The sequence below is a fragment of the Mustela erminea genome, chromosome 14 (genome assembly GCF_009829155.1).
Source record: "Mustela erminea isolate mMusErm1 chromosome 14, mMusErm1.Pri, whole genome shotgun sequence".
Classification (NCBI taxonomy): Eukaryota; Metazoa; Chordata; class Mammalia; order Carnivora; family Mustelidae; genus Mustela; species Mustela erminea.
The window spans coordinates 76,823,668-77,786,424 of NC_045627.1; the positions used below are offsets into that span (position 1 = coordinate 76,823,668).

Below are 962,757 nucleotides of genomic sequence, written 5' to 3' on the forward strand. Positions count from 1 at the left end.
TAGGAGCTTAGCGACTTAGGATAAATTCCTTAACCTTACGTAGCCGACCTTTGCTTTTTATAGAGATGCTGTAATGAAAGTAATAATCAAGGTACCAATTTTAGCAGAGCATCCAGGGTGTTCCTATTAAAACATAAATCATATCCTGTCATCGCTTGGCTGAAAACCATTCAATACCTTCTGAACTTACGGTAAAAACTGGTCTTTACCGTGACCTGCAAGACCCTAGACCATCTGGTCTTTGAACTCGCCTGCTGTTCCTGGCTCCCTCATTTCCTAGCTCCAGCGACAATCGGTCTCCAGCTGTTCCTTGAAGACACCCGGCACACCTGAGTGCTAGATATCTTAGTTCACTCCCTCACTCCCCTAATTCGTTGATCCAAACTCTCGGAGGGCTTCTCTCTCCCTTATGTAAAACTACTTTTAGTACCTTAGTACTACTTTTAGTAGTTTTATGTAAGGGCTCTCATGGGCTTCTCCATGGCCCCAGTTATCTGTTGCTGCATAGCAAATTTCCCCCAAAACTTAGTGGGCTAAAACATCGACAAACATTTTATTTCTCATGGTCCATGCGGGCCAGGAATTCTGCAAGGGCTCTCCTGGGAGGTTCTGGCTTCTGGATCTCTCTCATGTGGTCAGAGTCACACGGTGGCTAGACCTGGAAGAATGCAGGTTTCAAGCAGCTGAGGCTGGCCGGGTCTCTCTTTCTCTCTTCCTACTCTTGGTCCCTGCAGGTGAACTCTCCATGGGGGCTCATTTGAACTACCTCACAGCATGGGGGCTTCCGGGCAGTGGGCTGCTAATATGGTGGCTGAGGCTTCATAGGTGAGCTTTCCGGCAGCTGAGGTGGGAGCTGCATCACATACGAGCCACACAGTCTATGGGTTGAAGCCACAAAACGATCCCCTTTCAAGGGAAGGAAACAAAGAACCCACCTCTTAATTGGAGAAAGGTCAAAGGCAAATTGTAGCAAGGGCCCATAGGATGGGAAATACGGCTGCTGCCGTATACGAACAATTCAGCCCGCTGAACCCCCTTCCTTCGCCTCGTTCTCACCTCACGCGCCCTTTACCTGACATTTCTTTCCTTCTTTTTTAAAAAAAGATTTTATTTATTTATTTCTTGAGCAAGAGAGAGAGAGAGCAGGGGAGGGGTGGAGAGAGAGGGGTAGGGGAGGGGAGGGCGACAAGTAGACTCTGCCCTGAGTGCAGGGCCCCACGCAGGGCTGCTTCATGGGAGACTCTGAGATCAGAGCCTGAGCTGAAACCAAGAGCTGAACCCACTGAGCCGCTGACATTTATTTTCTGTGTTGTCTGTCTTCCGGCTCTAAAATGTCAGCCTGATTTGTTCACTGCTATGTTCCCAGGGCCTGGAACAGAGCCTGGCACATGGTATTCAATAAGTGCTTGTCGAATGAATGAATTACGTCTTTTACATCTAACTATAGGTCTCGAAGTTAGATGGTCGTAGACCCATCTTACAGATGAGGAAAGTGAGGCTCAGGAAGGTCTGGTGACTCCTGCAGGGTTCTCAGCTGCAAAGTGGAAGGACTAGAAGGTCGATGTGTGTCAGCAGCGCCTCTCGGGACTCCCCTCTGCTCACTACCCGCAGCCCTGCCCAGAGACACACTCTGCCCCTCGCAGACCACGGTTCAGTTTTTACCCAGTCGGTTGCACCTAAACCGAGAGCAAAGCCATTACACTTGAAATCCCCTTACAGCCGTATCTCTGAGCATGTTCGGAGGGAACCAGCACGTTTCACATTCAGATTTTATTTCTGGTTTGCTGCGAGAAGGCAATTAAATGAAAGGTTACGCAGCTTTTTTAAATGGCCAGCTCAAACTTCTGGCTTATTTTTGCCCTGCTGTCTTTATAGGCATTTTACCAATATTTATCACTACCTCCCTCAGGGAGCCCTCAGCTCTGTGATATTTGAAATAACAAAGCCTCTCCGTTGTGGGCCCTTTAAAAGGTTCCCGGTAAAACTGCACCATTAACATTCACAGTTCCTCATTTATGAGGCCGGATTGCACTTATTTCCATATTCCTCACTGTTTTGCCAATGAGGGTTTCATATAATAGTGTTTGAAGGCTAAAGACTTCAAAGCAAATTCTTTACTGTTTTTATCTTGAAAAATATTCAATATTTGTATAATTAAAGTGAAGTCTTCCTAGAAAAAAATGACAACTCAAATAATCTTAAACGTACCTCCAAGAAAGAAGCTGTCAAAATGACATTTAGTTGTACGGTCACATTCTCCAAGGCGGCTGCTTCTCCTCCTGATTTCTTGTAATTTTTGAAGGTTATGTCATGGCTGACTTCAGATCACTTTTTAAATTATTACGGTCTCCCTTCAGTGTGAGTTCCGAGGCTGAGGGGCTCTGGCTTCCCTTTGCTCCACATTTCGTCTCTGGCATTGTTACCAGCCTTTTAAAGCAAAAGGCAAAACAACAAAATCTTCCTTGACCCAGGTTTTGCCCCTAGTTACTAAACTATTTTGCCCCTAGTTACTATACTATACTATCTTTCCTCCGTACCAACAATTTTCAGTCGAGCTGCATACCTTCTGTCTTCATTTTTTCATCTCCTAAATACGTGGCAAAGATTTGACAGTGGCCTCCAAGCTCATTAGCAATTAATCTTAGGGAATTTCTCAGGTTCTTTTTTTAATTGACTGCCCCGTCTGCCTCTCTGGTTTTCACTTCATGCTTCTCGCTTGGCAGCCTGCTCAGCGATCAAGCATCCCTCCATCTAGGATGTTTTCAGAGTAACTCAAGAGTTGGTATCATAATTCATACATCCTTGTGCCTGGGGCTGGCAAGGACATTCAGGGAGAGGAGGAGGAAGCCGGAAGGAGGTCAGGCCAGGGCTAGGGAAATGGATCCATCTGGTTGGCGGGCGACGGGGGCAGGAGGACATCACAGATTTACAGTTGGTGTTCAAAGGGGCTTGGAGAACTTGTGCTGGGCCTCGGCCAAAACTAGTTCTTGGAGTCCAATCCAGCGGTCAGTAGGGATTCCCAGGCAATGCCTCTGCTCATTCAATGAGAATTTACCAAGCGTCAATCCTGTGTTAGTCATTGTGCTAGGCAAAGGAGATGCCAAGTTAAATGAACACAGTAGATTTCCTTAAGTTGTTCAATGGGGGAGCAGACAGACAGAAAAGTAGACCCACAAAGTATGAAAAGAATATCTAGAAGAGTAGAGTTGGGCCTTGTGTTCGTATCAGTGGTCATGGAAACAAATGCCACTGCCTTTATCTCATCAGTTGCTCTTTTGACAGTTTGATATGTGACGTACTAGGTATTATATGGGAGAAGTATGATTGTGATTGCTTTTCACATTAGGCACATGAATAAATAAGATGCTTTGGTAGTTTTATAAATAGCGGTTAAGAGCCTCTAGAATACCTGAAAGCTCTTAAAACTTGCCATGCTACTTCCTCTAAAATCTTGTATTTTGCACTTTCTTTACCCACACAAACACCTGTTTTCTTCATTGCTTAGTCTGTTTAAACCTCACACCCCTCCACCATCTCTTAGTTAATCCCATCCATTAATTCTCCTGTCCCAAATGAAACAAAAATGACAGACTGTCTAACCCAGGAGAGTAGATTTTCAACAGGCAGTATTCTCAAGTGGGAGGAAGGAGTCAAGACAGGTTATGATAAACAAAATAAGCTAATAATGTTATAATGTAACAACTTTCAGCCCTCCACTTCAGGAAATTTAAGACCTTAAGAGAGATGTCTGCAAAGGAAGAAATAAAAACTTTAAGAGATGATGCAGACAATAACAAGAAGACTAGATTTTTCAATTTATGAGATGTGGTCAAAGCTTGCTTATTTCTAAATTCATCATCGTAAATGCTTTCTATTATTTAAAGCATAGGTTTTAGGTTTAGTTAGACCTGATCCAAATCCCGAGGCTGCCACTTGCTGAGTGACCTTCAACGACCTTGCCTCTCTCAGCCTCTGTTTCTACAGAGGGAAGGTGGGGGATACTGATGGAGTGCAGTGAGGAACTTGGGATAGATGTCAAGAATAGCATCTCGTATGGTGTAGATACTTGACAAGTTGTAGCTGCGAGTGAAGATTTGTTTAAAGAGTTCGAGTTTTGTCCTACAACTATTTAATGAATTTTTTAAAAAGGGACACATAGATTTTCTTAGTGATTCAAGAGCTTTGAAATGCTCTCAATGTGTCATACCTGTCTTCATCTAAGAAATGTATCTTTCTTCACTTCTTTTGACTTGCTATGAGTGTTTCTGGCAATTTTTAATTAAGCCCTCACAGATTTTAGATCATTGGCTATGTGGTAAGCAAATTATTTGCAAAAATAATATTCTTGCTTCCTTTGGGGAAATTTCCTCCATGGAAATAATACAGCATCCAATTTGCTGTGCAACAATTTCAGATGTTGAAAAAGGACTTTAATTTGAGAAGGGGTCTGTTTGGATTGTTTAGATTCGACGAACTGAAACTGCTTTGTTGGTTCTGTTTTCCTGGCTTCTGGGAGAGGAGGAGATATGAATTCAATTAGCACCTTGGTGTTTGCTTTATCCTTCATTTCGGTATGGGAGATGCTTCGTATGCACAGTGGTGTCAGGTTACATCAAAAGAAGGGGAAACAGTTTCTTGGTTTTTAATTTTCTACCGAAAAGGAAAGGCACCCATTTTGTTCTGCTCTAATTAGTATGGGAGCTAGTGCATGACTTTGAGGGCAGGCAGATGCTTCAAAGACGCTTGCAACAGAGATCTTTATTAATTTCCGTGCAGGATTTATCCTTCTGCCATGTCTAGGCCAAAAGTAAAGGCCCAGGAGTACGAGCAGTGCAGAGAGCTCACCAGCCTAAGCCAGGTGTTACCAAGAACAAGTCACAATGGTGAGAAAATGGCATGTTCACAGTCTCCCACTTCCTTCTCCATCAGAAACACAACATTCATTATTTTATTTAGGGATTCAAAAAATTATTTTAAAGTCAGTAACAAGTCTAATTATAAAGACATTTGCTGCGAAGGTGCTGGGATTAAGGCTAGTTTGCCACCCCCTCTTTCGGAGGAAGCGAGAATGGAATCATGCAGAGAACGTTCACTCTGCTCCCAAGTCCTGCTTTTCTGATGAGGAAACAGAGGCCCATGTGGCAAACTAAGGATTAAGAGACTAATTAGTGCTCTGGTCCTTTTATTAAGCACTGAAATCTTGGTCCAGTAATACATTTGTCCAGTAAAAGGAGCTTCCCTAACTGGTTCTCACCCTTGTCCTTGAAAGGGCCTGTGCGTCCTCTACAGACTCCGGGAGGGGACTTTGCCTCCACTGCTGAGAGACCAAAGCCTCACCTGTTCTAAGTGACATTCTGCAGCTCGTGTCCCAGCAGTACTACAATGCCTGAGCTCCAGCAAGCTGCCTGGATGGTCAGTCCATTTAATTTCAGTGAGTACTTCGTTCTGGTTAACTGAGCATCTACTTTGTAGAAGGCACTGTGGAGGTTCATAGATGAGAGAAACACGGAGAGTCTACCCTAGCCTATAAAACATCACTTTGGGAAAAGTTTAAAATGGAGGTAAGCTCCAGGGCTTTCTTTAGGCTAGAATTCACAAGCTCAGATGCCTGCAGAGGCCCAGCTGATGACATAAAGGAGTGATTTGGGCTGGATGTGAAATAATTTGGGGTGGGTGGGTGGGGGCTGGGGGCTGTCTCCAGCTGGAGAGTGCTTTCCTGTTTTAAAGGGGCAGCTGCTACTCATTCCCGGCCAATTGTGTTCCCATGCAGAAAGTCAGGACCAGTCTGGCCAATATTGAAGATTTCCCAGAAAAAGCCAGAAATCTCCATTTTTGGGTAAAATCCCTCAAAAGGACTGTGCAGGCCAAATGGACACAGCTCAGTTTGCTGTCTCCCACTTAGCCATGTGCAGCGCTGTCCCAGAGAACAGGGCGCAATGCCCTTCAGAATCATTCTTTTTCATCCCCTGCCATACCTTTCCTTTTCCTGCCTGGCTGTACCCTTTCTTCTCCCCTGCCCCCTCTGGCCCAGGCCCCGGTTCAGCGAATGTTCCAGAGGAACACTGAGCGTCTGTCGTGGGCTCTGTATGGACAACCTTGAACAACACTACTCTGGGGTAAGCACCTCACTGTAGATTTGTGATTTTTTTTTTTAAGATTTTATTTATTTATTTGAGAGAGAGACAGTGAAAGAGAACACGAGAGGCGAGAAGGTCAGAGGGAGAAGCAGACTCCCCATGGAGCTGGGAGCCCGATGCGGGACTCGATCCCGGGACTCCAGGACCGTGACCTGAGCAGAAGGCAGTTCCTCAACCAGCTGAGCCACTCAGGCGCCCCTAGATTTGTGATTTTTAAAGAAACGCAATACTTGTGATTTTCTTCTTTCACGGGAGAGCTGTAACCGTTTTGGTAGGTACTTCGAGGCTGACAAGGGTTAGGGCTGCACGAGCATGCGCAGTAGAGAACTCCATTCTGCAATGGGTGAAAACAGCGTCAAATGCCACGTGAAAATCACTGCCAGAAGCGTTACATTAGTGTTAATATTGAGTTAAAAAATTCTGAAGGGATCAACGGACCAACCATTAAAAGACCTGCATGTGACCCCTCTTTCTCTCTTTTTCTTCTTCTTCTTCTTCTTTTTTTTTTTTTTTTAGATTTTATGTATTTAGGGACACCTGGGTGGCTCAGATGGTTAAGTGCCTGCCTCTGGCTCAGATGATAATCTCCTAGTCCTGAGATGGAGCCCCAGGAGCCCCACGTCTGGCTCCTGGCTCAGCGGAGAGCCTGCTTCTCTCTCTCCCTCTGCCCCTCCACCCCTGTGCTCGCTGTCTCCGTCTCAAATGAATAAATAAAATCTTCATTAAAAAAAAAAAAGATTTTATTTATTTATTTGCCAGACAAAGAAAGAGAGCACAAGTGGGGGGAGCAGCCCACAGAGGGAAAGGAAGAAGCAGGCTCTCTGCTGCGCCACCGGCCCAATGCGGCTCCACGCAGAGCTGGGGCTGGATCCCAGGACCCTGGCAGATGCTTAACCCACTGAGCCACCCAGGCGCCCCTTTCTCGCCTTCTCTTAAAGAGATCATGTGAATGTCAGAACAGTAACTGCAGACAGACAGTGTCTACCACATTTAAAACACTGCCTATGATGCAGGCATCAGGAGCTGTCCGCTGAGGGGAGCGCACGAGGAGTTAATGAGAGATGGGGAACAGAGGGAATGAATGGGATCCGAGGAGAATGTTCAAGTTACCCCCAAGTAGAGTCTGGAAAAGGGAAGGAGCAGACCATCAGAGGACCTGGTGTGGAAGAACGGAGTTATGTGGATTGGGAGAGAGGACTCTGGAATACAAAATAGGAAGGTCAGGAGTCAGCAGGGGATAATAGACAACACCGAGCTGAGAAGGGATTGGGGCTTATCTGTAAATATATGCACACGTGCGGTATTATACCGGAAAATGGCTAACCACTGGCCTTCCTGGGGTGGGGGTGGGGGGAGCCGTGATTTGTAATATTTGCGGCTCATGTGGCATAAATACTCCTACAGTGACTAGTTTCAAGCTATCGACGTGAAGGCATTGAAGGCAGAGCCGGGACGAGGTGTGCACGGCCGGGCCCTGCAAGGTGGAAGGTAAGGAAGGGGACATGACGAGGCCTAAGGAAACTCACGATCCTGAGGTGCTTCAGCGATGAGGGGTAACAAAGTCTGAAGAGCGGCTCGAGTGGAGTGATGGCTGAGGTCTTGAAGCCAGAGAGTGCGCACAGACATTAGAAGGACCCCTCCAGCTAGGAGGGTGACCGTGGAGACAGTTGTGGAGGCTGGAGCTTATGATCTAGGTCCGGAAGCCATAGAGGGCAGTGTGACGTTGTGCTCAAGGTCAGTGAATGTCAGAGGGAGATGTCGGGATGTTCTGCGCCATCGTCCATTGCAAGTTGCTGAGCATCTTCTACGGGCATGATGCTGGGTGGACTCTCAAGACGTGTAAGACAGCGTTTCTATCCATTTAGTAGGAGACGAGGCCTGGACATAGGACATACAGTGTCATGTGACTGATACAGGTTAGGGATGCTATGGATTAAAAAATGAGGCTCTTAATATTCATAATAGGTACCACCGATCTGAGCCCTTAGAATGGGCCCAGCACTGTGTTAGGTACCTTACCTGCATTCCTTTTAACCTTCAGAACAGCACCCCATTTAACAGATGAGGAAATGGAATCAGAAATTTTAAATAACTTATCCAGATTCACACATCCGGCAAGTGGCAGAGTCAAGCTTGAATCCCACACCTTTCTAATGCCAAAAAGCCTGTCCCCCAGCCGCTGTGCATCCCAGCCCCCTCCCCCTTAAAGACAGGGCTCTGATGGAGATGAAGGAGAGTGTAATAGGAGATTTGGAGTTTCTTTTTAAAAAATTACTCAGCTTGCATATTCCTAAAGAGTCAATTCATGTTAAGAAATAATTTCCCTTGTGCTCGCATGTGACATGTATTTTTAGGATCTGCTGTTAGCAAGTGTATTTTTGTGTGATTGAGTGGGAGAGTGGGAAAGTTTTTGCAGAGCTGTTTAAACCAGAATGCAGGGGGCACAGCAGAGACTTTAAAATCTCTGTCATCTAACGTCTTGGAAAAACCACAAAGAGACGTGTTCTCAATTTATTATTCTGTGTACATCCCCAGATGAATGACTAGTTAAAGGTATTGTTAAAGCATTTTAAATGACCCACTTCCAGCAGCGAACAGAATCACTTGCTGTGCCAAGCCAACTGGCGTTTCTGAGATTATAAAACCACAAAGTGAGGAAAACGTTAAAACTGCTAAAGCAAAAATGATACACAATAATGGAGAAGGATAAAAACCGAGCTTTATTGTCTGCGTAGGCAGATGGCTGACCACTAGGTGGGCCTCGGTGTAATGTCCAGGGTAATTGGCTGCTGGGGTGTTTCTGGCGAGGAAGCTTCAGACTTCAGCTCCGTACACAAAATCCTGGCGCATTCTTCCCTGTGCCCTGCTCTCTGCCTTCTCCTCACGACTAGATCTGACACTTGATCCAAGCAGGCAACTGCAAGCAGAAAGTTACCTTTATCTTCAAATGCTTTTCTGAAAATAATGACATGAAAAGTAATTAAGGACCGGATTTCCTCTCCGCCATTCTCTTCTGCATGTACAATTATCCGCAGATATAAAATTGCCTGCTTTGATAATTATACTCTCCAAATGAGGGGCAAGTGGCTAATTATGCCCACATGTGGCCGATTGCACTCTCCATTAGCCAATTATGTGCACGATTATTTGTGCACATAAATAATTGTACTCATGGAAAATAGCCATCCTCCTTTCAAGTGCTCCTGCTTTGAGCGGCTGATGGAGTGATTGTCACGCTGGAAATGTACTTGTTGGGAGTGAAAGAGTATCCGATACCAGGAAACGCACCAGTGACCAGAGCTTGCAGGTGGGCACTGAAGCAAATGGCAGTAGGGGTCCAGGAGAGCAGGAAGGACTCCTGGACTGTGGGACAGACTGGGGGACGGAAGGGAGAGTCTGGGGGTGAGGAAGGTGCTTCCGAGGTTGGCGGAGCTGCTCAGGTGTGGTGACCTTGAGCAGGTTCATTAACCTTCCCTCGGTTCTACTGGTTCTGCACACACAATGAGAATGATAATAATGCCCAAGTCCCAGCTCTATTGTGGGATGGATCCGACAATTCAGGAGGGTTTGTTGTCTACTTCGGATAAAAGCACCACGTGACAGGAGGCATCAGGATGTGAGTCAACACATTTCCACCTGCCAAGGAGGGGTAATGACCCTCCTTAGCAAAGCAGGACCTTTGCTAAGGGAAAGGAGGTGTGATAAGAACAGGAAGCTTGATTCCCCAGGGCACTGATCAGACACAGAATTCATTCCTTCATTTGTTCATTCATTCCTTCATTCATTCACCTCTTCAACAGACAAGAGTCAGCCTTTCACCTGGAGCTTCTCTGATGAGTAATGAGGGGAACTTTTACTTCACGCCCAAGAAATCTGGCGTGGGTTTTCACAGTTTGTTTGTTTGTTTTTAAGATTTTTTTAATTTATTTATTGGACAGAGAGATCACAAGTAGGCAGAGAGGCAGGCAGAGAGACAGGAGGAAGCAGGCTCCCCGCTGAGCAGAGAGCCCGAAGCGGGGCTCGATCCCAGCACCCTGGGATCATGACCCGAGCCGAAGGCAGAGGCCTTAACCCACTGAGCCACCCAGGCGCCCCAGTTTTCACAGTTTGAATGACAGACGAACTCAGTGCCAGTGAATGTTGTGAGGTAGGGTCCCTTTTAACAACCCAGGAACTGTAGTTTTGATGTCAATACTAACAAGTAGTAGATGTCGCAGTGCCAGGGGTAAGGCCAAGAGGCAAGATTGCAGCTCTGCTACCTGCCTGTGCTCCCATCTTCCCTTTCACACATGATAGAAGGAAGTATTCTGCCTCATGGGGGGAAGGAAGAAGATTCACAGAGACAAATAGGCTAAGTTAGTTTTGAAAGAAGAGGTGTTTGCCATATGGGTGCGGCACGGGGGGATATGGTCGTATTATAGAAAACCGAGGCATAAAATAGCCTGTCTAGAGTTAAATGTGTGGACTCTGGACCACACTCTGCCTGGGTTTGAATCCTGGCTGTGTGATATTAAGCAAGTTACTTAACCTCTCTGCATTTCTGTCCATTCTTATAAAATGGGGATTCTAATAGACTTGTGCCATACAGTTTTGTAAGGGTCCAATTAGTACGTATGTAAATAGAAGTATTTAGAACAATGACTAACATAGAGGAAGCACTGTCTGCCATTACTTTAATTACTAGACTAAAAATAAACCAAAAATCTCACCTAAGAAAAGTAATACTAGTGGTTCTCAATCTTCAGTATATCTAAAACTCACATGTGTGACTTAGCAAATAAAGCAGACTCCTGGATTCCCGCCTCAGAGATGCTCCCTCACTAGGCTGGGCTTGAGTCCAGGCATCTTCACTTCAAATAAGCCTCTCCCCAGTCCTGCCCCAAGTGATTCCGGTGCAGGTGACCTGCGGACCAGGCTTTGAGAAATAGAATCACACAGAAGTGCCCCTCACTACAGCCCATTCCTTACCTGGGGGATTTCTGCTAACAAGAGCCTCTGCGGGAACGGGCGGCGGGAGCCCAGAGAGGCAAGTGCGGGTCCCCTCTGAGGCAGCAGCGTGTGTGCTGCATGGTCTGATGGGCCCACTAGCAGCTGCCTTCTGTAACTCTTCTGTAAACTTAGCAGACGGGATTTTTAAAAAAAAAAATTAATATTTTTATGATGAGACAAATCTTGTGTCTCTTAATTCTGTAAATGAGGAAACTAAAGTGTAAACATCTGCACTTAGGAGAACGAGTTTCCAAAGCCAGAGGCTCCCGGCTCCAGGTGATCCCCAGCAGTGGGAACGCAGGTGGACTTGCCCAGAGTGCAAAATACGGACCTGTGGCTGCAGGCGCCACAATGGCCAGAAAGAACCAGTTCTGCCTATGGTGCGTGCATGCTTAAGGTAAGCGCTTCTTCACAATGCTGGTTTTGAAAGCTCGGCTTCCTTAAATAGGAACATTCTAATGGTAGCAAAAATGAAAACATCTTCTGGATTGAAAAGGGACCCACGGCATAACGGTTATCACACACCCCTCTCCCTGGGTGACGAGTGGCTGCCTGGCTGGCCTCCAACCCCAGGGTCCAGATGCTGAAGCAATTATAGACAAGATCGCAGGCCTACCGGACACTTCTCAGAAATAGGTTGTTGACATAAAAAGAAATATTGATTCATGAAAATAAAAATGTTATGCTTAAATACTACCCCCCAAAAAAGAAATTTGCTTTCTGCATATCTACATATTGAACCTTCATGAAGACACGTTCCCCTAAAACCCCACTAGTGTCGGAATGTGTGTTGTCCTTTGTGATGTATGCACACAGATCTCGTAGACCCGGTCAGGAACTGCAGAGAGTGAAGGTCATCCGCTCCCTGTCTAAAGCCGGAGGGGCTGCGTCACAGCCTCTCCCCTCTGCTGGAGGGCGGGTTCAGCGGCCAGCTGTGCTCAGCCCTGCTCTAGCAGACAGTTCCATCCTTGGCTTCCCTATGAGACCATCAGGGGCGTGCTTATCTGGAAAGAGCCAGTCAGGCCGGAGGGAGGGATTGAATCTAACAAGACGACGTGTGATAAGGATAATCGTGAAGCTGAACTCCAGACTGGAGGAATGGAGCACCACATTTTTGAGAACAGCGGAGATGAGCTTCGGTGGTTGGGCACTTCGTCTGCCAGAGCAGCCGTTCCATCTGGATGGCTCGAACTGCTGGAAAGTTCTTCTCCACATGGTGCCCATGTAGCTTCAGTCCATTCTTGCCGTGGTGCTTGCTTGCCCCGGCTTGCTCACCCTGGCTTCCCCTATTTCTCCCTTATGTGTTCCCCTTCCGGCTTACCCCCCTCCTCCTGACTAACGAGTGCCAGTCACCCTGGGGCGTTTTTTGGGGTCCTTAATGGACTAAACCCATTCCTGCATCCAAGTCCCTACCCCTGCTGTCCTACCTCTTGGCCAAGCTGCCTCCTTCCCGTCCTTCAGGACTCCGCTCCAAAGCCTCCTTGCCCGGCGTCGGCTTCCTCCCCCTGTTCCTCTCACTCTCTGTACCCTGTTAACTCCCTGCTAGCGCTCAACAACATTTATACTTATTTAAAAATAGAGCTATTTGTACACTCTCTCTCCTGTCTCCCTCCTTCATTGCGAGTCTTCATAAGCCAATCCTTAAAACCCAGTTAATAGATAGATATCAGACAATTATATATCATTTTCAGTCCATTCTGAGTTGATAAATATATTTTAATATATTAGGCATGAAGAGAGCAAAGATATTTGTTCTCCTGTTCTTACCTAGGGATGTATCTAAAAAAGATTTAAAGTAGGGGCGCCTGGGTGGCTCAGTGAGTTAAAGCCTCTGCCTTCGGCTCAGGTTATGGTCCCAGGGTCCTGGGATAGAGCCCGGCATCGGGCTCTCTGCTTGGCAGGAAGCCTGCTTCCTCCTCTCTCTCTCTCTGCCTGCCTCTCTGCCGACTTGTGATCTCTGTCAAATAAATAAATAAAATCTTTAAAAAAAAAAAGATTTAAAGTAGACATTTTGGGGGCCAAATAAGTGTGGTGATGAGACGATCTTCTGCTCCTAAATACTCAGCTCTTCCAGCTCACTGTCCCTGCATGGGCGTGTCAGGCCTCGGGTCCCCTTCAGACCGTGTGGTCTCTGGAGCTGTGGCTCTTCAGGGCTGGCAGGCAGAATTCTGGTTGCACAGGACTGGGTCAATTCTGACCTGGTCTGCAGGCCAGAGCTGTCAGGAGCCGAGGAGGTGGTAGCTGCTGCTGTGAACGCCTTTCCCTGAGTCTGCCAAATGACCATCAGACAGTGCTAACGACTTTTGATTTAGGTTTGAACAGAGCAGTCCCTTGGGCCATTTACTGTGCTGTATCATCCTCTCTGGAAAGTGCTCTCTAAGTAACTGCCCAGCAGACTGAGGAAATAAAATGCTCACAGACGGGGGAAAAAACCACACACACAGAGAGGCCGACCTCTCATAACACGGTGTTTAGGTCTAGAACTGGATCGTGAAAGGGTGCTTAAATTTTCTGTGTTCATTGCATAGAACACGCATTTATTCCCTCCTTTCCCCTCACAACTGCCTGCTTCTGTCTCTCTGCCACACACACACACACACACACACACACACACTGAGTCATTGCCAAGAGTAATAGAGTTGCTTCTTTACCTTTTGGAAAGAAACCTCATTCTGATGAGGACGCTGCTGACTAGCCTGGCTCTTAATTGCAGAGACAATGCTTTATGCCATTATCTCTGCACAGCTGAAGGGCCTGGTGGAATCCGTCCTCTAAATGAAATAAAGTAGAGAGATTCCTGCCAAGGGTTGGCAAAACTGCAGTCTTCTCCCCCACGCTCACAGCTTCTGAGAGAGAGAGCAAGAGGGGGGCAACGAGCATGTGGGGGCAGGGCCCCCTGAAGGGAAGATGAGGGCAGAAGTGTACGTGGAGGTCAGGCTGGCTGACAGAAAGGACATACCCCTGAGTAACTGCTTTAGCCCTTCGGTACCTGCTCTGAAATACTCGGCAGAAGTTCACAAAGCACCCGACTGAAGTCTCTACTGCGGGGACTAGAGGACCCCCTTAAGGCTGAGACCTTTATTCCCACACAGACTTTGGAGAATGTACCCTGCACAGTGGTCCATATTCTTGCTCTGACAATGCCAGAGACAAGGACTACAGGTCATGGCCCTCCACCCGGGATGATGACGGAAGGGGACATCTCCTTAGGGTTCACCGTGTGCCAAGGGCTGATCGAAGTGCTGTACTGTACCGTCACATCTAGTCCTCACAGTTACCAGAAGGGCGTGGGTATGGAGCAAAAGCCAGTAAGGGCGTCCAGGAATAGCTACCCTCCTTGGGCCCCTATAAACATAGTAATTGTGTTTTCTTCTCCAAATCCTATGTATTACTTCTGTTGCTGAGATATTCACTGTAGAAAAGAGACATAATAGTAATCATGTAAAAGGGTGTTGGGCAAGACAGCATCCAGCCTCAGTACTCACTGGAGGCTGAACCAGAAACTCTAGCTTCTTGATCGTCCCACGATGAAGATCACTTTGTTCAAAGACAAGCCGGTAGATGGCCACTCTTCATTACATAAATGAGCAGCCTTCAAGAGAAGCGTGAAGAGATCTTTGTATTTCCTGAGATTCAAAAATCTGCCTCACTCTTTGGGTGGCAGGTCGTCCAGCTAAAGTGGGAGCCGGTACCTCTGGTTCTGTAAAGTGGCAGACCCTGAAATGAGAGACACACTTGGAGTCCATATGCCCCTGGCTCTGTGCAGGGACTGCCAGAGCTAATCACGAACAGTTGTAACTTTGGAACAAGTGCAGCACCTCCTTGGCTAAGGTTGGCCCTGACAAAGAGGGTTGTCATCCTATAAAAACCCATTGCATGTGTGCATCGGATAGTAAAAAAGCATCATGAAAGGGACTGTAACATCTTGTGGAAATGGTCTAAGTAGCCACTGTTTCCATTTGGTGTTAGAAGAAAATGGACCCATCTTTGTGCTCAGCAAAGCCTTGGGAGAAGGAAACCTTACAGAGGAATATACTGTAGTTTCTGCGGCGTTAATGACAGAGAGAGGAAGGGCGAGTGCTGCTGTGGGCAGTCATTCAGGAACCTGGCTGACAGCACATCTGCCATTTTTAACATTTTGTTTCCAAGGTTATTCCCATCACTGAAGTCTCTACTGCAGCCCATGAAAGAGGATGGCTTGGAGGAGCACAGATGGGAATTTTTATGCTCCGGACTTGAAATGTGCATATACCATTTCTGATCATACCCATAGAATGGGGGCTGAGAAATAGAGCCCCAGGAAGCAGATTTTGTGGACAGCTAGCAATTTCTGCCACCTACGACAAGGGGGATCTAAAGCTACTTATTAGAAAAACATAATATAATATAAATATATGTTATATTTATATTATAAATATATAATTATAAATTTATAAATAAATAAAGTTTATAAATATAAATATATATTAAATAATATTATATTCATATATAATATAATATAAAAATGGTGATAGCTAACATTTATTCAAAACTGACTATACACCAGCTGGCACTCTAAGAGTTTTCATGGATCAACCCGTTTAACCTTGACAGTGGCCCTGTGAAGTCAGTGCTGATATTATCCCTATTTTATAGATTAAGAAAATGAAGTCTGGAGGGGCTTGAGTAGAGAAGTGGTCATATTTGTGCCCTTGGGCTTTGAGCAGTTCCTGGAAGTATCACCTGGAATCTGATGTGAGAAATGCTCAGACAGGGTGGGAACAAGGAGTAGAAGGACACTGAGACTCAGGCTCAGTTGGGGATGGGTGGATGAGTGGGTTAGGCTTGAAGTTGGATAGAGAAGCTGATGCTTGACAATTTTGCGGAGCCTTGAAGGGTGAGAGGGACTTTACTGGAAAAACTGATGGGTCCGGCAGGCAGGAGGCAGAGGAAACCATACACAGAGACACTGGAGAAACTATAGCATGTTTCTAGTGTTAAGGGATAATTCTTTGAAAGGTGAAGTCAAGCCCTCATGCAGATATGAAATGAATACATGTCAAATATTTTATTTGATTTTTAATTAATGAGGAAACTGGAAAGATGTTACAACCGGCTCCAAGGAGAATTCAGAGAGCCACACAATGGGCAGTGAGGAGTGCTGAAGTGAGCTTTCAAGCAGATGCAAAACGGGTTTATCCACAGAGCGAGAATCAGCTGTTTTCCACTAGACATGATTCAGGTGCATTTCCATGCATCATTATCAATTTTATGGAACAGGCAGAGTTGTAAAATAGCTCAATGCCAACAAGAGGCACGACTAGCCCAAAGGGTATGCTAGACAAGATGCCCCCCATTTTTTTTTTAACCTCATTTCAAAGACTTTCACAGATTTTTTTCCGATAAGGAGTATCAGTCATTCCTTGTGGCAGGAGGTAAGACTGGAAAGACAGCGGACCCCAGTTTTAAGAGGTAACAAAAGTCCTCCAAAGGCATATGGACAATATCCTACAGGTCAGGAAGTCTCACACTATTAACAGAGACTGTAATAGAGACACCTGTCGAGCTTGTCCTCGTACACTTCTCAGGCCCAGCTCCTAAAAGGTCTGAGACACTGGATTTCAGGTGGATCCTGATAATGTGCAGTTGCATGAAGAGGCCCCCGGGTCATTGTAACACACTTCGAGAAAAATTCGTGGAACTAGTAGAGAACCATCGAAGGTTTTTAAGCATGGAAGGTTTTTAACCTGAGGACATCTATGTTGCAGCAGAGGAAAGCTGATTTGGAGGGAGAGAAGCTCGATGCTCTTTAAAGACTGCAAAGCAATAGCGAGAACAATTCACATTTGAGGGCTGATGGGGGCCCCCAAGTATGTGAGGCACATGGCATGTTGTAGATGGGAGAGTGGCCTGAACTAATTCAGTGTCAAGGGGAGGAGAAGAGGGGGCAGAGTTGAGAGTGATTTTCACTGCAGCCTGAGAACTCCGCCTCCTCCCAAATTCAGACCCAGGGCTGTGCCCATGAACATGTGTCCAGCCTCTTCCTGGGCCTGTAGGGACGGGCTTGGGCACCTGATAAATAGGGACACTTCCCACCAATGTAAAGCCTAGACTTTGGAAATCTCTGGATGTGATTCATGTTTTCTAATAACGATGGAGATCTGAACCATAAAAAGAATCCAAGTTCCTCAAGTCATAAAGGCGCTCATCATTTGGAAGGGGTAAAACACTGTCACTATTTTCAGTCATCCGTGAAATGAACATTCTGGGAAGATACAGTGAGTTGATGCACCACCCTTGAGCAGGGGACAAAATGAATGCTCACCGGGGATACTTGGTATTTTAAGAGGATGGCAAAGGGAAGAATAGTGGGGGTGGGGCAAAAACTGAGAGAGATCATTAAATTATAATCTTAATTGAGTAAGCATTCATGGGGCCCTGTTATTTGAATGGCCTCCCAACTGTTCATGTACAAATATGATACATTGAACCAAAGCTATTTTAATAAAACATCCATTTTCAGAAGCTGTAATAGGTTCTCCCAGGTCAGATTTGGTAAGCAAGAAAGAATAAATGCCAACTCATATTTTTCTGTGATAATGAAAATAAAGAGAAATGAGTGGTTCAAACCAATAGTTTAATTTTAGACAAGAGTTTGACTCCTCTCCTGTTCTTTCACTGGAGCTGTTACCAAGTAACCAAGCCGATTGGCTTGAATCTCCCTGTTCGGCATTCACACTTATGCTGACCCTCTGTGCAGACAATCTTCATCTGTTAAATGAACCAGTGGTTGTATAACTGGGGCTATCCTGAGTGGGATTCCTGAGGTCTATGTCCTGATTCTCTTTTGCCGGCTAAGTCTGTGAATGACCTTCAGCAAGACGCCTAAGGTCTGCGTAGAATTGCAGGCTTGTCATCTCAAAGATGGAGATGATAATCCCATCTCTCTTGAGCCCACACTGAGAAAAAGATTACATGACTGCAGTTATTGGAGAGTCTCATGCAAAGATGTCTTATAAATATTATAATTAATGTTATCATTAAGTATTGCTTTAGTGCAGCTCTCCCAAGTATAAATATCAGCAGAGTAAGAAGTCAGTTTTCCCTGAAGCAAAACTGAAATTTGAAAATGCAAGTTGGAGGAACCTACTTTGCCATGGATGATTCCAGAAGTTCTGCAACACATGCATGATTTTTTTCCTACATGGACTATTGATGACGAATTTTTACTTAAAATTTCTTATTTCTAGGACTGTCCAGAGACTTAATAATAAAGCCCCATGGGAGGTTTCTAAAATATTTTCATACAACAGTTTTCATGACCATTAAATTTTCCATATAATATCAGTCTATATAAAAGCTCAGAACCACTATGTGTTTGTCAATTGATTAGAAGAAAATATACATTAATTGTTATAAATGAGAACATTGACTTATTATATGTAATAAACATTTATAAATATATACACAGTGTCATCCTTTGGCTAGTTTAGAGGTTAGAAGAAACTGTTGCAGTGTATTGCAGTGGACAGAGGACAGGACCAGGAGTTGGGACACCTGGGTTCCTAGGAAGCACTTAATAGGGCTGCATGGTACAGCTTAGAGCTATTCCAACAGTGGACCAGCCTGGCATCATGGGTACCTACCCAAGGTCTTGTTAGAAATACAAATTCTTATCTTTGACCCTCAACTTACTGAATCAGAATCCTTGAGTATGGGCCATAAAATCTGTATTTTAGCAGATTCTGGTGAGACTCTGATGTACAGTAGAGTTTGAGAAGTACTATGTAGTTGATCCTGACTTAGACTTACCAGAAATATGATCTTGAATATGTTACATCATATCACTGAGTTCAATTTTCTCATATTTAAAATCTGCACAATAATGTCTACATTACAGGTTTGCTTGGAGGATTAAACAAGATGTTGACATCTGGTCTAAGGCTGACATCAAATAAATGGTAGTTTTCTTGCTTCTCTGCTCTTCTGTAGACTAGTTGGTTAAGTGTGAGCAACTGTGAACATGAAGCTGTTCCCTATTTAGTTTCTTTATTTGTAAAAAGAAGGAGACATCGTTGTACTCAGTTCACGAGATAGTTACCAAAATCGGTTGAAATTATGTGTGTGACAGCTTTTTGCACACTTTAAAAGGATTAGACACATCTAAGAGATTAATGGGCTTGGGTTGCTGATTTTTTAAGCTCAAGTGGGTAATAAGATTGACGCTGTTCTGCATCCACATAGAAACTCTAGAGAATATGCACATTTGAAAGAGAGATGTCATCCCGGGAAGGTGACCTGTTCACCCAAACGAGTCCACACAGATTGGTCTTCTGGTGGTATGCTGGAGTCAACCTGTCCCAGCTCATCAGGGCCAGTTGATAAACCTCCAGGAATTTTTGTAAATTGGTTGTTTAAGTTAGCTATTATTTAAAATTAAGTTATATAAATTAACTTACAATGATATTAAATAAATTAAAAACAAAGAATAATTACTCTACATTCTTCCCTTCATAATTATTTTACTACCTACACCTTGAGACTATTTACATTGCTTGCATACATATGGCAATAGTACTTCGTAATGGCATGCTGTCTCCTCACTCCACAGAAACTGACATTGGGCCAGTAGCTTGAAACTGGCCATGGTGGATGAATATTTGCATCATGGAGATACGCCAGTGCTACAGATCCAGGCTTTTTTACCACTGGTCTTACCTTTGTTAATTTACTGCAGTTCAAGTTCTGACTTCAGCCTTAGAAACCGAGATTTGCCAGCATGCTGAGAATAGAACCATTTTATGGGAAGGACTCATTACCCAGGCTCACAGACTGATATATATACAATCAGAATATCCATTTATTAAGTCACAGCAAGGAGAGTTGCCATAGGACATACCCCAGGGAAGGCAAAAGGAGCTACTTACACATTTTGAATATTTAATGACATTAGGCCAAAATGACATAGACCATTTTTCTCCACAACAGGGATACCAGTTGACTTAAGGGAGGGACAAGCTAAGTGCTTGGGCAGGGTCATCCGCTCCTTTAGACCTTATGTGGAACTGTCCACTTTGCCCAGGGAATCTCCTTTCTTGACATGATTATAGGCAAGTTGACCTTGCCTTTCTGCCCCCACTGATGAGCTTTTTCTTTCTTAACACATGGCAATGACTCCAATCAGGTCATAGTCAAAAATAGACAGCTGTTCTTCATCTTCAAGGCACTGTCTTCCAAAGACAAGTTCTGGGACCATATGCATCAGGATCATTTGAATGTGTCTTAAAAAATGCAGATACCCAGGCCTTCCCTACATCTGTTACATCAGAGTTTCTGCCAGTGGGGCCCAGGAATCTGTATTTTCAACAAGCTACTAGGTGATTTCTATCCACACTGCAGGCGTGACAACCAGTCCTAGAAGTTTCTTTGCACATTTCCACTCAATACATGAAGCTGTTAATTTCTGAATTTTACTCCCAAGACACCTGTAGCCTCAAGTTCCTGAGGGCACCACACCGCAGTCCCCCATACCGCTCCTACCACCTCCGTCACGAGAGACACAGCACCAGACAGTGTGGCTGTATTAGTACAAATTCACCCCCATTTAAGAAAACTCAGTTCTAATCCTGACTGCAGGCCAGTAGCCACCTTTTCAGTCCCTTTCATTAAGGGCCTACCCATTATTATTCCCCCTTGATGGCAGAGCTAGAGATGCAGGAATGCAATTTGTTCTATGTGAAATCTTAAGTGTACACAGAAGGAGGTGCATGGGTTTTGGTACCGTCTCTAAGCAGCAGAAGGAATGAACTTCGGTGAGTAGGACATGATCAGAATCATTCTAGCTCAGTGCTTCTTGACCAGGAGTGAATCTGACTCCATGCAACTGTGGCAATGTTTGGAGACATTTCTGGGTGTTGCAACTGGGGGTGGGGGTGGGTGATGGGGTGTTACCGGCATATAGTAAGTGGATGCCAGGGATGCTGTTAAACATCCTACAAAATGCAGAACAGTCTCCCCAACAAAAAATTATCCAGCCCCGGATGTCAATAGCTCTAAAGTTGAGAAACCCTGCTCAAGCTTCCTTTTCTCTTTCACATTCTAGTCATTTGTTTTCCTTTCAGCTTTAGGATTCATCCAACAGCCTCATGCCCCTGCAGTTTCTGGAGAATTTTTAAGGGCTGAATCATTTTAATGTCACAAGAAAAAAATAAATTCCCAGGAAAGGATGGGTCATTTTGTTTAATGATGTTTTGCCTTTCACCCAGCAGGATCTCAATAAACATTTTTTTAATTAAATGGATGAATAAATTAAAACATTACTTTCACATGTGTTTGAATAACAGGAAGATGGCTTCATGTACATTTATAACTTGTTCTGGTATTTGTCTTGAGTGGGTCATAAATGCAGGCTACATGCTTTTCCCCTTTGAATGGATCCAATAATAATGCTCTTTAAAAAAGAAAGGAAAGTGGCTGTGATTTGCTGAGAGTGTAATGCTCATAAAAGCCAGCCCTGAATCCAACCCCCTAGATCTATTTATGGAATTCAAAGAATGTCGGAAAAGCATGTGGCTTCAAGGTTAATGTGTAAAATTCACAGAAACTTGAAAAATCACTATGACTAAAAAGAAGGTATGAGCACTCTGGATGCCTTTAAGTTAGAACGAAGGCCAAAGCCAGTTAATGCTAAAAACAGCTAATTTAACAAGTTTTTACATTTGCCTCCCACCCCACCTCACATTTAATCAATATGCCTTAAAGAGAAATAATGAAAAAGTGGGAGCTCTGAACCAGATCTGCTTGACTGCACAAACCCCAGTCAAACACTGCGTTTTCTATCTGCAACTTGGGGGCGTCCATAGTTTACTAGTCAGGAAGCAATGCAAAGAGAGGAGGAGATGCACCCCAGAGCTGGATTTGGTTACAGAGCCTGACAACATCAGTGAGTGGTCTGGAATCTAGGGCAAGCAGGCAAAAGAAGTTCTAGATAAAGGAGCCTCATCATTGTCACACCCTAAAATCATAGACTCCTGGAAGTGTACGGACGGATGTGATTAGAAATTTAAAAATCCAGTCTTTTTAGTTTTCATCTGAGAAAACAGATGCCCAGAGAGGCTAAATAATTTGTTCAAGAACACAGAGCACAGACCACCCTAGAATATAAACCCCTTAGCAGAGCATCCCAAGCCTTTGACCTTTCCAGTCAGAATCAGGTAGTATTTTCCAGGGTGTCATGTCTGCCTCTGTTTAGCACATTTGCCCGTCTGATGAGTTTGGGAGTTTCATTATCTGCCATCTACCATTATTCTACCGTCACCTCCCCATTCCTCTTCGCTTGGCTGTGCCTTGGACTCAGTACATGTTGGTTAAATCAAACTGGGTTGAGCCCAGGTTTGCTGATCAGTCTGGTGCACTGGGAATCAGGATAGCTTGTAATTTGTTTTACCTTTTTTTTTTTTTTTTTTTTTTGCTCATTCACTTTTTCCACATATAGACTTTCTACAAATGTTATTAACATCTGATACAAATGCTACATCTGTATTCTTGGGATTAGAGATCTCAGATATATCTTGGTAATCTCTACACATCAAGTTGCTCTGAATTTTACTTTTTTAATTAATTAATTTGTGTTTTAAGTAATTTCTACCCCCAACATGGGGCTTGAACCCCAGATCCCGAAGATCAAGAGTTATGTGCTCCATGCCCTGAGCCAGCCAGATGTCCCTGTTTTGAATTTTAAAATGTAATTGGGTGAGGGTTGGGGGTAGATAAGACCCTCAAATGTATTTTTGTTAATTTTACATTTTTTTCTTTTGTTCTTTTAAGTAACTTTCTTCTTATTATAATTCCTGTTCATTATAGAAGCCTGAGGAAATAGTAGATAAATAAATAAGATAAAGATTACCCATAATTGTACCATACATTTTTTTAAGCCCTAGGTAAACGCTAGGAATGCAGTGTAACATCAAAACATCAAAGTTTGCAGGAGCATAATTGACTTAAGAAATTATGCAGGCTGGACAGTTCTTGCTGGGGTAATTTTACAGATGACATTATTGAGAGAATAAGTGACTAGTCAATTTCACATAGCGAGGACGTGGCTTAGGAGGATATTGGAACCAAGATTTCTACTTTCCAAGGATAGTCAAGGGGAAGTGCTAAAAATCTGACAATATCCCTCTGGACAGACATTTATTCTATTACTACAATAAGCCACATGGTAAGTCATAAGGGGCATTTCGTACTTCTAATCTGTCTCTACTGTATTTAGAATCTGATAATGCCAGTATTAGAATTCATCTCTTTAAGAATAAAAGGAACCGAGGAACTAAAGAGAGGGTTGCACTAATCCATTAATTATATCCGTTAAGCTTCAGTTACAGCTAATAAGGAATATCACATGACCACGGTGCGTGCTTGTTCTGAACAATAAAGAACATGAGGAAAGATACGATTCAGGACCGAAATGTCCTTCAGCACTATGTAGGTAGTGGTGATGAAAGTCATTAAAAGAAAAATTGATTGAGGTATTTTAGTAAACAAAAGAACTCACTGCTTACCCTTCAGGAAGTGTATTGTTAAGATAGTGCCATTCAGCCTCTTGGAAGAAAATGTTTCTTCATGCTTCTCTCTTTAGCCTAATTCTTATCCTGTCACATTTCAGGCAAAAAGAAAAAAAAAAAAAAGAAAAAAAAGACAAGATTGAAAATGATGGCCCTATTTTATTTGCTTCAAAAGAAACAGGCTGTTGCATTGTGCTTGGAACAGTTTACTTTTGGCCTTGACGTAAGTGTGAAAGAAAGACCATGTAATTGACAAGGCTGTCTCTGGGGAGGCAGCAAATATAGTGTTAAGAAGATGAACAGGCGTGAAAACAATGACTGTTTGGTAAAAGTAAATAATTTCTGCAGCGACCATGTTCTCACCATACTTTCTTTGATACTGATTTGCTTAATAGGACAGTAACAGAACCGTAAGTAGCTTGTGGGCATTGTCTTTCTGATATTTTTTTTCTTTTGCATTCTTGAATTTATAATCACATTTGTATTACCTTTGGGTTACACTGAGGATCTGTAACTTTTATTAAAATCTGGAGCATCCAATACCTGACATATATCTTCATTCTCTGAAATCTTAGGATTGAATTAGAACATTCTTGTGAACACTGGTATATTAAAACAGAATTTTTTGTCAACTGAAGACGTGAACACCAGACTGTCATACAGGCTTTAAAAAAGGTCTTGGAGGGGGTGGGGAGAGGAGGCGGGAACTCAGTTTTATAAATCTTAAGGAATTCACCCTTGGTAAGAGTATATAAGGGTAGAAGTGGGAAATCAGGAAGAGAGCATTTTTGGAGAGGGGTGTTGATTTGCTATGAATGAATGCTGCCCCTCCCCCGGGGGAGATAGCCTAGGGGAGGCCTGTCTTTCCCTCAATGTCTGGTTGGAAAGGGCCCTCCACAAAACCACTTCAGGAGCCTGCTGTGGGAAAACTATTGCCCAGGGAGCGTAGTCCTCCAGACTCTGACTCTCACCTAAAGGGGGAGAGACAGTTTGGCTGGCTGCTTCGATGGTGGAGTCAAGATTGCCCGCACAGCCTTGTGGGGGTCGCCTTAAGTGTTATCTGAGAGGTGCCCTGGAAGAAAGAACATGTAGCTACAGAGAAGATGGAGGTCACTTCAGATGGAGCTGAAGGAGAAGTAAGTAACCAATCGGGACTCATTCACCCTGTGAAGAGAATGACACAGGAAAGATCCCCAGTGATGGGGGACAGGGGTGTCTCTATGAATGACAACCCTCTGCCCCACATACACACCCCAAAGCAATCAGTTTTAAGCACATACCAAATCTTAGAAAATTCGTATACTAAATCACCCCCAGAGTATCTGGCAAGTAAGAATTTTCTGCTCCTCTTACCTCTTCTTCCTCTTTGTGCTCTAACCCTGGAGACCCCAGTAGGATGGGCTGGAGAGGGGCAGAACCCCTGGGCTGGAAATCAGACCAGAATTCTGCCCTCCTGCAACTGCGGATTCTCTCTTGCCACTGGCCTGAGCTGGGGGAAGGAAGGAGGTGTTCCTTTTAAATCGAGAATAAAATGTTATTTCATTTAATGCTTTCATTTAGAATAAGCATTTATAGATTTATATATTGACTGGATGTCTTAATTATTAAACCAAGACCGTGTTTGGTAGCTTAAAGTGATAAGAGACATCTTTTTATTGCCAAAGAGCATCCAGGAAAGTTGGGAGCCTGCCTGAGTGTTTGTGCAGTGACAGGGGAAGAATGAGGTCCTAGGGCAGATTTTATAAGTATAGCCGGAGCCCTTAAGGGCTTGTTTAATGTAGTGGTTCCGTACTAAGGTTTGTGCACCATAGCTTGTGCAGAGGGGAGAAAAAAGGGCTGTCTTATGTTTTTCCCATTCCTTTTTTAGAGGAGAGCTCTGCAAACATAAAAGCCCAATTCAAAACCCAATGGGTATATTTGCATATTCAAGTCTAAGACATATCATGTAAGAACTGAATTATGGCATTCATTATTTCAAGTGACAAGCTGTGGGGGTTTTTTCCCTTCTAATTTAACAAATTAATTTTCTTTGGAACCTTTTGGTTTGGATTTTAAGATTTTAAGCTTTCATCACGAAAAGATGACAGCCTTGAAGATTAAAGTGTTGTTCTTCCCAAGATGTTCTCAGCCCCGCCAAGGATTCTGTGCAGATTCAGGCTTCGTTCCTCTCCCATAACCTGTATTTCTTGATATTCTCTTTACGTTCTGAAAGACTTTTTTAAAAGAAAAATATCTGTGGTTGAAGGACATTTCAAAGAATAGAGGATACAGTTTTAAATCAAAGGAAGTTTCATGATATGACTTTAGTAGCTCATTTGACTTACGGTGTATCCTTTCCTTATGAAAGTGTTAAAAAGCTCTGTACAGTAAGCCTGGCAGTCTTTCTACGAAACACAGGTTTGTTTCTTTTTTTTTTCCCTGCCCTATAGAATGTATTTTTTCAAAACATGAATATCAGCAGTTAGAAAATAGTACATTTTATATATGTATCTACTATATACATAATATGTATGTCTATGTATTTTTTACTTCCTTTTCAAAGTCCTCAAAAACCTATAATCATGAATATTTTCTCTCCTCAGTATTTTTCCCCTCCCAGAAACTTTGAAGTTTCTTTGCATAACACCAGGACAAATGTATTATTACTATTATTATTATTATTATTTTGTAGACATGAAAGAGGGTGCCCTATCCCCAACCAGGCTTAGGAGATTCTGAAGTCCCCTGTTTTCTTCCTTCGTTTTGCAAAGAGGCCCTTCTCTTTAAGAGAAGTAATTTGTTATTCACAGTTTCCTTGTCCTCATATTATCAAGGGAAAAATTGTAGAAATTTTAAGAAAGCTCTAGGCAATGTTTTCATCGCCGAATCTTTGGGGAGTTATAAAAACAAACAGATTACTGAACCTACAAGAGAAACAATTGTGAAGTCATTACATGTTAAGCATAAAGCAAAATCTCCTCCTGGATCATTAAGTTATAGAAGAATAGAGAGATTGCATTTTAAGATTCTGATAAAGCTAGGTAACTTGGGAGGCAAACAAGTAAAATTTTACAATTCAGGAATATTGACAGCAGTTGAGTATGATAGACTTCTCACATTCCAAACGTAAAGCTTCCTTCACTGAGTTAATAGAGGCACTGCCACTGTAGATATTTAACAAAAAATAAATAGAATGAGTCAACAATTTAAAACTAAAATGTGTTTTTTATTCATTCTCATTCACATAAAATTTGTAAGTCATCATAAGAACTTTGAAAGGAGGAGGGGGCAGAAAAATCACCCACTTTCCTTCTCCCCAACTGTCTCCTTCAAATGTGTGCCTTTTCCTCAGAGTGAGGCACGCCAAAGAGGAAAGTCTAGGCAGCTCAGTCAGTACTCATCAACCCAAAGCCACTGACCTTCCAGCTTCCTCACCTCCAACTTGTTCTCAGCCCTTGATTCTTGGCTTTGTTTTGGCTCAAGTCCTGTGACCTGATTTGTCTTATCAGAATGAATAGGTTAATGTTCCTCCTTCCCTCTTAATTGGTCTAGCTCTATGGTGGGCCCAGATTATTCAGAAAACGTAGCCATTCACTAGGACCCTGGTTAATTTCCTTCCAACATTTTTCCTGTATCTTCTTTTCCTTCCTAGTTAGAGTAGTACACCCACGCATGTATTTGAATATCTTGTGTTTTTCTTTAAAATCACACTTTAAACCTTTTATATCATCTCTGTAATTTTCACTTTTAAAATAATACAATACTCTCCAATTGAAATATAATAATTTCTTTGGTCATTCTGCCATAGAAGTAGACATCTGGTATTCTTCCTGCTCAGCATCATTCTTTCCTTTCAGGAAATGCCACTCCCCCTCATATGAGACTGCTGATCACGGTATTTTCATCCTGCATTTCATCTCACCAAGGGGCAAGCAGATGACCCAAGCCAGGCCAGTTAGATATGACCTCCATATTCTCTGCGTAGAGAATCTTAAGCATGGTATCACCCTACTCAAAATTTGGTTGGTAAGTAGAAGGTGACTGACTAAATGCTCTACTTTTACTAAGTGAAATAGAATGACTGGGTCGTTCTAACACAGTACCCCAAAGAAAGACTATCCTTAAGACAATTATACAAAGATCCCTGGAGTTACCCTGGTTCCCATCCTTCCTGATGTCATTGATTTGAGGAACTACCCAATCTTCCCAATGTTCTCTTTTGCTAAAGAAAGTCAGATTTCCCGTCTGTTCTTTGCAACTAAGGAACTCTAAATGATAGACTTGTTGCTAGACATTTTGGTTATTTTTACTATTTTGGATACTTCTGTGATAAACATCTTTTGTGTGTGCTTGTATGTGTATAATGGCTTTTTATATATTTTAAATAATTTCCCAGAAGTGTAATTACTTAGTCAAAAGATATGAACATTTTCCTGACTCTTAATATAAATTGCTCAAATGTTTTAAAGAGGATTATGTGAATTTACATTTTCTATATTACAAAGAACATTACTAAAAAAATACTACAAAAATCTGCCTCTCCATTTCGAAGGACCTTGTAATAGATGTTGTGTTGAATGTACTTGATATAGGAACAGAGTGCTTTCAGTTTGGCTCTAAAATAATTTCACTGGGTTATTCATAAGATCTTATGGAGGTATCGTGAACAAGCATTTAGGGGTTATTTGCATCAGACCCTAGGCTAGTGAACAGATTGTATATTCAACAGCCTTAAATCTGTGATAAAAATCTGATACTCAGTGGATATTGAATATACACTTGCTGGTGGCTTTGCATTATTCCATGAAATCCTCAAAATGACCCTACTGTTATCCCTATCTTATAAGTAAGGAAAAGAACCCAAAGCTGTACTGGGCCTAGAACCCAAATCCACATACCCCTTAACCCTTCTTATAAAACTATATCCTAGTCATCTGTTCCTATAGAACTTGGGGTCAGAAAGCCAAGTCATACTCCTGACTCCACCAAGTAGTAATTGGATAACCTTGGAAAATCCACTCAATTTCCTTGAAAATTAGTTTTCTAATCTATAAAACTAAAATAATAATACCTACTCTACCTACCCCTATAGGACTTTGTGAAACTCATACAGATAATGTGGGAAAGTGCTATACAAATGTAAGTTATTGGCATGGTGACTTAGAGTTAGCGAACCCCATGGGTAAATATCTCTGAGGTCGTAAAAAAACACTGGGGCCTTGGGATACCCATTCTTCTCTTTCTGCCTTGAGTTCTAAGTCATTTGAGATACATATACAAACCCAATAGATGAGCATAAAATATATCAGCTGGACTGGGAATGTGGTTTAAGTATGTTGCCACAGTGGACTTCCTAATACTTCAGACTGAATAAAGAAATAGACATACCCACCCCTTACTGACAGAGTGGGATCCTTCATGTGTCTCCCATGGGGAAGTTATTTAGTGCCTGGTGGCAGAGGAGAAAGTTGGCTGAAGACAGGCAATTCCAAAACATAAGCATGAATGGCACTGAGCCCACATGGTCAGGTCCTTCTTCTTAAGCAAACAGTCACCTCATTTGTCCTAGACAAAGGTACTGGGGTGGCATAGAGAAAAGGCTGCAAGACTCCCAAGGTTTACCCTTCTGGGAATCTTTATGGGAATATGGAAATATGAAGTTTGAGAGAGTAAAGCAGTGAAGCAGTGAAGAATCTCTGTTGGTAATAGGAAAGCAAGGACCACGGGGAGTCGTTCAACTCTACTGCCTCCCACTTGGCTGAACTGAAGGGAGCCATCTGTGGCTCCTACATACAATTTTGTCAACTTTGTAATTCCACACCCACTCTTTAATTTCTCACCATGTGGCCATAAAACTCCTTTCATATTATTCACTTAAAAAATAAAATGTGTTTCCGCTCCTATAAAATACAGTTCATTGTCAGCACTCTTGCATTGTTTGCTGTCTGATGTAACCCTTTCCCACCACTTGGGCTGCTTGCTCTGTGGTCTCTGTGGGGTCTGTCCAGGTCCAAGTGTATGGCAGCCTCATTTGGGCAACAGAAGGACCATAGAAGGGCATTAGGAGACAAGAGCTAATTGGAGTTTTGTGATTTGCTGTCATGGATGCCTGGTCCTGTCAATAGTGCTCAATAAAGTCACAAGGCCAAACATTTCCTTCTGCATACTGATTGCTGAGTTGGATTTCTCTCTGCAGAAGCACCGTCCAGGCAGTCAATTTTAGAAAATTAGTCTTGGTTCTTAAGTGGTTAAAATCCAAGTCTGGAGAATTGTTTGTTAGGGCTGAGATTTTGCTATGATATTTTTGCCCTTCAAATCTTTACCCAGTTTCTTCGATCCCTAAGTTTTATATCTGATCAGCGATCTCCTTCCAGTCTCCAAGGGTGGTAAGTACATATTCTACCAGGCTTAGGCGATAGGACTTCTAAACGTCTTTCTCCTTGTCCCCCTTTCCTTCCTATTGCCACCCTGCTAGTCCAGGCCGTTATTCCTCATCTATGCTATTATGATGACCATGAAGGAGGTTTTCTGGGGCTACCCTAGTTCCTGTCCATCCAGAGTTCTGTTGGTCAGCCCTTTTTTCGGTCCTGTGAACTGCCTTGTCATTATATTTCTGTTTTGGCTTAAGTTGGCCTTGTAACCAAAGGATTAATAAAACACCAGCTTGCAATGATCTGTGTTGGTTTCAAACTTCTCCAGCATTTCCTATCTAATCAATCTACTGATTTTTAAGTAGTTTCTTCCTTTTAGTGGGTAATTGTCTATTTGTGTGCACATCTTATCTCTTCAAATAGAATGTGGTCTTCTAAAGGTGTTGGGCCATGTTCTCTGCATCTGTAGATGCCTTATCAAGCTTAGTGGAGCCTTTCACAATGAAAGTCCACAATAGATATTGATCGATCACTCCATTTTCTTCTTCTTTATCTCCAGCTCCTCCTCAGTCATATTAAACATCTCCATGGGAGTAATAGAGGAAGCACTTTGCTTTACCTGCAGGTATGGGGTTCTATCCCCATGGTAGCTATAAAAGGACCCAGAGAGGCAAATACAATCCTGCCTTGGTATCACGTCCTTGGCCTTCTGAGGGTGCATGGCAAATAGCAGAGTGTGGGGGTTATTGCTTGATCTGCTCCTCCCCCTGTGCACCTACTCCCTGCTCTCTATGGGGACCAAGTCCCTAAAGTAAAGGGGCCAGATTAGAGAAAATCATTATTTTATTTAGCAATACAGTATAAATACTGAGTATTCTGGTGTGTGTTTATGATAAGGACACCCTTCTTTGTCAGAGAGAAAAAGAAGAGTCAAAACTAGATTATCATTATTATTATGCATTGGTTGTAATACTTTAGTGTGTTATTCAGAAATCTCTGATTGTAAGTGATGGACACTCAATTCAAGCCAACCTGAGTCTAAAAGAAAGTATACTTAATCTTATAGCAAATGTGTCAGGATAGGTGGACTCTCAGGGACAAAGGAATGGGATATGAAGATTAATCCAGTGTGAGTCGATGGCCCATCCCAGAAGTGGTAGTGCTGGTATGGAGTATTATTAGAGGAAGGGGTGTGTGTTAGGGTGAGGAGAGTGCTGAGCAGATAAAGATAAGGGCCAAGAAAAGCAACTTCTTTCAAGGTATGTCTCCAAAGGCAAAGGAAACCAAAGTGAAAATGAATTTTGGGGACTTCATCAAGATCAAAAGCTTCTGCACAGCAAAGGAAACAGTTAACAAAACAAAAAGGCAACCCATGGAATGGGAGAAGATATTTACAAATGACAATACAGACAAAGGGCTGATATCCAGGATCTATACAGAACTCCTCAAACTCAACACACACAAAACAGATAATCATGTCCAAAAATGGGCAGAAGACATGAACAGACACTTCTCCAATGAAGACATACAAATGGCTAATAGACACATGAAAAAATGTTCATCATCACTAGCCATCAGGGAGATTTAAATCAAAACCACATTGAGATAACACCTTACACCAGTTAGAATGGCCAAAATTAACAAAACAGTAAACAACGTGTGTAGGAGAGGATGTGGAGAAAGGGGAACCCTCTCACACTGTTGGTGGGAATGCAAGTTGGTGCAGCCGCTTTGGAAAACAGTGTGGAGATTCCTTAAGAAATTAAAAATAGAGCTTCCCTATGACCCTGCAATTGCACTACTGGGTATTTACCCCCAAAATACAGATGTAGTGAAAAGAAGGGCCATCTGTACCCCAATGTTCATAGCAGCAATGGCCACGGTCGCCAAACTGTGAAAGAACCAAGATGCCCTTCAACAAACGAATGCATGAGGAAGATGTGGTCCATATATACTTTTATTATGCCTCCATCAGAAAGGATGAATACCCAACCTTTTTATCAACATGGGAGGGACTGGAAGAGATTATGCTGAGTGAAATAAGTCAAGCACAGAGAGTCAAATATTATATGGTTTCGCTTATTTGTGGAGCATTAGAAATAACACAGAGGACATGGAGAGACAGAGAGGAGAAGGAAGTTGGGGGAAATTGGAGCGGGAGATGAACCATGAGAGACTGTGGACTCTGAAAAACAATCTGAGGGTTTTGGAGGGGCAGGGGGTGAGAGGTTGGGTGAGCCTGGTGTTGACTATTATGGAGGGCACGTATTGCATGGAGCACTGGGTATGGTGCATAAACAATGCATTCTGGAACATTGAAAAGAAATATAAAAAAATAAATAAAACTTCAAAAAACTTGAAATAAAAAAAAAAAACGATAAGGGCCAACAACCATTTTAAAAATGGTTTCCTTTAGGGGCGCCTGGGTGGCTCAGTGGGATAAAGCCTCTGCCTTCGGCTCAGGTCATGATCTCAGGGTCCTGGGATGGAGCCCTGCGTCGGGCTCTCTGCTCAGCGGGGAGCCTGCTTCCCCCCTCTCTCTGTCTGCCTCTCTGCCTACTTGTGATCTCTGTCTGTCGAATAATAAATAAAATCTTTAAAAAAAAATGAAAATGGTTTCCTTTAATGTCTTCCTAAATTTTCAATCAACAGGGAAAAGAATGCTTTCATCCAACAGGGAAAAGAACATGGAAACTATACTAGTGGGTGTTATGTTTGTATCATGAGCCCGGTGCCTGCCTTGAACAGCTCCCTCACTGCTTGCTTATACCCAAGGCTGTAGGTGCCTGGTGAAAAGCTTCTACAAGTCTGCTCTCGTGCTGGGCTCCTCAGGTGGTGCTGTTCCTGCCCTGATGCTTCACACCACTGGTCTCCCTCCTCTCCTGACTCTGGGACTGATGTCTTGTTTGCATGGATCTTTCCTTCCTTCGTTCCTTCCTTCCTTCCTTCCTTCCTTCCTTCCTTCCTTCCTTTTTTCCCTCCTTCCTTCCTCCCTCCCTTCTTTCCTAACAACTTCCTAACTTCCTTTCTTTCTTAAGATTGTATTTATTTGGGAGAGAGTGCATGCACATGGGCACACATGAGTGCGGGGAGAGGTAGAAGAAGAAGCAGACTCCCCGCTGAGTGGAGAGCCAGATGTGGCGCTAGATCCCAGGACCCTGAGATCATGACCTGAGCTGAAGTCAGATGCTTAATGGGGGTTGAGCCACCCAGATGCCCCATTGTTTTTGTTTTCATTCTGGATGACAAAGTCTTCAGATTATCCCAAACCTGATCAACTGTAGCCAACTGTAGCCAGTTGGAGGAGGGGCTAGACTGGACATTGCTCCTTCACCTTAGCTTAGGTCAAGTACTCCTCAAAAAAGAAAAGGCATGGTTCACAATAGACATTCTGGAAATGGATTGTTTCTGACATGTTGCAAAATTTATTCACACTTTGGAACTAAAGCATTTTCCCACTAAAACCAACACCAACCAGGCTGCCCCTAGAAGGTAAGGAGGCCCAAATACAGGATGTTCTAGAGAGCTGTGTTTGGGACACTTAACATATTCTCCAAAAGATTTGCTTAGGGCCCAGTGCTGCAATTGACACCATGAGGTCTGTCCTGTCCATGGAGTTGATCTCACGGCATGCAGCCTCAGAAGGGAAGCCAGCTCCTCAGGGTGGCTGGCCTGCCTTCTCTCAGAAGTCAGCTGTGTTTTCTGCTAATTTTCCCCAGGAAAGGCAGCGCCTGAATCCTCAAACCATCACCAGGAGTAGTGAGCCGTCCTTCACAGGAAGCATCCAGTGCTGGAGACCCAAAGCTTGTGATAGATTATGAGAGAGAAATGAGAAAGCGGAGCTCTTCAGATAAACCTTGCTTTTTACAAATCCTCTAATTTGACTGCATAATTATTTTGAACCCACGGATAATTTGTACAATTTTCCTATAAGTCATTCACACACAATTCCTTCTCATGCGACACTTGTCTTTGTTAAGACATATCTATGAGGGAGAGCTGTACTTCTCAAGTGCAAATGTTTTATACGTGTTATGGCTCTCAGCTTACATATAAAGAGATATTGGGTACTAGGAAACCAAGATCTTTTATTTACATATGTAAAGAATTCACTAGATTGGCTAAAATAAACTCATCTGTCAGTTTCTATACAAGCTTATAACAAAGAAGTCATTAGCTAAGAACAAAAATACACATTTCGTGCAATTAAAAAAACAGACCGACTGTGCCCAGTACAAAAATAAGACAAAAGAAACTGCGTGAAAGACAGTATTCCTTTAATCAGGTCATTGAGAGTCTATTACAAAGTATTTTTTTCTTTAGGGTGAGCACTCTCTTGACTCAAGTAAGCAGTGATGAGCTCTTGGACCATTTGTGTCCACATGGAGTGGGGGCGTTGTCATAAAACTCTCACCTGACCCAGGTATGAGAAAGTGCTCAGGCTTGCTTTTCAAAGCACTCCATGCGTTTTCGCCTTTCAGTGAATGAAAGGGAATTTAAAAAAATGTATCTCTGTTACAACACCTCCTCCATTTTCGGGGAAGTCATTCTGCCGGGGTTCTATCTGGTAGTTACCTTTTCCAGTTCATTTAAAGCTGTCCAAGGCCTGAACACTGCTAATTTTTCTCTCACTTGTGATCAGTTTAAGCGTGGGGAATGACGTATTCAACTTCCTGCCCTTTGGGAAATATTCTTACTGCGAAGATGTCCTAGGAAAGGAACTTAGATTTTTGCAGAATCTGTATTCTCCCTGCCATTACTCAAGCCCATTCAACTGTTCATTCTGTCCACAGACTCAGAGAAAGAGGCATGAGGAAGGGGCAGCACCCTCCTGCATCCTCCGTGTGGGAGAAAAAACATGTGTGGCAAGGCTGACCTTACAAAGGCATATTAACGCTCGATGACAATGAAGACCTTCTCTAGGTCATTCCTCTTAAGAAAAACTACACACATGCGCACACACGCGCACAACATCACTGCAAAACAACTGTGATTGTGGTTTACGTACTGAAGCTGCTGTTTCCCTAGAATGTTTTATCCAACATCCTCTCCAGACAGTGAATGCAGAAGACCTAGGGTGGAAAAGCGCATTAGCTTTTGATTAAAGGTTGGATGAGGGCCAGTTAAATTTTTAAATCTGAATGAGCTTGCTGACTCAGGCTCCTTAGCAGCATAATGGACAGACAGTCCTCAAAGCTTTCATTAAAAGGGTTTCTGGTAACTGATGTCTAGAGAAATGAGTTGAAATATAATTCACTGAACTACTCAGCTTTCATCTGAAACAGAATCTGTAATCTCAGAGAATTCAACTGGTCTCTTGAAATTTTCAGGTAAAATTAAATTTAAAGAAGCTCGAGCTTAAATATTTTGAAGAAAAGAAACCTCCAGTAGCTTTGTGACTAAATCATTTTATCCTTCTGAATCCTGTATTTAATTCTGTTTATTGCATTTTAAGTGCAGCTGGAGTCACCAATCTGCTGATAATAAAGCCTGGAATGGCTTGTGGGAGGTTCTCAGGATGTATCAGAGACTGATTTGATTTGAGTTTTATTTTTAATTTTGGGTCCTCTCTGAACTCCGCCTTCTCGTTTTTGTCTTTTTCTCCTTAGTGGTAGGAACAAACTGTCTTTGCAGAAATCTCCCCGGGAAGCCTAGCTATAAACATGCCACAGAAACGACCCTGACCTTGGAGGCAGTCTCATCAGGACCAGTAACTCTCAACCTTTAAGATGTGGCCCGAAACAATACCTAATAATCTCCTTTTGCAATGACCCTAGAGGTGAAGATGCTCTCTTCCTGTTTCTCATGAAAAGATGCAAGTTGTATTTTTTAGTTCTTTTCCCGGTCCAGTAATCTCTTGTTCAATGTATGAGATTGGGTCAGCACCTCCGGAAGGAGGCAGCAACAATGGCTGCTTCACGAAATGGGTGACACCTTGGCAGTCAACTCTGGGTTGAGTTCTTCATTGATAACTTGTCTTCTCAAGGAGACTGTGAGCTCCTTAAGGCAGGAATTCTATCTTTTACTCCTCCCCAATCTCCCCAGCCGTTCCCATGCAATAAGATTCCAATAATCAGTTGCCAAGCCATTTATGTTCTTTTTTGGACATGTGTAGTAGACACCTTTCAGAGTGTCTGCGCAGTTCCCAAAGACCACCGCCCTGCCTTGAAATCAGCCCTAGCAGCCATATTTGTGCAATACGACTCTTTCAGAGGCGGTAGCTTATTGGAATTGTGATAGGCAGTTGCCGCTAGCTGGACGGATCATATTCTCTTTATCTCTTTCTCTCCCTCTCTCTCTGGAATTTCAAATTGAGATTTAGAAACAAACCATTTTAGTCTCCGCATGTGGCTAGAACTGGTAACATATGAATTCAGGCTGTGGGGATACAATATTCTACCAAGGGAAGAGAGACTCAAAGGAAGCCAGCCTGCACAGAGAGAATGGAGTAGCAGAGAGAAGCAGACATGAATTGAGAAAAAGCCCGACACCTTTCTGGTTAAATTCCAGTCAGTTTGGAGGCCAGATGCATTCCTGTCCAGAAGCATCACAATCATCTTTTGTAAATCTATGATAACTCCCTTCTTACCCTTTTGCATGCTAGCTTAAGATCTTTTGCCCTTGAAACCAAAAGTGTTCTAAGTGATATAAAATGGCTGTCATACAGAAAGTAAAATGGCAGTTGTCAGGGGCTGTGGGGTAGGGGTAATAGGAGTTGTTTAATGGGTGCAATTTCTGTTCAAGTTGAAAAATTTCTGGAGATTGGCTGTACACTAATGTGAATGTTCTTAACATTCCTGAATTATATGCTTAAATATGCTTAAGATGGTAAAATTTATGTGGTATGTATATTACCACGATTTTAAAAAGAAATGAGAAGTATCTGTTACCGTGGATTTCCTGTAGTTTCCATTGCCTTATTCAGGTTCCGTTGCCCCCCGTGTGGACATCTGTGGTCACCAAACTGGTCTTCCCACTTCCATCTCCTTGGAACTTGGTCCCCAACTACCAAGCAGTCTACCCTGCATACATGGAGCTGTTCGTATTCCTAAAACAGTGTTCAACCTCTACCTTTCTCCAGCATACAAATCTTCATGCTACCCAGTGAATTCAGGATCAAGTACCACTCCCCAGCCTGGCATACAGAACCTAACAAACCTTACAAACCTTCTGATCTACTGATTCCCTAAAGGAAGATTGTTCTACGTGTTCTACCAAGCTGCCTAGATTGTTTGACCTCCTATCCAGAACAGCACTTACTTATGCTATTATCTACCTTGGATCCCTTCCTTTTGCTCACCATATCTCATCTCTCTTTCTGAGTCCAGTTCTAGGTCCATTTCTCCCGAGGAACATTTTCAGACCACTGTAGCTCTCTTGGGACATTTGTTATTTGAATCACACTTGTTGACATTTAAATATACATAGTTTTCTATGCAACTATTTCTTATTTTGCTAGTTTTAAAATTGCTTGATGATAGGGACTGGGTCTTACATTCTTTGATTTGATTTTTTTCTTCTTAAATTGTCTACTAAGATACTATATTCTGAGGAGGTTCTTAATAATGCTTGTTGAATGAAATCAGAAACAAGGAGGGGTTGCTTCATCAGCTCGCCTCTTTAGGACAAGCACTTGCAAGGAAGTAACAGAAACATATATTGAACACTTAGTACTTGCCAGATACCATGTCAAGTGTTTTACATGGACCGTATACCTCATTTAATCACCCCAACAGCCCTATTAAATAGATATGACTCTTATCCTCATTTTACAGAAGAGGAAATCCAGGTACATACAGTTAAATAACTGCCCAAGATCATCTCAACTGTAGGAGGCAGAGTTATGATTTTGAGCTAAATCTATTTGGCTCCCAAACCTTTGTTTTTTCTACGGTATCACCACACATTCCATACTCTATTGTTACTGCTAGCTTCCTTGCCTGGTTTTCCTGTGAATTATAACTTCCCCCAGGGCAGGAATCTTGTCTTACTATCTGGTAGAGGCTCACTAAAAATCTGTTAAAGAAAGGGAAGACATACTGTCTTTCTGTCTCACAAAGGATGGGAAGGAAAAAAGGAGGGAGGTTGAGTTGGTGGGATGGGTAGAAGAAACTTGGGGTAGAGCTTGTTCCCCTCCTAAGCTTGGCAAGTTGCGTTCTTGCAAGGGGCTTGGCTAGAAAACGCTGGCTCATCTTTCTAAGCCATATTCCCAGTGTCATTGATCCCTTTCCTCTGGGGAGTTATTCAACCATGTGTTCACTGTGTGGAGGATAGTTGATGATGAATATTCTCTTCCTTTGGTCTCTTCTGGCCGGGGTTCCTTGGCTCCCAGCCTGCTCCTTGCTTGTTTTGAACAGATAGTACATAGCCTTCTTTTCTGTCTCGTAAATGCTGAACTCTGGCCTCTCTTAGCCATTAGGGCTCTAGATAAAAAGAAAATAGGGGGCTCCCTGCCCAGCTCTACCTATTTTGTGTCCCTGCCTGGTTATGCATGCAGAGCTATAGAATATTGAGTGGTGACATATGTTTAAGGATGGATAAGCAGATAACCCTTAACTACAGTTCCTGAAATCATACTATTGGGGACTAATTCTTTGTGTTAAAGAGTTCCTCCTCCTCCTTTCCCACTGCCACACCCCCTTGCCCCCCATATCTCAGTTTCCTACCTATAAAATAGAGATATTAGGGTTGTTGGAATTATTAAATGAGTTAGCACAGGTATGTGCTTAGCACAGTACCCAACACCATGAATAGTAGTTATTGTTGTTGTAATTATTATTAGTAGTAGCAGTAGTATTAAGATGCATGATAACCTGGGAAAAGTAGCTCATTAAGCCAGGATTAGTCATGAACTATCTCAGGGGAATTAGTTTACTAGCATTTTTATGCTACTTCCCAAAAGAATGGTTCATTGAGATGAGAAACATGTAGAGATGACTCCCTACAGATCTGGAGTCTGGAAATGAGGAATGCTGTGTATTCAGGTGCAGTGTGAGAAGACAGGAGGGAACTGGGGCAGGACACAGTAGTGTTCACTGAAAAATCTTTGGTTTGCAAGGAGCAGAAAGCTAAATCAAACTAATTTAAGGCATAAGAGAACTTTTCAAAAGGGTATTGGGTAACTGCAGAGACCAGGAAACAGGGTTCCCACAACCCCCACCCCCCACAACTCCCAATTTTCCTAAATTCTACAAGGCTTTTGCAATTTTTATTTATTTATTTATTTATTATTACTTTTTAAATTTATTTATTTGACAGACAGAGAGATCACAAGTAGGCATAGAGGAGGGCAGAGAGAGAAGAGAAAGCAGACTCCCTGCTGAGCAGAGAGCCCTATGCGGGGCTCGATCCCAGGACCCTGGGATCATGACCTGAGCTGAAGGTGGAGGCTTAACCCACTGAGCCACCCAGGTGCCCCCCCCCCAATTTTTTCTTTATTTTTTAAAAGATTTTTTAAAAAATTTATTCTAGATAGCGAGAGAGCAAGCTAGTGAGCCAGCACATGCACAAGCAGGGGTGGGTGGGGAAGGGGCAGAGGAAGAGGGATAAGCAGACCTGCATCTCAGCAGGGAGCCTGACAGGGGGCTGCATCCCAGGACCTCAATCTCAGGACCTCGATTCCAGGACCCTGGGATCATGACCTGAGCCAAAGGCAGATGCTTAACTGACTGAGCCACCCAGGCGCCCCTGAATTCTACAAGGCTTTATCCTCTCTTTCTACAAACAGATTTTCTCTCCATGGTGGTAATGATAACTGACATTATCTCTTACGTCTCCTCTTTTCTGCTCTCTCACCAAAACCACAAAAGCTTCAAGTTTTAAAGAGAATCCCGGGGCGGAGCATGTATTGGTCAGGGCTGCTTGGGTTACATGTCTACCCCTTGTCTTCCAGTCAAGAAATCAGAGGGAACACTGGTCTCTGCACAAGACTCACAAGAACGGAGCAAAGTAGAAACTAGTCAAACAGAAAACAAGAGATGTCCACTTATTTTATAGTATATGGGTCTGGGAAAGCAGACATCCTGAGAGTAGATGGCCTGCACATTTTCTTTCAGGCAGGTGAAAACCTACATTCTTCCAGCTAAAATTTTTCCATTCTCTTTGTGAGGAGTGTCCATGGAGAGGCTAGCTTCATGGGATAGTGTAGCAAGAGCACAGCTCGTGCTGTTTCTCCCTACTTCAGTCCAGTCCTTCCTACGGCGCACACGTTAGTCCATACTCTGGTGGGTTATGGGCTTTTTCTTTCTTTACAGGCTGCTCATATTCCCTTCCCTAAAAGCTACTCTATTAAGAGGGAGATTAGCCAAGTGGGCTGGTTTGATTATGTGCTGATTTAACTCGTAATCACAGGCCTGGAAAAGAAAATGTCAGACACACTTTAATGGCTCGGGATATGAAACACGGAGTACAAAGCGAACGGCAGGCTTTCTCCTTGCCGAACTGTAATTCTACGACAGCAGGCAAGGAAGGAACATAGTGAAGAGTGATAGTTAACATCAACTGTGGCGATGTCCAGTTTTGTTTTGTTTTTGTTTAAACTATGGCGGGGGGGCGGTGGTGGAAGAGGATGACATTAAGTCTTCAGGGTATGTATGGTTAAGTCTTAGTGTGTGCATGTTTCAAGCTAAGGCTAAATGATGAGAAAAAACAAATAGAATTTCATTGGCTGTCTGATTAGGCCTAGCACGAACTGTATCTTTGATGGTGGTATTAATTTGGAAACACTGGACATTGCTCTTCCCTACTTGGCAGGGTCCTGACTGGGATGGAGAGAAACAATCACGGTTTTGCAGTTTACAAAGCACTTTCCTATAAAATAAACCATTTTAATCCTCCCAACGAGGCCGGGGGAAGGGATGTTATTCCCATTTCACAGAGTGAGAAAATTGGGCTGGAGCCCAGAAACTTGGCAGATGAGTTTGAAAAGTTGAGTATCAGCGGTTTTTAATTTTAGGGCACAGAAGCCCCTAGCAAACTTCTAAAATGCATGTTCCTGGTTCTCTACCGCCAGCGTCTTGGTTGAGTCAGTTTGGGGAAGGGCCCTGGAAACTGAATTTCTATCACGCACCCCAGGGGATTTTGAAGTATGTACTTGGCACTACCCAGGGAGCTATGGGAGAAACTGAAACACACAAACTGTGTGGCCATCTCATTCATCCTTTCCCAGCCTTGGTTTCCTCATCTGGAAATGGATGATGGTAGTAAAAATAGCCAGGTGCCACGCCAAGTACTTCCCAATAACCCTAGGGGGCGGGGCTATTGTTGTTTCCAGGCAAACCGTTTCTACCCTCTCCCTCTTTGCATAACTGCCAGGAAGAAGAGAAGAAGTAGGAAGTATCTAGCACATACTCGTGATGTCGAATGAACGATAGCATCTGTCACAACTGCTAAGACTGACAATACGCACAAGATAGCCACTGCTAAGCGGGCCAGAACCAGGTCATCTCCAAGTCCCCCTCCAGCTCCCCTGTGCGGTGATTTCAGCATATCAAGTTCTTCTACTTAAAGGGGTTCCTACAAAGAATGTGGCAGTAACTTAACTGAACTATAATGAGTGACCCAATTCTTCCTTTAGATTGAAATTTGTTGATTTTTTTTTTTAAAGAGTGAGACTATATAAAGACTAGACAGATAAGGAGAAAAATGAGAAGAATATTGGGCTTTGATAGTATGGTTATGGATGATTTTTTTATTTAAGCAGTTTACTTTTACATATGTTTTTTCAAAGATTTTTATTTATTTATTTGAGAGAGAGTGAGAGCAAGAGAGAGCACAAGCCAGTGGGGAGAGGAAGATGGAGAGGGAGAAGCAGACTTCCCACTGAGCTGGGAGCCTGATGCAGGGTTTATCCCAGGACCCTGGGATCATGACCTGAGCAGAAGACAAACACTTAACCAACTGAGCCACCCAGGTGTCCCTACTTTTAAATATGTTAATATAGTTTCTATGAGAAATAAAAATTTGGAAGAAAAGCAGGATATCCAATTTGTCTTGTGCTGCCAATTTAATGTATATTTCCCAAATGTATTCTTTATCACAGTCAGCAACTGGAAGTTCTCTATTAAAAAAAGGCAACAAAAGAGGGTATCAGGAACCAAGAAAGAAAGACTTCAGAGCTGATGGACCTAAATTACATGCTCATTAGCCTTGACTTATCTCAAAATGCTAGAAGTAAAATATCCAGTCTGTATCTCCTGCACAGCGTCATGTTGTTTAAATAGAAAGTTCTCGGAACAGTCTGTATCATCACTGAAACACGTCATTCAGTTCCTGGGCATTAAATGTAATCTTCTGTTCCTGCTCCATATCATTGAACAGTGCTCTCAATTTCATTGCAAAGGCAGCTACTGGAGCCTAATGCTGTACTTTTTTTTTTTTTTACATTGGACATAAAGCATAAACATTTACAGTTATGATCCTAAGTTTACTTTGCTCTGGAAATAAGAGTTGTTGATGAAAGAGGAAATCCCTTAGATCCCGTCACCTTACCAGCAACGTATAAGAAAATAATCTGTCTTTCGTTTAAAGTAGTTGTCAGAGAAGGTAATCTGTATTTTCATTTGCTCTTTAATTATCCTTTAGCTTTAACGGAGTGAACCTAGCAAAGTCATATTTTGAGTTCAGAGAACATGGTCACTGTAGCAATGAGGGGAAAAGTCCATGTCTCAATGTCTTAGATGACACTGGTGTGCACTAGAAAGCATGAGTTTGAAGACGAGGCAGGACAGTAGAGTGGGTAACTGCATGGACCACACAGATTCAAAATAATCTAGGGGGAGAGATGATGGTGGTTTACACTTGGATGCCAGAAGCAGAGGAGTTAAGAAGTGCATTATGGATATGCTGGGCTGATTCACTCTTAAATGCCCTATACCTAGGTATAGAACTTGGCACGTAGTAGTGACTCAATAAATATTTCTTGAGTGAATAAATGAGGGGGATTTGGGTAAAATTCTCTAAGGCTCAATTTTCTCACCTTTGAAATGGGGGCAAGGGAGGGAGATACTAATAGTATCTATCTCTGAGGGTTATTGTAGGGATTAAATGGAATAATTCACATAAAGTGTTTAGCACAGTCACAGAAACATAAGATAATGGCAAGATGTGTTTATGAAACACATAAATATAAAACATTTGGGAAGAGCTTATCTTTGGAGAGATGGAGGGAGTGTAGACTTTCACTCTTCACCTTATTTTTAGGGGGGAGGGGCACAGGGAGTGAGAGAGAGAGAGAGAGACTCTTAAGCAGGCTCCACGCCCAGTGCAGAGCGCCACTTGGGGCTCTGACTCAAAACCCTGAGATTATGAACTGAGCTGAAATCAAAAGTCAGACACTTAACCAACTGAGCCAGCCACCCAGGCCCCCCTTACTCTTCGTTTTATATGCTCAAAATAAAGAAAAGAAAAGAGTACTGGAAGGGTGAGCCATTTTTTACTTCCTCTTTGCACTTTTCACTACCTTTTGAAATTTTTCTCTAATGAACTTGTGGAGTGAAGACAGGAATTAAAGGATAAGATCGTTCAGAATTTTAGGGTTTTATAAAGCATCGGAAATGTGAGACTTTTTTTCTACTCCTTCTGCATGGTCCATTTCTCTGACTCTATGAATGTGGGTATTATGCTTATCATCCTCCTCTCCCGCCTCTTTTAGGTTCAGAGTAAAGTGAGCTTTTGAAGCTATTACAAAACAAGAACAGCAACCTAGTTCATCCCCAAGGTCTGGAGACTCTCATTCCTTCAAAAGAATAAACACATGTATTTAGTGGTTAAGAGTCCCTTGAGCTGAAACCATTCATCAGAGTAACTACACTCCATCTGTCTGAGGTATAATTTATCACGAACGAAATGGGGCTCCTTGTTGGGATTTACAAACCCTATGTCCAAAGAAGGGATCTGCTGCTTTTTAAGTGGAGGCACCAAAAGGTGAAAAGTAAGATGTGCAGTTGGAGGCATAAGGGAGGGCAGAGGCCAGCAGGAGATTTGACTGTTTCAGCTAACGTTAGCATCACCTCAAGAAATAACTATGCCAGGATGAGCTCTCGGTGTTTAGCAGGGCTCCTGCTGCCAAACACTGAGAGATCCTCCCTCTTCAATTTTCTTGCTCTGCTGACCCCAAGCATCTCCTTCATGTTTGCCGTTCTAGTGCTGGTGTGCTTTTTCCTAAGGTTTGCTCCCTGCTCACACATAGCTGTTGTTGCTAAGATCAAGAAGTCTGTTCTTCTCAACCCTGGCTGTACTTAGGAAACTCCTGGGGAGCTTAAAAAAGAAAAAGAAAAGAGGGTACCTGGGCCCTATTCAAGACTTGTTAACTTTGAATTTCTTCTTGATGGATCCTGGACATTGCTTTTTTATTTTTATTTTATTTTTTCCCTTAAGCTTTCCAGATGGTTCTAGTGTGCAGCCCGCATTGAAAACTACACAGAGAATTAAAGCTCAAGAGAGACCCCTCCCAGGGAGAGTTTACTTTTCTTAGAAATCTAGGAGATCAGGAAACTGTTAATACACAAAGGCATCTAATAACACTCTTCACAACAGCAACAATAATAGTAATAATGTTATTAATATTGATAGCTAATATTCATTGAGCTGTGTGTTAATTTAATTCTCATCAACTCATTGAGATAGTTATTGTTATGAATATGCCCATTTTACAAATGCGCAATCCAAGGCACCAATAATTTTCCAAGCAAGGGAGTGCTTGAGCTGGAATTCAAGTTCAAACAGTGCAGCTTAGAGCCCACAGTCTTTATGACCACACTCTACTGTCCACTTAACGCTGCTGAAATCACAGAGGTGATGGCACTGTCGACACAGTGCTGGCATTCTCTCTCCTCCTTTCTGGGTAAATCCATTCATGTTCCAGACGACACACTTTAAAAGCAGGATATGAATACTATATGCAACTTCTCTGATATAATTTGAACTAACCGAAATACCCCATCCTGTTTTTAAAGCAATGTAAATTATTAACCAGCCTTCTGTGATTCCTTTTGGAATCTAATTCATGACATAAATCCATGGCATCAGTTAGTATCATAAGTTTTCTATAAATTGTTCATCAATCAGTATGTGATGTAAGATAAAGCAGTAAGAGTTTTCCTCCAAAGAATGGTCTTTCTGTTTGTGACAAATTATTCTTGGCATTATAATTAGCCAGTGGGGTTACTGAAACAGATGGGAAATGTTTCTTCCAAAATTTGAGAACTGAAATGATTCTTATTCTGTCTTGTGATAAATGCCAATTAAAATAGTTTTCCCTTCACAGGAAAAATTAAGAAAAAAATAGTTTAAGGAAATATCAACCCCGATTGCCAGAGGAAATTTGTTTCTGCAGTAAAACAAGCAAAACAAATCAAATCCCTTAAAATTAGGAACAGACTGTCTTCTGAAGTGAAGTTCACATCTGGAGATTTTTATAAAATTTATTGGAAATGTTCCGGTTATCTCTATTTTTAACATAACAAAAAGATTCTTGTTTGTTGAATTTGATCTAAAATGTTACTTCTAAGGCAAGTCCTGACACAGCTTTTGCATGGTTGGAAAATATTCTCTGTGTGGAAAAAGAAGCAAAGATCTTAGATATTGAAGCTAAAGTGGACCATTGATCGGCTGGAGACTCAAATATTCTTTCTAAATTATATCTAATGCCCATCACCAGGGGTGTGACCAATAAGCAAAGAGCTGACAGTAAGTAGCAAAATTAAAGAACTGTGTTTATTAATATCCTTCAAATACATGCAGTTATAGAATGCTACTTAAACTAGACCTTTTTGGTAAAGACATTGCTTGACTATGGTATCAAGAAATACTAGTTAGAATGTATATAAAAGGACCCTGGTGGGGTGGCTCAGTAAGTGAAGCATCTCACTCTTGGTTTTGGCTCAGGTCATAATTTCATGGGTCATGAGATCTAACCCTCCATCTGACTCTGCACTCAGCGCACTATCTGCTTGAGACTCTCTCTCTCCCTCTGCCCCTCCTCCCACTAAAATAAAATAAATAAATAAAAATAAAAAAAATTTAAAAAAAAAGGAAGACATAGAAGGACCCTGGAATGACTAAATACTCACCCATGCAAAATTCAAAGTTCAGAAAAATTGAAATGTTCTTTTGGTCTTGCTAAATTTTGATTTTTTAAAAATCCATAAAAATGAATCAAAATCTGTTATTTCACAAGTATATTGGCTTTTTTCTATTCATCTTGTACTCTTGTCATTTCTCTTTTTCACAGTTGCCATTTATAATTTTTCTTCCTTATAATTTTGACCTTCTCATAAATTGAGTTCTACCTTTTTGCTCCTTCTCTACCCAGTGGTCTCACTATCTCTTTCTGCACAAATTTTCAGCTTGAGCTCCTGTTCTTGATTGCTTAATTCTTTCTATATTTTCTAATTCAAATTCCCAAAAGTGAGAATTTAATTGCCCTAGTTCATCCCTGTTTGATTAGAGCTTTTGTGCCAAGTCACCTTGTAAAACTGTGGTGAGCCTAAGGATTGGCTGCCCCAAGATTGGCAGATGCCTCTGTGCTAATTATCTGTGGCAGAGGAGAGCAGAATCATGTGTACCAAACATGGCTGCCTAAGTAGGCTTTATCACTGGAGGATAAGGAAGGATAATTTTCCTCAGAAGGAGTTAAGGGCTTATCTCTCATAATTATCTAACGTAGATGGTAAAGGGGTAGTGGATTATTCAAAATCCATAATCATGGAAATCTGTAAGTACCTAGACATTTTACTTAACCACATAGATGAACATACCAAAGGTAGAAATTTATCTTGAAATTCTATAATTTTAATGCATCTCAGAAAGAAATAATTTAAACAATATACTGTGAGTATTGAATTAGGTCTAACCCTTTGGAAAATATATAGACACCATCACAAATAATTCAAAGAATACAGCTTAAAGAGCCGTGGTAATCAATAATAAGTGGCCTGGTTTGTAGAAAATATTGTGGTCATTTCTGTTCTTTTTTACAAAGTGCACATTCTAATTTTGAAATGCGTGTTCCATTTATCTTTTTCATCTCAAAAATGACTGAGCCAGATAAGAAATAATTTAGACATGGTCAAATAAAATAATTATAGGCAGTGGAGCAATCTAGAACCCAGGGGTGAATGACTTTTTAGTTGGGGTAAAAAGAGTAGAAGTCTGGTAAGAGCTACAAAATAATACATGTTAAAGAAAAGAATAATTGGACATTTTAATTTATATTTTCTAATAACTCAGGACTAAAACGATACATGATAAAATGAAAAAGCAGAAAAAATTTAAACTAGTGAAAGAGTCTTTTTTTTTTTAAACTTAACAATTAACTTTAGAAACTTGAATCATGGGATAATTGCTACAGATAGTTTAAGATGATTCAGAAAGATTAGGCATTCATATGAATGAGGATAGCAGTTGGAGCAACAGAGTTAGAATAAAAATAATGAGCACTAGGAAGTCCTGAGGCTTTAGGGCATACACTGATCATATGCCAGGGAAATGTTCCCACCTGATACAACACTGTAGACCCGCCAGGACCCGCCTTGGGAGCATGTAGGGGATTGGCACTGGTTTCTTTGATGGTTTCCCCTGAATCATTGCACCCTCAACAGCATCATACCAATGCAATATTGCTGCTTTGCTGTTTATTCATACATATTTTTGGTGTCTGGCTAGCTCAGAATCGCCCATATTTTTTTCCTTTTTAATGAGGCTGATTTTTTTTTTCTTATTGTGAGTGATCATTTCCAGTTTCACCCTTTCCAATCTTTCTCTAATAAGTATTTCATTTTGACTAGTCTGCAGTTTAAAAGAAGATCAGTTGAGCCAAGAATCTGTCAGTAATGATGCTATTATTTATGCAGAAGAGACTTGGGGTAAGTCTTAGAGCTAGATACTTCCTTAAGCCTCCTCCTGATGATTTCTGCCAGACTTGAGTTTGGGGAGGGTGCTTCCTAGTGAAGACCTTACCTTTCATTCTAATTCTCCTCTTAAATTTATTCAGTGTGTAGTCAGAGGTGCCAAAAACCCACTATAGTCCAGTCTCCACTTGGAAGTACGTAGCTATCTATTATGACTGACTAGAGGTACATGTCAAATCTTTCATCCAGGAGCTACTCTGTCTAAAAATCTCACTATTAGTATTTAATTCTTTTGTGTTTGTTCCCTCACTGGCCTTCTTTGAAAAATAAAATCATTTGCTCCATGGACGTTATATTCTACTAAATCACTAAAGGATGTTAAGACTCAAAAAAAAAAAAAAAAAAGGATGTTAGGACTCCTCAGGTTCATTTTCCTTTGAACAGACCAGGTAATAGTCAGGGAATGTTCATCTTATGTGTGTGCTGTGTGTGTCCTGGGGTGGGGGCCAGGTTGTTGGGGATGGCAATGGAGGTCGGATATATCTTTATACTTTTCTTATATTCCTTATCGCTCAAAACTATCAGGAAATAGGTACAGTCATTCATGTTAATGACTAGTACAAAGTAAGTGTGTTAGCTCTTTAAAGCCCTTTGCAATATAACAAGTGCCTCCCAAACCTTAAGTTAAAGGATAAAACCATGGAGTTCCAAGTTTTTGTCAGAGTGTGGTGGTTGTATGTTTTGTTCTCTGGTCACTGTGGTCCCGCCACAGGTTGGTCACTGACCTCATCTGACATAAGGCAATGGGCTGCGAAGTTGCTGCCTCCTGGGAAAAAGGTGACGGGCATCAAGAGGCAGGGGAATTACTATGCTCACTCTGTGGCTCTCTGGAATCACATGGCCCCTCTGGGTCCTATAATAGTGTTCTCCAGGAAAGAGTAAAAGCAGGCGCCATCAAGTAGAGCTTCACAGTTTTAAAAAATAACTAACATTTTACATCATTTGGCATTTTAATCTCCTGTTCTCTTGGCATTGTCTTGTGCTACCTTCCTAAACTGAAGGACTGTGTCCAGTGGAAAAGAACATGACTGTAAGATATTTCAAAAAATATCTGCTATCAAGTGGTTTAGGTAATTTAATAAACAAAATTCTTGCACATGCTTTCTAGTTGTGGATAAAACATTTTCTCTGTTTATGGAAGAGCCAGTTTTCCTGGAAAAATATGTCCTCTTCGTGTGCAAAAAGACTTTCAGACTACATGCTAATTTTTAAAAAATGGAAAACTTGGGGTTCTTGCTTAAAATCAGCAATGTTCATGTTGACTTTTTTTCATTTAATTTAGAATTTCACATCAGCTTTGCAGAGGGACATGGGCGAGGGACTTACAATAAGAAGAATTGTAAGGCTGGTTTTAATTTACTTGTGTACATTTTCAAAATTACGGTGCCTGGAGTCTTCCAAGACTGATGTTTTTAATAAGTAGAATGTCGTGTTATCAGGATTTGTGGAGCCTGGCTATCATTTGTCAGATATTTTTCTTTTTTTATATATGTGCTGTTTTGCAGTTCTTCTTTGTCTCTGACTTTATTCAGGGAAACCTCACTGTGTTCTGATGCTTTGTCTCTCCTGATCAGAAGGTCCATAATTCTCTTTCATGCTCTTTTCCTTGTAAACATAAATATATTTTCCTGTGTCAGGACCCCAAGCAGCTTTCTAAAAGCTAGTATGTTATTCTTATGAATTGTTTATTTTGCTTGGGAGCTTTTGTGTTTTAAGTATTTCCTGTTTTCCTTACTTTGCCTGCTTTTTCTTCAAACAGAGGGAACATGAAACAAATCTCAACTCCACCAAAGGCTTATGGAGATTCTACCTGGTTTATCTGTATGTGGTGATGCCTTAGGAGTATAACTGTAGCAGCTGGATTTTTTCACATCTAAAAGAATCCTTTCTGTTACTCAAAATCACAAGTATGTCCCTGGGTTCCATGACACTACTTTCCAGGGCATGACCCCATTTTAAGTTGGTGTTTGGAATTGTAAGATGCCTGATGTAGCTAGTGCAGTGATGGCTAATCTTAGAGTCATCCTGAGAAATTAGAATTACCAATTGGGGAAAGAATTATGACTTTAGAAAAGAAAAGAGTGTGATATTTTTTTTTTGTTACCTGATTCAAATTGGACTTTTGTTCATTTTTATTGACAGAATTGTATTTTTAAAAAGAGTTTTTTTCTACCTTCTCATGAAGGAAAGTGACAGCAAACGATTACCTGGGTGTGAAAGAGAGAAAAGTTCTCTCACCTTTTTATCTTTAAGGTGCCCTCATTCCTTCCAGCATTATCCCAGTGAGGAGAGGATAGAGAAACCTCTTAGGTGTCTTGCAATAGGTTGGAAAGTTCCAAATTTAGGCATCCCTTCTTGACACATTTTGTCAGACATTGGGCCTTTTCTTCTTACATATCTACTTTCAAGAGGAATTTTGCTGCTGGTTTGGCTTGTCTAATTGCATTTTTTAAAAAAGTATTCCTATTTCCTTTTTGGCTTTTCTCTCTGTACTCAGGCAGGAACTTTAGTCAACAAATTAACGGTATTAATTGATAATTTTTATGTTGCAGACTTTGAGCTGAGCTTTCAATATATGCCTTTACCTCTGCCAGTAAATTTGCACTTGGTTCCAAGTTTCAGGTTCAAGGTTCATTCTCTAGCTGTCTGTCATGTGTTCGGTTTAGTTTTGGCTCTGCTCTCACTAACTTGTGAGACATTGGGCAAGTCACTTTGCAGAGCTATGGAAGGCCTTTCTGGAACTCAGCACGAATGATAGATAAACCCGAACTTGTCTCCCATTAGCCTGAGCTATGAGCTATAGGACAAAGAAAACTGCATTGCTTTTCAGAAAAACTAGGGTTTTAGACTTACCTCTACCACTGTGTGAGTTTGGATAAGGTACTTCAATTTTCCTGGTCCCAGCATCTCATTTGTAAAACAGATTAGATCCATCTTCAAAATAATGAGGGTTTATCGCTTTGACTGCTTCTTTATGTTTTTGTATTTTGTATTTGTGTGTTGTGTCAAACCTAAATCTCTTTCAATTCCATGAATTCAATTCAGGGAATTAGAATGAATTCTGTTCCTAAGAGTAGTTTTTGATGAACATTAAATATCAAAGTTTGTATAGTGCGTTACCATTTACTGTGTGCTTTCATATTTTTGGTTTAGATTCTCATGTGAGCTTGGAAATGGACACTGATGCGTAATTTGATTTTCCCATCTTAACAGTGGGAAAACTGAGGCATAGAGGTTAATGGGTCATGCAAGAGTAATCCATATATAGGGGGGAGAATTAGAAATCAAACCCAAGTTTTTTTCTTAGGGCATATGCTACCTTTAACATTTTTTATGAACCCATATTTTAAATTAATTTTTTATTATTTTTTAGAAGTAAATTTTAATTTTCAATCAAAGAGTACCAAAAGCCTTATAATAAAATGCTGCATCTCCTGCCCATTCACTATTTCCTAAGACAAGGCAGCTTTCAACTCTTCAGGGTAGTATGATTATACTACTAGTTCTTGATTTGTCAGTTTTGGACACGCAATTACTTCTTATTAAGTAATTAAGGATTTAGACCCACCCATCTTTATCCATCTCCCATTTAAAAAATTTAGACATATTATAAATTTTTGGTAAATCAATAGTGTTTATATAGTGAATATTGTTTACTGATAAACCATCTTGTACAACTTTCCTTTTTTCCCTTAGTCAATGATTGCTTCATTTTGTTCATTTACTTGTTTTTCTGTGTGCTCATTCCATTTTCCTTCCAAATACCCCAAGATCTGTCACATATTATTAGTATTTTTCCCCCCAAAGCTCAAACAGTTCCAAACACTTGTATCTATTATTTTTCTAGTTATACCTCCCTCCTCAGCTCTGTTGCAGGTTGGACTAGTTGTTCTTGAGACACAGCTGTCTGTCATTCTAGGATACGTCTTTACAATTCTTTAATGTTCAGTCTCTTCTCCTTTCACCACTTACCATGAATTTTCTAAAGAAGGGTACGTTACAAGAAAAATTTTATAAATGTTTGTGTGTCTGAAAATATCTTTATCCTCATACTCGATTGATAGGTTGGCTAGGTATAGAATTCTAGGTTGATGGTAATTTCCCTTCTACCTCTACTTTTAGCATCTAATTTTGTTGTTGAGAATTTCAATGCTATTCTTACTTCCAATCCATTCTGTTTGCCTTTCCCCCCCTTTTTTATCCATTTGTGAGTCTTTTAATTCGATGTTTTAGGCTATAGTGGGTAAGCAGGGTCAGTTCAGTTTTGGGAAATCTTATGTTGAAGTTGATAAAACAAATTTTGTCTTCTCCTACATAGGAATTTTGCATTGTCACATTAATTAATATACAATATTGTAAATTCTTAATTTAAGATAAGAGTCTGTTATGTATAATCATTAGTGAATTTTACCCCCCCAGTTTTTCCCTCCTTGATAAGAGGAGAAACTTTGTTTTTTTATTTTAATTTCTAGATTTCCCAGACTCTATTTTGTAAACTTTCTTTTATTGTATTTTAATTTTGGCTACCCTGTTTTCATTTTTTGTTCTCTGAGTATCCTTTTGTTTATTAAAGAGTATCCAGTTCTTTTTTTTTTTTTTTTTAAGATTTTATTTATTTGAGATAGAAGGAGAGAGAGAGCATGAGTTGGGGCAAGGACAGAGGGAAAGGGAGAAGCAGACTCCCTAATGAGCAGGGAAACCAATGCAGGGCTCCACCCCAGAACCCTAGGATTGTGACCTGAACTGAAGGCAGATGCCCAAGCAACAGAGCCACCCAGACATCCCTCCTGTTCTTGTTCTATGATTGCATTAAATATTCCCCTGTCACTAGACTGTGTTTCCTCTGATTTCCTTTTCTGTTTGTTTTGGTTTCTTTTATGTCTAATGAATCCCTACTGCTTGTATTTATAAAGAGAGTCATGTAAAAAAAGATTGGGTGAGATTTACTGACTCAGCAGCCTTCACTATAGGGTGACCTATAGGTTGGTTTGCCATTTGGTATGGAGACCCCCAAGTGACAATATATTTTCTCTTGGACTATTCAGTTTCTGCAGATAAGTATTCTTCAATTTTCTGCCTGGAGGTTATTCAGTTGACTGTAGGTATTCAGGGAACATGTAGAAAAAAGTGGTTGGGAAATCCACCATTAAATATATAGATATTTACCTAATATCCCCATTTTCAGCTGTGTACGTCTCTCCCTCCTTCCATTATGACTGATGCCATTATGACTGGAGCCTCTAGCATTCAGTTTCTTAAGAGATTTAACCTCCTGTCAGGGTTGGGTCTGGGGTCATCTTTGGCTGCTTGGGGTGAGGAAGGGGACCATGGGCCTTTATATTTCCCTCAACTATTCTCCTTGTTTTCATCCTTGAGCCCCCCCTCTACTTCTCACTGTACCTCTTACCTCTGAGTCCTGGACTCTTCAGGCTTGTTTCTTACTGTTATTCATCTCTGTAGGCATAAATGATTAGTTATTGCTTCTCCATTCCCTTTTCTCCTTCCAAAGCTCTGACACTTTCAAATGCATTGGCACCTCTTATCAACTAATTGGCTCTTTTCTTACTTTCTTTGTTATTGTGAGTTTGTACCTTTAAAATTAAAAAAAAAAAATCTTTCCTGTCAAGTTGGTAGAGTTTGGAGTAGCAGTAAATGCTCCTCCTTAGTCTACTATGTTTAACAGGATGTCCTAACCCATATTTTTATTGAATTAAATTTCATGAAAGACAAATTTCTGCAACGGACTACTGACTACTAGCAATAAATGTCTTTGGGGGTAATAAGTCTGAATATTTAGGATGAAAGTTGAATTATGTTCATTTTATTTCCCAGTTAAAAGAAATGTAATAGCCCTGCATTGAGAATTTAGAATCTTTGGAGTTATTTCCTTGAATTTACTTATAACAATATGTTTGAAATGTGTTAAGTAGAAAAATTGGCAGGATCAGAGTGTATGTGTGTGTTTGCAAGTGTGACGGCAAGAGAAACTGATGGAATCCAAGAGAAAAGCAGAGTGTCAGATTTTGGTGGGGAGAAGGTTGGTATTTCAGCACATAGCCACATGAATATTTTTAATACCATCAATAATTTTTGATAAGTACCTAAAGTTGATTTTTTCTTTACTATCTAATATCACAGACCATTCATGTTCCATCAGTGTCTTAAAAATACAGTCCCAATTACACTAAGGATACATTTGAACGAACAAACTTGTGGCTCTTGTAACCAGGCTATCTGCAACTCTCATTATCTTAGCTGCTTTCAGAAGCCGCCTATGAGCCAAACGGTGAACAATAGAGATCATTCTTCAGTCAAGCAACTGAGAAGGGGTTGCTTTGGCTCATTAGCCCAAATAGGATCTTTTACTTTTTGAGTTGCAGTCAAAAGATCAGTGGAACTGTCATTTCTCTTGTTCTTCTTTAAAAAATAATGCGCATTTCCTTCAATTTGGCAATGTGAAGTCTTAGCTTCTTGCCCATCATTTTATTGTACCACTCTTAAGTGGTATGAATGGAAATGAAACACATTCCCCAAATATCTGAAGGTCCTGATATACGGCTAATTGTGGAGAAAACAAATATACTTTTCTTATCTCTTTCCCTTGGAGAAATTGTAATAGATAATTCCAATCATAACAGTTTCATCCTAGTTCAGTAAAACTGATTTTCCCTCTACTACCTCTTTGGAGTAGATTTTCACCTTTCTGCTGGATTTATGACTGCTATTACCAATACTGTGAGTTATTATAGTGTCGGATAGCACTACTAGAATGCTGACTCTACTTTTTTTTCGAAAAAAGAGATAACCATGTTGGAGCTTAAAAATTTCTTGATCATAGAAGACACTGAAACATTAGTCCAGATTCTAGGCAAGTTTTATCACTGACTTTTTGTGTGACTGTTGTAAATCATTTAAGTTTCTGTGTCTACATCTGTAAACTATATGACCCTTAACTGTATAAGGAATTCCCGGTTTACTGAACCTGATAATAGATAAGCTTATCCAGGGGTGAACCTCATGTTTATTTATCTTTGTTTCCTCTTCCTTAAATTCGTAAATGTTGACTTTTAAAAGAGTATGAAAGAAAAAAAATCGGATATAGAGCAAGCGGTAATCCTATGAGATCCTTGTGAGAATAATTTTATATAGATTTAGTATATACAGCTTGATTCTAAAGGCAAAGTTGAGAGGAAGACTGTGGGGCTGCATGTTCTTCAGTAACGCGAAGTACTGAGCCGATTATAGTGGTTACAAGATTAAAAGATATATATTTTTAATGGACAAATCCTTTGCTTGAATATAGGCTACAGTGAGCATGTGACTGAGCAGTGATCTCTCTTGTTAAACGGGTTCCCGTGTACCCTTTGAGTTACCTTCACACTCACTGACTGTTTTAAGAGCTTGGCTACCTTCCACATTTCTGAAAGCAACTCTACATGGATGTGAGAAGGATGTGGTTCACTTTAAACTTTGGCTGGCATGAGAGAAGAATGGAGAAGGCAGGAGACATTGTTCCTGTCTGGCTACTACTAGAAAGAGTTCTGGATTTTATAGTCATGGAAATTAAACAGTGTAATCCAGAACAATATCCTCCTTTTGTTTTTTTTTCCACCCCCCTTGAATGTTCTCCTCTTTTTCTTCCTTCATCCCAGGTAGTCTCTAAGGAGCATCCTGATGTGGAAAAGATGTGAAAGGAAGAAGGGGCTGCCCTCATTTTCAGGTTTGAGGATGACATTTCTAGTACTGATATTATGGGGGAATTGTGATTTCTTTGTTATATGAATGAAAATCATGGTTTCCTTTTTTCTCCCTTTTCCTTTCAAAGGAGCCACCTCTTTCTGGACTTTTGTTTTCCCTCCTTAAGTCACTGCTGAAGTATTTGCAAACCAAGCCAACACATTTTATTCACCGAAGTAGAACAAAGCAACTGCTAATAGAAATAGCTTGGTAACTAATGGAAAAAGACACGGACTTGTATTTAAAGCTCGATTCATTACTTACCTCCAACCTGTCATTGACAAATCTTTCAACATTTCCCAGTCTCTATATCCTCATCTGCAAAATGGGGTTAATGGAGGATTTCATCTGCAAAGTGGGGATAAAAGAGATTAAAAGAGATGACGTGGGTACATTATGCCCGAAATAAACATGAGTTGAATCTTAACAATAACGACCGTGTGGTTACAACTAAAACTTTTTCTCCTTTTGCTGTCAGAAATGTCTTCGGTAGATTTCAAATTCTTTTTCGTACTGTCTGCTCTTCTTTGGTGGGGATCCCATTACATTGCTTGTAACTCGAGTATACATGGCTGCAATTTGTGTTCGGCTTCCTTTCTCAAGGGTTGAAATAGGCTTTTTAGAGAAGGCACGAAAGTACAAAGCAAAAATTTCAGTACATGCCATCAAATCTTGGAAAGTCATCTAAAGGAGGAAAGATTGCCGCTGAGAAAGGAAAAACGGCTCTTTTCTGGGCATCGTTTCTGCTCTTCTGAAAAAAAGCCCAGATGTTGCAATATTTTTCAAGGCAGAATATTGTCCCAGATGGAGGAGGAAACACTGACAAGCAGAAAAGGGAGATACCTGGGGTTCCGAGGCAGCGCGGGGAAGGGGTGGTGCGCCCCGGGCTCAGAATCTTGTAGCTCTTTGTTGGGGGCGGGGGAGTCATCATTTCGGCGGAAGAAATGGCTCCCCCTTGGAGAAGTCCCCACGCGGCCACGGCTCCCCGACCCTCGCGGCCCCTAAAACCCCGCCCCTCCCAGTTCTTGCGGACCCCACAGCGTGTCGGACTGCGGTGCCTTTAAGACTTTTGCCTGCTGCACAAGCTCAGCTCTTTGTGTGTTGTTGGAGTTTTTCTAAGAAAAAAAGAAGAAATAGGCAGGAGGATGGGGCGGAGGAAGGGGAGACGCGGGGGGGAAAAGCGCTGCACTTTTGCAGCTGTAGACGGCCGACGGGAAGGGCTGCTTTTTTGCTGAAGCTGCGAAGCCGGCCGGGTCTGCTCTTTCGCTGGTGGGGCTCAGGGGGCGCGTGGCGCGAGTGGGGCCCTGTCCCCGCCGCGCGCCGAGGGGAAGGGCACCGCGGGCACGCGGGCCACACCTGGGGGGCCAGTCTCGCTTCAGCTCGCGGGCCGGGCCGGGTGGGCGCGCGCGGGGGAGTCCCCGGTCCCTGTCAGGGCGGGGCGAGACCACAGCGCAGGGCCTGTGGGGGGGAGCGTGGGCACGCGCGAGTGGGGGCAGGCGGCCTAACGCACCGCGGGCTCCAGCCGCAGCCCTGGTGCCCGGCTGACGGCACAGGAGAGAAGATGGCTGCTGGGGGGCCGCTGGCCGCCGGCCTGGCGGTGCGGAACTGAGCCCCGCTTCCCGAATTCCCCTCCCGGGTTGGGCGCGCCCACCTCGGGGCTCCCGCGGGCCCCCGCCTTCCCCGGCGCGCGGGGCCGGAGCCCAGGCAGTTGGCGCGAGCCGCGGGCGAGGCGGGGCCGCGCGCGGGGTCCCCTCCCCCTCCCGCAGGTCCCCTCTGGAGCGCTCCGCGCCGCCCGCGCCGCCCGCACCGCCCGCTCTCCGCCTCCGGCCCGGCCCGGGTCGCCGCGGCGGTGGGCTCCATTTGCCGAGGACAAGGTCAAGAGACCGAGAGGCGATGCCCGAGTGCGACTGCAGGGGGCCGAACAGAGGCGACGGCGACTGGGATCTGTCCCTCCAGACCGGGGAGCGGGACTGGGGCAGGCGCCCGTGAGGAGGAGGAGAAGCGGCGGCGGCGGCGGCGAGGTTTTCTCCGGCCGAATTGCCCCCCCCCCCCCCCCCCCCCGCGCCGGAGCATCGCTGTCCGCGCCCGCGAGCGCAGCCCAGCCGGGCAGGGGCGCCCGAGAAGATGGAGCCGGGGGGCCGGGCCCGCATTGGCCCCCCGCAGCCGGCGGCCCCGGGGCTGTGGAGGGCTCGGCCGGCGGGCGGCGGCGGCGGCGGCGGTGGCGCCTCCTCCTGGCTGCTGGACGGGAACAGCTGGCTGCTGTGCTATGGCTTCCTCTACCTGGCCCTCTACGCGCAGGTGTCCCAGTCCAAGCCGTGCGAGAGGACCGGCTCCTGCTTCTCGGGCCGCTGTGTCAACTCCACCTGCCTCTGCGACCCGGGCTGGGTGGGGGACCAGTGCCAGCACTGCCAGGGCAGGTTCAAGTAAGTGTCTTCGCGACCCCGCACCTCAGCCCTGCCCCGCACGGGTCGTGCCCCCTCCCATCCTCTGCGCCCCCGCCCTCAACGCGGCCTCGGGTCCCAGCGCTGGGAACCGCCCGCAGCGCGCCGCCCCCCTGCAACCCAGGCGCCCGGGGCGCTCGGCCGCGCGGAGCCCTGTCCGCCGGGCACTCGAAGCCCTCGTGATGGTCCAGGTGTCCGCAGCGGCTTCGGGTCCCTCGCTCTTGAGCATTTATTTCCATACTCAGTTACGGTGCCAAACACCATTTTTGTTAGGTCACTGTTTTTTAATCAAAAATGCAAGTAACTCATGAAATACTTGAACACTGCGAAACATTCAAACAAGGCAGAAGTGTAAAGGTTAAAGTTACGGGCTACCAGTACCTCCCTCTACTCCCATCCTAGTCCTCTCTAGAGGTAACCACCGCGAACATTTTAGTTTATTTAGTATGATAATCGTGATCCTAAGAGTTTATGATGGGCTTACTCTGTGCCAAACACTGTTAAGCGCCTGACGTGGATTATCTCATTTGTCCCTCACAACTCTGTGAGTTCCTAGGATGATTATGCTGGATTTACAGAGAGAACTCGAGGCAGTGAATTTAAGTCATTTGCCCAAGATTACACAGTACTAAGGGCAGAGTTATTCCAAGTCAACTAGCCTAACTCCAGAATGTTTACTTTTAGCCAATATACTATGTCGAATTTGCTACGGCAGTTTTGATTGGGAATACAAGAGTGACTTTGGGTAACATAAAATGATGAACTATGTGGGCTTTTTTAATGCAGGGAAGGTAATGGGTTTTTCGAACTGTTTATTTCATTATCAGCTGTTGTGTGAGAGCATCACTTTGGTTTTTCTCTGAAGCTCAAGGCCGTAAGGAGTTTGCTTTACAACAGCAAGGGTACCCTCCCCCTATTGGCTGATGTTTATTACATTCCTGCCTGATATGAGAGGAAATGGGTGAATTGGGGGAAGCAGCAAGTAAGATAGTTGAGGTAGCCATCTGACAATTTGCAGATAGCAGTCACTGAGTCAACTTCTTAGATTTCTAGATAGTTACTGTGAAATTTGCTGGCTGTTTTGCGGCTCTGGAATTACACTATGTAGATTCCGGATATTTATTGTCAGGATGACAGCAAAATCTCAGTGAAGTGTCTCGGGCTCTAAGGCAAAGGTAGGAAGTATGGTTCACGTTATTAATGGATTATAGGAAAATGTCCTGAGAGTTTTAAATACAGCATATTTTCCATTTATTTAAACTATTGCTAATTTAAACCATGCCCCTTAAAACTTGTGAAACTGTATTTTTTAAAAGGGCACTTTTAAATTTTAGGTAGATCCTACTATTTAAATTAATTTACAGTGGTTTTTGGAAGTGAAATCTTAAAATGAAGCTTCATGAAATTCATTTGTTTCAATAGACTGAAATGTTTTCTCGCTTCCTAATAAATTAGTATAATACTGTAGTTTCTTGATACTTTTTTTAATTTGAAAGAGGTGTTAATTAAAAGTTTTATAAAGTGTTTCAAGATAAGGAAAGATATCTTATTGAATTGTGCTTGTTGGTAGCCTTTTTTACTTAGGTGTTTTGAAACTTTGGCTATGACAATTACAGCCAGCCTTTTTATCAAGCAAGAATTTTGAATATATAAACTGGCAGCCAACAATGAAGGAAGCTGCATCAGTTTTTTACCTCTTTCTGTAAGTAGGAAGATAACCCATTGTATGTGTGATTTAGGGATTTTGGCCTTTTTGTGGATTTGGTCTATTTATCTAAAAAGGACAGAGATTGCTATGATTTTGAGAGGCTCCTTTCTACATTTTATGGTAGTGGAACTTGTTAATCAGCTAGCTAGATCAGCAGCCTGCAACCTCGCTAGCAGATACTGTCTCAGTTAGTAGGAAAGATCACAGATCAAGTTAAACTATCTTAATAACATAAGATGCTGTTCATAAACTTTACACATTAGTGAGTAAAATAGAAATAGCTTCTTAAATATACTTAAATAACAGTTAACCCTGAATTACTCATTGAATATAAATCATTTCCTTGGAAACTTATTTCCTATGATTCATTGTACTCTATTGGTAAGTACTTTTTCATTTCTCTGTGGAATACAGGCTATTAATTATAGTAAATATAACTGGTACTATTCCGTGTTTTATGTATACTCTTAGGGGTAAAATGTGGTATTTAATGTTAAAGGGAAGAATCAATTTAGAAGAAAAGAATTCTTCATGGTAAAGTATATGCTAAGCTAAAAAAGGTTTATTTGAGGATGGTGGTTTCTGTTATTCAGCAGTTGAAGGAATAACAGTGGGAAAGACTAACTGGAAATTCTCACTTCATTAATTATCTTGAAAATCTTTTACTAAGCTGACTTTAGTAACCTAGCAAACAGATATAAAAAATGATCAATCTTGGTAAGCAGGTGTCAAAATTAATTGGCTGGTTCCATGGTAACTTAGTTTTTTTCCTACCGTGGGGATTTCACTAGGGAATAAGAGAATTCTTCAAATGGTTCTTTAGAATGTAAGATTGATGGTAGGTGGGTGGGGGAATGCAGAAGCAAATATGGTATCAAAAGTGGTACTTTAGTTTTCTTAGCACTGATTTCCATCTTCAGTTTCTATTTAAAGAACAAAACACTCAGAATTATAAGCCATTTCTCACATAGGTAAAAATGAATACTTATCTTTGGCTAAAACTAGGCTGAAGGGTTTGGGACTGAGAATCAGAAAGGACAGTGCCAATATGAAATAGAAGAATTAAGGATATAATATATGCTAACTTGGATTCTATTTACTTGAATTAGGCTAGTATAACATTAGACTAGAAAACATTTTACTATGAACTTTATTTAAATGAATGACATTCTCTTTTAGAAACTAGGTCTTTAGAATTATCTCTGTAGAGTAATTGAGATTTATATTTATATAAATTTATATTTTGTGTTCAGACTTGGACATTTTCTTGCTAATGTGACATAGGAAACTATGACTTCTAGTTTGTAAGCAAAATAAACTACATTAATGATCTGAGATGGGAAAATATCTCATATTGTGAACAATTTCTAAATGTAAATTTATTAAAATTTTTATTGAATATTTTTCTAAAATCATTTTTACATCTTATTATATGTTTAATGTGTATATAGATTTTTTTTAACCTTTTAGATTAGTCAAATGTGGATACCGAAATTCTCGCATATATAATGGAAGTATTCTATTTCTTCTGACAGCCCGAAAATGGGGATATAATAATGAGGAACTTCATTGCTATTATACACAGAAAGGGGCAGGGTTAAATATGTAAATATGTTTCCTTAGCTTTTGGTAAGAAAACACACATTGCAATCCTTTCTATTAAGACTAGGAAAACTGTCAGTAACTATAAAGTTGCACTGAATGCTCCCTGACCTCTAGTCTGTATTTTTTCATTTAAAATTTTAATGTTTTTACCCATAAATTTTTAAAAGTTTTTATTTAAATTCTAGTTCATTAACATACAGTGCAGTATTAATTTCAGGTGTATAATACAGTGATTTAACACTTCCAGGTAACACCAGGGTCCTCATCCCATCACCTGTCTAACCCATCCTCTCCCCACCCCCTTCTGTAACAGTCTTATTTATTTTATTTTAATTGATTAACTTTTTTAGCAGGAGAGAAAGAATGTGTCGGGTGTGGGGACAGAGAAAGAGGGGGTGACAGAATTTTTTTTTTTTTTGAAGGTTTTATTTACTTGATAGAGAGCAGGAGCTAGCTGGTGTTATGGTGGGTGGGGAGGGGCAAAGGGAGAAGCAGAAGCAGACTCCCTGCTGATCAGGGACCCTGGGATCATGACATGAGCAGAAGGAAGATGCTTAATCCACTGAGCCACCCAGCCAACCCGAAAGAGAGAATCATAAGTGGGCTGTACGCCCAGCAAGGAGCCCATCGTGGGGCTTGATCTCATCATACTGAGATCTTGACCTGAGCTTCAGTGAAGAGCCTGTTGCTTAACCCACTGAGCCATCTAGGCGCTCCAGTCTTCTTTATTTAAACTAGGATTATAGGGGCACCTGGGTGGCTAGGTTGGTAAGCATCTGCCTTTGGCTCAGGTCATGATCCCAGGGTCTTGGAATCAAGTCTCACATCAGGCTCCCTGCTCAGTGGGAAACTTGCCTCTCCCTCTGCCCCTGCTGTATTCCCCCTCTCTTTCTTTCTTTCTCTGTCAAATAAATAAATTAATAAAATCTTTTAAGAAAAGGGGAAAATAAGATTATAATATGTAATTATATCCATGGGTTCTTTTTATGTTATTAAAACAATTACAGAGTAGAAATTTAAAATTAGAGTATTTCTAAGACCTAAATTGATAAAGTAAGTTACGTGGAGTAACATGATTTTCAAAGATTTTATTTATTTATTTATTTGAGAGACAGAACAAGCATGAGCTGGGGAGGGAAAGAGGGAGAGCAGGATCTGGTGGGTGTGGGAGAGGGGCAGCAGGAGAGGGTCAAGTGGACCCCCAGCTGAACATGGAGCCCATCCCGGGCCTTACAACTTTTCTTTGTGGTATGTAGTAGTATCTCATTGTGGTTTTAATTTGCATTTCTCTAATGAGATGATGTTGAGCATTTTGTCATGTGCTTATCTGCCATCTGCATATCTTCATGGTGAGGTATTTGTTCAGAAATTTTGCACCCTGGGGCGCCTGGGTGGCTCAGTCATTCGCTGTCTGCCTTCAGCTCAGGTTATGAACCCAGGGTTCTAGGATGGAGCCCTGCATTGGCCTCCCTGCTCAGTGGGAAGCCTAATTCTCCCTCTCCCATTCCCCCTGCTTGTGTTCCCTTTCTTGCTTTGTCTCTGTCAAATAAATAAATAAAATCTTAAAAAAAAAAAAGATCTTGGAGCACCTGGGTGGCTCAGTGGGTTAAAGCCTCTGCCTTCTGCTCAGGTTGTGATCCCAGGGTCCTGGGATTGAGCCGGCATTGGGCTCTCTGCCCAGCATGGAGCCTGCTTCCTCCTTTCTCTGCCTGCCTCTCTGCCTGCTTGTGATCTCTGTCTGTCAAATAAATAAATCAAATAAAAAAAAAAAAAAGACCTTTTGCACATTAGAAAAAAGATTTTTTTTTCTTACTATTCATTTTTATGGGTTCTTTACATGTCTGGATACTAGTTCCTTTTCAGATACATCATTTGCAAATGCTTTTTCCCGGGCTGGGGTTTTCATTCTCTGAACAGTGTTTTCAAAGAACACAACTTTTAAATTTGATAAACTTCAGTTTATCTTTTTCTTTTATGAAATTTACTTTTGGTTTCGGATCTAAGAAACCTTGGCTTAAGTCATAATTTCTCTTTAATTTTTTTTCTAGAAGTTTTGTAGTTTTAGATTTTACATGTAGGTTTAGTTCATTTTGAACTTTAGTTCATTTTGAGTTAATTTCTTTTTTTTTTTTTTTTTTAAAGATTTTATTTGTTTATTTGACAGAGAGAGTTCACAAGTAGGCAGAGAGGCAGGCAGAGAGAGAGAGAGAGAGAGAGAGAGGAGGAAGCAGGCTCCCTGCTGAGCAGAGAGCCTGATGCGGGACTCGATCCCAGGACCTTGAGATCATGACCTGAGCCGAAGGCAGCGGCTTAACCCACTGAGCCACCCAGGCGCCCCTTGAGTTAATTTCTGTATATGTAAGAGGTATGGGTCTCTATGGATCTCAGTTCTTTTCTTTTTCTTCAGCATGTAGAAATTCAGTCTTCAGGGCCATTTTAAAAACACTGTTCTTGGGGCCTCTGGTGGTTCAGTTGGTTAAGTGTCTGACTCTTGATTTCAGCTCAGGTCTTGATCTCAGGGTGCTGGGATTGAGCCCCACACTGAGCTCTTCTGCTCAGCATGGAGTCTGCTTGGGATTCTCTCTCTCCCTCTTCCTCTGCCCATTGCCTACTCTCTCTGTCTCTAAAATAAATAAATAAAATCTAAAAAAAAAAAATAAAACAAAAAGACTCTCCTTTCTCTGAGAAGTCACTTTGTATCTTTGCCAAACTCAGTTGTTCACATTTCTGAATTCTCTGTTCCATTGATTTCTTTGTCTATTTGTACATCAAGACAATAACCTCTTGATTATTGTAGCTTTCTAAGTCTTCACGTCAGCAAGTGGTAAGTCCTTTATTTTTGTTCTTTTTAAAATTATTCTGGTTATTCTATTATTTGGTTATTCTGGTTCTTTGCATTTCCATATGAATTTCAGAATCAGCTTGCCAATTTCTACAAAAAAAAGCCTGCTGGGATTTTACTTTGGATTGTGTTGAAGCTGTAGATGAATTTGGAGGACAGTTGATGCCTTATTAACACGGAGTTTTCTGACTCCTGAACCTGGTATATCTCCTTTTGTTTAGGTCTTTCTATTTATTTATTTATTTATTAAAAAAGATTTTTATTTATTTATTTGACAGAGAGAGACACAGTGAGAGAGGGAACACAAGCAGGGGGAGTGGGAGAGGGAAAAGCAAGCTTCCCGCTGAGCAGGGAGCCCGATGTGGGGCATGATCCAAGGAACCTGGAATCATCACCTGAGCCAAAGGCAGATGCTTAACAACTGAGCCACCTGGCACCCCTGTTTAGGTCTTTTTAAATCTCTCAGCAGTCTTTTAAAATTTTCAGTGAACAGGTTTCACAGTGCTTGTCAGATTTTTCCTTAAATATTTCACTTTTTTTGATTATATCCTTTTTAGTTTTGATTTCTGATTATTGCTATTATATAAAAATACAACTGTTTTTGTTTATTAATCTTATACCTTTCAATCTTGCTAAACCATTAATTATAGATTTCTGTAAATTCCTTATGATTTTCCAAATAGATAATTGTGTTGTTTGCATATAAAAATACCTTTGCTCCTTTCTTTACAATCTTGGTGCCTTTTCTTTTTCTTGCCTTATTTCACTGGCTGGAACCTCCATTGCTGTGATCTATACATGGGATGAGAGTGGTCAGCTATATGCTATTCATGATTTAGGGGGACAATATTTTAATCTTTAAGCTAAGTGTAATGTTTCTATAAGATTTTTATAAATCCCTTTTATCACATTGAGGATGCTTCCTTCTCTTCCTAGTTTGATAAGAGTCTATTGGAGATGGATATTGGATTGTGTTTTCTGCATGTGTTGAGATCATCATATCATTTTTCTGATTGTTCATTGATATTATGAATTCTATTGCTTAGTTTTTAAATGTTGAACTAATGTTACATTCCTGAGATGAGGACCATCTGAAATGATATATTTTCTTTCTTTATATATTATTTGGATTCAATTTAAAATTTTGCTTAGAATTTTTGTGTATATGCTCATGAAGGATATTGGTCTGTTAGACCAATTGGTCTATTAGAATCAGTGTAATGCCAGCCTCACAGAATGAGTTGGGACCTTCCTGTTTACTTTGCTGGAAGAGTTTGTGTTGAATTGGCATTATTTTTTCATTATGTGTTTGGTAGAATTCACCACTGAAGCCCTTGAGGCCTGGAATTTTCTTTAAGTCCAGATTCAATTTAATTAATATAAATTTCTTTGACTTAGCATATTCAACTACAAGTTCAATTTATATAATATATATATAGAATTTGTTAAAATTTATTGGCCAGAATATTGCCCATCTTGGGAAGCATTCCTTGTGCTTGTGAAAAGAATGTGTGTAATGGGTAGAATATTCTATAAATTTAAGTTAGCTTGAGTCGATTTGTGGTTTTGTTCGTTTTCTAAAACCTTTCTGATTTTCTGTCTACTTCTATTAGTTATTGAGAGGGAGGTATTAAAATCTTCAATTATAATTTTGCATTTATCTATTTCTCCCTGCAGTCTTACCTGTTTTGCTTCATTTATTTTGAAGCCCTGTTATAGTGTATGAAATTTTATATCTTCTTGATAAATTGACCCCTTTTATCATTATGAGATGACTATTGAAAAGATGACCTGGGCGCCTGGGTGGCTCAGTGGGTTAAGCCACTGCCTTCGGCTCAGGTCATGATCTCAAGGTCCTGGGATCGAGTCCCACGTCGGGCTCTCTGCTCAGCGGGGAGCCTGCTTCCTCCTCTCTCTCTGCCTGCCTCTCTGCCTACTTGTGATCTCTCTGTCAAATAAATAAATAAAATCTTTTAAAAAAAAAAAGAAGAAAAGATGATCTTTTTTTTTTCGTGTCTTTGTACCTTTGTTGAAAATCACTTGGGTAAGTCTATCTCTATATTTGTATCTTGATTCACTTCTGTTCCTTTGGTCCATATGTCTGTCTTTTTGAGAGTCTCTTTTTTGACTATTGTAGCTTTGTAGTAAGTCTTGAAATTAGATAGAGAGATTCCTATAAGTATTTTTATTTTTGAGAATTCATTGTTATTCTAATTCATTTGCTTTTTCACATTTTAGAATCTGTTTATCAGTTTATCATTTCAAACACTGGGATTTTAGGTGGTATTGTGTTGACTTGAGATCATTTTAGGAAGAACTGACATCTAAACAATACTGACTTCTCCAGTCCATTGACGTGATATATTTCTTCATTTATTTATGTTTTCATGGATTTCATGCATAAGTATTTTGTAGGGATATATATAGATCCTACAGGTATTTTGTTAGATTTATACCTAGTTTATGTTCTTTGATGCTATTGTAGTTGATACTGTTTCTTTTAATTTCACTTTCTATTTGTTCATCTTTATTATGTGGAAATAGAATTGATTTTTGTATATTGAATTTGTATCTTGCCTGCAATGTTGCTAAACCCACTTAGTTTCAGTAGCTTATTTGATTTGCTGTTATTTTGTTGAGGATTTTTGTTTCTGTGTTCTCAAAGAATAGTATTTTATAATTTTCTTTTCTTGTAATGGGTTTGATTTTCTTGTCATAATGATTTTGTTTGATTTCTTATCATGCCCTATAAAATGAATTAGAAGGTACCTCTCTTCTTTTTTCTGGAAGAATTTATGTAGAATTGGTATTACTTTTTTTCATCAATGTCAGTAAAATTCATCATCATTTAGTTCTGTGTAATACCCAGTGTTCATCACATCATGTGCCCTCCTTAATGCTCAGATGGACCAAAGAAAGATCCTGGCCCTTTCTTTGTGGAAAGGCTTGCAACTATGAATTTAGTTTTTAAATTAGATGTAAAGACGTTCATTTCCTTGGTTTCTTTTTGAGTGCATTTTGGTAGATTGTCCATTTCAAGTTTTCAAATTTGTGAGCATAACATTTGTACAGTGTTCCCTTATTATGATTTTGAAGTCTGTGGCATCTTTAGTAATATTTCTTCCATTTCTGATATTGGTAGTTTACATTTTCTTTCTTTTTTCTTGCTTAGTCTGGCTAGATATTTATTGGTGTTATTGATCTTTTCAAAGAATATGTTTGGTTTCATTGATTCCTGCTATTTTTTCTTTTGTTTTTATTTTCAGTTTCATTGATTGTTGCTTCCTTTGGTGTTAATTTTCTTTTATTCTAACTTCATAAGATGAAAAGTTCACATTGTTAATTTGAGGTGTGTCTTCCTTTCTAATGAAAGTTTTTAAATGCTGTTTGTGTTCTTCTGAGCACTGCTTTGCTGCATCTCACATACTGATATGTAGTACTTTCATTTTTATTCAGTTAAATATACTTTCTGATTTTCCTTTAGACATTCTCCTTGGCTTATGTAGAACAATTTTGTTTAACTTCAAATATTTGGATATTTACCAAAGATTTTTCTGTTACTTATTCCTAATTAAAGTCCATTACGTTCAGAGGACATTCCTTGTGTAATTTTAGTTATAAATTTATTAAGACTTGTTTCTGGGGGCACCTGCATGGCTCAGTTGGTTATGACCTTTGGCTCAGGTCATGATCCCAGTGTCCTGGGATGGAGCCCCACATCGGGCTCCCTGCTCTGCGGGAGGCCTGCTTCTCCTTCTCCCACTCCTCTGCTTATGTTCCCTCTCTCACTGTGTCTCTGTCAAATAAATAAATAAAATCTCAAAAAAAAGACTTGTTTCTGGAAAAAAATATGGTGTATTGTGGTGAATTTTTACATTTGCAGTTGAAAAGAATATACATTCTTCTGTTGAGTGAAATGTTACAGAAATCTCAATTAGGTCATGTTGGTTGTAATTGTTCACATATTCTTTATCCGTACAATATTCCGTCTAGTTCGGTCGATTACTGAGAGAGGAGTGTTGAAGTCTCTAACTGTAACTATGGATTTGTCTGTCTCCTTTCACTTCTGTCAGTGTTGCCTGTGTTTCCAAGTTTTTTTGTGGGTTCATATACGATTAGAACTGCTATGTTTTTTGGTGAGTTGACCCATTTATCATAGTATCATTTTCTTCCTCTTTTTCTTTGGTAATTGTTTCTGCTTTCAAGTCTTCTTTGATATTAATAGCTACTCTATTATATATACGTATTTCAATCCAATCTAGTTATCTCTTTCTATCTGCTTATTGAGACTTTTTACATTTAATGTATTTGGATATATTTTGGCATTCTATTTTAATTTGCTGTTGGCCCTTTAGGTCTATGTCTTTTAAAAAAAATTTAAGTTCAATTAGCCAACATATAATACATCATTATTTTTGGTGTAATTTTCAGTGATTCATTAGTTGTGTATAACACCCAGTGCTCATCACATCATGTGCCCTCCTTAAAGCTCATTACCCAGTTACCCCATCCCCCCACCCAACTCCCTTTCTACAATCCTCAGTTTGTTTCCTGGAGTTAAGAGTCTCTCATGGTTTGTCTCCCTCTCTGATTTCTTCCCATTCAGTTTTCCCTCCCTGTCCTCTGCACTGTTCTTTATGTTCCACTTATGAATGAAGCCATATTATAATTGTTTTTCTCTGACTTATTTTGGGTATATGTCTTCATATTATGTTTTAGTGGTTATGCTAGTATGTTAGTAGTTACAGTATGCATACCTAACTTTTTATAATCTATTCAGAGTTAATATTATTTTTCTTCAGGTAATAAGTTTTAGAACTCTATTTGTCCATTTATCTATCTCCACTGACCTTTGCTATAATTGTCATATACATCACATCTACTTGTATGGCAAACCCTATTAGATAAAGTTATAAATTTTGCTTTCAGCAATATACATATTTTAAAGAACTTAAGAGGAGAAAAATTGTCTTTTATATTTTCTCAGATATCTTCTCTTTCTTTTGCTCTTTGCTTATCGCTAGAGAGAAATTTCCTTGTAGGGTCATTTCCCTTTAGTGTGAACTACTTTTTTGGGGGGGTCCATTTCTTTTCAAACATGACTGTTGCTGATGTATTTTCTTAAAAATTTTTTTGACCTAACAATACCTTTATTTTGCCTTGTTTAGTGAGGGATTTTTTTTTTTTTTAATTTGTTTGTCAGAGAGAGAGAGCACAGGCAGGCAGAGGCAGAAACGGGCTCCCCGTTGAGAAAGGAGCCCTATGTGGGACTCGATCCCAGGACACTAGGATTATGACCTGAGCTGAAGGCAGCCACTTAACTGACTGAGCCACTCAGGCATCCCTAGTGAGGGATATTTTTACAGGAACAGAATCCTAAGTTTTCAGTTCTTTTCTTTCAACATTTTAAAATAGGTTGCTCAATTTTTTTCTGGCCTTTCATGGTTTCTGATGGGAAGTCTGCAGTCATGCTAATTATTTTTCTACTATGTATATAATGTTATTTTTCTCTAGCTGCTTTCAAGATTTTTCTACATTTTTTGTTTTAAGCAGTTCAAATTATGTATCTGGATATAGGTTTCTTTAAATTTACCATGAGTGGTAGGGTTTACTGAGCTTTTTGAATTTATATTTATGTCTTTCACCAAAATGGGATTTTAGAAAAACCATTATTTCTTTTAATATATTTGCAGTAGTCTTTTTTGTTTCTTCTTCTGGGACTTCAGTGACACTAATTAGGTTTTTGATTTAGCTACACAGGTCCTTGAGGTTCTGATCCTTTTCTTTCTTTTTTAAATCTTTTCTCTTTCTTCAGATCGTGTTATTTCTTTTGAACTATCATTGGCTTCACTGACTATTGCCTCTGTTATCTGCATTCTGTTTTCAAACCCATCCAGTCAGTTTAAAATGTAGGATGTGGTATTTTACATTCTTAACCTTTCCATTTTGTCCTTTTTGATGATTTTTCTTTCTTTGATGAGAATGTCTCTCTTTTCATTTCATTTTATTGTCTTTACCTTGGTCTCGTGGTATCTAGTTATAATAGTTAATGTCTGTCTGATGATGCAAATTTTTGGATCTTAGGATTTTCTGACATCCATTGATTTTCTTTTTCCTTGAGAATTGTGTATATTTTCCTAGTTCTTTGTATGTCGAGTGATTTTTGGATTTATTCTGGACATTATCAAGGTTATTTTGCATAGGTTATGGATCTTGTATGTTCTGGGGAATGTTGATTTATTGATCTATCTATTTATTTGTTTATTTTTATTTAGTAAGCAACAAATCAGTTAGGTTCAAGTAGCAAATTCTCTGTCATGCTCTCTGAGGGCAGTGGATATAAAGCCTTTGGATCTGAATGTACGCATGCCACTCAGGGATTATTCTGAGACTTATGCAGTGTTTTAGTTTTATTTCAGTTCTCAGATCCTTCATTAAGCTGCTTTTGGGTCTCTTCCTCATATGGGCTGCTCAGATTGATTCTGAGTCTTATGTGGGTTCATACACAGAATTAGGGGATTTCATCTTCAGCAATCTGTTACTTGGGACATCTTGCATACTCTGGTAGCAGGGGTACTTTTTTCCAACCATTTTTAATGGAAAGACAGAATTTCTCCTATAAGAGTCCATCTGTACATGTATGTATTGCTGTCATTCTTTTTTTTTTTAATTTTTAATTTTTTATAAACATATGTTTTTATCCCCAGGGGTACAGGTCTGTGAATCACCAGGTTTACACACTTCACAGCACTCACCAAAGCACATACCCTCCCCAATGTCCATAATCCCACCCCCTTCTCCCAAACCCCCTCCCCCCAGCAACCCTCAGTTTGTTTTGTGAGATTAAGAGTCACTTATGGTTCGTCTCCCTTCCAATCCCATCTTGTTTCATTTATTCTTCTCCTACCCACTTAAGCCCCCATGTTGCATCACCACTTCCTCATATCAGGGAGATCATATGATAGTTGTCTTTCTCTGCTTGACTTATTTCGCTAAGCATGATACGCTCTAGTTCCATCCATGTTGTCGCAAATGGCAAGATTTCATATCTTTTGATGGCTGCATAGTATTCCATTGTGTATATATACCACATCTTCTTGATCCATTCATCTGTTGATGGACATCTAGGTTCTTTCCATAGTTTGGCTATTGTGGACATTGCTGCTATAAACATTCGGGTGCACGTGCCCCTTTGGATCACTACGTTTGTATCTTTAGGGTAAATACCCAATAGTGCAATTGCTGGGTCATAGGGCAGTTCTATTTTCAACATTTTGAGGAACCTCCATGCTGTTTTCCAGAGTGGCTGCACCAGCTTGCATACCTAGGAATAAACCTAACCAAAGAGGCACAGAATCTATACTCAGAAAACTATAAAGTACTCATGAAAGAAATTGAGGAAGACACAAAGAAATGGAAAAATGTTCCATGCTCCTGGATTGGAAGAATAAATATTGTGAAAATGTCTATGCTACCTAAAGCAATCTCCACATTTAATGCAATTCCTATCAAAGTACCATCCATCTTTTTCAAAGAAATGGAACAAATAATTTTAAAATTTATATGGAACCAGAAAAGACCTCGAATAGCCAAAGGGATATTGCTGTCATTCTTAAGGTTTGCCATCCTTTTCATCTCTATGGCCATTGTTTTAGTAAAGTCCTGAATTTTTCTCTACTGGGTTGTTGCAGTAGCTCTTTAATTCATTTTTCTTCTAATTTCCCCCTTGCTCTTCTCTTCTTTATTGCTACCAAAGTTTGCTTCCTAGAATACAAATTTTATTATATCTCTTCTTTTCCTGAGAGCTAGAATATTTAAAGCAGTGACTCTTAAGTTTTCTGATGACGAATCTATTGTCATGGATTCAGATTCTTGTTTTCTAGCTAATGTGTCATTTTCTTCTGGCTTTCCTTATTTTTTTCCTTTTAAATTTTCAGAAATTTGCTTATGCTATGTGTGAGTATGGAATTCTTTGAGTTTTTCTTGTTAATTGCTCTGCAGGTTTATATCTTTTTCAGAATTTGTAAAATTTTCTGTTATCATTTTTTCAGCTACACTCTTTCTTCTTTCCTTTGACCCCAATGAGACAATTAGATCTTTGTTACTGACTTCTAGGTCACTAAAGCCCTATTCCGTCTGTTTTCTTTCTATTCAGGTTGGATAACTTTTATTTATCTATCTTTATGTTCATTGATTCTTTCCTCTGTTATCTCCATTCTGTTATTGGGTCCATCTTGTGAACTGATACAAAAAGTTTCATTTATTGTATTTTCCATTTTATTCTTTATGTCTTCTGTTTCTTTGCTTGAAACTGTATTTCTATATTTGTTTTGAAAGTATCTGCAGCTTCTTGTTGTATTATTTTTCTGATAGCTGCTTTAAGATTCTTGATAGATAATTCTGCCATCTTTACCAGAGCAGCGATGGTAACTTCTGATTATCTTTTTCAGATGAGTTGAGATTTTCTTGTTTCTTGGTATGGCAAGTAATTTTGGATTATATCTTGGACATTTTGAGTATTGTGTATGAAATTCTGATTCCTATTTAAAAATTCTTTTTTAGGAGGCAATCAACTTGTTCTGGTTCTGCCTACATGACCTTCACTTTTTTTTTAAAATATAACAACTTTATTTAGTTGTAACTTATATAACAGAATATTCACCACTTTAAATGGCTCAGTTGTTTTTAGGATATTCAGAGAGTGGTGCAGCCATCACCATATCTAATTTTTGAAAATTTTTTTTAATCATCGCACAAAGAAACCCCATTTCCATCAGCACTCATTCTGTATTTCTCCCACCCAACAACTCCACTAATCAGGTAGCCACTAATTTGCTTTCTGTCTCTGTGAACTTGCCTCTTGTGGACATGTTATATAAATGGGATCATATAATGATTACGTCTTACGTCATGAGTTTCTTTCACATAGTATGTTTTCAGGCTTCATTCATGTACCATGTGTCCATTCCTTTTTATTGCTGAATAATATTCCATTGTATGGATATTCTACATTTTGTTAATTTAGAATTAATTTAATTCTAAATTAACAAAATTAATTGTGAATTTTTGTGTACCAAATTTTTGTGTGGACATAGGTTTTCATTTCTCTTGGGTATATATGGAGGAGTGTGCTTGTCCATTTTTGTGCTGAGATTCGAATGCCAGTTTAGTTTCCAAAGACTTGGTTGTACCATTCTGCTCTGCCCTGTTTGTCTGCTCCAAAGAGACCATTCTGAAATGCAGGTGATATTCCATACCATAGTTAAATTCTAAAACTTTTTTGTTTTGTTGGTTGAGATCTATTTCACATATGGGCTACCTGAGGGTGTACCCAGGACTTCATACACGGATTTGAAAGATCTCCCTTTTCATCATCTTCATCTTTGTGTAATCCCTTTCCCTTCTCTAGTTAGGAGGATGCGGGGTGCTGACTCTGCTGTCATTTGCGTAGTGCAGGGTGGAGATGGTCTACTCCAGGATCTCTGCAGCTGCTGCAACCCCAGTGATGAGCATCAGGGCTGCCGCCTCCTTGCTGGCACTTATTTAGTGCATGGCAGAGATCACTGAGGGACCCTACCTCCACATTTTCTCCCAGTGGGGAGGGGAAGATACTTAGTATTTTTATAGGAAACATGTAAACATTTTTTTTTAAAGCACCGTGTACATTAAGAACTCTCAAGTTGATTCTCTGTGTCTCATAAAAGAGTAGAAACTCTAAGAGCATTTTCCATGTTTTGATATATTTTTTATATGAGTTTTTGTAGGCAGGGGGTGTTTAGCTTTTACAAAATTCTCAAAAGTGATCTCAGATCTCCAAATGGTAAGAGTCATTGTATCATAGGAAAGAAAGTCAAATAATGGTCACCTTATATGTATAGCTTGAAAACTTATTTTTTCAAGACATGGAATGGTCTCAAAAGTAGTTTTTAAATATATTTTTTCAAAAAGCTTAGGAAGATTATACAACAAGGATAAAAGATTCTTCCTGTTTTTAATTGCTCAAATAATCCAAACATTTACATCTATATTACACATAGAAACATATAGATACAATGTACATTTATATATATTTACATATATTACAAATATATTTATATATTATGTATATACATACATATACCTGATGTATTTCTGTAAATACATATCAGAGTGATGGGGAATAGTCCATATTCCTCTATGTATGCATCATCACTTTACATACTCTACTTTTATTTGCTATTTGTATGTTGTCTTTCCCCTTTTTTAGCCATATTGTCCACTCTGGCAGTTACTAGCCACATATATCTATTAAAAGTAGTTAAAGTTAAATTTTAAAGGGTCAGTTCCTTTGTTGCACTGGCCATATCTCAAGGGCTCAATAGCCACATGTACTGAGTGGCTCTTATATTGAACAGTAAATATATAGAACTGTTCTATCATTGCAGGAGGTCCTAGACAGCATTGCCTGGAATGTAAGGTCCAGGAGGGCAAAGACAGTTTTTTTACCATGTTTTTCCTCCACTTTTTATATTAACGGCTTTACTGAGATATAATTTATATATCATAAATCTCACCAGTTTAAAGTACACGATTTAATGTTTTTAAATACTTAGAGTTGTGAAACCATAACCATAACTTTAAAACATTTTGTTATTCCATAAAATAACCTGAGCGGTCACTTTCTATTTTCTTCCCTACTCCTTAGCACTAGATTGCCACTAATCTACTCTTTAGAGATCTTTTAAAGTTCACTGTTCTTATCCCCCATGCCAGGAACATTGCCCCATTTAATAAATATATTTGAATCAGTGAATGACTATGTGTATATATTTTTTCTGTAGTCTACTTAGGGAGAAAGTCAAACTATATAAGTACATTTTTATCTGTGACTTAAAAAATAACTTACAGGGTATTTTATATAGGTAGTATAAAATCAGACTAATCTTATACTTTAGATATATGAAAATTAACTTTCATAATGATGTTCCTGAGGTATTTAACCATCCTGAGTTATGAAAACACGTTAGCTCCAGAAACTTAGTAATATAGTAAGTGTGGTAAGCATAATTTTAAGAAGACCCTCTTGACTTTTGTCCCCTGGTATTACTGTCATAGTTGTGTTATAAAGCTGAAGGGAGATTATTTGAGTAGACTTAATCAAATCACATAGCCCTTTAAAAGCAGTTTTCTCAGGTTGCTAGTAGAAGGGGAAGTCAAAGACTGGAGGTGCAAAGAGAATTTGACATACCATTGCTGGTTTGAGGATGGAGGGGAACACGTGGAAAGGACTGGAGAGTGGCCTCTGGAGCTGAGAGCATCCTTGACCAATAGTTGTCAAGGAAATGGGACTCTGAGCCCTATAACTCAAGGAACTGAATTCTGTCAACAAGCTGAGTGGGTTTAGAAGTGGATTCTTTTCAAAAGGTTCTAGATAAGAGTCTAGCTCAGCTAGTGCTCATCTGAGTCCACAGGGACTTCTGACTTAGAGAACTGTGAAATAATAAAGGTATGTTGTTTGAAGCTTCTATGTGTGTGGCAATTTGTTAACAAAGCAATAAAAAGAAACAAATTCAGGAACACATTTAGCAACAAGTCATTGAAAAAAGGTATTCTTGAGTTTCAGTTAATCATACTGTTTAGTTAACCAGAAAATTAAATTAAATTACTTCCTTAAGCATGATGGTGAATTGAGTTTTATTATTTTTAACAGCAGTAATAAGGCAGGATGATTTGTGAGTTTAGTTTTTTATCATGCTTTGTTTACTTCCCTCTCCTTCCTCTCTTTGGTCTGCCGTGAGTGATGGGAATTAACACTGAATGGTTGGCGTACGTTTACTAATTGATATTTGGGTTCTTGAAGATGCTTTGATATTTTAGCTGTCTGATCTATTTGGCCCTGTTTGATCCACAGGATACTATTCATTCACACCATTCATTTCATTCTGAAATACTACTTGAGCCAAAGGAAAAGATTATATCTTTAAGACAGCTGAACACCTAAAAGTGAATAGGAAAAATATAGACAGCTTAAGGCTTAAAAATGATTAGTAGATGTGAAGTCAGTTTAGCCAGAAGGGAAAAAGGTTGTCCTTATTTATTATTAGACGGTAGATGAATTTAAGAAGAAGGATACAATGGGGAAGAGACTGTATGACTAAAAAAATTGCTTGGGTTGTATAGTCATCTCAGTGACTTAAGGCAATGCTGAGGAAAAAAAATGCTTAAAAGGCTAGAATCCTTATATTTGGGACTATAATTGTTAGAATTTTTGAGTTCAGAATTAGTTGAGAAATAGGCTTTGAAGTTAGATCATTAACGGTTAAACTATCAGGTTTATGGGTGCTAATATGGAGAACATGATTTTTTTTTATTTAAAGATTTATTTATTTGAGAGAGAGAGAGAGGGTGCACATGTGCACATAGTGGGGAGGGGCCGAGGGAGAGAAAGTCTTAAGCAGACTCTGTGCTGAGTGTAAAGCCTGATACAGGCCTGAGATCACGACCTGAGCCAAAACCAGGAGTTGGATGCTTAACTGACTGAGCCACCCAGGCGCCTCTGGAGAACATGACTTTCATTCATGTGTGGCCGTAATGGGCTATCTAATATTTCACTTCAAAATTAAATTTACCTGCAGCCAGAGGTAAGCAACTGCTGGTCCATGTTTCTGGACAGGGCTCTTAAGTGCTTGGAAGAAAGTAAGCATAATGCATTCCCTCAGCCTGCAGTTGGTGCAGCTTTCAACATCCCGTTTTTTTCTCCTTAACCTTACCAATCAGAAGCCCCGCCTTCTCCATTGAGGAAGAAGGAAGGAGTGAGATATGGGCAGAGAGGTGAAGAGTGTCACTCTAATTAAAATCCCTCCCCATGGAAATATTAGGAATGAGTAATATATTCTAACAATCAGTAAAAAATAAATAAGTACAACTGAATCAAATTTTTTCAAAATGAAGTATCTTGCCTGGTAACTTAATATCTTCCCCTATGCCTGTAGCTTCTTTACTCAGTATGAAGTCAGCTTTACAGTAAGCATATTTAACGTGGCCAGAAATCTTGAAGTAAATGCCTAATTATAATATTTGTCCAACAACCTGATGTTCAAATATTTGAGCAAAAGACTGCTGAGTACCCGATTGCCTGCTATCAATTCCAGTATAACTTAGGCACAGGTAAGTATTGACACACAGCAGGTAAAAGGTTAAAATGCTGAAATCTTTTTTGGTACTGGTCTTAGTAACATCTATCCTGAAGGCACTGTTTGGTCTTGGCAATTATTTGAAGCCTGGTTGAGATTGGGAAAGCTATGCAGTGGGAATGCAGTATTTTAAAGGAAGGTTTGATTTGCCGGAGGAGAAATGGTAATGGTCTTCCAGTGGCAGTCCAATAGTAGTCAATTATTTTTCACCCCAAATCATGCAAAGGGTGTGGTATAAACAGCTCCTTCCTCTTCCACTAGATGTGAGAACTGACGAAGCACATACTATTTGCTACCACTGAGGCCAATGAATAGAGGGATTTTTGTTAGTGTGTGCTGGTGCCAGTCAACTACTGTAGTCAGGTTGGTTAGTGTACTTACACGGGGTAATACCTATTTGGCCAGGATATGATTTGTTCAAATTTGTGTTAAGTGGGACGGTACCCAAGATGATTTACTGGAATATGGGAAGAAAATATTAGGATTTCTAGTAATGTTATTTTTAATTTTGATTTTTAAAATTTATACTTTATAGTACAAAATATTTATTTTAATTAAATTTAATTTTTTTAAGTAGGCTTCATTCCCACTCAGCGTGGAGGCCAATGTGGTGTAAGAACTGAGCTTAAATCAAGAGCCAGACACTTAACTGACTGAGCCACCCAGGGGACCCTAGTACACAATATTTTAAATAGTACATGTATATTTACAGGTAAATATACATATACTTGAGTTTTGTAATAAAAACTTTTACTCGGGGCGCCTGGGTGGCTCAGTGGGTTAAGCCGCTGCCTTCGGCTCAGGTCATGATCTCAGGGTCCTGGGATTGAGTCCCGTATCGGGCTCTCTGCTCAGCAGGGAGCCTGCCTCCCTCTTTCTCTCTGCCTGCCTCTCCATCTACTTGTGATTTCTCTCTGTCAAATAAATACATAAAATCTTTAAAAAAAAAAAAAAACTTTTACTGACAAGGGAGCATGTAATTAAGGTTTGAAGACTACTGCTCTAGCAGGTGAGGTCACTTAAATTTTTATTAGGAGTTGGATGGATGGAGAAGGCACACTTAGAAGTGGAGGATACAGGGGCGCCTGAGTGGCTGAGTCAGTTGAGTGTCTGCCTTCAGCTCAGGTCACGATCCCAGAGCTCTGGGATCAAGCCCCACGTTGGGCTCGCTGCTCAGTGGGGAGCCTGCTTCTCCCTTTCCCACTCCCCTGCTGTGCTCTGTCTCTCTCTCACTCTGTCTGTCAAATAAATAAGTAAAATATTTAAAAAAAAAAAAGAAGTGGAGGATACACAGTGCTCTGTGAAGAAAAAAGAAGAAATGCAAGCTCAACAGTGTAATACAATAATGACTGTGCAGAAAGGAAAAAGAATAGTTAATACCAATGAATATAATCTTTAGGTACTCTTTACTTTGCTTAACTGTATAAACTGTTAAACAATATTTTAATTAAAAACAAGACTTCCTTATGAGGATGGATTGCAATGGTGACTGTGCATAAAGATTCCCCAAATGGATTCAGCTATTCTTTGAGTAGTTATTGTCAACACTAAAACCATATATTTTTAAAAAAGATTTTACTTATTTATTTGTCAGAGAGAGAGAGTGTGTACAAGCAGGGAGAGCAGCAGGCAGAGGGAAAAGCAGGGAGCCTGCTGAGCAGGGACCCGGATGCGGGACTTGATCCCAGGACCCTAGGACCATGACCTGAGCTGAAGGCAGATGCTGAACTGGCTGAGCCACCCAGGCATACCAAAACTATATTTTTTGATAAATAGGATTTATTACCTCAGAGACTTTGTACCATTTAAACTACTGATTTTTTTTCTCACTTTTATGATGTTTTAATCAAATTTTGTATTCATACCAAGGATAGAGAACAATATAATTGATTTAGTTTTAGTTTTGTTTAACGTTTGTGTTGGTTTTCTTAACAGTCCAGTGTGTTTATTTGATCATGCACTCTAGACTGGGCAGTTTTAGCTAGATGAGACCTTTGAAGACATATAGGCATGTGACTTGCATCTGGACAGGGATTGGCAAACTTTTTCTATAAAATGCCAGTTAATAGATATTTTAGACTTTGCAGGCCTGATAGTCTCTGTAGCCACTGCTCAACTCTGCTCTTGTAGTGTGTTAGCAATCTTAGACATGTATAGACAAATGTGTATAGTAGAATTCCAGCAAATCTTCATTTACACAAACAGGCAATGGGGCAGTAGATTGTGGAGCTGTGATCTAGATTAACATGTCAGTATGGCTCTCAATTCATGAACAGGAGCGCCACAATAAAAAATACATCAGTTGTTCGAAACTTAGAATACATTGTAGAAACAACATTAGGAGTGGCAAGTTCAGTGTCTGTGTTTCTGTGGGGACAGTTTCTGAAAACCTCTGCAGATGGGCCATACTTTGTTTCTTTGTCTGCTTGGTAATTTTTTTGTTAATTTTTGTGATGTGATAAGGCTAGGATTAGAAGCATCTCCCTCTTTAGGTTTTTTGTTTTTGTTTGCATATGTGGGTTGTAGTTCATGATTTTTCTAAACTACTTTTGTAATGCCTGTATTCTTTATTGTATATGGTCTCTAAAGTCTCTGTTCTTTTAGCTTGTTGTCAGCTAGTGTTTTGAGATCGATTTCCTTGAATGCCTGGAGCCAAGGAAAAATGAATAACTCTCTAGTCTTTGCAGATTGACTCTTTCAGGGCACTCCTACAGTTGCATAGCTAGGTTGTTTATGACTCTACCTTAGCCTTAATTTCCTTTTTGCTTTCAGTCTAAAAGTTAACCAGAGGTTAAATTTCAGGTCTTTTGTGAGCATGTAGTCTTCCCTGGGAATGCATGTGGCTCCCCATGTTCCCCTGTATGGGCTTACATACTGGATAGTTTTTCAGTACCCTAATTCTTCAAAGAGTCTCTCTCCAGATTTTTCTCCCAGCTGTGTGGTGTATCTATTGTTTGCTTCCACTGTGACCTTTTGCCTCATGCATCAGGGTTGCTGGTATTTGCCTTTCAGAGCTTTTAAGGAATGCCTTCTGTATAACTGCTTTCTTTGCTCTGAAGGGGTTTCATGCTAGGCATAGGATGATTTTCACGTTTTATCAACAAATGATTTCATTAATTAAATGTAAAAATTTTAGGTAAGTTTAAATTGCTCAAAGGGTTAATGCAATTAAATTTATGGTTTCTTCCTTTAACCACTCCAAGTAACCATTGAATCTATCTTCTCCCATTCTTGTAACCACTGTCATCTGGATTTCCTTATGGTCTCATCATTAGACATTCCCCATTGATTCACTGAATGAGCTGTAGTCCCCCAACAGAGGAATGCTATTTCCCGAGCCTCCAAGTCTTTATACATACCTCAGTCAGAATACTGTTATATATATTCTTTTTATAAAGTGCTAGATTAAATTTGATTATATTTTAAGATTTTTGCATGATGGATTATTCATAATTTTCTTTTATTCTGTTGGTTTCATTGAGTTGTACTGTTTAAAGAACCATTCCTTTCATCTAAAATATCAATTTTTTATTTTTTAAAATTTTAAAAGAATTTTTTAATTTTTTTCATAAACATATAATGTATTTTTAGCCCCAGGGGTACAGGTCTGTGAATTGCCAGGTTTATACACTTCACAGCACTCACCATTGCACATACCCTCCCCAATGTCCATAACCCCACTACCCTCTCCCGACCCCCCTCCCCCCAGCAACCCTCAGTTTGTTTTGTGAGATTAAGAGTCTCTGATGGTTTGTTTCCCTCCCGATCCCATCTTGTTTCATTTGTTCTTCAACCCCCCAAACCCCCCACGTTGCATCTCCACTTCCTCATATCAGGGAGATCATATTATAGTTGTCTTTCTCCGATTGACTTAGTTTGCTAAGCATAATACCCTCTAGTTCGATCCATGTCGTCGCAAATGGCAAGATTTAATTTCTTTTGATGGCTGCATAGTATTCCATTGTATATATATATATACACACACCACATTTTCTTTATCCATTCATCTGTTGATGGACATCTAGGATCTTTCCATAGTTTGGCTATTGTGGACATTGCTGCTATAAACATTTGGGTGCACATGCCCCTTCGGATCACTATGTTTGTATCTTTAGGGTAAATACCTAGTAGTGCGATTGGTGGGTCATAGGGTAGCTCTATTTTTAACTTTCTGAGGAACCTCCATGCTGTTTTCCAGAGTGGTTGCACCATAAAATATCAATTTTATTGTTAGTTCTTAATGTCTTATTCTTTCTGTAGTATCTGTAGTGAGGTTTCTCTTTTCCTTTTTGATAATGGTAATTCATGATTTTTTCTTCTTTTTCTTAATAAGTTTTGCTAGAAAATTTTTCTAGCAAAATTGTTAGTCTTCATGATGCCAGTTTTTAATTGTGTTGGTTTCCTTTGTTGTATGACTTTTTTATTTACAAGTTTTTTTTTTTTTTTAAGATTTATTAATTTATTTGTGAGAGAGAGAGCATGCGCCAGTGTGGGGAGGAGCAGAGGGAAAGAGAGAGAATCCCAAGGAGACTCCTTGCTGAGCACAGAGCCCAATGCAGGCCTCAGTCTCACAACCCTCAGATCATGACCTGAGCTGAAACCAGCAGTTGGACCCTCAACTGACTGAGTCACCCAGGCCCCCCAAGAGATTTCTGTTCTTTATTATTCCCTTCCATGTATTTTCTTCTGATTTAACTCACTGTTCTTTTTCTAGCTTCTTGAGCTGTAACCTTGGATAATTGATTTTCAGTTTTCTAATATATACATCAAGAGCTAAAATTTCTCTCTAAATACTGGCTTAGCTTCATCTCATAAATTTTGATATGTTGTGGTTTTAATATTATTCAATTAAAATATTTTCTAATTGTCTTGGTGACTTAGAAGTATATTGCTTAATTTGCAAATATTTGGGGATTTTAAATTTATCTTTTTTGCATAGTCAGTGTGTATGGTGCTGCCACTAATTTCATGATTTTTGGATGCATTATTACTGTAGCCAGTTGTTATTGATTAAATTGATTTAGTTCAATTCTGGTATTACTTGTTGGTGTGACTTATGAACAAGTAGTCCTATAAAGAGGATGGGAATTTATTTTTCTCACTGTCGACTTTGGCTCCTGAAAGACTTTTGCAGGCTTAAAGTGTAAAAAATATATAGGAGTTCAAGGTTCTCAAGTGCATCTACCCAGATGGCACCCTCCTAGGTATCAGGGTTTTACTTCCTCTTAGGGGCACTATCTTTAGCACTGAAGTTTTGTCACGGCTGTGAATTAAACTTTTTCTAGAATTCTGCTCCTCTCAGAATCTGATCCTGGGCCCGTTTTCAGCTTGATCCTCCCTTGGAATTCAGGAGCAGAGATTTTTTAAATGTTAGAGTCCCCTGGCTTTTACACTGTATCTAAAATTGGTGGTTGGTGAACTGGGTCTTATAGGTTATTGGGAAAAGCAGGTGTCTCATAGAGGGACTCTGCTGCAGTTTTCTTCCTGCAGCATATCAGTGACTTTTTATAAGCAATTAACTCATTCCACAGTCCTTCTAATTATCCTTGCTACTGTACTTCTCAAATATTAGAGCTATTGCATTAGCCTGTTGTTCGTGCATAACCTTCTACTGGAATGCCATGTCAGCTCTCAAGTAGGAGTCTTAGTCATCGTGATGCTGTAACATGCCAGGAGTTATTACCACTTTGTCTACCATCTGCCCAGTGAGTGATCTACTAGAATCCTGTCCTGAAGATATGCTTCTCAGTGGTAACTGTTAGTTTGGCCACCCTCACCTCCTTGACCCTGAAGCAGAAGTATCTGCTTTCACACTGAGCACTGGGCACATGTGGTATACCTGGGAGATGCTGGAACTCCGACAGAGTAGTACACAGAAGTAGCCAGTAAGAAGTATATTATCAAGTCCACTACCACAGGGGGATACCAGACTTTAATCCCATAAGGAAGTACTGGGGGGAAAATGCACTGCAGTGTTATCCCAACAAAGAAGTAAGGAGCTTGGGAGTATCTACACTCTTACCAAATCATTCATTGGCTAGAAATCATTCATTCTGGGAGAATGTTGGTTTATAGGCACTTTCAGCTCATCACATGCAGAGGAACTGGGGTTCCAGTGGCCAGAGGGGAGTCCACTGAAGGCACTCTGCTGCAGAATTTCCTGAGGGGAGGTGCTGGGAGGAGCTATTGGTAACTGGGTTGCTGGCTGTCACAATCTATAGGAGCCTAGTCCTGGAGAAGCCAAGCTGCAGGAGATCGTTAAGTAACCCCGGTGCACTCTGTTGACAAAGCATGACAGCTTTAACATCAGGCCATTTGACAAAAAAGTATTTACAGGGCCCAGATCCATTTTCATAGAGTAGGCAAACTGGATTTTGAGGTGACAGGCAATGGATAATTGGCACTACCCTTTCATTATTCAGCTTTTTAATGTTTTCTAAACATATATGAATTCCCCTGCAACCAAACAGCACTGCATTTCTAAGAAGATACACATCTTCCTAGTGAAGTTCTCACCCTTTGTCCAAAAGGAGAGAGTACACAGTTCAAAGAGTCATTATATCTGTGATTGGCTGTATTAATTACTTTCCATATTCAGTCATAGTCATACTGAATATGCCATTATCTAAAGTCTAAATTGTAAAGTTAACTTACAACAGCTTGTATGTAAAGTAGAAATGAGGAGAGAAGATATACACATAACAAGAAAATAGAAACTATGCAAAGCTGTTATGATCTTTGTTTCTGTAATGTGTTTATAAGATGATAATTGCTTTCTTAGGTTTTGTTCTTCCACTCCCTATTTTTATTTCTCCTGCTCTCAGCTAGAGTTTCAGGTGGTTGGAATTTCACCTAGTGGAGTGACCAAAACCAAATGGATTGAGTTCTCAGTCCCTGCTTTGGTTGGATATTTTTTTATGGGTCTCTCCTCATCCTGTTTTAGCTCTGTTTAAGTGTGCTGTGTTTAAGTGTAAACCTGTGCCTCAATTTTCAATTTTGATTTTGGTAGTTTTCAGTATTAGTATATCTATTATTATTTTTTTCAAATATATCTCTTACCTTTTACAGTTTTTAATTAAGTGCCAAAATTTTAAGTCTTGTCTTTTGCCTTTTTGAGCTTAGTAAAGTATATTTATTTTATAGGACAGGTCTGACAGTCTCTGTAATTGAAGTATCTTCAGGTCTCTTCCTGTTGTCCCTTTGTTCTTATTTAGTTGTCTTGCATCTTCATATCTCTTAGTATCTTTAATCATACTAGATATTTTACTTGAGAGATTATTGGTAGAAATAATTTGAGGTCTAGAATGATGTTACATTTCTTTAGAGAGTATTTTTTGTATCTTATTAGGAACTTTGGCATATTAGCAGTTCCAGTAACCCCTTAAGCCAGTTCTAAGCCTTGAGGTTTTCTGCCATCCAGTTGACTCATAGCTAGGCTTCAGTCCACATAGGGGCCGGTTTACTTCTGGTACAGCCTTACCCCAATAACTGGTCATTGTGTCTCAGTTCAGAGGGCCATATTGTTTGAGCCCCTACCTTTCATGGGCCATTGCCCTCAACTGTTATCTCCCTCCAGATCTTGGGCTGCCAAAAGCACTCAACTTTTTGATACTGTCTTCTAAAGAGGCAAGTCTTTCCAGAGCAAAAGCAGCTCTGAATGCCTTCCTCTTGAATTTGTAACTTCTGGGTCTTGGGTTGGTAGATCTTACCATTTTGTTACTTATAAGATGCTTTTAAGATTGTAAACATTTTCCTTAGCTTTTTAAAGTTGTTTTCAGTGCAGGATTTGTCTGAATTATCTTTTTTTTTTTTTTTAAGATTTTATTTATTTATTTGACAGACAGTAATCACAAGTAGGCAGAGAGGCAGGCAGAGAGAGAGAGAGGAGGAAGCAGACTCCCTGCTGACCAGAGAGCCAGATGCAGGGCTGGATCCCAGGACCCTGAGATCACTACCCAAGCTGGAAGGCAGATGCTTAACTGACTGAGCCACCCAGGTGCCCTGGTTTAGAGATTTTTAAGTGAGGTAACACATATGTGCTTATGTAGGTTCCTGACACATAGAAAATGCTCAATTTATTGTTACATTAATTTGAGAGTATTTGAATTTTTCTTAAAAAACTTTTCCAAGCATGAATTAGCCCATTTATTGCCTAAAATCATCTGCAGGGATTATGAAAGACTTACAGATAACATTCTTATTGACTGACATTTCTGTCAACCATTATTTAGATAAATGAAATTTTTTTTCTAGTGTATTTAAGACTAGTCTATAAGGAAAATTTAATTTATCTAAAACTAAATAATGACCCTGAGATCTATGTGCATATGTGTATATTATGTATAATATATGTGTTTATGTATAAGTGAATATATAAAGACTAATCCTTGTGTGTTTGTTTCTGTGTGTGTGTATGTATATAAATAATGTACTTGCATATATTATATATAAAGGCTAAATAGGAAGGTATCTTAATTACTTAAAGTATGGTCTTCTGTGGATAAACAGTTGGGCTGGAGCTAAGGAGAACAAAGTGAAGTAGAACTGAGATTTTGTTTTAAATGTTTTTAAATTCTAAAAACTGAATTTTTCTAATTATCTTTTTTGTGTTTTAAATGGAAGATAATTATAAAACCTTGATTTATCCTATTTTTAGAATTGATTGAGTTTTTGGACTAGGTATAAAGTAGATAAGAGAAAATGACAATAAAAACAGGCAGCCCCCAAACTCAGTAAAGTCTAGTGACAGCTACCTCAGTAATCCTGGTTTGTGGAAAACAAAGACAGTGATATAATGGGACAAATGGTGACTATAGTGGGGGTGAACATAGCATAATGGACATACTGTTAAATCACTGAGTTGGACACCTAAAACTAATAACATTGTGTGTTTACTCAAAATAAATAGATAAAAAACTTATTACTTGAGAATAAGTAACACGAGAACTGAAAAAAGCCAAGACCAAAACCAAAAGCAAATATAGCTAACACTATAAGTTCAGAATGGTATGTACATACACTATTTCTCTAAATTCATTGATCTGCATCTTTTAAAGTTCATTTGACCTTCCTTTTTTTTGCCTCCATCTTATTTTTATATAGAGGCAATTTAACGACATCTATTTTTGCATTAAGCATTAAGCCCATCGGTACAATATTCGATCTCTCAGTGTGTTTTTTCACTGTGCAAAGTGAAACAGCCAAGATATGTCGAAGTTTAGAGAAATCCAAAATAAATTCTTTTGAGATGTAGAGAGATAGATGGCAATATGAAAACTTTCCTAATTTTTAAGTAAACTCTCCCTATTGGAAAATGCTGCATTCCATTTTTTTGGTTAAGTGTCTTTTTAATTTTCTTATGCTACTATATGTTTTAAAGTTACTTTAAGGTAATCGTTTTCATGATTTTGTTTTCTAGGTTAACAGAACCTTCTGGATATTTAACAGATGGTCCAATTAACTATAAATATAAAACTAAATGCACTTGGCTAATTGAAGGCTAGTAAGTATATAATTTGGATTAAATTATTTTATTCTGAAATGATAAAGAAGATGATCATTTCAATTTTAAAGCATTACAGTATAATTTTATAGGTATATAGCTTATTCAGTTACTTATCGTTCATTCAGCCATTATTCACGATATTTTAAAATGAGATTTGCAACTTTTAGATATCACATTTAATGTAAATTATAGTACCCCATTAACGAGATAATAATTTGTTACATATATTTTATTTTTGAGTTATGTTAGTGTGGCAGTAAATCAAGTGGACACTTTCTGGCTTGCTTTAAACATCTTGTTATGGAATTTGAAAATGCCATAGAAAGTATAAAAATATTTCATGCTAAATTATGCTATTGATTCATTCGATTCAGCATTTTAGTTATAAGGGTGTTAAAAAAAGAACATTTTGTAGGAGAGAGTTAATTATCTTTTTAGGAAAATTTTTCAGTAATTAGGATTTGAGATTGAATTGATCTATTTAAACATGCTGTGAATAGATCATAAATGAATTGATAAAAGTTATTTTTGAATCATTTTATGATTTTTAAAGAGTGTATTTGGAAAATGTTTTTCTCTGGGGGGTTATTTTAGAAAGTTTTTAGAACTTAAAAGTTACTAATTCCCTTAGCACTTATGGTCTCATTTTGATTTTTTGTGTTTTGTTTGTTTGTTTATTGTTTTTAAAGTAATCTCTCTGCCCAGTGTGGGGCTTGAACTCATGACCTTGAGCTCCATGCTCCACTAAGCCAGCCAGGTGCTCCCCGCCTTTTCTCATTTTGTTTATTTATTAATATATCATTGAGACCTTTTTATTACAATTTCAAGGCCATATTAGAGCCTTTACTTAATAAGCGTTGTGTAGAAATAAGAGTTGTTACTTTTTGAATGTTGAATTTTAAAAATAAACTTTATTCAAGTATAATTTACTTATAATACAATGCATATTAAGTATATAGTTCAACATGGCTTCAATAATGTATACAATCTCTGTAATGTCCCTTTTAATCAAGACCTAGAATATTTACTGCTGACCAAATTTTTAGAAAATGGTGATTTATATATGCAATCTTTTAATATATTTTGAAGTTGTATGTCATTTTTACAATTCACTTATTTTTTTTTATTTTTTAACTTTTTAAAATTTTTTATAAACATATAATGTATTTTTATCCCCAGGGGTACAGGTCTGTGAATTGCCAGGTTTACACACTTCACAGCACTCACCATAGCACATATCCTGCCCAATGTCCATAACCCCACTACCCTCTCCCAACGCCCCTCCCCGCAGCAACCCTCAGTTTGTTTTGTGAGATTAAGAGTCACTTATGGTTTGTCTCCCTCCCAGTCCCATCTTCTTTCATTTATTCTTCTCCTACCCCCTTAACCCCCCATGTTGCATCTCCACTTCCTCATATCAGGGAGATCATATGATAGTTGTCTTTCTCCGATTGACTTATTTCACTAAGCATGATATTTTTAAAGTTTTGTTTATTTAAGTAATCTCTACACCCCACATGGGGCTTGAACTCACAACCCTGAGATCAAGAGTCTCATGCTTTTCTGACTGAGCCCGCCAGGCGCCCCTCATTTTTACAATTTAGAGAAGACTCTTTATCACTCTTTTACACTGGTAACTTAAGAATGTATACAAAATTTTCTATAAATAGTTTTTTAATACAGTACTCTTAAAATTTTTCAGACTCTGCTTTGAATGTTACTTATTAATTAAATGTATTTTAATATTTTTTTCAGCCCAAATGCAGTGTTAAGATTAAGATTCAATCATTTTGCTACAGAATGTAGCTGGGATCATATGTATGTTTATGATGGAGATTCAATATATGCTCCTTTAATAGCGGTTCTAAGGTGAGTAATAGTGTTTAATTGGTGAACTTACAGTCAGTTTTAGAACAGTTACTATAATTTATTAATTTTAAATATATACTGCTCTGTGCTTTAAAATAAATTTAGCAGAGATATTGATGGCTAAATTCTAAGATGGTTATAATACAAGTTTGCATACTGTGACTGTCAACTAAATTTTGATTTAGTAAAGATAAATAAGTACTCTTTCAGAAGCGTGTATTTCTTGATAAATATCCTTTATTCTTTCCACATATCATTTATTCTTTTAAAGTGATATGAATATGTTTTCAGAGATACCTGTTGGGGAGCTTATTGTGAGCTCTATGTAACAAATAAATAATAGGCAGATGTATATGTTTTTTATAGTTGTCTTTTTATATTGGTGAAATGATAAAATTTCCAGTTCTGTAAAAAAAGGTTTAGGTATACTTTATGTAATGATTTAATAACAAATGTGTTTCTTTCAATCTTGAATTGAGTTTTGGTTGTTTCATAATACTTATTGTTAATAGTCAGACTTAATTTTATTTTGTTTAATTTTTTATTTTTTAAAAAAATATTTTATTTATTTATTTGAGAGAGATTACAAGTAGGCAGAGAGAGAGGGAGGGAAGCAGGCTCCCTGCTGAGCAGAGATCCCCATGCGAGGCTCGATCCCAGGACCCTGGGACGATAACCTGAGCCGAAGGCAGAGGCTTTAACCCACTGGGCCACCCAGGTGCCCCCAGACTTAATTTTAAAATTAAAGTGTTTTCAGTATCAGTTTAAAAAATGCTTTCTGTGTAATACTAATTATTATAAAATGTTTTATGAATAAGAGAAAATATATTAGACATAGGAAATATTCGGATCATGTAATGTTGATTTGGTGTACAATTTAACCAAGTTTATTGTCGACCAGAGTTACTGATTAAATTATTCCTTACATTTCTTATTTCTATAATACTGCTTACATGTTCTATCCTTGTTAAAATTTTGAATAAAGATAAAAGTTTATTGTTCCCCTCAAATTTTTAAAAATTTCTTTCTTCTTTTTACTATTTATGTTGTAAATATTCTGTTTACCAGGAATGTGAACTACTGTTTTTTGGATAGACATGTTAAGGACTTGTATTTCTGAAGGAATATTTCACAGTGACTCTTTAGGATCTTAAACATAGTCTGTAATATTGCTATTGTTTTAAATACTTTTAGAGTTTAATTTTTGAGTTGTTTGAAAATTATTTAAGGGGTTGGCTGCCACAGATAGCCCTTTATCCAAGGGTGATAGAAAATGGAATAGTCGTATGAATAATTATATTGTAAGATAGTTTTTTGTGATAGTTAGGTAAGATTCTGGGTTCATACATTAATTTTTAGTAATTTAGATTTTACTCAGGTGTCATTATTGTGTTTTTATGGCCTTTCCATTTGTTTTCTTCATAGTTGTAATGACTGCATTAATTAACAGTGATCCATTAACACTCTTAACAATGCTTTCTTGATACTAAAGGAAACTTTTGTAAGGTAAGGATGGGTTTTAGTGTATGACTGTGAAGATGGAACCAGTGACTTTTCATTAGCAAGTGTTCCTATTAGCTGTCTTGAAGGAGATGGAAAGATGTTTATTGAGTATCCCTTGATGCTAATCAGTGTACTGGGCAGTTTAAATGTTATCAATTTCTCACAGGGATCTTGTGGTAGAAGTGCTGTTATCCCCATTTTATTGTTAAGAAAATTGAGGCTCAGAGAAATTGCTTTACTTCTAATGGATGGTGGAGCCGGGATTAGGATGTGACATTCTCTGGACTTAAAAGCCTAAAATACTACAATTTAGAATCTTAAGTGTTTAAATCGTTCCAGTTTCATAATAGACATTTCTCAACAAATACGTGATAACTTCCTCAGCTTCAGAGACTGTCATAAGCCTGGAAGATATAGTAAGGAATAAGGTACAGACCTTGCAGTGAATTCACACACCAGCTGTCTAGAGTTGGGTCAGACTTCATAGTTGGGTGCACCGCCCTCCATAGGACTGCCCATAGTTCAGATATCAGCTGCAGGTCCAGAGGTCCTCGAGCCCCACCCACACTTCTGACCAGATGGCTGCAGATTTAGGGGTGTCCACCCCCCTTTAGTAATTCACTAGAATGACTCATAGAACTCAGGAAACACTATACTTATGATTATAGTTTCATGATAAAGGTTAAAAATCAGGATCAGCCAAATGAAGAGACACATAGATTGAGGTCTTGGAGGATCACAGACAACTTCCTTCGGATATGTTACGTTTCCAGCATACCAATGTGTCTCATCATCTAGGAAGCTTACCTGAGCCACAGGTGTCCAGAGTTTTTGTTGGGGTTCCGTTATATAGGCATGATTGATTGAATCATTGGCCACAAGGTCGAACTGTCTCTAGTCCTCCTGCTCTCTCTGGAATTTGGATTGATTTCTTGTGGCTCAAAGCCTCAACCCTTTAATTGCATGTTGGTCTTTCTGGTGTGGCCAGCTCCCATCCTGAGTCCCCTCATTAGCATGAACAATCAGAGTTCCCATGAATAATGGAGACAATCCTATCACTTGGGAAATTCCTAGGATTTGGAGGCTATATCGGTACACAGCAGTTTGGTACTGATGGCAGCATGCACACGGTTTTTTGTTTTTGTTTTTTTTTTTTACCCAGCACATAAGTATTGTAATTAGGTTATGAAAAGAGTGCTATATGATTTTAGAAGTAACTAATTCTTCATGGTGAATTTCATCACGGGCAGAAGTAGAATAGACGAAGTATGGGGGCCAGATGGGACATTCTCAATAGAGAAAAACATATGTACAAAGGCACAGATGCATTAAAGAGCTTTATGTTTTGGGCTAATAGAAGTAGTTATGAGTAATTTGATCATAGGCTATGCGAAGGGATTGGTAGGAGCCAGATTACCCAATAAACAGTAATCATTACATCTTCTGAATGGTTATTATGTGCCAGGCAGTATGCAAGAGTTCTTTATATATAATAACTCATTTAATCTTCACAGTAACCCTTTAGTTAGGAATTATTATTGCCATGGAGTTTATAAATTCTCCATTCATAAATGAAGAATTGAGGTACAAAATGATTCAGAGTGGTTCAAAGTTGCCTAGCTAGGAAGTAATATAGTCAGAATAATAACTCTGGTTTTATACTCCTTTATCACTGTAGTATTGCTTTCTTCTTTACCACATTAAGGAAATGGGGCTTTATTCTATAGGCAAGACCTTAGAATGTGGAGAATGGATTGTAATAGAGAAGTGTTATTTTTTGATTGTGTGCTGGACAACTGTGTGCTGGACATCATGCTTGTAAAATCACATGTAGAAATAATTTGAAGCCTAGAAAGATAATATATTCCTATAGAGAGTGCCTGGGGACACTAGCAATCCAATCAACTGAATTTAGATACTGAGGTGATTTACACCCAAGCTGTAATGCAGTCTCCTAGAGAGTTGATCTTTTACTAGTTCACTTTTACTTAAAGTCCTTGGGGTCCACTTTTTGGTTTTCTACCTCTGTAAAACAACCCAGTTTCTCAGCCCTTCAAACCTCACCGCCAACTTTGAAATCAGCAAATGCCTATAAGAAGTGGCCCCAGAACCTGGGCTCACCATCTTCTTAGTTCTCCAGGACCTTCAAACTGATTTTTTTTTTTAATGTAATTTGTCATTTTTCTAGTTGACTTCAGTGGAAGGGTTAGTTGGTCGAATTGCTTGATGTGTCATATAAGATGACACATCTTTTAAAGTTTATTTTTAAAAATAAATTCTTCAATTAAATTTATTTATTTTTGAAATAAATTACTCTTAAAAAAAAAAAAAACACTTATGGGGCGCCTGGGTGGTTCAGTGGGTTAAGCCTCTGCCTTCAGCCCAGGTCGTGATCTCAGGGTCCTGGGATCGAGCCCCACATCAGGCTCTCTGCTCAGCAGGGAGCCTGCTTCCCCCTCTCTCTCTGCCTGCCTCTCTGCCTGCTTATGATCTCTCTCTCTGTCAAATAGATAAATAAAATCTTTAAAAAAAAACCACACACTCTTAAATAAATAACCAATAAACATATCTGTCCTTTGTTTCAGAGAGGTTAATTATATCTATTATAAAGACCTGGGAATATTGTTTTTAATAATGTACTCACTTCAAAGTAATCTCACTTTAGTGAAAAATATATGTAACTAAGATCGGTAGTATAGAATTAAAATTCTTTGACAGTCCCCTTTTAAAATTTTTTGTTCCTTCACAAACATAGGTTAGTAGATGCAGTAATAATTAGAAAAGCATCAAGATTTGATTGCTTTTTCATTTGTTTACTTTGAGAATGTGTTTGTAAAATAAATCATTTGATTATTGTATTTCATTTTGTTCTGGCAAATATGATTTGAATGAGATAGTTCAGTTCCTGGTGACGCCTATACATTAATTTAACATTGCTAAAAGGAATGGACTATTTCGAGTAATGTAATTTGTTGTTAGCAGTTTCTTTTCTCATAGTGCATGTTTTCACGGATTTAGAGAGGGTAGGATGGTATTAGTAAATGAAGATATGTAATTTTTCCTAATGCATATGGAGATTGAAAAAAGGAAAAGTAGCAATTACTAACTGATTACTGACTCAGAACTCTTGCACATTAATATCTGTCTCTCTCCCTTTGTTAGTTTTCTTTTGTGTGAATATGGACTTAAATGTCTTTTGGAATATTAATATAAGTTGTATGAGTATGCAAACATTTTTTCTAATGACCTGAAATACCTGGATAAGTGTCCTGGAAGTGTACAGGTTTAACCAGAAAGTCACTGTAGTCCCTTCGCTGGGGTGGAGTACTCTCCTTCCAGCTCCATCAGAATTTGCCACCAGAGGGAGAGATAGCAAGGCTCTATGCCGGCTTTAAGAGAAGGTTAGCACGTGACTTAAGAGACCACCCTGTAGTATTATAACAGGATGGATAGGAGGATAAAGGGGGAAATGGACACTGCGATCCAGCTGGTGTCCGGGAAGAAGAGGAGGGTGGTGACACGAGAATGAACCTTGGTCCATTGGCAGCAGTAGAGGGCTGATTGGGTGAAAAATGGAGAGAAGCTTGTTTTAGGCTTATCCTTCTAGTTGCTTCTTCTGTTACAGATTTTTAGTGATGCTGACAATATTTTTTGAGTAAGTTTTAATGTGATGAAGTCATATGCATATTAATATATATTGCATTCAATTTTGCTCTCTTACAGTGGTTTGATTGTTCCTGAAATCCGGGGAAATGAAACTGTGCCTGAAGTTGTTACAACATCTGGCTATGCACTGTTACATTTTTTTAGTGATGCTGCATATAATCTAACTGGTTTCAACATTTTTTATTCGTAAGTTTTTTTTAAAAATTCTGTATTATAATGATTCTTATAACTTGACTTTAAATAATTTATTGTTTTTATAAATATCTTTTATATGAGGAGCAGGCTAGTGTGTTAAATTTCAAAATTATAAGATCTTTTCCTACGTGACATAAAATCTTAATCATATGCCTCAAAGTACTGTTTGAGTTTGTATTCTAAGTCTCAGGACATTACGGTAGCAAGTTGGGTTGGCAATTAATTATGAAATTTAAGATTGTCAGTAAAGGATTAAATGAACAAGTACAAGTTAGGGAAATTGTAGCAGCAGTCATGTGGGATCACAGGGGTCTTCATCTGTGTCTGTGCTCGAAGGCATTTGAAGATGGGCGTGCGAACCAAGTTTTTGTAGTCCTGCTTTCCAGAGGTTGTGCTGGATACTCTGCGTGCACTACGTTCTTTGGTTCTCTTTACAACTGTTCTGTCTAGTGGGTTTTTTTCCCATTTTACAAGTGAGGAAATTAAGGCTTAAAATAAGGTAAATGAATATACCACTGTCTCCTCTAAAATAAGAAAATGATTTTTGTTAAGACTCTATTATGCATCTGATACTTTATATAAATTTTCATGCCTGGAAGTCTCACTTACATGAAGTGGAGGAGCCACGTGCTTTCATGGGAATGCCCACAGAAGAACTTGATACACTTCTTTTTTCCCTTTTCTTCAGGAATGTAGAATATGACTAGAGAATTTTCCTGCATGAATAAAATGTTGTAAATATCTTCAGACTATTAGAATTTAAAATCAGCAAGCTGTTATAGGATCTATTTATCTTATATATATGCAAGGAAGAATAAATGTGTAGTAGAATGTAATTGGTCAAAGGGCTTTAAAATAAAATGTGATAAGCATCCCTATTCTTCCGTGGCAGTGTATAGGTGATAGCATGCTATGTAAATATTATTATATAACCAGCTTAAATTTTAGCTTTTCATTTAATCTCAGGTATTCATGAATTTAATTATTTTCTATAAAATATATATTCAGAACGTTTGAGTACTTAATTCTTCACAAAACATTGTGTTTGGAACTGTATAGATCCTGCAAATGTTGAGTGTGGAGTTCTTGGAGGTTTGGAGCCTTGGTAGCAAAGTAAACTCATTGAATGAATTAAAGTCAATTGCAAAAGTCAATTGCAATTAACTGAATTGCATTAGGTATAAAAGGGTCCAGAGTAAAGAACTGAAGTCACATTGTGAAATTGGGTTAAACAGAACATATCAAACACAACATAAAAGTGATAAATAAGGTTTACAAAATATCAATCAAAATTCTTTTTTAATTACTTTGAATTTGAATCTATATGTATTATATTTTACAGAATTAATTCATGTCCTAACAATTGCTCTGGTCATGGGAAGTGTACAACTAGTATTTCTGTTCCAAGTCAAGTGTACTGTGAATGTGATAAATACTGGAAGGGTGAAGCTTGTGATATTCCTTATTGTAAAGCCAACTGCGGCAGTCCTGATCATGGTTACTGCGACCTAACAGGAGAAAAATTGTGCGTCTGCAATGATAGTTGGCAAGGTAAGCCTGTGTGGTGTGATGGCTTTTGAAACATTGATTCATATATTTAATAAGATTAAAAGAAATTCTATACTCATTTGTTTTGTTACAGTTTGCACACCCAGATCTCATGTATTTTATTTTTAGAATTTTCAGATGAACAATCAACTTCTTAGGATGTTTGTTTCTTCCCAACTAGAGTTGTGTCTATACCCTGTTTTGAGAATCAAGTGCTTCTTGGCGATCTTTCTAAATTGTGGGTCTGTGATCAGTGTGATATTCTGGAATTTTTGGCTGAATGCTGAAAAATTTGATGACTTGACTGAATTTAATGCAGGTTGCCTTCAAATTTGACTTGTAATGGGTAATAGTATATTGCAAAAATGCTTATCTTCATGGCAGGGTTTAAATTTATTTCTTAGGAAAGACTGACCTCTTGTGGCTATTTTTTTAAAAGAACAGACTATTTTTTGAAGTATTTAAAAAATTTCATTAAGGATTAGTATTAAGGATTTCAGCTGCTTATTCAAGAGTAAGATTTCTGGGGAAGAATTGCTAAACAGTTTTTATAAGTATCTATGATTAAATATTAATTTTAGACTACATTGAAGAGTTTTAGCTTACTTAAGTATTTGGCTATAAAATCATAAACTTTGTCATTGTGGAATTAAATGAAGAGGTACATCTAGTTATCCATATACTTACCTTTCTGGAGCTTACTTTGTGCTGATTGTATTTACATATTGAGAGCTTGCTTTGTGTCAGCATGCTAATCCTGTTGATTGAGGCAGTTTTGACTCAAGAAATAAGTAATCCAAAATCACATGATCATGTGTTATAGTACAGGGTAGCAGTAGGTCCTAAGTAAAAACCAAAGAGAACGTGCTCCTCATATGGTTGTAGTCATCATTCTTTAGATGACTTTAAGAAAAAAAATGTTACTAAGTATGCTGAGTACTTGTTAAGAGGAATTAATTTAGGCTTTTTATAAATTATGCCCATCTTAAATCCATGTTATCTCACTAAAAAAATTAGTTGCACTGACACAAAATATGAGTGATTTCTTACTGAAATGAATTTGATTACCTATTTTGATTATGATAGAGACAGATTTCTCTATGTTCTTTAATTACAGGAGCATGTATTTTGTTAAGTGGTTATTTTAATAGTTTGTGATCTTTCTTCTCCTAAAAGTGCCTCAGTACACCATTTTTTTTTTTTCATTTTAGTCTTGAAACTAAAATAATGTCCTTTTCTTTGGAGAGAATGGTACATCAGGAATATATTTACATTTATTGAAATTAAGGCCTGAGAAATAGAAGTGTAGCTTATACACAGTGTTTTTCAAAGTGGTCTTCAGTGGCTCTCAGTCTTCCATCTCATTTCAACAGTCTTGAAAGCAAAAGAAGAATACGTTTGTATGCTATTCTCTGTGAACATCTCTGTTCTTTTTTATTCTTTCTTTCTTTCTTTCTTTTTTTTTTTTTTTAACTAGTCCTTCTTTAAAATGCTTTGTTTTCTGGGGGTTTATAAAGTCTAGCTCAAATGTTATCTTTTGTTTTTTGGCTTTTGTTTGACCTTTCACATTTTATTATTCTTGTCAGTAGTGCCTTAAGACAAAGGAAATTCCTGACTCTTACATATAAGAAATTGGAAATGGGGTAGCAAATACAGGGCATGTTCACTTTTAAAGCAAAGTGATAATATGAATAGTCCCATATTTATACCCACAGAAATATATCTATATATTACATATAACTTTTAAAAATAAATATAAAATGTTGTACAGAAGTCAGACCACTATTCTTAATAGATAAAGAGTTGATCTCTGAGCTGATGTGAATGTTTTGAGGGTAGGGTACTTGGCAAAAGTGATATTATGCTTCTTTCATGACAGATGACATACATATTGGTTCCTTTGAGCTTCAGACCTGATCCCTGGTTTTGTATTTAAGGAAGTGTAGCTTAAAGTAGCTGGAATTACTACCAGAACTGCTAGGGAGAAAATGATGTTTTTATTTCAGATACATAGAATGGGGAGGAATCATTAAGGGGGAAATGAGAGAGAAATTTGTTTCTAGGACATCTGGGGAATGATCAAAGAACTTGAGATATTTAAAAATGAGAGCTGAGGAGGCAATTTATGAGATTCAAAATCTGGCACGTTTTTGTAATGTGTTATTTGGAATTAGATTCTTTGGGTTAAAAATAAGATTATTGCTACCTCCATTATATTTTATCCTTTTATGTTGGTTCATTTTACTTACTCTGTTGGGCCTATGCTAATATACCAAAAAAAAAAAAAAAGTATTGCTTTCTAGAAACAGATTTTATTAAAGAGGACAAGTGTGGAGGGGAAGCCCAGCTTTATGTTAAGTCTTGGATTCCCCTCCTAACATTTCTGTAGTGCTTCTCCCACCTGGCTTCTGTTCCTCTTTCTAATTTAGCTTTTTGTGGGTACCTTCGAAGATTTCTGCTTACCCATCACCATACTTTTTCCTCCCTTAACTTTTTCTTCTTTCTTCCTTAATCATTTGCTATCATCTTTTTACGGTTTGAGGAATTTTTCCAAATTAGAGAGGAATTTGTTTTAATGGAAGATGGTGCCATCAATGTTAACTGCCCCCCCCCCTTTCCTTTAGAAAGGCATGTTGAGGGGCACCTGGGTGGCTCAGTGGGTTAAGCCTCTGCCTTCGGCTTGGGTCATGATCTCGGGGTCCTGGGATCGAGCCCCACATCGGGCTCTCTGCTCAGCGGGGAGCCTACTTCTCCCTCTCTCTCTCTGACTGCCTCTCTGCCTACTTGTGATCTCTGTCAAATAAATAAATTAATAAAATCTTTAAAAAAATAAAAAAATAAAAATTTATGGAAAGGCATGTTGAAAAGCATACAGGTTTGTTGTATTATGTGTAATTATAATAATGTATGGTTGTCAAAGATGATATATACATATTAGATTATTTAAAGGGTAGGAACCTCTGTGGGCTCATCTGCTTCTGTGATGATTTTCAGTTAATAAAATTATTCAAGTCCTAATAAGTCACAGAAGGGGAAAAGGGAGCTTTAAAAAGTAATTTTCTTTAGAGATGGCTTCTAAACATTAAGACAGATGAGGAATTTTTAAAAGACATCAAAATCATGATACAACAAATTGAGTTTATGTTCATATGGAGAGAATTTCAAAGCAGCATCCAAGTTGTAGTGTCTCTACCCTTCCCCCCAGGCTATCAATTCCCTAATTAGAGGGGCTCCAGGTTTCTGTCTTTTACATAAATTAAACAAAATCTGAATCACTGGAAGTCTTTGATTATAAGCAGAAGCAGTTCTGGCTTACTTGAGCAGAAAAGGCACTTATTGGAAAGCATGGCAGAGACCATTGTTGCCCAGAATTCGTTTTTCCCTTGTTTTTAGCACATGGCATTCCAGCTGCATACCACATTTCTCAGGCTCCCTTGCAGCTGGTATGGCTGTAGTACTAAGTTCAGGTCAGCAGGACACGAGTGGAAGTGCTCTGTGGAACTTGTAGATCATTGAGATCTTTCCAAATGGTGGTAGATCACAATAACTTTAGTAACCAATATTACTTGCCTATTTGCTTCTAGAATTTTTCATTAGGGAGAAATTTAGTTTTAGCTTATTTAAGCAGCTTAGTTTTGGTTCTCCTAACCTATACCCTAACTAATACAGAAGGGTCCCCAATAGCTCTGAGGAGAGATGAAAGCCTGGTCGAACCTTGGTTGGAAAGGGTCAAGTACAACGGAAAGGCAGGTGGGTAGATTCACGGTTACCTGAAAGATGAAGCCACAGGAATGTTGGATGAGGATATTCATGTCACTCCACTGGACCCTGGGATTCCCACTGGCATCCTTACTGTGCATACAGCATGCTTCAGGCATGGCTAGAGAGAATTCTAAGTGTTTCCTACACCTTTGTATCACTTGTTAAGATTCAAAGTCCTGCTTAGTAGCATCTGTTTGGCTGAGGTCCTACTCATACCTTGGAATGAGTGGCAAGTGGTGGAAGTAGACAGGTTAAAAAAATAAACCCGTAGGCTTCAGCGTCTGATTTTCTTTTTCTTAATCCATTACACAAGACATTTTCCCCCTATTTTATAGAGATGAAAAATAGGTCACCGTCTTTATATACATGACCATTACCTAACCATTTAACAGTTGTCCCTGTGATATTCCTTTCCTATTCCAGAATGTCCTGCTTAATCCTACTGTTCAGTCCTTTTAAATGTCTTCAGGATATTCTTTGTTTATAGTATTTCAGTTCAGTTAAGACTTGGTTCTCATATAAAGATTGGAGTTTGTTGTGTTAAGCCTTTAAATTATTGATTAAAAGATAATATCTACATATACAAATCAGAGAATTTGATAGTTTTATATAGAGCCTCTGATTCTTTATTTAAACTCATACTTTATTTGAACTTATTTCAGTTTCTTTCTTTCTTTTTTTTTTTTAAAGATTTTATTTATTTATTAGAAATCACAAGTAGGCAGAGAGGCAGGTAGAGAGAGAGAGAGAGAGAGAGAGAGAAGCAGACTCCCCGCCGAGCAGAAAGCCCGACGAGGGGCTTGATCCCAGAACCCTGAACCCTGGGATCATGATCTGAGCCGAAGGCAGAGGCTTTCACCCACTGAGCCACCCAGGCACCCCTTATTTCAGTTTCTTTCATGTCTCTTTGACCCTTAGTATTTCACAGCCTTTCTTATTTCTGAATTTCATCCAGGAATACCTTACCCCATTAACATTCTAAGACCAGGTTGGATTCCCCTGTTGTATGCTTTCCTAGGACCCTACCTTTTTAATTTATAGCACTTATCACATTTATGTATGTATGATTTTTAATTTTCTTTCCTACTAGAGTATAAGCTCCATGAAGTGAAGAATGATTATGTTTTGATCATGTTTGTGTCCCCAGTACATATTATAGTGCTTGACGTGTAGTAGGCATTCAAGTTTTTTGTTGTTGCTGAGGGAACTATTATTATTATTTCTTAAATTTATTTTTACTTAGTTAACATACGGTGCAATATTGGTTTCTGGAGTTGAATAAATGAATAAGACTAGTTTAATGATATATAGACATTCAAATATAAATGTTTCAGAAGATGAGTACTATAATAAATTACTTAATGTACTTAATTTATAAAAAATGACTTTAAATATTGAGAAAAACAACTGAATTTGAGCTTGTGGTTCTTGGATTCTTTGTTTTCCAGTATTATAATCCTTTGGTTTTAGATTTTAACATTTGCCAGTAGGTGGCAGTATTGACTACCAGAACATACACTTAACCTCTGCTTTCATTCAGGTTGTAAAAACTTGATAATTTTGTTTGTTTTAGAAAAATATAAAACGTTTTAATTTAAACTCTTGAATATTTTATCTTGAAGTGTTTTTTTCTGCGCTAGTCATATGACATACCAGGACATGCTTAGTTACTTTAGTATGTAAGTACACATCAGAGTTGCGTACTTTAAATGTAGCACCTTTAAAAAATTCACTGGATAAATTACCTTTTCCTTTTTATGTTTAATGATAATAAACATTGTCTCTCTACTTTATTTAACTTTAATGACAGGTAATATATTAAATTTAATTCTTTTCTTTTAGTCATTCTTCTTACTAGTAAAATCAGCAGATCTGACTTTTTGCAAGTCAATAAAATTAAGTTTTTATTCCTAACCTACTTGAAAAATTGTTTAAAGGTAGCATTGAGAATGTGTGTGTGGGTCTGTGAGTGTGTGTATATATATATTATATTCATTTATGTAACAAAATTTTTGAGCATCTACTAAGTTTTAGTCACTATTCTATGCCTTTCGGATACATCGTGGAACAAAGAAATCAAGGATCTCTATGTAGCTTACGTACATTAGACTGGGAGAGAGATCACAGACAATGAACATAATATACATGTTATAAGTACAGTATATTAGAAAGGGATAAGTGCTGTGGAAAAATAAAGTAGAGCAGAGAAAGAGGGGTAGATATGGGGATGAGAGTTACAGTTTAAAATAGAGTGGTCAGTTTAGGCCTTACTGAGAAGGTGACATTTGTGCAAGGACTTGGTACATGTGAAGGAATTAACTAGATCCTTACTTAGGAGAAGAATATTCTAGGCAGTTGGAACAGTCAGTACAAAAGTCCTAAGGTAGCAACATGCCCTTTGTGTTTGAGGACCAACTAAAAGGCCAGTGTGCCTAGAGTTGAATTACTAATGGAAGATTAGTCAGGAGCTCAGAGAAGTTACAGAACAGGGGAGAGGATTGGAGATATGGGGTTTAAGGGTTACTGGAGTGATGGAGGTATGTGAAGAATGGAGCCAGTTTAGCTAAGCCTTAGCACTGGGGACAGCTATAATGATTTTGACTTTTACCCTAGGTGAAATGGGGAACCACTGAAAAATTTTGAGCAGAAGATTGATCTAATCTTAGTTTTAAAAGGTTTCTGTTGGCTTCTAATTGAGAATACTGAAGGCATAGTACCAGTTAAGAGGTTACTGCTATAATTATTATCCAGATGAGAGGTGATAGTAGTGTGGGCAGGCAGTGGAGGGGTAAGAGTGGCTTGAGTGTTAAATGGAACTTAAAAAGCAGGGTTAATAAGATTTGCTGACACATTGTGAATGGGTGAGGGAAAGAAAAGAGTCAAAATGACTAAGATTTTTTAGACCACAGAGGTAAGGTAGAGTTACCAATGGATATGAAGAAGAGTTTAGGAGGAAAATTAGTTTGACTTCGGTGCGTGAAGTTTGAAATGTCTTTTAGACATCTAAGTGGAGATGTTGAACAGATAGTTGGGGTTTAGTGGAGGATGTCTGTACTGTAGCTGTACATTTGGGTCTTAAAAATATTAAATTGGAAACTATTGGTGGTACTTAAGCCATGAAGTCAGATGAGATCACCAGGAAAGTAAGTGTAGAGAGAGAGTGAAACCTACTGAGCTCTGAGTTACAATACAATTCACGGGATATTGTGTGAGACGAGTAACTTCCTTCCTTAGAGAAGCTTACCTGATGCTGAAACAAGCTCTTGTATTAATGTTTCTGACTTAGAGAAGTAGAATAAACAAATCCTGCTCTTAGTCCTAGCTAACTCTGTATTAATCATTTTCAACTAATCAGAACCAAAGTCCATAAAGCTTTGTTTTAATCCTTCCACGACTCAAAATAATATGTTGGAAAATACTTTTCTTTGCCAACAGGACAGTTCCTGTCTATATTATAATTGCATCATTGACCTAAACTGAGAGAACCAAATATTCCTGGAACAGAACAGTATAATGATTACCATTCACACAACTCATTGTTCTATAAAATTAAAATACTGTCAAAACAGCTGTGAACATTCACAATACAGGAAAATTCATGCCTGACCTTTGGAGATTGGTTTAGTGGGGCTAGAAAATGTTTAGAATACTTTGGATACTGAAACAAAATCAGATTTTTCAGTGCTGTTAGAAGATGACTTATACTTTTGTTACCTTGTTTTGCTTTTTATTTGGAGAACTTCAGATTCAGTATACATACTAAATCATAAAATTATTTCTGGGATGATTATAATAAATTACATACACAGCTCTTAAAATCTCCCTTCTCAGCGTATTTTTTTCCTTTTCTGTTAGCAATCCAACTTTGGGAAATTGCCTTTCATTTAGTTAAAGTAGTCGTGATGGGATGATGAATCCAGATAGTTGTCTATTCTAAACTTGATTTTTTTAGCCTCATTTTGAAATTCTCTGAATTTCTCCAGTAATTCCCATTTTTTTCCTTAAAGTAGCCGAAATTAGTTTCTGTGGCTTACAACCAAAGAAATCTAGCTGATACACTATACCAGAATATAGTGGTACTCTGTACTATAGTGCCCTCTATACTATTAGAGTTCATATATATATATGTGTGTATGTATTTTATATTTCTGTTATTAGCTTTATTTAAAATACTAAAAGTGATATTTGCAACATAGATGTATTGATAGAAATTTAGCTTAACCATTTGCATTTGGTACAAAGTTAGCACTAATTTAGCGTTTTTAATTGAGAACTGAAAAAAGAAAATAAATATAATTTGGCCCTTTAAGTCTATACCACCTTGATAATTTTCATCATGACTTAGATTAAATATGAATTAAAAGTATGAGCTAAAATTATATTAGGAAGTCCAAAATTCTAGAGAAAGATTAATTTTTCCCCTGAAAATCCCTTACATGACTGCGTAATTTTTGGGTTTCTTTTCTTACTTTAAATGATACAGAGAAACTCCACTCAGAGTAATTCTTGTTTTTAGAAATCAAAGCCTGCTGTTAAGTTATTATTACTGAGGAACAATTAATCTTCTTTTTGGGGGAGATCAAACTTTACTGTCAGGTTTTCCTTTCTTTATCTTTGTATATAGCAATTACAGGTTTTCTAGTAACATCGAAAATTTATATATAAATCTATTAATAATTTTTGGACCTTTGGGGGATTGTTGTTTCACTCATCTGAAAACTTTAAATTTTTATCTTTCTTTATATGGAAGCTAAGTTATTTTATAAATTTCATTTGTGTTATACAAATTTTTTTGTATTGATTTTGTATTGATTTCCATTATAAAATCAGAGGTAGATTCCTTTAGAAAAACTTGTCCAGTTTTTCCAGTGCAAAATACACCACTTTGGAATGTAATTTAGTGGTCTGGAATTACTTTGGAAGAACTTTAAACATTTTGCAGTTCTTTCTTTATTCTCGGTTTTATCTTTGCAATTTTTTTCTCTATTTGATTTTCCCGCTATTATAGGACTTATTTTGCAGACTTCCTGCCCAGTGTGGAGCCTGATGTAGGGCTGATCTCACTACCCTGAGATCATGATCTGAGCCAAAATCAAGATCAGTTTGCTAACCGACTTAGCCATCCAGGAGCCCCTTGAATTTTTCACTTGTAATTTTCCTTTTTTCTTTGACATGTCTATTTGTAATATCTAATGACACTAGGCTTTATTAACGTAGATTGCCTCAAGTATACTTAGTTTTCTTATATATAAAATGAGGGGACTGACTTAATAATAAGAATAGGATTACTGGGACACCTGGGTGGCTCAGTCTTTAAGTTAAGCGTCTGCCTTCCGCTCAGGTCATGATCCCAGGGTCCTGGAATTGAGCCTCGCATGGGGCTCTCCACTCAGCGGGAAGCCTGCTTCTCCCGCTCTCTCTCCCCCTGCTTGGGTTCCCTTTCTGGCTCTCTTTCTGTCAAATAAATAATTAAATAAATAATCTTAAAAAAAAAAAAAGGATTAGGATTACTGTAAAGGAGCTTGAAGAAGTAACTTGTCCAAGGTTTCATATCTAGTAAGTTGGAAATTTTGGTTTACTTCATAGCTCATACTTTTGATCTTTTATAGCTCTAAGGTTATTTTTATTCATTCATTCGGTAAGTAGATACTGAGACCACTCATAGGTGTTGGGCTATGTTAGGAATTTTTCATTTTGTTTGAAGTGTGATGGGAAACCACTGAAGGATTTTGAGTAGGAGTGAATTCATATTTTTAATTACTCTGGTTGCATTGTGGAGAGTAGAATGTGATGAGAAGGGAACCAGAATGGAAATAAGGAAACCAGTTTTTGGAGACTCTTGTTCCAAATAGTTCCAAATAGGTGGCTAGGACTAGAATGGTAGCTGTTAAGGAAAGAATTGGTGGTTGGTGTCTAGTAGATATGACAGAATTTAAAGATGTTTATCATCGGTAGGGTACAGACACTCAGACACCAGCCAGTCAAAAGGGATGCTGGCCTTAGGACAGAGCTAGATCCTGGAGAAGCCATGCTGTGCCAGGTATCATGCCTTTAGTTGTTGACTGGAGAGGCTTGGATTATCTCAGGAAGGGGCCAGGGGAACTGGGAGGGTAGGCCAGGGGCTTGAGGCAGCATCTGCTTCAATTGAAACCTTTCCATATTGTAATGGTCAGAAAGGCTGTACGCCTGCATACTAATGAATGTCAGTCCGGGATTTGTTGATGGATTGGATATGGAATGTGAGTGAAAGAGAGAGCTCAGGAATAGCCCCATGGTCTTTGTCCTGAACAGTGAGGTGAATGGAAGTGCCATTTACTGAGATGGTGAACACTAGTGAGGGAGCAGATTTGAAAGGGAAGAGTTAAGATTTTAGTTTTGGACATGTTAAGTTTGAGATTATTATTAGATATCCAGCTGGTGGAGATGTCATATAGATCATCTCTCTTTGAACCTGGAATTCAAGAGGGATTGTGGGACTAGAGATACACATTTGGGAGAGATCAGAGTGTAATTCTACTCTCTATGATTGTGTGTAGAATAGCATTTTCCCTTTAGAAATCTCTCAACAGCCTTTACTAATCTCCAAAGTTACAGCATTAGAAATTCATTTGTGCTCTTTGGATTATAAATGATGCACAGCCTGTGGAAAATGTAGCATATTAAATCTTTATGAAATCCCCACTGTAATGTGAATTAGTTTATTCCATCTTTTCAAGACAGCTGAGTTCTGCATACCTTGAGGAGATAGAGAGAAGTTGTGCAGGAAGAGTTAATGCAGAGGGGCTGCATAAGGGGCCACATTAGGAAGTGGTAGATAGAGGACTTTTCATGGAAATTATATATATATATATATATATATATATATATATATATATATATATATATATATAAAGGTTTTATTTATTTATTTGACAGAGATCACAAGTAGGCAGAGAGGCAGGCAGAGAGAGAGGAAGGGAAGCAGACTCCCTGCTGAGCAGAGAGTCTGACACAGGCCTCCATTCCAGGACCCTGGAACCATGACCCGAGCTAAAGGCAGAGGCTTTAACCCACTGAGCCACCCAGGCGTCCCTCATGGATATATTTTTATAAAAAGGGAGTCTTGGGGCGCCTAGGTGGCTCAGTTAGTTAAGCATCCGACTCTTGAATTTGGCTAAGGTTATGATCTCAGGGACCTGAGATTGAGCCCTGCCCAGAGTGGAGTCTGCTTAAGATTCTCTCTCTTCCTCTCCCCCTGCCCCTTGCCCACCCTCTTAAAAAAAACTAAAAAGGGAGTCTTTGAGGGCCTTAAATGTAGATATCAATATTAGATTTTTAATGGATGGTGACGCCTTTATGTATAGTGTAATCTTTGTAGTTATTTATGTTTTAAATTAATGTTCAGTTTATAAAATTACATTTTTAAAAAAGGATTTCATTTATTTATTTGAGAGAGAGAATGAGCAGGGGAGAGTGACAAGATTGTCCGCTGAGCAGGGACTCTGATGTGGGACTTGATCCTAGGACCTTGATATCATGACCTGAGCCAAAGTCAGATGCTTAACTCACTGAGCCACTCAGGCACCCTTTAAAATGATGTTTTTTTTTTTTTTTTTAAAAGATTTTATTTATTTATTTGACAGAGATTACAAGTAGGCAGAGAGGCAGGCAGAGAGAGAGAGGAGGAAGCAGGCTCCCTGCCGAGCAGAGAGCCCGATGTGGGACTCGATCCCAGGACCCTGAGATCATGACCTGAGCCGAAGGCAGCGGCTTAACCCACTGAGCCACCCAGGCGCCCCTAAAATGATGTTTTTAATTATTTTAGTTATAGAACACAGCGTGCTACAAATTAAGCTATCTAGTTTTCCTTAAACTTTTAAGCCATATTCATAAATCTCATTCTATTTATAAATTTCCTAATTTAGAGCGAAATAAAGACAATCTATAGAGTTTGACTATAGACATTTCTTCTAATAATTGCCAGAAGTAAGATATGGTAGTAACAAAGATAAGAAAAATTTTAACTCCTATTTTGTGTAGAAAATCAGATTTTTTAGATTACGGAGTAAAATTTTAAAAACCTTTAGAATCTTGTTTTTCTGTATTAAATAACAATATTTAAATAAATTAAGTAATAAATTTAGTTATACATGTTAGTTTCTTATAACTGCTATAATGAATTACCATAAACCTGATGTCTTGAAACAATACACCTTTATTAATCTCTTACCATCTGAGATAAGAAGTGTGAAGTCAGTTTCACTGGTCTAAAATCTCAGGGGTTGCAAGGTCACACTCCTGGAGGCTCTAGATCTTTTCCTAGATCTTTTCTAGATCCTTGACTTTTCCTGCTTCTAGAGCTGCGGTTCCTAGTTTTCCCTTCCTCCACTATCAAAGCTTACACTACAGCTGACTTCAGTGGTCATATTGCTTTCTTCTTCTGTATTCACATCTCCCTCTCTTGTTAAGGAAACTTGTAATTACATTCAGAGCCTGCCTGGATAATCCAGGATAAACTTCTGAGCTCGATTCCTAATTTAGTCATATCTTCAAAGTTCCTTTTGCCAGATAAGGTAACATTCACAGGTTCCAGTGATTAGGACCTAGACTTCTTTGGGGCGAGGGGCTTTATAAAGCCTACCACAAACCTGCTCTGAAATATTTTGCTTTAGCATAGGTTTCATAAACACATTACACTTTAAATATGGTTCTGACTCTCAAGAGTTTTACGTGCTGTTAATTCTCTGTCAAGCTCTTTGTCAAATAATACCTGGGTATTATTTGACTGCTCCCAGCTCTGCCTTTAGGTGGTAGACTTTTTTTAAGTTTTTACTTAGAAAGTTTTAAATTTATGAAAAAATTGCAAGAATAAGAATAGTACAAAGACTATGAAAGCGCCCTTTACCCCCATTTTCACCTGTTGTTGACATTTTACCCTATTTGCTTTATTATTCCTGACTTACATGATTTAAAATAAATCTACATTTCCTTTTTAAGAAAACAAGATGCAAAAATTCATACCAATGAATATATTACTTATATATAACGTCCATATGATCTCATTTCTCTTCAGTCTACGTAGAGATTGGTGAACCATTCTGTGAGTTTTGTCTTTGTAGGCCACACAGTCTATGTTGCAGGTATTCAGCTGTACTCGTGCGGAAGCAGTTACCGGTCGTACTTGAATGAGCATGACGTGTTCTAATAAAATGTCGTTTATGAAAACAGATAGTGGCCTGGAGTTTGCTCATGGTTTGTTGTTTGCCAACTTGAATTCTAAGTGATTTCGAATGGGAATTAAAACACATTTTTGGCAGCAGTATATTCTTTAAATTTCTTCAGTTACCAAGGAATAGTTTGTAGTCTTCTCACTCAGAATCAGTAACATTTTCTGTATCTGATTTAAAGGATTATGCTGTTATCAAAGAGATAAGCTAGAATGCTACCTAGTTTGTACCTGAAAAATATAGCACGCAAGCACTGAAAAGGACTTTGAAGATGAATGAGTGAGTGCATGGGTGAGTGAACCCAGAAACAAATGGGAACTGTGTGGGTTCATGCCTCTCACATCAGAGTCTCTTCAGATATTTTAAAATTTTGTGATTCAAGATAATCCAAAACTTTTTGGTATTAACAAATTTAAGCCAAGTGATTGATCTCGTAATTGAGTAAAAATGTCACTTGGTTGCAATGTCAGCATTCCTGTTTGCTATGGATTTGAGACCAAGTGATGTTACTTACTATAGGCTAAAAAGAATATTCCTCAGGTGTTTTATGCTTTTGTGACAAGTGCAGTTCAAATGATAATATGGCATATTATTGAATTTAAACTATTTATTAAAGGTAAAGAAAAGAAAAGTGATGAGAGAATTATGTCAAGGTAATATAGGTATGCTAAAGTATGTTAAAAAGGCACTGTAGTAATATCATTTTCAACTTGGGACCAATGATTTACTTAGAGCAAAGCACTATTACCATCATATTAAGTAAACATTAATTTTACTGGTTTTGTAAGTTTATATACAATTTATAAATTTTTCTTGGTTTTATATTTATAAAAGTACTTCAAACATAAGGAATTTATATTTAGTTTTATTTCAGTGTATTTTAGTTTCCTTAGAATTAAAATAATTTATGAACCTTAAGTTTGGTGAAATATATATTTCCTTTAGGAGCATTCCTTCAATTAGTTAAGTTTGAGAAACCTGATCTAGGCTAGTCTCCTATATTTTACAGAGGAGGAAATCAAGTCTCATGAGTAACTTGAATGATGGGTAGGTAAAGGCAGTGTTTTTAACATAAAGTTATTTAGGTTATCCTGCACTTATTAATACTTTTTATTTTATTATGCATAATAATTTTTTTCTGTTTGAGGATAATAAGCCTCTCTACTAATACCAATTTTGGTTGTTCTTCATATAATGATACTAAGAAAAATATAATTTTTGGTTTCATATTTGTTTAATAGTTTATAATTTATAAATGCTTTCATTTCCATTGTCTTTTAAAAAATTTTGATAATCTTTAGGGGATCAATTGTTATTTCTATTTTATAGATGAAAGATTGATGATGGGAGAGACAAACAGACTTGCTCAAGGTCACATTTGTTGTCAGTGACTAAACCAGGATTTGTGTACATTGATTTGCAGTCTGATACTCCAGTAGCATTCTAGTAGCATAATAAAGTAAATAGGATATTTCGTATTACTGAAATGATTTTTTTTTCAGGTTGTGGTATTTATGTCTGATTGGGTATATGAATTTTTTGCCTGGTAGGCATTATTTTTGTTCTTAGAAATTTTCCTATAAGTTATATTTTAGGTTTTATGTATATTGCATTTATTAGTATCATGAACATTGAATTCTTAAATTTTCTTAATCCTTTTATTCTATTTCTATAACCTAAGGTCTTTGTTTAATGCATTGTGTTTGATTTTTTTTTTTTTAATAGGTCCTGATTGTTCTTTGAATGTTCCTTCTACTGAGTCTTACTGGATTTTGCCAAATGTTAAACCCTTCAGTCCTTCTGTAGGTCGGGCTTCCCATAAAGCAGTTTTACATGGGAAATTTATGTGGGTGATTGGTGGATATACTTTTAACTACAGTTCTTTTCAAATGGTCCTGAAGTAAGTTTTTTTTCAAATGTTCATAATCTGTTGGATTATTTTGGTAATAAGGTTATACTAAATTTCTTATTTTATTGCTGTCCAAATTTATAAACAGATCAGTGGTAGTAACTACTTGCTACATAGGACTGATTTGAGAATACATGAAATCAGTATATACATAGTTAATTTTTGTCATTGTACATGTAAGTTTGTTTTGTAGAAATCTTATTACTTCTCTAGAGATTGCTTTTCTCAAATTCTTAGTATGAAAATACTAACTTCAAAGAAGTAGGGGACTGTGCCTGTATTAGACATTAAAAATCCTGTCACCTTTCATTTTCTTAGAATGAAGTGTATTTGCTTATATAAAAATACTTTCAGTTTTTTGTTCCATAAGTTTTAATTTACCTGAGCTTTTATTTTACAAGCTTTTGGGAACACAGCGCCAATATTATAAAATAAATCATTCATTTGCTTTTGGTGCAATAGAGATTATCCTCTGCATGATTGGATGACATGAAAAATCACATGGGTGGCAGGTTTATCTGACTTTTTTTTCAGCTGCCAGTTTTATTTTATCAACCATCTATTAATAGAATAAAAGAGGAATTAGAAAGAGTAATTTGATTATCAGTATTGTTTTTGATATAATAATATAACTCGTACAACCTGGGCATCAACCAGTCAGAACTGACCTTGTTAGTCTTCATTGTAAAATTATATATGTTGCATGTAGGCTCCTTGCAATATGCAATATACAAAATAACTTTAAAAATATGTATTTTTGCTTTTGTTCCAAATATTGCATGGGTACACTAAAAACTTGTTGGTTGCTTATCTGAAATTCAGATTTAACTGAGCATCCTATATTTTATCTGGCAACTCTACCAAGTGAAAATACTAACCTTGTTACTTTGGAGAATATAAAAATGTCTGTGTTTAAGAGGAGATTGCTTTAAAGCTATGATTGAATACGATTGGAATTAGTCTAAAATGAATTCTGGAGAGGAAGAAAAGGAAGAGTGATAGGTAAATATTTAAGTGAAGAATTAGAATTATACCTCATAGTATATGAAGGATAAAATATTCTAAAAAGAATTAAAGGAGTGTTGGTAGTATTAAACAAGTTGTTAAAGGTATAAAAAGAACCTGAAGCAATAATACAATTTAAATGTGGAAATGAGAAGGAAATTAACTATGATTAATGATAATGAAACGTCTATGAAAATAAAATAAAACTTTGAATTAAACTGTGGTCTTTGCATCTTTGTGAAGATGGAGTACAGTGTCAGGGAAACATGGGAATCTTAAAAATTTGTGTTCTGTACAAGTTTAAATGCGTGTTTAAAATTAAGTGGTGAATATCATTTGATACTCTTAAACTTATATATTTCTCATTTGACTCAGATAATTTAACTTTTTTTTTTTTTTTGTCTGCAACCTGTTTCTTTTGCCTGTAGTGTTTAGTTTTAAGTCTCGAGGTGTCAGATTAAAAGTAACCTGGTTGCTGTGTTTACAAGTTAGAGAATTTTTTGTTTTTATTATTCTGAATGTAATTCAGTTGTAGATAGGTAAGGATATTTATTGGCTTTTAGAAGTGATGTTAGTCATTAGTCAATTTCTCTTCTATAGAATTTAATCGAGGTATAGATGTTACATTTGTAAGAATCTTTTGCAATTTTAACAAAGATTTTATTTGAGAGAGAGAGAGAGAAAGAGAGAGAAAGAGAACATGATCAGGGGTAGGGGCAGAAGGAAAAGCAGACTCCCTGTGAGCAGGGAATCCAGTGTGGGACTTGATCCTGGGATTCCCGGATCATGTCCTGAGCTTAAAGTAGATGCTTAACTGACTGAGCCACCAAGATGCCCCTAGATGTTATATTTTAAGACAAAATTGTTCAGTAAGATATAAAATTCTGTATTATTTGACAGAACATATATGATGGGTCCCCCAAAGATAGGTCCGTGATCAAAGGAGCGAGACTGATAAAAAGTGAAGGTCAAGCAAAGCTTTATTTTGCGCCAAGCATCGAGAATCAAACTGACTGTTCGGGGCTGCCTCTTACAAAGAGGGTGACCCTTCCCTGCCTTACTGACTAACTTTTAAAGGGCAAGGGCCATGTGGTTGGCCACACACAGGTGGCCAATGAGATTGCAACATACAGAGAAAGCTGCATAGTCATGCTAGGTCACACACAAGTGACCAATTGAATCACAATTTACCCTATAGTAGATATTTGAACTAGGCTATCACCTTGGTCAGAATTGGCACCCAAAAGGCGCCCAAAAGGCAGGGTCCACACTCCTTGGTAGCTAGGGAGACAGAATGCATGCCCCACTGATTGGATGTCTCCACCCGGCCTGACCCGCCCTTGTATTTGGGCTTTGTTACCTGGGACTGGTTTCCTGGACTTGCTTTTAAGTAAGTCCCCTGGTGGGGGGGCAGGGTCAGTTTAAGTTTTACTGCATAAACAACAAAACCACTGTTTAACCGGATGGAATCGCTCTGGCTAAAATAGGCCCTTACGTTATATACTGACATTAGTGAGAATTAACATGTATTTATGGGCATAGCAAACTGTTTTGAATATTAACTGTATGCTTGATATTTGGGATACATAGTGGACATATTAATTGTCTCTATATTTATGGAGTTAGTGAGGAAAGACAGGCAATTAGAAAAACATAATTACCATCATAAATAAGTACATTTTATGTAAATTATATATATGTATATATGTATAAAAAGATAGATACCGAGATAGATAGGATAAGCAAATCACAAAGTGCAAAGAGGAGAGTTATCAATGTGGTCAAGGTAGCCATAGTGGGAAAGGTGATAACAACAGATTTAAATAGATTAAGCGTTGGCAGTGCAGTTATCTGGAGACAGAAAAGAGCCAGACAAAAGCCTTAATGTGGAGCTACTTGCACAGTTCAAGCAGCAAAAAGGAGGCCCTGTGACTTTCATGGAATACATGAGAGGGACACATGAACTTCTTGGGATAGTCGGAGAGAGAGACAGATCATGTAGGATGTTGTAGGTTTTTTGAGAGTCATGGGAATCTTTGAGCATGCTTTGACTTGCATTGTGCCTACTTTGTGAAGACTATACTGGGATTGTAAGAAGAATAGAAATGGGGCTTGAGTTAGGATGATATCATTAAAGGAATGAATTCTAGGTGGAGAAGAGAACTAAGAACTGAGCCCAAGGCACCGTATCACTAGGAGGTCAAGGTAAAAGATGAGAAAACAGCCGAGGAGGCTGTAAAGGAGTGGCCTGTGAGGTAGGAAAACCAAGTGTGGTATCTTTGAAGGCAAGGGAAGAGAATATATGAGGAGAAAGGATTGATTAGCCGTGTCAGATGCTAATGATTAACCAAATCAAGGAAAATGAGGACTGAGAAGGCCCAGGGATTTCGCAGGAGGAAGCTGGTTTTAACAAAAACAGTTTTGTTGGAGCCTCGTTTTAAAAGCTTATTTAGAGTTAGTTGAAGAGAGTGGAGAGGTGCAGGGTGGGGTAAGGAAGAATAGGCATAGTAAAGAAATGGGGTGATAGCTTGAAGGGGGAACAGTAAGGTCAAGAGAAATTTTCCTTTTTTTTTTAATAAGTGGGGAAAAATAACACCATGTTTTTATGCCAATGGGAATTATCTAGTAAATCCATAATGTGGTGATGTAGGAAAGAGATGGCAGAACTGCTAGAATGTTGTGGGATCCACTGCACCAGGAACACAAATATAGTTTATTGATAGCAGAAACAGCCAACTGCCAAGGAGGGGCCTAGGGCCTAGATGCTAAGAATGGTTTTGCATTCTTAATGGGCTGTAGAAAAGAACCGAAGAAGAATGTATGAGACCAATGTGGTACACAAAGCCTAAAATATTTATTGTCTGGCCTTTTACAGAAATAGTTTGCTGGCCCCTAATTTATGGTAATTTGGTAGAAAGCTGTGTGTTGGGTGCAGATATGGTAGGTAGATACAGGTACCAGTCTGGAAGTTATGTTTATGTTCTGGTTGATTATATTTCCTCATTTATGACATACACATATTTTATAACTCCATGGTAGGAAATAAGTTAAACATGATACTGAAGACAATTTTTGGTAACCCTTTCTTTCTCTCTCTCTCTCTTTTTTTTTTTTGGGTGAAGGGAGCCCTCTTACCTTTCTTGATGAGTTGAAGAAAGAGAAGAGGGGAAATAATTGATAATGAGCTTCTTAAACAATGTTCTTGCTAATTCTTAGCTGGGTGCTTCCCTTTTTTATGTTTAGGCAAATTGAGGAACTTTGAGTGTAGAGTATGATGGTGGAGTTCTGTTGGATGAGCACTTGAGATTCATAGTTTGGAACTTCTGTTTTCATATATATATTTTAGAATATATTAATTTCCTTTTTTTGTCCTGTAATCCAATAAGTACTTTATTTTTACAGAAGCTTCTATCTTACTAGATTCATTGTATTTCAAAAAGTGTTCTGTGAACATGTTATATTTGGCATAGGAAATGCATACTTAGTTAATTTACATAATGCTAAGCTTAGTCTGTATAAAAGAATAAAAATGAATACATAAAGGAAATGGCTGTTATGAAAATAGGGAGAAGTTTTATCTATTTTGAAAAGAAAAAGGTGGCTTTTAAAAAAACTTAAAAATGCAGAATAACTCACTTATTATTTAGGCTACTCAGTTGGTTGAAATTGTTAAGGGTAATTGAACAAATTAATTCCAGTAATAAATAGCCTACTCAAGTTAATATATATTACATGTTTAAATGATTGAATTTTGATTTAGAGTAGGTATGTCTTGAATGAGTCTTTATTAAAAATTTCTAATGTGGCACATGAAATTATGAGTTTATTAGTTATAATTATTTTTGAGTTGAATGAATACTTGAATACAAGCGAGGAAAACATGCAAATTAAAAAAACAAAAATGAATCTTAGCTTATAAAGTTTTTTTTCTTTTCTTTTTTTTTGCTTTTAGTTATAATTTGGAAAGCAGTATATGGAATGTAGGAAGTCTATCAAGGGGTCCTCTCCAGAGATATGGACACTCTCTTGCTTTATATCAGGTATGGATCGTTCTTTTTAAATTCTATTCAATGTTTTTTTAAGAGTTTACCTTTGAGGAAAAAAAAAGGCTAAATCCCAGTTTTACTTCAAATCTTAATGAGAATAGATCATAGATCACAATAACTTGAGATGTCACAAACTTGTATAGTATTTTAGTAAAAAAATAGATTTTAGTACAATTCTTCATTAAACATGAGAAAAAATGAAGATTCAGTTTTTGTCCATGGCTTTATGCTTAGTTATCACGTTAATCACTTTTTTTTTTAAAGATTTTATTTATTTATTTGGAAAAGAGAGAGTGAGTGAGAGAGCCAGCATGGGGAGGGGGAGAAGGAGAGGGAGAAGCAGACTCCCCTCTGAGCCAGGAACCCATTGTGGGGCTTGATCCCAGGATCCTGGTATCATGGCCCGAGCTGAAGGCAGTCACATAACCCACTGAGCCACCTCGGCTTTTAAAAAATTGTAGTAAAGTACACATAATATAAAATTTACTATTTTAACCATTTTTAAATGTATTTTGAGTGACATTAAGGATATTCAAATTGTTGTACAACAGTTACCACCATTATTTCCAGACCTTTTTTCATCTTGCAAAAATGACACTCTATACCCATTAAACAATAACTCCCCCTTTTATTCCCCAACCCCCGGCAACCACCATTCTACTTTCTCTCTCTGTAATTTGACTACTCCTCATATAAGTGGAATCATACAGTATTTGTCTTTTGACTGGCTTATTTTACTTAGCATAATGCCCTCAAGATTCATCCATACAGTATATGCTAGAGTATCCTCCCTTTTTTAGCCTAAATAATATTCTATTGTATGGACATATCACATTTTATTTATCCATTCATTCATTGATAGACCCTTGGGTTGCTTTCACATTTTTGACTCTTGTGAATGATGCTGTTGTGAACATGGATATTTAACTATTTAAGTCCTCCTTTAAATTTTTTGGATAGATAGCTAGAAGAGGAGTTGCTGGAATATATCATAATTCTATTTTTGATTTTTTTGAGGAATTGTCATATTGTTTTTCACAGCAGCTGCACCATTTTACATTTTCACCAGCAGGACACAGGAGTCTAATCCCTCCACATCCTTGTCAACACTTATTATTTTTTGTTTGTTTGTTTGTTTTTTATAATAGTCACCCTTGTATGAAATGGTATTTATTCTGGTTTTGATTTGCATTTTTTCAATGATAGGTAATGTTGAGCATCTTTTCATGTGCTTATTGGCTATTTGTATGCCTCCTCTAAAGAAACGTATATTCAAGTCTTTTGCCCATTTTTAAAATCAGGTTGGTTGTTTCTTTGTTGTTGAGTTGAAAGTGTTCTTTATATATTCTGAATATTAGCCCTGTATCAAATACATGATTTGCAAATATTTTCTCTCATTCTGTGGGCTCTTTTCACTCTCTTGATACGTTCTTTGATGTACATAAGTTTTTAATTTTGGCATAGTCCAGTTAATGTATTTTTTTGTTGTTGTTGTTTTTCTCTGGGCTTTTGGTGTCATATCCAAGAAGTCATTGCCAAATCCATTGTTATGAGTAACAACGTTATGTTATTTCCCTATATTTTCTTTTAAGAGTTTTAAAGTTTTAGTTTTTATATTTAGCTCTTTAATCCATTTTGAGTTAATTTTTTTGTTTATGGTGTAGGGTAAGTGTTCACTTTCATTTCTTTGCATGTAGATACTTTGTTTTCCCTTCACCATTTGTTGAAATGACTGTCTTTTCCTCATTGAATGGTTTTAGTGCCCTTGTTGAAAATCATTTCATCATGTGTGAGGGTTTATATTGGGCTATTCTTTTTTTTTTTTTAAAGATTTTATTTATTTATTTGACAGAGAGGGATCAGAAGTAGACAGAGGCAGAAGAGAGAGGGAGAAGCAGGCTCCCCACTGAGCAGAGAGCCTGATGCGGGGCTTTATCCCAGAACCCTGAGATCATGACCTGGGCCGAAGGCAAAGGCTTTACCCACTGAGCCACCCAGGAACCCCTATCTGGGCTATTCTTTTGATCTGTGTCTGTGTACCAGTACCAGTGTGACACAATTTTGATTATTACACTTTTGTAGTAAGTTTTGAAATGAGGAAGTGTGAGACTTCTGGCTTTGATCTTGTTTTTTAAGTTTGTTTTGCCAACTTGGAATCATTTAAGATTCTGTATGAATTTTAGGATAGATTATTCTGTTTCTCCAATGACACGGAGTTTTTGATAGGGATTACATTGTACTCACTTACCCTTGTGTAATTCATGAATTTAGTATGATTAAAACATAGGCTATTTAACTGTTTTATTTTGAATCAACAAAGATTCTTATATTTTGTAGTCTTTGACTAGACTTGTTAAATAAAAACTTACATATTTTCTGTGCTTATTTAAGAAAATTGGGAAAATACAAAAGTGATGTAAAGAATAAACGTCAACTCTTTTTTTCTATGTGTATGCATGTTTTAAAGATAAAAACCTCTCTATGTATATGTGTTTATGAACCACTTCTCGGCCTTTTGGCTAAGATCAAGTGTATATGTGTTTGTGTGTATATAAATGCTTTTTTTCTTTTAATTTTGGTTTTTAGTTTTAGTGTTTTGATTATTGCATTTTTGTGGTACTAACTTTTGAGATGTAATTGATATACCGTACAGTTCAGTCATCCATAGTGTGCATTTGGAATGGTTTTTAATTTATTTAGAGTTGTGCAACAACCTTTTGCGTATTTGCATAAAATCGCAGAGTTGGTTGAATAATCAATTTTAGAACCTCACAAAGATACTTGTACCCTTTGTTACTCTAAACCTCCTCATCCTCCCAGCTTTGCAATCATGAATCTCTAGAGATTCGTCTGTTCTGGACATTCCATATAAATGACATTATATACCATATGGTTTGTGACTAGCATGTTGTAGCATGTATTGATACTTCATTTTTATGGCTAAATAATATTCTATTATGGATATACTACACTTGCTTTATTCATTTATCAGTTGATTGGGCATTTGAGTTGTTTTCACCTTTTGGCTGTTACGATAATGCTGCTGTGAACATTCATGTGTAAATGTTTGTGTGGACATGTGCTTATGTTTCCCTTGGGTATATAAGTAGGATTGAAATTTGCTGGGTCAAATGGTAACTCTATATTAAACTTTTTGAGGAACTACCAGACTGTTTTCCAGAGTGGCTACATCATTTTACATTTCTACAGGCCATATATGAAGGTTGCAGTTATTTTACGTCCTTGCCAGCACTGGTTATTTGATATCGTTTTGGATTATAACCATCCCTAGTGAAGTGGTATCAGAGTTTGTTTTGATTTGCATTTCCCTGTTGACTAATGTTATGAGTCATCTTTTCATGTGCTTATTGCCTATTTGTATCTTCTTTGGAGAAATATCTATTCAAGTTCTCTTACCATTTTTAATTTTTTAAATTTACTTTTATTTCATTTTATTTTTAAAAGATTTTATTTATTTATTTGAGAGAGAAAGAGCAGAACTGGTGGAGAGGGGAGGGGCAAAGGGTGAGGAAGAAGCAGACTCTCTGCTGAGCAGAGAGCCCTGTGGGAGGAGGCTTGGGGACGGGGTTGGGGAGGGCTGGATCCCAGGGTCTTGGGATCCTGACATAAGCTGAAGGCAGATCCCTTAAGTGACTGAACCACCCAGGTACTCCCCCTTCCCATTGTTTAATTGGGTTATTTGTCTTTTTATTATTGAGAAGTAAGAGGTATTTATATATTCTAGATACAAGTCCCTTATCAAATACATGTTTTGCAGATTTTTTCCCATTCTGTGAGCTTTCTTGATAGTGTCTTTTGAAGCACAGAAGTTTCTTAATTTTGATGAAATCCAATTTATTGTTTTTCTTTTGTTGCTTGTGTTTGGTGTCATATTTAAGAAACCATTGCCAAATCCAGTGTTATGAAGGTTTACCTCCTGTTTCTTTCTAAAATTTTATAGTTTGGCTCTTAAATTTAGGTGTTTGATCCATTTGGGTTGGGTTTTGTACATAGTATGCCATAAAGGTTCAAGTTCATTCTTTGTCATGTTAACTGTCTAGCTCTCATTATACCATTTGTTGAAGAGGCTGTTCTTTTCCTTCTGAGTGGTCTTGGCACTTTTGTCAAGTATCAGTTGGCCCTAGATATACAGATTTATTTCTGGACTCTCAGTTCTATTGATTTATATGCCTGTCTTTATGCCTGTAGTACACTGTCTTGATTACTTTTCCTTTATAGTAAGTTTTGAAATTGAACAGTGTGAGTCTTCCAATTATAACCCTCTTTTTCAAGATTGTTTGGATATTCTGGGTCCCTTGCAATTCCATGTGTTTTGGAATCAACTTGTCAATTTCTACAAAGAAGCAGTTTAAGAGATTGCATTGAATCTGTAGATCAATTTGGAGACATTGCCATCTTAATTATATTAAGTCTTTTGACCAATGAACATGGGTTGTCTTTCCATTCATTTTTTTTTTTTTTTAATCATTGTGCCCATTTTATTTTATTCTTTAAATTTAATTTTAATTCCAGTATATTAGTTTAACATAAGTGTACATTAGTTTCAAGTGTACAATATAGTGATTCAACAGTTCCATACATTACCCACTGCTCATCACAACAAGTGCATTTCTTAATCTAATTGTACCCATGTTATAGATGAGTAAATTGTATATCAAGAGATAGAAGTTTTCCCAAGATCATACAACCAGTAATTAGAGGAGTCCAGTTTAGAACCCAGGTCTTTCAGACTACAAACTTCAGGGGTTTCACAATATGTGTATTCCAATGTGACCTTGACTTTTATCCTGATAAACTAAGATTCAGTGCCTTACTCTTCTATTATATCAATCTACTGTCAAGGAGTCTTTAATTTCTGTCTTTTGCTAACTCATCTCTTAAACACAAATAACTCTCTTCATTTAATTCCAATCTTATATCCTAAATGATGATTGTTTTCTGTCAAAAATTTAAATTACTTGTAATATTCACACCATTCTTTATTAACCTATGTTCCATAAGTCAGTTTTTATCCAAACTCTGTATTTTTTTTTCTTTTTTTTTTTTATTTAACCATTCATTTAGATCTTTTAAAATTTCTTTCAACAATATTTTGTAGCTTTCAGAGTTAGTTATTTCTTTTGTTAAATTTATTTTTAAGTATTACTTCCTTCTTGATGCTTTTGTGTATAGAATTGTTTACTTAGTTTCATTTTTCATTTTTGGATTGTTCATTTTTAGTGTATAGAAATAGAATAGATTTTTTGTATATTGATTTTGTATTCTGCAATGTGGTCTACCTTTTTGGTGGACAGTTCTTGAAGAAAACAGTGAATGAGAATAGCACAAAGCAATATACATAGCTGGTAAAATTTAAGTGTAAGAAGTGGAGACTCAACAACTAAGAGAATTAAAAATATAGTCAATTTAACTATATTAATATAGCTATTTTAAAGAAAGTATTTTAAAGTAACTTTGAAAGCATGGATTTTTTCCCCCCTTCTTGTAAGTAAAAGCATTAATTCCCATTTGACTTTCTATAAATAAAAACTATGCCTTGTGCATGTTATGGGTGATTACTAAAGTTTAGTGTTTAAATTAAACCTTTATTTTTAATTATATTGCTAAGATATGACTATTTTGCTTATTAATATATGTTTTTAATTTACAGGAAAACATCTTTATGTATGGAGGCAGAATTGAAACAAATGATGGCAATGTCACCGACGAATTATGGGTTTTTAACGTACATAGTCAGTCATGGAGTACAAAAACTCCTACTGTTCTTGGACATGGTCAGCAGTATGCTGTGGAGGGACATTCAGCACACATTATGGAGTTGGATAGTAGAGATGTTGTCATGATCATAATATTTGGATATTCGGCAATATATGGTTATACAAGCAGCATACAAGAATACCATATCTGTGAGTTACTTTGAAAATGTAACTATATACTCTTTCCTTTATTAGTTGAGACTATTGTTATCTTTAATAAAATCTTCGTATGAATTTAGTCGAATGCTGAGTTTTTAAAAATTAGAATTATGAGCTAAGAATTACTTTTTAATATAAACCTTTTGATTTTGTGTTAGGTTTTGTCCTTTAATATTTACCTTCTTAGCTAAAAGTGAGGAAGTGTTACATACCAGTTACACATTTTCAAGAATTGAGAATTTTTATAAAAATGAGAAATTCCAACAGATGGTGCTATTTCTTTGGATTTTACTTATGAACCAAGAACTAACACTAACTTAGTCTCTTTACTATGCACTCCATGATTTCAGGATTTTCATTTTTTCAGGGTTCTGTTTTTAATCTTACTGTAGGATCTCTATATGTGTATTATTCTTTTAAAGTTAGCTTCCTGAAGATGGTCTGTTGTAATCTTTTATAAGAGATTATTATCTGGTGGGTGAAGGTGACTGAGACGATCTGCATACGACTTTTTATACTATGCTCTTAAATACTCTTCTTTGTTTTTCTGGTACTTTAAAATTTTTTTTAAAAAATTCTTTACAACATTTTCAAACACAAGATTTTTTTTTTACAAAATTTATGTACACATACCATATGTTCCCTGTTTAGATTGAAGACCATATTCCATTTTTAGCTCTGGTCAGTATTATGAACTCAAGTTTTTGGCTCCTTTGTGTATAGATAGCTATATTCAACTATTTAGAGTCCTTGTGTAGTCTTAATGAGGACTCTCACTTGCAGAGCAACAAGGGAGTCCTTAATGTGCTCACAAGACTCCTTTTCTAAAAATATTCCTTTCTTCCTCCTGCAGTCCTTTCAAGTGATAAGTTTTCTTTTCAAAATCCCTACTGCAGCTGAGTGGAAAGTGGAATACATATCCTTCTTACTTCTTATTGCCATTTTACACTATTCCCCTTCCTTCCTCTTTTAAAGCACTCACCTTTGAACCTTACATCGTCAAACTGTGTCGCCTATTACTTCTTTACTTTTCTGTTGCCCTCAGATCACTGCTTTATTCCTTGAAAAATATAACTTCTGGTCCACTATCATTCTACCCCACAGAATATATTACATTACAATACATTAGAAAGCAAAATGTTAGTCAACTATTTCTCTGATTTCACTATCCACTTAAAGCGTTATTCTAATTCTTGGATTCTCTCTCTCTCTCTTTTTTTTTTTTTAATCTCTCTTCCGGGATCTTATTTCCCATCCTATTTGAGTCTCTTTTTCCCATTGTTATACCCTTGACCTGTGTTCCTCGGTGTATCCCATACTTTCCATTTCAGTTATCTTACTCATTGAGTGCCACTGATCTTTCCAGTTTACTCCTTCTAGTACCCCACCTCCCACAATTCTGCAACCTTACTAGAGCTGTCAGTGCATTGGGTCTCCTATAGGTTTTTCACTATCACTCCCTTATCTGTACTTCTCACCTTACCCAGCTTGAACCTCATAATCACCAGTCTTTCCTCCAACTCTCCCAGGTTGACCATTTCATACATTTCCTCTCTATTTCATATATATTTCCTCTCTATACAAATATTTACATTTCATTCATATTTCCTCTCTAAACTTCCAGTGCTTCCTTCTCCATAATTACCCTGAGCCAATGACCTGACTTCTTAACTTACTGGGAAAATAGAACAGATCTAAAGAGAATTCCTGCTGATGGGAACACTTTGGGGTGTAACGGTTAATTAGCGATACTGTATTGGATAGACTGCTATGTACACACATTATTGTTGTAACAGACTCATGGTGGCATTGAAGCACATGTGGCTGTCATTGCATTTCTTAGATGGGCCCAAGGGTTGTTTAAGCAGCAGTTAGAAATTTTCTATGTAGAAGGGTGCTTGTTTTTTGATTTTGTTATTAATTTTTTTCTTTATTATGTTGTTCAGGGAACACATATCTATCAAATCTACTTCATTAATCTGTTTAGGTATTCTATTCTTTCCTTACTTTTTTTGGTACTTTATCTGCTATGCTCTGAAAATTGAATTAAAGCCTAAAAATGTTAGGTTATTTTTGCCTATTTTTCCTTGTATATTCTGGAATTTATACTTTATAAAAGTTGATATTATGGATATTCATAACTGTTACATCTTTATTGCAAATTGTGTCTTTTAATATTATAAATTGCTTTGCTTGCTTAATGTTGACTTGATTTGACTTGATTTCTACTTTGTCTGATATTTAATATTATGGCTCTTGCTTTTTGTGGGAAGGGGTTCAGTATTTTCCTGGTATACTTTTGCCCTTTCCTTCATTGTTAACCTTTCAGAATCACTTTGTTTTAAATGTGTCTCTTGTGTATAAGAGGGGATTGGATTTTGCTTTATATTCCATCTGGTTTTTGTATACTTTGTGTTACTCTGTTGTCTTCTTGTTTATAATTATGGCTCTTCTTACATTTAGGGAGAGAAAGCCTTTTTGTGGGAAGGAGCGTGGTAATTTTTGAGATCTGCTACCATTAAGCTTCTTCCACACTCCTGTTTCTCATCTTTTCTGCATTCTTGTGGCTTTTTCTCTGTGACTCTCTTGGTTTTACTTACTTGTTTGCATATTCACACCTTATTTGGAGTTTGTAGTTTTTTAAAAGTTCCTAGTTTCTCTGGATATTTAATTTTCTTTTTCTTTCACGTTACCTTCGTGTTTTCCTTATTGTTTTACACATCTTCTCTGAGGAAAATGAGAAGATTCAGAATTAAACTATCATGAATCTTATGATTGAACCAGAGGTTTTGACTTTTGAAGTTTCATAAAAAATGAAGTCTAAAGTTAACTAGTACTTTCACTCTTTGGTCAACCTCCAATTTATAGGCTACTATTTCTGCTGCTTTAATTCTTGTTTTGTTTTAAGTACATTTGACCATATTATCAATATTTTAAACTAAGGGTCACAGTCTTTTTTGTAAAGGGCCAGAGAGTAAATATTTCAGGTTTTGTGGGCCACGTGGTTTTTATCATAACTAGTCAGCTTGGCTGGTTTGCATAAAAGCAGCCACATATAATACATACCACAAAGAAGCATGGCTTTGTTCCAGATTGGGCCCCCTTGGGTGTTAGTTCGCCTGCTCTAGAGAGAATATGTACTTCTGGGGGCCTAGCAACCTTGGTCTAAATTAAATTAAAATTTCGGCATATGCTTTTTGGGACCTTATTTATATGTAGGGTAAATTCATGCCCACAGTGACATGATGTCTAGTGTTTGAAGGAAAGTTTTTAAGGGAAGCCCTTTCTCCTTCCACATAGGGCCAAGGCTAAAATAGACATTTTCTGCCTGCCTCTGCAAAGCAGATTGAAACAAAACAAAACAAAACCATTTTTCATTGAGGGTATAACCCTGACTTTATGTAGAAGCTCTCTGATTCAGTATTTACATGGGCTCACATGCAGTTTTGGCCATGAAAACGGAATTTTTAAGTTACCTGATTAGTGCATGTCTTCTCTACTCTGCCTCCCAACAATATAGTTTATAGTTCACAGAATATGTTACTTACTCTTTTCATATTCCCCTTTATTGAACAGTAGCATCATTCAGTTATGAGACATGGTGGTGATTATACTTTCTAGGGATAGCTAGGAAGGCACGTCAGAGTTTTTCTAATCTATGAATGGTAAATGTTGATGTAGGTTGTTAATTGATAAATTCATTGGCTGGTAGGTTTTTGTTTTCATTTGGAATAATTTGATTATATAATTTTAATTGTAGTTTTGTTAAAATTTTAATGATTTCTTAGAGTTCTTTTGGTTTATTTTATAACAACAATACTATTTATAAATAAATTTATCCACAGGGTTTTTTTGGTTTTACTTTTGCCTTATTAGTTGCACTACTTTCAGGCACACTTATGAATGTAGTATAAGATAGAAATGGGAGGATTGCATAGTTTATGAGTTTTATAAGAGTAATAGATGAATTGTGGGCAGTTTTCAAATTCTGTGAATTAAGTACAAAGTAGAGCTCATCAACTTTTCTGTAAAATTATATCTTAATAATAAAATTAACATTACTTTATTTACTCCTGTGCATTTTGAATTCACTGCTTTTGAAAGTATGTGATATCAAAGAATAATTGAAGTACTTTCACTTTGGAAAGTCCTTACAAATAAAAGAATACAAAACCAATGAGTAAATATAGTTTAAATATGTTAGAAAAATTAAGTTCTATAAATCATAGAAAAGTGCTTCTTTAGGGAATGATATTAAGTAGGGCTACTTTGAACGTAAGTAATAAGATAATTTATCATCTTAGTTATAAATGAATACTTGCTGCCATAGAGAGAGTATATATTCATTTATTTATTTAGTCCTGTTCTTAGTGGGAATTACTACACTGTGTTGGCAGTTTCGCCTCTTTTTTCCTGACTGATTTTAATGGCATCAGGTCCCCAAATGTAGGTTGGTTTCACTTTGACCATCCTTACATATTAAAGCTTCTAGACAACTAAGGAAAAAAATGCTTTTGTATTAAAGAAGGGGCTATCTCTTTAACTAGCATCATGGTAAGGTAACTGAAAAGAAAGAGTAATTCATGAAAACAGGTTATTTTGGTAGCTAAAAATTTACTCAGAAGCATACGCTAAGAATATTGATCTCATGGTTATGTAGAAATTTTAAAAACAGAGAAAAAATTTCCCGTTAACAAATGACCCTTATTCAACTTTTAATAATATTGCAAATCATTCTAAGGTATTTCTGTTTCTGCTTTTAATACAGTGATTCTTATTTGAGATTTTTGTAATATAATTTAGAACAAAATGACCATTTAGTTAACTTATCTTCAATTATCTTAATTGGAGAATTATAGATTAGCACTAAAAAAATCTAAGATACTAGAGAATATTTTTTAACTGCTGAGATTGTAAGTATCGTCCTTGCTATTTTATGAGTTTTAGAGTTTTGTTGATCTACGGTGTACTTCCTAAACATTGGGTTGACTTTGTAGCTTATATGAGCACATTTTGGTTCTACTTGGTTTCAGACATATGCAGTAATGCATACCAACAAATGATGAATCAGGTATTTTCCCTTAGCTTTGCAGAGCTTATTTCGAGCAGGGTGATACAGACAATAAAAAATAAATATAATATGGATGTATGTTATATGATGTGTTAGAAGATAGTAAGTTTTAGAAAATCAGAGCAAGGTAAGGGGATTGAGAGAGAGATTGAAAGTGAGGTAGTTTCAAAACAGGAAGGAGACGGTAGATGTCACTGCAAAGGTGAGTTTTAAGCAAAGAGTTGAAAGATGTGAAGGGATTTACTGTGTGAGTGTCCGGGGAAGAGTGTTTCCTGGAGGCGAGAGCAGCCGTGTCAAGGCAAGAGCATGCTGAGCATGTTCAAGGAACAGTAAGGAATCTGGAGAAGAACGGGTGGAAAGTAAAAGGGAAAGATGAGGTTAGAGGAGTAATAAGGAAGCAAGATTATTGGGTTTTTGCATTGCTTTTGTTTTTTTTACTGAGTTAAATGGAGAGACCTTGCAAGACTTTGAGTAGAGGAATGACATAATTTTTAAAAGCATCATTTTGTGTGTGTTGGAAATAAGCTCTAGGAAGGAAAGAACAGAAGCCAGGAGGCCAGTTAGGGAGTTGTTAAAATAATCTGGACAGGGACGGTGGTAATATTGAAGATAATGAGAATTAGTCCATTTCTCATCAACATCTATGTTTTTAAATTAAATCAGCAATATTACTTGCTGAAGGTTTTGGATGTAGAGTCTGAGATAGATGAGTCAAGGATGATTTTAAGGTTTTTGGTTGGAGCAGTTGGAGAGATGAAATTGCCATACTGAACACAGAAGATTCTGAAGCAGGTTTGAGGTGAAGGTGGTTTGAAGGTCAGGAGTTAGTTTGGATATGTTATATGTGAGATATCCATTAGACATTAGACTAGAGAGAGATCTGGGCTGGAGATGTAAATTTTGGGCCTCTTAGGATATGGAAAGCAGTGAAAGCCATGAGACTGGATCAGATCACTAAGGAAATGGGTGTAGATAAACAAAAGAAAAAGATTGGGCCCCATGGTGTTCCATAAGAAGGAGCAGAAGATAAGCAAGGAAGAGTAGTGTTGTGAACGGAAGCCAAGTGAAGAAAGATTATTAAACAGAAAAGTGATTAATTGTACCAGATGCTGCTCTGCTCATGGCTCAAGGAAAATGATTTAAAAAAAGAGAGAGAGAGAGCACCCATGCACGCACACACATGCACGTGAGTAGGGGATGAACAGAGGGAGAGGGAGTGAGAGAATCTTACGTAGGCCCCATACCAATGATGAGCCTGTTTCGGGGCTCAGTCTCACGGCCCTGATATCATGACCTGAGCTGAAATCAAGATGCTTAACTGACTGAGCCACCCAGGTACCCCTCAAGGAAAATGATTTCTAAGGATTGGCCATTGAATTTAGTGCAGCGCAGACGATTGGTGATCTTGGCAAGAACACTTTTTGTGTAACGGGGAAGGGTGGTAAAAGCCTGACTGGATTGGATTTAGAAGGGAGGGAGAGCAGAATTGGAAATATTAGTCAAGATCAATTTTTTCAAGAAATTTGCTTGTAAAGGGGAGCAAAGAAGGTAGCAGCAGCTGGCAGGAAATACAGGATCTTTTTAAACTTGGTTTTTCCCAGAAGCAGACTATTAAAGCAAGGTTTCAGGTGAGAGAATTTTATTTGGGAAAATGCAGGTAATGCTGCTCGCTATTCGAGGAGTTGAGAAGAAATGCCAGCATGAGAAGGTGGACATGAAAGGATCCACTAAGCCAACAACCACGGAAGTTGTGGAGCTTAATGACCAGGCTTTGAATTAACACTTCATCTTTGAAATGTCCTTCTTCAACTTTTAAACTTCTTGTGAGTTGATGAATCCTGCCAGCTGTGTCTCTAAAATCAATCTGTTCTTTAGCTGAAGACATTTCATTCATTGTGGCGTGATTTCTATGAAAATGTGTATAGATGTATAAGAACAGAATACTTGACAAAATAGCTTATGTGGGACACACACAAGTAGGTCTGGCAGGGAATTTTCCACGAGACCGCCCTAGACTACAACTTCTAAAGGTGCCGTATGGCTGTCAGGTGCTTAGGAGTGACAGTAATCCAATGAGCTTCATGTGCAGAATTATTGGAACAATCAGGAAAATGCATAATGAAGAGATCAGCTTGCAGTAAAGGTTCCCTAACCTTTTGTTTAATTAACAAAGTAAAGGTGGCCTTCTTAATTGTATAATGGTGAAAAGACTCTTGTTAATCCAGAGCTGTATTTGTGGAATTTTTCATTTTTTTGGAAGTCATTTAATTTTCCTCCAAATTCCTGTATCTCTTTGTTCATAAGTGAATATGACACATATATGGCTTTATATAGGTATTCTTCTGGTACTTATATTCTTCTTCTAAGAAGTTTATTTTATTTTATTTTTAATTTTTTAAAGATTTTATTTATTTATTTGACAGAGAGAGATCACAAGTAGAGAGGCAGGCAGAGAGAGGGGGAAGCAGGCTCCCTGCTGAGCAGAGAGCCTGATGGGCTCGATTCCAGGACCTTGAGATCATGACTTGAGCCGAAAGCAGAGGTTTAACCCACTGAGCCACCCAGGTGCCCCAAAAAGTTTATTTTAGAGCAGGAATCCTGCAATATGTCTCTCTGAAAGTGTACTTTCTAGTAAAGAGCTGTGTATTAAATGCTTGGTAAATATCTGAATGAATGCATACGATTTTGAGCACATATTTTTAAAAGTTAAATCTGTAGATTTGCTTAGTGTTGTTTAAAATACATTAGCCAATTTTAAAAAACCGTACACTATACTTATTATTGTCTTTCTAGTGGTGACTCAAAAAGTGTTACGCTTGATATTCTCCATGTGTCTCTCCAGAACCACCCTTTGCCATTTCTGCCCTCCTCCCGTGCCCTCTAGCTTTCACTTGGGGGCACCCACAGTAGATCAGAGGGTGGGAGGTAAGTGAGGCTGAGGTGTTTTATTTGCCCCACTTCCTCCCTGCTGGGTGATCTTGGGTTGGGGGGTTGCCCTACTGAAGGCTGGACTGTCAGTTGTCTTTATCCATATAGCTACTCTCTCAGAGTTCTGGAAACCATTCTCTCCTCTTGCTTTTTTCAGGCTAGCAGATACTAAAGACTTCCTGCTGTGTTATTTCCAACACATTACCCTGACCATAGTTTTAAAAGTAGTCTTTCTATTAGACTCCTTATAATTACTCATTTTTAGTATATCATCTGTTTTCTCTCAAGACCCTGGGAATTGTAGCAACTGTTGATTCCTTAGAGATTCAAATATAACTGTTCATCTGAATGATCTTTTACATGTATTTAGGTATTAGGATCCTGGAAGGTGGGAGGAAGAAGTGTTTTATAAGAGGACTTCATCCTTTATTAGATGAGAAAAATGTCAGCAGAAATATAAACCTTTTAGAAGAGCATGGGTCCTTTGGTCCATTTCTACTACTGTTATTTTGAATTACAATTTTTAATACTATGTGGTCCTTTGTAGCATTTTATTTTTTCTTAATGTTAAAGGTTGTTATGTTTATTTAACTTCTTTTTATTTAACATTTTTAAGAGCATTAGCTATTCTGTTTTTTTTTTTTTAAGTAAGCAGCACTCTTTTGTGCCTACATATTGCTTTCTATTTATTTATTTATTTTTAAAAGATTATTTAGGAGAGAGAGAGTGAGCACGAGTGTGTGAGTAGGGGGACAGAAGAGCAGAGGGAGAGGGACAAGCAGACTCTGTACTGAGTGCAGAGCCTGATGAGGAGCTCAGTCCCAGGATCCTGAGATCATGATCTGAGCTGAAACCAAGAATTGAATGCTCAACCCAGGTGCCCCAGCTTTCAATTTATTTTTAAAAACAACCACTTATTGGTTTCTTATTATGTTTACTCAACTCAACTTTATTTTGTTATTAAATCATCAGTGTAGAAATGACCATGTCTTACTAGCAAAAGCACCCCAAAAGTATATTTGGTAAGACGATATTTATGAAAAAATGTAACCATTTATTGTAGTCCTTTAAGTTTTCTCTTTATAATTGTAGCCATTAAAAAAATTGTTGGATTTTACAAAAAAGTTTTCTGTCTCTATACTATTCTAAAATCTAGAATTTCTTATGGATTTGTTTTTAAAAATAGCTTTTTATATGTTTATGCTTATATTGCATATTGTTTTGTTTATTTGGTTTTGAGTTTTACAAAAAGGAAATAATATTTTATACAGTTTTCTGAGGCTTTCTTCTATTTCATTCACCTATTATATTGCTAAGGTTCATCTATGTTATGTATTACTGTATTAACTCCTTTACATTACTGTGTTTCATTATATGACTCTACCACAATTCCTTCATCCATTCTCCTGTTCATGAGGTTTTAGGTTGGGTGCTTGGTTAAATTCAACCACAGCAGCAATTTTGAGACATCTTGATAAAACTACTGTGTTTTAAAAGACAAAGAAAAAGTCTTCAGGATTTTCAGGCAGAGAGATAAAATATCTTATAAGGGCAAGAGATTAGCTTGTATCAGATTTCTCAAAAGTAACATACAAATCAAGGCAACCAAGGAGCGAATTTTTCAAGAAACGTAAGGAAAGAAGTATGGTTTAAGGCTTTTATATCTTGCCAAACTGTCCTTCAAGTGTCAAGGTTATAGAAAAAACAGTTTGAACATGGAAAAACTCAGGTAATTTCGTGTATATGTGCTCTTATCTGAGAAATCTAGTAAAGTAGAAATGTGCAGACTTTTTCGTAGAGGTCTAGATAGTAAATTACTTTGGCTTTGTAGGCCACATGGTCGTTACTCAATTCTGCTGTTGAGTCTGTACACATGCACTGGTATAAAATACATAAGTGAATGAGTATGGCTGAGTTCCAGTAAAACTTGATTTACAGAAACAGTTGGTGGGCTGTTTGGCCTGTGGACTGTGATTTGTCAAACCCTGTCCTAGAGAATAAGCATCATCTGACAAAGAGATGAATGGGAACACTTCAGGTAAAAGACTGGTTAGAGGACGTGTATTTAACTTTAGAGCTAAGACTAAAACAAGGGTAGAGATGTCAGTAGACCACTAGAATGCAGATATTATGTGTTCCTTCTAGGTAGAAAGAATGCAACTAAAAATGGGGGAAGGGTGAGAGAAAGAGGAAAGCAGAGAAAGAGCCTGGATTCTTGCATAGGTAATTGGTAGGAGTCAAGAATGCCATTTAACTCTTAATACCATAAATGTTAGTCGGTCCCAATTTTAGTTGTTTGAGCAAGCCTACCTAACATTCTGTGAAGGCTGTTATTTCATAAATCTCATTCTTTCTTAGAAGTCTTTAAAGAACAAAGAGAACATTTTACTTACTTAAAAATATAGTATAAAGTATTCTATCTGCAATTACAGATGGATCTGTTGGATGCTTTTACAAATCTAAGATATACTCTAGGATCTTGGTGCTTATTTTTATTATGTTTGCTTTGCTATTTCATTTTCCTAGAAATTAATTCATTGCTCATCAGTTATTACCAAACAATGCTAAAAAATTTAACAAGGAAACAACTTACTTAGGAGGGTGATACATGAATGAAATATATGGTCACTTTCAGTTTTCTTATTGCAGTGCCCAAAGTATTTTATTACATTTGAGAAGGCATAAAAGGACTGGAGGCACCATCATTGTAGCCTGCTCTTAGCTTTTATTGAACATAGTAATTAGATTCAATGAGATAGCATGGGTTGTGATCCTAATGCCAGAGAAAATAGAATTCAGGCCACCAAAACATTGTATGAGTCAAGAATACCTTATTGTATTAAAACCACAATTCACCAGAAGATGTAATATACAATAGAAGAATATCTATGTACCAAATAACCCAGCAACCAGCCATTTAAAACAGAAACTGTAGGCAATGCAGAGAAATAGATAGCAGCAATTTCTTTACAAAGCAGTTCAAGCATTACTCTGTACACGACAAGACAAAGAGAAGGTAGAAAGATCTAAACAATATAATCAAGCAATGTTAAGAATATATATCAACACAACCTGATTATGGACAAAGTACTTGTGGACTTCTTAAGTATGCATGGAAAACTCATAAAAAGTGAGTAGATTGTATCTTAGGATATAAAGAAAACATCGGTAGGTCCCCCCAAAATGGAGATACTAAATAAAACCTTTAAGGTAGGTATAAGCTTAAGTTACAAAATTGCTGAAAAATAATGACAGTAAAAGCAAAACATATAAGAATCTATCAGATAAGTTTAAAGCAGTTATCAGAGGATTATTTATAGCATTAGACAACTGTATTAATATGAGTGAAAATAGGTGAACCACATTCTGAACTCAAAAAGCAAAAAATAGAACAAAGTACATACGGACCTAGAAGTGATAGGATTCAAATAGTAAAAATGACATCTGAAATTACTGATGTAAGAGCAAAAAGGCAATAGATCAATTTAATAGATTATATTTATTAAAAATTTTAAAATAGATAAACCTCTAGCTAACTCATTTAATCAAGAAATAAGGAAGAAACCACAAATATACAAAATAAGAAATGGTAAGGGGAGAATAGTACTAGTAAAGAGGAAATTTTTTAAAATATGAGACTACTTTGTACATCTTTGCAAATAAATTAAAAAATACAGAAAAAATAGAATTTTTTAGAAAATAACAGTTTTGTAAAATTAAGCCCAGTAGAGATAGAAAGTTTATATAGATGAATTTCCATAGAACAAAATAAAGCACCAAGCCTAGATGATGTTATAGGTTAACTTTAGCAATGCTTGTAAATTCTTTTAGAGAATAAAAATGGAAGGAGAACTTCAAAATTTACTTTAGAAAACAAGTATAACATTGCTACCTACAGTTCTCTCAGAAATAGGAGATTATAGACCTGTGTGATTGAAAATGAGTTAACATGCTTTCCTTTAAAAATCACCAAAAAATCTTAAAATGAACAAACTTTAACACACACCAATAAGATACCATGATCAAGTAGGATATATAACTAGGATTCCAGGGATGATTTAATATTAGGAAATACATTAATAAAATTCACTATGTTAATAGGTCTAAGGAGACCATGCTAAAAAAGCCCATTCCTAAAAAAAATCTTAAAAAATAAATGTATCTATATCAATCCAAAGTCAGCGTCTTCTATGGGGAATCAGGCACTTGGGTGAAGGTTAGGATCAAAATAAAGATGCCCACAATCTCCTTTACTACTAGACATTTTTCTGAAGGTAGTAGAGGAAACATTAGAGGAATAGGACTTTGATAAGGAGAACATAAACTATTTGCAAGTGATATAGAATTTTTGGAAAACTTATGCAATAAGAGGACTAACTGAAACAATAAAACAATAAAAGAACTCAGCAAGGTAACAGGTTATAAAATTAATATGCAAAAAGCGTGCCTGGGTGCTACAGTCAGTTCAACGTCTAACTCTTGGTTTTGGTTCAAGTCGTGATCTCAGGGTGGTGAGATCGAGCCCCATGTTGGGCACTGCTCAGTGGGAGTCTGCTTAAAATAAAAGACTCTGCCCCCCATAAATCTTTAAAAATTAGTATGCAAAAATCAATATCCTTCCTGTACATAGTAGGCAATTAGAAGACATAAGAAGGAGAAAAACACATTTAGAAAGCTACAGTGAAGCTAAATTATTTAGGTATAAATTGAACAAGAAATGTTCAAATATTTTTAAAGAAAACTATAAACCATTCCTGAAAGTCACAAATGTAGGGGGGAAAAACCCAACAAAATATATAACAAAAATACATATCAATTCCATTTCAAAGAATTTATGCTTCAGTTTTACCTCCAAAATACAGAAACACTTTTTTTTTTTTTTCCTATGGACAGAGTTATTCACTGTAACATTATTTAGAAACTACTGGTACATAAAGCATGGTACATCCGTATTAGTGAAGTACTGCTGTGTGCTTGTAGAAAAGGAAGAACTGTTTGAAATCTTATGGTTTACAGGATATATCAAGTGACAAGTGAAAAATAGCATATGTAGCATATTACTTTTTGTGTAAGAAAGTAGGGGAAATCAGAAAATACTGTTATGCCTGCTTTTTTAAGTAAAAATGAACACTGGAAGGATAAACTAGAAGATGGTGATGTTGGCTACTTACAAAAGATAGTAGAGAATGGAAAATGGTGTGGGAAGGACAGAAAATGAAAGTCTATTTCCCTTAAACAGTTTTGACTTAGAAGCAGATTGATCTACATGCCAAATCATCAACAAGGAGAGCAATCAAACTCTAGAACAATGCAAACGGGAACTCATGAACTCACTCACGTCTCAAATGGATAACACAAACCACCGAAGAGGGAGAAAATAACCCATAGGCCTTTTTAACACAGTGTTGGGTTACATGTCCTCAGGCTAGGTGTGGCTATGTGGGGAAGAGCTGCTAACAAATTTTTTAAGTTTGTTTTTTGAAGGTTGTGGTAAAGTAATTCTACATTATTTTGGGTGTATTTGACAGATTAAAAAAAATCAATAAATGTGTTGTTGGGAGCTAAAATTCTCAACATGGAAGACAGGAGATACAAATGTGAAATGGGGAAGGCAGGAAGAATCCTGTCTGATGGACTGGGCTTGTAGGTATCCTTGTGAGCTTGTAGTTTGGTAGGCAGGTAGCAGGTAGACAGGTAAATAGGCAGGCGGCCCACAGTTACAGGGTTAGATTCTTCTGAAAGGGCCTAGAAGCTAAGATACCCCAGTAAAAGTGAGCAAAATGATCACCCATATTCCCAGATCTAGTTTCTAAAAACATTCCCAAGAAAAGAAACCAAGACTCTTTGGAGAAATGGCTGATTCTAGGGCTATGGCAGGAAAAGTAAGGATGAACCTGGTACATCTTGTTATATCAAATTAAGGAACCGCTCAGGAAAACGATGGGTCCTGTCAAAAGCACAGAAGAATTGGCTTGGGGGGGGTCCTTTGGTAAAATCTGGGATACTTTGAGCATCAAAATAATTTAGGCAAATAATAAATTATAAAATTGAACCAGGAATCCGTGAGCTTATACTGATAATGGGCAGATTGACAAATAGAGGAGAGGAAGACACAGAATGCTGAATGGCATTGGGAATGCTGACTGGAGTTGAGGAAAAAAATCATTGTTTAATAATAATTGTAGCAAACAATTGGTTTGGGAAAGAATCATCAATAGGTTTTAAATCAATAGGTTTTAAAGAGGGGATAAATTTTTGATGAGATGTGCACAGTATTTAAATGTCTTTCTCATAGATTGTTTATAAGGTGCAGAGAAAAATAGTACCTTGTCTGAGAAATCAAAATTCATATAAAAAACCATGGGAAATTATACATTGTGTGCCTCTGGATGTGATAGCTGCTGAGAGAAACATCACTTAAAACAGAGTTTGGCACACTCTTTGTACAGGTTAAGACAGTAAATATTGTGGGCTTTGTGGATTATACAGTCTCTGTTTCATCTACTCAGTCCTGCTGTTGAAATTTGAAAGCACGCCATAGATAGTAGGTAAATGAGTAAATGTACCTGTATGCCAAAAAATATTTATTTAAAAAAATGAGCCACTGGCTAGATTTGGCCAATGAGACACAGGTTTCCTACCCAGCATTTTGAGTGGGACTGCAAACTTAAATCTAATCATTAAGCAGTATTGTATAAACCTCAAATAAGGAAATTTTTGTTTAAAAAGGCAAAGAGCTTTATTCTTCAAAAATGTCAATGTTGGGGCACAGGTGTGGTTCAGTCAGTTAAGCGTCTGACTCTTGATTTCTGCCCAGGTCGTGATCTCAGGGTCCTGGGATTGAGCCCTGTGCAGGGCTCCTCACTCAGCGGGAAGTTCCTGGAGATTCTCTCTCCCTCTCCATTTGCCCTCCCCCCTCCCCTGTGCTCTCCCTCTCTAAAATAAATAAATTTTTAAAAAATGTCATAGGAAACAAAGACTAAAAAATTGTTCCAGATTAGAGGAGGTTTATGAAACATGACAACTGAATATGGTAGGTGATCCCTGACTGTATTTCTATACTGGATGAAAAAATGCTGTGAAGGACATTACTGGCCTAATTTAAAAACTAAAATATTTGTGGATTAAAGCATTCTATAAATGTTAAATTTCTTGACATTAATAACTATAATATGGTTCTATAAAAAGAAAGTCTGTTCTTAAAATATATACCATAATATATAGGGATAAGAGAAATGATGTATACACAGTTATTGTGCTTGTGTGTGTCCACACATGTGCATGCGTGTGTGTGTCTGTGAGAGAGAGAGAGGAAAAGAGAGATTGACTGAGGTGGGGAAGGAAAAGGAGGGAGAGAGAAGAAGGGGAAATAATAAAATGGAACAAGGTATTAACAATGAATCTGAGAAATGGGTGTATGGGAATTCTTAGATTACTCTTGCAACTCATTTGTACCTTTGAAATAATTTCCAAATAAAATGCTAGAAGTAGATTACAAGAAGTGTATGTAATTTTTAAAATATTTGTTTATGTAGGACATATATTTGAACTGAATGTTATAGAGAATTCTTGTGAACTTCCTCTGGTGATAAAGGAAACGTCAGTTTGTCCTTTCTGCTATACTTAGAATTACAGCTTTTAGGGAATCTGTAAATCTCAGAGGGGGCTTATATGGATGGTTTTACTAACTTGGACCATAAAGCTATTCTGGGTTAGTCCTGAGGGAAATTTCACTTTAGGTTAGCAATACCTCATAAACTTTCTAAGAATCTCAATGTGAATCTCAAGGTTAGTATAATATTAATGTTTTGCTTTAGTATTTTTCATGCTTTTAGAATTTGGAAGGTGTAGTTGGGAAGCCAGTATTAATACCATTTTACCTTCACTTTTTTCCCTTTTGATTTAAAAACTGTTAGATATGATATTTTCAGGGACTTTTTTTCCCCCTTTGTAAGTGTAGTGGTATCTGACTTTCTCTTTCCGCTTGTAACATGACATGTTTTTCAAAATTTGGTGGTGAATTTCAAGTGTGAATTGGACATTGCTTTTCAGAAAACTAGTGTCTGAAAATATAATTCTATAGAACAGATGTATTAGGTGGTAGAAGTTAGGAATTTTTAATAGAGGAAATCTCCCCTTTAAAAATAATTCAGTCATAGGAATCATAAAACACATACTTTTACTGTCTTAAATTAGGGTTGGCATTTGGTATAGAATTTCATTTGTGAAGAACTTTTCAGGACTAAATAAGTAAAGTAAAACAGTTTCAGTGTAATAAGTAAAATATTGCTTTAATAAAGTGTTCAGTCTATGTGACAAAGGCTGCTGTTCAGAGTATATATGTTTTCATATTTTCTAAGAATATCACAATAATAAAGACCAGTTTTGGTAAGTGACTTTATTATATCATGTTTTTAAAGCTGTTTATAAGCTATATGAATATTATATATTTAAAAATATGCATTGGTTATATCAAAAAAATTTCACTACATATGTGTTCAGGATTCAGAAAATTCTGGTCTTTCTCTGTTTAACATTCTTTTATTGATGGAGATCTTAGTCCCTTAAAGGCAGCCACTGCATTATTATATATATTTTAAAAATTCTATTTATATTTAGAAGAAAAACGCTCTTCTTGTAAATTTGTACTTAGTTTTCACGAGTATATAGAACTGTATAAGTTCTATAGTGCAAAGTCCCTCATGCTTCCTTCCACATACTGGCTCTACAAAAATTCTGAGATACCTTATTTTCCACTTGCCTTCCATTCTTCAGACTTTTCTTTAGACAAGCAGCTCTAGTGCCTTTAGTCTTCACTCGACTGGGCTTACATTCATAGCTTTTTGTTAATGCCTTACATTAAAACAAATGTTAATGATTTAAAGAATATTTTGTAACAATGATAATAGCAGCTAACATTTGTTTGCTGGGGACTTATTCTGTGGTAGGTGGTATTATAAGTACCTCATGCATGTTAATTCAAAGTGAACATATAAATATAAGCTATTTTTACCCCATTTTATAGGCAAGGGAACTGACACACAGATGTGTCACACAAGTAGCCATGGTCACCCAGTTAGCAAATGGGAAGGTCAGGATTATATAAATATAAGATACACATTATCTTCGTTGACCTTTTGATATCTTTATCACCCTCTCTGGACAAACCATACTTTGTAACAACCCTTTCAGACTTAACAGTGTGTAACAGAGTGTGATGTGTTATCTAATGTGAGGCCATTAAGTTCCCTTATTCTAGATATGATATTTTCTTTTATACTGGTATTACTGTGTTGACCTATAGTTGGCCTAAAGAAAGCAAAACTTCTTATTTGGTTTATTAGTTTTTGTTTTTTATATAATTTCTGTGAAGGGAGATATATACTCTGTCCTATATTTGTTTAATTTTAGAAACTCAGTGAGGGGTTTATTGAAAGAGTTTCAGCCCATTATTGGTATAAGGTTTATAATTTATTATTAAAAGAGTTTCAGCCCATTATTGGTATAAGGTTTATAATTCTGGTATCTAAAGACTTAGTTACCTTGTCCTTTTATTGGTCAGTGGTCATTTAATAAGTACAACTTCATTCTAGGAATTGACAAAAAATGGTAAAGAGTAAACCATTAGCAATAAAAAAAAGAGTTGGAGAATATATAGATAAAAAGAGATTTAATAGACATATCAGAATATCAGACACCTGTAATGTGTGGATCTCATGTAGATCCTGATTTCAACAAACTTAAAAAAAGCTTATAAAATAATTAGAAATTCGAACACTGACTGGAAACTTCCTGATTTAGATAATTATTAATTGTCTGGGTTTTTGTGGTTGTTGTTGTTGTTGTTTTGTTGTTGTTGCTTTTTGAGAATTGCCGTGCAGACCTCTGGGGTTTTGGAACAAAGGTATAATCTCTTCTACAGATCACTTTTTGAGAAACAGTTTCTCTTTTGCTAGTCTTTCTGCCTATTATATGAGTATATTATTTTTTCCCTTGTCTGGATGGCTTTCAGTTGTTAATACTTTTCCCAAAGATGTTTGGTAGAAATTGGCAAAGCCATCTGAGTTTGGAATTTTCTTGGTGGCAAGGCTTTAAAATTACAGGTTCAATTAATCTAATAGTTATAAAGCTACTCAAGTTTTTTCTCACTTCTTGTCAGAGTTAGCATTTGATTATTCTTTCAGGATTTGTCTATTTTACTTAAATTTTCAAGTGTATTGACATAAAGGTTTTCATAATATGCTGTTAGTGAGGTTTAGAAGATTTTATAGCTGTGCTCCCTTTAGGTCCATAATAATGTCTTATTTGGACCTTATTGTCTTGTGCAGATTCTCCAGAAGATTGTAAGTATTAATACTTTTCAAAGTACTAACTTTGGGAGTTACTGATTTTTTTGTATATTTTTTTATCTATTTATTTCTTACTTTTATTATTCCCTCCTTTTAATATATTTTGATTGTTAAGCTTTCCCTCTTTCTTTATATTGATATTCATTGTTATCAGGTTTTTAAAAATGTTTTTTAAAAATATGCATTTCTTCTTTACCATGTCTTTTAAAAAGCAGATATTTTAAATTTGTATATTCTGAGAGATCTTTGTCAAGGTCACAAAGGTTTTTCTCCTAGCTGTTTTAGAGTTTTGCCTCTTATCCTCAGATCTATCATCTATTTGAGTTGGTTTTCACAAATGGTATGAGTATGAAGTAAGGGGTGAGGTTTTTTTTTTGTTTGTTTAATAAATATAAAAATTTTCCAGTAACATTTGTTGAAAAGATTTTCCTTTTCCCGTTGATAGATGTGTTGAAAAGTCAGTTGACCATATGAGTTAATGTTTGGACTCTCTTTTGATCCATTAATGTATACAGCCACACTTCATTGACTACTGTGGCCTTTATAATTGAGGTGGTGTAAGTCCTGTTTTTTTTTTTTTTTTCTATTTCCAAAAAAATTTGGACTATTCTCTGTACTTAACATTACCATATAAAATTTAGAATCAGCTTGTCAATTTCTTAAAAAAAAAGCTTGTAGGAATTTTAATTGAGGTTGAATTATGTGTACAGAGAGGAAAATCAAGTCTTTAGTAATATTAATTCTTCTAACTCATGGGCATGGTGTATTTCAGCATTTACTTAGATGTTTTGCAGGTATTTGTGTAGTGTAATGACTGTCATGTTTGCCTGTTAATGGCACTTAAAATTTCAATTTACAATTGTTGATTGCTAGTAAATAGGAAAGAAGTTGAGTTTTCCTATTGAACTGGTATCCTGCATCTTTGGTAAACACAGTTACTAATACTTAGAGCTTTTTGGTAGAGTCCTTATTTTCTACATAGATAGATGATCATGTGTTAAAACCATGATAATAAATTTTGTTTATTTTTCCTTTTCAGTCTGCATACCTTTGCCTTGTTTTCTTTGTATTATTGCTGTGGCAGTATCTCTGGTATAGTACTGAGTAGGAGTACTGAAAGCAGCTATTTCTGCCTTTTTTTCCTGTTAAGAGGGAAAGTTCCAGTCTTTTAATTATTGCATTAGTGGTATGTTTTCTAGGTGCTTTGTATGTAGTGAAGGAAATCCACTTTTATTCTTAGTTCACCAAAAGTCTTTTTCCTCAATGATGTTAATTTTGTCAAAGAATTTTTATGCATCTATTGAGAAGATCATTTGTTCTTTTTTTTTTTTTCATTTCTTAATATGGTAAATGACATTGATTTTCAGGCATTAAATAATGTTTGCATTCTTGGGTAAATCCCATTGGTCATAATGTATTACCTTTTTCATATATTGCTGGAATTGCTAAAATGTTAAGGATTTTTATGTTTATGTTCAGAAGAGATAGTGGACTATAGTTTTCTGTTTTTATAGTCTTTATCTGGTTTTCAATCTGGATAATGATAAAGTGATTTGGGGTGTGTTTTACTCTATGCTATTTTCTGTAAGAGTTTGTGTAGAATTGCTATTATTTCTTTCTTAAACTTTTGATGGCACTCACCAGTGAAACTGTCTAGTTCATGAGCTTTCTTTGTCAGAAAGATTTTGACTATTGCATTTATTTTCTTTAACAAATGTTAGAGATATTTAAATTACCCATTTCTTTGTGGGCGAGCTTTGGTAGTTTGTGTTAAATTTATTGGCATGAGTTCTTTTCTTATTCTCTTATTTTTCTCTTCTTCTTTTTAATGTTTGTAAAATGTATAATGATATCTGATATGAATTATTTGTGTCCTCTCTTGTCAGTTTGACTAGAGATTAATAGGTTAAACAAATTTATTGATATTTTCAAATAACTTGCTTTTGTTTCCTTTTTTTTCTATTTTTATTGATTAATGTTCTATTTATCATATTTCTTTCCTTATTTGGGTTTTATTTACTCTGTGGAAGAATAGGTCATTGAATTGGCTGAGACATTTTCCTTCTTTTTTAAAATATAAGTGTTTATTGCTATAAATTTCTTTCTAAGCTAATGGTTCTCAAACTTTAATATACATAATTATGAATCACCTGGATGGTTGTTAAAATGGATTGCTATGTTCTAACCCCTGGTTTTCTTAGTATGTGAGTATTGATGCCAAGAAACTTCCATTTTTAAAAAATTTCTAAGTAATGTCATTTGCTGCTGTCAAGGAACCATCCTTGAGAGTGATTGCTTAAGCTGTCTCCTGCATAGTAAAATGTATTTTTGTTTCCATTTAATTCAAAATATTTTCTAATTTTCTTTGTGATTTTTTTTTTTTTTCCTGGCTCCTAGGTTGTTTAGTAGTATTGAGTTTTATCCAAATGGATGAAGATTTTTCAGGTCTCTTTCTTGTCATTATTTCTTATTTCATTTAGCTATTGTCAGAGACTATATTTTGCTATTAAAATTTTTGTGAGTCTTCTGAGAATATGGTCTATCTTGGTGAATGTTAAGTGTCAGTTAAAAAGGGTATGTGTCTTCTGCTGCTGTTGTTGGGGTGTTCTATGAATGCCAAATGCATGATGATGCTTGGAGTTGTTTAATATTGATATTTTGTTTAAAAACATGTTTTCCTTAATTACTGAAAGACTAATGTAGAAATCTCCATTTATGGTTGTGGATTTAAGTGTTGAATTTTTTGGTTCTATCAGTTTTTGCTTTATACATTTAGATGTTTTGTTATTAGGTATTTATATAATTAGAATTTTCAGGTCCCTGAAGTAAATTGTCTGCCTTCTTTTCGAGTTATCTTCTGTCACCATTTCTGTTATCATCTGTTTGAACAGCTTCTTTAGCATGTCTTTCAGAGTAGATCTGCTGGATATAGATTATCCTGTTTTTTTTTTTTTAATATATATATCTGAGGATCTTTTTATTTCACAATCATCCCTGAAGGATAGCTTTGCTTATCATGGAGTTCTGAGTTACATTTAGTTTTTGGCATTTTAAAAAGTGTTGGTACTTATTCTGGCCTCTATGGTTTCTTAGGATGAAAATCACAGTCATTCAAAATGTAATTTTTGTTTTTCTCTAACCGCTTCTGAGATGTTTTGTTCATTTTGAGTGTTCAGCAGCTTGATTGTGATGTGTTTAGGGGTCTAGATTTCTTTCAGTTTGACTTGTTTGTGATTATTTCAGCTTCTTGAATCTGTAGGACCATTAATTTATTAACTATACCTTTTTGTCTTATTTTTGTTGAAGTTGCTCTAGGGATTACAATATACGTTTTCAATTTATCAGATTCTACCTTTTTTTTTTTTTTTTTTTAAAGATTTTATTTATTTATTTGACAGAGAGAAATCACAAGTAGATGGAGAGGCAGGCAGAGAGAGAGAGAGGGAAGCAGGCTCCCTGCTGAGCAGAGAGCCCGATGCGGGCCTCGATCCCAGGACCCTGAGATCATGACCTGAGCCGAAGGCAGCGGCTTAACCCACTGAGCCACCCAGGCGCCCCAGATTCTACCTTTAAATAATGTTCTACCACTTCACATATAGTGTTAGAACCTCTGAATTTCCTGTATTTCTTCTCTTTTCCTTTGTGCTAATATTATGTCTCATATGTTATGAACAGCATCATAAATTGTTATGCTTTTTGTTTTAGGAAATAATTTATCATTTTAAGGAGACAAAAAAAGGAGAAATTACGTCTTTTATATTTACCACCTAGCGACCTTTCTTGTGGTCTTCATTCATGTATGTAAATCCAAGTTCTGTCTGGTATCGATTGTTATTTTCATTCAGCTTGAAGAAATTCTTTTGTCATCTCTTGTAAGGCAAGTCTGGAGTAGTACATTATCTCTCTCTCTCTCTCTCTTTTTTTTTGGTCTGAAAAAGTTGTTTCATCTTTGGAAAATACTTTGTTGGGTATAGAATTCTATCTTGATAGTTACTTTTTTTATGGGTAGAGAATTCTAGGTTGACAGATTTTTTATACCTTCTGAGTAGTTTAAAATGTGAGACTTTATTGTCTTCTGACTTAAATTCTTTCTGATAAGAAATTAGTTGTAATTCTTATTTTTGTTTTTCAGGTTGTACATCTTTATTACTTAATGCTATTCCTTGGCATGGGTTTCTTTCTTGCTTGCTTGTATTTCATTGATCTAGTCCTGGAGTCTGTAACCAGTCTGCCTTTACACTTTTCAGATTTGTCTCTTGCACTGTTTCCAGTGTCTGTTGTTGTACTTAATTAGGGGGAGAGGAAGAAATGAGTCTATACCATTTTGTTCCACTTATCAACTTTTAAACTTTTGGTGGCTTTCTGCAAACTATTTGTTAGTCTTTATCTCAGGGCTGTTTATAAATACAGAAATGTATGTGAGAATAAAATTTTCCTTTTCCTGTTGCACATCCAAAAATTTTGCATTTTTAATATTTCAGAATTTAATCCACAGAAAAACTAGTCTTACTCAACTTTAATCTCTAGCATCTAACATAGTAACTAACATCTATTTAATAATTGTTTTTTGATTAAATGAATATTAATTATACTTACTTTACTCATAAAATGTGCTATTAGAATTTGCTTATTGGTAGTTTGGTGATATATTAGTTATATTTTTAAATATTCCTTGAAGTTCATGGTTTATCTTCTTTCATTTACAGCATCAAACACTTGGCTTGTTCCAGAAACTAAAGGAGCTATTGTTCAAGGTGGATATGGCCATACCAGTGTGTATGATGAAATAACAAAGTCCATTTATGTTCATGGAGGCTATAAAGCATTACCAGGCAATAAATATGGATTGGTAGATGATCTTTATAAGTATGAAGTTAACACTAAGACTTGGTGAGTAGATTGGATAAAAGTATGATGAGAAACTTTGTCACTGTTTTATTTTATATTTGTATAATAGTGGTATTTATTAAATATTTTCAGGGAAACATTATTGTCCTTTTTTCCTGTTTATTTCAGCTAACGAAATTCTCTTGTACAGCAAAGGCACAAAATAACACATTCTCTATGTATTCATTATCACTTTAAGTGATTGACTTTGAAATGTTTTCTGATTATATAGATATGCTTATTCTGTATATATTACTTATAAGTGCTGATCTCATGTTCAATTCAGATGAGCAGACTTGCTTACCAATGGAACTTTGAGCTTTGATATTTTTTGCTCTGTGATTTTTTTTACATTCATATTTTAATGTCATTTGTAAATTTTAAAAGCATTTCTTCAGTTTCATCATCTAATTTCCTTTGAAATGCAAAGCTTTTGCATTTTTTATTGTTGTTATAAACAGTGTTACATTGTACATCTTGTACTGGTTTCCTCATGCAGATATGCGAGAGTTTTTGTAGGACATATACCTAAAAGTGAGATTGTTGTGTCTGAGGATATTTACATCCTCAATTTTACTACATGTTGCCCAACTGCACTCCCAAGTCACTGTGGTAATGTATACTTTCACCAGCCAGATGTAAATACCCCTGTTTCTTCATATTACCACCAAAATTTGGAATTGTGAGGCTCTTTTCCTTTTGCACTTGAGGTGGATTTGCATGGTATCTTAATGATATTTATTATGGATACCCAGATTATTGTTGTGACTAGGCATCTTTTTATAAAAGTGTTTATTTGCTACTTGTGTTTCCTAGTGAATTGCCTATTTATAACCATAATGTTCTTTTTTATGTTTCAAATATTAGTAACTTTTCACTTATTATTTTTTCTATATATATGAGTTTTAAAATAGATTTTTTTTTAGGTTTTTTTTTTTTTTTTTTTTTAAGATTCTATTTATTCAATAGAGAGAGGATCACAAGTAGGCAGAGAGGCAGGCAGAGAGAGAGGGGGAAGCAGGCTCCCTGCTGATCAGAGAGCCTGATGCGGGACTGGATCCTAGGACACTGAGATCATGACCTGAGCTGAAGGCAGAGGCTTAACCCACTGAGCCACCCAGGTGCCCTGAAAATAGAATTTTTTTAAAATAGAATTTTTGTTGTGTTCAAATATTTACCTTTGTAAAGCCTGGGAAATGATTCTTTTGTTTTCTTAAGACATTATACATTCCTTTAAACTCTTATGAAATTACTTTATGCATTGAATGAAATAGAGTTTTTCACCAAATTTTGATTTGTTCTATCCCCTTCACTTTCAAACATACATTCTAAATTTTATTTTCTTTGATAAAGAAAGATGGAATTAAAGAAAAGAGACATTTCCTTTGCATGATTTAGTAATTTTTATTACTTTTTGTCTAATCAATACATTATTATCCTTTATATTTTTATAAATAGTAAAACTAGTAAATCACTTTTTTCTTTTATATAATTTTAGCATTGCATTTTATTTTCTATTTTAAACTTTCTAACTTTAACTTTTTTTCTGATAGCAAGAGGAACTATGATTTAGTGATTAAGGCACTATCAATCTGCTTAACATATTTTTGTGATGTGAATGGATAAGAGAACTATGGGTATTATTTGAATGAAGTCAAAATGAGAGTTATTTGTTGCTCACCACTTGAATGGGATTTGCTCAGATTTTAACATGATTCCCTTCCTGAAAGTTTCCCATAGTGAACTTTTAGGTAGAAGAATGTAATTATCAATCTTGGCAATTTTAGTATATGGACAAATACCATTGGATACTTATCCCTTAGGAGAATTTATTGAAATAATTTGCAAATTATTTTTAGTACCTTATTAGATATATATTATAGATACATATGATACTTTAAATATTTTACTGATTTCTGTGTTTTTAAAAAATATCATAAAATTATTAGTGAGTACTAAAATATTTTTCTATTATTCTTAAAGTTTTGATACTTGTTAGCTTACCTTTAAAGTTTGCTATCATATAGCAATTAGTATGTATAGGTTTATTTGTGATATAATTTAAAAATGTCACTAATATATATCTGTTGTACAGATTGATTTTTAAGTTTTTATCACCTCAGAACTAGTTTTATTTTTTAGTAGATATAGTTTATAGATAGGCTACTTTGTTGAAGTATTAGTAAATGGGTGTTTGGAGGAATTCTTTTTCATTGGTATAATGGATTATTTTGGAATATTTTTTCCATTGAGAAGAATTAGGAATTACATCTTTTTAGGCACCTAAGAACTGTCAAGGCAGTGAGAATCTGTGGATCAAGATCTAGGAGAGGTGGAATGTCAAGGGAGGTAAAATTGGCATTTTGTGGAACTATTTTCCCTTTAGATGATAATAAATCCTGAAAGCTGTCTAAGAAACTGAGTAGAACTTTTGTCGATTAATATGGAGGAATAAGATTGGATTTCCAAGTGTGCTAATGAAGATGGACTTCGCTACACACATAAGGATTTGGTTTACTCCCTGAAGTTCTAGGCCTACTAGTGTGGATAAGTCCACTTTGAGTCATTGGATTGCAGTGATCTGCTCATAAACTATGTAGCTGGCAGAACATAAGTAAATCCTCTCTTGAGGAAGATAATATCACACAGAGCCTCAAATTATTTCTTCAAAAAACATATGCAATATCTGATACAAAATAAAACAATGATAAGTCTTAGAAAAAGACAAGATAGGAAGAAAACAGCCTTTAGAAGCATAGCTTTAGGATAATGGTGTTTTAAGACAGAAACTTTAACATAAAAGGTAGAAAGTATTAGGAAACAAGGGGAAACTTTTACTGAAGAATCAAATGGAAATTTTAGAAATGAAGAATACATTAAATGAATGAAGAATTCCTTAGATAGGTTTAACAACAGGTTAGATACAGCTGAGGAGGGAATTAATGAAATGGAAGATCAGAATGAAATACCCTCACTGAAATAAAGAAAGAGAAGAATGAAAAATAAAATAAGGAAGGAAATATTAAGGACCTGTAGAATGGCCTAACATGCATGTAATTGAAGTCCAGAGGAAGAAAAGTTAGAAAATAATGTAGAGCACTATTTGAAGTCTTAATGACTGAGCATTTTCAAAAGTGATAAAAAACATCAAGCTACAAATTGGAAAACTTCCATGTGCAACATAATAAAAAGAGATGTATACTTAGAAATATCGTGTGATGAAAATCCAAACATGAAGGGAAAAATTTTAAAGCAGCCAATGGAAAAAAAAGTCATACTCTTTAAAGAAACAATATTAAGAGTGACAACTGATTCATTCCTCCCTTCCTTTCTCTGTTCCTTCCTCTCTTGCTTCTTTTCTTCCTTCCTCTCCTCCCTCCCTCCCTTCCTTCCTAAGGCTTTTATTTATTTATTTGAGAGAGAATGAGAGAGAGCATGTGCTGGGGAAGGAACGGAGAGAGAGAGAGGGAGAAGCAGACTTCCCTGCTGAGCAGGGAGCCTGATGCGGGGCTCAATGCCAGGATCTTGGGATTGTGACCTGAACCCAAAGCAGATGCTTAGCTGACTGATCCATGAGGTGCCCCTAGACTGACAACTGATTTCTTAACTGAAAAAATGAAATCTAGAAAACATGGTCTTCAAATTGCTGAAAGGAAATAATCACCAACCTAAAATTTTGCACCTAGTGAAATATCTTTAAGAAATGAAAGCAAAATAAAGATATTTTTCAGTAAAACAAGAGTTAAAGGAATCTGACAAGAACAGACCTCCAATAAAGGAGATACTAAAAGAAAATGCTATTGAAGTAAAAGAAAAATGTTGCCAGATACTGGAATGAATAGGAAACTTAAGAGTAAATTGAAATAATTATTTGTTATTTTAAACTATAAAAATAATAGACGCTTAAATGGATATAAAATTTGAATGCATGATAATAACATCTCATAAGTCAGGAAGAAGGGTAAATGATGTTCAAAATACTAGGGGTTTTGTTACATTGGGAATTGGTAAGAGAAGTAGTTTATAGTAGACCTTAATAACTAAGGATTTATATTGTAATTATTAAGCAACAAAAATAAAAGTAGACCTTCATATCTAACAAGCTAATAGGAAGGAAAATAATACTACTTAATGGATTTGGAAGAAGACAAGAAAAGAATGGAATAGGACAAAGTCTAGTTGGGATACTTGTAAAGGAAGTAGGAAGTGTATTTAACTCCAGATATTTCAATAATTACACTAAATGTAAGGGAATAAATATTCCAGATTACAGTAAATGTAAGAGACTAAATATTTCAATGAAAAGCTAAGGATTTTTTGGACTTTGTATAAAGCAAAACCTAGCCATATGCTGCTTAGAAGAGATATAAAAATCTAAAAATATTTGGAAAAATTGAAAGAAAAGAATGGAAAAAGATACACAATTGCTAAACAAAAGAAAGTTGAGATAACTTTACTAATACCAGACAGATAAGAATTTAAGTCAGACATCTACTTGGAAGATAGAACAGTGAATTTATATGTGCCTTATAACATGTGTTAAATAAAGCAAAAAAATGATGGAACAAATGGGGACAGATTATATTGGGATATTTTTAATCCAGTTATCTTGGGAACTGATAGCACAAGGAGACAAAAAACAAAAAACAGAAAAGATATGAATGATTTCAACAGTCTAATAATTTTGTGTTCTTCAGTATTTGAGAGGATATTATCTTATAACTGTAGAATATGTACTGTTTTCAAGTACATATGGAACATTTTCCAAAATTTACCATATGCATTTTAATGCAAGTCTCAACAAATTTAAAAAGATTCAAATTATACAAAGTAATTGATCACAATGAAAGAAACACAGAAGTAACTAGAAAATCCCTAAGATGTCTGGAATTAATAAATTTCTTAAAACTAACTGGTCAAAGGAATTATACTAAAATTAGAAAATATTTTGTACAGAATAATGACAGATCAAAATGTGTATGATGCCACAAAGAGGGACATTTATAACTTTATTTATTTATTTATTTTTAAAAAGATTTTATTTATTTATTTGACAGACAGAGATCACAAGTAGGCAGAGAGGCAGGCAGAGAGTTAGAGGAGGAAGCAGGCTCTCCACTGAGCAGACCACCCAATGTGGGGCTCGATCCCTGGACCCTGGGATCATGACCTGAGCCAAAGGCAGAGGCTTTAACCCATTGAGCCACCCAGGTGCCCCCATTTATAACTTTAAATGCATTTGTTAGAAAAGATTTTTAAAAAGCTTGAGAATCAGTGTTATAAAAGCATAATCTCAAGAAGTTAGAAAAAATGATAGATTAGTCCCATAAGAAGAATATAAATAAAGATAAGAAAAAGAATATGAGATAACATAAATTAATGAAATAGAAAAGAAACATGATAAAAATGATCCATATAGTTACCCCAAATCAATAAAATTGGTTGTTTGGAAAACGGTAACTTAAAAGCAATACAATTTATGCTATCATAAAAACATTAACAACTATGGAGAAAATGCAATGACATGTATGTACGAACTTTACACAGAAGATTAAAAACCTTATTTAAGTGAGAAATAAATAAGAGCCAAATAAATGGAGGCTACATTATGATAATTGTCAGAAAAATGGAATAGTGTAGAGATTTTTTTTTGGTTTTTTTTTTTTAGGATTTTTATCTATTTGAGAGAGAGAGCACAAGTGTGTGCATAAGTTTGTTGGGGGGAGTGGCCAAAAGAGAGGGAGATAGACAAGCAGACTCCCTGCTGAACAGGGAGCTGGATATGGGGCTTAATCTCAGGACTCCGAGATCATGACCTTGTGAACCAAAGGCAGATGCTTAACTGCGTGAGCCACCTGGTACCCCTGTAGAGATCTCTCTTTTGCTCAAACTGATCCTGTAAATTTAGTGTAATCCTAAACAAAATTATAGCAAGTATTTTTTTTTTTTTAAGATTTTATTTATTTATTTGACAGGCAGAGATCACAAGGAGGCAGAGAGGCAGGCTGAAAGAGAGAGAGGAAGAAGCAGGCTCCCTGCCGAGCAGAGAGCCCGATGTGGCACTCGATCCCAGGACTCTGGGATCATGACCTGAGCCAAAGGCAGAGGCTTAACCCACTGAGCCACCCAGGCGCCTTTTTTTAGAAGTTGATGTGCATATTCTAAAATTTATATGAAAATGCAAATGACCAACTATAGCTGAAACAAAGTTTAAGAAGAACAAAGCTAGAGGACTTCTATACCAGATCTCATGATTTTGAAGCTATGGTAGTTAAGTGTTGTTGCAAAGATAATGAAGTAGACCAGTGTGGCAAATAGGAGTTCCATAGGCAGACTCACATATTTGTGGACATCTAATTTATGACAAAGTTGAACTACAGAGCTGTTTTTATGATAAATTGTTGTGGACCAGTAAAATATACAATTGAAAAAAAAGAATATTGGGCCCTACTTCACACCATACACAAAAATCAGTTTCAGATCAGTCGTGGATCCAAATATGGAAGGTAAAATAATAAGTGTTGTACAAGATGACATAGGCAAATATTTTTATATCGTTGGTAAAGAAAGACTTTTAAGGTAGATTTAAATAATTTCCTTTTTTTTTTTTTAAAGATTTTATTTATTTGACAGAGAGCGACAGAGGGAGAAGGAGTAGAAGGCTCCCTTCTGAGCAAGGAGCCCAGTGCAGGGCTCCATCCCAGGACCTGAAATCATGACCTGGGCAAAGTCAGATGCTTAACTGACCGAGCCACCCAGGCTGTTTTAAGTGTTTAAGAACCATGGTGGGGCGAGGGGAGGGGATGGAAGAGGGAGGGACAAAGCAAAATTGTATTGGGAAACTGAGGAAAACTTAAGAAACCTAATAAATGGGTTTGCTTCCTTGTCATGGATTCTGTTAGGACATAGTTCTTCTCAAATTTCCTGTTAGCTGGCATGTGTCATATTTAAAGCAGATTAAGTAGGACAAGCGAGTCAGCAGAATAGAAATGTTAAAAAGAATCATTCTTTTAATCACAAATCTTATTTTGGGGTTTAAAAAAACTTCTAGTTTTAGCCAGGTGTGCGCCTTAATTACTTATTATTTAAATCCTATTAGTAAGCGAGAAGTGATAAACTGAAATACATATGTTTAAAAATACTAAAAAATTAAGTGAAAAGGGAAGGTGCACCATGGAAAGTATTTGCAACACAGGAAGTCAACAAAAGACTGTCTCTTCCTGCAAATATAGGGAAGCACTAACAATCAGTAAGAAAATGTCAGATAATTCAATAGAAAATATGTAAGAATCTTGAACAGGTATTTCACAAAAAAGATATTTGGATGGCTAAAATACATATTAAAAGGTGCTCAACTTTATTTGTTACTAGGACAATTTAAATTAAGACAACATTGACATACCACCACACATCCACTTAAATGGCTAAAATTTGATACTACCTGACTGCTAGTATCAAATATGTATAAATTGGTTTGAAGTACTCTGAAAAAATCTTTTCTGCTAAATATGATTACACTCACACTCTTAATGTATGAATCCTCTGAAGTAGCTATTGTAGTTCTATATCCAACAAATGCGTATATGTGTGCACTGTAGTCATATACAATAGTATTCATGACAACTTATTTATAACAATCAATAATCAAAAACAGGTGAAATATCTATCATTTGTTCAAATGGATGAGTTATGTATTCTTACAATGGAATGCTATATAATAATGAAAATGAAAGAATCATCTCTGTATACATTCATTCAGTTGTATCTCACCAAAATAGTGTTGACCAAAGAAGTCAGACCAGAAGAAAATAATATGATTCCACTTAAATGAAGTTTAACAGCAAGAAAAATTGATCTGTGGTCTTAGAAGTTATAACAGGGATTAGGCTAGAAAGGCTAGAAAGAACTGAGTAGTGATTGGGTGAGCAACAGAGAAGCTTCGGGAATGGTTACATGGATGTGTTCACTTTGTGATAACTCATTGAACTATACCCTCAAAATATGTATACTTTTTGGTATGTATGTTACATGTTATTAAAATTTATTTAAAAACAGAAATCTGTATTTGATTTGACTTTGTAGGTTTAATAGTATATGCTTATGGCTTATAATAATTGGAATAATGAAAGCGGGTCAAGTTTTTAAAAAATTTCTTTATGTATTTATGAGATAAAGAGAGTGAGCTCAAGCAGGGGGAGGGGCATAGGGAGGAGAAGAAGCAGGCTCCCCCTGAGCAGGGAGCCTGATGTTGAACTTGATCCCAGGACCCTGACATCATGACCTGAGCCAAAGACATACACTTAACTGACTGAGCCACCCAGGTGTCCCAAGAGGTTCAATTTTTAATATATAGTTACCAAAATACCTTCTTTTTTTTTTTTTTTTGCCATTGTTAGAAAAGAATTGAAATGTAAAAGTTCTGATACACCAGAAGCCATTGCTGCTATTCCACTACTTCAGGACTAGTTGAATCTGGTTTCTCTAGATTTAAGGAATAAAAGAGATCAGATATCCTGTATTTTTAGGAATTCCCATTTCTCAAAAATGATTCCTTATATATTGTTGGAATGTACTATTTATTGATATCATCATTTAAGAGATTTAAGCTTTGCTGTAATGGTTTTGGTTACTAAGGCCATTGTGGTCTTGATTGCTTAGCCTTGTTAGATAAGACATCTCATAATATTCTTTGCGCATACATGTTTGTAGAACTAACAGTAGGAGGCTTTTCTGTGATAGTGGAAATCTTAGATTTTCTAGACCTTCTGTTGAGGTCCTTTCCTCTACTGCTGTCTTCTTTTAACCTGTGAAAAAGACCAGTAAGTTTTAACACATAAGGAACATATTAAACATTATTGTTTATAACTTATAGCTATTATGATCAACTAAGAAATCTTTTCCCATTTTTTTAAGTGGAAGAAAATAGATTTTAGCTTTGCTTTGAGAAATATTAAAAAGTTAAGTACAAGTCTAATGATAGTACTTTTGTGGTACTATATTAATTCTGTACTTTAAAAAATTTTGGAATCACATTTACCTTAAATGTATTTTTATAATGATACTATGTCTGATTACATAAAATGAGTTCTTTTACATTCTTAAATTTGATATAATGGGAGTTATTTTTACATTGAAGGATTCAAAATTATTAAATTACTGAGTTTTTGTGATTTCTCTAAAATTTCAGCTGTCAGGCTTTGGAAAGTGATAATAAGACAATTTTATAAATGTTATTAGTTAACTTACCTTTTAGTAAATACTGATGAGCATGGTGTCCATCCTTGCTCATTTCTCTTCACAATGAGTGTCTGAAATCTTTTCAACTAACTTGTTGACTCTATTAGGTACTGTGTTGGGAATAATTTATGATATCCTCAGTAAGGAAGACAGAAATTTTATGGTTCATGTATATTTGGGAAATAATAGAAATACACACATACATATATATAAAGAAGTGGAATAGTAGACTTATTAAAATGAACAAAATATATAGGCAAAAAATATTATCATCTTTATAGACATCATGGTATGTTATGGGATTTAGAATTTTGGAAAGTATGGTTAAAACCACACACTGCTAATTTGAAGAAATACTTATCTCTTTAAGGTAATTTTGAGATGTGTTGTACTTACTTTTATCCTAGTGCTCTTTTATAAACTAGGGAATATTGCATATGGTATCTGAAAGCATACATTTATAATTTTTGAATAATAATGAAGTGAACACCTTATCTTCCTGAGCTATATAAGAGGACATTACAATACCCCCATCATGATGGCATTCCCTTCATTATCCCTGAAAGAGATAACCATTATGCTTAATATTGTGTTATTTCCTTGCTTTCTATTTTTTATATGTATTTGCAAACAAACCACTCACTTAGTCTCTTTTGAATTTTGCTTCTATTGTTAAACTTTGTATGCTTTCCTTAGAGATCTTTTAAAAAATCAAATCTGTGTGTTAGAGATATATTTTAATGGAGGGAGGTAGATAATAAAAATGGAAGTAAATAAAACATATTTAAATGATAATAACTGCTGTGGAGGAAAGAGAAAGCATGGAAAGAGGATGGGTTTTAGGTTGTTGCATTTAAATAGGGTAGTGAGAGAAGACATAACCAAGGCCATATGTGAGGAAAGACCTGAAAGAGGTTAGAGAGGGAGCCATGCCAGAATCTGAGGGGCAAGTAGAAAGGTAGTGCAAAAGTCTTGAAATGGGGATATACTTATCATTTGGAATAGCAAGGTGGCCAGTATAGCTGGAGTAGGGGGTCTTAGAGTGGACTGGATGAAATGGTAGAAAGAAAATGATCTTAAAGTGGTAATTGGGAACATTGTCAACAAGCTCAGTATAAGGATTTCGATTTTTATACAATATGGGAAGCCATTGGAGGGTTTTGAATAGAGAAGTGAGATGTTCTGCCTTAGGTTTTTTAGGGGATCACTCTGGCTGTTGTGATGTGATTATGATGCAAGAGTAGAAGCAAGAACACCATTTAGGTTATTGTAGTAACCTAAGAAACAGATGATAGCATCTGAGACCAATGAGGTAATGTGCAAGTGATGAGGATTGGTTAGATTCTGAATATAGTTTTAAGGTAGAGCCCAGAGAGATTGCAGGAACTAAGGGATTGGAAATAGAGTGGTAGAGAGAACAACTGAAAGAGGAGTTAGACTTTGCCTGAAGACCTGAAAGCATGGAGTTGGTATTAATGGAGATGATGAATTTTTTGAGAGGAATAGGTTTGGTGTAGAGGAAGATGAGAAGCTCAGTGTTAGATATATTTAATTTGAGATATAGACTACACATCCTTGTGGATCTGTTTAATAGGTGGATAGGTATAGGAGTTTGGGCATCTGGACACTAATTTTCTGGTCAGAGAAGTAAGGATAAATAATAAGAAAAGGCGACTGAGAATGAGTAGTTAAATGAGCAGGAAAACCAGGAAAATCTATGTTCTAGAAGCCAGGAATGTGTTTCAAAGGAGGGAGAAAATCTGTTCCCATCAGCAGCTGTTAATGGGTGAAGTAATATGAGAATTGGGAGATATTCATAGGATCTGGCAAGCTGGAGTTTTTTGGTGATATAAGTAAGTTCCAGTGGAGTGGTAGAATGAAATTCTGATCAGCATGGATTCTGATCAGGGTGAAAGAGGATTTGGAGAAAAGTACTGGTAAATTTTCTGAGGAGTTTAGTTTTAAGGGAAAGAGAAAAATAGGATAATGGTGGGTAAAGGAGGTGGGGACAAAAGAGGTCTTTTTTTTTTTAAGTTTGGAGAAATGATTGTTTTTTGGCTTAAAGGGAAGATCAACTGTATGTTTAAAAAAAAAAAAATTATGCCAGAGGGAAGAATTTGATAGAAGGAAGTACTTAGAACAAGTAGCCATGGGTTCTAGCGAACACAAATAGTGAGGATAGGTTTTAGGAGCATAGACATTTTATTCATAGGAATAGGAGAAAAGGCAGGTTACATGAATATGGAGCAAGAAAATTGGTAGAGTGATGAGAACTTAGGAAGATTTGATTCTTTTTTATTCTTAATGAAGTGGAAAGTGAAGTTACCAGTTGGGAGAGAATGGGGGATATTTAAGAAGGTGGAGGGATAGGCAGAATGGATGAAGGGAAGTGGGAGATACAGGCTTTCAGTTATGGAGTGTATAATCTAAGGAAATGAGGTACAGCATAGGCAATATAGTCAATGGTATTGTAATAGCGCTGTTCAGTGACAAATGGTAGCTACACTTGTGGTGAGACTAGCATAAGGTATAGACCTGTTGAATCCCTGTGTTATACACCTGAAACTAATGCAATGTTTTGTGTCAATTATATTAAAAAAAAGAATTGAGGATATTTATTAGAGGTTGAAGGTTTGAAGAGAGAAGTTGCAGTATGAAATGTTCATTTAGGAGGAGAGTATGGAAGTATGGTAGAATTGTTGGCAGACTGCAATTGTAGTCTTATGTGAGAGATACTTAAAGTGTGAAAATATTTCCTTTTTATATTTTCTGCCATGGATGGTATTTGGAATGTACCAAGTTTTGTATTATGAACAATTATAGTATATATGTTATTTAGTCTTCTCTTGTTTCATATATAGGTTTCTCTAAGCTATTTCCTTAGTATTATAAATGCTTGCTCATAGGCAGTGTCAAGCTTACTTTTACCCAACTATACTTGAACATTATTTCACTAATTTATACACTTACCAGTCATGAATGGGAGTTTCTAGTTCTCTACAATTTCTCTGAAATGTGATGTTTGAATTTTAAAATAAATTTTGTCAACATGATGGGTGTGAAATGGTGTTCCCATTTGGTTTTCATTTGATTTCCCCTGATTACTAAAGAGGTGAAACATCTTTTCATGTTTTTTGTTTATATATTTCTTCTTCTTGTTTTGTCATACTGGTTATTTTGTGTATCCTTCTTTTTGATATTAATCCTTTGTTAGTCTTCTACTTTGCCAGCCTGCTTTCTCTTGGATCATGGATTTTCATTCTGCTCTTTGTATAATGTTTAATGAATGGAACTTCTTAATTTAAATATAGAAATGATTAATATTTTCTTTTGTGGGTTGTATTTTGTGTTTTGCATAAATAATACTTCCATACTTTAATATTTTCTATATTCCCTACCATTTTATATCATTTTATAGTTTTGCCCCTCATATTTAGTTTGAATCCAACTGGATAGGGATTTTTTTTTTTTAAATGTGGATATCCATTTGTCCCAGACCATTCCTTTAATGATCTGTAATACTAATAAATTTTTGTTAGAATTATTGCTAGGTGTTTGATATTTTTGATATTTTTCTAAATGACATCTCTCTTAGCTTTTGAAGGCTGAGATGACAAATTACCACAATTTATCCTCTCATAATTCTGTAAGCTAGACACCAGAATGGAAATCAAGGAGTCAGCTGGGCCACACTTTCTCTAATGGCTCTGGGGAAGTCCTTTCTTACCTTTACTAGCATCTGGTTAACTCTGGGCAGTCCTGGGTGTTCTTTGGTTGTAACTCCATTCCTCACTCTAATCTCTGCCTCTGTCTTTCCATTGCCTTCTTTCTGTGTGTACGTATATGTGTTTTCACGTGGCCTTCTTATAAAAAGACACCAATTATGGGACTTAGGGATCACCCTAATCTAGTGAGACCTTACTTTACTTAGCTAATTAAGTCTGCAAAGATTATTTCCAAATAAGGTCTTGTTCAGAGGTTCGAGGTAGACTTGAGTTTTGGGGGATTCTATTCAACCATATATTATCTTTTTATTTCTTTTTGGGCTGATATATGGAGATGCAGTTTTTTTATATTTCTTTTGTGTCTAACAACTTGCTGTATTTTAGTAACTTATGTGTAGATATTTCTTAGTTTTTTTTAATAGATGATCAGATTATATGCAAATAATGATAGCTTTGTTTCTTCCTTTTTGGGTCTTACAGCTTTTTATTTTTCTTACCTTATCATTTCAGCAACCATCTCCAGTTCAGTGCTGAATAGAAGTTAACAGGCGTCCTTTATTAGTTCTGAGCTTTAATGAAATGCTTTTGGTGTTTCTCCAGTATGAATGATGTACACCGTGGGTTTTGTAGATGTTGTTAAGAAAGAGCCTTTTTTTCCTGGTTTCCTGAAAGTTTGTATCATGAATGGTTGGATGGATTCTATCAAAAATATTTTGGGGAAAGTTTATCTGATTTTTCTACTCAATAATTTACTGTGGGTAATTAATTATGTTATTATTAACCTAATTTGGGTTAAGTCAAATTGAGTCAATATATATTACTTGTTTTTTGGCTTGCTAACATTTTGATAAACATTTTTGCACTGATGTCAACAGATTTGCATGTGGTTTTCTTGCATATTCTTGTCAGTTCTTTGGTGGTAAGATTATGTGGGCCTTATTAAATGGGTTGGGGACTACTCCTTTTTATACTTTGGAACAGTATGTATGTATGTATGTATGTATGTATGTATGTATGTATAAGACCGGGAGTTATTTTTCCTGAATATTTTATGATGATAACCTTCAAGTCAGGTGTTAGAAAACAACTTTATGTGTAGTATTTAGGTACTATGTCCAATATATATAATGGTTATAAACCTATTTAGATGCTATAATTAGTTCTTAAGTTTTGATGAGACCTATTTTTTGGAATTTATCCAGGAAATGAATGTCTTCTGTTAAATTGTTCTAGAAGTTTATTATGTTCACTTAGAATCTTCAATATTAGCAACATTTGTAGTTATGTTCTCTTTTAATTATTTTAAGCACTATCTGTAATTATCTATCATAGCCATCTATAATATTTTTTCTCAATTAATAGTGAGTTGTTGACATGATGTCACTTTAAACCTGAATATTTTTATACTTATTTACTAAAAAACAAGGACATTCTCTCCCATAATCACAATATAGGTATCAAATTTAGGAAATAACATTAATAGAATATACTAATACAGCCTGTAGATTTTATTCATCTTTCTTAGTGACTCTATTATCTTTTATAAAAAGGATAACACTTTTTTGTGGCTGAATTTGATTTCTTAATAAATTTTGCATGTATGTTCACAGGTGAAATTGCCTGAAGTTTTCCCTTTTTATACTTTCCTACTTAGGTTTTGATATTTTTTTCCTTGCCAGGGTTTGATATCCTTTCCTGATCCAGGATTATATCTAAGATCACACATGTGTTTAGTGGTCATGCCTTTTTAGTCTTTTTTAGTCTGAGACAATTTCAGTCTTTGTTTTGAAGAATTTACCCAATCTGGAATGTTTCTTCATGATTAGATTCACTTTTTAAATTTTTGGTAGAATACCAAAATAATTCCTTGCATGATTTTTTTAAACTATTTTTGTTGACATCAAATTCATGTAAAAATATTCTCCATTTTGACTATTTTTAATGTGTACAATTCAGTGGTTTTTAGTATATTTATAATGTTTTGCAGCCATCATTACTAATTTCAGAATATTTCTATCCCCTCCAAAAGAAATCATATACCTCCCTAAGCACTCTTCCTCTGTCTCCTACAACCATTAATCTACTTTCTGTCTCTAGATTTGCCTATTTTTGATATTCATATAAGGGGAATATACAATATGTGGCCTTCTGTGTCTGGTTTATTTCACTTAGCATAATATTCTCAGACTTCATCCACACTGTGATATGTTTTACTACTTCATTCTTTTTTATAGCTGAATAATATTTCATTGTATGAATATTCCACATATTGTTTATCCATTCACGAGTTGATGGACATTTGGGTTGTTTTTACTTTAGGATATCATGAATGAGGCTGCTATGAACATTCCTGTAGAGGTTAACTTTATATATTGGTTAAAGTGGTGGTTAAAATGGTTCCAGTTTTCTCAACTGTAAAGACACACTTTTTCCTTTTTAAATTAATAAACACCTGTGGAGAGATACTTATAGATTATGTAAGTATTCTGTTTCTTATTAAACTTTTATCTAATAGTTTTAGTATCCACTGATCATTCTTGTGAGAAAGTTATTACCATTGTTGGTTACTGAATAGTGATATCTAATTTTATTATTCCTTCTAAATTGCCCTGAATTTTTCATTATTTTGTTAAATGTTTTATAATGAATTATTGTTTTTCTTTATTTTGCTGCTCAAAGTGTCCCACATTTGGCCACTGTGAGCTCCTTTCAGCCAGGCGGCTGTGTTCTTCAGATGTGTCCTCACTGTCTTTCGACCCCTCTACTTTCTGGCACACATACAACAAAAAAAAATTCCTTCACATTTTGTTCTTTTCCAGCTGGAATAAGTAATTTTCTCTAGGAACCCACATTCCTTTAGTGGAGAATAGCTTTTAAAAACTGAGTTTAGGGCACTAGGTTGTTTATTGCCTTTTTTTTTTTTTTAAAGATTTTATTTATTTATTTGACAGAGAGAAATCACAAGTAGATGGAGAGGCAGGCAGAGAGAGAGAGAGGGAAGCAGGCTCTCTGCCGAGCAGAGAGCCCGATGCGGGACCCGATCCCAGGACCCTGAGATCATGACCCGAGCCGAAGGCAGCGGCTTAAACCACTGAGCCACCCAGGCGCCCCTGTTTATTGCTTTTTTGATGTGTTTATAGATCCTCTCAGAAGATAGAGCCCGAAAATATGCAAACACACATATCTATATCTATTTTTAGAAAAAGGCATATATCTCTGTCTCTATATATTTGTCTGTCTCTCTGCCTAAACCCTGTCCTGTCTAAACTGCATAAGGAGCATCACAGTATTTATTCTAGCCTTCCCCTCTTCTGCATTTGTAAATCCCTTCTGACAGTGAGAAACCTGGATCAAAAGATATCTTGATTTCTTTCATTGGAGTTTTGTACTTTTTGTTACATAGGTAATATATATATATTTAGATTTATACCTATTTTATTTTTTTGGTGCTAATATAAATGGTGTGTATCTTTAATTTCAAGTATTCATTATGCTGGTATGTAAGAAAGCAATTGACTTTAGTTTATTAGCCTTGTATTCCTTACCCTTGTTATAAATCACTTAGTTCAAGGGATTTTCTCCATAGACAATCATGTCATGTGTGAACAAATACAGTTTTATTTATTTTTTTCCAAATTTGTTTATCTTTTATTTCCTTTTCTTATTTGATTGCATTGGTTAGAACTACCAGTACAATGTTGAATAGAAGTGGTTAGAGAATACTTTTTGCCTTCTTCTTTCTCTTAGAAGGAAAACATCTAGTTTCTCACTGTTAAGCCTGATTTTTTTTTTTTTTTTTTTTTTTGTAAATTTTCTTTATCAAGCTGAGGAACTTACCCTCAATTCCTAGTTTGCTGAAAGTTTTTATCATGAATAGATGCTGTATTTTGTTTAGTGATTTTTTTTCTGTATCTGTTGATATGATCATATGATTATTGTTCTTTATGCTGTTCATGTGATAGATTACATTATTTGACCTTCAGATGTTTAATCACCTTTGCATACTTGGATAAATCCTATCTGTTTAATCATTAGATTAAAACATTTTCAACTTAAAATTCTCTCTAGTAACTGAGTATTTTTCCTTGATTCATATATTTCCTTTGCTATTTACTATCTAGATAGTGTTTATTTTGTAAAAAGAGATCATAGACCAGTAGATTTTAAAAGGAAAATGCGCTGTATTTTGTTTAAAAACATTCAACTTGAACGTGCTCTCTATTTGACAGTGGTATAATTTTGTATATGTGCTACTGAAGTGAGCATGACAATGGTATAATTTTGAATCTATAGATTTCTTTTGTAACCAGAAAGGGTTAGGAGAGAATGGGAGACAAATTTCTAGATGAAGCCATCTATAGTAGTTTATTATGAAAGCCCAATATTCTTTCTTTTACAGCCTTATTAAGATGTAGTTCATATACCATAAAATCTACTTACTTAAAGTATCATCTTCAGTGTATAATTCACTGAGTTGTCCAGTCATCACCACAAACTTAGAACCATTTTATTCCCGCAAAAGGAAACCCTATACTTATTAGTAGTCACTCCTTATTTCCCCACAGACCTTCAGCTCTAGGTAAGCACTGTTTACTTTCTATCTCTATAGATTTTTCTTCTGGAGTTATAAATGGATGATACAATATGTTTTTTTTTTAATATGCTTCTTTAAGCCCAATGAGAGCATGATTTCATATTGTAGTATGTATCAACACTTAATTTCTTCTTTTGTTAAAATATATTCTGCTGTATGGATATATCACACTTTACTTATTCACTTGTCAGTTGATAGAAATTGGGGTTGTAATTACTTTTTAGCTATGGCTAATAATACTTCTTGGAACATCTGTGTACATGTTTTTATGTAGAGGTTTGTTTTCATTGCTCTTGGATATATATCTAGGAGTGGATTTGCCAGCTCTACAGTTACTCTACATTTAAATTTTTAAGGAATAGCCAGACTGTTTTACAAAGTGGCCACACCATTTTACATTTCCATCCGCAGTGTATGAGGATTTTATTTTATTTTATTTTATTTTATTTTATTTTTTATTTTATTATTTATTTATTTATTTATTTATTTTTTTTTAGATTTTATTTATTTATCAGAGAGAGAGAGGGGAGAGAGCGAGCACAGGCAGACAGAATGGCAGGCAGAGGCAGAGGGATAAGCAGGCTCCCCGCCGAGCAAGGAGCCTGATGTGGGACTTGATCCCAGGACGCTGGGATCATGACCTGAGCTGAAGGCAGCTGCTTAACCAACTGAGCCACCCAGGCGTCCCAAGGATTTTAATTTCTCCATATGCTTGCCAACACTTGTTACTGTCAAACATTTTGATTACAGTGACCCTAGTGGGTATCTCATTATAGTTTTTCATTTCTATTGTTTAGTTTTGATTTCTATTGTTTTAATTGCTGTTCATATTAAGCATCTTTTCAAGTGCTTTTATTTATATAACTCCCTTGGAGAAATGTGTATTAGGATCCTTTGCCAATTATTTAATTTGATTTATGTCTGTTTATTGTGGAGTTATGAGGTCTTTATATATTCTAGTTGTAAGTTCTTGGTTAATTATATGAGTTGCAAATATTTCTCCCATTTTGTGTGTTACTTTTCACTTAGTTTACAGTGTCCTCTGAAGCTAAAACTTTTAAAATTTGGTGATGTCCAATTTGTTATATATTTTGTCACTTATGCTTTTGGTGTTATATCTACGAATCCATTGCCTAACCCAGTGCCAGGAATATTTACTTCTGAATTTTCTTCTATGGGTTTTATACTTTCAGTTCTTAAATTTAGGCCTTTTATCCATTCTGAGTTAATATTTGTCTATATTGTGAGAGAGGAGTTCTTTTTTCTTTTTTCATTTGGATATTCACTTGTCTTAGAAACATTTGTTGGAAAGAGTACTTTTCCTTTATTTGAATTTACAATTCTTTGAATTGACTATTATGGTTTCTTGAATTTCTACATGATTTTAAGATCAGCCTGTCAATTTCAAAACAAAACAAAACTCCAGTTGGGACTTTTATGGGGAATAAGTTGAATATATAGATCAAATTGTAGAGTATGGCCACCTTAATAGTATTTTGTTTTCCAATCCATGAAAATGGGCTATCCTTCCATTCATTTAGGCCATCTTTAATCTTTAATTTCTTTTAATTTCTTTAATTTCTTTCCTTAAAGTATTCCTGGAGTTGTGGATGAATTTTTCTGTTGTCTGCCTCCACATTATATTACCTGATCCTCTTTTCTGTGTGTGTCTTTTATAAGGACACTTGTCTTTGGAGTAAGGTTAGCTGCATAATCCACAATGATCTCATCTCAGAATCCTTAATTTAATTACATTTGCAAAGACACTTCCTCCAAAGAAGTTAACATTCATAGGTTCTAGGGATTGAAACATGCATTTATCTTTTGGGTTGGAGTACCATTCAGCCTTTATCAGAAGTTCCTTTCTGTTCCTATTTTTTGGAATGTTGTTATCATGAAGGGGTATTAGATTTTATCAAAAACTTCTCCTATATCTATTGAGATTAATTTTTTTCTTTATTATTATGGTATGTAACATTGATTTTCAGATATTAAGCCAATTATGAATTCTTGGGATAAACTCCACTTGGTCATGGTGTATAATCCTTTTTATATATTACTGGTTTTGGTTTGCTAGTATTTTGTGCAGGATTTTTGTGTCTTCCTTTTAAAAGAACAGTAGTCTGTAATTTTCTTGTGATTTGATGGTATCAGTATCAGACTCATATTTTCTCATACAATGAGGTGGACACTATACCATCCTATTTTATATTTTTGAAGAGTTTGTGAGGAATTTACATTACTCTTCTTTAAATATTTGTTAGAATTAACCAGTGAAGTCATTTGGCCTTCTTCTTCTTTCTTTTTTTCTTTAAGGAAATTTTGAAATTCTAAATTCACTCTCTTTATTTGTTATAGGTCTATTCAGATTTTCTATTTCTTCTTGTCTCAATTTTGATAGTTTCTGTCTTTTGAGGACTTTGTTTATTTCATATTGTTTGTATATAGTTGTTTAGTATTGTATTATAATTTGACTTATTTCTGTTAGGTTGGTAGTCATATGCTTTCTTTCATTCTTGATTTTATTTTATTTTTAAAAAGATTTTATTTATTTATTTGAGACAGAGAAAGCAAGAGAGAGTGAGTATGAGCCAGGGGGAGGGGCAAAAGGAGAGGGTAAAGCAGATTCACTAATGAGCAGAGAGTCTGACCTGGGCTCAATTCCAGGATCCAAGATCATGACCTGAGCCAAAGGCAGATGCTTAGCCAACTGAACCACCCAGGTCCCCTCATTCTTGATTTTAATAATTTGAGTTTTCTGTCTCCTTTTATTCTTGTTCAGTATACCTAAGAGTTTGTCAATTTTTTTTTTTTTGTCTTTTAAAAGAAAGAACTTTTGGCTTCATTGATTCTATTGTTTTTCATCTATTTTATATTATTTCCTGTTCTAATTTTTATTATTTTAAAATTCTTTTTGGTGTAGGCTTGGTTTGCCCTTTTGTCCAGTCTCTTATAGTTGAAGTTTAAGTTATGGTATGGAATTCTCATTTTTTCTTTAAATACGTATCTCTGCAAATACAGATTTCCCTCTAAAGTATTGCTTTTGGTGTATTCCATGTGTGTCTTTGTTTTCATTTTCATTCATCTCAAAGTGTTTTTCAAAATGCTTTTGATTTTTTTCTTTGACCCATTTGTTATTTTAGAGTTTTTGTTTCATTTCCACATATTTGTGGTTTTCCCAAATAACTTTTTTTGTTTTAATTATTTTAATTTCAGTGTAGTTAACATTCAGTGTTGTATTAGTTTCAGGTGTACAGTATAGTGATTCAGCAGTTTCATACATCATCTAGTGCTCATCACTACAAGTGCACTCCCTCATTCCCATCATCTATTTAATCCATCCCATCACACCTTCCCCTGTGGTAACCAGCAGTTTGTTCTCTATAGTTAAGGGTATGTTTCTTGCTTTGTCCCTTTCTCTTTCCCTCTTTTTTCTTTGCTTGTTTTGTTTCTTAAATTCCACATATGAGTGGAATCACATGATGTTCGTTTTTCTCTGACTGACATTTCACTTAGCACTATATTCTGTAGCTCTATCAATGTCATTGCAAATGGCAAGATTTTATTCTTTTTTATGGCTGAATAATAGTCCACTATATATATATATGTATATATATACATATGTATATATAATCTCTCTCACATCCTTATCTATTCATCCATTAATAGACACTTGGGTGGCTTGCATAATTTGGCTATTGTATCCTAAACAATTTCTGTTATTTGTTTTTAATATAATTCCATTGTGGTCAGAGAGCATACTTTGTATGATTATAACACTTTTGAATTTATTTAGGCTTATTTTATGACCTAGCATTTAGTCAATCCTAGAGAAATGTTACATGTATGCTTGCAAAGAATGTGTATATTGATGTTGTTGGCTACAGTGTTCTACATATGTCCGTAAGGGCTAGTTGGTTTGTGGCATTATTCAGGTATTCTGTTTCCATGTTTATCATAGAATTCATTCCATTTTTGAAAGTGAATTTTGAAGTTTGCTGCTATTACTGATTTATCTATATCTCTTTTCTGCACATTTTGCCTCATTTTGGGGGGGGTTCTGTTGTAACGTCATATACATTTATAATTGCTGTATCTTCTTGATGGACTGATCCTTTTATCACTGTGAAATACTACTATTGAAGTCTTGGAATTTTTTAAAAAATTTTTTTATTTTTTATAAACATATAATATTTTTATCCCCAGGGGTACAGGTCTGTGAATCGCCAGGTTTACACACTTCACAGCACTCACCAAAGCACATACCCTCCCCAATGTCCATAACCCCACCCCCCTTCTCCCAACCCCCCTACCCCCAGCAACACTCAGTTTGTTTTGTGAGATTGAGAGTCACTTATGGTTTGTCTGGAATTTTTTTTTTAATGTCTATTCTGTTTGATGTTATTATACTATATATTACTCCATTATACTATATATTATTCCAGCTTTCTTATGTTTATTGTCTGCATATCTTTTAAAAATCCTTTTCTTAATATATTTGTACCCCTCAATCTAAAATATGTCTCCTAGAGAAAGCACATAGTTGGTACCAGTTTTTTTTTTTTTAATCCTGTCTCACTCATAATCTCTGCCTTTTATTTGTATATTTAATAACTTTAATGTTATTTTTTATATAGTTGAATTTGTCTGTCATTTTAATTTTTTAAATCTCATTTGTTATTATAGATAATGCTTCTTGTTACTCTTTTTTATTGCTCTTTTTGTATTGAGTAAATATTTTCCAGTGTAACAGTTTAATGCTTTTTTTTTTTTAAAATACAGTCATTTTAGTTACTTCTTTACTATTGGTTCTAGGGCTTATCATATATATCTTAACTTACCAGAATATACTTCCAACTTACCCTAACTTAACTCCAGTGAAATATAAAAATGTTGTTCTTATAGATCTCTATTCCCTTTTTCATCTTTTTTTGCACTATTATATGTAATATCTGTGTTTGTTGTAAGCTCAAAAATACATTGTTACTATGCTAACTTTATGCAATTTTTGCCTCTCAGAGAGAGAGAGAGAAAGAAGAGGAAATATAAATTTGTTTTGGATATTTTTGCGTGCTGCTTTTTCATTTGTTCCTGTTGATTTGCATTACTATTTGGCATCTTCAACAGAATTTTGCTTTCATCTGTCACTTTGTGTGTTATTGTCAAATATATTGTACTTTTTAATGTTACAGATCCAACAATACATATGGTGTTTTGTAATAATTATTTATCAAATGTATTAGGAAAAGAAAGGAGAAGAAATATGCATTTATACTTTGTTTTATAATTACATAATTGCCTTTTCTAGAACTCTGGATTGAAATGACTGATCTAAGACTGGAGAACTTCCTTTAATATCTTATAAAGCAGATATTCTACCAATAAATTTATAATTTTTATTCATCTGGTAATGTGTTTATCTGGGTTATTTTTTTTCCAGCTTTCTTGAACTTCAATTGACAAATAAGAATTGTGTATATTTAAGGTTTGTATGTGATGTTTTGATATACATACACAGTGGGAAATGATTACCATAGTCAAACTAATTAACATATTCATTATCTTACATAGTTCACCCCCCCTTTTTTTGGCTGTGTGTGTAGAGAATACTTATGATGCTCTGTCAGCAAATTTCAAGTATACAAGGCAGTCTTATTAACTGTAGTAACCATGCTGTACATTAGATTTCCAGAGCTTATGTATTCTGCATAATTGAAACTTTGTGTGCTTTGACCTATGCCTCTCCTTTTCCCCCATTCTCAGGCCTTGCAAGTCACCATTTTACTCTCTGCTTTTTTGAGTTTGACTCTTAGATTCCACGTAAAGTGAGATCATGTAATTATTTGTCTTTCTGTGTCTGGCTTATTTCACTTAGCATAATATTGTCCAGATTCATCTATGTTGTTGTAAATGGCAGGATTTCTTCCTTTTAAAAAGCTGAATAATACTACACATATTTATATAATACTAATACTAATACTACACATATTTATATTTATATTTCATTTTCTTTATTCATTCATTCATTGATAGACACTTAAGTTGTTTCCATATCTTGGCTACTATGAATAATACTTCAGTGAACATGAGAATGAAGAGATATTTTTAAGATACTGATTTCATTTCCTTTGGACATATACCCAGAAGTGGGATTGCTGAATAGTATGATAGCTCTTGGTAGTTTTATTTTTAATTTTTTGAGTAGGGTCTATAATGTTTTCCAAATTGATTGTACCAATTTACTTTCTCACCAACAGTGTACAAAGTTTCCTTTTACTTCACATCCTCATCAACACTTATTTCTTATCTTTTCAATTATAGCTATTCTAACAGGTATGAGGTGATATCTCATTTTTTTTTTTTCATTCCCTGATGATTAGGGATGTTAAGTGCTTTTTCATTTACCTGATGACAATCTGTATGTCTTCTTTGGAAAAGTATTTGTTCATATCGTCTGTGAATTGTTTAATTGGATTGTTCTTTTTTATTGATTTTTGTCAGTTTTTTTTATATTTTGGATATTCTATTCTCCATTCTGCAAAGCTAGGTCCAATGCTGAGGGCTTCCCATTTTTTCACTTGGGTAGTGCCTGAAGTGTTCAGGGTTATTCATCTTCTACCAGTGCAACAGAGTTGACCCAGCTGTCTGTGTATGCTCATGAACCATCTGCAGGAGCACGAGTGTGCTACATGAGGAGGGATTTATGGGTTGTTGGGGGAGTATTTGTGCTATTTGGGGTAAGTTTGCAGGTGATGTATCCTATGAAGTTCATGGGTAGGCTCTTGTAAGATATGAAGTGGTTAGTGGAAATGTTGAGTCTTTGTTGAGTTCTGTGCCCCAGTTGCTGTGAGCACCCTTTTTCTTACTCTGCCAATCTTCTTATCTTTCTGGATGGGATAAGAAAGAAGTGGTCCTCTTGGGCATAATCCCTCTTGGCTGTGGAAGCCAGATACATACTATATTCTCCCCTGGAAGTAATTGTAGGTTGAAGGGGTTTCTCTTGGGAGTGAGCAGTGTTGTCTTGGGGAGAGGTGATGTGGTAATGTTCTTCCTACCCTCCTTGACACTCCTATTCTTGGAATTTTTGCTCCAAGTGGTCCTGGGATTTCTGGGCTCCCATAAAGGTACTTTTATCCCTCCATAGTTGATAAAATCTGTTTCTATGGGAGGACGAGGTCAGAAAACTCTTATTCCATCATCATATGTCCCTCCCTGTATTTTGATTTTTTTTTTCATTCAGCACTTTGCATATGTCATTTCACTGCATTTTGACCTTTATTATTTCTAGTGTAAAGTCAGTTGTTTGTCCTATTGGTGTTCTCTTGTATGCAAAAAAAATCCTCTTTCTTGCTGCTTTTAATATTTTCTCTTTCTCTGTAGTCTACAACGTTTTTATTATTTTATGTCTGAATGTGGTTCTTCCTGTGTGTTTTCCTCCTGTAGTTCATTGAGCTACTTGAATGTGTATATTAATGTTTTTCATCAAATTTAGGAAGTTGTCACACATTATTTCTTGAAAATTTTTTACCACTTTACCCTCTGTGCTAGAATTTTCAGTAAAAGTGTGTTGTTGCTGTTAATGGTGTTCTGCATTTCTTACAGGCTTTGTTCATTTTCTTTTCTTATTCTTTAGATAGCAGAATCTCTGTTTTTCTGTCTTCTACGTCATTGATTTTTTCCTTCTTTTTAAAACTGTTTTTTTTTTTAAGATTTTATTTATTTATTTGACAGAAATCACAAGTAGCAGAGAGGCAGGCAGAGAGAGAGGGGGAAGCAGGCTCCCCGCTGAGCAGAGAGCCTGATGCAGGGCTTGATCCCAGGACCCTCAGATCATGACCTGTGCTGAAGGCAGAGGCTTTAACCCACTGAGCCACCCAGGCGCCCTGATTTTTTTCTTCTTGTTGAAATTTACTATTAGGTTTCTGTCATAAATGTAAAAATTTCAGTTCTTATACTTTTGATTTCTAGATTTGGGTAACTTCTATATCTTTTGTTTTATATTTGATATGACATTTTTTATTTTTCTTTACTTCTTTAAACCTGTTTTCTTTAAGACTGAACATTTATAATAGCTGCTTTGAAGTTTTTTTTGCTTCATCTGACATCTGGGTTCTCTCAAAGGCAATTCCGTTGCCTGCTTTTCTCCCTGTGTATAGGTTACTCTTTCCTGTTTTGTTGCATGCCATAGTTTCCCCTGAACACTGAACATTTTAGAGAACATATTGTAGCAATTCTGGATCCTGGTTTTTCCTCCTTTTCTGGAAGTGTTGTAGTTTTACTTATGTAGTGCCTTTGCTGAACTGTTTTAGTGAAGTCATTTTCTTCCTCCAGTGGATCCTCTGATGTTGCTCCTTAGAAGCAGCAGCCTGAGGATGCGCAAAACCCCCCCTGGATGACAGGAGTGTTAGCGGGGCTTTCTGACTTTTCCCTCTGACTTCTGTGGGAAGCTATCTGATCGCATTACAACTACCTGCAAGCACCACTAGTTGCTGACTGTGGGTGAATTATTCTCAGCAATACTCTGGGGGTGTAAATTGCTCCTTAGTCTGAATTCAATTTCAGCCCTTTTTCAGGCGTGGTCTTTGAGACCAGTCTTAGAGATTTTGACTCTACTATGGCTCTTACTAGCTGTCTTTTCCCCTGCTTTTCTCTGGTGAACTCCTCTCTATTCTGTGTTTTAGCTATTTGCTCTCAGGGAGTTGCCAACTGTCTCTTAATTGCTTACAGTGGAAACCTCCATTGTTTTTGAGAGTGCCCTTAGAGCTTGAAGTTTCCCACCTTTTATTACAAATAAACTCAGCTTGGGACATCTGTGGCGCTCTCTTTTTCTTCGCCTGCATCTCCCTGGTGTGGGATGGGGTGAGACTCTGTGCCACTACTTTGGAATTGTAGGTGGGGTTAGTAGTCTGTTCCTCCTGGAGTGATTCCACTGTGTTCTGTGCAGGAAGTAGATGGGGGACAGTGACCTTTGCTCTTCTCAGCTTGCATAGAACTTCTGCCTATGACTGATATGGGGTGAAGATTTCTTGGCCCTCTTAGCCTGCTAGGCCTGAGTGTACAGCTTACAGCATATGAATGGGGACTAGGTCAAGGACGAACATTCAGACCTCTCATGTATTTCTGGAGTAGAGATTTTGTTACCCAGAACTGGGGGCCATGAGAAGTATTGGCTGTCTGCTGTTCCTGGTTAGATATCAGTGGCCTGGACTAGGAGGTGAGGAATGAAGGAGCTGTCTGTTCTCAGCTTTACCCACCTGGAGTTGAACTTCCTCCTTGCTGAACTAGTTGTGTGTGTGTGGTGGGGGAGGGTGCTGTTAAGGGGAAGGATGGGAGTAGATAGTGGGTTAAGTATTATGGATTCCTGCTGTTCTTACTGAAATTTCGTAGGCATTCTTGAGTAAATATTTATTTATTTATTGACAAATAACAATTATTTGTTGTTGCTCTTACTAAATTTTTCTGAGAAATTAAATGCCGTTTTTTTGTAATTTTTACCAATTATAGTTCTCTCCCTATAGAGTTTGTGGGACTCCTTATCTTGCTGTTATGGAAGTCAGCTCCATATTCTTTAAGCATTAATTGCTATAGGTTTTTGAGATATATACTATACATATCTTACTCATTATACTGTATGTACTGGGTTTACATTCTGATTCTTTTTTAGTAGCACTGCTTTATTTGGAATACTTACGAAATATTGATTCATATTGAGTCATGCAGTTTATTAGATTTCAGTACATTAAGGTGAAATATAATTATAAGCGTATATTTATAGTACTTTCAGTTATACTTCAATTAATTAAAAATGTTCATATTAATTTGATGTTTCTTAAAAATACATTATGATTTTACACAATATGGATCTATCTCAAAAATAATCTTAAGCAAAATAATGTGTATACAAATGGATACAGGCTATATGATTCTATTTTATAAAGTACAGCAACAATACAAATAGAACAAACAATCCTAAGCTTGGTATGGAACCACAAAAGAATCAGAACAGTGGTAATCTTTTAAAAAAAAAATCTCAGTACTCTTTACACAGTTATGTTCATCTTGTGAAATTTCATTGAATTTTAGACATGTGCATCTTTATGTATGTTATATTTAAATAAAAATTAAATAGTGTATTATGGGATCCATGTGAATTATTAGTTTTAACTGAATACAGTTCAGAGTAAATTTATTATATTAAACTTTCTATTTACTTTTGTATTTAAAACTTATGGTACTTTGGTCCTCTAGTTTTAAGGACACTTGTTTGCTACTTTTATAAATGAAATAAAAGTTCAAAATACAAATTATAAAATCATGAACAATTATGTTTAATATTGTGTTTCCTCAGAACATTTGAAGAAACTGTGAATTCAAAATATTTTAAAAATATTGAAATTTAGAGGACATGTATGAATTGTTAAAAAATAAAGCATGTTATTTTCATAATTTGAAGGAAAATTCTATATGCAAGTTAGACCCTTTATATAATATATATAAAATCAGGGAGGTCTTTTTATCCTTTGTAATACATTTTCAAATTCTATCCTGTAGGACTATTTTGAAAGAAAGTGGGTTTGCCAGATACCTTCATTCAGCTGTTCTTATCAATGGAGCTATGCTTATTTTTGGAGGAAATACCCATAATGACACTTCCTTGAGTAACGGTGCAAAATGTTTTTCTGCCGATTTCCTGGCATATGACATAGGTATGTATCTGTTAGGATTGTACAAAGTAGGAAATACCAAAAATTTGTCATATAGAGATTCTCAAATACATTAATTGACAGCATGTGTATATGTCATTTTAGAGATAAATTCAGTGACAGATTATGAATGGAATTCTCTCTAATTTCAGCACAATAGTAGTATAGGGCCAGGAGAACAGACACTATAGGTTTAAGCATCCTTTTTGAGGGCTTTTGTATATTGTATCCTTGTGTGAGCCCTTTATCAGTCTATTGTGTTGCCTTATTAGTTTTGATAACAGACAGATATGGGGCTCTGTCAAATTATGTAAATTACAAGTAGTAGGAATGCAAATATTTTAGGGTTAGTGTGTATGAGCAAAGATGCATTTAAATTAAACACGGAGTTATAGTTCCTTTGTGTAGGAGGATGATAGAAGTAAAGAGAGGAGTATAGAGACAGTAGAGCTAAGGAAATAAGATTTGGGGACAAAATGGAAACCCAGAACATACCTGGGAATGGAAGTAACCAAATAAGAATATTTTTCAGAGAGCCAGAAGTACAGTGTATTTATATATTTTCTTAATTTTGTTTATGCTATCTATAGTCCTTTAATTTCTAAACATTAAATGAATATATTTTTTGAAATACTAAATTTAGCTACCCCATGGACCAGTATAGTGAAAATACTTCTTCTCTTTGTGTCATTTTATAGATGAAGATTACTTGATATTTAAAATATATTTAACAGTAGTTCAGAACAGTTTTAATTGATGGTGTAAAGTAATATGCCAATTTTAAGCTATTATGAAACTTCCTGATAAATAAAAATAAAAAATAAACTAAAGAATAACACACTTAATGGATTTAAGAGATATAGTTTTGCTCTTAAACATCATAAAGGCACATAGTCTACTTTGAAAAATTATTTCAAGTGGTGGCATATAAAAAAATATGCCTATTAGTAAGGACTTTGGTTTTTATATTGTTATACATTTGGAAGGAAATTCCTAGTGATAAAATTAAGCATACTTTTTGATTCTAAACTGTGAGTATCTGTCTGTGATTAATCATTATAAAGAATCCACTGCCTTTAGGATTTTTAGATACTAAATAATTAAATCTTTACCTTTTTGGACTAATAATTTGAAGTGATAATTCATTATCAAAATTGGATTGTCTTGGTTTATAAATTAGTGCTGAGATCCTGAAAAATGGATTAAATGATGTTCTGAATCTAGGCTCCTTTTTATGATCTGTCATTGCCAGGCTGAGGCTGCCAACATATTTTTTTGGTTGTGATGAGACAGTAAGCTTATTTCTCTGGAGGTAGATGAAGGGATTTTGTTTCATTTCATTTTTTCTTTTATGAATAAAAACTGAGAAAAGTGTAGAATTTATTATTATTGTTAAAAACCTATGAAGTGAGATTTTGGACTTTTTCAGAAGATTCTTCAAGGAGTTACCACCTACTTTGTATACTTTAATGAAGGAGTTAATGTTGAGGTATTTTGTAGCTAACATATTGGGAAATTAATTTTATTCCTTCCATATTGTTCAAGATTATTATATCTTAGGGTTTATGTATCAGAAAAGCTTATCCATGTGAAAAATAATAAGAGGTATTAGATTAGTTTGAAAGAGATAAGATTATCATTTTTCTAATTACTATTTGTTAAGTGTTTCTAAGGATTAGATAGTATGCTAAGGACTTTATATACAATATCTTAACCTCTCTAATAATTTCGTAACAAGGTGTTAATAATCTCATTTCTGGAATAGTAAGCCCAAAACCATGCAGGTGGTAAGTGGTACATCCAGCTTTTGTAACTCCTAAAACTTACATAGTCTTTCTACTTGAGTATCTTGTGCTGCTGTTTGGTTGGATCCATTTTATGTTCTAATTTTGTAACAGATTATCAGACACTTATATTTAATAATGTTTTTTAATGTTGTGGAAAGATAGAAACAAATACCAGTTTTGTTTTTCAAGCAAATTGTTCAGATGGGAGAGAGAATAACATTTTAAGCAGTTTTTACACTTAAATATAACATTAACAATTAACAACAAAATATTAACAATATTAACAAAACCTAAAACAACCATATAATTCAACATAGGATAAAAGTGTTCTGTTTTATCTCATTTAATTATTTTTGTGCAGTTCCCAATAAAGCTGTCCCCCCAAATCTGTTTTTATTCTCTTGAATTTGTGGCATCAAATGTTGGAATGTTTTCCTGGGAAAAATATTTTTTATATTTCATAAAATGTTTTCCAAAATAGTTGTTTTCCTTATGGAGTATATTTTATGGAAATAAAATACAACCATTGCATAATGAACCAACTGGAAAATAGATCTGTTTTGAAAAAAAGGTCATCTTGCTAATTTTTCTCTTTAGTACATTATCCTTGGACTTTTATGGCATATTTAACTGGAGTGCACCTGAGGAGTTAGCTGATTGTATTGTGTTTTATGATGTTTAAATAAATAGGAATATTTGTGCCAATACATTGCTCTAAAAAGTACTATTTCAACCTTAATTGCCATAGTAAATTTTACATGGTGAATATTGTTAATCTTTGAGGACATAACCTTGACTTCACAGTTCTCATTGTTACACTATAGATGATAGATGTGGAAGGCACATGGCAGTGATTTTTTAACATGGCTGTACCTTGGCATCCCCCTTGAAGATTATAGGGAAGAACTTAGATCTGTATAAACTGATTCTCTTAGATTAGGCACTGGGCATCTGTATTTTAAAAAAGCAACTCTAGTGCAATTGGTAATAGACCCAGGGCTGGTGAATGAGACTGAATCAACTCTAATATAGAATGATATATTACTTAACGATCTTGTTTATAAATCTAGCTTGAGATCAGATAACTTTGTTATTTTTTTGTTATTGTTAGTGGTAATATTACTGCTTTCAGAAAGCCCCCATGACACTTTATTCAAGATGAAAATGATCTTTGTGGTAAAGATAACCTTCGGCTAAAGATGTAATGGAAAAAGCACATACCCTCCCCAATGAACATGCCTCATGTTCATCTCCTGTTATTAGACATTTATACTCTGAAATTATTTGGCTGTGTGAAGTATGCATCGTCATAAAAGTTAGTTTTCTAGGGTTAGAAGGAAAAAAGGTATCAGGTTGTTAGTTTTTTTTCACATCTCTAAAGTATCTGTAAGTAGTTTGAGGATTTCAGCATTTACAAATGAGAGATTGTCCTGAATTGAAACAGACATTAATAATGAACTGAATTTTGAGACATTATTTCAGAATCATAAAATGAAGAACTATTACAAGAATGTTTGGTAGGCCTAACATAGAATTATGACCCTTTAAATACAAATGGTAGTCATTCTTTTCTAGTAAGAAAATTTGCCCAGTGGTTAAGAGGATGTATAGAATTCTGAACAAGATGAAGGACAACTCAGAGATACAGGGATCATATATCTTTTTCTTTAGAAAGATAGTAGAAACACCAAAGTGTGATTTCCTGAATTAGACTAAAGTAAGATTTATATTAGAAATATATCTTGCAGAAAGTAGATATATTGAAACTGAAATGGAAAATCAGATCAAAATAATAAGATCAAATCAGATCAAAATAATAAGAGTTCTAAAAATTTTTTTATTTCTGGGTGCCTGGGTGGCTCAGTGGGTTAAGACTCTGCCTTCGGCTCAAGTCATGATCTCAGAGTCCTGGGATCAAGTCCCGCATCGGGCTCTCTGCTCGGCAGGGAGCCTGCTTCCTCGTCTTTCTCTCTCTGCCTGCCTCTCTGCCTACTTGTGATCTCTCTCTGTCAAATAAATAAATAAACAAATAAAAATTTAAAGAAAAATTTTCAAGATTAATTTATTCATTTGAGAGAGAAAGAGAGCACTCAGGAGGAGGACCAGAGGGAATAGAATCTTGAACAGATCCCCCATCTCCAAATGCAGAGCCCCACATGAGGCTCAACCCAGTACTCTGAGATCATGATCTGAGCCACAGTCAAGAGTTAGACACTTAACTGAGCCAGCAAGGCACCCCAATTTTATTTTTTTTTTAAGTGAGCTCTACATTCAATCTGGAGTTTGAACTCAGAACCCTGAGAGCAAGAGTTGTGTGCTCTACGAAGTGAGCAAGCCAGGTGCTCTAATAATAAGAGTTTTTAAACTAAATTTCTTGAACATGACAGTTTTACTTATGACATTAATTTCTTGGTAGGTGATTATTTGAAAACAAATTCAGTAAAGAGAATTTAAAAGTAATTTCATATTTTCAGAAGCAGTGTTATTTTAATTGGCAATGTGTAGTAATATGTACAGTTAACCACACAGTTAAAACACAGTGAAGTTGTAGTTCACCATATCATTAAAAATCACTTGACTGGTTTATGAGCTTAGCATGCATATTTTTGTACACTCCTATAGAATGTATGTGTGTGTGTGTGTGTGTGTGTGTGTGTATGTTCAATGGATATAATTTTATAAGATATATAATTTCATTAAAAATCATATTTAAATAAAACATCTAATTATTTAATTTAAAAAATTTTTTTTTATTTTTTATAAACATATATTTTATCCCCAGGGGTACAGGTCTGTGAATCGCCAGGTTTACACACTTCACAGCACTCACCAAAGCACATACCCTCCCCAATGTCCATAACCCCACCCCCCTTCTCCCAACCCCTCTCCCCCCAGCAACCCTCAGTTTGTTTCGTGAGATTAAGAGTCACTTATGGTTTGTCTCCCTCCCAATCCCATCTTGATTCATTGATTCTTCTCCTACCCACTTAAGCCCCCATGTTGCATCACCACTTCCTCATATCAGGGAGATCATATGATAGTTGTCTTTCTCTGCTTGACTTATTTCGCTAAGCATGATATACTCTAGTTCCATCGATGTTGTCACAAATGGCAAGATTTCATTTCTTTTGATGGCTGCATAGTATTCCATTGTGTATATATACCACATCTTCTTTATCCATTCATCTGTTGATGGACATCTAGGTTCTTTCCATAGTTTGGCTATTGTGGACATTGCTGCTATAAACATTCGGGTGCACGTGCCCCTTTGGATCACTACGTTTGTATCTTTAGGGTAAATACCCAGTAGTGCAATTGCTGGGTCATAGGGCAGTTCTATTTTCAACATTTTGAGGAACCTCCATGCTGTTTTCCGGAGTGGTTGCACCAGCTTGCATTCCCACCAACAGTGTAGGAGGGTTCCCCTTTCTCCGCATCCTCGCCAGCATCTGTCATTTCCTGACTTGTTGATTTTAGCCATTCTGACTGGTGTGAGGTGATATCTCATTGTGGTTTTGATTTGTATTTCCCTGATGCCAAGTGATATGGAGCACTTTTTCACGTGTCTGTTGGCCATCTGGATGTCTTCTTTGCAGAAACGTCTGTTCATGTCCTCTGCCCATTTCTTGATTGGATTATTTGTTCTTTGGGTGTTGAGTTTGCTAAGTTCTTTATAGATTTTGGACACTAGTCCTTTATCTGATATGTCGTTTGCAAATATCTTCTCCCATTCTGTCAGTTGTCTTTTGATTTTGTTAACTGTTTCCTTTGCTGTGTAAAAGCTTTTGATCTTGATGAAATCCCAATAGTTCATTTTTGCCCTTGCTTCCCTTGCCTTTGGCGATGTTCTTAGGAAGATGTTGCTGCGGCTGAGGTCGAAGAGGTTGCTGCCTGTGTTCTCCTCAAGGATTTTGATGGATTCCTTTCTCACATTGAGGTCCTTCATCCATTTTGAGTCTATTTCTGTGTGTGGTGTAAGGAAATGGTCCAATTTCATTTTTCTGCATTTGGCTGTCCAATTTTCCCAATACCATTTATTGAAGAGGCTGTCTTTTTTCCATTGGACATTCTTTCCTGCTTTGTTGAAGATTAGTTGACCATAGAGTTGAGGGTCTATTTTTGGGCTCTCTATTCTGTTCCGTTGATCTATGTGTCTGTTTTTGTGCCAGTACCATGCTGTCTTGATGATGACAGCTTTGTAATAGAGCTTGAAGTCCGGAATTGTGATGCCACCAACTTTGGCTTTCTTTTTCAATATCCCTTTGGCCTTTCGAGGTCTTTTCTGGTTCCATATAAATTTTAGAATTATTTGTTCCATTTCTTTGAAAAAGATGGATGGTACTTTGATAGGAATTGCATTAAATGTGTAGATTGCTTTAGGTAGCATAGACATTTTCACAATATTTATTCTTCCAATCAGGAGCATGGAACATTTTTCCATTTCTTTGTGTCTTCCTCAATTTCTTTCATGAGTACTTTATAGTTTTCTGAGTATAGATTCTGTGCCTCTTTGGTTAGGTTTATTTCTAGGTATCTTATGTTTTGGGGTGCAATTGTAAATGGGATAGACTCCTTAATTACTCTTTCGTCTGTCTTGTTGTTGGTGTAGAGAAATGCAACTGATTTCTGTGCATTGATTTTATATCCTGACACTTTACTGAATTCCTGTACAAGTTCTAGCAGTTTTGGAGTGGAGTCTTTTGGGTTTTCCACATATGGTATCATATCATTTGCGAAGAGTGATAGTTTGACTTCTTCTTTGCCGATTTGGATGCCTTTAATTTCCTTTTGTTGTCTGATTGCCGAGGCTAGGACTTCTAGTACTATGTTGAATAGTAGTGGTGATAATGAACATCCCTGCCGTGTCCTGACCTTAGCAGAAAAGCTTTCAGTTTTTCTCCATTGAGAATATTTGCGGTGGGTTTTTCATAGATGGCTTTGATGATATTGAGGTATGTGCCCTCTATCCCTACACTTTGAAGAGTTTTGATCAGGAAGGGATGCTGTACTTTGTCAAATGCTTTTTCAGCATCTATTGAGAGTATCATATGGTTCTTGTTCTTTCTTTTATTGATGTGTTGTATCACATTGACTGATTTGCGGATGTTGAACCAACCTTGCAGCCCTGGAATAAATCCCACTTTGTCGTGGTGAATAATCCTTTTAATGTACTGTTGAATCCTATTGGCTAGTATTTTGGTGAGAATTTTCGCATCTGTGTTCATCAAGGATATTGGTCTATAGCTCTCTTTTTTGATGGGATCCTTATTTGGTTTTGGGATCAAGGTGATGCTGGCCTCATAAAATGAGTTTGGAAGTTTTCCTTCCATTTCTATTTTTTGGAACAGTTTCAGGAGAATAGGAATTAGTTCTTTTTTAAATATTTGGTAGAATTCCCCCGGGAAGCCGTTTGGCCCTGGGCTTTTGTTTGTTTGGAGATTTTTAATGACTGTTTCAATCTCATTACTGGTTATAGTTCTGTTCAGGCTTTCTATTTCTTCCTGGTTCAGTTGTGGTAGTTTATATGTTTCTAGGAATGCATCCATTTCTTCCAGATTGTCAAATTTGTTGGCATAGAGTTGCTCATAGTATGTTCTTATAATAGTTTGTATTTCTTTGGTGTTAGTTGTGATCTCTCCTCTTTCATTCATGATTTTATTTATTTGAGTCCTTTCTCTTTTCTTTTTGATAAGTCGGGCCAGGGGTTTATCAATTTTATTAATTCTTTCAAAGAACCAGCTCCTAGTTTCGTTGATTTGTTCTATTGTTTTTTTGGTTTCTATTTCATTGATTTCTGCTCTGATCTTTATGATTTCTCTTCTCCTGCTGGGCTTAGGGTTTCTTTCTTGTTCTTTCTCCAGCTCCTTTAGGTGTAGGGTTAGGTTGTGTACCTGAGACCTTTCTTGTTTCTTGAGAAAGGCTGGTACCACTATATATTTTCCTCTCAGGACTGCCTTTGTTGTGTCCCACAGATTTTGAACCGTTGTATTTTCATTGTCATTTGTTTCCATGTTTTTTTTTTTTTTTCAATTCTTCTTTAATTTCCCGGTTGACCCATTCATTCTTTAGAAGGATGCTGTTTAGTCTCCATGTATTTGGGTTCTTTCCAAACTTCCTCTTGTGGTTGAGTTCTAGCTTTAGAGCATTGTGGTCTGAAAATATGCAGGGATTGATCCCAATCTCTTGATACCGGTTGAGTCCTGATTTAGGACCGAGGATGTGATCTATTCTGGAGAATGTTCCATGTGCATTAGAGAAGAATGTGTATTCTCTTGCTTTGGGATGAAATGTTCTGAATATATCTGTGATGTCCATCTGGTCCAGTGTGTCATTTAAGGCCTTTATTTCCTTGTTGATCTTTTGCTTGGATGATCTGTCCATTTCAGTGAGGGGGATGTTAAAGTCCCCTACTATTATTGTATTATTGTTGATGTGTTTCTTTGATTTTTGTTATTAATTGGTTTATATAGTTGGCTGCTCCCATGTTGGGGGCATAGATATTTAAAATTGTTAGATCTTTTTATTGGACAGACCCTTTGAGTATGATATAGTGTCCTTCCTCATCTTTTATTATAGTCTTTGGTTTAAAATCTAATTGATCTGATATAAGGATTGCCACTCCTGCTTTCTTCTGATGTCCATTAGCATGGTAAATTCTTTTCCAGCCCCTCACTTTAAATCTGGAGGTGTCTTTGGGCTTAAAATGAGTTTCCTGGAGGCAACATATAGATGGGTCTTGTTTTTTTATCCATTCTGATACCCTGTGTCTTTTGATTGGGGCATTTAGCCCATTAACATTCAGGGTAACTATTGAGAGATATGAATTTAGTGCCATTGTATTGCCTGTAAGGTGACTGTTACTGTATATGGTCTCTGTTCCTTACTGATCTACCACTTGTTGTCTCTCTCTTTGCTTAGAGGACCCCTTTCAATATTTCCTGTAGAGCTGGTTTGGTGTTTGGAAATTCTTTCAGTTTTTGTTTGTCCTGGAAGCTTTTAATCTCTCCTTCTATTTTCAGTGATAGCCTAGCTGGTTATAGTATTCTTGGCTGCATGTTTTTCTCGTTTAGTGCTCTGAAAATACCATGCCAGCTCTTTCTGGCCAGCAAGGTCTTTGTGGAAAAGTCAGCTGCCAATCTAATATTTTTACCATTGTATGTTACAGACTTCTTTTCCCGGGCTGCTTTCAGGATTTTCTCTTTGTCACTAAGACTTGTAAATTTTACCATTAGGTGATGGGGTGTGGGCCTATTCCTATTGATTTTGAGGAGCGTTCTCTGAACCTCCTGAATTTTGATGCTTGTTGCCTTTGCCATATTGGGGAAATTCTCCCCAATAATTCTCTCCAGTATACCTTCTGTTCCCCTCTCTCTTTCTTCTTCTTCTGGAATCCCAATATTCTAATGTTGTTTCGTTTTATGGTTTCACTTATCTCTCGAATTCTCCCCTCGTGGTCCAGTAGCTGTTTGTCCCTCTTTTGCTCAGCTTCTTTATTCTCTGTCATTTGGTCTTCTATATCACTAATTCTTTCTTCTGCCTCATTTATCCTAGCAGTGAGAGCCTCCATTTTTGATTGCACCTCATTAATAGCTTTTTTGATTTCAACTTGGTTAGATTTTAGTTCTTTTATTTCTGCAGAAAGGGCTTTTATATCTCCCGAGAGGGTTTCTCTAATATCTTCCATGCCTTTTTCGAGCCCGGCTAGAACCTTGAGAATATTCATTCTGAACTCTATATCTGACATATTACCAATGTCTGTATTGATTAGGTCCCTAGCCTTCGGTACGGCCTCTTGTTCTTTTTTTTGTGGTGAATTTTTCTGCCTTGTCATTTTGTCCAGATACGAGTATATGAAGGAGCAAGTAAAATACTAAAAGGGTGGCAATAACCCCAGGAAAATATGCTTTAACCAAATCAGAAGAGATCCCACATCATGAGGGGGGAGATAGGGGATAAAAAGAGGTTCAAAAAGAAAGAAAGAAAAAAAAGAAAAAAAAAAGAAAAGAAAAAAGAAAAGAAAAGAATTTAAAAAAAGAAAATGAATAAAGAAAAATATAAAAAAGAAAAAATATATATATTAGATAAACTAGTTAAAAAACGTTAAAAAAGAAAAGGGTAAAAGTTAAAAAAATATTTAGCAGAAGAAGAGAAAAAATTGAAAAAGAAAAAAATTAAATTAACTGTAAGACTAAAAAAATCACAGGAAGAAAGCCATGAGTTCCATGCTTTGCTTTCTCCTCCTCTGGATTTCTGCTGCTCTCCTTGATATTGAAACCGCACTCCTTGGTAGGGGAACTTGGTCTTGGCTGGATTTCTTGTTGATCTTCTGGGGGAGGGGCCTGGTGTAGTGATTCTCAAGTGTCTTTGCCCCAGGCAGAATTGCACAGCCCTTACCAGGGGCCGTGCTGAGTAATCCGCTCAGGTTTGCTTTCAGGAGCTTTTGTCCCTGAGCGCTTTGCTTTCCGTAGAGTTCTTTCAGAAAGTGGTTGTTTTTCTGTTTCCAGAATTGCTATTCTTCTCTTCGATCTGCCGATGGATTTGCAGGTGTTTGCAATCATTAGATATGCTATCTAGCTGATCTCCTGCTAGCTGAAGTAGTTTCAGCCTGCTACTTCTCTGCCATCTTGACTCCTCTAATTATTTAATTTTTTGAACACACCAGCAAAATTATAAAAATCCCAACCTACTTGCTCTTTATAATTATTTTCATTTTCTGGAGGTAATTTTTTTAGTTTCTCTGTTAATTAAAATTTCTCTATACCCTTTGTTAAGTTGTTAGGGTTCTTCTTTGGTGAAATCAGCACCCCTTGCCTGGTCACCTGAAAGAACCTGTTTGTTTCTCTTTGTCATCAGAAAAACTCTTAAAATTATTCACACATTTTTTTCACTGAATTTAGCCAACTGCTGTTTTTAGCTTTATTGTATTTTTTGCTCAAGGGGTCCTTTCTATAATATACTATTATATAGAAGAAATAGTATCTTCTTTTTTAAAAAGAGGCCAATAATTAAAGGAAAAAGTGACCTTTCATTTTGAGAAATGGGAGAACTAGAATTTGTCAAATGTTTCCTGTGGTGCTTGGCACTTATCACGTGCTTTATGATATAATGCATCATAACCTCTAATAACACCTATGTAGTATGTATGGTTATATTATTTATAGGGGAAGAAACTGATTTAGCATGGTTAAACCCAAAGTCACATAGGTCATAAGATGGTCTATTTAGAATTTGAACCCAAGCCTAAGTTCAGATTTCTTTTGATTCTACCACTATGCTATGATAATGATTTTTTCTCTGATTTAACAGGAAAATATTTGAATGATCTTAAATTGGGGAAAGGGCATATAATATTTGCTAATGTGGCAAGTCACTCAAGAAAATTAGTTTTATTAGTAGATTTAGAGTTAATCAGATATTTAAGGCATATTTGAATTATATTGTACCTCCCCTCTCCCACAAATTAATCAGGGAATACTGATCTCAAGATAGGAAATCAAGGAAGAAGAAAAATGAAAAAAGAAAAATGAATAAATCTCTCTTTCTCTTAACAGATCTACTAGCGTTTTGAGAGATTGTTTTGAATGCAAAAATTGCTGAATACAGATTCTTGTAATAAAATATAAAACTGAAAGAAAAGTTTTAAAATGTCTTAACGAAACCCCAGGGGAAGAAGGCACGGGGAAGCAGTCATGATTATAGAATAAAAAATTTAAAATAAATTATTAGCAAATAAAACTTGACCGTGTTTCAAAAGTATAATAAACTCTGACCAAATAGGAGTTATTCTAGGAACTCATGTATGATTCATCATCAAGAAACCTATAAATATTTTTACATCAAGACTGTGTAGAAGCCAACAGGAAATATCATTGTATGTTAAAACTATAAAATCATTTCAATTAAGATTGAGAGTCGAATAGTGATACACATTTTTCCTGGCAGAGAGTAAGGAACTAAATAAATATAAATATTCATTGAGTGAATCATAGGGGACAGAATCCTGGTAGAGCTGTGATGAGATAACCTAGGAAGAGTGTGCGCCGTTTACAGATTAGGAGACTTGGCCTAGTGGACAAAAAACCCAGTGAAGCACTGTCACTTAAGGGACAAGTGGAAAAATATTTTGGCAACATCCATAAGTTTGGTTTTCTATTACAAAATGTACAAATCAATAATAGAAGTTTTTCTTTATATCCATCTAGTTTTGAGTTTTATATATATAATATGTGTATTGTTTTTAGTAATATTAGTAATATGAATACTGACTGACTTTTGAACTGGCATTTCAAGTGGGTTATTAAAAGGACTTTTAAAACATGTCCTTAAAGTAGTATAGATACATATTTTCATGAAAAATATGAATTTTTTAGAAAAATAGTCAAAATACTAAAAATTAGTAACCATTGACTATGCATTTTCCACCTGCACTATTTTTTGCATCATTGATAAAATAAACCAGTCTCTAATTTCAGCAAAAGTTCTTAATGTAATTGTGTGGCTCTTCATAAAGAGATAATTTGGGTTTGAGAGAATGCTACCTCTAATTTCTTGATTTTTTTTTTTTTAGGTTTTATTTATTTATTTGACAGACAGAGATCACAAGTAGGCAGAGAGACAGGCAGAGAGAGGAGGAAGCAGGCTCCCTGCTGAGCAGAGAGCCCGATGCGGGGCTCGATCTCAGGATCCTGAGATCATCACCTGAGCCGAAGGCAGAGGCTTTAACCCATTGAGCCACCCAGGCACCTCTAATTTCTTGATGTTATGTGTATTGAATAAAATTTGTAAATTAATATTTAGTACCTTGCAGTATAAGTGTTTTTTAAAATCTGTATTTCAGAGAGTATATTTTAGTTTGGTCATTAATCCTGTGTTGTTTTTCTGTTGTCATGGAATGGTGTTTTTGTCAGTTTTCATGGTGTCAGTAGGCTGTGGGGTTTTGCTCTCATTTGTGTAACCTTGAAATGTTTGTTAGGTGATAATGACCTGAGTGCTTTGGAAATATATTGTCTTCTTGGCAAGAAATACAATTATAGATTGTAGTTAGATTAATAATAAACAGACTTTTCAATGTAATAATGGGAATAGACTATATGTAAACAAAGTATATTAGTTTAATATTGAGCTTTAAGGCATTTGATAACTTCTACGTGTTATAGGAAAACTAATCTGTGTTTTATAATGAATCCTGGTCAAGAATGTGAAAATTCAGCAACAGAATTTATCTAGCTCAACCTTCTGTTTTGTAGCTATTGAAGAAACAGGAAGGTATAAGTAGAAAGCCTATTTGTAACAACTGCTCTTATCCTTTTCTTCTCTTATTCTGTTGAAAAATCCTGGCATGTTGGGCAAATATCAGCAAGGATCAAAAAGTGTGTATATCCGCAAAAGTTGCTTACCTCAACAAGCTTTTCATAAGCTTGCAACTTAAATTCTGTTCTTCCTAAACTGAGTTTTTTTTTTTTTTAATTTTATTGATTTATTTGAGAGAGAAAGCACGCAGGCGTGGGGGAAGGGCAGAGGGAGAAGGAAAAGCAGACTCCCTGCCGAGTGGGGAGCCCAACATGGGGCTTGATCACCAGGCCCTGGGGTCATGACCTGAGCCGAAGGCAGATGCTTAACCAAATGAGCCATCCAGGCATCCCATTTTCTAAATAGTTTCATGAATGAAAACAATTTGCCAGCAATTCTAAGAAACTGCAGAGGAAACTCACTCTGTATTTATTGTATTGTATTGTATTTATTGTATTGTATTAGTCAGTACAGGTAAGGTCATACTCTGGCAACAAACAATCCTGCCATAGTCTGGGTTCTCTGGAAAGCAAATTCTAAGACAGAGTTTAGTGTTTGGGGCTTATTTAGTTTAGTATTATTGAGTCATTGGGATAAACAGCTGTGAAAAGGACATGGAAGAAGCAGGATTGGGCAGAGGAAAAATTCAAGTAGAATTTAACAGCTGCAGTCAATCCCAGGGGAACTCCGGAGTTGAAATGTTCATCAGAGTTGTCCTTTGTTAGGATGGAATAGCCAGGCCTTGATCAGTCATTGTATGAGAGTCACACCTAGGAGTGTAGGAACTTGGGTGAGGAAGCTCTGTGTGTGCAGCTAAAGCCGTTTCTATGGGGGCTGGTAGCTGAATGATGTTGCTTGACACCAGTCCTAGCAACAGGGACAAGAGGTTCTTTCTGAAGGTTTATTTAGGCAGATCATGTCCATGTTTATCACAATTTGTTCTTTGAGCTACTCGGTCTACTTCAAGCACATTTCTCAAGAGCTCCTCTAGGATTCCAGTGACCCATTCTTCCTGGCGGAAACCTGGGTTATTGCTTCGGCTTCTGTAGCTGGTTTCAGGGCTATAGCTGATATTCAGCATGTCCCCCTTTTATTATTTTTTGTAAATATTCCTTACTTTCAGTTGGAACCCACAATCTTTGTGACTTACCTGGTGGTATGACGTAGACCCTTACCCTTAGGTATTTGAGCCCTGGTCATTATGTACCTCCTGCTCTAGGTATTGAAGTTGCCCATTTACCATAACTCTTGGCAAGAGGATACCAAGGGACACCCAAGGGATCATCTGTGTACCAAACATATTCCCCTCCCCTTATTTTGTAACAGTGGTGGTCCTACCTTCTTTTTATGATCTGGGCCAATTATCCCTGCCAAGATGGTGACTCCTTTTTTGCCTGCTTGCTGGTACCTTGACAGAAGGAGCCTGAAGTGCCTAAGGGACACTATGGCTTATAGTTCAGAGGGGTATTGCTTTGGCCTCTGCCAGAGTATTTCCCCTTTGGGGAATAAGATCTCTAATCCTGCAGAGCCCAGATTTCTGGGATAAGAAGCACAAATTACTCAACTGTATCACTGAAAGTGAGACCACTAAGAGTGGCTTTTACTCCTTGGGTCCTGGACTTTTATATTCTTCCTACTGGGAACAGATTACCATGTAAAGTTGCTAAATTCCAAGGTGTATCCTGCATGGTGATGTTTCATTTGTGCCTATCCAAAGGTCTATCAGACTGTGTATTACGGGATCCAGTGGATCCCATGGTTATGGGCTCATTCCTATATTTCCTTTGATGTAGTGTGTCTTTTGATTACATAGGAACCCCTGCTGCTTGATCTATTACTTCATAATTTCTAAGGCAGTCATACTGGTTAAGACTTTGTGGTTGGGAAAATCAAACTGATACTCCGAGTATGTATCTAGTCTTTTTTTTTTTTAATGAAAATTTTTTAAAATTTATTTTATTTTTTTATTTTTATTTTTATTTTTAAAAAGATTTTATTTATTTATTTGACAGAGGTCACAAGTAGGCAGACAGGCAGGCAGAGAGAGAGAGAGAAAGAGAGAGAGTGGAGGAGGAAGCAGGCTCTCCACTGAGCAGAGCAGAGAGCTGGATGCGGGGCTTGATCCCAGGACCCTGGGATCATGACCTGTGGAAGGCAGAGGCTTTAACCCACTGAGCCACTCAGGCACCCCCCAATTTTTTTTTTAATTTTATTTACTTATTTGACAGAGAGAGAGATCACAAGCAGGCAGAGAGGCAGACAGAGAGAGGGGAGGGGGGAAGCAGGCTCCCTGCTGAGCAGAGAGCCCAATGCGGGGCTCCATCCCAGGACCCTGAGATCATGACCTGAGCCGAAGGCAGAGGCTTTAACCCACTGAGCCACCCAGGCGCCCCAGTATATATCTATTCTTGTCCTAATGAATTGTTGATCAGATTAGGGTGGAAGGGGCCCATTTGTAGTCAGCTTGCCACTAAGTGTTTATTTGGTGGCCTTGGGGAATGGTTTCATCAAGGGACCAGAGTTGATATCTTGCTGGCAGGCTGACCAGTTGCCAGTAACAGTAGCTCGATCAGCTTTGTTCAGAGGAGCCCATGTTATTGTATCCCTAGATGACTTCCATCTCTCTATAATGGCTAGTTTGTTCATGTTCTTATTGTGCCAGCACTGAGGTATCCTATAGTGGAGCCTAACTGATGCTAGCTGTTTTCGTTATTTTTTTTCTTGTTGTTTACTGTCGCTTCCGTGTTAGATGCTCTCTGATGCCTTTAAATTGTGTCACAAAGATCTTTATATTTTGTACTTGTTCAAATATATCCATCCATGTGCCTCTACCCCAGGCCCTCTTTGTTTCTGATCTTCCAGTATTTCTTTCTCTATGCTACTGATGAGTGAGCTAGACCACTAATTACAGGCCCAAAGAGAATTGGGCCAATTCTCTTTGCATACATTGTGGATGACACACTGCCCAAAGACCTGCCACACTGAGAGGCTTTTTCCTTTTCCATTGTTCCTTGAGGTCACTCCTGAGTGAGGTTCTTTAGGTGATGTCCACTTTTGACTTGTGCCCACATATCAAGCTGAAATATTTCTACTTTTCTCTGATTGGTATCATGGCATAGAGAATTCTTCATATGACCATAGCTGTAAAATGACAGGTGCAGGTGCAACAGTATTACTTAACATGGGGCCTGAACTATCTGTTCGTGCAGAGTGCTTGTGCATTATGTGATCTGGCTCATACTTGATCTTGGGTGCCACTTTCATTTTATGTTCTTATGATTCTTGATAACAGAGTCAGCTCATAATATAAAACTCTGAACACCTGTGTTAGTTGATAACACAGGGTCTCTATCTCTGGCAGGGTCCAATAACATGGCAGGCATAGAGAATAAAGTTTTCCACTGCAGATGATACGGCCTTTGATATGTGTATGGGGTCTGTGTTGGGATTCTACTGGGATTCTACTTTCTGTATATTTCATGTGCTACTTTTCCCAACAGTGCCTCCACCAATAGCTATAATTCTTCTCGGTCTTGCGGCCCTAACTGCAAGTCTGCTTACAAAGTGTAGCCTGAACCTATAGCAGAGCTATTCCGTACCCTGGCATGAACTCAAAGCTGACAGCCTTTCATGTTGTTCAGTATGTGGGCTAGAGCAGTATTTCCAGGAGTGAAATTAGCTACCTTCAGAACCCAAAGAGACCTACTGGATTGTTTGCTTTCTGCTTTTCATGGGCATTGCAAGGTGTAATAATTGGTCTTTTTTTTTTTTTTTAAAGATTTTATTTATTTATTTATTTGACACAGGAGAGAGAGCATAAGTAGACAGAGAGGCAGGTAGAGAGAGAAGGGGAGGCAGGCTCCCTGCTGAGCAGAGAGCCTGATGTGGGGCTCGATTCTAGGACCCTGAGATCATGACCTGGGCTGAAGGCAGAGGCTTAACCCACTGAGCCACCCAGGTGCCCCAATAATTGGTCTTTCAATTCAGATGAGCTGTCTGAAAATGTTCTTGACCACTGGTTCCCTAAATATTTTACTAATATGAAATCTGAATCTTTGTAGGTTTTATCTTTCACCCTTTGAAGCCTGTATGTCTTAACAAGGCCTCCATTGCATAAGCCTTTCTTACTCATCTGGCACAGTTAGATTGATGTCATTAATGTAATGGAACAATGTAATGTTCTGCAAGATGTCCAGTTGGACCAAATTTGTTATATGTTATGACAAAAGGAGAGAGAGTTAGTATGCACCTGAGGGAAAATTGTGAATGTATATTATTTCCTATTCCATATGAAAGCAAACTGTTTTTGATCCTCTTTTTTAAAAGGATCAGCAAAGAACACATTTGCAAAAATGGTCATGTTAATCTGTTTTAACAAAAATATGCGTTTTGCATAGTGACTACTATTTGAGCTACTACCTGGTAGTAGGCTCTTATCATCCTCCAGGCTTTGTTTGGTTTGCAGGGCCCAGATCGGTGATTTAAAAGGAAATTAGATGGGGTCCATCATTCCTGCATTCTTTAATTCTTCAGGGCAATACTAATTCTTGCCACCCACACCCCCTGGAATGCAACATTTGTTTAAAATGTAATACATTATCCAGGGGGTGGTTGTTTCAGAAGTTTCCACTTGATCTTTGCCACTGTGAAAGCCAAGGACCCAATGTCAGTGTTGTGCCATTTGCCAGAAACATCCAGAACATGACCACTTCATAGGTCTGCAGACCTAGTGACTCATTTTGAACAGGACCTTGGCTAGGACATCATTAATTACCTCATTGCCATATATCCCTCCTGTAAAGAGAGGCCATGATGACACTTTATATCCAGGGTGTCAGTGCTAACTCAGACCTGTGTCCAACTGTACTTGAAACGTTTGTGCTGCTTTTCCCCCTAGTTATGCAATTAAATGATCATGGGTGACTTTGATAAAGAAATAGGGGAATTATTACCATGTACACTTACTGTGGTATTGCAGGGTCATTCCCTGTAGGCATCAGATTTTAAATATATCAAATCTGGACTTCATAAATGACTCAATTTCAGGAACTGAGTAATAAATTGTGACTTTTTATTGCAGCATCTGCCATCAGCCTCCTGATCATCCATCCTTGATTTCTTTTGATGACTTAAGTTAGAGAGTAGTGCCCTTGCTGGCTGCCTATTTTGCTTCTAGGGATGCTGTGGTCTATTAAACATCTGTATAATTTTTAACGTGTTATTCTCCTTGACTGACGCTCCAACCTTGCTTCTTATTATAAATCTTGCCCTTTACTTGGATTGGATTCTAATGGTTTAATGTCACCAGTTGGGATGGATTATCCTCTTGTCTCCATCATTGAGCTCAGTTTTTTTGTGGTTTCTCCTACCATCAGCTTTGGTCTGTGGAGAAGAGCTAGCACATTCTTATTGATTCCAGTACCACTTTCTCCATCACATTCTTCATGACTTTAGTAAATGGCATACCATCTGGCCCTTTCCATAGATATAAGACCTGGTAGATTTTCTGGTGTTACATTAGTATATCCACTTTAGAATGCCCATATTTCTAGACTTTTTATCCTCTCTTTGCTCTGGCAATTCCAACATTTTGACCTTACTAAGCAAAGGCTGTATTTTTTATGTCTCTGTGCATCTTCTTTTTCTTTTTTAGCTTTATTGACTTATAAAATTATAAGATATAAAACATGTACATTGTAATGATTATATGTATACATTGTGATAGGAATCCCTCAGTATAGTTAATGCATCCATAAGTTCACATTTTTTTCCTTTTTAAAGACTATTTATTTATTTATTTGACAGACAGAGATCACAAGTAGGCAGAGAGGCAGGCAGAGAGAGAGAGAGGGGGAAGGAGTCTTGCCGAGGAGCAGAGAACCCACTATGGGGCTAAATCCCAGGACTCTGGGATCGTGACCTGAGCTGAAGGCAGAGGCTTTAACCCACCGAGCCACCCAGGTGCCCCTTTTTCCCTTTTTTAAATTTGATGTTCTTTGTAGAGTAAGTTCTACTCTTTGAGCAAATTTCAATGATACACTACTCTGTTATCAACTATAGCAACCATGTTGTATATTAAATCCTCATACCTGGTTCATTTTATAACAGAAAGTTTGTATCCTTTTTATGAACCTCTCCTTATTGTCCCTATTACTTAGTCCCTGGCAAACATTTTTCGACTGTTTCTATGAGCTTGACTTTTTTTTCCCCCTTTAGAAATTCCACGAATAAAGACAAATACTGTGTAGTATTTATCTTTTTTTTCTCAGACTTACTTTGCTTAGTGTGATACCTCCAATGTCCATCCTTGTTTTCTTAAATGGCAGGATTTCTTTCTTAGGGCTGAATAATATTCCATTGTGTATGTATATGTATACACACACGTGTGTGTGTGTGTGTGTGTGTGTGTGTGTGTGTGTGTGTATATATATATATATATATATATTGCATACACATATATATGTAGGTATGTCACATCTTCTTTATCCATTCAGCCATTGATGAACACTTTGTTTGTTTCTGTATCTTGGCTTCTGTGAATAATGCTGCAGTGAACGTGAGAGTGCAGAGATCTCTTTGATATCCTGTTTTCATTTCCTTTGTGTATATACCCAGATGTGGGATTGCTGGATCATATATGGTAGTTTTATTTTTAATATTTTGAGGAAACTTCCTGTTTGAGGGACAGTGACTGAACCAATTTAAATCCCCACCAGCAGTGCACAGGGTTCCCTTTTCTTCATGACCTTATCAACACATGATATCTCTTTTCTTTTTGGTGATTGCCATTCTAACGTGTGAAGTGATAGCTTATTGTGGTTTTGATTTGCTTTCCCCTGATAACTAGCTATATCGAACACCTTTTTTGTTATTTATTTATTTATTAGACAGAGAGAGAGCGCGCGAGAGTGAGCACGCACACAGCTAGGGAGAGGGAGAAGCATCCTTCTTGCTTAGCAGGGAGCCTGATGTGGGGCTTGATCCCAGGACCTGAGGTCATGACCTGAGCTTAAGGCAGACACTTTACCAACTGAGCCACCCAGGCACTTCTGAATACTTTTTCTTCTACCTTTTGGCCATTTGGATGTCTTCTTTGGAAAAATATGTGTTCATTTCCTCTATTCATTTTTTTAAAAATTTTTATTTATTTTTTAAAATTTCTTTTCAGTGTTCCAGAATTCATTGTTTATGCACCACACCCAGTGCTCCATGCAATACGTGCCCTCCATAATACCCACCATCAGGCTCACCCAACTTCCCACCACCCTCACCTCCAAACCCTCAGTTGGTTTCTCAGAGTCCACAGTCTCTCATGGTTCATCTCTCCTTCCAGTTTCCCCCAACTCACTTCTCTCCATCTCCCCATGTCCTCTGTGTTATCCTTATGCTCTACAAATAAGCTAAACCATATGATAACTGACTCTCTCTGCTTGACTTATTTCACTCAGCATAATCTCTTCCAGTCCCTTCCATGTTGATACAAAAGTTGGGTATTCATCCTTTCTGATGGAGGCGTAATACTCCATAGTATATATGGACCATATCTTCTTTATCCATTCGTCCATTGAAGGGCATCTTGGTTCTTTCCACAGTTTGGCGACTGTGGCCATTGCTGCTATGAACATTGGGGTATAGATGGCCCTTTTTTTCACTACATCTATATCTTTGCGGCAAATACCCAGTAGTGCAATTGCAGGGTCATAAGTTAGCTCTATATTTAATTTCTTAAAGAATCTCTACACTGTTTTCCAAATTGACTGCACCAACTTGCATTCCCACCAACAGTGTAAGAGGGTTCCCCTTTCTCCACATCCTCTCCAACACATGTTGTTTACTGTCTTGTTAATTTTGGCCATTCTAACTGGAGTAAGGTGGTATCTCAATGTGGTTTTGATTTGAATATCCCTGATGGCTAGTGATGAGCATTTCTATCCATTTTTTAATTGGACTTTTTTTTTCTTTTTGTTGCTGAGTTGTGTCAATTTCTTTGTATATCTTTGTATATTAAATCTTTAACAGATATATGATTTACAGATATTTTCCACCATTCTGTAGGTTGCCTTTTCATTTTGTTGATTGCTTCCTTTGCTATAAATAGGAGTCATTTTGATAGTGAGCTTACACCATCTCCTGGGGTCCATTTCAGGGCATAAATCCTGCATCTTGGGAGAGTGCTTTTAAATCTGTAAACTTCCGGGGTGCCTGGGTGGCTCAGTGGGTTAAGCCGCTGCCTTCAGCTCGGGTCATGATCTCAAGGTCCTGGGATCGAGTCCCGCGTCGGGCTCTCTGCTCAGCGGGGAGCCTGCTTCCTCCTCTCTCTCTCTGCCTGCCTCTCTGCCTTCTTGTGATCTCTCTGTCAAATAAATAAATAAAATCTTAAAAAAAAAAATCTGTAAACTTCCCTAATACAATATAAGGCCCTTTGGGTCACTTTCTGCTTATTATCGAGTACAATGTGTACTTCCCCAACTTCTGCCAATATTTGCTTTCTAGGTCTTCCAGATACTTGGGGCATCATTCCTTTCCTTCCTTAGCAGTCACAGCATGTCCCTGGCTGAATTATGCTGAGCCAAGATTATTGACTCTATGGCCAATAGGGAAGGAGTGAACAGATTCTGAACTGGGGCACAAGTCTTGCTGGAGAGAAGCCTGCATTGTGTTCAAGCAAGGACTAGTACTATCTATGCAGGGTAGGGTGGACAACTTCTGTAGTCTCAAATGATTCTGGAAAATTTGGGTAGATTATCAGAGGTGTCAACTCAGATGTCCCCAACCCATGTGTCATGGTCTTTTTCTTTTCCTAGCTGGCTCTTGACTTTGAAATAGCAGACATTCTTTAATTTGCAGACTTTCTATACTTGGCATCCTTTATATATGGGACTAAGGAGGGCCTCTGGCTTTCTTGGCCTTTCTTATATTTTTATTTAGTTATTATTTTTTAAAGATGTAATTTATTTATTTGTCAGAGAGAGAGAGAGCAGTAGCGGGGAAGTGACAGGCAGAGGGAAAAGCAGGCTCCCTGCTGAGCAAGGAGCCTGATGTGGGACTCAATCCCAGGACTCTGGGATCATGACCTGAGCTGAAGGCAGACGCTTAACTGACTGAGCCACCCAGGTGATTGGCTTATCACCAATAAGATATGCCACCTATTTATCTTATTATTTTTTAAAGCTTTTATTTATTTGAGAGACAGAGAAAGAGTTGGGGGGAGAGATGGAGGGAGAGAATCACAAGCAGACTCTTGGCCGAACCCCAAAGCTGGGCGCGATCCTACAATCGCAAGATCACGACCTGAGCCAAGATCAAGAGTTGGACACTTATTCGACTGAGCCACTCAGGTGCCCCTCATTAACTTTTTTCTAGAGCTCAGTGGGGCTAAGCTGTAGACATGTGGTTTTAGTATATTAGTAGTTAACTGTTTCCAGACATCTGATACTTCACACCTGCTAGAATATTCCCCTCCCTTTGGCATACCTTCCTAATTTACCACTGGTATAAGTTAATAGTTGATGACATCTTGTGCCAGAGGCTTTCTCCGTTATGCTTACAGCAGTGATAGGTTCTTCACTGTTAGCCTGGTGGTATGTGATGCAGCTCACAACTTCCATCTTTGTTCCTGCTTTTCTTGTGTCAGTCCTGGTACCAGCTCTCATAGTTGGGTTCTCTGGGAAGTAGACTCTGAGACAGAGTTTCGTGTTTATGATGTTTGTTGAGAGCCCTTAAAAATCAGTGCCTTTGGAAAAGGTAGGGAGGAAGCAGGATTTGACAAAAGGAAAAGTGGAGTTGTGATACTGGACAGACAACCTTAGTCAACTCAATTCACAAGAAACTCTGGAGGTAAAATGGGTGGTATGTTGGGATGAAGTGACAGGACCTTTAAAACTTCATGTTGATCAGCAACTGCATGTGGATCATCCTTAAAAAGATGTGGCCTTGCGTGTGGAGTGGCCCAAAGATACCGAGGCACTTGCTGAATTAGTTTGCAGCTGATGACTGCTCACCGACAGCTCTCCCAGCAACAGGAACAACAGTTCCTTCCTTGAATGAGGTCTGGGTAGCACATATCCATGTCCACCATGAATCTCTTAAGTTTCAGAGGATTAAGACCAATAAAAGTTAATTTCTCACTCATACCACATGTTTAATATTGGAGGCAGGGCAGATTAGCTTATTGTCATCACGTAGGGACCCAGGACGAAATTGCATTGTCTTTCATTGGTGATTCAGTGGTTCCATCTAGAAATACAAGTGTCACTTTAACTTGCATTTTGTTGGCAGAAACAAGTCATATTATCACATCCAACTTCTGAGAAGTGTGGGAGTTTAATTTTACCATGGACCCGAAGGAAGAGAACATGAATATCTGTTAAATAACATCAATATATATAGCAAATATTGTTTGTAATTCTTTGTAAACTTTTAGTATAATTGAAGGTGATGTCTTGCAGATAGAAATAAAGCCTTCATCTCCTACCACCAATGTTAAAAGGCAACCAACTTCTACAAGTAGAATTGTGTTGTATTATTATTGGTCTGAATTAACTATTCTCATCTGTAATTAAAAATTAATAGTGTACTGTACTATTTCTCTCCAGGGACTTGCATACTTTAAAAATATTACTACTTTCATGACATTAATGTTTATGTCAAAAAGGATAGTTTGATGATATAGTGAGACAGTATAATATAGTAATTAAGATCTTGTTTTGAGGGCGCCTGGGTGGCTCAGTGGGTTAAGCCGCTGCCTTCGGCTCAGGTCATGATCTCAGGGTCCTGGGATCGAGTCCCGCATCGGGCTCTCTGCTCAGCAGGGAGCCTGTTTCCTCCTCTCTCTCTCTCTGCCTGCCTCTCTACCTACTTGTGATCTCTCTCTGTCAAATAAATAAATAAAATCTTAAAAAAAAAAAAAGATCTTGTTTTGAATATGGACTTCACCATTAAATGACTATAAGGAAGTGACCAAACCTCTAAAGACTGTTTCCTTACCTATAACATGGCAACACAAATATTTACTCCTCCAAGTTGTTTTCAGAATTAAATACTACATAGCATTGATAATCAATGAGTATATTGTTTTTATTAGGTAAAAAGTCATAAAAGACTATGGGGTTTTATGTGTTCTTCAGTTAATTTTATATAATATTATTATAGCAATTAAAAAATTAACTTTTAGAAGCAACTATGTGCTTTCCTATTTTTGGAGGGAGACTCCAATGGCACTCTTTATATTTCTCTCTTAAGACTTGTCACATTCTATTGTTTTTCTTTCAGGGCAGGAATTCCGTCTCATTCAGTTTTATATCCATAATGTTGTTGTGTCATTGAATCTGCATTACATCTAAGTTGAATTACTTAGTGATCATCCTTTTTCCTCCGTTTTATCTAAATCTATTAACCCAAATTTTACTTATTTTTTTCCTATTCTTAGTTAAGAGCAGTTGATGACTTCTCAGTCTTCCTTTCTTTAGATTGAAACACCCAAGTTAATTAATGTTTCTATTTTCAAGATTCACTATTATGAATTGTGAATTACAACTCCCTGATCTTTTAGCATTGTTACTAAATTGAGATGTTCAGTTTTTATTTTTTTTTAAAGATTTGCTTTCTTTATTTGAGAGAGAGAGTGTGAAATCACAAGCAGGGGGAGTTGCAGAAGGAGAGGGAGAAGCAGGCTCCCTGGTGAGCCCGATGGATCCCAGGAACCCGGGATCATGACCTGAGCTGAAGGCAGATGCTTAACCAACTGAGCCACCCAGGCGCTCTTGAGGTGTTAAGTTTTTAAATGTGCAAACAACTATTACCTAAATAGGAAGCAACTCAATGGATAAATCTCAAAATGCCATGCTTTTGACTTCATGGGCCTTGCTCACTTTTGTTAGTTGTGTGATTTGATCAGTAGATATGTTGTTTGATCACTTGGATCCCACTATTTCACTGTCTTGAACACATTCCCAGTATTCTTGCCATTTAGTTGGGAGTTGAGTTGGAGTTGTTTGTCTCTCATGTACTTTTGCTTTATTTTGTATTTTATCTTATTTTATTTATTTAGAGTTTTTAAGTATTTCTGAAAATGGGATGTGCTGTGGACCTGAAACAGAAAACTTGATTAAAAACCTATACAATTAGCTGTTAAATCCCCAAATTCCCTTCTTCAGCTTGTGTAGATGAGATGACAGATACTCATCTTGTCCTGCCTCTACTCTGCTGAAAGGCAGAAGTTTCTTCTCTGTGGATGTTGAGCTAGGTACCAGAACATGGTTGAGGGTGTCAGTACAATTTTGGAAACAGTGGAATTGATGAAAGTGTACATACTTATGAATGGAAATGTTAGCTTTTTTTCTTTACTTAGGTTGAGAATACTGTTAGCCAGGTGTATAGCTTCTAGGCAGGAGATTGGAGGATTTACCTCAAAGAATCTGGCCAGCCCAAGAGAAGGCATGTGCAAAAACTAACATTTGGAGGTCTTCAACTGAAATAGTCCCACCTATCAAAACCCCATACTGCTGTATAGTATGTATGAAAGTTATTAGGAGAGTAAATCTTAAGAGTTGTTATAACAAGGCGGAAAACATTTTTTTCTTTTTCTATTTATTTATTTATTTATTTTTGGTGTGAAGTAAACTGTGTTTAGTCATTTCACTACACACACACACACACATCAAGTCATGTTGTACATCTTAAACTTATACAGTGTTCGTTTCAGTTATATTTCAAAACACAAACAAACAAAAAGTATTCCAACAGTCAACAGCATGTCTTGGCTAAGCCAGAGTTTCCAAACAGTCTTTTTGAGCTTTATTCTTCAACTTGAAAGGGCAGCTAGTTATCATAGACATTTGCAAAAAACTGCTAAATCTGATGAAAATATCAAATGAATAGGAAAAAAACAAGAAATCAAAAGAAATTGACGTAATCCTGGAAGGAGATAAAAACTTCAGTCTTTATGGACAGAAGATGTTACATTTATGAAGTAAAAATGTAACTTTTAAAAATAGATCATTCAGAAAACAAAAAATGGGGCTTTTGAAATTAAAATTAGGATAACAAATTAATGGATTTTAAGATAAAAATGAAGATTATGTTCCAAAGTAGTATGAACAAAGGACAGATGTAAAATAAAAGTTAGGAAATTTAAATGATTATTCCAGAATATTTGCTGAGTGATAGGAGTAGCCAAATTAAATAACAGAAAATTTTAAATGAAGAAATTATGAAATGAATAATTCAAGAAAAATTTCTGGGCTTGAAGTACATGAATTTTCAGAATAAAAAATATCACATAGCCCCAGAAGAGACTTGTAGCAAAATTGGTCATGAAATGTGGTGAGAGAAAGAAGACCCTAAGAGCTCATATGTAGAGCAAAGAAATAAGACAGGGTCTCACAAAACCAAAATCAGAAGCCAGAAGATTGGAGAGTAATACATTTAATATCTGAAAATGCTTTCCAAGTTAGAGTTCTAACTTGATCAAATAATCATATAAGTAGTACGATCGTATGGTTGCTTTCAGAATTGCAACCTCTCAAAAATTTACTTCCAATGTACACTTTCTCTGGAAGCTACAGAAGTATGTCTCCTACTAACGTATTTGACTAAATAAACAAATGTAAATTGATAAAAATTTAAATCCAAGGAATAAATAATAGGGAGATGTGCAGAGAATCCTTCCTTTGCTACAGCAGGCCCAGAGGCCAGTTTGAATTTTAGAAGAAAGATGGAGTTTTAGTAGGGATGTCTTCAAGAAGTAAATGAAACTGCTAGATAGCTTGATATATTAGAAAATGTTGTGAAAAGTTGTACACATTTGGTAAAGAGGGATGAATTAGCAGATCTATAGAAACCTAAGCAAAAAAAAATGATTTTCAGGGAAAAATACAAAGTTATTCAAGAATAAAATGAATTATAATCTACATGGCTTATCTGTATATAGAATAATATATAGTAAATACTCAATATTGGTCTAAATAAAATTATAAGTACATGAGGAAGGTGGAGGGAAGGGAAGTATGTGTGTATATGTCTGCATAAGAGTAAAATCTTCATCTTTTAAAGGGAAAGTTAGAGATATTATCTGAAACTAAGAACTTAGTATGCCATTTAGAATGAGGAGATAAATACAAAAACAAGCTTCTTCTAGTTTTTTAGAATTCAAAGTGCTTACCTCTGTGATTCAGGAGTAAACATTGAGAAGATAGGGAGCAGGAGAATTTTTTGTGGTAAACCTTGTGGGATTATTGGACTTTTAAACTTTGCCCATACAGATATTTTGATGTTTTGATTGAAAACAAGCAAAATAAGAACATACCAAACCAGTACGGGAACAGAGTGAGGCACAAATTAGTGGGTCAGGGTAAATATTAGGATAGTGGTTCTGGGAAGATTGGTATATGGTAATACACAGAAAGGTATAGGAAATAAGATATATGGGAAAAATTAAATTACATTCCTGGAGAAGATGCAAAACTGAGTTCCAAATGGATTGAAGATCAAAATGGTTAAAGCCGAACTGTACATCCTTTAAAAGAATATTGGAAATTATCTTTAAAATCTTGAGTTAAGAGTAAAGAGAATAAATCATGAAGAAAATGATAAATTTGATCAGGTTTATGTACAAACTTTGGTAAAATAAGGCTCCATAAACTACATGAAAATGCACATCACAGCATAGGAGAATATATGTTAATTTGCATATAATTAGCAAAGAATTGATATTTAGAATACTTAATAAAGAATTTGTAAAATTATCGAAAAACCAAAATTCTGGGGGCACCTGGCTGGCTCAGTCAGAAGAGCACATGACTCTTGAATTCAGCGTTTTAAGTTCAAGCCCCACATTGGGTGTAGTGATTACTTAAAATCTTTGTTAAAACAAAAACAAAAACAAAATCAAATAGAAAAATGGGCAAAGACTTGAACAGTGATTTTACAGGAGGGTGAAAACAAATGACCTATTACTGTAAAAAAATGCTTGGTCTTACCAGTAACTAGGAAAAAAAACATTCATCAGATTGGTAAAAATGTAAAAGTCTGAGAAAGCTACATAATGGAGTGGGTGTGACATAAGAGCCGTCATGCATGGCTAGTGTGAATTTAAGTCAGTGCAACACTTTGTGGAGCAAATGGGTATCGGAGAAATCTAGTACAATTGAACTTATGTCTTTCCTTAAACCTAGTGATTTTCAGTTTAGAAATCTGCCTGGAGAGGGGTGCCTGGGTGGCTCAGTGGGTTGGGCCTCTGCCTTCGGCTCAGGTCGTGGTCTCAGGGTCCTGGGATCGAGCCCCACGTCGGGCTCTCTGCTCGTTGGGGAGCCTGCCTCCTCCTCTCTCTCTGCCTGCCTCTCTACCTACTTGTGATCCCTCTCTCTCTGTCAAATAAATAAAATCTTAAAAAAAAAACTACCTGGAAAAACTCTCAAAACTTGCAAAAGAAGGTGTGTGTAACAGTGAACAAACCAACATGTGACTTGTAGTAGAAAAAATCTGAAAAAAGTCTAATTCATCTTTAAAAGGATAAATATGTTTTCATATAATCATAATATGGAATGTTATAACATGATTAAAGTGAGAACATAGCACCACGTATGTGCATAAGTCTAAATAGGTTGTTTAATAGACATTTCTCCAAAGAAGATACATAAATGGCCAATAAGAACACATGAAAAATCATTTGGAAAATACAGATCAAAACCATATTGAGATACCACTTAATATCCATTAGGATGGCTATTATCAAGAAATAGAAAAATAAGTGTAAGTAAGGATATGGAGAAACTGGAACCCTTGTGCACTCCTTGTTGGACTATAAAATGGTACAGCTGGTGTGGAAAAGAGGATGGATGGTCCTCAAAAATTTAAACAAGACTTAACCACATAATCCAGCAATTCCACTTCAGGTATTTACCCAAAAGAATTGAAAGCAGGTACAAGAACAGATATTTGTACATCCATGTTCATAGCAGCATCATTCACAATAGCCAAGATTAGAAGCAACCTAGGTGTCCACTGATGGATAAATGGGTAAACGAAATGTGGTGTATACGTACAATGGGCTATCAGGCTTAAAAAGGATGGAATTCTGACACACAGCACAACAGGGATGAATCTTAACGATCTGGTAAAGGAAGTAAGTCAAAGACTAAGGGTCTAATACTGTATGATTTCATTCATCTGAGGTACTAAAGTAATCAAATTTATGGACAAAAAAAGCAAAAAGGTGATTGGCAGGGGCTGAGAGTGAAGGGAATGGGAAATTACTGTTTAAGAGGCACAGAGTTTTAGTTTTGCAAAATAAGAAAGTGCTGAGATGGATGGTTGTGTTGTTTTAAAAATATAAATGTACTTAATGTCACTGAACTGCACACATAAAAATGGCTAAAATGTGAAGAGAATAAAAAGCAAAACAATGTGTTGAAAATAAGCAAGTTATAGAATTGATACTCTATACTACAATATACATTTGTATTAATGCAAAGCTTTCCCATGTACGAAAATTACTATATTTGTATCATATATATAGAAACACTGATAAGCAAATACAGAATAGTAGTTGCATCCTAAGAAGGAAGACCTAATGGAGCTTGAATTGGAATGAGAGTACACATGGAGCCTGTCATATCTGTAAGAATTTATTTCTTTAAAAAATCTAAAGTAAATATGGTCAAATACTAGGTTTGACAAATCTGGTTAGTGGTACATAGGTGTTTGTAATGCCATTTTTTTAGGCTGTTCTGTGCGCTGAAAACAAAATCATCTTCTACCAAAAGAAATTGGCTTATGAAATTAGAAGAAACCCTCAGGAAGCCAATTTTTTAGTTAATGCTTGTCTTTATGCTCCTTTCCCCCCCTTTTTTTTCTGAGTTTTTCTGAGCATTTCTATGGTTCTCATCTGGAAAAATCTGCTTTCCTTCTTGCCTGGTTTGTGTTGGATTCTGGGCCAAATGGCTTACCTTTTAGTCCTAGGTTAGCTCAGATGGTTGGATCACTTTCTTTTCTGGACTGCAGATTGCCCCCAAATGATCTTAAAGATTCTTCTTTGGAGATTTTTGTAACAAACTGGTATCTGGCAGTGTTACTCTTTCATCTGACTCTTTTCTGTTTTATTTCTTTGAAGCATATTCAGGTTTCTAATTCTGTTGTTGGAATACTATAAACAACACAATTTGTAAATCACTGGCCCTGTGTGTGTGTGTGTGTGTGTGTGTATTGGGTGGGATGATTGAAATCTATTTGCTCTAACTCATTTACTGTCTCTAACATTCCCATCTCTTTCTTTTTCAAAGCCTATGCCTTTTACAGGTCACCCTTTCCAAATGGGAATAATCTTTCAGAATCTGCTACAAATATACTTTTAAATGTCAAATATTTTTATAATAATTTATAGAAAAACAAAGGTAATCAAATGGGCTTTGAATAAATTGCCTAACTTCTCCTAGATCTAATTTTTTAATTTTCTTTTTAAAAGATTTTATTTATTTGACGGAGGGAAAGAGAGAAAGAGAGAGCGTAGAAGCAGGGGGAGCAGCAGAGGGAGAGAGAGAAGAAGGCTCTCTGCTGAGCAGGGAGCCCACGGGGCTAGAATCTAGGACCCTGGGGACATGACCCTAGCTGAAGGCGGACACTTAATCGATTGAGTCACCCTAGTTCCCCTAATTTTTCATTTTCAGCATATGATAATACCTGCTGAATCAGTTTCATTGGGTTCTTACAAAGACCATTTTAAATTATGTAGATGAATGCACTTTTTTTTTTTAAAGATTTTTATTTATTTATTTGACACAGAGAGATCACAAGTAGGCAGAGAGACAGGCAGAGATAGGAGGAAGCAGGCTCCCTGCTGAGCAGAGACCCCCCGCCCCCCCAGGGATCATAACCTGAGCCAAAGGCAGAGGCTTTAACCCACTGAGCCACCCAGGCACCCGTAGATGAATGCACTTTGGAAGCTTTATAGTACTATACACATGTAAGCATACTTCTTACATAAACTGTAACATGTAAATTTGACCAGAATGTTAATTGTATGTATAAGCCTCCTTCATAGTATTTCCCAAGATGTGATATTCAGAGCATTGGCTCTTAGAAATGTTAATGTGAAAAGTATGACATGAAAAGTGCTTCTGTGAATAAAATATTGGGAACATTGTGTTAGGTATAGTTAGGCTTCTATATGTCTGTACTCTCTTTTGAGACTATTTAATAGGCAGATGTATTTTCTGAACTAAAGAGAGAGATTATATAAACTAAGGAATAACTTCTCTTGGGGGGAATTTGTGTTCTTTGGAATAGACTTCAGGAGACGTAATTCAAGGTGTGTTTTATTGCTGTCTGTTTTCTAGTTTCATTTTTTAAACCATGATTTTGGTTTTTATAATTTCTTTGATCTTCATTAGTAGTGATATTGAATTAAAACCCAATTATTATTTTATTACTAATGTTATAGAGGTAATCACATGAATAGGAAAACAAGTAATTTATTACAACTTTAACTTCTACAACTAACTCTATTTTAGGTTATTCTCTTTTTCCCAGAGGGCTTCTAAACTACCTAAGAATAAAATTTGTTTTTAAAAATTTGTTACATCTATGTGTTTTTATTAAATACTACTGCCTGCCTTTAGATATGGCATATCTAAGAAGATGAAATCTAAAACACTGTCCTGAGGATGTCCCTAGTAACTGAAAACAATATTTGACATCTCAAAAGCTATGTTAGTGTATGTGTCAATTTTGAAGCTAGGTTATATTGAAATGATACAAAGTTTTCTATTAACATTTTTCTTTTCATATTTTTATATAGCTCATGAATTATTTAGGTTTTTAAATTTTTTCTAGATATTTGCAACTGAAGTCATTCTGTTTTATATAAAATGAACTCTATTATTTTGAAATACCAAATCATTAAAATAATTTAATGATTTTATTTTGGTGATTCCATTTTTAGGCATTATTTCACTGAATATTATTTATATATCATTTAATTTCAAAAGCATGAATGTACAATTTGGTTTATTAATTTAATTTTTTAATAGGTTTGCCCAGTATTGGTAGTCATGCAGTTTACTATATGAGCCGTGATTTATTTAATAAAGATATGTCTTTGGAATTATCCTCCAATAAAAACTATACACCTAATTTTTTTCATTTTCATCATTCTCATACACTTAAATTTATTTGTGGGAATTTTATGCAGAAGTTGTTTTTATTTAAGGAATGATGCCAGTTGAGTAGTGTTATTAAATTGTAGGTCATGGCAAGTTAATGAAAGTCTTCCTAATTTTAATTATTGTATCTTCAATTTGACCAAATATGGTTTTATAGTATTTGTCTTGATTTATTGTTTTATTTCATTTTTTTGTTTTGCTGTTCTCTTTTTTCTAGCTTGTGATGAATGGAAAATATTACCAAAACCAAATCTTCATAGAGATGTCAACAGATTTGGACACTCTGCGGTTGTTATTAATGGGTAAAAAACATACATTTGTCAGTTAAACTATCCACATATTCTGTTACTCTTTTCAAAAATTATCATTTGTACTTAATGGAATTGGGTATCCCTAGTCTACTGTGGACTACATTTTGGTTCGTTAACCGTATCCTTCATTCTTTTGTGTTCAAATATATTTAAGAGAAAGGGGAGCGGTCAGACAGAATTAAAACTGAGATAAAACCAAAGATATTAAAAAAATATCATCTTGCCTTCTTTTCTTTTTGTAGAGATCAGACAATGAATGTCTTCTTTAAAAAAGGTCAAACTGAAATGATAAAAAGGCTAGCTGCTTATTTCTATCAAGGAGAACAAGGAAAGTGAGAAGAATTAGATTGTCATTTTAGTTCTGTCATTAACCCTGTGATTTTTGACAAATCCCTTAATGTCTTTAAACTTTAATATCTTTATATCCCTTGGGATTTTGGATGGGATGATCATTAAGTTACCTTCTTTTAAGTTAGTATCATTTTTCTTTTTTTTAAAAAAATTTAACTTATTTATTAGAAAGTGAGAGAGAGAGAGAGAGATTGTGAGCAGGGGGTAGAGATAGAGGGAGAAGCAGGCTTCCTGCTGAGTAGGGAGCCTGATGTGGGACTCAAGACCAGGACTCTGGCATCATGACCTGCACCAAAGGCCAATGCTTAACCAACTGAGCCACCCAGGTGCCCTCATTTTTCTATTTCTAAGGCAAAAATTTGGTAATATGGCAGGAAACAGTAGGTCTTTCCTTAGCTTAAAATTTGTAATTTATAATGACATTTTTATAGGTTTATTTTTTCTCCACCTTATTCTAATTATGTAAAAATTCTTCAGGATGGTATTAAAAGCACGTAGAAGTTAACCACAGTGAAACTCTGTAATTGATATCAGTTAGCTTTCAAAACAGTAATAAATGAAATTCAGAGTTTATAACTAAAACCTCTAGACTTCTTTGTTGCAATACTGTGTTGGTTGACTTTTATTTTACTCTTTTTAAATAATAAAAGATAATATTGAAGCATTTTCTGATCTTTTCTACTTATTAATAATGTTGGAAATAAAAATTATGCTTTTTTAGAGCACAGAATTCTTTGGCACTTGTAGTTGAATTAATTTGGCAATTGTCTGGACTTCTTTTCCTGAATTGAAGTTTTGAATATCTTTTTGATATTTTACCTTTGGTTTATTTCGTAAGAGGATAGTAAAACACGGAAACGCAGATTCTGTATCTAAGTTCACTGTCAGTATTAAAAAATTGTAATTCTAGATAGCAGTTCTAAAGTGTATCTTATTATCCATGTAGAGGCATTTTCAATTTTTTTTTAATTTTTAATTTTTATTTTTTTATAAACATATAATGTATTTTTATTTCCAGGGGTACAGGTCTGTGAATCGCTGGGTTTACACACTTCATAGCACTCACCATAGCACATACCCTCCCCAATGTCCATAACCCCAGCATTTTCATTTTCTAAAAAAAATTATTTACTACCTTGATAAATGTATTTAAATTTATTTTTCAAACTAGTAAGTTAGACTTTTCTTAATATTGTTTCTTTGGGATTCTTTTTTTTTTTTTTTAATAGGTCCATGTATATATTTGGAGGATTTTCTAGTGTGCTCCTTAATGATATCCTTGTTTATAAGCCTCCAAATTGCAAGGCTTTCAGAGATGAAGAACTTTGTAAGAATGCTGGTCCTGGAATAAAATGTATTTGGAATAAAAATCACTGTGAATCTTGGGAATCTGGAAATAGTAATAATATCCTTAGGGCAAAATGCCCTCCTAAAACAGGTAGTTTTTCTTTTTTTCTTCCTTTCTGGCATAAATCTTCTCTACTTGTCTAGAAGTACTAATACATTTTGCTTATAAGAGTTACCTTGGTATAGCTTTTAGAATTAAAAATTCATAACCTTTAGTTAGGAATTTTAAAGTTTGAACTTAGCAGTGATTAACAATTTTTTATTAGCTATTTTCAGTTTTCTCTTTTAATTCTATATGTAATATTATATATACCAATATTTTATGTATAACATGGTCATGTACATATATGTATATATGAACTATTTTCCTGTATAAGTAAAAAATGCTTTAAAGTATATTCTAAGAACTACTGTGCTTCTAAGAAATACAATGAAATAATTTATTCTAAACTTGGTAGTTTTTTTTCCTTCTTTAATATTGCCAAGCCAACCACAGAGTTAAAAGATTTTCTGGAATTTTGATGACTAATGTTTTAGTTTAATACTTATTATAAAGTATTGAATAAGTAAATCAAACATGAAAAATTGCTAGTAAATATTTATGAGTGAATGATTTGGATAAAAACTGTTCAATTTCCTTTAAATGGGTGGCACTTTTATATTTTTTTTATGCTACAATTAGTAATGTATTTTCAGTGAATCTGATTAATGTGATACCTCTGAATATCTTTATGAAGAATGATAACCAATGAGTATTTGTTATAATGTTTCTTTTCAATGTGCAGTAATGGTTTTTTAATTAAAAAGCCTGTAAGTCTTTCCCCTTCCATACTGGATAAATGTTAAATGGCAGTAAGATCCTGGTAGACTGAATAATTAAAATGAGGGTAGGAGGAATCTCAAAACCTGCAAACACAATTCAAATTCAATATGAAGTTAAGTTCATATTGAAGATGTTATTTTCATGTTTTTGGCCATATTTATGGTGTAAAATGTCTTAGTGATTCTTAGACAGGTGTTAAAAATGTGTGACATTTTCTTTCTCACCCTGACGCACTTGTCTCCCGTTTGTCCCGCAGCTGCTCCTGATGACAGATGCTACAGATACGCAGACTGTGCCAGCTGTGCTGCCAATACCAACGGGTGCCAGTGGTGTGATGACAAGAAATGCATTTCTGCAAACAGCAACTGCAGTGTGGTTAGTATTTATGGGTGAATGGTGATGTGGTTAGCCTGGCTGCTTCCAGTCATTAGCTTCCCATTTAGTAGCCTGGTGCAGGCAGCACCTCACACATCAATGAAAATATGGAAGGAATCCCTCACTGTGTGCTGAAGTCACTCTAGCTTCTTGCTCAGATTTTTTAGTCTAGATTCCAAAAACTTTTGCTTCTTCCCATGCCCTTTAAAAAAAGACTGGAACTGTCAATGTAGTCTTCTGTGCTGATAGACACATTATATGGGTAAGTATTGGAATGATTTCCATGGCATTCTGGTCAGACATACACATGCGTGGTAGTAGTGTGGTGTTATGTTTTGTTCACAGGCTTTGTGCGTAAGTTTACTCAGAGGTTGACAGTGGCACTTTCCGTTTGTCTCTTTAGATCAGTGGTTCTCAACCACAGGCAGTTTTGTGCCTTAAGGGACATTTGGCAATGTGTGTCAGCATTTTTGGTTGTCACAACTGTGGGGCTGCTTCTGGCATCTAGAAGAGGCCAGGGATGCTGTTAAAATTCCATAATGCATGAACTCTCCCACAAAACACAAGTATCTGGCTCAAAATGTCAATAGGGTTAAGTTTGAGAAACCCTACTTTAAGTAGACAATTGAAAAAAAGTAATGAAATTAATATTTATGGTAGATGAAAATGGCTTAAGAGCAGTAAAAATTCATCTTATAAGCAGGTAGTATCAAAATATCCCATGTTTTTAAGATGTCAACAATTGGAAAGAAAAGTTTCAAAATAAAAAAACATTAAAAGGATTAAAAACTATAGTAGGACCAAGAATTCTCTTACTGGGCTGTAGCTTAAACCACTAAATGATGTCCTTACATATTTTCAACTAAATGTAACATACATTATTTAAAAAAAAATTTTTTTTAAAATTTTCATTAATCACCAAAAGTATTCACTTATTTTTTTCAGAATACTATATGGAGATAAAGGTAAAGAAAAGGGTGTTTGAAAGTTAAGTAAAAAATCTTTATTGTATCATCAAACATTTTTTAATAAACAGTCATATTTAAAAATATTTGTTTTATGGTTCTATACTGTAATAATATTCAGAACTTAAAATGGTGGGAATTTTTCAGTTACTAACTCATCAGATTGAAACCTTTGCTTTCGTACATATTGTGTTGGTATATACTTTCCCATGATATAAGTTGCTTTAGTAATAGATATACTTCAATTTTATATGAATTTTAACATTAATAGGACATGACTCTGCTTTGAAAATTTGAAATACTTTTTAATATTTGCATTAATATTTGTCTAATGGGGGTTACTTTAGTGAGTAAAATAAAGCATGGGAATAAGAGTAAAATGAAGAATGTTATTAAATAAAAATTGTAAACAGATTGTGTTTAAAGCTTTGTTGGATAACCATGAGTTTAGGTATTGTGTTTAGACATTATTGTGTTTAGACATTTAAACTAAATGAAAATAGGGGCACCTGGGTGGCTCAGTGGGTTAAGCCTCTGCCTTCAGCGCAGGTCATGATCCCACTGGGGTCCTGGGATCAAGCCCTGCATTGGGCTCTCTGCTCGGCAGGGAGCCTGCTTTCCCCTTTCTCTCTCTGCCTGCCTTTCTGCCTACTTGTGGTCTCTGTCTGTCAAATAAATAAATAAAATCGTAAAAAAAATAAACTAAATGAAAACATGCGTTACCTCAAAAATTGTGTTATGTAAATTATTATCAAGTATTCATTTTATAAAGTGACCTTATTTATATTTTATTTTATTTTTAAAGATTTCATTTATTTATTTGAGCGTGAGAGAGAATGAGAAGAGAGAACATGAGAGGAGAGGGGTCAGCGGGAGAAGCAGATTCCCCACCGATCAGGGAACCCGGTTTGGGACTCTATCCCTGGACACCAGGATCATGACCGGAGCCCAAGGCAGTCGCTTAACCAACTGAGCCGCCCAGGCGCCCTATATTTTATTTTTTAAAATGATCTGTTAACGAGGAAGGCACTGGGCGAGATAGTATAAGTGAACAGATGGTACTCACTTATAATTTAGATTTTGATGTAATGTCTTTTAGACGGTTTGATCAGAACGGTAATTAAACTAAACCAAATGCTAATGGTTACAGAAAGTTCTGTGAGATGTTAGTGTGAATGATGCCCATTGATACCCTATTTTGTTAATTGGTCATATTTACTTGAAGTTGCATATTTTGTGCTCTTAAACCTCAAATAACCTGCTTACTTATTTGGTTCATTAGGCTAAAAATTACCAACCGTGTTTCAGAATAACAGTCATTTCTTTCCTCATTGGTTAAATTGGCCCCTGTGTGTGATTAAAATATAATTTCATCTATTGTACTGGTTCAGCATCAGTAAACTACTCTCCCGTTTGTAATGAAGAGCAGTGGAGTTATTCGGATGGTAACTCTAATGACACTGTTGTTAGTCTAAAGACTGGCATTAAAACTGTTCTTTCTTTTATCCTAACAAGTTGTTCAGCCATCCTCCTGTCATTTTTACAGGTTATTCTATTTATCGGATGGTTTGAGTAAATTTATTCCTTTTCCATTAGCTGACAAATGTTTGGAGCTATATTCTAATTATTACATAGAATAATGCTAAGATTTATATATATTCTATATGAAGACAGAAAACTACGAATTAGAAAAAGTAACAATGAAAAAGTATATATGTTCTGAATGAAAATGTGGTTGAATAAGAGTCACAAAGTAATTTGAGATTTAAAAAAATGTATCTCCTCTGGGTTTTTTTTTTTTTAGGATGAATAATGACAAACATTAGTATCTATCTACTTTTTATCTGTTACCTTATAGCACATGTAATTTGCCCTAAAGAAATGAACATCTTTGGAATTGAGGTGACTGCAGTGTGTTTTGTGTGGGAAAGTATAGTAGTTTATAGAAAAATATTTGATGGGTGACATTTAAATTACCCAAGAGGATAAAAGTTGCTTCAACCATTTTTATATGTGAGATAGGTATATTAAATTTTAACTATTAACTTTATTGACTAAAAAGAAATATTTAGCTCCCTTAGTTAAAGCCTGAGTTAAGTATTTATATCTATAGAGGAAAAAAAAGATTGAAGTGAAGCTCAGTGTTCAGCATTAAGTCCTTTATGTTTTCTTCTCAAGAGTTATGGAAAGAATTGAACCAAATATTTTAATCATAGATATTGATGACATCCTGTAAAATATCTGAACTTTGATGTTTGTAGGGAACTCCCACCAAAGTTCCTGTGGTGCCTAAATTTTTTCTTTTCTTTCCTTCCCTTTTTATTTTTAAACTTTTTAACTTTAATCTCTTAATGCTGGAGTTTAGTTGACATATGATTATGTTTTATGGTAGGATTGGTCAAAGTCTGACTTCTGTGGCTTCTTTGCAGCCACCATAAAGGAAATGTGACAAATACAGAAGTGTCAGTTAACCAAAATGATTATTTCATGTCTGTGGGAATAAAATTAATTTGAGTTATTGTGAATATAATTCATCTTTTTAGATTGATTTTGATAAAGTATCTCTTTACTTTTTATTACTTATCATTTCTACTTCATTTCTAGGGGTTTGTATGATAGTTTTATTATGACTAGAATTCTTTCACATGGTCATGAGGAGTAGTGACTCTGCATTGGCTTTATTGATTGAATGGAAGCCTGTTATCAGATTCAATAGAAAAGATTTTCATTAGATGGTTTCTGTTTCAAATTACGAAATGTGCACATTTTTTTCCGATAAGTATATGTTGTAGTTCCAAAAACTATAGTTTAAAGAAATGAGTAAAAGAGATTCTGATTCAGTAGAACTCGATCTGGGGTGGCTCAGTGGGTTAAACCTCTTCTTTCAGCTCAGGTCATGATCTCAGGGTCCTGGGATCAAGCCCCACATCGGGCTCTCTGCTCAGCAGGAAGGCTGCTTCCCCCTCTCTTTCTGCCTGCTTCTCTGCCTACTTGTGATCTCTCTCTCTCTCTGTCCAATAAATTCTTAAAAAAAAAATAGAAATCTGAATTTTAAAATTTACTTGTGATTTATATTTATGATGTAGTTTAAGAATTATTGCTATACAAAGATGAAAAATAACATGCTTTATCTTTAAACTTTCTAGTCTGTGAAAAACTACACCAAATGTCATGTGAGAAATGAGCAGATTTGTAACAAACTTACCAGCTGTAAAAGCTGTTCACTAAACTTGAATTGCCAGTGGGATCAGCGACAACAAGAATGCCAGGCTTTACCAGGTAAAGATTTCAATTTGGTAAATGAATTTCTAGTCCACAGATGAACGCCATTATAGTAAAGAGCATGTAGTAAGAACATTCCAGTTCTTACTAATTTTTAACTTAACTTAATTTTTAAATTAAAATTAAATTAATAGCAAATAAACAATAATATTGGAGTAATAATAGCATAGTTTCTATAAGAAAATTTTGTATATTTGCTTCCAGTTCTTTTAGGATGTTCAGGATTTCTTATATTTATTATACTAGTGATTATATCTTAAATCATATCTTAAAAACAAAATAATAAGCACTGAGACTAATACTCAGATTTATGAAAGGTAACATTTCAATCTATTTGGTTTGTTTTTTAAGTGCCCTTTATCTTTGAAATTCTGGGAACTTTTTTACTGACTACTTTTTTACTATATATAACAATTTTTATAATAAGTTTTATATGATTTAATGAGACTCAAGTTATGTAAACCAGAGAAAAGCCCATTTTAAAAAGCAATTTCAAGTTATTTTTTGCATATAACACTCTTCTTAGTAGACTCTAAGTACTCTTCCTTTTAAATATAAAGGTAAAATCAGAAACTAGAAGAGTAGTATGGGTATTTAACCGATTCCATCTTCCTGTTATACAGGTTAACTGAGACATACACTGGTTAAGCGACTTGCTCAAAGTTACATGGCTTGTAAATGGCAAATGTAACTATTAACTGGGTGGTCAATTCTTGCCTTTGTCTATCCAGTGGTTTTTGTTTGCTTGTTATATTTTTTCAAAGAAAAATTTCTGTGCATATGTAACTTTAAAAAGTCCTTGGAAATCCCATCAAAGGATCTATGTCATGCTTAGAAGTTCATGTAATAAAATAAAAATTAGAATGCCTTTACAAGTACCATTCAGATTTTACAATATTCAAATTGTGGGTTTTGTTGATATACTGACCTTTAAAATTTTTAAAAAGTGATATGTGCATGTGTGTTCACTTTGAAAAAATTAGAGAATATTAATGCAGTTCCAGATTTTGAAAAGCAGTAGTGAGATGACACTAAACTTGAAAGTAATATTGGTATCTAAGTGTTAAATTCTAAAATCAGCATGTAGATCAGTAAAAAATACTTACAAAGTTGTTTTAAAAATCTTGGAGCAAGGGGCATCTGTTGGTGCAGCTGGTTAAGCGTCATGGTCTCAGGGCCGTGAGATGGAGCCCCACCTCAGCTCTGTGCTGGGCATGGAGCCTGCTTAAGATTCTCTCTCTCCCTCTTCCTCTGCCCATCTTACCCCGTGTGTATGCTCCCTCTCTCAAATAAATAAATGTTTTAAAAAAATCTTGGACCAAAATAGGATTTGACCGAGGAAAAAAGAAAAATATATAAAAAATATATAAACATATATTTATTTATATTTATATATAAATAAAATAATATATATAAATAAATAAATGTTTTTAAAAAATATTGGACCAAAATAAGATTTGAATGAGGAATATATATATGTAAATAATACATATAAATATATATATTTTTATATTTATATATAAATAATATATATAAATAAATAAATGTTTTTTTAAAATCTTGGACCAAAATAAGATTTGACTGAGGAATATATATATATACTTAAATATATATATTTATATTTATATATATATATATATATATATATATATATTTAAAGGAAGATTGCTGCAGTGAGAAGGGAATTTGATTGCCAGCGGAAGTTTGGAAAAATAAGCGAAGTCATGTTTGGTAGCACCCATCTACTCATTCCCCGGAAAGAATATTAGTTTGGTATAAGAGCTCTACTTGGCCAGGCTATTTTGGAGAATAATAAATAGCATACAGTAAATGTAATAAAAATTACATTATAAATTAACTTACCTTGTTCTAGGTTCATATTTACTAAGCAGCAATTTGGGTATATATAGTCTGTTTTCCACTCAGCTTGTCTTGAGGAAGTGAATGTTCCAGATGGAGGACCCTGTCTATCCAGAGTTAGGCTCTCCCTTGAACATTTGTGAATTGTATTTTTCAATTGAGCTCACATAAACTTGGCAATTTGAATTTATCTCACTAAACTCATTTTAAAAATTTACTGCTCCCCATTTAACTCTGAAGCTGAGTTGATGCTCAATATTACAAACCCTAAACCCTCAAAATATCTGGGTCAGTGGTATAATTTAGTTTAGCCCCAAAGACCCATACGTTTCTTTTCATTTTTATGGTTTGTCAAGTAAGGGTTTTCGTCACGTAAAAAAATAAGACAGGGCAAAAGTAATCGAAACCCTTCCTTGATTAAGTAAGTTAACAAAAGCCATACTTAAGCAAAACTTTTATACTGTTTCCTTAAGTTGATTAGGTACTTTGGATTCCAGAAGACAAGGAATATTGCTATAGCTGTAGCCTGAAAAGGAAAATAAAGATGTTTTAAACAATCATATTAAATGATAATTATACTTTATTAAGGTATTGCTATGTTCTAGGTACTATTCATAGTATCCAATTTGGTAGGACTGCAGTTACTAAAGAACAGAAGTCCCATGCTCATGGACTCTCTCAGAGGGTCCATGAGGTCAAAACTAGTAATACTCATATGATTACTTACTTTTTAAATTCTGATTCTGTCATGGGTTTATTATGGAGTTTTCCAAAGGCTATGTAATATATGATTCCAGTAGTTTGGAGAAGTAGATAGGAGACTAGAATTGTCTTATATTAAACCAACATTAAAGACATTTGCAAAAATGCAAAAGAGTGCTATACTTTTTGCTATTTTTTTTATGATTTTATTTATTTATTTGATAGAGATCACAAGTAGGCAGAGAGGCAGGCAGAGGGGAGGGGGAAGCAGGTTCCCTACTGAGCAGAGAGCCTGATGCGGGGCTTGATCCAAGGACCCTGAGACCATGACCTGAGCTGAAGGCAGAGGCTTAACCCACTGAGCCACCCAGGTGCCCCCTTTTTTCTGTTTTAAAGACTATATTTCTCTTAAAATAAAATCTACTTTTGATTTTAAGTTGTAATGTTTTCCCCCAACATTTTATTATGAAAAACATTTTTTTAAAAGATTTTATTTATTTATTTGACAGAGAGGTAGAGAGAACAAGTAGGCAGAGAGGCAGGCAGAGGGAGAGGGAAAAGCAGACTCTCTGCTGAGCAGGGAGTCCAACATGGGGGCTCGATCCTCATGGCCAGAGCTGAAGGCAGACGCTTAACCGACTATGCCACCCGGGAACCCCTATCTTGAATATTTTTACATGTACAGAAAACTGGAAAGAATCGTAGAGAGGACACCCACCCAATACCCTCACCCAGATTCTACAATGAACATTTTGCTCTGCTTTATCCTTGATCTGTCTATCTGACCCTCTATTCGTTCATTGTTCTTTCTTAATTTTTTGATGCCGGTGGCCTGATTTGAACTATCAGCTTCTCTTTCTCAGGGAGAGAATTTGATGACCCATCTCCTTTGGCCTGTATAAAGGGTCAAGACACCCCAAAGAGCTGGACGAGTGTGTCTGTAATGAATTTTTTATTTACAATTTTAAGTGAACAAATAAATATATTTTTAAATGGTCATTTAAAATGTTTAATATGGTCAAAGCCAATAGATAAAAAAATGTATAAGGATCTGTAAAGTCTTCAATAATATTTAAGAAATAAAGGGGTCTCGAGACCAAAATGTTTGAGAATTGCAGCTTTAGAACAATTCCAGAAAATATGCACTACTGCATCTAAAGCCAAAAGGTCAAAGGGCACTGAAGCATTTAATGTGGTATGGAAACGAAAATATAGTCAAAATTTATAGAACAGTGTATTAATGAAGCACTGTATTATTAGCTAGTACACACTGAAGCATAACTTTATAATGTACTTATAAATGTGTGTTTTAGAAAATAGCACTATTTTAAGATCAGCTTGTAGTCTAAGCATAAACCACTGTTATTGTACAGTATGTTTAAATGTTAAACCTGAATATCTGTATAAAAATAAACATTAGAAAGCAAAGATTATAGCTTCTTTATTAAACATAAAAGAAATAAGACCTATCTCCCTACAGTTATAATTAAAGAATCAAAGAACCCAGCTTATATCAAAATAGTGCACCAGGGCTATGGAATGGAGGAATAACTTTGAAATTGCTTTTGTTAAGTGGTGTTTATTTTTCTTTTTTTTTTTTTTTCTTTTCTTTTTTTTTTTTTTTAGATTTTATTTATTTATTTGTCAGAGAGAGAGAGAGCGAGCGAGAGCGAGCACAGGCAGACAGAGTGGAAGGCAGAGGGAGAAGCAGGCTCCCTGCGGAGCAAGGAGCCCGATGTGGGACTCAATCCCAGGACGCTGGGATCATGACCTGAGCTGAAGGCAGCTGCTTAACCAACTGAGCCACCCCGGCGTCCCGGTGTTTATTTTTCTTTAAAGTGATCTTGTATTATATAAATTGGACCTGAAGATGTAAATGTAGTAGCGATTTTATTAACTGAGATACCATATGCCAATACACTAAGAAACCTAGCAGGCAATCAACACATTTTAACAGATTTTATAGCCATAGCTTATATTTTGCTTAAGAATTAAAGGAAAAAATTAAGAACTTCTGTTTTTATTCTTCACCAAACTATTAGATAAATTTTGTTTAGTAAATCATATTGATATCCTTAGAATTTTTATCATTGAAAGTTATTTAAACAAATAAAGAAGTTGTATTTAGAATTATAAAATAACTGAAGAATATACATGCCTTTTGGTAATCTAAAAATAAGAATTTTTTTTTTTTTTTTTTTTGACTAGCTCATCTTTGTGGAGAAGGATGGAATCATATTGGTGATGCTTGTCTTAGAATCAATTCCAGTAGAGAAAGCTATGACAATGCAAAACTTTATTGTTATAATCTCAGCGGAAATCTTGCTTCATTAACAACATCAAAAGAAGTAGAATTCGTTCTGGATGAAATACAAAAGTATACGCAACAGGTAATAGCTCTACTTGTTTATATTGTAGAAATACACAGGAAGTCCTAAAATCATTAGCAATGGTTCATTTTTTTGTTTTTAAATAAATTGTTTTTACTAAATTTTGGAAGTAAAGTGGACATGACTTCAAAAGTCAATTGGCACTGGACTTCATCTGTATATGTATTTGGGAATAAGATTTTCTAAATTACTCATCTTATGTTTTGCATAGTAAGCCACTACATTTCTTACCAAGAAATCATTTCATATGAATAAATACACCTTAAAATACATTTTTTAAAAAAGATTTTATTTATTTATTTGTCAGAGAGAGAGCACAAGTAGGGGGAGTAGCAGGCAGAGCAGTCAGAGGGAGAAGCAGGCTTCCTGCTGAGCAAGTAGCTGGATGGGGACTCTTTCCCAGGAGCCTGGAATCATCACTTGAGCCAAAGGCAGCTGCTTAACTGCCTGAGCCATTCAGGTGTCCCAAGAATTTGTTTTGAAGTGTAATGTCTTCGTAACTTGAGATGTCCCTTATAATTAAAACACAAGAGGGACAGATGGTTGGCTCAGTCAGTTGGGTGTCTGACTCTTGGTTTGGGCTTAGGTCATGATCTCATAAGTCCTGGGATGGAGGCTCTGCTGAGGGCAGAGTTAGCTTGGGATTCTCTCCCTTTCCCTCTGTTTTTCCTCTGACTCAGGCTCTCTCTTTCTCTCTCTCAAAAAAGAAATAATAAAAATAATTAAGACCAACACATTGGTTACATTTGTATATATGTATTTTTTGTGAGTGTGTGTGTTTTTGAATTATGCTATTTTTTTAGGTGTACATTTGCTTAAAATAATATATTCAGGGTTAGCTGAAATAAAACCAGTTTTTAAAGTATGTAGAAGCTGTTGGAACTTACAGCACTTAGAAACTGCTTCAATATTTCAGGGGGTTTTATGGAAAATATTTCCATAAAAAATGGAATATTTCTTTGAAAACCAGGTGATGGGTATTAAGGAGGGCTTGTGTGGTGATGAGCCCTAAGTGTTATATGCAACTAATGAATCATTGAACACTACATCAAAAACTAATGATGTACTGTATGTTGGTTAATTGAACATAATAAAAAAATTAAAAAATGAAAACTATTAAAATATTAGTTTATAAGCTATTTCTAAGAAGAATTTACAGTATTTTCTACTCTTGGATCTTTAAAATATAGTTAACTCTTAAGAGTAGATTATATAAGGAAATTTAGAAATAATTTACTAAACCTAGTTTTGAAATATTTAGCTCATGTAATTACTTGAAGTGTACAAATACAAACCGTCATAGCATCATAGCAGATTTTTGTATTTTGTTTCAAAAATAAAGTTAGAACTCAAAACAGATCAGGTAAGTGATAAGACTAAACAATAATAAAATAAATTTTATTTATGTATGAATAAAGTATATTATTTTATTTATAAATATAATAATAAATAATTAATAAATAATAAATGCCTTAAATCTGTAGTTTGTGCTAGATTTAGCCTCACATTTAAGATAAAAACATGGGGCGCCTGGGTGGCTCAGTGGGTTAAAGCCCCTGCCTTCGGCTCAGGTCATGATCCCAGAGTCCTGGGATCGAGCCCCACATCGGGCTCTCTGCTCTGCAGGGAGCCTGCTTCCTCCTCTCTGCCTGCCTCTCTGCCTACCTCTCTGCCTACTTGATCTCTATCTGTCAAATAAATAAATAAAATCTTAAAAAAAAAAGAGTTGGATGCTTAACCAACTGCACTAGTAAGATAAAAGCACAAGACACGCAGAGATATCCTATTGTCAATAATGTACAAAGTAGAAAAATTTCTATACAAATAATGTAGGTGTGTCTATAATTCACCTGTTACTTTGAAAACTCTATTAGGCCTGATCTCAACGACTTTATTTTGACTTTGAGTTATGATTTTTATTTGGACAAATAGTCTGTTGGTACTTCAAAACCTTACTCTGTATAGGACAGAAGAGACCATTTTGGCTTGAAAATATTTTAGAGCAAATATTACCAATTACTTGCTATAGAAATACTTAAGTAATGTTTTCTTGGTATAGCTGATTTTAAAGGAACATTGAGGACCACCATCAAAATGATGGAGAGCATGTAATTGGACATACTGCTTATCTTTAAAACTTGTCAGAAAAAATAAGATAATGCATATAAAGAATATATATTTTATTTTTCAGGGTATACAGTAATTATTATTGTTTGCATTTTAAGGGCTTTTTTTTAAAAGATTTTATTTATTTATCTGATAGAGACACAGCAAGAAAGGGAATACAAGCAGAGAGAGTGGGAGAGGGAGAAACAGGCTCCGCCTTGAGCAGGGAGCGCATGCGGGGCTTGATCCCAGGACTCTGGGATCATGACCCGAGCCAAAGGCAGATACCCAAGGACTGAACCACCCAGGTGCCCCGAGGGTTGTTATTTTTGTATCACTTTCTCACTGCTGCTATTACTACTATGTCCAGGAGTCATTATTTAGAATTCTTAGGTAACTTGATGAATTTATTTAATGAATAATTAATACTGATATTAATTGTGGAAAAATATTTGCCCCATATTACTATTGTAATTTTTCCATAGTGAATGAGAAATCTGCCCTGCTATTCCCCCACCCCCACTGACTGCCCTGGGTACTTATACAGAACCTTTTATCTCTTAAGATAATTCCTGATTTTTGATGAAGAATAGGTTGCTGATTTCACCTTTACTAGTAACAGAGGAATATGCACCTTGTGTTTAAAAAGTGACACAAGAACAGTTTTTATAAATGTTAAAAAAAAATTAGGGGACTTGTGCACACTCCCTTTTAAAATTTTTGTATGGACATTCACTTCACAGTTACTGCTTACCCTCACATTTTTGGTGATATTAGCAATTATATTTCTGTTTTTTTAAAAGATTTTATTTATTTATTAGAGAGAGAGAGCACAAGCAGGCAGAGCAGAAAGCAGGGAGAGGGAGAAGCAGGCTCTCCACTGAGCACAAGTCTGATGCGGGGCTCAATCCCAGGACCCTGAGATTGTGACCTGAGCCAAAGGCAGCCACTTAACGAATTGAGCCACTTGGGACCCAGCATGTGTATTTCTTATAAGTATTAATATGAGATGATTTAACTTATAATTATAGTTTCTAATTGTAGAGCCCTACCTCACACATAATAAAATGTTTAAATTAATTATGTCCTAGGCTTTTATAAATATTCAAAATTTTGGGGCACCTGGGTGGCTTAGTGGGTTAAAGCCTCTGCCTTCGGCTGAGGTCATGATCGCAGGGTCCTGGGATTGAGCCCCATGTTGGGCTCTTTGCTCAGCAGGGAACCTGCCTCCTTTCCTCTCTCTCTGCCTACTTACGATCTCTGTCTGTCAAATAAATAAATAAAATCTTAAAAAAATATATTAAAAGTTTTGAAGTGGTTATCACAATATACTTGTTGACTCTCAAATATTTATTATATGCCTGATATTAATAGAATAAAGAAAAACTATTATAATTAAATTCATGTGAAAAACTAATCTGTGAAGTCATTTTTTTGTGAACTGTAACTATTTTTCTGTGAAGAATGAGCCAGTATTCATTCAGTTAGTAAACATTTTTTGGGCACCTTCAGTGTACTTGGGAATGTACTTCTTGCTGAGAATAAGGATCAAAAGACAGTCACTCATGGGGAGATGGAGAGGAGAAGGGAGTTGAGGGAAATTGGAGGGGGAGATGAGCCATGAGAGACTATGCACTCTGAAAAACAATCTGAGGGTTTTGAAGGGGCAGGGGTGGGAGGGTGGGGGAGCCAGTTGGTGGGTATTATGGAGGGCACGTATTGCATGGAGCACTGGGCATGGTGCATAAACAGTGAATTCTGTTACACTGAAAAGAAATTAAATAAAAAAAATTAAAAAAAAAGACAATCACTATTTTCAAAGAGATTAATGGTGAGGAAGACAAACACAATTATACTGTAGTGTGATAATTGCAGTAATAATGTATAATAAATGTAATAAGTAAGAAATAAAAGTAATAAATGGACATGGAATATAGAAGGAAATCTTAATAATGTGGACTTAAGGAGTTTCTTAGAGTATGCCCTAGCTAACTTCTGTAGGACATTGAGTTGGCCAGCAGGTGAAGATATTTGCAGGGAGGCAATAGAAACATCTGTTTGTTTTGTTTTGTTTTTTATTAACATATAATGTATTATTAGCCCCAGGGGTACAGGTCTGTGAATCGCCAGGATTACACACTTCACAGCATAGCACATACCCTCCCCAATGTCCATAACGCAACTACCCTGTCCCTACCCCTGAACCCCTGGCAACCCTCAGTTTGTTTTGTGAGTTTAAGAGTCTCTTATGGTGTGTCTCTCTCCTGATCCCATTGTGTTTCATTTATTATTTTCCTACCCCCCAAACCCCCAATGTTGCAGCTCCACTTCCTCATATCAGGAAGATCATATGATAGTTGTCTTTCTCCGATTGATTTATTTCGCTAAGCATAATACCCTGTAGTTCCATTCACGTTGTTGCAAATGTCAAGATTTCATTTCTTTTGATGGCTGCATAGTATTCCATTGTATACGTATACCACATCTTTAGTCATTCATCTGTTGATGGACATCTAGGTTCTTTCCATAGTTTGGCTATTGTGGACATTGCTGCTATAAACATTTGGGTGCACGTGCCTCTTCGGTTCATTGTATTTGTATCTTTAGGATAAATACCCAGTAGTGCAGTTGCTGGGTCATAGGGTAGTTCTATTTTCAACTTTTTGAGGAACCTCCCTGCTGTTTTCCAGAGTGGCTGCACCAGCTTGCATTCCCACCAACAGTGTAGGAGGGTTCCCCTTTCTCCGCATCCTCGCCAGGTCTGTCATTTCCTGACTTGTTAATTTTTAGCCATTCTGACTGGCGTGAGGTGCTATCTCATTGTGGTTTTGATTTGTGTTTCCCTCATGCAGAGTGATAGAAAGAACTTTTTCATGTGTCTCTTAGCCATCTGGATGTCGTCTTTGCAGAAATGTCTGTTCATGTCCTCTGCCCATTTCTTGATTTGATTATTTGTTCTTTGGGTGTTGAGTTTGATAAGTTTATAGATTTTGGATACTAGCCCTTTATCTGATATGTCGTTTGCAAATATCTTCTCCCATTCTGTCAGTTGTCTTTTGGTTTTGTTAACTGTTTCCTTTGCTGTGGAAAAAGCTTTTGATCTTGATGAAGTCCCGATGTTCATTTTTGCCCTTGCTTCCCTTGCCTTTGGAAATGTTCCTAGGAAGAAGTTGCTGTGGCTGTTGTCAAAGAGGTTGCTGCCTGTGGTCTCTTCAAGGATTTTGATGGATTCCTTTCTTTCTTTTTTAAAATTTCTTTCTTTTTTTGTTTTTTAATGATTTTATTTATTTATTTGACACAGAGAGAGAGAGATCACAAGTAGGCAGAGAGGCAGGCAGAGAGAGAAAGAGGGGAAGGGAAGCAGGCTCCCTGCTGAGCAGAGAGCCTAATGCGGGGCTCCAGGATCCTGAGATCTTGACCTGAGCCGAAGGCAGAGGTTTAACCCACTGAGCCACCCAGGCACCCCTGGATTCCTTTCTCACATTGAGGTCCTTCATCCATTTTGAGTCTATTTTCATGTGTGGTGTAAGGAAATGGTTCAGTTTCATTTTTCTGCATGTGACTGTCTAATTTTCCCAACACCGTTTGTTGAAGAGACTGTCTTTATTCCATTGGACATTCTTTCCTGCTTTGTCAAAAATTAGTTGCCCATAGAGTTGAGAGTCTATATTTGGGCTCTCTATTCTGTTCCATTGTTCTATGTGTCTGTTTTTGTGCCAGTACCATACTGTCTTGATGATGACAGCTTTGTAATAGAGCTTGAAGTCTGGAATTGTGATGCCACCAACTTTGGCTTTCTTTTTCAACATTCCTCTGGCTACTTGGGGTCTTTTCTGGTTCCATATAAATTTTAGGATTATTTGTTCCATTTCTTTGAAAAAAATAGATGGGATTTTGATAGGAATTGCACTAAACGTGTAGATTGCTTTAGGTAGCATAGACATTTTCACAATATTTGTTCTTCCAAACTGTGAATATGGATAGTTTTTCCATTTCTTTGTGCTTTCCTCCATTTCTCTCATGAGTACTTTATAGTTTTCTGAGTACAGATTCTTTGCCTCTTTGGTTAGGTTTATTCCTAGGTATCTCATGGTTTGGGGTGCAATGCTAAATGGGATTGACTCCTTAATTTCTCTTTCTTCTGTCTTGTTGTTGGTGTAAAGAAATACAACTGATTTCTGTGCATTGATTTTATATACTGACACTTTACTGAATTCCTGTATGAGTTCTAGCAGTTTTGGAGTGGAGTCTTTTGGGTTAACCACATAAAGTATCATATCGTCTGCAGAGAGTGAGAGTTTGCCTCCTCCTTGTCAATTCAGATGCCTTTTATTTCTTTTTGTTGTGTAACTGCTGAGGGTAGGACTTCTAGTGCTATGTTGAATAATAGTGGTGATAGTGGACATCCCTTCCATGTTCCTGACCTTAGGGGAAAAGCTCTCAGTTTTTCTCCATTTAGAGTGATATTCACTGTGGGTTTTTCATAGATGGCTTTTTTTTTTTTTAAGATTTTATTTATTTATTTGACAGACAGAGATCACAAGTAGGCCAAGAGGCTGGCAGAGAGAGAGGAAGGGAAGCAGGCTTCCTGCTTAGCAGGGAGCCTGATGTGGGGCTTGATCCCAGGACCCTGGGATCATGACCTGAGCCGAAGGCAGAGGCTTTAATCCACTGAACCACCCAGGCGCCCCATAGATGGCTTTTATAATATTGAGGTATGTACCCTCTATGCCTACACTTTGAGGAGTTTTGATTAAGAAAGGATGCTGTACTTTGTCAAATGCCTTTTTGGCATCTCTTGAGAGTATCATGTGGTTCTTGTTCTTTCTTTTATTAATGTATTGTATCATACTGATTGATTTGCGGATGTTGAACCAACCTTGCAGCCCAGGAATAAATCCCACTTGGTCATGGTGAATAATCCTTTTAAGGTACTATTGGATCCTATTGGCTAGTATTTTGGTGAGAATTTTCGCACATGTGTTCATTAAGGATATTGGTCTGTAATTCCCCTTTTTGATGGGACCTTTGTCTGGTTTTGGAATCAAGGTAATGCTGGCCTCATAAAATGAGTTTGGAAGTTTTCCTTCCATTTCTATTTTTTGGAACAGTTTCAGGAGAATAGGTATTAATTCTTCTTAAATGTTTGGTAGAATTCCCCTGGGAAACAGTCTAGCCTTGGGCTCTTGTTTGTTGGGAGATTTTTTATGACTGTTTCAATCTCCTTACTGGTTATGGGTCTGTTCAGGTTTTCTTTTTCTTCCTGGTTCAGTTTTGGTAGTTCATATGTCTCTAGGAATGCATCCATTTTTATCATAGTTGTTCATAATATGTTATTATAATTGTGTTTTTTTGGTGTTGGTTGTCATCTTTTTTCTTTCATTCATGATTTTCTTTATTCAGGTCCTTGCTCTTTTCTCTTTTCTTTTTGACAAGTTTGGCCAGGGGTTTATCAATTTTATTAATTTCAAAGAATCATCTCTTAGTTTTGTTGATTTTTTTCTATTGCTTTTTTGGTTTCAATTTTTTGATTGCTGCTCTTGATCTTTCTTGTTTCTCTTCTCCTGTTGGGTTTAGGCTTTCTTTGCTGTTCTTTCTCCAGCTCTTTTAGGTGTAGTGTTAGGTTGTGTACTTGAGACCTTTCTTGTTTCTTGAGAAAAGCTTGTATTGTGATAAGGTTTTCTCTCAGGACCGCCTTTGCTGCATCCCATAGATTTTGAACAGTTGTGTTTTCATTTTCATTTATTTCCATGAATTTTTTAAATTCTTCTTTAATTTCCTAGTTGACACATTCATTCTTCAGTAGGATGCTCTTTAGCCTCCATGTATTTGGGTTCTTTCCAACTTTCCTCTTGTGATTGAGATCTAGCTTCAGAGCATTGTGGTCTGAAAATATGCAGGGAATCATTCCAATCTTTTGATACCGGGTGAGACCTGATTTGTGGCCCAGATTGTGATCTATTCTGGAGACTGTTCTGTGTGCACTAAAGAAGAATGTGTATTCTGATGCTTTGGGATGGAATGTTCTGAATATATCTGTGATGTCCATCTGGTCCAGTGTGTCATTTAAGGCCTTTATTTCCTTCTTGATCTTTTGCTCAAATGATCTGTCCATTTCAATGAGGGGGGTATTAAGGTCCTGTACTATTATTATATTATTGTTGATATGTTTATTTGATTTTGTTATTAATTGGTTTATATGAAATGTACTATTTTAGAAGTTGCATATTTCAAGGTTTCTTGTGTTAGTTCCTCATTTTTTCTTGCTTGTTTTTATAGATCATAAACATCAGACTAACAGTTATTTTGGATGTGTAAGGAACTTAGATTTGAGAGTTTGTGGTCTAGCATGTGCTAGGAAAGGAAAATATTTTGTTTCATTAGAAAGCTGAGCTGTAGCAAAATTTCAAAGGTGGAAGCCTCTGCAAGGTGACATTCCATTAAGCATACCTTTATGTAAAATGAATTATATCCTGAGTCATTCCAGTTATATACACTTAAGATAACACTTCCTTGGCAAATAAAGACGGACAAATTCAGGCAATTTAAAAAGATATTCTGCGTCAAATAATCATTTACTTATCGGAAATGGCTAATGAAATGTTGTAATGATTTATGGTGTGCTGCAGTAAATTTTCATAATATAGTAATTTGTCTTTGATTTTCAACTCCCTGTCCAGTTCATTTACTGGGTAATAGTTACTTTAAATGTTTTATCAATGGCTTCATTTTTCTGTTTCTCTCCTCTTCCTCGCAGATCCTTACCATGATGAGTTAGGGAATAATATTTCATTTTAAATGACTTGTCTTTACTATAGATAGTTGGAAATGTAGGCAGAGTCACTGTAATGTGAAGCACAGTCATTAATCTGAAATATCTGTGTTGGATTGACTCCTGCTGTTATTATCAAGAACTATAAAAATGTTACAGTTTTTTTGTTATCAAAATATCTTTCAGAATAATATATGAAATAAATGGTGATTATAAGAAAAAACAGCATGTGTATTTTTATAATTAGAAACATTTATTAAGTACTATCTCTATCTCAGGAATTGGATGGTAGAAAGTAACCATATCTGTTCTAATGTACTTTGGTTCACAAAATTTATTGACTACCTACTATCTGTATAGCATTCTACTAAGTGATAATGTCATAATGAATGTTCATAGGATATTTTAATTGTAGCTAGGACATATTTGTTGAGTGTTAACTATGAAATTTATTGTATTTATACACCTTGCAAATTTCTAGGTCTATAGCTGTCTTTAGAAGCTCTATAGGACCATTTGTATAACATATTTAGAATAAACACTGGATATTATCTATCTTATTTCTGTATGTTAAACATTCAAATAGAGAGACATATTTTTCTCTATCCTGACGGTCCACAATGTAAAAAGGCGACATGAGTTTTGAAGTCACCTCACATTATAATATTATTAACTTAATAACTGAAAAAATAAATATATTATGTGCATTAAGGTAGAAGTGTTTAGGAATAATGTCAGCAAGATGACAGAATGGAAATTTCAAGGTTTTGTCCTGCATTGGTGGTATAGTGGTGAGCAAAGCTACATTCCAGCTTTTGTTCCCTCACAGAAACATTGGTTTGAACAACCATTCATATACAAAAATACCTTTGCAAGAGCTAGGTAATCTCAGTGAGAGATTATAACAGTTGGGAAAAGTGCAGAAATAAGAAAGGATACTTTTATAATACCTGCATCATCCCGCCCCCAAGCCTTTCCAGGGTAGTGAAGCATGGTGAGAGATACCTTCTACAAAGGGGAAGAAAAGTAAAGTGAGCACCTGACTTTGCTGCTGAACCAGCTTCAGGTTTTCTCTAGTGAAGCCTGATGCCTGATTGGTTCCTACTGACCCAGGTACCAGGCATGCTCCAGACTGATCCCATGGCCTCATAGTACAGGCAGGCTTCCTGTGGCCCTAGGCTCCAGAAGACCAAAAGTTCAGGACCTGCCCAGTATACTCTAGTACTTGGCCCAAGACCAAGTACTAGTACTAGTACTAGTACAAGTACTAGTACTCTAGTACTTGTGACCCAAGACCAGGCTCACCCCTGGAAATTCAAGCTTCAGACCCTTCCCTGTATACCCAACCTTCAGGCTTGCCCCTGTGTTTCCAGGTACCAAGCCCATCTTTTGTTACTCAGAATCTGGCCTGCTTCCATGGATTTGGCCACTAGCCTTAACCTAGGAGACCCTGACACCAGGCTAGCCTCTATAGACTCAGAACCAGGTCCATACCCATGAGTCCAGGTGCCAGGCTCATCCCAGGACTAAGCTGGCATCCATGGATTCAGAATTGAAAATTATCCCGATGCCAGGTAACCTCCATGTTTCCTTCAGTCTGTCCCAAGAGATTTAAGCTCCAGATTGGCCCTTTTGGACCCAGCTACAGGCCTGCCACCATGGACCGTGGTTCTAGGTGTACTCTCATAAACCTAGTTCCCATGACTACTTCAATGGACCCTTGTACCAGGTGGCCCCCTTGCACCCAGTATCCAGGCCTGTATCTACAGACACAGATTCTAGGCCCACTTCCATGAACCCAGGCATTGGCCTACTCATGTGGACACAAACTCCAGACCTATGGCAATGGTCCCAGGCTTGCCCCTCTGAATCCAGGTACCAGGCAGCCCCCTGTAGACCCAGACTCTAGACCTGATTACCCACTGACCTAGCCACCAGGCTAGCCTAGCTGAATAATCCAGCAGTAAACCTGCCTATGGATTCTACTTTATGGCCCTCTAGAATTGCTGGAATTTCTGGATAGGCTGAATGATGAAGGGCTTTCCTTACTGACGTCTGTCTATAAAGATTAAAAGAAATAGTTACTTCTTCAGATGAAACACTGATGCAAGGCAATAGGGATCACAAAAAATCAGGGAAATATGACACTACCATAGCAACAGAATAAAGTACCAGTAACTGACCCTAAATAATGGAGAACTAAAAACTGACAATTCAAAATAATCATCTAAAAGAAGCTTAGTGAGCTAAAAGAAATAAAGATAGACAACTAAATTATATTAAGAAAATGATTTGTGAACAAAATGAGAAGTTTAACAAAGACATGGAAATCATAACAAAGAAACAAACAGGAATTATAGAGCTAAAGAACACAGTGATTGAAATAAAAAAATCATATAGCACTTCAATAGCAGACACTGTCAGTCAGAAGAAAAGAATCATTGAGCCCAAAGTCAAGTCATTTGAAATCATCTAGTCAGAGGTAGAAAAAGAAAAAAAAAGAATGGATAGAAACATGAAGAAAGCCTCTGGGACCTATGACAGACCATCAAATGCATCCATACATGGTTTTTGGGAGTGCCAGAAGTCATAGAGAAAGACAAAAGAGGCAGCAATTTCCTTTAAAGAAATAATAACAGGAAACTTCTCAAATCTGAAACTCCCCAAGTGAATATCCAGATCCATGAGACCCCAAATAGATTAAAAACATAAAGAGAACCTTCACCAGGACACATTATAACAGAGAGCCCAGAAACAAATTCATGCATTTATGATCAACTGATCTTCAACAGAGGTACCAAGAACATAAAATGGGGAAAGGACAATTCAATAAATGATGCTGGGAAAACTGGATATCCTCGTGCAGAAGAATGAACGTGGACCCTTGTCTCACACCATATAAAAAAGTCTGAAAATGGATTAAAGACACGAATGGAAGCCTTGAAACTGTAAAAATTCTAGAACAAAACTTGGAGAATAGGCTTCTTGACATTAGTCAGGGCAATGATTTTTTAGAAATGACCCCAAGAGTATAGGCAATGAGCAAAAATAGACAAATGGCATTGCATCAAACTAATCAGTGTCTTCACAGCAAAGGAAGCAGTCAGCACAGGAAAGGGACAACCTGTGGATTGGGAGAAAATGTTTGTAAATCATACATTTGATAAGGAGTTAAAGTCCACAATATATAAGAAGGCAAATAACTCAATAGCAAAGAAAAAGAACTCAGTGAAGAGATGGACAAAGGATACGAATAGCCATTTTTCTAAACAGAATATACAGATCACCAACAGGTATATGATAAAAGCTGGGTATCACTAATCATCAGGGAAATACAATTCAAAATCAAAGTGACCCTGTTAGAATGATTCTTAACAAAAAACAAGATAACAAGTTGGCAAAGATCTGGAGAAAATGAACCCTTGTATGCTGTTGGTGGGAATACAAATTGGTAAAGTCAGTTTGGAAAACAGTATGGATGTTCCTCAAAAAATTAAAAATGGAACTGCCATGTGATCCAGCAATCCCATGTCTGGGTATATATTCAGAGGGAATGCATTCATATCAGTGAGGATATCAGTGAGGCATCTGCATTCCCATGTTCATTGCAGCATTATTCACAATAGCCAAGGTATGGAAACAGCCTGTGTTCATTGATGGGTAAATGGATAAAGAAAATTAAATGTGATATGTGATATTGTGTGTGTGTGTGTGTGTGTGTGTGTGTGTGTGTGTGAGTGAGGTATGTGAGATAGATAGATAATGGCATATTATATAGCCTTACAAAAGCAGGACATCTTGCCATTTGCTACAACATGTATAAACCTGGAGGACATTACACTAGGTGAAATAAGCTAGATACAGAAAGATAAATACTGCTTGATTGTATTTATATGTGAAATCTAAAAAAGTCAAACTCATAAAAGCAGTTAATAGAATGGTGGTTGCCAGGGACAGGGTATGAGGGAAATGTAGAGATATAGGTCAAAAGGTACAGAGTTTCATTTATACAGGATAAATATGCTCTGGACATATAATGTACAGCATGGTTACTAGTTAATAATACTGTATTGTATACTTGGAATTGAAGATACTAGGTGTTAAATGTTCTCACCACAAATATAAAGGTAACTCTGTGAGGTGATGGAAATGTTAATTAGCTTGATTGTGGTAATCATTTCATGTTGACTGCATGTACCAAAACATCAAATTGTATGTGTTTTAGATCTATATTTTTAAATTTTTCAATTATATCCCAAGAAAGTGAGACAAAAATAAAAAAAATTTATGAAACCCCACATAATTCAGAAACAAGAAAATAAAAAGAGTTGTTTATAATCTAATATATTTTATAGAGTAGCAAAAATATATCATTTTAAAAATATATTTTAATAAACACATTTTAAAATTGATTCATGATTAAAATAAATCTGTGTATACAGAATGAATTTCTTTTTAAACCCCTTTTGGAATATTAATGAGAGCATTAGGAGTATTTCGTTTTGTGGCATTTGGCAATCTATTAAATTTTAGGCAAAGAAGTCAGATTTTATCAATTTTCTTGATCTCTTTCATAATGAAAGTAGATGACATAACTTCATCTAAAATTGAGTAAAAGTCCTGAGGTACCAGTAGAAGTCTGAACTAGGACAGAGGCAGTTTTTCTTCTTAGTCCTTATGTGAACATGTTAAGTTTTCACTCAACTCTGTATACAGTTTGTTGATTTTGTTTCCTGTTCTCTCACAGTGCGTGTAATGGCAACTTAGCTGTCGATTCTTACCTCCAGAACTGATTAAATTGTTAAAGTAGAGCAGTAGCAGAGCAGCAGCAGCAATATGTTAATTTTTTAGTGATCTTGTTTCGTAAGGTAGGTATTTATATCAGACATTTATAACCTCATTTTGTAGAAGAGGCAACTGAGGTTCACAAGGGCTAAACAACTGGCCCCAGTTATGTAGCATGAGTGCAAGATCTATTTTTGAAAAATAGTGTTCTTTTCTATATCATCTCTAAAATATGCTGGCATTGTTAATTATCCTTGGTACAGGAAGTCATTAGAAAGGCAGTTCTATATATTTTTAAATGTAATTTTTATTTTTTAAATTATTTTTTGTTTGTTTTTTTAAAGATTTTATTTATTTATTTGAGAGACAGAGAATGAGAGAGAGAGAGCATGAGAGGAGAGAGGTCAGCGGGAGAAGCAGACTCCCTGCTGAGCAGGGAGCCTGATGTGGGACTTGATCCTGGGACTCCAGGATCATGACCTGAGCTGAAGGCAGTTACTTAACCAACTGAGCCACCGAGGCTTCCCTTAAATGTAATTTTTAATGATAATGAGGTATTTGCTAAGGAATATGACTTTTTTTAAAAAAATTTTTTATTTATTTGTTTGACAGATTACAAGTAGGCAGAGAGGCAGGCAGAGAGAGAGAGAGAGAGAGGAGGAAACAGGCTCCTTGCTGAGCAGGGAGCCCGATGCAAGGCTTGATCCCAGGACCCTGGGACCATTACCTGAGCCGAAGGCAGAGGCTTTACCCCACTGAATCACCCAGGTGCCCGTGGAATATGACTTTTTATATCTAACTTTCTTTAATACTCCTTTTGCTATTGTTTACAGAAAGTATCACCATGGGTAGGCTTGCGCAAGATCAATATATCCTACTGGGGATGGGAAGACATGTCTCCTTTTACAAACACGACGCTGCAGTGGCTTCCTGGTGAACCTAATGATTCTGGGTTCTGTGCATATCTGGAAAAGGCTGCAGTGGCAGGCCTGAAAGCGAATCCTTGTACATCAATGGCAGATGGCCTGGTCTGTGAAAAACCTGTTGGTAAGCAGTAAACTAGTATTTCTTTAATTACCACGCCTTTCCACTTGCAGTAGTCTATGTGCCTAAGGTAAATTTCACCATCTTTTTATGATGTTGATTCCCTGATAATTTTGGTAAATTTTATCTTTAACTACATTCCCCACTTACTATTAGTGACCTCAGTGTTAACTTGTGAAAATACCCAAATTTTATGGTTTTATGCAATCTTTATTTTTTGATTGAGTCCATTCTTAATTTTGTTAACAACTTTTACTTTTATAATTACAGTGTTTAGAAGGAAGATTTGTTTTTAAGATTAACAACTAATTTTGAATCATTTTCATCTTATAGCTCTCTTTCATTTGGCAAGTAAGAAGAAACATTTCTGTTATTTTTTTTCCTAATATGTCATTTTATGGTGATTGACTTTTATTATTTTTTATATTGGCCATGACATTCAAACCCCAAACCTGTACTAATTGTGTGGTAATTTTTTATTTTGTTTTATTAGCCAGTATAAAATATTAGACATATACATTGTTTTTTTTAAGTTTTTATTTTAATTTCAGTTAGTTAACATATAGTATAATATTAGTTTCTGGTGTGCAGGACATGTGCCCTCCTTACTCCCTATCATCCATTTCAACCACCCACCTCCCCCCACCTCTGCCACCCTCCTCCCTTGTCAGCATCACTTTGTTCTCTATAGTTGAACGTCTGTTTTTTCATTTGTCTCTCTCTTTTTTCTCTTAACTCATTTGTTTTGTTTCCTAAATTCCACATATGAGTGAAATCACATGTGTGTCTTGAAATGGATTTTCATTAAGTGATAAAGGAATATTGAATTATTTTCTCTTTTTAAACACTTTTAAAAAAATATACATAATATAAAATTTACCATTTTAACCATTTTTAAATGCAGAGTTCAGTGTTATTGCATGCATCGACATTATTGTGCATTAATCAACAGCATGTATCTCCAGAACTTCCTCATCTTCCCAAACTCTATACTCATTAAACAATAACTCTCCAGACCTCCCTCCCCCAGCCCCTGACAAGCACCTTCTACTTTCTGTGTCTATGAGTTTGACTAATTTATTTACCTCATATAGATGGAATCATAAAGTGCATGAACTTTTATGCCTGGCTTATTTCCCTTAACATAATGTCTTCAAGGTTCATTCATATTGTAACATATGTTAGAATATCCTTCCATTTTTAACATGAATAATTATCCATTGTATGTACATCCAACATTTTGTTTATCCATTCATCCATCAGTGTACACCTGAGTTGCTTTTACTTATTGGCTGTTGTGAATAATGATGCTATGAACATGGGTTTACAGATATCTTTTCCAGTTCTGGTTCGTATCTTTTGGGTATATAGGCAGAAGAAGGAATTGCTGTATCATATGGCAATTTTATGTTCATGTTTTGAGGAATTGCCTTACTGTTTACCGTAGAAGTTGTACCATTTTACATCCCTACCAGCAATGAACAAGCGTTCCAATTTCTTCACATCCTTGCTAGCATTAAAAAAATATTTATCTGGGGCGCCTGGGTGGCTCAGTGGGTTAAAGCCTCCGCTTTCGGCTCAGGTCATGGTCTCAGGGTCCTGGGATCGAGCCCCGCACCTGTTTCCTCCTCTCTCTCTCTCTGCCTGTCTCTCTGCCTACCTGTGATCTCTGTCTGTCAAATAAATTAAAAAAAAATATATATATGTATATATATTTATCTAAAGGTTATGATATTCTATTTCATGTAAAGATTTTATAGTGTATTGTTTTATTTTTATTGTTTGTTTATCAGAGACATGTTCACTGATAAGCATTTGTTTTGATAAGGTATGGAATGTTTATGGAAAAAATTTTAGTGGGAAAGTAAATAATGAGTGTGTGTGTAGTACTTAGCCAAAGACAGAAAACTAGGTTATGGGCTACATCTCTATGTATAAGTTTTTAAATTATGTAACTTTATGTACTTTGTAAAGGACTAAAATTTTCAAAAGAAGTATGATTTTCAAATTTGATAAATTTAAATTTGATAATCTTCATTTTCATTTATCGTATTATGTAGTTTTTGCTATAATTTTTATTTCACACTTGGCTTACTTGAAACATTCCCCAAACCTCAAAACAAATGAAACCCATATATCTGTGCTAAAATATAGTTAACAAATAAAATAATTGTATTTGTTGATTTATTCCAGTCAGTCCGAATCAAAATGCAAGGCCGTGCAAAAAGCCGTGCTCTCTACGGACATCCTGCTCCAACTGCACCAGCAATGGCATGGAGTGTATGTGGTGCAGTAGCACGAGGCGCTGCGTTGACTCCAATGCCTACATAATCTCTTTTCCATACGGACAGTGTCTGGAGTGGCAAACGGCCACCTGCTCTCGTAAGTATTTATTTAGAGTGGCTTTTCATGTAAAGGCAACACAAATCAATTTTCTATGATGGAAGGAGGAATTAAACATCTGAAGAAGTTAAAAGTTGGGAAAAAGTTTTTGCTTTTGTTGCAACAAAAAACTGTTGTTTTAAAACCTATTAATGGTATAAGCCCCAGAATTATACTATACCATCATTTGAATTCTACTAATTATTTTATCCTACATAGGCACACACACACACATTTTGCCACATTTGTGCTCTCCCCAACTCTGAGTGTACGTTGCAGAGAGTTTAACACTTCACGAAAGTGCTTATTGCTGCAAAGATCGCATACTGCTTTGTCGTGCTCCTTTAGTGTCCTCTAATCTAGCAGAGTTCCCATGTCTTACACAACTGATATTTTTGAAGAATCTACACCATTTGTTTTTTTAACTGTCCCAATTTGGATTTATGTAATTCTTTCCTCATGATTGGATTCAAATTAAACATTTGTTGGCAATAATATCAATCCTATCAGTGGTGGTGCATCTACCAGGAAGGCAGGATGCAGTCTTGGAATCACATGGGGAGTCCCCGCCGCAGGTCGGTACTGCACTTGCTATCGGTTGTACTTCAGGACTAGATCTTACCCCTTGCTCAAATTTTTTAAGGACTTTACTGAGTGTATGTATCATACCACTGTGTGGTTATGAGAGTGGCCTTGTAAAGGCAGATTGCATCATGATGCTATTGCCAAGGTAATTGCATAGCACTACTGAGAGCACCTGGTGTCCTTGTAGGAATTTGAAACCACATGCAGCTTTTTTTTTTTTTTTTTTCCTTTTGGAAAATGTAGAAGCTGCTGGTCTTAGCGAGCTTTGAGCGAGCAGAAAATATGGTTTATCTTTCCACAGTCTACCCTCTGACACTGGGGCTTATCAAAAAAATGCCTTTCCAAAAGGGACATGAAGTAATTGTTCTCTTCAGATTTATAATAAGAAGGTAGGAACGATTATTTATTTCCAGTGCTCCCTCACCTGCTTTTCAATGTTGAATTGATTCATTCGTGCCACACTAATTGGGGTCTGTCCTTTTTGTGACTGATCCAGACTTTGTGTCCTTTTTGGAGAACATACTCTGCTGGTGCCCAGGGTCACCATTCCACAACCACAGTTAGCTCTGGAATCATCTTAGATAAAGTTGGAGTTCAGTTTGTATTCGACCAGAAATCCTTTATTTAAACAAAGCAAAACATCTATTCACTTGCCAAATTCAAGCAAATACAGATGAATGAGAGGAATGAGGAATATGAGAAGAATGTCCAGGAAGCTCACTAGGGCAGAAGGACCAGGAGTCCTTAGGTTTGTTTTATTTTAGTTTTCTTCCCAATACTTTTACTTGCAATAACCTGTGTTTGCAATGAATGAATGCCAGGTGCCAAAGGAACTGCAGTTACAGTGCAGTGAAGGGAGACAAAAGAGCAGCCACTTGAAGCCCCATATGGGTTAAACTCAGGAAGATATTGTAGTTGAAGTGTTCAATGGGATAGAGAAGGGCCAGTTTTAATCTTTCTAAGGGAATACTCCTCAGGGGATCTTATCATCCCACATCTAGTTTTTTCTTCCTAACAATTGCTTTGATAGTTGTTACACACTTGTTATGCCTTCTTTCACCCGATCTTTCAGCTCTGGTAGGTCCAGTTCAGGTCTTTGCATCAGTCCACTGGCTTCCCTCTGTTCTTTCCCTCTTCCAAGCAGGCACTTGCAGGTTTCCGAGGAGTTTGGGCCATGACACAGCTTGTTCCTGCAACTTTTTAAAGTTTCGTCTGGACTTTCTTATCAGCCCATTGGCTTCCTTACATTCCTTCCATAGGAAGAGCTGCTGCTGTTGTAACCGTGATGATGGATGGATAAATATCCTAGCAGCAGCATGCATTGTCCGACCATGCATTCTTCCTTCCATCCTTCCTTGAGCTCTCTTGCTTGTACTGTAAGAGGAAGGAAGAGCTGCTTCTTTTAAGAGGAGCTTCCTAAGTCTGAGATACCCTTTGGTGGTGAATCTACTATTTTGAGGCTTGCGCCCGGGATCTAGTAGCCCACAGACAACATGGCCACCCATGTTCATAAGCTCTTCTTGCTCAGATGAGTGACCTTGTCATTTTGAGGTAACCAGCTGCTTAAGACAGTGCAGATGGAGATTCACTGGCCTTTCCAGAACTTACATCATTCCCAAAGATACCCTCATAGTTTACCAGCCAGCCAAACCTGTGTTTGTTCCATATAGTCACCACTGGTGCATGAAGAGCTGAGACAGAACAGTAAGTGCCACAATGTAGGCCAGAACTTCTAGGCTGTGGCTGTTGGGTATATTTGTTTCCCCAGGTTCTTGGCATCACGTGTAGAGGTGTTCTTGGCATGGACATAGCTGGTATATTTGGTGTTGAGCTCCTCGGTGCTGTACGTTTTTAGGAACTTTATTTATTTATTTTTTAAATTAATTTCTTTTCAGCATAACAGAATTCATTGTTTATGCACCATACCCAGTGCTCCATGCCATACGTGCCCTCCATAATACCCACCACCTGGCTCCCCAACCCCCTACCCTCCCGCCCCTTCAAAATCCTCAGATTGTTTATCAGAGTCCATAGTCTCTCATGGTTCATCTCCCCTTCCAATTTTCCTCATTTCCCTTCTCCTCTCCATCTCCCTTTTTTTTTAATAGGGAATGAGGATGGGCCTCATTCAGCACATGGCCCTGGGGTTGTTGCAGGCATAAAAGGGTCTTACTCCCACAGAAAACATCTTATTAGGAGTCAGCTGCCCAGGGGAGCTGCATCCAGTGATGCAGTCTTAGGGGGAACTGATAGCACCCAGGCTCTCTTGCCTTCATAATCATGTTTGTCTTTCCACAAACTTTAATGTTTGATGAAAGAAATCAGACACAAAAGTTTATGTACAGAATGGCTCCATTTAGATAAAGTTCAAAAATAGGCAAAACTAAGCTCTCTTGTTTAGGAATGAATATTTAGGTGGTAAAACTGTAGAGTAAGGCAAAAAATTAATGTAAATGACAGATAGTGGATGCTGCTGGGAGAAGACTAGGGTGCTGGCTAGGACAGGGGTGCAAGGGAGGCAGTGGGCCACCTCCAGGCTGAGTGCAGGCTCAGAGCATTTCTGTACAATAATTGATTAATCTCACATTTCTCTATGGGCTTCTCTGTGTGTGTTATAGAATAAAAGGGTAAAGGGTAGCGAAAAAGGAGCTTGTAAACTTTCCAAGGTCTTACATGCTTAAGAACTTCCTAAAAATTATTTAGAGTTAAATCTAAGTCGTCTTCACTACTCACAAATCTTTCTTGTATTCCATGTCTTCCATCTCATTTATTAACCTTTTAGAGAATAGTCTTCAGTAATTCATTCAAATAAATTCATGGATAATAATCTTTTTGAGTTTTTGTACGTCTAAAGTATATTTTTTTATGTTGACTTGAATGGTTAAGTGGCTGGATGTGGGAGTTCATCAGTGATGAAGATACACAGGTTATTCTATCCTGAGACCTTATAGTGTTTGGTGTTGTGAGTGAGAATTTTCCTGTGAATTTGATTTTTATTCCTTTATGGGGCATCTTTTTAAAAAAATTCTTCAAGAAATAAAAGATTGTAATTTTTTTCTCTTAATCCCTGGGATTCCAAATTCTGTAATTCATTTCAATTTCCAGTAATTGAGTTAAATTTTAAAAATGGATTCTCGTTTGCTCTTTGAATCTGAAGAGTAGTGTCTTTCTTTACCGCTAAAAATGGTCTTTAATACTTACATTGTTTTCTTCTATTTATTCTTTTTTAGAAATCTTCTATTTATTCTTCCTTAGAAATCTTAAAATAGTGGTTGGAATTTCTTCTTCTTCTTCTTCTTCTTCTTCTTATTTTAGTCACCATATAGTATAGCATTAATTTTTGATGTAGTGTTCCATGATTTATTGTTTGCATATAACACCCAGTGCTCCATGCAATCTCTGCCCTCCTTAATAATTATCAATATGTCTTGAATTCACTTGAATTTTCCATCTCTTAGTTACAATTCAGATGTTTTTTCTTCTTTATGGTTGTTTATTTGGGGATTTTTATCTCTTTTAAAACAATGTTTTTGAGAACCTTGTATTTCCACCATAAAAAGTCTAACTGAATTTTTTGAGAAGGTATATGAAACATGATTAAACACCAGTATGAAGTGTATCTTCATCACTGATGAACTAAATTGTGACACATACTGCTGGGAGGGCTGTCCGCTAGAGGTGTGTATATCAGTTGTTAAGTTCTGCCTTTATGTCTTCTGTTTTTGACTCTTTTCTTTTTTTGTTTTCTTGATTTTGATTTCTTGAGAGTTTTGTGTTCTACTTCAACCATTTTTTCTTGGACAGTTAGTCTGCTGCATTTTTCTTTTCTGTAAGTCTTTTCTTTCACTGTTTGTGTCTGTTGTCATATTTACCTTCTTGGTGGCTATCTACAGTTCATTTGTGCTGATGATGTCCAATTATTTTTGTTCCACATCCTTTTAAATTATATGCCCTTCCCTTTGCATCCTTGTAGGGAAGAGGGCTACTGAACTTCTCTTCAAGGAGATCTTGTATTTTCTGGAAGTAAATACAAGTAAACCGGTGGTGATCTACTCCTTGTGAGAAATAAACTCCTTCTCTATTATGTCATTCTTCCCTGCTTTTAACCAAAAGGCTTTTAATGAGCAATAAGGAAATGCCAGGAAATAAAATAAGGACTAGGAACAAAGGTGGCATCCTTTATCAAAATCTGAGTGCAGGGGTCCCTGGGTGGCTTAGGCGTTGGGCATCAGCCTTCGGCCGAGGTCGTGATCGCAAAGTCCTAGGGTCAAGCCCCCATCGGGCTCCCTGCTCGGTGGGAATCCTGCTTGTCCCTCCCCCACTACCCCTGCTTGTGTTTTCCTCTCTTGCTGTCTCTCTGTTAAATAAATAAAATCTTAAAAAAAAAAAATCTGAGTGCAAAATGTAGCTGAATATTATTGTTTCAAAGACATCAGCTTTTGGGCAATGTTTTTTATCATACTTTTGCTTTTAACTTTATATCTTGTTATCTTGTTAACATTAAATATTAACAATGGATTTACATGATCATTTCTACTACACGTGTCTGGTCTTTCACTAAACATTTAACAGTAGTAAGTCTTTAAAAACATTCTTAGAGTTATAAATAAAATTGTGTTAGAAATGGTATATATTTTATGTTGCTTTTGTAAAGTTGTTCAGGGATCATTTGAGGTTTCCTAGTAAATGGAACTTGAAGGAAATTTTTCTTTGCTAATGAGAAACAAATATGGATTTTATAATATTTGCCAGTGGTTTTTTTGTTGTGCTATTGTGATATTAGTACTTAAAATTTACAAATTGAAGAAAAGAAATGTATCTTAAGACAACTTTTGCCTAATGTTTTCTGAGAAAGCTTTGTTAATAACTGCAATTATTAATAATTGAGATATTTTATTTAAAATATTGGTTATTCTCTTTGTGAACATGATCTTCAAAAGGATAATATAATGCAGTAATAGGTTTAGTTCTTAATACATAAAAGTTCAAATAAAAATGTAATTAAATTGATAACAGTGAAAATAAAAAAATAGGAAACATGAGAATATAGTACACTGTCACAAATCTGTATTTCTTTCGGTATTTTACAAGTTTATGTACATGCTCAATTTAAACATTTTTTTCTCGGCAGTTAGGGAAGGTAATCTTTTAAAAATTGATTAAAATTTATTTTTTAGAGTAGTTTTAGGTTCACGGCAATTTTGAGAGGAAGGTGCAGAGAATTCCTTTATGTCCTCTGCCCCCACACATGCACAACTTCCCCACGGTCAACATGCCACACCAGAATGGTTCCTTTGCTACAGCTGATGAACCTACACTGACATATCATTATTGCCCAAAGTCTGTCGTCCAAAATCCTCTGAGCTCCACCTGTTCATCCCTCTTTCTCTCCTAACTCCTGGAAATCACTAATATTTTTACTGTCTGCATAGTTTTATCTTTTCCACAATGTCATATCATTTGTATGTAGCTTCTCAGATTGGTTTTAAGTCTCTCCATGTCTTTTCTGGCTTGGTAGCTTAATTTATTTTTAGAGCTGAATAATATTCCATTGTCTTTTACCACAATTTATCTGTTCAGGTATTAAAGTCTTGTTGCTTTTGGCAAGTTTTGACAATTATGAATAAAGCTGCAGTAAACATCTATGTGCAGGTTTCTTATTTTCTTTCTTTCTTTCTTTTCTTTTCTTTTTTTTTTTTAAAGGTTTTTATTTATTTGAGAGAGAGAGAGAGAGAGAGAGAGAGTATGTGAAGGGGGAGGGTCAGAGGGAGAAGTAGACTCCCCGCCAAGCAGGGAGCTCAATGCAGGACTAGATCCAGGGACTCCAGGATCATAACCTGAGCCGAAGGTAGTTTCTTAACTAACTGAGCCACCCAGGCGCCCCAGGTCTCTGTATGGACATAAATTTTCAGTTCATTTGTATAAATATCATGGAGTGTTTTTGCTAGAATGTATGGTAAAAGTATGTTTAGTTTTGTAAGAAACCACTAAACTGTCTTTCAGAGTGGCTGTATTTTGCATTCCACCAGCCATGAATGATTTGTTACTTTGCATTCTACATACTCACCAGCATTTGGTATTGTCAGTGTTTTGGATTTGGACCATTTTAATAGGGGTATATTACTGTTTTTAGTTTGAAGTTCTCTAGTGACATATGATGTGGAGAATCTTTTCATACTTGCTTCTTATACCTTCTTTGGTGAGCTATCTGCTTAGGTCTTTTGCCCATTTTTAAAATTGAGTTGTTTGTTTTCTTATTATTGAGTTTTAAGAGTTCCTCATGTATTTTAGGTAAGAGTCCTTTATCAGGTGTGTCTTTTTGAAATATTTCCTTACAGCTATGGCTTGTATTTTCATTCTCTTGACAGTGTCTTTATAGAGCAGAAATTTTAAATTTGAATTTAAATTTTAATGAAGTTTAGTTTATCAATTTTTTTTCTTTCATGGATTGTGCCTTTGGTGTCATAACTACAACACCATCACCAAACTCAAGGTCATCTAGATCTTATATGCTATCTTCTGGGAGTTTTATAGTTTTGCTTACAAATGCTCATCTGTTCACGCATGTTACCATTAGCACTTTTAGCATATTAATCATAGTTGTTTTAAATTCTGGTCTGATAATTCTGACTTTCCTGCAGTGTCTGGTCTGATGCTTGCTCTATCTTTTCACATTGTGTTTTTTGCCTTTTGGTATGCCTTGTAATTTTATTCTTGGTAGTCAGATATGATTTACAGGTAAAAGAGACCGCTGTAAGTGGGCTTTTAGTACTGTGGTGGTAGGTTGTGGAAAGGGCAGAAGCCTTCTGTAACTGACTAAGTCTTTCTGTGGGCTTGTGCTTCATGCTGTGAACTTCCCTAGTGTTCTCAGTTTCTTTCCCCTCTCTCGGGTTGCACAGGATGGCTGGCTGGATTTGTGCCTTTCTTTCCCCATGCAGAAGGCCCGAGCAGGCTAGAGTTGGGTATTTCCCAACAGTTCAGGGGGTCTCCAATAAAACCCCAGCAGTTTGGGCTCTGTTCAGTAGTTTTTCCCGGCCTTGTTAAAGAACGGGATGCTCTGACATGTTTCAGGATGTTTCCTTTTTGTCTTCCCCTGCTGGAAGCACAAGAAGATTTGTCTTTGATGTTCACTGTGAAGACTTTGTAGAGCTCCTGGAGGTTAAAAGAAAAAAAAAGTGTGGGAGTGCCCTGTGACTGGGTCCTTCTGGGAATTTTAACTCTCAGTGTTGTCCACACTGAGCTTCCAGCAATCGATCAGGTATAAGAGGCCTTTGGATCATGGTTTCTTCCCCACATACTGGCTCCTGCAGAGGTTTCAAATGTGGTATACTATGATTCTCTGCATACTCCTGTCTGTCTTTCCAGTCTTGCATGCAGTGATTTGCTCTGTGACCTCACGTCTCTGACAGATCTAAGAAGAGTTGTTGACTTTTCATTTTGTGCTGCTTCTTACTTTTTGTTAGGATGGAGTGGTAACTTCTGAATGCCTAGCATGCTGGATCAGAAACCAGAAGTCTCCAGTAATCATCTGATGACAGAATTTCTTACAGATTGATTTCTCAACTTCTTACACATTTCAAAAAACCATATTGGATGTTTAACAACTTAATTTTTCAAAAAGCCAAAAATAAATAAAATAAAAATGATTGCTCTAATTATTTATCATTTATACATAGTCTCTCTGCTATTCATAACTTAGGAAAAATAGCATAGGCTACCAAAGCTTCCCTGTATTATTGTCTAAAAAACGTTAGAATCTGTCAGGTTTTGAATCAATATTAAATACTAAAGAATGAAATTTCTGTTAATTTTTCAGCAGTGCCTGTTGCTTTTTACTCTTGAGCAAAAGGGAAACCAACATTACCTTATGTAATAGTTTCATATGTAAAATAAAATCTGAGAATAAAATGTTGCTCTGAACTTGATATTTTGTAACTTGTTATTAAAGCCTAAAATCAAATAGATAAATAGAACTAGAAGATTAACAGTTTGTCATTCAGCAGTGCAAGAAACCCAGCATTCTTTCATCTAAGATTTTCCTAGTTTGGAAAGTATTAGTAGGAATTCTATACTTGAGAAGAGTTTAGATTTACTTTGCATGTAATGCTTGTTCAAGACTTTTTTTTTTTTTTTTAATTTATGTCCTTAAAAAGATAGTCCTAAAATAAAATTTACTTTCCTAGGAGATATTCATAGACTCGTAAATATAAAACTAGATTTAATCTGGGGAAGTCTAGTAAAAATCTACTTCAGATCATCACACAGTACACATGGGGCTTAGCTCTCTCAGGATGGGCAGGCAGCAGTTCCACTGGACGTCCAAGGCAGGTGCAGAGTTTTTCTCTGGAGGTCCTCACTAGGCCCAAGACCAGCTAACATGGCTCTACACATGGACAAGGGTAAATGAGATCTGTAGGCCCCTGGAGCAGTTTCCAAAAGGTCCTAAAAACAGGTAAAAAAATTCTCAGCAACCTTTAAGTGCTGACTTCATTTTTCTCTATGTCGTAGTTATCACACTTCTTTTCACCTTTAAGTCAGTCCATTTATCTCCTCTTTGCTCATGATGTATATTTTATTTGGTTTAAGTAATTGCTGTCTCTTAGATATTATTACAAAAAAATGTTTACGTCAACTATAGACAACTTTTCCAGGCTTTTTTTAGACCGTATTTATTTTTCCATTACCTTATAATTCCATTTGAATATAAAGTCATATAACATATTTTGTTACTGTTCCTGTCATGCAGCTCAAAATTGTTCTGGATTGAGAACCTGTGGGCATTGTTTGGAACAGCCTGGGTGTGGCTGGTGCAATGATCCTAGTAATACAGGAAGAGGACACTGCATTGAAGGATCTTCACGGGGACCAATGAAGCTTGTTGGGATGCACAATAATGAGATGATTCTCGACACCAGTCTTTGTCCTAAAGAAAAGAACTATGAGTGGTCATTTATCCAGTGTCCAGGTAATAAAAATGTGATGAAATTAATTACAGTTTGGAAACCAAGAATGAGTTGTTCTTTCTTATAATAAATATTCAGGAAAACAATGAGACTCAAATTTCACAGATGAAAAAATATTCTTCCCTATATTCATCTCTATTGTGCAGATGGCATTCTGTTTGGAATCATCAAATAGGCTTACCAAATGCATGGTATACAGTTGTTATATTTGGCTTCATATGAATTGCTAAGAGGGGAAATAATGGGTTCATGCCAATTTTCTACCTTGTACTATAGTCTTTTATGTGCACAGTATAATAATAACTTAAAATTCAAGGCAATTCAGAAGATCCAGTCAAACTTCATGCTAAGTGTGGGAATGTTTTAAATGATATTTGTGATGGAATCAACAGGCCTCATTTTAAATACCATTCAATTTTGAAAGTCATTAGTTTTCAGGGTTTTTTTTTTTTTTTAATAGGAAGTCTGTTCTTATACTGAAGAAAGCCAATCTCCTAGAAAAATTAACTTACTCAGTATATTTTTATTGAGTGCCTAGTATGTGCCAAAGAGTGTTTGAAGTGTTAGAGACATAACAATTAACAAATGAGAGTAAAATCACTGCACTCATGGAACCTGTATTCTAACTGAAATTAACAAAATTAATTACACACATAAGAAGTTACATGCTGTTAAATTGCTGTTAAATAAATGAAGTAAGGAAGGGGGATAAGGCCTGTAGTTTTAAAAGGGTAGTGAGATAAGAGCTCACTGAGAAATAGCAATAAACAATTTATGTAGATGAGGGAGTGAGTGAGTCATAGGGATATCTGGGAAAGTGTTCTAGAGCAGGTAATAGTCTGACACAAGGGCTTGGATGAAAGAGTTTATTAAGGAGGTGAACCCGGGAGGCACAATTGAGGAAACAGTTTTGGAGAAGGGAGAACAACCAAAATTATTAAGCTGGGTGCTGTACTTAGAAATGTGGCCTCACACCCACTAGGGACCTAGCAGAGCCGTGTAGAATGCTTCGCAGAGTTAACCCACTGACGAAATGGGAAGGTAGAGCACTTATCTATGGATTCTCATTGGTTGAGTGATATCTTTGGAGGTATGGTACTTCTGAGCTGTGCCAGCATGTCTCATCAATAGTTTGCCCTGGCACTAATGAAAATTCTGAGGTTGAAAAGTAGAGAGACACTGCAGAACTTTCATTAGGTGAGTCACCAACAGTATGCTGTCCTGAAACCAGATGGATTGTGGGAATGTGGTACAGAGTGCAATGAAACCTACATAAATTTTGAAGTATATGAAAAGCAAAAATGAAAAAAAAACAATTGGCTTGTACAAGATGATTGAATTAAAAATTTTTTTTGCTTAGTGAAAGAAACCAGGCCCAAAGGCTACATGTAGTATTATTTCATTTATAAAATGATCTGGAACAGGCAGAATTGTGGGGATGGAAAACAGATCAGTTATTTGCCAGGAGTAGCAAAGGTAGGGATTTATTTCAAGGGGGGCCTCACAAGGGAATTTTTTGTGTTATGGAACTGTTCTTTATGATACTGTGTTAGGTTGATACATGACTCCATACATTTGTCAAAACCCATGTTGTTTACCACAAAGAACCAACTTTCCTGAATGCAAATTAAAAGGAAAAGTCAACTAGAATACCAGGGGATCCCAGGATGTAAAGTAAACTGTGACAAGTAAATTTAACTATATTACAAATGCCATAATGTAATATATATAAGTAATAAATGTAAGAAAAAGAAAAAAAAAAGAGCTGACCTAAGTAACTTTGGCAAACAATTTGATTTGATACTGTCAAGCTAAGGAAAAAGAAAACTATATATAAGATTGTATTCTGGTTAGTAAATTTGTGTATCACATGGTATAAGTTAACATTTCTAACAATACTTTATGCATTTACTAGGTTTGGACAAATAAATTGTGTTTAATTTAAGCTAGGTTTTCCCTTGTCAGAAAAAGAAGTTAAAAATAAGCAAGGACTAAAGACTACAAACAACCCTGTGGTGTTGGATTAGGGTCTGAGATAATAATGTGAATTCATGTTTATTCTAACATATATACACCAAAAAGTGAATATAGGTATGTATGTATACATAGGTTAGTATTATGCAGTGTTATTTCCTAGTTCTGTTGTCAAGAGGGTCTAGAAGTCATGACATCCCAGTAGCAATGAACATATCTAGTGCCTGCATCTTGGTTTCTAAATACTGTTTTCCAGTGAAAGGAACCATGGGACTGTAGAGAAATGGCTAAGTCTAGCACTGGGACAGGGGAAAACACGATGAGCCCGGAGCATTGTTTGGTGACAGAAAGTAAAAAAGAACTTTAAAAAAAGAGAGGATGGGATCGTGATTATGCCACAGGAACACAGCACCAACCTAAATGAGCTCTCCGTGGATGAAATATGAGCAAAAGATAATGATCGTATTGTATTATAACTCAAAAACCTAAATCCTGATTCTGTATTGATTTAATGATTTAATAAATAAACAAATGGTGTGAATGAACAAGAATTCCTTATAGAAAAATTCTAAATAATAAATGTAGACGGAATGAGGGGAATAAAAAAAAATCACTCGCAGCCCCCCCCAGTATTAAATGCTATAAGAATAATCCACTTAATATAGAAATTGAGGAATGAAATTTTAAGGAGAAACGGGGTGCTTGTGTAGATTTAAGGCTTCTGGTCAGTAATCACTTCTTTTCTCTTTTTCAATGTTTGAAGTTTTTATTTAAATTCTAGTTATCTAACATAAATTGTAATACTTGTTTTGGGAACAGAATTTAGTGATTCTTCACCAACACACAACACCCAGTGCTCATCACAAATGCCCTCCTTTATGCCCATCACCCATTTAGCCCATTTCCCCTGCCCACTTCTCTCCAGCAACCCCCAGTTTGTTCTCTATAGTTAAGAGTTTCTTTTATGGTTTGCCCTCTTTATCTGTTTTATTTCTTAAATTCCACATATGAGTGAAGTTATATGGTATTTGTCTTTCTCTGGCTGACTTATTTCCCTTAGCTTAATACACTTTGGATCCATCCACATTGTTGCAAATGGCAAGATTTCATTCTTTTTGATGGCTGAGTAATATCTCTCTCTCTCTCTCTCTCTCTCTCTCTGTGTGTGTGTGTGTGTGTGTGTGTGTGTGTATACTGCATCTTCTTTAGCCATTCTTCAGTTGATGGACATTTGGTCTCTTTCCACAGTTTGGCTGTTGCTGATAACACTGCTATAAACATGTGCCCCTTTGAATCACTATTTTTGTATCCTTTGGTTAAATACCTACTAGTGCAATTGCTAGTTCATAGCAACTTTTTGAAGAACCTCCAAACTTTTTTCCAGAGTGGCTGTACTAGTTTACATTCCCACCAACAGTGTAAGAGGGTTCCCCTTTCTCTTCATCCTTGACAAAAAAACCTTGCCAAAAACGTTTCCTGTTTTGTTAATTTTAGCCATTCTGACTGGTATGAAGTGGTATCTCATTGTGATTTTGATTTATGTTTCCCTGATGATGAGTGATGTTGAGCATCTTTTCATATGTCTTTGGAAAAATACCTATTCATATCTTCTGCCCATTTCTTAAGTGGGTTATTTGGGTTTTTTTGTTTTGTTTTGTTTTGGTTTGGTTTTAAGTTTGATAAGTTCTTTATAAATTTTGGATACTAACACTTTATCAAATGTCATTTGGAAATATCTTTCTCCATTCCAAAGGTTGCCTTTTAGTTTTGTTGATTGTTTCTTTTGCTGTGCAGAAGATTTTTTTTTTTTTTAAGATTTTATTTATTTATTTGTCAGAGAGAGAGGAGTGAGAGTGAGCACAGACAGACAGAGTGGCAGGCAGAGGCAGAGGGAGAAGCAGGCTCCCTGCCAAGCAAGGAGCCTGATGTGGGACTCGATCCCAGGACCCTGGGATCATGACCTGAGCTGAAGGCAGCTGCTTAACCAACTGAGCCACCCAGGTGTCCCTGTGCAGGAGTTTTTATCTTGAAGTCCCATTAGTTCATTTTGCTTTTGTTTCCCTTGCCTGTGGAGATGTATCTAGTAAGAAGTTGCTATAGCTGATGTCAAATAGATTACTGCCTCTGTTCTCCTCTATAATTCTGATGGTTTCCTGTCTCACATTTAGGTCTGTCATCCATTTTGAATTTATTTTTGTGTGTGCCAAGAGAAAGTGGTCTAGTTCCATTTTTCTGAATGTTGCTGTCCAGTTTCCCCACACTATTTTTTGAAGAGGCTTTCTCTTTTCTATTGGATATTCTTCCCAGCTTTGTTGAAAATTAGTTGACCATATACTTGTGGGTTCATTTCTGGGTTTTCTAGTCTGTTTCATTGATCTAAGTGTCTATTTCTCTGCCAGTACCATACTGTCTTTATCACTATAGCTTTGTAATGTACCTTGAAGTCTGAAGCTGTGATGCCTCCAGCTTTGGTTTTCTTTTTCAAGATTGCTTTGGCTATTTGGGGTCTTTTGTGATTCCATACACATTTTAGGATTGTTTGTTGTAGTTCTGATATTTTGATATGGATTGCATTAAATGTGTAGATTGCTTTGGGAAGATTAGAAATTTTAATAATATTTATTCTTCTAATCCTGGACCGTAGAATGTTTTTCCATTTCTTTGTTTCCTCTTCACTTTCTTTCTTAAGTGTTCTATAGTTTTCAAAACACAGATCTTTTACCTCTTCAATTAAATTTATTCCTGGATATCTTATGGTTTTTGATGTAATTGTAAATAGGATTGATTCCTTGATTTCTCTTTCTGCTGTTTCATTATTGATCTGTAGAAATGCAACAGATTTCTCTACATTCATTTTGTATTCTATGATTTTATTGAATTCATGTATCAATTCTAGCAAATATTTTTGGTGGAGTCTTTTGGGTTTTCTACATATGGTATCAAGTTGTCTGTGAGTAGTGCAATTTTGACTTCCTTGCCAATCTGGATGCCTTTTACTTCTTTGTTGTCTGATTGCTAAGGCTAAGACTTCCAGTACCAGCAATGGTGAGAGTGGATGTCCCTGTCTTGTTCCTGACTGTGGAGGAAAAGCTCTCAGTTGTTCCCCATTTGGAATGATATTAGTTGTGGGTCTTTTTTATATGGCCTTTGTGATGTTGACTTACACTTCCTGTATCCTTTTACTATATTGAGGGTTTTTATAAAAAATGGATGCTGTATTTTGTCAAATGCTTTTAGTGCATGTATTCATCGGATCATATGGTTCTTAGCCTTTCTTTTATTAATGTGTTGAATGCCATTGATAAATTTGTGAATATTGAACCACCTTTATAGCCTAGGAATAAATCCCACTTGGTTGTCGGGAATGATGCTTTTAATGTACTATTGGATTCAAATTGCTAGTATTTTGTTGAGAATTTCTGCATCCATGTTCATCAGGGTTATTTGCCTGTAATTCTCCTTTTTTAGTGGGGTCTTCCTCTGGTTTTGGAATCAAGGTAATGCTGGCCTCATAGAATGAATTTTGAAGTTTTCCTTCCATTTCTGTTTTTTAGAACAGTTTGAGGAGAATAGGTATTAATGCTTCTTTTTAAAAATTTATTTATTTTTAAAATTTCTTTTCAGTGTTCCAGAATTCACTGTTTATGTACCACACCCAGTGCTCCATGCAATACGTGCCCTCCACAATACCCACCACCAGGCCCACCCAACTTCCCACACCCTCCCCTCCAAAACCCTCAGTTTGTTTCTCAGAGTCCACAGTCATTCATGGTTCATCTCCCCCTCCAATTTCCCCCAAATCCCTTCTCCTCTCCATCTCCCCATGTCCTCCATGTTATTCCTTATGCTCCACAAATAAGTGAAACCATATGATAATTGACTCTCTCTGCTTGACTTATTTCACTCAGCATAATCTCTTCCAGTCCTGTCCATGTTGTTACAAAAGTTGGGTATAAGTGTCTGGCAGAGTTCCCCTGTGAAGACATCTGGCCCTGGGCTTTTGTTTATTGGGAGTTTTTTCATTACTGACTCAGTTTCTTTGCTGGTTATCAGTCTGTTCAAATTTTCTATTTTTTTCCTGTTTCAGTTTTGGTAGTTTATATGTTTCTAGTGTTGTCATATAATTTTTCACAATATTCCTTTATAATTGTGTTTCTGTGATGTTGGTTGTGATCTCTCTTTTGTGACTTTGTTTCCTTTCTGTTTTCTTTTTGATAAGTCTGGCTTATAAGGGTTTTATAAATTTTAGTAGTTCTTTCAAAGAACCAGCTCCTAGTTTCATTGATCTGTTCTACTCTTTTTAATTGTTTATATATTGGTTATTTCTGCTCTAATCTATATTATTTCCCTTCTTCTGCTGGCTTTAGGCTTCATTTGATGTTCCTTTTTTAGCTTCTTTAGGTGCAAGATTAGGTTATATATTTGAGATTTTTCTTGCTTCTTGAGGTGGGCCTATGTTGCTTTATTCTTCTCTTTAGGATTGCTTTTGCTGCATCCCAGAGGTTTTGGACTGTCATGTTTTCATTTGCATTTGTTTCCATGCATTTTTAAAAATTTCTTCTTAATTTCCTGGTTAACCCATTCTTTATTTAGTAGGATGTTCTTTAACCTCTATGTATGTGTGGTCTTTCCAAATTTTTTTGTGTGGTTGGCTTCAAGTTTCATAGCATTGTGGTCAGAAAATATGTCATGGTATGATCTCAGTCTTTTTGTACTTATTAAGGACTGATTTGTGACCCAGTATGTGATGTATTCTGGATAATGTCCATGTGTACTTGAAAAGAATGTATATTCTGCTGCTTTAGGATGAAATGTTCTGAATATACCTGATAAGTCCATCTGGTCCAGTGTGTCATTAAAAGGCCTTATTTCCTTGTTGCTTTTCTGCTTAAATGACCTGTCCATTGCTAAGTGGGATGTTAAAGTCCCCTACTATTATTGTATTATGATCAATGAGTTTTTTTATGTTTGTTATTAATTGATTTATATATTTGGGTGCTCCCAAGTAGAAGCATAATTATTGACAACTGTTAGATATTCTTGTTGGATAGACTCCTTTACTAAGATATTTACTCTTCTTCATCTCTTGTTATATTCTTTGTTTTAAAATTGAGTTCATCTGTTATAAGTATGGCTACTCTTGCTTTCTTTTGATGTCCATTAACATGATAAATAGTTCTCCATCCTCTCTCTTTCAACCTGCAGGTATCTTTAGGTTTAAAATGTGTCTCCTGTAGGCAGCGTATAGATGGGTCTTGTTTTTATGGTTTTTTTTTTTTGTTGTTTTATCCAATCTGATACCTATGTCTTTTGATTGGAGCATTTACATCATTTACATCAGAGTGATAACTGATAGGTATTTACATCAGAGTGATTATTGATATAAATTTAGTGCCATTGTGTTACCTGTTAAATTATCATTTCTGGAGACTTTTTTCTGTTCCTAGAAGTCTTTGCTGATTTTAATCTTTTTTCCTACTCAGAGAATTCCCTAATATTTCTTTCCTGGCCAGTTTAGTGTCATGAACTTTGTTACTTTTTGTTTTCTGGGAAACTCTTTATTGTTTCTTCTATTCTGAATGACAGCTTTGCTGGATAAAGTATTCTTGGTTGCATATTTTCCCATTCAGCATATTGCATATATCATGCCACTTTTGTCTGGCCTGTCAAGTTTCTGTGGATAGATCTGTTGCTAACCTGATTTGTCTTCCCTTGTACATGAGATATTCCTTTTCCCTTGCTGCTTTTAGGACTTTTTTCTTATTAGTAATTTGCAAATTTTACTGTGATATGTCTTTGCGTTGTCCTGCTTTTGTTGGATTTGATGGGCATTGTCTGTGCTTTCGGGATTTTGATGTCTGTTTTTTTCCCCCCCAGATCAGGGAAGTTTTCAACTATAATTTGTTCAAAACCTTTCCCTCTTTCCTTCTCTTCTTCTGGGATTCCTATGATATGAATAATATCTCCCCTCATGTGTTCTAGGCATGTTCTCAGCCTTCACCCTGTCTGTGTCCCAGACATCTGCCCATCTGTCAGCACAGTGCACCTGTGTTTTATCTCAGGGTTGCTGGCTGAGTTTCAAATCTCCAAACTTTAGGGACCCAATGTGGTGTGGATCCACGCTGGTCCTCTGGGGGAGGGTCTCATCATACTTTGGCCAGTGCTGGTTTGCCCCAGATGGGTAGTCATAGGAATGTACAACAGCTTGAAGTTTATGGTAACGCTCACCAAAATTTATCATCCAGGTTAGCTGCCCTCAGTAAGTGTCTCTACCCTTATGCTATGGAATGGGGCAACACAATATGGGAACTGTTGGCTCTTTTGTTCCCCAAAATGCAGAGCAACCGCTCCCAGATGCACTCCAAGAGTGGGGAAACAGCTCTCCCAGTACATCCTCTGATCATGAAACTTCTTCCTGGCCTCTGCCCTTCTTCATATGAGAACTGCTTACCCACCAGGCTCCACTCTGTCCACAGTGCATGTTGGTTTTGGTCAGCAAACCTTGAGATGGTGAATCAAAGGATTGATTGCTTCCAACACCTTAGTAGGAGAAAGGAAAGGCCTGGGGATCAGGCGCTCTATTGGTGAAAGTCCTTGAGCCAAGCTCTGTCTAGGCTTTCATTATGAATTTAATTAATACACACATGCAAGGCAAGGAGTTCTTGAAGCACATGATCACTACAGGTGCCTATATTTTAAACATCTACTCCTGGGAAGAGAACCTTGAGCTGCAGTAAGAATCTGTCTGTCTACTTTCAGCCATGAAAGTTCAAAGGAGGCCTAGTGTTCTGGGCACTCCTCCTTTGCCTTTCAATTAATTTCATCCAGGGAACATATACAAGTCAGGCTTTATCTATCCAGGCACTGTGAATCCCAAGTGTGGACTTCTAAAACTTCAGTCTTTGAGCTCCTCTGGTTATAAAAATGCATAATAATCAGCCCCTCTTGTTTTCACAGTCAGTGGTTTTGGTAAGTGTTTTTCTTGTGTGATCCTTTGTGTGCTGCTCTTTGTCTGTCTGTCTGTCTGTCTCTCACCCCCTTTCTTCTCTTCATGATCAGGGCTCCCTCTCCTCTGTAGCCCATGATTCTTTTCTTCTCCCAAATCACTTCTCCACACCTCTTATTTTCCACGATGTGGTTTCTTTTCTCCCTCTAGTTGTGCAGTTTGTTCTCTCAGTCTTCAGATCGATTTCTTCAATGTTCAGAATGATTTAGTATTTATCTAGGTGTGTTTGAGGGATGAGGCAAGCATAAGTTCCTCCTACTAATCCACCATCTTAACTCCCACCTAACAGTTACTTCTTAAACAGAACTCAAAAGATTAACCATATGGAAAAATATTATAAATTGTACTATATTAAGATCTAAGAATTCTTTTCATTGAAAACATGAACAAGGAAAGTTACAGAATTGAAGATACTTACAATACTACCTAATAAAGCCCTTTATCCAGAATTGATATTTTTTATACACCAATAATAAAAGACTACACAAATAAAAAACGGCCAAGATAGTTGAACCTCACAAAAATGAATACTTAAAAGACCAATAGATATCTGAAAGTTTGTTTAATCTCTTTGGTCTTGAGGGAAATGCAAATGAAAACCGCAAAATGATACCATTAATCTCCCATGAGCGTGTCTAAAATGAAAAAAAGATAATTTTAAATGTTAGCAAGGATGTAGAGCAAATGGAAATCTCATACATTGGTTTTTGAGAGACTAAAAGGTATAAACACTTTAAAAACATTTTGCAAATATCGGTTAAAGCTGAACAAATGTATACCCAATGATTCAAGAATTGTATGTCTAGGCCATGGCTGGTAAACTGAAATCTGCTGCCAAATTTAGCGTGTGACTTATTTCTACATAGCCTGTGAACAAGAGTGATTTCACATTTTTAAAACTGAAAAGGAGTAGGAGAAAGAGTGGGGAAGGGAGGAGTGCAGGAGGGAAGGAAATTAAGGAAGGGAAGAATCTTTGACAGTCTATATGTGCCCACAGTGTCTAAAAACACTTACTATTTGGTCCTTTACAGAAAATGTTTGCTGGTCCCTGGTTTAGGCCCAATAACCCAATAGGAAGCATAGTTATGTTCACTTACAGGACATGCATAGGGATGTTCATAGCAGCACTGTTTTAATATCTCCAACCGAGAACTCATCCAAATGTTCATCAACAGTTGGATAATTAAAGAAGTTGATATTATGCACAACAGAACATAGAGCATGAGAATGATTAACCTATAATTGTATGGAACAACATGGTGGCTCTCCCATACACAGTGTGGAGAGAAGGAAACCAGACATAAACAAGATACTGACTCAGTTTACCTAATCTTCAAAAACAGGCAAATCTGTTTTATGGTATTATATAGGTCAGGAAAGTGATAACTTTTTTGGGGCACAGCAACTAGTGACTGGAAGGGGGTACAAAGGTATTATTTTATTTCTAAGAAGTTTTCTTGTATTATATTTTTAAATAGATTCTCCATTTCTGACCCTCTTTATTTCTCTCTGAATCACCTTATTGCTTTCTTGGTTGTTTTTCTGCCTTGCTTTAATGCCTCATTAAATTGTGAAGGTTATCTATTTTTCTGTTTTGGATGTCTTATAATTCAGTGTCCATTTTGGGGCTTGTTTTCATTTCCTTCCATAGTTCAGTCAACTCTTTTTTCATTTCTTCCTCTTTTATGTCCATTTCTATTCTTAATTGAATTTCTGATTTAAGGTAGTTTTAAAAAAAAATCTTCAAATGTTGGTTTAACTATATTTATTGTTTAGAAATTTGTCATAATTTCCTGCTCCATGGTTATATTTTTCAGGGGAATTTTCATCAGTTAAGCTATGTTATATCTGGTTTCCTGATTTTATTGTTATTTTTCTGATTTTTGGGGAATAACTATGTAGTGTCATTTTTTTTTTTCTTTCCATTTCTGGCATTGGTGTAGTTTGTAGGATTTCTGGTTTTATGGTCTCTCTCTTTTTTTTTTTTTTTTTAAAGATTTTATTTATTTATTTGACAGAGAGAAATCACAAGTAGATGGAGAGGCAGGCAGAGAGAGAGAGAGAGAGAGAAGCAGGCTCCCCGCCGAGCAGAGAGCCCGATGCGGGACTCGATCCCAGGACCCTGAGATCATGACCTGAGCCGAAGGCAGCAGCTTAACCCACTGAGCCATGCAGGCGCCCTATGGTCTCTCTTTTGTGAGAACAGCAAAGTTGTGGTGGCCAAGATAAGGACTGTGTGGCCTCTGAATTTGTGGCTTTCTTTTTTGTCTTGCAGGAATTTAACTTTCCAATTAATTTCTTTATCCTTTAGCCACCTGGTCCTAAAAGCCACCTTTCTTACTTCCCACCTTTTTCTCCATAATCAAGAGCAGTTCTTCAAATTATCCACACTTCTAAGTCATCTTCTTTGTTTCTTGGGAGACATAGTCCTAGGCAGCCTTCATTGTTTTCAGTTATCAAAAAGTTCTACAGTGTTTCCTCATGCTGGAACAAATGGGATTTTAAAGACATAATTTTCTAATGTTTTGCTATTTTATTTTATTATTGTTATTTTAAAAAGGTTTATTTATGAGAGAGAGAAAGAGCATGTGTGCACAGAGTGGTAGGAGGGTCTAAATAAAAGGAAGAGAGAATCTTAAACAGACTCTATGCCGAGTGCAGGGCCTGACATGGGGCTCAATCCCACAACACCAAGATCATGACCTGAGCTGAAACCAAGAATTGGATGCTTAACTGACTGTACCTCCCAGGTGCCCCTAATTTGCTCTTTTATAGAAATACATTTTATTTTATTATATAGTATCCCTGTACTAAGTGATTGGTGATTTCTTCTGTTCATCCTGGTACATTTTTTATAGATTCCTTAGGATTTTTTTTAACGTTGATTTTCAATAAACAGAGTTATTTTTCCTTTCTGAATCATGCATGTTATTTTTGTTCTTTCCCTATTGCTCTGTCAAGACCCACTGTGCAACATGGTATTGAATTAGTGAGAGTGTACATTAGTCTTAAATGGAAAGTATTTAGCCTTTAACCTTTAAGTAAAATGTTAACTGTTGATTTTTCATAAATGTCCTTACAGTTTGAAGAACTTTTAGTTGAGGTTTTGTTTTGTTTGTTTTGTTTTATTTTATTTATTTGTTTGTTTTAAATCACGACCAGATGCGTAATTCTTCCAAAGACATGCATCTATTGAGCAGATCGTATAATTATTTTTTGTCTTAGTTAATATCATTAATTCATATTGTTTGGTTTTCAAATGCCAAACCAATCTTGCATTTTGGGATAAACTCCACTTATGATGTAGTATCCTTTTAGTATATTGCTGGATTCAATTTGTTTAAATCTTGCCAAGTATTTTTGGATTTATATTGTTAAGACCCTTGTAGTTATCTTAGGGTCTGGTTTGGTATCATTCTCAAGACTTGGGAAATACTTTTTCTTCTTCCATTTTCTGGAAGAGTTTATGTAAAATTGGCATTATTTCTTAAATATTTGGTGGAATTTACCTATGAAGACATCTGGCCTGGAGTTTTCTTTGGGAGAGAGATTTTAACTACAAATTCTTTTTTCTTTTCTTTTCTTTTTTTTTTTTTTAAGTAGGTATGAAGCTATTCAGGTTCACTAACTTTTCTTGAAGGAGTTTAGTAGTTTGTGTCTTTCGAGGGATTTATTGCATTGAAGATGTTACTGACAGATATTCATGATAATTGTTATTATCCTTTTCTCTAAAAGTTCTTTAGTGATAACCTCTTTTTAATTCTGAATATTGATAATTTGTGTTTTCTCTCTTGAGCAGTCTGTCTGGGGGTTTGTCAGTTTTCATTGATCCTAGAAATAGCTTTTCATTGTATTGATTTTCCTCTATTGTCCATTTGATATTTCATAAATTTCTGCTCTTAATTTTTCCTTCATTTTGCTTGCTTATAGTTTAATTTGCTTTTCTTCTAGTTATATAAGGTTGAAACTTAAATAACCAAGTTGATAATTTTTTTCTAATATAAGCCTTTGATGTTATAAATGTTCCTCTAGAAACTACATTTCAGTAGTGGTTTTATGATACACTCTTTCCATATTTTTACTTTAAGCTACCTGTGTTGTATTTTTAGTATGTTTTTTATAGATAACACATTGTTAGGCTCTTTCTTTTTAATACAATTTGATAGTGTATGCCATTAAATTAATGTGTCTGGGTCTTTTAAAGTAAATGTTTTATCAGTATGGTTGACTTAAATTTCCATCTGGTTACTTATTTTCTCTTCTTCCCATCTGTTCTTTGTGTCTGTTTACTTCCTTTTTTTTGCCTTCCTTTGAATTAATTGAACATATTTTATGCTTCATTTTATTGGCCTATTGACTATATTACCTTCTTTTCTTGCTCTTGGATTTCTATTCATCTTTAACTTGTCACAGTCTGTATTTAAGTGATATTATAACTACACAGTAATGTAAGAGCCTTTTTACTTTTAAATATGTTATAAATCACATAGTGTACTTTTATTAATTTTTCTTTAATGGCAAGTTATCTTTAAAAATCTTTTTTAATTAAAAAAAAAAAACTTTATCATCGAGCAGAAATGGTGTAAAAGTGAGTAGGTTATCCAGCTATCCTGGAATGTGTCCAGGACTGAGGGCTTCCTTGAGATGTGGGACTTTGAGTACAAACACCAGTATAGTCCTGGGAAAGTTGGGATGACTGGTTACTCTAAAAATGACCCAATTTAATTGCCCCTAGTTGGAACAATTAAGAAATGGGACAAAATGAAAAACACTTCTTGAGACATTGGACAGGCAGCCAAAGTTAATGATCCCTCAGAAACAGGAAAGGAGTCAGGTGAACCTTACCACTATCCCCAGTTAGTGCTGGAAGAAAGTTTGCATGAGGTGCTGCATGAGTCAGGGGACACAAGTAGAGTCTGGTTATCCTGTGTTGGAAAAATGGAACTGGGAATCTGGGGAGCGGAGGACAAGGTGCCTGTCTGTTCAAAGAAGAGAGTTGAGCAGAGAGAGAGAATTGTGGAAAACTGCAGAAGAGTATCCTCTGAATATACAGCTAAAAAATAAATACAACATTGTAGAAAACTACTTGAGTTCTGCAGGAAGAATTACTTGAGTGGAATAAAAGGAATAGTCACCAAATAGCACACAGGACTGGAATTGCCTGGGCATTATTCATTGGACAACTTGTAGAGTACTTTAGAAGAATTTGCTTTAATTAATATGGCAAAATTATCACTAGACTAGATGTTGCAATTGTCTTGTGTAACATGGCCAGAGGATCAAATTGTCTTCAATTAACATAGCCAAATTCCAGAACAAAGCTAAACAATATAGGAATACAAAAAGTTTCCAGCATTCAAAATGTAATATTTAAGATTTACTATGTCTGACTTCCAATAAAAAAATTAGCATGTATGCAAAGAATAGGAAAACCTTGACCCCTACTGAAAAAGAAAAATCAATAGAAACCAACCTAGAAATTAAATAGATGTGAAGAGTAGACAAGGCTATTGAAACAATGATTATGAAGGCATTTCATATATTAAAAATTAAACTTTTGAGCATGTTAAGTAGAGTCACAGAAATAAAAGAAAACAAAAAAACCAAGTAGAATTTATAGAGATGAAATATATTCTAAGATGAAAAATGAATGGGCTTAATATCAGATTAGACACTGTAAAAGTAAAGATTGGTATACTCTTAAAGACAAATAGGAAGTACTCTAATGAAGCACAGAAGGAAGAATAACTGAAGCAAAATGAACAGCACATCAATGAGCTTTGGGGCATGAGGCCTCGTATTTTTGTAATTGGATACTCTGAATGAGGGGAGAGAGAAAGGGCTTCGAAAAATCAGAAAAAAAATGGCAAAATTTTTCTAAATTGGATGAAACCCAAAAACCCAAAGAGGCAGGAATGTCAATAAATGTTAAGCACAAGAAACGTGAGGATATCTGTATCAATGCCCATAATAATTAAATTGTTTAAAGCCAGTGATAAAAAGATAAAAGCAGCCCAGAGAGAAATAAGACTCAGTATGAACAGAGAAACAAAGGTAAGTTTGAACCAGATTTCTTAGCAGGAAAAAAAAAAAAAAAAGAGCCAGAAAACAGTGGAGCAACAGAAATGCAGTATCTTTAAAATAGCAAAAGAAAAAAAAAACTTGAAGTTCTTTACTTAATGATGTATATATTTTTAAAAAGTAAGGGTCAAATAAAGATTCTTTCAAAGTTCTAAAAACTCTAAAATTCATTACCAGTGGACCTGCTGTATAAGAAGTGTTAAGAAATCTTAAGTCCTTCATTCAGAAGGATAATTTCCATATATAAATCTGATCTACACAAAGGAATGAAGAACAAAAGACATGGTAGCACCGTGAGTAAAGACTTTTTTCCCCTAAAACTTCCATATTTAAAAAAGGCAATTAGTGTTTTAAGGCAAAAATGACAAGACTGTATTCAGAGTTTAGTTTTTATGTGGAAATATACCAACAATACCTCAAAGGCCAAGGAAAGAATATTGGAAGTCTACTGTTGTAAGATTTTTTTTTTTTTTTAACAATATGTGAAGTGGTAAATCTTGAGCTTAACTGGTAGATGTATATATTCTAAACCCTCAAAGAACTACTAAAATAACACAGAGTCATAGCCAAGGAAGTAGATAAAATAATCCAAATGAAGGCAAGTTAAGGGAAAAAGAGCCATGTAGAACAGATGGGACAAATAGTTCACTAATGGCAAATGATAGATTTAACCTCAGCTATTTCAATAATCATATTAAATGTAAATGATATACGCACCATAATAAAAAGGCTGAGATTTTCATATTAGCTAAAAGCAAGACCTAATACCCTACCTCTAAGAAATCCATTTAAAATACAAAGATACATTTTAAAAGTGAAAGCATGGAAATAGATAAACTATGCTAACATAAGTCAAGAGAAAGCTGAATTGGTGACATTGGTATAAGAGATACAGATTTTAGAGCAAAAGATATTACCTAGAATAAAGAGGATCACTTCTCAAAGATAAATAGGTGAATTCATCAAGAGGACATAACATTCCTGAACATTTCTACCTAACCGTAAACATTCAAAATAGGTGAAGGTTCAACAGTGTATGATAAGGCTTCTCTTTTGATTTCCAGAGATATTGTTGGTTACCACTTTCTACTTAGAGATAAGTAGCTGCCATCACATCAGTTTGTTTGTTTTTCTCCACGGCTCTATTTTGGAGAATGTATTAGTTTTCTTTTGCAGCATGACAAATTACCACAGACTTAGAGGCCTAAACAATACACAATTATAGCTTGGGATTATAGCTCTTGGATGTGGCCTGGTTGGCTTCTCAGCTCAAGTTCTCAGAGGCTGAAATCAAGTGCCAGGCTGAGTCTTTGGAAGCTCTGGAGAAGAATGTGCTTCCAAACGTACCCAGATTTTTGTCAAAATTCAGTTCTTGCAGTTGTATAACTAAGTGCCTGTTTTTTCACTGGCTATCAATAGTAAACCACTTCATCTCCTGAAGTATGCTCACATTCTTTCCCACATGTCCCCCTCCATCACTAAAACTAGCAAAATCATCTCAAAAGGTCACATGGAATCTATCACTTTGAATCTCTTACTTCCAGTAGAGACCAATTCCTTTTAAAGGATCTTTTGGTTGGATTCAATCAGAATGAGTTTCCTTTCTTAAAGTCAGCTATGCCATGTAATATAACTGAATCACCAGATTAAGCTGATGACCCTTCTATCATATACATATCATGTACAAGTTCCTACCACACTGAAGAGGAGGCCATTAGTGTTTGATTAAAAAGCTGAGTACTGTACCCTAGTTTTATTGACACCAAAGATTAACCACCATAACATACAATTTACCCATTTAAAAGTATATAACTCAATGAGTTTTTAGTATAATCAGAATTATGCAGCTATCACCACCATCAATTTAAAAGAAATTTTACCATCCCCAGAAGAAAACTTCTACTTATTGGCAGTCACTATTGAGCCCCCACTTACCCTTGTCAGCAATAGGTAATCTTTATATCTTTAATGGATTTATGTATCCATTATGTATCTCTAATCTTTATATCTCTATGGATTTATGTATTTTGGACATTTTAAGTAAATTGACTCATAGTGGTAGTCTGTTGAGACTGGTTTCTTTCACATTCTATAATATTTTCAAATTTGATCCATGTTGCAGCATATAGCAGTACTTTACTTCTTTATATTACTAGATAATGTTCAATTTTATGAATATACCACAATTTATTTATTCAGTTATGACCTGATGGACATTTGAGTCTTTACAATTTGAGTCTTTTGGATAATGCTTCTATAAACATGCATGTAAGAATGGTATATCTTTACTAGATACAATTACTTTGGGTCAAACAGCGACTACATCAAACCTTTTGAGGAACTACCAAACTGTTTCAGCTGCTGCTGTGTTATTTTATATTGCCACTGACAGTTCACAAGGGGTTCTGATTACTCTATATCTTTACCAACATTGGTTATTTCATGTCATTTTGATTATAATTATCCTGGTTTGTGTGAGGTGGTATCTCACTGCAGTTATGATATACAGTTTCTAAGTGGATATGGTGTTGAGCATCTTTTCATGTGCCTATTGGCTTTTTCCACTCTTTTTCATAGAAATGTCCATAATATTCTTTGCCCATTATTTAATTGGGATATTTGTCTTATTATTATTGAACCATAAGAGTTCATTATATACTGTAGATGTAAGTCCTTTATCAAAGATTGATCTGCAAATATATTTTGTACTCTATGGATTGTTCTGTCATTTTCTTGATAATGTACTCTGTTGCACACACACAAAAATGTTTTTGAAGATTTTATTTATGTATTTGACAGAAAAAGAGAGTGAGCACAAGCAGGGGGAGTGGCGCAAAAGGGAGAGGGAGAAGCAGGCTTCCTGTGGAGCAAGGAACCTGATGCAGGGCTTGATCCCAAGACCTGGGGATCATGACCTAAGCTGAAGGCAGACAGTTAACTGACTAAGTACCCAGTTTTGTACCCTGCACAAAAATTTTAAATTTTGATGATGGCCTATCTGGTTCTTTTTTTTTTTTTTTTTTTCATTTGGTGTCTTATCTGGAAAACCATGCATAATGTAAGATACCAAAGATTTACTCCTGTGTTTTTTTTTTTTTCTAAGAATTTAATAGTTTTAGCTATTACATTTAGGTTTTTTATCTATTTTGAGTTAATTTTTGAGTGTGATATGAGATATGGATCCAACTCAATTCTTGAACATTTTTTTTATCCAGGTGTCCAAGCACCATTTGTTGAAAGACTACTTTTTTCCTCATTGAATTTGTTTTTTATTTTGTTTTATTTTTCATCTTTTTAAAATGGTGTTTTAATCACTTCTGTATTTTCCATTTCTCTCCTTTTTATGTTCATGTTTTATTTTATATTCTTGAACATATAAAGCTTATTTATTTATTTATTTATTTATTTATAGAAAGAGCAAGAGACTGGGAGTAAGGACAAAAGGAGAGGGAGAGAGATTCTTAAACAGACTCCATGCCTAGTTCAGAGCTGATGTGGGGCTTGAACTGAAGGCCCTGAGAGCATGACCTGAGCTGAAATCAGGAGTAGACACTTACCTGACCCAGCTACTCAGGAATAAAGCATACTTTCAATAGCTGTTTTAAAAATCATTCTGTGCTCATTCCATCATGAGTGATGTTTTCTTGTTTGTTTGTTCTATTGATTTTTTTGTTTGTTTTACTGATGAAGGAGCAGATGTTCCAGCTTGGTTATTTTTTTTGTGGTATTCTAGACATTGTGAATTTTTGGAGTTTTATTATATAGTTTTGTTCTGTTTCTTTTAGTGTGTTGTACTTTATTCTGGCATGCAGTTACGTTATTTAGAATCTGTATGATCATTTCAAGAATTGTTTTTAAGTTTTTTTCTTTTCTTTTTTTTTTTTTTTTAAAGGTCCTGTACGTAGCAGTCCTAAGTTCAGGGCTAATTTATTTCCACTGCTAAGTCAGTCTTTCTGTGGTCTCTATAGAGCGCTCTTTGTATTAAGGGGTCTCCACTCCAGTTGGAATACAAAGTATTCCAGTCCTTTGTGAGCTACTGGCATTGTTTGACTTACTGTTTTCTGGTGGTACTTTCTCTAACTTCATGGAGTTTCAGACTCTGTCATTATGCAGCCAAAGATTTAAGAAAACTCCTCAGTAGATTGATATGTATAGCTCTCTTTCCTCTCATGTTTTATCCCCAAATTCTAGCCACTGTGACCTCCCCTGTCTTTGATCTTCGCTTTCTCAGCTAAATGACTCTCTGGCCATTGTTTGGGTTTGCCTCCCTGGGCTGCTTCCTTAAATCTGTCTCCAGGTAACAAGTCAGGGGAGTCATAGGCCCATGTTTCCATTTTTCTCAGATGCCATTCTTGAGCTGCTTTAAAAAGTAGTTTTTTGAAAGTTTTGAAAGTAGTTGTTTCATATATTCTGTTTCATGTTTGTTGTTTACAAGTGGAGGTCAATTCTTAGAGTGGTTAATGCCTTATTGGCAGAAGTGGAAGTCTTCTGTCTGTTTTTATCAACAATAATGAATCTCTTGTAAACAACACATAGGTCTTGCCTTTTTTGTTTGTTTTGTTTTGTTTTTTAAATCTAGTCTGACAATCTCTGCCTTTTATCAGAGTGTTTAGTCAATTTAGATTTAATATAATACTGGTATAATTGAGTTTTAGTTCTACCATCATGGTATTTATTTTTAAAATTTCTTTTATTTTTTCTTCTGTTGTTGATTCTTCCTTTTGCCTTTTTTGGATTAATTGAGTGTTTTTAAAGTCCATTTTTATCACTTTTATTGGATTTTTAGCTATACTTCTTTTGTGTTTTTTTTAGTGACTGCTGTAGTGATTGTAATAGTCATCTTTATCTTATCACAGTCTACCTTGAATCAATATTATACTACTTCATGTATAAGGTAAGAATATTACAATAGTGTAATTCCATTTGCTCTTTTTCTGTCCTTTGTCTAATTATTGCCATATATTTTACTTCTGTATATGTTATTAACCACACAATGCATAGTTTTTGCTTTAAACAGATGATTTTCTTATAAAGAAATCACAAGAAAAAAATCCTTTTACTAATCCATGTAGTGTTCATTTTGTGTGATCTTCATTTTTTCCTATAGATCTGAATTTACTTCTGTCATATTTCTTTAGCTTGATGAATTTTATTTAACATTTATAAAAATACTGTTTCTCAATTGTAGCTATAAATGATGTTTGCTTTCATATACCTGAGAAATGTTTTTATTGTATACTTGCATGTATTTATATTTGAAGGATATTTTTTGGAAATAGCATTCTAAGTTGATAGATACATTTTTTTCCTTCCAATAATTTGAAGATGTAATTTCCTTTTCTTCTGGCTCCTACTGCTTCTCTTAAGAATTCCTTTATCAGTTTTATTGTTTACTTTTTGAAAGTGGTATTTTTTTTAAATCTCCGGCTGGCTTTTTAAAATAGATTTTTTCTTTGTTTTTGAATATCAGCAGTTTTAATATGATGTACCTAAGGATCAATTTTATTTGTTATTGTGATTGTGAATTATATGGTTTATTTACACTGTAGCTTGATTTTTTTTCATCATTTTTGTACAATTTCCTGCAATTATCTCTTCACATATTGCATCTGTCCCATCATGTCACTCTGTCTTCTATTTCTAGGACTTTGCTTTACTTGTGTTAGGCTTTTTCATTATGTCCATAATTTTTCTTACTGTTCTTTGTATTTTATATTCTTGCATCTCCTTTGATCTCAATTCATTGATTCTTCCTATACATGTTTCTAGTTTTTTGTTAAACTTATGTTTCAGTTATTACTATTTAACATAGTACCCCAGGCTCACAGTATTAAAGCAGTTTTATTCATGATTTTGCATCATCTCTTTTCTTGTTGAATTCTGCTAGGCAGTTCTTCTGTTAGTCTTCCTTAAATTGATTAATTGGTTGATTGATTAATTCATTTTTTAATGTGACTGCAGTTATCTGGCTTTCTGATTTGCTTTGACTGGTCTTAAAATGTTTCCCTCACATGTCTAGTACGTTGAGCTGGCTGGTTGGTCTAGGGGTCCTCTGCTATGGATGACTTATTTCTGCTGTCCTATCATCCTCCCGTTTATAGACTGTGCTCTATACATGTCATTTTTAGCATTCTAAGGAGAGAGCAGAGTGTGTATGCCTCTTGAGGCCTAAACTTAGAATTTGTATACCATCACTTCTTCATTCTGTTTTTTGAGAAGTCTTGATGCCAATCCATGTTCAAAGAATGGGGAAAAAAAAATCCCACTTTTTTGGTGAGAGCAAGGATAAAATAATGTTATGTACAGCCTTCCTAATGGGAAGAATTCAACCAGTTCAACCCAAATATGGGAAGAATTTGTGTCAATTATTTTTCAGCTCATCTACCTAACTCTAATTTTTTTGTATGTTTGTTAATTGATGTATAACTCATATGGCGTAAAATCCTCCATGTTAAAATATATAATTCAGTGATTTGCAGAATAATTGGTAGGTTTGTAACTGTCACCAGAATATAGTTCCAGTAAATTTAGGTATCCCAAAATAAAACCCCATACCCTTAATAGTCCTTTCCTAGTCTTCTTTCTCTTGGAACCCCAAAACTACTGATATACTTTATTTATGAATTTGTTTATTCTGGACATTTAAATATGGTTTAAATGTACTGTTTTTAGAATATGCCCTTGATACTTAATATAGTCTTTTGAGAATTATTGTAAAATTATGTTAAGAAATAGCATAGAGGATCATAGGGGAGGGGAGGGAAAACTGAATGGGAAGAAATCAGAGAAGGAGACAAACCACAAGAAACTCTTGACTAAACTGAGGCTTGCTGGAGGGAGGTGGCTGTGGGGATGGGGTAGCTGAGTGATAGGCATTAAGGAGGGCACATGAGGTAATGAGCACTGGGTATTATGTGCAACTGAAGAATCACTGAACTCTACCTCTGAAACTAATAATACACTACGTGTTGGCTAATTGAATTTAAATAAAAAATAAATAAAAGACAATCCCTACGTCAAAAATTATAAAATACATAGAAGTAAACTTAGTCAATGAGACAAAAGACTTGTAAAAAAAATTAAAAAATAAAACTGTTTTATAACAGAAAAAAAGTTGCTTATTCATGTTAGAGAGAGGAATGGGGGAGGGACAGAGGGAAAGAGGGAATCCCAAGCAGACTCCACACTGAGTGTGGAGCCTGACTGGGGGCTTGATCCCATGACCCTGAGATCATGACCTAAGCTGAAACCGAGAGTTGGTCACTTAACCATCTGAGCCACCCTGGCGCCCTGACTTCAGTTCTTTTAAATTTTTTGAGGTCCATTTTATGACCTGGTATGTAGTGTATTGATGGAGAATGTTTTAGGTGTACTTAAAAAGAATGTATATTCTGCTGCTGTTATGAGGATTCTTCTCTTTGTGTTTGTTTGGTCTAGGTTTATAGTGTTCAAGTCTTCTCTCCCCTGCTGATCTAATGTCTAGATGTTATATTCTTGTTGAAAGTATTAAAGCCTCCAACCATTTTTTTTGAATTGTGTATTTATATTTTAATTTCTGTGTTTCTTCATGCATTTTGAGGATCTGTTAGTAGGTACATGTGTATTTATACTTTTAATATGTTCTTCATGAATTGACCTTTATTGTTACACAATGTCCCTCTATATCTCTAGGAAAATTTTTAAAAGTCTATCTGAAATTTGTAGAGCTACTGCAACTTTCTTATGGTTGCTGTTTGTATGTTAATATCTTTTTTCATTCACTCACTTTCAATATATTTGCATCTTTAGGTGTGTCTCCTGTACACAGTATACAATTAGATCTTAATTTTAATCCAGTCTATCTCTTCATATTTTTTGTACTTAAAATTATGCTTCTTCACTGTGTTGATAACATTTTTTTATCAAATTAGGGTAGTTTTCAGAATTTCAAGTAAATTTTAGTCTCCCCTACTCTTTCTCATCCTTTCAACACTCCCATTACATGTAGGCCTGAGTACTTGATGGTTTCCCACATTTATCTGAGATTTTGTTCACTTTTCTCCATTCTTTTTTCTCTGTACATACATAGTTTCTATTGACCTATAAATTCTTTCTTCTGTCATTATTAATCTACTGTTCAGTCCCTTTAGTGTATTTTTCATTTTATTTATTAAACTATTCTACTAGTTCATTTTTCATTCACTTTTTAAAAACTTGCTTTTACCATTGTTCTCTATTTGATCAGATATTGTCATCATACCTACTTTTACTTCTTTTATTCTTTGTCTTTAATTCTTTTGAATATTTTCATATCTTCTAATTATCCTAAGTGTCCAGTTCTTGGGCTATCAATTCTCATTTTTATTATCTCTCCCTTTCTTTCTTCTGAGTCTTCTTTTTGATGCTTTGTAAGTTTTTTCTTTGAGGTTTAACCCTGTGTTTTTGTTTATTTACTTGTCTCGCACTCTCCCATAAGTCAGAGGTTTGCAAAGCAACGCCTGAAGGCCAGGCCTGGTCCCTTGCCTATTTTTGTAAGTGGTGTTTTACTGGAATGCAGATATGCTCAACTGTTATGTATTGTGTATGGTTGTTTTTGCACTATAATGCTCAATAATGGCAGAGGTGAGGAACTGTGATAGAAATTATATCATCAGCAAAGCCTAAAATACTTACCATCTAGCCCTTTACAGAAAAACAGATTTTCTCACTGTGTATTCTGTGTTGTATTTGTTTGAGTTTTTAGAAGTATTTCTAGGGGCCGTTTACACCTGATTTTGCAAAGTGTATGAGGCTTTTCTTGATTACAGAACAGATTTTACATTAATGTTTGATGTTGGAGTTTCTCTACCATGTGGACAATGTGAATTTCTTCCAGTAGATATGTCTGGCATAGGCTTTAAGTTCTCACAAGTGGACTTGTGATGTGCTTTTCTCCCCGACAGACAGGGGCTGCAATTGGAGGCTTCAAGCCTTGTAAGTATGGTTTAGTTTTGCTGTCTTCCTTGAGGATGCCAGAGACCATATCACCTGGCCATATTGGGTTTTCAAACCCATGTCTCCTTATTCTTGTTTGTCCATTCTATAGGTAGCGAAATTCTGTTACTAGCTCAAGATTCTCTTTAACATTCTTGTTTTGAATCCCAGCTCTGATTTCTAGCATCTGATAATCCCTTTTGTTTTAAGATAGGGTATGTGTTAAAAAATGTTTTGAGTAAATTTTCTGTGTATACATTTTTTGAATTTTATTGAGAATGTCAAGCAGATATTTTTAAATGTTTTACATCTGTTTTAGAGAGCACATACTTTGCAAAACTATGTACCTTATTTGCATATCAAATGCTGAGTTTTCCATAATATTTTTTTTCTTTCTTTCCTTTTTACATGTTTGTATATATAGACAAGAAACCATCTGGGCTGGTTTTAAAATTTAGACAAAACAGTATGGATGGCTTCTTTTTAGCTTTATTCATGTTCCTCAGCCAGTTTGTTATTAGAACCTTTCAAGTAACAATGTATCCTGGAAGAACTATTAGATAGAAGCTTCTATTACTCTTCACTTCAGCACCCTATGCTAGTGGGAATAAAACATAAGCATAGGCTTATAGTGTATCTTTTTCTTGTCTGTGTTTGCTACAGCCATTATGTCTGGGTTCCACTTTGTGTAGCATGCTTTCTCTTTTGCCATTGTTGCCATGCTAGTTACAGGCCAGGACAATGACCACCCCTACCCCCCTGCCCTTTTTCCCCCCCTTGGAAATTTTGTCTGCAGTCACATCTAAATTGTACCAACTTTTCGCGTGGTATATTCATTACCTTAAACATTACACTTACCTGTATCACACTTTCCATGAGCTTTATGGCATCAAGCCAATTATATGCTTTGTGATTGCCCTATGGCTCAGAAATGCCTTCTGAACTTCTCATTTTCAGGAATAGACAGTGAGTGGCATTACACCAGGGATCCTCTTTTAATTTCCAGAGGTATTGTAGTTTACTACCTTCTAGTTTAATTTCTGTCATTGTCACCATACCCAAATTCCTGTAGTTGCTGGTAAGTTGCCTTCTTATTTTAGTGGTGAGCTAACAGGAGGATATTAGATGTGATTGCTGAATTTAGACATCTTATTCAGAAGTTAAAGCATTTGTTTTTCTGGTGGAAATATGTCACCAGGAGATTCATAAAATACATATATAGTAACCTATTTCTTACTTTAACTTTTTCAGGTAATGCTTTACATGTAGTGGGCACTCAATAAATTTGTTTTTACCCGACTGAATAATTAGTAGTATCAATAATAAAGTTTCTGTGAAACAACAACTTATACTTTTAAACAAATATTTAAAAAATCAAAGTTCTTAACATTATTATTTTTATAGAACTAATATGAATTTGCTATAGAAAATTGATGATGCAAAAAAACCTTACTAAACTGAGATAACCTATATTAACTTTCGATAGGCAAACTTATATATTTTATTTTATTTTTTTAAACTTTGTTTTTACTTTTTTAAAATTTAAATTCAATTAATTAACATACAGTATATTATTTGTTTCAGGAATACAGGTCTGTGACTCATCAGTCTTATATAATACCCAGTGCTCATTATAGCATATACCTTCCCCAATGATCACCCAGTTACCCCATCCCCCTACTCCCTCCCCTCCAGCAGCTCTCAGTTTCCTAAGATTAAGAGTCTTTTATGGTTTGTCTCCCAATTTTCATTTCTTTAAAGATTTATTTATTTATTTTAAAGAGAGAGAGCTCTCAAGATAGTGAGTAGGGGAAGGGCCAGAAGGGGAGGGAGGAAGAGGGAGAGAAGGAGACTCCCGCTGAGCATGAAGCCTGATGCTGGGCTAGATCTCCCGATTCTGAGATCATGACCTGAGCTGAAATCAAGAGTCAGTCAGATGTTCAACCAACTGAGCCACGCAGGCATCCCATACTGATACATTTTAAAACAAAATTGTTGTCATTTTAAATATCAAGTTTTGTACCTTGATTTCACTTAAATTATCATGAACATTTTTCCTTATTCTAAATTTCTTCCTCATTGTTTCATAATGTAATATAAAATATGAAAACTATAATTTTCCTCAGTTTTATAGAGGAAGATGAAGTTTATTTAACATTTCCCCATGATGACTGTATGTTATTTCTATACTGTCTTATAGTAGAGTTATGGCTCTGAAAATTTCTATAAAGTATACGTGTTCAGTTTTTACTGTTATTGCCTGTGTCTTTCTTTACCTTTTGATGTTAGCTCTTGTGGATGACCCTGTGTTACTCTCTCAGGATCTCCCTTTCTCACTTTCGAATTTTCTACATACAATAGCTATGCTATTTAATGTCTGGTCTTTTGATTCAAACTTTCTGTTTATGTGTTTGTTTCTGCTGTTGATTAGCTCTGTGACTTTGGATGGTTGCTTAACCTAGGCTTCCTTCATGTGGTGCATAAACAATGAATCTTGGAACACTAAAAAAATAAAATAATAAAAAAAAAGTCTTAGAAATGGCCCCAATGTAATACCTCCCATATAGAATTATTGTGAGGATTAAATAATATAATTTAGGTCTACCACCTGGTATACTATCTGGCAATTGAGTAGTATTTATATATTTTAAAAGCGATGCAATATGTACACTGACCAATCAGAATAGATGCTGGCCACAACAATTGGGATTGATGGAATATTGGCTTCCCTGGCTACAGTAAGAGGAAGCTCAATTAAGTGCTATCTTAGTTGTAATAATTATGAAAATGATTATGAGGGTGGCAATGATGATGGTGTTTGGACAAGCAGTTACAAAAATTAAGTCATTATGTTCCAAATAGGCACAAAAGGCATGAGCTTTCATGTATGAACTTTATCTCTCATCTGAAATTCTGTTGTAAAGTTAATATCAGAACTTTTAAAATCTTATGTTATGAACATATAAAAAAGTCTTATGCTTTAAATGTGATTTTGTGTAGTCACTTTCAAATAGAATTTTGACTAAGCTTTGAAGCTTTTCTTATCCAAAGAAGATAAGAAGATAATTTGTTTTTATGCAAATTAATTTAGAAGTACTATTTTTATTAATCATACACAGAGTTTTTTGAAGTAAGGGCCTATTGCTGCACAATATTTTATATTTGTTGATCATTTGTTATTATGTGTAAATATAATTAAGATGAAATTTAGCATCCTTTATTAAAGCTATATTATTCATTCTTGTGTGTATATAACTTAACAGATAAATATTCATGTGGATCTTTAAGTAATGTGTTAAAAAAAGTATTCCTTTTTGGGGCCCCTGGGTGGTTCAGTCACTTAAGTGTCTGACTCCTGATTTTGTCTCAGGGCATGATATCAGGGTTGTGAGATCAGGCCCTGTATTGAGCTCTGTGCTGGGCATGGAGCCTGCTTAAGATTCTCCCCCTCCCTCAGCCCCTCACCCTTGCTCATGCACGTGCTTTCTCTCATAGCTATGTTATGTTTTACTTTATCTCTTTCCCCTATATTTTATAGAACATACAACAAAATTTCAACATAATTTATTGTATATATTGTCCTGTATTTATATTTTGAACCACATATATTTTACATAAAAAAATAAAACTTGGGAAATGTCCTTTGGCCTTTGCTACCATTTAAATTTGTAAAACAAATTCTTTGTCTTGATAAGTGTTATACATGCTGTGGTTTTTTAGATATTTATGATATTTTTTACTTTTTTCTTCAGCTTGCCAGTGTAATGGACATAGCACGTGCATCAATAACAATGTGTGTGAACAGTGTAAAAATCTTACCACAGGAAAGCAGTGTCAAGACTGTATGCCAGGTTATTACGGGGATCCGACTAACGGAGGACAGTGCACGGGTAAGTATGTTTTCTTTTACTTCAGTATATTTTTATTACAGAAAAGAAAATTGAGGAAGATACGTATCTTGTGGAAAATATATTTTATAAAAGAAAAATTTTTCCATTAAGTTCCAGTATTTTTAGAAGGTAGTATTTACTCAGTAGGAGTGATGTGAATTATAACAATTCTGTGAAACACTTTACAAAGTTCTTATTGCAAAATTAATACATGTTTATTACAGGAAATTTAGCAAATGCAGGCACATTAAAAATTACCTGTAGTCTCCCTATTCAAAAATAATCACTCCTGGGACACCTGGGTGGCTCAGTGGGTTAAAGCCTCTGCCTTTAGCTCAGGTCATGATCCCGGGGTTCTGGGATGGAGCCCCACATTCGGCTATCTGCTCAGCGGGGAGCCTGCTTCCTCCTCTCTCTCTGCCTGCCTCTCTGCCTACTTGTGATCTCTGTCTGTCAAATAAATAAATAAAATCTTAAAAAAAATGTTTAAAGAAAATCACTACTGATTATTTTTTAATAACAGTAAGTCATTGTTTTGACTCTAGATATAAGAAATAATTAAAGGTATTGGGTATGCCTTATATCAGATAAGCTTTTTTGGGTTTGGAATCAATCCTGGACTGATATCCACCCCCACTGCCAGTGTTCACATGTATGGCCATAACCACTCAACCTGTCAGTGCCTTCCTGTACTCATATGTAAAAGGGAGATGATGAAGGTCAAATGAAATGATACATAATAGAGGCACACGTAAGGAAATTGAAGCACAGTAAAAGAGCATTTAAAGTGCTCTTCTCATCGCATGTTTTTTTGTTCACTAAACTCTGCTTTTCTCCATTTTCCTCTATATCCTCCTGCTTTTTCCTCTTACTTTTTAGGGAATTTTTAGATTTCCTTTTTAAAAATTTCCTTCTAAGCTGTGATTTTATAGTAATCCTTTTTTATCTCTAGGTTAGTCCTTGTCGCTCATGTTTTAAATTTTCTGTTTCTACATGGAGGTTGCCCATACAGCACCCACAGACCAGCCTCCATTGTTGTCTATGCAAAGATTAAGACTGTTAAACAGGGAGCGGGCCCAGGGCCTGACCTAGATAAGAACGTTCACATTGCTTGCGTGCTGTGGATAGTGCTGCTGTGAACCTGTTTGAATATTGGTTTGTAGTTCTCTTGTGCATAAACTAGAAGAGGCATTGTGGCAGTTCTGTGTTTAACTTTTTGAGGAATTGCCCCATTGTTCAAGTTTTCCATAGTGGCTGCCTCATTCTACATTCCTGCCAGAAATGTAGAGGATTCCAGTTTCTCCACATCCTTGCCAACACTAGTTATATTCCATATACTAAAAATGTTAATCATCTTAGTGGATGTGAAATGATATCCCATTGTGGTTTTGATTTGCATTTCCCTAATGACTAGTGATGTTAACTATCTTTATCTTTTCATGTGGTTGTTGGCCATTGTATATTTTCTTTGGAAAAATATCTTTAGAAGCCCTTTGCCCATTTTAGAAGAATTTATTTTCTTTTAATTGTGGTGAAATATACATAACATAAAATTTATCATTTTACCATATTTATATGTACAGCACAAAGGCTTTAAGTACATTTACATTGTTGTGAAACTATCATCACCATCCATTTCCAGAACTTTTTTCATCTTGCAAAACTGAAACTCCGTACCTATTAAGTAATAATTCTTTATTACCCTTACACAAGCTACTGGCAACCACCATTTTATTTTCTCTTATTATGAACATGACTTCTTCAGATAGCCTTAAATATGTGAAATTGTACAGTATTTGTCCTTTAGTGACTGGCTTATTTCTCTTAGCACAATTGTCTTTAATTTTCTTTCATGTTCTAGCATGTGTCAGATTTTCCTTGCTTTTAAAGGCCAAATGCTGTTCCGTTGTATGAGTATATACATTCTTTTCATCCATTCACCCATTAATGGACCCTGAGTTGCTTCCACCTATTGGTTTGTGAGTAATGCTGCGACGAACATGGGCCTGCAGATACTTGTTTAGGTTCCTGTGTCTTTTCGTGTTGTTTTTGGCCATTTGTAGATCTGTGGAGAAGCGTCTGTTAAGCCCTTTGCCCATTTTTTATTTGGGTTGTTTGATGTTGTTGTTCAATTATAAGGGTTTTGTTTTTTAATATATTCTAGATATTAAACCCTTAGCAGATACATAATTTGCAAATATTTTCTCCCATTCTGTAGGTTGCCTTTTAATTTTCTTTATAGTGTCCTTTGAAACACAAAAGTTTCCAAGTTTGATGAAGTCCAGTTTACTTATTTATTTTTTTGTTGCTTGTGTTTTTGGTGCTTATCTAAGGATCCACTGCCAAATGCAATGTCATGAGGATTACCAAAATATTGATTTTTTGCCAACATAGGCAAAAGGAACATTATATTAGCTATAAAATGTTTTAAATTAGAATGTAAGTTTTATCACTCCAATAGACATAAGTGCTTTTAGAAATATGTTCCCCTTTGGGGATGATATGTCTCTTCTAGGTTTAAGACTAAGTTCAGTTATTCCATATTCATTTTTGTTGCTGACATTACACATCTGGCAAGCTGAGGCATAATGCAATGGAAAATTAAAGGGGATGAAAGATAAATGCCTATCTTATTCAGTACTGCACATTCTCTGGTAGTTTATGGAGCTTTAAATAATTCCTTATAGTTTCATTGTTTCCTAAAGTTGGCAAGATATTATTTTGCTGTCTGTGACTTCTCTATGGTGATGTAATATATGAAAGTCATTTTTATTTCTTAGGGCCATATTACCTATCTAACTAAATCAACAGTATGTCACATCTGGTGAATTATTTTTAAGCAGCTGTGGCTAAAATAAATTTATAAAAAATAAGAAGTATAAATTTACTGGTATTTCTTCATTTTTAGTTCACCTTTTTGGGAAAAGTTCATTTTTCATTAGTAGATGCATTTATTAAGATTCAAAGTCTGCTGATGTTAAGGGGAAGAAGGAAGTCGATTTATATTTGAATGGTGAAGCTTTAGAGGTACTGAAGATTCAGAGATTATTTTTTAAATTCAGTCTACTAAAGTCAATTTAACATTGTTGCCGATATTAATGAATGTACATGTAGATTTTCCTCAGATTGTTTTTAGACTATGGCATATTCATAGCTATTCTTTTATTATAATTAACTATTTTTTTATTATAATTAACTATTTAAAGTGGTTTATTAGTAACTGTCAGAGGGTGCCTGGGTTGCTCAGTCAGTTAAGCATCTGACTCTTGATTTTGGCTCAGGTCATGATCTTGGAGTGGTGAGATTGAGCTCTGTGTCAAGCTCTCATCACAGAGTCTGCTTGAGATCTTTTTCTCCCTCTGCCCCTTCCCCTGCTTTCTCTCTCTCTCAAATAAATAAGTAAATCTTAAAAAAAAATACTTGTCAGAATAGCTAAAATTAACAACAGGGGTAATCACAGATGTTGGCAAGGATGCTGAGAAAGGGGAACTTTCTCTTACATTGTTGGTGAGTACACAAACTGGTGCAGCCATTCTGAAAAAAAGTATGGAGGTTCCTCAGAAAGTTAAAAATGGAACTAACCTATGATCCAGCAATTGCAGTACTAGGTATTTACCTAAACGATACAAAAACACTGAATTGAAGGTTCACATGCACCCCAATGTTTATAGCAACGTTATCAACGATAGCTAAATTGTAAAAAAAGCTCAAATGTCTTCAACTGATGAATGGATAAAGAAGATATGGGATACACACACACACACACACACACACAGAGTGTGTATTATTACTCAGTGGAATTTTACTCAGCCATCAAAAAAGAATGAAGTCTGGCCATTTGCAAAGATGTGGATGGAGCTAGAGTGTATTATGCTAAGTGAAGTAAGTTAGTCAGCGATTTCACTCATATGTGGAATTTAAGAAATGTGAAACAGATGTACATAGGAAAAAAAGAAGAGAGCACTGACCTGGATGATTAAAAAAAAAAAAAAAAGAAAAGAGTTAACTATAGAGAACAAACTGAGGGTTGCTGGAGGTGTGGTGGGTGGGGAGATAGGTTATATAGGAGGATGGGTATTAAGAGGGGCAACTTGTGATGAGCATTGGGTATTATATTTGAGTGATGAATCATTAAATTCTATTCCTAAAACTAATATTATACTGTATATTAACTAACTGGAGTTTAAATAAGAACTTGAAACAAAAAAACTTTTTAAAAAAGTGGTTTTTTATTAAAATTATTTCTCATTGATGTCCAAGAAGATTCTTTGATACACATTTGCTCTGGAGTTGCTGTCTGTCTCTCTGTCTATCTGTCTATCATCCGTCTATCAATCTTCTTACCTATGGAAGAATATAACGTTGTCAACAGATTGGGCTTTGGAATCATACTGCTTGGGTCCATATCCAGGCAATGCCATTGTCACATTGGGTAATGATTTAACCTCTTATTGTCTCAGTTTCCTAAGTTAAAAATTATATGACTAATTTAATTTATTGTGAGGCATAAATGAGGTACTTTACATAAGAAATAATTTGTGCTTCTGGCAAATGTTTATTCTAGAATGCTGTCATTGTCATTATTACTATTATTATTATTATTATTTTTAAATTTTTTATTTTTTATAAACATATGTTTTTATCCCCAGAATTCCAGAGGAGGAGAAAGCAAAGCACGGAACTATTATTTTTATTACAAAAATTTGTTACATCAGTAAACTTAAGTATGTTAATAAAACTATGATTTTATACTTTGTAACAGTATTATTTTTGTCATACTATCTTCAACTTGACTTATAAATGTTAGTAAAAGAACATAAGTGAAAGTTTCATTGACTAGAATGGCTTGCTGTACTCTAATGGCTCAACACTATGTACTGTATTACTTTGCAATGAAGGATTATCTTCGATTCACAAACAATTATTGAATACTTAACTATATGCAAAACTCTGGACTAGGGCTTGAATTTCTATACATTGTAAGGGTGATATAATGGTGTTATGAAGAGGTTGAATGATAGAACCAGGGACAAAGAGTTTAATTTTTTTTTTTTTTAGACGCTTAACCCACTGAGCCAGCCACCCAGGTACCCAAAGAGTTTAATTATGATGGAAGGATCTGGGTGGGCCCTTTGGAGTTGAGTTCAATTTATAAGTTTCACTTTTATACCATTATCATTAATTCCATGCTTTTCATTATACCTTGTTCTAAGTGTGAGGCAACTAAGCTATAATGCTATTAATCACCAGAATGTTAAAAAATATTTGTATGTATTTGTTTTATTTGATTATTCATAAAAAGATGCACAATAAGAACAACGACAAAAAAACCCACCTCTCCAAATCGTGAAATATAGGCATTTAAAAAATTGTAGACATATGTGACCAATAGTTTTTTTCATCTAGGTCTTAACTCTTTTTGGTTATTTTATTGCAAGATGTTTAATGGGTTAAACAATAAGGCCATGTTTAATAGCATTATCAATAAGATTTTTTTCTTTTACACTGCATTCATAATTGGTTTTCACATAGTCTAATTTTGTTATGTCTTTTAGTTCATTTTGTTGTTCTTTTTCTAGGAGTTTGAATACTATACTCATCTGATTTTTTTCTTTCTACATACTTTTTAAAATTTTATTTTAGGTCTTTACTTTTAATAGTGATAAAGAAACTCTTTCTAGTTTGAGGAAAATCACTTCTTTCAACACAGTTACAGTTCTATTTTTACCTTGTTTCGTATAAGCAAAACTTATTTATTTTTTAAATTTTTTGATATATTGTGGATATCTACCCATAGCAGACTTACAGAAGTAATTAATAATTTTTTTTTTTAAAGATTTTAGTTATTTATTTCACTGAGAGAAACACAGCAAGAGAGGGAACGCAAGCAGGGTGAGTGGGAGAGAGAGAAGCAGGCTTCCTGCTGAGCAGGGAGCCAACATGGGGCTTGACCCCAGGACCCTGGATCACGACCTGAGCCAAAGGCAGATGCGCAACGATGGAGACTCCCAGGCGCCCCTGTTTAATACTTTAATAAATACATTGGGCTATGACACAACTATCCTCAGAGACAAGAGGGCAGTAAAAGGAATTTGAATGAGCTCTTCTTTTTCTCTACTAGGAGGGGAATTTTTTTCATTTTAAACTTTTCTCACGTATCAGAGGTGTTTATAGAAGCTGAAAGTTTATAATCAAATGACCTTGAGTATTCCTTGAAATAAGCATAAGTAATTTAAATCTCTCAAACTGGGAGCATTGACCTGAATGATTTAAACCTGCCAATGGATGAAAATGGAAATCTTATTTCTATTAATTATTTTGACACAACAAAGTTAAAAAGTTTGTATTTTCTTAGTGTACATGATTTTCCTGTGTGGCAAAGAAGGGCCAACTTGAGACTTTAAATATCCCCAAAAGAGCCCATTACATGAATAATTATGTAATTATATGTAGATATTTAGCATATGGTATGGGCATGAAGTTATACTTTGATTAAAGACTTGCTTCAGAATAACATTTTTCAAAAACATTTAAATACATTAAGAAAACAAAAAAAGCCTTTTTAAATAAATTTTTTAAAAGATTTTATTTATTTATTTGACAGAGTTCACAAGTAGGCAGAGAGGCAGGCAGAGAGAGAGAAGGGGGAAACAGTCTCCCTCTGAGCAGAGAGTCGAATGCGGGGGCTCAATCTCAGGATCCTGAGATCATGACCTGAGCTGAAGGCAGAGGCTTTAACCCACTGAGCCACCCAGGCGCCCCCCAGAAAAGCTTTTTATATCATGCAGAGCTGCCTGTTTAAACTGAATGATTAAAAAAATTAAAAATAAAAAAATCTTTGTTTTATAGCTTCTATGATATTTGTAGCTAATTTGTCTTCTCTCTGTACTAATTATTTTGAAGCATTTTGTTTTTCTGAGGGATGTGTTCCTCTAACTTCAAATACTTAGAACCCTAAGCTTTCTTTATCTATTCCATCTTTCTGAGCTCTCTTTATCTCTTTTAATCTCATAAAAGGAATCAAAAGGACAAGAAGAACTGAGATTATGAAAAGTATTTGGACCTGACATTAAGTCAGGTAATTTCAGAATGACCTTGATTGTGGTTAGTAGAAGGTGCAGTTTTTACTACTTTCTTGTGTTAGATGCCTTTTCAGCGAGATGTCTGTGGGCTGAGCCTCATGAAACTGCTAGAGACACCCTCGGTAAACTTTTGAGTGTTGGGGAACTTCGCTTGGCTTGTTTTCGCACCTTTATTATACCTCCTTTTCAAGATCTTTTCAAGATCTTTAAGATCTTGAAGATCAAGATTGCAAGAGAGATCTTTTCAAGATGTCTCTCCCTGTTTTTTATTTGCACAAACTTCTAGTTTCCTCCCATCCTAACTTTAAACCTTCATTTCAACTTTTGGCATTTGGTTAGTGCTATTAGCAGTTGGTTAGTTCCTAGGCCTGATGCTGCAAATTATTTCCACCTCTGATTTGCATATTTTTGACCATAAAATATGTGACTTGCATGCTTTTTTTTCATTAATAAGCTCGCTAATATATCATGGAATTAAAAAAAATAATGGCTTTAAATCTACAAGTACAGTGTTTATCTTTTGGGGACTACATAGAAGCTATTATTTTATCTTAAGTGTTTAATATTTCTCTTTAATTTCATTTGATGTGATGCCTAGTGCCCTTATCATGTATTGCTTGAGATTTTGTGCTATAAGGATCCGGCACTATTTGATTGTTTAAAAAGTGAGGTAAGATGGTATAATTTAATTTAACAATAAAAAAGGCTATTATACAAACCTACAAAAATTAAGCAATTCTTATTTGCTTCAAATGACAGGCATAGGATGAAAATTAAAAAGTAAATTTAAAATGGTGCATATTTCTCATATTCTAAAAACATAAAACATTTATTTAGTGTATTCCAGAAAATTAGAGGTTAATCTAAGAAACTCTAGGCGTGTATTTGGTTTTAGTCTGATATTTATAGATTTTTTAAAGATTAGAATTCAGCTAAGTGCCAATTTGGATACACACTTTTTCATTGCTTAGATAATGCTCAAAAAGTAATTAGTGACGGTAGACAAGTTAATCATATGTTAGAAATGCCTAGAGCAGGTGTAGGAAAGCATCAGCATAAATATTTTCTGTAAATAGTTCATAAACATATTAAAATCCTTCTTAATATATTATTACCAAGAAAAACCTTTTCTTTCAAAGTTCCATTTTTATATACCATAGGATATGAATGCAAATATTTGCTTTTCTTTTAATCACAGTTTCATCTATACCTTTCATCTTGCTTTTTCTCTATGGGTTCATCTAGTGATTTTATTAGACTAATTATCTATATTTTTAGGCTTCAAAGGGAATATATAATTGTTTAATTGTGTATTTATTTTAATGAGCAATGGTTTCTTGTTTTTTGTCATCCTTACAAGGCCAGAATTGTTCATATTAATTGGTTCAAAAACTGAATTCAACAACTGCATTATTTAAAAATAGTCTCCTTTCACCCCCGTCTTAGTTAATGATAAACCAATTAAGCGCCCTCGATTCTTCTTTTCTTCTTTTGCTGTTGGGTGTTACAGGTTAGCTGAAATGGAATAGCTTCTTCTTAAATATTTGTGGAATGAATGAGTGAATACTCTCCCTACAATCTCTATACCCTCCATACAGTGTCTCTATTTGTCATCTACCTTTTTATCTCATTTACAGAAAGAGAAAGAATTAATAATGTTTTCTTGAGATATGGAATTGTTTACTTCACATATTGCTGACAACATCCCTTCCACTCATTATGGTGAAAACAAAGCCTCGATAACATATAGGGAGAAAAAGAACACCTCAAAGTTGTTAAGCAATGTTGTTACCGACTTACAAGTCAAAAACATAAGCATGTATTTTACTTTTTTTTTTTGATGTATAAGTGTTTAATCTTTTCAAAATTGAAAAGGTCTATTTAACTTTTTTGTTTTATTGTTTTGACATAATTTAACACAGGAAAGTTGCAGGTAATACACAGAGTTCCATCGTGCTTCCTCTCTCTCTTGCTGTTTCAGTTAAATATTGCAGACTTGATGGGCCTTTATCCCTTAAATACTTTAGTGATGTTTTCTAAAAACTAGGAATTTTTTAAACCACATTACAGTTCCAGAAATCAGGAAATCAAACTTGGTGTGTATTATTATTAAATATAGACCTTATTTAGATTTTAATTTGTCCCTGCATTGTTCTTTAGAGAAAAAGAAAATCCAGGGTGACTGGTTTTATTCATTTGTGTATCTCTTGAGACTTCTTGAATCTGGAACATTTCTTGATCTTTCTTTTTATTAAGTGACATTGACATTGTTTAGGATTGTAGCCCATTTTTTGGTGTGTGTATAGCATGTGCTTTGTATGGAACATGGCTTTGTTTGACATTTCTTCATGGTTATATTCTGATACATACTTTTGGTGGGAGTACCACTGAAGTTATGCTAAATTCTTCTCATGAGCTATCATGACCTACGTGCTACCATCATTCCAGTAAAGGTAATGTTCAGTAGGGACATTTGGATGTGTCTGCCAGATTTCTTTACTCTAAAGTTACTATATTATTCTTCAATGAAAAAAAAAAATCTTTTAGGAGATACTTTGAGACTCTGTAGTATCTCAAAACTAGTCTACTAGTTTTATGATTTTTACCAAATGGTGATTTTCTATCATTCTTTCTATACTAATTATTAGGCTTTCTTTTGCGATGAAAAGCTTTCTCTTCTCTAGTTCATCTGTGTATTTTATTTATGTATTTATGTATCTGTTTATCTATCTATCATCTCTTTGTATCATATTCATCCATTTTTCATATACTCTTTATCATTCTTTGAGCATTTTCTTGTACTTTTGCCACCATCTAGTACTTTCCCTGCTCTAACTGAAAGCTGGCATTTCTTAAGCAGCCTTGGTTCCTTTAGTGGGCTCTTTGCTACAAAGACAATTTTATTTCTAGATCACTTCAACAGACAGAACTGGAGAATAAATAAATATCTGTGTACACACATGCTTACATTTCTAACCATAGATGCTTATATATTCTTATACATGTACATAACTACACACATTGATATATAGTTCTACATCCACCTATATTTTATACTAAAATCTGTGAGTGTAGGGGCATCTGGGTGGCTCAGTCAGTTAAGGGTCCAACTTTAGGCTTTGGCGCAGGTCATGTTGTCAGGGTAGTGAGATTGAGCCCCACCTTGGGCTCCATGCTGAACTAGAATCTGCTTGGGATTCTTTCCACCTCCCCCACTTTCCCCCTCTACTCTTCTGCTTGTTTGCACTCTTTCTCTAAAATAAAATAAATAAAATCTTAAAAAAAAAAAACAAAAAACAACCCATGAGTTTACACTAACACCTCATTTTCTGTCCCTTACTACTGGGTTCATTTTTATTCTTTCTACTGTCCAAATTTTTAAGCTGACTTTCATTATCCACAGTATATATTTTTAAATTTCCTCAATCTTAAAATGTACAGAAAGTAGTTTTGGAACTGGCTTAGCAGTTCCAAAGCCATACCTCCATGAAAAGGAAGTCTACTAATTAGAATTTAGCATTTATACATTTATTTTTGTCTTCAGTATGAGGACATAGAGTCTGTAACTGTTTAAAAAATACTTTTTCCCTCCTTCAGTGTGGTTGTTAGTCATTTCAGTTGGGGCCATTCATTTATTTTTGTGTTTAGTCAGCTTTAGGCTACCTGTGCCCCACCAGTATTGTTGATATAATATATATATTTTTTTGAGTACGTGAAATAGTAACATGGTCCTCAAAGTCACGAATGTACAAAAAGCCAGTTTCCTCCTTGCCCTTCCCCCCCATCTTTTCGTGACATTCTCACTCATGCCCTGTAAGTAACCTATCTCAAACCCATCTCTGGCTTCTCCTCCCTACGTTATTTTTAAAATTAAATATGTAGAAATATGCATATTTTCTTAGTTTTTTTTTACACAAAGCATAACTTTTGTCATTTAATAATGTAACTTGGCTCCCTACGTTATTTTTAAAATTAAATATGTAGAAATATGCATATTTTCTTAGTTTTTTTTTACACAAAGCATAACTTTTGTCATTTAATAATGTAACTTGGAAATCATTCCACATTACAGAGCTCTTCCTCATTGTTTTTATAACTACCTAGACTACATTATGAAGTTATACTACGACTATGAACATTTAGGTGAATTCCAGTAATTTCAAATATCAGTAATAGTGCAGTAGAAACTTTTGTGTGCATGTATATTTTTGTACTCTAGGGAGTGTATCTTCAGGATAAATTCCTAGAAGGGAGCATGTGAGGTTAAGAGATAAACACATACATTGTATGCTAGTCATGGTTCTACCAGTCTGTACTCCCACTAGTAGTTTATGAGAGTACTTGTTTCCATATAGCTTTGTGAACAGAAGATATTTTTACACTTTTTATCTTTTGTCTGATAGATGAAATTTTAATTTTTAGTTCTCTTATCGTGTGAAATTAATATAATCTTCATACACTTAAGGACCATTTTTATATTTATGTGAATTATCTGTATTTTTTGCTCAATTTTCTGTTGAGATATTTTTATCCTCTTAATTTGGTGAGAGTTCTTTACTTATTAGAGCCACTATCTATCTGTTGAACAGTTTTCTCCAAATATGTATCTGTCCTTTGAAATTGCTTATGGTGGTTTTTTGTTTTGGCTGTGAAGTCTTTATATTTTAATCTCATCAAAATAATTTCTCTTGAGTTAGAATACTTTTTCTTATACCCAGCCTATCCAAGTTACCTATGCATTCTGTTACTTGTGTCCTTTTGCTTTTTTACATTTAGATCACTAATGGTTTTCGAGTTTAATTTTGTGTATGGTGTGAGCTATAGATGTTAATTTACCTTTTCCATCACTTGTACAATTGACATTTATTTTAAAAAATTTTGATCCATGATTTAATATACAAGATTTTTAAATTCTAAAGTTTCAAATGTCTTATGGATTTTTTATTCTACTCTGCTGATCTGTTTGTCTCTTGATACTCCAGTATTACAATGTTTTATTATAGAGGGCTTATAAATGTTTTAATGTCTAGTAGGCTGGTTCTTTGTTTTTTAAGCTTTTCTTTTTTTAGTGTTTTCCTGGCTCTTCCTGCCTGTTTATTTTTTTATATGATGACCGTTATCAATTTATCTATTCCCAGAAAAAACTTGGTATTTTTTTTCATTTCTTTGAAGCTGTTCCTCTGTCAAATGGGTATAATATGTGAGGCAAAAGATTAAAGAAGTAATGTGTATGAAAATACATCAGAAATAGTACAGTCATATATAGATACAAAATATTGTTATTATGTTACAAAATATAAAACATATTTTGTAACATAATACTCAACATTTTTTCAGATTCTTTGATTCATCATCTAATATCTATTCAAGGCAATTTTATAAAGTAATCTCATTGAAAACAATGCAGATTCAAAATAGACACAATAAAGATTCAGTCACTTGGAATTTAAGAATTTGAACTTGAGGCAAGTAATAATATTTGTGAATAGCTTTTAATAATGTGTCATTCTAAAAGTCTCATTTAAAGCCCAGGTATTGGTATTTTGTTGTTTTTTTAGATGAATGAGAAACAGATTAAATAAAGTATAAGAAGTCAATTCTAAAGGATTTATATACTTTAATGGTAGTCATTAGCAGCAGTCAAGAAACTAGCCAGTTAGAGTAAGAAAATAAAATATGACTGAAGGTCTATTCTTTTATCAAAGATATTGAAGCAAGATTAAAGTTACTCTTTTATAAAAGTAAACACAGGTTATTAGAAATTCAATTTTTAGAAGTTGAGTTAAAATTTAGTTTGGTGACATTTTTAATATTTTTAATATTTAATGTTTTTGCTTAACCTTTCTTCTATTAGGAAAAAAACTAATTGTTTTAAATATGATTTCAGTTTTTAAAATTAAACCAGAATGGAAAGCTGACAAATTATGTGATTGCAGGCTTGGTGATTATAGATCAGGGACTTCATGCTTTTTTTCTTCTAAAGGCTTAAATAGTAAATTTTGGTTTTTGTGGGCTACTTATGCTTGCTGCTGTTGCTGTCTCTGCCTCTTCTGCCTCCTTCTCCTTCTCTCCTTTCTCTCCACCTTCACCTCCTTCTCGTTCTTCACCATTCTTTAAATGTAAAAACCATTCCTAGCTGATGGACTGTACAATAACAGGAATTGGGCCAGATTTGGCCCCAGGGATATAGTTAGAATAGATGGTTAGAGTTTCTTCTCTCCATTTTTGAATATGTTGAACAGCTTTGGACTATAAAATATAAATCTTAAAGTCCTGTTGGCACTTTATGACTTTCTAACCTATCACTGAAATCCTTGAAAAAGTGCCATGTGCTTGAAGGTTCCAGTTACTTAAGTTCTGGATCCTTATTTGTCACCTTTTTTTTTTTTTTAAGATTTATTTATTTATTTATTTGAGAGAGAGAGCACACAAGCAGAGGGAGGCCTGGAGGGGCAGAGGGAGACGAAGAGAGAATCCTCAAGCAGGCTCCCTGGTGAGCACAGAGTCTGTTGAGCGATTCTATCCTAGGACCCTGAGATCATGACCTGAGTTGAAATCCAGAGTTGGACGCTCAACTGACTGGGCCATCCAGGCGTTCCTTCTTTGCCATCTTAATTACAGTTCTAAAGCAGTGCCTTATACCCCCATCCCATTCTGTAAATACTGGATCTAGGGCTGAATAACTGAGTTTTACTACTTATTCTTTATTTAGGCAAGTACAGGTGTCAAATATCCTGACTAAAAGTAATCTCTGTAAGTCCGATTGATGGCCCATTTTTAATTATGAGAACTATCAGTTTTTCAGTAGGAAAAAAAAATCATACTCTCTCAACAGGGACATGGCAATAGTTATAATTCTGGCATTAAAAAAAAAAGATTTTATTTATTTATTTGACAGACAGAGATCACAGGTAGGCAAAGAGAGAGGAGGAAGCAGGCTCCCTGCTGAGCAGAGAGCCTGGCCCAGGACCCTGGGATCATGACCTGAGCTGAAGGCAGGGGCTTTAACCCACTGAGCCACCCAGGCACCCCTAGTTCTAGCATTTTTTTTTTTAAAGATTTTATTTATTTATTTGACAGAGAGAGATGACAAGCAGGCAGAGAGGCAGGCACAGAGAGAGGAGGAAGCAGGCTCCCTGCTGAGCAGAGAGCCCGATGCGGGGCTCGATCCCAGGACCCTGAGATCATGACCTGAGCCAAAGGCAGCAGCTTAACCCACTGAGCCACCCAGGCGCCCCTAGTTCTAGCATTTTTGATGAGAAAATTCAGATTGCTAAGATGATGTTGGTATCAGCATTTCATGTTTATTTATATAAAAAAGAAGCATCTATATTCTTTTTCCCCTCTTTCGTAAACCATACATAAGTGAAAATTTGGGTTTAGAGTTGTAAGTAAAAATGTAAGTTTGAATAGAATTTTAGATCAGCTATTTGAACATTTGCCTTTGTCAGAATTCTTACTCGCTTGAAATATAATGTATAGCAGATCTAGTAAATATCAAGTATAATACACTAGATGTATACAGTACATATTAAATGGACACGATTTCCTAATTTCCAGAAATTATTGTTATAGGTATTCAACAGATAGTAAGGATCTAACAATGGAAGGGACTTTGACACATAAGCTGACTTAGAAACAAGTCCCACCAATGCTGACTACCTTTTTTGGTTTCATGTTTCTATATATTCTTCATGTACAACTTGTTAGAATAACCCTTAGAGCATCTTTATTTTTTCTATCCTTATTGTTCAGTCTTGGCTGTAAGTTAATATTGCAACTTTATACTGTAGGGGAACAGAAATAACATGTGACCACAAAATGTCCCTTCAGTGTATGTCTAGGCTATAAAATCATCATCATATAAAATTTGCCAAACAAGAGGCCACTGTATGATGATTTCATAGGTGCTTATTCAGCATAAAAAGATAACCTCAGATGCTGACAACAGAGTAATTTCAACACTTTCATGAAGTGTAAATTTTAAACAATTGAATTTGAAATATATTTGTGCCATTTTAACCTGACATACAGAACCGCAAGGGAATTCTCTCAAAATTGGCTTACATTAAAAGGCATTTTAACACAATTTTTTTTGGTCCCAGGAATTATTAAAGTTACTATACAATGGTAATTCTTCAAAGGAACTCTGCAAACATAACTCTTATTTAGTTCTGCCATAAAGGGTAAATAAAATGTTTAAGTTTTAAAATATTAATATGCATCATTATTTTTAGTGAAGTTCTGACTATGAGACAATATTAATTTGAACCTCTGCAAGTTAATATTAAGATATTATGGTATATTCATTTACTATTTATGAAATTACATGTTATCAATATATCTTAGAGTCCCGTAGATTCATTTCTGTAATTCTCACACCGTGTGTTTCCATAGTTAATTCTATAAGCTTAAAGGAAAACTATGCTGATTTATTTAAATATTCTTTAGGAAGAAAAAAGTAGTACTTTTATGTAGAACTTTCTTTTAGCCAGAAAACCATGTTCTTAAGAATCTATCTAGTACCAAAACTTACTTTATATGTGTGTTTATTTACTTTATATTAATCACCTATATTTTTCAAAGCAAATAATCATAAACAATTAGCAAGATGCTTAGTTTCTAGAGTATTTTTTTAAAAAATTATTTATCTATTTGACAGAGAGAGATCATAAGGAGGCAGAGAGACAGGCAGAGGGAAAGGGACAAGCAGACTTCCTGTTGAGCAGGGAGCCCGATGTGGGGCTCAATCACAGGACCTTGAGATCATGACCTGAGCCGAAGGCAGAAGCTTAACCCATTGAACCACTCAGGTTCCCCTGCTCTAGAGTATTTTATATTTTGATCAAAACTCACTTATTTTTACATGTATATGTGAACCAAGAAAAAACCACATTGTTTCATTTATATCAGAGAGTGGTTTAACTAGCTGGAGGTGTGCAGGACATGGTCGATCTCACTGAAGTTTTTGGAAGAGCTAGTAGCATGGTTGACCTGGTCTCTTTAGGTTGTCTCAGGTTGGCCAAACGCATTGTAGCCTAGAAATAACTGATGGTAGATCAGATATGTGACTGTATGATTATGACATGTGTTATGTTATGTATTATGATATGTGACATATGATTGTGACTGACACAATACAGTGTCAGTGTGTGACACTGACATATGTCAATGACATATGCTGTCCCACCGAATACAGTGGTTATCACAATATAAGAGAGATTGTGCAGATATAAGAGAGATTGTGCATGCTGAAATAGAACTTACCAGTTGTTTGGATGGTGGACACAATAAGTATGGAGTTTGTGTCCCAAATAATTGGAATGCTACTCTTTAACAAGGAATGCAAAATAATAAAATGAAATGAGTCCCCTGTTTGTTTCAGTTAATATTGTGGAATATTAAAACTGAGAGTGATCTCAGAAGCAGGATAAGATTATTTGGGGCAATAAAGAGGCATGCCTTATTTACATGATTTATAGCTATATTTTTATTATTTTTGGCAACGTAATAGTAGTAGAAGTAATAGCTTTATTTATTAAGTGCTCGATATGTGTTAGGTATTTAAAAATATGCGATATCATTTAATCTTCACATCAGTACTAAGAGCGAAACATCATCATCATCATCATCATTATTATTATCTTTTGCAGATGAATAAACTAAGGCAGAGAAGTTACATAAATTGCCCAAGGTAGCTGGTGATTACAGATGTACATTTTGAATCTAAGCCTTTGATTCCAAAATTCTTAAGCTCTTTGAAATTCATTTGCTTAACTAGAAATGGAAAGGAGCCCAAAGAAGAATGCAATAATACTTGGATCCATACTTAACTTCAGGATACCCCAAAGTCTTTAAAGAGTTTCACAAAATTTTTCAATAAGTGAATTTACTTCCCTTTAATAAAAAAATAACTTATGAGGTAACTCTAGTTTTTGGATGGACAGGGGAAAATACATGGTATAAAAATAAAGCCCTAAATGAAATGTGATGCATGTTTGTGATGGAGAATATTCAGTGTCATTTTCGTTTTGACTTACAGCTTGTACATGCAGCGGCCATGCAAATATTTGTCACATGCACACAGGAAAATGTTTCTGCACAACGAAAGGAATCAAAGGTGATCAATGCCAACTGTAAGTAAAAATGACTTTTTAGAACTTTTGTAGATTGAACTTTTGCTATAAACTAATTGTTACAGGCTTTCCTTTTTTAAGGTTAGTGTTGTGCTAGTTAAGCAATCCATATTATTGTAGACTAGGTTTACTTGCATTTTATCAATTCTCATAAAAAATGTAAGCCTTTTAAAAATGGTAGTTTTGCGGGGGCTTTAAAAGAACCCATAGAATATCTTTGCTTTGGTATCTCTCTAAAAAAAGAAACATTCTTAATTTTTTTGAAAAATGCATACATTAAATTTTCATTTTATTTTTATGATTTTCCTCCATAGCCTGTTAAGTAAAAAATCATATTTCTTGCCTTTTTTTGAATCTGTCATTATTTATTATAATCGTAGTTATTTAAGCTTTTTAAGTGGTTCCTTATACTTCTTTTTCACTCTTTCATTAAACATGAACCCACCTTTTTTACTCGCTTTCAATATTTGTTTAAAGTGTTTTATTTATTTATTTGACACACAGAGAGAGATAGTGAGAGAGAGAGTATAAGCAGGGGTGTGGCAGGCAGGCAGAGGGAGAGGGAGAATCAGGCTTCTCGCTGAGCAGGGAGCCCGATGTGGGGCTTCATTTTGACCCCAAGGCAGATGCTTAATGACTGAGCCACCCAGGCGCCCTGCTTTCAGTAGTTTTGTGAATGATTTTTGTCTTCTTATAATTTAATTGTTTTTCTCAAGATTTATTCTCCCCATCAAGAAAATAACCCTAAAAAGCAGTTGACTCGTGGTATCTAAACATTCATTTTTTCTAATTTATATATGACATATAATATTAAAATAATTTTTGTTTCGGAGTTGTCTATATGCACCTATATTAGGTATAAATGTACTGTATTGGACACAAATCATCAACTCTATAATAACTATAAAATTATGAAAAAATAAGAAAGGGTGAATACCAACTTTTGTATCAACACGAATGGAACTGGAGGAGATTATGCTGAGTGAAATAAGTCAAGCAGAGAAAGTCAGTTATCATATGGTTTCACTTACTTGTGGAGCATAAGGAATAGCATGGAGGACATTAGGAAAAGGAAAAGAAAAAATGAAGGGGGGGGAATTAAAGGGGGAGAAGAACCATGAGAGGCTATGGACTCTGGAAAACAAACTGAGGGTTCTGGGGGTTATGAGTGAGCCTGGTGATGTGTATTAGGGAGGGCACGTATCGCATGGAGCGCTGGGTGTTATACACAAACAATGAATCATGGAACACTACATCAAAAACTAATGGTGTACTGTAGGGTGGCAAATAAATACATAAATAAACAAATAAGCAAAATAGCAGGTATTTCTCTTAATTTTTATCTGGACCATATGTATTTTGAAGCATTAGGCACATTAGCACTTTCCACATGCATTTGTATTTTATTCATTTATATTTTTTCACTTTAATTTCAAAATAAAGAACATTTTCCATGGGAAAAAAATAAAACTTTTATATCCAGAGAAGTCTGTTAACCATGGAAAATGATCAGTTTATTTCTTTTTGTTTAAAACAAATATATTATTTGCTGTAGAATTATTTTAAGCATTTCAAGATAGAAGAACATATCTTTGACTAGCCACTGAGGTGTCATAGGTTTTCAAGTTCAGAGAAAGTGAACAGACTAGTTTTTATTTCTTCTCCATAGCCTCTAAACTTAAAAAAAGGCAGTGAAAGCACAAGATCTTAGGGAAATTCCTATTAAGGAAAGCTGTTTTTGTCTCAATACCAATGGATTTAAATCAGAGTTCTGTGTTCTAAGACAGAAGATACTTCTAATATTTCACTGAATACAAAATTCATAAGTAGGGCCACCTTCTTGGGTGTGTGTCTAGAAGGGCATCGTGCTTGGTTTAATGTACTGCTATCACCATCTTGAAATTCTTAATAAATTTTTAGCAAGAGCCTTACATTTTTATTTTGTACTTCTTCTTGCCTCCCTCTGCCACAAATTATGTATCAGGTCCTGGACATAGAGAAAAAATATTTTATTTTTGTTCTAAGATTCGATTATTGCATCAAATAAAACTGACATCTTTAATTTGTACTGTATTTTTACTTAAATGATATAACCATCTATAATAATTTGTGATGTGGTATTATAGTAAGATGCTTTTGTCTCCAGATTAGTGAGAGCAGTATTTTAATTCATTGAAATCATGGGATTATCACTTTAGAAATACAAAGTAACAGGATTTGGCATATGTATGAAATAGTAGAAAAATAAATTATATAGTTCTGAATGATGAAAGTACAATTTGCCTTAGTTCTTATTTATGATTTTTGTAAGCAAGGGAAAAATTGGAATACTAATTTGTACAGTACTTTGTATATAGCCTTTCTAGATAGAATTATATTCATTATTTTTTCTTTGTTTTATTTATTTGGCTTTTGAGTGCAGGGCACTGAAAATAGGATCATCATTCTTAAAGCAATTATTTTCAACAGTGTGCTTATACTGAAAAAAAAAAACACACACTCTTATTAGGAAGCAAAGCTAGTCATTCAAATCGCCAAATAATTATTAAGTTAGTGCTTATACTATTAATGAAGATGAATATCACATAGTTTTTGCTGAAAGTATCTTTCAGGCTAACAGTGCAGACACCAGCCAAAATGTAATATACTAATTTGCTGTTTCAGTGATTTGAAATGCTTGGGAACCTTTCCCTTTTCACAGGACGATTTTTGTTTGACTTTAAATTTATAGTTGGACATCACATCTTGTGTATTTATACCTCCTCAAACTAAAATTTTATAACCTCTTCCAACTAAAATGCATTCTCTTCCTATATGTTAATGTGTTCCTTGCATTATCTGTGCACTCGCCTGTAACCTTTGCTAGAATGAAATTCTCTGGGGACCATGTCATCTGTACCACAGTGTAAGTGTTTAGTAAATTTATACTGGAATGGAATGAAGAACATTTTGCTGGAGTACTGAAAAGGCAGGATTAATTTACCTTGGAGGGATCAGGAAAGTTTGAGAAGAGGATACTTGAGCTGGAACTTGAAGGAGGAGGTGAAATATTCTGGGTGGAGAATGTAGTAAACAGAAGGAGAAACTTTATCAGTAAAACAAGGCAGTGAAAATGAAGAAGGTTATAGCATTTCAAGCTTTTGCTCAAGGACACAGACAGCTGGCAAGAGCATTGCTCTGACCCCTACAATGAAAGAAACAAGAGCTGGGAAAACTGAAAATCCATGACTTTTCTGGAAATCACTGCAGAACCGAGACTACAGGGTAAACAAATAGCCAAAAGTCTGAAGGGTAACCAGAGCTTTCCGGGAGACATGAGACAGGAACACTGGCTTACCTGCAGCGAAACGAACTGGAAACGTAGAAGACTTGAGCTGAGGTAGTTGATAGACTGCTGTTGTAGTTTGGATGGGCAGTAGAGTGCAGAGCTCTTGGTGGGGGTCCACAGGGATTGGGGTCCCCCAAGGGCTCTTTCTAGAATTTTTTCCCCATGCACCCCACCAGTTGCTCAAGGAAGAAAATGGAGAACATTTCAAGAATGCATTTCCTGTGATGTAAGCTGGGGGAAGGGGAATAGCAGAAGCAGACAGGGTGAACAGGGCTTCAGTAATGGGGCCAAAATGTTCATTCAAAGGAGCACTGCATTATTTGCCTTGCCAGGGTTCTGGCTCTGACCTAAACCACAGCTGGAACTCAGAAATGGTCACTTAAAACATTATTTAATGGAGATATGAACTGTAAGATAAATATGTAATGATATGTAAATGATATGTAAAGATAAATATGTAATTCTCTACGACACTTGTTTACTTTTGAGGAGTAACATGCTGACTTCAAAGAAAACACAATATATTATTTTTGTAACATGTATCAGTTTTACAGTGTGAAGGTCATGCATATTTGCATTCTGTGAAATGCAGTGTCTCTCACTCAAATTCCTGTTCAATGTAATAGTGTAAGGAAGGTCAGTAGTTAATTTTTTTTTCTTCAGCCGTATAACAACCGTTATGATAGAAACTAGTGTTCTTCAGTGGGAGATAATTTATTTTAATAAAATAAAAATGGTAAAAGAAGTTTTGATAAAATGTTGTGGCAGATACTTACGATATATCTTGCTAATAACTCCCTTGGCAGTCATACTTTCACCAAAGCTGTAGGGACAGTTTCCTGTCCTTTCCAGGGTTCCACATAAAGTAGGAGAATCTTTGTTCCTCTTTCAGTTCCAGAGATACTTATTTCTGGCCAGTGCAACCAGGAAATATAAGATAGTTTATGCCAAAATGGGTCCTCCTCCACCAATGAAGGGTGAGCATTTATCCTGCATTTCCCATTGTGTCACAGTGCTTCCTGAGATGACTACCCTCGGTAAGCACCCCCATCCTACCTTGGCATCTGCTACTGAGGTAATTCCAGCTAAAGCAGTTGCTCCTGAAAGTGGCTCTTGGTGTAACAGGCCTTCATCAGGGGATCTTATGGTTAGAAGACTTACCAGGGGCAGTAAGTACTATGTAATGCTAACAGTAAGTGTGATATTGGTTATCCTGGTGTGCTATAGGATGATTATTGAGAATATAACTGTGTTTGATAGACTGAAATATAGGCTGGAGGAGAAGTGCTGGTTTGTGCAGCAACCTTAGCACTTGAAAGTCTTGGCAGGGTGGATCATAACTATGACCGTGGACTTGGCTGGCTTTTATTAACTGTCATAAAGCCTTAAAGAAAGAGACTTCCATCAACTCAGGGCATCCTGTGAATATCACTTGGTCTTCATGACAGCATTTGATGAACCTTAACTTCGATAGCTATAGAGAGCAGAGTATGTTGAATTTATGCCTGGGATTTAATTACTAGTTCGGCTGGCTGCAAATGAAACTGAAAGATGAGCCATGACAGGTTACCCATGCTAGAGTCACTGCCTGGTGAGAACGAGTGGGAGTTTGAGGCATACAGGGGGGACACTTCTAAGTGTGACCTCAGAGTCTTGAATCCTAGATTCATTCCCTGGAAAACTCCTGGGTAGAAGTAGTACTCTTCTGTCATTTGATAGAGTAAGGTCACTTCCCTTTCCCTGGCAACAATGCAAAGATTTCACCTGATGTTTATGTTTCATAAGAAGTGTTTGTCTTCTTCCAGAGTGCACCCTGCCTCCATTTATTGTCTCCAGATCAGTAACAAGTGTCAGGTCTCAGTGTAGCATGATTGGGAAGACACAGTCTCTGCTGTAGATAGTTAAGAGATAGCTTGCCACTGAAAAAGTTGCAGGGCCTGAGCAATATGCAGAGGCAGGAACCAGCAGTGGATATATGAGAGTTACCTTGAGGGTTTGGGATTTGGGAGTGTGAAATCTAAGGCTGGAGAAGGGAGAATTTATTGATGATATCATATCACTCTCCTATGATCCAGGATTTCATGCCTTAGTGATACACCTGTAGTTGCTGATGGTTTTTTAAAATGTGAGCATGCTGATTGCCTGTAGTATATAGGTGGGGAGATGCTGTAACTGTCGTGGAAATGTTGAGCATTGGAGTCAGGAAACTCAGGAAGTTGGATATGTTGGAATACAAATATTACATAATATCCGGTAGACTATTAATTGATTCTGTTTTCTTGGAGGTTTTCCAGAGCACTTTCTTCATTAAGACAATAAAGAGTACAGTTGTAAGGGGAACTCTGGAGTCTTTGAAACTCAGTGGTGGCTGTTGTCTGTAGGTCATGGTAGACAAGAGAAAATATTACCTGTCAATTGGGTTCCCTAGTATCAGCGTGGTTATGTTAGGATTCCAAAATCGTAAAGGATGGGTGGTTGTACCTAACTCTTAATTACCTTAACAGTTAACAAGACCAGATGGCTAACAGGATGTGTTATTTGGCAAGAATTTGTGGTAATGCCTAAGTGAGTTCTGAGGGATGAACTAATTTGGCAACCAAGTAGATTATTGTTTGACTTAAATTACCAGAAAAAGAAAAAAAAATCATGAACCAGTAAGCAGAAGGTTGATGTCAGCTGTCCCAATGGAAAATTGTGAATCTTCACTCTTAGGATTCCAGTCTGAAATGCTGGTTCCCAGCACCCATCAAATAAAGTAAAAGAAGCACCTGTACGATCTCATCGATATACACAATAAATACTTCTCCACTGTTTCTCCAAAGGGACCTCAACTCATTTAGTAGATAATTGGTCATGGGAAAAGGCACAAAGATACTTCTGAGGGGCTTTGGATAATGTATATGAATTGGTATCAAGCACCAAAATATCATTAATTTATTTGCTTAAAAAATCTTTTCAGGGACGCCTGGGTGGCTCAATTGGTTAAGCAGCTGCCTTCGGCTCGGGTCCTGATCCTGGCATCCTGGGATCGAGTCCCACATTGGGCTCCTTGCTCAGCAGGGAGCCTGCTTCTTCCTCTGCCTCTGCCTGCCATTCTGTCTGCCTGTGCTCGCTCTCTCTCCCTCTCTCTCTCTCTGATAAATAAATAAAATCTTTAAAAAAAAATCTTTTCAATATTGCTACCATGTATCTTAGGAAGTTGTGTTAGTTCTTCTTAAGACACCATTGACAATTTTTATCTTAACTGCAAGTGATGAAAAAAAAACCAAAAACATGTTTCTGGATTGGCCCTTGATTAGACCTTTTCTAATCTACTACTTTTTTTTTGTTCTGTTGTGTTAGTCCCCACACGGTGCATCATTAGTTTTTGTGCGTGGAGCACTGGGTGTTATACACAAACAATGAATCATGGAACACCACATTGAAAACTAATCTACTTCTGATTACCAGAAAATATCTGAATTCCAACAAGTCAGTAAAGTGTTCTTATGTCTTGTAGACAGTAAATGTGAAGGTCAAAGTATTTTGGTTGGGCAGAGGAAAACATTATTAGGTCAATGATTCTCAATGGGGATGGAATAATGTTCTCTAGAACTTTATGGATTTTCATAATTAATAATCTTGAAAAGTAAGGAGTGCTCCTGGCATTTAGAGATGAAGAGTCATAGCCTCTTTGTAAAAATGGGAACTTATGGGGACTAGGTAATAAATTGAATTTTGGTATAAATCTATTTAATTGATTATATTGGGTCTGCAGACTCACTCTGTGGTAATTTTCCCTGTCTCTAAGTGCATAATTGGAATGGGTATATGTCGCCTCTTGTAGAACTGCATATTATTTTTGATCTGTGAGAAATGAGCTGTTAAGGCAGAAAGGGCCAAGTGGAAGAAGTCTCTGAAACTCCTTTCATTCACTCTGAACTCAATCAAGATAGTAAATCAGAAACTGGAGATCTCATGCCAAGACAGAAAACAGGCTGTTGAAATGGAGAAAATGAGGAAGTATTATATTTTAAGTATGAGCTGATCTTTGAATGGTTAAAATATGGACAAGATTATGATGAAATGCCACAGAAAATATATTTTCCGTCTTGAAGCCCATCACATGTCAAGGCATTCATTCAATTTTTGATATTTAAAAAGACTTTGGAAACTATATCATTTCATTGATTTTAGGAAATAGATGACAGATTGGAAAAAGATACAGTAATATTAGAGCAAAAGGAGTTAGACTATAGGCTTCTGGGAGCATTTTATGAGTCCCATGTTGAAAAACAATTGTCAGCCCCCAAGTAAATAATTTTAATGTGTGATTTCTACCACAAAGATTTTGTGCTGGTGCTACAAATTAAAAAAATATGTTGGCTAGAAATAATATAACTTTAATCACTTTATTAATGAAATCCAATGCTGTTAATAAGTTGATATGACTAATAATATTTGGTTCTTAGTCTACTAAAAGGAGTCTCAGATATTTTCCAGACATATGGTGTACTCAAAGATGTGTATTGTACATAGCTGTGATGCAATTTCCTGACATGATGAACACATTTTTGTTAAGTTCTAATCAGAATTGTATATGGTATATTTTCAAGTCACATGGTTGCATTTCTAGAAAATTCAGGGTATGTTGTAAACATGCAAAGCTACTCTGCATTTTTATGTAAAATGGATGTAAGTTCTAGATTCAAATAATTATGAACAAAAAAATCCTGTTCATGGTTCAAAAAGCCATGTTGTTCAAAAGTTACACGGGTTTTGGAAAATTATTTTTTGTTGTTTTGTGGAGTTGCCTTGTGCACTCAGGATGTCTATAATCCTTGGCATCTTTTTTAGCCCTTTTAGTAAGTTCTATTAGAAATCCATAATTATTGGGGCACCTTGGTGGCTTAGTCAGTTAAGCATCTGTCTTTGGCCCAGTCGTGATCCCGGGGTCCTGGGTTTGAGTCCCTTATCAGGCTCCCTGCTCAGCTGGGAGTCTGCTTCTCCTTCTGCCTGCCACTCCCAGTGCTTGAGCCCACTCTCTCTGTCAAATAAATCAAAAAAATCTTTTTTTAAAAAAGATTTTATTTATTTAACAGAGAGAGAGATCACAAGTAGGCAGAGAGAGAGAGGGGGAAGCAGTCTCCCCACTGAGCAGAGAGATCGATGTGGGGCTCAATCCCAGGACCCTGAGCTGAAGGCAGAGGCCCTAACCCACTGAGCCACCCAGGCACCCCCCAAAAAATCTTTAAAAAAAAAAGAGAAATCCATAATTATGGAGATAACTAATTGTTACCCTAAAATTTATCTCCACTGAGAACCAGTTACCTCATCAGTTTGTGTTTTTTTTAGCCAAAGAACTTTGTTATTTCATTTATTCCACATCAGATCTTAGAGCAATTTATTGACTACTTGAGAAGGTTGTATATATTGATAGGATTGTTAGATACCATGTTGGTAGATTAATGAAAATGAATGGGTTTGTCCAGAATCATATTTTATTTTTTCCCACAATAAATTGAAGACTAAATTTCTCAAAAACATTTGGGATTATAAAATAATTATATGAGATATAGGTCACTATTACTAAGCAGGATCTTTTAATTTAATAAATTAATCCATAATTGAATATTCTTTTCCTTATAAACTTTTCACTGATTATGGCTTTTTCATAGCTCTTATGTTAGGCTCAAGATACTAGTTCTCAAAATTAGTGTGAAAAAGAAATCTTTGGAAATATAGTGACTTGAATTCTAGCTTGGGGACCCAAATTTTGCTTTATTACAAGTATTTTAGGTGACTGTGAAGTAATAGTCCTTTATGTACTTTGGGAAATATTCCCTTAGGAGGATAGTCTTCTGAGTACTTTTTCCTCCCCAGTTTACCTTTAGGCCAGTGATGTCTAAGATTATTACCTATTTTTCCATATTTTTCTATTTTGTTATATCTAGTCTTTTTTTTTTTTTTTGTGGGAAAGAGGCAGAGGAAGATGTCAATGCCTTTTCCATTTCAGGAAGATCAAACTTGTGCCTTCTTTTTTAGACTAGTTTCTGGTACATAACAGGGACGTTGTAAAATAAATATCTTAGGATTTTTGTTTTTCCCGATTTCTCTTGTCACTTTTAAAAGTCTTCTGTATTGGGAATTAGGAAGTACAGTACCTATTTCATCACTGTGCCCTAATCTCCGTTGTTATTACACAAAAAAATACAAAGGAATCATTTGCTGTACAACCTGCCTTTTTATACTATATCAATTTGCATATTGATTATCAGCTTCATAAACAAGATTGGATAAACAGATGGTAAATACAGTCTTCACATACTAATGCTAAATATTGCTTATGTTTTTCACCTCATTTGTGCCCATTGTAGTCACAACTACAGTTCGACTTAATGGTTTATCTGTGCCGATGAGCCACGCAGCCTTAATACCTATGAAATAAGATATTTGAGGAACACCTATGCTTGCTTTATTTCAGAAACATTCTGTCAGTGAGATACCATAAAGACATAAATCTCAGCATATCAGTTGAGCAAACAGGTTGCTAATTCAGTTTAATCTTGCCCCATGTGAAAACAGATTTAATACTATCTACCTCCAATTCTCCAGGAAGGTGCTCTCCTGGTAAGAAGTCCAGCGTAAGTAAAAAATACCCCTGGTGTCAAGAATAATTTTGGGTTCTTTTGGAATATGTCTTCCTGCATTTAAAACTTTTGGATTTGTAGGAACACACTTCCAAATCTGTTAGCTTTGCAATTGGTCTTTCTTAGCCCCAGAACTGCACTAGATAGTATTTCATTTAGTTATCAATTGTGAAAACTTTCTGAACACAGCTAGGCTGTTTTCTAGTTACTGTTAGTTAGGTTGGAGGTCATGTAATTGGGTTCTGACCAATAAGCATTAAATAATGTCCATCATTCCAGGCCTGGTCCCTAAAAAGTTATGTGCCACACATCCTCTTTGCCCCCATTCAGTAGTACAGTGAAAAGGAGGACAAGGACCTGAACGATCACGGAGCTCAAGAACATCTCCATTCCGGAAGACTGCATGAAGCCAGAAGTCTTCCCCAACTCCTCCTCTCCATACCGGACTGTGTCTTAAGTTACAATCAGACATTTATTGTGGAGAAGTACTGAGATTTCAGGTTTTTTTTTTTTTTTTAGTAGTAGTTAGCATACCCTTCCATGAGTAATTATTGTTCCTTTGGCACTTTGCTTGGCATCCTTAATTAAAGCACTTTCATTTGAATTACCTTAAATGAAAGGTATTGATTAAGTGTGTCTTCTGGTATTAGTTTAGTGAATTATCTGTGGGGTGTTTGGGTCAATTTGTTCTTTTATCCACATTCATCTCTTATACCCTTTGCATACTTTCCATTTCTTTTATTAGAGCTATTCTCATTGGAGGCTGTCTCTTAGGAGACTAGCATAGTCCTTGATCTCCAGTTTGATTATTACATTGATATAAGACATAGCAGAGTTACGTGGTTTTAATTCTAGATGGTCAGAATAATTCTAGATGGTGTGTAGGTTATACTAATTGTAAGTAATTGGAATTGGAAACAATTACAGAAAGAAACAGACTTAAATACCAAAGGAAAAAAATGTACTTTAAACTTTCAATTTGTTTTGGTCATTCTATATTTATTATTAAAAATTATGTTAACATATCAGAGGATGAAATAGTCTCCTAGTATATTCCAATGTAACCTTCTGTGAAGAATTAAAGTACAGTAAATTTCAACATTTTAATGTAGAACATATATCTGGTGTATGTGTAGATGTTTTATCAAAATATGGATGCATTTCAAATCATGTGCATTTTAAGATGAATTACCGCTATATACTGCTGTGACAGTTTGATTCATTTCTGGCGGCCTCAGTGCAACACTCGTACTTCTAGGAAAAAAGATAGATGATTGAAAATATTCCAGTGTAATCTGTTTCTCAAATAATTGTCTTTTGGTCTTGCTTTGACATTTGCAGGTACAAATATAATGTCCTTTATTTTTATGTTTTTACTTTTCTTCATCGGTGTCATTACTGTCGTCATACTTAACATATATTGAACTCTGCCAAATGTCTATCTCTGGGCCAGGTACTTGTATTTAATTCCTACAATAATTTTGTAAAGTTGGTAGTATTATTATCCCCATTTTACTCTTAAGGGCACGGTAACTTACAAAAGTTAGTTTGTCCAAGGTCACACTTTAATTACTGTTAGAGTAGAACTTCCATCTAGGTTTCTCTAACTAAAATAACAGTGTTCTTTACTTACTATATACCCATCATTTTAAAAAATTTGTAAAAGATTTAATTATTTATTTTAGAGTGAGAAAGCATGCATGTACATGCACACAGGAGCTGGGAGGGGGTGCAGAGGGAGAGGATCTCAAGCAGATGCCCTGCTGAGCCTGGAGCCTAGCCTGGGTCTTGATCCCATGACCCCGAGATCACGACCTGACCTGAAATCAAGAGTTGGTTGCTTAATTCACTGAGCCACCCTGGCACGCCCCCCCATCGTTTCCTTATTAAGGTTAATTGGCAAAAGAGAATTGAGGCACTATTTCTGGATTTGTTGAAAAATATATGAATACTATTTGTGAGTTATTAAATGACAGTTTTAATATAAAATATTTAGTAATTAATTAAAATTAAGTATTGTTTAGATAACCAAATTATTAATACTGTTTTTTCCCTAGGGAAAGAATTATATAATGTAGAGTTTGATTTTATTCTTCCGAGACTTGTGCTCTAACTATACTAAGTTTCAGATTAATCACTCTTCAGTTTACATTTTTTTAATGTGAAATACTTTGTAATTTATCAGTAATTTCAATTTTTATTTTATTTTAATCCATTATCTTTAGCCTTTGCCCCTTAATTTTAAAGACATTGAATTAGTATTTTTTTAATCTTTTCATTGACTGATTTTGTCAATGTGGATATTTTTTGATGGACTTTAGCCTTTTTTTTAAACGATTTTATTTTATCTATCTATCTAGCTAGCTATCTACCTATCTTACCTATTCTATTTATTTGTCAGAGACAGAGAGAAAGAGCACACACAAGCAGGGGAATGGTAGGCAGAGGGAGTAGCAGGCTCCCTGTTGAGCAAGGAGCCTGATGCGGGGCTTGATCCAAGGACCCTGGGATCATGACCTGAGCTAAAGGCAGGCACTTAACTGACTGAGCCACCCAGGCATCCTTAATGGATTTTAGTTTTTAGGGCAGGTTTTGGTTCACAACAATATTGAACAGAGGTACAGACATTTCCCACATACCCCTTACGTAACACATAGCTCTCTCCATTATCAATACCTTTTACCAGGCTGGTACGTTTATTATAATTTATGAACATACGCTGACACATCATTAAAACCCAAAGTCCCAGAGTGCCTGGGTGGCTCAGTCCTTTGAGTGTCTGACTCTTGATCTTGGCTCAGGCTATCGTCTTAGGTCTTGGGATCAAGCCCCGCATTGGTCTCTGCTCAGTTTGGAGTCTGCTTGTCCCTCCCCTTCGGCTCCTCCCCACCTCCCACATATACTTTCTCTCAAATAAAATAAAATAAAATGACCCAAATCCAAGTTGACATTAGGGTTCACTCTTGGTCTTGTACATCCTGTAGGCTTTGGCAAATGTATAAATGACTGTACCCACCAGTATAGTATCAGAGGAGTTTCAATGCCCTGAAAATTCCCTGTGCCTCTACTATTCATTTGTCTCCCCTAACTCCTTGCAAACACTAATCTTTTATTGTTTCCATGGTTTTGCTTTTTACAGAATGTGATGTGGTTGAACTCATACAATATGTAGACTTCTCAGATTGGTTTCTTTCACTTAATAATAGACATTAAAGTTTCCTCCATGTATTTTCATGGCTTAATAGCTCATTTCTTTTTAACGCTGAATAGTATTTCATTGTCAGGATGTGCCATAGTTTATTTGTCCACTCACCTGCTTACAGAAGGACATTTTGATTGCTTCCAAATTTTAGCAGATATGAATAAAGTCATGGTAATTATTTATTTTCACTTTTCTCTGTGGACATAAATGTTCACCTTCTTTGGGTCAATACTAAGGAGAACAGGTGCTGGCTCATATGTTGTCAGTATGTTTAATTTTGTAAGAAACTATGAGAATGTCTTTGAATGTGGCTGTACCATTTTGCATTCCCATCAGCAATGACTGAGGGTTCCTGTTGCTCCATATTCCACTACTTACGCGCGTCTGGTGCTGGTGTTCTGGATTTTGCCTGTTCAAAATTGTGTGTGGTTGTTACACACAAAAGTCAATACACACAGTGTGTGTATCTTGTTTTACTTTGAGTGTCCCTGATGACATAGGATGTACAGCATCTTTTTGTGTGCTTATTTGCTACATCTTAGTTGTGTATATTCTTTGGTGTGGGGTCTTTGGCCCATGTTTTAATTAGGTTATTTGTATTCTTATTATTGAGTTTTAAGAGTTCTTCATGTATTTTAGATAAAGTCCTTTATCAGATACATCTTCTTCAAATATTTTCTTCTAGTCTGAGACTATATTGTGTTGTGTTTCTCACCCAACAACTTGATATTCATCTAAGCTGTTGCTTCCAGGTAGCTGTAATTGGATCCTTTTCAATGATGTAGAGTATTTTGTTGCACTATTATACCACACTTCATTTATTCATTCTCCTATGTCTTATTTGATAATCTCAGTTTTGTTTTTGTTTTACATGAAAACTAATGTGCTTATTATTCTTCACATGTATATCTCCTGGTTCACAACTGTGTGCATTTTTGCCAGGCATGTATTTGGTATCCATATTTTCAATTTCAGAGCATTAACTGTTTTGTAAAATTATTACATCAAATTATATCCTTTACAGGGCTGTATAAGTTTTTTTAATGTCTATGCACTTGACAGTACTTGCTATTAAAAGATATTTTAGTTTTAAGGATTCTGATATTGCATGACGTATTTGGATTTTCTTAAGAATTAAAGTTCTTGGGTGCCTGTGTGGCTCAGTGGGTTAAAGCCTCTGCCTTTAGCTCAGGTTGTGATCCCAGGGTCCTGGGATGGAGCCCCACATAGGGCTCTCTGCTCGGCAGAGAGCCTGCTTCACTTCCTCTTTCTCTGCCTGCCTCTCTGCCTACTTCTGATCTCTGTCAAATGAATAAAATCTTCAAAAAAAAAAAAAAAGAATTTAAGTTCTCGAAGATTTATGTGCTTAATCTTTAAGAGATCAGTTTTTCTCTTTTATGAAATTGTCCTCTTTCAAATGTCTTGTGTTTTCTTTTTCCTCCTGGATTCTTAATGATATGTAATAATTTTTATACATTCTGGATGCATGTCTTTTGTTGGTTATGTGTGTGGTAAATACCACTATGTGGTTTGGATTTTCATTGTTTTCTGTGTCTTTCATGAAGAGACATTCTTAATTTTAATATAATCTGAAACATCAATCTTTTCCATATGGTTAGTGATTTTGCGGGGGGATTCTGTTTAAAACTTCCTTGTCTTCTCCATTATTAGGTAATATCCCGATTGTGGCCAAATGGCCCTAGGTTATGTGGAAAAGTCTTAATTATTTCTTCACAATAAGATATAAACTATTCAATTCTTTAAAAGAATATAAACTATTTAGATTTTTAATTTTTCTTATGTCTATTTTATTCTTTGGTTTTTAAACAAAAATTGTTGGTACGCTTAATTCTTCTTATAATTATTCTTTTCATTTATCATGTCAGGAATTTTAGAAAGTTCAGCCAGTGCTCTTCAAATGTTTCTTGTTTTCTGTTTCCTCTGTCTTCTGCTTTGGGACTCCAGTAACACCATGTCTTTTATGTCTCTTTCATATTTTTCCCCTGTCTCCTGACCCGTTTTTCAGTTCACTTTTCTACTGTGTCCAATTTGCTATTAATCTCATTCATTCAGTTCTTAATTTTGGTCACTGCATTTTCATTTTGTTGTTATTATAGTTCCCACTTTTTTCAGATTAAATTCTTAAACTTATCTATTACAGTTTCTAATTGTCTTTTATTGTTTCTATTTTTAAAGGCAGATTTCTCTTCCATTATAATAAAGATCATTATTTTAAGAACTGTGTCTTTTTCCTGATAATATCTGGATTGCCATAGCCCTGTTTCTGGTAGCTCCTGTTTCTTGTTTTCTTACCTATTTCCATGTCTGGTTATTTTTCATTTTGTCCTCAATACCATATTTACAAAATCTAATTATAGATTGAGACCTGGTATGAAATCTTTTCCAAAGAGAATGTAATCCTGCTATGTGCATGAGGACAGTAGAACCTTAATCACTTTTAGAGATAAGTGTCCTTCAAAGTAGATCCGCAGGCTCTGGAAGGCTTCACTATGCTCTAATTCCCAAGATTACTCTTTAGGACTCAGCTCACCAAACTTTGGTGGGCCTGGACTCTAATCCATTTTCCTGTGACATATTGTCCTCATCCATAATTAGAGACAAGAGGATTCCTAAGATGATCCAGGGAGTCCATCCTTTTCTGCATCTGGGCCTGGTAATTTTTCATTCTTAATCTTCAGCCTTTTAAGCTGAAAAGTAAACTCTGCCTTTTTTAGTTGTCTGTAACTTACTTGGTTAGTTCTACTTATCATTATTAGTCTCTGAAATCCATAAACAGGCTTATAATTTTAAAACCTGTGCCTACCTCCTTTACTGTTTGAGGGTTTACCTTACCTTTGGTTCTGATTTTTTTAAGTTAAATTGCCTTAGAAATATGTTATTAATATTGATACTGTGCTACTCCCTAATATCCTATTTTTCTTCATATTATGTAACATTTTAATGGGTATTTTTAGAGAAGAAACAAAACAAAAGCAAGTGTGTTTTATCTTGTGTGTACTTTTTATAATTTCTTGGGAAAATGCAAACTTCTTATCAAATTCCCAGCTGTTTTAAATCGTCTGTCATGATATATCAAAATTAAAGCAATTAGATGTCCAGCCTCCTTTTTTTGTTTCTGAGTAGAAAAAGTATAATCTCATGATAAGATGTATATGTATGTATATTTAAATATTTAATTAATAGGGACAAGATGAAATGCTATATTTTAGCTCTTAGAATGTAGAATTATTTTACATTTTGCTTTTTACAGGTTATATTTATAATGCAATGTGATAATTCACAAAAGTGATAGTCATTATTTAGGTGATATTTGCCCTTTCAAAGTCCCTAATATTTCAGTCTAAATCTGTTTTCTTAAAAGGTATGGCTATTTGCTTAGCTTGCTTGTTGGAACAAGAGGATGATTATCCCTTTGCTTTAGACACAGAATACTTTGATGTTATGTTTTTAATTAACCATTCAGAAGGTTTCTGAAGACTTTTAATGTTTGTATCTAATCCTTATACAGAAATATTCTGAAGTCAAAAATATTACTTAACCTATATATTAGAAATATTAGTGTAATTTATATTCAGTATTAATATGTTTAAAGAATTATTTATATCTATACTTTTCCTTCACATTATTTGACCTCCTATAATCTGAGTTTGAACTTCATCAAATAATTTAATTTCTCAAATTGTTTATTATGTGAATTAGATTAGTATATGTTCATATCTCAAATAAATATATTGAAATATTTTATGGTAAGAAATTTTATGTATAACAAAATATGGTGGACAGACTTAAGATGACTATCAATGGTCTCTGCCTCCGGGAATTCACACTATTGTATAGTGTGGGCAGGATTTTTGACTTCTAAACCAGAATATATGGCAAAGATAATGGTATATCACTTCTATAATTATGGCATATCACTTTCATACATATGCTTTAAGTATGTCCTTTTTTAAAAGAAGATTTTATTTATTTATTTGAGAGAGAGAGAGAGAGAGAGCACCTAGAGGGAAAGTGAGAGGGAGAAGCTGACTTCCCGCAGAACAGACAGCCTTATGTGGGGCTCTGTCCCCGGATGCTGAGATCATGACCCAAACCAAAGGCAGGCTCTTAACCAACTGAGCCACCAGGCACCCCTTTAATTCTGTGTCATGCTAGAAGTTTTGCTCTAGAGATTTTCTCCCTTTCTCCCTCACTTTGAAGAAGTAAATGGAGCTGAAGGCATCTTCTGGGAGGTGAGGGCAGCCTTCAGTCAATAATAAATGAGAAACCAAGGTCTTTAGTTCTATAGCCATAAAAAAATAAATTCTGCCAGCAACCTGAGGGAGCTTAGAAGCAGCCCACCCCATCTAACCTTTAAGGGCAACCCAACCCCATATGTAGCAGATCCCAGCTCCAGCCAGTGCCTTGATTGTATCCTAACTCATCTCAGAATCTGAGGACCCAACTTTGCCCACAAAATCTGTGAGATAATAAATTTTGTTGATTAAAGTTACTAAGCTTTTGTGATTTGTTACTTAGCAATAGAGAACTACTGCAAATATATCCAATTAATATTTTATTTACTTGAATTATATATTTGTGTATTAAGTATACAATACACACCTTATATGCTTTTACGGTTTTCAAACCAGGAGGGGCATCTCAATCTTCCATAGAAAAAATATACTTTCCTGAATGGGCAAAATAATTTTAACAATGCAAATTAAGGCTTTTTAAAAAACAGACTATTTAAAAAGAAATTTTACTTTTGTGTTACTTAACACAGTGGTTTGTTACAGAACAAAACATAGCTTAGGGGCACCCGAGGGTGGCTGAGTTGGTTAAGTGTCCCACTCTTGATTTCAGCTCAAGTTATGACCTCAGGGTGATGGAATCAAGCCCTGTGTTGGGTTCCACGCTCAGCAGAGAGACTACTTGTTTCTCTCCCTCTGCTGCTTCTCTTGCTTGTGCTCTTTCTCTTTCTCTCTCTCAAAATAAATTAAAAAAAAATCCTTTAAAAAAAGTGAAACATATCTTAAAACATTTTTTCTTGATCAGAATACTTCACATTCATATATGTAAAATTTTAGTAAGAAAGAATTTAAAATTTTCTTCTTAATATTGCTCTCCTTTTGTTGAAAATAATTGTGAGGTACTCCATTCTGATATTTTAATTTCATTTATGTATAAAGTCTATAATGAAATTGACAGGTTTTAATAATTTTGATTTCCATTCACATTATTATGTAGGTTACATGAAAATGTATAATGGCTGTGCTAAACATTTCAATATAACAGCTGATTATATTTGTAACAGATTTGCATAAGTGGTTATATTAATTGATTTTGACATGTGGGAAATGAGATGGGGGATCATTCGTTTGCATAGAACAGCATTAGGTGTAAGCGATACATTTATATATATATATTTTTTTTTTTTTTTTAAAGATTTTATTTATTTATTTGACAGAGAGAAATCACAAGTAGTCGGAGAGGCAGGCAGAGAGAGAGAGAGGGAAGCAGGCTCCCTGCTGAGCAGAGAGCCCGATGCGGGACTCGATCCCAGGACCCTGAGATCATGACCTGAGCCGAAGGCAGCGGCTTAACCCACTGAGCCACCCAGGCGCCCCATTTATATATATTTTTAAAATTTTTACACATATACATTTATATGTTTATTTGAGATTTCATTAATTTCATCCCTTGGTTGTTTTTTTGTTTGTTTGTTTTTCATTTCATCCCTTGTAATGAATATATTTTTCCATTAAGTAAGCAGAGTGTTAACTCTGCTATTAGAATGCAAAATCTTGGATTTTGATTAGAAATATGACAAGTAGACCTGATATCTTTTTCTTTTGTCTTTTTTGAATGAATTAGACATGAGACAAATTTATCTTATAGGATATTCATGTTTATAAGAAGAAATATTTGATTATTCTTGCCTGGTCTCTATCTTTACTATGATGATTACCAACTCCCATACTTCTACATTTACCAGTGAGCTCTTAAAATTCTGCTGTTAGCAAGAGCTCTTCCTTCTCCACCATTTAATTATTATTGGGATGAACGCATGAATTCCCATTTTCTCCAATCATAGATAAATCACTTAGCACTGAACTTGTTCCAGATTTGGTTAGTGGGGGCTACTTCAGGCAAACTTGTATTTTTGTGACATATACCCATCATTTTGTGATTGATATAAGAAGATGTTCCAGGCTGATGTTATACCTGTCCTGTCTCAGCCATTTTTTTAAAAGATTTATTTAATTGACAGACAGAGATCACAAGTAGGCAGAAAGGCAGAAAAAGGGGGGGGTGGGAAGCGGTCCCCGCTGAGCAGAGAGCCCAATGCGGGGCTTGATCCCAGGAGATCATGACCTGAGCTGAAGGCAGAGGCTTTAACCCACTGAGCCACCCAGGCAACCCCTGTCTCAGCCATTTAAAACATGTTTTTGTAGATCTCTGATTCCTTGTAATGAAGAATTATATTGGAGGCCATTATCTTGGTGCTAGATATGTCCTTTGCTAATGAGGTATCTTAGTGGACTGTTCAGTGAACAGAACTAAGAAATATTTATATGTACAGATAAATACATATATTCATGTACATGTGTACATATGCATCCACATACACACATATACATATTTTAGAAAGCATTACTTAATACCTAGACTTCCAATTCCAATGTATCCCTCCAAGGTTCTTTTGGACCTTCTCTAGTTTAGTATCTGTATGTCTCTTCTTCCTCAGTGAAAGCACTGGCTTCTGGTGATGTAACACACTCCTTATTTGCTCAGTTCTCTAATATAAGAAATGCTTTCAGAATTGCTTTGTCTGTATCACTTTAATAAGCAAACCTAAAAAGATTCCAAAGTTTAACTCGTCCACGCTCAGGATTGAGGATATATAGTCAGATACTGTGTTAGGAAGTTATTTGGAATGGTCCCTCTTCTTTTTTCTTTCCTCCCCTCCTCCCTTATTTCTTTCCTTTCTTTTCTGTTCTTCCTCACCTCTCCCTCCAATTCTCCTCCCTCTGTTCCTTCCTTTCCCTTCAGGATGGCTATATGGTATTCATTGGAAATTCATTAGATTCATTTCTTTTAGTTTCTGTTTGACGGTTTTTTTCCTCTTTCTCATTCTTACTGGTTTTATGTATATATTTCAGAATATGTTGAACACTGACATTCTTTCAAAAGATAAAAGTACTTAAAAATATACTCAGAGAGATTAGTTCCCATTTCCTCCTTTCTTCTCCAGGGGGTAACTGACTTCATTGTTTCTTGTTTATCCTTCCTGTGATTCATATATATATATATATATACACACACACACATATATATATATATATATATATATATAACATATACATGCATATGTTTCTTATATATGTATATATATATATACACACACACATATACATATTCTTTTTCTTCTTACACAAAAGGTAACATACCATAGATATGTATCTATATTAGGTCATAAAGATCTTTATTACCTATTTGTTTGGTTTTATTTATTGATGTATGGCACTCCATTAGTTTATTTAACAAATCTTGCATGCATGGACATTCAGATCATTTATAATATTTTGTAATTATAAATGATGCTGTATTAAATAAACTTGTGCTCATATATATTCATAGTGCTGGTGATTTACTTTCAAATTCCTTTAAGTGGGATTTTTGGGTTGAAGAATAAGTGCTCCCATATATTTGTTAGATATTGCTAAATTCTCCTCCATAGGGATTTTCTCATTTTGCATTCTCACCAGCTCATAATTTTATAGGAGTGCTGTTTGCCCACAGTCTCATTCGTAAGCAGAGCATATTGCTATACTTTTAAAATTTTGACAATCTGATGAGAGAGAAGCGGGCATCTTAGTATAGTTTTAGTTCTTATTTCCCTATTTGTAAGTAAAGTTGAATATTTTTTCACATAGTTAAGAACCATTTCTTTTTGTGTGTGTGTGAATTGTCTGTGTTTTTTGCTAGTTTTCTATGGAATCGTCAGTCCTCCCCTTATTATTAGAGAGTTCTTTGTAAATTAAGGATTTTAGCACTTTTATGTCACATACATTGTCAGTTTTCTCACAATTTGTCATATTTTTTTATTTTACTAATGACATTCCTTTTACCATGCTTTTCAGTATATCCATGCTATCTTGCAATTTTTTTCTTCTAATATGTTTAAAGTTTTATTTTGTATGCTAGGATTTCTGATCCATTTAGAGTTTTTTATATGTGTTTGATATGAGGAATGGATTTGATTTTATATTTTTCCAAATGGCTATCCAGTTTACCATATTTTGCCATTATGGTATTTTACCATAAATACCATTTATGAAAAAAACTTTACTTTGATAATTTAAAATACACTTTTATCATATGATATGCTAGATTTTTAGTATATGATAGTTGAGCTTGTTTGTGGAATTTCTGTTCTGTACCTTTGGTTTTTCTATCAATGCACTGATACTACACTATTTTATTTTACAGACTTTGAGTATATTTTAATATCTTTTAAGTCTCGTTGCCCCCAAAGCTCTTCCTTTTCACTGTTTTTTCCCTCTTTTTTAAATTAAATTTTTAATTTTAATTCCAGTATAGTTAACATACAGTGTTATATTACTTGCAGGTATACAATATAGTGATTCAGTAGTTCTGTACATTACTTAGTGCTTATCATGCTAAGTTCACTTTTTAATCCTCATCACCTATTTTGCCCATCCCCCTGCATTCCCTGTCTGATAACCATCAGTTTGTTTAGTTTTTTGCTTTCTCTCTCTCTTTTTCCTTTTCTTGTTTGTTTTGTTTCTTAAATTCCTTATCATATAGTATTTTTTTTCTTCTGGGTTATTTCACTTAGCATTATACTCTCTAGGTCCATAGATGTTGTTAAAAATGGTAAGAAATCATTCTTAATGGCTAAATAATATTCTATTGTGTATACATACCTCAATGTTTCTAACTCCTTTAAAACTTACTGGAATTTTTATTTGGTAAAATTAAAAATTACCTTTCAAATTAACTGCCATCTTATGACATTGCAATGTACCAATGAAAAATAAGGAATGTGTTCACATATATTTATGCATACTTTGTGTTTTGCAGGCTGACTTTTATGCCTAAAGTTTCATTATATTTCCTTTGGAACTATTTATTTCCTTAGTTATTTGTAGGCATTAGTGATTTTTTAGATGACAGCTAAAGTTAAATTACTAAAAATTGATATTTAAGTTCCACTCATAATTATACACTTAGAAAATACTTTTAATACATTCAAAATTGTCTCAATACTTATTAATATAAAGCTCTTTAGATAATATATGATTGTCTAAAGAGTTTAAATTTAAAAGAGAATATAATTCTGTATTGGACACCTTCAAGAACTCTATAAAGCCTCTCCGTTTAATTCTTTTGTTTAAAGGTTTTATTTATTTATTTTAGAGAGATTGTGAGAGTGTGTGCAAGTAGGGGGAGGGGCAGAGGAGGAGAGATAGGGAGGGAGAGAGAATCTGAAGAAGATTCTGAGCTGAGCATGGAGCCCGTCATGGAGCTCTCTCTCACTACTCCAAGATCATGACCTGAGCTGAAACCAAGAGTCAGCCACTTACCCACCCAGGCACCCCTCAGCTTAGTTCTTAACAAGGTGATATTAATTCCTTATTTCTGTAAGTAATGAAAGACAGGAAAAATTACTTCCTAAACGAGAATATATAATTTCATCCTCCTGAGATAATTTGTAGTTTGGAGAAAATAAAATTTTAACTGTGCCTTTATAAAAATTATATTATGTTGAAGGTAACATCACAATGACTTCTATTCCAATATTATATTAAATAATTTGAATAAAATTAATATTATCAACCAAAATAAATATTGTGTAACTTCCATATGGGAATATAGGTTTGTATCCAGAGCTCTTAATGTCAACATATAGATCAATTAAAAAGTACTTGAAATCCTTAACATTTGTCAAAGTTAGTCATTTTCGACTGCAAATAAGACATGCAGGGAATATCATGCATAGCAATGCAGGCACTATTATTTTGAATATTTCCCTATTCTTAAAGTAGTATTGTGGGTCACCTGCATGGCTCAGATGTTTAAGTACCTGCCTTTGGGTCAGGTCACGATCCTGGGGTCCTGGAATTGAACCCCATGTAGGGTTCTCTGCTCAGTGGGGAGCCTGCTTCTTCTTCTTCCTCTTCCTCTGCTGCTCCCCCTGGTTGTGCTCTCTCTCTTTCAAATAAATAAATAAATAATAAAATAAAACAAAAGTAGTATTGAGATATCCATTTGCAACAAGTCATATTTATATTTTGTGACAGAAAAAGGAATTATAATAATATTGTAAATCAGTCCTTCAGTGTATGTATATATTTGGTACTAAGTCATGGGATTTATGGTGGTGAGCCTGAAGGAAGGAACAAAATATAGATATAGTAGAGAACCTTAAGTGCTTAACCTAGAAATGGTGAGTATGATCATTATATGATCATACTCATGATACTTATGATACCAGTAAAATGTATGTCACACATTGTGAAAGTTGCATTTGGGGAAGTCACAGGAAACCTAACTCCCAAAGTTTCATTGTTTCCCAGAGAATAAAGTTAGTTGTATAAAGGATTATTATATTTCTACTTTAATTTTGCAATTAGTGTAGAAAAAGATTTATTCTTCAACTCATGAATAAAAAAACTAGCAACTCAAGGCTGATAAATGCATTCAGAATGTAACCTGATTATTTAGCCTAATTGTCTCAACTCTTTGACCTTTTATTAGTTAAAATATATATAAAAATTATTCCTGTGTTCTAGTTAACTCTATTAAAACTAAAGACATTTGGAAAGGTCTTATTCATCTTTTAAACTTTTAAATATACTTTAAATATTAAGTCACTTTATTCAGTTAGCCTGGTGTGTTTTATTGTATAATAATTTATTTTGGAGGGTGTTCCAGTGAAAAAACATTATGTGAAATCAAGCTGTATCAGTATTAGGTGCTAACTCTCATTTTAATTGACTTTTGGAAGCAGATATAAAAATGTGAACTTTAGAAATTTTTAGAATATTTATGATCTTCTCCCACTGCTATAATTAAGCGTAATTTTGAAGAATTTAATTTAATTTAGAATTCAGGATTTGGAATGCTCTTATGTTCTTCTGTTTTTTATTAATCTCACATAAATTCAGAGTTTGAGCTACTGAATTTAGAGTTGGACAATTCAGAAAAAAACCTTTTCTTTATTACATAATTGGGGAGATCTTTTTTGAAAATATAGATTCATGTGTAGAAACTGGGAAAAATATATTGATTTCAAAGAATACCAGAAGTAAGAAAATGATGTAGATTTATAAATTCCACAAACTTTCTTCCTTCCCCTTAAAGTGTCTCTATATCTTTATCAAGACTTTCAATTTCTTTTTCTATTATTAAGGAAGAATATTTATTCCCAGACTCCTAGTCTTATCCTATCTGCCTTGTGACATTCCCTTTTATCATCTTGTGTGTGACTATTTGTCATCACTGTTTCTTTTCTCTACTCATCCTCAAATATTGGATTTTTACTTTAATTATTTTAAAGTTTTCTTTTAAAACTTTGATTAATGATATAGTTTTTAAGATGTTTTAATGTAGAGTTTATTGTTTTTCTTAAAGAAAAATACGGAGTTTTGAATTTTGTTGCTCAGTAGTAAATGAGTTTTTTTCCCTAGTTATAGGTTTAATTCTGTCATTTTAATTTATTTTTAATTTTTTATTGTGTTATGTTAGTCACCATACAGTACATCATTAGTTTTTGATGTAGTGTTCCGTGATTCATTGTTTGTGTTTTTATTTCTGCAGATGTGACTCTGAAAATCGCTATGTTGGTAATCCACTTAGAGGAACATGTTATTGTAAGTACTTTTACTTTTTCATTTTAAATAATTAGTATTTTTAGTTTTAGGTGATTTTGCAGATTATAAAATTCATCTTGCATGCTGATGTTGTCATTAGTATGTTACCATTTCTATTTCTTAAATCGTATAATACAATTCCATATATGTTGCTAAGAAAGGCAGTCTTTTTGCTATATTTTAAAAATTATATTTGGTGCATTTTTTTCTATTCTTGAAGAGTGACATAGCAGTAGATCTTATTCTGGAAGTGGAAACAAAAATGGGATTTGAGTAATCTCAACTGATTTTAATGTGGTCTTTTCATTTTGATTAAATTTTGAACGAACAGAATTTTGTGATAGATTTTTGCAGGGGGCAGTTTTGGTCGTCACTAAAAAGCAGTGTTGAATTGTTGCTGTAAGATACTTTCACTGGGTAGTGATCATATGAGAGATGTATGATAAACCTTTTAAGAAAGAATTTTTCAAATGGTTATACCATTTTACATTCCCATCAGGAGTATATGAGTTTCAGTTCCTCAAGTCTCTAAATTTCATATGGTCAGTCTTTTTAATTTTAGCTGTTCTAGTAGGTGTGTAATGGTATCTAATTCTTATTTACATTTTTCTAATGAGTAGTGATGTTAAACATATGTTGTGATTATTTGTGATAATTGTGAATATTTGGTTTATATATATTTTATTTAATGAAGTGTGTTTAAATCTGTTTTCCACTTTTAAAAATTGAATTGTTTTCAGGGTACTTTATGTATTCCCGATACGAATATTTTATGTGACATATAATTTGCACTTTTTTTTTTTTTTGTGGCTTGTCTTTTCACTCTAGTAGGAGTATTTTTTTTTTTTTTTGGAAGAGGAGTTTTAATTAAAATGAAGTTCAACTTATTAATTGTTCTTCTGAGAAATCTTATCCTAACCTAAGATCACAAAGATTCCCATTTTCTTTTAGAAGTTTTCTATTTTTATGTTTTTGTTTAAGAATACTGTACATTTTGCGTTAATATATGTATATATTTCAAGAGATGGATCAATTTTTTTCTCCATATGGATATCCAAATGTTCTGGCACAGTTTGTTCAAAGTCTTTCTTTTATTATTATTTTTTTAAAGATTTTATTTATTTATTTGAGAGAGAGAGAGAGAGAATGAGAGGAGGGACGGTTAGAGGAAGAAGCAGACTTTCCATGGAGCTGGGAGCCTGATGCAGGACTCTATCCCAGGACTCCAGGATCATGACGTGAGCCAAAAGCAGTTGCTTAACCAACTGAGCCACACAGGCACCCAAAGCCTTTTTTTAAAACAATGAAATGCTTTTAGACCTTTGTGGAAAGTCTGTTGCCTGTGTATGAGTATAAGGTTGTAAAGGCTGGGGGCACCTGGGTGGCTCAGTCAGCTAAGTGCCTAATTCTTGGTTTAGGCTTAGGTTATGATCTCATGGTCATGAGCCTGTAACAAGCTCCATGCTCAGTGTGGAGTCTCCTGTCCCTCCCCCACCATCTTCTACCTGTTTCTCTCTCTCTCTCAAATAAACAAACAAAATCTTAAAAAAAAAAAAAAGTGTAAAGGCTATTTCTGGAATCCCTATTGTAGTTTATTAATTAATTTGCCTACTTTTATACCAAAATAACACTGTTACAACTACTATAGTTTCATAATAAATCTTGAAATCATATAGCATTTATTCTCCAATTTCATTCTTTTTCAATCTTTTGGCTTTGAGTTCCATTTCTTTTATGTTTGCATATGAATTTTAGAATACACATGTCAGTTTTTACCAAAACACATGCTTGGATTTGGATTGAGATTGTGTTTAATTTACAGACCAGTTTGGGGGGAATTGATAGTTTAACCATAGTGAGTCTTCTGACCCATGAACATATATCTCTTTTTTGATCTTAATTATTTTAAAATTTAGTCTCAACAATATTTGGTATTTTTCACTATGTGGGTCTTTCACAGTTTTTTTCAGCTTTATCACTACATATTTTATATTTCTGATGCTATTGTAAAGAGTATTTTTTAATATTTAATTTTTAATTGTGTCTGGATAGTAAAAATACAATTGATTTTTATGTTGATTTTATTTATCCTTAAGCCTTGTTGAGCTTAGTTATTAGTTGTAGTACATTTTTTTTTTTTGTAGATTCCATTATATTTTTTATGTGGACAATAATGTGTTTTGTAATTAATGGAATTGTTTTTTTTCTTTCCTCTAAGGATGCCTTTTATTTCTTTTTCTTGCCTTATTCCATTGGCTACACTTCTCGTATCATGTGAAAAGCTGTGATGAGCATGGCAACATTCTAGTGTTGTTGATTTTGGATGGAAAACATTCAGTCTTTCACTATTAAGTATGATGTAGGTTTTTCCTAGATGCCTTTATCAGGTTGAAGAAATTCTCTTCTAGTCCTTCTAGAATGGGTGTTTGTATATGTCATATAGCTTTTTTGGATCAATTGTGACAATCACAAGTTGTTTCTATTTTACTTTGCTAGTATAGCAATTTTAGTTTTTAAAAGTAATGAATGCTACAACATATGGATATACCACTTTTTTGAAGTTTATTAGTAGATGAACATTGGGATTATCTCTAGCCTTTGGCTGTTATGAAAAAATGCTGATATAAACATTCATATGGATTTTGTATAGACATATAATTCCATTTCTCTTGAGTAGATTCCTAGAAGTGGAATTACTGGGTCATATGATAAACTTATTTTTAACTTTTTAAGTAACTGCCAAAAGATTTTACAATATGTTTGCATCATTTTACATTCCTACTAGAAATTTATAGATGCTTCAGTAATTCTGCATACTCACCAAAACTTAATATTGTCTGTCTCTTGATTATAGCTATTCTAGAGTATTTGTAGTAGTAGCTTATGGTTTTATTTTATGTTTTTCTTATGACTGATAATGTTGAGCTCGATTTCATGTATCCATGTCCTACACATGTCTTGTTAAATATGTAAAATACTAAATTTCTGGATACCTTTGTTGCTGTTTAAATGTCTTTTAAGGGGTGCCTGGGTGGCTCAGTTGGTTAGGCGACTGCCTTCAGCACAGGTCATGATCCCAGAGTCCTGGGATCGAGTCCCACATCAGGCTCCCTGCTCCACGGGGAGTCTGCTTCCTCCTCTGACCTTCTCCTCTCTCATGCTCTCTCTCAAATAAATAAATCTTTAAAAAAAGAAAAAAAATAATGTCTTTTTTAAAATTACATTTTCTACTTACATTTCATATATAAAAATTAAATTCATCTTAGTACATTAATCTGATATTCATAAGCCTTAATGTATTCTCTTATTAGTTCTAATTATTTATATATTTGGTTTTCAAATACAATTAATTATATTACCTATAAATAAAAACAGTTTTATTCTTTTGTTGGTAGTTTTTTGATTATAGATTCAATTTATTTTTTCTAGTAATCACTCTGCTCAAATTTCTTATTTCTCCCTGATTCAGTTTTGGAAGGTTAGTAATTTATGTCTTCTAAGTTGTCCAATTTGTTGGTATATAATTTTTCATAATATTAATAATTCTTTGTATTTCTGTGGCATTGGTTATTATTTCTCCTCTTTCATTCCTGATTTTATATATGAGCCCTCTTTTTCTTGATGAATCTTGCTAAAGGTTTATTTATTTTGTTTATCCATTCAAAGAACTATCTCATGATTTCACTTATCTTTTCTGTTGTTCTTTTAGTCTTTATTTCATTTGTTTCTGCTCTAATCTTTTTTTTTTTTTAATAATTTTTTTATTTTTTATAAACGTATTTTTATCCCCAGGGGTACAGGTCTGTGAATCGCCAGGTTTACACACTTCACAGCACTCATCAAAGCACATACCCTCCCCAATGTCCATAACCCCACCCCCCTTCTCCAAACCCCCCTCCCCCCAGCAACCCTCAGTTTGTTTTGTGAAATTAAGAGTCACTTATGGTTTGTCTCCCTCCCAATCCCATTCATTGATTCTTCTCCTACCCACTTAAGGCCCCATGTTGCATCGCCACTTCCTCATATCAGGGAGATCATATGATAGTTGTCTTTCTCTGCTTGACTTATTTCGCTAAGCATGCTCTAATCTTTTTATTTCCTTCCTTCTTCTGGCTTTAGTTCTGTTTGTTCTTTTTCTAGCTCCTCTGGCATAACGTTACATTGCTTATCTGAGATTTTTCTTGCTTCTTGAGGTAGGCTTGTATTGCTATAAACTTCCCTCTTAGATCTGCTTTTGTTGCATCCCAAGGTTTTGGACCATTGTGTTTTCATTTTCATTTGTCTCCATGTATTTTTTTATTTACTCGTTGATTTCTTGGTTGATCTCTTCATTGATTAGTAGCATGTTTGTTTGGTCTCCATGTATTTCTGTTCTTTCCAGAATTTTTCTTGTAATTAATTGTGAGTTTCATACCCTTGTGTTTGGAAAGATGCATGATATTATTTCAGTCTTTTTGAATTTATTGAGACTTGTTTTGTGGTCTAATGTGATCTATTCTGGATAATATTCCATGTACACATGAAAATAATGTGTAGTCTACTGTTATTAGATGGAATGTTCTGAATGTATCTGTTAGGTTGATGTGGTCTAACAAATCATTCAAAGCCACTGTTTTCTTATAGATTTTTTGTCTGGATGTTCCATCCATTGATATAAGTGGGGTGTTACAGTCCTCTACTACTATAGTATGACTATTAATTTATTCCTGTATATATGTTAATAGTTGTTTTATGTGTTTAAATCCTCCTATTTTGGTTGCATAGATATTTACAATTGATATATACTCTTTTTGGATTGTTTTCTTTATGATTGTGTAGTGTCCCTCTTTGTCTCTTGTTAGAGTCTTTGTTTTAAAGTATATTTTGTTCAATATAAGTATTGTTACTTCCCCACCACCAAAATTAACCCAAGGAGGTCCACAGCAAGATACATAATAAATAAAATGACAGAAAGATTTAAAAGCAAGAGGGAAAAACAGCTATAGACAAAGAAGAACCCATAAGGCTAACAGCTGATTTTTCAGCGGTAGCTTTAAAAGGCCAGAAAGGAGTGGCGTGATATATTCTAAATGTTGAAAGGAAAAAAAAACTGCACCCAAGAAGGTTCTACGTATAAAGTCTATCATTCAGAATAGAAGGAGAGATAGAGTTTCCCAAACAAAAAACAAAAACAACAAACCAAAAAAAAGTTTCTCAAATAAAAGCTAAAGATGCTCATCACCAGTAAAGTAGTCTTACAAGAAAGATTAATGGAAATTCTTTGAATGTAAAGAAGAGGCCATAATTTGAAGTAAGAAAATTATGAAAGAAAAAATTTCACAGGTAAACATAAACGTATAATAAAAGTGGTAGATCCATCACTTACAATACCAGTATGGATGTTAAATCACAGAAACTGAAAAATCAACTACGTTTACAAAAATCTGTAAAGGAATTCACAAAATAAAAAATATGTAAGGTATAACACTATATACATAAAACATGGGGAAGGGAGTAAAAATGTAGCATTTTTAGAATGGGTTCAAACTTAAGTGACCACCAATTTACTATAGATTGCTATATGCATAAGATGTTATATATGAACTTAATGATAATCACAAATCAAAAACCTATCACTGATACATAGAAAATAGAGAAGAATCCACACATTACACTAAAGAACACTATGAAATCACAAGGGAAGAGAGTAAGAGAAGAAAGGAATACAGAACACAAAAACAACTGTAAAACAAGTAACAAATTGGCAGTAAGTACCTTATCTATCAATAATTACTTTAAATGGAAATGGACTAAATGTTCCAATCAAGACATAGGGTGACTAAGTGGGTAAAAAAGCCAGGTCCATCTATGTGTTGCTTATAAGAGACTCACTTCAGACCTAAAGATACATGAAGATGGAAGGTGAAGGGATGGAAAATCATTTACTATCAAAATGTAAGCAAAAAGAATTCTGGGGTAATAATACTTACATTTTTCCAGTTTTTAAAATCCCATACTGGGATGGTTGGGATCTCTGTTTAAGCACTGAATCAAAATGATGGTAGTAGACACCACCATCAAGTAAAGAGTTTGCTGTAATTTATGGAATATTTCCTTTATCAAGTTAAAAAATTATTATCTATTAGTCTGCTACAAAATTTCATCATGAATGAATTCTTCCTTTACCTTGTTTAGTGTGAAGTTGTAATAATAGGTTTTCTGATGTTAAGTATCTTTTAATCATGGGGTAAACCAAACCTGGGCATGACACATTATTATTTGGGACACTGCTAAATGGTGCTTGTTTATATTATATTTAGGATTATTTTCAATATGAATGAATGTAAATTATACTTTTACTTTTTTTTCTAATGAAATGACCTCTGACTGTAATGTTTTAGTTTTTCTTTTCTATTTTCATGCTGGGTAACCAAGGGTGATAGCTTTTAAAAATAAACTTTGAGAAGATTGGAGATCTCGTTTAAAATAGAAATAGTTAAAAAATATTAAGTGAACTTCAAAGACTAGCTAAATACAAACAAAATTTTGGCATCTTGTGCTATTTTATTGGTAGTGTTTCCTCTTTCTCTCTCTCTGCCATATTATAACATGGCCTTTGGGTTTATACATCCTTTCCAATGATTTTGTTTTCTAGTTCATCAGCTTTAGGGTTTGTCTAGTAATCTCCTTCTCTTATTTACTTTTTAATTGTTATTGTTTCTTATTAACATTATTTTCTACATAGTTCTTAGCAGACACTGAAGCTCACTGTTTAGATTGTAATTGATTAGGGGTTGTAAAACTGATAACTTTAACTCCTTATTTATTTCTTGATTAGAAAACTTCTGTAAAAATAAATTTGCTCTCATCAAATATTTGGTTACTCATTGCTACAGTTTATATAGGAAAGGCATGACAAATGTGATATTAGTTGTTTTTATTTACCAGTTTCAAAGTAAAGAATTATTTGCTCAATATCTCTCAAACATGACAAGTTTTCTTTTTATCATAAACTTATGAACTCATACATATTTATTATGTTTAAATCCATTTGCAATTATTAACCTCACTGATGCTCAAATTGTTTTTTATGTCTCATAAATTATTTTTATTCTCTAATTTGTCCACATTAGTTTTGCTTTTCTTTTTCAGACATTCCCGATTTTGGGGTAGGGGGCATATTTTTTTGTGATTTTTTTTTTTTAATTAGAAATTCCCCTTTGGTCTTTTTTTAATCTTACCTTTTATTGTGTCCCAAAGGAGTAACTCGTTACACTTATGGACATGTGTAAGTTATATTACACTTTTTTTAAAAAATAAGAAATATAGTAATATTTAATAAATCTTTTATGTTTAAGACTAAGATAACTTTTCTTACAGATCAATGCTATCCAATATAAATATAATGTGAATCACATATGTAATTATAAATGTTCTACTAGCTACATTAATAAAGTTAAAGGAAACAGGTAAAATTAATTTTGATAATCTATTTTATTTTACCCAACATAGCTGAAATCTCAGTTTAATATGTAACGGTATAAAAATCATCAATGAGATATCTTTTTTTAGTTTTTTTTTTCAAACTGAGTCTGAAATACAATTTGCATTCTATCCTTAGAGTAATCGCAATTCAAATCAGTCACATTTCAGTTACTCAATAGCCACTGGTGTATAGTGGCTGCCATACAGGATAGCTCACCTCTAGATTACATAGGACTCTCACTCTCTTAAAAATGTTAAAGGAATAGTCATAAAGCACTAGATGGCAGCCTTGTCATTTGTTAAGAGACCTTTAAAACTCAATAACATTGGAAAGAAATGGTGTTTTAAAAAACAAAAGGTCAGTAGTTCTTGTAATAGTGTTAATGGAAACTATTCTGGTTTTAAAGATTCCAGTGAAATTTAAAATGCAAACATATACTGTAGCTTAAAGCAATTGAATGCAATGTGGTGTTAACTTAATTGAAAGTAATATACCAGCAGTTGTATCATAGACAGTCTTTGTAATTTTTTAAAGTTCAGTTTAAAACCCCAAACTGAATGTACTAGAAAGTGGTCATTCCTTACGTGGAACAAAATTCAAGTTCCTAGCAGTGATTTGTCCTTTGATTGGTCCTTGTAAACATTGAATTTCTTGATTTATCTTGGCAAATATGAAAAATAGTAGTTACTGTAGTGTCGTTTCTTTTTTTCTTAAATGCTTTCTTTTTAATTATAACAGTTATAGCAAAGAAATCTTAAACACAAAATGAAGACTGGACTATGAAAATGTTATATAGATGATATGTTTCAGAGTATAGAAAGTCATTGTCTAAAATCCTCTACTTTATGCTACTACTACATTAATTATTTAAGGACATGTAATGTCCAAACTACTAATTATTATTGTTTTAGTATATTTCCAAATATATTTTGGCTTATTTAACCTTTTATTTTTGAAAATTACCATTTTATTTTGAATTTCTTCTATTGCTATTTGGAGTTCAGGATACAATTTTGTGATGTACACTGAAATACACTGTCTCTTTTAAGAGTAAGGAATTTAATTACTACTTTAAAAAAAAATTACTACTTTTATATTCAGTGCTCACTTTTACCAGTCATCACATCTTACATTAGTATATATTACTAAAATAATAAATATTCACTCACCCACTGTAAACTCTTTAGTTATTATTGATATAGTTAATGTTTATTAATGTTTATGTTTTGGGCGGAAAGATTTTTTTAAGCATATTATTTAAGGATTTGTATTTTTCTTTTGTTTGGTATAAGAGATGATATTTCTAATAAGTGTTATAGCTTTAACTAATGAAAATCAATTTCAATTTAATTACTTAAAATTCTATGTTATAAAAAGCAATAAAAGAAATTAAAATATAAATTAACCTTATACTTAGTGTAATTATCCTATATTTTGTTCTAAAATGGGAATAAAAGATTTTTCCCATTTTAAGCTAAATATACTGTATTTTGTTAGTTAATGTTTTCTGTGGCTTTTTAAAAAAAAATTATTTGACAGACAGAGATCACAAGAAGGCAGAGAGGCAGACAGAGAGAGAGGAAGGGAAGTGGGCTCCCTGCTGAGTAGAGAGCCTGATGCTGGGTTCCATCCCGGGACCCTGGGAACATGACCTGAGCCAAAGGCAGAGGCTTTAACCCACTGTGCCACCTTGGTGCCCCTGTTTTCTATGACTTTTTAATCACTGAGTATAAGTTGCTATTTGAACAGAATCTGGCTGGTCCATCTGCAAATAGAGAAGTGACCCTGATGAACTCAGAGAATCTAAATTCTTTTGTTTCCAAGATACAAAGATATGTTGGATTGAGGATGATCTGACAAAACATAAATTAAACACATGGTTGGCATTTTAACTTTATTCTTTGATTCATCAGTGTTTTTGTTAAATTTCCTTAAGCTTTTAGATTTTTATTTCAGAAATTATTAACATTTTAGCATACTTTAAAATGAATGGCAATATAATACAACTATGAAAAAGTTTAAAATAGCTGATAAAAATTGCTGTTGGGAACACCTGGTTGGCTCACTTGGCTAAGTGTCTGCCTTTGGCCTCGGGTCATGATCCCAAGGTCCCAGGATGGAGTCCCATGTCAGGCTCCTTGCTCCGTGGGAAGCCTGCTTCTCCCTGTGCCTGCTGCTCCCCCTGCTTGTGCTTTTTTTCTCCCTTTCTCTCTGACATATAAGTAAATAAAATCTTTTAAAAATTAAAGAATTGCTATCGAATTAATCTAGAAGTGAGATGAAAAATTCCTTTGGCAAAATATTTTATAATGAAAGTATTAAATTATTCTGGTTATATAAATAATACAGACTCATTGTAAAAATAAATAAGGTAAAGTTTAAGGAAGAAATAAAAATGTCTGAAAACATCCCACCAGGGCTCCCAAACGGAGTTGTGCAGTCTGTGCCCTCTGCAAAGTTTCCAAGCTGCAGGAGAGAATGGGCACTGATATCTTGTGCTTACATCTCTTACTAAGCTGCGTAACCTGTTGTGTTGTGTATCTGTTGTGAGCAACGGGTAATAGTTCCTTACTTGTATAAAGATGCTGAATGGGCAAATGAAGGCCCAGAATGCCTTTCTAAATAAATCATGCCCTGAGAACGATTTCACATATAAACATAACATATAGAGTATTCTCACTGTGAACAACTTTTCCTCACTGATATCTAGCTCATTATTTAGTGTCATATATTAAATAAAACATAGTTTGGGTCCAACTAGGAAAACAATTACCTGACTTTAAAATAATGATACTAGTTAACATTTATTGAGCATTTACTGTTCCAAGCTAGTCTAAGCTTTTTATATTTGTTAGTTTATTTAATCCTGAAATGAGAAGGGTATAGTAACTATCAACATTTTTTTGTTTGAGGCAACAGAGGCAAGGAGAGTTTAGTTAATTTTTATGAAATCACACATCTAGGAAATGACAAAGCCAGTTTCCATTTAGCATTCTGGATCTATAACCCATATTCCTGACTATGAGAAATAAAACTAGGACAACAAAAATTAATAATATATTTACCTCACATGTTTTTATATGAATAAAATAGAAACATCATGTTGAAAGAAATAAAAAGAGGGTCTAAACATTTAAAAATTCAAACTGTTTTCTTAAATAAGAAGTCTTCATAAGAAAATATCATACTTAACCAAAACTGATACATAAATTTTATGAAATTCCAATTAGAATTTCATTCAGTTCAGTTTTTTGAAGTATATACTTTAGCATAAATTACTGTAAAATTTATTTTAAATAATACACTTTTAGAATATTCAGTAAAATTATGAAAGGGAAAAAATAGTGAGAAACTCCCACCTGATAGGTATCCAGACACAGTGTAACTTTAATTATACTGATTCCCATACTGACATAGGAATCAATGAACAAATAGAGACCAAGATTAGATTTCTCAATATTTGGGAATTTATATGGCAGTTATTTTATTTTTATAAAAGTTCTTAATGACTTAATCTGGTGTCTGTCAAATAAATAAAATTTTTTTTTAAAAGATTTTATTTATTTGACAGAGATCACAAGCAGGTAGAGAGGTGGGCAGAGGAAGAGGACGAAGTAGGCTCCCTACTGAGCAAGGAGCCCGATGCGGGACTTGATCCCAGGGCCCTGGGATCATGACCTGAGATGAAGGCAGAGGCTTTGACCCACTGAGCCACCCAGGTGCCCCGTAATCTGTTTCTTTTTAAATATCTTAAACTTTGCCTTAGATCATGGCTTTTGCACTTAATATTTTTCTGCCTTAAATACTTTGTCTTTAGCTAATATTCCATCCCACCTAAAATGGACTCTTTCAGGTATCACAATAACTTTTTTCCCCCATCCTAATACTTAAACACTGTATGAACTTATTTTACTTGGTTTATTTGTTTATATACATGTGGGTTTTCTTTATTCACTAGAGTGGAAGTCTATCAGCCCAGGGCCTTCTCTTTTTGGAATCCGTACTTAGAAAAGTGTGTGTCTTTTAGGCAGGCTTTAAATAATACATAATAGTAGTACACATATAAATTATCAACAAATAAGTGAATATGCATATATTGTAGCTGTATGAGGAAGTATTTTTATTGGTGGGTGTTTGACCAAAAATGTTTAGAGATCATGTTATATCTAATCAAGTAAAAGTTGCTTAACATTTATTTTTAAATTTATTTTCATAAATTAGTAAAATCCATCATTGAACAACTTTAAGCATCAGCCATTCATTTTTAAAAATGTTTCAAGACTGTGTTTTTACTTAGTCTTTTGAACATTTGCTTCACATAAAATCTGCATAGATTTCCATATATCACTGCAGAGTAATAACATAGTTTAGCTACTTGGAGATCCTATGAAGTAAGGAAAGGGGCGTATGAAGAAGTCATGACACATTGTATGAAGAGCCCTAAATTAGAATCAGTGATATATATGCATTGGTAATCATCATCAATCTTCTTTTATTCCCTGATGAAAAAAATAAGAAACAATGAGTTTGTATATCCTAGGAGGCCACAGATTCAGTCATTGTCAGAGTGAGTAATAACAAAATATCTTTGTTTTTTTCTCTGAAACTATATCTAGCAAATGTTCAACTTTCAATTTTTACCTTTGGAATTATTCTCAATGTTCCAAGTGCAATAGAAATTTTTTTTGATTTTTTTTAATTAACATAATGTATTATTAACCCCAGGGGTACAGGTCTGTGAATTGCCAGGTTTATACACTTCACAGCACTCACCATAGCACATACCTTTCCCAATGTCCATAACCCAGCTACCCTCTCCCGATCCCGCTCCCCCCGGCAACCATCAGTTTGTTTTGTGAGATTAAGAGTGTCTTACGGTTTGTCTCCCTCCCAATCCCATCTTATTTCATTTATTCCTTTCCTACTCCCCCAAACCCCCCATGTTGCTTCTCACCTGCTTCATATCAGGGAGATAATATGATAATTGTCTTTCTCTGATTCACTTATTTCGCTTAGCATATTGCCCTCTAGTTCCATCCACATTGTAGCAAATAGCAAGATTTCATTTTGATTTTGATCACTGCAAGATTTTGATCGCTGCTGGTATTCATATACACACACACACACACACACACACACACACACATATACACACATATATATCATCTTCTTTATCCATTCACCTGTCGATGGACATGTAGGTTCTTTCCATAGTTTGGCTACTGTGGATATTGCTGCTATAAACATTTGGATGTATATACCCCTTCAGATCACTATATTTGTATCTTTAAGGTAAATACCCAGTAGTGCGATTGCTGGGTCATAGGTAGCTCTATTTTCAACTCCATGCTATTTTCCAGAGTGGTTGCGCCAGCCTGCATTCCCACCAACAGTGTAGGAGGGTTCCCCTTTCTCCGTGTCCTCGCCAGATCTGCCATTTCCTGACTTATTAATTTTAGCCCTTCTGATTGGTGTGAGGTGCTATCTCATTGTGGTTTTGATTTGTATTTCTTTGATGCCGAGCGATGTGGAGCACTTTTGCATGTGTCTGTTGGCCATCTGGATGTCGTCTTTGCAGAAATGTCTGTTCTTGTCCTCTGCCCATTTCTCGATCAGATTATTTGTTCATTGGATGTTGAGTTTGATAAGTTCTTGATAAATTTTGAATACTAGCCCTTTATCTGATATGTCGTTTGCAAATATCTTCTCCCATTTTTTCAGTTGTCTTTTGGTTTTGTTAACTATTTCCTTTGCTGTGCAAAGCTTTTGGTCTTGATGAAATCCCGATAGTTCATTTTTGCCCTTGCTTCCCTTGCCTTTGGCAATGTTCCTTGGAAGAAGTTGCTGTGGCTGAGGTCGAAGAGGTTACTGCCTGTGTTCTTCTCAAGGATTTGGATGGATTCCTGTCTCACATTGAGCTCCTTCATCCATTTTGAGTCTGTTTTCATCTGTGGTATAAGGGAATGGTCCAGTTTCATTTTTCTGCATGTGGCTGTCCAATTTTCCCAACACCATCTGTTGAAGATACTGTATTTTTTCCATTGGACATTCTTTCCTGCTTTGCCAAAAATTAGTTGCTCATAGAGTTGAGGGTCTATTTCTAGGCTTTCTATTCTGTTCCATTGATCTGTGTCTGTTTTTGTGCCAGTACCATACTGTCTTGGTGATGACAGTTTTGTAATAGAGCTTGAAGTCTGGAATTCTGATGCCACCAACTTTGGTTTTCTTTTTCATATTCCTCTGGCTATTCGAGGTTTTTCTGGTTCCATATAAATTTTAGGATTATTTCTTCCATTTCTTTGAAAAAAATGGATGGGATTTTGATAGGGATTGCATTAAATATGTAGATTGCTTTAGGAAGGATAGTCATTTTAACAATATTTGTTCTTCCAATCCATGAGTGTGGACATTTTTCCATTTCTTTGTGTCTTCTTCAGTTTTGTTCATGAGTATTTTATAGTTTTTTGAGTATAGATCCTTTGCCTCTTTGGTTAGGTTTATTCCTAGGTATCTTATGGTTTTGGGTGCAATGGTAAATGGGATTGACTCCTTAATTTCTCTTTCTTCTGTCTTGTTGTTGGTGTGTAGAAATGCAACTGATTTCCATGCATTGACTTTATATCCTGACACTTTACTGAATTCCTGTATGAGTTTTGGCAGTTTTGGAGTGGAGTCTTTTGGGTTAACCACATAAAGTATCATATCATCTGCAAAGAGTGAGAGTTTGACTTCCTCTTTGCCGAATTGGACGCCTTTAATTTTTTCTTGTTGTCTGATTGCTGAGGCTAGGACTTCTAGTACTATGTTGAATAGCAGTGGTGATAATGGACATCCCTGCCTTGTTCCTGACCTTAGCAGAAAAGCTCTTAGTTTTTCTCCATTGAGAATGATATTCGCTGTGGGTTTTTCATAGATGGCTTTTAGGATATTGAGGTGTGTACCCTACACTTTGAAGAGTTTTGATCAGGAAAGGATGCTGTACTTTGTCAAATGCTTTTTCAGCATCTATTGAGAGTATTATATGATTCTTGTTCTTTCTTTTATTAATGTATTGTATCACCTTGATTGATTTGTGGATGTTGAACCAACCGTGTAGCCCAGGAATAAATCACACTTGGTCATGGTGAGTATTCCTTTTAATGTACTGTTTGATCCTATTGGCTAGTATTTTGGTGAGAATTTTCACATCTGTGTTCATCGAGGATACTGGTCTGTAATTCTCTTTTTTCATGGGATCCTTGTTGGGTTTGGGGATCAAAGTAATGCTGGCCTCATAAAATGAGTTTGGAAGTTTTCCTTCCATTTCTATTTTTTGGAACAGTTTCAGGAGAATAGGAATTAGTTCTTCTTTAAATGTTTGGTAGAATTCCCCTGGGAAGCCGTCTGGCCCTGGGCTCTTGTTTGTGAGATTTTTGATGACTGTTTCAATCTCCTTACTGGTTATGGGTCTGTTCAGGTTTTCTATTTCTTCCTGGTTCAGTTTTGGTAGTTTATATGTCTCTAGGAATGCATCCATTACTTCCAGATTGTCAAATTTGCTGGCATATAGTTGCTCATAATATGTTCTTATAATTGTTTGTATTTCTTTTGTGTTGGTTGTGATCTCCCCTTTCATTAATGATTTTCTTTATTTGGGTCCTTTCTCTTTTGTTTTCGATAAGTCTGGCCAGGGGTTTATCAATCTTATTAATTCTTTCAAAGAGCCAGCTCTTTGTTATGTTGATTTGTTCTATTGTTTCTTTGGTTTCTGTTTCATTGGTTTCTGCTCTGATCTTTATGAATTCTCTTCTCCTGCTGGGATCTGGGTTTCTTTGTTGTTCTTTCTCCAGCTCCTTTAAGTGTAGGGTTAGGTTGTATTTGAGATCTTCCTTGTTTCTTGAGAAAGGCTTATATTGCTATATATTTTCCTCTCAGGACTGCCTTTGCTGTGTCCCACAGATTTTGAACCATTGTGTTTTCATTATCATTTGTTTCCATGAATTTTTTCAATTCTTCAATTTCCTGGTTAACCCATTCATTCTTTAGAAGGATGCTGTTTAGTCTTCATGTATTTGGGTTCTTTCCAACTTTCCTCTTGTGATTGAGTTCTAGCTTCAGAGCATGTGGTCTAAAAATATGCAGGGAATCATCCCAGTCTTTTGGTACCAGTTGAGACCTGATTTGTGACCCAGGATATGATCTATTCTGGAGAATGTTCCATGTGCACTAGAGAAGAATGTGTATTCTATTGCCTTGGGATGGAATATTCTGATTACATCTGTGATGTCCATCTGGTCCAGTGTGTCATTTAAGGCCTTTATTTCCTTGTTGATCTTTTGCTTGGATGATCTGTCCATTTCAGTGAGGGGGATGTTAAAGTCCCCTACTATTATTGTATTATTTCGATGTGTTTCTTTGATTTTGTTTTTAATTGGTTTATATAGTTGGCTGCTCCCATGTTAGGGTCATAGATATTTAAAATTGTTAGATCTTCTTGTCGGACAGACCCATTGAGTATGGTATAGTGTCCTTCGTCATCTTTTATTATAGTCTTTGGTTTAATATATAATTGTTCTGACATAAGGATTGCCACCCCAGCTTTCTTTTGATGTCCATAAGCATGATAAATAGTTTTCCACCCCCTCACTTTAAATCTGGTGGTGTCTTTGGGTCTAAAATGAGTTTCTTGTAGACAGTATATTGATAGTTTTTAGTTAGTTAGTTTGTTTGTTTGTTTTAATCTGTTCTGATACCCTGTGTCTTTTGATTGGGGCATTTAGTCCATTTACATTCAGGGTAACTATTGAGAGATAAGAATTTAGTACCATTGTATTGCCTTTAAGGTGACTGTCACTGTATATTGTATGTGTTCCTTTCTCGTCTAGTACTTTTAGGCTCTCTCTTTGCTTAGATTACCCCTTTCAATATTTCCTGTAGAGCTGGTTTGGTGTTTACAAATTCTTTTAGTTTTTGTTTGTCCTCAAAGCTTTTAATCTCTCCTTCGCTTTTCAAGATAGCCTAGCTGTATATAGTATTCTTGGCTGCATGTTTTTCTCGTTTAGTGCTCTGAATATATCATGCCAGTTCTTTCTGGCCTGCCAGGTCTCTGTGGATAAGTTTGCTGCCAATCTAATATTTTATCTGTTGTATGTTACAGACTTCTTGTCCCGGGCTGCTTTCAGGATTTTTTCTTTGTCAGTAAGATTTTTAAGTTTTAGTGTTAGATGAAGGGATGTGTGCCTGTTCTTATTGATTTTGAGGGGAGTTCTCTGCTCCTCCTGGATTTTGATGCTTGTTCCCTTTGCCATAGTAGGGAAATTCTCTCCAATAATTCTCTCTAATATACCTTCTGCCCCGATCTCTCTTTCTTCTTGTTCTGGAGTCCCAATTATTCTAATGTTGTTTCATCTTATGGTGTCACTTACCTCTCGAATTCTCCCTTTGTGGTCCAGTATTTGTTTGTCTCTCTTTTATCAGCTTCTTTATTCTCTGTCTTTTGGTCGTCTATATCACTAAATTCTCTCTTCTGCCCTATTTATCCTAGCAGCAAGAGCCTCCATTTTTTATTGTACCTCATTAGTAGCTTTTTTGATTTCAACTTGGTTAGATTTTAGTTCTTTTATTTCTCCAGACAGTGTTTCTCTAATATCTTCCATGCCTTTTTTGAGCCCAGCTAGCACCTTGAGAATCGTCATTCTGAACTCTAGATCTGATATATTACCAATGTCTATATTGATTAGGTCCTAGCCTTCGGTACTGCCTCTTGTTCCTTTTTTGGTGGTGAGTTTTCCTGCCTTTCATTTTATCCAGGTAAAAGGGTTGCAAAGACCCCAGAAAAATGTGCTTTAACCAAATCAGAAGAGACCCCAAATCACTGGGGTAAGAAAGGGGGTAAGTAGGATTAAAAACAAAAAGAAAAAAGAAAATGAAAAAAAAAAAAGGAAAAAGGAAATATATGTATTAGACTGGTGAATAGAACAGAGCTACCCACTTAATTTTGGGTGTATTTTGGTCTCTTTGAAAAAATGGCCTCCCAAAATTTTAAGGAAAGAAAAACATATATATATATACATACATATACATATATATATGTACACACACACACACACACACAAATAAGTGTAAACATGATGAAAGGATGTAATATGAATGTAAAGATGAATTTTTTTTTTTTTTAAGATTTTATTTATTTGTCAGAGAGGGTGAGCACAAGCAGACAGAGTGGCAGGCAGAGGCAGAGGGAGAAGCAGGTTCCTCGCGAGCAAGGAGGCCGATGCGGGACTCGATCCCAGGATGCCGGGATCATAACCCGAGCCAAAGGCAGCCGCCTAACCAACTGAGCCACCCAGACATCCCCGTAAAGATGAAATTTTAAGAAAATTCTAAAAAGGGAGTTGAATAGAGAAGTTGCTTGGGAAAAGAAAGAACAAGAAAGTCGAGAGAATTTGCTCAGGCTGCAGACTAGAAGAAAGCCCTGTGCTAGATTTAGGGTATATTTAGATGTATTTGAAGAAGTTGTATCCCTATATTTTTCTAGAAGAAAAAACCATATGTATATTCAAAAGATAAAGTTAGATGTAATGAAGGATAAAATATGACTATAATAATGATGGGTCAAAAAGATTTTTTTTTTAAGAAAGGTATTGTTAAGATAAACTAGTTAAAAAGATGTTTAAAGAGGAGAGAGTAAAAGTTAAAATTAGAATAAGAAAAAAAATTTTTTTTTAATTAATTAACTTTGCAAGAGTAAAGAATCATGGGGAGAAAGCCATGATTCCCCTCGTCTGGAATTCCGCTGTTCTCCTTGATCAGTGAGATTGGTCTTGGCTGGAAATTCTTTCTGATCTACTGGGGGGGGGGGGCTGTTTTAGTGATTCTCAAATGTTTTTGCCCGAGGCAGAATTGCGCTGCACTTGCCAGGGGCCAGGTTAAGTAATCTGCTAATTCGTTCTTGGGAGTTTTTGTTCCCTTACTGCTTTCCGTAGAGCTCTGGAGGACTGGAATGTAAATGGCGTCCTCTCAATCTCCGGCCTGCAGGCGCCAAGTGCTCTGGGTCCCACTCCTCAGTGCACCCTCAGAGAAAAGTGCTCAATCACTCCCGTCTCCCTGGTCTCCAGCCGCGCTCTAAGATCATCCAGCCTGTGACTGAGCATCTGTGTCTCTGGCACACAGCCCCGCCTGTAGTCTTCAAACCCAGTAGATCCCTGCTGCTCTTCTTGGGGGAGGTCTCCCCAGATCTGCCACTTGTGGTGTCCCTGCTCAACCAACAGTGGTCTGACTGTGCCACCGGTCATAGTTTAAGGTAACCCAAAGGTGAGATGTAACTCCTCAGCTCTATCTCTGTAGCCGGCTTCCCCACTTCAGTATCTGGGACTTCAGTGACACTCAGACACTCCCAATCCTTCTGTGACCCCAAGACCACACTGTCTCCTCGAGGGTTCCACCCCTGCTTAGCCTCTGGAGTGATGTCCCTTAGTGGAGCAGACTTTTAAAAGTTCTTATTTTGTGCTTTGTTGCTCTGCCGCTTGCCTGGAGCCAGCTCTTCCCCCATCCCCCCCAGATCTATCTTTCCATCACTTTGGATTCACTTCTCTACAGGTCCTACCTTTTCAGAGAGTGGTGATTTTCTGTTTCTAGAATTACTGCTCTTCTGTTCGATCTCTTGTTGGATTTGTAGGTATTCAGAATGGTTTGATAAACTATGTAGCTGATCTCCTGCTACATGATGTCACTCCTCCACCGTCTGGACTCCTCAATAGAAATTTTAAATTAATAATTGTAAACATGGATATTACTGTTCAGCAAGCAAATAACAATAGTATCTATTGGATATTTATTATGTAGAAAACAATTTAATAGTAATCATTTCATTTAATACTCACAAGAGTGACATTTTTTTTTTTCTCCTTAATTTATTTACTGAAGAGTTATACTGTTAGGGCTTCACGAGGATGTCACTTATTGGAATTGACTCACTTTTGTTTATTCACTGAACATGTATTTATTGACTAACTACTTTGTTGGACTCTGGGGATATTACAGAGAACAAAATGGGTTCTGCTCCATTGATGCTTATTAACTAGTAGGGAAATAGATATTATACCTGTTATACAATTGCCTAGATATATAATTGTCATAAGAACTCTGAATGAGAAATATAGATGCCTTGGGAACATATTATAAGAGAACCTGACCTAATTTGTGAGACGGGAAATAGGAATGGCTCAGGCAAGAGAATGAGGGAGCTTTGATGTACAGATAACTTGATAGTGGAGTGGTGTACGTGTGAGATTGGAGTGCAGTCAGAGGGACAGCATGTACAAAGGTCATCTGGCTGGAAAGAACATGGCACGTGAGAAACACAGAATCAGTTGTAAGGAGGCAATAGATGAGGTGCATGAGATTTGCAGGATCCAAAACATGCAGTACTTTATAAAACATAGACGGTTTTGGCCTTGTAACAAAAATGGGAGCCATTGAAAAGTGTTATGAGGAGACTAAAATGTTAAATTTTAATTTTAAAATAGTCTGTTTTCAATGTGTTAGACAGCTTGGTGAGAGCAATAGAATATGAAAGAACGCATTTTAGTTCATTTTCTGAGGCATATTTCTGGATCTACATGTAAAAATGTGAAACAGTAAGACTTAAATTCACACAAATTCTATCATTTACTAAACCTTTTTCTAAGTTGGCAAACATATGTATTTATACAAATGCTATTGTTTAAAATATATTTGGATCCTTAATATTTTTGTCCATCTCTGTGCATCCTTTCCTGACCCCAGGATGACTAAATAAATGTGTCTGATATTTTTCTCCTAAACATCTTTTTTCCAAGCATTTTCATCACATAAGCTAATAGAGTATAAGTCAATTCTGCCATAAAAGATAAAATCATAAAAAATAAAAGAGGGACATGCATTAAAAAGGACATAAACATGAAAATGTAACAAAATTAAAAACTCTTTATTGTAAAATACAAAATATTTGAATACCTTTAAAATGTGTGTGGATTCATAGCTATACTTTGCAAATAAGTGATTTTATTTTGCTGGTCGTCCCTAAGAACTTGTTTTTAAATTATTTTATTCATACTGTTATACATTTTTTTCCTTGCTTGTTGATTTGTTTCCTCCTTCAACATTATAATTTTTCCTTTTCTGGTAACAATTTTTCCTTCTTTAGTAGGGATATCAGTTTCTAAATAGTAGTATGCATATTGGTACCTGGGCTTTGTATTGCATTGTGAAAGCATTCTACACTGTTATTTATTCTTTCCATCTTATCACAAGTCCACTGATAGTTCTGCAGGAAATGTGGGTTCAGAACTATGTGCCGCTGTATGGACCATTGTGAGGTCCAAGATTTATATAGTATAAAAATGGGAGCACTGCATCAATGGAGAAATGAAACCAAACAGGTGTTGAAGCCAAAAAACTGTCAAGCCAAACTGTCACCAGTTATTTTTTATCTTTTATGGCAAATTGCCTTATGGCCAATTATTTGTACAACAAACATGCTTGTGGCAAAGGGATTACAGTGAAACTACATAGAACCAAATATATGTGATCATGAACTCATATTTATTAACAATATGTAATTATATATAAATACACATATGAGAATCTGTTTGACTTTTGAAATTTTTTAGAATTTATTCAGAGCCAATAGAGTAAATAAGAAAAGTGAAACAACATTTATCGAATGCCTTTATTTTCTAACAGTCTTCTCTAAGCCACATACTTACTGGCACAATTATATTTAACCCGTAGAATAATCCTCTGAGATAAGCGGTTTTATCCCCATTGTGGCATTGAATCTCACTGAGGTTAGTTAACCTATATAACATAACCTCTTCAGTAAAGGGGAGGCTAAGATTGAGATCTCCTTAAATATTGTGATTAATGCTCAATTAAAAGTGAAATACAGCATTAATGGTAAAAAAGCAAATCATAAAGCCTCAGTTTCTTTCTCAAAATATTCAAATTAAAAATTTCTGTAACAATTCAAAATTTATGTAATAATTATTCTTGTTCTCAAATGAACTGAAATTTGAATGAACAGTGTCGTTGATATATACAAGTCAAGATCAATTTCATTTCTGATCCTGATGTTTGCCTTCTTGCATCTCAAATATATAGGTATTTCCAACATATATTTTGATTATTTTTATCACTGATTATTATTTTTTTAGAAACTACATTATCACATGTAGCTTTTGTTGAAAGACTACAACAAATACTGATTATTTGCTTTTCGTCACCTCACATATATAATGTTCTCAGAAACTTTCTTTATAGTCCAAGTTCTGTTTCAAAGAACCTTTTGCTGTAGCATTTAAATTTTTAGTCATCTTTCCCATTAATCTCTAGTTTGGCCTCTTTAAATATTTTATACATGTTAAAGTCTTTTCACTTGACATTTTGTTTGCAAAAGCTTCTTTTATGGTGCTTCATTTATTCATGAACTTAATTTTGTATGTACATGTTATTCTTTGCAGTAAATAACAGTCACTTTTTTTGTTCCATGACTGCTAGTCCAGTACTGACTGAATTACCCCCCCAAAAATCTGCTGCTGCATGTTGGAACTCAACTCTTGGTTTGCTCTAGTCATAGAAGTCTTACAAAAGAGACTGAGTATTTTACATGGTTTTTGGTGTATACCTAAGAAGTAAGTGAATTAGAAATGAGATAGGCCATTTTTTGAACAGATACATAACTATGTAAATCTAATTACTTAATGCATAGTTTAAATCATTTGAGAAATGTGTTAAAGATCAAGGATCAAAAGAGAAAAGTCCTCTGAGCATCCCGTTTAAAAATCTTTTTTGGCCCAGTTATGGAAGTAATAATGCACGTTGATTCTAGAAAAGAGATAGGAAAAAGACAAATTAAAATTGCTGATAATTCTACCTAGAGAAAACTGTTTCTAACACTGTATTAGATTATTTCCCCAGTCATTTTCTTATAAACTGATACTGGTAGGCTGAATAATCCTATTTCCCCCAAAGATGTACACATCCTAGTCCCTAAAAGTTGTGAATATATTACCTTAAATGGTAAAAGAGATTGGCAGATATGATTAAATTGACCATTTTGAGATGGGGAGATTGTTCTTGTAGATCCAGTGTAATACCAACATTTCTTAAGAAAGCGGGGTGAGGGAGATTTGACTACAGCTGTGGGAGATGTGATCATGGAAACAGGGAGCCAGGAAGGGGACAGAGCCATGAGCGAAGGAGTGAGCAATCTTTAGAAGCTGGAAAAGGTAAGGAAATGAATACTCTTTGAATGCCCCCAGAAGAAACCTCACCTAACACATTCTTTTTACTTTGTAAGGTTCATTTGGACTTCCTTAAGACTTCTAGAACTGGGAGAATAAATTCACATTGTTTTAAGCCACTGAGTTTGTGGTCAATTTTTACAGCAGCAGTAAGGAATTAATACCTCACAAAGGGAATATTTCTCAAAATTACTCTCTAGTAATTATTATTATTATTCTTTATTTTTAAATTAATCCTTAATATCTTTATGTATGCTGTTATTTTGTTCTCTTGTAACTATCAGTGTACTATAGTTTTAAGATATTTTTAGTCATCATTTTTTTCATAGTGGCAGTTTTTAAAAATTAAATTTAAATTTATCTCATTTCAACATGAAATCTGCCCTCTTAAAAATATTTTAGGTGTACAGCTGTAGCACAAATCTCCAGAACTTATTTATCTTGCATAATTGACACTTTATGTCTCTTATTTATTTATCCTCTCATACCCACCTCCCTGCTCCCTGGCAACAACCGTGCTACTCTCTGATTTAAAAGTTTAACTATTTTAGAGACCTTACACAAATAGAATCATGGAGTATATGTCCTTCTGTGACTGGTTTATTTCACTTACATCCAGCGGTTTTACTTCTGAGTATTTATCCAAAAGAATAAAAATCAGGATCTCAAAGAGATAATAGCCCTCAAATGTTTATTGCAACACTATTCAAAAGAGCCATTATATAAAAACAGCTTAAATGTCCATTGACTGATGAGTGGAAATCCTGCAATATGTATCATGGATGAAACTGGAGGACATATATGCAGTTTTGAAAAAGTTCTTTTAAAGTTTTCAGTGCGAAATAATTACAGATTTACATATATTTACAAATATTTCTTTATGACCTTGACTCTTGAGGTGTTGGATATTTATAGTATATCCCCCACTTTGGATTTGCCTGGTGTTTTTTCATGGTTAAATTCAGGTTGTGCATTTTTAGTAACGATAGTGCAGAAGTGATGTGTGTCTTTCTCAATGTATCCTATAGGGATGCATATGGTACCAATTTTTTCCACCATTGATGCTATTATCTTTGATTGTCTCTTACTATATGGTGGGTGCCGCTTTTTTCACTCTAAAGTTAGTTTCTTTTTTTTTTAATCTAATGAGTATTTTATGAGGGAATTCTTTGGATTGTGTAAATATCCTATTTATCATCATACTATCACCCATTTTTTTTTTTACTATACATGTATTTTACCATACAATACTTACCTGAAAAAGTTTTTAATGTACTTGCCAAATGGTGATTTTTCTCTTCCACTATTTCTTCTGCATTTATTAACTATAAAGAAGAGCTGCTCATTTTCTCTTATTTATTTGTTTATTCAGTTATTTGTTTATATCAGTATTGCCTCATGGGTATGTATTTAAGGCTTATAATAAATTACCATCATTATTTATAACTTCATCTGCTCTAAATTTGGCTATTTGGAAAATCCTCAAATCAGCCCTTGCTTCCTTTGAGCATGATTCCATAAATTTTTGTGTATTTTCTTATTTTCTTGCACTTAAAGATATTTCAGACTTACCTTGTACATTTCCTGCCCTTGCTCTGGAATCATCCATTGTTCTAGGAAGCCATGGTTTCTTATAATTGGAGAATGGTATTTAGAAACCAACATATGATATGATTGTCTATTTTGTGTGTGTTGAGATTGAGGAGTTCATTATAGATCTTGGATATCAACCTTTTGTCTGTACTGTCATTTGCAAATATCTTCTCCCATTCCGTGGGTTGCCTCTTTGTTTTGCTGACTGTTTCCTTTGCTGTGCAGAAGCTTTTGATTTTGATCAAGTCCCAAAAGTTCATCTTTGCTTTTGTTTCCTTTGCCTTTGGAGACATATCTTGAAAGAAGTTGCTGTAGCTGATATCGGAGAGATTACTGCCTATGTTCTCCTCTAGGATTCTGATGGATTCCTGTTTCACATTGAGGTCTTTTATCCATTTTGAGTTTATCATTGTGTATGGTGTAAGAGAATGGTCGAGTTTCATTCTTCTACATATAGCTGCCCAGTTTTCCCAGCACCATTTATTGAAGAGACTCTCTTTTTTCCACTGTATATTTTTTCCTGTTTTGTCGAAGATTATTTGCCCATAGAGTTGAGGGTCCATATCTGGGTTCTCTACTCTGTTCCACTGGTCTATGTGTCTGTTCTTATGCCAGTACCATGCTGTCTTGGTGATCACAGCTTTATAGTAAAGCTTGAAATCAGGTAACGTGATGCCCCCAGTTTTATTTTTGTTTTTCAGCATTTCCTTAGCAATTCAGGGTCTCTTCTGATTCCATACAAATTTTAGGATTATTTGCTCCAGCTCTTTGAAGAATACCAGTGGAATTTTGATCGGAATGTCATTAAAAGTATAGATTGCTCTAGGCAGTATAGACATTTTAACAATGTTTATTCTTCCGATCCAAGAGCATGGAATGGTCTTCCATCTTTTTGTGTCTTCTTCCATTTCTTTCATGAGTGTTCTGTAGTTCCTCGAGTACAGATCCTTTACCTCTTTGGTTAGGTTTATTCCCAGGTATCTTATGGTTCTTGGTGCTATAGTAAATGGAATCGATTCTCTAATTTCCCTTTCTGTATTTTCATTGTTAGTGTATAAGAAAGCCACTGATTTCTGTACATTGACTTTGTATCCTGCCACGTTGAGATTCCTCAAGAAATTAAAAATAGAACTTCCCTATGACCCTGCCATTGCACTCCTGGGTATTTACCCCAAAGATACAGATGTTGTGAAAAGAAGGGCCATCTGTACCCCAATGTTTATAGCAGCAGTGGCCACGGTCGCCAAACTGTGGAAAGAACCAAAATGCCCTTCAACGGACGAATGGATAAGGAAGATGTGGTCCATATACACTATGGAGTATTATGCCTCCATCAGAAAGGACAAATAGCCAACTTTTGTAACAACATGGACAGGACTGGAAGAGATTATGCTGAGTGAAATAAGTCAAGCAGAGAGAGTCAATTATCATATGGTTTCACTTATTTGTGGAGCATAACAAAAAGCATGGAGGACATGGGGAGTTAGAGAGGAGGGGTTTGGGGTAAATTGGAAGGGGAGGTGAATCATGAGTGACTATGGACTCTGAAAAACAATCTGAGGGGTTTGAAGTGGCGGGGAGTGGGAGGTCGGGGTACCAGGTGGTGGGTATTATAGAGGGCACAGATTGCATGGAGCACTGGGTGTTATGCAAAAATAATGATACTGTTATGCTGAAAATAAATAAATTTAAAAAAAAAGAAACCAACATATAGGAGCTAAGTATGCTCATTTGGTTCTGGGGTGTTGTTCTTTTTTTCCTTTATTTAAAAATTTTTCAAAATTAAATCACCAAGTATATTCCTTCTCCTCCTCCTTCATCACTTCCTCTTTCCTCTTATTCAACTCTACCTTCTTTTTAAAATGCTTTTATTTAAATTCCAGTTAGTTAACATACAGTGTAATATTAGTTTCAGGTGTACAATATAGTGATTCATCACTTCCATAGAACATCTGGTGTTCATCCCAACAAATGCACTCCATAATCTCCATCACCTATGTAACCCATCCCCTCACTCTCTCCCCCCTGGAGAAAAAAAAAAAATCCATTTTTTCTCTGTAATTAAGAGTCTGCTTTTTGGTTTGCCTCTCTTTTTTAACCCCTTTGGTTATTTGTTTTGTTTCTTGAATTCCACGTATGAGTGAAATAATATGACATTTGTCTTTCTCTGACTGACTTATTTAGCTTAGTGTAATACTCTAGAGAGTACTATGGAATTCCACTGTCTTGGTGTAACTGAAACTTACTGTATCCTGAAACCTAGCTGTCCCTTAAAGGAAGAGTTGACTGTTTCTTCTTTCCTAATCTTGATACCTTAGAATCTAGACATGGGAATGGCATCTGCCTTGATATCTTTGACATTGACAAATAATTGCTTTTCTATATCTGTTCAAAAATTTCATCTCCTCTGAAGCATTATTCCACCTTCCTTCTTCCTGCTTTTCATGGAAATCCTGTGCCCTCCATTTAATATTTTATCTACTGTATACTTTTTCACCTGCCTCATTGTTTCTGTTATTATCTGTCTTGGCATGGTTCTTAGTTTCAATTTCCACATATATTTTAATTATGCATTAATTTTTTTATGTTCAACTTTTAAAAGGACTTATAGGACTCAAACTCTCTATACTCCCAGGGCAGCTTTATTATAAGCAAAATGTATGGATTTAAAATAGTTGAGAGGAGGACCTGGGTGGCTTAACGGTTAAGTGTCTACCTTCAGCTCAGGTCATGATCCCAGGGTCCTGAGATGGAGCCCCATGCGGAGTTCCCTACTCTGTGGGGAGCCTCTTTCTCCCTCTTCCTCTGCCTGCTGCTCTCCCTCCTTGTGCTCTCTGTCTCCCTTTCTCCCTGACAAATAAGGAAATAAAATTCTTTAAAAAAATTCTTAAGAAAGTATGGAGAGCTAAGATATTAGGGCTAACTGTGTACTTGTTATTAATACAATGTGGTTTTTGTGTGTGTGTGTGTGGAGAGAAAAGCATAATCACCAATGTAACCATTGTAGTCAAATAGCCTCAAATCAGAGTTGTAGGTGCTTATATGTATATTTTTAAGATTTTACTTTTAAGTAATTTCTATATCCAGTGTGGGGCTCGAACTCACAACCCTGAGATCAAGAGTTGCTTGTGGCACTGACTGAGCCAGCCAGGCACCCTGGTGCTTGTATTTTTATATTATATCTGCCTATATACTTAACTTGTTTATTATTTTAGATGTTTTATATTTCTTTGTAAGCAATCTGATTTTAGACATAGATAATTTTGTTTTCTTCTTTTATTCCAACTTGAAATCTGTCATCTGTTCACTGCCAGGCCTTCTCTTTATGCTGTTTCCTTATTTGTATTTTTCTCTTAGTTGTAGAATGTGATGAATAATTTTTTTTTAGAAGAGTATATAGATCATGTCTTTTAGGACATTTTTTACCTGAAATTTATCACTATGTTATTTTTCTGTGTAGCCAGCATGGCTGAGTATACATATTCCATAAATACGACTCCAGTTTCTTTTCTTTTGATTTATATTGTTACCTAAGAACACTTGTCATCTTGTGTCATCTTTCTTTGTAAACTACTTATTTGTGTGAATGTGTATGTGTATGTGTGCACATGCTTGTATACAGAGACATGCTCAGATGTCAGTAATTTTTTTTAAAATAACAGCTTTATTGAGATATAATTCATATGCTCCAAATCTTACTCTTTTTAAAGTGTACAATTCAGTATCTTTTAGTATATTTGGAAAGTTGTGTGACCATTACCACAATCAAATTTTAGAACATTCCATCACTCCTAAGAGAAACCAGTACATAGAAGCAGTCACTCCTCATCTTTCCTTCCTGCACACCCCAATAGTCTTCTTTCTGTCTCTATGGATTTATTACTCTGACATATATAGAAATGAAAATGTGGAATATTTGGCCTTTTGTGACTGACTTCTTTTATTTATCATGATTCAAGACTCACATTAAGTATCAGTACTTCATTCCTTTTTATGGCAAAATAATATTCTACAGTGTGGACACATTGCCTTTTTTTTTTTTTTTTTTTTGTTTTACTGTTTTCCAACTGATGGAAATTGGGTTGTTTTTACTTTTGGGCTATCATGAATAATGCTGGATTCTTTTTATTTTTATACGAGGTGTTTCAGTATTTAAGTTTTAGTCTTCAACAGATCTTTTCTATCATATAACATATATTTATGATATGCATATATAATATATACTTTTTCAATTTGTTATGATGTCTGCTTTAACAATATTAGTCATGCATATATTGAAATTTCTGTGCCTACCTCTTGAATTTTCATCTTTGTTCTGTTCTGGGAGGCTGTTTCAGATTTGACATATATAGACTGATTCAGTCTTAATGTTGTTTTAATTATTCTGTTTTCTGATTCTGTTATTATGTTTAATTTTTCCATTTTTTATTACCTTATTACTTTACATTATTTTATTACTTTTTTGTTTCTGTATGTTTTTACAGTTTTAGTTTATTTAGCTCCTTTTTATTGTAGTCTTCAATATTATTATCTCATTTTTATCTGTAATTTTGTAGAGTTTTTTAGATTTCCCTTTTTCTTTTATGCATACCAAATAAATATTTTAAATGACTAGACAGTTTACTCATGTTAAATTATTATATATACTATATATATAACTATATATAGTATATATTATATATATAACATTCACAAATATTTTTCTTTCTCACTATCCAAGTCAAACTAATTTAACAATATAAAATAGTCAACTTTTTGGTTTTTACTTTTTTAATCTATGCAATTAGAATTTGCAGTCAGAATTACGAACAGCTGCATATTCTCCTTAAGTTCTGCTAAGTTCATACAAAAAGTTAAAGAGCTGTATAAAAAGAGTGGCTATTTTTTATATCTATTTTACCCTTATTTGTAGGCTTCATTTTTAGATACAATTGGGAAATTAATTACAAAGTTCTAATTTTCCCAAAATTATTAGAGATTGCTCATTGTTAGTCAAAATATTTAAGAGTTGGGGATATCATTTACAGTTGTTCCAAACTCCAGGCCCCAGGCTGTAAAATCAGAGGATTCATTTATATAGTGTTTATCATTTCTTCAAGTTGTGACATACATCCCTTTGGTATTTTTCTATTCACAAAGTTTTCAAATGATTGTTTCTAGCCAGTAATATATTTAAACATGCAGTATACAGTTTGTATTTTGTAAATAATGAAAATTTAAAATATACTGAAAAGTATAGTGCACATACTTTTATATATATGTTACATATCCTTCTGTAGTATATATAATATCATTTGAAAGTTGTGTATATTACTAAGGTTTAGTAAAACTTAACACTTTGCTGTATTTCCTGCAACAGTACAAGCTTCAGCTCTGCTCACCTTGGTGTAAGATGAACATGGTGTACAGGGTCCCACCCTATATTTAGTCCCAACAGCAGGATTTTCCTAGGACTTCTTTTTTTTTTTTTTTTTTTTCTGTATGAACTTGCTCTTGCTTCCAGATTGTAGCTGTTCTAGCACTGAGGTGGGGATATCTGGAAGGAGAAAGGACAAACAAACAAAAACCTCACAAATCTAGGGAATACACTACTGGGCCATCCCTTGAGTTCTGAACTCATTGCTTTTTACCTGCAGGACATTGTTCTAAAATTTCTCCTCTCATTAATTTTTCCCTTTCTACTAAATTTATATTTATGCCAATCAGTATAAAAACATGCTACTTCTCTCCACTTAAAAAGTAGTTCACCCTAAAAGACAACCTAATGAATGGGAGAAGATATTTACAAATGATGTATCTGATAAAAGATTAGTATCCAAAATATAAAAGAACTTATACAACTCAACACCTGAAAAACAAATAATCCCATTAAAACGTGGGCAGAACACATGAATAGACATTTCTACAAGGAAGACATAGAATGGCCCACAGACACATGAAAAGATACCAGCATCACTGATCATCAGGGAAATGCAAATCAGAGCCACATTGAGATATCACCTCATACCTGTCAGAATGGCTAAAATCAACATCACAAGAAACAATAGATGTTGGCGTGGATGTGGAGAAAAAGAAGCCCTTGTGCACTGTTGGTGTGAATATAAACTGATGTAGCCAATGTGAAAAACAGTATGGAGGTTCCTCAAAAATTTAGAAATTGAATTTTCCATATGATCTAGTAATTCCACTTCTGGGTTTTAACCCAAATAATATGAAAGCACTAATTCAAAAAGATATATGTATCCCTACATTTATTGCAGCATTATTTACAATAGCCAAAGTATGGAAGCAGTCCAAGGGTTCCATTGATAGAAGAATGGGTAAAGATGTGGTGTGTTTGTACAGTTGAATATTATTCAGCCATAAAAAGGAGTGAAATCTTGTCATTTGCAACAACATGGATGGATCGGGAGAGTATAATGCTAAGTGAAATAAGTCAGCCAGAGAAAGACAAATACCACATGATTTCGCTCATATGTGGAATTTGAGAAATAAAACAATGAACAAAGGAAAAATAAAAAGAGACAAACTAAAAAAAGACAAATAAAAACAGACTCAACTATAGAGAATGAACAAACTGATCTTTACCAGTGGGAAGGTGGGGGAGGGTGGAATAAATGTAATAGATTAAGAGTGCACGCAGCTTGATGAGCACTGAGTAATGTATAGTACTGTTGAATTACTATATTGTACACCTGAAACTAAAACTGGATGTTAAGTATACTGGAATTTAAAAGAAGTGGTTTTCTCACCTCTCCACACTTATTCCTCCTGCTGCTTTGTCATTACTCATTAATTATGATAACATGATAAATTGATTGTAGTCAAACAGGACTTCCTGTTTTATACCATAATGAAATAGTTCATTAAAGTAGTACAAAAACTTGGGGCGCCTGGGTGGCTCAGTGGGTTAAAGTCTCTGCCTTTGGCTCAGGTCATGATCTCAGGTCCTGGCATGGAGCCCCGCATCAGGCTCTCTGCTCAGCAGGGAGCCTGCTTCCTCCTCTCTCTCTGCCTGCCTCTCTGCCCACTTATGATCTCTCTCTCTGTGTCAAATAAATAAATAAAATCTTTACAAAAACTTATTTTCAAATTGTGTACATTTGCATAAACTTGATACTTACTTAACATTTTAATGTTTTTTGTTATGTACTGTATTTGGCTAAGAAGTTCAGAGTAAATTTCAGCATTGAGATACATGTTTTTAGTGCCAGGTAATTGTTCATTGAGACTCCCCTAAAAACACACCAACATGATATTTAAAACTGTTAGGGGGAGAGGTAGATCATCTCCTGGTTAAGTGGAAAATTGCACGGTTGGCTTCTGGAGGAATTTGATTCTAAGCAGCTTTAAAACAAACCATTTTGTTAGGACCACAAATTTTATTCAGTTTATAGTAATTAACATTCACTGACAGGTACTCTTATTAGTCACGTGAATTGAATAATACTCCTACTAATTTTCTTCCAGGATTCAGACTTATTTTTTAGCTCAAGTCACATTAAGATTGATCATTAGCATATATATGTTGTACTGATCTTGTTCTTCCAAATTGAATGAATAAGAAAGAATAGTAAAATCAAAGTTGAATGCCTGGCCAAGAATCTAATGGGATAGGATTGTGCCACAGACCTAGGGTCCATAGAGGCAGAAGAATGGGGGCACTGCAGCCACTGCTCACGGATATGAAGTGTCCCTTGTTACCAGTCCTTACCTCCCAGAGCAGTCTACTCCTGACTTCTTCATACTTAACTTTCATGCTAGAAAAAGTAAATAGAATTATGCAGATTCTTGAAACTAATTTTGCAGTGCTTACATTTCCTCAGTCATATTTTTCCTTCATTTTGAATAGATACTACCTTTCCACAGTATTGCAATCTTGCCTCTGAACCCCTGCCAGCTGGAACTGACCAGGCTGATCACTATTCTCTTTTTTAAACAACATATTTACTTGACTCCCATGACAATAACTTCTGGTTTTATTCCTATCTCATAGGTTGCTATCTCTGTCTCCTGAATATCGATTATTTACATTGGTATGCCTCAGGGCTTATTTCTCACACCTCTTCTCTATTTGTAGTTGGTAATTTCCTGGCTTCAGGGTTTCAGATCTCCTCTAAAATGTTGATAATTTGCAAATTGTTATCTACTAAACAAGGTCCTAAGCTCGATTCAACATATCGCTTGGAAATTCAATAAGTAGCTCAACCTTCACATCTTCAAAACTAGACTCCTAAAGTTTCCTCTAACTCCCCCAAAATAAAACCTATTTTTTTTTTTTTTTTTTTTTTTTCAATTTTTTATTTTTTATAAACATTTATTTTTATCCCCAGGGGTACAGGTCTGTGAATCACCAGGTTTACACACTTCACAGCACTCACCAAAGCACATATCCTCCCCAATGTCCATAATCCCACCCCCTTCTCCCAAAACCCCTCCCCCCAGCAACCCTCAGTTTGTTTTGTGAGATTAAGAGTCACTTATGGTTTGTCCCATCTTGTTTCATTTATTCTTCTCCTACCCACTTAAGCCCCCATGTTGCATCACCACTTCCTCATATCAGGGAGATCATATGATAGTTGTCTTTCTCTGCTTGACTTATTTCGCTAAGTATGATACGCTCTAGTTCCATCCATGTTGTCGCAAATGGGAAGATTTCATTTCTTTTGATGGCTGCATAGTATTCCATTGTGTATATATACCACACCTTCTTGATCCATTCATCTGTTGATGGACATCTAGGTTCTTTCCATAGTTTGGCTATTGTGGACATTGCTGCTATAAACATTCGGGTGCACGTGCCCCTTTGGATCACTACGTTTGTATCCTTAGGGTAAATACCCAATAGTGCAATTGCTGGGTCATAGGGCAGTTCTATTTTCAACATTTTGAGGAACCTCCATGCTGTTTTCCAGAGTGGCTGCACCAGCTTGCATTCCCACCAACAGTGTAGGAGGGTTCCCCTTTCTCCGCATCCTCGCCAGCATCTGTCATTTCCTGACTTGTTGATTTTAGACATTCTGACTGGTGTGAGGTGATACCTCATTGTGGTTTTGATTTGTATTTCCCTGATGCCGAGTGATATGGAGCACTTTTTCATGTGTCTGTTGGCCATCTGGATGTCTTCTTTGCAGAAATGTCTGTTCATGTCCTCTGCCCATTTCTTGATTGGATTATTTGTTCTTTGGGTGTTGAGTTTGCTAAGTTCTTTATAGATTCTGGACACTAGTCCTTTATCTGATATGTCGTTTGCAAATATCTTCTCCCATTCTGTCAGTTGTCTTTTGATTTTGTTAACTGTTTCCTTTGCTGTGCAAAAGTTTTTGATCTTGATGAAATCCCAATAGTTCATTTTTGCCCTTGCTTCCCTTGCCTTTTGCGTTGTTCCTAGGAAGATGTTGCTGCGGCTGAGGTCGAAGAGGTTGCTGCCTGTGTTCTCCTCAAGGATTTTGATGGATTCCTTTCTCACATTGAGGTCCTTCATCCATTTTGAGTCTATTTTTGTGTGTGGTGTAAGGAAATGGTCCAATTTCATTTTTCTGCATGTGGCTGTCCAATTTTCCCAGCACCATTTATTGAAGAGGCTGTCTTTTTTCCATTGGACATTCTTTCCTGTTTTGTCGAAGATTAGTTGACCGTAGAGTTGAGGGTCTATTTCTGGGCTCTCTATTCTGTTCCATTGATCTATGTGTCTGTTTTTGTGCCAGTACCATGCTGTCTTGATGACGACAGCTTTGTAATAGAGCTTGAAGTCCGGAATTGTGATGCCACCAACGTTGGCTTTCTTTTTCAATATCCCTTTGGCTATTCGAGGTCTTTTCTGGTTCTATATAAATTTTAGAATTATTTGTTCCATTTCTTTGAAAAAGATGGATGGTACTTTGATAGGAATTGCATTAAATGTGTAGATTGCTTTAGGTAGCATAGACATTTTCACAATATTTATTCTTCCAATCCAGGAGCATGGAACATTTTTCCATTTCTTTGTGTCTTCCTCAATTTCTTTCATGAGTACTTTATAGTTTTCTGAGTATAGATTCTGTGCCTCTTTGGTTAGGTTTATTCCTAGGTATCTTATGGTTTTGGGTGCAATTGTAAATGGGATTGACTCCTTAATTTCTCTTTCTTCTGTCTTGCTGTTGGTGTAGAGAAATGCAACTGATTTCTGTGCATTGATTTTATATCCTGACACTTTACTGAATTCCTGTATAAGTTCTAACAGCTTTGGAGTGGAGTCTTTTGGGTTTTCCACATATAGTATCATATCATCTGCGAAGAGTGATAATTTGACTTCTTCTTTGCCGATTTGGATGCCTTTAATTTCCTTTTGTTGTCTGATTGCTGAGGCTAGGACCTCTAGTATATGTTGAATAGCAGTGGTGATAATGGACATCCCTGCCGTGTTCCTGACCTTAGCGGAAAAGCTTTCAGTTTTTCTCCATTGAGAATGATATTTGCGGTGGGTTTTTTATAGATGGCTTTGATGATATTGAGGTATGTGCCCTCTATCCCTACACTTTGAAGAGTTTTGATCAGGAAGGGATGCTGTACTTTGTCAAATGCTTTTTCAGCATCTATTGAGAGTATCATATGGTTCTTGTTCTTTCTTTTATTGATGTGTTGTATCACATTGACTGATTTGCAGATGTTGAACCAACCTTCCAGCCCTGGAATAAATCCCAATTGGTCGTGGTGAATAATCCTTTTAATGTACTGTTGAATCCTATTGGCTAGTATTTTGTTGAGTATTTTCGCATCTGTGTTCATCAAGGATATTGGTCTATAGTTCTGTTTTTTGATGGGATCCTTGTCTGGTTTTGGGATCAAGGTGATGCTGGCCTCATAAAATGAGTTTGGAAGTTTTCCTTCCATTTCTATTTTTTGGAACAGTTTCAGGAGAATAGGAATTAGGTCTTCTTTAAATGTTTGGTAGAATTCCCCCGGGAAGCCGTCTGGCCCTGGGCTTTTGTTTCTTTGGAGATTTTTAATGACTGTTTCAATCTCCTTACTGGTTATGGGTCTGTTCAGGCTTTCTATTTCTTCCCAGTTCAGTTGTGGTAGTTTATATGTTTCTAGGAATGCATCCATTTCTTCCAGATTGTCAAATTTATTGGCGTAGCGTTGCTCATAGTATGTTCTTATAATAGTTTGTATTTCTTTGGTGTTAGTTGTGATCTCTCCTCTTTCATTCATGATTTTATTTATTTGGGTCCTTTCTCTTTCTCTTTGATAAGTCGGGCCAGGGGTTTATCAATTTTATTAATTCTTTCAAAGAACCAGCTCCTAGTTTCGTTGATTTGTTCTATTGTTTTTTTGGTTTCTATTTCATTGATTTCTGCTCTGATCTTTATGATTTCTCTTCTCCTGCTGGGCTTAGGGTTTCTTTCTTGTTCTTTCTCCAGCTCCTTTAGGTGTAGGGTTAGGTTCTGTGCTTGAGACCTTTCTTGTTTCTTGAGAAAGGCTTGTACCGCTATATATTTTCCTCTCAGGACTGCCTTTGTTGTGTCCCACAGATTTTGAACCGTTGTATTTTCATTATCATTTGTTTCCATGATTTTTTTCAATTCTTCTTTAATTTCCCGTTTGACCCATTCATTCTTTAGAAGGATGCTGTTTAGTCTCCATGTATTTGGGTTCTTTCCAAACTTCCTTTTGTGGTTGAGTTCTAGCTTTAGAGCATTGTGGTCTGAAAATATGCAGGGAATGATCCCAATCTTTTGATACTGGTTGAGTCCTGATTTGGGACCAAGGATGTGATCTATTCTGGAGAATGTTCCATGTGCACTAGAGAAGAATGTGTATTCTGTTGCTTTGGGATGAAATATTCTGAATATATCTGTGATGTCCATCTGGTCCAGTGTGTCGTTTAAGGCCTTTATTTCCTTGCTGATCTTTTGCTTGGATGATCTGTCCATTTCAGTGAGGGGAGTGTTAAAGTCCCCTACTATGATTGTATTATTGTTGATGTGTTTCTTTGATTTTGTTATTAATTGGTTTATATAGTTGGCTGCTCCCTAAAACCTAGTTTTCTTAATCATCACAGTTAATGCCAACATTTTGTGTGGTCACGGGTCAAAAAAACTTTACCTTTCTTTCTTTCAAATGCTACATCCCATCATTCAGTTAATCCTGTGTGTTGAATGCTACCAAACACATTCTGAATGTCTGGCCTTTTCTTGTAACCTCCCCTGCTAGTACCCTTGCCACCATCACCTGTGGCCTATTTCTTGCAACATCGCTTTTTACGAGATTCATAGTTAAGACTAACTTTTTTTTTTTTTTTTCTTTAATGAGAGGTTGGTACTTGTTTCTTCTGCCTGGATTGCATTTTCTTCAGTAAACTCTGCAGCTTATATTACTAATGTCTTTCATCTTTAAATGTTCCTTCTCAAAATTTCAACCGAACTCCTACCCTGACAACAGTTTCTCTCCTTTTCATTGATTTATTATTCTCCAAAACACTTAATGTCATCTGTTATACTATATACTTAAGTTATTCATTTATTTCTAATGTCCATCCAGAACATACTGGCCTATTGATTTTACCTTTGCAGTTTCTGGCAGTCAGATGAAAACTGGAAATATTACCTATTGTACAATTCTTATTATCCCACATAAATTCTGAGAAAGATGAAATGTTGTCTTATGCTAAATTAAAGAGAAATTTATAAGGTGGATCTTATAATATATATGTAGTAAGCAACATATAAAGAATGATGCCTCGATAATTTTAACAATAATTTCAGTGATATTATTCCTATCTTTACTTTTTATTTTAATAGTGTTTAATGGCTGAGGGCATAACATGAAAGGTATGTATCCAAAAAACAGAAGTCATCTTTATTTAAAATAATTTGAAATGTTTTTTGTAAAGGTGGCAGTTTAACATTAATGAATAATTCTTCACTCTTGTATAACATATGAGGCTACTCATGATATATAACCCTCACATCTTTTACCTTGGTTTCAACATTTTACATGACAAATTAAAAATTGTTTACATGGATTTCTTTTTGTCAATTATTAATGAATTACTTCTGTAGAATGATGTTTATCACAGAGTCATTTTTAAATTGCTAAAGGTAAAAATTACCACAATAGTAAAGGAAAAATAAATTCATTAGAATATGTGATGAAGTATTATTTATATATTAATGCTCATGTGTTCTAAGAATTTTGATTTTTTGAAATTCCAAAATGTCTGCCTATTTTTCTATCTACGAAATTTTAACTGGAATCAAATGCACCAAAATGTTGCCTGTATTTTTCTCTAGTTTTAAGGTTATGGTTGACTTTTTCATTTCTTTTCACATTTGTGTACTTTCCAGAATATGTATTCTGTTTGTGTAGAACTTTTGTAATGACAAGAGAAGTAATAAGTACAATTTTTAAAGAATTAGAATTTCTTCCATAACTGTATTTTGCTTTTTGTTGCTTGATAACAAAGATACATATATTGGTAGTCTTGAATGGGCCACTGATAATTAATAATAATTATTTTTAATACTCATAAACAATATGTTTCCACCTAACTTTTCTTTATCAGTTTGTGAAAGTGCATACACCAGGATTGTATTTTTTTTTCCTCCACAGACAGCCTTTTGATTGACTATCAGTTTACCTTCAGCTTATTGCAGGAAGATGATCGCCACCATACTGCCATAAACTTCATAGCGAACCCAGAACAGGTGAGAAGATAATTGAACTTTTATTATATAATTATATTAATATTGTGGGATACATATTTTTTGTTATTTTTCTATTGTAATTTTAACCTCTTCACAGAATTACTTCATTGCAGGGATTTTGAAGAAAGACTAATCATGTTAATTTTTTTGTGTGTGTAAAATTTATGTATCTTTGTGATTAAGGGAGTTTGTGTGTTTGATATTTCAGATCTGCCAACAGTCCTACAACTTAAATTGTATGTTTTAGTTATTTTTTCAGTCTCATCACAGTGTTTGTGCTTATAATTATGCTCTTAAACTGGGGGTAACCTTATCTGAAAATAAAAGCCATAAATTCAAAACGTGCTATATTAGATATGTTATTTTTCTTATACATTTTTGCACAGTAGTAGATTTTCCACTGTCTTTTCTTAAATCCACTGGTTTATCTAAGTTAGATGCCTCCTGGATTCTTTTTTAATCATTTTTATTGAGATATAATTAATATATTACATTATATAAGTTTAAAGTATATATAACAGGTTGCTTTGATACATTTATATGTATTGCAATATTTACCATGGTAGCATCAGCTAACACCACTATTATATCACATAATTATCATTTCTTTTTTGTGGTGGGAATAATTAAAAGCTAGTCTCTTAGCGACATTGATGTATATAATTCAGAATTATTGCCTATGTTAACTATGCTGTGCATTTGATCTCTGGGACTTATTTATTTACTGTTTGCAAGTTTTTTTTCCTTAAACAGCATGTTCCCAATCCTGCCCAACCCTCAACCCGAAGGGCTTTTATGAGTTTGGCTTTTCTAGATTCTACATATAAATGATATGATTACAAGTATTTGTCTTTCTTTGACTTAGCTCATTTAGCATTATGGAATACTTGTTTCTTTGAACAATTTACTGCATCAGTGATATAATTATAAAAGTTTGTGAAGTTTAAATGTATGAAAGATTAATTGTAAGTCATCACAGAAAAGGGCTCAAAGTTTGGAGTAACATACATGTATTCCTATCCATCTGAGATTGTATAAAGTTAGAAAGTCAAGGGAATAGAAGTATCAATCATACAGTTTATTTGGGTAGAATTTTAGTTCTTTTGAAACTGAAAATAACTCTTTAAAAATGAAGATGTTACAAAATGAAGATGGTAATGAAATATTTGAATTATTCTTTTTTGATTACTGTGCTTAGAACTGTTAACATGAGATCTAGTCTCCTAAAAAGTTTTTAAGAGTACAGTACAGTATTGTGAACCATAGACACTATATTATACAGACTAGACCTGATTCTTGCATAGCTGAAATTTTATATCTATCTATCTATCTATCTATATCTATCTATATATATATATATATATATATATATACAGTGTAATAGGTGAATAGGTGAAGACTGGTAATTGCCAGAGGTGGGGGTGGAAGTGGGATAATGACTTCCACCCCAGCCCCATCTCTGGCAATTACCAGTCTTTTCTCTTTATCTATGAGATCTGGGTTTGGTTTGGTTTAAATTATACATGTAAGTGAGATCATACAATATTTTTTTTTCTGTCTGGCCTATTTCACTTGGTCTAGTGCCTCACGTTCTCTTCATGTTTTTGCAAATAGCAATATTTTCTTCTTTTTTATGGCAGAAAATTATTCCATTGTATATGCATACCACAATTTCTTTGTGTTTTCATGCAGTGATGGACACTTACATTGCTTCCATATCTTGGGTGTTGTATATTGCAATGAACATGGAGCACATATATCTCTTTGAGGCAGTATTTTCATTTTCATTGGGCAAACATCCAAAAGTAGAATTGCTGGATCATACGGTAGTTTTATCTTTAAATTTTTCGTAAATTTCCATATTTTTTTCCATAGCATCTGCACTAATTTACATTTTCACCAATAGTACATAAGGGTCTCCTTTTTTTCACATCCTCACCAACACTTATTATTTCTTGTTGTTTTGTTTTGTTTTGTTTTGTTTTGGGTTTTTGTTTGTTTGGTTTGTTTGTTTGTTTGTTTTGGTAATAACCATTCTAACCTGTGTGAGCGGATATCTCATTATGGTTTTGATTTGCATTTCCCTGATAAATAGTAATGTTGAGTACCTTTTCTTGGGCATCAGTGTGTTTTCATTAGAATAAGTCACAGGAATAAAAGATACAATAAGGGAACATAGTCAATGATCTTGTAATAGCATCATATGGTGACAGAAGGTAGCTGCACTTGTGGTGAACATAGCATATAGAGATGTTGAATCAGTATGCTATACACTTGAAACTAACATAACATTGTTTGTCAAACTGGACTCAAAACAAGTTTTTAAAAGCCTATTCAGATCCTTTGTCCACTTTATATTTTTATTTTTTAATGTTTTTCAAGTTTTAATTTAAATCCTGATTGGTTAACATACAGTGTAATGTTAGTTTCAGGTGTAGATTTTAGTGATTCATCACTTACATACAACACCTAGTGCTTATCATAAGTTCCCTCCTAATACCCATCACCTATTTACTCCATCCCTCAGCCCACTTCCCCTGTAATAAACCTGTTCTCGGTAGTTAAGTGTCTGTTTTCTGGTTTGCCTCTCTCTTCCTGCTCCCTCCCCACCCCTTGTTCATCTGTTTTGTTTCTTGAATTCCACATGTGAGTGGAATTTCTCTGTCTTATTTTGCTTATACAATGATATCTAGCTCTATCTACATCATTGCAAATGGCAAGGTTTCATTCTTTTTTATTACTGAGTAATAATTCCATTGTATATATTTGTACCACAGCTGCTTTCTCCATTCATCAGTCAATGGACATTTGGGCTCTTTCCATTATTTGACTGGCTATTGTTGATAATGCTGCTATAAACATTGGGGCTCATGTTCCCCTTTGAATCAGTATTTTTGTATCCTTTGGGTAAATACCTGGTAGTGCAATTTCTGGGTCATAGGGTAGCTCTATTTTTAACTTTTTGAGAAGTATCCACACTATTTTTCAGAGTGGTTGGACCAGTTTGTATTACCACCAACAGTGTAAGAGGGTTCCCCTTTCTCCCCATTCTCGCCAATACCTGTTGTTTCCTGTATTGCTATTTTAGCTAATTTTAGCTGACAGGTGTGAGGTGATATCTCATTGTAGTTTTGATTTGTCTTTCACTGATGATGAGTGATATTGAGCATCTTTTGATGCATCTGTTAGCCATCTGTATGTCTTTTTTGGAGAAATGTCTATTCATGTCTTCTGCTCATTTCTTAACTGGATTATTTGGTTTTGGGGTGTTGAGTTTGGTAAGTTCTTTATGGACATCCCTTTATCAGAGATGTCATTTGCACATATCTTCTCCCATGCAGTAGGTTGCCTTTTAGTTTTGTTGATTGTTCCCTTTGCTGTGCAGAAGCTTTTTATCTTGATGAAGTCCTGGTAGTTTCTTTTTGCTTTTGTTTTCCTTCCCTCCAGAGAGATAACTAGTAAGAAGCTGCTGTGGCTGATGTCAAGGAGGCTACTGCTTGTGCTCTCTTTTAGGATTCTGATGGATTTCTGTCTCATATTTAGGTCTTTCATCCATTTTGAATTTATTTTTGTGTGTGGTGTGAGAAAGTGGTCCAATTACATTCTTCTGCATGTTGCTGTCCAGTTTCCCCAACATCTTTTGTTGAAGAGATCATCTTTTTTCCATGGATATTCTTTACTGCTCTGTTGAATATTAGTTGACCATAGTGTTGTGGGTTCATTTCTGGGTTTTCTATTCTGTGTGTCTGTTTTTGTGCCAGTACCATGCTGTCTTGATCACTACAGCTTATTGGTATAGCTTGAAGTCCAGAAGTGTGATGCCTCCAGGTTTCCTCCCCTCCTCCCCAAGATTGCTTTGGCTATTTGAAGGTCTTTTGTAGTTCGGTACTAATTTTAGGATTGTTTGTTGTAACTCTGTGGAAAATGCTGTTTGTATTTTGATAGGGATTGCATTAAATGTGCAGATTGCTTTGGGTATTTTAAAAATATTTGTTATAAACAATGAGCATGGAAAGTTTTTCCATTTCTTTGTGTCAACTTCAATTTCTTTCATAAATGTTCTGTTTTCAGAGTACAGATCTTTTACCTCTTTGGTAGGTTTATTCCTAGGTATCCTATGGTGTTTTGTGGTGTAATAGTCAGTGGGATTGATTCCTTGATTTCTCTTACTGCTTTTCATTATTAGTGTATAGAAATAAAACAAATTTCTGTATGCATTTTATATTTTGCAACTTTACTGAATTCATGTATCAGTTTTAGCAATTTTTTGGTGGACTCTTTTCAGTTTTTCTATATATAGTATCATGTCATCTATAAGTAGTGAAAGTTTTATTTCTTCCTTGCTGATTTGGCTACCTTTTATTTCTTTGTTTTATTGGTGGCCTAAGACTTTCAATACTAATTTAAATAACAGTGGTGAGAGTGGACATCTCTCTTGTTCCTAACTATAGAGGAAAAATTGCCAGTTTTTCTCCATTGAGGATGATATTAACTATAGGTTTTTCATATGTAGCCTTTGTTATGCTGAGGTATGTTCCCTTTAAACCTACTTTGTTGAGGGCTTTTATCATGAACGAATGTTTTATTTTGTTAAATGCTTTTTCTGCATCTATTGAAATGATCCTATGGTTTTTATCCTTTGTTTAATTAATATGATGAATCATATTGATTGAGTTGTGAATATTGAGCCACACTTGTAGCCCAGAAATAAATCCCACTGATTATGGTGAATAATTTTTTTAATGTATTATTAGATTTGGTTTACTAGCATTTTATTGAAAATTTTTGCAACTATTTTCATTAGAAATATTCACCCTGTAGCCTTCTTTTTTGTGGAATCTTTATCTGGTTTCAGTGTCTGGGTTGGTGGCCTCATAGAATGAATTTGGAAGTTTTCCTTCCTTTTCTGTTATTTAGAATAGTTCAAGAAGAATGGGTATTAACTCTTTTTTCCTGTTTGGTAGAATTTATCTGTGAACCTCTCTGGTCTGGATTTTTGTTTGTTGAAAGTTATTTGATTACTGATTTGATTACTTTGCTGGTTATCAGTCTTTTCATATTTTATGTTTCTTCCTATTTCAGTTTTGATTATTATTATGTTTCTAGGAATTTATCCTTCTAGGTTTTCCTATTTGTTGGCATATATTTTATCATAGTACTCACTTATAATTGTATTTCTGTGGTGTTGGTTGTTCTCTCCTCTTTAATTTTTGATTTTATTTATATGCCCTTTTTCTTTTTAATAAGTCTCACTGGGGTTTTTCAATTTTGTTAATTTTTTTTAATGAACTAGCTTCTAGTTTCATAGATAATTCTATCGGGTTTTCGTTTCTATATTATTTATTTCTGCTCTCATTTTTAAATTTCCCTTCTTTCATATATTTTCTTAAGGTTGGCTTCTAGTTTTATAGATTTATGGTCAGGAAAGATACGTGGTATGATTTCAGTTTTTTTGTATATGTTGAGGCCTTTTTTGTGGCTTAATATATGTTCTGTTGTGGCGAATGTTCCTTGTGCACTTGAAAAGAATGTGTATTCTGCTGTTTTAGGATGGAATATTCTGAATATATGTTATTCCATGTGGTCAAATAGGTCTTTCAAAGCCATTTTTCCCTTGTCTTTCTATTTAGAAAATCTGTCCTTTGACTTCAGCGGAGTATTTAAGTTTCCCACTATTATTGCATTACTATCTATTATTTCCTTTATAGTTGTTATTGTTTTATATATTTGAGTGTCCCGTGTTGGGTACAAAAATGTTTGCAATTGTTATGGTCTTGTTGGATTTTCCTCTTTATGATTTTGTAGTGCCCTTCTTTGTCTCTTATTAAAGTCTTTGTTTTAATATCTAGTTTGTCTGATATAAATATTGCTACTCCAGCTTTCCTTTGACATTCATTTGCATGATAAATGTTTTTCCATCTCCTCACTTTCACCATTGTATATTACAGACTTCTTGTCCCAGGCTGCTTTCAGGATTTCAGGACTTTCTTTTTGGCACTAAGATTTGTAAATTTTACTATTAGATAATGGGGTGTGGACCTATTCTTATTGATTTTGAGGGGGGTTCTTTGCACCTCCTGAATTTTGATGCTTGTTCCCTTTGCTATATTAGGGAAGTTCTCTATAATAATTCTCTCCAATATACCTTTGTTAAGATAAGCCGGTTAAAAAATGTTAAAAGAGGAAAGGATAAAAGTTAAAAAATAAATTGGGGCACCTGGGTGGCTCAATGGGTTAAAGTTTCTGCCTTCAGCTCAGGTTATGATCCCAGGGTCCTGGGATTGAGCCCCACATTGGACTCTCTGCTCAGCGGGGAGCCTGCTTCCCTTCCTCTCTCCCTGCCTGCCTCTCTGCCTAATTGTGATCTCTGTTTGTCAAATAAATAAATAAATAAATAAATCTTTAAAAAAAAAAGTTAAAAAAAATTTAGCCAAAGAAAAAAAATTAAATTAAAAAAATTAATTAACTCTGCAAGACTAAAGAGTCATGTGGAGAAAGCTATGAATTCTATGCTTTGCTTTCTCCTTCTCTGGAATTCCGCTATTCTCCTTTGTAAGTGAACTTGGTCTTGGCTGGATTTCTTGTTGATCTTCTGGGTGAGGGGTCTGTTGTAGTGATTCTCCAATTTTAGTATATGTGCTGCCGAAGCGAGCACTGTTGTAGTGATTCTCAAGTGTCTTTGCCCTAGGTACGATTGCACCGACCTTACCAGGGGCTATGCTAAGTAATCCACTCTGGTTCGCTTTTGCGAGCTTTTGTTCCCTGAACACTTTCCGTAGAGTTCCAGAGGACAGGAATGGAAATGGCAGCCTCCCAATCTCCAGCCCGGAGGAGCCAAGTGCTCGGGCCCCAATTCCTCAGTGTGCCCTTGGAGAAAAGCGCTCATTTACTCCAGTCTCCCTGGCCTCTGCTTGCACTCTGAGCTCACCCAGCCTGTGACCAAGCATCTCTGTCTCTGGCACACAGCTCTGCCTGGAGTCTCTGAACCTCGCAGATCCCTGAGCTCTTCTGGGGGGTCTCCTCGGATCTTGTGGGGTCCCCACTCACAGAGCAGTGACCTATGCCACGGATTACAGTTCAAGGTAACCCTGAGTTGAGAGCTCACTCCTCGGCTCTGTCTCTGTAGCCGGCTTCGCAGCTCTAATACCTGTGAGCTCTGTGACACTCAGACACCCCTGATCCTTCTGTGACCCTGCAGGACCTGAGGCCTCGCTGTCCCTGAGTGGGCTTTACTCCGGTTTACCTCTGGAGTGATGACCCTCAGTGGAGCAGACTTTTTAAAAGTTCTGATTTTGTGCTCCATTGCTCTGCCACTTGCCAGCCCCTCCCCCCGCAGTCTACCTTCCTGTCACTTTGGATTTAGTTTTCTCCTCCGGTCCTGCCTTTCAGAAAGTGATCGATTTTCTGTTTTTAGAATTGTTGCTCTTCTTCTCTTCGATCTCCTGTTGGATTGTAGGTGTTCGGAATGGTTTGATAAGCTATTTAGCTGATCTCCTGCTACCTGATGTCATCTCAGCCTGCTACTTCTCTACCATCTTGACTCCTCCCCCATTCCCTCACTTTCAATCTACAAGTGTCTTTAGGTCTAAAATGGGTCTCTTGTTGGCAGCATATGGCATATTGGTCTTTTTTTTTTTTTTAAGATTTTATTTATTTATTTCACAGACAGAGATCACAAATAGGCAGAGAGGCAGGCAGAGAGAGAGAAGGAAGCAAGCTCCCCATGGAGCAGAGAGCCCGATGCGGGGCTCAATCCCAGGACCCTGGGATCATGACCCAAGCTGAAGGCAGAGGCTTTAACCCACTGAGCCACCCAGGCACCCATATTGGTCTTATTTTTAATACATCTGGCATCCTCTGTCTTTTGACTGGAGCTTTTATCCATTTACATTTAAAGTACTTATTAACAGATATGTATTTATTGCTATTTTATTACTTGTTTTTTCTTGTTGCTAGGGATTTTCTCTGGTCCTTTCTTGTGTTTGTCACTTTCCGTCTTTCCTTTGCATTCGAAGAGGCCCCTTTACTATATCTTGCAGGGTTGAGTTAGTGTTTACAAACTCTTTTGGTTTTTGTTTGTCTTGGTAACTCTTTATTTCTCCTTCTATTCTGAATGATAACCTTGCTGGGTAGAATATTTTTGGCTGCAGATTTTTCCCATTCAGCACTTCTAATATAGCACGCCACTCCTTTTGGCTTGCCAAGTTTCTGTTGAGAAATCTCTAGCTAGCCTTCTGGGTTTTCCCTTGTAAGTTAAGGACGACTGTTGTCTTTCTGCTTTTATGATTTTTTTTTTAAATTTTATTTCTTTATTTTAGAGAGATAGAGAAAATATGAGTTGGGGAGGTGCAGAAGGAGAGGGAGATGTAGACTCCCTCCTGAGCAGGGAGCCCATCTCAGGGCCAAATCCTAGGACACTGAGATCATTACCTGAGCCTAGGTCAGGCACTTAATCCAACTGAGCCACCCAGGTGCCCCACTTTTATGATTTTTTATTTAACACTATATTTTGTTACTTACAATCTTGGTGCTGGCCTGCTTTTGTTGGTTTTGGTGGGAGTTCTCTGCCTCCTGGCTCTGGATGTCTGTTTCCTTCCTCATACTAGGGAAGTATTCAGCTATTATTTCTTCAAACCAATTTTCTGCCCCCCTTTCTCTCTTCTTTTGGGACTTGTATAACATTCATATGTAATGTTATTACATTTGATGATGTCACTGATGTCTTCTATTCTTTCCCAAGTCCAGTGAGTGTCCTTATGGTTATTGCTTTAAATTCTCCATTTGGCATGTTACTTATATCGGTTTTGCTTTGATCTCTGGCCATGACCTTTTCTTGTTCTTTCTTTTGGAATGAATTCTTGTATCTTGGCATTTTATCTTAGTCTTTGACATCTTTGTGTGTTAAAAAAAGGCAGTTATGTCTCCTCCTTTCCTTAAAGTAATGGCCTTATGAAGAAGAGGTCATGTAGAGTCCATAGCCTGAGCTTTCTGTAGTATTTCTGGTATGTGTGACCGAGGCAATCCCACCAGCGTGCATGGGTTTGGGCTTGATATAAGCAAGTTAGGCAGCCATTGATGGATGCTTCACCCTGTATGTGGCTCTGTTTATGCTGAGGGGCAGGGGAGTGAAATGGCCAGATTATTTTTTCCTGCATATGCATATCTATAAATGCTGCCTCTCAGGGATGTGATTCCAGGAGAGAGAATAAGCTACTCCTGTGTTCCCCAGATGTTTTTCAGATTGCTATTACCACACTGTCTGCCCTGTGATATTTGCCAGCTTTCTCTCCAGGAGGAGCACAGTGACCTTCAGGCCCTTTACCAGTCAAGCTACTGACTTTTAAAAGTCCAGACTTTAAGACCTGCTGGTTGCAAGAACTCATGAAATTCAGCCCCTCTCATTTTCCAAGACAGTGGCTTTGCGGAAATGTTCTTTTGTGTTTCCCTGTGTGCTCCGCTCTTTCTCTTGCCCTTCTCCATGATAACAGCTTCCTCCCTTCCACAGCACCCACAATCCATTTCTCCCCTAAACCATATCTCCATACTTCCTACCTTCTTTGATGTGGCCTCTTCTCTCCTTTTAGTTCTGGAGTTTTGTTCTGTCAGTCTTCAGGTCAATTTCTGGGGTATTTAGGATGATTCAATAGTTATCTAGTGTTCATGGGAAGAGATGAGCCTAGGGTCCTCCTACTCTGACACTGTATTCCTACCCAGTCTTTTTCTTTCTCACTTTTTTTATAACTTTTTCTAAATTTATAAATCATTCAGTAAAAGTCTAACTGAAGAGTATTTTTCTCTATCTGTCCTACTCCCCTTAAGTTTCCACTTTGACTCTTTTTCAACCCGTGTCTTTATTCTTTTAATTTAATTTAATTTTTTATTTTTATTTTCTTTTTCTTTTTTATTTTCTTTTTCATTTTATTATGTGTATTTATTTTTTACTTTTTAAAATTTAAATTCAATTAATTAATATATAATATATTATTAGTTTCAGATGGTAAAGTTCAGTTATTCATCAATCTTATATAATACCCAGTGCTCATTACATTACATGCTCTTCTTTTGTTTTTTTTCCAAAGATTTATTTATTTATTTAACAGAGAGAGAGAGAGAGAGAGAGAGATCACAAGTAGATGGAGAGGCAGGCAGAGAGAGAGAGGGAAGCAGGCTCCCTGCTGAGCAGAGAGCCTGATGTGGGACTCGATCCCAGGACCCTGGGACCATGACCTGAGCCGAAGGCAGTGGCTTAACCCACTGAGCCACTCAGGTGCCCCATTACATGCTCTTCTTAATGCCCATCACCCACTCTATCCTACACCCCCACCCCTCCAGCACCCTCAGTTTTTTTCCCATGATTAAGAATTTCTTGGTTTGTCTCCCTGTCTGCTTTTATCTTGTTTTATTCTCCCCCATGATCCTGTTTTGTTTCTTAAATTCCATAGATGAGTGAGATAATATAATTATCTTTCTCTGATTGACTTATTTCACTTAGCGTAAGAGCTTCTAGTTCCATCTTCATTGTTGCAAATGGCAAGGGTTTTTTTTTTTTTTGGCTAAGAAGTATTCCATTGTGTGTGTGTGTGTGTGTATACATACATACATACGTATGTATGTATATATATGCCATCTTCTTTATCTTTTCATCTGTTGATGGACATCTGGGATCTTTCCATCATTTGGCCATTGTGGACATTGCTGGTATAAACATTGGGGTACAAGTGTTCCTTTTGATCACAACATTTTTATTTTAGGGTAAATACCTAGGAATACAATTGCTGGGTCTTAGGGTAGCTCTATTTTCTACTTTTTGAGGAACCTCCATACTGTTTTCCAGAGTGGCTGCACCAGTTTACATTCCCACCAACAGTTTAAGAGTGTTTCCCTTTCTGCACATCCTTGCCAACAACTATCGTTTACTGACTTGTTTATTTTAGCCATTCTGACTGGTGTGAGGTGGTATCTCATTGTGGTTTTGATTTGTCTTTTACTTATGCTGAGTGATGCTGAGCATTTTTTCATGTGTGTGTTGGCCATTTGTATGTCTTCTTTGGAGAAACATCTATTCATGTTTTCTGCCCATTTCTTGATTGGATTATTTGTTCTTTGGGTGTTGAGTTTGATAAATTCTTCATGGACTTTAGATACCAGCCCATTATCTGGTATGTCATTTGCAAATATTTTCTCCTAGGCTATTGTTTATCTTTTGGATTTGTGGACTGTTTCCTTTGCTGTGCAAAAGGTTTGATCTTGATGAAGTCCCAATAGTTCATTCTCATCGAGATATTAGCCAATAAGATCTAAGAGTACATTAAAAGTATTATTTACCATAATTGAGTGATATTTATTCCCAGGTTGCCAGGGTGATTTCAACAGCCTCATATTAATCAGTGTGATACTCTACATTAATAAAAGAAAGGCCAAGAACCATATGATCCTCTCAGTAGATGCAGAAACAGCATTTGACAATGTACAACATCCTTTCTTGATTAAAATTCTTTATAGTGTAGGGATAGAGAGAACATACCTCAATACCATAAAAGCCATATACAAAAGGCTTACAGTGAATATCATTCTCAATGGGGAAAAACTGAGAGCTTTTCCCCTAAGATCAGGAACACGGCAGGGATGTCGTGTTTTTCAACATAGTACTAGAAGTCCTAGCCTCAGCAATCAGACAACAAAAAGAAATTAAAGACATCTGAAAATTGACAAAGAAGTCAAACTCTCAATATTTGCAGATGATGTGACACTTTATGTGGAAAACCCAAATGACTCTACCACCAAATTGCTAGAACTAATACAGGAATTCAGCAAAGTGGCAGGATATAAAATCATTGCAGAAAAATCAGTTGCATTTCTACTAACAATGAGATAGAAGTCAGAAAAATTAAGGAATTGATCCCATTTACAATTGCACCCCAAACCATAAGATACCTAGGAATAAATCTAACTAAAGAGGCAAAGATCTGTACTCTGAAAACAATAGAACGCTCATGAAAGAAATTGAGGAAGGCACAAAGAAGTGAAAAACATCCATGCTCATGGATTGGAGGAATAAATATTGTTAAAATGTCTATGCTACCTAGAGAAATCTATACATTCAATGCAATCCCTATCAAAATACCATCAACTTTTTTCACATAACTAGAAAAAAATAATCCTAAAATTTGTATGAAGCCAGAAAAGACCCCAAATAGCCATAGGAATTTTGAAAAAGAAAGCCAAAGCCGGTAGCATCACAATTTCAGACTTCAAGCTCTATTACAGAACTGTAATCATCAAGACAGTATGATACTGCCACAAAAACAGACCCTTAAATCAATGGAATGGAATAGAGATTCCAGAAATGGGCCCTCAGTTCTATGGGCAACTAATCTTCACCAAAGCAGGGAAGAATATCCAATGGGAAAAAGTCTCTTTGACAAACGGTTTTGGGAAAATTGGACAGCCACAAGCAGAAGAATGAAACTGGACCATTTTCTTCCACCATACACAGAAATAGACTCAAAATGAATGAAAGACCTAAATGTGGGACAGGAATCCATCAAAATCCTAAAGGACAACACAGGCAGCAACCTCTGTAACCTCAGCCACAATAGCTTCTTGCTAGACAGGTCTTCTACACAGTTTCTTTAATTCACTTTGTGTTCTTTATATATGTCTATGCCCCCCCCCCACCCCAGAATCATGTGTTAAATCCTAATGCTCAATGTGAAGGTGTTTAGAGATGGGACATTTGCGAGATAATTAGGTCATGAGGGTGGAACTCCTATTTTGTTGATTTTCTTGTTTTCTACTCTTTATTTATCTCTGTATTAGTTTTTAATATTTACTTCTCTTGTTAGCTTTAAACATAGTTTGTTGTCTTTTGAATTGAGGTGTAAAGTGAAGTTGTTTGAGAAGTTTTTTTTTTAAGATTTTATTTATTTCAGACAGAGAGGAAGAGAGAGAGAATGACTGGGGGAGAGGAGGGTGTGGGAGTAGACAGAGAGGAAAGACACTCCCCACTGAGAAGGGAGCTCGACATGGGGCTCTATCCCAGACCCTGGGATCATGACCTGAATGGAAGACAGATGTTTAACTGATTGAGCCACCCAGGAATCCCTGAAAGTGCTCTTCTTTTTTAATGTAAGCATTTGTTACTTTTAGTTTTCTCTTTGAACTAGTTTTGTTGCATACCATTATAATTTTTTCATTTTATTTTGTCTCAACATATTTTCTGATTTCCCTTTTGATTTCCTTTTTGATCCATTATTTCAGAAATATGTTATTAAAATTCTACATATTTTTAACTTTTAAAATTTTCTCCTGCTATTGATTCCTAGTTTCATTCTGTTGTAATCAGAAAAGATAACTGATATGTTTTCAGTCTTCTTAAATTTGTTCTTCTTAAATTTGTTAAGACTTGTTTTGTGACCTAATATGTGATATATTTTGGAGACTATCTCGTATGCATATGAACAGAATGTGGATTCTGATGCTGTTAACGTGGAATTTTGTTTCTGTGTCTGTTAAGCACTTGTGTTTTCTGGTGTTGTTCAAGTCCACTTTTTCCTTATTGATTTTCTCTTTGAATATTCTATCCATTGTTGAAAATAGGTTACTGAAGTCCCTTACTATTATTCCACTTTTTTTATTTTTCCCTTCAGTAGTGCCAATGTTTATTTCTATATTTAGATGCTCTCATAGTGTGTACATATACATTTATCATAGTTGTATCTTCTTGATTAATTTATCCATTTATAATTATATAATGTCCTTGTTTGTCTTTTGTTAAAGATTTAGACTTAAAGTCTGTTTTTGTCTCATATAAGTATACTACTTCTTTCTTCTTTTGTTTCTTATTTTCACGGAATATCTTTTCCAATCCCTTCGCTTTTCGTTGATAAGTGTCCTTAAAGCTGAAATGAGTCTCTTTTAGATAGCATATTGTTGTTTTTTTGTTTTGTTTTGTTTTGTTTGGAAATTCAGTTGTCCACTCTATGTCTTTTGATTGGGGGGGGTGTTAATGGATTTATGTTTAAAGTAATTATTGATAGGATAGGACTTACTATTGCCATTTTGTTCATTGTTATCTGTCTCATACATTTTTTGTTCTTCTTTTTTCCTTTGCTGTCTTTTATGGTGCTTTGATTTTTTTGTAATGATACGCTTTGATTTCTTGCTCTTTTTCTTTTATCTTCTGTATATATTTTCTTTGCAGTTATCATGAGATTTATTTACAATACATTGTAGTTATAGCAGTATTTTTAAGCTGTTAAAACATAATTTCAATCGCATACCAAAAGTTTATACTTTTACATTTGTCTCCCATCTCACTCTGTCATTGATGTTATTTTTATTTTTTATTTTATTTTAAAGCAGATCTAGTGGTGATAAGCTTCCTCAGCTTCTCTTTGTCTGGGAAAGTCTCTCTCTCAACTTTTCTTTCTTTCTTTTTTTGTTTTTAATATTTTATTTATTCATTTAACAGACAGAGATCAGAAGTAGGCAGAGAGGCAGGCAGAGAGAGAGAGAGAGAGGAAGGGAAGCAGGCTCCCCACTGAGCAGAGAGCCCTATGCGGGGCTGGATCCCAGGACCCTGAGATCATGACCTGAGTCAAAGTCAGAGGCTTTAACCCACTGAGCCACCCAGGCGCCCCTATCTCTCAACTTTTCTAAGAACAGTTTTACCAGGAATTCTATTCCTGGTTGGTATATTTTTCCTTTGAAAACTTTTAATTTGTTATCTCAATCTTTTATGGTGTGCAAAATTTCTGCTGAGAAATCCACTCATAACCTTATGGGGCTCACTTGTATGTGATCAGTCACTTCGTTATTGGTTTTTTCCAAATTCTGTCTTTGACTTTTTTAACAATTTGATTTGATTTCTTTGGGTTCATCTTCTTTCTGTTTTCTTCAGGTTCATGAATCTAGATGCCTATACTTCTTGGATTTTAGGCCATTATATTCTTAAATAAGATTTTTGTCCCTTTCTTTCTCTTCTTTTTCTTGGACTTTCATAATTTATATATTGGTTTTTATTGAAGTATTACATAAGTCCACTAGGCTTTCTTCACTTCTTTTCTTTTTGCTCCTCTTACTATGTAACTTCAGATAATTTGCCTTTGAGTTCACTGATTTTTTCTTCTGCTCAGTCAAGTTTGTTGTTGAGCCTCTATATTGATTTTTCTTTTTTTAACTTAAGTTACTGTATACTTTTGTGGTTCTTTTTTAAGTTCTATCTCTGTTGAGATATTGACATTTTGTTCACATATTGTTTTCTTGATTTCATTTGATTATCTTTCTGTAGTCTCTTATTACTCCTTTACTTCTTTAATATAATTATTTTGAATTACTTGCCAGGCAATTCTAGAGCTCCATTTATTTAGGGTTACTTACTTGAGATTTATTTTGTTGCTATGGTTGTGTCATATTTCTCTAGTCCTTCATTTCCCTTGTAGCTTTGCATTTGTGTCTGTGCATTTGAAGAAACAATTGCTTCTCCTAGTCTTTATAGACCAACTTTAAAGAGAAAAACCTTCATCATTCACTTAACTAGAGATACTGGGAGCATCTGAAAACTTTTCTATGAATGATCATGTTCAACTCTTCCTTCCTCCTAGGGGATAAGTCTCAGTTTGCATGTCTTCTTTCAATTTCAGAGAGCCATTCTGGCTATAGTGAGCTGTCTACCTTTTCCCATTGGAAAGTGCACAGAAAATTCAGGGTGTTGAATGCACACCCCATTCATTCTCCCTTCTGAAGGAGAAGACTCAGGGTTATGTACCTTCTCCAGTGTTGCAGAGCCATGACAGCAGCAGTAAGCCACCCACTTATATTCTTTATTTTTAGCTGCTGTCAGGAGGCTGAACTATACTTGTTCTCTTAGTGCTCTGGTTGAGGTAAAACGGAAACAGACCTTTTGTGCAGTGCCATGAAAGGCCAGGGATGTTGGATATATGCTACACTCTCCCTTTTCCCTGAGGGAGAAGTCATAAGCTGAGATGATCTCTCTAATGCTGAGTGCTGCCCTGGGGGAGGGGCTGAAATGGGTAAAGTGAAATTGTTCTTATCCATTATAATGTGATTGTGGTTAGTTTTGTATTAATCTTTGGTACTGCAACTTTTAAGCTGGATTTTGATTCTCTTATAAAGGTATTTTGGTTCATATAACATTGTTAAGTCAGTGTTTTTATGAAGGGTAAGTGTTGGTACTTACTACTTCACCATCTTGCTGATGTCACTCTCTATTGCTGTGTTTTTTATTAAATATTAATTTATCTTTTAATCCATATCATATTTTTAAAATTAAACTAAATTTATTTATTTATTTTTTGAGAGAAACCGCGAGAGAGGGAACACAAGCAGGAGGGAGTGGGAGAGAGAGAAACAGGCGTCCTGCTGAGCAGAGAGTCTGATGCGGGTCTCCATCCCAGGATCCTGGGATCAAGGCATTTAACGACTGAGCCTCCCAGGTGCCCCTCCATTATCATATATTTTAATAGTTTATCAAATAGATGAAACTTCAGAATATATCCTGCCATTTGCTAGCTTCTTTCCTCTAAAGTAATTTCTTTGATTTGCCAATAAATAACATAATTTCTTAAATTTTCTTTTACAGTAAAATAGGATCCCTTTTCTCAAAACGTAGAACAGTTCATTTTATGTTACTTTTTATTCCTTAGAGTTTAAGGAAATGTTTATATTCTTGGGAATATATCAGAAACTACATTCTTCTGTGTGATAAGAAAGCTTTATAACCACCACTGACTTCTTTTTTATTGTAAATATACATAAAACTTATCATTTTAACCATTTTTAGATGGACAATTCAGTGGCATTATTACATTCACAGTGTTTTACAGTCATCACCACTATCCATCACCAAAATTTTTTTTTTATCATTTCAAACAGAATTTCTAAATCCATTAAGCAATAATTCCTCATTTCTTCTCCCTGTAACCCTGTTATTTTACTTTCTGTCTTTATGAAGTAAAGTGAAGTAGGTACCTCATATCATACAATATTGTAACCATACAATATTTGTTCTTTTTTGTTTGGCTTACTTCATTTAGTCTAACATTTCCAAGACTTATCTATGTTATAGCATGTTATCAGAATTTCATTCTTTAACATTGGCCTCTTGAACGTTTAATACCAAGTAACTGGAGTGTAATTCTAAACTTATGGACTTTGAAGACATAAGACGTTAATATAATTTGGAATATCTGACTCAAAATATGGGTTTAGGGGTGTCTGGGTCACTAGGTGAGTTAAATGTCTGCCTTTGGCTCTGGTCATGATCTCAGGGATCTGGGATGGAGCTCCCTGCTGAGCAGGGAGTCTGCTTCTCCCTCTCCTTCTGCCCCTCTCCCCACTTCTTCTCTCTTTCTCTCAAATAAATAAATAAAATCTTTACAATAAATTTGGGTGTGAATAATATTTCTCCATAATATTATCCATAGTGTCACACACGTAGGTCCAGATTAGCTGTAATTCTAGTTTGCTTCTCTCCTGAACGTCCTTTCCTTTTTCAGCTTCCTGAAATTCTTGACTGCTTCCAAATGTCATAGCTTTCTGTTTTACTTTCTACTATCTTGTCCCAATTGAAACCAAGAGCCCAGACACATTTTTTTTGAAATGATAGGATGCTAAACTGTCATGAGAGGGGCCATTAAGAATGCTTATGACATCATTATATCTAATTATATAAATATAACTTATATCTAAAATGATATTCAACCTTGAACAGTTACTGAAATTAATACAGATTAGTGGTCAGGGCTTCCTACTTATCCTACATAAAAAATAGTAATAAATAGGTACCTTAGTTATTTATGCATTTCTTACATTTTGACAATAGATTTAATTCTAATCCATTTTTACTCAAAGTTCTGGTTTATGTATTTTACATATATTTTTTCACTACAAAAATGTGTGTATAATAATACAGTATGCACCTAAGAAGAAATCTTTCAACAAAACAATAATATTACATTGCTATAAAATTACTTTGGACTAACCCAAATCTGTATCATTTAGCTATTATCTACAGGTCAACAAAGAAAATCAAAATACAAACAATGAATTTCAGCAGCCTCTGGTTTACATACAGAAGGCTGGATTATAGTAGGGAGGATAAATGGAAAATTTAAAATACCTTTGAATTTATCACCTATATGTTTTCATTAAAAAAGTATAACTGACATCTATACTTAGTTGAATAATGACAAAATGTACAAAGTCTGAAATAGTGCATGGGCATAATTAAAACATAAAATATTATTTAGTGTAATTTGATTTTTTAACCTGAATATTTTCTTTCTTGGTAGTCAAACAAAAATTTGGATATTTCAATTAATGCATCAAACAACTTTAATCTCAACATTACATGGTCAGTTGGTTCAACAGGTAAGAGGATTTTGTTGTCACATGTCTTTCACATCTGTTTATGGAAGGTGTTCTAACATGGCCTTTTATTCTTAATTCAAATAATTGAAATAAAAAAATATATGTCATTGTGCTGATTCAGGTAAAAATAATAAGTAGTATGATTAATAAAGTTTCATTCCTTTGTTAACTTTGTCCCTTATTCAATTAAAATTAGATGGTTAACAAATATTGTACACCACTTAAAATGGCAGTTTTATGAATTGCTATGATTTTAATTAAGATAGATTACTTCTTTAATGACTAGGGACTGAGATTGCAATTATTTGATTCACTATTGAAGCTATAAATTTAACTATTAACCTTAATACTGATACAAAACAATGATGTTCTGTGCATGTTAATTTCTATTACTTTCAAGCTTAGAAATATACTATTCCCTTTGTCAGCTTCAGTGCTGAGAGAAGGTTAAAAAAACCCCTATACTTAATATGTCTTCCATAATAAGGTTTAAAAGTTGAAGTTTTTGGCTTTTAAAAAATGTAACCAAGTTGAAATATAAACTATGTTGGATTATAAAAAAGTATGCTCACTTTTTTTTTTTTGTATTTGCATCTTAGGAAATTCTATTACTTTTTATTTTCTATATGAAAGATATACTCTTACATCAAAGTGTTGGAGTCTTATTTAAAGAAAATATGTGGATTCTCAGTTATTCATATTTGATTTCTGAAAATCAAGTCATTATGCTATTTAATATGGAGAATAATGGAGATGTAGATTTCAAGAATGATAAAGTCTTTGCAATTCTAGAACCTACATTACATGTGTTAAAAATGAGAAGTTTGGGCAACTATATAGACATTTTGTTACTGTGGTACCAAAAGTATAGTAAAGTCTTGGTATTTTGAGCTTCACTAAGAATTCATGACGGAACACTGGGCTTGCTCAGTCGGTAGAACACGTATCTTCTGATCTTAGGGTTGTAAGTTCAAGTCTCATGTTGGGTGTGGAGATTACTTAAAAATGGAATCATTTTTAAAAAAGTAATTCATGAAAACTTGTGCTATTAATTTGAAATTTACTTTGGCACAATAAACTGACTATGGAAGATTTTTAAAATTTGTTAACAAAAATATATAAAACCTTTGTAAAAGTTTAGAACGGTCTTTTTTTTTTTTTTTTTAAATGAAAGAAGTTGTTGTAACTTTTAGATTCCCAGAACTAAATCTCAGAAATTTTTATTTTTGGGATTAGGAGATGGGGTCAGGAAATCTGCCTTTTATAAAAGCATCCCACATAATTTTGGAATAGGTGATGAATTTAATTCAACTTCTCAGTATACTAATTCTAAATATTTTTACTTAGTTAAGTAAGTAAGGTAGAAGTCTTGGTAAGATTGTTGGAAATGTTTTGTTCCATTTGGTTAATTTCAGTAAATACTTATTGAGTATGTAATATGTGTTTAACTAATTGAACATTTAGCTCATGTTTTAAATTGTAGCCTCCTTTCAATTTATTCAAAGCAATGATGGTTCAATTTGTAAGACAAATAAATTTATTTCTTTTCCATTTTTTAATTGGACTGAGACATGTGAAATATGTTCTGATTGTTTTGAGAGGCTCTGTGGAGTAGTAAATGGAAGGAGTTCAGTATCTGGAGCTAATATATATCTGAGTTCCAAAGAGGAATCTACCATTCAGTAGCTATAAACTTAACTTTCTGAGGGTCAGGTTTCAATTTGAAAAATAGAGATGGAATACCTCTGGGATAAAACTGTTACTTGAAAAGAATGAAAATCTCCATATCACTGCCTAGTACATAGCACTTAATCAGTGGTATCGTTTTTAAAAATGATTTTTTATACTATTTCCATTACATTTATGAGTAATCTTATTTTATTTCTCCTTTGTCACTCTAAATAGTGAACAGGTTTATTTTGATAATTATGTTTTTATATGTATAGTTTTAAAGATTAAGTAAATATAACATATATTTTTAAGTTCCTAAAGATCCTTTTATCCTAATATGAGTTTTAAAATTTTGTTTTTATTATTTACGTTTTAGCTGGAACAATATCCGGAGAGGAGACTCCTATAGTTTCCAAAACTAATATAAAGGAATACAGAGATAGCTTTTCCTATGAAAAATTTAACTTCAGAAGCAATCCTAACATTACATTCTATGTGTACGTCAGCAACTTTTCCTGGCCTATTAAAATACAGGTAAGTGTTAATAGTATTTAACATAATGCCCATTGAATATTTTCTTCACAAAAACAATGCTGTTATTGTTCAAAGTAATGATATCGGTAAGATTTCTGTGTTTTAAACAACATGAAACGTATTGAGCTTTGATAAAAAAGGGTACTTAGAATGTCTGATGATGAATGTGTTTGTTTATTTTTTGACTGTTTGAGAGCTATTGGTTTAATATTAATTACAGTTTCTTTTCTGGTAACAATGGAGTGCCAGTGAGGCAATATTATTTCGCCTAGTTTATACTCTAACTGAAAGGGTAGGAAAACAGAATCCAAGTACAGAAAGTTTATCTACATGGTTTCGAAGTTTAAGACCCAGCACAGGTAGAAGATAGGTCAAGAGTAGATGGTTTATGGTTTTCTCCTTCTTTATATTAGCTCAAAGGGAAGGTTTTGGCCTGATTAAAGTACAGGTGGTAAGTCTGAGGGCTGGTGTCCAGGAAAGGAGTGAAAAGCTGGCTATTTCTTGGGACTGGACTTTGCAACAGACAGCAGATCTGCTCAGTCTCTGTGTCCAGGCTTTTGACACCTCTCACAGTTATGAGAGCCATGGAAAAATGTGCTCGAGTATTCCTCAGGGTCTCCAAAGGAAGACAGAACCAGATTCTGGGTTTAGAATATCACAGCTGCCCTCTGGCCTAGGCAGCATGTTTCTCCCTTTCTTCTTTATTTTTCCTTTTTTTGGGGGGCAAAATCTAGTGAAGGGCAAAATCTTTGCTGCTTTAACACTTCATTTTTCTGTGGCCCAGCAATGAAAACTGTCAGTTATGCAGTCAACAGATTATCTGTTCTACCTTCAGATTGTGAAACTCAATTGCCTTACATTTCTAGTTTACTGGTTCTCAAAGTATGGTCCCCAGATCACGAGCAGCTGTGATAATGAACATTTTTTTAAAAAAATGTTCATGCTAATGATACTGACTCATTAAAAAAAAAGTACTAATTTTTCAATGAAATTGTATTCTAAGAAATGCATCAAAACTTCAGATAACTAGATTGGGTTTTGTGATAAATTGTGTACTTCATCTGAGGGTTAGATACTCTGTTCTTACAGCTCTACTTGAAATTATTTGCTTTGTTTAGAATTTCATTTTTGCTTTATTATATACTGAACATAATTTAAACTTCATTAAAAATTTAGGTAAGCAGTACTTAACAGTTCTTTAAGATCCACCACCTCTCGTTGTTGATTACTTTATGCTACATATAGATGTTGGATATTTCCTTCCTTTTTTTTAAAAATTAAGTTGTATATTTCGTTTTTTATTGTGTTTACTGATAGGCTGCCAAAGGTTTAGATTTACGGCGAGGAAACATTTAGGATGTTCTTCCTATCTTGAATTAGTCAGGGTTTGTGTTCTTTATTTATGCTTTTATGAAAGAAAAGCCTATATGTTGTAATGTTGGATTTGTTCATATTTCATTCTTTTATGACTGATTATTTGATTAGATTGAATTCAAATTAGTATATGGAATAGTTCGTATGTACCAAGCTCTGTGCGAGGTCATTATGTTTTAAAATCCTTAAGAGGTGCCTGGGTGATTGATTTAGATGCTAATACGGTCAGAAAATGCTGGAAATATTTTGACCTTGAGGATGTTGGATGCATCATTTTATTTTCTAGAAATTTTACAGAAATATGAATCAGATTCCACTTGGTATATTCAAATTATGACTAAAGGCAACCAAAGGGCTCATCTATTGAGCTTATTAAGTAGTAATTAAATTAGATATAACTGTTATATCTTAAATAGTTTCATGTACTTCATGTCTTGGTTATCTATTCTATTTTTAAGCAAATTATATCATTATTATTGAATGTTCATGAATATTTAATGGTTAAAATTAAATTTTTTAATTGAATTTTCTTTTGAGAATATACTAGTTCTAGAAACCACACCAGAATTTGTATAATAAATTGGAATATTCTACTCTCCCCAAATAATAAAATTTAGAAAGAAAGTAACTGATGGCTAACATAGTTACAGCCTAATTCCTACTCTTTCTTTATAATCATTATATTAGGGAACCTGGGTGGCTCAGTGGATTAAGCCTCTGTTTTTGGCTCAGGTCATGATCTCAGGGTCCTGGGATAGAGCCCCACGTCGGGCTCTCTGCTCAGTAGAGACCCTGCTTCCCTCTCTCTGTGCCTGCCTCTCTATCTACTTGTGATCTCTCTCTCTCTTTCAAATAAATAAGTAAAATCGTTTAAAAAAATCATTATATTAGTTCTGAAGAATATGTCCTATTAAAGCATATGAGTACATGTTGTTTATAGGATTATAAAAAACTTTCAGTTATTAAACATAAAATAGTAAAGTTATTTCAATTGAACTTTATTTGCAGTAGCATTGAAATAACCATTTTTAAAGGCTTTTGAATGCTCAATCAACCTTGTTATACAGGGGTAAACTTCAGGTGGTCATTTTGTATTTTTTTAAATTTATTGTTGGATTTGATTTGTTAAAATTTGATTAAGAACTTTTATACCTATGATTATGAAGGGTATTAGTCTATAATCTTCTATTGTTGTAATCTTGTTTGACTTTGTATCATGGTACTGCTGGCCTTATAAAATGAATTAGGAAATATTTCCTCTTAATTTTTGAAAGACTTGTGTGCAATTGATATTACTGTTTTTCTTAAATTTGTGGTAGAATTCAATATTTAATGTATTTGGACTTGCAGTTTTCTTTGTGGGAAGGTTTTAGCTAAAAATTCAAAATTCAATTTCTTTAATAGATTTAGAGCTTTTCTGGTTTTCTATTTCTTCTTGAATAAGTTCTATCAGTTTGTGTGTCTCAATTATATTTCTCCCATTTGATTTAACTTGTAGAACTTATTGGTAAGATTATTAATAATATTTACATGTTATCCAGTGGATATCATCACTTTCATTTCTGGTATTCATAATTTTTTTCTCCTTTCTCTCTTTCTCTTTTTTTTCCCTTGATCAGCCAGAGAGTTATCAGTTTCACTAATTTTTCTTAAGGAAACAAATGGTTTCATTTGTTTTCTCTATTTTTTTCTATTTCTTTCATTTCTTCTCATTATTCCCCTTCTTTTGCTTACTACGACATTAATTTGCTCTCCTTTTTCTGTTTTTTTAAGATGAATACTTTCCAATTTCCTTTTTGATTTCTTTCTTTGTCAGTGGAGTATTTAGAAGTGGGATATTTTATTTGCAGCTATTTGGAAAATGTCTAAAAATGTTTCTGTCATGTATTCCTAATTTAACTTCATTGTCACAGAACATATTTTGAATGATTTCAATTTCTTAAGTGAGACTTATTTTATGATCCAATGTGTTTGGCAGAATAGTGGCTCCACAGAGGTAACCACGTCCTAATCCCTGGTACCCGTGGATCTATTATCCTACATAAAAAAGGGGAGTCTGAACATGTGATTAAGGTAGGGCGTTAAGATGCTTACCCAGGATTGCTAGGGAGATCCAACCTAATTAGCTGGGTCTCAAAGTAATGTTTGCTCCCTGAAGTCAGGGATGGAGAGGGATGTGCATACAGGAGAAGAGTTAGAGAGAAGCAGATTACTAGCTTTGAATATGGGATAAAGGGGAATCTAGAAACTGGAAAAGTGGAGGAAACAGGTTCTTCTTGAGAATACCTAAAAGGAAACACAGCCCTGCCAATACCTTGATGTTAGTTCATTGAAACCTCTATTAGACTGCTCACAACAGAGCTGTAGGAGTAAATATGTCAGATTTCTAACATACAGAATTGTGTTAGTAAATGTGTATTGTTATTTAAGCTACTAAGTTCATGGTAATTCCTTGCCACAGCAGTAGAAAATGAATAAATCTGGTGTCTTAGTACATTGGACTGTTATTTTATTATTAACAAAGTAACACTGACTGGGTAGTTTATAAACAATAAAAATTTTTTGCTCACCATTCTGGAGGCTGGAAAATCAATATCAAGGCACCAGCATTGTCAGGTATCCTCTTTCTCATTCATAAAGTAGCACCTTCTCACTGTATCCTCACATGGTGGAAGAGGATAGGGAACTCTGTGGGACTTCTTTTGTTGGAGCACTAATCCCTTTGATGAGGGATCCATGCTTGTGATCTATTCACCTTCCAAAAGTCTTGCCTATTAATACCATTGCCTTTAAGAGTTAGCAATTGAACAGATGAATTTTGGGGCAGGGGCATAAACATTCAGATCATAGCATCCAGTATATGATCTATTTTAGTAAATGTTTCTTGGACACCTGCAAAGAAATTACATTTTGCTGTCATTGGATGGAGTGTTCTACAAATGTGAATTTGGTCAAGTTGGTTGATGGTTTTGTTGTCTTCTAATGTTCTCATTGATGTTCTGTCAGTTTGAGAAATGAATGTTGAAATCTGTGACTGTAATTGTGGATTAGTTATTCTTGCAATTCTATCAATTTTTACTTCATGTATTTTGAAACTCATTTTTACTTTGATACATAAATGTTTATGTCTTTTTGATGAATTGATGACTTGACTTCATCGTTAGGAAATCACTTTCTATATTCCTGGTAATATTTGCTCTAAAATTTACTTTTCCAGATATTATTATAGCCGCTCTAGCTTAGTATTGATTATGCTATAAATTTTTTTATGTTTTGTTTGTATTTAAATTCTAATTAGTAATTTATAGTGTAATATTGGTTTCGGGAGTAGGATTTAATGATTCATCAATTATATTATCACACAGTGCTCATCACATCAACTGCCCTCCTTAATACCTATTACCCATTTAGCCCATCTCCCTAGTCACCACCTGTCCATCAAGTCTGTTTGTTCTCTATAGTTAAGAGTCTCTTTATGGTTTGCCTCCCTTTCTTTTTTTTTCCCTTTCCCATATGATAATCAGTTTTCTCTTTTAAATTCCATGTATGAGTAAAATCATATGCTGTTGGTCTTTCTCTGAGTGACTTATTTTGCTTAATATAATCTCTAGCTCCATCCACATCACTGCAAATGGGTGAGATTTGATTCTTTTTAAAGGCTGAGTGATATTCCATTGCATATATATACACATACCACATCCATTCATCATCAGTCAGTGGAAATTTGGGCTCTTTCCATTATTTGGCTGGCTATTGTTGATAATGCTGCTATAAACATTGGGGCTCATGTGCCCCTTTGAATCAGTATTTTTGTATCCTTTGGGTAAATGCCTGGTAGTGCAATTTCTGGGTCATAGGGTTAGCTCTATTTTTAACTTTTTGAGAAGTATCCACACTATTTTTCAGAGTGGTTAGACCAGTTTGCATTACCACCAACAGTGTAAGAGGGTTCCCCTTTCTCCCCATTCTCGCCAATACCTGTTGTTTCCTGTATTGCCAATTTTAGCTAATTTTAGCTGACAGGTGTGAGGTGATATCTCATTGTAGTTTTGATTTGTATTTCACTGATGGTGAGTGATATTGAGCATCTTTTGATGCATCTGTTAGCCATCTGTATGTCTTTTTTGGAGAAATGTCTATTCATGTCTTCTGCTCATTTCTTAACTGGATTATTTGGTTTTGGGGTGTTGAGTTTGGTAAGTTCTTTATGGATTTTGGATACTAACCCTTTATTAGAGATGTTATTTGCAGATATCTTCTCCCATGCAGTAGGTTGCCTTTTGGTTTTGTTGATTGTTCCCTTTGCTGTGCAGAAGCTTTTTATCTTGATGAAGTCCTGGTAGTTTCTTTTTGCTTTTGTTTTCCTTCCCTCCAGAGAGATAACTAGTAAGAAGCTGCTGTGGCTGATGTCAAGGAGGCTACTGCTTGTGCTCTCTTTTAGGATTCTGATGGATTTCTGTCTCATATTTAGGTCTTTCATCCATTTTGAATTTATTTTTGTGTGTGGTGTGAGAAAGTGGTCAATTTCATTCTTCTGCATGTTGCTATCCAGTTTCCCCAACATCATTTGTTGAAGAGACCATCTTTTTTCCATGGATATTCTTTCCTGCTTTGTTGTATATTAGTTGGCCATAGTGTTGTGGGTTCATTTCTGAGTTTTCTCTTATGTTCCATTGATCTCTATGCATTTTTGTGCCAGTGCCATACTGTCTTGACCACTACAGCTTTTTAGTATAGCTTGAAGTCTGGAAGTATGATGTCTCCAGATTTGCTTTTCTTTTTCAAGATTGCTTTGGCTATTTGAGGGTCTTTTGTGGTCTGTACAAATTTTAGGATTGTTTGTTGTAGATCTGTGAAAAATGTTGATTATATTTTGTGTTTTTGTGGGTTTCTTTTTTTTTTTTTTTAAGATTTTTTATTTATTTTGTTGGCAGAGAGAGAAAGAGAGTGAGCACAAGCAGAGGGAGCAGTAGGCAGAGGGAGAGGGAGAAGCAAGCGTCTCCCCATGGAGGAGGGAGCCTGATGCAGGGCTCAATCACTGGACCCTGGGATCCTGACCTGAGCCAAAGGCAGATGCTTAACTGACTGAGCCATCCAGACACCCATGCTGTTTGCATTTTGATAGGAATTGCATTAAATGTGTAGATGCTTTGGGTACTATAGACATTTTAACAATATTTGTTTTTCTAACCCATTAGCATGGAATGTTTTTCTATTTCTTTTTGTCCTCTTCAATTTCTTTCATAAGTGTTCTCTAGTTTTCAGAGTACAGATGTTTTACTTCTTTGGTTAAATTTATCCCTAGGTATCCCGTGTTTTTTTTGTGGTGCAAAAGTCAATGGGATTGATTCCTTGATTTCTCTTTCTGGTTTTCATTATTGGTGTATAGAAATACAACAGATTTCTGTATGTTCGGTTTGTATCCTGAGACTTTACTAAATTTGTGTCTCAGTTTTAACAATTTTTTGGTGGAGTCATTGGGTTTTCTACATAGAGTATCATTTCGTCTGTGAATAGTGAAAGTTTGATTTCTTCCTTATTTGGATGTCTCTTATTTCTTTTTGTTGTCTAATTGCTGAGGTTAGGACTTACAGTACTATGTTAGGTAACAATGGCAAATTATATAAGACTGAAGAATCACAGACCTGTACCCTGGAAACAAATAATACATTATATGTTAATTAGTTGAATTTAAACAAAAAAAAATAAGAGTGAGACAAGAAAATGAGAGTGGACAATAAACCTGTCTTGTTCTGGACTGTAGAGGAAAAGCTCTCATTCCCCATTGAAGATATTACCTGTAGGTCTGTCATATATAGCCTCAATGATGTTGAAGTATGTTCCCTTTATCCCTACTTTGTTGATGGTTTTTATCAAGAATTGATGTACTTTGTCAAATACTTTCTCTGCATCTATCGAGAAGATTATATGTTTTTTGTTCTTTCTTTTATTAATGTGTATCACATTGATTTACAGACATTGAACCACTCTTGCAGCCCAGGAATAAATCCCGTTTGATCGTGTTGAATGATTCTTTTAACCTGCTGTTGGAATTGTTTTGCTAGTATTTGTTAAGAGTTTCTGCATCCGGGGCACCTGGGTGGCTCAGTTGTTAAGTGGCTGCCTTTGGCTCACGTCATGATCTCAGGGTCCTGGGATTGAGGCCCACATTGGGCTTGCTGCTCTTTGGGAAGCCTGCTTCTCCCTCTCTCACTTCCCCTTCTTGTCTTTCCTCTCTCTCTCTCTGTGTCTCTCTGTCAAATAAATAAATAGAATCTTAAAAAAAAAACGTTTCTGCAACCATGTTCATCAGGGATATTGGCCTGTAATCCTCCTTTTTAAGTATGGGGTCTTTGGTTTTGGAATCCAAGTAATGGTGGCCTCATAGAATGAATTTGGAAGTTTTTCTTTCATTTCTATTTTTTGGAGCAGTTTGAGAAGAATAGGTATTAATTCTATTTAGATGTTTGGTAGAATTCCCTTGGAAGCCTTTCTAGGCCTGGGTGTTTTTTGATTATTGATTCAATTTCATTGCGGGTTATCAGTTCAAATTTTCTCTTCTTCCTGTTTCAGTTTTGTTAGTTTATACCTCTCTAGGAATTTATGTAATCCAGATTGCCCAGTTTGCTGGCATACATTTTTTCATAATATTCTCTTAAAAATGTTTGCATTTCTCTGGTGGTGTTTATGATCTCTCCTCTCTCATTCATGATTTTACTTATTTGGCTGCTTTCTGTCTCTTTTTGAAAAGTCTGGCTAGGAGTTTCTCAATTTTAGCAGTTCTTTCAGAGAATAAGCTCCTAGTTTCATTGATCTATTCACTGTTTTTTTATTGTTTCCATATTTTTTATTTCTGCTCTAATCTTTATTATTTCCCTTCCTCTGCTAGATTTAGGACTCATTTGCTGTTCCTTGTTTAGCTTCTTTGGGTGTAAGGTTAGGTTATGTATTTGAGATTTTTCTTGCTTCTTGAAGTAGGCTGGTATTGCTATATTCTGGCCTTTTAGGACTGCTTTTGCTGCATCCCAAATGTTTTAGACTGTCATGTTTTCATTTGCATTTGTTTCCTTGCATTTTTAAAATTTTTCTTTAATTTCCTGGTTAACCCATTGATTGTTTAGTAGGATGTTTCTTAACTTCCATGTATTTGTGGTCCTTCCAAATTTTTTCTTGTAGCTGACTTCCAACTTTCAAAACATTGTGGTCAAAAAATATGCACAAGGGGCGCCTGGGTGGCTCGGTAGGTTAAAGCCTCTGCCTTCATCTCAGGTCATGATCCCAGGGTTCTGGGATCGAGCCCCGCATTGGGCTCTCTGCTCAGCGGGGAGCCTGCTTCCCCCTCTCTCTGTCTCTGCCTGCCTCTCTGCCCACTTGTGATCTGTCTGTCAAATAAATAAATTAAAAAAAAATGCACGATATGATCTCTGTCTTTTTGTATTAGTTAAGGCCTAATTTGTCACCCAGTATGTGATGTATTCTGGAGACTGTCCATATGTACTCAAAAAGAATGTGTAGTCTGCTGCTTTAGGATGAAATGATCTGAATACTTCTGTTAAGGCCATCTGATCCAGTGCATCATTCAAGCCCTAGTTTCCTTGTTGATTTTTGCTTAAATGATCTGCCTATTGCTCTAAGTGGGGTGTTAAAGACCCCTACTATTACTGTATTATGATCAATGAGGTCTTTTTTAATGTTTATTATTAATTGATTTATATATTCGAGTGCTCCCAAGTGGGGGCATAAATATTTACAACTGTTAGATCTTCTTGTTGGATAGACTTCTTTATTGTGATATATTACTCTTCTTCATCCCTTGTTACAGTCTTTGTTTTAAAATCTAATTTGTCTGATATAAGTATGGCTACTCTGACTTTTTTTTTTTTTTTTTTATGTCCATTAGCATGGTAAATGGTTCGCCATCCTATCTCTTTCAATATGCAGGTGTCCTTAGTTTTAAAACGAGTCTCTTCTAGGCAGCATATAGCTGGGTCTTGTTTTTTCCATTCTGATATCTTATGTCTTTTGATTGGAGTATTTAGTTCATTTTCATTCAGAGTGATTATTGACAGATATAAATTTAATGCACTTATATTACCTGTTAAGTTGTCTTTTCTGGACATTTTTTCTCTTCCTTTCTAGTCTTTATTGATTTTGACCTTTCTTTCCCACTCAAAGAGATCCCTGTAGTACTTCTTTCAGGGCTGGGTTAATGGTCATGAACTCTGTTATTTTGTTTGTTTGTTTGTTCTATCTGGTAAATTCTTTATCTTTTCTTCTGTTCTGAAAGACAGCTTTGCTGGATAAATTATTCTTGGTTGCATATTTTTCCCATTCAGCACATTGCATATATCATGTCACTCTTGTCTGACCTCCCAAGCATCTGCAGAGAGTTCTGTTACTAACTGGATTTGTCTTCCCTTGTAAGTGAGGGATTTTTTTTTTCCTTTGCTGCTTTTGGAATTTTTCCCTTATCTCTATTTTGCAAATTTTATTATGATGTGTCTTGCTGTTGGCCTGCTTTTGTTGAGTTTGATGGACATTGTCTGTGCCTCCTGGATTTGGATGTCCTCCCCCACCGCCCCCATATTAGAGATATTTTCCGCTATAATTTGCTCAAATAAACATTCTGCCTCCCTTTCCCTTTCTTCTTCTGGTACTCCTGTGATGCAATGTTATTACACTTTATGGAGTCTCTGAGTTCCCTAAGTCTACATTTGTGATCCAGTATTTTTCTTTGCCTCTTTTTTTCAGCTTCATTATGTTCCATTTTAATCTTCTGTCTCACTTATTTGTTTATCTCCTTTTCTATCTTTGTGGTCGTTTCACCCAGCCATTTTTGCATCTCTGTTATTGCATTTTTTATTCAAGCCTTAGTAGTTTTTAGGTCTTTTATCTCTGTGGTAAGAGGCTTCATGGTGTCTTCCAAGCATTTCTCAAGCCCAGCTACTATCCCAGTTGTTGTTTAAAATTCTGGATCAGGCATATTACTTATATCTCTTTCAATTAGATTTCTGACTGTGACTATTTTTTGTTCTTTCTTTTGGGATGAATTCCTACATCTTGGCATTTGTCTAGGTTTCTGTCTTTTTGTTGTTAGGAAAACCTATTTTGTTTCCTGCTTCAGAGAGTAATGCCCTATTAAGAAGAGGTCATATGATGTCCAGGGCCTAGTGTTTCAAGAAGTGTTATTGGTTTATGTACTGTGCACTGTGCTGCTATGTTATGGCTGTCCTTTCCCTCAGGTCCGTCCTCTGCAGAGTTTCTCCTTTACCTTGGCGGGGAGTGTTTGCAGCTTATCCAGTGTGTGGTGAGTTTTAAGGAGGTGTACTCTGGTCTGCTTGTTAAAGGGGCCTGATCTTTTTTCCACTAGATCGGAAGCTTTGTAGCACTCTCTGGTGAGTAGACTTGGTGTATGTGGGAGTTTGTGCTGGTCTTCTGGGGGAGGGGCCTGTTGCTCTGGCTCTCAGGCACCCTTGCCCTAGTACAGAACCACCTGCATAGTGCAGGGTAGTGGGGCTGCTGTATGCATGTCAGGCCTCCACTGTGAGCATTGGGCTACTCACTGAAGTCCATCTGTGCTCATGGGTGGAGAAGAAATCGGTGCTCTAAAGTTCAGCTCTAAAGAGTGGAGTTTGTGCTTGCCACTGTCCAGCAAGCCCTCAGAGAAGAATAAGCAGTCTCCCCTCATGTGTTCTAGGTGTCCTTCAGATCTGTGCCTTCACCTTGTCTGTGTTCCAGCTATCTGCCCACCGCAGCACAGTTCACTTGTGTTCTATCTCAGACATGCCAGCTGAGTTTCAAAACTCCAAATTTTAGGGGCCTGGCATGTGCATACCCTTGCTGATCCTCTCGGGAAGTCTCACTGCACTGGGACCACTGCATTTTTGTATCAGAAGGATGGTCAGAAAAATGCACAGGAAGTAGAAGTTTTAGAGTAAAGAATAGCAAAACGCCACAACCAGGTTAGCTGCCCTCAGCAGGTGTCTCTGCCCCAATGCTAACGAACAGGACAGGGTAATGGTGCCCCCAGTCTCTTTTACCTCCTGAGCGGCACTGCCACCTCTCCCAAAAGTACTCCAAGAACTGGAACCTTCTCTCCCAATCTGATGCAAGCTATCCTCAGACCATGATGTCTGCTCCCAGGTTTCTCCCCTTCTTTTCCACTGTGGTACCACTATGCCCAATGGGCTCGACGTCTCCTACAATGCAAACTTCTGTAACTACAGTCTTTCAGCTCTGCTGGTTGTAAAAACTCATGATAATCAACTCTTCTCATTTTCTCAGTCAGTGGTTTTGGGGAATTGTTTTTCTTTGCAATCCCCTGTGAGCTGCTCTCTCTCCTTCTCTCTACTCTATCTGTGATCAAGACTCCTTCTCCTCCACAGCAATTCTGATACTTTTTCCCCAAATCTTGTGTCTGCACCTCCTACCTTCCATGACGTGGCCTCTTTTCTCCCTCTACTTGTGCAATGTGTTCTCTCAGTCCTCAGATCAATTTCTTGGGTGTTTAAACTGATTAGATATTTATCTAGCTGTGTTCTAGGGACAAGGCAAGCATAGGGCCGCCCTACCACTCCATCGTCATGACTGCCTCTGTAGAAAACTCTAGAATGCTATATCATTTTTCATCCTTTTACTTTAGTCTATTTTTCATTTTATATTTAAAGGGGTTCTCTTTTAGGCAGCATGTTGTTTATCCAATCTTAAACCATGTACAGACGATACACATATAGTTATATCTTTGGGTTTTAATCTTATTATTATTTGTTTACTATTTTTCTTTTGTTCTTCATTCTTCCTTTCTTCCTTTTGTCTTTTTAAAATTATTTTTTATTATTTCATTTTATCCTCTCTTTTGGTTTATTAGCTACAATTCCTTTTTTGTTATTTTAGTCATTATTTTATAGTTTATCATATTTCTCTTATACTTTTTATTGACTAATTTCAGGTAATATTACATCACACATTTTTTTGTATCTTAATTCTAAAACAATATACTTTCATTTTCATCTTGCTGGGATTTGAGCCATTGCTGAATATGTTTTACTGCTTCTTATATTAGAAAATCCACACTACACTGTTACTATTTTTTATATAGTCAGTTATATTTAGATATATTAAAAATAAGAAATAATCTTCTACTTTACCAGTGTATTAACTCTTTTCAGTATTCATCTTTCCTTTTTTTCCTTTTTGTAGATCCAGATTTTTACCTGGATATCTATCTAGTGTCATTTTCTAACTGTGTAAGGACATAGACATTTAACACTCTAGTGTAGATCTGCTGGGAAGGAAGTGTTATCAGTCTGTATTCTGAAGACATCTATTTTACTTTTTCAGAGGTTGAAGAATTCTAAATTGTAGATTTTTCTTTCTTCAGTTAAAAGTGTTTCTCCACTGTGTCTTGGTTTGCAGTATTCTTAGTGAGATATCTGCTTTTAATCTTATTCTTTGTATGTAATGGGTCTTATTCCTCTTTTTGCAATTTAAAATTTTTAACTTTTTCACTGATTTTGGCCAATTTGATTATGATGTATGTAGGTTTGGTTTTCTTCCAGTTTCTTGTGCATGGGTTTTACTGATTTGTAAAATTATAGTTTTCACCAGATTTGGAAAGCTTTTTCAATTTTTTTCTGTACACCTTTCTTTACCTTTGGGAATTGCAATTGTACATATATTAGACTGCCTGAAATCGTTCCTTGGCTCTCTAATACTTTGTTTTTATTTTTTATTCAGTCTTTTTTTCCCTTTGTGTTTCATTTTTGGTATTTTCTTTTCCTGTATCTTTAAATTCATTAACCTTTTTTTCTGTAGTGTCCAGTTTGATGTTAATCCCGTCCAGTGTATATTTCATCACAGACATTATATTTTTTGTATCTAGAATTTTGATAAGATTTTTTTAGAAAATATCTTCCGTCTCTACTTAACATGCTCTATTTTTTCTGCCTTACTTAATATATGGAATACAGTTATTATAACTCTTCTATAAATTGCCTACAAATTGTATCATTTGTGTCATTTCTGAGGTTTTTTTTCTTGTTTTATTTTGCTGCTCCTTGTGGGTCATATTTTGATTAGATAGCAAACATTCTAGATTTTATATTTTTGGGTGCTAGGTATTTATCAATTTTGATAAATAAATTTAAGCTTTGTTCTGGTATGGAGTTTTTCTTGGAAAAAAATTGATCTTTTCAAGGCTTTGTGTTTTGTATTTTGCTAGGCAGTTTCAAGGTGGCATTTAGTCTGGAGTTAATCTTTCCATTACTGAGGCACTGTTCTTCTGGGTACTGTACTCTATGATGCATGAATTATAAGGTTTTCTACTTTGACTTTTGGGACTATGACATATTCTCAGCTCTATGAGTTTTGAGAGTCTTTTTCTCTGCTCCTTTCAATTGGCTTCCCCTCCCCAAACTTGGATAGTTTTTTTATTTGTTTGTTTGTTTGTTTGTTTTGGTTTTTTAACCAGTAAGTAGTATTTACTGGACGACTCATGGGGACCCTGAGCAATTCTCTGTAGCAATCTGGGAAGTCGTCTTTTCTCCAGTATATTGTCTTATAAACTCTAGCCACCTTGGCCTCTTCAGGTGTCATTTTCATTCCCCAACTTCAGAAAATTTCTGGAATATACATGAGTTCACTCTCCTTTTGATATAGCCTTAAAATCACAGTAATCTCTGACATTTAAGTGCTCATCTCATTTTTTTCTGCACTCATGAACATTTGTCCTATAAATATCAACATTGGTTGATATCTAATTTCTGAAAACGAGTGTTTTATATATTTTATCTATTTTAATAGTTGGTTTGGCTGGAGAATAAATTTATTTCCTCCATATGGGGAAGAAGGAAAGATCCTACATGTAATTTTGAGTTTAAAGAGTAAATAGAATAAATATGCTAGCCATAGGTTTGTTCACTAAATGAGTGAACCACATATATACTTACTATAAATGTGGTTTTATGTTTTTACTTGTAATATGTTTTATTTAGTAACTTAAACTTGAGCTTCCAATTAATTTGTAGATAAATGGTAGTCAGGTTGTAGACATACATCTATGTATTTTAGATTTCATAGGCACATACTGTTGTGGATTCCAAGCTGTGACTTATGAGGGAATTTATAGTCCATAGATGGAATTGTTCATAAATATTTACAAACTACAGTCTATGGAAGCAGTTATTTTGAAAAAAGTGACTGAAATAAAAAAGTACAAAAAGCCTAATTCCTATTGAAAAATATCCATCAGACTAGGAGATACCAAGAAACATTCAAAAATAAATATCACTTTTATTTTCACATTTTATCCAGGGCATTTCTATTGTTTTTGAGATAAACTAGCATTTAACTTTTCTGATCATTTTTACTTAATTTATTTTAACATTTGTTTCAGTAGAGTTGCTACAAAGGGGAGAACATTCCGAGTATGGTTGAAAGAAAGTGCTTCAGGTTACTTTAGCCCTTCTATTTGTAAAGTGCTTCAGGTTACTTTAACCCTTCTATTTGTAATTTAATTCTTTGTATTCTTACATGCTATAGCATAAAAGATATAAGAAGAATTTAATATTTAATTATTTGTTGTTTGCATAACAAAATGCTTTTTTATCATATCCTTTTGGTAAGTCAAACATTTCACATAAATTTTATGTAAATTACTATTAATAGTATTTTTATAATTTTATGTGGTACTTCATTTTTTCCATCACAATTCTTTTGAGCATTTTCATTTCTAATGTTTCCATATATATTTGCTTTTTTAAAAAAATTTATTTCTTTTTTTCAGCATAACAGTATTCATTGTTTTTGCACCATACCCAGTGCTCCATGCGATCCGAGCCCTCTCCAATACCCACCACCTGGTTCCCACAACCTCCCACCTCCCACCCCTTCAAAACCCTCAGATTGTTTTTCAGAGTCCGTAGTCTCTCATGGTTCACCTCCCCTTCCAATTTCCCTCAACTCCCTTCTCCTCTCCATTTCCCCTTGTCCTCCATGCTATTTGTTATGCTCCACAAATAAGTGAAACCATATGATAATTGACTCTCTCTGCTTGACTTATTTCACTCAGCATAATCTCTTCCAGTCCTGTCCATGTTTCTACAAAAGTTGGGTATTCATCCTTTCTGATGGAGGCATAATACTTCATGGTGTATATGGACCACATCTTCTTTATCCATTCGTTCGTTGAAGGGCATCTTGGTTCTTTCCACAGTTTGGCGACCTTGGCCATTGCTGCTATAAACATTGGGGTACAGATGGCCCTTCTTTTCACGACATCTGTATCTTTGGGGTAAATACCCAGGAGTGCAATTGCAGGGTCATAGGGAAGATATGTTTTTAATTTCTTGAGGAATCTCCACACTGTTTTCCAAAGTGGCTGCACCAACTTGCATTCCCACCAACAGTGTAGGAGGGTTCCCCTTTCCCCACATCCTCTCCAGCACGTATTATTTCCTGTCTTGTTAATTTTGGCCATTCTAACTGGTATAAGGTGGTATCTCAATGTGGTTTTAATTTGAATCTCCCTGATGGCTAGTGATGATGAACATTTTTTCATGTGTCTGATAGCCATTTGTATGTCTTCATTGGAGAAGTGTCTGTTCATATCTTCTGCCCATTTTTTGATATGATTATCTGTTTTGTGTGTGTTGAGTTTGAGGAGTTCTTTATAGATCCTGGATATCAACGTTTTGTCTGTACTGTCATTTGCAAATATCTTCTCCCATTCTGTAGGTTGCCTCTTTGTTTTGTTGACTGTTTCCTTTGCTGTGCAGAAGCTTTTGATCTTGATGAAGTCCCAAAAGTTCATCTTCGCTTTTGTTTCCTTTGCCTTTGGAGACATATCTTGAAAGAAGTTGCTGTGGCTGATATCGAAGAGGTTACTGCCTATATTCTCCTCTAGGGTTCTGATGGATTCCTGTCTCACATTGAAGTCTTTTATACATTTCAAGTTTATATTTGTGTACGGTGTAAGAGAACGGTCGAGTTTCATTCTTCTACATATAGCTGTCCAGTTTTTCTTTATTGAAGAGACTGTCTTTTTTCCACTGTATATTTTTTCCTGTTTTGTTGAAGATTATTTGCCCATAGAGTTGAGCGTCCATATCTGGGCTCTCTACTCTGTTCCACTGGTCTATGTGTCTGTTTTTATGCCAGTACCATGCTGTCTTGGTGATCACAGCTTTGTAGTAAAGCTTGAAATCAGGTAACGTGATGCCCCCAGTTTTATTTTTGTTTTTCAACATTTCCTTAGTGATTCGGGGTCTCTTCTGATTCCATACAAATTTTTGGATTATTTGCTCCAGATCTTTGAAAAATACCGGTGGAATTTTGATCAGAATGTCCTTAAAAGTATAGATTGCTCTAGGCAGTATAGACATTTTAACAATGTTTATTTTCCGATCCAAGAGCATGGAATGGTCTTCCATTTTTTTGTGTCTTCTTCCATTTCTTTCATGAGTGTTCTGTAGTTCCTTGAGTACAGATCCTTTACCTCTTTGATTAGGTTTATTCCCAGGTATCTTATGGTTCTTGGTGCTATAGTAAATGGAATCGATTCTCTAATTTCCCTTTCTGTATTTTCATTGTTAGTGTATAAGAAAGCCACTGATTTCTGTACATTGACTTTGTATCCTGCCACGTTGCTGAATTGTTGTATGAGTTCTAGTAGTTTGGGGGTGGAGTTTTTTGGGTTTTCCATATAAAGAATCATGTCATCTGCCAAGAGAGAGAGTTTGACTTCTTCATTGCCAATTTGGATACCTTTTATTTCTCTTTGTTGTCTGATTGCTGTTGCTAGGACTTCTAATACTATGTTGAACAAGAGTGGTGAGAGTGAGCATCCTTGTCATGTTCCTGATCTCAACGGGAAGGCTATAAGCTTTTTCCCATTGAGGATATTTGCTGTGGGTCTTTCATAGATAGATTTTATGAAGTTCAGGAATGTTCCCTCTATCCCTATACTTTGAAACATTTTAATCAGGAACAGATGCTGGATTTTGTCAAATGCTTTTTCTGCATCAATTGAGAGGACCCTGTGGTTCTCTCTTCTCTTATTAATTTGTTCTATCACATTGATTGATCTGCGAATGTTGAAGCATCCTTGTAGCCCTGGAATGAATCCCACCTGGTCATGGTGGATAATCTTTTTAATGTGCTGTTGGATCCTGTTTGCTAAGATCTTGTTGAGAATCTTAGCATCCATATTCATCAGTGATATTGGTCTGAAACTCTACTTTTTGGTAGGGTCTTTGCCTGGTTTAGGGTTCAAGGTAATGCTGGCTTCATAGAAAGGGTCTGGAAATTTTCCTTCTGCTTCAATTTTTTGAAACAGCTTCAGGAGAATAGGTGTTATTTCTTTCTTGAAAGTTTGGTAGAATTCCCCAGGGAATCCATCAGGTCCTGGGCTCTTGTTTTTTGGGAGGTTTCTGATCACTGCTTCAATCTCGTTACTGGATATTGGTCTATTCAGGTTGTCAGTTTCTTCCTGGTTCAATTTTGGGAGTTTATAGTTTTCCAGGAATGCATCCATTTCATCTAGGTTGCTTAGCTTATTGGCATAGAACTGTTGATAATAACTTCTGATGATTGTTTCTACTTCCTTGGTGTTCATTGTGATCTCTCCCTTTTCATTCATAATTTTATGAATTTGGGCTTTCTCTCTTTTCTTTTGGATTAGTGTGGCCAATGGTTTATCGATCTTTTTGTTTCTTTCAAAAAAATAGCTTCTAGTTTCATTGATACATTCTGCTGTATCTCTGGTTTCTACCTCATTGATCTCAGCTCTAATCTTGGTTATTCCCCTTCTTATGTGTGGAGTTAGTTTGATTTGTTGTTGATTCTCCAGTTCTTTAAGGTGTAGAGACAGCTGGTGTGTTCTGGATTTTTCAATTTTCTTGAGGGATGCTTGGATAGCTATGTATTTACCCCTTAGGACCGCCTTTGCTGTATCCCATAGGTTTTGGACCGAAGTGTTTCCATGAATTGTTTCAGTTCTTTGATCTCCTGGTTGATCCAAGCATTCTTTTTTTTTTTTTTTAAAGATTTTATTTATTTATTTGACAGAGATCACAAGTAGGCATAGAGGCATAGAGGCATAGAGGCAGGCAGAGAGAGAGAGGAGGAAGCAGGCTCCCCGCCAAGCAGAGAGCCCGATGTGGGACTCGATCCCAGGACCCTGAGATCATGACCTGAGCCGAAGGCAGTGGCTTAACCCACTGAGCCACCCAGGCGTCCTGATCCAAGCATTCTTAAGCAAGGTGGTCTTTAGCTTCCAGGTGTTTGAGTTCCTTCCGAACTTTTCCTTGTGATTGAGCTCCAGTTTCAAAGCATTGTGATCTGAGAATGTGACGGGAATAATCTTAATCTTTTGGTATTGGTTGAATCCTGATTTGTGACCCAGTATGTGGTCTATTCTGGAGAAGGTTCCACGTGCACTTGAGAAGAATGAGTATTCTGTTGTTTTAGGGTGGAATGTTCTGTATATATCTATGAGGTCTATCTGGTCCAATGTGTCATTAAATGCTCTTGTTTCTTTATTGATTTTCTGCTTTGATGATCTATTTCTGAGAGAGGCGTGTTAAGATCTCCTACTATTAGTGTATTCATATCAATATGACTCTTTATCTTGATTAACAGTTTTCTTATGTAATTGGCTGCTCCCATATTGGGGGCATAGATATTTACAATTGTTAGATCATCTTGGTGGATAGTCCCTTTAAGAATGATATAGTGTCCTTCTCTATCTCTGACTACAGTCTTTAGTTTAAAATCTAATTTGTCTGATATGAGAATCGCTCCCCCGGCCTTCTTTTGAGACCCACTGGCATGAAAGATGTTTCTCCATCCCTTCACTTTTAGTCTGGGTGTATCTTTAGGTTCAAAATAGGTCTCTTGTAGACAACATATGGATGGTCCTGTCGTTTTATCTAATCTGCAACCCTGTGCCATTTTATGGGCTTATTTAGGCCATTCACATTGAGAGTGATTATTGATAGATACATTTTTATTGACATCATGTTACCGTTGAAGTCTTTCTTTCTGTAGATTGTCTCTATATTTCTGTTCAATGCTATTCTTAGGATTTTTCCTCTATAATAGAACCCCCCTTATTATTTCCTGCAGTGTTGGCTTGGTGGTTGCATAGTCTTTTAAGCCTTGCTGGTCTTGGAAACTCTTTATCTCTCCATCCATTTTGAATGTCAGTCTTGCTGGATAAAGTATTCTTGGCTGCATGTTCTTCTCATTCAGTGCCCTGAATATATCTTGCCAGCCCTTTCTGGCTTGCCAGGTCTCTGTGGACAGGTCTGATGTTATTCTGATGGGTCTTCCTCTGTAAGTAAGGAGCCTCTTTGTCCTAGTGGCTTTCAAGAGATTATATATACAATTATGATTCCTCAATTTGACTATCAGGTGCCTTGATGTTTTTCTAGAATCTGTAATCTTGGGTGGAGACCATTTAGCCTCTAGTACATGAACGCTGGTTCCATTCGCAAGATTGGGAAAATTTTCATGAAGAACTTGTTCCACTATATCATCTCGACTTCTTTCTTTCTCCTCCCCTTCAGGGATTCCAATAATTCTGACGTTGGAACGTTTCATGGCATCATTTATTTCCCTGATTCTGTTTTCATGGCTTCTAAGCTGTTTGTTCCAGGCTTCCTCCTGATCCTTTCTCTCTATCTGTTTGTCCTCCAGATCACTAATTCTATCTTCTGTCTCAGTTACCCTAGCTTTGAGAGAATTTAGATTAGATTGAAACTCATTGAAAGCATTGTGAAGCTCATCCCTGGTAGCTTTCAGCTCTTCCCTAACATTGAAAATATGATCCCTGGTCACTTTCAGTTTGGCCCTAATCAATTCCGTTTGGTCATCCATGGCTTTGTCCAGCCTAGCTATTGGCTGGATAATTGTTAGCCTGAATTCTCTTTCTGACATATTGTCTATGTTGGTAGCCGTTAGCTCTGTTGCAGAAGGTCCATCCTCTGTATTTTTCTTCTGTTGGGCATTCCTCCTCCTAGTCATTTTGGTGATAGAGGACTGAATGGATGTAGCTGGATGTATCTACCGTGATGCAGTCAAGGTGCACCCTGGAATGCGTCTGAGCAATCAGGGTTCCCCGCCCAAATGAGAGAAAAAAGAAAAGAAAAAAAAAAGAGAGATAGAGAGAGACAGGAAAGAAAGGGAAGATAAAAGTGAAGGTTCAGCCCGAATGGGCCTCAAGGTAAGATTTATGAAGTATACAAACAAAAACTGACAAACAAAAAGACTGATAAAAGTATATGACAAGAGAAAAAAATATATATATATGCAAATAAAGGAAGAACCTTGTTAAAAAGAACCCCAAGTGTAAGATTTATATACTATCAGGACAAACACAGAAACACTGGTGGAAGAGAAAGATGGGAGGGTGGTTATGAATTCTCAGTGTGGGCGAGGAAGTTTGTTTTGATTCTTCCTGAATGTATCTTGATATCTTTGTTAAAGGACTCAACTACCCTAAGATAAAGGGGGATTAGAAATTGGTTTACCTATAGGGGTAGCATTGATTGGGGAAAGGTAATTACCTTAAAGTTTAACTCTATATGAATATTAGAAAATAAAAATTAAAAAAGGAATAAACTAGACTAAACTAAACTTAAATTTAAAAAAAAGAAGAAATTTAAAAAATAGAAATGCCAAAGAAAAACACAGGTGTATGTATCAAAAAGCTCATGTTAGAAGGAATTTGATGTACTGGACATCTCACTGTGATGGTAAATAGGTTAAAAAATTACCTATATTAAAAAAAATGAGCCAGAATAGTGGGAATGAATTAAAAATAAAAGTTGTTCTATGAAGTTGTGGTGATTGTTCTCTTGTAGTCTTTTTTTATTTTCCCTTTCCGGGTTGGTTTTTTGGGGGAGGGGCCTGCCACGTGGGTTTTCTGTCAATAATGTTTTCTGAGTTAAGTCCTCCCGCCCCCCTCAAGGGGGTGGGCTCTGAGGAAAATGGTTTTTTCAGGCTTTTGTTCTCTGGAGGTTTTTACGTTTGTTCACTTTTGTTTTTCTCTCTCACCTTGACTGCTTTTGATGGTTTTTGTAGGTTCAAAATCTTGCTTTAGTATAACTCTTTCTAAGACCCTCCCCTGCATCAATATCACCTCTGTAACAAACACAAAGATGGACATATAATCCAGAACTTTCCAAGTCATAAATAACTTTCGCATCATATTAGTGACAGCAAATACCTCAGAGAATATCTTATGACCTAAACAAAATCAAAGTATGTCTCTGAGACTCTATCTAAAGACATTAAGAGGGAGTCTTTTCCCTTTACTCTCTGGGATTGCTAAATTTGGATGCTATAAGTACAACTAAAATAGAATACAATACAGTCAACGTACATTGTGAAATCCAGTTAATTCAATAATTATTTATATAGTACAGTATAAGGAACGTGAATGGATGAAGTTTTATATAGTGTCATGTTGTTTGCAAATAGTTAAAATTACACTTCTTCTTTGTCATTTTGGATGCCTTTTGTTTCTTTTTGTTGTCTAATTGCTATGGTTAGGACTTCCAGTACTATGTTGAATAAAAGTGCTGACAGTGGACATTCTTGCTTGTTCCTGAACTTAGGGGGAAAACTCTCAGTTCTTCCCCATTAAGGATGATGTTAGTTGTGAGTTTTTCATATGTGGCCTTTATTATGTTGAGGTATGTTCCTTCAAAAACTTTGTTGAGAAAGTGAGTTGCAGAAGAAACCCTCCACTTCTGGTCTGAAATGTGAAAGAGGGAACTTGTAATGGTCAGGAACTGTAGGGGAAAGCCACCATTTTTTTCTAATCAAGGGAGTGACCTTTTCCATCATTTTCAGATTTAAGGGAAGGAATATACAGGGTGTGTACATTAGAGACTGGTATTCTTGTGGGCCATCTTACAGTTCTGCCTAATACACTCTCTTAGGGTAGTTTCAGAAATTAAAAAGATAATACATTTCATACAGAATGTATAATAAGTGCTTAGTGTTAGCTATAATTAATAGTATTTAACCGAAAAACTCTTGATTGTCATTACAAGCAATCATCTGAAACTGAAAAGGCCTTCAAATGTGAAGAGGTTGTAATTTCTTGCTAGATTATAGACTATATATTTTTTTAATAAGATGTCCACGCAGATTTAAATATTGAAATTAATGCCATATCATTCCAATTCTTATTACTGATTCTCCCTTTCTGAATCTTCCTGTCTTCTCTTCCTTAAGAATTTTTAAAATATTTTATTTATTTTAGAGAGAGAGAGAGCATGAGTGAGGGGAGAAACAGAGGGATAGGAACAAGCAGACTCTGCTGAGCATGAAGCAGGACACTGGGCCCCATCCCACAACCCTGAGGTCATGACCTGAGCTGAAATCAGAAATTCAGATCTCCAACTGACTGAGCCACCCAGGTGCCCCAGAATATTTTGTTTCATATTTAATATTCTTTTATTTTTTTAATGTGTCTAGGTGTGAGATTTTTAGTCATTCAACTTTTTTTTTTTAATTAAAGGAAATGTATCTCCATTGTGCTTTCAAGTACTTCTTCCAGTCCATTTTTCTTTGCCATTATGAGATTCTTAATAATAATGTTAATAATATTAATATTAATATCAGACCACATTTCTATATCTCTCTCCCCTATCTCTTAGCCTTTCTTTTAAATTTTCTCTTTTTTCTCTCCCTTTGCCTCCTCCATCTGGTCTTCCAGCATGCTAATTTGTTCTACTCATATATCCATCTACTCTACATTTTATTTCACCTACTTTATTTCTAAGTGTTATTTACTTATTCATTTATAATTGAAGTATAGTTGCCCTTCTGTATCCTATTAGTTTTAGGCATACAACATGGTGATTGGACATTTATACACATTGTGAAATGCTCAGCCTCAGTGGAGTTTTCTCATTCTCCTTGCACATTGCTGATGATTTCTCTTATATGTTTAAAACATACTCTTGAAGATAATTTGAAAATCTTGGGCAAATTTTTGGACCTAGGGCTATTGGCTATTCTGAAAAGTACTGCATATGAAGAACAGCCAGGATCAGATGAGTCCAGTGGAAGGGATGTTGAAAATTTCTAAGATGTAAATCTTCTGGTCACTAGAAGACTATTATTTCTAAACTTATACCTAAACTCAGGCCTTTTTTGATAAACACTAGATGTGCATATCTAGCTACTTTCTTGATCTGTCCACTTGAATATATAATAGGTATTTCAAAAACTAACATGTCCAAAAATAAAGTCTATGATCTGCTCACAAAAACCTGATTGATTTTATCATACTATAAGCATATAGAGGACGTCCAGTTCTGGTTGCCTCATAGTAATAGGGACATTAACAAACTATGATACATCCAGAAAAGGTTAACTATAGATTGAAATTATATCATTTGAAGAAGATTTAATGAATTGTAACTTTTACATGGAGTAGAATTTCTATGGAACCCTAGGAAGTAGAACTAAAATCAGTCAGTTAGATGTTATAGAGAAATATATTGTGGTTTAAGGCCAAATTTCTAATGAATAAAGATGTCCAAAAGAATGGTTTGCCAGGCTTAATAGTGAGCATTCCACTTCCAAAACTGAGTATAGGCTTTATTATAGTCTAATATTGTAGAGAAGATATATGTGGCTTTCTGACTATCTCTAATGGTATAAGATTAAATAATCTTATAATTACACTCTGAGATTTTACTTTTGTGATTTTGAATAGACAATGAAATTTTTATACTGCTTAATTATTAGAATGTAGTAATTGATACATGTTTGATTTATGAAAAGTTTCTTTTGGCGTGTTAAATTTAAATAATAAAAACAGTGAAAATTATTTAATTTTAAAATGTTCTCATATGATTGGAAAATGAGATAAGTTAGACTTAGATCTCACCTTGTCACATGAGGCATTCATTTTTGACCAAACCATTTCATGTCCTCTTTTCTGGCTGTCATCCTATTCCATTAGTACTTTAGGAACAATGGCAGACAGAACAACCGACATTATTCTGGAGGTAACTAACTGTACCTTGTTTGCAAACAAAAAGAGAATGGGTCATTCTGTCTTGCTTTTAGCTTTCTCCTCAACATTATTGAGATATAATTGACATATAACTGTAAATTTAAGGTGTACTGTATAATGTTTTGATACATTTATATATTGAAAAATGTTTACCAAAATAAGGTTAGTTAACACATTCTTTACTTCAGATAATTAACCATTTTATTGTTGTTGTTAAGTGAGAACATTAACTACTCTCATAGCAACTTTCACATCTGAAACATTTGTTTAAAATTGAGTGCCTCAGCTGACATCCAGGGCCCCTGAAGATCAAAGAAAAAACTTCTGTATTGCAAAAGAAACCATCAACAAGATAAAGGGGCAACCTACAGATTGGGAGAACATATTTCCAAATCATGTATCTGATAAGGGTTTAATATCTAAAATATATCAAGAACTCATACAACTCAATAGTAAAAACAAAACAAAACAAAACAAACAAACAAACAGGAAAAAAAAAAAGCCAAACCACTAGAGGTGAATTATATGACAAACAAGCAGTCCTTGTGGTGTTAAGACTGCATGTGGGTAAAGATTGTGATAATTGCTGAATTAAAGGGCAAATTATGACCTCTCATTCTGAAAGCATTGTTTCTGCCAAAATCCACTGGCTCAATGATTTTTTTTAATGTTTATTAAAGTATTTGAGGAATGAAACATCTTTGTTGAGGATTTTTATTTTACTTTTTTGTAAGTATTGTTCCAATTTTTTTTCCTTTACTTTATGAGTTGTTACGGAGTTATATGTATTGTAAAAGTTTAAATCTTACAGCATCATAAATCTTATACTTACTAACAGCATTTTAGAAATCAAGGAAGTGATTATTTCTCTTTCAGATCATTTATCAGAGTAGGAAATTTTGAGTATGTGACTGTTTATACACAATTATTCAGACTTTAATTTGGCCACCTTGATATATTATTTGATCAATTTATATATTTAAGAAGGCTGTATCAATTTAATGTAAATCCTTCTAGTGTTAAATTTTTTTCATTGTCTTCAATAGAGTATTTTATACATCATCAACCACTTTAGCATTCAAATATCCTTAAAAATTCTATGACTGTGAGATATATAGTAGCAATGTTGTATGATAACTATGTCAATAATCTATTAATTAAACATGAATTTTTTTTCTTTTGGAATGCTAGTAATCGTGCCACTGAGTTGATTGACATCAGTTCCTAAAGTGAGATTTTATTTTGGTAACATTTATTCTTTATGACTTACAATGTCATGCAATTGAATCTTGATAATAAAAAAAGGGAAAAAATTACTACTATAACTGCAGTGCTAATAACTTGAAAAACAAAAAGAGTGCATTGAGCATAAGTACTTTGTATTCTCCTACAATAGTGCTACTCATCAGCTCTTATACATCACCACTTAAATTAAATTAAATTAGATTGAATCTAAATTACCTGTTTCTGAGTAAATGGGATTTTGTAATTTACTATTAAGTCAGTCTGCAAACTGATGTCATAATTTAGATTTGATTTTTTTTTTATGAGCATGATGCTAGGAATCATTCTTCAATTTGCAATTCTAATTTCTGTAGTAGACTAGGTACATCCCCTTACTAATAACGGTTAACTTAAACAGAACAAAATAGAAAAGAACAGAATCCTAATGCTGATGTCTGTAAATTTTTATCACAAGTGTTTTAGCATTTTTGAACACAGAAGATGAGTCATTTGAGCACAAAATAAGGTTGGAAAGCTACTGGATACGCAGATATTAAAGTAAAAGAGGAAGTTTTATCTTGTGTGTTTGGTTTGAGAAGTGTTATCATTACAAATGTGCTGATATACATGCCCTTGTATAATTTTTTCTGAAATTATCCCAAAGGATATATTATTTTATTTCCCTTGCTCCTGTTATTATTATTATTGTTGTTGTTTTTTACTTGTGTTTTTTTTCCAAATTTTTATAAGCTTGAGAAATTTATCATACAAATTTTCAAATATATTTTGCTGTTTTTTTTTTAAGATTTTATTTATTTATTTGACAGAGAGAGATCACAAGTAGGCATAGAGGCAGGCAGAGAGAGAGAGGAGGAAGCAGGCTCCCTGATGAGCAGAGAGCCCGATGCGGGACTCCATCCCAGAACCCTGAGATCATGACCTGAGCCGAAGGCAGTGGCTTAACCCACTGAGCCACCCAGGTGCCCCTATTTTCCTGTTTTTTAAGCTTCAGTTCTTTTGTCATTAAACCTAGGTTGGCATAAGTTCAAGAAATGGTATTGGAAATTGTTAGTTTTATTCATTATTTAACTAATATATCAATTATATAATCAGAAATTATAAATGTGAGGAATATATAATCATACTTAAGAAACTTTCTTAAAGAGACAAATGGAAAAATTTATGATAGCTGCAAAATAAGATTGGTTGTGATAGGTATGGATGTTCTGGAGATTAAAGAAGGTATATCAAGTTGACCAGAGCTTAGTTTCACAACCCTGAGATCCATGACCTGAGTCAAAATCAAGTGTTGACTACATATGTGACTGAGCCACCCAGGCACCCCTATACACAATTAAATTCATTCATCTTAAGTGCACAATTTTATGAATTATGGCAGTCATACATAATGATATAATCTCCACTGTAATCAAGATTAAAAATTTCATCAGCCAAAAAGTTACTCTGCATACCATTGCTATTAATCATCTCTCACTGACCCAGACTGGTAGAAAGGTGATCACTTTTCTATCATTATAGCTTTGCCTTTCTATAATTTTTATATAATGGAATTATATAGTATGTATTTGCTTTATAATATATTTGAGATTACCCAAGTTGATATTTCTGTGAACATTTGATTCTTTTTTTATTATTGAATATATTCCATGGAAGGGAGCTATAATAATTTGTTTATTCATTCACTAGTTGTTGAATTATGGGGATCTGTCCAGTTTGGGGCAATTTTTAAATAAACCACTCTAAGTGTTCACATATAGGTTTTTTGTAGGTGTATGTTCTCCTGGTATCTATGTGTAGGACAACGAGGTCATGTAGTAATTGCATGTTTACTTTTGTAAGTAATTATTTACTGAAATGTTTGAACAATTTTGCATTTCTATTAATAATATATTAGCATTCTACTTGCTCCCATCTTCAATGGTACTTGCTATTGTCAATGTTCTTGTTGTTTTGGTTTTAGCTATTCTAAGATATGTGAATGGTAATTTGTTGATTTAATTTTATTTTTCCTAAAAACTAATGGTGTTAACCATCTTCTCATGTGTTTAGTTTGCATTCATATATTTTTTTTGGTCAAGTATCTGTTCCAATCTTTGCCCAGATTTTTTTACTTTGATAGTTCTTTATATATTATGGGTATAAGTCCTTCTAAAATGTGTCTCCCAGATTATTTCTTGTTAGTTCGTTCTGTTAACATTCTTTCAAGGAACAGAAGTTTTTAGTTTTAATCATGTCCAATTTATCAGTTTCTCTTTTTTTAATGGACAATGTTTTTGATGTTATATTTAAGAAATCCTAGCCTAAACCAGGTAACAAAGATTTTTTTCTCCTGAAACTTTATAATTTTAAAAATAATTTTATGTTTTACATTAAGGCCTATAATTTTTAATTTTTTTATATTTGAATGTATGGGCTAAAATTTACTGTTTGCATTTTGTTATATATTTCAGCAACAATTATTAAACAAGAGTATCCTTTCTTCATTGAATTATCCTTGAACCTTTGTCAAAATCAATTGATTTTTTTGTGTACATTGATTTCTAGGCTTTCTGTTCTGCTCCATTCAGATATGTGTCTATCATTTCATCAGTTCACATTGCTTTGGTTACAGTAGCTTTTTTATAAGTCTTGAATCAGATACCATGACTCTTTCAGTTTGTTCTTCCTTTCAATAATCTTTTGGCTATTCTATTTTCTTTCCCTTTGTACATAAATACTAGAATCTCCTTTTTTAACTTCTATAAGAAATCCTGAGATTTTGATTGTGATTGCATTGAAGTTATCGGTCAGTCTGGGGAGAATTGTCATCTTAATTCTTTTAAGCCTTATAATTTATGACTATAGTATATCTGTTTATTTAGGTCTAATTTGATTTCTGTTGTTAGTATTTTGTAATATTCAACATATGTGATTTGCACATATTTTATCAGATTTTTTCATAGTTTTTGATATTATTATAAATTGTTTTTTCACTTATATTTTCAATTGTTTATTGTTAGTATATAGAAATGCAATAGAGTATTGTAACTTTGTTTCTGCAAAGTAACTAAATTAATTTATTTTTTATTATTAGTTTTGGGAATTAAAAATCATACTGTCTGCAAATAGAGTTTTATTTCTTCCTTTCCAGTTCTAACTTTTTTTTCTTTTTTAATTGTATTGGTAAGAGGTTCAGTGTGGTACTAAGAAGTTTTGAGAGCAGACATTGTTGTCTTGTTGCCGATCTTTTTTTTAAAAATTATTTTTATTAACATATAATGTGTTAATTTGCTCCAGGGGTACAGGTCTGTGCTTCATCAGGCTTACACATTTCACAGCACACCCCATAGTACATACCGTCCTCATGTCTCTACACTCCCACCCTCCCCCCAGCAACCCTAGGTTTGTTTTGTGAGATTAAGAGATTCTTACGGTTTGTCTCCCTCCCGATCACCTTACTTCATTTTTCCCGTCCCTACCCACCACTACCCCCTGAACTTCCTCTTAAATTCCTCATATGAGAAAGATCATATGATAATTATCTTTCTCTGATTGACTTATTTCAGTTAGCATAATATCCTCTAGTTCCATCCATGTCATTGCAAATAGCAAGATTTGGGTTTTTTTTTGATGGCTGCATACTATTCCATTGTATACATATACCACATCTTCTTTATCCATTCATCTGTTAATGGACATCTAGGTTCTTTCCTTAGTTTGGCTATTGTGGGCATTGCTGCTATAAACATTCGGGTGCACATGCGGATCACTACATTTTTATCTTTAGGGTAAATACCCAGTAGTGCGATTGCTGGGTCATAGGGTACCTCTATTTTCAACTTTTTGAGGAACCTCCATACTGTTTTCCAGAGTGGCTGCACCAGCTAGCATTCCCACCAACAGTGTAGGAGGGTTACCTTTTCTCCACATCCTAGCCACCATCTGTCATTTCCTGACTTATTAATTTTAGCCATTCTGACTGGCATGATGTGGTATCTCACTGTGGTTTTGATTTGTATTTCCCTGACGACAAGAGATGTTGAGCACTTTTCATTTGTCTGTTGGCCATCTGGATGTCTTTTTTGCAGAAATATCTGTTCATGACTTCTGCCCATTTTGCAATTGGATTATTTGTTCTTGGGTGTTGGGTTTGAAAATTCTTTATAGATTTTGGATACTAGCCCTTTATCTCGTATATCATTTGTGAATATCTTCTCCCGTTCTTTCAGTTGTCTTTTGGATTTGTTAACTGTTTCCTTTGCTGTGCAAAAGCTTTTGATCTTGATGAAGTCCCAATAGTTCATTTTTGCCCTTGTGTCTCTTGCCTTTGGTGAGAGGCTGCTGCCTATATTCTCCTCAAGGATTTTGATGGATTCCTGTCTCACATTTAGGTCTTTCTTCCATTTCGAGTCTATTTTTCTGTGTGGTGTAAGGAAATGGACCAGTTTCATTTTTCTGCATGTGGCTGTCCAAATTTCCCAACACCATGTGTTGAAGAGACTGTCTTTTTTCCATTGGACATTCTTTCTTCTTCGTTGAAGATTAGTTGACCATAAAGTTAAAGGTCCATTTCTGATCTCTCTTTTCGGTTCCATTGATCCATGGGTCTGTTTTTTGTCAGTACCATACTGTCTTGATGATGACAGCTTTGTAATAGAGCTTGTAGTCTGGGATTGTGATGCTGCCAGCTTTGGTTTTCTTTTTTCAACATTCCTCTGGCTATTTGGGGTTGTTTCTGTTTCCATATAAATTTTAGGATTATTTGTTCCATTTCTTTGCAAAAAATTGATGGTATTTTGATAAGGATTGCATTAAATGTGTAGATTGCTTCAGGTAACATAGACATTTTTCACAATAGTTTTTCTTCCAAACCTATTGGTGTACAGAAGTGCAACTGATTTCTGTGAATTGATTTTATATTCTGACACTTTACTGAATTCCTGTACGAGTTCTGGAAGATTTGGAGTGGAGTCTTCGGGGTTTTCCACATAAAGTAACATATTGTCTGCAAGAGTGAGAGTGACTTCTTCGCCGATTTGGATGACTTTTATTTCTTTTGTTGTCTGATTGCCGAGGCTAGGACTTCTAGTACTCTGTTGAATAGCAGTGATAATAGTGGACATCCCTGCCATGTTCCTGACCTTAGGCGAAGAGCTCTCAGTTTTTCTCCATTGAGAATGATATTCGCTGTGGGTTTTTCATAGATGGCTTTAAGGATATTGAGGTATGTACCCTTTATGCATGTGCTATGAAGAGTTTTGATCAGGAAAGGATGCTGTACTTTGTCAAATTTTTTATCAGCGTCTACTGAGAGTGTCATATGGTTCCTGTTCTTTCTTTTATTAATGCATTGTATCACAATGATTGATTTGCAGATGTTGAACCAACCTTACAGCCCAAGAATAAATCCCACTTGGTCATGGTGTATAGTCCTCTTAATATACTGTTGGATCCTATTGGCTAGTATTTTGGTGAGAATTTTTGCATCTATGTTCACCAGGGATATTGGTCTGTACTCCTTTTTGATGGGGTCTTTATCTGGTTTTGGGATCAAGGTAATGCTGGCCTCTTAAGATGAGTTTGGAAGTTTTCCTTCCCTTTCTATTTTTTGGCACAGTTTCAGGAGAATAGGTATTAATTCTTCTTTAAATGTTGGTAGAATTCCCCCGGGAAGCCATGTGGACCAGGACTCTTGTTTGTTGGGAGATTTTTGATGACTGCTTCGATCTCCTTATTGGTTATGGGTCTGTTCAGGTTTTCTTTTTCTTCTTGGTTAAGTTTTGGTAGTTTATATGTCTCTAGGAATGCATCCATTTCTTCCAGATTGTCAAATTTGCTGGCATATAGTTGCTCATAACATGTTCATATAATTGTTTGTATTTCTTTGGTGTTGGTTGTGATCTTTCCTCTTTCATTCATGATTTTATTATTTTGGAGCCTTTCTCTTTTCCTTTTGATGAGTCTGGCCAGGAGTTTATCAATCTTATTATAGAACCTTTATCAGTCCTTTCATGGAATCAGCTCCCAGTTTCATTGATGTGTTCTACTGTTCTTTTTGGTTTCTATTTTATTGATTTCTGCCCTGATCTTTGATTTCTCTTCTCCTGCTGGTTTTAGGCTTTCTTTGCTGTTCTTTCTCCAGCTCCTTTAAGTGTAGGGTTAGGTTGTGTGCTTGAGACCTTTCTTGTTTCTTGAGAAAGGCTTGTGTCTGTAAATACTTTCTTCTCAGGACCACCTTTGTTGTGTCCCACAGATTTTGAACCATTGTGTTTTCACTATCATTTGTTTCCATGAATTTTTTTAATTCTTCTTTTATTTCCTGGTTGATGCATTCATTCTTTAGTAGGATGCTCTTTAGCCTCCATGTATTTGCGTTCTTTCCAAATTTCCTCTTGTGATTGAGCTCTAGTTTCAGAGCATTGTGGTCTGAAAATATGTGGGGAATGATCCCAATCTTTGGGTGCTTGTGAAGACCTGATATGTGACCCAGGATATGATCTATTCTGGAGAATGTTCCATGTGCACTAGAGAAGAATGTGGGTTCTGTTTTTTTGGTGTGGAATATTCTGAATATATCTGTGATATCCATCTGGTCCAGTATGTCATTTAAGGCCTTTATTTCCTTGTTAATCTTTTGCTTAGATGATCTGTTCGTTTCAGTGAGGGGGATGTTAAAGTCCCCTACTATTATTATATTATTGTCGATGTGTTTCTTTGATTTTGTTGCTAATTGGTTTATTTAATTGGCTGCTCCCATGATAGGGGCATAGATATTTAAAATTGTTAGATCTTGTTGGACAGACCCTTTAAGTATGGTATAATGCTGTTCCTCATCTCTTATTCTAGTCTTTGGCTTAGAAATCTGAATATCTTTCTTTTGTTTTCCATTAGCTTGGTAAATTGTTTTCTACCCTCTCATGTGAAATCTGGAGGTGTCTTGCGTCTAAAATGAGTTTCTTGTAGACTGCATATCAGTGTTTTTTTTTTTTTTAAATCCATTCTGATACTCTTTGTCTTTTGATTGGGGCATTTAGCCCATTTACATTTAGGGTAACTATTGAAAGATATGAATTTACTGCCATTGTATTGCTGTAAGATGATTGTTACTGTATATTGTCTTTGTTCCTTTCTGGTCTATTACTTTTGTTTGTTTGTTTGTTTTAGATTTTTAAAAATTTTTTATCTGACATAAATTACAAGTAGGCAGAGAGGCAGGCAGAGACAGAGAGAGGGGGAAGCAGACTCCCTACCAAGCAGAGAATCTGATGCGGGGCTCGATCCCAGGAACCTGGGATCATGTCCTGAGCTGAAGGCAAAGGCTTTAACCCACTGAGCCACCTAGGCACCCCTCTGGTCTATTACTTTGAAGCTCTCTTTTTGTTTAGAAGACACTTTTCAATATTTTCTGTAAGACTGGTTTGGTGTTTGCAAAATGTTTTAATTTTCAGTTTTCCTAGAAGCCTTTTATCTCCTTCTATTTTCTTTCTTTCTTTTTTTTTTTTTTTAAGATTTTATTTATTTATTTGACAGAGAGAGAGAGATCACGAATAGGCAGAGGCAGCAGAGAGAGGGGGAAACAGGGCTTGATCTCTCCTTCTATTTTCAATGATATCCTAGCTGGATATAGTATTCTTGGCTGCATGTTTTTCTCATTTAGTGCTCTGAATATATCATTGTAGTCCTTTCTGGCCTGCCAGTCTCTGTGGATAAATCTACTGCCAATCTAATATTTCTACCATTGTATGTTAAAAGCCTTTTTTCTAAGCTGCTTTCGGGATGTTCTCTTTGTCACTAAGTCTTGTAAATATTATTATTTGATGACAGGGTATGTAGCTATTTGTGTTGATTTTGAGGGGGTTCTCTCTGTTTCCTGGATTTTGATGCTTGTTCCCTTTGCCATAATAGGGAAATTCTCTGTTACAATTTTCTCCAATATACCTTCTCCCCCAACCCTTTCTTCTTCTTTTGGGATCCCAATTATGCTAATATTGTTTCATCTTATGGTATCACTTATCTTTCGAATTCTCCCCTCGTGTTCCAGTAGTTGTTTCTCTCTCTTTTGCTCAGCTTCTTTATTCTCCATCATTTGGTCTTCTATATCACTAATTCTCTCTTCTGCCTCATTTATACTAGCAGTCAGAGCCTCCATATTTGATTGCACCTCCTTAATAGCTTTTTCTTAAATTTCAACTTGGTTAGATTTTAGTTCTTTTATTTCTCCAGAAATGGATTTTAGTTATCCAGAAAGGGTTTCTCTAATGTCTTTCATGCCTTTCTTTAGCTCAGCTAGAACCTTGGTAATCGTTTGTCTGAACTCTAGTTCTGACGTATTACTAATGTCCATATTGATTAGTTCCCTAGCTCTTGGTACTGCCTCTTGTTCTTTTTATTGTGGTGAGTTTTACTGCCTTGTCATTTTATTCAGATAAGGTTATATGAATGAGAGAGTAAAATTCTAAAAGGGTGTCAATGACTGCATAAAAATCAGAAGTGACCCGAAAATGGGAGAAGAAAGATGGGGGGGAATATATATATATATGTATGTGTGTGTGTGTGTGTGTGTGTGTGTGTGTATACATACATACATACACTGGTGAATGGAACAGAGACACCCATTTGATTTTTGGTGTATTCTGGTCTCTTAGAAGAAACTGCCTCTCAAAATTTTAAGGAAAGAAAAAGTTTTATACACACACACACACACACACACAAATAAGGGTAAACACGATGAAGGGATGGACTATGATTGTAAAGATGAAAATTTAAAAAGATTCTAAAGGAATTTAGAAGTTAAGTTGGTTGGGAAAAGGAGAAAAAAATGTGATCAGGCTTGTGCTAGATTTAGGGTATATATATATATATATATATATATATATATATATATAATTTAGGGTATATTTTGATCAATTAGAAGAAATTGAATCCCCAAAATTTTAAAGAATAAAAAATATATGTATACACAAAATAAGGTTAAATACAATGAAGAGATAAAATATGACTATAATAATGAAAATTTTAAAAGATTTTTTTAAAAAGGTATCCATAAGATAAAATAGTTAATCAACATTAAAAGAGGAAAGAGGAAAAATTAAAAAATAGAATAAGAAAAAATAAAATTAAGAAAAATTTAACTTTGTAAGACTAAAGAATCATGGAAAAAAGCCATGAATTCTATGTGTTGCTTTCCTCTAGCTCTGCAGCTCTGCAGTTCTTGTTGATTTGTTGATTTGCGAATTTGGTCTTGGTTGGATGTTCTTGCTGATCTTCTGGGGGAGGGGCTTGTTGCTGTAATTCTCATATGTCTTTGCCCAGGGTGGAATTGCACCACCTTTACCAGGGGCCAGGCTAAGTAATCAGCTTGGCTTCGCTCTCCACAGCTTTTGTTCCCTGAACAATTTCTGTAGATCTTTGGAGGATGGGAATGAAAATGGTGGCCTCCCAGTCTCTGGCCTGGAGGAGCCAAGAGCTCAGGCCCCACTCCTCAGTGCACCATTAGAGAAAAGCAGCCAATTCCTCCCTGTCCCTGGTGTCCGCCTGCACTCCGAGCTTACCTGACCTGGGACTGAGCGTTTCTATCTCTGTGACACAGCCCCATTTGGAGTCTCCAAACCCAGCAGATTCCTGCCACATGCTCCTGCTCTGCTCCTCCTGTCGGAGGAAGGAGGGAGTCTCTCCAGATCTGGCACTTGTGGTTCCTGCTTGAAGAGCAGTAGCTCAAGTGTGCCTTTGATCACAGCTTAAGGTAACCCTGATCTTAGAGCTCGCTTCTCAGCTCTGTCTCTGTAGCCGGCTTCCCTGCTCTGTTTCCTGGGAAATCTGCCACATTCAGACATCCCCAATCTTTCTGTGACCTCGCAGGTCCTGAGACCACACTGTCCCCTTGAGGGCTCCACCCCTGCTTAGCCCCTGGAGTGATGTCCCTCAGTGGAGCTGATTTCTAAGAGTTCTGATTTTGTGCTCCGTTGCTCCACTCCTTGCCAGGAGATGGCTGCTCCCACACAGTCTGTCTTCCTGTTGCTTCAGATTCATTTCTCTGCATGTACTATCTTCCAGAAAGTGGTCAATTTTCTGTTCCTAGAATTGCTGCTCTTCTTTTCTTCTATTTCCTGTTGAGTTTGTAGGTGTTCAGAATGGTTTGATAACTATCTAGCTGAACTCCTGGGACCTAATTCTATTTCAGTCTCCTACTCCTTCACCATCCTGCTCCCTCCACTCACCTTGTTGTCAGTCTTAAAAGGAAAGCATTCCATTCTTCACCATTAATTATTATGTTAGTTAAAGGTTTTCCAAGAATTTCTTTAGAGAAGTTTTCTTCTATATTATTTTACTGATAATTTTTTAATCAATAATTGGTGTTAAATTGTTTCAAATATGTTTCTGTATCTTGCGGAATAGTTTTCTGGTAATTCACTTTTAGTCTTTAGGCTTGGTAAATTGCACTGATGAACTTTGAATGTTGAACCAGTTCTGCATTTCTGGGGTAAACCACAATTGGTATTGATTTATTATACTTTTTATATATTGCTGGATTCAATTTGCTAATATTTATTGAGATCTTATTCTGCTTCAATATTAATGAAAGATATTTGTGTCTAGATTTTTCTTTTTCTTATAATGCCTTTGTCTGGTTTTTCCTCAGAATAGTGCTGGTCTCACAAAATAAGTGTTAATGAAAGTGTTATTTCCTTTTCTGTGTTCTAAAATAGGGTGTGTAGATGTGGTACTACTTAAATATTGAGGATTCTCCAACGAACTCATATGCCTATAGTTGATTACTTTGTTGTTTTGGTTGTGTTTTTTCAAGGTTTTAAATTAAAAATCTAATGTGCTTAATAGCTACTTAGGTTATCTATTTTTTCCTTAAGAGAGCTGTATTATGTTGTGTATTGCAGTGAAGTTTTCCATTTCACCAAGGATATTGAATTTATGGGAATTCGTTTGTTTGAAAAATTAGCTTATTATTCTTTTCATTTCTGTAGGTCTATAGTAATGTCCCCTCTTTCATTCCTGATATTGGTAATTTGTGACTTCTTTTACTTGATTTGACTAGAGACTTACGAACTTTATTGATCTTTTAACAGAATCAGCTTCTAGAAATCTATATTTCTAGATATGTAAATATATATATTTATAATATATAATATTCCTCTATCTGATGAAAGGTGTCTTAAAAGCATGTATAGAGGCACCTGGAGGTTCAGTGGGTTAAGGCCTCTGCCTTCGGCTCAGGTCATAATCCCAGGGTCATGGGATCAAGCCCTGCATTGGGCTCTCTGCTCAGTGGAGAGCCTGCTTCCCCCCACCCCCTGTCTGCCTCTCTGCCTGTTTGTGATCTCTGTGAGATAAATAAATAATATCTTTAAAAAAAAGCATGTATAGACATCTGTATGAACTCATGGTTAGCTTAATACAGAAAAAAATGATTATATGTATAGAAATATTTATAGATATGTGTACATCCACAGGTTAGTAAACACACATATATTTCCTTGTTCTGTGAGCCCAGAAGGCCTAGAAACAATGACAACATAGTATCAGCAAGCAAGCCTACTGCCTAGGATTTGGTTTCTAATACCATTCTCCTGTAAAGAAACTACTTGGAAGAAATGGTTGATTCAAGGACTAGGGTAGCAAATGCTCAAAATGATCTTGGAGTATTTTATACTGCCAGAAAATAAGGCAGTGTTAAAACAAATAACAAAATACAATTATGGGAATATTTCAAAAGGATACAAGAATCAAATGAAAGAACTCCCAATGGCCAAAGCTGGAACAGTTTCAGCAACAATGAAGGTAATATTGGATCATACTGTAAGGTATAAAATAGGCAAAGATGATACCATACTGGTATAAATAAATAAATAAATAAATGGGCAAATTTCACATGTTTCCAAATATATGTAAATAACATGTGTCAAAGAAGGTAGCCTGTTAATTTCCCACTTCTTAAATGTGCATGAGAACACCTTCTGAAGAGTGCAATATGGAAAAGTATTAAAAAGAGTAATTTTACAGGAGGAAACCAAACCCTTGACAAACACTGTCTCAGCCGGGTCAACAATGTTAACAGCAGCAGAAATAAGTCACATTGATAGTTTGTACCTTTAGTATGAAGTGATAAAAATTGCACTTTAATTTCTTTGGTCTTCCTTTAAAAACTCCGTAACCTCAGCCTAATCATAAGAAAAACACTTCATGAATGCTGCTTGACGTACAATCTACCAAATACCTTACTACTACTCCTCAAAACTGTGAAAATAATATAAAACAAAGTCTGAGAAATTGTCATAGCCAAGAGGACCTAAAGAGACATAATGACTAGATGTTATTTGTTATCCTGGATGGAATCCAGGAATAAAAATAGGATATCTGAATACATTTTGAACTTTGGTTAATAGTGATGATATTTGTCAGGAGAGTGTAGAATTGTGGAAAGGGAAATTACAGAAATATTTTTCAGTTTTAAAAGGAACATTTTGTCATCTGGGTGAGGAGTGACCAGAGCGTTCTGAGATGAAGACAGGGAAATCATTTCTGTTTTTGCATTAAACCAGGAGGAAAGTTATGAGGAAGGTGAGGCAATTATTTGCTCTAAAAAGAATTAAACCCATTAATTTTTTTAAACAATGTTCAGGAATGTATAATCAGAAATTTGTGTAATATTTATACAGAATTGGCTGGTATGTTCATTTAACATGTTTATATCCAGAAATAGGCTTTATTCTTTTAAAAATCATTTCTTTTCCATTTAGCTCTATATTTTGAAATATTTTTTATCAGGAATGATAGATTATTACATTAATAAACCTCATGTTAATGATCTATAGGAGTCTTCTGCTTATCTGAAATAGATTATCAAGGTTGATTTTATCCAGTAATAGCTAACTTAAGCTCCAGTTTGCTTTTATTTATTTTAAAAAATTGTATATTTAAACCCACAAGATCTTGAGTTGCTTGGCTGAAACATAGCTTGTCTTTGACATATCAATAATTGACTAACTTCCATTATGTAAGTATGCTTTTATGTCATCTTTTTGAAAGACTGTGATCTAAACAATGGTTTGAAGAACTTCTCCTTTACTTTCAGTTTGTTCAATGAATTTGATTATTTCAGCACATCCCTTTATATTTTCATTTTTGTTTATCTCATATTATAGCGGAGTTTATTTATGGCAGGCTGACATTTTGCACAAACACACCAATTTGTCCTCCAAATTAACATTTTTTTCTCTCTTAACAAATTCTGACATTTTGTGGTAAATATCATGCTATTAATTTACTTCTCTATCCAGAGATATTTCATGGAGATTTCTTCATCAAATCATAAACTCAAAATGTTGATCATTTTGATTATTAATTATTATTAATTAATGAATAATGTAGCATATCTTAAATTCAGGTTTTAGATTTTAGACATGTTTTCCATATGAATTTGCATGTAAGATCAAATGGTTAAAATATATTATCAACATTACTGTTGCTACAGTTTTGGCTAACTCAGTTTTTTAGCATGTCACTTGTTTTGGGGCTTTTTAAAAACTTGGAGAGAATTAGGATATTATGAAATTTTACCATTTTACCATAATTGATCTCTTGATCTTGATTAATTTTCTTTGAATAATTAGGGATAACTTGAATAACATCATTATAGGAAATGGAATTTCAGTGGTGCATTTATGCTGGCTAAAGTTTAAAACTAACTTTTAATGCACCTTGAGTGAACTTCTCATATTTTTCATGGGCAAGACCACAGAACCAAAATGGAACATATTGATTATCTGTAAAAGGCCATGTTCTAGCAATGGCATCAGCCAATAGAAATCTTTCCAATTGGATCCTAACAGATTTTAGAGTCAGAAATATTCTATATCCTTAGGAGATATACTCTCAGGGACACTACAAAGTTACGGTGTTGTTATTGGTATTGATTTGAGTCACTCTTTTCTAAATAAAATTGTCTAAATGAACACTTTTTTAAAGCAGTCTTATTTGTTTTCTCCTTGGCTTAAAAAATAATATTTCAGGGGTGCCTGGGTGGCTCAGTGGATTAAAACCTCTACCTTCAGCTCAGGTCATGATCCCAGGGTCCTGGGATCGAGCCCCACATCGGGCTCTCTGCTCCATGGGGAGCCTGCTTCTTCCTCTCTCTCTGCCTGCCTCTCTGCCTACTTGTGATCTCTGTCAAATAAATAAACAAAATATTTAAAAAAAATATTTCAGGTAATGCCACCTATTTTAGATAAGATTGCAGTCTGATGCAATTCATCTACTCAAAGAAATTTCTAGAAGCCAGTAGGTTTAAAAATGTTTATTGTTGAAATTAAGAAGGTGAGGTGAAAATACATATTAAAAAATAATTTCAGGGGCGCCTGGGTGGCTCAGTGGGTTAAGCCGCTGCCTTCAGCTCAGGTCATGATCCCAGGGTCATGGGATCGAGCCCCGCATCGGGCTCTCTGCTCAGCGGGGAGCCTGCTTCCTCCTCTCTCTGCCTGCCTCTCTGCCTGCTTGTGATCTCTCTCTGTCAAATAAATAAATAAAATCTTAAAAAAAAAAAGAAATCATTTCAGATACCCTGATTTCAAATTATAGCTAAAATTATAAATGATAGACCTTATAAAATTTTTCTATGACTAAAAATGAGTAAAAATATTTTTTATAAAAGAAGCATGTATTTTCTATCTTTTGAGCTGTATAAAAACATCAGTTTTATAGGGAAAAATAATACATTATGATCTTTAATAAGCAGATAGTTATAGTCTATATGATTACTGATTTATGAAAGAAATTCAAATACATAAAAAATTCAAAAATATTTTTCAGAATAACATCTATTCCTACTTCCTCTCATGACACTTAAGGATATATGGAGTCCTAAGAATACTCTCATGCTAACTTTTGTTATTCACTATATTCATTTATTTGGCAAACTTTTAGTAAATACTTACTATGTACCAAATGTTCTTCTAGGTATTAGAACAGTGCTATGAACAATATGAACAAGGCTACTATTCTCATGGAGCTTACATTTTAGTGAAGAAAGACATTTTAACTAATGATCAACTAATAAATTAAGGTAGTTTCAGGCTAAAGTATAAAAGAAATAAGTTCATAGAAGAATACAGAATAAGGGAGTCAGCACCTACTTCAGAGAGCGTTTTAGAGAAGTGTGTAATTTACGGTGAGATCTGGATAAGAACGAGCCAGCCAGCCATGTGAAGACCAGTGCTCAGTCTCACTTAAAATGGTTCTTCTCTGTATATTCTTACTCCTTTTCTTGTTGGCCTCCAGTTTCATTGGAAAGGGCCTGGAGCTGCTGGATTCTGATCTAAATTGAGAAAAAATGAGGACAGCCAGATACCTTAAACATGAAGTTATGTTTCATATTTTTCTGCGACCCCTACATTTCCTCCTGTCTCTTCTCAGCACTTCAACATACTTTTAGACACCAAAGAGTGATTTCTTGTCTTACATATATTAATGTAGAAAATATAATACTTTTAAAAATTATAGTTAACACACAATGTTGCCAAAAAATAAGATACTTTAATATTTCTTTTCCCATTAACACTTACAAGTTCTAACACACTATATAATTTTTATTATGACTTTTTTTTTCTGCTGTCATCACCACCACCACCACAATTAGGAATTTTGATGTTATTTTTCACTGATAAATTTAAGAACTTGATATGATATTCAGAATATAGTAGATATGAAGTAAATTTTTTTTAAAGATTTTATTTATTTATTTGAGAGAGAGGCAGTGAGAGAGAGCATGAGCGAGGAGAAGGTCAGAGGGAGAAGCAGATTCCCCGTGATGCTGGGAGCCCGATGTGGGACTCAATCCTGGGACTCCAGGATCATGATCTGAGCCGAAAGCAATCGTCCAACCAACTGAGCCACCCAGGTGTCCCGAAGTGAATTTTTTTTTTAAAGATTTTATTTATTTATTTGACAGAGAGAGATCACAAGTAGGCAGAGAGGCAGGAAGAGAGAGGGGAAAGCAGAGAGCCTGATGGGGGGCTCGATCCCAGGACCCTGAGACCATGGCCTGAGCCGAAGGCAGAGGCTTAACCCGCTGAGCCACCGAGACGCCTTGAAGTGAAATTATTTGATGGGTGAATAAGTTGGCACCATATATGAGGGAATTTGCTTGAGTTAGTGAATTAGTGTCTGCTGGGCCTTGTTCACCAGTGATACCAAATTATCCTTGCATCTGCCTTCCATTTTTAGAATCTGTGCAATCTGATTAGTAAGCCTGTGGCTGAGAATGAACTTTCTGACATAGTATTTTCCAGGGCTGTCTCCTGTGGAACTTCCTACAGATAATCGCAAGTGGAGAAATATTTTGAAAGATTTTCACAACACTTGTAGTGCTGACTTTCCTTTTGAACAAACAAAATGGAATGCTTTTCAACTTGAGGCTCAAGCATCCAGATGATATGCTGAGTACAGAGATTGCTTATGCCAAGTCTGCTTTTAATCTTGAGTACATTTGTGCTACGAGATTAGTTACTTTAGGGCATTACTTGCTTCTATTTTTAAGGCAGTTTGTATTTCAGATACAGTTTCTGACAGAGATCTCCCCCATCAGTTTTTACCCCATCATCATGCTCCTTAGTGTGAAAGGTAGAGTATTCTCTGTAGGTTGAAGTCTACAAACAGTACTTTACTTCCTGTTCAAGCATTACATTGCAACTTAATTTGTGAAGAACTGCAGCTGGCACTGTGACAAATTAGAAAATGTGTTAATTTGGAAAGTCTATGTGTCTCATCACCCCAGGGGAGTGGAATCCCAGGTTATTCTCTACATATAAGCTGGAGTCAAAATATCATTCATATCACTAATGAAAACTTTCATTTTTTCTTTAATTATATTAATAGGTAGAGTTAGATAATATAGCTGAAGTTTTAAAATGTTTTAGTGCTTTAGTTCATGGTTATAGCTGGCAGAACTTAATTTTAAATACTACATTATTCAGATATTCTTTGGGAAAAAGTAGGAAATTGTGAGTGTTTTCATATGTATCAGTGTTTTACTTACTTGTCTCGAAGTATGATTTTTGTTCCGAAGTACTTAGCTATGTGGACCCAGAAAAAGCAAGATCTGTTTCTAACGTATTCTCATGGATAGTCACTTGTGGAGAAAATTCATTTGTATTTTTTCGATTTAAAAAGACATTTTTTTCTTAAATCTTTTAAGACATTTTCACCTATAACCAATCTCCTACAGCAATTATCTTGCCTCACTCTCTGTATAAGTGCTCTGTAATTCTTCAAATGCTAAGAGGCTTTTTGGAAATGAATGTCACTATATTTAAGCCATCGTGTATATGCCAAAAATTAAACCATCTTCTCAATTGACTATAATTCTTTATTTTATATAAGAGATACTGATATTTCTTATTTAAAATGCCATTTAAATTCTTCAGTGTTATTTCTTTGCACTGAAAGCTGGGATCACTGTAAGTCTCATCTCTTTCGTTTTCCTTTACTTATGGATTATGTCTTCCTCTACCTTGTGTCCAATGTCTGAAAGTTTTTGTTTTCATATACTTTGTATTGTTTTCTAGTTGTTTAAGGGAGGAGATATCTCTCATCCCTGAAAGTCTATTTGTCCTGGAAGTGGAAATTCAATTCCATGTTTTTGGATCATTTTCATAAAAAATTATTAAAGAGAAAAGAGATTTCAATACTTTAATGGTTAAATTTCAGCTGTCTGGGAAAATTCACTTATGTTGACCAACTCCTCTATACATGATATAAAAGTATAATAATATTCATTATATTGTACCTACTATATGCCAGGTATTATGCCAAGGATTTTTGTTAATTCAGTTGATCTTTCCTCTAGCATTATGAAGTAGGTATTTCATTACTACTTTTCACTTATGGGAGAACGGAGACACAGACAATCTAAATAGTTTTCCAGAATATTTACACTTATTAAATGAAAAGGTGATTTCAAAATCAGAAATTCTCTATTCAGATACTGCATTATTGACTAATACACTATGTCGCACTTCCTGAAGAACTGTGTAACAATATAATCTATACGTTAGCAGAAATATAGAACAGCTTTAGCTTATTGGCCAATTTCATCTCTGAAAATTCATGTTTTTATTAACATGAAATTATAAAACAAGATGACATATTTTAGTTTTTGAGTAGAGTATAAAAAATAATTATAAGCATGCACACAGCTTCTTTAGACAAAAATATATGGGAAAGAACAAATCCTGTTTCCTTGATAGAGTAGAAATTTATTATTATCTTTTGGCTTTTAAGTGATGATTAGTTGTATTAATAGGCAGTGTGATCATTATTAAATGAAGAAATTTATTTACATGTTTTAGTTAGGTACATTTAATATGCTATAGGAATACATGTGAAACTTCACATACATCATTGAAGTAATTTTGTAATAGTTTTTTAAAATTTTTTTCATAAACATATAATGTATTATTAGCCTCAGGGGTACAGGTCTGAGAATTGCCAGGTTTACACACTTCACAGCACTCACCAGAGCACATTCCCTCCCCCAATGTCCATAACCCCACCACCCTCTCCTGACCCGCTCCCCCAGCAACCATCAGATTGTTTTGTGAGATTAAGAGTCTCTCATGGTTTGTCTCCCTCCCAATCCCATCTTGTTTCATTTATTCTTTTCCTACCCCCCCCAAACCCCCCACATTGCATCTCCACTTTCTCATATCAGGGAGGTCATATGACAGTTGTCTTTCTCTGATTAACATATTTTGCTAAGCATAGTACCCTCTATTAGTTCCATCCAAACTGTCACAGATGGCAAGATTTCGTTTCTTTTGATGGCTGCATAGTATTCCATTGTATATATATACCATATCTTCTTTATCCATTCATCTGTTGATGGACATCTAGGTTCTTTCCATAGTTTGGCTATTGTGGAAAATGCTGCCATAAACATTCGGGTGCACGTGCCCCTTCGGATCACTACGTTTGTATCTTTAGGGTAAATACCCAGTAATGCAATTGCTGGGTCATAGGGTAGCTCTATTTTCAACTTTTTGAGGAACCTGCATACTGTTTTCCAGAGTGGCTGCACCAGCTTGCATTTCCACCAACAGTGTAGGTTTCCCCTTTCTCCGCATCCTCGCCAGCATCTCTCATTTCCTGACTTGTTAATTTTAGCCATTCTGACTGCCATGAGGTGGTATCTCATTGTGGTTTTGATTTGTATTTCCCTGATGCCGAGTGATGTGGAGCATTTTTTCATGTGTCTGTTGGCCATCTGGATGTCTTCTTTGCAGAAATGTCTGTTCATGTCCTTTGCCCGTTTCTTGATTGGATTATTTGTTCTTTGGGTGTTGATTTTGCTACGCTCTTTTTTTTTTTTTTTTTTTTTTTAAAGATTTTATTTATTTATTTGACAGAGAGAAATTACAAGTACACTGAGAGGCAGGCAGAGAGAGAGAGAAGGAAGCAGGCTCCCTGCTGAGCAGAGAGCCCGATGTGGGACTCGATCCCAGGACCCTGAGATCATGACCTGAGCCGAAGGCAGCGGCTTAACCCACTGAGCCACCCAGGCGCCCCTTTGCTACGCTCTTTATAGATTTTGGATACTAGCCCTTTTTCTGATATGTCGTTTGTAAAGATCTTCTCCCATTCTGTCAATTGTCTTTTGGATTTGTTAACTGTTTCTTTTGCTGTGCAAAACCTTTTGATCTTGATGAAATCCCAATAGTTCATTTTTGCCCTTCCTTCCCTTGCCTTTGGCAATGTTCCTAGGAAGAAGTTGCTGCGGCTGAGGTCAAAGAGGTTGCTGCCTGTGTTCTCCTCAAAAATTTGGATGGATTCCTGTCTCACATTGAGGTCCTTCATCCATTTTGAGTCTATTTTTGTGTGTGGTGTAAGGAAATGGTCCAGTTTCATTTTTCTGCATGTGTCTGTCCAATTTTCCCAACACCATTTGTTGAAGAGGCTGTCTTTTTTCCATTGGACATTCTTTCCTGCTTTGTCAAAGATTAGTTGACCATAGAGTTGAGGGTCTATTTTTGGGCTCTCTATTCTGTTCCATTGATCTCTGTATCTGTTTTTGTACCAATACCATACTGTCTTGATGATGACAGCTTTGTAATAGAGCTTGAAGTCCAGAATTCTGATGCCACCAACTTTGGCTTTCTTTTTCAACATTCTTTTGACTATTTGAGGTCTTTTCTGGTTCCATATAAATTTTAGGATTATTTATTCAATTTCTTTGGGAAAAAAAAGGATGGGATTTTGATAGGGATTACATTAAATGTGTAGATTGCTTTAGGTAACAAAGACGTTTTCACAATATTTGTTCTTCCGATCCAGGAGCATGGAACATTTTTCCATTTCTTTGTGTCTTCCTCAATTTCTTTCATGAGTACTTTATAGGTTTCTGAGTATAGATTCTTTGCCTTTTTGGTTATATTTATTCCTAGGTATCTTATGGTTTGGGGTTCTCTTTCTTCTGTCCTGAAGTTGGTGTAAAGAAATGCAACTGATTTCTGTGCATTGATTTTATTTCCTGACACTTTACTGAATTCCTGTACAAGTTCTAGCAGTTTTGGAATGGAGTCTTTTGGGTTTTCCACATAGAGTATCATATCATCAGCAAAGAGTGATAATTTGACTTCTTCTTTGCTGATTTGGATGCCTTTAACTTCTTTTTGTTGTCTGATTGCTGAGGCTAGGACTTCTAGTACTGTGTTGAATAGCAGTGGTGATAATAGACATCCCTGCCATGTTCCTGACCTTAGCAGAAAAGCTTTCAGTTTTTCTCCATTGAGAATGATATTTGCAGTGGGTTTTTCATAGATGGTTTAAGGATGTTGAGGTATGTGCCCTCTATCCCTACACTTTGAAGAGTTTTGATCAGGAAGGGATGCTGTACTTTGTCAAATACCTTTTCAGCATCTATTGAGAGTATCATATGGTTCCTGTTCTTTCTTTGATTAATGTATTGTATCACATTGATTGATTTGCAGATGTTGAACCAACCTTGCAGCCCTGAAATAAATTCCACTTGGTCATGGTGAATAATCCTTTTAATGTACTGTTGGATCCTACTGGCTAGTGTTTTGGTGAGAATTTTTGCATCTGTGTTCATCAAGGATACTGGACTGCAATTCTCTTTTTTAATGGGATCCTTGTCTGGTTTTGGGATCAAGGTGATGCTGACCTCATAAAATGAGTTTGGAAGTTTTCCTTCCATTTCTTTTTTGAGCAGTTTCAGGAGAATAAGAATTAATTCTTCTTTAAATGTGTGGTAGAATTCCCCTGGGAAGCTGTCTAGCCCTGGGCTTTTGTTTGTTTGGAGATTTTTGATGACTGTTTCAATCTCCTTACTGGTTATGGGTCTGTTCAGGTTTTCTATTTCTTCCTGGTTCAGTTGTGGCAGTTTATATGTCTCTAGGAATTCATCCATTTCTTCCAGATTGTCAAATTTGTTGGCGTAGAGTTGCTCATAGTATGTTCTTATAATTGTTTATATTTCTTTGGTGTTGGTTGTGATCTCTCCTCTTTCATGATTTTATTTATTTGGATGCTTTCTCTTTTATTTCTGATAAGTCTTGCAAGGGGTTTATCAATCTCATTAATTCTTTCAAAGAACCAGCTCCTAGTTTTGTTGATTTGTTCTTTTTTGGGGGGGGGGTGTTCCTATTTCATTGATTTCTGCTCTGATCTTTATGATTTCTCTTCTCCGCTGGGTTTAGGCTTTCTTTGTTGTTCTTTCTCCAGCTCCTTTAAGTGTAGGGTTAGGTGTTGTATTTAAGAAATACAGGTATTTGAGAAAGTGTAGGGTTAGGTGTTGTTTCTTTTTCTTTTTCTTTTTTTAAGATTTTATTCATCCAACTTGTGATTCATCCAGAAATCGCAAGTAGACAGGCAGGCAGAGAGAGGGGGAAGTAGGCTCCCCGCTGAGCAGAGAGCCTGATGCAGGGCTCGATCCCAGGACCCCGAGATCGTGACCTGAGCCGAAGGCAGAGGCTTTAACCCACTGAGCCACCCAGGCGCCCCAGGTGTTGTTTCTTGAGAACGGCTTATACCACTATATATTTTCCTCTCAGGACTGCCTTTGTTGTGTCCCACAGACTTTGAGCCATTGAGTTTTCATTATTATTTATTTCTATTAATTTTTTTCAATTCCTCTTTAATTTTCTGGTTGACCCATTCATCTTTAGAAGGATGCTGTTTAGTCTCCATGTATTTGGGTTCTTTCCAACTTTCCTCTTGTGCTTGAGTTCTAGTTTCAGAGCACTGTGGTCTGAAAATATGCAGGGAATGATCTCTATCTTTTGATACCGGTTGAGACCTGATTTATAACCCAGGATGTGATCTATTCTGGATAGTGTTCCATGTGCACTAGAGAAGAATGTGTATTCTGTTGCTTTGGTATGGAATGTTCTGAATATAACTGTGATGTCCATCTGGTCCAGTGTGTCATTTAAGGACTTTATTTCCTTGTTGATCTTTTGCTTGGATGATCTATCCATTTCAGTAAGGGGAGTGTTAAAGTTGCCTACTATTATTGTATTATTGTCAATGTGTTTTTTTGATTTTGTTATTAATTGGTTTGTAAAGTTGGCTTCTCCCATGTTAGGGGTATAGATATTTAAAATTGTTAGATATTCTTGTTGGACAGACCCTTTTAGTATGATGATGTAGTGTCCTTCTTCATCTCTCATTATAGTCTTTGCCTAAAAATCTTATTGATCTGATAGAAGGATTGCCACCCCAGCTTTCTTCTGATGTCCGTTAGCATGGTAAATTGTTTTCCACCCCCTTACTTTAAATCTGGAGGTGTCTTCGGTTCTAAAATGAGTTTCTTGTAGGCAGCATATTGATGGGTTTTGTTTTTTTATCCATTCTGATAACCTGTGTCTTTTGATTGGAGCATTTAGCCCATTTACATTCAGGGTAACTATTGAGAGATATGAATTTAGTGTCATTGTATTTCCTGTAAGGTGACTGTTACTGTATATTGTCTCTGTTCCTTTCTGGTCTACTACTTTCAGGGTCTCTCTTTGCTTAGAGGGCCCCTTTCAATGTTTCCCATAGAGCTGGTTTGGTGTTTGGTAATTCTTTCAGGTTTTTTTGTCTTGGAAGATTTTTATCTCTCCTTCTATTTTCAGTGATAGCTTAGCTGGATATAGTATTCTTGGCTGCATGTTTTTCTCATTTAGTGCTCTGAATGTATCATGCCAGTTCTTTCTGGCCTGCCAGGTCTTTGTGGATAAGTCTGCTGCCCATGTAATATTTTATCTGTTGTATGTTACAGACTTCTTTCCCCGGACTGCTTTCAGGATTTTCTCTCTGTTGCTAAGACTTGTAAATTTTACTATTAGGTGATGGGCTGTGGACCTATTCTTATTGATTTTGAGGGGGGTTCTTTGCACCTCCTGGATATTTGTTCCCTTTGCCATATTAGGGATATTCTCTACAATAATTCCCTCCAATATAGCTTCTGCTCCCCTCTCTCTTTCTTTTTCTGAATCCCAATTATTCTAATGTTGTTTCTTTAGTCTTATGGTATCACTTATCTCTCGAATTCTACCCTCGTGGTCCAGTATTTTTTTGTCTCTCTTTTGCTCAGCTTCCTTATTCTCTGTAATTTGGTCTTCTATATCACTAATTCTTTCTTCTGCCCTATTTATCCTAGCAGTAAGAGCCTCCATATTTTATTCTACCTCATTAGTAGCTTTTTTATTTCAACTTGGTTAGATTTTAGTTCTTTTATTTCTCCAGGAAGGGCTTTTATTTCTCCAGAGAGCAGTTCTCTAATATCTTCCGTGCCTTTTTCAAGCCCGGCTACAACCTTGAGAATTGTCATTCTGAACTCTAGATCTGACATATTACTAATGTCCGTATTGATTAGGTCCCTAGCCTTTGGTAGTGCCTCTTGTTCTTTTTTATTGTGGTGTGTTTTCTGCCTTGTCATTCTTCCAGATATATATGAAGGAGCAAATAAAATACTACAGGGGTGGCAAGGACCCCAGGAAGATGTGCTTTAACTAAATGTGCTTTAACTAAACTAAATATGCTTTAACTAAGAAGAGACCCCAAATCGTCGGTGGGGGAGAAATCAGATAAAAAGAAGTTCAGAAAAATAATTTTTAAAAGAAAACAAATAAAGAAAAATTAAATATATATATACACACACACACACACAGACACTCACACACGTACACACATATTAGACTTGTGACTACAACAGGGTCACCCACTTAATTTTGGGAGTATTTTGGTCTCTTAGAGGAAACTACCTCCTAAAATTTTAAGGAATGCAAAACATATATAAGGGTAAATACAATGAAGGGATAGAATATGAGTATAAAGATGAAAAAAATTTTTCAAAAAAATTTCTAAAAAAGGAGTTGATAAAGTGAGTTGGCTGGGAGAATAAAGAAAAAGAACGTGGAGAGAATTTCCTTGGGTTGGAGACTAGAAGAAGCCTGAAGCTAGATTTAGGGTATATTTTGATTTATTAGAAGATTCTGTACCCCAAATTTTTTAGAAGAAAAACCCTATGTTTATACAAAAAAATAAAGTTAGATACAATGACAGACAAAATATGACTATAATAATGAAGTCTCAAAAAAGATTATCATTTTTTAAAGGTATTGTTAAGATAAACTAGTTAAAAAATGTTAAAAGTAAGGTAAAAGTTTAAAAAAAATTTTTTAGAGGAAAAAAATAAAATAAAAAAAATTAATTAACTGCAAGACTAAATAATCATGGGGAGAAAGCCATGAATTCCATGGTTTGCTTTCTCCTCCTCTGGAATTCCTCTGTTTGCCTTGGTAAGTGAAGTTGGTCTTGGCTGGATTTCTTGTTGATCTTCTGGGGGAGCGGCCTGTTGCCGTGATTGTCAAGTGTCTTCGCCTGAGGCGGAATTGCACCGACCTTACCAGCGGCTGGGCTAAGTAATCGGATCAGGTTCGCTTTAGGGAGCTTTTGTTCCCTCAATGCTTTCCGTAGAGTTCCAGAAGAGGGGAATGAAAATGGCGGCTTCCCAATCTCCGACCTGGAGGAACCGAGAGTTCAGGGTCTCACTCCTCAGTTCGCCCTCAGGGAAAAGCGTTCAATCACTCCCATCTCCCTGGCCTCCCGCCACGCTCCGAGCTCACCCAGCCTGTGACCAAGCGTCTCTGTCTCTGACACACAGCTCTCCCTGGAGTTTCCGAACTCCACAGATCCCTGAGCTCTTCCAGGGTGTGTCTCCCTGGATCTTGTGGGGTTCCCACTCACAGAGCAGTTAGCTGTGCCACGGATTTCGGTGCAAGGTAACCCCGAGTTGAAAGCTCACTCCTTGGCTCTGTCTCTGTAGCCGGCTTCCCTGCTCTAATACCTGTGAGCTCTGTGACACTCAGACACACCTGATCCTTCTGTGAGTTGCGGGACCTGGGCCACACTGACCTCATGTGAGCTTCACCCCGGTTTAGCCTCTGGAGCGATGTCCCTCCATGGAGCAGACTTTTTTAAAAGTCCTGATTTTGTGCTCAGTTGCTCGGCTGCTTTCTGGGAGCTGGCCCTTCCTCCCCGCGGTCTATCTTCCCGTTGCTTTGGATTCACTTCGCCGGTCCTACCTTCCAGAAAGTGGTTGATTTTCTGTTTCTAGAATTGTTGCTCTTCTCTTCGATCTCCTGTTGGGTTTGTAGGTGTTTGGAATGATTTGATAAGCTATCTAGCTGATCTCCTGCTACCTGATGTCGTCTCAGTCTGCTCCTCCAGCTGTAATAGTTTTTTAAAATCATTTATGTAATAGCATATTTAAAAGTCATCATTGTTGGTTGTTAACTTTACTAGGTCTTCTAGAAGAAGCTTTGATTTCAGCATACATGATTTATAATATAGTGATCCAAATCTTTTCATGATTTCCAAATCTTATTTTACAAATGCCATGAAACATGACCACAGATATTGGGAAAGAACATATATTGAGTTTCAAACTTTCTTTTATTTTGATTTTTCAGATTGCATTCTCACAACACAATACAATCATGGATCTTGTGCAGTTTTTTGTCACCTTCTTCAGGTAATTTGCTTTTACTGACTTTGAATTTATTAAACCTATATTCTGATGATGTTCTGTCAATCTGTAAGGAAACTTGTCACATCTCTAACCCTAAAATATAATAATGTGTCTTGAATGGTTTTATATGCTTAAATATATACCACAGAGTTGAAATATACTTGTCAAGTATACTTGAAATATACTTGTCAAGATTATTTTGCTATTGTACTATTTAATTGCTAATGGAGTCAGTAGAAAGAAGATAATAACTTTATATTCCTGTTGCATAGGTAATTAAGGCCTGCTTTATTTAATGAAATTAGCAATATATCCACTATATTGATTAGGTATAGCATTAAATCAATTCAGTTGTTTTTTAGGAAATTATCACATTTAGCACACTGTACTCAAAATCTGTAGGGAATGTATTTATTGTCCTCAGTGAACTTCTCATCTGGAAATGCTAAATATGACTTTGAGTAGATCATCATTCCCTACAACATTATTATCTGAGGTATTAACAGTAAGTTAATATGAAAGTTTCTGTAATTAACAACTCTGGAAAATAGGGCTCTTTAGTTTGCTTATAACTAACATTACTTCTACTACTAATGTTATAAGTTTTTTTTTCCCCCTTCGAGTTTTTAATATGCTAATCTGCAATGTATCTTTCTAAAAGAGAGGGTAGAGTTTGTAGCGTTTCTCAAAACATGAAAACTCTTTCAGGGGACATCTATTATTTCCATGGGATGTAAATAAAGAAACATTGAATTGGGAGAGGCAGTGAGTCAGTGATAGGATATCTTGTTATGGCATCTTAGATCATCTGGATAGGAAGAGAGGTTATTTTTGTTATTATGATTATTGTATGTGCAGGTTGTGCTGGCCCACTGGGTGCCTTCATGCAAATTAGAAAATTTGTGTCCTCCTTTTGGCAGACATAGCCCTATATCATGGCACACAGCTTTACAGAGTGCAGTATGAATTTTGGCCTCCATTCACCAAGTTGGCTGGCTTCGTTTATACTAAGTGAAGAAACCCGTACAGCCCAATCCTTGACATAGATGATATGCCAAGCACTTTCTTAAACACCAGTGTAACCATTGTTGGTTATCTTACCCAGATATCCATACAATACTTAAATTTCTAATACCTTCCTCACAGGGGTCAGCAAACATTTTCTTTAAAGGGCCAAATATTTCAGGATTTGTGGGCTCTACCATCTCTGTTGCATGTATGCAAACCTGCTGCTATAGTATTAGAGCAGATAGAGCCAATAAGGAAACAAATGGGAGTGGCTCTATTCCAATAAACCTTTATTACAAAAACAGCTGGTGGGCTGAGTTCTGCCTGTAGACATAATTTGCCCAACCCCTCATCTAGCTTATGCCCGAATGCCTTTAATGGCGAAATCGCGCCATCTCCTGAGATAGCATTTTCTATCTTCAGATAACTAATTGTTCTTTATAATTGAGATGAAATCTGTCTCCCCATAACACCACTTCTCATTCATCCATATGGTCCAACACAGAGCAGGTCTCATCTCTCATCTCCATTTATAGCCCTTCAGTTTTCTAAACTCCTTTTTCCAATTTACATATTCCCTGTCTCTTTATCCTCTTCTGTTGTTGAAGCCTTGTCACTTTGGTCACTTTGCTCTGAAAACAGTCCTGTTTGTCTCTGTCCCCTTTAAAAGTGTGATTTCCAGAATTTAATGCTATAAACACATTTATCACTAATGTGTGCATACTTTAAATTTGTCCCTTAAAAATGAAAAGAGGAAACATCTTAAATATACCTAATGTTTTATGACTTTGTTCTTCTGAGTATAAATGGATTTTAGGGCTATTTATCAGGGACTAGTATGTTTTTGGAAAGTATTAGCAGTTATAATCAGACAACCATTATTAAAGCATCAAAATAAAACTGGTTTTTGATGCAGAAAAGTGTGGATGGAAATATACTGAAAAGTTCAACTTTGTATAAAAATTCACAAAGTTGAATATATATGTAAATTATTAAATGTTTAGGGTTTTATTTTAAGCTTTTGAATTTGTATGCATATTTAAGTTCAATAGCTTTTTTTATTAAGTAAAAGCTAGTGTTAATGTGTACCATGTCTTAGAGATGATCCTATTTATTATGTTGTCATCATGGACAAAGTGAAATAAAATATTCTACCTGTTGTGTGAGATAAAATATATTTGATGTGCTTTTTTGTCATTTAAATTTCTTTCAGTAGTGAGATGGAAATTAGTTTTAAAATTATCTCATTGTTAAGAAAAAACATGGATAGAATATTTTAAAGTTTTTTTTTTCCTATTTTTTTAAATAAAGCTACTGCTAAGTCTTAAAAGACCGTTTTAAACAAGTCAGCATTTATGGACATCCTTCAATCAGACCCCTGTTACTGCTGCGGCTGTTTTTGAGTTACTGATGTAGCAAAGGTGAATGTCAGCTTCTCAGTTTAGCCATGATTCATGGAGGCCGGTTCACAAACTGCCAGTTTTGACCTCTCTATTAGGCATAGTTCAGGGGTAACAGGATTGAGCAAGTACAGGGAGATCACTTATAGGCATAGCCTGGCTCTGATCTTAGCTTCTCTACAATCATAAGTAGCTCATAGTTAGGTGAAAATCTCAGTTCTTTCGTATATAGAACTAAAGGATTTTCTTATTGTGAGAGTCTGTAGTATAACATAGTAAATGATTAGAAAACTGGAAGGGAATTATTTTAAAAATAAATTGGGTGTTACACGCAAACAATGAATAATGGCACACTACATCCAAAACTAAGAATGCACTGTATGCACTAAGAATGCGCTTAACCTAACATAATAAAAAATAAAAATAAATGTTTTTGTCTGGTATGTAAGGTGGAAAGGTAAGTCTGTGTGAATCTGAAATGTTAAGCCTGGCAAATTAAATGCAAATAGAGTAGGTACCACTGCCCTTGCACCTTTTAGAATTTTAAGGTGGTACATACTTGCACTAAGCCCCTGGGATGACAGTGCTTTTAATTTACCATCTTAACCAGGTGGAGGGTAGTTTTAGAGGTTGCCATTTGGTCTTTCTCACTGTGATAGATCTTACCCACAGGCCAGGGACACAATGTAGAGGTTACTCTAACCACCTTCTCCATGAATTCTTATTATACACTTAAGAACTGGGGAAATTATCACTGCTTGGTCCATAGTGAGCCAGACTTTAGCAAAAATTTGTTACATGACTCCTGAAGACACCCCAAATCTAACAAGGGGCCATTTTTGACATTTAATCCCTGAGTATCTGTGTCATCTCTCTCCCAGTATCTGATATTAATTAAAGTATCTACTTATTTCTCTTGTACAGTATATATAACCGTTATATGCTTTTATCTATCTATCTATACACACACACACACACACACACACACACACACAAATATACAGCATTAGGGATAGGAATCACACAAAGGTCCCCTTGAGGATCACTTGACACACTTTTCAAGATGTTTCAAGATGTTCTTTCTTCTATGGACCCAGCTACCTGTTCAGTCAATGGGGCTCTGGATCTGGAAATTAGCTTATCTGGAAACTGGACAGAGGATCATGATTTTTCTATTGAGAGAACAGTTCTCAGCCTGTTGTTTCCTCATTCTTGCTTAAAACAAAAGTAAATGTTAAATAGCACCATTGTTGTCTGCCCACCTATTTGAGCTCTGAAGATGCCATGCATTATTAATCATCTCCACAGCTCTTTGTAGGCAAGTCCTCTTGTCTGCTCCAACAGTCTTATTGATCATTATGGTAATTGTGGGCCCTGGATTTTATCAGCTAAGCCCTGACACCTGCCATCTTTTACTTAGGGGTCCCTTTCTTAATGTCTACCCCTATTACTGCCTCTACTCTTGTCAGCTCTGGTCTGCAGAAGAACGCCACCACTGAACTTCTTAGTGAAGCTGATGCCCCTCTCATCAACATGATCCTTCTCTAGTGGCCTTGGTGAATGATGTGTCCCATGGGGCATAATCTGCTGGTAGTTCTTTTGGCCTTACATAGTATACCCATTCTAGCATATTCCCTCTGTTGGCTTCTTTATTCCTTTCTCTTCCATCTGCTTAGGCAACTTAGGCATTTCCATTACACTTTCAATTGACCATTGCTTTTTCCAGGCTTCTAAGAATCACTCCAGCAGCAAGTTTTCCCCATCCCCTCCTCAGGAGTCCTCAGTATGAAATGATATCTCCTGTGGTCTTGAGAATATGCGTGAAAATTCTTGAGTTCTTGTTTATCCAGCCTTACCTGTCATCCTTCTTGAAGAAACACCGCCAAAATCCAGTTCCTGTCATACTCCCCTGGTTCATGCCAGTACATTCTAGCTTATTGGTATAGCTCTTTCAAGTATATGTATCTTCCTTTTCTTATGAGGCCAAGATATGTATTATGCTGTCCTTAAACCCTAGTTATGGGGTGCTTGGGTGGCTCAGTTGGTTAAGCATTCATTTTGAGTTCTGCTCAGGTCATGATCTCAGGGCTGTGAAACCAGGCCTGCTTTGCTCTGTGCTCAGCATGGGGTTTGCTTGTCCCTCTTCCTCTGCTTTTCCCCCTACTTGTGCATGTTCTCGTTCTCTGTGTCTGTCTCTGTCTGTCTGTCTCTCTCTCTCTGTCAAATCTTAAAAAAATAGTTATCAGACTGGTAAGCAGGAGAGGAGGTGGTAACAGCTCATTAGGGACGAGTCTATTGTCTCTGCTACTAGGGAAGGGAATTGTAGAACCAACAGATTCATACTTAAAAGCACTTTTCTTGATATTCCATTCTAAATATTCCTATCCCATATTTCAAGGGCTAGTTTTTCCCAGCCATGGCCCTTGTGTGTGCATGAGATAACTGGTCTGGCTGAGCATTTGATAACCTTGGGCTCTGCAACTCTAACAATTAGATCATCGTCTGCTGCTGATCCATATTGGCTTTCCCAATGTCAAAGATAAGGACCTCAGTTAAAGCTATCCAAGGGACTCTCTAGCCTTTATATTTAGTTACTAATGTTTGTTAATGACCGTTAGTCTCCTGTTATCACACTGCAGGTATTAATACAACATAGCAGCAATCAGCCAACCTAGTCTCTCTTGAAGGTGATTTCCCCAGCTTTCCACTGGTGAAATCTTTAGCAGTTGCAGTGTTCTTCCATGGACTGTCTGTGCCCCACTCCCAATGCTGATGGTGTTCTTTTAGCCTGCCAAGGAATAAGTGAGCCATTTCCAAATCCCCTTTTTTAAACCTCATGACTACCCAGACCAAAGTCCTCAGAGAAGCAGACAACCAAGATGGCATTAAACATGCAATAAATGTATTAGGGGAAACTCCTGCAAAGGAAAGAGCAGGGAAGAAGTTTAAAGATCTTTTATATCACAGTGCTGATATCAGTGATTAGTAAGGCAGATTTTAATGACTAGAATAATAGATTCGTCTGTTGCTTGAAGGTTTGGCAGAACTGCCCTATAAAACCATGTGAGGGCAACCATCTCGGGTCCCCTTCCTCATTGGGAGCTTGGTACTATCACATAGCTATGGCTCAATAAACCTTGCTCTGCTGCCCACCAATCAGTCAATCAATCAACCCAGTCAATAAGACCATATGAATTTGGTAAGGCTTTTAAATATGCTTTTGTAGCTGGCCGGTTAGCTCAGTTGGTTAGAGTGTGGTGCTAATAAATTTGCTTTTGTATGATTTGATTTTTTTGAGTAAATTTTTCAGTTTCTCATGAAATTTCGTTAATATTTACATCTCAGGTTTTCTATTTTTTTTCTTGACATAAGTGATGATTTTCTTTAGGAAATTGCCCATCTTATCTTATTTTTATAATTTATTGCCATATATTTTCCAATATTAATATTCCAAAATTTCTCTTATATTAGAATTATGTCTCCTTTTTCATTGTGAATTTTGCCTCTTTTCCTATTCCTTTTTTTCTCGATAAGCCATGTAATAGTTTTGACAGTATTGGGAATACTTGTAAAAACTGGGTTTCATTCCATTGTTTTATTGTTTTCTAATTCATTGTTCTCTGCTTTTACTTTACCTTTTTTAAAATTTGCTTTATTATTTTTCAAATTTTAGATTTAAAATGTAATCAGGCTTATTAATTTCTAGCTATTTGGCTCTAATACATGCATTTAGGGCTACCAATTTTTTTAAAAAAATTCTGTTTCAGCTGAATTCGTGGAGTTTAATATATAGCATTTTATCATCCTGCAAGTCAAATAATTTTCTAATTCCTTTTATGATTTCCACTTGAATTATTTAGAAGTCTATTTTTGAATTTCTAAATGTGTAGGATTTCTTCTATGTGTCTTTTTATTGGCTTTTTCTTCAGTCAGTAAAAGATCTTTATGATATTTTGGTATTTTGTTGAGTTTTTTTCTGTTGTCAAATATAGGATCAACATTTGTAAATGTTGCACTTACTTGATAAGAGTAGAGTTTCTTAGATCATTGGATTCAGGATTTTATAGATGGCCCATTAGGTAAAACTTGTTAGTTTTTCCTGTATGTTCATGTTTCATGTTTTATCTACATATTATTAAGTGAGATTTATTACTGTGTCATTTATTACTTGTGCATTTGTCAACTTTGTTTTAATATTTTTCATTTTAATATTATGGCTTTAGGTGTAAACAAGTTAGAATTATTAAATTTTTCTTATGAATTTTTGCATTTTTCGTTCAACTTTTATATTATGATAAAACACACATAAAACTGGCCTTCTTAACCATTTCTAAGTGAATATTTCAGTGATATAAAATATTTTCATATTATTATGTAACTATCACCACTATCCATCTCCAGAATGTTTTATCTTACACAACTGAAACTCTATGCCATTAAATAATAATTTCCCGTCTCCTTTCCTCAGCCCCCTGACAATTACCACCAGCCTTCTGTCTTATAATTTTGAGTATTCTAGTACACTTTATAAAAAGTGTCACAGAGTGTTTTTACTTTTGTGACTGACTTATTTCTCTTAGCAAAATGTTCTCAGGATTCATCCCTATTGTAAAATGTATCAATTTCCCTCCTTTCCAAGGCTAAATAATATTCCACTATATGTAAATTCCACGCTTTCTTTGTCCATTTTTCTATGGATGGACATGAGTTATTTCTGTCTTTTAGCTGTTGTAAATAATGCTGCTATGAACATGAGTGTACAAATATGTATTCAAGACCTCACTTTCTGTTCCTTTCTGTAGGAACTCAGAAGTGGAATTGCTGAGTATATGGTGATTCTGTTTTTAATTTTTTGAGGAAACTTCATACTATTTTCCACAGTAGTTGTACTATTTTACATTTTCACCAAAAGTGCACAAGGATTCTAGTTTTTCCATATCCTCACTTACACTTGTAATTTTTTTTGTTTTTTGATAGTAGCCACCCTAATGAGTGTGAGGTAGTATTTTATAGTGGTTTTGATTTATTTTTCCCTAATGATTAGTGATGTTTAGCATCTTTTTATGTGCTTAATCATCAATTACCTATCTTCTTTGTAGAAATGTCTGTTCAAATCCTTTGCCCAGTTTTGAATCTGGTTCCTTGTTTTTTTGTTGTTGAGTGGTAGGAGCTCTTTATATATCCTAGATATTAATCCCTGATAATTGGTCAGTTATATGATTTTCAATTATTTTCCTCCACTAAATATCCTGCTTTAACTCTAATGATAGTGCCCTTGATGAATAGACGTTTTTAGTTTTTATGGAGCCCATTTTGTCTATGCCTGAGCCTTTGGTGTCATATCCAAGAAATCATTGCCAAACAAATGTCCTGAAGCTTGTGGCCTAAATTTTGTGCTAAGAGTTTTACATTTAAGCTATTGTGTTAGGTTGTTGATCCTTTTTGAGTTAATTTTTTGACATGGTATTAAGTAAGAGTCTATCTTTATTCTTTTGCATTTAGATATCCATTTTTCCCAGCACCATTTGTTGAAAAGCCTATCCCTTCTTTATTGAATGGTGTTGGCACCCTGTCACAAATCATTTGATCCAATATGTGAAGGTTTATTTCTGGGATTTTTATTCTATTCCATTGGTTCTATATGTCTATTTTTATGCCAGTACCAGACTGTTTTAATTATTATAGTTTTATAGTAAGTTTTGAAATCAGGAAGTATGAATCCTCCAACTTTGTCCTTTTATTAAGATTATATTATATTGGGGCACCCGAGTGGCTCAGTGGGTTAAAGCCTCTGCCTTTATGCTCAGGTCATGATCCCAGAGTCCTGGGATTGAGCCCCGCATCGGGCTCTCTGCTCACCGTGGAACCTGCTTCCCCCTGTCTCTCTCTGTCTGCCTCTCAGCCTACTTGTGATTTCTTTGTGTCAAATAAATAAATAAAATCTTTAAAAAAAGATTATATTATATTAACTTGCTATTTAGGTCCTTGAGGTTCCATATGAATTTTAGGATGAATTTTTCTATTTCTAAAAAACAAACAAACAAAAAAAAACAGAAAAAACAAAACCAAAAAAAAAAAAAACAGAAATATTGTTGGGATTTTGATAGGGATTGTGTTGTATGTGTAGATTGCTTTGGATAGTATCAACATCATTACAGTGTTGATGTTAACACCATTAGAGTATTAAGTCTTCAAATCCATGAACATGAGATGTCTTTCTATTTATTTGCCTTTTGTTTTGGGCAATATTTTGTACTTTTTATTGTACAGGTCTTTCAGTTCCTTTTTAAAGTGAATTCCCAAGTATTTAAACCTTTTTGATGCTACTGTTAATGGAGGTGTTTAGTTAATTTCTTTTTAGATTGTTTATTGTTAGTATGTAGAAATGGAACTTTTTTTTGTGTTAACTTTGTGTCCTGCTACTTTGCTGAATTTCTCTATTAATTCTAAGTTTTTTTGGTGTGTGGAATTTTTAGAGTTTTCTATATATATGTTCATTTCATTTGCAAACAGGTAACGTCTTCTTTTCCAAATTAGATGCCTTTTATTTCTTTTTCTTGTTAGTTGTTCTATGTAGGACTTCATTACCATGTTAAATAGAAGTGGCAAAAGCAAGCACCTTGTTTCTGATTTTATTTTATTTTTTTAAAGATTTTTAAAAATTTATCTGAGAGAGAGCCTGCACGCTTGCATGCATGCGCAAGTGGAGGCGGGGCAGAGGGAGAGAATCTGAAGCTGACTCCCTCGATCCCAGGATCCTGAGATCATGACCTGAGCTGAAATCAAGAGTCAGATGCTTACGCAACTGAGCCACCCAGGCGCCCCTCTTGTTTCTGATTTTAGAGGAAAAGCATTTAGTCTTTGACTATTGAGTATGATATAGAAGCTGCAGCAAATCATCCAGAAGATCTAGCTAAGATATTAACAAAGGTGGCTACACTAAACAACAGATTTTAATGAAGGTGAAACAGCCTTATTTGGAAGAAAGTGGCTTCTAGGACCTCCGTAGCTGGAAAGGAGGAGTCAATCATGACTCAATCAAAGACTCAAAGAAGGAGTCAATCAAAGACTCAAAAGAAAAGCTGAATGTCTTGTTAAGGCTAATACAGCCAGTGACTTTAAGTTGAAGCCATTGCTCATTTACCATAGGGTTTCCAGTTCCAGGCAATACTGAGTAAACATAAAACTCTTTCTATTTCCCACTGATTTCAACGATAAAACCTGGATAAAATGCATGGATAGCTATTTGATAGTTCTGAAACGTATCAGTAGGGAGATCAAGGAAGACCCAAATTCAAAGTGCCACTAAACCTTTTGGGAATTTACCATTATTTTCTTCTGGTATCCCCTGACTTGAAACTTAATGCAGGCTGAAACCTGAGAGTGACTACTGAGGTCTAGACAAGAAACATCATGGAAACATCCCCTAGTTCTGAGTTAGGGCAAGGAAAAGGAAAAGGAAGCTCTTAAAACTCAGCGTGAACCGTGGAGACCTCCCATTTTTTCTCTCTCTCCCTAGTTCACTCACCCCCTCCCCCAAATCCCAAGCAGTCCTACAACAGTAACATGGCTGGAATGAGAAGTTGCAAGAACCAAATCTCCAAAGGAGGGGAATCTTCCTTTACATACGGTAGAGCTGTGGTTACAAGAGGGCTAAGACATATGCCATTGCTTTTTCCTTTCCTCTGTCCTCCCAGCCCAGAATGCGGCACATTCATGGAAGTGAGCAGTTTCTGGCCAAAGGATGACAAGTGGTGTCCAGAGAATCAGGAAGGATCTGGGAAATGAAATAACAGAGAGAAAGTCATCCCATAAAGTCACTTATTACTTTATGGGATCACTTTTCAGCAGCACATGAGAGGATCTGATCCTAATTAACATACCAAAGAATCTGAGACCTGACCTAATGGTTAGAACTCTGTCCACACCGCAGACTGAACCTGAAGGGCAAGACTCAAATAGTACTGAAAAGGTTTTCAGTGAATTGTAACCACAGCCTACAGATGGCTAGAACAAAATTTTGCTATAGGGAGTATCAACATTCTCTATAGAAAGTTAGTGACCCCGGTCGCTCAGGAAAGTTAATGTAACAGGAGAGAATTCTGCAGTAGAGGGAGTAGCAGAGAGGTCTGGGATGGAAGTGGGGCCATTCTTAAGTTTTGTTAGCAAAGTCCACAATTGTCAATGTTTATCGCTTTATGATAAAAACCTTTTCATAATGTTTTGGTGCTAGATCTACTAACCATGCACATGGTAGAAAAATAACATTAGACTCTTAGCTCATGCTAAATATAAAAATAAATTCCAGGAGAAAGGGAAGACAAGGATATATCTAGAAGATGATATAGGAATTCTTCTTCATAACTTTAGAAAATTATACACAAAGCACTACAATAAAATTAAACTACTGTAAAACTAAAAAGTTTTGTCATCAGAAGATATCCATAGTATTATAAAAAATCTAGCTTCCCAGTGGTATAAAATATAACTTGCATAAAGGACAAAGGTCTTATATTCACAATATATAACTCATATAAATCAGTAAAAACAGTCTGAAACTGTAACCCTTCCCTGCGAAAATGGTGAGAGACTTGGACAGGCACTTCACAAAAGAGGATATGATATCTAAGTGACTAACAAAACATAAACATGTGCTCAATTTAATTTTTACCAGGGAATGCAAATTAAAGCCACAATAGAATACAGCTTACTATATCCTCATCAAAGACGCTTAAAATTAAAAAATAAAACAAGAACAAATGTAGGAGAGGATGTGGAACTCTCAAAATTTCTGGTAGTCTAGAAACTGGAAGAACAACTTTGAAAACACCTTGACATAATATTCTAAAGTTGAATTGACTCATACTCCGTGATCCAACAATTCTATTCCACCAAAAACCACATAAAAATAGGGCATCATGTTTTATGTAACCAAACCCTTAGAATATCCTAAACACCCAAAAATAATTGAATAGAGAATATAGCCATTTAATGGAAAAATATGGGGTAATGAAAAAGAACAAATGACTCCTATAAGAACGATATAGAAGTCACTCACAAACATAGTGTTGAACAAAAGAAGCCAAAAACAAAAAAGACTAAATACTATAGGATTTCACTTGTATGAAGTTCATAAATATGCAGAACCAAACTATAGTGTTAAAAATCAACATGTGAGCTACCTTTGAGGAGGAAGGAGTGGGTGAATTGCTATTTCTTTATTGGGGTGTTAGTTACATGGGTATATTATCTTTGGATAGTTTGTTGAGCTGAATGCTTGCGATTTCTCTGGGTGTATTATGTATTGATGTTCTGGGAAAGTTTTTAAAAAGAGCATTTCCTACTTTTAAACAATTAAGGAAATTTTATAATTAAAATATTATTTCCAACTACGTGATTTCAAAAAGGTATGCCTTAAATAAAGATTGAGTTTAGAAAGGAGAATTGTATACAATGATCTTTATCATTTTTTTGAAAATTTAGAAGATTAAGATATTATCTAGGTAGGTTATTTGTAGAAGGAGGAGTTACCTAGGAAGATCTTCCATATTAGATGTTGTTTGTCCTTTTATTATCTTGCCAGGGAGGCTTGAGAGCACTGTACTTTTTGTAAAATATTTGAAGGAAGGTTTGAAGAGTTATCAAAGATGCTTTGTAGATTTTTAAATGTGTTAGTAGTTTGGAGGAGGCTCATTTGGTTATTTTCCTATGAATTTTACATAAATGGTATCTGAAATTGATTTTATGGATTATTTCTCAGGCTTAATTTAACTTCTTACATATGGCTATAAAGAAGTGATTTTATTTGGGCGGGATTGCTCCCTCACTAGCTTCATGGGTGGGCTAAAACCCATTTATGGGTAGCCTTCAATAGCCAAATGCTAGGTGAAGAGTGAGCATATATAATGGTATATAATGTGAGTCCTGAATTCTTGCATCCATTTTTGTTCCTAAGTGGGAAACGAGCCTGAGGATAGAACTGAAACACAGCTAAATATATAGGTCAGAGAATCAGAGAACAATGTAGTTAGGGTGCTGATTAGTCCAAACCTGGGAGTTATTCTTCCTTTTGACTTTGGGGAGTGCCTGGGTCTGCTTGGGCTGTCATACCACAGACCGAATGGCTTTAACAATAGAAATTTTTTTTTAATTTAATTAATTTTTTAATTTTTTTTATAAACATATATTTTTATCCCCAGGGGTACAGGTCTGTGAATCACCAGGTTTACACACTTCACAGCACTCACCAAAGCACATACCCTCCCCAATGTCCATAATCCCACCCCCTTCTCCCAAACCCCCTCCCCCCAGCAACCCTCAGTTTGTTTTGTGAGATTAAGAGTCACTTATGGTTTGTCTCCCTCCCAATCCCATCTTGTTTCATTTATTCTTCTCCTACCCACTTAAGCCCCCATGTTGCATCACCACTTCCTCATATCAGGGAGATCATATGATAGTTGTCTTTCTCTGCTTGACTTATTTCGCTAAGCATGATACGCTCTAGTTCCATCCATGTTGTCGCAAATGGGAAGATTTCATTTCTTTTGATGGCTGCATAGTATTCCATTGTGTATATATACCACATCTTCTTTAGCCATTCATCTGTTGATAGACATCTAGGTTCTTTCCATAGTTTGGCTATTGTGGACATTGCTGCTATAAACATTCGGGTGCATGTGCACCTTGGGATCACTACGTTTGTATCCTTAGGGTAAATACCCAATAGTGCAATTGCTGGGTCATAGGGCAGTTCTATTTTCAACATTTTGAGGAACCTCCATGCTGTTTTCCAGAGTGGCTGCACCAGCTTGCATTCCCACCAACAGTGTAGGAGGGTTCCCCTTTCTCCGCATCCTCGCCAGCATCTGTCATTTCCTGACTTGTTGATTTTAGCCATTCTGACTGATGTGAGGTGATATCTCATTGTGGTTTTGATTTGTATTTCCCTGATGCCGAGTGATATGGAGCACTTTTTCATGTGTGTGTTGGCCATCTGGATGTCTTCTTTGCAGAAATGTCTGTTCATGTCCTCTGCCCATTTCTTGATTGGATTATTTGTTCTTTGGGTGTTGAGTTTGCTAAGTTTTTTATAGATTCTGGACACTAGTCCTTTATCTGATATGTCGTTTGCAAATATCTTCTCCCATTCTGTCAGTTGTCTTTTGATTTTGTTAACTGTTTCCTTTGCTGTGCAAAAGCTTTTGATCTTGATGAAATCCCAATAGTTCATTTTTGCCCTTGCTTCCCTTGCCTTTTGCGTTGTTCCTAGGAAGATGTTACTGCGGCAGAGGTCAAAGAGGTTGCTGCCTGTGTTCTCCTCAAGGATTTTGATGGATTCCTTTCGCACATTGAGGTCCTTCATCCATTTTGAGTCTATTTTTGTGTGTGGTGTAAGGAAATGGTCCAGTTTCATTTTTCTGCATGTGGCTGTCCAATTTTCCCAGCACCATTTATTGAAGAGGCTGTCTTTTTTCCATTGGACATTCTTTCCTGCTTTGTCGAAGATTAGTTGACCATAGAGTTGAGGGTCTATTTCTGGGCTCTCTATTCTGTTCCATTGATCTATGTGTCTGTTTTTGTGCCAGTACCATGCTGTCTTGATGACGACAGCTTTGTAATAGAGCTTGAAGTCCGGAATTGTGATGCCACCAACGTTGGCTTTCTTTTTCAATATCCCTTTGGCTATTCGAGGTCTTTTCTGGTTCCATATAAATTTTAGCATTATTTGTTCCATTTCTTTGAAAAAGATGGATGGTACTTTGATAGGAATTGCATTAAATGTGTAGATTGCTTTAGGTAGCATAGACATTTTCACAATATTTATTCTTCCAATCCAGGAGCATGGAACATTTTTCCATTTCTTTGTGTCTTCCTCAATTTCTTTCATGAGTACTTTATAGTTTTCTGAGTATAGATTCTGTGCCTCTTTGGTTAGGTTTATTCCTAGGTATCTTATGGTTTTGGGTGCAATTGTAAATGGGATTGACTCCTTAATTTCTCTTTCTTCTGTCTTGCTGTTGGTGTAGAGAAATGCAACTGATTTCTGTGCATTGATTTTATATCCTGACACTTTACTGAATTCCTGTATAAGTTCTAACAGCTTTGGAGTGGAGTCTTTTGGGTTTTCCACATATAGTATCATATCATCTGCGAAGAGTGATAATTTGACTTCTTGTTTGCTGATTTGGATGCCTTTAATTTCCTTTTGTTGTCTGATTGCTGAGGCTAGGACCTCTAGTATATGTTGAATAGCAGTGGTGATAATGGACATCCCTGCCGTGTTCCTGACCTTAGCGGAAAAGCTTTCAGTTTTTCTCCATTGAGAATGATATTTGCGGTGGGTTTTTCATAGATGGCTTTGATGATATTGAGGTATGTGCCCTCTATTCCTACACTTTGAAGAGTTTTGATCAGGAAGGGATGCTGTACTTTGTCAAATGCTTTTTCAGCATCTATTGAGAGTATCATATGGTTCTTGTTCTTTCTTTTATTGATGTGTTGTATCACATTGACTGATTTGCAGATGTTGAACCAACCTTGCAGCCCTGGAATAAATCCCACTTGGTCGTGGTGAATAATCTTTTTAATGTACTGTTGAATCCTATTGGCTAGTATTTTGTTGAGTATTTTCGCATCTGTGTTCATCAAGGATATCGGTCTATAGCTCTGTTTTTTGATGGGATCCTTGTCTGGTTTTGGGATCAAGGTGATGCTGGCCTCATAAAATGAGTTTGGAAGTTTTCCTTCCATTTCTATTTTTTGGAACAGTTTCAGGAGTATAGGAATTAGTTCTTCTTTAAATGTTTGGTAGAATTCCCCCGGGAAGCCGTCTGGCCCTGGGCTTTTGTTTGTTTGGAGATTTTTAATGACTGTTTCAATCTCCTTACTGGTTATGGGTCTGTTCAGGCTTTCTATTTCTTCCCGGTTCAGTTGTGGTAGTTTATATGTTTCTAGGAATGCATCCATTTCTTCCAGATTGTCAAATTTATTGGTGTAGAGTTGCTCATAGTATGTTCTTATAATAGTTTGTATTTCTTTGGTGTTAGTTGTGATCTCTCCTCTTTCATTCATGATTTTATTTATTTGGGTCCTTTCTCTTTCTTTTTGATAAGTCGGGCCAGGGGTTTATCAATTTTATTAATTCTTTCAAAGAACCAGCTCCTAGTTTCGTTGATTTGTTCTATTGTTTTTTTTGTTTTCTATTTCATTGATTTCTGCTCTGATCTTTATGATTTCTCTTCTCCTGCTGGGCTTAGGGTTTCTTTCTTGTTCTTTCTCCAGCTCCTTTAGGTGTAGGGTTAGGTTGTGTACCTGAGACCTTTCTTGTTTCTTGAGAAAGGCTTGTACCGCTATATATTTTCCTCTCAGGACTGCCCTTGTTTTTTCCCACAGATTTTGAACCGTTGTATTTTCATTATCATTTGTTTCCATGATTTTTTTCAATTCTTCTTTAATTTCCCGGTTGACCCATTCATTCTTTAGAAGGATGCTGTTTAGTCTCCATGTATTTGGGTTCTTTCCAAACTTCCTTTTGTGGTTGAGTTCTAGCTTTAGAGCATTGTGGTCTGAAAATATGCAGGGAATGATTCCAATCTTTTGATACCGGTTGAGTACTGATTTAGGACCGAGGATGTGATCTATTCTGGAGAATGTTCCATGTGCACTAGAGAAGAATGTGTATTCTGTTGCTTTGGGATGAAATATTCTGAATATATCTGTGATGTCCATCTGGTCCAGTGTGTCATTTATGGCCTTTATTTCCTTGTTGGTCTTTTGCTTGGATGATCTGTCCATTTCAGTGAGGGGGATGTTAAAGTCCCCTACTATTATTGTATTATTGTTGATGTGTTTCTTTGATTTTTGTTATTAATTGGTTTATATAGTTGGCTGCTCCCACGTTGGGGGCATAGATATTTAAAATTGTTAGATCTTTTTATTGGACAGACCCTTTGAGTATGATATAGTGTCCTTCCTCATCTTTTATTATAGTCTTTGGCTTAAAATCTAATTGATCTGTTATAAGGATTGCCACTCCTGCTTTCTTCTGATGTCCATTAGCATGGTAAATTCTTTTCCAACCCCTCACTTTAAATCTGGAGGTGTCTTCGGGCTTAAAATGAGTTTCTTGGAGGCAACATATAGATGGGTTTTGTTTTTTTATCCATTCTGATACCCTGTGTCTTTTGACAGGGGCATTTAGCCCATTAACATTCAGGGTAACTATTGAGAGATATGAATTTAGTGCCATTGTATTGCCTGTAAGGTGACTGTTACTGTATATGGTCTCTGTTCCTTTCTGATCTACCACTTGTAGGCTCTCTCTTTGCTTAGAGGACCCCTTTCAATATTTCCTGTAGAGCTGGTTTGGTATTTGCAAATTCTTTCAGTTTTTGTTTGTCCTGGAAGCTTTTAATCTCTCCTTCTATTTTCAATGATAGCCTAGCTGGATATAGTATTCTTGGCTGCATGTTTTTCTCGTTTAGTGCTCTGAAAATATCATGCCAGCTCTTTCTGGCCTGCCAAGTCTCTGTGGATAAGTCAGCTGCCAATCTAATATTTTTACCATTGTATGTTACAGACTTCTTTTCCCGGGCTGCTTTCAGGATTTTCTCTTTGTCACTGAGACTTGTAAATTTTACTATTAGGTGACGGGGTGTGGGCCTATTCTTATTGATTTTGAGGGGCGTTCTCTGAACCTCCTGAATTTTGATGCTCGTTCCCTTTGCCATATTGGGGAAATTCTCCCCAGTAATTCTCTCCAGTATTCCTTCTGCTCCCCTCTCTCTTTCTTCTTCTTCTGGAATCCCAATTATTCTAATGTTGTTTCGTCTTATGGTGTCACTTATCTCTCGAATTCTCCCCTCGTGGTCCAGTAGCTGTTTGTCCCTCTTTTGCTCAGCTTCTTTATTCTCTGTCATTTGGTCTTCTATATCACTAATTCTTTCTTCTGCCTCATTTATCCTAGCAGTGAGAGCCTCCATTTTTGATTGCACCTCATTAATAGCTTTTTTGATTTCAACTTGGTTAGATTTTAGTTCTTTTATTTCTGCAGAAAGGGCTTTTATATCTCTCGAGAGGGTTTCTCTAATATCTTCCATGCCTTTTTCGAGCCCGGCTAGAACCTTGAGAATTGTCATTCTGAACTCTAGGTCTGACATATTACCAATGTCTGTATTGATTAGGTCCCTAGCCTTCGGTACTGCCTCTTGTTCTTTTTTTTGTGTTGAATTTTTCCGTCTTGTCATTTTGTCCAGATAAGAGTATATGAAGGGGCAAGTAAAATACTAAAAGGGTGGCAACAACCCCAGGAAAAAATGCTTTAACCAAATTAGAAGAGATCCAAAATCGTGAGGGGGGAGAAAGGGGATAAAAAGAGGTTCAAAAAGGAAGAAAGAAAAAAAAGAAAAAAGAAAAGAAAAGAATTTAAAAAAAAAGAAAACACCTAAGAAAAATGTAAAAAAGAAAAAATATATATATATTAGATAAACTAGTAAAAAATCGTTAAAAAAGAAAAAGGTAACAGTTAAAAAAAAAAAATTTTACCTGAAGGCGAGGAAAAAAAAAAACAAAAAATGAAAAAGAAAAAAAATTAAATTAACTGCAAGACTAAAAAAAAATCACAGAGAAAAAGCCATGAGTTCCGTGCTTGGCTTTCTCCTCCTCTGGAATTCTGCTGCTCTCCTTGGTATTGAAACCGCACTCCTTGGTAGGTGAACTTGGTCTCGGCTGGATTTCTTGTTGATCTTCTGGGGGAGGGGCCTGTTGTAGTGATTCTCAAGTGTCTTTGCCCCAGGCGGAATTACACCGCCCTTACCCAGGGGCCAGAGTGAGTAATCCGCTCGGGTTTGCTTTCAGGAGCTTTTGTTCCTTGAGCGCTTTCCGTAGAGTTCCGGAGGACGGGAATACAAATGGTGGCCTCCTGGTCTCTGGCCCGGAGGAGCCGAGAGCCCAGGGCCGCACTCCTCAGCGCGCCCTCAGAGAACAGCGCCAGTTACTCCCGTCTGCCTGACCTCCGGCCGCGCTCCGAGCTCACCAAGCCCGCGACCAGTTCAAGGTAACCCCGAGCTGTGAGCTTACTGTCGGCTCTGTCTCTGTAGCCGGCTTTCCCGTTCCAATACCCGCAAGGTCTGCGACACTCAGACACCCCCGATCCTTCTGTGACCCTGCGGGACCTGAGGCCACGCTGAACCCGCGTGGGCTTCGCCCCAGTTTAGCCTCTGGAGCGATGTCCCTCAGCGGAACAGACTTTTAAAAGTCCTGATTTTGTGCGTGGTTGCTCCACCGCTTGCCGGGAGCCGGCCCCTCCCCCCGGGGTCTATCTTCCCGTCGCTTTGGATTCACTTCTCCGCCGGTCCTACGTTTCAGAAAGTGGTTGTTTTTCTGTTTCCAGAATTGCTGTTCTTCTTCTCTTCGATCTGCCGATGGATTTTCAGGTGTTTGCAATCTTTAGATAAGCTATCTAGCTGATCTCCGGCTAGCTGAAGCAGTCTCAGCCTGCTACTTCTCCGCCATCTTGACTCCTCCCAACAATAGAAATTTTTTAATCTTACAGTCCTGCAGGCTGGAGAATCCAGGATTTGAGTGCTAGCATTGTTGGTTTCTGGTTTGAGAATTCTTGATTTGCAGATGGCTGTCTTTTTGCTCTGTGTTCACATCGTCTTTCCTCAGTGCATGTACATGGAGAGAGAGTGCAGGCTCTCTGAGGTCTCTTTTGGTAAGGACACTAATTCTGTTGGCTCAGTGTTCCATCCTTATGATCTCATTTAACTTTAATCACAACTCAAAGTCCCTATTTTCAAATATAATTGCATTTGGGATGAGGGATTCCACATATAAGTTTTGCAGGAACATAATTTGTCCATTGCATTCTGCCTCTGGCCTCCCATGATCATGTTCTTTTTACATGACAAATGCATTCATTTTATCCCGACAATCTCAAAAGCCTTAACTCATTCTAGGAGCAACTCTAGAGTTTGACGTCTCATCTAAACACCGTCTAGATCAGGGACGCCTGGGTGGCTCAGTCGTTGGGCATCTGCCTTTGGCTCAGGTCATGGAGCCCCACATGGAGCCCTACTGCATCGGGCTCCGCATTGGGCTCCCTGCTCAGCAGGAAGCCCACTTCTCCCTCTCCCACCCCCTCTCCCCATTCTGCTTGTATTCCCTCTCTGGACGTTTCTCTCTGTCAAATGAATATATAAAATCTTAAAAAAAAACACCACTATCTAGCTCAGATATGGCTGAAATTTAGGATATAATTCATCCTGAGGCAATGTTTTCTCTACCTGTGAACTGTGAAACCAGATAACTTAAATGATTCCAAAATACCATGGTGGTGCAGGTATAGCATAGATATTTTCAGTTCATAAGGGGGTTATCTGAAGAAGAAAGAGGTAACTGGTCCTAAGCAAGTCTAAAACCTAGAAGGCAAATTCCATCAGATCTTAAAGATTTGAAAATAATCCTCTTTGGTTCTGTGCCCTACCTCCAGGTCCACTGGGGTGGCAGCAGCACCACACAGGTCTACCGAGTGTCCCTGCCCTTTTAGCATGACGAGGTGGCCCTGACCTTGCAGCACTGTGCTGCAGCTTTGTCGCCAAGACACTGGTTAGTGGCATCTTGGTCCCCAAACCATAGGTGGAACCAGTCTTGCCCTTATAATCTCTGACTTAACTTCAGGGCTACTTCCTTTTCTTAAAGGATAAAGCATGTTCCTAACTGAATAACATTATGGTTCTGTCCCGTAGAATCTCAAGAAGCCTGACAGCCTTTTTTCATCTTGTCCTGCTTTCTCTGTACCCTTTAAACTTACAGTGTCTTTGCTGGTATAATACCATCTCTATTCCTGATTCTTGGAGATGACTAATTAAATCCCCACATCATACCCATGAGCTCCTCGTTCAAAATAATTGCTCATCCACATCCTTTGTGTTATCTTCAGAACAGGACTTCTCAGCTTTTGCGATATGGGTTGGCGGAGAATTTCCCAAATCTCCAGGTTCTGGTTCTTTTGTTGTAAACAATTCCTTCCTCAAATCAATCTCTCCTCTTGTACTTAGCTATAAGCCGGAATGCGGTCCAAACCTACATCTTCAATTCTTTGCTTAGAAATATTCTCTGCTAAATTTAGAGTTTTATAGCTTTCAAGTTCTATCGTCCAGATAACACTAGAACACAATTCAGCCAAGTTCTTTGCCATTTTATTTATTTATTTATTTATTTACTTATTTATTCATTTATTTTTAAAGACAGAGAGATAGCTAGAGCAGGAACACAAGACAGAGGAGTGGGAAAGGGAGAAGCAGGCTCCCGCTGAGCAGGGAATCCAATAAGGGTCTCAATCCCAGAAGCAGACTCTTAACAACTGAGCCACCCTTCTTTGCCATTTTATAACAGGGATGGGCACAGGGTGCCTGGGTGACTCAGTTGGTTGAGTGTCTGACTCTTGATTTGGGCTCAGGTCATGATCTCAATGTCCCGGTATTCAGCCCCACCTGGGGCTCTGTATTCAGTGGGAGTATCCTTGAGATTCTCTCCCCCTGCTCACTCCTCCCCCACTCATGGGCATGCACTTGCACTCTCTCTTTCTCTTAAATAAATAAATCCTAAAAAATAATAATAACAGGAATGACCTTTCTTACAGTTTCCATTAACCTGTTTCTCATTTACATCTAAGAGTTCACCAGAATGGTTTTTAACATCCATATGTATATCAACATTCTGTTTGTGATTATTTATGTATTATCTAAAAAGATAGAGACTTTCTCTCTAGCTGTTCTTGATTCTTTCAGAGCTGTCACCAGATTGCCTTTAATATCCATGTTTCTTCAAACAGTCTCTTCACAGCAATCTAGGCTTTCTTTAGCTCCTTAAACTTTCCCCAAGCTCTACTCATTACTCAGTTCCAAAGCTGCTTCCACATTTATAGGTTTTTTGTTACAGCAACACTTACTTCATGGTACTGAAATCTGCCTCTGTTCATGCTGCCATAACACAATACAATAGACTAGTGGCTTAGACAACAGAAATTCATTATCTCACCATTCTGGAGGCTGGAAAATCCATGACTAGGATGCTGGCATGGTTGGTTTCTGATGCTTTCTCTGTTGGCTTGCAGACAGCCACTTTCTTGCGTGTGTTCATACGGCCTTTCCTCAGTTTGTGCTCACTGGAAGAAGAGAGAGTGGGAGGGGGGCAAGGAGGGAGAGCAGGGAGGAGAGAAGGAGAAGGCAGGAAGGGAAGGACGGAGGGAGGGAAGGAAAAAGGAAGAAAGGAAGGTGGATAGGAAGGTAGGAAGGGGAAAAGACATGAAGGAATGAAGGAAGGTAGAAAGAAAGAGAAAAAGAAAAAGGGAAGGAAGAAATAGAGCTAGAGAGCCCGCTGGGGTCTCTTCTTAGAGAATGATCCTGTTGGATCAGGGTCCCACCCTTATGACCCCATTTAACCTGATTACCTCCAAAATTTCCTATCTCTAAATATAGTCACCTTGGATGCTGGTCTTCTGCATAGGAATTTTGGGGTAATACAATTTATTTCATAGCAGGGAGTATGAAATCCATTTAGTCCCAATACTTTTTATACTGTTTTGTGATGGATTTCTGTCTCTTGAAATCATTTTAACTGACAGTGTATCCCAAGGTATAATTAATTCTTGCTTTAACAATCCTCAAAAAAAGTGTACCAGTTTATGACAACATATTGCTTTTCCACTTTTACCCACTAGGCTTTGTTGATTTTTCATCATTCCCAACTTAATAACTGAAACAAATTTTAAAAATGCAGTTTTTATTGTATTCTAAGTTGGCAATTTATTTTGTTATTATTATAGTTGGTAAGAAAAAAGACATCCCCAAGTGTTAGGAAGGTATTTTTAAACCCTTAAAAGATATTTTTTGGAATAGCAATTATTAGGAGGTAAATTACCTTTTAAAATAATATGTTTCTGTATTTCAACACAATTCCCTGGTTTGTAACATTCTTCAATGAAATAAAAGATTAATATGCCTAAACTATCTTTTAAAATATGTATTTCAGACTTGAATTTTATGATCAATTAACCTCAAATTGCTATAAAATAGTGACAATATTATCTCTTTTTGCATTTGGCCAACTAGATTACCACCAGAGGATATTTCTTTGTCACTAGAAACCTGCTTTACAATATAACCTTATACCACACTGTGTTACTTTTATTGAATTCTTTTTAATTTTCGCTAAATGAGAATACCTAATGAGTTCCATGGTTTTTCATATTAAGAACCCTTTCCATAATGACCATTTTATGAAGGTTAAAATCAAATTATTGAAATATCTCTCCCTAAGTTCCTGTGCTTTCCTTTTTTTTTTTTTTTTTTTAATCCCTGCAGCTCATGTACTTGCTTTTTTAAATATTTCTTTTCTTTTCTGGTTTTTTTTCTGTTTCCATTAGGAGTATTTTACTAAAGGGTATTGAACCTTTCAGATCTTCTGTCATTATTATACAGCAGACTTTATTAAAAAATGAAAGCCCGATTATTCCTGCATGCCCCCCCACCCATATCTGTTTGAAGGAGCTATAGGAGCTATTGTAGAATATGATATAAAAAATATGAATGAAAGTAGTGAAACTAGTTTTTCTCTGGCAAAAGTGCCACATAGTGGATTATAGGATGTTAATGTTTGATGTTGCCTATTAAGACTTTTGACTTAAGAAATATATTAGGGAAAACTTATTAAACAGATAAGCCCAGAAATCTTAGTCACTTTATTGAATAACAGTTTATTTCTCACCCGGCGTCCATTGGGCATAATGGGAACCAGTGAAAGAACAGGGTGTTGTGCAGGGCATTGCTTTCCAGGATTGTCAGTAGGGACTGGGATTTTCTGGTAGTCACAAAAGGATGAGTTTTCAACAATGCTGGGTAAATATGTTAGGTGTTTTTAGTTTTTTGCTGTTTAATAAAACAAGTGTTCTCAATAAACTGGTTCTGTTTTAGGTAGATTTTTTAAAAAGAACTGTAACTTTTATTTGCACTTTGGTTTATTAGGAATCAAAAGCATTTATAAACATTACCTTGATAAAAAGGGTAAAATTGACAAATAGGACATCTAATGTCAGAAACAATTAATAGTTTTTTAAAACCAGTTAAAGAACTAGTTCCATTCATTTAACAAAACCTTAATGACAACTACTATGTGCCAAGAACTGAGATATATTTTCCTGGGTTTTTAATATTTATTGGAGATTATTAAAATTTTAGTAGAAGAATGTTTTTTGACTATTTTTTCGATTTTGCCTACTTGTTTGCATCATGATGGTTTCTCTTACTTTTACTGATAACATAATATGAATTAATGTAGAAAGCTTTGCTGCAAACCCCTGAAGTATATGTCTCCACTTCACAAGAAGGTGAAATTATAAACAAAATATTATATTGGGCATTTTGCTTCATTATAAAGATGACACTTTTTAGTTGAGTCATGATGTCTAGATCACAAAGAATTTAGATTCCTCAGTCTTCAGCAGCTTGAACTGAATTGTTATCATGCATGTCACTGTTTTGGAGGATCTACTGTGAATTACAGATCATTGAAAAAAAATGCATTTTGGTACTTAAGTTGTATTTAATTACTAAACGTAAATGAATTTTGATGTGTGTAGTATTATTGTCTATTATTACACGTATTTTGAAAGAAACAGTTGGTAAGATTTGTTGTTGGATTCGGTACAGGGATTTTAAAGATGAATATGCTTTTACATTTTACCTGAAAAGTAGTGGTAAAACAAAGAAGTTAGAAAGAGCGGACTTGTAATTTTAATACTTTTGTCACTTAGGTGACTTACTTAAATGCACCATGACTCAGTTTTGTTATCTTTTAAATAAGTACATAACAGTATACATAGCATATCATGTGTGTTTGTGGTAATTAAATAAATACGGGTAAAACATAGAACATAGTGCTTGGTACATATTACTGGATGGATGTTAGGTTTTTTTAATCATTATGAATGTTTATTATGAGTTCTGCTTTGGCACAGTAGGTTGGAGGTGATACATTTCTTATGTTAAAATATTTAAGTATGTTGATGGGACCAAAATTCAGGTAAATGGATCCTTGGTCTTTATCTGAAGTATTAATTCCTAGTACCATATTTGAACAGTTAAAGTTTTAATCTGGGGTGTAACAAGGAAAGTGTAATCACAATGGTAATGATTCAGACTGGAAGAGGGTTTCAAGCTATGATTGGCGTATTGAGCTGGGAAAATCTTTGTTACTGGCAGGGGGCTGGGCTTCTGTATTGTAGGGCATTTACCAGCATTCCACTAGATGTCCCTCAAATGGTGAAACCAGAATGTCTCCAGGGACTACTGAATATCCCCTGGAGCACAGAACTCTCCTGATTGAGAACCAGTGAACTAAGGGCAATCCTGTAGGCTTTTTCAAATATATAAAGAAGCTTTAGCATATGGAAGAGGAATACACTGATGCAGTGTAAACCAGAAGACAGAAGGAAACAGCACTGTATGGATAAAAGTTAGAAAGCTTAATAGAAGAACAATGTTATAGATTGAGCTAGCTAAAAATAGAATGCAGAATGCAGTGACTGGTGAGTCAGCAGCTGTTCAGTTTAGATGAGTGTTTAGAGGCAGGATCACAAAGTTATGCTGTGTATTTCTTTCCTGGGAGGGTGTCTGAATTAAATCTCTTAGGTCACCTTTAATAAGATCCTCTCTTTTGGGCAGGTGTAATGATAGAGGTTTGTAAATCATTCCAGTTGAGGCCATGAGAGTTGAGGCCATGAGGATAACTGAGCTCATTCTCTCTGAGAGCAAGAGAAGGTGACAACATGGTGTGAACTGGGTTTTAGGGAATGTCCATAATTTAAAAGAGGGAACCTCGAATGCAATGTACCTCATTGACCCTCTACTACTGTGTCAGGAAGGATGAAGGGAAACCAAGAAAATTAAGGACTTTCTTTGAAAAAAAATTAATGAAATTGATAACCACCCTAGCAAATTTTATGGAAAAGAGGAAGGACCCAAATAAATAAAATCACAAATGACAGAGGAGAAATAACAACCAACATCACAAATACAAGCAATTATGAGAGACTATTAAGAAAAACTATATGCCAACAAACTGGACACCTGGAAGAAATGGATTAATTCCTAGAAACATATAAACTACCAAAATTGAAATAGGAAGAAATAGAAAACTTGAACAGCCCAACCAGCAAAGAAGTTGAATCAGTAATTAAAAAATCTTTCAACAATCAAAAGTCCAGGGCCAGATGGCTCCACAGGCAAATTTAATCAGAGATTTTAAAAAAGAGTTAATACCTATTCTTCTCAAACTATTTCAAAAAATAGAAAAGGAAAATTTCCAAATTCATTCTATGAGGCTAGCATTACCCTGATACCAAAACCAGATAAAGACACCACAAAAAAAGAGAACTATAAGCCAATATCTCTGATGAACATGGATGCCAGAATTCTCAATAAAATACTAGCAAATCAAATCCAACAAGTACATTAAAAGAATCAATCACCATGATCAAGTGGGATGTACTCCTGGACTGAAGATGTGGTTCAATATTTGCAAATCAATCAATGTGATACACCACATTAATAAAAAAGAATTAAGAACCCTATGATTCTTTCAATAGATTCAGAAAAAGCATTTGACTAAGTACAGCATCCATTTATGATAAAAACCCTCAACAAAGTAGGGATAGAGGGAACATAGCTCAACATCATGAAGGCTGTATATGAAAAACCCATAGTTAATATGCTCAATGGGGAAAAACTGAGAGCTTTTCCTCTACAGTCAGGAATAAAACAAGGATGTCCACTCTCACCATTGTTATTTAATATAGTATTGGAGTCCTAGCCACAGTAATCAGAGAACAAAAAGAAATAAAAAGGAGCCAAATCAGCAAGGAAGAAGTCAGACTTTCCCTATTTGCAGATGACATGATGTTCTGTATAGACAACCCTAAAGATGGCACCAAAAAACTTCTAGAACTGATATACAAATACAATAAAGTTGTAGGCTGCAAAATCAACAAAATCAATCAAATGCATACCTGCATTTTGATACACCAAAATAAAGCAGCAGAAAGAGAAATCAAGGAATCCATCCTATTTACAATTGTCCCCAAACTGTAAGATACCCAAGAATAAACCTAACCAAAGTACTCTGAAAACTATAAAACACTTATGAAAGATATTGAAGATAACACAAAGAAATGGAAAAACATTCCATGCTCATGTATTTGAAAAACAAATATGTTAAAGTGTCGGTATTACTGAAAGCAATCTACATGTTTAATACAGTTCCTATCAAAATACCAACAGCATTTTTCACAGAGCTACTACAGTCCTAAAATTTGCATGGAACCACAAAAGATCTCAAATAGCCAAAGCAAACTTGAAAAAGAAAATCAAAGCTGGAGGTATCACAATTCCATACCTCAAGTTATATAACAAAGCTGTAGTATACTGGCACAAAAAGAAACATATAGATCAATGCAACAGAATAGAAAACCCAGAAGTGAACCCACAACTATATGGTGAGTTAATCTTTGACAAAACAGGAAAGCATATTCAAGGGAAAAAGGGTCTCTTTAACAAATGGTGCTGGGAAGACTGGACAGCAACATGCAGAAGAATGAAACATTCTGGACCATTTCCATACAGAAACACAACAGTAAATTCAAAGTGGATTAAAGACCTAAATATGAGATAAGAAAACATCATAATCTTAGAGGATATTACAGATAGTAACCTCTTTGAAATGGCTATAGAAATTTCTTACTATATATGTTTCCTGAGTCAAGGGAAACAAAAGCAAAAATAAACTATTGGGATTTCATTAAAATGAAAAGCTTCTGTACAGGGAAGGAAATAATCAAAAACCCACTGCATAGGAGAAGATATTTGCAAGTGACATATCCGATAAAGGGTTAGTATCCAACATATATGAAGATCTAATAAAACTCAACACCCAAACAATAAATAATTGAATTAAAGAATGGGCAGAAGAAATGAATTGGTATTTTTCCAAAGAAGATGAACAGATGGCCAACAGATACATGAAAAGATGCTCCACAGGGAAATGCAGATCAAAACTACAATGAGGTATCACCTTACACCAGTGAGATTGGCTAAAATTAACAACACAAGAAACAACAAGTGTTGATGAGGGTGTGGAGAAATGGGAACCCTCTTACACTGTTGGTGGAAATGCAAAGTGGTACGGGCTCTGTGGAAAACAGTATGGAGGTTCCACAGAAAGTTAAAAATCGAACTGTCCTATGAGGAAGCAGTTGCACTACTAGGTATTTATACAAAGAATACAAAAATACTAAATACAAAAATACTAAGTTGAAGGGATACATGCACCAATGTTTACAGCAACATCATCTGCAATAGCCAAATTATGCAAAGAGCCCAAATGTCCATTGACTGATGAATGGATAAAGAGGATGTGGTATATGTATGTGTGTATACATAATACATATATATAATGGAATATTACTTAGCTATAAAAAAGAATGAAATCTTGCCATTTTCAGTGATGTGGATGGAGGTAGAGAGTATTATGCTAAGGGAGATAACTCAGAGAATCACAAGTACCATATGATTTCACTCATATGTGGAATTTAAGAATCAAAACAATAATCATAGGGGGAAACAGAGAGAGATAAATCCAAGAATGGATTCCTAACAACCAAGAATAAACTGTGGTGAGCAGAGCGGAGGTGGACGGGATGGGTTAACTAGGCAGTGGGGATTAAGGACGGCACTTGCCGTGATGAGCACGGGCTGTTGTATGTAAGTGTTGAATTAATAAATTGTACACCTGAAACTAATATTACACTGTAGGTTAACTAACTGGAATTTAAATAAAAATTTTTAAAAAGGAAATAAAGTTTTAAGAAAGTTTTAAAGAACGGATGTCTAGCATTATCAATTAAAAAGTGGGAGTCTGTTAATAGAGAAAAGACCAGTTTATTTAATATGTAGAAAGTCAGGGTGAGGAAAGTATCCTCTAAAATACTGCATATTTTATAAACATTGATCATTATTGATACTAACAACTTTATGTGTATATAAGCCAGATTCTACATTGCGAGGGGTTGAACAGGACTAGGTTGTGAGGAAGTTGACATGGAGGTGACTACATTGAATACTTGCTTGATAAATTAGAGGAAGCAATGGGCTCAATAAAATAAGGTTGTTGTTTCTATTTTTCAGGAGATAATGGGACTTGGTTACTTTTGGAAATCTAAATTAAGACGAAGTAAAAAGAAAGAGTTTATAAATATTAGGGGGGAGATAATTATTAAAAAACCCCAAAGACACCATACTAGTTAAAAAGGTTAGGGTCACGGACTTTTTTTCCTTTTTTAATCCTCCTTATTTGATACCGGATAACAGATTAGATAATGCAAATGGAAATACAACTGTTGTGAGATTGTATGCAAAATCAGAGTTCCCAACAGTTGCGGAGGAGAGAGTTTCAGGCTTAAAAGCTGGATTTGAACTTTGACTCTACTGCTCACTCGCTTTGTGACTATCAGCAACTTACTTGGAACTTTCTGAGGGTTGGATTTTTCTTTTTGAAAATAAGAATAATATATTCCGTCTGGGAGTGTTCTTCTAAAACCAAACCCATGCATCAATGTGAATGAAGTATTTGGCACAGTATCTGAAATGTGTTCAGTGCTCATTGGTTAGGTGCTGGAATTGCCATTTTCATCATTGAAGGATATTCTAAGATCTAGTGAAACAAGGAGAAAAAGTGTATTAAAGAATTAACAAGGGTAGAAAGCACTAAAATTTACACAGCTTATGAGTGAATCAATTTAAGAATACAGAGATTATCAGTCAAGGATGAAGACCAGGTTTTTAATAGTGACCAGTGACTACTGAATTTGCTCATCTCTGGGTCTATTCGTAGCATAATGTGTGACCACAGAGCAGAGGGAGGGAAAACAGTGGTACATGGTTGGAACCAATGAATCAGATCCACATGATTCTGGTATGTTGAGATTTGTTAGTCTCAAGTTACTACTAACAAAGTATCCTGCATTTTTATATCTTGTTGCATATTATACTAAATATGTGTAAACACTGTAATTGAATTGTTTCTTAGTGTAAACATTAGTGTATACTAGGTTTTCTCTATTTAAGTGTGACTGTTATGTTGGACTGGATAGTTCTTTGTCATTGAGGACAGTCCTATGCCCTGCAGGATAGTTTAAAAAGCAGCATCCCTGGCTCTACCATCTGATGCAACTTGTACCCCATCAATGTTGTGACAATCACACATATCTCCAGACATTGCCAAATGTTCCCTGGGGGTGAGTAGGGAACAAAATTGTCTTCAGTTGAGAAATGCTGGAATATTCTCATATCTAAAATAGTTACCAATAAGATAAAATGAATGAACCTGTGTGAAATTTAGATTTATACAATTTCCAGCTTTTATGACTCAATAGCAATTCTAAATAGATTTCTGTTGCGTATAAGACCAACACAGCTATAAACTCACAGTCCTTCTGACAGGGAAAATCTTAAAGATAGACTATACTGTATAACAAGAATATAAATAATTATTCTACATGTATACTTTGTTTTTATTTGAAAACATTTTAAACACAGCTAATTTATCCATTTTGGGATATTTATTTTTTAAATAATTAAATATTTACCAAGGCAGAATGGTTAGTTCTATATTTTTCTTTCTTTCTTTCTTTCTTTCTTTCTTCTTTCTTTCTTTCTTTCTTTCTTTCTTCTTTCTTTCTTTATTTTTTATAAACATATATTTTTATCCCCAGGGGTACAGGTCTGTGAATCACCAGGTTTACACATTTCACAGCACTCACCAAAGCACATACCCTCCCCAATGTCCATAATCCCACCCCCTTCTCCTAAACCCCCTCCCCCCAGCAACCCTGAATTTGTTTTGTGAGATTAAGAGTCACTTATGGTTTGTCTCCCTCCCATTCCCATCTTGTTTCATTTATTCTTCTCCTACCCACTTAAGCCCCCATGTTGCATCACCACTTCCTCATATCAGGGAGATCATATGATAGTTGTCTTTCTCTGCTTGACTTATTTCGCTAAGCATGATACGCTCTAGTTCCATCCATGTTGTCGCAAATGGCAAGATTTCATTTCTTTTGATGGCTGCATAGTATTCCATTGTGTATATATACCACATCTTCTTGATCCATTCATCTGTTGATGGACATCTAGGTTCTTTCCATAGTTTGGCTATTGTGGACATTGCTGCTATAAACATTCGGGTGCACGTGCCCCTTTGGATCACTACCTTTGTATCTTTAGGGTAAATACCCAATAGTGCAATTGCTAGTTCTATATATTTTTAAATTCTGTACAGGATATGGGGAGTTAGAGAGGAGAAGGGAGTTGGGGGAAATTTGAAGGGGAGGTGAACCATGAGAGATTATGGACTCTAAAAAACAATCTGAGGGTTTTGAAGGGGTGGGGGATGGGAGGTCGGGGTACCAGGTGGTGGGTATTATAGAGGGCATGGATTGCATGGAGCACTGGTTGTGGTGCAAAAATAATGAATACTGTTATGCTGAAAATAAAAAATAAATTAAAAAAATTCTGTACAGGGGTACCTGGGTGGCTTAGTGGGTTAAGCCACTGCCTTTGGCTCAGGTCATGATCTCAGGGTCCTGGGATCGAGTCCCACATTTGGCTCTCTGCTCAGCGGGGAGCCTGCTTCCTCCTCTCTCTCTGCCTGCCTCTCTGCCTGCTTGTGATCTCTGTCTGTCAAATAAATAAATAAAATCTTAAAAAAAAATCTGTACATATTCTTGAATATTTCATTACATGTTTCCAGTGTATTAAGCACAAATTACTTGTGTTTTATTTTCCAGTTGTTTTTTATCCTTATTGCTGGTAGCTGCAGTGGTGTGGAAGATCAAACAAACATGCTGGGCTTCTCGACGGAGAGAGGTATCATTAATATTGCTTAATCTTTTGTTTAAAGATCTGAGTAAACATGAATCTGTATTGCTTAATTAACCTGTGTCACTCACGTACAGAGTTTCAAGTCAGCCTTACTCATTAAGATTGAACAAATCGATCTAGAATTTTTAAGCTTTAGAGTAAACTTTATCACTGTCATTTAAGTCAGTATCGGTAGAAATATTGGTTAATTGCAATGTTAATTGCAAAGTTATTTCATTTTAAATAGTATTAGAATTCATATTGAATTTATGTCTTAATACTGTTGATTAAATGATTTGCAATCTCTTTAGGTAGTTATAAAAACAATTTATTTTTATAAGTATCTCTGTTATAATTTAAAAGAAAATTCTCAGTGATAAATATTTAATTTTGGCTTTTACCGCCTAGATTTTTTTAAGTAATCAAATCTTTACCATTTCATGATTATCTGGTAATTCAAGTATGTTGAAGTGTACCTCAATTTGATACATCTCTGTGTCAGAATTAATCATTTATGTTCCCTCTAATCCTAAAATTGATAAAAAACTGTAGTACTCTTGCAGAATAACTAATGATATAAATATATTAGATAGTTTCACAACTTTGTATATATTAGTCAATTGAAAGGAACAAAACAATATAATAATCTGGGAGTATAAATGTGCAGTAGGTTTATTGTTCTATACTTATATATTGAAAAAGCAAGTTTCTGTTTTTATTAGTATTATAGTCTATGAGTATTAATATTACCATACTGTTGCTAGTGTTCAAATTATTCTATTTGCTGTTGCATTTTGTGGTATATTTTCTATATATAATTTTGTGCAACAGTATGAAGCAGTAGTATAATTGCTTAACATCTTTTTCTCCACATACAAAATATTATATTTGAAGATTTAAAACTAATGCAGAGTATTCTAAGCTATATAGTTAGTGAATGAGATGAATTGTTCTTAATTATTCTTCAGTTTTCAAACATCCATGAAAACTCAGTGTGTGCCTATAATATGTTCGCCAACTTGACAGCTCTCCCCCAGAAATAAATAATTCATCTCAATCATCTCTGGCTGATTTTCGGTATATGGCCAATGCAACATCAGTAAGAATATACTTGGTTATACTCTATCATAAAGTAATCCAGTTGAAAGGATCTTATTAAATATAAATACATAAATATTTGACAAGAAGTGGAATTCTGTGTGGAGTCTTCTACACATGTTAAACCATCTGTTAGATGAAATTATGGATTCTGGAAGTAAAAACAATTGGTAGGCAGGCAATGTGAAGGCCTTCCATAATGGCATAGGCCAAATGACTGTTTATGCTTCTAATCATTAGAAAAGAAGTCAAGATCAATCAGTTAGCTTGGGTTCTGACCTCATTATGACTAACACTGTTTAAATATCTGATTTCTAAAGTTTATAGAATGCAACTATATAAATGTAGCATTGTGAAAAGATCAGTATATGACTCTGTCATTAACAAGTTTCTGAAAATGGTTAAGTGTCCTAATTGAATTTCCTTTCCTCTAATGAGAAGGGATTGTATTATAAAACTAATTCCTTAAGCTCTAGGAATATTTAGGAATATTTATACATAACAACTAAAGTTTAAAAATAGTATTAAATATTTGAGAAAACTAATGTGAATAGTTCATTTACCTATAAAACTTTCACACTTCTCAAGATGAGAAATTGCTTTTGGTTAGGAGTATATCAATTCAAGGAAATAATGTTGTTTTTGCATATTAGAAGTTCTAGTAAGCTGATATTAAACTTTAAATTGTAAAAGATAAATTTAATTTATCTTTTTATTGAAAGTCAAAATCTTTCAAAATACGTGCTGCACATGGACAGAACAAGGGAGAAATAGGAAGGGAGAACTTAGATTAGGACCACTGAGCCATTTCTAATCTGTGCTCCTAAATATTACCATGTCCTCTTGATAGTCCCTTGATATAATATCCCTTTGTCTAGAGCTCATCTGGGTAGTGAGTCTTATAATAATGATTGAATTTAATTTGCTACCCCTACTGAAGTACAAAATTTATCTTGTTGAGATGTCATGTGATGTTTATAATATCATTTTAAAAATATCATGAGGTGTTTTCTCAAATATAATTTTATTAATCTTTTGAATACAGAGCTCTAAATGTCATAGAAACTATCCATATGTTGATGCCCAAGTCGAGATGCCATTTTGATGACTTACAGATCAGTTATTAGATAATAATTTTGTATTATTAAAAGATTTTCATTTTGGTTTTAAATGCCCAAAGACTTTTAACTACAGTAGTTGTAGCTAATATAACAACCCCATTTATAGACTTTATTTGGATGGAGGTAAAGATGTGTTTTTATTTGATCTTCTCTTTATTCACTTTTAACTACTAGCTTAACACAGTCCCAAAAAGGAAAGATCCAGTATGTTTTCTTTATGTGATATGTCACTTTCTCTAACATTAAGACATCAACTATTGTAAGCCTCAGAGGACCTCTATGATTAGTACAAGGGCAATTTATTTGAAACAGTATATGAAAATTATTTAAAGGATTCTCCTTTCTTAATATTTCTGTGATTTTTGTTAGAGGAATTATATTATTTGCTTTTCTAAATATTAGGTCTGGTTTAAAATAAAAAAAAAATCTTTGGATTTTTAATATATATTGTTGAATCCAACCAGTCATGTTGCTTTTTAAAAAAGAAACTTTTTCATGCTTTGATTTCTCATAAACACATCTATACTGTTTTGTGGTGTAATTTTAGTAATTGAAGCCTATTATTGATGTAACACTTTTTGGATAACACTCCTGACAACTTAGGGGCTCTTAAAAACACAACCACAAAGGACTTTCATTTAAATATACCTCTTCATATAGGAACTTCACATTCATTTCTATGATACCCTATTAAGAATATGAACATATTAATGGGGATGGATGGAAAAATAAGTGGATATTGATAAGTGGAAATATTTTAATAGACTAGAAGTTAAGTTCATTTTTTATAGTTTGTGCTTATTATAGAGGTATTATACCATTTTATTTCAATGTTACATTTAATTTTAGATAAATAGTCATTAGATTACAAAAATATTTGTTAGGAGCAAGTATACATTAAAAGGAGTCTATTGAAATATTGTCATGCTTAATAATCTTCATTTTTAAAGTGAAATTTGAGTTTTTAGTATCATAAGGCACAAACCCATCCAAATGTTATAATTACTACTTGCAGTGAAGATATTTAATCTTATGTTTGACTAAGGTGAGTGAAAATATCCTGTGTATCTTAATAGTTACAAGAATTTATTTCTTTTGAGTTGAAAACATTTTTTTCCACATTTTGAGTAGTTTAATTATAGTTTGCCTCAGTTAAAATCTAACTGCAGGGGTGCCATGGTGGTTCAGTTGGTTAAGGTTCCAACATTTGATTTTGGCTCAGGTCGTGAGATCCATCCTGGGCTGGAGCCCTGCCTCTGGCTTTTCACTGGGTGTGGAGCCCACTTAAGATTCTCTCTCTCTCCAGTCTGTCTCCACCCCCGTCCCCAACTACTTGTGCAGGAGCCCACATGCTTGTCTCTCTCTTTAAAAAAGAAAAATCTAGGGGCACCTGGGTGGCTCAGTTGGTTAAGTGCCCAACTCCTGATTTTGGCTCAGATCATGATCTCAGGGTCCTGGGATCAAGCCTGTTTTGGGCTCAGAGGTCAACAGGGAGTCTACTTGTCTCCCTCTTTCTGCCCCTCTCCCCACTTGTGCATGCACTTGTGTGTGTGCGCACTCGAGCTTTCTCTCTTAAATAAATAAATAAATCTTTTAAAGAAGGCCAACTGCAAAATCGATAGACTAATAGATCCTGTAGGCAAATGTGAGGTTATTTATTTTATTAAGAAAAGATTGATTTATATATATATTTGATAGCGTGATCATGGTGGGGTCGGGATGGGCCAAGGGAGAGAAAGACTCTCATGTGGACTGTCAACTGAGCACCAAGCTGGAGTGGGGCTCCACCCGGGCTCAGTCTCATGACTCTGATGTCATGACCTGAGCCCAAACCAAGAGTCTGTGCCTTAACCCACTGAGCCACACAGGGCCCCTAAGGTTATTTCTAATCAACTTCATGTTACTAGTGGGTTTGTGTGTTTGAATGATTATTACATTTCCTCTATCCGCAACTTTTCCTTCTATTAATTCTCTTTAATTTGCAGTCTTTAAAAGTTAAAGAAATATATTACTATGGAGATTTACCACATGATTTGCTTATCTTTCATAATCAGGTATGATATTCTAATGCTTGAAAATCAATAAAAACAGCTTTGCCTGGGATAAGACAATGTCCACTGAGCGACTGACCTTGTGTTTATGATGCACTACTTTCTTGCTCATTTCGTAATCATGCTGCATAAAACCTAGATTTGAATGTAGCATTATCAACCTGAAATTTGAGTTAAAAATAAACTAAAATCCAGAGATAGGATTCTAGTAGCTATGAGTAGCAAACTACTTTTCTAGAGGAAAATACATGGTCTTTCCATCTCTATCTAATTGTTTTATGGTCACAAAAATAGAAGAAGTAATAATATCATGAAGTTATGCTTTACTGAGGTCATGTCATGGGTAAATAATTAATGAAGAATATTCTCTGAGATGCTAAATTTATGGTAAATGGATTCCTATTAATGCAATGTTGCAGTGTTTATAAAATGAGTTGCTCTACTTCCTTAGACACCCACCTTTTTTAGAGAGAGAGGAGTGGTTATAGTGAAGAGAGTAATGAGAAAATGTTATTTTGGGTGGAGAAATTAAACCTAATAAATTACATACTATATGCAACTTCTTACAGAATTTCTTAGTATTTAAGAATCTATTTTATATAATGTTTACATATGTTAATGTCTAGGTAAAGATTTCCATAAAACATTCTTTTGTCAAAACAAGATTTTTTAAAACCTAAATAATGCACTCAAATAAATCTCTCTCTTTGTATTTAATGGCCTTAGTGTTAATTTATTTTTTCTTACCATTTTCTCTTATTGGATTTCAAAATGTAATGATTCCCTTGCTTTATTTATTTTTCACTTTATCCTGTAAGACTAGAAATTACAGATGTTCAGCATGCCTGTTTATATTATCATAGTTTTAAAAACTATGCCTGTTTATATTATCATAGTTTTTAAAACTAGCCTGTCTACTTAAAAGTAACTTCAATTGAGAAGTCAATATGTATGGGAGCACAAGATTTGGAAGTTAGCTTACTTTTGCCTTTATACCTGTTGCTAAAATCTTATCATAGGTATAGTGCTTTCATTTTGTTCAATTCAGCAAAGATGTATTAATCTCTTGCAATATTCCAGACAGATTGATAACTACTACAGATATAAAGAAAAAGATACAGATTCTTTTTGGGGGAGTAATTCATACCTTTAGCAATGTTAATAAGATACATACATACATGTACACACTCTCTCAGGAATACTTCATTTTACTTTGTTGTGGTATCATCCATCGGGAGAGATACAGTACATCCAAAAGTTTTCTGGAAGTAGGATTAGTAGTGGAAGTAAATATAAATTGTTGTATAACTGTACATAGAGTTAATTTTTTAAAAAAGATACAAAAAATTTTAGCATTGTACTATATATTTATTATTACAATTATAAAAATTGCCTAAAATTATAGTATTTATTTATTATATGTTGTATCTTTAACTTAGACCTAATTATTTATATAGATTAAGAAATAGCTCGGAACGGGGCGCCTTGGTGGCTCAGTGGGTTAAGCCTCTGCCTTCGGCTCAGGTCATGATCCCAGGGTCCTAGGATCTAGCCCCGCATCAGGCTCTGTGCTCAGCAGGGGGCCTGCTTCCCTTCCTCTCTCTCTGCCTGCCTCTCTGCCTACTTGTGATCTCTCTCTGTCAAATAAATAAATAAAAATCCTTTTTTTTTTAAAAAAGAATATTGAATTTCTGTCAATAAATTTTAATCTGATTGACCATAACATGTTATAATATAACCTAAGAATCTGTTTGTTGTAGAGGGAATATGCTGTATTTCATCTAATATTATGATAACTCAATCATTATTTGATGTACCACTTAGAAGGAAAATACAGTGACAATTAAACTATCCCATAGTACTCTCACCACTAAAAATATTTATTTTATGCTTACTGAAACTGCTCTTATAGACTTACTTAGATAGAGATTTTATTATATATCATTCACATAATATACACTGAAAGGAAAGTAAAAGAAAAATAAATTGATAAGGTATTGCTAAAACTTATGTACATTCTTAGTCCAACTTTTTATGTCACTTTTCGATTCAGGTCAATGTTTTGTTTCACATAGTATCATTGACTAGAATAATCAAATTTGTGTCTTTACAGGGCATGACGTATATATCATAAATGGCCTCTGGGCCAGTAGTGGTTGTGTGATTTCACTGATTATAAGACACATCAGGTTTTAGAGATATTAAGATGTGAAAACAAAATGTGTTTTAGAATCAAAATATGGTAGGGTTTACTTTATAAGATTTTTAGTAGTAAGTGAATTAATGCACGCTATGTTCTTGCTTCTCTGCCATTTCCTTACCAGACTTCAACAAATGTTACCTGTTATTGTTATTGATATGTAATATAAATAATGATTAACATTATATTATTCATTAATATTAGTAACAGCAACTCCTATATATCTTGGGTTCTTCTCCTCCATGTATACTCTAACACGGTTGTTCTCAATTCAGTAGGCCCTTTTGAATTTTTAAAAAATTACATTTATGTATCCTTGAGCACCACTCCACTGTTCTGCCCCCACCAACCTATAAATCAGAATTCTGTGAGGCTCAGCTTTATAAGTCTATTTTTAAAGCACACAATCAATTCTAATATGCACCACTGGCACTGAAACTCTTCTTTGGCTTTTACTCTTAGAGAGATGGAATCATTGAAGGGATTTCAACAGAGGAGATAAGTGATTTGAGTTAAAAAAAAAAAAGATATGATTTAAACTGATAATTCTGCTATTGTGTTGAGACTAGACCAAGGGAGATGAATATGGAGGTTACCACTCTACCTGGTGAGAGATAGCAATTGCTCAGATCAAGAGGTGGCAGTGGATATGGCAAGAAGAGATCAGATTATGGATATGTTTTGGAGATAACACAATTGCATGAATAGGGAGGTATGAGAAAGTATTAAACCAACCATGACTTCAAAAGAGTATAAACCAAGCATGACTTGAAGGTTTTGCCTGAACAACTATACAGAGATAAAATTGCCATCAACTGAAATGGAGTTAATTGCAAGTAAAATTGGCTTGGGGAAAGGAATTTAATTTTTACATGTGAAGTTTGAGATATCTATTGGACATCCAACTAGATAAGTCAAGGAAGCAGGAGTTGGCTCTGGCATATGGAAAAAGCTTAGCAGGAGAGACTAATTTGGGAATCTCAGTATATCAATGGTATTTAAAAGCAAGGGACCAAGGGCACCTGGGTGGCTCAGTGGGTTAAAGCCTCTGCCTTTGGCTCAGGTCATGATCTCAGGATCCTGGTATCAAGCTCCGCATCAGGCTCTCTGCTCAGCAGGGAGCCTGCTTCCTCCCCTCTCTCTCTCTGCCTACTTGTGATCTGTCTGTCAAATAAATCTTTAAAAAAAATAAAATAAAATAAAAGCAAGAGACTAATAGTATCACCAAAGGAGGATGATTAAGCCCTACAGTGTTCATAATGTAATGGGTTGAATATGTCACCTCCCAAATCCATATGTTGAGGCCCTAAACCCAAATGCTATGGCATCTGGAACTGAGGTCATTAGGAGGTTTTTAGGCTTATATGATGTTGATATTCTTATGATGGAATTAGTGCCCTTTTAAAGAGGAGCAGAGGAAGCATGCTTTGTCTCTGACAGTATACAAAGAAGAGGTCATGTGAGTACACAATGAGATGGAAGCTGTCTGAAAGCCAGGAGGATGGCCCTCTCCAATAACCAAATCTGCCAGCATCTTGATCTCAGACTTCCTAGCCTTTAGAATTGTGAGAAGTAAATGCCTCCTGCTTAAGTCATTCCGTTTATGGTATTTTGTTGTAGCAGCCTGAGCTGACTAAGACATTCAAGATGATAGAGAGAAGAGAAAATCAGCAAAGAATACTATGAAGTTGGTGAATAGCTAGTCAATGTGGGTTCTCAGAAGCTGAGGAAACACTGTAGAAGAGAAAAGAGTTTTCAAGTGTCTCATAGGCTGCTGATGGGCAAAGCAAAATTGTAACTAAAATTTGAGCATTGGATTTAACTATTTGGAAGTCATTTGTGACCCTGACAAGAGCAATTTTAATGGATCAATAGCTATGAAAGCTCAACTGAAGTGTGATTAAAAGAGAACAAGAGGCGATACCTTCCAGAGTAACAGTAAAAGGAGCTCCATGGACTTATAACCATAGCTGACAAACAACTCTAACTGGGGAACATTATTTTTTTTTAAAGATTTTGTTATTTATCTGACAGACAGAGGAGAGAGAGCACAAGTAGGCAGAGCAGTAGACAAAGCAAATGGGAAAAGTAGGCTCTCTGCTTAACAGGGAACTTGACACGGGTCTTGAACTCAGAACCCTGGGATCATGACCCAAGCTGCTTAACCCACTGAGCCACCCGGTGCCCCGGTGAACATTATTTTTAAAACAAATAAGCATCTCTGGAATCTGTCTTAAGTGCATACAGCGATTCAAGAAAATCTAAATCTTAGTTAAAAAGAAGCAGCAGCAGCAGCCAGTAGCATTTGAGCCATGACCTGCTCTCTTCTTATCCCCTCTCAGCTCAATATGTTCTTATCTCCAACAACCCTTGTCCAGTTATGTTTGCAGACGTTCTATTTTAGGTAAAAGCAACTGGGATCTGAAGCCCTTTTCCTTCTCCAAGCCTTGTCTTACTGGTCAGAGTTCTTCCTCCAGGAGAGTAGACTGAGAATTCCAGAGTCCCTATTGCCCTCTTCACACTTTGCTCAAAGGGTGGAGATTTCATGCCAGTGGAGACAGTGTGACAATATCAGAGGCTGCCATACCTGTCTGGCACTATCCTCATGAAATAGGAGAGGCATTTGAGAGAGGTATGAGCCACTGTCTCCACCACCAGCTCTGGAACTGTGGCACAGAATTTTTTTCCACGGGAAGAAGTTTGTTTGTTTGAAACAAACTATGGAGAAGTTCAACCCCGATGGCTTCCTTGAAAAAAAAAAAAAAAAAAAAAAAGGACATTGTGGTAGTAAACAATGCAGAAGAGGCTGATAGCTCAACCATAAATCACCTAGACGTTTACCAGAACAATCCAATGATAGAGAAAGTTAAGATCTCTTCTAGGGTTATAAAAATTGTCAAACACGAGTCTCAAATAGTATCCTACAATGGACCCAGAATTAATTGAATCAGATTAGGGAGCAATTTAAACATGAGAGCATTATCAAAAACAATAGTCAGTCATCAATTCGTGGAGACAAACTAGCTGGGTGTGATACCAAAGGAGGCAGGGGGCTTAACAGAAGGTTCTTGGGTAGACACAAAGAGAGCCCTGATAAAACTAGTTATTCCACATGACCATGCACATGCCCAAAGCTGCACCCTCTGAGGAACAACATCGCAGTCTACACTACAGAGAAAACAGACTTCACGAAAATACCCCCACCAAGTCACTAAACAAATAACTATACAGAATTATTGTAATATATTATCTATTATTGTAATCTATTACCTAAAATGTCAGTGTTTTTCAACAAAAAATTATGGGACATGCAAAAAGAGGGAATTGTGGCTCATAGACAGGACAAATAGCAGCAGGTAACAGAACATGCTTGTTAGAGGGCCCCACTGTCAGAATTAGCTGACCAAGACTTCAGAGCAGCTGTTGTAAATATGTCCAAAGAATTAAAGGAAACCATGATGAAGGTAGGATAGAAATATCTCATAAAACCAATAATATCAATAAAGAGATAAAATTATAAAAAAAACGAGAAGCTAATGGAAAATCAGGAATTGAGAAGTACAGAACCATGATAAAAAAAATTTACTAGAGAGACTCAATGATAGATTTGAACTGGCAGAAGAAAGAATTTATGAGCTTGAAAATGGATCAGTAGAGATTATGAAGCAAGAGCAGAGAGAAAAAAGAATGAAAAAAATAAACCTAACAGAAATACAGAATACCAGTAAGTACACCAATATATGCATAGTAAGAGTGCCACAAGGAAAGAAGAAAGAGAGGAGCAGAAGAAATATTTGAAGAAAGGCTGCCTGAAATTTAAAAATACTTAGAGATGAATGAAAATGATAATACAATAAATCAGAATTCATGGGATGAAACTAAGGCAGTGTTCAGTGGGAAATAAATAGCTGTGCATGCCAGTATTTAGAAGAAAAGATACCTTAAATAAGTAGCTTTTTAAAAACGTTTTAATTTAAATCACAGTTAGTTAACATACAGTGTAATATTATTTTTAGGTGTACAATATAGTGATTCAACGTTTGCATACAACACCAAGTTCTCATCACAAGTTCACTCCTTATGCCCTAACACCTGTTTCACCCATCCCTCCATCCCCACCTCTCGCATAACCAACCATTAGTGTGTTCTCTAGAGTTAAGAGTCTATTTTTTGGTTTGCCTCTGTCTCTCTTTTTTCCCCTTTGCTTATTTGTTTTGTTTCTTAAATTCCAGATATGAGTGAAATCATGGTATTTGTCTTTCCCCGACTGTTATTTTGCTAAGCATAATAATCTCTAGCTCCATCCTAACCTTCCACATTAAGTAAAGTGAAAAAGAAGAACAAATTAAATCTACAGGAAACAGAAAAGGAAAGAAATAATAAAGATTAGAGAAGAAAGTATTGTAACAGAGAATAGGAAAACAACAGAGAAAATCAATGAAAAAAAAGTTATTTCTTTGAAAAGATCAATAAATTGACAAAATAGATAGACTGACCAAGAATAAAAGAGAGAAGACTCTCATAGTTCACCTCTTATAGAGGGCACGGATTGCATGGAGCACGGGGTGTGGTGCAAAAATAATGAATACTGTTATGCTGGAAATAAAAAAAAAAATTAAAAAAAAAAAAAAAGAGAGAAGACTCAAATTGCTAAAATCAATACTAAAAGCAGAGATATTGTTACAAAACTTTCAGAAATAAGTATTCTAAGGGTACATTATGAACTTCTGTATGACAACAAACTGAAGAATTTAGATGAAATGAAAAATGCCTAGAAAGGCATAAACTGCCAACATTGATTCAAGAAGAAATAGAAAGTCTGAATAGATCTATGAAAAGCAAAAAATTGCATTTGAAATTTTAAAATTTCCCTCTAGATGCATCAGCAACCTGTCTGTAACAAGCACATCTACTGTCCAATCTTGCTTTGTTTGTTTCATGTTTTTATTTATTTATTTATTTTTTAAAGATTTTATTTATTTATTTGACAGAGAGAGATCACAAGCAGGCAGAGAAGCAGGCAGAGAGAGAGGAGGAAGCAGGCTCCCTGCCGAGCTAATAATTTTAAATGTATCAGATTTCAAATCTACATCATATTTTTAAGTAAAATCTGTAAGATTATAATTAAAAATCCAGAAGTCATCATTTATTTTGGCTGTTTCCTTTTCACTATATGTAATTTTTGCTATCAATTTTTTCTATTGGTATAAAATCGTATTTTTCTTAAAAATGTCAAGTTATTCAGCATTATTTATAATAGCTAAAATATGGAAGCAAACTAAGTGTCCATTGATAGATGAATGCATACAGATGAATGGAGATATATATATATAAAATGTAATAATGGAGTATTACTCAGCCACAAAAAAGGATGAAATTTTGCCCTTTGAAACAACATGGATGGAGTTAAAGAGTGTAATGCTAAGTGAAATAAGTCAGAAGAAGACAAATACCATATGATTTCACTCATATGAGGAATTTAAGAAACAAAAAACCAAAGGGAAAAAGAGACAAATAAACCAGACTCTAAAATACACAAAATGAACTGGTGGTTACCAGAAGTGAGCTGGGTAGGGAGAATGGGTAAAATAGGTGAAGGGGATAAAGAGTATATTTATTGTGATGAACACTGAGTAATGTATTGAATTGTTGAATCACTATATTTTATATCTGAAGCTAATATAACACTGTCCTTAATTATCCTGGCATTTAAAAAAATAAAAATAAAACTGAATGCCAAGTTATATCTGTAAAAGCACATCAATTTCAATAATGTATAGGTCAACAAGATCCTACTTAGACTATTTCTTTTAAGGTGCCTCACCAAAAATATTAACTTCTCACTTCTTCTTAATACATCCTGAAGTTCTGACATTGTGGACTCCAATGAGGTTTATAATTGGAATATTGACTTTGACTTTCAAAAACCATACATAATTGTTTAAATAATCCTATATAAGGCTCATAGTTAAATCAAAATGAGAGGTATACACCATTCTCAGAAGCTGGTTTCGTATTGTATCATTGAATATAAAACATTTATCTCAAACAGATACAGACAATTTTTTAGAATTATTTATTTATTTTCAGCGTAATAGTATTCATTGTTTTTGCACCACACCCAGTGCTCCATGCAATCTGTGCCCTCCCTAATACCCACCACCTGGTCCCCCCAACCTCCCATCCCCTGCCCCTTCAAAACCCTCAGGTTGTTTTTCAGAGTCCATAGTCTCTCATGGTTCACCTCCCCTTCCAATTTCCCTCAACTCCCTTTTCCTCTCTATCTCCCCTTGTCCTCCGTGTTATTTGTTATGCTCCACAAATAAGTGAATCCATATGATAATTGACTCTCTGCTTGACTTATTTCACTCAGCATAATCTCTTCCATTCCTGTCCATGTTGCTACAAAAGTTGGGTATTCATCCTTTCTGATGGAGGCATAATACTCCATAGTGTATATGGACCACATCTTCCTTATCCATTTGTCCACTGAAGGGCATCTTGTTTTTTTCCACAGTTTGGTGACTGTGGCCATTGCTGCTATAAACATTGGGGTGCAGATGGCCCTTCTTTTCACAACATCTATATCTTTGGGGTAAATACCCAGTAGTGCAATTGCAGAGTCATAGGGAAGTTCTATTTTTAATTTCTTGAGGAATCTCCGCACTGTTCTCCAAAGTGGCTGCACCAACTTGCATTCCCACCAACAGTGTAAGAGGGTTCCCCTTTCTCCGCATCCTCTCCAACACATGTTGTTTCCTATCTTGCTAATTTTGGCCATTCTAACTGGTGTAAGGTGGTATCTCAATGTGGTTTTAATTTGAATCTCCCTGATGGCTAGTGCTGATGAACATTTTTTCATGTGTCTGATAGCCATTTGTATGTCTTCATTGGAGAAGTGTCTGTTCATAGACAATTTATTATTGCTTTCAGAATAGCTATTTGCTTAACACATGAACTAACTATGAATTAAGCAGTAAGTCAGTTTTGCTTACTTTACAAAATTAGTAATTTACATATAACCTTTGGCTATTCCTTTATCTTAAAGTATTGATACAAGTTGCATAAAATTATTTTCTATATAGAAAATGCTTTGAAATGTAACATTATTTAATGAAAATGCACTACTATTTTAGGGTAGTTGTATTCTAAATGATACCATGGAGACTACCATGGATGTTTAAGGAGTCTGGATGGAATGTATAAAGATGCTAAATTATAACCTTTATGGATGACTATAAGTCATTTTATCAATTATTTTAAACAAATGAAAAATGCCAAAGTATTTAGAGTATTACTTTTTTAATACATCCTGTACTAGAAATTATACTATTTCTTGCCATAACAGCCTTTTTCATATCAAGGTATACATTAAAAGGATAAGTTCTTAAAATACTCTAAGGTAAACAGGTAAGGCTTATTGTGAATGCAGGAATCCTACTCAGGGTCTCTAACATAGACCCCTGGAGGCTTCCCAAGAAGTGAGGACATCAGTACATTAATGACCAATTACCACACACTAGTTTGTGAACCATACCCCAATTACTGGCAGGTGAAATCCAATTTTGGAGAAGACACGGTAAATGGTGCACTTGCCTGTCAGATAGGTCTTGCAAAGTGTTTACCCAGAGCACCTTATTTGCGTAACCTATTGTTAGCAACTACCCAGGACTGGGTAAACAACTCTGTTGTCTTTCATTCTAAAACTTTGAAAAGTTCATAAGTTTTTGTTAAGATTGAGTGTAGAATCTTGTGGTGCTAGAAACTTAAGTGGCTGGATGATAATTGCTCAGAATATTAATATCTTAGATCATAGCTTTTTATTCTTAGTATTTCACAAGTTAGAATTAGTAAATGTTTTAGACTGCTATCCTGTTTTTTCTTTACTGTGTATGGCAAAGTGGATTACTCTGTTTTAATATATGTCTGAGATGAATGGGGGTAATTTTTTTCCAAATGAAAACATCTCATTTTATTTTAGAGATTAATTCATAATTAGGGTTTGCCTAATTAAATTTGTTTTCCATTAATTTTGAAGGATCTATTTTATCAAGAAAAATATAAACTAATTGAAAGTTTATATCAGATAAGTCAGTCAGGGATGCCTTATATGCCAATACCGATTAAAAGGTTAAAAAAAAAATTTAAGATTCATTTCACTTTGATGTCTCTATTGATAGTTTTATTTTTAGTCAATTTTTAATTTAAAAGTATAATCATATACTTATTCAAATTGTATGTAAAGATACAAATTTAGATCAATGTAGGAACATATTTTTTCCTTATTTTGTTAGGACTTACTCATTTTTTTACATCTTCTAATTAGCAAATTACCTGCTCATTAGTGAAAAACTAGAAGGTATTTTAATAACAGAAAGTTTAATTAAGATGGTGAAAACCAAATAAATTCTCCAGAAAGTTCTTGCAAGGAGAATAATGCATAACAATAAGTAACAGTCACAATGTCTGTGATTCCTTTTTGTTTAACCTTTATAAAACCTTTATTATCTTGCTACCTGATAAGTGAAATATTTGGTGGCAGCTTGAGTACTATCATCCTTTATCTAGTTGTTACTCTACTTAATATGCCTCATTATTGTGCCTAGAATTACTTTTTATTTTTCTTAAGATAAATGTTCGATTTCAAATGAAGGTGACTTTGATGCTCAAAGCTGGCAGTTAACGATAACAGTGAAATAACTTTTTATGTGTGTGGTACAGAGACTCCTGTCTAGCAGAGGTTATTGTCATACATAGTAAGTGGCCGGCACATTTTGTGCAGGCTGTTAAAGCTTGGTGATATGTGTTATTTCAGCTACAGGAAAAAGGATATTATGGTAAGTCCTTCTTAATATTGAAGTTTACAAGAAATGGAACACATTATAATTGGCTTCACCTTTTTTTTAATGCCAAAAATTTAATATTGAAAGTGAACTTAATAATCTGAGTACAGGAGCATTAAAGAAAATAAACGATATCCATTGAAGGTTGGATATCCAATTACTAAAATCATGTTCTAGCCTTTTATTGTGTTAAAGAGTTTAAATTCTAGAAATATCACTTTGGTAATAATATTTTCAGTTATTTTGACCATAAAGACATTGATCCTATCTATAAGGATTGGGTATTACCTTAAATTTCTATGCCAGAATTTAGATCTTGAATATAAAGCCCTCTGTAAGTTCTCAATGTTTGGTCAAAACTCAGATTTTATTGTAGCAAGAATATGATGTAGTGAGTAAAAAGCAAGTATAGATTCTTTTGAACAGTATTTTTAAATTGATTTTATAGTACAAGTTTTTATTTTAATTAGTTTAACTTTTAGATGAGTAATACATTCACATCGTTTAAAACTTAGAACAAAATTGACTTCAGAGAAAGATGGTGGAGTAGGAGGACCCTAAACTCATCCTTATCCCATGGGTACAACTAGATAACACTCACATTAATGCAAATAACCCAGAATGCATCTGGAAGACAGGCTGAGAAACAGATTATCTCACACTGGGGAGCTGCATAGGGAAGAAAAATCCCCATAACATTTGGCTTTGAAAATATAAAGAACATTCCACCCTAAAACAACAGAATACTCATTCTTTTTGAGTATACATGGAACATTCTTCAGAATAGATCACATACTGGGTCAAAATCGGGGTTCAACTGATACCAAAAGATTGAGATTATCCCCTGCATAATCTCAGACCACAATGCTTTGAAACTGGAACTCAACCACAAGAAAAAGTTTGGAAGGAATTCAAACACTTGGAAGCTAAAGACCACCTTGCTTACGAATGTTTGGATCAACCTGAAAATCAAAGAAGAACTTAAATAATTCATGGAACCCAATGAAAATGAAGAACTTCGGTCCAAAACCTATGGGATACAGCAAAGGTGGTCCTAAGGGGGAAATATATAGCCATCCAAGCCTCCCTAAAAAAAAAAATTGAAAAATCCAGAATACACTAGCTCTCTTTACACCTTAAAGAACTGGAGAATCAACAACAAATTAAGCCAACCCCACTCAAAGAAGGGAAATAATCAGGATTAGAGCAGAGATCAATGAGATAGAAACTAGAGATACAGTAGAACACATCAGTGAAACTAAGAAGCTGGTTTTTTGAAAGAATCAGAAAGATCGATAAACCATTGGCCAAACTAATCCAAAAGAAAAGAGAGAGGACCCAAATCAATAAAATTATAAATGAAAAGGGAGAGATTATGACTAACACCAAGGAAATAGAAACAATCATCAGAAATTATTATCAGCACTTATATGGCAATAAGTTAAGCAACCTAGATGAAATAGATGCATTCCTGGAAACCTATAAACTTCCAAGACTGAATCAGGAAGAAACTGACAACCTGAATAGACCTATATCTAATAACGAGATTGCAGCAGTGCTCAAAAACCTCCCAAAAAACAAGAGCCCAGGACCTGATGGATTCCCTGGAGAATTCTACCAAACATTCAAAGAAGAAATAATACCTATTGTTCTGAAGCTGATTCGAAAAATAGAAACAGAAGGAAAACTTCCAGACTCTTTTTATGAAGCCAGTATTACCCAGATCCCCAAACCAGGTAAAGAACCCACCAAAAAGGAGAATTTCAGACCAATATCCCTGATGAATATGGATGTTAAGATTCTCAACAAGATCCTAGGTAATAGGATCCAACAGTATATTAAAAAGATTATCCACCATGACCGGGTGGGATTCATCCATGGGATGCAAGGGAGATTCAACATTCACAAATCAGTCAATATGATAGAATAAATCAGTGAGAGAAGAGAGAAGAACCACTTGGTTCTTTCACTGATGCAGAAAAAGCATTTGACAAGATACATCATCCATTCCTCATTAAAATGATTCAAAGTATAGGGATAGAGGGAACATTCCTCAACTTCATAAAACCTATCTATGAAAAACCCACAGCAAATATCATCCTCAGTGGGGAAAAGCTGACAGCCTTCCCTCTGAGAGTAGGAACATGACAAAGATGCCCACTCTCTCCAGTCTTGTTCAACATAGTACTAGAAGTCTGAGCAACAGCAATCAGACAACAAAAAGAAATAAAAAGTATTCAAATTGGCAATGAAGAAGTCAAATTTTCTCTCTTTGCAGATGACATGATACTTTATATGGAAAACTCAAAAGACTTCACCTCAAACTACTAGAACTCATACAGCAATTCAGTAATGTGGCAGTATACAAAATCAATGTACAAGTCCTCAGGGACTTCTACAGGAACAAAGGAGCTGGCAGGCACCATTTCCCTCCCCTACCCCCCAGCATAATCATATGTCCATCTGCTGCAATCAGTGCTTTCACTACTTAATGCGCTTACACTGCACTTTGCACTCTGCAGCCAGCTCTGCCTCAGTCCCAGTGCTACGGGTACTCTCCCCCAGAAGACCAGCACAAAACTTCTCAATACTGCATCTCCCAACCTCTTGCAGAGGACACATGCACCTTGTGAAAACTGCACTCCCTACACTTTGTGGAGCTGCTCCAGCAAGACAGTTTTCGGTCTCTGGGGCAGCTGTATGTCCCTTGTGGAAGAGGACCAGTGCCACCTTGTTTAAAGTGTGTCCTCCACCCACTACTTTCAAGAGACATAGCTGACTTTCCTAACACACAGAAACAGACACATGATAGGCAAAATGAAGAGAGAGAAATATGAACCAAATGAAAGAACAGGACAATATCACAGCAAAAGACCCAAGTAAAATGGAGATAAGTAATATGCCTGATAGAGAATTTAAAGTAATGATCATAAAGATACTCACTGGACTTGAGAAAAGAGTAGAGGACATCAGGAAGACCCTTAACAGAAAAGAACCAATCAGACCTGATGAATACAATAATTAAAATTAAAAATACACTTGACGGAATAAATAGCAGACTAGAGGGACCAGAGGAATGAATGAATAATGTGAAAGACAGAGTAATGGAAAGTAATCAAGCTGAGCAATTGGGAGAAAAAATGTGCAAAATGAGAACAGACTTAAAGAAGTCAGTGACTCCATCAAACATCATAGCATTTACATTATAGGGATCACAGAAGTAGAGAGGGAAAGAGGGGCAGAAAATTAATTTGAAGGAAATAATAGCTTAGAACTTCTCTAAACTGAAGAAAAAAAAAAGAGAAATCCAGATCCAGGAGGTACAGATCCCCCAACAAAATCAACCCAAGGAGGCCCATGCTAATACATAGTAATTAAAATGGCAAATATTAGTGACAAAGAAAAAAGCTTAAAAGGAGCAAGAGAAGACAGTTACATAGAACAGAGTCCCCATTAGGCTATCAGCTGATTTTTCAGCAGATACTTTGCAGGCTAGAGGGAAAGGCACTATATATTCAGAATGCTGAAAGGGGAAAAGCTACAGCCAAGAATACTCTGCCTAGCAAGGTTATCATTCAGAATAGAAAGAGAGATAAAGAGTTTCCAAGACAAACAGAAAATAAAGGATTTCATGACCACTAAACCACCCCTACAAGAAACATTAAATGGGACTCTGAGTATAAAGGAAAGACCATAAGTGAGAGTATGAAAAATAAAGAATGCAGTAAAAATAAGTAAGTCTGAAAAGTCTGTGATAATCAGTCAAGGTACTCACAAAATAAAAGGATGCAAAATATGACACCATATATCTAAAACTTGGGGTGGGAGGAAAGGAATAAAGAAGAGATTTAAACTTAAGTGACCATCAACTTTATATAGACTGCTACCTGAAGATATTATATACTACTAACCAAATGGTAATAACAAATCAGAAACCCAATAATAGATATGCAAAAAATAAAGAGAAAGGAATTCAAGTATATCACAAAAGAAAGCCAGCAAACCATGAAAGAGAACACGAGAAGAAAATATCAGAGAAAAAAACTACAAAAATAACCTCAAAACAAATAACAAAGTGGTAATAAATATATATCTCATAGAAATTACTTTGAATGTAAATAGACTAAATGCTGCAATCAAATGACATTAGGTGACAGAGTGGATAATAAAACAAGGCCCATCAATGTGTTGTCTATAAGAAGGAGACTCATTTTAGACCTCAAAATGTCTACAGATTGAAAGCAAGGGGATGGAGACATATTTGTCATGCAAATGGATGTCAAAAGAAAGCCAAGGTAGCAATACTTATATTGGACCCAGTAGACTTAATTTTTTAAAAGATTTCATTTATGTATTTGAAAAAGAGAGAGAAAGAGAAAAAGCAGGGCGAGTGGCAGAGGGAGAGGGAGAGGGAGAAGCAGTCTTCCTGCTGAGCAGGGAGCCCGATATGGGCTCAATCCCAGGACCATGACATGAGGGGAATCCAGATGCTTTACCGGCTGAGCCACCCAGCTGCCCTGACAAAGTAGACCTTAGAACAAAGACTGTTGCTGTACCTGGGTGGCTCAGTTGGTTAAGCATCCAACTCTTGATTTCAGCTCAGGTTTTGATCTCAGGGTCATGAATTCAAGCCCCTCGTTGACTCCACACTGAGCATGGATCCTACTTAAAAAACAAAACAAAAACAAAAACAAAGACTGTTACAAGAGACAAAGAAGGGCTATATAATAATAAAGGTGATAATTCAACAGAAGATATAACAAATCTAAGTATTTATGAGCCCAACATTAGAGCACCCAAATATATAAATAAATTAATAACAAACATAAAGGAACTAATTAATAGTGATGCAAAAATAGGAGACTTTAACACCCCTCATATCAATGGATCATCCAAAAGATCATCCAAACAGGAAATCAACAAAGAAACCATGGCTTTGAATGACACACTGGACCAGATGGACTTAACAGATCTATTCAGAACATTTCATCTTTAAACAGTAGAATACACATTCTCTTTGAGTACACATGGAACATTCTTCAGAATGGGTCACATATTAGGGCACAAAACAAGTCTCAACAAATTTCAAAAGATCTAAATCATACCATACATTTATTCTGACCACACACTGGGAATCTAGAAATCAACCATAAGAAATAATTTGGAAAGAGCACAAATACATGGAGGTTAAATAGCTTGCTAAAAAATGCATGTGTCAATGAGGGAGGTAATTAAAAAAATACATGGAAATAAATGAAAATGAAAGCACAATGGTCCAAAATCTTTGGAATGCAGGAAAAGCAGTTCTAAAAGGGAGGTTTGTAGCAATATAAGTCTACGTTAAGATGCAAGAAAAATATCAAGTAAACAACCTAAATGTATGTCTAAAAGAACTAGAAAAATGAGAACAGACAAAATCCCAAACCAGTGGAAGGAAGGATTAAGATTTATTATCACAAAGATTACAGTAGAAATAAGTGATACAGAAACTATAACAAAGCAAAACAAACAGTAGAAGAGATCAAAAAATCCAGGAGCTACTTCTTTGAAAAAATAACAAAATGGATAAAACTCTAGCCAAACTCATCAAAAAAAAAAAAAAAAGGAAGACTTATAAACAAAATAGCAAGAGAGGAGAAATAACAACCTTTACCACAGTAAACAAATAAGTGTAAGAGAATATTATGAAAAATTATATGGCAACAAATTGGAAAACCTAGAAGAAAAGGATAAATTCCTAGAAACCTGTAACTTCAGAAAATTGAATCAATATGAAACAGAAGTTTTGCACACACCAATTACCAAAAATAAAATAGAATCAGTAATTTAAAAAAAAAAAAACCTCTCAAAGTCTAGGATCAGATGGCTTCCAAAGTGAATTCTACCAATCATTTTAAAAAAGAGTCAATATCTATTCTTTTCAAACTTCTCCAAAAAATAGAAAACAAAGAAAAACTTCTAAATTTATTTTATGAGGTCAACCTCACATGGATACTAAAACCAGACAAAAACACCACAGAAGGGACGTCTGGGTGGCTCAGTGGGTTAAAGCCTCTGCCTTCAGCTCAGGTAATGATCCCAGCGTCCTGGGATTGAGCCCCACATTGGGCTCTCTGCTCAGTGGGGAGCCTGCTTCCCCCTCTCTCTCTGCCTGCCTCTCTGCTTATGATCTCTGGCTTTCAAATAAATAAATCGTTAAAAAAAAAACACACACACAAAAAGAGAACTATAAGCCAGTATCTCTGTTGAACATAGATGCAAAAATCTTCAACAAAATACTAATAAACCAAATCTAACAGTACATTAAAAAAAGAAATCATTCACCATATCAAGTGGGACTTATTCCTAGGATGCAAGGAGTGGTTCAGTATTTGGAAATCAATCAACATAATACAGCACATCAAAAAGATAAAGAATAAAAACCATATAATCATTTCAATAAATATAGAAAAAGCATTTGATAAAGTCCTGTATCCATTCATGATAAAAATATAATATAGACAATATATGAAAAATCCACAGCTAGTATCATTCTCAATGGGGACATACTGAGAGCACTTCCCCTAAGGTCAGGAACAAGATAAGGATGTCCACTTTTACCACTTTTATCCAACGTAGTACTGGAAGTCCTAGCCACAGCGATCAGATAACAAACAGAAATAAAAAGCATCTGGATCACTGAAAAACTTTCACTGTTGCAGATTACATGATATTATATATAGAAAACCCTAAAGACTCAAACAAAAAACTACTAGAACTGACAAATTCAGTAAAGTCACAGCATATGAAATCATTGTGAACAAAATCTGTTGCATTTCTATACACTAATAATGATGCAGCAAAAAAGAAAATAAGAAAGCAATCCCATTTACAGTTACAGCAAAAAGAATAAAATGCCTGGGAATAAACTTAACCAAAGAAGTTAAAGACCTGTTCTCTGAAAACTGTAACACATTGATGAAGGAAATTAGAGATGACACGAAGAAACAGAAAGACATTCCTTGCTCATGGATTGGAAGAACAAATATTATTAAAATGTCTATACTACCCAAAGCAATCTATGTATTTAATGCAATCCCTATGCAAATACCTACATGCAAATACCAACAGTATTTTTCACAGAACTAGAACAAGCAATCCTAAAATTCATATGGAACCATAAAAGACCCCAAATAGTAAAGGCAATCTTGAAAGAGAAAAAAACCAGAGGTATCATGATTCCAGAGTTCAAGTTATACAACAAAGCTGTAGTCATCAAAACAGTACAGTACTAACACAAAAACAGACACATAGATCAAAAGAATAGAATAGAAAATCCAGAAGTAAACCCACAATTATGTAGTTAATTAATCTTTGACAAAGCAGGAAAGAATATCAATGAGAAAAAGTGTATTCAATTAATGGTTCTGGGAAAGCTGGACAGCACCATTCAAAAGAATGAAACTGGACCACTTTATTATACTATACACAAAAATAAATTCAAAATGGATTTGAGACCTAAATGTGAGATCTGAAACCACAAAAATCCTAAAGAGAGCACAGGCAGTAATATGTCTAACATGGACCATAGCAACATTTTTCTATATATGTCTCCTGATGCAAAGGGTAATAAGAGCAAATAAATAAATAAATGAATGAATATTATTGGGACTACATCAAAATAAAAAGCTTCTGGGTAATGAAAGAAACAATAAATAAAACCAAAAGGCATCCTACTGCATGGAAGAAGGTATTTGCAAATGACTATCTGATAAATGATTCACCTCCAAAATATATAAAGATCTGATACAAATCAACACCCAAAAACTAAATAATCCAGTTATAAAATTAGCTGAAGTCATGAATAGACATATCTCTAAAGAAGACATACAGATGGCCAGCAGGCACATGAAAAGATGCTCAACATCATTAATCATCAGGGAAATGCAAATCAAAACCACAATGAGATACCACTTCACACTTGTCAGTATAGGTGAAAGTCAAAGACATAAGAGACAACAAGTGTTGGCAAGGATGTGGAGGAAAAGAAACCTTCATGCACTGTTGGTGGGAATACAAACTTGTGCAGCCACTAGGGAAAACAGTATGCAAGTTCCTCAAAAAGTTCAAAACAGTACCACTCTATGATATACCAATTGCACTATGAACATTTATGTCCAAAATATAAAAATACTAATTCAAAGGAATACAGGCACCACTATGTTTATTGCAGCATTATTTAAATAGCCAAAGCGTGGAAGCAGCCTAATTGTCCATTGTTACATTGATAAATGAATAGATAAAGAAGATGTGGTATGTATGTATGTATGTGTGTGTGTGTATATATATACACACACATATATACATATATAATGTTTAATATGTATATAATTATATATACATATATATGTATTATATATGTGTGTGTATACATATATATATAAAATGTTTCATTTTACATACATATATACACCATGAAACATTATTCAGCCACAAAAAGAGAACGAAATCTTGCCCTTTGCAATAACATGGGAGTATAATGCTAAATGAAATAAGTTGGTCAAAGACAAATACTGTATGATTTCAGTCATATGTGGAATTTAAGAAAAAAACAGATGAACAAAAGGAGAGAGGAAGAGAAACCAAGAAACTGACTCTTAATTATAGAGAACAAACTGATGGTTATCAGATTGGGGATGGATGGGAGGATGGGTGAAATAGGTGATTAAGAGTATAGTTATGAGGGGCGCCTGGGTGGCTCAGTGGGTTAAGCCGCTGCCTTCGGCTCAGGTCATGATCTCAGAGTCCTGGGATCGAGCCCTGCATCAGGCTCTCTGCTCAGCAGGGAGCCTGCTTCCTCCTCTCTCTCTGCCTGCTTGTGATCTCTCTCTGTCAAATTAAATAAATAAATAAATAAATAAATAAATAAATAAATAAAATCTTTAAAAAAAAGAAAGAGTATAGTTATGAGGAGCACTGAATAATGTATAGAATTATTGAGTCACTATAATATACACATAAAACTACTATAACACTATATGTTATCTATACTGGAATTAAAGTAAAAAACTAAAAAAAAGTGGAAACTAGTCCTCCAGCACACCAGTGGGGTAGGCTATTACTTAAACTTAGGAGCTGCACAAATGTCATTCTTATATCCTAATAGCAAAATTAAAGTCAAAGTTTGTACAATATATTTAACAAACTGTGGTTAACCCCTGGGGACAAAAAAGAGATGAGTTTGGTCCAGTCTTATTTTTAAAAAAATTAGAACAAAATAAAAATATATAGAGAAGTTTCACATCCAACTACAGCTTTGTCTATTCCTTTGCTCCCTCTCCTCATAGAGCACTGTTTCTTATGTATCCTTTTATTTTTTTTAATGCAAATTTCAACAAATGCAATTATATCATCTTATTTACCACATTTCTTATGCAAAATAATATATTTCCATACTTTTTCAGGCCTGAAATATCATGCAGTGTTATGTATAACATTTTTAATGTATCACCAAATAGGAAAAAAATACTGGCAATTAAAATGTGACATGGCATTGATTATACAGTACATCACAATGCCAGAAATATTAAGGTGAGAATAAATTCATATCTTAGAATAAAGAAATATGGTATGTATCCTCTGCTGTCCATCACTCTTGTCATTTAAGAACATAACCTGAATATCTTTGCATTGCAGGCCTTCTTTATTACTTTTTTTACAGGTACATAATATTTCATAGCATGTTGTAGTCTGGTTTTATTTAACTCGTATAAATGGACACTTGGTATTTTTTCCTGTCTTTGAATCTTTGTGCATAGGTCATTTTTTATGCAGTGCGGGTAAAACTACAGTATACATTCCAAATGAGATTACTGACTTACTGGTAATTACATTTCTAATTTGTATAGCTTTTACCAGAAAGTATAGTTTTAGCTCTGTATTTTCCAGCCAACTGAATGAAGAATATGTAGTCATATTGGATTTTTGCCAATTGAGAAGTGAGAAATGTATTTCAGAATGGTTCTAATCTGTACTTCTTGAATAAGGTCGAGAATATGTTCTCTTGTTTAAGGACCATTTGTTTTTCTTTTACTGCAAACTGTTCATGTTCTTTGCCCTGTTTCTATTAGATTGTTCATTTTTTATTATTTCTAGAAATTCTTTGTAGTTTGCCTTTTCTCTCTGATATGGGCTAGAGTTTCTTTTCTCAGCTTGGTATTGATTCTTTACCTATCTTAAAAAAATATGAAGATGTTATCGCTTCTCTGCCTTTTGGCTAAGATCAAGTGTAGTATCTGTTCTTATCAGTTTAATATCCGATACGTCCTCTATCCGAGGACAATATATTAAATGGATTTTTGGAGCAGGGAGATGGAATAGGAACTTGCTCCGTCCACTCCACTCATCGACCTGGTATTGCAGTACTTCCAGGAACGGTACACCCCCCTCGGGGGTTAAAATGCATGGTTTCCAATAACAGAGTTTGCTTTTAGATGCAGTAGTTTTCAACTTTTTTCTTTTTCGTTTTGGTGTACTTCTTAACGTCTATTATGATTTCTGTTGCTCATACCACCAACTTCTTGAGATTCTGTATCCCCGCATTCTTGGTATATTGTGGGGCAACGTTCATTCTTGGTTTAGCAAAGTTTTTGGCAAGCCGCCTTGGGGGAGGTTGTGCTGGGTTTGTCGAAATAGAGTCTCCTGTTTCTTTATTCCCAGATTAATTAAACATGGAGGCAGTTTTTTTTGGTCTTTTACTAGTGATTGGTGGAAGAACAAACTAAAAAAAAAAAAAATGAAGATGTTATTCATATTTAATGTCAAATTGTTCAACTTCTCTTTTTGACTTCCAGAATTTTGACTTCCAGAATAGTCATAGATTATAAAGGACTTTTCCATGTTTTCTTCTAGAAATGCTATGGCTTTTTTTTTTTTTTTAACATTTTGTTTAGGCTTGTACTTTGGTACCCTCCCCCCCATGACCCATATAGTCACACCCTTGTGTAAGCCCTTTCTATACTGACTCTAGACTGGGGCTCTCTGACTGCTTTGACTAATCAGTTTTTTTTTCTTTTTTTTTTTAATTTATTTTTTATTTTCAGCATAACAGTATTCATTATTTTTGCACCACACCCAGTGCTCCTAATCAGTTTTGTTTGGAGTGGTGCTTTGTCAATTTGACACCTAGTCCTTAATTAAGTGGGCAGTTCTTTTATCTTGGAAGCTTACCAATTAAACACTTCTTGGTGCCCAACCACCATGTAAGAAGGCTGCCCCAGCTGAGTGGCCCATTTCAAAGAGAATCAGCTCCAGCAGACAGTAGCTTCAACTGAGGTCCCAGTCAGGTCTCCAGAAGAGAAAGGTTGTCCAGGTGCTGGACCTTTCATCCCACATGGGTTCTCAGTTGAGCCTCCAGGTGACTGTGGTCATCCCAGCAAAACAACTGACACCGAGCGGGCAGAACTTTCCACTTAACATAAAGAATTGTGAGAGATAATGCCTTGTTGCTTTGGGCCAATAAATTGTTTCACCTCAAATCTTAATGGCTTAACATAACAAAAATCATCATTGCTTATAATTTATGCAGGGCTCAGGAGAGAAGGAGACATGATAGGGACTTAGCAAATCTCTCTCCCACATGGCATCAAGGGAGGCAGTTACAAGGTAGGCTGGAGAATCTTCTTGAAAGAAGTCTTAATGACAGACTGGCCCTTGGTTAAGGACTCAGTGCAGGCTGTTGGCTCTGGGCTTCAGTTTTGTTCCAGATGACCGAGGTAGCTGAGTTTTGAGAGGGAGGAAGTGGCAGCTGCAGTTTCTCTTGAAGGCTAAGTCTATTACTTCCATATAATACTATCACCTCCACTGTATTATGTGGGCAAAAGCAGTCATAGGAGTATCTCAGATTCAAGGGTATTAAGAAATAGATTGTCACACCTCTTTATGGGAGAAGTGATAAAGAATTTTTGAACATCTTTAATTCATCACATATTTAAATATTTGATACAACTTAATCTTCCCCTGATGGCTATCAGGTTATCCATCACCATTTATTGACAGATTATTCTCTATTTCAGTATTTTGAGATATTCTCATTAACACATTCTAAATTCTTATAATTTCTGTGTTGCTTTATAGGTCTCTCTGTTCATGCACCACTAATAAATATTATATATTATAAAATATTTTCTCGCTGGTACATTGGCTACCTCTCATTCTTTTGTTTTCATAATTTTATTGGGTATTCTTACAAACTTATTTTTTTAAATTTTTTATTTTTTATAAACATATATTTTTATCCCCAGGGGTACAGGTCTGCGAATCACCAGGTCCACACACTTCACAGCACTCACCAAGGCACATACCCTCCCCAATGTCCATAATCCCACCCCCTTCTCCCTACAAACTTATTTTTATAAATAAATGTTATAATTGGTTTGTCATATTTTGGAGGAAAAAGAGACTATTGGTATAAATACTGAGATTAAATTAAAATTATAAATTAATTTAGGTAGAACTGTAACCTTTCAGTTTTTCAGTCTTCCTAACCAAGAATATAATATGTCTTACCATCTACTTTTGTGTCTTTAAGTAATATTTTAAAGATTTTTTCAAATAGGTTTTGTATATCTTCCTTTAAGTTTATAGACACATGTATACAAGACATGCACACATAGAAAGATTTACTTATATTTACTAATTGAACATGCTGTATGCTGCACTGAATTCTTTTATTGCTTGTAATAATATTTCAGTTCATACTTAAGGGTCTTCCAGGTATACAGTTACATTAACTAAAAAGTTATTTCCTCTTTTTCTAATATTTATACTTCAGATTTATTTCTTTTGTCTAATTATACTGGCTAATATCTTCAATACAGTGTTACTAATGGTAGAGGTGGTGGTGGACATCCTTGTCTTATTTCTAACTTTGGTGGAAATGTCTTCAGTGATTTCCCATTAAGTAAAATGCTTTGGGGCTTTTAGATCAATTGATTAATTTATCTATCCATGAAATCATATTAAATAATATTTTCATTGAATTGAATGCTTTTCCTAAGAATTTATGTTGAATTTGTATCAAATACCTTTTTATTTTCTGTGGAAATACATTATTTTCTTCTTAAATCAAGCAATATATTATATAGTAATAACATATTTTCTAATATTTAACCATTCCTATAATTTTGTAATAAATACTCATGATGATGATCAATTATTATTTGAATGTGTTGCTGTAATCTATTTGCTTATTTAATTTAGAAATTTGCATCAATATCTAAAGTGATATTGATCTATAGTGTTCTTTTTGTGTGTGTAATCTTTTTTAGTCTTTAGTATTTATATGCTACACAATTCACAAGTAAGATTTGGAAGTATTCCTTCTAGTTCTCTGACCTTAAACCATCTAAATATCATTGGAATTTCTGTACCAAATGGTTTGGTAGGATTCTTTTGAAAATGATTGGATTGTGCTTTGGAGGGGCTAACTGACTATTTCTTAACTACATCAGTATAGACTTTTTAATCTGTGAGAATTATCTATATTATCTATATTATTAAAATGATTTGGGGTGCCTGGGTAGCTCAGTGGGTTAAAGCCTCTGCCTTCGGCTCGGGTCATGATCCTAGGGATCCTAGGGTCTTGGGATCAAGCCCCGCATCAGCCTCTTTGCTCAGCGGGGAGCCTGCTTCCTCCTCTCTCTCTGCCCGCCCCTCTGCCTGCTTGTGATCTCTGTCTGTCAAATAAATAAATAAAATCTTAAAAAAAAAAAGATTTCATAAGATGATAAATACATGTAAACTCAAAAAGGGTTTGTTCTTTTACCAAAGTGAAGTTAAGCTAGAGCTAAATAACAGGAATATAAATAGGAATTTCTATATATTTAGAAATTAAGGAGTCTGTTCTATGTAACCTATGAGTCCTAGATAACATTATAATAGAAATTAGAGAATATTTTGGATGAAATGATAAATCAGATGCAAATATTAAACTTTTATGACAGGCAGCAACACAATGCTTACCAAGAAAGTGGTAGTTTTAAATCCTTATATCAGAATAGATAAAAGGCTGAAATCAGTGATATAAGGATCCATATCAAAAGTTAGGAAAAGAAAAAATTAAATCCAAGTAAAATGGATGGAATGAAATAAAAAAATAATGGATGGCATGGAATAATAAAGACAAAAGTAGGAATTAATGAGATAGAAAATTAAATATAATAAGATCAATGAATCCCTAAGTTGATTGTTTGAAAAAAATTAATCAAATTGATAAACCTCAAGGAAGACTAATCTAGGAGTCTTCAGGGTCTTTAGACATATTCTCTCTACCAGAAATGCTGGCTTTACTCTGTTTTTTTTTTTTTTCTTTTTTCATCTCTCAATGCTTACTCTTTTTTCAGATCATAGTCCAAATGTCACTTTCTTTTTTTTTTTTTTAAGATTTTATTTATTTGACAGAGAGAGAGAAATCACAAGTAGGCAGAGAGGCAGACACAGAGAGAGAGAGAGGGGAGGAAGCAGGCCCCCTGCAGAGCAGAGAGCCGGATGTGGGGCTCAATCCCAGGAGCCCGGGATCATGACCCGAGCCGAAGGCAGAGGCTCTAACCCACTGAGCCAGCCAGGCGCCCCCAAATGTCACTTTCTTAATGAAGATTTACCTCACCCTCCCAGATGAATTTAGTGTCCTGTTGAATTTGTTCTTTTAGTAAATTGGGTTTCCTTTTATGTAAGCTGGGAAGTCATTAGATTTTATGCAGGAATTACACTAGATGATTTATACTTTTAAAAGATTGCTCTGTACTCCCCCAAGTGATCTATAGACTCAACACAATCCATAGCATTATCCCAGCTGAATTGCAGAAAAAATTGGCAAGCTGATCTTAAAATTCACATGAAAATGCAAAGGACCCCAAAGAGCCAAAGTAGTCTTGAAAGAACAAGTTTGAGGATATACACTGGCTGATTTCAACATTTACTGCTAAGCTATAGTAATCAAAGTAGTGTGGTAGTGTCATAATGATATAGACCTATATAGATCAGTGAAATAAAACTAAGAGTTGAGAAATAAACTCTTACATTTATGGTCAGTTTGTTTTTGACAAAGGTGCCAAGTAAATTCAGTTGTGGAAATGTCTTTTCAAAAAGTTGGGCTGGGACAGCTGGACATCTAGATGTAAGAACATAAATTTGGGTCCTTACAAGACAAAAATCTAAAAATGCATCTTATATATTAATGTAAGGGCTAAAACTATAAAACTCTTTGAAGAAACATAAGAATGTATCTTAATTACCTTGGGTTAGGCAATGATTTTTTAGATATATCACCAAAAGCTCAAGCAATAAAAGAAAAAATACGTTGGACTCCATCAAAATGAAAAAAATTTGCACTTCAAAAGACACAATCAAGAAAGTGAAAAGGCAACCCACAGAATGAAAGAAAATTTGTAAATCACTTATTTCATAAGAATCTAGTGTTCAGAATATATAAAGAACCTTTGCAACTTAATAATAAGACAAATAACTCAATTTAGAAGTGGGCAAATTATTTGACTATACACTTCTCCTAAGAACACATGTGAATGATCATTGAGCACTTTTTTTTTTTAAGATTATTTATTTATTTATTTGAGAGAGAGAGAGCATGAGAGGGGAGAAGGTCAGAGGGAGAAGCAGACTCCCCATGGAGCTGGGAGCTTGATGTGGGACTCGATCCCAGGACTCTGGGATCATGACCTGAGCTGAAGGCAGTTGCTTAACCAACTGAGCCACCCAGGCGCCCCAGATCATTGAGCACTTTAAAAGATGCTCAACATCAGTGTCACTAGGGAAATGCAAGTCAAAAACTACAATGAGACTGGGAGCAGGGCATGGAACTTATTGCTGAATGGGTATTGGACCTCTGTTGGGGTGTTGAGACATACTGGAAATAGATAGTAATAAATATCATAAACATTCTGAATATAATTAATACCATTAAATTGTATGCTTAAATTAGTTAAGATGGCAAGTTTTGGTGTATATATATCTTTTCACAATGAACAAATAATAAACATACATACAATGAGATACCATTTCATATCCATTGGGATGGTACAATAAAAAAGATAAGTGCTGACGAGAATGTGGAGAAAGTGGAGGTCTCATGCATTGCTGAAGGGAATTTAAAGTTGGTAGAGCTATTTTTCTCAAAATATTAATCATAGAGTCACTGCATGACCCTGCAATTCCATTTCTAGGTATTTGCCCAAGGGAAATGAAAAAGATTGTCCACACAAGAATGTGTGTGTAGTGTTTATAGTAGCATTATTCATAATAGTCAAAAAGTGGAAATGATCTAATTATCCATCTATGGTTAAGGAATAAACAAAATCTAAATGAATGAAGGCAAACACAACGTACCAATATTGTATGATTATGTTTACGTGAAATGTGCAGAAAAGGTAAATATATAGAGACAACCTGATACTGGATGTGGGAATGAAGACTGACAGCAAATAGGCAAGAGATTGCATTTGGCATGATGGATATGTTCATTAGATGATGTGATGATGGTTGCATAACTTTTTAGATATATTAAAACTCACTGGATTCTACATTATGGTGAATTTTATGGCCTGCATATTCTATTGCAATAAAATTGTTAAAATAAAAGAAAACTAGATAGCTCTGACTGCTGTGTGGATAGTGGAAATAGGGAGACAACTTTATAGAGGCTAGGATAGTAGTCCACAAAGAGAAGATAGTGATTTGAACGGTTTTTGTCTTCAATACCTGGGTATATAGTGGCACAACCTGAGATGATAAGAACTAGGACAAGTTAGGCAGCAATCAAGAACACTAATTGGTCTTGTTAGGTTTAAGATGCTTATTAGATATTCAAGGGGACAGGTCACTTGGGCAGCTGGACATAAAATCAGTTGGATATCCAAGTCTGGATTTCCTGAGAGGTCTAGATTGAATATATAAGTTTGCAAAAACTGTTGCCCTAAGAATGATACTTAAGACCTAAGACTGGATGAATGTTAAATGTTGCGTGCCAGGAATTGTTTAAGGTAGAGGTCACAATGTCTTTGGGGACCTCACAATTCAGTGAGTAAGTATACTCAAAGAAGTGGGTATATGCAAACTGTGCTAAATTTCACCACGAGGTGGAGGATAGGTAGTTAGAAGTAGGCCTGATCAAATAAGAACCATTTGAGCTATCAAGAGTACACATTTATTTAATGGAGAAATTGATTAGGATGTTATTCATTGTCAATATGGGTGGAGAAAACACCATGGGAAAATACTGGAAGATATAAAAGATACCCATTGTTTTCAAAATACTGAATAATCCAGTGTGGATGTGTAAGTTAAAAGATGAAGAAAAAAAAAAAGCTTTATTTGTGTCCGATTATAGGAGAAGTTATGACAGGCAAGGAAAAAAAATGGAAACAGTAATTGGGTAAATCATATAAAGGAGAATATTCTTTGAAAAATGGTTACCTCAATTATTCCTTACAAAATCATGATGCCATCTCTCCTACTTTTGATAAGAAGCTATAGCCTCCATATATGAATATAACATCCACATATACGTAAAGTATGAGTATACCATGCTTTTACATTTTTCCAAAAAAAAGCTTATAGTTGCCAATATTATTCCATTAAAATATTTTTTTCAAATTTACATTGTCTATTTTTATGAACTAACATCAAGAGACTGTATTCAGTATATCATTAACTATTAAGAATATTTCAGTACAAATCTACCTTCTCAATCTTTTATATTTTTTCTGTAACATATTTTGAACATTTAGCTGAAACTCCTTGCTAAATGCATTATATCATTTTCCTCTATTTCAGTTACACTTAGGTTCAATGTTCTTTGGACACCAAGTGTTTTTTAGTTGATTTTTTTATGAAGATTTTCCGTAGCCCCAGAAACTCTCTGAACAATATGCATATCAAAGCCAGTTGAAGTTTCTCAACCCTGTTCTTCACAAATAATTTTTCTACTCATAGCAGGATGCTAAAGCAAAAATTTCCATCTCTCTTTTCCTTGCATATTCATTTTGGACATAGCCTATTTTCTTTGTAAAGACTTAGAGGCATCTCTTAACTAAATAAAATTACTAAGTAAGCAGATGTAAATCATTTTGAAATGGCTATAACTTGTGGAAACTTAAGGTAATATTTCAAAACCGTATATAGCACTATAGGTCTGATGCTTAACTTTAAAGATAATAATTCAGTGTAACTCATAGATACCATGTAAAAATAGAGTTATAGTAAATATTGATGCTTTTTTCTTGAACCTGTGAAATTCATTGTTTTAATGGAAAATGTTTAAATACTCTATCTCAAGAATTTATAAGTTATACTATTTTAAAACATTATATTTTGGAGATTTAGGCAGAGTGTATAATATGTATTCATTTTTTTCCACTTAATGTTGAGTTTTAGAAAATGTATATTGTTAATGGGCCGTGCACTTTCAAGTCATTTTGTTTACCAAGCTAGAACTAAGATCTGAGCAATGATGTATGTCATAAAACCTTTAAAACCAGAATGCATTGCATTAAAGAATGCTCATATTCTTTTGCAGTGAAGTATAGTATAAGAATTTTGCCCTAAGTAGGATTAAATTCAGATGCAAACTCTGTGTACATTGTTGCATTTATTATTATAAATAATAATATGAATGTTTAATGTTGACATTTGGAATGTTTTCCAACATACTTCATAATGTGTTTTACTCTCTTTTCATTGTTAATCACATAGCCATATTCAGTTCCTCTTAGTGTTTTTCAAGTGTTAAAAACCTTTTTACTTTTTGCAGTTAATGAAATCTCATTGCCACAACTATATTTTTATAAACATCCTAGGTGTAGAATTCAGGTAGACTTTACACAACTGTAAGTGATTTCCTTACATGTCTAGTACTTATCATGTACAGACTTTTTGCAGAATTAGACCACTAATATTTAGTGCTAAGGAGTTATGACTCTCTCATTCCTGCTGATAGTACAGTGAACAGTAGTGGTCATGGGAAATGACAAAATAATAAAAAAGTACATATCTCTATGAGTTGTAATGGTGGATACTGGGAAAAAATGAATAATTTAAGATAAAATTAGGCCATGATTATAATATAAAAATAAAATATATTTTAAAATTATCAACCTGCTTATGATCTATAAGGCATAAGCTAAAACCTTCTAATAATGTCAAGGAATTATGTGCAATGATTATTAGTTGTATGAAGCTGGAGGAGTATTTAAACAATCTATTTAAAATCAATTACTCATTTATTAATAATCTTGGACAGTCCTTACCATCTTTCAGAAGGGCTACCTTGGCCAGTATGGAGATTATCATATTTATTCACAGTCTTTTATCATTGTACCCTTGCTTTGTCATTGGATTCTCATTTGCTTAATGAAGAAAACACTTTGAATTGTCATAGGGACCATATTTCAGTATTTGGTCCTTTGACAGTAATTGTATAAGAGCTCCAGACATCACACAGCTGGTCTTAAATTTTATTTTATAAAGAGTACTTTCAAATGCTTTCAGAAAGACAAATGAAATTTCCTTCTCCCTTATTATTTGGGTATTTGGGATAAGATATTTCCTGGGCCCAGTTAATCTATACACACTTGTGGCTATCTTTTTGACAATATTTTTTGACAAAGATTTAACAGTTCTTGTTAATTTTGATTTTAACTTTGAGCGACATTGTTTTAAATTTAAATTAGCTTATGTAACACATAATTTCTGCTCCCCCTCAAAGTCTTTTGAATCAAAAGTATCAGAGGGGCTATTGATGAGAGATGAGCCTGTTAACCTTCCAGTAGCAAGGTCAAGAGTCCACGGTCAGTAGTAGTCTTCGCCGACACTCCTTTTGGCAACAGGCCATTTCCTTTGCTGCTTTTATCATTTTCTGTGTGAAGCTAGATTATAGCTGACATGGCTCAGCGTTGGTTCTCAGTAAAATTGCCCTAATGTAGCAGCTTACTCTGTGCTGTGAAAGTCCCAGTGTAGAATATACTGTAGCAAAATAAATGAATTCATTGTTGTGCTAGTTAAATTCAAAGTATTGACTCTAGCAGCCTGGAGAATAAATCTGAATTGTAAAGAGTCTGATTGTTAAATGAATACAATCATTTACTGCCATAGGCCACAAAAATTAAAAAGGTCTAAGTGCTTCTTTTAGACAGAGATGCAGAGACTAATTTTACATGAATGCATATCCTAACAAGATTAGGAGGCTTATTCTGGCACATGAATTGTACTTTTGTTCATCGCGTGCAACACGCTTGCATCTTCAGTTTCACCCTGTTTTTATCATGATCTTAAGTTCTTTGCTTTAGCACTTTGCTTTCTTTGTGTGTTTTAACCTTTAGTTGTTTCATTATTGTTTCCTTCAGTAGATATTTAGTATTTTCTTTGTGCTTTCCATTATTTATGTTATAAATTCATTGCTTATCTAGTCACTAAGCAAATATAAAAAGAGAAAGGGGCAGCAGAGTGGGGAAGGAGAAAATGAGTATTTGTAAACAATAAAAAAATCGACTGCAGTACATTTCCTACACATACAAACTTCCCTTTTTTTTTTATATACGCAGTTCACTCACTGCCTAGCTACCTCCTCCAGGAAGAAACTCAAAATTCCCATCTAATTGTTCAATAACCTTGAAATAAAAATGCAAGTTATCTAGCTCCCTCTCCTTCCACATTCAATATTCAGTAGTGAAATGGGACAGGAGAACCGTAATAAGCACCTCCACTGGAAAGGGTAGAAGGACGCAGCAGTCCCTGAACACCGCGTTTCTAAACTGTCGCTGATCAAGCGTTTTACCTTCTCACTCCCTATGACTAGGATATCTTTGCTTAGGTTTTCTGGGAGCAGTTCCCAGAAACTGCTTCTGGCTCTGACCTGTGGGAAATCCTTCTGTTTTCATTATTTTGCTTGGTCATATCTACAGATGACCATGCAGAATCTACCTTCTTGAGAGTCTGAGTGTTGACTCTGAAACTATGAAGGATTTGAAGTTACTAAACTTGGCACAAATATACATATACACATGTATGTGCATGTTTATGATGTTTATGCCACACACACACACATACACACACAGAGATGAGTAAAAGGAATGCCATGTCACTGAATTTCTGACCTCTCTATTCTTTCTTTCATCTCTTCCTGAAAGCAAGACAATTTTCTAATTTTCTATTTTTGAAAGTTTTTCCTTTTCATTAAAAAGTGATACATTGTTAAAGTAAAATTTGAAAGTAACACAAAACAAATCATAATAACCACATCATCTTACCACAACCTAATATGTCATTAGGATCATTGTATATGTGGAAATTTATATTATTTTTAAAATCAACATCATATAATAAACATTACCAATATATCTATTTTAATGATAATTTTCACAATTATATCTAAAATTTACATGGAAACAAAATTTGTGTTGGCACTTTTAAAAATCATTCTGAGGTTATTGTTAAATGGGTAATTTTGTCCTACAAAAGAAATCTTTTTTGGGTACCTGTGTGGCACACCAGTTAAACATCTGACTCTGGGTTTCAGCTCAGGTTATGATCTCAAGGTTGGGAGACCCCCATAATGGGTTCCTTGCTCAATGTGGAGTCTGCTTGAGATTGTCTCACCCTCTCCCTCTTCCGATCCCACTCATGCTCTCCCTTTCTCAAACAAACAAATCTTTAAAAAAAAAAAAAGAAATATTTTGCTCATACTTATTATTTTATCTTGCTTTGTAGTTAAGATTTAATTGATTGTCTTACCTATTCTTCATATAGTATGTGATTATTTTGTTTAAAAAATATATATACTTTCCATGTTGCTGCAAATGGCAAGATTCATTCTTCTTTAGGGCTGAGTAATATCCCATAGTAAAAATATAACATATATTCTTTATACATTTATGAATTGTTAGATCCTTAGGTTACTTCCTTTTCTTGGCTCCTATAAATAATGAGGCAGTAAATGTAAAGGTGCATAGACCTTTTTGAGATAGTGGGTTTTTTTCCCCCTTTAGAAAAACTTCTTTTCAGGTTCTTTGCCCATTTTTTAATTGGATTGTTGGTGTTAACTTGGTTCTTTAAATATTTTAAATATTGACCCCCTTATCAGATATATCATTTGCGTATGTCTTCTCCCATTTACTCCCATTTACTCTCTTAGGTCTTACATGGATGGACCTGGAGAGTATTATGCTAAGTGAAATAAGTCAGAAAGAAAAAGACAAGTGCTGTGTGATTTCACATATACAGGGAATCTGAAACAAAACAAAATAAGTAAATCAAAATCCCAGACTCTCAAATATATTGAACAGACTGGTGGTTGCCGGAGGCGAAGGTGAGTGGGGGAGAGAATAGGTAAAGAACATGAAGAAGATTAAGAGGTACAAACTTCCAATTATAAATAAGTCATGGAGATGAAAGCTATAGCATAAGGAATATAGTCAATAATATTATAACATTGTATGGTGATAGATGGTGACTCCCCTTAACTGTGGTTAACACTAATTAAGGTATGGAACCATTGTATGTCAATTATATTTCAGTAATGATCTAAAAAAAATGTCAGCAGCCAAATATCACACATAAAATATGAAGTTCTTATAAAGTATTTATAAATAGTTCAAATCAAGGGAATTAATTGCCCTGCTTTTGCATAAAATAAAGTACATTTAACTGCTAAAATATCTATATAGAGAGTATAAATAGATTAATAATAGATTAAATTATATGTATAATTTATATATAATTTGACTATATATAAATATATAGTTATAGAATAAATAAATTTATTAATAAATAAATACATTTATTTATAAAGTTATATAAATAAACTACATATGAAACTCTTATAATTAAATTATATATAATTTAATCTATTTAAATAACCCAGGAGAGATGAGTTTTCATACCTTGCTATGAAACAAACTCTATAAAACGTATAATTTAGTCAATAAGATTCCAGATATCTTTGTTTTTAATCTATTTAAATCAGCTGTAACATCATTCATATTTACTTTTACTGGTTCAGAAGGAATAAAACTGTAGTTTTACATAACTATGAATGATTTATAATTCTTTCTTGAAGAGGAAGAATCACATAGCCCATCCTTGATATCTAAAAGTAATAAATGCTTCACGATCCTAAATACTGTTATATATATATATCATATATGAATCATATATTATAAATAAAATATTACCTAATATTTCTTTTTTTATTATTTATTTATTTATTTATTTATTTATTTATTTATTTTTTATTTCCAGCATAACAGTATTCATTATTTTTGCACCACACCCCGTGCTCCATGCAATCCGTGCCCTCTATAATACCCACCACCTGGTACCCCAACCTCCCACCCCCCGTCCCTTCAAAACCCTCAGATTGTTTTTCAGAGTCCATAGTCTCTCATGGTTCACCTCCCCTTCCAATTTCCCCCAACTCCCTTCTCTACTCTAAGTCCCCATGTCCTCCATGCTATTTGTTATGCTCCACAAATAAGCGAAACCATATGATAATTGACTCTCTCTGGTAGATTATACCTAATATTTCTTATCCCCCCTTAAATGTTACATATTTTATAATTGGTATATTTTTGTTATATACATTTTAAGCTACAGTTTACCTGATTTTAGGGACTTTTTTTCCCCCTCTGGGGAAATTTCGTCTTTGCTTCAATAAACTTGCTTAAGGACTCTGAAGATTTGAGTTAGATAAAGAGTTTTGTGTAGTGTGAATCCAGATGGACCTTAATTTGCATTTCCTCACCAGGGACTCTAGAATAAGAAAGCCACTTCAGTAACCCTATTTCCCTGAAATCCTCCAGCTCCCCAAAGAGGTCCCCAGGCAATATATGGCTCCAAGTCAAAGTAGAGTTCTTAGAAGTTACATGTTATCCTTCTTGGGTCATCACCCCTTTTCAAGTCTCCAGTCTTGGGTGCTTAGTAGTTCTCTCTTTGATTTTTCTTTTTAACTCTTTGTTAGTTCTTTATTGGGTCGCCTTCCTGTTGAAGTATAATCTGTAAGCAGAACAGGAAACAAATTGGAAGCTTATTTCTTGTTCACTCCTCTGTAACTACCTTCCATCTACATCTATCTACGGAAGGAAATGAATGCCACAGAAGATCCACTTGGCTCCCTTCCAGTCACAGTCCTCTGTAAAACAATGACTATTCTGATTTATAAAATAAATAATCTACGGTTATTGTGGGTGTTTGAAATATTTTTTTCCCTTTCTTTCTTCATTCCTTTCATCTTTTTTCTTTTTTAATTTTAAAAGGAGCCAAATATGAGGTGCTGATATAATCTATATAATATTCATTTTTAAGTGGAAAACATGAAGTAGAAATGAAATATGTTCTTTTTCTGAATATAAACCTCCATGAGATAGGTAATATTACATTTTATCTAGTCAAAATAGCTATTAAAAGCTGCGATACTATCTTTCATTTAGTATTTCATTCATTTTTTAATTTAAATTATTATTTGGCTAATATGTTAAGAAAATTGTTAAGGCAGTATTTAAGAACTCAGTTTTTATGCAAAAGAAAAAAAGTTTTTTCCTTGAGCATTTATGTATTACACTCCCATTTTATTAAGTAGATAGAGCTATTTTTTCTTTAAGACTTCTTTAATACATGATAACATGGGGCGCCTGGGTGGCTCAGTGGGTTAAAGCCTCTGCCTTCGGCTCAGGTCATGATCCCAGTGTCCTGGGATCGAGCCCCACATCAGGCTGTCTGCTGCGCAGGGAGCCTGCTTCTTCTTCTCTCTCTCTCTGCCTGCCTCTCTGCCTACTTGTGATCTCTGTCTGTCAAATAAATAAATAAATAAAATCTTAAAAAAAAAAGTCTTATCTATCATGATAACATTTGATTCATTTCAGTCTTTTTAGATGTGAAAATAACAGTGTAGCCATTCAGGTTTTTATTTATGACTCAGCATTTTATGAATTGATTTATCCTTCAACTGAAATGCTACAATTTACTCTCAATTTGAAAGGTTATAGTTAATTATGATGAAGCACTAAAGATTGATAATTAGAATTTGAAATCAAAATGTCAGTATATTTATTATGAACCTACTTGAATGGGCTGAGAATTTCACTAATATATGACAATCACCAATCATAAATACCCCAACACGATTCTAAAGATAACACTGTCTTCAAGTTATCCTTCAATTTTTTCTCTCTGTGATCTTATAAGTAGAAAAGTTATGAGTTGACGGAGAAAGGGGAACCCTCCTACACTGTTGGTGGGAATGCAAGCTGGTGCAGCCACTCTGGAAAACAGCATGGAGGTTCCTCAAAATGTTGAAAATAGAACTGCCCTATGACCCAGCAATTGCACTATTGGGTATTTACCCTAAAGATACAAACGTAGTGATCCAAAGGGGCACGTGCACCCGAATGTTTATAGCAGCAATGTCCACAATAGCCAAACTATGGAAAGAACCTAGATGTCCATCAACAGATGAATGGATCAAGAAGATGTGGTATATATACACAATGGAATACTATGCAGCCATCAAAAGAAATGAAATCTTCCCATTTGCGACAACATGGATGGAACTAGAGCGTATCATGCTTAGCGAAATAAGTCAAGCAGAGAAAGACAACTATCATATGATCTCCCTGATATGAGGAAGTGGTGATGCAACATGGGGGCTTAAGTGGGTAGGAGAAGAATAAATGAAACAAGATGGGATTGGGAGGGAGACAAACCATAAGTGACTCTTAATCTCACAAAACAAACTGAGGGTTGCTGGGGGGAGGGGGTTTGGGAGAAGAGGGTAGGATTATGGTCATTGGGGAGGGTATGTGCTTTGGTGAGTGCTGTGAAGTGTGTAAACCTGGTGATTCACAGACCTGTACCCCTGGGGATAAAAATATATATTTATAAAAAATAAAAAATTTTAAATCCTTAAAAAAAAATAAAATAAAAAAAAATAAATAAATAAAGGGTAAAAAAAGAAAGTTATGAGTTGAATAAGTGCAACTAATAATATTTTATATATCTGTTATATTTTGGTAATATTTTATATATCTGTTGTGTTTATATCTGGAAATGAGTCACACCTGAATTGCCTCATTATTCATATTTGATTCAGTAGGCATAGATTATCATTTAAATATATGTCCACATACTCTTTTCAACTCATGCTAAACACAAAGACATTTATAGATAAAATTAGTAACAAATGGAAAAGTAGGTCTTTATACTTTCTTCTGTCTTAGTAATTTTATGGAACATTTTATTGGAGAGAAAATAGGGTAATAAAGGAGTAGAAGCAATAGTCATGTTCAGTGATTGGGCAGATTTACTGGACTTAAACTGAAGATGTTTTTGCAGGTTGATTTGGTTGGAATGGGGTAGAAGAACTAGGACAGTATTGGAGACCTGTGACTGTGAGATGCATTGAGAAACAAGATTGTATGTGAAAAGTTACTTTGTCAAGCTTTAAGGTAGTATGAAATTATTAGTTATTATTAGCCAATTTATTTTTAATATCAGTTGAAAATATTATTTCTAATATTTAGTATTGAAATACAGCTCAGGCATGAATCATTCTTTGTTTATAGGATCACACTATTGGTTTCTTAAATTCAAATTAAATATATTGTACACCATAACTGATATATAATATTACATTTATTTTTTATTTATTATTCAGCTGATAGCAAATATGAACAACAGCAGCAAGAATTTTTTAGAAAGAACTGATATCGTTTTCAACCTTAAATCAGTTAAATTTAGCTTATATAATGTATTTAAATTAAGCTCAATTAAATTGTATTATTAAATTGATTTAGGATTGAAATATTTGGTTAATATGTTAATATATTTATATGACATTTTTTAGGACTTATAAAATACACTGGTTTAAGTGAGAGCCTTAAGTAATTTTGGTAAAACAAGAAAAATGAGAATTCCATCTTTCTATTGCAGAAAAATTTTCCGGCCTACACAGAGAAAAAATATGGTCTTTTAAAACAATTTAGTGATCTGTCCTTTAGTGTAAACTTAATAAAAATATTTACTAAAGTCTAGATCATTAAATTATTTTAAAAGTAAAATCAGGGGCTCTAGGTGGCTCAGCTAGTTAAGTGTCTAACTCTTGATTTCATCTTGGGTCATGATCTCAGAATTATGGGATCAAGTCTTGCATTTGACTCCATGCTCAGTGTTAAATCTGCTTAAGATTCTTTCCCTCTGCCCCTTCCTTCCCCACTGCATGTACATTCCCTCCCTCTGTCTCTCTGAAAGAAAGAAAGGAAGGAAGGAAGGAAGGAAGGAATGAGGGAAGGAAGGAAGAAAGAAAGAATAAAATAAAATTTAAAAATTAAAATTAAATTAAATTTTTAAAAAAGTAATATCATATTTTCCTTCTATGTTTGCTGGAAAATTCAGGTAGTGAATCACGGAAGTCCTACAACACAAATATTATTCAAATGTAAATTTCAAAACTAGTTCAATAGTAATACAGCCATAGTTATAAAAACTCTTCTTTGAATGGTTTAAAAATAAAGTTATGTGATGCAATGTAATTTTTATCTTTATGCCCACCTATTTTATGACATAATTTGGGGAAAAGATATTTTACTTTTACTAAATACTTAACTATCATGTGAATTAAAATAGTAATTAAATATAAAGGTGGTTTAATTATGTTTAAATTTTATTATAAAATATTAAATAAATATTTTGAGTACATGATCTGAACTATTTTATTGGCAGCTGGACCAGCCTCAGAACTCAGAGCAGGTACGCCCAAGTCAGCTCTCAGGATATCCATTCTGCTTCACAGATTACCATGTGCTGACGGAAAACAGGGGCAAACATTGGCATATTTCATTTGTTTCCCTCTTTTTTTTTTTTTTTTTTTTTTAGGAATAAGTGTTATTCGGGCTCCTTCCCAATACCCAGAAGCAATTCTTTCATATATTGTATCCATTTTTTTCAAATTGTTTCTGGCAGAAGCATAAATCTGTTCTCTATTAATCAAAGCCAGATGTGGAATCTTTTTTTTTTTTAAAGATTTTATTTATTTATTTGACAGAGAGAGATCACAGTAGGAGAGAGGAAGGGAAGAGATCACAGAGAGAGAGGAAGGGAAGCAGGCCCCCTGCTGAGCAGAGAGCCCGATGTGGGACTCGATCCCAGGACCCTGAGATCATGACCTGAGCCGAAGGCAGCGGCTTAACCCACTGAGCCACCCAGGCGCCCCCAGATGTAGAATCTTAATTAATTATTTTTAAAATGTTTGTATTTCCAGTTTGATTTCTAAATGATTCAAAGATATTTCTTTTATTTTAAAGTGTAAGCTTTGTGTAGAAAGAGTCTAGGTGATAAAGAATTGTAAAATTTTCAACTATTATAAAATGTGAACATTTTCACATGAGCTAATATGGATGCCATGTTAGGAGATGGCTAAGTATGCTTGACAACTATTCACCAAATACGTATATTTTGTGCCATTTTTATGCAATTTCATAAGCATACATAAATTTAAAGGTTTATTTGCTATACTTACTATCTCTTTATAATGTCTTGCCTTACAGAGATTGTCTAGGTCCAGTATTGCCATCATGTTTTTTATTCACCAGAAAACATTGCTCTTATCCCTGGAAATAAACAGAATTGTTGGTTTCTTTCTCCATTGATGGTAGTAATTTGGCCAATTTACGTACAAATAGTGTGCAAGCTCTTGATGATGGATTAGGCTTACCTCTACAGAGATATACAAATAAAAGTACTACTAATAGGAACACTCTGTAACTACAGTTAGAGAAAGAGAGAATTATCTAATGATACACCTTTATGCAGAATAAAAACATTTATGCTTATCTTTACATTTCAAACAACTTTTATAGAGAGCAGTGAATAATTAAATAAAATGCCCTTTAATATGTATTACACACACACACACAACACACACACATAAATATATACAGGCACAGATATACATGGGCAAAATATCAGTGGCTTTCATTCATCAAACTATTTAAACCTTTTATATTATGGTAACTATTTCTAAATTATTTCTATCTAATTTCTGAGACTTATAACTCAGGTCTCTTAAATAAAAATTTGAATGTTAGGATTTCTACTACACTAGCAAGAATTTCACATACATAATGATTTGAACAGAAAAAAAGGGAAGAAAGAGAAGTTAAGTGAGGATATTTTTATCTGAGTTTGTCATATACCCTGTGTTTAAGTCCAAGATCCACTCTTTGACATTGACTGTTATGGAATAAATTGAAATGTATTAGAGATGATTTTGATTGTCATATTGCAAATGTACGATGTAGTGTTCAGAAATATTTTTTGCACAGACCCTTGAATTGAGAGGCAAAAGTTAAGATAGCAGTTGTATATTTAGGCTTTAATATTTGATTCTAGGAATGTACATTCTCAGCATGGTACTCAGAATTAAATGCACAGCTGCCAAAACTGTTAATGGGAACTGCATGCTTAATTTAGTGCTACACCGAAAACATATCCCTCCTGTTCAATATATTCAATCAAAAAAATTCATTAAGAAGTGTTCTTATCTACTTTTCATTTTCAAGGTACAACAAGAGACTGTTACATCCCATTAAAAATGAATGTTTAAGTAACGAATTTCAGAAATAAAATATTGACTTTTTGAAGTGCTTTGGGGAAAATTTAATTTATGAAAAAGAAAACTCCTGGAATATGGTTGTAGCATTTCAAGGTTTTTTTTTCCTGGGCTTGCAATTATTATGCAAATATTACTGCTGTTGCAAAAGACCTTTGTCATGAATTGCTTTGTAATAGAGCAAAGCTACTAAACATTATTTTTCAAATAGATGTGTCTATGACAGCTTTAATACCTAAGACCTAAGATAAATTGCTGGTGGTAAGAGACTAAGCAAATGCACCCACCTCTTTTTTCCTAAAGTGCCAGAATTAAAGATGTTTATCCAAATATTTTAAATTAATTTATTTTTATATATTTTTAGCTATGCCTGTGGTAGTAAATATGAAACAATGATTGTATTCAGCTTTCTTCTTTATCTGTCACTAAGGCGGTGTCATAATGTTTAGAGACAGGCTTTCTTAACTGTCAGCATTTGTTACAGTTCAGTGATGCGTGACAAAGTGTGAGGGACGTTGTCTTCCCTCACTGTTAAATATATTAATGCAGTAATGATATTTCCCAGTGACTTCTTACTCAAGGTCAAAATAATGAGAATCATCTGTATTTTGCAACAAGTTGTTTATTAATCAATATATTTTCCGTCTCAGCCAATTTCCTCAAGTTTATGAGGTACTTTCTAAATATTGAGGCAAATATATGTTACAACTTAGAGAAGGGCTTGTCATTTTTAACCTTTAATTTTGTTTTAAATAATCAACTATGACTTCTCAGTTTATCTTTTAAAATAAATAAGCAGCACTCTCATTTGTTCTTTTTGTTGCTATCTATGAAAAGATAACTTGAGGCAGAATTCTAGATTTCTCTACTGAAATTCTCTTCCTTTTTATGGTTTTAATAAATATAAAATTATTTTATAAAACAATAATTGCTGGGGCGCCTGGGTGGCTCAGTGGGTTAAAGCCTCTGAAAAGGCTCAGGTCATGATCTCAGGGTCCTGGAATCAAGCCCTGCATCTGGATCTCTGCTCAGCAGGGAGCCTGCTTCCCGCCCCTTCCTCTGCCTGCCTCTCTACTTACTTGTGATCTCTGTCTGTCAAATAAATAAATAAAATCTTTAAAAAAATTTCTAGGTGATAGCCAAGTAGTCATCCTGTTCATTTAATAATCCTCTATTACTCATATAATGCTTTAAAGTTTGCAACCTGTCTTCACGGGCAATATTTATTTTCATCCTAATAGCAATTCTTTGTGGTAGGTATTTCAGAAAGTATTACCCCCATTTTACAGATGAGGAAATTGAGTTCAGGGGTGTTAGAACCCAAAATTCACACAGATTAAACTTGAAGTTAGGCCTTTTTGACTCCAATTGTGTTATCATTCTTTCTATTCCATTCTTATTTGTTTATATTTATTGAAAATCTGAAGATTGCTTTGCTATAAATATTATAATGTGCTTTCATAGAGTAACAAAATTACTACTTCAATTAAATATTCATTGCTTCTGGATTAATCTTTCTTAATCATCACTTTCAGCGATGTCACTTTTTACTTAAAAAACTCCAGTGGCTCATTGCCAACCTTGTTCCATCTTCCTATATCTGTATAACCATTTTTCAAACGAAATATTAACTCAGATAAGAGGTGTCATTGTTTGTAGATTTTCATTTACTGTAGTTGGTCTCATTTCACTGAGTAGATTACATATTGATTACAAATGTTTGCGTGGGATAATTTCATTTTACCGGTTTAATAGGAACCCAGTGTATGCTATTGGTTTAATAAGAGCAGTCTTTCCAATTCCAATCTACCTAAATGTCATAAATGATCTTTAATTTTTCCCCATAGCATATTTAGACATTTTGAGGACTCAATTTGCACTGAAATTTAAACTATCCAATGGTATCTTTCAAAGCAGGCTCTGTAAATCCTTTAAGTTCTGTATTATTAGCAATTATATGTGTCAATTATCTTCCATTACTTGCAATGAAGAGCTTGAAAGAGTAAAATATTTAATTCAGATACCAGTAGAAGTAGTACCCAGAGGTAATTTGAAAAGCAGATCTGAACTGTGAAGTTCTATGTCAGAATTTTCATTTTAAAAACTCCCTTTCAGTCATATACTAAGGATCATGAACACTATGTACTCATGTAGATACTTTTGGACAAAGTTTATTATAAATGTATATATACTGTAGTAGTGCAAATATGTGACAATGGTTTCACAGTTATTGCTAAAAGCATGCATTCAAATTTTCAGCTATTTTAATTCGATGTATGGAGAATAACTAGATTTTTAATTAAAGGTCTATGAAGTAAAAATGCACAATCGAGGGGCGCCTGGGTGGCTCAGTGGGTTAAAGCCTCTGCCTTTGGCTTGGGTCATGATCCCAGGGTCCTGGGATCCAGCCCCGCGTCGGGCTCTCTGCTCGGCAGGGAGCCTGCTTCCTCCTCTCTCTCTGCCTGCCTGTCTGCCTACTTGTGATCTCTATTTGTTAAATAAATAAATAAATTCTTTTTAAAAATGCATAATATATCAAAAATATAAATTACAGTTACTAAATAAAATTTCCATTGTTGAAAGTTTGAAGTATTTTCCTTTTATGGGAACCTAAGTTCTTAAAAGGATATGGTTCAGCAAGAACTTGCCTGTTAAAGCTACTTACATTAGTTTTCCTCAATCTTTACTTTCAAAAGAATATGATTTGAACTTTTGATTGTCAGTAATGAGTTCCTTAATAGTTTAAAATCTCAGTAAACAAGATGCCTTAAGCTTTTAGTTAATAGTTGCTAGGAACTAAATTTGGTAATATTTGCTAGGGATTTGAATTTTTTAATTGTATAGGTGACATGAGTTTACTGATGATGTGTAAGTGCAAATAAGTACTTCTGCTATTAATATAAAATACTTTACAGCTAATATATATATTTATTTTTTTCATTTTTTAGAATTCCAGTATAATTAACATATAGCGTTATATTAGTTTCGGATATACAGTATAGTGATTCAACAGTTTTACAAATTACTCAGTGATCATCACTGTAAGTCTAAGTCCTTTCACCTCTTTTACCACCCCCCCAACCTTTCCTCTGATACCAACAATTTGTTCTCTAGATTTGAGTCTATTTTTTTTTTTGTCTCTTTTCTTTTTTCAGTTGTTTGGTAAAATCTTGTAGTATTTGTCTTTCTCTGACTAACTTATTTCACTTAGCATTGAATCCTCTCCATGTTGTTTTTAATGGCAAGGTTTCATTCTTTTTTATGGCTGAGTAATATTCCTATGTATGTATATGTGTGTGTGTGTGTGTGTGTGTATTTTTTATCCATTCATCTATCAGTGGACACTTAAGCTGCTTCCATATTTTGGCTATTGCAAATAATGTTGCAATAAACATAAGGGTGCATATATATTTTCAAATTCATATTCTTTGGACACTCAATAGTGGAATTACTAGATCATATGATAATTTTCTTAATTTTTTGAGGAACCTCCACACTGTTTTCTACAGTGGCTCCACCAGTTTGCATTCCCACCAACAGTGGGAGAGGGGTCCTTTTTTCCACAACCTTATCAACACTGGTTGTTTCTTTGTGTGTTTGTGTGTGTGTGGTATCTCGTAGTTTTGATATGCATTTCGCTGATGATGAGTGATGTTGAACATCTTTTCATGTGTCTGTTGGCCATTTGTATGTCTTGTTTGGAAAACATCTGTTCATGTCTTCTGCACATTTTTAATTAGACTATTTTTTGACTCTTGAGTTGTGTAATTTCTTTATATATTTGAGATATTCATCCTTTATTGGCTATGTCATTTGCAAATATCTTCTCCCATGAAGTAGGCTGCCTTTTAGCTTTGTTGACTGTTTACTTCACTGTGCAGAGCTTTTTATTTTGGTGTAGTCCCAATAGTTTGTTGTTATTGTTGTTTTTGCTTTTATTTCCCTTTGCCTCAGGAGCCATATCTAGAAAAAGTTGCTATAGCTGATGTCAGAGAAATTACTGCCCATGTTCTCTTCTAGGATTTTTATGGTTTCAGGTCTCACATTTATATCTTTAATCCATTTTGAATTTATTTTTGTATATGGTATAAGAAAGTAGTCCAATTTCATTCTTTTGCAAGTTGCTGTCCAGTTTTCCCAACACCATTTGTTGAAAAAACTTTTTCTCATTGATATTCTTTCCTGCTTTGTCAAAAATTAATTGACCATATAATTGTGGGTTTATGTCTGGGTTTTTATCTGTTCTTTGATCTGTGTGTCTGTTTTTATGCTAGTACAATCCTGTTTTGATTACTGCAGCTTTGCAGTATTATTGAAATCTGGGATTGTGATATCTTCAGCTTTGTTCTTCTTTTTCAAGATTGTTTTTTCTATCTGGGCTTTTTGTGATTAGATATATTTAAATGTAGAAATTAAGTTAAAGTATTATTTTAATATTATTAAAATGGAATATAGATAATTTATATGTATTATGTTTTCTGAGAATTCTGAATTTTTTTAAAAAGGCATATGATTTTAATAAGATTGCAGAGACTTCAGTCTATCAAAATTTTATAGTTTTTGCCACAAGCTTCGCTGCTTCCTTAGTTTCCTTGTACCCTGTTGGTATGATGTGGAGCTCAGAGTATCTGACAAGTGGAATAACCAGAATGTGTCTTGTAAAGAGTGCTGTTTCAGATCACAGTGAAATCCAGAGAAGGAAACTCTTCTTTGACCTGCCAGGAGTTACATCTACAGGTTATCTTATCCCAGCTTCTGATTTGACATAATATAGCTATAATTGTAAATTAAGAGTATTTAATTTAGAGTTTAAAAAATGACTGATTAAATCTTTGTATTTTGAATCACTGTTTTATAATCATCATCAAAATTGTTTCAGTCCTTTAGGAACTCGTATTTTAAAAGAGAGAAGAATATTTCCTATGTTTAGAAGTATACACAGTTGTATTTTAGTATAACTGCTAAGCATGAGAATTATTGTTTTGTTTACTTTCTCCTGTCCTTTTTTTTTTTTCTGGCACATTGCCTAAAAACAGGAAAATGAGCAATGTGGGGTATGTTGGGAATAAACAAGGGAATGAATCTCAAATTTTGGCACCTTTAATACAAGACAAAAAGGAGTAGATTTGATAGTCTATCATTTGGTTACACTGAGCAGAGGTAGATAATGAAAGATCTGAGGTCTGTAGTGCCTACAGAAGTGGTTGAAGGAGAATAGATTCCCCTTAAGAACCATGGTTTCCTCTCTCTGCTTCTGGGACATGAGGACATGCATATGCTGATCTTGTGAGATGTTAGAAGTCTAATCAAGTGGACGTAAGACAATTGATAAAAGTAATAAAATTATTTACCTTTTATTATGCTGAGTTCTGTGCTAAATTCCCTCTAAAAAATCTATTTCATTTTTTTCTTCACAATTTGTGAGGTAGACAAAATCATTATCCTCACTTTGTAAATTAAGCTTGTAGAGATTATGTAACTGCCCAAGATAACACAGCTAGTAATGGAGAAACCAGAATGCAAATCTAGGGTGTCATTATTCTAGAAAATGTGCTCTTAATCACTACTTTCTGGTGCATTCTGTGGCCTTTCCAAACGTGCAATAAAACCAAATTTGAATAGCCAGTAGAATAAATTTAATAAACAACTGAAAGCAATTGAAGTCTATGAAAATTGTTTTATATTATAGAATCTGTACAACTGCAAAAGATTTCATTTACTCTTGTTGGCTTTATTTCTATAGAAATGATGAGCCAAAGCTTCATCAGAATTTTTCATTTTCTGAGGACTCTTCAAAGTAATAGTTATAACTATTTATAATTTTTTATAGGTAAATTAATTTTGGTTATGATTAACTTTAATAGACTTAGAATAACTTGGCTGCTCAAACACCTATGTTCAAATCTTAGTCATTTTATTAAATTTCTCTGTGAGTTAAGGAAAATAACAGTACCTTCATCATGGAGTTGTGAACAGTAAATAAATTGTTACATGTGAAGTTTTTAGAACAGTTGTTGCCTTGTCTAAACACTTAATTTATTTAATTAGCAATTATTATAAAAGAGAATTGCATTATGCATTAACTATCATCAAAGTTATGAATTTCAAGGTTAATGCTATTTAATAAAGTTCAACTAAATATCATCACTTTTGGTTATATTTGTAAATAGTATTCAAAATGGCAGAATGAACAATATTTATTGTCAGATTTTGAGTTAATGAGATTACCATGAAAAGTAAATAAATATAAACATTTGCCTTTGTTTTACATTTTCAAATATATAGATGATATATTACTCAAATGTAGAATTTCAAGATATAAATCCTCTCCAAACAACACAGTAGTTTTCAAAGGACTTTTTTTTATTATATACTTCATGAAACAATGAAATAATGAAAGAAGAGTTTAATAAGGTGGAACTGATTGGATTGGACATTTGTATACCTCTGTGGGTATTGTTTAATTGTCCATGAGATTGAGTTGTTAAATAAGCAGATTAATATGAGTAACACATAAAGAAACAAAATAATAAGAACATTGGAAAAATAATTTTATTTCTAATTATAGGTAGCACTTTTGGGCATGTAAAATATGTATATTTCATTGGGAGAGAAATTTTTACTTATCAGGATTAGTTTTTATTTCATATATTATTTGTTAGGTATTATCAAAGTAAAGTATTTACAGTTAAACAGAAGTAGACATATTAGAAAGTACATTGATAGGTGACAACTGTTAGGATTATATAGTTCAATAGATTTAGCTTACATCTCAGTAAGTTAAGTACACTCATGAAGGATTTTAGTCTACTGTCTTTTAAGTGTTTCTCATTATCCTAATGTAATTATTTTTGTGATGGGGCAAAAAGTATCATATTTATAATGTCTTTTTTATGGATTTAAAAAATACAATTTAAATAGTTAAATAGTGTGAAGTGTTTAGTTAAATACCATCAGTTATCATCTCATGCATATAGACATAGAGTTTTGGGTTAATATTAGCTTGATTAATATTATTTGAATCATATTTTATAATTTATAATTAAGATATTTTATAATTTATCTAAAAATTAGAGCCCATAGTATAGGGACTTCTATTGACAGCAGAGGTTAATCAGATTAACCTTTCCACTGGATTTTTAAACACTCGATATAATTTATACAATTTCCTAATAGCATCAATGAGCCCAGTTGAAGAATAGATAATAATGACAAGGCAAAAAAATTAGGGTAAAGGAGAATTGAGAAGTAAGAGGAGTACTGCAGAAGTTTTGCTTTGCTGGCTTTTCTGTATAAATGGAAACTTGACATTTAGTTTGTTGACCTCAGAGTATAGGGAGAACAAGGAAAAGCCCTAGCAGCACTGGGAATCTGGTAGAAAATGCTTACCATACTAAAGTGGAAGTTCAAGGAGAGCACATTCAGGGTGTGAATTGAAAGTCAATCTGCAACACTCCCATTTTGTAGCCACAAGGTGTGCCTTAAATAACTGCAAGATCCAAAAATATCTTGAATCTTGAGTTTAGTTAAAAGTAGCAACTGGCAGAAGAAGGAAATCTCTGAAGGAGTACAGGTCATTCAACTCCAAAGAATTTCCCAGCATATTTTTTTGAAGACAAATAAACAGTATACAACCAAAAATTACCAAATACATAGGTAATAAAGTACCATGAGCAAGGACAACAAGAAATGATACATTAGTAGAACAGACTGGAAGATTTTATTTATTTATCTATCTATCTATCTATTTATTTATTTAGTTTTTAGTTTTTAATTAAATTCTAGTTAGTTAATATGTAGTGTAATATTGGTATCAGGAGTAGAAATTAGTGATTCATCATTTATGTATAACACCCATTGCTCATTAGGACAAGTGCCCTCCTTAATGTCCATCATCCACTTCCCTTCTGTCAACCCTGTTTGTTCTCTATAATTAAGAGTCTTTTATGGTTTGATTCCCTCTCTCTATTTTCTCCCCTTCCCCTATGTTCATCTGCTATTTCTTTAATTCCACATATGAGTGAAATCATAAGATATTTATCTTTTTTTAATTTGTTTCACAGCATAATACATTGTAGCTCCATTTTGATGGCTGAGTAATTTTATATTGTGTGTGTATACATCTACATACATACATACATACATACATACATATATACACACACACACATATATATGACATTTTTCCAAAGACATACTGGCCAACAGACACATAATAGACAGGTATATATACCCCACATCTTCTTTATCCATTCATCAGTTGATGGCCATTTGTGCTCTTTCCATAATTGGCTCTTGTAGATAATGCTGCTATAAACATCAGGGGCATGTGTCCCTTCAAATCAGTATTTTTATATCCTTTGAGTACATACTAAGAGTGCAATTGCTGAGTCATAAGGTAGTTCTATTTTTAACTCTTTGAGGAAACTTCATATTGTCTTCTGGAGTGACTGTACAAGTCTGCATTCCCACCAACAGTGTAAGAAGGTTCCCCTTTCTCTGCATCCTCACCAACATCTGTTATTTCCTGTGTTGTTAATTTTAGCCATTCTGACAGGTGTGAGGTAATATCTTATAGTTTTGATTTGTATTTCCCTGATGAAGACTGATGTTGAATATCTTCTCATGTGTCTGTTAGCCAGTATGTCTTTGGAAAAAATGTCTATACATATCTTCTGCTCATTTCTTAACTGTATTATTTGTTTTAGTGGTGTTGAATTTGATAAGTTCTATATAGATTTTTGATACAAACCCTTTAGCAGGTATGTCACTTGTGAATATCTTCTCCCATTCCATAGTTTGCCTTTTAGTTTTGTTGATTTGTTTCCTTGACTGTGCAGAAGCTTTTTTTTTTTTTTTAAGATTTTGCACTTATTTATTTGACAGAGAGAACACAAGCAGGGGGAGAGGCAGGCAGAAGGAGAGGGAGAAGCAGGCTCCCCACTGAGCAGAGAGCCTGACATGGGGCTTGATCCCAGGACCTTGGGATCCTGACCTGAGCTGAAGCTAGATGCCAACCCACTGAGCAACCCAGATGCAATTATCTTGATGAAGTCCCAGGTTCATTTTTGCTTTTGTTCCCCTTGCCTCTTAAGAGTTATGTAGTAAGAAGTTGCTTCAGCTTATGTTAAAGAGTTTATGGCCTGTGTTGTTCTCTAAGATTTTGATGGTCTCACATTTTGTACCTTGTCTTCATTTTAGAAAGATTTTTTCACTGGATATAGAGTTTTAATTTTAAATTAATGTATTTTTCAGTTTTATAAGTTCTATTTGGTTATATCTCAAATCTGCTATGTTACTTTTTATAGTTCTCAGTTATTTCTAGATTTTTTCAAACTCCTTTTTATTACTTTCAATATTGTAAGTGTGGATATCTTGTAGTATATATGTAGTATGTAGGGTAAATTGGCGTAGAGATTTCTAACTTTCTGCAATCTCAGTTTTAAATATTCATTTTAAATTGCCCTGGAAAAGGCAGAATGGAAGCTTGGGATGGTTATTCTAAGCTCAGTTCTTTGTCTGAAGACTTTGGGTGTGAGCCAGGTTGTTATACTCTACAGGGTCGAGGCAGCAATTGAAAATAGTTGTTTTTCTCAGCACAGGATAAATAGAAATGACAGAAATTCAGTAAGATCATAGGCTTCATAAGATGGGTCTATGTGATATTTTAGTTTTAGTGGACATTGCATTTAATGAAAAAAAGATTAATATATTTGAAAAAGTACATTTTTGTTCTTCAAGCCAAATGCCTTCTGTAGCCCCTTATACTGATGACTTGGAATCAGTGGGTAAGTGTATGCTTTATACAGTTGTGTAGCTAGAAATTGTGTGGATGAATTTGAAAATAAGAGAACTATCAGTGCAAATTTTCGAGCTGATAGAACCTTGGAATTGCCTGAATTTTTTGTTTTGGCAATTTAAAAAATATATAATAAATCACAAAAAAGCTTATAAGCATTCATAGTCCCACCACCCCAAATGAAAATGAAGCTTATTTACTTGTAGTTTTGTTCCCTTTTTTAAATGAAGAGAAATCACTATTATTAAAAAATATGCATGTTTATTGAAAATAAAGTATAAGAATGATAGAAAAAACAAAATATCTCCGTCTAGAACTCATCATCCATAACGTTCTGGAAATAACTTTATATACATATAAAATTCAGGATGAAAGGAAGGAAGGCCAATATGTAGTAATAAAGACCTATGGTAAATGTACTTGCCACTTTTATGAAAAGAATTTTATTTCATTTGACTTTAATTCAATGAAAACTAAAGTTAAACCAAAATAATTCTTGAACATCAAAAAATTTATTACCAAAAGAAGTATTAATTCCTAAAATATTCCTCTAGGATTAAAATAAGAAATTATGACAAATATTGAGAATTTAGAATCGAATGGATTTTTAAACTTCATGATTTTAGCTTTAGAGAATTTTTTGATAGGATGCTTTGATCAAAGAGAATATCAGTGCTTTCATCTTCACTGTACATCTCTTCTCCCCAACCCTCCCAATTTTTTAAATTGTATATTTCTTAGATTGTCCTGATTTTTCAGATTTACTTTCTGTTCTATGGATTCCTAGGGTTGGTTAGTATTAGTTACATATTTGATGGATATGATACATACAACTAGTCTTCTTATTGGAGCTAACTTTTGAATTTTTATTTATCTCTTAATTGTCAAGTTTCTATTGTCAAGTAATTTTGTTTTTTGGGGTTTTTAAATTGTTTATCTTAGGAAACTTCCACGAGAGCTACATTTCCCAAACATGACGTTCCAAATTTTTTTGTATTCGAGCACCTTTAGAGTATCAGTTACTCTTTCACAATTAGACCCAAAGAAGTACCTATGATTTTTTTAATGAAATGGTTAGGTTCAAACAGTTCAACAAGTATTTGTATCCTAATGACTTACAAGTTATTTTAAAAATGCACAAAAATTTAAAAAAAATAATATTTTATTTCATTCTCGAATAACCTTCATCACCTACTAATGAGATGTACATGCCTGCTGGACACTACACAGCTTCTCAAATCTTGGAATCATATTATGCAATACACATTTACTGTTCCATATTTATTTTCATGTGGTTCTTTCTTTTCGTCATAGCAACTGCTGAAAATTTAGTCTCACAAAAATGTGACATTAATTAAAGGATAGTTGCACATTTTGTTGAAATTGGTGTCTACTTCAAGCAATGATCAATGCAATGTGTCTATAAGTAGTATCAGTGTATACACATTTAGTGTTTGATGAAAGTTTTGTCTATTGCATTTATATTATAACAGTCATCATTTACTCTATAATTTATGGTATTTTCCTATTTGTGAACCAAAATTGAGCCTGGGAGGATAATTGCCTGACTGAGTTCCCAGGACTCCATTCTTGCGTCTGAAAGCAATTTAATCAAGGAAAATGCTGAATGACCCTGTATGTTTATATATTTTTTACCTCAGTGAACAATCTCTTCTCTCTCCAGAGGTAACTTTGGCACCCTTAAATCAAACCCATCAAGCAGCCCCAACTTCCCTTTTGTTAGTGTATTAATTTCAACTGTGTACTCTTACTCAACTGATCCCACACCTTTTCTCTGACCTCCTGAATTTTCCCCAGTCTACCTTGCAGAGGAAATGTCTTATTAATTATATTTCCTACCACTTGATATGTGTCCTCACCATCTGAGACTGGTACTAACTTGAAACAAGATACCCAGTAGTAATAAACCTTTCTTAAATAGGTTGGATATCTATCATCATTTACACAGACACATGCACACACATACTAGGTTTGTTAAGAATATATTTATTATAACTAAACAAAATTCTTAAACAGGATGACATACATAACCTATAAATTGTGGGATGAATAGGTTGTATTCCTGTGTCAATTGTTATAGAATGGGGAAAAAGGATTACAAATAATCACATTTTATAAATTGCTCAGTTGCCAAAGCAGCATAGATTCATTTGAAACATCAGCTGTCCTGGTAATTATCATACTTAGAGTTAACAGTAATTTGGCTCAAATAATTTATTTTTGGTCTCTATATTGCTTAAGCATCTGTTCATGAATTAGCTTTTGTAATGTTTCAATATGTTCTGGTTCATGTTTGGCATTTTTGGTTCTGCTACGATAATGAGATAAAACCATAGATTCTCTAAGTAGTCCTTGGACAATATTTAATATGTTGTCTTAGGCAGCAAAATAAATTATTTTAAGTTATTTTTCATAATTTTTAATTTTACTCATATTTGATATTATTAGTGAACTTGCAAATCAGTTTCTGAGAGTACACAAACTAAATTTGTTCCAATATGAAAGAAAAGCGATTTGTCCAGAGGAAGATATTCTGTTACTGATTTATGTATAGATGTAAGATATATTTTCTAAAAATTAATTTAAGACATTGTTTTTGTCTTACATATGAATAAGAGGAAGTCGATCATCTAGCATCTGTTTAAGTCATTTTCTCATATAGAAATAATCCATAAATATGGTATACTCTTGATTAGCCAGTCTAAAAAATCTTTGGCATATATATATCCAAATAGTGATGTTTAACATATTTCCTGTCCCCATAAAAACTCCATATTTCATGCTTTGATGAAGATATAAAATTAGGGTGATAAATGAGTAAATTTTAAAAAATATTATTTGAATAAAGTGAAATTCACAAAACAAAATTAGATATTTTAAAGTAAACCATTCAGTGTCATTTAGGGCATTCACAATGATGTGCAACCACCACCTATATCTAGTTCCAAAACTTTTTCATCACTGCAAATTAAAATGCTATATCCATTAAGCAGTTGTTTCCCATACTTCTCTCCCCCTACTGGATACCTGGCAATGACTAACCTAAGTTGTCTCTATGGATGTACCTATTACGAATACTTCATATAATTGGGACCACACATTTTTGCATCTGGCTTCTTTGATTTCACACAACATATTAAAGTTTATTCATGTTATAGCATGTATCATTATTTCATTGTATGCATATACTGTAATTTGTTTATTCATTAATGGATATTTGGACTGTTACTACATTTTGGATATTATATCTATCTATAAATCATAATGTTTCTATGAACATTACTCTATAAAAATTTCAATTATTTGGGGTATATTCCTAGGAATAGAATTTCTGATTAATATAGTTTACTCTATGTTAAACTTTTTGAGGAACCATTAACATGTTTTCCATAGTCCAAAATGAGCCATTTTATAGGCCCATCAGCATGTATAAGGGTTCCAGTTTCTCCACATTTTTGACATTTGCTATTTTCCACTTTTTAAAAACTGTAACTGTCTTTTGGGTGTGAAGTTGTATCTCATTTTGATTGGGGTTTGCATCTCTAATGACTGAAATTTTTGAGCATATTTTTATGAGCATTTTGACCATTTGTTTTTTTATTGTTGTAATATATTCCGTATAGTAGACCCTTAACATATATATTATGTATTATCTGCAAATACAGATATTTCTTGAAAATCTTTTTTGATGCACAAAATGAAATCTAATTTGCATGTTTTTCTTTCTTTCACTGTTTGTGCTTTTGGTGTCATATCTGAGAATTTGGTGCCAAATCCAAGGTCATGAAGTTTTACCCCTTTGTTTTCTTCTAAGAGTTTTATGGTCTTAGCTCTTACAGTCAAATCATTGATTCACTTTGAGTTAGTTTCTGTGTAAAGTGTTAAGTAGGGTTCTGACTTCTTCTTCTTTTTTTTTTTTTTCTCCTTAAATCCAATTGCCATAGTATCACTTCTTGAAGACGTATCTTCTTCCCTCATTGAATGATTCTGGTTCCCAAATCAATTGGCCATAGATATGTGGGTTTATCTCTGAACTCTCATTTCTATTCCATTGATTAATATGTTTATCTTTACAAATATTTTAAGGCTAAATAAAATAGGAATTGTGAATTATCCACACATTTAAAGAATTATTTGCCTGTAATTTTTAATTAAGTTACAATTACATAGATACTCTTTTGTAGGCACTCTGCTAGGCAGAAGGAACACAAAGTTGAATACACACTACCCTTAATTTTGAGAAAGAGTTTAATGTTTAGTGTGGAGCCAACATAACTAAATCAAGAATTTAATTTTAGTTTTATAAGGATGAATATTTAGAAGGGCACATGATACTATAGGAGTCTAGGGGGATATAATGAGTATTCACCTATGTCAGTTGAACAGGTAATTAGTCTAAATTAATTATAGAACCCTATTCCCCTTGCCAGGGATTTTTCTTTTTCAGTGATGGGTTGCTAAGTCACTTTAAGCTAGGAGAGGCCCCAGGAAAGGTTACTGAGGGATTTGTAAAAGGAAGCTTTATCGCTTTTTAAAGAAAGTCACAGGAAGTTGATCTCTTTCCTTTGGAAATTAATGAGGAAATGTATTCCTTACATGTTACCAGCAGTCTTCCATGAAGGCACACTGAAGACTCTCTGAACAGAGTCAAAACAACTGAATCCTTAATGGCATGATTGAACCACTGCCTTAACCAACCCTGAAAACTCACCTACCTCTATGCTAATTCATAAATTTTCTTACTATTTATGGCAGTTGATAGCAGATAAAATTTATGGGGAACATAGTGCCAGAAGTATATATAAGTGATTAAGTTTCAGATATAGCTTCCCCAAAATAGTGATGTTTGAACTGAATGTTAAAAAATAAGTAACTTAGCTAAGCAAAAAAGGAACATGAAATGTGAATTACAAAGTGGAAAAAAAGAGCCCTGATAATAAAGAATTTACAATATAATTAGGATAATAGAATATAGATATAAAAAGGCAATGCATACTCTCATATGTATTGTTTCTTCATTTTCACATCAACACTGTTAAGAAGGGACACCTGGGTGGTTCCGTTGGTTAAGCATCTGACTCTTGGTTTCAACTCAAGTCTTGATCTCATGGTTGTGAGATTGAGCCCTGTGTCTAGGTCCTTGCAGGGTATGGAGCTGGTTTAAGATTCTTTCTCTCCCTTCTCTTTCTGCTCCTCCTCACCCCCACTCCTGTACACTCCCTCTCTCTCTCTTAAAAAAAAAAAAAAGAGAAGAAGAAAGAAAGAAAGAAAGAAGGAAAGAAAGAAAAGAAAAAAGAGAAGGAGAGAGTAAATGAGTATAGGAGAACAGATGGGAGAAACACTCAGGAATTCCAGACCTCAACAGTAACACAAATAAGTAAACAAGTAATTGGGGTTTTGTTTTGTTTTTAAAAGATTTTATTTGCTTATTTGACCGAGAGTTAGAGGGCACAAGTAGACAGAGTGGCAGAGAGAGAGAGAGAAGGAGAAGCAGCCTGCCTGCTGAGCAGGGAGCCCGATGCAGGACTCGATCCCAGGACACTGGGATCATGACCTGAGCTGAAGGCAGCTGCTTAATCGACTGAGCCACCCAGGCACCCCTAAACGGGTAATTATTGAGGTCAGATGTGCTGATACCACTGACCTGAGGAGTTTTCAAAGCTTAAGAGTTGTAATTAGGAGATCATGATATATTCTAGTTAATGTCCACCTATAATAGTATATTAAATCTGTGACATACAGTGCCAAATCCAGGATGGCGATACCTTCTAATATGATCAAGATTGCATTTTGAAAAGAGGAGACCACCTAATGGATGTTTTCAGTGGGTTTCTAGGATTGACATGAGTAGTGAAACCCTGACAAAATGGAAGTCTAGTGTGCTTAGCAAGAAGGAGAAACACCTGCAACTATGGCGGAAACTTTGTTTATCGAGATGGAAATGCTTATTACTCCATGGCATTTTCACTGTGATTTAATTTCCCAAATAGAAAGGGTCAGTGGAAGACTCCCCTACTGACAAAACTGCTAGTTGTGTCTCACATTTTTTACTAATATAAATTAGTGAAGTTGAATTTTATTTCTTAGGGTTTTTTGAGTGTTGATTCTGATAAAGCAGTATGATATATTAAGACTACATACTCTGGGGGCGCCTGGGTGGCTCAGTGGGTTAAAGTCTCTGCCATCGGTTCAGGTCATGATCCCAGGGTCCTGGGATCAAGCCCCACATCGGGCTCTCTGCTCAGCAGGGAGTCTGCTTCCGCCCCCCCACCCCAGCCTGCCTGCCTCTCTGCCTACTTGTGATCTGTCAAATAAATAAATAAAATCTTAAAAAAAAAAAAAAAGACTACATACTCTGAGGGCGACTGGGTGGCTCGGTTGGTTAAGCATCTTCCTTTGACTCAGGTCATGATTTCAGGGTTCTGAGATTAAGTCCCATGTTAGGCTCCTTGCTCAGCAGGGAGTCTGCTTCTCCCTCTCCCTGTGCCCGTCATCCTGCTTATGGTCTCTCTGTCTCTCTCTCTCCAATAAATAAATAAATAAAATCTTAAAACAAAACAAAACTGTATATTCTTGAGCCATACTGACTATTTGGGTTCAGATACAAACTCAGTCACACAGTAGCTTTATAGTTGAGATTCACTTAAGTTCTCTGCCTGTTTCCTCATCTGGAATGAAGGGATAATAATTATAGAACATTTCTTATTTAGTTGTGAGAATTAAATGTCATCCATGTTAAATGTACTGGATAACTAGAATACTGCCATAATATTTGGCATAAAATCAGTGGTCAATAACCATTATTCTAATAGCTATTTTATTAGTATTCAGTTATTATGGCAGTAATTCCTTCTAAATCATCAATAAAAACAACTTCCCGGTCTAAGTGACAGAGGGCCGGAAGTTGTGCTGTATTGGGGCAGCCAGGTTGTCCCTACTAAAGGATACGGTTCAACAAATAGCCAGTGTCCTTGGGCTAATCACTTTCATCCACGGCATGTGTGCTATCATTGCTTCCCATGACAGAATGAGTGAGTAGCCATCTGACACTGGCAACAGACCTCTAGAGTGAAGGTGATTTTCCCAATGTCACAGAACAAGTCTTAAGGCCTGAACCCTAGTAACCTGACTCTAATCCTATGATCATTTCATTGTCTAATGAAAATATAAAATTTTCTAGCCCTCCTGCTTTTTCCGTCCTGAGGTTAATAGGATTTATATAAATAAGTACAGTTAAATGTCCCCCAAGTGGTCTGCTGATTAAAAGCAACATATTTCCTGTAATATCGTACCTCTTGTCATATGGATGCCTCTCATTCTAGAACAAGTTCAGTTATAATGCAGCAAGATCTTCTAGAAAATAGCACTTAGATAATGGAACATATTTATTCTTTAAAGATCTTTAAAGATATTGTTCTTTAAGGACAAATTTTGATTTCTTTCATTAAAATATGAATCATGTATTTTATAATTCTTTTTTTAAAGATTTACTCACTCTAGAGAGAGAGAAAAGAGAGAGAGCAAGAATACACCCATGAGTGGGAGGAGGAGTGGAGTAAGAGAATCTTCAAGCAGACTTCCAGCTGAGGAAGGGCTTGATCCCATGACCCATGAAATCATGACCGGAGCTGAAACTAAGAGTCAGAGGGTTAACTGACTGAGCCATCCAGGTGCCCCATGTATTATATAACTGTATCACAAAACTATAGTTAACACATCTTAATTTTTCATAGCATGCACATATAATTTATATGATTTAGATTATTTTCATTTAGAATGCAGGCTTAGTGCTGCAATGGGGAAATAAATCAACATGGTAGACAAGTGTTTGTCTACCATAGTATTCTAGGGCTGGCGAGTGGCTCAGGGCAGGCAGGCAGCTCGTTCCACAAGTTCACAAATGAACTCTGCTGTGCTCTAGCGGGTTGTCCTTATTTACATGCCAGAGCTGGCTCTCAAGCATCACATCCTTATATTCCAGCCCATGTGACCATGAGCAATGAGAAATCAGAACTTTTTCAGATTCATGTTTTAAAGAGTATGTGTGATAGTCACCTTCATCGGTCTGTTCATATTCCACTGTTCAAAATTTAAATTACTAGCTGCAGAAAATTATGGGAAATACGGCCTTCAGCTATGTGGCCTTGTACCTGTCTAAAATTCACTGTTACCAATTAACGGTGTTAAATAAACCCACATGGATAAGGGACTTTTAGGGAGTAGGTGGAGGTAAGGAGATCATATGGCTGAGTAATCATCCACTTATCTGAATGCGAAGTAATAGATGATCCTGTCAGGCTTGTGTGGTTGGAAGTGACTCAGAGTGTGTGAATCCAATAAATGTTACTGTGGAAAAAGCACAATATCTTTATGACGAGGACAGAAAAAAAGAAAATGCTTGATTATTTTTTATTATCTTCAGTGAATAAGCAAGTTGGCAATAAATAAGAACTCCTTATCTATTATATTCAAAGTAAAACTAGAGACCAGAAGTTGGAAGTTTCTTTCTTTAAATAAGTGCTTTATAATTTTTAAAGAATCTATTTAGCATAGGACATCAACTCTCTCTTATTTTACCCAAATATGTAGCCAATTTTATTTATCCAAGCAAGCTACCTAATTTTACTTGTTGCGATATTTTGGTATTCTTTTAGAGTTCTCGAAAACTATTAATATAAAGAGAATATGCATATGGTGATGGAATATACACTCCATTATTTATTTGTTAGTTACCATACTGGAAAATTCTACTAAGTAGAGAATAGTGAGATTATCACATAACACAGTTTTTTGATAAGCCACAACACATGAATAATATAAAGCCGAGCTTTCAAATCTTCAGTAAATATTATAAATACAAATCTTAAGCCCTAAAGCTAAAATTTCAAGGGACATTCCTCTTGTCCATTATTCATTACAAAAATGCACGTATCTCTAATGGGAAAACAATTTCTATCATGAAATACAGAGGATGTGAGTCTTAGTTCTGTCTGTGCTAATGTAAGTATTTTTATCACTACAGGCTTGTAGGCTTGGTTGTTTTGGGATTCATCTGTGACAGTTTCTTTCTGTGTGTTTGAATTTGATGTATAGATTTATGCTATGAGGACACAAGCTAATTCTTTTCTTGTATAGACTTTAGAGTCATTTCAAAGGCATGAGTTAAAATATTTTAGTACCCAAAAAAAAAAAAAAAAAATTAGTAGCAGACTGATAGCCATGGATTTTGATTCAAAAAAATAAGTCCAGGCAGTAATACTAACACAGGGCTACTTGCATTGTTTCTAATTGTTTCCAAGACTAATGGAATGAATAGTAGTTTATTAACATTAACTCCTCATCCTGTCCTATTGAGTGTGTGACATGTGCATTTTAAAAGTTGTAAATACTGCAAGCATGACCGAATAATGCCTTTTTTTAACCTCATTAGCAGTTTTAGCAACAAGTCCTTTATGCTTCAGAAATAATTAAAAAAAAGAGATTCTGAAGTAATTTGATACTACTGAAGCCTTAGAAAGTGTGCCTTTTCAAATTTACCATGGTAGGCATGAAGCAAGATCTATATTTAGTATTAGCTGTGAGTAAAGACATTTTAATTCATAAAACAAATTTATCATTAGTATCTGTATTTTTTATTATCCTTAAATCTGTCATCATTTCTATAATAGAGAAAAGAGGGAGAAAAGTTAGTGTTATTTGTAATATCTTCTAATGAAGTATTAATAATACTGGAATCTGAAAATTAAAAAATTATTATCTATAAAAAAGTCAGGTAAACTAATTTTATCCATTAAAACATTTTAAATCACTTTAAATTTTGATATATACAACACACTATGATTATTATGCACTTTTATTATCTTTGGCAAATTATCCTCACCATTTTCTAAGTCACTACAATAAAATGGATTTTCTATTTCATGCTACACAGTAGCAATTCATTAGTGTCTATAATGACACTTGAATTCAATCAACCGTATTAAGCACTGACCTATTTCCAGAATGGTTCAAAGAATAGTGATACATATATTTGGATTTTGATAGTCTTAGATTCTGGTAAAAGGCAACATATTTTATGGAACAATGAGTTTAATTGACCACCAGACAGTAAGCAAATAAGATGTCAAAAATCCCTGTAATTTAGTAACCCATTAAGCCTAATGTAACTACATATGCTAGAGGATTTGACAAAATTGTATTTTAGATAATCATTATCATCCTTTGCCATTTGAATAACATTTAGATAAAAATGTTTAATCTGAAGATTTTAAATTTTATATATATATATATATATATATATATATATTTTTTTTTTTTTTACTACATGGAAGTAAATATTTTGCTCAAGTACTTAAAAAGTAGATGCAATTGATTAGTTCCAGAGGGATAAGTTACAGAGTAGGAATAAATATTTTCAATGCATAAACCTGACAAATGATTCATACTCATAAAGACCAGTTTTACAAATCAATAAAAGAAGACAGATAAACCAGTAGGAAAAAGGGTAAAGATTTGGACAGACACTCCATAAAAGAGGATATCCGAATACCCAATAAATATATGTAAAAATTTTCAGGTTCATTATTCATTAGAAAAATGTAAAATAAAACTACAGTGAGATAACACTATATCACTATCAAATGGCTAAAATGAAAAAAAGATAATTCTAAGTGTTGTCAAAGATGTGTAGCAATTGAAACTCATTCAATACAGTAAAGAGTGTAAGTTGGTACAACTCCTTTAGATAACTGTTTAGTAATTCAAGTTAATCATATGCATATGACTGATATGTTCTATTCCTAGGTACCTGATAATTTACTAAAAACACATTCAGGAATGTTCATAATAGCATTATTAGTAGTAGCCAGACCCTGGTATACTGAAATACTCGTCAACAGTTGGAATTTTTTTAAAGTTTCAGTGGCACACACAGGAAAGAAAATGAGTGACCTTCTACAGTTTCATGTAACAATATAGATGAATCTCACAAGCATAATGACTACTTAAGGGGAAGAAAAAGACCAGAAACATAAGAATAAATATTGTCTGATTCAGTTTATTTAAAGTTTAAAAACATGCAGAACTAACCAGTATGTTGTTTCAAGTTAGTACTCACCCATGTGAGGGGTAGTATTTACTGGAAGTAGTATAAGGAGACCTTCAAGGGTGCTGCCAATAATAATATTTCTTATTCTGGCTCCTCTTTATACAGATATATCAAACTTTTGAAAGACAATTAAGCTATGTGCTTATGATTTATAGACTTCTGTGTGTTTTCTATTTCGATAAAAATTTAAAACAATATTTGGTGTGAGCAGGTGAACAGTAAAAGGGACCCATTCATAACAAAGAGACCAGTCCTAGAAGCCTCTTTGTCCTCTAGGGTTTAAGACTCTCCTCCCTCATGCCAGAGACATAGAGGCAGCCTAGAGACACCGACACAGGGATCTCACCATGTTCTTATCCCATAGAGGTAGCCTAGGGCAGGCCTGGGAAATCCCTTTTACCTCCTCAGATAATGCTAGAAGTTACGAGCTAACTGGGAGCCCCAGAAACACCAAATATACCATACAGACCAAAATAAGACTACAAAGACTCTGAAAAACTGCTAACAGAACCACAGCCTACAAAAGTTTGCCCGGATCTGAGTACTATAACTAAACAGTGTTAATGTCTGCTATAATAAGATATTAATAGAATTCAGAGTCTTCTATCATAATAGAAATGTCTAGCATGCAATTTAAAAAATTACCCTTCTTATCAACAACCAAGCTAAGCACAATGTATATGAGAAAAGATAATCAACTGATATCAACATAGATGAGTGAGATATTGGAATTTTCAAATAAGGATTTCAAAGCATCCATCATAAAAATTTTCAAAAATGAATTACAAATTCTCTTTAAAAATCAAGAGTGGGAAAGTTCAGCAAAAAAATAGAAATTATAAAAAACCCGTTACCAAAACCAATTGTATTTCTGTACACTAGGAGCGAATAATCTGTAACTGAAATTAAATGTAATTCCACTTATAAGAGCATAAGATAGAATAAAATGGGAACAAATTTAATAATTTCAAGACTTATACCCTGACAATTACAAAATATAGTTGAAAGAAATTAAAGAAGCCCTAAATAAATAGAAAGATACCTCATGTTTATGAATTAGAAGACTTACTGTTGTTAAGATGGCAATACTCCCCAGATGGTATGTAGATTTCATGCAATTCCTATCAAAATCATAGCTGCCTTCCTTGCAGATGTTAAAAAACTGGTCTTAAAATACATATGGAGGGGTGCCTGGGTGGCTCAGTGGGTTAAAGCCTCTGCCTTCGGCTCAGGTCATGATTCCTGGGTCCTGGGATCAAGCCCTGCATTGGGCTCTCTGCTCAGCAGGAAGCTTGCTTCCTCCTCTCTCTCTCTGCCTGCATCTCTGCCTACTCTCTCTCTGTCAAATAAATTAAAAAAAATACATATGGAAATTCAAGGGATCTGTGATTGCAAAACCACTCTTGAAAACCACAAAGCTAGAGGACACACAATTTCTGATTTCAAAATTTATTGTAAAGCTATAGCAATAAAGACAATGTGGTTCTGGCACAAAAATAGAAATATAGATTAATGGAATAGAACTGGGAATCCAGAATAAACCTTAACATGGCTAATTGGTTTCTGCTAAGGGCGCCAAGACAATTCATTGGAGGAAAGAATAGACTTTTTAATGGTGCTGGGATACCTTGCTGCACACATGCAAAATTATGAGGTTGAGCACTCTACCTCACACTATATACAAAAATTAACTGAAAATAGATCATACATCTAAATATAAAATTATAACTATGAAATTCTTAGAAGAAAACATAGGGATAGATATTTAAGGCATTGAATTATGTAGAGGTTTCATAGATTACTTACAAATCACAACAACAAAGGAAAAATAAATTGAACTTCATAAAAAGAAAAACTTTTACACTTCAAGAGACATCATTGAAAAAGTAAAAAGACAGCCTTCAGAATGGGAGAAAATATTTGCAAATGTGATATCTTATATCAAGATAGGGAATTGTATTCAAAATATAGAGAATTCATCCAACTCAATATAATGAACAAAATCAATTTAAGTACAGAAAATAAGCAAATAATTTGAACTTATTTTTTTCCCAAAGAAGATAAATAAATGGCTAATAAGTACATAAAAAGTTACTTAACATCATTAGTGGTTAGGAAAATGCAAATCAAAACTACAGTGAGATACCACTTCACATCCACAAGACGGACAGTAACAAGTGTTGGTGAGAATGTGGAACGATTGAACTTCCAAAATCTGCTGTGGGAATGTAAAATTGTGAAACCTTTTTGGAAAATAGTTTGGCTGCACCTCAGAAGTTAAACATAAAATTACCATGTGACCATGCAATTTCACATGTATATACCCAGGAAAAATTTAAAAATAATGCCCATACAAAACTTGTTTACAAGTGTTCTTTGCAGTATTATTTGCCATAGCCAAAAAATAAAACAGCGCAAATGTCTATCAACTGATGACTGAAAAAAACCAAAAGTGGTACCTACATACAATGGAATACTATTTGGTAATAAAAAAAGAATGAAGTATTAACACATGCTATAACATGGATGAACCTTGAAAACATCATGCTAAGTGAAAGAAGTCAGACACAGGAGGTCACATAATGTATGATTCCCTTTATATGAAATGTCCAAATCATGTAATCTACAGAGATAGAAAATGCTGGTTTTCAGAGACTAGGGACACAGGGAAGGGGGAGTGACTAATAATCAGTATGGAGCATTTTTTGAAGGTGATGAAAACATCCTGGAATTAGATAGCAATGATAATTGCAAAACTCTGTGAATAAACGAAAACCCCTCATTTTGACACCTTAAGAGGATGAATATTTTTTATTTTATATATATTTATATATAAGAAAAACTATATTTAATAAAAAAGAAGAAAAAATTATAAAACCTAAAAATTCAGTAACAAATTTTTTAAAATTTTTCCTGAATGGACTCCGTATTAGAGTGGAGATGAGAGAATAGAATTATTGAACTTGAGGACAGAACAATGGAATTCACTCAGCAGAGAAAATGGACTAAAATAATGAACAGAACACTAAGGATCTGTGGGATAAGAACTTGAGAACCAACATTCCTGTCATCCGAGTCTCAGAAGTTGTGGAGAAAGAGTGTGGAGCTGAAATGGTATTTGAAGAAATAATGGCTAAGAACTTATTAAACTTGGCAACGGACACACACCTACAGATCCAGGAAGCTAATTGAACCCCAGCAGGATATACCCAAAATTATTCCCACCAAGAAATAATCATAATTAAATTTAAAAAACAAGGACAAAGAAAATTGCAGTCCGAGAGAGCTAATGTGTTGCATCTACAACACCAGTTTATATGTCAGTGAATTTTGCTTCTGAAACCAGGGAGGCCTGAAAGAAGTGGCACAGTATTTTTTTAAATGATGAAAGAAAAGAGCTTTCAACTATGAGTTCCATATTTGGAGGAACAATCTATCCTTCAGGAATGAAGGGGAAATAAGACATTCTCAGAGGAAAGAAAATGGAAAGGATCTGTGTCCTACAGACCTACCAGTTATGTAATGGAAATTCTTCAAACTGAAAGGAAGTGATAAAGGCCTGAGATTTGGGGCATCAGGAAGAAGGATCAATAAGAAGAATAGAAATATAGGTATAAACCATAGACTATCCTTTTACTCATGAGATTTATAAATCTTTGATTATTGAAAATAGAATCATAGTACAGTCTGATACTCAATATAATGATGGTTTTTTTTTTAAGGTTATTTATTTATTTATTTATTTGAGAGAGCAAGAGAACACAAGCGGGAGAAGTGGCAGAGGGAGAAGAAGAAGCAGGCTCCCTGCCAAACAGGTAGCCCCATGTGGGGCTCAATCTCAGGACCCTAAGATCATGGACCTGGGCCAGAGGCAGTTGTTTAACTGACTAAGCCAACAAGATGCCCCTGAATACAATGATATTTCTTTCTTTCTCTCTCTCTCTCTATATATATATATAATATAGAATATTTAAGAATATTCTACTCAACAACAAGGGACATTCACTAAGATAAAAATTCTCCTAGGTCATAAAGATAACAAATTTAAGAGGAAACATACAGAATGTGTATTCTGACCATAAAGAAATGAAATTAGAAATCAAAAACAGAAAACAAGAAAAAAAAATCTTTAAACATTTGAAATTACACAGCAAAGTTCTAAATAACCCATTAGTCTCAAAGAAAATGTTTAAAAATTTTAGAACTGAAGGAAATTGGATGAAAACAGAAACGCAGCATATCAAAATATTTGGGATGTAGCCAATGCAGTTCTGAGAGGGAAATTTATAGTACTAAAATGCTTATATTAGAAAGAAGGATCTCAAATCAATAATCTTAAGTTCCTTACATAAAGAAACTAGAAAAAAAGAGTAAAAAATAACACAAATCAGGCAAAAAGAAGCAAATAATAAAGATAAAACAGAAGTCCAGGAAGCTTGACATAGGAAAATGAAAATCAGTGAAACTTAAAGCTGATTCTTTAAAAAACATCAGTAGTATTTATAAATCTCTAGAATCTAACTTGAAAGAGAGAATCTAGGAAAAAAAGAGACACAAATGGTATCAGAAATGAAATGGAAGTTATTACTACAGATTTTTAGCTGTTTAGGGAATACAATGGATAGCTTTATGCCCATAAATTTAATAATTACAATGAAATGGACCAATTTTTCAAAAATTACAAATTACTGAAACTGAACTGAGATGAAACAGATACTCCAAATTGTCCTAAACCAGGAAATAAATCAAATTTATAATTTTATTTTATTTTTCAATTTTTAAAATATTTTATTCATTTATTTTAAAGAGAGAGACAGCAGGAGTGTGAGGGGCAGTGGGAGAGGGAGAGAGAGAATATCAAGCAGACTCCATGCTGAGCAGGGAGCCTAATGAGGGGCTTGATCCCAGGAACCTGGAACCATGACTTGAGCTGAAACCAGAGTCAGACTCTTAATCAACTGCACAACCCAGGCAACCCAAATTTATAATTTTGAATCATTCCTTAAAATTAATTCCTGGGCGCCTGGGTGGCTCAGTGGGTTAAAGCCTCTGCCTTCGGCTCAAGTCATGATCCCGGGGTCCTGGAATGAGCCTCGCATTGGGCTCTCTGCTCAGCAGGGAGCTTGCTTCCTCCCTTCTCTCTCTCTCTGCCTGCCTCTCTGCCTACTTGTGATTTCTGTCTTTCAAATGAATAAAATGTTTTAAAAAAATTAATATTATAGTCTCCTTTTGAAATGTGATTTCAACTTGATCATAACATCATTTGATGAACTGTGTATTGTCTTCTGGGCTAGAATTTAGGAGGATGGAATTTACTTAGTTTGGAAACTTGTCAATTGAATAGAGAGCCCAGAAATAAACTCATGTTACATAGGGTCAACTAAGCTTTGACAAGGAAACCAAAGACACAATGTGAAAAGAATGGTCTCTCTAATAAATGATGTTGGAAAAATTGGTATCCACATGAAAGAGAATGAAACTAGACTCCTGTCTTAACAACACTCACAAAAATTAGCTCAAAATGGATTTGAGACTTGAATATAAGACCTGTACATACAAAACTCCTACAAGCAAACATAAGGAAAAATCTCCTTGATGTTGATCTTAGCAATGAATTTCTGGATACGACACTTAAAGGATAAGCAACAAAACGAAAAACAAGTGAGAGTACATCAAAGTGAAATGTTTCTGCACGGCAAAGGAAACAATCAACAAGATGAAAAGGCAACCTACACACTAGGAAGAAATATTTGTAAATCATCTATCTGATTTGGGATAAGTATCTAAAATATATAAGAAAGTCTTATAACTCAATACCAAAAAAAAAAAAAATCTGATTAAAATATGGGCAAAAGTCCTGAATAAATATATTTCAAAATAAGTCATCCAAATTATAAACAGGTACATGAAAAGGTATCACCATCACTAATTATTGGGAAAACACCAATCCAAACCACAGTAAGATACCACCTCACACCTGTTAGGATAGGTAACAGAATGACAAGTGATAATAGGTGCGCAGGGTGGTGGGAGAAATGGAAACTCTTGTAGTCTGTTGGTGAGAATGTAGAGTGGTGCAGCCACTTTGAAAAACAGTATGGAACTTCCTCAAAAAATTATAAATAGAACTGACATATGATCAGCAATCCCTTTTCCTGGTATATATCTGAAGGAAATGCAATATGTATCTCAAAGAGATATCTGCACTCTCATGTTCATTATAGCATTATACATAATAGCCAATATATGGAGCAGCGCAACATCCACCAATGGATGTATGGATTAAGAAAATGTGGTGAATACTTAAAATTAAATATTATTTATCTTTTAAAAAAAGGAAATCCTGCCATTTGCAACAAAATGAATGTAACTAAAGGACATTATGCTAAGTGAAATAAGCCAATTACAGAATGACAAGTATTTCATGATTCCACTTAGATGTAGTATCTAAAATAGTCAAACTCCTAGAAGCAGAGAATAGAATGACAGTTGTCAGGAGCTTGGAGGAGGAAAAACAGGGAATTGTTTTTCAAAGAGTATAAAATTTCTCTTATGCAAGATAAATAATTTCTAGAGATGTTCTGTACAACATAGTATCTACATTTTTAAACATGATATTATACACTTTAAAATATGTTAAGAGGGTTGGTCTGGATAGATCTCAAGTGTTCTTACCAAAACACACACACACACACACACAGAAGAATAGAAGTAAATTATGAGAGATGGATATATTTAACATATTAAATATATTTATATGGATATAAAATATATTTATATGGATATAAAATTAGTTGTGGTGATGGTATTATGGACATATGCCTATGTCCAGACTCACCAAGATGTATACATTAAATGTGTGTACTTTCTTTGTATATCAGTTATAACCCAATACAACTAAAAACCTTTAAAAAATGGGGAAAAGTACATTATGTAATATAATACCAAAAGGTTTTCAAAATCAGGACAAAGGATACAAAGCCAATGTATTAAAGTATGGGTATTTCTATATACTGCCTTTGAACAGTGAAACATTGAAATAAATAAGAGTGACATTTACAGTATCTGAAAAACATGAAATGTTTAAGTAAAACAACAAAATAATGTGCTGAAGACTTATGAAACACTGATGAAAGAAATCAAAGAAGACCTAATTAAATGGAGAAATATACTTCTTTCATGGCTTAGAAGAATCAATATTGTTAAGATTGTAGTAGTGCTCAAATCGATCTACAGATTTAACAGAATCCTGATAAAAATTCCAGTATATTTTTAATATAAATCAATGAGCTGATTTTAAAATTTATGTGAAATGGAAAGGAATTACAATCACCTAAACAAATTTGAGAAAAAAAAACAAGTTAAAGAATTCATAAAACTTAGTTTCAAAGCCTATTCTGAAGTGATTTTCCTTTTTAAAAATTTTTTAAATTTAAATTCAATTTAGTTACATATAGTGTATTATTAGCTTCAGGGGTAGAAGTTAGTGATTCATCAGTTGCATATAACACCCAATGCTTATTACATCAAGTGCCCTTCTTACTGCCCTTCACCCAATAACCCCATCCTCCCTCCCACTTCCCTTCAGCAACCCTCAGTTTGTTTCCTGTAGATAAGAGTCTCTGATGGTTTGCCACCCTCTCTGTTTTTCTCTTACTTTATTTTTCCTTCCCTTCCCTTATGTTCATCTGTTTTGTTTCTTAAATTCCACATATAAATGAAGGAAGTCACTGTTCTTAACAGGGAACCATTTTGCAACCTCGAGAACATTTGACAATGGTCTGGGGACATTTTGGCTCTCAGAACTGGGAGGCTGCTAGTGGCATTGAGTGGATAGAGGCTAGAGATGCTGATAAACATTTACAATGCACGGTTTGCTCCCAAAGAATTGCCCTGCTGGAAATATCAATTATGGTAAGGGTGAGAAACCCTCCTCTAAAACTCTTTGGTGAACACTGGCTGTTAGATGCAAGTTAAAATTATTGAACACTACATCTGAAACTAATGGTGGCTAATTGAATTTAAATAAAAAAATATTTTTAAAAAGGAAAAGAAAACTGTAGTAATCAAGACAGGGCAGCATTGGTAAGAAGGTAGATGTGTAGATCAATGGAATGAAATCAAAATATGTAGTTAATCAATGTCAGCCAAGATTAAAATATATTTCAATAGAGCATGTATAGACCCTTTCTTTATCAAATGGTGTTGGAACTACTGGATATCAATATGCAAAAAAATAAATAAACCTCATATTAATGCGTAAAAAATTAACTCAAAGTTGATTATAAACTCAAATTTAAAACCTAAAATCATAAAATATCTAAAAGAAAACATGGAAAAATCTTTGTGAGCTATGTTAGGCAAAGATTTTTTTAGATATATCAAAATTAAGACCTATGGAAGGAAACACTGGTAGGTTGGACTTACTGAATGAATATGAAAAACAAACCATAGACTGGGAGAAAATTGTTGCAAAGCACTATCTGACCAAGAACTTAGATCTAAAATGTATGACAAATTCTCAAAAGACAAGAAAACAAAAAATACAATTTTTAAAATATGCAAAAGATTTGAACATACATTTCAACAAAGAAGATGCACGAATGCTTTATAAGCACTTGAAAAGATTTTCACTATCATTTGTCTTAGCGTAAATTAAAACAGCAACATGCTACTACTACTGCTGCTGCTATTACTACTACTACTACTACTACTACTACTACTGCTGCTGCTGCTACTATTACTGTATTACTAGTACTACCACACACACACTAAAAAACAAAAAGAAAACTCTTACAGTAGCAGAAAGGATGCCCAGCACCTGAACTCCCAAACACTGCCTTGGAAATGCAAAGTCATATGGTCACTTTGGGAAAACAGGCAAATTTTTATGTAGTTAAACAAATACACACCATCTGTTGTAACAGTCCCATTCATTCATATTTACCCAAAAGAATTAAGAACTTATGTGTACACAGAATTCATATATGAACATTTATAGTAGCTTTATTAATAAACATGAAAACTTGGAAGTAATTCCAAAGTCTATCACCTGTTAAATGAACAAATAATAGAATTATTAAATAAAATATTATTAAATAATGGATGTATTAAATAATTAAATAATAATAAATTAAATTCATTTAATTATAATATAATTATATATAAAATATATAATATAATATATCATTTATATTAATATTATATATTATATAAATAATATTAAATAATAAAAATAAAATAATAAATAATAATACAATTATTAAATAATGGAATGCTACTTGGCACCGAGGGAAAAACAAAACAAAACAAAAAACCTTGGAGAACAGCCTGGTTGAATCTAAAATACATTATGCTGAGTGAAAAAAGTGAAACAATAAACTCAAAAGGTCCTGTTTGATTCCATTTGTATGGGATTTGGAAAACACAAAATTCTAGGGGAAAAATGGATCAGTGATTAGCAAGGGCTCATTGTAGGAGGGATTAGCTTAAAAAGGGCCATGAAAGAATATCTTGATATGATATATTGTTTTATTTCTTGATTATAGTGGTGGTTACACAATTTTATATATATAACAAAATTCATAAAACTGTAATTTAAAAGGTGAATTTTACCGTGTGTAAGTTATACTTCAGATTTTAAAAAATAAAAGATTTTAAAAAAGATTTTCAAGATTTTAAAAAATAAAGCCAGATACAATGTCTTCTGTTTAATAAAAATAAATAATATGCTTGGCTCCTCTTTCCAACTACATATGTATGTGCATACGGATTTTCTTCATGTATTTCAACTCAAACATATGTCATAACACAGTGAAAGCAGAAGCATATATGAGAATTTGATCATCCTTTATTAAGCTAGATATTAAAGAGATTTGTGAACATAAAACAATGCCAATTGTGAACATAAAACAATTGTGAAAACAATTGTGAACATAAAACAATAAAAAATTCTCACAAAATTTTAGTTGTTAAATTTTTTAAAAAAATTGTTGCTGTTATAAATCAAAATGATTTTTCAAATGTTCAATTTTTATTTCTAATGTAGTGAATTTTGAGAGCAATCATTTACAAAAACAAAAGCTCTTTGGGATCCACTACAGCTTTTAAGAGGAAAAAGAGTCTTGACACAAAAAAGTTTGAAAAGACCAGTGACTTGCAAGGAAGCTGGTAGCTGAATTATCATGATGAACGGAGCTGCTCTGGCCGTCTGAATCAGTAACATTAGGAGTGTTTTGTGATACAGAAATAAATTCCTTTGTTCTTTATAATCAGTATACTGTTGGATTCCTTCCTGACAAAAACCAACGACACCTTAACTAAATATAATCACTGTGAGCCAACCAGTACACGAAACACTACTGTATTCTCACATTTAATCTCCACGATATGTATATAGGCATTTAATTTAATTTTTTTAAGATTTTATTTATTTATTCAAGGGAGAGAACTAGAGGAGGAGCCGAAGGACGAGCAGACTCCACACTGAGCTTGGAGCCTGTGATGAGGCTCAGTCCCATGTCTCGAGATCTTGACCTGAGACAAAAACTAAGAGTCAGACACTTAACTGACACTTAACTAACTGAGCCACCCAGGCACCCCGAATGCAGGCATTTTAAATTCATTTCTACACATGAAGAAAATGAGTCTCCTAGAGGAAGTAACTTGCTCAAGGTCATACAGTTAATAAGTTTCTTATTCAGGCCTTATTCCAAAACCTAAATACTTTGATCATGTATTAACAGACTTGGAGGCAGACAGACCTGGATTCATATTCTTGTTCAGTCATTTACTACTGTCAAGATTTGATAGCTATTAAATGGAAATTTGGGTAGCATCTATTTCACAGTGCTGTGAGAATTTTTTAAAAATGAGTAAATGTAAGATTTAGTCCAAGATATATGCTAAATAAATGTTAACTATTACTACATCTTAATGCCTCTTTTCATCTGGTACCCTACTAGGGATTTCATGGTGCTTTGAAAACTATGTGTAAGGTGCTGAGAACAACGTACTTGGCATGTTATTAACCAAAAATAAGTTCTGGCTATAAATATAATTCCTGCATTTGCCGTGCTTGATTATTTGAGGAAACCTCCTTTATTCTAGTTGGCTTATTCCTAAAATCATTTCAAGTATCTTGTATTTCATCTAAAATTTCTAGTGAAGCACTCACAGCCCTGAACTAGTCATTTTCAAGACAAAATCAGGTATTACCACTTCTGACATTATTTCTCAGTTGAATTTAGAGAAACAGTCAGGGACATTATCTGAGATACCAAGACTTTGTCTCATCACTCAAGCCTAATGGGCAGGCTGAGTAGTTTATTCTTTTTAGAGACTCTGAAATACACATAATAAGACTTTCATTGCTTACTGTGTTTTTCTGTGTTCAACAATAGGAGAGTATGTATCTCGCTTATCTAGTCCATACTCACTTAAGTGAAATTTTATAACATAAATGAAAAAAACTATTAGGGTCTGTCTTTATTTAAACCCATGACTTGCTCATGAGATAAACAAAGGCATTCTTTTGATTTATTATTTATTTATTTATTTAAAGATTTCATTTATTTGACAGAGAGACAGCAAGAGAGGGAATCCAAACAGAGGGAGTGGGAAGAGAGGAAGCAAGCTTCCTGCTGAGCAGGGAGCCAGAAGGACTCGATGCAGGATTCGATCGCAGGACCCTGGTATCATGACCTGAACAGAAGGCAGACGCTTAACGACTGAGCCTCCCATGCGCCCCTGCATTCTTTCAATTTAAATATACTGTCCCTCTTGATGAAAGTCAGTAAAAACATGAAACTAAAAATTTTCCTTTCTCCCTTGTTCTTCATCCTACACAGTTCCCACTTCATTCCTAATGGTTTCTAATTTTATTAGTTTCATATATATCGTTTCAGAGATTTCCCTTTTAAATGCACATACAAGCACCACAGAATTTGCTACGAATTTTGGCATTTAACCAAACTGGGTTTTCGCCGTGAACATTAAGATGAAAAGATCTGCGTCATATCGTGTGGACCCATAGTTTGCCTGCTGGGAGACTTGACAACAGCAGACATTAGAAACATACTCTGAATGTTAATCTAGTGGTTTTATTTCTTCTATTTGTCTCTGGCAGTGATTTAGGGTAGAGTTTGCGTGGAGTTGTTATTGAACTCTTCTAGAAGCCCTACTTATTTCCCGCCACCCCATCTCAATTGTGTTTGAAATAGAAAGCTGAAGAGCGAAGATGGTGAAGATGAACATGGCCATGTTTTAGTCCTTGGCGTCTCAAGGCAAAACTGGTACTTGAAACCAAATCTCTGCCTTCAGATCCCACAGTCTCTGTCTATACTGTGCTCCAGACCGTTCTCTCCTTGTTTTTGCAGATTTTTAAAATTTACATCATATATGCACTTAAGCTGAGGGCATATCAGAAGTTATGGGAGATTTGTATAAAAAAAGCTTATGCTTATTGAAAGGGTCTTAAATTTATACTGATTTTAAGAAGTAGGTGTAATTCTTTTCTAATGTTCCTTTTTTTTTTTCCTAATCTTCCTTTAAAATGATGCTTTGGTATTTTGTAATAATGGTCGCTGCTGTGTGAAAATTAATGTCCATCAGGTCTGTGTTGGACCCTTGATTAGTTGAATAATGTATTAGTGCTAATTTTAGTAACCAAAGGAACTTCTTTCTCTCTTATGGACCAGTTTAATGTATCTGTTCTCTCCAAGAAGCTGCTTTTTCCCGAGTGAGTCCTTTGCCTTTCATCTTTGCCTTTCATCGGGAATGGCTCCGTCATTCCCAAGGTATTCCAGTGCACAGGACGGTAAATAGACTAGAGGAGGTACACGTCCTTCTTAAAAACCATGGCCTGGAAGTGATACACACACACACACACACACACACACACACACACATCTGATGCATTCCATTAGGATGAAATTGTAATAAACTACCTTAAAAGAGTAATTTCGTCCACTGACAGATAGCAAGTCATGTCTGGCACAGACTGTTTCAGGGTAGTTTATCACTTTAGGTGTCTCATTGCGTGGCCTGTAATTGTGTACATTAGCAGCATTTTGTGAAATACTGTTTTAATTCAGTGCAGTGGCAAAGTAACAACCAACACACTTGGTGTCGAATATTTATGTGTAGGTGCTCATAGTCAGTGTAGAGTATTTCTAGAATGAGGATCAGGTCTGTGTTTGTCTCTAGTCTCTACTTTTCTTTAGGTACGTGACCTTGGGAATATCATTTAATCCCTTAAAGCTTGTGTCTGTTTCTTCATCTGTAAATTCAGGAGGTCTTATGCTCTCCAAAGGTCCTTTCGATGTTAAAATTCTATGAAATTAGAGTTATGTAAATTTTTTAAGTTGAAAGTGTCTTTTTTTCCACTTGTTTATTTGTTGCTTGAATTTAAATGAAATATAATTTCATCATCATTTTAAGGCAATAATCCTCACTGAAAGAATTAAAAATTGTTATTTATATTTATTCATGCCTAGTTAAATTTAACAGCAACATGAAATAAATGATTACCTGTTTGGATATAATTTCATAATAAGGCCTCTGAAGGTCGTTTGAAATACTACACTAATTAATGTTTTATTTCCAGCCTTCCTTAATTATTCTAGCCAGATGGTCCTTTATTTATGTTATTGCTAGAGGTTTCCAGCTGAGGTTGTTTGATTGTTGAAGAAAAATATGTGATGGCACCATAAGATAACTGTAATTGAATTGTTAGGTATGTTAGAGCATTTGAGCCTTCTGTCCCTGTTCTATCCACATCTGGGAAATAAGTTTGTTAACAAAGCACTTTGACACCTCATCTGATGCTTGAGTGAAATTCTGAACCGCGCGGAAGGAATTCAAATGGGAAAATGACACTGCATTTTATTGTAAAAGGAGACACATTGCACATATCTCTCTGTACAAAGTTCATTTTGTGAATGATTCAAAAAACTTTAAAATAAGTGTACTTTTAAGGACATGATCTGTTTTCCAATGTCCTAATAACTTCAGGAATAAGCTGTTCCATTAAGGTCAAATTTAAAATTTGTGCAGATTAGCCACTATTTAGGAAGCAGCTAAATGGAATTTTTATGGCATAGAACTTCAAAAGTCTAAATGAATTATCAGCTGAATAGATAGTCCAATAAAAGAAACAGACTTAAAGTGGAAGATAAAAGTGATAAAGTGACAGTAAATTAGAGAATAGAACTAAAAGCTCCATTGTTATGAAGAATAACAATAGACCTGAATTATCTATGTTTCTTTAGGAAGTATCCCTTCTTCTTTCACTTGTGAGTTTAGAATTACTAAATAAATTGATAGCATTTGAGCTGGAAGCTTCTATCAGCCACGTTAGGTAGGAAGTCTTATTAACATGGCCGTTGGCAACTTAACACTGGACAATTTTCTTCCAAGTGAACGTGATTTCATTATTATAGTACTTAAGCTGTGCACATGCAGAATAAATCAGTTCAATGACCTTCTTCCCAATATGTTCAAAGACTTTGAAACCTTAGCATATGCAGAACTGATGCAATTGGACATTATTGTCCAAACATTTTGGTGATGCGGTCTGTAGGCTCTTTGTTTGTTTCTTGGAGGCTTTGTCTTGTCTTTGCTTACCATGATGCATATGTAAATGAAATTTTATTGATAAGAAAGTTATTTTCTTGAAATCATGGTACTGCTTGAATCTAATATATTTAATAGATATTTATTATTAATAATTAAAGAGGTAACAAGTCTGAGAGATAATTTGATACTTAATGAGCAAAACAAAAATAAGAGATTCCCAAAAGAAGGTACATATACACACACACACACACACATGTACATCCATTTGAATAGAAAAATTGATCATATGGATTTAAAAAGATTTTTAAGGAAACCAAAGAAGAAGGTAAAAATGTGAGAGGATTCTATTGTTGTTTTATCTTCTTTTTATATTTTTCCATCATTTTGCTTGCTTTTGGCAATAAATATTCAATAGCATACTTAAGTCAGCCATCTGAAAAGCACTGAATGATGCCTTGTAAGAGAAAGAGCTTAATAGAGTGTTGTTGGGGTGTTTTTCTTTATTAACTTGTCCCCATTTCTGCCATTATTTAGTTGACTATTTCAATCTGAATAATTTCTCTCTGCAGTAGGCTTTTTGGGCCAATTGCTAAAGCAAATCTCCTAATTTTTATAACCCTGAACATATTTTAATTTGACCTTGTGGAGCATATACTAAGAACATCCACCTGTGTATCATTAAGTGTACTTAGTTCTGGGCAGAATGAGAGTCAGTTTGAGTGTTTTCTTGGCTTGCCATGGAAAAACACATAACCACAAGCCCTTACTTCAGCTCTTGGCGACCACCTGCTTTATAAACTAGGGAAAGATCAATGCTCCTAAAGTTGGCATGAAATAAAATAAAAGTTATGTTTGAAAAGATGACTAAGGTTTTTGTGAAAGTCATAAAGATTATGAGAAACTAGATTGGAGACCTTTACATAAGTATCTTGCTAAGAATTATTAAATGTGCTTCAATGCAGATTCATAAAATGATTAAGTAGTACTTTTGACCAATTTGATTATGTGCTTTGAGGTTGACTTTTCTAGTTCTCTTCCTTTACCAATGGTTGGTTCATGCTGAATTATCTCCCTGCTATATGGCAGCAGTATATAAATACCGCATGTGGATCTTAACATTGGCCAACCAAATGATCCAGGAATATACACTGGAATAAACTCTTCAGTTATCTCCCATTGTAATTATGAAGACTACTGTAGTTTTCTTGATTAAAAGCTTTATAAAAGTGTCTAGGTGGCTCAGTGGGTTAAAGCCTCTGCCTTCGGCTCAGGTCGTGATCCCAGGGTCCTGGGATGGAGCCCTGCATCGGGCTCTCTGCTTGGCAGGAAGCCTGCTTCCTCCTCTCTCTCTCTGCCTGCCTCTCTGCCTACTTGTGATCTCTGTCTGTCAAATAAATAAATAAAATCTTTAAAAAAAAATCTTTATAAAATAAGTTATAGGAATTTATGTTTTCTATGCACTTGGGGCCATCTTGTGAACAAATGTAGTTATAGATTTTAATAAATTTATGCCAGATAGTAGAATCCTAAATAATTGTTAGTAAAGAATTATTCTTTGTAGTTTTAGCCTTTCATATAATTTTGTGTATTTTCATAGCTTTAAAGAAAGCATTTCTCTATCCAAAAGTACCTACCAGATCACTGTTTTTTTGTATGTTTTGACTAATACAGTCTAAGGAGAGTTGGAACTTTTTCTGTTTTGTATTTTTCTCATACATTTGAGATGGTAAAATCGTTCATCATTTTCAATCACTAGAAAAGAATTCACTGTGATATGAGTCAAAAGCCTGATTCATAGAAGACCCCTGCACTGACCAATGATAATTGGTACTGATAAACATTTTCTCTATAGCACCGCAATAACATATGCTTCCCCAATGATTTATGAAATATACCTGACCAGTGGAAGTGAGCATGGACAGAGGGCTTGCAGAATAGGGAAGACATTTAGGAGAACCAAAATAATGGAAACATGTAGGTAGCCATTCCTGTTAATTGATGATAAAATGTCATTGATTTTTCAAGGGCAAAACCTTAATGAAACAGTATATTCAGGGTTTCAGATAATCTCAACGCAACTCAATAGAATTAGAGCATACTATTCTGCATACATCTTATTTTTAAGAGATGTAGGGTACCTAAAGATTAAAAATTTGCTTGTAATGGTAACATTGTCATGTAATAACTAACAATACCATTATATGGTATTAAGCGTGAAAACGACTAGATAAGAAATGTTTGCTAGTTGTCTAAATTTTATTTTGATAAAGATGGACCTTTTTCTGAATTTGTCTTATTTTCTAAATCATTATTGGTCATTTATTATAGGTGAATTATTAGAAGTCTATAGTGCGTGTTGATTTCCTTTCAGTTTAGTAAAATGGGAAGTCTATTATTACCAATTTAAATATTGTAGTTGTATAGTTTCTAGTTAAAAATTAGGCAGAAGCTTTTGTATTAGTCACTTTTTAAGTAATAGTTTATATTTGTCACTGCATAAAATAATTATAACACTGAAACTGTAAACACTAAATCAACAGGCAATCTAATGAATGCCAGCAATTGAAAAAACACATTTGGCCCATAAATAAAACCCTTCAGATTTATGACATTATGTTTAAAAGCTTTCACATGATTTTCTTTTTGAGCTCTGAAATGTGCCTTTTTGAAAATTTACTGGCTTGTGTACAAATATGCTTCTGTACATGTGGCTACACATGTGTAAGTAGCCATCTGAAATTATCACGTTCATTTATTTTGTCCATTGTCCCTCCTCCTGTCTTTCAGTATGAAATCCATGCTTATCAGCATTAAGTAAAAGCCACTAAGTGATGTGATCATAGTTTTCTCCCCCAGGCTTATCTTTCTGCTACAAAGCCACACTGGCTTTGCCCTGAATCTACCTATATTTTCTTTTCCAAATCTGCTAGCAATCTTTGCCCCACTGTTTGAGATGTTTGCGAACTCCATAGTTATTCAAAACTGCCACCTTTCTCAATATCCTTCCAATGGACTTTCAGGTCTCAGGTTACCATTGTCCCCTGGAGGGTCTTCCCAGGCAATCAGCCCTCACTCTGAGCTAAGCATTTCATCTTTGTTCCTTTATAGCAGCCTGCATTTACCCCCTTTGTGGGCCTTGTCATACTGTCACAGAGTTGCCTGCTTACTCATCTCTCTCTCCCAATATTCTATGCTCCTTGTTTGCGAAGATTATGTCTTCTTTAATCTCTGTATTTTCAAAACAATGCAGCATGATGCCCTAGCACATAGCAGGCACTCAATAAACATTTGTTTATCAAACAAAATAATTCATGAGGTCCACCTATTAATGTAATCTTAAGTGTGCATGTGATTACATCTTCTATATGCAACGTTTCTGGGTTTAGATAATGTATCTTGAAGACTAATATTAAATACAATCATCTCTGGTTTCTCTTGTGGAACAATGAAATAGCCCTTTCTAGTTGTCTCTGAAAATGTGTTTATCCTCAGAATTGAATACACTATAAGCAGGCTAATAACGTTCTTTCAATTATTGACGTTTTGTCAAAATAGGGAATATCTTCCAGTTTTTGCACGTGGGAGAGACTGGCATTGCTGTTGTAGACAGAAAGGGGATTTGTAGATTTCTAACAAGTCTCCTCTCCCTGCTGTCATTCTCCTTTTCTCCTTGACTAGTTTTTATATTACCTAGAAAACTATTTCTTTCACTATTTTTACTTGCATTTTCTTTTTTTTCTTTTTTTGTTTTTTAAAGATTTTATTTATTTATTTGACAGAGAGAGTTCACAGTAGACAGAGAGGCAGGCAGAGAGAGAGAGGGAAGCAGGCTCCCTGCTGAGCAGAGATCCCGATGCGGGACTCGATCCCAGGATCCTGAGATCATGACCTGAGCCGAAGGCAGCGGCTTAACCCACTGAGCCACCCAGGCGCCCTTTACTTGCATTTTCTACCTAGAAAACTACTAGTTTTATATTACCTAGAAAACTATTTATTTCACTATTTTTACTTGCATTTTCCATTTTCCATTAGACCATTCACTAAGGGGGAAAATAAGCCTGACCACATGTACTGGTACTGCTAAATATTCCTTATTTGCACATGGGTTTTCTCCTTATGATGTTATTAGCATCAGTCAGGGACTTGTGACCAGAGGAACAAGGAATAGCACCTCCACTATTTGTTACTAGCCAGGCTTCCTGCTGTACTCGGTGATCTCCAGCAGTGCTGTTGGTTCCCCTCACTCTCTCGTCCTTCCAAGAATTTAATCCAGTGATCTTCTAGTCCATGCCATTATAAGAAATATTTTGCAGTGTCCCCTTTATTAACATGGAATGAGACTTATTACCAATGTAACTTACATAAATACATGATTTTAAAAAGCTGTAAGGTGTCCTAATGTAAGAGAGGCAAAGGAAAGTGATTTATGAAAACTAATGTATATTCTAATATCCAGATGTTTGTGTACATCTGTGCTTCAAGATATAATGAAGTAGTCAGTAGTCATCTATTCAGAGAACTACCACAAATATGACAGCTGCAGATGCTAACAAACTGAGATTTGTCATATTGGTGACCCATCTCTAAGAGCTGCTGGGCAGTATAGTCACGTGATTCTTCTGACTGCGGAGCGACTCCCGGTGATATGGTGATGTTAGGAACAAAGCAAAGGATAGTGATCTCTTGAAATGCATGGTGGGTGCATCCTTAAAACAGTCATTGTTATAACAACTGTGCGAAACATACTTAGTATTTATATGACTATGTAGTTAGGTGTTGGGCTTAAATAGTTACAAAAAGATGAATGCCTGATAAGGCTTTTGAATGTCATGCAGGAATCAGGACATTTTATGGTGGGGGAAGTGTCTTGTGAGTCTCCTACTAAATGCCAGCCCAGCCATTTCTCTCATTCAGTGTAACAGTTCTCGCAAGGACACACACCGGGCAGTTTTCCGTAGTGCCCCTCCACGATGGCACTTCCACCGAGTGTGAACTTCAGCTTCAAACACTCTCTTCTCTTTCATCCTGGGTTTATACCCCAGCAGCTCGCTGATGATACATGCCTCCTGAATTCTCGGGGTTAACATGTAACAATTTCTCCTGGCTACACATAATATGAAATTTTACCAAACTTGTAGGATAACATAACTTTTTCTTATAACATCTCTTACTTAAATAAATTCTGTGTACATACATCTTGACACCTAAATTTCATACTTCTTGCTTAACTAGTGTTACTCATTATTTCCCATGCTTCTTTATTTTCTTGGCAGATGTGCATACTTCTGTATACATGTACACACATGCACACACATATTCTTTTATTACCCCATTAGAGCAAGATCATATGTTATGGGAAATACGGGGACTGGTAATATGGCTTTGAAGTCCTCAGGAGAAGGTGAATCACTGATGGGCAGGAGATGAAGATGGAGCAGCCGGGGAAGCAAATTAGGACGTTCCCGTATCACATGCCGAGGAGGAGGATACTGTAAGAACGCTTCGAAAAGACAAAATAAGGCCTGAGAAGGGCTCAGAGAAAGAAACGAGCAAGTTGACAAAGCAATCTTGGCTAAGGCAGTTTTGTTGGAGAGATGGAGATGGAAGCCAGATTAGAGAAGTAAGATGTGAGGAAGTAACGGGAATAAGTAGAGACAAGTATTTTTCAAACTTTTTTTTTTCTCTGCAAAGGAGAGGATATGGCTGTAGTTGGGGAGATGTGGTCATGGCTTGGGGATATGGATTATGTTTTTCGTAGGTACAAGTGTAAAGGCACACATAAGTTTGTGTGCATGTATGTACATTAATGAAGGTATCTTAAAGAGATGTAAGTGCTAATAGAAATAGGCAATACAGAGTAAAGTTTAGGGAAAAGAGAATGACCAATAGATTTAGATTCATGGGAAAGTAGGAGAGGAACAATATTGTTATCAGTTTATATTATTGCTTTTCTACTAGCCCTTAACAGACAGAAGTTATGCATTTCTTTGTACCCCTAGCACATAAATTACTACCTAGTAGGATCATCTATATTTTTTCTGAAGGAGAAAAGGAACTGTATCCTGCTAAGAGAGTTAATTTACCTCAGAATTTGAATACCAAGATCTCCTACCAATATTTTAATTATAGCCCACCTTCAAAAATTGTCAAACTTATGTTCCTTATATATTTTACCTATAGAAAACTTTTAAATGATCTATCTCATACATTAAGTGTTTTTAATAATTTTGAATTAGCATTAAGTATATAATTTTAGTGCTCTTCTAACATGCACTAAATTTTAAAAAGTAATAAATGTGAAAAATGAGTTAAATCAATATGGTTAAATTTAATAAAATACAATTTGAAGAACCTACGTTATTTCTAGAGTAATATCTGTAAAAGAGTGACAAAGACTTCTTCATCTATACAGGCTCCAGTAGGAAGAGGATTATGTGCAGACAGCTTTTGTTTTCTTGGTCCTGTACCTCACCTGTTCTTTTTTATTGATTGATCCAATTTTGGGAAACTCAAGTCTGTTGACATTAGATTAGATCGTACCAGCCACATGGTTTTCTTTTATACTCAAATCTCAAATTTAATAAATGATCAGAAGTAATTTAGATTCTATAATAATAAATCACAATATAGTTCATAGGGCTTGCCTAGGTGGCTAAATTAAAATGAAATTCCACCTAATTATGTTGGTGGGGGTGGGGTGTATTTGGTGCCAGTGTCCTGTGTACTCTTTGATCAGTTGCATGCAGCTTTATTGTGATTCTCTGAAGTGTATTCAATAATTATATACTGTTAGAAATAATTTGTATTTTGAGGATTTTCAGTAAAATACTTATTTGGGAATACCATCTACTTTATGACTTTAGAGGCTATCCCTCATAATAGAGTTAAAAACATCAAAAATAGTTACTTTTTAAATGAAAGGAAAAGATAAATTCCAACCACCCGATCATTCCAAGGGTAGAATTATTGACTTGATGCTAAATTGACCCTCATATATCATAAAAAAGGATGCTCCAAATAATATGAATCATTTTACTGAAAATCTTATTTATTTAAGAGAAAAAGAAAACAGTTAATGTATCCCTGACATTAGCTGATGAAAATCAGATTACTTTGTGTTAACATTTAAAGTAAATAATGTTAAACATGGGAAACATTAAGTGAAGTCATATATACTATCTCTTCTGAAAAGTGATTCAGATTTTTATTATAATATAAACTAAAATCTACTGTAATTTTTTAAACTGGTTGTCCTTTTTTTGCCTTGTTAGTATATGTCAGGGCCTGTGCCAAGTGCTTTACATACATTATCTCATTTAATTCACACAAAAACCCTGTAAACTATTATTTCTATTTTACCAGTGAACAAAGGTCCAGAGAGTTTACATGACTTAATTTGGTCATAAACTAGTAACTAGACAAAACAGAATTTAAATCTGGGCTGGTCTGACTTGGAGGCCAATGTTCTTGACCACTTTGATGTGCCATAGTCTTGGCAACTTGTAACATTTTACTTAGACTTTAAGTATAATATTTATACATGCACAATATAATTGGCTATATTTGTTTATATTTTTAAATGCATTAAATGAATATTTATGTAATACCTATTATTAATCTAGAACAGCACTACACATTATGAATTTCAAAATGTGTAACAAGCTATCTACTCTCAAGGCATATTCAATCTAGCTAGAAAAGGGTGATGTATATCTATATATATAGTTATAAAAAATTGCTCTATTTACAGAAATAAAACAATTAGTGATGGTATAGTTCAAATTGCATTGGCTATATTGTTATATAATGGTATAATATGCAAAAAATATGTACGCTGGAGATAAGTCCTCTAGAGGAGTTTTTAAAAAAAGAGTTTAATGTCATATGTCTTCAGGAGAGCTTTTGGAGGAGGTAAGAACTAAGCATTTAATGTATATAAAATATTTGAATTGATTTGGATACACAAAGTGGACTTACTGAGACACATCTACTTTAGGATTAAGGTTCTCCTTAAAATGAGTAAAACCAAGCATTTTCTGGTTCTGAAGGTACTTATCAGACAATGGCCCCATATATTTCTCTGATGCAGCCAAGGCAGTTTATTTAGAATCCTGGTGCATATCTTGGCTAATACCTTTCCCTACTCCTGCATTTTCGGAGTTTCATTCTGGAGGATCTGGTCTACCATATTCCCATCAAAGTCAGCCTTTTTACCATAGCACTCTTCCCTGGTTTCAGTTCTCATTGAGCATAATCTCCTTGTCCCTTTACTAATATTCTCCACTGGAGGAATGACTAGGTACTTCTCAGCTTCAGTGTCTAACTGCCCCAGCACTGGCTAACTCCCTACGCTAATCTATAGCAACCCTCACACTCATTAACATGCTGGTCTCCGTGACCAAAAAAAACATCCTGCACTTGTGTTTTAGTAGCAGGAACAACTGCATGGCAAAGAAAGACAGTGAATAATCACATCATTTAAAATCCCAAATATCAGAGTGCCTGGGTGGCTTAGTCCATTAAGCATCTGCCTTCGGCTCACATTATGATCCCACAGTCCCCACTGGGCAGGGAGCCCAATGTAGGGCCTGCTTCTCCCTCTCCCTCTGCTGCACCATTTATACTCTTTTTCTCTCTGTGTGTGTCAAATAAATAAATAAAATCTTTAAAAAAAATCCCAAATGTCATTTTTCTTTCTGTGCTATTAGATATAAACAATTATAATTTATGAAGATAGTATGTAGATTATGGATAACTTCTGATTTCTGATGTTCATATTTATATTCATTTCTAAATTCTGATATTCATATAACTCATAGAAAATTAGAAATTATATATAAAATATATATATATAACTATACAAACACAAATATTTTTGCTCAAGATAGTGAGTCATTATTTTGCTTATTAATTTTCGTGTCCTGTCATCATGTATAAATAAGCATACAGCTTTGAACAATTTAATGTTTTCCAGTAAAAAAATTCAGACATAAAAGAGGTGTGCATTTTTCAAGTTGATCTATTTTTATCTTCAAGGTTTACAATCACTTTCCAATATATGAAAATTACCATATGAATAATTTGACATAAAATTTTTTTCTCGTCACATTTCAAGGTTTATTTCTAGATACAGAAAAATATTTTTTTTTCTCCCTTCTACTCCTGGAATTAGAATCCAAATCATTTGCAGCTATTTTACTGCTTTCTTTTTTTATTTACCTCACTATAATTGTATCCAGTGGTGAAGCCTACAGGATCAAGGTTACCTTGTTCTATGTCAAGCTACTCCACTTCTTAACTGTTTCTGCCTTTTAAAATATATATTATTAGACATTAAATTCTGAGTTTTTGTTCATTTAATTTTTTTTAAAAGATTTTATTTATTTTTTTGACAGACAGAGATCACAAGTAGGCAGAGAGAGAGGAGGAAGCAGGCTCCCCGCTGAGCAGAGAGCCCGATGTGGGGCTGGATCCCAGGGCTGTGGAATTATGACCTGAGCCAAAGGCAGAGCCTTAACCCACTGAGCCAGCCAGGCACCCCTATTCATTTACTTTTAAAGCCATGGCTGAATTGGTTCAGTTTAGGAACATTATCTCAGAAATGATCTGTGTACTTGGTCATTTGACTACTGATTCTGGAGACCAGCTAGGAAAACATCCGATGGTTTCCCAGTAGTGCAGAGGACGCAGTGATAGAAACAATACATTTGTTTTGGGGGCCAGCATTAAAGAAAGAGTTATGAAGAAGCTAAAGCCTGCTGATGTGGGTGGAGGGACAGGAGCTGGGAAGAGGAATTGAGGCATTATTTCTATTAGAAATCTATTACAGAGTCATGGGTTATTAAAATTGTGAAGATACTTAGAGATCCTCTAGTAAAAACTAATTTTCCTAGGGGAAACTGAGGCATAGAGAAACTAGGTGACCTTCCCTAGAGCACCTAACCAATTAGTAATTAACCAAGACTAGGAAATATTCAATATCATGATTAATTTACAAAATTTATATTCAATTCACTTCGAGCCAAATTTTAACCAGTTTGTTGTTGCTTTTTTGTTGTTTTTATTGTATATTTGGATTATTCATGGTTTCCTTGAATCTCATTACTCTAGTTTATTGAGAGCTGTGTTGGTTGCTTTGGGAAGCTGTTTTTCTACAATTCTGAAACTCTATCATTCTTCATTTAAAATATATTTCTAACTTATTATTTGGAACTACCTTCAAAAATAATTGGTGTGTACATGGGTGGCTCAGGGTGTTAAGCCTCTGCCTTCAGCTCAGGTCCTGATCCGGGATCGAGTCCCGGATCGGGCTTTCTACCTGGCAGGGAGCCTGCTTCCCCCTCTCTCTCTGCCTGTCTGCCTACTTGTGATCTCTCTATGTCAAATAAATAAATAAAGTCTTTTAAAAGAAAATTGGTAAATCACATGAAGAACCGACCACATTGCTTATAGATATTATGTTTTTCCCTGAAAAGATAAAGAGATCTGAGCTGTCCAATATGGTAGCCACTAGTCACATATGGCTACTTAATTAATATTTAATTAAAATTAAATAGAATTAAAAGTCTAGTTCCTTAGTCACACTAGCCTCATGTAAGGTGCTCAATAGCCACACATTATTAGAAGCTACTGTAGTGAACATTGCAAATATAGAATATTTTCTTCATCACAACAAGTTCTGTTGGATAGCACTTAGACTGACCATCAACCTTCCACGCAGGTCTTGTCACTAGAGCTTTTAAAATTCACATACAGTTTTAAAGGGTAAAAATATTTATCAGCACTAAAGATACTCCACGAGGTTTGCTGTAGACGCTAAAGGAAAGTTCATTGTTCAAAAGTATTTTGAGCAATATATTAAATACATATTGTTCAGGGACTATAGATGAATACTTTGAATGCTTCAGGGTGTGTATTTTGGTAGAAGTGCTGGGTGTAATCTTTATGCTCCTTCAGGTCCACTCTTCATCCTTTCTATCCCATTCTTTGCCCAGGAGCTGACCTATAGGTCCTATGCCAGTGGACTCCCTCACTGTCTTTTTTCCAGTAGGTTTCATGTGAACTATAAGATCAGAGTATTTGTCACCAGTTCCCACCTTGCAAGCTTCTATAGGCTGACTGTATCCTGCAACCCAAGCCATATTTGCTACCTACTGTTGTAGAACAAACAATCCCAAATTCTAATGGCTTACAACAATAATTTATTTTCCACAGTTCTGTGGATTTTTTGGATTCTCTCTGGGGAGTTCCTCTATTCCATGTCGTGTTGGCTGGGATCCCTTATGAGAGGTCATCTGGAGCCAGAACATGTCTGACATCTCAGCAGGAGTGGCTAGAACAGCTGGGAGTGGTTGGTCCTCTCTTTCAAGTAAGGTAGTCTCTTTGCGTGATGGATCAGGGGTTTCAGAGGTTGAAAACAGAAGTTTTTAGACCTCTTAAGGCTAAGACTAGGAACTAGTACAACATTGCATCCACTACATCTTATTGGTCAAAGCAAGTTATAGAATCAGCCCATTTTCAAGGGACAGAGGGAAACTCTGGATTGGAGAAGCAGCATAGCATACACAGAGATGGGAAGAGTTGTTAGCAGCCATATCTTTCAAGGGACTCTTTGATCTTTCAAGGAACTCTTCACAAAGACTCTCTTTGTTTCCCAATAACCACATGCCGCCTTTATCCCTCCAAGTCCAGGGGTGGTGTGGCTCCTCAGTTCTTACTAATCCCAAGATACTAAATGATACCTTGTGAATTTCTTAAACTTGTCCACCTCTTGGTCAATATTCCTTTTTATTTTCCCCCAGCTTCCTTTTATAAAGTTTACTCAGGTGACCCAGTTAGAGAGTTCTTTTTCCTACATGATCCTGTTTCAGCACATTTATTAAATATTAGTTATACTTCTTATACCTGGATTTATTTATAATATCCTATTAATTTTATTTTCTAGCAATCAGATGTATTTAGGAATTTCCTCTACCCAATTTACTTTACTTTCAATTTTTGTGATTTTTTATATAAAGATTTAATCTTGAGAATGAATATTGTTTAATGAGGTATTCTTCAGACTTCTCATATCTCACAACAGGGTGGTAGCTGCAATCTTTAGTGACAGGACTTAAAATTTCTAATTGCATGACTCAGTTCTACATTGAGTTTCAATGTCAGTACATTAAAATGTCTACTTTTTTCTAGGATTACAGAAATCTTTTACTTTTATGTCTTAAGCAGTGCTAAAGCATTTCACTTTAACCTTCTAGATTGTCTGTGTTCCATAGAATTCATTCCCTTCACTATTTCCATCAATATTTCTTTTGTTTCCATTCTGACTTAATTGATTTCTGTTTGAACACTTGAGGTTTAAAACAGCTGATCACATGATCACTCAGTCTTTAAAGAATCCAGGAGTTTCAAAACTAAATTTCAGTGTTTCCTTCAGACATACTGATTTCTTGGTATTAATTGTGTTAGAGTTTTTTGAACTAGCTTCCTATTCAAAAAGGAAGAAGGCTATCCCCTTCTGAATTTGCATGAAAATGGATTTTCAAATGATTACTTTATAAATATTTGATACCATATTACATTCCTTTAAAATTTGTTTTGGTTCTGATTAAAGAAAAAAATCTTTAGCAATCTTAAATAAATTGGACCACTACCCTGAGACTTCAGAAAGCATTTGTAGTAAACTATTTAACGATATTTATTTCATGTCATTTAAAGTCTGAATTTTTGTTTCTTTTTCATACTGCTGGTAGAATGTAAGAGTAGTCTGGAGAATATATGATGTTTACAAATGGGCATGTAGCAGATACACATCAGAATTTGAGTGTATCTAGATACAGGAATACTAGATTTCTTTATTGCAATCATATCACTATGGTATTTCATTGCAGCTATAAGAAATTTGTATGACTTACCATAAGGTAAATGCTAACTTTGCAACATGTATCACTTTTGTAACTGACATTCTGTGTTCAGGTTCATTGTGTTCCTGACATATCCCCATCATTTCCTTTCATGAGAGAACCTCTTCCTTGTGAACTACAGTGACTTTTTTATTGACATGATACAAGTGCAAAAGCTTTCCAGTAAAGCATTACTTTGTAACAATAGGCAAGACACATTCTGCCAAACAATAAATCATCTATATAGTCACTGGAGCGCAAAAATATTTCAGTGATAGACCAGGTAAAAATTGATATTTGAGTAGGAAGATTTTGATTAAATGCTCTTTCTTTGGTAAAATTTCAGGTATTTAATTTCCATATATAATTATGTTCTGAACTCCATATATACATTGTTACGTTTTTCAACTGAATTCCCAGCTGAATATAAAAACTGAGAACAAGAAGAGGTGTTATTACTTAGAGGTGTTTTTAACAGTTCTCCAATTTCATAACTTGTCATTTCCTTTTTTGACTTAGAAATGTGTTATACTCCTGGAAGTTCTTATATTTGATATATGCAAAAAATAATTTGAAAGGGATTATGCTAATATAGTAGTTAAAAACTCAGATTCTGAAACCAGACAGCCTGGGTTTTTAATCTCAGCTCTGATCCTTACTTGCTTCCTAACTGTGCCTATTACTTTCCTGCTCTATACTTCAGTTTCTTCATCTTTAAAAATGGGAATAAGAGGATAATACCTCATAGGGTTGTTATGATGATTGAGTTAATTTTTGTGAAGTGCTTAAAATTGTGGATGTCGTATAGTAAACTCGATCTGTTTGCTACCATTATTGCTATCAAAAAAGTGAAAACATTTGCTTCAATCAATGAGCATAATTAGTTTCAATCATTGTTTTTAATTTATTTCAATTTCCCTACAGTGAAAAAGAATGCAATGAATTCCTTTGCCATTATTTGATATTTTGAGTTGTATTTTTTCATGGCCACATATGAAATGTCCCATGCTGTTTCACAATGTGTTAGATATTAGGAATTTAATAATAATTTGTTTGAGTAATGTTTCCACTCACAGAGACTCTACACCATCCTAACTAGGGAAAGAAAATTTTTGTCTTAACTCATAATAAGCAAGTAGACTCTTTAAAAATCACCCCATTCTGTAGATGCCATAGATATATTACTCTTTAAGCATATTAATAGTTGATATTTTTCTGTTTCTCATCCTATGAGAGATTAAGGTCTTGTAAAGGTATATTTCTTTAAGAGGGAGAGGAAGAGTGTGCCCTTGCATTTCTCAAGTGAGGTGAAGAGGTACAGTAAAATGAGCAATGGAGTAGGAGGCAGAACACCGAAGTTCTGGCCCTGGCTCTGCCATTAACAGCTGTATGATCCTGAGTTGATCTCTTACCTTTGTGACTTACAATTCCTTTTCTAGCTAACTCTTGATTATTGTAAGAATGGAATATGAGAATTAGTCAAAACATTTTGGGTACTAAAAAGATCATGCAAATGGAAAACAATATTATTGTTCATTTTAATTAGAAGCAACTCTACCCTTACCCTGATGAAGAGGTTAAGGATTAAACTACTTTTAATATGCATTATGTAGAAGTGAGATTAGGGTTCTGCAGACCATGTTGATGTTCATGCTTAGGGAGATGGACAATAATTATTTCCAGCCAACTCTTAGAGTAGGACAGCAACTCTCAGGACTATGTGAAGGTAAAGAACAGGCTGCATTTAGCAGAAATGATAGTTTCTTAATCCCTGCTAGAGGGCAGATTAATGGTGTCTAAAAGATTACTTAGAAGGCTTATTTTTGTCCAAAACCTTCTGAGAAATAGCCTATCAAATGTTTTTCTTAAGGATTATCAATGCATGACAAAATTAACAGAATTCAAACATTTCTCCTTTCATCCTTATTCATCATGATGGAGATGTTAATAGCTCTAGATAATAGACAAAAAGAAAGAAAAAAATAATGGACAGACTAGGTATTCATAATATGAAACAATTACCAATTAGCTGAATGCTATACCAGAAAAGGAAAAGTATTTACATTATTTTGACACGTATTTATTGTGCTACACATTTGCTAGAGTTACAAAGATGATCCTTGTCCTTAAGAGCCTTCTGGTCTATTTGAGGAGCTATGTACCGAGGAAGGTATTAAACTGCTCCTGCCCAACCTAACTAAAAGAGGTGCATTGTTTTTCTCATCAGGATGTTGGATAAAGACAAAGATGAGAGCATGGGTAGTTGAGTATGGGGACAGGAGAACACTGAAGACCACTGACTCAATGAGGATAGAGGGAGCAATTGGGACCTTGGTCCTTTGGAGCAAAAGGTTTAAAGAAAATTGTTTATGAAGTTTGTTTTGAAGTAATATAACCCTTTATTCTTATCCCAAAGAAACTGCCAGTAAACTTTTATATTTTACTGCAAATTTTTTTACTTGGATTTGTAGGTACTTTAATTTATTTTTGGATGTGATATTATGCTAAGAGTAGCCATAAGGTAAAAGGACAAGATGGCCCAATAAATGTCACATACAGACTTATTTAAAAAAATACATAAACAGTGCTACCAGATTTGACATGTTAACTTTAACTACAGTTTTTAAATGGTAAGTGTTATTGGCTGCAGGAAAAGTCAATGATTGGCACATATATAAACAACATAATTGTATGACATATATTGTTCTTATTATGATTAACACTACTACCACGAGTGAGTGTAACAACCAAAAATTACTCGAGGTGTTTTTATATCATCTGATATTAACAATAACTTGAAACATAGTAAATGTTGATATCTGCATTTTAAAGATGAGAAAAAAGGGAGTGCAGTGGTTAATTGATATGCCCCAGATCACAGCCCAGAAAGTTGCAGAGCTCAAATTTCATGTGAAGTTGACTCCAAAAGCCTATTCTTTTTCTAACTTACTCTGTTCCTTTGGGAAGAATACAACTTATTTTAGGAATTAGTGGTAGAAGTATCTCCCATTAATTCTATATTTGTAATCTCATAAATCAAACCTTAAATTATAGCATTTTATAATATAGTATATTAAAAAGTGGAACATATTTGGACTAGAACAAAGAAACGACTAAGAGGATAAAAATAACCCAGAGCAATAATTTAATTTAAGCAAATTTAAGCTGAACATTGAGAAGTTAAGAATATAAAAATCTTAGATTTTCAAAGCAATAACCTTTCTTACTGGAGACTTCATTTTATGTAAAGCATTGATTACTTAAAAACAACAACAACAATAATAGTCATTTGTTATTATTCCCACCCTACTAAATTAGTTATATTGACCAATTTTTGTATTTGTTAAATTATTTTTCATCCAGTATTCCTGTCTCATTTTGTGGTGGGGGTGGAGGGTAGAAGAAAGGAAAAGAGAAGAAATCCCTTTCTGAACTATGTATATGTACAAATATATATATATGTTCATGTATATATATGTGTGTGTATGTATATATACACATATATATGTATACATATATATATATGTTGAAGTTTTGAGTTTATAGTAAATTAAGTAGTCTTATTTGTCCAGTTTATGATGCTTTAGTATCTTTTTGACCACTCACACCACATCTTGTTTCAGCAATTTAGTTTATTGCCAAATCCTGCCACTTCTCACTTTACTTCATTACCATTTTCAATTGATATTTTATTTTTCTGATTTGGGAAAAACAGTGACTTTGATCTTCTTACTGACTGAAAGGTGTCACAGAAATTTGTGGTTTTTCCTAGTGTTAAATAAAGCATGTAAATATTGAAATATTATAGGACATTCTAATGGAGTTACCTAGCAGGTATTTGGGATGAAAAAAGAGAAGTCAGAGTTTAGGATGCTCACTTGCCTACCTTTAAAGGAAGTAAAGAAGAAATCTCACCAACCTTGTGGCTGACTCAGATTTATTTTATTCTTACATCTATGGTTATAAACATTAAATTAGATGTAATAAATTGCTAGGCTTATAAAGTTATGAAAACAAAGCTAAAATGCCTTTAAAATTTTAAACAAAATAAATATCCCAAATTGAAAATTCTGATGAAGAAATTGAAGACTTTCTGTAATCCTTTTCTCTGTTACAATCTGTCCATTCCTCAGGATTTGAATGCAATGCTACCTCTTCCAAGAAGTCTTTCTTTCTTTCTTTGTTTTTTTAAAATGAAGTATAGTCAAGTTATAATATTATATTAATTTCAAGTACAAGAAATCTTTGTTAATCATCCTGAATATAGTAAGTGATCCCACTCTCCTAAAGCTCTATAAAAATCAGACATCCTTCTCTTATGGTACTTACCAAATAGCATGTTAATTATACTGAAATTTTAAAAAAATTAATAAAATATTTTATTAAAATATTAATGCATTAGCCTCATTTTTGTATACATTTGTTTTGTGTACATTAGTGTCTTCTACATAAATATTTGTTGAATAACTTGAGTTGTATTGTAAGGCTCTGTGTCTATGTAAGGATTTGTATGTATGTTTGCATTGTTTTTATCATTCAGCCAATGCTTTTGGAGATCTGATTGGGTCAAACATTGAATACTGTCTGGAAAAAAACAGAATTAAATACAATTTCTGCACTAAAGGGGCACATAGATATTTTAGAAAGACAAAGGAACCAACAATTATAGTACCATTAACAACAAACCCAGGTTAGGTCCAACTTCCTTCCTAACTCATATAAGGCTTATTAAAGTAAACACTCAAAATTGAGACACTTAAAACTAAAGGATGCAAAACCCACCATAGAACGCATCAGATAGCAGCACAATATATAGCTCATTACTTTCTTTTTCTCTCTTTCCAACTTAGAGTTCAGCTTTTGCTTCTAGGGATAGAAAATTTCTTGTGATGAAGCTACATAAATTTATGAATGAGCTGTTTTTGAGCTAATATCAGATGCTTTATTTCCTGTTTCCACTTTCACCACTATTTCAGATGCCCTCAACTTTAATTTATCTTAACAAGAACCTAGAGATTAATTTGTGTTTGTTTCTGATGCACATGTATCATCGTGTGATCGCAACTGAGATATTTACTAATTTTAATTAATAAAAATTAACACAAGAAACAACTGTTCTAAGTAATAAAGGGTATTAAGAGATTGAAATTTTCTCTCAAATCATTTAAACCCACTACAAATATAGCATGTTACACGTAATAAGTACAGTGATTCATTGTTTCTAACACATATCTTTTTGCTGTCTATTATATACCAAGCTTTGAGGTAGGTCCTAGAAATATAGCAAGGAGCAATGGACACATTTCTGGCTCTCACAGAAGTTATAGTCCAGTGAATGATAGAAATGTACACAAGTTGACAAATTTTCATTTATAACTTAGTTTTTAAATTTGTAAATGTATTATTCTTGGATAAAATGTATAAATGGAGTTTGTTTATAAAAACATCTTGTTTTCCTTATTTTTTATGAAGTATAATTAACACAATATTTTATTAGTTTCAAGTGTACAACATATCATTCAACAATTCTCTACATTACTCAGTGCTCTCCACTGTAAGTATAATCACCATCTGTCAACACACAGTATTATAATATTATTGTCTATATTCCCTGTCTTGTATTTTTCAATTTTAAATAATTCATGTTGAATGAAAATTGTAGTACTAGTGACTCACTAGAACCTAACTAGTCCTGGAAAAATGTATATCAAGAATCAGGTTGAAAAGCGTATGACATTTTCTTACCCTAGAATGAGTCGTGAGAGCTAGAACACTCCCATTCACATCTTGGGAATTCTAGAAGCAGTAGCTATTCCCGTGATAGCTGGGATACAAAGGCTACTGGACTACAATCCCAGACGGGCATGGAAGTCTCCGTGGCAACAGCATTTTCTAGAAAACAGTGATGGAGGAAATGGAATGATAGGAGAGGCCATTTTTATGTACCACTAATTTTTAAGTCAAGTATAGTTATGTTAAGATCAAGAACTATATGCAGCTAAATTCTAGCTAAGGTAAAAGTAAACCAAATCAATATAACCAATACTAACATCTGTGACAGACTTTATTTTCCAGTAATGGCCACCGTATCTCCTATTTCACATGTTCTTCTACAGTGTGAACTTGGTACTCTCTTATCAACAGGTGGAAGCTTATTCTTCTCCCCTTGAATGTGGACTGGCCTTAGCAACTCACTTATCACCATCAGATTAGAGTAGAAGCGATGTGTGTGCCTCCAAGTCTATGTTGGGAAAAGCCTGCAGCTTCCTCCTTATTTTTCTGGTCTCCCGGAACACTTGCTGTCTTAATGCTTCTATTTGGATGCTTCCTTCCGGGAGGTGCCATGCTGTTAAAAGTCCAGGCCATATAAAGATAAAGGCCCTCCAGTTGACACACCCCCTGGGTCCCAGTTTCACATCATTCCAACCTAGATCCAGGTACATGTGAGTGACATTGTGTATGTGCAAAGAAGAAAGCAAAGTGATACTTGGTGACCAGAATGATGCTTGTGGCAAAGACAGTAATATTCACCAAATACTCCGTCTGTTCTCCCAAAAGTCTTAGGCCCCTTGGAATCAGTTAGGACCAGGTGATTAAATCTGAAGAATAGGCCATGAGCAGCAATGATACATGTGATTTCCTAGCCATAGCAGAGACCATCAGTGATGTATCAGTTGATATTTAGGTAGCCTGGATCCTCAGGATTTCTTATTTCTTGAATAAGGATTTCCTTATTCAAGAATGAGGAAAAAACCTCATTCTTGAATAATATACTTTCCTCATTTCTCATTATTCCATTGTATTTAATCACTCATTCTTTCCACTTACAGGGCTCCTACTGTATGCCAGGCAGGTGCTGGAAATAGAGATGAAGAAAACATAGTTCTGATTTTGAAGGGTCTTAGCATCTTATGGTGAACTTCTTCTAAATATTTAACTGTTTACTTGCCACTTACACACTTTCTTCAGAAGAAATCTTTGAAAGTCTTAGTTATTCAACCAAGAATGCATGGCCATGCCAACATGACCTTAACTTATCATTCCTGTATTATTTTCTGTTAACACATTCCAACCACATCAGAAATTTCATTTTCCTTATAAATAGACTCAATTTCTAGACTATTATGATTTTGTGTATGCTGTTAATTTTGCATAAAATGACCAGAATTACCGTTGTTCATAAAAATTCAACCTACTCTTTATAACCCAGTTTAAATACTACTTCTTCATGACATTCTTCCTGAATACCTCACCAAATATGATACATTTTTCTGTTAAGATGCAGTGACAGTTTGTGCCCATTTCTTTGTACTCCTGCCCCACTACACTGTAAGTTCCTTGAGAGCAGGACTGGTTACCTATTTCTGTATTGTAGGTGTCACTTGGAATGAAATCTTCCACACAGTGAGGATTCAGCAAAGATTTATTGAGTTGAGTGGAGTTGAACACAACACCTTAACTTTTACCTGTATCGTTTGTTCATGAATGCATCATAGATTTTACAAGTGTAAGAGAAAATGTGATATGAGTATAAAAAAATGAAATTCCAGCAACTATGCCTCAACATTACTATTATAAAATGAGAACTACCATATCAAAACTTATCCAAATGAAGAAAGGGAAAAACAGCTTGAAATGTCAACATGCTTCAATAACACAATAATCCTATAAAATATAATTTATCCATAAATGTAAACTTTTTGTATAAATCTGATCATTTACTTAACGATTTAATATTAATAAATGCCTTCAAATCAACAAATTTCATCTCTAACTACAGATTTTTGTAAAATGACAAGGAAGACACAACTTATCTACATAGGTGATCTACTCTGACTTCAAAATCCAATCAAACTTGGAAATTAAAATATGTTAATGTTTGGCATGAACAAAAGACAATGCAATGTTCATAAGTTTCAGACCAAAAGTCTTATTTTGTGTCCTGAGACATATTATTTATTTGCTTATGCCAAACAGTCTGTTTAAGAGATTCTATCTTGCCTTATGTTCTTGTTCCTCTGGAAATACACAGTAATGAAGGTACTCTTAACAGATGTTCCTCTTGACATATTAACTTCCAATGTTCACTGTTCATTTTATTCACCACAACTATTTTTATTACAGCAAGTAAGAATGGGAAAATGCAGAAGGTCAAAGGACTAATCTTCCAGTACCTACTGTGGTTATACACTAGCTATATGTCATTAATAATGCCATACTTGCTCACACTTACTGATCACTCACTATGTGCCAGTCAGCCTCGTAAGGGCTTTACACATGTTACTCAGTTTAATTCTCATAAAAAACCTTATGAAATATGTTAATTGTTATCACCACCTTATAGTTGAAGAAGCTGGCACAGAGAGGTTAAATAACTTGCCCAAGTTTAAAAAGCTAGCAAGCTGATAAACAGTGAGTTGGGATCCCTGTATCTCAGGCTCTCTGTCTTCAGAGCCGGGACCCCTGGCAATGTTCTAAGCAAGGAAGGAAATTCTAAATCCTACGTAGTTGTTCTTAGATAACTTCGGGTAAAATTTTGCAAATCATTCTTTCTGGAAAGAAAACGTAATAGCCATTTCAGTGATTGTTAACCAATAACAACAAGTTCACAGAGCATTTAATTAGTTTCCTAAGGATAATTCTTAACTTAGATGAAATTTACTCTGGCATGTGAAGTGATCCACAGCAACAATAAGGGAAAGTTATTGTGATGTACTGATACTACAAAAGCTAAAGAAAACAAGTTTTCCAAGTAATCAAGGCTAGAACCAAAAACTGAAAGACACTGTATATTTTGTTAGGGTAAAACACAGTAACTCTATTAAAGAGATACTAAAAAATATTTCTGTAGAAGTGTATATTTATTGAGCAATAGCTTGGTTTAATGGTTTATGCAAATTTCAGTAGAATTTATCAGTTAACAAAATAATCCTACTTTTTTTTGGCAACTTAACTTTGCAGACAGGGATGATATGGTAGGTTAATTAAATATGATCTGGAGTGAGTAATGGAGATCTCTGCCTATCTCTATCTCATCTGTATTTATACCTGTTTATAATTCAGTAAGCATGAAGATGAGAACACAACCTGGAATGTTCTAACTTATAATGTGCCAGTTCATGTCAAATATATTTTTAGAAGGAAAGGTGTTATGATGTGTCCATGTCGGTCCATCATTTGTAATGAATGTATCATTCTGGTAGGGAATATTGATAATGGAAGAGACTATATATGGGGGGGACATAGAGTGTAGGGGAAATCTGTGAACCATCCCTTCAACTTTTCTATGAACATTTAGGCTCTAAAAAATAAGATCTTCAAAAAAAGGCAAAACAAACCCACACTTTTATAGTCACTTAATCTATGGTAAATGAAGGAAGAATATACCATGGGAGAAGGGTCTCTTCAACAAATGGTGCTGGGAGAAACTTTGCAGCTCCATGGGTAAGAATGAAACTGGATCACGTTCTTGCATCATACACAAAAGTAAACCAAAAATAGATCAAAGACCTAAATGTGAGACCTGAAATATGATTTCACTTATATGTGGAATTTAAGAAACAAAACAAAGAAAGAAGAGACAAACAGATTCTTAAATATAGAAACAAACTGGTGGTTGCGGGTGGGGAGGTGGGCAGGGGGATGGGTGAAACAGGTGCAGAGGATTAAGGGTATATTCATCATCATGAGCACTGATTAATGTTTACAATTGTTGAATCATCATATTCTATACCTGAAACTAATAGAATACTGTATGTTAATTATGCTTGAATAACAATAATACAGTTTACCCTGAACAATGTGAGTTTGAACTGTTTGGGTGCTCTTATGTGCGTATTTTTTTTTTTTTTACAGTACAATACTAAATGTAAATGTATTTTGTCTTCCTTATGATTTTAATAACAGTTTTCTCTGAATTAGTTTATTGTAAGAATATAGTGTATAGATATACAAAAATATGTGCTGATCAGCTATTTATGTTATTGATCAGGCTTCCTGTCAGCAGCTGTATTTTTAGTTTATTAGTAGTTGGGAGAGTCAAAAACTATGCATGGATTTTTGACTGGGCAGAAGGCTGGCACCCCTAATCCCTACATTGTTCAAGGGTCAGCTGTAGCACTCCAGGCAGCCACCACTAACTGATGAGAGGTAGCACAGGATAGCAGGCCTATTTGCCATCCCTGACCCAGAATGCGGCTCCATCGGAGTCCTCTCCTCTCTATGCTATAACTATGTGGTTGGCTTCTGTATTCAGTATATTCTATATTGTAATCTCTTAGGAAGGAGGGATTTTTTTTTTAGCCACTAAGGCTTGGCAGAAAAATGTTGAGTAACAGTAAATTAATGGAACATTTTTTTTAAAGCAAACACAAGTCAAGGGAAAAGGATATATAGAAGAGAGAGAAAGAATTAATATAAGGGCCAACTGTGGGGAAATAAGGCAAAAGGAAAAGAGCAGATAAGCTGAGCGGGATATTAAATAACTTTTAGCAACAGCTCAATGGACATACCCACAAAGAACACTCATGTCGGATAAGTATAAATACTGAACTCATTTCTGGGTTTCTGTTTCTTTCTGTTAGATCTATGACCAATATTTCAATTAAAGAAAGTAGAAACAAAGGCAAACGAACTGTTTAGTTCCTGTTACATACCTTTCCTTGGGCACTTATTCCACTGCTTTAGTTACTTCTGCTGTATCTGGCTGCCGTACCAGCATATGTAAGCATCTGTGAGAACTGATCATGCTCTATTTATCTTCATTTTCTCAATGCCCAGCATAGTGTCAAAAAAAAAAAAAAAACCAGGATAGTGTCTTACATATAGCAGGCACTTGGATAATATCTGTTGAATAAATACATGTATGCATAAGTAGATAAAAGATAATAAGTTGATAATGAATCACCAATATGCATAATTAATTTCTTGGCATAAATGTTATGAATGTAAGTATAGGGGATCCCAGGGATTTAGGGGCTGGTCAGGATAAAAATGTGAGCACAAGTTGGCAGCAGCACACACAAGCATTATGTGGGTAATGCTTTGACAAGTTTGCGTACGGGCAGAAGTCCCTCCCGATGGGAGACTGTCTACAAACTACCATGTGGGGCCACTACCAGAAGGGGAAGAGGACCAGGAAACTCCTGGGGTATAAGGGGGAAAGAGACGGGGGCTACATGTCTAGGTGATATTGCTCAGCAGCCCCTAGGGGAATCCCTAGGTCAGAAAGCTCTAAAGGGCATCAGTAGCTTTGGGTCTTTATATCCTGGGGTTTATCAATCCCTCAGGGCTAGGAGACATGTGGCACAGTTTCATGTGGTCTACAAAACAGGCAGGCTCTAACTGACTAAAAATATGCTTATTTGGCCTATGTTAAAAACAGGTGGATGGGTAGAAATTTGAGTTTGGAGCTTGTGGGCCTTTGAGCATATGGGTCTCAGCCTGCTGTGAAGAAATAAACGACCTAGAGGCTAATATACAAAAAGCCCCTTTGGCTCCTTTATGTAACAATAAGTAGCCATGATATGAAATATAATAAGGGAGGTGGGTGGGGATGAGTGAAACAGATAAAGGGGATAAAGAAGTATTCCGTAATCACAGATAACAGTAGAAGAGACACAGGGTAAGCAGAGTCAACACTCCTGCCCGAGAACGGGACGAATGGAAGCTGAGCGGCGGGCTCCTGTCTGTAAGCTTTCTGAAAACTCACAGTGACTGCGAGCGTGAGGAATCCTGGTTGGCTGTTGCACATCAGTCCCTAGACAGATGCTCAGGAAGGTACCTCCTTCCTGTTACACTCCTTGGCTATATCTGAAATAGGAGTTGTAGAATAGCCCTTGGGGCTATGAAGCTTTTTCTTCCTACTTCCTGCTCAAAGAAAGTTGGAAGCCCAAGTGTAATTTTGAGTCCTGAACAGTAATATTATTTTCTTACTACAGGTTTGTGGTTCCTTTGGCAGTACAACTCTCTCAGAAACTCATGGGGCTTCTTCTCTATTTGATTACAGTGAGTTCCATGTACCAGTAACCGTGCCCACGGTTTCTTTAGAGACATATTCTCAGATCTGCTATATTGCTTTTTTTTCTTTCCCCGCGCCTCACTCTTCTAGACTCAATGCGGGCTGCATTGAGGCTATCTGACTTCTGTAAAAAGGCAAAGCTTTCCATCTGATCTTTGCTCTGAGTTATTTTATCCAGCCAAAATATTTTAGGGTGCATCAACCCAGGCTAAAATTTGTCTGAGGTATCATAATCAACTCAGTAATTTTTAAAATGGGCATAAGGCTATACTTTTAATGTGATCTTTGACACAAGATTAAATTTTTATTTTTATTTTTATTTTTTTAAAGATTTTATTTATTTATTTGACAGAGATCACAAGTAGGCAGAGAGGCAGACAGAGAGAGAGGAGGAAGCAGGCTCCCCCACTGAGCAGAGAACCCGATGGGGGGCTCGATCCCAGGACCCTGGGATCACGACCTGAGCCGAAGGCAGAGGCTTTAACCCACTGAGCCATCCAGGCACCCCACAAGATTAAATTTTAATGGGCATCTTATCGCTCAAAGTCTTTCTCAGTCGTATTTCTTACTGTTTAAGGTCTATAGCAGTTAGTTTTCCAATATTGTAAGGCCTCAAATTTTTGGAGGCTCTATTCCATTTTACGTCTCTTTACAAATGAATTATTTCCTGATTAAAGGTCTTTTCTTAATATCTTACCAAATGCAAGTCAACATATTCTACTAATGCTGTTTTCCAATTTCTTCCCATAATGCTTGAAGTTATTAGGTACATGATTTCTTTCCGAAGTTATCAAAGACAACATTTAACCAAATGTTTTTCCACCAGATAACATGGATTGCTACCTGTTCAACTTCTAATATCAGTTCTCTCATAACCTGACTACTATTCAATGCCACATAGTTTAGGTTTTTATTACAGCAGTGCCCTACCCTGGTACCAATTTCTGAATTAGTCAAGATAGGCTTTGTAATGCTGTGATAATAAATTAACCTTGAAATCTCAGCCTTTATAGAGCAAAGGCTTATTTCTCAAACCTGTAACATGTCTAAAAGTAATCAGCAAGGGATCTCTCTCCTATGTAGTCAATCAGAGACATAGGCTGACAGATCCACCTCTAAATTCTCACTGGTCAGTCAAAGCAGATGTAATGAATGTATGGAGAACTCACATTTTTGCTTTGGCCCAGAATAGATGTCAATTGTAATCACAGCTCATAAGATAGAATTAGTCATATGGCCCTGCCTAATTGCAAGATGTATAGGAAAAATAAAGAATCATAGGAAATATTTGGTAAGCATTGCCATTTCTCATGAAGAAAAATTATTCAAGTATATAAAATTATGAAAAATATAAACAAATTAAGGAATCCATGTATTTGCCAAATTTGTAGTTTCAGAGCTTCTAGGAATTGGTCTCTGTAGCCTTGGAATGTATTTTCAGATAAATAAAACTTAGTCTCCTTCAGTGGGTTAATAATATACTTATTAAATTCTTTAAGGAATGATATGGGCAAAAGTTGTAAAGTAGGCTCAAGAAAGAGATGTGTTCAAAATAGTAGCCCTGTATATAAAATGTAGATTTTAGGAAACAGGTGATATTTGAAGTATATCCTTCGAAAGCAATCATGTGAATACCATACTCTCCAACGGGCAGATCCTCAGTTGGACTAGAGAGACTGCTTTTCTGAAGGAGTCTAGCACTTTTTGTGTGTGTTTCAGAAGAAACGATTTACACTTACAGTATATCCAGATTTGAAGTCAAATGTGATTCCCTGACTCAGTTACAGTCTATGAATGATGAGCCTTTGTAAATTATAAAAATTTGCATTACATACCTCTTTCCAGACCTGTAATGAGTCTACAAGTGCTAGCAAAAGGATTATGATGAATCTACCTTTCTCACATATGAAATTTAAGTGTTGAATATATAGCTTTGAATGTCAGTTATAAGATTATTAAAGAGACTGGATTTGTTTGGTTCTTTATGCCATTTGTTAGTTATAGGTTAAGACCTAAAGCTAACAAATTAAAATTTATACAAAATAAATACTGGAGAAACTATAATAATAGGTTATTCATTGAAGTATCACACTAAGGATTTTTGTCTCTTATCATATTTATTTCTCATAATCTATGAGGTAGTAAAATGATGGCAAAAAGGTTCAGCAGCTGATCCAAGGTCACACAAGTAGCAGGACTGGTATGCTAACCAATCAGTCTGACTCTAGACACCACATTCTCAGTTACTGCTGAACACCACCCCTCTCTGTATGATAGAAGGTGTTTGTACTGCATCACGGAATTGAACCATCTTGAGAGTTTGTGTTGGTAGATTTCATTTCAATGGGTACCATGTCATAGTTGGCTAAGGGGAATTTTTCAGATTGCATAGATCTTTTTCCCACTCTTTTCCCTACTCTCCTGTCGTCTATTCAGTTTGTTTACTTAGGTGAATGTACCTTTAAAAAATGCTTTTACGTTATTCTAATATACCTCTCCAACCACCACCCCTTCAAGAACCGCTGCTCTAGATTGTATTAGTAACTCTTTTTCCCCATGTAAGGGGAAAGGAGACGTTTAAAAGAAATATAGATATTTCTGATCTCAGGAAGGCTTACCATAAACTGGTCCTAAAATGTATTATAATGGTTAAGACTGAAGGATTCGTGATCAGACAAAGTGTGAACTTTGTATGCAGCCTTTCATTGATGCAATGATATTTTTAGAGTGTCTAAGACTCTGTGTCTAACACTGGTTCTTACTCCAGCTGTGAGAATAAAAGTCTCTTGGGCACTGCTTTCTGTTCTCTCTGATAGCTAGATGGATAAATTAAATATAGGACTAGCTGCACAACGTAATTACTGTAGAAATGTAGGCAAGTTACTTTTTGATTCTGTGTCTTCTTTTACTAATGTGTTAAATAGAAAAATAATAATATGTACTTCCTATATTGTTGTGAGAATCAAGAGTTACTTGCAAACTGTCTAGAAATGTCCCTATTACATAGTAAGCACTCAATGTATAATAATAGATATAGTAGTGAAAATTATTATCATGTAAGACAAGCTAGCTAATTACTACCTTTATGTTCTTATCCCTCCACCATCAGAAATCTCCCACCAATAGAACAAAACAATTGGCCACTTTAGACCTCTTAAGTCACACTGTTTCTTAAAAGAATCTATAAAATAGGAACTAGGTGTTTCTTAATATCACAATGGAGGCACTATTAGGATAAAGTTTAGAAGTACAGAATCTTGAATGAGATTGCTCAGAATTGAATCCTTACTCTGCCTTTTACTGTGTAATCTTTTACAAGTATATATCCTCTCAGGAGATAATTTCCTCTTTTGTAAAAAAATGAATGAAGGAGCAATTGTAGTTCTTTTCTCATAGGGTTATCATTAGGTACAGAGGAGTATCACTTACATTGTTTGTAAAATAAATGAACAAAGTTTTAAACATACTTTATGAATATACATTTTATTCCATGTTAAAATACTTTTTCTATTAGGGGCTTCTGGGTGATGCAGTTGGTTAAGCATCTGATTTCTATTTATCTCAGGTTGTGATCTCAGAATCATGAGCTCAAGTCTGGTGTGGGGCTCCTCCACTCAGCACAGAGTCTGCTTGGGATTCTCTCTACTTCTCCTCCTGCCCCTACTACTCATGCTCACACTTTCTCTCTCTCACTGTAAAAATAAATAAATCTAAATAAAAATATATTAGTTCGTAAAATTCTGGGCAACAGTGGAGCAAATACTAAACTTGAGATTTGACTCTTACTATAATTTAATATAGAACATCTTAATCACAACATAATTGGAAAGAGTTTAAGATTTGAATGAAATTCATTTAGCTTTATGAAAAACTTAAAATTGTCCTTATTTCTCTAGTTATAGAGTAAAAATGTAGCCATGAACCACCCATGAATTCATTACTGGAAATCACTGATGCACTCTAAGTCATTAGTCCTATCGACTGATAGCTATCCATTTCTCATATTTTGAAAGTTATTTTAAAAAAAACTGTAGAACATACTGTACTGTGCAATAGCAGCAACAAATCAATTAAATTACTGAGAAAAAAGGAGGAAGAAGACTAAAATTCAAATGCCATTACATGCTAGACATTGATACATACGGTATCCAGTTCACCCAACAACTCTAGAATGAACATACTGACATTCCCACTTCTATAAATGAGAAGACGAAGACTCAGGGAGGTCAGGTAATTAACCCAAAGTCACTGATATAGTACATTGAGGAGTTTTTTTAGGGAAGTTTTACTCAGAGGCTCATATTTTAATTTAAATTATTCATTCTTAAGAACAACACTCAATTCTGTTTGAATGAAGGATAGTGATATTATTTATTATAAATATTCTGGCCTAAAAGATTAAAAATTAACCTTAGAGATATAAATTTGCTTGGGAAAAATGAAAACAAAGCTATAATTGTTTAAAAATCTTGACTTGCAGTAACATTATACACATAGACAATACAAAGTCCTCAGACTGAGTTACTAGAGAAACAGAAAAATGGTCCCTGCTATGCTTCCTATTCAAGTTTAGCACATCCTTAAAATGCACTGATTTTGGAGTGCCCAAGATAAATTATTTTCTTAGAAGTATCTTATTAAGTACATAAATATTTTATAAAATATACTAAAGCAACAATATATTGCCAAACAGTAGGAAGTTTAAATTAAAACCCTTAACCAATAAAAGTATGTTTTATAGCAATTACTAGGTTTCTGAAAAAAACCTTTTCACTCAATTTAACCACAATGTAATAATTAACATAGATTAACAATAATATATAAATATGCAAACAACTATCATAAACAGTATATTGATATTATTCTTAGAATAGCTTTTAACACATTATTAGACAAAAAGTGTTTCATAGAGCTCCCAGGTGGTTCAGTCCTTAAGGGTCTGCCTTCAGCTCTGGTCATGATCCCAGGGTCCTGGGATGGAGCACAGTGTGGGGCACCCTGTTCAACGGGAAGCCTGCTTCTCCCTCTCCCACTCCCCCTGCTTGCATTCCCTCTCTTGCTGTCTCTCTCTCGCTGTCAATTAAATAGGTAAAATCTTTTTTTAAAAAGTGTCTATCAAGTATCTAGTTAACTCTCTTAGAATCAAATTGGCTAAGTTAAGACTGAGTGGCCAATGAAAATTTTCTTGGGCAAGATTTATTTATATGCTATTTCTATGTCATATGTTTTATCAATGTTTTTGAAATCTACACTAAGTCTTTTCAGAACATTGCTGCTTATACAAATTTCAACATAAGAATTTGGTTGCTGTCATTATCACTGAATCCAGACTACTGGGAACCCTGCATTTAGATAATTTGTCTTATGTCCAGATCACTTTTGAAGGAAAGAAAACTTATGTTTGTAGATGATATAATATCTGAAAGTCAGAGATAGTCTTTGTAGACATATGAGATTGTTATTTTCTGTGAAAGTACTTAACAAAATATCCCTGTTTCTTGCAATATGCTAAATACTGTCATTGAACACCACCCATAATTATGTGGCTATTTTTAATTTTTTTATTTTTTATAAACATATATTTTTATCCCCAGCGGTACAGGTCTGTGAATCACGAGGTTTACACACTTCACAGCACTCACCAAAGCACATACCCTCCCCAATGTCCATAATCCCACCCCCTTCTCCCGAACCCCCTCCCCCCAGCAACCCTCAGTTTGTTTTGTGAGATTAAGAGTCACTTATGGTTTGTCTCCCTCCCAATCCCATCTTGTTTCATTTATTCTTCTCTTACCCACTTAAGCCCCCATGTTGCATCACCACTTCCTCATATCAGGGAGATCATATGATAGTTGTCTTTCTCTGCTTGACTTATTTCGCTAAGCATGATACGCTCTAGTTCCATCCATGTTGTCGCAAATGGCAAGATTTCATTTCTTTTGATGGCTGCATAGTATTCCATTGTGTATATATACCACATCTTCTTGATCCATTCATCTGTTGATGGACATCTAGGTTCTTTCCACAGTTTGCCTATTGTGGACATTGCTGCTATAAACATTCGGGTGCACGTGCCCCTTTGGATCACTACTTTTGTATCTTTAGGGTAAATATCCAATAGTGCAATTGCTGGGTCATAGGGCAGTTCTATTTTCAACATTTTGAGGAACCTCCATGCTGTTTTCCAGAGTGGCTGCACCAGCTTGCATTCCCACCAACAGTGTAGGAGGGTTCCCCTTTCTCCGCATCCTCGCCAGCATCTGTCATTTCCTGACTTGTTGATTTTAGCCATTCTGACTGGTGTGAGGTGATACCTCATTGTGGTTTTGATTTGTATTTCCCTGATGCCGAGTGATATGGAGCACTTTTTCATGTGTCTGTTGGCCATCTGGATGTCTTCTTTGCAGAAATGTCTGTTCATGTCCTCTGCCCATTTCTTGATTGGATTATTTGTTCTTTGGGTGTTGAGTTTGCTAAGTTCTTTATAGATTCTGGACACTAGTCCTTTATCTGATATGTCGTTTGCAAATATCTTCTCCCATTCTGTCAGTTGTCTTTTGATTTTGTTAACTGTTTCCTTTGCTGTGCAAAAGCTTTTGATCTTGATGAAATCCCAATAGTTCATTTTTGCCCTTGCTTCCCTTGCCTTTGGCGTTGTTCCTAGGAAGATGTTGCTGCGGCTGAGGTCGAAGAGGTTGCTGCCTGTGATATGTGGCTATTTTTAAAGACCTGTCTTTATTTTTATATTAGATTAGGATTTGATGCTTTTGTTCAGCCCAAGAAAACTGTTTTTGGCTATATTATATTTTGCATTTAATTTAATTATCAAATTTTCCTCCCTTAGTTTCTCAACATTTCTTAGAGCAAAACTTTTCTACATACCGATTACATAATTATGAAGGTCTACATAGTTTTATTGCAAGTAAAAATAAATAATTGTGAAATATGAAACATAATTTTTCATTTTTTTCACATTGAGTTACTTTGTATAATTTATTTCCAGAAGTTTAGGGAAATTAGGATGGTGTTTATTATTTACTGTTTCTGCTATTCTTGTAAGGTATCACAAGGAGAAAAACAATAATTAGGTAACTTTTTTGGAAAAGCTTAGCATTTCCTTTAATTTGCATAGCATTTATTCTGTTTTCTCAGAAGAAAGTGCTGTTGTGTTCATTTTGAGTTATTAATGCCATACCACACCATAGGAAAAAAACCTACAGCCACATGTTTGAATGGTCGAAGATAAAGGATTTCATTTTGAGGAAAATACAGTATAGCAAATGGTTCCTTTGAGGCCAAGACATTGCTCCCTTGTAGGCTTTGTTTTAGAGCATTCTGGTCTGATCGCTCTTGAAATATCTCAGCTTAGCTCCTGAGCTATATTCTCCTAAAAATCAAAGCTTTGCCCTTTGTCCTTATAAGGGAATGGGAGGGCTTGGGAGGGAATGCCTGGATCTTCAGTAATCTGTATTTTTGCAGCAATACCAAAATTCTGTTCCTGGGATATAAGGTATGGGTGGTAGGAATTCTACCTTTTTTTTTTTTAAAGATTTTATTTATTTATTTGATAGAGCAAGAGAGGGAGGGAAAGAAAGCACAAGCAGAGAGAGTGGCAAGCAAAGGGAGAGGGAGAAGCAGGCCCCCCACTGAGCAGGGAGCACAATGTGGGGCTCAGATGCCCGGACGTGGGATCATGACCTGAGCTGAAGGCAGAGACTTAACTGACTGAGCCACAGAGGCACGATTCCTTTTCTTTCTTTTTTTTTTTTTTAAATATTTTATTTATTTATTTATTTGAGAAGGAGAGAGAATGTGAGCAGGGGGAAGGGCAGAGGGAGAGACCCTCCAGCAGACTCCACACTGAGCATAGAGCCAGAGGCAGGGCTCTATCTCATGATCCTGAGATCATGACCTAAGCTGAAACCAAGAGGCGGTTAGGCTAGGCTGGCTAGGCTCCCGGGGACTCGACCTTGTTCGCCTTTCATCCCTAATACCTAGTACGTATGTAGTATGATGTTTGCTTGACATATCAGTAGGTGCTTAATGAGTATTTGTAAAATGAATACATGTTAAGCCAACTGACCAAAGCAGCACATGTCAAATTAGATTAATTGTGAAGTTAATTGCAAGTGAGTCATTTAATACTACTTTCACACTAATAGGCTTGATATCCAAATTAACTTCTGGTTTTCCCTGGACCTGTTACAGAATTGAGAGAAAATCTGACTACTACATTTGGAACAAAACTTGGCCAAGCATCTTAACTGAATGATGAATATAAAATTTGAACTTCACTAATGAAGGTTTTTTTGACTCATAATGTTCTGAGACTCTTCCCAAGAGTGGAATAAAATAATATATTTTAAGTTCCTAATTCCTGAACAATTAAAGAAAACATGATTCCCCTCAATTACAATAAAATAAAGTTTTGGCTATTAATAATTGAAATCTTGTTAACAAAATGCGGAGCTGATAGGTATCTGATGGGACCTCATTGCTTTAGGGATCCCATTGAAACCAGAACTGTTCTTCCATTGTGAGACTCCCGAAGTGGAAGTTCAGGAGTAATTGTCAGTAAGCAAGACAGTGCAAGAACTTGCAGAATAAATTGCTATATGGTATTGGCAGTGTACAAAGTTGCAGTCAAGAGCCATGAACCCTAAGCACATGTTGCACTAGATATGTTACAGGTGAAGATCATCCTATTACCCTGATGAATCAGTGGGTCCCGGAGGGCTTTACTTGACCAGATGTTAGATTTTTAAAGCACTTTAAAAAAATTGCTTCATAAGAGATTTGTAGAATGGATTGATAGTTATGAAACAAAATAATCGTTGCAGGAAAGGTGGATATTTTAGAAAATAATATTTGACTCATTGTTCATTCTGTGTATGCCTAATGCTTAGGCTATTATCATTTTACCATAGATAATCTATGAGAAAGGCAGAGTCTTTGTTTCGCCATAGCCTCTTTTAAATGCAATGTACCTCTTTAAATATAAGCATTGCTTCCAAGCTGCCATATCCTTTAAAAGGCACTTAGCAAAACCATTGAAATTTGATACATCTGTGTACTGAGGAGCAATTTCTGTGGAAAATTCTTTCCTAAATTAGTTGGATTTTTTTATATGTAATAAAGTAAAAAGGGAAGTTTTATTCAAATAAGAGTAGATCACCAACCTTTGTTTTTATGAAGGATAGCAATACTTTTGTGACTTATTTAAGTAGCAGAGAGGTAACTACTTATTTCAAAATGTTTTTTACACCTATTTCTTTTTTAATATCCTATTATGAGCAGGAGTGAAACTGGACTTAAATTCAGGTTATTACCAATACTCTAATAGCTATAAATGCATCACTATTTCATGTGAGTGAACACTGGCTGAGATTTAGCAAAGCTATTGGACCAGAAAAATCTATTTATCCAATGGCTGGTTTATAGCTTTTCAATAGAACATTGAAATAGAACATTTTTACATTTTTTGTTAACTTCAGTATCCTTTGTCTGTACCAAATTACTCTCAAATCTAATTGTGAAGTAAATACAAGAAAAATTGCTATTTTTGGTGGGGAGGATGGAAAGAAAGGGCCAGAGCCTTGCCAAATTTTATACTCCCATTTCCCCAGCCCCATATCTCTGCCACCAAAGTACAATTCAGAAAAGGTCACTTGAATGGAAAACTTAACATGTAAATTAGAAGATTATTGATATTTCTGATAATCTAATTATAAATCCTAAACTAATCATAATACTGGTTTCTGATCTGTCATCACACCCAATCCCACAGTCTACACCCCCCACACACACACACACTACTCACTCATCCTATGGTGGCCAAAGATCAGGACGAAAGTAAAATTTTAAAGTAGCTGAAGAAGATGCATGTTCCATTACTACTTGATCCTCTCTCAGTAATCTCTCTGCAATTGAACTTGGCCCCTGCTTATTTTCTGGGGGTGTAGCATTCAACTCTCCATTGCTCCCCATGGAAGTCAACCTACCCTAAGCTAAGTTTCATTCTCTCAACTTCCCAGTAAATAATATGCATCTATTAAACAGATAACATATTTATTAGTAATATACAATGAATTTATTTAGTTTCTTCTTCCTCATCATATTTAACACCCTAATAGTAATAGTTATATCCGGTTGTGTAATACAACTATAGTACAAGGAATTGAGTTTTATGGAACTCCAGTAGTAGGGCTGATTAAATATTTTTTATGAATATCATACAGTTGAGTAACCACTTAATGATGATGTGTTAGATTTGTGCAGTGCTTATACTAAATTCTTGAAATATATTAGCTGAGTGGTTCCCAAAATATGGCAACCAAACCACTACTGATGTGAAATATGATTTTAAGTGGTGGCCAACACAGTTTTATGTGATATATAAACACCTGGAATTAAAAAATACCGAAGTATATGAACATTTGTCAGTTATCTTTTTATCCTTTGAAATCTTAAGAAGAAAACCTCATTTTTTGGTCTTTTTAAAAAAAATTTTTACTGTATTATATTAGTCACCATACAATACTTCATTAGTTTTCAATGTAGTGTTCCATGATTCATTGTTTGCATCTAACACCCAGTGCTCCATGTGATACATGGCCTCCTTAATACCCACCACCAGGCTCACCCATTACCCCACCACCCCTCCTCTCTAAAACCTTCAGTTTGTTTCTGAGAAGAGACCACATTCTCTCATGGTTCATCTCCCCCTCCGATTTCCCACCCCTTCACTTTTCCTTTCCTTCTCCTAATGTCCTCCTCGTTATTCCTTATGCTCCACAAGTAAGTGAAACCATATGATAATTGACTTTCTCTGCTTGACTTATTTCACTCAGCATAATCTCATCCAGTTCCATCCATGTTGATGCAAAAGTTGGGTATTCATCCTTTCTGATGGCTAAGTAATATTCCGTTGTATATATGGACCCCATCTTCTTTATCCATTTGTCTATTGAAGAGTATCTTGGCTCTTTCCACAGTTTGGCTATGGTGGACATTGTTGCTTGAACATTGGGGTACATACATATGACCCTTCTTTTCACTATATCTGTATCTTTTGGGTAAATACCCAGTAGTGCAATTTCAGGGTCATAGGGTAGCTCTATTTTTAATTTTTTGAGGAACCTCCATACTGGTCTCTGAAGTGGCTGCACCAACTTGCATTCCCACCAACAGCATAAGAGGGTCCCCCTTTCTCCACATCCTCTCCAACGTTTTTAATTTCTTGATTTGTTCATTTTTGCCATTCTGACTGGTGTTAACAGGTATTTCAATGTGGTTTTGATTTGAATTTCCCTGATGGCTAATGATGATGAACATATTTTCATGTGTCTGATAGCCATTTGTATGTCTTCATTGAAGAAGCCTCTGTTCATGTCTTCTGCCCATTTTTTTTTTTTAACCTGATTATCTGTTTTTTGGGTGTTGAGTTTGAGAAGTTCTTTATAGATCTTGGATATCAGCCCTTTGTCTGTAGTGTCATTTGCAAATATCTTTTCCCATTCCATGGGCTGCCTCTTTGTTTTGTTGACTGTTTCGTTTGCTATGCAGAAGATTTTTATGTTGATGAAATCCCCAAATTTCGTTTTTGTTTTTGTTTCCCTTGCCTTTGGAGATGTGTCTTGAAAGAAGTTGCTGTGGCCAATGTCGAAGAGTTTACCGCCTATGTTCTCCTCTAAGATTTTGATGGATTCCTGTCTCACACTGAGGTCTTTTATCCATTTTGAGTTTATCTTTGTATATTGTATAAGAGAATGGTCGAGTTTTATTCTTCTGTACATAGCTCTCCAATTTTTCCAGCACCATTTATTGAAGAGACTGTCTTTTTTCCACTGGATATTTTTTCCTGCTTTGTCAAAGAATATTTGACCGTAGAGTTGAGGGTCCATATCTGGACTCTCTACTCTGTTCCATTGGTCTGTGTGTCTGTTTTTGGGCCAGTACCATGCTGTCTTGGTGATCACAGCTTTGTAATAAAGCTTGAAATCAGACAACCTGATGCTCCCAGCTTTTTCTTTTTCAACATTTCTTTGGTGATTTGGGATCTAGAAAGACTCACTTTGGTGCGAGTGTTATTTTGAAATAAATTTGCTTTGTAAAAGGTAAGCAGATTTAAGTTAAAAGTCTAGGTAAATAATAGCATTAGGTGGTATTAGGAAATGTCAAAATTTACAAAGGCAGTGCTGAAATTACTTGAATTTGGGAAACTCCATTAACTCATTTGCTCTTCATAAAAAACTCCTGGGTGGGTAGTGTAGCTATTCTATATCCATTTTTTCAGCTAAAGGAACCAAAGCTGAAAGGTAGGCTTAGTGATTTTTCATGTCCGCACAACAGCAAACATGTGAACCTTCACCTCCAACAGTGTCAAGTGCTAGTTATTCTATAGGTCAGGAGATAAAACCATATTTGTCTTATGATTGCTTATGTTTGAAAATATGTATGCATTTATTATAATAAATTACTTGGAGATATATACATAGACACATACACAGATTAAAATGTATTAATATATGAGGCTTGTTTTGAAAATATAAAATTAATTATATAGAGACTGTGTTCTAACATCGTGGAACTAATTTGGATAGAGTTATTAGGAAGGAAATATTAAACAGATATCTTGCTTAAAGTAATATTCAGTAAGAAAGTAAAACCCATTTTTTGTAGTGAGACCCCTTGAAATCAACTCTCTTGCCAAATTTCAAGTATACAATATATAATTATTAACTATAGTTACCATGGTGATACATTAGGTTTTCACAACTTATTCATCTTATAACTGAAAGTTTGTGCCCTTTCACTGATATCTTCCCTTTACCCTCTCCAGCATCTGGTAATCACAGTTCTCCTCTGTGTTATTATAACATTGAACTTTTTTTAAAATTCTACATGTGAGTGGGATCATGTAATATTTGATCGTGGTTTTATTTCACTTAGCATAATGTCCTACAGGTTCATCCATGTTGTTACAAATTTGGTGTAGATATATTAATTAGCCTGATCTTGGTAACTGTATCACAATATATACATATATCAAAGCATACTACTTAAATACACACAATTTTTATTTGTCAGCCATACTTTAATAAGCTAGAAAAAATGTCCAGCACCAACAAAAAAATAAATAAAACCACAAAGCACAAAGATGATTTGTATTTTAATCTCATTCTATAGAGAACACATACAGGGTGTTAATAACTATATGTATGTGTGCGTGTGTGTATATATATATATATATATATATATATATGAAGTATGTCATAACTGTTATAACATAAACAATGAAAAGATTAATGATAGTAAATTAAGTGGAAAATAAAACACTTACATATTCATGTGTTGGTAGTGAGAAAAATCATAAAACAAAAATTAGTTGACTAAATATATCTAACCACCTAGGAGTGACGAAGAATGAATGTCACAATAGAATTTTTCAAAATTCCTAAAAGGCAGTAATTGTGTCTTATTTACCTTTGTAGCTCCACACCTAACGCAACACCAGGTTATAAGAGGATGTTCAGCTAATGTTTCTTAAATCAATATACTATTTTTAAAGCAAAAGCTTATCATCTTATACTCTTTCTAGGATTGTAACTATCTTTTCCCTGCATGCTCTTATTTTCCATCATGGATAAAGTTATATCTTACTGTACTCCATATTCTACTTTTTTACCTCTGGGAGTGGCCATGATCATGTACACCTCCTGTACCTGCCTTTAATATTCAGCTTTAAATCCAAGATGAACTTGGATTAGCTATTGTTTGCATTTTCCTTAATTCCAGTTAACTAAAATAAAAGTGTTTTAAGGGTGCCTGGATGGCTCAGTAGGATAAAGCCTCTGCCTTCGGTTCAGGTCATGATCCCAGGGTCCTGGGATCAAGCAACGCATAGGGCTCTCTGTTCGACAGGGAGTCTGCTTCCCTTCCTCTCTCTCTCTGCCTGTCTCTCTGCCTACTTGTGACCTCTGTCAAATAAATAAATTTTTTAAAAAGTGTTTTAGTTTTCCTCTTTGGTGTCATAGGTAGACTGATACCTCACTCAATAATGTCTGTAAAATATCATTTTTATTATAAGAGAAATATGTGTCTCTGAAGGAATAGAATCGTGGATAATGTAAAGAACTGGTTGTGTTCTGCCATGTTAACAGCATATCACCGTTAGAGCTTGTACTTTATAATATGAGAATATCATATATTTTTAAAAATTAATTAAAAACTTCAGTGTGTTAGATATAGGATTCCACTATAAATCTGTGTTTATGAATGTACATATTATGGGACATACCATATTTTATGTTACTTTTATACTTCCTTTGACTTAGAGGTCTTTAATAATATCTTAATGGTACCAAAGCAAAACATTCTTTACAGCTAAGAAGACAAAGCCTCCTTTTGACCATGTCATTGCTACTATCCTGTACTTGGCTGTCCTTTTTGTTGTAAATTAAAATAGATGAAAGCTGTCGAGCCAAGTCAATGATGGAGGCTAATTTAATGTGATATAATTGATGAACTCTAAATTGACCCACTTTTCCTTTTTGAAACACAGTGAGTAGAGCTTAAACTTTCAGAGTATTTGATTTATACTCTTTGTCACATTGATGTTGAACAACTCATTGTAGTGATAGAGAAATAGCGATGAACTCTTTTTATGGATATTTCCATAGTTTCTGCATATTTGGCAGTACAAAAGTCAGAGAAATGGACCCAGGTTAAATATACTACCTAAGTAACCCTTAAAAAAAAAAGCAAAGAAGAGAAGAGAAGTGTTACCCAAGACAGAAGGAAGGGGGTTGTAGAGGTTACCAAATTAATACTAAAGAAGTTAATCCAATGCTATGAAAACAATCAAATTATTGCAAAAGGAAAAAAAAATGAAGTAAAATAAAGTCCAAGTAAAATATTGGGCTTGTGTCACCATGATTTTCATAGATTTTAGAGAATCTGAATTCCCTTGAAGCAGAATATATGCCAAAATTTTCAATCTAGGCATCTCAGCATGATGAATCTTCCCAGCATCTGGCATGCAGATAGAGTTCAGTAGAATTGGAAGGGTGCTATTGTTGTGTCTGAGTATCCAGAAGAAACATAAGAAGGCAAAAAAGAATGACTATCCAGAAATTATCATTACTAGCAATATTTGGTTCAGTGCTTTTTCCAGGGGTTATGTCAAAAAGACCATCAACGGTGCACGTCCACAGAGCAGTGCTTTGTGCTTACACAATCTGTGTACGATAGCTAACAGAGAGGAACAAGGGGAAAAAAATCAAGACTTACTTAAACAATATCCACATACCTTTTACTATTTGGCAGAAGTGTTAGTGGCTACACTAAGGTTGCTGATCATTAAATTTGGCAGTTCATGAATTGAGATAGTGGAGCTTTTCTGTAATCATTGATCAAACAGTGTCATTCTCATGAGAGACTGAGATCACTTGGGAAGTGAAGGGTTAAAAATAAAATTTCAACCAAAAAGCCGAAAGCAGAAGCATCACACAGCTGCCCAATGTGAATAGAACTGCAAATCCAAACCATAGTCTCATTTGTGCAGTAATTGCTTTCTTTTTGATTTTTGTTTGATTGTATTTTGGTTTTGTTTTCTTTTGTTTTGTCTCATTAATGAAAAATTACAATGGCCCTAAACCACAAGGGCAACCAGAAGAGTTCTTTTGGACCATGCGGTCCAGTTGACGGACTGAGAAGTCCATCTTATAAAGAGTAGTCAGCTACAACCTACTGAAATATTAGTTCCCTGTTTGTGAAAAATTATCAGGAGAAGAAAGCCAAATCCTTCCTATTAAACTTCTAAATTATCAGGACTATAAGAACAGTTTGTTGCCAAGAAAATGAAAGGGCCAATAAAACTAAAGAGAATTACGGAGTAAATTCTTCAGAAATGGAAACCTCTTGCCAAACTCAGTTCAAAAACACTGGTGCATGAATTCAGTCAAGCAGATACATTTAAAAAATTTTGTTTATACCAGGTCAGGACAATGTCAAAAAGAATAAAAAGCACTGTGATCGGTCTGTTAAAGGACAGTGACAAAAATCAGGAGCAGACTATATCTGTTACATTTGAACACTCCTACTGTTTAGGAGTTTTCCCTTCCTTTAGCACTTGTAACTTAATGCAGTCTTGGTTCTTTAATCACCTTTGCGTTTAACCCTTCTTATTATTTGCCCACTGTCCAACCTCTGAATATCAATGCTTATTGTATTTATGGAAGAGAGTCATATGGTCATCACAGTAGATGAAAATTCAACATCATTCATGACTAAAAGAATAATCTTGGCAAACTAGAAATACAAAGAAATTAAATGATAAAAAGTATCTGTAGATGTCCAATACAGAGAAAACATGGTACTCAGTGGAGAAAGATACAAAACACACCTTTTAAAATCATAAACAGGGAAAGAATACCTTCTATCTCTTCTTATCTTTAAAATTGTGCTGGTGCCTTTAGCCAGTGCAGTTAGTTAAGAAAAAAGTAGAAGTTATACTAAGATCACAAATAAATACACTTTTCATTATTTATAAATTGTATAATTGTCTACATAGAAAATATAAATGAATACATTAAAAAATTTTTGTAGATAATAAAAAGTTAGCAAGTAACCAGAAGTACTCTAAATACACACAAAAAAGTTTATATAAAAAGCAACAAATAGCAATTGTGATCTTTAAAAATATTATTTATAGTAGCAATAAAAATATAAGCTAATTAGTATGAATTTTAACAGATGTGCAAATTTTTTTATGTAGAAAAATACGAAGTTATAGGATAATAAACTTGTATAAAGTTGTATTGAGGAATTTTAATGAAGATCCAACTAAATGAAGAGAAATTTCTTCATGGATAGGAGGATTCCATTAGTGAAGTTATCAGTTCTACTCACACTGATCTATAGATTTAATGAAATTTTCATTGAAAAAAGTTTTTATAGAACATAAAAGATAACCTTAAAATTTCCAGAGAAGAACAAGCATCTGTCAGTGCAAATCACTGGGGATAAAAGAAAGAAATTATAGCCTCACAGAACAACATGGATGAAAGTTAGAAACATAAGCTTAAGTGAAAAAAGCAAGTTGTAAAGTATTATTCGTAGCTAGAGAACATTTTAAAAACAGTAGAATGTGCGCGCCTGGGTGGCTCAGTGGGTTAAAGCCTCTGCCTTCGGCTCAGGTCATGATCTCAGGGTCCTGGGATCGAGCCCCACATCGGGCTCTCTGCTCAGCAGGGAGCCTACTTCCCCCCTCTCTCTGCCTGCTGCTCTGCCTGCTTGTGATTGCTCCCTCTCTCTGTCAAATAAATAAACAAAATCTTTAAAAAAAAAAAAAAAACAGTAGAATGAGCCTAAACTATTTACAGTGGTGATTATCTTTAGAGTGGGGAAGCACAGGAATGAAATGGTAAGAGTACATAGGTGGAAGGAAGTTTTAGTAATGTCTAGTTCTTGAGTTGGATGATGGGTTTAGGGGTGTTCATTATATTATGCTTTTAACCTAATGAGTATGTGTAATGTACACATTAACTTATAAAAATAGGTCAACAATTATTTTAAAATAATTGATATTAAGTAAATAAAAGATGGAAGCAGTCCAAGTGTTTATCAACAGATGAATAAGCAAGGAAGATTTAGTGTGTATATATATGCTGTGGAATATTATTCAGCCATAAAAGAGAGTGAAACCTTGCCCTTTGCAACAACATGGAGGGAGCTAGAGAGTATAATGCTAAGTGAAATAAGTCAGTCAGAGAAAGGCAGATATCATATGATGTCACTCATGTGTGGAAAGCAAGAAACAAAACAACCAAACAGAGAAAAAAGAGAGCGAGAAAAACCAAGAAACAGACTCTTAACTAGAAAGAACAAACTGTTGGTTACCAGAGGGAAGGTGGGTAAGGGAATGGGTGAGATAGATGACGGGATTAAAGAGTACATTTGTCGTGATGAACACCATGTAATGCACAGAAATTTTTAGTCACTACACTGTACATCGGAAAGTAATATAACATGGTCTGTTAACTATACTGGAATCATAATTTAAAAATTTAATAAAATCAAATAAAAGAAAACCACGATACTCTAGAAAAAGATGAAACGATTTGGGGGAATTTCCTTTCCAGAAATCAAAATTAACTGTGGTGCTTGCATAAAGATACATCACTTACGGAATTGAATAGAAAGTCCAGAAATAGACCCCACATGAATGTATGGAAATATATCAGAATTTCATTTATGTCTTTATTTGCTTAATGGTGGGGAAAGAATATTTAATAAATGATGGTGGTACAATTGATTATCCATATGGAAAAAAGGAAGAGGAGCCCAATTTGCTCATGCACAAAAATTAATCTCAGATGGGTGAATGGTAATCAAATATTATTTAAAGTAAAAAGCCAAACCTTTCAATTTAAAAAATTATAGGACAATAGTTTAGCAAAGTTGAAGATACACATCATGAATTTGTGGGTTGCTCTCCCAAAGACACTTGCACATGTGCACTAGGAGATTATATATAAAATTTTTCTTGGCAGTATTATTTTTGATAGCAAAAGCTAGAACTAACAGGTGTCCATTTATAAACAAATTATGCTATATTTGTATATAGAACGGTATGAGTAAAAAAAAAAAATTACCTACATAGAGAGTCATCGACATGAATAAGCCTCGAAAACATAACACAAGTATCCCCCACTTTTTGAAAGCTCACATTGGGCCACTTGCTTTTACGGAAGAACTTACATTACTATGGGTTTTTGCAAACAAAAGAAATCTGAAGAGGACTTTCACTTTTATGAAATAGGTGAAAGTCAAAAATAGCACTCAGTGTTTTACAGCCATTCCTTATAGGGTCAGCACACACTCTGAGTCCAGAGTGTAGTCTTGCTTCTCCCCATGGAAGTGATTCAGAGCCTTCCCTGGGAATGATACTCAGCGACTCAGCATCAGGCTGCCAGAGCTCTGAACTGTGTCTGTGAGCATCTGTGCTTTATGTCCGTTTATTTTGTGCATCTGTTAGCAAGATGTGTCTTAAGGTATCAGAAAAGCCTCAGGAGAGGTTATTTTGGGGCCTGGGAATGCTAAATATTTTTTTCCCATTTAAATTAATGGAAATTGCTTCTTTGCTTTAAGGCCATTTTGGCTTATGAAAGACTTCATAGGAACACTCTACTTTCAGAGTGTCGGGGGGATCACTTCTCGGCCTTTTGGCTAAGATCAAGTGTAGAATCTGTTCTTAGCAGTTCAGAGAGTGGGGGAACGTGTAGTGTGCAGGCGAGCAAAGTGCTGGCTGTATAGAGCATGGAAAGAACGAAAACAGTTATATCTAAGTGTTTTATTGTTTAGCGATATGCACATTTGTGGGAAACTATTTAAAATAAAGAGAACAATCCACACAATATTCAGGATATGGTATCATCTGAAAGGATAGTGATATAATCCAGGAAAGGGACATAGGAGCCTCAAAGATCCCGACCGTTCTCTTCCTTAAGCAATTTCAAGTACATGGATGTTCATTTTGTAACTTGGTTTTCTAGGGCTGCTTCAGCCAAGTACCACAAACCGAGTGACTTAAAAACACAAATCTATTGTCTCACAGTTCTGCAGGTTGTAGGTCCAAGATGAAGATGCTGGCAGGGCTGCTTCCTTTGAAGGCTATGAGAGAGAGTCCCTTCATGCCTCTCTCCTGGCATCTGGTGCTGTGCTGGCTGTGGCTTTCCATGGCTGGCAGATGTCTCACGCTGGTCTCTGGCTTCATCCTCACATGGCTTTCCCCTTTGTCTCTGCCTCTTTGCATTACATACTTTTTTTGTTTTTTGTTTGTTTTTGTTTTTTTTTTAAGGACACCAGTCATATTGGATTAAGGACCCAGACTTCTCCAGTATGACCACATCTTAACCGATTATATCTGGAAGCACCCTATTTCCAAATAAGGTCATATTCTGGGGTCCTGGGGGGTAGGACTTCTAGGTATTTTTTGGTTGGGGAGGGCTTGATTCAAGCCATAACAATGATTATTCTTCAAGTTGTATACAGGAGTTATATATACTATTTTGAGAAATATTTCATAATTTAATTTTTAAGAAAAATATTAGCCAGGATACATTTTTAAGCAGTTACCACTTGTGGACAATAAAATGTTTGTGTCTTGCACTAAAAGCTTTAAATTGAAAAACAGAAGCTACCATACCTAGATTCCCCATCTTCTGTAGAACACTTTGAGATACGGGTTTCAAAGGCTTGCCTACCTAACTTCATTTCCACTGCTTTCCCATATGTTCTAAGGAAAGCAAAATGTTGACTATTCCATAGTATTTTATTTTATTTTATGCCTTCACATTTCCTATTCCAGTCTTTCTGCTTAATATACTTTCATTTTTCTTCTCTATTTACCCTCCTTCCTTCTCCCCTTAACCTCCCTCTCTTTGATAACCCTAGTTATCACCTTCTTTTTCAAAATTCGTCCGAAGACCTTCATAGCCCACCATTTACTTACTCTTCATATGAGTTAAATGACCCTTCTCTTTTGCTCCCATAGCTGGTATGGATTTCTCTTTCATGGCATATTTAAATTATGTGTTTTAAAGACAGGTATATCTCTTTTCTACTTGCCTGGCACAGTCCCCAGAATCTGGTCTGCAGTTAGTAAATGCTTATTGAATTAAACCAATCACCTTAAATAGATGCACGTAGGTTTCCCTTGTTCTTCACTTTGACCTCGCCTTATCAGACTGTTTCCCTCTGAATCCTAAGAACTCAAGAACTAAGTCTGTACACTTCTGTTTTTCAAGTGTAAGTATACATTATAGTCATTCAAATACAATAGACATTTTTATTTTTAGTATCACAAGTAGAAATTTTCTTCTTTATGTCCCAGAAAGCAGGATTGGTTAAAATCATAAGGTTTTGATAAAGATAGTAAAGGGAAGGAATATGCTGAATATTACTTCTCAGACCAGTGCTATCTTTTCATTTTGTTGAATTTATTGAATTTTATCTCAAGCTTCATTTTACTCTAAATGTGTTCTTCACCACAGGCTAACTGCTTGCTTTGGTTAATATTTAACATTTTAAATATTTTATATTACATTACATTGGGTAGTGAAATGTGTACCCACTTTAAGAGTTCTGCCACATGTTAAGGAAGAGCTTAAAAACACCTGTAGAGTAAAATACATTCACTCTTCTATTTTTCTAAATTTCCTAGTCTGGTCACAGGGATTATGATAGAAAAGACTTTCCGTGTGCATTCTGTTTGGTTTCTTTTCTGAATAATTTTGACAACTTTTCCCAGGATGGACAAAATTAGTTTGTGTAATAATGCAGGTTCTTGACAGACATAGTCATACTTAAGATCAATCAGTGTAGACTGTTAATTTTCCACACCTCTTCTTAAGGTGCTTGTATCGCTCCAGGCTCAGGCCTTCTTCCACATACCTATTGTATTAATTTTCTATGACTACTGTAACAAATTACCACACTTCTGCTGAAAAAACAAATACATATTTATCCCTTACAATTCTGCAGGTCAAAATTCGGAAATCTACTTTACTGTGCCAAAATCAAGGGGTCAGGGCATACTGCCTCTGACTGAAGAATCTAGGAGAAAAGGCTTCATCTTGCCTTTTCTAGCTTTTCAAGCTATATTCCTTACATTCCTTAGTTCCTGGCCCCTTTCTTCCATCTTCAAAGCCTGCAGTGTCTCTTCTTGCTTTAAAGTTTCCTTGCCTTGTCTTCTCTAGTCAAATCTTTCTCTGCTTCCTTCTCATAACAACACTGTGATTGCATTTAGGGTACCAAAATTGTCTTCACCTTGTAGGCCCAGTTCAAAATCCTGACACTGAAACATTAGGTGAAGATATCTGATTTGTCTCCCACCAGATGGCAAGATTTGTCATAGTACTCCTACTCCTAATCTAATCTAGTTTTGAAGGCTAAAGAGTAAAATATGCCAATTTAAAATCAGTCATAGTGCCATGCAGTGTTGGATCAATGGAACTTGTATTATCTAGATCGCTTCTGATGAGAATAACTACACACAATCAGATCTTTAAAATTGTCCTCTGAGCTATTTCAGTGGCCTCTGAAACAGATAACTACTCCTCTGGTTTCAACACCAACAATTTTATTTCCATTTAATTAAGATTCTTTTAATGCTGTATTCACTAATTTTTCCAGTAACTCTTTATAAGTTTCCTAAATTTTATTAAGAATATACATAGTACCTGGGAACCTGGGTGGCTCAGTTGGCTGAGCGTACTACTCTTGATCTCCGCTCAGGTCACAATCACAGGGTCCTGAGACTGAGGCCTGGCTCAGACTCTGTGCTGGGTGTGGAGGCTGATTACGATTCTCTCCCTCTCCTTCTCCCCCTCCCGCCATTCTCTCTCTCAAAAAAATTAAAGTATATGTAGTACCAGTTAAGATAAATAATTGACTATTGGCTATTATTTATCTTAATTGTAATTATTTACATACAGGATTTCTCCTAGAACTCATTAGTACTTTTATCTCAAGCAAGTACTAGTCCTTGCCACTTTTATCTTGTAGTGTTATGTAATATATATTATAAATAATAGGCACAAATACACCAGCTTTTGAAAATACCAAAAGTTATTACTCCATTACTTTATTGGCTTTGTTTTTCAAATCATACATTCTCATGGTAACAGTTTCAACAGTTGAGAGTCTTCAAAAGAATGATGGAATATTCTCCTTTCTTTGTTATAGAAACCTCTATAGAAAAGTCAGGAAAAATATAAATTTAAATAATTAAAATTCATGTTCTAAAAATAAAACATCATTGTATTTCCTCCTGGACATAAAGATGTAGGTTAAAATGATATAGGTATATAAGTGGGATCATACTTAACAGTGATGTTTTTGTTTTGTACTTCATGCAAAATATGAGATTAATTATATTGGTCCTCCCCCATTCCTTCATCCCCAAACCCAAAGTAAATATTTCAAATCTTATTTTTATCATATATAATTTTACATATGAGTTTATATATGTGTGTATATGTATTATCCTGGTTTTACATGTAATTACATCCTTGACATTTTCCAATATCATTATAAATTCCTTGAAAACATAATTTTAATGGTTATATAGTATTTTAATTTTTTGATATTCTAGTTTATTTAGCCAAATTGTCTCCAGTTTTTCATTATTATAAATTATACTTTGTCTGGAATTTGTAAATGTTGCTCTTTGACAGGAATTTGTAAATCTTGCTTGTGTCAATGATTATTTTATTAATGGGAGTCATAAGGTGGACTTAACAGACTCAAAGTATGTGTGAACATTTGCTGTTCTTAGTATCTATTAGCAAATAATTTTTCAAAAAAGCCAACTGACTGTATTCTTTTAATACAATTACTGAAGTTCTTCACTAATCTTTGCAAATTAGTTAAAAATATTCCTTAATGTTTTCTTGTAATCAATTTTTATCTTATGAGTCTCTTCCTTTCAAATTATTTTAATTACATATATAATAAAATTGAGATAAAAGTCATCATTCATCCTGCTGTACTAATATTGGGGAAAGACATAACTGCTGGGAGGGTAAGTACGATTTCTAAAGGTGGCAGGAAATACAGGGTAGAACTGAGAACCTTTTACCAATTTGCTGAAGGCTATCTCAAGCTTCTAATTTTGTATAGATCAGAGTTGTCACCACTGCAATAGAGAGACAAGGAGAGTAGAAGTAGATCTCTTAACTAGAGTTGTTTTGTGCCCTTTTAGCAAATCCTAGATATCCTTTGTGACTCATTATTCCCTAAGGAAATTGGAGCCTGGCATGGCAAGGTTCTTGTGATGGCACAATTATTTTCAAAGGGTAACATTCCTCAAGGGAATTATTGCTCTAATAAAAAGATATATCAATAGATAATAAAAATACATTTGAAAATTCATGAACTCTTATTCACTTTTTAATGCCATTTATTTGAAAGAATTAAGAGATCTTTTTATACAAAGAGGGCATTGTTTCCAATGACATTATACTCATTCTTCCTCCCTTTTTGTTTGCACTAAAGAAAATCTTACCAAATTTGATACATTATTCTCTGAAGGTGTGTTTGCATCATTTCCAATTAAATGTTTTAAGTCAGCAGTATACAGTGAATTATCATAAATGTTATTGTAAGTTCAAGCTGAAATGTTAGCAAGAGAATTGCTAACGGGCAGCATTTAAACTCTTATTGACTCTGTGTATTTTCTAATGTCTGTGGTATATACTACTTAGACTGATGAGCTTTCAGTAGCTTCCAACTTGAATTAATATATGGTGTTCATCTCTCTTTTTGTGTTTTGAAGTCAATACAACATTTAAATTGGAATAACATTTGCTTATTCATCTCACTTTTTTGAAGGAAGTAGGCAATGATTCGGGAAAATAAATTATAATTTTTTCTTTGGGATCCTTAGAAAAGAAATATGCATGTGTTTTGTTGAAAACGATGGCATTCAGTGGATTGAGTAATAATTTATTTTTTTTTTTACTTTTATTACTGATAAAAACTCTTCTCTAGAAGAGTTGTTTGAAAAGTAGGAGAGACCAATTAAATTTTCAGGTGTATTTTAATAGTATCTATAAAAATTCACTTACTCTCTAATAATCTATATATTTCTTTGACTCTTGACCCACTTGGCCTTCAAACTGTTGATGGATATAAGGTGATTTCTTAATTAACAAAGCCTAAAACATTCAAATCAGTGGTAGAATTCTTTTGGCATTTGTTGGCACGTGATACACTTGGATATCATGCTTGTCCAACATATACTGCACTGTCTGTTGAGCAAAGCTTATGACACAGAAATGATCAATGCAAATGTAGTTATGTTTTTCAAATCTTGGTAACCCAAACTTATCCCAATGTGTTTGAAGGGCAAAAACTTGTTTCCTATGGTTAAATGTAAAAAGGTGTAGAAAAGGCAGGGTAGAAAAAGATCTGTGGAATTCAGAGTTGATATAATTTGAGTGATTCCAAGAGAATGAAAGCAGGAAAGAGAAACATGTATAATGTTTGACAAATGAGAAGGAATGATATGCAGGAATTTGTAGTATAGAGAAATAAAGGGCCTTGTTTATTCTCATAAAACGTTAATTGTGAAGTGAAAGAATTATTCATACCCAAATTATTGTTTAATTTTCATAATATGGTTCATCAAATTCAGCAATTCCTTTAAATATCAGCTTTGCCTCGCAGACTTCGTGAAGCCTTTAGTACCAGTCTAGTCCATGCAGATACTTTTTCTAAGATCATAGTATTTGTTTATGCCACTCATTTAACATGTGATCACACATTTACATTTCTGATTTGTTTCATCATTAAAATCTTCTATTGCAAGTTAACATTTCATTATTTAAATCTCAATCTCGTAAGGATAATATAAATCTGGAAGACAAGCACTCTGTCCTATTTCTTGCTAGTCTCTACAACCTTAGCAAAATATCTGCATATCTCACTTTTCTGTTGATTGAGCATAACATACACTATTTTTCACTAAAGGAAGTCACTCACCCATGTTAAGAGAAAAGATAAAATATCATTGAAAGCATTCAAAGACTTGGGTGAAATTTAGAAGCTTTAAATCTTGTAGATTAGTTATTTATTTTGGTCATGGTATAGATCTGAGATGGAGGATTGGTGTTTGTGAGTCAAGGTAGTATTCATAAAAGGGGGATAGTAAATGGAGAGAGGGTACGTGAATGGCAGTTTTACTTTTAGAGTTGGTGGTTCTCATGAGTACTGCACTTGAACTCCAAGGTATATCCCTTGAGCTGAAAGTGTGTGTAGTCATAATTGCATGACCTGTGATATATTGTCTTTGTCCCAAGATAGATTACAAAACTGGCACTGTATCAAGATAGAGTAATTGTAGAAGAATAGGAACCATCTGGACATCTGCTAAAGGCACACACCACAGAAAGCTGAAGATATGATCAGTTCTTGAGTTGCTTTGCTGACAGCTTCAACTTTCAGAAGGGAGACAGAATAGTGGAAGAAACTACCAACCATGCTGGGGGTGTAGAAGTTTTAAGAAAAAGAAAATTGATTTCATTTTAGAGTATATAACAGCAAGGAAAATGAATATAGGAGGTATTACACATTTTAGCAAGATAGATTTCAAAATGTTTAAAGAAAAGCTATATTCATTCAAATGGAAAGAGGTGCTAACATAAGGTATCCTAATTACCATTTATTTGTTCGTTTAGTTACTAAAGCAAAAGCAGTGGTGTTAGAAAGTCCAGAGCTGTGAGTCAGTTAGGACTTCAAAACTGAACTATTTTTCTTTTTTTTTAGGATAACTTGGCTGATACAGCAAGAATAGTCTACAGATATGATATATCTTGACTTCAGCAAGGGATTTAACAGTATCAGATGTTTTGAAAAAGATAGAGAAATGGACACTTGGGTAACAATACAGTTATTTCTAGGGGATAGGGACCAATTATTAGCACTCTCCTCTCTATCTGAATTCTAAGCAAATGTGAGCTGAACAATTAAATGGCAAACCTAATGAGTTTGAAAAATATAACTTCAAATTTAGTCACTTGCCATGGATACTAGACTAGGGCATGGTTTACCTCATGGAGATCTTCCCAGATAAGAAATTATGAGATAAAGGAGCAGAGTATAATTCACATCATCTGAACATACCCCCATTCATCAAAAGAATAAATCACTCCACCTGCTATGGTCAACCTGGGGAGTGGTTATACACCCTGGGGAATAAACCAGCAATTTGTCAGGATAGCTCTGTACCCACCTTCAGGAGGAAGGATGCCAATTCCTATCACTGACTCTCTGGGTATTCTCCTGGCACCCATGGTGGTCAGTTTTGATTTCATATCCAGAAAGCTCTGAAATGGGTTGGAACAGTACATATATCAAGCTCATGTAGTACATAAATCAGCTCCCATGATACTCCTGGTAATTTATCTGCAATGTATTCTCAAATTATGTCTCACTAGTTATATGACCACACTAAATAACTTATTAAGTACTAAATGCTGAATTAAATGATAATTGCATTAAATACTAAAATGCATAAAGTTAGATCAATATTAAAATTTCAACAAGGAAGAAATGCCCTAAATTGAAGAGTCACCTGCCCTTTATCAAATTTCAAGGGGAAATTATTAAAGCTTAAAAGATTTTGATTTCAAGTTAAAATCATAGGTAAAGTCCAAATTAAAATTATTTTGCCTTTGTGAGTTAAAAATTTCTCACATAAATTCCAAAAACTATCCTTCAATATTACTTATTCTATTTAGTCCTTGCCAGAACCATTCTCCATTCACATGTAGAGTTGGGATTGTCTCTTACCAAGATGCATGAAAATTTCCTTTCAGTTGTATTAGTTCAGTAGCAAGTCTTTCATAGGCCTTATTTTTAAAGAATACAAATACTTACTAACTCACAAAACATTTTCACAGCACTGGCCCCACAATTACCAAAGTTAGAAAATAGGCCAATATTTAGCCTCTACTGGAATTATCTCAAGCAAAATTGTGTTTCCCAGGGATGCTCAGATGGCTCAGTCAGTAAAGCATCTGCCTTCAGCTTAGGTCATGATCTTAGGGTCCTCAGATCAAGTCCCACATTGGGCTCCCTGCTCTGCGGGGAGCCTGCTCCTCCCTCTGCCTGCTGCTCTTCCTGTTTGTGCTCTCTCTCTCTCAATCTCCCTGTTAAATAAGTAAATAAAATCTTATAAAAGAAATTGTGTTGCCCAAACTTAGGTCTTAGTGTTGTCAAAAATCATAGCAGAGACTCAGTGGTATCTGAATTAAAAGGGTCTCTGCAAGTTTTCCCAAATCCATGACTTGTGGGTTTAAGTTTGAGAAATTTCTAAGCAAGATATTAATGTTGGTCTTAGGCTTACTTATCACTTAGACAGTTCTTGCAAAGTTTAGAAATTTGTAATGGTATCAGCCACGAGCACCGTATTCAGCACTGTATTCAAATGCCTTTTCCCCCCACACTGTCTATTCAAAAACCTCTTTGTTTCTGTTTACCTCAATAATAAGTTGAGAATGCCTCTTCTGGCAGGTAGCCCCCATGAACGAGCATGTCCTTTCTAGTTCCCTGCAGCTGTTGCCACAGCACATCATTATGGCATTGCTCCTGAGGAAAGCCTGGTCTCTCAGATGTTATTAGAGACAATCTGAGACCATGTGGTGAAGAGTGACCTTGAGCTTGTATTCATACCACATGATTCCAAGATGCATCCATAGGTTCTTCCTTGGTCCTAAATTAATTCTTTAATTCAGCAAATATTTAGTAAACATCTGCAACATACCAAGTACTTTTTGACACTGAAATTTTAACATGGACAATGGGACCCACTCCTCATATGAAATGTATACAAAGTATAAAAATTAGGATTCAACAACATATGACTCAAAAAGCTTTACTTTAGGGAAAGATCTAGGGAGGCTATGTTTTGGATAAATTTTTACAGTGGGAAGAGGATGATTTCACACAGTCTGAAAATAAAAGAGAGTGTATACCAGCTGTGGAACTTCTCAGGTATCAAATACCTATTTTCTCCCAGGGTGGATATTTGAATATGTCCCATGAAAATAAACCAGATATTTCTAAATCCATACACTTCATCTGTTCTATCTTTTGACGTCACTATAAGGAGGGAACTCTATAACATAAAAAGCAAAAGTCATTCTCTTGGTGGCTTTTATGATTTACCTTGTGTTACTAGAAAGTAAGGCAATTCTCTGTTCTGATAGTTCTCTTTGTCATCCAATCTTACCAACCTGGTCAGAGAGAGTGAAACAGAGGCTCAACACAAATGATAATATGGGGATAACTGTTCATTATGTTAACTGAGGGTTCAAAATATCAAAGACAATTCTGCACTCAAGGGAAAATAGGATAAAAATAATAACAACACTAACACATGAGAAATTAAACAAACACAATGTAAAGTTCTGGATTTAGATTTTAAAACTCAGTTGTAGAAGTTTTAAGTTGGAACACTTGTTTTGATCAAAGTTCACGTGAGAAAGACCTGGAATTGTTGATTGGGTCCAACAGTACAGTAGTTCTAAAAATTAAAAACAAAAACAAAAACAAAAAACTATTTTAAAGCACATGTAAATATGGAATACATTAAGAGAAATACTTCTACCATATTCTACACTAGTCAGATCACATCTAAAATATGCGTTCATTTTACATTTAAGAGGAACATTGAAAAACAAAATGCTGAAAACCATGTTAAATGAGAAAGAGTTTTGTGCTTTTTATGAGACTATGAGTAAACTCCTTGAGGACAGGACTATATTACATATGTCTAAAGTGGCAGTGTCTGGCCTTCTTCCCAGAACACTGAAGTATTCCGTAAATGTTTGTGCATGAATAATGAATGCAAAATTTAAGATATGGGACTTGTTTAATTTGAACATATAAGAAAAATTTCAAATAATAAATATTTGAAGGAATTTTAAGGAGATTAAAAATATTCTATTTAACTTTAATGATCCAAAAAGATCCCAAGAATATAAGTTTTTGTTCAGTATAATGAATTCTAACTGTAGTATAAACCTTTTGGGGGAAAAATACTGCCTTCATAAAAAGCAATTTTTTTGCTAGATATAAGTGAGGATGCTAGATAACCATTTGTCAAAAATTTCAGAGCACTTGGGAACATTGGACTAGGTAACCTCTAGGATTCCTTCCAATTCTGAGAATGAGTTATTTCAAGGAGTCTGCGATGACCACTGATTTTTCTTACAGTTTGATTTTTATGGTATAAAATACCATTCTGAGTACATAAGAAAGGCAACTTATATCAGTCGTAATTTGTGCTGCATCTAACTGTCCTTCACATTTAAAAATTCAAGTGATTGAAATTAGTTTTAAAAATATTTATATCCTATCTCCTTGCACAAAAGATTAAAAACAAATAACTGCATATTAATCTATCTTATTGATTCTTCCATGAACAAAGTAGGTATCTTTCAATAGGCTATAGAAAATCGTAATTAACAGATGTCTTATTTCACAAAGAAACATTTTACAGAAAAACCATTTTTGGAGTTTCTCAATATTGAACCGAAAATGGCTCCATTCGCTAATAGCAAAATAATCACATTTTCCTTAAAGGAAAAAAAAAAACATTTTAATAATATCGATTAAGAGGAAAATGCCAGTGTTTGAGTCACTTATGTCTCCAGGAAGATTTAAGTACTTCTTCAAGAACTTTAAAATTATTGTCACAAACTACTTAAATGTCTGACATGAACCTTTTATACAGTAAATGTAAAAGCTAACTGGATTATGTTGCATTTTGAATTTCTTAACCTAGACGCTAGCATATTGTGGTTCAAAAATGAATCTTGAGCTTCGTATTGATTCCCAGAATCATGGAGAGAAAAAAGTACTTCTTTAGTAAATTAATTCTTAAGAGGGGGGAAACGCTACTGAAGGATTGATCTGAGCTTTATTGTAAGAAGAGCCTCCAGTCATAAATTACCGGCACACAGGCAGGAGTCGATGTGTCGTTTCTATTGTAATCAGCTGCTTTTATACTTCCACTTGTCAAGGTTGACTTGATCATATTGTGCACGTCTTGGATGTCAAAGGCATTCATTTGCTCTTCTTGAAAGCAGGACAAGTATTTCTCAGACAACTTAGACCTCTAACTTGAGGAAGTAATGTATTTTGCAGTATGAGTGTGAGGGTGTTCTATGAGGGGGGAGCATTTTTTTTTTCTAGCACATGTTTCAAAATTTCAAGTTATCCAGTTTCCCATTTTCACTCTTTGAGGAGTAATATGTATTAAATATCCATTCTGGGGATCTAGCTTTTAAATGACCTTTTCAGTACTCATCCTTTTGCTCATTTTGATTTGCTCAGATAAATTACAACCACCTGGCCTTTTGTATTAAAGAAGGTTACATACAAAATTGACCTTTTGATACTTATTGGGAGATCTAGGTTCATTGTATTTGAGATTAACTGCTGTTACTGTTTTCTTGGTTATGTCTTAAATAACTTTATACGAGGATGGTAAAGCTCGTTTTTTTTGTTTGTTTGTTTGTTTTGTTTTGCCCATTTGTTTCGAGCTATTTCTAACACCATAGGGATAGACTCTAAACAATAAAAAAGAAAATATGTTTGAAAAAATAATAAATATGACTTCTTTAGATCATATGATGTCTGATGATTTATATATATTATTTCAATTTCTCTTAACCTTGATAAAGCCAAAATTATCTTTTGACCATTCTGCTCCTTGCCACATTGCTTAATAAGACTCAGCCTTCCATCTGTTTCTTGAGTACTTTAAGGGCAGACTTGCCTCCAGAACCTTGCAGTTGCTGTTCCCTCTGCTTGAAATGATCTTTTCTAGCTTCCCTTGTTCCATTCACCTAATATTCTACTTCTTCCCCTGCATTTTCTTGGCCTCTGTGTGGTTAGGGTGGGGCATGTGACTATTTATGGGCCATAAGGTATGTCGCTTCTGGTTTGAGACACTGGAAAGTCCATATAGGATCCACTAGCTTTCTGCCTTTACACTTAAGGAATCCTTGGGTTGAGATGCAGAACCTCAAGACTGAAGCAGTCTGTATTACTGGTTTACCAGATAGGAAGTTATTTACATCTGTAGAAGATTTTGTGTGAGCAAGAAATAGACTTTTCTATTTTAAACTACTGAGCTTTTGGGTATGCATGCATATCCTGAGTTTCAAGGTTTTAGGTTAAATGACATTTCTTAGGACACCTTCTGTCATCCTCCTACCTAAAGCACTTTCTCCTTCTGCTAGCTCTTTCTCCCAATCATTATATGTTTTCTGCAGTGGTTTTCTGGTAATATTTTATTTAAGTATATGTTGAACAAACAAGACTTCTGTATGCCGTTAGTAATGATTTTTAAGTGTCTAGAGTAATCTTTAAATTGGCAATCAGCACTTTATTTTTGACTTTTTGTTTTAATGTCAAGAAGTGCAAACAAACCAAAATAAAATACCACCTTGCAAAGGTCCATTGTATTTCCTATTGATCACCAGAAAGGATGGTCTCATATCAAGCAATAGCAGAGTTCTTAACTTTTCTACAGAAATCCATTCTGTATGAAATGATTCCTTTCATTCAGAAGTGAGGTCATCTTTGGCAAAGTCTAAATCAACGATGCCTATCTTTGTCACAAAGAAAGGACTGAGAACCCAAATTTCAGAATTTCCTGAAGTGACCTTCAAAATTCTACAATATTTTTACATGTCTTAAAGTTTTTGCTCACTAAGAAATAGCTAAGTCTGGGGCACCTGGGTGGCTTAAAGCCTCTGCCTTCAGCTCGGGTCATGAGCCCAGAGTCCGAGGATCGAGCCCCGCATCAGGCTCTCTGCTCGGCAGGGAGCCTGCTTCCTCCTCTCTCTCTGCCTGTCTCTCTGCCTACTTGTGATCTCTGTCAAATAAATAAATAAAATATTAAAAAAAAAAGAAATAGGTAAGTCTTTGTTACTTTCAAATCCAGCCTGCATAAGTATTTCATCCAACATCAGAGTATTGTCTGTCTCTAGTCTCCTGGTAGATGGTCTAGAAGAGTCCTGATAGGTTGTTTTTTTTTTTTTTTTAATATCATGTAAAAGCTTACTGAATTTAGAATCCAAAGAGTCACCTTTTATATATGTAGGAGCTGAGTGATTTAGTGCAGCAGTGTGGTGAGTGGCTGATGGAGGATCAGGCTAGTTGGACCGAGGAAGCAGGTATTGGTGCTGGCCCTGCCCCCTCCCCAGACCCTTCTGCAAGTCGGGAAAAACACAGCCTTTGGCCATAGTGGAGAAGTGGGCAGCAGCGATTCCCGCCCCCCCGGGGGGGGGGGAGCACGTATCCCATGCACCCCAGAGGTAAAAGTTCTTTTTCAATGAATGGATGTTCACAGCCAAACTTATTCACTAAGTAGATGAAGATATGAATGAACTCTCTATCAAATGGTTCTAAGAATGGCCTTTTACAAAGGAAGGAGGGAAGGAAGGAAGGAGGAGAAGGAGGGAAAAGAACAAAAGGGGAATGGAGGGGAGAGAAAGGGAAGGGAAGAAAGAAAAAAATTCTGCTCAGAATTTTAGTTTAAACTCTTTAAGGTTCATCTTTTGGATTCCAAATAAAGAAGAATTTCAGAATCTCCTTTTGTTCCTTAATAAAATTTCTTGATAAGGCAGGAGACTTTACTGAGAATTATTTTCTTATTGCTGATGCATGAAGAGATGACTTACAGTCATACTTCTTTTTCCATTGGTAAATTAAATAAAATATGTTGCTAAATATAAGATAAAAAGAAATATATAAAGGCATATCATCTGCATTATCAAAGTGTTGCATGGGAAATCAACTATCTATTATTAAGATACAAATTATTTTCTTTTGAAAGAGTTCACAAGATGGAATTCTTCATTGATGCAGGCAACAGGCACACACAGTTGATGGAAACCAGGAATTGGCTATGCTGGGACATGTTAGTATTTCACTTAGACAACAGAGAAATGTTGAAGCTACCAATTCTATCCTAACTTACTTCAATATGTTAAAAGAAATGTTAGCAAAGATTAGCAGTTTCTGGAGTGGATATGATAATTTGATAGAAATATTATTTCACTTTTCTTTGTTTTCTCCACACCAACATGAACTTGATCTTTCCAAACAGAATGGTTCTCCCATGGTTTATCCAATGATACAGAGCTTAACTGATTTGATGAACAATCTTGTGGGTGCTTTAAGAAATAGCTTTTGTAGTAAGAAAAAAATCCCAAACTTTGGCTTGGTCTAACCCTTTCAGATTAAAGGGCTAGATCCTTTGGTCTAAACCCTTGCAGATTAAACCATACAGACTTACAGTGATTGATACAGAGAGACAGTTGTCAGGTGCTATTTCCATTTTCTTGGCTTGAGACTGCAACTGGGAAGAATTGTGCCATGTAAGAAGTACTGTTTTGGCTCCTAGGCATGACCATGAATACATAAGGATAAGGAAGATCTGTCATACTTTCTTTGACATTGCCTAAATTAACCTAAACAAAGACAGTCCATACTTAACTGCCCTACTTATAAAAGTGAGATATATTTTCTTTAACTCCTGTCAGTAGAGAGCTTTTAAGACCTTATTATAGGCAAATGATGGTGATACTATCAGGCCATACAGTTTGTGCCACTCTGATCCTGATAGTATGGGCAATTTTTAGAGTTCCATGAGAATTATACTACATGGAAGCTATTTAAAATCAGTAAGGGGGCACCTGGGTGGCTCAGTCGTTAAGCGCCTGACTCTTGATTTCAGTGCAGGTCATGATCTCAGGGTTCTGAGATCAAAACCTGTGTTGGGCTCTGTGCTGGGTGTGGAGGACTGCTTAAGATTCTCTCTCTCTGTCCCTTCCCCCCTCAAAAAACAAAACAAAATAAAGTAAGTATGTAAGGTTTATAATGGAGATAAAATCATTCAGTCTAGAATATAGGTGATGTTGTACATACAACCTCGTAAACATCAAAGTTTAAGAACCACTAGCTTGTCATCAACAAGCTAGAGGAATAAATAAAAGGAAACTTTAGAAATAGATGTTTGGGCTTTTGAACCCATTCTGCTTTTAAGATATATATCAAGTTCTTATCCAACGAATAGGGATGTATAGAGAATCCTAAAGTAGTCTTACTTGCTTTCATTATTCATTCTATTTTATTTTTAAGCATTAATATCTGTTGAGAAATTTGTCTGTTGAAAGAATTTAAGAAAATAGTAGAGTTACATTCTGGTTCTAGATGAGGGGCAATTAGCGTCTGAAGACAGTAGTAAGTTAAATTATTGAATCCATTGAAATTGCAAAGAAAAAAAATTTTTTTGAAAAAAAATTTTTAAGTAAACAACTATTTCAAGAGTAACATAGTCCCCCCCCCCCAAAAAAAGAGTAACATAGTCCCAATAGGTGCAGAAGTCTAGAAAAAGGTAATTAAAGTAATCTGAATAAGAATGTTATGCCAGGCCACGCCCATAAAATGCTAATACTAGTTTCAAACCAGAAGACTGGAAAGGGAAACATTCCCAGTATTCTGAATAAGAATTTGAGACTTGCACCTTGCAGATTTAGTTGTCTAAAGTGCTAGAAATCATACTCCCCTAATTTAAGGATACAAAAATTTATTGCCACTTCTTTTTACTTCCTTGCACCATTCTAATACCAAAATAACAAAATTAATTGTTCACCTCCATTGCTTTATGTTAGCTGTATTTGTGTCAAACACAGCTATTGATACTATACAACAGAAATACTCTTTTTCATAAAATGTTGCTTAATCTCTTATTGAAGCACTTTGTTCATTTTGGTATGGAAGTTCAAGAGTAATGACTAAATCATCTTGATTGCACCCTCCATGCCTTTCTAAAATCTTGGGAATGTAATTGCTATTAAAAATACGAATGCATTATAATGACTTTATGGCAGTTTTTTTTCCATAATTTTTGCAGTATTACAATAAGGTAAATGAAAAGCAACATGAAACCTGCCATCGATTTGTTGGGTCCACAAAATTGCCCCATTCTAAAAAAAATATATATCCGTTTAGTTTGGAGGATAAAACTTCTAGAATATGAGGGACACAAACTTTTTTTTTGGGGGGGACACATACTTTTAAAGGCTTAATCATAATTAAAATTAGTTTTATCATAACTTGCTTTCACTCACATTTGGATGATAAAGATTTTTATACTTTAAGTCACTCATTAATTGTTCATTCATCAAATGACTACCAACTAGCACTGTAATAAAAAACAAATAAAAACAGATCTTTTCCTTAAGGAAGATTTCAGAAAAGTCTAAAGATATTAGAAGATAGTACCATACTAACGTAGTCAATAATTTATAAGTGAAATGATTACTTCAAACTTGGGGTAAAATAGAAGCACCTTTGGAAGTGGGGGAGAAGGATGGATAGAACCTAGACATAGAATGTCTATGAGACATGAAGGAGACATGAAGACAACTGGGGACAGTTAGTTACTGTTCTGTTGTGTGATTTTTAAGGATTATTTTCCTAAAATCTTTTAGAGAGTTGTATGCCTTTTGTTGCAAAGGTGGTTAGTATGAACTATGAAGAATGATACAGTATTTGAAATAGTTGTATTGAGTAGAAAAATTATCATATACATTTGATAGAATCAATGATTATTCCTGGTTGCCACATTTAAGCCAGGATTTTCATATTATTTTTAATTTCATGGCTTGTTTTGTAAGACATTTTGAATAATAAGATAGTTATTATAGACAACAAACATGACACTAAGAACATCTCTTTAATTTTTAAATTTTCTTCACCACAGTGTTTATGGCAGCATGATTATAATCTATTGTATTATGGTCAATTTGTTCTTTTGGCTTTATCTTTATGCTGAATAATTGGCAATAGCAGATTAGTTATAAAACAGATCATCTGTTTTATGGCTTCTTATTGCTGTACAAAATGTTAAAATTCATTTTATATAAAAATCACAATCACAAAATTAATTTAATTTCAAAAGTTCTTAGGAAAATATTCTATATTTCCTCCCAATTTGTAGGTTAAAGTTTTATCATTCTTAGTCACAAATAGCAGAAAGCAGTTCCAAGTCTAAATTCATTTTACCACAATTATGACATTTAACAACTGTGTCATAAATTTGCAACATTGTTAAAAGGGAGAGTAGTGGAGCAAAATGTGTCACTAGTGCTGAAGAAAATGGACCTCTGGTAATTAGTGTGCCACCTTCAAAGACAAAATTAGTGCTTGAAATTTAACATAATAATTGTACCAATGAACAGTTACCAAGTGCTCACAATGTTCCAGTCTCTGTGTTGAGCTGTCCAAGGGAATTTCCTCTTCAGTGCCTTATCCCTTCTGATATTACTGTTATTCCCATTTTTATGGAGAGAAATAATAAGTATTAGAAATGTCTGAGTAATTTGGCTATGGTCCAAGAGCTTGTGGATGGAGAAGCTGGGATTCAAACGAATCCTCCGAGGTACAGTTGTAGGTGTAGACACTGTTAATATCCCAACTATTCCAATGAGAAAAATTGAGGCTTAGAGAGCCCTAAATAATTTGGTTAAGCTCAAACAGCTAATAAGTGAAGAAAAAAAAAATGGTGTTCAGACACAGGACCTCTTCACTCCAAAGTCTGACTATATTGCCTGTCAGATAATCTTTGACAATATTGAAGTCACTAGCATGTCATTTACATCCTTTTTGTTCTGACACAGAGGGGACTAAATTCAGGAAGGAATGCATACAGACGTTACCTGGCAAGAGGGGGCACAATTGGTAAGGATATGGCTCAATGCCAGAAATTAGTAGCAAAGAGAATCTCACTTTATTCCACTTCATTATTTTAGGGCCATCATACCAAAGCAAAAGTGTTTCAGGAGAAAGTGACTTACCTTTTCTGAGTTTCAGTCAAAATATTTGCATTAGTTTTCTAAAGTCAGAAATTCAGTGTTCAGCCAGTCCTCAAACTAGTCCTCTACTAAGTGGCCCAGAGTTAATTTGTCTGGCTAATTCCCTATTTGTATCTTTTAAAGTACACTATCTTGTGCCCTAATTATTTTTATATTACCATGTCTCTTTTTATGTATTACAGCGTTATGGTCTTAGGCAAAAATAGTGTTTTTCTTGATTTTGCAAACAGTATTGTAGGAAGCATTTGATTCTTAAAAAGCGATGGAAATTCAAACCTCAAAGGACAGATAGGGAATCTTTAAAAATACCTTTATATTCTACAAATCTTTTTTTAAATGAACAAAAGTATTAGATAGTCATTGATTTTTCTTTATTATGAGTAGTGAGGTTCACAATAATATATTACAGTCCAGAGAAATATATTCTTTGTCAAAGATAGTGAAATTGGAATATTTATAGACTTATATTACAATTTGTGGTATGGAGTATTCATGCACTATATTTTGTAGACCTTTTACTTTTAGATCTAGGGAGAAGGTAAGATAAGGAAACAGAGCTGTTCATTTTGTTAAAAGTCTCTTAACTATAGAAAACTAACTGAGGGTTTCTGGAGGGGAGGTGGGTGTGGGGGATGGTCTAAACCAGTGATGGGGAAGGAGGACTTGTGATGAACACTGGATATTATATACAAGAGATGAATCACTAAATTCTACTCCTGAAACCAATGCTATACTATATGTTAACCAATTTGGATTTAAATAAAAATGTGGAAGGAAAAAAATCTCTCAATTATATGAGATATCATTTGTAATATGAGGAGAACTAGTATAAATGAAGAAAAAATTTTTTGAGAGAGGGAGAGAGAAAGGCGTTGGGAGGGTCAGAGGGAGAGAGAGAATCTTAAGCACGCTCCACACCTAGCATGGAGCCCAATGCTGGGCTCAATCTCACAACCTTGAGATCATGACCTGAGCTGAAATCAAGAGTTAGACTCTTAACCAACTGGGTCATCAAGGCACCCCCACATGAAGAAACTTTTTAATACAAATGTTAGAAAATTGTGTTTAAACCCAAACTAAAATTTACAATTTTCTCATGGGAATTTGTACATTACCATAGGAAAGATAGTTTGTATATTTGTGTATGTGTGTGTTTGTGTGCCGTATCTATGTGTGGGTCTGTATGTATATTTTTATCTGAAAGACAAAGAGCATTGTGTCTTCTACACTTGGTATCCCTTGACATCTGAAGTAATGTTACATTTGCATTTGTATAAACAGAATGTTCAGATCTATTGACCACTCCTAAGGCACAAACAAGATTCTATTTTCTAGCAGCTGTATTTTTAATAATGTAATTTTGAGGTTATATTAAGTGAATAATTTGGTGGTTTATATCATTCACTTTTTCCTTTGATTATGTTTTTAGTGTGTCTTCATTGCTTTTAAATATACATATAATTTAGGAACTTAAACTATTACTCAATAATAAGTGTATTATTTCTATACATCCATATTGGCCTGTGGATGTTCTCTTTTTAATAATGACAAAGCAAGGCCTTAAATTATATTTTAGACGCTCATTTCATGAACACTGTCACTGCTGTGTTACAAGTGTTAAAACAAAAATGTTAAATAATAAACTGCCATCAGGTGTTGGCTTTTGTTCCTTCATCAACTGAAAGCGAATTTTATGAATGATGCATCACGACACGACATACATTTACATTCAAATACCAGTTGTTAACGTTTTAAGTTAATGCCAGTGAATCTTTAAAAATCTCTGTGAATAATGAAGCTATTCATTGTGTTCAAGGATTTTGCCTTTTTCAATGATAGGATTTTCTTCTCATTTGAAAGAGTATTTAATTGCATCGCTCATCCACTTTTAATATTTAATAATAATTTTATTAGCTGTGTAGAATGAGAAGGGCAGGATTTGCAATATCTACTGCTGGTCATCAATTTTTTCTTATCATGACTTAATGAATATTATAATTACAAGGAAAGGCAGAAATATAAATTAGGTTGGTAGTTGGCTGGGACTTGCTAGTTTATTGCTTTTAGCTTGGGCAAAGCCCAGAGTAGACATAAGGAAAAAGAAACAAATATCTGGGGGTGCTTCAGAAGACCTGGCACAAAATTTTTGTAACCTACTAATCATTGCTTGTTTTAAATAATGAACACAGACGGTTTGAATCAAGTTACAAACACTGTCAGTAATAATTCCTGCTGGTTCCACAGCAGTTGACAGACTCTTGACGACTTCCAAAACTTAGTCTTGGCAGGTGTATGTTTCTTTAATCTCTAATTAATGCCTTTTGAAACTTTTTTTTAAAGATTTATTTATTTATTTGTTTGTTTGTTTATTTGACGGACAGAGATCACAAGCAGGCAGGAAGGCAGGCAGAGAGAGAGGAGGAGGCTGGCTCCCCGCTGAGCAGAGAGCCCGACGCGGGGCTCGATCCCAGGACCTTGGGATCAAGACCTGAGCTGAAGGCAGAGGCCCTAACCCACTGAGCCACCTAGGTGCCCCCTTTTGAAAACTGTTATTATCTTTTTCTTAAACACGTTTACTGGTATTTACCTTCAGCTGAGATAAAAACTGCATTATTTTGAGTGGGAAGACTTGGCATATCCATCATCATAGCAGGGCCTTTTACTGAACTAGCCCTCCCATCTTGGGTTTTCAGAATGCTTTTGAATACATTTCATTAGGTCTGTGGGATAGAAGTCAGGGCAAAAGTTCTTTACAGTCATCATGCGTTCAAAGCCTCTATGGATTAATGACCCAGGCCATGGGGAAAAAACAATTTTTATGTTAGTGATCTAGGTATAGATGTGTGTGTCAGATGATTCCTAAGTTTTGAGTACCATTTGTTCAAAATGGAACTGATCTTGTTGAATTTCCTGTTTTTAAACCTATTTTAAACAAATCATTTTTAACCCCCTGCAGCAATTGCTTCGAGAACGACAGCAGATGGCCAGCCGTCCCTTTGCTTCTGTTGATGTTGCACTGGAAGTAGGAGCCGAACAAGCAGAGTTTCTGCGAGGGCCATTAGAGGTAGGAACTGTGGTACCGAGAGGGGACCTGTGATTTGCATATTTATATTGCTTCTCTAATTTGCATCTGCTTGTACAGCCAAATAGAGTCTGATTATGTAGAGTTGACAAGATTCAGCTACATTTGTGATGCCACTTCCAAGGCACATAGTTTTAATAGTATGACATGAGCTGTAACAAAAGCCACTGGAGAGTCTATTAGTCTAGGCAAGAGTGACAGACTGCTCACTGGCAGCCTGGAGCTGACAGGTAGGAGCTGAAGGAATTTAAGATACAGGTATGATGGAAGAAACAAAGCACCTCTATTTAGTCCTTGGAGTGCCCAACACCTTTTAGTTCCCAATTCACATTTATCTTTATTAACAAAGTTGACTACAACAGGTGGGTGGAAATGAGTTGCATTTTAATCACATAGTTGCATTTTTGAATGTTGAGAATTATAGAATATTGTGAATATTTTCATTTGTGGTAATGGCTGTATTAGTATAATCTTTTTATTGCACATGCAGAAATAGAGTATAGTGAAGGAGAAATCATTATGTGCAAGTAAATGTTGTACTGGACTCCTGCAATAATGCCTGGAATGGTTTCTGAAAATAAGAACACACCGAGAGGGAAAATCCACAGATTGTGATTAACGACTAATCAAAGCATTTTGAGGCATAGTAATTTAGTTATATGCTTATTATTTTTTATTTCTATTTCACAGATGGTAAGACGTTTAAGTAGGAAGATTAAGAAACACTATAGAATTGAAAATTGCTTTCCCTTTTTAAAAAATGTCCTTATATGACTAATTTCATGTTGCTATTTTCAAATCTTGCTTTTCTTCAAGGAAAGCAAGGAATATAAAAATAGACTCCTCCAAAAACCTAGGTACAAATAGAATTGATTCTGTCTCTAGCACTTTAGTTATTTGGGGAAAAAAAAAATTAAACAACTGAATCAGGCCTTGCAGATGCTATCCAAAGAGCCAGTTTCTAGAGGACATTTCTCTGTGAATTTTTGTGTACTTGATTTATTATTCTAGATCACAGATTGCCATGGAAGCTCAGATCATTAGGAAATTAGTATGTATATTTTCCATTACTTGGGGAGAAGTTAGAAGACAGAAGATTAAATGGAAGTTACCGGAAGTGCTCCGATTTCATGTTGGCTCTTTACCTCACCTCACTTTAGTACAAAATCTTTAACAAATAGGAAACCTGCACTGTTTGAATCCTACTTCTTTTTCTCCTCATCTGTTAAAAACATTGTCCAACACTGCGAAAACACAAGTCACAGGAGAGAAATGGATGTAAAGAATACAGACTTAGTCCACAGAAGAAAGGGACCAATCAAAGAACTAGAAAACTCACAAACGTAAGGAGCAAATGTAATTCACGTACATATGTACCTCCCTGGTGTGTTAGCTGCTGCTCACTAGTGCTCAAGAGTGTATCGTTAGGTGTGTGTGTTCCTAATCTTTCCATTTCTTTGTTTTATTTCTTCCAGATTTTGTTTCCTTATCATTGTCATTTTTAGCATTAAATTTTATTATATAGAATTTAAAGATTTCTGCCTCTACTTATAGTTCGTGTTTGCCTGCTAGTCCTTTTATTCCTTTACTTCCAACTTCTCTGTATCCTTTTGTTTCCTACTTATCCCTTGTAGAGGTGACTATTCACTTTATCCTGCCATCCTATAGTCCATCTTTTGATTAACTTCCTGAATCTATTTACATTGACAATAATTACTATACTCCCAAGGATTATTTTAGCTACTCCATTGTGTGTGCAGGTGTGTGTACATGTGTGTGCTGTTCTTGTTGTTGTTACTACCCTTCTGTTTTGTTCTTTTTCCCTATTGCTCTTGGATAAATTGATGTCCTTCTAATAAACAGTGTTACATATTCTATTTCTCTGTTTCTGATGGTTACACATTACATACCAAGATTCATAGTGATGGTTCTTTTCCCTATCACCATCTAAGCTTATTAATACACATTTCACCCTGCCTGTCTCAAACAAAATTAATATTTTAATATGCTTTTAACTCCTTCTGTTTCTCCTACCCTATGTTAATACTGCTTGGAAATATTAATCCAGATATGGGCGTACTTTTAAAATTTAAGTAACAGTGAATTATCTTTACCCTTCTTTTTCTTTATATCTAGGTGCTTACTCATGCATTTCATTTATTTTTCACTATAATAAATCCTCCAAGATACCTTTTAAAGAGAAATTTTATGTGGCATGCTCTTTGAGACCTCAAATGCCTATCAGTATGTTTATTTTGTCCTCACATGGAATAACAATTTAATTAGATATAAAATTCAATTTCAAAGTTCTCTTCTTCAGAACTTCAAAGGTATTAATTGCCCCTTTGGCTCAAGTTTGATGTCAGTTTGATTCTCTGTCCTTCGTAAATGATCTCCATTTCCTTTTTGCAGGCTTTCAGAATTTTCTTGTTTCTCAATGTTCTTAAATCTCTCTCAGATATGTACCCATTATCTCATATTTGGCATTCTATACCCCCTTTAAATCTGCAGCTCTATAACTTTGTATTTTTCTGGATAATCTTTGGTTACTATTTCTTTTAATATTTCTTACCGTATTCTTTCTTGGATTTTCCATTAGATGCTCTTGATACTTCTTCTATCATCTGTATTTCTTTTTTTTTTTTAAGATTTTATTTATTTGACAGAGAACACAAGTAGGCAAAGAGACAGGCAGAGAGAGAGGGGGAAGCAGACACCCTGCTGAGCAGAGAGCCTGATGCGGGGCTCGATCCCAGCACCCTGAGATCATGACCCCGAGCTGAAGGCAGAGACTTAACCCACTGAGCCACCCAGGTGCCCCTGTCATCTGTATTTCTTAACTTGTCTCTCATTATTTCTACTCTTTCGATTCTTTCTGGTGCCTCTGGGAACATTCCTCAATCTGCCATTCCAGTATACTGATTTTTCTTAGAGTGTATCCTTCTGTTATTTAACCTATTCACTGACTTCGTATCAACAATGATATATTTTGCTGTCAATAGCTGCAATTGTTTTCATAACTGCTTGTGGATGCCTCATATTTCTAATATCCTCCCTCATCTTTCTGAAGCCATTCATATTTAATTTAAATAGTGCTACGGGCTTTCCCTTATATTTGACTTCCTCTGGTATAGATCATTCCATATTTCTATTTTCATGGTGCTTACACTCTTCAGAGGTCTCCCTTCTTTTTTCTATGTACACATATTTTATTTCAGCTACTAAGATCCACTTAGGAAGAACGATAAAATCCTTGACTCTCAATTGTACTCTTTTAAGCAATTAGTGGTTGGGGGAGAGGAACCTGCCTATGATATATAATCTAGCTTCAGTCACCACTGCTCATTTGTCATGGATGTCCCTTTCACTAGCAAGACTTTAAAGTACTTCCTTCCCAAGCATTATTCCCACCAGATGGTAGCCTCTCTGCAGTTGGAGCGCCACAGTTGAGGTGGGGAAAAGTGAATGCTTAGGGGTTGTCCAGAACCCCACATGTATGGGTCTGGGATTCTATACCCCAGGTGAGCTCTAAAGCTACTCTATCATTAGTTTGCAGTCTTGTGCTGACACTGGCTGTTTCTGCTGCTTTCTTGCCATGCACAGGTGGGATAGGCATCACCTATCCAGGCAGAGCGTGGACTCTGACCCTCTCCTAATGCAGGAAACCATTTACTTCCTATAAGAGGCCTAACCACCTTCTATCTTTCCAACCATTACTTCAAGTTTCTGTATGAATTGCTGCGTGTGTTCTGACAACCAGCAGAATTCTTATAACTTATATGTTATCACTATGTTTTGAACTCAGGGGAGGGGGACAAGTAACTCATTTTGTTTTATCATTTGTTGGCTACAGGACCATGTGTGTACCTTAAAGGGTAGCTCTATTCTCAAGTTTTTGAGGAACCTCCATGCTGTCTTAGAGTGGCTGCACCAGCTTGCATTCGCACCAACAGTGTAGGAGGGTTCCCCTTTCTCCGCATCCTCTGCCAACATCTGTAATATCCTGATTTGTTAATTTTAGCTATTCTGACTGGTGTGAGGTGGTATCTCACTATGGTTTTGATTTGTATTTCCCTGATGCTGAGTGATGTGGAGTACTTTGTCATGTGTCTTTTAGCCATTTGGATGTCTTCTTTACAGAAATGTCTGTTCATGTCTTCTGCCCATTTCTCGATTGGATTATTTGTTCTTTGGGTGTTGAGTTTGATAAGTTCTTTATAGTTTTTTTTATACTAGCTCTTTATTTGATATGTCATTTGTAAATATCTTCTCCCATTCTGTCAGTTGTCTTTTGGTTTTGTTGACTGTTTCCTTTGCTGTGCAAAAAGCTTTTGATCTCGATGAAGTCCCAATAGTTCATTTTTGCCCTGGCTTCCCTTGCCTTTGGTTTTACGATGTTTCTAGGAAGAGGTTGCTGGGGCTGAGGTCAAAGAGATTGCTGCCTATGTTCTCCTAATGGATTTTGATGGATTCCAGTCTTACATTGAGGTCTTTCATCCATTTTGACTCTGGTTGGTCCAGTTTCATTCATCTGCATTTGGCTGTCCAATTTTCCCAACACCATTTGTTGAAGAGACTGTCTTTTTTTCCACTGGACATCCTTTCCTGCTTGTTGAAGATTAATTGACCATAGAGTTGAAGGTCCATTTCTGGGCTCTCTATTCAGTTCCATTGATCTATGGGTCTGTTTTTATAGCAGTACCATACTGTCTTGATGATAACAGCTTTGTAATAGAGCTTGAAGTCTGGGATTGTGATGCTGCCAACTTTGGTTTTCTTTTTTCAACATTCCTCTGGCTATTTGTGGTTGTTTCTGGTTCCATATAAATTTTAGGATTATTTGTTCCATTTCTTTGCAACAAATTGATGGCATTTTAATAGCGATTGCTTTAAATGTGTATATTGCTTCAGGTAGCATAGACATTTTTCACAATATTTGTTCTTCCAATCCATGACCATGGAAAATTTTTCCATTTCTTTGTGACTTCCTCCATTTATCTCATGAGTACTTTATAGTTTTCTGAGTACAGATTCTTTGCCTCTTTGGTTAGGTATTCCTAGGTATCTTATGGTTTTGGGTACAATTGTAAATGGGATTGACTCCTTAATTTCTCTTTCTTCTGTCTTTTTGTTGGTTTATAGAAATGCAACTGATTTCTGTGCATTGATTTTATATCCTGACACTTTACTGAATTCCTGAATGAGTTCTAGCAGTTTTGGAGTGGAATTTTTGGGGTTTTCCACATAAACTGTCATATCATCTGCAAAGAGTGAGAGCTTGCCTCCTCCTTGCCAATTTGGATGCCTTTTATTTCTTTTTGTTGTGTAATTGCTGAGGCTAGGACTTCTAGTACTATGTTGAATAGCAGTGGTGATAGCATCCCTGCCATGTTCCTGACCTCAGGGAAAAAGCTCTCAGTTTTTCCCCATTGAGAATGATATTTGCTGTGGGTTTTTCATAGATGGCTTTTGTGATATTGAGGTATGTACCCTCTATCCCTACACTGTGAAGAGTTTTGATCAAAAAAGGATGATGTACTTTGTCAAATGTTTTTTCAGCATCTATTGAGAGTATCATATGGTTCTTGTCCTTTTTTTAATTAATTAACCCTGATTGATTTGTGGATGTTGAACCAACCTTGTAGCCCAGGAATAAATCCCACTTGGTCGTGGTGAATAATCCTCTTAAGGTACTGTTGGATCCATTGGCTAGTATTTTGGTGAGAATTTTTGCATCTGTGTTCATCAGGGATATTGGTCTGTAATTCTCCTTTTGACGGAGTCTTTGTCTGGTTTTGGGATCAAGGTAATGCTGGCCTCTCAAGATGAGTTTGGAAGTTTTCCTTCCCTTTCTATTTTTGGCACAGTTTCAGGAGAATAGGTATTAATTCTTCTTTAAATGTTGGTAGAATTCCCCCGGGAAGCCATGTTTGTTGGGATATTTTTGATGACAGCTTCAATCTCCTTACTGGTTATGGGTCTGTTCAGGTTTTCTATTTCTTCCTGGTTCAGTTTTGATAGTTTATAAGTCTCTAGGAATGTGTCCATTTCTTCTAGATTTTCAAATTTCCTGGGTATAGTTGCTCATAATATGTTGTTATAATTGTTTTTGTTTCTCTGGAGTTGGTTGTGATCTCCCCTCCTTGATTCATGATTTTATTTATTTGTTTCCTTTCTCTTTCTTTTTGATAAGTCTGTCCAGGGGTTTATCAATCTTATTAATTCTTTCAAAGAACCAGCTCCCAATTTTGTTGATCTCTTCTAGTGTTCTTTTGGTTTCTATTTCATTGACTTCTGCTCTGATCTTTATGATTTCTCTTCTCCTGCTGGGTTTAGGCTTTCTTTTCTGTTCTTTCTCCAGCTCCTTTAGGTGTAGGTATATTTGAGACCTTTCTTGTTTCTTGAGAAAGGCTTGTATTGCAATATACTTTCCTCTCAGGACCTCCTCTGCTGTATCCCACAGATTTTGAACCATTGTGATTTCATTTTCATTTGTTTCCATGATTTTTTCAATTCTTCTTTAATTTCCCAGTTGACCCATTCATTCTTTAGTATGTTGCTCTTTAGCCTCCATGTATTTGAGTCTTTCCAACTTTCCTCTTGTCATTGAGTTCTAGTTTCAAAGCACTGTGGTCTGAAAATATGCAGAGAATGATCCCAGTCTTTTGGACCAATTGAGATCTGATTTACGACCAAGGATGTGATCTATTCTCGAGAAAGTTCCACGTGCACTAGAGAAGAATGTGTATTCTGTTATTTTGGGATGGAATATTCTGAATATATCTGTGATGTCCATCTGGTCCAGTATGTCACTTAAAGCCTTTATTTCCTTGTTGATCTTTTGTTTTGATGATATGTCCATTTCAGTGAGGGGAGTGTTAAATTCCCCTACTATTATTGTATTATTGTCGATGTGTTTCTTTGATTTTGTCACTAATTGGTTTATATAACTGGCTGCTCCCATATTAGGGGCATAGATATTTAAAATTGTTAGATCTTCTTGTTAGACCGACCCTTTAAGTATGATATAGTACCCTTCCTCATCTCTTATTATAGTCTTTGGCTTAAAATCTAATTTATCTGTTTTAAGGATTGCCACCCCAGCTTTCTTTTGATGTCCATTAGCATGGTAACTTATTTCCCACCTCCTCACTTTAAATCTGAAGGTGTCTTTGGGTCTAAAATGAATTTCTTGCAGACATCATAACAATGTCTTGTCTTGTTTTTGTGGGTTATTTTTTTTTAAGATTTTATTTATTTATTTGACAGACAGAGATCACAAGCAGAGAGGCAGGCAGAGAGAGAGGGGGACGCAGATTCCCCGCTGGGCAGAGACCCCGACATGGGGCTCAATCCCAGGACCCTGAGATCATGACCTGAGCCAAAGGCAGTGGCTTAACCCACTGAGCCACCCAGGCACCCCTTGTGGGTTTTTTAAAAATTCATTTGATACCCTATGTCTTTTGATTGGGGCATTTAGCCCACTTACATTCAAAGTAACTATTGAGAGATATGAATTTAGTGTCATTGTATTGCCTGTAAGGTGACTGGTACTGTATATAATCTCTGTTCCTTTCTGGTCTGTTACTTTTAAGCTCTCTCTTTATATAGAGGACCTCTGTCAATATTTTATGTAGGGCTGGTGTGGTGTTTGCAAATTCTTTTAGTTTTTGTTTGTTCTGGAGGCTTTTTACCCCTCCTTCTATTTTCTGTGACAGCGTAGCTGGATAGAATATTCTTGGCTGCATATTTTTCTTGTTTAGTGCTCTAAATATATCATGCCAGTCCTTTCTGGCCTGCCAGGTCTCTGTGGATAGGTCTGCTGCCAATCTAATATTTCTACCATTGTATGTTACAGACCTCTTGTCCCGAACTGCTATCAGGATTTTCTCTTTGTCACTGAGAATTGAATTAGAATAGAATTAGAATTGAATAGAATAGAATTTTACTAATAGAGGACAGGGTGTGGACCTATTTTTTTTTTTATTTTGAGGGGGGCTCTCTGTGCTTCCTGGATTTTGATGGTTGTTCTCTTTGCCAAATTGGGGAAATTCTCTGTTATAATTTGCTCCAATATACCTTCTGCCCTCTCTCTCTTTCTTCTTCTGGGATCTCAATTATTCTAACATTGTTTCATCTTATGGTATCACTTATCTCTCGAATTCTCCCTTAGTGGTCCAGTAGTTGTTTATCTTCTTCTGCTCAGCTTCTTTATTCTCCATCATTTGGTCTTCTGTATCACTAATTCTTTCTTCTGCCTCATTTATCCTAGCAGTAAGAGCCTCCATATTTGATTGCACCTTATTAATAACTTTTTTTTATTTCAAATTGGTTAGATTTTAGCTTTTTTATTTCTCCAGGAAGGAATTTTATTTATCCAGAAAGGGATTCTCTAGTATCTTCCATGCTTTTCTCGAGCCCAGCTGGCACCTTGATAATTGTCATTCTGAACTTTAGTTCTGACACATTACCAATGTCCATATTGATTAGGTCCCTAGCCATTGGTACTGCCTCTTGTTCCTTTTTCTTGAGGTGAGTTTTTCCACCTTGTCATTTTATCCAGATAAGAATAGATGAATGAGAGAACAAAATATTAAAAGGGTAGCAACAGCCCCAGAAAAATATACACTAACCAAATCAGAAGATTCCTGAAACTTCTAGATTATGGTTGCTTTTCTGTTCCTATAATTGCTTCTCTTATTCCCTTCCATCCTGTTGATTTTGTAGATATTCAGAATGGTTTGATAACTATCTGGCTGAACTCCTGGGACCCAATGGTATTTAAGTCTTCTACTCTTCTGCCATCTTACTCCTCTGTCATTCCATCTTGCTCCTCCCCCCACTGAAAAATGCTTTTGCGAATGTTTATGTACAAGTACCATTTCTTGGCCATGTAATTAAGAATAGAAATGCTGGGTCATATGGTAATTTTTTATTATTTATTGAAAAAAATTCTTTCCCCATTGAATGATCTTGGGACCTTTGTTGAAAATCAATTTACCATAGGTGTAGGGATTTATTTTTCTGGACACTCAATGACATTCCATTGTTTGATAGGTCTATCATATGACAGTACCACATATCTTGATTATTATAGCTTTGTAGTAAGTTTTAGAATTCTAAATTATGAGTCTTTCATCTTTGTTCTCTTTGAAGATTGTTTTGGTTCTTTAAGGTCTCTGAATTTCCACATTAATTTTAGGGTAAGTTTGTCAATTGCTACAATAAAGCCCATTAGTATTTTGATAGGACTTGTGTTGAATCTGTAGATCAATTTGGGGAAATATGTAATATTTTAACCTTTACTTTATTAAGGTGGTAATTTCATTAATTGAGTACCTTCATGCCCCATGCCTAAAATCCTAAATCCCATAATAGGTTTCTTCTCTCTTGGTAAATAATTATGATTTCTGATAATTGAAATTCCCTATAGCTACATATGTCTAACCATGTTAAATAAATCCACAATATAGATTTAAAAAAATATAAGCTGAAAACATTGTAGTTCAGTAGATTTGTTTTAGAGCTTAAATTGTTTCTCTATTTCTTCCTGTAAAATTAAACATCAGAAATAAATCTGAGCAGCTGCTAGTATCTTCCTTTAGAAAATAATAGCAGTAGAAGTAGAATGTTTAAAATTTTATTTTCTTTTTTCCTTTGCTAAGCATTTTGTGATAATTACTATTAAGTGGAAGTTATCTATCTGAAATGTATATATATACATATACATATATATGTGAAATTTGTTTTCCATTTTTACAGTACACTGGAAACTGGTCCAAATCTCTTTTTTTAAATATACATAACAGTACAATGTGGTTTATTGATTTGCTTACACGGTGAATTCCAAAACTTAGGCTCTGAAATTGCATTAGGGATTTTATTTAAACCTAAAAATCAAAGTAATTTTAAAGTTTCTCTGTTGGGTTTTTCTTAAAATTCAGTGTTTAACTTCAATACAAAGCCATAGGTTAGCTGGCTATTACTGTTCTGTAAATATTTTTTGAGTGTTCATAATGTAGTAAGTTAAGAAATGGATTTCTTTTAAATTAAATTTGACTCATGTGCCACTGAGTTCCACATCTGTACAGTCAGGAGAAAATGTAAGGTGCAATATGGAATAATTACTTCTGATACATCTATGGGTAACTGTGTGCTACTATACACCAAATGGCCTATTCAATGAAGTAGATGTTTTCCTGAAAATTTTTACATATATATAAATTACATTTTTTAACAAGTGAGAAGTGCTGAATCTTTATAGGACCTTTGTGTAAAGCCCTAGGTGTAAAACCATTTGTGACTGAAAAACATACATCTAATGTGACTAATCACATTCTAAATTATCTATAGCAAATATAAATCATTATATTTTATTATAGTGACAAATTAAAATACATTATTAAAATTTAATGTAGTTAGAATGTAAATTTTAATACAAACTCAATGTATTAGTTGGTTTCAAACTTATATTAAAAAGAGGATTATTTTTACAGTAATAATGTGGCCTATAGTATATGTGTGTCATTTTTCTTTTAGCCAGCAATAACATGAAATAGTATATGTGTGTCATTTTTCTTCTAGCCAGCAATAACATGAAAATTTATGGTAATTGTTCAGCTGATTTTTTATGGAACACTTCCTATGTGTTGGGCACTGTTCTAAGTACTTGAGAAACAATCAGAGAATAAAACAAAGAACTCTATCCTCATGTTTATGTTATAGCAGGGGAGAGGAAATTATTTAATATGTTAGGATGTGGTAAGTGCAATGGAAAAGGAAAAATAAAGCAAGATAAAGGTTTTTAGAATGCTTTGTGGAAGTGGAGGAGAATGTGAAGTATTGGGTAGGGTGGCAGTCAGGGTGACCTCATTTAGAAGATGAGATTTGAGGTAAAGGAAGTAAGCAGGCAGGAGATTTCCAGGGAAAAAGTGTTCCAGGCTAAGGGAATACCTGAGGCAGAAGCCCTAAGGTGGGGCATTCCTGTCACGTTCAGGGAACAGCAAGCATGGGCTAGGAGTAGGCAGATGATAATAAGGCCTCACAGACATTTGTAAAGACTTTGACATTCAATTCTGAGATGAGAAGATTCAATTATAGGATTTTATGAGAGGACGGACATAATTCGATGGTTTTTAAAGGATCACTCTGCCTTTAGGGTTGAGAGTAGTCTGAAGAGAAATGTCTTCATATAGTTATCTGAGAAACAGATACAATGAAGAAGAATTTGTTCATCTGGGATTGAGGAATGTACTGATAGCAAAGTAGAGCCATAAAAATGGAACTGGAAGACCACCATACCACCAAAACTTAATCTCCTTGGGAATCACACATCAGACTATGGACTCCTGAGGCAGTAGGGCCAGAGTATTTACCCCTAGCTCCTTTCTGTTATCGGTTAAGGGCTACTTCCTAAGAAGTCAGAGAAAGCCCTCAGGCAAAGAAATGCAGGCTTCAGCACTGGCAGTTAACAAGAAAACTGACTTGGTAACTGAGGGGTAGTGGAAATCAACCAACACTCCCTGCTACTGGGAGAGAACAGAAGAAGAAAGACTTGTTAACAGGCTACTGTAGGAATCCAGGCCACAGATAATGGTGGCAAGACCGACTAAAGTGATGGAAAGTGATCACATTCTGGACAACATTTTTAAGGTTCCTATGAGTATAAGATTTTCATTTTGAAAGTTTCTCCAATGACATTATGTTTGTAAAGTCTAAATAGAAAGATAAGAAAATGATTTTCAGTTCCTCTTCAAGATGGAAATATAGAAAGATCCTGAACTTACCTCCTCCCACAGACACACTGAATCTACAGTTACATATGGAACAACTTCCTTTAAAAACAAACAAACCCTAAAAACTGGTGGAGCAACCCCTTCACATTAAGTAAATGAGAGGGATACTGCATTGAAGCAGTTAGGAAAAGGTGAGGCATTATCTTGCCTCACCCAGCATAGCAACTCACACTCAGGAAGGAACTCACAACCCAGAGCTTCTCCCTAAGGAGTAAAGAGTTTGTACTACACATCAGCATTCCAACTTCTAAGACTGTTACCTGGGAGATGAGCCCTGAAAACACCTGACTTTGAAGACCAATGTGACTGTGCCTGAGGGGCAGGCTTCTGGTTTGGCATACTTCAAAGGGGCCACAGAGGTATTCTCAGGTAGTGCTGGCTGGTGGACACAATGTCTGTGCTCTCCTTTTTCTTCGCTCCAGCTTGCTGGTATCTTCTGGGATAGTGTTTATACCCTTGTCTGGTGCCCTGATTTTTGCAGCTGCTGCCAAAGAACACCTCTTCATTGCTGGCTCTCATAACTAGCAGGGCTTATGCTCAAGTCCCACAGAACTATAACCAAAGGAGAAAGACTTCTTGACTAGCTAGCACCCCCAGAGCACAGAAAGAGGCAACAAACTCAGGAGCTCAATCTTTCTATGAAAGAGGCCTATTAGTCTTAGCTAATCATAGGTGCGGCCTGAGAGCCAAGCTTCTCATTAAATAAACTTCTAAAGGCTGACTGTATATCATACATATGATAAAGGGTTAATATTCCATATATATGTGTGTGTGTGAATATATATATATATATATAAAGAACTCATACAACTCAACAACAACAACAAAAAATCAGATTAAAAAAGGGACAGAGATGGGGTATCTGGGTGGCTCAGTTGGTTAAGCGACTACCTTCAGCTCAGGTCATGATCCCAGAGTTTCAGGATCGAGTCCCACATCAGGCTACCAGCTCTGCAAGGAGTCTGCTTCTCCTTCTGACCTTCTTCCCTCTCATACTCTCTTTCTCTCTCTCTCAAATAAATAAATAAATAAATAAATACAATCTTTAAAAAAAATGGGCAGAGGATCTGAATAGACATTTCTAGAGGTGACACACAGTTGACCAATAGGTATATGAAAGTGGTGCATAAACAATGAATTATGGATCACTGAAAAAAAATTTTAATTAAAAAAAAAGAAAAGATGCTCAGTTATCAGAAAGGCAAGAAATAAGTGTTGTCAAGGATATGGAGAAATAGGAACTCTTATGCACTCTTGGTAGGAATGTAAATTGGTGTAGCCACTGTGGAAAACTGCATGGAATTTCCTTAAAAAATAAACCTAGAACTACAATATGATCCAATAATTCTACCTCTGGATATTTATCTAAAGAAAATGAAAACACTAATTTGAAAAGATATCTGCATTCCCATATTTATTGCAGAAATAGCCAAAATATGGAAAGTGTCCATGGATAGATGAACAAAGAAGATGTGACATATATATTGATATATGTGTGTATATTTATACATATATATACACACACATATGCACCATATATATATATATATATATATATATATCCCATATGTACATATATACTCTGTATTTATAAACTCTTCAGCTATAAAAAATGAAATCTTGCCATTTGCAACACTATGAATGGACCTTGAGGACATTATGGTAAATGAAATAAGTCAAATGGAGAAAGACAAATACCCTATGATCTCACTTACATGTGGAATCAAAACAAAAAAAAAAGAAAAAAGAAAAAGTGAGTTTATAGACACAGAGAAAAGATTGATGACTGCCAGAGGCAAGAGTGGGGGGCTGTGCAAAAAGCAAAGAGAATCAAAGGTACAAACTTCTAGTTATAAAATAATCATGGGGATATAGTGTACAGTATGGTGATTATAGTTAATAATACTGCATTGTATGTTTGGAAGTTGCAGGAAAAAATCTTTGAAGTTCTCATCACAAGAAAAAACCCTATATGTATGGTGACAGATGTTAACTAGACTTATTGGGATAATCATTTTGCAATATATACAAATATCGAATCATGTTGGCTCATTATGTTGTACACTTGAAACTAATATAGTACTGTTTGTCAATTACATCTCAAAAAATTCAGAAAAATAAAATTATTTTCTCTTTTTAAATGGCACTATAATAGTTCTAGAGCTTCTGATGCTGTTTTATTTATTCATTGAGATACATAATAGGTGCATTCTGTCTCATTGTAATTTCTCAAACAACCAAATATGTGCTTTTCTTTAGTAACTGATAGAAACCTTAAGAAATGGAGGCAGAAATACCTATTGCCCCTTAAGTGACTGACTGGGTTTGTTAGGTCTGGGGTCACAATCACAGCCTACAATTGGATCACAAACAAGTGAATGTATAGCCCTTTCGCTGAAATGATGATGATGTTAAAAAGCTACACTCCCAGGTGCCTGGGTGGCTCACTTGATTAAGCGACTGCCCTCGGCTCAGGTCATGATCCTGGAATCCCGGGATCGAGTCCCGCATCGAGTCCCAGGATCGGGCTCCCTGCTTGGCAGCAAGTCTGCTTCTCCCTCTGACCCTCCCCCTTTTCATGCTCTCTCTCTCTCTCTCTCTCTCAAACAAAATATTTAAAAAGAAAAAAGATACATTCAATATTCGTGGTGGGTTTTTTTGTTTTTTGTTTTGTTTTGTTTTGGGGTTTTTTTTGCTGGGAGTATAAACTTGCGTGAGTCCCTAAATTTAATTGATGGTTTTGCTGGGATATTATTCTTTGTTTCTATTTTTATTTCTAATAATTATTTAGCAAATTATTTTTACTGTTACTTTTAGCACTGAAAAACAAAACCACTTACTGGCCAACAATAAAGGATTTGTTAATTTATTTTATGTTACACAATAGTATATACATTGTGATCTAATTTTGATAAACATGGAAAGGTAAGTTTTTAATTAGTAGTTCTGTCTAGATGCATGGTATATATGGGCTATTCTTCTTGTATAGTTGTACCGTCCTTTCTGTGATACCAAGAACTGCTTTTTTAAACAAAGAATTAATAAAAGTATAAAATATGAGCTATTTTTCCCCAATTTTTAGACTCCTGTATTTTACACTCCACATATATTCGGGTTTGAAATTTTGCCAGTTATTTAAAATGAATATCTCTGGTTATCATTTCTATTTTAGGGGTAAAACCCCTTATTTATATTATACATACTCTGGGCCACTCTGTTACCTCTTAACCCACTATAATAAATTTGTTTACATTTCAATTTTTGATAATGGAAAGGACAATTGAGATATATTCTACAAGATTTGCACTTAGTTGTGCTTCAGGCATGCATTAAGAGATAGCTTTCCAGACAGTAGAAATGAGGATTCACATGCCAAGGTAAGGAGCCTGAACTTGATCTTCCTAGGTCATGAGAACAACTGAAATATTTGTACTGAGTTTTTCAACATTCATTTATATACACTATCTCAACCTTACTTGAGCTTTATATTAATCTTAGAAAAAAGGCATTTCTTTGTCTTTTACCACTGAGCAAACTGAGGCTCTGTGAACTTAAGACCTTTGTTCAAGCTCACAAATTCATTCACCTGTAGAGCAAGGACTGGGGTCTGAATCTCAGATTGGCTCAGAAGTTTCTCTTACACCATTTTTTTTTTTAGATTTTTATTTATTTATTTGACAGAAAGAGATCATTAGTAGGCAGAGAGGCAAGCAGGGGTCGGGGGGGGGGGAGCTGGCTCCCTGCTGAGCAGAGAGCCTAATGTGGGGCTTGATGAGGGGCTCAATCCCAGGATCCTGGGATCACGACCTGAGCTGAAGGCAGAGGCTTTAACCCACTGAGCCACCCAGGCGCCCCTCTCTTACACCATTCTTTAAACACATTGATTTTAGTTTAAATTGAGAATACATCTTAGGCACCAATGTCTTGGTGGAATATTTTCTTGTAAAGCTGTCTGTGAACATGGAGTTACTTGAAATATTATATAGTATTCTTTGATTCCAGGTGCTCAAATAGACACGAATCGTTGAGACCATTCAGCCTAATACTTATACTGTGTAGAAACCCCTTGTCCAAGTTGACAGGCACATTGTCCAGGCCAGACAAAATGAGCTTGGTGGCTTCCCTGCAGGAGTGGTGTGAGCGGCTGGGCACAGCCATGGCCCCCAGCACTTCCTTCCTGTCTGCCATCTTCACAGACCACAGTTTCCTGCGGTTAGTGTCAGTGGCTTATTTACTCTTCCCTGGGTTTCTAATTTTTCAGAGTGTTACAGCCATCTTGTGATATGTGAATTTTAATTATTTTATTAACACCATTAGTTTTTAATTATGTAAGTAATAAATCCTTACTGTAGAAAAATAGTACAGAAATAACCAAAGTTAAAATTAAAATCTTCCACAATCCCACCACCCACAAATATTCACTGCCAGAACTTTTGTCTCCTTCCAGTAACATTTTCCTTTGCACATGCATTTTTACAAAATTGAAAGTATATTCTATATTTGATTTTACATTCTGTTTTTCTCACTTAGTGTTAATAAGAACATTTTCTTTTACTTCTAGGTTTGATTTTAAAGTGTCATGTTAATTATTTTGTAGTGTAACATAATTTATTTCCTTATTTTATTTTCAATTAGCTTGATTTCAATTTCACACTACTATAAATAAGAATATAATTAATTTTTGTATATAACTTCTGATCTTAATCTATAAAAGAGAAACTATTAGATAAAAAATTATAACCTTTGGTGAACCTTGAGATCTATTACTTACTTTCCCAAATGCTCCTATTCATACTACCTTTAGTAAAACATAAGAATTCCAGTTTTCCAGGAGCCTTGTAAAAAATTATTTTATTTGAGAGGTGGAGGGAGTACAGAGGGAGAGAAAGAGAGAGAGATTAAAGCAGGCTATGTACTGAGCATTGGGCCAACATGAAGCTCAATCTCACCATCCTGAGATCATGACCTGAGCCAAAACCAGGGGTCTGACTCTTAACTGACTGAGCCACCCAGGTGCCCCTCAAAAATGATTTTAAAAGCATTGTAAAAAAAAGTTTTGTTAATTTTATATGTGAAATGTTGTTTTTTCTTAATCAGATTTCTCATTACTTGTGAAACTGAAAATTTTCATGTTGTCTTTGACCATTGTGTTTCTCCTCATTCATTTCAATGGCCAGTATTCCCTTGTTTTCCTTTATTTTAATAGCATTTATCATTAGTAATCTGGCTACACAAGATATTCTATATCAATTAGAGAAAATTTGAAAATGTTAGAATAACTTTCATTTTTTTCTTCATTTTTGTCTTGGAACATTGTTTGCTTCTTATTTAGAAATCAAATATATAAAATGTATATTTTCTGTTATAAATACTTTCCTCCTGGATATGGCTATTAAATTTTTATATTTTTTCTTTTTTTTCTATTATTCAGACTGTCTTAGTAATATTTTCAGATATCACCCTTGTTTTCTGTTTATCCTGAATTTTCTATTATTTCCCCCTCTTTGCTGGCCTTCTTCTGAATTGAAGATTTTTTTTAAATCAGTATTTCACAACTTTTTTCTCAAATTTTCTCAACTTTTTTCTTAACTAATTTGTATGTTTTACACTCTCGCTCTTTAGTAATTACTCTTAAAATTTTAACAGTCATAGTTTAAGTCTGAAATTAGTAAACATTTCTATTTCTTTGCAGACAATTTTTAACAATTTAAAACAATTTAAATCTTATAGGACATAGTTCTCTTTTTTATAGCTGAGTTGTGTCACTAGTTGAATTAAACATTATTATTGCTGCTGTTGCTTTACATGACCAATATGTGTTTGTCTTTTTTTAAGATTTTATTTATTTATTTGAGAGAGAGAGACAGAGAGAGCACAAGTGGGGGAAGGGGCAAAGAGAGAGGGAGAAGCAGATTCCCTGCTGAGCCAATGTGGGCTTGATACCAGGACCCTAGGATGATGACCTGAGCCAAAAGCAGATGCTTAACCCACTGAGCCACCCAGGAACCCCAATTGATAAGTGTTTAAATTTATTTACATATTTACTATTTCTTTGTTCACTGCTTTTCTTTGCATTCAGAGTTTTCTTCTGGAATGTTTCCTTTGTCCCATGTCTTATCCTAAGAAATTCCCTTACCATGTTGTCTTTTGATGATAAACTCGTTTAGCTTGTTACTTACAACTCCCCTTTTCAGTTTTCCTAGTGACATGGAGCGTCCTTTCATTTGCTTACGATACAAGAAATAATGAAAAATATCCTTCATCAAGCATCTAGTTATTTTCCAGTGGGAGGGACATACTTGCACATTTTGTTTGTTTAAAAGTTGTTCTCACATTTGCCTTCCATGTCATACCTGAAAAATCTTCTAACAGAGTAACTGCTGTTCCTTTGCAGCTAATCTGGCTTTCTTTCTAATGGCTTCTGTCTCTGGTATTCTGCAGTTTTACTATGAGTTTTCCAAGCATGAATTTATTTGAAATTATGTCGCTTATTTTGTGCTTCTATGTCTAAGGATAAAAATTAGCATTTATTATCCCTTTTAATGTTCTCACACCCTATTTTCTTTGTTTTCCTTCTGAAATTCTGACTATATGCATAATGAACCTTCTCATCCTATCTTCAAAACTCTTAACCTCTTAGGAGTATTTTCCATCATCTTCTCTCTCTCTGTTTCTTGTGACTTATTTCCTCAGAGCCTTATTCCAGTTCACTAATTTTTTTTGTTGAATTGTATATAATCTGGTTTTTACCCTATTCACTGAATAACTTTCAACACTTCTTTTTTTTTTCATTTTTGAAAGTTCTGTTTTGTTCTTTTTGAAATCTGCTTAGCAGTTTTTTAAAGTCTTTTCCCTTGCTGGAATTATTACCTCATGTCATTCCAAACGTAACCATTTTAATTTTATATTTGATTATTCCAAACTCTGAAATCCTTGGAAATCTAAATCCATTGCTTATTTCTGTTGGCTCTCATTTGTTGTGGCATATTTCCTTGTGTATTTGGTGAGCTTTGTGAGCTACTATTTATTTGATCTTAGTCTATTGTTTTCTACTGGCCTAAATAAAGAATGCTCTCCTCCAAAGAGGATTTTTCTGCCAGAAACCAAGGGCCTGCCATTATTTCTTAACCACTTCTTTGAGGGTCCTTGGCATAGGGCAAGAATCTCAAGCTCAGCTTTCTTATCTTTTGGGTTACTTGTATTGGCTTTTGTCCTCTGGGCTGTTCTGCTTTTTGTTTTCTACTCCTCTCTCCAGTTTTGGCTGGTCACCTTGGAGAATTCCTTACCACCTGCAGTGTTAGCAGTGCATTAAAATGCATTAAGAATTTGGTGTTTTAAACTGGGAGGACCCTTCTGACAATTGTGGTTTGTCTTCCATAGAAGCTCTGTTTTACTGGGGAGAGGGTCTTTTGGACTGCTGTTTCTCTCCCTGGCATTGGCTTGCTAGTTTCATCAATGCCATTTCTAAAATCCAGTTCTGACAACCTCTGATGGGGAAAGGTCTCACTACTTGTTTGTGGACTAGTCATATAGAAGCAGTCAAGCCCCCAATTCCCAATTGACCTTCTTGTACTTCCTAAGGCTCAGGAAGAGGGAGGACTCCCAATACCAACTCTGATTTTCTTAGCCTCCTGGGGGCCAAACAGTCCAAGGATGTTCTTTTAGGGACTATATTGACTTTCCTCTTGGTGTTTATAGATCTTTCCAGACCAAACCTCTGTAAAATCCTTGCCTTGATGCTAGTTTCTATGAACTTGTCCAGTCCAAAGAGGGCAACATTAGGCCAAGTTCCCTCAGCCAGATCTTACACAGGACATAAGCCCTATTTGCACATAGCTAGCCATAGGCCTCAGGAGAGATTTGCCTTAAAGAGGGAGATGATTTTCAGTTGATAGTAGAGTGAAGGAAACTGTTAAGGTCACATCTTTTCATATTCCACATAATAAATGCTTTAGAGGATAAAGAATTTCTTATTTTAAGAAAAATATTTAGAGTGGATAGGAGATTTTGATAGGCACACTTTTGGTCTTGAAGTATGGAAGGATCTGGATTCCTAGTTGCATTTTCAAGTTTTCTTTATCTTTATTTTAAAGTTGTAAAGGACCTTTCATCACCAAAACCACCTGATCAGACAATGTTTTCTAAAAAATTTTAGGAATATAAGATTTGGAATTATAACAGCATATCATAAATTTTGTGAATGAATGGAGCATGAATTGAGAATTAAAGGTGATTCTTCAAAATTAACATGATATGAATAGAACCTGGCAACACGGTATGAATATATACTTAAGTTATTGGAATATCTGTGGTCCTAAATTAATGTAATCAGACATCATAATACATTTAGGGATGAAAAAATCCATTTCTTTCCAGTTTTTGGTAAATAGCTTATTAATGTCATAAGTAAACTACATATAAGTAAAATTCTGCTAGCATATTTCATATAGAATTCAGTGAGTTCAAAGCTGTGTATACATTTATATTTCTTACATACTTTTTAAAAATTTTTTTAAAAAAGTTTTCATCAACATGTTAAAACCTTATGGTTGTCTTACCTCAGTCATTTAAAATTAATGTAAACTATGATGAAGAAGAATATAAAGGTAAAAATGAACAACAACAGAAAGATAAACCCATTTTCACTTCTCAGTGGCTGAAATGATAAACAGAAAAATTGGCAAATGCAAAGTCTTATAACCCTGGGCACCCATATTCATATGGGCTATCATTCAGCAGAACATTATATTACTTAAGGGTATGGTCATATCACATGAAAAAATGCTAGCATAAATTACTTATATAGCAATCTTACAAGTAAGAAGTGGCTATGTAAAGTGAGGCTATAATATAATTTATTGGAAAGTTATAAGTGCAGTTTAGCAATTCTTGGGGGCAGTGTTCCAGCTCTGAGTATAAAAAAAAAAAATTAATTTCCAACACTATCCCATCCTTCACCTACTCTCAGATAGAACAAGTAATATATGGGACCCATCAAAAAAAAAAAAAACCCAAAAACAAAAAACTATGCTCATCAGATTGGGCAGATCACACATACTGCGACCAAGAACATTCCACAATCTGTGAAACACAGTAGGGTGTTTCTGAGTACTTTCAAACACTTTTAATATTCATTTTTATATGTATGTTGAACCATTAATATTTGATACATTAACATAAAGCTAATATTAATTTCTTAGTACTGGTTGCTCATAATAACAATGACAAAAAACTTATTATAGTGTTTTTACTCCTTATTCTAACTCTTTAGATTGCTTTGAAGCTCTTTTTGTGTGTCTGGTAGTCTGCAATAGTTATTTTCTGATTACTGTTAAATATTTTATTAGGATGTAGATCTCTATGACAGTTGCTATTGCGTTAAATTTATGTTTCTGCTTAATACATTTTTTTGCTTACATTTTATGTGAAATCAGTTACGAATTTAACCTTTATTTCTTCTTCCTTTCCACTGATAGATAATCTGATGAGGTTTATATTTTCAAGGGAATAACTGACTCTAGGAATTCTATGAAATGCTGTTAAATCATATGGAAATCTTACAAAGTAAAATCTCAGATATTAGAATTGTAGTGCTAGATATTTTATATGTAGACTCAAAGAAACTAATAATGTTATACTTTGGCTAAGTAAATATTTTCATATTTTGCTTTCTTAGAAAGTAAAACAGCAACTAGATAAAAATTTAGGGTATTAACTCTGAAAATTTACCTACTATCTTAATATACATTTTCCTTTTACACAGGGTCATGGTTCTATGCTATTCATACAAAAAGCCTTTGTTCATATTTATACCTTATAATTTTGCTCGTGTTTATTACTAGCCCCTCTTAATTTTTGGTTCATGAAGAAACACTCAATGTTAACCATTCACAGCATATAAAAATAGGGCAGACTAAATGTCATATAGGCAAAGTGTGTGTGTAATTTTTCATGAAGAAAAAGTCATTATTCTTAATGCATTTCTCATCTCTAAGACATCTTAGGAAACAAAAGCAAAATTAACCTAATTTCATTTTTCCATATTTCATAATGGAAAATCTATCTTAAAAACAAAATGTCTATACTATGAAAAATTGGTTCAACAAATGTTTACCAGATTTACTATGTGCAAAGCAGTCGAGAAGATGAAAGACATTGTCTGTTTCTTCCAGAAACTTACAAACTATGAGGAAAGACAAGCCATGTAAAAATACCTCTAATAAAAAATACAGTGTGATTAATGCTAAAAGAAAAACATACACAAAGAAGAGGGGAAAAAGAATTCAAAAACTCAGGATCATGATGAATGTTTCATGAGAGATTCTAACAGGAGATGTTTCCATTTAAAAGTAGATAAAATGTCAAGACAAAGCTAGGAGTAGGGTTGAGATGGGAAGAGTGAAGAGACATGCCAAGCTGAAGGAACAATTTGAGCAAAAGACAGAGACCATGAAGAGTGGTGTGTATGTGAAACAGTAAGAAGGCAGGACAGGCGAGCGGAGGGAGGAATTGTGGAAATTAAACTAGAAGATATAGATTATATTACGAAAGTCGATTTTAATGAGATGATAAGGATCACATAAAATTTTTTTAAGCAGAAGAAGTTTATGATTGATTTTAGACAAATGATACTAGCAGCATTTTGTAGCATCCGTTGTTTCGAGGAACAATTGGGAAGGAGAAACATAGGCAAGTTAAGTTCGGAACTGGTGACTGTCAAAAAGTAAGGAAGTAAATATATTGAAACTGCAAAGAAGCAGAATTTATAGAACTAAATAATGGATTGAGTATGGAGATGTGACTGGGGCAAAGAGGAGGGTCAGAATGCTGGGAATTATTATTATTATTTTTTTTTAGAATGCTGGGAATTCTTTACACACACCTGAAGTCATGGAGTGAGAAGGGAAAGGAGAATCAAAGACAGAATGTAGGAAAATTGCTATAATTAAAATGTTGGAGGCACATTGAATGAAAGAAAGTATCAAATGACAGGCTGAGAAATAAGCAAATTGAGAAGTGTAGGACCATTAGAATTAAGAAAAGTAAGGTAGCTAAAAAGGATGAAGTGGCAAAAGATGCTATGCATTTCATAAGCAATCAAGGAAGAGGGGAAGTGAGGGGGGCACGTGGAACCTGGTAATTATGCAGTCATCAGTGACTATTGAGGAAGTCAATTGAATGGCAGAAACCAGACCAAAAAAAGGCTGCATTGAAAATGAGAAGGTGGATGCAGCAAGACTAGACTAGACTACCATTTTGAAACCAATAATGTCAAAAGGAAGGAGAGAATTAAGTTGGTAATTTGAGAAATTGGCAGATCCAAGAGAAAGTTCCTCTGGGAGAAGAAATATTGAAGGGGAAAAAATGCACATTAGAATATATAATAGTTGAAAATAAAGAGAGGATCAAGGAAACAAGTACGGGGATTAATTTTGGGAAGACAAGAAAGGATAAGAAAATGGTGAGTAAAGATTAAAGAGAATTTGAGCAGTTTCACCTGATAAAAGTTTAACTTTGATGATGATCTTTCATGTCTGTGGCAACATTAGAAGGAAGGTCACCTGCAGAGAGATAGCTATGGATATAAGTTTGAGGCCTAAGAATTATAAAAGAGACATAGAACACTTGTGGGACAGACTTGATAACAAACAGGTTAAGACAGAAAACTGAAAATTACCAAGATTTCTCCTTCTACTCTATTCTTCATTTTCTGTCATTGAGCAATGTCAGTTATACAGCCAAAATGTGTTTTTTCTAATTTAATTTTATTTTTTTCAGTGTTCCAAGATTCATTGTTTATACACCACGCCCAGGGCTCCTTGTAATACGTGCCCTCCTTAGTACCCACCACCAGGCTCACCTAACCCCCTACTCCCCCTCCACTCCAAACCCTCAGCTTGTTTTTCAGAGTCCACAGTTTCTCATGGTACATCTCCCCCTCCAATTTCCCCCAATTTACCTTTGCTTTCCTTCTAATGTCCTCCATGTTATTCCTTATGCTCCACAAGTAAGTGAAACCATATGATAATTGACTCTCTCTGCTTGACTTACTTCACTCAGCATAATCTCCTCCAGACGCATCCATGTTGATACAAAAGTTGGGTATTCATCCTTTCTGATGGAGGCATAATACTTCATTGTATATATGGACCATATCTCCTTTATCCATTTGTTCTGTTGAAGGGCATCTTGGCTCTTTCCGCAGTTTGGCGATTATGGCCACAAAATATCTTTTAAATCCATTACTTCATCCCATACTGCTGTAATTTCAAGCCTTCAAGATTTTTTTTGTGAATGTGTTATATTACTCTCTTTACTGGTCTTCCTGCCTTTCTCCACCTCCTCCTTCCAGGCTTTTCCCCCCATTGCCACTGAAGTGATCTTTCTAGGGTACAAATCTGCTCATATCACCCTGCTCAAAATTCCCCAAGGGCTCCTGATCTCTTATGTTGTAAAAATTCAAATTTGTCTGCATTATATACCATAACCTACAGCAATCTAGTCCCTCCCTTCCTATCTGGCCATTTCTTGCTATCTCACCCTAAAACCTGGATCCCCTTCCAACATCCCTTGCCTCTTTCTTGTTTCTATCATTCCCTTGTCCTGGAAGAACTTGCATATTTGGTAGAATTTGACCAGTTCCTCTAGTATGAAGAAGAAGAAAAGAAGGATAAGGAATAGGAGGAAGAGAAAGAGGCAGAGGAGAAGAAAAGTATGAATAAAGGAAGAATCCAATGAAATACATTGTCTTAAGGTGTCAAAAAGGATTGCTGAGCAGCAAGAAAAACCAAAGGAACTTAGCATGAAGTAGGATAATGACTTTGTCTTACAATGATCTTAAAGCTAGAATCAGAAGTGAGGAAAGCAGAAAGTGGGGTTCACTCAGGGTTAGATATTAGCAAAGTGAATAAAGATAATCAAGTTTATGAGAGATTCTGGGATTTTAGTATGAGAACCCCTTTTAATGTGCTGAAGGTGGGAGTGAAAAGGTTGATGGTGAAAGCAAAAGTCTGTGTCTGGGAATATGGATAGCTCAAGGGATAGAAAATTGAGATCAATTAGTTAATTCATTATTTTCTTGCTAATCTAAACTTTACTGTGTATTGCCAGTGTTTCAAGATTGGAGAATACAGACATGAATATGGGGGCATAGTCCCTATTCCTGTGAATAACAGTTTGATTAGGAGTGTGGGGGGAATTCATTGTTTAAGATCTTCAAGAGATTTGACGTATAAAGTAGTTGGGACAGCCTGATTTTGCCTCAGTTAGTCACTACTCAATTAAGTAGTCTGTGTTCTGATTACTCAGTTTTGCAACTTCCTTCTTTTACTTTAATGCACAGAAAAACACAAGCAATATTCCACAGTTAGAAAAAAAAATCAAATACTTTGTTTAGAAAAGATGGTGATTCTGAGTAAACAGGCAACATTTTTTCATAACCACAGTGGAAAATCTTGTCCCACCACTATTTTGTATACATACACATATTTTGTACAGGCATATTTTTGTCCTGAGGGAAAAATAAATGTTAATTATTCTGTACTCTATGTGAACAAATACTGAGTATTTGTAAATCTACATACTTTCAAAATGTGTTTTTTTAGAGCAGTTTTAGATTCACAGCATAATTAAGAGGAAGATACAGAGATTTCCCATATGCTTGCCTACTACCTCCATACATGCTCTATATAAGTTTTTTGCTTATAGCTTCATGTTATAATATACACTTTTTCAAAATTATTGTATTTTTCAGGTGTCTAATATATATGTGGCCTTTGCATCTCCCTGAAGTGATATGTTATGACTTCTGTATTTATGCTTTTGGGAATTATTAGAAAGTACGCTTATAAAATAGAATAATTTTATCTTATATAAACTAAATTTCAAGTAGTTCCATATAACTTTTAATGAACTACTTTTAATAAAGCACATTAAAATTTGATGGCCTCATTCAGCAAAATAAATAAATAATTTAACATTCTGAAAATGTACAATGCACAATATGAGGCACTGCAGACAACAGAAAAATGTTTATGCTACAGTCAGTGCTCTAGACTATCCTAGAATGTGCTGTGGAGGATGACATGAATTACCTCACTCTTTCATTATTTAATTACCCCTTCCTGCTGCTGCTGCTCCTTCTTCCTCCTTCAGGCTGGTTCTGTTACCCCACACTTTCCTGCATCATACTAACTGATACATGTATGACGGCAAAGCTCAGGCACCATAAGATTCCAGAATACTTTTGACTTATCAAAGAAAGCTTACTTTTGGTATAATTAGTTATAAAGCTATTTTATTACAGTTACACATTTATATGTGATCATTCTGTCCACCATAATATTTGGTTAAATACCTCCAGTCTCCCACTGTATTGAATGAAGTATGTGTGTGGACATAAATGCACATGCACAGTTTTCATGAAATACTGAGAGAAAATGTGACTGACATATCATTTCATTATTTTCCTATGTATTCTTGAACTGTCAAGACAATACAGTTGTCATAACACCCGTTGTTACTATTTTTTTTTTTTTTAAGAAGCTGACAGAGGTGGGAGGGGCACAAGGAGAGGGACAGAGAGAATCCCAAGCAGGCTGCGCACCCAGTGCAGAACTGCATGCAGGACTCCATTGCACAACACTAAGATCATGACCTCAGCCAAACCAAGAGTCCAACACCCAACCAACTGAGCCACCCAGGCTCCCCTGTTAATACTTTTTAAATAATGTTAGTTTCTTCCTCTGATTAAAAAAATTAAAAATTCTAATTATGGAAAATTTAGGAAATACAGGAAGGTATATTATAAAAATAAAAAGCCTCATCCATACCCCATCAGCTCTAACAAATGGATACATCATGGAAGGACCACCTCTGTCTGGATGTAGAATGTGTCCATGATGGCAGAAAGTTCCCTCATGCCCTTCCATAGTCAGTCCCATCCATCTACCCCAAAGGTTTGGCAACCACTCATTTGATTTATGTTATTATGGTTTTGTTTTTTCCAGAAAGTCATATAAGTGGAAATCTGTACAGTGTAGCCTCTGATATCTGGCTTCTTTCACTTGACATAATGCTTTCCAGATCTATCTATGGAAATACATTTTTGTTGTTCCTGGGTAAATATATATATCAGTAAGGTTGTTGGGTCATATGGTAAAAGAATGCTTACATTTAATAGTTTTCCAAAACTGCAGTACCATTTATATTCCTGTCTGCAACATATGAACGTTCCCATTGTTCTGCATCCTCATCAGCACCAGGTATTTTGATTTTTTTTTTTTTGTATTTTATTTTGTCATTCCAGTAGATGTGTGGTGGTATATCATTGTTGTGTTTGGTTTTGAGGATACCTAAATTTCTTTCAATATAGACGGGACCTTCCTACCCATTTATAGGTGTGCATACCTTCAAATGTTTACTTTTCTATAGACATATGCTTTGACATCAACCAAGGGATTTATTCTGAAATAAAAGGCAAGGAGCAGGGAATATCTAATACGTGCCTATAAAACAAGAATTCAGAAAGTAACTTTGAGAAAAATATCTTCATAAAGTAGTTCTATTTTTCTAGCTTCCTACGAGACCCTCTTCAGTGAAATAACTCTGTTAACTACAAAATAAAATATTAATATCAGATTAATTTTTAACTTTTATAATAAAAAAATTAAGCACACAGAAATAGAAAAATGAATCATATCGTCTAGACTTAGCAAGTGGTAACTCATGGCCAATCTTATTTCATCTCTATCCCCACTTCCCCCTAACCCCACCAGTGATTATTTTGAAGCTAAATCCCAGACATCAGAGATTAAATTTTAATGGAATCTCTGAGTTCTTGATTTATCATATTAGCATTGAAAATAACTATTTTAAAGTGTTTTAATTTTAAAAATCAATTTCTGGTATTTATCTCTAAGGTTTTGCTAGTTTTCTGGTTTGACCTATTTATATGTAAAAATATTTGCTAGGTATATTATTCCAGGCACTTATCCAATAAGTAGTGGGAAATCATCACAACTGAATAGAAATAAAAATTCATTAAGTGAGATTATTTTGTTTTATTGGCTATTCTATATGTAGTCTTTTTAGTAGCATTGTATAGACATCAAATTAAAACTACAGATTTTGCTTATTGAAGGTGCTACTTAAGTTAGCAATAGAGGTCATTTGATCCATTTTCTATTTAGTATATTTTATTTTTAAAGTTACACATTAAGTATAATCCTAGGATACTTTCTTAATTCTTATTACAGTACTGATGTAATTTTTCTCACTGGGTAGCTCAACTGAAGTACATAACCAGTTTTAATTAAGAATAAAAAAGGAAAAAAACCCCACCTCACATCATTAGGAATTCTGATTTTTGCTGCTCTAACAAAAAAGACCATGAGCAATATGAGATTAGTCAGATGTGAGGAATGATAAGCAACCATGTTAGGGACCACCTATGACTAACTACATTAATTAGGGAAGTAACCTTGACATTTTTCAGTCCAAGTATGAATATCTATAGTTTATTATATTCCAGACAGTATCCATTACCAAAGATGTAGGGCCAAATTAACTTTAATGTTGTGTCCTTTCATCTGTTGAGGGGCATCTTGGCTCTTTCCACAGTTTGGCAAGTGTGGCCATTGCTGCTATGAACATTGGGGTACAGGTAGCCCTTCTTTTCACTACATCTGTATCTTTAGGGTAAATACCCAGTAGTGCAATTGCTGGGTCATAGGGTAGCTCCATTTTTAATTTTTTGAGGACTCTCCATAGTTCTCCAAAGTGGCTGTACCAGCTTGGATTCCCACTAACAGCATAAGAGGGTTGCCCTTTCTCCACATCCTCTCTGACATTTTTTATTTCTTGCCTTGTTCATTTTTGCCATTCTGACTGGTGTAAGGTGGTATCTCAATGTGGTTTTGATTTGAATTTCCCTGATGACTAATGATGGTGAACATTTTTTTATTTGTCTGATAACCATTTGTATGTCTTCACTGAAGAAGTCTCTGTTCATGTCTTCTGCACATTTTTTGATGTGATTATCTTTTTTTGGGTGTTGAGTTTGAGGAGTTCTTTATAGATCCTGGATATCAGCCCTTTGTCTGTACTGTTATTTGTGAATATCTTCTTCCATTCTATAGGTTGCCTCTTTGTTTTGTTGACTGTTTCATTTGCTGTGCAGAAGCTTTTTATCTTGATGAAGTCCCAGAAGTTCATTTTCGCTTATGTTTCCCTTGCCTTTGGAGATGTGTCTTGAAAGAAGTTGCTGTGGCCAATGTCGAAGAGGTTACTGCCTGTGTTCTCCTCTAGGATTTTGATGGATTCCTGCCTCACATTGAGGTCTTTTATCCATTTTGAGTTTATCTTTGTATAAAAAAAAGGGTATGGATATACCCTTGTTTTTGACATTACAGTGGTAGAGAGAGATGGAACTAGTGCATGTCTCTAGTGGGAATAATAAGATCAGGAGAGAAAAAGGCTGCCATAATAGCTATTGATTTTATCTGTTTACTGATAGCTAGCCCCTAAGTGTGGAACTACTCCTACACTGGCCGTCTTACTAACTTTGTTGGCCAAACCCATGAGTCATATGCAGTATAGTGTAATCATGGTTCTCCTGGTGTGGCTTAATGCAGAATCCCATGCCTAGGGCAGCTGCATGGAAGCACAGTTACCTATCCTGAAGCTTCAAGGCTGTTTTATACAATTAAGGAAAGCTAAGAGGGCATCCTGCTCATCTCATTTATAATCCATTTGTTTAGTGTTACTCATCAGCTGTACCATTTCTGCCTCTGTGTTGTAAATTGTTAGGGACTGTAGTTTCTTCTTGTTCACTTTAAATTTTCACAGTTCATGTGCAAATGCAGATTTTTCTTTGCATAAAAAATAAACCTATATGATAATTTTGGCTATTTTTAGTGGTCTGGAATTCATTTCTGCTTCTGAAAAAGCGTAAAGACTATTTTGGTTTTAATTTACCCTATATATCACTATTCACCACTTATATAATTAATATAAACATTTTTTCTCAGTTTCCTTATAAATATATTTCTCATGGAGCATTTTCATCCATATTGCTTACTCTAGAGCATGACCAATTTTCATAGTCTTTACTACAATATGCTGTAAAACACTCATAATGTTTGTGCTGTCTCCTTTCATATTTACTTAATCTATCATCACAGGGAGCATGGCTGATGCCTTTAAGTGAACCAATCGATTATACAACATTATGTTTAGCTTCCACAAGCAGAAATTTCATTTTCTCCCTTAGGAACCTTAATTCTAGAAATGAGCATTCCATCCAGATTCAGAATGTTCATTTATTAAATGCAAATTTATTTTAGCTTACACAATACATATTTAAATGATGGACTTATATAGGAACAATAAGATGTATAAGGTGATTTATTAGCATCTATGATGATTTTAAATATAATAAAAAATGAAACTGATTTGAATTACAAATATTGCAGAAAATCTTTCAAGATGAATCACAGAGCTCAAATGCAAAGTTAATGTTCTTAAATTAATCGGTTAGTTAATATGTTGTCTAACAAACTAAAATATAATACCATATTAGTGGAGCAAATTCACCAAACAGATCTTATGCTTTTTAAATATAAGAACATAGTGAATTTCAACCATATTCTTAAAATCATCTCATATCTGGCTTTTATAGATCTATTTTATTTTCTTTCCTTCTTTATCACTAGAAACAATGACCCAATGATTCCAAAATAAGGAAAACTCACTATTTTTATTATTGTTCATTTCTTTTTGTCCTGTTATTTGTACTTAGAAACACCATGTTATCATTTACTAGGTTTCTTTTGTGTATTGCCTTGCAGTAGTCTGAACAGTTTCATATATAAATTTTAAAAATTAGTAAAAATTAGTCTCTTAGTAAAAATGTGAGGTATAAAGACAGTAAAAGACATATAAACAGTAGCCATGCTGAACAAAAAAATGTTTTTTAAATCTAATATCACCTTCAAACTTGTAATTAATATTATCACTCTCAGAATATGTTTAAAACTGATATTTTTAAAATGTTACTTCAGCTCTCATCCACCAAAAGGAAGGAGAATATCTGGTTCATCAAATTATTAATCAGGTTTAGACCTTAATAACATGTAAGCCTCTTGAATGAATGTTATTTCAGAATTGAAATAGAAATAAAGAGGAATGAAATCAAGACCAATGATACAGTCATTTTACCTCTAACATTAAGAACATTAAGTTTGAAGTCAGAAAACTTAATTTCAGTTTTAGTTCTACTTTTTGCTTATGTGTATGTGACCTTCAGAAGGTAATTTAAACATTTCTGAACTTCGAGTTCCTCATTTATAAAACAGAGGTTAGATACCTTCTCTGCTTATCATTTAGAGTTCTTGTTGAATCAAATAAGGTTTGCAGCATTTAGATGGCAAACTCAACATTGCCATCTAAACATACAGTATTCTAGCAGACTTACTGTCTAGCATTTTCATTTATACATTTTTAATAATGATTTATTGATTATCCTCAGTGTGCAAGGAACACTGCCAGACATTAGGGAAATAAAAGTGGGCAATATAATACCCAATAACCTGAAATTCTGGTGGGGAAAACATATAAATACATAATAAAATAATTTCAGTCATTGACTTTAACTGACTTGTTGTTGGTTGAGTGTTTTCCAGGTATAAATAATTACTTTATTGGCAAGAGGTATCATAAATGTTTAAAAGAAAGATCAAAAAGGAAATAGAATTAAAAATCTAGACATAGATCAAATTACATATGGAAATTTAGCATATAAAAAGTGGCATATCAATCAGTGGAGAGAAAAATGGGCTTGTCAGCAAATGACATATGTGACTAGAAAAACAAAAGCAAAAACAAAAACAAAGGTGAATTACTCTATAAATTCAGAGTGGCCAAAAGTTTCCTAACTATGATTGAAAATCTAGAAGCAACAAGGGAATGATTAATAAAGTTTACTTTATAAAAATACTAAGAATTTTCCATGGCCCCAAAATTTAAAAGGTAAAATGAAAAATATGAAAATATTTACAGTTTATATCACGGATAAAGAGTTGATAGAATATGAAGAGCTTTTAAAAATTAAAAGGAAACAAAAAACCAATTATATAAAAAAGGGATAAGAGTTACCAAATAGTTCACGGGAAAAGAAATGCAAAGGGCGTAAGAAATGGGACTGTATGTTCACATTTACTCTTAATAAAAAGTGTAATTTAAATTAACTTAAAATTAAAATTAAATTAAAATAAATGTTGATTGCCATTGCTTGTCAATGAGACTGTAAAAAATCTGAAAACGTAGCAGCATACTTGAGATAGGTAGAATATTGACTCCCAAAGATGTCTATATCCTAATCCCCAGAACTTCACATGGCAAAAGGGACTTTGTAGCTATGACTGAATTGAGGATTATGAGATGTGAAGATGATTCTGGGTTATTCAGGTAGGCTTAATGTAATTACAAAGATCCTTACCTTAATTAGTGAAAGAGGAGAGTCAGTCAGAAGAGACATGATGAGGGAAAGAGAGGTTGGAGATGTGATAGCTAGCTTTGAAGACAGAAGGGGGCCACCAGCTGAAGACTATTCGCAGCCTCTAAAAGATGGAAAAAACAAGGAAACAGATTTTCCCCTGGAGCCTCTGAAAGGAAAAGAGTCCTACTGGCATCTTGATTTTAGCCCAGTGAGACCTATTTTTTGACTTCTGATTTCTAGAACAATAAGATAACAAATTTACATCATTTTAATCTATTAAATTTGTGGTAACTTGTTACCATATCAATAGTTAACAAATACCATTCTCCAAGAGGAAGGTTGTGAGCAAACTGGCATTTTCACATCTTGATGGGAATGGAAATTGTACAGTGAATTTGGAGGAAATTTTTACTATATTTACGTTTATACTTACCTTAGTTCCTGCAAAACTTTCTCTGCCACTGTCAAAAATATGAAAAGATACACAGAAGGCTATTGTAGCCCATTTTTAATAAAAGAGATTGGTAAGGGCCCAAATATACATCAATAGTTGACTGATTGAATTAAATGTGATACAACATTGGACTATTTGGTTATTAAAAATAGTATTTCTGTATTTTGCTGTGAAATGATCTCAAACATTATTGTTAAGTGAAAGTGGCAAGGTAAAAGAAAGTATATTTAGTACCTGACTATTTAGCTAATAAGGGGGATTATATAAATATAAATAAATACACATATTTTCTTTTAAAAATTAAAGGATGTGTGTGCGTTTGGTGGAGATTGATAGAGCATGAAGGAAACAAGGATAAATGGTATATCCAAGTGTACTTTATTTTGTAGATCTGACCCTAGAACCAAACAAATGCCTTAAAATTATAAAACAGAATTAAATAAATTCTGCAGAATTTGTTTTTTAAAAAGCAGAAATAAATAAATTAAATTAAATCCACCTCCCCATCAACCCCTCCCCATTATTCTAGATAGAGATTGAGTCAGTGGCAGAACCAGAGAGATCCTGTTTCAAGTGATTTTTTAATACACAGTATTTGACTATATCCTTAGTGGGGTATATCCTCATGATGAAAAAGAACAAAGAAATCAATTTGGGGGCACCTGGCTGGCTCTGTCACAAGAGCATATGACTCTTAGCCTCAGGGTGTGAATTTGAGCTGCCTGTTGGGTATAGAGATTACTAAATAAATAAAACTTTAAAAAAAGAAATAAATTTATATTAATTATATTTTCAGATAGAATATATAATATTATATTTAAATTAGTACTGTAGCATAAAGTAATTATCAATATCTTCAGGTATCAAGATTTTCAATGTAAGAGAAAAGAAATACAAAAACTCAAAGAAGTTAAGTAAAACAACTTAATTTGAAAGGTAACCAATTCATCACCATGAATTTATGGTATATTTTTTCTCTTTTAAAAAACTCTCAGTAGGGAGGGCACATTGATATTTTACACAGATCCCCCTGTTTTAAAGATGTGTTGCCCTGCTTCTGAGATGCTATTGGCCATTTTCAGCTGTCAACCTATTCAGGGATTACCATAACAGAAGAGAGGTGCCTTCCCCAAGATCATGACCATTCCCAGGGCAACCAGTGTGTAGGTGTGATCCTTGAATGAGTATAAAAGGCTGGCCCTCTGGCCCAGCTAGGTTATTGAAAGATCATTCTAGCTCCAGATCTCCACATGGGTCTGTGTCATAGTTTAACCATTTTTCTCTGTCCAGTGCGGCTTCTTTCCTTTCCCTTCCACTTTTTTTTTTTTTTTTCTTTAGTTCATAAGAACTCCATCTCCCAGGGAGTCTGCTTTTTTGGGAATAAATCTATGACACTGAGCTATGTTACCTAAAATTTCTTAGGACAGTGACCAATCCAGTAGCAGTAAATACCTCTCACATTTAGAATGAGATCTCTAAATACCACTCCCAGCAGACATCCTTAGAGAAATATCTGATTACCGCACTGGGACAGGTAAAAGGCAAGCCATGAAAGGCTTTTGTGCACATGTTAGAAGAACTAAGGAGCCAATTTGAAGACATTCTCATAGTTCAAAGATAGTACAATTTGAACAATTAACAAAACTTATGTTAACAAAAGTTATTACTACTACTTACAGGGAAGTAAGTATTTAGCCTACTTTTCTTATAAAACTCAGTAAATGTAGAGTAAAGTAGAGGGGAACTTCCTCAACTTGATGAAGAATATCAGCAAAAAACCTACAGCTAACACCATGCTTAATGGTGAGAAACTTGAATTATTCCCACTAAGATCAAGTTACAAGGTAAGGATGTCCCCTTATCAACAATTCTTTTCCACATTGTACTAGGAGTTATAGCTAATATACTATGACAAGAAAAGGAAATAAAAAAATATACAGATTAGGAGAAAGAAATGAAACTCTGTTTATGCACACATGACATGATTGTCTATGTAGAAAATCCACAAGAGGGGTGCCTGGGTAGTTCGGTCAGTTGAGTATCTCTCCTTCTGTCCCTCCCCCACCCTGTTCATGCTCTTTCTCTCTCTCTCAAAAATATATATATATGTATATATACATATATATTATTATATATACTTATATATTATAATATACTTATTATACACATACACACATATATATAGTCACAAATGTGTGTGTATATATATAATAAGAAATCCAAAACAATGAACAAAAATACTCCTGGAATAATACACAATTATAGCAGGATTCAAAGATACAAGGTTAATATGTAAAATCAGTTGCTTTTCTACATGTCAGGAATGAATAAGCAGAATTTGAAATTAAAGATACAATAGCATTTACACTACTACTCTCAAAATGAAATACTTATATATAAATATAACAAAATATGTACAAGCTCTACATGAAAAAAACACTACAAAACTCTGAGGAAAAAACAAAAAAAGATTAAATAAATAGATATTCTGTGTCCATGGATAAGAAAAATCAATATGTCAAGATGTCAGTTTTCCCTAACCTGGTCTGTAGATTCAAAGCAATCCCAATCAAAATGCTAGGAGGTTATTTTATGGATATTGACAGACTGATTCTGAAGCTTGTCTGGAGAGGCAAAAGACCTGGGATAGCCAACAGGATATTGAAGAATAAAGTTGGAGGCCTGACACTACACGGTTTCAAGACTTGCTACAAATCTACAAGACAGTGTGTTTGAGCAAAAGAACAGACATTTTTATCAATAGAATGTAATAGAGCATCCAGAAATAGATCTACATGAATATACTCAATTGATCTTTAACAAAAGAGCAAAGGCAATGCACAGAAGCAAAGCTAATCTTTTCAATCAGTGGTGCTAGAACTGGTCCACATGCAAAAAAAAAAAAAAAAAAAAAAAAGAATCAAGGCACAAATGATATTTGTGATAACAAATTAGAATAAGCAGGGACGCCTGGGTGGCTCAGTTGGTTAAGCAGCTGCCTTCAGCTCAGATCATGATCCCAGCGTCCTGGGATTGAGTCCCACATCAGGCTCCTTGCTTGGCAGGGAGCCTGCTTCGCCTTCTGCCTCTACCTGCCACCCTGTCTGCCTGTGCGGACTCTTGCTCCTCTCTCTCTCTGACAAATAAATAAATAAAATCTTAAAAAAAAAATAGAATAAGCAAAATCCAGTGAGAATCACTGCTTTAAATGTTGGCATAGTGAAGTTCTAATTAGTAAGATTCTGGTTAGTATGTTTTGTTTAATACTAAAAGCAAAGATAATGAATTATAAGGTATTTTATAATGTAGTCAGTAATATTTGAGTAAATAAAATTTTCTAATTGTGAACATATGAAGTCATTCTGATAAAAATTTAAATAAAAATATGAGTGTCATAATATATATAAATATATATTATTGTTTTCTATTTACTCATTACATATGATTTATTCTATAATACTTCTCACAAATATTGCTCCACACCCTACCCTTTTTACCCAAAACAAAACAAATAAAAGGCTAAATTTGTACTAAATATGCTTGTGGTTTGGTTTTCACTGGTTTTTAAAGATTTATTTATTTATTTGAGAGAAGGAGCAGGAGGAGGGGCAGAGCGAGGAGAGAGAGAATCTCAAGCAGACTCCCTGCTGAGTATGGAGCCTCATGGAGGGCTCCATCCCAGGACTCTGAGATCATGACCTGAATCAAAATCAAGAGTCAGACACTTAACCAACTTAGCCACCCAGGCACCCCATATTGGTTTTGTTTTTGATTTTACAAATATTAATTAATATTTGGAGGAAAGAAGCTTACTTTTATTTTTTGCTCTAGTACATGAAGTGTCATCTCATAGATTTTTAAATTTTTTTATATTTTATTTACTTATTTTTAGAGAAAGAGAGAAAGCATGGGCAGGGGGAGGGGCAAAGGGAGAAGGAGAAGCCAACTCCCCACTAAGCAGGGAGCTTGATGCAGGGATTGATTCCAGGACCCTGAAATCATGAAGCATGTATTTAATATATATATATATATTAAAACTATAAGTTTTATAAACTATAAAACTATAATGTTATATATATATATATATAACATTATAGTTTTATATATATATATATATATATAACATTATAGTTTTATAGTTTCTTATTATCTATGGATAAAGGAAATCCATGTTTTATATACTGGATAAAAGATAACAAAAACAGAAGATAGCAGCTGAAATTTTTTGTTCTACTTGTGTGAAAGGTTATCAAGTAGTAAATAATGTGAGCAGAGCATGAAAATGACCAGTAATTCAAGAATAAATTGGACAAGGTATAGTTTGTTGTATTTTTAACTACAGAAGGCCGGTCAATAGCTGTACTCAATTTGCTGTTGCTTCCTTCTGGAAAGCTCAGTTTGTTAGCTTTAGGATAGGCTCAGTCAATGGATTCTTTTTTACTAAGAGAAATGATCCACGGGAGGTCCCCCAAGGTGTAAAGTCATGAGAAAACACAGGCAGCCTTTCATGCCATACAGCTCTACTAGGGAAGTTAAGACTCTGACCTATTTGAGATAGAGTTTCAAAGACCGTGGGTTTGGAGTTCTTAAAAGAAAAAAAAAAAATCAATTCACATTATCAAAAGAAAGCTGAAAATGATAACAAAAGGCTGTTTTTATTAGAAAAGCTTTTATTATAATAATACATTATTTGAAGTGCTTGAAATGGGCCTCAAATAATACTAAAATTCATATTAAAGAAGGTAATAATTACACTTTGTTAGTTTGCCTGTTTGTAGGTACCTTTTGCCATCTCCTAGTAGAACAATTTGAGGGGTGGGGAAGACACACAGATTTAGGTAAGATAAGCAGATACACGCATTCATTAATAGTATGTGATTTGACTTAGAGAAAAAGAATGCAGCATCCAGTGATCTCTATCTATGTATATATTTATATATATGTGCATATTGATAAGACAAAAAACCATAAATAATTTATCATGTTCAGTACTGCTGACAATTAAATTCTCCATTTGCACAAATAAGACTGAAGGGCAGTTTCCCTTTTGAGAGTATTACTGTTGTTATTGTTATTGTTACTATTTACTCTCCTATTTCCAAAAAAGAACTGAAGATGAAAGGGACAAACAAAATAAACGCAAAGTCTTTTTTGTTGTTGTTGTTGTTGCTGCTGCTTCTGCTTCTGGGTTTCGTTTTTGTAGTTTTGGGGTTTTTTTTGTTTGTTCATTTTTAGAAAAGAGTGGCACAGTAGAATAAACTTTGGGGTCAGACAGGCTTGGGTATAAATTCTAGCTCTTTTCTCTTAAGTCCATATTGGGTAAGTTAATTCATTTTTTTGAATTTTGCTTCCCAAAACTGAAAAAAGCACAGTAATGACTACCTCAGGATTTCTGTGAGGATTAAATGAGCTAAAACTGGTAAAATACCTAGCAGAATACCTGGAACAAAGTACAGGCTCGATAATGAACACATCTTTCCCTCTGGTTTTCCCCTCTCTAAGGAGATGGAGATTTCAAAGAACCTTGCCCAGAAGGGCTCTTTTCTCCCTCTTCCATCAAATCACTATCTTTTCAATCTCTAAGAGCCCAGTAATGAAAGAGTATCCAAGTTTTATATGAAGAAATCAGAAACACTCATTTATTTATTCAACACACTGTTTTTGAGCACCTACTCTGTGTAAGAAAGCTGCTGTGGACTGCGGGGGATAGGAGAAGCGTTTGAAGTGCCGAACCCCAGCAAGAAGGAGCTTTGCTTTTTGGAAAAAGGAATTTAGAAATGGGGTAGAGGGTAGTGAGTGGCTCAGGTGGTTAGGCCCCCGGCTCTTGGTTTCTAACTCAGGTCATGATCTCATGGGTCTTGGAACGGAGCCCTTCATGGAGGCGTGCATCAGGCTCTGTGCTCAGTGGGGAGTTGCTTTGATTTTCTCTGTCTGCCCCTCCTGCCACTTGTGCCCTCTCTCTCTCAAATAAATAAGTAAATCTTTAAAAAAAAAAACAAAATTCAGTTTTCTTCTTTCCTCCTGTTTTAAAAACCTTAGTAGATATGTCATTATATCTGAGAGTTGTATTCAACCTGGCTCAGACTGTGGTGATGACTTCTTTAAAAAGCCTGCCTAGTCTTTTGGAGAGTTGCTAGGATATGTATGACTTCATCCATGAAGACTGAAAATATACAGATGAGACAGATTAATTGAAGGCAGAAAATCTAGTACTTCCTAAGTAATAATGAAATTAAGAATAAGAACTAGAAATAGTTCTTATATTTCTATTTCTAATAGAAATAAGAACTAAGAAATAATAAAATTAAGATTAAGGATTCATTGATAGAATAGTCACTTAAGTGAAAACAAATGCCACAGTGATATAGAACTCAAAATCTGAAAAAAAATGGTCAGGATTTATAAATTTCTTTTTAAAGGACCAATTTGGGAAACTGAAATTTACTATTTAATTTCTTTTAATTATAATATGAGTTGGGGGGAAAGGGGTATTTTTACATCCCATCTAAGGCTAAGGCTCTCAAAAAATACAATATAAAAATAAAATTAAAAAATTACTCCATACTTAGAAGTAACTAACAATAAGTTATACTGACAGATTCTAACTACAGAAAAATTTTAAATGTGAACAGTTAATCATGAAAACCACTCTGTAACAACTTCATTTTTTAAACTTCTTTAGTGGCTTAGAAAATAACAACTTGTAATTTTTATTTTTATTCATTCATTTTTATTTTCTTAAGATTTTATTTATTTATTTGAGAGAGAGAGCGCACACAAGTGTGGGGAGGGGCGAGGGCAGAGGGAGAAGCAGACTCCCCACTGAGCAGGGAGCCTGTCGCAGGCCTGGATTCCAGGTCCCTGAGATCATGACCTGAGCCAAAGGCACACAACGAACTGAGCCACTCAGGTGCCCCATTTTATTCATTCATTTTTAAAACAGCTTTATTGAGATATAATTCACATTCCATGCATTTCACTCATTTAAACTGTACAGTTTAGTGTTCTTTCGTATACTCCAAGATATGTGCAATCATCTCTGTAGTCCCCCCTTATCCTCCCCCAGCCCTAATAATCACTCATCTACCCTACCCAGTAGATTCTCTCTCCCTCCATAAGGCTTTCTGGTGTTGATTGTTGAGGACTGCTGTTGTTCATTTGTTTAGTGACTTCTCCAAACTAATTTTGCAAAGATGTTATTCCTTGTCATGTATGCTCCTTGAAGTCTCAGTTCTGCTATCTCAGCAGGCAAGTAGTGACAGGACGATACTACCTTCAATGCCTAGAGACAAAAAGGAAAATAAAAACTCCCTTGGTCTTTGCATATTGTCTCTGAGCTAGGATATTCCTTCATTGCTAGGTCAAACTGACTAGAACTCTTCTTAGCCTTAAATCCCTGCTTGTGTCCAGTTCAAAGATCAGCCCAAGGTTTAAGTTGAGAGTCCTCTCTGGTATTTTTTAGCATGGGTCTGACCCTGGCCATGCATGTTGCACTCCAGATTCCCCTGCGAGCTCCAGAGCTTTTCACAGCTCTCTTCCCTAGCTTCCAGAGCTTTCCTCAGCCTCCTCATACTCGGGCTTTTGGGTGGGTCTGCTGTTTGCTTCACCCTTTATTCCTTGCCTCAGGCAGCAATTGGTAGCAGATGTCACCCAGAAAGCCACTTCACCTTAGAGGAACAAAATAAAAGTCGGTCTCAGTGCTGGTGCCTTGGGGAATCAGCTGAGCAGTTTTCAAGAACAAGGTCTATGTTGCTTTTCCTGACACCAGGAACACAGGCCATTGTCCATAAGCTTGGGGACTGGGAGATGCTGGGCAGGTAAGCAAAAACCATGCAATGCCTCTTACCAAAATTCAGTGGCCTGTTTCTTTATTCAGCACTCCTTGATTGACAGGGTTGTTTGATTGGATTCAAGAGTTTCAAAAAACTTGAATTTGTCGGGTTTTATCAGCTCAATTCTTGCTGGAGAGACCATTTCTTACAAGAGACCAATTCTTGGAGCTCCTCATTATGCTAATTCCATGATGTCATTTCTATTGCAAGTACTTAGGAGAACAGTTTGGCATTTTGTAGTAAGTCAAAAGATACACAAACCAGCAGTTTTCCTCCTCGTTATTTACCCTTGAACAGTGATTCTAAACTGGGGCCATTTTGCCTAGTCAGTAACATTTGGGAGTGTCTTGAGACATTTCTGGTTTTCATAACAGTGGGTATACCACTGGCATCTACTAGGTAGAAGCCGTGGATGCTGCTAAATGTCCTGCAGCACACAGAATAGTCTCTTCCCCACCCACCTCAAAGAATGATCTAGAAAAATTTACTAAAAGTTGAGAAATCCTAATTTAGAGAAATGGTTATTCATATGCAGAAGGAGAAAGCCCATAACCGCCCTGCTTATAATAGTTCTAAATAGGAAGTTGTTCTAACAACCTAAATAGCTATCAACAATGGAATAGTTATATTCTTATATAAACACTTGTAGAATAATTTATAACAATGAAGATGGTGAAGAAAAGCAAGAAAGTGTTTTCCCTAGATATTAAGAGTGGTCACTTGGAAAGGGGGTGGTGGTTAGTTAAGACTGGGAAAGGACACTTGAGATCTGGGATTCTGGCAGTGTTCTGTTTCTTGAACTGGGTGGTATTACATCAGTGTTCAGTTTTTTAAAAGCTACACACTAACACTTTATACTTTCACATACATTTTATAATAAAATAGACAAAAGCTGTCAGTAACTACAGTCTTTATTCTATTATGCTCCCTATTCTGATAGATCATGTTTTTCTTTCTAACTGAGATATAACATATACAATATAAAATTACTTACAGGTATACAACAGAGTGATTTGAAATTTGTATACATTGTGAAATGATCACCACAATAGGTCTACTTAATATATGTCACCATACAAAGTTATTATAGTATCGATTATATTCCCCATGCTGTACATTTTATTTCTGTGACTTCTTTATTTTATAAATGGAAGTTTGTACTTCTTGATCCCATTCACCCATTTCACCCCCACAGATCACTCCATCTGGCAACCACCAATCTGTTCTCTTTCTTTTTGTTTTGTTTTGTTTTGCTTATTTTTTTGTTTTGTTTTGCTTTTCAGATTCCACATAAAAATGAAATCCAGTGGTATTACTCTTTCTCTGTCTGACTTGTTTCATAACATAATACTCTCTAGGTTTAGATCTATTGATGTTGTGACAAATGGCAAGATTTCATTTTTATGATTGAGTAGTATTCCATCATTGATCTACGTGTGTGTGTGTGTGTGTGTACACATGTACATACAGTTTTTTTAAAAAACTGAACTTATCTAAGGCTTATGATGGATATAGATAGATTAGATGGGTAGATAGATAGAAAGAGGAAGAGAGGAAGGGAGAGAGAGATAATTATTCATTCATTTATCCATCTTTATCCATCAGTGGCTCCTTGAGTTCTTTCCATATCTTGGCTATTGTGAATAATGCTGCAGTGAGCAGGGAGGTACATATATCTTTTTTTTTTCTTTTTTTCTTTTTTTTTTTGAGAGTGAGATGGGGGACACACACAGGTGGAAGAGCAGAAGGGGAAGCAGAGGGAGAGGATATCAGGCAGATTCCATGCTGAGCACAGAGCTCAGTGCAGGGCCTGACCTCATGATTCTGAGATCATGACCTGAGCTGAAACTAGGAGAGAGATGCTTAACCAGCTGAGCCACCCAGGTGCCCCTATATAGATCTTTACAATTTAGTGTGTTTGTTTTATTCAGATAGATACCCATTAGTAGAATTGCTGGATCACATGGCGGTTCTATTTTAATTTTTTTGAGGAACCTCAATACTGTTTTCTGTACTGGCTGCACCAATTTACATTCTCACTAAGCATGTACAATGATTCCCTTCTCTCCATAGTCTCACCAAAGCTGTTTTGTTTTGTTTTGTTTTGTTTTGTTTTGTTTGTACTAGCCATTCTGACAGGCATATGGTGGTTATCTCATTGTGGTTTTGCTTCACATTTCCCTGGTAATTAGTGTTGTTGAACATCTTTTCATGTGCCTGTTGACCAATTGTATATCTTCTTTGGAAAAAATATCTTCTCAGAGCCTCTGTCCATTTCTAAGTTGGATTGTTGGTTTTTTTGTTATTGAGTTATATGAGTTCCTTATATATTTTGGATATGAACCTCTTGTTGGATGTATGATATCCATACCTGATTTATCTTCTCTCATTCAGTAGATGACCTTTTCATTCTGTTGATCATTTCCTTCATTGTACAGAAGCTTTTTAGTTTGATGTAGTCCCTGCGCTCATTTTTGCTTTGTTCCCCCTTATCTTTGAAGTCAGATCTAAACAAACAAAAAAACATGGCTAAGATCTTTGCCAAGGAACTTACCACTAAGGTTTTTTTCTAGGAGTTTCATGGTTTTAGGCCTTACATCTAAGGCTTTAACCCATTTTGAGTTAATTTTTATATATGGTGGATGATAGTGTCCAGTTTCATTCTTTGGTATTTTTTTCTTCTTTTTCTTCTTTTGTATGTACCTGTCCAGTTTTCCAAATAATATTTATTGAAAATAATGTCTTTTCCTCATTGTATTGGCCCCTTTGACACAAATTAACTGACCATATATAAGTGGGTTTATTTCTGGGTTCTTTATTCTATTCTATTGATCTACATGTCTGTTCTTATGACAATATCATACTGTTTTGATTACCATAACATTATAATACAATTTGGATTCGGGGAGTGTAGTACCTCCAGCTTTGTCCTTTTTTATCAAGATTGTTTTGGCTATTCAGGGTCATTTGTGGTTTTATATAAATTTTAGAATTATTTGTTTTAGTTCTGTGAAAAATGCCATCAGAATTTTGAAAGGGATTTCATTGAATCTGTAGCTTGCATTGGGTAGTACGAACATTTTAACAATATTAATTCTTCTAATCCATTAGCATGCAATATCCTTCCATTTCTTTATGTCATCTTCAGTTTCTGTCATTAATGGCATAGTTTTCAGTGTACAGATCTTTCACCTCTTTGGCAAAATTTATTCCTAGGTGTTTTTCTCTTTGATGTGATTGTAAATCAGATTATTTTCTTGATTTCTCTTTCTGATAGTTCATTATAAGTGTATAGAAACATCACAGATTTTTGTATGTTAATTTTGTAATCTGAAACTTCACTGAATTTATTTATTTGCTGTAACAATTTTTTGGAATGTTTATGATTTTGTATTTATAGTATCATGCCATCTGCAAAAAGGGACAGTTTTACTTCTTTTCAAATTTGCATGCTGTTTTTTTTCCTTGACTAATTTCTCTGCCTAGGACTTCAAATATTATGCTGAATAAAAGTGGTGAAAGTGTGTATCCTTGTCTTATTCCTGATCTTAGAGGAAAAGCTTACAGCTTTTCACTATAGACTATGATATCAGCTGTGGGTTTGCCATGTATGGTTTTAATACATCAAGGTACATTCCCTCTATACCCACTTTATTGTTGTTTTAAATCATAAATGTATGTTGAACTTTGTCAAATGCTTTTTCTGCATCTATTGAGGTGATAAATGTAATTTTTATCTTTCATTTTGTTAATGTGGTATATCAGGTTGATTGATTTGAAGGCGTTGAATTATCCTTGAATCCCTGGAATAAATCTCATTTGACTATGGTGTATAATCTTTTTAATTTATTGTTGAATTCAGTTGTTAATATTTTGTTGAGGATTTTTACATATTTGCTCATCAAGGATATTATACTATAGTTTGTTTTTTATTTTGTTTTGCTTTTTATGGTGTCCTTGTCTGTTTCTGGCATCAGGGAAATGCTGGCCTTGTAAAATGAGTTTGGAAGCATTCCCTTCTCTTCAATTTTTTGGAAGGGATTGAAAAGGCTAGGTATTAAATCTTTTTGAATGTCTGGTAGAATTCACCAGTGAAGCCATCTGGTCCTGGACTTTCATTTGTTAAGAGGTTTTTGATTACTGATTCAATTTTTTTTTTACTAGTAATTAATCTATTCAGATTTTTTTCTTTCTCCATGATTTAATCTTGGAAGATTAGAAGTTTCTAGGAATTTATCCATTTCCTCTAGTTTGTCCAAATTGTTAGTGTATAAAATTTGTTCACAGTATTCTTTTATAATCTTGTATTTTTGTGATATCAGCTATAACTTTTCTTTCATTTCTAATTTTATTTGAAACTTTTTCAGCTAAAGGTTTATCACTTTTATTTATCATTTCAAACAACTTTTAGTTGTTTTGGTTTTTAATTTCATTGAACTTTTATATCACCTTTTTAGTCTTTATTTCATTTATTTCCACTTGATCTTTATTGTTAACTTTCTTCTACTAACTTTGAGCTTTGTTATTCTTTTTTCTGGTCCCTTTAAGTGTAAAATTAAAGTATTTATTTGATATTTCTCTTGTTTCTTAAGGTAGGCCTATATTGCTATGAACTTTGCTCTTAGAACCACATTTGCTGCCTTCCATAGATTTTGATATGTTGTGTTTATCTTCTCATTTGTCTCTACATATTTTTAAATTTTTCCTTTGATTTTTTTTGTGACCCTAGAGTTGTGCAGTAACATGTTATTTGTCATTATTTAAGGTTTTTTTTTTTTTTCTTCTTGTAATTGTTTTCTAGTTTCACACTGTTGTGGTCAGAAAGGATGTTTGATGTGGTTTCAGTCTTCTTAAATTTATTGAGAATTGTTTTATAGTCTAACATGTGATCTGTCCTAGAGAATGTTTCTTGTGAGCTTGAGAAGAATATGAATTCTCTTTTGAGATGGAATGATTTACATATATCTACTAAGTCCATCTGGTCTAATGTATCATTTAAGGCCAATGTTTCCTTACTGATTTTCTGTCTGTAGGATTTATCCATTGATATGAGCTGTTAAAGTCCCCTCCTATTATTATAGTGCTGTTAATTTCTCCCTTTAGGTTAGTTACTATTTGCTTTATATAATTTGGTACTCCTATGTTGCATGCATATATATTTATAAGTATTACACCCTCTTACTGGATTATCATTACATAGTGCCCCTTTTTGTCTTTTATTAATGTGTTTGGTTTAAAGTTTATTTTATTGATATGAATAAAGTGACACCAGCTTTGTTTTTGTTTCCATTTGCATGGAATAACTTTTTCATCCCTTCACTTTCAGGCTGTGTTTGTCCTACTTCTGAAGAGAGTCTCTTGAATGCAGTAAAACGATGTGTCTTTTTTCTCTTTTTATTTTTTAATCAATTCAGCCACTCTTTGATTGGACCCAGTCTTTTTATTGGAGAAATTATATGATTTACATTTAAGAAAATTATTGATTGGAATATAGTTTTTGATATTTTGTTGATTGTTTTCCGGCTGTTTTTTGTAGATCCTCTCCATTTCTTTCTTCTTCTTCTCTCTCTCTTCCCTGTAGTTTAATGGCTTTCTCTATTGTTAAGTTTAAATTCCTTTATCATTTTCTTCTACATTTACTATAAATTTTTGCTTTGTGATCACTGTAAGGTTTACATATATCATCCTATGTATATAATAGTCTATTTTAAGTTGATAGCAATTTAAATTTGAATATATTCCAAAACTCCCTCACATTTTGTTTTTTTTGTCATAATTTACATCTTTTTATTTTATGTATTCCTTAACTAATTATTATAGTTTTAGTTAATTTTACGACCATTGTCTCTTAACTTTTATAGTGAGTTACAAGTGATCAATCCACAACCTTTACTATAAACTTACTTTTTTTGGTGAGATTTTTTTACTTGTTTATGTTTTCCTGTTACTAATTAGTGCCATTTCTTTACAGCTTAAAGATATGCTTTTACCGTTCTTGTAAGATTGGTTTACTAGTGATGAGCTCCTTTAGCTTTTGCTTGTCTAGAAGACTCTTTATTCTCTTTAATTCTGAATGATAACCTTGCTGGGTAGAGTATTCTTGTCTAAAAGGTTTTTTTCCTTTCAGTCCTTTGAATTTGTCGTGACTCTCTTCTGGTCTGTAAAGTATCTTCTGAGAAATCTGCTCATAGCCTTATGCGTTTCCCTTGTATATAACAATTTGTTTTCCTTTTGCTACCTTTAAGATTCTCTCTTCAACTTTTGACATTTTAATTATAATGTGTCTTGGTGTGGATCTGTGGGTTCATATTATTTGTAACGTTCTGGGCTTCCTGGACCCAGATGTCTGTTTCCTTCCCTAGATTGGGAAAATTTTCAGCTATTATTTCTTCAAATAAACGTCTGTCCCTTTCTCTCCTTGCTCCCTTCTAGAATAGCTATAACACGAATACTATTCTACTTGTTGTTCCACAGGTTCAGTGAGTATCTTCATTTTAAAAAAAAATATATTTTTTTCTTTTTGCTGCTTTATCCAAGTAAGTTCCATTGCTTTGTCTTGCAGCTTACTGATCTGTTCTTCTTCTTTATCTAGTCTACCGAATATTTTTCACTTCAGCTTTGTATTCTTCAGTTTTGTGACTTCTGTCTCCCATATTTTCTGTTTCCTTGTTGAAGATTTTACTATATTCATGCATTCTTCTCCTGAGTTCAGTGGGCATTTTTATGACCATGACATTGAATTCTTTATCAGATAGATTACTTATCTCGATATCATTAAGATCTTCTTGTGAAATTTTATCTTAGTCTTTTATTTGGAAAATACTTCTCTGTTTCCTCATTTTTGCTAGACTCTCTGATTTGTTTCTATGTATTAGGTGAAACAGCTACCTCTTAGTCTTGAATGGGTGGCCTTGTATAGGTGATGAACATTGTTGTTCAGTCTTCTTCTAGTTCTTGTCTCTGAGACCTTCATGGTTGTCTAAACTGCCTGATTTATTCTTGATATGTCCTCATGGTCGAGGGTATGCCAAAACCTGTCATTATTTCACAGGGAGGGATCTCATTTACATTCTAGTTTTAGGCTGATTGGAAGCCAGACACTCAGGCAGCAGCTTTTAAAGTCTGTAAATATATACAGTTCCTGTGGGGCTGTGATTGTAATCCCTGCTGGCCTGCAGACCAGGAGATCTGGGGATGTCCCCTCAGTGATAGTTGCAAAATTCTGGGCTCTGGATGAGTGTATAAACCCCTTTCTGGGAGATCTTGTCAAGCTGTAGTAAGACCGGTGGGGTGTTTAAGGATGGTGTCTATCTGTTTATGTTCTTTGTGAGCACCTTCTTAGCCTCTAGATGGGTAGGAAATATGAAGTCTGTCTCTCAGGCTGAAGCTCCAGGCTAAGTAAATAGGCCTTTTTCACAGGAAGACTGGTTGTGTTTCTTTCTGTTGTCTGTACAGTGTCCTGGGGGAGGTAGTCTGCCAAGAACCTTCTTTCTAATTGTTACATTCCTGTGGAGCTCAAGAACCCCAGCCCCTTGGCTACAAGGCCAGGTGATCAAGGGGTACCGCCTGTGTGGATTATGAGCACTCACTGGTTTTAGCTAGGCAGCTGGAATATATAAGATGTGGGGCCCAGTACTATAGAAAGGCAGGAGGGGGAAATGTCTTGACTTTGGGTACCCATGGGCTTCAGTAATACAGAGGGAAAGTGCCTTGTCATTGTGTGGTGCTAGCTTTAGGCTAGGAATAGGAGAATGTCATGACTGCTCATGCTAGCAGGGAATGGGGGAGTGTTTGGTTTCAGCGAGGCAGTGGAATGGTGCCATGAGCTCTCGTACCCATGTGTCTTACCAAGGCATTGAGAGGGTGTCCTGTCTGAGCTTACCCACTATGCTAACAGGGTAGGCGGAGAGTTATAAAATGGGGTCCTTTACCACTTTCAACTCCAGAGATTCAACTGTCCCCTGCTCCTTTTGCATATTCTTTTAAATTAGCAAATGAATCTCCATAGAGATTCATTTAGTCTAGCCACTTAATAAAATTAATAAATAAATAAAACCCCTGTGGGTCTTGGGGTAAGTTAGACAGCATGCAAGCCCTTTAAAATGGAGATTTCAGTTTCCTATCATATTTTGGGTCCCTTGGACATCAGCCTTGATGGTTTTCTAAGTCAGACATTTTGAGGGCTTGCCTCTCCAATGCGGATTCCAGGGGCCAGGGTCCTTGTTGTAGGGCACCCACCCTTCGCTCCTCTGGGAGAAGTAGTGTACTGGTGAGATGCAGAGGAGGGGAAGGAAATGGCGAGATCACATCTTTGCCTCTCCTACCTGTCTTGATATGGCCTTTTTATCCTTTCTTGTGGAAAAGCCAGTCATCTAGTTTCAAATCTTTTGCAGAAGAAATTGATCCATATGTAGCTGAGATTTGGTGTGTCTATGGGAGGAGGTGCATTCAGGATCTTCCCATCCTGCCATCTTACAGAAATCTCTATAAGCTCATAATTTTCAAATTGTGTTTGAAATATCTTTACCCACTTTTGTTTAAATTATTGAAATAGTCCTTCTCAACTTAAGTAAAAATTAGGTCTGTAAAAACATTAGTGCTTAAATTATAAGGGGATTGTATTAAAATTTTCTCTTCTTTTTATGGCATTTGTATAATATTGGATAGCATGTCAGGTAGGTTGTGAAAGTTTAAATAATTTGTTCAGGTTATCACAAAAATTACAATACAGTAAATATAATGTATTCATATTCTTACCAATCAAGGCTTTTTTGGTTTTGTTTTGTGGGTATGTTTTAATCATATTACTGTATGCAGTTTCCATCAAAAGTTAGGATTTATCCATGAATTAATCTATTTGTTCATTATTCAAGAATCCTTACTGAACAATTATCATAGATCTGCCACTATGGTAAGGTTGTATACGCAAAGATGAATAAAATTCAGGCCTCACCCTTTAGGCACTCATAGTCTATTGAGAGAGAAACAGACACTTGACTGTGTGATATAATTATGAAGAGATGTTCATATTCTCCAGGAACAAAGAGAAAGGAGAAACTAATTATGATCATAGGAGAAGTGGAGTAATTTTTCCAATGAAAGCAAGATTATTTCAAAATTGTTTCAATATTTGAGTAAAAGCTTGTGGGGGGCAAAGTAAAAGTTCCCTTAGACAAGAGAGGCCATTCCAGGAAGGTAGTCAAGAGGGAGCATGGTATAGTTGGCCTGGCTGCAAATGGACTCCAAGAAAAATGGTGAGAGACAGAAAAGGGAATGGAGAGTCACAAAGGGTCTTATTCCTGTAAGCAATGGGAAACTGGAGAAGATATTAAAGCACAATAAATTTATATTCTCAATAAATCCTTCCAGTGATATTATGGGGAATAAATTGAAAGAAAAAGACTGAAGGCAGAAAAATATATTAGGAGTCTGTCAGATGATGAGAAAAGAAAGGTGAATAAAGGAAGGCTATTTTTTTCATTCCTTTATTCATTATGTCAACAAATATTTTATTCCCAACTATATGCCAGGCACCGTTCTAGGCACTAGTAATTCAGCACTGAAAAGAACAGACAAAATTCCTGTGCTTGTGAATTTTATATCCCAGGCAGGAAAGGATTTAGGGACTCTTTTTCCACCCTTATCCAGTTGTTTATCCAGGACAAGGGTGATTTCTACGTAAACCTTTGATTCATGATGTATTTTTAATAAATGAAGAAAATGTGTCGACGTGTGTGGAGTATGTGTATATGTATATAGATGATGGATGGATAGATAATATATGCGTGCATATATATATTTGCACACATACATAAGTATGTATATATTTTAAACTTACAGCATGAGGATACTTTTAGAAAAAATATTGAACTATTTTACTAAGTATTCAATGCCTATGATAGAGCATTCATATTAAAAAATCAAAAGATAAGGAAGAGGATATAATAAAATGAGAATTAAACCATTCTCTCACCTTGATCCCCTAGCCACCTATTCATCTTCCTAGAAGTAACCAGTATTTTCAGGATTTTTGTGTTTCTTTACAGAAATAATTCATATCATTGCTAATATCAATGTTCTTTATAGATGCAGTACTCTTCACTTTGCAAGACAGTTACATATTAGCACTTATGGATAATTGCTTTTTTAATGGCTGTATAGTGTTCCATAGCTCCATAATTTATTTAACTATTTCCCCACTGATGTACTTTTCCCAACACTCAGCTATTTCGAACCATGTTGCAATAAATATTCTTGTCCAGATCTTCTTATTAGCCTTCCTTTCCCCACTACCTGAACCTCTTATCCTCTAATATACTATGTATTTTCCTTGTTTCATTTGCAATTCCTATACCCACCCTGCATTAGCATGTTAACTCCAAAAGGCAAAGACTTCTCTCAGATTTGTACCCTGATATAATCGTAGCTCCTAGAGTAGATGAATTTAATATATGAATCCTAGAGTAGATGAATTCAATAAGTAAATAGATTTGCACATGTATAACTACATGTAGGAAAAACAGTAGAAGTAAAATTGCTTGTGGAAGAAGAATATGCATTTATAATTTTGAAAAAGCTGGCCAAGTTGATCTTTATCCAGCAGGATATCTCAGCCTCAGCACTGTCGACATTTTGGACCTGATCATTCTTTCTCTGGAGGACTGTACCTTGTACTCTGTTGAGCAGCATCTTTGGCCTCTAACTACCAGATGCTACTAGATATGACAACCAAAAATGTTTCCAGACATTGCAAATGTCCTTGGTTTAAAAAATACTGTTGTAGTGTCTTAGACTGTCTTAGACTTCCACCAATAGTTATGATAATGATTGTTTCCTACAGTCTTGCCAATACCCTAAACATTTGGTTCTTTGAAATCTGATGGTGAAAACTAGTACCTCATAGTTTAAGCTGCCATATTAATTCACATTTTAATAGAACTTTGATATATTGAATCCCTGGCATTGTGTACTGCACCGATGAAGGTGAGTTTGACTTTCTATTATAGAGCGAAAGAGAGAGAATATATGAAATCTAGACTCATTTGGGGAAAAAATGCTATGTGCCCTTATTTTTCTTCATTAAAATATGTAAGTTTTACAAATCCTTTCTTATCTTTGGACTATTATGACTTCATGGACTGAATCTTGTCTGGAATTATATAAGTTGGCCTTAATTAGTGAACAAAATTTGGAGTCAAAAGACTTGGATTTGAGTCCAGGTTTTCCTAAATACTAGTTGTGTTACCTTGGAGAAGTTACATAAACTCTGAGCTATAATTTACTCATATGAAAATTGTGGATAGTAACATTTGCTCTCTCTACATCATTGAATTATTATAAGAATTATTATTTTTTTTAGATTGGGAAGCTTTTCACAATTGCAAGGGCTTGGGATAATTATTATGAAGGCTTTATGACCCACTGCTTTTTCTTATGACTCATAGTGTCCCGAGAGTTTATCACTGCTCAGCGCTTCAGTAATCCCTTTTAACTGTTCTCACTCATTTATTTATTAAACATAGACATTTTGTACCTTACCATACCTTTGCTCCAGCTCTGTAGTCTTAAATCATTATAGTACAATTTTCCTCATAACTGAGCAAGTCCCAGACAGACTCATCATTCATTGATTCACTCAGTGAACATTAAATAAGCCCCATTATCTTCCCCCCAGCTGACTTTCCTTTTGAACGGCTCCGTTTTTGTCAATGCTGTTATTAATCTAGTCTTAAGGGTAGGAACTTTGGAGTCATCTACCTTGCTTGTGTTCCGTGTTTCATTGATCCTGCTTGCCATGGCCAGACTTATTATGATAGAATACCACCTTTTTCAGTTCCTTCCCACTAGTTTTTAAGCTTATGAGTGCTGCCTGTTGGCTACCACATCAAATCCAAGTTATTTTTTACTAGCACTTGTTATTACACGTAACCGGTTCAATCTCGTAACTACTTTCCCTTTCATTGCACCAGGCCCATTCCTGCACCTGTGCGTTTGTTCACAGCTTCCTCCGTTATCTGTTCTTTCACCTACCAACCAGCACTCTCTTTCAAGGTCTCTGTCCTTCCCATTACTCCGTATTCTTCTTTTCTTGACAGTTCACCCTACTCTGGTCTTTTTATCATTTAATTCCTATTCTTCTTGGCCAGTTTAACTTGGTATATCATAGAGGATCTCAATCCTGGCTGCACATCAGAGTCACTTTACAAGTTTTGTTTGTTATCTTGGTACATAATCCCAGGGCCACCCTCTGAAGACTTTATGAGTAGAGCTTAGTCATTGTAGTTTCGACACGGAGTGGCTTGAACATTCTTGTGGATATTATAATTATTTAATTTTTCTCTTCCCAATCAAGAAGTGTAAGTGGTGCTAAGAATGCTAACGGTACATGGTCAATAAATGATTGATCAGTACTTTGAGTACCAAAATGTTTCTTATTCATTTTCTGCAAAGCCTATAATTTGTATCCTACCTCTTCCAATTTCTGGCTCTGTGACTTAAATAAATTGCTTGCTTGCTTTTAGCCTCATGTATCTCCATATGTAAAATGGCTATAATAACATCTATGTTTCTAAGTGTCACAAGAACATGTACGTGCATATAAATCATCCACATAGCTAATAATTGATAAATAATGGCCCCTTTTATTCATATTAGCAGTATAGGCACCTGGGTGACTCAGTAGTTTAAGTGTCTGCCTTCAGCTCAGATCATGATCCAGGGGTGCTGGGGTCAAGCTCCATGTCCAGCTTTCTGCTTAGTGGGGGGTCTGCTCCTCCTCCTCCCACTGCCATTCCTCCCTCTCTCTTTTCCACCACCCCCTACTTTTGCTCTCTCTATTTCTCTGTCAAATTAATAAATAAAATCTTTAAAACACACACACACACATTGTATACCCTCTCTGCTTCTCTGGAGATGCTGGGAACCCCCTTTTTCTTGCTTGCTTTAGGATTTGCTATTTTTTATGACTTGGTAGATATGTTTATGACTTGGTATATATGTTTATGACTTGTAGATATGTTTATCTGCATTATTATTGGAATTAGGAAGACAAGATGGCAAGGCCCTATCTAATCACTGTGCCATTTTTATGTCTGTTAAATCTAATTACATTTTCTCATTTTAAGGAGCAAATGAGTATCCCATTTTTTGACCATCCTTGGTTGTTGTTCCTTGATGATAGGAGCATATGCACCATTACAGTTTTTCCTTGTCAGCAGCAGCTCTAAGTCATGCATATTGGAAGTTTACGCATCCTCTTCGCTTCACCTGACATTGTCAAGAGGCTCGTTCTTCCTCTTCACTGCACTTTAAAGGAAGATTTTAATTTATTAATTTAACCCACTTTTATTGTAAAGTTTATAATTATTTCATTTAATTTTAAAGTTAGGGAAGAGTAACATTATTCTATTAAATTTAATCTCACCATATTTATTGTGCTCTTGTGAGAATTAGCAAGACTACATGGAGAATTTTGTTTTCCACAAAAGATTATTACATGAATTACCTTTATTAAGTTCTATGTCTTCAGTGAGTCATTTTTCATCTTTTACTTTTCTTATTAATAAAAAAACTGAAATTGCATTTTTAAGTAAAACATACAGATAAATGAAAAAACAAGTATTATTTATTGACTTTTACCCATTACATTCGATGAAAATAATAAGAAAGGAATTAACTGAAGTGATACATTGTCAACCACAATATAGGAGAAAAAGTCCAGAGCAATTAAATGGGGAAAATAATGTCTTCAAGCATGGACATTTACACTTGTTTTTCAGTTTCAAAGTTGAAAAGTAATGCTGGAGGCCAACCCCTCCTGCACTGGAATTAGAAACCGTTTCTTTGGAATGCCTCTTATCATGGAAGTTATCCCTCTAAGTTAATCAAACCTAAAGATGCAACACTGCTGAACAGTGCACATTTTCAGTTTCCAAAATTCTTGCAGCTGAAATTTATGCAGATGTCAACAATACTGAGGGCTCAAGGTTGAAATGAAAGTGTTTGAAACATTTTGTGAATTACCCTTCTTACAGTAGAGTTAAGAGGTGAGATGTATGTTTAATTCTCTTCTCATCTATTATGTGGATGTATTAATACTTCCTCAGTTGTTGGAAGGATTAAATGCACTTAGCATAGGAGACGGACACATACTGCTTAGTATATTGGAATAAAGGAGCATGTTATTTCTGGAAGATGGTATGGGAGAGGGACAGCCCAGACTGCATCTTCTCAAGAATCTATACTTTTCTAATAGTTGGCTTCAAAGTGGGATTTCTCTGGGGAGTGGGGGGGAAGAGAAGAGTAGTAGGGAGGGGAAGGGAGGCAGAGACCACCTTCAGAGCTGGCTGCAGCCGCTCAGGACAACCTGGAAGCCCCCTCCTCAAGAGCACAAAAGGAATGATGAGTCTTTTTTTTTGGGGGGGGGGATGATGAGTCTTATGAAGTGTTGGTATTAACAGAGTATGTGAGAAGATACCATTGGTGCAATCAAGTGTTTGGCCACAGTTCAGGACCTATGGTAGAACAATACTCAGTAGCCACCCAGATTGCAATAGGTGGGGTGACAGGATGCTGTGTGGGATTTTTGTTCCAGAAAGTTGGAAAACTAGCAGCAGTCACAATATAATTAAAGAAGAAACAGAACTGATCAAATAGAACATTTGATATCCTGTGGACTTGTTGGAGGCTTTCTGCCAGGCCTTGTGTCTTAAGGATATGACATTCTATCTCAGTGGAGTCACTGGTAAGAAGAGAAAGGGTGACAATGGAGCGTTTCTCAACATTACTCACCCAGAATCTCTGGGGCCATGAGAAACAACTAACTGGACAATACCAAACTCACAACTTAGTGTTTTGCCATTGAAGTCTGACAATCTAGTATTTGCTATAAAAACAACCTGTACAGTGTGTGTACGATAGTATTCCTGAGTAAACCATGGCTTTCATTATATTTTTTCAAATTTTGCATTTGTTTTTAAATTAGGCTATAAAATACCACTATTGGATGTAGATATGTATAGAAAAAAATGTGTTGGATACATTCCCCAATGAAATATTATCCTTGGTCGTGGCAGTAATTAAAAATTTGTATTATAGCTTCAACATTAGGGTTGACTTTTTTTTTAATTTTTTATTTTTTATAAACATATATTTTTATCCCCAGGGGTACAGGTCTGTGAATCACCAGGTTTACACACTTCACAGCACTCACCAAAGCCCATACCCTCCTCAATGTCCATAATCCCACCCCCTTCTCCCAACCTCCCTCCCCCCAGCAACCCTCAGTTTGTTTTGTGAGATTAAGAGTCACTTATGGTTTGTCTCCCTCCCAATTCCATCTTGTTTCATTGATTCTTCTTCTACCCACTTAAGCCCCCATGTTGCATCACCACTTCCTCATATCAGGGAGATCATATGATAGTTGTCTTTCTCCGCTTGACTTATTTCGCTAAGCATGATACGCTCTGGTTCCATCCATGTTGTGGCAAATAGCAAGATTTCATTTCTTTTGATGGCTGCATAGTATTCCATTGTGTAGATATACCACATCTTCTTTAGCCATTCATCTGTTGATGGACATCTAGGTTCTTTCCATAGTTCGGCTATTGTGGACATTGCTGCTATAAACATTCGGGTGCACGTGCCCCTTTCGATCACTACGTTTGTATCTTTAGGGCAAATACCCAGTAGTGCTATTGCTGGGTCATAGGGCAGTTCTATTTTCAACATTTTGAGGAACCTCCATGCTGTTTTCCAGAGTGGCTGCACCAGCTTGCATTCCCACCAACAGTGTAGGAGGGTTCCCCTTTCTCTGCATCCTCGCCAGCATCTGTCATTTCCTGACTTGTTGATTTTAGCCATTCTGACTGGTGTGAGGTGATACCTCATTGTGGTTTTGATTTGTATTTCCCTGATGCCGAGTGATATGGAGCACTTTTTCATGTGTCTGTTGGCCATCTGGATGTCTTCTTTGCAGAAATGTCTGTTCATGTCCTCTGCCCATTTCTTGATTGGATTTTTGTTCTTTGGGTGTTGAGTTTGCTAATGCGAAAATTCTCACCAAAATACTAGCCAATAGGATTCAACAGTACATTAAAAGGATTATTCACCACGACCAAGTGGGATTTATTCCAGGGCTGCAAGGTTGGTTCAACATCCGCAAATCAGTCAATGTGATAAAACACATCAATAAAAGACTTTTTTTTTTTTTTAAGATATAGTGGCAATAAACTGTAGAACTGTAATTTCCTTTTGTGGAAGGATTTAGAAGTTACAGAATTATTAGAGATATTAATCACATTTAAGAAAAAAGAAAGAAAGAAAGACAAAAAGAAAGAGGGAAAAAAAAGAAAAGGAAAAGAAAAAAAAAAGGGAGGGAAGGAAGGAGAATGAAAAGACTCTTTTGTTCAGTTAGTTTTGATTATCTCTGAATGTGAGTAATTCACACCTGGTTTCATATTTCAGGTGTATCAACTGATAGCTGGTTGATTTTAGGTAATATCACTTAACTTGTCTGAGTTGCCTTAACTTATCTCAGTTTCTTCATCAATAAAATAGAAATAAATAATTGCAGCCTCATAGAGTGGTTTTTAGGTTTTAATGAGAAGATATATATGAAGGATTTCCTGTACATTTTATGAGCACTTTTTAAGTAGTAAATGTTATTACTCTTATTTTTACCATTATACATAGTGTCTTGGGGCCTAGATTTGTTTGCATGCATATCTTAGAATAATATGGAAGAGTCAAACAGCTATTGCCCAAGAAGTGGATTGACTTTGAAGCTAATGAAACTTAAGCCTAAAGGCCCCTCATATGCACAGGATGCTTAAAAATGCTGATACTTTATACTGTATTCTTAATTTTATATTCTTTTTCTTATAGAAGGTTTCAATAACTCCAAAAGTTTTGGGTTCCACAAAACCTGGATCTAGGTTGTACTGCCCTGAAAGTTGTTTTGTTTTTTTAACTGAAAAAAATCAAAGGGAAATCTGTATAAGGAGGTCTAAAAATTTATGTCATCTAATGAACACATTGATAGCAGTATTTATATTAAATTACTATTTTAAGCCCAAATCCCACCAATTCATAAAAGCTTCAAAATGATGCTGCAAGTAAAAACGGCATATTAGAAACAATGAAGACCAGAGGTCACTAGAGCATGGTAATAAAACTCTAAAGATATGTAATCAATGTATGAAATTGTCTCATTTTTATCCTCAATATTTTCTAAGCTGTTTTTCATAAAGAAAGGAAAATAGTTTTAACAGACCAGTGAGTAAGTTAACTGATTAAACTTACTTAAAATAAATGCCAGTCCTCTTTAAGTTAAAGTATGTCAAAAGCATATTGAGGCATAGATCTTCCAACAAATTAACAATTAAATGTCTATTACTCACACATACAGTAATTGAAGCTGAGAAAATTACATATTTGAAGTCAATAAAACAAACACAGGTATTATAAAAAATAAGCTGCAGTCTACAGAAAATAGATTCCTATTTAAAATAGTTAGGTTCCAGAATTTGAGGAAAAAATACTTAGAGGTCTTTTTGGTGATATCTGTTAGTGAGTTTGAATAAAGCATTAATAAAAGCACTGAAAATACCTTGGAATTTATATTATTAATCTTGGTCTTTTCAAGAATTTATTGATGGGTTTTCTTAATATACCTATATGCTCAGTAGGTGTGAAATATGAAAAATATAATGTAAAGCAATTCAGAAAAATATTCTTGAGTTACAAGTCAGGTGTTTTAAAAATATGTGCTCTGGGGCACCTGCGTGGCTCAGTGGGTTAAAGCCTCTACCTTTGGCTCAGGTCATGATCCTGTGTTCCTGGGATCGAGCCCCGAATCGGGCTCTCTGCTGGGCAGGGAGCCTGGTTCCCTTCCTCTCTCTCTGCCTGCCTCTCTTCCTACTTGTGATCTCTGTCTGTCAAATAAATAAATAAAATCTTTAAAAAAAAAAAAAGGAGAAAATAAATAAAATCTTTAAAAGAAAATGTGCTCTACCTTTAAGAAGTATACATGCACTTCAAGGTAAATGAAATGCATTAAAAATGTTTCACCTAAGAAACACAAAATTAAAAAAAAAACACATTTTGGTAGGGGGAGGGGGTTTGGGGAGTAAGGAAGGAAAAAATGAAACAAGGTGGGATCGGGAGGGAGACAAACCATAAGAGACTCTTAATCTCATAAACCAAACTGAGGGCTGCTGGGGGGCGGAGGCGGGGTACGGATAGGGTGGCTGGATTATGGACATTGGGGAGGGTATGTGCTCTGGTGAGTGCTGTGAAGTGTGTAAGCCTGACAATACACATTTTATTATATGTTAATAAAAATAATTAAGAAAAAAAATGCATTTTGATCTTATGGAACAGATGATATTAACTTCTTAGTAAGCCAGAATCTTACAGGAATTAAACTACACTTAATAACAGAAAAGATCCATTAATTATCAGATACGTTACTTTAGCACTGTGGTAAGAAACATCATCCCCATTTTACAGAGATAATCAGGATTAAATAATTTTCCCAATGACTGATGCAACCAAGACAAGCATTCACAGTCTCCTTGCTTACAGTCTGTCTCTTAATCTTGTTAGGTCACATCATCTCTCAGCATTTTTAGAAAATGCCCTTTTTTTTTATTATGTTTTCAGCAGACTGTGAATCTAACATACCAGCTTTACTCTTTTCTGTGCTTTCTTTCCTTGAGTATATTTTCAGGAGAGAAATCTGTTCTAGTTTTCTGTCTCTTCCAAATAGTTAAAAACATAAAAGATCAGAGATGTAGTAAATTAGTTTAGAAGCTCAATGACTTGATTGGGATGTTCAATTTTACTATAATAGCCTAATCTGAAATGTTATCTGAAATGCTTACTCCTTCACAATTTTTTTTCTATGCTACAAAAATTGTTCATAACAAGAACAATCTTGGGGAAAAAACAAGATGAGATGTTTCAGACAGCTTAATGGGGCTGCCACTGTACTAGATAACCATTGTTTAGAGGAGTCTTGGATTAGCTGAAGGCTAGTATAGACTGAACATATTGAACAATGTCTTAAGTTGCACTTTAAAAGTCAGGATAGACAGTTCTCATAAGAAATGAAAGCTCCTTTGACCATTATAGGTGTTCTGTAGCTAAAGATGAAGTGCCACACTAACAGAACAGAGCTTGCAATTTGTGGAATTGGATTCCAAGGTGAAAGAGAAGGTTAACAGTTTTTTGTAAAATTTTTCTTTCCCGAGAATAGAAATTCCAAGATTATAAAATGCAATATTCACAAAACCATTTTATACTGTGCTTATAAGTAGGAGTTAGAGAAAATATCATCTTGCTCAATATTTTGGCAACTGATTTTAAAAGCCTTCCTAACCAAGTCCAACTGAATTGCTCCCTTAAAAAATTTGAACCTTATTAAGTATCTAACTCATTGATACGGTCCATTTGAAGAAGCAATTTATTAGTCTAATGGTTAACACCTGTTAGTTGAAGCTGAAAAATGAAAAGATTTTAATTGAAAGCAAATGCAGTAAATTCTGCTTTTTTTTTTCTGGTTTTATAAAAAATTCACACACACACACACACACACACACACACTCACACACTCACACACATATACACACAGTCACTAACACAATCTCCTTTCCCTTGGATGATTTTAGTACATTTTCCCTGTGAGTTAAAAGCCATAAGTATCCCCACAGATATTTTTTTGCAAGTGAAATTGCTTTTCATTTGGCAAAAACTAAACCTATGATTCATCCAGCTTAGAGAGCTCAAGGCCAAAGAGTACGTCTTGCTTGCTTTGACTGACATTTTTGCAGGATAAATCAGACCTGCATGATTCAGCTGCATTGAGATTCATTATGCTGTGAAAGGGGAGGTTTGGGGGTGGCATAAAAGAGCATGAAGGGAAATCATCTTGGAAATCGTGGCTAGTGGCTGAGGTAAAAATCACCCACAACCAATAGGCAGTTTCAATTGGTATTTGATTGGGAAGGCAATATTTTCCTGCCACACCCTTTATACAAAGAACTAGCAAAGAACATTGAGGAAGAGTTAGTAAAGGAAATTTTTGAGGAGTGCCTGGGTGGTTCAGTTGGTTAAGCGTCTGCCTTCAGCTCTAGTCATGATCCTGGGGTTCTGGGATCAAGTCCCTCATTGGGCTCTCTGCTCAGTGGGGTGTCTGCTTCTCCCTCTCCCTCTCCTTCTGCCCTGCTCTGTGCTTGCTCTCTCACTCACTCTGTCTCTCAAATAGATCCATAAAATCTTTAAAAAAAAAAAAAAGAAAGAAAGAAAGAAAGAAAGAAAGAAAGAAAATTTTTGAGAGAAACAGGAAAAGGGATTTTCCTTGTTAGGAGAAGTATAGTTAAGGTAGAGAGCAAGAGTGTAAAGTAAATGGCTAATGCATTAAAAGTAAATCAAATTTGTATTTTGTGTAAAAGGAAAAGTGAGGAAAAATCCATCATCAAAAACATTTACCCTAAACATCCATCATTAGTAGTTCATTCCTTTTAGATATCTTCGTTAGGTTTGTCCATCAGTTCCTTTTAAATTTCCTATGCCCGGAAGGAGTTAAAATCTTCCTACACAAGGTACTTCCCTATCCAGCCTTAATAAAAGGAGAACGCAAGAAAATTGCTTTAGGAATTTGGGGCATCAGGAGAGAAGAGTGTTTACAAAGGATTACAGTAGCTAACACTCCATTTTTGCTTAATATTTGGTTTATTCTTTCTCAGTGTTGATATATAACACAGTCATAACAGACTTTATTCAAGACCAGATATAAAATATACAGTGCAAAATGAATATACAGAGCCTTTTGTTCAACTATTTTTAAGTATCTCAAGATGGGGGCGACTGGGTGGCTCAGTCAGTTGAGCTTCTGCCTTCAGCTCAGATCATGATTCCTGGGTCCTGTGATTGAGCCCCATGTCGGGCTCCTGCTCAGCAGGGATCCTATTCCCCCTACTTGTGCACTCTCTCTCTCTCTGTGTCAAATAAATAAATAAAATGTTTTTTAAAAATTTCAAGATGGAGAATCCCAAGAATTTCAGCAAAGTATTTAACCAAGCTTGGGGCATCCTGTGCAACTGCCCAGGCCACAAGCCCGTGAGGTCAGTCCTCATTTTATTCATTATAGTAGAAATGGTGAACTCTAAGCTTGGTTAATAAAAAACATTTCAATAAAGATATTCAGATACTTCCACTTGTGAATTCTTAACACTAATACTAAAATATTGAAACCAAATTTTTTTCAAGTTAATGTGGGCCTTTAGAAATCACTGAGTTTAACTTATTAAATTCTATATGAGTGATCGATCTTATCTGCCCATCTATCTTTCCTTCTTTGCCTGACCTTTGGGAATGTATAGGATTCATGAGTTTCTACCTTATTATTTCAGGTTTGGACCGTATACCCTTACCCTTATGCCTGAGATTCAAAAACATAGTCTCCTTTTACCCTTCCTAACACATGAGACATTCAAGTGCATAAAGTCAAGGATCGCTCCCTAGAGTCTCCCCAAATAAGCTCTCACCTAGAACAACAAGCCATATTTCAGCCCCAGGTTTGAGGTTAGAATGTGTATGGTTGATACCTGGCTATGCCAAATCCTGAAGTAGGTCAATGAAAGCTAAGGATGGTTTAGGGTAAGGTTCTCTAAAATCCCAGTTAATAGGGAAATTAGGCCTACAAGTGTCTTGGTCATGGAAGCCATAAAAGGTACCTTTAGGGGGTGCCCAGCTGGCTCAGTCAATAGAGCATGCACCTCTTGATCTCAGGATCATGATTTCAAGCTCCACTTTGGGTATAGAAATTACTAAATAAATAAATAGATGGCACCTCTTGGTAGAACAGGTTTCACATTCCTATCCAAATCTGAGCCATCTGCTATCTAAGCCAATATTGCTTTCCTTTCTAGATGTTTCCAACAGTAGAATGCCTTTTAATTCTTCTATTAAATTGTCTCTTCATCTTTTGTTGACACATCACTATAATTAATATTACATTAATCCCACCACTAACAGAATGTACCAGGATTTTTTATTTTATTTTATTTTACTTTTCAAGATCAGGTGTTGCTGATAACTCTTCTGACTTTTTAATCTTTTACTCAGTTGTGTTTAGAGTAAATGAGGTCATTCTTTTGATGTGAGGCTTTGTTTTTTCTTCTCTCAACCCATAGGCATCAACAAAAGTTAAATGAAATAATGGCATTTTTATGATGTTGACTAATAGTCATAAGACATTAGCTGAGAAATGAATAGCATTGAGGTTTTCAATAATCTGCTGTTCATTTTTAATGTTATAACTTGGAAAATAATTATAAATCCTGTTTTTGATCAGAGTTGACCACTAAAACTCTTTTCTAGTAATATATGTTGAGTAAGTACATTATGTCTAATGTGATTCTAAGTACATACTTCTAAAATATTTGTCTATAAATTTTCTCTTCTAAAATACACAAAAATAGCTTGTCAATTTTATTAGCAAGTGAATGTGAATAGTTTAGTTAAAAATGTTGAATCATCTTTGCAATACTTGACTGGGTTTTTAAAAAAAATAGTATGATTATTTTATCTTTTAAAAGAAAACACTTATATAAAATAGTACTTTTTTTTATTCTATGTATTGTATGCAAAGTGTTCCACTATCAATAGATAACTTTGACTTTAGGAAACAGAGTTGACAGTATTTTCTCTTCAATCAGAAAATGTTTACCGCTAAGTATCATTTTATAGCATTGGATTATTCTTCTGAAAGGAAGCTTTTGAAGATTTTATGGGCTTCCAGTTATAATCCAATATAACAGAATAAACATGAAGCCAAGGCTCTGTAACAAAATATGAAAAGTTATGATGTTTGAACTAAAAAAGACAAATGTAGTATGTAGACTTCAAAATATATAAGAAATCTAGAAGCATCAGTACAACAATTTGTTTGAGGTGCAGTGTTTAGAAGAGAGGAGAAAGTGAATCTACGGAAAAGTCAAATACTGTTTTATTGAAGGAACTTTAGTATGCTAGAGGTAATATTTAAACAATGTTAATAGGCTTTATGCTTTCTTGATGGCATAGCCAATTAGTCTGTAATCTAGTCAGTTACCAAGCTTAATCATGAATGCAAGATAACACATCTTTAAAATAAATGTGATAGTTTAAGTGTAAATAGTATGTTATCTAGAAAGTAAGTTCAGTACCGAAATCACATATAAAGACCTTGCTTCAAAGTAGATCTTTACTTCCAATTATATAAGGCACATGTTAACCCTGACATGGTGTGTCTATAGCTAGATGTTATATATTACTACACAAATACCATTTGTCCTCTCTGGAAGAATATGAACTGGTAAAGGAGAAGAAAGCTTTCATAATAATATACAGTTGCTAAGTAATCCTACCTTTTCGATAAATTAAAAATGTCCTTGAATTTTTTGAAATTCCTTTTGTCAAGAGGTAGGGTCTAGGTTTCCTCTTCTTGAATCTGAGTAGGTTCTGTGACTGTTAGACCAACAGAATATAGGGGAAGTGAAGCTTCCTAGTTTTAGTGTTTATGCTTTCAGAGTCTGGAAGCTTCCATATTCTGTGTCTTGGAATATTCACTTTTGGAAACTAAGCTGCCATGCTATAAGGTAGCTTATACATCCCAGTGTATGGAAAGGGCCGTGTAGAAAGGAACTAAAGCCTCTGCTGACAGCCCATCCTGAGCTGACCACTAAATGCCAGCACTACTGTTCTAGGCGTATGAGTGAGTCAATTTGGAAGAGATCCTCAGAGATAAGCTAACCCCTCCAATCCCTGACCAAATTACAGATTTGATTGCACCAGGGAATTCTGGGATTGGCTCCTTCATTTGCAGCAGTTAGGATCATAAGAATGCATGAGAAGTAAAGAGCCAAGGTATGAAAGAATAAAGGGTTGGAGGAGACAGAGTATGTCCGTTTGCTTTCTCTCATTTTTTGTTTAGACATTTCCCCCAATATCTCTTTAGGTTGGGATAGTATCCCTTTTCACAAAGACAAGAAAAATGTGTTATCCTTAGCCCTTAGAATGTTTGGTAACATAAGCTAGTGCACATGCATGTACACTAAATATTCCAAACAGGTCTGGCCCACATCAAGAAAAATGCTAAATCCATAATTATCAGAGTGAGCCAACAGATAGTTAGGATAATTAGGGTACTGTTGTGTTTTTTTAATTAGAACAGCTTCTCTACATAGAGTTTTTGTTTCCCTTCAGTTACATTTTCCTAAAGATATGAAACCATTTGTCATGCCATTCAATTATTATCCTTTTTTTTCCCTAAGAAGATATAGTCAATGAATACATTAACCTATAATGTTAGTTCATTTGCAACCCAGTTCTTTGAGGAATTGAAAAGAGCTTTCATTTTCATTTTTTTAAAGTTTTTATAAATTCCAGATAGTTAACATACAGTATAATAATATTAATTTCAGGTGTACAATATAGTGATTCAACACTTCCACACATCACTGGTGCTCATCACAAGTGTCCTCCTTAATCCCCATCAGCTCATTAAACCATTCCGCCACTCACATTCAATCATGATCTTAATCCAGACCTCCCAGAGGGCTCATCAGAATCTCCTAGTAAAATTCAAACTCCTTAGTCTGGCATTGCTTCCGAAATCAAGTACCATTTATACTTTTCAACCTTGTTGTTGTTGTTCAACCTTGTCTCAACCTCTGAGACAGATCAAACCTCTGTTCTTAACCATATTTAAGTTGGATATGCCTCTCAGCCTTGACTTCTCATTCTCCTGAAAGTCTGACTTACCTCTAAAGGCCAACTTCAAACTTTTGTGAAAACGTTCTTAATCATAGCAGCTGATATTCCTTTCCCCATCTCCCATACTTCTATGTGGCCCTGATGGAACATATAGACTTCTTTGTTTCATATTTCTTTCTATCTACGTCACACCTCTCTCAAAAGTCTATGATATTCTGAAAGGCTGTTAACAAGTCTTATATTTCTGTGCAGTTCTCCATGGAGCCTAGCAATACATTGAGCAATGTAGTTGAATTTGTCCATTGATTAAATATTCACTCTTAATGAAGTTACCAGACTAGATGCTCTTTACATTACAGATAAGAAAGGATTACATTACTTTACTTTCTTTTACCATCAAGTAGAAATGACTGTATGATTCTAGTCCTTTTTATATCATGATCTCATGATCACTTTTGCCAGAAACTTGTCAGGTACCTACCAGCAAAATCAAAACAAAACAAAACAAAAAACCCATTATAAAGATTTTTTTTTTAATTTATTTATTTGACAGAGATCACAAGTAGGCAGAGAGGCAGGCAGAGAGAGAGGGGGAAGCAGACTAAGCAAGGAGCCTGTTGTGGGGCTTGATCCCAGGACCCTGGGGCCATGACCCGAGCCCAAGGCAGAGATCCAACCTACTGAGCCAAGAACCCATTATAACAATGCAACAAATACAACTCTCTAGAAATGTTATAAAAATTAAGTAGGTTTGAAAAATGTGGTATGTTTATCTTATTGAGATCAGAGTGCTTGTAGATATGGAGAGAAGATTTACTCCATAGCGTTAAGGTCACATTTTGCAAAGTGGAAGTTTTATTAAGAACTAAATATTTCCAAATATTGGAATCTAAGTATTTCCAAATAGCTTAGTTATCCCCTGGACTTTGTTCAAATAAGGTTTGAAATGAAAGTCATTCAGTTGTCTGTATTTTTATTACATTATAACTGGGGGTTACCTGTGAGATTTTTCTCTAGGAGAAGCCTGTTCTAATCAGTGGTTCTCAAATTACAGTTTTTCACATTTACAAGGGAAATACTTGTTAAAAGGAAGATTCTCGGGCCCAGTCCCCTCTGACACTTTGAATTAGCTAATCTCAGTAAGCCCCTGAATTCTTCAGTTTAATAAGCACTCCTCTCAAATCTCTTGAGTCTCTAATCACTGAGAACTAATGCTCCAAGTGACGCTTTTTTGTTTTCTGTAACTCATGCTGAAATGGCAAGAGTATAAAAGAGAAAGATTGTGAATGGTGAATGAATAAGACTCAGAATGTTCTAATCTGAGCTACTCAGTCAATATTGGTGGGAGTGTCTTCGGTGATCCATCTTATAAAAAAAAGTAACTAAGGTTTTGCCCACTATAACCTTAAGTGAGCATAGCAAATGGGAAGATGTCTTATCCCAGCAACCATTAATGTTAGTGCAGAAACCCTGAGACAGGTCACTTACCTAGGAATCCTGATGAATAATACCAACAACAGCATTTTAGAAAAGTACCAACCTCTCACAGCTACTTCCACAATTATCTTCACAATTTGATAGAGACTACCAAAAAACCCAGACCCTTGCAGGAATCGGCACTGTGAAAGAGCTTTAAGAATATGTGGATTACTTTTGTGTATCTCAATACCCCCATAAAACTCCAAGACCACTCTCAGGAGATCTTAAGAGGCTAAAAGCTTAAATATAACTTCATTGGCAAATATCATTAAGCAAATAAATTATCACAGCCATTTGGAGTGGTCTTGTGCATATGTCATAATTGTCAGAGACTTAGGAAAACTTTGGAACACATGAATTGTTCTGTTATTTAGGATCTTGAATTATAACTGCCACAGGAAGCATCATAGACATCACTGACATTTTTTTTCATGTATATGTATATCAAAATATAAAGGAGCTATCATTTTCAGACTTGACCTACTAGCTTAAAATTGACATAGGTAGTGGAATGCTTGCCTCATTTAAAGAAATATGAGAACCAGCACTTTTGCATCACATTCCCTATAACACAAATACAGATTTTTGAAAGATATGTTGAATTGCCACATGAAGAAAAACGTTTCTAAGAAATTTTTGCAAGTCTATGCAATTGAGAAAAATTCCATTTGATTGAATTAAAACTCTACTCAGAATAAGCATGAATATTGATAAATAATACATATGAAAGTTTTGACAATGAAATCTATTGATGTCCACAACTTATTTTGACATGTTTCAAAAGAAATGGATTGATAAATGGACAAATGGATAGATCCATTTGATAAAGCTGTGATAAAGCAAATAAAGCAAAATGTTCAGATTTGTAGAATTGGAGTGCAAGTATATGGTAGCTACTACACAATTCCTCCAACTTTTCTGCATGCTTGAATATTTTCATAATGAATTGTAGTTGGGAAAAGCATTCATCAGAAGAAAAGGGGAACAATCCTTTTTCTTGTTGGAAAGGCAGTCAACCTACGTTTTTGAACACAAGATTTATAGTCAGACAGACCAAGAGTAGAATCCCTATTTTTACACAGTGTCTGTTTGACCCTGGTGATGTTAAATTAATCACTAAGCTCTCATTTTATCATCCATAACAGGAGTGTAATAATACCTACCATCTACTGAATGTGTAAGAATTAAATATATGCCAAGTATCTGAAAACCAGCAAACATTTAAAGAGCAGAAGTTATTGTTTTTTTAAATTGTTACTGGTTTTGATATCTGCTATTAAACGAATAACATAAAATAATTTATACATATTAATTTCCTTTTAAAAACTTTCTAAATTCAAAAATGGGAATTGTGACTGTAATGTTATGTAAAGACATGTAAAGTTCTTGCTAAGTAAGTAATATATTTTCTATAATTCCAAATTCAACCATAATCCTATAAGATTTAGGAAAATTAATTAACATAAATTCCATGGCATTTGATGTATTTCAACATTAATTTTACCAAATTTAAATTTAACTCTCCTAACAAGAGAAGGAGATATCTAGTCTAAATTTCTAACCAATATATTTTCAACAAAACATTTCATTCAAAAAAAAAAAAAATAGCCCTGTGTTAGATGTTGGGGAGGAAAATGGAGCTTAATATAAGGCCCTCATCCACAAAAGAATTTTACTGTGGCTAGGAAAAAATATCCAGCCCTTGGAAAAAAAAGAACAATGCATGAGTTAAAAATATAAAACATGTAACAAAGAAATATATGATTAAGAACCAAATGAGTGATATAAATAATATGTGCTGAGAGTTCAAAAAAGGGAAAAATTCATAATGGCCTTGAAGTAAAAGTTCTGGGGATTCTGTGCCTATTTAAACCCTTTGGAACATGAAAGAGACTATTGAGAACATGTGGTTTTGATGGGAGGCAAAATGCAATTGAATAGATAGTATTGTTCAGGGCAGGCCTTTCCTTGGGAATTATGAACAGGAGGGAAGAACAAGAACAGAATATTTAACAACAATCACATGATTAGTAACTGAATGTTATATACTTCCTTCATTTCAAAAAGTGTTTATTTAGAGTCTGGTTCATATAAAGAATTGGGATGGTTGCTGGGGGCTCATATGAGTGAGATTTGGCTCTAAGTCCAAGGAGTTTATGAGCGACAGTAAGTAGAAGTATTATTAAATGCTCAGTGTATGCCAGGCTAGTTGAAGCTTATAGTCTATGAGAATTAAGACAAAAATCTGTGATATATGAAGTATAAAAAAGCAACACCATAAAGGAGAACAGATGAAATACTAAGCAAACACAGAGAAGAATTTTCTTGAAGTTGACATAAGGAAGATATTCATGTAAGAAGTTAACAGTGAGTTGGTCTCTGAAGAAGAATGAGTAGAATGTAGACAGAGATGCCGTGAAGAAGTAAGGTAAAGAACAGGAGTGAACCAAGTTCCAGAGGTAAAGCATATACATGAAATAGAGTACATGGTTCTTCTGGAAGAAAGTATGGAAAGAGGGAGGGGGAAAAGGATGGAGATCACCAAGGCCTTGAGTACCAAGCTAAGTTTTGAACTTTATTCTGTTGGCAATAGGGAGCTATTATGTGCTAAAGAGATTATGTGCTAAAGAATGAGATGTTCAGAAATTGTTATTTGTTTTTACTCTGGTACCCTGTATAATATGAACTGGAAGAAGAAAAATCTAAGTGCAAAATGACCATAAGGCAATGATAAATTGCCTTATCAGAGGATAAAAGGATATAACTTTATAACTTATTCAACTTCAAGAGCACAGGGACAGCAGAGTGTACCAAAGTGGAATGTGGTAGGAGACTGACATGGTTAAAATTTCCAATAATTGGTAATAATAAAAACCCTACCCATTTCTAGTCAGCTTTATTGTTGTTTTCAATTCTCTACAGACAATGCCCTCTTTATTGCCTGCACCCAGAGAAGATTGCTCCCACTGCCTCCAATCTTTGTATATCACTGCATGGGATGGAAGCAATTCGAGAAGTTTCTCAGATCTAAGCTTAGCACCTGAGGTTTTGAGCTTTCTTTTAATAGAAATAGAACTCAGAGAGATAAAAGAGCAGATTTGAGAATGAGTTTAATTTTATACATGTTAAATATGAGTTACTGGTAGAACAGCTAAATAGTAATATCAACATTGAAAATGTAAGCATGGATGTAACCCAGCCGAGAAGTTAGGATAAAGATCTAGGCTCGGGAGTCATCTACAGAGAAGTGGCAACAAAGACTAGTAGAATGCCTAAGCTTTGAGGGCTACAATATTTATAACTGAGTATCTACAGTATGAGCCACATATTTGGTCTCTAAGTCATATGGATTTTAAGCCAAATAATACTCAGAATATGTGCAATCATGTTTGTCTGTTAGAAATCTCCATTTTGACTCATCTTTCTTTAAGCTTCTGCCGATATTACAGTTGAGATTATTGATACTTGAAAGCAAAGTATAAGAAGAATTTTAAGCATATTCCTTTTATCTTTAAATATAATATCACTGCAAGTGATACTATATTTATATAACATGTATAACTGATAAAATAGTTTATACTAAAGAAATTCAAATATCAAAATATAGTTTAAATTGAGTACATTAGAATGTAACTTCCTAAAGAAATATTCTTCTGATTTACAGGGTAATGTTCTGCTTTGGCATTCCTTTAGAATTGGTACAATACAGGAAGAAAATGTCAAAGTAGTCGTAAAACTAGCAAATACATTGTTTTTTATACACACATGATATGTCTTTTTTGTAAATGTGTTCCTAGAAAAGGGTTATCTTTTTCCCAAGAATTTTTATGCTTCCTGTGTCTGTCAGTGAAGATCCCTTCTGATCTTGACTACTAGGAATTTCAGAACTATATTTAATGATCAAGGACATTAACCATCTTACCATAAAATCTTAGGAGAATGTAGCCCTACTTGACCTATTTAGGCTTTATTCTTAAATGGTATACATGTGAGTTTTATTGTTAGTTATTTCAATATATTAAGGAATAAGTCAGGCTATAAATAACAGAAGTAATAAGTAGTTGAAAGTGTGATGCTAGATGATATTTTTAAAATTTTTTCGTTAAGGAGGTAGTGAAAAAAGAAGAGCCAGAAGAAGTAGCACAATATATTGAAAAGGAAAAAAAAAAAAGCACCATCCCTATGATCTGAATAACAATTGCTATTTGTTACATATACAGAGTTCTAGGTACTTTGCATAATTATATTTAGTAACCATGATAACACCATATTATAAAGAAGAAAATTAAGAATCAGAGAGCCACTGGTTTTCTCCAGTAATGAAGGCGGAAATTGAACAAAGATACCAATAACTTCTGGAGGATATATTTTGTCCACTCATCAAGGCTCTATCCTTAGAACATATGCTCAAAATATGTCACTTACTAGCTATTTTCTTTTGGCCTCTAAGGGATATTTCAAGCCTGATACTCTATGATTTTAGAATGAAATTGAAATAGCAATCAATAGAATATGAAGTATAAAAATTTTACCATTTACAATAACATCAAAACTATTAAATACCTAATAATAAGTGTAACACAAGAAGTGTGTAAGGCCTCTACAGTGAAAACTAAACATTATTGAGAGATCTGAAGATGTCATAGTAAACGGAATGATAGACCATATTTAAGAATCAGAAACGTAGTATTACAGTGATGTAGTTTCTCCCTAGATTGAAAATAGAGTCAGTGTATTTCCAATAAAAATCCTAGAGACATTTTTGTAGAAATGGACAAACTGATTCTAAAATATTTATGGAAATCAAAAGGCAAGGAATATCCAAAGAAGAAAACTGTATGCTACCAGATATCGAGACCTATTATAAAGCTGTAATAACTAAGCCAATTGGAATTGGTGCCAGGATAGAAAAATAGATCAGATAGTGGAAAGTGTGGTGTGATACATGACAAAGGTGGCATTGCATTTCAGTGAAAAAAGAATGGTCTTTTCAATAAATCATGCTAGATCAATTGGATATTTATATAAGAAAAAAATTAGTAGGATTCCCATCTCACAGAAGTCAAAATCAGATGGACTACAGATCTATAATGTAAAAATAAAATGAAGTTTTTAAAGGAAAGCAAAATAGGTTCATGACTTGGAGATATTTCATGATTCCTTAAACATGCTATTAAAAGTAGTAGCCATAATAGAAAATTTGGTATATTAATATCAAGAACTTCTTTTATCCAACGGTACTGTTAAGAGAGTGAAAATATAACCTATGTAATGGGACAAGGTATTACCTACAAAAATATCTTTAGAAAGGACTTATTCTTCATTGTATATAAAGAATTCCTCCAAATTAATAAGAAGAGATGCGATCAGCTCAGTAGAAAAAAGAGCAAAACATTTGAGCAGGGACTTCATAAATGGATATCCAAATGACTAATAAACTTATGTAAAGGTGCTCAACTTCATTAGTCACTGGGAAAATGCAAATTAAAACTACAGTGCAACACCATTACCTATCCATACAAATGGCTAGAATTAAACAAAGACATCACCAAATTTTGGCTTGGATATGAAAACAACCTTAACACTCATACATTGCTTTTGGGAGTATAAATTGGTACAACTATTTAGAAAAATAGGTCAAACACTTTAAAGATAAACATATACATACCCATGACCAAGTAATTCTCCTCTCAGAAACAAGCCCAACAGAAACAAATATAGGTGTTCATCAAAGACATATGTAAAAAAATTGTTCATAGCAGTACCATCTGTAGATTACTTTGGGTAGTATGGATATTTTAATAATATTAATTCTTCTAATGTATGACCATGGAATATCTTTCCATTTATTTGTGTCATCTTCAGTATCCATATCTTACTTTGGTCAGTGTGCAGATCATTCACCTCCTTGGTTAAATTTATTCCTAAGTATTTTATTCTTTTGAGTGTAATTATAAATGGATTTTTTGGTGTCATTTCTTTTGATGTAATTATAAATGGTAAAGAATAGTCTTTTCCACAAATGATATTGGTAAAACTGGACAGCCACATGCAAAAGAATGGAACTGTATGCCTTACACCTTATATAAAATCAATTCAAAGTAAACAGAAAACTTGAATGTAAGACCTGAAGCCATAAAACTCCTAGAAGAAAACACAGAGGGGTAAGCTCCTTAGCATTAATTAGTCTTGGCAATGATTTTTTTTTTAATTAGACACCAACGCAAAGGCAAAAAAGCAAAAATAAACGAAGTGGGACTACCTCAAACTAAAAAGCTACTGCACAGTGAAGGAAACAATCAACAAAATGAAAAGGCAGCCTATGGAATTGGAGAAAATATTTGCAAATTGTATATCTGATAAGTAAGGTTTTATATATAGCTTTATGTAAATTTATATATAAATATAATACACATATTATATTAAATATAATAAGGAACTCATATAACTCAACATCAAAATAACCTCCCCCTCCTCAAAAAACCTATCTGATTAAAAATTGGAAAGAGGAACTGAATAAACATCTTTCCAGAGAAGACATATAAATGCCCAACAGGTACATGAAGGGTGCTCAGCATCACTAATCCTCAGGGAAATGCAAATCAAAACCGTAATGAGATATCACCTCATTCCTGTTAGCATGGCTGTCGTCAAAAAGACCAGAGATAGGTCTTGGCAAGGAGGTGGGCAAAAGGGAATCCTTGTGTATTGGTGGTAGAAATGTAAACTGCTGCAGCCACTTTGGAAAACAGTATGGAGGTTTCTCAAAAAATTAAAAATAGAGCTACTCTATGATCCAGTAATCCCAATTCTGAACCCAAAGGAAAAGAAAACATTAACTTGAAAAGACAGATGCACCCCTACCACCATCGTCTCCGCTCCCAGCTCAATGCAGCTTTACTCACCATAGCCAAGATAGGAAATAACTATGTGTCCTTCAATGAGTAAATGTATAAAGAAGATGTGAGGGTGCCTAGGTGGCTCAGTTGGTTAAGCAACTGCCTTCAGCTCAGGCCATGATCCCGGAGTCCCAGCATCAAGTCCTGCATTGGGCTGCAAGCTCCATGGAGAGTCTGCTTCTCCCTCTGATTTTCTCCCCTCTCATGCTCTCTCTCTCAAATAAATAAATAAAATCTTTAAATCTGTGCTTTCTTAAAAAAAAAAAAAAGAAGATGTGAAATACATATATCGTATCATATCATATTCTATGTAGAGAATATATACCTACAGATGAAAGATATTAAGGCAACCTACGGGTCATCTTTGGACTTTAACATTCAAACAATTTTATTTCAGTTCATAGAGCAGTTACTCTTCCACTAGTTTTTGTAAATGAATTACTTACAGGTGGTAAGCAGGAATTCCTTATGTCAGATAGTATCAAGAGAGATGTACGAAATAATTTAGAGTCAGAACTGTGTTGAAGACTTAGCTTTGCCATTTATTTGCTTTGTGAGCTAAAGCAAGAAATTAACTTCCCTGAACCTCCGTTTCCTTTTCTATAAAATCGGAAAAGTACACTTTATGCGGTTGTGTGGAACTTATAGGAGACTATATAATCACACACCACCTATTAACTATTAGGATTGTTAAGATTTTTTTATTTGTGCCAGGTATAGTCCTAGATGTTGGGGATACAAATAGGGAAAGACCTGAGCCCTGCCTTCAAATCCATAGACCACTGTGGAGGAAATATCCTATGAAGAGATAATGTCAGCACAGCAAGATAAGTCCTGTGATAAAGGTATGCCCAAGGTTCATGGAGCAGTAGAATTAGACAAGACTTATTACAGGAGATGGTCCGAAACTCAGGACTGACAAATGAGTAAGGTGTATGTTAATTGCAAGATTAATTCTGGATTAGTTTTTTAGGACTTCCATGACAGATTACCTCAAACTGCAGGACTTAAAACAATAGAAATGTATTATCTGCCAACTCTGGAAGCTGGAAGAATTGGTTCCTTCTGGAGGCTCTGAAAGAGAAACAATTTTATTCCTTTTCCCTAGCTTCTGGTGGTTGCCAGGAACATTGGTGTTCCTTGAATTACAGCTGCATTATTCCGATTTCTGCCATAGTCTTCACATGGCCTTCTGACAAAGATACCAGTCACTGGATCGAAGCAGGCCCACATCTTAATCCAGTTATTTCTCCTCTTAACTAATTATATCTGGTAAGACCCTTTTTCCAAGAAAGGTCACATTCTGAAGTTTGGGGAGGACATAAATTTGATGGGACACTATTCAGCCCAGTACAATTACCCTGTGGTCCCCCGAAATTCGTATCATCTTATGTGAAAATTATATTCACTCCATTTCAACATCCCCAAAGTCTTAACTCATTCCAGTATTAACTTTAAATCCAAGTTCTCATCTAAATATCAACTTGAAAAGTTTCAAATCTCAGCATGTAAATCAGGTATAGGTGGGTATGATCCATCTTAGAGCAAAATTCCTCTCTCTTTGTGGATTTGTGAAACTGGAAAACAAGTTATCTGATTCCAGAATAGAATGATGGGACAGGCACAAGATAGATATTCCCATTCTAAAAGGAAGAAAATGGAAGGGATAAATGGGTCATTGTTTCAAACAAATCTGAAACCCAGAAAGGCAAGTTCTATTAGATTCCAAGGCCTGAAAATAATCCTTATTGGCTCACTGCTCTATTGTTGGGACCCATCATGGCCCCTTCTGGTTTCTGCATCCGTGGGTCTGACACCAAGCATCACTCTTCATTTCCTCCCTTCTCCGTACCTTTCCATCTAAGCTGTGGCAGTGTTTCTGTTGGTATACATTTCTCAAAAATCTTGTTGGTCTCCTGTGCAATACAGGGAGTTCATCCACCCCATCACACAAGATGGTCTCCACATATCTTTCCAAGATAACCCCATCAATCCCGTCTCTGCTGGCTTCTGCTGAGATTGGTTGATTGGACCCATGAGTCAGATATTTAATTTCTTCAATAAAATGTGGTCCAGCTACAACATTTGTACTCTCTACACAGTTCTGGTTCCTTTTTGTTTATCCCAGTCTTTGCCCTAGTTTCTCTCTTTCTTCTCACACTTTACTATAAGCAGGATGAAGAAAACAGGCATACCTTCTACACGTTGCCTTTCCTCCCCTTTTTTATTACCTTTAGTTTCATCTGAGACCTCGCCAGAAACACCTTTAATGTTAAGATTTTTTTTTATTATGTTCAGTTAGCCAGCATATAGTACATCATTAGTTTTTGATGCTTCACTTCTATGGACCACATCTTCTTTATCCATTCATCTGTTGAAGGACATCTCAGCTCCTTCCACAGTTTGGCTGTTGTGGACATAGAGCAACATTCTGTTAATGACAATATATGTTATTCTCTAAGACAATAGAACCTTCCTCTACAGCTCCCTTCACTTTCTGAGCTCTCATGAGAATGAGAATGTATCCATAGTATCCATATTTCTACCAACAGTCTTTTCAAGAAAATCTAGTCTATCAAGTGCCTCAAAGTTCTTCTAACTTCTACCCATTACCCAGTAGCAAAATCCTTTGCAGTTTTTTTTTTAAGATTTTATTTATTTATTTGACAGAGATCACAAGTAGGCACAGAGGCAGGCAGAGAGAGAGAGGTAGAAGCAGGCTCCCCGATGAGCAGAGAGCCCGATGCAGGGCTCGACACCAGGACCCCGGGATCACGACCTGAGCTGAAGGCAGAGGCTTCAACCCACTGAGCCACCCAGGCGCCCCCTTTGCAGTTTTTTTTTTAAGAAAATAACTTTTTTAAAAAAGGTTTTATTTATTTATTTGACAGAGAGTGACAGCGAGAGACCAAAAGCACAAGCACGGGGAATGGTAGGCAGAGGGAGAAGGAGAAGCAGGCTTCCCACTGAGTAAGGAGCCCAATGAAGGACTCGTTCCCAGGACCCTGAAATCATGACACCAGCCAAAGGCAGACGCTTAACTGACTGAGCCACCCAGGTACCCCTCATTTGCAGATCTGTAGGTGTATATTATAGAAGCACCTCAGTTCTTGGCGCCAAAATCTGTATCAGTTTCCTAGGGCTGCCATTAACAAATTACCATAGACTGGATGGTTTAAAGCAAAAGAAATTTAATCTCTCTTTATCACAGTTCTGGAAGCCAGAAGGCCAAAATTAAGGTGCTGGCAGGACCAGGCTCACTGTCAAGGCTCTAGAGAAGAATACTTCCCTGCTTCTCTCCTAGCTTCTGGTGGCCTCCAATAATCCTCACCACTTCTTGATTTGTAGCTTTATCAATCCCATCTCTGCTTTTGTGGTCACATGAATTTCTTTTTTCCCTGTGTGTCTTCATATGGCCTTTAAGGACACTGTTTGTTGGATTTAGAGTCCATCCTAATCCAATATGAACTCATTTTAACTAATTGCATCTACAAAACCCTCTTCCCAAGTAAGTTCATATTCTGAGGTTCTTGGTGGACATGAATTTTGGAAAGGCACTGTTCATCTCATTACAGGTTCTTATAGATCTCTGATTCTCCTTCAGCTCTCTGATGGTTGACTCTGCTAATATTAAGTTCCTTTGGTGACAGCTTATTCATCTGACCTACTGTCTGCATCCTAATCCTCTGTTTCTTTTCAAACTGTGTTTCTTAAATGTTAAACCTTTAAACTGACAGATGCACTGATGGCAATATCTTGAGAAATCTGAATGTTATGTTTATCTGGAGATGGGAATTTTGCCAAGGTGAGGTGAGAAACAGTGAAACATTGTTTTTAATTCGTTGGATTAATATGTCTGATACTTATTGTGGTTAAATAATAATCTTTGTTTTTGTTTGTATTTAATTATGTGTTGAAGTTGAAAATATCAAGGGTTCTTTAACTAATTCTATGAATTGATATTTAAAACATGGTCTGCCATGGTTACCCAGCCTGGGATTTGTTACTTTAACATATCAATCAATGGCAAAGTCAATGTGTAAGCCGCTAGTGATTTTGAAAGTGTCTTTGTATTCAATAGTCTTGTACCTTGTTTGTAACTGAAGGTCATTCTTTAGGAAAAGAATGATATCTAAGACTATAAATTTATTGTACTTTCTAAGCTCTTGAGATCAGAGATTTACAGCATCAATATATGTGAGCTTTACCCATTCAGGTTGCTAAGGCTGATGCTTATAGCTTTAATTATTTTCACATGATGCAGCTAATTTCAAGAATGTTATTCTTTACTTACTTGGCTCTTAGAAAATATGTCTATTTTATCATTTGAAGCCTATTTAATAGTACCTCTTTTTGTTTTAGCGAAGCCCCTTCTTTCACCAAAACACTTGTTAGATTTTATTTGTCTTATCTTCATAGCAGTCCATGTCCAAGGGATATTATATTTAGAAATTATATCTCATATTAGTTATAAACTGGAACGTTGTTTCTTGAAGTTCGTGATGAACATGTGCTCCAGTCACCTGTTTCTTCTTGGGGGTATTGTTATAGGCTAAACCCATTCCCCTACCCACCACCTCCAAATATTTGCAGCCTAATCCCCAAAACCTGTGAATGTGATTTTATTTGGGAAAAGAGCCTATTCACATGTGATTAGGTTAATGATCTTGGGAGGGGAGATCATCCTGGGTTATCCTTGTGGACTCTGAATCTGAGTGCCGGTGTCTGAGTAGAAGAGAGTGGAGGAGGGAGATGTGACACCAGAAGAGGAGGAGGCAATGAGACCACACAGGCAGTAATTGGAGAAAGGCAGACACAAACCAAGGGAGGCCAGAAGCCGAGGGAGGCAAGGAGCCTATCCTCCTATAAAGTCCCTAGCCTTGCCCGTACCTTGATTTCAGCCCAGGAAAAATGATTTTGGACTTCTGGTCTCCATAACTGTGAGAAAATAGGTATCTGTTGAGTTAAGCCATCAAATTGGGGTAGTTTGTTATAGTTGACGTGGGAAACAGAGGCACAAGAAAAAATTATTAAATTTTCTTACCCGCTGACAAGCCCTTGAAACAGGCAGAGTGACATTCCTCTAGGGATTCTACACCTTAAGGCTTTGCTAAGGGCAAAAGCAATCTTAGCCTGACCGACCCTTACCCCCAACCAGGATCCTGTAAGTCTACTTTAACAATTCCTTTGGAAACTTCCTTTATCTCTAAACCCTCCAAGATAGTGTTGACAATCTTGCCCAAGCATATGGCATGGCGTATGTACATACATATATACATATATACATCTGAAGGGTCTCATAACAAAGGTTTTATTACTGGTAATGAATAACCTCTTCCTCAACAACAGCTAGCCTCTCAAGGTCCTAGAAACCTCGCTTCCAAAATTCCTTAGAGACTTATACCATCCCTGACCCCCTTCCAACTTGCAAGCATATAATGGACCACTCCTCACAGTCCCAGGGCAGCAGCACTTTCTGCCCAAGGGTCCTGTCCCCATTCTTCAATAAACCACCCTGTTGCACCAAAAATGTCTCAAGAATTCTTTCTTGGTTGTCGGCTCCAGACGTCACCCCACCAAACCTCACTAACATTCTAAAACTTCATCATAGTCACCTCAGGAAACTAATATAGACGTATAACATTTTCCCTTGGGAGATATGGGATAGACTATACCCCATCAAAAGCAGTTTTACTTACTAGATTTACTTATAGTGATTATGTTTCTTAGTTGTTCTATGGAGTAAGCTCGTCCTCTGAGTTGATACTGAATTTTGAGTAACGTATCTTTCCTTTGACTTTAGGTTTAATACCGAATCTAGCTGTCAAAATCACTCCGAACTTCCCTATAGAATTGTTTCTTAAATTGGGAGACTATTTCATTGATATCTGTTAAAAAGAGGCACATCTTTCCCTACTTGAATAGCATATTTCGAATTTCCTCCTCCTGTATATAGTCATATTCCTTTATAAAGTCTCAAGCTCTGTTCAGTTTTCATTTCACATTATAGATTACAAATTAAACCAAAGCTTCCTTTATGGGTGCAAAATTGATGGTACAACTAATTGTTCTCTCAAATGGCTAATTATATTTCTAGTTGCCTACTTGAAGGTCTAATTAGCCAATTGCATATGCTTATGTGGGGGCAAGGAGATAATTGGCATTCTCAAGCAGGTAATTAGAAAAGCAATTAGTAGTGCCCACAACTAATTACAAGAATGAAAATTGTACCCACCAAGATGGTACCAGTGTCTACTGAGCAGAAAACCAGTCTCTGGAAAGTGGTAGGAGACTTACTACATCTGACACTATCTTAATGAGAAGCAGTAACACCAACCAGGAACTAGTAGGTCTTCCTGGATCTATAAGCTTCCTTCTCCCGGGGCTGCCAGAGTCTTTCCATCTCTGGCAAAAGGCTGCCTTTGGGGCAATTTTCCTATTGCCAATACTAATTTGTCAAAAACAACTTGCCCCTGAACTTCTAAGCACATCAGGAGCACTATGATCTTTGAAGTTATTTGATTTCTGGAGCTAATATATTGGGAAATCAATCTGGGGTAGTGATTTTTGATGATGTGTTATCAGCATCTCCCTTTCACGTATTTGTCACGACCAGCGCGACAAATCGACCAGGAAAATGTGAGGGCTAAGGATGGTGAAAAGAAATTAAGAGACAAAGAGATGGGGACAGGAGGGACACTGAAGATGATGTCCAACAGTGCCGATTTTATTCCACATCTTACAATCATTTATAACGCAGACCAGAAAAGGAGGAGCAATACATCAGTACATAGTCAGATGACCACAAGTTTCTCTAACAAGTTTACATTTACTACAAGCAAACCTCTTGATGCCAGGTAGTTTCGGCTAAAGCCATTAGCAAGACAATCACCCAGGGAGTGGGTTATGGGAAGTACAGAACAACAAGGACTAACTAAGAATTCAGGACCCTGGCCATATTGTTCCCTACTGTAGGGAGAGCGTGTGGCAAGTCACGTAGGCGAGCGCGCGACACCTAGCACAGACCCTTTTCTCAGTGCACTCAACTTTCCCGTCCTTAACCTTGTCAAGGTGTCTGGACTTCGAAGGAGACACAAGTCAGGGCCTGGTTTGGTCCCCAACTCCAACCATGCCGTAGCCTCCAACACGTGTTGTAATATAAAGGGTCCTATGAGGAGCATCATCTTGGTTTTGGTTGTTTTTCCAGGGTACCTGACCAGCCTCTTGACTTAACAGAGCTCCAGTCAAGGTTTCAGCAAATTCGCTTTGAGCAGAAAGCTTCCTGTGGTTTACAGATTTTGTTGTTGAAATCCCTGCAGCTTTTATGCCCCATTAAGTTTCTGACTGTGCTCTTTGTTCTGTGTTACCCAAACGTAAACTACTGATTCCTTATTAATGAGAAGGGATAGAAATGGGGAGATGTGTTTTCTGGGACAGCTAAGTCAAAAATTTAGTTCTCAGGTAACAAGAAAATAAAACTTGAGAGTCTGGTGCTCTGAATACCTGAAAATACTAAATCTGCTGTCAAGAAAAATGAAAAAGCCTGACTCATTCCCTCTTCTGACACATTTCAAAATGGGTGTACCCAGCACAAATTGCGCAGTGGTGCTGGTGATCACAGGGGTCCAGAACTCCCACAGCCCCCAGTTCGGCTGCTAAGGGGACCCAGTGGTGGGGATGTGCATTGGTAGCAGCCTGGAATGCTAAGGAAGTTAAGGTCAGGAGTTCCCCAAAATAGAACAAATATGCCAAAAAAAAAAAAAATTAATGATTTAACTAGAAAAAATGCCTTTTTCTTTTTTTCTTTTTTCCTATTTTTAAAAGTTCTTTGCCTTACCCTCTATTTTCCTATCAGTTTTCTTAGTCTGTCTAAGTCATTTCCTTTAGTCAGGACCTCCTGCCTTGAGCACCAGGGCAAAATGTCTAGGACTGTGGAAAAAATTTACCTTGAAGTAAAAGTCCAAACAAATGCAAATCTGCTATTACGGTTGAGCAATTTAAACACTGCAGCACAATTGAGGATTAAAATCTGGAAAAGAATATCCAGAAAAAATACATAACCTGGGGGTTATTTTTTAAATTAGCTATGATTGAGGGATAATGCAGAAGAGGGATTAGAGGCATTAATTACACAACAGATAGAGAATAAGCAGCCCTTGCTTAAAATGTAGTGTAGTCTTGTTAACTATCTGTTCTTAAACAGTGGCAAAACAATAGTTCAATTAAATGTATATTCAACCAGAGGTACATTATTTTTAAAAAAATGAAATTCTGCCTCATTTAGCTGTAAAAACTTGTAACTTGACTTTTTTTTTAACTGAGTATGTTGCTTCAGAGAGACCTAACCTGGATATGTCTTTAGAACTTCTGTGCTTAAGGTAATATTTCATTTACTTCTCTAGCTATATTTCTTTTCTCCTGTCTTCTCCTACTTAGTTTTAAAAAGCTTAAAATGGGAAAAATTAAAAGATACCTATTTTGTTTACTCTCGTTTCTCACCTCATATATATTCATGCTTCCTGCAGAAACTTCATTAGTTTTCAACTGGACCCATTTTCTCTTACTCTGCCCATCCCCTACCGGATACAGTCTCGGTGTGATTTACATGAAGCAACCCAAAGGAGTCAAAGACATCAATGAAAGTTAAGAATCAATCTGTCAGGTGATTACTAGCAACCACGGTAATTTTAGGGAAACTATACACTTAAGTCAGATGGTGAAAGTAATGTAATTTTACTGACAATAACTCACCCCTCAGATTGCCAATGCCAGATATTGGGCACATGACATGTAATTTCTTTCATTTCTTTTATGCCTGAAACAGATTTAAATGGTTACAGAGTTTCCAATATCTGTTACCCGTTCTGATAGCAGGAAAGTTCAGGCTCGTCTTGATCACCAAACTCTCTTTGTTCTCTGGCCAAGTCCTCAGAGTGACTTTGCTCTGGTTAGGCGTATCGCATGTACGAGCCACAATTTCCATTCTGATTGATCCCAAGGATTCTAACAAACATCCTGCTTCACAGATGATCTCATTTTGTTTTGATAATGTGCCCAATCATTTCGTATACAATCAAAATGTGTAATCAGAGGTGATGCAAATGAAACTTTATCATCATTGGGACCTCTGCCTGTTTGCAAGTGTCCTTCCTCTTCATCTGGTAGAAGTTAGCCATTATTCTCTTCATAGCGTTTTCAGTTGAACAATGTCCACCTTTGTATTGTACACTATGGAGTCTAGAGAACAGTGCTCACTTTCTTTTAATGTTGTTAGAATTAGATGTACCATTCATCCATAATCTGCTTTCTACAATAGCAGCAATCACTGTGTCATTGGCCCCTAAAATGAATTCTTAGATTCTGCAATCACTGCACTATCAACATAAATCAGGTGTAGCTTCTAAATCTTCCATTGAGAATATGTTGCCATTTTACCTATCCAAAGCATGCAGTAAGTGTAACAGTATATATCTAAATTTACTTCTCTTGAGGCATTTATGTGTTCTGCCTTCTCCCTCCGTTGGCTGCATTTTACTGGAAACAAAAGTTGTGGAGCAACAGATTATCCATACATAGTCTAGGAGTTCCTTTGGTGAAGGAGAAATATGGAAACTTGTATAAGAAAAAAAATGTGATGTTTTCATTTAGTTTTCTTCTTTATTAGCGTCACTATTTTTGCATTTCTTCATTTTAAGAAACAGATTTTTAAGTGGGAATTATTATACCCAATGCTTAATAACTGAAGTTTAAATAGACTAAAACATACACAAAACAATACTTCAAAAAATGTAATTGAAGTATCTTTTTTCAGTTTGAGAAATTTATCTTATATGAAAATCATTCTTTCTAGAGATAGTATATTTTCTGTAGCAGATTAATCCAGTTCTTTGAGAGATTTATTACTGTCAAACATTTACCAATAAGTGGTTTTTCTAAGAATGCAATTATGTCAATGCCTGCACCCACATAAGTACTAAAATTTTAAGGAGATTCTTTAAAGTAGAGGCTTAAATTTTTTTCACCATTACCACAAGATAATAATTTGACCATTTTTAAGGGTTTTGCATTGAATTGTTCATGAAAAAGAGGTCTTGCTGAGTCTTGAATGAAAATAAAATGTAGTTTTATTTAAAAAAACCCAATTCTATGGGTATGCAGAATCTGTACTCCACTACTTTTTTGTCATAAGGTTACGCTGGAGGAAATCTTTTTTTATATGTTTGTCTCTAGTTCAATCATGTAATAAAGTTATCCTGCATTTGAAGAATTTTATTTAGTCTATCATCATAGAAATTTAGAGTAGGTTGCCAATTTGGCAAAGATTGTAAGTTCAAGTATGCTGGTTATTTGTATCTATGCTAAAGTGACCTCAGAACTTTCCAACACATATTGATATAATAGTAGCTCATTATCTGTATTCTGTTAGACCACAATAAAGATAATACTACTACCATGGATTTTATAAAGTAACTTTGAAGAAGCTGAAATCTTAATTTATTTTAGTATAAGATGCTTGAGGACTACTTTTTAAAATTAAATGTGGAAAATAGCAAATGGAAGATAATTATAAAGATGCCAATCATAAAGAGATGTATTATCAATCACCTACTGGCAATTCATTTGTCAAATATTTGTTGACTATCTACTATGTGCCTCTATATCCTGCACCAATAGGGAGTGGAATAAGTTTTTAAAATAAAATTAGTGGTGGAAATGAGGAATGGCTGCTAATGGGTATCGGTCTGGGGAGTGACACGGTAAAAATATCCTAAAATTAGGTGTCCTAAAATGATGGATGCACAACTGTAAATATACTAAAAACCACTGACCTGTGCACATGCACTTTAAAAGAGTGGATTTTGTGGTATGTGAATTATATCTCAATAAAACTATTTAGAAAAAAAGCTTTATGGACGGACAATAAGACCAAATCATAATGAAATTCATTATAATATTGGCTTCTAGTGTTGACCAACTAGGCAAGTGTGTACAGTTTATGAGGCCGTCCTGAAGAAGGTGGGCCACTTAAATTTGAGAGTAGTGTTTGCTCTCCTCTGGATGTGCAAGAAAATTCAGGCCCTGTGGTGCATTATGCTTCAAAAAAAAAAAAAAAAAGAAAGAAAGAAAGAAAGAAAAAAACCCAGAACAATAAAAATTCACATGAAATTTACATGTCAGGACTTTTTTCCTTGCACCATTTGAGAGTAAGTTGTCACCTGAAATCCCTCCATTACTTCAGTGTCTATTTCCTGAAAATAAGAACATTTCCCTATAGTCATCATTATAGGGACACTAACATGGCCGTATTAGTGCCATCCAGCCCTCAGACCCCGTTCAGGCTTCCATTGTCTCAATCCCGTACAGCAAAATTATTGCAAGAGAATTGAGTCTAGAATCATGCCTTGTGTTTGGTCTTCCTCAGTCCCAAATAGTTTCTCAGTCTTTTTTTGACTTTTATTAGCTTGACACTTTTGAAGAATGATTTTATAGTGGATTTTCTGATGTCCCTCAATTGGGATTTTCTCATATTTCCTCGTGATTACATTCAGGTAATGCAATTTTTAGCAGCAACATTACAGAAGTGATCCTGTGTTCTTCTCATTTCATCTTATCAAGATGTGCACAATTTCAATTTGTTCCATTACTGATGGTGTGCACTTTAATTGCTAAGGTGGTTTCTCCAGGGCTTCTCCAATATACCATTATTCTTTTTCTTTTTATAATTAATAAGTATTTTATGGAAGGTACTCTGAAATGTCATATATTTCACATTATCCATCAGACTGTCTATTTGTTATTTACTTATTTCTGTAGCACAGTTTCCTGTTTTATTCACTGAATAATAATCCATTACTACTATGATGTTGATGCTCAAACTGCCTGAGATCTGGGCATCAAGACCTTCTTTAGAAAGGCTTCTGTGTCCTTGTGCTGAGTCTCCATGCTCTTTGAGTACTCCCTTGCTTTCTGGAACAAGCTGTTCTGGTCCCATCTTATTCTTTCTCGGCTCCAGTTATTTCTCCATGAGGTCCTCATGCTTTGCAGTGGGGAATGCTATGTAGAAGTCAAGATCTGGCCTTAGACATGCCCTTGCTGTTGAAGTGTTGCTGCTGCCAGCCCTCTGGGTAGACAGAGCTAGAAAATATATGTACATGTATATACATTTGCATGTGCATTCCTTTCTCTCTATATTGAAAACTATGAATTTGCACTAATAGCTATAATTCCAGTTCAGTGTCATGGGGTTTAATTCCCTTTCCATATCTATAACTCCTTTCTCTAGCCAGGTGATGAACCTGTCTTCCATTATCCTTAATGTATTTACTTTAAAAAAAAATAACATTCCGTTTTATGTTAACTAGCATTCTATCTTAGTGGCTATTTCCTCCCCACCCTCCACCGAATCAGTCTCCAGCAGCCCATGCCGGGCTGGTCTGTGCTGCCCACAGATGCTTTCCTCATCCCTCTAAGGCTCTCACACTGTGTGCCAACCACTACTCGATCTGGACTCCCTCCTCGCCCTCTGTGTACCAGGACTCCAAGTCCATGAGCTCCCTCCCTGCCCACCTCTCAGGTACACACTTCTCATGCTTCTCACCCCGCTCAGCCCCGGAATCCCCATGCTTGGCCACACCCTCCCTAGCTTGGGTACTCACACCACATGCTAGGCTGTCTCCACGGAGAAGTCTGTATCTCTGCCCTTGGAGACAGCTCAGGCCATGCTCATTTGTGGGTACCCACCTCACCCCACATCTGCCCTCATTTGCAGGTCCCTCTGGGGCTCTAACAGCCTGTTCTAGAACACTGTGACTTCCCTTTTTCCCCTGGCCTGGGCACCTCCCATGCTCTGCCCCACCTAATGGCTTCAGGACTAAATTGTTCAGAAAGGAGAAGGGAAGAGCTCACATGATACTTAACTTGACCTGTCTTTCTTACCTGTTAGACTAAAGTCTGTGGGGGAAGGGACCACTTTTTTACATCTTTTAATTCTCTGTTCTTAACAAAGTATCTGACACATAGAGGTAGGAACTCAATAAATGCTTGTTAAATCAACCTTATCCAAGTTGAAAGCTGAGGACTTATATAATTCCAGGCTTTAGTTATTATCAGTGATCTTGGTAAAATCTTCTGAGCATTATTACAGAGAGGAAGGTGAGTCTTAAGCAGTTTTGCCAGTTGTCCTTCAAAGGTTATTTCTGGAAAAGTACAACAAAATGAACTTGTTTTTTTGACAAGGCTTGAAACTTCTATATACAATTTGCTGATAACATGAACCAAATCTATTGATTTATTTTGGAATCATACATTTAATAACAGGAATATTAGTTAGATACACAACTTTGTTCTCATTAAGTAGCAAAAATCATAAGTGATCAAAATTATGCCTATTTCCTTCATTTTCATAATATAGATAAGCGGATTAGCTTCTGTATATGCTCAATCTTACAGCTAATCCAAGAAACATAATACATTGAAAGAAAATTGAAATAAGTGATGTTTGAAATGAAGCATTACATAACAATAATAAAAACTGACCATTTATTCTGACTTTCAGTCATATTTCAACATTGACTTTTAGTTCCTGTTATTAGCAGGAACAAGCTTTAGTTTGTTTGTATCATTCCTGGGACATTTGTTCATTCATTCATTTATTCTCACTAAAATGTAGCACTTTTCCCTTTCTTCTGTGGCCTCTCTTTTGACCTGTATGGTGTTCTTTATTTACTATTTAATTGTACACTTGGAATTCTCATCAGGCAGGTGTCGCCCTTAATAGGCTCCAGGAGGTGCCTGGGGGCAGTTGGTAGGAGTTGGTGGAGATACAGACACACTTGGCCACTATGTGCAGTGCCAGTTGCTAGACTGACATGGGACAGTAGAGTGAACAAAACAGGCAAAAAGTCCCTGCATCAAGAAACTTACATTCCAGCAGAAGACACATTATTGAGGGCACAAATTGCATGGAGCACTGGGTGTGGTACAAAAATAATGAATACTGTTATGCTAAAAATAAATAAAAAATTTAAAAAAAGAAGACACATTAAAAAATGAGTGTGAATGTGTATGTGCATATGCAGTATTGGTTAGAGAGTGATAAGTCTTGTAGACAATAAATTAATAAAACAAAAGAGTGGGATTTGGAGTATTCATTATAGGATAGGAAGTGGGGTTGCAACTTAAATGGGGCCATTTGGAAAGACAGCACTCAAGCAAAGACCTGGCCGTGAGGGAGCCGGCCTTGTGGGTAGACTGGGGCAACATTGCCGCGGACAGAAGGAAGAGCAAACACAGATTCTCTTCCGTCGATGCTACACACTTTTCCATTTATAAAGTCAGATTTCCCGGGTCGTCGTCCACTTCTCCCCTCACTCTCTGCCTTCCTCCACATCACAAACCTTGCTTCTGGAATCTGTTTCATCTCCTTTCCCAGTTTAATTACCCCAGTTGAGATTCCTGCCATCTCTCCCTGAGCACAGGGATATCCAGATCCTGGCTTGAAATCTCTCTGCCTCCCCCGTCTCGCTGCCCATCTTCCTTACACAGCTCATTGTTCCTCTCGCTCAGAAGCCCAGCCATGTGGCTTTCACTCATCATACCAAAATATCGAAGTGTAGGACCATATGCTATCTCTGAAATACCATAAGAGGGTCTGGTTATTTCCTCTAATGGAACATCAGCAGCACGTTGACACCCCATTGCTTGTACTCATTCTGGAATATATTTTTCCCGTCTCACACTGTTGAAAACTCACTCATAGATAAAACCTCAATTCCAGTGCCAACCTCTTCCTGGAATGTTTCCTGCCTTATCCGGTGGGAATGAACTTCCGGCATACCACATTTTCCTGTGCTTCGCAGATACTGTGTTTCCTACAAAGTAAAGATACTGTGTTTCTTACAAAGTAAAGTTTTGTGGCTTCAAGTCTATAGGCACCATTTTTCCAACATTTGCTCATTTGTGTCTCTATGTCACATTGTGATAATTCTCAGACTATTTCAGTCTTTTTCATTATATTATGGCCGTCTGTGATCAGTGATCTTTGATGTTACCATTGTAATTATCTTGAGCTGCGCCCAGATAAGATGATAAACTTGATAAACGTATGTGTTCTGTCTGCTCCATCCACTGGATGTTCCCCATCTCGCCCCTCTCCTTGGACTTCCGTGTTCCCTGACACACAACAATATTGAAAGCAGGCCAGTTAGTAACCCTACAGTGCCCTCTGAGTATTCAAGTGAAAGGAAGAGTTACATGTCTCTCACTTTAAATCAAACGCGAGAAATGATTAGGTCTAATAAAGAAAGCCTGTCAAAAGCGGAGAGAAGCTAAAAGCAAGTCCTCCTGTGTGAAACAGTTAGCTAAGTTGCGAATGAAAAGGAGAGTTCTTGAAGGAAATTAAAAGTGCTGCTCCAGTGAACACACAAATAATGAGAAAAACAACCTTATTGCTGATATGATGAAAGTTTTAGTGGTCTGGATAGAAGATCAAACCAGCTCCAACATTCTGTTAAGCCAAAGTTGAGTCGAGAGCAAGGCCCTAACACTCTCCAGTTTCGTGAAGGCTCAGAGAGGTGAGAAGCTGTAGAAGAAAAGTTGGAAGTTAGAAGACATTGGTTCATGTGGCTTAAGGAAAGAAGCTCTCTCTGTAACATAAAAATGCAAGGTGAAGCACCAAGTGCTGATGTAGAAGCTGCAGCAGGTTCTCCGGAAGATCTAGCTAAGATAATGAATGAAGGCGGCTACACCAAACAACAGATTTTCTGTGTAGATGAAACAACCTTATATTAGAAGAAGATGTCATCTGGGACTCTTATAGCTGTAGAGGAGAAGCCAATGCCTGGCTTCAAGCTTCAAAAGACAGGCTGACTTTCTTGTTAGGGGCTAACATAGCTGGTGACTTTAAGATGAATGCTCATTTACCATTTTGAAAATCCTAGAACCCTTAAGAATTAGGCTAAATATATGCTGCTGTGTTCCATAAATAGAACAACCAAGCCCAGATCTGTTTACAACACGGTTTACTGAGGTTTTTGTTTATTTTTTTGTTTTGTTTCTTTTTTGGTTCACTGAGCATTTTAAGTTTACTGTTGAAACCTACTGCTCAGGAAAAAAGATTCGTTCAAAATATTATTGTTCTTTTGGGCACCTGGACAGTTCAGTCAATTAAGCATCACCTTTGGCTCAGTTCATGGTCTCAGGGTCCTGGGATTGAGCCCCACTTGGGAGTCCCAGGGAGTCTGCTTTTGCCCCTGACCCCTGCTCTCTCATGCACATGCTCGCTCTTTCTTTCTCTCAAATAAATAGGTAAAATCATACACACATACACACACACACACACACACACACACACACGATTTTATATCCTATATGAATGATATGTATCATTGACAATGAGCTCTGATGGAGATATGCAATGAGATTAATGTGTTCATGTCTGATAACACAACATCCAAAGGTATTAGCCCATGGATAAAGGAATAGTTTTGACTTTCAATTTTTATTGTTTAAGACATACATTTTGTAAGGCTGCTATAGGTAGTGATTCTTCTGAAAGATCTGGGCAAAGTCATTTGAAAACCTTCTGGAAAGGATTTACCATTCTAGATGCCATTAAGAACATTTGTGGTTCATCGGAAGAGATCAAAATATAAACATTAGGGATGCCTGGGTGGCTCCGTGGGTTAAAGCCTCTGCCTTCGGCTCAGGTCATAATCCCAGGGTCCTGGGATCGAGCCCAGCATTGGGCTCTCTGCTCAGCGGGGAGCCTGCTCTCTCTTTCTACCTGCCTTTCTGCCTACTTGTGATCTGTTTGTCAAATAAATAAATAAAATATCTTTAAAAAAAAACCAACATTAATAAGTGTTTAGAAAAAGTTGATTCAAACCCTCATGGATGACTTTAAGGGGTTGAAAACTTCAGTAGAGGAAGTAACTGCAGACGTAGTAGAAATAGGAAGAGAAGTAGAATTAGAAGTGGAGCATAAAAATGAGACTGAATTGCTGCAATCTCATGATAAAATGGATGAGGAGTTGCTTCTTACGGATGATCAAAGTGGTTTCTTGAGATGGAATCTACCCCTGATGAAGATGCTGTGAAGATTGTTGAAATGACAACAAAAGATTTAAAATATTACATAAACTCAGTTGATAAAGCAGCTGCAGGGTTTTGAGAGGACTGACTCCAATTTTGAAACAAATTCTATTCTGGGTAAAATGCTATCAACCAGCATTGCAAAGTACAGAAATCCTTCTTGAAAGAAAGAGCCAATCAATGTGACAAACTTTAGTATTATTTTAATAAATTGCACAGACATCCCAACTTTCAATAACCACTACTCTGATCAATCAGCAGCCATCAACATCAAGGCCAGACCCTCCACCAGCAAAGAGATTATGACTTGCTGAAGACTCAGGTGATGGTTATCATTTTTTAGTAAGAATTAGTATTTTAATTAATATATGTACCTTGTTTTATAGACATAATGCTATTGCATACTTAATAGGTTCCAATATAGTATAAATCTAACTTTGTATCACTGGAAAAATACATTTGATTCACTTTATTGCAATATTTTCCTCCCCTTTTTTTTTTCAGTATTCACTTTAGTATGATGATCTGGAAATAAACCCATAATATCCCCCAAGGTATGCCTGTACTCACCTGGCTTTGATTTTATTTAAATATCTCTCTACCCACTGGATATTAAGCTTTTAAGTCAGAGATTCTCCCTTACCCGTCTTTACATTCATCCTACTTATCTGTTTGCCCTGCACCAAACGTGATTAATACATATTTGTTGAATTTAATATTAATACAATTAATATCACTTATAAAGCAGTAATCCTTCTACAATCCACCTAGCAATAATACCAATCAGAATAACTTGAATTCAAACATCGAATGATTAGCAAGTGACTATTGTAATCTACCTGATCCCCTTTATTCAAAGTTCCTCAAGAAGGAGACATGGAATCTAAGATGATGCTGGACAGGGAAAATTTAGTATAATCCTGTCTCAGGAAGCAGGAAGGTGGGGAGTAGGTCCTCAGTATTCTTCTAGTCCAGTCTCTCTGCTTCAGGCCAATAAAATGTGTATTAACTAACCAGGAGATTTCTGCAATCACTGCTGCTATTCTGGAAGTCCAAGGTACCCATCAATTTTTTTTATTAAGCTAGGGCTATTACCACTAGGTGGCACCAAGTTTCAGCCCAGAGTAGGAGGAGTTTGGATCAGACACTGAACTCCCAGACGGCCTGGCTCACCTCTGTCACTTAATCAGTTAATCGGCTAATCTTGTGACACAACCTCATATTGTACACAGCTCAGGTTTTGAGCACTGTCTTGGTCTATTTGAGTAACTATAACAGAATACCACAGACTGAGCAGCTTATACACAACAGAAATTTATTTCTTATAGTTCTGATGTTTGGGGAGTCCGAGATCGAGGCACAGGGTGATTACACTGTGGCAAAGGCCCACTCCCTGGTTCATAGAGAGTCATTTTCTCACATGGCAGAAGGGGCAGGAGAGCTCTCTGGGGTCCCTTTTAAAATGTCATTAATCCTCTTCTTGAGGGCTCCCCCCTTACCTCTTAATACTTAATATCATCACATTGGGAGTTAGGATTTCAACATACGAATTTGGAGCGGGACACATGCATTCAGACCATAGCAGACACCACTGTTTGCATTAGACAGAGTTCTATTGTACCATTTTTTAAAGATCAGATACTGTACCAGCCAGGTTATATGCTTTATCTCTAATCTTTACAGTAACCTATAAAGTAGTCAGTACTGATATTTTTACTCTGTTTTTAAAGAATTTGATGCTAAGAGAAGAAAAGTTCCTGTCCTAAGATTGTACAGCTAAGTATGTGGGAGACCTAGGTAAGAATTAAAGCCTGTCTGACTTCCCTGCCATACTCTTCATAATTTCACTGGTAAAGGGAAAAAAGAGATTGGGGGAGCTGGGGGGAAGCGTGGAGAGAGAAAGAGAAGGGAGAGAAAGACATTTTTGAAGCAAAGAAAAAAAGTAATGAACATTGCCATCTCTGTTTCCTGAGCCCCAGAAGTCTGACTCTGCGCAGGAAAGAGAAGCTTCCAACTTTGTCCTTTGTCTCTTTTCCTTCCCGGCTCAACTCTCACACCAGAGACTCCCACCATGGCTCTCAAGGACTCAATGTGTTTCTCCAGTGTTGAAGTCCTAACCCCTCATGTGATGGTATTAGTAGGCATGACCTTTGGGGGATAATTAGGTTCAGATGAGGTCATGAGGGTGAAGTCCTCATGGTGGGATTATTGCCCTTAGAACAAGAAATCAGAGATCAGAGAGTCCCAGCCCTCTCTACTTGTCCATATGAGGACGCTGTAAGAAGGTAACCTCCTAGAAGCCAGAAAGAAAGTTCTCACCAGAACCCAACTATACTGGCAAGCTGATCTCAGACTTCTCAACCTCCAGAGTTGTGATAAATAAATGTCTGTTCTTTAAACCATCTAATCTGTGGTATTCTGTTATAGGAGATGAACTAAGACAATGACTTTCTATTTTCTTTAATTATGAAAGTGAAAGGCCTTTTGCTCACCCACCTGGCTCAGAGGCAAGTTCACATCCCCATTTTCCAGTTTTTGATCAAGATGGCAGACTTTCTGTCTCTTTGGTCATTGTCAGCACCCAAACCTAAGGCTTTCCCATCCATCTAGTCTCTCTCTCTTGTTTTAATGCCCTGAGTTTTCCATTAGTTAATGGCTCAGACTTCTGGGAGTGGTAGGTTAGTTCATTCTTGTCTGACTTTAAATGATTGACTGTTTGACCTTGAGGAAAGACATATCCTTCAAGGACTACAGTCTTTATGTCAACTTAGAAAACCTTAAGATGAGGTAGGGTGCTTCACCGTGGAGGAAACAAATGAGGAAGAACAAGAATAAAAGCCAGCAAGAGAAAGAGAGAATAAAATGTGGGTACAAAAAATTCCAAAATTTCGGTGAATTATTATTCTTCCAATTGTGTTTAATAAATCATTCTGTCCTTCATTTGCAATAAGAGTGTTGGAATATTATTATATTTGAAATTCAAATTATGTGGTTAACCACTGTTCACTTTCTAAACTCTTTAATTATTTAACATGTGGATGGAAGATTGTTCATGGACTACATTGGTTAAGAACCAAGATGGTATCTACCCACATAGCTCTGAGTTTACAGTAATGTGACCACTTTCCAGTTGCCTTCTGAAAACATGACTTTAGCATTCCAAGAAACTCTTGCCCAGAAAGATAAAATTGGCAAATAACACTCGTGTTCCTTTTAGGAACTTTTTGAAAATCCACTTAAAGGAATATTAAACTATTCAACTTTAAATAAATAACATCGGATGATTGCTTCAATCTCCAAAACTCACTTTGACCCCTTCCCCTGTGTGTCCATCAATTCTAAATTATTATATAGTAATCCTTAGGCAACCGCAGTCAAGCCCTTTCCTGGTGAAAGACCTGCCTTAAATCAGAACCTCCACCCTCAATGCCACCCGAAGCAAACCTCTTAAATATCCCACCTTGCTCTCACTTTTCTGGGCGATATCTAAAAGTGTGTTAAGAAAGCAGTCTCTCTTCTGGTGGTAAGCAGTGAACTCAACTTTGTCTTATGAATAGACTTTACAAAAGCCAATTTTGCCAGTATTTTGAGGGAGTCACCATTCAGCAGGGAAGCGATTGATGCCATTCCTTTCAGGCTTATGGAATGAAACTAAAGGTCTAATTCTGTCCAGGAAAGAGAAGCCTCTCATCTTTTATCCTATGGTGTCTATAAACTCATCATACTTTTCTTTGAAAAAAATATACTAATTGTCAAAAGTTTATAACACTAGGCACAGAAAGGAAAAAAAGAATCATATTTGTTAGAGAAAGCTTAGTGGAAAAAAATATAAAATCACTACAAAAATAATTCATATGAAGTTATATTTTGAGATTACATTATTTTCTCTGTGGCATTCAGACACCTGAAATTCATTTGAAAATATGTTGGTGAACAATTCTCATTCTCCAGAAGTACATTTTTTAAAAAGCAGTATTTCATAATAGCAATATAAAATGAAAATCATTGACTATCTTGCCTTGTGGGACTTGGCTTTTGATTTAAATAGAGATGAAAATAATGACATTCATCTATATGAGACATTGATAGACTTAAGAGACATTAAGTCACAAGCCTGTAAGACTAGTTCATAAATCAGTAAATCAGAAAATTGGTAAAACTTTTCTAAAAGGCTGTCCAGGGACTACTTACTCCTTTGCAATTTGTTACCTATTTATATGTCTTTTTAGGAAAGGCTCATCTCCTATTAAATGTTTGGCAAAAAGAATATATAAAATTAGAATTTACGAAAGCTTACAACTATTATGTCATTTTTGATTTAACATTTTTTTAAGACTTGTGCAAAAATTACTCCTGATTTTAGTTTTCTTAGTAGTTCTCTAAAATGCTGCTGCTCTCAGGACATAAATGCCATACAGCCAGTGGTAGAAAGGCTGTCATGTAACCATTAAGACTGCACTAAAAGGCAAAATGTTGCAGCTAAAAGTATTTTTAATGACTTGAAATTGCTTGGAGTGCTTTCTAGAAGTAAAAAGATGCTGATTTATTTACCTAGTATACTTACCTAAATTAATTTGGCAGGATTACTTGGGTCCTAATCCTCTTACAATGAAATTTATATGTTAATATTTTTAAATAGTGCATCATTTCCCCCCCGAAGGATACTATATATCGCAATGACATGAATCTACCAAAAGTCATTAAAGAACGAAGTAAATTAACCCATTGTTGAAATAAGAGCAAGGACTACATTTTTACACAGACTACATTTATGATTTTCTGTGACCTTGCAGATAAAACATCACTATGTAAAATGTTAATAAGAGTAAATAGAATTACATTCTATTTTTAGATTTCCCTCGGATACAATGTCCACTTAGAAATATGGAAGGGCTTTACTCTGGCATGATTTTTGTTGTTTTTTTGTCACAGGGTTTTTTAAAATTTTAAATGAATGGCCTTTTTGCACATCTTTTGATTAAGCACAATCTTTACTACAGATAGAATCCCAAGGAAATTTCTGTATAGACCACTTTTCCATGTATTTTTCCTCTTTCATGGAAATAATAACCATAATCATTTACATATAAATAGACTCTTCCCAAAGTAAAGTCAGAACAGGTGTACTTTGTGATATGCATTTTTACATCTTGTGTTTTTCTCTGGTTATGGACATCTCCTTGGTACTTAGGGTTGTGGCCTTGACAACTGGTACAAATAAAATGAGATGTGTATGAACTGTGAAATACATTTTTTTATATAATTAATAGTTGATGTGCCTTTTAAATGAACATGTCAGGTCCATATAGCTGAAATTTAATTTGTTTTTACTGTGGACCAAGTACTGTGGGGAGCGTGTGCTGTGAATGAACACTGGTGCCCACCCCCCTCCTTTCATATGTTGGAATCCTAGACCCCATTGTGATGATGTTTGAAGGTGGGGCCTTTGGGAGGTAATTAGGTCACCAGGGTGGAGTGTCCTTAAAGAAGAGACAGAGGAGAGATGGTCTTTCTGGGCTGTGTGAAGACACAGGGAGAAACTGGCCACCTGCAAACCAGGAAGAGGGCCCTCACCAGCAACCTGACCACGTCGGCCCCCTGATCCTTGACTCCCAGCCCCCAGAGTTTGTGTAAGAAATAAATGTCAATTGTTTAAGCCATTCAGTTTATGGTATTCTGTTGTAGCAGCCTGAAATGAGTAAACTGGCATGTCGGATAATCATTTTGTAATTCTTACAGGAGCCAATGCTATCATTACTTTAGAAAGGAAAAAACAAAAGTTAGAAAATTAAATGGCCTGTCCAAGACTCACAGCTACTAAAAAGGGGTCCAGAACTTGAATACAGGTTTGCCTGCTACTCCCTTCATGGCTCTTAACAACTTTTACGCATGGTCTTTCAAGATAATTTATCTTGATTGTCCATTTGACTAACATCTCCCCAGGACATACAAAATACTTGAATCCATGCATGCTGCAAACATCAAAGGCCCAGGAACCCTAAAATGAAAGCCACAATTTACGGAGTGCATTGTGGTATTACGTAGTGGAGGTGGTTTCCTCCCTCTTACATATGCCCCCAGTGGGAAATGTATTAAAGTTACAGGAAAGTCCACTTGAAAATATTTAATATGCAAAAATTTATTTTCTACAACTCCTTGGGAACACCTCTCAATTCATGTTAAAGAAGGTTAATGTAATCATAGATTAGTTTTTAGGTGAGTCTGTCAAAGTATAGGTTAAATCTAAACAATAATTTGCAAACTCTAGGTTCATATGTGGGTTAGGTGGGTGAAGATGGAGTTCAGGACAGTATGCATCTTAGGAACACATGTGAACATCCAGGAGGTATTTTCTTTCCCAAGGAGGCACACATTGATGCTGAAAGATTATCCATCTTCCTGCTAATGGTAGAAAGGGATGTTCCTTTGTTATTCAGCCCAACAATTGTTTGCAGCCTTATCTACAATCCCTTTGGTCCATCCTAGTCCCTTGACCATGGGAAACTCTCCCAGAAGACAGCATCTAAAGTCATTTTTGGGTACTTCACTCTCCTGTGAAAACAACTTGTAGTAGTTCCAAGAGAGTGCTTTTTTTTTTTTTTTTTTTTTTTTTTTGAGTGTCATGATTCTTCTCTATATATCTTGAAGTTATCTACTGCCACAGGTCCGTTCTCTGTTCACCATTTACGACTCTGTAAGGTGATTTTCGTAAATGCATAAAACAATGGTTATATAATCTGCAAGTTTGTACCACTCATGTTTTAGCTGTTCTAAATCAAACATTTACTACTATTTTCCCCATTTCACTCCACTGCGGCATCACCTACTTACCTCTGCTTTGCTGGAGGTGTATTGAGGGATGGTCAGGGAGTTCAGTTGTACATATTCTGATGGAACCAAGAAGCAAATTTAACTTAACAGGATCCTTGTTTCTTCAGCAGCAGGGGGATGACGTATCTATGTACAGGCAGCCTGTGGCTTGAAGACAGAGCTGCCATGTTTGCCAGGTAGGGACATTTAAAGACCTAGATTCTAAAAATCAACCCAATAATAACCTTATATTGTGTAAGAAAACTCTACAGTGGAATGGATTTTCACATTCAGAAATTATGTGCATTTTCCCAGCATGGTATCTACTTACCTAACGCTTTATGCCACATAAAACGATAGATTATCCAGTGTAATCTAAAACCATCCAAGACATTTAAAAGTTTTATAGTACAGTATTTTAAGGTTTACTAACCATTATATAAAATTAATAAGATAGTTTATGCAGTTTCTTGCTTTATTGATTGTGGGTAATAACCTTTAGATGGGAACATAGTAGAATGATGTGACTAACTGCCTTTAAAGGAAACTTACTTAAACTTGAATAATTTATTTTGGGTTTCTCAGATTCCTTTCACTTCTGAAGTCTTAGAGAGGAACGGTCAGATATTGAGTTGCTTTATTCTCTAAAAATTTTGTGGAGAATTTCTTTAAGGGAAGATGTGGATTTTAATGCATAAATTTTTTAGACAGACTATTGAAGTTGAAATTTCATTTCAAGAGGCAGTCAGCTTTGTTTAACTCTATATTTTTAGTATCCAAAATTACTGAGCCAGATTTTGCTTTAATTAATAACTATAGGATGTGAGGCAGTTCCAGTGCTGCTTTTTCTATTAACTTGCAATTTCCTGTAGGAAATTAAAAAAATGGAAGAGGGGGGTGGCCAGCAAGAATAAATACATGCTACAGTTGCAAGTCACCAAAATTCATCAGAATACATTAAGCTGCACAGTTTTGTTTTAATTCTATGGAGTTTCTTAATTCTTAAGGCAAATTTGACAAAGAAACAGGGCCATTCAAATCTAAACTTTAATATAAATAACTTTTAATATAAAGACATTATTAAATTGGTTAAGATATAAAACTTAACTGGAAAATGTAGCTTCATGTAAGAAAACAGATTCTAGAAACAGACTGCCTGAGTTTGAATTCTGTGGTAGTGCGGGCAATTTACCTACCGTTTTATATCTCTTTTTTGTTTAAAATGGGGACCATAATAACACCTGTCTCACAGGGTTGGTATGAGGCTTCAGTGAGTTACTCTGCATGGTATCTGCTACACCACGTATGGTGCATGTGACTGCACTTAGTGTATTTTTCTTTGCTATTAAATCTTCTTAAAAATCTTTTCATTTAGCTATGTCTTCCTACAACTACTAGAGCCAAATCTTTAGAAGACAACTTTAAGTTTTTAAGATACTGCCAAAGTTTGTTAAACTTTTGAGTAATTCCCTGTTAATTTGCCTGATTTTTAATTGATTTACCCAGGAATCCAAAGGGGGTCCATAGCTGTGCATACAAAACTTTTAAGTCAGTATTATAAGTACCAAATTCCTAGTGTCTGATCATTTTTTCCAGTAAAAGAATTTCTCTAGCTGAGATTCTTGAAAAAAAAAAATTGGAAGAATATTGCCAATTGACTAGAATACACAAAGAAACACAGCATCTGGGTCCTTTAATTGCTCGTGTTTTAGATCTGCAATTCAATCACATTGGTAAGGGCAGCAGGCTTTTCCTAGTGTGGTTGCCTTTTCATAGTTATGCTTGTGCTCATTCTACAATCAATACGTATTGCAATTTAAATAAAAACATAATAAAATGTAGAATTAAGACTGTATTGTTTATCTAGTTAATAGCATTAACAAATCTTAGTTTTGGCTTCATTTGAACTGCATGTAAATGCCTTGTCAGTGGCATACCTGAAATAGCTTCTTGTTCTTTTTTATTATGTGCTTATGTGCTCATCTGAGCATGTCTTGTTACTAGGATTGCCTTATAAAAGTTGCTTTTAATTTCCCTAGTTAATTAAAGGTTTCTCTTACATTTACAGGCTCCCTAGTTTTGAGGTTTTTGTTTTTTTTTTTTCTGGGAGGGGGAACGTTGGTAGAGTGGTACCTTTTATCATTCCATCATATATGATTTATCTTTGCTCTGTGAATTATTAAATTATTACTTTTATGAAGTAATAATGAGTAATTGAAACAAATGTTAATGGAATGACTGAAATATATATGCTAACACATTCATCTGTTGTTTTTTTCTTCCTAACACTGATTTAAGTGGATTATACTTCAGAAGGACCTTATTTGAAAAATGTTGCTAATTTGTTGTTTTCATGTTGGTAATGACATTCACAGAATGTTCAAAATGGTATCTTTTCCAGTGTAGCACATTTAAATCAGTGCTAGGAAGAAATTTTTCCATAGTATGGACGTTTCATAATCTATTTATCAGTTTATGGACTTTTGTTTCCAGTTAGAAGCTATTATGTATAAAGCTACTGTGACCATTTGTATACAGATCTTTTTGTAGACACATTTTTTTTCATTTCTCTTGGTTATATACCTTAGAGTGATACTCTATTGGTAGAGTATATAATAAATATATATTTAATTTCCTGAGAAACTGCCAGGTGCCTTTTGAAAAATAGATGGTTTTAATTTTGATGGTGTGTGATTTACTTTTTTTCTTTTGGTGGATCATATTTTTGATATCAAATTAAGAAATCTTTGCCTAACTCAAGGTCACAAAGATTTCCTCCTGTTTCCTTCTAGAATTTGTATGATTTAACTCATATATGGATTTGTTTGCACTCTGAGGTTTTATTCTGTTGGGTTTTGTTTTGTTTTTGCTTCAGTGTGAGGTATGGGTGTAAGTTTTGTTGTTGTTGTTTTTCATATGGATATACAGTCATTCCAGCACTTTCCTTGCTCCCACTTTATTACCTTGGCTGCTTCAATGCAAATCAGTTGACTATGTTTGTGTGGTTCAAAGTATTGATTCTGTTTATATATGTGTTTATCTTTATGCCAGTCCTACAAGTTCTTGCTTATTGTGGCTTTATAGTAAGTCTAAGAATAAAGTAGAGTGAATCCTACAATTTGTACTTCTTTTTCAAATTTGTTTTGGCTATTCTAGGTATTTTGCATTCCCCATATAAATTTTAGAATCAGTTTTTCATTTTCTCAGAAAAAATACCAAAAACCAACTGGGATTATGATTGGAATTGTGTTGAATCCATGGATTAATATGGAGAGAATTGACATCTTAACAGTCCTGTGTCTTCTAATCTGTAAACAGGGTAATATCTCTTCATTTGTTTAGATTTTCTTTAACTTCTCTCTGCAATGTTTCATAGTGAGATATTTTGTTAAACTTGTACTTATTTCATTTTTGATCCTATTTTAAATGATACTTTCTTATTTTTGTTCTCAATTATTTGTGACCATTGAATGCTGAAATACAATTAATTTTTGCCTATTTACCTTTTTTGTCATCTTACTAAACTCCTTATTGAGTTTCAATAGAATTTTATAGTTTCCTTAGGATTTTCTATGCAGAAAGTCGTATCATTTGCAAATAAATGGCTTGACTTCTTCTTTTCTCATCTTATGTCTCTTCTTTCTTTTACTTGCCTTATTGCTTTGGCTAGAATTTCTAATACACTACTGAATTGAAATGTTGGCAGCCAGTATCTTTGCTTCATCTTAGGTTTATATTAGAAAAAAAAAGGCTTTATATTAGGAAAAAAAAATTCAATCTTTTACCAACCATTAAGTGTGATGTTAAATTATAGATTTTCTAAAATGTACTTTATTAGGTTTAGGAAATCTACTTTGTTTACTGAGAATTTTTGTCTGGATTAGATGCTGACTTTTGACAATGGCTTTCTGAATTTTTAAGATAATCTTATGGTTTTGGTTTTTCAGATTGTTCATATGGTAAATTAAGTTGATTGGTTTTCCAATATCAAACTGACATTGTCAAACTAAGGGATTGCTTTCACTTAGTCATTGCTTGCTATCTTTTTTATATATGGCTAAATTCAATTGGCTATTTGTAAAGCCCCCCCCTTTATGTTTATTAGGTATATTTGTCTTTAATTTTGATTATTTATCAAGTCTTTCTGCAACTTTGATATCAGAGTAATGCTGGCTTTTAAACTATGAGTGAGGATATGTTCCCTCCTCATCTAATTTATGGAAGACTTTGTAAAGAACTGGTATTCTATCATCCTCAAATGTTTGCTAAAAATTATCAGGTATAGGGGTGCCTGGGTGGCTCAGTAGGTTAAGCCTCTGCCTTCAGCTCAGGTCATGATCCCAGAGTCCTGGGATCAAGCCCCTCATCAGGCTCTCTGCTCTGTGGGGAGCCTGCTTTCCCTGCTCTCTCTCTGCCTGCCTCTCTGTCTACTTGAGATCTCTGTCTGTCAAATAAATAAATAAAATCTTAAAAAAAATATTACCAGGTATAGAGCTACTTGGGGATGTTTCATGGGATAGTTTTAACTAATTCTTTAATAGACTGGACTTCTTTAATAGATTACAGGGATGTCCAGGTTATATAATTCTTCTTGAGTGAGTTTTGATAGTTTGAATTTTTCCAGGAATTTGTCATTTCATCTAAATTGTCAAATTAATTGGCATTCCTTTTTTATCTTTTTAATGTTCACTTATTATTTTCTTGAAGTCTGTAGAATCTATAGTGATGACTTCTCTCATTCCTAATATATGTCTTCTCTTTTCCTTCATCAGTCTGCCTACAGATATATCAAATTTATTGGTATTTTCCAAGAAACAACTTCTGGTTTTATGGATTTTCCTTTCATTTTTATGTTTTGTATGTTATGAATATTTGTATCATTATTATTTCTTTCTATCTGTTTGGGTTTACTAGTTATTTCTTGGTGGCCTAATTTGGCTCATTGATTTGAGGCCTTTCTTAGTATAAACATCTGAAGGTATACATTTACCCCTAAACCCTCCTTTGACTACACTGCACATATTTTTTAGGTTGTATTTTCATTTTCGTTCAGTTCAAAACATTTCCTAATTTTCTGTGTGAATTCCTTCTTGAATTTTGGGTTATTTAGAAATAAGTTTAATTTTCAGGTACTTAGGGATTTTTCAGATATCTTTCTGTGATTTATTTCTTATTTAATATTTTTATGGTTAGGGAATATTTTTGTATGATTTCCATCCTCTTAAATTTGTTGATGTATCTTTTATGACTCAATATGAGCTATCTTGGTGAGTGATCCCTGTACACTTCAGTAGAATGTGTATTTTGTTCTTGTGTGGAGTTCTAGATCAGGTTCAACTAGGTTAACTTCACTGATAAATATTAGTCAAGTCTTTTACATTCTTAAGTCTATAGTCTTACTATAGACTATTGTCCTTAGTTCCTATTCCAAAATGTCCCAACTATTATTATGGTTTTGTCTATTTCTCCTTTAAATTATCAGTTTTTATCTCATGTATTTTGAAATTATTATTAAGCCTCTACACATTTAGGGTCATTATGGTATCTTGATGAACTGACTTTTTTTTTAATCATTATAGAATGTTCTTCCTTTTTCCTGGTAATATTTTTTGGTCTGAAATTTTTTCTTTCTGCTGTTAATATAGCCAACCCAGCTTTCTTTTAATTAGTGGTGCATGGAATATCTTTTTTCATCTTTTTACTTTTAATCCTTCTGTGTTTATATTTAAAATGAGTCTGCTGTAGACAGCTATAATTAGGTATTGCTTTTTTTTATCCAATATGATGATTCCACTCTTTAATTCCTTTATTTAGACACATATGTTTAATATAATTATCAGTATGGTTGGGTTAAAATCTATTATCTTATTATTTGTTTGCAAAGTCCTTGTTTAGGTCTTGCTCTACCAATACATTCTCATACATATTTTACAACATTTTGTTTCTCCTACTCTGCATGTAGGCATTATAATTTATTCTAACTCCTTCAGTGGGCCATATTTTCACAGCCTTGTGATATTTCCACAAGCTATTCTCTCTGCCAATGTATCCTGCCTTTTCTTCCCCTGTTTCTCAACTTTATTTAACTAATTCTTGCTCATCCTTCAGACTACAGTAAAGATTATATCCCTCTAAGAAGCTTTTCTTTTTTTTCAAGCCTGGGGTAAGTGCATTTCCCTATCTTTGCTTCATCTACCTTACAGTTTGTTATACTCTAGCACTGGTTGTTTAAGTTCTGTATAGGAGTATGCTAGAGTGAATGACAATGTCTTCTTCAAAAGGAGAACCCATTAACCAGATTGCCATGAGAGTCTGCCACTCTGTCACACGCTTAGAATCTCATTTTGGAGTTCTTTTCCCATCCTGCCTGATACCATCTCAGTTAAAGTAATAAGAGAGTCCCCTAATATGTCTGCAAGGATATCTCTTCCTTACATATAATCTGTTTAACTACAGTATAGTTAGGCATTTTTATATCATTTTTTTAGAGAACCAAAGGAAGTTTCTCTTTTAGATCATTTCTATTTTATCAAAATAAAAAAATCAGGTGTATTTGCTAGAAAACTGAAGCTGAGTTGCTGAAAATTCATTGCTGGTGTTTTTCACTAATAGTGGTCTGAATTGTTTCACTGGCAGAGTACCAAAATCTGATTTTATGCTATTGCAATAGGATAGCTGCTGGTTGTACTTGGTACCCTTATGAAACAGCATTCTTTTTGTATTAGATTATTACGAAACATTTAAATAACCTTTTCTAAATTGATTTTTTAAATTTCTACAACAAAATTTATCACCATTTATATATCAAGATAGCAGCAATTGTAAAATGGTACTAAATAATAGATGATGTCTTAAGAACAATAATGTAGTTTTTTTTTTAATCCCTACAGGACAAATTATGGTAATAAGTATTGACAAGAAGTGTGGTTTATCTATTTATAGAAAACATAATTATAGCAGACATTTTCAAGTATATTTTTTTCTTACTCCCTTAATTAACTTTAATCAGACATTCTTAGAACATCTTGTACTTACAGAAGGTATTCTTTGACAACCAAATGCAATCTGAAAAGGAGACTTTTATAGGAGCTATTTATTTTTTCATGTGACCCATAATGGTGAATCTCATTTTCATTATGTTGCTGGAAAGAAGCTTAAGTTATGTTTTGTTTTCTGTAGAGTAGAAAATTATATCCTATTAAAAAAAACCTGAATAAAATAGGTCAAAACCCAGTTTATTCTTTGTATAGCACATAAATATAAGATCTAAATATTCCTATACCTTAATTTAGGTAGCAAACATGAAAGTGTAATTAGTGAACAGTTAATAATTTTAAAAATTCTATCTGAGTCATCATAATATCAGCCATAGTGGGGAAAATATTGTGATGTTGATTTGGTTAGAAGTGGTAACTTACCTCCCCCAGAATATGTATTTTGGGGTGTGTTTGGTTTTATTGTTGTTGTTGTTTGTTTGTTTTCACTTGAAAAGCTTTTTCCTAAAGGGGTTTTTCAGAACTTGCTATTGGCAAAAGATCAGAATGTGGCTGTGGTTCCCTTTTTAATAAAATATATAAATATGTGTATGTATATGTGTGTGTGTGTGTATCCATTTTAACCATTTTAGTTACTTTAATCTATCCAAAAGATCTTATTAAAATCAAAATACAGGTCAAATCTTTAAAAGTAAGTTGCTATTTTGCAGGAAACATTCCAGGTATGTGCACGTATATGATAGTGAGCTACTAGCCGTGTTGAGATTCAAGTGTTAAAAATAGCAATTGGCTAACTAGACAGTAATTAGTCCTGAGCCTAGGTGTGAGATCTAACTCTTACACCCAGTAGGTATAAAATCAGAGGCAAGCTATCCAGCCTCTGTGTGCCTGAGTTTCCTTATCTATTAAAAATTCCTTTGTTTTGGGGCACCTGGGTGGCTCAGTGGGTTAAGCCTCTGCGTTTGGCTCAGGTCATGATCTCAAGGTCCTGGGATTGAGCCCTGCAGCGGGCTCTCTGCTCAGCGGGGAGCCTGCTTCCCCACCCCAACCCCCACCTGCCTTTCTGCCTACTTGTGATCTCTGTCTGTCAAATAAATTAATTAATTAATTTAAAAAATTTTTTGCTTCCTACATTCCATAATCATGTCAAAAAAACATTTTCAAGTGCAAAGCATGGTACATATATTAATTACAACTCACATACATGATCAGATTAGGAAAAAAATATGAGAAGCACGTTTTTAAAATTACCCACCTACACAATTCTGCTGTGAATAGGCAGTAGTCATTAAACAAACAACAAACACCAAAATATCAGTCTCATGGTAGTATGAAATCTATAATCCATTTCTATATTTCTTTCAGGCTTAACTTAACCTCACTTCAAGTTGAATATAATAAAGACTCACGAGCTAAGACTGGGGGATGAGAACCTCCTCCTAAATTGTGAGAACACGGCTTTGTAGAAAAGTATACTTTTATTACTTGAAAGTAATAAAATTACCCTGTTTGTATATTTTCATTTTGAGTGTCTAAAAATAAAGTTGCTATTGAATTACCTCACCACACATCCAGACACTCATTCGCATGTGTGTATACATAGAATAAAATATCCTACAATCATGATTTTTTAAATTATATTTTTTTATTGCTTTTCTTAAATTACAGATTATGTGAAGCTTGATAAATATCCAAAAGATTTAGTAACCTAGTAGCAAAACAGCCTACCATCTTCAGGTCAATATTAGTGGATATCTTTAAGTGGAGAGTGACTTCGGAACAGAATTTTTTTTCTTTATCATTTCTTTTTGTCCCCTTATCAGGCAGTATTTAACAAAGCAGAAACACATGTACATGTACCAAGAATAAGTGAACATAATGGGAGAAGCCTCTAGACCCACATTTATTTTGGAAAGGTTAGAAAATGAGAAAGTGATGGCACTCTGAATAGGTGTACATTTTATCTTCTCAGTGTTATAATTCTTTTAAAAATCATATTTCAATCTCGGACTGCTGGGTAAGAGCAGAATACATAGGAAGACAAGGTGAGTCCATGAACATCCAGCACTGTCCCACATGCAGTGTGGGACTAATTATGTTCTCTGGGAACACTCTCTAGAAGCAGGTTCAGTGAATTGCAATCTTGGGGTTAACCAAGACAATTTTAAGCAAAAAGAAACCCTTCTTCAATGTGACAGTGGGAAACAAGAAACATTCTTGTTATCACTATAATTCACTGAGCACAAACTTTAATCTCTTCATATCTCCTCTACCTGCCAAATTGCTTGAATTCTTTGTGCCGGCATTCACACAACCTGATATGCCAGTTGCCACTTTGTTCTTCAAGGGAACCCTGGCTACATTGTATCCCTAGGTTCTTTTGACTATTGCCAGACATGAGTGATGCTGAACAATGGGAAATCAGTTCAAACAGTGGCTTAAGAATCAGGTGTATTATATCATTCATTCATTCATTCATTCATACCTTCATCCAACACTTAATGAGCATCTTCTATGTGCCAGACACTGGGGCACGCCTTATAAAAATTTTTATTTGGACTCTGAAGAAATCAAGTGCCGAGAATCAGATAGTAGAGTTGTGTTTACCTGGGGTGCGGAGGTGGGGGAAATAGAGAGATTATGGTCAAAGGGTAAAAAGCTGTAGTTATGCAGAATGAAGAAGTTCAGAGATCCTGCCGTATAGCATGATGACTATAGTATGATGACTATATACTGTATTCAATACGAAATTTCCAAAGGGAGTCAATTTCAGGTGCTCTCATTACATATACCAAACTATATATGGAAATGGTATCTTAATTACTTTGATGGTTGTAATCATTTCACTATGTATTTATACATCAAACCATCATATTGTACACCTTAAATACACGTGTTTTATTTTTTAAAAAATAAATATTTCACATCCAGATATTTCTGGCTGTAAGGTGCATTCTCTTTCATCCATATCATATACACTAATGTGAAGAGTAGAGGGAGGAAAATGAGCACCTTCAATGTATAGTATATCTGTCAGCCCTTTTCTTGGCAATTAGAATAGAATCATGTCCAGAGTTATATGTGGGTTATAGCAGGTATTCCCCAAATCTTATTTTCCTATTACATAGAATAGAAACTCTTTTCTCATATCAACTTTTCCTTTTCCTACTGCACTGTTGGATAATTTGCAAGGAAGTTGATTCTCTAAACACAAATCCCAGGACACAAAGAGCCCAGTCCACTTGTAGGTGCTGTGTATCATGCTACTGCCTTTTGGGAACACCCATCTCTTCATTTGCATGTTTACTTGTATTCCAAGGCCATCTTCTTTAAAGCAAAGAGTTTAAGCTCCACCTCCTTGTCTAACTTAAATAAATAAAATTATAAGGCTTTTCTTTGACTCTTTGAATTGAGAAGTAAATATGCTTATTCTGGACCATTTTTTTTAATTTCAGAAAAATTTTAAAATTATATATGAGGCAATAAAAAAACATGATTTAGTTTCCTAGTATGGATTTCATGAGACTAAATTATCTGAGGACAACTGAAAGATCATCATTTGTTTATCTAACCAATATTTATTGAGTACTAAGTATGAAATATAGTGCCAGGGCTCAGGCAGAAATGAATGAGACACAGCCCTTGACCTCAATGCTATTTACAGTCTAATAAAGATAGACACAAACACATAGGGTAGAAGGGTATGAAAGAAGAGTGAGACTCTGATAAATATTGAAGAGTAATTGTGTTGAGGTAGAGCTTAATAATCCCAGTTTTCCTTCTACCTTTCCTGTTTAACTAGAAAAATAAAACCACCTCTTATATAAGAAGGAAAAGAGGAAAAGGAAACTGTCAAGATGTTTCATGATTTGAATTAGCACTTAGCATTAAATGTGTAAGCTAAATGGCTCATAAAAAGTGGTGGGTTATTTGGTGTTTTATTTTGTTTTTGATTGGGAGATACTTATTCCTGTGACATAGGCTACTTCCTCAAATACAAAATTTTAGTATATGGTTTATATTTTATGTTGCATTGTTTCTTGTTTCAGTGTTCAGTTATACTAAACTTGAAGTTATCATGGTTTGAACAGACAGTTCTAGATGTCATTAGCTAATGTTTTATCATCAGGGAGAGACCATTTTACAACAAAATTCCAAAACAAAACTTTTCCTCCATTACTCAGTATCCATTCTCCAGTCCCTCCTCCTTTTGCTGCTCCATTAGTCTGTATAAATTGCCTTTCATTTTATTACTTTCCAGGGCTTTTAAGGGCTTGTTTAGAAACAAATTTTCTTAAGTCCAAGCTAAAGTCCAGAATTTATTTGATTCTTTTTTTTTTTTTTTAAATCAGCCAATCCTTTATTCATTAGTTTCAGTTTCTGTGAATAAGAACTAGAGACACGGAGCTGCTAAAGCTTTATGGAAGAAATGTCCATTTGGTCCGTGAAGCCAGTTGTAAGCAAGTTTGTTATGTTCCTGAACTAGTTTCAGGTTAAGCAACAATTGGAGCCTGTTTGCTTTATTGTGTTATTTAGGATGTAAATATGATCCGGCATTATACTGATTACTAAACACCCTTTGTTTTTTAATACTTTTATTATAATTATTTTATTTTGTATTATATTTTCCTATCCGTCTAGCAGTCAACCAAATAATATAATGCAATTCCATTTTAATTAAACTGTTGTTTTGAAAAAAAAGACATTATGGCCTGGAAACTATACTTTTGCTGTGCCATCCCTAATGGATTTCACGTTTCTAACATTTTAAAAGCCAACAGTATTTATTATGTTTCTTTCTTTCCAGCCACTTTTACTGTTTTTTCCCCATACAAAGGGAATTTCCTAATTGGCAAGTGCACTAGGTGCTTTCTAGTTCTTGATATACTTGACCTGGCTATAGCATGTTGTGTTAGTTAATAGACTAATAATTAAGCTCTATTAATAGATATAATTCAACAATAGATATTAAGGACCACAGTTGTGCCAGATGCTGTGCTAATCATTGGGAAGAGCTTTTCCTCCAGCAAAGAATTTGAAGACAATAGCAACAGCTGAAAACAAAACTCTCTTCTCTTTAATTTCATGACTTCATTCAATCCTAATTTTTATCTGTCTTTTCAGACATCTCCATCACATCATTTGCTGGATGCACTTCCTTTATGTTAAACATTGTTGTTATTCAGGCTTCCTTCCCAGCCCCCTTTTAGCTCTACCTTGTTTTCTAAAGGTGATCTTATCTCCTTATCAGACACTGACCATCTTCTATTTGCCTGTGATGCCAGTTCCCTTGATCTGCAAACCCAATAGCCAACAACTTGCTAGTTGTTGCTTGTGGCACCTCAAACTCATGTTCAGAATAGACCTCATCAGCTTTATTATCTTTTCTTCAGACCTTTCTCTGCTCTCCACTTATACTCATTTTCTTAGCTGATAGTATCACTGTCCACCTAGAATATTTTCAGTACTGTTTCCTATGAGAACAGAGAACTTCTCTGACCAGGTCCATATCTCTGGTTTTCAATAAATACGGGTATTCAAAACATGTGCTGAATAAATTAAGAGGTTTTCTTGACTCTTCTGTCTCCCTCACTACTAATAAAATTTATTCAAGTCATTCTTCAGTTCTGAAAATTAGACCACTAACACCTTTCTAGAATTCATTCCTTGTCATCATCTTTACAGCACTTCACCTAGTTCAAGCCCCTTCTTATATACTTCTAAAGCACTGTTTTTGTCCATCTCTATCTTTGCTTCTCTCAATAGCACCCACACCCATGTCCTTCATATCCCAAATCAAATTTTTTTTTATAAAATGCTGAGCCCAGATGTAGTTGATTGAGGTATGCAGACTCTGCCATGTCCTTCCACCCCAAGTCACTGGCCCTTGCCACTAAACCCTGACCATCGCCTCATCTCAGAAAAAGCTCTCTTTCTCGCCTTCTTCCATTTATAAGATAGAATTCTCTTTCCAGGAAATACATTTCTTAAAATCCTAGCCTCTGGTTAATGTGAGGAATAGTACCAAGTCGGGGAGGAGGCGGTGAGGTTGTTTACTAGAAGATGAAACCAGAAGATGCTCTGGTAGGACTCTCTTACTGTAGCCCTAATCCACGTGCACAAATGGCTTCCAGAGTATGGCCCAATAGAGGTCACCCTCTTGTTACCATTTATGTAAATCCCTTTTTAAGCATGGGCAAAATATAGTTATTTCTCTGATCCTAATACCCTGGAAATCACTGTGGCTTTAACAATGACAGAAATTCCATAAATTATCAAGTAAATGTCATCTTCATGCCTATCAAATTCACTCTAGTACTGATTAGTACATTTTTGTTACCATAAAATGTATTGATTGGCTCCTCCAGCTGCGTGCATCTCCACCTCCCACAGTGTTCATTGCAGGGAGCCGCATTACCTGACTAGCCTAGAACTGTCACACTTTCTTCCTCCGTATCCAGAAAGGAGATAGAACCATCTTTTGGAACAATCACCAAGGGCTTTTTGCTATATATGTCAAGACCTTGGATTTTCATGAGTTAACCGCTGACTTCTGAAAGTTTAGTTTTGCTTTTTTTTTTTTTTTTTTTCTAACGATGACAGATAAACTAGAACTATGTCACATCGACTTGCTGCAGTCTGCTAGAGGCTAAGGGCTCCGGTTTCCATGTTTTCTCTCTCCAAGTGTCGTCTTCTTTGTCTCTAGAGCTTCTCCTCCAGAACCTCATCCAAAAAGCAGTACAGGGTTGTGGTAAGGAGTATGTGCTCTGTTCCAGAACAAGTCAACTGTTCTGGCTCACCTAGTAATGGTTCTGGCAGCCCTGGTTCACCTCTCTCTGTGCCACAATCTCCTCATTTTCTTTTTTTTTTTTAATATTTTATTTATTTATTTGACAGAGAGAGATCACAAGTAGACAGAGAGGCAGGCAGAGAGAGAGAGAGAAGCAGGCTCCCCACTGAGCAGAGAGCCTGATGTGGGACTCGAACCCAGGACCCTGAGATCATGACCTGAGCTGAAGGCAGCGGCTTAACCCACTGAGCCACCCAGATGTCCCAACAATCTCCTCATTTTCTAAAGGGAGGATAAACCATCTACCTCATTGGTAGTCATAAAGATTAAATATGTTATACATCCCATGTGCTTAGAAGGGTATCTAGCGTAGAGTAACCTTTCTATATGTTTGACAGTATTGACGTGCTCTGCCCATGCCTAAAATTTTCCTTAGCTTTCACCCCCACCCCCTGCCCAATCACGGCTTCAATTACCTAAAACACATTTAAAGTTTTAAATCCTTGGCCTACAAAGGTCATGGAAGGCCTTTTGGTTCTGCCCACACTCTGCCTTTCCAGCCTGGTCTCCCACCATTTTCCCATTTCTGACCCCTGTGTTTTAATCCTATCATGCTTCATACTAAGCGCTCTCAGGCATCACACACACTAATATAAATTAAGACCCAACTCTCAGTCCAAATGCTCTCTTCTCAGGGAAGATCCCCAGTTAGCCCTTGAAAGGCTAATCAACTGTGCAAGCTTGTACGACCTGTAGTTCATTGTATCATGACCATTTCTTGAGGCATCTTCTGCTCCATGAAAGACTTTTCCACCTGGTGTGCTTGGTGCTCAGCGTCTAGCGCACAAATGCTATTCAATAAGTTTGCTGAATAAGGGAGTGCTGTACACAGAAATTAGTAAATGTGGACATGAGGTTTTAGCTTTTATTGATGTAGCTTTTGGTTTGTTAAGCATCTCAAAGCCTTTTACAAGGTTGAACTAACATGAAATATACACATCTCATAAAAACTAGCTTCTTAGATGGCTATTGCCTGGGGTTACCATAGATGATCATGTTAGCCATGAATGTGGCCCCACCTCATTTTTAGAAATGGATCAACCAATATACTGTCCCATTATTTTCAGATCTGTCTGTCTCTGAATTTCTCTCAAGTTGCTGGACACTGGTGTCCTCTATTCAGGTATCATACATCACAGAGCTGTACTTTATCAAAGTGAACATACCCACAGGCAGATTCATTTGTGAAACTGGGTGGAGGTGGGCAGGTATCGTGTCTGCCTGCTCTTATGCCACATGATAGGACTTGGACATGCCCAAAGTCAGAGCTCCAGAAGACAATGTCCCTGCCTTAGAGGGACTATCAAAGTCTGCAAATCTGATAGCACGACTCCAACTCATTGATTTACTGAAGGCAAACAACTAAACCCATCAGTGAAGAAAGAAAGTATTGCAGCTCAGGCTGCCGATTATAGAGGCTACACCCCTGAGAGAAAATTTGTAACATGGGCCTGTGCTCTGGGATTTCACAATTTAAGATATGCTTGATTATGCCCCTGTTAATGTGTTATTCCAGCACACACACACCAGTTCAGCAAAGAATGCTGGCAGGCCCCAAGTTGTCCCAAACACTGTGTTTCCTGTTTGGTTGCATCAGTCTGAAGCCTTCTGAGGTCAGAGGCAGGGTGTTGGTTGATGTTATTGTTGATGATTATCCAAAGGAATGACCACATCATGAACATATTGTACAATGTGGTGAGGGTTTCACTTTTCTTATGGACAAAAGAATTCTGACAACATCCTAACAGCTGTACCAAACTGCTGCCTAGGATAGATGTTAAATCAGAGAAGGGATGAGAACCCCCTTGTCATCAGAATGGCTTCCGTGTGCCACATGTTGGCATAGGTAAGAGATGACATAAGAGCAAAGACAGTTGTCCGATCCTCACACAAGGGAGCGACCCTGGATTCCGTGAGCTTGCAGGTGGTCAAACATGAAACCCAGACTTGCTGTATGCAGTGGTCACAGTGAAATCATGACTAAAGAATGTTCCTATGGGGCCGCCTCTATGGGCAATCCCACCAGAGCCGATTCTCAGCACCCAGGAGAAGGGGGCTGCAGAGATCTGCAGCAGCCCCAATGAGGTAGAGGGCAGAGATGTTCACAGAGGCCCTAACACATGCGGAATGGAATGAATGCTTCAAGAAACACTAAGCCTGGCGTGAGCCTCGGAACAGCAGACTGTGTGCAGCTGTTAAGGCTGTGTGGAAAGGCGCTGTGGAAAATGGAAATCAAGGAAATAAAGCGGAGATTCTTCATGGCTTGTCAATTATTTTACTCTAAAGGACATTTCAATTGCAGTGGGAGGTTTGAATAGATGGGTAGCTACGGTTCCTATGTCTCCTCATCCTCATGCATAGCGTAGTGACAGCTGTCTACCTATTTTTGTTGTTGTTTGCTTTCAAACTTCTCAGGGTTTTATTAATGTTTTACGTCTCTGCGTTCTTTGGGCGAGCTCCAATGATAGTCATTATATTTACCTCCCTAAATTTTACTACTATTTCACAAGTCCGTTTGTGGGGGGAGTTTTGCTCCTCTAACCTTCTCATCTATTAAATGACTGCCAGGTTTCAGCTCAGTCCCGTCTGTCCCGGTAGTGAAATACATACACACTCATCATCTTCTAGGAGACATCTGAGAGTTTTTGCATAAATTTAAAAGAGACTGACCAAATTCTTGTTTTAAAAAATGTGATGTCACATGAATGGCCCTCTCCAAATTCCTTGTTATTAGTGATAGCATGTTTAGGGGAGAGAAGCTAGGATTCAAAAGAGAGTTCTAACTTCTGCACATGGGCATTATTTTATAATCCTTTCCTCAGTCTTCCTATCTGTAGACTTTTCCTCCATAAATACCACATGAGGACCCGAAGTGAAAGGTGATGATTTATAAAGTCTTTTGAGCCTTTATTAAGAGTAATGTGCCACATAGTATTTGTGGGGGGGGGGAAAACGCAAGGGAAGACCAGACCTACAGCAAGATACTTTGTGCCTACACATTTTCCCTAGTCTAGGAAAAAAAGGAAGAATTTTGGCAAACCCAAGTTGAGGGTATCAGACTGGTTGGATGAGCGTGTGAAGAGGCTAGCTCCTGCCCTGGGCGGGGTTTCACAGGAACCAGCAGAGATGATCACAGGGAGAGGTGCAGGTGGGTAGAGAGGAATTTTAGGAAAGTTTATTTGTGTTATATGATCAAGTTTATATTGATTTCCACATTTGCAGTCTCTTCTTAAGGAGATTTCAGTGAGCTTCCTTCTTAAAAAAAAAAAAAAAAAAAAAAAAAACAAGAAAAGAAGTAATGCTGCTGGCATTGAGAACGGAGCAGCCCAGGGCTCCCTGGTGTGTACGCCACCTTCCCCTCCTGAGCTCACATACTCTTCCAAGCTGAAAAAGGATGCCCTTTCCCAAGACCTTATATCTTATGCCACGAGAAATTCCACTTCGGGAACACAAGGCCAGGGGATATTTTCTTTTCCTTTCTCATTTTGGGGACTCTCCAAGAGCTAAAGCAGAAAAATAGTCAACACTAGATGGCCCTAGAAGATATACTCTTAATAATTCAGCCTCTTGTCCGATTACCCTGGGAATAGTTCTTAGACATTTTCCAACACACAGTGATGCCACCTCCTAGCCCCCGTTTATCTGAACTTTCCACAGCTAATGCTCCATACATTCAGTTACATGGTAGGAATTCATCTTGGTCTGAGTCAAACCCTTAACAGAAGGGCTGACCCTATTTTACGGCAGTGCAGTAAGTGTTGGCTACTATTAATGAGTAGACTTGCAAGGAGCTAATCCATTGTTAACAACAAAATTCTCCTGCCCTCATGCTGACAAAGGTTGGCAGCCTATGCATAACGCCTGGTGTGTTGCAGTGTCTCAGGAAATATGTGTGTGCGGATGTACAAGTAAACAAAGAAAAGGGTTTTGTAATTGTTGTTGTTGTTGTTGTTTGTTTCTTTGGCAAAAAGGAATTCATCTGGTCAAGTGACCTAAGAGTGTGCAGAGATAGAGTCACAGCCCGAAAAAATTCTTGTTTGCTCCTTACGCTGTTGGAAGTGGTTGAGGTAAGATTTGAGGCCTCTCTTTATTAGGAATTCAGCAAGACCAACCTTCTCATTATATGGAGCAGCACACTGAGTAATAAGAAATCTGGCGTGGCTACAGTATCTTGCACATAGGCTATGCTCAATAAACATTTATTGAATGACTGTCTTGTTACCAAGACTTTGCAGCGATAAGCTTTAGAGGTTTTCGTCTGACCATCTGCTTGAGTGGGATGAGTTGTGATGTTGATAGCTCAAATTGGGTTTGTCCTCACAAATTCCTAAACTCCAAGTAAGATAGATGCAGACCCTCCGCCAGAAAATATTGCACTATCTGGAAATCTATTGCTTTTCAAATGAAAGGCACCGAGGTGAGGCTGTTTTACACTCATGGTCTCAGGTGGAACCAGGAGCCCTTGGGCACATACTGAAGAAGTTTCCAAAACTGAACTTTTTCCTTTGGAGCACCTCTACCAAAGCTTCCTGTGTTCTTCATGGAAAACGAATTGCCTTTGGCCAGTCGCGCTAACGTGGCTTCTTGACTGTTCTTCACATGACAGCTAATTTCTGTCCATCCGTCCTCACTGCCTGAGTGACTTTTCTTCAATTCATAAGAAAATATGCAGACGGGAAAGTGTAAAACACAGTCCAGGACTCGCCTTCTTATTTTCCATGGCTGTGAACCCACACTGAGCCACATACTCAGTCTACTGGTCCCTTCTGTGCTCCATTCCTGCACAGATTTCCCATGAGCATGTTTTGTGGAAAATATCAAGGAAAACCATTTTCTTGGAAAAATACCCCCACCTTTCCTTTGTTCACTAAGAAACACACCCAGATTGGTTGGTTGTTGGTGTTTGCTTATTTGTTTCCCTTTTCTGACTGTGGATTCACAGCCCGTGGGAGGCTTCCCTAAGTGCCATTACTAACTGCTTGCTGCCGGAGAGAAAGTGTGACGACGAAGGATGCTTGTCTGTGGTCCTCTCCCTTCCCAGCTCCTCTGGGCCTCCTTCCCTCCATGCCTCTCCGTATCGCATCCTTGTCTGTGGTCCTCTCCCTTCCCAGCTCCTCTGGGCCTCCTTCCCTCCATGCCTCTCCGTATCGCATCCTTGTCTGTGGTCCTCTCCCTTCCCAGCTCCTCTGGGCCTCCTTCCCTCCGTGCCTCTCCGTATTGCATCCTTGTCTGTGGTCCTCTCCCTTCCCAGCTCCTCTGGGCCTCCTTCCCTCCGTGCCTCTCCGTATCGCATCCTTGTCTGTGGTCCTCTCCCTTCCCAGCTCCTCTGGGCCTCCTTCCTTCCGTGCCTCTCCGTATCGCATCCTTGTCTGTGGTCCTCTCCCTTCCCAGCTCCTCTGGGCCTCCTTCCCTCTGTGCCTCTCCGTATCGCATCCTTGTCTGTGGTCCTCTCCCTTCCCAGCTCCTCTGGGCCTCCTTCCCTCCGTGCCTCTCCGTATCGCATCCTTGTCTGTGGTCCTCTCCCTTCCCAGCTCCTCTGGGCCTCCTTCCTTCCGTGCCTCTCCGTATCGCATCCTTGTCTGTGGTCCTCTCCCTTCCCAGCTCCTCTGGGCCTCCTTCCTTCCGTGCCTCTCCGTATCGCATCCTTGTCTGTGGTCCTCTCCCTTCCCAGCTCCTCTGGGCCTCCTTCCCTCTGTGCCTCTCCGTATCGCATCCTTGTCTGTGGTCCTCTCCCTTCCCAGCTCCTCTGGGCCTCCTTCCCTCCGTGCCTCTCCGTATCGCATCCTTGTCTGTGGTCCTCTCCCTTCCCAGCTCCTCTGGGCCTCCTTCCTTCCGTGCCTCTCCGTATCGCATCCTTGTCTGTGGTCCTCTCCCTTCCCAGCTCCTCTGGGCCTCCTTCCTTCCGTGCCTCTCCGTATCGCATCCTTGTCTGTGGTCCTCTCCCTTCCCAGCTCCTCTGGGCCTCCTTCCCTCCGTGCCTCTCCGTATCGCATCCTTGTCTGTGGTCCTCTCCCTTCCCAGCTCCTCTGGGCCTCCTTCCTTCCGTGCCTCTCCGTATCGCATCCTTGTCTGTGGTCCTCTCCCTTCCCAGCTCCTCTGGGCCTCCTTCCCTCCGTGCCTCTCCGTATCGCATCCTTGTCTGTGGTCCTCTCCCTTCCCAGCTCCTCTGGGCCTCCTTCCCTCCGTGCCTCTCCGTATCGCATCCTTGTCTGTGGTCCTCTCCCTTCCCAGCTCCTCTGGGCCTCCTTCCCTCCGTGCCTCTCCGTATCGCATCCTTGTCTGTGGTCCTCTCCCTTCCCAGCTCCTCTGGGCCTCCTTCCCTCCGTGCCTCTCCGTATCGCATCCTTGTCTGTGGTCCTCTCCCTTCCCAGCTCCTCTGGGCCTCCTTCCCTCCGTGCCTCTCCGTATCGCATCCTTGTCTGTGGTCCTCTCCCTTCCCAGCTCCTCTGGGCCTCCTTCCCTCCGTGCCTCTCCGTATCGCATCCTTGTCTGTGGTCCTCTCCCTTCCCAGCTCCTCTGGGCCTCCTTCCTTCCGTGCCTCTCCGTATCGCATCCTTGTCTGTGGTCCTCTCCCTTCCCAGCTCCTCTGGGCCTCCTTCCTTCCGTGCCTCTCCGTATCGCATCCTTGTCTGTGGTCCTCTCCCTTCCCAGCTCCTCTGGGCCTCCTTCCCTCCGTGCCTCTCCGTATCGCATCCTTGTCTGTGGTCCTCTCCCTTCCCAGCTCCTCTGGGCCTCCTTCCCTCCGTGCCTCTCCGTATCGCATCCTTGTCTGTGGTCCTCTCCCTTCCCAGCTCCTCTGGGCCTCCTTCCCTCCGTGCCTCTCCGTATCGCATCCTTGTCTGTGGTCCTCTCCCTTCCCAGCTCCTCTGGGCCTCCTTCCCTCCGTGCCTCTCCGTATCGCATCCTTGTCTGTGGTCCTCTCCCTTCCCAGCTCCTCTGGGCCTCCTTCCTTCCGTGCCTCTCCGTATCGCATCCTTGTCTGTGGTCCTCTCCCTTCCCAGCTCCTCTGGGCCTCCTTCCTTCCGTGCCTCTCCGTATCGCATCCTTGTCTGTGGTCCTCTCCCTTCCCAGCTCCTCTGGGCCTCCTTCCCTCCGTGCCTCTCCGTATCGCATCCTTGTCTGTGGTCCTCTCCCTTCCCAGCTCCTCTGGGCCTCCTTCCCTCCGTGCCTCTCCGTATCGCATCCTTGTCTGTGGTCCTCTCCCTTCCCAGCTCCTCTGGGCCTCCTTCCCTCCGTGCCTCTCCGTATCGCATCCTTGTCTGTGGTCCTCTCCCTTCCCAGCTCCTCTGGGCCTCCTTCCCTCCGTGCCTCTCCGTATTGCATCCTTGTCTGTGGTCCTCTCCCTTCCCAGCTCCTCTGGGCCTCCTTCCCTCCGTGCCTCTCCGTATCGCATCCTTGTCTGTGGTCCTCTCCCTTCCCAGCTCCTCTGGGCCTCCTTCCCTCCGTGCCTCTCTGTATCGCATCTTTCTTATTTACAGCAGTGTACAGAACTCTTAGAGGAGAGACGATGTGAGATCGATAATTTTTTTTTCAACAGTTTAGATTTGTCAGTATTCTTTAATAAGTAGGAACAAGAATCTCATAGATGAGTACAAGTGGCTGGGCCTGATACAGCCCAGAGAACACCTGATATCATAAGAAAACTCCTTCAATGGGAAGGACATCGTGTTGGGGTAGAGTGGGTGTGGAAAGCAGATTGGTTGGGAAGGTGTGTGTCTGTACTAGGAAGAGTCTAGGAGGTGTCGCTCACACATTCCTTCTTGCACCCGTCAGCATATTGTGGCAACTTTCTGTCCCCTCAAGTCTTCACTCTCAGAGCCTCAGTTGTGTCGTAAGTCATGTGTGGAAAGTAAATACTCTTCTGACCCCTCCATGGAGTAGTTGTACGAGTCACGTGAGATTTTAAAGAGTTTTGTCAACCATTTGGTACTTGGAAAAAGGGCTAGTAGAGATTGTTATCCAAAGAGACAATTTTAAATTACTGTAACTGCCTGCTATTAACTAAACACATTAGGCAACTATACAACTAACGCTGAGAAAAATATGATTCAATTTTCTGACAAATGATAATTTTGTCTTATTCAAAATTTGTCTTATTTTTCTGAGGTGATCTCAGAAAGTATAGAGCAATTTACAGAGATTAACCGGTTCCAACTTTGCTTTTTTGAGGAAAATAAAGGGGAATAGCTAAAGTCATAGAAAACTTGAGGGCTGTGTTGGCTAGAGTTGGAGAAATCAGTTTATGTTTATAAAAATGTTTAGGTTCATGGAAAAGGGGCATAGTCCTTTTAAAAATAAAGCTGTAGTCAGAGAGCTATCTGGGCACCAGTGTAAAATAGAGAATTTTTTCACAATTAGTTGGTGCTGATGTTTTCTGTGGGGTGAACCTCATCTTGGTGAGGCGCGGCCAATGGCCTGTTGCCTCCACTAACACAGTTGGGAAGATTGACTCCTATCATCAGGAGCCAGAGGACAATGCTGAAGGGGGATAGAAGTTTGAAGGTTCTTTCTACATTTCTTCATAACTTGACATCTTTTTATACTTGTCTTATTTCTTCAAATCTCGTAGACTCTCTGGGTTCTCAGCTTTGTACTTTAAATAGTCATGTGTCTCCTGTGACATCACATAACTTCTAGATGAGATGGTGAATTGGGAAAGAACCAGGCACTAGAATAACGACAGGCCTCAGTTTGAGTCCCAATGCTTCCACTTGCATTGCACAGGCAAAAAGTGGCTGCCATGATCACGTATACGGCTCCTCAACCCACAGCCAACTATCTGCTCTCTAACTCTCTCCTCACTTATGCTGTCCTTGTTTGCTTCAAATCCGTGCCTCTGAAGCTTGTCTCTGCCTGACCCCTGGCTGCCCCCGCCCCAGCTCTGACAGTAACATGAATTATGGTCTCAGCAGACAAAGATCTATGGTTGTGAGATGCAGTTAAGTAGCAAGGTAATTCCCTTCTAAATCGAAAATGACCATCACAAGTATTTTCATGACACAGTATTTCATTTTAGTGCATTTTAAAATAATTCTTCCAGGACATACAAGAAAAGAGAAAAAAAGGAAATTGAAATAGCAACCTGAGAATTGATAGTGCTCAAATATAGTAAGTAGGCAAGTTAAAGGCACCTCTGATTGAGAAGAAAAACAGGGCTAAGTAATAGAGCTGCTATTTATTAAATGCTTACATTATGCCACATAGTATACCAAGTACTTATAAGTAAGTTGTCTGGTTTACTCATTGCTAAAACCCCAGGAGTTACTGGCACTATTTTTAATCCCTTTGTAAAGGTGAAGATACTTGGGCCTAACATCACATGGTCTGTAAGTGGTAGAGCAAGGATTCAAACTCAGTTTTGCTTTTCATAGTACAATATACCTGCCCGCAAGAAGGACCTCAAAGCCTGTGTCATATCAGAACCACATGTAACGCTGGAATGTTCTATCATAAATTAGAATATTAAAGCTGAGTGATAAGAATAAGTTATTTTTGTAGTAAAAATGCATGGTAAGTTTGGGGCGTCTGGGTGTCTCAGTCATTTAAGCGTCCAACTCCTAATTTTGGCTCAGGTCATAATCTCAGGGTCGTGAGATCGAGCCCTGCGCTGGGCTCCAGGATCCGTGGATGTCTGCTCGAGATTCTCTCTCTCCCGCTTCCTCTGCCACCCCCCACCGCTCTCTAAAATATACAAATAAATATTTTAATATAATGTATAGGTTAAACAGACCATTGAAGAGTAACAAAACAAAATAACAACACTAGCATTTACTGAACACTTGCTCTATGTCGGGCAGTGTCCTAAATGCTTTAAAAGTATCAGCTTATTTTATCCTCACAACAACCTGATGAGGTAGATAGTATAATCATTGTCATTTTACAGACGAGAAGACCACACACAGAGTTAAGAAATGCGCTCGTTTTACACAGTAAGGGGTAGGGTTAAGAATTGCATCGAGGTAGCATTCAATCAGAGGCTCCCCTTGTAAGCTCTGTCCTGTACCAACCACCTGCTAAACTCGGGTCCTGTGTTCCAGCTGCTCTGAAGTATCGTCTTTTAAAGCTGGAGTGGGAAGCTCGGCCTCACTGGCGGCAGTGACCTACCCTTCACCACTTGGATTTAATACCTGGCTGATTCTTGGTGAAGAAATGCAAGGAAGGAAATACTTCTTAGAAAATGATTCTTCATGTCTGTGCTCTGCGCAGCTGCTGGAGCACTTCACTTGCCCACCGTCACGGACGGACCGTAACTGACCTCTTCTCCCTCTAGAGTCAAGTCAGTGGTTCTCGGGAGTCAGCTCTGTCGCACCCGTCCAAGCCCCACCTCCTTGGCCCACTCCGAGAGCTCGCTCCCCCAATAGGCCTGTGGAGCCTGACATGACACACTCTAGCTTCGCTTGCTGCCGTCCATTAGAAAGTCCACAAAATTCCTTCTTTATCCTTTATAGTGTTTGGATGACACATCTTATTAAACCATCCTGTCCCTTGAGCCATATTATTTTCGATTCTTTAGTGTTGGGATGATACCTGTATTTCTCCTGAACTTTTTGAAAGTCACTTTCCTAAGTGTGAGGAAGCTTGTCTGAGTCTCAGAACACTCAGCACTGCTTGTTTGGTGACCCAATGGCCCCCGTCTGTCTTGCCCCTCACAGTCTCCCACTTGACCTCCAGGAACTCACAGTGTCGTTAGGCAAACCCCTATATTTTCGATCTCCTCAGCCAATTAGAATGTTCCCTTTATCTTGCTGCTCGAACTGAAGCCTGGCTGTTCCCCGAGGAAACGACTTCCCCTGCAGCTGTCTCGGGGTGTTCCCGTGGCCCTTCCTTCTCTAGACCCAGAAAGCAGGCCCTGCGCTTCTCTGCTTTTTCGGAAGCTATGCCACCACTGCCTCCAGATACTGGATTTCATACATCCTATTCTCTGACCCCTCCCCTCTGTAGTTCCAGCTCACTTCCTCTATTAACCTCTGCTTGCCAGAGTCTTTGATCTCCACCGGGACCTCCAATCCATAAACCTGAGCACTTTCTTCGTTGTGAACACCCCCTCCCTCATCGCGGTGATCTTCTCCTCCCCCTACTTTCCGTTTCCTTTCACACCCTGAACAGCCTGGTCTCTCTCCCCTGCTCCTGTGTCCTCTCAGACTTCCTCCAGCCTTGGTTAAACCCAGTTTGCCCAGTTCTCTGTCTACTCCAGTTCTGCCCCCCAAGCAGCAAAAAGAGGCTGGAAGAAACCCAAAACAAAAATGGTTTTATTTTAACCTTATGACCACAACTTTGACAAATCTTACATTGCCCGAGTCCATTTGTTGGTCTTTTTTTTTTTTTTTTAAAGATTTTATTTATTTATTTGACAGAGAGAAATCACAAGTAGACGGAAAGGCAGACAGAGAGAGAGGGGGAAGCAGGCTCCCCGCTGAGCAGAGAGCCCAATGCGGGACTCGATCCCAGGACCCTGAGATCATGACCTGAGCCGAAGGCAGCGGCTTAACCCACTGAGCCACCCAGGCGCCCCCATTTGTTGGTCTTTTTGCTGGTGCTTGAATGCACCATTTCCACTCCTCCCTGGGGACTTTTTCCTTTAATGCGACTTCTCATTGGTTTCTAACTCTTCACATGGCCTCGCCACGCCCGCCCTCACTTCATTCAGATCATACTTACATTTCACTTCCTCTGAGAGGCCTTCCCTGATCCCCCTCTCTAATGTAACCTGCTTGACCTGCTCTAATCACATATTCTCGTATTTGTTTTTTAATCATCCCCTTCCCTTCTCTGGAAAGGGAAAGATCCTCTCTGTCTTGTTCACTGTTCTTTGCCTAGGATCTGCAACAGTCCTATTCAAAGCATGTGCTTAAAAAGTATCTGTAGGACGAATGAATTATTTTGGTCCAGTATTTTAAATTCTAAGAGAGCATGGTCATGCTCTTGAATGCTCTCGTTACATTCCTGTTTACTTCTATGCTAATCAGAACCAGAACAGAATATCTGCTTCTTTATTCTTTTAGCCCAAGAAATGAAACTGTCAATTGCTTAAGTTACATAATATCATCAATTTCTGCTTGCTTTGAACAGAATGAGACTGCCAGCAGCCATATAGCTAGTGTTGGGTTTGGAATCCATATTAAGAAACATCATCCTAGTTTTTTCTCTAATTGGATGTCTACATTGTAGGACTAGTTACATTACCTCATCTCCCAGCCGAGTTCCTTCTGTCATGCGTCCATCCTCAAGGTGAAGCTTTCTACCAGGGTATGTATCTTTTAGCCTTGCAGTGAGAGGAGGCAACCTTTACAGAAAAGTATTGATGGAGATGTTCCTCCCAACAGGTTTAGTTTTTTTGTAGCAGTAGATTTTACAACCAAATAAGACTTAATTATGTTCTGGGTTCAAAAAAATCTGTATCTTGCTAATACTTAGAGTGTGTGTTAGTATGTCCCACAGTGCTCAGTAACTGCTCTTTAGCTCACCTACTCCCTCTGCCCAAGAGAGTCTCAATATGTAATTAGTGCTCGAGGAATAAGGGCTGCAGTTCTTCCTCTTACTGTTATTGTTGTTAGAGGAAACCCTTAAAAATTCATATTTACTGAAAGCATCTGACTTAGCAGACCAACAGAAGAAATTAGTATTTTCTCTGCCATCCCTTTTGACACTTTATAAAACCTCAGTGATATTAATTAATTTCTCCTCTTCTACTGTGCCTGCATGCAAAATAAGGATGACCTCTTTCTCTGGAAGCTTCATGACTTAACAAAAAAATAAGATACATTGAGTCGTTTGAAAACTAAGTGTGAAGGGTAAGCAATGCTTGCTCAGTTCTTTAGACTATTGACCTAGCCGTGGAGTGAGCACTGAGATAATCATTTCTGCCCTTTTCTGAAGGGAAAAATAACCATCAGAGTTCGCCAGGCAAGATAGGAAAAATTAAAGAGGGAAGCCACCATGGTCCCAACGAGCAAGCATTGTTATGGGAAGATTAGTGACAGCAATAACACAGAAGCTTGACAAAACCGCGTGAAAAACAGAAGTGTACATGTCTAATAACCCTATCTGTACCATAACATATTGTATATGGATCTGGCCAAAGTCACTTTCTCACCAACAAGGACATTTTTTATTAAAACCATGAATGCTGTGGTGGGGCGGGGAAGTACTGCCCAGGGCCCCCTTCAGGACAGAGCCTGTTAGTCTCACAGCTCACAGCTCTGGGTCCCTCTCCAGGAATTGCCCTTTGCTGAGAGAAGCTGCCTCACCAACACTACCATCCTCCTGTATCCATGGCGGGGGGGGGGGGTGGGGGTTGAGTTCTTGGCCTCTTGCCTCCATTGATACAACTCCAAAGGTCCACACCACTCATCACAAATGAACTTTTCCCTCTGCACATCTCTGCTTCCATCACCCCACGCGGATTCCTGAGGGTACTTCTCAAAAAACTTCTTGCACACAAATCTCAGAGTCTCAGAATCTGTTTCCTAGGAAACCTGACATATAACATATACCATGTCTACAATGTAAGGAATAGTTATTATGAGCATTTCCAATTTTTATGAATATCATCAATTTTATGATGATCACAAAACTCGCGTAACTAAGTGAATTTCCCCATTGACATTTGCCATGCTATGTGATATGGGGCTTATTTCTCCAATGCGAGTAGCTTCAGTGACCCCCAAATAGGGAAAAATGCCCTGAGGGATCGGAGTTAGTCACAGTTTCAGTGTTATACTTCATGATCACTTCCAAGCAGCAGAAAAAGATGGCAAACAATCAATACTCTGTTAGAGGTCAGATTGTGACCGGGGAGACTATGTGTTTCCCACGGCTGCCATAACAAATTACCACAAACGTGGTGGCTTAAAATGACAGAAATTTATCCTCACCGTTCTGGAGGCCAGGAGTCTGAAATGAAGGTTCTGGCAGGTTTGGTTCCTTTAGGACACCCTGACGGAGAACCTGTTCTAAGACACTGTCCTGTTTCTGGTGACTGCCGGCAAACCTGGGCATCTCCGCGGCATGGGCCTGATCATGCCATCACCTCAGGTCTCCGTACAGAATGTCCCCTCTGTATGCTCTCTTCTCTTCCTAAAAGGCCATCAGGCCCACCTTAATCCAGCATGACCTCTCCTTAACTAATTACATCTGCAAAGGCCGTTTTCAGATGTGGTCACATTTTGAGGTGGTGGGTGGACATGACCTTCTGTGTGGATACTGTTCAACTTGGTACAGAGACCACGTGAGGAAACAAACCAGATTTCCTTCCCTGTGGGCACTTTTATTTGTGCTATGAATCTTTTAATTAACCTGCTGTCCTTTTTAAAGAAAACACAGTGGACCAGATGTGTGCAGTGGGCCACGCCCAGTGACAGAAGGCTCCTCAAAAGTTTAATCAATCAGATAATTAGTAAGACCAAGAGGGAGCAGCATGAGTGAAACCAGAGGAAGGATCATTACACAGACTCTGACCATTAATTTTTAGTCATACTGAAAAAGGAGCTTTAGTGGGGAAAAGATCTGGAGAGAGATTTTATTCACTGCCGCGTACTTCCATTTTTTAAAGCAAGCTCTGATGAGGTAGCTGAGTTCACACAATCAGATCATTTACGGGAAAGGCCAAGAGGAATGCTACACAAATATATTTAGTTTGGTCATGGAAGGAGTCTACATGTCTCAGGTCCTAGGCAGGGCAGCCAGCCTGCCCGTGGGTTCCAGAGACTCTTAGAATGACCAGGCTGACTGAGTGACTGAAAGCCTCCTCTGCCCACTGTTCCCTTTCATTTTTCCCCTTTTAGCCCTTTGGATTATAAAATCAAGGAAATTTAATCTAGTAAATAATGGTGAGAGAACTGGTGAGCAAAAAGGCTTCCCAGGCCACGCAGAGACACATAAAAACACTCTTAGGAACCTATTCGTCCATAAGAGAGTTTTCTGTTTGCTGTATAAGCCAAAGGTTTCAGTGGAATATTTATCTTTTTAATAGCTTTTCCCCCCTGAACTTTCTACCACTGGTGCTGATCAATGATCATCTTCCCTGCAAACTTGGAACTTCATTCCAACTTTAATGTACAGGCACTGCTGTAGCGGTGCCAAACTTCAGAACGAAGTCTGAGTGAACGAAAGTGCCCAGGAGGGAAAGATAAGAAAAGATCTGGACACATTAACCTCCCTTACTCCACTGCCATGAATCACCAGAACAAAGGGGAAGGGGGGGTTTTAGGGTGGAATAGATAACATAGCTAATATTCAGTTGGATTTGACTTTAAAAAATTGTGTTTGCGAATGATTTGACCTAATATAAAAATTTAAACACCTGTTTTTGCTAGGCACTCTGCTAAATACCTTACTCATATGTTGTCCTTTATCATCTTCAGAGTAACTTTGCAGGATTGGCGTTATAAATTCTCTTCTTCATCTAAAGAGCCTGAGGCGTCGTAAAGTTAAATAATTTGCCTAAGATCCCGTAAGATTTGAACCCAGTTCTGCTTTACATGCAGTCAAGGCATCTGGGCATGATGAATATATCTAGACTTTATAATAAGATTATTTCTAAACCTTATGCTAAAATTATTGATATTAGAAAGGCTACCCTGCCCACAAACTTCAAGGGATCTAAGAGGATTGCTACAGACGGTCAAGATGTTCATGGGACTGGTGGTAGAGAAATGCATCAGGGCTTCAAACAATGGTAACAGGTCATGACACACGGATAGCAACAGGGTATAGATATTAGGGGGGATGAGAAAAATCCTTGGGAAGAAGCTCACTTCGGTGTTTGCATCAGTGATGAACTTTAAAAGTGGTTGTGTTAGCCACTGGCGGCCATGCAGTCTTCGGGGTGCCTTATATAGAGACAAATAAGCAAAAGGAAGTTGGCGTTGGTGGCTTTTTAAGGAAGAAAAAGGAAGAAAAGAAACCTCTGGAGCTACTCCGTATTCATGCATATATCTGCAGCTCCATGTACCCTCAGCATATTGTGAAAACTGATATTTAAAATGGTGATCATGGGGCAGCAAGACATGTTAAATTATGTTTAGTCTATTCCAGTCTTGTCGGAAAAAAGGGACATGGATATTTATTTTGAGATTTCATACTTACTAAAAAAAAAAACCTGAAAATAGCAAAGACTTGGTCCTTACAGAGTTAATGTTCAGCTTTCTGTCAGCCATAATGACTCATTGTTAAAGAAATCCAGGTTGGTTTTACTGTATCATAATTACATACATGTTTCTTATAACAAGTCAAATAAGCTCTTCCATTCAGAATTTTGTCCATGCTTTTGTTACTTATAATAGGCTGTGATTGGTTTAATAATATAGTAGAAAGTCATTTATTATGCTGGATCTATTAACATTTGATTCCTCATTAAGAATATTGCCTTGTCTGCACTTTCATTCTTTCTGCTGACAGTTTTCACAGTGCTTCTTGATTTAGTTTTATGATTGAAGTTTCAGGAATAAATGTTTTAATTTAATGTTCACTTGGTATAAGAGATTTGACCAATAGTTTAATAAAAGAGCATTGTGAGTTCCTGATGGAGAAGGGCTTGCTGGTATGCATTTGGGACGATTTTCGCCATGTCTTAATGAAGGTCCCAGAAACCCACTATGTGCTGCCCTTGTGAGGTCCCATCTGAGCACCCAAGCACGCCTTTCTGGGCAAGTAGTGATGATCTCAGTCATCCCAGCTGGGAAGTGTGCTGAGGGGCTGATGAGGGACCTGTTTCACGGATGGCACCTGCCTACTGAACATTTCCTAGGCTCTATCCCTAGGGAGCTTGTAGCAATTTCCCAAATAAGCTATGTATCGTTTACCTCTGCATTCATGCTTTTCCTTCCGCTAGAAATCTCTGTCCTTCCTTGTTCTCCTAATGAACTGCAAGTCATCCTCTGCCAGGTAAAATCCTTCCCCAGGAGACTCCCTCCTCTACTATCCCCAAGCGTCTTTGCATAACTCTGTGAGCCAGTTTGGCTGTTAGTCACAGTTGCCATCAGCTTGAGGGCCCCGGGGGGAAGCACCACCAGGACAGGCACTGGGCGTGTGCAGCAAGCACTCCACCCCTACTTGACAGCAGGGGACCTAGCATTGAGTTGATCTGTCAGTTGTAGGGCTCAGGTCGCATCTTGCATGGATAATGTAATGTGTTTTGTAATGGACCTGCTTAGAGCGTAATACCAAGATCTTGATTTTCCAACTTTTCTGCTGGTTTAGTTCTATCTGCAGTAGATTGAGCTTCTGTCCGTAACTTTTGCCATTAAGTGTAGAGATTTACCTTGTGCACAATTTGGGAAAGAAAGAACAAATACCCATTTATCCATGAAATATCTATTGAATAGCACAGCCTTAGGTGCCAGGGAGAGTCTACTCTGCGTAGCACATAATGCTCTCGTCAGATTAGACACCTTGATCAAAGCATGGAAAAATGGGCAGATTTTTCAGTGGCAGTGTTGATGGGACATGATAGGAAACTTGACATTGGGATCAGATGTTCCCTACTCTATAAGCCATCAATAAAATCCTCTCCTGGAGGCTGAACTTCTTAATAAATCTATTTCAAACCATTAGCAGAGATTTAAAACAATATTGTCTCTGCCTTAAGATATATAGGTAGAGAGAGAGAGAAATTTTTTTAATCCTCATCACAACACTATGAGGAAGGTATAGTTATCCCATTTTCTAGATGGGCAACTCCAGACACAGAGAGGTTGTGATCTGACCAATGTCACACTTCGCTGGGTAAGAGAGCAGGACCTTGAACCAGGCAGTGGTGGCTAAAGGTTTCTCTCTTAGCCACATTACACTTCCCTTCAGTGGTTTATGATAGGAAAATTTACTCCTGATTATTATTATTTTTAAAGATCTTACTTATTTATTCATTTATTAGCGAAGGAGAATGAGCATGGGGGGGGGGGGGCAGAGGGAGATAATCTCAAGCAGACTTTCCACTGAGCATGGAACCTGGTGCGGGGCTCAATCCCATGACTCTGAGACCATGACCTAAGCTGAAATCTAGAGTCAGACTTAAATGACTGAGCCACCCAGGTGCCCCAACTCCTGCTTATTGAGAGAAAGTAGAGTGAGGAAGTCTTGGAGTGGCCTAGGATGACCTGGGATGGCTTCTTGCAGAGGAATTTTGAGCCAGATCTTGCAGAAATAGTAGATGTTGGCAAGTAGTCTAGGTGGATGGAATGGCCTGAACAAAAGCACAGGGCTGGTCTTAAGCAAGACAGGAAGTGAGCTGATTTGGCAGGCACGTGCACATTTGTCTCACACACTATTAAGTGTCACTTTTTGAGGTCAAAAAGGATGGTCCTAATTTTTGAAATAAATATATGAAGTGTAGTGGATAGGTTGCTTTTTGCACTGGAGAAAAGTGAAGCCTGGCAATTGTTTAATAAAAGATCAATTTCAAATTTTTAAAAATACTGTCAGGAATCACCTTTTAGAGATAGTGTGTGCAAAGTCACCTCCTATTAGTATTCATATTTATTGAGCAATTCAGGGCAAAGCATGATTACATAGTATCTCCAAATCAGATAATATCCTCATTTTCTGGGACCTAACTACCTATTTAAAAATCAGTTAGTAAAACTGCTGTGATCACAACCAGCCTCTTCACTCCGCAAGTCAGTGCCACACAATTAAAATAAACGTAAAGCTCGGTTTGGTTTAAACCAGATATTATACTATAGATATAAACCTGTGTGTGTGTGTGTGTGTGTGTGTGTGTGTGTGTGTGTGTGTGTGTAGTGAGAGATTTTGAACAGAGATCGAACAGGGAGGCATTTGAACAATGGAAAAAATACTTGGTACAATATGAAAATTAAGCTTACAATTGGAATACCTTTGGAGTCTCAAGAGCAGCATACTGATTCTCTGAATATTATGTTTTATTCCTTTACCTATTCCCACATGTAATCCTTTATTCTCTTTGAATTTGCTTCTAATGCAGTTTAACCCTGGTTTTGACAGTGTCCATCAACTTAATTTCTTTTATTAATATGAATTCTTCTTTTAGCGAGTAAAGCTAGCTAATCTGTTTTTTCCCTTTATCATTTCATGCAGAGCAAATAGTAAATAAGGAAGGAATATGATTTTCACTTCTGTTTTTCCCAAGTGTAAACAATGAAGTCAGAGACTCTCTGCCCGAGACCTAGAGCCTTGGTATTTGTTGATCCTATGGAATCAACGCCCTTGATTAGCTATAAGCCAAGCCATCAGGCTGACTTAATTCTATGCTCAGTAAATTAATTCTATTTTACTAATGTGACTAAAAACTAAATTTCATATCAATATAAACACTCATTAAACTGCAAATACCAAGTTGTGCAAGCTGTTGAAAAGACTCATTTTTATTTATAGATGGATTCTGATAAGAATAGCATTAGAAGTGGTTTAGTAGGGAAATGTTAGAGTGATTAATGTGCAGTTGTTTGCATTTTTAATATTTCACTCATATATCAGATTAGTATTTGTGCATACTGTCAGACTTTATTCTGTCCTTGTCAAAACACTTATTACTGCTGACAGGTATAACATATCCACGTTAATCCTTAATTCCTTGATTCAATTTTCTAATTGCTTTTTTGGCATGTGATGGTGGCCATTTAGGTTTATGTGATGTATTCATCATATGGTATAATAATGTGCTTTAAAAATTAGACGTGTCATTTAAAGTAACTGAACAAGAAAAAAAATGACTAGAGATTGGAAATTTCAAATTTCACCATATTAGACAAAGTATTAGATATTGGTATGTCACACATTCTGGAGATTGTCCATAAATCATGGTCACAGAGTGTTAAAGGGACCCTAAAAATCATACCATATATTTGTTCATTTTTCATTTGGGGAAATTGACTTAGTAACATGCCCAGTATCACACAAATCCATGGTGGCAGAGCTGGTCCAAGAACTCAAGTGTTCTGAACCCTGGTCGGGAATGAGGCAGGTGCATGCATATGACTTTTAAAAGTGATTTCTTAAGTTCACTCCTACATTAATAGCCAAACTGAAAGAATGAGATATTCTTTGTCTGCTTAAGTTGTATTTTTAGCAGTATCATAAGGTGATTAAAAACCAAGATACTAGAATCAGACAGATCTGAGTGTCAATCTGTCCCTCGACCTGCCCCTACTGTGTCACCCTGAGAATATTATCTGACCTTTCTGAATTTTAATTTCTTCCTTTTATATAATAGAAAATAACATAAAAATTCATGTAAAATGCTTAGCACAGCCCTTGAAACCAGTAAGTACTCACTAATTGTTAGTTAATATTTTTTTAATGTTTTATTATCCCCTTAATATCTATAATTTGGAGAAACTGAGTCATGCCTACCATGTGACAGTTTCATTTATGCTTTGATTCACACACTTGTCGTGTGAAAGATGTCCTCTGTTAGATGGTGTAGGTCAACCAAAGAGGACTCCAACGTGGTATCTGGCTTAGTGGAGCAGGAATCTAACAGAGGCATATGACATGTACGTCAGTAGCTCAGGTAAAAGATTGGGAGACGTAAGTCCTCAAAGGTGGCACAGGCACCATGCTTAGGCATTTCAAAGAGAGAAGGTTGAGTGCAGGGGTGATAAGGATGGGTAAGAAACTGGGCCTATCCTCAAAGAGTTCGTTCCAATGGGATGATAGGGTATTTATGCAAGTGCCATGCAAGGTGGAAAGTGAGGGGGGCCATGAAAGGTACAATTGAAGTGGCGGGGGGGTGGAAGGTTGGGGTACCAGGTGGTGGGTATTATAGAGGGCATGGATTGCATAGAGCACTGGGTGTGGTACAAAAATAATGAATACCGTTATGCTGAAAATAAAAACAAACAAACAAAGGGAGAGAGACGTAAATTTGTATATTTTGAATAGTTCCAATTATTGCATGGAGAGGTTGAAAACAAAGCAACAAAGAAAACCTTGCCTGATGGTAGAGAGGAAAGGTCTCCTAGACACTAGGAATATTATGAGTGAAGACGGCACAGATTCTGGAAACCCTGGGCACAGGGTTGAAGAGTGAACACTTACACGGACTAAAACATAGAGTTTGTGCAGAATAAAAGATGATGTTTGATGAGAGCCTGGCAATCCTAAAATGCCATTTTTGGACTCCATGTTACAGAGATCACAAAGTACCTGTCATCAAACCATTTTGGCCCACAGATGTCTTCTTTTGACAGCAACAATTTTGAGATGTGATGTCTTTAAAAAAATCTCATACTTAAGTAGTACCCACTACTTTTTGTTGTCTTCTTCTAGAAGATAGTCTTCCTACCTACTGTAGGCATTGTACATAGTGCTTAGGCATACAAGCTCAGACGGTAGGTTACGTTTTTCCAAATCATGGTCCTGTCACCTATTAGGTCTACAACTCTAATTATGTTACTTGAACTCTCTGAGCTTCAGTTTCATTATCTGTCAAATGGGAGTAGTTCCTAGCTCATGGAGTAAGGTTAAACTCATGTAAGCACACAGCACAGCACAAGACATATTGTGAGCATTTAAGAAATGTTGGCCATTGTTAAATTACCCACCTGGGCCTTGAAGGAATTTGAGTTTGCAACCTTACTTTGAAACTAGTGAACATTTTTGAGAAAGGAAATTTTTTTTTTAAATCTTCTGAGGCCTAGAGTATCAGACTACTTAAATTGTTAAGACTAGTCCAAGGACATCAAATAATTCTGTTAAATCCTCAGCTGCTGGGGTAAGGGTTTCCAGTAATGGGGCTTCAGTGTGATTTCTGGGAATGAACCACTCACACATTTACTCACTCTTTCAGTGGGCCAGTGGAGGAAGGAACAAGTACGTGGCCCCCTTTGCCCACTGGCGTCTTCTAAGCATCCCCTGACTTGCAGGAACAGTTTCCCAGGCAATGTCGAACAGTGGCCTCACTTTCAGAATACTTCTTTTTCAGTCATTATAAATTTAAAGAACTGTCATCTTGAAAATCCTTATGATTCCAGAAGCTTCTCTGGTAACTTGCTTGTCTTCAGTAGCTGAAAAATGGAACGAGATAACACAGAATTGTTGCCTCTAAAAACAAGAACTTGAAAATATGAGTACAATAGTTTTGAAAACACTAGAGTGAACAAAACAAGCCTTTTTCACTCTAAAAGTGCTGTGTGCTTAATAAACAAAGACTGCTAATTATATAACTGTCAGTGAATTTTCTGGCTTGGTCTAACACCAGTTTCTTGTGGTACAACAAATATGAAACTGCCTGGAAGTAAATCACAGCCTCTAAGTGCTGTGGGCAAACAAATCCATGCCTTATCTCTTTCAAAGGAAGCCATGGAAAATGCATGATAAATTGCACAGTTCAGTGAACATGTTATGTCATTGTGAAATGATTTTGATTCATGGTTATGTATCTATCGCTAAACAACTGGCAAACCTCAAGGTATCAGAAATATCATTCATGGGGTTTTGCTATTTTCTGCTACAAAAATCAAGTGCTATAAAATGAGGATTTTTTTCCTTCTTATTTAAAATTCTTTATTGAAAGTGAGATTTGCCACAAATTCTTTGGAAATAATTTTTTAAGTTATGTGATTTCTTACCAGAAAAGCCAAAGGGCTGAGCTCGTTACTAATATTCTTAACATACTGAATAATTCATTCTTTTGCTAATATCCTTTTATGAAAATTTTATAGCCAAAATAGAAAAACTTGTAAGCCAATTTGACTTTAAAATAGAATTTTAAGCTCTTTTCACATGGCTTATCAATATGAAAAATTTCTGAATGTTTGCAGTACAATAGCAGTAGAATTAAGAGTAGGGAATTATTGTAAGATGCTTTCTCAGAAGTGGCTTTTTTACGAGCATAATTTCTTTTCTGTGGTCAAGATATTTTACTATACTCTTCATCTGTTGCTGATTCTCTGACATTAAATAATTAAGTCGTTTTCCACCCAAAATTTACAGTTATTATTTACTAATTTTTCCCTCAGTTAGTGCTTTTGGCATTAGCATTTGATGTTTAAAACCTTTTCTTCCAGTATTAAAAACAGCAGAAAGGTAGCCTGACAACACAGTCAACTGATGTGCTCCCAAACTGTTTCCTGTTTTCTAAATCCCCTAAGCCAGGAACCACTGTTTCTCAAGTGGTTTTTGTTGTTGTTTTGTTTTATGATATTGTAATCATAAACTTATTTTCTTCTCATTTTTGTAATCAAATATTTTAATGTAAATTTGTATATTTTGAATATTTCCAATTATTGCATGGAGAGTTTGAAAACAAAACAACAAAGAGAATCTTGCCTGATGGTAGAGAGGATAAGTATTTCTTAGGTATATTAAAGAGGATTTTAATATATCTGATATATCACCATTATTTAAACCTGAATTTATTTTATTTTCTCTTCGTATATTTTAACCAATTGACCTTTACATATACTTTGCATTTATTAAATTAGAATAAATTTCAGAAGCCTAGAAATATGGTTCAAAACATTCATAGTATTTTTCTGTTAGCCTTAGAATATGACAAGCCTATTCTCTAAATATTTACATCATTGGAGACTATCTATGTACTTATGCTGATTTTGACTTAACATTTTCAAAAATAAGTCTGTTAAATTAAATGTAAGCTTTAAAGTGTAAAACCATAGATCATGTAACTTGATACAAAGTATTGCAACATGGCTTACAGCATATTCCTGGAAGATTTTTATGCCCTTTACTTCTGCCATCATGGCCACTTTCACCTTTATATTGAAAACTCCCAAAATGTATCTGTATGAGGATAATTTTAAAACACGAGATTTATGTTGCTATAAAGGAGAAATCCTTTATAACCACATAAAACTGTTGTCACCAGAAATTTCAGTCTAAGTTTTACATGAAAGGGGACATATTTTATCTTTAATGCCTCATTAAACTTTCTGGAAATGGCAGTATTCTAAAATATTCTTGGTGAATGACTACATATGTCTGTATTTCTTTGAGAAGTTCAAATATGATCAACAACAACAAAAAAACCAAACAAATCATTTGTTCTAATAATTAAACCATTGGCATTTTTCCTTCTATTTTGTCTTCATGCATAGATCTTGTATTGACGCGTCAGCCATGTCCCACCTGCAGTTTTTTCAGGGAAGTAGCCAAAATCACCTTTCCTATGCTAAAATGATATCCTTGCTGTTTCAGAGGTGACATTGGTATTTACACCTTAATTCCTTGTGCATGTTTGTATCCACACGTGTGCATGGAATGTGTGTGTTCACACACCTATGTGCTTGCACATGGATTTATGCCACGTGTGTGGTTCATGTCTGTTTGCACATGCACATATATGATAAACTGCATTGTGTGGTTAAGAGGGTGGACTCAGGAGGCAGCCTGCCTGAGTGTAAATCTCAGCCCTTCTCTTTCCTCATTATATACATTTAAATAGGTCATTTTAACTGCTTCAGTGTTCTCACTATAAGATTTAAATGAGTTCATATATGTAAAGAATTGTGAGTATCTAATTCATAGTAAGTACTTAATACAAAACTAGCTATTACTACTATAATCATTATCATATTTTCACTGACTCTATTCCTAGGGTCATGTTATTTAGACAAATGCCTTAGTTGGTGATTACAACATACGTATTTCACTGAAGTGATATTAAAGATATGCTAACAAAATATTTTGTGTTGTGATCATTTAATTGGGTAAACTGTACTGTGTAGTGCATCATTGGTGGCAGGAAACCATTATGAGAAAGCAACACAAGTTGCATACCTTTGTGGCTCACAGACTACCCATCAAATATAGTGACACGCATTCATTTATCCAAACATAGGCAGACCGCACATCCCTTTTGCGCCAGGATTTGGTGTTAAAATGAAACATGGCACCATACAATCCAGCAGTCATACTCCTTGATATATACTCCAAGGATCTGAGAACTTCTATCCACGTAAAAACTTACTTGCCAAAAAAGGAACAGCATGAAGGGAACAAGGGTGGATGGTAAACTTCTCTAAATGTACTTTATTTTTTAGATCTGACCCTGGAGCCATATCAGCATATTAAAATTATAAAGCAATATTAAATAAAAATGGAAAGGGGAACAATCCCTCAAAACAATCAGCCTCTGAATTCACAAACTTACCTAAATTGGGATGAACTCAGTGGCGAAACCACATTGAGAAGACCTATTTCAAGTGATTTTATTTTTATTTCTTTTTCCAAGTGATTTTAAACATGTAGTATTTAAACACGCAATATATTCTTTGCAGGATCCTTAAGACAAAAAACCCCCAAAACTACAAAGAAGTCAATTTTAATTAGTTTTATTGTCACATATAATATAAAAAATATTTAAATTATATTTTATGCTATAATAAAAGTTATTATCAGTATTACTAGGTATCAGATTTTCAATCTAAGAGAAAAGAGATACAAAAATGCAAAGAAGTTAAAGCAAATTAAATTTGAATTGGCAATATCATTGTGAATTCATGATATATTTTTCCTTTTTTTTTTTTTTTTTAAAGATTTTATTTATTTATTTTACAGAGAACACAAGTAGCAGAGAGGCAGGAAGAGAGAGAGAGAGAAGCAGGCTCTGCACTGAGCAGAGAGCCCAATGCGGGGCTCGATCCCAGGGTCCTGGGATCATGACCTGGGCCGAAGGCAGAGGCTTTAACCCGCTGAGCCACCCAGGTGCCCCTATTTTTCCTTTTTAAAAACAATTCTCAGTTTTGAGGGCACATTGATATTTTACACAATTCCACCTTTCCTGAAGACATGATATCCATTTTCTGGGAATGCTGTTCACTGTCTTCAGCTGTCAACCTCTTCAGGTATTACTGTAACAGCAGAGAGCCACCTTTTCCAAGGTCATGACCCTTCCCAAGGGAGGAGCATAAAGGCTTGGCCCTCTTGGCCCAACTTGATAGTTGAAAGATCATTCTGGCTCTAGGTCTTCTCTTGGCCCTGCATCTCAGTTCAGCCCTTTCCCTCTATCTAACTAGGCTTCACTTCTTTTTTCTTCTACATTTTTTTTCAACCATAAGAACCTCTGCTTGGTAACTCTTTCTCCCAGGGAGTCTGCTTCTTTGGAAATCTAATTTATGACACTGAGCTCTGTTGCTTAAAATGTCCTAGAAGAATGGCCAGCCCAGTAGTAATAAATACCTCTTATGTCTGGAATTAATACCACTTTCCAGCAAGTTTCCTTAGAGGAAGGTCTGATTATAGGTCTGGGACAGGCAGAAGACAAGGAAGCTATCAAAGGCTTTTGTGGTCATGTCAGAACTCAGGAGTCAATTTGAAAACATTCTCATTGTTCATAGATTTTGAATATTCAATAGAACAATTTGAACAATTGATAAAACTAATAAAAAATTATAGAAGCTACCAATTGAAACACATCAGAAGTATTAAAAGTTATAATTTTATAATGATAATATAAATTGTCATGTTTGGAGAATGCTAGCAAATAATTATTTTGAAAATTGATAAATGAAAGGGAATAATCAAGTATTTAGCCTACTTTTCCTATAAAAACTGTATATAAACTCTCACTAAACTAAGAATAGAGGGGAACTTCCTTAACATGTTGAAGAATATCTGCACAAATCCTACAACTAACATCATGCTTAACGATGAGAAAGTAGAAGCATTCCCCCCAAGATCAAGTACAAGGAAGGTTGTCCCCTTCTCACCACTCCTTTTCAACACTATACTGGAAATTGCAGCTAATGCATTATGACAAGAAAAAGAAATGAAAGGTATACAGATGGGTATGCAAAAAATGAAACTCTCTTTATTCACACATGACATGATTTTCTATGTAGAAAAGTCCAAAGAATCAACAAAAGTACTCACGGAATGATAAGCAATTACAGCAAGGTTGCAAGATACAAGGTTAAAATACAAGTCAGTTTCTTTCCTGTGAACCAGCAATGAACAAGTAGGATTTAAAATTAAAGATATAATAGCATTTATACTACTACCCCTCAAAATGAAATACTTAGATATAAATCTAACAAAATATGTACAAGATCTATATGAGGAAAACTATAAAAGTTTGATGAATAAAATAAAAAAGAACTAATAAAGGTAAAGTTACTCTGTGTTCATGAATATGGATGATCAATATTGTCAAGATATCAGTTCTTCCCAACCTGATGTATAGATTCAAAACAATCCCAATCAAAATACCAGGTTATTTTGTGAATATCTACAAATTAACTCTAAATTTTATATGGAGAGGCAAAAGATCCAGAATAGCCAACACAGTATTGAAGTTGGGAGGCCTGACACTAGCCAACTGTAGATTACTGAACCTATAGTAATCTAGATTACTATAGGTTCAGTAATCTACAGTAATCAAGATAGTGTAGTATTGGTAAAAGAATAGACAATTAGATCAATGAAACATAATAGAGTGCGGAATTAGACCTACATAAATATAGTCTGTTGATCTTTGTCAAAGGATCAAATGCAATGCAGTGAAGCAAAGTCAGTCTTTTTGAGAAATGGTTCTGGAACAACTGGACATCCAGTGCAAAAAAGTGAATCTAGATACCTACCTTAAACCTTCCACAAAAATTAACTCAAAATGGATGATAGACCTAAATGTAAACTGCAAAACTATAAAAGTCCTGCATAACCTAGAAGAACACCTGATGACCAAGACAAAACACAAATTGGGAGAAACTATTTGCAAAAGAGACATCTGATAAAAAAAAATTGCTTTCTGAAATACACAAAGAACTCTTAAATCTCAACAATAAGAAGCAAGCCAATTAAAAGTTGTCCAAAGACCTTAACAGATACCTCACCAAAGGAGACATAAGGAATAGCAAATAAGCATATGAAAAGATCCTTCATATTATATATCATCAGAGAAGTTCAAATTAAAACAGCAGCAAGGGACGCCTGGGTGGCTCAGTTGGTTAAGCAGCTGCCTTCGGCTCGGGTCATGATCCCAGGGTCTTGGGATCGAGTCCCACATCGGGCTCCTTGCTCGGCAGGGAGCCTGCTTCTCCCTCTGCCTCTGCCTGCCTCTCTGTCTGCCTGTGCTCGCTTGCGCTCTATCCCTCTGTCTCTGAAAAATAAATAAAATCTTTAAAAAAAAAAAAAAACCAGCAGCAAGATGTCACTGCACACCTTTTAGAATGGCCCAAATCTGGAACACTGACACCATTAAATGCTGGTGAAGAGAAAGAGCAAGAGGAGATCTTATTCATTGATGGTGGTAATGCAAAATGATACAGCCACTTTGGAAGACAATTGATGATTTCTTAAAGAACTAAACATGCTGTACTATAAGATCCAGCAGTCACACTCCTTGATAGTTTCCCAGTGGAGCTGAAAACTTACATTCACACAAGAGCCACCACATGGATGTTTAGAGTAGCTTTATTTATTTTATTTCTTTATATTTTTAGAGAGAACACATGCAAATGGGGGGGAAGGGACAGAAGGAGAGAATCTTAATCAGGCTCCCTGCCCAGCACTGGGACACAACATGGGGGCGGTCTTATGACCCTGAGATAATGACCTAAGCCAAAGTCAAGAGTTAGACACTTCCCTGACTGAGCCACCCAAGTACTCCATATAGCAGTAGCTTTATTTTTAATAGTGGAAATTTATAGGCATCCAAGGTGTCCTTCATAAGGTGAATAGATAAATGAACTGTGGTACCTCCAGACAATGTAGTGTTTCTCGGCACTAAAAAGGAATGAGCTACAAGACAAGAGAAGCCATGGAGGAACCTTGGGTGCCTATTAATTACTAGTGAAAGAAGTCAACTTGAAAAGGTTAAATTCTATGATTTCAACTATATGACACTCTGGAAAAGGCAGAACTATGGAGCCACTAAGATCACTGGTACCAGGGTTTGGGGTAGTGAGGAAGGGATAGATAGGTGGTACACGGGAATTTGGGGCAGTGAATATACTCTGTATGATACTATAATGGTGGATTCATGTCATTTACATTTGTCCAAACCCATAAACTATAACACAAGAGTGAACCCTAATGTAAACTATGGGCCTCTGATAACCGTGATGTCAATGAAGGTTCATCAGTTGTAACAAATATACCTCCAGGTGGGGGCAGTTGATGATGTGGGAAGCTATGCATATGTTAAGGCAAAGTGTGTAGGGGACATACTGTGCCTTCCTCTCACTTCTGCTGTGAACCTAGAGCTGCTCTAAACAATAAATTCTACATCACATGCTTGCGGTATAAGACTGATGAATTACAGACCTGTACCTCTGAAACCAATAATACTTTATATGTGAACTTAAAAATTTAATAAAAATAATCCTGACAATTGTTTAAAAAAAGTCTAAAAATATCTAAAAAATAAAGTCTATCAAAGAAAAAAAAAACTAAAGATAGAAAAAAGAGTACTTTTCAAAAATAAATATGTACCAATTTTTAACCCCCCCAAAAAAATGTCTTCTAAATGTTAATGACCACCACTACAAAAACACTGTATTACAATGAGAAAATAGTCAATTGAACTATTAGAAAATGAGACATTTTCTGTCCCCAACCACTAGGAGTGTATAGTTTAAGTGACTTCAGCAAGGGTAGGAGAAAAGTAGAATCACAGTGTCCTGTCAATTATGCGAATTTAAGATTGGGTTTTCTTTTTCAGGGAGCACCCAAGCCCATAGCCATTGAACCATGTGCTGGGAACAGAGCTGCTGTTCTGACTGTGTTTCTTTGTCTCCCTCGAGGATCATCAGGTGCCCCTCCTCCTGGACAGTCAGGTAAGATGAACATGGAGCCATCAGCAGTAAAACAAAAACACATAGACTAAATGGAAGAAATAAACAATGCTATCATGCAGCACAGTGAGGATGCTTACATGGTTCTAATGGAAAGTGTCTTAGAATTTCTTAGAATGCAAACTTTTACCAAAATATCTAGAAATCCTCATTGCTATAAATTCAGATTTGCCAATGTTTCTCTTAGAAGTACATGTTAAATATGTGTGTATGTTTGTGTATAATGTATGTGAGTATGTATGTACACACACACACACACACACACACACACACACACACACATCCCAATGTGGTGTTGTAACTACAGTAGAAATCTCACTGACATGGCAAGCAAATTTTTGACCCCTTTGGACCACTTATTTTTTCCCAGTATGTGTGTCATAGAGGATGCCAAATTATAAATGTGATCAAAATATGGAACCAAATTAAAGAGTTTACTTGCATGTTTAGAATGTGAAGTTGTGTCAGAGGATGATGGCTTGATGCCAGCCTCTCGGTACTTAATATATGTCCTTGTTCTCAGCACCAGACAGCTGGAGCCATGGGTCAGGGAATCCCCCCCTCAGATGGCACAACCAGTCTTCGCCTCTGATTCTTTTCCTACCTGAAAATCATATTTTGAACTAGGGGGTAACTGGATGTGCCCTGTTGGAGGTCTTCTCATTGCTGTGATGTTGTCCACATTGTACACACACACACACACACACACACACACACACACACACACAATGTTGATATAACTTGTAATTAGATCACAAACTGTGCTTATGTCTCTCTTTTTACATATTCTATTCCACTTTCTTACAATGTGTAATTTTTCTGTCTCTGATTATTTGCTCTTTGCCACTCTTATGAAATGGCTGCTTTTTGAGGGTAAGGGTAATTTCCAATCTTTCTCTGGCAAAAAGTGCCAGAGATCTGGCAAGTTCTCAATAACAGTAATTGATGCTGAACTCACTTCCCTGATTATTTTATCTTTTCTTGGTTCCCTAGCTAGCCTTGACCTTGCATCTCACTTTCTTGATTTGTATCCAACCGGACACAGAAATGGAAGCTGTATTACTTTATTCCCTGTAAGCTTAAGATACTCCTAGAACAGGAGTTTTTTCCCGTATGGAGACGGAGGGTTGCCATCTCTTAAAAATGATTTGCCACTTACGGTACCTGATGATATCCTGTTGCAGGAATTTCTCCACAAAGTTTATTTGTAGGTGTTTGTTCAAAGAAATGAACGTTCTCTGTGCTTTCTCATATATTGAGTGAATGACTTGCTCTTCTTTCAGATCTACCAAGGTAAACGTAAATGGGATGCAGCAAGTAAAATAGTTTGGCACGGGTCAGATAAGATGGATAATTGTAGGTACTGTGCCCAGCTAATGGAAGTATTGTTTTAGGGCTGGGATGATTTCCAAAGCAAACCCTTCACTAATGAAAACAGGTCTGTGTGATATATACTGAGGTTCTTCTGGATCCTTGACAAGATGACGTACTAATGGGCAAAGTGAAGGCAACTGCCAATACTCTGTCCCTTTAACCTTTGAAATCTTTTTGACTGATTTGAAAGAACCCAGTGGCAGTGTGGCCCATTACCTTAGCTGTGTTCTATTGCAGATGCATTATGATTGCTAACAATAATGCTACCTTAGATGCGCATAGTGCTTTAATCTATACAGTGTTTTCTTATTTTTTGCATTTGATCCTCATGACAAGCCGTGCAATCAGTAGTATAAAACTCACTTTGCAAATGATGGAATTGAGGCATAGTAATCTATTTTCTATGGAAATTCAAGGAATAATTAGGAAACTACTGGAGTGTAGAGAAAAAAAATACTGACAACCAACATGCCAGGTAGTTTTCCCTGATGCTACATAGCAGAGAGGTTATTTCTCTATACTCCATAGCCCGTGTCTTCACAAAGCCCAGCATTTGAGGGAGTACACTGAAAATGACTATAGCGTTGATAAAGGTAGACAAAATTTTGAGTTAACTTACCATACTTTCTCAGAGCCTGTCAACTGAGCTGTATCGAAAATCTGTGTGCATAATTCAGGATGCACTTGTTCTTTGTTTAAAAAAAAACTCATAAATGTTTTCTAGGTGTTTTTATAGGATTAGGAATACTCTTCGAGTCTACTTCAAAACAGTATTATGTGCTGTCTGCAGTCTACTTTGAAATGCATCAAAAACATGGTATTGATGTATGGATTGGAGGTAGGATGGGCGGATGGAAGCTATATTATAAAGCAGGTCAAGTAATTGTTAATGGTAGAATGCAGGTGGTGGGAATACTCTCATTAAAATTCTTTCTACTTTGCTACATGTTTGAAATTTTTATAGTAAGATGTTAGGAAACAATAAAATTAAAAAAAAAAAAAAAAAAAAGCTCCTGACTTCCTGCCACCACAAACAAACAAAAAACAGGCAGTGTTTGTAGAGAGAAATTTTCTAATGTTCACGTCTCCATTTTCCCTAAATAAGGCAAATACTGACACCAACATACAAATTATATGACTTATTTTTTTACTCTTCATCAAGATACTTGGTGTGTACACAGCCAATTAAAACTTAACATAGTACCATCTACTACTTGAGAAGAAATGCATTCCAGGGATCATTTGAGAACCATATTGGCTCTTGGAAAGGAAGTGCTGACATTGGTTATCTCATTTCTAGAGTTTGGTTTACCGCATATCTTTGCAAGAAGTTCGTCTATGTGCCTGTGCTTATCCCAGTGCCCTACACACAGAAAGCAGTTCAAAAACACTCTTCATGATGATGGTGGTAGAGAAGGAGCTTCATGGATCAGCTCCTGGCACCATCCCCACGATGGGATGAACAAGGTGCTAGGAGCCTTCTCCTGGCTCTTGAGTGACTTTATGTCTCCAGATATTAGCATATCTATTGAGTGTCTAGTACGTCTTATTTATTAGATTAAAAGTTCTCTTGCAGTCCTTAGCCCAGTCTCAACATTTTTTACGAGGCCCTTTTTTGAAATGTAGCTTTCCAGATGTTGAGTGATGCTTTTCATAAGGTTTTCTTCATTAGCATGAATGAAAGCCCTGTAGACAAGGGTCAGTTTGGGGATAAAGAGAAAGCGGGAACATCTGAGGAGCATGGTGGTCTTCTCTCTGAAACTGAGTGTCAGCACCCACAAATACATGATTTGGAGATGCACGTGTGCTAGGTTGTTCACCATCTCTTTTGAGCAACAGCTAGTAATTTTTTTTCAAGATTTTTATTTATTTATTTGACGGAGAGAGAGATCACAAGTAGACAGAGAGGCAGACTGAGAGAGAGAGAGAAGCAGGCTCCCCGCTGAGCAGAGAGCCCGATGTGGGGCTCGATCCCAGGACCTTGAGACCATGACCCGAGCCGAAGGCAGAGGATTTAACCCACTGAGCCACCCAGGCACCCCTAGTAATTATTTTTTTAATTTAAAATATGACATGGTCTTTCTGGTTCATTCTCTTTCCACCAGAAAGTAGTTTCGGAATGCTTAGCAAGTAATAAGGGTCTAAAAACGTCTGAAGTCCTTTCCATGGCTTTCTTCTAAACAGAGATCGAAAGAAAAGCTGCAGATTCCTCCATCAGATTACCCCGTGCACTAATCTTTTTTTTTTTCTTTTTTTAATGTAATGAAATTAGGTGTTTGTGAGCAATTTTCCCTCTAGGTGGCTTAGAAGAGTAAAAGCAAAAGATATTAAATAGGCTTTTTGGCATTCCTGGAGCCGGACTAATTAGGTTCCCAGCTTCCCCACCCCGTAAACCTGCTGCTTCATTATTCTTTGTGAGAAACTGTGGCCAGCCATGCCAGACTCTTTGGGTTAACGTGGGATTTCTGCTGTTGACAATTTGTGCACTATACACCACTTTCTCTACTGACCTCAAGATGGTTGAAAGACTGACATCCCCAGGAAAACAGGGCCCGCCAAGTAACTGCTGCATGACACTAAACAACGAAGCATGTCTCCAGTCACCTTGGATGGCAAGGTCCCCAAGCGTTTTAGAGTCACATTAAGATGAAATGTGGACAAAGTAAATAGAGCTCTTCAAAAGCATAAATTGAAAATGATAATGATTGCTGTCACTTTGTGATGGAAGATTATGGATTTCATAGTTTATGGATTCTCACTAATAAGTAGCAAATTAAGTCTTCTCACTGGATTAAAAATCCCAGGGACCCACATGTCCACAGCCAAAAAGAAGCGATGTGCTTCAACTAAAGATGGAATTTTGTCCTGGTCTTGCCTCACGTTTGACTGAGTCTAACATTACCAAAAAGAACACTGTAGAAAAGCTAAGATTTTGGTTCTATTTTTTTCTTTAGGCTTAGAAGTTTTGACAGGATGACCAGATTATTTTTAAAAATCTAAAATACTGTGTAATGCTTAAAATGATAGTCTATTTACAGTGTCATGGATAACGATGACACAAAAGAGACTTTGATTTAATTGAATGAAAAAGAGGTGGGAGAAAGGGAAGTAATTCTGAGCATTGTCTCAGGTGCTTTCCATACAGTCATTGGTCTAAGCCTCTTAATGATTCTGAAAAGTAGCTATTGTTATCCCACAGCACCCATGAAATATAGAAGGTCTTTGCAGTTCCAGGGACAGATTGGGTGTGCAGGTTCTCAGCATGGGACTCTCTTCCTCTGAAACCTGTTTTTAAGCTAATTCACATTTCTAGAATCTTCTGAGTTTATTCATCCCTTGAGACTATTTTCCTTCCATAAATTTGCCACTGTATCTTCACACTTGTAGAAACACACCTGTTGATCTAATCTTAGCACTCTCTCTGTTAGGTGGTTGGAATAAGAATAAAATTACTGAACCATATCAAGTCTTCGTTATGAAAAATCTGGCATGGTAGTTACCTTTTAACCTCAAATCCAAATATTATTTACATACACCATATGTATCTTCATAAAGAAGAAAGAAGAGGCTTTTCATGGCAAAATAAACTCTAAAATTAGGCAGAGAGCCCAGGCAACAACAAAGAACCAAACACCTGGGAATATTGTTAATAAACATGACTCTGTGTCAAAAACACACCTGCTATTAAAAAGGCCCACAGATCAATCGTAGAAAGTAATTTTGTCTTATATCCAAAGTATAGTTATATAGTTACTGTGAATCTTCATGTATTACCTTTATTCATTTGAGAAATATTTAAATATGTCTGCCATAGACCAGGCACTGGATGTATGGTGGTGAACAAAAACAGAGTTCCTGCCCCTTTAGGGGGTACAGCATGTGTGGAGATAAACATGAAGTAAGTAGTCACACAAGTAAACCAGTAAGACAAATTGTGCTAGGTGCTATGGACACAGAGTAAACAGTGCTATAGAGAGAGAGTGTGTGTGCTATAACTAGAGAGAGTTATACGGTCACTAAGCTTAATATCCTTCTAAGGGAGTAACAAAATGACAGTCACTCAAATCTCCTTTTTTCAGTTCTCACTTGCCACCAAGTCTTTGTCTGGCTTGACAGTTGAATAGTCCCTGTCTCGCCTCTCCAGCTTCTGGAAACCCTCCCCTCTGGTGTGCCTTGATCTACCTCAGGCACCTACTTACAGAGGATGGACGTGGAGCGCCTCCCTTCGGTTCTTGGTTTGCCTCACGTGCCTCAAGTCCTTTAGCCAACCTCTCGTCCTTCTCCATGCTGTCCCCCGAGGGCTGTGCCCTGTCCGCTCCAGGGGAGCTCACCCCTGACTCCGGATCTCCAGCCAGCACTGCTCACCTGTGGAGCGCCAGCACTGCAACCTGGATTTGCTGCCTTTTAGGCATAACGTCATTCTTCCTTGCCTCTCTCCTTGTCACACTGCCTACTTCCCTACTGTTTTTGTGAAATTTGTTTCAGAGTGGCTCAAGTTTGAAATCCTGGAGTTGCTTGCCTTCTTCACTTTCTCCCACCGTGTGTGCAAATCATCATGAAGATCTTTAGCTTTTGCCCCTGTGGCAGATAAGGCAGACATCTTGTTTTTGCCATTCTTCCTGTCTCTACTTTTCATCGGGGCACCCGCTGTTCTCACTGGACTTCGGCCAAGAGAGCACAATTCTAATCACATCACTCTCTTCCTCATAAACCTTTGCTGGCATTTTATTGCCTGTTGATGTAAGTCCAGACATCTAGTCAGGGGTGTGAGGTCCTCCTCAACCTCTCTTCAGACTTCTTTCAGGTTTTGCATCCACCCACACAATCTTGCCAGCGCTGCCTATGGAGCACCACGGGCGAGCCTGCCCTTGGGCAGTTATTTTAACCTCTTCGACCCTCAGTTTTCTCGTCTATAAAGTAAAGAAGATGACCACATGGTATATTTTTATGATTGCTGCCAGGCCTGTAGTTCCACATGTATGTTTCTTCCTATGATTCTGTGAGTGTATGTATGGCATACACACTGTTGTTCCTCATACCTGAGGCACGCTCTCCCTCTTAGCTGCCTGTTTCCAAAGCCCAGCTCAAAAGCCAGTTCCTCTTCCACGAAGACTTCTGTCTCCTCCATATACATGTGACCTCACTCTCCTTAAAGTCCCATAGATCTACCAGATCAATTCATTACTGCCTCCTAACATGTATCAGAGTCACTGTGTTCTTTCCTTAACTTTCTTCCCCGGTGGTGAGCTCTCTGAGGGCAGTGGCTGTGTCTTATTTTGTCTTTGATTCCCCAGCTTCTAATAAGTTTTTGTACTTAGTAATTGCTTGATAAATATTTAATTGGTGAATAAAATTATTTATCCCTAAGTTATAGAACTTCTTCACCAAAAATATGTTGAAAATCTATAGTTATATACTATACAAATGTACAATTTACTAGTTATAATTTGACTTCAGGCCAATAATCTTTGATAGACTAGATTTTATGTATTTATGATTCATGTAGCATTCAAGTTACAGATCTTGGACACTCAAATCAAACTCAACATTGCACCTTTGATGAAAAATATTAAAACTTGGTTGTTTAGATTTAAGGTTTAAGGAAAATCAGAATATTAGGGGACTATGACACAAAAAATAAGGCACTGTATGTTTCCAATGTTGCATGTACTAAACCTATCATAAATGTATTCTATTTTTTATTATTTGAATGTTGATTTCTTTTTTGATGATGATTTTTACAAAACCGTGTTATTTCAGTTTGAGAGAGCACAACTAGGTTCCACCTTTTATGACCAGAAAAACAACTTTTAAATCTTACGGAATAGATGTCTACATATTAGTTAAAATCAGGAAAGATAACCTCACAAAATGCATCTAGCAAGTAAAAACTATCAGTTGCTATTGTAGTTATTATTAACACATACCATTTGTTGTGATTCTGCTCTATGTTCATTACCATTCTTTGAATTATCATCACCCTATGAAGCATATAATATAACTTTTCTTTCATAGGTGAGAAAAATAAACTCACGGAGCTTAAGCCAACTTTCCTATAACCACACAGTAAATAAGTTACTGAGACAGAATTTAACACCAGAAAATCTCACACCATAATGCTCTATCCAAATCTTTTCTTTTTCCTTATGGGAAGTGGGGTGGGTTATGGTCAAAGGCCATTAGCTATATGCTTTGAGAGATAGTGGAGACTTTCCTTCCCTGCCCAATGTCTCTGTGAAGTGACATGGCCATGGTCTTCCCATTTGAGATTTTAATTTTTTTCTTCGTGTCATTGGTAATAGAGAGAAATTAATTAATGTGCAAAAGGAACAAAGAAGAAAATAAGGACAAGAAACATGAAGAATAGTGAACATGGCTAATTAAATATGCAGTAGAAGTAAGTGAAACAGCCTGGAAGTTAACTCAAATACTCTGAAGATAGAGCAATTAGAAATAAACTCACATGAAAAGTCAGAATTTATGGACGTGAAAAGTGAGACCCCCGGCACTGAAAGCATGGCCAACACATTTTTCTTTTCTTTTTCTTCTCCCCACCTGCCACTCTGTTCAGGTATTTCTAGAATTGACTGGGAAATAATTACTGTGGTCAAAGAGAAAAATAGGAAAAACTAAGCAGCTCAACAAATCAACTTACAAAGCCAAAGGGGAAAATCAAAATTTGTTGGGTATAAGTAAGTTGCCTTCAAAGCAACAAAACAAGAAAATAAGAATTTTGCAGAGATGAACAAAATTTAAAGCCTAAATCAGCCAACCAGTGTTTCCTATGCTGGTTGACATGACAGTCTCTATACAAAGCTTCCAATTAGTAAGATGTTTCACTTTTAATTGGTCATGAATTAAATAGTCCTGCTTTACATGCTTTAGGGGAATTTAGCAGAAGGCCACCTGCCTTAAACAAGGATAGATGGGTAATTCTGAGTGTTAGACAATTTAAAAAGTTTAGGAGCTTTAGAACTGAACTTAAAAACCATTTACTTCTATCCTGCATTTTGCAGTAAGAAAGAAAGAAAGAAAGAAAGGGAGGGAGGGAGAAAGGAAGAGAGAAACAAAGAAACCTGGAGAGCCAGAAGCTGGGGAGAGATTTGTCAAGCTCGCAGCTCGTGGGAACTAAAACCAAGGTCTCTGGATCTCTCATGGAGGGAGGGAATTCACCCCTACCTCATGCTTATTATGCCATGTTGTAAAGCCTGACAAGAAAAGACCACAATAATAATCCCCGCATTGCCAGAAGGCAGGACTGCACACCTTTCACCAGAGCCCAGAAATGGCAGATGGAAACAAATTCCCTAGGTCCAAAAAGGAAAATTAAATGGCTTGAGAAAATATGTATCCTTATCAGGAAACTGATAAAATCCTAAGAAAATGTGGGTCGAGGGCCCTGGAAATTTCTTCTTTTCACATAGACATGTTTCTGGTGGCCACTCCAAAGGGCCAGTGGTCCCTTAGCAAATTCATCTGGAAGGAGTATATTCAAGTTTTGATAAAAAATTCCATGTTATACTGACAGCTGATTTAATCTCCTATCATTTACTGTAAAATGGTACCACAGGACCTACCAAAGGCATCTTTGAGTGTGACTTTCCCTTCATTCTTAATGAAAGGCCCAGTGGAGAAGCTCGCACCAATGATAGTAGTGTTGTAACTCTAAACAAGGTAAACACTGATTATAACAACATTAACCACTGAAGGCCTGAACCATCTCTCTCCAAGGACTTTTAGGGAAAGAGTTGATGGTCCTCTGCAAAGTGAGTAAGTTGCCTTCTTTTATACACTGTATTACTTGCCAATGAGGGCAGCCCATGTAAGTTGGGTCTAGATCCATAACTGGTGGGCAGCAAGTTCAGAGTGGGCATGCAGAAAAAGTGTTGGCAAAACTTAAGAAGGAGCTCATCCTCTTCTTTAAGAACACGACTCCAAAGAAGCAGTTTGAGAAGTTCTTCTTGGTCCCTGGAATTATCATTTAGAAGGCTTGGAGGAATGAATGAATTCTTGCCCCATGAGCCTGCTGTCTGACATAATTTGAACCGAACCTTGAAGGCCCTAAAAGTCTAGATGCAGTGACCATACATTCAGTTCCATTTATTCAACAAGCCAGGCAAGGATCATCAAATCAATAACATGACTGTGCCATCTGCTTTCTCCTTGCTCACCATCATAATGAAAAATGACTCCTTAAGTGTTCTGTGAGGCAATTAGCTCTGAATGTAGAGCTGTAATGGTGAGAGGCTGAGTCACATTTGTATTCAAAACTTTACTGGTAAAATGGAAAGGCAACTATTGTCCATATTAATAGATACATAAAATGTATAAATGGGGTAATTTGGTATTACTCTATTTATGCATAATATTATAAAATTGAAGAAACACAGAGATAGGAAGGGCACTGTAATGACACCGGCTCATCCAATGGCTTGCGGCCACAGCTGGTGACCCTGCTCAGAATCATCTTGGACAGACAGACAATTTCTAAAAACTTTCCCAAAAGGCATGCCCATAACTTCTGGGACTAATTCGTTCTGTTATTTAAAAGTCTTCACTGCAATTTTCCCATTTTCTTTTGTGTTCTCTCTCTCTCTCTCTCTCTCTCTCTGTTTTTGTTTTGTTTTTGCTCTGTTTTTGTTCTCATCCCTCCAGAAATAGAGAACAGCTGATCACATTCCTTATAATAATCCATCATGTGGTAGAAGGCAGTTTTGAAATCACCTCCCAGGTCAGGTTCAACGAACTGCTCCCAGTCCTTCTATCCGTGCCTTCTGGAGCCTGTGTCTTCCAGCTTGGGTCATCCCATGGCTCTCAGAATGTCCCTCAATCTTCCCAAAGCTCATTTGCTCAAGAGTCATGGAATAGAAGGAGATTCTGGAGATGGTTCTATCTCTTTGTTCGAAAGAGGAAGAAACGAAAGCTCACCTGAACAGACTTTCTTAGTGCCCACCATCCTAGAACCCAGGGGGCTCTCTCCGGCTTTAGTGTCATCATGCCTTAGTGCTAACATCTCTTTTAAAACCAGCTGCCCTGCCCTGCTGGTTACTTTCCCCCCACAGTTCAGAAGGACTCCTTTGTCCTTTCCTGACCCTTTCTGCCATTCTGCATTTTGCATTTATACCTACTGTTTTTCTTGCACAAGGAAAGGAGGCAGTTCATTTCAGTTAGTTTCTCTGATGTTTCAAGGTTTTTTGAAGTTTAATACCATTATTCTAAGCTCTGTTCTCATGCCCTATGTCCCATTTGTGTTATCTGCAAATATGAAATTTTAGAGAGACAAAAAATACTTCACATTGCTGGATGCTAAAGTAATTTTTAAGATACACTCTGATGTTATAGATACACCACACCCCTGTCCTGAGCATGTGCTAGTCCTTCTGACTATCTATCTAAACTATCCTCCAACACACAGCAACCCCCACACCTCCCCTCCTAACAAAGGAATGTCACTTCAAGGGTCACTTCCTCTGTGAAACCCGTTTCCATCCTCAGTCCACTCCTTTATTTTTTGTTTATTACTATAACATTTTTATTATAGTGTCTCTATGTTACTCAGACAAGCTAAGGGCAGGAGTTTTCCCCTTGTTTATCATTATATCTCTGGGCGCTAAGTGGTACCTAGAACACAATAGAAAGTCAGCACATGTGCTTAATTATTTTACTCCTTTCTCTTACTCATCTGTCCTTACTGGTGCTAACTTTCCAGAGTCCAGCTCTTAAGCTCACTATGAATTTTCAACTGCATTTTCCCATGTACTTGTTATAAATGAATTATAATATAAATTATAATTACAATATAAGTTAATTCTATATGTTTCTCAGTTTTAAAAAGTGGAAAAAAAAAAAAAACCCTCCCTAATCTCTGGCCTAAAATTTGGCTTCTGAAATAGGGTCAAAACTCTACCAAGGTTAAATCACCTGTTTCTTCATTGCTAACTAGCCCATTGTTTCAGCCCCATTCTAGAGGACTACTTGTCTCAAGTCATGTTGGTCACTTTGCAATATGTGGTTTTTTAACCCCTTACATTTAACAAGTTCCTTTGGGTCTTTGAATATTTTTTTCCATACATAAAAATCTTACTTTGATGATTTGGTCATACACAAGATCATGGTTTGACCTTTTCTAAGACCATCCTTTTTTCTTTTCTTAAAAATAAATGTTTCATAGGCTCCTCTTCGTTCTGGGTGCTTAAAGCAGGATCAGAGTCTCTACTCTCTTTTCTTGGTGGCCTAGGAGTGAGTCACCAGACCCTGCTTCTGCTGCTTGACCATTCTTTTACAGTCTGCTCTGATTCTTGCTTGGCTACGTAGCTTCTATATCCTTTGTTGTGGGTTTTTAGATCACAGCTGTTTTTAAGACTGAGATTTTTCAAATGCTTTGAGTATCTCTATTTTGATATTTGTTTCTAGCCTTTTCTCTTACATGTAAAAACAAGTCAATCTTTTTAAACCTGTCTTATGCTTACTGCATTACAGATTATGTTCTATTCCCCTTTATATCCCCAGGGGTCACTTTCATCTTTGCATTAATGTTTTTCACTTTCCCAAACACTTCAGAATCATCCCTGTATCCTAGTCTCCTTAGGTGACTTAAAGTCTTGTCAGGACACTCCAAAGTCCCATGTTAGCTCTCTATACGCCTCTTTTCTGTCCATCTGAGCTTTACCTCACTTCCTTTTTCCTTTGCATTACAATTATTTCTAGGATTGCAAGTATTCTCACCTATCATGTTGGTGAAAATTAAAAAGTGTGACAACACATTGCTAGTGAAAATGCAAACTGGTACATTCCTATTAGAGGGGAATTTGGCAATAAATACATAACAAAACTACACTTGCACTCTTTTGACCCAGAAATCCCCCTCATAGGAATATACCCGAAAATATACTTCCAGTAATGTGGCAATACATGGACATTCATTGCAGCATTGTTTTTAATCACATAACATTGGGAACAACTTACATGAGAGTACATGGGAAAGTAATAAAATAAATTATAGTATATCCACAAATAGAGTACAGTGCATCTGTAAAAAAAAAAAAAAAAAGATGAGGAAGGTCTCTATAAGCTGATATGAAATTATTTCCAGGATATGTTATTAAGTGAGAAACATAAAGTGTAAAAGAATATCTAGAGTATGCTATCTTTCATATAAGAAATAAGGAAATTTTTAAAAATGTACAGATACCTACTCAATTTTTCAGAATACAAGAAACATAAAGGGAAATCTAATGAGATTGGTTACCTACAGGGAGTGGAAATGGAATACGAAAATGGAGAAATAGAAGAGGGGGTATAGGAATGAGGGGTGAGGGGAGACTGACACTTCTTTGAGTACCTTTTTATATACTGCTAGAAACATTGTAGTGTTTCACATCCCAATAAATGAACAAAGAAAATCAGGATATGGGGAACCCAAAATGGAAGACAAACCATAAAAAAAAGCAACCTAAATGCATTTCAAATGAGTAACATACCTACACAAAGGGGATAGGAAAGAAAACAGCCTAAGTAACTTGGCAAAATAACATTTGATCGTATGCTGTAAGGTTAAAAGCAAATAGAACTATTTGCAAGCATTATACTGTAGTTAGTACATCTGTTTCTTTGGAAATGGTGGTGGGGCATGGGTTTGCAATGCTGACACTATGTCGATGCCATGGTTAAAAAAAGAGATTAAATGCCTTGTGGATAATGAGAGTTGGGTTTCTCACTCTCAGAGAAAAATAAAGTGAGAAGAGTAGAGTGATTCCTGTGGTACTGAATTGGTATTAGAACCATCAGCAAGGGCTAATTCACATACATGAAGACATACGTAGAAATGCAGCTGTGTGTATGTGGATTAGCGTACATATGTGTGTTTCTTCACTGTGTCCTCTGAGAGGGCTTGGAAGCAAGGATAACCTCAGTAACAATGAACACTCTTGAGTTCGCATCTCTGCGTTTCCTAAGCACATTCTGCAATAAAAGGAACCAGAACTTTCCAGAGAAATGGTTGACTCCAAGGCCAGGAAGGGAAAATGCAAGATGAGCTTGGGACGTCTTACGGTTCCAGGGTTCAAAAGTTAAGTGTTCAAAAAGTTATGAAGGCATGTCGGAAAGACACAGGAGTCCACCTCGAAGGAACAACCATCTGCCAAACCTGGAATAATGAACAATAGAATAAACACATGTACCATTGGATTATGACTCAGAGAATAAATTAAATGCCCACAACTCCTTACTAACATAGATATAAAAATTGAATAAGTTAAAAAGTGGCATAGAAAGAACAGCTCCTCTTTACAGTAGAATTCTAGTTAATGGTTATACAAAGAATAAGAAAGATAGAAAAGTCATCTTAGACAAATACCACAGTGGTAATTACTGCAGGCAAGAACAATTTATGGAGTCTAAAATTAATGGGAGAAAATATAATGTAAAACAGCACATTCGCAAAGCCTCAAAAGTATCTTCCCACAAGACATTTCTAATTACAAAGGGGAAAATAATTAGTTTGTAGTAGAAAAATGTAGCAGACATGACCTTATCCAAATGATCAGGGTTATCCTATCATCAGTAATAAAACATAAAGAAATCATACACCCCCTGATATGTTGCCCTAAAAGACCAAAAACATCACTACTGTTCTCGTTAAATGCATAAGACTAATATAATTATGAGTGAAGATCAGAACAAATCTAAATTGAGGGAGAGTCTACAAAACTGACAAAAAGTCTTCAAAAGTGTCAAGGTCATGAAAGACAAGGAAGGAGGAATTAACACTAATTAGAGGCTAACGACATCTGCATGCAGTCAGATCCTGAATTAAATCCTGGAGCAGAAATAAAAGATTAGAGGGAAAACTGGTGAAATTCAAATAAGGCCTATAGTTGACTCAATAGTACTATGTCAGTATTCATTTTCTGGTTTTGATCATTATTTGATAGGACAGTGTCAGGGGAAGCCAAGTAAAGGGCAAATGAGAACTCTGTACTCCTTTGTAACTTTTCTGTAAGTCTAAAATTATTTTAACGTGAAAAGCTAGTAAAACACATTTTCAGGACTCTTCCGCATTTGGGTCTTATTCCAAAAGTTAACCTATAGATTATGGGCTGTATGACAGACCACTCATGCAATCTGGAATATCTGTCCTTGTGACTTTCAGTTTGGGGCTCAGATTTTGAAAGCACTGTTTTCCCTGTCCATGGTCTCTTCCAGTCAGCAACCACATGGGCTTTCTGTATCTGAGTTTCAGCTGCTCAAGGGAATGGCTGCCACAGTCTTTGAAGCTATTCCTCAAAATTTCCAAAGTGAACCTTATATATTCCACATAGTTTATATTAAGGCATACCATCCCAAACATACCTCCAAAATGGTGAAAAAAATATCTAGCCATTAATATGTGATGTTTAACATATAAATACAAAAACATATCTTCACTTACAATAACTAAATAATAACATTAGGTGTAGCCACGATTTACTGAGCATCTGCCATGTATGGCCACTGTCCCAGGTGCTTTATGTATATTTAAACCATTTAATTTTTTGACTATAACCCATGGGTGAAATTATCTGTTTTACAGCTAAAGAAACCATGCTTCAAAAGGTTATTTTACTTGCCAAAAATTTTTTACTTGCTGAAGATTTTAGAGAAAGCAAGTTGTAGAGCTGGTTTTAAAGCCTGGTCTCTGTGCCCCATATGCTGAGCTGTCCTATCGTTGAAATCTCTGAGGTCATGTCGGCCAGGCTACTTGTTCACACGTTAAAGACATTGAAAATGAGCAAATCTTGTGAATGCCTTGATGCTATCCTCTTAGAATTTTCTCCTTTGATTCTTGAATTGCATGTTCATTTTTATTTTGTTCATTAGAATGCTATACCTCATGGATTTTTTTTTCTAATTCTGTCTTTCATCTTTAAATCATATTTAATGTATAAATCAGGAAGTGTAGGACTTCTAATGCAACATGGAAAGCAAGACTAATAAACTTAAAACAAGATGATGCATATTTACTACATTGTTCATATCTTTTACCATATTTCTTGATGAGAGAGAGAGAGAGAGAGCTGGGGAGGGGGAAAGGAAGAGGGAGAGAATCTTAAGCAGACTCTAGCCCCCCACACAGAGCCTGACATGGGGCTTGATCTCATGACCCTGAGATTATCACCTGAGCTAAAATCAAGAGCCAGACACTTAACACTTAACTGAGTCAACCAGGAGCCCTATTTTACCTACTTTTTGTTAAAGTTTTGAAAATGTTTAAAGAAATTAGTCATCCCAAGACCATGAAAAGGCGAAGAAGCTTTTTCTATTAAAAATATTCTTAAGTTATTTTGATCTGGAAATATTGTGTTGAAAAGTTACCGGGGCGGGGGGGGGCGCCTGGGTGGCTCAGTGGGTTAAAGCCTCTGCCTTAGGCTCAGATCATGGTCCCAGAGTCCTGGGATCGAGCCCCGCATCGGGCTCTCTGCTCAGCGGGGAGCCTGCTTCCTCCTCTTTCTCTCTGCCTGCCTCTCTGCCTACCTGTAATCTCTGCCTGTCAAATAAATAAATAAAATCTTTAAAAAAAAAAAGAAAAGAAAAGTTACCGGGGGAGAGGTAGCATCCTGATGCAAATATCATTTCTCTTATTGATTTTTCTCAATTTAGAAAATATATTCAGTGGCATGCAAATGTCTGAAATGAGCAAAGATATACACACACAACTACACACACACACATACACACGCACACACACAAACATACAATTTATTGGGTATTTACTATGAGTCCATTGCTGTAATAATATTTTCCGAGTTTTCTCATTTAATATTGTACTAATCCTGTAAGTTGGATCCTACCATTTGTACTTAGCAAACAAGGAAAATTGAGTTCAAAAACTTGTAGTAACTGATAAACTCAGGATTTCACCCCATTTTTTTTTCTGACTCTAAAGCCTAGGCCACTAATCCCTATATTCTACTGGTTCCCCAGTAGGAAAATATTAAAAACAGCATGGAAAAGTACGAAGGCAAAAAAGGCACTTACATGAAATATGTTAAGCTTACATCTAATTTGCTCTATTTTGTGATTTGGGGGAAAAAAAAAAAAAGGTAGAGCAAAAAGAAAGAAGGGATTTTAGAGAGTGATTCAGAGATCAAACATTATTTTATCCTTTGTCCCAGAGCGCTTCAGATATAAACCCAAGGCTTCGCTGTTGCTAACGCGCAGCCCTCTCTGTGTCTTGTAATTGGTAAATTTACATCATGTGTGTCACCAGCAGCTTAAGGAAGGCACAGATGTCAGTTTTGGAAATCCTGGGAATTTCAGGCTTGCTCAGACTAATTGGTCCAATCGATAAAATGCTAATGAAAAAATAAATCCAAACCTTTACCATAGTAACTGAGTTTTGACCTCGAAGATTAATATAACTGCCTTTCTGGAATCCCTATATTTTCACACAGTAAAATTTATAAATATACATATGTATATAATTTTATATAATATTTTGTTATATATATGTTTAATGTAATGGGTGGTTTAGGGATGTATCTACTCAAATAAGTATATTTAATCTTCCAACATAACAGCCTTGAAGGGAGCAGCAACCAATTCAATAATGTATGTATTTATATTTATAGTCATATTTATATTTATAGATTTATAGATATTTCCTTTAAAAATAAAAAATTATTGGGGCGCCTGGGTGGCTCAGTGGGTTAAAACCTCTGCCTTCGGCTCAGGTCATGATCCCAGGGTCCTGGGATCGAGCCCCGCATCAGGCTGTCCGCTTCGCAGAGAGCCTGCTTCCTCCTCTCTCTCTCTCTGCCTACTTCTGATCTCTGTCTGTCAAATAAATAAATAAAATCTTTAAAAAAAAAAATAAAAAAATAAATAAAAATAAAAAATTATTTTAAAATTATTTAAAAAATTATTACCATGTTAAATTGGTAATGGTAAAGATCACCATTCTAATTACAAATGTTAGCTGTTTAATAAAACTAAATTCCACTGTCACATTTTCTTAGAACAACTATATTCCATTTGTCACCTGTTGACTTGGTAACACATCTGACCTGGTAACACATCTAGGAATTTCAACCAACCAACTAACTGCGTAGGCGTTAATGTCTCTCCGCTACCGTATCATCAGAGGACGCCCCCATTTGTTTACACGATCTTTAGTAGCAGAAAAATGGTACCGAACAAGGTCAAAGCCTACTTACTGGAAGCAGCAGCCTGCTAAGCTGTCTCGGGTTCCCGGTATGTGTTTTGCTCCCTGCACTGGCCCTCTTTCCTCTCTTTCAATCTCAGGATCATTAGCATAACAGGATCAGACAACTAGAGTTCATCTTGTTCAGCCCCCTGTCTCGTGCAGCATCCATTTCACATTTTTAAACATATCCACAGAATGAGACTACACAGGTTCTCACTGTAATAATTTCCAGATCTTAATTTCCTTTTAGCATTTGGAATGTGGCCACAGCATGATTGATTTTTATACACTAACATACTAGAGCTTATACGTTGAATTGGTTGCTGCCCCCTTTGAGGCTGTTACCTTGGAAGGTTAAATAGACTTATATGAGTAGATATATCTCTAAACCACTCATTAGACTAAACATTATTTATCTGTCTTCCTCCCTAACTAGACAGTGAGCTCCAAGCAAGCAAAGACCATCTTTCTTTATCACAGTGTCCTCCATGTCCAGCATAGTGCCTGACACAATGGGCCAATACTTAGCTGAGTGAATGAATGCATGAATTCAAATATTCTATCCCTGTACTTTTATCATATGAAAGCAGAAGCCCTAAAGAAGGTGTACAGTTTGCTCCAGAGCATATAGCTGATTATTGGCAGAACGAGCAGGTGACCCCAGGTCTTCTCTCTCCCAGGCCAGTGGGTTTCACATAATACTGACATTACCCAAAAGAATTTTTGGCTTCCTCTTTCTAATTGCTCTCAAAGCCCAGAGTATATTCTCTTGAATATACTTGGTGGCAAATCTTTAATCTCTTGAGTGGTAACTTTGATGTTTGGAATCATCCTAACGTAACCAGAAGCCCCTGGGATCTGGCCTCAAACCACCTTTCTCCATTACTACCACTTGCAGAGCCTACCCTCGCGGAAAGAGAATACTCAGTCTCTGCCCTACACAGCCTGCCGTGCTCAGCTGATAGACCTTTGCTTATGCTCTCCCCTCTGCCAGGAATGCCCTTCTTCTTTCCCTCCTCAAATGTCAGAATTCTTCTCATCTTGGTTCATGTGCTTTCCCAAACAAGGATTTGAGCTGTAGTGGCAGAGGAAGGAGGGGAGAGTCAATTGAGCTAATGTTTTCATATTTCTAATAACATTTCATCTCACTAAATGGAAGCCAGAATGTAGACAGGACCTTGTTCAGTAAAAAGAAAGGAGGAAAAGCCAGTGAGTGGCACCACCTATAAAATGCATTACAAAAATCTGTGAAGACATGTGCCAAAGGAGACTCCAGCCTCATTTCAACCTGAAGAATTAAGGCCCCATTATGGAAGAGTTATCAGAGTCAGGCTTCTGAGTAATTTGCCTAAAAATCACATTGCAATGATTTGACTCAGTTTATATTTCTAGTAACCAGGCAGGCATCCCAGCCTTTATGGGAAGGAGCTACCTGAGATTGGTAATCAAGTGTTTGTAGATGTGTATGTACCTTTGAATACACCCTTTCTTATACACAGGTGTTAAGGCCTGGGGAGGTAGAGGAAGGTGCAGGGGAATCGGGATATTTCTGCAGGAAAAGGAGGCCGTGTTTCTCTTGTGCTGTCTGCCTCTCACCACCATCACCACCACCACACACACTAATGTCTGCCAGTTCTTCTCCCTGTAGCTCACAGGTATTCATCCTATCAGCTGGTTTTTGTGACTATAAAATTAATATTTATTTTTTAAAAATTGAGAAAAGAGAAAACAAAGTCTTACGACCCAGAGATAACTAACAAAAGACATATGTCCTCTCAGGATGTTAGATATATTTATGTATCTTTTCTTTTTACTTAAGGAACATCATTTTTTAATGAAGTTCTGTATTCTGCTTTTCCACTGAATGTTATGTAATGAGTATTAAATTCTGTGTCATTAAAAATTCTTCAGAAACGTAATTTTAATGACTGCATAGTATTGCATTTTATGGATACCATAAACTTAATTATTCTCCTCTTCTTGCCTAAATAATGTTGTTCCCTGGATTCTTCTTCCATTCTTGTGTGTGTGTGTGTGTGTGTGTGTGTGTGTGTGTGTGTGTGGTGTAAATAATGCTGCGATACAGATTCTATGTAAAACCTTTGTCCAAATCTCTGATAATTTTTTTAGGATAAAATACTTAGTTCTGGGGGTGCCTGGGTGGCTCAGTGGGTTAAGCCTCTGCCTGCAGCTCAGGTCATGATCTCAGGGTCCTGGGATTGAGCCTTGCATCGGGCTCTCTGCTCAGCGGGGAGCCTGCTTCTCCCTCTCTGTCTACCTGCCTCTCTGCCTACTTGTGATCTCTCTGTCAAATAAATACATAAAATCTTTAAAAAAAAAAATACTAGTTCGGAAGCAGGTAAGAATGAATTTTTTTTTTTTTAAGGTTTTCAACACATGTTGTTAAGTTGCTTTTCAGGAAAATTTTACCAATTTATATTTAGTCAACTGAGGCATTTCAAACATCATGAAAAAAAACCATTGTAGTAAACTACGGCCACATTCCCTCCCGAATGAAAATGCCCATGGGACATAGACAGTCAGACTTCATAACAAAGGGATTAATTGCAACTGACTAGTGACAGGTTCTGCACTTGGCATACCGGGAACATCCACAGAGGGCTGGTCGAGGAAAAGTATAGTAGAAAGCATCTGAAATGAAGATTAAAATATCCATTAGCATATGGAGAAATGGTAGTAAGGTTGCCAATATGTATCTAGGACATTTGGTAGGACGTGCTTGGTTATTTACAACCCACCTGTATCCGGAAAGCATTTGAGGGGAGCACTGGTCATCTGAGGCTCTTCCTGATGGAGCATTTGTTCTCTGAGCTCCCAGACCTGCGTAACTGAGTAACCAGACTCCAAAGCAGAGACTTAGGTCCTTATGTTCAGAGGGGCCTAACCAATCCATCTCTACTTGATTACTGATAATATCAAGACTATCTCTGTACATCAATCAAGCTTTTTATGAAAGACAGTAAAACATTAAGATGGTTAAAAGCATAGACTGTGGAGCCAGACCACCTAAAGTCTAATTCCTGGCTCTATCATTTAATAGCTGTGTGATCCTGGGCAGTTTACTCAATATATATGTGCCTTGATTTTCTCATCTATAAATTGAGGATACTCATAGTCCTTCCCTTTAGGATTGTCATGAAGACTAAATAGGTTAATATGTGTAAAATGCTAGGAACTTACTACTTAGCAAGTGCCCATAGTAAGTGCTACATAAAAATCTCCTATTATTTCCAGCTGCTAAGAATTAACTTCAACACATGAACTAATGTCAGTTAATAAAAATATTTTAAAGTACTTGCTTCAGGGTGCCTGGGTGGCTCAGTTGATTAAGCATCTGCCTTTGGCTCAGGTCATGATTCTAGAGTCCCGGAAATCCTGGGATCAGCCCTGCAGGCTCCCTAGTCAGCAGGAAGTCTGCTTCTTCCTCTGGCTTTCACCTCACTCATGCACTCGCTCTCTCTCTCTCTTTCTCTCTCTCAAATAATAAAGTCTTAAAAGAAAAAAATCACTTTCCTAGACTCTGTGGATAAAAGGAAAACATTTTTTTAAGTAGGTTCTCAGGAATATTCTTGGTCCATCTTTGAAAAGGTTTTTTATGGTAATTCTACTAAGTAAACTTTTGCATCTCTCAGAAATATTGAAAGCTGTATCTTATACTAAAGATAAAGACCATTAGCATCATCATCTCAACAGACACTTTTCCTTCCAACATTAAAGAAATTATATACTTTATCATCAGACATTTAAAGAATTTAGCCCTCTATCTTGTCTAAGGTAAAGAAATCCCTAAAGTAACACTTAAAAACCATAGCACATTCCCATAATCTCACAACCCAAATATAACAATGGCAGTGAAAATAAAAGGTTTATTTCCTTTCAGAACATTTTTTAGCCATACCATTTCTCCTAGATTCATCTGCACAAATCTCACTGAGTTATACATGTGTGTTTAGCATTTGACAGGCTCAGCCCTGGAAAGATTTGGTCAGAATATGATTTCCAACCATGGACTACTGGAAATCTAATTCTACTGAGTGATCCTGATAAACAAGTGAACTAAATTAAAAAAGCATCCAAGTAAAGGGACTGTTCAAAGAACCAGGAACTGCTTGACCAGCACAAATTGGGCCATGGACTTAAGAGTATACAAACTGTAGGCCATCAAGGATAATTGAAAGTCATAATCTTCCAAAGGGCTTTAATTGAATATTTGGAAATCTGTATGAAAATAAACTGAGTCAACTAAATAGAAATAAACACAGCTCAACTAACCAGTATAAATCTTCAGAAGAAGAACCCTCATTAAAAAGATATATTGCACTTCCTACACTTTGCCATTCTGGTTGTTTTCAATATTATGCCACTGGGAAAATACAACTGTTCCTAATCAAATAATTTAAACTCCCATGCTGGGGCTTAAGGGTGGGTTTTCCCATTTTTCTCTTCCCACTTGTTTTGGGGATAAAGCCGTGCAAATTATTCAGACACCAATCAGATTTATCATCCTGTGCCTTTTGATGACATCCATCTGTTTATCTAAGAAGCCATTAAAGACTTATTGAGTTACAGCCCTATGGAGAAAATTGGGTTATCATCTATGGTTAAATCCAATTCTTGCATCTGCCATCTTTTCAGCTTATGCGGTATATTCTGAAATTACCCTGACTTGCAGACCTGCACTACAAGAATACATTTGCTTCATAGCCTTTTTATGTCATTTCTACAGAATTTCTAATGCATGAGCAATTTGTAGTTCAGGAAAATGTTGACAGAAAGATGTCAGAGCTTTCTCTTGTTAAAAGTTCAAAAGCTGCACCCATTTAAAAGTCTTATTCCAAAGTGGACACTGTTCAATTCTGAGTTTTGTATTTAGAAGAGCCTAGTCAAAGAAAAAACGGACTCTAGGTCACAAAGGTAGAATTGTGTTAATCAGAAGATAAAGATAAATTAATATCAAGTCAAAATTCAAATGAACAGGAAAAAGTGAGAGCTCATCACAAACGACGTTAAATAAATACCAGCAGGTAAACCGATAAGACACAAAGGACCCAATCTTCCTAGCGAATGACGAGGTAGGAGTTCAGTGCTTATCTCCCAAGTCAAGCAGCTTAAGCAATACTAAAAGTCATGTTTTCTGAGCTGGCTGAAGAGGCAGTGGACTGTGTGGCGAAAACTAATTGAAATAAAGTGAATATTTGCCATTTCCTGGAGACACTGTTAGAGCCTGACTGCAGGAGCTCCAGAGAAAGAGCAACTGTGAATCTGGCAGATGCTTCAACTTGCCAGTTTTTCTAGCATTTGTCAGAGAAATGAGAAAGAATCCACGAGAAAAGCAGTTCCTTGATTTGTTTATGTAAATCAAGCCAGATTTCTCGGAAGCCTAGATTTTCCGGGAATCTTCGAAGATTACAGCGTGGCTGCTCTTCCTTAAAATCTAGCTGTACACACTATTTATGGGCCATTTAAGGAGTTCCTTCCGATCGTATTTCACAGTGCCCTTTCATTGTTTGCCTTGTTATGAGATAAGTACCCGGACATGAGAGACAATAGCAGCACAACTGCTGCGCGTCATCAGTTGAGAGGACAGGCTGAGTGTGGCTGGTTTCAGAAAGAGGTTCCTTTGTCTCCCTACCTGTTTGCTTCTCCGTGACCTTCATACAGTACTGACTGTGCTGTCAGCAGAGAAACTGTTCTTATAAAGTCACCAGTGATGCCACAGTGACAGAAAGCTGTTGCCAAGCCAAGGATGCTCAGGAACCAGGATTAGACTGCAGGGTAGCAAATAAGAGGCAGAGGAGTCTTCAGGAGTATTTCATACCCTACTGCATCCATCCCAAAAGTGAATTTGAGGAGGACCAAAACATCTCCTGTTTAGAGTGAGAAATTGTATACTTTATGACTTTAGACCTGTGGCCTTTCTCTCATCACTGCCCTACTCCGCCCAAAAAATACTTCCCCTAACTTGCTCAGGTCTGAAATTCTATAACTTAATGTAGTTTCTGGTTGGGGAACAGAAGGATTAAGGGGGGCCCTTTGAGACAAGAGAAAACACTTTGTTGCTCCAAAGCCTTATTTTCGGATCTACTCCACTGATGATCTATTAGTAAAATATACTGGCAACTTTTCATTCATTTATTCAAAGATTAGTTTATTTCTTTTTTTTTTTAAGATTTTATTTATTTATTTGACAGAGAGAGATCACAAGTAGACAGAGAGGCAGGCAGAGAGAGAAGGGGAAGCAGACTCCTTGCTGGGCAGAGAGCCGGATGCGGGACTTGATCCTAGGATCCTGAGATCATGACCTAAGCCAAAGGCGGAGGCTTAACCCACTGAGCCACCCAGGTGCCCCAAAGATTAATTTCTGAACACCTACAGACTTTCATAATTAATTTTAATGTTCAGGTAGGAAAAATGATACTGTAAATTCTTTAAGAAAGTTTTCAGTAATTCCAGTGATTCATCAGTTAAGGATGTCAATCTGGATACAAACAACTGCTAAAATGGCTAAAACAAAGGTTCTGAATATTGAATTGCTGGAAGCAATAGATCTAGGAGAACCAAAATGAGAGCCTACAATAATGCCCAAAGGTAGTACCACCATTCTCCTCTCTAAGATCTTTCCCATCCCCTTATCTCCTACACAGCTCACCATGCTTCTCAGTCCGGGGCAGGTGTGATTTCTGTCTCTCTGACAACCTGCTGGAGAAGATCTGTTGCCTTTTTGCCTGTCGGTGACATCCCCCTCCACATCTTGTCTTTACTCTATGGCTTCTTAGAATGCAAGGGCCACAGCCAGAGATGCCTTGTATTTGCTGGACTGAGTTCTTCCACCTTGAAGATTACCTCACTGATTGACCTACCTTTCTTTCTTTCATTCTTTCTTTTTTTTAATTTTTTATTTCTTTTCAGCATAACAGTATTCATTGTTTTTGCACCACACCCAGTGTTCCATGCAATCCGTGCCCTCTCTAATACCCACCACCTGGTACCCCGATCTCCCACTCCCCACTTCTTCAAAACCCTCATTGTTTTTCAGAGTCCATAGTCTCTCATGGTTCACCTCCCCTTCCAATTTTCCTCAACTCCCTCTCCTCTCCATCTCTCCTTAGCAAGACAGGAAACAACATGTGTTGGAGAGGATGTGGAGAAAGGGGAACCCTCTTACACTGTTGGTGGGAATGCAAGTTGGTGCAGCCACTTTGGAGAACAGTGTGGAGATTCCTCAAGAAATTAAAAATAGAGCTTCCCTATGACCCTGCAATTGCACTACTGGGTATTTACCCCAAAGATACAGATGTAGTGAAAAGAAAGGCCATCTGTACCCCAATGTTTATAGCAGCAATGGCCACGGTTGCCAAACTGTGGAAAGAACCAAGATGCCCTTCAATGGACGAATGGATAAAGAAGATGTGGTCCATATACGCTATGGAGTATTATGCCTCCATGAGAAAGGATGAATACCCAAGTTTTGTAGCAACGTGGACGGGACTGGAAGAGATTATGCTGAGTGAAATAAGTCAAGCAGAGAGAGTCAATTATTGACCTACCTTTCAACCGAAGTCTCCATTCTCATACCGACCAGTATTAATTGAAGCAGATAACATCATCTGTTGGCAATCAGGTCCTGCATGATTTTAGGCTGCTCCAATAGGTTGTTCTCATTACTGACTTAAGACATGAAGATGATTACCTTTACAGGAGTTCCTTAACAGTCAATTTCTCAAGTGGACACGATTGAAGAAGGAAATTACTACAATATTAATTAATGCATAAGCTTTAGGAATAGAAAATTTAAATAATTACTTTCCTGAAGAAGACTATCATTTCCTTGGGCAGACAATAAATAAATATATAAAAATTCCATGTCTACAAAGGAAAAATGAGAGAGAAAAAAACTTTTATTAAATGTTATGGACTGATTTGTGTTTCCCCAAATTCATAAGTGGCACCTTTAACCCCTAGTGTGACTGTATTTAGAGATAGGGCCTTAAGAGAGGTATTTAAGGTTAAGTGAGGTCATAGGGTGGGGACTGGTGTCCTTATAGCAAGAGGACAAGACACCAGGAGTGTATATACACAACAAGGGGATAAGACACCAGGAGTGTATACACACAGAGGAAAGACCATTTGAAAACAGGGAGAGAAGGCGGCCAAGTGCAAGCCAAGAAGAGAGGCCTCAGGAGAAACCAAACCTGTCAACACTTTGATGATATAGAAGGAAATATAGAAGGAAAAGGTCATTCTAAACCTCATAAGGGGTTCATAAGCAAAGAAGAGTCAGAAGTCAGAGTGATGTGAAACTGGAGGGTTGCTATGGAAAATGGAAGAAAATGGTAGGTGGGTCCTCACTCCCCAGATGAACTTGAATTTTATCTGGTGGGAATTGGATAAAAGAATAAAGACTGATCTTAAAATTAAGAGTTTTAAGAAAATTAGCTTTGCTGCAGTTTATGCAAACTCAGTTGTACAAGACTTAAAGTTGAAGACCAATTAGGAAAAAATTACAGTAATCCAAGTAGGTAAGGGCCCAGATAGTGGTAGAAAAGGAGAGTATCTGATAAATTTGAAAGTTACTGCAAAGTAGGAATTGATAGGACTTGGTAACAAAATTGAATTATGTTAATTAATAAATCATTTATTTTTTGTGCATCTCAGCATTATACAGTTCACTCTATGAGTGAACTCGTTAAAGAGATTTTTATGTTAATAGAAAATTTCTTAACATAAGTTATTTGAGAGCTTTTTTCTAATTGAATAAAGTTGTTGAGCTGTTAGAATTACCCTGAAGATCTTAGTAAGCAAGGAATCATTTAAAATTATGTAATCTATATAAATAAAGCATTCAGACAATTGAAGTTTACTGCCATGACCCAATCTGGGGAAGAAGAGGGACTAGAGAGTCAGATAACTCTTTGAAATTAGGTAATCCCAAGGGACCAGTAGAGGAATCTAGTTAAGGCCCATTTTTTCCAAAAAATAGTCAGGAAAGGGATTTTGAAAGAAATCCTTCTATACTGAGATATCAGTCCTTGAGACAAACATAGGATTGATGTAAATATCCAAGTATATAAGTAAATTTCAGTCATTTATAAAATAATATTACTAATGTGTATTGAGTACCTGCTATGTGCTAAGAGTTTTGCATAGTTTGTTTTATTTATATGCACTGAGTACTTAACTAGGTGTTAGTTCAGGCATGGTCCCTGCCCTTACGGGGCTTACAGTCTGGTGTGGGTGATAGGCATCAACAAATTACTGCACAAATACATACCTGATTAAAAATTGTGTCAGTCTCCCTGAGTAGATGACCAGGAATTAACTGGGGGGAAAGACTGGAAGAAACTGATTTGGGTCAGAAGTGAGGCCAGTGATTCATAGGGAGCCAGAGGACTGTCTGTTGGCATTCCAAAGATAGGGCAGCATGGGCTGAGATCTGGTCATCAAGAGACTTGAGTTCATTTGCAGAGAGTTTGTCTCAGTCCAAGGTTAGATAAAACCAACCATTAAAGACCAGGACCTTCTTACTGCAACGTTCAGTCATAGGAACATTGAAAGGCAAAGTAGAAAACCAGATTCTGGGAATCTTGGAAACAAAGTGAAATGCAACAGATTTAAGTATAAGCTGTGCGGTCCCCATATTACCCAATCAGAACCTACAGGCCCAAACTAAGTAGAAAGTGTTGTATGGTTTAATGGTCAGAACACCAGAAATGTACTCAGATGCCTGTGGACCGCTTCCTAGGTATTTTATTCTGGGAAACCATTTAGCCTTTGTCAGATTAATTTTTTCATTCTATAAAATGGAGATAATACTATCTATTTCTTAGAAATGGGGTAAAGCTTGAAAGAGATAATGTCCATAACATGCTTAATTCAGTGCCTGACCGACAATATGTGCTCTTCCTTCCTTCACATGTCATCAATATTTTTGCTGTTCTTTTGACCCCTATTTATTTGGCTAATAACATGAAGATACCTACATACTCAATAAAATGTATGAACTTTGTAACTGATGTTTTCTTTGTTCTTCAGAAGCTTTTCTGACTCTTTTCTACTTTTTTGAAATTTTATTGTTTTTAATTTTAATTCCAGTATAGATAACATACAGTGGTTTGTTAGTTTCAGGTGTATAGTATAGTGATTTAACAATTCTATACATTGCTCAATAATAAATATATACTCTTTAATCGCCATCACCTATTTCACCAATTCCCCCACGTACTTCCCCTCAGTTTGGTAACGATCAGTTTGTTCTCTATAGTTCAGAGTCTGTTTCTTGCTTTGTGCCTTTTTTCCCCCTTTGTTCTCTGTTTTTTTCTAAATTCCACATATGGATAAAATAATATAGTATTTGTCTTTCTCTGACTGACTTATTTTACTTAACATTAGGTTAAGTTGTTGTGTTCAAAGGCAAGATTTCATTATTTATAAAGACTGAATAATATTCCATTGTATATATACCACGTTTTCTTTATCCATTCATTTATCAATGGACAAATGGTTTGCTTCCATAATTTGGCTATTGTAAATAATCCTGCAATAAACACAGGGAACATATGTCCTTTCAAATTAGTGTTTTTTGTTTCTTTATTTAAGTACCCAGTAGTACAGGTACTGGAACACATGGTAGTCCTATGTTTAAAAAAAATTTTTTTTTAAAGAATTCATTTATTCATTTGACAGAGATCACAAGTAGGCAGAGAGGCAGGCAGAGAGAGAGAGGAGGAAGCAGGCTCCCCGCTGAGCAGAGAGCCTGATGAGGGACTCGATCCCAGGACTCCGGGATCATGACCTGAGCCGAAGGCAGTGGCTTAACCCACTGAGCCACCCAGGCGCCCCCTATGTTTAAAATTTTGAGGAATCTCCATACTGTTTTCCATAGTGGCTGCACCAGTTTGTATTCCCATGAACAGTGCATGAGGGTCCCTTTTTCTCCACATCCTTGCCAACACTTACTATTTCTTGTGTTTTTCCAATACCAATTCCAATTCTAATACCTATGAGGTGATATATATCAAAGTAGTTTCAATTTGCATTTCTCTGATGATGAGTGATGTTGAGCATCTCTTCATGTGTCTGTTGGCCATCTGTGTGTTTCTTTGGAGAAATACCTATTTGTGTCTTCTGCCCATTTTTATTTGGATTATTTGGGGTTTTTGCCTATCAAGTTGTATGAGTTCTTTATATATTTTGGATACTAATCCTTCATTGGATATGTCATTTGTAAATATCTTCTCCCATTTAATTGGGTGTCTCTTAGTTTTATTGATTGTTTCCTTCACTGTGCAGAAGCTTTTATGTTGATGTAGTCTCAATAGATTATTTTTATTTTTATTTCCCTTGCTTCAGGAGACATACCTAGAAAAGTGTTGCTGCAATGTCAGAGAAATTACTCCCTATGCTCTCTTCTAGGATTTTTATGGTTTCAGATCTCACATTTAGGTCTTTAATCTGTTTTGGTTTATTTTTGTGTATGGGCTAAGAAAGTGGTCCAGTTTCATTCTTGTGCATGTTGCTGTCTAGTTTTCTCAACACCATTTGTTGAAGAAACTTGACTTTTTCCCACTGCATATTTTTGCCTCTCTTATTGAAGATTAATTGAGCATGTAATCATAGATTTGTTTCTGGACTTTCTGTCCTGTTCTATCTATGTGTTTATTTTTGTGCCAGTACCATACTGATTTGATTACTAGTCTGTAGTATAATTTGAAATCTGGAGTTGTGGCATCTACAGCCTTGTTTTTCTTTTTTGGTTCCATATAAACTTCAGGATCATTTGTTCTAGTTCCGTGGAAAACACTGTTGGTATTTTAAAAGGGATTGCATTAAATCTACAGATTGCTTTGGCCAGTATGGACATTTGAACAATATTTGTTCTTCCAATTCATGAGCATGGAATATCTTCCTGTTTCATTTCCGATTTCTTTCATGAATGCTTTATATCTTTGTAGTACAGGTCTTTCACTTCCTTAAGTTTATTCCTAGGTATTTTATTATTTTGGGTGCAATTATAGATGGGATTGCTTTCTTAATTTTTCTTTCTGCGGCTTCATTATTAGTGTATAGAAACGCAATGGTTTTCTGTACATTGATTTTGTATCCTGTGACTTTACTGAATTCATTTATCAGTTCTAGTAGTTTCTTGGTGGAGTTTTCAGGGTTCTCTATACAGAGTATCATGTCATCTGCAAATAGTGAAAATTTTACTTCTTCCTTACCAATTTGGTTGTCTTTTATACCTTTTTCTTGTCTGATTGCTGTGGCTAGGACTTGCAGTATTTTGTTCTATAAAAGTGGTGAGAGTGGACATCCTTGTTTTGTTCCTGGTCTTAGGGGGTAAGCTCTCAGTTTTCCTCCACTGAGTATGATGTTAGCTCTAAGTTCTTCATATATAGCCTTTATTATGTTGAGCTGTGTTCCCTCTGAATTTACTTTGTTGAGTTGTTGAGGGCTGTTATCATGAATGGATGCTATACTTTGTCAGATGCTTTTTCTGCACCCATTGAAATGACCATATATTTTTTTTATCTTTTCTCTTATGGATGTGATGTATCGCATTGATTGATTTGCAAATATTAAACCACCCTTGCATCCCAGGAATAGGTCTCAATTGATCATGGTGAATGATTTTTTTTTTAAATGTGTTGTTGGATTCTGTTTTCTAATATTTTGCTGAGGATTTTTATGTCCATGGTCATCAGAGCTATTGTCCTATATAGTTTTCTTTGCTTGTAGTGTCTTTATCTAGTTTTGGTATCAAAGTAATGCATGCTTTATACAATGAATTTGGAAGTTTTTCTTCCTCTTCTAATTTTTGGAATGGTTTGAGAAGAATGGATATTAACTCTTCTTTAAATATTTGGTAGAGTTCACCTGTGAAGCCATTTGATCCTGGACTTCTGTTTTTTGGGAGGTTTGGTTTTTGTTTTTTTTTTCCCCCTGATTGAATTTTATTGTTGGTAATTGGTCTGTTCAAATTTCTATTTCTTCCTGATTCAGTTTTGTGAGGTATATGTTTCTAGGAATTATCCATTTCTTCCACGTTGTCCAACTTGTTGGCATATAATTTTTCATAACATTCTCTTCTAATCCTTTGTATTTCTGTAGTATCAGCTGTTACTTCTCTTATTTCATTTCTGATTTTGTTTATTTGGGTCCCCTCTTTTTTGAGGAGTCTGACTAAAGGTTTATTAATTTTGTTGACCTTTTCAAAGAACCGGGTCCTGGTTTCACTGATCTGCTCTATTGTTTTTCTGGCTTCTATTTCATTTATTTCTGCTCTAATCTTTATTATTTGTTTCCTTCTATTGGTTTTGGGTTTTATTTGTTCTTCTTTTTCTACCTCCTTTATAGGTGAGGTTAGGTTATTTTAGGGTTTGGGTTTTTTTTTTCTTCTTCTTCTTTAGGTAGGACATATTGCTCTAAACTTCCCTCTTAGAGCAGTACTTGCTGTATCCCAAAGATTTTGGACCACTGTGTTTTCATTTTCATTTGTCTCCAAGTATTTTTTTTTTCTCTTTGATTTCATGGTTGACCCATTCATTGTTTAGCAGCATGTTATTTATCATCCATGTATTTGTGCTCTTTCGAGATTTTTTTCTTGTGGTTGATTTCTAGTTTCATAGTATCATGCCCAGAAAAGATGCATGGTATGACTTTGATCTTTTTGAATTTGTTAAGATTTGCTCTGTGGCCTAATATGTGATCTATTCTGGAGAATGTTCCACTTGTACTTGAAAAGAATGTGTATTCTGCTATTTTAGGATAGAATGTTCTGAATATATCTGTTAAATACATCTGGCCAATGAGCATTCAAAGCCACTGTTCCCTTTTTGATTTTCTGTTTGGATGATCTGTCCATTGATGTAAGTATGATGTCAAAGTCCCCTACTATTATTGTATTACTATTAATTGCTTCCTTTGTGTTTATTATTAACTGCATTTAGTATTTTAGTGCTCGGTGTCCTTTGTTTCTCTCTACAGTCTTTGTTTTAAAGTCTCTTTTATCCACTACAAGTGTTGCTACTCCAGCCTTCTTTTTACATTCATTTGCACAATAAATGCTCCTTCATTCCCTCACTTTCAATCTGCATGTGTCTTTAGGTCTGAAATGAGTCTTTTGTAGAAAGGATCTTACTTTTTATCCATTCAGTCATGCTGTTTCTTTTGAGTGGAGCATTTAGTCCATTTACATTCAAAGTAATTATTGATAGATATGTATTTATTGCCATTTTGTTACTTATTTTATGGTTGTTTTTGTAGTTTTTCACCATTCCTTTCTTCTCTTGCTCTCTTCTCTTAGGATTAGTTGGCTTTTCTTAGTGATGTACTTGGATTTCTTTCTGTTTATTTTTTGCATATTTATTATTGGTGGTTACTATTCAGTTTATATATAACAACTTCCATATATAGTAGTGTATATTAAGTTGATGGTTGCTTACGTTTGAGCCCATTATTTACTCCTCTCCTCCCCATGTTTGAGGTATATGGTGTCATACTTTACATCCTTTAATTTTGTAGTCTCTTGACTGATTTCGACAGATATAATTATTTTTACTGCTCTTGCGCTTCCAGTTTTCCTTACTCTTGCTTACTCTCATTCCACTCAAAGAGTCCCCTTTAATATTTCTTGTAGGGCTGGTTTAGTGATCATGAATTTCCTTAACTTTTGTTTGTCTGGGAAACTATCTCTCCTTCTATTCTGAATGACAGTCTTGCTGGACAGAGTATTCCTGGCTGCAGATTTTTTCCTTTCAGTTCTTTGAATATATCACACTACTCTCTTCTGGTCTGCAAAGTTTCTGCTAAGAAATTAGCTGATGGCCTTATGCGGTTTCCTTGGTATATAACTGCTTTCTTTTTTTCTAGCTGTTTTTAAAATTCTCTACCACTACTTTTTGCCATCTTAATTACTTTATGTCTTGGGTGTGGACTTCCTTGGGCTGATTTTGTTGGTGGATCTCTGTACCTCCTGGATCTGGATGTCTGCTTCTTTTCCCAGATTTGGGAAATTTTCAGCTATTATTTCTTCAAATAAGTTTTTGTCCCCCTTTCTTTTTCTTTTCCTTCTGGGATCCCTATAATATGAATGTTATTACACTTGCTAGAGTTGCTGAGTTCCCTAAGTCTGTTCTCATTTTGCATACTTTTTTTCTCTCACCTGCTCAGCTTTATTACGTTCTTTTACTCTGCCCTCCAGGTCACTAATTTGTTCTTCTCTTCCAACTAAACTAGTATTTTTTCCAGCCACTATATTTTTAATTTCATTTATTATATTCTTCATCTTTTTAAAAGATTTTATTTATTTATTTGACAGAGAGAGAGAGAGAGAGAGAGAGAGATCATAAGTAGGCAGAGAGGCAGGCAGAGAGAGAAGGGGAAGCAAGCTCCCTGCTGAGCAGAGAGCCTGATGTGGGGCTCGATCCCAGGGCCCTGGGATCATAACCCAAGCCAAAGGCAGAGGCTTAACCCACTGAGCCACCCAGGCTCCCCTATGTTCTTCATCTTTGATTGTTGTTTTTGTTTTTTTTAAATATCATTGTTAAGGGTCTGGCTGATGTCCTCTACTCTTTTCTCAAATTCATTGAGTATCTTTATGACCATTACTTTGGATTCTCTATTAGGCATATTTTACTTAAGTCTGTTTCATTTAGATCTCTTGCTGTGATTTTGTTCTGTTCTTTCATTTGGGACATATTACTCTGTCTCCTCATTTCATCTAACTCTCTGTGTCTATCTCTGTGTTAGGAAAGATAGCTACAAATCCTGCACTTGAAAGTAATGGCCTTATGAAGAAGAGGTCCTGGGATGCCCTGCTGTACAGTGTTCCCTGTTCATTCCTGGTGCTCTAGGGATGTCTTTTGTGTGTTTTGTGCACTGTGCTGTTTTGGCTGAGCCACTTTTTCCTTCAGTCCATTTGTCTGCAGTGGCTCTCTTTTCTTGTTGTAGGCAGCGTTTGTCACTGTGGTGTTAGTGGGCCAGTCTAGGGGATGCCTCAGGCTTCAGTTGAGTCAGACCAGGTGTTTGTAAGAGATGCAGTAGCACCAGACTTCAAGGTGCTTTCCCTATGTTATCCCCTGAGGAGCTTTTGTTGGTGGGCAAGGCCTACGATCAGACCACTTGTCTCCTCTCACCCACTGCTGGGAACTCTGACTGGTGTGTATGGTTATCTTTCCCTCTCTCCAGCACAGGAGGCAGTTTGGAGTGGTGCTGGCCACTGGAGGGGCTGCTTGTATAGTGACCAGCTGCCCTGTATGGGCACTGGACAAGAGAGTATTAGATGCATCCTTGATGAATCAGGGAAGCAGTGCTAGCAAGCTTTGTCCTCTGTGGGAGGGACCCTCCCGCACCCAAACTGAGGCAAGCTGTCTGGCTGAATTGGTGGAAGCACAGCACAGAGAGCAGAGTCTTAGTGCTAGCAAGTTAGGTTATGAGTCTTACAGGTGACTGTGTTTCTGTGGTGGGGCAGGGGACAGAAATGGTGCCTGCCAATTCCTTTGTTCCTGGAGGAGTTCCCCAGCAATTTCTATCCCTCTGATAAATAACTGTCCTTCCTTATTCCCCAAGTATCTTTCACACTGCAGCTTCTAAGCTGTATCTTTGGGGGCTGTTTGTTGTGCTGTCTAGAGATGGAGACTCAGGTTCCTCACACCCTCCCAGTTCTCCCAGAGTCCTGCCTGCTGATTTTTTTAAAATTACAGGTTTTGAGTACTGCTGGTTGTAAGAACTCATGAAATTAGGCCCTTCTGGTTTTTCAAAGACACTTGTTATGGGGCTTCATCTTCCCTGGCGGGGGGATCTTCCCTCTCCACGCATGCAGTGTCTCTCCCTACTATAGATAGTCCTATGAGTCCATTTGGTTCCCAACCATGTCTCCACCCTTCCTACCCTCTTCAGTGTGACCTCTTCTGTACATATAGTTGTGTACATATAAGTTGGAGCTTATTCTGCCAGTCGTTGGATTATTTTCTGGCTTATTTATACTGATGTGAGTGTTACCTTGTGTCCATGGTACGAGGTGAGACTAGGGTCCTCCTACTCTACCATCTTCCCCTCTTTTCCATTTTTTTCTTGATTTGTAATTGTGTTTCATATTTTGAGTCTCTTTCAGATGAATCTCCAGAATGGGGGAGGGTCAGGGGATTAGTATGTAAATTTACTCATTTAGAGATAGAATTCAACCTGTGCTCAATTAAGACTGTATGAATGAATGATTGCTCTTTGATTACAGAGATTTGACAGTGATAAGCATAGTTAATTAATTGTGAAGATGGTATATATTAAAAATAATTTTAAAGCATTTTTTTGTAATTTGTGTTTTAAAGTGATTAGTAAAGTGAATGCTAACCTCTTGCTCTCTGAATATTCTCTTAGCTATAAGCCTACCATGTTTTAATTAGAGAACTGTTCTGACAGTTCCGGGAGAGGAAACATTTTTTCTGTTTAAAACATTCCTAGCATTTAAGCTACACAATTTATCTAGAATGATATTCCCTTTAAAAGGAATAGTAGACAATTAGAAGAACAGCACTGTAAATTTTCTGCCTTATGGATCGAAGCCAAGAACCATACAACTTTTGTGCTTTATAAGCAATTGCAAACTAAAATGAGTAACTGGTGTATTGTAATAGAGTTGCTTTGAGCTGCTATTACCATAGAATACTTTTCCAGCTTTCTTAGAAGCATGAGAACAGAATTGAGAAGAAGGCATCTATCTGATTAAAGCTAGAATGTTGCTTGCATTGTACTTCACTTTAGGCAGAGTGGTAGTCATTTTATTTGCTATTAATATGAATAAAGAGATCACTTCTTTTCAGAATGCAGCCTGCAAAAAAGATCTGTAGCCAATACACATGGCTAGAAATGAAGCTGCCTGTATAAATGTAGACATCCCTGAGTCTGGTAAGACCCTAGAAACTGTCCTGAAAATCACAGTGGGAAGACTGTACACTTGTTCAAATCAACAATGTCTGTGAGGGAGTTATTGAAACCTCCCCTGAGCTCTTCCTTCAGAATATGGGAGTGCAGGTTGGACCAAACCAAATAGTCCCAAATATCCCTATAACGCTTTTATCAGGATTAGGTTAGTGATAAGACAGCAAGGTACACTGGTTTTTGAATATTTCCTTTATGATAATAACTGGATGAAATTATTTTATTTAGACTTTAGAAATAAAAGCATTGCTTGAGTATGTTTAAATTCTGCTAAATATAAGTAGTAAACAAAATGTACACAGTTAACTTTATATATTCCAGCCAACCACATATCCGTACAAATGCTATGTTAGTTCAGCCTCTTAGGGACCTGGCAATATTTTTCCTTTGGCAAGTAGGTTTCACCCTTTTATTCATTTACTCAAAAGTATTTACTGAGTATAGGAAAAATCCCAAGCACTTTATTAGGTACTAAGTATACAGTACCTAGTAAGTAAATGAACACTAATTCTCAGCTTTTCGATACTTACAATCTACTGTGGGAGACAGAGAGGAATCAAATGGTGCCACAATATCCTTTCTCCAGGTGAAATCTTTGAAAGAACACTAATGGATAAAAGTGGAGCAGCTCTGGTAGAAATGGAACAGGCCAAGGAATCTGCTGTTCTGCTCCTACTCACTGCCCTCTTGGCAAACCTCTTTAGGGCTCTGTGGACTTAGTCTGAAAATCATTTTAATCATTTACATGCAGTCAGATGTGCAGAAACATGGGGAGCCTTGCTCTGCAGGACGGTCATTCTGGCTAAATCTACTTCAGATGGAGCTAGCCAGCCTCACCAGACTAGCCACACACCATGGACACAGAACTTTATTCTAACCAGCCTAATGCTCTTTGCAGTGAGAAACACAACATATTTATTGTCATGGGTTAGGCAGGAGGGAGTGCCGCTGTAAGACTCTTCTCCCAAGAAATAGACAACTATAGAAACTATAATTGTATGAAAGAAATTGATATATAGAACTGATGAGAAACCTCAGTATACCTATACACACCTGCCTGCATGTACACACACACACACACACACACACTCATGTTAGCCAAATGCTTTGAACCTGCCAAAGGGGTCTAAACTTGCAGAGTATCAGATAATTAGATACTTGGACCACATTCATCCTGGGCAGGGAACATGTACCCTACCAGACTTCTCTTTTGCTTTTTCTCTGTCCAAGAGGAACCTGGAGATGTGCTTCATTTATACTGAGAGTAAGAGGGTCCTATTCAACGTTAAGCTATGACTCTGTAGTTTCTAGATTCTCTGCTCTTTGATGCATACTGTGTGTGTTCTGTTAATACCCATCCCACTTAATAGTGATGCCCCTAGTACTAGGTATATGTGAGCAGTGCAAGTAGTTCCTTGGTCTAGCAGCAACAAGGCCTGTACATGTAGAAAAATCTTTCTTCTAACTCCTCAAATATTAATTGTTTGATTGAGGATTGGGAGATTCCAGTCATAAGAATGAAAGAACATGAAAACATGAAGTTTTAGGCATAAAAATAATACAAGGAAAAGAAAAACTATACTGGCTATCACATATATATATATGTCACATATTCTGTGCCGGATATTATTAAAAAGACTTATGGACATGCATTTGCATGCTTACTGAAACATTACAGCAGCCCCATGGAATAAGCCCCACACCTACTGCTGAAATTTATGGATGGGGAAGACAAGGTAAGCACCTCACACAAGATCACACAGAGTCAGGATTTGAACCCAGATGGTCCAGCTGCCAGGTCAATGCTCCTAGAATAACCCTGTGCCACCACAGTGCTAGGAGGGCCTTCTGCAGAGCATGTAGACAGAGAGAAGATTTCTTCCAACAAAAAAGTGGGTGTGGGGGCACCTGGGTGGCTCAGTCATTACGCATCTGCCTTCTGCTCAGGTCATGATCCTAGAGTCCTGGGATCGAGTTCTGCATCAGGCACCCTGCTCAGCAGGAAGCCTGCTTCTACCTCTCCCTCTTCCCCTGCTTGTGTTCCCTCTCTCTCTCTCCCTGTCAAATAAATAAATAAAATCTTTTTTTAAAAAAAAGGAAACAAGTGAGTGTGAACTCTGTGAGGCTATCTAATGGGGTAAAGAGAATTGAGAGGAAAGAAATGAAGGAATTTGAGAGGAATGGAGAACAGGCTAACCAGATCCTGACTGTGATGACTAGAACCAAACATAAAAATAATAGTTACTTAGCTACTTTGAATCCTTTTCTGGAAGTAGACAGTAGATGAATTCCAAATAAAAAATTGTCACCGTGAGGGTTTTGTTTTTGTTTTTTTGTTTTTGTTTTTGTTGTTGTTGTTTTTAAAGAGAAAGACTAGAGATTGTGGCCCAGTTGTGGTTCAAGTGGCTGCAACTTTGCTTCAACCCGGATCTGAGACTGCGCTCACTGACGGGCACCCATAGGCTGGGGAGCCAAGCAGAGGCTGTGGGTGACGGACGGGCAACTCGTTGAAAGAATAGTGTGGAGAAGCCTGAGGTCATGGTGGAGCAATAAAGGCTGATTTCAGGAGCCAGGAACATTTTCAGAAACTAGAAATCAACATTCGCCAGATGGTAGAAGTCAACACAGCCGAGACGATGCCAACAAGTGTCTGGAACTGAGGCGGTGCCTGCCTCGGACAGGAGGCAGCTTACACGTTGGACCAGGATCCGAAATTATTTCAGGATAGTCTTTTTGCTCAGGCCCAAGTAGAGTGCTTGACCCAGACTGGCTGCCTCTAGCAGCCCAGGAAGTAGATGTGGAGCCCACACTGAAAAGCTCCCTTTTGGAAGGACCCCCAGATGGGAGACACCAGCTTCAACTGAACCAGGCCATGGGAATGGGTGGTCTGGGGAGAAACACGAGGAACCTCGGGCTCTTGCTCAAGAAGACCTGTGGTAGTCAAAATGGCCACGAGCCTGGAAGGACCCAGAAGCCTGTGATTCAAGTGGTAAAACCCCTCAGCCAACTGTGTCCCTCTTTCTAGCATAACTAGTACCGAGTTTTCATCCTCCGTCTCTGGTGCATGTGAGTGTGGTTAAGCCCTTTGCTCTCTGAAGTGTTTACTATGCACAGTAGTAAAAGGTTGCCTTAGGAAGAGAGGGAAGCACTTAATCACAACATAAGGTTTCGTTTGGTTTGGTTTGGCTTCCCGTGAGAAAACAAAAAGAGCAAGTTTGGGATGGGCAGTTGTGAGGCTTCTTCCCACTTTGATATTCTTGGACTACCTGAATGGCCTGCGCCTAGAGGATTACTCAGAGAGGCAGGGGCTCCCTACGCATGTGTCTGTGGGGCTGCACGAGGCCCGTGTCCGCAGGGCCTGACCTGTCTTTTCAGGGCCACAGGCTCCCTCTCCCGTGCCTTCCTGAGTTTCCCACTGAGGCCGATGCCTGGCTGGGCTGGGGCTTGGGCTCTCTCCCCTCCAAGCACTCCCTCCGGCACACCCTCCTCACTTCTCCACAGTGGATGGAAGTGTTCTTCTTGCTGGGGCTGCCACGGGCTCACATACTGCCCCTGAGCCACTCCAGAGTTCACGGATTGGCACTCAGAGCGTTCTTGTACGTGGACGGCTGGCACAGGCGTTCTCAGCACTCTGGGGATGGCCTTGCCTCTGCCTGGCTGCTGGCACCCAGGACTCCAGTGCCCCAAGGCCATACTTTAACTCAGTAGCTTTCTCCCCCAGATCACTCTTTCCTGCATTCTCTCTGTGTGCTGAACCCAAGCATTCAAGTCCTTCTCACCCCCATTAAGCTCTGTGTGTAGTCACACAGCAGTCTTGATCTCACCCAGATTTCTGAGCTGCTTCTGTAGTTGACAAAGCCAGGTACCCAACTGTGCTTTCACTCGCTCTAGATCAGTATAAATGTGGGGACTGATGCTTACACAATTTGAGTATTTTGGCCTCAAATGCATGCTACCTCCCCAGGTCTGTGTGCTTCAAATCCCATGGCCTTTTGCCAGCATTGCAAGATGCGCAGCAGTGGCTCCACGGCCTCCACGTGGCCTCCCTGCCTCCCGCTTCCCTCCGCCACACCATCTCCAACCCCACGGGACACAAACACGCACATGCATCAGAATGACAACAGGTGCCCAGACAAGTCTGTTCATCCAGTAGTGAATGTGAGCATGCGGACGGAACTAGCCATCAGCTTCTCCCCTTTTGGGGCTGCTCAGGCAATGCTGACAAACTGACTAAACCCCCTGGCCTTAAAAACACCACCCCAGCTGTGACATCCACATTCAACTTTCTTGGTTTCTGGCAAACACCTGTATGTTCAGACTTCTCTGCCTTTGCCTGTGATATACCTTCAGCCAATAAGGCATTTTGTCACCTGGAAAAATCCCATCACTCTCCAGGGCCACACATTATTGTCACCTCCTCTGTGAAGCCTTCCAGGATCCTCTTAGGCAGTGTTAAAACCGTTTGCTGGTTCACAAAGGAGTAGAGAGAAAATTGGGGGGAGGAAGGTGTCAGAGCTGGAGTGAGAAGTAGAGGGGAGAATGGAAGAGCATTTATTCTCCACTGGCCCTTGGGCGTTTGCTCATCGTGCTGCTAATAGCACTAACCATTCTGAGTGTTGGCTGGCTTTATAATTAACCAGATGTCTACAAATACTTCAGTCCTTGCCAGATAGAGAGCCATTAGTTCCTGCCTCCCAGGAGGCTGCTAGTTATATCTGGAAGTCCCCAGAAGAATGAACCGTGGTTAGTGTGACTTCAGTGCTGTTTTGAACCCTCTGACTCCAGCTGTCCCTTGTTCCTGTCCTCTGCCCATGAAGTCTTTAGATGCCTTCCAATGCCATGGCCTATCCAGGAAAGATGCCAGTAGCTTCCAAAGCTACAGTCTCTTGCTAATCCCAGACGCCTATCTTCTAAGGCAAAAGACCTGAGCTCACTTAATGGAGGTGGTGGGAATGTACCCTCTGGTTCCTGAACACCTCTCTTTGGGCCCACCGTAGCATATGAGCACTGCTTTACCCCTTCTGTACTGGGGACTCCCATAAGCCCTAGAGGAAAAGTAGACACCATTTCTTTCTGCACTTCTCATCCCATCTCAGACCCACTCTTCAGCAAGACTCTCTTCTCTTCTAGAGAAACAAAGGTCTCATGCACATGGCCGAGTGCATTTTAGCTGTTCGGAGTTAGCAGGGCAATGATGTTTTTAAGTCTAAACCCAACAGAAATGGGTATACCAAAGGACATAAATAGGAATGTTCATAACAGCATAATTACAGTAGCTAAGCACTGAGAACAAGCCAAAGCCCATCATCAGCAGAGTGGATACAGTGGAGCATGTCCATACACAGGACTAGTACGTAACAAGGCGTGCACCGCGTCTACATGCCGCATTGCAGATGAACCTCACTTACGTAGGGCTGAGCAGAAGGAGCCAGCCACGGAGGAGGACTTGTTAATAACATGATTCCACTTATATAAAGTTGGGGCTTTTTGGTTTTTTTCTCCATTTTTTTTTTTGATATTCCACAGGAAGGGGTTTACTTTACAAATTAGTTATATGTGAGCTAAGCAGTAATAACAAAAAAGCATTGGTTTTAATACTAAAATGTGAAGAGTCTCTATTTTTAAGTAAGTCTCATTTGACTTTCAACACTGTATATTAGTTTACTTTCTCAGTCCAATTTGATTAGCTCAAAGAACATTAGCTTGTTGATTTTTTACCTTGCTAAGACATTTTTTTTTTAATTCATATGATCTCCCTGATATGAGGAAGTGGTGATGCAACATGGGGGCTTAAGTGGGTAGGAGAAGAATAAATGAAACAAGATGGGATTGGGAGGGAGACAAACCATAAGTGACTCTTAATCTCACAAAACAAATTCAGGGTTGCTGGGGGGAGGGGGTTTGGGAGAAGAGGGTGGGATTATGGACACTGGGGAGGGTATGTGCTTTGGTGAGTGCTGTGAAGTGTGCAAACCTGGTGATTCACAGACCTGTACCCCTGGGGATAAAAACATATGTTTTTGTCCATTTTTTAAAAAAAGATTTATTTATTTATTTGAGAGAGCAAGCTCGGAGAGAAGGCAGGGGCAGAAGGAAAGGAAGAGAGAATCCCAAGCAGACTCCTTGCTGAGCATGAAGTCACACATGGGGCTCAGTCTCACAACCCTGAGATCACGACCTGAGCCAAAATCAAGTATCAGATGTTTAACCGATGGAGCCATCTAAGTGCCACTGAAGTTGTTTTCTGTGTGTTTTTGTTTGTTTGTTTGTTTGTTTTTTAATAACAATGAATCAGTGGTGATAGGAATTGGTTTGGTAGTTAACCTCTGGAGAGGAGAGAGCAGGAGGAATCTTCTGGGACTTGGGTCTAGAGGGAACTATGGTGCCGCAGATGAACGTTCTGAGTAAGGCTGGGCCTTCTGCTGGGGTAAAGGATCTCAGCACGGTTCAGAAATGGCTTGCATCGTTCGGCTGGACACACATCCTTTCCGTACTCTTCGTTCAGCCTTTTGTGTTCAATGCGGAGAATGACATTTTTCAGTAACTCCGTGTCCACTCTGTTCATAGGAAGGAACCTGGTAGTTGATGCTGTAAATATAATTCCAGGAAAAACAATGTGCATTCAGATATGGGCTCTGATAGCTGCAATTCTAGAGCCGAGGAAAAAGGGAACCAGCCGTCATAAACAAGCGAAAGAAAATAGCACTTTCCATCTGGACCGTACCTTCGCAGGGCTGTTTTAGCCATCATCATTCCAAAACAGATTTGAAGCTGTATTTTACCTCATTGCTCTTTATATCTGGCCCAATATTTCTTTTGATAATCCATGCTATGAAGCACTTATAAACAGAATCCTGGCCTATTTTCAAGGATGGGAGATATGACACACCAATTAACTATAGAAAGGTTTGAATTTAGGATGGTTTTATTTCACAACGCAGAGTATGTCAGCCGTTTCTCCATAGAGCCGGCTACTGCAAATTCTAATAACAGAATCCCATTGCTCCCACAGTGGATCGCCCCGGCTGTCAGGAGATTCTCTGCAAACAACAACAACAACAACAAAAAGCATTAAGCCGCTTCTTCCTAATTATGGCGCGCTCTAAATATCTAATTATCGCTGAGAACAAATTGCATGTTGCAGGGATAATATTATGGGGAATCGTTCATCTGTTGGGCTTCTGCTTTTGAATTCCTGAGTTGGTGCAGCAGCTGCTGGAGCAAAAAATTTTGCCACCTGGACACTTCGTTATGATTTCATATTTAAATGCAAAAACTGCTGAAGAGGGGCTCTATTTGATGGGCTTGGCTTCCTCAGGCATTTTGTACTTAGATGTGCATCATGTGTACAGCTTTTCCAGATTTCCCAGGTAGCTGGGAATATTGAATAATTGAGCATTTAGAGGAACAGCAAACATGGAAGCAATGGGGCTAGAGTAATACCAGTACGGCGACAGGGAAAGCAAGTTCTCTAATAATTTTTTCTGTATCAGTGCACAAAGGTCTGCAGCTCTTTATGACATTCCTCAGGAACTACATGGGATTTTCTTAATAAATGCTGATCCAAAAAGTACACATTCCCAAAGATTACCTGATAATTACACCTACTGTAATATGCTTAAAGCTAATTAACATTCAGTCTTCACTTTAGAGAATAGAAATTACCAGGTACTTATCCTATAATTACATCTTTGTGCACTCACTATTGTAATCCGTGGCATTAACTATATAATTAAATGATGAACAGTGACTGTATAAGTAGAGAGTACTTATGTAAAATTTGCGCCTTATCCAAAAAAAAAAAAATAATAAACAGACTCAAAGAATCACATCTCATTTTAAATTCCATTGTTCTCATGGAGATTGTATAGTATGCCAAGAATTAATAATAATATTGTTAGCTCCTTGGAAGGGGGACACTGATCATACTGCCCCACTGTCAGGAGGACGTCCACTGCAGTTCAGCTCCCTTTTAAGTATGAGTTGCGCCAAGCAATTCTCACTGCTTTTTTTTCTAGGTGCACATCAGATAACAAATATGTAGAAGCTGTCTTACTAAATATGGCCTGTCTCTAAGCTATTAAGTCCAGTAGTTTTGTGTCAGATGCTTTGTGTAAGAATTCTTTCAAAAAGTAATGTTTTTATCTGATTTTAAATGCTAATATACATTCATTGTAGAAAGTTTTTAAAATATTGAAAAAATACACAGAAGAAAATAGAAATCACTTACAATAACATATCAATGTTAACTTTTTATTCTTCCAGTCTCTTTTCTTCAGTCTCCTTTCTAGAAGAATCTTTCCTTCTTTCTCTCTCTCCATATATATGAAATATATATCAAATATCATAACCTGCTTTTAAATATCATATCATATATATTTGATATAAATATTAAATATCACAACCTGCTTTTTTAAAGCAGTGTATTATGACCATTCTAACGAAGTATTATTTCTTATCATATTGACCATGATCCCATAATATTCTGTAATACTGACAGTCCCTAAATAATTTAACTATTTGTAATGGACATTTGGGTTATTTCCCGTTTTTCATCCTCAAGTATTATTTCCCTCATCACTGTGTAAGAGTTCTCTGAGAGAATTTTTAAACCTTGTATCTCCATGAAAGCTCTACACCATCCATTCTAAATAATTGCCTTGGGACAATCTCAGTTCCTGAGTCTACCTCTGGATTCACAGCCTTGTGGAGCCGTGGTGCTTCACAGCCAACACCACGCACTGGCAGAGATCAACTCAATGAACAAATGGTCCATCCATGAAACTAAAAGACTTTGTAGCAGACAGGACAAACGCAAGTTCCAACAGAGAACAGTAGAGACAAGATTGTCATCCCACAGCAGTAGCATAGATATATCAAACTCAAAAAATCCACAAGAAGTTGATACCATATTTACCACAGCAAGCAGTCATCCAGGTTCCAATAAGTATCATCAGGCACTCAGGGCAACTTGTTGGCTCAGTCAGTCAAGCGTAGAACTTTTGATTTTGGCTCAGGTCATGATCCCAGGGTCCTGGGATTGAGCCCCTTGTCAGGCTCCGTGCTCAGCACACAGTCGGCTTGGGATTCTCTCTCTCTCTCTCCCTCTGCCCCTCCCCCCATTTGTGCTCTCTCTCTCTTTTTCTCTCTCTCAAATAAATAAATAAAATATTTTTTTAAAATGTCATCAAACACCCTAAATTAATGCTGTTGGTTTGAAATGGATTTGTTTGTATGTGTTGTATTTAACTTGTAAATTTGTTTTGCATTAGTTTGGGTGGTATAGTTTAAGAGCTATAATTGTAAGGAGTTACTATGTAATTCAGATTTTCACACGTTTATGTAACATAGTAAAAATCATTTAACATGGGGGGTTCTGTAACAAGTTTTCTGCTAAGGTGGATCCATACATTTTCTCCATTTGGGCTGTGCTGCTCTCAGAGCCACTTCCTCATGCATAGACTTGAAATAAATGACTTCCTTGGGGAAATTTCCTAGACACAAAATTACTGTCAAATGTGGTAAACATGTGAAGGCTTTTGATATTCCTGTCAAATGTGAGTACCGATTCTTCAAGTTACTTTTTCTCCCTTTAGTTTCACCTTTACTTTTAATATCTTCCACCGTAGTCCATTCATTTAAGTTTGCCCAATACTTATTGAGTGCTTACTCTGCGTAGGCATCAAGCCTGCCATTGGGCCTTCCAAGACGTGAAGGACTGCCCTGAAGGAGCTCACCCACTAATAGGAAGGCAATGACATAAGACAGCAGTTCTCACATGTTCGTTTTCACTTTTAAAAATGATTGAGGACCCAAAGAACTTTTGTTTTTATGAGTTATATTACTGCTGTTTACTATATTAGAAAATGGATAAATATGCCAATGCCTTAATTCTTATTTTCACTTCAAAGCTTATATTTTATCAGTGATCACACATATGGTCCCTTGTTTTTCCTTAAAGTAACAGCCTTTACTTGGTTCATCTTTGAGAAAATGTCTCCCCTATACCCAAGTCTGAATAACTGTAATTGGTCAGTTCTTCATTTAAGAATAAATGGCGTCCTGGCCTGGGTGGCTTAGTTGGTTAAGCAGCTGCCTTTGGCTCAGGTCATGATCCCAGTCTGCTGGGATCGAGTCCCACATCGGGCTCCTTGCTCAGCAGGGAGCCTGCTTCTCCCTCTGCCTCTGCCTGCCACTCTATCTGCCTGTGCTCACTCTCTCTGTCAAATAAATAAATATAATCTTTAAAAAAAATGGCGTCCCATTAAAAAAAGGGGGCAGGGGGAGCAGCTAGTTCAGCTGGCAATTTCAACAGCCATGTGAGTGCTTTTCTTGAGACACCTGTCACACGCTGGTCCACAGCAAAAGTGCTTCTGTGTGCTTCCCATGTCATCACACAAAATACAAGACATGTCTATGACAGTCAAGTCTTCATGGATTAAAACATTCTTAGGTGAAACTGGTATTATTTTTGCTGGGAGTATGTAGCCGATGGAAAATATCTGGCTGCTCCTGACTTTTGGTGGCACTGCCCAGATTCATACTGAAACTCCTGCCATTTTGCCCACCATACCATTTGCACCATGATGCAACAAAAAAGGGGCAAATAATGCCTAGTGATTTTGGCAAATGATGGCTTAACATTATGAAAATTATTTTGACCTCGTGACAGCCCTGAAAGAGCCTCAAGGTCTCCCAGGGTCTGCAGAGCTTACTTTGAGAAACTCAACTATGGAGTAGGGTTATTCTGTGCTGGGTACATGCACAGTCTACTGTGACAACACAAGAAAAGGAGGGCCTGAGTCTGCAGGGAAATCAGGGAAGGGTTGATCCAGCTGAAGGGGATACCATTAAAAGCAAAAAGTCCAGGATCTCACATTTGCCTCCCATTGCTGCTTCATCTCTTAATCTCTTCACATTAAACTTCTCTGAAGAATTTGCTATGCACCCTGACCCCATCTCCCTACCTTCTACCCATGTCCACTCCAACCTATTTTCTGGCCCCATCCTGCACCAAAATAATCTTGCCCCTTCATGCTTAAAATGCTCTCCTGCCCTGAATTCACTTGTATAATATTCTCCTGGGTTCCCTCTTCCTTTTTTTTCCCCCCCTAAGATTTATTTTATTTATTTGATTCAGAAAGAGAAAGAGAGAGGGCACAAGCAGGGGGAGCAGCAGAGGGAGAGGGAGAAGCAGACTCTCTGCTGAGCCCTGACACAGGGCTCAACCCAGGATTCCAGAATCATGGCCTGAGTCCAAAGGATACTTAACCGACTGAGCCACCCAGGCGCCTTTTATCTTTATATCTATCCCTTTTTGCCTTCTTTGGGGGCTCATATGCCTCTACCCAGCCATTGAAAGTTGATGTTACTTAAGACTCAATTCTAGACCCTGATCTCCTACCACTCTGGATTTTCTCTAAGCACTCCCAGCCAAACCCAAGTCTTCGGTTACAGTTTCTCAAAAATTTTAGCTCCAACCGGATTTGTCCTCAACCCTTCCTACTTAAAGTGTGGTCTGTAGATCAGTAGCATTGGCATCACCTGTGAACATGTTAAGAACGCAGAATCATGGACCCCATCCCAGGCATACTGAATTAGAATCTGCATTTTAACCAGATCCCCGGGTGACTGTGGGTATATTCAAGTTCAAGATGCCATGTTTCAAGAAACAGACCCGGAGGTCGAACTACTTCCCTGGCATATACTCTTGGCTATCTCAAAGACACCTCAAACTCAACATGCTCAAAATAGAACTCAGTTTTTTTTTTTCAGCATATCTAGTTCTTTATCCACTTTACCTTCCATACTTCAACAAATGGCGTTGCCAAATGTTGTATCATGCAAATAGGAAACCTTCATCTGTGTTATCCTCTTACTCAATTTATCACCAAGTTCCCCATCTCTCATATCTGTCCCCTTCTCTCCATTTCCCTCCTCACTGACACCATCCTTGCCCAGGTGTCCCTTCTCTGTTACCTGGGCATTTCTCGATATCCTCCTTAACCAATTCCCCTGCTTTGAATCTTACCACCCCTAGTCGATTTTCCACAGTAGTTTGTGCAAAAGAGTAATCTTTGGATTCACATATTGACTTTCATCATCATCTTGCTTAAAACATCCCAATGACTTTCTATTGCTCTTGTGATAAATATGACAATCCACAATATGGTCACGTGAGATCTGCCCCTACCTGCCCCCACCCCAAGACTTGTTCTGGGCCAAGTTCCTTGAGATTCCTCTTCCCTCACACCTGGCTTTCTTGCCACCAACATAATTTATCTGGTGAACTCCTATTCTCCCTTAGGTCTTAGCGCAATCATCTCTTCCTCAGGGAACTTTCTTCTCTGGCCTCCTTAATTGAATCTATTCCTCTTATTCTGTGATCTCATTATACCACTTATTTGCCTGCATATTTGTCACAGTTGTGACTCAAGATTCATTTTTTGTAATTCTTTGATTAATGTCTGACTCCTTCATGAGACTGCCTGCTCCATTAGGGCAGAAACCACTCGTGTTCTCTCCCGCTATTGTAACCTAGCTCTTGCCCAGCAGATAATCAGCAAGGCTTACAGGTCCTCACCTCTCTTCCTTTGTTCGTGTGTAATTCTGTCATGCCGAGTTCCTTTCTTCTTTGTCGTCAGATAGCCAAATAATACCTGTCTTTCAGATTAGACTACAGTGGCATCCCCTGTATGTGGCCTTCACAGCAGAAGTGCTCTTCAGATCCTCCAATATGGTACTTATCACCTTCTACAATAATTACTGTGCATTTATTCTCTCTCTGTATTAATTAGTGTAAGTAACCACCAGTCACTGTAAAGATAAATAGAAGTTTAATTTTCACTCACATCTAGTTCAGTGGACCGACTGAAGCAGTTCTCCAACGAGTAACTTGGGGATTGGGTTTCCTTCATGATCTCATGCTGCTTTCCTAGCATATGGCTTTCTCCACATACCTTACCTCAATGAATGGCATATACTGTCACAGGGCATGGACGTGGCTCAGTCTCTTAAATGTCCTGGCCCAGAAATGGCATGTTATTTCTACTAGAACTTGTAATCTGACCCCTCCTAAATGGATAGGAAAATGGAGTAGATTCTTCCCATATGCCAGTAAAGTGCATAGTATCAGATAGGAGAGAAAACTCCTCAAAGAGGACAGGATCTAAGTCTGAGTCACTTTTATAAAACACAGATGTATTTGATATTTCACAGGTTTAGCGATTAATCCAAATTACTGGGGCAGTAAATAATTGATGATTTCAAAAGACAAAAGTGAAGAGGGAGACAAAACCAGCAAGAAGCAGAGTAGCAGATATGGAACACTAGCAGGTATTTCTTTCATAACCCAATGCTATTCATTTCCAGTGCTAACACCCGTTTGGGCGGTGATAACTAACCTGGTCAACAACCTAAGTCTCTCTTCCCACCCAAAACAGTCAGTTTTTGATGAAACATTGTGACTTCCTGTGCTGTGATGATATAAATGAAAATTTTCAGAATAACATTATGTGCTGGAGAGTGTACAAGGGGCTTTACCTATGCCACCATATGGTAATTCTTTCACCAATTCTGCAATGTAGTCATTCTTATCTCAGAGCTGATGGGTCTTGTTCCAGACCACACAGCTCACAATTAACTGTCTCAGGAGGTGGGCTCAGATGCGTCTGACTCAAAAACCTACATACTTACCCACGGTGTCGCACTGCAGAGTTTATTAAACAGCTGAATATTTATCAACCTTGAGAATGAGTACATATAAGTAGTAGAATTAATCAGCCCATTGTAATCCCCATGACCTAACTTGGATAATACTCCAAGGGATCACTTGTAGAATTTTGCCAAGACTGTAGGCGCATTCTAAGGAATATTAAGTGTCTGTGTTTAACTAACTTACATAGTCTAAAGCCAAGGTGATATTATCATAATTGGCCTATGTTGTTTGGCATAATATGTTTCTGGTGTGTGTGGAGGGCAGGGGGTTTCCAGAGGAGACAATGACCCCAAAGTGTCTTGTCTTTTTTCCCCTCTAATATATACAACCCATCTGTGTTTGCAGAAGTAAGACTAGCTTTTGGCTTTCTGCTTGTTTTTATGTACAGTCAAAACAGTGAATCATGGAAGTATTCATCACAGGAAGGCCAGAGAAGACCTCTCAGCCCTTCTATCACTGTTTCTCACCCCTATCACCAGAAGTTGCAGCCTTGAAAATAGACCAGGAAGAGTGGCAGTCTGTGTAGCATGAATATGGAACCTACGAAGTACAGACTAGGAAGCTGAGGGATTCCATTTTTCACCAGCTATAATGCAGCTAATTTTTAAAGCTATTTATTGAACACAAAGACATCTGATTGAGCGCTTGGAAGTATGAATCTTTCTCTGTCACCCTCATTCACCACCTATTTTCATGGTATCTTTGTTAAAATTTGCAGTAATGGTACTGTATAAAGGGCCTTTGTGTGACTCACAGTGCCTATAAAATAAGATTTTTTTCTACGATCATCTTTTGAAAGTTGCTGTTTCTGTTATATCACATTATTTTTTTTCCAGGTGCACTAGGTTTACCTGCTACAGGAAAAGATTATTTAAAGAAACATACACCTTTTATTTTCTTTAATAGTTTGTGTTATGATATGTTTGATAGTTCATGAAGGACACTGTCAGGTTTGGAGAAGGAGCCAATAAACTTTCGGTGCTAAGAAATATAGCCCCATAATATGCCTACTCATATGCAGAGATATTTTATCAGCTTAATGGTACCTTTTAGTATCGGACACCTTTGGTTTACAGATTTGCTCAATGGCTATTTGCCTCTGTGTCACATTAGTGTTGAAGGAAGTTTCTGATGAGAATATTCAGTTTGGATATTAGATTTATGGTTTTTCAATGTGGAGATAGTCTGGCTTATCTCAGATGGCACTCTCTACTGCTGATGCCAGCTGGGGACTCATGAAATGCCAGAGAAACTCTTGTTTGGCTTTAAAGATATAACTAAAGGTATGTGGGCATGAGAGCACCTCCAGCCATGGCATTAATAGCTGTTTACTTTGATAAAATGTGTTCTATCTTCCCTGGGTAAAAAGGGAAAAAAAAAAAAAGAATCATACGTTCATCGTATTTTAAACATATTCTTTTAATGGTAAATGAAATCCTGCATTATGAGAAATGCCATCATCATTATATTAATATATAATCTGGGCAGCCAAGGAAGAGAACTGGGAGAAGGACATTTATGGAAGGGGAAATTCAGGTCACGAAGCAAAGAATGTAGTCTAGTGTCCCAGAAGCCAGGGCAAGAGGAAAGTCCGGCTGTTAACTTTAAACTGCCTGAGCCTGTGAACTTCATCCAAGAACAGAGCTGGGACTGGGCTTGAGGGCTTTGTCTTTCTCTTTTGAAATGCAGAGTTTGCCAAATAAATGAAAGGATACATAACTATTTTCACGCAGAATCTTTCCTGTGGACAATATATCAAATTAAATTGTACACAGAACTATGCCATGTTTGGAGCAAATGACTGAGTTTCAGGGTGAATGGCCATGGATCTGTCAGTCATTCCTCCATGCTTGGATCCGTTGATTAGATACTAATTCCTCAAATTCTTCCGTTTCAAATGCATCTTCTCCAAGTACTACAACTCACTTAGCTCCTTAAAGAAAATTTTTGTCCTCCAAATAGACAGGAACTTTCAAATGTCCTAAGAAATGATAGCTTCAGTTTTCTTTTATTTTGGCAATCTGGATGAGATTCATTTAACTTGGCCAGGTAAGCAAGTAAAAATTTGCTTTTTCTTAGTAAAACATACTGTTGTGTTACATTGATCAGATAATTTTATGTATTTTAAAGGTGCTACAGTTTAAATGGGACTTCATTATTATTCCTTATTATCGATTCAGCTCTTCAGCTTATTACAAAGACTTGGTGCAGATGCCCACACCTTTACTGACTGGATGACAGAGGCAGGATAGGAAAAACATCTCCGTCCTTATGTGGGTGACAGCAAAACCCTACGCACAGAGGCTCGTGTGGCTGTGAATAGGAACATGTCTACCGAGTCTCTTGAAATGCTATCAAATACTTTTTTCTTTTCTTCTGCTATATTCTTGCAGCTTATTCTAGAATCAGGGCTCATGACACTTACTCTTCTCTCAGAAGCATAATTTTCAACCTTCAAGACACTCTAATGGTAGTTTTCATTAAAGTAAAATTTTATGGCTTTTTTTTTTCTTTATAGAAACCTGCCAGCTAATGCAAACACAGCCATTGACCATTCCCTCCTACAGGAGTAGGGTAGAGTTTCACATAAGGGATTGTTTACCCAATAAAAGGAAATTTATAGTTTCCAAAAGTATGATGTAGAAATTCACTAATTTCTCCTCAAACTATTTACATCTAGTAATACATTTTCTCTTCCATCTAGCCACCCGAAATTTCAACATGTACAGAAACTATTAAAAACTTTTATGTGACACAGAGTCATTCAAAGTAATACTGCTTTTCTTTTCTTACTGTTTTATAATAAGAATAGTGGATTCTAGGCTAGCAACGTTTCACACTGATAACATATATCTTGTCAGACTAAGAACTCTTTGAAAGCAGGCATAGCAAGTATATAATTTAAACTATACTGTGTGCTTATTTGGGGAGGAAACAGATGGAGATTACAGAGGACTTAAAGCCCCCTCAAGTCACCCATATTAATAAGTCATAGCACTGCATATTATACAACAGATTTAAAGTCTGATAGAAATCTTTCATCATCAGGGAGAATTTAGATAAAGGAAATTCAGACAACTGGGAAAGAAGAGGGATTGAGTTGTTTTATAAGCCTGCTTATGCCCTTGTGCTTGTAATTGTAACTCTAATTATATTTGTACTATATTAAAATTAAGTGATCTAATTAAATATTCCATATACTGATAAAATGTTCACTCAAAAATGGTTCCTACTGAAATTAATACTTTAGAAACACTTAAGACAATTTCTTTAAAAAATTGCTGTTGGGTATGTGGACATGTATGACATGGAAACCAAGAGAGAAAAGGGTTTCAAGAAGAACATTCTCACTCATGTCAAATGCTTCAAGAACAGAAGAATAAAGAATATGGAAAGATTTGGATTTGTCAACTCAGGAGACATTGCTGACCATTCAATTTAGAGTTTCATTATACGGGTTAGAGCAAAAGCTGAATTTGAAGATGATAAGCATGAGATTGTGGGAGAAGGGCATAGGACATGGCGACTGTGATTATGGGGATCATTCAGCGACCAAACGAAGTGAGGGGAAGAGAAGGTACAGAGAGAATGACAGTCTACCGCTGGGAAGGAGTTCATTAAAGGGTTGGTGCTGAAGAGAAGAGCAAGCTTTTGGCTTTGCAAACTTTGTGCCTTCTAGCAATATATTTAACTCCTTGTGCAACTATGTATTCTATTCCTTCTATAAAACTGAAATAATAACACCTAATTAAAAGATTCTTGGGTAGGGGTGCCTGGGTGGCTCAGTGGGTTAAGCGTCTGCCTTCAGCTCAGGTCATGATCCCAGGGTCCTGGGATTGAGCCCTGCATGGAGCTCCTGCTCAGTAGGAAGTTGGCTTCTCCCTCTCCCTCCGCCTCTCTTCCTACCCAAATTAAAAAAAAAAAAAAAAAAAGACCAATTCAATGTGATTATATAGCAGCATTTTTTTTTCTTCTTTATATTTCAACTTTCTTCTTGGAAGGGTGAATCTTGTCCAATTGGAAGACGGCACCCTGCTGAGCATACTCATGGATTAGCATAAGTACTTTGGGAGCGGACCTGAGGAAAGCTGAGTTGCCCCGTGTTTAGAGCACAGAGACCTGGCTGCTCCCATAGGAGACTGAAGGCAGGGGCTGGGCAGATGGGAATGCAGGTGGGAAGGGAAGGGCAGCCATGGGACAGGCCGCTGTCATGGTTTGAAACAGGACCCCTTCCTTAGGAAGCCCTTCCAAAAATAATATTTGTGATGTCTATTGGACTCACAAATGCTTGATGTGGATATTTTTATAGTGTAAACCAAATAAGGACCTTTGTTTCATGCCTGGGTCAATAAGACAAAGGAAATTTCTCAAGGAAGCCAGAACTCAAGGAAATTCAGAAGACCACTGTAAACCCCATGTTCAAGAATGAACAAAAGTCTTTGGAAGGATTTTTTTATTTCCACAGGATGAGCAAAGGGGCAAGAAGACTAGAGGGGACTTCCAACAAGACTTTAGGGTGCAAGGAATCCCTGAACTGACTCTTGTGTTACGTATAAAGCCTAGTGCCTTGAACATAATTGATACAGAATCAGGGGTGCTAATTAGCATAACCTTTGAAGAAGCACCAGAAGGAATTCTAGATGGCCCACTGTCCAGAGTAGTTGGAGGAATGGGACTGAGATAACAGCTGGATTTCTCTACTTCATAGGCCATGAGATTAGTGACTGGAACAGAACTTTGGCATCATGTTGCTTTTCCTTATTTTGCTGTTCTTTGGGAAATTTGAACTTTTCTCAGGACCTTGCTGACCTTGCCACTGTTTCTCCAGTAAGCTGTACTTAGTCTCACCTTCACAAAAACCTGAGAGATTTGAAACTGGCCACAGGCAGGTGCAATAGATGTAAGGTATTGGTACCAAGGGAATTTTTATTCCTTTTCCAAAATTACAAAGTCATTTAGTAGGCCTCTGCAAAATACTGGAATTGTAATATAAATGTTCTGGCAATCTCTAAAATACCCCAAGGAAAATTAGTTTTTGAAGTAGCTACCAAGATATTAACCGTTGTTGCATTGTTATAATGATTAAGAATATGTTCTTATAAAAGCAAAGAAATATTTATCCTATTTGTTAAAGTTAACACAAATTTGTGGGTGTCCATGATGCTACCACATAACACTCCTGGGCAGTGAGACACTCCTGCAATATCATTTCTTTTAAAATCTACCACAAATATCTACCTCCTTCTGTTTATACAAAGGCAACCATAATGACTTTTGCTTCTGGCAGGCTGAAATAACATGTGGGGCCTGTGTAGAACACTTGGAGCCTACAAAATGAGCTTTTAGTTTATCCCCTGGTAGTTAATTACTATACCTCTAGGTCAATTAGATGGCTCCTAATAGCTCGGTTGTAACTGTGGTTTCACTCACAAGCTGTGTGTGGTAATTCTGGTTTACTTGTTTTCTTAAGTAAAACTCAAATTGCCATGTGTATGAGATCCAAAATAACGATCAAAACTGAAGTATGCCAAAGTGGGATCCATAATTAAAACAATTTCATCAAAAGCTTCTTATTTTCAATTGCTGTTATACTGTTAATGTTCTCTTGGTTCCTCCAAAGATCATTTCTAAAAAAATAATATAAAATAGAAGGAACGTTTGCACCTTCATTACTTTAGCACAAGTGATTAGAGATTTGCATGACCTGAAATTAAACAAGAGATACTGAGTGGTTGTGTGTATTCAAGGAACAACGCCACATTGGTCCACTAGGGATACAGCTGAATCACCTAGAGGCATTTGTTGTCATTCGGTATTTCTCTAGTGCAGTACCTTCACAGCTGCCAAAAAGTTACTGCTCAGCAGTGTGTTGCAACAGTCCATGCTCTTCCTGCTGTTCTAATGTGAGTGCACTATTTCCAGCTCTGGGACTCCTACAAGTTTATGGTTCCTTCCTCCCCCTTTTGGACTATGACTCCTCCATCTGAGAGATGCCCAGTGAAACATCTTCTGCCTGCGTCTGCCACCCCACTTCCACCCCCAAGAAAGCCACTACCCCTGCTTTGTGCATTCAATGGACACTTAATGAACATCTACTAATAGAAGACATTGCCAAATACCAGGCAGATAGAAGGTGAATAAACCTAGACTCTGTGCTCAAAAATGGCAATGTTCTATGAAGGAAACAGACACTTAGACAAGTAATTACAAGAAAGTATGATAAGGACTCTTAATTGAGGTGCCTACGAAGTGACACAGACAAAAAGAAGGAGCACCGAATGGTGTCCAAGGGTGATGTAGGGAAGAGGAAACAGTGGACTTCATGAAGGAGCTGGTGCTTGAACGGGGCTAGAAAAATGTGAGAAAGTTGTCAAGTAGATCAAATAGGAAATGGAGATGTTACAAGACAGAAGAAAGAGCATGAGTAAAGGCAAAAAGGATGGCTTCTGTTTGCTAACTTGACCAACCAGGTGGGTGAGGATGTCATAAACCAAGAAAAGAAAATTAAAGGGGAAAATGGAGTGCATGTAGGAGCCCAGTTCATTTTCTCTCTATCACTGTCACCACTATCACAAAACCCTATTTCCCTAATTCATTCCCCTAACACATGAATGGATTGATAAAAAAGCTATATTGCCCATTCTAGGTGGGCCTCACTGTTTGTTGTCTTCCTAATAATACAACATATACTTGATTACTGTCTGCCTGTTCTGTACTTTTAAGTTATAAAATAACTCATAATCCACAAGTGGGAAAACTTAAATTGACCGATAATCACAAAATAACTTTAGAAAGCTTTTTTAAAGTTACTCCCTAAAAAATGCTAGATCTACATGGTTTTATAGGAAAATTATTTTAAACCATCAAGAAATAAGTAATTCCAAAGCTAATTAAACTATTTCAGAGCATAGAGAAATAAGTCAACTTTTTGAAGCAAGAATAGCCATAATGCAAAACCTGACAGAGAAAGCAAAGTAAAAGTATACCTTGACAAAATGGTTATATGGTTTATTTAAAATGATAAAGATATAAAAATATCTACTCAAAGTCTGGAAAAATAATGACTATAATAATGGGAAAGGAATAATTATTCTAGATGTTAAAACATAGAGCTGTAGAATTGAAACAATATTGGGTTTAGATTCAATACAGAAATCAGTCGAATAAAAAATACAGATATAGTCACAAATGTATAAGGCAATTTAGTGCAATAATAAAGAATATCAAATAAGTGGAGGAAGGATGATTTTTTAATAATAGTCTCAAGAGAGTTGGCTATATACTATTAAATAATATTAATTCAAGCATCACTCCTTCCATGAAAATAAGTTCCAGGTGGGTAAAATAACATAGTATAAAAAGATGCACATAAATGTATTTAATTAAAATATAAGTAAACATTTCTACAAACCGAACCAGGAGGACCCATAAAGAAAAAGACTAAAGGCTGTGACTGCAACACTGACACATAAATTCTATAACCAAAGCCACAGTGAAAGACTAAAATGCACTGGCAAAATTTAGGACATTTATATCAGAGTCAATATTCCTAACATAAAGAGTCCCTACCAGTTAATTTTTTAAAATAAATATGCCAATAGAACACAAGGCAAATGAAATTAACATGCATACATACTAATGAAAGAAATAGGAAAATCCTGTAAGAATATTAAAATAAACTCAACTTTGCTAATAATTTAAAAATGTAAGTTCTGACTATAATAAATGATCATTTATGACTAACTATTAGATAAGCAAGGAAGAAACAACTTCATAATATCCAGTGTTGGCAGTGAGCAAAGAAAGGAGCATGCTTATGGATTGTTGGAGGGATAGTTTGGCAACATTTATCAAAATGCAGAATGTATTTCATCAATCTCTCATGATTTAGCTATTCAAATCAGTATTCAAAGGTAGATTCAAGGCTAGTGATTTCAGCTTTTTATGTAATAATGAAAAGTTAGAAATATCCGACATGTTAATCAGAAGAGGATACCGTTCATCTAGGTAAATATAAAAAACTTACATGCCTCAGATGGGTCATGACAATAGTTAAGTAAAGGAAGTGGGTCAGAGGTAAAACAGTAGAAAGACTATAGATAATGGAGGGCATTTCCTTTCTCAAGCGGATAGCCACTCGAAGGTCCAACTCTTTGTTGCCATGAAATAATACTAAGCCAGGCTGCAAGATTTTCCAATTTTCCTGAAACAGGAGTTAGAAATTGGATTTGAAATCTCATTGTAAATACCTAACACTGCATAGGTCATAAATATGCATGCCACATTTAACTTACAGAACCCATTTGCACCATCTGATTTATACAATGAAATACTTTGTAACCAGTCTTGTGGTAGATTGTTCCCACATCTGTTTTCCCTTCCTTGAAAAAGGGTTGCATATCCTATCCTATGCTGTGCCTAGCAGAGCTTTCTGTGGTAGTAGTACACTGCCCTATCCTGTTAAAGTCAGACTCCATGACCTGTCTCACTTTGACCAATGAAATGTGCATGGAGGTGACACACAGCATGTGCAAGAATCAGTACGTGCCTCCACTGATCCTCCCCTCAGCCTCTGTCCTAAATAGGGGCTGCCTAAGGCCTGAAATGAGATATCATGGGAAGCAGAGCCTTGAGGGATGACCCCGACCTCAGACATGCCTTGTACGCAACAAATAAATATTGGTATTTATAAAGCACTGAACTGTTGAGGTTGATGCTGTGACCAAGCTGACTAATAAACTACTAAAAAGTATGACAGGGGTGTCTGGGTGGCTCAGTGGGTAAAGCCTCTGCCTTCAGCTCAGGTCATGATGCCAGGGTTCTGGGATCAAGCCCCGCGTCAGGCTCGCTGCTCAGGAGGCGGCCTGCTTCCCCTCTCTCTCTCTGCCTGCCTCTCTGCCTAATGTGATCTCTCTTTCTCTGTCAAATAAATAAATAAAATCTTTAAAAAAAAAAAAAAGCATGACAGTTTTCACTGACATAGAAAGATCTTTGCAATGTGTTGTTGAATTAAAAAATAGCGAGCAATTCGGTGTTACCTTGAACCAGTCGCAGGCTCGGTGAGCTTGGAGCGCGGCTGGAGGTCAGCCAGATGGGAGTAACTGGGCCCTGTTCTCTGAGGGCACACTGAGGAGTGGGGCCCTGGGCTCTTGGCTCCTCCGGGCCGGAGACCAGGAGGCCGCCATTTGTATTCCCGTCCTCCGGAACTCTACGGAAAGCGATCAGGGAACAAAAGCTCCTGAAAGCAAACCTGAGCGGATTACTCACTCTGGCCCCTGGGTAAGGGCGGTGCAATTCCATCTGGGGCAAAGACACTTGAGAATCACTACAACAGGCCCCTCCCCCAGAAGATCAACAAGAAATCCAGCCAGGACCAAGTTCACCTACCAAGGAGTGCGGTTTCAATACCAAGGAGAGCAGCAGAATTCCAGAGGAGGAGAAAGCAAAGCACGGAACTCAGGGCTTTTTCCCTGTGGTTTTTTTTAGTCTTGCAGTTAATTTAATTTTTTTCTTTTTCAATTTTTGTTTTTTTTCTCGCCTTCTGGTAAAAATGTTTTTTTTAACTTTTACCTTTTTCTTTTTTAACGTTTTTTAACTAGTTTATCTAATATATATATTTTTTCTTTTTTATATTTTTCTTATTTGTTTTCTTTTTTTTAAGTTCTTTTCTTTTTTTTTCTTTTCTTTTCTTTTCTTTCTTCCTTTTTGAACCTCTTTTTATCCCCTTTCTCCCCCCTCACAATTTGGGATCTCTTCTAATTTGGTTAAAGCATATTTTCCTGGTGTTGTTGCCACCCTTTCAGTATTTTACTTGCTCCTTCATATACTCTTATCTGGACAAAATGACAAGACAGAAAAATTCAACACACAAAAAAGAACAAGAGGCAGTACCGAAGGCTAGGGACCTAATCAATACAGACATTGGTAATATGTCAGATCTAGAGTTCAGAATGACAATTCTCAAGGTTCTAGCCGGGCTCGAAAAAGGCATGGAAGATATTAGAGAAACCCTCTCAAGAGATATAAAAGCCCTTTCTGGAGAAATAAAAGAACTAAAATCTAACCAAGTTGAAATCAAAAAAGCTATTAATGAGGTGCAATCAAAAATGGAGGCTCTCACTGCTAGGATAAATGAGGCAGAAGAAAGAATTAGTGATATAGAAGACCAAATGACAGAGAATAAAGAAGCTGAGCAAAAGAGGGACAAACAGCTACTGGACCACGAGGGGAGAATTCTAGAGATAAGTGACACCATAAAACGAAACAACATTAGAATAATTGGGATTCCAGAAGAAGAAGAAAGAGAGAGGGGAGCAGAAGGTATACTGGAGAGAATTATTGGGGAGAATTTCCCCAATATGGCAAAGGGAATGAGCATCAAAATTCAGGAGGTTCAGAGAACGCCCCTCAAAATCAATAAGAATAGGCCCACACCCCGTCACCTAATAGTAAAATTTACAAGTCTCAGTGACAAAGAGAAAATCCTGAAAGCAGCCCGGGAAAAGAAGTCTGTAACATACAATGGTAAAAATATTAGATTGGCAGCTGACTTATCCACAGAGACCTGGCAGGCCAGAAAGAGCTGGCATGATATTTTCAGAGCACTAAACGAGAAAAACATGCAGCCAAGAATACTATATCCAGCTAGGCTATCATTGAAAATAGAAGGAGAGATTAAAAGCTTCCAGGACAAACAAAAACTGAAAGAATTTGCAAACACCAAACCAGCTCTACAGGAAATATTGAAAGGGGTCCTCTAAGCAAAGAGAGAGCCTACAAGTGGTAGATCAGAAAGGAACAGAGACCATATACAGTAACAGTCACCTTACAGGCAATACAATGGCACTAAATTCATATCTCTCAATAGTTACCCTGAATGTTAATGGGCTAAATGCCCCTGTCAAAAGACACAGGGTATCAGAATGGATAAAAAAACAAGACCCATCTATATGTTGCCTCCAAGAAACTCATTTTAAGCCCGAAGACACCTCCAGATTTAAAGTGAGGGGGTGGAAAAGAATTTACCATGCTAATGGACATCAGAAGAAAGCAGGAGTGGCAATCCTTATATCAGATCAATTATATTTTAAGCCAAAAACTATAATAAGAGATGAGGAAGGACACTATATCATACTCAAAGGGTCTGTCCAACAAGAAGATTTAACAATTTTAAATATCTATGCCCCCAACGTGGGAGCAGCCAACTATATAAACCAATTAATAACAAAATCAAAGAAACACATCAACAATAATACAATAATAGTAGGGGACTTTAACACTCCCCTCACTGAAATGGACAGATCATCCAAGCAAAAGATCAGCAAGGAAATAAAGGCCTTAAACGACACACTGGACCAGATGGATATCACAGATATATTCAGAACATTTCATCCCAAAGCAACAGAATACACATTCTTCTCTAGTGCACATGGAACATTCTCCAGAATAGATCACATCCTCGGTCCTAAATCAGGACTCAACCGGTATCAAAAGATTGGCATCATTCCCTGCATATTTTCAGACCACAATGCTCTAAAGCTAGAACTCAACCACAAAAGGAAGTTTGAAAAGAACCCAAATACATGGAGACTAAACAGCATCCTTCTAAAGAATGAATGGGTCAACCGGGAAATTAAAGAAGAATTGAAAAAAATCATGGAAACAAATGATAATGAAAATACAACGGTTCAAAATCTGTGGGACACAACAAAGGCAGTCCTGAGAGGAAAATATATAGCGGTACAAGCCTTTCTCAAGAAACAAGAAAGGTCTCAGGTACACAACCTAACCCTACACCTAAAGGACCTGGAGAAAGAACAAGAAAGAAACCCTAAGCCCAGCAGGAGAAGAGAAATCATAAAGATCAGAGCAGAAATCAATGAAATAGAAACCAAAAGAACAATAGAACAAATAAACGAAACTAGGAGCTGGCTCTTTGAAAGAATTAATAAAATTGATAAACCCCTGGCCCGACTTATCAAAAAGAAAAGAGAAAGGACCCAAATAAATAAAATCATGAATGAAAGAGGAGAGACCACAACTAACACTAAAGAAATACAAACTATTATAAGAACATACTATGAGCAACTCTACGCCAACAAATTTGACAATCTGGAAGAAATGGATGCATTCCTAGAAACATATAAACTACCACAACTGAACCAGGAAGAAGTAGAAAGCCTGAACAGACCCATAACCAGTAAGGAGATTGAAACAGTCATTAAAAATCTCCAAACAAACAAAAGCCCAGGGCCAGACGGCTTCCCAGGGGAATTCTACCAAACATTTAAAAAAGAACTAATTCCTATTCTCCTGAAACTGTTCCAAAAAATACAAATGGAAGGAAAACTTCCAAACTCATTTTATGAGGCCAGCATCCCCTTGATCCCAAAACCAGACAAGGATCCCATCAAAAAAGAGAGCTATAGACCAATATCCTTGATGAACACAGATGCGAAAATACTCAACAAAATACTAGCCAATAGGATTCAACAGTACATTAAAAGGATTATTCACCACGACCAAGTGGGATTTATTCTAGGGCTGCAAGGTTGGTTCAACATCCGCAAATCAGTCAATGTGATACAACACATCAATAAAAGAAAGAACAAGAACCATATGATACTCTCAATAGATGCTGAAAAAGCATTTGACAAAGTACAGCATCCCTTCCTGATCAAAACTCTTCAAAGTGTAGGGATAGAGGGCACATACCTCAATATCATCAAAGCCATCTATGAAAAACCCACCACAAATATCATTCTCAATGGAGAAAAACTGAAAGCTTTTCCGCTAAGGTCAGGAACACGGCAGGGATGTCCATTATCACCACTGCTATTCAACATAGTACTAGAGGTCCTAGCCGCAGCAATCAGACAACAAAAGGAAATTAAAGGCATCCAAATCGGCAAAGAAGAAGTCAAATTATCACTCTTCGCAGATGATATGATACTATATGTGGAAAACCCAAAAGACTCCACTCCAAAACTGCTAGAACTTATACAGGAATTCAGTAAAGTGTCAGGATATAAAATCAATGCACAGAAATCAGTTGCATTTCTCTACACCAACAGCAAGACAGAAGAAAGAGAAATTAAGGAGTCAATCCCATTTACAATTGCACCCCAAACCATAAGATACCTAGGAATAAACCTAACCAAAGAGGCACAGAATCTATACTCAGAAAACTATAAAGTACTCATGAAAGAAATTGAGGAAGACACAAAGAAATGGAAAAATGTTCCATGCTTCTGGATTGGAAGAATAAATATTGTGAAAATGTCTATGCTACCTAAAGCAATCTACACATTTAATGCAATTCCTATCAAAGTACCATCCATTTTTTTTCAAAGAAATGGAACAAATAATTCTAAAATTTATATGGAACCAGAAAAGACCTCGAATAGCCAAAGGGATATTGAAAAAGAAAGCCAACGTTGGTGGCATCACAATTCTGGACTTCAAGCTCTATTACAAAGCTGTCATCATCAAGACAGCATGGTATTGGCACAAAAACAGACACATAGATCAATGGAACAGAATAGAGAGCCCAGAAATAGACCCTCAACTCTACAGCCAACTAATCTTCAACAAAGCAGGAAAGACTGTCCAATGGAAAAAAGACAGCCTCTTTAATAAATGGTGCTGGGTAAATTGGACAGCCACATGCAGAAAAATGAAATTGGACCATTTCCTTACCCACACACAAAAATAGACTCAAAATGGATGAAGGACCTCAATGTGAGAAAGGAATCCATCAAAATCCTTGAGGAGAACACAGGCAACAACCTCTTCGACCTCAGCCGCAGCAACATCTTCCTAGGAACAACGCCAAAGGCAAGGGAAGCATGGGCAAAAATGAACTATTGGGATTTCATCAAGATCAAAAGCTTTTGCACAGCAAAGGAAACAGTTAACAAAATCAAAAGACAACTGACAGAATGGGAGAAGATATTTGCAAACGACATATCAGATAAAGGACTAGTGTCCAGAATCTATAAAGAACTTAGCAAACTCAACACCCAAAGAACAAATAATCCAATCAAGAAATGGGCAGAGGACATGAACAGACATTTCTGCAAAGAAGACATCCAGATGGCCAACAGACACATGAAAAAGTGCTCCATATCACTCGGCATCAGGGAAATAGAAATCAAAACCACAATGAGATATCACCTCACACCAGTCAGAATGGCTAAAATCAACAAGTCAGGAAATGACAGATGCTGGCGAGGATGCGGAGAAAGGGGAACCCTCCTACACTGTTGGTGGGAATGCAAGCTGGTGCAGCCACTCTGGAAAACAGCATGGAGGTTCCTCAAAATGTTGAAAATAGAACTGCCCTATGACCCAGCAATTGCATTATTGGGTATTTTCCCTAAAGATACAAACGTAGTGATCCAAAGGGGCACGTGCACCCGAATGTTTATAGCAGCAATGTCCACAATAGCCAAACTATGGAAAGAACCTAGATGTCCATCAACAGATGAATGGATCAAGAAGATGTGGTATATAACGCAATGGAATACTATGCAGCCATCAAAAGAAATGAAATCTTCCCATTTGCGACAACATGGATGGAACTAGAGCGTATCATGCTTAGCGAAATAAGTCAAGCAGAGAAAGACAACTATCATATGATCTCCCTGATATGAGGAAGTGGTGATGCAACATGGGGGCTTAAGTGGGTAGGAGAAGAATAAATGAAACAAGATGGGATTGGGAGGGAGACAAACTATAAGTGACTCTTAATCTCACAAAACAAACTGAGGGTTGCTGGGGGGAGGGGGTTTGGGAGAAGGGGGTGGGATTATGGACATTGGGGAGGGTATGTGCTTTGGTGAGTGCTGTGAAGAGTGTAAACCTGGTGATTCACAAACCTGCACCCCTGGGGATAAAAATATATGTTTATAAAAAATAAAAAATTTTTAAAAAATAGCGAGCAATAAAATAATGCATAATATGAAATTTTTTCGTGTAAAATGTTGTCTATAAATATACCTCCGTATAGGTATATGTATTAAAGAAAAGTCTGAAAGGTGTATAAAAATCGTTGATAGCAAATGTCTTGAGAGGTGGAACTTAAGATACTTTTCAGTTTTGTTTTTGTATTTTCCTGTATTTTTTTCAATCAAACAAATCATTTTTATAAAAAGAAAATAATATTTTTACATGATTGATGATTTTTAAAAAACTCAAAAGCCACATAAAATATTATAAAATTATCCCATTTGGAGAATCCCCCTCCCAAAAAATGAACATATCTGTCTTCTTAGAAAAATTTGATTGTAAAGACAAAATGAGTTAAGGCACTCCCAGTGAAAGTTAAAGTGCAAAGATTTGCTTTCAGGATTTCAAGAATTATTATAAAGCTATAGTAATTAAGACAATGTAGTATTGGCACAATGCAGGTATATGAACCAATAAAAAGAACAATTGAGAGTCTACTCATAGCCACAAATTTGATTTGTAACAAAGTTGACATTGTGCACAAGTGGGAAAGGAATGGACGTCCCATAAATGGTATTGAAAAATTAGTTGTCCATATTTAAAAAATGAAATTGGATACCTACTTCACATTGTAGCACAAAATTAATACCACATGTCTTAAAAATTTTAATATAAAAGGTAATATAAAATATTTAGAAGACATTCTACAGAAGATTTTAATGAATTTGGAAGCAAGGAGTCCCTTAATATAAAGTTCAAACCATGAAAACAATTGATTAATTCAACTACATTAGAGAACTTCTCTTCATTGAAAGATGTCATTATGGACATTGGAGAGGGTATGTGCTTTGATCAGTGCTGTGAAGTGTGTAAACCTGGCGATTCACAGACCTGTACCCCTGGGGATAAAAATATATGTTTATAAAAAATAAAAAATTAATTCGCTAAGCATGATACGCTCTAGTTCCATCCATGTTGTCGCAAATTGGGAGGGAGACAAACCATAAGTGACTCTTAATCTCACAAAACAAACTGAGGGTTGCTGGGGGGAGGGGGTTTAGGAGAAGGGGGTGGGATTATGGACACTGGGGAGGGTATGTGCTTTGGTGAGTGCTGTGAAGTGTGTAAACCTGGTGATTCACAGACCTGTACCCCTGGGGATAAAAACATATGTTTACAAAAAATAAAAAATAAATAAATAAATAAATAAATGATTTTAAAAAATTATAAATTAAAAAAAAAGAAAATATAAACTACCGAAAAGGAGATATGTTAAAAACCTATAACTGACTGATAATATTTGGTGAATTTTGAGTGCTTACTATATTCCAGATACTGTATGCAGTACTTTACATACAAGAATGAATTTCACTTTCACAACTATCCTGTCAGACGAGTAGTATGATTCCCCACATCTAGATAGTACCAAGGCAAAGAGAGGTTAGGAAACTTTCTCAAGTCCCCACAGTAAGTGGTAGAGCTGGAATCTGAACCCAGGCAGACTGGCTCTGAAGTCTGTTCTTTCAACCACTTCAATACTCTATTATGCTGCTTTAGCTATATTATATTATATTATATTATATTATATTATATTATATTATATTAATAAAGGATGGTAATCTAAAATGAATGAAGAACACCTACAAATCGATAACAAAAAGACAATGCAATGAAAATAGGTCAAAAGACAACAGTTACTTCAGAGAAGAGGAAATATTAATGGTCAGTAAACATATCAGTAGTGCTCGATTTACTAGCAACTGGTGAAATACAGATTAGACCTACAAAGGGATACAATTGCACCATCTGATTGACAAGGATTTGGAAATTTGTCGGTATAAAAAATGACAGGGAGAGAGAGAGAGAGCAGGGGGAGAAGCTGAGGAAGAGGGAGAGAGAGAATCTGCAGCAGACTCGGCACTGAGTACAGAGCCTGACCAGGGGCTCCGTCCCAAGACCCTGAGGCCATGATCCAAGCCAAAATCAAGAGTGGGACATTTAATGATTGAGCCATCCAGGCTCCCCCTACTATGTAAAGTCTTTGTGGGAAAAAAAATCTTTTTCTAAGCCACATTTTTCTTTATTTGACACACAGTTTATCTAATGTGGCCACATGGAATAGTCTCACCAAAAATAAAAGCAGATATGTTTCAATTTCTAAAATACGCATAGAGAGTTTATTAAATGACTTGTAAAATAAAAAATTAGTCTTTAAAATTTGATGGAAAAATTGAGTCTCATTGAAGTCTATGTTAATTAAAAAGATGTTACATATTTGAGTGAAAAAAATTATTTAACTTGTTCTTCAGAGCTTATTTAAGAAGAATTTTTAGATCAACTGGGAGAGGTTGACAAACCAAAATGTTAACTTAATCAATTGCGGGTGTAAGGGAGGAAACTTTTCCTTTCTTCCCTTCTAGCTTCTTTGTCTAGTCTCATAATTAAATTGACATAAAGCAGATTACAGGAGAAAAACAAATTTAATTTCACACATACAAGAGCTCATAAAAATATGAGACTCAAAGTGACCAAAGCTGGCAGCTTTTGTATCTTTCAGAAAAAGAGACAATAAATTTGCAAAGAATTGACAGGACAGAGTTTGGGCTTGGGGTAGCAAATTAATGAAGAAGCAACACGATTTTGTTTTTACCACTTTCTTGGTGCTTTCAATATCTCTGGTGCTAAGGATGGCTTCTACCCTCCAAGTGCAGGGAGGGTCCTGGCACATGGAGTATATAGTTCCTGCTTCCCACGGAACAGAGGCCAGTCAGAGTGCCTTTCTTGTTCTGGCTATTTCTTAAGTAACTTTAATTCAAAATGATCAACATGTCAAAGTGGAATATTTGGGGACCACCTGCCTTAAATCCCATCACAGGTTTTTAAGCTGTGTTTTTTTTTTTTTCATCATTTAATCTGATGCCTTTTTCTCACTGTCCTTATAAGATATTTATCTTAAAATATTGAATCAGCAAGGGAAGTGTCAGAAGATTTCAGCTCAGTTCATCTCAAACCACCGCTTACTTTACACTGACCTGCAAAATAGTCCTAGTGATGTTATAAAAAGGCCAGAGAGGAAAAGAATTAAAAAAAAAAAAAGCCTCCCTCCAAAAAAAAAAAAAAAAAAAACCTTGCAGTTCTAGAAAGGTTCCTAACCTCAGTGCTAAAAATTATCATGCTTTGAGCCATCGTTTTGGACTAGGTAGTAGTAATAGAGAGAATGCCCCTTGACCCCTCAGTGCAGTCCTGCAGAATTGAGTCCCGGAGGCAGCTTCAGTCCAGTTTGTTTGAGATATTGATCTGCGAAAGATCCCAAAGCTGTCAGCATCGTGGGCCCCAACTTATAATAATAGGGTAAATTATGTTTTCTTTTCCACATCTGCACGCCGAGATTGTTTTGGAGATCTTTCAACTTAACTCATTATAATCAAGTTGTACCAGCCTTTGTTTTAATAAGATTGTAATCTCCAGGTCTATCCTTCTCATCAATGACTTTACACTGTTAATTGCTTTCTTGTCCTCCATTAAATTGCAGTTGCAATAGCTTCATCTTAACAGGCGCCTGGTGCTTTGTATTCTGCCCCATGCTCTGCAGACACACTTAGTAACATCATCTTCCAAAAGAACAAAATTACCTATTATCCCTTTAATCTTGATGTACTTTTTTTATGTCTCTTTGGTTCCTAGCTAGTGTCCAACCAGGAAACTGCATATTATCTTCCCTTAAAAAATGTGTTGTTGTTGTTGTTTTTTTAAAGCAGCATAGTATGGACGACAAGAATTTATTTCTAGATAGAACTCACACAGTGCATTCATCTATTGTTTTATAGGACCAATTAAAAAGACAAAGGGGTCTATTCTCCCCCTGATACACAAGAGTGACTTCCATTAACATTAATGGAAGGGAAACACTTGCGTGGAGATGAGTGGAACCACCATATTAGAAAGTGGGGGGAAAAGCAGAATCTGAAAAAAACGTCCCCGTGCATTTCACTAGAAAATCTACACAAAAAGCAAACCGTTCAATTCACGAATGTTTTTTTCCCCCTATACTTGTGGCTTGTTTGTATATTAAAGAAAGTCAGTGAATAATTTTGAGGCGGTTCCTTCCTTCACGAATCAATCAGATGTGAATTTGTTATTTTAACACAAATGGCACAACTTGTGTAAGGAATTCAGTAATGAAAAGCGGTCAGGGGCTTTGACAGGTTTTAGATGAAGAGGGGTCCTGGGAGACCTGCTTTTGGAGGCAGAGGTGAAAGTCGAAGTTGGTTACCTGAAGAACTCTGTACACAAAAGCTTAATTTTCAAGGGAAACGGGCTGTCCGTGTCAAGCTTATCTTTTGGCACATTTTGCCTGAAATCTATCAAAATCGGGGAACTGATTCTGACTCCAGTGGAACCTCTGAATCTCTGACCCTCTTGGCCCTCTTACGTGCCTTCTGAAAATATTAAATTGTAGCCGAGCATCACCTGACACAAATTTGGACATTTCCTTTCTATCATTTCATTTTTTGATGAATTGTTTGGGAGTTAAATTATTTCAAGTGTGACCAGCTCCCCATGCTAACATCTTTTCTTTAAAAATATTCACACATTCATTTTGTATCTGGTAGATGTTAGTTCCAATTAGATTTTAACCTTTGAAAATGTGCTTCAAACATAGAAGCTGTCTGCTGAGTGACAGCCCTCTCTTTGGTGTCCCTCCATCTGTCCTCAGCGTCCCTGGCCCGGACTTTCATTTCCTACACAAACCGGGCTCAGCAGTATCTTCTCTACCTCCAGTCTGTCCCTTTCTATGCCTGCTTAGCACTATCTCTGGAATGTTGTTAGTATTCATACTGACCTGGAAAATGCTTCTGAGATGTTTCCTACTTTAATTGCTTCCTTTCTTAACTATGACAAATTCCCTGCTTCAGAGCATTACGTGCAACTTTCTTTGGAGCCAAGAGATCCAACTTTGTAGCCAGAGTTCCTTTTTATAGTTTAAAAAGTGACTGTAACCCTGTCATCTACTTCTCACCTTCAGTATCCTCCCTTTTGTCTTGGGATCCAGTTCAACCTGATCTGCTCTGGTCAGAATTCTCTAAAGACACTCTTCTCGCGGCAAAACCATGTTTTTCCCACACTTGGTATTACGATGCAGTTTGTGTAACGCGTCCGATGGAACCTGGAGCCCAGCACGTGGAGGTAGCAAGCAAGGGGTCTCAGGCATTTCATTTTAACTCGATAGTTTAAAAATGCTTTCATTCTCCCTAACATGCTACAGTGTGTTCATTCAGGTCCTCTGAGAGGTGACTCCAAGATGAGATTAGATGTGCAAGGTCTGAGTTGGGGGAAATGCTGTGAAGGATACAGGGCAGACGCAGGAGTAAGGAAGGAGAGCCCCAGATCACGATGTCTCCGTGGGTGTGGCACCATTCAAGGTTTTGGACAGACCAGCGGGAAAGTCCTGAAGCCAGTCGCCTGTTAGACAAGTGACCTATCAGGCAGGAATGGGGCTTCCCTAGTGCTCCCATCATGCTTACCAATGGCTGGGAACCACCTGGGAGAAGCCTGGCCTCCGTGTACATGGTGTTGGACCCAGAGGGGTGGCTGCTGGGGCGGGGCGGGGGGTCAGGCACCTGCGCAGGAGATCTGACTGGCACCTTTTTAGGCCACCACACCCAGCTATTTGTTTTCCCACTTGCAGTGTGACTTGTCCTTGAGGGAGGAAATCAGCAAACTATCAGGACAGCTCTGCTCCTGCTGGCCATTCTTCCAGTGCCAACTACTACCCTTTTGGGAGTTATTATGCCCCTGATGGGTACTGTAGATTTTTTTTTCCTTGAAATTGATGAGAACCGTATATCAATTAAATTAGCTCCTAAGGCCATGCTGTAGCCAAAGCTGAAAATCTATTTCCTCTTCCCTATTCCAGATTACGTGCAGCTGGGGTTCCAAAAGAGCACGTAACAGGTTGTGGAGATCAAACACAATTAAGATACTTCAACACTAGTCAACCAACACGAAGATGCCCTGAGTCTGTATATTAACCCACTATCGTTTTCAAATTCCTTGGGAAAAATTTAAGTCCAAATATTTAATTGCTTTACAAATCAAAGTCCAAAGAAAATAAAGTCTGCAATCTTAGGTCCTCTTGTCCTGGTGAATTAATTTTTTTTTGAAGTCCAAAGGTTATTCTCCCCAATTTCTTAATGTTGCTCAGTGGCAACTAGCAAAGTTCTAGATACCGGCAAGGAGTTAGGGTTTCTTCAGCAGCCTCATCCCGGACTATACCCATCACTGGAATGGACGTAGTTCTTTCAGTGCTTCATAAATTACGGCCAATATCCGAAAAGTCAAAAAAAGTTCATAGGAACCTCAAGAGCCTTAAAACCCCAGCCTCATACTTACCCAAACTAGAAAAGGAGCTGGTCTCCAGCCCCTAAAGTAAATATCCCAGTACCCAGGGTGACCAAAACCAGAGCAGAGATTCATTGGTAAGTGAGTGTAGGAAGGTAGATGGAAAAAATCTTGGTTTTAGTCTTCCAAGGTTGCCAGTCAATCTATGCCTGATGCCCAGAATCCATGACCTGTGAATATAAATTCTACTGGGAAAAACCTCTCCATGAGAGGTTAATTAGACCCTATATATTTATATCTATGGGGAAAAATCCATCCGTGTAAATGTTCCACTCCAGTAAATGTTCTCAACCCTTTCAAAACACTTATCCCGAGGCCAAGAACTATGTCTGTCATGTGCACCATGGAATCCCTGGCATCCAGCACCTTGCCTCACGGATAGAGGGGGCATGATAAATCATTGTAATAAAAATAGAATTTAATAGAAATTAGTTCCTTCTCCTGTCATTCAAGCTTCTATATTGCCTTAGTTGAAGAATAGCCTGGTTACAAGGTGACCTGTTAAAAAAAAATCTGTTAAAATTTACAACTATGTGTGCAGGATTTTCTAAATACTATGCGACAAAAAGAAAAACAGAAATTAATCAGGCTCGGGGACCAGTACAACCTGTGACCATCATCCATAATCTCTGATTTCAAGTTTTTATGTTCATCAGGACAGCCACACTATTTTCATCGATTGACTTTATGACAGATATTTACGTTTGAACAATAGCTATTAAAAAAGTTATAAATATATCTTATATTTATACTAATAAAACAATGCATTTTAACAATGTATGATTTTTTTTTAAAGCTAGGTTTCTAAAAAGTTTGAAATCTACTGGTTCAGCAGTAGTAAAATGGGCGTTGAGCCTGAGAGTTTTACCTGGATTCAAATTCCTTTCTGCCTTAACATTCCTGAGACTAGGGTAATTCTTTTGTAAAATGAGAGTGATTATACTTGTCTCAAAGTTTGTTGGGAGGTTGAGAGAGTTAAATTAAAAAATCTGGAAATTTCTGGCACAAGGCAGACTGTCTCTGTGCCTTTATACAAAGCAATCACAGTGGATTACATAGGACAGCAAACAAAATAGGCACTATTATGTTTTAATTAATTTTAGTTTCAATATTTGAAGATCCTTAAAGATGTTTTAAATAGTTTCAATTATAACTGGGAAAAACAGTTTTCATTATTAAAATACGAACTTTCCCATAAATTTTCAAATTAATTTGTTCATACCTGGGCACATGCTTCCCACTATAAGTTAGTGCTTTGAGCATAGGGATCGCATCCCAGTTTCCATCCTGGGGGCCATACAGTTGAACAGAGTATATTCCGAATAAATACTTTTTTTTTTTTTTAAACTCAGGAAACTCATATATGGAACGTATGTACCAGTCTTTGTTGTAAATGCTTTGTAAATATCAACCCACTTAATCGACAGAATCCTCTGAGATGGCTGCTGTTATTACTTCCATTTTACAGATGGGGAAATTGAGGCTCAGGGGGCTTAAAGTCATACAGTGAAGTGAGACCCCAGAACTGGAGCCCAGTGGCTTGAAAGTCCGTTCTCTTCATCCCCCAGAAGGGTGTCCCCCCTCCGTGAAAATGATGATCATATCGTCGAAAAGAGAGTTGCAGGAGAAGGCTGATTGAATTAGTAATAATTTAGTGCTAGAGTTTGTATTATAGTTTCCATAGTAACCTTAATTCTTCCTGCTTGGTGTGTGTACATTATAAAAGAAGCATTCATAATTCTAAGTGTGGTGTTGATCTGCGGGACCATTTCATCCATTAGCACTATGAGCACACTGCCTTGGGCCTATGATAATGTTGAAGAAATGAAACAAAAATTTTATTCTAAAATAAGGAAACTACAAAATTGAAATTAAAAAATATCAATAAAATGTAATCTAATGTCAACTTCATTAATTGTTAAATTTAGGATTCATAAATATTTCAATGTACTTGCAAACAACCCGTAGGTTTAATTTGCTCACTTCACTAGAATTCCTAAGCAGGATCATTACAGAACAGTCATAACCAATCATAGGTTACATAAGATACTCATAGTAAATATTTCAAAAATAGAAAATATGAAAAACTTTTCAAATACTTTATAATAAAAATTGAATTTCATGTGAGTACACTTTACTGTGCTTGATACAACATGTAGAGGGGTCTTTGAAGGTCTTCAAGTGGTCTTTTTATGATTCACTTCATTTCAGTTCTCGACAGACTACCCAGCGAGCTGCCTGCTTCTCCGTACGCAGGTAGCCACTTTGAATGAGGCACAGAAGAAGGTGTACCATTTTATTTGTAAGTCTCATAAGTCACCAGTTTGTAAAAGTAAGTTATTTTTCCGATACATTACCATACAAATACTTGCATTTTTCCTCCTCCGTTTTCTGACTTTGCAATTCAGAGAATATTTCCTATAAGAAGCAGCAGAGAATGGCATTATAAGGAAAAAGGCAAAGTGCTTGTGTGGGGTGGGGGGCAGGCTGGGAATGACAGATGAACTCTCCCCACCCCCATTCATACTTTCCCAGAGGAGGATGGCACATCTGGGGCTCCAGGGAACTCCCGCGCTATGAATATGTATCCCAGAGCCCTGGGCCCATTTGCATGAGTTTAAATATCCCAGGACTCCCTGTCAGTAAGCACCTCGCACAGTTCTGAGCCTGTAGGGAGACGTGAGCTTCCTAATGCTGCTGTAACAAATTACCGCAGATGAGGCGGCTTACAACGACAGAGATTTCTTATCTAATGGTTTTGGAAGTCGGAAGTCTCATCTGGGTCAGAAGCGTCCCATTCGTTCGGGTGGGTCTAGGGAAGAATCCGTTTCCTTGCCTTTTCTAGCTTCTAGAAGTCGAAGCGTTCCTCAGTTTGTGGCCTCCTGCCTCCATCTTCAAAGGCAGCCCCACTTTCCATCACTGGCGCCAACTCTTCTCTTCCTCCTCCACGTGGCAGGCACTTCGTGGTGCTGTTGGGCCACCCAGATGATCCAGGATTCTGTCCCCTTTGCCCTCAGTTCAGTCACCTCTGTACAGTCCCTTTTGCCATTTAAAGTGGATTCCAGGGATTAGGATGTGGGCGCGGGTATCTTTGGTGAGTGGACGTGCTTCTGCCCACCAAGAAGCCCTGGGCAAGCTCTAGGCGAGTTGGCGCTGCGGCGGCACCTGGGCAAATGCCAGAAAATCCACTTGCAGTGACTCTCAGAGGCCTGCTCGGTTTCTCTGGCTGTGTTCCTGCTACGGCTTCCCTGATGGACTTTAATTCCTCCTCTGAAGTTGCCGCTGCCTCTCTTCCCACTCATCAATTTCCCCTTCAACCTAATGATAGGGAAGTTGTAGGAGTCACTCTCTTCCTTTTATTCTCTCCGTAATAGTGCCCTGGGAGAGGGACCCTGGATGGGAGGGGGAGCCTCGTTCGTGGATTGCGTGCGGGGATTCTTCTTTCCCATCTTTATCTCCGGGTTTGCACTACTTTATATTAAGAGCATTTTTTGTTGCTGTTTAGAAAATTGCCACACGGGTGGAATCCTTCCAAGACACCGTGCCGAGCCGGTAATGCACGCGGCTAATGGTGGGCTCGTTCCCTGCTCCTCCCTGCCCGGGCCCCGACGCCCCCTCTTTCTCCTCCTCGGTCAGCTCCAGGGATGAGAGGCAGGGACCCTGCCACCTCACATCTGCCACTTGGCTGTGATCCTCGCAAATGCCTCAATTTCTGCGCCTCCGTTTCCTTCGATATAACATGTGAATAACAGCTTTTCCACTTCACACCACCCTCAGGAGCTGCTGTTTCATCTTTGTCTTTATTAAAACACATCTGATTTCTGAAGCAGCTGTCAGGCTGCCTGGGACTAACGCCTGCAGGGTAAAGGCCAAAGGCTTCAGCAGAGGTTCTTCAGACTCTACCCCACCCGAACTTTCCAGCTTCGACTCCCACTGCCTCCACGGCACACAGCACTCCCACAAAACCCATCTGCTTGTCATGCCCCCGTGTGCCAGAGAGAAGACATGGCTTACAGTTCTCTCTCTCTCTGTGGTTTTTGTTTTTCAGTTTTTTGTTTGTTTGTTTTTCATTTCAGTAGATAGGGAAAAGGGTTGGGGGTGGGGAGAGCAAGTGTTAGTCGTTGTTAGATTTTCTAAAATAGTACAATGTTTATCTTGCTTTGAAAAAAGAGAAGAGTGAAGGCATTTAAATTTAGATAAAACGTATGTTTAGAACGTACAGCTAATCAGAGCTAACTCTGTGGTGGTCCGTGATTCCTGACCAGAAAGATGTTTTAAGCATTATTAAATTTTATCTGCCCTAAAGTAGATGATAGAGCCAAGGATGGCTAAGTTTCTGCTTCACTCAGTGGGCTTTGGAGTAAGTAAATAAGTGGAAAGTCAGCTTCTACTTGGGCTGTTGCAACCGGACTTGGGGAGGGGAGGGATGGACACCGTGAGAAGTCTCACCGCTAGGCAGGACTTGGTATTCCTGAAGTTTCCTTCTTCTTATTCGCCTGATGCCTTAGTACCACTGACCTGGAGAAAAGCAATCACAGACAACGCAAGGAGGACCAGTGACATCACATCCTCCGCCAGTCACTTTCATAGGGAGGCAGAATGCCTGAACCACGAAAATCTTCTACAGAGGGATCAGGGTCTCAAGAACAGAGGAGAGAGGTTGTTACTACATTGTGGGCTTCATTCTCTGTCCTTATACCCTTTATACAGAACTCTTTTACTTTTAAGAGCCATGTTAAGGGTGCTCAATTTGATTGTTCTGGGTGGCTGAATTTTTGACAGGTTGTTTTCCACAGCAGCCATGTCTGCCTCTCAGAAAAGCCATCCAGGACCCATGCGATGCCCTTTCATACCTCGAGAACTTTCTACGTGCTCTTCCGGTAAAACCGCCCTCTCACCCTCCCCACTTGCACACCAGGCAATTCCTGCCCGTCGCCGGTACTCAGCATCGTATCTATGAAGTCCTTCCTAATGACTAGCACTCCCCGACACACACAGCAAAGAAAGGTCATTAATTAATATTGTATGCTAACCTTTAATGTATTATACAAGCTGTATGTGTGTATGACAGAATTTTCCTGCAGATTTTTCATCGAAACATTTTGTTCAGCAGGCTGTGCTGGCCACCATAGAAATCAAGTTAACTAACTTTAGAGCTTGGTTTTAGGGACATTCAAACATGTATCATGGGGCAGGGAGCAAGGGAGGGAGGGGGAATTAAAGGAGACCAGGGGGCGCCTGGGTGGCTCAGTGGGTTTAAGCCTCTGCCTTCAGCTCAGGTCATGATCCCAGGGTCCTGGAGTCGAGCCCCACATCAGGCTTTCTGCTCAGCAGGGAGCCTTCTTCCCTTCCTCTCTCTCTGCCTGCTTCTCTGCCGACTTGTTATCTCTGTCAAATAAATGGTTAAAAATCTTAAAAAAAAAAAAAAAAAAGATTTAAAGGAAACCAGAATTGTCATCTGAAAAAAATCATGGCTTCTCGTCTTGGTTGACAATGAGTTTTTCCCATAAGATACTAAGTAACAGCAAAACTTCCATGAAAATGCTGACTTACAGTTCCTTTTGCTGCACGGTTCACAGGTTGTTTTCATATTGATTCTCTCACTGGACCTTGGCAACACCCCTGTGCATCACCCATTTTAGACGGAGAATTGGGGGTGCCTGGGTGACTCAGTCGATTAAGCATCCAACTGCTGATTTTGGCTCAGATCATGATCACAGGGTTGTGAGTTCAAGCCCCACATCAGGCTCCATGCTGGGCCTGGAGCCTGCTTAAGATTCCCTCTCTCCCTCTCCCTCTGCCCCTCCTCCCACTCACATGCTCTCTAAATCAATCAGTCAATAAATAAAATCTTAAAAAAGAAAATAGTGAAATGGAGGCTCCACAAGGGCAATTGACTTATCCGAATTACCAGAGCCAGTGAGTGGCAGTCTGGAGAGGAGCTGTGGTCCTCCGCGTGCCCGTCCTCCAACAAGCCCTTGCAGACCACTGCCTGCACTAGGAGCTAATGAGAGCACAAAGGAAATGCAGCTAGAGTTCCTCCCCTCAAGGAACCGCCACCTTGCTTTTCCCACGCACCATCCTGGGTTTCTCCCTCTTACTCCTCATTTGAGGGCTTATATTTCAGTAACTGTTCCCTGCTCAGTTTGGAAAGTTTGAAGCCTGGATAGTCATAATTTGTGATTCACTTCCCATGTCTGCCTATCTTAATAGAACTCTGTATGATGTGCTCCCTTGATGTACTGTTTTTCTGACCACCACATCAGACTTAAATGATTTAATTCCATGCTTCTGACATAAAGAGCTTCCCATCCCCTGGGGTGACAGGAAGAACTCGGTGGGAAGAACTACGGGACATAGAGGCACCCCAGCCTCTGACAATGAAGACACAGAATGGCAGCTAAGTGAGGGGGAATCTGAGGAAATATTACCAATAAATATGGGAAAACACTGACTACTTATTGTTAAGGAAGCTTATACAAATCAGGTTATGCAAATAACTTTGGTACAAAAAGGGACTAAGTATACAAATAATCGATAAAGAAACAAATGACTAATAAAAGATATGAAAATCCCACAGTCTAACAGTAGTTAATAAAAAGATATTAAAATGATAATCCTGACTTGCAAATTAGTGAAAATTAAACATACATTATAAGTATATATAGTGAAATAGACACATTTTTCAACACTGCTGGTACAGGTACAGCACAAATCTTTCCATAGAATAAATTGGGACTATGTATGAAGAGCTTTAAAATGGTTCAGATTCTTGCATTTAATAATTTCACTTTTAAGAATCTCCTGGAGGGAAACAATAAGGAATTTGGTCAGATAATCAAAAACAGAGACCATCAGCCCAGCATTATTTGTAATAGTGGACAATTAGGAACTTAAATAAACAACAGTAAAAAAAAAAAAAGTATAGAAATTAGATAGCTATGTGTTATGTCATAATAAAATGGAGAATACTTAATGACATGGGGAAATGTCAGATTGTCAAATGTCACTTTGTTCACCTAAAATCTTAGAAGAAGGTAATTGTTCCTATGCTGTGGCAGCAGCGAGGTAGGGCTGTTCTCCACACCTAGGAGGGTGTCAAGGTCAGGAGGGAACACCAGGGCCCATGCCCCAGCTGCTGCCTCTGACTCACCATGGGGCCTGGGCAGAGTCACCAGACTGCCCAGCCCCCCACTTCCTGCGGGTGCTCCCCGCTTCTAGCTCAGCAAGAGAATGGTGAGACGGTGTGTATTAACTGCCTTGTGGGGAGGTAATGGGCTCCTCTTAGCACAGAAGGCAGACACTTGAGAGAAAAAATTATTAGTGGGATAAAGAATAAACTGTGAAAGTACTTTACAAATGAAATTGCAGTATAAATAATATTTTAACTGATTCCTAATTTTCATATTTTCCACATATAGAACATTCATCTCCCCAGTTGTCATCAGTATCTTAAACATGATCCTAATTGCCTAGTTACGTGATGCCCTCCACAAACAGCCCTGAATCTTTTGATCGCCCCCACCTACACCAGCTCCCCGAGACGGCTGCAGCCTCACGGGGAGCCTTGCAGGGTGGCGCTGGGGTTAAGAATGCCAGCTTGGGGGCGAGGACCCCGGTTCCAGTCCCAGCTTTGTCACATTCCCATTGCTAACCTTAGCCAAGGTGCTTCACTGCTACAAAGCCACAGTTCCTTTAACTCCCGAAAATGGGGACAGCAGCCTCTGCTTCCCTGAGGCAGGGGGTTGGCGGGAGGTGGGGGGGGGTTAGATGAAAGGATCTGGGTAAAGGGCTTGGCCAGAGCAACACCTGGCACAGAGCCAACAATGACTGGTCAGCTTTTATTATTATAACTGCCTCTAACTCCCAGCTTCCAGCTTCCAGTGATGGACAGTGCTTGAGCCCGATCCTCGCGTCTGCACTCGCCCAGCACATTCTGGTGGAGGAGGCTTGGAGCAGCCTCCAGAGCCCAAGACGACGTCAGCCAGTGCAGAAAACACAGATGGTATCACGGAACTGGCGGGAGACCCTTGTGGATGTCCAGACTGCTCCTGGGTACCCCCAAACTTTGATCCCCAAACCCCGGGTCCCTATTCTGAGGTAGGGTTGGAGTATGAGTGCAAATTGGGAATGGTGAGCATTTGAAAGCCCTCCTGCTGTGTCAGTGGAAACAGGATATGCACAGAGAGGAAGAAATCCAGTGTGGTCCATAAAACATGTGGAAGTGATGGAATTCCAAGGTAGTCTGACCAAAGAGCAGGGACCTGCGGGTCCCACGAAGGCCATAAACAAGTCAAAGCAGATGGAAATGTGTTCATATCCCCTGTACACCGAGCTAGAGTGGTCACGATGTCAGTGAGCAAGCCAGTGAGGGGCCCAGCCTCCAAATGTGTCGTGATTTCAGCCCGAAGGCCAGTCCTGGGCCTTTTCCTTCATGTCTGTTCACGCTCCTTAAGCTTCTCTGTGCACCTGCTGGGTCCTTCTCCACACTGGTGGTCATGTAATCCTCACCCTTTCTTCCTGTTGACTGTAGAGATCTTCTCCATTTTAGAGTTATATTTCCCCTCCTCATTTTGCAAATATTAAGCTGTGGCATAGAGAGAGAACTATGGGCTCTGGAGTCAGTAGAGGAGTTAGACCTCAGCTCTGCCACTTCCTCCTTCCGGGTCCTTTGGGAAAGATACTTAAAAGCCTCCATTTCTGTATTTGTAACATGAATGTAAAAATACTATGTCCCAGCCCACTGTTGTGAGAATTCGTTGAAAAAAAAAATACATATCTGTTGAGAAACCAGCATAGAGTAGGCAGTTAGTAAATACCTACTTTTCCTTTAGTGGAGAAATGTTTAAATGCAAATATTGCATTTTATGCATTTGCAATGTTTACCAACAAACATTGTACTTGTGGTTTTATGAGTATCTAATCAAATATGCTGTAAGTGCTTCGATGATTAAAAATATTTGACAATTACAACCAGGTCAAGTGCTAAGATAATAATGATAAATAAGAAAAAATTCTTGCCAGCTGGAGCTTTCATTCTAGTTGGGAAAGATAGCAGATAATTAACATGGATATAAATAATGCATAGACAAATATTTTTCTAGAAAAATAAGATATCCGTATGTGCTTAGTTTGCATGACTTTTCAATGGAGATTTTGCCCATTGAATGACTGATGATCTTAGCTGGTGATGAGGGCATGCAAATAAATCCCACACGTTGAGGTATCAGGTCCTATAGAGATTAGAGTGAGGAGGTAGATTTTGAGCTGAGAAGGATCACGTGTGGATGTCTAAGTAAACATGTTCTATAAATTGTGACACCTCTGAAAACCAAGTCAGCTGGCTTTCCTAGGCCAGCAAATTGCTGGTGACCCTAGAGAATTGTGTGAGGCCACAATTTAATTGCACAAGCTTTAAGAGATCTGCAGTCTTTTATCCCATTAATTCAACCTGCAACTTTGTTCTCCCGTCCTTTTGAATATGCAATTCTCATTGATTTCAATGGGAGTTAGAGACACAGAGAAAGGGAAGAATTGGGCCAATTATCTGTTCAAAGCAGAGCATCATTTAAAGTACAGTCTTAAAATGTTTGCAGGCACATTAGTGAGTCAGTTCCTTCTTCCTCGTTTGTCCAGAAGGCTTTCCAGTTTGAATGGACCCTTTTAAAGGGCAGTCTCCTTCCCTAAATTCTCAGTGTCAAACTCATGCACCAGTAATTTGATGTGACTGCTGGGAGGCAATGACCTCACATTTTAGTCTCGATTTTACTGCTGAATTGTTTTAGATTTAAGCTATAGCCTAATCATAATTACCAACCCCAAATAACATTATAAATTCCTACAATGCCTACTGGGCTCTGACCAGTGCTGCATACAGCAAGTTAAGTCAGCCCAGCCTCGGCCCTCAGAGACTTTTTGTTTGAAATAGTCTCAGTCCATTGGTCATATACCAGCCTAGTGCAAAGAGGAAAAATGGTTGCAAATAGAACGTTCAAAGCGACTGCACTTGCACAGACGGTGAACACAGCATTGTGATTTCAGCTCTCCCTCACCTTAAGGACTATGTGTTATAGCATTTAGCTGCACTGTACATTTCTGTAAAGCAAACCCCATTTTTCTACTGATTTCCATTCCATAGTTCCATGCTTATGAGAACTTATGAAGGTCTTAGTTGGAAACTCCTTTGTTGGAGAGATCTAGGTGATGTGGCCAACAGACACCCCAACTCCACCACCAGTCTGTGCCTTTGAGGGACCTCTCAGTGTGGAACAGTTTACCGCCCCGAGAGCTCAGGATCTTCTCCTTGTTGAGAGCTCTTTCTCTGACACACAGAGGTGTTGCTCCCACCCGTAGAGACACCCTGCCTTCCTGTGGCAACACCCTTCTGTCCTTCTGTCTGGGTATTTATAATGCTTTATAGGACCAGGCTCAGAACTGGTCTCCGGCAGTAATTGTCTCCAGATGTGGCACAAAAATTGAGTTCAATTTGTGGTTGTACACTACAGGTGAAGAGGGCTGCCATGCACAGTTGCATAGGTTGTGTAATCCACCTCACAGCATATTAATCACAGGAATATGGTAGGGGCTTTAGGAAGCATTCTAAATCTGCCTTCAAGCATAGGAGGTATGAGACCTTGGAAGAGCTCTGGGATGTTTCTGCCTCAGGAAGGTGAGGCCTCCCTGTCCACCTTCTAGAGTATTTGTGGACTAGCTATGATAAAGTATGTAAAAAGTCTGCTCAGTATGTCATGGTTTTCTGTTTGGTTTGTTTTGTTTTCAATGAGAAGGGTTATTGAAATGTATTATAGATTTTCTGTGGAGTAAAAAGTCCATACGTGATTAATATTTTAAAGAAAAAGCTCTTGTTTATTTTTCTCAAGTGCTATTTCATAGGGAACAAAGACCCTGTGAAGTAGCTCAGCAAATAGTCTAGATAATCATATATTGTTCATAATACTACATTTTAAATGAAAATTTTCTGCAGACCTTGATTACTATTTCAGGTTTGCCCAGTGCTTACTCACCTGGTACGCTCCCTGTAAACAAGGAAAATAAAAATAAGTGGGGGCAACAAAAATCACTGCTATTATATTTATTACAAACAAGTACTCTTGTGTGGATTGACTTTTCTTATCTGAAATCCTGTTTCTAATAATTGTTAAAATAGTAAATAATAGGCTCCAGAGATAATAATTACTATCATTTTAAAATCTTTTAAAAAATGTTTCTTACCTTGCTATAATGAGGAATCTGAGATTCGAGGGATACGTGCCCTTGCTGGCAGCCATTTATTTTCCAGCATCTTCTCCTTGCCTTCTGAGTAGTTCCACAGATGAACAGGGAGTGCTAACTACATTCCTTGTAGAATATACACATATGAAATTCCTAGAAAAGGTTCAATAATTTGAAGACAATGATCTCAATAAATATTAGGAAATAACTAGATTTTAAAAATAATTAACAACTGAGTATTTCCACAGTAGAAGTGTAGTGGGGTTAGGGGTCAGAGGAAGCACTTTAGCCTTAGCTGAGAAAATGACAATAAACAATGTAACCATCAGGGATTATGTAAAGCAGACCTTAGGTGCTCAAGAAGTTCAGGAGAGAAATTCTAGTGAAGTCTATAGTAAGTAATCAGAAGAGCTTCGTCTTCAGCTGGGTCTTAAGCAATAGAGGAACAGAATTTGGATAGGCAGAGAAAACGTGTTTCCTATGGTTTTTATACCTCTCATCGGCAATAGGAACCTGTGAATTCCTTTGCAATTTCGGTATAGGAGATATTTCCTGGTAATTAGCAAACATAAGAACCTGACTGTGGGCAGCTAAAGTGATTGGCCCTTGCTCAACAGGAGAACTTCAGAGCCGTGACCGCATGGGGGACGAGGAAACACTTCCAATGAGGCTCCCCCTTCCAGTTGGCATCCAAGATTGCCCTGAGTCTTTGCATGCAGATCTCCAAGAGATAAGGGGTCAACAGATTGTGTTGATGCAAATGCGATGTTCAGAGTTTTCTTGGGAGCTCAAGTAAATAGTAAACAAGAGAACCTGAAAGTTAGCTAAATTGGAAAGCTGGCTGAAACGCTAAATAGAACATACTTGGTAAGAAATGATGGGTTCATTCAGCCCGGAGGAAGAGCAGCAGAATGGAGAATGTGTCCTAATACAGCTCTACTCATTACGATCTCAGCTCCAAGTTCTCCGGTGATAGGTACAGAAGGCACTCTGAAAGCTTTCCACATGTCTAATTATTTCCTGCTAAGTCTTTCATCAAAAAGTGGAAACAGATAAAAATCCCATGAATTTTTTCTATTTTCCATGAGATAAAATGGAACTGCAGGTTTTGGAGTTCTGGGCTAGAGATGAAAGATATGGATACAGAGGTAGAGATGAAATACAACTGAAGCTCTTGGTTGCCCCAGGAATCTGTCCATCTGTCCATGACCCTCAGTATCTCCTCAACTCAGTGCAACCCCATCCTTCCTGACTCCCCTCAAACTCAGACCCACTGCCAGCCATTCTTCTCACACTGTTTCCCCGCACTCCATGTCCACGTTTGATTAGATTCATGGGAATTCTATTAAGTCTAGGTCTTTCGTGATACAAGCAGGGAGAGCATATCCCTGGCTTTGATGGCTATGGTGGTTTTACGGTATATCCACAAACTTTTTTTTTTTTTAGATTTTTAAATTTATTTGAGAGAGATCACAAGTAGGCAGAGAGGCAGGCAGGGGGGGGGGATTGAAGCAGGCCCCCTGCTGAGCAGAGAGCCCGATGTGGGGCTCCATCCCAGGACCCTGGGATCATGACCTGAGCCGAAGGCAGAGGCTCTGAGCCACCCAGGCGCTCCCTACATCCACAATATAACCACATAATATAATCCACAATATAATCCACAATAACCCACTGAGCCACCCAGGTGCCCCCTATATCCACAAATTTTTGATAATCTTCCTGTCAACAGGTAGAGCCCAAAGCTCCTACCCCTGGGGATGGTCTGGACTCAGGGACTCCCTTCTAACAGAGTAACACAGATGTCACAAGGTCCAGCTTTCCCTGCTGGGTTACAAAAGGCACTTCTGCTTTTGTTCATTCTTTCTCTTGGATCACTTGCTGTGAGAAAAGCCAGCGGCCATCATAAGGACACTTGCCACGGAGAGGCCCATGTGGTAAGAAACGGAGGCTCTGGTCAGCAGCCAGGAGGGAGGCCTTCCCGATGGCTCCCTGCATGAGCTTTGAACGGGTCCTCAGGTCCCAGTCAGGCCTTCAGGTGCTTGTCACCATGGCCAACATCGTAGCTACAACCTCAGGAGAGGCCTTGAGCTCAGCTCAGTCAGTCCCAAATTTTGACTCACAGAAACTGTGAAATTAATAAACACTTGTTACCTTAAGCATATAACTTTGGGGGTAACTTGTTATATTACTGATACCTAATACAATGACCTCACAGAGTCATGTGCTATCCCAATGTAAAAAAGTCTCCCAAAGAATTAGGTGAGAATTCCTCATGTTTTGATAGGCCTTGAAAAGGAAGAATCAGCTTTGGTCCACCGCTAAGGTTTTTCACATCATATCTGAAAGAACACACTTCTAACAGTGATTCTCAGCAGGGGCAGTACTACCCCATAAGACTTTTTCAGAAATTTGCAGAACATTCTGGGTTTTCATCATGACTGGGGCCACTTTCCAGGCAGTTAGTAGGGAAGGCACAGTGGTCTCAGATGCCCTGCAGAGCACGGGACAGGACCACACAGTGTAGAGTGCCACGCTGGCCACTCGTGAAGGGAAAGACAAAAAAAAAAAAAAATTGTTTAAAGCTGTCTGAACTTAGAATTTCTGTTTCACATTAAACTCATTCTTAATGCTTTTAATATATACTGAATTTTCCAGAAATATCTTCTGTGTAAGTTGATAGATTAAACTTTCTTAGAACCTTTCTAGAGTCGTTCAAAAGTGCCTCAATGGCAATCGTGATCCTCATATATTAAGTTGCTAATAAGACACACACATCAGTCTGCATTTACGCCTGAAGAATTCCTAGTGATTCTACAAATAGTTAAAAAGTATCTGACTACTCATAATATAGCCGTATGCAAGCAGGACATTCGGAGAACCTTTGCCCTCAGTTGGTGCCGATGTGTTGAGAGATGGTGTGGCAGAATAAGGTGATAGATAGGCCTGAATTCAAATCCTGCTTCTATCATTTTCCCTGAGTTAGTAACCTTTTGCTTCTTTCAGGATCAAGTTTTCTCACCTGGGCAATAAGGTAATAACAACTACATTGCAGATTTTTGGAAGGATTAGAGTTAACATTTCAAAGTGTTCAGGGTAGTACCTGGCCCACTGTGGGTGTGTAATAATGACACATATCGTTGTAAATAATAGTACATGTTTTGCTCCATTCTGTAACGGTAAATCAGTGTGCTTGTTCCTCCCAGGTGCACTAGATAGGACGCCAGCTTGATTCTGAAGCTAACAATAGTCATGATTTAAAATAACAACAGAGAAACCCAATGAGATACAAGGTATTATTTAGCTTAAGAGTAAGGGCGGAGCTTCTACAGTCGGTTGTGAGCTTGGAAGTACACAATAAAACTATTAGGAAGCTAAGGGATGTCCGGTTTTTTCAATATGGGTTAGCATTTTCAGTGACATTTTTGATGCAGAAAGTAACTGTCCCCCATGCCACAAGCGGTTATAAAAAGCTGCACTAAAAGACAACGAATCTTGCCCTTCTCACAGGGTCACCACGGCCTCCACTGTCCACACCCCTCCTCTCCAAGCAGAGACAATGACTGGGTTACGTTTGTGGAGAGTCGGTGTGTTTGGGGGCGTGCTGTCTCCCGATCTCTCCTGTGTTCATTAGTGGGTAGCACCTCCCTCGGACTCTAGCACACGTGGGCAGGTGGGCCAAAATGTGTTCTGTCCTCAACTCAGTCTTTGCTACTGCTCATGGAACTCAAGCCAGCAAAAGCCAAAGCTACCCCAAGCCTTCCAAAGAAATGAGGAAAGTCAGACTGTGGGCAAAAGGAGGTCGTATTAAGACTCTAATTCTGAGACACTCGTCTATCCCCTGCTGGGAGTAGTCTGGGTGTCTTACAGACTCCAGAGTCTGAGAGAGCACGAGAACACATCTAGCCAGGGCTGGCAGGAGATTCATTTGCTACAGATCCCAAGAGGAACCCTTAGAAGGGGCCAAGCAGCCCAAAGGTGCATGGAATGGATTTAAGTCATCCTTTAAAGTGACCTTGCATTAACCAAAATCTGGATTAATTTGCATTGTACTTTAAAAAAATATATCACCTTTATAACCTCAGATGGAAGCATTAATAAAAGAGGGAAATCTAGTCAGTATCATAAAAAGAAGTCATATAAACTCAATTATTTTATAGATGGGGAACTAAAATTCCAAAAAGAAAGTTTTAAGAGAAAAAATGAATATGTTAAGAATTATCAAAATATCAGTACTTCTTTCGACAACTGATGTATATATAGAGGATATTTAAATATAAATTGCCTGGGAACCAAAATTAGAAGAACAGCACAATAACAGAAATGGTTATTGAAACATCTGAAATCCCTTCTATGTTCTACAGCATCACATAATGATATGACAGTCCAAGTTGCCCACAGAATAAGACAGCTTTAGAGAAATTTTAGTAGACATTTCACAAAAGGAGGTCCCTGAAAACTTAGAAGATGTTTTAGATAATGCAATTATTTAATCAAGAATGTCAAAGACCAGCCATCATACTACCTGCTTTTTAAAGTCAAAGAAGCTGGGAATAAAGAGGGTATTTTAAAAAGAAGCAGAAGAAGAGCAAATGACAAGAGAAGGAGAAAAATTATGACATCCAGCCTAACAGAGATGATCATAGATTGTAGCTCTGCACTGTTTTCTCAAAAGCTTATACACAAGCTAATATGTATGAAAAGATTTTTTTAAATGTAGAAACTAGTAACTTTTTTTAAAAAAGGATGAGGTAAGAGACCTAAGTTACAACTTTTTAAAAGATTTTGTTTATTTAAGAGAGAGAGAGCACAATGGGGGGCAGGGAAGGGCAGAGGGAGAGGGAGAAGCAGGCTCGCCACTGAGCAGACAGCCGGATGCAGGGCTCCATCGATCTAAGGACTCTGGGATCATAACCTGAGCAGAAGGCAGATGCTTACCCAACTGAGCCACCCAGGTGCCCCTCAATATGTTTTAAATCAAGGCACTTTCATTCTTTTCCCTCTTCCTCCCATGTTTCCAGGCTTCACTGGTCCGCAGTTTGAGAATGCATTCCTCATTTACCTTTATGCTGTCCTTCATGGTTAGAGAGCATCAGGTAGCAGGTGCCTCACAAGTGTACCTAGCATCAATACCAGAAGAAATAGAACATGAATAATCTTCACGCAGTGGCTGATTTCCTAAAAAATTGGTGTCCATATAAAATATTGGTGAATCTCCTGATTTCAAAAGGGAATAACCTTAAATTTAGTAACCTTTTGATAACTGTGTATTTTCAAACATTGTAAAATAAAAACAGATTGACTTGAATATTGTGGAAATTCAGGCAGGGTTAACCAAAACTTTCTGTGTTTCAAACCTATGAGTGAAAATGTTTCTCAAACACTAGCCCGCTTCCCTACCCCAGTGACTGTGACTCACCTGGAGCCGTGGGGCTTTGCTCAGCTGACGGGGCTCCCGCCAGCCTCGTTACCCACGGGTGCCCGTCAGCACGGGCTGAATGTGGGCCTGAGCCGTCCCTGAACCCAGCCCTACCTGCTCGCTATCATTTTGGCACTAAGGTTTGGTTGAAAGGAAAAAAGTCTGTGGATATACATAAGCAGTTTAGCGTGGCCTGTCTTTGGGAAAATATTTTTATTCTAATCTTTTTTTTTTTTTTAAGATTTTGTTTATTTATTTGAGAGACAGAGAATGAGAGAGAGAGAGCATGAGAGGAGAGGGGTCAGCAGGAGAAGCAGACTCCCCACGGAGCAGGGAGCCCGATGTGGGACTCGATCCTGGGGCTTCAGGATCATGACCTGAGCCAAAGGCAGTTGTTTAACCAACTGAGCCACCCAGGTGTCCTAAGCCTTATTTTTAGAGAGAAACACTACAATTTGTCAACTGGGATTTGTATGTTTTACTAAGGAAACCAGAATCAGAAGTAGTTTTCAGTAATCATTTGGCTAAAATTTGATTTAATGTAAGGGGTGTCTGGGTGGTGCCGTTGGTGAGCAGCAACTCTTGATCTGGGCTCAGGTCATGATCTCAGGGTCATAGGCACTAGCCCCGTGTCTGGCTCCTTGCTCAGCAGGGAGTCTGCTTAAGCTTCTCTCTCCCTCTCCCTCTGCCCCTCCCCCCAAGTGTACACGAAAGTGTGTGCACCCTCTCTCTAAAATAATAAATAAATCTTTAAAATTTAATGTTAAAATTTTCTGAAGATAGCCAATCAAAATTAAGTACACTTTAACATAAAATAACATGATCCCTTTATATACATAAATAATCTAGATAATATTCTTTCTTTTTTTAAAGATTTATTTATTTTAAAGAGCATGAGAGAGCAGTGTTAGGGGGTGGGCTGGGGGAGAGGGAGAGGGAGAGAGAATCTCAAGCAGACTCCCTGCTGAGCAAGGAGCCAGACATGGGGCTAGTGTCCATGACCCTGAGATCATGAACCGAGCCCAAATCAAGAGTTGGACCCTTAACCAACTGAGCCACCCTGGCACTCTGATAATATTCTTCTTAGTAGTCAGGATTATCTCTGGCAAAAAAATTCTCTTTTCCAGGCTGGCATATGTGATATTATAAGAACAGGTTTTAAAATTTTTTAATTAATAAGAAAATAAGAAGTAAGGCAATATCTTTCATATAAAGAATAACATATAGAAAAACAAATTGTAAGTTAAAAGAAAAGATTTAGATTTACTTCTATAGACACAAAGACCTAAAAGAGCAAAACTAATTTAGTATTTTTAGCGTAAGGAAAATACAACTCGTGTAATAAGTGGGCTCATGGGTTATTTTCTTGCTATCCTTAAGATATTCATGTTCTCTACCCCACAGTAAAGGGTGAATAGGAATCATTTCCATAATTTAGTGTAATGTTTGAATTACAAAGAGCGATTCAATTTTTTGTTAAGATCATTCTGTAGGCACTTACAGTCTTTTTTGATCAGAGTCTTTACTTAAGGATTAAAATCCTTCTAGTGATGATGAAGTGGTCCCATGATTTAAATTATGTAAATTATTATATGCACATCTTCACGCGACCCAGCAATGTCTCATACATACATATGTTCACATATATTATACGTATGTAGTAGACCAAAAATTAGAATTGCAGGGGCGCCTGGGTGGCTCAGTGGGTTAAGCCTCTGCCTTTGGCTCGGGTCATGATCTCAGGGTCCTGGGATCGAGTCCCGCATCAGGTTCTCTGCTCAGCAGGGAGCCTGCTTCCCCATCTCTCTCTGCTTGCCTCTCTGCCTACTTGTGATCTCTGTCTGTCAAAAAAAAAAAAAAAACTTTAAAAAAAAATTAGAATTGCATTAATTCAACAGTGGTTGATAAAGTTTGAACATTTGCTAAGAATATTGTGATCGCTGCAACTTCTTCTGTATTTTCTTAATAATATAAAAAATTTAAATTAAAAAAAAAACAAACAACAAACAACTGGGATACCTGTGTGGCTCAGTCAGTTGAGCATCGGGCTCTTGATTCTAGCTCAGGCCATGATCTCAGGGTCCTGGGATCCAGCAGCCCCGCATCAGGCTGCACTCTGCAGGGAGTCTGCTTCTCTCCCTCTCCCTCCCTCTGTCTCTTCCACTGCTCCTGCATGAGTGCTCTCTCTCTTTTTCTAAATAATAAAGGAATAAATACATTTAAAAATAATAATAATAAAAAATAAAAAATAAAGCAATAGGAGAAAACGGGAGAACACCTTATTATGGTCTTAAGTAAGGAAGGCCCTTCCAAGTAGCACAAAAATATACAAGTCATAAAGAGCACCTGTAACCTGAACTACAAATGAAAGCAAGTTTGATGCTAAGAGAAAAATAAAGTAAAAAGACAAATAGCAAAATTAGAGAAATATTTGCAACACAGTATACTGCTGTTGAATGTTCCTTTATCCAAAGCTTTTCACGGTGATACAAATTTGTAAATGTATTTGACAGTATTTCATTGACTTGTCAAAAACATCAATGCACAATGGAGGTGTCAGGAATAGTCTGAGTGCTATTTTCATGCTATTGCTTAAAAATCTAAATTCTGCAGTAAGTGTTTCATGTTATGATTCTGCATAATCTCTGAGCTCAAACTGTAGTCTCAAACTGCAGGGACAAGAAGCAGCAGGTGGAAGTTATTTATTTAAACAACTTTATATTTAAATGCCAAATTAGTCTTTGAATAATTCTAACTTTTCTGTGTTTTCCAATGGAGAAAGTGAAATCATTCCCCTCCACTACTCCACCCCACTCCCCTGACAGTTTGGGATACTGACCTGTTCTTTCCCTATATGTTAAACCAGGAGATTTCGAAGATTCCTTCCAGCTCTGAAATTCTCTGGTTCTCTGAATATCCCCATTATTATCATGACATCTCATTCTGCTGAAAGAAGGTTAAATCGGTAGTCTCTTATCTTACATCTATCTTTGTGAGAAAGAGTAAAGAAAACCGAATTCAGTTTCTTCATGATTAATGCATTTGTCAAATTCTTTCCAAGTAGCAAATTAATTTATTGTGTTTTTTCATGAATGCAAATTAAAGCTGTTCAAACTATTGTAAAACTTAGCAGTCCTTTTTCATAAATTAAAGCTAACTGATTTAATGTTAATGAAAGGAACTATATTCAAATACAAATTTTAATAACCTGGGTAGAAAGAAAACCTTGGACTTCATAAGCCTTTCCTTACATAAAATTCATGTAACTTGAACAGAAAGTCATTAAAAAGTAATTTTCTATATTGAAGCCTGTATTAATTACCTTGTATGAAACTCTGAAAAGTTCCTTAATAAATGTCTGGCCCTATGTGTCCCCGAGAAGGAGAATTGTCTATTGATTAGTTAATTATCCCAAACCAAAGTCCCCAAATTCAGTTTCTGATGCTCACTCTCTTACCTTTTTCCTTGTTTGAAATTCTCATCAAACCAGAACTAAAACAGTATTGCTTTGTTGTTGTTTTTTTTTAAATAAGGGAGTACTTTGCTTAGTCTGTTCATATGGATAATAAAAAGGGTACCAGTATAAATATAATAGGATATTTTGCACTTTGTTGGTTCTTAGGGCTTAATCTAATACTCCGTAAGTGTACGTGTGTGTGTGTGTGTGTGTGTGTGTGTGTGTGTGTGTAAAGCATCCTTATTGGAAGGATCAGACTTTAAGAATGATCTTAGAAATCTGTCCTGTAAGCTTGATTCTTTCATACTTGTAACAATGCCTGAATTTGCTTCAACAGGATTATAAGAAACAAAAACATTACCAAACTCACTGAATCTTTGTATTCTTCAACATAACCATCGTGAGAACCCCATTTTGTCAATCCTCCCCTGAAGAACAAGAGAGAATCAAAATCAGTATTTTCCTTTGCGTTTGTGTTGTAACTGCGATGTGCTCGATTTTCACTCCGTTCAACAAGGAGAAATTTCAACTTCTGTTCTGACTAATAAACTATAGGGACTAATTTAGGCTTACATTTTTAAAAAGGAAAATTTTGTTGATGCTAAGCGTGATCACATATATTTCCTACTGGGATTTGAGAATTTTTGTATAATAAAAGTATCTGTTTTTTAATAGTAAAGTTTGCAACATTTACTGACTTCAAAAGGCAGTGCCTGATTAGATTTAATGTTCACTAATTCTAGGGCTAATCATTTAAATTGAGGAAGAGACATCTAAAACATAAATCTTTGACACTTTTGATCTGATTTTTGTGTTACACCAAAGTCATAAGAATCAATAAAATAATGAGATTAAAGCTGAAATATGTCCAAAATCTTTTTGGCTCCTCATCTAGGAGCCAGAGAAGTAACGAGTCTGAAAGAGTCTGCGCTTTGACTAGGTCCTTTCATCCTTCTTGCAATAGTTGTCCTTGTTGGGTTCACTTTAGGATAAAATGAGCTCATGGAGAAGCACTGTAGGCTTCCTGTGATGAACACATGAAATATTTTCACCCACTTTCTCAGTATATCTTGGCTACCTTACCACCTTCCAAAATGTCAGCAGTGATTAGACTACATTATGGGATAATTAATATGAACTTTTATCTCACAGCTAATTTTGAGTTAATACTAGAACAAAACACATGTCAATATGTTAAAGATGGAGAGTGGAACAGACTGCTTTGGTATATAAAAATATATTTTTTCTCTTTTCAAATGTCAGTCTAATATAAACGTTTGAGAAAGGTTAAGTAATCTGTGAAAAAGCGTCTTTGTGAGGTTTGTGGTGTAGTTTCCAAGTCCTCTCACAGAATATGGTACAGATCCTTTCATATTAAAGTTCTGCTCATGTTAAGAAGTTAAGCAAGTGTCTCCTCATGGACCGGGCTTCAGGGTATGTGGCTGTGGATGATTAACTATGTCCAATGTACACTCGAATACCAGCACTCCGTATTTTAAAATGATCTTCAGGAGGCATCCTACGCCTGTTTCTTTCTTCTGAACCAGCCTTTTTCCACATCAGCGACAGTGAGTCAATAATTTATTTCATCTCATGGTAGTTCTAGAGATATAGGAGATTTCTAATCCTAAAATGCCTGTGCATGTTTAATTGCGCTTCTAAATATAGCTCATGTTCAGGATTACTGTGTATCAACTCTGCATGTTGGATCACAGAGTTCAAGACATGATCTAGACATGCCATCGAGGCCACCGTAACTGTAAACCAATCTGAATGGCTCAGCCCAAAAGTCAGGCTGTTCTGCCACCCAGAATTTAATTGTTGCCTTGAATTAAAATTAAATTTTGGGTATAATTGGTTTAGCTCCTTATTCAGCTGGATCAGTTCTGGCCATATGAGTAGTGTCTGTACAAAGACAGCCATATTTTGTTTCAGGCAGCTCACCCAATATTTTCTTGCAGATAACACTGTTTATAATTCCCTGCAAAGAAGGCTCTGTGGTATGCAGCTAGGCGTAATGCTTGATGGACTTTGGATGTTGAGTCCCTGAGCCTTTAGGATCTGCTACTTTGTGCACTCACTTTCCATCCTTTGCAGATTATCCTAGTTTTCCACAAATAGTGGGTAGTTCTTTGGCATTGTAGCTTATTGTCTCAAGGTCAGTACTTTCTGCTCTACCTTCTCTTTTCTTGATTAGTACTTGACCAAAGAAATAAAAACAGCTCATTGGCCATTTTCACCTGTGGAAAGTGAAACGGGAATGAAATGTAATTCATTAAAATCTGCAGCTATTCATAGGGCATGTGCATTTGTTCTGATTATTGCAATCCTTGTTTGTCCAAATGTGTTTAAAACATAGTCTTTCACACACACAAAAAATAATAAAAATTGTAAAAGCAAGGGAGACTAAATGTACTTAATTATAAATAAGTCATTTATAGTTGCCTTTCAGTATCTCCTTTACATCGTTCAAGGGCAAGTCTTAAGTACCTTTGTAAATACAATTTTTAATTCTCCAGCTCTAATAAGTGAGGGTTTTTGAAGAATTAAAAAAAAAAGTAAGTATTTGGAGTAAGGAATATAAAACAAAATCTGATATATATATACTTTCGTGTGTGTGTGTGTGTGTGTGTGTGTGCAAACCTTTTTAAAATTTTTACTGTTGCAGTGTAGTTGGCATACAATATTATATTAGTTTCAGGTGTACAACATAGTGGTGTGACAATTCTGTATATTACTCAGTGCTTGCCACAATAGGTATGGTTACTCTCTGTCATGATACATTATTACAGTGTTATATACCATATTTTCTATGCCATCTTTTTCATATTTATTTTATAACTGGAAGATCATACCTCTTAATCCCCTTCATCTATTTTACCCCTCCCTCCACTTCCCTTCCCATCTAGCAACCACCAATTTGTTCTCCATCTTTATGAGTCCATTTCTGGTATTTGTTTGTTTGTTTGTTTTGTTTTTTAGATTCCATGTGTAAGTGAAATCATATGGTATTTGTCTTTCTCTGAGTTATTTCAACTTTATGTATTACTACTGTGTGGTCACAATTGGCAAGATCTCATTCTTTTTTATGGCTGAGTAATAGTCCATTATATTCCAATAGTCCAGTATATCATTTCATATTATCTTTATCCATTCATTTATCAATGGATACTTAAGTTGTTTCCATATCTTAGGTATTGTAAAGGACATTGCAATAAACAGAGGGGTGCTTTTATCTTTGGGGGTTAGTGTTTTCTTTTCCTTTGGACACATATATCAGAATTGGGATTGCCAGATCATATGGTATTTCTATTTTAATTTTTTGAGGTATCTTCATACTGTTTTCCATAGTAGCTGCACCGATTTACATTCCTACCAACAGTGCACGAGGGTTCCCTTTGCTCCACATCCTTGCCAACATTTGTTGTTTCTTGTCTTTCTGATGCTAGCATTCTGACTAGTATGAGGTGATATTTCATTGTGGTTTTTGGCTTGCATTTCCCTGATGATGAGTGATGTCGAGTGTCTTCTCATATGTCTATTGGCTTTCTGTATGTGTTCTTTGGAAAAATGTCTATTCCTATCCTTTGCCCATTTTTTAATCAGATTAGGTTTTTGCTGTTGTTGGTTTTGGTGTTGAATTGTGTAGGTTCTTTATGTATTTTGGATATTAGTCCTGTATCAGATATATCATTTGCAAACATCTCCCGTTCAGTGAGTTACCTTTTTGTTTTGTTGATGGTTTCCTTTGTTGTGCAAAACCTTTTCATTTTGGTGTAGTCCCAATGGTGGATTTTTATTTTTGTTCCCCTTGCCTGAGGAGACATAGCCATAGATATCTTACTAAGACCAATGTCCGAGAGATTGCTGCCTATGTTTTCTTTTAGGAGTTTTAAGGCTTCAGGTCTCAACGTTTAGATCTTTAATACACTTTGAGTTTATTTCTGTGTGTGGTATAAGTGGTCCACTTTCATTTTTTGCATGTAGCTGTCAAGTATTCCCAACACTATTTATTAAAGAGACTGTCTCTTCCCATTGTATATTCTCCTGTCCTTTGTCATAGATTAATTGACCATATACGCATGGGTTGATTTCTGGGCTCTCTATCCTGTTTCATTGATCTGTGCATCTTGAAACATAAATACTTTTTAAAACCAGATAGTACCATACTTCTGCTGTACTCCTATACTTTCTTAGATTTAATTCCTCTAAAATGCAAGTTTCTTTTCCTTAGTAAAACAAAACAAAACAAAAAAAACTTTTCCTCTAATTATGAGAACTCATCAACCATCGGGCTGAAAGTCAGCAGCAGCTGGATGGTGAACTGGCCCCTTGCCCAGACCTCAGAGTAAGACTAATTTGAAAACCCTTTACAGAATGCAGCTCAGAGCCTGCTGCTCAGAAGATCCTGTTCTAATCAACCATTGATCATAAGAGATTTCCTTTATTGACCTGAAAGCAAGTTTTTTCATCTCCCTGCCAGCTAAGGCACTTACTGAAAATAGGTAGATAAAATCCAAAGTGAATACGCCTAATGAAGAAGGCAAAGTCTTCCATCTCTCCCACAAATGACATTCTGATTCTCTCTCCAGTGGGCCCTTTATAATGACACGTACAAATACGAATTTCTGTCTCCATCCATCTCTTAGCCCATTTCATTGCCACGCTATGAAGAAGCTATGATTAGCAAGATATCCCTTCTCCAAATATATTTGGATATTTAAAAAACTATAGTCAGAGATTGTAGAACAATGTATCGGAGTTCTTTTTGTGTCTACAGATACCTTGGAATGAATGCAGGACCATGTTTATCCCCCTGGATATAACATCAGAAAGTTCCAGATCATTCTGAAATCTGCTCCCTCTATGATTTACCTGCCTGTAGAGTTTGAAAGGTTCCCACTAGTGCTGACTCTTCGTAACACTTCTCAATTTACAGTAGCTCAGGGGACACTTTGATTGTTTCCAAAGGCAAAGTGGGGCAAAATGACACTTTTTTCACTCAGAAGGGTCAGTCTTTATGGGACAAACTCAGTCAGAATCTCAAAATTGCTTCAGAGAATGAAGGTTTCTTTTATAATATTTTCTGTTAGATTAAAGGAGGTCATTTAAACAAACTACTTCCCCAAAGTCCCTGTTTTGAATTACTGGAGAGAATGTGTACTATCTGGGGTCTTGGATCACTTAGCAAACATCAGAGGCATGGTTTGGAGTCTTTTTTTGGGAAATACACTGTCCAACTATACTGCCTTTTCCTTCAGCAAAGGAGATTTATCAAGGATCAATTTGGTTACAGACACATCTGTTTTTGCTAAAATGCCTTTGGCCATTAAGTTATCTGTAATAACTTTTGGTAAGGTCTAAGCAATTTATAATAATATTAATGGAAAAATCATGATTCTGTATAGCATTTTTCCCTTCCATTTTATCTAAATGGCTAGCAGTGAGGATTTGCATAATTTTATCTTGCTTTTTTTTTTCCCTCCCATTTTTGCTATGATCTGAGAGTTTTAAACGGAAGGCACAAATTGACAGCTGTGAATTTAGGGAAGTAGAAACATCACCTTGGACAATACTAAACTTCGTTTTTTTTTAAGTTGATGGCTTGTCTTTTTTTTTTTTTTTTTTTTTTGATGGCTTGTCTTTTAATAGTCAGTGTGGTCCACAGGCACTGTGTGGTATTTAAGCTTGAGGCTGTCTACTGTACTCTCATATATTCTTCTATAAATGCTGTGGAAAGCAGTGACTCACAGCACACCAACACTGTTTAACCTTGACTGAAAATTATAATCTAGTTCCTTATAAATAGATATCAGAGCTCAAAAAATTATTTGTGTTTTTTGTGTTGGCTCTAACTTTGCACAGATCTCCAGAGAGAGATCAGAACTTGAAAGGTGAACTGATTTTACCCTTTTGGGAAGTGGCTCATTCAGGAACTGAAAGAAGCTTATGATGGGGCTTCCCGAGTTGATTTAAAATTCTCAGTCTCTCCAAAGACATTTCGGGAGAGCTGAATTGCTAATGCTTCGCTGCCAAGCCAGTGTGGCAGCTGTTTCAATTTTTCATCAATATTGTACACACAGCCGCAGATATTAAAACCTGTTTATAGACCATGTTGACCAAGATACTGGGCCAGATGCTCACTGGTGTAGCTCCACTGTCTGGACATAAGCATGTTCAGGCCTTCAGGGGAGCCCAGTGGGACCATGCAGGAGACTCTCCCCTGGATCCCCTTTTGGACAAGGGACTGTTTATAGGTCCACTGCTGCTCTGGTGGTCCCTCCCTGCCCTGCATTATTCCCAGGCTCCACTCACTGTCTTCTTTGCAGCGAAGCACAGGGAGAGAGAAGAGAAGGAGACGAGCCTCTGTTTCCGAATTCCTTCAAGATAAAATAACACCAAGACCTCGAATCAGAATTCGCTTCTTTAGCAGCATACAGAACGACGATATTGCACTTACTCCTCATTCAAGTGGTAGTTGTTGACTACCTATTTCAGACTAAGCATTGGGATATAAAGGTGAATAAAAACATAGCTCTTACATTTTAAGTGCTCCCCATCTTGGGGGTAGGCCGAGTTAAAAATGCAAAATTCTATTATAACACGAGCAGTTAGAAAATTAATTTAAAAAATAATCTATTCAGTTGTCCAGAGATTGCTAGACATAATGCTAGTCCCAGTTTGGTCTTTGACACCGTGCCTCCTCCTTATCTCTCTGATAGGAAACGTAGAACCAGGTCTTGGTGGGTGTTCTTGGCGTCACGGAAACCACATCTGGAAGTACAGACCATACCTACTGTTCCCGGTGTGGTTCTCACTCTGGTAGAAGTATGTCCAGGCCTTCACAAGTCCATAGGCAGCAGGAACAAATGCTCATCTCCAGCAAGGAAGTCCTTGGACCCCGCCAGTCCCCGGACTCTGCAGTCATGCTCGTGGCAGCCCGCCCTGCCGCCCTCGAGAGCCTGTACAAGCGAGGGGGCCTGCGGCGGGGTCTGGGTCCTTGCTGCAGGCCTGCTGAAGGAAGGCAGCTGCAGCCATAAATCTAGAGAGCCAGAGTGACCTTAGGAACCACCGACTCCAACTTCCTTCCAAGAGAAACCTCTCAAGGGACATTCCAAATTTCAGATCAAGAAAAGCTTGGAAGCCACGCACTCAGCTGGCTTAGAGTTGTCATGGAATTTTGTGGCTATTTGTTACAAACAGAAATGGGACCCACAGGTTAGAACTAGCCCCTGACTAGTCTTCTTAGAGTCTTGGCCAGTCTCAGTTCTGCCTTCCTCCTGCCTCTCCGGGTGGTCTGTCTTCCCGTGGACTCCCGCCCACCATTGCCAGTCGTCTCCTCTCGGGCTGACCTCCTTCTACCCTCTTCTTCCCACCAAGGGCAGCCTCCTCCACCTGGTGGCAGAGACTGCCGGCTTCCCACCCAAGATCCGACCCTCCGTCCTTTAGCGGAGAGTTGTTCCCGCAGAGGAGGACTTGCTAACGGCATTGAGGCAGTACCATGAGCTTCTCTACCTTCTCCGTCTCCCACTGCCTCCTAGATGTCAATGGCCCAGGCACTCGTGGAAGCCCCAGCTGAAGATGGCAGAATGGCCATCAGCCCGGGTCCCGGAGTCACTGCACAGGCCAGGGGCTGCACTCACTCCCTCATCCTCCCCCCCCACGCATGTCCCGACACCAATCAGGATACTCATCTGGGACTTTTACAAAGTGAGGAAATGAACTAACATGTGGAGCCAATGAGATGTCAGCCTTTAACTATTACAACACCTAGCATTACTTGCCTATACTTACAAAGCCTTCAGATTCCATCCATGCAGAACACCCTGGTTATCTCTGGGCTAGACTTTATTTCTGAGCTTCCCACTGGCCTATCTAGCCAGACACCCACTCTGAGATGTCTCACAGATCGCTGAACTCAGTACGTCCAGAACAGAACAAATGATCCGCCATGGTGATTCTGTCCCTCCTTCACATGCCAGTGAGTAACATTTGTATGCACTTGGCTGTTCAAGCCAGCAAGCTGGGAGTTGTTCTAGATCACTCCCTATTTTTCATCTCCCATATTAATCTCTCCTAAAACATCTGTGCTGTTCATCATTTTTCTCTCTCTTTATTGCCGTTTTCTTATCTGGTTATAGTTCTCGTAGCCTTACCCCCAACTCCCATCCGTCTCAGCTACCACTAGGAGTGTCTCTTTGAAATCAACATATCGTGATGCCTTTCCACTCCTTAAAATCATCCCATGGCTCTTTCCGGCTTGCGGATGGAACATCTTTTTCCACGTTTGGCACCTGGGGCTGTCTCATGGATTCCTTTCTGCTTCCCCCTCACTCTTCTCCTGTTCGCACCTGTGCTCCACCCAGAGCAAATGTCCAAAAGTTTCAAATGCCCTTGCCCTTCGTGCTGGGGAAGTGTTAGTTCCCCATAGCCCGAATACACCCCAGTGCTCAGGCCAGGCCTTTTCTCCCGCGTAATCCTTTCTCATCTTTCACACCTCAGCTCAGAAACCATCTCGCCTGGGAATCTTTGACCTCCACACCCACCCCAGAGGTCTCCCCTCTGCATTTTTTCCCTCATGCTTTGGGCCTACTTCATAGAATTTATCTCTGTGTGATTATTAGCAAATTTAGGAGTGCTTGTATTGTTGCCCTAGCTTCACGCTATTTGATAATGATTCTTTGACAACAGCCCACCTCAACCATGCTAGTTACATATATGCCCTCAACACAGGTTTGTCAGTTGAAGCGACACTGTCGTCTGCTCCTATTTGCATAAGTGGATAAAATGATACACATCCAGTGCTGAGGGCAATGACTGCATTAGTAAGCATTCAGTCAATGGTAACAGAATAGGGATTTTTAAAAAAATATATTATTGCTATTATTTTTATAACCATCAACATTAATTAATGCCTTTGACCTTCACTGATTTTACACCTCTACCAGTTTTTGAATTTTGGGTTCCACAGCCCCCCCGCCTTTGGCTTAATATCATATGTTACTCATTTGCACTAAAGTAGCAATTTTCTTCTAATGGTATGAAGTGAGCAGAGTTCAAGTCAAAGGGTCTGGAGGCCTGAGTTCAGGTGCCACCTCCAGCGCCAGCTGCGTGGCCCTGAACTGGGCATTTCATCACTCTGTGCCTCATTTGGCCATCAGTGAAGAGGGGATACAGTGAGCTTCCTGACCCACTTAAGCCAAAGATTATCAATGGGAAAGCATTTTTTTTAACCCTAGAAAGTGGATAAAGGTTAATTATTGGTAGTATTTCCAATAATAGAGCAATATTAATATAAACAATGCTTTCTCTGTTGCATGTTGCCTTTCCTCTATTTTGCCACTACCACTTTCAATTATTTTCATATTCTATAATATAGCAATATACATAAGTCTTCTGTATCTCTATGAGCAAATTCTCAATTTGGTTATCCAAGGCATCAAAATAATTTTGGTTTGAGGATTGAACACAGTACCACCTCACTGACAATGTTGCTCTAAATTGATGCCATCCACAAGTCTTTGAGTCCCCCTTTCTATCTAACTGTGTTCCTTATTTGGCATTCCACACAGTAGGCACACTAGCTGTTGGGTGAATGAATGAACGCTATTAAAGGATAGAAGCAAAGTCTTGAGTGCTCTGTGTTTTGTCAACTGCTCCCTACTTGACTTCAGACTTCTCACTTAGTGATGATGGTCATGGTGATGATGGTGGTGATGGTGATGGTGATGATGGTGGTGGTGATGGTGATGATGGTGGTGGTGATGGTGATGGTGATGGTGATGATGATGGTGGTGATGGTGGTGATGGTGATGATGATGATGGCGGTGATGATAATGATGATGGTGATGATGACATTTTTGAGCTCTTAGGTACCAGGTACTTTTCCTAAGCACTTCACATTTAATCTTCACAATAACTTTGTCAAAAGAAAACAAAAGCTTGATTCACTATAATGGAAGTTCCATCGGATATCAGATCTTTTATGTCTTGTCTGTCTTATCCATTGCTAAACTCTTAGGGACTCAGTGCAGTGCCTGGCATATATAGTAGACACTCAAGAAATAATAGTTAAGTGAAGTGAATTGCCCTTCAAACACTTTCTTGATATTTGAGGACTTTGGAGTTTTCTGGACATTCATAATTTGATTGATTTCTTACTAGTAGTGGTAGTAACTGATTGTTTAATTATTAAAATTATTAATTACCTTTGTATAGGAATTTATAAATATTTTCACACATAATCTCATTTAATTTAAAGCAACCAATGACATTTTATTACTAGAAATGCTGAAATACAATGTCTCTACCTAATGGAAAATAAAATATTACCAAAATAAACTAAAATATCTACCTAATGGAAAATAAAATATAATATTACCTATTGGAAAATAAAATGTTACCATAAAATAAAATATTACAGTATTACCATGGTTTGATTTTTCCAATGAATGATCAGAAAGCACTTTGATTAATTTAAAGATGATTAGGGCTTAAAATAAAGAATTATCACATATCAGATTCCTTTAAATGAAGGAAGAAAATACCAGGAAATATTTCCCCAGGTGGCTTAGGATGAGAGAATTCTCAATTGGAAATTTACTTAACAATGTGGAAGGGTAGCTACAAGGCTGATTCTTCTAATGTCTGTGACTCTTAAAAAAAAAAAAAAAAATCACTGAATATTTTAAATGAATTAGTAAGATTTTTTACTATGTAATTAAAATTAGAACTGTTAACATCCAAAAGAAACTTTACTTGTTAAGAAAGCATGAGGATTTGCATTAAACCATGGCTTGAGATTGTAATGACCATGATTTACTCAACATATTCCAACCAATCAGAGAACAGTCCATATACAATTTAGGGAGAACTTAGCAATGTTACAGAAGGTGGCATCTGTGGTGCTGGGGTAGGATTATATTTCATAAAACTTGCACGGTGTGTCTTTAAATGAAATTTTAAAAATATTATGATGTGTTAAAGGCCAAACAAAATTGTATAAGCAGAATACATTTACAATTTTTATTTAAACACTGACATCTCTAGTTGTCATTGGTTTTTAGTAGGTGAAGGGAAACATTTCTTTAAACTCTCAGACAAATATGACTAGTCCATTTGTCATTCCAGTGTTTTCAGTACTTGAAGCATTTCAATTTTGGTTCAACAATGTAACCTTTGGAGTTCTGCCTAATAATGACTTCAGTTGCACTGGCCTTCCAACAGATAAATTAAAATGGAAATGCATATTTTCTAATTATGCATCCAGCCCTAGTTGCATATTGGCAAGGATGGCCACACTGAATGTTAAATTAAGTCTGCACAATAGCTAGAGTCTAGGTAACATCAAAGTTTCCCAAAGTCACTTTCTTAATCATGTGAAGGATAGCCAGGACTCTGATCAGTAGTATGTAGCTGTATACAATCAGAGGGAAAACATTTAAACATCCCAGCATGGTATTTCCATTTAAATCTGATTACAGTGAAATAAAACTGTAGCCATTAAAGGTTTAGAAGAACTACAAATACAAGCCGTAAAAGAAGACAGATAGTAAATGAGGTAGTAAAACATTTCAGCAGGGCAAACAGTTTACAGCACTCATTCAAGTCGTCCTAAAGCAGACTGTGTAATTCACTGCAGACCCCGCACCATTCCCTGAGCTCCACTTAAACCTGCAATTAACCTTTCACGCCTAATGAAGCTGTTTTCCTGGAAAATTAAAATATATAGTGGTGCCTGCTTTTACACAGACTTGAGAGGGGAGCATTTCAAAATGAATGACTTTTCGGGGGCTTTGTTCAAATGTAAAATGGAAGTGCTATGTTTGTATATAAAGAGGATGTTCTTTCCAAGGCAATTTCACTTGATGTGCAGTATTTTATTACTGTACTTATTAATTGTTCTGCATAATTGTAAAAAAACACACATCAGTAATTTTATGATTACATTGTTACAGCCGGAGTCTACTAATACCATTCCGCTTCCATTAGGAAAAACTAGAGTTTTACTAAAGATAACTCAATCCCTGTGTTTCTCCTTGGTGGCTTTCATTGCAAATTTAGCGGTTTAAAAAGATATATTTATTTACCATGTAAATATGTAGCTGTTAGTCATTTCTATTGTTTTTGTTTTGTTTTGTTTTTTAAGGGCATGTCTGCAGGTGTTTATTGAGAAACAAAGTTCTTAATTTTAGGAAGAAATGGTTGGAATTTTTTTTTTCCCTTAAGAATCTGGGTAAAGGTCTGATTCTGGTATATCTTCTACTTACTTCCTAAATATCCATGGTAGCTCTTGGCATCCACACCAGTAACTGTTAAATAGTGCCCCTGTTCTGAAGGAAGTCTGCATGGTCCCAAAGGAGTCTGCTTTCTTCCCAGCTCACCCAGCCCCAAGTGACTGAGAACAGCCACCAGTGACATGCCACCTCTGTAAGAGCTAGTTTGACACACCACGAGGCTTTGGCAGGTGGAGTACGAAACAGAAGATGGTACCTTCTTTCTTATGAGGTTTATAATTCATATTTAAATAACCTAAATGTCATCGTGTCTGGTATTTAAAAACTAGAAGTGCAAAAAGGTAAAGCTTATAATAAATATTTAAACCCCAGCATTTTTATTGAATCTCCCGGCATATTTTGATGTAAATTCTGCAGCCCACCGCGTCTGTGCATCATCTTGACACGGTAAATGAAATTCCTTTGGACCACCAGTCTAAAATAATGAATTGTTCCCCCGGTTAATTGTATTGCTTTGATAACAAGGAACTATGCTAGGCCCAGAGAACACAATAAGTGGATTTCATCAGATGATTTGTGTGACGTTTTGAAAAATGATCTTCTGGAGTGACCTGATTTTAATGGAACTCAAACCCTGGGCAGCACGCACCGCTGCATGGCGTCCTGTTGGCCAGAAACGCTTCCACTAGGGGAACCAGGAGTGGGGGGTCGGCACCTGGAAACCTCTCCCTGGGCACAGATTTCCAGGGAACTCTAAACAAGGAGAAAGGGTTTGCCTCAAAGAGCAATGTGGATGAATTATTTTTAAGTTGTTTTTATTTATTGATGCATTGAAAAAAAAAAACAACAACCTAGGAAAGATCTCAAGCTACCTTTATCTCTTCATCACCCTTCTGAAAATAAACCAAGACTAAAGAAATAACAAGCAAGGCTATTTATTCAGAACTTGCTCCAGCAAGGGAATCACCCAACATTCAGTGCTTGCATTTCGACAGACGCTTAAAAATAGGCAAGTGTGTGGGATATAGTGGAAAAAAGAGAGGACTTCAAGCATGCCCTGATTGGAAGCTATTGGCACAGGAAAGCTAGAGTCAGGTTAACTAGACATGGGGCATCCTAGATGATTGGTTAGGGGTCCATATTTGCCCTTCTTGGGTTGGCCCTAAGTTGGAAGCTTGGACAAAAATTAGGGAAGTTGTCAGTTATTAATGAAGTTTGGTAGGTGGGACCCGTTGTTACCGGGTAATCATTTCACCTCCTGGATTGTTACCAGAGATAGCAGGCTGACTTCCCGCAAACCTGCCACGGCAGGCGGGCTTCCTAGTCTGGTTATTGTAGATAGGGGTTGGTTTCCTGAGCAGGTTGCTGCATTTGTGGGCCAGAGTCATGTTATTGCCTGGTGATTGCCTGTTTATATAGTCAGTCTCCCACCAGCATACACATGTTTCATGCAAGGAGAGGGCAGAAATACTGGTTTTCTTAAAGAGCTACTGACAACTTTTCTTTTTACCAACTAAGATTCCCTACAATAGAGTATACTGAAGGGCAAGGATAGAAACTAGTTTGACTTCTCAACCTCTCTCTCTTTTTTAAAGGGACTTCCACACACTAGACACTTCGGGAAGACTGGGACCTGTTTCCTCATGTTTACTCCTCTGTTCAGGGCTTCTTGAAGGTTGAATGAGGACCTAGCAATTTCTGGGTTGTTGTGTTAGAGTTCTCCACAGAGTACAATATAAGGAAATGCAAAAATGGTAATAAAAACTTACGCCCAATAATTTGATTCAGAATGCATGCAGTTGTTCTGATCATTATGCTGTTCTTAATTAAATTATAAGATTATTTTAAAAGGGTAACTCATGAGATGCTACAGCTGTGTAGTCCTGTAAAGGATCCAAGTTTAAATCTAACAAAAACATGGTTTGGCCCTTCCAGAGGATGAGAGACGGTCATGCGCCCCCTGGAGCCTCCTCTCAGGGTACATGTGGGGGACACTCAACATCACTGCAGGAATTCAAGGTTCCTACATGCATGTGCCATTTATGCAGAATCTGTAAATGTAGTTGATCATTCTATTTCCATAGGAAAGAACAAAAATTTGCCAAATTAAAAATGAGCATGATTTGCGATTTTATTTGTAAATCAAGGACTGAAATATGGTTTGTGATTTATTATTTTCAATGGAATGTGTTTTCAAACTTACAAATCATTAGCAAACCCAGGATATGAGAGACACCACTTTAATTTGGCTTCGGACTTCCAATAGCCTGGATTGCAAAGGTACAGTGGCAGTTTTAGATTAGCAAGGAATTTCCTGTTTGGGCAACTCAAACTGCTTCTCTTCTGACATTATATCTTCTGTGAGGAAAATCACATTTGCAGCCACATGTAAATGGAAGAGTATTGTGTTTCAGAGCTCGTTTGGACTGGGTCATGCAGTAGTTTAATGAATAACATGATTTCATATTTAGAAGCTGTGATCATTGCAATTACTGTAAGTGGTCTCTGTCTACATTAGAAGAGACATATATTCTTTGTCATATTTGGCTGTCTCTGGAAAAGATGGTGCCAGGAATGAAGTAACAGAAGGTTGTGAATTATGACAGAAGGATGCCAAGAGATGTGTGGAAACTTAAGGTCTGCCTGTACTGAATTTTTTGTTAGCACAACCCTGGCCTGTGAGTCTTTTTAACAACAACAAAACATGTGCTTCAGCTCCCTCCCTTGAAGAAATAACAAAATCATTATTTCCTACAGCAGAAATATATGTGTGGGCACTTCAGAAGTTCCTACATATTCTTCAGAGGTCAAGAAAGCAATATTTATTTAAACTCTGAACCTTTAAACTTGTGTTATCTCTAAGCAATTCAGAATGTTTATTTAATGTCCTGAAAGAGCAGGGTATTTAACAGCAGCCCTTAAAAGGCAAATATCTAAGATTATCAGCCTAGGCAGTGATTACTGTAACTTTTTAATCCTTTCCCTCCCTAACTTTGTTAATTTCTTCTTCTCCACAAATACCTTCTCTTCTATTTTCACATGTACATTAAAACTCCTTTTTCCTTTGAAAAATGTATGTCCTCAGATGATCCTCTGTATTTGCATATATCTCATCTGACCTGTTGCTTTCCCTGTGTACCAACTCAACTCTTTGCAGTGCCAAACGGCTTGAACATGGAGGCTTTATGTGTTCTCACATTTCCTCTCTCCCCATTCCCTGCTTAACTTTCAGACTTCCCTCCTCAGTTAGGTATGGACATGACTCAAACATCATCCAGATCTTCTTCGAGGAAATCTAATGTCCTTGCATCCAGCCTCAGTGCTGGCCCATTTGGAACTCTCTGCAGACTCCTTGAACGTGGCGTCCCTTGACTTCTACAGTTGTGCACTAGACTGGTTGACCCTCCTCTTACACTACCTGTTTCCCTCTATTGGCATTTCTTTCTATTCATAGACCTCTGGAGTTCTGTTCTTGCCAGATCACATTTGAGACCTACCTAGAGAATACTACCCACATGGAGTCAATTATGGAGTAAAATAATTATGACCCACATGCAGTCAATTATGGAGTAAAATAATTCAGTGGCATTTTGCATAACTTCAGATCCAAAGTGAGATCTTCTTCTAAGAGCAGCACATTGAGGAGATGTCTGTAGGGCTTAGGGCTTGGTTCAGGTCAACCCAGGGTCAAGTCTTCAAGACCTGGGAGATGGGAAAATGAACCAAAAGTCCTTTAGTCACCCCTTAAACCAAGAAGGCTGGTCTCTTGGTTTAATATGGTGACTTGGCACATTTTGTTTTTCTCAAGAATTATATGAAACTAACTTAATAGAAACTAAAATGTTTCACGTATAGCTATGACAAACCGGAGTATCTGGCTGGACCATTGCTTGTACAAATTTAGGGAAGTCTTTACTATCCATGAACATCGTACCAAATGTTCTTGTCAATTAATAGACAAAATTATGTAACAAAACAATACTCTTTAAATTACCAAAGATAACTAGAGATTCATTTTTGTGCTGATAGTCTGCTGATAATACTCAGAATTTATTATTTTTAAGAAATATCAAGCTGTCTTTCTTCCATGTCTACTTGTCCATAACACAACTCTGTGCCTGGGTGCTTTCTTACTTCTTAAAAGCACTTGAAAAAAAGGAATGAAAAGACAGGCCACAGATTTGGAGAAAATATTTGCAAAACACATATCTGATAAAGGACTAGTATCTAAAATGTTAATTAACTCTTAAAACTCAACAATAAGAAAACAAACTGTTCAATAAAAAAGGGTAAAAGATCTGAGCAGACACCTCACCAAAAAAAATGTGCATCTGACAAATAAGCAAATGAAAAAGATGCTTAACATCTTATGTTATTATGGAATTGCAAATGAAAACAACCATGAGATATAGTTACGTACCTATCAGAATGCTAAAATCCCACACACCACCACCACCACATGCTGACAGAGACGCTGTCAAATGCTGGTGGGAATGCAAAATAGTATAGCTCCTGTGCAAGATAGGTAGTTTCTTTCAAACCTAAAAGCCAGGCTCACCACATGATCTGATGATCATGCTCCTAGGTATTTGTGAATTGGAAACTTACATCTACATTAAAACTTGCACATAGGTATTTACGCTTGCCTTATTTATAATTCCCCAAAATTGGATGCAGTCAAAATATCCTTCAATAAGTGGACGGACAAACAAACTGTGGAATGGAATACAAATTCCATTGTATGGAATATTATCCCAAAAAGAAACGAGCCATTGTACCAAAAAAGATATGATGGACCCTAAAGGTATATTGTTAAGTGAAATAAGACCATCTTAAAAGGCTATACACAATGATTCCAACCATATGATGTTCTGGACAAGGCAAAACTACAGAGACTTTTAAAAAAAGATCAGTGATTATCAGAGGCCCATGGGAAGGGGAGGGATAAACTGGGAAAGCACAGGGGATTTTTAAGGCAGTGAGTCTACTCTGTGTGATACTCTAATGTTGAATATATGACATTATGCATTTGTCCAAACCCTTAGAATGTACAATACAAAGAGTGAACCCAAAGAGTAAACTATGGACTTTGGTTGATAATCATGTATCAGTACTGGCTCAATTTTTCTTTAAACCTAAAACTGCTCAAAATTTCTAGAAAAAAAATATTAATACAATGGCTTTTTATTCTATACACATAAACATAATAGTAACACTGAAAATTCTGTGTACAGCTAAAACAAACTTGTGTTCAGACGTGGGAACTAAGGTGTGGGGTCCTGTCCACAGCTGGTTGTAATGTCTTTGTCACACACACTGAATTTGACCATCTGAAGTCAGAGTCAATTAACTGTTAGATTCTTGTTCTTCTTCCTGTGTCACATTCATATGTCTCAATTGAGAAACATTTTAAGTAAAGGGCAAGCTACATGCTAACTTCCAATAAACAGTGAAATGTTTGATGACTAAATATAAAACAATAAAAAACAGGGTGCTAAAATACCACTGTCACTCTCCCAGAAATGTCTAACTAAATATTTGAATGATTTTCTCCTCTTCTTACAGGCCTTGCAATTGCCAGTGCCCTAATAGATATTTCACAACAGAAGCCTTCAGATAGTAAAGACAAGACTTCGGGAGTCCGAAATCGAAAACACCACCTCTCAACACGTCAGGGAACTTGTGTCTGAGAAACAGAAGCTGCTTCTGGATATTCCGAAATGTTTCGATTTTGTAAAATGACTTCCAGTAAGGCTGGTCTGTGGCCTCAGTTTTTATGGAGGCGAATCTCCGTATGGTCCCAGGGCTCACGTACAGTTCCCTCCAAATGGGCAATGACCTGAGTGACCAGAGAATGTTCGTGACTTTTATGAAAGTAACAGTATTGATGGTCACGGACGATAAAGTCAGTTTTTACGACTCTCTTAGGCTTATCATAGATAACATTAAATTTCGCTGGAAAAAGATGTATATTGTTTCTTAATGCAGATGAAAATATGTAATTCATATAAACCAAACTGTTTATATCCCAAGACTTTAAAGAAAGACATTTTATAATGCCTGGATGATGAGAATTGTACAGTTTTTGCCTCATAAGCAAACTTAAATCACTTGTATATGAACAGGAAATGAACAAATTGCAATGGCTTTAAATGCTGTTTTATCTCACTGTAAATGTAAAAAGCAAGATTTTGGTTTAGTAGGGTGTAGGTAGTATATTTAAATATTCCACATGACCATATCATGTCTACACTCGGTTTGAGAATGTGACTATTTTCCATCTAACAGGAACGCAGACCACAACTGGTCACATTTGGATGGACGGCGTGTGCAACTTCACAGGAGGTTTATTAGAATTCTGAGTGAAAAGGACATTCTTGTCATCCACGCCAACTGCCTAACTCATTATCAGAGCTGATAGAGCATGGAAAAACCTGTCCAGCAATCAATGTTTCCCCTCCTTCCAAAAACCCTCCGATACCGAAACTGGAGAGAGCTGAAATGGTCATTTTAGTGTGTGCAAGCCTCAGCTCTACTGTGGTGATTTTTTTAATTGGTTAGGAATCATTGGATCAGACCTAAATGATCCATCTGCATTTTGTCAGAAAGGATCATCTTCTGTTGGCCTTCCTCTCCTAGCTGCTCGATTTTTATCTATGCTTTGCAGATATTATGAAAAGTATTTTAGAGGTGACACCTCCCAAGTTTTAATGTGATTCAGGTCCCTTCCCGCCATCAAGTCGATGTCTACAGTATCCTTATTTCTAACCTGGACGCGTTAATGTCACGAGAGGAAGTTTCCAGTTTAGAAAATAAGTTCATCACTGCCCACATTGACCATATTCTTAACGATTCACAAATCTGAATCATGGCAGAAAGGAAAATGATTTCAAAGCGCTTTCACTTTGGGACATAGAATCCTTGGTGTCCTCATTTGGACACCAGTTCGCTAGAACTCAGTAGCATCAACAGATCTCCTTTGAAATGTTTTCTCCACCTCAGGGGGACGACAGGATATGTGTAGAAAGCAGTGACAGAGATATCCAAAGCTGCCTCATACAACACAGCTTCGTTCACTATGAAAGTCATTTCAATATAATTGAGGTTTAGTACTATCTGTGTACTTTTCACGTTCTTTGGATTTCTGGAAGGTAAACCACTTTACTGTTTACAGCTGATGGATGCATAGTTCATTGCATGCTGTGATCGTGCAGTAGCAGAATATGACCCTATTGTGATACTCAATGTTTATTTCATGATGCCATTTATCCATAGCTTCATCCGATGAGGACTGAATGTAATATAGAAGAGGAATGACCATACAATAGGTAGTTGCATCGTATATGCGATTGCTAGGTTGCATCGAGCCATGACTATCATTGTTTTGATAATTAGGCACTTGCTAATTATAGTATATATTCTTTATGTTGGCATGATAATTTTGCTATTTTCTATGCATTAAAAATAAGACTAATTCTTAGAATAATTCATCTATAGCCTGTGGGTTTTTTGGGAGAGGGGGCGGGAGTGGAACTGGTTGTTTTTGCCTCCCTGTGATGTTTTCTCTCTCAAAAAAAAAAAAAAAAAAAAAAAAAGAAGTGAGCAAAGTTTGTAAATGTCTCCTAAAAACAATCAAGTAATTTTATTAGCTTCTTTTTGGACCCTTTAAATGTTGATTTTTCTCCTGGAGAAATAAATTGACAAAACTGGTGACTACAAAAATATAATCATTTAAAAATAAAATGATTGCCCGATTTGTTTTGATTCTCGAATGACTATCATGAGAGAGGCTTATATAACAAAAACACAAAAGCATAGAGAGTTGTAGGTAAAATCTATTTCAGCCGTCCTTTTGGAGAGGCCAAGCAAATAGTATTACTACGAAAAAATTGCCAAGCTTCATCCGTCTCGAATCCCACTAGGTTCCTAACGCTTGAAAATTTGAATCTTAGAGAACTACAGGACATCATGCAATGTGAAGTTAAAGTCATACTGTATCTTTCCGGGCCAAATATTGCTAACTCCGTGACTAATTATGCAACATCTTTTCAAATTATCAAAGCTTTTTACTGGCAGTAAAATTCTTCACCCTCAGGTGAAATGGATTGAAAAGACCTTAGGGATTCTCACTTTGAATCTGTGTCACGTTCTTTTTGTCCCCATACCCCCAAACACTTTAAATTTAGATGCCCCCCTTTTTTTTTTAACTTTTTAAATTCAATCCACACATATACATACAGATCCTCTTCCAGAAGTATACAGTGAAATGACTGATTATCTTGAAAACTTTATCTTTGTGGAATTCTGTACCTTTCAGTTTAGGATAACTTTGAAACGTCCTTTAGATTTTAGGATTTCTTATTCTACCAAGTAGTAAAAATTTTTGTTAAATAGAATGGAGTTTTAAAAATTTACCTGGGCACAGGGGTGGGGAGTAGGGGGCAGGTAGTGCCTGGATGGCTCAGTCAGTTAAGTGTCAGACTCTTGGTTTCAGCTCAGGTCATGATCTCAGGGTCATGAGATCGAGTCTTGTGTCCGGTTGGGAGCTCAGTAAGGAGTCTGCTTGAGGTTCTCTCTCCCTCAACCCCTCCCGTTCGTACTCCCTCTAAAATAAATAAATAAAATTAAAAATCTGCCTGGGGACAATATTTGGCCAACTAGAGAATCTTGTTGAGGAGATGGACATCCGTAGAGGTCAACTTAATACATTTTAAGGAGACTGGGATTTTCATAATCACTTTTGAGTGGAAATTTATTTCAGTGACACACGTCAAAGGAAAGAGTATGCCACATACTACTGTGTTCAAATAGGACACATTTCAACATGGAATAAATACTTGCAGTACCCCCTAAGAACACATTTTTGGGGAGTTTTGTCAGACAGTGGTCATTGTATGGCTATGGTCATGCTGCAGAGTCCCTTAGAGTGTAGACCAGCAGACACACCTGGGAACAGATGCTGGAACCAGCTTCGAACTGCGTGGTGCTGGGCACATTTTGACCTCTAGAAGCATCCAGACTTTGCATCTGTGAATAGAGGTGTGGAGCTGCTGTGAGCTTAGAAGATAATGAACATAAACCTCCCACAGCAGGTTCTCCATGCAGTATAGCTGGTCTTGACCATCCTGGGGCTACCAGGCCACTCCTTTTCTACTACCTGTTATATGAATCCGTCTGTTAATTTTTCATCCATCTTGCACCACAGCTGAAGATCAAGTAGGTTTTTGTAGGTAAAAGTTTCATAACAATCTTCAGTTCCTCTATTTCTAGGACATAGAAATTTCTTAAAAAAACTACTTTGATGGTTGAGTCCTTAGAAGTTTTGACTCTTTCAAAATATATACAGCTTTAGTATTTCTTAAATGACCGTTTGATGACCTTCAGGCAGGAACAGTAATTGTCACTTCCATTCAAGTAAGGCCAGAAAAAACCAGTCCTTACATTTGGTTGGCGTACATGGTACAACTTTTTGTCACGAAACATAAAATGATGACTGGAGTGTTTTATATGAAAGGTTTTAAAAAATTAAAATTGACCAAATGAATGAATTCTCCCACATACACTGAAGAACAAGTCAACTTCCAAAGCCCATTTGCCATTTTACTAGAGTGAGTTCAGAACTTACTCAGTCATAAGAACTCCCCGCCTTCGTACAGATTCCTACTTCTGCCTCTAGAGATTAAGATTCAGAAGGACTGGATCAGACCCTGGAGATTCATATGCTCAATCAGCAGCTTAGTGATTCTTACCATGCGGCAAACGAGGGAGACACTGGGCTGGGCCAAAGAGCTCTCTTTATCTACAGTTAGAAGAATTTCTTTAAGTAACAAAGTTATCGCTCTAATTCAAAATGCTTTAAATGATTTTCCAGGGAATAGAAGCCCTTGGGTTGGTGTTACAGCAGCGTTTTCACCACAGTATCCCTTTAACAGTGGGGTGTTATCAAATTTCTAAAATTAAGACTTACCACCATATCAATATACACATCCACAGGAGTGCATGGCAGTGTTAGCACAGATTGGGTGGAAGTTCCAACCTGCTTTAAAAAGTCCACATTTTCTGCCACAGTGTGCTGTGAATCAGGAGTTGAATTACTGGAATAAAAACACTGGATGTTCCAAGCCCCACTGCTAAACACAGCTTTGTTTTGTTTTGTTTGTCCCCCTCCAAAACCGCACAGGAAAAGCACTGAGCCCCTGAGAGGGCAGCCCCTCTGCCATGGAAGACTTGCTTGGAACCTTTGTGGTCTTGAACTCCACGTGCAAAATACCTGTTTCTCTCTTTCCCTCTTCACCTGATTTTCACTGGTCTTTTCTATGCATTCTCTCCGAATGGCATCCCGAACACTTGGAATGTTCCTGACAATGGAAGCAACACGCACAAGAGCCTAAGTGGCCAGGATTTCAGCTCTCCAGCCCAGCCCTGTGTGCTGTGTGTACAAGCACTGTTCTTACAGTAACAATCCACTTTCAGAGACTGGTACCGCCATGGCAGAGTTGAGCGGTTTTCTAAGAAGTCTGCTTGTTCTTTGGCAAGCTTTAGGTTTCATTCCCCAGAGGCCATCTCTGTCCTTGCTCTATGTTCGTGCCCCTGCTCTGCTGGGCCTCAGAACGGAATTACTGAAAAGGAGCTGCCAAGGAGGAGCCAAACATCTCGCCTGTGTGCGGCCCCTACAGGGGACCCAAGCACCCATGACCACTCTCGGCCTCAGGGTCTTGGCCTAACCTTGAGCTGGGCCCCTGCCTGTGCCCTCGCCGACGGAATGGTGGTCTCCTTCCAGGTAGCCCTCCACCACACCTCCCAGGGCGCAGGCCAGGGAGGAGGCTGAGATCAGGAGGCCCAGTCATCCCTGGGAAATAGGCCCAACCTGGCTGGTGCCTCCCAGCAGCTTTAGAAGGTGGAGAGGACCTTCCATAGGGACCCTGCTGAAAAAGTCCCCAAAGTGGGGAGAGCACTGAGCAGATCCTGGAGCCCCCTTTCTTTTACAACAGAAAGCAGCAGCTTCTCTGAACATCTGAGCCTTGCACGGGCTTTTCTAAAGCTTTTTGGTGGTGAGTCAGTGGCTAACAGGAGATTTGAAGATTTCAGCTCAGAACCAAACCTTCTCTGCCCCAACAAAGTTTCCCTGCAGGAGTCACCTATGAGCCACTGAAGTGAGGGGCGGCCCTTCCCTGGGCTAACCCACAGCCCTTTCTCCCTCTCCAGAACTGAACACGTTTAGCAATATGGCGTCTACCATAGCCAGAGCAGCCAAGATTTTCTGGAACTTTACTTTCTCCAGACCTACCAATGAAAACAGCAAGTAATATTATTTTTCTTTCCAAACAGGAGACCACATTATCATTTTGGATGAGCTTTTGTAAGCACCAGCTTCCCGCCACTCCTGCCCCCAAGTCTGACCTGTCTGCTTCCCAGGGATCCCCGCTCCCTCCAGGAAAGAATTCTGCCCCATTCAAGGAGTAGTTGCCAAGCAGTCCTCATAGAGCATGAAACCAAACCCCTCAAAGAGCACTGCAGAAACGCTATCTTCTGCTAAGCATCAAATGGTTTCACCAATTTTATTTTTGGCAGAAGTGAAATTTTCACGCAGGCAAGATAGCTGTTTAAGCATAAACTTCTGTAAAAGGCTCCGTGTACGGTCAGATAGGAGATCTCGCTCCAGAAAAATCCGCCTAGGAAAATGGCTTTAGTGAGCAAATTATTGTACCAGTTCTTCGTGCGCCTGTAGCCCCGGTTGCTGAAGGAGATCTTAAATTTTGTGCTTTCCAGTTCTGAGTTAGCTTAGTCCTGTTGAGCAATGCCCTCGAGTTTTAATGTAAACTCAAACCACACTTTTTTTTTTTTTTTAACTGCCTTGGGCCATTGTCTTAACCATTTCTAAGTAACCTATGATAAAAATGCTCACCCAGGTACCTCACCTTGTGATGGGTTTTGTTGTTGAAATGAGAAGTGGATCAGAATTAAATGTGTTCAACTTTTACTGGGAAAAGGCTCAGGTTAAATTCAATACATTGCAAGCAATGATTTTCTCCGGAGATTTTTCTGGTAACACTAAAGCACACATTGGTGCCAAAGTTCCCAAGCAGTCAAATTCCAGTGGAAACCATTGATACATGTTACCTGATGATTCAGATTTGTGCTTTCCAGGGTTTTGTTTTGTTTTGTTTTACAAAGTCTATTATCTTTCAAATATTACCTTCCTCAACTTTAAGTGGTAATTTTGCAGCAAATACTAAAAGAGTGTGTTAGGTTTTCTTTCCCATCGTCACACATCCTTTCTGACCCTTCATTGACTAATCTACTCCTTTCTTCCCAGCAGTAAACAAACATCTCAGACCTCTCTCAATGCTTAAAAAATGAAGAAATAACCTAAAATAGGTCTTACACATCCTTGTTCCCTTGTGACGACGATGCACGCAGGCAGCTGTTGTCTTTTCCTTCAGATCAGCTTGTTTGAAATACGATGGTACTTAAAAGGAAGGCCGGCTGGAAGGACACCAATAAAAATACCAACTCAGCTTAAAACTATTTGATTTCAACCCAAAATGGATTACCTTGCAACACAGATAGATAACGGCACACAGGATATTCTACTTACCAAGACTGTTCCCTGATCCAGTCAGAACCCCGGGTTCATCTGAAGCTTGTTGCCTGGTAGAGGTGGGGGAATGTGGTCTCCCAGACATTTATGTGTGCATGCACCTGCTGGAAGAAGGAACAAGATCTGAGTACGCAACGTCCACTCCTTGCTGATTACTGAAGTGACAGCTCCCATTTGGCCTTTGAATGCAAAAACCCAGTCAGTTTGCTGTTAAGGGAACTGGCCTTGCTGTGAGGGCAAACCACCCAACAGTATCACCTTCCTTCTCAGGAGGCAACATCTACGAGGCGCTCTACAAACTAGAAACTTGTCTAAAGACATATAAGGTTGTGTTTTCGTGCTTTTTTCCGTAATGTGTGATGTTTTAGTGACAAGATTTTCCTTTTCTAAACCATATCCAGAGGATGGATATGGTTTAAAAAGGTAGACCTTTTATGAGTAATTCTTATTTTGGAAGTATATATAAACCACTTACATTTTGCACATCAGTGAATGGTGAATTATTTTGTCCTGAAGTGGAATGTCCAAAGAAAGAATACCCTTTCATCAAAATCCCTTGGGAAGAAAACAATAACAATGTTCCTCCTCTATCAAAATGTTATAACCATGTTTATATCCGTCCACACCGCAAGAATATGATGACTCATCGCCTTCTCCCTCTTCTTCTTTCTCTTCTTCTGCTCCCTCCCCGGCACCGCCTTCTCCTGCTGCTGAGGCATCTTTCTGTTCTTTATCCACTTCTTCTTACGCAAATTACTTTGTAAGGACATTCTCTTTTGGTCTGATTTTTTGGTATAGATATTCTTAGTGCTATCTTAATAATCGTCCTTGTAATTTACTCTCTACGGAGATATTTACAATATTTGCAAAGATCATGGCAACATCAGGCTTATGATCTTGATGGAAGATAGAACAAAGAATAATGATTCATACCGTCTACAGAGTTTGAGACCTATTATGACTATTGGCATACGGTTTAATTCCATTCATAAAACAAGTCATTTCATGTCACTTAAAGTAAAGTGCAATGTTCTAAACTTGGGTCTCAACCACATTAATATCAAGCCCAAATGGCAGTCCCATCTGGGTGTTTTGTGCCTTTATGTTACATGAACAAGTCTGTATCAACTATACATGAACCAAAAATATCCAAGGAAACGGGGGTGCATGAGTCAATTTTGGCAACTTTTCTTCAAAGTCTGTCAAGGACATGTGATCTAGGGATTAAAGTGGAGACCTGGAAAAACTAGAATAAAACCAAGATCCTATCCTTAGCTAAATGACCAAGCCTCACCATGCTTTATGTACGCCATGTACAGAAATGAGGACTCTGGCTCCCTCCTTCCAGGTGCTTGTGAGAAATACACTCAGTGTTCAGAGCCTCAGAGCCAGTCCCGTCCATCCGCTGTCATTATCAGAAGGCTGTGCCCATGGCATTGTGTATAAGCCTGGGGTAAATACTCTTTACATTGTGATCGCACTTGACTTCCTAACACTGTTGCCATGGGCTAGCATGCTGTGTTTTCTAGGCTTTGAAGGTGGAGGGCTACATGGTATTTCACGGCCTACAGAAGCTATTGTAACTGTCGTATCAGCACACAAAGGAATGAATGCACAAGGTGCCACATCCTGGTTTGAATTCCCATTTGTAGCTGCATTTTCCGAAGTTCAATACTTTGGATCTTTCTGTTCCAGCATTAAACGACGAAGTTACTCATCCATATAGAAGAATCTGAAGTTTTATCAGGTAATTACATAAATGAAATATTGTACACAAGGCATTAAAATTTGTATCAGAAAGAACAGCTCGCATTATTCCTCAATCAATATTGGCATATGTAAAACACTTTGAAAGCTCTCAACAAAATAATAAACTAAAACATGCTCCTCTCTTCCCGTTCGTCGTTATCTATATATTTTTCTTTTAGATAAACAATCGACAGTGTGTTTACTGAAGCTTGCATTGCTATTCCCCAGTAGTGTTTGCAACTGGAGTTTTATTCCAGCAGCTACACGAAATGAGTCCACAGTGCAGAGCAGGAAGGCCCCTCTGGAACCTGAGATTATTTGTTCTCTCACTGTTCTAAAGGTAATTAAGGAGCATTGCATGTTTCTCAATTAATGATTTCTCATTCAACAGGGGATCTTTGATGCTAATTTGTTTTAATCAGGGCAGAGGCTGCTCAAAAACTCTAAACAATTCAGTGAAGAGGAACTAGGAATTTTTAATCAAGTGGAAGAGATTTAAATGCTATGAGGGACGCATCCATCATGCACTTTCAATTCCTGTTCATTTAACTATGTTCTTTTACGTTTTATAAACCAATGTGAGAATTATTAAAGAAAGCTTATTGGATTACATATCACTGTTTTCCTTATGTATTTGTGTGCATGTATAATGGATGTCTCCATTGAAAGCCTACTTCTATACAACTTGCATATCTCTCCCTATCTAGAATGTATTGATACATCTATCTTATATTCTTATTTATTATGTATACTTGGAAATGTAGAATATGGATGTGTAAGGGTATATTCACAAATCTGTAGCCAAAGAATAATGGAAGAAACGTTATGAATGAGCATTAGGTTTAAGACAATCTCTCACATCTCGGACGACTGTCCAGAGTGGCCATTCATAACCTGAGCTGTTAAGTCAAATTGCATCAGGCACATGAAACATTTAAAAGCTTTTCATCCATTGCACCTGAAAGAGGCACAACAGTATGATTAGACCTCGGTTCGTGGAAAAGATGACTTCACCAGGTGACTATCTCTCACGGAAGTAAATGCTTAAAGCAGTGAAGTCAGAATCCTGCCTTTTTCCCCTCATGATCAATTGCTGATCATCTCGTTCTGATGTCTTTAAATCAAGTCTACTTTGCAGGAATGTCAATCATAGGAAAATGAGGTTTGTTTGGATTTTCTCCTTCTTCTAACTGAATATAGAAAAAAAAGTCTCCAGAAATGCTCGAGAGGCCGAACTAATTAAATACTTACAGGCTTACTGTATTGCAATCGGTGAGATGACGAGCTGTTGTTTTTATTTTTTTGAAACTAGTGGCTCTCAAACTTTGAAATAAGTCAGAATCACCTGGAAGGCTGGGACCCGCCTCCTAGAACTTCGGACTCAGTAGGTCTGGAATGGGGCTTGAGAATTCCGGTTTCTAACAAGTTTTCAGGTAATGCTGAGCCTGGGGCTGTTGTCCCCACTTGCAGAACTCTGGTTATGATTGAGAATTCTGAGAATGAGGGGGCCGTGGTTTGAGTGCAGCGCTGAGCGATGACTCTGCGTTCTTCATAAAGTCCGATGTATTTTTCACGTCTTCTCTGCCAGGAAGCAGGCAGGCCTTGTGTGTCTCCGAAGTAGCCTCTGGGTGAATTTCTGAACCCGCTGGGCAGGGGTTAAGTGGCACTTGGATGACATTCATGCCCACATTTTAATTCATGGAGATCCCCTGGAGGTTTGCTGGAGTTACAAACATCTGAAAACAAACCTTTGAATGGAAATAATGATCTAGAACACCTGTGCGAATGGACAATGCCAGCCACGAAACCCCGGCTTGCGAAAAGACAGACCAGGATACCGTTGTTTCCAGCCCTGCTAATAATAAGAATGATCCAGGGCTCTGTTTTTAATAAGGTTTTTAATATGGCCTCCAATTAACCCAACAAACAAGTCTGGGGGACTCTGCTTAAGGACCCAGTTCTTTTCCCTTACAACTATTCTTCATAACGCTACTAAAATGGCCGAGATAGAGCTCTGGAGGGAAGGCCATTCACAGAGCCTCTGTCTAGGACACTCACGCACAGGCTGACCCCGTTTGCTCAGCCTTCCCCGACACAGGGCACGACTGTGTTGGTAGCAGTGAATTCTCCCATGTGTCTCTCAGAATATGATCATTTCAATGGTGATTTTCTTTGATTCTGTCCATACTTTTTTTTTTTTGAATATTTTATTTATTTATTTGACAGACAGAGAGCACAAGTAGGCAGAGAGGCAGACAGAGGGAGAGAGGGGGAAGCAGGCTCCCCACTGAGCAGAGAGCCCGATACAGGGCTCGATCCCAGGACCCCAGGATCACAACCTGAGCCGAAGGCAGAGGCTTTAACCCACTGAGCCACCCAGGCGCCCCAATACTTTTTTTTGACTCCTCTATCATAAGGCAGTTTGAGGGTAAGGGGACTAGGTTCTCCTGTTTAAGTATGAATGGTTATTTAATTTCATTTACATTCACCCTTATGATTAACTAGTGGGCGCAGAATTAAATGCCTGATGATCACCCTGTTTTGAAATCTATCTTCTGCAAGTTCAGAAAGTTAGTAACACCTACTATGTGCCTGACACTGCATGTTATTTAACCCTTGCATAACCAATCAGAAAGGAATATTAGAATCCCTGTTTCACAGATGACAAAACAGAGGCTTAGAGCATGAACCTGACTGAGCTCAAGTGGCAGCTGTGGGAGAGAACATAGCACAGCGAGCTGCTCCCCCGAAGCTGCCCGTGACTAACGCACAACCTTCAGACAATGGCAGGAAGACTGATGTCAGAAACTCCCACGATCGTTCCCTTACCGTATTACCTCATGATAGAAACATTTCTAACTGACGGGACTCAGTCCCTATTCTAATGAGCAATCGAACCTTTTAGAGTTATCATGGTTCACCCATGCAAAGAAAAGGGGCTCAGCTCCCCGCTGCTCCAGGCGGTCTCTGACTTTTCCGATGCCCGTGACCCGCTGCGCCCGTGAGTCAGTCCGCTTAATCACCCAACCGTCCTGTGCGTTCGTGGGCTGGCTTCAGACCTAATCATGTCATATCATCGGGTCACACAAGTGCTAGTGATCTAATTGAAAGTGACTTTGCAATTACAAGTTACATCTTGATGTGATCATATTGTCAGTATTCCACTTTGCTGGGACTTAACAGATCTCCAGACCGAAGTTGGAATGCTTGTCTAAGCCCAGGGCATAAAGTCATCAGGAGGCAGTCGGGGCCCTCACGGTGACTCTCTTGTCCACGTCACTGCTTAGTTTGGAGAGTGTTAACGCATACCACCTTCCTCTAAGCCCTCTCTGGCCCTTTACAGAGCCACCCTTCCATGCAGGATTTTGCCATGCACCCTCGCTTACCAAGCTGGGTCCTGGGTTCTAAGTTCTGGAAGAAGAAGTCACAGGCTATCGGGGAGCTCGGGATTTGCATCAGATCAAATCCCAGGACAGGTTGCAATCAAAGGCCCTCAAATCTTCTCCTGGCTCTGTAGTGCTGAGGACAGTCTAAGCTGGGAAGTCTTTCCTTTGCTGGGTCCCACAGTAACAGAAAGCGACACACTGAAGCGTGTCCGTGGGACTAGTCGTGTTCCTTCTGGTTTTCTGTCTCAGTTCTCTCATTTGTCTAATGAAGGTCCCCCTCGGAACGTGCTGGCTGGTTCTCTCCGAATTCCTACTGGGTGACCATGCTACTGTGCTTACCTGGGTTGCTGTGACTTACATTTTTATGAAATCAGCCCTAAGAAGTGTATGTTAGAACCCATCCGGTGACCTCAGCTTCACGAGAAACATGTCCTTAAGACGGCACACAAATTGTCATAGGCATTTACAAGGTCAAAGTTTCTGTTCAGTGATTTTGGATTGCTTTGGTTGCACTTTGGATTGGCTGGAGAGCGTATAGAGAGAAATGGGTATATTAGCCTTCTCGCCCATTTCCTTAGTCTTTTCTCATGAGATCCTTTGAACTGTACAGTCTTCAGCTATTCTTTCTTCCCCACCACCAAAACACTAAATTCTTACCTTATTCCTCGGTAAAGCTTAAATTCTCCCCAAAGGACAGTGTATTATGACTCTGTTGTTAGGGATGTGTGTCAAAACTTCATGGCCTCTAAAGGGACCTTACAGAATACATTGTTTCTACTCAGGAGATAAAATGGAGGTGTAGAGAATTAATAAATTATTTGGGCATCAAAAGATTCTGTATAAAGAACTGTTAGTTAACAAAGATAGGAATGTGAATTTTTTTAGTCCCCTAAAAAGACTGTGGGCAATGGTTTTGTGGCAGCCAACTTTCAGAAAGAACGTCACGAGATTATTTTACAGTCGTATTAAAGGGGAACAATCCTTCTCCATTCAGGGCCAAAATAAATGGAAATTCTCCATCCAGCGTGGCCCTAACAATTTAGAAAGAAGCCGATACTAGGTAACTAGCTGGAGTGTTCATTTGCAACATGCAGATGTATGACCTAGATCCATCTCTAAAAATTAATTTAACCGCACTGCACTGGGCCCCGCTAATACTCTAACAAGTTTTTTTTTTCTTTTCTTTAATGATGAGCATAAACCCTGAGGGCATTGTGTTTGATAGAAGTGACAGCTCTGCAAGATGCAGGCTCCTCTAAGACTGAGTGTGCTGACTCAGAAAATAGAGGGACAGGGCTGGATGGGAGTGGAGTTGTCAGACAAATCAGTAACCTTCTAGATTAAAAGTTATGTAGCTAATCAGTGCTACAGGCAGACTTTGCCCGTATCCCCAAGGAGGGGCTGATTTCCTTAGGATTTATTTCTTAAAAGAAAAATCAGCATAGAACTTAAAAACGGCATTACGAAATGCCCTGGGTCCTTCTCCTTCGGTTGTTGGACATATTTTCAATTCCCGTACCATCTGAATAAAGGAGTTTATGTTTCCTTCTTCTTTCTTTCTCCTTTTCCAACCCTCCAGACTCAAGGAGATCCATCATGTTCCTGAAACCACACAGGACACTGAAATCTTTGTCTTTCAAATATGCTTAGAAATAAAATTGCAGAGGTTTTGTTATTTCTAAGATATTGCAGAATTAAGTCTGATATCAGTGAGGGAGCTGAAACAAACAATGCAGCAAGAAAAACTGGTATTTATGTCTATTTGCCCGGGATTTTCTTTAAAGTGGCTTAAGTGACACCCAGGATTAATATAATCTGGTGGTTGATTGCTGTGATGCACAGAGCCCGGGGAGCCCTGGCTGATTTGGAAAGTGTGTGCCCGAGATCTGCTGGCGCCCAGACTGGAGTGAGGCATCCTGAGAAGGACATGCATGGAGGAGCTAGGACAGCGCTTTTAGGTATTTCTGATAAAAGGGGAAGTGAGACTCAAATGATTAGCAGCTCAGGGTCAGCATGGGAATCCTAACTTGCAGGGAGGATGAACCCTACTCAGGTATCATTACACTTCAAGAGAATTTTGAATTTGTGGCTTACAAAGATGATTTTGCGACTCTGTTCCAAACTTGGGAATGAGAATGGTGGATGCCCTTACTGTAGAGTCAACTCCGCATGAAGATGCCCAGCCATGCTAAGGTGCCGTGCGGTGGCTTCAGACTGCCATTGGTGTGAAGGATCGGGGTGCCCGAGTCTCCTTCTGCTGGTAGCATCTGGACTCTAGTCTCCGGGCTTCGTCCCTGTTGGTTTCTGTGTTTGTTTTCCATCTGTTGGGTGTATTCAGTACAAGTAATGGACAACCTGAAACCAGTGGATTGAACCATAAGGAGTTCATGTTTCATTTAACAAGAACATTTGGCAGTACGAGTCTTAGGGTTTTGATGGCTCAAAAATGGACCTGTCCTCCCCATCCTCAGTGGATAAGCTTTTATCCTCAAGTGTGTCCCTCTTTGTCATAAGATAGCTACCACAGCTCAGGAGCTCATCTCCTCATGTGGCATTGGATAAAGCAGGAACAATTCCTTATGATTCTCTTATCTTTCATCAGGAAGGAAAATCTTCCTCAGAAGCCCACCCTGCCTTCAGCCTACCTTCTCATAGCTTTCTCTGTTTAATATTAGGTCACATGATTGCTCTGAACCAATCCCTGGCAAGGGGCAATGTGCTTGCTGTCATTGGTTTAGACCCCTCTCCACTCCAGGTATGATCTAAGGGGGAGCACTTTTGGGGGTTTGTTAGGATTGTAGGGTCTCAGACCCGCCCCAGACCTACTCAGTCTGAATCTTCATTGAACAAGAGCTCTGTGGTGATCAGAGGACCTGAAATTGTGAGAAGCCCCAGCCCGAAATCAATGATGATTCATCCACTAGGGCTGGGCATGTTGCAACTTAGGAAAATCAGGATTATGTTAGCATAAAAGGTGGGAATGGCTTTTGGGTAGGCAAACCTCAGTGTCTACCACAATCTTGTTCTCCCTCATTGCTTAGACAGGTGTTGTCACTTGTTTTGGTGACTATTACTTTCTCTCCAAAAAGCTCTGCAAATTTCTGTCTGCTAACATTACGTGCTACTCCGGGGAGTAGCATGGTCCACTTGAGTTGGCCCTACATCTCTCCTTCATCTTCTAGCCCTTGGATCGTATCAATATTCTCCTTGGATGCTGAGCAAAGAGTGCACGTGTCATCCCACTTCCCTTGGGCAGGATCACTTCCTGAGTAGAGTCCGAGCTCAAAGTGTTCCTCTGTTATGGTAGGATGAATGGTTCCCAAAGGTATCAAGGTCCTAATCTTGGCACCTGTACATGTTCTCTTGTATGATAAAAGAGACTTGGCGGATTTGAGGAGGGTACGGATTTGGGGAGGGGAAGATGATCTGGATTATCCAGCTGGACCCTAACTGTGAACATAAGTGTCCTGATAAGAGTAAGGCAGAGGGAGGGTTGACTTCAGAGAGACATGGCAGCAGAAGTAAGGAGCGGAGTGATGCTGCTGTACCCTGTGGAATGCCAGCAGCCACCAGAGCTGGGAGAGGCAAGGAAGAGATTGTCCCCTGGAGCTTCCAGAAGGAATGAGCACTGCCAATGACTTTGCTTTAGCCCTAGAATACTCATTTTGGACTTCTGGCCTCTGGAACTGTAAAAAAAAAATTCATTTCTGCTGTCTTAGGCCACTAGGTTTGTAGCAGTTTTTTCCAAAAGCCACAGGAAGTGAATACATCCATCTCAAACCCCCTGGCATTCCCTGTGTCACAACTTTAAATCCAGACATGTTACCTTTTCATTGTTTTAGTATAGTTTACAGATGGAATTACAGATTAATTTTTACAATTCACTCAAATACTATTAAACTAAGATGCTCAATGGGTTAGGATAAGAAATTAGACCCTTGGAAGCCTAGAGAGGCAATTACCTGCCCATCATGGTTTCAGGTCCTTGGTCACTACATTATCATCTTGCCCCCAGTGGCAGGGTGACAGGAGGGAGGCAGGGAGGGCCTGAGAATCACCCTGCCCCTCTCCCCTATACCCCCAACACACGCGCAGCCTGGCAGCTAATAGAGCTGAAAAAAAAAGCGCAATTAGAAAACGAACTTCGCATAGCTTTTCCAGATGCTGTTCTATCGTGAGCCCAGTCAATGGCTCTTCTCTCCACCAAAACCATTTGACAGGACAATAAAGACTGAGAAAGGTCAGAAGCTAAGGCTGTGAGAGACTAAACATGCCACTGAGATGAATAAAGAGGGGGTCCCTAGCAGCTGTGAAGATGCGTGAGATGGATCTGGAAAAGGGGACAGGGAGTCTCACGCCAAGCAGGCACCCCCTGGGCAGAGGCCACAGCTCAGTCCTGTGGGGGCAGCTGCAATCCTGCGGATGGGGGGGCCTGACGTCCAGCAGGGAGAAAGAGCTGTTCCTGCAGCTGGCACGTCTGTGCTGAGGGAGGCTTTTAAATATGCTCTTTGGACAGTGTTCATCTCAGGCCATTGGGATGGAGATGGATGAGGGTCTGAAGTGAGGCAGACTAATGTGAAGAATCATTGTTTGCACTGCTGGGAAGGAGGGGGAGGAGGCTGTCACAAACCTGCAAGTTCAGCTTTTTCTCCGAAATGAGCTCTCAGCCCTGAAGTCTGTCTGCTCCTAAACTCCATGTTCTGCTAAATGGTGCTAATAACGCGTGGCCCACGCTGGCCACCATCCCGCCACCCAGGAGTCATGAGGCCCCGGAGCCATCTTGTCCGTTGCCGGTTCTGCCCGGCCCAGAGCCTCACCCCCCAGCCCTCCCCAGTCCCGACGCCTCCGTTTGGACAGAGAGAGCTTCCTTTTCACTGCTGGCTCCCTCACAGCCGTGGCTGAGCCTTATGGTATAAACTTCCATCAGTAGAAAGGGCTCATATGTGAGGTTTGTTGGGTAGGTTCCTGCGTTTGTTGCTTTTTGGACTTTGTCCTTGAAATTCCTCTGTTGATACTATCTTACTGGTGCATCGCCCCAAATAAAACAGATCATCAAGAAAAGCAGACTTTGGCTCTTAGCCTCCAAAGAAAGAAGAATCAAGTGAAGTACAAGAAGAAATAAAATACATTAGTGTTCAGTTCTGGGTTTTGAGATTCCTGTGGCTCAAGGCCTCATGCTCTATAGGTTTGACAGAATATGTAGTCGATAGGCCCCTGCCCTCAGCCATGCCCAGCCACAGAGAGGGGCCATGATTGATGCCTACGTGGAAGACAGGGAGAACCTATAGAAGAAGAAAAGAGTGAGATACAGAGTTGAAGCCCTTGCCCTTCTAGATTAAGACCATTGGTGTGCAGAGCACATGTCCACACACATGGAAGGTCTTGGCTACGGCAGCTGCCTGTGGGTCATGCAAGGCCAAGGCCAGTGGAGGACCAGCTGCTGCTCTCAGCAGATACCAGTGGGGATAGATGTCAATGGTCAGAGCAAAACAGGGTGGTGGCCACCACCAGAGAGGCCAGCATGGACAGAAGGTGGCAGGGGACAGGGAACATCTTTCCCAGTGACAAGGAGATACACCCATCATTCTACCCCACGAAAGTATAGCCATGGCATTAGGGACCAAAATGACTCGAAACCCTAAGAGAAAATTCAAGTAGCTGCATTTCCTTAACTTGCCTAAAATTTGACCACAGTTGGAATAGAAACTTAAGGAAAAAAAAAAAAAAAGGCTGAATTAGAAGGAAATAGTTACCCATTTTTACACACATATGAATATGGCTTATGAATTAACATACTTGATATGCTAAGTTTATTACACCTGTAATGAATTTAAAAGTTGCCTTAAGCTCGAGATGTCCATTCTCTGTTGGAAGAGAATTTGGTTGGATGCGTTTTATCCGCCTTTACTTCCTCTCTGTCCTTCCCAGCAGAGCTGATCTCCACAGAAGACAGCTTCCTCTCAGTGGTTGCATTCGCCCTGTGAATTCACTGAATGTGCTTTATGTGTTCCTAAAAATATTCAAGATACAAGCAAATAGCCACCCAAAGGGGACTAACATTTATTAAATACCGGTTATGATGCCATTATTCCCGAAACGTGATGAATGGTACCTTCCTCCGTTCAGTCCCACTGATTACCTGGGATGTGGCTGCTATCATTCTCCAGGTGCAGAGGAGGAAGCAGAGCTTTGGTGGCCTACCCAAGGATGCGTGACTTGTACTGAACTGCCCTGCCAGACACACTCGGAAGCGCACTGAATATAAGATCCACAAAAGACGAAAGTGTTAGAAGGCAGGAAATGCTAGCTGAGAACAAATTTAAGGTCTGACCACCATTTTCCCTCTGCCTCAGTTCCCTTCTGAGAACACCACCCTCAAAGTGTTCTGGCAAAGGTGGACAGTTTGTGAAGAAAAGGCATGTGGGTCACAAGCCCTGGAGGGAACAGAGGATACAACAATCGGTCGCAGACCACCATCCTCTCTTGTACAGAGAAGTTCCTGGTGACTGGTTCCCTGGCACTGGCAGCATCCTTGCGCAGACCCTGGTGATGAGCCCAACCTGGCTCGCCTCACCTGTGCCTTTGATGCATGGACAGATGGTGTAGCACAGAGGCTGAGTGTATAGGCTCTGGGGCCCCACCAGGTCCATATCCTGGTGGGTCCTGGGCAAGTCATTTGACCTCTCTGTGCCTCCGCTTCTTCATCTGCAAAGCAGAGATAATAGTACTATCTACTCCAAGGCGGTGCGCCGATGAGTGAGTGAGTAACATGCATAAGATATTTAGGGTAGCGTCCGGCGCATGGTTAGTGCCGTGAAGACATTAGTGGTCATTATTCAGTGGTCTTGGGATCGGATGACAGGATTCACCAGCTCAGCAGCTGGGAAAGTTTCCCCAGGGAGCTGGTTCCGAATCTAACTCAGTCTCCCTGTTACTCTGTACCGTCTAGTTGTGTAAGAAGGCTTCTTGAGTAAAGTGGGACCTCCAATGCATCCTTGTTTTACATCTTTGGAAATTGGGAATGGCAAGTCTCGTTTGCTCTGACTTAGCCCATGAGATAATTACCCCTACAGGCTTCTGAGAACTGAGGCATTTTCTGGGCAATCAATCTGACTTCCAGCCTAATCAAGCATGGTGAATAGTACCATCTACTTGAATGAGGAAACGGGGCAGCCAAGGCGGTGGTGATCCTACTAGGGCCAGGTCCTGAGGGCCCACTCTGTCCCCTGACATGTCTCTGTGAGGTATCACCAGTCTCTTTGTAGAAGCAAGAAAGGAAACCCCAGAGGAGCTACAGTACTCCCAAAGGCCAAGGGCTCATGGGTTGAGCAGGATTCACACTCAGGTCTGCCTGATGGCAAAGCCTTGGGCCTTTCCCCCACCTCCCCTCCTTTATCCTTTGTTTTTTAATTTTTTTTTAAAAGTCTTTCTTTGTCCCGCATTTCAGGGATATGCTGCCCTCAGCCACTCTTTATACTTTACTCCTGGCTCCTATCTTTTCTGCGCAGGACAGCAACTCCTTTTGTTTGGGGGTACTCAAGCCCCCCCCCACCATTAACCAGGCTCTCTCCTCATCTCCCTCTCCAGCGGGCCGCTTCAGCAGACGCTAAGAAAGTCACTCTCAACAGTGACTGTGAGAGGGTGAGCTACGAGTCTCCCTGGGGACATTAGTTATGCCTCAACCCAGGGGACTGCCTCTGCAGAGACTGGGATTCAGTCTGGTGGATGATGGTTGAGAAAATAAATTCAAAATGAGGCATAATCAGTAAATACTGGGTTCTAGAACACTGAACAGTCCGATTAAATGGAGGTCCCAGGGACAATCACAAGCCCACTGTAGCCAACTAGTAAGATGTAGTATAACCACGGCTTCCAACACAGAACCTAGAAATCCATGAAGATGCTGATGATGGGACTGGGGGCAGATGGGGCCAGTCGCAGTCCCTACACACTTCTGTTCTCTAATGTGCTTTAAGGCGGGTTTAGCCCCAATGTCTTCTTCCATTCTGGTTGCTATAACAAAATACCGTAAACTGGGTGTCTTAGAAACAACAGAAATCTATTTCTTGCAGTTCTGGAAGCTGATAAGTCTGAGATCATGGCACCAGTGGATTTAGTATTTGAAGGGGGGGGGTGTCTGCTTCCTAGATGGTCATCTCTTTACTCTGTCTTCACATGACAGAAGGGACTAGTTGGCTATCTGGGGTCTCTTTTATAAGGATACTAATCCCAACCACAAGGCTTCACCCTCACGGCCTAATCACCACCCAAAAGCTCTACTTCCTAACACCATCACATTTCGGGTTAGGATTTCAACATATGAATTTCAGGGGGACACAAATATTCAGATCATAGCACCCGACAAGGAGAAACTGGCTATAGACCCAAATGAATGCACTGTGTCCAAAGCATTCATTAGAGCCAGGGCTGCTTGGGAGAAAGCTCACACTCTATTTCTGTGTCCTTCTCTGATCTCCCCACCCTGGGGCATCCTAAGAAAAAAAGTTGACATTTATTGAACAGCTAGTATGCTCCAGGTTTATTTTACACCCATGTCAGATTCTGGAAAGCCTTTATGATCACACTCATGCCGCAGGGTGGGTGTCAGGAAAGTTCCTTGGGTTGCTTTCACCTGGGATTGCCCCATATGGGTCCTGTGTGCTCAGGCTCCTTCTTCCTTGATTCTATACCCACTACTCCTGACTTCCCTGCCCTGCCTCCTGAAATGCTGTTGGTCTTTTGAGGTGCCCTGAAACCTGACCACATCCCCATGACCAGTACTTTGGTTTTGCCTCCTTGGTTTTTTGCCTCCTTGATTGAATCTGACTTTGTACTATAGCATCTAGCTGTGTCCACAGTCATTTCCCCCAAAGCTCCTTGAGGGGTTCACAGAACTCAGCTGAAGCCACCTTTCCCCCACAGAGAGCAGGGAGTCACAGCGAAGGACAGGTCAGACCCACGCTGGCTGATTCAAACTGATTCTGCCAGTTCCTAGTCATGTGACAGGGGGCCCGTCACTTAACCTTCTATAACTCTTTGTAAAATCAGGATATAAAATCAGGAGGTAATGGTCTCTGCAAAGGTCTCAGTGATGATGTTATGAGATAACGCCAGTAATGCATCAGCTTCCGTAACAGTTATCATCATCCGTCTGCAAGCATCTTTCATCCAGGTGCTCAGTTAGCTGTGATCTGGTGCCCAGCACAGTGCCTGGCACAGAGTGGGCACTCCAGTATTGTTTTGCATGAAAGATGGAATGACCCGAGGTACCCAAAATAAGAACTCTAGAAGACTGAGGTCAGTGTATATGCAGGAATATACACATTTTCCCCTTTCTTTTGTTCCAATCTGATTCTAACTTAGCTTGAGGAATTCCTACAACCCAGTTCTGTTGACCAGGATGCCACATAAATTACTGTTTTGCCCCATACCATGTTGGATTCTGAAGCATTCTGAATATCTACTAATCCCTTCACCCATTCATACGTGGCATGTTCATTGAGTTTCTACTATGTGCCAAGTCCTTTTCTAGGCACTGAGGATATAATAGTGAGCAGAATAGATAAAAATCCCTTCACTCACAGAGCGTACATTATAGTAGGAGGAGACAAATAATAAATATAAGTAACTGAATAATGTAGTGTGATAATAGGTTCTAGGGGCTATCGAGGAAAACAAAGGAGGGGGTTGTGGAGAAGGCTGGTTCCTTGGAAGGTGGCATTTAAGCAAAAATCAAAAAAGTAAGGAAGCAAAGCCTGTCTAAATCTGGAAAAAGAATGTTCCAGAAAGAGGAGCAGCCAGCCCAAAGGCCCTGCAGTAGCAGTGTGCCTGGCTTGCTGGTGGAGGTCAGCTCATACGGAATCCAGTGAATAAGGCAAGAGAGTAGGAGAGGCCACACCAGGCAAGGCTGAGTAGGCCCAGTGGTACTTTAACTCTGACTCTGAGTAACATGGAATTGTTGGAAGGTCTTGAACATAACAGTGACTCGATATTATTTGCTTTCTACTTTATCTGTGATATTTATCAATTCTTATAAAACACTTGGCCTCAAAACCCCTTTTAAAAGAATCAGGTAGAGGGACACCTGGATGGTTCAGTGGGTTGAGTGTCTGACTTCTGCCCAGGTCATGTTTCCAGGGTCCTGGGTCAAGCCTTACATCAGGCTCCTTGCTTAGCGGGGAGCCTGCTTCTCCCTCTGCCTGTTGCTCTCCCTGCTTGCGCATGCTTACTCTATCTCTCTCTCTCTCTCTCTGACAAATAAATAAATAAATAAATTTAAAAAAATATTTGGTTACAGTATCAGGTAGAGTAAAAATGCCAACCATATAGGGAAAAGAATTGTGCAGAAATTGCATAATCATAACCAAACTCAAAGTGTTTGCTGCTTGGGGTGCATTGAATTAAATGTGACCCAAAGAACTTTTAATTGTTTTTCATAAGTAAGGAGACAGGGAGATAGCCCCCAAAGCACTCTCTCCCATGGGGCTAGTACGGGGAGCTCTTACTTGGTATACTAGGTGGGGCATGGGCTGGGAGCTGCCACAGGCATGTTTAGCTCATTTGCACATGCCCAGTGTGTCAACCTGCTGGTGCATACATACACACTCAAAAAATGGCAGAAAAGTCCTCCCATAGGAGGAGATTTGAGTATAATAACGAGCTATAGGTAACTTCAGGACCACCCAGGGGAACTTCTGCACAGGTCCTCAGCTTTTATCCAACTCAAACTGGCTCACATAAGGGCTATCAGCTGAGACACACCTAGCACGGGGCTACCAGGTGAAACACCTCGTTGGGCATTTTCTTGGCTGGAACTGTTGCCTCTGCAAAAACAAAACACATTCCTTCCTTGCTTCTGTCTCTTTCCTCTTATTTGAGGGAATAGCTCTCAGTCGTCTTATTTCAGTAACTTTCCCATTGCATCCTAGCTAACGCTATTCGTGCCAATTTTCTTTTAAAACGCTGCACTCCTTTATATTAAAAAGTACTTGTTTCATATACACAGATCCAGAGAACTCAAAATTTGCATCAAATCTTCTACAGCTATTGGCTACGAGTAGCTACAGGAGTTTACATTATCCTCACCACTGTCTATTTTTAAATCTTATACCATTATCTTGAAGGTTTTATACTTTATGCAAGTGTAGCACACGTGTATAAAAGCACAGAAATCATAAGGGGGCCACTTGATGAGATTTCTCAGAGCGAGTATCCTCTTTAACCAGAACTAGATGGAGAATCACATTCCAACATCCCCCAAGCTTGCCTCGTGGGGGAGACAAGATGGCGGAAGTAGGAGGAGGTGCCCTTTCAACCCCAAGCTTGCCTTGTGGCTTCTTCCTGTTGCTACTCTGCCCCTCACCCAAGGTAGTTTATTTCTTGACCTTCACCACTATAGACTAGTTTGGTCTCTCTTCAGATTTTATCTAATGGGTGATGTGCTGTGTTCTCTCTTGTGTCTGGCCTCTTCTGCTCAGAATTTGTGGTGAGATTCATCTGTGTGTAGGAGTGGTTGTAGATGCTTCGTTCTTCCTGCTGTGTCATTGTGTGGATGGACCATGATGCATTTCTCTATTTGCTGCTCATGGCTCATTCAGACTCTTCCAAATGGTGCTGCTCTATGACTGTTCTCACAGATGTTCTCTGGGGGATCATATGTCCATATTTTGAAGTGACATCATAAGGTACACTGTCTGCTTCAGTAGTGAAGTATGTTTTAAGGCAATTACTCTGGCTTGCTGTGTTAAGAACAGACTCAAAGATGTCAGAAATCAACACAAAGAAACCAGGGAGAAGGCTTAGAGGATGGCCCAGGTATGAGTGTTGCTTGGACCAGAATGGAAGCAGTCTGGTTGGGGAAAGGTGGTTGACGTTTGCATTGTTTTAGAGATCCCTCCTCAGAGAGCTGTGATCTTGCTGAAGGTTGGTGGCCCAGCATTGTCTTGTCACCTCAGCAGAGGGGCCTGTCAGGAGGGCACAGAAAAGCATTTCGTGGTATGGCCTTGTTGGTCCTCTGGAGTTTAGTGCCTTGTTCAAGCCCCAGTCCTTGACATGGTAGCCGCAGTAACTATGACCACCACCACTGGGGCCAAACAGGAAATCCCAGAAAGCTCTAGGTGGCCAATGGCAGAAGATAAAGCAAGATTAGAGGGCGGCTTTTCTTCTGAGTGAGCTTCTGAGTGAGCTTGCTGCCTTCAGTGACATGACTGCCATTAAAAGTTACACAGATTTCCTTAGAAGATTCTTCACTCACATCTCAAAGGGACCAACTTACAGCTTGGTCCATGGGTAACTTGTTTTCCAAAGGCTTTTCAAGCAACCAGAAATTCACTGTTGTCTAAAATGTCTGACCCGCTTCAGAACTCCAGCGAGTTTCCTCCAGCTTCTTCCTTCACACCAACGAACATTTCTCTTTGCTGTCTCTACGGTTGAGCCTCCAACGCTCTTTGTGGTCCTCACAGGAATGCAAGCCTGTAGGCATCCAGAATGAAACATGGGGAAAAATCTCTCTGGAGCCCCTCCCCTCGCACCCTGTTTCCAGGCCCTTTGGTTCATTTCTCTCCACTGCTGAGTGTTAGGAGACAGATTCCCCCCTCTTGGCGGATCGTCATTTTCACGTAACTTTCTGGGTTCTCCTGAATTGATTGAGAGCTTAGACAGTGCTTGATTTTGCTCAATTTCTCTCTTTTTTATATTAGCAGAACTATTTTTTAACCTATACAGAGCTTCTCTTTCACATAATAGAACCCTCTTTTTCTTCCAATGAAACACGGTTACACACACCTGCTTAACTCAATCAATAAGCAAATGGATCATCAAGCATCCTTCAAATAAATAGCCTATACCGCTTGACTGCCAATGCGAGCCACACCGTTGAGCTAAATCTGATAGAGGAAGACTGGACTAACTGATTCCTATGTGGGTTTTTTGCTGTTGTTGTTTCTTGAGATAAGATGAAACTTGAGTCTTCAGACAACACTGTCATTGATTTTTAGGCTTTTATCCTCCACAGAAGAAGTCCTCTTGTTCCAGCTTTAGCAAAACGGCAAACAGCTTTTGCTTCTTTTAAGAGTCCTGCCTGCTCTCCCTTTCTCAACCCCCTTGGATTAGGGGGTCCTACAGTCCACGTGACACAGGATGGGTCAGGAAAGGCCTCTGGACTGCCCTCATCTACTGAGCCCCTTGTCACCTGTTAGAACACAGTTGGGGGGGAGGTGCTGGGCAGCAGGTGGGTGGGAAAGCACATGGTTTCTGCCAAGAACAAGTTTACTGGGAAAGGCTGTTGAGAAGCAATGAAGTGTGGCATTTGGTAGGATTTAAACACGGAGGATGCACCAAAAGATGGGGGAAATATTGAATTATGGAAGACCAAGGACATGAGGCTCACAGCACTCCCAATGCAACTGAAGAAGAGCCTGAGGGGTTTCCCTGCAAATGTCTGCTTCTGATAAGCCACCAGTTCTTCCGGACCTTCCTGGGATTCTGGCTCCCCACCCACTGACCCCCCGTGAGAAAGTGCAGCCAATTATCCTACTGGACCCTTGAGTGCCTCCAAACCAGCCAGCCAGGAAGCCTGCTGTCATTGTCCCCTTCCTCTAGCATCATCCATTGTTCAGATGACTGCTGGGCACCCGCTAAAGGGTCAGGACTGTAGCAGGAGTTGTAGAGAGGAGGAAACCAAGGCTTTAAGCGTTTTAGGATGTAATGTCGGCCGTACAGTGTGATAAAGCGCTGTGAGGAAGTAATCAGGGCCAACACGTGAGTTCTTCTGCTCACCAGACACAGGTGTACGTGCATTACGTCATGGGGTGCCTTCAGCAGCCTGGGGGCGGAAGGCAGTGTTAAACCCATATCATAGATGTGAAAACTGAGGCGTCGAATCTTTAGGAACTGCGGGAGTCCAGAGCCCGAGCTTGCATCAATGCAGAGTCAGAAAGAAGAGGATGGGTTCTGGAGGGCATCCCGTAGCTTTCCAGCCAAATTCTCCAGATACGTGAGCAAACACTCGGGTCTGAAGAAGAAACAGGGTGAAGTTTACCTGGGGAGGAAGAAAGTCCTTTCAAACCGAAGGAACAGCAGGGCCCACAGGCACAAGACTGGTCTGGGGTTTGGCTGGTCCGAGGCCAGTGCCCACCACCCTGCGGGGCATGACTGAGGTGTGGGTGGATGGGACAGCCGGGGAGGCCAGAATCAGATGCCTGTGAGTCCTAGTGTTGGGTGTTGTCCAAGCCTGGCTTCTAGTAGCAGCTCCTCTGCTCAGAAATATCCCGGTTTGGATGATAAATATCATGGTCACTCTGGGGACAGAAAGAAGGACTGTGACAAGCTTCTTAATAAAGAACAAACCTTCCTCCTGCAAGTGCTGGGGCCCACAAGGTCCATAAGGAAGGCTCCGACTGTAGCTGAAAGTGTGGCCAAGGTTATCCTGAGAGTGTGGAGGAGGGTCGGAAAAGGACAGAATGGAGGACCCATCAGATCAGGAGCCCAGCACTGGGGTCTGCGATGTGAGCCTGAGCTTAGGTAGTGGTGGGACAATGACAGGAGGGGACAGACTGTCCCCCAGAGGTACCCAGGAGCTTACACTCTCCCTGGAGCCTTTCGGTGAAAGAGGAAGGTAAGTGGGTTTCCCCTGAGGCACAGAGAGAGCATGAGGATGGGGAAGGCTGGATCTCCAAACTCTTGAACTTGGGCTGCCGAGGGGCTTCCTACAGGGGAAGGAAGCCCACGTCCAGTCCGTGTGAATGGAACAAGACGTGGAAGGTAGCTTTAGGAGTGCGCTAAGGAGAGACTGACATTGGAAATGGAAGGAATGTTTGCAACAAAAATGCAGGATAGAGGAAGAGGAACAGAGGCCAGGGCACGGCCCCGAGGGGACAAGAGCAGCAGTGAGCACAGGGAGACACAGAGCCGGCAGAGAGTCTGCGGGCCCAGGGCTGGGCGCCCCTGGAAGAGAGTGGTAGGCGGCGGGTGCAGGTAGGGTCCGGAGACAGCAAGTGGAAGCTTCTTTCATGCCTCTAAAATGCCTGAGGCTGGAGAAGCCAGAGCCTGGGGTCCACAGGCTGGTCCTTGAGGCCCGAAGGCTCACCAGGCCTCTCCACCTCCCTGTGCCCTGGGGTATTGATGACCTCAACCCAAGTCCTTGTCTCACAATTTCTCATGACCCACAGAGAACGAAGCAGCAAATCCTGTCTCTGTTACCACAGGTGCCCCCACTCTGGCCATCCCTAGACCCTCCACTGCCACCGGCCAGAACCCCGCTGGCCCTGCTGCTCTCCTGGGGGCTGGCCTCCCTTCTCCACACCATGCCCCGGGGCGGGGGTGGACCTTTGCGTGTGTAAGTGACATCATGTCGCTCTGGCCCAAAGCCATCTGATCCTCCCTAGACAACTTACAGCTCTGATGTCCCTCCTTACCACTGCTCTACTCTCCAGCCAACTGTTCCTGAAACCCTCCCTGCTGCTGGGGCCTCAGGCCTCTCCCGAGTGTCCCTCAGCCTGGAACCATCTGCCTCATAGATGCACCTGCCCCCCTTCCTCCATCCGGTCTCTGCTCACATGTCACCCCACCCCCACCTTCCCTGACCGCCCCCTAAAGCGCACCCCCACATCTCCCTCTTTCTCTCCCCTTATCCTGATTTGTTTTCCTTCATAGCAATGATAACTTCCCATTATAATTTTTTCTATTTTTCTGATGTAATCTATGTGCAGTGAGACCCACTCCTTTTAACCTAAAGTTCTCTGAGTATGGGCAAAAGCAGGCAATCCTAGGGTCACAGGCAAGATGCAGAGTGTCTCCGTCATGTCCCCGAATTCGCTCACGCCCCCTTGGAGTCAACCCTTCCCCACATCTTCCCTAGCACCCACCGATCTGTTTTCTGTCCTCATAGATTGGCCTTTTCCAGACTGTCACATAAATGGAACCACTAGCATGTGGCTTCTTTCGCTTAGAGTAATGTATGTGGGATCCGTTCATGGTGTTGAATATCATAGCTCCATCCCTTTGATCGCGGCCTAACATTCTATTGTGTGCATAGACCACGGTTCGTTTATCCATTCCTGCTTGAGACCATTTGGGTGGTTTTTAGTTTGGGGTGAATGTGATTGATTACAGCTGCTCTATTCACTTGTGATCAAGTTTTTGTGTACACGTAAGTTCTCATTTGGGGGCTAAAACCTAGGAGCCGGGTTGCTGAGTCACAATGGTATATGCATGTTTAACTTCGTAAGAATCTGGCAAAGCCTTCTCCAGAGGGGTCAGACCATTTTAGATGCCCACCAACAATGCACAAGGGGCGTGTTGGTTTGTGAGACGGAATCTGCAAACAGCGCCCAGATGGAGACGACGAAGAGCCCCAACCCACCCCCTTGGCCACAGCCTGGCCCAAGTGGTCCAGACCTGATCGGTGAGTACAGTTCCCTCTAGTGCTGCCCCCCTTCTAACTCAGGACCCCCTGAGAAAGCCAGATATGCTCCCCTAACCAATCACATGAGATGCCCCGCTTCTGGTCAGCTGCCTGCAGCTCCTCGGAGCCAGCAGCCTCCGGGCGGGGCCCACGGGAAGCCTTCCGCCTCGTCCACTCTAAAGCTGTCCCACCCTGCCTGCCTTCGCCTCTCTGCCAAGCCAGGGACTTGCTGACCCCTTGCCGTAGGGAGCTCCAAGTACACAGCCTCCATGGGTGGGCTTCCTGTTCTTTTCCAGGTTTGTGGGAGCCCTTGGCCCACTTCCTTCTGGTCAGGCAGAATCTACAGCTCAGGGAGTTGCCAGGCGGTGGGGTCTGGAGATCTGGACTGTCCCCTGGTCTCTGCAGGGGAAGGAGGACCCCAACGTCCTCCTCTCCAGACTACCCGCCTTCTGGTCCCCTGCTCCCTGGCCCCATCTGAGCCACTTCTGTCCCCGACAGGGAGAGGGTCAGGGGATTGGCCAGCTCAGGGGGGTGGCAGGGAAAGCTTTGCAGTTCTTCTCAAGATCTTGTTTGTTGTGAAAGAGCACGGAGCCAGTGGGGAGAAGAACCTAGAGGAATAGACTCTTTCTGAGACAGCCAGAATCTTCTCTACTTCTAGAAACTGCCTCATAAGTAGGGAGGCCAGTTAGACTAAATATCATACTGTCCCAAATGCTGCCAATTTGGGAATCTCCTCCAGCTGTGCCTTCCCCCTGGGAAGAGAGATTTGGAAACCCTTGGGCTGAAGCGGCTCCGAGCGCACATCAGCTCCAGGGCTTTCCAAAGGCCCTTCTGGAAGTCAGGTTTCAGAATTTGGACCTGTAGTAGCAAAAAAGCGGGTGCCCCAGATCTGGATGAAGTGGGGATTTGGCCCTGGTCTCCCCAGAGCCCGAGCCCCAGCCTGCTGGGGGACCCCGGAGCCCTAGAGGTGTCCGCTCTAAAGCAAACGATAGAAACAAACAACAGAATACAACTTTCGGTGTCTGTCTCCCTTTGTGAGGGATTTTGTTTTGTCACTGCGATATCAAGGTTTATTTTCTTAAAAAGAAGTCTGACTGTGGCTTCATCAGCAGTTGTTAAAAACACCTCCATTTCACCCCAGACTAAGTATCTAATGATCTGCAAACAAAGATTTGAAGATGCTACTTAACAGGGCTCTGATCCTTTTGTAATATGATCTGTTTCACCCTCTCTGTTCAAAACCCAGCAAATGAGTTAAGCAGGTGCAGCTGGGAGAGAGGGAGAGTCCACACTCCCCCTGAGGTTTGTCCCAGGAGATAACTCAGCTCAAAGAGATCTGAGTGGCAAGCAGATGTAGGCTGTCCATGGACAACAAGGCTTTCGTGGGTGTGGGCTCTCTCCTGTCCAGCAGGGGATGATACAGCAAATCCTCCAGTGCCCCCAACACAACCGTAGGGCAACTCACAGGCTCTGGGCTTCCTTGGGCAGCCCTGGATGGTTATTCCAGACACTCAGGTTGAAATTGCAAAAGAACTGGACAGAATCACAAAGCTTGAAGCAACTTCACCCATTGCCTAAGACTTTTTGGTCGTGTTTTGGCGGAAAGAGTTTTGTATACGGCTTGTTTCATTTCTGCTTGGTTAATTTGCTATTTCATTAACTTATCTGGCAACTCTCCATGTAGGGTATACTCCATCAAAGTTTATTTCTGGAGGAGAAATAAAGACAGTTAAGTTACTGGCAATGAATGAATGAATGAATGAGCGAACAAAAGAATGATTTGACGGACACTGAGTTCTCGGCATGTGCAGGTGTTAGGTCAGGGGCCTTCACATTTGCTCTTCTTATCTGTCTAGCAAAGACTTCTTGTGAAGCGGCCTTACAGACCAGGAAACGGGCTTGCTCAGGATCACCGAGGGGCCAGGATGGAGCATGACCTCAGCTAAGAGGGCACCCGGGGCCAGTGAGGTCCTGGACATGGAGGACAAGAGAGCTCATCACGATGGGCAGTGTGGGCTGTTCTCCCCTCGTCCAGCCCTGGGGAAAAGGAGCTCTTGCCCAGCTGGCTGCTGAGCCACAGACGGAGCCCTGCAGGACGGAGGGGAGAGGCGCTTGCTGAGGAAGGGATCCCTTGCTTTCCTTCCCTCTGAAGTTTTCCCCTAGAGCTTCACCGATGATATTCTGAGCCCTGACATCTTCCATCTCCTGCATCGGTAATGAACGGCCTCACAGGCCTCTGCTGCTTCTGCACTGCGTTTCCCTGACCCAGCACTTTTTCTTCAGTGCATTATTTTCCCCTAGATTTTCAAATTCCCCATGGACAATAATCAGACAGCGAGCTCCCCACACTTGGCAAGTTTTTGAGTTTTAATAAAAAATCATGTTTATTCCTGTAAAGACTTTTTTTTTTCCCTTTCCCTGCGAATTCTCCTAACAAATGCAGTTTTTGCTCGACTCAGGCTTTATCTTGAGTTTGGTTTCTTAAAGCGGACTCTGTCCCCAGGTTCTTTCTGCTCTCGGGAGCCTGGAGCCTGCTCTGTGTCTCCAGGTTTGACCGTCCCTGAGCTGGGGGAAGATGTGCATTATCCCCCTTCTGGTTTTCAGTCTTTGTGTGTCCAGAGGGATTTAGAACATCTGCGGTAAATGGGAAGAGAAAGAAGAAAAGCGCCACCCCCACCCCCCAACCTGCACAATCGCTGCCGGGGGCCCAGGCATTCTCCTTACAAGGCATTTGAACGTCAAGTGTAGTTTATACGACAAACGAGGGCACCATGTGTTGCATTCAGCAGCTGTGGAGGCACAGGCCATCTGCAGTGTCTAGAGCCCCCAGTTCTGTCCCAGGGTTCCCTGGGAGGGGGCACCCCCACTGTTGCCACCACATTCAGGGGAGATGAAATTCACAGAGGAGCGGTAACCCCTGCCACCAGCCCTTCCCCCGCCCCAGCCACGGCAGGTCGCCGGAGGCGGTGTCCTCTTTCTCTCCCTCGCCATCAGTGAAGTAGGGGGAAAAGGGACAATAAAAAGGCAGCAAGCAGGGGGTAAGGATGCTGGAATGCCCACCGATGGCTGAGGACTCACTAGGTGCGGGGTCTGGGACGCAGACGGGGACTGTGGATGCCACTTCCAGAGTGGCCCCGAATCCCATTGTCATAATGGCGAGCTGGAGTAAGAAATAGGTATCGGAAACCCTGGAATGGGACGTACTGGGTCAGACTGGGTTAGGAGCCCGGCAGCGCTGGAGTCATCCCCCGGCTGAAATTCCATTTCCGCTCTCACTAGCCTGTGACCATAGGGATGTTTCTTAACCTCTCTGAGCCTCAGTTTCCCCCTTTGTACAAAGGAGACAGTGCCTACTGTTCAGGTCTGTCCCAACGAATACATGAAAAACGCATGTTGCTGGTTTCTGCAGAGACAGGTAAATGACGGCTCCCTTCTTGTGCTGCCTGCTACTACTTTTTCTCACTACTCCTCATTGCCAGGCAAGCTGGTCATAAGTTACTGGGTGAGCACAGGGACAGCAACCAAGGACCCCAGCTCCGGGCTGAGCCGGCTCTGTATCCTTGGACAAATTATTAATCTCTCAAGGCTCAGTTGGCTCATCTACAATGGGGGTTGCCCGTAATGTTTACATCACAGGACAGCAGCAAAGATAATAAGAGGGGATGCCATGAGTGTTCCCCAAATGTTGGCTCTCAAGATGGCTCTTTAATGACTATTACAAAGTATCAGTCCTCAAGGAGGCTCAGAACTATAAAGGTGAGTGGACGTGAACCTTGATGTTTCCCTGCACACACACGGTGGGCAAAGAGAGGGCCCTCTTTCCTGGAGTTGGGGAGGTTGAAGACTTCCAAAAAGGACTGAAATGACTGCCCCATCCTCTGTCCCCAAGGCTTCAAAGGTCAATTTTACACGGTGTTTGGACCCAGAGTTGGGGCTGGTATGGAATTGACAGGGCACAGGTGTCTGTTTATACTGAACATGAAAAAGAACTTTTTAAAATGCAATTCCATCTTTTCGATAAAGTAATATATTCACATCATTTAAAAATCAAAAGGAAAACTTAAGTCCACACAAAAACCTGCGCACACACACATCTACAGCAGCTTTATTCATAATTGCCAAAACTTAGAAACAGTAATGGTGTCTGTTAGTGGGTGAATGGACAAAGACACTGTGGTCCATCCAGACAATAGACTATTCGTCGGCACTAAAAAGAAATGAGCTCTCAAGCCATGAAAAGACATGAATGGGTCTTAAATGCATACTATTAGCTGAAAAAAGTCAACCTGAAAAAGCTAAATAGTATGTGATTGCGTGGACACATGTTATTATAACATTGGTCCAGACCCAAACACCTCTAGGATGAACCCTGAGTTAAACGACGGACTCTGAGTGATGGTGATGTGTCCGTGTAGGTTCATGGCCTGTAACACGTTCCACGCTGGTTGGGGATGTTGGTGGGGAGGCCAAGGGTCTCCTAAATGGAAAATCTTGATACCTTCCTCTCAATTCCCTGTGAACTTAACAAAGTCTTTTTTTTTTTTTTTAAATCAAAAACATTCAACGAAGGACACAGAGACAAATTTTGCTCACACCCATTCTCGTCTCTCACATCTCACCTGCCACATCCACATGCACTTTTATTAATTAGTTGAGAATTCATGCACTCTTTCTTCAACCACATCCGATCAAATGCAAATATGTTCTTTTCCTCTTTTTACTCAAAATGTAGCATACCTTATACACTGTTGCATACAATGTAGGGTTTGCTTTTTCTTCTTAAAACGTATCCTGGAGATGTCTCCGTGTCAGTACAAGTTCTTGATTTTATTCTAGTGTGTGGTGGAACCACTGTGTGAATGGACCTTTGCTTAGTTATTCCCTACTGATGTACTCTTCAGCCATTTCCAGCCTTTCAAGACTACAAACAAGCTTCCTTGACTCGGCTTGACTGTATCTATGCGAATTTGGGCATGCGTGAGAGTAAAGGAAGGATACCGACCCAGAAGTGGGACTGTTGAATCATACATTTGCAATTTTGGTAGATGTTACCAGATTGGTCTACACAGGGATGGTATCGTTTTGCACTCCCACTAAAAAAAGCCCATTTGGCTACAGGTTTCCCACTCTTCTCAAGGTTTTGTGTTTTCACTGGTCTCCCAGGGAATCCATGGTATCTCTAGCATGATTTTAATTTCTCTTTCATGCCTGAGGTTGAGTATCTTTTCATTGGCATAAAGCTCATTTGTATTTCTTTTTTCTAGAACTGTCTGGTAATGTATTTTGCCCATTTTCCAATTAAGTGGTTGTTCTTTCTCTTCTAGAAGTTGCTGCTATATTAAAACGATACACCCTCTCTCGCCAGAGCAGGAGGGAGGAGAGCCGCCCATCAGCAGAGGCGTTGGCAGGAATGCAGTAGGGCCAAGGGCTGGACGGGCAGGTGTTCCTGGTAATAAGAGCCTTGTTAATACCACTGCCCATGTGTCAAGGCTAAGCTCAGATCTGACCTCTGCCAAGAAGCTTTCCCCGGTCTGCCCAGTTGGAATTCTCCCTGCCTATGAGTCTGCCTTATGTTGTTGAGTGTTCATAGGCTGGAAAGAGGGTTGGTGGGGAGAGGGAGCCTTGAAATCTACACACCCGCCCCCCTCCTTAGTCATGTCCCTCCCGAGTCTGGGCTTCAGTGTACACATCCGGATGATGGGAGAATTAGACAAGATTATTGTCTGGCAGATTCACCTGGGAGGCTTTTAATGCTTTACCGGCCTGGTCCCCACCTCAGACTTGAGAGGCTCAGAAGGAGGAGTAGCCTGTGTATTCTGAAGATTTTATTTATTTATTTGACAGAGAGCGAGAGTGCAGAAGGGGGAATGACAGGGAGAGACAGCGGGAGAAGCAAACTCCTTGCTGAGCAGGAAGCCTGCTGTGGGGCTCAATCCCAGGACCCTGGGATCATGACCTGAGCCGAAGGCAAACGCTTAACCAATTGAGCCACCCAGGTACCCTGTGTCTTTTGATGTGTGTCCTTTGGTTGAGATGAATTGGTGAAAATGATGACCATTAGGGTCCCTCTGCCTCCAGATGTTTGGTCAGGGCAGGTCTCTGGTTTGAGCCCATAACACTCCAGACCGTGCCTCTTCCCAAAGGTGCCCATATTCCTCATCGACACATAGTAGGCACTCGGGAAACGTCAGCGGAATCCAAAAAATGAAGTGTCTCCTTAAGTCTCATTTTCTTATTCCTGCTGCTTATGAAAATATATTGGTGGGAGAGAACAATTCTGTAACCTCTAAACTGTGTGGATTTGATCCATTTATAACACAAAGTTAATCTAACCCAAGTTAATCACCCTGAAGCTATTAGCCATTTGGAATCTCTCTCCAATGGGATGAGAGGTCATGTATTTGCAACCTGTGGGTTTTATGAATAATTGTTTCCTCTTCCCTGCTGAGCTTGTGTTTTCTTGATGAAAAATCCATGATTTTTTTTTTTTTTTCTCCCACCTGATCTGAGACCACTCTTCACATCTGGGGACATCTCGGAACTAGCTTTAATAACGCTGGCTTCTCTGACCTTTGCATCTCTGCTGTCATACTTGTGCCCCTCGTAGAAAAATCCAGTGGAAAAATCCAGAGTGTGTGTCCAGCAAATGGCCTCCAGGGGAGTCTGGCCTGCGGGCTCACTGACTGCGTTTTCTCGTGCTTTCACATTTTAAATGCTCCTAAACAAACAGCCGGCACTGCTGGTCATTAGGGGAGCCAGGGACACAGAACCAGTGAGCCAGCCCAATTACTGGGGCGCGTCCAGCAGGCTTTCCGCTGCGGGTCCGGGCCCGCGGCACTTCAAGTGTAATCGGTGCTCTGGCAGCCTGAGAATTTGTTTCAGGCTTAATTAGCCTGAGGCTGCTACATGGACCCCAGCTTTGTCCCCTAAAGCGATGCACGGGGCCCTGCAGTCATGGAGGGGGTGAACAGCTTTAGCAAGGCCCCTTGAGGGATGAATAAAGCCTTCCTGCTTGCCGAACCGGAGGCAAGTGGCAGGTACCACCTGCTCCCCACACAGGTCACCTCGGGCTTGCTGGGGACGGTGGCAAGCAGTGTACCTGCAATGACAAAGAGCACATTTCTTTTTAATTTTCAGCTCCAGCCCAATGCTTTCCCATGTGACGTGTTCCTCCCATAAATCAGCCCGGAGAATAAAGAATGTGTACAAACAAACCTATCTTACCAGTCAGCTTTTATTCGCGCTGCTTTCTAGCAAAATACAGAGCTGCGTTTTCCCCACCCCAGGTCCCAGGAGTGGGTGTAAGGAGCGCTGGAGGGGAAAACAGATGCCAGGCTGGAACCCAGGCTCTGCCCTGGTGCACCACGTGACCTCTAGCCTTAGTTTACCCATGGGGGGAAATGGGACTAATACTACCTATCCTATCCATCTCACTGGTCATTATACACATGGAGTGGAACCAATCTGGGCAAAGTGCAAAGTCATCCAAATGCATAGCGTTATTAATTTTGCTCTTTGAACTGGGGGTTTTCTTTCCTTGAGGTCTCCTGTGGTGGACTGTTTTTCATCTGTCACGAAAATTTCATCAGAGCTGGTGTCTCTGGAAGCAGAAGTGAAGCCCACCTGGCTCATCTGTCACCATTTGTCGCATCTCCTGAAGATGATCTCTCGCAGATCATGTGCCAATTTGTTAGGGGGCAGCTATCCCTCAAGGTGGAACCTTGAGACTGGAAGGTGCTGTCAACACAAAGCAGACACTTCCCCAAGGGGTAAGAAAAGACAAAAACAGCTCCTCTGAGAGGCAGCCACGGTGTGCTGTGACTCGTAGTGCATGTATTTGGGGAAGAAATTCCAGAGAGCAGAGGTGTGTTTGACACTACACACCCCTCCCCCCAACACCCAAACCCGGTTCCGTGTATCTCTTGTCCAAATCTTAGCCCCCAAGAAGGAAGGTGTGATCTCAGGAGACTCTGGTCTTCTCTCCAGATACCTTAAATGTCAACATTATAATTGCTATTCAGCTCACAAAATTGGTGGAGAGCCCAGGTGAAGCTTTTGTGACTACTCAGACTTGAAGGAATTAGACATTTCTTGTGCCGTGAATGTTCGAGTGTGCACTCTGCTCTGGAAGGACAGTGGTGAACAAGCCAGACAGAGCCTTTCTTCCAGGGATCCAGGAGTCCAGAAGGAGGACAAGATGACAGGGAACAGACAATCTCTGCATCATGTGACATGGAGATGAACCGGGTTTTGGAGGAAGTGACTAATCGGGATGAGGAGATTCAGGGAAGCTGATGAAACGTTAACCGGGGCTGGGCGGCAAGGCTGTGGGGGTAGGTGAGGGTTCAAGGCGAAGGGTGAGCAGGTGTAGGGCCCGAAGTGAAGGTAACGTGTACTGCATTAGGGCAGGGCTTCCCAAACCTAAGAACCTGTTAGAAATACAAATTCTTGGGCTTTGTGGCAGGTCTACAGAATCAGAAACCCCATGGGCAGGGCCCAGGGGTCTGTGTAAATAAGCCCTCGGGTGATGCTGATGCACACCCTACCCTGGGAACCAGCATGTTAGAGGAGTAGAAAAGCATTCAGCACAGAAGTCAACCCAACTGAGCATTTTTCTTTCTAAAAAAAAATTTACCGTTATCTTTGCCACTGTGATGGGGTTCCTCCTTGCACCCCGCACTCCCACAGCGCCCTCCCCTGTCATGGTCATATGGTCTTTTATCTTCCATTCTTGCTGGGACAGTAGTCAACCTTCTAAACCCCACGTTCCCTACATCCCAAAGAACTGCCGAGAGAAATATACACATCCACAATTATATTCAGAGATGTCATCAGCCTTCTCTCTATAACTGAAAGAAAAAGGAAAAAAAGAAAATCAATCAGGATATAAGAGACTGGAACAAGAGTACCACCCAACCTGACCTAACTGGCATTTGTAGAACATTCTACCCCAAAATAGAAAAGTACATGTTCTTTTCAAGTATGCATGGAACATTTACCAAGATAGATTATATTCTGGTTATGAAACAGTCTCAATAAATGTAAAAGGATTCAAGGCACACCAAGTATTTCTATAACCACAGTGCAATTAAGTTAGACATCAATTACAGAAAGATATCTGGAAAATGCCCAACTATTTAAAAACTAAATAATACACATTTACATATCATATGGTCAAAGAAAAGATCAAAAGGGAAATTAGAAAATACTTTGAACTGAATGAGAAAGAAAACACAATATATCAAAATTCGTGGAATGCAGCTAACACAGTATTAATAGGGTTATTTTTAGCACTAAACACCATAAAAGAAAAGAAGAAAGAAAATTAAATGAGCTCTGTTTCCAACTTAAGAAAAGGAGAGCAATCAACCAAAAATAAGCAAAAGGAAAAAAATAATAAAGATTAGAATGAAATTCAATGAAGTAGGAAACAAATAATAAAAAGAAAGAAAGCAAAATCTATTTCCAGGAGAACATCAGTGAAATCAATACACCTCTAGTTAAACTAATCAGGAAGAAAGAGAAAGACACACACACACACACACACACACACACACACACAAAACCAATATCGGGAATGAGAGAGAGGACTTTACCACATACCTGTGATTCTATAAATAACACTATAATAATAAGGGTACACCATGAACAAATTTATGCCAATAAATGTAACATCTTGGATAAATGAACAAATTCCATGAAAGATGAACAGGTGAATGGATAAAGATGTATACACACACACACACACACACACACACACACACACACACACTCACACACAACGGAATATTACTCAGCCATCAGAAAGTGAAATCTTACCATTTGCAACAATGTGAATAGAACTAGAGGGTATTATTCTAAGCAAAATAAGTCAATCAGAGAAAGACAGTGATCATATGATCACACTCATATGTGAAATTTAAGAAACAAGACAGAGGATCATAGGGGAGGGAGAGAAAAATGAAATAAGACAAAGTTAGAGAGGGAGATAAACCATAAGAGAATCTTAACTACAGGAAACAAACTGAGGGTTGCTGGAGGGGAAGAGAGTTGGGGGATGGGGTAACTAGGTGATGGGTGTTAAGGAGGCGGTTGATATAATGAGCACTGGGTGTTATATGCAACTGGCGAATCCCTAAATTCTACCTCTGAAACTAATCATACACTGTGTTAATTAATTGAATTTAAATAAAGTACAATTAAAAAAAAAGAAGAAATAAGTAGCCTGAATAGCTCTATAGCTTTAAAGAAATTGACTTTATTTAAATTTTAAACTAATCTAAAACCTTCCCTTAAAAAACAAACAAACAAACAAGCAAATAATAAAACTCCAGACCCAGATGGCTTCATGAGTGAATTGTATCCAAACATTCAAGGAAAAATGATTCAATTCTATCCAAATGCTTTCGTATAATAGAAGAGGAAGGACTATTTCCCAAATCATTCTAGACTGGGATTACTTTGATATTGAGCCTAGACAAAGACATTGCAGTGAAACTACAGACCAATACCCCTCATGAACACATATGTAAAAATTCTTAACAAAATTTTTGCATATATAATTAAACAATGTATCAAAGGAACCATGTATCATAACAAGTGGGACTTGTACTAGGAATACAAGATTGGTTTAACATTTGAAAACCAATTAGTTCAATTCATATTAACAAACTAAAAAAAATAATAATAAGCCCAGCTATATAACCTTCTCAACAGATGAAAAAAAAAAGCATTTGACAAAATCCAGCAATTATTCCTCATAAAATATATCATCAAACTCAGAAAAGAAAAGCATCTATGGAAAACATACAGTTAACATCATACTAAATGATGGCCAGCTGATTGGTTTGTGCCTAACATCTGGACAAAGCAAAGATGTCTGCTCTCATCACATCTATTCAATACTGGCAGGTCCCGGCCAGTGCAATAATGCAAGGAAAGGGTATCCAGATTAGAAATAAAGGAGTGGAACTCTATTCACAGTCAGCATGATTGTCTGCAAAAGACATCTACCCAAACAAAAACCTACAAGAATAAGTGAGTATAGTAAGGTCGCAGGAAGCGACATCAATATAAAAAGTCAATTACATTTTAATTACCAGAAGCAAGCAATTGAGAATTGAAACAAAAATACCATTTCCGATAGCAACAAAAATATGAAACTTAGGATTAATCTAACAAAAAGATGTGCAAGACATGTGAAATCCTAAAGAAATCCTAAGTAAACGGAAAGAGATATTTTGTTAAGAGATAAGAAAATCCAATATTGTCAAAATGTCAATTATCCTCAAATTAAAATATGGATTCAGTATCATGTGGAAAACACATAAAATAGATTATGATGCAGGCTCAGAAAGGAAGGAAATTCTGACACCTCTTAGAACGTGGATGAACCTCATGGACATTACAGCAAGTGGAACTCCTCAGCCATTAAAGGACAAAGGCTGTAGGATTCCATTTACATGAGGTCCCTAGAGTGGGAACAGACTTGAAGCAGAAAATAGAATGGTAGTTCTCAGGATCTGGGGAAGGTGGAAAGTGGGAAGTTATTTGTGAATAGATACAGGAATTCAGTTTTTCAAGACAAAAGATTTCTGGATACTCATTGAGATGGTATCTGCCCAACACTGTGAATGTACATAATATTGCTAAATAGTACATGTAAAAATGGTTAAAATGGTAAACTTGATGTGAGGCATACTTTATCACAATTTTTAAAAAATGGCATAAGAAAACCTTTGGAGGTGATACGTACGTTCATTATCTTGTTTATGGTCATGGTTTCATGGGTGTCTACAAATGTCTTAAAATCAAATTGTGTACTTTAAACATCGACAATTTGTTATATGTCAATTATACCTTGATAAAGCTGTTGAGAATATTTAATCAAGAGAATTGAATGGTTATAAAGACTGGGATTCTTGGGAAGTCTGCCTGGATGCTTTTTAAGTGTTTGAAAACATTATCTTTTCTTAAATTAATTAATTTTTTTTTTTTTTTTTTTGAGAGAGAGAGAGAGAAAGTGTAGTGGGGTTGGGGCTGGTAGAGGCAGAGAGAGAGAGAGAATCTCAAGCAGACTCCCTGCTGACCACAGAGCCTGATCCGGGGCTTGATCTCACGACCCTGAGATCATGACCTGAGCTGAAATCAAGAGTCAGACGCTTAATGTACTGAGCCACCCAGGTGCCCCTGAAAACATTTTAAAGTTCACCTGGAAGAGTGAAGATATAGGCATAGCCCTTCATACCTTGTTTCTACTGCCTTGTATTCCTGCCTTCCCCGTTCCCACAAAAAGAAGTCTAGCACAACCTTTATCAAGGAGCACATTAGACACGCATTTGTTTGTCTTTATCCTACATTTGGGATCCTGCCACAGGCCATGCACCTATCCCATCAGGCGGTGGAAGAGTACCCAGTCTGAAGCATCTGGCTCCCGGTCTGTGGGAGGACAACTGGAAAACCATCATGCGAGGGATACATAAGGAAACAGGCTGTGACACAGTGCCACACACGAATTGGCTTAACCCAGAAATGTAGCCTAGAACACTAGCCTCACAGTTCTGGAAGCTAGAAGGCTGAAATCAAGGTATCAGCAAGGTCATACTCCCTCTGAAGTCTCCAGGGAAAGCTCCTTCCTTGCCCAGTTGACCTTCTGGTGGTTGCCAGAAATCTTTGGTGTTCCTTGGCTTGGAGCAGCACAGCTCCGGTTTCTGGCCCCATCTTTACATGACTGCCTTCCCTTGGTATGTATCTTGTGTCTCACTAAGGACACCGGTCATTGGATTGGGACCCGCTCTAATCCAGTATGACTTCATCTTAACTAATTATATCTACAAAGACCCTAATTCCAAATAAGGTCACATTCTGAGGTTCTGGTAAAAACAGACTTTGGAGGGACATTATTCCACTGAGTACAGGCTCTGCGGAGGACGTGTCAAAGGATGGATGTATAGTAAGTTACATAGCTGGGATTTTCATTCAATGCTAGAGAGTGCAGATCCATAAACAGAGTCTGGAATATTCTAAGGGCAATGGGTCACCTTTTCATGTTTCTGAACAGGGGACATAAAGGGTCAGATCAGTGCCTTTAGAAACTGTGTGGTATCCATGTAGTAGATAATTTCAGAGAACAGAAACTGCATAAAACCACCCTAATCTGGGGCTTTATAATTGTCTTCCTTATATGCAAGGAGGCAGAGCCCACAGGTACGGACAGGAGCATGACGGGGTTATGAGGAAGGGTGCTGGTTGGAAAACTCCATGAGATGAATGTGGGAGAGTAAAGGAAAAAAGAATTGAAGGGGAACACCAGGTTTCCAGCCTGGAAAGAAAGAAACTTTTCCTGAAGGAATTGCAGAACGCTACGGAAGGGATAGTGGTGACATTAATCAACAGAGATGACAGACAGAAGAGCAGCTCCTTCTGCCTAAAACTAGGGGCTGAAGGCTCAGGGGTGGCAGTCCAATTTGGTTACAAAAATTGAATCCAACCATGAGTCTTGTGGAACAATTTTAGATAAACGCTTTTGGAAAGGTTGGGGACAACGGTGCCCCTGAATGCCCGCCATGGCTCTTCTGTGGCACCAAGCTGGGATTTCCCCCAAGAAGCTGGAAGGAGGGGGCTGGAGCTCAGGAGAGACATGGAAACTGAAAATGTGTATCTGGGAATTGGTTCTGTAACAGGGATAACTTGGCTCACCTGGGACTTGGATGCTTCTGCTCCAATGGAGGAAGCTGCCTCTTCCTATGGTTTCTCTTTCCCTCAAATTTTGTTGGCTAGGGTTAGGCTGCAAACCCATCCTGAAGCAGTCAGTAGCAAGGGGAGATAGAATTAGCATGACTCTCCTGGACCAGTCATCTGCAGCTGGGGGCAGAGGGGTGTAGAATACAGAGAATACATGTCTGGAAGTCCACGCATCCTTCCAGAGTGTTTAAGTGCAGACAGGGCTTGTGCGTCTCCACTCTGATCTCAATACAGAACCATTTTGTATACCTGGTTTGAGGAAGGCTGTCCTACAGATGCCCTATTAGAAGAGCCCTCAGATAAAGGCTGAGCAGGAACTGGCACAGAGGTAGGAGGAGAGCAGGTGCCCAAGGCGGGAGATCCAGAGGAGTGTTAAGGACATGGATGCGTTCTCTAAAGGCTCTGTTTTAACCTTCCTCCACAAGGTAGTTTGCATGTGCTGGCCTCAGGGAATAAACATCCACCTTCTGCAAAGTCCTCTTCTTCCTACGTCCACACCACACCTACGCCCCATCTGTTCTGCTTCCACAGATTCCACAAACCATGAGCTTCCACTCCATGTGCCCTGTCAAGATGCCCCTGGTCCATTGCTCGAGGACCAGCTGCCGTGCGCAGGCTCATTCGTTCGCTCACCCAGGTGTCTTGTTTGCAAAGCCGGAGGGGGTTCCCGTGCGGCAGTGGATCAGTGCACGGGTTTCCAGTAGGTGTGGTGTCTGCAGACACTGCATTGTTGCTAGAGTTTTCTCCCAATGAGACAGAGATTAATTGCGGGAGGTAAACAAAGAATCCCATTCATGAGTCTGAGCGGTGCAGTTGGTGAAGCCAGTGACATAGTAGGAGTCCCTACGCCCGTCGGGAGGATTTCCGCAGATGGCCTTGAAATGCATGTACTTTGGAGGACTGTTTCTTCCTCCTGGCAGGAAAAGATGTCTAAGGAGGATATCTGGGTAAGAACAATAATGTCCACCATCTGCATTTCAGATTCACTGCGGACGATGGCTCAAAGATGGAAAGAGAAGTCTGAGTAACAATCTCAGGTTAGGAGGCGGGCTCACCTGTCAAAGCAGCAACTGTCACTGATGGCGCAGCTTTTACACACCTGGTCCTGCAGTGCAGTCCAGAGGCCTCCACTCCTCGGAATTCTCCACGCCCATTAAGCTACTCCCGGGGAGTGGGAACTGCTGACCTTGAAAAGGGAAAGCAGCGTAGATAATAAGAGAGCTGCACTGACCTTGTCAAAGGTGGGACGCTGGGACACGGAGGAGGAAGTGTCTTTCTGAGAGAGCTTCGTCTCCAACTGTGGGCATGTATCGACAAATCGACAAGCCTCCTCCTTTCCAAGGCGTGTGTCTCTGAAAACTGCTGGGAACCTGGCGTGTGAGCTTCCGGTTCTCTCTGACTCCCAGGGCAAGGAGACGACGGCAGGGCTGGAGGGCTGAGCGCATCTTCTGCTCCCACCCCTGGCCTGGGGCGGAGCTCCAATGAGCCACACGGACCAAGTCCAGTCCTCTGGTCCTTGGAAAGGCAGACCCAGCTGTCATCCTGGGAGGAAGGATCCCGTGGTAAGAGTAGGCGGGGTCAGGCATAGAATAAGGGTGGGTGTGGGGTGGGTGGGAAAGGGGAACCCACGCAGGTTTTAATATAACTTCTCCCTATTAAATCTTCAATTCTGGGGGCGTCTGGGTGGCTCAGTGGGTTGAGCCTCTGCCTTCGGGTCGGGTCATGGTCTCGGGGTCCTGGGATCGAGCCCCATGTCAGGCTCTCTGCTTAGCAGGGAGCCTGCTTCCCCCCCCCTCTCTCTGCCTACTTGTGGTCTCTGTCAAATAGATGAATAAAATCTTTTAAAAAAAAATCTTCAATTCTGAATCTGGTTTGTCACCGTTTCCTCAGACTCAGAATTCTTGGATTATCTCTCCCCAGAACTTCACTCCCTCTCTCCCACCCTCCCACCATCCTTCCTTCCTTCCTTCCTTCCTTCCTTCCTTCCTCTCTCTTTCTCTTTTTCTTCCTTCCTTCCTGATTGATCTATGTATTTGAGAGAGAGCACCCACGAGAAGGAGGAACAAGCCGAGGGAGAGAGAGAATCTCAAGCAGACTCCACGCCGAGTGCAGAGCCCAACATGAGGCTCAGTCCCACGACCCTGAGATCACAACCTGAGCCAAAACCAACAGTCGGACGCTCAACTGACTGTGCCCCCCAGGTGCCCCCAGAGTCTTTCTAAAGAGTAGTGGTTCTTCAGCTTCAGTGCTCATTCATGAGCCTCACTGCTGATTTATTGGCTTGGAATCTGAGAGTGGAACTGAGCTGGGGTTAAGCCTGAACGTCTACAAGAAGCACGCTCTACACGCTGGTCTGCATCGTGCAGGATCTTAAAAGGGCCTTTGCTTCTGGAATTCAAATGTAATGAGACACTTGGGAGCCAAGACCTTGACAGAGTCCAGCAAAGCACAGCATCTTGTTCTTGGTTTTGATCTGTCTCATCTGTAAACTAGTCTGTCATTATTTACTCCTCAAAACGGACAAGAGGAAGGGAGGCATTAGACAATCTCTCTGTCTTATGCTGTGAATAAGCTCTTGCATATTCTATTTTTGACTGCACTTGAAATTAATCAAAGACAGAATGTCCTGTCTGATTATAGAAGCCGTCTTGAGTGCAGCTCTAACATGCACGGTCAACAGCGAGCAGGACTGTGCTTGGGCCGGCTCCCACAGGCTGATGGGGTGTTCCTCTTCCCAAGAGCCTGTCCGGCGACATCACAGTGGTAGCTGGAAGCCACCTGTGCTGGGAGCATTTACACCACAGAAATTGTCAGGGGCTATGAATCAGGCTTCTGTTCATCAGCACTGACCCCGGGCTGGCCGGCCACATCTGTTGGGAAGGTACAAAATCTGACTTTTGAGTTCAAGAGAATGTGAGAGAACAAAAGGTCCCTGAACAGGGCTACACCATCACTGGGGCGAGGGCTCAAAGGACAACCAGGTGTGTCCCTACAAGTCGCCACAGCGGGAGGGCCAATGCGACATCCTGTTCTATACCACAGAACCTTCTGGGCACCCCCTCACCATGCCTTCTGCCTGCAGTGGTCACTTCCTCTGATGCCACCAACACTGATCTTTTTGTTTATTCTGTTGATCAACAACATTAGCCAACAAGTATTTCCTGCACATATACGGGCCTACCCTTGTGCCTGTTACTGAGAAGCATGCAAAGGTGTTTGAAGGTCTGTCCCTGGAGAACATGGGGTGGGGGGAGGAGGATAAAACAAAGCTGAAGCTTGTGAATAAATTCATGAGCAGCAAAGTGAAAAATTGGCAGCAACCGGAAGGTTCCATTCTGCAGGATTAAGGAGCGCTGAAGGCCTCTGAATTAGGTCCTTGATGCTCCGGGACCCTCCCAGGAGCTGGACCTTCCTCCTAACTCTGCAGCCTGTCTGCGTTGTCATGCCTGCCCTTGCCCTTCTCGTGTTTCCAGGGACACCAGAGGGAGGACACCACTGTGATCTGTTCACCTTCAGTGTACTCGGCAGATTGCAGTGGGTACCTGGCCCCAACAAGGGACGGGAGATGGAAGGTGAGCAGATGGACGTGAACTTGAAGAACAGGCGGGACTCTATAATCAGGGGAGAGCTGAGATTCCAGCAGGAGTGCAGCGCACACAGAACGCCTGAAAAACACTTAACTCGGGACCCTGAGAAGTCAGCCCCCTGAAGCTGGAAATGCCCAAAGGGGGAGCAAAGAGGAATGGGGCTGGGAGGCGAAAGGGAAATGCCCGTGAGCTTGGACCTGGCTGAGTAGGTCAGAGATTTTCTAATCATGTTCTTCCGCAGAGCCCCAGGGCATTACAGAAGTGCTCCGGGAGCTCTGTAAATAATTTAAATTTAATTTTCCAAATTACATATTTTAAACAGTAATACAATTACATCGGTACACACAAATTTGGTTTACGCTAAATTTTAACACGTTGTCGACCTCCAGTGGGTTAACTTGTGCTAACCCGATCAATTCTCCGAATAAAACTCGGACCATAGCTGTTTAATTGAAGACTATTCTGAGATTGCAGCATGTGCTATGAAGCTGCAAATGGTGTCAGTTTTACTGATATGAATCAAGATTTTCTCCATTTTACGCAACTTAAATCAAATACGGAAGAAAATTACACGCCGGGGCTGATAGAAGATTGCCGTTTTCTTCCATAAACCCAGACTTCAAAGTTTTATGTTCGTCAAAACAGCCTCATTATTCTCATTGACTGACTTCATTGTATTCACAAATGTTTAATCATTTGGACTTTTGAAATAAATTTATATTAATGTTGCAGAGTACCTAAGTGGAAAAGAAGACCCTAACATTTTTGAAATCTTATTCGGCTGAAGCTAAGAACCGATGGGGAACACCCAACCTGCCTTCTTAAAACCCAAGCTGATTATCTGGAAGGAAGTGACGATGTTCAAAATTCCTTTGGGGTAAATGATTTCTTTGCTTTGGGAAAAACACCCAACTGCAGCCTTTAATTATAGAAATGTGAAGACAAGAGCCTCTTCTGAAATAGAGATGTTTGAGATTCAAGTCAGAGCTGTAAGAAATTCCAAACTGCAGAGGGATTGGGAGGGGGTAGTTAGCTGGGTTTGGGGGACATAAGCAAAGACACTTCTGTTCGGATTGTGTCTCCCAAAAAGAAGATGCGGGATTCATAAGCTACAGCAATGCAGAACTGACCTAATTTGGAGACAGAAGGTAACGAAGTTAAGACAGGGTTCTTAGGGTGAGCCCTCATTCAGTACTACTGGTGTCCTTATAACAATGGGAAATATGGATATAGAGAAAGACATGCACACAAGGACAAGGCTGTGCGAAGATTATCATGTCACCAAAAGCCAAGGAACTACCAGAAGCTAGGAGGGAATCCTGGAGCAGGTCCTTTTCTAGAGCCTTTTGAGGAAACATGGCTCTGTGACACCTTGACCTGAGACTTCAGCCTCAGAAATGAGAGAGTAAATTTATGCTTGGTTTGTGGTTCTTACTGCCATGGACTTAGGACACTATAGTAGACTACAGCTGCTTTCAGGGAACATATGGAAGTGTCATGGTGTCTGCTGTGCACCTAATCCCCTACCCCCCCCCCCCCCCCGCCAAAACCCCAGTAGCAGTGGAGCCCCTGTGGCTAAAAACACAGAGAGGAGCAGACCGGGCGGGGGGGACTTCTCACTAACTGAGCACAGGGCTTCCACTTCGGAGCCCAGTTCCGTCACAGACTGGGATTCTACACGAAGCTGTTTGGAAAAGGAATTCTGACATTATACAGAATTCTTGTAGTAGACCATAGGAAAATTTTGAGCTTCAGGGTAGCCCAACAAACGATGTAATTAAAATTGGGAATTCATTTTACCTATTTTCCTTTTACTCTTTGTAAGTTGCTGCTGGAAAATTTCGAATGACATACGCAGCTTGCGCGTGCGGCTCTCCGCGTAATTCGGTCGAATATCCCTGCTTCGGTGTCATAATCACAGGTGTTGTTACTTTCATTTTACAGGTGAGGACAGTCGGGCTCCAAGAGGTTAATAAATGACTCAAGGTCATGTGGGCAGAAATTGAAGGAGCTGGGATTTGACCCCAGGTCTCTCTGGCTCTAAACACTATACACGTGACTATTTCCTTTTGCTGGAGTCCAAATTTATGGCTCACTGAGTGTATTTTGATTCTCACAAGAGATTAAAGCCCACCCCTGGGCTAACGGAGGAGGGGGCGTTTGAGCGTTTCACACAGCAGCATGGCGTATCCCAAGAGGGCTCCTTCCTTGGACCCACTGAGGCTGGGAACCCTTGCTTTTCAGGTTCAACCCTGGAGTCCCCGCCTCGGGGCTTCCCCACAGTCCTGCCTGCCTCAGGAATGGCAGGCTTGTTCGGTGTCTTCTTCTAGAAGCAGGGCGTGCAGCCTCCCTCTATACAGGTTTGTCGATTGATTGATGGAGGAGGAGGCAGAGGGAATTTTGCTCTGATACATTCTCAGAAGTAATGGCAGGGGTCCGAGCGACAACCGTCCTGCGCAGAGCAAATGACCACGGCCAGGGACATGCTCAGATTTGTGAATTCCATCAAGACCTTCCAACCTATCACTTGGATCCGTCTTTGATAAAAGGCATTCCCCTCTTCCTGATGGCTAGAAGAGCGGTATTACAGGTCAGGGGGTTGGGGTCTGACTGGAAATTAGCAATTTAGCTTGGGAGGCTGGGCACGGGGAGGCGAGCGGGAACCCAAGTACCACTTACAATTCATGAGCGTTTTCTAGACATGTTTTCGAGAGCACCTTCATTTCAAGAAAAGGCAAGAACAAAGCTGCCTTTGAAGACGGAGATTTTATTGCTCGTCTCAGAAAAATACCCAGACGCAGTGAGGTTGTATGAGTGTCACAAAAGAAATTAGGTTTCTCTCTTTCCCTGCAAGAACAAATGTTTATAAGTGTGTCATTTACTAGGTCTCATGGTAAGGAACATAAATAAACGATTTTGCTTTGTTTTCCACCCAGGGCAAAAGTGAGTGACAACCGAGAACATGTGTGTTTTGGGGGTTGGTGCCTGGGGGCTGGAAGTAGCTTGTAGGAGAAGATGAAAAAAAAAAAAAAAGAAGAAGAAGAAGGAAAAAAAAAAAAAAAAAAGGCCTCACTTCCCCTTTTGCCTGCCTGGCTAAAAACCCAATTAAAACTTTCCTGCCCGTTTGTGGGGCCACTGACAACAGGTTCCATGTCACTGAACTTTGGCTGCTGTCCTGCTCCCAGAAAAACAATGTGTGATTTCCAAACTGGCCTCGGTGTTAATCAGGGCCACGCGGGATGGAGCTGTACAGATTGCTAGGGGCTCTGATCCAGTATGTTCATTCATTTATCTTGCTTTTCCCCGACATGTTTGCTGTCAGCTGCACAGCTAAATACTGAGGCATTCGGAGGTGGTTAACTTCTGCTGAAGCCGAGAAAATAGCTTTCGGAGCCCCTTATCACCAAATCAATCTATCTGGTAAACCCCTGAAACTAAAATAATATGTTTTCGAAAATTCTCTTCTCGTGTTTGTCGGCCCCGAGAAGTTATTTTTTTCAATTTAGTTTAATTTCTCTCTCTCTCTCTTTTTTTTTTTTTGCAAATTGAGTTTTTATTTCCCCTGTTCATTATTCAAAACTCCTTTGTAGGCAAAGTTCAGAAGAGCCGTCTGTGGATATTTCTGGGTTTTTTAACCCAACGCTGCCCTGTCCTGACTCACCTCTGATCTTGCATGCTGAGAGGGAAACAGCTAAGCCCGGTGTGTGTTAGCCCAGTGTACGTGGAGCTGTCTCTGGAGGAGGCTTTGGGTTAACTCGCTGGCCTCAGGGGCCTGTCACCTGAGCAGGCTGTGCCCTTGAGTTCCCAGGGGAAATGTGGCATCCGTGACAACGAAGTCAGATCTTCAGATGCTCGCTTGCTTGGACTGGGAGCTAGGACAGTGTAGGGGGCTGGGAGAGATGCCGTGGCCCAAATCAGTGCTGTCCAGTTGAAAAGTAATGTAAACCACATAGGAAATTGCAGTTGAGCCTTGAATGACGCAAGAGTCAGGGGCACCGACTCCCCCCACAGTTGAAAATCTATGTATAATTTTTCACTCCCCCAAACTTAACTACTAATAGCCTACTACTGCTTGGAAAACCTTATTGAAAACATAAACAGTTGATGAACACATATTTTGTATGTTTTATGTATTTTTATACTGTATTCTTACAGTCAAGCAAGCCAGAGGGAAAAAAAAGTTGCTAAGAAATCCTAAGGAAGAGAAAATACCTGGACAGTACTGGATGGGGAGATTCAAACTGGGTTGTCCACAGATCAACCGTATAAAAATTTTAGTAGCTACCTACTAAAAAAGTGAAAAAGAAATAGGTGAAATTACATTTAATAATATATTTTATTTGGCTCAAGATATTAAAAATGTTATTTGAACATGGAATAAGTATAAAAAAATTACTAAAGAGCTACTTTATGGTCTTTTTTTTTTTTTTTTTTTTTTTGAGGACGAAAGCTACACTATCCTATGTATTCAATGCCGACAGCACGTGTCATATTTCAAGGATTCAACAGCCCCATATCTCTCCTATCCCCATGTGGGACGACACAGGTCTAAGTTGGCAGACTTTACCTTCTCAGTATCTACTGGCTGTTTGGGAAGAGCCACGTGACGGTTGAAGGAGGACTGTGCCGAGTCCATGTGGGAGGTAGACACCGTGTCCCTGGACAGAATTACTAGGAAGAAATTAATAGGGCGCTGGTGGCTGGGGACTAGAATTGCCAGGAAAGGTTCCAGGAGGCAGCAGGACACGGCAAGTGTTACACACATGTCACCAAGCACAGAGGAACCATAAACTGGTTGGGGAGCACTGGCATCTCTAGAGATAGAGAAACTGAGGCAGGACACTCCCCTTCTCTCCCCACACCTCTTTTCTTAAGTCATCTTCTCAGCGGACCAGGGATGGTGGTCAGAGGACAGCCTATCTATGTAGGGTGATGCAGAAGGCCTGGTCCTGGCTATAGCAGCAGCCCTCGGAGATGCTGCCCTCGGGCTGCACAGCACAGCAAGCCACATAGGGCCCTCCATGCCAGCCATCCTGACTTTGTCACTTAGTGGCTGCTGGCTTTGGGCAAAGGGTTGAGACTCTGAGTGAGTGTGCCTCATCTGGGAGACGAAGACAGCAGGAGCCCCCAACCCACGGGGCAGTTGACAGGATTAAGAGGTGTCCCTGGCACACGCCTGGCAGGAACCCTAGGGCTTCCAGGTTATGTGGAAATGTAAAAGGGGTCTGCATGGGTTTCTGTCACAGGCAGCGCCAGCAGGTTCAATGTGAGTTTGGTAGCAGGTCATGATTCTCAAGACCTGAATGAAGGCGAGAAGGAACAGGAGGTTACAGGAAGCTTGGTCGCTTTCTGTTAGTTGTTTGCATGGAAAGTTCCAGCTGGCACATTCGGCCGAGGCATGGCATTCCTCCTTTTGGTCTCACACGTTTTCTGCCCATACCACATTTCTTTTTTTTTTTTTTTTAAAGATTTTATTTATTTTTCAGAGACAGAGGGAGAGAGCGCGAGCGAGCACAGGCAGACAGAGAGGCAGGCAGAGGCAGAGGGAGAAGCAGGCTCCCTGCCGAGCAAGGAGCCCAATGTGGGACTCGATCCCAGGACCCTGGGATCATGACCTGAGCCGAAGGCAGCTGCTTAACCAACTGAGCCACCCAGGCGTCCCCCACATTTCTGATCACTTCAGTTCAGATCACACAGTCTCTGTCACACCGTCCTCTTCAAAAATCGATAACCAAGCTGGAGGAAATGAATTTCCTTTGTGGGGGGAAGGCGACAGGAGCATTGGGGTTCATCATTATGATATAACCAGCATACAGGTGTGTTGATGTGTGTGTGTGTGTGTGTGCGTATGTGTGTGACTGTGTGTGCATGTGTGTGTATGCTCCTCAAACAGGAACCTACCCCAGGGGTCATATTTTTCACAGTACTTACATTTCGTCTGTGTTTCTTTGAATGGATTTTCCATTCAGCTGTGTGGCCTATAATGGCATTGCAGCTTGACTTGGCCTTGGTGTCTCCATCCGCAACGGCACCTGCCTGCAGCCTGAAGGGGAGGGGAGGGTTGGGACAGATCCCTCCTCTCCTCTCTCTGAACTCTCCTTTCCATAGCTTGGTACCTGCTCCCAGCACTGTGGCCCCATGTCCATGAGGCAGGCTTGGAGATACCCTTCAGAGCCAGAGCCCACATCCACAGGGACGGCGGACATGGAGGCCCTTGCTGTTCCATCATCAAGTCCCTATAATCTTCATTGTTTCCACCATTTATTAAGCTTTTACTCTGGGCCAAACAGCCACGTGCATTTTCTCTATTCTCCCTAATAGTTGTACAGGGTGGGGATACCCTTTTCCTCCAACTCTGGCTGTGAGAATGACCCATTAGCCTCCAGGACTGCTTGCTTCTAAGCCTGGGAGTACACTTATCCGCACAGAAATAAGCTTTGTTAAGACCCAGTTCTGTAGGGGAATTGACTGCTTTTATGCTTTTATCTGATCCGGGCACTATAACTTTGACTGAAAAGTCAGGCAGGGACTGCTCAGTTCACATTCTTATCTCTAACAGCATGTCGGAATGTTCTTTCAGTGGGCACGCTGTACAGACAGCCAACAAATTAGTTGGGAACAAGTAAAGGCATAGTGTGGAGGAAATACTCTACACTACCATAGTCAGCTAGGATATTTACGACAACTGCTGATCTCAATGTGTCTCCTCCTCCTGCTCCTTGTCCTTGTGATTAGCAAGTAGAAGTAGGGCTTACCTTAGTGGGAACAGTAGTAGTAGTAATACTTCCTGAGCTGTTTAATTTTGAGTTCTTTTCACTAAAGAACTAGCAACATTTTAACAGAAATGGTTACAAGAGAAAAGATGTCATGATGGCTTGCCAAGACACCATCCCCATTCTCAGACCCGGTGTGTATGCCACTCTGTCCTCACATTCTCCTACCTGGCACACAGAGTTTACCTCATTGTTCTAAGATCTTTCAGCCTCTGTTTTGGGACTTGCTCAAATTTAAGCACAGACTTCACCAGTTCCATTGCACAAAAGACGGTGTTTTCCTCCAAAACCTCTGCATGTCTCATTACTCCAAGCACGGCTTCTCCCTCTTCCAGGCTTGATGCACAAATTTACCTTGGGATGGATTTGTAGATTTTTTATATCCTGCCCAATGCCATGATTGTTGGAGCATATGGAACAACTTTAAGTGTTTAAGCTGAAAAGAAAATTTCTCGTTGGACTAAAACACGAAGACCATGAGTGGCACTATTCCACATTTTTCCTCCTCAGCATCGAAGCCCAGGGAAGCCTTCCCAGTGGCCAGTGTGAGTGGAGGAGTGAGCACCTGGGCTCCTGTGGCCACCTGTTTGCTCTGCAGTTGTTCTGAACCATGCTCTGATCATAGATGAGACATGGAAAGAGCTGGAGCAGGGGGAAAGGGAATGGTACAAAGGGTTCTTGACCAAAAGCTCACAACCAAGAGACATAAATCTAGAGAAACACAGAAGACACCATTTCTGCAAGAGCAGACCTTTCCTGAGCAGCAGAGTAAGCAATCCAGGTGACATTTTCTAAAACCTGAGCAAGGGGGAAAGCACTATTGACCGGAGAGTAAAAAACAGGCGGGCATGGGGTAAGGAGTGGACCTGGAGTACAGGGTAGGCTTGATACATAGAGGGGAGTGGGAAGGGCACTCAGAGGAAAGGGATAAGCAGATAATGGAAATATTCAGTGATAAGACCAACTGGAAAGAGACCACCAGCCTGGCTAGAAAAATGACTTCACACTGGGGACAAGTAATAGAAATGGAAAGAAATGTCACTGCCCAGGAAATTGTAGGACTGTGCTGTCCACTGTGGTAGTCAGTGGGCAGATGTGGCTATTTACATTTAAGTCTACATTAGATTAAATCCATTAAAATGTTAGTTCTTTGCTTGTCCTAGTCACATTGCTAATGCTCAAGAGTCACATATGTCTAGTGGCTGCTGTACTGAACAGTAATGTTATAGGACAACTCCATCATCATAGAAAGTTCTAACGGACACCCCACGATGTTGAGCCCAACTTCATGTGGACATTTTTCATGAGGGCAGTGGGGAACCATTTATGGTTCTTAAGCAGGTTACATGGGGGTGAAATAGTTTAATTTTTAATTTTTTTAAAATAAATGTTTAATTTTTTAAACAATAAATATTGTTTTTTAAAAAATAAACAATCCCTATCAAAATCCCATCTTTTTTTTTTCAAAGAAATGGAACAAATAATCCTAAAATTTATATGGAACCAGAATAGACCTTGAATAGCCAAAAGAATATTGAAAAAGAAAGCTAAAGTTGGTGGCATCATAATTCCAGACTTCAAGCTCTATTACAAAGCTGTCATCATCAAGACAGTACGGTACTGGCACAAAAACAGACACATAGATCAATGGAACAGAACAGAGAGCCCAGAAATAGACCCTCAACTCTATGGTCAACTAATCTTCGACAAAGCAGGAAAGAATGTCCACTGGAAAAAAGACAGCCTCTTCAACAAATGGTGCTAGGAAAATTGGACAGCCACATGCAGAAAAATGAAATTGGACTATTTCCTTACACCACACATGAAAATAGACTCAAAATGGATGGAGGACCTCAATGTGAGACAGGAATCCATCAAAATCCTTGAGGAGAACACAGGCAGCAAACTCTTCAACCTCAGCCCCAATAACTTCTTCCTAGGAACATCGTCAAAGGCAAGGGAAACAAGGGCAAAAATGAACTACGGGATTTCATCAAGATCAAAAGCTTAACAGAGGAAACAGTTAACAAAACCAAAAGACAACTGACAGAATGAGAGAAGATATTTGAAAATGACATATCAGATAAAGAGCTAGTATCCAAAATCTATAAAGAGCTTAGCAAACTCAACACCCAAAGAACAAATAATCCAGTCAAGAAATGGACAGAGGACATGAACAGACATTTCTGCAAAGAAGACATCCAGATGGCCAAAAGACTCGAAAAAATGTTCCACATCACTTGACACCGGGGAAATACAAACCAAAACCACAATGGGATACCACCTCATGCCAGTCAGAATGGCTTAAATTAACAAGTCAGGAAATGACAGATGTTGGCAAGGATGCGGAGAAAGGGGAATCCTCCTACACTGTTGGTGGGAATGCAAGCTGGTGCAGCCAGTCTAGAAAACAGCACGGAAGTTCCTCAAAAAGTTGAAAATAGAGCTACCCTATGACCCAGCAATTGCACTACTGGGTATTTACCCTAAAGATACAAACGTAGTGATCTGAAGGGGCACGTGCACCCGAAATGTTTATAGCAGCATTTTCCACAATAGCCAAACTATGGAAAGAACCTAGATGTCTATCAACAGACGAATGGATAAAGAAGATGTGGTATATATATACAATGGAATACTATGCAGCCATCAAAAGAAATGAAATCTTGCCATTTGTGACGACGTGGATGGAACTAGAGGGTATTATGCTCAGTGAAATAATAAGTCGATTGGAGAAAGACAACTATCATATGATCTCCCTGATATGAGGAAGTAGAGATGCAATGTGGAGGGTTTGGGGGTAGGAAAAGAATAAATGAAACAAGATGGGATCAGGAGGGAGACAAACCATCAGAGACTCTTAATCTCACAAAACAAACTGAGGGTTGCTGGGGGTAGGGGGGTAGGAAGAGGGTGGTGGGGTTATGGACATTGGGGAGGGTATGTGCTATGGTGAGTGCTGTAAAGTGTGCAAACCTGGCGATTCACAGACCTGTACCCCTGGGGCTAAAAATACATTATATGTTTATTAAAAAATAAAAAACAATATTAAAAAAATAAATGTGTGTTGAAGATGTTATTTAACTCATTAATTAATGAAGGGACCAGTAAGATATTAAAAGCAGTTCAGTAACTGGAATTTTTTTAATTGACGTGAAATTCACATCACATAAAATTAACCATTTTAAAGTGAGCAGCTTAATTTTTAGTTGTGGTTGATAAGGAGTTTTTCAAAAATTAGAACCCTATGGCCATGAGCAGGATGGACTGGCGGGGCAAGAGATGGGAGAAAGGGAGGCCAGTTGGAGGTCTGCGCAGGGCACTTAGGTGTGAGCAGCTGAGGCTGGTTTCGAGAAAGCAGGAGGGGGCCAAGGCGGTTGAAGAAAACCAGCAACTTTTGTAGGCAGAGCAGGTCAGACTCACTAGAATGGAGAGAGGAGTGAGTGGCAACTGACAGTCAAAAATTCCTGCAAAGAGGAGAGGTTACTGGTTTGGAGTAGCTGATATATTCAGACACGTCCTTACTCTGAATTGCTGAAGAGCCCTGCAAGCAACGACTGGCTTCTGCAGAGCACTGGCGGTGGAGTCCGAGAGAGCAGCACGTGGTGCAGGATGGAATGGGTTGTCTGGCAAAGGTGTGCGCATGCGTTGACTCAAAGAGGGGCAGGGCGGGCACATCCTGAGCGTCAAAGAACATGCACAGTGGGGATGTTCTGTCGAGCAAAGGAGGCGGAGAAGTAGGATGCGGGAGAGAAGGGTTTGGTTCATTCAGCGACTATTTATTGAGTGCCTGCTGTATGCAAAGCATCACGATGGTGCTGAAGGTACACGCCAGTGATGACGATACCCAAAACCCAAACAGCTCCCGACTCATGGTGCACCCAGTCCAGTGAGGCTAAAAGACATAATCTCAGAAACAGGGAGAGGTGGTCATTTCTGAATGTTGCCCAGAAGTCAGTGAGGAAAAGAAGGTCTGAGTAAAGCCTTCGGCTCTGGCGAGAAGGCAGCGGTGGCCGGGGCCTTGGAGAGACAGCGGACTGGGGAACGGGAGAGCAGAAGCCAGACTGCGCAAGACTGAGAAGCAACTGGCAGGCGGGGAAAGGGACCCAGCGGCCATCACCACCGTCCCGGCAGGTGTATCCGTAAGAGGAAGAAGAGAAAGGCTTCTCTGGAGAAGGCGGCAGATCTGAGCAGAAGCTGCAGAGGGTGGGGAGCAGGTCCATAAGCTTAGCAGGACACCCTAGAGGAGGCTCCAGCAGAGCAAACAGGGAAAGCTACTAGAGGGAGGAGCTAGGTGTGGGGGTGGGGTTCCCACAAACTAGGAAAGGATGAAATCCAGTGCGCGAGTGAGGATTTTTTTGTTTAAATAACTTTTTTGAAACAAACCAACAAAACAATACCTGTGAATGATCATGGTAAAAATTCCGAGAATGAAAAGGTGTTTCTTCCCCCCTTGCCAGGGGTAACTGTTGGTGCCGGTTCCTTATGTAGTCTTCTAGAACCGCAGAATTGCATATGCAACCGTGCGTGTGTTCGGTTTGCATCTGTAACCCCAAACCCCATTTTTATTTATACAGTTGAGAGCACACGCTGTTTTCTTATTGTTGCGGGTTTTTCTTTTTTTTTTTTTTCCATTTTACAAATAAGGTTTGGAGATCATTTTCTATCAATACACAGAAAGCCATCTAATTATTTTTAATGGCTGCATTTTCTTTAATGCGCTGTAATTTTTTACCAACCCCAAATTCACAGGTGCTTACGTTATTTCTGGTCCTTTGTTATTACACACAGCATTGCAGAGAATATCTTACACTAGTATTTTTTTTCCCCTTTCTTGTGATAAAATATTTATTACGTAAAATTGACCATTTTAACCATTTTTAAGTGTGCAGTTCAGGGGCAGTAAGCACATTCACATGTTCGTGCAAACATCATCACCAGCCATTTCCAGAATTTTTTCGTCTTGCAAAACTGAACCTCTGTACCCATTAAACATTTCCCATTCCCCACTCCAGCCCTGCCTTCCTCCTACTCTGCCAACCACCATTCTACTTCTTGTCTCTATGAATTTAACTACTTATGTACCTCATATAATTGGAATCATATGGTATTTGTCTGGTTTATTCCACTTAACATAATGTCCTCAAGGCTCATTCATGTTGTACCAGAGGTCCCAGTTTCCTTCTTTTTTAAGGCTCAATAATATTTCATTGTATGTTTTTAGCATATTTTGTTTATTCATTCATCCATTGATGAACACGTGTGTTGTTTCTACCTCTTGGCTATTGTGAATATTGCTACTGGGAATATGGCTGTACAAACATCTGAGTGCTTTTTTCCCATTCTTTTGGGGAATACCTAGAAGTGAAGTTACTAGATCACTCAGTAATTCCATGTTTAGACCTTTGAGGAATTGTCTTGCTATTTTCCCCAGTGACTGTATTATTTTATCTTTGCACCAGCCATGAACAAGGGTTCCAGTTTCTCTATAAACTCGTGGACACTTACTGTTTTCTGCTTTATGTTTTATTTTTGTTTTTGTTTTTTTTTTTAAGTTATAACCATCCTAATGGAAGTGAAATGGTACCTTATTGTTGTTTTGATTTGCATTCCCTAATGATTTGTGATGTGGAGCATCTTTACATATGCTAATTAGCCATCTGTATAACTTCTTTGGTAAGTATCTATTCAAGGCCTTTGCCCATTTTTAAATTCGGTTGTTTGTATACTAATATTTTTATACATATTTCTAAAGTAAACTTCTAGCTGTAGAATTGCCAGGTTAAAGACTGGGTACATTTGAATTTTTATACATATTGCCAATTTATCCTTACAAGAGGCAGTAAGGATTGCTTGTGGTGGTGTAATGTGTGCATTTTGAAAATTTTGTGAATAGACTCATACACCCTGTAATCTTGACTTTTTGTCTTCTTTTGATCAGCATAATTATTTTGAGATTCCTCTGTGTTTTTGTGTATATCAGTAGTTTATTCCTTCTTATTAATGGTAGTATTCTATTGGATATATGGATATACCCCAGTTGGATGGACATTTCATTTATTTCTAGTTTTTGGTTATTAAAAATGAAACCTCTCTAAATATTAATTTATAGGTCTTTACGGAAGCACATGTTTCCATTTCTCTTGGGTAAATACCTAGGAATGGAATAATGACTGGTTATAGGGTATCTATATTCTTAAATTTTAAAGACTGTCAAACTATTCTCCAACGTGGTTGTGCCATTTTACATCCCCAAGAACAACAGGAGAGTTCTGGTTGCTTCCTGTCATGGTCAATGGTCGCTTTGGTCAGGCTTTGTAATTTTAATCATTACTGTCATTTCTAGTTGGTCTACTTTGGTATATATTAATGTGGTTTTAATTTATATTTCCCTAATAACTAATGATGTTGAACATCTTTCTGGGAGCTTACTTGCCATGTGTCTATATTCTCTGATGAAGTAGCTTGTTTTCATTACTACAGTTAAGTTGTAAGTGTTCTTTATATAATCTATTCACAAGTCCTTTCTAGAATATATGTTTTACCTGTATTTTCTCCCATACGGTGGCTTCCATTATGGATTTCATAATATTGTCTTGTAAAGTCACTTCAGATAGATGGATCCAATTTGTTGATTTTGTTTCTTTTGTATTTGTGCTTCTTCTGTCCTATTTAAGAAATCTTTGCAAAATCTAAGATAACTTAGATTTTTTCCCTATTTTTTTCTAATTAAAGTTTATAGTTTTAACATTTTCCTTTAGGTCTATGGTTCATTTTAAATAAATTTTGTGGTATGGTATGAGATAAGGGTTAAGGTCCTTTTTTTTCTAGTTAGGTTTTCTTCTTTAGCTTTATTGAGTTATTTATTTATTAGCTATCCAGTTCATCTAGCACCATTTGTTTAAAAGATCATGCTTTCTGTATCACCTTGAGAACTTTGTCAGCATCAAAAAGACTTAAGTAAATCTATTTCTGGACTCTTCTACTACATTGACGTATATGTCTATCTTGCACCAATACCATATGCTGTTATCACTGTAGCCTTGTAAAAAGTTTTTTTTTGTAATTTTATTTTTTCAGTGTTCCAAGATTCATTGTTTATGCACCACACCCAGTGCTCCATGCAATATGTGCCCTCCTTAATACCCACCACCAGGATCACTTAACTCCCCACTCCCCTCCCCTCCAAAATCCTCAGTTTGTTTCTCAGAGTCCATAGTCTCTCATGGTTCATCTCCCCCTCTGATTTCTCCCAATTCACTTTTCCTTTCCTTCTGCTAATGTCCTCCATGTTATTCCTTATGGCCCCCCAAGTAAGTGAAACCATATGACAGTTGACTGTCTCTGCTTGACTTATTTCACTCAGCATAATCTCCTCTAGTCCCGTCCATGTTGATACAAAAGTTGCATATTCAACATTTCTGATGGAGGCATAATACTCCATAGTATATATGGATCATATCTTCTTTATCTGTTCATCTGTTGAAGGGCATCTTGGCTCTTTCCACAGTTTGGCGACCGTGGCCATTGCTGCTATGAACATTAGGGTAGAGATGGCCCTTCTTTTCACTACATCTGTATCTTTGGGGTAAATACCCAGTAGTGCAATTGCAGGGTCATAGGGAATCTCTATTTTTAATTTCTTAAGGAAGCTCCACACTGTTCTCCAAACTGGCTGCATCAACTTGCATTTCTACCAATAACGTAAGAGGGTTCCCCTTTCTCCACATCCTCTCCAACACACGTTGTTTCCTGTCTTGCTAATTTTAGCCATTCTAACTGGTATAAGGTGGTATCTCAATGTGGTTTTGATTTGACTCTCCCTGAGGGCTAGTGATGATGAACATTTTTTCATGTGTCTGATAGCCAATTGTATTTCTTCATTGGAGAAGTGTCTGCTCATGTCTTCTGCCCATTTTTTGACATGATTATCTGTTTTATATGTGTTGAGTTTGAGAAGTTCTTTATAGATCCTGGATATCAGCCTTTTGTCTATACTGTCATTCGCAAATATCTTCTCCCATTCCATGAGTTGCCTCTTTGCTTTGTTGACTGTTACCTTTGCTGTGCAGAAGATGAAGTCCCAAAAGTTCATTTTCGCTTTTGTTTCCTTTGCCTTTGGAGACATATCTTGAAAGAAGTTGCTCTGGCTGATATCAAAGAGGTTACTGCCTATGTTCTCCTCTATGATTCTGATGGATTCCTGTCTCATTTTGAGGTCTTTTATCCATTTCGAGTTTATCTTTGTGTACGGTGTAAGAGAATGGTTGAGTTTCATTCTTCTACATATAGCTGTCCAATTTTCCCAGCACCATTTACTGAAGAGACTGTCTTTTTTCCACTGTATATTTTTTCCTGCTTTGTCAAAGACTATTTGACCATAGAGTTGAGGGTCCATATCTGGGCTCTCTACTCTGTTCCACTGGTCTATGTGTCTGTTTTTATGCCAGTACCATGCTGTCTTGGTGATCACAGCTTTGTAGTAAAGCTTGAAATCAGGCAACATGATGCTGCCAGTTTTGTTTTTCTTTTTAAACATTTCCTTAGCAATTTGGAGTCTCTTCTGACTCCATACAAATTTTAGGATTATTTGCTCCAGCTCTTTGAAAAATACCGGTGGAATTTTGATCAGAATGGCATTAAAAGTATAGATTGCTTTAGGCAGTATAGACATTTTAACAATGTTTTTTCTTCTGATCCAAGAGCATGGAATGATCTTCAATCTTTTTGTATCTTCTTTGATTTCAAATATCAGCTTATATGAGTCTTCCAGTGTTGTTCTTCTTATTCAGATTTGTTTTGGCTTTTTTAGGTATTTTGCTTTTCCATATAAATTTTAGAATCAGCTTGCCAATTTTGGCCAAAAAAAAAAAAAAGGCTGCTGAGATTTTGATTAGGATTACATTAAACCTATAGATCAATTTGAGGAGAATTGACAAGTTGCCTTTCCAAGCTCATTTCCTCAATTCAAAAAGGAGAAAAACAGTTTTGAAACTAAAAATTGTGATATGAAGAGCTAACCTGGCTTCTCATCTTCGTTTTTGAAATGTGTTTTTGCTGGCTATAGAATTCTAGGTTGAAAGCTTTACTCCCCAACCCTCCAGGCACCCAGGACTTGGGTGTTGTCAATCAACTATTTTTGGCTTGCATTACCTTTGACAAACAATTCAAATTGTATTATTGACAAAAAAAATTTCTGACAAACAAAACAAATTGAAAAAAACAATTTCTTGTCATCCTTATCTATATTACTCTCTACATAATAGTTTTTTTTCTTTTCTTGGGTTTAAGACTTTTTCCAAATATATTTTAAGTAACCTGATGTGTGTGTGTGTGTGTACATATATAAAATATTTATATTTATTGTACTTAAGGTTCCATGTTCCATGACTTCTTGGATCTGTGGATTTACAGTTTTCACCAAATTTGGAAAAAAAATGGCTATGTTTTTCGAATATTTTATCTGCTACATCCTACCTACCCAGACCACTTGATGTTGTCCCACAGATCATTGTTTTCTCTTTTGTTGTTTTTAGTCTTTTCTCTCTCTTTGTGCTTCAGTTTGAGTATTTTCTATTACTCTGTCTTCAAGTTTGCAATCTTTTCTTTGTCTTGTCTTACCTGCTTTAGCACCATCCAGTGTATTTTCTATCTCATCGTATTTTCCATCTTACAAGCTCGAGTCTTTTTTCCCCATATATTCCATTGTTATGGAATATAGTTATAACTGTTTTAATATCCTTGCCTATTAATTCTATCATCTACATCATTCCTAAGTTTGTTTCTATTACTGATTTTTCTCTTCTTTATGACTTGGTCCTTCCTGGCTTTTAACATGCCTTGTAATTTTTGACTAGATGCCAGACATTGTGAATTATATATTTGGTGCTGCATATTTTGTTTCCTTCCATAGCATCCTAGCCTTCACCTTGCATGGCACCCATCATGGTTACAGCTGCTTGTTTGATGTCCATGGATATCTCTGCTGCTATGCCAGGGGCTCCCAGGGAGCATCAACACGTATGTCATATTCCTGTTGATACTCTAGCAACCAGCTGAATGCCTCCTGTGTTGCAGGTACTCAGCAGGTTTGCCAATGGACAAATGCATGAATCAATCAATAAGTGGATGAAAAGAACAACACTCAGATGCCTTTGTGTTTCAGTTGTCCACTATTATGTAACAAATTACTCCAAAACTTAGCAACTTAAAACAATAACTATTTGTTTATATCTCACAGTTCTGGGGGTTGAGTGGCTTCAACCTGGAAGTTTTTTGCTGGCCTCACTTAGGTCTCTCAGATAGTGATAGCAAAATGGTACTGGATTTGTCCAAAAACTGACTGAAATGTTGGGAGGGTTGGGCATCTCTCCATCTCTGTGTAGTCTCTGAGTCTCTTTCTAGTTGGTTTCTCCCTGTGTCCTCTCCTCCCTGTGTCCTCTCCAGCAGCGTAGCCTTAGTGTCCCCACAAACACACATTCCAGGAGGAAAGACTGAGTCTGCCAGTCCTCTTAAAAGCTAGGTTCAGAAATGGCCCAGCATCCCCACATTGAGCTCTGCACTCAGTGCAGAGTCTGCTTGGGATTCTTTCTCTCTCCCTCTGTCTCTCCCCGTGCTGAGAACTCTCTCTTTCTCTCTAAATAAATAAATAAATAAATAAGAAATGGCCCAGCATCACTTCCATGGTCTTCTACTTATTAAGCGGAGGAGCAGCCTTCATTCAGGATAGAGGAACTGAATTTTACCTTTCAGTGCAGTACCTTAAATGCACCTCCTCTATGAAGAGGTTCTGATATCTACTGTTCTTTTTCTCCAAAGGACTTATCTGATTTAGATTCAGGTGCATCTCCAGTGGGAAGGCCAGGAGGGGCTCTGGTGTTAGGTCTGTCTCCTTAGGGACCCTTACCTGTTAGAGGAAAATCCTCAGCAGTAGCTTCTAACCTAGACACAGGGTTCCAGGTCAACATACCAAACTAGCTAACTCATGTTATCTAGCAACCTAAGTGGAGTGCAGGTTTACTACAAACCCTGGACCATGATTAGCTTGCATTCCATCATTCATTGTAGTTCTTATTATTTTTATGCCAACATTTTTAGAACTCCTACTATTTGAAATGAATGTCTTTCTTTCCTCTTTGACCTTATACTTGACTTGTGAATTTGCCTTAAATCTGGAATATTTCTTTCTCTCTCTCTTTTTTTTTTTTTTTTTTTTTTTGGCCATAAATGTCCTTTTTTTTTTCCTTGACTAGTGTTTGCTGCTTAAATTTAGTGTGATTTTTATAGTTGGTCAGCAATTATTTTTTTAAAGTGGTAAATTTAGGTATTCTAGGAATAGAAGGGCTTTGGAAAAAGTCCTTCCTTAACTCTTAGCCAAATCTTAATTCAGAGAAAAATAAAACCCCAGTGAAAACCTCAGTAGGTTTTCCTCTAACGCTATAATCACCAGAGTGCAGGCATAAAAGCCACAAAGCTCTGTTTTCCTAGCACCTCCTACCACAGGCATTTAAGGACTTGAGTCATGCTTGTCAGAGCTGATGTTAAACAGAGGCTTGACAACCTCCAGGAGTTTTGATTCTTTGGTTTCATTTCCTAATTGGCTGCCCCTGAAGATCGCAGTCCCCTCAACCCCAGATGTTATGATGATCCTGACCCACTGCCTTTCTCTTTGGGGTCACCAGAAGTTCAACAGAACTGAGCAGAAAAATCACACATTTCCAACTTCTAGATTCCACAGCAGACATTCTTATGAAGAGCTGGACTTCTCAAGTTGTGTTTGTCTACCTGGAGCTTCTGACTCCATGCATCAGCAATGGAAATGCATGTTTGTTTTCCATTAGAAGGGGGAAGGAAGCTGCTCGCTCACATGCACAGATTTATACACCATCAGTCAAGCCCTTTTCCCTGGAGATTATCTGATGAATAAATTAGCTTTCTATAAATATATGTTGCAAGCACTCTTATACCATGCAAAGCCATTATTATAATTCATCAAAGCAAGTATATAAATGGGGCGCTATATCAAAGAGGGAAAAATTAGGACATAAGGATTCGCCTGTATGTCTGGGCAGATCCTTGCCTTCAATTTGGCACCCACAGTATTTGAACCTTTCCAGTGTCCTTGGAGACGTACCAGCCCCATACCTGGCCACCTTCCCAATTTCTTGACCTTTTCGCTTGAGATAGAACACACTGCATATGATGTCTGATCTTTTCTGCTAGATAATGCTTTGGGCTATTTTTTAAATAAAGCACTTAAGCTGATAAGAGTCATATTTTTCCCATCTGTATTTCCAACATATTGCCAGAGGTTCTGAGCAATAGATATGTTTTTGAGTAAATAGAATACTAAATCAAGGCAATGGATCATAAGTTTAAGGCAACGAGGCTCTCTCGTCACCATCCAATAAAAAAGGTCACTAGACAGTGAGAAAGAAAGGGAATGGTGGGAGATAGAAAGTTTTAATAATGCAGTCATCAGGAAGATCAGTGGAGCTTTTCTTCCTCTTCCTGGACCTGAGAAGATAAAAGTCCTCCTCAGAGCACAGGAAACATGACTGTTTCCATCCCAAATGGCATGTGGTTCTGGGGGATCGATCACAGCAGTCCCTGCTCTTATCTCCTGAAAATTCATCACACGTGTCTCTCCTGGGTTTGGGGCTTGAGTCATTGCCCTGAGGAGGTTCAGGGAGGCACTCAGTTATTGGCCTTTTGTGCACTAAAAAAAAAAAAGAAAAAAGAAAAGAAAAGAAAAAAAGAAAGAAAGAAAGAGGAGAAGAGAAAGAAAGTAAAAAGAGAGAGAGAGAAGCTGCTAAATCTTTCCCAGGCAGGCCAAGCCTTCGGTCAGCTGCGAAATCCTTACTTCTAGGTGACCTTTGCCGATGGATAAGGCAGAAGTAGAACAGAGTGAAAAGGGGCGCCCACACCTTTGGTGGCCGCTTAGGTGAAAAGGGGTGTACAGACGACAGGGGGCAGGAAAACCTTCTCACCTCTCTTCTGTCCAAGCCCACGCTGAAGGGCGGTGTGTGCATTTAGACTTATAGGAAGGACAGCAGGGGCGACTGGTTGTTAGAGCGCGTATAGAGAAAGCGGAAAGCTAGGGTTCTGGACTTGGCCTTTGTCTCTCTCTGGTGCCATTGTCACCCCACCTCACAAGCCTGAGATTTTGAACTTGGCCTTGTTTTCTCAGAACAATTGACAAAAGGAGGGTGATTTAAAAAAAAAAAAAAGTTAATGAATTCAACAACAGTGCCAAGGGATGTTGATCGTGAATTACCTCTTGCAGCACCGATGCTGCCGTTAGAGAGTTCTGTTGATCAAATAAACATACTCCTCTTTCTGCTAATAGTTCCGAGCTCTATGGTGGCTCAACACCTCATGTTGTTTATGCAGTCAGTTCCAGAAGCAATAGGCCGTAATACAGTATCTTGGGAAGTTATCTTCTGTCTTTGGTTTAACTGGCATCTGTGACTCTGCTAAATTTTTTCAAAAAAAATTTTTTTCCCGTCTCTCCTACTGCTTCTAAGCTTTATGTGATGTTTTATTTAATATGGCATGCAAGATATTGGTCTTCAGTCCAAATTGCAATTTCACATCAAAACGGATTCTCCTGACAGTTAGATGTGGATGGTCCATTTCTGAAGTTTACATGCTGCCCTGGATCTTGAGGGAAAAATGAACAGCTCACCTACTTTGAGACTTTGTCCACAATAAAAAAAGACACTCCCCCCCCTGCAACTAATATGATGTAATTTACTAGTCTTCTTCAAGTGCTTTGGTGCAATAAGGGATTGTGTTAAAATACTGCAGACATTTCCCAAGAAACAGGCCCATCAGCACTTTAAATTTATATTGGCATGCATCCCTAACATTAGTAAGAACCTGAGGGTGACTGAGGCAATTACCTGTGAATTTTTGAGTTCCTTTTTCCCTAGATCTGGGTGCTGCCTAGCCTGCCATGTCTTTGTGGAAAGTGCAATCTGATCACAAGCTTTTACAAACCAGTCTTATTAATGACAGTTGGGCCAAAGTCACTCAAAGAAAAAATTCAAACTCATGTGCTGAATTTCTTTTTAGCTCTAACAACCTAAACAATGTGTTCCGAAATGGTGGACTATGAAAAAGAAGATCACAATTTTTCCAATATATTAATAATTGTTTTTAAGGTTGAAATGAACAGAAATGCCCTAATTCTTTACAGAACATAGGGTGGCATTCAACTTTCTTTAAAGTCTGACCCCAATTAGCCTTCCTGTTTTATCTCTCACAGCTTCCCTGTTCGTGCGTTAATTTATTCAGTCTGTGCAGACTGTATTCTCTGAGTATCTTCCACGTGCCAGGCACTGTGCTGTGTGCTGAATAGAACTTTCCCCTGCTCCCTACCTATCTGAATCCTGCCATCTGCCACGGTCAGGGAACATTTCCACTTCTTTGCACACCTTCTCAGATGCTTGAGGGCCACAGGGATCCCTCCTGACTCCTCTGCATTCCCTTTAAAGTTTATTTTGCACAGATTCTCTCTTGTTCCTCAAGCAATTCTTTCAGGTTTCTGTGTTCTGAGTTTCCAATGGGCTTATGACCTCCCTGAAGGCCAGGATTGCTTCTCTGCGTTTCTCCCCAGGCCCTGCAGCTCCCAGTAGGTGTTCAGCATGCGTGTGAGTGAGCAAGTGGTCATAGAACCCCATTGCCTTGCCTCCTCCGACCCCAGCATCCTTCCCTGATGTTCCTGTGAGCACATGGCTTCTCAGAAGCTCAGTACTCACTGTTCGGACTGTCTGGAATCTTTTGCTCTCGGTTATCTGTACGTCTGACTCCCTTCAGGTCCCTGCTCAGGATCACCGCATCAGGAAGGATTTCCCTGATTACTTTATGTGAAATAACACCACCCCCCACTTGGCCTCATTCTACTCTGTCATTAACCGCTGGACATACTATTTGCTTCTTGGTCTATTACCTCTTGCTAGGGTATTAGCTCCTTGGCTTAGGGAAGTTTGCCTGTTTTGATCACTGCTGTATCTTGAGTGTCCAGCTGAGGGTCTGGTTTCTGGGAGGTGTTCGGATATTTGTGGTATTCACAATAGGGCGCCTGGGTGGCTCAGTGGGTTAAGCCGCTGCCTTCAGCTCGGGTCATGATCTCAGGGTCCTGGGATCGAGTCCCGCATCGGGCTCTCTGCTCGGCAGGGAGCCTGCTTCCTCCTCTCTCTCTCTCTCTGCCTGCCTCTGCCTACTTGTGATCTCTCTCTGTCAAATAAATAAATAAAATCTTTAAAAAAAAAAAACAAACAAACGTGTTTTTAGGAGCAGATCTGCCCTCAGGGTGGGTCCTTCCTCCATGATTTGTGTAGCACCCATGACAGTTGTCAGTGACCACCTCCAGAGGCCAACTTTGGGTGGACTTGAACTAGCCAGGATTCATGACATGAGCTCTGGGGTCTGCTACTCTGCCAGAGTCCTGGGCCTTATCTACCTGTGTGTCTCCTAGCAAGGTAACCTCCCTCACCCTCAATTTCTACCCTTGAAATGAAAATCTTTACCACTGCAAAGAAGAAATAAGAATATAGGAGACGTGCTAGCATAGTACTTGTCACCCAGAAAATGCTCAGCCAATGTAGGTTATTACTGAAGTGGATGGAATGGCTCACATTTCGTGTTTGCCACTAGAAAGGCAGTTTGACTTTGCAAATGTTTATAGTTTAGGAATTTTTGAGAATGTGGATGTCAGCAATTGTTACTAAACTGAATGGGAGTATGGCCTTCAAAGGCAGGTCTACAGGGTGGTAGTTGCCCAAAAAGGAAGCATCAATGCCATGAACTTAGCTGTGCCTTTCACTCAGGCCCATCCCTTTGAATGTGTCCCCAGATGCCAGGGTCCAGGTGAGGGCATTATTTCTGGGTTTGCCATTGGTTGATGCTGGTCTAGCACACATAGAATGGAAGAGAATGCCAGTGTCAAAAGCCAGATAAATTTCCAGCTAATTTTGAGAGGAATTTTGGGGCATTCTCTTGATCTCTTTGAACTGCACAGATTGACTTTATTTTTTGTGCCTTTCATGCTTTCATTTAAACCAAGAGAAGAACATATGAGCTTCTCATGCTTTGTCATGACAGCTTTCTGTCTTATTCCCATGGTAAGCATAACTGTGTTTCCTGCAACATCCCTTAACATGGTTTACTGTAACCTGCAAACACACCCAGGGCCTTTGGTCTAGTAGCTTCTGCATGTGCAGGTCAGACACTTGGCATTAAGCAGCCCTGGAGCCAACACGGAACTCATTCAGGGCCTGGCTGCCCACCCATCTCAGGCAATTTGTGCCTCTCTCCACACAGTGCATACTTCTCTCATTACCTAAGTTTAGCATTTGATTAATTCTCATTAACTCTAAGAAGGGATTTGAGTTCTTTTTCTATCACCTATCATTAGGATGCCTAGAAGTAATTTTCCTTCAGTGATCCTAAATATTCTTCAAAGACTAATTTGACCTTGAGAAGAAGAGTCATTTTTATAGGCAATTTGACAGTAGATTTGAAAAATCACCTCTGCGCATTCTAACAGGAACTGTCTTTGGGGAAAGCCAAGAAAAGCTGAGAAATGATGTGTAGGCTCTCTTCAATCATGTTTTCTCAAAAGGCATATCCAGTCTTGAAGTGATGGAGCCTGGGAGAGAAGATCAAGTTTGAAAACACACACACACACACACACACACACACACACACACACACAAAAACAAAAACAAAAAGGCTAACAGCATTTCGTGTCCCTGATCAAGTTGAGACATAGTGGTCAGGCTTTTTTTCCTTTCATGCTATTACCTGACATTACATTTCTTACCAGAAATTTAAATAAAAACAAAGAAAACAACTATCTACCATTGTCTGCAACCATCTCACTTTTTGACAGGACTTGCACTGCTTTCTTGAAAATGGCTCATAAGCTAGGGCTGTGGCCTTCAGGAGAGGGGACAGGGGATTGGTTGGGGGGCTCTGTCAGCAGCCTCTGTGTCCCTGGTTCAGGCTGACTGTACAGAGACCTCCTTGGTTCCACATTTCAGAGCCCCTGATGAGGGAAGAGCATGGCATGATCAAAGGGTTTGAGGAATGTAACATTGGTAAGGGTTAAGATGGCAGGCTTTATGCTTGGGTTCAAACCCAGATCCCTCCATGTACAAGTGGCTAGTTCTCCACTGACTGAATTTCTGCAACTTCACCATGGAAATAGCAATGCCTTCTCAGGAGGGAGGGACCCAGAATGAGGTCATTCATGTCAAGGACCTAAACCAGAACCTGACCATCTACAGTGCAGGCCTCACTGCTGTTGCACATCCTGGTGGTTATAAGACATGGAGTTTCTGGGTCTGGGAGAGCAGGATTCCTGGAAGCAGGTCTGGGGGGACTTTGAAGGCATAAAATTGAAAGACTCACACACTGTTTTGCTTCTACTATTTTCATTTCTATGCCAAAACCAAAGTCTGGGCTGTGATTTTGAGAACTAAGTGTTGACAACCCTGGGAATGTGATGTGGTGTTCTTTGAAGCCCACAGGAGACCACTGACATACCTGAATTCAATCTGAGTGTTGGACATATGCGGTCTAGACACCGTCCCCCATCCCAACCCTCTCCCCCAGGGAAAGAAGTCCAGGCTTCTGGCTTATCTCTCTGGGGAGAGGCAAAGTTTCACAGCAATTTTTTTTCCCCCAAACCTCAATCATATTCAAGCCACTCTCATGTCTCCTGCTGTGTCTTAGTAATACCCAGAAACTATCATTTACTTATTGTTAGCCTTCAAAATTCCCTAAATATACTGACTTTTGTAACTTTGCCTCTTTTTAAGCTGTCCTCTTCCAAAACCTCGTTTGCATGTGCTGACTGTGTTTTTAGTATAATACACAAGAAAGTGACTACTTTAACTAGATGACATTAGCAATTAGATGAGAATGATACTCACATTTGTCTCACCTAAAATGATCTTGTCTTGCCTTGGATCATAAGTCACCCATAGGGACACTGCCCTGAGAGCCTGGTGGGAGAGCGAATTTCTGAGGAAGGAATGGTCTATTTGAGGCAGAACCATGTCCAAAGCCTCCTGCAACACTGTGGTCCTGGCACCTTTGGTTTTGCTCTCCTGTTAGTCAGTCCTGAACCCAAGGCTCCAGAAGAACAGACTCAGAGGAGCCATTTTCTGTCAGTGAAAAGAGAGTATGTCTCAGACAGCTGTCATTGAACAATTAATCTTCAAAATGAGATCTCAGTCACCAAACGTGTGTTCTCACGAGCAAAGCCTTATTCTCATCATCCAGAGCTGCTATTAAACACAAATAATATATACTTTTTCCATTCATAATTATCTCCTCTTAATGCAGTTTCCATGATTATGATGTATGCTATAACTGTTGATTCCTCACGGTTGGAATTGTTAACATATTGTGAAAATATGCACAAAATCATTCTTTCCAAGCTGACTTTTGCTGTTAAAATTAGAAAGACCAATATAAGTTTGAACAGCATGATAGGAAGAGTAGATGATCAATTCCTAAGCTTGGAAGTGCAATTGCCTCGCTAGGGCCAGGATTTTTTGCTTCCGCATCTTCTTTCTTCTCATGCTTATTATAATAAGGACAATAAAGTAAAGTGAAAGGGGGTGGCAGCGGAGAGGGAATAATGGAATATTTTAGTATAGAATGATTTTGATTTAAATATTTTTCTATCTAACAGATAGACTGGGCTATTAGAAAACTGGACACAAATAAAATGCATTTGGTTTTCCATGTCGAGGGCTTGAAGTGACTTTTTGTTTCTAATAGTTCTGGATTTGTTGCTCATCCAGAAGAGAGAAAAAAAAAGTATTGAAAATCAAAAGGAAAAAAACAGACAATATACACAGTTTTTAAAACAATTGTCACTAAAATTAAGCACATATCTATTGAACTGACAAAAACCAAACCCACTTGTTCAGATCTGAAACTTGGCAATGGTGTCTCCCAAGAGGTCAATGATTCCTTTGATTTTTAATAACAATTAGGATTTTTGTTTGAACAATCATAACTGGATGGAAAATACTTTCTTGCTCTATTAGAAAAATAACCACTTTCTGTTCTTTCTCCCGTCCCCTTGGAGAATCTCAATGGTTTCCTGCCCAGCATTGGTTTTCTTTCTGCCGCTGTTCCATGGGCATTTTGTTCCATGAAACCATTAGGAAAACAGGTCAGGCATTCATAGTTGCAGTTAAATGTTTCCAGCTTTTCAGTCAGGAAACATTTGGGACCCACAAGTCCCAGAACCGGGGTCCAATGCCACTCCACACCCCTACCTCCTGACCAAGACAATTCATGTTGTTTTTCTCTGACCCTAAGGAGACCTTCCCTGACTCTAGGTGACAACTTTCTTCCCATCGTCCCTGCAGGGGCTCCAGCTTTTGCAGGAGAACACCTTCTCCTGGGAAGCCTGTGTTGGCAAACCCCCAAAAGTTGTATTGAAATGTCAACACTTTCCTTGTTTTGAATTGTAAGCAGAGATCGGCAGAGCTGTCTGTCCCTCCGGCCTCAAAGGGGTATTTTAAATCTTGAGTATTTTACTCATACCCAGCACTAATGAGAACTGGAGGATGATAGGAAGAGAGGAAGTTCCCATAAGCACATATTATAAAAAATTAATGTCATCCCAAAGCAGACCACCCAGACAGAAAACATGTCTCCTATACAAATGAGGGATGTGGGAAATACTTCTAATTAAAGTTTCAATCCTCCATCCAGATCGGTGTTAGAGCATGGAGATTTTTCTTTTCTTGGATGTTTGGTTTCACTATGGATATTTTGCAAAGATAACGCCAGGCTTTGCTTATCACTAGAATCTCCATTAATATTTATTTCTACTGTCTGGGTTCAAGGCCTGGAGCTCTCTGTGGGAAAAGGAAACTAATCCAAACCCCGCTACAACATTCTTTTTGGGTGACATTTTTTAATTGTACTTAAGAGTTTATTATTCAGATGTTTAAGGAAACATAGCTTCAAAGTTAGAATAACCTGGTTATAGGCCCCTGCTTCTATATTTCATGAGAAATCTCTGAAATTTAGGCCTCTACTGGAGTTATGGAGTAAATGAAAGTCTGGAGCATTCTTGAGAGAGCCCTAGTCAGGTTTCTTTCAAGTTTGATGCGTAGGTCACCTTTGCTGACGTCTTGGTGGGGCATTTTTCAAAGTTGTGTATGTGGCTTTACTTGACCATTCCAATGGATTACTTGGATTTCAAATAGATAAGCTCAAAGATGTGGTTTTAAACACGCAGAACAAGAGAGCAGGAAGTCCATATGGCAGGGAATAAAGTCACACACACTTCTGAACACTTAAAAGGCTGTCATCTGCTAAGCCTGCCTGTAATAGCCACTCTCCAAGATAATTGCCACCCATGTGTCCTTGACGAAAGTGCACTATGCTGCCCAGGAAATTGGCTTAAACTGCAACAAGAAAGATTTTGATTAGCTGAGGCAGAACTTCCTGCCTAAACAAGCCTGGATTCTGAGAGAGAGGAGCTGGCGGGAGACCCTGAGATGGGCTTGAGCATTCTCAGCTCACCATCCCTTCTCCTTCTCTTTGGCCCTTGAACTTCTCCCTGAGATGGAGAGGAGGCAGGTTGTTACTGTCTCCCAACACAAGACATGTGGGAGCATGACTTTTAAGAAGCTTAGCTTCTTTCCTCTCTTCCCTTGTGCACAACTGGGACAGATTCCAGTAAAATCAACCTACAAATGATGACCGAGCCCTGTTCTGTGTTGCTTTGAGGGCTGGGTGGCTGCCCTCGGCGGCGTATCGTCTAGCCAAGGGGGCCAGCCAGGGGTACCCAGCAACCTCACACCATAGGCAAAATGGCAAGAAAGTGAGGGGGGGGATGGGCAAGCAATGGGTACCATGCAGGAAAAGGTTTCACCTGCAGGGGAAAGACACCTTCAAAGACGGGTAGGCTGGGGACCGAGGGGAAGCTTAGGGCAGTATAACGATGGATGAACTGCCAGAGTCAAATTCATGAATTCCCAGTCCATGCCTGCAGGAGCGGAGGCTGGGAGCAGGAAAAGTCAAAGAGGGAAGCAGCTCATGTCTGAGAGCTTACTCCATCCTGAGTGCGGTGGGGCATGCCGCTGGCTTGCAGACTCATCGTGGCGGGGACTGCCAGAGAATCCAGTGATCTCCATTCCATTCACAGGTAAAAGCTTTTGATTCGTAAGTGTTTTCTTGAATCTCTTAGAACAGTGTAGGTTAAGAACACCTTGTCACTGATGGGTTTACCACTTCTGTACACAATGAATGTGCCATGAGCCCTATTCTAGGATGCCTTAAACACATGGGTGGACTGACCAAATGCTGGTGACTTTTGTCGATGCCTCAAAGTCCGTGTCTACGGGGTACTTCTGACACTAGAGTACCTTCATCCTGGGAGCAGTGCCATCTGCTCTGGCAGCTCACAGGGGCCTCAGAGGGGCAGCTGGGGCAGGAGGGAGCGGCTAGCACCTGTACTTGGGGGTCTGGAGTAGGCACCTCTTGTGAGCGACACAGCCTTCTCCCACTGAATGTTCCATGATGCCTACCCCTGTCTTCCATGGGGCAGCCATGGGGCCCACCCCTCCCTGGCCCCACCTCCTTTAAGAGCCCCACATGCATGCCCACGCAAGAAGTGAGGACGGAGCAGGGGCAGCCTCCCGCCAGCTAGGCATCAGATTCCAGGGCCCCATAACCTCCTCGGTCGCTGTGTTCAGCCTGGGGGCCCTTTGGGCAGTCCTGGGAAATGCCCTTGAGCTGCTTAATTTGTGCTCCCGCTTCAGAGACCAGCATATTAGAAAGAATTATAAACACTCCTTTCTGTGGATCCTGGGTTATTTTGTCTATTTGGGGTAATAATTCTCATTATGCTTTGTGGTCCTTTTTAATAAAAATGACATTCCCCTTATCTTTAAAGGTTGAAATCTCAACCTAATGTATGACCCACACTATCCTTAGAGAGTTATAAAAATTAGATTATATAACCTCACATTTCCCACTAATGAACATGGTGATGCTTCGGCCCAATGAGAGGGAGACAAGAGATGGGGATTTATGTTTTAATAATCCTGCTTAGATTGGTGTGTGTGGCCATGGGCAGCAGGCCGCCGATGGGCGCAGAAGGCACTGCGGCTTTCCTGGCCAGCAGGGCAATATTTTTATGGCAGTAAATCTCTCTTGGGTGAGGGCTTCTTACACGGTACCAGGGGACGGTTGTGGCTGTGGTTCAGTGTGTGAAATTGCTCTGAAAATAAGACTTTTCCTATCGCCTAGGAGAAAGCTGCCTGATGCTGCTGTTCTTTGAGTCTCTATGTAGAGGTGCTGTCCTGGGCACCAGTGTATCTTACACCGGGCGACGTGATGCTGGTTGGCATGCATGCCATTTTGTCACTTATTCCTCACAACCTTCCTATGAGGTGGGCACTGGGAGTGCCCCTGTTTTATACCATGACCTTCTTGTGGGCATGTTTTCATTTCAGGATCCCCACATCCCGGGGCAGATATTAGTAGGTAACTAGTCAGTATTGCAGAATAAGAAATGAGGTGGTCAGTGTAATGTGTCAGCTTGGCTAGGACATAGACCTGAGATATTTGATCAAACATGATTCTAGAAGTTTCTGTGTAGGTGTTTTTGGATGAGATTAATATTTATATTGGTAGATGTTGAATAAAGCAGATTATCCTCCATCATGTGGGTGGGCCTCATCTAATCTGTGGAAGGTCTTAACTGACCTAAACAAACTGAATTCTTTTCACCAACCGCCATTGGACTGGATCTGCAACTTTTCTTTAAAATAAATCTCTTTCTCTGTGTGTGTGTGTGTATCTATCTATCTATCTATCTATCATCTGTCTATCTATCTATCCATCTATCCAGATAGAGAGAGCTACCTAGGTATATTTCTATCTCTATTTCTATTTTTCTCATTGAATATGTTTCTCTGAAAAACCCTAACTAATCCAAGACCTAATATATTTTCAAATATGAGCCATATAAGAACACCTAAAGAGCTTTAAAAAATACTGATTCTCCAAGTACCATAACCAGTTATTCTGATTTTATTCATCAGGGTATAGGTAAAAAACAGTATTTTTTAAAAGCTCCCTAGGTAGCCATCAGGGAAATGTAAATAAAAACCACAATGAGATAACTCACACCTAATAGGATGGTTATAATAAAAAATACAGATAATAATAAGTTTTGCCAAAGACGTAGAGAAATTAGAATCCTCAACTGTTGCTGGTGGGAATGAAAAAATATGCAGCCACCTTGGAAAACAGCCTGAAAGTTCCTAAAATGTTAAATGCAGAATTATCATATGACCTAGCAATTCTAGTCCTAAGTATAAATTCAAGAAAGGAAGGAAGGAAGGAAGGGAGAGAAAACATATATTCACCTAAAAGCTTGTACATGAGTGTCCACAACAGCATTATACACAATGACCAAAAAATGAAAACAACACAATTGCCCATCAACTGCTAAACTGATCAATAAAAGGGGGTGTATCCATACAGTGGACTCTTATTTGGCAATAAAAAGGAATTAAGTTGATATATGCTACAACAGGAATGACCTCTGGAAACTTGTTAAATGCAAGAAGGCAGACACGAAGAATTCAACTCAAACGAATCCTTTTATGTAACATGCCCAGACGAGGAAAATCCGTAGACAGAAAACAGATGCATGGTGGCCTAGGACTGAGCAGAGACTCAGGAGAGACGGGAGAGACTGCTTAGGGATATGGGGTTTCTTTTTGGAGTTATGAAAATGTTCTAAAATTAATTTTGGCAATGGTTATGCAATTCTGTGAATATACCCCAAACCACTGAATTGTACATTTTAAATGGGTGACTTACATAGAATGTGAATTATATCTCAATAAAGCCATTAAAAAAAAAAAAAAAGTTCCCCAGGCAGTTCTTCTGCGGCCTAGATTTGAAAAGCACTTGACCTCATGCGGTCCCGTCCATGGGGCGGCTGCACTGGGCTCCCCTGGAGCTCATTAGAAATGCAGACTCTCAGGTCCCACCCCAGACCCAGACCAGAGTCTGCATTTTAATAAGAGCACCAGGTGATTCCTGGGTAAGATTGAGTTTGAGCAGCAGCTACTCCAGGAGACCTTACCACGCCTCTGGAGTCACCCATTGCCTCTTTCTGCCCCGAGAACCTCAGCCTGACGTTTCCTGGATGTTCTGGGAAGCTTCTCCAAGAGAAGTCCCTGGACCAGCATCCCCAGAATATAATTTGCTGGAAATGTCTATGTTGTATTTGGGCCTTTTGCATTTAAAAGAAGTGATGACCCTTGTGTCAGTTTTCACATCTTGGGAGGGTGAGTAGCAAGGGGGCAAATGGGGAGGACCCAGAAGGCCCTGGAGGGCTCCACCTGCTCTCAGCCTCTGGAGTCTGGCATTAATACTTGGACATGGAGGCGGCTCTTCCCTCGGGCTCTCTGAAGGTGAGGGGCACTAGTGCAGCAGCTGTTAAATCCTGCGTTCACCCTGATGAGTCCTGCAGGAGCAGGAAACACATCTGATGCTCCCACCTGGCCCCGGAGCCCTGCCCTCAGCAGATGGCCCTTGACCGTGACCGTGACCGTTCCAGTGTTGAAAGTGACAGCTGCATTTACAGAGGATGAGTTTCCTCCATGCCGGCCCGGTGTGGAGCCATCCCCTGACTTGTCCCATTGGCTCCTCACCTCAGCCCCAGGACGTGGAGGGGGTGCCGCCTTTAGATCCACATAGCAGTGGAGGCACCTGGAAGCGGAGAAGTAACTTGTCCCATGTCATTCAGCTAATATCTGGTAGGGCCAGGATTCAAATCCCATCTGACTCCAGCAGATGGGTGGGTATCAGACCAATGTGGTGGATTTGGATATTTTGGTCTGGTGGTGGGTGGTGGCGTGATGCTGGGTTGAAGCCCCATAGAGCTAGCTGCCCACGGGGCATTCCAGAGGGCTGGGAAGCTGGGGCTCATTCCAGAGGAGGTTGGCCAACCCCACCCTCCTCACCCTGCTCCCCAGCAAACAGCTGCTGGAACAAGGAACCGGGTTGAGCTTTCCACCTGCTTCTCAGTACTATACCTAGCCACTACCTCTTCCTGTCACTTCTGTCTGACCTGGCCTGCTGCCTGCCTTGGATCCTAAATATGTTGCCATTTCAGTACCATTCCAATTCTTTTTTGTAATCCTTTTCGTTGGAACACCGAGCCCCTGATACGAGGGACCAGCAGCAACAGATGGCACGTCGGAAGAGCACCTGCAAAGTGCAAGCCTCTTTCCTGATCCTCTGATTGTCGGTCGCTCTTTCCTGTTCCAGTAATTGCAGGACAAGTGCACCCGAATGTGTGACGGTGGGTGTCCCTGGCTCTCTGCACCTCCGCTTAGCAAAGATGCGCCACAGGCCCTCTGCCCAGGGTTTTGATCTGATCTGAGTCTGCAGCCAGGGCGTTGAGTCTGAGCCAGCTGTACTAGCACATCTGGGAAGCCCGTCCACCTCCCCTCTGAGCGTCCTGTCCAAATCCGCCTTGGTTTCCAGCCCTAAGTACTGTTTCCAGAAGACTACTGACCAGCACAAGAGCTGGTTTGGTGCATCTTGGAGAGGCTCTCCCTGAAGTCCACCCAGTCAGGAGAAAAGTGGCCTCTAGACCCTGGGATTTTCCCTGCACCACGCTGCCTTCCAAGTCCACCGTGCACGCGCCAGCAGGGCCCAGGTCCCCAGTCTCCTCCATGACCTCAGTCCACACCCATCCCTTGGCCTGGCCCAGCCCCCACAGCCTGCCAGGTTATTGCATTTACCCACCTCCCTACCCCACTTTTCAGCAACCGCATCAAATAGCTGTTGCTATATTACAGATCACTCTACACCTGGTGGCTGAAAACAACCACCGTTTGTACGGATCACGATTCGAGGGGTTGGCCACTTGGGCTGGTCTCACCTGGATGGTTCTTCTGTTCTTGGCTGCGCTCATACCTGCAGTGAGCTACCTGAGGCTTTGCGGTCTGGGATGGCCTCCGATGACACAAGTGGGCTCTGCTCACGTGACCTCTCCTCTGCCCGTGGCCCAGTTGAGCTCGTTCACACAGCTGCGGCAGGGTTCAGAGAGAGAGTGGAAGATTCGAGGCCTCTTGCAACCTGGACTCAGAACCAGCTGCCCTGACGGGTCACTCCCACTGTGCCCTGTCAGGCCAAACATGTCCCAAGGCCAGTCCTGATTCAGGGGTGGAGAGCTAGATGGCGTTTCCCAGGGGTGCAGCTGCAAAGTCTTCTTTCAAAGGGAATACGTACAGGGAGGAGTGGAAAATTGGGGCCAGTTCTATAATCAACCTACCCCATCCAACCCATCCCTGTACTGGGCCTGTCCTTAGCCTCAAAACTCTAACTCAGGATCTCTGCCTCCCCACCAAAGACAGAATTTTACACTCACCCTCTGGCTCCGTCCACCTCAAGATGCCACTGACAATACCAGGGCTCCCTTGCTACCCTCAGTCTGGCCCTCCAGGATGGATACGGCCCATCCATATCCAGGGCACCTGAATGATATCAATTTAATATGTCAGTCTGGAAGAATATCTCTTAAGTTTAAGGCAAAACAAATAGAAAACACCCAGGGGACAGCAAACAAAAAACACAAAGTTGAATAGTAAAATATTAGGGTGTCTGGCTTGGGATGCCGTATTCACTACTGCTTGGCTGTGGACAAGCTACCTCAGCTCTCCATGCCTTGGTGTGGAGATAGGAATAGGTCTAGCTCCTGGGTTTGCTTTGAGGATTACATGAGTTTGCATTGTAAATTGCTTAGGACGGGTCAGGGCACATGGCGCATGCGCAAGTAGGAGCAATGGTTAGGTACCAGGAGGGCAGTTGTTAGGGAAGCTGTTCAAAGGAGGCAGTTTCCTCAGAAATCCTCAAATGTAACTTGTAATTATGTCAACTGACCGTGGTAATGGATCCACCAATGAAGACACAAACCTGCCCAGCGGGATCTCCTCTCGAAGGGGCTTCCGGAATTATACCCCCTTAGCCAGTCCCTCTGCTCTATGCCGCGGCCTGTTGTGCTGAGATCAGGAGGACACTGTGGGCTCTCCGGCTGGTCCTGTGCAGCTGGCCCATCCCTGTGCACAATGCTGTGCTACTCTGGCCCAGCAACCATCTCCCTCATGTGCCCCAGGTCACGCACAGAGGCTGTCAGGAGGAGGTTAAGCAGCATCTTCCCTTAAGTCCTTGATACGGTGTAGCTTCTGAAGAGCGGGGATTGGAGGTTGAGACTTTATTTATTAGGCTCACCACCCACTCTGCTCCAGCTAACTGGCCATCCTTCTGTTTCTCAAGCACACCACGGCCAAGCTTTGGATCTGGGCACATGTTATTCTGCTCTCCTGGAATGTTCTTCCTCCAAATCTTCTTGTCACTCTGGTCTTTGCTTAAATATCACCTCCTCAGGAAAGTCATACAAGCTAAATTATCTCCCTAATTTCTCTATCACCACACCGTATTTTAAGATTCCACATAGTACTTATCTCTGTCTTATTTCTCCCTCTCCTTCTCTCTTTTGCTTTTGTTTTATTCAGTTATTGGTTTGTGTTCCCTACCCATTCTGTTCCCCATTCAAACATTTGTTTCAAGATGTCAAAAACCTTATCTTGTTCATCACTATTCCTAGTGCCTAAAACTTAATTGGCACCCTAGATGCTCAATAGATAGATATCTTTTGAGTGGGTAGATAGATAAATGGATGGCTGAGTGGATGGACTGGTTAATAGATGGATGGATGGATGGATGGATGGATGGATGGATAGGTGTATGGATAGTTGGGTGGATGAATGGATGATCCGGAATAATTTTAATAGGGCCGTAATCGGCTCTTGTTTTTGAAACCAAATACAGGATGAGGGGCTGAAGCTTTTCTTATTTAAAAGATCACTCTGGGACGCCTGGGTGGCTCAGTTGGTTAAGCAGCTGCCTTCGGCTCAGGTCATGATCCCAGCGTCCTGGGATCAGGTTCCACATCGGGCTCCTTGCTTGGCAGGGAGCCTGCTTCTCCCTCTGCCTCTGTCTGCCTGTGCTCACTCTCTCCCCCTCTCTCTCTCTGATAAATAAATGAAATCTTAAAAAAAAAAAAAAAGATCACTCTGATTGCAATGCTGTGATTGGTTTTGATCCCATATAGCAGAGCTTGTCTCTAGGAATTTGTTTGGTTTCAAAGTTTCCATGGTCTATTCCCTAAGAGTAATGTATAATCTCCTTATTTCTAAAATGTGCAAAAAAAACCATAACCATAGATTCATTTGCTAGGTTTACTGTTGTCACCTTCTTGGCTGGGTTTTCATTTTAACGGGAATGCACACAGACAGAAAAAGACTTTTCTAGAGCTACCTTCTAAATTCCCTCTGGACAACAGGGGGAGGGTGGGAGGTTCAGCCATTTTGTCTTGGAGTATCTGAAATGAAAGGGGGAGATAGATCATTGTATTACATAGTGCTTCCTATGAAAGAAATTTCTTTTTTAAAAAAAGCTATGAGTTTTGTTGTGGATATCTTTGGGTTCATTTTGCTTGGGGCCTATGAAAGAGATTTCTTTGGGCTATAGTAGATCATTTCTAGGGGAGAGCTCTCCACATTACTGCTAACCAACCTCCCTTTACTGTCTACCATCTTAGAATTTAAAGAATGGATTGGAAATGCTTGTTTTTCTCTCATTTTAATCCTTGCTGAGCCAGAGCTTATCAGGAGTTTAAGAGTCAGAGAAAGAATCAACCAAGCACCATCACCCTTGATGGTTGCCCTGCTCCTGGTACAGAGCCATCTAGAACTATCTCTGACATTTGACAGTTGCTTCAGTCATCACTTAGCAATGGCTGTGGATAATCTAAAACCAGTTGTCTCCTCCATGTTTCCCAGAAAAACTGTATCCCCTCCTTTTGTATCTGCTTTCACAAAGACTTTCCAGTAGCCCAGAAAACAAAAACAAGCAAACAAACAAAACACAGCAAGTGTGCCAGTTTCCATGATAACAAGTGAAGTAAAAATCAGAAGTGGCTAGCAGGATCTCATTAAAATGTAAATTATATCACATTTTTCTCATTCTCTCAAAGAACTTAGGTGAAATTATCCCCCAGGGGAAGGCTGAATTTGGCAGTCAGATCTGGTCATGAGAGAGCTTTCTGGGGCATAGTTAACTGCTGTGAACCCATTGCCAGAGTTGTACTGACCCAGATCCTCAATGATACCTGGGAGGCTTGTTCATAGCTTTAGATACCAAAGTCAAATTATTGCTTTACAATTGGTGAGAGCCAAGTCATAGGTCCTACTGTGCAAACTGCTCAAAAATCTTAAGTTCTTGAATGCCCGGGTAAGATTTGTAGTTCCTATAGCTAGCTCAGCAAGATCTGTAGCCTTCAACTCTTTCTAACTAACCTTTACCAACCTTGCAGGTATGGCCCACCTTAGTGTTCCTCTCATTACTTCTTAACAGAAAGCAATTTGGGGGGGATACCTTGAGGGCTCAGTGGGCTAAGTGTCTGCCTTCAGCTCAGGTCATGATCCCAGGTCCTGGGACTGAGTCCCACATCAGGCTCTCTGCTCAGTTGGGAGTCTGCTTCTCCCTTTCCCTCTGCCCCTCTCTCCACTTGTGCTCTCTCTCTCTCTCAAATAAATAGATAAAATCTTAAAAAAAGAGAAGGTAATTTTGTTCTTCTTTTACTTTTTGTTATGAAATATTTTATACTTTCATGAGAGGATGTGAAAAATATATATATATATATATATAGTTTAAAGAATAACAAAGAAAACTACTTGAGTACTACCACCACCCAGGTTAGGAAACTTGCCTGTGCCTGGGTGTGTCTCTCCCTGTTTGCATTCCTCTTTCTTTACTTTTAACACCTGTGTTTATTTTGAGCCTTTAGGTCAATGAAATCATTAGATATGATATGATATGATATGATATGATATGATATGATATGATATGATACGATACGAAACGATATGATATAGATTATTCTGGGACTTCTTTCATTTAGAATGGATTTTGAGATTCATGCATTTAGGTGTAGCTCTTCTATTGTCACATCTGTATACTCTTCTACTGTTTAAATACACTACAATTTACTTTTTTATTCCACTCTCAAAGGGCCTTTGGGTTATTCCCAGCTTTTATGACTTTGTTTTGTGAGAAGAAATAATGACACTATGAATGTTTTTTTACATGTCTCTTCACAGACACATACAAGAGTTTCTCTAAGAGAAGCACCTAGCTAGCTCAGTCAGTAGATGATGTGACTCTTGATCTTGGGGTCATGAGTTCAAGCCCCATGTTGGGTGTAGAGATTACTTTAAAAAAACAACAACAATCCTTTTTTTTTTTTTTTTAAGAGTTTTCTCTAAGGGCAGCACTATCTAATTGAAATATAAGATCACAAATAAAAGCCCCATATGTAATTTTTAAACTTTCTAGCAGCCATATTTAAAAAAAGCAAAAAGATGAAATTAATCTTAATAATTAACCCAATATATCAAAAATACTATCATTTTGATATGTAGCTAAATAAAAATTCTTAATGAGATATTTCACATTGTTTTTCTCCCATACTTTGTCTTTGAAGTCTGGTGAGTAGTAATTCATAATTACAGCACATCTCATTTCAGGCTAACTACTGTCACAGCTCAACTGTCCTATAAATGGTTAGTGGCTCCTGGTTACTGATTTGGACAGCATTGCCTTAGGATATGCACATTAAATAAATCCAACTATTTCCTATCTACAGAAGATATATTTTGGATTCAAAGACATAAAAAGATTGAAAGTAAATGGAAAAAAAGACCTCATGCAAATAATAATGACAACAGAGTTTGCATTGCTATGTAATATCAAAGGTGACTTTAAAACACACACACACGCACACACACACACACACACACACACACACACACACACACAAATGTTACCAGCAATGAAGAGGCACATTTAATAATATAGAAAAGTTACCCCAACAAAGATGATTGATTGATTTTATTAGACCATCCCAAAATATTTTCCAAAGTATTTATATTACTTCCATCAATATGTGTTGTCCAGATGGACTCTGTCCTTGGAAAGGCTTAATATTGTCAAACTCACATATGTGGCTATCTGGTGTGTTGTAGTGGTATTTCCCCAGGGTTTTAATGTGAAGTCCCCTGATTACTAGGACACTTAATCATCTTCTCATATGATTATGGGCTACTGCTCTGGAAGGGTTTTTTTACCCATATTTTTTTTCTTTTCTTTTTTTTTTTTTTAAGATTTTATTTGTTTATTTGACAGAGAGAGATCACAAGTAGGTAGAGAGGCAGGCAGAAAGAGAGAGAGGAAGAAGCAGGCTCCCTGCTGAGCAGAGAGCCCGATACGGCACTCGATTCCAGGACCCTGAGATCATGACCTAAGCCGAAGGCAGAGGCCTAATCCACTGAGCCACCCAGGGGCTCCTACCCATACTTTTCTATTGGATTTCCCATCTTTTATTTTCTATTTATAAAAATCCTTTTTATATTCTGTGTACTATTTCCTTTGACAGTTATATTTGATGCAAATATCTTCTATTCTGTGACTTTTTAAATTATTCTCTGAATGGAATCCTTCAGTACTTTTTTTTTTTTAAGAGAGGGGGAGAGGAAGTGGAAAGGGGCAGAGGAGGAGGAAGAGAGAGAGAGAACCTTAAGCAAGCTGCTCTCTGAGTGAGGAGACTGACTTGGGACTTGATCTCACAACCCTGAGTCATGACCTACGCTGAAATCAAGAGTTGGACACTTAACTGACTGAACCAAGGGATCTTTTAGTATTTTTTAAATTTAATTTTAATTGTAACAGTTTTCTGGAGATAGAACTCATATACAGTTCACCCACTTTTAGTGTACAATTCAATGATTCTTAGCATATTGACAAAGCTGTACAAATACCACAATCACTTGTGAAACATTTGTATCACCCCTAAATGAAATACTATACCTATTAGTAATCATTTCCCCTATCTCCAGAAATAATTCTTAATTAACTTTATGACCTAAATCACCTGGAAATTCCTTATCAATCACTGAGTCTCAGAATGGGTCCCAGGATGACCCAAAGTGATGAGAGATGATGTTGGTGAGGTCAGCAAGGGTCAGACTGTGAAGAGGCTTGAATGACCTGAAAAATCAGATTTTATTCTAGAAACATTGAGGGACCCCGAAATACTTTAAACAGAGAAATAATCCATAATAGTTCATCAACTTTCACTCTAATTTAAGTTACCTCTTTCCTTCTGTTTGCTAGAGGCTTATTTGGCTCTTCTTTTTTCAGTATTTTAAGTAGAAGATTATTGGTTTGAGGTCTTTCCCCTTTTTAAAATATAAGCATTTATAGCTATAAAATGTCCTCTAAGCACTGCTTTAGCTGCACCTCATAGCTTTTGGTATGCTGTGTTTTTCATTTTCATTAATCTTCAAGTGTTTTCTAATTTTTCTTGTGATCTCTTCCCATTTAAACATATTAGGGAGAGAACATGCTTTGGATGATAACAGTTTTTGAAATTTTTGACACTTGTCTTATAGCTAAATGTAGCCATATACTTTGAATCATATACTTCAGTGTCCAAACAGGGACAGTTTTCTTTGGGATAAATGCTAAACTGGAGAGATGTTCAGATGAGCAGTATCTACAGGTACTGTCCTAGAAACCAGAATGTATGTCACCCTGTTAATGGCTGAGTATGTGATGACATTTTTAAAGGTTTGCTGTGTATTTGGAAAGAATAAGTATTACATATTTGTCTGGCACATTGTTCTATATATGGCCATTAGACCAGACTTATGGATCATCATCAAATATTCTTTATTCTTGGTGAATTTTGCCTGCGTAACCTCTCAGTTGCTGAAAGATATGTCAAAATATTCCAAATGGTTAGAAATAACTATCCTTGTAATTTATCAATATTTGTATCCCATTGGATACAGATGGAGGCTAGGATGCATACAAATTTAAAACCAGTATTACTTTTGGGTGTTTTGCTTTTATCATTGTGAAGATCTTAGTCTCAAGTATTGTTTTTGTCTCAGAATCTATTTTATTGGTTACTAATACAGCTATATCAGCTTTCTTCCAGTAGAAAGCTGGTTAGTATTTAACTATCATCATCATCACCATCATCACCATCATCATCATCATCATCATATCATCATCATCATCATCATCATCATCATCATATCATCGTATCATCATCGACACCATTTTGGACAATCAATGTTTCAATTTAAACCAATTCTTTCCATTATTCATCCTTTAATCTCAGACATGCCATGTGGAGCCCCTTTTGTTCTGCCTCAAGTATATCCTGCAGAATTACCTTTACTGAGGGTCTAGATTTAGAAAATTCAATTTTTGTTCATCTCAAAGTGACTTTTCCTTGTTTTTGAAAGCTGTAGTCAATAAGTATAAAATTCTACGATGACAGTTTTCTCTCAGCACATTACAGATGGCCTATTACTACCTTCTAGTTTCCATTTGTTGCTACTGAGAAATTAGCTATCAATTTTTTGAAGGTGGTTTGTCTCTTTTTTGGCTTTTTTAAAAAATAACTTTTTAATGTGCCCTGGTATGAACGATTGCATTCCCTCAAAATTCATATATTGAAATCCCAGTGCCTGGTGTGAGGGTATTAGGAGATGGGCTTTTGGGAGGTGCTTGGGTCATAAGATAGAACACTCGTGAATGGGTTTAGTACAATGGTACTAAAAGAGGTCCCAGAGACTTTGCTTGCCCGTTTTGTCATGTGACAATACAAGGAACAATCTGCAACCTGGAAGAGAACTCTTACCCAACCATGCTGACACCCTGGTCTCAGATTTCCAGCCTCCAGGACTGTGATAAATAAATTTATGTTGTTATAAGCCCCCCAGTTTGTGATATTTTATTATAGCCAACCAAACAAATTAAGACAATAGGGAAAATGTCTAAGAATGCAAAATGGTATAATGAACCCTCATGTAATCTGTCTTTTTAAATATTTACTCTTTCTCTTTGGTGTATTAAAGTTTAATATCTGTGAATTTCTTCTTATATACTCTTGGGGAGGATTCGTTGGGATTGGTTTCTTTTACCTTTCCAGTTTTTACATTTGCCCCATTCCCTCTATATTCTAACTCTACAACTTCACGTTGACCCAGATTTCTCAGTACTCTTGCCATGATTCTCCGTTGTGCAGGGCTGTCCAAAACCTTGTAGGATAGTCAGTATAATTTCCTGGCCTCTATCTGTTAGATGACAAGAACACATATACCCTACCTTCTGCTAGTTGTGACATCAAAAAATGTCTCCAGACATTTGTCACCCCTGGAGAGCAAAACTGCCCCTGGTTGAAACCTGCTGGTTTAAGCATATATTGAACCTTTTTAATCTATTGTCTCTGTTTCTTAGTGTCTTGTTCATATATTCCAGATCTTTGTTATTTCTGGAATGTAATTTGAATAATTTCTTCACTACTTCTCTCTTCAGCTATATCTTCTTAGTCATTTTTAGTTACTGTGTCTCTGCTTATATTCCAACTTATTTTTAATTTCTGTAAACATAATAATTTTATGTTCTGTCTCTGATAATTTCAATATCTGATGTCATTGTTACTAATTTTTTGTCTTTGCCAATTCTTACTTTTGTTCCTTCATTTCCTTGTGTGCTCAGCAAATGAGTTGCTTGTTTTCCTTGGAACTTTCTTTGTGGGAATTCTTTATGTGTGGGATGAAAGTGAATTTTTCCAGGGAGAATTTCATTTAGCATCTGCTAGATGCTTGGGATGGCTGCTAATCTAGGACCACTTAAACTGTTGGTTTCAGAGTTTTCAGATCTAGGCCATAAGGATTCTGGCTGAAATCCTGAGTGAGGGCCAGCTTGTGAGCATAGATTCTCAAAGGTTTTTTCCTTTTCTCCTCTGTTCCAAGGCTTTAGAGAGGTAATATTTCCCATACTCCCATTGGTGGTAAGGAGGTAGTGGAGTTATTTTTAATTCATCTTTACACTTAAAGTTAACTCATGGGATGTGGTTTTATTCATTAAGGTCTTCTAGTCGAAGGTCCACCTTCCTCCCAGGTGGACCCTGTACTTTGTCTATGGTATCTGCGAAGCAGTGCAAATTTCATCTCAATCTACCTGTTTTTTGTTTGTTTGTTTGTTTGTTTTGGTTTTTTTTTGCAAATGCCCCAGGGTGGTAGCTATTTAGCTTGCTCCTTAACTCGTATGTATACACCCTTAGTTTTTGTTTTTACCCTCATGCTCCTTTTCTTGCTAGCTCATCAATACTCTTTAGAAGGTATTCACAATTTTTTTTTTTTTTGCCAGCATATTTAGTTATTTTCAGTAAGAAAATTGGTCAAGGTACCTGGTCTGTTATTTTGCTGGTAATAATTATTGAGTTAGCTTTTTTCTTTCGCTAGTTACAGGATCAATTAGTTTATTGTGCACACCATTTAAAATCATACCTGTTCTATCCACTATACACACCTAGCCTGAATTTTCTAGGTCGGTGTTTTACAGGAGTTGCAGATGGAGAAATAAACCAGGAGCACTATTAGATTGCTGTTTACAGACCTTTGCTTTGCCTTTGACTCTCTGGCTGGAACCAATTATCGAGCGACATGTGTGAGCTTAATGTAGTCCCCAGTTATTGAGGCTTGCCCAGAACATGCACTGGGATACCACTGAGCAAATCACTGTCTCAACACAAATGGTTACTGGACTGATCAGTTAATAATTTCCAGCATCAAGGAAACACTTTCTGGCATCCACATCTTTTTAAACTTGTTCCTCGGTGATTGGATGCCATTTTTGAATTAGCTCGAAGTGTGCCCATCTGCAGTGAAGAATAGAAAATGATACCAGGGAGATTGTTTGTTCTTACAGTCTGGGAATGGTCATTAACAACAATAATAATGATCGTAACGAGCATGAGGACGATGACAGTGGTATTTACTCTATGCCATTCACTGTACCCAGGGCTTACCTAGAAGAACCAATTCAGATGATCTCATTTAGTCTCATGATCCACACATCCTGCTGTTTAATTATTGCCAGAATCAAAACTGATTAGAATTCTTGTATAGCTAATAAACCACCTCAGCAGCTTCACCTTGTTCACTCATCTTGGCATGAATTTTGGTAACTAGCTCATATAGGTGGGGCCATCAGCACTGAGTTCCACGGATCTTTCAATGGTGCATTTTTATGGATGACGTAGGTGTTTGGTTTTCCTACCACAAAAATGTTCTAAGGTAGAATTATTACAGTAATGCCCTATGATGTGAACCTTGGAGGCACCAATCCCTATACGTCTGTACTAGAGGTTTCAAGATGTGCCCCATGGAAAATCTCTGCTCTGTCTTCAAGTACAACTTTGATTGCTTCTAAGTGGGGCTGGAGTGGCCTCCTCTTCTGTTTTCAGAACCTTGGTATCTGGCCCCTCTATTCTGTGCACCCATGATTTTCAAAATTTTTTGTGAAAACATCTCCAACCAACCAAAATGTTTGTCAAGCACATTACAAATGACTTTTTTGTCCTCAAGGACTTGAGAGTGAGCTGTTGATATGATACCTCATCGTCCCCAGCTATTTTTTTTGGTGTATTTCCTGCACATTTTAACATTCTTCCACATGATTACATTGACACTGATTACAACCCAACCAAAAAACCAAGAAGTTAGCCTTGCTATATCATGACCATCTAATCCTCATACTTGATTCTAATTTCAAGAATCATCATCATCTTTCATAGGAAAAAGATACAGGTCAGGATCACATGTCCATTTCTGTTGTTCTATATTTTGGTGTCTTCTTCCTAGTCTTTCCTAAACTTTTATGACCATGACATTTTATAAAATTACAAGTCAGATATTTTATAGAAGATGTCTTAATTGGATTTTGTCTGCTGTTTCCTCATGATTCAGAGAGTATGTATCTTTCACAGGAATGTCACCAAAGTGTCACAGGTTCTTCTATCCTTCCTCTCGGGTAGCACCCCAATGTGGACTCATCCCATTTCCGATGATATTAACTTTTACTCTTAGATTAAGGAGGTATCTGTCAAGCTTCCCCACTGTAATGTTACTTTCTCACCCATTTAAATTAATAAGTATGTTATGGGAAGTTCTTTGAGACCAATTAAACACCCCAGTCTTCATCAAACTTTCAATTCATTCCTTTAGCTCCATCAATATCAACCCGTGGTTTCCTATTTTATTCCAATTTATGTATTTTGATATTCAAAATTTCCCAGATGTGACCAATACTTTCCCCTTCTTTTGACATGTCTCCATCATTCTTTGAGTATTTCCTTGCTTTCTGACCTGAGGTAGTCCAGGCTTCTCCAAAGTCCTATAATCAGCTATTCATCCAAGGAACACTGCTTTCTTTTAGTGGAGAATGGTGTTTAAAACCAAGATCTGGCTAAGGTGTGTGTTCACGGCCATTGGGATGTCACTGTTCCCAGGCCTGATGATGGGCAGAACTGGGGATGATATGTATTCACAAATACACACCACTTATACCTATATTTATCTCAGTGTCTATATGTTGAAAACCATGAGCTTACACAATACTTCCAATTCCAATTCAATACCACAAAGGTCATTCTAATTTTCTCCATTTCTTTATTTGTAATTCTAACAGTAAAAAATGTGACTTGTATTATCCTCTTTTTTTTTTTAAGATTTTATTTATTTGAGAAAGGGAGAGAGCATGAGAGGAGAGAGGTCGTGGAAGAAGCAGACTCCCCGCTGAGCAGGGAGCCCGAGCAAGTCCCACTTGAAGTATTTTCTGAATAAATAGAGGATTTTTCAAAATAAAGTGATTTTAACACCACGTTATATTAGAAAGTCCCACTTGAAGTATTTTCTAAATAAATAGAGGATTTTTCAAAATAAAGTGATTTTAACACCATGTTATATAAGAAAACCTAAAATATACATGGAAATTAGCTCATAGAGTATTCTGTTCATTCTGAAACTTAAATCACCGCCTAGTAAATATACTGATACTTCAAAAGGCACATTTGCTCTGAAATGCTACTGCCACATGTAAACTAGCCCACTGTAGCAGTAGTGTGCTAAATGGCACCGATTAGTGTCTCATTATGTAGAAGCTTATTTTAGAAGAGCTCCTACTCTCTTTCAGAACCCATGGAAAGGACACAGAAAACTTCATTTTCACTACTAATCACTAAGTAAATCTGCCAAACTTAAGATAAGAGTTCATTATCAGCATAATCAATTTTTTAAAGAAAGGAACTAATACTAAGAGACATCAAGTCTCTTACTGCTCTTGGTCCCGGGACTCCAGGATCATGACCTGAGCCAGAGGCAGTCGCCCAACCAACTGAGCCACCCAGGCGCCCCATGACTTGTATTATCCTTAATACACAAATTACTTTCACCAGTAACTATAGGTAAATAGTCTCCTATCACTGCCACCCACTGCACCCCAGCATGGGCTCCTTCCTTATTCTACCAATGCTTCTGCACCGTTGCCATGGGGCCTTGCCACATGTAAGTCCTCCAGTGGGGTTGTCCTACTTATCCTGCTTAGGTTCTGACCCTCAATACAGACTGATCTGTGCAGAAGCCCTTCCCATGGGCTCTGCTTTCCCATGTGAGGGGGTGTACAACCCCACCTCACCTATATTAGGGTTTTTCTGTTCTGGTGCCTTCCTCACCTCTCTTGAACACTGGATCCCATGTTGGGATGGGTGCCAAAGCCTGTGCAGGGTGACTTTTCTTCCCCCTTGGATATCCAAAACAAGGCACAAAGACACACTCCAGCATGGATGTCCTCCTTGCTGCTCTTGGCCTCTGGCATCATGCCCATCTCCTGTGCCAGTGTGGCTCACCCCTCAATGGTGTGGCCACCTACCCTGATCAGTTCCATCTACTATCTTTTACACTAAGTTGTTGGGGAAGAGGAACAAGAATTTTAAAACTTTTATAGCCACAGATTCCTTTCATCGAATGAAATTTTTGTCTGTTTATGAAATTATTTTAGCTTAAATGTACAACATCCTTATATAAAGTTAATACATGAAAACAATGAGATTGTTAAAAATTTTTAAACTTTTTGAGATCACTTTAGATTTGCAAAAGAATCACAATGGTACTATATAGACAAGTGTAACTATCACACAGCCATTCCATTAACATCTTAAATAAATTAGATAAATTCTTCAAAACTATGAAATTAATATTCTCACCATGCAATTAGTTAAACTGTAGAATTCAGTGTCTCCAAGTTTTCCATTAATGTCTTTTTTCTGCTCCATGAGCCGGAGGACCACATCGCAGTTGGTCATCTTATCTACCCAGTCAGTGAGGCTGTTTTCATGAATCCAAAACTGAAATTAGCAGATCTGGGGGATAGTTGAAGACATATGGGGGAGAGTTGAAGGCAAACCTAATTTGTGTTCATGCGGGTTTAAGAGTATCTCGAATCACATGGATAAGTGGGTACAATTGGAAATATTTGTTTCTTCTATGGCTTACCTGGTCTTCCCAGGACACTTCAGTTAAACCAATATGGCAGGACTCATTGTTCAGACTCCGGAAGAACACATCAACTCAGCAGCTCAACTCACTGATTCAGTAGTTTACAAAATGTTAAAACTTGCTACACAACACATTTGTTTATAGATGGTTTGGTTACATATTTATGATACTTAAAATATGTTAAGAGTAAAATGTAGAATAGACATTTGCAGGAACCCAGAGGCAACCTTCAGAACCTTGGGGTCTGCCACCATTGCTCATGATACCCTAAAATTTGGATTAACTCAGATATTGGTGAAGAAAGGTCCTGGACTTAATTGCAAGGCCTCCTAGAATTGTATTTTCTCAACAGTGTGCTGGAGTGATGTCTTTGGGCTATGTCTGTGTCTGTTGACAGTCATGACTGACTAATTAGTTGATGTTGATGAGGACATCGGTCCCTGCTATATCACAGAGGGTCATCCGTATGAGGGACCTTGGAGCAAATGCTTTTGTATGGTAGATTCAGGAATGGTGGTGCTCCTGTGTTTCTTTTGATCTCATGAGTACTATCAGTCAGTGACACTGTAATTAGTCCTCCTTTCTTTACTGTTGTCTGCTTTAGGCCCCAGCTGAGAAAGTGACAAGGACTTGGGTGGCATGCGTGTTAATGTCTCCATGTTTGTTTCCCGTTGCCTCTTCTGTTCTCACAGACTTCAAGATTTTATTTGACTAAATTGTATGTAAGCTGCCAAGGTTCCTTGTAGAACCAAGCAAGCATGAAGTCAATAAATAAGGAAGGCAGGAAGGAAGATGGTAGATTGATAAGTAGGATAGAAAAGTGGCCAAAAGAGAATTCAGTAACTCCCACGGGCATGTGCCAGGCTGGCGCGTCTATCTACCCAAGGGTCTTTCTTTCGAAAGTTGCTCATTGACTCATGTTGGTAACAACGCCTTACCCTCCTACAGTGTCTTTATCATAGCTGGTAAGGTAATAGGTTAATACTTATTTTTAAAATATAGTTGGATGTTCTTTTCATTGTATGAACTAATGGTTCAACATTTTTATTAAAGGAGAGAGAAATTGCGCACAGTCCTGCCCTTCAAAAAAGAACCATTGTTCGTTAACGTTGTGCCACTCTTGGAGACTTCTGGAGCTGATCAACCCAAGAGAGCCTACGCAGCTGAGAGCCAGAGGCTTGTTCTGGGAAAGCTGGATCTCCCTGGGCCTCCTGGTGCACCTGCGCTCCAAAGACTAAAGATTTTGATCTGCCTGGGATGTGTCCTGGTGGGGTACCAGGGCCTCTGCCTCCACTCAGCCCCTTTGCCTGTCTGCTGCTTCCCCCACCCCCGCCCCCTTCAGAGGTTTCCGGGTCAGGACATTGATTCTGAAAAGGGGCTGCCCTTAGAAGCAGCCCTCTGGTGACAGAGTAGGAGACACTGGCTCCTGAAGTCACATTTGTGTTGGGATCCCAGCTCCGCCACTTGCTGTTTGTTGGATCACAGGATAACACGCCCTTTCTAGGTCAGTCAGGAAAGTGGGGCTCCCTGCATCACCCTCTGATTTCCCTCTTATTTAGAGCAAATGTCTCTAGAAGCACCAACTACGTTCTTGGTGCATAGTTAGCGCGAAGTCAAAATGAGCTTTTCACTCTTGTTTTCACCATTTCAAGTGAAGCCAGTGGCCGGCCTTTCTAGCAGAATCCACAGGGGGTGGATTCTTATCCACTAGGGCCAAGGTGTTCTGTGACCTCAGCCGGAGAGTGGTAACCGTCACATCACTGCCTTACCCTGGAATCTAGGCAGTGGGTTATCTCGCCTCCTCTCTCTTGGCAACTACGTTTCCTTGGATGTGTTTGCAGGTTACAGGCTCATTATTTTTGTTTCCATGTTGGCAGTATTTGTCTGCAAGTCATTTCTCAGTTTTGCCCTCTGGTGTGGGTAGAGATTGAAGAAAGCTTAATGAAGTCAAGACCAGATGACACCTGTCTTGCCAAAATAAGGGAAATGGCCTTATTTGTAAAGAACACGGACACCAGTATTTGCCAGCTGGGGTTTGGTTCTCACTCTGTTCTTGCCAACACCAGACGACATTTCAGATGGGCATCTGAGGGGCAGGGATCTGTGGCCCTGACTCCCTGGCTGTGAGGTCTGAGACTCGCCAGTAAAGAACTCGCCAGAAATTTCTTGGGACTCACAGCTTCGCAATGACATATGCAATGGTTAAGGGGAAAGAGCCTTTTCCTGGGCAAGGGACCCAGGGTAATAAGGTATTTGGCAGTAATAGGAAATGCCATGTGCATTTTCTATTGGACGGCGTGGTCCCTCCCCGGACGTTGGCTTTCTGTATATTCTCCATCATTCTTGTGTTTAGACAGCCTGCCTGTCCTTGCAGGAGGGGTGACTCTGAGCCGGCTGGGCTTTGCGAAGTGCCTGAATGGTCCAGCTGTGTAGCAAATTAGCATAACTGGCAGGTCCCATCTGTCCAGTTTACGCTATGTAACTGATGCTGCCCTATCTTCTGTTGTTTAAATTCTTAAGATGGTTTGAGTCTTAACTGCGTCACCGCGGTAGAGAGGAAGCACGTGAGCCTTGGACTCTCCCTTCCCCCAAAACGCTCACTAAGGAATGAGATGCATTAAGAAGCCTCATCTGGAAGATGAGGGAGATGACCCTGCCTTCCTTGTGGGCCGTCCTGAGCAGGAGGAACCTCAGGGTGCTGGGCTAGTCTCTGGCATGTGGAGGGTCGCTGAGATCCTTACAGAGGTGCTGAAACTCAGTGAGCCTTTTCTCTCAAGTGGGCGGGGCCGGAGTAAGCCCATCGCAGGACTGGAGACAAGTGTTTTCCGTCCCCGATGCGCAGGTCCTTCTCAGACACGTTCAGGGACTGGCTGGCTGCATTGCCTTTTAAAGGAGTCACCGGCCACTGTGTTTTTCCAGCACGGCTCTTTGGCAGCAGGTTAAACATCTGGTCCTGGTGCTGGAAGCTTCTCTGAGCATCCACTTCTCCCCTCTGCCCCTTTGCTCAGTGTCCCCACGCCAGGGATCTTCAAACATGTTGACATGACAGCATTCCCCAGGAGCCACTATATAAATGAGGACAGGGAATGTCGAGTGGGAGGGTAACAGGACGAGGAGCCCTGCCCACCCCTTTACCTCAGCACTGACCTGGGGACTTACACCAAAATCTGCAGTGCTTCAGGGAGTGATGAAAGCCACTGCTGTGGACACCTGAAACTCCCTCCCAGAGGGCTCTCCTGGCTTTGCCCTGGGTGCCCACCGAGTGTGGCTGTCAATGGAGCAATCTTCCTTAACCTCTGGCTGTGTTCCTTACCAGCCACTGCCTGCTGCCTGCCTATGGAGCCCACGTCTCAGCTTGCCATTGCTGGCCATGTGACTGTGGGCAAGTGACTTGTTCTCTGTGTCCCAGTTTCTGTGTTGTGGGCTCACAGACTGGCCCCATCCACAGAGAGCAAGGAGAACTCAAGGAAGACACAGGCTACTCGAGATACCCCAGATGGGTTGGGTAGGTGGCACGTATCTGGGGCTTACCCTGGGGCGCTGCAAGTCAAGGGTCCCTCCACACCTGTCTTCCAGACCTTAGAAGGTTACATAGAGGTTTTCACTGGGATCAGACCATGTACTGTCCAGCTGGTCTCAACACTATGTCTCTGTGTCCAGGCTGTCTCCTTGAGGCAGCTTCTGGGAATGAGGAAGGCAGGTGGAATGCACATTCTGATGACGGGACGGAGTGCGACCCTTCACTTGCTGGGGCCCAGCTCATGGGTCAACCAACCATCACCCCTTCTCCATGACTTGCCCCAGCACACATCCATAAAATGGGGTTGGGGTGAGGCCAAATCCCATTGTGCACGTAAACTTTTTCAGCTTGGTTCTTGTCGCGTTATAAATAAGTGTTCGGGGAATCTTAAATGGTGATATATTTGTTATTTATATACATACCAGGTCTTTTTTTATTTTTAAATTATTATTATTATTATTATTTATTTGAGAGAGAGAGAGCAAAAGTAGGCAGAGCAGCAGGCAAAGGGAGAGGGAGAAGCAGGCTTTCCACTGAGCAGGGAGCCTAAGGCTGGACTCAATCCCAGCACCCTGGGATCGTGACCTGAGCCAAAGGCAGCCACTTAACTGACTGAGCCACCCAGGCACCTCTCCCATGCATTTCTTGTTCGACTCTAAACAATTTAGCAAATTTATAGTCTACCGCTCAATATGGGGACCTGACCCAGGAGTATTCGAATGCTCGGTAGGAATTTTGACTCCTGTATAGCTTTGAGGAACTGTGGTTTGGGGCTTCTAGGTCATTATTTCTCAACGTGTAGGCTGGACACCGTTTCTCTCAGAATACTCCTGAATACTCCTGAATGTATGCAGATGCCTAGACCCTATTTCAGACCTACCGAACTGCCATCTCTGGGTGCAGGGCCCAGGAATCAGTATTTCAACATAATCTTCTACGCATGCCCCGCAGAGGACCCCGGGTGTGGATGCTAAATCCTTGCCTCTGGTTCTAGCCTAAGCTCACAGGACTTCTCTCAGCCTTGAAACAGTAACCCTTTTGTTCCCTTTCTATCAGTCTGTCTGCATCCGTATTTAATTTTGAAAGCCTCCTCTACCCCACGCTGTCATACAATCAGCCCCATGCCAGAAATATTGACTTCAACCCCCCCGCCAAAAAAAAATTCTTGCGAAGTTATTTGTCCTCTGGTTTTAGTCCAGATGTCATTTTGGGGGCATCAGGTGTTTTTAAGTGTCCAGGTCCCACTGGGTAACAGTTCACTTGTAACAACAAAAGCTCTGCATTTTTCATCCATTTATCTTCATGGTGAAGACTTATTTTGGTTCCACGGAGGCAACTAATTAATTACTTAATGTTCTTTTGTATTTTTACCAACATTAGGCCAAATATATGTCGTAGAACAAACCATCCATACAGTATGTGTCATAATTACTGTTTTGCAATTTCACACCAGCAAAAATTTATTAAAACTTCACGACTCATTAATAGTAAGTGATCATAATCGCTTAATAGAAAAGGAAAGTGTGCTAATGATGGCAGCCTTGATTAACGTATTTGACCTTAAGTCATGAAGTCAAGTGAAATTAATATCACTGAATGTTGAACATAAGGTTTTTTACAGTGCACATCATTTCAATCATCATAAAAGGCAAATAAACTAGTTTTGAGTTTGACTCGATTTGAAAGCCTTTTAACGCTTCACAACAAATTAAGGGAATGTTAATGAACTCCTACACAATGACAATTAAGTGACAAAATGTGAGTAGATGCAGAAATGGCTCTTTTCTATCAAGTGCTGGAGGAACGTTGTCCTACTGGCTGGTGAACGTGCAGACAATTTGCTGGGGTACAGCCTCTCCCCCAACAGTTTAGTATGTGCGAGGGTGAGACTCAGCCGTCCTCTGAAGATTTTACTCTTTCCTAACCAGACAAAGCGGTGAGGGTCTATGAGGCATTATAACCCAGAAGGATATTACTCTTATTTGAAAGGACTAGCGATCCCTTTGGACGCCACCGAATGTGCCCTGTGCCCCACACGCAATTGGAACATTCTCCTTGGAGGGACTGAGGTCTGTCCTGCCCCTCCCTGGGAAGTCTGCATTCTTCAGAGCCTGGGTGCAGGGGAGAAAAAAAAAAGGTTCATACTCTTCCATGGGGCAGGGATTATATTTCTTTGTTTCCCAGAGATTATGTCCATCACAGGGCAAGCCTCTGGGGAATTAGTGAAGGGGAGAAGCGCTGAGCCTGGGGGACACTCAGGTCACCCATTCCTTCAGAATTGAAAGTTGTGCACACTCAGATCCCCGCCACACGCCAGGACTGGGGCCCGGCATCCAACGTCAGTGCTGCCGTTCAGTGCTCACCGTCACTCTATTCACCGCAGTGGCTGTCGCCAACACGGAAAGCTGAGAGCAGCCCCGTGAGCGAGGTTCTCTTATTTACAGCTTTTGACACTTGGGGAAATGGAGGTTTGGAGAGGTCAAGAGGTTTTGACGCTAGAGTTTCTACTCTTTGCCACCCCATGGGGACATAAGGGGGAGTCTGTCTTCTTTTTGCGGGGCATATAAAGCCTTGCTAGGTGGGGAGGCTCATGCTCATAGAGCTAAGCAACAGAGCAAGGACACAGAAGAGCAGAGGAGCCAGTGAGATGCGCTGGAGAGCCGCGGGACACCTGGAGGCTAAGAACCCGCCGTGCGCTGCAGTGACTTGGGAAGGCTCTCCAGGGGGGAGCTGCGGGTGCGGTCGCGGTGGCCGTGGGTGAGGAGGTCTGCTTGTTTGTGCAGGGAGAAAGTCCGACAGAAATTTGGGAGGCAGTGTGGAGTCAGGGCCTGGTGGCAGTGACGTTCGGGAGAACGTTCTGGAGAGGGAGAGGCAGGTGATAGCCCGTGGGGGAAGGCGGCAGGAACAGAAGGGAAGGGTAGCCGCAAGGGAAGGGAAAGCCCGACTGGCTCGTGGGATAGTGGCAAGGGAAGAGCGGGACGAGCCCGTGAATGCTGGAGTCAGGCTGGTGGCGGGGCTTGCAGGCGTCCCACCCACACTTCCCGAGAGAAAGTTGGGTCTTTTCCACTCCTCCCTCTTGGAACCTCTGCTCTCCCTCGTGGGTCCTCCTCTGCACAGGGGCCCAGCCTGGGGGGTTCTGCTTGTTCCCCTTCCAATTCCAGGCACGGGCAAACCCCGCCAGTGCTGCCTCCGGAACCCTTCTACTCATCTCCCCACAGCACGAGCACCCCAGAGCCTGCCCCGCCCTCCCTAGCGTGGGCCACGTCCCAGCCCTGATTGTTCCCTCTCCCCCTTGGCCGGCCACATGCTGGAGGGTGTCCACCAGCCTACCGTGTCTGCAGGCTCCCTACCACCTCCTCAGCCTCCCGTTTCTCTCCCCAGTCCCTCCACGATAGCCCACTGGACCGATTTTTCTTTCCGATGCACCATCACCTCCCTTCCGACCTCGGGCTTTCACACCGCTGTTGCCCCCTGGAGTGCTCTCCCCGCACTGCTGGTGCTTTCTTAAGGTTTAGGCTTTACGTCTGAGGATGCCTCCTGGGAGACACTTCCTCTGGTCTCCCAGATTAAAGCTGCTTCCTGGTTCCGTTCGTCATGGCACCCCATTGATCCCACAGGAACAGCGCCTTATGTGTCTTTAGTCCTTTGCTGTGTGCCCGCACGGAAAGCCCCTCACCGGAAGTGGTTCACAGCATCCCCAGACTCACCCGGGGAGGTTGGCTCTGTACCATCTTCACTTCACAGATGAGGAGACTGAGAGCACGTGTCACCGAGGACCGTAGTTGTCACTGTCATATTTTATTTGTTTACCTTTACAAAGGCTCTCTGGTTACTGGGTAAGCTCAATGAGCCTTCCCCGGCCAGGGACGTGTGTGCCACATACATGGGCAAAATCTGCTGTCAGAACTCATTAAAATGTCGCCAGCGACGATCGCCTAAGGAACAATTCTGTTTCACTGTCAGTGAATCCCAAATTAGGAAAAAAAAAAATCCAGACACATACTTGAGTTCTTCACATTAAAAGAGGATTACCAATTTAAAATCTCAGGTTTCCTTAAAGATCTAATCCCTCTGTGGCTTTGAGAAAGGGGGGATTTGCAGGAAGCCTCTTCTGGAGGCACAGGGTTGCCGGAATGCCCTGAAGTTAGAGACGCAGACCCTCCAGTTGGGCTGCCGGGTTCAGATTCTGGCCCCCCACCCCGATCTGTGGGGCCTTTGCCAAGTTACTTAGCCTCTGAGTTTCTCTTTCCTGATCCGCAAAATCAGGAGAGCAGAACCTGCCTCAGAGGCTGCGGTAAAGATTTGCAGGGATGCTCAATGTTATGCCGAGGAATGAGGGGCCCAGGGGAAGCACAGATTCGCTACTGCAGACAAGAAAAGGCAAGAAGCAAGCAGGGACTAAATTAGAAATGGACTCGATGGTAGGGGGCTGTGGGAAGATCTAGAAGCTCCAGGTGGCACCTGGGTGAGCAGGGCTTTGCAGGCTCTGCACAGGTGGGTTCCATGAGTTGCACGGGTGGGACAAAGCTGAATGGGGGGCTCCCTGTAGGGCAGGCAAGGCCAGCTCACCCAGCACCTAGAGGTCACCGGTCCACGTGGGGGCAGCCCTGGCACCTCCCTCATTGCCCCTGTCTCCTTACATTGGTTTGCTACCTGGATGCATGGACTTGTCCAGCGAGGAAGCCACCATCCCACTCCTGTGCTCCACTTGGTGGCTCACCGCGGCTGAGGCACATGGGCAAGGGGACAGCACGTAGCAAGGTCACTTGGCAGCCCAGTGCTGAGAGTCTGAGGTCGGCTCACCCCTAAACACAGAAGGGGTTGACCAAAGAACACTTAATACCTGTAGGAAAAAAATGCCCGGAAAAACTCCGTGGAATAGCAGAAGAGAGTCTACAGTTGTAGACTCCGCCAAAGTGGACAGTCAGTTAAAATCGTTTTCAATTCCTGGGTAAGCAGAAAGATGCCAGAAAAAGGCAGAAAGGAAGCCAAAGGAGAAAGTCCCATCACAGGGGCCGGGGGGCTTCGGGGTGCTGAATTGAGGGCTGTAGAGGCTTCCCTGCCACTGACCAGAGTCAGATGAAAGCCTTTCCGGGTCTCGTCCTTCTGCACCCATGAGATGGGGAAGATCAACTAGCGCCCACCCGCCAGGGGCGGAATCAAAGGAGGACATGTGTGAAGGTGCTCTGCGAACCAAGACGACTTCTAAGATAAGGAGATGCTACCCCAGTACCCAACGGACCCTTTCAGGGACAAAAACATCCTGGAAGAACAAAAACAAACAAGGATTGTATCCGAGTATGGCTGCTTTCCTGTTCTGATGCCGGGTACTTGCGGACAACGGTGGTGTCTGGGATTCAAGGTCCAAGGACCAAGAGGGAAAGCAGATGTGGACAAGAGCCACGTCTGGTAGAAACGACCTTCTTATTGTCTGCTCTATATTTTCTTTTCCATTTGGGCACAATTTTCTGAAGCTGGAATGACATCCTTGCAAATTAAGGAGCGGAGCCCATGTTCCCTCGTAAGTAGATGCCCCAGTCCGAGGTAGGACTGTGATGACTGCTTTCGGGTATTTTCTAGAAGCTCTGACAGAAAGCCTGCCTCCACCACAGGCTCTCCTTCCCTGTCTCCATGTTTTCTAGGTGGGGGCAGAGTAAGGGGGGCAAAATTTAGGGCAAGGCAGGTACTAGGGACTGAGTGATTTCACGGAGCCGGCCATCCTGCCAGCGAGATCTGGCTGTTCTCCTCCAGCACTGCCCGGGGGGCCAGAGTGCCCACTGTCTGCTGTCATGAGACCAAAGATAGCCGCCCAGGAAGTGACGGCAGGGGATCCGATTAGGGTGAGTTGGCACCCCTGAAGTTGGAGCCGGGCCGAGCGCTTCCAAAGTTGTGCGAGAACAGGCCAGCTATGTTTTTCTGGGCACAGTCTGTAGGTCAATTAGATCTTTAAAACACTTAGGCAGGCTTTTGTCACTTGGTGTTAACTGTGTACCTTGCGACGACTTTAATTGGTTCCTTGTCTAGAATGAGGGACGGAAATGAAAGTGTGACTCTTAGGGGAGCAGTCCTGGCACTCCGATGGCTTGTTAGATTTCTTTTTTAATCTGCTGTTCTTTTCCTTAAGGTGAGGGAGGTAATCGAATTATCTTTTTGAAGACAAGTTCATGCCGCAGTATGTCAGTCTGGGCTGCTCTTGTAACATGGCCCCGAGTGTGGGTGGAGGGAAATGAAATCAGGATGTGGGGTGTACCTGTGAGTTTTCCTGCTCCAAAGCCAGGAGCCGTGGCCTCCCCAAGGAGGGAGGGAGTGGATAGTGTAAATGGGCAGTGGTGTCGCAAAACTGAATCCGAGTCCCCCTCTACCTCCCTGGGCTGTGTGACTTTGCGCTAGTCACTTGCTGTCTCTGAACGTCTGTCTCTTCAGTTGCAAAGTTAGATTGATTCTGTCTTGGAGTGGGCAGGAGTGAGATCACATGCCCAGAGCCCATCCATCCTAGTGTTGGGGGGTGGGGGCATGTGGTGAGCGCTCAATAACCAATGGCATTTATTATTGGGCCGTTATTATCATGAGCCTTCTGTGGCACTGTCCACAAACCAATCCTTGACAGCCTTGTCACCAAGAAAGCTGACCCAGCCTCCCTGCCCATGTAGAGCTAACTCACACTGTGTCACTGACCACAAAGTAAGGAATTATTAAAAACCCTCCAGGATACACTGTACACACAGTGCCTAAAAGGTGCCTCTTTCCCAAATTGCAGCAATTCATCCTGAAAGAGGTTCTGTGGGGCAGACACTCCCTGCCTCCTGGGATGCGTGGAGCTTTGCTAGATGAAGGAGAAAATTCTGGTCCTGGGAGTGCTCTGAACCAGGGCTGCACCTGCCTCTTTCCTCCAAAAAGCAAAGGCTGAACTTTGACTGGGTTCCAGCAGCTACAGAGTTCATCCTTCCTTTATCTTTTTTTCTTTAAAAAACAACTGGTTAAAAATAAATAAATAAATAAAACTGGTACACAAATATGGCAAAAAACTGTATCTAGGTAGAACCTATCCATCACTTACCCATCCATCCATCATCCATCCCTTTATTGTCTATCTTCTACCTATTCTCTATCTATCTGTCTATCATCTCTCTATTTATCAACCATCTAATCTATGTTTCTACTATGGATACAAGGAGGACCATATTTTCCTTTGTTCTGTACTTTGCCTTTTCACTGAATAAACCACAGACCACTTCCAGTTTCAGTGGGTCTCTATCTACTTTTTACAAATGGTGGCACAGCATTCCCTTGTCTCGAAGCACCATGAGTTCTTTAACCAGCTGGCTACTGATGGGCATTTAGGTTGTGGCAAGGACTTCCCTATTACATATTATCCTGCAATGGCAATCCTTTTGCACAGACCTTGGCACGTAGTGTAAGAAGGCTGGGTAAATTCTTTACAGGGGAATTGCTGGCTCAAAGGGGATATGGATTTTAAATTATGATCACATTGTCAAATGGTTTTCTGAAAAAGATCATCCCTGTGTATACACCCACCCAAGGTGTTCTCAGGCCAGATGCTCCCCTTATCTTTTACACATGGTGAATTCTTGGCCTCGAAGCCTAGATGCGGGAATCTTCGTGAGGATCAAAGCAGGCGGTGCGGCCAGCGGCGCCGGTGTCTGGGACTTTTATGGATACTCCGCTCCTATCTCTCACATCGCTGTGTTTTTGTTTATGCTTTATTTATATCAGCCGACACAAGCAGCCTTGTATCTTGTTCCTGTCACAGTTTTTATTCACTTTCTTGGCATTTCTCTCAGGGTTTTATTAGTCATGTCTTGTTCCAGCTCCTAAAATTTCTATCACCTGCATCCTGGGGATCTGGTTGTACTGAGAAGGTGATTAGAATACTAACGGCCTAGAGAAGAAAACCTGATGCCCCAGGGCACCGTTCTTTCCCCATTTCTGCTAGGATTCAGGGAACCTCATGCCCGCCCCCAGGGGCCTGCCCCCCATGCGGACATGAGGGGCTTCATTTCTCGGGGAAGGAACGTGGGGCAGCCTGAGGAACCCAAAGCCAGGAGACATGTTGGAATCTGGGGTTTTGTTACACCTCTAAAACAGGCCCAGACCCAAATGCTCACAGACTTTTATCTGAATTATGGAGCCCAGGAGAAATCATCCTAAACTTGGTCATTGGAAGGTCGGTCCAGGAGACAAGGGAGTAGGAAAGCCCAGTTGAATTAAAAAAAAAAAAAAAATCATAAAATTGTGTCCTACAGAGAACCGCCTGTGAAATGCAGGCTTCTGTCCTGGACTAGGCCAGGTCTTCTTGCTGTGCCGTGGACTGCCAAGTTGTAGACTGAAGCGAACAACGCTGGTGATGTTAATTACTGGGTTTTGTGCTCCAATATTTTGCCGTAAAACTCCTGGTAGTGATAAGGTGCCAGAGATTACAACCTCCCGGGGAGTCCTATTTTGAGCAGTCAGGACCCTGATGCTAATGCCCACGTATCAAACACAGCCTCATGCGGTGTAAAGTAACTTTTCCTGGCCAGGCACTGGGCTATAGCCTGGAAATTGGGAAAATCACCTATTCTGTCTTTAAACTTTTTATCCAGATACTATTTGTAAGTTTACACAAATAATTCAACATTTATGATCATAGCTAAAGAATTCACTAGTCCTATCCTCTAATTACAGAATTGTATGTTGAAGACATGAAATCAGTATCTGGTGTGGCCCTCCACAGACCCTGGTTCCTTTAGGCATGCATAGGGAGCTATTCGGTTGGGTTTGAACCAGTGACTCTCAATCAGGGGGTTTTCCTAGCTCCTCCCAGGGGGCTGACAGCATCTTGGGAGGTGGTTGCTACTGTCGTCTAGTGGGATGGGGCTAGGGTTGTTAAACATCCCACAACGGACAGGACCAGACCATCCCTTCCTTCCTTCAAGACAAAGAATCATCTAGAATCATCTAGAAGCATCTAGAAGCATCAACCACATTCGGTCCTCCAGCATCTTATCTCTTCTGCTGTCAGAAAGCCCCCATATCTTGATACTGGGGATCTCCAAGCATCTGCAGACTTCAAGATCATTTTCCAATGAATTAAGGTAAAAGAAAAAGACACTACCACTGTAGTTTTTTTTTTTTTTTAAAGAAAACAATGTTTATTAGGGTATTCTGGGGCGGAGGACCCCTGAACAGTTTACATACGTACATTCTGTAGTGCTCGAGCAATATGTTAACAGAAAATCCAAACATCACAAAACCACTTCCAAAGTCCAAAGAGCAAAACTTGTACTTCTCTATGTAGGTGTTGTTCCATGGGTGTCTGTGGCAAAGGACGCTGCAGACAGCGGTGTGAGGGAGCCGTGTGGGGATGGCCCCGGAAAACACACAGGTGCCGCAGGAAAGCAGGGACACGCGGCGATGAGATACAGGTGTTGTCTGGTACGAGTGGGAAACTCAAGAAACACACGATGGCAAGCGGAGACCAGGAGGGAAATCACTCATCTCGATCCTAACTGGAGGCTTCCGTGAAGCTCACTACAGCCCTGACCCCAGCTCTGACGAGGCTGGGTGTTTGACAGAAGTCTAAAACCATCCTAAAAACCCAAATCCTCCTGGCTGGCTAACCTACATGAAACAGAAGGAACAGAAGCTGAGACATACCCTGTGGTTAGGGGTAAAAATGCAACATCATCTAAAAGAATAAACTTGAAAGCCCACACCCCGAATCTCACACAGCTTCTCCACGGGAGGCGGATTAAACAAGAGAAAATAATTTCAATATCTAAGGGATGGCGCACAGGAGAACAGAAAACCCTTTAAAGAAAACTCTGTGGTGAAAAGCATTCCCCCCTCCTCCCTTGGGGGAGAAAGAGAGAGAAAAGAGAGATAATTAGAAGAAATAGAAGGCCCTGGATTTCAGGCTTCTGAAACCATTTCTTCAACCCTCTGAGGACAATCGGCTATTTCTGAATCTAGAAAAGTCTCATTACGAGAAGATCGCAGCCACATAAGGCAGGGCCATTGTAAGTGGGTTCTCCAGTTCCCATTCTCTCTTTCCCACATTTCAGAAATGCTTTCGGCTAAAGCTAAAAAATAAAAAAGGCAGATTCCAGATCAAGCACACTCTGCATACCAGAAAGACAATGGCGGATCCCGCAGCCCTGCGGAAGTTGTGACACACAGAGAGAAAAGGAGCTTTTGTGGTGGGTAAGTGTCAGATGTCCTGCCGGGCCCCAGTGACAGGTGACAGACCTTTAGTCACTCAAAAGAGCCTTGCGTTTCTTCTACCCACGGCATCGCGTGGGTGTTCCAATTCTTTACCCTACTTTACTCTTGTCTTGTAACCTGGGTTATATTTGCTGCCACCAAGGGTCTTTGCGTACTTTCAAAGTTTTGCTGTTTGAACGAACACTGCTAGACCTGCTTTCCTGCGCTAGAGCAGCTCTCGTGTCTCCTGTTCCCACCTGCACTGCAGCTGGTGCCTGACACCTGGGCCAGTGCCACGGACATGGCCACCTGGCCATGCTCACGGCCCTCGGAGGCCTCCAAGGGTGACCCCACTTGGTTCCCCGTGGCAGTCTGACCCCCTTCTCCGTATTGCTTGAGCTGTGCCGGTTGCTTGCGACTTCTTAAGGACCGAGTCTGGAAGGCAACTTCTTGTACGACCTACAACGAGAATTTAGATTCTCTGAAGGATGTTAAAATGAAGGATTCTGCCACCCGGAAAAGATGGGTGATTCTGCAGGCCGCTGTCAGACGGCCTTGTCCTCTCAAGTTACTCATGGAGGAGGTTCGGTCCTGAAGGAGGGTTCACTGTGCTAGAGCAGATGGTCCATAGATGCCGTGATTGAAGACCACCTCTTTGCTTCTCAGGATGCTGGCACAGGACCAGGCGTGGTCCGGGCTTGGTGGAGCGGTCCACCTTTCCAGCCAGCATCCTGCACTTGACGCAGATTAAAATATCAGCAGACTAATTTCCCATGAAATCAGTTCACCCCATTTGGGGTCCTGTCCTTTCTGGGACTGGCTGGTGCTGCTCAGCTCGTCCTAGGGACAAACGCTCATTTTTCATCTCTCAGCAAAAAACATGGTCAGCATATTTAAAGCTGCTTTGATTCCAATACTGTGTTTGACACTTCCTTCCAGGTCTGCCTCAGTAGCCTTTGCTGTCGTGTCGGAGAGCTCAGCGCTGGTGAGACAAGGCAGCGGACCAGTTCTTGCAACCGTGTTACAGAATGAAGCCTTTCGATGCCCCCAAATTTTTCATTCACCCAACGTTGTTTAAGTACCTACCGTGAGGCGTGCTTCCTCTCAGGGCAATCTGGGGGGAGCTCCAGGAAGAGATGTTCAGACAGAAGAAGAGGCTGATGGTGTCTGGCCAGAATCTTGGTATTCTTTATGAAACAGAAGTGAGAATGGTAAGAAAACGCAGGCTGGGATGAAGAGAAGAAAATCCGAGAAAACCTTTTATTGACGCTGGTGCTGGGTTTGGCAGCTGCCCGGGAGCAAAAATAAACTCCTGATGGCAGGGAGACAAGACGCTGATGCTGGCACCTGCCAGGGGCAGACAGCCCAAGTCGCAGCTGCGCTGGTCGAACGAGCCTGGAGACCTCAGGGGGTGAGGACCTCAATGACTGGTAACGGGCTGCGGTTCTCTGCAGGCAGTTTATTGAAACAGGATTTGTGCGCCTCCCCACCCCTCTGGGCTGAATCTCAGAGCACTCAGAAGCGCAGGTGATGCTACCCGCTGAACCACCCCAGGCTTGTCTCCAGGAGCGGGGAGGGAGGAGCACATCAGAGAGCACTGGGGACAACCAAGGGATGCCTGCTGAGGATGAGCAGAGAAGACCATCCCATGGCTAAGGAGAGGAAGCTCAGAAGAAGGGAGGGCTGGATGGGGGAGCTGCCTGCTTGGAGGATTAACATCACCCTCAGATTGCTGGACTCCTGAGAGAAGCTTGTCTGTCTTCAAAAAGCCAGGGTTCCGTGTACAGTGGGCATCTGGCAGAAGAAGAGTGAATCTGGGCAGGACTACACTGAGAATGATTTGGATGAAAAATTGATGGGAGGGGACCCTGTTAAACTGTTAAGTGATAAAGAACAGGAATGGGCACTGGGGCCCCCATAATCGACGTGAAAGGGATCAGAGTCGGCCCATCCTCTCAAGACAACTCTTCCTTGTGAAATGAGATAGCCCCCCAGACAGGCACAGCCCAGGAGGGAGGCAGCGGCAAGACCACCGACTGAAAGCCTCTGCCAGGAGAGCGTGTTCTGATGTAGAGTCCTCAAGGAGAATTCTAGACAAGAGACTCAGAACAAATGGTCACTCGAGAAGAAGAGTTGGGTCAGAGTCAGGAAGTGTCAGATATGTACATGAGATGCCTCTCTTAGGGATGAGAGGAAAACATAGCTGCTAAGGGTTTCTGAATGAATCCTCAGTTGTTTTACAGTTTTAGAATTTCTAAAAGGAAATGTCTTCCCATGTCGTCCAGATATCAGCTCCGGCTTGCTTTCCACCAAGACATGGCTGTCTAATTCAAGGGACTCCGGCTATTCTTGTGAGGACGAAGCTCCTATTTGGATCGGAAAGGAACACCAGGGGACCGCAGGACACTTACACCCATGGCGCCTGGCCTCCTGCCGCGCCTTGATTTTGCTCTTCATCTCTCCCAACTTCCTGAGTTGAGGGCAGATGGGTCCTTCTGTCCTCCCTGTTTCCAGCCCCTTGGTAACTCACGCCCATCTGTTGCCATTGCTTTTTGGTCTTTCTCGAAAATGTTGGTCCCGCATAGTCTCATTTGCTTAATCAAAGAACAGAAGCAACAAAAATCACAGGGATATGACTCCAGGAGATCAAGAACAGCGTTGAAAGGGAAATAGAAAATGCGAATGCATTTAAGCAGCCCTTTTCTGGTCTACAGTTTATTGACTCAAATAAGTCACGCATGTCGGACTGCATGAATGAAAACTTATTTTCCAAACAATAGCTCCTCCAAGGCCACTGTTTTGTAAATAGAAACAACAGAAAAACATTTTTGCTCGATTCTAAGAAAAGAATTTGCTAATTATACCAACTCCCACTGCTTTTACATCTCGTTTCCCAATAAGCACTTAACACTGACTCAGAAATGCTTCCCCTCTCCTCCCTTCCCAGTTCGGCAGATGGAGTGTTTGGGAGTGTCAACTTTAGATGGAGGACAAAGGGACAAATGGGCGACAGGATGCCATTGGAGAGGACCCATCCTCGGAGCGTATGGACGATACCAGCAGTCTTCACAGAGACCAAATTCAAGGCCACAGCAGCTCTGGAGAAACCCTGTCCCATATTCGATTAACTCGAAGATTGCTTCCAAGATATTTTTTACTATAAGATAAAGAATTATTAAATACATATTTTTTTAATGAAAACCACACTCCTCTTAGAGTCTGGATACAGTTCACTATACTTAATAAAAATAATCTGTGTAACTCTTAACTCATACTCTAGGGGCTTGAAAAAATTCTGATATGGGAAAATAAACATGGAAGGGGCATTCTGAATCCTTCTCTGTATTGTGCACTTCTTCCTTCATGTGCTCTATTCAAAAGATATTCAAACAGATATTGGTTAAAGATACTCAACACCAACTTGGAATGAATGTGCTTCCAATCAGTTTGGCAGTAGTGCCCTTTTTTTTCATTCTCTCAATAAGCAGCAGGGCATGGCTAGACTTGACCTATGGTCAAGTCTTGACCATAGTCTACATGGACCTAAGACCTACTAGGACCTACTGTTTCTGTGTTGTCAAAATCAGCTACAGTGAGATGCTTTCTGCAGAAAGATGCCCTTACGTCTGCTGATACCCCAAATGCAGGGCCTGAGGGACAGGAAGTAATGCTTTTTAATGTCAGTATTGTTGCACAAGGAGGTCAAAGATTTAAGTCACTTGCCTGCTTTAGTCTCATGGCAAGCGATGATGGTGTTTCGGGTCCACTGTGTTAAACTGGGAATCACGCCGAATGGCAGAAACACCCGCTTGGCATGAATTTGTAAGAATCTCTCTAATGTGTTGTCATCGAACAACCTTTCCCCCTGTTTATTTCATCAGCAATTTATTTTCAAATTTAGAATTTGGTAACTCTAATATGCTTCTTTCTGAGAAGAAAAATGAGATCTTTGTTGGTGATCGATGAGGCTTTCCCAAATTTAATTTATGGGTTGCACATCCCCGTGTTCGTCACTGAAGGCCACCCTTGTTAGCTCTGATAACTCCTATTTCCTCTCCGGTCATCTGAAGCTAATTACAATGCTGCTTACTGCAGAAGGAATCAATAACTTTCTACAGTAGATCACATAGAATCAGACCCATATGCAATTAGTCTAGTGTAGATACACAGAGATACCTTAATTAAAACAAAATATGCTCTGTAAGAGATAGGCTTTCATAGAGGACCGGAATTCCAAATGTTCCGACACATTTAACGTTGTTTATTCAAAGAAAGAGTCTTCATGAAACCTTTCACTAATCAAATCTGTTTGATGAATTTTCCTTGGAAACATTTTGAACTGAAAAAACACGGAACTTAGTATTATACATTTATGTTTATTAACATTTGGATATAAATGTACTTCAAACACCAACAGAGCTAAAAGACTATGCCTTTATCTTGGATTGAATAGATTTCCCACCCCAGTGATTTGATTAATTCTTACAAGGCAAACATCAGCGGGCAAAGGGGATCAGTATGAACTGTGCACCTTGGGTTCCTCCTCCAGCCCCTCTACTGATGTGGGGAGAAATAATGCTCCCAGCACTCCAGTTGGGTGGATACTCCTCTTATCTATTCAGTGTTGGAGAAGCATGGCTCCTAGCGCTCGATCGCTGTAGATTCTGAATGTCCCCATCAACCAGACTTCAAAAGCGCACTTCAAGGTCTACTCGTTTAAGGATGGAGAATGATGGAAGTGATGTGCGGAGAACAAGCCACACGCCTTGTTTCCAGAGTTCTGTTCTGGTCCGCGTATCTTTTGCCAGCCACCAACTCATCTCTACACACCTATTGTTGGACTTCTTGATCCGCAAGCCTTTCTTTCTACACGGTCAGTCCCCGTCTGTCATGGAGGACGCATAACAAGACGCGAGTTGATTCCGGATGACCTTCGGACTAAATCCCTCTAAACAGTGGGCAGGTCATCACCGCTGAGTACAACCCTTAGGAAAACAACTG

At 37.2% G+C, this 962,757-nt stretch overlaps 1 protein-coding gene, 4 long non-coding RNA genes, 1 other non-coding gene and 1 pseudogene across 6 annotated transcripts in view; 6 read left to right on the forward strand and 1 right to left on the reverse strand.

Annotated features, from left to right (window-relative positions):
• Positions 1 to 5,425, forward strand: part of LOC116573619 — a 14,358-nt gene extending 8,933 nt beyond the window's left edge. Inside the window, exons 2-3 of the long non-coding RNA XR_004278893.1 lie at positions 4,777 to 4,883; positions 5,270 to 5,425. This is a non-coding gene — a long non-coding RNA (uncharacterized LOC116573619). The remainder of the gene's footprint in view (positions 1 to 4,776; positions 4,884 to 5,269) is intronic.
• A 2,120-nt stretch (positions 5,426 to 7,545) lies between these two features.
• Positions 7,546 to 11,524, forward strand: LOC116573617. Its single transcript, XR_004278891.1, has 2 exons — positions 7,546 to 7,625; positions 11,365 to 11,524. It is a non-coding gene; the product is annotated as an uncharacterized LOC116573617 (long non-coding RNA).
• A 2,991-nt stretch (positions 11,525 to 14,515) lies between these two features.
• Positions 14,516 to 25,175, reverse strand: LOC116573618. The gene is made up of 3 exons (XR_004278892.1): positions 25,022 to 25,175; positions 23,666 to 23,755; positions 14,516 to 14,843 (listed from the first exon to the last, which is right to left on the reverse strand). It is a non-coding gene; the product is annotated as an uncharacterized LOC116573618 (long non-coding RNA).
• A 32,487-nt stretch (positions 25,176 to 57,662) lies between these two features.
• ATRNL1 (attractin like 1) lies at positions 57,663 to 853,870 on the forward strand. The gene is made up of 29 exons (XM_032313798.1): positions 57,663 to 58,087; positions 86,851 to 86,934; positions 88,693 to 88,806; positions 94,033 to 94,161; positions 95,513 to 95,721; positions 110,412 to 110,586; positions 115,553 to 115,640; positions 121,318 to 121,573; positions 144,637 to 144,820; positions 172,925 to 173,079; positions 205,527 to 205,611; positions 207,201 to 207,409; positions 208,398 to 208,516; positions 212,628 to 212,760; positions 217,534 to 217,715; positions 232,212 to 232,425; positions 234,616 to 234,804; positions 244,136 to 244,354; positions 272,118 to 272,255; positions 289,380 to 289,473; positions 314,483 to 314,535; positions 352,450 to 352,544; positions 370,859 to 370,937; positions 372,985 to 373,142; positions 424,761 to 424,822; positions 456,128 to 456,206; positions 602,002 to 602,109; positions 743,188 to 743,302; positions 851,807 to 853,870. Exons 1-29 carry the CDS (start codon positions 57,789 to 57,791, stop codon positions 851,929 to 851,931), a joined length of 4,149 nt encoding a protein of 1,382 aa, XP_032169689.1. The 5' UTR covers positions 57,663 to 57,788; the 3' UTR covers positions 851,932 to 853,870.
• LOC116573620 lies at positions 192,683 to 196,485 on the forward strand. Its single transcript, XR_004278894.1, has 3 exons — positions 192,683 to 192,769; positions 195,127 to 195,132; positions 196,475 to 196,485. It is a non-coding gene; the product is annotated as an uncharacterized LOC116573620 (long non-coding RNA).
• LOC116573821 lies at positions 481,749 to 481,939 on the forward strand. The gene has a single exon (XR_004279026.1). It is a non-coding gene; the product is annotated as a U2 spliceosomal RNA (small nuclear RNA).
• Positions 580,793 to 581,005, forward strand: LOC116573827 (annotated as a pseudogene).
• Positions 853,871 to 962,757: the final 108,887 nt, after the last annotated feature.

Coding starts and splice junctions, on each gene's coding strand:
- ATRNL1 (XM_032313798.1), top strand. CDS start 57,789: ATGGAGCCGGGGGGCCGGGCCCGCATTGGCCCCCCGCAGCCGGCGGCC. Junction 205,612..207,200: donor TCTGCGGTTGTTATTAATGG/GTAAAAAACATA, acceptor TTTTTTTAATAG/GTCCATGTATATATTTGGAG. Junction 217,716..232,211: donor TACAAAAGTATACGCAACAG/GTAATAGCTCTA, acceptor TATTGTTTACAG/AAAGTATCACCATGGGTAGG.